We start from the raw sequence: 1,153,433 nt of genomic DNA, 5'->3' as shown, positions 1-1,153,433 counted from the left end.
TTAAATCTATTGTGTGTAATATTTCTAGAGTCATCACACTGCTATCTTAGGGCTAGTTACTATTTCCATGAAATATCTTATTCCAAATTTTACATTCAAGCTATGTATGTTTTTATGTCTAAAGTGAATTTCTTGTACACACATAGTTGGATCCTATTTTTTAATCCTTTCTTCTAATACTTTTTATTTTGTTGGGAAGTTTAAGCCCTTTACATTTAAAGTAGTTACTGATGGAGAGAATTTATTATTGCCAGTTTGTATTTTTTTGATATGTCTTATAACATTATTTTCCTAATTTATACACCCGCTGCCTTCTTTTGTCTTGTGTTTTTTTAGTGGGACATTTTGATTTCTTTCTTTGTCTTTTGCATATATTCTATAGACATATCCTTTTTAGTTATTAATGGGATTACACATGACATCTTAAACTTATAGGAGTACATGTTAAATGGTAACTTCAACTGCATATGAAAGATCTACTTCTTTATTTCTCACCCCATTGTGTCAACTTTATGTTATTGATGTCACAAATGTCATCTTTATTTTGTGCTCATTAATGTAGATTTGTATTTTTTATAATTTTGTCTTTTAAATCTTGTAAAGAAATAAGAAGAGTTATTAACCAAATTTACAATAAAATTAATTTATATATTTCTTCAGATATTTGCCTTTATCAAAGACCTTTATAGTTTTGTTTGGCACCAAGTTACTTTATAGAGTCTTTTATTATTGTAGTACAGGTCACCTGGTAATAAACTTCTTCAGTTTTTCCTCATCTGATAATATTAATATTTTTACTCATTTTTGAAAGACATTTAGCTAAATGTTGAAATTTTAGTTGACTGCTTTATATTTTTCCCTTCAGCACTTTAAATATATCACCCCAGTGCCCTTTGGCCTCAAATCTTTCTGCTGAAAAATTCATTGATAATGTTATTGACACCTTATATGTGATGTGTTGCTTTCCTCTTGCTGCGTTTGTGATTCTTTGACTTTCAACAGTTAGATTATGTGTTTTCATGTGGGTCTCTTGCATCAGCTTGGTGTTTGCTGAATGTCTCATATTTGTATATCCATATCTGTCTTCAAATTTGGGAAGTATTTTGCTATTTTGAGAAAATTATCTGCTTTCTTCTTGTCTCGTTCTAGGACTTTGAAAATGTACACATTGGTCCACTTGATGGTGTCCTAACAAGATCTTAGGTTCTGCTGACTGTTCTTTATTTCTTTCTGTTTTTGCTCCACTCCTCAAACTTGATAATTTCAAATTACCCTGCTTCAAATTCAATGACTCTTTCTTCTGTGTGAGACTGCTCTTGAACCCCCTAGTAAATTTTTAAATTCATTGTTTTTAAATTTTTCAGATCCAGAATATCTATTTTGTATTGCTCTTTCTACCTGTTTGTGAATATTCCTATTTTGTTTATATATTGTTTTCCATACTTATTTTAGTTATCTTTCCATTTTTTAAATTGAAAATTTCCGTTTTTAAATTTTTTAAATTTTAGTTTATTTGAGAATATTTAGGAATATTGAAAAATACTTATCTAATAAATCCATAGCCTATGTTTCTTTTCAGTTTCTAAAGATTTATTTTGGTCCTTTGAAAGGACCACAATTCCTTGTTTCTCTACGTGTCTCCATTATTTTTGGTTGAAAAATCGGCATTAACGGAAAACAGCCACCTCTCCCTGCCGTTGAAGACTGGCTGTATGCAAGGAAATACCTTCGTTAAACTGAGTGATTTAAAAGCATAAGGTGTTCTCAGGCCTTATCTACATATGCATTTTTCCTAGGTTTGAGCATGTTCTTATTTCACCGTGTACACAGCTGCTTTCACTCATCCTTATTTCCCTAGGAGTCTCACTCTTATTTTTTCTCAAGGTCTTAAAATATTATGTTGTATTCTCCCGCTCATAATCTGTTGCTTTCATGTACGCATGGATCTGTAGTCCCTCTGCTGCTTTCATCAGCCTCCAATCTGATATAAAAATTGTGCTATAGCTTCTGCTGAGGTCTGAGTCAAGTGAGACAGAAACCCATCCCCTGGGAGGGTCTCAGATGAAATAAGTTATACTAATTATCTTCTGTCCTGATATAGGAGCTGGACATTGAGTAGCTTCCTCCCAAACAAGCTACACCACATTTCTTTTTCTTTCTTTCTTTCTTTCTTTCTTTCTTTCTTTCTTTCTTTCTTTCTTTCTTTCTTTCTTTCTCTTTCTTTCTTTCTTTCTTTCTTTCCTTTCTTTCTTTCTCTCTTTCTTTCCTTTCTTTCTTTCTCTCTTTCTTTCCTTCTTTCTTCTTTTTTTCTTTTCTTTTCTTTTTTTTTTTTTTTTTTACCATTTTGAGTGTGTCTTTTTCTTGATTGGGTATTTGCTTAGTTGATGTCTACCCTTGAATGTGAATGCTTTTTGGAATTCTCACAAATCAATTTTACTCAATCTACTTCTGCCTACTTGATGTTTCTGTGGGGAAATAAGGGCCTAGAGCTTTCTAGTTTGACATCTTTCTGACACAAAGGTGATTTTTTAACAAAATGTATGTATACCACAAAGCCAATATTGATACAAATAACATTAACTAGTAGCAATTTTCAAATAAATACAGTTATAAAACTTAATAAATTTATATAAAAAAGAAATAACCAAATATATATAGATTTTAACTCTATTATTGTACAGGTGTTATTTACAAATAGCTCTTTTAAACTTATTTATGTCAAATATTATCTGATGAGGAAAATCAAAACAGCATAAAAATTCCTCTACAAAAAAGAATAGTATAATTGTTTTCTCATTTGTAAATAAGAGATTTTGACTATAGTATGTCTAAAATATCTTTCTTCCTTTTATTAAGACAATCACCAATTTGTGATTCTTAATTCTCTGAGATAAGAACTCTTCTATTAAATCTCGGTATAATTTCCTTATATGGAAATTATTGGAGGTTGTTATTGGAGGTTGTAGTAATTTTTTTTTCTGGGAATGGCAATGCCACTTCCAGTCTTTGGGACTTAGCAGTGGCAACATCAGGTCAAGCATACCTGTCTTTGGGTTCCAGGGCATTATACTCTTGCACTGGTGTTAGCAGATTGACACAGGCTGACTCTTGAATCTCCAGTTGAATTTTGCAAGTTCTAGCAGTGGCAAAAGTGACCCAGGCAGGTGGGTTACTCCTCAGGCCCATGGACAGCAGGTGTGACATAAGCAATGACAGTAGGTGTGATGTAAGCAATGACAGAAGATGGGACAACCTTCTGGCTCCCATGTGGTTCATGCTGGTGTTGGCAGTAACTGCAATTGGCTGGGCACTCCAGTTCCTCCCATTGCAGGTGCCACATGTGATTTGGTGGCAGCTGTGGTGGTAGTGGTAGATAGGTATGCCCATCCTCAGGCCCCTGGTAGGAATGTAGGTGTCAATGGTGGAATATAAGTCAGGGAAATTCCCAGGCCTTGGGCAGTGGGGTAGGTAATGCTGCACTGGGAGGGTCTGTTTGCAGGCCTTCCAGTTGTGCATACAGGTGCTATCTGTAGTAGGCAGGAGTGGAGTTACTCCTGCTTCCATGGTGGAATGCTCCTGTGGGGATGACAGTGCCAGTGCTGTGGCCCAGATGCTGAGGAGGGTAGGGTTGCATTTATTTCCACCAGCCATAGACAGGTAGCTGGGAAGCACACCACTTTAGCCCCAGGTGGCGGTTGCAGGTGGGATTGTCTGTCTTCAGGGTGATATAAATGCATGGTGGCCCGGTTGCTGAGGACATTCAAACTGCTAATGGCTTGCACTTTGGCCCTGGTGGTAGCAGCCAGTAGCAGTGGTGCCTGCAGGTAGGGGATGTCAATGGGGCTGCAGGAATGTAGAGATTGAAAGACTGTTGTGCCCCAAGGAAGGATGGAGTTCTGTGTGGCTTTGCAGTAGCTGTTTAAGACTCAGGGGTATGTGGGACCCTGTGAGTCACTCTCTAGAGTAATGCCTTCAACCAGTGTCCAGGCAGCTCCCAATGTTGGTCTCAGGGTCTGTGACAGTTAGGGGGCTGTCCCATGGATAGAATTGCTGTAGTTTGTGTTGAGGATGTGGATCACTGAGGGTATCTCGCTCACCCAGCTTCTCTGGAATCTTGTATAATCCTGGTCAAGCAGGTTGCCTCATTTTCATTTCCGTTGTTGCCTTAAGTGTTTTTTTTTTTTTTTTGTCACTTCTATGTTGAATTCCAGTTTTCCTTTTTAGATGATCTATTTGTAGTGTGATTATCAAATTCCTATTTTGGTTCATTTTTGTAGAGGTGCTGAATATCAGATGCCTCCAGTCAGCCCTCTTGAAGTCCCTCCAAATAATTTTTAAATAAGCACAAATACATAGTAGAGACAGTGAATTAGCTAATTCTTCTTCAACCTCTATGCAGACTTTATTATGAAACATCTCTCTGTAGTACCTTCTTGGGTGTTGTTATCAAAAAACTCCCTAGGGCCTCATTATGAAGTATTTCACCTACTGCATATGGCAGTCCTATAGGATGAAAAGAACTTGAAAATTAGACATTTCAATATATTATAAATTTTCCACATTAAAATGAAAACATGAGTATTAGTTTTTGGCAACTTTTTAATTAAGTGATGAACTTTTTTGGAGTGATTATTAAGACTCACAAGATATTTGTTTGATATTTGAAATGTTCTGCCTGGATCAGATGCATCTATGGTCAAATTTTTCTTTGTAAAAAATACAGTAGAATGTTGCACATATTTCTGTCCCTGATAGCCTTAAAGTAGTTCCAAAATGTACAAGCAAAATTTTTTAATTACCAGTGATATTACCATTATTTAAGGATTTTAGTTTCAAAATAAGCATTTTATTTTCCTTCCTTCTTGCTCTTAGAAATTCCAGATTTAGCACAAATAGTTTTAATATTCACATATGATATATGATCTGCTTATTCTTTTATGTGGTCTCTATGATTATGATGTGTGTATTAGAGTTCTCTGGAGAAAGAGAAGCCATAGGGTAATTGATAGAGGAAGAAAGGGGGGAGAGAGAAAGAGTGTGTGTTTGTGTTATGTGTGTGTGTGTGTGTGTGTGTGAGAGAGAGAGAGAGAGAGAGGGAAGACAGAAGACAGAGTAATATTTTTTACAAAAATTTGGCTTACATAATTATGGGGACTATCACATCCCAATATCTGTACTGCAGTTGGCAGACTGTCGACTCCAGAGAGCCAATGAAGTACCTTTAACAGGAAGCTTGGCAAGCTCAAGACCCAGGAAGAGCCAGTGTTTCAGTTTGCATCCAAAGGCATAAAAAACAATGTTCCAGCTTAAAGGCAGTCAGGCAGGAGGAGTTTTCCTTTATTCAGCTTTTATGTTCTATGCAGGCCTTCAACTGTTTGGAAGAGGCCCATCCACATTAGGGAGGTAAATCTGCTTTATGTAGATTACCAATTCATAACTTAATTATTTTCCATTAACAAGCTAGATAATTTATTAAGAGCACATTAAACATAAGAAACACTTTTTTTGTAATTTTTTCTATGGCATTGTCCAGAAGTTAGTCATCAGCATCCTCCTGCACTTCTCCCATTTATCTTTAATCTATTCCTGGCATGATACGTGCAGCTCTTTAGATACAATGATAAAGTGGATTACTAAAAGCCAGGTAATGCATCTATGCTAACCAAAAAGAATCAATTACCACAGGATTGAAGCTAATAGATTCAGTTTTAGAGAATTTTGTAAAGAGAAATTAAAGACTAATATTCCTAGTATTCATTAATGATTATAGAAATTACTTTGTCATCAGTCTATCTTGTGTCCAAGTGACTTACTTCTTTTGTTTCTTGGGTGATACTTCAGGTCTTCTTGGTCTACAAGTAAACATTGTAATTAAATATTATGCTTACAATATTATCTTAAGTATTATACTAAGGTGGTGAAATAATGAATAATATTTTCTTTTTAATTTTGAGGGAATTGTTTTTCACAATAAAATGGCTAAAGTACTCTAGTATTTGCTAAAATGCATGCTTATAATATATAAAAGTTACATTTTCATAGTTACTATAGTATATGTAATAGCACTTTTAAAAAATAAAAGTGACAAAAATTGTGGTTTCTTTCCTGAATATTTTACTTATTTAATATCTTTATGATTTTCATGAATTTATTCCAAAATTCACAAACAGCTTATCCATTCACTTTTAAAACTCTTTGCACTGTTAATTTAACCATTTTGTATTTATAGAACAATCAGTGTATGCATAGAAGTTATAGTTTTTTGACATATACCTGGTACATTTTTTATCTGATCAGGGTCATGTCTCAATTTCTGCTTAGAGTAAAATTGCTACCCAGCAGAGCCCCAGAGCCAATCCTGTGGGTTTAAAAGGCTGAAGGAGAAGTTTCTATGAGAGGCTGGTCTATGAAATCAAATATATGCTCTGTTTGAATTCAAGTTATTCTGTTTACTATGTATGTAACCTTGTGAAACTTAATTCCTTTATATTTAAAATGGAGATAATTATATTGACTACTTCTTCATGTTGATTGTTCTGACTTTTTTCTGTCCCATAGATTTTTAGATTCTATCTTCTTATTTCCGTATTTTTAAATTAAGTGTTATCTTCTAATTATTGTTTTGGTCCATTATTTTGATTTTCTTCATTGGGGAATTGAAAAATACATATGTTGTGTTTTCTGTTGCTCGTGTCACATATCTATCATTTTCTCTCTAATATAATATATATATTTAATTTAATTACCATTTAGTATACATCCACATCCTATTGGTATCAAAATGTCAATTTTCTATGGTCTCAAAACTTTGCATTAGGTAATTGCTTTATTATATTTTTTAAGTAATGATAATTTTTAAAATTATTTTCATTTGCTCCATTAAGACCTTTTCTTGGTGGTAAATATTTACTTGCCATTAATTTTTTCTGCTCCTTTCCTCTGCTTTTCAATATAATATATTTTAATAAGCCCTGTGTTGGTTCACTTTTTATTACTATTCTTCTTTAAATGTGATAAATCCTTCCTAGACTATATATTTGCAGGTAGATTTTGTGGGTCAGAGGCAAAGAACATATTTCAGGACAAGGTAGATTACACTTATGCCATAAAATTTATTTAGCTTCCCATGCTCCTAAGTCTACTGAGATGGGTAAAGCAGGGCTTCTTTCAATGTAATTTCTCCTCTCATTTATATCACCAACATGTTACTTCCAGCAAGCATGGTTACTTTTTGTTATTCCTGAACCATCTCTGTCTTTTCAGCTTTTTGAGACTTCATGATAAGTGAAGTGTCCTGACTGTTCTCTATTTAATAACCTCCACTCAAATCCATTACACGATCCCTCTTGTCCATTATGTTTATTTTGAGGCTGAACCTTGAGGGCTGAATCATTTGAGCTCATGCCTATTAAACTTATTGATGTGACTACATACATACCTCATCCCCCAGAAGGAGGTGGCCTGACATAACAGTACAATGCAAAATCAAACTCAAGAAATGGTTATGTCAACATCTAGAAAGCCACACGTTTGAATATTTGGGGTACAGTATAGCCAGTGGTAGTATATACTTTAAATCAAGAAATGATATACGATGCTATAATATATGGGTCCACTAATGAAACAGTAAGGGTAGGAGTAGATCTTTCCACTATGATATTATTTCCACTATAATATTATTATATTATAATATTACTCTAAGTAATAATTGACTTAGAGAATCTTTGTTTGTGCCTTTTAACCATGGGTTTGGTGTGCTTGCATGTTCTAGTATCCACGGGAGAAATATTTTGATCTGGAAACACAGCAAATGATTCCATTAACTTGGTAGTTAAAATAAACTTTAGCTCATTTGGGCTCCTCATGCCACTTATGTGAAACAATAAAAAAGGAGTTACTGTAATGTTTGTGTCAACTCTTCTAGATTACTAAAGATAAATTTTTTTTGCTGCTATAGACATGCTCTAGATCAATAACTGGAGCCCAATAGCTTCATTGGGGTTCCTTTTAGCACTTGATTTTCCTATAATAAAGATAACCCCTATTCTAATAAAAACAAAACCTGCAGCAACTCAATTAGCAGGATTACTAGATTCAGATTCTTTGGAAATGAAGTTTTAACACCCTCCAAGGTAAAGACATCCATTCAGAGGATGTATCATCAGAAAGTAAAGAGAACTAGGAATAAGTAGCAGAAGAAAGAAGTTATCATTTTCAACTTAAGCCTCAATCAGCTACATAGGTGATGACTATAGTAGCCAAGTATATGTTACATTAATCATTACCCTCATTTCCTATTAGCATTTGCTATTGGTGGTGACTAACATTACAAAGTAGGTTACAGGCGGAAAGATGACTGAATTGAGACAAGCCTGTAATGTGTTTTTCCCCTGTGAGATGAGTTTCTTCAACTGAATGAAAAGGAACAATGGATATTAAGCATAAAAGAAAAAAAAAAAAAACCTATGTGGGTTATTTTCTATTGGCTTGATCAAATCCATTATCCAGCATTCTCTGTTTTACTTTTTGCCCTGGGATGCTGATTCTAGATTATCACCTAGGCTTCCTTGCTGGTTAGATTTCAGATATTAGGCACTTGTAGGATACCAAAATGTGAGAGGAAATAGAGGTCTGGGTAGTTCTTTTCTCTTGCCTTCCTGATTCAGAGTCATATTGTTAGTATTAGCTGTGTTCTTCTGTGACTACAGGTGCTAATGAAGGGCCCCCTTACTTGATGCCAGCTTACATAGACTGATATTATTTCTCCCACATGCTCCTTAGTTGTAGAAAAAGTTTTCTGCTGTTGCTAGTTTCTCCACATTTGTAACAGAAAAATAGCATAAACAAAAATAAAATATGGGAGTTGTCAGAAAAATATTGTTACATCTATAATATGGAATACTGTTCAGACAATAATAGAGTTTTTAAATCTATATTTTTACATGGAAATCTGTGAACAAAAACTGTTAGGCAAAATGAATAATTTATAAAATATTATGTGTAGGATAATTGTAATTTCCATATCCTGAAATTTTAACAGCTGTAACTCTCAGTGATTATATTATAGTCACTCCTTGACATGGCTTTTTACGTTGTGTGTATTTAAAATATGAGTACGTAATGTTGTGACTAAGTAAAAAAAAGTTTGTTTTGTAAATAAATGAAGTAATATTTCATCCATTCAAAAATTATTTACTATGTCAATCATCCTGCTGGTGCCATGGATACAATAGTGAAGACATTAGAAACTGTTCTCACAAAGCTAATAGTCAAGAGTGAGTAAATGCAATAGCTTAGTGATAATATGAATTTCAAAAAGAAAGTAAAAATTAGAAGACAGAATGGTCAGGTACCATTTTTTATATGGCAGCTTGTATTCTTATGGTAATTTTTCTAATTATATATATTTTTACATATTTAATATTATGACCTAATTACATATATATATAAAACTTAGTACATTAACATTTTCCACTTCACTTATTTTTTCAACATAAATGCTTTCTTTGTAATCCTGTTATTTAGTATGTTAAAATATGCATTAAAAATTTGCCATTTTAACCAGTTTTAAGTACATAATTCAGTGGAACTATATACATCTATATTATTGTATAAACACCAGCACATTCACTTCTAAAAGTTTTTCACGATCCTAAACTGAAGCTCTGTACCAATTAAACAATAATTCGCTATTTCTTCCTGTTGCTATCCCCTAATAATCACTATTTTGCTTTCTGTCTCTATGAAGCTGACAATTCTGTTTACCTCATGTAAGTAGAATTATACAATATTTACCCTTTCTTGCCTGGCTTCTTTCTTTTTTAACTTTTATTTAAAGTTCAGGGGTACATGTGCTTTGTTACACAGGTAAATTTGTGTCATGGGGGTTTGTTGTATGGATTATTTCATCACCCAGCTGTTAATCCTATTGCCTATTAGTTATTTTTCCTGATCCTCTTTCTTCTCCCACCCTCTACCCTCAAATAGAATCCAGTGTGTTTTGTTCCCCTCTATATGTCTATGTGTTCTCATCATTTAGCTCCCACTTATAAGTGATAACATGCAGTATTTTTTTTTTTTGGTTCCTGCATTAGTTTGCTATGGATAAGGGCTTCCAGCTGCATCTATGTCCCTGAAAAGGGCATGATCTTATTCATTTTTATGGCTGCATAGTGTTCCATGTTGTATATGTACCACATTTTCTTTATCAAGTCTATCATTGATGGGCATTTAGGCTAATTCCATGCCTTTGCTATTGTGAATAGTGCTGCAATGAACATATGCATGCATGTGTCTTTATAATAGAATGATTTACATTTCTTTGGGTATATACTAAGTAATGAGATTGCTGGGTCAAATGGCATTTCTGTCTTTAGGACTTTGAGAAATAATGGCTGGCCTCTTTCATTTATTATAATGTTTTCAGTGTAACACATGTCAGAGTTTTCTTCCTTTTTGTATAATATTCCATTGTGTGTATATACCACATTTTATTCATCTGTTGATAGGCCCTTGGGTTGTTTCCATCTTTGGCTATTGTAAATAATAATGTAATGAAAATTGCTGTACAAATATCTGTTCAAGTCCCCACTTTCAATTCATTTAGTTATATGCCCAGAAGCGGAATTGCTGAATTATATGGTAAACCTATGTTTTATTTTTTGCAGACCCATCCTGCTGTTTTCCACAGTGGCTGCACCATTTTACATTCCCAGCAGCATCCACAATGTCTTCAATATCTCCATATTTATGCCAACACTTGGTATTTTCTGTTTGTTTGTTTGTTTTATAATAAACATCATAATGGGGGTGCAGTAGTATCTCATGGTATTGATTTTTATTTCCCTACTGATTGCCGATGCTCAAAACCTTTTCATGTGCTTATCGGATTCCTATACCTTATTTGTAGAAATGTCTATTCAAGTCTGTTCTATCTGAGTTGTTTGGTTTTGCTTGTTGAGTTATAGGAGCTCTTTATATATTATAGATATAATCCTATATCAGATATATGATTAGCAAATATTTTCTCCCATATTTTGGGTTGTCTTTTCACTCTATTTATAGTTCTGTTTGATACGCAATTTTTAATTTTGAAGAAGTCCATTTTGTCTATCATTGTAACCTAGTTTCCTAAGAAATCCTTGCTAAATCCAATGTTATGATGTTCTCTTAACCTCTCTTCTAAAAGTTCTTTAGTTTTAGTTCAATGTTTAAGCATTTGATTTATATTGACTTAACTTTTGTACATGATCTGAGGTAAGGGTCAAATTTTATTCTATTGCATATATAAATCCAGTTTTTAAATAGCAATTTGTTGGAGAAACTATCCCTTTTCCCCTTGAATGACATACTCGTGAAAATTATATGACCATATGCCTTAGTCTGGTTTTGCTGCTATGATAGAATATCATAGACTGGATAATTTATAATGAACAGAAATTTGTTGGCTCAGAGTTCTGAATGCTGCGAAGTTCAATATTGAGAGCCTGGCATCTTGAGATGGCCATCTTGCTATGTCATCCCATGGTGGAAGGTTAAAGAGAGGGTGAGACAAAAGGGGGCCAAATTAATCATTTTATAAGGGACCCACTCATACAGTAATGACATTAATCCATTGATGAAGGAAGCATTCTTATGGCCTAATTATCTCTTAAAATTCCTACCGCTTAATATTCTTATAATGGCAAAATAAATTTCAACATGAGTCTTGGAGGGGCCAAACATTCAAACCATAGCAACGTATATATGAGTTTTTTTTTCTTAGCTCTCTATTATATTTTATTCATGTATTGGACTGTACAATGCAATACTGTAATGCCGGTATTACATTGATTATTGCAACATAGTAGTAGTAGTGAGTTTTGAAATCAGGAAGTGTGAACCCTCCAACTTTGCTTGTCATTTAATTTTTTTTGCCCATTTAGGTTCCCTTGATATTCCATATAAATTTTAAAATGGGTTTTCTATTTCTCAAAAATAATGTCATTGGACATTAATAGAGTTTGCATTGAATCTCTACACCATTTTGAGTAGTGCTGTCATCTTGACAATATTAAGTCTTCCAATACGTGAATTTTATTAAATGCTTTTTCTACATCTATTGAGATGATTATATGTTTTTTGTTTTTAATTCGATTTATGTGGAGAATCACATTTATTGATTTGCATAAATTGATCCATTTTTGCATCCCCAAAATAAAACCCGATTAATCGTGGTGAATTAACTTTTTGGTGTCCTGCTGGATTCAGTTTGCTAGTATTTTGTTGAGGATTTTTGTGTCTATGTTGGTCAGGAATATTGGCCTGTAGTTTTTTTTGTTGTTGTTGTTTTCTGTGTCTGCTAGATTTTGGTATCAGGATGATACTGGTTTGTAGAATGAGTTATGAAAGAGTCCATTTTCCTTTCTTTTTCAAATAGTTTCAGTATAATTGGTATCAACTCTTCTTTATACATCTGGTACACATAGAGTGCCTTTTCATTTATTTGTGTCATCTTTAAGTTTTTCTCTAAAGTTTTATAGTTTTCAGTGTAGTCGTTTTTCTCCTTGGCTAAGTTTATTTCCAAGTATTATATTTTTAACCAATTTGCATCTTTACATATATATCGAGACTTGTGTAAATAGCATAGGGTTGGATCATGTTTTTTATTCATTATGCCAATCTATATATTTTGATAGTAGAGTTTAATTAATTTACATTTAAAGTAATTAATGATAAGAAATGACTTATTGCCATTTTATCATTTTTTCTCTATTAGTTGTAGCTCTTTTTTGCCCTCAATTTCCTCTTTTATTGCATTTTGCATGTGGTTAATTTCTGAAAGTAACACATGTTGATTCCCTTCTCATTTGCTTTAGGCTATAGTGTATAGATATTTTCATTGTTGTTTCCATAGGTATTTCAGTTAAAATTCTAAAGTTATGTCAACGTAATTTGAATTGATACCAACTTAACTTTAATTGCATACAAAAGCTCTCATCCTGTATAGATTTATACCCTCTCCACTATATGTTACTGATGGCAAAATAATACATCTTTGTACATTGTGTACCCATTAACATAAAATTATAATTATTTGTATGTATACTTCTCTTAAAATCCACAGAAAACAAAAATTTACAAACCAAAATTACAATAATACTCTTTTTTATAATTTCCCATTTCTTTGCTCTTATCTATAATCTTTGTGTGTTCATATGCCACTTTCTAGTGTCCCTTTATTGAACCTGCAGGGCTCCCTTTAGCATTTTTTTGTTGGGCATGTCCTTTACTGCAAATAAGCTTCTTCAGCTTTCATTTATCAGGCAGTGTCTTAACTTTCCCTGATTTTTGAAGGACAGCTTTGCAACATACAGAATTCTTAGTTGACAGGTACTTTTGTTTTCCTTTCAGCACTTTAAATCTATCAACCACTGTATTCTGGCCTTCTAGGTTTATTCTTCAAATTATGCTGATCACTTTATTAAGAACCACTTACCTACCATGAGTCACTGCTTTATTTTTGGTTTCAAGATTTTGTCTTTGTCTTTTATCTGTTTAATTGTTTAAAATATGTCTCAGTGTAGATCTCTGGGTTTACCTTACTTGGAGTTTCTAGCACTCCTTGGATTTGTAGATCAATGTTTTCCATCACATTTTGGAAGTTTGGGTCAGTATTTAACAATATTGGTGGTTCTTTAACTCTTCTCCTTCTGAGATTTCTATAATATGTATATTGGTTAACATGATGGTGTTCCATAAATCCCTTAAGCTATGTTCACTTTTTTATTCTTTTTTGCTTTCTGCTTCTCAAATGTAAATATATTTATTATCCTGTCTTCAGTTTAGCTGATTCTTTTTCTGATTGCCCAAATCTGCTATTGAAATCCTCTACTAAAATTTTCTATTATTTATTTAGTTATTTTAGTTTTCAGCTCCAGAAATTATTTATAGTTTCTTTTTATAATGGCACTTTGTTGAAATTCTTATTTTGTTAAGAAAGTGCTGTGTGGTCATAATGAGTAGGAGGCATCACTGATATTTAGTTACTGCGGACCAGGTGTGTTAAATATGTGGGAATTAATGGAATAGTTTGAGAATCACTGGCTTAAATTGTTTAAAATTAGTATATTAAATTTGATATGCAATGTGCTTATCTATCTAATTATTTTGTCTCAATAAGACAGTAATTTCAGAATGTAAAAACAAATTAGTAAAGGTGTTTCACATGCCTTTTGCATGTTAAAATGATATGCCAAATCAGTATGCAAATTTTTCTTAATGCTTCAAGCTTTCAGTCTGATAGTGGTAACTTTAAACAGTACAAATGATTCTAAGTCTTAAAACAGGCATTTTGTAAACAGAAGACTGATGTACAAAGAGGCATACTTACATCTGAGTTACTTTATACATATCAAAATACTATTGTGAGAGTGTGTTCCATTATTGTTTTTTTTTTGTTTAGTTTGTTTCTTACCTAATCTAACTATGGATATGTACAAATCAAAAATAGCAAGTAAATACAGTTTATGTTTATCCAAGTAATTTAAGCAAAGGATATTCCAATGTTGTTAATTTTCCTTCAATGAAAATATGAAGCTGGAAACCATCATTCTCAGAAAACTAACATAGGAACAGAAAATCAAACACTGCATATTCTCACTCATAAGTGGGAGTTGAACGATAAGAACATGTGGACACACGGAGGGGAACAACATCACGCACTGGGGCCTATCTGGGGGTGGGGGGCAAGGGGAGGGAGAGCATTAGGACAAATACCTAATGCATGTGGGGCTTAAAACCTAGATGATTAGTTGATGAGTGCAGCAAACCACCATGTCACAGGTATACCTATGTAACAAACCTGCACATTCTGAGCATGTATCCCAGAACTTAAAGTATGATAAATAATAAAAAAGAAAATATGCACCTTATTTCTCAGGAAGCAGCAGTGTAATTTCTGCCAGACTCAGGTTAATATAATACTTATCATTGATGTGCTATCCCATATGCCCTTGGCTCATTTCTGAATTAATCTATAAGTGAAGGAAACAGTATCTAGTTAACTGACAGCTTTCCACCTCAAGTGCCTTTGTCTTTCGGTTTCTCTAACTGGAGACTTTCTCTGGCATTTCAGTAGCCTGGTAAGACCACTTGCAAGACAGTTCAGTGCTGCTGGAAATTCAACCCCCTAGAGTAATCTTCGCCTAATGCAGTATGGTAGATAAATAGCTCAGCATTCTCATTACTTCATAGGATTATTTTGAGACACACTTTATGTGGTTCTTCAGAGGGTCTCCAGTGGGATTGAGTCACAGTTTCCAAAGTGTTAACTTCTCATTAGCACACTCTCTACTGATTTTTTTCTATCCCTTCTCTCACTTTTCTAATTTTTGCTTCCTGAGATACCACTTTCAAATTATCTTCATGCAAGCTTGTCCTAGGTGTCTGCTTTTGTGGGAATCCAAATTAAGACAATTAATAATCATGATAATTTATATTAGCCTCATTTGTACCTGTGGGAAGAAAATATCATTACATGACTTTGCCAGGGATCTCAAATATAATTTTAGAGTTTTTTCCAGGTCTTCTGCATGAACTTCCAATAGGTTTTCTTTCATCTATTTTGATGCTTTTATTATGCAAAATAGGCATAGATAGTACTTGTTGTCAATATAAAATTATGCTACTTTGTTTTATTGATTAAGATTAAATTTTATATTATCTGATATGCATGCAGTCCCAGCTTCATCCTAAGGACATTCACATTGATTTATATATACCTAATTAATTGATAATTAGGACTCAGATGATCATTTGCCTGAGTTATTAAGAGATTTCTAGAAACTCATCCAGGTGATATAAGTAAAATGAGCTTGACACCATAAGACAGCCCTAGTCATCTGAAAGTGAGCCATATCAGTGCTGCATGAGAATCACCTCTCAGATTTATTTTAAGCATTCACTCAGTCAGTATGTATGTACTGAATATCTACTGCCTATACAGCCCAGTCCCCACTGAATATGTTTCTGACTGTAATGGAAAACAAGGGTTCCATAAGGCTTTGAGATAAAGAATTACTGTTTGGAATATCTCTAAGTGAAGGTAAACATAAGACAAAAGAAAAATTAGGCATTTAATATTTATTTCAACAAAACACTATGCACCTCAGTGCTTCAATGATTCTAGTGCTTCAACTAATGCAGGAGAGAGTAATATCTGGTCATGGTAGTCGTAAGGACTATATACACATATTCCAATATAATTCTTCCTCAAATAATTCAACATTCTCTCCACTTAAGTTAGATAAAACAGTTATACTTGTTTTGGCCAAGAAATTGTGGATAAAAATGGCTTATATTATTTCTTAGTTAAAACTTTATGAGCCAATGCATAATTTCTACAATTCCTTCCTCTTGCTATGATGGATGTGAAAGTGGCTCTTGTAATGAAGTTTCTGCCATCCTGGAGCCCTAAGTGATCCACTGTGGGTACATAGTATGAAATAGAAATATGCCTGTATGGTTTAAAGAACTGAAATGTTGAAGTCAGTTGTTATTGTAACATATCTAGATTATTATAATTGCTATACCAGTATAAGCCCCGTGATGAATAACTGTTTTTACAAACACAACAGTGTCCAGTAGATCCCCAGTGGAAGGTAGAATAACTGGAAACATCGAAAGTAGGGGAATTTCTTGTGAGCATGTGTGAAATTCACTCTAGGTACTCCAGAAAACACAAAAGGTTAAGGGATTTGAGATTTTGCAGTGAGCTGAATGTCTTTCTGCATAGCATGTAGAAGCAGAAGCCTTTAGCCATTGAGTCATTAATAAGATATTGTTTTACTTGGAGTAGTGTTATCTGGGGAAACGAGTTATGTGCTTTCACACAACTTCAAAGTTTTAGGCTGTTTGTGAGATTTTTTTCTCTTATAGGTTTAAAAACTGTCAAATTTACATTTTATTTTGTTTTAGAAGTTTTTATTGTAGGTCTTCTTTTTATTATAGGACTATTATTTTGTAACTTTTATAATCAAATATGAGTTATTTTTGACACTTATTTTTGGGAATCCAATGCATTTATACAATTTATTGTAATTAATAGGTTTGATCCTACTCCTGTCATCTTGTTTGATGTTTGTAATTTATTTTATTTCTTTGATATTTTCTTTTGTTATTTTGCTACATAAACAATAGATTATTTGCCTTTTTATTCTTGTAATATTTTGAAAGACAATCATAACATATTAAAATTCTATTGGAGTTTAATAAAAAATATTCCCAAACACTTTGAAATTATATTTAGATTATTAAAATAGATAATGGCAGTATAGCAACTTATGAGTTTATTTTTCCTTTTAGTCCCAGAAAATATCTAGAGTCCGGTATTTTTGTCATTTCAAATACTTTTAGACCAAGGCAGGAAGGCAATTTTATATCTTAAAAGAAAAACAAGTGCAAAATCTATTCTAGTAATTAAACTGTATGTGGATTGCACAATTATTTGAGTAGGAAAATTACAAGTAAAAAAAAAATGGAAAAATAAAAGGAAAAATTAAAGTAACCAGAAATAAACATTAGAGAGAAAATGGTATTCTTATATATTTAATTTTAAATGTATACTTGACAAATAATCATTGTACATACATTTAGGCCACAATGTCTAAATTCATGTATACATACTATAATGATCAAATTGTGGCAATTACCATATCTGTCACTTTAAACATTTAGCATTTCTTTGTCGTGACAACATTCAAAATCTTCCATCTATCTTGAAATATATAATGCATTATTATTTGCCATAGTCACCCTAGTGTGTAATAGAACACCAAAACTTATTCTTCTTGTAACTTTTTATCCACTGACCAACTTTCCTTGTTTCACCCTTCCCCTTACTATCTCCAGCCTCTATTAACCACCATTCTAATCTCTCCTTCTATAAAATCAACTTTTTTAGAAATCAGTAGGTCAAAAAGACATCTGCACTCTCAGGTTTATTATAGCACTATTCACAATAGGCAATATATGGAATCAACCTAAAAGCCTTTCTTTGAAAACAAAGGCTGATAATCCTCTAGCAAAACTGTTCAAGAAAAAAAAATAGAAAATATATGGATTTAAAACATTAAGAATGAAAGAAGTCTTTTGAAAAAACCCTTAATACTTACTTTAAAACACTCAAAAAGGGTTATATGTAGTCATGTCAGTAAGATAAAATAAGAGGTACCCCTCTGGCATTCACCCACACAAACAGTGATCTGACAACTATCCACAGAAAAAAAGTCCCCTTGTGGAAGCTTTGGGCTCCAGGTTGGAGACTGCAAAACCCCAGTGAAGCCAAAGACTAAGGAAAGGTGCTTTGAAAAGGGAGGCCTACACTCTGGTTGTAGTTCACTCAATATGGTTCTAGCTCCAGACTGAAAGCAATCCTGTCCTCTATGAATTCAACTCCAGGGTCACTTGGCTGTAGTCTTGTAACCAGCTCCATCCACCAAAGGACCCCAGGAGGAACCACACTTGTCCACATCCCTGGAAAAAGGCTGGCTGATGTCATCCACAACTGGGAATCCTGAAATGCCCTTTAACTCAGCTATAGCCCTTCTCTAATGTAGTTATGAGTCATTCCTGCTTGCCCAGGGACACAGTGAAGGAAAATTTTAAATATAGAAAACAGGAAAAGAGTATGTATTCCATAATTTATTGAAACACCCAAATAGAAAAAAGAAAAAAAACATTAGTACTGAACAAATACGTAGTAATATAATTCAAGAAAGCTGCTTTAAAAGACTTTAATCTATATATATATAAAGCATTTTATATCTTATTGTATAAACTTTTAACTGTTCATTGGAATATAACATAAATACAGAAACTGCACAAGTCAGATATGTACAGATTGACATTTTTTCCTAAAATTAAATATGTCCATGTATTCAGCACCCTGATCAAGAAGGAGAACATAAAAAACACCCTAGAAATCTCAAGATCTCTTCTAATTATGTAAAAGTAACCACTGTTCAGACAAAACAAAAGTAATCACCGTCGTGACCCACACAATAAATTAGTTTTGCTTGAATGTGAATTTCATATAGAATAAGTTATATATTTTCTACACTATGCCTGGCTTCTTTCATTCAATATGGGATAGTAGGAAATTCTTGTATATAGATGTGGTTTGTTCATTCACAGTTATTATATAATATTCCATTATGTGAATATAGAATAATTTATCCATTCTACTGTTTCTAATCATTTAGTTAGTTTCCACTTGAAGTTTATTATAAATAAGATTGCTGTGAAATGCCTTGTACTTGTCTTTTAGTATACACACACATACATTTCTCTTGGGTTTATACTTAGGAATGTAATTTCTGAGTCATAAGTAGAAGTAAATTCAGTTTTAATTGATTATATCAAAGAGCTTTTCAAAGTTTTTGTCCAAATTTATGCATTCAACGAAGCATAAGTTTCAGTTTTTCTACAATCTCATTCGCATCTGCTATTATAAGATGTTTTTAAATTTTAAGTCATTCGGGCGACTATATAATGGCATCAGACTGTGATTTTATTATGCATTTCACTAATGAAAAATAATGTCAAGAACCCTTGCATAATTTCCTTTAACAATTTAAAATATATTTCACAGAATGCCTTTTCAAATATTTGTCCATATTATTCAATTCACCTTACTTTCTTTTTATTAATATTTGAAGATATTTTTATATTTTGGGGGACATGATTTTTTTGTAGCATATATATTATACATAACAATATGTGTGTGTGTGTGTGCATATACACATACATAGGTCCCTAGCCTACCTGCCTACATGAGCCTATATGAGCAATTCTTTAAAATAAATTTCTTAAAATAAATATTTAGAATATGTATGTATATAAGTATGTATGTATCTATGTATACATAAAATATGTTATCACTTTTGGGGAGTTAACCCTTTACTTCTCTCATAATGGTGCCTTTTGGTGAATATGAAGTTTTCATCTTAACAGTTTAGTAACATTTATCAATACAGTTCCTTTATTCTTACTGTTGTTTTGTTGTTGTTGTTTTGGTTTTCCATTTAAGAAATTATTGCTTATATCAAGGTGATGAAAATATTATTTTATTTTCATCTTATACCTCTGTTGTTTTACCTTTCAAATACAGATATCCCATCGATGTCCAGTTAGATCTTTGTGTATGATACAAGGATCAATATTTTTTATAACAAGACCAGGAGAGGTGGCTCAGGTCTATAATCCCAGCACTTTGGGAGGCCAAGTTGGGCGGATCACTTGAGGTCAAAAGTTCCAGACCAGCCTGGCCAACATGCATGGTGAAACTCTTTCTCTACTAAAAATACAAAAATTAGTCAGGCGTGATGGCACACGCCTGTAATCCCAGCTACCCAAGAGGCTGAGTCAGGAGAATCACTTGAACCCCAGAGGCGGAGCTTGCAGTGAGCCGAGGTCGTGCCACTGCACTCCAACATGGGAGACAGAGTAAGATTTCCTCTCTCTCTCTCTCTCTATAAATAAATATATATATATTTTTATGTATATGTGTATATATATATAACAATATCCAATTAATTAGGTACAATTTACTGAATAAATCAATTATCCATTTATGATTACATTATACTGTTATGTTTGCCATGAATCCTATTCTTGACTCTATTTAATCCCATTGATTTATTGATGCCAATGCTTCACTGTCTTAATCATTGTAGTTTCATAATAGGCCTCAGTGAATTGTTTCCCCAGAAAATTAACCTGTTAGATTAAATTTTGAGAAATATGCTATGAAAACATTAGATTTTAAGGAAAACGATTTTTGAGCAAAGACAAAAATAAAGTCATTTATAAGAGAAAAATTAGAATAACATCAAATATACTTCATCTTTCTATGCCACAAGATACTAGAGCAACGTGTACAACACACTCAAAAAGAGAATGCATAAGTCAAAGATTATATTTTCAGCTGAACCATCTATAATGGTTAATTTACAGGCTACAGTACCCAGATATTTGGTCAAACATTATCCTAGATGTTACAGTAAAGGTATTTGGGGGATGAAATTACTAATTAGTGGATTCTGAATAAGGAGATTACTCTTCATAAAGTGAGTGGTCCTCATGCAATCACATGAAGGCCTTAATAGAAAAAGACTGACTTCCCTCAAAGAGGGAATTTTGCAAGTAGTCTGCCTTTAAACTCAAACTGAAGTATGAACTGTTCCATTAGTCTACAGCCTACCATCCTACCCTGCACATTTTGAGCTTTCTAGTCCACACAATTACATGAACAATTATTTAAAATAAATATATCTTTCTCTCTTTTTCTCTTTATCCTCTGTATTCAAATACACATATCCAACACACACACACACACACACACACACACACACACACACACACACACTATATTTGGTTTTGTTTCTCTGAGGATCCCTGAATAACACACTTTACTTAAAAAGTAAAAGCTACAGAAAAACAGATTTGAATGAGTAAGAATTTAGGCAATATTGATGAAAAGGTGTTACTTTAGAAAACTAATTCCAAATCAACCAAGTGATGTGAGGGAGAGTTTGAGCAACAGGACTTACAGTGGGCATTACTTATGTTTAACTGCAAGTCTAATCTCAAATGAGAAAAAACCAATTTGCTAAGGGAAACAGAAAACATTGTAAAGTTTATATAGTTTGATAGTATAGAAATTATTCAACTAACAAATATGGGAATGATTAAAAAAAGGTGGAAAGTAGAGTAAGCTCACTAACAGCCCTATGACTAAAACATTTGAAGCTAACATGTCAGATAATTGAAATTTAAACCTACCTAAGAATTCAAACATAAACACTAAGAAAACTAACACTGAAGTAATTCTGGTTGTGGAGAAACAGGACTCAAGGTTATTCCATTTTTATTTAGAGTAGATAATTAATGAAGAGTATATAGTAAAAATGAAGTCCAGAAAATATTTTATTTAAAAATATAATGATAAATCTAATAAGTATATTTCATATGAAAGATTTCAAAACAAAGATAAAATGTCATACTAATAATGTCATTGAATATAAAGAGGTTTAATTCATGTATTTTTTTTTCAGATTATACCTCAAAGCAAAAACAAATTCTGTACTTTAAATGACAGATATGAAAACAATGTAATTGAGAAGAGAATAGAATGTAAATGAATGGGCAAAGTTATATCAGAAAATGCCAAAAAATTGAAGTTCACAATCTTAATATCAAATATCAGAATTAGAGTAAAATTCATAAAATTAGACAATATGAGCGGTTAAAATGCTAAAGAATGTAATTCAAGCTGAAACTATAACATTCATGAATCCCCATGCTGTAACATCACAGTTTTCTAAAACATAGAAATTATAGTAGCAAAAGTAAACAGAAAAGCAACAATAACAGAAGAGGTTAATTCACTTCTCTCAGTCAATAACTGATAAAATGAACAAATAATAAGCATACCAAGATACTAAACCAAATAATGAAAAGGTAGGTCTTGTGAATATATGTAAATTTTGTGCTCTAATAATACAAGATACACAATATTAAGTACATACAGAACATTAATTTTAAAAACTACCTTTACAGAAAATCCTAAAATAATAAATTCCAAAAGTAGAAATAATGCAGATACTATCTTTTGATCACATTTCATTAAACCCAGAAAATTCTAAAACATAGAAAGCGGAATTCATTGATCTAGACACACTATAAGCATCATTCCATCCTGACAGGTAAAAGCTACAGAAAGTAAAAATTATATTCTTCTTAGGTAATAAGAGAACTGTAGTTATTGGCCAAACTGCTGTGCCCAGAACTAGAGAGATAGACAGACTTGCACAGAGAATCACAACTTACCTAGTAGAAACAAAGGAGCATAAATCTCCATGAAAACAAATATTGAGTTCCTTTTACCCGGTACATCATGTTCAACATTAAACAAAAAATTGAGTGAGTGAAAAAAAAATTTAGTGAAGCATACTAAAAAGCAAAAGAACAGAGTTGAGAGAGACACTGCAAGCAAACATGTAAGCATCAGAATCAGACACCAATGTTGTAAAGATATTGGAATTATAAGACTGGAGATTTAAAAGAACTATGATAAATATGCTAAAGATTTAATGGAAAAAGTAGACAACATGCAATAATAGATGGGGAACATGAGGAGAGAGATAGGAGTTATATGAATGAACTAAAAAGAAAAATTGGAAATGCAAAACTCTAGCAGAAAAAAAATGTCTTTGATGGGCTGGCTCATTAGTAGAATAGACATGCATGAGGAAGGAATCAGTGAACTTGATATGTCAATAAAAAAACTTTTAAAATAAAAACAAACAGAAAAAAGACCGAAAAATTGAACAGAATATCCAACAATTATTAGACAACTACAATATTTGTAATATACATGTGATGGAAATACTAGAAGGAGAAGAAAGAGAGAAAGGAACATAAGAAATATTTGAAGCAAGAAAGTCTAGGAATTTTCCCAAGTCAGTGTCTTGACATCAAATTATAGATCTAGAAAACTCAGAGAACACCATGCAACACAAATATCTAAAAATCTACATATATGCTTATAATATTCAAATCAAAGGAAATCAAAATTAGAGAAAAATTCTACAATAAGGCAGAAGTGGAGAAAAACTCTCACCTAGAGAAGGACAAAAATAAAAATTATATCAGATGTCTCCTTAGAAACCATGCAAGCAAAAAGATAGTGAAATATAATATTTAAAGCGTTGACAAATAAAACACACCAAATTAGAATTACGTACCCTTTGAAAATATTCTTCAGATTTTAAGAAGAAATGAAGACTTTCTTGGACAAACAAAAATTGAGGAAACTTGTTGCTAGTTGACCAGCCTTACAAGACATTTTATCCTGGAGGCAGAGCAAGATGGCTGAAAAGAAGCCTCTAGTGCTAATACACTCCCCGTTCCCCCGACCATCAGCAACAACAAATTGAACAACTATCCATGCAAAAAAAAAAAAAAAAAAAAAAAAAAAAAAAAAAAAAAAAAAAAAAACACCAAAAATATTAAAAAAAGAAATGAAAGAATAAAAAAGCACCTTTATAAGAACTGAAAATCACGTGAGCAGTCACCGTACCTGTCTTTATATTTAGGCACTTAAGAGGGCAGAAAATACATCTCGAATTGCTTACAACACCCCTCTCCCATCTCTTGGCTATAGCTGCATGGTGCAGGAAAAGAATCTATGCAGTTGAGAGAGGGAGAGTACAGTGAATATGAGACTTGCATTGTAACTCAGTGCTGCCTGTCACAGCAGAAACCAATAATGGGCTGAATTCAGCCAGCGTCCTCACAGGGAGCATTTATTCCAGCCCTAGAAGAGGGAAATTGCCCATTCCAGTAGTCGAACCTGAGTTCTGGCAAGCCTTGCCACCATGAACTAAAATGCTTGGGTGTTCTAAATAAACTTGAAAGGCAGTCTAGGTCATAACGGGTGCAATTCTTGGGCAAGTCCTGGTACTGCGCTGGGCTTGGAACCAATAAACATTAGGGGGCACGTGACCCAGTGGGACACCAGTGGAGGCATCCAAAAGAGTGCTTGTTCTACCTTTCATCTAACTCCAGGCAGTGTAGCTTGCATCTCCAGGAGAGACTCCCTTTTCTTGAGGACAGAAGAATAAAGAATAAATAGGACTTTGTCTTACAACTTGGATACCAGCTCAACCACAGTAAAATAGGGTACTGGGCAGACCCCTGAGGCCCCATTCCAATCCCTTGTTCCTTATCTCACAGACCCAAAAAGTAACACAATCCATAGCTGCTGAGCACAATAAAACCTACTGGTCTCCACCAGAGTCATGTGAATAATCTCCCCCTTTTGCAAGTGTTTTATTTAAACAAGCAAATCCAGAACCCCTGCAAAAAAGTCTAAGGAATAGTGCCCATGGACCTTAATAAACACACAGTCCCACATGTCTTCTCTCTCTCTCTCTCTCTCTCTCTCTATATATATATATATATATAATATTTTTTCTCTCACTCTCTCTAGCTTCTCACATGTTAGTTAAGCTCCCTGTCACCTCAGAAATTCCCATTGTCCCCCCGCTGGCATCCCTTACTTCTCTGGAACTGTGAGTAATGAATGCCTTCTGTTTTATAAATTTTAATTTCATCTATTCATTGTGCCTCATCTGATGGACACACCAGAATCGTACTTTCCCTGTCTAGTCAGGGCTTTCCTAGGAGTAACAATTTTGGCTTTTGGTCACTCCCGAGAGAGCAACCTCAAGACCAAATTAGAAATAAACCATAACAATAGAAAGCACAACAGGCCCAGATGATGGTATTAGTGTCTATAAGAAGAGACAGTAGACAGCTTGCTCTCTTACATTCTGCCATGTGGTGACACAGTGAGAGGGCAGCTGTCTTCAAGATAAGAAGAGAGACCTCAATAGAATCTGACAATACTGGCACATGTATCTTGGCCATAAAGCCTATGATATTTTTGTTATGGCAGCTCAGTTGACTGACATATATCTGTTATTCAAAATATATAAAGAACTCCTAAAATTTAACAATAAGTTATAAAAATTCGATTAAAAATGGACTAAAGAGCTGAACATACACCTCACCATAGAAGACATACCATTGGCAAACACACATGAAAAGGTTCTCCACCTTATATGCCATTTGCGAATTGCAAATGTAAAAAACTAGATACCACTAAAGGTCTATTTGAATGGTGAAATTCTAAACGCTAAATTCACCAAATGCTGGTGAGAGTATGAAGCAACAGGATTTCTCATTCATCACTGGTGAAAATACAAAAACGGCACAACCACTTTGAAAGATAGTTTGGCAGTTTGTAACACAATTATATATGCTCTTACTATAACTTCCAGTAACTGTGCTCCTTGGTATATAACAAATGAGTTGAAAACTTAGGCCCATGTAAAATTCTACACATAGACATTTATAGCAGCTTTCTTCATAATTCCAAAACTTGGAAGCAACTAAGATGTTTTTCTGTCGGTGAATGTATAAACAAACTGTGGTACATCCAGACAATAAAGTATTATTCAGTGCTAAAAGGAAATGATCTATTAAACCATGAGAAGACATGGAAAGACCTTTAGTCTATATTACTTAGTGAAAGAAACCAACTTGTAAAGGTTACAGAGTTTATTATTCCAGGTACATGACATTCTGAAAAAGGCAAAACTATGAAGGCAGTAAAAAACATCATTGGACTCCAGAGGTAGACGTGGGATGTGGGGTAGGGAGGAATGAATAGCTGGAGCACAGATAATTTTTAGGGCAGTGAAACTATTCTGCATGAAAGTATAATAATGGATACATGTAAGTATATATTTGTCAAAACCCATGGATTGTACAACATCAAGAGCGATCCTTAATGTACACTATGTTGAACTTTGGGTGATAATGATGTGTCGATTTAAGTTCATTGGTAGTAACGAATGTACCACTCTAGTGTGAAATTCTGGTAGTGGGAGAAGCTCTATGTGTGGGTGGTCAGGCAGTATACGGGAACAATACACTTTCTGCTCAGTTTTGCTCCGAAACTAATACAACTCTAAAAAAAAGGCTACTTAAATAAATGGAATACCAAAAGGCCCATCAATCTGGAAACTTATCATAAAAGTTCTATGTTAAATAACCCTTGGGTAAAAGAAGGAATGCAAATAGAGATCAAATATTTTCTAAAAAATGATAATGGAGATGCTAGCAAAATCTATGGGATATTAGTAATGCATAAAATACTAACAATAAATTAATGAAGTAAAAAGAAAAAGTAGAAATAATAAATTTAAAAGCTGTTATTAAAAAGCAAATGTAAATTATTGACAAAACTATCGAGAAGAATCAGAGGAGGCAAATATACACAATATAAAAAATGAAAAGTTGGTTCCTTCTTCTCTGAGGAAAATGGAGAAGACATATTTTTTTTCTTATTCCTCCAATCAAATACAACTAAAAGCACTTAAAATTGTATGTAATACAAATATAAGAAGATGACTGGATAGTAGAGAAAAAAGACAAATTGGGTAGTGAACTCAAGGCCCAAAGGATGACATGGTAGTGAGGTCGCTGAGTTTCCTTTCATCTGGTATATCCCAGGATGGGTGCTGGAAAAGCCAGTAATACAGACACACCAATGAGTGCCAACAAAAAGAGACCCAAGAAAACCTGTTTCATCTTGTCAAAAAAAAACAAAAAACCATGTAGCCTCGAAAGACAGGAAACTTTCAAATAATAATTCCACAACTCCATGCAAACACTACAGAATAAAACTATGCCCTACTCCATTCACACCAGCAACTGCCAAATAGGGAAACTAGACTTTCACCCTTGCATGGCTGTAATGACTTGCCACAACACTCCTGCTGAGGTGGTGTCTGGGAAGGCCAAGTAAGATCCTAAGATTTGCATCCCCATTTACTGGTAGTAATCCTCAGCATGCATTTTAAGTGGGTTTAAAAACACATAGGACAATATATAAAGTATCAACTTTTGATTAAAAAGGGGGTTATAATGGTTTTTCACAGCCCCTTGTATTTGCATAAAGAAGTATTTGAAAGCTACATAAAAGATAAATTTTAAAAAATAGTTTTCTATAGAAGATAGGAGGAAGAGTAGAGTGAATATATGCATGTGTGATGCATATACATATATAATGCATATAATTGTATATTATATCTAAATATATCATTGTAAATGATTGTTTAAATGAACAAAATGAATAAATACATAATATAATGTGTGCATATATTTATACAGATTCTCTGGAATAATAGGTATGTATTACCTATTTACAAAGAGTCAAATAAAATTAAAAGAAAATCATGGGAAAAGCAATACTAGGCGAATGCTACAAAAAAAATAAAGTAAATGTAATCTTGCCGTCAGAGAATTTGAAATAGAGGCTCACAAATCTCTACAGAAGACAATAAAGAACATTTTATAATGCTAAAGGCTACAGTTCAAAAGAGGAATATAAAAATGACTCTTTACACATCAGATATTACAGTAGCAAGTGTCGGAGAAAATAAACTAAAGCAGATAAAACATAATAAAATGAAATCCAATGGAAGACTTCTATTTAAACCTTTGAGTACATAATGAATTAAATGTACATAATTTAAAAAGTGTATTGAAGATCTAAGTTATATAATTAATAAAGGAGATATGAATTTATGTATGTATATGTATTTTATGGATATGTATTCTATATCAAGGCAATTGATAATATACCTCTGGGATATACATGGAAATCACCATCTAGTAGGTCCTTGATATACAAGAATCAGCAGTGTCAGTGTTACCAAGGGCTGCGTCAGAAATGTTGAATTTTAGACCTTTCCCCAGGCATGCTGTATCTGAATTTGTTTAACAATATCCCCAGGTGATTTGTATGTGTATTAAAGTTTAATGAGTACTTACTAGGCTACACAAAATCCTCATTTAATTCCTCAAATTAAACATTATCTAACCTTAATACTACAAAACTAGAAATTATTAAAAAATTAGAAAACATATTTTTTACCTAGAAATTGAGAAAACAAATGTTTCAAATAATTCTAGAATCAATCTAAAATTAAAATTATTCATTTGCCAAATAAGCTACTTAGTTGAATTTCTTTCATTATCTATGTTTAAAAATATTATATTTATCAAAATTGTTTCATGCTAAATTATATATAGCCTAATGCATAAAAGATGTTACAGCACATTTGATCTGTAATACAGTAACGGAACATTACAGAAGAAAATAATGCAGGATGCTCCTAACAAGAAGGCAAAGGTCATATGCTTTGATGCAAATCTGCATTAAAATTAACTCCGGATTTAAACACACATATTATGGCTTAAATTTCTATAAAGATGTGTTACTATGAAAAGCTCGTAATCTCCAACCTTTCTTACTAAAGGAACATAGTCAACATAATTGCAGACCCATTTTGGAGCCTACTTCCTTTTCTGGCTGAAAACAAAACAGAAAACTTACAAAGCTACGCAGTACTTTTATAGCAAGCATTCTTCACACATAAAAATGGTCAATGTTCTTCAAGGAGTGGATATATTTCTCTAAGTTTAAAATCTGTTTTTTTATTATTATTATACTTTAAGTTCTGGGATACATGTGCAGAACGTGCAGGTTTGTTACATAGGTATATACTTGCCATGGTGATTTGCTGCACCCACCAACACGTCATCTACATTAGGTATTTCTCCTAATGCTATCCCTCCCCTAACACCCCACCCCCCCAACAGGCCCTGGTGTATGGTATTCTTCTCCCCATGTTCATGTGTTCTCATTGTTCAGCTCCCACTGATGAGTGAGAACATGTCATGTTTGGTTTTCTGTTCCTGCATTAGTTTGCTGAGAATGATGGTTTCCAGCTTCATCCATGTCCCTGCAAAGGACATGAAATCATCCTTTTTTATGGCTGCATAGTATTCCATGGTGTATATGTGCTACATTTTCTTTATCCAGTCTATCATTGATGGGCATTTGGATTGGTTCCAAGTCTTTGCTATTGTGAACAGTGCTGCAATAAGCATACGTGTGCATGGGTCTTTATAGTAGAATGATTTATAATCCTTTGGGTATATACCCAGTAATGGGATTGCTGGGTCAAATGGTATTTCTGGATCCAGATCCTTGAGGAATTGCCACACTGTCTTCTCAATGGTTGAACTAATTTACACTCCCACCAACAGTGTAAAAGCGTTCCTATTTCTCCAAATCCTCTCCAGCATCTGTTATTTCCTGACTTTTTAATGATCGCCATTCTAACTGGTCTGAGATGGTATCTCACTGTGGTTTTGATTTGCATTTCTCTAATGACCAGTGATGATGAGCTTTTTTTTCATGTTTGTTGGCTGCATAAATGTCTTCTTTTGAGAAGTATTTGTTCATATCCTTCACCCACTTTTGATGGGGTTGTTTTTTTACTTGTAAATTTGTTTAAGTTCCTTGTAGATTCTGGATATTAGCCCTTTGTCAGATAGATCGCAAAAATTTTCTTGCATTCTGTAGGTTGCCTGTTCACTCTGGTGGTAGTTTCTTTTGTGGTGCAGAAGATCTTTAGTTTAATTAGATCCCATTTGTCAATTTTGGCTTTAGTTGCCATTGCTTTTGGTGTTTTAGTCATGAAGTCTTTGTCCATGCCTATGTCCCGAATGGTATTGCCTAGGTTTTCTTATAGGGTTTTTATGCTTTTAGGCCTTACGTTTAAGTCTTTAATCCATCTTGAGTTAATTTTTGTATAAGGTGTAAGGAAGGGGTCCAGTTTCAGTTTTCTGCATATGACTAGCCAGTTTTCCCAGCACCATTTATTAAATAGGGAATCCTTTTCCCATTGCTTGTTTTTGTCAGATTTGTCAAAGATTGGATGGCTGTAGATGTGTGGCATTATTTCTGAGGCTTCTGTTCTGTTCCATTGGTCTATATATCTGATTTGGTACCAGTATCATGCTGTTTTGGCTACTGTAACCTTGCTCATACAGCCCGAAGTAATTTATACATTCAATACTATCCCCATCAAGCTACCATTGTCTTTCTTCACAGAACTAGAAAAAACTACGTCAAATTTCATATGGAACCAAAAAAGAGCCCGTATAGCCAAGACAATCCTAAGCAAAAAGAACAAAGCTGACTGACTTCAAACTATACTACAAAATCTGGTTTTATTTCATTTTTCCTGCTAAGAATAAAAATAATTGTTAGCAAATATCATCGTTATGTTGACATTCGTCTCATAATTCCAACAAAATAATTCTGAAAAAAATAATCCTGCTATGAGATATAAAATACAAAGGACAGACTTTCCTTGCTCTAGCAATATGAGATCTCTAAGTGTTCTTTGTTAAAAAGTTAAAGTGATTGTAACCATAGATCATGTCCTTTGCAGGGACATGGAAGGAGCTTGAAGCCATTATCCTCAGCAAACTAATGCAGGAAAACAAAACCAAACACCCCATTTCCTACTTATAAGTGGGAGTTGAACAATGAGAACACAGGGACACATGGAGGGATATGGCACACGCTGGGGTCTGTGGGAGGGTTGGGAGAGAGAGACCATCAGGATAAATAGCTAATGCATGTGGGGCTTAATACCTAGTTGATGGGTTGATAGGTACAGCGAACCACCATGGCACACATTTAACTATGTAACAAACCTGCAGGTCCTGCACACGTATCCTGGAATTTAAAATTAAATTTAGAAAAATCAGATTAAAACAGTTACAAAAATTTTAAAATGCATATAAATTTTGAATTAAAGTAAATTAAAAGAAAAACCTGTTAATAACATGACTGAAATAGTGAGAGACACAGTATGATGTAGAATATTCACCTAGAAATGTGCTTTGACAGGAAAAACAATATACACAGAATGTCTATCTATCTATCTATCTATCTATCTATCTATCTATCTATCTATGTATCTATCGAGATAAAGTAGCATATGTTCCTTTTTGTTTTGAGGAAAATTTTATTTGTCTTTTTTTCCCTCTGAAGTTACACAGAATAATTCTAAAGCTTCTTTCACATAGCAAGTGAAATATTTGAAAATAGTTTTCATTTGCCTGTTTAACACTCTTACTCTCTTCAATCATATTTTCACGTAATGGATTCATATCCTACTATATTTCTATTTCTGTCCTTTACAGGCATAATCTCAAATGTTAATATATATTGTGTAATAGGTGTATATTGGATAGTAATAAACTGCTCATGGTAGGTTTTTCCACTTTTCTGGTTCAAATGGAATGGTTGATTTTCAAATGCTTCTGTTTAGTCCCACTAAATACCGGATACAAACACCAGAGTTTTCCTTGCCATAATCCAACATTTGGTTTTCTGGGAATCTGGAAACTTCCCGTCTTTTGGACAAGTGAATATTATTGCCCTGAGCTATTGAAAAGTGATAATTTGAGGTAAGATCATGTTTTCCATATTATTACACCACAAGTTATGTGCAAGTAGCACGAATAATGGGACGTCTTCATCATATAATATAGAGAAGGACATTTCATATAATACATGGCATTGTGTGGAAGTTACTTGAAAAATAATGAGCAATGGAAAATGTAAGAAAGTGTTGGACTCCCATACAGTTCTCTGTTGCATGCCACAGAAGGCATTTATATCATAAGAGTCTGTCTCAACACAAACATTCATTTCTCCACTGATCCATTGAGGGTCTATTACATATTCAGGACAACTTTTGACTCCCAATGCAGGGCTATTTTAGGCATTCATCGATTCTGCTGTCAACACATGTTTTAATATATAAACTTGATGGTATCCTATCTCAGAAATTTGCCACTTATTTTACAAAACTTTTCTCCCTCAAAAAAGTCCAGTTAATTTTTTCCAATAAAAACATTTTATTTAAAATTTTTATTACCTCTGAAATTAACTCAAGACGCTGTTTTGGAAGTCAAAAGTTGATTAATACAACTTTTTCTATTTAGCTCCCATTAGCCATAATATTTCATCTATGATACTATTCCACATTATATACTACCATATGTGAGTTTTAGCTTTACTCCTTTCTTTTCTTTCTTTCTTTCTTTCTTTCTTTCTTTCTTTCTTTCTTTCTTTCTTTCTTTCTTTCTTTCTTTTTCTTCTTCTTCTTCCTTTTCTTCTTTCTTTCTTTTTTCTTTCTTCTTTTTCTTCCTCTTCCTCTTTCTTTCTTTCTCTTTCCTTTTTCTTTCTTTCTTTCTTTCTTTTTCTTTCCCTCCCTCCCTCCCTCCCTCCCTCCCTTTCTTCCTTCCTCCCTTCCTTCCTTCCTTTCTGTCTTTCTTTGTCTTTCTTTGCCTTTCTTTCTTCTTTTTTTCTTTAAGGCTCTCACTCTGCCACCCAGGCTGGAGTACAATGGTGCAATCATAGATCACTGGATCCTTGACATCCCTGAACTCAAGTGATCCTCCCACCTCAGCCCCCTGAGTAGCTGAGACTACAGGAATGCACCATGATTCCCAGCTAGTTTTTGTATTTTGTACAGAGATAAGAGTGTCACCATGTTGCCCAGGCTGGCCTCAAATGCCTGGGCTCAAATGATTCACCTGCCTCGGCCTCCAAAAGTGTTGGGATTACAGACATTAATCTCATTATTTTTAATGTGGAGGTCTTTATATGAATAACTACATTTAGCTTATTAGATTAAGCCTACTGTTTCAAGATGTTGACATTACTTCGGATCCTCACTCAAATATTCAGCAAATTAGCTATTGCTCTCATTTAAGCATTATCTCTCTACATAAACATCCCTCACAATGTCATTTATATAATATTTCACACAAAAATTTAACACAGAACTGTACAGACTAAAACCAGAAATTCCCCTTTCATGTTTAAACCATTGATCAGTATACTTTAGGCTTTTATCTGGTAAAAGCAGTTATCTAGATCAGTAATCTTTGAAATAACTGCTTGCACTACCTATCAGCAAACTAAAACTGAGCAAAAAATTCAATTCCTTTTTGTTTAATATTGTATACTTATACTACTAAATGAACGTATGTAGCATAAAATTTTACAAAAACTTAAACTGTAAAAAAGATTAAAAAATAAATTAAAAGACTGCTTCTGTTACCCCAATTAATTGTCTTAAGTTCTCACTAGAGTGCATGTAATTTATTTAGGAGACCACTTAACTATTAAACAACTATTTTCTTCTGTCTTTCAAGAACATCATGATTATTTTGACTTTGTTTTGATTTTTTGTCCATCCTGCTACATAAAAAAGTAAATTAAATCGGTGTAGCTTTACTTTTTCTTAGGTAATAAACACTGGCTTCTAATAATCCATGCCAATAAATTTCTTCTAAACCACACTGCCCATGATTATTCTGGAACCATGTCCAAGTTCTACCTTCTTGATATTTTGGGAAAAAAAGGGATTATTCTCCATGACTCCCTGAAGATTATTTGTAAAAATTGAATTATCTTATTAGTACGTTTTCCCTGGAATCTGAAATGCAATGCCTTCACACCAGGACACATAAGCCCAACTCAATGTTTGGAGAAGTAAAAATTACAGAAGAAATATTATTATACTATTTGCATAATTACTCAGGCTGACATCTATTTGCAAAGACATGGTATATTTCAAAATAAAAGTAAAAGCCATGACCCCTGAAATTAGCCCTGAAAGGATAATGTAGAAATGAGGAATAGTTGCATCATGTATCACAGATTCATCTCTTGTATTGGTCTGCTGTAGCTGCCATAACAAAATACCACATACTAGGTGGCTTAAACAATAGCATTGTATTTTCTAACAATTCTACAGGCTGGAAGTCAAAGACCAGGGTCTTGGTAGGTTTGGTTTCCCCTGAGGCCTCTTTATGGTCTTGAAGATGACCACTCTCTTCCTGTGCCCTCACGTGGTTTTCTATCTGTGCATGCACACTCCTGGTATCTCTTCTTCTTATAAGAACACAAGTTCTACTGGATTAGAGCCCCTGCCCTTACAACTTTGTGTAGCCTCAATTACTTCCTTAAAGGTCTTATCGTCACAGTCACATTGGGGGTTATATGTTCAACATATTAACCTGGGGAGGCAAGACAAAATTAAGCCCATAAAACTCTCCATTCTATCCTTCTCCTTGAATTAATGTTCCTCTCATACGCAAAATATATTCACTCTATCCCAACATCCCTAAAAGTGTTAATTCATTGTATCATCAACTCTAAGTTCAAAGCTTTATGTAAATATCATCCAAACCAGCTATGGGTGAGTCTAGATGTAGGATTTATCCAGAGTCAAGATTATTCTTTATATATGAACTTTTAAAACTGGAAAACTTATCTGCTTCCAAAATACAATAGTAGAATGGTCATAAGATAGATATTCACATTACAAAAGGGAGGAATCAGAAATAAGAAAGGTGTCCCAAGGAAGTCCAACACATAGCAAGGAAAATTCTACCACAATTTAAGACACAAAAATAAAGCTCATGGTCATTCTTCCTTTTCCTTGAAGGATAGTAAGTGTTCAAAGCCAACTAGTTCATTTGTCCTATTTTTAAAATCCCCAAGGTTCAACAGCCTTTCTTAATTTTATCTTATTTCTTTCCACAGTCTGATCTAACAGTGTCTCTGCTAGTATATTCTCATTGCTCTTCCTGGCTTGGCTTCTGCTGATATGCTCATTAAATCTATGCATCACAGACATAGTCTTTTTAGCAAATAATTTTCCAACCACATCCTTTGTCCTTGGTGTTCTGTTCAGTACAAATTTGCTCACTTTTTGCAATATGGATAGGTTGTGAATTTTTCAAATCTTTAATCCCTGACTTCTCATTGTTCAGCAATTCCTTCAACTTATCTCTCTCTTCTCACATTTTATTTTAAGAAATAAAGAAAAAACAGGCTGTGTCTTTAACACTTTGCTTGAAAATCCCCTCAACTAAATATCGAAGTTCATCGCTTTCTACTTCTATTTTCTACAAAACACTAGAACAAGTTCTAGTGTTCAGCCAAGTTCTTTGCCCACCTTACAACAATAATTGTCTTTTATTTGGTTTCCAATAACATGTTCTCCATTTTGTTCTGAGACCTCACCAGAATCACCTTTAATATTTATATTCCTAGAAACAGTCTTATTAAGGTAGTAGAGGCCTTTATAACATGCACCTCAAAACTTTTTCAGCCTCAATTAATTACTCAATTCCAAAGCCACATTCATATTATTATTTGTTACAGTAGTATCCCAGTTCTTGGTATCAAAATCTATATTATAGTAGTCTTTCTTATTCAAGGCACCCCAGTGTACGTATGAAATCATGGGTAGTACTGAAAACTATATATATTAAGGTTTTGTTTTTTTTTAAATCTGATGACCAAGGTGGTTACTAAGTGACTAAAAAGCAAGCAGCATATACAGCATGGCTATGCTGGACAAAAGATTTATTGATGTCCAAGGCAGGATGGAGTAGGAAGGTGAGAGATTTTAGCGTGAACCTCAGAATGGCATGCAAGTTAATATTTATAAATTGTTTATATCTGAAATTTTACATTTAATGTTTTCAATTGACTGCAAATAACTGAAACTGCAGAAAGCAAAACTACATATAAGGTTAGACTACTTTACTTTGCTAGGGCTGTCATGACAAAATAACATAGACTGAATGGCTTAAATATTTCTTTTTTCATAGTTTGGAGATAGGAATTCCAAGATTAAGGTGTCAATAGATTGATTTCTTTTGAGGCCTCTCTCCTTGGTTTGAAGATGGCCACTTTCTTGTTGTGTTCTCACATGGCCTTCTTTCTAGGCACATACTCCTGGTGCCTTTTCCTCTTCTTATAAAACCACGAGTCCTATTGGATCAGGGCCCCACACTTTGTACTTCATTTAACCTTAATTACCCCCTTAAAAACTCTATCTTGAAATACAGTCACACTAAGTCTTAGGGCTTCAACTAATTAATTTTTTCTCAAGGAAGGGGACACAATTCAGTTAATAATATCTCAACTTTAGATATTTTCATTGGTAAAAATATTTATTATAATAAATATCTATGTATAGATTATTTTGATGAAATCTAGTCCTTTATGAATTAAAGTTTCAGGCTTTAAGTCAACTGATGATTAGATTAATTATGTTCAAACTTTTTATTAATAAAACCTTTTCACAAAACCAAATTGGTTCACACACTCAAAAAATTAAAGCCTCAAAATAAACTGAAGACTCAAAATAACATTAGTCAACTTAAGGAAAAATAATTGCAAAGTAATGATAATACACGAATACAATATTTTAGTATTCATAATGGCAAGTACAATTACTGTGCTATTCATTATTTACCTATCAGCAGGTATTTTTTTGTGTAGAATTTCTCAATTCCATAAAGATGCATTCTTATACATGAATGAGGGCAAGCTCTTGCACTTACCTAAAAATAAGATAATTTAATTTGATGATGACCCTAATTCAAACTGTGACCCCTGGTTTTACTTAGCTGAAAGCTTTTTGTAACACTTGTACCTAAATACTAAGTTATAAAGCACAAATAAAATTCACATGAATTAATTAATATTTAACCATACATATTTTAAGTACCTCAAGTACAATGAGAAACTCATTGAAAACCACAGGCTGAGAACCTATTTAAAATAAGAAGGAACAAAAGTAAAGAAGAAAATAAACAAACCTAAGTGAGATGACTGTCACTCATTAACTCTATGGTAGTGAACACATTTCTTAAACTTTGTATACCAGGGGTGGAATGATAATTCATACTTCCTGGAGAAAAAAAATAAAAAAATCTTCACAAATTATTTGGAAAAAATTTGAGAAAATAAATGAAACTTACTTTGAGCATTTTACTTTTTGTTTTTAAAAGATATGTTTTTATTAGATGCATTTGAATTCCCTTCTCCCTAATTTCATTGCCCTTTCTTCTCTTCACTCTGTTATAGAGATTGTTTATACCCTTCCTATCAATGTTTTTATAGTCTTACTGCAAATCAATATATCCACAAGTTTTGTATGAATGGCATTATAGTGTGTATATTACTGTGTAACTTGCTTCATTTTTCTCAATATTATTCTCTGAATTATCCAAGTCAATATATGTAGGTTTTATATATTAACTTTATTTTCTGTATAATATTCAATCATATGGCTGCACCAAAATGTATTTATACATTCTCTTGCTAATCAACATTTGGGTCTTTAAAAATATTGTATTATTACAAATGAATGTTGCAATTAATACCTTTGTGTGTGTCTCTTTGTTCAAATATGTGAAACTTTTTCTAGGGAATCCACAAAGATAATAAATTGCGAGGTCAAAGGATGTATGCAAATTTTAATTTACTAGATATTGCAAAGTTGCTGTCCGAAGTTTAAAAGTTTATAATACCAGCCTGGCCTACATAGCAAAACCCTATCTCTACTAAAAGTACAAAAATTAGCCGGGTGTGGTGGTAGGTGCCTGTAATCCCAGCTACTCTGGAGGCTAAGGAAAGGACAATTGCTTGAACCGGGGAGGCAGAGGTTGCAGTGAGCCGAGATCCTGCCACTGCACTCCAGCCTGGGTGACAGAGTGAGACTCCATCGCCAAAAAAAAAAAAAAAAAAAAAGTTCATAGTTATATCAGCTGTTTATAAAAGTTTATCTTGCTTCATATCCTTCCTAATCATTGAACTTATGTGTATACAACATGATGTTTGGAAACATGTGTGCATTGTCAAATGCCAACTTGAGCTAATTAACATATACATTATGTCACATACTTATCATTTTTGTGGTGAAAAGACTTAAAATCTATTTTATTAGCAATTTTTAAGAATCCAATATATTGTTATTAACAATAGTCACAATGCTGTGCAATTGATCTCTTTATTTATTCCTACTATCTAACTGAAATTTTGTATCCTTTGACAAACACCTTCCCAACATCCCCTCCAGCTCCTGGTAAACACTCTTCTACTCTCTATTTCTATGAGACCAATTATTTCAGATTGCACACATCAGGGAGATTATGTGATATTGGTCTTTCCGTACCTGGCTTATTCCACTTAACATAACGTCCTCCAGCTTCACTCATGTCACAAATGACAGAATTTATTTTTCAAGACAGAATAGTATGCATGCTGATATGGTTCAGATATGTGTCCCCACCCAAATCTCATGTTCTGTTGTAATCCCCAATGTTGGAAGTGGGGCCTGATGGGAGGTGATTGAATCATGGGGGTGGTTTCTCAGGGATGGTTTAACAACATCCCCTTGATGCTGTCCTCCTGATAGTAAATTCTCTTGAGATCTGGTTGTTTAAAAGTGTGTAGTGCCCCCCCATCCCCAATTCTTACTCTCTTGCTCCTGATCCTCCCATGAAAGGTGCCTCATTCTCTCTTTGCATTCCACCATAATTGGAAGCTTCCTGAGGTCTCCCCAGAAGAAGAAGCCACTATGCTTCCTGTGCAGCCTACAGAATCACGATCCAATTAAACCTCTTTTCTTTCTAAATTACCCAGTCTCAGGCATTTATTTATAGCAATGAAAGAATGGACTACTTCAGAAAATTGGTGCTGAGAAGTGGGGCATTGCTGTAAAGACACCTGAAGATTTGAAAGAAACTTTTGGAATTGGGCAAAGAGTTTGGAGGGCTCAGAAGAAGACAAGAAGATGAGGGAAAGTTTGGAACTTCTTAGAGACTGGTTTAATGGTTTTGACCAAAATACTAATAGTGACTTGGAAAGTGAAGTCCAGGTTGACTAGGTCTTAAATGGAAATGAGGAACTTATTGGGAATTGAAGCAGAGGTCACTTTTGTTATGCCTTAGAAAAAAACTTGGTTTCATTGTGCCCCTGCTCTAGGGATCTGTGGAACATTAAAATTGAGAGTGATAATTTAGGGTATGTGGCAGAAGAAATCTCTAAGCATTAAACTCTTCATGATATGATCTGGCTGCTTCTAACCAACTATCTGATATGTGTGAGCAAAGAAATGACCTATAGTTGGAATTTCTATTTAAAGGAGAAGCAGAGTGTAAAAGTTTGAAAAATTTGTAGCCCAGTCATGTGGTAGAAAAGAAAAGCCTATTTTCATGGGAGGAATTCAAGCAGGCTGCAGTAATTTACATAAGTAAGAAGAATTCAAGTGCTAATAGCTAAGACAATGGGGAATAGGCCTCAAAGGCATTTCAGAGACCATCCTGGCAGCCCCTCCCATCACAGGCCTGGAAGCCAAGGAGGACTGAAATGTTTCCTGGGCCAGGCTCAGGGTCTTGCTACTCTGCACAGCCTTTGGACAATGTTCCCTGCATCCAGCTGCTCCAGCTCCAGCCACAGCTCAGAGGGGCCCAGGCACAGCTCAGACAACTGCTTCAGATGGTACAAGCCATAATCCTTGGTGGCTTTCACATGGTGTTAACCCTACAGGTGCCTAGAGTGCAAGAATTGAGACTTGCAAGCCTCCACCTAGATTTGAGAGAATATATTGAGAAGCCTGGGTGTCCAGGCAGAAGCCTGCTGAAGAGGCATAGCTGTCATGGAGAACCTCTACTAGGGCAGTGTGGAGGCAAAATTTGGGGTTGGAGCCCCCACACAGAGACCCCACTGGGGCACTGCCTAGTGGAGCTGTGAGAAGAGGGCCACTGTCTTCCAGATCCCAAAATGGTATATCCACTGACAGCCTTCCCTCTGTGCCTGTAAATGTTGCAAGTACTCAACAACAACCTGTGAGAGCAACCATATGGGCTGAGCTCTGCAAAGCCACAGGGACAGAGCTGCTCAAGGTTTTGGGAGCCCACTACTTCTACCAGTTTTCCGTGGATTTGGGACATGGTGTCAAAAAATATTATTTTGGAGCTTTAAGATTTAATGACTGTCCTGCTTGGTTTCAAACTTGCATGGGCCTACAGCTCCTTTCATTTGGCTGATTTCTCCCTTTCAGAACAGAAATGTTTACCAAATGCCTGTGTCCACATTGTATCTTGGGTATAACTGACTTGTTTTTTATTTTGCAGGCTTATAGGTGGAAGAGACTATCCTTGCCTCAGATAAGACTTTGGAATTTTGAGTTAATGCTGGAATTATTTCAGACTTTGGGGATTATTGGGAAGGCATGATTATATATATATATTTTTCTTTTTTTTATTATACTTTAAGTTTTAGGGTACATGTGCACATTGTGCAGGTTAGTTACATATGTATACATGTGCCATGCTGGTGCGCTGAACCCACTAACTCGTCATCTAGCATTAGGTATATCTCCCGATGCTATCCCTCCCCCCTCCCCCCACCCCACAACAGTCCCCAGAGTGTGATATTCCCCTTCCTGTGTCCACATGATTATATTTTGCAATATGAGAAAGACATGAGATTTGGGAGAGGCAAGGAGAGGAATGATATGGTTTGGTTTTGTGTCCCCACACAAATAGTAATCCCTAATGTTGGAGGTAGGGCCTGGTGGGAAGTGATTGTATCATGGGGGTGATTTCTCAGGAATGGTTTAGCATCATCTCCTTGACACTATTCTCATGATAGTGAGTTCTTGCAAGATCTGGTTTAAAAGTGTGTAACACCTCTGCCCCCCCCCACCCCCACCATCTCCTGCTCCTGCTTCCACCATGTGACATGTCTCATTCCCCTTTTGCCATCTGCCATGATGGGAAGCTTCCTGAGGCCTCTCCAAAAGCAGAAGCCACTATGTTCCCTGTACTTCCTATACAACTGTGAGCCAGTTAAACCTCTTTTCTTTATAAATTACTGAGTCTCAGGTATTTCTTTATAGCAATGCAAGAACTGACTAATATACGTGCACATGAACAACAGCCCTGCATTATCAAATGGAAGTAATATTTATGAGATCGGGCTTGAGCAGGCCCTAAGGGCACAAGCAAGTAACACAAGGTAAAGGTCCAAATATTCATGCTCCCTACTACTAATATACTATCATTTTCTTCCCAGCCCAATTCTATGGCCTTTTAGGAAGTTCCCTACAAGAAGTTTACCAAGGAAGAGAAAACTTGGGCCTGATTTACAAATAGTTCTCTATGACTTGTGGGTACTACCAAAAGGTAGACAATTGCAGCATTATAGCCTTTTCCTAGAACATCTCTGAAGTACTGTCATGAATGAAAATCTTTGCAGAAGGCATAACTCCATACAGTGCACCTACATAGTTGGTTGTTTACTTTGGTTAGTAGGAGAAATGGCCAGATGTGTGATTATATATTGATTCAAGGAATTTGGTAAGTGGTTTGTCAGGATTGTCCAGGTTTTAGGAGGAACATGACTAGAAAGTTGTTTACAAGGAATCCCTGGGACAAGGTATGTGGATGAACCTCTCTGAATGGGGGAAAAATGTGAAGATATTTGTATGTCATGTGAATGCTTACCAAACAGTGACATTTACGAGAATTTTAATAATCAAGTGAATCTGATGACTCATTATTCAAATAACTGTCAGCCTCCTACCACAACTATTTCTGCCATTGCCAGTGGGCTTATAACTAAAGTGACCATGGTGAAAAAATTGGAGGCTATGCATGGGCTCAGCAACAGACTTCCACTCACCAAAGATAACCTGATTACAGTCACTACTGAGTGTCCATATGTCAGCAGAAGAGATCAACTTTGTGTGCCTTATATGGCACCATGCATCAGAGTAATCAGCAAACTACCAGGTGGCAGGTTGATTACTTTGGGCTGCTCTCACCATGGAAGATGAAATATTTTGTTCTTACTGGAGTAGAGAGTTGGAATACAGAATTCCCTTCCCTGCGCACAATTCTTTTCCCAAACCTACCATCCATGAGCTTATCGAATACTTTATTCACCATCATGATATTCCACACAACATTGCTTCTGATCAATGAACTCACGTGACCACAAATGAAGTGAAGCAATGGACCCATGCTCATGAAATTCACTGACCTCACATATTCCTTTTTATACTCAAGTATCTGGATTTATGGAGTGAAAGAATGATCTTTTTAAGACTCAGCGACAGCACCAGAAAAGTTGCAATACTTTGTGTATTTTATTGTTTAGAAACAAGTTATTCAAGGAAAGTGGATTACACAAGGTCATAAATAACAGGAAGAGGAGATCATTGAGAGGCCATCTTAGAGGCGGCCTATCACTATGGTGGTGTTATAATCACTAATTGAAGGTGTCCTGGAAAACCTACTGGTAAAGGACAGTGATCGCACATATAAAGAGTATTACGTTTTAAAAATATGGATGAAATAATGTATACAAAGAAAGAGAGATTTATTGACTGCTGTTAAACTGTGTTTATGGTCTTCAGAAGACTCATAAAAAGCTGACAGCTCTTAACACAAAGTAAAGTCAATAAAAATAACATTGAAAACAAAAACTAAGTGTGAGAGAGCCCCAGGGGTTCTTTGGTAGTTGACAAGGAAGTCCTTATCTTTGGCAGTGAAAGGGTAGATACAATCAAGCAACAACCTGAAGATTTGATAGAGTTGTAGAGCTCCAGAATCACGTAAACCTTATCCAAATAAAGTCTCGATGCTAGCGTATGCTCTGTTTTTAAGAAAATTTGGGACCTTGAAACAGGATGGGAACATCAGATGGGACCATGGCAGAATCCCCTGAAACAAGAGTCTGTAGAGGTAAAATAGTATTCCATAGAAGCAAGCTTATACTTTCCACAGGCTGGAAGACGCTACAGATGTTGAAATCTTGCAAGGTAAGATGTATATATCTTCATAAATCAGCCCCACCTCCTCTCCTGGCTGCTAGGCTGATAATTATAATTAAATTCAAAAATGAACCTAGTTGAAAAACACTGGTCTAGATAATGAAGGAAAAAAGATTGTACACTGATGAAGCTGTAAGAATTAACATTTTACTACTTAGAACAAGGGAAATACCACTGGGATTAAAGTTTGAAGGTGATTGATTAAAGGTGCTTAAAGTTAAAAACTGGATAAGCAAGAATTCATTGAATTTAAGGTACCTCCTCAGACTATATGATTTAATATCCTGGGAAGGACACTAGTAAATGGGGCAAACTCTCAGCTTATATGACTCTAAGTAGCCTATAAAAAGCAATGGACATCATCAAAATTAGGTAAAGTAGAAATGCCTGAGCTGCCCTAGCAAACAATAAAGGAAGGAATAATGGTGTTTATGGAAGTAGACTTATTCGAATGGATATATTTTGCTGGGTTGGAAGACTCACAACAGGGTTATCTTTCATAGAACGGTACAGAGGGTACAACATTCACCAAAGCTATAAGCAATGTGCTAGTGAGAGTGACATCAGCATCACTAAGAAGTTTTCAGTATAGGACTATCAACAGGAGAACAGAACTAAGCTTATTGATATCTATTAGAATGACTGGATACTAACATAGTTACTAGATAAAGTAACTGCTGGAAACCAAGAAAAAAATTACTTTAATGACCAAAATATTGATGAAATAGTGAAAGGGACATGTTCAGTAGTAACTTTTAAAGATGTGCACCAATGTAAGGCATCTCTAAGGGCAAAATAAAGCAAACAATTGTGTTGCCCAATAGCATCAACAACAAAGAACTGGTACAATGGTGGAGCAAGAGACTAAGGAAGATCCAATAAAAGTGTATAAGTTCTTGTTCAGTTTTGGGACCTAAGCCAACTTTCAGATCCATAATCCATTGACTAAAGAAGTAATAAATAGGGTCCTGACTAAAGCCTGTCTTATAATGGGCTCACTGGTTCTACAGGAAATGCTAGTAGTCATTTTTGCAGTCTTTGAGTGTATATTTGGAATATGTATACTTGTAGTTGGGATAACACCCACACTGAGTCCTTGGCCTATGGTGTAAGAACTATCATAGGAGGGATAGCTAAATGGAAACCACTGAATCTGCCCACCTCCACACAGTCAAAGTTAGTAAATAGAAAAGACAACTGCCTCCTAAGAAAATGGCAAAGATTACTGCCATCGTTAAGCCCCCTACATAAAAAAAAGTAGTGATATTGATCCCTATTATATATCCATTTAATTTGCTGTTTGGGCCTCTGAATAAATGGGTGGATCCAGGAAAATGACTGAAGATTTTTATAAATTTAATGAATGAATATCCCCAATTACAGCTGCTTGGGTGATTATGTTATCATTGCTACAGGATATTAATAAGTATTAGGGTACATGGTACGCTGCCACTGATATGGCAACTACATTATTTTTAATCCCAGTCAGCAAAGATTATCAAAAGCAGTTTGTATTCATATAGATTGACAACAGTATTATTTACAGTTTTGCTATGTTTTCCTTCCTCTGTCATAATATATTCACAAAGATCAGAGCCACTCAGATATCCCACAAATTATATTGCCACCTTATAATGACATATAATTGGGCAGGATGAGCAAGAGGTGGTTAATCCACTAAAGGCATTGGTAAGCAACATGTTCTTCAGGAGATGAGAAATAAATTCTATAAAAATGATAGAACCTGTCACTTAATTGAAGCTTTTAGAAATCAAATTATCAGGGGCATGTGTGGATATCCAACCCCCAAAATAGTAAAGTACAAATACCTGCACCTTATAGCTCCTGCAAAAAAAAGAAGAAAGCACAAAATCCAGTAGGTCTCTGTTCTCCAGTCTACACTTGCTATTCCATGAAATACTACCTAGCCCATAAACTAGGTGACACTAATTGCTTCCATCTTTCTCTGGCACCTAATGCAGAAAGAGTCTTCACAGCAGGTCCAGGCTGTGGTGCAAATGTCCTTGCAACTTTAGACATATGATGCCTTATACCCAATAAAAATGACATAGACTGTAGTTAATGGCAAGCACTAGAGTGAGAATCACAAAGCAGACCCCTGGGACCCTGGAGACAGGCTATTTCAATCACAGCAGATAATTACATGTCATTTGAAAGATAGCACTTGACATGGTACTTGGCCCTGGTAGACAGAAATTTTAAGCATGGAGCACCAAGTGTCCATACTTTTATAGTTTTTCATTATGAGTTGGGTTGTGTTGAACATACCAAGACATAAAGGGAGATGAGCTCAGGAGAAGTCATGTTAAGATGGAGAAGGCGTATCCAGAATCAAGCAAAAAAAAAAAAAAAAACATCATAAATAAGATGCATGAGCAAGTAGCCCAGATTCCCACATCACCCACCGAAGTTGTATTAATATCCTTCCCTAAGCTTGTATGTATGACCATATACAGAGTACTTAATCCATGGAAAGAGAATGACAATTTTAGTGTGTGATGGGCAAAAATCAATGGCAGAAACATTATAGTCACCTACAGGAATTTTCCAGACAGTCAGTGTAGAGAAAAAAGGAATGGAGATGAGGGAATAAATAGGACTTTGTTTTGCAACTTGGATACAAACTCAGCCAAAGTAGAATAAGAAACCAGGCAGAATCTGGAGGTTCCCATTCCAGGCCCTAGCTCCTAGATGACATTTCTAGACACATATTGGTCCAGAAAGAAACCATCTGCTTTGAAGCGAAGGACCTAGTACTGGCATGATTTATCACCTGCTGACTAAACAGCACTTGGGCCAAGAATGAACATCAGTGGTAGCCAAGGTAGTACTTACCATGAGCCTTGCATAAGACCCAGGAATATGCAAGCTTCAGGTGTGACCCAGTGCAATCCTAGCTATGGAGGCCACAGGTAGAGATGCATTCTGTTTAAGAAAAGGAGAGAAATATAAAGGGGATTTAGTCTTGCAGCTTGGGAACCAGCTTGACCACAGTGGGGTAGAGCACCAAGCAGGCTCATGGGGTTCCCTATTCCAGGCCTTGGCCCCTGGATGGCATTTCTGGACCAGCCTGTGATCAGAGGGGAGCCTGCTTCCCTGAAGGGAGATACCCAGGCCTGGCAGCATTCACCACAAGCTGACTAAAGAGCCTGTGAGCATTGAGTGAACAGCGGCAGTAGCCAGGCAAAACGTGCTATGACCATGGGGCAGTGATGGCCATGGAGAGGGACCCTTTCCGCTTGATAAAAGGAGATGAATGCATCAGAACAAATTTATCTTGTTTCTTGAGTGCCAGCCTAGCCACAGTAGATTAGAGGAGAAGTAGATTCTTGAGGTTCTTGGCTCCAGGCTCTGGCTCCTGGATGGCATATCTGGACCTGCCGTGGGCTGGAAAGAAACTTGATGCCCTGAAAGAAAGGACAAAAGCCTAACAAGACTTGCCATCTGCTGAATGAAGAGGGCTTGGGCCTTGAATTTATGTTGATAGTAGCCAGGCAGTGGTCACGATGTGTATTAACAATACCCTGTGCTGTATTCCCTCAGGTCTTACGCAGCAAAGTTCCAGGGTGGTAGCCATGGGGTGCCTGTGTCACTCATCCACTAGCTCCAGGCAACTCAGCACAGACAGACTCTGTTTGTGGGAAAGTAAGGAAATAGAACAAGAGTCTCTGTTGGGTAATCCAAAAATTTTCTCAGATCTTAATAAAGACTACCGAGGAGGTATCTCTAAAAATCTGCAAGAGTCACAACATTATTGGACTTACAGTGCCCTCTAATGCAGATTCAGCTGCAGTGACCAGAGACTTAAATCACAACACTCAATTCTCTTTGAATACTGGAAAATCCTTCCAAAGGGGACTGGTACAAACCCAGATAGTGAAGAGTAGAGTAAATCCCAAACTCTTTAATGCCTGGACATGGATGAACATTCCTTAGCTTCAAGATCATCCAAGAAAGTATGACCTCACCAAATAAACTAAAGAAGTCACCAGTGACCAAAGCCAGACAGAGAGAGAGATGGGTGAACTTACAGACACAAAATTTAAAGTAGCTATTTTGAAGAAACTCAACAAAATTCAAAAGATCACTGAGAAGGAATTAAGAATCTTGTTAGATAAATTTAACAAATAGAATAAAATAGTTTTTAAAAATGAAGCTGAATATTTGAAGCTGAAACATTTAATTGACATACTGAAGAATGCATCAGAGTCTCCCAATAGTAGAATTGATCAAGCAGAAGAAAGAATTAGTGACCTTAAAGAATGGCAATTTGAAAACACAAAGTCAGAAGAGAAAAAATAAAAAAGAATAAAGCATATTGAAAATATCTTTAAAAAATAACATCAAAAGAACAAATCTAAGAGTTATTGGTCTTAAAGAAGAGGTAGAGACAGAGATTGAGGAATAAAGTTTATTCAAAGTGATAATAACAGAGAATATCCCAAACTTAGAGAAACATGTCAATATTCAAGTACAAGAAGGTTATAGAACATCAAACAGATTTAACCAAATAAGACTACCACAAGGCGTTTGATAATCAAAATACCAAAGGACAAAGATAAAGAAAGTAGTCCATAAGCAACAAGAAAAAAGAAACAAAAATAGAATGGAGCTTAAACATGTCTGGCAGCAGACTTCTCAGTGGAATTCTTGCAGGCCAGTGGGAAATGGTATGACATATTTAAAGCACTGAAGAAGAGGGAAACACACACACACACACACACACACACACACACACACACACACAACTTTTACCCTAGAATAAGATATCTAGTGAAAATGTCCTTCAGACATGAAGGAGAAATAAACACTTTTCCAAACAAACAATGCTGAGTGATTTCATCAACACCAGATCTGTTTTATAAGAAATGCTAAAGGGAGTTCTACAGTCTCAAAGAAAAGAATATTAACGAGCAATAAAAAGTTATCTGAAGATACAAAACTCACTGGTAATAGTAAGTACACAGAAAAACACAAACTATTATAGCAATATTTGTTGTGTGTAAACCACTCATATTTTAACCTGAAAGACTAAAATATGAACTGATCAAAATAATAACTATAACAAGTTATAAAGACATATCATAATAAGAAAAAATTTGAAGTATCAAAACTATTAAAAGCAGAGTGGTTGAAGTTAAAGTGTAGATTTTTCATTAGTTTTCTCTTTGCTTGTTTGTTAGATTATTTGTTTGCCTTTGCAGTTAGTGTTATCATTCATTAAAAATAATTGGTTATAAGGTGTTCTTTGGAAGGCTCATCTTAAGTCCTAACTTATCAATAATAACACTAAATGTAAATGGACTAAACTCTCCAATCAAAAGACATAGAAAGGCTGAATCAATTACAAAAACAAGACCCAACAATCTGTTGTTTACAACAATCCAACTGCACCTATAAAGACACACATAGACTGAAAACAAAGGAATGGAATAAATATGCAAATGGAAATGTAAAAAAGATCAGGAGAAGCTATATTTATATCAAATAAAATAATTTTTGAGACAAAAACCATAAAAAGTAAAAAGAATGTCATTATAAAGTGATAAAGAGGTCAATTCAGCAAAAGGATATAATAATCATAAATACATACTCACCCAATATGGGAGTATCCAGATATACAAAGCAAATAATATCAGAAATAAAAGAGAGATAGACCCCAATAAAATAAAAGTTGTAGACATCAACACCCCACCTTCAGCATTGTACAGATCATTCAGATGGAAAGAAAATCATCAGATTTAATCTGCACTTTAGGCCAAATGGACCTAATATATATTTACAGAACGTTTCATCCAATGGCTGCGGAATACACATATTTCTCCCCAGCACACTGATTATTCTCAAGAATGGTCCATATACTAGGCCACTAGACAAGAGTTTAAAAAATCAAAACAGCCCCTCTCCCCTCTCCCCTCCCCCCTCTCCCCTCTCCCCTCTCCCCTCTTTCCACGGTCTCCCTCTGATGCCGAGCCGAAGCTGGACGGTACTGCTGCCATCTCAGCTCACTGCAACCTCCCTGCCCGATTCTCCTGCCTCAGCCTGCCGAGTGCCTGCGATTGCAGGCGTGCGCCGCCACACCTGACTGGTTTTCGTATTTTTTTGGTGGAGACGGGGTTTCGATGTGTCGGCTGGGCTGGTCTCCAGCTCCTAACCGCGAGTGATCCGCCAGCCTCGGCCTCCCGAGGTGCCGGGATTGCCGACGGAGTCTCATTAACTTAGTGCTCAATGGCGCCCAGGCTGGAGTGCAGTGGTGTGATCTCGGCTCGCTACAACCACCTCCCAGCCGCCTGCCTTGGCCTCCCTAAGTGCCGAGATTGCAGCCTCTGCCTGGCAGCCACCCCGTCTGGGAAGTGAGGAGCGTCTCCGCCTGACTGCCCATCGTCTGGGATGTGAGGAGCCCCTCTGCCTGGCTGCCCAGTCTGGAAAGTGAGGAGCGTCTCTGCCCGGCCGCCATCCCATCTAGGAAGTGAGGAGCGTCTCTTCCCGGCCGCCATCACATCTGGGAAGTGAGGAGCATCTCTGCCCGGCCGCCCATCATCTGAGATGTGGGGAGCACCTCTGCCCTGCCGCCCCGTCCGGGATGTGAGGAGTGTCTCTGCCCGGCCGCCCTGTCTGAGAAGTGAGGAGACCCTCTGCCTGGCAACCGCCCCGTCTGAGAAGTGAGGAGCCCCTCCGCCCGGCAGCCACCCCGTCTGAGAAGTGAGGAGCGTCCTCCCTCCTCGTCCGGGAGGGAGGTGGGGGGGTCAGTCCCCCGCCCGGCCAGCCGCCCCATCTGGGAGGTGAGGGGCGCCTCTGCCTGGCCACCCCTACCGGGAAGTGAGGAGCCCCTCTGCCCGGCCAGCCGCCCCGTCCGGGAGGGAGGTGGGGGGGTCAGCCCCCCGCCTGGCCAGCCGCCCCGTCCGGGAGGCGAGGGGTGCCTCTGCCCGGCCGCCCCTACTGGGAAGTGAGGAGCCCCTCTGCCCAGCCAGCCGCTCTGTCTGGGAGGGAGGTGGGGGGGTCAGCCCCCCGCCCGGCCAGCCGCCCCGTCTGGGAGGGAGGTGGGGGGTCAGCCCCCCGCCCGGCCAGCCGCCCCATCCGGGAGGGAGGTGGGGGGGTCAGCCCCCCGCCCGGCCAGCCGCCCCATCCGGGAGGGAGGTGGGGGGGTCAGCCCCCCGCCCGGCCAGCCGCCCCCTCCGGGAAGGAGGTGGGGGGGTCAGCCCCCCGCCCGGCCAGCCGCCCCGTCCGGGAGGGAGGTGGGGGGATCAGCCCCCCACCCGGCCAGCCTCCCTGTCCGGGAGGTGAGGGGCGCCTCTGCCCGGCCGCCCCTACCGGGAAGTGAGGAGCCCCTCTGCCCGGCCAGCCGCCCCCTCCGGGAGGGAGGTGGGGGGGTCAGCCCCCAGCCGGGCCAGCCGCCCCATCAGGGAAGTGAGGGGCGCCTCTGCCCGGCCGCCCCTACTGGGAAGTGAGGAGCCCCTCTGCCCGGCCAGCCGCCCTGTCCGGGAGGGAGGTGGGGGGTCAGCCCCCCGCCCGGCCAGCTGCCCCGTCCGGGAGGGAGGTGGGGGGGGTCAGCCCCCCGCCCGGCCAGCCGCCCCATCCGGGAGGTGAGGGGTGCTTCTGCCCGGCCGCCCCTACTGGGAAGTGAGGAGCTCCTCTGCCCGGCCACCACCCCATCTTGGAGGTGTACTCAACAGCTCATTGAGAATGGGCCATGAAGACAATGGCGGTTTTGTGGAATAGAAAGGGGGGAAAGGTGGGGAAAAGATTGAGAAATTGGATGGTTGCTGTGTCTGTGTAGAAAGAGGTAGACATGGGAGACTTTTCATTTTGTTCTGTACTAAGAAAAATTCTTCTGCCTTGGGATCCTGTTGATCTGTGACCTTACCCCCAACCCTGTGCTCTCTGAAACATGTGCTGTATCCACTCAGGGTTGAATGGATTAAGGGTGGTGCAAGATGTGCTTTGTTAAACAGATGCTTGAAGGCAGCATGTTCGTTAAGAGTCATCACCACTCCCTAATCTCAAGTACCCAGGGACACAAACACTGCGGAAGGCCGCAGGGTCCTCTGCCTAGGAAAACCAGAGAACTTTGTTCACTTGTTTATCTGCTGACCTTCCCTCCACTATTGTCCTGTGACCCTGCCAAATCCCCCTCTGCGAGAAACACCCAAGAATGATCAATAAAAAAGAAAAAAAAAAAATCAAAACAATTGAAATTATACCAAGTATCTTCTCTCACCACAATGCAATAAAACTAGAAATTAATAACAAGAAAATCTTTGGAAACTGTACAAACACATAGAAGTTAAACAATATGCTCCTGATGCTTTTGCACCAACCTAATGAGTTTCAACAGAAGTGTCAAGAATATACATTGGGGAACGGACCATCTCTTCAATAAAGGCTTCTGGGAAAACTGGCTATCCATATGCAGAAGAATGAAACTAGACCCCTATCTATCACTATATACAAAAATCAACCCAAAATGGATTAAACACTTAAATGAAGACCTCAAACTATGAAATGACTAAAAGAAGACATTGAGGAAAATCTTCAGAACATTGGTCTGAGCAAATATTTCTTAATCAATACCCCCACAAACACAGGCAACCAAAGCAAACCTGGACAAATGAGATCACATCATGTTTAAAAGCTTCTGTACAGCAAAGGATACAATCAGCCCAGTGAAGAGAAAGTCCACAGAATGGGAGAAAATATTTGCAAACCATCTATCTGGCAAAGAACTAATAACCAGAATATATAAGGAGCTCGAAAAACGCTAGGAAAAAATATAATAATCTGATTTAAAAATTGGCAAATGATTTCAATAGACATTTATCAACAGAAGACATGCAAATGGAAAACAGGTATATGAAAAGGTGCACAACATAACTGATCACCAGAGAAATGCAAATCACAACTACAAGAAGATATAATCACACCCCAGTTAAAACAGCTTTTATCCAAAAGCAGGCAATAATAAATGTTGACAAGGATCTGGAGAAAAAGGATCTCTAGCACACTGTTGAAGGGTATGTAAGTTACTACAGCTGCTGTGAAGAACAGTATGGAGGTTCCTCAAAAAAATAAAAATAGAATGATCATGTGATTCAGCAATTTAACTGTTAGGTATATACTGCCCACATCAACCCAAAAAAGGAAATCAATATATCAATGCTGTATCTTCACTTCCATGTTTATTGCAGCACTATTCAAAATAGGCAAGAATTGGAAGCAATCTAAGTGTTCATGCATGAATGAATGGATAAAGAAAACATGGTACATATACACAATGGAGCACTATTCAGCCATAAAAAATAAGATTCCATCATTTTCAGCAACATAGAAGGAACTGGAGGACATTATGGTAAGTGAAATATGCCAGGCACAGTAAGACTAACTTCACAGGTTCTTACTTATTTTTGGAAGGCTTAAATTAAAACAATTGAACTCATGGTGACTGAAAGTAGAATTGTTTCCAGAGTCTGCTAAGAGTAGTGGGTGAGGGACGGGGGCAGTTTGGTATGGTTAATGGTTACAAAAATAATGTTAGAATGAATAAGATCTAGTTTTTTACAGCACAATAGGGTGACTATAGTTAACAATAATAAATAATACTTATTAAAATAAATAAAATAGTACAATTGAGATGTTTGTAACACACAGAAATGTAAGTGTTTGAGGCAATAAATACCCCACTTACCTTGATATTGTTATGCATTGTGTGACTGTATTAAAATATTTCATGTACACTATATATATATATATATATACTTAACTTGTACCAAAAAATTAAAAAGTAAAAAGTATATAAGCCCTAAATTGCAAGGAAATGGGAGGCATAAAAATAGAAAGTAAATGCAGGTAAACTCAATGTTTTAGTTTATTAAGGATCATTATTTCATTCTTGATGTCAAGAAGACAATATTTAGTATATTATCGTAGTTATTATATAATATGTAATTTTGGAAAGATGGACTTCTCCTTGCAGCTATTATGATGTAGCTTCATTCTGAGCAATACATCTGCTGAGAACAAGCAAAAAAAGGGAAACAATACTAAAACAAGTGTTTGAAGACATTGGAGAGCAACTAAGCCAAGATTTGTGGTGAGCCAAATTTATCCACAACGTTTACAATCAGAGCATTTGTTAACTCATAAGATGTACAAAAACAAGGGCTAAGAGGAAAAGTACATAGTCACAGCATAGAGTTTGAGCAGTTTTATGAGACTGAACAGACGTATTTCAGTGTTCAAAATCTTCCTAGGAGGAGGGACTCTAAACCAAGCCTCTACTGAGTATCCTGAAGGATATAATAATGTCCAGAAAGCTCTTATTGGATGAGAATTTCATCTTAAATTTTTTCAATTTTTGCTAGATGAAAGGGATATGAAATATTCTTAATGTTAGTCAGAATGGATATAAATCCTCTCTGGAATAAAATAAAATTATCTGGAGTCTTTAAATATTTGCATGCATTATGGTCAATAAATATTTACCAAATATCATACTAAAAATCTGGAAGAAATAAACAATATCCAAAAGGAAAAAATAGATTAAGAAACACATTGATAATCCAAATACTGAAATGATCAGTTATAGACTTTACAATAAATATAAATATTTTAAATATACAATGTAGACAATTTCATGAGAAAAATGAGATGTGTAAAAATAAGCACCATTGAAATTTTAGAGCTGTACAATTAAGTCACTGAAATCATGTTTTCTGTAGATGAGTGAAATAGTATTAGAAACAATGAAAGACAACATTAGTGTAAGATAACATAGGCAAATAGAAAATATCACAGAAAGTTAAAAAAAAAGTCAAAAATACATATAATTATAGTCCCAGAAGAATAGAGAAATAATGATTCGGAAGCAACATTTGAAGAAATTATTGCTAAGATGTTTTTGAACTCAGTAAAATATCAATCCATAGATTTGAGAAGCTCCTGAACACCAAGAGAATAAATATAAATTAAGCCAAATCTAAGTACCTTACTGATAAAAACCAAAGATATGAAAAAATCTTAAAGCAACAAAAGGGAATGTATAAGACACGCTACTATCTAATAAGTAACATAATACTGGCAACTAATTTTTCAACAAGAATGAGCAGAAAACAATAAAATGACATATTAAAATTCAGGAAAAAATAGCTGCCTAATTTAGAGTTCTATGCACAAAAAATTATCAAAATGAAGGTACAATAAATATATTTTTGACAAATAAACACAAGAGCATTTCTCACAGGTAGACTCTCACTAAAAGAAAATGTTAAAAATGATTTATTCAGGTAAAAAATATGATCTCACATAGAAGCATGGGGATTTATAAAGATACATAGAATAATCAAAGGGTAAATATCTGGTTAACTTAAATAAATATTTACTCTAGAAAGCAATAATAATAATAATATTAGTGTGCTGTTGGGCTTAAAATATATGGAGAATTAAAATACTTCATAACAATAACATAAAAGATTTACAGTGCATAAATGGTATTCAATATTGTAATGTATTTACTTGCAAAGTGATAAAATTAGTAAATTACACAGTAATATGTCAAGGAAATATGTCACTAAATCTACAGTAACAGAAAATAAAAATGACAAGTTAAATGGTAAAAGATGGAATAATTAAAACCATTCTGAAGAATCAATGAAGAAATGTAAAATAAATAAAATTGACAAATGCAAAAATTGGATCTTTATAAAGATTAATCAAATTTATTAACCACTAATGTGAAAGATGAAAAAAATATAGAAAGGGAGAAGGTGAATATACCCAAATTGCTCATTACATTAGAGAAATGAAAAATGGGAGACCATTATAGATCCTATGGACAGGAGGATAGGAGGATATTATAAACATCTTTGTTACAAAAAGATTTAAATATTTGGATAAAATGCGCAAATTCCTTAAAATGCCACTTATGAAGAGTGACACAGAACAAATAGAAAATATTAATATTCTTATTTCAAATAAATATATTTAATCTATAATCAAAAGTTTTATCAGGGTAAACAAAACAAAGTGAAACAAAGCACTCCACGATGAGAAGGCATTCTTGGTAAATTTCTTCAAATATTTAAGAAAGAAGTAACATGAACTGTATACCTTCTTTAGATAGTGGGCAACAAAACCCTTTCTAACTTACATCTTCAAAAACAAAACCTCATAAGAACAGTAGAATAAATAAAAATTAGAGGACAGTTTCTATTTAAAGTTAACAAACAAACAAAAAACACTTAATAAGCCAAAATATAAATTTGTCTTAGCTTTCAAAAATAAGTGCAATTTATATTTTGGGGGAATAAAGAATAAACATGATCATTTTAATACATATAGAAAGCAAATATTTTTAAATATTATATCTGGAGGTTGTTATGGGCTGGATGTGTACACTCCAAATTCATATGTTGAAGCCTGATTCCCAGTGGTATGATATTTGGAGGTGCTGTGGGAGCTGATTTGGTCATGATGATGGAAGCCTCGTGAATTGAATTAGTGCCCTTTTAAGAAGAGACAAATATACAATCTCTCTCCCTCTCTCTTTCTCTCTCTATCTGTCTCCCTATAACCTCTCTCTTTCTCTCTCTGTATTTGTCTCTCAGCCATGTGATGAAACATCAAGAAAGAATGTGTCTATAAGCCAAGAGGTGGGAAATATCCAGACACTGGGTCTGCCAGTACCTTTCTCTTGAATTTCATAGCCTGCAGATCTATGGGAAATAAATGTTTGTTGTGTTAGGAGAGAAGTTCACAGCACTAAACACCCACCCAAAAAGTTAGAAAGATCTCAAATTAACAAGCTAACATCACAACTAGAGGAACTATAGAAACAAGGGCAAACCAACCTCAACGCAAGGAGAAGGCAAGATATAACCAAAATCAGAGCTAAACTGAAGGAAATTCAGATGCAAAAAACATTCAAAATAACAATGAATACAGGAGCTAGTTCTGTTAAGAATTAGTAAAATAGATAGACCACTAGCTAGACTAATAAAGAAAAAAAAGAGATGAGATCCAAACAAACACTATCAGAAACTATAAAAGGGATGTTACCACTGACCCCAGAGAAATAGAAAAACCCTCAGAGACTATTATGTACACCTCTATGCACACATGATAGAAAACTTAGAAGAAATGGATAAATTCCTGGAGACATACAACCTCCATAGATTAAATCAGGAAGAAATTGGATCCCTAAATAGACCAATAATGAGTTCCAAATTTGAATGAGTAATGAGAAGCTTGCTAACCAGAAAAAGCCCAGGACCAGAAGAATTCACAGCCAAATTCTACCAGATGCATAAAGAAGAACTGGTACCATTCTTACTGAAAGTGTTTCAAAAAACTGAAAAGGTAGGACTCCCCTCTATCACATTCTATGAGGCCAGCAGCAGCCTGATACCGAAACCTGGCAAAGACACAACGTAAAAGAAGACTTCACTCCAATAACTTTGATGAACATAGATGCAAAAATACTCAACAAAATACTAGCAGACCAAATCTAGCAGCACATAGAAACAAACAAAACAAAAACGAATTCACCACTATCAAGTAGGCTTTATCCCTGGGATGCAAGATTGGTTCAACATATACAAATCAATAAATGTGATTCACCACATAAATGGAATTAAACACAAAAACCACATGATTATTTCAGTGGATACAGAAAAGGCTTTTGATAAAATTCAACATCACTTCATATTAAAAACCTTCAATAAACGAAACATTGAAGGAACATACTTCAAAATTACGAGAGCCATCTATGACAGCCCCACAGCCAATATGATACTGAATGGGCAAAAGTTAAATGCATTCCTCTTGAAAACCAGAAAACGACAAGGATGCCCTCTCTCACCACTATTATTCAAAATAATACTGGAAGTCTTAACCAGAGCAATCAAGAAAGAGAAAGAAATAAAAGCCATCCAAGTAGGAACAGTGAAAATCAAACTGTTCCTGTTTGCAGATGATGTGATTCTTTACCTAGAAAACCACACAGTCTCTGCCCCAAAGCTGCTTGATTTAATAAACAACTTCAGCACACTTTTAGGATACAAAATGAATGTACAATAATCAGTAGCATTGATGTGCACCAGCATTGTTCAACCTGAGAGCCATGTCAAGAATGCAATCCCACCCACAATAGCAATAAAAAGAATAAAATACCTAGGAATACAGCTAACCAAGAAGGTGAAAGACATCTACAATGAGAATTACAAAACGTTGCTTACAGAAATCAGAGATGACACAAACAAATGGAAAAACATGTTGTGTTTGTGAATAGGAAAAATCAATATTATTAAAATGGCCATACTATCCAAAACAATTTGCAGATTCAATGCTATCATTATCAAACTACCAATGACATTTTTCACACAATTAGAAAAATATTATTTGAAAATTCATATGGAAGCAAAAAAGCCCAAGTAGCCAAGGCAACCCTATACACACACACACACACACACACACACACACACACACACACACATCACAAAACTGGAGGCATTATATTAACTGGGTTCAATCTATACTTCTATACTACAAGGCTATAGTAACCAAAACAATCATTGTAATGGTATAAAACCAGACACAGACATATAGACCAATGAAACAGAATAGAGAGCTCAGAAACAAAGCCTCTTACCTACAACCATCTGATCTTCAACAAAATTAACAAAAAGAAGCAATGGGGAAAGGATTATTTATTTATTAAATGGTGCTGGAATAACTGGCTAGCCATATGCAGAAGATTTAAACTGGATTCCTTATTTTCATCATATACAAAAATTAACTCAAGAGGAATTAAAACTTTGCTATGAAAACTCTGGAAGATAACCTGGGAAATACCATTTTGGACATAGAAGGTAGCAAAGATTTCATGATGAAGATACCAAAAATCAGTTAAAATAAGAACAAAAGAAATGACAGAAAGGACCTAATTAAACAAAAGATCTTTTGCACAGCAAAAGAAACTATCAATAGAGTAAACAGATAATCTACAGAATGGGAGAAAATATTTGCAAACTAAGCATCTGACAAACGTCTAATATTCAGCATCTGTAAGGAACTTAAACAACTTTACAAAAAGCAAACAAACAAACAAGCCCATGAAAAACTGGGCAAAGAACATGAACAAACACTTTTCAAAAGAAGACATAAATGCAGCCAAAAAGCATAGGAAAAAATGCTCAACATCATCAATCATTAGAAAAATGCAAATTATCTATCTCAAAATTACCTCTTGGTGCCTTGTCAAGCCACCCCACCCCACCCCACCCCTCCAAAAAGTACGTGTAATATGTATGTTTTAACACCTCTTTTGGGCTGGTATGTGTGTGTATGTACGTATGTGTTTTGATTACTGGATAAAAGAGTCATACATCAGCCGGGTGCAGTGGCACGTGCCTGTAATCCCAGCTACTCGGGAGGCTGAGGCAGGAGAATTGCTTGAACCCGGGAGGCAGAGGTTGCAGTGAGCTGAGATTGCCCCACTGCACTCCAGCCTGGGAGACAGAGCAAGACTCCATCTCAAAAAAAAAAAAAAAAAAAAAAAAAAAAAAAAAAAAGAGTCATACCATGACCAAGCAGAACTGACTATTGAAGGTTTTCTTAGCTGCTTGGAGAAATTGCAGATACATCTATCTGAATCTGAGAACTGATTGAGATTTGGTATGTGAACAACTGGAGAGAACCATACACTTTATAATTAATATTATATCCGGTGATTTCAAATAATATGATAGATTTTGCTGATACAGTACTGCTGTCTGTGTTCCTACTCATACACTTACCTGGTTACAGATGTTAGGTCAAGATGAGGTCTGCATCTAATCCTGTATAAGAGCAAAGATTTTTCATAGGGTGCTGTGAGGGCTTTGCTAACTTTATTTTGTCCGAATGGCCAGAAAAAGGATGCTCTAATGGAAATAGCAAACCCGTATCATTAAACTCTTTAGAAACAAATAAACTGGTTTAATAGGCAAAAAAAAAAAGAAAAGAAAGGAAAATGCAAATTAAACCCACAATGAGATACCATCTCCCACCAGTCAGAATGGCTATTATTAAAAGTCAAAAAGTAACAGATGCTTGTATGTTTGGGGACAACAGGGAACATTTATGCAATGATCATGGGAAAGTAAATTAGGTTAGTCATTGTGGAAACCAGTTTGATGATTTCTCAAATAAAACAGAATTACCTTCTGACCTAGAAATCCCATAATTGGGTATATACCCAAAGGAATACAAATCATTCCATCATAAAGACCCATGCATATACATGTTCAGCACAGCACAAGTAACCATAACAAAGACATGGAATCAACCTAAGTACCCATCGATGGCAGACTAGATGAAGAAAATGTTATATACATATATATGTGTATACACACACACACGTACACATATATGTATATATACACACACATATATATACACAAATATATACATATACACATATATGTATATATGTGCATGTGTACACATACATATGCACACATGCACACACATATACACATGCATACATACATACATACCATGGAATTCGATGCAGCCATAAAAAAGAATGAGATCATGTCCTTTGCATCAACATGGATGGAGCTGCAACCTGGGAAATACCATTTTGGACATAAAAGGCAGCAGGCCAGTATCCTAAGCAAACTAACACTGGAACAGAAAACCAAATTCCAAACGTTTTCACTTATAACTGGGAGCTAAACTTTGAGTACATTAGGATATAAAGAAGGGAACAACCTAGACTGGAACCTACATGAAGGTGGAAGCTGGGAGGAGGGTGAGGATGGAAAAACTGCGTATAAAGTACTGTGCTTATTACTTGGGTGACAAAATAATTTGTACACCAAACATCTGTCAAACACAATTTACCTATTAAACCTACATATTTGCCCCTGAACCTAAAATAAAAGTTGAAAAAAATTAAAAATGGGAAATCAGGATTGTGTACTGATATTAATAAAGTTTAAAATCTGAAAAATGTTCTGTTGACTTGGATGTATTTTTTTGTAGTGTTATATCCATTAAATGGCTTCAGAAAGGCAAACTTCTGTTTTAAAAACCGTACTTTTTTGAATAGTATTAGTCATTAGCTTTGAAAAGAATAATATTTTTATACCTATGAGATTTATTAGTATGCTGATTGCTGGATATTTTTGCTTTTTATTATTTTTGGAGTCATGATGTTAAGTGACAAAATGACTGGAGATAGTTTTAAAAATTTTGTATTATTGCAGCTGAAACCAAAACTAAGAAAAGTACTCTTAGTACAGGCTGTTAGCTAAGGAGATGTCTTTGGTTCTGTAATGTCTGTTCATTAGTGTTTAAATAACAAATTAGATTTTTAACTTCACAATTAGTTATGTTGAATGGGTAAGACATTTTATCCCATACATTTATAAACTCAAAAATAATGGGTTGCATCATCTTCATTTTTCTATACTGAACTGAATTCTAAAATAAATGCTCTGGATGGGAGAAATGTGGAAGTTACTTTGGAACTGGATAATAAGTAAAGGCTGAAAGAGTACTGATATACATGCTAAATAAAACAAATATTTCCCTGAATGAACTATTCAAAGCAATTCTGGTGGGTGTTAGACAGGACATAGAGACCTGGAGAAGAAGCTCCCATTTTCATAAAGAACACAAACAATCATGTATAGAATGTTGGTAGAAATATGAATGGTGAAGGTCAATGTAATGAAGTCTTAGATGGAAATAAGAAAGGTTATTAGACAAGGGAGAAAAGGTAATCCTTGTTGCAAAGTGGCAAAGAACTTGGCTGAATTGTACTCATGTTCTAGTGCTTTCTGGAATATAGAACTTGCAAGAAATAAAGATAGATATTTAGCTGAGATTTCTAAGCTAAGTATTGAAGGAACAGCTTGGTTACTCCTGACTGATTATAATAAAATGTAAGAAGAAAGAAACATATTGAAGACGGAGTTGTTAAACAAAAATGAGCAGAAAAATACTTAGAGATTTCTCAGCCTATACATATGCAACCTATCCATATTGCAGCCTATTCATATTGCAAATTGCCCAACAACTGTTTGATAAAAGGATCAGTATGGGTGTGAAGCACAGTCTTAATCAGCCACCCCAGCAGAAACACTGCTAATTTGAACTGAAGGAAGACATGATAGGATGAAAGAAGGCCATCAGACTTTTTAGATACTATAGGACCAGATTATAGAGCTATTTGGCTGTAAAATGTGTGCTATTCTTCAGGACAAGAGAAGTATGCCAAAGATGATCTCTGGATTAAGGCTGCCACTCCAGCCACAGATCCAGAGTGTTGAACCTGGGGAGCAGGATTACCTCCACCTTGGTTTCAAAGAGTGGGACTACTAATAGCACAGGCATGAGGGTAGGGCTACTCATATTTGTGGGGGCATAATCCAACCTCAGTGAGTCCTGTAGGCAGAATCACCACCCCAGTGAGTCTGGAAGGCAGAACGTAGAGCCAAAGAGGATTATCATTGAGTTTTAGGAACTCATATTGTTTGCTGTTATAGGTTTTAGATTTGTGTAGAACCTGTTATCCCTTGCTTCTTCCCTAATCTTTTTTACAAAATGGGAATGTCTATTCCGTGCCCATCCCATCACTGCATTTGAAAGCATATAACTTTTTTGGTTTCATAGATTCACATCTGGAGAGAAATTTTGCTTCAGGATTGTACCTTGAGTTTCACCCATATCTGTTCTAGATAATATTTACATGAAACTTTGAACTACAGATATTAAAGTTGATGGTGGAAGGAGTTAGGACTCTTGGAGCAGTCGGGATAGAATGCAATTCTTTTGCCTATGAGAAAGACGTGAATTTTAAGAGGTAAGTGGTGGAATGATATGGACTGAATATTTGTATTCCCAGAAATGTATATGTTGATGTCTAATTCCCTATGTGATAGTAATTGGACGTGAGGATTTTGAAAGGTATCAAAACTTTCTTGCTTACTTAAAACTTTTAAATTGTTTTCAGCTTTAAGATATAATTGACTAACAAAAATTGTATATATTTAACATGAACAACTTGATATTTTGATATATGCATATATTGTGAAATAATCACTTCAATCAAATTAATTAACGTATCAATCACCTCACATAGTTACCATTTCCTTTTCTATTTTTTTCATGTGTGTGCGTGTGTGTGTGTGTGGCAAGAACTCTTAAGGTTTACCCTCTTAAAAACTTTTAAATATACCAGCAATGTTGTTAACTATGGTGAGTGTGCTTATGCTATACCTTAGCTCTCCAGAAATTATTCATCTTGCATAACTGACAATGTGTACTCTTTGACCAAAGTCTTCCCATTTCCCTCTCCGCCAAGCCTCTGATACCATCATTCTACTATCTGTTTTTATGAGTCTGATTATTTCATATTTCACACATAAGAGAGATGATGCATTATTTTTATTTCTGTGCTCGGTTTATTTTATTTAGCATAATGTCTTACAGGTTTATTTTATTTTATTTTATTTTATTTTATTATTTTATTTTTGAGACAGAGTGTTGCTCTGTCACCCAGGCTGGAGTGTAGTGGCATGATCTCAGCTCACTGCAACCTCCGCCTCCTGGGTTCAAGCTATTCTCCTGTCTCAGCCTCCCGAGTAGCTGGGATTACAGGTGCACACCACCAAGCCCGGCTAATTTTTGTAGTTCTAGTCAAGACAGGGTTTCACCATATTGGTCGGGCTGGTCTAGAACTCCTGACCTCAGGTGATCCAACTGCCTTGGCCTCCCAAGTGTTGGGATTTCAGGCTTGAGCCACTGTGCCAGGCCAACAGGTTTATGTCGTTGATACAGCACTTTTTTTTTCTTTTTTTTTCTTTTTTTTACATTTCTTTTCTTTTTTTCCCCCAAGGTCTTGGTGTAATTTTAGAATTCACATCAACTTTGGATTCAGCTAATACATGCCATTACATCATTGACCAATGTTGTATATATAGCACATTTAAAAAAATCAATTCATCCATTGATGGACGGTTAGATTGTTTACATATCTCAGCTATTGTGAATAAAGCTGCAATGAATGTGAGAGTGTTCATGTCTCTTCCAGATCCTGGTTTCAATCATTTTGGATATATACACATAAGTGAGATTGCTAGATCATATGGTAGGTAGTTGTATTTTTTACTTTTTAAGGAGCCTCCATACTGTTTTCCATAACAGCTGCACCAACTTTGCCAACAACAGCGTAGAAAAGTTCCCTTTTCTTCACACCTTGACCATCACTTTCTATATTTTGTTTCTTGATAGTAGCCATTCTAACAGGCATGAGGTAATATCTCATTGTGGTTTTGATTTGCAGTTTTCTGAGAATTAGTGATGTTGAACACCTTTTTTTATACTTATTGGCCATTCGTATGTCTTCTTTCAAGAAATGTCTGTTCAGGTCATTTATCCATTTTTAATAGGGTTTTTTTTTGGTATTGAGTTTATGAGTTCCTTATATATTTTGGATATTATTCCCTTATCAAATATATGGTTCGCACATATTTTATTCTATTTTATACGTTGTCTTTTCACTTTCTTGATTGTTTCCTTTGCTGTGCCAAAGTTTTTAATTTTGATGTAGTATCACTGGTCTATTTTTTTTTTTGCTTTTGTTGCCTCTGCATTTGATGTTATGTTCAATTATTGTCAAGATCAATGTCAAGAATCTTTCTTCTTATGTTTTCCTCTAGTCGTTTTATGGTTTCACCTCTTAAGTGTAAGTCTTTAATTCATGCAAAGATGTCATCAAAATACAAAAATCAGTGGTTTCCATGCAGTAGTAATGAACTATCTGAAAAAATTAACAAAACAATACCATTTAAAATAGCAAAAAATATACTTAGGAATAAACTTAATCAAAGAAGTGAAAGGTTTTTACACTGAAAATAATAAAAGAATTATGTAAAAAATTACAGAAACCACAAGTAAATGCAAAGATGCTCCATGTTTATTGATTTGAAGAACTAATATTGTTAAAATGTCCATACCACTCAAAGGTATCGCAGATTTACTTTAATCCCTATCAAAGTCCCAGTGGTATTCTTTTTAGATATATAAAAAATAATCTTAAAATTCACATGGAATCAGAAAGGCCCCCAAATAGCCAAAGTAATCTTGAACAAGAATACAGCGAGAGGCATCACACTTGCTAATTTCAAAACATATTAAAAATGTACATTTGTCAAAACAGTTGAGTACTGGCACAACAACAGACATAGACACATGGAACAGAATAGAGATCTCAGAAAAAAAATCTACACATTCTCAGTCAGCTGATCTTTGACAAGGGTGAATGAATAGACAATGAAGAAAGAATAGTCTCTTTAATAAATGGTCTTGGAAAAATTGGATATCTTCATACAAGATTATGAAATTGGACCCTTATCTTATACCACATACAAAATTTAAGTTAAAAATATAGCATGATTCGGATGTTTTGTGGTTGGAAGTAATAATAAATACGTGTTTTAAAATGCCTCTGCAGCTTTGGCATCATAACATTTTTGTAACGTAAAATAAAAAGCATGGTCATTGTAAAAAATCAAAGAATATGAACATGCTGGTTGCTACAGATACTGTCACAAGTGCCAAGAAGCTGAATTGGCAAGTTAGTAATGGGTGTGCCGGCAGATAGAAGGGGATGCAGAAAACTAGCAAGAAATGATACTTGTGTCTGTTTGGCCTACTGTCAACATTCCAGACAGCAAGAAAGTGGGTGGCAGGTAAAGTGAGCTGTCCTTTAATATTCAGTATTGTAGATCCAAGTGTTTTGAGATAATACTTTGTAGAGCTATGTTTGATATCTTTTAATATACGACATCCCTTTTGAAGAAGAAAGCACAGCTTTCATCACATAAAGGCATCAACTTCTAAAAAAAAAAAAAGAAAAAACAAACAAAAAGTGAAACCTCTGATCCAGTAATGGTTCATTTATCTGGAAACTGATTCAGAAAGTTTGGAGTTATCCCTAGAATTGTGAATTACACAATGATAAGGCAAAATTAATGATATATACAACCTCTAACACTGAGATATTTCGAGTGAAGCACAGCTTTTGATAGTGGACTCACATAGAAACAGTGGTTCATGTCTGAAGCCACTTATTTTAAAGAATCTTCAGAATTTTTTTTTTTTTTTGAGATGCAGTCTCTCTCTGTTGCTCAGGCTGGAGTGCAGTGGCGTGATATGGGCTCACTGCAACCTCTGCCTCCTGGATTCAAGAGATTCTCCCGCCTCAGCTTCCTGAGTAGCTGGGATTACAGGCGTGTGCCACCACACCCAACTAATTTTTGTATTTTCAGTAGAGACGGGTTTCACCATGTTAGCCAGGCTGGTCTCCAACTCCTGACCTCAGGTGATCCGCCCACCTCGAGCTCCCAAAGGGCTGGGATTATAGGTGTGAGCCACCCAGCTGGTTGAGATAAATTTTTGTAAAAGACATAGGTGTAGGGCTCTCTAGTTTTCAGAAAACCATCAGGTTACAGAACACCTGGAATAAAAAGAAGTATTTATTTGTTAGTTGCCCTGAAAAAAAATTTTTTTCTTTAATACTAAGAGCATTTAATTATCTACAGGTGAAGAATTTACAAAATTTTGGTATATCAATGTGGATTATACAGACGAAGTGGAAAAAAGAAATGTATCAGATTTTTGACAAGGTTTTAATTTTCTTCAGGAATCTGGACTTAAAAATTGGCCCTTATTCAGAGAAGAAAAAACTGTTTCAGAGAACTAGTGACAATTTAAGAATGATAAAGAGTACTTGGCTGGATAACTGAAAAAATATTCTAACATTTTCCCTAGCAAATAGCGTGCACCTTTTTGTTCCTCTGTTTGTTTTTGAGCACACAGTTACAAATGCAAAACACAAAATATTTCTTGCTGATACTCAGAATTTGTTTGACTTCATAACTTCAATTTCATATTTCTTACTATTTTGAGCTCTAGAAAAGAATTTATAGAACAACTGTAAATTATAAAATTTAAAACATATTTTAACAGGATAGGTTAAGGTGTAATAATTTGATGGGTGATATCATGTAGTACTCAATATTAACCTGATATTTTGAAAAGGAGGGAGAAAGTTTTCATAGCATCCATATGTCTTTATTTGAGGTTTATGCTCTACTTTATAACAGTTTCTCTGTTACCTTTTCATTATTTTAGAGCAAACTTGCAGATTAAATTTCAATGCAATAATTGTGCATCTGTTCCAAAGAACATACGTATAATGAAATAATTGTAGACAGATTTTTTAATGTATTAGTGACTTCAATTTTATTTGCTTTAATTCCATTGGCTTCCAATGGCCATGGAAGTACACTTTGGAAATATTGTTGAGGACTACAATCTGACTTTATTTTTGACAATATGAATTACATAATTTAAACAGAAGCCATTCTTCTTGATAAAATGTCATTGAAATTAATACACATTACATATTAAAAAGGGAAAATTAATGGATTCATATTTTTCTCTCCAATTTTGCAGCTCTGAAGTAAGCAAATTTAACTATTTGGTGTACAACCTTTTTTGTGTTTTTCTAGACATAAATGTGCCTATTTTTCCCAAACGTAGATTATAAAAGAAATATTATTGGTCACTTCCTTTTGCCTATAAATATGCTAATATTTCTCTATTGATACATATTTTTCACTCCAACAAAATACATAGTTGTAGAATTTACTTAATATGAACATTGAGTAGCATATTTTTCCATACCCCTGTTGATGGATATTTGGTTTGATTCAAATACTTCTCCTATAAGTATTGCTGCAATTAATTTTCTGATGCATTTTGTAAAAAACAGATGGAAAATATGAGAAATATGTGAAAAGATAAGATAAAAATGAGAAAAATAAGGGAGGTATGAAAAGGAAAGAAAATAAAAAGCTTAGAAGCAAAACTAAATATTAATTATCATATTTCATGGAATCTAAATTTCCAATCATTTTCAGATTTACTATTATCTTATGTACCATCCAGAAAGAAAAAGTGCTGGGAATTAACTCTGGCATAATTATCCCTTATCAAAATAGAATTTGAAAAATATGGACCTTCAATTACGGAATAAATATTTATGTAGTACATAAGATATCTCTTGTATAGTTTGTATTAAAATGAAACAGCATAATTTATCTACTCTTTTTATTTACCTTGTAGATATAGGCCTTGGAGTGATTAATGTTTCAAGATACTCTAAATAAAAAATAAGCTTCTGCCTGAGACAGAATGTTAAAATTTAAGTGCAAATACATAATTTTTACGCTGAATTGCTTTAATTTTAATCTTTAAATTACAAAGCAAAACATAATTACAATGAGGGCCTTTTGTAAGCAATAATAAAACTGTTAAAAAGAAAGGACTATTAGAGGAAAGCACTTTCTGAGAACAATGCTAAGCAATTTTATGGTATTGTTAGACATGCCCATAAATTGTATTGATCATCTTTTTCAACTTCTTTGCTATCTATGTTTATATCTTCTTACACAGGGACATCTCACATTCAGGTGATTAGTATATGTATATATAATATACATATCATTTATCAGGATATAATATAAAGTTACAATAATTAAGAATATGGATGTGCAATTAGACCAATAAAATGGAATAGAAACCTTAGATATTTTAAAAATATTTATTTATGACATGCATGACCCTGAAGTTCAATGAAGAAAAAATATAACTCCAATTAATATTATTGAGTCACTTGGATATTAATATGCAAATAATGGATCCTGATTTCTATATGACATTATGCACAAAGTGATTATAGGTCACACTGTGAGGAATAAAAGGAAGAATATCCAGGAGAAAACATTTATACCTTTATGAATTTAGAATGTGAAAATATTTTAAAAATGGAACACAAAAAACACTAAATGTAAAGAAAAATATATGCATCTACATATTGAAACTAGACTTCATTAAAATTAAAGATATACGTTTACCATTAGACATTAAGAGAGTATAAAAACAAGTTCTAGTGTGGGAAATGATATTTTCAAGAAACATATCTGTAAAAGGACTCATTCATAATACATAAAGAACTTCCACAAATCCATTAGTAAAAGATAGACAACTCAGTGATAAATGAGTAAAACTCTGGAATAGTTAATTCTCAAAAGAGGATGTTTACATGGCTAATGAATATATGTAAAGATGCTTAACATTGTTGGTCGTAATTATTGGAGCAGATCAAGTATATTGTATAATTTATTTGCAAAAGTTTTCAATAGAGAAAAAACTAATCTATACTGTTGGTAAAACCGGAAAGGTTCCCTTGTTCCCCTCGCAGGGTGTGCGATGGGGGTGTGGCTCCCTTCTACAGTGCCCCCGCTGCTCAAACCTCTAGGGGAGCATACAGAGGGGCAAGTTGTGGGGCTTCGACCCCAAGGCAGTGTGGGTGTGTGTTACAGTGTGCTCTATTAGTTTGCTGTCTATAGGCGGTTTGTGTTAATCAGCTCAATTGGACCCCTTTCTTTATCAAAAGGACAGAGGGATTTCTGCAGCTCTCTGCCCAATGAGGGAGCCAGAAGGGAGATGGTTTTCCCCTGGAGTCTGGCCGCACTTCTCCAACTGCCCCAGCCAAACTCCACATCCTCCCGCCAGTCATGCCAGTGCCTGTCAGTGTGGTCTTCGTGTGGTCTTCTGCCAGCGTACTCCTCTCCAAGTCCACAGAACAACCAGACTCTTGTGTCTTTTTCTGCCGACGTGCTCTTTGGCCAATGTGCATCTCTCAACGTCTGGCTGCCTGTGTGTCTGCCCGCTAGGGTCTTGGGTTTTTATAGGCCCAGGATGGAGGTATGGCAGGCCACGGTGGTCTTGGGAAATGCAACATTTGGGCAGGAAATGCTTGTCCTCACCTAGGTCTGACGGGGTGGAGCCCTATCCGGGGACCCGCCTTTCTCTACCCAGCACTTCCCTTCCCGCTTCTGTATCATTTAAAGGGACCATGCTCTTCCCTTCCCAGCATTCCCATATCATTAGCAGTCAAGAAAATTGTTAGCTTTGGAAGCATTAAGGTGGACTTGAGTGCTGTAATGTTTACTTTATTGACCCAGGTTCTGGGTATCTGTGGATGTTTACTTTATTAAAAAATATTGAGATGTATACTTAACTATTTGTGGGGTTTTTTTGTATGCAGAGATTAATGAATAGTTTTAGATCACTACAAAAACAAGAAGACATGATGATTCGTTAGTGCTTACTATGAACCAGGCATTATTCCAAGTGATTTACATAAATTGACTCATTTAATGCTACCAACCTTATGAGGTAAGCTATTTTCCTCAATTTAGCTGAGTGAAATGAGGTTATAGTAGTTAAGTAACTTACCTAAGGTTATGCAGCTAATGACTTGTGAAGTCAAAATTGAAATTCCTATAGCCTAACTACAAAGCCTAAGTTCTTAACCACCATACTATAACTCAGAATGTAATTGTACCTTTTTATGTTAATTTTTCAATTTAAAATTTTGCCTAGTCAACAATTGCATATAAATTAATATATCTAAATAGAAGCTTTTTGCTTTTGATTGTTTTGTTTTGTTGTAATGCAGTTTCTAAGAACAGGTTATCAATCTTACTTTTAGATTCATAACTAGAGAAATCTTCTATCATGGAATTGAAGTAGATAAATGAAACAACTTGTATCTACTTTTACTCTTAGAAGCAAAATGTTCAGAAAGGTATTTTCTGACTTTCTTACAACTAGTTTTCACTTTGTCTACTTTTTTTCTTTATTTTAAAATTTTTAATGTTTAAGTTTTGTGAGTACATAGTAGATGTATATATTTATGGGGTATATGAGATATTTTGATACAGGCATGCAATGCATAACAATCACATGGGAGTAAATGTGGTATCAGTCACCTCAAGTATTTATCTTTTCTGTGTTTTACAAACAATCCCATGATACAGCTTTAGTTATTTTTAAATGCACAATAAATTATTGTTGACAAGTCATTACCAGCCTCTAGTACCCATCATTTTGCTCTCTATCTACATGAGTTCAATTGTTTTAATTTTAGCTCCTACAACAAATAAGTGAGGATATGCCAAGTTTGTCTTTCTGTGCCTGACTTATTTCACGTAACATAATGACTTCCAGTTCCATTCATGTTGTTGCAAATGACAGGATCTAATTCTTTTTTAATGGCTGAATAGCACTCCTTTGTATATATGTTCCACATTTTCTTTATCCATTCATCTGTTGATGGACTCTTAGGTTGATTGTAAGTCTTGGCTACTGTAAACAGTGCTGTAAAAAATGTGGGAGTGCAGATATTTCTTCGATATACTGAATTCATTTATTTTGGGTATATACCAAGCAGTGAGATTGCTGGATCACATGGTAGCTCTATTTTTAGTTTGTTGAGGAATCTCCAAATTGTTCTCTGTATTGGTTATACTAATTTACATTCCCCAGAGTTTACAAGCATTCCATTTTCTCCACATCCTTGTCAGCATTTGTTATTGCCTGTCTTTTGCATACAAGCCATTTTAGCTGGAGTGAGATGATACCTCTTTGTAGTTTTGACTTGCATTTCTCTTATGATCAATAATGCTGAGCAGCTTTACATGCCTGTTTGCCATTTGTATGTCTTCTGTTGAGAAATGTTTATTCAGATATTTTTACCACTTTTAAAACAGATTATTATAGTTATTCCTAGAGTTTTGTTAGCTCCTTATATCTTCTGGTTTTTAATTCCTTGCCAGGAAGATAGTTTGAAGATATTTTCTCCCATTCTGTGGGTTGTCTCTACACTTTGTTCACTTTGTCCTTTGCTGTGCTTTTGAACTTAATGTGCTTCCATTTGTACATTTTTGCTTTGGTTGCCTGTGCTTGTGGGTGTTTTTTTCAAGAAATCATTGTTCAATTTAATCTCTTAAAGAGTTTCCCAATTATTTTTCAGTAGTTTCGTAGTTTGAGGTCTTAGATTTAAGTCTTCAAATCATTTTGATTTAATATTTGTATATGGTGAGATACAGGAATTTAGTGTCATTTTTCTGCCTATGAATATTCAGTTTTCCACCTATGGATATTCAGTTTTCCCAGCACAATGTTTTGAAGAGACTATCCTTTCCCCAATGTACATTCTTGGCATTTTTTTGTTGAAAATGAGCTGAATGTAGATGTATAACTTTATTACTGGGTTCTCTGTTCGTTCCATTGATTCATGTGTCTGTTTTTATGCCACCACCATGCTATTTTGCCTACTACAGCTCTGCATTATAATTTGAAGTCAGGTAATGTGATTCCTCCAGTTTTGTTCTTTTTGCTCAGGATAGCTTCAGCTACTCTGGGTCTTTTGTGATTCCATATTAATTTTACAATAGTTTCTGTGAAGAATGCCATGGTAATTTGGTAAAAATTGCATTGAATCTGTAGAATGTTTTGGGTAGTACAGACATTTTAACAATATTGATTCTTCCAATCCGTGAATGTGGAATACCTTTCCATTTTTTTTGGTATTCTCTTCAATTTTTTGAAAGTGCTTTATAATATTCATTGTAGAGATTTTTCACTTCTTTGGTAAGTTAATGCCTAGGTATTTTATTTTATTTGTAGCTATTTTAAATGGAATTACTTTCTTGATTTCTTTTTCAGATTGTTTGCTTTTGGCATATAGAAATGCTCCTGATTTTCGCATGTTAATTTTGTTTCCATCAACATTGTGGAATTTATCACTTCATATATATATATATATATATACACACACACACACACACACACACATGTATATATATACACATATATATACATATATACACATATATACACATATATATACATATATACACATATATATACATATATACACATATATATACATATATACACATATATACACACATATATATACACATTTTTTTTTTTGCTGAAGTCTTCAGGTTTTTCCAAATACAAGATCATATTGTCTGCAAACAAGGATAACTTGCTTCTTCCTTTCCAATTTGTATGCTCTTTCTTTCTCTTGTCTGATTACTGTAGCTATAACTTCCAATACTATGTTGAATAATGGTGGTGAAAGTGGACATCCTTTTCACATTCCAGTTCTTAGAGGAAAGGCTTTCAGTATTGTACCAGCTGTGGTTCTGTCACACATGGGTTTTATTGTGTGAAGTTATGGACCTTCTATACCCAGATTTTTGTGGATTTTTATCGTGAAAGTACATTGAATGTTATCTAGTGGTTTTCCAGCATCAATTGAAGTGATCATATAGTTTTTTCCCTTCATTCTGTTGATATGAATTATCACATAGACTGTTTTGCATATGCTGAACCATGCTTGCCTCCCAGGGATAAATCCCACTTATCATGAATAATCATGAAGATGGTGAAAAAATGATCTTTCGGTATGTTGTTCAATTTAATTGGCTAGTATTTTGGTAACCATTTTGCATCAATGTTCAAGAGGGATATTGACAGGTAGATTTTTTTATGTTTCTTTGTCTGATTTTGGTGTCAGGGTAGTATTTACTTCATAGAATGAGTTTAGAAGTATTCCCTCCTTTGTTATTATTTTACTAGCTTGGGTGCAAGTGGTATAACCTCTTCTTTAAATGTTTTGGTATAATTCAGCAGTGAAAACATTGGGTTCCAGGATTTTCTTTGCTGGGAGAGGTTTCTATTTTATTTTATTTTTTCTGTGGCTTCAATCTCATTACGTATTTTTGATCTATTAAGATTTTGAATTTATCCATGGTTCAAATTTGGTAGGCTGTATGTATCCAGAAATTTATCAATTTTTTTTTAGTTTTTACAATTTACTGGCATATAGTTGCTCATAGTAGCCCCTAATAATCATTTGAATGTCTGCAGTATCAAATGTAATGTCTAATGTTTAATTTTTTATCTCTGAATTTATGTCTTCTTTTTTTTTAACTTAGTCTGGCTAAAGGTTTGTTGATTTTGTTTATCTTATCAAAAAACTTACTTTTTATTTTGTTAGTCTGTATTTTTTTCTTTATTTCAATTTCATTTATTTCTACTTATTTTCTTCTAATAATGTTGGGTTTGGATTGCTCTTCTTTTCTAATTCTTTAAGATACATGATTAGATTGTTTATTTGTAATTTTTAAATTTTTCATGTAGGCACTTATAGTGATAACCTGTCCTTTTAATGCCCTCTTTAGTGTATCCCACAGGTTTTGGTATGTTGTGTTTCTGTTTTCATTTGCTTGAAGACATTTTTAAATTTTCTTCCTAATTTCTTTATTGATACACTGGTTATTCAGCAGCATATTTTATAATTTCCATGTGTTCACAAAATTTCCAAAATTATTATTCTTATTGATCTATAGTTTTATTCAATTTTCTTCAGAGAAGATGCTTAATATGGTTTCATTATTCCTGAATTTTTAAGACTTGTTTTATGGATAATGCATGGTCTATTCTTGATAATGATCCATGTGCTTTAAAGAAGAATATGTATTTTGCAGTTGTTGGATGAAATGGTCTGTAAATATTTATTAGGTCCATTTGGTCTATAATGCAAATTAAATCTAATTTTTTTTTCCTGCCTGGATGATCTGTACAACATGAAAAGTAGGGTGCTGAAGTCCCCAGCTATTATTGTACTAGAGTCTATCTCTTTACCTCTAATAATGTTCACGTTATGTATCTGGGTGCTCCAGTGTTATGTGAATATATATTTAAAAGTATTATCCTCTTGCTGATTTGATCTCTTTATAATTATATAATGACCTCCTTTATCATTTTTATTGTTTTTGCCTTAAAATATATTTTGTCTGATGTAAGTATAGCTACTTCTAATTTTTTTTGGTTTTCATTTGCCTGGAATATCTTTTTCTATTTTTTTTTATTTTTAGTCTATGTGTGTCCCTATAGGTGAAGTATGTTTCTTGTAGGCAACAGAGTGTGAGTCTTATTTCATTATCCATTAAGCCACTCTATACTACTTGATTAGAGTGTTGAGTCCATTTATATTCTTTGTTATGATTGATATGTAATAGCATGCTCCTGCCATTTTATGTGTTGTTTTCTGGTTGTTTTGTGATCTTTCTTTCCTCTTTTCTTTCCTTCCTGTCTTTCTTTAAGTGAAGGTGATTTTCTATGACGGTATGGAACATGGTTTGGCTCTGTGTCCCCACACAAGCCTCACCTTGAATTGTAATCCCCATAATCACCATGTGTCAAGAGTGTGAAGAGGTGGAGGTGATTGAATCATGGGGGAGGTTCTCCCATACTGTTCTCGTGATAATGAGTGAATCTCATGGGATCTGATGGTTTTATAAGCATCTGGCATTTCTCCTGCCTGTACTTATTCTCTCTCCTGCTACCCTGTGAAGAGGGGCCTTCTAACATAATTGTTAGTTTCCTGAGGCCTCCCCAGCCATGTGGCACTCTGAGTCAATTAAAACTAATACAGTGTTTTAATTTCTTGCATTTTACTTTTTGTATACTTGTTGTATGTTTTTTGATTTGAGGTTTCCACAAGGCTTGCAAATGTTACATTATAACATACTATTTTAAACTGATGACAACTTAAATCATATTGCATAAAAAGCAAGTTAGAAAACTAATAAATAATGTACAATTTAACTTCATGCCCCTCTTTCTTATCTTTTTGTTGTTTATTTCTTTTCTTTGTTTTTTTTTTGTTGTTGTTGTTGTTGAGATGGAGTTTCACTCTTGTTGCCCAGGCTTGAGTGCAATGGAGCGATCTCTGGCTCACCGCAACCTCTGCCTCCTGGGTTCAAGCAGTTCTCCTGCCTCAGCCTCCCGAGCAGCTGGGATTACAGGCATGTGGCACCACACCTGGCTAATTTTGTATTTTCAGTAGAGATGGGGTTTCTCCATGTTGGTCAGGGTGGTCTTGAACTCCCAACCTCAGGTCATTTGCCCACCTCAGCCTCCCAAAGTGCTGGGATTACAGGCGTGAGCCACCATGCCCAGCTTGTTGTTTCTATTTATATCTTAGTGTACTATGTCCTGAAAATTTGTTGTAGTTATCATTTTTATTGGTTTACATTTTAGTCTTTCTACTCAAGATATGAGTAGTTTACACACCACAATTGCAGTGTTATAGTAATTAGCATTTTTGTTTTGTTTTGTTTTGTTTGTTTGATTGTTTTTGAGATGGAGTTTTGCACTTGTCGCTCAGGCTGGAGTGCAATGGTGCAATCTCAGCTCACTGCAACTTCCACCTCCCAGGTTCAAGCAATTCTCCTGCCTCAGCCTCCTGAGTAGCTGAGATTATCAGAACCCACTACCAAGCCCAGTTAACTTTTGTATTTTTAGTAGAGATGAGGTTTCACCATGTTGGCCAGGCTGGTCTCAAACTCCTGACCTCAGATCATCTGCCCACTTGGGTCTCTCAAAGAGCTGGGATTACAGGCATGAGCCACCATGGCTGGCCATCAGTGTTTTATTTTTTAAAGTATTTATTCTTACCTGTGGGTTTTGTACCATCAAATAATTTCTTATTGCTCACTATTGATTTTTTATTTTTAATTGAAGAACTTTTTTTAGCATTTCTTGTAGGACAGATCTGGTGTTGATAAAATTCCTCTGCTTTTGTTTTTCTGGGAAAATCTTTATTTCTCCTTATGCTTGAAGGAACTTAACTGATATAATATGCTAGGTTAATTTCTTTATTTTCTTCAGCACTTTAAAAATGTCATTTTTCTCATGGCATGTAAGATTTTTACTGGTGTGAGGTGGTATCTCATTGTGGTTTTGATTTGCATTTCTCTAATGACCAGTGATGATGAGCTTTTTTTATGTTTGCTGGCTGCATAAATGTCTTCTTTTGAAAAGTGTCTGTTCATACCTTTTGCCCACTTTTTGATGGTTTTTTTCTTATAAGTTTGTTTAAGTTGCTTGTAGATTCTGGATATTAGTATTTTGTCAGGTGGATAGATTGCAAAAATTTTCTCCCATTCTGTAGGTTACCTATTCACTCTGATGGTAGTTTCATTTGCTGTGCAGAAGCTCTTTAGGTTAATTAGATGCCATTTGTCAATTTTGGGTTTTGTTGCTATTGCTTTTGGTGTTTTAGTCATGAAGTCTTTGCCCATGCCTATGTCCTGAATGGCATTGCCTAGGATTTCTTCTAGGGTTTTTATGGTTTTGGGTTTTACGTTAAAGTCTTTAATCCATCTTGAGTTAATTTTTGTATAAGGTGTAAGGAAAGGGTCCAGTTTCAGTTTTCTCCATATAGCTAGCCAGTTTTCCCAACACCATTTATTAAATAGGGAATCCTTTCCCCATTTCTTGTTTTTGTCAAGTTTGTCAAAGATCAGATGGTTGTAGATGTGTGGTGTTATTTCTGAGGCCTCTGTTCTGTTCCTTTGGTCTATATATCTGTTTTGGTACCAGTACCATGATGTTTTCATTACTCTAGCCTTGTAGTATAGTTTGAAGTCGGGTAGCATGATGCCTCCAGCTTTGTTCTTTTTGCTTAGGATTGTCTTGGCTATGAGGACTCTTTTTTGGTTCCATATGAAATTTAAAGTTTTGTTTTCATTCTATGAAGTAAGTAAAGGGAAGCTTCATGGGAGTAGCATTGAATCTACAAATTCCTTTAGGCAGTATGGCCATTTTCACAATATTGATTCTTCCTACCCATGAGCATGGAATGTTTTTCCATTCGTTTCTGTCCTCTCTTATTTCCTTAAGCAGTAGTTTGTGGTTCTCTTTGAAGAGGTCTTTCACGTCCCTTATAAGCTGTATTCCTAGGTATTTTATTCTCTTTGTAGCAATTGTGAATGGGAGTTCACTCATGATTTGGCTATTTCTTTATTATTGGCGTATAGGAATGCTTGTGATTTTTGCACATTGATTTTGTATCCTGAGCCTTTGCTGAAGTTGCTTATCAGCTAAAGGAGTTTTTGGGCTGAGACGATGGGGTTTTCTAAATATACAGTTATGTCATCTGCAAACAGAGACAATTTGACTTCCTCTCTTCCTATTTGAATGTCCTTTATTTCTTTCTCTTGCCTGATTGCCCTGGTCAGAACTTCCAATACCATGTTGAATAGAAGTGGTGACAGAGGGCATCCTTGTCTTGTGCTGGTTTTGAAAGGGAATGCTTCCAGCTTTTGCCTATTCAGTATGATATTGGCTGTGGGTTTGTCATAAATAGCTCTTACTATTTTGAGATATGCTCAATCAATATCTTTTTTATTGAGTGTTTTTAGCATAAAGCAGTGTTGAATTTTATCGAAGGCCTTTTCTGTATCTATTGAGATAATCAAGAGGTTTTTGTCTTTGTTTCTGTTTATGTGATGAATTACATTTATTGATTTGTGTATGTTGAAACAGCCTTGCATCCCAGGGATGAATCCAACTTGATCGTGGTGGATAAGTTTTTTAATGTGCTGCTGTATTCGGTTTGCCAATATATTGTCGAGGATTTTTGCATCGATGTTCATCAGAAATATTGGCCTGAAATTTTCTTTTCTTTGTTGTGTCTCTGCCACGTTTTGGTATCAGGATGATGCTGGCCTCATAAAATGAGTTAGTGGGGAGTCCCTCTTTTTCTATTGTTTGGAAGTGTTTTAGAAGGAATGGTACCAGCTCCTCTTTGTACCTCTGATAGAATTTGGCTGTGAATCTCTCTGGTCCTGGGTTTTTTTCATTAGTAGGCTATTAATTACTGTCTCAATTTCAGATCTTGTTGTTGGTCTATTGAGGAATTCAACTTCTTGCTGATTTAGCCTTGTGAGAGTGAATGTGTCCAGAAACTTATCCATTTCTTGTAGATTTTCTAATTTATTTGCATAGAGGTGTTTATAGTGTTCTCTGATGTTAGTTTGTATTTCTGTGGGATCAGTGGTGATACCCCATTTATCATATTTTATTGTGTCTATTTGATTCTTCTCTATTTTCTTCTTTATTAGTCTGGCTAGTGGTCTACCAGTTTTGTTGATCTTTTTTAAAAAACAGGTCCTGGATTCATTGATTTTTTGAAGGGATTTTCGTGTCTCTATCTTCTTCAGTTCTGCTCTGATCTTAGTTATTTCTTTTCTTCTGCTAGCTTTTGAATTTGTTTGCTCTTGCTTCTATTGTTCTTTTAATTGTGATGTTAGGGTGTCAATTTTAGATCTCTTCTGCTTTCTCATGTGGGCATTTAGTGCTGTAAATTTCCCTCTTAACACTGCTTTAGCTGTGTCTCAGGGATTCTGGTACATTGCCTCTTTGTTCTCATTGGTTTCAAAGAATTTATTTATTTCTGCCTTAATTTTGTTATTTACCCAGTAGTCATTTTGGAGCAAGTTGTTCAGTTTCAATGTAGCCATGCGTTTTTGAGTGAGTTTCTTAATCCTGAATTCTAATTTGATTGCACTAATTTTCTCTCTTGTTGATCTGTCTAATATTGACACTGGGGTGTTAAAGTCTCTCACTATTATTGTGTGGGAGTCTAAGTCTCTTCGTAGGTCTCCAAGAACTTGCTTTATGAATCTGGGTGCTCCTGTATTGGGTGCATATATATTTAGGATAGTTAGCTCTTCTTTTTGCATTGATCCCTTTACTATTATATAATGCCCTTCTTTGCCTTTTTTTGATCTTTGTTGGTTTAAAATATGTTTTAACAAAGATTAGGATTGTAACCTCTGATTTTATTTATTTATTTATTTTTTTATTTTTTATTATTATACTTTAAGTTTTAGGGTACATATGCACATTGCACAGGTTAGTTACATATATAAACATGTGCCATGTTGGTGTGCTGCACCCACTACCTCATCATCTAGCATTAGGTATATCTCCCAATGCTATCCCTCCCCCCTCCCCCCACCCCACAACAGTCCCCAGAGTGTGATGTTCCCCTTCCTGTGTCCATGTGATCTCATTGTTCAATTCCCACCTATGAGTGAGAACATGCGGTGTTTGTTTTTTTGTCCTTGTGATAGTTTACTGAGAATGATGGTTTCCAATTTCATCCATGTCCCTACAAAGGATATGAACTCATCATTTTTTATGGCTGCATAGTATTCCATGGTGTATATGTGCCACATTTTCTTAATCCAGTCTATCATTGTTGGACATTTGGGTTGGTTCCAAGTCTTTGCTATTGTGAATAATGCCGCAATAAATATACGTGTGCATGTGTCTTTATAGCAGCATGATTTATAGTCTTTTGGGTATATACCCAGTAATGGGATGGCTGGGTCAAATGGTATTTCCAGTTCTAGATCCCTGAGGAATCGCCACACTGACTTCCACAATGGTTGAACTAGTTTACAGTCCCACCAACCGTGTAAAAGTGTTCCTATTTCTCCACATCCTCTCCAGCACCTGTTGTTTCCTGACTTTTTAATGATTGCCATTCTAACTGGTGTGAGATGGTATCTCACTGTGGTTTTGATTTGCATTTCTCTGATGGCCAGTGATGATGAGCATTTTTTCATGTGTTTTTTGGCTGCATAAATGTCTTCTTTTGAGAAGTGTCTGTTCATGTCCTTCGCCCACTTTTTGATGGGGTTGTTTGTTTTTTTCTTGTAAATTTGTTTGAGTTCATTGTAGATTCTGGATATTAGCCCTTTGTCAGATGAGTAGGTTGCGAAAATTTTCTCCCATTTTGTAGGTTGCCTGTTCACTCTGATGGTAGTTTCTTTTGCTGTGCAGAAGCTCTTTAGTTTAGTTAGATCCTATTTGTCAATTTTGGCTTTTGTTGCCATTGCTTTTGGTGTTTTAGACATGAAGCCCTCGCCCATGCCTATGTCCTGAATGGTAATGCCTAGGTTTTCTTCTAGGGTTTTTATGGTTTTAGGTCTAATGTTTAAGTCTTTAATCCATCTTGAATTGATTTTTGTATAAGGTGTAAGGAAGGGATCCAGTTTCAGCTTTCTACATATGGCTAGCCAGTTTTCCAAGCACCGTTTATTAAATAGGGAATCCTTTCCCCATTGCTTGTTTTTCTCAGGTTTGTCAAAGATCAGATAGTTGTAGATATGTGGCGTTATTTCTGAGGGCTCTGTTCTGATCCATTGATGTATATCTCTGTTTTGGTACCAGTACCATGCTGTTTTGGTTACTGTGGCCTTGTAGTATAGTTTGAAGTCAGGTAGCGTGATGCCTCCAGCTTTGTTCTTTTTGCTTAGGATTGACTTGGCGATGCGGGCTCTTTTTTGGTTCCATATGAACTTTAAAGTAGTTTTTTCCAATTCTGTGAAGAAAGTCATTGGTAGCTTGATGGGGATGGCATTGAATCTGTAAATTACCTTGGGCAGTATGACCATTTTCACGATATTGATTCTTCCTACCCATAAGCATGGAATGTTCCTCCATTTGTATCCTTTTTTATTTCCTTGAGCAGCAGTTTGTAGTTCTCTTTGAAGAGGTCCTTCACATCCCTTGTAAGTTTGATTCCTAGGTATTTTATTTTCTTTGAAGCAATTGTGAATGGGAGTTCACTCATGATTTGGCTGTTTGTCTGTTGTTGGTGTATAGGAATGCTTGTGATTTTTGCACATTGATTTTGTATCCTGAGACTTTGCTGAAGTTGCTTATCAGCTTAAGGAGATTTTGGGCTGAGACGATGGGGTTTTCTAGATATACAATCATGTCGTCTGCAAACAGGGACAATTTGACTTCCTCTTTTCCTAATTGAATACCATTTATTTCTTTCTCTTGCCTGATTGCCCTGGTCAGAACTTCCAACACTATGTTGAATAAGAGTGGTGAGAGAGGGCATCCCTGTCTTGTGCCAGTTTTCAAAGGGAATGCTTCCAGTTTTTGCCCATTCAGTATGATATTGGCTGTGGGTTTGTCATAGATAGCTTTTATTATTTTGAGATACTTCCCATCAATACCTAATTTATTGAGAGTTTTTAGCATGAAGGGCTGTTGAATTTTGTGAAAGGCCTTTTCTGCATCTATTGAGATAATCATGTGGTTTTTGTCTTTGGCTCTGTTTATAGGCTGGATTACATTTATTGATTTGCATATATTGAACCAGCCTTGCACCCCAGGGATGAAGCCCACTTGATCATGTTGGATAAGCTTTTTGATGTGCTGCTGGATTCGTTTTGCCAGTATTTTATTGAGGATTTTTGCATCAATGTTCATCAAGGATATTGGTCTAAAATTCTCTTTTTTTGTTGTGTCTCTGCCCGGCTTTGGTATCAGAATGATGCTGGCCTCATAAAATGAGTTAGGGAGGATTCCCTCTTTTTCTATTGATTGGAATAGTTTCAGAAGGAATGGTACCAGTTCCTCCTTGTACCTCTGGTAGAATTCGGCTGTGAATCCATCTGGTCCTGGACTCTTTTTGGTTGGTAAGCTATTGATTATTGCCACAATTTCAGACCCTGTTATTGGTCTATTCAGAGATTCAACTTCTTCCTGGTTTAGTCTTGGGAGAGTGTATGTGTCGAGGAATTTATCCATTTCTTCTAGATTTTCTAGTTTATTTGCATAGAGATGTTTGTAGTATTCTCTGATGGTAGTTTGTATTTCTGTGGGATTGGTGATGATATCCCCTTTATCATTTTTTATTGCGTCTGTTTGATTCTTCTCTCTTTTTTTCTTTATTAGTCTTGCTAGCGGTCTATCAATTTTGTTGATCCTTTCAAAAAACCGGCTCCTGGATTCATTAATTTTTTGAAGGGTTTTTTGTGTCTCTATTTCCTTCAGTTCTGCTCTGATCTTAGTTATTTCTTGCCTTCTGCTAGCTTTTTTTTTTGTTGTTGTTGTTTTTTTTTTCTTTCTTTATTTATTTTTATTGATCATTCTTGGGTGTTTCTCGCAGAGGGGGATTTGGCAGGGTCATAGGACAATAGTGGAGGGAAGGTCAGCAGATAAACAAGTGAACAAAGGTCTCTGGTTTTCCTAGGCAGTGTTTGTGTCCCTGGGTACTTGAGATTAGGGAGTGGTGATGACTCTTAACGAGCAAGCTGCCTTCAAGCATCTGTTTAACAAAGCACATCTTTTTTTTTTTTTTTTAAAGTAGTCTTTTTTTTTTTTTTTTTTTTTTCTTTTTTATTGATCATTCTTGGGTGTTTCTCGCAGAGGGGGATTTGGCAGGGTCACAGGACAATAGTGGAGGGAAGGTCAGCAGATAAACAAGTGAACAAAGTTCTCTGGTTTTCCTAGGCAGAGGACCCTGCGGCCTTCCGCAGTGTTTGTGTCCCTGGGTACTTGAGATTAAGGAGTGGTGATGACTCTTAAGGAACATGCTGCCTTCAAGCATCTGTTTAACAAAGCACATCTTGCACCGCCCTTAATCCATTCAACCCTGAGTGGATACAGCACATGTTTCAGAGAGCACAGGGTTGGGGGTAAGGTCACAGATCAACAGGATCCCAAGGCAGAAGAATTTTTCGTAGTACAGAACAAAATGAAAAGTCTCCCATGTCTACCTCTTTCTACACAGACACAGCAACCATCCGATTTCTCAATCTTTTCCCCACCTTTCCCCCCTTTCTATTCCACAAAACCGCCATTGTCTTCATGGCCCGTTCTCAATGAGCTGTTGAGTACACCTCCCAGATGGGGTGGTGGCCGGGCACAGGAGCTCCTCACTTCCCAGTAGGGGCGGCCGGGCAGAAGCGCCCCTCACCTCCCGGACGGGGCGGCTGGCCGGGCGGGGGGCTGACCCCCCCACCTCCCTCCCGGACGGGGCAGCTGGCCGGGCGGGGGGCTGACCCCCCACCTCCCTCCCGGACAGGGTGGCTGGCCGGGCAGAGGGGCTCCTCACTTCCCAGTAGGGGCGGCCGGGCAGAGGCGCCCCTCACTTCCCCGACGGGGCGGCTGGCCCGGCTGGGGGCTGACCCCCCCACCTCCCTCCCGGAGGGGGCGGCTGGCCGGGCAGAGGGGCTCCTCACTTCCCGGTAGGGGCGGCCGGGCAGAGGCGCCCCTCACCTCCTGGACAGGGTGGCTGGCCGGGCGGGGGGCTGATCCCCCCACCTCCCTCCCGGACGGGGCGGCCTGCCGGGCGGGGGGCTGACCCCCCCACCTCCCTCCCAGACGGGGCGGCTGGCCGGGCGGGGGGCTGACCCCCCCACCTCCCTCCCGGACGGGGCGGCTGGCCGGGTGGGGGGCTGACCCCCCACCTCCCTCCCGGATGGGGCGGCTGGCTGGGCGGGGGGCTGACCCCCCCACCTCCCTCCCGGACGGGGCGGCTGGCCGGGCAGAGGGGCTCCTCACTTCCCAGAAGGGGCGGCCGGGCAGAGGCGCCCCTCACCTCCCGGATGGGGCGGCTGGCCAGGCGGGGGGCTAACCCCCCCACCTCCCTCCCGGACGGGGCGGCTGGCCGGGCCGGGGGCTGACCCCCCCACCTCCCTCCCAGACAGAGCGGCTGGCCGGGCAGAGGGGCTCCTCACTTCCCAGTAGGGGCGGCCGGGCAGAGGCGCCCCCCCCACCTCCTGGACAGGGCAGCTGGCCGGGCAGGGGGCTGATCCCCCCACCTCCCTCCCGGACGGGGCAGCTGGCCGGGCGGGGGGCTGACCCCCCCACCTCCCTCCCGGACGGGGCGGCTGGCCGGGCAGAGGGGCTCCTCACTTCCCAGTAGGGGCGGCCGGGCAGAGGCACCCCTCGCCTCCCGGACGGGGCGGCTGGCCAGGCGGGGGGCTGACCCCCCCACCTCCCTCCCGGACGAGGCGGCTGGCCGGGCAGAGGGGCTCCTCACTTCCCGGTAGGGGCGGCCGGGCAGAGGTGCCCCTCACCTCCCGGACGGGGCGGCTGGCCGGGCGGGGGGCTGACCCCCCCACCTCCCTCCCAGACGAGGAGGGAGGATGCTCCTCACTTCTCAGACGGGGTGGCTGCCGGGCGGAGGGGCTCCTCACTTCTCAGATGGGGCGGTTGCCAGGCAGAGGGTCTCCTCACTTCTCAGACAGGGCGGCCGGGCAGAGACACTCCTCACATCCCGGACGGGGCGGCAGGGCAGAGGTGCTCCCCACATCTCAGACGATGGGCAGCCGGGCAGAGACGCTCCTCACTTCCCAGATGTGATGGCGGCCGGGAAGAGGCGCTCCTCACTTCCTAGATGGGATGGCGGCCGGGCAGAGACGCTCCTCACTTTCCAGACTGGGCAGCCAGGCAGAGGGGCTCCTCACATCCCAGACGATGGGCAGTCAGGCGGAGACGCTCCTCACTTCCCAGACGGGGTGGCTGCCAGGCAGAGGCTGCAATCTCGGCACTTAGGGAGGCCAAGGCAGGCGGCTGGGAGGTGGTTGTAGCGAGCCGAGATCACACCACTGCACTCCAGCCTGGGCGCCATTGAGCACTGAGTTAACGAGACTCCGTCTGCAATCCCGGCACCTCGGGAGGCCGAGGCTGGCGGATCACTCGCGGTTAGGAGCTGGAGACCAGCCCAGCCGACACATCGAAACCCCGTCTCCACCAAAAAAATACGAAAACCAGTCAGGCGTGGCGGCGCACGCCTGCAATCGCAGGCACTCGGCAGGCTGAGGCAGGAGAATCGGGCAGGGAGGTTGCAGTGAGCTGAGATGGCAGCAGTACCGTCCAGCTTCGGCTCGGCATCAGAGGGAGACCGTGGAAAGAGGGGAGAGGGGAGAGGGGAGAGGGGAGAGGGGGGAGGGGGGAGGGGAGAGGGGAGAGGGGAGAGGGGAGAGGGAGCTCTATCTACCACACAGTCCTTCTCTGAATATCTTCTGCTAGCTTTTTAATGTGTTTGCTCTTGCTTTTCTAGTTCTTTTAATTGTGATGTTAGGGTGTCAATTTTGGATATTTCCTGCTTTTTCTTGTGGGCATTTAGTGCTATAAATTTCTGTCTACACACTGCTTTGAATGCATCCCAGAGATTCTGGTATGTTGTGTCTTTGTTCTCGTTGGTTTCAAAGAACATCTTTATTTCTGCCTTCATTTCGTTATGTACCCAGTAGTCATTCAGGAGCAGGTTGTTCAGTTTCCATGTAGTTGAGCGGTTTTGAGTGAGATTCTTAATCCTGAGTTCTAGTTTGATTGCACTGTGGTCTGAGAGATAGTTCGTGGTAATCTCTGTTCTTTTACATTTGCTGAGGAGAGCTTTACTTCCAAGTGTGTGGTCAATTTTGGAATAGGTGTGGTGTGGTGCTGAAAAGAATGTATATTCTGTTGATTTGGGGTGGAGAGTTCTGTAGATGTCTATTAGGTCTGCTTAGTGCAGAGCTGAGTTCAATTCCTGGGTATCCTTTTTGACTTTCTGTCTCGTTGATCTGTCTAATATTGACAGTGGGGTGTTAAAGTCTCCCATTATTAATGTGTGGGAGTCTAAGTCTCTTTGTAGGTCACTCCGGACTTGCTTTATGAATCTGGGTGCTCCTGTATTGGGTGCATATATATTTAGGATAGTTAGCTCTTCTTGTTGAATTGATCCTTTTACCATTATGTAATGGCCTTCTTTGTCTCTTTTGATCTTTGTTGGTTTAAAGTCTATTTTATCAGAGACTAGGATTGCAACACCTGCCTTTTTTTGTTTTCCATTTGCTTGGCAGATCTTCCTCCATCCTTTTATTTTGAGCCTATGTGTGTCTCTGCACGTGAGATGGGTTTCCTGAATACAGCACACTGATGGGTCTTGACTCTTTATCCAGTTTGCCAGTCTGGGTCTTTTAACTGGAGCATTTAGTCCATTTACATTTAAAGTTAATATTGTTATGTGTGAATTTGATCCTGTCATTATGATGTTAGCTGGTGATTTTGCTCGTTAGTTGATGCAGTTTCTTCCTAGTCTCGATGGTCTTTACATTTTGGCATGATTTTGCAGTGGCTGGTACCGGTTGTTCCTTTCCATGTTTAGTGCTTCCTTCAGGAGCTCTTTTAGGGCAGGCCTGGTGGTGACAGAATCTCTCAGCATTTGCTTGTCTGTAAGGTATTTTATTTCTCCTTCACTTATGAAGCTTAATTTGGCTGGATATGAAATTCTGGGTTGAAAATTCTTTTCTTTAAGAATGTTGGACTTTAGCCCCCACTCTCTTCTGGCTTCTAGGGTTTCTGCCGAGAGATTCGCTGTTAGTCTGATGGACTTCCCTTTGAGGGTAACCCGACCTTTCTCTCTGGCTGCCCTTAACATTTTTTCCATCATTTCAACTTTGGTGAATCTGACAATTATGTGTCTTGGAGTTGCTCTTCTTGAGGAGTATGTTTGTGGTGTTCTCTGTATTTCCTGAATCTGAACATTGGCCTGCCTTGCTAGATTGGGGAAGTTCTCCTGGATAATATCCTGCAGAGTGTTCTCCAACTTCGTTCCATTCTCCCCATCACTTTCAGGTACACCAATCAGACGTAGATTTGGTCTTTTCACATAGTCCCATATTTCTTGGAGGCTTTGCTCATTTCTTTTTATTCTTTTTTCTCTGAACTTCCCTTCTTGCTTCATTTCATTCATTTCATCTTCCATCGCTGATACCCTTTCTTCCAGTTGATCACATTGGCTCCTGAGGCTTCTGCATTCTTCACGTAGTTCTTGAGCCTTGGTTTTCAGCTCCATCAGCTCCTTTAAGCACTTCTCTGTATTGGTTATTCTAGTTATACATTCTTCTAAATTTTTTTCAAAGTTTTCAACTTCTTTGCCTTTGGTTTGAATGTCCTCCCGTAGCTCAGAGTAATTTGATCGTCTGAAGCCTTCTTCTCTCAGCTCCTCAAAGTCATTCTCCATCCAGCTTTGTTCCGTTGCTGGTGAGGAACTGTGTTCCTTTGGAGGAGGAGAGGCGCTCAGCTTTTTAGAGTTTCCAGCTTTTCTGTTCTGTTTTTTCCCCATCTTTGTGGTTTTATCTACTTTTGGTCTTTGATGATGGTGATGTACAGATGGGTTTTGGGTGTGGATGTCCTTTCTGTTTGTTAGTTTTCCTTCTAACAGACAGGACCCTCAGCTGCAGGTCTGTTGGAATACCCTGCCGTGTGAGGTGTCAGTGTGCCCCTGCTGGGGGGTGCCTCCCATTTAGGCTGCTCGGGGGTCAGGGGTCAGGGACCGACTTGAGGAGGCAGTCTGCCCATTCTCAGATCTCCAGCTGCGTGCTGGGAGAACCACTGCTCTCTTCAAAGCTCTCAGACAGGGACATTTAATTCTGCAGAGGTTACTGCTGTCTTTTTGTTTATCTGTGCCCTGCCCCCAGAGGTGGAGCCTACAGAGGCAGGCAGGCCTCCTTTAGCTGTGGTGGGCTCCACCCAGTTCGAGCTTCCAGGCTGCTTTGTTTACCTAAGCAAGCCTGGGCAATGGCAGACGCCCCTCCCCCAGCCTCACTGCCACCTTGCAGTTTGATCTCAGACTGCTGTGCTAGCAATCAGCGAGACTCCATGGGCGTAGGACCCTCTGAGCAAGGTGCGGGATATAATCTTGTGGTGCGCCGTTTTTTAAGCCAGTCGGAAAAGCACAGTATTCGGGTGGGAGTGACCTGATTTTCCAGGTGCCGTCTGTCACCCCTTTCTTTGACTCGGAAAGGGAACTCCCTGACCCCTTGCACTTCCCAAGTGAGGCAATGCCTCGCCCTGCTTCAGCTCATGCAGGGTGCATGCACCCACTGACCTGCGCCCACTGTCTGGCACTCCCTATTGAGATGAACCCGGTACCTCAGATGGAAATGCAGAAATCACCAGTATTCTGCGTCGCTCACACTGGGAGCTGTAGACCTGAGCTGTTCCTATTCGGCCATCTTGGCTCCTCCCCCTCTGTATCAATATTTTTATGTATTGTGCCCCTGATATCATATATATAATCATTGAAGTCAAGGTCACTTAAATTTGTTTCCTAGTTTATCTTCTGAGAGATTTATGTTTTGCATTTATGTTTACATCTGGGAGATTTATGTTTACATTTAGGTCAGTAGACTACTTTTAGTTAATTTTTATGAAAGGTGTAATGTCTGCCTCTACTTTCATTATTTTTGTATGTGGATGTCCAGTTGTTCTAACATTATTTGTTGAAAAGACTATATTTTCTCCATGGTATTGTCTTTGTTCCCTTGTCAAAGCTAAATTGATTATATTTGTATACATATCTTTCTAGCCTCACTATTTGTTTCCAATAAGATCTGTCTATGCTTTTGTCAATATCACACTCTCTGATTACTGTTGCTTTATTGTAAGTCTTCATTTTAGGTAGCCTCAGTCCTCCAAATTTGTTCTCCTTCAAAGATATGCTGGCTATTATTGGGTCTTTTGCCTTTCTACATTTACATTCCATTTAAAATTGATTTATTAATATCCATAAAATAATGTGCTAGAATTATGAGTGGGATGCATGGAATCTCTATATTTAGTTGGAAAAAACACACATCTTAAAGTAAAATGATTCTTCCTATCCATGAACATGAAATAATTTTTTTTTATTACACATTAAGTTCTAGAGTACATGTGCACAACGTGCAGGTTTGTTACATATGTATGGATGTGCTGTGTTGGTTTGCTGCACCCATTAACTCATCATTTACATTAGGTATTTCTCCTAATGCTATCAATCCCCCATCCCCCCACCCCACAACAGGCCCTGGTGTGTGATGTTCCCCACCCTGTGTCCAAGGGTTCTCATTGTTCAATTCCCACCTATGAAAGAGAACATGTGGTGTTTGGTTTTTTGTCCTTGCGATAGTTTGCTCAGAATGATGGTTTCCAGCTTCATTCATGTCGCTACAAAGGACATTAACTCATCCTTTTTTATGGCTGCATAGTATTCCATGGTGTACATGTGCCACATTTTCTTAATCCAGTCTATCATTGATGGACATTTGGGTTGGTTCCAGTCTTTGCTATTGCGAATAGTGCTGCAATAAACATATGTGTGCATGTGTCTTTATAGCACCACGATTTATAATCCTTTGGGTATATACCCAGTAATGGGATGGCTGGGTCAAATGGTATTTCTAGTTCTAGATCCCTGAGGAATCGCCACACTGACTTCCACAATGGTTGAACTAGTTTACAGTCACATCAACAGTGTAAAAGTGTTCCTATTTCTCCACTTCCTCTCCAGCACCTGTTGTTTCCTGACTTTTTAATGATTGCCATTATAATTGGTGTGAGATGGTATCTCACTGTGGTTTTGATTTGCATTTCTCTGATGACCATAGATGATGAGAATTTCTTCATGTGTCTGTTGGCTGCATAAATGTCTTCTTTTGAAAAGTGTCGGTTCATATACTTTGCCCCCTTTTTGATGGGGTGGTTTGTTTTTTCTTGTAAATTTGTTTAAGTTCTTCATAGATTCTGGATATTAGCCCTTTGTCAGATGGGTAGATTGTAAAAATTTTCTCCATTCTGTAGGTTTCCTGTTCACACTGATGGTAGTTTCCTTTGCCATGCAGAAGCTCTTTTGTTTAATTAGATCCCATTTGTCAATTTTGGCTTTTGTTGCCATTGCTTTTGGTGTTTTAGATATGAAGTCCTTGCCCATGCCTATGTCCTGAATGATATTTCCTAGGTTTTCATCTAGAGTTTTTATGGTTTTATGTCTAATATTTAAGTCTTTAATCCATCTTGAATCAATTTTTGTATAAGGTGTAAGGAAGGGATCCAGTTTCAGCTTTCTACATATGGCTAGCCAGTTTTCCCAGTACCATTTATTAAATAGGGAATCCTTTCCCCATTGCTTGTTTTTGTCAAGTTTGTCAAAGATCAGATGGTTGTAGATGTGTGGTGTTATTTCTGAGGCCTCTGTTCTGTTCCTTTGGTCTATATCTCTGTTTTGGTACCAGTACCATGCTGTTTTGGTTACTGTGGCCTTGTAGTATAGTTTGAAGTCAGGTAGCGTGATGCCTCCAGCTTTGTTCTTTTTGCTTAGGATTGACTTGGCAATGCGGGCTCTTTTTTGGTTCCATATGAACTTTAAAGTAGTTTTTTCCAATTCTATGAAGAAAGTCATTGTTAACTTGATGGGGATGGCATTGAATCTGTAAATTACCTTGGACATTATGGCCATTTTCACAATATTGATTCTTCCTACCCATGAGCATGGAATGTTCTTCCATTTGTTTCTGTCTTCTTTTATTTCGTTAAGCAGTGGTTTGTAGTTCTCCTTGAAGAGGTCCTTCACATCCCTTGTAAGTTGGATTCCTAGGTATTGTATTCTCTTTGAAGCAATTGTGAATGGGAGTTCACTCATGATTTGGCTCTCTGTTTGTCTGTTACTGATGTATAGGAATGCTTGTGGTTTTTGCACATTGATTTTGTATCCTGAGACTTTGCTGAAGTTGCTTATCAGCTTAAGGAGATTTTGGGCTGAGACGATGGGGTTTTCTAAATATACAGTCGTGTCATCTGCAAACAGGAACAATTTGACTTCCTCTTTTCCTAATTGAATACCATTTATTTCTTTCTCTTGCCTGATTGCCCTGGTCAGAACTTCCAACACTATGTTGAATAAGAGTGGTGAGAGAGGGCATCCCTGTCTTGTGCCAGTTTTCAAAGGGAATGCTTCCAGTTTTTGCCCATTCAGTATGATATTGGCTGTGGGTTTGTCATAGATAGCTTTTATTATTTTGAGATACTTCCCATCAATACCTAATTTATTGAGAGTTTTTAGCATGAAGGGCTGTTGAATTTTGTGAAAGGCCTTTTCTGCATCTATTGAGATAATCATGTGGTTTTTGTCTTTGGCTCTGTTTATATGCTGGATTACATTTATTGATTTGCTTATATTGAACCAGCCTTGCATCCCAGGGATGAAGCCCACTTGGTCATGTTGGATAAGCTTTCTGATGTGCTGCTGGATTCGGTTTGCCAGTATTTTATTGAGGATTTTTGCATCAATGTTCATCAAGGATATTGGTCTAAAATTCTCTTTTTTTGTTGTGAGTCTGCCAGGCTTTGGTATCAGGATGATGCTGGCCTCATAAAATGAGTTAGGGAGGATTTCCTCTTTTTCTATTGATTGAAATAGTTTCAGAAGGAATGGTACCAGCTCCTCCTTGTACCTCTGGTAGAATTCGACTGTGAATCCATCTGGTCCTGGACTTTTTTTGATTGCTAAGCTATTAATTATTGCCTCAATTTCATAGCCATTATTGGTCTATTAAGAGATTCAACTTCTTCCTGGTTTAGTCTTGGGAGGGTGTATGTGCCAAGGAATTGATCCATTTCCTCTAGATTTTCCAGTTTATTTGCATGGAGGTGTTCATAGTATTCTCCAATGGTAGTTTGTATTTCTGTGGGATCGGTGATGATATCCCCTTTATCATTTTTTATTGCATGTGTTGATTCTTCTCTCTTTTCTTCTTTATTATTCTTGCTAGTGGTCTATCAATTTTGTTGATCTTTTCAAATAACTAGCCCCTGGATTCACTGAATTTTTGAAGGTTTTTTTTGTGTCTCTATCTCCTTCAGTTCTGCTCTGATCTTAGTTATTTCTTGCCTTCTGCTAGCTTTTGAATTTGTTTGCTCTTGCTTCTCTAGTTCTTTTTATTGTGATGTTAGGGTGTCGATTTTAGATCTTTCCTGCTTTCTCTTTTGGGCATTTAGTGCTATAAATTTCCCTCTACACACTGCTTTAAATGTGTCCCAGAGATTCTGGTACGTTGTGTCTTTGTTCTCATTGGTTTCAAAGAACATCTTTATTTCTGCCTTCATTTCGGTATTTACCCAGAAATCGTGTTTAGTAACTGATTTTTTTTTCTATTTTGCACATGAGAAATGGTATTTTGTAAATATTCTGATCTTGGTTGTTTGCCTCTGAAGAGGGATGATTTTGTTAAACAGTCTGTTCACATAAGGAGTTTTTTAACCTTGTGTTTGTTTAGATTTGATTTTTCACTGTGGTAGTACCTTTGAACATATAACGGTTCTTCCAATGCCCTTCTAATTTGACAAGACTCAATCTCAAAAAATTGTCTCCCCAGGTGTCTTGTCATAACTTTATTTTATGCTTTGGTAAGTCAAGTCCTGCTTGCCTTTGATAAAACAAGCCTTGCTCAGTGTAAGGTATAATTTTTACTTCTATATTTCATTTTAAGTTCCAGGGTACATGTGGAAGATGTGAAGGTTTGTTACACAGGTAAACGTATGTCATGCTGATTTGCTGCACAGATCAACTCATTACCTAAGTATTAAGCCCACAATGGATTAGCTATTTTTCCTGATGCTCTGCCTTCCCTCTGCCAACAGGTCCTAGTATGTGTTGTTCCCCTCCCTGTGTCTATATGTTCACACTGTTTAGCTCCCACTTATAAGTGGGAACAAATGATGTTTGGTTTTCTGGTCCTGCATTAGTTTGCTGACGACAATGGCTTCCAGCTTCATCCACGTCCTTGCAAAGGACATAATCTCCTTCCTCTTTATGGCTGTGTAGTATTCTGTGGTGTATATGTACCACATTTTCTTTATTCAGTCTATCATTGATGGGCATTTTTGTTGATTCTATGTCTTTGTGGTTGTGAATAGTGCTGCAGTGAACATACGCATTCATATATCTTTATAATAGAATGATTTATATTCCTTTGGGTATATACCCAGTAATGGGATTGCAGCATCAAATGGCATTTCTGGTTTTAAGTCTTTGAGGAATTGCCACACTGTCTTCCACAGTGGTTGAACTAATTTACATTTCCACCAACAGGGTAGAAGCATTCCTATTTCACTGCAGCCTTGCCAGCATCTGTGGTTTCTTAAATTTTTAATAATTGCCATTCTGACTGGCATGAGACGGTCTCTTATTGTAGTTTTCATTCACATTTCTCTAATGATCAATGATGTTGAGCTTTTTTTTCATGTTTTTTTGCCACATAAATGTCTTCTTTTGAGAAGCGTCTTTTTATGTTCTGTGTCCAATTTTAATGTTGTTCGTTTTTTTTCTTCTAAATTTGTTTAAGTTCCTTGTAGATTCTGAAAATTAGACCTTGGTCAGATGGATAGATTGCAAAATTTTTCTCCCATTCCATAGGTTATCTGTTTGCTCTGATGATAGCTCCTTTTGCTGTGCAGAAGCTCTTTAGCTTATTTAGATCTCAGTTGTCAATTTTTGATTTTGTTGTAAGTGCTTTTGGCATTTTGATCATGAAATCTTTGCCGATGATTATGTCCTGAATGATATTGCCTAGATTTTCTTCTAGGGCTTTTATAGTTTTGGGTTTTACATTTAACTCTGTAACCCATTTGAGTTAATTTTTGTATAAGGTGTAAGGAAGGGGTCCAGTTTCAGTGTTCTTCATATGGCTAGCCAGTTCTCCCAGCACCACTTATTAAATAGGAATCCTTTCCCCATTGCTTGTTTTTGTCATATTTGTCGAAGATCAGATGGTTGTAGATGTGCAGTATTATTCCTTAGTTCTCCTTTCTGTTCCATTGGTCTACATGTCTGTTTTTGTATCAGTACCATGCTGTTTAGGTTACTGCAGCCTTGTAGTATAGTTTGAATTTGGGTAGCGTGATGCCTCCAGGTTTGTTCTTTTTGCTTTGGATTGTCTTTGCTATTTGGGCTCTTTTTTGGAGGCCCTGCCCAGTGAGGAGAAATGAATCCCAGGACCACCTAAAGAAGCAGTCTGACCACAATCTGCCACAGCCACTGGGCAGCACTGTGGGGGAATTCCTCCTGGTCCAAACCACTTGGTCTCCCTGGCCCTAGTAGGGGAAAATGGCCAACTGGAGCTGCAGTGATGGCGGGCACCGTTACTCCTGGCAATTCGGTCATCTTAGACAGTCTCCAGCCTGCTGCCACTTGTCATAACCTGAGTGGCTGCGGAGAGCCTGCACAGCTCTGTGCTTGGGACCCAAGGCCTTGGTGGCATGGGCTCACAAATGGATCTCCTGATTCACAGGTTGTACAGACCCATGAAAAAAATGTGGTTTCTGAGACTGGGTAGCGCAATCACTCACTGCCTCCCTTGGCTGGGAGTGGGAGCTCCTCTTGCCCCATGCAGCTTTTGGGTGGGCTGCCACTCCACCCTGCTTTTCCTCGGTCTCTGTGGGTCACATCAACTGTCTAGTCAGTCCCAATGAGAGAACCTGGATACCTCAGCTGAAGGTGGAGGATTCACCCACTCTTTTTGTTCTTCTTGGTGAGAGCCACCAATGGCAGCTCCTTCTAATCAGCCATATTGGCTTCTCCCCACCATCTTTACTTCTTTTTTTTTTTTTGACGGAGTCTCGCTCTGTCACCCAGGCTGGAGTGCAGTGGCGAGATCTCGGTTCACTGCAAACTCCGCCTCCTGGGTTTACGCCATTCCCTGTCCTCAGCCTCCCGAGTAGCTGGGACTACAGGCACCCGCCACCACGCCCGGCTAATTTTTTTCTTCTCTTTTCTTTTTTTTTTTTTTTTTTTGTATTTTTAGTAGAGACGGGGTTTCACCATGTTAGCCAGGATGGTCTCATCTCCTGACCTCGTGATCTGCCCTCCTCAGCCTCCCAAAGTGCTGGGATTACAGGCTTGAGCCACTGTGCCTGGCCCACCATCCTTACTTCTTAAGCAATACCTTTCCTTTATCTTAGCTGGATTCCCTGGGTACTTATTAGTTAGGTCTCTTCACTGTGACTGGACTAGAATACCAATGTTTCTTGACACTGCTTAATGTCTATTAACTATTTACTCTCATCTGAGTAGTAAGTCCTATGTTGCTATCTTCACATGGTATCATCCTGATCCTTCACAGTTTACTCCCTCACCAAAGACAGATCTGAAACTTCCAGTAGACTTCTGCCACTCAATGCAGATCCCTTCTCTGTGGTGCTTTGACTCACAGTTTCCTGCTACTTTACCCATACCTCTGACGTCTGCCTTGTGAGCTCAGCGGAACGATTATGTTCTGCTTGGGTTCCAGTTCTATGTACTACAATCTGAAAATTGTCCCTAGTAAGAAAGCTATTGCCAATATGGTATTCACATCATGAATTCTCTTTCTTTTGAGGATTGCGCTCTCATGCTACCTGTTGTTTAGTGCTTGAGAAAAGATGTCTCACAATTTTTGTCCAATTTTATGGTTATTTTAACTGCTATGACAAGTCTGGTATCAGCTACTCTATCATGATCAGAAGTAAAAGTCTCCTTAAATTCTATCATATTATAGTTTATAACCCAAGTAATAATATTTTGTTTTCTGTAATATATGGCCAGAGTTGATATCTTTCAGTTAATACTGAAATCTTAATATAAATAAAAGCAATTATTTACACTTTTCTATTAAATATATATATGTGCTTACACTATGAATTCTAGATCTTCTTCCTGGATTTTTAGGACCTTTTGTCTGACATAACCCACCTATTTATCAAATTCTTCATCCTTCCATTTACTTGCTTGCTTCTAGTTGGGTTTATCTTGATGTCCTACAAATTTTTTTTTGTTTCTTAAAATCATTCAGAATCAGAACTCTGAGAAATATCTGGTCTCTGGGAAATATTATCTGCCGAATGGAAATCTCCGTATGTATTTTTTTCATAAATGTGCAATTTAAACAAACGTCCTGGATAAATACAATGTACAGTTAAAACTGAAAACCAGTGGAGCAAGGTTATTTTGCCAAAAATACCCTTTCTTCTCCTTTTCTGAATTCTATCTATATTATATTTCTGTATATTAATTTCTTTATTTCCTGAAACATTGACAGTATGTTTTTGATACCATATAATATGACACATATACCATCCTCTATTATTTCTATAGATTAATTTCTGTTTGTCTTGACTCTTCCACTAGATTTTAAGCTGTTTGAAAAAAAAGACTACAACCTACCACAGTGCTGAACACTATTAAGTTTGAAGGGTCAATGGACCACTCTTGAAAAACATTGAATACAATTTTTTTTCTCTTTTACAAAGTATTATAAATGATGGGCATTCAGAAAAGGCCACAGTTATATATTTACACAGATAGTAAATATATAACTCAGGTCTGTTTGTTTCCAGAGGCATAGAAATCAAGCACTTCCATTGGTGTTCAATTATTACTACATATTAGACTTATCCAGGAAGTTTCTTAAAATTGCATGTTACTGAAAAGAACCATAAAAATTCCATTCAGCAGGTACTGATAGCTCCCAGATATCTAATTTTCAGTTATCTCTATGTGAGTCTGATGCAGGTGTTCCACAAACTTGAAGAAAAATCTCACTAAGTTATGGAGTTGGTGACTATATTGAATAACAAATACAATTATAGACAACGTTTTAAGCTATGTGAGTCCAAATGGAAGATTAGCTGCTAAAATGGTCCTTAGCTCTGATAATACATTTTCCAATTGTAGTGAAAATCAGAAATTCATTGAGCTAGGTAGGCTTTTGAAGGTACTTTACCATAAACCTTTGAAGAAAGGGGCTAGAAAGTAGGTAACACTATAATAGAAGGCAAATGAAAATATGCTTTAGACAAAAATTAAATCACTTTCAGGCAGGACTTCAAATAATTCAAATACAAAACTTTTCATCCTAGGTTCAGCTATGCATTGTTTTCCTGAGCGAAGTAAAATATCATAATAAAAATATCATGTGTTTTTGGAATTGTTTCTCTCCTCATTAATTTTTGTTTCTAGTTCTTGTACTCTTTTTCATAAACTGCTTTCTAGTATATATTTATTAAAAATAATTATTTGAGACTTTTTTTTTTAAAGTCATAAAATATTTTAGCTATTGACATGTTAGGATGTTAGCAAAGTAAGGATTGAAATCCCTTTATTTTATTGATTATCATTTGAGGTTTATCTTTTATTTCTTATTAACAATAATAAAGTAGACATTTAATACACTTTATAATAATATATAACAATTTAATTTCTTCAATAATCAAGTATTATCAATAGTGACAAGGTATTTCTAAATTTTTGCTGTGTTTTTGTTTAATAAGATATATATGTATATATATGTGTATATATATATATATATATATATATACACTACTTCTTTTACATACTTTCTGAATTTGAGGTTTCTGAAGAGCAATTTTTATATATTTTTTTCTTTAAACACACACAACCCCTACTCCATTTTGTTTCACATGGAAAATGGTTATCTTTTAAATACGTAGTCTGGAAACAAGGAAAACTGCAAATAGAGATACATTTAATATGTTACCACAAATAATTATAAAAGCATTTAAGACACTCCAGAATTTATGCTACCTTCAATATTTTTGATGATATAGAAACAAAATGGAAATTTAAAAATAGTTTAAAAATAGTCTTTGCAAAATATTGTAAATATCAATTTAATATTCATTAGTTCAGACCACAGCAATAAAGCTTTTTATTCTTATTTTTGTTCTTATGCACGTAATTAACATTTTCTTTTTTTCTACTTGTAAGTGAGAAATTACATTTGTGTGCTTTGTATGGTGAAATATTAGATTAATTTTATGGCAGGTTCTGAAAGTTCATTTTCTTTCAACATCAGTCCTGTTTTTCCTTTACTACAAAATTATACTTACAAGTAATACCCTTTGAGGGTAGTAATTTTAAAACAGTGAACATAATATATCATGATTTCAGATTCATAGAGCAAACTTAATTTAAAAATCTGTTTACTTTTTACATTTTCTACTGAATTGGGTTAGATAAAGGATAGTCTCAGCAAGCAGGACACAGATTTAATATGCTTCAACTATAAAAAGTTTTCTAACTACCTCATCATTGAATTAATTCAATAATAAATATCTGGAAACCCTTTATAAAAGATGTAAGACAAATCCCATTTGACAAGAAATTCAAATTGTCTTATTGATAGTTATATGAACAAATAAGTATATTTTGCACAAACATCGTTTCTGCTTAGCCAGACAACTGATATAATGCATATTAACTTTGTATGGTTTTAGTGGGCAACCAAATCACTGAAGGAAAAATGTAAAACAATGTAGTCTTTAAAGCGAATGTTATTTTACCCATCAAACATTTTCATTCTTTGTTTACATCTCTCATATACCTAATTCCCTCTCATTAGAACAATATTGTGTTAGCATAGTAACAAAATTATCAGATTTTCTCCACTTAAGGACATTTACAACCATGTGAAATGAGAATTTTTAAGGGTCTTTCTACTTGGTTTGTTTCCTATAATAACATGTTTGCAGCTGTAATTAAGGAATTTATAAAGCCACTGCCAATTAGCTAATTTGATGAGAACATCTGACTATGTGGAGGCTGAATTTCTACAGCTGGGCCTGCTAAATTATCATCAGCTCAACTTAAAGCAGGAAAAATATGCGCTGAGTGAAAGCAAGGCACCAACAGAGAAGAAAAACAAATAAGCAAGCATATGTTAGTATGTTAGTAGAAGTCACGTATTAAATAAAGCTACTTAATTGACAGCAGACTGGATTTTAAATATTTTTTAAAAAACTGAACAGAGATTGTATAAGATGAAATAATTTGGTATGTATATTATGGAAATGGGCACCTTTCCTATTATGCTGAATCCCCACAAATAAGAAAGCTAGAATTAATGGCATTTTCCTAATTATTGACATTGCTAGAATTTTAGCACTTTTTTAAACATAAAGTGGTGTTTCTAATGTGGCATTGCAAATTGGACAGTTTTCCATGGAAAGACAAAAATGTTTTAAGAAACTCTAGGCCATATTTTCCAACAACTAATCATTTTCATATGTCTTTATAAACAGAAACGAAGCAATTCATTCAGCATTAATTTTTCTATCTACTATTCAAGATGAGTTAGACTGAACTCTCAAATCTCTCTGGTCCCTTTGTGACCAGAATGCATACTTTGATGAGCCAGCTGCCCAGTTTTAGAGTAGTCTACATCAATAAAAGACAAATGATATAATTGGTTTGTATTGAGTCTCAACAAGACTCAACTCCAAATATGGACTGAAAATAAAAATTGGCCTTGGTATTTATATCAAAAGTTATTAGCCTGGGACAATTATTTAGATAGACTAAATTTTCTGATTTTTTTGGAGCTTCCACTACAGATACACAGTGTATTAATGATAGATCTGTACTCCCTGTGTCCATCATAACACTCTCCCACACCCATTTCAAGATGTTAAAGTGCCAAAATTAAATAATGTTATACAACTTTGCAGATAGTGCTTTGCTTCCCAGGAAAAAATATGTTATTTTTCTGCCATTAATTATATAGCAGGTGAGATAGGGGTATGCATGTGTGAATGTGTGTGTGTATAATTGTATCATCTGTAAATAAACAAAAAAGACACACTCACATTTGGTGATGAGGTAGTACTTTAATACATGTCTTGATAGTTTGTCCAGCCCTATTCTGCTCTCCAACAAGTTGCCACTGATTTTTAAGTCCCAAGATGAAACCAAGCAAACATCACATATGAGACAAAAAAATGAATCGAATACACTTGAAAATGAATTTATGGATAACTATAAATATACAAAGGAGTAAGCCAATAAACATGATAAAGGAGATGTGGTAGACAATGAGAAAATATTTCAGTACTATATGATATAATAAACTAAGGCTTCATTTTTAGTAAATCAAGTGTTAGAGTGACAAGAACATTTGTATTCAAAAGCATAGAGAACAAACACAGGAACAGAAAAACAAATACTACATTCCCTGACTTGTAAGTGGGAGCTAAACATTGAATATATATGGACACAAAGACAGAAAAAACAGACACTGGGGAATGCTTGAGTGGGAAGAGTGGGAATGGAACGTGGGTTGGAAGGCTACCTATGGAGTACTATGCTCACTACCTTGGTGACAGGATTATTCATACACCAAGCATCAGCAATACACAATTTACAAATGTACCAAACCTGCACATGTACTTTCAGAACCTAAAATAAATTTAAAAAGAGAAAGCAAACAAACAGATAGACAAAAATATAGATAAAATCCAAGGGAATAACTTGAAGCATAAATATTGTCTATTAACACAACACTGTATATTAAAGATTGCAATGGGTAGGTATAACGCTGACATCACAGCCTGCTTTGTCCATAACCAGAAGTACCATCTTCTTTAAGTTTTGTGGATATGCATATAAGATAATACAACCAAGAGACTGGATTTTTCAGACACAGTTCCAAGAGTAACAAAGCTGTGACAAAGCTACCACTTTATTACAGTACCAGTCAAAACAAGTTTTAGAAATATCTTCCTCCCACTCTGTAATTTTTCTTCACAGCTTAATGGACAACTGAGCTTCATAAGGAATTATTCTCCTCTCAAAGAATTTGTCTATGATTTATGCAATCTATTACAAGTTGTTACATATCAAGATTAAAATTACAAACTGTATTCTTCATGTAAGATTGCTTTTTTCTGTTAAAATAACTAATGTGAAAACACTTTATATAAACAAACCATATCTTAGTATCTCACTTTAGGGAAAATGTAAAAGAAATCATCAAAATGTAACTAAATAGCTTTGACATTCTTGACCAACTTCTTTACTTTAGAAAAAAAATTGTTTCCTTTCAATTATACAGGCCACATATAGACATTTTCCCCTATCTACAAAATCAGGGAAGTTTCTTCATATGGTAGTAATGAGGAATGAATAAGGCAATGCATATAATGCAATTATGAAAATGGCAGGCACATCTCAAATGCTCAAGGAATGTTAGAAAAGATATAATATATAAAAACGAAGAGAAAATAACCCACTATCCTGTAATTCATACAGAATAGATTTATCAATTTTCAGTATGTTTCCAGTCATCTGTGTTAAAACTATGCAGTATGTAGAAGGGTAGTGTTTCATAGGTAGGTTGATTTGGAGTCAAAGAACTATACTTGGAGTTCCAGCTCCACAATTTACTAGATAAATGAATTTAGGCAACTTACCTAACTTATCTGAGACATTTTCCCCTATCTACAAAATCAGGAAAGTTTTTTCATATGGTGGTAACGATAAGACGATGCATATAATGCAATTATGACAAAGGCAGGCACATCTCAAATGCTCAAGGAATGTTAGATATACTAAAATCATTTAAATTATTTAGTTCTTACCATACTCTTTTTTATATAACATGATTTTTTTTTCTTTGCTTAAAAGTGTATCGAGGAAGCTCTGCTACTGGTAAGGCTCAGTAATCTCCATTTGATAATCATTTTGCAGATAAGAACTATAAAATCCATTAAAAATTTAAAAAATCTAACTGAAGAATCTTGAAACTCAACAAAAGTAGTCATATTCTTGAGGGAAGTCTGCACTTAGAAGAGGAAAACGGCATATGATAAAATCCTTATTGTTTGCTGCTTCTTAACCTAAGAGCAAGCGCATAGGGTAGCTTAAACTCCAATAGGGAGTCCACACGTTTTTGGCCTTAAGAACAAGGAACTTGAAGTTGGCGCAACCACTGCCATGGGAAACTGAAGGGGTAATTCTAAACAGTATAGGGCCAGAAAGAGGGATTTAAAAATTGTGTGAATAACCTCTGCCTTAATCTCTGGACAGGCACTGATTGCATAAACAAACATGGAAAAAAGAAAACTAATCAAAATTATACACTTTAACTTTGTCTCTCATTTTTTAGCATTGTGTTGTTTCTCTTTATGTCTTATTGTACCGTCTGTGTCTTTAGTTATTATTTTTTATTGGTTCATCATTTAGCCTTTCTAATTCAGTAAAGAGTAGTGTATGCACCACAATTAGTTTTTTATATTATTCTGTGTGCTTACTATTACCAGTGAGTTTTGTATTTTCAAATGACTTATTCCTTCTCATGAACATCCTTTCCCTTCAGATTGAAGAACTCCCTGAAGGATTTTTGTAGAACAGGTCTGGTATTGATGAAATCCCTCAGGTTTTTTTTCTTGTCTGAGAAGGTCTTTATTTCTCCTTCATGCTTACGGGATATTTTCACAAGATCTTCAAGGTTATGAAAAATTGTTTTCCTTCAGCACTTTAAAAATGTCATGCTACTCTCTCCTGGCCTGTAAGGCTTCCACTGAAAAGTCTGCTGCCAGACATATTAGAGCTACATCGTATGTATGTTTCTTTTCTCTTGCTGCTTATAGATTCTTAGTCTATTGTTGACATTGGGCACTTTGATTATTAAATACCTTGATGCAGTCTTCTTTGAGTTAAGCTTGTTTCATATTCTATTGCTTTCTTGTAGTTGAATGCTGATATCTTTCTCTAGGATTGAAAAGTTCTCTGATATTATCACTTTGAATAAACTTTCTACCCTATTGCTTTTACAACCTCTTCCATACAGCCTTTTAGGCTTAGGTTTGCCCTTTTATGGCAATTTTCTAGATTTTTATATTTCTTTCTTTTTCTTCTGACTGTGAGTTCTCAAATAGGCTGGATACAAGCTCACTAATTGTTTCTTCTGCTTGATCAATTCTGCTATTAGAAGACTCTGATGCATTCTTCAACATGTTAATTGCATTTTTCACCTCTAGAATGTTCGCTTGATTCTTATTAATTTTTTCAATCTTTGTTAATTTTTTTTTCCAATTGACTTCTGAATTTCTTCTTTGCATTATCTTGAATTTCTTCAACTTTTCTAAAAACAGCCCTTTTATATTCTCTCTCCAAAAGGACAAATATCTCTGTTTCTCCATGATTGGTTTCTGGTGCCTTACTTTGTTCATTTAGTGAAGTTACGTTTTCCTGGATGATGGTGATGCTTGTAGATGTCTCTCAGTCTCTTGGCATTGAACAATTAGGTATTTATTATAGTGTTAACAGTCTGAGTTTGTTTGTGTCTGTCTTTGTTGGAAAGGCTCTCAAGGTATTCTACATAAGTCGGGTTCCAAGCCCAATAATGCTGTGAGTTTTGCAGACTCGTAAAAGTACCAATTTGGTGGTCATGGTTAAGATCTAGAAGATTTCTCTGTATTTACATGCAAAGAATCTTGTTCTTTCTCTCACATTTTTTTCCCAAACAAATGGAATTTCTCTGTGCTGAGACACCTGGAACTGCAGCTGGGCTGACTCAAGTACCTTTGTGGCCACCACCACTGAGAATGCACTGGCTCAGACCTGAAGCTACCACAGCACTGGTCTTTGCCCAAGGCCCTTCTTTCAGAATGGTGAGTGCATCCTGGCTATGGATATGTCCAGAGGTAGTGTTTTGGTTCCAGGGTTTAGAGTAGCAATTTACCTCAGCAATTTACATGATGTTCTGTGCTACTGTGGTTAAGCTACCACTCAGACAGCAATATAATTTCCTTCCTTCTCTTCCTTCCCCTTTCCACAGTCAGAGGAGTCTCTTCTTGTAGCCCTCACCACCACCGGTCTGTGGAGGTTTCTGACAGGCCACAACTGATATTTGCTTAAAGCTCAAAGGCACATATGACTGTTTGTGATGAATACTACCAGGCCTGGGACTCATCTTTCAGGTCACTTGGCTCCCCTCTGTTCCAGAACATGTCCAGAAATGCTTTCAACAGCCTAGGCCTGAACTCAGAAACTTCGAGAACCTTTTTCTTACTCTACCCCACTGTGGATGAATTGGTACCTAACATGCAAGATAAAGTCCCCTTATTTTTTCTTTACCTTTCTCAGAAAGGAGTTTTTCACCATAACCATCACAGCTGAGAATGTGCTGGGTCTCTCCTGAAGCCAGCATGTTTCAGAGCTCAAGGTCCACTATATACTCCCTGGATATTGCTGCTAGTTATTTCGTACTCAAGGACTCTTTAGTCAGTAGGTGATGAATTCTGCCAAGACTGGGTCCTTCCCTTCAAGGTAGTGTGTTCCTTTTTGGTCCAGGGTATATCTAGAAATGTCATCAAGGAACTAGAGCCTCGAGTAGTGGCCTCACAACTCTGCCATGTGCCTTATCCTATTGTGAATGAGATGGTATCCAAGATGCAAGACAAAATCCTCTTTATGCTTTGATTTCTTTTCCTTAAGCAGGAGAAATGAGTCACTTTGGTTGCTATGAGTTTTGCTGCCTGGTGCTGCAGGAGGGATGGTACAAACCATCTCTCAGTCATGCCAGTGAGTATCTCTCTAGGTTGCATGCCACCCTAGTTTACTGGCTCTAAACCTAGCCTGCCACTACAAGTTGTCTAAAAATTGCAGTCTTTGTGTCCTAGACTGCTTTTCAAGTTTACCTAGCACCCCAGAGCACTTCAGCCTACAGTGGCAGGGCTTGCCGACAAACTCAATTTCTGACTGCTGGAATAGGTGATTGCTCCATGGCTAGGGCTGGTCCAAATGCTCCCTCCCTGCACTGGTGCTGGCTGAACCCAGCACAGTTTTATTTATTATTGTGACAGCACAGCATTGAGTTCAATGTAAAGTCCCACAGTTACTGCATTTTTTCTCTCCGCAGTACACAAATTCTCTGCACTTCAGAGCCACTGAAGGATAGGGAAGGGTTGGCACTGATGATTCAAGACTGTCTTTTCTGCCCTGCTTGATGCCTTTTTTGTTGATACAAAGAGAAAACCAAGTACTGTGATTGCTCACCAAATTTTTGTTTTTTGTGACAGAGCAATTCTGTGTATTGATAGTTACGAAAATTTTGTGTTCCAGCAGAGGTAAAGAAAGGTGTAGGTTACTATTCTGCCATCTTGCTCCCTATTAATATGTATAAAAATATAGTAATTGCCATAATAAAGTATTGGTGCAAGAACACTTTAACAAATAATTATAATAGAATATAATCCATAAACAAATTGAAAATATATGTACCCTTGAATATGACAAAGGAAAAACTGAAAATCAAAAAAAATTAAGTTAAATGCATATTCATGTGGGAGAAAGTTGATCTTGAATCCTACTCAAACCATATAAAACATCAATATTATTTCTATTGTGGTTATGGGTATGAATGACTAAAGATGAAATGTTCTAGTAAAAACGTAAAATAATATATTCATGATTTGTCTAGAGAATTATTTCTTAAAGAAGATTCAAAGATCATTAGTCATAAGGTAAAAATAAATAAATCAGACTGTAATAATAATAATTCCTTTTCATTAAAAGATATCATTAAGTGGTAAAAAGGAATACCATGGAGTGGGAGGAAGATATTTCCAGATCTTATTTTGGCAATACTTGTGTGATGAATACATAAATAACTACTCAAATCAATGAGGAAAAGACAGAATCCTATTTATTTTTAAAATGGCAACAGACTCAAACAGGCATTTCATAAAATAGAATATCCAAATAACCAATAAAAATTTAAAAGCTCCAAACCTACCAGCATTTTACCCCTGTGCTGACACTGCCATAAGTGCAAAACTAGGCATAAAAAACAGCAGACTCACTCCCAGCTCTGAGCGGCCATTGCTGCCAATATGAACATGCACAGAGGGTGAAAACAGTCCTGCATCCACCAGCACCTTGCTCCTAAGATGAAATCACCACTGGTGCAAGCACATGCGTCCTCACCAGCAGAGTCCCCTCCCCTCCTCTCCCCAACTTAGCCATACTGCCACTGCTGCTGCTGCAAATGCCTGCACAGTGGTGGGCACCCCAGCACCTGCTAGCACCCTGCCTTCGGTGATGACCATTCACTCCACTATGCTACCATTGCTGCTGTCATGTGTGAATGAAGATAGATCTTACTGCCACCTCCTTATGAATTGCTTTGGCTGGCACCACACATCATAGTGTTGTGACCAGTGGTCCAGGGGCACCTTGGCCTCTCTCATGAAGCAACTTCCTATCCTTGAGAAGGCAGAGATAAAAGCCAGGGTATGGTATCAGTCGCCCAGCATTACAGCGCACAGTTCAGGAGTGTTTACCAAAGGCTTGACCCCATAAAATCTTCCAATAATTAAGCCAGTCTACTGAACGCACTTGATATCACAGTCCAACCCCAAGATCATCAAATCGGATAAAAGAAAAAAAAATCTGAAGGACAGAAACTTCAAATATTGAAGGAACATGAGCCCATAACAATGAGAAAGAACCAGTGCAAGAACCTGACAACTCAAAAAGCCAGAGTGTCTTCTTTCCTCCAAGTGACTGCACTAGTTTTGCAGCAAGGGTTGTTAGCATGGCTGAGATGGCTGAAATGACAGAAATATTGTTCAGCATATAAACAGAAATGAAGATCATTGAGTATCAGGAGAATGTTGAAATCCAATCTAAGGAATCTAAGAATCAGAATAAAATAATACAGGAGCTGAGAGGCAAAATAGCCAGCATTAAAAATAATGTAACCAATCTGATAAAGCTAAAAAACACTCTATATAAATTTTATAATGCAAACACAAGTATTAAAAGCAGAATAGACAAGGCTGAAGAAAGAACCTTAGAGCTTGGAAACTATTTTTCTGATATAAGGAAATCAGACAAGAATAAAGAAAAAAGAAAGAAAAGAAAAAAACAAAACCTCCAAGAAATATGGAATTATGTAAAGAGACTAGGTCTATGACTCATTGGCATCCATGAAAGGGTTGTGGAAAATAAGAACAACTTAGAAAACATACTCCAGGACACCAGTCATGAGATTTTCCCCAATCTAGCTATAGGGGCCAACATTGAAATTCAGAAAAAGCAGATAACATCTGCAAGATAGTTCACATGAAGATCATCCCGAAGAGACATAATCATCAGATTATCCAAGGTTGAAATGAAAGAAAAAATGTTAAATACTGCTAGAGAAAAAGAACAGGTCACCTACAAGTGAAGCCCATCAGAATAACGGCAGACCTCTCAGAGAAACCATACAAGCTGCAAGAGAAATGGGACATATATTCAACATTCTTGAAGAAAAGAAAATTCTAATAAAAAATTTTATGTCTGATCAAACTATGCTTCACAAGCAAAGGAGAAATAAGATCTTTTCAGACAAGTAAAGGCTGAGAAAATTAGTTACTACCAGACCTATCTCACAAGAGCTCTTGAGAGAAGCTTTAAATATGGTAAGAAAATACCGTTTCTAGCTGCCAAAAAAACCCCCCACACACTTAAGTGCACAGACCAGTGACACTATAAAGCAACTATGCAAAAAATTGGGCATAATAAACATGCAACATCATGATCACAAGATCAAGTCCACACATATCAATACTAACCTTGAATGTAAATGGGCTAAATGTCCTCATTAAAAGGCTCAGAGTGGCAAGCTAAATATAAAACTAAGACCCAATGATATGCAGCCTTCAAGAGGCCTCTCTTACATGCAATGACACACATAGGTTCAAAATAAAAGAATGTACATAAATCTACCAAGCAAATGAAAAACAGAAAAAAAGCAGGGTTTGGAATTTTAATTTTAGACAAAATAGACTTTAAACTAACAACCATCAAAAATGCAAGAAAGGATAATAAGTAATGGTAATGGGTTTAATTAAACAAGAAGACCTAACTTTCCTAAATATATATGCGCCTAACACAAGAGCACCCAGATTCATAAAGCAATTTCTTAGAGACCTTCACAGAGACTTAAACTGCCACATAATAATAGTGAGAGAATTCAAGACTAAACTGACTATATTAGAAAGAACATCAAGGCAGAAAGTTAGCAAAGATATTCAGGACCTGAGTTCAACACTGGACCAAATGGATCTAATACACATCTAAAGAATTCTTTACACAAAAACAATAGAATATACATACTTCTCATTTGCATATGGAACATACTCTAAAATCAACTACCCAATTGGACATAAAACAATCCTCAGCAAATGTAAAAGAACTGAAATCATAACAACCACTCTCTCAGACCACAACAAACAAAAAAATAACATACAAGACAAAGAAAATTGCCCCAAAACAACAATTACACAAAAATTAAACAACCTGCTCCCAAATGACTTTTGAGTGAATAAAAGTACTAAGGCAGAAATCAGTAAGTTTTTTTTTAAACTAATGAGAACAAAGATACAACATACCAGTACCTCTGGGACACAGCTAAGGCAGTGTTAATGGGAAAATTTGTAGCACTAAAAACCCACATCAAAAAGTTGAAAAGATCTCAAATTAATAACCTAACATCATAACTAAAATAACTAAAGAAGCAAGAGCAAACCAATTCCAAAAGTAGCAAAAAACAAAAAACAATTAACATCAGAGCTAAACTGAAGGAGATTAAGACATAAAAAAAATTCAAAAAATCAAAGAAGCCAGCCACTGACTTTTTGAATGAATTAATGAGATAGACCACTAGCTGGACTAATATTTAAAAAAAAAGAGAAAATCCAAATAAACACAATCAAAAATGACAAAGTGGATATTTGCATTGACTCCGCAAAATACAAATAACCATTAGAGACTATTTTTAAAAAAATCTATGCACATAAACTAGAAAATCTAGAAGAAGTTGATAAACTCCTGGACACATACACAATCCTAATACTGAATCAGGAAGAACTTAAATCCCTGAACAGACCAATAGTGAGCTCTGAAATTGAATCAGTAATAAATAGCTTACCAACCAAAACAAACAAAAAATCCCAGGAATAGTTATATTCACAGCTGGAGTCTACCAGGTGTACAAAGAAGAGCTGGTACCATTCCTACTGAAAATATTCTTAAAAATTGAGGAGCAGGGACTTCTCAACTCTTTCTATGAGGCCAGCACCATCCTGATACCAAAACCTGGCAGATACATAACAACAACAAGAAAAGTTCAGGCCAATATCTTTGATGAACATCGATGCAAAAATCCTTAATAAAATACTGGAAAACTGAATCCAGCAGCACAACAAAAAGCTTACCCGCCACAGTAATAACGTTGGCTTTATCCTTGGGGTGCAAAGTTAGCTCAACATACACAAATAAATAATCAAGATCCATCACACAAACCGAACTGAAGACAAAAACCACATGATCATCTCAATTGAAGCAGAAATGGCTTTTGATAAAATTCAACATCTTTTTACGTTAAAATCTCTCAACAAACTAGTTGCCAAAGGAATATACATAAAAAGAATAAGAACCATCTATGACAAACCCACAGCCAATATCATACCGAATGGGCAAAAGCTGGAAGCATTTTCCTTGATAACCAGCACAAGAGAAGGATGCCCTCTTTCATTACTCCTATTCAACATAGTATTGGATGTCCTTGCCAGAGCAATCAGACAAGAGAATGAAATAAAAGGCATCCAGATAGAAATAGAGGAAGTCAAACTATCCCTGTTTGCAGATGACAAGGTTCTATATCTAGAAAACCCCATAGTCTTGGCTCAAGAGTTCCTTAAGCTGATAAACAGCTTCAGCCAAGTTTCAGGATACAAAATCAACATACAAATATCAGTAGAATTCCTATACACCAACCACAGCCAAGCTGAGAGCTAAATCGGGAATGCAATAGCATTCATAATTGCTACGAAAAGAATAAAATATGTAGGAATAGAGCTAACTGAGGAGTTGAAAGATCTCTACAATGAGAATTTTAAAACATTGCTAAAAGAAATCAGAGATAATACAAATGGAAAAACATTCCATGCTTATGAATGGGAACAATCAATATCATTACAATGGCTATACTGCTCAAAGCAATTTACAGATTCAATGCAATTCTTATTAAATGACCAAGGAAATTCTGTATATAACTAGAAAAATAACTATTTTAAAATTTACAAACAACCAAAAATTAACAGAAAATGGGCAAGGCAATTCTAAGCAAAAAAAAGCAAGGCAGGAAGGACCATGCTGTCTGAGTTCAAATTATACTGTTACAGTAACAAAAATGACATGGTACTGGTACAAAAACAGACACATGGACCAATGGAACAAAATAAAGAGCCTAGAAATAAGGCCACACACCTACAACCATCTGAGTTTAGACAAATCTGACAAAAAAAAAAGCAATGAGGAAAGGACTCCCTAGTTATTAAATGCTGCTAGAATAACTGGCTAGCCATACGCAGAAGATTGAAACAGAACCCCTTTCTTACACCATATATCAAAATCAATTCCAGATGGCCTAAAGACTTAAATGTAAAGTGAAAAACTATAAAAAGCTGGAAGAAAAACCTAGGCAATAACATTCTGAATATAGAAACAGGCAACGATTTCATGACAAAGACACCAAAAGCAATTGCAGCAAAAGTAATAATTGACAAATGAAATTTGATTAAACTAAAGTGCTTCTGAACAGCAAAAGAAACTATCAACAGAGTGAAAAGACAACCTACACAATGGGAAAAATATTTATAAACTATACATCTGACAAAGATCTAATATCCAGCATCTGTAAGGAACTTAAACAAATTTACAAGATAAAAACAAACAACTCCATTAAAAAGAGGGCAAATGACATTAACAGACACTTTTAAAAAGCAGACATACAGGCATTCAACAAGCACACGAAAAATTGTTCAATATCACTGATCATTAGAGAAATACACATGAAAACCACAATGAGATATTATCTCACACCAGTCAGAGTGACTATTACTTAAAAATCCAAAAAAATAAAACGTAGATGTTTGTAAGGTTTCAGAGAAAAGGGAATGCTTATACACTATTGGCGAGAGTTTATATTCATTCAACCATTCTGGAGAACAGTGCGGTAATTCCTCACAGAGCTAAAAGCAGAACTACCATTCGACCCCGCAATCCTATTAATGGGCATATACCCAAAGGAATATAAATTATTCTATCAATAAGGCACATGCATGTGTATGTTCATTATAGCACTATTCACAATTGTAAAGACATGAAGTCAACCGAAATGCCCATCAGTGGTAGACTGGATAAAGAAAATATGGTACATATACACTATGGAATACTATGCAGTTGTAAAAAGGAATTGGATAATGTCCTTTGCGGAAACATGGATGAAGGTGGAGGCCATTATCCTTAACAAACTAAACTAACGCAGAAACAGAAAAATAAATACCATGTGTTCTTACTTATAAGTTGGAGCTAAGTGATGAGAACACATGGACACAAAGATCGGAACAAGAGACACTGGAGCCTACCAGTGGGGGGAAGGTGGGAGGAGGGAGAGGAGCAGAAAAAAAATACTATTGGGTACTAGGCTTAGTACATGGGTGACAAAATAATCTACTCATTGAACCCTTGAGACATGAGTTTACATATATAACAAAAATGTACATGCACCCCTGAACCTAAATTAAAAGTTTAAAAACTAAATAAATAAATAAATAAATAAGTTTTAATCTAATTGGTAATCACAGAATGCTGTTACAACCAGAAAGAGACACCATTCCATATGTACCAGAATATCTAAAATTAAAACAAATGAAAATACCATGCTATCGCAAGAATGTGTAACTAGGACACCCATACATTGCTAATAAAAACTATAAATTGGTATGCACACTTCAAAAACCATAGTAGTATCTACTAAAACTGAACACAAATATTAGTCAGCTTGGATCTTTATAGCAAAATATCATAGTTTGGGTAGCTTAAACAGCAGACATTTATTTCTCACAATTTTGAATGCTAGGAAGTCCAAGATCAAGGTGTCAGTAAGGCAGGTTTAATTCTGAGGACTCTTCTCTTGGTTTATGAATAGATGAAGTAAATAAAGTAATGAATAGATAAGTATCTAAATGTCCACCAATGGATTTTTGAATAAAGAAATTGTGATGTATGTACAATGTAATATTATTCAGCTTTTGAAAAGAAAATTCCCCATTTGCAACAACATGAATTAACTTGAAGGCCATTATGCTAGATAAAATAAGACACAGAAAGAAAAAAATTGCATCATAATCTCTCTTATATGTAGAATCTTTAAAAAAGAAAAATCGCATACACAGAAATGGAAAATAGAAGCATGGTTACCAGAGGTGAAGATTGAGAGAGGGCAAGGGGGAATGTAGGCTGAAGGGTACAAAATTGAATTTATATAGGATGAATAAACCTAGACGTCTAAAATACAGCCTGAGGACTATAGTTAAAAATACTGTATTGTATACTGAATATTTTCTCAGACAGTAGATTGTATGTGCTCTTACCTCAAAGAGGGTAAGAATGTGAGAGGATGGATATGTTAAATTGCTTATCTGCAGTAATCCCTTCACTATATGTCGCTATATATATGTATATAAAAACATCATGCTGTACACAAAGGTAACTCATACACACTATTGCAAATTATATTAGCCATTATGGAAAACAGTATGGGGGTTTCTCAAAAAACTAAAAACAGAATTACAATGTGATGCAGCAATTCAACTACTGGGTATTTATCTAAGGGAAGGGAATCAGCACATCAAACCATCCCCATGGTTATTACATCGCGATTCACGATAGTCAAGATATTCAACCTAATTGTCCATCAATAGATGGAAGCATGAAGAAAATGCGGCTTATATATACAATGAAATAATATTCAGCAATAAATCAAAGGAAATTCTGTCATTTACAGCAACATGGATGAAACTGGAGGTAATTATATTAAATGAAATTAACAAAGCACAGAAAGAAAAATATTTCATGTTCTCGCTCATATATGTGACAGCTGAAATATTGATCTCATGAAGGTAGTGAGCATAACAATAGTAACCAGAGGCTGGAAAGGGTGTGAGGGTTGGTGAAGAGAGATTGGCTAGTGAGTACAAACGCAGAGTTTTATGGAAGGAATAAGATCTAGAGTTTGATAGCTCAGTAGGATTACTATTTATTGAAGAGACTGTCTTCCCAATGTATTTTCATGACACCTTTGTTGAAAATGAGTTCACTGTAAATGTATGGATTTGTTTCTGGGGTCTCTATTCAGTTCCACTGGTCTATGTGTCTGTTTTTATGCCAGAACCATGCTGTTTAATTTTCTATAGCTCTGTAGTGTAATTTGAAGTCAGATTATGTAATTCCTCCAGTTTTATTCTTTTTGCTCAGAGTATCTTTTGCTTTTCTGGGTCTTTTGTGGTTCCATATAATTATTAGGATTTTTCTTTTCTATTTCTATGAAGAATACCATTGTTATTTTGACAACAATTGCATTGAATCTGCAGATTGCTTTGTGTAGTATGTATGTTTTAACAATATTGATTGTTCCAATCCATAAACAGGAAATGTCTTTCCATATTTTTGTGTGTCCAATTGAAGGTCTTTCCTGAGTGTTTTATAGTTTTCACTGTAGAGAACTTTCATTTCCTTGATTAAGTTAATTCCTATGTGTTTAATTTTATTTGCAGCTATTGAAAATGAAACTACTCTTTTTGATTTATTTTTCAGATTGTTCACTCTTGGCATACAGAAATGCTACTGGTTTTTGTATGTTTATTCTGTGTTCTGCAACTTTACTGAGTTTTTTAATCAGTTCTAAATTTGGGGGTGGAATATTTAGATTTTTCCAAATATAAGATTGTATCTTATGCGAACAAGGATAATTTGACTTCCGTCTTTCTAATTTGGATGCCCTTATTTATTTCTCTTGTCTGTTTGTTTTAGTCAAGACTTCCTGTACTATGTTGAATAACTGAGGTAAGAGTAGACATCCTTGTCATGTTCCTAATCTTAAAGTAAAGGCTTTCAGATTTTCCCTTTTCAATATGATACTAGCAGTGGGTCTCTCACATATGGCTTGTATTATGTTGAACTATGTTTCTTCTATTTCCAGTTTTTTAATAAAGAATTATGGAATATAATTTAGTAATTTTTCAGAAACAATTAAAATATTCCTATGAATTTTGTTCTCCATTCTGTCAAGATGATGATTCACACAGATTGATTTGCCTGTGTTGAACCATCCTTGGTTCTTTGAGATAAATCCTACTTGGTCATAATAAAAGATCTTTTTAATATGTTGATGAATGTACTTTGCTAGTGTTTTTTGAGAAATTTTGCATCAGTATTTACCGATATATTGGCCTGTAGTTATTTTTTTAAGTGTCTTTGTCAGGTTTTGGCATCATGGTATTACTGACTTCATAGAATGCGTTGGGAGTATTCACTCTGCCTATATTTTTAAAAATACTTAGAGTAAGACTGGTGTCAGTTTTTCTTTAACTGTTTGGGAGAAATCAGTGATGAAACCATTGGGTCCCAGAATTTTCTTTGCTGGGAGACTTTTTATTAGAGCTTTGATTAATTTATTTGTTACTATCCTGTTCAGGTTTTGGATTTCTCCATGGTTTAATCTTAGTATGTTTCATGTGTCTAGAAATATATGTATTTCTTCTAGATTTTCCAAACTATTGGCCTATGGTTGCTTATAGTAGCCACTAATGACCCTTTGTATTTCTGTGATATCATTTGTGACGTCTCCACTTTCATCCCTGATTTTACTTATTTGGGTCTTCTCTTTTGTTTATTATTAGTCAGGCTAAAAATTTTAAATTTTGCTTATTTTTAAAAACCAGCTATTCAGATTATTTATCTTTTTTTTAGTTTGTTCTTCATTTAAATTTCTTTTATTTCTGCTATGATCTTTATTATTTCTTTTCTTCTACTAATTTTGAGTTTGGTTTGTTCTTCCTTTTCTAGTTAATTAAGATGCCTCATTTGGTTATTTATTTGAAGATTTTCTCTTTTTAAATGTAAACACTTATAGTCATAACTTCTCTGTTAGTACTAGTTTTGCTGTATCCCATAGGTTGTAGTATGTCGTATTTTATCAACATTTGATTTCCAGAATTTTAAAAATTTTCTTCTTAGTTTCTTCACTGACCCACTGGCCTTTCAGGAGCATATTGTTTCAAACTCCATGTGTTTGTATAGTTTCCATAATTTATCTTGTTATTGGTTTCTAGTTTTGTTACCATGTTGTCGGAGAAGATTCTTGATATTATTTCAACTTTTTGAGTGTTTTAAAGACTTGTTTCTTGGCCTAACATATGGTCTACCTTTGAGAATGTTCCGTGTACATAAGAAAAAGAATGTGTATTCCACAGCCATTGGATGAAATGTTCAGCAAATATTTCTTAGGTCCATTCGATCTGTAGTGCAGATAAGTCTCATGTTTCTTTATTGATATTCTGTCTGGATGATATGTCCAGTGCTGAAAGTCAGGTGTTGAAGCCTCTAGCTATTATCATAGTTAAGTCTATTATCTTTCTCTTTAGCTCTAATAATATTTGCTTTATACATCTGACTGCTCCAGCATTAAGTGCATATATATTTACAATCATTATATATTCCTGCTATATTAACCCCTTTATCATTATATAGTGCCATTGTTTGTCTCCTCTTACAGTTTTTGTTTTGATATCTACTTTGTCTGATATAAGTATAGCTAGTCTTGATTGTTTTTTGGTTTTCAATGGCATGAAATATCTTTTTTCATCTTTTAATTTTCAGTCTATGTGTGTCTTTACAGGTGAAGTGTGTTTCCTGTAGGCAACAGATCATTGGGTCTTTTTTTTTTTTTTTGTCGTACATTGAGCTAGTCTGTCTTTTGATTGGAGAGCTAATCCCATTTGCATTCAGTCTTATTGTTGGTAAGTAAGGACTTACTCCTGCCATTTTGTTATTTGTTCCTGGTTGTCTGTTGTATGCTTTTCCTTCTTTTCTTCCTTTCTGTCTTCCTTTTATTAAAGGAGATTTCCTCTAGTGGTGATTTACCTCATGTTTTTTCTTTTTTAATTTTAGTTACTTCTTTTATGTATTTTGATTTAAGGTTGCCATAAGGCCTACAAATACTATTTTATATCCCGTTATTTTAATTTGATAACAAGTTAACTCTCATTGCACAAACAAGCAAAAAGAAAACAAATAAAAAGTCTATACATGAACTTTGTCCCCATGCTGTTTAACTTACTGTTGTTTTTATTGATATATTACTGTACTGTCTATGTCTTGCAAAGTTGTGTTAGTTATTGTTATTGTTTATTGTTTGTTGGCTTATCTTTTAGTCTTTCTATGGAAGATAAGAGTACTTTAGGTACCACAATTACAGTGTCATAATATTTTTTGCTTTTCTGTGTGCTTAATATTACCAGTGAGTTTTCTACCTTCAGAGGATTTGTTTTTCTAGCTCATGAATGTTTTTTTTCTTTCTGTTTGAAGAACTCCCTTTAGCATTTCTTGTAGGACAGGTCTGGTGTTGATGAAATCCCTCAACTTTTGGTTTCTGGAAAGTTTTTATTTCTCCTTTGTGGTTAAATCATATTTTTGCTGGATATATTATTCTAGGGAAGATTTTTGTTGTTGCTGTTTCATCACTTTAAGCATGTCATGCCTCTTTCCTGGCTTGCAAAATTTACACTGAAAAGTTTGCTTCCTAACATACTGGATCTCCATTGTATGGTTTTTTTAAATGTTGCTATTATTATGATTTTTTTTACAACTTTTATTTTAAGTTCAGGGGTACAAGTGCAGGTTTGTTACATAGGTACACTTCTGTCATGGGGGTATGTTGTACATATTATTTCATCACTAAGGTATTAAGCCTAGTACCCATTAGTCATTTTTCCTGATCCTCTCCCTCCTCCCATCCTCCACACTCCAAAAGGCCCTAGTGTGTATTATTCCCTTCATATGTCCATGTGTCCTCACATTTTAGCTCCCACTTATAAGTAAGAACATGTAGTATTTGGTTTTCTGTTCCTGTGTTAGTTTGCTAAGGATAATGACCTCCAGCTCCATTTATGTCCCTTCAAAGGTCATGATCTCTTTCTTTTTTATGACTGCATAGTATTCCATGATGTATATGTACCATATTTTCTTTATCCAGTCTGCCATTGATGGGCATTTAGATTAATTCTATATCTTTAGTATTGTGACTAGTGCTGTAATGAATGTGCATGTGTCTTTATAATAGAATAATTAATATTCCTTTGAGTATATATGCAGTGGTTGTTTTGCTGAGTAGAATAATGTTTCTGTCTTTCAGTCTTTAGGGAATCGCCACACTTGTCTTCCACAAGGGCTGAACAAGTTTACACTCCCACAACAGTGTATAACTGTTCTTTTTTCTGAACAACCCCACAAGTATCTGTTATTTTTTCTCTTTTTAATACTAGCCATTCTGACTTGTGTTAGATGGTATATCATTGTGGTTTTGCAGTGCATTTCTGTAGTGATCAGTAATGTTGAGCTTTATTTCATATGATTGTTGACTGCAGTTATGTCTTCCTTTGAAAAGTGCCTGTTTATGTCCTTTGCCCATTTTTAATGGGGTAATTTGTTTTTTATTGTTCATGTAAATTTATTTTAGCTCCTTATAGATGTTGAACATTAGATTTTTGTTGGATGCAGTTTGCAAAAATTTTCTCCCATTTTATAGGTTGCCTGTTAAATCTGTTAATAATTTCTTTGCTATGCAAAAGCTCTTTAGTTTAGTTAGATTTCATTTGTCAATTTTTCTTTTTGTTGCAATTGCTTTTAGTGTCTTCATCATGAAATCTTTGCCTATGCTTATGTCCTAAATGTTATTGCCTAGGTTGTCTTCTAGGGTTTTTATAGATTTTGGTTTAGCATTTAAGTCTTTAATCTATCTTGAGTTAATTTTGTTTGTATATGGTGTAAAAAGGGGGTCCAGTTTCAATTTTCTGCATATGGTTAGCCAGTTCTCTCAGCACCATTTGTTGAATAGGGAATCCTTTCCCCATTGCTTGTTCTTGTCAGGTTTGTCAAAGATTAGATGGTTGTAGGTGTGTGGTCTTATTTCTGCAAATTCTCTATTTCTTCCATTGGTCTTTGTGTCTGTTTTTGTACCAGTACCATGCTGCTTTGGTTACTGTATCCTTGTAGTATCGTTTGAAGTTGGGTAGCATGATGCCTCCAGCTTTGTTCTTTTTGCTTAAAAATTCCTTGACTATTTGGGCTCTTTTTGGTTCCATGTGAATTTTAAAATAGTTTTCTCAAGTTCTGTGAAGAATGTTAATGATAGTTTAAAAGGGATAGCATTGAATCTATAAATTTCTTTGGGCATTATAGCCATTTAAAGGATATTGATTCTTCCTTTCCATGACCATGGAATGTTTTTCATTTGTTTGTGTCATCTCTGATTTCTTTTGGCAGTGGTTTGTAGTTCTCCTTGAAGAAATTGTTCACCTCACTTTTCTAGTTAACTGTATTCTTAGATATTTTATTTTTGTGGCAGCTATGAATGGGAGCTCGTTCTTGGCTTGGCTCTCAGCTTAACTGTTGTTGGTGTATACGAATACCAGTGATTTTTGCACACTTATTTTTGATCCTGAGAATTTGCTGAAGTTCTTTCTTGGCTTAAGAAGCTTTTGGGCTGAGACTATGGGGTTTTCTAGATATAGGATCATGTCATCTGCAAAAAGGGTTAGTTTGAATTCCTCTAGTCCTATTTGGACGTCCTTTATTTCCTTCTCTTGCCTGATTGCCCTGGCCAGAACTTCTAATACTATGTTGAATAAGAGTGGTGAGAGAGGGCATCCTTGTCTTGTGCCAGTTCACAAGGAAAATGCTTCCATCTTTTTTCCATTCAGTATTACGCGCCATGTTGGTTTGTCATAGATGGCTCTCATTATTTTGAGTTATGTTTCTTCAGTACTTAGTTTATTGAGAGTTTTTAACCTTAGTGGATTTTGAATTTTATTGAAAGTCTTTTTTGCATCTATTGAGATAATTGTGTGAATTTTGTCTTTCTTTAGTTCTGTTTATGTGATGAATCACATTTATTGATTTGTGTATGCTGAACCAACCTTGCATCCTGGGAATGAAGCCTACTTGATTGTGATGGATAAGCTTTTTGATGTGTTGCTGGATTCATTTTGCCAGTATTTTGTTGAGGATTTTTGCATAAATTTTCATCAAATATATTGGCCTGAAGTTTTCTTTTCTTCTTGTATCTCTACCAGTTTTTTGTATGAGAATGATGCTTGCTTCATAGAATGAGTTAGGAAGAAGTTCTTCCTCTTCAATTTTTTAATACTTTCCATAGGAATGGTACCAGCTCTTCTTTGTACATATAGTAGAATTCAGCTGTGAATCCCTCTGGCCCTGTGTTGTTGTTGTTGTTGTTGTTGTTGTTGTTGTTTTGGTTGTTAGGTTAATTAGTACAGCCTCAATTTCAGAACTCTTTATTGGTCTCTTCAGAGATTCAATATTTTCCTGGTTTATTCTTGGGAGGGTGTATGTGTCCAGAAATTTAAACATTACTTCTAGATTTTCTAGTTTATGTGGATAGAGGTGTTCACAATATTCTCAAATGATTGTTTGTATTTCTGTGGGGTCAGTGGCAATATCCCCCTTGTCATTTCTGATTGTGCTTTTATTTGAATATTCTCTTTATTTTTTCTTTACTAGTCTAGCTAGTGGTCTATCTGCTTTGTTAATTTTTTCAAAAAAAGCTAGCTCCTGGATTTGTAATATTTTTGTGTCTCTATCTCCTTTTGTTAAGGTCTTTTTTTTTTTTTTGAGACAGAGTCTCGCTCTGTTGCCCAGGCTGGAGTGCAGTGGCGCCATCTCAGCTCACTGAAAGCTCCAGCTCACTGCAAGCTCTGGCTCACTGCAAGCTCCGCCTCCTGGGTTCACACCATTCTCCTGTCTCTGCTTCCCAAGTAGCTGGGACTACAGGTGCCTGCCACCATGCCTGGCTAATTTTTTGTATTTTTAGTAGAGACGGGGTTTCACCATGTTGGCCAGAATGGTCTCAACCTCCTGACCTAGTGATCTACCCGCCTCGGCCTCCCAAAGTGCTGAGATTACAGGCGTGAGCCACTGCGCCTGGCCTAAGGTCTGTTTTTGATTATTTCTTGTCTTCTGCTAGCTATGGGATTTGTTCACTATTGGTTCTCTAGTTCTTTAAGTTGTGATGTTAAGTTTTTAACTTGAGATATTTCCAGCTTTCTGTTGTGAGCATTTGGTGCTATAATTTCTGTTTTAACAATGCCTTAGCTGTGTCCCATAGATTCTGTTATATTACATCTTTGTTCTCATTAGTTCAAAAAAACCTGTTGTTTTCTCCCTTAATTTTATTATTTACCCAAAAGTCATTCAGGAGCAGGTTGTTTAATTTATATGTAATTGTATGATTTCAAGCGAGTTTCTTAGTCTTGATTTCAAATTTGATCATGCTATGGTCCAAGAGACTGTTATTATTTCACTTCTTTTGCATTTGCTGAGAATGTCTTACTTCCAATTATGTGGTCAGTTTTAGAGTAAGTGCCACGTGACAATAAGAACAATTTATATTCTGTTGTTTTGGGGTGGAGAGTTCTGTGCGTTTCTATCAGGTCCATTTTATCCAGTACTGAGTTCAGGTCCTGAATACCTTAGTTAATTTTCTGTCTTGATGAACTTTCTAATATCGTCAATAGAGTGTTATAGTCTCCCACTATTGCTGTGTGGGGGTCTAAGTCTCTTTGAAGGTCTCTAAGAACTTGCTTTATGAAACTGGTTGCTCCTGTGTTGGGCACATACACATTTAGAATATGTAAATCTTCTTGTTGAATTGAACCATTTACCATTATGTAATTCCCTTCTTTGTCTTTTAAGATCTTTGTTGTTTCTAAGTCTGTTTTGTCAGAAACTGGCATTGCAACCTTTGTTTTATCTGTTTTCAATTTGCTTAGTAGATTTATCTAAATGCCTTTATTTTAAGCCTATTCATGTCATTGCATGCAAGATGGGTCTCTTGAAGACAGCATGGGTCTTGATTCTCTGTCCAGCTTGCCACTCTGTGTCTTTTAATTCAGACATTTAGTTCATTTACATTAAGATTAGTAGTAATATGTGTAGATTTGATTCTGCTATCATGATGTTAGCTGGTTATTTTGCTATTTTGCAGACTGGTTTATGTAATTCCTTTATAGAGTTACTAGTCTGTTCTTCAGTGTGTTTTTGTAGTGGCTAGTAATGGCCTTTTCTTTCCATATTTAGTGCTTCCTTTAGGAGTTCTTGTAAGACAGGTCTGGTGGTAACAAATTCCCTCAGCATTTGCATGTCTGAAAATGATCTTATTACTTTCACTTATGAAGCTTAGTTTGACCAGATATAAAATTCTGGGTTAGGCTTTCTTTTCTTTAAGAATGTTGAATATTGGCCCCAAATCCTTTCTGGCTTGTAGGGTTTAAGATGAGGGGTCCACTGTTAGTCTAATGGGCTTTCCTTGGTAGGTGACCTGGCTTTTCTCTATAGCTGCCTTTAACGTTTTTTTCTTTTTTTCATTTTCACCTTGGAGATTCTGATGACTATAAGTCTTAGGGATGATCTTCTCCTGGAGTATCTTACCGGGATTCTCTGCATTTCCTGAATTAGAATGTTGGCCTGTATAGCTAGTTTGGGAAAGTTCTCATGGATGATATCCTGAAATATTTTCAAAATTGGTTCTGTTCTCCTCATTACTTTCATATAAACTAATCAGTCATAGATTTTGTCTTTTATATAATCCCATATTTCTTGGAGGTTTTGTTAATTCCTTTTATTTTTTTTCTTTATCCTTTTCTGTCTGTTTTATTTCAGAAAGGCAGTCTTCAAGCTCTGAAATTCTTTCCTCCACCTGGTCTATTCTGCTACTAACACTTGTGATTGCATTATGAAATTATTGCAGTGTAGGCCAGCTCTATCAGGATGGTTACATGCTTCTTTATACTGGCTATTTTGTCTGTAAGCTGCTGTAATGTTTTATCATAATTTGTACCTTTCCTGCATTGGGTTACAATGCACTCTTTTAGCCCAGTGAACTTCAGTCCTATCCATATTCTGAATTCCACTTCTGTCATTTTAGCCATCTCAGCCTCAGCCCATTTCTGAACCCTTGCTGGAATAGTGATATGGTCATTTGGAGGAAAAAGGGAACTCTGGCTTTTTGAGTGTTCAGTGTTCTTGCATTGACTCTTTCTCATCTTTGTGGGCTTATTGACCTTCCATATTTGAGATTACAAACATTTGAAGCTTTTTTTTTTCCCTTAAAATAGTGTGGCCACTTTTCTGTAGGGATGCTGTGGTATGCTGGGGGTTCATTTGAGTCCCTAGGCAATACCATTCAGGACATAGGCATGGGCAGAGATTTCATGACAAAATTGCCAAAAGCACTTGCAACAGAAGCAAAAATTGAGAAATGAAATCTAATCAAACTAAAGAGCTTTTGCACAGCAAAATAAACTGTCATCAGAGCAAACAGGCAACCTACAGAATGGGAGAAAATTTTTGCAATATATCCATCTGACAAAGGTCTAATATCCAGAATCTACAAGAAACTTAAACAAATTTACAATAAAACAACCAAACAACAAACAACCCCAATAAAAAGTGGGCAAAGGACATGAACAGGCACTTCTCAGAAGAAGACATTCATGCGGCCAACAAACATATGAAAAACAGCTCAACATCACTGATAATTAGAGAAATGCAAATCAAAACCACAGTAAGATACCATCTCATGCCAATCAGAATGGCAAATATTAAAATGTCAAGAAACAGCAGATGCTGGTGAGGTTGTGGAGAAATAGAAATGCTTTTACATTGTTGGTGGAAATGTAAATTAGTTCAACCATTGTGAAGAATGGTGTGGCAATTCTTCAAAGATAGAGAACCAGAAATACCATTTGATCCAGCAGTCTCATTACTGGGTATGTACCCAAAGGAATATAAATCATTCTATTAAAAAGATACATGCACATATATGTTCATTGCAGCACTATACACAATTGCAAAGAGATGGAATCAAACCAAACGCCTATCAATGATAGACTGAATAAAGAAAATGTGTTACATATACATCATGGAATACTATGCAACCATAAAGAGGAATGATGTCATGTTCTTTGCAGATACATAGATAGACTGGGAAGCCATTATCCTCAGCAGACTAACACAGGTACAGAAAACCAAACACCGCATGTTCTCATGTATAAGTGGGAGTTGAAAAATGAGAACACATGGACACAGGGAGGAGAACTACACACACTGGGGCCTGTCTGGAGTTGGGGGAGCAGAGGGAGAGCACCAGGAAAAATAGCTAATGCATGTTGGTCTTAATACTCAGGTGATGAGTTGATAGGTGCAGCAAACCACCATGGCACATGTTTACCTATGTAACAAACCTGCACATCTTGCACATGTACCCCAGAACTTAGAATTTAAAAAAAAAGAGAGAAAATGCAAATAAACAATAAAATGACAAATTGATTATTACCAGTGACCCCACAGAAATATAAATAACCATCAGAGATTATTATGAACAACTCTAAGCACAGAAGCTTGAAAACCTAGAAGAAATGGATAAATTATTAGACACATAAAATCTTCCAAGACTGAACCAGGAAGAAATTGAATCCATGAACAAACCAATAATGAGCTCAAAAGGCGAGTCAATAATAAAAAGCCTGCCAGTCAAAAAAAGCCCAGAACCAGATATATTCACACTCAAATTCTACCAGATGGATAAAAAAGAACTAGTACCATTCCTACTGAAAATATTCCAAACAATTGAGGAGGATGGACTCCTCACTAACTTTTTTTATGAGGATAGCATCAACTTGGTACCAAAACCTGGCATGGACAACGAAAAAGAAAACTTCAGGTCAATATCCTTGATGATTGTAGATCCAAAATTCCTCAGCAAAATATTATCAAACTGAATCCAGCAGCACATCAAAAACCTAATACATCACAATCAAGTAGGCTTTATCTCTGAGATGCAAGGTTGCTTTAACATATGCAAAACAATGTGTTATTTACCACATAAATAGAACTGAAAACAAAAACCACATGATCAGATCAGTAGATACAGGAAAGGCTTCCAGTGAAAATCAGAATCCCCTCATGTTAAAAATCCTCAACAAACTAGGCATTGAAGGAACATACTTTAAAATAATAACAACAATCTATGAGCAACCCACAGCCAACATCACACTGAATGGGCAAAATCTGGTAGCATTCTGCTTGAAAAGCAGAACAAGACAAGATGCCTTCTCTCATTACTCCTATTCAGTATGATATTGGAAGTCCAGGCCAGAGCAATCTGGCAAGAAATAAAAGGCATCCAAATAGAAAGAGAAAACATTAAGCTGTCCCTATTTGTAGACAGTATGATTCTATACTTAGGAAACCTCATAGTCTTTGTCCAAAAGCTCCTTGATCTGATAAACAACTTCAGGAAAGTTTTGTGACACAAAATCAGTGTAAAAAAATCAGTAGCATTTCTATACACCAACAGCAACCAATCTGAGAGCCAAATCCTCAAGGATCTAGAACTAGAAATACCATTTGATACAGCCATCCCATTACTGGGTATATACCCAAAGGATTATAAACCATGCTGCTATAAAGACACATGCACATGTATGTTTATTGTGGCACTATTCACAATAGCAAAGACTTGGAACCAACCCAAATGTCCAACAATGATAGACTGGATTAAGAAAATGTGGCACATATACACCATGGAATACTATGCAGCCATAAAAAAGGATGAGTTCATGTCCTTTGTAGGGACATGGATGAAGCTGGAGACCATCATTCTCAGCAAACTATCGCAAGCACAAAAAACCAAACACTGCATGTTCTCACTCATAGGTGGGAATTGAACAATGAGAACACTTGGACACAGGAAGTGGAACATCACACACCAGGGCCTGTCATGGGGTGGGAGGAGGGGGGAGGGATAGCATTAGGAGATATACGTAATGTAAATGATGAGTTAATGGGTGCGGCACACCAACATGGCACATGTATACATATGTAACAAACCTGCACATTGTGCACATGTACCCTAGAACTTAAAGTATAATAATAATAAAAAAAGAATGCAATCCCATTCTCAATAGGCATAAATAGAACAAAATATTTAGGAATATAGCTAATCAGGGAGGTGAAAGTTCTCTACAATGAGAGTTACAAAACATGTCACAAAGAAATCAGAGATTACACAATCAAATGGAAAAATATTTTATGATCATGGATAAGAAAAATCAATATTTTAGAATGGCTGCATTGAACAAAGAAATTTATAGATTCAATGCTACTCCTAGCAAACTACCAATGGCATTCTTCATGGGATTGGAAAAATTTATTTTAAAATTCATATGGAACCAAAAAGGAGCTTAAACAGCCAACACAATCCTAAGTAAAAAGAACAAAGCTGGTGGGATCACATTATCTAATTTCAAACTATACTACAAGGCTACATTGATGAAAACAGTATGGTACTGTTACAAAAACAGACACATAGAGTAATAGAACAGAATAGAGAACCCAGAAGTGAGACCACACACCTACAGCTATCTGATGTTTCACAAACCTGACAAAAACAAGAGATGGGAAAAGGATTCCCTATTCAATGAATGGTGCTGTGATAACTGGCTAGACATGCAGAAGATTGAAACTGGATCCCCTCCTTACACCATAAAAAATTAACAAAAGATAAATTAAATATTTAGATGTAAGGCCTCAAATTATAAGAAAGAATCTTAGAAGAAAACAGGAAATGCCATCCTTTTCAGAAATAATTTTATGACTAGACCTCAAAAGCAATTTTAACAAAAATGCTCGTTGGGCTTAATTTGACAAGTTGGACTTAATTAAACTGAAGAGCTTCTCCACAGCAAAAGAAACTGTTAACAGTAAACAGACAACCTACAGAGTGAGAGAAAGTATTTGCAAACTATGTATCTGACAATAGTCTCATATCCAGGATCTATAAGGAACTTAAACAACTCAGTAAGCAGAAAGCAAATAACCCCATTAAAAGATGGGCAAAAGACATGAACAGACGCTTTTCAAAAGAAGACATACATGTGGCCAGCAAGCATATTAAAAAAAAAAATACTCAACATCACTAATCTTTAGAGAAATGCAAATAAAACCACAATGAGATACCATCTCACACCAGTCTGAATGAGAATGGCTGTTATTAAAAAGTCAAAAAATAACAGATGCCATTGTGGTTGTGGAGAAAAGCATACACTTATACACTGCTGACAGGAATGTAAATTAGTTCAATCATTGTGGAAAGCTGTTTGGCAATTTCTCAAAGAACTTCGAATAGAATTACCATTGTACCCAGTAATCCCATTATTGAGTATATGCCCAAAGGAATATAAATTGATCTACCATACAGACACATGCATGCATATGTTCATCATAGCCCTATTCACAATAGCAAAGATATAAAATCAACATAAATGCCCATCTGTAGTAGACTGGATAAAGAAAATGTTGTAAATATATGCCACGGAATACTATGCAGCCATAAAATGAATGAGATCATATCCATTGCAGCACCTTGGATGGAGCTGGAGGTCATTATCCTTAGCAAACTAACAGGAACAGAAAACTAAATACTGCATGTTCTCGCTTATAAGTGGAAGCTAAACATTGAGTACATATAGACAGAAAGAATAAAACAATGGACACTGGGTCCTCGTTGAGGGTGGAGGGTTGGAGAAGGGTAAGGATCCAAAAACTACCTCTCAGTTTCTATGCATGTTTCTTGGGTGACAAAATAATCTGTACATCAAACACCCAGGACACACATTTTACCTACATACCAAACCTGCACATGTACCTTGAATGTAAAATAAAGTTAAAAATAAAATAAAATAAGAATACATAAACAAGTATAGTCATGTTACACAATACATATTTTCACCTTCTGCTACAGTTTGAATGTGTGTCCCAAAACACGTGTTGGAAATGTAATCACCACTGTAACAGAATTAACAGGTGGGGCCTTTTAGAAGTGAATGAAAATTAGTAGATTAATAGATTAATGCTGTTATGGTGGGAATGGGTTCATTAATGCACATGTAGGTTCCTTATAAAAGGACAAGTTAGGCCTCCTTTTGTTCCCTCTCCCCTTCTCTTTTCCCTTACATCATGGGATGATGCAGCAAGAAAGCCCTCAGAAGATGCCAACCATTTGATCTCAAACTTCCAGTCTCCAGAATCCTGAGCTAATATATTTCTGTTCAGTATGAATTATCCAGCCTGTGGTTTTCTGCTATGGTAGCACAAAACAGACTAAGAAACAGTCCCACATGAAAAATTAGCTGAAATCACTTCTACTCAACATCCTAGTACATTTTTACTTGCTTAACAGTGAAGTGAAAGGTTTTTCATTCCAAACTTTCTTTCCTTTCACAGTATAAATAGCCATTTAGGTAATGTCCATAGTATGCTGACCATCAAAATATCAGCAATATCACATGTGCAAGATGTTCATAGTTGATATTAGTATTCATAGTGCATATTAGTAATAAGTTATATGCAATGTATTACACAAAATATGTAATAAGTTAATAAATGATTGGGTGTTGATATCAGAAATGAAAAGAGTTTTGTTTGATGGGATAATAATATTCTACTTTAAGACTATTATACAACTAACTTCTCAAATTTGAAAGACCAATGGCCACTTATATCTGTTTTTTTCTTCTGTGGGTTATTAGGTGCAAGAAGAATGGTACTTTTACTTGACAAATGGTTTGTTTTTTAATGATATAAATAAAATGAAAGAATCCCCAATCTGAGAGTTATTTTACACAGCTGTTTGTGCAGTCAACTGCTAAATAATTTTGAGTGATTTATTTTTTTCTAGTAAAAATAGTAAAGGGGGGCTGAATTGTCTTGTCTATTGGAAGGAATATTATTATAGTTTTCCTTCTGACAGTTCTTTCCACGGGAAGCATAATTAGTAGTATCAACAAGAAAACAAAAATATCATCAGTGACTGAACTAGTTACTGTACTGCATAGAATGTGAAACAAATAAATCAAATAACTGAAAGTTAAATATATATGGTTTGATTGGAAGAAAAGATGAACATTTAGTAGAACAAGGAAGCAGAATTACATATCAAAACAAATATTTAAATTCATTTGAATGATTTTTGGCAAATGATCCTTTCCTTATTGACTGGAATCCTTTCTTTAAGAAGTTTAAAAATAAATCACTATTAAATTGCCGAACTTTTGTAGATTCAGTAAAAGATAGACATGGCGTAAAGCAACTGGTCGTACTTTGCCAACATTCATTCACTTATGCAGGCCTGTATCCATTAAACTGAGGACTTACCATTTGCCAAGCACAGAACTCAGTCCAGGGTACATGCAGAAGAACTATGATAAGGTTCCTGTTCTCAAGTACCTCAGTACAGGAGGGAAAACAACATGTACCTATGACACTATAACTCTATATTTTAAGTCATAGTTCTGTGAGACAGTTCATGGACTCGAGTATCTCTTATCTCCTCCTGCATATAAAAACATCTAAGTTTCTGCTTTAGAAATTTCCCATGCCCTAACTTTCAAGCTTGCTTTTTACCTCTTTTGTTCTGGTTTGCTTTTAGTGTTTCTCATTTATTTTTCTTTATCTGCCTAATTGCTATATATATATATATACACACACATATATATACACACACACATACACACACATATGTGTGTGTGTATATATGTACACATATATATACTTTTGTGTGTATGTATATACATGTATGTGTGTATATAAATACATACTATATACTTTTGTTTTATATATATGTACACATACATACATATGTACACATACATATATATGTACACATACATATATATGTACACATACATATATGTACACATACATATATATGTACACATACATATATGTACACATACATATATGTACACATACATATATATATGTACACATACATATATATATATGTACACATACATATATACTTTTTTTTTTGGAAACAGAGTCTTGCTCTGTCACCCAGGCTGGTGTGCAGTGGTGTGGCCTCAGCTCACTGCAACGTCTGCCTCCCACGTTCAGGTGATTCTCTTGCCTCAACCTCCCAAGTAGCTCGGACTACAGCTACGTGCCACCATGCCTGGCTAATTTTTGTATTTTTAGTAGAGAGGGGGTTTTGCCATGTTGGCCAGGCTGGTCTTGAACTCCTGGTCTCGAACTCCTGGTCTCAAGTGATCCGCCTGCCTCTGCCTCAGTATTTTTTTACACAGCTTTACTTTCTTTTCTCTCCACTGAATACTGTTTCTCCAGCCCTTGGTTCCACAATCAGCCACCTTCAGGCCAACTCTGTTCCACCTCTGTGTCCAGTCAAGGAGAACAAGATTCTATAGTGTGCTCTGGACTCAGGCCCTGAGGTTTCTGCTTGTCTTGGAGAAAGGGAATATAATAATAATAAGCAATGCACAAAGTACTCTGAACGCTGAGAGGGGAAAACTCTGTGGTCTGCTCTTCCTGGGATGAAATGATGGGCATATGTGGTGTACAAAACTAACATATTAACTTTTGTTAAAGTGAATAACTTTTGTCTTTGAGGAAAGTCTCCTCAAAAGTGTCCCTAAGAAAAACAAATGTTATTAAAAATTGCTTCCTGTTCTATTTTCTTAAATAATTTATATATGATTAGTCTTCTCTCTTTCTTAAGTGTTTATTTGATACTTAGCAATGAAACCATCTGCAGGCCTGGAATTTTCTTTCTGAGAAGTTTTCAATTATATATTTCAATTATGTGTTAAATTCATTTAATTGATATATGACTAATCAGTTTTTCTGTCTTTCCTCACAACAGTTTAATATATTTATTTTTCAAGGAACTTATCCATTTTATCTAATTATTGAATCTATTTGCATACAATTGTACATAATAATATCCTATTATATTTCATATATATTATTTGTGATGATGTCCTCTTTGTTATTTCTAATGTTAGTAATTTATTTCATTCTTATTTTTATTTTAATTAATGTATCTATAGGTTTATTATTTTATTGATTTTTACAAAGAACTAGATTTTGCTTCAATAATTTTAAAAGAACCAATCTCTTTTTTCTTTACACCCATATCCAATCCATTTATTAATTTTCTGGGGTCTACCTTCAAAATATATACAAAATCTGACCACTTCTCAACACCTTTATGATACCACTTTTGTCCAAGCTATTATCATCTTTAACCTAGATTACTAGAGTAGTTTTTTTCTGTCATTGTCCTATCTCTAATGACAATGATGTTTACATAGAAGTCATTTGATTCATATTTGTTGAATGAACAAGGCTCAACTTTATATAGTAATTATATAGTCATTCATCAGCATTCCTACTATATTTTTTAAGTTTACTAACATCAGAAGTTCTTTTTGGTTAGTGGGAAATAGTAAAACAAAGAAATTAATGGACTCTAGCATCAGATTATCTGTGACTGAAATCTGAATTCATGATTTACTTTCTCAGTAACCTTGAGCAAATCAGTTAATTTTATTCTGTAGCTTAATTTATCATCTGTAAAGTGAGAATAATATTTAAACCCTCCACATAGGGTGCTGTGAATCTTAAATGGCATAATACATTTAAAGCATTTAAAGTAGTTCTTGATAAATATTAAAATACCCAATACATATTAGTTTAATTATTATTATTTATTTTATGTCCCTCTCAGTATCAGCCTAATACCTCAGAAACATTAGGTCTCAGTGGTATTTATTCTGTCAAGTATGTCACAAGAGTTTGCCGGTATGTAGCATTCACAGAAACATTTTCGATAAGCTGTGAGTTATTAACAAAAAAGTTATGTCCAATAAGAAACCTTTTCCTTGTTTACAAAAAGATCCCCCCAAATAGAAGCTAGTCCTAAGATATAGGCCAAAAATATCTGTTCTGTCACAATCAGAAAACGTTGTGTTAGAAAAATGAACATAGTTTATGGGTTGCATAAAAATGAAATATAAGTATCTTTCACAAAATGCTGATTTTGTGCTGGATATTATAAACTTTAGGCATTGAGGCACAGTAGTTTTGTTCCCTGTGACATAAAAATAGATGAAGTAGGTGAAGTAGAAAAAAGAGTAGATGAAGACCTCAAAATACTTTTACTCCTTTTAGTTTCTTGAAAGTCTTAAAAGACTATTTCATGTTCTGTAAGGGTTATTCCACAAAAAGTAGTTGTTAGATAAATTCCTCTCGTGGCTTACTGAAGATTAAAGTAATTGAGCAAAATAATTATTGCTTTCTCTGCAATGTATTAAATTTTAAGACAAGTGTTCTGGGCACAACTTACCACTCAACTGTTCTAGATTTTGAAAGCCAAGAATTCTGAGTGAAGCTGTGGACTCAAAGACTAAGCATTTTATGTTTTATAGAAAAAACAAAACATGCTGCTGAATATCTTTTTTTCTCTCAAAATTTCATGCTTCTCTTCTTTGGTTCTTAAAAAGCCATGTCAATTTGGGCTACACTGTCAGTCAAGGATAGTAGGTCTATAAGTTTCCTCACATAAGTTTTTGAGATATCTTCTGCAATATAAGCACAGCCAAAAGAAAACAAGATCAGGCAAGTTTGCTGACTATTATCTTCCCCATAATGGAATTACACTGAGCCAGCCACTACCTTTATTTCCTCTCATCCATTGGTCATAGAAGTACTTTGAATTCCCCTTTAATGATATTTAAAGTTGTAGAGTGATTTTTCTCCAATTGATTAAAAGTAACTTTTCCTAAATCCATGCTGTATTTGCAATATTTATTTTTATGTTTTGCTTCATTCTTATATGTTTTAGATGAATTAAGATAAGGTTAGTGTGCAATGGGTAAAAATCTGTCAGGACTATAGAATTCTACAAGTTTCAATAATCACAAGCTCTCCCCACCTAGGCTCCTTGATTCCTTGGATAACTGATATATCTATGTTTTGTATAGTTTCAAAAACCCTTACCTCTTGATCTGTACTGTGATTACACACTGACGGAACATAAAATAGTAGATTTTAAATAGGGAATTTTAAATAGGAGAATTCAATTACGATGATGATAATAAATAAGTTACATTTTAACAACTGTGTGGTTTTTGTAATCTAAGACTTATAAACTCAGAGACTCACAGAATTTTGGAATTAAAAGCATTAAAGATAATCTAATCAAGTGGTTTTTTAAAATAAGTACTTGTGTCTCTGACAGGATTATCCCATTATAACCAAGGGATATATAAAGTGATAGGATAAGCATGGTATATCAGTTGGTGCCAATTTCACTCAGCCTTTAGTATTTTGAAACTGTATTTTTATTTGTCCTCCTCTTATGCCGTAGTCTATGCATGAAGTACAGGTACTCAGGCTCTACACACATTTCTTTAGGTGGATTTCTGTAATTTCATGAGCTTAATGGGTATTTGGGAAATAGAAGTTTGAGAATGATGTTGAAAAGTGTTGCCAATATGACCAGAAGATGATTGGATTGCAATATAGAATCATGGAGGGACAGCCTTACACAGCTATTGAAAGACCCACTAGCTAAGTGTCATTCCTGAATGTTAAAAAAAATTGTGTGGCGGGCACCTGTAGTCCCAGCTACTCGGGAGGCTGAGGCAGGCGAATGAACCTGAGAGGTGGAGCTTGCCGTGAGCCAAGATCGCGCCACTGCACTCCAGCCTGGGCGGCAGAGCGAGACTCCTTCTCAAAAAAAAAAAAAAAAAAAAAAAGAAAAAGAAAAAGAAAAAAGAAAAACTGTGAGACCCATTGCAAGGGCAAAGAGACAGCCTTTTAGGGGTTAAGGTTATTTTAGATCATACCCTAGATCTACTGATCTATGTACTATGGTAGCAATATTTGAATAACACATACCTGGTGCAACTCCCTTATTGTATAGAAAATTGAGGTCAGAGAAATTAAGTGATTTCCTGTGGTCACATGACTAAAGTCACCAGCAGAGAACAGAAACTAGTTTTCTGCCTTCAAAGACATTTCCCTTTTCACTGCACCACATTGATTCTTCTCATACAATTCCTGGTGAAATAGTTACTTTTGCTTTGAGACTTGATGACTTATCTTGTAAATGTGTACTCACAGCCCTGTCACAATTTTATTGGGCTCTCTGGAAACAAAAAACAAGTATGCCTTGTCTTCTGAAAACTGCCTTTTTTCCCATAAATATCAAATAGGCTTGTTTCTAAAACTTAATTTTCTTTAACATTTTTCTTAGTGTTTGATAAGGATTTCAGGTTATAAACACTAGTCTATGATAGAACTTCAAAATTTCTTATTAGCCCTTTGTTTTAGGGCACAAAGTTTAGTAACTATTTAAAAAGATAACTTTGTTTCAGGTAGATGGCTACGTACATATCCTACAGTCTAGCATAATCTTACCTGTGTAGCTCAGGATCTCTAAATGTGTGAGAAGACATGAAAAAAAAAATCCTCTGAATTTGGCAAGGCATTATCTCAGTGATTCTTATAAAAAGGATTTTTTTTTTTGCAAGCTCAGAATGTGGACAATGGTCTCTAATTTACTCGCTGTTTTGCAACTGAGAAACTGGGAATATAGCTTCTGATAATAGCAAGACAGTAACTGGCTACAGCTGTATACATGCAATAGACTGAATAATGCCACCCCAAAGATATCAACATCCTAGTCTCAAAACCCTTTGAAAGACTTTACATGAAAAGGGGACTTTGAGGGTGTGATTCAGTTAAGTATCTTGAGAAGGAAAGATGAACTTGGATTATCCAGGTGGGACCAGCATAACCAAAAATTTTCTGAAGAGACAGAGGCAGGTGAATCAGAGAAGGAGATGTGATTATGCAAGTAGAGAGAAGTAAGGTGATTTGATGATGAAAGCAGAGATCAGAGAGAAAGAGATTTGAAGATATTGCAATGTTAGCTTCGAAAGTGGAGGAGGGAGGCCATGCATGAGTCAAGGAAGGCAAGTGACCTCTAGAAGCTGGAAAAAGCAAGGAAATGGATTATCCTCTAGATCCTTCAGAAGGAACTCAGCCTTGTCAACACCTTGGTTTTTAAAATTTAACATTTCCAGAACTGTAAGATAAATATGCTGCTTTACACCACTCAGTTTATGGTAATTTGTTGCAGCAGCAACATGAAACTAATACAATATGACTGTATTCAATGGACTATAAGAATATAAAAGAGTGTTAGCTAAGATGAAAGGGGAACACAAACCATTTTCTCTTTGCATTTAATCCATACATGCTTTATTAGTGTTTAGAAAATCAGAACTTTTAAAGAGAATAGATTACTTCAAATGTTAGTATTTCTTCAGATGCCCTAAAAACTCCAAAGAAAATGTACTCATAGAATGTACTCATAGGCATGTGAATTCAAACTTCATTTAAAAATGTACATGGACACTAGAATCCTCCATTGATTGGAATTTCAGACTAAAAAGTAAAATAATACAAAGGGTAGAGTACACTTACTGGGCCACATAGTATTTATTTATTTTATTTCATTTTATTTTTTGAGATGGAGTTTCACTCTTGTCACCCAGGCTGGAGTGCAGTGGCACGATCTCAGCTCACTGCAACCTCTGCCTCCCAGGTTCAAGCGATTCTCCTGCCTCAACCTCCCGAGTAGCTGAGATTACAAGTGCCCACCACCACGCTTGGCTAATTTTTGTATTTTTAGTAGAGATGGGATTTCGCCATTTTGGCTAGACTTGCCTCGAACTCCTGACCTCAGGTAATCCACCTGCCTTGGCCTCCCAAAGTGCTGAGATTACAAGCGTGAGCCACCACACCTGGCCAACATAGTATTATGCATTTCATATGTGACATTGCTTATTCCTTAAAGCCTATAAATAGGTACTATTATTATTATTATCAATTTGTAAAGGATAGAACTGAAGCTCAAATGGGTTGAATAAATTGTCCAGCATCATACAGCTAGTAAATGGCTGATATCTGATTCTAATGCATATAGTCACAAACTATGTGTGATTGTGTGTATGTGCTGGTGTTTTATTTGTTATTGAAATATAATGTAGATATAATTAAATATCTTAATCTTAAGTGTATAGGGTGATTAAATTGTACAGATATATACATCAATGAAACCCTATTAAAAATACAGAATATCTCCAGAACTTCCAAAGCTCCCTGTTCCACTTCACAGTCAATACCCCCTTAGAGATGATTACTTACTGACTACTAATAATGATACGTCAATTACTTTTGCCTGTTGGTGATTACTGATGTTCAGATTATGTGATGCCTAGAAATCTCATCAATTAACAAAGAGAGTTTTGCATTTGCATGTGTTGAACAAATATATTTGATCACTTATGGGCAAGACACAAGAATCGGTGCTGAAGTGAGCCAAACAAATTTCATTTCTACACTGAAGGAACTCACAGTTCTAAAAGGTAAGACAGATAAGTAATAAACAAAGGAAAGTATGAGTTTCCATTGTTTTACATAAAAGGGGTTTCGACATAGACTTGGGGAAGTCGGGGAAGGTTTCCTGAAGGAAGAAATTTCTATCTTAAAGAAAATTATAGAAAATTATTACCCTAAACTAGGTCACACTTGAACGTGAATGCTATATCATTAATAATTGCACAGAAGACAACAGGACAAAATAATAATTATTACAGGAAAATTGAAATATACAGTCAGGCTATTTATCTTATATCTGAAAGATGACTGGGAGTTAGCTGGGTAAAGATGGAATGTGTGAAGAAACACATTTTAGGCAGCAGAGCTAGCATTTACAAGGGCCAAGATGGAAGAAAAAGTATACAGCATATGTAGGGAATTAAACATAGTTTAGTATCAGTAGACGTAATATTAAAGTTGGAAAGTGGTAAGATATGAGGCAGAAGGAATAAATAAGTACCCAATCATATATACCCACGTAATGGAAAATTATGAACGAATATAAGCTAGAAAACTGACATAATCATATTTACATTTCAGGAAGATTTCTAGAGCTACAACGTGGAACACAAATCAGAAGGAGGCAATACTAGAGATAAGTATTCCAGTTAGACTGCAATAATCTCAGTAAGAGTTGATGGCCTAGACTAGGGTAGACTAGCATAGTTGGAAAGATATTAGTGGATTCAGAATACTTAGGAGGTAAAACTGGTAATACTTGGTTATTGCTGCCCTATAGGGTTAGAGGGAAAACGAGGAATAATACATGACTCCCAGATTTGAGGCTTAATCAAATGCATGGATGTTAGTTCTTTTTCCATTTACTGAGAATGGGCACAAAGAAGATGAAAATTAACCAGGTTTTTGGGGAAGTTCTGGGACGTAGAGAAGAACCTGTTGATTCTATGTCCTGTATGTCCTCAGCTTATCTGAGTTCACTTCTCCCTGTTGCAGATAGGCCCTATGCACACAGACAGCTTCCTCAAGTGCCTATGTATTCTGACTTCATTAAACTTTCATGCTCAGTCCACTCTCAGGGAGGATTGGACGTGCTAGAGAATTAACACTACCAAGGACTGTTGTAAAACAACTACACTACAAGAATCTCTCAAGGGCAAGAATGTATGATTGTTTCCCATAAACTGCATGTGGGCCAAACATGAGCTAGTATGGGTGTGTCTTAGTTGTAATGTCTAAGAGAATAACTGAAAGGGCAAGGGGATCTCTGTGAAGAAGACTGGAAATGGTACTGCCAGATGCCTTGGGGCTATGGAGCAAGTGGCAGGCAACTAGCCAGAATAGGACAGGATTTACTCCTGTCAAGGGAATTGCAGATGAGAGATCCCCAGTGATGGTGAGTGTTTTTGAAGAACTGAAAGTCCACAGAAAGTCAGCATGCATGAAAGGACTGCCAAACCCTGAGAAAACATGAAGACAGATTATGACATTTTCAGTCAGATAGAAATTTGCTACTTTCATTGTATCTTTAGTTTCCTCATTCTCTAGCCTTGGAGGGCAAATTAAATGAGAATAACAACTAGGAGAGAAGGATTATAAATACTATGTCGGAAAAGATGGAAATAGCCATCATGCATCTCTGCCACACACCTGAGTGTGTCTTGCTTTCAACATGCCCACTTTTTTACTCTTGTATGAGACTGGATATTGTAATTTTGGCCAAAAATCCTTGTATAACTCATAAATTACCAGAAAAGTCATGTTGCTGGCTTGAATTTTATGTCCAAGTGAATAAAATGCAAAGGGGCAAGGGTTATAAAATTAAATTACTTTATGATTATATCCTATTCATCATTTTTGTTTTATACATCATTTACACTTATAGATTTTGTCATTTACTTTTTTACAAAAATACTACAGAAAATTTTCTGCAACTGTATTTCTCATAAAAATCTATAATGACATCTTCTCGTGTCTCTTTTCATTTCAGTACATAGAGATCTACCTCATTCTTTTAGCTGCTACATATTACCCCATTGTATAGCTGCACTATAATGAATTTAACTGCTCTTTTAATGCTGGACACTAAAGCTGTATGTAATTTTTACTACTACTAATGCTGCTACGAACATATAAAAATCTATCTCTATATATACACATATGTGTATGTATGTGTGTGTATATATATATGTACACACACTGATGCACAAGCATATGCAGTAGTGAACTAGAATAGATTTCTAGAAGTAAAATTATTAAAACAGAATTCACATTTTAAATTTTCATGTCATTACTAGATTTATTTCTGAAAAGGTTTAACCAAGCCACATTGTTGAGGTTTTAAAATATGTCTATAAATTATTTGATACTACTCCCTTCAAAAGAAAGGAATCAAATATTTTTACCTTTGAGTATGAGCTGTACTTAGTGACTCTCTTCCAAAAAATAGAATGTGACAAAGTGATAATGTGTGATTTCCTAAGCTATACCATAAAAAGCATTGGGATTTTTTCCTCTTTCTCTTATAACACTCTTTCTGAGGAGAAGTCAGATGCCATGTTCTAAGGATACTTAAGGAAATCTATGAAGAGGTCAATTTTGTGAGAAAATTAGTCCTTGATATGGTTTGGCTCTGTGTCCCCACCCAAATCACATGTCCAATTGTAATCTTCACGTGTGGAAGGGAGGACTTGGTGGGAGATGATTGAATTATGGGGGTGGACTTCCTCCATGCTGTTCTCATGATAGTGAGTAAGTTCTCACGAGATCTGGTTGTTTGAAAGTGTGTAGCACTTACACCTTCCCTCTTTTTCTCTCTCCAGCTCTGCCATGGTAAGATGTGCCTGCTTCTCCTTAACTTTTCGCTACAATTGTAAGTTTCCTGAGGCCTCTCAGCCATGCTTAGTGTACAGTCTGCAGAACTGTGAGTCAATTAAATCTCTTTTATAAATAAGTGACCGAGTCTCAGGGAGTTCTTTAAAGCAATGTGAGAAAGAACTAATGCAGTGCTCTTGTTAATAGCCAGCAAGGAACTGAGACCTTCTGTGAAATAGCCATGTGAGTAACCCATCTTGGAAGTGGATCTGTAAGGAGCCCTGGACTATGTTTTGACTACAACCTCACGAAAAATCCCAAACCAGAATAATCCATCTAACTAACTTCCGAATTCCTAACCCACAACAACAGAGATTTTTTTAAAAAATGTGTTGCTTTAAGTTGCTAAATGTTGAGCAAATATTTACACAGCAACAGATGCTGCTACGAACATATAAAAATCTATATATACACATATGTGTGTGTATGTCTGCGTGTGTGTATATATATATGTACACACACTTATGCACAAGGATATGCAGTAGCCCACTAGAATAGATTTCTAGAAGTAAATATATACATATCTAATACATATATTTTCACAAAAATAAAATATTAAGAAATATATTTAATACATATATTTTCACAAAAAGTGAATAAAAGTAGTCTTTTTTCTGATATTCTGGGGAATATCAATTCTACTTTTATTATCATATTGTAAGTTTAATTTTAAAATGTGGATCAAGTGAACATGCTTCCTGCTCATTTTTATTTTTCCAGCCTCACATATTGAAGTGCTTAATATTTGGTCTTTGGACAACATTTATTTTTCGAGTTCACTTCCTTGAGAATTTCATTTAATCTTATGGCTTGGGAAACTTACTTTTACCCTTTCATATAGTTTGTATATTTGTGCCCTACAAATCTCATGTTGAAATGTGATCTTCAGTGTTGGAAGTGGGGCCTCGTGGGAAGTGTTTGGGTCATAGAGGAAAATCCCCCATGAATGGCTTGGTGCTGCCCTCATGGTAATGAGTTAATTCTCCTTTTTAATTCCCTTGAGATCTGGTTGTTTAAAAGAGTCTTGAACCTCCCTCCTCTCTCTCTTTCTCCTTACCTTGCGATGTGACACACCTGCTCCTTCTTCTCCTTCTGCCATAACTGGAAACTTTCTGAGATCCTTACCAGAAGCAGTTGATGTTGCCATGCTTCTTTTACAGCCTGCAGAACCATTAGCCAAATAAACTTTTTTTCTTTATAAGTTACCCAGTCTCAAGTATTCCTTTATAGTAAGGCAAAATGGACCCTTGTAAATCTCAAATTTATATCTCTATTCCTGACCTCACCTGTACAACTATCTGCTCAGTGTCTTTACTTGGATGTCTAATAATCATTGTCAAAGTATTCTGACTAAGCCACGTTTATGATCTTTCCCTTAAACTGACACATCTGCAGTTTGTCCCCTCTCACTATAAGGCAAATCTATCTTTCTAGTTGCTCAGGCCAAATATCTTGCAATCACCCTTGATTTATATCACACAATATGGTTAATCCATCAGCAAATTCTGTTGACTATACCCTCAAAAGATATCGAGAACCCACTTACTTTTCACTACTTTTTCTGCCATATTCATTGTCCAAGCTAGCTAACACCATCTTGAATAGTCTACTTCCTTCCACCCTTGATCCCTACAGCTTATATTTCACATAACAAGGAATGTAATCTTAAATAAAAAAAGATGAGAGAAGTCATGTCAGTTCTTTGCTGAAAACCTTCTAAAATTTTCCCATTCTATATAGCATAAAGTGAAAGCTTTACAGGGACCTGCAGATACTCTCACTAACCTCATCTTCTACTGTGAGTCACTGCATACTGTATGCAACCACACTGACCTCCTAGTTGTTACTCCAAAGTTTCATGCAAGTTTCAGCCTCAGGACATTTTGATGAAGTTGTTTGTCTCTTTCCTACTAATCTGTGAGTGTATGCACATATTTAAAAATTTTTTGCCCATCAAATTCTTATTTAACATGAGATCTACTCTCTTAAAACATTTTAAGTGCACAATACACTATTGTTAACTACAGGCACAATGTTGTACAGAAAATATCGAGCACCTGTTCATCTTGTGTAACTGAAACATTATGTCCCTTGAACAGCAATTCCCCATTTCTCCCTGTTATGCCTCTGGCAACCACCATTATACTCCTTGTTTCTATGAGTCTATTTTAGATCTCTCATATAAGTGAAATAGTGTGGTATTTGTCCTTCTTTGACTGACTTATTTCACTTGGCATAATGTCCTCCAGATTTATTTGTGTTGTCACAAATGGCAGGATTTCTTTCCTTTTTAATGTTGAATAATATTCCATTGTGTATATTCAAATAGATAGATAGATAGATAGATAGATAGATAGATAGATAGATGATAGATAAATAGATAGATGGATACATAGATATATAAGCAGATATATAGATCACATTGTCTTTATCCATTTGTCTGTCATCGGACATTGAGATAGCTTTTATATCTTGGCTATTGTGAATAATGCTGCAATGAACACGGGAGTACAAATATATCTCCTCTATCCTGAGTTTAATTCTTTGGATACACAGCCAGAAGTGGAATTGCTGGATCATAACAGTAATTCTATTTTTGCTTTTTGAGGAACTCTCATTCTGTTTTTTATAGCTACTGTACCATTTTTCATTCCCATCAACAGTGTATAAAAGTTCTAGTTTCTCCACAACTTCATTGTTTTTTTGATGAGTCATTCTAACAGATGTGAAGTGATGTCTCAAGAAAATGCAAATCAAAGCCAATAAAATTTGCTTTATTTATGTTTAACAAATGTGACCAGTTTTACTCATCCTGCTGGGATTTCTTTTTTTGCAACTAAATTTAAAAATGTGTTACTACTTTACTTTAAATACAAATTAAAGCGTTCTATATAGATCATGTTAATTGCAAGAAAATGTTTCATCATTTTAACTCTTAATATAATCCAGAAGAAATGCATATCTTTAAAAGAATTATGAATGAATAGAAAACTTAACTTTAATTACAATTCCTGCCTAATAAAATTTTTTAAGCAGTATATGTTGGATGTGGCCTGCAGAAGGATATGGCTCATTTTGATAGAAAAGATTCTAGTTGTCTCTTTTGCAGCTTATTAATTGCTGCAACAGACATGTTTTGTTTCTTTGGTTCCCCTGGAGGATTAAATACCACATAACATATGTTAGATTTTGGCAATCTTAGGTTTACAGAAGTTTAAATATATTTGAAGCTGTTGGGCATGAAATTATTTAATTTCTCTCATGAGAGGAAATGCTAACAATGCTTTAACCAAATAAAACTGCTTTCTATGCACACATTTTTTCATATCACAAGAAGCTACTGCATTAGCTATCAGATCTAAAGATTTAGTTAATACCTGGATAAAAGATAAGTACAGCAAACAACAATGTATTATTTGCAAAAATAAAAGACATGTTAGTACAGGAAAAACAAAAATGTTAAAATATTAAAAAAAGAAGAAAGAGTCTTTAGAAAGTGAATTTTTTTCACCAAAATTGTACAGATGTATGACTATGTAGTAAGAATGTAATAGCTAAATTCTATCATATAAACTGAAAAATAAAAACTTGAAAGCTAGCAAACTAATTACAAGTAATTTAATGGCAACACATCTAAATGAAATGGTAAGTAGACTTAATTTTTATTTAAAATTAATATAAAATAGAAACTTGACCCTTTCCTCTGATATGTAGAAAACCACAAATTTGATCCAGATTAGAGCTATTTCAAAAAACAATTTCTGAAAAATGTAATTTATATCAGGAAAAATTCTGAATTGTATCTTTTTTTTATTTTTTCACAAATTTTTGAGACACATATTAAGTTGACATGACCTTTAAGGTACCCATGATCTACTAATTCTTAAATCTGAAAAGGTAAAAAGACTTAAATTTCAAAAATTTATTGAACTAAAATCAATTCTAAGACCCATAAGACATAGAAGATTGATTTTATCTCTGTAATATATTGCTTCAACAATATATTATCTTGGTTATAATGGCAGGCAGAACAATGGCTTATTATTTTCATTTCTTTAAATTATGAGCAGGAAGCAGATAATCATGAATAACTGAAATGGAGTACCAAATCATATAAGACTCCAAGTAAAATTTATCTGATATATATATCAGTATCTATGTCTTTATATAGGTATCTATTGATCTACATATCAGTCTATATAAAGAAAGAAATTTTGACACTGCAAAGAAAACTGCTGTAAGCAACCTTGTACATTATTCCCTCACAATTTGTATTTTGATTTACTTAGAATAATTTCCAACAAGTAAAATCTCTGTTTCAAATATGAAGAATTTGTACGACAGTATTTTGTCTGGTACGGTTAAATATTTCTGTCCACAAACAATAACCCCTTTTTGGTTAATAAATTGTTTCTCTTCTGCAGTTTTATTCTCTCTCTCTTCTGGACAGTGCTGAATTCACATTACCTAAATAGGACTTCTCTGACTCACATATTTCTCTATGTTGCTTATCCCTTGGGCTAACACGGTGAAACCCCGTCTCTACTAAAAAAATACAAAAAAAATTAGCCGGGCATGATGGCCGGCGCCTGTAGTCCCAGCTATTCGGGAGGCTGAGGCAGGAGAATAGTGGGAACCTGGGAGGTGGAGCTTGCAGTGAGCGGAGATCGCGCCACTGCGCTCCAGCCTGGGCGACAGAGCGAGACTCCGTCTCAAAAAAAAAAAAGAAAAGTGTTGATATCAGTGATTTGGCTCTTGGTAACTGGTTGTTCTCTTATACTCCCATTACAAATTGAGTTAATTTAATTATCGGAGATCAAAATTATGTGTTTTATTGTACTTCTAAGGACAGTTCTCTAGCACCTCTGTATACTGTCTGTAATCCGCCACAAGAATTTTTTACTCTTGTTTTAATTTCTCATTGCATTAGAATTTGTGGGCTAGCAGTAACTTGCAATGATTAATTAATTTGTATAGAATTTCTTTTGCTACAATACTGAAAAGGGGCAATAATTTGACAAAAGTGCCATTTTCATCCAAGTATTGTGTGCCAAGAGGAACCCAAATCAAGAAAATGAAAGGAAGTTATCATTAAACCAATTAAAACAGTAAGGAAAAAAAATCAGTGAAAATATGAGAACAGGCAAATAAAAAGCAAACATTTCCTTAATGAAAATGAGAAGAGGAGATTCAGGTAAAAAAATTAGAGGCAGGGAGGAGCTTTGGCTTTAGGTCTAATGTGCAATCAAATTATATATTACACAAATTTGGTGTTCCATTTTTAACTTAATGCCATTAACCTCCTCTGTTCAATAAAGCAAGGGTAACAAAGCAATGATATTATAATACATCAGTAACATGGCATTATTAAAGAATGTTTTAAAAAGTCTTCAGAAGTAGCTTATAGTCCAGATTTTGTGTACTTTAAGAATTTTCATGTGGTACTCCATGATGGTCAAAAATTGATAGTCACTATTTTCAATATAGACGTGGCTGCAAAGAAGAACAAGTCCACTGAGAGGGTAGTACAGGTTAGTTGTTAAGGGCAGAGTTGTTGGTCTGGTTCAAATAGTTCTGATGTGTGGCCTTGGCCAAGTAATTTATTTTGTCTGAATTTCACTTTTTTGTAAGTAAAATTAGAAAAATAATACCTGCTTTATAGGACAACAATAAGTTTATATAGAACATTTAACACACTGGTTGGTAAATACTAAATGTTTAATAATTTATAATAATTATTATTAACTTCTAATTATCAATAATGTAATCCACTTGCTTTACTGAGTGCCCAATGCATGGCCAAAACTATGTCAAGCATCATGAGATAAAAGACTAGTTCTCTGCTCTCCTGATCAACATTTTCCAGTACAAATATAATGCAAGTCACATATGTAATTTAAAATTTGCATAGTAGCCACATTTAAAAAGTAATAAGAAAGAAATGAAACTAATCATGATAGTATATTATATTTAACCCAAAATATATATTATTATCCAATTATGTGTCACTTGCCACATTTCAAGGGCTAAGCAACCGCATCTGATTAGTGGCTACACTACAAGGCAATAAAGCTTCAAAATTTACAATGTCAGGAAGCAAAAGTAAAGGATCTCAATGAAAGAACTATAGGTGAATCAAATGCTAAACTTTGTGTGACTGACCTAAATTCAGCAAAAGATACTTAGCAAGAAGCTAAGAGTAGAGATATACATATATAAGAAAAAAAATATCAGAAGTTAATGACTGAGTTATCAGAATGCTTTTTGAAGGATTACGAGACTCTAAATGAATCTTGACTGATGGATAAGACATGTAATAAGGGGAATTGTCCTTTCAGTACTGAATACAAGGATACTATTTATCTGATGCAACAAATCTATTGGCAGGGAAAATCTCACTTTTGTCTTTGCATGTTAAGATTCAATAGAATTAACACACCTCTTGCTCAAGAGTTACTGGATCATTCCTCAGTTGTGTGTGCCAGACCAGTTTATCTGACAGTTTTTCAGCCATTCATTGCACAGGAATATTGTTGCAAGTTGTGCTTCGCTGAAGTCTTGAAGACCTTTTTTCCCTTTGTCCAGGATTGATACTCAAGTTTAATGTGTATCCTTTCTCCTGCTCTAATTATTCTGGATATAATCATTCTTCATAATAAACACAAAATTATATATGGTAATCAAAACACAAAATGAAAAACACTGAAATGCCCTTGTAAAAACAGCTTTAGGAAGTAATAATTTATATACAATAAGCCATATACATTTAGAATATACAATCTGATAAGTTCTGATACATGTATGCGCCTGTAAAACTACCATGACAATCAAGAAAATACATTTATCACATAGAAAAGTATCTTAGTATTCCTTTGTAATCTCACCCTCATTTTCCTCCTTGAGATTCATCCCTGTTGCATGTATCAGTTATTTTTTAATTGTTGAGTAAAACACAATTTTATGAATATGCCACATTCTGTTTGCCATTTAATTGATGAAATGTGGATTGTTCCCAGTTTGGGGCTGCTATGAATAAAGCTGCTATGAACATTCACATGACAGTCTTTAAATTTAATATACCTTTATTTCTCTTGAGTGAATACCTAAGAGTGGACTACATGGATCATATAATAGATTTATAGATAACTTTTTGAGGCACTGCCAAACAGTTTTCCAAAGTGATTGTACTATTTTAAATTTCTGCCAGTAGCATATGACGGTTGTAGTTATTCCGCATCCTTAGGATGGCCATGTTTTTAATTTTAACCATTCTAATGGGTGTGTAGTACTATCTCCATAATGGTTACCGATGTTGCACATCTCTTTACATTCTTGTTTGCTATCAGTATATCTTTTTCGGGGAAATGTCTTTTCAAATATTCTGCTCCTTCCCTTATTTTGATATATTCCCCAAACTGGTTGTTTATCAAACAGTTTAATATACAAAATTAATTGTATTTCTATACACTACCATGATATGAAAATATTTTTTCCCAATATTTGCTTTGCCTTTTCCATCCACTAGCTATTTTTTGAAGACCAGGGTTCTTAATTATTGTGAAGTCCAATTTATTTAGATTTACTTTTATAAATCATGCTTTTGGGGATTGGATGTATCTAAAAAGTATTTGTCTAATTGAAGGTCAAGACTTTCTCCTATGTTTTCTTCTAGGAGTTTTATAATTTTAGGTTTAATGTTTAAATCTATGATGCATTTTCAGTTAATATTTGTGTATGGTGTGAATTATGGCTTAAAGTATTTTTACACATATTAATATTCATTTTTTCTAGCACCATTTGTTGAAAAGAATTCTCCACTGACTTGCCTCGTTACACCTTTGCCAAAAGCCAAATCATCATGTGTGTGGACTCTGAGTCTAGATGATCTATTCTTCTCCATTGATCTATATATCTATCTTAGCGTCATTAATACACTGTCATGATTAATGTAAATTTTTAGTTTTTTAAGTCAAATAATTTAAACCTCCAATTTTGTTCTTCTTTATTAAAGTTGTTAGATCTAGGTCTTGAGGATTCAAAAAATGAATAAAAAAAGGTTACACTGCTTCTTCACAGCTCCTTAGCTTCAAATGTTTTGCCTTCTAAGATCTGGTACCAACCAATTCATTAGCTTTTCCATAGATTATTCCTTTTCACGCACCATACGCTTTAATCAAAGTGGGTCATTCACAGTTCTGCAAATATGTCTCATGCTACTCACCTTCATGTATTTAATCAAATGGTTCTCTCTGCTTGGAATGACCATCTTGTATGATTGGAACATATTTAAGTGTTCTATCAATCCTTATAGGCACATTTAAATAATAATTATGATTATGACTATTATGTCAAATTAATTATGTTATGGTTAAAATTATTTAATTTCATTCTGGTAACAAATCTGAGAAAAAGATATTTTTCCCATTTTACAGATTGGCAAACTGGTGTGCTGGGCAATTTAGTAAATTATCCAAGGCCATGTAATTAGTCAATATCAAAGCTGGGATTTGAGCTCATGTCAGCCTGGCTCTAAAACCCCATCTTGATCACAGACAGTCCTGTTTTCCTCAGTATGCATCATCAGCACAGTCTCATCTCTAAGGTCAATAGTGTTTTGAAAGCCCTGTGAAAAAGTTTTGGACCCGCAAAAAAACTGTTTCAAAAATTTAATAAATACGAATCAAAGTATACACCTTCAACACAATCCCATTCCTGGGGTTGTGTGTCTGTGTGTGTGTGTTTTGAGATATAATTCACATACCATAAATTCACCCGTTTAAGTGTAAAATCCAGTGGCTTTTAGTATATTGACAGACTTGTGCATCCATCACTACAATCAATTTTAAATCGTTTTAATCACTAAAAAAAAAAAAAAACACCCAAGTTGCTTAATTATTACCCACCTCCGCCTCTATTTCTCCCCAGCCAATCCTAACCATAAATCTATTTTCTACCTCCAGAGATTTTCCTATTCTGGACATTTTGTATAAATGAAATAATACAGCATGTGATCTTTTGCAACTGTCTTTTTTCACTTACTACAAGGGTGTCAAGGTTCATCCATAGTATAGCTTAGATCAGTACTCTTTCTATGTATTGCTTAATATTATTTTATTGTATGGATATAAAATATTTATCCATTAATCAATTAATTGACATTTGGATTGTTTCCACTTTTGGTTACTATGAATAGTAATTTATAAGTTATGTGTCAATACATGTTTCATTTCTCAAGAGTATCTACCTAGGAGTGGAATTACTAGATCACATGGTAACTATGTTTAACCATTTGAGGAGCTGTCAGTTTACAAAGCAGCTACACCATTTTACATTCTCAGCAGCAGTGTATGAAGATTCCAATTTCTTCACATCTCCACCAACACTAGTTATCATCTGACCTATTGATTATAGCCATCTATATGGTTTTGACTTACATTTCCCTGATGACTAATGATGTTGAACATCTTTTCATATACTTAGCCATTGGTATACCTTCTTTGAAAAACTATTCAGTCTTTTTCTGCATTTTTAATTTGGACATTTCCCTTTTAATTGTTGTAATAGTTGTAATATGTAACATATATAGGTCACTTGTCAAATCTATAATTTGCAAAAATCTTCCCCCATTCTGTGGGCTGAATTTTCACTTTTTGATGGACTCTATTGAGGCAAATAAGTTTTTAATTTTATAAGGACCATTTATATACGTTTTGTTTTGTTTCTTGTGCTTTTTGTATTGTATCTAAGAAATCATTGCCTAATATAAAGTTACAAAGACTCACTCCTATTATTTGTTCTAAGACTTTTATAGTTTTAGCTCTTATATTTAGGTATCTGATCAATTTTGAGCTAATATTTGTATATGGTATGAAGTAAAGGTGTAATTCTATTCTTTGGCATGTAGACATATCCAAACATCATTTGTTTAAAAAACATTTCTCCTCATAGAACTGTTTTATCACCTTTGTTTAAAACTAGTTGACCACAGATATATAGTTTTCTTTCTAGACTCTCAATTTAATCTCGTTAATCTACATGGCTGTATTTATGTCAGCACCACATTGTGTTGGTTATCATTGCCTTGTACTAAGTTTTGAAATTGGTGAAGTGGTTCTATTTTTGTTTTCTTTTTCAAGATTGGTTGTGACGATTTGCCGTTACCTGAAATTTCATATGAATTTTAGAATTGGTTTGTCCATTTCTGAAAATATAACAAATGGACATTTAATATGAGTTTCATTGAATCTGAATATCAATTTAGAAAATATTGCCATCTTAATAATATTAAGTTTTCCAATCTATGAACAAGGAATGCATTTGCATTTATTTAGGTTTCCTTCAATTACTTTCAACAATTTCTTATTTAGTTTTCAGTGAACAAGTGTACAGCATACACTTCCATGGTTAAATTTATGCGTAAGCCTTTTTTTCCTTTCGATGCTACTGTAAATGAAGTCGTTTATTTATCCTATTTTCAGATTTTCCATGGTAGTGTATAGAAATACAATTAATTTTTGTATATTAATCTTGCATCTGGTAACCTTGCTGAAGATATTTACTATTTCTTATAGTTTTATTTTCTGGATTTCTTAGAATTTTCAATACACAAAATAATTGCATTTGAAAATAGAGATAGTTTTACTTCTTTCCTTCCAATCTGGATGCCTTTGTTTTCCTGACTAAATGCCTTGGATAGAACTTCTAATTAAATGTTATATAGAAATGGCAAGAACAGACACCCTGTTTTCTTTCCTGATCTTATGGGGAAAGTTTTTAATTTGTCACCATTATGTACAATGTTACTGGTAAGTTCTATTGTAAATGTCCTTTATTAGAGTGAGGAAATTCAATAACTGTTTTATCATGAAACATTTTCTGACTTGGTATATAATCATATACATATGATAAATATATATATGAGATTTATATAAATTTTCTTAAAAATTAAGAAAAGCAAAGAAAACTAATGCCAAAGCAAGCAGAAGGAAGGAAAATGAAGTCCAAAGTAAATAAAGGAGATAAGAAGCAAAAAAATTATATATATATATATATAGAGAGAGAGAGAGAGAGAAAGAGAGAGTACACTGGATTTATGTTGCTAGTATATGTTGAGGATATTTGTGTTTATATTCATAAGGAATATTGGTCTGCTGTTTACTTTCAATGCCATTGTCTGGTTTTGGAATTAAAAAAACACGGGTTTTATATAATGAGTTGGAAAGTGTTCATTTCTCTCCTTTTTTAAAGAGTTTGTTAAAATTTTGTGATAATTATTCTTTAATCATTTGAAAGAATTCTCTAGTGAAGCCATGCGGTCCTGAGCTTTTCTTTGTAGCAAGTCTTGGTTTTCCCAACTCAGTCTCTTTGCTTGTTACTCCTCTATTTTTATTTTCTGTTTCCTCTTACATCAGTTTTGACAGTGTACTTCTAGGAATGTGTGTATTACATCTATATTATCTAACAAGTTGACATCCAATCCTTCAGAGCGTTACCTTAAAATCCTTTTTATTTCTACAAGATTGATAGTAATGTCTCCTCCTTTCATTATAGATTTTAGTATATTGCATTTTTTTCTTGGTCAGTCTAGCTATAGGTTGATTAGTTTGGTTGACGTTTACAAAGAGTCGATTTTTTGGTTGTTTTCTAACATTTTGTTTCTTATCACCTTTATTTATTTTGGACTTCATTTTCCTTCCTTCTGCTTGCTTTGGCATTAGTTTTCTTTGCTTTTCTTAATTTTTAAGTTAGAAAGTTGAGTTAATTTGGCTATTTCCCCTTCCATAATACAGGCACTTAGAATTATGAATTTCCCACTAAGCACTGCTTTAGCTTAATTTTATTATAAGTTTTGGTAAGTGGGATTTTGACTTTTATTTATCTCCAGTTATTTTCCTATTTTTTTGTGTATGATTTCTTCGTTGACTCCTTGGTTGTTTAAGGTGGTAGTGTTTAATTTAAACATACTTGTGAATTTTCAAAGTTTCTTTTACTGATTTGTATTCTTTCCATTTGGTTGGAGAAAATATTATGTACTAATTCAATCCTTTTAAATTTATAGATACTTGTTTTATATACAAGTTTAAGATCTACTCTGGAGAATGCTACATGTGCACCTGAGAAGGATGTATAGTCTGTTGCTTTTAGGTGGAGTTTCCTATATATGTATGTTAGGTACATTTTGTTTACACTGTTGTTCAAGACTTCCATTTCCTTTTTGATCTTCCATATTGTTTTATCCTTCATTGAAAGAAGAAATTACTTTTAAAATACCATCTTTTATCAATACATAATTACCTTTTCCTTTTCCAGTGCTCTTTTATCTCTTCATGTGTACTGGAATTAGTTTTTAGCATCCTTTCATTTCATCTTGAAGCACTTCCTTTAGTATTTATTGTAGTACAGATTTGCTAGTGATAGACTCTGTTTTAGTTTTGTGGAAATACTTTAATTTTGCCTTTATTTTAGAATAACAATTTAGTTAGATACAGAATTCTTGCTTTATAATTTTTCTTTCAGCACTTGTGAATATGTCATCCCATTATTTCCTGACCTCCCTTGTTTCTAAAAAGAAAATGGATTTTATTCTTATTGCAGATCACTTGTACACAATGAATTGCTTTCTTCTTGCTCCTTTCAAGTTTCTCTCTTTGTATTTTGGTTTTGACAGTTCGATTATGGTACGTCTAGGTGTTGTTTTTTTTGGGTTTATACTGCTTGGAGTATTTGAACTTCTTGAATATAAAGATAAACGCTTTTTGTCAAATTTTGGAAGTTTTCAGTCATTATTTCTTCCAATTATCTTTCTGTTGCTTGCTCTTTTTCATATCCTGGAACTGCCATATGCATACATTGGTATGATTGATGGTATCCCACATTACTCTGAGGCTCTGAATTATTTTTTTAAATTTCTTTTCTGAAACTAGATAATCTCCAATGAGCTATCTTCATGCTTCTAATTCATTCTGCTGCCGGATAGAAATTTATTTTGAGCTTATTAGTAAATTTTTTACTACATTCATTATACTTCTCACCTCCAGAATTTGTATGTGGCTCTTTAATAAAACAGTATCTGCCTTTTTATCAATATTCTATATTTTGCAGAGATAACATTCTCAAGTTTTCTTTTAGTAATTTACATATGGTTGCATGTAGTTATTTTAACATATGTAAAATGACTGATTCAATATCTTTGTCTAGAAAGTACAATGTCTTAGCTTCCACGGGAACATTTTTTATTGATTGTTCTTTCCCTTATTAGTTCCCATATGTTTTGTTTCTTTGCATGTCTTACAGTTTTAATAAAAACTAGATATATTAAATAATGTAAATGGAAACTTTGGAACATATAATTCACATAAAAAAATGAAATATCTAAATGTAATGCTAACAAAATATGTATTTATTTATATATATATATGAGGAAACTAAAAACTTTAATCAAAGAAATGAAACAAAATCTTAAATAGAGAGATATTTAATGTACACATATAAGGACATACGAAGGTGTTAGATCATCCCAACCTGACTGATAGATTCAATCAGGTTCAATACTAATTAAAACCGCAGTCAGTAATTTTGTGGACATTTATAAACACATTTTATAGTTTTTATAGAAAGTCAAAACATCCAGAATTGCCAACAAAATACTGAAGTATAAGACACTACTAGATTTCAAGACTTGCTGTAAAGCCACAAGAATGAGAACAGTATGGTATAGGGAAAAGATTAGACAAGCCAATAAAAAATAGCCCAGAAATAGATCCACACAAATGTAGTCAACTGATCTTTCACAAAGGGTCAAAGTAAATTTAGTGGAGAAAATTCAGTCATTTCAACAAATGGTGCTGTAATAACTGGACATTCACACACACACACATACACACACAAATAAATATAGACACAGACTTCACACCTTACACACAAATTAACTTGAAAAACATCATGTGTAAATATAAAACGCAAAACTATACAACTTCTAGAAGGTAACATAGGGGAAAATCTAGATAACCTTGGGCTTGATGATAATTTAGATGCAACATCAGCAGCATGATTTATGAAGAAAAAATATGATAAGTTCATCTCCATCAAAATAACCAAGTTCTATCCTGCAAAAGACACTGTTCAAAGATGAAACAACAAGCAACAGATTGCAAAAGTTATTTTCAAAGCATGTATCTAGTAAGGACTGCTATCCAACTTATAAAGGGAATTTTAAAAACTCAGTAAAACAAGCTGGGCACTGTGGCTCATGCCTATAATCCCAGCACTTTAGGAGGCCAAAGTGGGTAGATCACTTGAGGTCTTGAGTTTGAGACCAGCTTTAACAACGTGTCAAAACCCCGTATCTAGAAAAAAAATAGAAAAATTAGCTAGGCATGGTGGTGCACACCTGTAGTCCCAGCTACTAGGGAGGCTGAGGTGGGAGCATTGTTTGAATCTGGTGAGCAGAGGTTGCAATGAGCTGAGATCATGCCACTCCACTCAAGCCTGGGCAACAGAGTGAGACTGTCTAAAAATAGATGAATACATAAATAGATCTCAATAAAATATACAACTAGATTTAAAAATGGCAAAAGATTTATATACGTCAACAAAGAAAATATGCAGATGGCTAATAAGCATATACAAAGTTGTTTAACATCCTATATTTGTAGGAAAATGCAAATTAAAACAAATAAGATACCACTCTATACCTGTTAGAATGGAAAAAACCCAAAATACTGAGAATATCAAACGCTGGTGAAAATGTTGAGCAACAGAGGAACTCTTTGCCATTGCTTGTGGAAAGGCAAATAGTACAGCTCCTTTGGAAGAAAGTTTGGCAGTGTATTCACATGGTTTTCCAGAGAAAAAGAAACAATTATGTGTGTGTGTGTGTGTGTGTGTATATATATATAGAGAGAGAGAGAGAGAGAGATTTATTATAAGGAATTAGCTCACACAGATATTGAAGGTTGACAATTCCAAAGATATGGAGTCAGTAAGCTGGAAACCCAGGAGAACCAATGGTATAGTTCCAGTTCAAACCCTGGCAGGCCTGAAGGAAGAGGCAATTTTTCAGTTCCTGTCTGAGGGTGTAAAAAATAAACAATGTCCCACCTCAAAGACATTCAGGCAGAAGTTCCCATATTTTTTAGTTCATTCAAACTACTATAAAAATACCATAAACTAGGTGCTTATAAAAACGAATATTTATTTTTGCTTAGTTTTAGAGACTGAAAACTCAGAGATCCAGGTGCCAAAAGATTTGATGTCTGTTTAGGGCCTGTTCCTCATGGTGGTGCCTTTTTGCTGTGGCTTCACATAGTGGAAGGGGTAAGCAAGCTTTCCTGGGTCTCTATTATAAGGGCACTAATTTCATTCATAATGGCTCCACCCTCATAATACAACCGCCTCCCAAAGTCACCCCACCCTTAAAATGATCACATTGAGGGTTAGGATTTTAATATATGAATTTTGGGCGAACACAAGCATTCTGACCATAGCACCTGTTATTCAGTCTTTTTGTTCTATTCAGGCCTTGAACTAAATAGATGAGGCCCATCAACATTAGGGAGGACAATCTACTTTACTTAGTCTACCAATTAAAATGTTAGTTTTATTCAGAAACACTCTCACAAACAAATGCATAATGTTTGACTATGTGGGCAACCCATGGCCCAATCTAGTTGACACATAAAATTAACCATTATAGGCAATTTCTTACAAAACTAAACACACTCTTGTCATACAATCCAGTCCTTGGTATTTTTCTAACTAAATTGAAAGCTGATTTCTATGCAAACACGCACACACTAATGTATATAGCAGGTTTATTTATAATTGCTAAAACTTGAAAGCAACCAAAACGTCCTTTAATTGGTGAATGGTGCTTAGAAATAGCGCAGGGGTGGAAAACCAAGAAGGTTGACTAAATGAAGCCAGGAAGAGCATATCCCACTGACTAAATAGACCATCACAAAGATGGGCACACTCTGAGCAGATCTTCAGAAGGAGAGCATTGAGAGTAGACAGAGGCAAGATGCAGACCCTGGGATGAAGAGGAAGAAACTAGGAGCCCTGCACAAGGCTGAAAAGCATTAGGACTCATTTCTGGCCTACAGCAGATCTGGGGGAAAAGGTGAGTTAAATAGGCAAAGGGTAGGATAAATAGATGAAGAGTGGCCCGCTCTCTCCATGGACCTCTTAAATCCTAGCTGCAGGAGAACACATGACTCCCATGCACATTTGAACTGACATGGAGAGCTGCTTAGAGAGGTGGCAGGGACAAGACTCCAGCCTGTGCAGAGCCCAGAGAAGCTGATGCACGAAACACAGCCAGAGAGGTCCACCCATGAAGGCTCACCAGGTTCCTTTAGGTGGCTTTTTCCATTGTTGAATGTCAGACCTAGACAAAGAAGGGCCAGTCTGATCTGAGTGCCGCCTTGCCTACCCGCTACTACTAGAGCCTGTGCCTACTTTGCAGTACAGCCTCAGATGCCCAAATAAGGCCCATCTTGATGGCTGCCACCATATCCTCTTCACCATCAGACCCTGCCTGCACAAAAGAGAGCTTAAGAAGATAGGCTTCCACTGATGCACACCAATCTGCAGTATACCCCAATCACATTGCCAGTGTGCACTTATCCATAGCCACCCTCACCACTTGGCTAGCATGTACTCATCTTCAGCCTCCTGCACTGCTTTACCGGCATGTGCACACATGCAGAACTGGCCACCCCACTGCCACCAGGAAATATGCGCACAGAACTTCCTGTGGCCCTGTTCCAGTTGGCATCCATGCACATGCACCCTGCCATCCAGCCCCCCATGGTGCAAGCATGCACTCATGGACCCAGTCACCCTGCTTCTATAAGAAAACTATTATAACAGATACAAACTTACTAATGCTGCATGACACAAATGGACATACAAAAATCAGTAGCGTTTCTGTATGCCAACAGTGAACAATATGAAAAGGAAATTTAAAAAGTAATCCCATTTATAACAGCCACACATACAATTAAATAGTAATTAACTTAACCAAAGAAGTGAAAGGTCTCTGTAATGAAAGCTATAAAACACTGATGAAAGAAATTGAAGGGGACACCATAAAATGAAGATATTTCATGTTCATGGCATGGAAGAAAGAAACAATATTGTTAAAATGTCCATACTACCCAAAGCAATCTACAGAGTAAATGAAATTTCTATCAAAATACCAATGACGTTCTTCACAGAAATAGAACAAAGCAATCCTAAAATTCATAAGGAATCATGAAAGAACCAAATAGCCAAAGCTATTCTAAGCAAAAAGAATAAAACTGAAAGAATTACATTACCTGACTTCAAATTATATGACAGAGCTATAGTAACCAAAACAGCATAATACTGGCAGAAAAACAGGCACATAGAAATGAAACATTGGAGAAAATTTCCAGGACATTGTCTCGGCCAAACTTTCTTCAGTAATTCCTCACAAGCATAGGCACCCAAAGCAAAAATGGACAAATAGGATCACATTAAGGTTAAAAGCTTCTGCACAGCAAAGAAAACAATCTATAAGGTGAAGAGACAACACAGAATGGGAAAAAATATTTACAAACTACCAATCTGACAAAGCATTAATAAGCAGAATATACAAGAAGCTCAAACAACTCTACAGGAAAGAAATCTAATACTCTGACCAAAAATTGTCAAAAGATTTGAATAGACATTTCTCAGAAGAAGGCATACAAATGGCAAACAAACATATGAAAAGGTGCTTAACATGATTTATTATCAGAGAAATTCAAATCAAAACTACGATGAGATATCATATCACCCCAGTTCAAATAACTTGTATCCAAATGACAGTCAATAACAAATGCAGGGGAGGATGTGGAGAAAAGGGAACCCTCATACACTGTTAGTAGGAATATAAATTCATGCAACCACTATGAGAACAGTTTGGAGGTTTCTCAAAAAAGTAAAGTAAAGCTGCCATCTGATCTAGCAATCTTGCTGCTGGATATATACCTAAAAGAAAGGAAATAAGTATGTCAAAGAGATATCTGCTCTTCCATGTTTCTTGCAGATGTATTCACAAAAACCAAGATTTGAAAGCAATCTAAATGTCCATTAACAGACGAATGGATGAAGAAAATGTACTTATACACAATGGAGTACTATTCATTCAAGAAGAATGAGATCCAGTCCTTTGCAACAACATGGATGGAACTGGCGATCATTTTGTCAAGTGAAATAAAACAGGCAGAGAAAGACAAACATTGCGTATTCTCACTTATTTGTGAGCTCTAAACATCAAAATAGTTGAATTCTTGGAGATAGAGTAGAAGGATGGTTACCAGAGGCTGAAAAGGGTAGTGTTGGAGGTGGGGAGGAGTTGGGGATGGTTAATGTTTACGAAAAAAAAAAATAGAATGACTGAATTAGTTTCAGTATTTGATAGCACAACAGGGTGACTATAGTCAATAATACTTTAATGCTACATTTAAAAATAACTAACAGTGTTTAATTTGATTTTGTAACACAAAGGATACATGCTTGAGGGAATGGATATCCCATTTTCCATGATGTGATTATTACACATTGAATACCTGTATTGAAATATCACATGTACCTCTTAAATATATACAACTACTATGTACACACAATGATATGTTTAAAAGGCTAATAATTTAAAGAAAGAAGAATGGATACATGTTTTTTATATTGCTATCAGTTTATTTTTTTCCAGTTGAATCTTTGGTCATCACAACTTGTTGATGAGAATAAATCTACTTTGAAGTGGGTTCTCTAACTCAGATAAAGATAGCTTTGGAAGATTGCCTTTCTGTGAGCCACCAGATAAGTCAAATAATAATTCTCCAGGAATGAGGCTTTAGTGTAACTCCAAACCTGTTCTGTCCCCTCCAGTGGCTGCCAGGCTGCTGCTTTTTTAGCATGACTGTTAGCTATTGGTTTTCATTGTCATCATGGAGCTGGAGAGAGAACAAAGAAAAAAGGACAAGTTAAAAGACCACATAGACTGCTGTTCTTACTGAGATTAACTTTTTTATTTTCTTGAGTAAATGCTTCCCAAAATTTTGCACATCCTTGGTTTATGTGTGGTGTTCTCAAAATGTTAATTCTGAAATTTTAATTTATTTTCTCAGTGCTTTTATGGAAGAGAGAATTTGGGAAGTTTTACTCTGCCATTTTCACTGACATCATCTCCTGAAATGCCTTTTGAATCCTGAAAGAATAAAAATTAAATTATCATTAAAATATTTTTAACACTTTTGGTTAGAAAATCCTCAACCACAAATATCTAATTAATCAGAAAGTAATAAATTGTCAGTCATGACTCCAAAGTAGTTTCTAAGCCTTAAAGTTAATTATTCTTGGTACTATTGTAAGTTTGTGTTACCAATCACTTCCATGAGCAACCTCCTTCTGAATTCTAGCCAATTGAGACAGGACAGATGGAGCCAGAAGAGGATCAACCTATCACTTTTATTATTCTGGAAAAAGAGTGTTAGAGAATGTCTTTAGGCCTGAGACCAAATGTCTCACAACCACCTACAAAGAGTATGCTAAGCAGTTACATGAAAGATCATTACCCACCTGACAAACCCCAGTCACCCAATGACAGAATACATTGACTTTTCAATATTGTATTAATCCATTTTCACGCTGCTATGAAGAAATACCCAAGACTCGGTAATTTATAAAGAAAAAGAGGTTTAATGGACTCACAGATCCACATGGCTGGGGAGGCCTCGTAATCATAGTGGAAGATGAAGGAGAAGCAAAGGCACGTCTTACGTGTTGGCAAGCAAGAGAGCATGTGCAGGGGATCTGCCCATTGTAACACCATCAGATCTCATGAGACTTGTTCACTATCATGAGAACAGCATGGGAAAAACCCAACCTCACGATTCAATTATCCCCCACCAGGTCCCTCCCATGACACATGGGATTATGGGAGCTACAATAGAAGATGAGATTCGGGTGGAGACACAGCCAAACCATATCATTTGCCCCTCATCCCTCCCAAATCTCATATCCTAACATTTTAAAATATGATCATGCCTTCCCGACAGTCCCCCAAAGTCTTAATTCATTTCATCATTAACTCTAAAGTCCATAGTCCAAAGTCTCATCTGAGACAAGGCAAGTCCCTTCAGCCTACGAGCCTGTGAAATCAACAGCAAGTTACTTACTTCCTAGATACAATGGGGGTTAAATTACAGACATTGGGTAAATACATCAGTTTGAAATGGGAGAAATTGGCCAAAACAAAGGGGCCACAGTCTCCAAGCAAGTCCAAAATCCAATAGGGCACTCATTAAACCTTAAAGCTTCAAAATGATATCCTTTGACTCCATGTCTCACATCCAGGTCATGCTGATGCAAGAGGTGGGCTCCTATGGCCTTGGGCAGCTCTGCCCCTGTGGCTTTGCAGGGTATACCCCTCATACCAGCTGCTTTCACTGGCTGGCATTGAGTATCTGCAGCTTTTCAAGGTGCATGGTGCAAGCTGTCGGTGGATATACCATTCTGAGTTCTGGAGGACGGTGGTTCTCTTTTCACAGCTCCATTAAGAGGTGCCCCAGTGGGGACTCTATGTGGGGCCTTCAACCCCACATTTCCCTTCTGCACTGCCCTAGCAGAGGTTCTCCATGAGAGCTTCACCCCTGCAGCAGACTTTTGCCTGGACATCCAGGCATTTCCATACATCCTCTGAAATCTAGGCAGAGGTTCCCAAACCTCAATTCTTGATTTCTGTGCATGTGCAGGCTCCACACCACATGGAAGATGCCAAAGCTTGGGCTTGCATTCTCTGAAACCACAGCCTGAGGTGTACCTTGGCTCGTTTTAGTCATGGCTGTAGCAGCTGGGATTCAGGGCAATAAGTCCCTAGGCTGCATACAGCAGGGGGACCCTGGATCTGGCTTAGGAAACCATTTTTCCCTCCTAGGCCTGTGGGACTGTAATGGGAGGGGTTGTTGCTAAGGTCTCTGGCATGCCCTGGATACATTTTCCCCATTGTCATGGTGATTAACATTTGGCTCCTGGTTACTTACGCAAATTTCTGTAGCAGGCTTCAATTTCTCCCCAGGAAATGAGTTTTTCTTTTCTATCATATGGTCAGGTTGCAGATCTTCCAAATTTTGTGCTCTGCTTCCTCTTGAATGTTTTGCCACTTAGTAATTTCTGCCCTAAATCTTCTCTCTCAAAGTTTCACAGATCTCTAGGGCAGGAACAAAATGCCATCAGTCTGTCTGCTAAAGCATACCAAGAGTCACTTCTGCTCTAGTTCCCAACAAGGTCCTCATCTCCATCTGAACCACCTCAGACTGGACTTTATTGTCCATATCACTATCACCATTTTGGTCAAAGCCGTTCAACAACTGTCTAGGAAGTACCAAACTCTCCCATATCTTCTTGTCTCCTGAGCCCTCCAAGTCACTAGGAAGTTCCAAACTTTCCCACATTTTTCTATATTGTTCTGTGCCTTCCAGAGTTTTCCAACCTCTGCTTGTTACCCAGTTCCAAAATTGTTTCCACATTTTTAGGTATCTTAATAGCAGTACCCTACTCTATCAGTACCAATTTACTGTATTAGTCCATTTTCATATTGCTATGAATAAATACCTGAGAGTGGGTAATTTATTTTAAAAAAAAGAGATTTAATGGACTCACAGTTTCACATGGCTAGAGAGCCTCACAATCACAGCAGAAGATGAAGGAGGAGCAAAGGCATGTCTTACATGGTGGCAGGCAAGAAAGCATGTTCAGGTGAACTGCCCTTTATAAAACTATCAGATCTCGTGAGACCTATTCATTATCACTAGAACAGCGCAGGAAAAATCCACCCCCATGATTCAATTACTTCCCACTGGGTAACTCCCATGACACATGGGGATTATGAGAACTACAATTCAAGGTGAAATTCGGGTGGAGACACAACCAAACCATATCAAATATAGATCCTGTTTTTTGAGTGGTATGGTCCAATACGTGTCTCTGTCCCAGGTTGCTAAAGCTTCTTCTCTTGCCATAGGGAGGAGTAAGTCAGCAAGAGAGAAGAATGAAAGTTTTCACTACGGTACTGATCTCTCTTGTGGAATTAAGCAGAAGTCCTCTCCCCTCTCTGAAATTTTTAGGGCATGGTAGTAAGTGTCCTTCTCCAACTCTTGTATTTATATCTCTAAATAGGTAACTGGTGAACAAAATACCCTATTTAAATTAGGAGAAATTTGGAAATTCAAACCATTGCAAAGAAAAGTCCATGCCATTTGAAAACAAAGAGAAACTTGAGCTTTTGCCACAATAACATCATTTCTCTCATTATTCCATAACAATTGTATGAATCTTTGGAAACCATTTAGATTACATAATTTTCTTTCAATTTTTTTATTATTTGATTCATTCAAGTATTCATTGAGTAGCCATATTTTCCTAAGTTTTATATTTTGCTCAGGAACATAAATATAGACAAAATAGTCTTTAAGTTAAAATGCTTGCAGTATACTTCAGAATACAAGAGAAAATGAGAGAGCATTGAACTACTTAAGGAGCTGTACTTCCTTCTCAATGAGTACTGAGAACTACACAAAAATTGGTTTTGTGGGCACAAGGTTGCTGATGGTCCCACTCTTGTAGAAGGGTTGCAGATTCGAAAGTTGAATTTGCTTAGACTTTAAAAAGTCGAAGTGTCTTTTTTTTTCTTTTTAAAGAATGGAAACATTGAAATTGAAAACACTGAAACTTAAGTAATTAATTTAGGTATAATTTCCCTCTCTATTCCAAGTTAAATACAGCATTTTTCCCACTTTCTGTTGGGACATGATAGTACTGTTAGGCAACTGGCATTTTCCAGATTCTAAATATGTAAGTTTCTGCCAAGATTGAAAGGAGACTGTTTCACTCTCACATTCTGTTTGGCAGCTGTTTGGATCTGGAGACTTTTAAAATGCCAAATACGTGTCTGTATGCCAAAGATATTTTCCTTTGTAGAATTGAGAGGAAAGTGCCATGAACTACATATCAAAGTAAGAATAAATAAAGAAACATAAATAAAAAGAGTTAGTGTATTTCTGTATGTGTGTTGGGGTGGGAAGTGTGATGGTAGAAAGTATTCAGGAAGCCATGCTAAAATTCTCATTCAGTGGCTTTGTTTTCTAAAATAATAAATCTGTTGTTGAATTTCCTGTTTCTGACTGATAATTATTAAAAAAAAAATTTGTATGGGATTATTTTCCAATTTAACTTTCTTGGCGCCATTCCTTCATGCGGAAAGCATCAACATACACACCTGTGATAAAACAATAGCTGTTAATTAAAAACTTAATAAATAGATTCAAATGGACATTGGTTCCAGGAAGGCAATTGTCCATGAACTACTTGGTTCCAACAAAAGCTTTTTGGAATTATCCTGCAATTCTTTGCAGTGAAGGAGAGAGAAAGAATTCCTCTTGGTTGAAATGAAATATTGTATGTGTGTGTGGTGTGAATGTTTGCTGTAAAATTATATTAAATAAAACTTCTTTAAAATAGAATTGTAAAGATATTGACTTCAGGAAACAATTAAACTGCACCAGAAAGTATGAATATCAAAAGCAGATACAGGAATCTTTTCTGAACTAAAATATTTCCTGGCAACCGAATAGAAAAATTTTGCTTTATCGTTGCCACTGACTCAATAATATTAATGCTCTTTTCTGACTGTCCCACATAGTGGACATAATTTATTCTTAGCCACCTTACATTGTCCCCTCTTTTGTTAACAGCAGGATAATGTTTCCACGGCCATTCAACTATCTCTTTTATATAGTGTATTAGTTAAGTGTTAATTTTGTTTCGACACTACCTGGCTTCAAATCCTTGCTTTACTACTTCACAACTATGTAACTGTAGGCGAGTTACTTAACTACTCTGTTTATCGGTTTTCTCCTCCATAAAATGATAATATTTTCTCACCCTCTGTAGGGTTGTAATAAGGATTAAATTAGTTAATATCTATAAAGCATGTAGAAGTGTGTTTAGCACATAGTGCCAATTTAACATTAGGTATTATTGTTGGTTTCATTTTTTTGGTTTGGTGGAGCTAGTCTTACCTCTCTAGATTGAAATGTATCACAAGAAATAGATCCAGGCAATATACATATTTCATCTTTCTGGCACAATGATTGGAACAGGGATAAGCATATGATTTCAAGTTCATGCAATCAGAACAAATTATGTAATGTCTACTTGAATTACTGGGAAGAGAAAATTATCTTTTCATGGGGTCTCCTGAGCTAGTACAATTTAAGTTTGGAGATTCCGGGAGCCATGTTATTCTGTAGAAATAGTCTGCTTGAGAGTGAAGGTAGCACAGCGAACAGGACAGCCTTGAGCTGGAGAGATAAATTCTTCATTACATTGTTTGAGAACTTGAGTCTAGCATTTTCTGAATCCAGATATTCCTGAACTTTACCATTGCATAACCAGATCTGTCACTTAGAAGCGAAAAAGTTCTGATTACTATGGATTTTTCATCCTTCACTTATCCAGGATTTTCACTATGTCTGTGAGCAGCAAAAGCCTTAGCTGTCAAGCTCCAATGGCTATGGAAGTATGTGGTCCAGTCCAAAAAATTGAGGACATACATAGGATTGATGATATTTTCAAGAAATCAATTGACCAAAATCTGAGCCTGAACTAAATTTTGCTAAGATTCTGAAGTGGATAATATGCATCTTAATATTCATGTATATTTCCATATTTAATTTTAATATGTTAACAAAAAATTACCCTGGAAGAATTACTCCTGAGTAGAAAAGTATACACAGGGTGGTGGACTTTATTTATTGGACTGGAATGTTTAAAATGCCAACCAATCTTGAGGTAAAGTGATTGCCTACATCTGATATGAGTTTACTCAATTTTTTCTGCTCTTAATAATTTTCTTTATCTATAGGATAAGGAAATGTCCTCCAGGTAGAAAGATATGCCCAGGGAAGGTCTTAGAACAGTCGTCCTTAACTTTGACTGTGCTTCAGAATCATCTGTGTTGCTTTTAAAAATGCATATTCCTGAAACCCACTCCTCTAATTTCAATATATCTAAAGTAGGACCCAAGCAACGACCTTTTAGCAATATTCCCAGGAGATGCTGCTGAAAACTTTTGCTATAACAAAATGATAGGTCTGAGGATGGAGTGAGTTATAGGCTCTACTATTAGGAACAAAAGAGGAAAACAGGAATGCAGTGGTGCGTTCTCTGCACTCTAACCACATTTCCTTCATTAACTTCAATTATATTTGTATAATTGAATGTGTAACTGGCTTTTCTTAGCCAGTTGTTATTTAAAAAGTAGATAGTATACTAATGCTAAAGTGTAACTTTGATAAAAAAAACAAAGTTCTTCTCAGGGTATTTGTCTATTAACACAGAATATTCCTTTAAAAGTAATGATTCTGATATCAAACTTTTAGTATAGTATGAATAAATGAACTTTCACGCAGACAGGCCTTTTTTGAGCCCTTCAAAACTCTTACATGAGGCTAAGCTTTTCCTCTATATTTTCTCATTCTGTAGTTAAATATGTATTTTTTTCACATCTTAAGTGACGCACTTAAAAGATTTTTTAAATTATAAAGGAAGATATGATAATTCAGAAATGATTCAAGGATCAAGAACAGAGACTGTTGGCTTTTCTAAATATAGATTTTGGGAGATTTTCCAGATGTTCTTCAACTTTGGTTTTCATTGCATTGATTCAAGTGAAACAACATCTGTTATGGTGCAGCATATTTCTTAGTTGATGTGTTTCCTGTCCTTTACTTTGAATTCAATTCATTTTCAAACTTATTTATCTGGTAATATTTTACATGAATTTATTTGAAACAACCCTAAAAATATCAGATACATTTTTTTAGCATAAAGTGAAAATTTACAAGTTATAATATCATGATTTTGTTTTATTTATTTAGTAGGTGAAATATTAAGGAAAAACTCATTTTTAAACATCTAAAACTTTTTTTAATTATATTCTTACATAAAGGAATACTTCTGAAAAAATATTTGGCATAGTTTTATCTTCGGTTTTAACATTAGACTATATGTTCCATGCCAGGGGTCAGTAAAGTAATAGCTATAGCCCAAATCTGGCCTACCACCTATTTTGGTATTTTACTTTTGAATGGACCACCATCACACCTATTCCTGTACATATTGTCTATGACTGGCTTCACCCTCCAATAGCAGAGTTGAGTAGTTGTGAGAGAGACCTTACTGCCTGCAAGGCCTAAGATGTTTACTTTCTGGCCTTTTGCAGACAAAGTTTACAATGACCCCTGCTCCAAGTAAACAAAGTAACTGAGATAATTATGAGGGAAAATTTACTCAGGAAAAGTTGAATCAGAATACTGAGTAAATAGTATATTGATTTTATCATCCAAGTAATAAACATCCTATTCCATTTGTCTCAGTAAACATGGTGTTAAATATAGTCTTCCTTGTTAAAAACTGCATTAAAAAGCATGATTATTGTTTCCTGGTATTATGAAAAAATCATAGAGATCAAGAGCTCAGTCTTCAAGTCACTTAACCATTAAGTAGGAGAATTGGAATTTGACTGTAGTCCAATTTAGCTTCAGAGCCAGAACATTCAACCACTATGCTACACTAAATTTAAAGTTCCTTAACTTTATAAGAAGCCCTTTAACTGCAGCCTCAGAGTTAATATAGTTTACCCTTCCCACCAAAGGGCTTCCAAGCGTGAAGTATAACACCAGGGTTTTTCACTAAAATATACCAGGGTTAAAGTTCTCACTAATTTTTTGTGATAAGTGGAAGTCAGATCAAACACTGGAAAAATAGCAGAGAAAAATTAGGCAATCTATTTTCTCTAATATAGCTGGTACTTTAGAGAGAATGTATAAACAGTAAGTTTAAAAATAAGTAAAATTTGTAGTAATAAGATGTTAAGGAAGAAATAAATGAAGGAGTGAGATAATGTGTGTGTATGAGTGTGTGTGTTTGTAGGGGGTGAAATTATATATAAGGTGGCATAACAGTTCCCATTACACGTTTTCGAGTCTTACCATTTCAATACACTCTAGCTTGACTTCCAACTAATAGCATCTGCATCTCATTGCGAAATGAATTATCCCTCTCACATAAATACGAAGCAGCCCCTCTCTCTCTTGAGTGAGATAAACTATGAGGGACACGTTCTATACTGGTCCTCAGAGTTCTCCAGAGGAATTAAGCTCCAATTGCTTGTAGTAATAAGTTGCTTAATAAAGAACATGTTGTATTTACTGCTGTCTCCTCTCTGTCTCAGTTCTTTTTTCTACATACGCTTCCTGAGATCAGCATCCAAATAAATTACTTACATTTTGTATCTTGTTTCTAAGTCTGCTTCTGGGGAAAGTAAACTAAAAGTATTGTGCAGAAAAGAGACTGATATTCCTCTAGAAAGTACTTGTTTAAAATGTGTATAACTTTTATGTGTTTATTTTTTTGTTTTCAGCTTTATTGAGATATAATTTACAAATAGGAATTTTACATATTTAACATGTACAACTTGATGTTTTGATATATGTATACACTAAAATAATCACAATCAGACCAATTAACATATCTGTAACCTCAAATAGTTACCATTTTCTTTTTTTTTTTTTAATTGTGAGGACATTCAACATACACCCATATACCCTTTTAGCAAATTTCAAGTATATAACACATTATTGTTAACTGTAGTCACCGTTCTGTATATTTGATTTTCAGAACTTGCTTATCTTGCCTAACTGGAACTTTGTACCCTTTTGACCAATATTTCCCCATTTTTGCCTTTTCCCTCCCCAGCCCTGTTCCTGGCAAATGTTATTCAAGTCTCTGTGAGTTTTATTTTAGATTTCACATATATATAAGATGCAGTCTTTTTCTTTCTGTGTCTGGCTTATTTCACTCAGCATACCATCTTCTAGGTTTATCCATGTGGTTTCAACTATTAGCACATATTTACTTTTAAAAATTAATAACAGTGTATTCCGTTCATGGAAATACTCTATATATTTTATCCATTCATCCACTGACGGACATTTGTTTCTGTATCTTGGCTATTGTAAATAATGCTGTAATTAACACGAGATCTGAAAAGGGATTACTATCCAAAATATATAAGGAACTCATGCAACTTAATAGCAAGAAACAAAAGCTCAATTTTAAAATGTGCCAAGAACTTGAATACATATTTTTCCAATAAGACACAAATGCCCCAGGTGCTCAACATCATTAATCACCAGGGAAATACAAATCAAAACCACTATGAAATGTCACCTCACCTGTTAGAATGGATATTAGTTTTTTTTTAAAAAAAAGAAAAGATGTGTTAGTAAAGATGTGGAGAAATGGGAATGCTTATACATTGTTGATAGAAATGTAAATTAGTACAGCCATTACTGAAAATAGTATGAAAGTTTCTCAAAAAATTAAAAATACAATTGCTATATAATCCAGCAACCCACTTCTAGGTATATATTTTAAAAAATGAAATCAGTATGTCAAAGAGATATCTGTACTCTCATGTTCATTGTAGCATTATTTAAAAATGTGTGTAACTTTTAATCTTCCATATCTAGTTACAGAAATTTCTTATTTTTGTACATGCCCAAATATTTTACAGTGTTATCAGTAATGTGTAGAGATAACAAAACTCTCATTTTGACACTGAGAATAAAAAAATTTTAAATATTTTTAAATTTTAGAAAAGAAAGTTATTTTATAAATTTGTTACAATTTACATTTCTCTTATTACCATGAGGATTGAAATTTTTTGTTCTTTTAGCCACTCATTTGTCTTTTCTTGTTTCCCCAGTCATATACTTTCTACGTTTTTCTATTTGGGTGATAAAATTTTATTTTTTCAATTAATTTGTAAAAACTATATGTATACTAAAATTATTAGATCTTCGTTGTACATGTCACAGATGTTAGAATCACTCTAAATTGCCCTTCGTATTTGTGCAACTACTGACTACCTTTTTTGATATCAGATCTGTCAATCTCTTACTTTGTTTTGACTTTAGCATTAAATTCAAAATGTTCTACACTAACTAGGATTATATAAAGTGACATGTCTGTGAGTGTATATGTGTTTCCAGTAACTTTATTATTTTGTCTTTTATACATTTAAAATACAAAGCAGAGATATGACTTTTTTTCCTGAAATGGTTGCCAATATACCCTAGCTTAACTTATTCAATAATCTACAGCTTACATTTTGATATCAATTCATTTGAGTAATGTTAGAAAGAGTGCTAGTAAGGCCAAACTCAGATTCTGATCATTTATTATGGGTCAGGTAACATCATACTAATTCTTCAGGAATATAGATTAGAGTCTCCAACAGATGTTCACAAATGTTCGCTATTGAATATGTGGGGGATTGAATATGAGTAGAAGAGAGAATATGGATGAACTTAAATTCATTACCATTATTCTGTCCTACTAGTAATAGAAAAGTAGTCTTATCTATTCCCTGATAGAGTATTTTTCTGTTATTTGCAGACGTTTTCTATCTTTACGTTAATATAGCAAGGATCATGTTAAAGCATATTTCTTGTGCAAACTAGAAGACGATATTTATTAAACTATCAACAATTTAATCAATTATAATTTTTATTAGGAAAAGCTGAGTAATGCCAATTGTCCTAAAATTAATTTTCTTCAGCAGTGAATAGCTCAATGTTCTAATTCCAGTTAAGCAAGTTTTTGGTTAGTAAAATTCTGCAGTATATTAAGCGAGTAAATATTTCAAGTAGATAACAGCTATTCTGACATTGTTGTACTTTGAAATTATTCTCAGCTTTTCTCTTATCCGAATTAAAAGACTTTAATTAGTATGGTTTATTATCTCATTTGTTAAGTTAGGATAATCTGTTTTCTCAGTTATTGGGGCCAGAAGTCAGTTGGATACTACAGGAAAAATGGCTTTTTAAACAGTTTAAATATTACAGAATTTTGATTGGTATTTCAATATCATTAACAAATTTTGCTATGTCTCAGAAAAAATGGTAGAATCTTTTGTTTATACTACTTACTAATATTAGAGCATTACAGGTACTATCAAAAGGAGCACAGTAAGAGTTTAAAAATCTGATTTTTAAAAATTTTTCTGTAATTTCTAGTTAAGAACTAGAAGGTAAAATGTTTACATTTGCATTCTATTTTCCTACAATATTACAATATATCCAGACCACAACCAGGACCAACGAGCCTCTTATCTTCAAGAGATACGTTATTTGACTTTCAAATTCGAATTAAAAAGAAAAATACATTTGGAAACCCAAATGTTTTCATATGCGAAATGATTACAGTTGTCTTCTAATTATTGACAATCTAGTGGATACAAAATCCAAACAATTCTCAATAGTCGAGAGGGGGAGGGGAGAAGACTGGAGAGAATTATATATATATATGTATATATATCTTATTTTATATGTATATATAATCTCTCTCTCTCTCTAAACTCTAGTCCAGTTTAGAAATACAGCTTTTAATGAAGTTAAATCTCAATTAAGCCATGTCTCCAACTGTTTGCCTGTGGTACAATGTGAAATTGGTTGCAGAATCTCAAGCTGTGGAGGCTGATTGCTTATTTCACATGTTAGGAGGTCAGACAACAAAGAGAGGACAGAAAACAAAAATAGGAAACAGAAGTTCTTCATAATAACTATTAATAATAATAATAATAAACACTGAAGGCTTTTCCAACTACCATACTAATCTTCTCTTGATGTAAAGGGCTTGTAAGCAAAGAAGGATGTTGTTTAAATGCAATTTGCAAGTTATCTTTCCCACAATGAAAGGTTTATTTTATCTTTGTTTTACAAATATGACTTTTCTACGCTTATTAAATTTTTTATTGTTTTTAACAATATCAGAACAGTATTTCTTCAAGATTGAAACAGAAAGTAATCGAATACTTGAACAAATCAATAACAATTTCCAAATTTAATCAGTAATTAAAAACCTACCAACCGAAAAAAAGCCCTGGACCAGATACATTCAGAGAAAAATTCTAGAAGACATATGAAGAAGACCAATCCTATTGAAACTCTTCCAAAAAATTGAGGAGTAAAGACTCCTCTCTAATATATTCTAGGAGGCCAGCATCATTCTGATATCAAAACCTGAGGGAGACACACACACAAAAAAACCACTTCAGGCTAATACCCTTGTTGAATAGAGATCCAAAGATCTTCAGCAAAATACTAGCAAATCAGCGGGACTTGATGGACACACCTGTAATCCCAGCACTTTGGGAGGTTGAGATGGGCAGATCACTTGAGGTCAGTAGTTCGAGACCAGCCTGGCCGACATAGCAAATAACCATCTCTACAGGAAATACAAAAATTAGCCAGGTGTAGTTTCAGGCACCTGTAATCCTAGCTACTTGGGAGGCTGAGGCAAGAAAATAGCTTGAACCCAGGAGGCGAAGGTTGCAGTGAGCCAAGATCATGCCACTGCACTCCAGCCTGGGCAATCCAGTAAGCCTCTCTCAAAATAAATAAATAAATTAAATAAATTAAATTTTAAAAACCCCAGCAAATCAAGCCCAGCAGCACATGAAAAAGCTTATACGCAAATCAATAAATATAATTCATCACATAAACAGAACTAAAACAAACAAAAAACACGTGATTATCTACACAGATGCACAAAAGGCTTTCAATAAAATTCAACATCCCTTCATGTTAAAAACCCTTAACAGACCAGGCATCGAAGGGAGATACTGTAAAAATAATAAGAGCCATCTATAAAAAACTCATAGCCAACATCACACCGAAAGAGCTAAAGATGGAAGCATCCCCCTTGAGAATCGGAAGAAGACAAGAATGCCCACTTTCATCACTCCTATTCAACATAGCGTTGGAAGTCCTAGCCAGAGCAATCAGGCAAGAGAAAGAAATAAAAGGCAGCCAAATAGGAAGACAGAAAGTCAAACTAATTCTCTTCACAGATGATATGATTCTATACTTAGAAAAGCCCTTAGTCTCTGCCCACAGACTCCTGGAATAGATAAACAACTTCAGTAAAATTTCAGGATACAAAATCAAAGTGCAAAATCAGTTGTAATTCTGTATAACAACAATGTCCAGGTTGAGTGGGAAATTAAGAACACAATTCCACTCACAATAGCACCACAAAGAATAAAATACCTAGGAATACAGCTAACCAAGTAGGTGAAGATCTTCACAATAAGAATTACAAAACACCAAAACATTGCTGAAAGAAATTAGAGATGATGCAATCAAATGGAAAAACATCCCATGCTCATGGATAGGAAGAATCAATGTTGTTAAATGGACATATTGTCCAAAGAAATTTACAGATTCAATGGTATTCGTAGCAAACTATGAACATCATTCTCTACAGAATTTGAAAAAAAAATCGATTTGAAAATTCATATACAGCCAAAAAGAGCCCACAGAGCCAAAGCAGTCCTAAGTAAAAAGAACAAAGCTGGAAGCATCACATTATCTGACTTAAAACTATACTACAGCCCTCTCCCTCTCCCGCTCCCACTCCCACTCCCCTTTGCACGGTCTCCCCCTGATGCCGAGCGGAGGCTGGACTGTACTGCCACCATCTCTACTCACTGCAATCTCCCTGCCTGATTCTCCTGCCTCAGCCTGCCGAGTGCCTGGGATTGCAGGCACGCGCCTCCACGCCTCACTGGTTTTTGTATTTTTTGGTGGAGATGGGGTTTCACCATGTTGGCCGGGCTGGTTTCCAGCTCCTGACCACGAGTGATCTGCCAGCCTCGGCCTCCCGAGGTGCCGGGATTGCAGACAGAGTCTCGCTCACTCATTGTAGATGGTGCTCAATGTTGCCCAGGCTGGAGTGCAGTGGCGTGATCTCGGCTCGCTACAACCTCCACCTCCCAGCCGCCTGCCTTGGCCTCCCAAAGTGCTGAGATTGCAGCCTCTGCCCGGCCGCCACCCCGTCTAGGAAGTGAGGAGCGTCTCTGCCTGGCCACCCATTGTCTGGGATGTGAGGAGCCCCTCTGCCCGGCTGCCCAGTCTGGGAAGTGAGGAGCTCCTCTTCCCGGCCGTCATCCTGTCTAGGAAGTGAGGAGCATCTCTGCCCAGCCGCCCATCATCTGGGATGTGGGGAGCGCCTCTGCCCTGCCGCCCCATCTGAGATGTGAAGAGCGCCTCTGCCCGGCCGCGACCCTGTCTGGGAACTGAGGAGTGTCTCTGCCCCACTGCCACCCTGTCTGGGAGGTGAGGAGCGTCTCTGACCGGCTGCCCCGACTGAGAAGTGAGGAGCCCCTCTGCCCAGCAGCCGCCCCATCTGGGAAGTGAGGAGCCCCTCCGCCTGGCAGCCGCCCAGTCCGGGAGGTGGGGAGCAGCCCCCGCCCGGCAAGCCGCCCCGTCCGGGAGGTGGGGGGCAGCCCCCGCCCGGCCAGCTGCCCCATCCAGGAGGTGAGGGCTGCCCCGTCTGGGAAGTGAGGAGCCCCTCTGCCCGGCCACCACCCCATCTGGGAGGTGTACCCAACAGCTCATTGAGAGCGGGCCATGATGACGATGGCGGTCTTGTCCAGTAGAAAGGGGGAAATGTGGGGAAAGGAAAGGGAGATCAGATTGTTACTGTGTCTGTGTAGAAAGAAGTAGACATAGGAGACTCCATTTTGTTCTGTACTAAGAAAAATTCTTCTGCCTTGGGATGCTGTTGATCTATAACCTTACCCCCAACCCCCTGCTCTCTGAAACATGTGCTGTGTCCACTAAGGGTTAAATGGATTAAGGGCGGTGCAAGATGTGCTTTGTTAAACAGATGCTTGAAGGCAGCATACTAGTTAAGAGTCATCACCACTCCCTAATCACAAGTTCCCAGGGACACAAACACTGCGGAAGGTGGCAGGGCCCTCTGCCTAGGAAAACCAGAGACCTTTGTTCACATGTTTATCTGCTGACCTTCCCTCCACTATTCTCCTATGACCCTGCCAAATCCCCCTCTCTGAGAAACACCCAAGAATGATCAATAAATACTAAAAAAATTTTAAAAAAATAATAAAAATAAATAAATAAAGTAAAAAAAAAACTATACTACAATTCTACCATAAAGAAAACAGCATGCTACTGGTACAAAAGTAGACACATAGACCAATGGAACAGATTAGAGAGCTCGGAAATAAAGCTGCATAACTACAATTATCAAATCTTCAACAAAGTTGAAAATAAGCATTTGGAAAAGGACTACATATTTAATAAATGCTGCTCGATAGCCATATGCAGAAAATTTATACTGCACTTCCTTTCACCACGTACAAAAATCAACTAAAGATGAATGAAAGACTTAAGTTTAAAACCTAAAACTATTATATAGAAACCCTAGCAGAAAACCTAGGAAATACCATTCTGGACATAGGCCTTGGAAAATATATTTTTACAAAGACCAAAAAAAAAAAAAATCAAATAGTGGGACCTAATTAAACTATAAAGCTTCTGCACAGCAAAATAAATTATCAACAGAGTTAACAGACAACCTACAGAATGGGAGAAAAATACTTGCAACCTATGCATTCAACAAAGGTCTAATATCCAGAATCTGTAAGTAATTTATATAAATCAACAAGAAACAACCAACCCACCCCAGTAAAATGGGCAAAGGATATTAATAGACACTTCTGAAAAGAAGAAACGCACATGGCCAGCAAGCATATGAAAAAATACTCAACATTATTAATCATTAGAGAAATGCAAATCAAAACCATAATGCGATGCCATCTCACACCAGTCAGAATGGCTATTGTTAAAAAGTAAAAAAAAAAAATAACAGATGTTGATAAGGTTACAGATAAAAGGAAATACTTATACAGTGCTGGTGAGGATATAAATTACTTTAGCCACTGTGGAAAGCAATTTGGAGATTTCTCAAATAACTTAAAACAAAACTCCTGTTTGACTCAGCGATCCTATTACTGGCCATGTATCTAAAAGAATATAAATTATTCTACCATAGAGACACTTGCACACATATGTTAACTGCAGCATTTTTCAGAATAGCAAAGACATGGACTCAACCCAGATGCCCACAAACAGTAGGCTATATAAGGAAAATGTGATACACATATACTGTGGAATACTATGCAGACATAAAAATGAAATTATGTCCTTTGCAATGACAGGAATCAATTTGGAGGCCATTACCCGAAGTGAATTAATAAAGGAGCAGAAAGCCAAGTATTTCATGTTCTCACTTATTTGTGGGTGCTAAATATTGAGTGCATGTAGATAGAAAGAGGTATACTATAGACACCAGGACTTACTTAATGGTGAAGTGGGGGAGAAGGGTGAGGTTCATAAAACTGCCTATTGGGTACTATGCTTACTACTTGGGTGATGAAATCTTTTGCACACCAAACCCCAATGACACGCAATTTGCTCGTGTAACAAACCTACACTTGTACCCTCTGAACCTAAAATTAAAGTTTGAATTTAAAATTTTACAACTAACATCATACTCAATGATGAGAAATTACAGAATTTCCAGCCAGGTGCGGTGGTTCACACCTGTAATCCCAGCAATTTGTGAGGCTGAAGAAGGTGGATCACTTGAAATCAGGAGTTCAAGACCAGCATAGCCAACATGGTGAAACCCCATCTCTACTGAAAATACAAAAAATAAAAATTAGCTGGGTGTAGTGGTGTGCACCTGTAATCCCAGTTACTCAGGAGGCTGAGATAGGAGAATCACCTGAACCCAGGAGGTGGAGCTTGCAGTGAGCTGAGATCGTGCCACTGCACTCCAGCCTGGATGACAGAGTGAGACTCTGTCTCCAAAAAAAAAAAAAAAAAATACAAAATTTCCTGCCAACATTAGAAGCAAAACAAGGATATTCCTTTTCACCACCCCTTCTCAACATCATACTGGAATTTCTAGCTAACGCAACAAGACAAGAAAAGGAAATAACATATATACAGACAAAAAGGAAGAAATAAAACTGTCTTTCTTCACATATACCATAATTGTGTATGTGGAAATCAGGAAGTATTGCCTAAAAAATTTTTGAAAACGTATGTTTTTTAATTTATGTGTGTTAATTTATGTTGTTTATTTGTTTTAATTTATGTGTTTGTACATTTTCCCTCTTAGTCTTTCTTCATAGTTATTTTCTCTAGTAGTATATTTGATGCCTTGCTTCATATTGTTAATCTATCATAGGTTTTTGCCTTGTGATTATCGTGAGGCTTACATAAAACACTTAATAGTTATAACAAGTTATTTTTTTCTGATAACAATATATCTTTAATTGAAAAAAACTCTATAATTCCACTCTCCTTCCACATTTTGAATATGAAATGTCATAATTTACTACTTTTTATATTGCATATTCCTTAGCAATTTATAATGTTATTATTTTAATAGTTTTTATTGTAACTTTTATATTAAAGACTTAAGTGATTTACACAACAATATTAAAGTATTAGAATATTCCAAATTTTACTAAATACTCACTTTCAACAGTGAGTTGTATACTTACAAATGTTTTCCTCTTACTTACTAGTATCCTTTTCTTTCAGCTTGAAGAAGTCCCTTTAGCATTTCTTGTAAGACTAGTCAGGTGGTGATAAATTCCCCCAGCTTTTGTTTGTTTGGGAATATCTTGATCCATCCTTCATTTCTGCAGGACAGTTTTGTGGGTCAAAATATTTTTGGTTGGAAACTTCTTTTTTTTTTTTCCTTCGGTACTTACTTTGAATATGTCATCTCACTTTCTTCTGGCCTATAAGGTTTCTGCTGAGAAGTCTGTTGCAATGTGTATTGGTACTCCTATGTTATTTGCTTATTTTCTCTTTCTGTTTACCAGAACTTCTCTTTGTCTTTCATCTTTGACACATTGATTATATGTCCTGGAGTAGTCTTATTTGAATGGAATCTGAATGAAGATATTTGATTGTCCTATACTTAGATATTTATATGTTTCCATAGCTTTGGAAAGTTTTCTGCTATTATTTTTTAAACAAACATTCTACTCCTTTATCTTTCCCTACTCCCTCTTGATCACCATGACTCACACATTTGCTCTTCTAACGTTGTCCCATAAGTCTCCTACGCTTTCTTTATTCCTTCCAATTTTTTTCTTTTTCTCCTCTGATAGTACATTTTCAAATAACTGATATTTGAGTTCACAGATGTTTTGTCCTGCTTGATCAATTCATTGTTGATGCTATCTATCGCATATTTTATTTTGTTCATTGCATTTTTTCAGCCCTATGATTTCTGTTTCATTTATTATTTCAATTTTTTTAATTCTCTGATAAATTTCTGAATTATTCTCTGTATTTATTTGAATTTCTCCGCACTTCCTGAAGTAATTATTTTGAATTCTTTCTCAGACTGTTCATACATGTTTATCTCTTTATTGGCAGTTACTGGCACCTTATTTTGTCCATTTGGTGGTGTCATGTTTTTGTTCTTGATCCTTGTGCTTTTGCAGCCATGTCTGTGCACTGAAGAAGTAAGGATTTACTTTAGTCTTTGCAGTCTGGCTTTGTTTAGGAACGTTAATCAACAGTAAGCCTTTCAAGATATTGTGGGAAAATAATCTGGTGTGATCTCCAAAGCCATAATCACTGCAGCTATTGCAAGCCCATAGGGAATCTTAAACCTCAGGTCAACACAGCTAGTTTATCTCAGGCTACAATTGTTGTCAGCTAGTTTCTTTAGTGTGTTGCCTTCATTGGCAGAAATGTAGAGCAGCAACCAAAATCTGAGGTCTAGTTTATGTAAGCCATACTACATTTTTTTGCTCCTAAGTAACTCAAGGTGGTCCAGCCCTGCTGGCACTCCCACTGTTTCCTGTAAGATGAGAGAGGAGTAAGTCTCTAGTGTGGAATCCCAGAATCATGGGGAAGCTAAATGCCTGCCTTTGATTTACTTATAACACTGTAGAAACCATAGGTCCAGAGGAATTCTCTGTGCATGGCCCTGTGCTAGCTTGGGGAGGGGGAGTATGGTCAAAGAGAACCATTTGTCTTACCATTTGATCATAGATTTTCTTGGTTCCATAGTCTAAGGGAGTGTATCAGCCTCAACCCCAAGTTCTGGGATATTCAGGTTAGTATTGTTACCTTTAGATAGTTGCTAGTTGGGTTTCTGTGTAGGTAGGGAGTGGAAGCTGTACAATTCCTAATCTGCCATTTTGCTGATGTCACTCTGCATGCTTCTTTAGATTATATTTGCCTAGTATCATGTTACACATCCTATTTTTCAGCTGTTATCATGTTTTAAATTTTGTTTATTGTAATCTGCATATTTCCTTTTATGCAAATATATTATTTTTCTTTCAATTAAAATATTTTATCTGTTTATATTAAATTTTGATAAGAAATTTCCATAATTCATTTTATATTTTATATATATATATATATCTTTTTAGATCTTACAGCAGTATAATTCTGTTTACCCTTACCATGTTTTGTGGTATTGTCATAGATTCTGCTTTTGCCTATTTTCTAAATCCCACAATACCTCAAAATATTTGTTTAAACAGTAAAATGTTTGTCTTTTGCACTTTTGTCAGATTTATGGAGGCATAATTTACACACAGTAAAATTCACCTTTTTATTGTGTACTCTTTGATGTTCTGACAAACCTACACAATAATGTAATCACCATAACAATCAGAAAGCACTATTATGTCCATGTTAAATCAGTTCCTCCCACCACTCCCATGCCCCTGAAAACAACTGGTCTAATTTTTGCTCCTATAGTATTACCTTTTCCAGAATATCCAATAAATGCAGCTGCTATGGTCTGAATGTGTTCCCTATAATGTATATGTTGAAATTCCCCCAAGGCAACTGTAATAGAACATTTTAGGTTTTTGTTGACAGTTGATTAGGTCATGAGAGCAGAGCCTTATGAATAAAATTAGTGCCCTTATTAAAGAGGTCCTGGAGAATGACCCTGGCTTTTACTTCATGTGAAGACACAGTAAGAAGGTGCCATCTCTGATCCAGATGAGGTCTCATCAGACATCAAATCTGTCAGTGCCTTGACCTTGAAATCTCAGCCACCAAAACTGTGATAATAAATTTCTGTTATTTATAAGCCACTGGGCCTGTCGTATTTTGTCATAGAAGCTCAAGTGAACCAAGTTAGCAGCCATACTGTATTAGTCCATTTTCACACTGCTATAAAGAACTACCTGAGACTGGGTAATTTATAAAGAAAAGAGATTTAGTTGACTCACAGTTCCACATGGCTGGGGAAGTTTCTGGAAACTTACAATTATGGTAGCAGGCAAAGGGGAAGCAAAAAATGCATTACATGGTGGCAGGTCAAAAGCAAGTTAGTTAGTTAGTTACTTCCTAACTAACTTGCTTTTGATTTTACAGGCTCATAAGCATCAGAGACTTGCCTTGTCTCAGATGAGATTTTGGACGTGGAGTTTTGGGTTAATGCTGAAATGAGTTAAGACTTTGGGGGTCGTTTGAGAAGGCATGATTGTGTTTTGAAATGTGAGCGCATGAGATCTGAGAGAGGCCAGGGGCAGAATGATATGGTTTGGCCGTGTGCGCACCCAAAATCTCATCTTGGATTGTAATCCCCATAATCCTTATGTATCAAGGGAGGAACCAGGTGGAGGTAATTGAATCATGGGTATGATTTCCCTCATCCTGTTCTCATGATAGTGAGTGATTTCTCATGAGATCTGATGTTTTTATAAGTGCTTGGTAGTTCCTCCTGCATTCATTCTTCTTCTTGCCACCTTGTAAAGAAGGTGCCTTGCTTCCCCTTCACCTTCCACCATGATTGCAAATTTCTTGAGGCCTCCCCAGCCATGTGGAGCTGTGAGTCAATTAAACTTCTTTCCTTTATAAATTACCCAGTCTTGGACAGTTCTTTATTACAGTGTGAAAACAGACTAATACACTAACAAATATTTGCAACTCAGAATATTTAAGAGTTCTTCCTGTTTTTACTATAAAATGTTTTATAGCTTTGGGTTTTATGTTTATCCTATAATCTATTTTTAGTTAATTTATTAATGGTTCCACATAAAAATTAAGGTATTTTAAAAATATGTATGTTAACTATTCCATCAACAATTGTTTTATTTAATATTTTTGGCACTTTTTGAATTTATTATTTTACTGGCACAGTTCAACTGTTCATATTTATAGGGTAAAATTTGATTATTATAAACACACACACACACATAGTATACTGATCTAATCAGATTACATAGAGTATACATCACCTTATGCATGTATCATTTCTTTGTGATGAGAATATTCAAAGCCAATTTTCTAGCTATTTTGTGCTATGCAATATGTCAATGTTGACTGTCATTATCCTTTTGTACAATAAAACAACAGAATTATTTCTACTATTTAATGTTATTTTGTACCTGTTGACAAACTTCTCCCCATTCTCTATTCTTCTCCCCTTTCCTCTCCCCGGTTTCTGGAAATTAATATTCTACTCTCAGCTTCTATGATACCTACATTTTTTTAGATTACAGATATGAGTGAGTCCATGTGGTCCTTGTCTTTCTGTGTCTGGCTTATTTTCCTTAACATGATGTCCTTCAGGCCCACACATGTGGTGACAGATAGCAAAATTTTATTATTTTTCAATAGCTGAACATAATTCCATTGTGTATATATGCCATATTTACTTTATTAGTACATTATTGGAGAAATTGGTTGATTTCACAACTTGGCTATCAGAAATAGTACTTCAATGAATACAGGAATGCAGGTATCTCTTCAAAATACCAATTTGATTTCCTTTGGGTATATACACAATAGTGGAATTACTGGATCACACAGAAGTTCTACTTACATTTTTGAAAAAATTCATATTTTTCCCATAATCGCTGTAATAATTTATGATCCTACCAAAAATGTGTAGGTTTTTTTTCCACATCCTCACCAGCACTTGTTTTCTATTGTCTTTTTAGTAATAGCCATTCTAACTAGCCTCCAAAATGTGAGAAAATATTTCCAAATTATCATCAGTCTATCAAAAGATTAATAACCAGAATATATAAGAAACTCAAATTACTCAATAGCAAATTATATTATTATTATTAAAAAATGGACAAAAGACCTACAAATGAGGAAGACATACAAATGGCCAGCAATAACATAAAATAAAAATGCTCAATATCACTAATTATCAGAGAAATGCAAATTAAAACCACAATAATGTACCATCTTATACCACTCAGAATGGCTATTACTAAAAAGTCAAAAACAAAAGATATTGTTGAGAATGCAGAGAAGAGGGATCACTTATATAATGTCAGTGACAATGTAAATTGCTCTATAGAAAACAGATTTCTCAAAAAACTAAATTTAGAACTGCCTTTTTTTCCCAGAAGTTCCATTGCTGAGTATCTACTCCCCAAAAAGAAGTTATTTTATCAAAATGACACCTGCCTGCATTCTTATGTTTATTGCAACACTGTTCTCAATAACCAAGTCATACAATCAACCTAACTGTCCATTAGTGGATGACTGAATGACATACATGTGGTCTGTGTGTATATATATATATATATATATATAGAGAGAGAGAGAGAGAGAGAGAGACAGAGACAGAGAGGGATAGAGAGATAAATATATATATTTATATAAATATAATGGAATACTACTCAGCCATAACAAGAATATACTCATGTTTTTTGCAACAACATGGATGGAACTATTGGCTATTATCCTAAATAAAATGACTTAGAAATAGGAAGTCAAAAACTTCACATTCTCACTTATACGTGGGAGCTAAACAATGTGTACATGGAGACACACTAAGTAGAATAACAGACATTGGAGACTCCAAAAGTGGGATGGTGGAAGGGGACAAAATACTACCTATTTGGTATTTGGTACAACATACACTATTTGGTTGATGGGTACACCAAAAGCCCACACTTCATCACTATGCAATATTTCAATGTAGCATAACTGCACTTGTACCCCTAAATCTATAAAAATAAAAATAAAAGAAATTGTTTAGCCCAATGCTTTAAAGTGTCCCCTTAAGTTTTCTTCTACTAGTTTTATAGTGTCAGTTTTATGTTTACATCTTTAAACCATTTTGAGTAGATTTTTATATATGGTGAGATGCAGGAATATGCTCACATTCCTCTGCATGAGGCCCTTCCATTTTCCCAGAACCATTTCTTGAAGAGACTGGCTTTTCCCCAATATGTGTCCTTAAAACATTTGTCAGATAAATATCAGTTGGCTGTAGGTGTGAATTTATTTATTCACTGTCTATTCTGTTCCATTTGTCTGTGTGTCAATTTTTTAGTTCAGGATTGCTTTGGGTATTTCAGAATCTTTTATGCTTCCATGGGAATTTAAGGATTTTTTTTTCTATTTTTGTTAAGAATATTACTGGTATTTTGATAGAGATTCTATTAAATTTGCAGAATGCTTTGGACAGTATGGCCATTTCAATAATATTAATTCTTTCAATCCATGAGCATAGGAAACCTTGCCATTTGTTTGTGTCTTCAATTTCTTTCATCAATATTTTACAGTTTTCAATGTAGAGATCTTTTGCCTCCTTTGTTACATTTATTTGGGTGTTTCTTGTTTTTTGTATCTACTAGTAATTGAATTGTTCAATTGATTTTTTCAGATAGTTTGCCATTAATGTATAGAAATGATACTAATTTTTGTATGTTGGTTTTGTATCCTGCAACTTTACTGAATTTGTTTATTATTTCAAACAGCTTTTTGGTGCATTCTTTATTATTTTCTATATTATATATAAGATCTTGTTATCTATGAACAGAGATAACTTAACTTAGACTTTTCTAATTAGGATGCCTTTCATTTTTTCTCTTGCCTACTTGTTATGCCTAGAACTTTCAATACTATGTTGAAAAAGAATGATGAAAGGTGGTATCCCTGTCTTGTTCCTGATCTTAGAGAAAAAGTTTTCAGCTGTTCCTCATTCAGTATGTCAGCTTTGGGGCTGTTATATGTGCCCTTTATTATGTTGAGGTACATAACTTCTGTACCTATTTTGTTGAGAGTTTTTAATATAAAAAGAGTGAAAGTTTTGTCAAGTCATTTCTTCATGTCTATTGAATTGATCACATGGTTTTTGCCTTTCTTTTTGTTAATGTGGTGTATATCTTTTATTTATTTTCATATGTTGAATCATCCTTGTATTCCAAAGATGAAGCCCACTTAATTATAGTGGATAATATTTTTAACATGCAGTTTAATTCTGCTTGTTAGTATTTAGTTGAGGATTTTTGCATGTATGTACATCAAAGATATCGGCCTATTTGTTACACTACTGAATGGTTTTGGAATGAGGGTAATGTTGGCCAAATGAATGAGTTTGGAAGTAATTGTTCCTCTTCTGGAATAGTTTGTCTAGAATTGGTATTATATCTTCTCTACGTGTTTGCTAAAATTTAGCAGTTAAGCCATATTGATGTGGGCTATTGTTTAATTAAAGACTTATTATTACTGATTCAATTTTCTCACTCTTCCTCACTCATCATTTTTAATTTCCATTTTTATCATAGATACAAGTGGTACATGTGTAAGTTTGTTACATGAGAATATTGCATGGTGCTTAGATAGGAGTACAGATCTCATCACACAAGTAGTGAACCTAGCACTCAATAGGTAGTTTTTCAACTCATTCCCCTCCTTCCCTCTGCTCTCTCCTGTCCCCCCCATAGTGTCTATTGTTCTCATATTTATGTCCATGTCTGCTCAATGTTTAGCTTTCATTTATGAGTGAGAGCATGCAACGTTTGTTTTTCTGTTCCTGTATTAATTAGCTAAGGATTATGTTTCCCATTTCACCAGTGTTGCTGAAAAGAACAGGATTTTATTCTTTTTTATGGCTCTGCAGTATTCTATGCTGTATACTTACCACTTCTTTTTTTTTAATACAATTTACCATTAATGGGCACCTTGGTGGATTTCATTTATTTGCTATTCTAAATAGTGCAGCAATAAACATATAAGTAAATGTGTCTTTTTGGTAGAAAAATTTATTTTCCTTAGGGTATATACCCAGTAATGCTCCTGCTGGGTTGGACGGTAGTTCTGCTTTAAGTTCCTTGATAAATCTCCAGACAGCTTTCCATAGTGGCTGAACTAATGTATATTCCCACCAACAGTATATATGTGTTGCCTTTTCTCTACAGGCTCACCAGCATCTGTTGTTGTTTGACTTTTTAATAATAACTATTCTAACTGCTGTGAGGTGGTAACTCATTGTGGTTTTGATTCGCATTTCCCTTATGATTAAGGATGCTGAGCATTTTTTCATGTTTGTTGACTATATGTATGTCTTCTTTTAAGAAGTGTCTGCTCATGTCCTTTGTCCATTTTTAATGGGTTTTTTTTTCCTTATTGATTTAAGTTACCTGTAGATTTTGGATATTAGACCTTTGTTGGATGCATAGTTTGCAAATACTTTCTCCTATTCTGTAGGTTGCCTGTTTACTCTGTTGATAGTTTAATTTGCTGTGCAGAAGCTCTTTAGCTTAGTTCCTACTTCACTATTTTTGTTTGCACTGCAACGAGCAATGAATGGAAAGTTCCAACTACACCAAATTATGGTGTCTGGACACCATATCTGGGCATTAATGATGCTCAATAAACAGAAAATTATTGTTATAACTTCAAACCCTATACAAAGATGGTAGGCTTCTATTTTTCTGGGAACTTTTCATTTTGTATCCTGAAACTTTGCTTAAGTCATTTATCAGTTCTCAGAGCCTTTTGGCAGTGACTCTAAGATTTTCCAAGTATAGAATCATATTATCAGCAAAGAGAGGTAGTTTGATTTCTCTTTTTCTTCTATTTGAATGCCCTTCCTTTCTTTATCTTGCCTGATTGCTTTGGCTAGAATTGCCAGTAGTATATTGAAAAGGAATGGTAAGAGTGGTCATCCTTGTCTTGTTCCGTTTCTCAAGGGGAATAGTTTGAACTTTAGCCCATTCACTATGATGTTGGCTGTGAGTTTGTCATGGATGGTTCTTCATATTTTGAGGTATGATCCTTGGATGCCTAGTTTGCTGATGATTTTTATAATGAAAAAATAGTGGATTTTATCAGATCTTTTACTTTTTCTGCATCCACTGAGATGATTATATAATTTTTGCATTTAATTCTTTTATGTGGCAAATCACATTTATTGATTTGTTTATGTTGAACCAGGCTCACATCCTAGGAATAAAATCTTGTTAATTATGAGTTATTGACTTTTTGACTGCCTCTTGATTTGGTTATCTAGTATTTTTTTGAGGAATTTTGCAATTATTTTCAGCAACTATATTGGCCTGAAGTTTTCTTTTTTCACTGTGTCTCTGCCAGATTTTTGTATCGGGCAGATGCTGGCTTCATAGAATGAATTAGGAAGGAGCCCCTCTTCCTCAATTTTTCAGAATAGTTTCAGTAGAATTGATATCAGTTGTTTTTTGTACATCTGATATAATTTGGCTTAAATTCATCTGATTCAGTGCTTTGTTTTTGTTGTTGTTGTTGCTGTTTTGTTTTTTGGGTCAGTACTTTATTACTGATTCAATTTCAGAAGTTGGTATTGGCCTTTTCAGGGTTTCAAACTCTTTCTGATTCAATCTTGACAGATTATATCCTTCAAGAAATCTATCCATTTACTCTAAATTTTCTAGTTTGTGTGCATAGAGTTGTTCATAGTAGTCTCTGAGGATCTTTTGTATTTCTGTGGGATCAGTTGTAATATTCTCTTTGTCATTTCTGATTATGCTTATGTGAATCTTCTCTTTCTTTTCTTTGTATATCTAGTTAACATTCTGTCGATCTTATTTTTTTAGAAAAGAAATAACTCTTGGTTTCATTGATCTTTTGTATAAATTTTTGCATCTCAATTTCATTAAGTTATTCTCCAACTTTAGTAATTTCTTTTTCTCTATTTCGGTTTTTTTAGATTTCTATTTTGCTTAGGTGCAAAGTTAGAGTGTTAATTTGAGGTCTTTCTAACTTCTTGATGAAGGTACTTAGGGCAATAAACTTTTCTGTTAAATTAACACTGCTTTGGCTGCATCCCAGAGATATTGTTAAGTTGTGTCCCATTATCACTAATTTCAATGAGGTTTTTTTAAATTCTGCCTTAATTGTGATGTTCACCAAGGAGTTATGCAGGAGTAAATTATCTACTTTCCAAATAGGTGTACAGTTTTGAGCGATCTCCTTGATATTGCTTTCAGTGTCTCTTGCACTGTGGTCCGAGAATATGCTTATTATGATTTCAGATTTTTTTAAATTTCTTGAGACTTGCTTTATGACTGAGCATGTAGTAAATATTAGAATATATTATGTGTGCAGATGGGAAAAATGTATATTATGTGGTCGTTGGATGGAATGTTCTGTAGATGGCTATTAGGTCCTATGTGTTGAGTGTTGACTTTAAATCTAGAGTTTTTTGGTTAGTTTTCTGCCTTGATGATCTATCTAGTGCTGTCAGTGGAGTGTTGAGGTGTTCCACGGTTTTGTTTGATTGTCTTAGTCTTTACATAGGCCTAGAATAACTTGTTTTATGAATATTGGTGCTCCAATGTGGGATGCATATATATTTAGAATAGTTAAGGCTTCTTGTTGTATTGTGCCCTGTATCACTATGTACCTCCCTTCATTGTCTTTCTTAATTTTTATTGGCTTAAAGTCTGTTTTATGTAAGATAAGAATAGCAATTCCTTCCCATTTGTGTTTTCCATTTGCATGGTAAATTTTACCCTGATGCTGTAAGTGTTATTGCATGTGAGGTGGATCTCTTGAAGACAACAGATGTTTGGGTCTTATCCTTTTGTCCTGCTGGCCACTCTGTGTCTTTTAAGTGGATGTTTATCCCATTCACATTCAAGGTTAGTATTGCTATGTATTATTTCGATCCTGTCATCCTGTTGTTAGCTGTTTGTTAGGTAGACTTGATTGCATAGTTGCTTTATAGTGGCTGTGGGTTATGTGCTTAACTGTGTTGTTGTGGTATCAGGTGGAATTCTTTTGATTCCTTAAGGACCTCTTATAATGTTGGTCGAGTTGAAATATGTTCCCTCAGCATTTGATTGTCTGAGAAGGATTTTATTTATCCTTCAGTTATGAAGCTTAGTTCTGTGGGATATAAAATTCTTGGTTGCAGTTTCTTTTCTTTAAGGATGCTGAAATTAGGCTCTCAATTTCTTCTGATTTTAACGTTTCTGCTGAGAGTTCTGCTGCTAGCCTGATGGGATTCCCTCTGTAAGTAACCTGCCACTTCTCTCTAGCTGCCTTTAAGACTTTTTTTCTTTCTTTTTCTTTTTTTTTTTTTTTTTTGCATTTATCTCTGTGAGTGTGATGAGTATGTACCTTGGAGGTGGTCATTTTGTATAGTAGCTGGCTGGGGTTCTCTGTGTTCCTTGTATTTGCATGTCAACATCTCCAACCACATTAAGAACACTTTCATAAACTATATCCTCAAATATACTTTGCAAGTTGCTTATTCTCTCTCTCTCTGAGGAATGCCAATCAGTCATGTATTTGGTCTCTTTATATAATCTCATATTACTTGGAGGTTTTGTTCATTTTTTCCTTCATTTTGTTTTTTTTTTTTAGTTTTGTCGCACTGAGTTGATTCAAAGAACCAGTATTTGAACTCTGAGATTACTTCCTTAGCTTGGTCTATTCTGATGTTAATACTTCCCATTGTGTTATGAAATTCTTGTGGTGATTTTTTTTTCTTTTACTTCAAGAACTTCAGTTTGGGTATTTCTTAAAATGACTATTTCATCTGTCAGTTCTTAAATCAGTTCACTGGACTGCTTGGCTTCCTTAGATTGAGTTTCAACTTTCTCCTGTATCTCAATCAGCTTACTTGTCATCCAGTTCTGATTTACGTCTGTCATTTCAGATATTTCAAACTAGTTAATCATCATTGCAGGGAAGCTGATGGGCTTTTTTGGGGATAAGGAAATACTCTGGCTTTTTGAATTGTCAGACTTCTTGCATTCTTTTTCATATGGGAGAATTTTCTTTATAACTGTGGTGTAAATTGAGTATATTCAGTTGACTTCATTTATGGAAGTTTTCAGAGGGATAAGGCTCTGCACTAGGATTTGTTGTTAAGTTATTGCCCTTGATTTCACAGAGGGAAAGAATTAGCAGTGTTTTTTAGTGTTATAGCTTAGGCTGTAATCCAGTAGACAACAGTTGAGAGCAATGGATGGCCGATAGGCTCTTACTCAGCCTTGTAGCTCCTTTGTGTACTCTTTCATTTGCAGCTGTGCTCTGTGGTGCTAGGTGGAGAGATAATCCCCTACACCAGTTTCACTCTTGGGCCTTGGGGGAGCCATCTTCAATCACTGGCGCTGTGCTCTCAATCTTTTTCTTCACTTTTGGGTAGGTGTTTCAGGCCATAGGGCTCCCTCAGGCAAAGGTACAGTAGGGAAATAGGCCACATCCTTACTTACTCTACCAGCCCTGTAGAGGGAGGCATGCCTAGATCCCACACCAGCCCACAAACCTGTGTGACTCCACCTCTCTCAGTTTTCTGAGAATGTGGTCTCCTCCCTTGCTTAAGAGGCAGGCACAGATTTTGGCTTAGCACTCTTAAGCCATGGACCACAGCCCATGGGAGCCAGGACCTGTTCCTGGTTCCCTCCTCTGGACACCTGGGGTTTGGTTCCATGTGTGCTGTGGGATCTGAAGTTCTCTCAGGCTGCTGAAACACACCCAGGTTTAGCAAAATACCCAGGCGGGGCAGTGTGGCTGCACTTTGTACATGCTCCGGTGGAGCAGCCAGGCAGGAGCCCTGGGAGGGACTGGTGGGCAGGCAGGCCTGCAGGGCAGATGTGCCTCAGCCCTGTGGGGAAGCCAGCTCTGCTTTCTTCTTGGTGGTTAGCTAGGGCCAGAGCCTCTCAGAGGGAGATGAGGAACCCTGGGTAATGGGCACTAACAGCTGGACTCTGCTGGAGCTGTCCCACACATAAAGGCCCCTGGCTCCATGCCTGTTACAACTCCACTTCCATCGAATCTCCAGTGGGATCTACTCACCAGCTCAAATGTCTGTGAGGAATGCGTGATCCCTTAAAGCTAGGATCACAGAGGTCCATGGTGACAGTCCATAGTCTTCCGGTCTCTTTACTCACCCTTTCCCCAGGAACTCTTCAGGGCCAGGCACCAGCCCTAGCATTCAGTCATCACATGCAGGGTTCCCAGCTTCCTCCCTCTTCAGCCTCAGCATCTGCATATTTTATTCATCCATATTTAGCATTTTTTTCTCCAAAGATCTGTTCAAATTATGTTGGTTTAGTGGAAATACCGGTCTCTCTCTATGGAAGTAGCACTTCCCGGCTGCATCTAGTTGGTCATCTTGAGCGTCGCTCATTATTGGTCTGTTCATATTTTCTATTTATTTTTTTATTTATTACTTTAATCTTGATAGGTTGTAAGTGCCCAGAAATTTTCCTATTCTTCTATGTTCTTGAATATCTTCACATACTGTTGTTCATAGTAGTTTCTTACAATCCTTTGTATTTCTGTGATGTCTGTTGAAGTGTTTTCTTTTTCATCTCTGGTTGTCTTTGGAATATTTTTCTTTTCTTCTTAGTCTAGATAAAGCTTTGTTTATTCTGTTTATATTTTCAAAAAAGTAACTTTTAGTTTTGTTGATCGTTTTAATTGTTATTTTAGTTCTTATATTGTTCATTTCTGCCCTGAACTTAGCTGCTTTTTTTCTAGTTCATTGAGGTTTTTGTTTTGGTTATTTATTCGAAATCTTTCTTCTTTTTGTCTTAATATTTTATTGATATATAATTGTTGTATGTATTTTTGTGGTACTTGTGATATTTTTGACACATGCCTACCATGTGTATTAATAAAATTGGGGTAATTGAACTATCCATCACCTCAAAAATTCATCTTTCCTTGGAACTGGAAACATTGAAATTCTTCTCTTTTAGCTATTTTAATATACATAGTAAGTTATTTTAAGTGTAATTTCTCTACAGTACTATCAAATACTAGAACTTATTCCTTCTGACTGTATTTTTGTACCCCTTAACCAACAACTTATCTTCATTCCCTCTTTCCTTCTCTTCCAAGTCTCTGGTAAGCACCATTCTATTCTGTAAGTCTGTAAGACACACTTTTTGAGCTCTGATATACCAGTTAAAATGTGATATTTGCCTTTCTGTGCCTGGTTTATTTCACTTACAATAATGACCTGAATTCCATTCATGTTGCTGTAAATGAGAGAATTTCATTCTGTTTTCTGGTTGAATAAAATTTAATTGTGTAAGTACACCAAATTTTCTTTGTTCATTCATCCATTGATGGACACTTAGGTTGATACCACATCTTGACTATTGTGAGCAGTGTCATAATAAATATGACAGTGTGGATATCTCCTTGATATACTGATTTTTTTCTTTTGGATATATACCCAGCAGTGAGATTACTGGTTCATATGGTTGTTCTATTTTTGTGTTTTTGAGGATCCTTCATATCATTCTCCATAATGGCTGTACTAATTTACATTCCCTCCAACAATGTATGCATATTCTTATTTCTCCACATCCTTGCCAGCATTTTATTTATTTTTTGTCTTTTTGATAGGAGTCATTCTGACTTTGGTGAGATGTTATTTCATTGTGGTTTTGATTTGCATTTTCCTGATGATTAGTGATGTTGAACATTTTTTTCATACAGCTCTTGGCTGTTCATATGTTGTCTTTTAGGAAATATCTATTAAAGGATTTTGCCTATTTATTAATGGGATTATTTGCTCTTGTTATTGAGTTGTTTGAGTTTCATATCTATTCTGGGTATTAATCCCTTGTGAGATAGACCGTTTGCAAGTATTTTCTCCCATTCTGTAGGTTGTCTCTTTATTGATGTTTTGTTGTTGCTGGGTTTGTTCGATCGATGTAATCCTATTTGTCTCGTTTTGCTTTTATTGTCTGTGATTTCAAATTCTTATCCAAAAAAAATCTTTGCTCGGACCAATGTCCTATAACATTCTCCCCAAGGTTTCTTTTAGTGGATTTAAAGTTTTAGGTCTTACATTTAAGTATTTAATGCATTTTGAATTAATTTTTCTATATATATATGTTGAAAAATGGGGATATAGTTTCATTTTTCTGCATATGAACAGCTAGTTATCTAAGCACCATTTATTAAAGAGATTGTTCTTTCCTCAATGGAAGTTGTTGGCACTTTTGTAGAAAGTGAGGTGACTGTGAGTGAATTTAATTCCGTTTCATTGGTAAATCTGTTTTTTTCTACGCCAGGGACATGTTTGGGGTTCCGTAGCCTAGTAGTATAATTTGAAATCAGGTGGTGTGATGTCTCCAGCTTTGTTGCTGCTGCTCAAAATTGCTGTTTTTATGTGGGATAATTTCTGGTTCCATAGTAAATTGGCAATTGTTTTTTCTATTTCTGTGAAGAACATCATTGGAATTTTGAAATAATTGCAATAAATCTGTAGATTGCTTTTGAAAGTATAGATATTTAATACTAATAATTATTCCAATCTATAAACATGGGCCATCTTTCTTTTTTCTTGTATCCTCTTAGTTTTTTCATCAGTAATTTATAGTTTTCCTTGCAGAGATTTTTAGCTTATGTAAATTTATTCTTAAGTATTTTTTGGTAACTATTCTAAACAGTATTATTTTACTGATTTCTTTTTCAGATTTATTGCTACTAGTATATAGAAATGCTACTAATTTTGTAAATTGATTTTGTATACTGCAATTTTAATGAATTTGTTAGTTATTTGTAAGAGTTCTGTTGGGTCTTCAGGTTTTTCTAAAAATAAGATTATGTTGTCTCCAAACAAAAATGATTTGCTTCTTCCTTTTTAATTTGGATGCCCTTTATTACTTTATATTGCCTAATTACTCTGTCTAGGACTTTAGTACTATGTTGAATAGAAGCGAAGAAGGCAGCATTCCTGTCTTGTTCCAGATATTAATAGAAAGGCTTTTCATTGTTCTCCATTCAGTGTGATATTAGTTGTTCATTTTCATATATGGTTTTTGTAGTATTGAGGTATTTTCCCTATGTGCCCAACTTGTTCAGAGTTTTTATCAGGAAGGAATGTTGAATTTTATCAAATACTTTTTCAACATCTATTGAAATTGTTATATAATTTTTGTCCTTGATTTTGTTAATGTGATGTATCCAGTTTATTAATTTGCATATATTGGACAATCACTGAATCCCTGGGATAAATTCCACTCGATCATGAGGAATAATTTTTTTAATGAGCTGTTGCACTTGTTTTGCCAGTATTATTTTGAAGATTTTATATTTATGCTCATTAGGGATATTGACCTATACTTTTTTTTTTTTTTTTGTCTTACCTTTCTCTGGTTTTTGTTTCAGAGTAATCCTGGCCTTGTTCAATGAATTTGGAAGTATTTCCTAATATTCAATTTTATAAAATAGTTTGAGTATGTGTGGGATTAGTTTTTCTTTACAAGTGTAATAGAATTCAGCAGTGAAACCCCTGTGTCCTGTGCTTCCTTTTTATGAAAAAATAATTATTACTGCTTCAGTCTCATTACTCATTGTTTGTTTGCTTAGGTTTTCTATTTTTTTCATGCTTCTATCTTAGTAGGTTGTCTGAGTCCAGAAATTTATCAGTTTCTTCCAGCTTTTTCATGTTATTGATATAAACTTGCTCATAGTAGTCTCTAATAATCCTTTTATTTTCTGTGGTATGGAGGGGTGAAGCCAGCTGGACTTCCTGGGTCGAGTGGGGACTTGGAGAACTTTTCTGCCTAGCTAAAGGATTGTAAATGCACCAATCAGTGCTCTGTGTCTAGCTAAAGGATTGTAAATGCACCAATCAGCACTCTGTAAAAACGCACCAATCAGCACTCTGTGTTTAGCTAAAGGATTGTAAATGCACCAATCAGCACTCTGTAAAAACGCACCAATCAGCACTCTGTGTTTAGCTAAAGGATTGTAAATGCACCAATCAGCACTCTGTAAAGTGTAGCTATCAGCACTCTGTAAAATGGGCCAATCAGTTCTCTGTAAAATGGACCAATCAGCAGGATGTGGGTAGAGCCGAATAAGGGAATAAAAACTGGCCACCTGAGCCAGCAGCAGCAACCTGCTGGGGTCCCCTTCCACGCTCTGGAAACTTTGGTCTTTTGCTCTTCACAATAAATCTTGCTGCTGCTCACTCTTTGGGTCTGCACTACCTTGATGAGCTGTAACACTCACCGCAAGGGTCTGCCGCTTCCTTCCTGAAATCAGCGAGATCACAAACCCACCAGGAGGAACAAACAATTCTGGACGCGCCACCTTTAAGAGCTGTAATACTCACTGTGAAGGTCTGTGGCTTCACTCCTGAAGTCAGCGAGACCACAAACCCACTGGAAGAAAGAAACTCTGGACACACCTGAACATCTGAAGGAACAAACTCCGGACTCACCATCTTTAAGAACTGTAACACTCACCGTGAGGGTATGTGGCTTCATTCTTGAAGTCAGTGAGACCAAGAACCCACCAGAAAGAACCAATTCTGGACACAGTATCAGTTGTAATGTTTCCTTTTTAGTATCTGATTTTATTTATTTGTGTTTCTAACTATTTTTTCTTAGCCTAACTAAAGTTTTGTAAGATTTAACTTATCTAAAACAAACTCTTCATTTTGTTAACATTTTGCATTTTGATTTTATCTCAATTTCATTTATTTTTACTCTGATCTTTATTTTTTATTAATTTATATTTTGGTTTCCTCTTGCTTTGCAAGTTCTTAAGGTGAATCATTAGGTGGTTTATTACAAATCCTTTTATATTTATGATGTAGGTATTTATTGCTATGATCTGCCCTTTTAGAACTGCTTTTGCTGTATCACATAGGTTCTGTTATGTTGTGCTGCTGCTTTCATTTGTTCAAGTTTTTTTTAATTTTCATTCTAATTTCTTTATTTACCCATTGATCATTTGGGAACACACTATTCAATTTTTATGTATTTGTACAGTTTCTAAAATTCCTCTTATTATTGATTTCTAGTTTTATTCCTTCATACTGAGAAAAGTTATGTGGTATAATTTTGACTGTTTTTAAATTGCCAATAGATATTTTTGACCTTACACATTATCTATTCTGGAGAATGTTACATGTGGTGATGAGAATAATTTGAATTCTGCAGCAATTTAATAAAATGTTCTGTAAATGTCTATTAGCACTATTTGTTTAAAAATTTAGTTTAACTCTGATGTTTCTTTGTTGATTTTCTGCCTTAATGATCTGTCCATTGCCAAAAATAGGCTGTTGAAGTTTCCAACTATTACTGTATTGCAGTCTGTCTATCCTTTTAGATCTATTCACCTTTGCTTTATATATTTGTCTGCTCCAGTGTTGGATACATATATATTTACAATTGTTTTATCTTCTTGTTTACTTATCGCTTTATTGTTGTATAATAAACTTTTTGTGGGGTTTTTTGATAGTTTTTGAATTAACATCTATTCTATCTAATATTAGTATTGCTTCTCCCGATCATTGTTGGTTTTTGTTTGCATGTAATATCTTTCTCCATTCCTTCACTTTCACTCTGTTTGTCTTTAATAGTGAGGTACATCTCTTGTAGGCAAAATATAGGTGGATTTTTTTGATTCATTCAGCCATTCTATATCCTTTAATTGTAGAATTTAATTTATTCACATTTAATTTTATTATTGATAGGTAGGATCTTACTTCTGTCATTTGTTTTCTGGTTGTTTGGTAAATCTTTGTTCCCTTCTTAATCTCTTGTTTATCTGTGGTTTGTAGTTATCTAATGCTAAGTGTTTTTTTTTCCTTTCCTCTTTCTCATCTATGTATTTTTGTGGTTACAATGCTGGTAACATAGAGTCTCGTTATAAGACTATTTTAAGCTGATAACAACTTGACTTTGGTCACATAAAAATACTTTTAGCCTTTTCCCCTCACTCCCACAATTTGTATTCTGATTGCTTTAATTTATATCATTATTGTTTGTATGTTTCTTCATCACTAATTTTAGCTTTTAATGTTTTTGACTTTTTAAATTTGAATCTTCATACTATAGGATTGAAGTATTTACATAGCAACATTACATCACTGGGGTATCCTGATTATTGCACGGGTTTACCTATACTGGTAAATTTTGTACTTTCATGTACCTTTGCATCAATTATTTTTCTTTTATTTCCTACTGTAGTACTCTTTTAAGCGTTTCTTCTAAGTATACCCCAGTGGTGATGAATCTCCACAGTTCCACAGTTTTTGCTTGTCTGGGAAGGTCTTTATTTCTGCTTTATTTCTAAATGATAGCTTTGCTCAATGTACTATTCTTAGATGACATTTTTTTTTTAGTTCTTTTCATATGTCGTCCCACTCTCTCCTGGCCTGTAAGGTTTTTGCTGAGATATCTGCTGATTGTCAAATAGAAACTATTTTATTGTGACTTGACATTTTGAGTTTTGTCAGTTTGATTATAATGTGCCTCACAGAAAATATTTATCATTTAAATTTCATCGGAAGCCTTTAAGTTTGCTGAATCTTTGTGTCCCTATGTCTCCCAAGACTTGGGAACTTTTCAGCTACTATTTCATTATATAAATTTTCTATGCTTTCTGCTATTTCTTCTTTCTCAGGCACCCCTATAATACAAATATTTGTCCACTCAATTGTGTCCCATAAGGCTTCTTGGCTTTTATATTCTTCCTTCTGCTGGATCTAGTCTGTTGTTGAACCTCTCAATTGTATTTTTCATTTTTTTGTCATTGAATTCTTTAGCTCCAAGTTTTTTGTTTGGTTCTTTTTATGAGCCATCTCTTTGTTGAATTTCTAATTTAGATTATGAATTGTTTTTCTAATTTCACTGTATTGTTTGTATTCTCTTATATCTTGCTGAGTTTTCTCAAGATTTTTATTTTGAATTATTTTTCAGGCATTTTACAAACATCCTTTTCTTTGGAATTTTTTACTAGGGACTTATATTGCTTCTTTGCATAAGTCACATTTACTTGCTTTTTAAATATTTCTTTTGTCCCTGTGTTGATATCTATTTATCCAGGAAAAAAGTGGTATTTTTTTCCAATTTTATGGAGTAACTTTTGTAGCAAGAGGCTTTTTCCTGTAGAAGGGTCCTAGGGTGTTGGTTGGGAATGCTATATCAGTTTTAGTTCTGAGTAAACTCAGCAGCATGGTCTCCATACAAATTCTTTGGCTGTAATTCTTCCCTGAGATGGCTGCAATTTTCTCAATGTCCTAGACTACAGTAGTTTGTTGCTGTGGTTATGTAGTTTTGTTGTTAGTGGGGGCACTGGACTGATTGTCAGTCACGTGTGATTGTGGCATGCCAGTGGGTTGTGTATAGGTCTGTCCTGAATGGTAAGGTCACTGTTGAGCTGGCTGTTGGGCTGGGGGCATGTATACATGAATTGGGTAGCTGAGAAAGATTTCTATCTTGTTGGGTAGGACAACTTCCAGATCTTCTTTAAAGCTGGGACTGGGAATGTTCAGGCACAGAGGCTGTGTGGGACACTGTGGTGGTCTGGGGTTGTCTCTGGTTGGATGTAAAAACAGGAGTAGGTGCACACTGACTCAATGGATGAAAAAGGCCTTTCTGCTGTTCAACTCTGCCTGTTTCTCTGGATGATCAGGTTCCTTGTGAGTTTGGGCATTGACATTCCAGTCATTCATTTGGGCCTAGGCTTTAGGCAGCTGGACTATTGGTGCTGTAATCACCTATGTAAATGTAGTGAAATGAAAGTGGTGCTTTACACAGAGTGGTTTGGTGGCTACTGCCCCCCTCTGCCCCCCCACAGGTAGAATGCACTCTAGATATGGGTCCAGTTTCAAGGGGATTCTGTGTCATAGTCACTTAGGTTGTAATGTGGGGGTGTTAAGAAGGTTCCTGCTTTTAAGGAGTGCAGCTGCATGGACTCCCAGTAACTGTTCACACTGGACTTGGGGACTGTGAGGATTGAAGGACCTTCCTGTAGAAGTGACTACTGGCATCTGCGTCAGTGATAGAGAATGCTAAGGGTCTCCAGTTTACCTTTATTTCTATAAAAAAGAGGTCCTACAGCTCCAATATGATCCTGGTGGGGGAGAGAGTGTGGCAGAGGCAGGATGAGTTGCTCCCATCCCTATGAAGCTATCCTGAGATTTTGTGCTCCACAGGCATTTTGCTATTCTCCTGGTGCTCTCTGGCACAATTCTTCCATCACTTCTGTCAAAATATACATTGTTTTACTTACTTTTTGTGGGGGTGGACTAGAAACAGAAAACGCTAGTCAGCCATCTTTGCTGATATCATTCCCAACACAAATTATTTGAAAAACTAGTCATTTCCCTTTGAACTACCTTGCTAACTTTGTTATAAATTAATTCACGGTATATGGAAAAGGTCTACTTCTAGACTTTGTATGTTTATCAATTATCTATATGTCTCTACTTATGCTAATGCTACACTTTATTGTCATACTTTTATAATATGTCTTGAAATTATAGAGCTTGAGCTACTTTTCACATATTATTCAAATGGTCTTGGCTATTTAAGATAATTTGTTTTTTACATGTAAATTTTTTAGAACAATTTTGTCAATTTCTTCAAAAAATACCTCATAATGTTTTTATTGGAGTAGACTTAAATCTATAGATCAATTTAGGGAAGATGCACTTGCTAACATTATTGAGTCTTCTATTACATGAAGAGAGCATATTTCTCCATTTATTTAGTTTTCTTTTAATTTCTCTCATCAGTGTTTAACAGTTTCCATCACACAAATCTTGAACACGTATTGACAGATTTTTTCCTATGTATTCCATAGTATTTCAATACTATTGTGTATTGCAATTTAAAAAGTTTTCATTTCCAGTTATTCTTTTCTACTCTATAAAAATAGAGTGTGAAGATCTTGTATTTTTGACCTTGCTGAACTTACTTATTGGCTCTAGTAGGAATCAAAGAATCTGTGAAAAGAAGGGAAACAGTCTTATATTTACCCATGTACTTATCATTTCAAGTAATCTTTATTCATACATGTAGATCTTAATTTCAAACAGTTATCTTTGTCTCTTATGCCAGAAGAAGTAGCTTAGAGATTTATTTTAATGTAGGTGTAGTGGGGGTACATTTTATCAAGATTTCTTTTTCTAAAAAATATCTATATACTGTCTTCCTACTTGAAAGGCATTTTCCTTAGATATAGAATTCTAACTTGACACTTATTTTTTAGCATTTGAAATATGGCATTACATTGACTTTTGGCTTTCATTATTTCCACTAAAATTATTAAGAATTATTTATGTAAGAATTATTAAATGTCATATTAATTTATATTATTACTTCTTTTTATATACATGATCCCCACTGATATGGTTTGGCTGTGTACCCACCCAATTCTCACCTTGAATTTTATTGCTTCTTTCAATATAAATGATCCGCACTGGTATGTTTGGCTGTGTCCCCACCCAAATCTCACTTGAATTGTAATCTCCATAACCCCCATGTATTATGGGAGTGACCTGGTGGGAGATAATTGAATCATGGGGGCAGTTTCCCTCATGCTGTTCTCATGATAGTGAGTGAGTTCCCATGAGATCTGATGGTTTTATAAGGTGCTTTTTCTCCTTTGCTCAGCACTTCTCTCTTCTGCCTCCACGGGAAGAAGAATGTGTTCAGTTCCCCTTCTTCCATGATTGTAAGTTTCCTGAGGCCTCCCCAGCCATGTGGAGCTGTGAGTCAATTAAATCTCTTCTCTTTATATTACCCAGTCTCACGTATTTCTTCATAGCACTGTGAAAACATATTAATACAGTAAATTGGTACCACAGAGAATGGGGTGCTTCTACAAAGATACCCAAAATGTGGAAGCAACCTTAGAAATTGGTAATGGGCAGAGGTTGGAACAGTTCGGAGGGCTCAGAAGAAGACAGGAAAGTGTGAGAAAGTTTGGAAACTCCTAGAGAGGTCTTCAGGAGAAGACAGAAAGATGTGAGAAAGTTTGAAATTTCCTAGAGTCTTGCTGAAAGGCTTTGACCAAAATGCTGATAGTGATATGAACAATGAAGTCCAGACTGCAGTGGTCTCAGATGGAGATGAGGAATTTGTTGGGAACTGGAGTAAAGGTCACTCTTGCTATGCAAAGAGACTGGTGGCATTTTGCCCCTGCTCCAGAGATCTGTGGAACTTTGCACTTGAGAGAGATGATTTAGGATATCTGCTGGAAGAAATTTCTAAGTGGCAAAGCATTCAAGAGGAAGCAGAGCATCAAAGTTTGGAAAATTTGCAGCCTGACTATGCCAGAGAAAAGAAAAACTCATTTTCTGGGGAGAAATTCAAGCCTGCTGCAGAAATTTGCATAAGTAACCAGGAGACTAAAGTTAATCACCAAGACAATGGGGAAAACGTCTCCAGGGCATGTCAGAGACCTTCATGACTGCCCCTCCCATCACAGGCCCAGAGACCTAGAAAGGAAAACTGGTTTCCTGGGCTGGGTCAAAGGCTCCCCTGCTGTGTGCAGCCTAGGGACTTGGTGCCCTGCCTCCCAGCCATTTCAGCCATGGCTAAAAGTGGCCAAGATACATCTCAGGTCATTGCTTCAGAGGGTATAAACCCCAAGCCCTGGAAGCTTCTACTTCATGACAGGCCTTCGGGTGTGAAGAAGACAAGAATTAAGGTTTGGGAACCTCTGCCTGGATTTCAGAGGATGTATGGAAATGCCTGGATGTTCAGGCAAAAGTCTGCCTCAGAGGTGGGGCCTGCTTGGAGAACCTCTGCTAGGGCAGTGTGGAAGGGAAACATGGGGTTGGGACCCCCACATAGAGTCCCTACTTGGGCACTGCCTAGTGGGGCTGTGAGAAGAGGGCCGCCATTCTCCAGATCCCAGAATGATTGATCCACCGACAGCTTGCACTGTGTGCCTGGAAAAGACACAGACACTCAACACCACCTGTAAAAGCAGCTGGGAGGGGACTGTACCCTGCAAAGCCACAAGGGCAGAGCTGCCCAAGGCTATGGAAGCCCACCTATGGCATCAGCATGACCTGGTTGTGAGACATGGAGTCAAGGAAGATCACTTTGGAACTTTAAGGTTTAATGATTACCCTATTGTACTTTGGACTTGCATGGGGCCAGTAGCCCCTTTATTTTGGCCAATTTCTCCCATTTGGAACAGGTGTATTTACCCAATGCCTGTAACCCCATTGTATCTGGGAAGTAGCCAACTTGCTTTCAGTTTTACAGGCTCATAGGCAGAAGGGACTCACCTTGTCTCAGATAAAACTTTGGACATGAACTTTTGGGTTAATGCTGGAATGAGCAAAGATTGGGGAACTGTTGGAAGGGCAGGATTGTGCTTTGAATTGTGAGGACATGAGATTTGGGAGGGGTCAGCGGTGGAATGATATGGTTTGACTGTGTCCCCACCCAAATCTCATCTTGAATTGTAGTTTCTATAATCTTCACACTGTGGGAGGGATTCAGCAAGAGGTAATTAAATCATGGAGACAGTTTTCCCCATGCTATTCTCATGATAGTGAGTTCTTACAAAATCTGATGGCTTAAAAGAGTGGCATTTCCTCTTCTCTCTCTCTCCTGCCACCATGTAATACGTGCCTTGCTTCCCCTTCACCTTCTGCCATGATTGTAAGTTTCCCGAGGCCTTCCCAGCCATATGGAACTGTGAGTCAATTAAATCTCTTTTCTTTATAAATTATTCAGTCTCAAGTATTTCTTCATAGCAGCATGATAACAGACTAATACGACTAATACACCCACCATTCCATTAGCAGATTTGAAGATTTCCTCCTTATATTTGATTTTCAGAAGTTTCACTAGTGCATGTCAAGTTTCACTTTTGGTTCTGCATAGGTGTTCTTTTCAGTTTTGAATATATTTTTAAATGTTTCACAAATATTTACTCAAACATTTTCTTCCCCATTGTTCTCTTTTCTGTTTCTGGGATTCCAGTAACACGCATTTTAGACCACTTGATGACTGGAATCTAGATAACCTTGTTCCACAGGTTATCTAGCTTCAGTTATACTGTCTAAGTCTGTTTTTAACTGTCCTTCAGCTACATTAGTTTCCATTAGTCACTCTTTATGTTCACTGATTATTTATTATATGGCATCCAATCTTCCTTTAAGTTTATCTAATATATATATTTTTTATTTCGGATGTTGCATTTTTTATTTCTAAGGTTTTCATTTTAAGGTTTCTTTTCTTTCCTCAAATTTCCCATGTCTACTCTGTTATATTCACATTTTCCTAGAAATCCCTAAGCATAATACCTGTTTTAAAGTCTTTGTGTGATAACTCCAACATCTGGCTTATGTTCAGGTCTGCTTCTACTGTTCATTTATGTTAATTATAAGGCCCATATTCATGCAGATTAAAATTTTTGGTAAATTATATAATGGACATTATAGATGAATGATTTTAGAGATTTTGATGTCCATTATTTTATTCTGCAGAGTATTAAATTTGTTCTCCTTTAATATTTTGTTTGTTGTTGTTGCTGTTGCTGTTGTTGTTGTTGTTGTTGAGACGGAGTCTCACTCTGTCACCAGGTTGGAGTGCAGTGGCACGATCTCGGCTCACTGCAACCTCCACCTCCCAGGTTCAAGCCATTCTCCTGCCTCAGTCTCCCGAGTAGCTGGGATTACAGGTGCCTGCCACCACGCCTGCCTAATTTTTGTATTTTTAGTACAGATGAGGTTTCACCATGCTGGCCAGGATGATCTTGATCTCGTGACCTTGTGATCCTCCTGCCTCAGCCTTCAAAAGTGCTCGGATTACAGGCATGAGCCACTATGCCCGGCCAATATTTTGTTATTAATATTGTATTGCTTCTTTATCATTTCTTTTTATATATATTTTCAGGTCGTGATCCATTTATGTTTTATTATTTTTCCCCCTTGGAATTTTTATTATAGTTTTTCATTGCAACAGATATTGTAACTTTCCATTAATTCATGATTAGATACATTTTCCAACAACAAAAAATAAATAAATAAACTGCTACCATTTTCCACTAATGTGTAGTTTTATAAATCAAATTCATGCATTTTCTATCTAACTCTCCCTCCACTCTAAGGTGAAGGATCTTGTGGGTCACTCATTCCATTTTGTAAAAACAGCTTACACTTTATGGTTTTACATAATATGCTCCTATGTGAGATTTTTTCAAAATATTCAACTACTGAAAAAAGGCTGAAAGTCAACAATTTAGTCTATTGTGTTCCTTTGTAAATGCAGAAATAGGTTTAGGATAATAAAGGTATTGTATATATTTATATGATAGAGAAGTCCTAGAACCTAAGTCTTGTGACTTTCTTACCCTGTAACATATTTCTTTTAGTAAAGAATATTGCCTTCCATTAAAGTAACACATATTCATGTGAGATATGAGGAAGTGCTTCTTTATGCTTTATCTAGAGGAGGCAGGTCAGTGAAAATCCAAACACTACCATTTCAGCATCCTAGGGTTCAAGTGTTCATTTGTAACTGGCAAAAGCTGCTAACAATTAGCTACTCCTTCTCCCTTTCTGCCTTCTGAATCATCACTTTTTAAAATAAGCATCTAAAATGCAGTTACACTGCATTTGAATTACAGCAGCTCTTGGATCATCCACACTATCTTCTATGAATATTTGGGAGTCAGTGCCAATTGCAAAGCATATTTTGTAAAACAATAACAACTGTTTCCAGGCTCAATTATATACATTTCACCTTTCAGAGATAGGTGGGTAAAGAAGAATTCTTTGGTACAAGTAAAGAGCAGTTATTTATGTAAAAATTAAAAAGCAGTTGCTTTAATTTAGTAGTTAAGTAGTTGCTTCAATTTAGTAGTTGAAAACTATTTAGATATCTATCAAACTCTTTAAATAATGTGTTTAAAAGATTTTGACTTTAGATACTAACTTTACAAATGTAAATTTCCTGCCTATCTGCCTTTCTTTCTCCCTTCTCTTTTTATATGTATATCCACAGTTTCCCAGTAGGTTAAGGCACAGATGGCTGCCTTATTGTAACAGAAGAAAAATGCTACATTAATGTATAACAGGATTAAAAATTATTTCAGCAGCAGTGGCATATGTTAGCAGTTAATCCCTGTAGTGGATGCTTCCCTGCTGTTTAAAATCATGAGCATATTTTACAGGCTTCCTGCAGAGCAGTATGAAATGTCATATTTGTTGACATAGTTTTAAATATAGTTTGACAAAAATTAGTCATAAAGACAATTCTTCCACACTCTCTGTTTGTGGGCTTAAGTAAAAGTAGATTGCAATATCATTGCTGGATAAAAGGAGCTTGTAATTCCTTTGTATTCAGAAAGACTCACGTGAAAATAACAGGGTGCTTCAAAGATGATCAATAGTTTTAGCATCTTCTCTACACGATATTACATGACTGATACCTAGACTACAATAGCCAGCCATGTATTGGAAGTATTATCAGAATGCAAGACAGAATTATCTAAACCTTACTCTTCTTAAATAATGGTGCAAAAAGTGTCTTTATCATCTTCCCAGCAGTAACAATGTAAAATATTGACTGAGGACTTTCTACAAGCAAGTCAAGTAATTAACATTGCACTGAGTAGCATTATCTTTCAAAAATTTCTATTCTACTATTAAATTTTCCTAATGATTACTAGTTTACAAGTGAGATTATTTCAATTCAGTAAGATACTTTACTTGAATAAAATTCAGGGAAAAGTTTTAAAAGCTAAAAATACGCTTTTAATCAATTCTGCTTCAATAGTCTGGCTCTTTATTTTTTATTGTTTCACTAACTTCATATTAAATATTTTTAGTTCACATGTTCTTTACCTTTGGTAACCCCTATTCTTTTATAATTGTTTATCTTTTTATCATTTTTAATTTTTGGAGGTGTATAGTAGGTGTATATATTTATGGGGCACATAAGATGTTTTAATATAGGCATGCAATATGTAATAATTACATCCTGGAAAATGGGGTATATATCTGCTCAAGCATTTATCCTTTGTATAACAATCAAATTAGACTTTTAAAGTTATTTTGAAATGTATAAATTATGTTGACTATAATGATCCTGTTTTGCTATCAAGTACTATGTATTCATAATCATATCGTGGAGAAAGGGGTATCCGGTCCCTCAACCACTTAATTTTTGAGTTAAAAACAATCCAATTATACACCTTTAAGTTATTTTGAAATGTATAATTATGTTATTATTGACAGTGGTCACACTATTGTGCTGTCAAATAGTAGGTCTTATTCATTCTCCTATTTTTGTACCCATTAACTTTCCCTCCTTCCTCCACCAACACCCTTACATTTCCCAGCATCTGGTAACTATTCTTCTACTCTCCATGTGTTCAATTTTTTTACTTTAAGATCCCACAAGTAAGTAATCATCAGTAATAACTTAATTGTACATTTTAAAATAACTTAAAGAGTATAATTGGATTGTTTGTAACTCAAAGGATAAATGCTTGAGAGAATGGATAACTCATTCTCCATGATGTGCTTATTTCATACCGTATGAAAAAATGAACATGCAATGTTTGTCTCTCTGTGTCTGGCTTATTCTACCTAATGATCTCCACTTACATCATGTTGTTTCAGATAACAGGATATCATTCTTTTGTATGGCTAAATAGTACTCCATTGTGTGTATGTGCCACATTTTCTTTATCCATTAATCTGTTGATGGACACAGATTGCTTCCAAATCTTGACTATTGTGAACAGTTCTGCAACAAACGTGAGAGTGCAGATATGCCTTTGATATACTGATTTAATTTCTTATGTGTATATACCCAATAATGGGCTTGTTGGATCATATGTAGCTCTATTTTTAGTATTTTGAGGAACCTCCAAACTGTTCTCCATAGTAGATATTTCTAATTCATATTCCCACCAACAGTATACCAGGGAGTTTTGTGAGCTTCTTGCATATTCTGGTTATTAATCCCTTGTCAGGTGGGTAGTTTTCAAATATTTCTCCCATTTTGTAGGCTTTCTCTTCACTTTGTTGATTATATCTTTTGCTGTGCAGAAGCTTTTAAATTTGATGTGACCCAGTTTGTCCATTTTTGCTTTGGTTGCCTGTGCTTGTGGGGATATTGCTCAAGAAGTTTTGCCCAGATCAATGTTCTGGAGATTTTACCCAATGTTTCCTTGTATTAGTTTCATAGCTAAAGGCATAAGATTTCAGTCTTTAATCCATGTTGATTTGATTTTTGCGTATGCCGAGATTTAGGGGTCTAGTTTTATTCTGCACATGAATATCCAGTTTTCCCAGCACCATTTATTTAAGAGATGGTGTTTTCCCCAGTGTATGTTCATAGGACCTTTGTCAAAAACAAGTTCACTGTAGGTGTGTGAATTTGTCACTGGGTTCTCTGTTCTGTTTCATTGGTCTATGTGTCTGTTTTTATGCCAGTAACATGCTGTTTTGGTTACAATAGCTATGCAGTATAATTTGATGTCAGGTAATTTAATTCCTCCAGTTTTGTTCTTTTTGCTTAGTATAGCTTTGGCTTTTTTTGGGTCTTTTGGGATTCCATATAAATTTTAGACTTGTTTTTATATTTCAGTGAAGAATGTCATTGGTATTTTGGTAAGGACTGCATTGAATCCACAGATCGTTTTGGGTAGAATGGACATCTTAACATTATTGATGCTTCCAATTCATGAACATGGAATTTTTTTTCTATTTTTTGGTGTCCTCTTTAATTTCTTTCATCAGTATTTTATAGTTATTATTATAGAGATCAATTATTTTTTGGTTAATTCCCAGGTATTTAATTTTATGTAGCTACTGTAAATAGGTTTAATTTTTCAATATCTAACTCACATTGCTCACTGTTGTCATATATAAATGCTACTTATTTTTGTAAGTTGAATTTGTATTCTACAACTTTATTGAATTTGTTTATGAGTTCCAATAAATTTCATGTGGAGTCTTTAGGTTCTTATAAATATAACATCATATTATGTGAAAACAAGAATAGTTGGACTTCTTTCTTTCCAATTTTGATGCCTTTTATGTCCATCTCTTGTCTGACTGCTCTAGCTAGGACTTCCAATATTATGTTAAATAACAATGGTGACAGTGAACATCTTTGCCATGTTCCAGATCTTAGGGGAAAAGCTTTTAGTTTATACTCATTGAGTATGATACTAGCTGTAGGCCTATTATATATGGATTTAATTATGTTGAGGTATGTTTCTTTTCTTCTTAGTTTTATGAGTTTGTTTTGTTTTGTTTTGTTTTTTGTTTTGTTTTCCAGGAGGGGACTTTTAATTGCATCAAACCCTTATTCAGCATCAATCACCTTCTGTTTATGTGATGTATTATGTTGATAGATTTGTGTATGTTGAACCATACTTGCACCCCCAGGATAAAGCCCACTTGGTCATGACGAATGATGTTTCTAATGTATTAATGAGTACAGTTTGCTAGTATTTTGTTGAGGATTTTTGCATCAATATTTATCGAAATATTGGCCTGTATTCTTTCATTGATGTGTCATTGTCTGGTTTTGGTATCAGGGTAATACCAGCCTCATAAAATATGTTTGAAAGTATTCCCTCCTCCTCTATCTTTTGGCATAGTTTGAGGAGGATTGGTATTAATTCTTCTTTAAATGTTTGGTAGAATTCAACAGTGATGCCATCGGGTCCCAGGATTTTTTTCACTGGGAGAGTCTTTATTACAGCTTCTATCTTGTTACTTATTATTGGTCTGTTCAGGTTTTGGATTTCTTCCTGGTTCAATCTTAGTAGGTTGAATATATATAGGAATTTTTCCATTGCTTGTAGATTTTCCAATTTTGGAGGCATATAGTTACTCATAGTAGCCACTAATGATCCTTCGAATTTCTGCAGTATCAGCTATAATGTCTCCTTTTCCACTTCTGATTTTTTAAATTGCATTTCTTTTTTTTTTTTTTTTTTCTTATTTAGTCTGGGTAGAGGTTTGTCATTTTTGTTGAAATTTGCAATAAACCAATTTTAGTTCCATTGTTCTTTGGTGTTGTTTTTTATTTCAATTTTATTTATTTCTACTCAGATCTTTATTATTTCTACTACTAATTTTGAGTTTGGTTTGCTCTTGCTTTTCTACTTCTTTAATATGCATCATTAGATTGTTTATTCGATTTTTTTTCTTTTTTGATGTAGGCATTTATAGATACAAACTTCCCTCTTCATACATCTTTTGCTGTATCCCATAAGTTTTCATATTAATGTGGTTTAGATTTGTTTCCCCACCCAAATCTCATGTTCAATTGTATTCTTCAATAATGAAGGTGGGTCCCATGGGCGTGTAATTTTATAAATAGCTGAGAACAATCTCTTTTGTGATATTCTCATAATAGAGTATTCATAAGGTTTGTTCATTTAAAAGTGTGTGGCACCTCCCCATGCTCTCTCTTTCTTCTGCACCAGCCATGTTAGATGTGCCTGCTTTCCGTATGCCTTCTGCTATTGTAAGTTTATTGACTGTAAGTTTTCTGAGGCCTCCCTAGAATCAAAAGCCAATATGCTTTCTCTACATCCTGAAGAACAATGAGCCAATTTAACCTCTTTTTTATATAAATTACACAGTGTCAGGTATTTCATTATAGCTATACAAGAACAGACTAATAAAAGTATGTTGTTTTTCCATTATCATTTGATTCATGATATTTTTCAATTTTCTTCTTAATCTCTTCATTGATCCACTGGTCATTCAGGAGCATATTGTTTAATTTTCATTTACTTGTATAGATTCTAAAATTCCTTTGTTATTAATGTGTAGTTTATTCCATCATAGTAAGAGAAAATACTTGATATTATTTCATTTTTCTGAATGTTTTAAAACTTGTTTGTGACCTAACATATAGTCTATCCTTGAGAATAATCAATGTGGTAAAACAAATGTATATCTTGCAGCTTTTGGAAGAAATATTCTATAAATATCAGTTAGATCCATTTGGTCTGTATTGCAGGTTAAGTATGACATTTTTGTTTTGATTTTCTCTGGAAGATCGATACAGTAATAAAAGTGGGATGTTAAAGTCTTCAGCTATTATTATATTGGAGCCTATCTCTCTCTTTAGCACTAATATTTATTTGCTTTATATATCTTGGTGCTTCAGTTTTGGGTGAATATGTATTCGAAGTTGTTATTCTTCTTGCTGAATTGACTGCTTTATCGTACTAGCACACCAGCTTGGGCAGACAAGGGAGTGCTGACACCACCCCTCACCTAACACCAGGCTTCACAGCTCCTGTCTCTTAAAAAGGCCCATTTTTTTTTTTACTTGAGGAGAGGAGAGGGAAGACTTTAGCATGCATCTTGAATACCAGCTCAGCCACAGCATAATAGGGCACCAGTCAGAGTCATGAGGCCCCCGTTTCAGTTTCAAGTACCAATATGACATTTCTAGACACACCCTGGGCCACAGGAAAAACTGCTGCTTAAAACAAACAAACAAACAAACAAACAAAAAACACGGTCATGGCAGCATTCATAATCTGCTAACTGAAGAGGTCTTGGGCCCTGAATAACAAGGAGTAATACCCAGATACTACATCAGAGGCCTTAGTGGGCCTTTGAGACTTGCTGGCTTCAGGTGAGACTCAGCACATTACCAGCTGTGTGGCTTTGGGGCAAAACTGCTTGAAAGAAGCAGAGGGAAAAGTAAAAGGGACTTTTTCTTAGACTTTAGGTACCAACACCACCACAGGGGCATAGAACACCAAGCAGGCTCTTGGAGTCCCTGATTCCAGGGATTGACTCTTACGTGATACTTTTGGACCTGCCTTGGGACAGGGAGAGGCCTACTGTTCTGAAGGGTGATTACCAGGCCAGGCAGCATTCACCACAGGCTGGCTTAAGAGAGCTTGGGCCTAAAGGAACATAGTTAGTCTGGCAGTACTCCTCTTGGCCAGGCGTGGAAAGAGTCAAGCAGAAGTTCTGGAGCTGAAGAATGCAATTGGCGTACTGAGGAATGCATTGGAGTTCTTCAATAGCAGATTGGATAAAACATAAGAAATAATTAGTGAGCTTAAGCACAGGATATTTAAAAGTACACAGTCAGAGGAGAGCAAAAAGAATTTAAAAAAAACCTATGGACCATGCCTGCATGATCTCGAAAATATCCTAAAAAGTCAAATCTAAGGGCTATTGACCTTAAAGAAGAGTCAAAGAGGAGTTGAAAGCATATTCAGTGGGTTAATAACAGACAATGTCCCAAATCTAGAGATACCAATATCCAAATGAAAGTAGGTAACAGAACACCAAGCATATTTAACCCAAAGAAGACTACTTCAAGGCATTTAAAAATCAAACTCCCAAGGGTCAACAATAAAGAAAGGGTTCTAAAAGCAGCAAGAGTAAACAAACAAACAAACAAACAAACAAACAAACGTACAATGGAGCTCCAATACAAATGGCTGCAGAATTTTTTATGAAAAATTTACAGACCAGGAGATAATGACATGACATGGCATATTAAAAATGCTGAAGGGGAAAAAAAGCCTTTCAGCCTAGAATAATATATCAGGTAAAAATATCCTTCAAATATGAAGGGGAAATAAAGATTTTCCCAGACAAACAAAAGCTGAGCAATGTCATCAATACCAAACCCATCCTACGAGAAATGATAAAGGGTGCACACTTCAATCAAAAAGAAAAGAAATTAATGAGCACTAAATAATCACCTGAAGGTAGAAAGTTTACTGGTAATCATAAGTACACAGAAAAACACAGAATATCTTAAGTAGTTTAACACTGTAACTGTGCTGTGTAAACAACTCAAGTAGAAAGACTGAATGAAAGAAAATAAAAAATAATAGCTACAACTTTTCAAGACATAGTCAGTAAAGAAAATATAAATATGAAAAAGAAAAAGGTAAAAAGAGAGGCGACAAAGTTAAGGCAAGTTTATTTGTTTTCTTTTTGCGTGTTTGTGTGTTTGTGTGAATAGTGTTAAGTTGTTATCAGCTTTTGTTTCTCTGGGAGTTTTTATTTCCCCTTCATGTTTGAAGGATATTTTCTTTGGATATATTATTAGAGGGTAATAGTTTTTTTTTTTGTTTGTTTCTTTGTTTTTTTCCTTCAGCACTTTAAATATATCATGCCATTCTCTCCTTCTCTCCTGAACTGTAAGGTTTCCACTAAAAAGTCTGCTGTCAGATGTATTGGAGCTCCATTGCATGTTATTTATTTCTTTTCTCTTGCTGCTTTTAGGACCCTTTCTTTATCTTTGACCTTTGGGAGTTTGAATATTAAATGCTTTGAGGAAGTCTTCTTTGGGTTAAATCTGCTTGGTGTTCTAAAACGTTCTCATACTTGGATATTGATACCATTCTCTAGGTTTGTGAAGTTCTCAGTTATTATTCCTTTGAATAAAATTTCTACCACTATGACTTTTTCTACCTACTCTTTAAGGCCAATAACTCTTAAATTTGCCCTTTGAGGCTATCTTTTAAGTTGCAGGCATGTTGTGTTGGTTTATTCATTGTATTCTATTTCCTTTTGTCTCCTCTGACTGTGTATTTACAAATAGCCTCTCTTCAAGTTATTCATTCTACTATTCGATAAATTCTGCTATTGAAAGAGGATGTGGGAGGCTGAGGCAGGAGGATGGCTTGAATCTGGGAGACGGAGGTTGCATTGAGCAGAGATTGTGCCATTGCATTCCAGCCTGTCTCAAAAAAAAAAAAAAAAAAAAAAAAGGAAAAGAAAAGAAAAGAAAAGAAAAAAGACGGATGCATTCTTCAGAATGCCAATTGCATTTTAGCTCCAGAATTTCTGCTAGTTTATTTTTAATTATTTCAATCTCTTTGTTAAGTTTATCTGATAGCATTCTAAATTTCTTCTCTTTGTCATCTTAAATTTCTTTGAGTTTCCTCCACACAAGTACTTTGAATTATCTGTCTGAAAGGTCGCATGACTCTGTTTATCCAGGGTTGGTTCCTGGTGCCTTATTTAGGTCATTTGGTGAGGTCATGTTTTCCTGGAATGTCTTGATATGTGTAGATATTCTTTAATGCCTGAGCATTTAAGAGTTAGGTATAGTAGTCCTCACTGTCTGAGCTTGTTTGCATCCATCCTCTCTGGAAAAGATTTCCAGATATTCAGAAGTACTTGGATGTTGTGATCTAAGCTGTATCTGCTTTTGGGGGCACCTCAAGCCCAGTAATGTTGTGGTTCTTGCAGACTCCAAGAGGTTTCAACTTAATATTCTTGTATAAGATCTGGGAGAATTCTCTAGATTACCAGGGAAAGACTCTTGTTCTCTTACCTTACTTTCTCCCAAAGAAAGAGTCTCTCTTTCTCTCTCTCTCTCATTCTCTCTCTAACTCTCTCCTGAGCCACCTAAATCTGGGGGTGGAATGACACAAGCACCCCTGTGGCCATCACTAATATGACTGTGCTGGGTCAGAACAAAGCCAGAATAACACTGGGCCTCATACAAGGTCTGCTATAACCACTACCTGGATACTACCTAAGTTTCCTCAAGGCCCTGAAGCTCTATAGTAAGCAGGTTGTAAAGTCAGTCAGGCCTGTGTTCTTTCCTTCAGGGCAGGGATTCCCACAGTCCCAAGGTGGTTCCAGAGGTGCCAAGAACTAGAGTCAAAAACATTAGAAATCTACCTGGTGTTCTATTGTACTATTCCTGAGCTGGCACTCAGGCCAGATGATGCAGTCCTTCTCACTCTTCCCTCTCCTTTCCAAAGAAAGAGGAGCCTTACCCCATGGCTACTGCCACAGCAGGTCCCCAAGGAGTAATGCCAGACTACTACCAATGTTTCCTTAAGGCCAAGTGCTCTGCAGTCAGCTTGTGATGAATACTGCCTGGCCTATGACTCACCCTTCTGGGCAGTGGACTCCCCTCTGGCCCTAAGCAGGTCCTAAAATGTCCAAGGGCCATGATCTGGAATCAGAAAACCCACATGATGGCTTGGTGTTCTACCTCTCTGTGGCAAAGTTCGTACCTAAGGTGCAAGACAAAGTCACCTTTACTTTTCCCTCTGTTTTGTCAAGCAGAAAAAGTCTCTTGCCACAGTCACCACAGCTGGAAATGTGCTGAGTCTCACCTGAAGCCAGCGAGTCTCAAAGCCTCACCCAAGTTCCTCGATGTAGTAGTATCACTTCTGGTTATTCTGGGCTCAAGGGGTCTTAAGTCAGCCATGATGAATTCTAGCAAAACTAAGTCTTTCAAGGCAGCAGAGTGTGTTGTTCCATTTTTGCCCAGGGTATGTCTGGAAATGTCATCTGGTTGCTAGGGCCTGGAAAGAGAACTTCATCACCCTCATCATTGCCCTATCCTGCTTTTGCTGAGCTGGTATCCAAGATGCAAGACAAAGTCTCCCCCATTCTTCCCTCTCCATTTCTAAAGCAGAAGAAAGGAGTCTCTTTTGGAGCTGGAAGCTGTGCAACCTAGGATTTTGGAAATGCCAGCACTCCCTTAGTTGCTCCATCTAGTGTCTCAGTAGGTCATGTCCCCCCGTCTCCTGGTTCTTGGCTCAGTTCAGCACTAAGACTCACCTAATGTTGCAGTCCTTTGGCCTAGACTGCCTTTCAAATTTTTTTAGAGTCTATATCAGTTTATCCTACGGTGATGAGGTCTGTGAGAGGCCAGGCTTCCACCTCTGAGATAAGCAATTCCCCTCAGGCTAGGGCTGGTTTAAATGCTCCCTCCATTGGTGGGCGGCAGCTGAGTTTGGTCCAGTTTTTATTTCTGGTATAACAGGAAGGCATTGAGTTCAATGTCTCAAAATTGCTGCACTTTCCCTCCCCCAGCACACAGAATCATTTTCTGCACCACACCTTGGATGCCAGTTGGTGGGGGAGGGATGGCATTGGTGATTCAGTACTGGTTTTTCTACCTCTTCAGTGCCTCTCAGCGATATGAAGTTAAGACCAGGTATATAAGTCCTCCCTTGATTCTTGGTTCTTAAGAAGGTGCTTTTCTTGTGTATATATTTGTTAAATTGCTGCTTTTGCAGTGGAGATGGTTAATGGAACCTTGTAGTTTGCCATCTGGCAATGTTTCCATCCCACGAATAAGTTACTTATTATCTTGATAAAGCAGAAGACAGTTTATTAAAATGTATAGGTCTTCTGCCTCCTGCTAAGATGAAGTAACAGGGTAATCCCACCTATAAGCACTGAAAAACCAGACAAAATAACAGTATGAATGTATCAGATTACTGAATGAAAAAGGTTTTAGTCACTTGCTCTGCACTGGGTGGCAAAGTCAGGCCAAGACTGGTAGTCCATCTGAAATAAAAATAGGAAGCTAGGATTCTGCCTAAGCCAAAGTGGCTAGAGTTCATTGAGCACATTATTAAGAAGAGAAATATGTCTGAGAGTGAGAAATCCAAAAATCTTCAAACATTCTCTCCCAAATATCAGGTGAATATAGACCAGTGTATATATGTGAGAAAAATATCCAACCCCAAGGAAAAGCTACTTGAAGAGAGTAGAGGAAGCTCTGGTTGGAGCTAACTTAGGTCTTAAAATAGTGCCTGTTTCCAAAACCCAGAGTGGAACACACAATAATTCAGAAGACAAAAGATAATGTACCTGGTTCCCCAGTAGTGGGGAAGAATTAACTCTACATTAAATGAAACTCTGATTCTGCCTAACCTAGCTTAAAAGCAAGATCTAAAAGAGTAAAACTCTTTCCAAACGATTTAACCATGTCCCACAAAATTATATATATATGCACAACACCCAATATATAAAATTAACAATGTGTAAAATGATAGATTGAACTTTTAAAGATAAAAACTGTAAAGTATAAGATTAAAACTACACTTCCGTTAATAACAGATAAGGCATTGTAAACAAAAATTCGTGAAATTCAAACCAGCAAAATAATCTATCAAAAGGGAAACACACGGGTGAGAAAAAAGAATGGAAAAAATAAACAGTATATCATGAAACTCTGGAAAAATTTTAAGTAACCAACCATACATGCAATTAAAGCCTTTGAAAGAGAGGAAAGAACAAAATGGCTTGGAAAAAATAAAAAAAAAAAGAGCTGAACATTTTCCAAATAAGATGAATACTGTAAACCAACAAATTCAGGATATTAACTGAACCCCAAGAAAAAAGAAACATGAGTACTACTATGCCAAGCTACATCATCATCAACTTGCTAACAACCAGTAAGAAAGGGAAAAATCTTAAAAACAGCTATAGGGAAATGAACTGTTGTGTACAAAGAAATAAAGATAAGATGGCACCAGATTGTTTATCACATACAGTGCAAGCTAAAAGATGTTGGAGAAACATATTTTAAGTTCTGAATTGAAAAAAAAAATGTCAGCTGGCAATTCTTTATCCAGTAAAATTTTTCAAAATTTCAATATTTCAAAAATAATGATGAGATTAAAACTTTTTCAGACATATAATACCTGGAAAAAATGTTTACCAATAAAGCTACATTATGAGAAATTTAAAGAAAGTCCCTTAGGCAGAAGAAAATGATGACAGAGAGAATATGGATCTACACAAAGTGAGAAAAAGCACTGGAAATAAGAAATACATAATTAAATATATAAAATTTTTATTATTTATATTTTTAAAAGGCAATTGACTGTATCAGCAAATTAGTAACAAATTATTTCTAGGTTTACTATAGGTAGAATTAAAAAGACAAAAACTAAGGGAGAAGTAGAAGTATACTTTTGCAATGTTGTAATGCTATAAGTGAAGTAGTATAATATCAGTACACAGTAGGTTGTACAGGAAACTCAATGTGAGTAGAAAGGAAATGAAGAGAATGAAAGAATAAATCAATAAAACAAACAAGTATTAATAATGAGTATCAATATAGTCAAAATCTAGTTCTTTAAAATAAAATTTTAGCCAGACTTATCAGGAAAAAAAAATGACACAAATTTTCATATCAGAAAGGAGAAAGATTATATCACCACATATTCTACAGATATTAAATATGTTAAAAAGGATGATAAGAGAATATCAACAAATTCATGCTAATTTGATAATTTAAACATAAGAAACATTTTATTAAAAGACATCAAGTACAAAGCTTACTCAAGAATAAATTGAGAATAGATTACTCAAGAATACTGGGTGTGGTGGCTCACACCTGAAATCCCAGCTCTTCGGGAAGCATAGGCAGGCAGATCACTAGAGGTCAGGAATTCGAGACCAGCCTAGCCAACATGGCAAAACCTCATCTCTACTAAAAATACAAAAAATTAGCCGGGTGTGGTGGCAGGTGCCTGTAATTCCAGCTACTCAGGAGGCTGAGGCAAGAGAATCACTTGAACCTGGGAGGCGGAGACTGCAGTGAGCTGAGATCGTGCCACTGCATTCCAGCCTCTGTGACAGAAGAGGAATAATAGATAACCTGAATAAACTTTTGTATATTAAATAAATTGAATTTTTAGTTGCAAAAGTTCCTACAAAGAAAATCACAAGCACAGATGGCTTTACTCATGAATTCTACCAAACACTTAACAAAGAAGTCATGCAAATATATGTGAATTACTCAGTAGAGTTAAAGATGATATAATATATTCCAACTCATTCTAGGAGGCCAGCATTCTAAGAGGTGAGTGATACCAAAACTACACAAAGATATTACAATAAAATTACAGAAAAATATCACTCATAAATAGTTATGCAAAATGTATTAACCTTTAGGAAACCTAATCACTCCATATTAAGAAATAATACAGCATGACAAAGTTGATTTATCCCAGGATTGCAAGGATTATTTAACAGTCAAAAATAAATCAATGAAATTAAACATAATAACAGCCTAATGCAGAACATCCATATGATCATCCAAATAGGTGCATAAAGATTCAACATCCATTCCTGATTAAAACTTGCAACAAACATACAGATATCACATACTTATAGTTGAAAAACTGTATGCTATTTACAAAAAGCATAAACCAGGATAATGCGTGCACTTTCACCACTTCTGCTCAACATTGTCCTAGAAGTTTTACCCAATGCAATATTGCAAGAAATGGGGTGGAAAGGGCTTCCAGATTGTAAAGAAGTATGTAAAGCTTTCTTTATTCACAGATGACATGATCATCTACACAGAAAAGTCTATACAATCTACAAAAAGATTGCTAAATCTTATTAGTGAGTTTAGTACAGTTACAAGATTCAACATACAAAATACAAATTGTATTTCTTTATAATATCAATAAGCTATTGAAAAAATGAATTTAAAATATTATTTGTAATAGAATAAAATCATAAGATGATACATCTCACAAAACATGTGTATACTGAAATCTACAGGTCACTGAAAATTAAAGATATTTCCTTCTTTTATAAGGCTTAATTTTATAAACACACACATCAAATTATGTTTATCCATTACATCTATAGGCAGATACTTAGGTTGTTTTCACATTTTGGCGATTGCGAATAATGCTGCAATGGACATAGGACTGCATATATCTCTTCAATATAGTGATTTTTTTTCCTTTGTATGTATACCTAGAGATAGGATTGTTGGATCATATGATAGCTCTATTTTTAATTGTTTGAGCAACCTCCATACAGTTTTCCATAATGGATATACCAATATACCTTTCTACCAACAGTATATAAAAGTTCCTTTTTCCTTACATTCTAACCAACACTTGTTATCCATGAACTTTTTAAGTTATGGACATTCTAACAGGTGTGAGCTGATCTATCATTGTGGTTTTGATTTTCATTTCCCTGATGGGTAGTAACGCTGAATGTATTTTTATATACTTATTAGTCATTTGTATGTCTTCTTTAAGAAATGTCTATTCATGTCATTTCCCCTTTTTTAATTGAGTATTTGGAATTTTTTGCTTTTGAGTTGTAATTTTATATTTTTGGACATTAACTTCTTATTGGGTATGTTGTTTACAAACATCTTCTCTGATTCCATAGGTTGCTTTTCCATTTTGTTGATTGCTTCCTTTGATGTGGAGCAGCTTTTTAGTTTGATGTAGTTCCACTTGTTTATTTTTTATTTTCTTGCCTTTAGTTTTGTTACTGGAAAGGGGTCCTGATCCAGACCCCAAGAGAGGGTACTTGGATCTTGTACAAGAAAGAATTTGAGGTGAATACATAAAGTGAAAGCAAGTTTATTAAGAAAGTAAAGAATTAAAGAATGGCTACTCCAAAGGCAGAGCAGCCCCGAGGGCTGCTAGTCGGCTATTCTTATGGATCTTTCTTTAGTATATGCTAAACAAGGGGTGGATTATTCACAGGTTTTCCAGGAAAGGGGTGGGCACTTTCCAGAACTGAGTGTTCCTCCTCTTTTTTGACTACATAGAGTAACTTAAGGACATTGCCATGGCATCTGTAAACTGTCATTGCACTGGTGGGAATGACTTTTAGTATTCTAATGCATTAAACTTAGTGTATAATGAGCAGTGAGGATGATCAGAGGTTACTTTTGTTGCTATCTTGGTTTTGGTGGGTTTTGGCCTGCTTCTTTAATGCAACCTGTTTTAACAGCAACATCTCTGTGACCTGTATCTTTTGCCGACCTCCTATTTCATTCTGTGACTTAAAATGCTTTACCTCCTGGGAATGCAACCCAGTAGGGCTCAGACTTATTTTACTTGGGCACCTATTCATGATATAGTCACTCTGATTCAATTGCCTCTGACAGTTTTTATTTCAAATACAGGAAGCCTTTGATAAGACCAATGTCAAGGATCTCTTCCACTATGTTTTCTTCTAGGAGTTTTAGGTTACATTACTTACATTTAATTTTTAAATCCATTTAAAATGGATTTTTGTGTGTGATGTAAGAAAAAGTTTCAATTGCATTATTTTGCATATGCATATCCACTTTTTCTAACAGTATTTATTGTAGAGTCTGTCCTTTTCCATTTTGCGTTCTTGATGCCTTTATTAAAAAAAAGTTGACTATGTATGTGTAAGTTTTGATATGGTTTGGATGTTTTGTCCCCTCCAAATCTCGTGTTGAAATTTGGCCTCCAATGTAATAGGTAGCCCTAGTGGGAGGTGTTTGAGTCATGAGGGAAGATTCCTCATGAATAGCTTGGTGATATCCTTGCAGTAATAAGTGAGATTTGCTCTATGAATTTATATGAGATCTGGTTGTTTAAGAGTGTAGCACCTTTCCTCTCTCTTGCTCTGGCTCTCACTGTGTGATAGGTCTGTTCTCCCTCCACCTTCTGCCATGACTGAAACCTTCCTAAGGTTGTCATTAGAAGCTGAGCAGATGGCAGAACCAAGCTTTCAGTACAGTCTGAAGGATCATGAACTAATTAACCCTTTTTTCTTTATAAATTGCCCAGCCTCTGGTATTAACTTATAGTGGTGTAAAAATGGACTAACACAGAAAATTGGTACTGAGGAGTGGGACATTGCTAAAAAGATACCTGAAAATGTGAAAGAAACTTTGGAATGGGGTAATAGGCAGAGGTTGGAAGAGTTTGGAGGGCTCAGAAGAAGACAGGAAGATAAGGAAACGTTTGGAACTTCTTAGATAATTTTTAAGTGATTGTGGACAAAATGCTGATAGAAATATGGACAGTAAAGGCCAAGCTGATGAGGTCTCACATGGAAACGAAGTGATTTGAAACTGGAGTTAAGGTCACCAATGTTACATTCTAGGAAAGAGCTTGCCTGCAAAGTGTTCACATCCTGGGGTTCTGTGGGTGTTTGAAATGAAGAGTGATGACTAAGCATATCTAGCAAAAAAAAATTCTAAGCAACAGAGTGTTCAAGATTTGGTCTGGTTCCTTTCATGCACGTCCGTGTGAAGAGACCACCAAACAGGCTTTGTGTGAGCAATAAAGCTGTTTATTTCACCTGGGTGCAGGTGGGCTGAGTCCGAAAAGAGAGTCAGCGAAGGGAGATGGGGTGGGGCCATTTTATAGGATTTGGGTAGGTAAAGGAAAAAGGGGGGTTGTTCTCTGGCGGGCAGGAGTGGGGGGTCACAAGGTACTCAGTGGGGGAGCTTTTGAGTCAGGATGAGCCAGGAGAAGGAATTTCATGAGACAATGTCATCAGTTAAGGCAGGAACAGGCCATTTTCACTTCTTTTGTGGTGGAATGTCATCAGTTAAGGCAGGAACCGGCCATCTGGATGTGTACGTGCAGATCACAGGGGATATGATGGCTTAGCTTGGGCTCTGAGGCCTGACATTCCTGTCTTCTTATATTAATAAGAAGAATAAAATGAAATAGTGGTAAAGTGTTGGGATGGTGAAAATTTTTTGGGGGTGTTATGAAGAGATAATGGGCGATGTTTCTCAGGGCTGCTTCGAGCGGGATTGGGGCGGTGTGGGAACCTAGAGTGGGAGAGATTAAGCTGAAGGAAGATTTTGTGGTAAGGGGTGATATTGTGGGGTTGTTAGAAGAAACATTTGTCATTTAGAATTATTGGTGATGGCCTGGATACAGTTTTGTATGAATTGAAAAACTAAATGGAATAAGAGAAGGAGAAAAACAGGTATTAAAGGACTAAGAATTGGGAGGACCTAGGACATCTAATTAGAGAGTGCCTAAGGAGGTTCAGCATAGCCTTACCAGTAAAGATTATTTATTTACTTTAAGAGTTAAGAGTGGCGGTTGGGGGATAGCACCAGGAGATATCAGCTGTGCTGGCTTGGAGAAACAGTGTAAACTGGCAGTGTAAACAAGAGCAGAGCATGTATGAGTAGTTGAAAATGGTGAATAGGAGTATGACTAGACAGAAGATAGTAGGGATGACAAGTTTTTTGGGGCACAGTCCAAGTTGGTCTGGTGTCTGGAATGAGACTGGGGCCTAATAAAAAGGAGCTCAAATGGGCTGTACCTTGTAGCACTCCGAGGACAGGCCTGAATTCTGAGAAGCAAAAGTGGTAAAAGTATTGTCCAGTCCTTTTTAAGTTGGTGGCTGAGCTTGATGAGGTGTGTTTTTAAAAGACTTTTAGTCCGTTCTACTTTTCCTGAAGACAGAGGACAGTAAGGGATATAAAGGTTTCACTGAATACTAAGAGCCTGAAAAAGTGCTTGGATGATTTAACTAATAAAGGCTGGCCTGTTATCAGACTGTGTAGAGGCGGGAAGGCTAAACTGAGGAATTGTGTCTGACAGAAGGGAAGAAATGACTGCGGTGGCCTTCTCAGACCCTGTAGGAAAGGCCTCTACCTATCCAGTGAAAGTGTCTACCTAGACTAAGAGGTATTTTAGTTGTCTGACTTGGGGCATGTTGAGTAAAGCTAATTTGCCAGTCCTGGGTGGGGGCAAATCCTAGAGCTTGATGTGTAGGGAAGGGAGGGGGCCTGAATAATCCCTAAGAAGTAGTAGAATAGCAAATGGAACACTGAGAAGTTATTTCCTTGAGGATAGATTTCCATGATGGAAAGGAAATGAGAGGTCTTAAGAGGTGGGCTAGTGGCTTTGTACTATAGCATAGCCTGCCTTGGCTGGCGTGTGGTGATTAGGCCTGGTGGAACTGCCATCAATAAATCAACCGTGATCAGGGTGAGGAACAGGAAAGATGGAAATATTCAGAAATGGGGTGAATGTCAGGTGGATCAGAGAGATACAGTCATGGGGGTCAGGTGTGGTATCAGGAATAATGTGGGAGGCCAGATTGAAGTCCGGGCCAGGAACAATGGTAATTGTGGGACTTAACAAAGAGTGAGTACAGCTGAAGGAGCCGGGGAGCAGAAAGTATATGCGTCAGGTATGAGGAAGAAAATAGATTTTGGAAGTTATGAGAAATGTAGAGAGTAAGTTGAGCATAGTTTGTAATTTTGAGGGCCTCTAAAAGTATTAGGGTGGCAGCAGCTGCTGCGCGGAGACATGAGTGCTAGGCTAAAACAGTAAGGTCAAGTTGTTTGGACAGAAAGGCTACAGGGTGCGGTCCTGGCTCTTGTGTAAGAATTCTGACCATACTAACCATGCCTAGGAAGGAAAGGAGTTGTTGTTTTGTAAGGGATTGAGGTTTGGGAGATTAATCGGACACGATCAGCAGGGAAAGCACGTGTGTTTTCATGAGAATTATGCTGAGATAGGTAACAGATGAGGATGAAATTTGGGCTTGACTGAAGTAACGGGAGCTGTCTGTGAAGGCTTGCAGCAGTACAGCCCAGGTAATTTGCTGAGCCTATTGGATGTCAGGTTCAGTCTAAGTGAAAGCAAAGAGAGGCTGGGACGAGGGGTGCAGGCGAATAGTGAAAAAAACATCTTTAAGATCGAGAATGGAATAGTGAGTTGTGGAGGAAGGTATTGAGGACAAAAGAGTGTACGGGTTGGGCACCACAGGATGGGTAGGCAAAACAATTTGGTTGATAAGGCACAGATCCTGAACTAATCTGTAAGACTTGTCCAGTTTTTGGACAGGTAAAATGGGGGATTTGTAAGGAGAGTTTATAGGTTTTAGAAGCCCATGCTGTAGCAGGCAAGTGATAACAGGATTTAATCCTTTTAAAGCATGCTGTGGGATGGGATATTGGCATTGAGCGGGGTAAAGGTGATTAGGTTTTAATGGGATGGTAATGGGCATGTGATCGGTTGCCAGGGAAGGAGTACGGATGTCCTATACTTGTGGGTTAAGGTTGGGGGATACGAGAGGAAGACGCGAAAGAGGCTTTGGGTTGGGGAGAAGGGTGGCAATGAGATGCAGCTGTAGTCCAGGAATAGTCAGGGAAGCAGATAATTTGGTTAAAGTGTCTCGGCCTAATAAGGGAACTGGGCAGGTGGGGATAACTAAAAAGCAGTGCTTAAAAGAGTATTGTCTAAGTTGGCACCAGAGTTGGGGAGTTTTAAGAGGTTTAGAAGCCTGGTTGTCAATACCCACAACAGTTATGGAGGCAAGGGAAACAGGCCCTTGAAAAGAAGGTAATGTGGAGTGGGTAGCCTCCGTATTGATTAAGAAGGGGATGGACTTACCCTCCACTGTAAGAGTTACCTAAAGCTCGGTGTCTGTGATGGTCTACGGGGCTTCCAAGGCGATCGGGCAGCGTCAGTCTTCAGTTGCTAAGCCAAGAAGGAGTCAGTCAGAGAGCCCTGGGCCAGAGTTCCAGGGGCTCTGGGAGTGGCTGCCAGGTGAGTTGAACAGTCCAATTTCCAGTGGGGTCCCACACAGATGGGACAAGGCTTAGGAGGAATCCTGGGCTGCAGGCATTCCTTGGCCTGGTGGTCAGATTTCTGGCACTTGTAGCAAGCTCCTGGGGGAGGAGATTCTGGAGGAACACCTGGCCGCTGCGGTTCAGGCGTTTGGAAGTTCTTGTGTGCTGGAGATGTGGCTGGGGTTTGTCTCACAGTGGAGGCAAGGAATTGCAACTTTTTTCTATTATTGTACACCTTGAAGGCGAGGTTAATTAAATCCTGTTGTGGGGTTTGATGGCCAGAATTTAATTTTTGGAGTTTTATTTAATGTTGGGAGCAGATTGGGTAATAAAATGCATTTTAAGAATAAGACAGCCTTTTGACATTTTAGGGTCTAGGGCTGTAAAGTGTCTCAGGGTTGCTGCGAAACAAGTCATGAACTGGGCTGGATTTTTATATTTGATGAAAAACAGCCTAAACACTATCTGATTTGGGATAAAGAAAAAGGAGCATTAACCTTGACTATGCCTTTAGCTCCAGCCATCTTTTTAAGAGTAAAATGCTGGGCAGGTGGGGGAGGGCTAGTCAGGGAACGAAACTGTAAGCCGGACCAGGTGTGAGGAGGGGAGGTGATAAAAGGATTATAGGGTGGAGGAGCAGAGGCTGAGGAAGAATTGGGACCTAGCTCAGCCTGGCAAGGAGCAGCCTGGGGAGGAGGGGAGAGATCAGATGGGTCTGTAGAAAAGGAAGATTAGAAATACTCAGCGATGCTTGGGGTTGGTACTGAGGGGACAGGTGGGAGGGAAAGAAGGAAGATTTGGGACAAGTTGCACTGGGCACAGAGACTAGGGAGGGACTGATGTGTAAAAGAATGCCTGGACGTCAGGCACCTCAGACCGTTTGCCCATTTTACGACAAGAATTATTTAGATCTTGCAGGATGGAAAAATTGAAAGTGCCGTTTTCTGGCTATTTGGAACTACTGTCGAGTTTGTATTGGGGTCAAGAGGCATTGCAGAAGAAAATAAGATGCTTAGATTTTAGGTCAGGTGAGAGTTGAAGAGGTTTTTAGTTCTTAAGAACACAGGCTAAGGGAGAAGAAGGAGGAATGGAGGGTGGAAGGTTGCCCATAGTGAAGGAGGCAAGCCCAGAGAAAAGAGAGAGTAGAGATATGGAGGGAAGGGGTTTAGGAGTTCTTACCCTCCAGAAAAGCAGGAAAGTGGTCGGGGCACAGAGATACGAGGTCGGGGTGTGGAAATAAGGGATTGGGGCACAGAGATATAAGAGATTGGGGCATGGAAATAAGGGATCAGGACGCAGAGATATAAGGGGTTGGGGTACTTACTCCTCCCCCAGAAAAGCGGGACTTGCCACTAAGGGTGAAGGTGAAGGGTTTGGGGGTTTCTTGCCCCCCAGAAAGGCAGAGAAGGGGTAGAGACACGGAGAGAAGGGGTTGGGGTACTTGCCCCTTCCCCAGAAAAGCAGGACTTGCTGCTAAGGGTGCAGGACCAAGGCAGACGTCACTGTGTGGTCTGACACCTCTGAAACCTGGGTGAATAATTACAGAGGTGTCCCTGCAATGATTAAACACCAAGGGAAGGCTGCCTTCCCTAGTCCGTGACTGGCGCCAGAGTTTTGGGTCCACAGATAAAACGTGTCTCCTTTGTCTCTACCAGAAAATGAAAGGAATTGAAATTAAGAGAAGGGAGAGATTGAAGTGTGGCGCCAAGATTGAAAGGAGAAACAGGTTGAGGGATAGTGAGGGAGGTTGGAGAAGAGAGTAAAAAGAGGCAGCTTACCGGATTTGAAATTGGTGAGATGTTTCTTGGGCTGGTCAGTCTGAGAACCTGAGGTCGTAGGTGGATCTTTCTCATGGAGCAAAGAGCAGGAGGACAGGGCATTGATCTCCCAAGGGAGGTCCCCCGATCTGAGTCATTGCACCAAATTTCATGCGTGTCCGTGTGAAGAGACCACCAAACAGGCTTTGTGTGAGCAATAAAGCTGTTTATTTCGCCTGGGTGCAGGTGGGCTGAGTCCGAAAAGAGAGTCAGTGAAGGGAGATGCGGTGGGACCGTTTTATAGGATTTGGGTAGGTAAAGGAAAAAGGGGGGTTGTTCTCTGGCAGGCAGGAGTGGGGGTCACAAGGTACTCAGTGGGGGAGCTTTTGAGCCAGGATGAGCCAGGAGAAGGAATTTCACAAGACAATGTCATCAGTTAAGGCAGGAACAGGCCATTTTCACTTCTTTTGTGGTGGAATGTCATCAGGTAAGGCAGGAACCGCCCATCTGGATGTGTACGTGCAGGTCACAGGGGATATGATGGCTTAGCTTGGGCTCAGAGGCCTGACAGTTCCTTCCTTCTAAAAGTCTATAATAATATATGAAAGCAATTTCTCAAAGTTGGAAATTATAATGGAAACAGAGTGTAAATTTTGGAAAATTTGCAGCCTGGCATTGTGATAGAGAAACAAAGAGCATTTTCAGTAGAGGAATTAAAATGGGCAGTGGAGCAACCACTTGCTAGAGATATTTGCATGACTAAAAGGGATCCAAGTGCTAATATTCAAGACAATAGTATAAAGACCTCAAAGACATCTCAGAGATCTTTGAGGCAGACCCTCCTGTCAAAGGCCCAAAGGACCAAGGACAAAAGAATGGTTTTGTGGGCAAGGTTCAAAGCCCCACTGCCCTATGCCGACTTGGAGCACTGCTCCATGCATCCCTGCTGCTCCAGCTCCAGCCATGGCTCAGAGGGCCCTAGGTATAACTCAAGCCGCTGCCTTGCAGAGCTCAAGCCATAAGCCTTGGCAGCTTCCATGTGGTATTTATCCTGCAGGTGCACAGAACGAAAAAGTGAAGGAGGCTTGGCACCTTCAGCCTAGATTTCAGAGAACATGTAGGAAAGCCTCAGGGCCAGGCAGAAACCTGTCATAGAGGCAAAGCCTCAACAGAGAGAATTTACTAGAGCAGTGCCAAAGGGAAATGTGGGGTTGAAATCCTTACACAGATTTCCTTGTGGTTTTGTCATACAATCTTAAGGATTTCTTTTCTATGTCTGTGAAAAATGCTATAGTAATTTTGATAGAAATTATGTTGACATTGTAGATTACTTAGGTTGTTTTGCTTTGAATGTGTCCTCAAAGTTCAGGTGTTTGAAATTTAATCCCCAATGCAACAGTGTTGAGAGGTAAGACCTTAAAAATATAATAAGTTCATAAAGTTTTGCCATCATGAATGAATTAATGCCGTTATCATGATAGTGGTTTAGTTATCACAGAAATGAATTGTTGAAAAAAGGATGAGTTCATCTTCTTGCTTTCCCTCTTTCCATAGTCTTGAATTTCCCAACCCCTAGAACTGTGATCCAAATATGTTTTTGTTCATTATAAATTACCCAGTCTTAGGTGTTTTTTATCACAGCACAAAATGGACTAAGGTAGTATAGACATTTGTACATTATTAATTTTTCCAGTTTATAAACTTGGGCTATGTTTCTTATTATTTAAGTCTTCTTTAATTTCTCTTATCAATATTTTATAGTTTTCAGTGTACAGGTTTTATAACTCATTGGTTAAATTTATTTCTATGTATTCTATTATTTCTGATGTTATTCTAAATTTGACTGTTTTTTTTTTTGTTTCCTTATTTGAATAGTTCTTTGTTAGTGCATAGAAATGCAACAGATTTTTGTTTGTTGATTTGTATGCTGCAGCTTTCCTAAACTCATACATTCCTTCTAGAGGTGTTTTGTGCAGTCTACAGGGATGTGTGGGCATGTTTGTGTGTGTATGTGTGTGTGTGTATACACGTATATATATGTACAATATATATACATGTGTATATATATGTACTATATATACGTGTATATATATGCATATATATGTACTATATATACATGTATATATGGTACATTATATATGTATATATAATGTACAAATATGTACATTATATAATGTACAAATGTGTACACATATGTACATTATATAATGTACAAATATGTACATTAAATATGTACATTATATATTTGTACATTATATAATGTACAATAACATAATGTACAAATTTGTACATTAAATATGTACATGTATGTACATTATATATGTATATATTATGTACAAATATATATACATGTGTGTAATACACACGTGTATATATATATTTGTACATTACTTTTAAAGGTGTTTTGTGCAGTATATAGGGATATACATCACCTCTAGAAGTAATGTATGGAGCTATATCTATACACACACACACACACGTATATAATGTCATCTTTAAACAAAGACAATTTAACGTCTTCTTTTATGATTTAGATGTGTTTTTGGTTTTGTTTCTTTTGCTAATTGCTCTGGCTAGAACTTCCAGTATTATATTAAATAGAAGTGGCAAGAGTGAGCATTCTTGTCTTGTTCCTGATCTTAGAAGAAAAGCTTTCAACTTTTATTTTTGATATTAGCTCTGGGCCTGTGAAATATAGCCTTTGCTATGTTGAGGTACTTTCTTTCTATACCTAATTTTTTGAGAGGTTTTCATCATGAAATGATGATGAATTTTTCCATATGCTTTTCCTACATTAATTAAAATGATCATATGCTTTTGTTTTTTAGTCTGTTCATCTACTGTATTACATTTATTGATTTGCATATATTGAAGCATCCTTGCATCTCAGTAATAAATATCATTTGATTATGGTGTATGATAGTTTTAATGTGTTCTTATATTTGATTTGCTAGCATTTGTTGAAGATGTTTATATCTATGTTCATTAGTCCTTCTGGCTTGTAATTTCTTTTCTGTAATATTCTTGTCTGGGTTTGATACCAGGATGATGCTGTCCTCATAAAATGGGATTGGAAGGATTTTTTATGAGACATTTTTATTATTGATTCAATCTCTTTGCTTGTTACTGGTCTGTTAAGATTCTCTGCCTTCATGATTCAGTGTTGATTAGATTATATGATTCTAGGAATTTATTAATTTCTTTTAAGTTATCCAGTTTGTTGGTGTATAATGGTTCATAATAGTCTCATTATCCTTTGCATTTTAGTGGTATCAGTTGTAATGGTTTCTCCTTAATTTCAGATTTTATTTATTTGAGTCTTTTTTTTTCTTAGTCTAGTTAAATGTTTATTTTGTTTATCTTTCAAAAACCACCTCTTCTTTTTTTATATTTTCTATTTTTTCTCTAGTCTACATTTTTTCTTCTCAGATCTTATTATTTTACTACTTCTACTAGCTTTGGGCTTAGGTTGTTCATTGTTTCCTAGTTATTTGAGGTATAACTTTGGGTTTTTATTTGCTTATCTTTCTTCTTTTCTGATGTAAGCATTTGTTGCCTTTCTCTTAGAACTTCTTTTGTGGCATCGCATAAGATTTGACATGTTGTGTTTCAATTTTTGTGTCTCTTAAGATTTTTTAATGTCCCTTTTAGTTTCTTCTTTGATACATTGATTGCACAGGAATATGTTAATTTCCATGTATTTGTGAATTTTCTAGTTTTCTTCCTTGTTATTGACTTCTAGTTTTATTCCATTGTAATCAGAAAATATAGTTGATATGATCTCAATTTCTTAAACTTTATAGGACTTGTTTTGTGGCTTAAAGTATGGTCAATTCCAGAGAACACGCCATGTGTGTTTGAAAAAAAAATATGTATTTTGCCGTGGTGGATAGAATCTTTTGTATAAATATGTTAGATTCATTTTGTCTGAAGTGTAGTTCAAGCCCAATGTTAATGTATTGGTTTTCTGTCTGGATGACCTGTCCGTTGCTGAAAGTGTGGTATTGGATTACCCTATTATTATTGTATTTCTGTCTATCACTCTCTTCTGACCGATTAATAATTGTTTTTTATGTTTAGGTGCTCCACTGATGGGTACAGATATTTTTATAATTTTTATATCCTCTTGATGAACTCATTCTCTTTTCATTAGAGAATGACCCTGTGTATTTCTTGTTACAGTTTTGACTTAAAGTCTATTTTGTCTGATATAAGTATAGTTATGTCTGCTTTTTTTCAGTTTCCATTTGCATAGAATATCACTTTAAATTTCTGAACTTTTAGTCTATGTATTTCCTTAATGTTGAAGTTAGTCTGCTGTGCACAGCAAACAGTTATGTCTTGTGTTCTTTTAAAATGTCTAGGCCTCTATGTCTTTTGATTGGAGAATCTAGTTCATTTACATTTAACGAGATGTGCACATTTTGTGAATATGCATATGGTGGCTGTGTGGGGTACCTGTTACAGGCACACACAATTGCTACACCTCAGGAAGCTCCAGGGAAAAGAGATGGAGGGTTCACCGATCAGGAAGATAGGGACTGCAAGGGCAAAAAACAAAAAAATAAAAAAAAAAAAAACAAAGAAAACAAACAAACAAACCCTGAAGGCACTTGGCATTGAAAGTGGTAGAGTATCTATTACAGCAATATTGATTAATGTTTCTTCAGCAAGAAAAGCTGCTGTGTTCCACTGGGGAGCAGGATTTTGGAGTCTTTGATGTTGAGCGCTGTGAGGGCTCTGCGATAAAAGTTGCAAGGCTTCCATGACAGTTGTGAGATCTGTTGTGGCCCTCATCTGAGAAGGCTGTTGGGTCTTGTGTAGAGGAGGCCACTGCAGAATACAATGGCTCCCTCTGCAAGACTAATATCGAGAGTTCCCAATCTTTTTTTTTTTTTCTGAGCTGTCTCCAGATGTCTTGGCTATGACAGTCTAACCCAGCAATTTGAGTGGGGTTGAAAATAAAGTATGTCTTTCTGGCAGTGTCCCAAAAGTCTAGAGAAGCTGGTTGTTCACTCTGATCTCCTTTTTATTACAGGGGCATTTTGTGAGCTGGGAATAATGCATAAAAATAAAATTGTTTTCTCTACTTGTTTTGTGTGGTCATTCTCGGTTTTTGTCTTCTTTGTTGCTGTAGCTGCTTAATTGGGCACAAGCTTTTCTAGAATTATGTTTTCTTTGTGGATAGTTGTTCAATTGTTTTTCCTTATTGTGGGAATAAAGGCTATAATTTACTACTCTGCTGTCTTGTTGAAGTTACTTTCACCTGTTTCATCTTTTTCCCTTGTTCTTTTACTAGAACACTAATGTATAATTTTCACATATTCATAAAATTAGCATATAGTGCTTAAATATCACCCATGCAAAACTTATAAGAAGGCCTTTACTAAATTTCTAAATCAAAAATTATTTATAGGACTTTCAACTGGAATTCAAGAAAAGTGTCATAATGTCAAACTGCCATTTGTCATCCAAGTGATTATTCACAAATCATGTAACCTGAGAACTCAATTTTTTATCTGCAAAATAATGAGATCCATTTAATGTTTAAGGATAATTTCACTTCTATATTATAAATATTATTGTAAGAATATAATTAATATATTAAGTATTATATTTACCACCATAATCTTTTGCTGAAGTAAATATATCATGGCTTCAAGAGCAAGTGGAAGAAATTGTGTGTATAAATTAAACTATTCTGAGAGGCAATTGGCTAAGTGAAACATGGTTTTCACTCTTAACATTTAAAAATGTGGTCTCAGAATGGGCATGGTGGCTCACAGCTGTAATCTCAGCCCTTTGGAAAGATGAGAGAATTGCTTGAGCCCTGGAAATCAAGACCACCCTGGGCAAAAAACTGAGACCGACACTGTCTCTCTAAAAAAAAAAAATAAAATAAAAATGTGGTCTTTGCAGTATAGCACGTCGAATATATCTTTAAACACTGTTTTCTACAAACATAAAGATTTTTGTAGAAATATCTTGATGTTTGTAGAAAGATGTACAAACATGAAGTGTCCTTGATTACCTCATAGTCATTACTGTATTCCTAAATTCCCAGTGTATGACACTTGCATATAAATACAAGTATTTCATATATTTTTATTAATGATTAAATGGATGCATAAGTCCCCACCTCCACTGACCAAGTGTGTTCTGGCAAACAATGTTTCTCAGGAGAAAGGAAATACCATCCAGTAAACAAATTAAACATAAATCTCTCTCTCTGTATATAGACTATAAATTCATTTGGTTTAATGCATGAAAAACTATAACAAAACACTATTTTAAAAATGGGTACTGAAGAGATACCAACCCCTGAATGTTTATGTACCTAATAAATATATATACCTACACTCTACCCACAAAATTAAAAATTAAAAATATAAATAAATACATACATATAGCTCCTAAGTTTTTAATGATATTTTTACTTGTTATTTAGGGTTCTGAGGTATATGTGCTTGTCTGTTATATAGGTACATTGCATATCATGGGGGTTTGGTGTAGAGATTATTTCAACACCAAGTTAGAAAATACAGTACCCAATAGATCGTTTTCTAATCTTCACCCTCTTTCTGTCCTCAACCTTCAAGTAGGTCCTATTTTCTTTTTTTTTTTATTATACTTTAAGTTTTAGGGTACATGTGCATATTGTGCAGGTTAGTTACATATGTATACGTGTGCCATGCTGGTGCGCTGCACCCACTAACTCATCATCCAGCATTAGGTATATCTCCCAATGCTATCCCTCCCCCCTCCCTCCCCCCACCCCACCACAGTCCCCAGAATGTGATATTCCCCTTCCTGTGTCCATGTGATCTCATTGTTCAATTCCCACCTATGAGTGAGAATACGCAGTGTTTGGTTTTTTGTTCTTGTGATAGTTTACTGAGAATGATGATTCCCAATTTCATCCATGTCCCTACAAAGGACATGAACTCATCATTTTTTATGGCTGCATAGTATTCCATGGTGTATATGTGCCACATTTTCTTAATCCAGTCTATCATTGTTGGACATTTGGGTTGGTTCCAAGTCTTTGCTATTGTGAATAATGCCGCAATAAACATACGTGTGCATGTGTCTTCATAGCAGCATGATTTATAGTCCTTTGGGTATATACCCAGTAATGGGATGGCTGGGTCAAATGGTATTTCTAGTTCTAGATCCCTGAGGAATCGCCACACTGACTTCCACAATGGTTGAACTAGTTTCCAGTCCCACCAACAGTGTAAAAGTGTTCCTATTTCTCCACATCCTCTCCAGCACCTCTTGTTTCCTGACTTTTTAATGATTGCCATTCTAACTGGTGTGAGATGGTATCTCATTGTGGTTTTGATTTGCATTTCTCTGATGGCCAGTGATGATAAGCATTTTTTCATGTGTTTTTTGGCTGCATAAATGTCTTCTTTTGAGAAGTGTCTGTTCATGTCCTTCGCCCACTTTTTGATGGGGTTGTTTGTTTTTTTCTTGTAAATTTGTTTGAGTTCATTGTAGATTCTGGATATTAGCCCTTTGTCAGATGAGTAGATTGCGAAAATTTTCTCCCATTTTGTAGGTTGCCTGTTCACTCTGATGGTAGTTTCTTTTGCTGTGCAGAAGCTCTTTAGTTTAATTAGATCCCATTTGTCAATTTTGTCTTTTGTTGCCATTGCTTTTGGTGTTTTGGACATGAAGTCCTTGCCCATGCCTATGTCCTGAATGGTAATGCCTAGGTTTTCTTCTAGGGTTTTTATGGTTTTAGGTCTAACATTTAAGTCTTTAATCCAGCTTGAATTGATTTTTGTATAAGGTGTAAGGAAGGGATCCAGTTTCAGCTTTCTACATATGGCTAGCCAGTTTTCCCAGCACCATTTATTAAATAGGGAATCCTTTCCCCATTGCTTGTTTTTGTCAGGTTTGTCAAAGATCAGATAGTTGTAGATATGTGGCATTATTTCTGAGGGCTCTGTTCTGTTCCATTGATCTATATCTGTTTTGGTACGAGTACCATGCTGTTTTGGTTACTGTAGCCTTGTAGTATAGTTTGAAGTCAGGTAGTGTGATGCCTCCAGCTTTGTTCTTTTGGCTTAGGATTGCCTTGGTGATGCGGGCTCTTTTTTGGTTCCATATGAACTTTAAAGTAGTTTTTTCCAATTCTGTGAAGAAAGGCATTGGTAGCTTGATGGGGATGGCATTGAATCTGTAAATTACCTTGGGCAGTATGGCCATTTTCACGATACTGATTCTTTCTACCCATGAGCATGGAATGTTCTTCCATTTGTTTGTATCCTCTTTTATTTCCTTGAGCAGTGGTTTGTAGTTCTCCTTGAAGAGGTCCTTCACATCCCTTGTAAGTTGGATTCCTTGGTATTTTATTCTCTTTGAAGCAATTGTGAATGGGAGTTCACTCATTATTTGGATCTCTGTTTGTCTGTTGTTGGTGTATAAGAATGGTTCTGATTTTTGTACATTGTTTTTGTATCCTGAGACTTTGCTGAAGTTGCTTATCAGCTTAAGGAGATTTTGGGCTGAGACAATGGGGTTTTCTAGATATACAATCATGTCGTCTGCAAACAGGGACAATTTGACTTCCTCTTTTCCTAATTGAATATCCTTTATTTCCTTCTCCTGCCTAATTGCCCTGGCCAGAACTTCCAACACTATGGTGAATAGGAGTGGTGAGAGAGGGCATCCCTGTCTTGTGCCAGTTTTCAAAGGGAATGCTTCCAGTTTTTTCCCATTTAGTATGATATTGGCTGTGGGTTTGTCATAGATAGCTCTTATTATTTTGAAATATGTCCCATCAATACCTAATTTATTGAGAGTTTTTAGCATGAAGCATTGTTGAATTTTGTCAAAGGACTTTTCTGCATCTATTGAGATAATCATGTGGTTTTTGTCTTTGGCTCTGTTTATAAGCTGGATTACATTTATTGATTTGCGTATATTGAACCAGCCTTGCATCCCAGGGATGAAGCCCACTTGATCATGGTGGATAAGCTTTTTGATGTGCTGCTGGATTCGGTTTGCCAGTATTTTATTGAGGATTTTTGCATCAATGTTCATCAAGGATATTGGTCTAAAATTCTCTTTTTTTGTTGTGTCTCTGCCCGGCTTTGGTATCAGAATGATGCTGGCCTCATAAAATGAGTTAGGGAGGATTCCCTCTTTTTCTATTGATTGGAATAGTTTCAGAATTAATGGTACCAGTTCCTCCTTGTACCTCTGGTAGAATTCGGCTGTGAATCCATCTGGTCCTGGACTCTTTTTGGTTGGTAAACTATTGATTATTGCCACAATTTCAGCTCCTGTTATTGGTCTATTCAGAGATTCAACTTCTTCCTGGTTTAGTCTTGGGAGAGTGTATGTGTCGAGGAATGTATCCATTTCTTCTAGATTTTCTAGTTTATTTGCATAGAGGTGTTTGTAGTATTCTCTGATGGTAGTTTGTATTTCTGTGGGATCGGTGGTGATATCCCCTTTATCATTTTTTATTGTGTCTATTTGATTCTTCTCTCTTTTTTTCTTTATTAGTCTTGCTAGCGGTCTAGCAATTTTGTTGATCCTTTCAAAAAACCAGCTCCTGGATTCATTAATTTTTTGAAGGGTTTTTTATGTCTCTATTTCCTTCAGTTCTGTTCTGATTTTAGTTATTTCTTGCCTTCTGCTAGCTTTTGAATGTGTTAGCTCTTGCTTTTCTAGTTATTTTAATTGTGAGTTAGGGTGTCAATTTTGGATCTTTCCTGCTTTCTCTTGTGGGCATTTAGTGCTATAAATTTCCCTCTACACACTGTTTTGAATGTGTCCCAGAGATTCTGGTATGTTGTGTCTTTGTTCTCGTTGGTTTCAAAGAACATCTTTATTTCTGCCTTCATTTCGTTATGTATCCAGTAGTCATTCAGGAGCAGGTTGTTCAGTTTCCATGTAGTTGAGCGGTTTTGAGTGAGATTCTTAATTCTGAGTTCTAGTTTGATTGCACTGTGGTCTGAGAGATAGTTTGTTATAATCTCTGTTCTTTTATATTTGCTGAGGAGAGCTTTAATTCCAAGTATGTGGTCAATTTTGGAATAGGTGTGGTGTGGTGCTGAAAAGAATGTATATTCTGTTGATTTGGGGTGGAGAGTTCTGTAGATGTCTATTAGGTCCGCTTGGTGCAGAGCTGAGTTCAATTCCTGGGTATCCTTGTTGACTCTCTGTCTCGTTGATCTGTCTAATGTTGACAGTGGGGTGTTAAAGTCTCCCATTATTAATGTGTGGGAGTCTAAGTCTCTTTGTAGGTCACTCAGGACTTGCTTTATGAATCTGGGTGCTCCTGTATTGGGTGCATATATATTTAGGATATTTAGCCCTTCTTGTTGAATTGATCCCTTTACCATTATGTAATGCCCTTCTTTGTCTCTTTTGATCTTTGTTGGTTTAAAGTCTGTTTTATCAGAGACTAGGATTGCAACCCCTGCCTTTTTTTGTTTTTCATTTGCTTGGTAGATCTTCCTCCATCCTTTTATTTTGAGCCTATATGTGTCTCTGCACGTGAGATGGGTTTCCTGAATATAGCACACTGATGGGTCTTGACTCTTTATCCAATTTGCCAGTCTGACTCTTTTAATTGGAGCATTTAGTCCATTGACATTTAAAGTTAATATTGTTATGTGTGAATTTGATCCTGTCATTATGATGTTAGCTGGTGATTTTGCTCGTTAGTTGATGCAGTTTCTTCCTAGTCTTGATGGTCTTTACATTTGGCATGATTTTGCAGCGGCTGGTACCGGTTGTTCCTTTCCATGTTTAGCGCTTCCTTCAGGAGCTCTTTTAGGGCAGGCCTGGTGGTGACAAAATCTCTCAGCATTTGCTTGTCTGTAAAGTATTTTATTTCTCCTTCACTTATGAAGCTTAGTTTGGCTGGATATGAAATTCTGGGTTGAAAATTCTTTTCTTTAAGAATGTTGAATATTGGCCCCCACTCTCTTCTGGCTCGTAGGGTTTCTGCCGAGATCCGCTGTTAGTCTGATGGGCTTCCCTTTGAGGGTAACCCGACCTTTCTCTCTGGCTGCCCTTAACATTTTTTCCTTCATTTCAACTTTGGTGAATCTGACAATTGTGTGTCTTGGAGTTGCGCTTCTCGAGGAGTATCTTTGTGGCGTTCTCTGTATTTCCTGAATCTGAACGTTGGCCTGCCTTGCTAGATTGGGGAAGTTCTCCTGGATAATATCCTGCAGAGTGTTTTCCAACTTGGTTCCATTCTCCCCGTCACTTTCAGGTACACCAATCAGATGTAGATTTGGTCTTTTCACATAGTCCCATATTTCTTGGAGGCTTTGCTCATTTCTTTTTATTCTTTTTTCTCTAAACTTCCCTTCTCACTTCATTTCATTCATTTCATCTTCCATTGCTGATACCCTTTCTTCCAGTTGATCACATTGGCTCCTGAGGCTTCTACATTCTTCACGTAGTTCTCGAGCCTTGGTTTTCAGCTCCATCAGCTCCTTTAAGCACTTCTCTATATTGGTTATCCTAGTTATACATTCTTCTAAATTTTTTTCAAAGTTTTCAACTTCTTTGCCTTTAGTTTGAATGTCCTCCCATAGCTCAGAGTAATTTGATCGTCTGAAGCCTTCTTCTCTCAGCTCGTCAAAGTCATTCTCCATCCAGCTTTGTTCCGTTGCTGGTGAGGAACTGCGTTCCTTTGGAGGAGGAGAGGCACTCTGCATTTTAGAGTTTCCCGTTTTTCTGTTCTGTTTTTTCCCCATCTTTGTGGTTTTATCTACTTTTGGTCTTTGATGATGGTGATGTACAGATGGGTTTTTGGTATGGATGTCCTTTCTGTTTGTTAGTTTTCCTTCTAACAGACAGGACCCTCAGCTGCAGGTCTGTTGGAATACCCTGCCGTGTGAGGTGTCAGTGTGCCCCTGCTGGGGGGTGCCTCCCAGTTAGGCTGCTCGGGGGTCAGGGGTCAGGGACTGACTTGAGGAGGCAGTCTGCCCGTTCTCAGATCTCCAGCTGCGTGCTGGGAGAACCACTGCTCTCTTCAAAGCTGTCAGACAGGGACATTTAAGTCTGCAGAGGTTACTGCTGCCTTTTTGTTTGTCTGTGCCCTGCCCCCAGAGGTGGAGCCTACAGAGGCAGGCAGGCCTCCTTTAGCTGTGGTGGGCTCCACCCAGTTCGAGCTTCCAGGCTGCTTTGTTTACCTAAGCAAGCCTGGGCAATGGCAGGCGCCCCTCCCCCAGCCTCGCTGCCACCTTGCAGTTTGATCTCAGACTGCTGTGCTAGCAATCAGCGAGACTCCGTGGACATAGGACCCTCCGAGCAAGGTGCGGGATATAATCTCGTGGTGCACCGTTTTTTAAGCCAGTCCGAGAAGCACAATATTCGGGTGGGAGTGACCCAATTTTCCAGGTGAGTCCGTCACCCCTTTCTTTGACTCGGAAAGGGAACTCCCTGACCCCTTGCACTTCCCAAGTGAGGCAATGCCTCACTCTGCTTCGGCTCGCGCATGGTGCGCGCACCCACTGACCTGCACCCACTGTCTGGCACTCCCTAGTGAGATGAACCCAGTACCTCAGATGGAAATGCAGAAATCACCCGTCTTCTGCGTCGCTCATGCTGGGAGCTGTAGACTGGAGTTGTTCCTATTCGGCCATCTTGGCTCCCGAACTCCAGCAGGTCCTATTTTCTATTGTTCCCTTTTTTTGTGTCCACGTTTATTCAAGGTTTAGCTCCCACCTACAAGTGAGAAAATGTGGTATTTGCTTTTTTTTCCCTGCATTAATTTGCTTAGGATCATAGCCTGTGTGTCCATTCATGTTGCTGCAAAAGACATTATTATGCTGTTTTTTATGGCTGCATATTATTCTATGGTGTATATGTACCACAATCACGTTATTCAGTCTATGGTTGATGTGCATTTAGGTTGATTCCAGGTCTTTGCTATAGTGAAGAGTGCTGCAAGAAAGAAACACATGCACATGTTTTCATGGAAGAGTGACTTATATTCCTATGGGTATATATTCGATAATAGGATTTCTGAGTTCAAAGGTACTTCTGTTTTAAGTTCATTAAGAAATCAGCAAAATGTTTTTCAAGTGATTAACCTAATTTTCATTCCTGTCAACAGTGCATAAGCATACACTTTTCTATGAAACCTTACAAGTATCAGCTATTTTTTGACTTTTTAAGAATAACCATTCTGACTGGTGGGAAAAGATATCTCACTGTAGTTTTGATTTGCATTTCTTTAATAATTAGTGATTTTGAACTTTTTTTCATATGGATGTTGGTCACATGTATGTCTTCTTTTGAGAAGTGTCAGTCTTTGCCCACTTTTTAATGCGGTTGTTTCTTACTTGTTAATTTGTTTAAGTTATTTATGGATTCTGGACATTAGACCTTTGTCAGATGCATAGTTTGCTAATATGTTCTCCCATTCTTTAAGTTGTTTATTTACTCTGTTGATAGTTTTATCTGCAGCTCAGAGGTTCTTTAGTTTAATTAGGTCCCATTTGTCAATTTCTGCTTTTATTGCAAATTCTTTTGGTGCCTGTCATAAAATCTTTGCCAGGGTCTATGTCCAGAATGGTATTGCCTATGTTTTCTTCTACTGATTTTATTGTTTTAGGTTTTACATTTAAGTATTTAATCCCCCTAAGCTGATTTTTGTATCTGGTGAAATGGAGGAGGTCCAGTTACAATCCTCTGCATATGGCTAGCCAGTTATCCCAGCACCATTTATTGAATGTCATTTTACCATTGCGTTTTTGTTGACTTTGGTGATGATCAGATGAATGCAGGTGTGTAGCATTATATCTGGGCTCTCTATTCTGCTCCAAGGGTCTATATGTCTGTTTTTGTACCAGTACCATGTTGTTTAGGTTACTGTAGTCTTGTTGCACAGTTTAAAGTTGAGTAATGTGATACCTTTCACTTTGTTTTATTTTTGTTTAGGATTACTTTGGCTGTTCAGGCTTTTTTTTTTTTTCTTTGTTCCAAATGAATTTTGGAAGGTTTTTTTCTAATTCAGTAAAAAATGTCATTGGTAGTTTTGATAGATATGCCATTGAATATGTAAATTGCTTTAAGCAGTATGGCCATTTTAACATTAATATATTGATTCTTTCTATCCATGAGCGTACAATATTTTTCCATTTGTTTGTGTCATCTCTGATTTTTCTCAGTGGTGTTTTATAATTCTCATTGTAAAGATCTTTCACCTCTCTGGTTAGCCATACTCCTAGGTATTTTAATATTTGTGTAGTTATTGTGGATGTGATTTCATTATTCATTTAACTCACAGGTTGGAAATTGTCATTGCTAATGATACTTGCACAATAATTTGTATTCTCAGACTTTGATGAAGTTGTTAATCAGATATCGAAAGCTGAGCAGAGACTATGTTGTTTTCTAGGTACAAAATCATGTCATTTGCAAATAGAGATAGTTGGACTTTCTGTCTTACTATTTGGCTGCATTTTCTTTTCTTTTCTTCCTAATTACTTTGGTTAGAATTTCCAATTATTGTATTGAATAGGAATGGTGAGAGTAAGCATTCTTGTGTTATTCTGGTGCTCCTGAATTCACTTCAGTAGTATTTACTTGAGGATATTTTCAGCTATGCTCATGAAAAATATTAGCCTGATGTTTTCTACTTGCTGCTGTGTCTCTGACAGGTTTTGGTGTCAGAGTGAAACTGGCCTCAAAAAATAAGTTATAGGGGAGTATCTCCCCAGTTTTTTTGGAATATTTTCAGTAGAAATATAACCAACTCTTCCTTATATATCTGGTAAAACTTGGCTGTGAATCACATTCTTAGGCTTTCTTCAGCTGGTGAACGTTTTATTATTGATTCAAGTTTGGAACTAGTTATTGCTCTGTTCAGGATTTCAATTTCTTTCTGGTTCAATCATGGGAGGTTGTGTTTCTAGGAATTTATCCATTTCTTGTATGTTTTCTAGTTTGTGTGCACAGAGGTATTTATAATACTATCTGAGACTTTTAAAAATATTTCTGTAAAGTTGATGGTAATGTCCCCTTGGTCATTTCTGATTGTGTTTATATGGATATTCTCTTTTTTTCTTTATTAAAGTAACTAGTGGTTTATCAATCTTACTTATTCTTTCAAACAACAACTAACTTTAGTTGTTTCTTGATCTTTTTTATCATTTTGTTCATCTCAATTTTACTCAATTCGTTCTGATTTTGGGTACTTCTTGTCTTCTGCTAGCTTTGGCATTGGTTGGCTCTTGTTTTTCTAGTTCCACTAGGTGTGCTATTTGGTTGTTAATTTGAGATATTTTTAACTATTTGATTTGGGCATTTGGTGCTATAAACTTTCCACTGAATGCTGCCTTAGCTGTGTTCCAGAGATTCTGATAAGCTGTATCTTTGTTTTCTTTACTTGCAAAAAATTTCTTGATTTCTGCTTTAATTTTATTGTTCACCCAAAAGTCATTCACAGGAAGGTTGTTTTGTTTCCATGTGATTGTATGGTTTTGAGCAATCTTCTTACTATTGATTTCTATTTTTATTGAGCCATAATGTGAGAGTGTAGTTGATATTATCTTGGCCTTTTAAAATTTTCTGAGAAATGATTTATGGCTGATTATGTGGTTGATTTTAGAGTGTGCACCATGTGCAGATGAGAAGAATGTGGATTCAGTTGTTGTAGGGTGGAGAGTCTCTAGATGTGTGTTAGGTCCATTTGGTAAAGGGTCAAGTTTGTGTCCCAAATATTTTTTAGTTTTCTGTCCCAGTGATTCAATTAGTACTGTAAGAGTGGTGTTGATGTCTCCCACTATTATTGTGCGGTTATCTAAGTCTCTTTATAGTTCTCTCAGAACTTGTTTTGTGAATTTGGGTGCTCCTGTGTTTCATGTATATATATTTAGGATAGTTATGGATTTTTGTTTAATTGAAGCATTTACCATTATGTAATGCCCTTCTTTGTCTTTTATAATCATTGTTCATTCAAAGTTTGTTTTGTAGTTATCTTGAAGATAGCACACAGTTGGGGTCTTGCTTCTTTATCCAACTTTCCACTCTGTGTTTTTTAAGTGGGGAACTTAGCTCAATAATGTTCTTGGTAAGTGTGTATTTGATTCTGTCATCATGTTGTTACCAGTTATTATGCAGACATAGTTGTGTAGTTGCTTTATAGTGTCATTAGTTCATTAGGTATGTTTTTGTGGTGGTCAGTAATAGTATTTTATTTTCATATCTAGCACTCTCTTAAGGAACACTTTTTTTTTTTTTTTTTTTTTTTTGAGACAGAATTTCACTCTTCTTGCCCAGGGTGGAGTGCAGTGTTGCAATCTTGGCTCAATGCAACCTCTGCCTCCCAGTTGGTTCGAGCAATTCTCCCGCCTCAGCTTCCTGAGTAGCTGGAATTACAGGCACAGTCCACCACACTTGGCTAATTTTTGTATTTTTAGTAGAGACAAGGTTTCACCATGTTGTCCAGGCTGGTCTCGAACTGCTGACCTAAGGTGATCCGCCCACCTTGACCTCCCAAAGTGCTGGGATTAGAGGCATAAGCCACTGTGCCTGGCCTTAAGGAACTCTTATAAGGCACATCCATTGGTAGCAAATTTTCTTATCATTTGCTTGAAAGAATGGAAAGAAATCTTCTTTCTTTTTTGCTTATAAAGCTTAGTTTGGCTGAATATTAAATTCTTGGCTAGAATTTCTTTTCTTTAGAAATGCTGAATATAGGCCCCCAATCTTTTGCAGCTTGTAGGGTTTCTGGCTGAAAGGTCCACTGTTAGCCTGATGGGGCTCCCTTTGTAGGTGATCTGCCCCTTCTCTCTAGCTGCCTTTAATATGTTTCCATTTATATTGACCTTGGAGAATCTAATAACTGTGTGCCTTATGTATGGTCACCTTGTATAGTATCTTGCAGGTGTTCTTTGCATTTCCTGAATTTGAATGTTGGTCTCTACGACAAGGTTGGTGTAATTTTTATTTAAAAAAATCTCAAACTTGTTTTCCAAGTTTCTTGTTTTCTCCCCATCTGTGTCAGGGATGCCAATGAGTCACATATTCAATTGCTCAATATAATCCCCTATTTCTCAAATGTTTTGTTTATTACTTTTTATTTATTTTTTCTGCCTGAGTTCATTTGAAGAACAAGTACTTAAACTTTGAGAATCATTGCTCAACTTGGTCTATTCTACTCTTAATAATTGTGATTGTATTATGAAATTATTGTACTAAGATATTTAGCTCTATCCCATCAGTTTGGTTCTTTCTTAAAATGGCTATTTCTTTTTTATATATATACTTTAAGTTCTAGGATACATGTGCAGAATGTGCAGGCTTGTTACATAGGTATACATGTGCCATGGTGGTTTGCTGCACCCATCAGCCTTTCATCTACATTAGGTATTTCTCCTAATACTCTCCCTACCCTAGACCCCTAGCCCCCAACTGGCCCCATTGTGTGATATTCCCATCCCTGTGTTCATGTGTTCTCATTATTCAACTCCCACTTATGAGTAAGAACATGCAGTATTTGGTTTTCTGTCCCTGGGTTAGTTTGCTGAGAGTGATGATTTCCAGCTTCACCCATGTCCCTGCAAAGGACATGAAATCATCCTTTTTTATGGCTGCATAATATTCCATGGTGTATATGTGCCACATTTTCTTTCTTTCTTTCTCCAGTCTATCACTGATGGGCATTTGGCTTGGTCCTTGTATCTTTCTATTGGGTTACTTAGATTCCTTGGATTTTGTTTCAACTTTATCCTGAATCTTGATCTTCATTTCTATACAGATTATGAATTATATGTCTGACATTTCAGTCATTTCAACCTGGTTAATAACCATGTCTGGATAACCACTACAGTCATTTGGCAGTAAGAAAACATTCTGGCTTTTTTGAGTTGCCAAACTTTTTGCACTCTGGCTATTTTTCATATGTGTAGGCTGATGTTTCTTCAGTTATTGCTGTCATTTCAGTTGGGTTTTTGATTTTATATTCCTTGATGCCTTAGAAGTTTTAGTTGTGTTGTTATAAGATGGGTTCAGTTGACTGGCTTCATTTCCAGGAATTTAAGGGGGCAAGACAACTCATGACTCCTGAGATGGGATGTTTGCTATATTCCTGGAATACTCATACTGGAGCACCAGCTTTGTTCTATGGCCCCTTAAGCTTAGGAAGCTGCTGCACTGGAAGGCCCAAATTTTTTTCCAGTTTGCAGACCATACCAGTCCAGTGAAAGTGCCAGCCAAAGTACTTCATCAGGGCAGTGGCAGCAGGGTCTCATCTTCAGGCATGTGCCAGCAGCAGCAGTGCAGTGAGATGCACAGTTTTCGGAGTGGTAGGGTGCCTAGTTGAGGAGCCAGCAGGGGTGGAGCAGCAGCATCTGGTCATGTGCTTGTGCCAGCAACAGTATGTTAGTGGAGTGTATGTATACACATGCACCTGTGGGGGAGGGGAGACAAAGTCTGCTCACACACATGTGCCAGCACTGCAGTTGGTTGGGGCATGTACAGATGTATGCCAGCAAAGTAGTGGGTATAGGCTGTGATGGTGGATGCTGTGAGTGGTTGGGTGTGTGTCAGTGATGTTTGATGTTCTGGAACTTTCTGATGGTTAGATGTGGTCTGCTGGTGAAGGAGCAATGATGACAGCCCCCAGGAAGCATGCTGGTTGAGCATCTGAGGCTGCATTACAAGCAGGTGTGGCCAAGCTGGGTCCCCAAAATATTCCAACAGACAGGGAGATGCTGATATTGAAGTTGTCCCATTCCACATGTAAGACTACCTTGCTCTGTTCAAGTCTAGTAGTGACCAAAGTCCAATGCCACCTAAAGCAGCATGGGGAGCTTTGGGGATAGTTGTACCTGGCATACTCCACTGCAGCTATTCCCATGTCAGATCTTCTGGGCTTCACACAGGTTGTATTCCTGCCTTTGACCCCTCTCCAGAAAGCTCTCTCTGACATCTCAATTGTCTGTGGGGGTCGTTGTGTCTCCTAGAGCTAGGATTCCAGAGTGCTGTTGCAAGACTGGGCCATGGCTCACCTGTTTAACTTACCCCTTCCCCAGGAGGCACGGGGGGCCAGAAATGAGTCCTGGTGCTTAGTATCCTTGTGAACAGTTCCCAACTTTCTCTCCCTTCAGCCCATTGTCTGTGTCCTCTTTCCATATACTCTCAATGCTTTCCAACTGGAGGTGGTCTGTTTTGAGTGAGCCAGTCTTCCCAGTGGCCTGTTCTCTTGGGGAAAGATGTTTTTTTCTTACTGCATCTAATTGGCCATCTTAACTTTCACTATTTTTTTCTAAAAAATGAAAACCATATGATCTAAATGACTATATGATCTCTTTTATCTTGTTATTGTCACCCCCAGGGGTCCCCAGATGATTTTATTCTAAGCTATAACAATTAACTAATTTTGAAAATGACATATTCTCTGTCAGATTATTTTTCAATTAGCCATCAGTTAAATCATCTAACTGAGTCATGCTGGCAAAATTAGTGCATGCAAATAAAGAGTAACCGTGTAGGAAAGCAACAATAAATTAACAGCAGATTTGACAGTTTGAAAAATACACAACAAATTGAAAGTAGATGAGATCTGTAAAGAAACTGTTATACAGGGAAGTACCATCTAAATTCCAAACAGTATAAATAAGAACAGGTTTTAAGGAAGCTAGTTCTTCAGAGTCAATATGTGAAATAAATAGAAAAGAGTCCATCAGGAAAATGAAATAGGAAACAGCATTTGGAACAGCAATGTCCATAACTCTCTGCATCCTTCCATGTTTATTCTGAAAATAATACATTATAGTGTATGTGTGTTGTGAATTGTGAATTGTGACCCCTCCAAAACTCATATATTGAAGCCCTCACTGCCAAGTGACTGTACTTGGAAATTGGGGTTTGTGGAGGTAATTAATGTTCAATGAGTTCATAAAAATGGGGTCCTAATTTAATAGGATTTGTGGTCTTATAAGAAGAGAAAGTTTCTCTTTCTCTCTCTCTGTCTCTCTATCTCTCCAAATATATAAACCAAGAAAATGCCATGTGAGAACAACGAGAAGACAGCCATTAACAATCCAGCAAGAGAGCACTTACCAGAACTTGCTGGCACTCTAATCTCATATTTTCAGCTTCTAAAATTGTGAGAAAATAAATCTTTATATTTCAGTAACACAATACATGGCACTTTTTATGGCAGCCTGAGCTACAACCATGTGTGTGAGTTTGTGTGTGTGTGCATGTGTGTGTTTTCATAGCCAAAAAATAAGTGTGAATACTTGGAACAGAAATACACAGCAATATTCCATAAAACTACTGACTTACAAGTTCAGAGTACATATAGCCAGAAAGTAAGTTACTGACATATTTCACTAGAAAACAGGGTCTGTGTCTATATAAACACTGAAGGTAAACTGCAGTTTAAAAATAACAAAAAACATCATTAAAATACAAGTAAAAAAGAATTGTCAAATACAAATATTTGCACAGAATTGATAACCTCCAATTATTTCTGAAAAACAAACATTATGAGAAAGAGAGGTCTTACATTGAATGAGTCAAAAAATTAAACATCGGAGAGAAAGTAAGTTAATAAACATTTTCAAAATAATTATGTTGAACATTCTTAGAGAAACTTGGATTACAAACACATAAAAATAATATCTTGAAAGGAAAGGAAATATTCAAAATTATAAGCTTATTGGATGGGGTTAATAGAAGAGACACAGCTAAAAAGTGAATCAGTTTGTTGGCAAATAATATTTTAAATATTCCACAGTAAACTGAGCAAGGAAACCATAAGATGTAATATATAAGACAAGTTAAGACATGTGTAAGATAAATACAAAAGTTCCAACTGCCATTTGAAGGGAGTTTCTGAAAGTGAAGTTTCTAGAATAAAGGCAGTCATTCATGTTGGGCAGAGTAAAAGAAAAGAAAGTATTCTAAAAAGTGAACCATTTGAAATCAACAATGATAAACTGAAAATCTTAACACTTCCAGAGAAAGATAATTTTTTTAAGATTACCTACAATAAAAATAAACTAGGATTAAAGCAAGATGGCCAACTAGATGCATCTATGTGTGACAACAGCTGGCACTGAGAGATCGTGATGACTGGTGCACTCCTAACAGATCTTCACAGGGGAAAGCACTAAAGTTAGGCAGAGGGAAGACAGAAGCTAGGCTGAAGAGGAAGAAAGCTGGGAACGCTGCACAGGGCTGCCAAACACCAGGATTTGTTTCTGACTGCCAGTGAATCCAGGGAAATGGGTGAGTTGAATGGACAAAAAGCAAGCCACTCTCACCATGGACATCTGGAATCCTGGCAAGAGGAAACCTCTCGACCATCAAGGACACTTGAATTGGAAAGGACAGCTGCTTAGAGAAGTGGTAGGGGCAGCATGCCAGCAGATGTGGAACCCAGATAATTTGGTCTAGGAGTCTCTGTAGCGAAGCATGGCCAGAGACATCTATCCTGGCTCCCATAATTTAGCCCTAGGAAAACTGTCAGACCAGAACTCTGCAGAGCAGTCTTGCCCACCAGACAAGAATAGTCTGACCTTAACATCCAGTGGTCTGCTGGTGTCTCCCAGAAACCCAGCCTGGCTGTGCTTGCTTGAAGTGTCACCTTGGGTGACCTGGGGACCCACATCATAGCTCCTGTGCTGGCTTACTGCATGACCAACAGAGAGCTCCAGCAGGGCAGCCCCCATGGCTACACACTAGCACACCCACTCTTTCCCTCTCACTGCAGCTTTCCTGGAGCCCATGGCCACCCCCATATGGCTTTGCATGTGTGTATGTGTGTGTGTGAGTTTGTGTGTGTGTGTGTGTGTGTGTATTTTGCCTTCCCTGCCCTGCCAGGGCATGTGTGTGTGTGCACCCTCTCCTGACTTTACTGCTGGCAGGAGTGCATTCCACCACCCCTACTTTGCTGTACCACCACAGAATCCAGAGCATTGGCTGGTATCAAGCCCACCAGCCCTGCTCCTTCTGGTGAACTGCCCCAGCACCAACAGTGCCCGTAGAGTGAAACCAGGCATGGAGAAAACTGGACTCTTCCCCACCCTGGGCAGCCACACAGGGCACACACGAACCTGCACCCATCAGCACCCTGCCCCCATGCTAACACCACCACAAGCACAACCATGTACAAAGTTGCCAGTGTGGGGGCCCCAAGCCTTGCTGTCTCTGCAACTGCTGTGAACACTCACATAAAGGCAGGCACCCCAGCACCTGCTGGTACCTTGCCACAATGAATAAGCTTGCATCCCACAACACTGTCACTGCTGCTGCTGCTAGTACATGTGAGGAAGAATTGATCCTGCTGCCATCACCCTACAAAATGGTTTGTCTGGCACTACCCCTCAGAGTGTCGTGACCAGCAGTCTGAGAGTACCTTATCACCCCAACCCCTGCTATCAGTGTAGTAAGTTTCTAACATCAAAGAAAAAGAGAACAAAGTTGGGGCCTGATGCGAGTCTGCCAGAGTTAGAGTATATGGTCCAGGAGTTGTGAACTGAGGCTTGCCCCCCAATTAATATCTTCCAGAAATAAAGCCAGTCAACTGAACCCACCTTATATCACAATCAAACCCTCAAGGTCATCAAATAGAATAGAATAAAAAAAAGCAACATCAAAGATTGAAAGAACATTAGCCCAAAAGATGAGAAACAACCAGCATAAGAACTCTAATAACTTAAAAAGCCAGAGTGCCATATGTCCTCTAAATGACTGCACTGCCTCTCCAACAAAGGTTCTGAACTGGGCAGAGATGGCTAAAATGACAGAAATAGAATTCAGAATGTGGTCAAGAATGAAGATCATTGAGATGCAGAAGTACATTGAAACCCAATCTAAGGAAGGTAAGAATCACAATAAAACAATATAGGAGCTGACAGACAAAATAACCAGTGTCAAGAAGAACATAACCAACATGATAGAGCTGAAAATCACACTAAAAAAATCCATAATGCAATCACGAGTATTAATAGCAGAATAGATATAGCTGAAGAAAGAATATCAGAACTTGAAGAATTGTTTCCTGAAATAAGATGGTCAGACAAGAATGGAGTAAAAGAGTGAAAATGAATGAACAAAACCTCTGCAAAATATGGCATTATGTAAAGATCCAAATAAATGACTGTTTAGAGTCCCCGAAAAAGACAAGGAGAGTGGAAGCAATTTGGAAAACACATTTCAGGGTATCACTCATGAGAACTTCACTGACCTAGCTAGAGAGGCCAACATTCAAACTCAGGAAATGCAGAGAACCCTATTAAGATGCTCCACAAGAAGATTATCCCAAAGACCCATAATCATCAGATTCTTCAAGGTTGAAATAAAAGAAAAAAATTCAAAGGCAGCTAGAGAGAAAGGTCAGGTTAGTTATGAAAGGAAGCCTATCAGAATAATGGCAGACCTCTCAGCAGAAACCCTATAAGCCAGAAAAGATTGAGGCCTAATATTCAACATTATTTAAAAAAAATTCTAATCAAGACTTTTTTATATCTGGCCCAACTAAGATTCATAAACAAAGAAGCAATACAATCCTTTTTAGACAAGCAAATGCTGAGGGAATTCATTACCACCAGACCAGTCTTTCAAGAGCTCTTGAAGGAATCACTAAACATGGAAAAGAAAGATCATTCCAGCCATTGCAAAAGCACACTTAAATACACAGATCAATGACACTAAAGCAACCACACAAATACTTCTGCATAACAACCAGCTATCATAATGATGACAGGATAGCTGCATAACAAACAGCTATCATAATGATGACAGGATCAAATCCACACATATAAATACTAACCTTGAATGTAAACAGGCTAAATGCCCTAATTAAAAGGTGCAGAGTGGCAAGATGGATAAAGAACCAAGATCCAATGTTATGCTCTATTCAAGAGACTCATCTCAACTGTAATGGCACCCACAGGCTCAAAATAAAGGGATAGAGAAAAACCTACCAAGCCAACAGAAAACAGAAAAAAGCAGGAGTTGCAATCCTAATATCAGACGAAACTGACTTTAAACCAACAAAGTTCAAAAAAGACAACAAACGACATTACATAATGGTAAAAGTTTCAATTCAACAAGAAGACTTAACTATCCTAAATATATATGCACCAAACACAGGAGTATGCAGATTTGTAAAGCAAGTTCTTAGTGACCTCACAGAAACTTAGGCTACCACATAATAATAGTGGGATACTTCAAAATCCCACTGACAGTATTAGACAGATTATCAAGGCAGAAAACAGAAAATTAACAAAAATATTCGGGACCTAAACACAGTACTGGATCAAATGGATCAGACAGATATCCGCAAAATGCTCCACCAAAACGCAACATAATATATACATTCTTCTTATCATCTCATGGCACATACTTTAAATTCAACAACATAATCAAACAAGAAATACTCTTCAGTAAATACAAAATAACTGAAATCATAATAACCACTCTCTAGGACCAATGCTCAATAAATTAGAAATTAAAACTAAGAAATTCACTCGAAATCATACATGATATGGAAGTTGGATAAGCTGCTTTTGAATGACTTCTGGGTAAATAATGAAGTTTAGACAGAAATCAAGAAATTATTTGAACCTAATGTGAAAAAAAATACAATATACCAGAATCTCTGTGACACATCTAAGACAATGTTAAGAGGGAAATTTATAGCAGTAAATGCCCAAATAAAAAAGTTATGACAATTTTAATTTAACAACCTAACATCAATGGTATTCACATGGTATCAGTGTTATTCACGTGGTATCAGTGGTAACATCAATGGTATACACATAAGTGTAAGAACTTTAAAAAGTACTTATTTGCAGATGACATGATCTTATAAAGAGAAAATCCTAAAGATTCCACCAAAACACTCTTAGAACTGATAAACAGCATCAGTAAAGTTGCTAGACACAAAATCAACATACAAAAATTGGTAAAATTTTTATACATGCATAGAGAAGTAGCTGGAAAAGAAATGTCAAGAAAATAATTCCATTTAAAACAGCCAACTAAAAATAATAACATATCTAGGAATAAATTTAACAAATGATGTAAAAGATCTACTCAATGAAAATTATATAATTCTCATGAAATAAATTGAAAAGAAAAATGAAAAGGCATCCCATATTTATGGATTGGAAGAATTAATGTTGTTAAAATGACCATAATACCCAAAGTGATCCACAAATTTAATGCAATGCCTATCAAAATACCAATGACATTCTTACAAGAAAAAGTAACAATAAAATTTCCATAGAACCAAAAAAACCTGAAAGCCAATGCCTATGTGAGCAAATAAAACAAAGCTACAGGCACCACATTACCTAATTTCAAAATATTCTACAAAGCCATAGTAACCAACAACATGGTACTGTCATTAAAAATAGACACATACACCAATGGAAGATAATAGAAAACCCAGAAATAAATCCACATATTTGCAACCATCTCATTTTCAACAAGGACACCAAGAACATACACTGAGAAAAGGACACTCTCTTTAATAAAAACTGCTGGAAAAACTAGATAGCCATATGCAAAAGATTGAAACTGCACCCCTTTCTCTTAACATATACTAAAATGAACTCAAAATGGATTAAAAACCTGAATGTAAGACCCAAGTCTGTGAGAGTACTAGAAGAAAACATAGAGGAAATGCTTCAAGACATTGGTCAGGGCAAAGATTTTACAGATAAGACTTCAAAACCACAGGCAACAAATATAAAAATAGACAAATTGGATTATGTGAGACTAAAAACCTTTGGCACAGCAAAGGAAACAACGGAGTGAGGAGACAACATAAAGAATGGGAGAAAATGTTTACAAACTCTTCATCTGAAATAAAATTAATATCCAGAATACCAAAGAATCTGAAACAACAGTAAAATAATAAAAATCTGATTCTACAATGGGTAAATGATCTAAATAGAAATTTATTAAAGGAAGATCTGAAAATGGCAAAGGAATAGTTGAAAAATGCTCAGCATCACTAATCACCAGGGAAATGCAAATAAAAACCACAGTGAGATATGATCTCACCCTAGTTGGAATGGCTATTATCAAAAAGACAAAAAAAAAATCGATGCTGCTGAGGATGTGGAGTAAAGGGAACTCTTATACACTGTTGGTAGAAATGTAAATTAGTACATCCATTACAGGAAGCAACATGGAGGTTTCTCAAAAACTAAAAATAGAACTACCATATTATCCATCAATCCCACTGTTGAGTTTATATCCAAAGAGAGGAAATCAGTATGTCAAAGAGCTATCTACATTGTCATGTTTATTGCAGCACTATTCCCAATAGCCATGTAATCAAACTAAGTGTTCATCAACAGATTAACAAATTAAAGAAAATGTGGAATATATACACAATGGAATACTATTCATCCATAAAAAATGAAAACCTGCAATTTTTTGCAAAATAGATGTGCCTGGAGGACAATGTTAAGTGAAGTAAGCCAGGCACAGAAAGATAAATACCACATGTTTTCACTCATATGTGGAAGCTAAATAAGTTGATGTCACAGATGTAGAGAACAGAACAGTCGTGACTAGAGGCTGGGAAGAGTAGGGAATGAGGGTGATAGAGATAGGTTGTTTAACAAATAGGAAGTTACAACTAGGTAAAAGGAATAAATTCTAGTGTTCTAGAACACTGTAGGGAGACTATTTTTTTTTCATTTTTTAACGTTTATTTTAGGTTTGGAGGTACATGTGAAGGTTTGTTACATAGGTGAACACAAGTTACAGGAGTTTGTTGTACATATTATTTAATTGCTCAGGTATTAAACCCTGTACCAAATAGTTATCTTTTCTGCTCCTCTCCCTCCTCCCACTCTCCCCCTTCAAATAGACCCCATTATCTATTGTTTTCTTATTTGTGTTCATAAGTTCTTATTATTTAGCTCCCATTTATAAGTGAGAATATACAGTATTTGGTTTTCTGTTCCTATGTTATTTTGCTAAGGATAATAGCCTCCAGCTCCATTCATGTTCCCACAAAAGACATGATCTTGTTCTCTTTCATGGCTGCATAGTATTCCACGGTGTATATGTGCCATGTTTTCTTTATCTAATCTGTCGCTGATAGGCATTTAAGTTGATTCCACTACTGTGAATAGTTCTGCAATGAACATTCGTGTGCATGTCTTTATGGTAGGATAATTTATATTTCTCTGGGTATATACCCAGCAGTGGGATTGCTAGGTCAAATTGTAGTTTTGGTTTTAGCTCTTTGAGGAATTGCCATACTGCTTTCCACAGTGGTTGAACTAATTTACACTCCCACCAAGATTGTATAAGTGATCCTTTTTCTCCAAAACCTAACCAGAATCTGTTATTATTTGGCTTTTAGTAATAGCCATTCTGCTTGGTGTTAGATGGTATCTCATTGTGGTTTTGATTTGCATTTCTGTAATAATCAGTGATATTGAGCTTTTTTATATGCTTGTTTGCTGCATGTATGTCTTCTTTTGAAAAGTGTCTGTTCATGTCCTTTGCCCACTTTTTAATGGGGTTGTTTGCTTTTCTCTTATAAATTTGTTTAAGTTCCTTATAGATGCTGGATATTAGACCTTTGTCAGATGCACAGTTTGCAAATAATTTCTCCCATTCTGTAGATTGTCTGTTTATTCTGTTGATGGTTTATTTTGCTGTGCCAAAGATGGTAAGTTTAATCAGACCCCCAAAACAAGCAATGGTGAAAAGATTCCCTAGTCAATAAATGGTGCAGGAATAAATGGCTAGCCATATGCAGAATATTGAAGCTAGACCCCTTCCTTAAACCATACACAAAGATCAACTCAAAATGAATTAAAGACTTAAATGTAAAACCCAAAGCTATAAAAACCCTGGAAGACAGCCTAGGCAATACCATCCTGGACATAGGAACGGGCAAAGATTTCATGACAAAGACACAAATAACAATTGTAAAAAAGCAAAAATTGACAAGTATGGTGACTATAATTAACAATAATTTATTCTATATTTTCTAATAGCAAGAAAAGAGGATTTTGAATGTTCCCAACACAAAGAAGTAATACATGTTTGAGGCGATATATATGTTAATTATCCTAAGTTGATCATGACACATTGTATACAGCTATCAATAAATCACACTTTATCTTCTGGAAAATTATTTTGTACCAATTAAAAGTAACTTAAAAACACGAGAAAGACCAAAAATACATGAGAACACTATTTCAGCACTACGGGCATTTTTAATTTTAACCATTATGATAATTTTGTAGTGGTATCTAATTGTGACATATTCCTGATAACCGTTGAAATCATATACTTTTCATATTTATTATCCATTTGGCTATGTACTTTTGTGGAGTGCCTGCTGATGCTTTTTGATTATTTTTTTTAATTTGGATTGTTTGTCTATTTCTTATTTAGTTACAGTCATTGTTTGTATGTTTTTGATATATTTTTTTCCATTACATTGTTTACAACTATCTCCTCCCACTCTGTAATTTAGTTTAGCTTTTTTTTTTAACTCTTGTTGAACAATGCATTTTTACTAGTGGGGTCTAAAGTAGCTGTTTCTTTTATAGTCAGCATTATTTTGTCTTGTTTATAAAATATTTATTTACTTCAAGATAATAAAAAGATATTCTCCTATGATACTACTAGAATTTTCATTGTTTTAACTTTGCTATGTACATATAGTAAACCTAGGATTGCCTTATTGTGTATTGTGTGAGAGTCCAATATTCATGTTTTTAAACTACTTTATTTAAATAATATTGACATATATGAGGCTTAGATATTTAACATATGCAACTTGATGTATTTAGAGATAACTATACACCTTTAAAACCATAACCACAATCAATGCAATAAATTCAACCACCACTTCCACAAGTTTCCCCCATTTAAATTTTTTTTTTATTTTTCCCCCTTTTGTGATAAGAGCACTCAATATGAGATCTATGCTCTTAGCAATTTTTAATGAATACAATATATTATTATTAATCACAGGCCCTATGCTGCACAGTAGATCTCTAGAATTTTTTATTTTGCATAACTGTAACTTTGTCTTCTTTGATAAACTTTGCCTCATTTTCCCATCCTGCTAGCACCTGGAAACCACCATTCTCCTCTCTACTTCTCTGGATTTGACTGTTTCATATACCACACATAGGTGAGATCATGCAGTACTTGTCTTTCTGTGTCTGACATATTTCACTTAGCAAAATGTCCTCCAGGTTCATCCATATTGTCACAAATGTCAATATTTCCTCCTTTTTTAAGGCCAAATTATACTCCACTGTATGTATCAACCACAGTTTCATTATACATTAATCCATTAATGAACATTTAGGTGTTTTAATAATCTTGGCTATTGCAAATAATGCTTCAATGAACGTAGGATTGCAGACATCTTTTTGTGATCCAGATTTCAATTTTTTGGCATATATATGCCAAAGAGGAATTACAGGATCAAATGGCAACTCTATTTTTAATTTTTAATGGAATCTCCCATATTGTTTTCCATAGAAGCTACATCAGCTTACATTCCCACCAACAGTGTAGATGGGTTCACTTTTCTCCACAGTGTTGTCAACATATTTATTTAAAATATGGTCCTTTATGCATGCTCTTTAGAGCCATCTTTAACATATATCAACTGTCCAGATATGTGTTGTCTATTTCACAACTCTAGACTGTTCAAATGATTTATTTGACTACCTTCACCTCAATCCCACACTCTCATCTTTACTGTAGCTATATAATGAGTCTTGATACCTGTTGGTTCATCCTTCACTTATATTATTTCTGGTGCTCTATTTATCCAAATAGATTTGAAAATTATCTTGTTAATTTTCACAAAAACCTAATAGAATTTTGATGGGGATTGGATGAATATGACCAAGAAGTTTAGGAGAACTGACATCATTAAAATGTATAGTCTTCTAATCTATGAGTAGGCTATACTCCTCCATTATTTTATTTTTAAAACTACTGCTAGGGTATAAAATGCAATTGATTTTTATATATGGACCTTGTGGCTAGCAGTCTCACTTAATTCACCTATTAATTCTAATAATCTTTTATGCATATTTTTAAAGATTTTTACATACTGAACCATGTTGTCTGTGAATACAAACTGTATTATTTCTTTTTGCAATCCTTATCTTCCAGATACCACCTTTTGTCGGAACTCAAGAGTCATGACTGACCCTCACTATACTGATGCTTTCTGACTGAGTTTCTCTCTACCCTAAATACAAGAGACTCTAATAGTTAGGCAGGAATATCATTGCCCCTATTCCGCCTGAAGAAGTTACAGAAGATGGATCTTTGCCCCTCTGCAACCCTTAAGATTAAGGGTTCTCTTATAAAAGGGAGAAGGGAAATGCCAGAGGCATGTGAACCAGAGCAACTCCATCTTAAATAGGAGCTGGGTAAAATGAGGCTGAGACCTACTTGGCTGCATTCCCAGGCAGTTAAGGCATTCTAAGTCACAGGATGAGATAGGAGGTCAGCACAAGATACAGGTCATAAAGACCATGCTGATAAAACAGCTTGCAGAAAAGAAGCCAGCTAAAACCCACCTAAACCAAGATGGCCATGAGAGTGACCTCTAGTTGTCCTCACTGCTGCACTCCCACCAGTGCCACGACAGTTTACAAATGCTATGGCAACATCAGGAAGTTTCTCTATATGGTCTAGAAAGGGAAGGCAGGAATAATCCACCCCTTGTTTAGCATATCTTCAAGAAATAACCATACAAATGGGCAACCAGCAGCCCTCAGGGCTGCTCTGTCTGTGGAGTAGCCATTCTTCTATTCCTTTACTTTACAAATAAACTTGCTTTCATTTTACTCTATGGACTCATCCTGAATTCTTTCTTGCATGAGATATAAGAACCCTCTCTTCGGGTCTGCCTCTGGACTCCTTTCCTGTAACAGTCTTCCAATCTATGAATAGGCTATACTCCTCCATTTGTTTCATTGTTTTAAACTGTTGCTAGTATATAAAATGCAATTGATTTTTGTATATTGACCTTGTGGCTAGCAATCTCAATTTATCTATTAATTCTAATAATCTTTTATGCAGATTTATTCAGATTTTACATACACAACCATGTCATCTGTGAATAATAACTGTATTATTTCTTTTTGCAATCCTTACTTTTCATTTCTCCTTTCTCACATTATTACAGAATTTACAGTTTGCCTCTTTGCCTAATGCCAATTCCACAAAAAATTCAATATTTTATCGTTAAAAATATTTAAGTTTATGGAGAAACTCTTTTAAATATTAATAAATTGCCATTGAAATTCTAGTGGCTAAGTATTTGGCTCATGAATGAATGTTGAATTGCATCCCATAAATTTTCTGCATCTATTGAGATTCTTACATTTTTTCCTTACTCTTAATGACTTACATTAATTTTCTAATGTTAAATCAACTTTTCATTTCTATTATAAACTTGATTATGATATATTGACCTTTTCATATATCATTTAATTTGACTTGCTAATATATTTTGGATTTTTGCTTCCATGTTCCTAAAAGATATTTGCATGTTCTTTTCTTTCCTTGTAATGTTTTCGTCAGATTTTGGCATCATACTTTAATTACAAAGTAAGTCCTTAATTTGTTTTTATTATCATAAAATGTTTAGGTTAATATTGGTGTCATTTTCTTTCCTTAGTGGTCTGTAATAATTCACTGGTGAAGTCATCTAAGCCTGGAGTTTTGGTGGTAGAAAACTTCAAATTACAGAATTGATTTTTAATAGATATAAAACTATTCAGACATTCTGTGTGCTTGTGTCAGTCATGTATAGTACAGTTTTCTAGATATTTATCAATTTTATCTGAATGTTTAAATGTATTCCCAATGTTGTTAATATCCTCTCATTTTTTAATGTCTGCATGATCAGTCACATTCCTAAAATTGTCATTTTGTCTTTTTTTCTTTATCTTGATAATTACTTTATTAAGTAAAGGTAATTACCAATTATTTTTAAAGAAAAAACTTCCGAATTTTAAAACTCCTTGGCGTATGTTTTGTAGTTCAGTAGCTTCTGATCTTAATTTTTATTGTTAATAAAAATTATAAAATAAAAATAATTCTTATTTTTACTGGATTTTGGCTTAACTGTTGTATTTTCCAAATTATTGAAATGACTATTTAGATTATTAAATTCCAATCTTTCTTCTTGTCTAATATATGAATTTAAGGCTATATATTTACCTCCAAGCATGACTTTAGCTATATCTCATTGTTTTATATGTTAAATTTTTATTAATTTCAACATATTTTCTAAATTTTATTATGATTTTTTGAAGCTATTTAAAATAATGTCTGTGTATATATCTGTGTGTAAGTCCTAAACAATGCAAAGAACTTAGAACCCTTAATGCAAATTTGTACCCTCTAACTACTGGTCTTTTTTTATTCATGTGTTTATTTCCCCGATTTCAAAATTCCTTTGTGTATGAGATTTTATTCATTTTCTGAAAGAAGCGACAGTATTTCATGGAGAGACGTAGCAAGGTTCCAAATTGAAAACAAATAGATGTTAAGCAGTGATTAAGCATTTACTTTCAGAACCATGTATGGCCATTTTCCTATTACACTTCCACTCTCATTACCCCATATGCAAAAAATGTTGTTAGTGGCAGCGTTGTTATTTGTGCCCAGAATAAACTTGAGATGTCATCTCTAAAGAAAGGGAGTGCCTAATATTTTTAATTTTGTTGTGATACATCAGAAAAAAGAATGCACACACACAAAAATGGCAGAAGTAAATTTCATTCTCCACAACAGAACTAGAGATGAGAAACAAATAGTAACTTTACCAGGAATAAAATAACCCAAAAATTATCACAGTGTCGAATATTTCTAATTTTGTTGTGACACATCAGGAAAAAAAAAGGCAGAAGTAAATCTCTTTCTCCACAACAGAAATAGAGAGGAGAAACAGATAGTAACTTTACCCAGGAAGGAAATAAGCTAAAAGCTATCAACACTCAAAATCTCTTTTTTTTTTTTTGCTATTTGAGGATGTTAACACCTATCTAACTGCCACCACGTAACCACACATCCCAACGTGAAGTCTGCCTCTGAGAAAAAATATATAAAATGCAATGCATATCATGTTTAAATATATATTAATAAATGAAGACTTATTGAGATACAAATGATTATATTAATGGCTACGATAATATATCCTAAACTATTAGCACTGGTTTCTTCTGTAAAGAAAAGTAGGAATTAATGGGAATTGACAGAGAACTTTTGTGTTCTACTCTATTTCTTTGTTGCTCAAAACTTTTACAACTAGAATGAACTTAGTAGATCCATATTTTATTTGTGTAGATTAAAAACATAATAGCATGATAACTTTTTAAAAATTGACCAACTAGTATTTTGTAGCTATTGTGTTCAGTTCTGGATTAAATATCAGTGTCATATTTTTAGTTGATTGAAATAAAAAGGAAATCTGCCATATTTTTCCCCACAGATTGAAGCTAATCATTCTTAAGCACAAACGAGCTGTTTCATATAATATACATGCTATATTAACTCTTTCCCTTCAAGATGTTTGAGCAAAATTTTATGTTATCAGTCAGAAGGCTCCATTTATTAAGGATTCCTTTGATTGCTATAACAGAAACCTAACTTAAAGTAACTTAAGCAAGTTGTGATTAGGTCACTGGAAGATCTTGTCTTAAGGATAACTGGATTTAGCACTTTAAATGGTTTTAGGAATCTCTCTTGCCTGTATGGAAGGGAGGATAATCTTAGTCAGCTTCTAGGCTAACTTCACAACTTTGTAAACATAGAGAAAAACAGTTTCAAAAATTCAGTAAATAAACATTCTCAAACTATTTGGGGCTACAGATCCACTTCTGTTGGAGTAAGGGTGATTATTATCAGAACTAGAATTGATAATAGACATAAAATAGCATATATACACTACATACTTCAGAATGAGTCAAAAAAGCTAGCAACAGTAATCTAGCCCAAACTTTAAAAAAATAAGTAGAGTTATTAGCTAGAAACTGGTATAATTCACATAATCCAAAAAATGTGCTGAAGCCACATGTCCAAAATTTGAACCTGACTCAAACGAGGGAATATAATGCTTTCAGGATACTTTCTCCCTCTCTCTCTCTCTATCTCTCTCTCTCTCTCTCTCTCTCTCGTCTCTAATTACTTTCAAACAATGCTTTACTTTTTTTTTTTTTTTTTTTTTTTACAATGGTCTACATTTTTCCCACAGAGCAGCAGACATATCTGCTGCCAAGTCCAGGCTCTTGTTTTTGAAACTTTGTGGCCAGACAAAAAATAGGCTCTTTCTTTTCTTTTTATTTATAAGCTTTTTAATCAATCAATTTATTTATTTTTTCCATTATGTTTTGACATCTTAGATGCAATGTCAAAACATTTCAGTAAATTACTGATATGGTTTGGCTCTGTGTCCCCACCTCAATCTCATGTTGAATTGAAATCCCCAGTGTTGGGGGAGGGACCTGGTGGGAGGTGATTAGATCATAGGGGTGAATTTTTCCCTTACTGTTCTCATGATAGTGACTGAGTTTTTATGAGATCTGGTTGTTTAAAAGTATGTAGCACTTCCTCCTTTGCTCTCTATTCCTCTTGCTCCAGCCATGTAGGACTTGCTGGCTTCCCTTTTGCCTTCCACCATGATTGTAAGTTTCCTGAGGCCTCCCCAGCCGTGCTTCCTGTACAACCTGCAGAACCATGAGCAATTAAGCTTCTTTTCTTTATAAATTACCCAGTCTCAGGCAGTTCTTTATAGCAATGTGAGAACGGACTAATACAATTACACTTAACATTATGACCTCTTTCATACCTTCACATTTTGAGTCAACCACTTTGGTAACATTTTTAGGAGGTCCTATAATTTCTATATTGAGTATCACGACTTCCTGGTAATTAGAAAAGGTGAATTGGGTATGTGTAAACAAGAATCAGTAGATGTACACTACAGATATACCAGTAAGCTTTAAGTCTTAAAGTGTGCAATAAATCAATGTAAATATTTTATATATAAAAATAGTGTTAAGGAGATATGAAACAAGTTAAAGACTCTGGTAAAAAAATATTTTTAGCTATCTTTATTTCACAGATTATTGCCTGCATGTTGGAAATAAATATTTTGAGGTAAAAATTACAGTTACATTTTGCATGTTTACTTCACTGTTATAGTTTTGTGACTTTTGAGTAGAAGATGTTTGTTTTGTTGCTTTAAGTCTTATTTTCCTTTGAAAATACTTAAATTATGTTTCATTCTTAATTATAATTTTATGTCCACTTGCCAAAGCACTTTCCATGAGACTATATTTTTAGTTTTATAACTCAAACACTGGTAAAATACTGTCCTCTTGATCTAACTTTGTTTTATGCAACACTACTAGAATTAACCTATTCTCTGAAGTAAGAGCTACCAGTAATTCATTAATAGACTAGTTTTTGACTCATCTTCACTCAACTAAGTTTCACATGGCTACCACTAAGCGGCAGTGTAGCAACATTCTTCTGTGTAGTGTTGCTCTCACTTATTCCACTTCACATTTTGTTTCCTTTAAGAATGTCACAGTTTTTTATTCATTCTATTTTTTAAATGTATGGGACAATGGTATTTCTGGTCTTAATTTCTGTTTTTAACTTTCAATTTTAGCTAACATTTCTGTAATCATGCAACTTATGTAATTTGTCAATTTTTTTTTGTAGAGGAAGAAACTAGTAAATCTGGTTTGCCAGCCTTTTTTTCTCTAGCTGAGCATGACAGTGGGATAGTTAATTTTAAACTGGTTTTGGTACTGTCTTAGAATCAAAGCCTAAGCTATTGCTCCAATTAGTAGAACCCATATGTGTGGTAGCCAGAAGAAAATTTGCCTTCAGTATTTTAGCCATCACATAATATTACTTCTGGAAAAGCCTGGTGGTACAGTTCACTAAGTTGAATTTTCTGTATTAATAATTACCAAATATGATCTCTGACACACTCAGAGTGCCAGAAGACACCCTAAAGATTATCCAGTAGTCCAACTCCCTCATTTTAGAATGAGATTTGATCCAAAAAATGTTCAGATTATTAGCTGTGTTCGCATATCCAGTTTATGGCAAAATCAAGACTAGGGCTGAGATGCTTTCATAGATGTTTTTATAATTGTTATCTCCTTGAAACTTGGGTAATGATATATGATCCCAAATAACTTAAAACTAATATTTGCACAAATGGTCATGTATTGGTCATATAAACAAAAACTTCAGATTAACTTTCTTCCCACTGGGATAATCAGTGTTGAGAAGGCATAGACAGAAAGATCTAATTTGCCATCCAAATTGAGTATAATTTTTCTTAAGAGTCTATCATTATGTTCAAGTTTATCATTAGGCTTCACAAAGACATATTTGTAAAGTGTTTACATCTTCCAATTTGTATAGACTAACCACAAATAAAGAGTACATATAGAGTTGGTCTAAAATTGTGTTCCTATTATAATAAAAACAATTTGTTCTCTTCAACACACAGTAGTTGGATACTCTCACTCTTACATGGTAGGGTAAGAGTGTTCGCATTAGGTTTGTCACACTCCTGCAGCTCTTCTCTTGTCACAATTTAATTCCAGCAAACTATGTGTGGGTTTAGTTTTCAGTTTTGAGGTTTTAAACTCAGGAAAACAGCAATAGTTTTTTTATTAACTAACAGTAAATCATAATAAAACCTAGACCAGCTGTTCCCCTGACCAGCATAAGTTGGTACTGTGAATGTAAGTTTAATTTCTGGAACTCCATGGGAAAAAATTCAAAAAAGGGCTCTTTGCCCTTTGTTAATTGCAAGATAGAAATTCCAACAAAGTGATGAGGAATATGATTGTTTTTATGAATCACTGCAGAGTAGCAATAACAAAATACCAACGGGTAAAAAATACTGCCTCAAAAAACTGCAATTGTGTGTTTATTAAATAATAATTCTCACTGAAATTAATGTAGTCTACCAAAATTTGTCATATTATTATTCATAATATTGAAAGATTTTGACGTTACTTAAAGATTTGCATTTTTAAAAATGTTAAGAGCATATATAGCTGTCTGTACTCCACCGTTTATTTACCTTGAATACAATTTCTGTACTTTTTGAGATTCTTGTTATCTTACTCAGACCCAAATTGTCAATATATAAAAGCTAAATTGCTTCCAAAAACTGATTGCAAACAGATTCAGACCAAAAACAAATCAATCAAGTAGAAATGATTCTTAGATTACTAACAGTATATTATGCACTGAACAAGGTTCGAAGTTTAAAAATGTTTTCTGCATTATATTTGCTAATGATTATGTTGTGATTAGTTGCGAACCAAGCAGGCAGCGTATGTTATGTCCAAAATGAACAAAGTGGAAGGCAGATGGGTGAAAAGGTTTGCAGATAAATAAGTTACTTTAGTCTGAGGTGGCCAAAGGTATCCTTCAAATGATTTAATCCCCTACCCATCTCTTAGCAGTTTGACATCCTCTAAGTTCTAACACAACCCTATCTCCCCCTACTCTACCTGCCCTGTCCAGTACAGTAGTCACTAGCCACAAGCGTCTGTCCCAATTTAAATTGTATTAACTAAAATAAATATAATTACATATTAAATTCCTCAGTCACACTGGCCATATTTTAAGTGCTCAATACCAACATATGACTAACGACTCCTGTATAAGACAAGGCAGATTATAGAATATTTTTACTATTGAAGAAAGTTCTATTCGATGGTGCTGTGAGTTTACCAGTTAGCTTAAATAATCTCACCTGCATCATGTCTCATCTACCACTGATGACTACTTTCATGTCCCTCTCTATACCTCAGTTTCCTCACATGTTAAATGAGAATAATAATAGCTACCACATAGGTGTGCTGTGAAGATAAAACAAAACAATACGTTTCAATATTTTTTAAAGTACTGGACCCATAGTAGACCCTCAATTATTTTTAATGAATGAGAAACGTCTTCATTGTTGTTAAGAACAACACTATTGAACTCCAGCGCTGTATATTTAACAACCTACTAAATATCTACATTAGAATTTCATACAGGAACCTCAACTCAATATAGCCAAAGCGTAATAATACAGAACAAGACTGTCTTATGCATAATCACCATTTGAATATCTGAAAACAGCCATTATTTCTACCCTTGCATTACTCTATGTTAAAACTACTTAGTCCCTTTAATATTTTTGCTGATGTTTTTCTAAACCCCTATCATTTTTAAATGCTCAGCTTAAATGTCACTTCTTTTGTGAAGTTATTCCTGTTTTTTATGACATCTAGTAATTTGTTAACAAACCAACAACTGCATTCGCATTCTACTTGAAAAGTTTTGCCTTTTTGTTCACTTCCATTATTAGAACACAAGTTACCTGACCAAAAGTGCTGTTTCTTATCATGACATTCTTAAATGATAGCACAGATCCTATCACAGAGTAAGGACTAGCCAAACCCTGTTTGAATGAATATTTCACATATAAGAGGAGCTTTGAACTATGGGCCAAAAGATTAGTAGAGTTTAGATGGTGGAATAAAGGGCAAAAATGCCATTAGTGAAGCCATCATTGTGTGCAAGTGTAAAGTGCTTTGTGGGGGAGGGAGTGAATAGGCCAGTTTCCTTGGAGATGATGATTAATTTTGGAATAAATTGTAAAATGAGTAAGAAAACATTTTCTGAGTTTGAAAGAGAGGTCCACATTATCCTATAAGCAGTGGGGAGTCATGGTGAATTGGGATGGGGAAAGAAATATTATCAAAGCAAACTTTCAGCAAGATTAATCTGGAGATAATGGGATAGAATGGGTTGGGGGGACACTACAGGTGGTGAGATCAGTTAGAAGACTATTGCAGTGATCCATGCACGAGGTCATAACGTCTTAGAATAAGACGATTGTGATGAGAAAGGTGGGATGAGAGAGAAGTTGATGGAAAAAGAAAAAAAAAGTCCAATATAATGAAAATTGAGATGTCTAATGGGGAATATGGTTGTAAAATGAAGGAAAATATTTGGTTTTAGAAATACTTTGACTGAAGTACCTGATGGTCAGAGCTATGAAGGAAATATCCCACATTTTGTGCATATCACAGACTGAAGCTTAAAAAAATTTTAGCCTAGAGAGATGGATTTGGGAATAGAAAACTTTGTATTACACATTATTAAAACCATAAGAATATAGGAGATATTTAAAGGTCAGAGAACATAGGAAAAAAAAATGGTCCTAGTACTGAATCTTGGGAAATGCCTGTATTTAGAATTTGGGCAATGGAAAGATGAAGCAATGGAAACTGAGAAGGAACATCAGAGAAGTAAGCACCATTTTGTGCTATGAGTACCTCAGATATTCCATTCTCTTAAGGCAATGATTCTCATTCTAATGAAATTGGTGAAAATCTGATATCGTTGACTTAATTTTTTAACAATGCCACAGCTCTCCACAAAACTAATTATATTTTTTCTAGTAGGCTGATCAACTATATCTGCTCTGTATTCGTTCTTATTTCCACTTCCCTATACTATTATCCGTGCTGTTATTATTTCTCCTGAAAAATTTTCTAGGTTACTATGTTATTTTCTCTGAATACTTCAAATATATCACTCCACTTTCTTCTTGCCTGCATAGCTTCTGAGAAGTTAGGTGTAATTCTTATCATTGTTTCCCTTTTTTCCCCCTCTGACTTCTTTCAATATTTTATTCTTTAGGTTTTACTTCTTGAAGTTTGAATATGAAATGCTTAGATGTAGTTCCCCCCTACCCCTATTCATTCTATTTAATATTTCCTGAGCTTTCTAGATCTGTGGTTTGATAGCCAACATTAATTTGGGGAAATTCTCAGTTCCATTGCTTCAAATGTTGCTTCTCTTCCTTTCTTTCTTTTTCTTCTGATTTCTCACTTCACAAATATTTCACCTTTTGTAGCTATCCCACAGTTCTTGGATATTTTATTCTTTTTCTTTCATTCTGTTTTCTCTTTGCTTTTCAGTTTTGGAAGTTTCTATTGATATATTCTCAAGTTCACTGATTCTTTCCTCAGGTGTGTCTACTCTACTAATTAGCCCATCAAAGGCATTCTTCATTTCTGTTACAGTGTTTTGATTTTTGGCATTTCTTTTCAATTTTTTCTTAGAATTTATATTTCTCTGCTTACATTATCAGTTCTTTCATATTGTCTATTTTTTCATTGGAGCCCTTGGCATACCAATTATAGGTTTTAAATTTTTAAAACAGAAAAGCATAGAGATTTACTAAAAAGTTACCTGATTCTATCACCCAGAACAAAATGTTTTCTAAACCCCTACCATTTAAAAATGTTCAGCTTAAGTGTTACTTATTTTGTGAAGTTACTTCTGTTCCTTATGACATCTTATAATTTTTTTCTTAAATCAACAGTTGTATTCCTCATGCTACTTAGGAAGTTTTGCCTTTTTGTTAATTTCTATCATTAGAACATTAATGTTTCTGTGTATACAGTTATTTCTTTTTATACATTTAAAAATATAGGTGATATCATAATTTTTATACATTTAAAAATATAAGTGTCTAAGGTTTAAACATACAGGTTTTTCTCAGTCCAAAATCAGTATATATTATTTGTAGATAATGTATTATCTACTTAAGCAAAATGATAAAATATAAATCACTATATTCTTTTTAAGCAGGGAAAATGTGTGATCAATATTTATGGGTATGTGTATCTTTTCAGGTGTGTTTATATCTAAGTTTCTGTGTGCTTACATATTTTAATGTAAATGTATTGGCTATATTATATAACACACCTTTCCTCATACTATTGTCTTTAATTAATTTTGTAGTACAAGCAATAGAAAAATAGTTCGAAGTGCTATGGGAGATAACATGAAGAGAGGGTTGGTTATCTATGATCCTGTAAAATTCAGGATAAACTTTTAAGATGACAGAAACAATTATTAATTTGTCGATAAAATTGATTATCACTTCTTTGAGAATAGTGGAATTTATCTTTACTTTTAGAAATTCCACACATGGTGTATCTCAAGAATGAAAAAGTTAGCCACTATAAAGCAATTGCCAGCCATGTATCAGATTCATTCTCTGAGATCTTCCATTACCCACTTAGAAGAAATAAGCCTTATGGGCATTCAAGCCAAAGCTCAGGGATTTCTCCAATTCAAAGAAATTTTTGAAACTAAATTCACCATATCTTTTTTCTTTTTATCAATGACTAAAGAAAACAATGACACCTCACACTCTGGACATCTCTAATGCCTACTGTGTATTTTCTCATCTCCGCTAATATCCCTCCCCTATCTCTCACCTCAAAGTATCTGAAATACTTGCTATGTTCCTGTCTCCATCTTTCCTCAAAAAACATTGTTTATTTGAAGTTCTCTTTAGTGGAGACTGTTTAACGTTTCTCACCCATGGCATCCTCCTTGGTCACCATTATAGTTTACTCTCTATCTCATTAGAACAAAATTCTTTGTGCTTTAAGGCCCATGCAATTTACTCAGACAATTTTCTTCCTCTCACTGTCACTATGATAAACCACCTTGGACAATCATCCTCATTTAGCTTAAGACTCATTCACTTATTCAACAAAAATTTTAACACTATTTTCTAAGTCAATGGCCATTCTAGGCACTAGGCATTCTGCAGAAAACAAAACAAATTAAGTTTTACTTTCTGTTGGTTTCCATAACAACACTTTCTCCTGTTTCCTCTCCCTCTCCCCCAGTGACATTTTAAAAAATCTGGTTCTAGGGCATCTTCCTCTGCTCAGTTTTAACTCTTGTTCTCTGTATGTCTTATAAATCAAGTGCCATGTATATGCTGATTACTCCCAAATTAAAATAGTTGACTAAGAATTATGTATACTCAATAAATTTGTGGGCTTAGGTTTGAGTTTGGTGCTTTTCCAAAAACTAATAACTATCACCTCATTTTAATGTTCATGTCCCTCTTTTTCGTAAACAGCAACCATAGGTAATTAGCTTTTCCTGGTAAACATCATTCAGTATGCTCCCACGTATTTCCCCTTGTATATATAAGACTACATTATAGTTCTATCTATCTACATGATAGAACCAAAATTAACCTGAATGAATGCATTTTGTTATACTATTAGTGTATTTTAATAATTAATGTTGTTGTATATGCATAAACATTGATTGTTCCTTAGAACAATTAAAAATAATTTAAGTCGTTTTTCTGGACATTAAAAACATGGTTTGTCTCAGCAGGTGAAACCGCGTTGGTAACCACCATTTTAAATTGACGTAACATTTTACTTATTATTCAATAATTAAATTACCTTTTAAATTTTTAACAAATTTATTATTTCAGAAGGAAGATTATCATTTCTTATTATTTTCAATAAAAAGTTATAACTTAAATGTATTAGTCCTAACATAAACCAGTTCATAGAACGAGTGTTTTAGTTCTTTTTATTTTATTTTATTTTTATTTTTTATTTTATTATTATTATACTTTAAGTTTTAGGGTACATGTGCACAATGTGCAGGTTTGTTACATATGCATACATGTGCCATGTTGGTGTGCTGCACCCATTAACTCATCATTTAGCATTAGGTATATCTCCTAATGCTATCCCTCCCCCCTCCCCCCACCCCACAACAGTCCCCAGAGTGTGATGTTCCCCTTCCTGTGTCCATGTGTTCTTATTGTTCAGTTCCCACTATGAGTGAGAATATGTGGTGTTGGGTTTTTTGTTCTTGCGATAGTTTGTGTTTAAGTTCTTACTGTGTGCATAATATTGTATTAAGCATTATCAGGTAATGGTACCAAAACAATACAAGAAGTATCTTCATAAGTTCAATGATGTGAGGAGTTTGAATTTATCCGTATCATTATTTATTTAAATTGTGAATTATTATTTAAGCTACTGAAAACTATTACACAGGACTAATCTTGTGTCAGCACTGGAAGTTGGAAATGATATAAATCAAATGCAAATCTCAAAGAACCACTTGAATAACTGATTTTGTGAAAATTATCAGTAGTTTTCTGTCTCTTTTTTAAATTATACCCTAGCTACCAAGATAATACACCTCCTTAATGATTTGGGAGTATGTCCAACTCCTAATAACTTTTATACATGTTTAATGATATTTAATATTTTGAACAAGCTTTATGTCTAGAATTCTTCTTGGCCTACTCAATTAGTCTATTTGTGACAGTTCAGACTCAAGATTTTGCAATTTTTAAATTGTAGCTAGGTCAATCAACACATTCATCCTTTGATTAGAGGGTAAGATTATTTTATTTTCTGTTCTCTCATCACTTTGGGGTAAACAAAATTTATGTAAACCTAACAAAATACTCTTAAGCATCCTCACTGACCCCTCTAATTGCACAATTTGTTTCCTCCAAGGTGTCATCGAACAAGTAACTCATTTTAAGTTGTTTGTTTTTGTTTTTCTACTAATAAAGTTACAATTTTGTATTTAAAATGAATAGGATTGTCACATGCGTCTTCATGAATTCAACTGCCATTAATGTTTGCCTTTAATCAAAGAGGCTTTTACGGGATAAAAAGAAATTCTTATAAGATTTTGCTAACTTTTTTAGAATGCCCATACATTAAAATACATTTGTTGTTTGCACGTTTTGTTTATTTGAGGCCTTTACTTATTTTTTTATTTTTATTTCCCCATATTGTTTTATATCTAATAAATTATTAACAGATTAAACTGGCAGACTGTGCATATGGGTTGATTAATTAAATATTCACACTTGAATAACTTCCTTAGCCCAATTTAAAACCCAGAACAAAATGTAAAAATATTAGTTTAGACATACAACAATATGAAGTTTTAATAAAGTTAAACATTTAAGCAAATCTATTTAAATGGTGACTTTGAATGTTTAATGTTGTGCTGCAGACATGACTCACTCTAGGATGAACAAATATTGTGCATTGGCATCATGCCTTAGCAGGAAATATTTTTAATGAATTATCTGTTGATTAAGAAAATCTTTGTTTTCAGATAGTAGAATGGTATTTACCAGGGGCTGAGAATGAGAGAGGGCATGTGAATGGAAAGTGTTGGTCAAAGGGTACAGAGTTTCCATTAGATAGGACAAATAAGGTCTGGAAATCTATTGTACAACATGTTGACTATAGTTAATAGTAATGTATTGTGCATTTAATAGTTGCTAAGAAAGTATATTTTAAATGTTCTCACTACAAAAAGTGTTAAGTATGTGGGGTGATGTGTATGTTAATTAGCTTGACTTAATCATTCCACAATGTATACATATATCAAAACATCACGTTATACACATTGTACAACATAAACATATGTTGTACATATGTATTGACACACAGATGTTTGTCAATTTAAAAATTTAATTAATTAAAGAAATAACAAATAACTATTGTAAAATAGGAAAGTTTTTTAGAAAAATAAATTTGGGAAGGAGAAGAAACAAAAATGTAAGAGGGTAAGAAGAAAAGAAGAGGAAAGACTTGGAAGGAAGAAACTAGAGGAAAGCGGAGAAAAATTTCAATCCCCATATTTCCCAGGTGAGAAAATTAAAGCCTGGATGTGGGACACAAAGTAAGATAGTGGCATTGTTGGAACTAAAACCCACAACAAGATAACCAAATAATATTCCGCATGCAGGTGCTCAGAGTGGACCAAGTACCAATCTCTTAGAAGGCAGGAATAATGGGCTCATGAAACACAGACACTGGCCACTGAACCCTCGGTGGAAGTATGTGTCATGGAGACCTGTATGAGGCACCAGATCATTTAGCTCTACCTTGTACATCACCGACGATGGATTCAATCGGTTTTTCCTTTAACTGCTTCTCAATTTTTTATTCAAGGTGATCGACCTCCCTGCACAAGCCAGTAACAACCCTGATGGGGGGTGATGGAAAAAACCATTTTATTATGCTAGTGGCTATGGGGTCTGCACTCACGTGTGCAGATCAGCAGGGGCCAAGTAGCAGTGTGGCGTAATCTGTTTGCACATGTGCACCAGCAGCAGTGGAGTTGCAATGGGGCAGTACTGCACTATGCAACTGGAGATATTCAGCAGTTTGTGAATTATCCCACAGATCAGGACACATGGACACGGTCAAATATAACCAGAACTACTCCAGAAGGAGCATTTTAAAAAACAATGCATTTATATCAGACTATGAAAACACACTTTTATTTTATAAAAATCAAATCAGAAGAAAGAGCCAAGATGGCCAGCTGGATGCAGTCAAGAAATCTTTTTCCACAGAGACCAGACCATCAAGACGACCAGCTCACTCCAAGCAGTTCTTTGGAAGGAAGACATTCAGAGTGGATGGAGGGAGGATCCTGTCCCCTAGGCTGAAGAGAGAGGAATCTCGAAACTCGGCACGAGGATGCTGAGCACCAATACTGATTTCTGGCCCCAAGCACCTCCTGGGGAAAGGATGAGTTAAATAGGCATGAAGTGGCACAATCCTCTTGTGGACCTTGGGAATTCTGGCCATGAAAGAGTCTATGACCCCCACAGACGTTTGAGCTGGCAGGGAGAACTGCTTGGAGAATAGGCAGGAATGGGATCCCAGCACATGCAGGGCCCAGAGGGTTTGGAATAGGAATCTCTGCAATGGAGCACAGCCAAAGATGCTTATCTTGTAACACTCACCACACCTTTGGACTTTATTAATTTTGGGATCTATACAGAACCTGATTATCTTGCCCACAGACAGAGCCAGTCTGACCTCAGCATTCCTCTGTCTGTTGCCCTTTCCAAAGGTCCCTGCATGATTACACCCACTTGCAGTGCAGCCTCACATGCCCAACCAGGGCACTTTAGCCCTGGAAGTGGTGACTACCACTTCCACAGCTCCTTCACTGGCAGGCTTCACCTGATCATCAGAGACCTCCCATAGAAGGGCCTCCACGGTCACTCACCCCCAACATACCCCCACTGCATTGCTGGTGCAAGCACACACACTGACCTTGCTGTCTAGCTGCCATCAGTGGGCACACACACATGAAACTTGCCACCACACCCACTGGTGTGTGCATGCACATGAACACCACCCCCATGCCACTACTGATGCACGCACGCAAGCAGACCCAGGCAAAGCTGCTGCCACACTGCACCATTGACACTCCACTGCTGCCAGTGTACACGTGCACATGGACTATGCCATGCTGCCGCTTAACCACTGCTGATGTGCACATGTGAGTACAGACCTCACAGCCACTGACCCAATGAAATTGTTTTCCTATTACCTCCGCATCAGAATATTGTTACTGATAGACTGGAAACACCTTCGTCCCTCCTGAACATTAGGTGCTTAGCCTCAAGGAGACAGAGAACAAAGCCATGGGCCTGGTCCCAGCCACCCAAGGGTTAGAGCATGCAGCCCAAGAGTGCTAAATTTAGCCTTGGATTCCTGAAATCCTGCAGAATCAAAGCCAGTCAACTGAACCCAACTTATACCGGAGTGAAACCCTTATGGGGCTGTTTGCTTTTATATCAAACAATATATTAGAAAACAATATATTATTTGCTTATATATTGATATAACAATAATTGTTAAACAATATAAAAGCAAAAAGCCCCATCCAAAGGAGAGCAACTTCAAAGTTTAAAGGAACGTCAGCCCACACATATGAGAAACAACCAGTGCAAAAACTCTGGCAACTCAGAAAGTCACCATGACTTTTGACCAAATGATAACACTAGCTCCTCTAAAATGATTCTTAACCAGGCTGAAATGGCTGACATAGAATTCAGAATCTGAATGGCATCATGGATCATCAAGATTCAGAAGAAGGTTGAAACACAATCCAAGGAATTAAGGTGCCAAGTAATATGATAGAAAAGATGAAAGGTGAAATAGCCATTTTAAAAAAGAACCAAACTGACCTGACAGAGTGGAAAATTTTCCTGCAAGAATTAATAATTCAATTGGAAATATTAACATAAAAATAAACAAAGCTGGTTAAAGAATCTCAGAGTTCTAAGACCAGTTCTTCATATTAACTCAGTCAGACAAAAATTTTAAAAAAGAATAAAATATAAACAAAACTTCCAAGAAATATGGGTTTATATAAACAGACAAAACCTATGACTCAAAGGCATCTCTAAGAGGGAAAGACAGCAAGCAACTTGGAAAACATATCTGAGGATATTGTCCACAAAAATTTGTCCTACTTTGCTAGAGAGGTCAGCATTAAAATTCAGGAAATGCAGAGAACCCTTGTGAGATGCTAACCAAGGTGTCTATCTGCAAGACACATAATCATCAGATTCTCCAAGATAAATGAAAAAAAATTAAAGGCAACTAGAGATAAAGGGAATGTCACCTAAAAAAGCAACCCCATCAGGATAACTAACAGTGGACCTCTCACAGAAACCTTGCAAGGCAGAAGAGATTAGGGGTCTACATTCACCATTTTTAAAAAAAAGAATTTCCAACCAAGAAACATATCCAGACAAACTAAGCTTCATAAGCAAAGTAAGACAAACAAATGCTAAGGGAATTTATTACCACCAGACCTACCTTACAAGAAGTCCTTAAGGGAGTGAAAAACTTGGAAACAAAAAACCATTACCAGCCAATGACAAACACCTATACACACACACACACACACACACACACACACAAAGTACATAGACAGTTGACATTATAAAGGAACCACACAATCAAATCTACATAACAAACAGTTCACAACATGGTAACAAGGTCAAATCTGCACATAATAACATTAACCTTCAATATAAGGGACCAAATGCCCCCACTTAAAAGGCAGAGAGTGGCAAGTTGGATAAAGAAACAGGAGCCAAAGTTGTGTTGTCTTCAAGAAAACTATCTCACATGCAATGACACTGATAGGCCTAATGTAGACGGATGGAGAAAAATCTATCAAGCAAATAGAAAACAACAAAAAGCAGGAGTTCCTATTCTTATTTCAGATAAAACAGACTTTAAACCAACATCAATCAGAAAGAAAACTGAAGGGAATTTCATAATGATAAACTGTTGAATTCAACAAGAAGACAACTATTCTAAATATACATGCAATCAACACTGGAACACCTAGATTTATAAAACAGTTTCTTAGAGACTATGAAGAGACTTAAATAGCCATATAATAATATTGGGAGATGTTAATATGCCACTGAGAGTATTAGACAGATCAAGGCAGAAAACTAATAAAGCTATTCGGGACCTAGACCAAATGGACCTAACAGACATCCACAGAGCACCCCATGCAGTAACAACAGAATATACATTTTTCTTATATGCACATAGTACATACTAAAAAATCAACCATGCACTAAGCCAAAAAGTAATTCTTAACAATTTCAGAAGAACCAGAATCATATCACCTGCACTTACATAGAAAGTAACTAACCTGCTCCTGAATGACTTTTGGGTAAACAATGAAAGTAAGGTAGGAATCAAAAAAATATTTGAAACTAATGAAAATAAAGTTACATCATAGCAGAATCTACAGGAGATTCAGTGTTAAAAGGAAAGTTTACAGCATTAAACACCCAATAGCAAAGTTGGAAATATCTCAAGTTAAAAACCTAACGTCTCACCTAGAGGAACCAGAAATACAGAAGAAGACAAACCTGAAAGCTAGCAGAAGAAAATAAATAACCAAAATCAGAACAGAACTTAATTAAATTGAGATGTGAAAAACCATACAAAAGATCAACTAAACAAAAAGCTGATTCTTTGAAAGAATAAATAAGATTGATAGACCACCAGTTAGAATAATATAGAAAAAGAAGTGAGAATATTCAGATAAACACAATCAGAAATGACCACCAGCCCCACATAAATACAAACAACTCTCAGAAATTATCACAAATACTTCTATACATATAAACTAGAAAACCTAGCAGAAATGGATAAATTCCTGAAAGCATACAACCTCCGAAGATTGAAACAGGCATAAATTGAAATATTTAACAGACCAATAACAAGTTCCAAAATACAGTAAGTAATTTAAAAAACCTACCAGCTATGAAAAACCATGGAACAGGCAGACTCACAGTCTAATTCTACCACATGTATGAAAAAGAGCCAGTTACCAACCTTGTTAAAACTATTCCAAAAAACCGAGGAAGAAAGACTCCTCCTAAACTCATTATAGGAAGGCAGGAATAGTCTTGACACCCAAACCTAGAAGTTTCATACCAAAACTGAGAAACAGTTTGATACTGAAACTGACGAAAGAAAACCTTTGGCCAATATTCTAGATGAACATAGATGAAAAAATATAAAAAAATCCTAGGAAACTAAACCAAAAAGCTAATCCACCACAATCAAGTAGGCTTTATCCATGGGACGCAAGGTTGCTCCAAATCAATGAATTTGATTCATTGTATAAATGGAACTAAAACCAATAAGCACATAATCATCTCAATAGATGCAGAGAAGGATTTCGATGAAATAAAATTCAACATTACTTCATATTAAAAACCCTCAAAAGATAAGGCATCAAAGGAACATACCTCAAAATAATAAGAGCTCTCTATGACAAACTGACTGCCAACATCATACTGAATGGGCAAAAGCTGGAAGCATTCATCTTGAGAACTACAACAAGAAAAGGAAGCCCTCTATCACCACTCCTATTAAATATAGTACTTGAAATCCTAGACAAAGCAGTCAAGCAAGAGAAGAAAATAAAAGGCATTCAAATATGAAAATAAGTCTAACTATCTCTCTCCACTGAATATATGATTCTACACTTAGAAAAGGCTAAGAACTCAACCCAAAGGCTTTTAGAACCAATACACAATTCTATCATGATTTCAGGATATGAAATCTATGTACAAAAATCACTAGCATTTCTATACATCAGTGGCATTCAAGCTGAGAGCCAAATTAAGAATGTAATCTCATTAACAATAGCCACAAAAGAGCAAAATACCTAGGAATACAGCTAATCAGGGAAGCCATGTGCATGCATAGGAAGAATCAATATTGTTAAAATGGCCATATTGCCCAAAGGAATTTACCAATTCAATGCTATTTCTATCAAACTTCTAAGGATATTTTTTCACAGAAGTAGAATAAACTATTCTAAAATTCATATGGAACCAAAGAAAAAAAGACCAAGGAGAGAAAGTAATCCTAAACAAAAACAGCAAAGCCAGAGGCATCACACTACCTGACTTCAAACTATACTACAAGGCTATAGTAACCAAAACAGCATGGTGATGGTACCAAAACAAACATACAGACCCATGGAACAGAATAGAGAGCACATAAATAAAGCCACAAATCTATAACTATCTGATCTTCAATAAAGTCAACAAAGAAAGCAATGGGGAAAGACACTATTCAATATATAGTGCTGGGATAACCGGCTAGCAATATGCAGAAGATTGAAGCTGAATCCCTGTCTTATACCATATACAAAACTCAACACAGGATGGATTAAAAAAAATGTAAAACCTAAAACTATATAAACCCTTGAAGAAAATCTTAAAAATACCATTCTGAACATCTACCCTGGCAAAGACTTTATGATAAAGTCTTCAAAATTGATTGCAACAAAGACGAAAATTAACAAATGGGACCTAATTAAATTTAAAAGCTTCTGCACAGCCAAATAAACTATCAGCAGAGTAAACAGACAACCTACAGAATGGGAGAAAATATTTGCAAACTATGCTTCCAACAAATGTCCGATATCCAGAATCTATAAGGAACTTAAGCAAATCAACAAGCAAAAAATAAACAACCTCATTATAAATTGGGCAAAGGACATGAACAGACAATTCTAAAAGAAGACATAGACACAGCAAACAAACATATGAAAAAGTGTACTAAATCAATAAGCATCAGGGAATTGCAAATCAAAACCACAGTGAGATACCATCTCACACCAGTCAGAATGCCTATTATTAAAAAGTCAAAGATAACAGATTTTGGTGAGGTTGCAGAGAAAAGGGAATGGTTATACACTGCTGGTGAAAATGTAAATTAGTTCAGCCCCTTTGGAAAGCAGTTTGGAGATTTCTCAAAGAACTTAACACAGAAGTACCGTTTGACCATTTGACTCAGCAGGAATAGAAAGCCAAACACTGCACATTTTCACCTATAATTGTGAACTAAACATTGAGTAGGCGTGAACACAAAGAAGGGAACAATGGACAATGGGGATCTATCTATAAAAGCAAATCCATAAGTGTTTAGGGGGTTGCAGTATGCATATATTTTTTATTTATCCAATTAAATTAATTGTTTCCAAAAGATCACTTCCAAAAATGTGTGTTCTTTTTACTTTCCTTTTGTCACCTTTTTTAGCATTGTAGGCACCTTCCTGCATGTAATGGGCTGCTTTTAACAATCTTGGAATAGCTACATACCATCAGTATCTCCTCTTTTTGTTCAAGTTGATCCAAAAAACAACAACCTCAGTCTAGGCAAATATGTAGGAAGGTACTGAGAGCCCCAGAAACCCTCAGAAGCTTTTGTTTGGTATGAATAGACAAGTTGGTTATGCTTGAGAGACAACTGCAACTTTTTTACTGACAAATACCCTGTAGTTTAAATAAGTGTGACTGTGAAGTGTATGTGTGCATCTGAAGTATGTGTCTTCCTGTGTGTACACATTTATCTGAAAAATCCATAGAATGCTAGGCACTTCCTTTGAAAAGTTGCTCAACTGGTCTTGTTTACAAAAAATGGCAGAGGAACTGGTCTTTTCACAATGGTTTTCCCTGGCTTCTTTCAAATAAAATAATTGGTTGGGGTGGGGACAAAAATGGAAACAGGTAAGTACTTTGTACCTAGGTCTTTTGAAGAGAAATTCAAGAAGGAGAGGAAATGGATTGGTATATTTCTCAAGAACACATTAACCATCTGTCAAATACAAACTAATGGAGGCATTAGAAAGTATATTTTCTTAGCAAGTGAAAGAGAAGTGAATTTTACACCAACAGTAAATTGGAGCGAGAAAAGATGAGTAAATAAGTTTGTATTTTTAATGAAGTATCTTTTTTAATGAGTTATTTTGAGTAAGCTGGACAATTAGAGAATCTTATTTGTTTATTTTTTCTTCTTAATTGACAAATAATAATTTTATGTTATATTTTTATGAGGTACAATGTGATCTTTACGTTGTTATAATGTGATGTGTACAACAGATTTACATTATGGAATGATTAAGTCAAGCAAATTAATAAATCCAGTACCTCACATACCGTGGTAGTTCGTTCTCACACTGCTAGAAAGAAACACCCAAGTCTGGGTAATTTATAAAGGACAGAGGTTTTATTTACTCACAGTTCTGCATTGCTGGGGAGGCCTCAAGAAACATACAATCATGGCAGAGGGCAAAGGAGAAGTAAGCACCTTCTTCACAAGTTGGCAGGATGAAGTGAGTGCAAGCAGGGGAAATGCCAGATGCTTGTAAAACCATCAGATCTCATAAGACTCACTCACTCTCATGAGAAGAGCATGGGAGAAACCACCCCCATGATCCAATTACCCCCGCCCAGTCCTGCCCTTGACACTTGGGGATTACAGGGATTATAATTCAAGGTGAGATTTGGGTGGGGACACAGAGCCAAACCATACAACATACTTATCATGTTTTGTGGTGAAAACGTTTAAATCTACTCTTCTAGTAATTTTGAAATACACAGTGCATTATTATTATAGTCACCATTCTGTGCAACAGATCACTAAAGCTTATTCCATCTGTCTATCTAAAATTCTGTACTCTTGATCAACATCTTTTCTTTCCCTAACCACTACCCTTCCCCAGCCTCTGGTAACTACCATTATACTCCCTACTTCTATGAGTTCAACTTTTTTGATCCCATTTATAAAGGAGATTATGCAGTATTTGCATTTTCTTCCTGGCTTAATTCACTTAATATAATATCCGCCAGGTTCACTTATGCTGTCAGAAATTTTCAGTATAAAGAAGGACTATTAGTACAGGAGTCAGTAAACATTTTCTGTAATTGGTCAGATAGTAAATATTTTTAGCATTTTGGGCCATGCAGTCTTGGCTACAATATGACTCTGCCATTGTAGTGCAAAAGCACCATAGACAATATAAATATATGGTTATGTTCCAACAAAACTTTATTTACAAATACAGTCAACAGACTGGATTTGGCCCACAAGATACAGTTTGCATAAAAATAATAGATGTTTTAATAGGCTGTAAGTACACTTCTAACTTGAGAAAATATTGTTATAGTTTAATATGATGAGCAAACTTATTTCGCTATTGGTTTCTAGCATTGTCTCTTTGAAATGTTATCTTAAGAAGTTTCATAAAATATATACCCATCCCTTGTAGGGGTGTTACATTTCCTTTTTAAGGTTGATTAAAACCAATCTGATATGTAATAAAATGATTTAATTTTATGAACCAATTTAAGTATATGTATCAAAAGGCAAGTAGATTGCATTAACTTCAGTCCAAAGAAGTGGATTCAAGTCTAAACATCAATGTTAAACTAAAAGGTTGATTTACATACAAGATCTCTTACTTGACAAAAAAATTATCAAGCAAAAATAGAGATATCCTTCTTTAAAATATGTTAGATAATAAGAATTCAAAATTACATGAAAATCACAGTTCTCTTTCAAGTTTAATAGGGTGCAATAAGTCTAGGGGCAAAGAAGGAAAAATAAAACCTGTCCTTATCATTATTGTAAGGAATTTGTAAAGACTACTGTATATATGTGTTTGGAATTGAGAATCTCTTAAAGGGAGAGGACAGCTATCAGGGACAGACAACTTTGTCATACAAAGATCTCTAGTGTGTTGCTGAAGAGTCGACTATTGTTTAGCAGTATGCTATTAGGTTGGTGCTAAAGTAATTGCAGTTTTCAACCATTACTTTTAATGGCAAAAACTGCAATTACTTTAGCACCAACCTGATATAAGAACATTCTTCCTAGAGACACTGCAGAAAAACCTAGAAAGAACCAAGAAAATGTATTGCAGCTATCAATAATGCTTAAGCACGGAAATGGAGCAGATCAGACAACAGAACTTTTTCTACGCTAATGTATTTACCATTGTCTCTGTATTTTTTAATTTAAAGATATAATAGAGCCAATTAATTTCTTTTTCATTATAAAAGAAGACATGGGCCATGTATATAAAGGGGTAAAAACACAATATGCATGTTTCTGAGTAGTGAGAATATGCATAAGACCAGTAACAGTCTCCACATGATATAGAAGCAAATGTTTCTTGAATGTCTTTATACGAAAGAACTAGGGGGGTCCTCTTGTAGGGCACATGGAGAATATTAATGACAGAGAAGAGTAAAGTTGACACATTGGACTTTAAAATTTTTTGTCCAATGAACTCACTGGCTTTCTCCACCTGTCAGTCTGCTTTTAGAGTAACTACAATGATTCTATAGTCTCCAGGAGAAACTCTATATAAATCATAATTATTTTTAGAAAATTTTAATGATGTAAATTACACCTACCCGCCTTTGTTTCTTATCTGCGTAACACTAGTATTTGTTGAATTTTAACTTCTGAAAGACTTCATAATGTATGTGGGTAATTTTTTAAAATAAACTTATGTAATAAAATTTGCTATTCTCTCTAGGGCCCTTATAAATTCATTGTGAAATTGTCTATTATTTGACCAAGCCCTAAGTTAATACTTCATGCTTTTACTACAGGTGCTCTTCACTGACAGAATTCAGAGAATGGTCCTTTTTCCTTTCTTTTTATGTGCCACTTATTAAATAATGTCAAGATGAAAAAAGATTTTGTGATACATAGCCTCAGGTGTAAAATAAAAAGGGATAAAGAGCTTTGAAAATAAGTCTACATTCTGCAAGATGTGCACAATATGCAATAATATAATACTGAAAGAGTTTTTCAAATTTGGGGTTTCTTTTCATCCTTTTATAAAAGAATGAAAAAGAGAGATATCTGTGGCGTATGTTCATGCAGGCCACAATCTACAGGTCAGGTGGTTTGTCTAATAGGCAACTGTATTGTAGATGGAAGATTAACTGCTACAGTCTACCAATATTTATTTTGATGTGTAAGAATCTTAACTAAAAGATTATTATTGCATTGTTTGTAACACAAGGGTTACATGCTTGAGGAGATGCCTACCCCATTCTCCATGATATGATTATTATACCATGCATGCCTGTATGAAAACATTTCCTGTACCCTATTAAAATATATACCTCCTATGTACCCACAAATATTAAAAATAAGAAAATTGAAAAGAATCTACTAAAGCACCGTACATATAGTTCTATTCATTCACATATTAACATCTATGCAATCTTTACTCAAAGAGCAAAGTGTTGGAAATTCTGTTTGCCATTTTAATTTTTTTAGCCACTATGAGTACATATATACTATAAACTTCATTTGGAACAATAATATTTATGCTTCAGACATCTACAACTCAAGTGGAAAGATATGATGTAAAAGATGGTACAGAAAATGTTGACTGTAGCTTTAAATAAATTTCTCCAAATATTTTTTTCTTTATGAAAGCAACAAGAGCTTAAGCATCTCCTGCTGTCTTGTTCGACATCCACTATTGCCCATCTGCCTATTGATTGGTAGGAAACTCCAAATGGGAATTTTATCTCATTAATCATGTCATATCACAGGGATTAGGACAAAAAAAAACCCTTTATGCTTCACAGCAGACATCTACTGCCCAGTAAGAGAAGTGAATAAATATAAAATAGAATATCTTTACACTAATTAAAGGTCATCTGCTATAAAATTTTGCAGAAGAATTGCTTAGATTATGTTGTAATCAGTTCCCAGTCTCTGTACAATGAATAATTTGGAAACACTCTAGCATTTCAATTTTCATTTATTTTCTCATAGCCCAGAAATATGATTATTAAAAATCATGCAAAAATTTGTCTATATATAAAAATAACATAACATGATCACATTTAATTATACATAAAACATCATGAATAAAATAAAATTATGAAATTACATGATACTTTCTTTTGGTATTTGGCTTTGCATGAATTTTCATACAAGAAGACATTTATTTATAACCTCTGAAGATGAAAACCTAATTAGAGTAGACCAAAAAACTAAACACATGATTATATATTTATAATTCAATCAGTGGTACTTAAAATCATATTCATATAAAGTCTCACTAATATACAGGCTGCAGTTCAAATTTAAAGTATATGAAGAACACTTTTCAACTCATTTTTAATTATCTTGACTATTCAAGGCCACCAAGACTATGTACAGAGCTCCTATAGTTCCTCCACTGGTATCCCACAAACATTGTATGTATAAGATTTGATTGATGATTTTAGTACTGCTTCATAACTACTTCACAACTAGATTCATTTCCTCATACACCCTCAGTGTACTACTCAACCAGACTGTGGCCAGACATCATTGAATATTCTCCCCTGAATCCACTGCTTATCTTTATCAACGAAGTTAAAAGATGAGAAATATTAAATAGAAAGAGTTATAAAAAAATTCTAACTATAATGTAGGCCTTATCCTTTAACACTTTCTGGCCTCTAGTGTACCACTAAGTATGCTAAGATGTTTTGCTATGTGTTACATTAAGTTGTATATGTGCCAATCAAAAAGGATTCTGTGAGGAAAAATGACAAGTGAAGTGAGAACTACATTGACCATTAAAAACCTCAAAAAAAAATTATGTGCTGTTGCTCATGCCTGTAATCCCAACACTTTGAAAGGCCTAGGTGGGTGGATCACTTGAGGCCAGGAGCTTGAGACCAGCCTGGCCAACATGGCAAAACCTCATCTCTACTAAAAACACAAAAATTATCTGGACTTGGCAGTGCACTTCTGTAGTCCCAGCTACCTAGGAGGCTGAGGCACGAAAATCACTTGAAACCTTGAGGCAGAGGTTGCAGTGAACCAAGAACCCACCACTGCACTCCTGCCTGGGTGACAGAGCAAGACTCTGTCAGAAAAAAAAAAAAAAAACAACAAGCAAACAAACAAAAGAAACACGTCACAATATCTGACAAAAACCTGGAATGTCTGCAAAAACGATGCAGATATACTCTATAGTTTTACCATTTTCCAAAACCAATTGCCTGTGCATGAATATGATTGTGCATGCTTGGACACACACACAGAGAGAACACACACACACTGTGGTATGCAGAATTTTAAGATGATCCTCAAGATTCCTTTCCCCAGTGGTACACATCCTATGTAGTCACCTTCCTTTAAATGTTGGTGGAAACTATGATTGTAATGGAGTATCACTCCTATGATTGTGTTACTCTGCATAGAAAAGGGGTTTTGAAGATGTTATTCAGCTGTCTAATCGGTTGACTTTTATTAATCAGAAGGGAAATTACACTGGGTGAACCTTATGTTATCAGGTGAGCCAGTCAAAGACAGAAGAAGCAGCAGAAATTCTCTTTTCGGTCTTGAAGGATAAAACTGCCATGTTGTTGGGAGGGTCATATGGAAGGGAACAATAGGAACACCCTAGAAGATAAGGGCCTCAGTCCTACAACCACAAAGGAGTGAATTCTGCAATCAACTAGTGAGTTTGGAAGAGGACACCAAGACTCAGATGAGATCACAGCTTCAGCCAACCTGCTAAATGCACTGTAGTGAGACCCTAAGTAGAGGGCCCAGTGAACTCGTACTCAGGCATCTGACCCATGGAAGATAATACATTTGTGTTGTATTAAGCTGCTAAGATTATAGTAATTTGTGATGCAGCAATAGAAGACAAATATACACATTCACATATATACTTTTAGTGTAAGGTTTCCATGATTAATTACTAATACACTACTGGGTATATGTGTTTGACAAGTGTTTTAAACCTTAAATAGCTATTTCTGAAGGGGATTGATGTGTTGTAAATGTTTTGTGTTCTTGTATATCTATAAAATGCTTCCCCTGGCTTTTACAATTTGCTTTGACTCCAAGAAAGGAAGGATCAAATAGGAAAGCCAATAAGCTAACAATTTTTGTTTTGTTTGTCTGTGAAGGGGATACTTCATTTTCTCCAAATATTTAAAATTTCACCTGGAAACCTAAGTTAAACTATCCTGCCAATCACGTATGTGAGAAGCTGCAGAACTGCCCTGAAGTCAACCTCTGATTTATAGTAAGGTCTCACGGGATTCACCTACTAATGCCTCTGAAAAGATTTTATTCAAATAGCCTCATGATTTCAAATGGCTTCACCAATTACTCTTAGGCAATACTGACAGAGATAACAAACACTGGCAATTATGTCTTTTCTGCTTTTATACTTTTATTTCCCCCTCAAATCAAAATCTCCTGAGACACCTATTTCCCACCGTCCTGTTTGCTGGGCATCTCTACGTACATATAGGCCTAGGTACCTCCCACCTACATAGTCAAAACCTAACTCAGTCAGCTTTTCTCTAAATATTCCAAATTTTGCTTTCCAATTTTTTTTCTCTTTGTTAACAGCATTATCATCCTTGTATGTACATAAGTTCAAAATCACATTGTAGTAATTTTATATAGAGTATATCAGAAGTTTTATTCTTTTAAAAAATTCGAATAGCTATTAAATACCCTTGGTTCAAATAAAAAATGCAAGATATACAATACAACTCTCCTTGACACCTTCATTTCACATTTACTCAGTTTCACTCTATCTCCCATTACACAAAAATGATGATTTTTATTAATTTATTTTGTATTCTGCCATAAGGTAATTGTGCATACAAAAAATTTGTAATATATTCTCATTTTTTACACAAAACAATTTATCCATACATTGATTTGTACGTTGTTTTTTCTCTTAATATCTTTTAGTATTATTTTCTAAACAGTACATTTAGAGCATGTTCACTCTTTTATTACAGATAAATAATATTCCCTTGTACACACACGCTGTAACATAGAGAGTTCTCTTTGGTGGAAGTGTATATTATTTCTGATATGTTGCTCTTACAAACAAAGCTGCAATGAATAATTTTGCATACATTTCATTTTGTGTGTGTGCTACTGAAATGTGCAAAAATATTCCTGAAGTAGAAAAGTGCTATCAAAGGATATATGAATTGGTACTTTTGATAATTATTGCCAAGTGTTATACTGGTTTACATTCCAACCAGCAATATTCAAATGTCAGTTTCCCCACAGTCTAAGCAACAGAGTGTGTCATCAAACTTTTAGAATCTTTTAATGTCTTATAAGGAAAAAAATGCTACTTCAGTATTGTTTTATTTCTATTTCTCTTACCATAATTTTGGTTGAACAACAATTCTTTTTTTTTTTGAGGTAGAGTCTCGCTCTGTTGCCCAAGCTGGAGTGCAGTGGTGCGATCTCGGCTCACTGCAAGCTCTGCCTCCTGGGTTCACGCCATTCTCCTGCCTTAGCCTCCCGAGTAGCTGGGACTACAGGCACCCGCCACCATGCCCAGCTAATGTTTTGTATTTTTAGTAAAGACAGGGTTTCACCATGTTACCCAGGATGGTCTTGATCTTCTGAACTTGTGATCCACCCTCCTTGGCCTCCCAAAGTGCTGGGATTACAGGCGTGAGCCACCACACCCGGCCCTGAACAACTATTCTTAAATTTGAGAGTTATCTGTATTTATTTTTTCAGGAATTGTTTTTTCTTATTCTTTGCCTATTTTCTACTAGGTGATTGTTCTTTTTTATTTTTGATTTTGGAGCTATTTATATATTAGAGAAATTAGTTCTTTATTCTAGGAACTGCAAATATTTTTCCTGCTGGGTACCTGTATTTGAAGTCTGGTTATGGGTTTTTTAGTCATTACTACATATTTATTTATTTTTAAATTTTAAATTTTAAATTCAAGGGGTATATGTGCAGATTTGTTACATGAGTATATTCCATGATGCTAGGGTTTGGGCTTCTATTAATCTCACATGACTACATTTTTTAAAAACTTAAAATGGAATTATGTCATAATAAACCCATTGTAAATTTAAAGTAGAGTAAGTAAAAAATGTGTGGCTGAGAGCTGCTGCTCACTAGCACTACCCAGCATTGCAATAGAAGCACAGTTTCTACTGAACACGCATCAGTTTTGCACCAAAATAAACTCAAAAATTAAGTGAAACATCTTAAGTCGGTGATTGTCTATAGTTTAATTATCAATCTTTCATAACTCTTGGATTTCAAGTCATAACTTGGAAGGTTTTCTCCATTCCGAGGTTTTAGATAAATTATTCCAAGGTTTCTTCTAATAGTATTATAGTTGTCATTTGTTTTATTTTATATTTCAGTTAACAAATAGTATCTGTATATATTCATGGGGTGCATAGTGATGTTTTGATACATGTAATGTATAGTGAGCAGATCAGGGTAGTTAGCATATCCTTCATCTCAAATATTTATCATTTATTTGTGTTGGGAGCATTCAATATATTCCTTCTAGCTACTTAAACTACATAATATATTATTGTTAACTATAGTCATGCTACAGTCCTATAGAACACTAGAACTTATTCATCCTACTAGCTGTAATTTTACATCCTTTAACAAATTTCTCCCTATTCCTCCCGTCCCCTACCCTTTTCTACTATCCTCGTTTCTACTTTTAACTTCTATGAGATGAACACTCTTTAGCTTCCATGTATGAGTGAGAACATGCAGTGTTTATGTTCCTGCTTACTTCATGTAACATAATGTCCATGGATAGGCCTGTATGTGTATTTCCAGTTTTACTTCCCCAAACTCCAACCCTGCATCCCCTTTCATTGACACGCTATTTCTGCCATATTGGTCATCTTGCCATTCTTTTAAAAAGTTGCCTCCTTTCAGTCTGATTTAAAAAGAAAAATCCTTCTTTAAGGATATCCTATTTTTTTTCCCCTGAACCCATAGCTGTTGTTGAGGCATATAAGGCCCGTCTAAACCCCTAAACCTTCTACAAATCCTCTCAGATAGCCTACTTTCTCCCTTTCCCATTCTCACTTAATTATTTGCACCACAATTATAATACTTAAAGTCTACTTTTCAAAATATGTTTCATATTGGTCACTTTCAGTAGAACAAAAGCACTTTATAAGGCAGGGACAGTTACTTTTACAACTTTTAATTATCTATACAGGTAACTTAGTGTTTTCTGATAGTAGTTTCTTAATATATTAAATTGAATTTCATTTTATCATCACTCCTCCTTTTCTTATTTATTCATTTTTTTGTTTTTAAATTTATTTTTTGAGATGGAGTCTCGCTGTGTCACCCGGGCTGGAGTGCGGTGGTGCCATCTCGGCTCACTGCAACCTCCGCCTCCCAGGTTCAAGAGATTCTCCTGCCTCAGTCTCCCATGTAGCTGGGATTACAGGCATGCACCACCATGCCCAGCTAATTTTTGTATTTTTAGTAGAAATAGGGTTTCACCATGTTGGCCAGGCTGGTCTCGAATTCCTGATCTTAAGTGATCCTCCTGCCACGACCTCCCATAGTGCTGCGATTACAGATGTGAGTTACCAGGCCCGGCCCTTCTTTATTATTATTATTATTTTTTAATCTCTCTTCTTTTTCCTTCTTTTCACTATTCCATTTTTCCATTATTCTTTTTATTTCTTCATCTAACAAATATAGGTCTCAAAATCAATTTTCTTATAACAACATTTCCACCAGCAAATATAACACCCTGCAACATTCCACTATAATTGTTTTCTGTAAATCACTCCTCATTTCCGTGACCTCCTCCCACAAATCAACCATTTGGAGTCATAGTCTGAAAGTTTTTGTCTATACCCAGTTAATGGGAGAAATTTTAAACTACATCTAGTTTGTAGAAAAATTCACCCATATTTTCCAGGTTCTTGTTTGGTTCTATATTTTTACATTTTGATTTCCAAACCACTTAGAGGTTTTTTTTTCTTGGGTATAGTGTAAAACATAACGTGTTATATCTTAATAAATATTTCCCTTAGTAAACAATGCATAGCTGTAATGCAGATAATATTATGGAGCCTTGGCTGCCTTATGGCTCCCTGTATCCAGTATTTTCCAAAATATGTTTTGGATTTTAGTATGTGCATCAGTTAGAATGATTTAGGCTGTAAGCATCAACTAACACAAATAAGTATGAATTAAACAAAAAACAATTTATCATATATAACAAGAAGTCGTGAGGTAAGCAACTCCTAAAATGGCTAATTAAGAAGTCAATGACATGAAGGACTCAAGTTCTTTCCAATTCTGGTTTGCCGTCTCTCACACATTAATTATGTTTTTCTTCATAAGCACAAAATAACTGCAGAAAGTCCAAATGTCACAGTAGACAAAAAGCATAATCAGTGGAAGGGGGGTGTATTTTCTATTATGTGTCAGTATTTGTTAGAGAGAAAATTTCTTTTCCTGAAGCCAACCGCATACTTATCTTCAAATCCTATTTGTCAAAATCAGGCCACGCCCATTGGCCGATGCCTTAGGGGAAAAAAAAAAAAGCTGGAAAGGTAGTAATTAGCATTTTCTACCTTGTTAATGGAAAGTAGGCTTTATTAGCATAGAATAAAGAGGAGGGGAGCACGTTTGTTGAGTATGGCCCCATAAATGTTAGCCACAATACATTTTCTGTTAAAAAGTGTTCTATGGAGAAGGCCGGGCGCCGTGGCTCATGCCTGTTAATTCCAGCACTTTGGGAGGCTGAGGCGGGTGGATTGCGAGGTCAGGAGATTGAGACCATCTTGGCTAACATGGTGAAACCCCGTCTCTACTAAAAATACAAAAAATTAGCAGGGTGTGGTGGCGGGTGCCTGTAGTCCCGGCTACTCGGGAGGCTGAGGCAGGAGAATGGCGTGAACCCCGGCGGCGGAGCTTGCAGTGAGCAGGGATCGCGCCACTGCAGTCCGGCCTGGGCGACATAGCTAGACTCCGTCTCAAAAAAAAAAAAAAATAGTGTTCTATGGAGAGGAATTTGGGGCAGTGACTGCTCAAAGATAAACAGGTTTCTTTACTGCAAGATGTCTAAGAAGTCCTATTATTATAATTTATTATAGTAAACTGTGATTCTCAAAAAGGGAGATAACTTGTGTAGCAAGTAACATTTATTTGACCATGAAAATATTTTTCTCTTGGAGATACTATTGATATTTCATCATAATCAAAGACACAAACACAACAAAATACTAGTGCTCTGAAAAAAAGGAATTTGGGCAATGCTGCTCTAGGCATACTCTGCACATAACATGTATTTTTGTATAAGCAGTCTTCAACTTCCATGAATCCACCATTCAAATATTCCACATGTTCATGTGTAATAAATGTTCTCTTTAAGCTGCCTTTCACATATAAGATTCTGACTTTTTTATATCAGTTGTCAGTCAAATATTGTGTCCAGTTTGGGAAGCCTTACTATCTTTGTTGACAATGGGAAATCATTTGAATATTTTATTATGTTTTGAGCTTTTTAGATAAAAATGGGTGGGAAGTGGAGAAACTTAAAGCGCTTATACTAATGGAAAAATGTGTAAGTCTCACAAGTTCCACAGAGTTGGCATAAATATGGAAATGTTATATGGCAAAGGATGTGAATCTTTAGTCAGTTAACTAATTGAATAAAAGGGAAAAATACTGTAAATAATACTATTATGATGTTATTGAAAATTGTATATGAAAACTAGGTATAAGTGGAGAGTTTATCATTGCTTAGCTCTGGGAAATTTGTCCACCCTGTGGTATTAAGTCCTGTCTGTTCTCAGCCCATCTTCAACTAACAATACAGCATGATAATCCAACTCCTGCAGGCACTCCAAATCTCTTCTGTTAACCAATGAACCCCATTCAGGCAGGATATTCATTCTCCTGTGACAGCTCAGTGCATTTGGGGGTACAATATTATCAGGAATTAGCTTTCTCTTTCTTCTCTGCTCATGAAGAGGTAAATAGGCCTAATTGGCTATTTAAACTTTTGTTCTCTTTCGTATTTGGGCTTTTTCTATCTCCTCACAACTCTCATGCTTGGGAGGAGTCCAACTATATATTGGGAACATGTTTCTCTCTTTATTTCTGTTAACTCCTTCCCTTGACTTACCTCTGATTCTTATTTCCCTCACTTTGCATCAAACTGCTGCAACTGCTACAGTTGCCTAGCAGTCTAACCTGAATCGAAACTGCTTACCCCTAATCTTGAGTACTGTTGCTTGCCACACATCCAAAGCCACAAGGCCTAATCCCACACCCAAGCTCAGATATACTGCTCTTTCTTTCCTCTTATTGATTCCTTTCTTCTTTGGATTATTTATTTAAATTATGATATCACCTACTCTGATTTATTTAAAATTTTCAGCTTAATATAATGAAAATTTAAAATAATTTGATTGCTTGTTACCTTATGGTTATATTTGGAAAAACAAGCAAATGGGCATAGCAGTGATTCCAAAATTGGTATAGAGAGGTTAGGGTACAGAGAAACACATCAGACTCACTTGAGAAGAATGGGGTTTTTCTATTTCCCCCAATTCTCGTGCACCTATAGAGGCCCTATACCACCGTGTCCTCATTCTTTCCCCCATGCATGCAAATCACTGCCTACTGAGCATGTATATTAGGCCATTCTCATGCTTTTATGAAGAAATAGCCGATACTGGGTAATTTACCAGGGAAAGAGGTTTGATTGACTCGCAGTTCTGCATGGCTGGGGAGGCCTCTGGAAACTTAGAATCATGGTGAAAAGGGAAGCAAACACGTCCTTTAACTTTCTCATATCATAAGCAGGCTTAGTCACGCTTAGCATGGTTTCTAGTTCTCTGCTTCTTCCCAGGTTTTTAATGTGGTTGATGCAGATATCTGCCTTATACAAGTGCCTCCTGGTAACCATTTCCCTCTGAAACAGGTACAACCTCATTGACTCACCCCACTGATGCTCCAACCCTACATGAACTGTGTAGGTATGCCACAATGACCACTTGTCAGTCACAGTGTGAATGCATGGAACTTGTGTCAGCTCTCTCTAAATCCACCAATTAGAACTCTTCATGGGAACCCTGCCTGGGTAACAGCCTGAACCAACAAAGGCTTTGACCCATATGTTCCTTGCTATTTCTTTCATTTTCCTCACTGGTTGAACATACATGTCCTGAACAGCTCTCCCATTTCTATTGGCTTTGTGAGGCATGCTATCCTCTTCTCTCTGGGTTTTGTAAGTAATACAATGCTTCTGTTACTTCATGCGTTTTGTTAAGTTGCGTCCTCTATGTTTCACTTTCCCAGCATACCCAAATCTATCTTATTTTCCAGTCAAGGCTCTCCTAGAGAGTGGCTATCTTGACAGGAATAAATCAAACACAAGTTAGAAAAGAGACGCAAGTCCATCTTCCAGTATAAGCAAGTTTCCGGTGAAAGGGACATACCTGGTAATTGGCCAGACACTTTAGGCATTAGGCCACGAGCCAGGATGAAGAAGTATCCAGGGACAGGAATGCTGTAACTATCCATGACTAAATCCCCTAGCATCTAGTCAAGACAGGGATAGAGTTTATAGCCACTGTCCTGAAAAAGATCTCAAGACCAAATTAGAAGAAAATATAGCAAGAACCATTGGCCAGTAACTTGTAAAAAATTCAGAATGAGTATAGACTTTACAATATTATTGAAATTTATATTACTCACTGATACTACTGTGAACAATATATGGTAGGTTATTAAAATAAGTAGAATACACCAATTCTTATTTATAATTCACTGTCTAGTTGGAAAGATGAGATAATACAAAGCTTTAAATACTAATTCATTATTTGCCTAAAGTATATAGTTATGCCTTTTTAATCTTTTTTCTCTCTATTTGTAATTAACAATAAAATACAATAAACAATGTATTTAAAGTTCTAATTTTACCTAAACCAGTTTCATGCTAATAATGAGCAAGACGAAATCAATTAGAAATGTGCTATGATTAAGCAGGTGAGGTGAGGTTTTCTTACAGTGAGGACACCATGGAAGATGAGAGAGACACACATATCCCCGGTAGAAGGCAAGCTTAGTAATGGAATTTGACCATGCAAAACTTGTTGAAATAAATCCCAATAGGACATCGAATGCCACATTATAATATCTTTACTGAAACCTCTGCCATCCCATTGCTGGATTAACTTTTCCTTCGTTGCTTCCTTTCTTCCTTCTTTTCTTCTCTCATTTCTTCCTTCATTCCTGTCTTGTTTTCTTTTTCTTCCTCCAAATTCCTGTCTTAATAAGGACTTGTTTATTTTGAGAAAAAAAGTCTCAAACATCAGGCTGTTTACAAAAATAACCCACAGTATCAACTTTAAAAAGCAAATCTTAAGACTATTACACTAATCATCTCTCTAGAGGATACGTTTGACATGCCAAAACTTATTTACAAAAACACATTGTTACATTTGTGTTGAACAACCCCACACAGCACTCTTATATAGGGTATAACACAAATACCTCTAATTCAATGATGCCTTCTGGGATTACTCAACCAAATAAGATTGCCTTTGCAGTTAAGAAAGCAACTACTGAACTCACATATGAATGGAAAGAACTGTACTGAATGCATAACAAGAGATCATGTTGGAGACTGTTGATTAAAAATTAAACTGTACATCCTTTTTATTAAGTTATAAAGAGGTACCCAAAATGAAAGCAAAAATTGCATGTTAAGACAACATAATTATTAGGAGAATCAAAGGAAGTGAGAATGGGACTAGGCACAAGGAAATATGAACTAATGAACATGGAAAGGATGAGGGTAGGAAGAACAGTGAGCATGTGCTGAAGACACTAGGAGAAAAGGTCTGATGAAAAGTTTGATCTTAGACAAGCACCTAGGTGAAGAAATAATGGGATTAGATTTCTAAATCATACTATGGGCTTGAGAGTCATCTTCAGTATTGGCGCTTTCTCTGTCATCCTCTCCTTCCTTAGCCTCTTTTTCATATTTGATCGACTCCAGCTGATCGTCACCCATCTTCATTATTGTCATCATCCAGTAGTTTCCTCTCTTAGCTCAGTCATCTGCATACCCCTTGTAGTGTAGTTGTTTTACAACAGCCCTTGGTAGTGTTAATTCTCTAGCACTTCCAATCCTCCCTGAGAGTGGACTGAGCATGAAAGTTTAGTGAAGTCAGAATACATAGGCACTTGAGGAAGCTGTCTGTGTGCATAGGGCCTATCTGCAACAGTGAAAAGTGAACTCAGGCTGAGGACAAATAGGACAGAGCATCAGCAGGCTCTTCTCTATGTCCCTATGGTTAATTTTTATCCTCTTTTTGCCCATTCTCAGTAAATGGATAAAGAACCAACATCTATGCATTTGATTAAGTCTCAAATCTGGGAGTCCTGCATTATTCCTCGTTTTCTCTCTAACTCTATAGGGAAGCAATAACCAAGTATTACCAGTTCTACCTCCTAAGTATTCTGAATCCATTAATATCTTTCCAACTTTGCTAGTCTACCCTAGTCTAGGCCATCATCTCTCACTGAGATTATTGCAGTCTAACTGGAATACTTACCTCTAGTATTGCCTCCTTCTGGTTTGTGTTTCACATTGCAGCTCTACAAATCTTCCTGAAATGTAAATTTGATAATATAAGTCCATGATTCATATATGATTTTCCATTACATGGGTATATATGACTTGGTATTTATTTGTTCCTTCTGCCTCATATCATACCCCTCTCAATTTTTAACATTACATCTATTGATACTAAACTATGTTTAATTCTTTACATATGCTGTATACTTTTTCTTGTATCTTGGCCCTTGCAAATGCTAGCCATGAATTTCAGGTTTTGCCAGGGACCACCCTTTTCTGTTTAGAATTTCTCTGTCCCCCCTCACTATCAATATTAATATTTATTTAATAACTTTTTTGAGGATTTTATAAAATAATGAACTATACCTGACATGAAGAAAGGGCTCATTTAAAGTAGCTATTATTACTGTTGGTTTTGTTGTTGTTTTTGTTATTTAGTAAACCCCAGTCCAAGACATATTATTGCTTCAAATATTTGTTTTTCACTTGTTAAAGTGTGTCTGCCACACATTGGTTAACCTGAAAGTCAACAGTTAGATGGAAATTTGCATGTAGGGCATTTACTAAGTGTCCTATCAGGATCATTGCCATGAGGAAATAAAGGCAGCAGGACTGGACAGAGAGAGGAGATGGAGTGCCATGTAGTTGCAGCAAAAGTTTCACAGATCCTGTAGAGAGCTCTTGCATTAGAGTGGTCTAAATTGGGGCAAAGATGGTGACATTGAATACTCATTGGATATGAGTTGCCCCAGGCAGGGGTGTAATCTTCAGCAATGCTGTCCCCTTCTGTGATTGGCAAACAAAGAGAAGGACACAAATGATAACTGCCGGCCACCACTTCCAGCAACTAGGAGAATGAGTTTTTAATTTCTGAAAGAGGTGGCACATTCAAGGGTCAGGGTAATGGGAATCTGGGTAGTACACAACAGCGCCCCCTATAGTGCCCAACAGATTTCAGATTTTCTCTCCCCCAAGAAGCAGCCTTCTTAAATAAATAAGATTTCACACACACACACACACACACACACACACACACACACACACACACACACAGAGAAGAATTTAATAAAAACTAGAGCTATTTATTATCTTGGTGCAGCACACTTTACAAAAATGTGATGTTACCTTTTGGTTTTCACTAGTCTTTATGTCTTCTAAACTTTTCTCTAATGTACTTGTTTTGTCTGTGCAGAGAAAACAGTACAGTTAAATAGTTGACTTAGAATTAAAGTTCTACTGTGTGTAACACTCCACTTAGCACTGGGGAAAGTAGGAAAGAGTGAGGTTTTCAATTAACACAGAAGAAACAAAAATTCGATTTCTTTTTTAATATTTAAAGAGGTCTATTCTGAACCAAGTATGAGTGATCATGGCCTGAGGCACAGTCTCAAGGGGTCCTGAGAACACGGGGCCAAAGTGGTTGAGTTATAGCTTGGCTTTATACGTTTTAGGGAGACATAAGACATACATTTGCAGTCTGACTCAATGCAGTCATAGTGATGGTGGCCATAGGAGAGCTTGTGTCACGCCACACCAAGCTTTCATTGGTTTTATATGTTGTAAGAAGACATAATTCATTTCCCATTGTCACTAAGATACACAATTGGAAAATGATATTATCTTCAATAAATGGTGTTGGGAAAACAATATCCATGTGCACAGTAATAAAATTTGACCTTTTTCTTTCATCATACACAAAAATTAATGCATGTGAAGTTTACATTGGTTCAGACTCAAAAGATTAAACAATTCAAAGTGAGGGCTTACAGGTCATAGGCAGATTCAAACATTTTCTGATTGGCCATTAGTTGGAAAAATCCTATTTCTGAAACTATATGTTCACAATGGAAAATTCCTATGTGCATAGAACTCATTTTAGAAACTCACCCTAAGAATATTTAAACGTACAAAATTGATAAATCTGTTCACTTGAGACCATTATAAATATGTTGCTACTGACAAAATAGAGAGGTAATAACGAGTTAGAAACTCTAATATCTATATTATCACCAAGCAGAAAAAAGCATCTCAGTTACTTGGTGTTAGATGCTGCCAGTTCCAACCTCCATCTCGCTAATCAAGCTCTATAAAATTATTTTCTAATTAAAATGCTTCACATTTTGAATGATCAGAATTTCATTATTAGCATATGTGAGCCAAATAACTTTTGGCTCTGATATTTTTCAGCCTTTCTCAAGTTTAAGAATTCTAATTTTCAAATATTTAAATAATAAAGCTATTGTGAGAATATTAATATTATTTCTTGTCATTAACACAGAAAAGTATTATCACACACCATCAATAATTGTAAAGCTCAAGTTCTTTACATTTTGGTGAATCTAGATGATAAAATAACGTGGGGAGCAAGATGGCAGAATAGAAGGCTCTATCAATCATCCCCTGGCAAGGAAATCAATTTGACAACTATATACACAGGAAAAAAACACCTTCATAAAACCAAAAACCAGGTGAGCACTCATAGTACCTGGTTTTAACTTCATATTGCTGAAAAAGGCACTGAAAAGATGGAAAAACGGTCCTAAATTGCCTATACCACACCTCCTTTGCCCCCAGCAGTGGTGCACAGAGCATCTCTGGGGGCTTAGGAAGAGAAAACACAGGAATTGTGAGATATTAAACACAGTGTTGTTTTGTTAGAGCAGAAAGGAAAACTGGACCAAACTCAGCTGATGCCTACCCATGCAGGAAGCGTTTAAACCAGCGTTATCCAGGGGGAAATTGTCAGTTCCAGGGGTCTGAACTTGAGTTCCCTCAAGCCTCACAATTGAGGACTATAACACGCTCTGTCTCCAAGTAAGCTTGAAGGACAATCTAGGCCATAAAGACTGCAAATTTTAGATAAGTCTTAGTGCTGAACTGGGCCCAGAGACAGTAAACTAGGTTGGCAGGTGACATACTGTGATACTAGCTGGGACAGCCAAGGGGGTGCTGGCATCACTCTCCCCTCACCCCAGGCTGCACATCTCACAGCTCCAAAAGAGATCCCTTCATTTTGCATGAGGAGAGGAAAGGGGAGAGTGGAGAGGACTTGGTCTTGCATCTTGGATACCAGCTCAGCCCCAGAAGGATAGGGCACCTGTCAGAGTCATGAGGCCCCTGTTCCAGGCCCTAGCTCCCAGGTGATATTTCTAGATACACCCTAAGCCAGAAAGAAACCTACTGCCTTGAAGGAAAGGACCCAGTACTGGCAGCGATTATCACCTGCCAATTAAAGAGCCCTTGTGCCCTGAATAACCAGTAGGGATACCCAGGTAATATATTGAGGAGCTTGGGTGAGCCTGTGAGTCTTGGTGGCTCCAGGTGAGATTCAGCACATTACCAGCTGTGGTGGCTCTGGGGTAAAACTCCTTCTGCTTGAAGAAAGCAGAGGGAAAAGTAAAGGGGACTTTGTCTTGCAACTTAGGTACAACTAAGGCCACAATGGGGTAGAGCACCAAATGGGCTCCTGGGGTCCCTGATTCTTGGACTTGACTCTTAGATGTCATTTCTGGACCTGTCCCGAACTAGAGGGGAATCCACTGCCCTGAAAGGTGAGTCCCAGACCATGCGGCATTCACCACAAGCTGATTTGAGTCCTTGAAACTTAAGAGAACAATGCAAGTATTATGGCAGTGGTTCTCATGGCATGGGGTAATGGTGGCTGCCTTTGAGAAGAAAAGGGAAGTGTGGAAAGGACTGCATATTGCAGTTTTACTGATAGCTCAGTCATAGTACAATATAATACCAAGTAGATTTCTAAGGGTTTTGACTGTAGTCCCTGAATTACAGATATCATCTCTGGACCCACCCAGGGCCTGGGGCGTATCACCACCCTGAAGGGAAAGACACAGGCCTGGCTGACTTTGCCACAAGCTGACTGTTGAGTCCCAGGGCGTAAAGCGAATTTAAGCAGTAGCCAGGAAGTGGTTACAGCAGGCCTTCAGTGAGGCACAATGCCATGCTGGCTTCAGACCTCACTCAATGTGGTCATAGTGGTGGCCCCAGGGTGCTTGTGTCACTCCAACCCAAGCTTTCATTGGTCAGAAAAGAGAGAGAGAGAGACAGAGAGAGAGACGCTGTGTGTTTTTGTTTTGTTTTGTTTTGTTTTTTAAGTAAGAGAAGAGAACAAGAGTCTCTGCCTGGTAATCCAGATACTTTTCCTGGAAGTTGTCCAGGATGATCAAGGTGGTACCTTTATGAGTCTGCAAGAACCATAGTGTTATAGATACCCTCTGATTTGGGAAAAGAGAGGAAGGTGAGCATCAAACTTGCTTTGTATTCCAGAATGAGGCCTGCCTCAATAAATCTCAATTCTGGAAAGAACCTCAGAGTCCCAAACTCTAGGCCAGTACCCTTGGAAAGGGTCTTATTGCCAGACTGGATCCCACAGCCCCTGGCTTCAAGCCTGCTCCAGTGCTGGATGAGATTCCACAGACCTAGCTCCAGGATTGCCCCTGTGGAACCAGGCTGGCCCAATAGCCCCACAATATAGGCCAGTCCTCGCAGACCCAGCCTCCAAGCTGGACCCTAGGGACCAAGCCTACAGGCCATCACCCGTGTACCAAAACTCGAGCAGCAGACCCGCCTCTAGACCATGCCAGATGGCCAGCCCAGAATCTGTGGACTTGCTGACTAGTGAAGAGCTTTGCCAGACAAAGCCAGTCTAAAAATACTGGACTAAGTTTCTACTTCAAATGGACAGAGACCAATGCATGGCCACAAGGTTCAATAATAATCAGGGAACAATGACACCACCAATGGAACAAAATAAAGCACCAGTAAGTGATCCTAAAGAAATATATATTTATGAACCACCTGAAAAAAAAAAGAAAAGAATTTCTTTAATTTCTTTTGATTTCTTTAATTATTTTCTGATGTTCAGAAAACTTCAAGAAAATACACAGAAACAATTCAACAATATCAGGAAAACAACAGAAAATCAAAATTATAAATGTAATGGGGAGGTTGAAATTATTTAAAAAATCAAACAGGAATTATGGAGCTAAAATATAATACATACAATTAAAAATGCAATGGAGAGCATCAATTGCAGAATTGAGCAGGCATAAGAAAGAATTGGTGAAATTTGAGGAAAGACAGGTTATTTGAAAATATACAATCCAAGGAAGAAGCAGAAAGAAATGAAAATAAATGAAGGAAACATGGGAGAGCATTAAAAGAGCAAATGCTTGAGTTATAGGATTATATGGATTAATATTGTTATCATGGGTGTGGGTTCAATATTATGAGAGTGAATGGTTATAAAAGAAAGTTTAACCCTCTCTTTATCACTCACTCTCATGCTTTCTTGCACTTCTGCTTTCTGTCATGGGATGAAACAGCAAAAAGGCCAGCACCTTGATATTGAACTTCCCAGCCTCCAGAATTGTGAAAAATCAATTACTTTTTAAAATAAATTACCCAGTCTGTATTATTCTGCTATAGCAACAACAACAATAAAAATAGACTAAGATGGAGAATTCATATAGAGAAGTGGAGCTATTGCTATAACAAATACCTGAAAATATTGAAGTAGTTTTGGAACTTGATAATGGATAGAGGATAAAAGAATTAGGAGAAACAGGCTAAAAAAAAGACTAGATTGCCATAAATGGAGTATTCAAGGTAATTCTGGTGAGGGCTTAGAAAAGGAGAGTTGTAGAGAAAGTTTGAAACTTTTTAGTGATTACTTAAGTGGTCATGATCAGAATGTTGATTGAAATGAGCACATTAAAGGCCACTCTGATGAGGTCTCAGATGGAGAAGAGAAGTACTGGAAATGTGAGTAATGGACAATCTTGTTATAGAGTGGCAAATAATTTGGCTGAATTGTGTTTATGCCCTAGAGCTTTATAGAATAAAAATTTAAGAGTGATGAACTAGGATATCTGGCAGAAGAAATCTCTCAACAATATATTGAAGGAGCTACATAGCTACTTTTAATCTCACACAGTAAGATGTAAAAGAAATAAATAACCTAGAGTTTAAATTTATAATTAAAAGAGAAACAGAATGAAAACAGTTTGAAAACTTTCAGCCTGACCCTGTGAAGAATGAAAAAATGAGTTTGAGGAAGCAAACCAAAGATGAGCCAAGTGACCATTTCCTAAAAAGAAAAATACAGATATAAGGAATAATCAAGACAATTGGAGAAGGACCACAAAGGCATTTCAGAGGTCTTTGAGACTGCCCCTTTGTTCATAGATGAAAAGCTCTAGAAGGGCAGAGTGGTGTGGGGAGAGGGTCCTCAAGTGCCCTCCATGGGATTCCTTCCCACAGGTGCCTCAGGTCTGTGCTCTCTGCATTACAGCACAACACTTCTCAGCCACTCCAGGCTTGGCTCAAGCAGGTCCAGGTGTGTCTCAACCTACCAAATGAAGGATACAAGCCATAAACTTTGGTGGTGTCCATACAGTGTTAATTCTACATGTGTGGAGAATGCAAGAGCTGTGTGAGCATGGCTTCTTCAACCTAGATTTCAAAGAATGTTGTGAACAGCCTTGGGGTCCATGGGAGAGATTTCTCACAGTGGTAGCCACTGCAGAGAGCCCCCACTGGAGCAATACCTAGTGGAGCAGTGGGAGTAAGGAAACCTCCAAGACCATAGAACTGCAGGGCCACTAGCATGCAACTCCAGGCTGGAAAAGCTGCAGAAACAAAACTCCAACCTGTGTGAGCTTCTGGGTGGACTGAGCCCAGTAAAGTCATAGGGTGGGGTGTGCCTAAGGCCTTAGGAGCCCAATCCCTGCTTCACTGTACCCAAGATGTACAACATGGAGTCAAAGGAGAGAATTCTCCAGCTTGAAGACTTAATGTTGTTTTTCTTGTTAGTTTTCAGACTTGCTTGAAGCCTATTCTTTATTCTTGCCTTTTTCTCCTTTTGGAAATGAGAATGTCTATTCTATGTCTTTCCCGACATTGTATTTTGAAAGCATATAACTTATTTTTTAATTTAAAAAATGTTTTGGGTATGTAGTGGGTGTATATATTTAAAGGGTACCTCAGAAGTTTTGATACAAGCATACAATGTGTAATAATCACATCATGGAGAATTGCATACTCATTCCCTCAAGCACTTCTTTGTGTAACAAACAATCCAATTATGCTCTTTTAGTTATTTAAAATTGTACAATTAAATTATTGTTGACTACAGTAATCCTGTTGTGCTATAAAATAATAGGTCTTATTCATTATTTCTAATTAATTTTTTGTATACATTGACCATCCCCATTTCCCCCTTGCCCCTCGACTCACCTTCCTAGCCTCTGGTAACCATCTTTCTATTCTCTGTCTCCTTAAGTTCAATTGTTTTGATTTTTAGATCCCACAAATAACTGAGAACATGTGATGTTTGTCTTTCTGCACCTGGCTTATTTCACATAGCATAATGACCTCCAGTTCTATCCATGTTGTTGCAAATGCCTGAATCTCATTCTTAATTTAATGGCTGGATAGTACTCCATTGTATGTATGTACCACATTTCTTTATCCATTCATCTGTTGATGGACACGTACGTTGCTTCCAGTTTGGCTATTGCAAACATTGCTGCAAAAAACATGGCAGTGCAGATGTCTCTTCAATATACTGATTTCCTTTCTTTTGGGTATATACCCAGAAATGGGATTGCTGGATCATATGGTAGTTCTATTTTTATTTTTTTGATGAACCTCCAAACTGTACTCCACTGTAGTTGTACTAATTTATATTCCCACCAAGGTTGTATGAGGGTTCCCTTTTCTCCACATCCTTGCCAGCATTTGTTATAAGCATGTAACTTGCTAATTTCACAGGCTCACAGATGGAGAGGAATTTGCCTCAGGATTAATTAGGCCTCAAGTATCATCCATATCTGATTTACATCAGTGTCTGTCTGGACTTTTGACTTTTAAGTTGATGGTGGAGCCAGTTAAGATTTTGTGGACTATTGAGATGGAATGAATGTATTTTGTATGTGGGAAGACGTTAGTTTTGGGGAGTCAGGAGAAGAATGCTATGGTTTGCATTTCCCCTTCAAAACTCATGTTGAAATTTTATTGCCATTGTGACATTATTTAGAAGTGGGACTGATAAGAGATGATTATGCCATGAGAGCTTCATCCTCATGAATGCAGTAATGTCATTACCACTGGAGTGAGTTCTTTATCATGAAAATGGGTTGTTATAGAATCTAGTTTGGCCCTCTCTTGTTCACTCATTCCCACGCTCTCTTTCCCTTCAGCCTTCTACAATGGGATGATGCGGCATGAATGTTCTCACTGGATACCAGTGTAATGCTCTTGGACTTTTCAAACTTCACAACTGTGAGAAATGATTTTCTTTTCTTCATAAATTACCTAGCCTATGGTATTCTCTTATAGCCACACAAAAATGGACTAAGAAAAAACTTCAATAGATATCTATTATTTAAAGTTTTTAAGGCATATTTTCTGGTACAAATTGTGTTCTCTCTTGATGAATGTTTCATTTGAGCTTGAAAATAATGCATATTCTGATGTTGGATGGAGTATTTAAAATGTCAATTAGATTAAATTGATAAGCAGCGTATGTCCACTATATCCTTACTGCTTTTGTGTCTACTTCCTCTATCAATAACTGAATAGGTGGCGTTAAAACATTTAACTTTAAGAGTACATGTGCCCATTTCTCCTTAAAGTTTTATCAGGTTTTGCCTCATATATTTTGATGCTTCCTTAGGTGAATTTATGTTAAATATTGTTATTTTTTTGGGAAATTAATTCCTCGATCATTAACTTTACCTTCACGTTTGAAGAATAATTTATACTAAATATATTCTTTTCAGTTTGTAATTTTTTTCTTTCAAAACTAAATATTTCACTCAAAGCTTTTTTTTTTTTTTTTTTTTGCTTTCATAGTTTCTGAAATGAAGTCCAATGTCATTCTAATCCTTATTCCTCTGTAAGTAAGGTCCTTTTCTCCTCTAGTTTTCTTTAAATATTTTTAGTTGGCTTTGTTTTTCTGAAATTTAAATATGATGTGTCCAGGTGTGTTTATTGTTTGTTTAATTGCATTAGTGCTGCTTAGTGTCCTCTGAGCTTCCTTGCTGTGTGAATTGGTGTGTGGTTTTAATTTTCAAAAAGTTTTAGGCCATTATTACTTCAATAATTCTTCTATTTCATTCTTTTTTTCTTCTCCTTATTATAGTTTAATTATGTGTGATTTACACCTTTTGAAATGAACCCACTGTTTTAGGATATTCTGTTCCACTGGGATTTTTTGATTTTTTTTTCTTTCTGCATTTCGTTTTAGAAAATTTATATAGACATATATTCTAGCCCATTGATAATTTCCTCAGCTGGGTAGATCTACAAACAAGCATGTCAAAGGCATTTGTTTTTCTGTTACAATATCTTTTACTTTTAATATCGCCATTTGATTCTTTCTTAAAGTTTCCATTTTCCTGCTTATATTACCTGTTTTTGCATGCTGTACTTTTCTTTTACAGTACTTTATTAATGACAGTTATTTTAAATGTTCTGAATATTAATTTTTAATATTTGTGTCATATCTGAGTCTTGATATGATTATTACTTTGCCACCTCAGACTGTATTTTTGCTTGCCTTTTTGCATGTTTTGTATTTATTTGTTGAAAGCCAGACATGATGTTTCAGATAGTAGAAACAGAGCTAAATAAGCCTTTATGATGATGATTTATGATAATACTAGTATTATAATTTTGTTTAATGTTTCCCATAGCCATAGGTACCAGAGGTTTCAAATTCCTTTAGTGTTTTTGTTCTTGTCTGCTTTCTTTTTTTTTATTATTTTATTATTATTATACGTTAAGTTTTAGGCTTTCTTGACTGTGAAATTCTCTAACTGCCCCTCCTCATTGAGAATCTGTGTTTGGCAATGCATTCAGCTGTAATTTATTGTTGTTATACTGAAGCCTTATTGATGTGGTCATAAGATGTGGGAAAGAGGAAATGTTCTATAATCTTCCATTAATTCTTAGTGTTTTAATGGGCCTCTTTCTTAGGGTTGTGGTCTTCACAAGATTTTCTCCAATAGTATATCTCTCCCCTCCTCCACAATCTCCTATTTCATTCACTGGCTGAAGCACTTAAACCTATTTTCTTTACACCTTTACTCCTGTTGGCTATGTTATTTCACTCCATGAGGTGAAACAGAAACACTAGAGGAGGCTGGAGTAGAAGGAATGTTTTTCCCTAAACTAGGATAAGGGTCTGGCAAAGTATTTTCTCCTGTGATATAAAAGTTTGTTACGGAGAAGACTCTGAGCACATTTTTCAATGATTGTTTTTCCCCTTCCTCTACCAGAGCTACCATGAGATTTTCATTAGGAACTAGTGGGACTCCTGGAGTGGAAAGCCCACAAAAATGTAGATGTTCCCCTAACCTTGTGGTATCCGTGAATTTCTTAGTCTCCAGCTAGTTCACACGCAGCTTTTAGTGATTTATCAAAATTAATAAATTTCACTTTTTACCAGTTTATGCTCCCAGCAGCTTCTTCTTCTGGTAAGTAGATCTCTACCTTGTTTCTTTCCTTGAGCTTCTGTCTTCAGATTTCAGAATGATAGTTTCCCCTGGAACCTCAGTTTTCTGATGTATTCAGGAAAAGCCATTGATTTTTATTAGTCTTTCTTTTTATTGGGTTGATGAGAATACCAACTTCCAAGTTTATGTGTCATCATTGAAAATAAAACTCCAGGGTAAAAATTTGGATGCAAAAGCTTCTGTAGCAGCTGTTCATTTTCTTTCCTTTGCACTTACCACGTTCTAACTTGTATTATATTCACTTTCTACATATGCTACTGTTCTTGTCACTAAGCTCCAAGTGTGCATAATTTATTTCTAATCTTCGTATTTATTTCCTATAGTATTTAGTATAATGGCTTGCTAAGACAAGTCACTTCTTTAACATTTGCTTAATGAAATAAATTTAGAAGAGCATTTTATAAACTATAAAGTGATTTCAGGTAAATAATACCATTTAACATTAGAACTTTTGTGAAATAATTATTACCTTATTTCACTAATTAGAAAGCCGAGGTGAAGAAAAGCTAAGTGATTTGCTCAATATTACTTATTAACAGTCAGAAATTTAAAAGAAAACTTTTTTGAGTCAAAGTCCAATGTACTTTGTACTATACCTGAATTACCTTTCATTTGTATCCTAGTACTTTTTTATTCTGATAACATTACAATTGAGGAACACTGTGCTCATTATTTTGATGCCCGTTAATGGGTCTAGTCATCAACTTCATTTTTAAAATATTTTTTTAGAATGTATATAAAATTAAGTCTACACTTATTGAGGAATATTTATGAGTTTTGACCAATGCATAGAGTCACATAACCATTACTGTAATCAAAATATAGGAAAATTATATTAGTTTAAAATGATTACATCCATGCTAGCCCCTTGCAGTCAAACACTCTGCCCTCGAACTTTACTCCTGAAAAGCATTAAGAGGTACATATGCAGGTTTGTAATATAGGTCAATTGCATATCATAGGGGTTTGGTATACAGATTATTTCATCACCCAGTTAATATGCATGGCACCTGATAAGTAGTTTATCGATCCTCACCGACGTCCCCCCTCCACCCTCAAGTAGGCTCCAGTGTCTATTGTTCTCTTCATTGGGTCTATGTGTACACAATGTCTAGCTAACACTTATAAGTGAGAACATAAAATATATGGTTTTCTGTTCCTGAATTAGTTCTCTTAGGATAATGGTCTCCAGCTCCATCCATGTTGCTGCAAAAGATATTATTTCATTTTTTTATGGATGCATAATATTCTATGATATATAAATATATATAACATTTTCTTTATCCAATCTATAATTGAGGAGCATCTAGGTTGATTCCAAGTGTTTATTATGGTGAATGGTGCTGTAATAAACAGATGCATATGTTTTTATGGTAGAACAACTTATATTCCTTCGGGAGTATACACAAAAATGAGATTTCTAGGTCAAATTGAGAAATCACCATAGTGCTTTCCACAGTGACTAAACTAATTTACCTTCCCACCAGCAGTGTATAAGCATTACCTTTTCCCTATGGCCTCACCAGAATCTATTATTTCCTGTTTTGATTTTTTGATAATAGCCATTCTGACTGGTGTAAGATGGTACCTCATTGTGGTTTTAATTTGCATTTCTCTGGCAATTAGTGATATTGAGCTTTTTTTTCATATGCTTGCTGGATGCATGTATGTCTTCTTTAGAAAACTGTCTGTTGATATCCTTTACCCACTGTATTAGGCCGTTCTATTATTGCTATAAGGAAATACATGAGACAGGGTAATTTATATAGAAAGCTAACTTAATTGGCTTATGGTTCTACAGATTTTACAGAAAGAATGGTCTTGTCACCTGCTTGGCTTCTAGAGAGGTCTCAGGAAACATACAATTATGGAGGAAGGAGGCATGTAAGGTGACCAGAGCAGGAACAAGAGAAAGAGAGAGTGACAGAGAGGTAACAAACACTTTTAATGACCAGATCTCATGTGAACTCAGAGCAAGAATTCACTTATCAACAACAGAATGACACAAGTCATTTATGAGGGATCCACCCCTATGATCCAAACACCTCCCAACAGACCCCAACTCCAATATTGGGGATTACAATTTAACATGAGATTTGGATGGAGAAAAATATTCAAACTATTTCACCAACTTTTCAATGGAATTGTTTGATTTTTGCTTGTTAATTTATTAAAGTTTTCTATCGATTCTGGATATTAGGCTTTTGTTGTATGCAGTTTGCCAATATTTCCCCCCATTCTGTAAGTTGCCTATTTACTCTGTTGACATATTATTTTGCTGTGCAGAAGCTCTTTGATTTAATTAGGTCACAGCTGTAAATTTTTGTTTTTGTTGCAATTGCTTTTGGTGTCTTCATCAAGAAATCTTTCCCAGGGCCTGTATTCGGAATGGTATTTCCTAAGGTATTGCCATGGTTAATACTGTGTCAACTTGATTGGATTTAAGGTGCAAAGTATTGATCATGGGTGTGTCTGTGAGAGTGTTGCCAAAGGAGATTAACATTTGAGTCAGTGGGCTGGGAGAGGCAGACCCACCCTTAATCTGGGTGGGCACAAACTAATCAGCTGCCAGCACAGCTAGAATATAGAGCAAGCATAAAAATGTAAAAAGAGGAGACTGGCCAGGCCTGCCAGCCTACATCTTTCTCCCATGCTAGATGCTTCCTGCCCTCGAACATTGGACTCCAAGTTCTTCAGTTTTGGGACTCGGACTGGCTTTCCTTGCTGCTCAGCTTGGGACCTTGGAATTGTGAGAATTAGTACTTAAAAAACTCATATATATATGTGTGTGTGTGTGTGTGTGTGTGTGTGTGTATATATATGAGTATATATATCCTATTAGTTCTGTGCCTCTAGAGAACCCTGACTAATACTGATTTTGGTACCAAGAGGGATTCTAGAGGAACAGAATATTAAGGATTGAGTTCCTTCATTGGTTTTGGGGTTTCTGTAGTTGGCTGCTTAATATGTAGACCTCAAAATGCTAAGGACTCTACTTCTAATAGTATGGAGAACACAGATAATCCTTGGCATGAACTATTTAGAGTGTTATGAAAAATAGACGCATTTGACACTCCTAATGCACTACTCGGGAGAGGCAAGGAGTTTAGTGACTCTAAACATAATAACTTTGACCATATATGGAGAACCAAGGAATATAATGAAGCTGGTTGGTTGCTCCTAAGTTCAGTAGACAAAGTGATAAAAGAAAATGATGAACTCAGGGATGCTGTCTCCCGACTTCAGAAGCAGATACTGAGCCTCAAATCTGCTAAGGTTGCCCTGAGTGAGAATAGAGAAAGAGCTGAAATTGCGGTAAAACAGACACAAACTATTATCATGCAAGTGGCTGACCTGCAACGAAACGTGCATGCACAGAATCACCAGGTGTCTACTGTTAAAGTGAAGGCATTGATTGGAAAAGAATGGGACCCTGCAACTTGGAAAGGGGACATGTGGGAGGACCCTGATGAAGCTGGGGACACTGAATTTGTAAACTCTGCTGAAACTTTGTTGCCAGAAGAAACAGCTTTCCCATCCTCAGTAGTGGCAACATCCTTTCCCCAACCCATGCTGCAATCAGCCTTTCCACCTTTGTCTGAGGAGATAAACCTTGCACTGCCTGAGGCAACAGTGATGGCCTCCTCTTAGGCAGTTGCCAGGCAAGATAATGTTGATTCTCCTCAGCAGCCACCCCCAACACCCCCGTTGCTTCTAGACCTATAACTGGACAAAAGTCCCGGCGGGCCCCTAGATGTGAGGTTGAGAGTGTGACCCATGATTCATAAAGCAAGTTTTTAGAGACCTACAAAGAGACTAAGACTCCCACACAATAATAGAGGGAGTCTTTAACACCCCACTGTCAATATTAGACAGATCAACGAGACAGAAAATTAACAAGGATATTCAGGATTTGAACTCAGCTCTGGACCAAGTGGACCTAAACACATCTACAGAACTCTTCACCCCAAATCAACAGAATATACATTCTTCTCAGAACCTCATCACACTTATTCTAAAATTGACCACATAATTGAAAGTAAAACACTCCTAAGCAAATGCAAAAGAACGGAAATCATAACAAAAAGTCTCTCAGACCACAGTGCAATCAAATTAGAACTCAGGATTAAAAAACTCACTCAAAACTGCACAACTACATGGAAACTGAACAACCTGCTCCTGAATGACTACTGGGTAAATAGCAAAATGAAGGCAGAAATAAAGATGTTCTTTGAAATCAATGAGAACGAAGACACAGTGTACCAGAATCTCTGGGACACATTTAAAGCAGTGTTTAGAGGGAAATTTATAGCACTAAATGCCCACATGAGAAAGCAGGAAAGACCTAAAATTGACACCCTAACATCAAAATTAAAAGAACTAGAGAAGCAACAGGAAACAAATTCAAAAGCTAGCAGAAGAGAAGAAATAACTAAGATCAGAGCAGAACTGAAGAAGATAGAGACACGAAAAACCCTTCAAAGATCCATGAATCCAGGAGGTGGTTTTTGGAAAGATTAACAAAATAGATAGACCGTTAGCCAGACTAATAAAGGAGAAAAAAAAGAAGAATCAAATAGACCCAATAAAAGATGATATAGAGGATATCACCACTGATCCCACAGAAATACAAATTACCATCAAAGAATACTATAAACACCTCTACACAAATAAAGTAGAAAACCTAGAAGAAACGGATAAATTCCTGGACACATATACCGTCCCAAGACGAAACAAGGAAGAAGTCAAATCCCTGAATAGACCAATAACAAGTTCTGAAATTGAGGCTGTAATTAACAGCCTACCAACCAAAAAAAGTCCAGGACCAGACAGATTCACAGCCATGTTCTACCAGAGGTACAAAGAGGAGCTGGTACCATTCCTTCTGAAACTATTCCAAACAATAGAAAAAGAGGGAATCCTCCCTAACTCATTTTATGAGGCCAGCATCATCCTGATACCCAAACCTGGCAGAGACACAACAAAAAAAGAAAATTTCAGGTCAATATCCCTGATGAACATCGATGCAAAAATCCTCAATAAAATACTGGCAAACCAAATCCAGCAGCACATCAAAAAGCTTATACATCACGATCAAGTTGGCTTCATCCCTGGGATGCAAACCTGGTTCAACAAATGTAAATTAATAAATGTAATCCATCACATAAACAGAACCAATAACAAAAACCACAAGATTATCTCAATAGATACAGAAAAGGCCTTCAACAGAATTCAACACCCCTTCATGCTAAAAACTCTCAATAAACTAGATATCAATGGAAAGTATCTCAAAATAATAAGAGCTATTTATGACAAACCCACAGCCAATATCATACTGAAAGGGCAAAAACTGGAAGCAGATCCCTTTGATAACTGGCACAAGGATGCCCTCTCTCACCACTCCTATTCAACATAGTATTGGAAGTTCTGGCCAGGGCAATCAGGAAAGAGAGAGAAATAAAGGGTATTCAAATAGGAAGAGAGGAAGTCAAATCGCCTCTGTTTGCAGATGACATGATTGTATAGTTAGAAAACCCCATCGTCTCAGCCCAAAATCTCCTTAAGCTGATAAGCAAATTCAGCAAAGTCTCAGGATACAAAATCAATGTGCAAAAATCACAAGCATTCCTATACACCAACAACAGACAAACAGAGAGCCAAATCATGCGTGAACTCCCATTCATAATTGCTTCAAAGAGAATAAAATACCTAGGAATACAACTTACAAGGGAAGGACCTCTTAAAGGACAACTACAAACCACTGCACAAGGAAATAAGAGAGGACACAAACAAATGGAAAAAGATTTCATGCTCATGAATATGAAGAATCAATATTGTGAAAATGGCCATACTGCCCAAAGTAATTTACCAATTCAATGCTATCTCCGTCAAGCTACCACTGACTTTCTTCACAGAACTGGAAAAAACTACTTTAAATTTCATATGGACCCAAAAAAGAGCCCACATAGCCAAGACAATTCTAAGCAAAATGTCAAATTGTCTCTGTTTGCAGATGACATGATTGTATATTTAGAAAACCTCAGGCTCTCAACTCAAAATCTTCTTAAGCTGATAAGAAACTTCAGCAAAGTCTCAGGATACCAAATCAATGTGCAAAAATCACAAGCATTCCTATACACCAATAATAAACAAACAGAGAGCCAAATCATGAGTGAACTCCCATTCACAATTGCTACAAAGAGAATAAAATGCCTATGAATACAACTTACAAGAGATGGGAAGGACCTCTTCAAGGAGAACTACAAACCACTGCTCAAGGAAATAAGAGAGGAAACAAACAAATGGAAAAGCATTCCATGCTCATGGATAGGAAGAATCAATATCGTGAGAACGGCCATACTGCCCAAAGTAATTTATAGATTAAATGATATCCCATCAAGCTACCATTGACTTTCTTCCCAGAAATAGAAAAAAACTACCAGGGCAGTTCTCCTGGATAATATCCTGAAGAGTGTTTTCCAACTTGGCTCCATTCTCCCCCATCACTTTCAGGTACACCAGTCAAATGTAGGTTTGGTCTTTTCACATAGTCCCATATTTCTTGGAGGCTTTGCTTGTTCCTTTTCATTCTTTTTTCTCTAATCTTAGTTTCACACTTTATTTCATTAAGTTGATATTCAATCTCTGATGTCCTTTTTTCCACATGATCGATTTGGTTATTGATACTTGTATATGCTTCACGAAGTTCTCATGCTGTGTTTTTCAGCTCCATCAGGTCATTTGTGTTCTTCTCTAAACTTATTATTCTAGTTAGAAATTTCTCTAACCTTTTTTCAAGGTTCTTAGCTTTCTTGCATTGGGTTAGAACATGCTCCTTTAGCTTGGAAGAGTGTGTTATTACCCACCTTCTGAAGCCTACTTCTGTCAATTCGTCAAACTCATTCTCCGTCCAGTTTTGTTCCCTTGCTGGTGAGGAGTTGTGATCCTTTAGAGCAGAAGAGGCATTCTGGTTTTTGGAATTTTCAGGCTTTTTGTGCTGATTTTTCCTCATCTTTGTGGATTTATCTACCTTTGGTCTTTGATGTTGGTGACCTTCGGATGGGGTTTCTGTGACAACGTCCTTCTTGTTGATGTTGATGCTATTACTTTCTGTTTGTTAGTTTTCCTACTAACAGGCCCCTCTACTGCAGTTCTGCTGGAGTTTGCTGGAGGTCCACTCCAGACCCTGTTTGCCTGGGTATCACCAGCAGAGGCTGCATAACAACAAAGATTGCTGCCTGCTTCTTCCTCTGGAATTTTTGTCCCAGTGGGGTACCCACCAGATGCCAGCTGGAACTCTCCTTTATGAGGTGTCTGTTGACCCCTGCTGGGATGTGTCTCCCAGTCAGGAGGCATGTGGGTCAGGGACCCACTTGAGGAGGCAGTCTGTCCCTTAGCAGAGCTCAAGCATTGTGCTGGGAGATCCACTGCTCTCTTCAGAGCCAGCAGGCAGGAATGTTTAAGTCCGCTGAAGGAGCACCCATAGCCACCCCTTTTCCCAGGTCCTCTGTCCCAGGGAGATGGGAGTTTTATCTATAAGCCCCTGACTGGGGCTGATGCCTTTCTTTCAGAGATGCCCTGCCCAGAGAGGAGGAATCTAGAGAGGCAGTCTGGCTACAGTGGCTTTGCAGAGCTGTGGTGGCCTCTGCCCAGTTCAAACTTCCTGGTGGCTTTGTTTAAACTGGGAGGGGAAGACGGCCTACTCAAGCCTCAGTAATGGCAGACGCCCCTCCACTCACCAATCTCAAGCATCCCAAGTTGACTTCAGACTGTTGTGCTGGAAGTGAGAACTTCAAGCCAGTGGATCTTAACTTGCTGGGCTCTGTGGAGGTGGGATCCACTGAGATAGACCACTTGGCTCCCTGGCTTCAGCCCCCTTTCCAGGGAAGTGAACATTTCTGTCTTGCTGGCATTCCAGGCACCAATGGGGTATGAAAAAAACTCCTGCAGCTAGCTCGATGTCTGCCCAGATGGCCACCCAGTTTTGTGCTTGAAACCCAGGGCCCCAGTGGTGTCAGCACATGTGGGAATCTCCTGGTCTGGAGGTTGTGAAGACCATGGGAAAAGTGTAGTGTCTGGGCGGGAGTGCATTGTTCCTCAAGGCACAGTCCCTCACAGCTTCCCTTGGCTAGGGGAGGGTATTCCCTGACCACTTACATTTCCCAGGTGAGGCAATGTCCCACCCTGTTTCAGCTCGCTCTCCATGGGCTGCACCCACTGTCTAACCAGTCCCAATGAGATGAGCCAGGTACCTCAGGTGGAAATGCAGAAATCACCACCATCTGCATTGATCTTACTGGGATCTGCAGACAGGAGCTGTTTCTATTCGGCCACCTTGCCAACTAACACACTTTAAATTTCCTATGGAACCAAAAAAGAGCTCGTATAGCCAAGGCAATCCTAAGCAAAAAGAGCAAAGCTGGAGGCATCATGCTACCTGACTTCAAACCATACTACAAGGCTACAATAACCAAAACAGCATGGTACTGGTACCAAAACAGATATATAAATTAATGGAACAGAAGAGAGGCCTCAGAAATAACACCACACATCTACAACCATCTGATCTTTGACAAACCTGACAAAAACAAGCAATGGGAAAATGATTCTCAAATAAATGGAAAACACCATTTATTTAATAAATGGTGTCGGGAAAACTGGCTAACCATATGCAGAAAACTGAAACTGGAACCCTTCCTTACACCTTATACAAAAATTAACTCAAGACGAATTATAAACTTAAACATAAGACCTAAAACCATAAAAACCCTAGAAGAAAACCTAGGCAATACCATTCAGGACATAGGCATGGGCAAATATTTCATGACTAAAACACCAAAAGCAATTGCAGCAAAAGCCCAGATTGACAAATGGAATCTAACTAAAGAGCTTCTGCACAGCAAAAGAAACTATCATCAGAGTGAACAGGCATCCTACAGAATGAGAGAACATTTTTGCAATCTATCCATCTGACAAAGGGCTAATATCTAGAATCTACAAGGAATTTAAAGAAATTTACAAGAAAAAATCAAACAACCCCATCAAAAACTGAGTGAAGGATATAAACAGACACTTTTCAAAAGAAGACATTTATGCAGCCAACAAACATATGAAAAAATGTTCACCATCACTGGTCATTAGGCTAATATCCAGAATCTACAAAGAACTTAAACAAATTTACAAGAAAAAATCAAACAACCCCATCAAAAAATGGGCAAAGGATATGAACAGACACTTCTCAAAAGAAGACATTTATGCAGCCAACAGACACATGAAAAAACGTTCATCATCACTGGTCATCAGAGAAATGGAAATCAAAACCACAATGAGATACCATCTCATGCCAGTTAGAATGGCGATCATTAAAAAGTCAGGAAACAACAGATGCTGGGGAGGATGTGGAGAAATAGGAACGCTTTTACACTGTTGGTGGAAGTTTAAATTAGTTCAACCATTGTGGAAGACAGTGTGGCGATTCCTCAAGGATCTAGAACCAGAAATACCGTTTTACCCAGCAGTCCCATTACTGGGTATATACCCAAAAGATTATAAATCATTCTACTATAAAGACACATGCACACGTATGTTTATTGCAGCACTATTCACAATAGCAAAGACTTGGAACCAACCCAAATGCCCATCAATGATAGACTGGATAAAGAAAATGCAGCACATATACACCATACCAATACTATGCAGCCATAAAAAAGGATGAGTTCATGTCCTTTGCAGGGACATGTTTGAAACTGGAAACTATCCTTCTCAGCAAACTAACACAGGAACAGAAAACCAAACACCGCATATTCTCACTCATAAGTGGGAGTTGAACAATGAGAACACATGAACACAGGGAGGGGAACATCACACACTGGGGCCTGTCGGGTTGGGGAGCAGGGGAGGGATAGCATTAGAAGAAATACATAATGTAGATGACGGGTTGATGGATGCAGCAAACCACCATGGCACGTGTATACCTATGTAAAAACCCTGCATGTTCTACACATGTATCCCAGAACTTAAAGTATAATAATAATTTTAAAAAAACAGGCCATGGGGAAATGATGCCCTGTTCAATAAATAATGCTGAGATAACTGGCTAGAAATATGCAGAAGTTGGAAACTGGACCCTTTCCTTACACCACATACAAAAATCAACTGAAGATGGATTAAAAACTTAAATACGAAACCTAAAACTATATAAACCTTGGAACATAACCTGAGATCCCTGGCAAAGATTTCATGACTAAGAGGCCAAAAACAATTGCAACAAAAACAAAAATTAACAAATGGTACCTAATTAAATTAAAGAACATCTGCACAGCAAAATAAACTATCAACAGATTAAACAGACAACCTAGAGTATGGGAGAAAATATTTTCAAACTATGCATCTGACAGAAGTCTAATATCCAGAATCTATAAGGAACTTAAACAACTTTAATTACTTCAAAATGTTATCAGTAGGGTAAACTTTGGAATCCATAACTTCTAGTTTAAATTTCTTTTTAACAAATTATGTATAGGACTAATACTAAGTAGACTTCAAGTGACTATTTGAGAGACTATATTGAATAAAATATATGAATTTCAGCCACAAAAAAAACAACTTTACAAACAAAACACAAACAACCCCATTAAAAAGTGGGCAAAAATCATTAACAGATATTTTTCAAAAGAAGACATACATGTGGCCAAGAAGCATGTGAAAAAAAAATCAACATCACTAATAATTAGATAAATGCAAATTAAAAAACAACAGTGAGATACCACTTCACACTAGTCATAATGATTATTATCGAACCGTCAAAAATAGCAGATGCTGGGGGGGTTGTGAAGAAAAAGGAACACATACACTGCTGGTGGAAACTTTAATTAATTCATCCATTGTAGAAAGCCATTTGGGGATTGCTCAAGTAACTTAGAACTGCTATTTGACCCAGCAATCCCATTATTGGATTCAAGGAATATAAATTGTTCTACCATTAAGACACATGCATGCTTGCTGATGTTCACAATAACGAATTCATGGAACCAACATTAATGCCCATCAACATTACACTGGATAAAGAAAATGTGGTACATATACACCATGGATTACTACACAGCCCCCCAAAAGAATGAGATCATCTCCTTTGCTGCAACATGAATGGAGCTGGTGTTCATTATCCTAAGGAAACTAACACAGAAAGAGAAAACCAAATACTGCATGTTCTCATCTGTAAGTGGTATCTAAACATTAAGTATACATGGCATTTGTAAACATTAAGTATACAAGACAAATTGACATACTAAACATTAAGTATACATAAACTCAAATAAGATATATATCTCTCTTATTTGATATATATATGAATATATATATTCATATATATACCATATCTTATATGAATATATATACCATATCTTATATGAATATATATATCTTTGGGTGTATATCCAAAGGAAATGATAACAGTGTGGAAGAGACATCTGCACTCACATATTTATCATAGAACTATTCACAACAGAAAAGATACAGAATCAACCTGTGTCCACCACAAGGAGAAGATGGCCATATAAAAGCCAAGAAAAGTGGCCTCAGAAAAAAAAGTCCTATTTACATCCTGATCTTGAGCTTACAGCCTTCAGATTTATGGAAAAAAAAAGTTTCTGTTGTTTAAGCCAAAAAGGAAAAAAAAAGTGTTTCAAAAAATGAACGATATCCTGAAAGGGAAAAGGAAGGCTTGTGACAAATTGAGTTATTGGTCATCAAGGATTTTAACACAGATGCTGGATGACGATCTGCAGGTTGTTTAAAACATTCATGCATCAGTTATGACTCCTCTCTAAGTATTAGATAAGTATCTATTACCCAATATTGCTGCCAAAAATAAAGGTATCAGATATTAAGGCCTGGAAGACTATGATTTATTTAAATAATGGAACTGCTGCACCATACTTTATCAAATTGGGTTAATTTTATGATAAAAATAATGAATTTATTATTGTTGCAATAAAATACTACATATTATATATAATTTAGGCAATTAAGAAAATGCATAGTAAAATGCAAAAACTACATTCTATATTGTACCACCACAAAATGTGTACACCAACTGAATATCATTTCAATCAACTAATTATAAAGGTAGGAAGATAGATGGGTCAATGGATAGTTGGATGAATAGATGGATGGATAGATATAATAGATATGACATATAGATAGACAAATTGACAATAAAAAATGTTTTATAAATATTGGGTCCTAACACATGCCTTATTTTAAAAAATAAGTATTCAATGTAAGTTTATGTGAATTAACAGAACAGGAAACTGTAATGAAACTGAATGAAATATTGTCTCACCATAATAAATTGTTTCCTATAATTTATTTCTAAATATAAAAAATTTTTTAAATATAGATTTTTAAATTATGGACCTTTAACTCCTCTTTTAAGCTTTATACACATCAATTGGCTCTCTGCTATAAAAGATAAAGACATTAGCACTCTTCCATGTTGTCCTACCTCCCTTCCTTCCTCTTTCTGATTTGTGATTTATGTTAATTTTATTTCACCAAAATTTATAGCATTTACATTCTGTTCTGTTACTACAGTTTTTATATTTGTATGTATAAGCTTGTTCATTATTTTATGTTTTCACATATTCATTATTTTTACTTATTTCCTAATTTATTTAGTTTCATCATTAAGAGGTTTTTATTTCCAACAAAATTTCCAAAATGTTTCTTTTACAATTTTTCTGGGTTTAGGATTCCTAAGGCTTTCAGGTTTCAACATTTTCTTTTTGATAAATAATCCTTGCATCACATTTTATTTCTTTTAGGAAAAAAAAACTTTGTTTTTAAATTCAATTACTTACACATGGGATATATCTTAACCATTCAGTGTAAATGTTTCCTGGAATCTTTTTTGGCTCTTTCTTCATTTCATGGAAACTTATTTTCTTAAATATTTAATAATTCTCCCAATCCATATGTTGAGTTCTTCAGGGAAACCATTAATTCATATAGGAGATTGTCTTTGTCTTGCATATCTATTTTTTTCTGATTACTTGATCTTTCACAGCTGTGTTCACTGTAATTATTCTAAGCCTTTCCTCCATGTTATCATGTAATTAATTTGCATTTTTCCATATATGTTCTATTCATTGAACCTTTCAGTTTATTAGTTACATTAATATATTTTGACCATTTATTTTGTATTGTAAGTTAATCACCTCAGTTTTTCTCATCTTTTTGCTCTTTATTTTATTTAATCTGAGTCCTTGTGGAGTACAAAGCATCACTGGCAATTTTCCTTTTGTTCCTTTGGTTATGTTTTCTTCCATTATAGTTTCTTTCTCTGTCCTTTTTATTGAAAGTGTCTCACTTATTTTTTTTTCTGGTATTATGCATAGGCTTAATTTCCATGCCAGACTTTTTCAGCTTGTTCGCACTTTGGAATCTCCTCGGCTCTGTCCAGACTATATTTTAAATCTCTATAGTGTAGGTGAATTTAACTTCCTTTCCAATTCTTTTGAGACTTACTTTTCCCAAAAAGCAGTTATTTTCAGCTGCCTTTAAAATGTTCTAGTCAGCTTTTCTGTATCCTGCAGGCATGGAAAGAAGAAAGAACAATACTGAGCTCACCTTTCCTTTCCAAGATTTCGTTATATCTGCTGTATCAGATGTACTGCACCTCACTGTTAGGTGTATTCAATTCATTTGAGGTATCATTTAAGTTAAAATTTACTCCACTAACTATTCTTTATACTTAGAACCTTTACTTTTCTCCAATAAATTCAATCTCATTGTTAATTTCTTCAGTTTTACAGCATCCATTTCCCCTATTACCTCTTCAGAAGAGAGTCAACACAAAGATATTCAATTAGCTTGCTTTTTTACATTTTGTAATATTAGTTAAAATTCTCAGGCTTTTGTGGAATCACTATTGTGGTATCTAAAGGACAGCTTGTCATGTTCCTTTCTAATATCTGCTCTGTCACAGTATTAACTGTTTCTATTCTTGGTTGTCATTTTTGAAGTTAATTATTTTGGGCTCCACCTCTTGCCTTATTTAGTCATTGCTACCTTTTTATTATTATTTTTTTTAATTTTTGCTGTTTTCTAAATTGTTTTGCTATTGTATCTTATTAATTTTTGCTTTGTTAAAATCATTATTTTTTCATTGGGAACTATAGGAGAATTGAAGGAGAAATATATTGTCAGTTACCATTTTTCTCTTCCATTTAAAACTGAAAATCTGAAGATAGGCTTTTATGTGTCCCAAGTCTAGAATTATTAGAACATGATGAAACAACTTTATGTTCCTGTATCTGAGTAATTTTAAGATAGTTTCAATGTAAATAATACCTTACAAACTCTTTTTAAATTACAAAGGTGCATAAGCTAGGAAAGCATGAAAATTTGACTCCCAAAGAAATAGTAGAAATCTTGATCAAACAAAATTATATAAAAAGGATAAAGTATTCCCAGTGAATATGTTTTACACATGCAAATAATGATAGAAGTCTTATTTAAAGGCACACACACACAAAAACTAAAATGTCTTCCTTGGGAATCATTTCTATTTATTTTTCATTGTTATCATATTTTGGTCTCATCCACTAGATTACCAATATGGAAGTATTAAAATTTATTCATGTGATATTATTTTTGATCTTTGACATAGCCTATTATACAATTAATGTGAACAAATGGAAAAGATCTACCACCTAATTCTATAAGTTAGAAATTTAAAGGACATATTGGCCATGTTATTCAGCCTCCGTTTTTTCTAAATATACATTTTATTTTATTAAGAGTCATGGTTTCACTGTAAAAACAGAATACACATTGATTTGGTTTTATGGTGCAGGTTTAATTAAAATTCCATCCCTAATGGAAGAGTGCAAAGTCCTATTTTAAGTTTATGATCTTCAGCTGATTTCATGCATTATTTAAGAACCATTATTTTGGTTTTTTAACAGTCATGTGTACATTTGATCACTTTCTTCAGTGGGAAAGTGCTGTGTATGAGTTACTAGTTATTTCAATATCATCTAAAGTCTAAGTCAGTAACTTAGGCTTCTATGTAATACATAGAAGTTGCTAGTTTTTCTTAGCATCCTAGCCATTCGAATTTCAGATCTGTACATCTGCCTATATTCCTTGTGATAGTACTTCGCTTTTTCATAGATAAGCTTCCTACTTACCTTTCGAAGCCTCTTTTGGGCAAAAACTTCTTTCCCCAGCACTTGATTTTCAGCTCTGCTAAATCCTTCACTTGTTCTTAAGCATTTCTGGCACAGCAGGAATCTTCTTCTTCTCTTGGACAGCCTCCATGTTTCCAGCCAGAAAAGAGCTCAGTAAAACTCTGATAGGAAGAAAGAGAAACTTAATTGCATTTGGCATGACTCTTTTACCTAATAACAAATTGGATGTTTGTGTCTTTATCTATAGAGTACCTATTCCTAGGCAGTGTGTTAACAATTAAAAATGTATCATTTTTAAATTTCTCTCCCACATTTTTTATCAACTACTATTTTATTTGCACATACCCAGAAAACCAAGAATGTGTTAACATTGAAGTTTCACTTGGGTAAATAGAAAATCCTAAAACTATGAATATACATACATATATATATATATATATTTACGTTACATTTATATATATATATATGTCAGAATTAGGAACGTAGATGTTCAAAGTTATATGTGTGTATATTAAATGTAAAAGGAAAAAGAGTCCAGAAATAATCGATGATGTATAATATCATCTAAACATTAAAATTCAGGAAAAAATACTCACCAAAGAAGAAATGAATGGAGAACTAGAACAAATGATGTTAAAAAAAGGGCTGGGCTCTCCTAGAGGTAAAGAAATAGTGATTATAATAAAAAGTATTACCCTATAGAACTGGATAAAATGTGATAGAAAATTGGTATTCTAAGACTTTTATCTTGAAATGATCTGTGTTCTAGTATAGTGATAAAAAAGACTATGCTTTTGTTTTATTGAGTGAATTTTTATTCTTCATACACAACAGATGCACAAAGAGAAATGTTTTCTGAACTGGCTTCCTAAATAATAAATAAATTGCTTAATTTCTTTGTTAAACAAGCCTTAATGTTTCTGCATGCTGTGTGCACTGAAGAAGTATGCAAATATTTTTATTTGATGGCAAATCCCAATTTTTCTTTGAAAGTTGGCAACATTTTGAGTCAAAAACATGACAAAACATCAAAGTCTATTTCAAAATGCTTTACATCTTAATATAGTTGAAGTTAAAGCAGTAAGTAATTTCAGAGATTTTCCCATGAGCTGCATAGTTCTTTTCATATGTAATTATGCTCTGAGTGCATTAGATAATGCTATGGTTCCCACAGCTGTATACACATCTATAAATCATTAATGAGGCAGTTAACTGAAACAAAACTGTAAAAGATTTGCATTACCCAGCAGAATCTGGCTTTAATGACATCTAGTTATTTACAATTAATTTTGCCTTTTGGAATAATAATTGAAAGTAATTTAAGATTTTCTTGCACAGAAATTAGATGTTGTCTATTCATCAAAAGTTTTCTCCCTCTTTTTTATTTTTTTTACTATGTAATGGAGACTCTGTCAGTGACCAATATGCAGCCTTTGCTAACAATCTTAACTAGATTAAACCCTCTTTACTCTCCATTCCTGACCTTTTTGTTTTCCTCTCTCCCACCTAAAAAAGGAAGGATAGTTGAAAAAATTCAGAAATAAAAGGAAAATGTACTTTACCCTAAAATGGAATAAGAAGAATGTGTCCAGTAAAACATACTTTTGGGGTATATTTATTGATTCTTTATGGTTTTGAAGGAATATCTTTTTCATTGTTTCTTGAAAAATGAATGCTAAAAGTGAAAAGCAAATTAAAGTTTTATGAATGTATATGCTGTAAGTATAAATGCATCATAATGCTATGTAATAACTAGGACTGTATATAAATACTTTTCAAATATAGTAAACATGCTTTGGCATTTATCAATTCATTTTACATTGCTCTATCTACATGTCATATTTTAATGATATTATTCATTTCCCACAATTTTCTATTATTATTTATTTGCAAATCATCATCTCTCAAACCACTAATATGCAATAAGCAGTCTAATGATGACAAAATGATTGTTCTTCTCCTATTTAACATCCACCAATGATGGAAATATCATGGAGAATGAGGGTGGGGGTTGGTGAGAGACTTTATTATTGCTAAGAAACACCTAAGGAAATTATCCAAATAATCAAAACTCTTACTGCAGTTTTAATATAAATGATAAGACATTATTTCCCCTTTTAAAGTTTGTTTTTTAATGACTATCACTATGAATGAAATCTGGCCCCATGGCGCCAGATCACTCCACTGCACTCCAGCCTGGCAACAGAGCAAGACTCCATCACAAAAAAAAAAAAAAAAAAAAAAAAAAAAAATTAGTAGAAAGTGCAGAGACTTCCCATATACTCCCTGTCTCTACACATGCATAATCTCCGTAGTATTAACATCTCCCACTCCATGGGTTTAGACAAATGTATAAGGGCATATATCCAACACTATGGTTTTACTGCCTTAAAATTCCTCTGTGCTCTGCCTATTCATTCCTCCCTTCCCCAACCCTTGGAAACCACTGATCTTTTTGCCATCTCTATAGTTTTGCCTCTTCTAAAATGTCATACAGTTGAAAGAATACAGTATGTATACTTTTGATATTATCTTCTTTCCACTGGTTAACATGTATTTAAATTTCCTTGCTAGTTCATTTCTTTTTAATGCTGAATAATATTCCATTCTCTGGAAGTACTGCACATGTGCTTTTGCTCCAGGCTCTACTTCATGAAGGACACAAGCTAAGGCAAACAGTCTAATGATATTAAAATGTATTTAAAATACCAACACTTTTAATTGTACTTTCTTATACACAATTTAAAATACAAAAAACGGACTCTTTCTTAAAGTTAACCGGAATGGAAACTAAAGTATATTACCTCAGAACATTGTATTAATATATATACAAGATATCCAAATAAGTATTAGATAATCCATAAATGAATAAATATTAACAATTTAGGTTTCCAATTGCTCATCTGTCTGTGATTCATTCATTCACTCTAAAACATGTTTGAGCCTTTAATATTGCCAGGCACTTTTCCAAGTGATGTGGATTTGGCAGGTCACAAGAACATGCAAAGTTCCTGCCCTTGTGAAGTTAAAATTTTTGAAGGGCAGATAGAAATTTTTTTAGATCTTTTTGTTTTTAATTTTTGTGGGTGCATGCTATGTGTATATATTTATGGGGTACATCAGGTGTATTGGTACAGGCATGTAATGTGAAATAATCACATCCTTGAAAATGGGGTATTTATCATCTCAAGCATTTATCTTTTGTGTTACAAACCATCCTATTATATTCTTTTATGTTTAAATGTAGAACTAACTTATTACTGGCTATAGTTACCCTTTTTGCTCTCAAATACTAGGTCTTATTAAAATATTCTATTACTTTTGTACCCATTAAACATCCCCAACTGCCCCCTACCCTTCCACTATTTTTCCAAGCTTCCGATAACCATCCTTTTACCTCCATCTCCATGAGTTCAATTGTTTTAATTTTCAGATCCCACAAATAAGTGAGAATATGCAATGTTTGTGTTTCTGTGTCTGGCTTATTTCACTTAACATAATAATCTCCATCCAGTTCCAGCCATTTTGTTGCAAATACTTGGATCTAATTTTTTATGGATGAAAAGTACTCCAGTTTGTATAACTACAAAAATTTTTGTATCCAGTCATCTGTTGATGAAGACAGGTTGCCTCCAGATTTTGGCTATTGTGAACAGTGCCGCAAGAAACATGGGAGTGTAGATATCTCTGCAATATACTGATTTACATTCTTTTGGGTATATAACCAGCAGTAGGACTGTAGGATCATATGGTAGCTCTATTTTTAGATTTTGAGGAACCTCCATATTGTTCTCCACAGTGGTTGTACTAATTTACATTCCCACCCAGAACATACAAGGTTTCCCTTTTTTCCACATCCTCACCAGCATTTGTTATTGCCGGTCGTTTAGATGTAAGCCATTTTAACTAGGGTGAAATGATATAACATTGTAGTTTTGATTTGACTTGACTCTGGGATGGCATTTCTGGACCAGCCCTGGGCCAGAGGGGAGCCCAGTACCTTGAAGGGTGAGTCCCAGGCCATGCAGCATTCACCACAAACTAACTTACAAGCCCTTAAGTCTTTTGAAAACATCACTAGTAGCCTGGCAGTACTCCACATGGACATGTAGTACTGGTCAGAGCGTGAGGCTCCTCTGCCTTTGCAATGAGGAGATAAGAATGAGAAGGACTCATCATTTTTTATGGCTGCATAGTATTCCATGGTGTATATGTGCCACATTTTCTTAATCCAGTCTATCATTGTTGGACATTTGGCTTGGTTCCAAGTCTTTGCTATTGTGAATAGTGTTGCAATAAACATACGTGTGCATGTGTCTTTAAAACAGCATGATTTATAGTCCTTTGGGTATGTACGCAGTAATGGGATGACTGGGGCAAATGGTATTTCTAGTTCTAGATCCCTGAGGAATCGCCACACTGACTTCCACAATGGTTGAACTAGTTTACAGTCCCACCAACAGTATAAAAGTGTTCCTATTTCTCCACATCCTCTCCAGCATGGAATACTATGCAGCCATAAAAAATGATGAGTTCATGTCCCTTGTAGGGACATGGATGAAATTGGAAATCATCATTCTCAGTAAACTATCGCAAGAACAAAAAACCAAACACCACGTGTTCTCACTCATAGGTGGGAATTGAACAGCGAGAACACATGGACACAGGAAGGGGAACATCACACTCTGGGGACTGTTGTGGGGTGGGGGGAGGGGGGAGGGATAGCATTGGGAGATATACCTAATGCTAGATGACGAGTTAGTGGGTGCAGTGCACCAGCATGTCACATGTATACATATGTAACTAACTTGCATATTGTGCACATGTACCCTAAAACTTAAAGTATTAAAAAAAAAAAATTTCTTAATTCAAAAAAAAAAAAAAGAATGAGAAGGACTGCACCTTGTGGTTTGAGTGCCAGCTCAGCTTCAGTACAAGAGAGCAGAAGGTAGACATTTAAGGTTTTTTTACTCTTGTCTGTGAATCCTGGCTGTCATCTCTGGACTCACCTGGGGAATGGGGCATCTTGCTGCCCCAAAAGGAAGGACACAGGACTGGTGAGCTTTACCATCTGCTGATTGTAGAGCCCTAGACCCTTGAATGAACAAAGGCAGTATCCAGGTAGTGGTACAGAAGACCTTGGGTGAGATCTAGTGCTGTGCTGACCTCAGGTCTGACTCAGCACAGTCATCATGGTGGTGGCCACAGGAGTATATGTGTAACTCAAAACCCCAGCTTTAGGTGGCTCAGAACAGAAAGAAGACTTCATTTGTTTGCAAGAAAGTAGGGCAAGAACAAGAGTTATCTGCCTGATCCTCCAGATAATTTGTCTGGATCTTGTCCAAGACCATCAAGACAGTACTTCTATGAGTCTGCAGGAACCACAAAGATATGGGGTATGGGTTGCCCCCTAAAGCAGACACGGTTTAGATCCCAATGCCCAAGGTTTTTTAAATATCTAGAAAAGCTTCCCAAAAAAGGCAAGTTAAATAAAAAGCCCAGACAATGAAGACTACAATGAATACCCAACTCTTCAATGTCCAGACATTGAAGAACATCTCTAGCATCAACAACATCCAGTAAAACATGACCGCACCAAATGTAGTCAACAAGGCACCAGGGACCAATCCTGGAGAAACAGAGATATGTGACCTTTCAGACAGACAATTATAAATAAGTGTTTTGAGAAAACTTTAAGATAGCATAAAGAAGTAGTTTAGAATTTTACCAGATAAATTTAACAAAGAGATTGAAGTAATTTACAAAAAACAAACAGAAATTATGCTGCTAAAAAAAATGCAAGTGATACACTGAAGAAAACATCAGAATTTGAATAGTAGAATTGACCAAGGAGAAGAAAGAATTAGTGACCATGAAGACAAGCTATTTGAAAATACCTAGTTAAGGATTGAATATATATATATATATATATATATATATATATATATATATATATTTATCACTAAAGCATAGTTACAGGATCTAGAAAATATCCTCAAAAAGGAAAATCTAGAAGTTAGTGATCTTAAAGAACAAATAGAGAAAAGAGATAGTGGTAGAAAACTTATTCAAAGGGATAATAACAGAGAACTGCTAAAACATAGAGAAAGAAAGCAATATCCAGGTAAAAGAAAGTTACAGAATGACACGCAGTTTTAACAGAAAGAAGACTATCTCAAGGCATTTAATAATCAAACTCCCAAATATTAAGGATTAAGAAAGGAACCTAAAAGCAGCAAGAGAAAAGAAACAAATAACACATTACTGAGCTCCAACACATCTGAAAGCAGACTTCTCATTCATAATATTACAAGAAAAAAGAAAGTGAAATGACATGAAGTGATGGAGAAAAAAAATTAACCTAGTATAGTATATCCAGTGAAATATCCTTCAAACATGAAGGGGAAATAATGACTTGCCTAGACAAAAAGCTGAGGGATTTCATCAACACCAGACCTGTCCCACAAGAAATGCTAAAGGGAGTACTTCAATCAGAAAGAAAAAGACTTTAGTGAGCAATAAGAGTCATCTGAAGGTACAAAACTCACTGTTAATAATAAGTACACAGAAAAACACAGAATATTATAACACTATAACTTTGGTGTGTAATCTACTCTCATCTTTAGTAAAAAAAAGACTAAATGATGAACCAAACATAAATAATAAGTACAACCATCTTTTCAAAACATAGCCAATAAAATATGATTTCAGTAGTAACAACAAACAGTTACAAAGTGGGGGAACAAAGTTAAGAAGTAGTCTTTATTAGTTTCTTTATGTTCATTTGTTTGTTTATGCAAACAGTGGTAACATGTTATCAGCTCAAAATAATGGGTTATAAGATAGTATTTGCAAGCTCATGATACCTAAAACAAAACAAAACAAAACATACACTAGGTTTAAAAAAAAACAACAAGAAATTAATTATATAACCAGAGAAAATCTCTTTGACAAAAAAAAGGAGAGAAAAAGGAAGAGAAGACCACCACACAACACTAAAATACATAACAAAATGACAAGAGTATATTATTACTTGTCAATAATAACATTGAATAAAAATGGACTAAACTCTTCGAGCAAAACACATAAAGTAGCGGAAGAGATTTAAAAAAAAAAGACCCTATGATCTGTAACCTACAAGAAAGATAATTCATCTGTAAAGGCACATATGGACTAAAAATAAATTGTTGGAACGATATATTCCATGCCAATGGAAACCAAAAAAGAACAAGAGTAGCTACATTTATATCAGACAAATTAGGATTTCAAGACAAAAACTATAAGAAGTGACAAAGATGGTCACAATATAATCATAAAGGATCAATTCAGCAATAGGATATAATGATTTTAAATTTCTATGCACCTAACACTGGGCCACCCAGAAATATGAAGTAAATATAATTAGAGGTAAAGAGAGTTAGTCCCCGATACAATAACAGCTAAAGATTTCAGCACCTTGCTTTCAGCACTGGACACGTATTCCTGACACAATATCAACAAAGAAACATTAGACTTAATCTGCACTGTAGACAAAATGGATCTAAGTAATATTTACAGAACATTTCATCCAATGGTTGCAGAATACACATTCTTTTCCTCATCACATGGATTGTTCTCAAGGATAGACCATATGTTAAGTCACAAAACAAATCTTAAAATCTTCAAAAATGGAAATAATATCATGCACCTTCTCTCATCATAATGAAATAAAACTAGAAATCAATAACAAGAGGAATTTTGGAAGCTATATAAACATATGGAAATTAAACAATATGCTCTTGAATTTCCATGGTGTCAGTGAAGAAATTAAGAAGGAAATTTAAAAATTTCTAGAAACAAGTGATAATGGGAACACAACATACCCAAAGCCATGGAATACAGGAAAAGCAGTACTAAGAAGGAAGTTTATAACAACAACTGCCTACATTAAAAAAGAAGAAAAACTTCAAATAAATAACCTAATAATGTATCTTAAAGAGCTAGAGAAAACAAATTAAATCCAAAATTAGTAGAATAAAAAAGGTAATAAAGGTTATAGCAGAAATAAATGAATCTAAAATGAAAAATACAAAAGTTCAATGAAACAAAAAGTCATTTTCTTGAAAATTTAGAATTAGCAAATTTTTAGTGGGGATTATTAGGAACAAAAGGAGAGAAGATCCAAATGTAATCAGAGATGAAAAATGACTCATTAGAACTAATACCACAGAAATTCAAAAAATTATTAGGGGCTACTGTGAGCAATTATATAACAATAAATTGGAAAATCTAGAAGAAGTGGGCAAATTTGTAGACACATACAACATACCAAGATTATCAAGATGGAGACTGTAAATTGTCTCCCAGTTAAAAACAAAACAAAGAAACAAACAAAAAAACCGCAGGGCCCAATGGCTTTACTGATGAATTCTACCAAACATTTAAAAAAGAACTAATATCAATCTTACTCAAACTATTCTAAAAAGTAGAGGAGGAGGAAATACTTTCAGTCTCATTCTACAAAGATAGTACTACCATGATACCATAACCAGACAAGGATACATCAATAAAAAGAAAACTATAGGGAAATATCTCTGGTGAATGTTGATACAAAAATTCTCAAGAAAATACTAAGAAACTAAATTCAACAATACATTAAAAGTGTGATTCATCATGACTAAGTAGGATTTATCTCAAAAATGCAAAAATGGTTCAACATATGCAAATCAATCAATGTGACACATCATATTGACATAATGTATAATTAAAACCATATGATCATTTCAATTGATGCTGAAAAAGCATTTGATAAAATTCAACATTTTTCTGTGATAAATACCCTAAAAAAACTGAAGAACATGCCTCAATATAATAAAAGCCATACAAGACAGATCCACAGCTGGTATCACACTGAATGAGGAGAACCTGTAAGCCTGACCTCTAAGATCTGGCAGATGACAGTGCCCACTTCCAAAACTGTTATTTAACATGGTATGAAATTCCTAGCTAGAGCAATCAGAAAACAGAAAGAAATGAAGGGCATCCAAACTAGAATGGAGGAAATTAAAGTAGCCTTGTTTGCAGATGATATGATCTAATATTTGGAGAAATTTAAAGACTACATGAAAAAACCTTTAGAAATGACAAACAAATTCAGTAAAGTTGCAGGATAAAAAATCAACACAAAAAATCAGTGACATTTCTATATGTCAACAGTGAACAATCAGAAAAAGAAATAAAACAGTAATCCCATTTACAATAACCACACATACATTAAATACCTAGAAAGTAACTTCTATACACCAACAGCGGTCATGTGGACAATCAAATCAATAACTCAACCCTTTTAACAATACCTGCAAAAAATAAAAGTTTTAGCAATATACCTAACCAAGGAGGCAAAAGATCTCTATGAGGAAAACTATAAAACACTGCTGAAAGAAATCATAGATGACACAAACAAATGGAAACACATCTCATGCTTATGGATGAGTAGAATTAATATTGTGAAGATGACCACACTGTCAAAAGCAATCTACAAATTCAACACAATTCCCATCAAAATACCACAATCATTCTACACAGAATTAGAAAAAACAATTCTAAAATTCATGGTAGTAAAAAAGAGCCCGCATAGACAAAGAAAAACTAAGCAAAAATAACAAATCGGGAGGCATCACACTACCCGACCTCAAACTATACTATAAGGCCATAGTCACCAAAACAGCATGGTACTGGTATAAGTGAAACAGAATAGAGAACCCAGAAATAAACCCAAATACTTACAGCCAACTAATCTTCGACAAAGCAAACAAAAACATAAAGTGGGGTAAGGACACCCAATTCAACAAATGGTGCTGGGATAATTGGCTAGTAACATGTATGATAATGAAATTGGATCCTCATCTCACACCTTATACAAAAATCAACACAAGATGGATTAAGGACTTAAATCTAAGACCTGAAACTTTAAAAATTATAGAAGATAACATTGGAAAAATCCTTCTAGACATTGGCTTAGGCAAGGATTTCATGACCAAGAACCTAAAAGCAAATGCAATAAAAACAAAGATAAATAGCTGGGACTTAATTAAAATAAAGAGCTTTTGCATGGCAAAAGGAACAGTCAGCAGAGTAAACAGACAACCCACAGAGTGAGAGAAAATCACCACAATCTACGCATCTGACAAAGAACTAATATCCAGAATCTACAATGAAGTCAAACAAATCAGCAACAAAAAAAAAATGCCATCAAAAGGTACGCTGACATGAATAGACAATTCTCAAAAGATATACGAATAGCCAACAAACATATAAAAAATTCTCAACATCACTAATGATCAGGGAAACATAAATCAAAACCACAATGCGATACCACCTTACTCCTGCAAGAATGGCCATGATCAAAAATTTAAAAAAACACTAGATGTTGGCCAGGATGCAGTGATCAGGAACACTTCTACACTGCTGATGGGAATGTAAACTAGTACAACTACTATGGAAAACAGTGTGGAGATTCCTTAAAGAACTAAAAGTAGAACAACAATTTGATCCAGCAATCCCACTACTGGGTATCTATCCAGAGGAAAGTAAGTCATTATATGAAAAAGATACTTGCACACGCATGTTTATATCAGTACAGTTTGCAATTGCAAAATCGTGGAACCAACCCAAGTGCCCATCAGTCAATGAGTGGATAAAGAAACTGTGGTATATATATACAATGGAATACTACTTAGCCATTAAAAGGAATGAATTAATGGCATTCACAGTGACCGGGATGAGACTGGAGACTATTATTCTAAATGAAGTAACTCAGGAATGGAAGATGAAACATTGTATGTTCTCACTGATATGTGGGAGCTGAGCTATGAGGACGCAAAGGCATAAAAATGATACAATGAAATTTTGGACTTGAGATGAAGGGTGGGAGGGGGATGAGGGATAAAAGACTACAAATAGGGTGCAGTGTATACTGCTTGGGATATGAGTACACCAAAATCTCACAAATCACCCCTAAAATATTTACTTATGTAACCAGACATCACCTGTACCCCCAATAACCTATGGAAAAATAAAGAAAAAAAATAGGATAGACAATTTCAAAATAAAAACAAAAAAAAGAAGCAAGACCCAATGGTATGTTGTCTACAAGAGATCCCTCTCAGATGCAATGACACCTGTAGCTTCAAAGTAAAGAAATGGAGAAAAATCTACTAAGCAAACAGAAACATTAAAAAAGCAGGGGTTGCTATTGTAATTCAGATAAAACAGACTTAAAACCAAGGGAGACAAAAAAGGACAAAGAAGGACATTACATAATGGTAAAGGGTTCAATTTAACAAGAATGCCTAAGTATCCTAAATATATATGCACCCCAAACAGGAGCATCCAGATTTACTGAGCATGTTCTTGGTGACCTACAAAGAGACTGAGATAACCACAAAATAATAGTGGGTGTCTTCAACACTCTACAGACAGTATCAGAGAGATCATTGAGGCAGAAATATAACAAAGATATTTGGAACCTGAACTTGACACTTGAACAAATGGACCTAATAGGCATCTACAGAACACTCCACCACCACGAATAGAATATACATTCTTCTCATCTGCACATGGCACATGCTTGAAAATCTACCACACAATTGCACATAAGACAATCCTTTGCAAAGTCAAAAAAACCCGAAATCATACCAACCACACTCTTGGACTACAGTGCAATAAAAATAGAAATCAGTTCTAAGACAATTATTCAAAATCATATAATTACACTGAAATTAAACCACCTGCTCCTGGATGACTTTTGGGAAAATAATAAAATTAAGGCAGAAATCAAAAAATTATTTGAAACTAATGAGAACCATGATGCAACATGCCAGAATCTCTGGGGCCCAGCTAAGGCAATATTAATAGTGAAGTTAATAGTACTAAATGACCACATCAAAAAGTTAGAAAGATGTCAAACTAACAACCTAACATCACAACTAGAGGAACTAGAAAAGCAAGAGAAAACCAACCTCAAAGTTAGCAGAAGGCAAGAAATAATCAAAATCAAACCTGAACTGAAAAAAAAATTGAGATGCAAAAAGCCATACAAAAGATTAATGAATTCAGGAGTTATTTTTTTTTTGAAAAAAAAATAAATGGCTAGACTGATAATGAAAAAAAGAGAGAAAATTCAAATAAACACAATGAGAAATGACAAAGGGACATTACAATTGACCCCAAAGTAGTTTAAAAAAATGCTCTGAGACTATTACAAATACATCTATGCACACAAAGTAGAAAATAGAGAAGAAATTGATAAATTGCTGGTCACATGCAACCTCACAAGACTGACCAGGAATAAATTGAATCCCTTAACAGACCAATAATAAACTCTGAAACTGAAGCATTAGTAAAAAGCCTGACAAAAACAGCTCAGGACTAGACGGATTCACAGTTGAATTCTACCTCACATATAAAGAAGAGCTGGTACCATCCCTACTGAAAATATTCCAGAAAACTTAGGAGAGACTCATTTTTGACTCATTCTACGAGGCCAGCAAGATCCTAATACAAAAACCTGGCAAAGACACAACAAAAAAAGAAAACTTCAGGCCGATATCCTTGATAAATATAGATACAAAAATTCTCCACAAAATACTAGCAAACTGAATCTCACAGCACATCAAAAAGTTAATCCACCATGATGAAGTAGGCTTTATCTATGGGATTTAAGGTTGGTTCAACATATGAAAATTAATAAATGTGATTCATCACATAAACAAGACTAAAAATAAAAACCACATGATTATCTCAATAGATGCAGAAAAGGCTGTTGATAAAATTTACATTCTTTTATGTTAAAAACCCTCAACAAACTAGGCAATGAAGGAAAATTAAATAATAAGAGCTATCTATGACAAACCCACAGCAACATCATACTGAATGGGCAAAAGCTGAAATCATTCCCCATGGAAAGCAGAACAAGACAAGGATGTGCAAAGCAGTTCATAGAATTCAATACTATTCCTATTGAACTACCAATAACATTCTTCACTGAATTAGAAAAAAGCAATTTAAAAATTTATATGGAATCACAAGAGTCCAAATAGCCAAAGAAATTCTAAGCAAAAAGAACAAAGCAGGAGGCAACATATTATCCAACTTCAAACTATACTGCAATGCTACAGTAATGAAAACAACATGCTACTGGTACAAAAACAGACACATAGACAAATGGAACAGAATAGAGTTGAGAAATAATGCCGCACATGTACAACCACCTGATCTTTGACAAAGAACTTAAAACTGAATTATCATTCAACCCAGCAATCCCGTTGTTTTATATATATCCAAATGAATATAAATTATTCTACTATAAAGACACATATATATTCATCACATCACTATTCACAATATAAAATACATTGAATAAATCTAAATCCCCATCAACAGTAGACTGAATAAAGAAAATGTAGTACATAGACACCATGGAATACTACACAGCCATAAAAGGAACAAGATCATGCTTTTTGTAGCTACATCAATGAAGCTAGAGGTCATTATCTTAAGTGAACTAAAGCAGGAAAAGAACACCAAATACCTCATGTACTCACTTATAAGTGTGAGCTAAACATTGAGTACACACACAAATGAGGAATGTGTTGCCTCCAAAATCCAAATTGGCCCACTAGGCATTTGTGCCTCTTTCTTGGTTGTAGGAAGGGCCAAATGCAGCAACTTATCCTTCACCTTAGAATGAACATCTTGACAGGCCCCACACCACTGGACCTCTAGAAATTTTACTGAGGTATTAGTTCCCTGAATTCTAGTCAGATTTATTTCCCATCCTCTGGCATGCACATGTCTCACTAATAAGTCTAGTGTGCTTGTTACTTCTTGCTCATGGGATCCAATCAGCATAATGTCATCAATGTAATGGATCATTGTGATATCGTGAGGAAGCCAAAAATAATAAAGATCTCTCCCAATAAGATTATGACACAAAGCCAGAGAGTTCATATACCCCTGAGGTAGGAGAGTAAATGTATATTTCTGGTCTCACCAGCTGAAGGCAAATTGCTTCTGGTGGGCCTTATGGACAGAAATGGAGAAAAAGCCATTTGCCATTTCAGTAGCTGCGTATCGGGTACCAGGATATGTGTTAATTTGCTCAATCAAACCACATCTGGTACAGCAGCTATAATTGGAGTCACTATTTGGTTAAGCTTACAGTAATCCACTGTCATTCTCCAAGATCCATCTGTGTCCTGCACAGGACAAATGGGAGAGTTAAGTGGGGATGTGGTGGGAATCACCACCCCTGCGTCTTCCAAGTCCTTGATGGTGGCACTAATGTCTGTGATCCCTCCAATGCAATATTGTTTTTAATTTACTATTTTCTTAGGTAGAGGCAACTCTAATGGCTTCCATTTGTCTTTTCGCATCATAATAGTCCTCACCCTACCAGTCAGGGAGCCAATGTGAGGGTTCTTCCAGCTGCTAAGTATGTCCATGCCAATTATGCATTCTGGCACAGGGAAATGACCACAGGATGAGTCCAGAGACCCACTGGACTCACTGTAAGTCAGATCTGAGCTAAAACTCCATTAATTTCCTGACCTCCATAAGCTCCTACTTTAACTGGAGGACCAAAATGATGTTTTGGGTCCCCTGGAATCAATGTCAGCTCAATGCCAGTTTTCAGTAGTCCCCAAAATGTCTGATCATTTCCATTTCCTCAATGCACAGTTACCCTAGTAAAAGGCTGGAGGTATCCTTGGGAAAGGATGAGAGAAGGTTCACTGTATAAATTACTGGTAGTGTAGCAGAGTCCTTCCTCAAGGGGACCCAGCTTCCCCTTCAGTCAAGGCATCCTGGGTGTGTAAACTGGCTCAAGTTTGGAAATTAATTGAGGAGCCATGATTCTCTGTTTTTATAACTCAAATTAGTCTTTTGTCCATTTACCAAGAAGGGTTTTGCTTATATAACTTATGTAGAAATGCAGTAGGCTTCCTATCAATTTCACTTCTAGGAACACTGTGATTCATTAGCCAATGCCAGAGCTCTGCATGAGTCAGATTATTCTGATTGCCAATTTGCCTCTGGTGTCCATTAGGGTAGCTATGCCTACCTTGCCTTTGATGATTGAGTGCCGCCACTTGGCCCCTACCACCTCGGGATCCAATTATTTCCATTGTATTTAAATTTTGTAGTTGAGTGACTGGGATTCCCACTGTTAGATCTGACATACAGAGAAGAACATAAAGGGAAGAATTACAGGGCTCTTCCAAGATGCAGGTGCTGTCCTCACAAATCTATTTCACAAGGCATTGGTCAAGGGTATATCTTCTGGACCCTCACAGCTGGGGTGAGTAGATCTGAAGTGATGAATCCATTCCACCTTACCAATCTCTCTAAGCATTTGAATTTTTTCCTCTACATTAAACCAAGAAAGATCAAGCATTTTCAGCTCACTCACAGTGGGCCATCATTTAATCCATATTTTAGCTAACCAAGCAAGTAAACTATTAGAACCTTTTTTAACTCCCCAAGCTGCAACATTAAATGCAGAGTCCCTACTTAGCAGGCCCAAATCATTAAATTCAGCCTGATCCAACTCTATGTACCTTCCACCATTATCCTATACCCTTAATATCCATTCCCATGACTGTTCTCCAGATTGCTGTTTATATACATTAGAAAACTCAAGAAGTCCTTTTCGAGTGTAGCACACTTCCTCGTGGGTCACATTCTCAAACTCACCTACAGGGGCCTGCTGGGACTTTTGTCTAGTTATAGATCTAGAAGCAAACAGGGTTGTTGGGGGTGTGTCCTGAGGAGAATCAACGTTATCTTGCCTGGCAACTGCCTCAGGGGAGGCCATCACTGTTGCCTCAGGCAATGCAGGGTTTATCTTCTCAGACAAAGGTGGAAAGGCTGATCGCAGCATGGGTCTGGGAAAGGATGTTGCCACTACTGGGGATGGAGAAGCTGTTTCTTCTGACAAAAAAGGTTCATCGGAGTTTACAAACTCAGTGTCCCCAGCTTCATCAGGGTCCTCCCACATGTCCCCATTCCAATCAATGCCCTCACTTTAACAGTAGACACATGATGAGCTGTGCATGCACCTTTCATTGCGGGTCAGCCACTCGCATGATAAGAGCTTGTGTCTGTTTTTCCGCAATTTCAGCTCTTTCTCTATAGGAGACAAGACTCTCAGGGCAATCTTAGCAGATTTGAGGCTCAGTATCTGCTTCTGAAGCCAGGAGATAGAATCCCTAAGTTCATAATTTTCTTCCATCACTTTTTCCTCTGAACTTAGGAGCAATCAAGTTCCAACCATTATGTTCCTTGGTTCTCCACATATGGTCAAAGATATAATGTATAGAGTCACTAAACTCCTTGCCTCTCACAAGCTAAGGAGCAACCAAGTTCCAACCATTATGCTCCTTGTTTCTCCACATACGGTCAAAGATATAATGTATAGAGTCATTAAACTCCTTGTCTCTCACAAGCTATGAATCAGGAGTTTCAAATGCATTTATTTTGCATAACTCTCTGAACACTTCATGCCAAGGACTACCAGTGTTTGCCATGCTATTAGAAGTAAAGTCCTTAGCATTTTGGGGACTAATTATATTAAGCAGCCAACTCCAGAAACCCCCAAACCAATGAAAGAACTCCATCTTTAATATTCTGTTCCTCTTGAATCACTATTTCTACCAAGATTTGTATTAGTCAGGGTTCCCTAGAGGGACAGAGCTAATGGAATATATATATATTATATATGTGTGTATATATATATATATTCCATATATATATTATATATGTGTACATATATATTCCATATATATTATATATGTGCACATATATTCCATATATACATTACATATGTGTATATATAGGTTCCATATATATTCAATATGTGTATATATATGTTCCATATGTATATTCCATATACATATTCCATATATATATTCCATATACATATTCCGTATATATATATTCCATATATATTCCATGTATATATATTCCATATATATATATTCCATATATATATATTCCATATATATATATTCCATATATATATATTCCATATATATATATTCCATATATATATATTCCATATATATATATTCCATATATATATATTCCATATATATATATTCCATATATATATATTCCATATATATATATTCCATATATATATATTCCATATATATATTCCATATATCTATAATTTCCATATATATATTCCATATATCTATAAGTTCCATATATATATTCCATATATCTATAAGTTCCATATATATATTCCGTATATATATGTTCCATATATATATTCCGTATATATATGTTCCATATATATATTCCGTATATATATATGTTCCACATATATATATTCCGTATATATATGTTCCACATATATATGTTCCGTATATATATGTTCCACATATATATGTTCCACATATATATGTTCCACATATATATGTTCCACGTATATATATTCCACATATATATGTTCCACGTATATATATTCCACATATATATGTTCCACGTATATATATTCCACATATATATGTTCCACGTATATATATTCCACATATATATGTTCCACGTATATATATTCCACGTATATATGTTCCACGTATATATATTCCACGTATATATGTTCCACGTATATATATTCCACGTATATATGTTCCACGTATATATATTCCACGTATATATGTTCCACGTATATATATTCCACGTATATATGTTCCACGTATATATTCCACGTATATATGTTCCACGTATATATTCCACGTATATATGTTCCACGTATATATTCCACGTATATATGTTCCACGTATATATTCCACGTATATGTTCCACGTATATATTCCACGTATATGTTCCACGTATATATTCCACGTATATGTTCCACGTATATATTCCACGTATATGTTCCACGTATATATTCCACGTATATATATTCCACATATATATATTCCACGTATATATATTCCACATATATATATTCCACGTATATATATTCCACATATATATATTCCACGTATATATATCCCACATATATATATCCCACGTATATATATCCCACATATATATATTCCACGTATATATATCCCACATATATATATTCCACATATATATATCCCACATATATATATTCCACATATATATATCCCATATATATATTCCATATATATATATCTCCCATATATATATTCCATATATATATCTCCCATATATATATATTCCATATATATATCCCATATATATATATTCCATATATATATATCCCATATATATATATTCCATATATATATATCCCATATATATATATTCCATATATATATATCCCATATATATATATTCCATATATATATATATCTCATATATATATATTCCATATATATATATATCTCATATATATATTCCATATATATATATATCTCATATATATATATTCCATATATATATATATCTCATATATATATTCCATATATATATATATCTCATATATATATTCCATATATATATCCCATATATATATATTCCATATATATATCCCATATATATATATATTCCATATATATATCCCATATATATATATTCCATATATATATCCCATATATATATATTCCATATATATCCCATATATATATATATTCCATATATATCCCATATACGTATTCCATATATATATTCCATATACGTATTCCATATATATATTCCATATACGTATTCCATATATATATTCCATATACGTATTCCATCTATATATATTCCATATACGTATTCCATCTATATATATTCCATCTATATATTCCACCTATATATTCCATCTATATATATTCCATCTATATATTCCATATATATATATTCCATCTATATATTCCATCTATGTATTCCATCTATGTATTCCATCTATATATATTCCATCTATATATATTCCATCTATATATATTCCATCTATATATATTCCATCTATATATATTCCATCCATATATTCCATATATATATTCCATCTATATATTCCATATATATATTCCATCTATATATTCCATCTATATATTCCTTATATATATATTCCTTATATATAGATTCCATATATATATGTTCCTTATATATAGATTCCATATATATATATTCCATATATAGATTCCATATATATATTCCGTATATACGGATTCCATATTATGTATAGATTCCGTATATACGGATTCCATATTATGTATAGATTCCGTATATACGGATTCCATATTATGTATAGATTCCGTATATACGGATTCCATATTATGTATAGATTCCGTATATACGGATTCCATATTATGTATAGATTCCGTATATACGGATTCCATATTATGTATAGATTCCGTATATACGGATTCCATATTATGTATAGATTCCGTATATACGGATTCCATATTATGTATAGATTCCGTATATACGGATTCCATATTATGTATAGATTCCGTATATACGGATTCCATATTATGTATAGATTCCGTATATACGGATTCCATATTATGTATAGATTCCGTATATACGGATTCCATATTATGTATAGATTCCGTATATACGGATTCCATATTATGTATAGATTCCGTATATACGGATTCCATATTATGTATAGATTCCGTATATACGGATTCCATATTATGTATAGATTCCGTATATGTGGATTCCATATTATGTATAGATTCCGTATATGTGGATTCCATATTATGTATAGATTCCGTATATGTGGATTCCATATTATGTATAGATTCCGTATATGTGGATTCCATATTATGTATAGATTCCGTATATGTGGATTCCATATTATGTATAGATTCCGTATATGTGGATTCCATATTATGTATAGATTCCGTATATGTGGATTCCATATTATGTATAGATTCCGTATATGTGGATTCCATATTATGTATAGATTCCGTATATGTGGATTCCATATTATGTATAGATTCCGTATATGTGGATTCCATATTATGTATAGATTCCGTATATGTGGATTCCATATTATGTATAGATTCCGTATATGTGGATTCCATCTGTATGGATTCCGTATATGTGGATTCCATCTGTATGGATTCCGTATATATATATTCCATATATATGTATGTTCCGTATATATATATTCCATATATGTATGTTCCGTATGTATATATTCCATATATGTATGTTCCGTATGTATTCCATGTATTTATATGTTCCATATGTATGTATTCCATATATATATGTTCCATATGTATATATTCCACATATATGTTCCATATATATATATATTCCGTATATATATTTATATATGGGAGCTTATTAATATTAACTCATGTGATCACAAGGTCCCACAATAGGCCGTCTGTAGGCTAAGAAGCAAGAAGAACCAGTCCAATTTCCAATACTGAAGAACTTGGAGTCCTTTGTTCGAGGGCAGGAAGCATCCTGCATGGGAGAATGATGTAGGCTGGGAAGCTAGGCCAGTCTCTCTTTTCACATTTTTCTTCCGGCTTATATTCTAGTTGTGCTGGTAGCTGATTAGATTGTGCCCACCCAGATTATAGGTGTATCTGCCTTTCCCAGACCATTGACTCAAATGTTAATCTCTTTTGGCAACCTCCTCACAGATGTACCCAGGATTAATACTTGGTACCCTTCCATCTAATCAAGTTGACACTCAGTATTAACCACCACAGCATCATATATATCATATTCTCAAACTACCTTGAAATTATGTATGAGAAACAGAGCAACATGGCAAAATAGAAAGCTCCTCCAATCATCCCCCTCACAAGTCCACTAAGTTAACAACTATCTACACAGAAGAACATTCATAAGTACCAAAAATTAGGTGAGCACTCATAGTACCAGGTTTTAACTTTATATTATGGAACAAGGCACTGAAGAGATAGAAAAAACATCTCAGAATGGCCAATGCCATCCCTCCCTTACCCTGGGCATGAAGGCATAGTGAAGAGAGCATCTCTGAGCACTGGGGGAGGGAGAAAACAGCAATTGTGAGGTATTAAACTCAGTGCTGTTCTGTTAAAAAGGAAAGGAAGGCTGGGCACTGTGGCTCACGCCTGTAATCCCAGCACTTTGTGAGGCTGAGGCAGATGGATCACGAGGTCAGGAGATCGAGACCATCCTGGCTAAAATGGTGAAACCCCGTCTTTACTAAAAATACAAAAAATTAGCTGGTCGTGGTGGCGGGCGCCTGTAGTCCCAGTGACTCGGGGGGCTGAGGCAGGAAAATGGTGTGAACCTAGGTGGCCGAAGTTGCAGTGAGCTGAGATCGCGCCACTGCACTCCAGCCTGGGTGACAGAGCAAGACTCCAACTCAAAAAAAAAAAAAAAGGACAGGAAAACAAGGCCAAGTCATCTGATCCTCACCCACAGGGTAGCATTTAAACCAGCCCTAGTCGCAGGGGAATTGACAGTCCCAGTATTCAAAACATGAGTTCCAGTAAGCCTCACCACTGAGGGCCAAAATGCTCTCAGTCTCTAAGTAAACTTTAGAGGTAGTCTAGGCCATAAAGACTTCAGCTATTAGGTGAGTCCTATGGCAGAACTAATCTCGGGGACAGTGGACTGGGGGTGCACTTGACATACTGAGACACCAGTGGGACAGCCAAGGGAACACTGTCATCATCCCTCCCCTAAGCCCAGGCTGCAGAGCTCACGGCTTGAGAAAAGACGTCTTCCTTCTGCTTGAGGAGAGGAGAAGGCAGAGTGGGGAGAACTTTTTCTTGCATATTGGATACCAGATCAGTCACAGCAGGGTAGGGCACAGGTTAGAGTAATGAGGTTCTCGTCTCAGGCCCTAGCTCCCAGATGACATTTCTGGGCACACCCTGGGCAAGAAAGAAACCTATTGCCTTGAAGAAAAGGACCCAGTTCTGACAGCATTCATCACCTGCTTACTAAAGAGCACTTCAGCCCTGAATAATCACCAGTGATATGCAGGTACTACAATGAAAGACTTAGTGAGCCTCTGAGACTTGCTGGCTTCAGGTGAGACTCAGCATATTACCAAATGTGTGGCCTCCAGGCAAAACTGCTGCTTGAGAAAAGCATAGGGAAAAGTAAAGGAGACTTTATCTTACACCTTAGATACCACCACTGCCACAGGAGAATAGAGCACAAAGCTGGCTCATGGGGTCCCCAATTCTAGTACTTGACTCTTGGACTGAATTTCTTGACCTGCACTGGGTTAGTGGAAAGGGTACTAGCCTGAAGGGTGAGTCCCAGGTTAGGCAACATTCACCACAGGCTGACTTAAGTGACCCTGGGCCTTAAGGGAACATCAGTGATAGTCCAGCAGTACTCCTCCTGCCCAAGGGTGGTGGTGGCTACAGAATGAGGCTCCTCTGCCTTTAGAAAGGGTAAGGAAGAGTGGGCAGTGGGCAGGACTGTATCTGGTGGTTTGAGTGCCAGCTCAACCACAATACAATAGAATACTAGGTAGACTTCTAAGGTTTTTGACTTCAGTCCCTGACTCCAGGAGAGCACTTCTGCACCCACCTGGAACCTGGGGGAATCTCGCTACCCTGAAGGGAAGGCCATGGGCCTGGTAGCTTTGCCACCTGCTGATTGTAGGGCCACAGGGTCTTGAGTGAACGTAGATAATAGCCAAAAAGTGGTGACAACAGGTCTTGGGCAAGACCCAGAGCTGTGCTTGCTTCAATCTCACCCAGTGCATTCACTGTAGTGGTGGCCACAGGGGTGCTTGTGTCACTCCACTTCAACTTTAAATGGCTCAGAACAGAGAGAGACATGCTGTATGTTTGGGATAAAGTAAGGGATGAGAACAAGAATTGCTACCTGTTAATCCAGAAAATTCTTTCAAATCTTGTCCAAGACCATCAAGGCTGTACTTCTGGGTGTGCAAGAATGACAGTGTTACTGGGCTTGCAGTGCCCCCAAATCATAAACAGCTTAGGTTACAATACTCAAGTCCTTTTAAATATCTAGAATTTCTTCCCAAAGAAGACAACTGCAAATAATCCCAGAGACTAAAGACTACAATAAATACTTAACTCTTCAGTGCCCAGACACCAAACAACATCTACTAGCATGAAAACCATCCAGGAAAAATATGACATTACTAAATAAACAAAACATGGCACCAGGGACCAATCCTGGAGAAACAGAAATCTGTGACCTTTCAGAGAGAGAATTCAAAATAGGTGTTGAGAAAAGTCAAAGAGATTAAAGATAACACCGAGAAGGAATTCAGAATTCTATCAGATAAATTTAACAATGATATAGAAAGACCCTACATTGATAATATCCCCCAGGCTTACAAATCATAGAACCAATAAAATTGGAAAAAGCTTTAAGAATATTCAAATTGTGAGAGAATGCAGAAACCAAATGTATATGGGCATAAGAGAACTGAAAAGTATAATAACAGTAAACCCTGTGAAGCTCCAAAAATAATATTTTTTCTTCAGAAGATAAATCACTCTAATCAAAACTATTTTGCACATGGATAGAACACTGGGAGTAAGAGAAATAAAGTTTATAATATTGGGTAGGTGAATGATCCCAAAAGAAACATATCACATTAAATACTTGTATTAGTCAAGATTTTCTAGAGAAGCAAAACCAATAGAAGATGTCTATCTATAGTTTATATAGGGTATTAACTAACATTATTATGGAGGCTTACAAGTCCCACAATCTGCTGTCTGCAAGCTGAAGGCCTTGATGGTGTAGTTCACAGCCCTGAGACTGAAGAGCCAGTTACAGATTCCAATCTGAGTCTGAAGCCCTGAGAAGCAGGAGTACCAGGAGCAGGAGAAAATTGAAGTCTCAGCTCCAGCATTCAGGCAGAGAGTGAGAGAATCCTCCTTTATTAGTCCATTTTCATACTGCTATGAAGAAATACCTGAGACTGGGTAATTATGAAGGAAAAAAAGGTTTAATGGACTCACAGTTCCACATAGCTGCGGAGGACTCACAATCATGGTGGAAGGTGAAGGAGGAGCAAAGGCACATCTTACATGACAGTAGGCAAGAGAACATGTGCAGGGGAATTTCCCTTTATAAAACAATTAGTTCTTGTGAGACTTCTTCACTATCACAACAACAGCACAAGAAAAACCCGCCCTCATGATTCAGTTACTTCCCACCAGGTCCCTCCCATGACATGTGGGGATTATGGGAGCTGCAATTCAAGATAATATTTGGATGGAGACACAGCCAAACTCTACAATCTCCCTTTCTTCACCTTTTTGTAGGATTTAGGTCCTCAATGGACTGGATGAGGCCCACTTACATTGGGGAAGGCAATAGGTTTTACTTAGTCTATTGTTTCCAATGCTCATCTCTTTTGGAAATAACCTCATAAACTGTTTTGTATTGTTTTGTTTGATGGTCAGTCAGGTGTGGCCACAAAAGAAGACACCAGAGAGGCTGAAGAAAACAAACTTTGTTACACTCACAGGTCCTAGAGACAGGTGGCATAGCACACCACATGAAACCACATTGTAAAGACATTAGGGTGGTCAGGAGGCAGTAGACAGGAGTGTTAGTCAGAGCCCTTATTGGAGTTTCTGTGGGAAATGCAAGGCAGTGGAGGATGACCAGTTTAAGATTGGCTAGTTTGAACAATTTTTGCAGGCTTTAGCCTATAGACATGATCCGTAGTTGTCTGGTATCTGGTCTTAGGATACTTAAGGCTGAAGAATATTGCCTCCTGAGGTATGTGGGCCAGATAGAAAAGTTATGGCTCTGGTTAATTTGCATGTCAAAGGGATGCCCCTATCTGTGACCTTTGCTATCTCTGAGTATTGTCTATCCCTGAAATAGTCTCTCCCCAGCCAGAAAGGTTTTTTTATGGTGTCAAAACTTCATGATATACAGAAAATAAAAATATACAACACACAGAAACACCCAGAATTAATTTGTTTTACCAGATATCTGGGCATCTCATGATCCAATAAAGTTGTCATATAAAATTAACTATCACAAGTCCACCCCTTGTGATCTTGACAATAATATGCATCTCTATAAAACATACTTAATTTCCAAATAAAGACAATACTGGGTCAAAATATCTCCTAATATGATACAGCAATACTGTGAATAACTGAAAACACACTAACCCCTTTCCTAAAGGAAGAGTAATTTTGTCCCAAAGTTCTTAAGTTATTTTTATTCATTTTCTTCATATCCTGTAACTTAAATACTATAAGGTAAAATTAACAATACTTAGATGGTATTATATGAAGTCAATATATCTTATGTTACATGATACAGAAATAAGAGAGGAAAGAAAATAGTTATTTGATGTATTTTACACACACACACACACACACACACACACGTTCATAACCAAATAAGGAGGAATACTCATGACAGTTACAGTCCTCACTTGGTAACTAGTCACATGATCATAGCTGATATTTTTAATTATTCTCTTCTCTTACCCATTCTATGTGTTATTTACCTTTATCGAGCACCACAACTGGTCATTATTCTTTACCTAATGTTGTAACCCAGGCCTTCATTCCTGAAGGTTTTGTGCCAATCTGCCTGGATTGGGTTGTTTTAGTTTTCCATTGACTCTAATCACAGGGCATGGTAATAGTAAGAGATGCCCTAAGAAATATCCTGTATTCCAGACATACTTTTCCTTATCTCCATTGTGGAGTAAGAGTCCAATCTTCTTTTGCTAGTCAAGATCCATCAACACAGCCAGCATAGTAACTCCCTTCTTTGCCTGTTAATTCAGAGGCAAAAGAGGAGTTCAAAGTGGCTGGATGGCAATCTTAACTTTCCAGTACAATGAAATTATTGTTGTGTCTCCTGGTGGGAATATTTCTCCTTTTGGAGCTAAGAGCTCTAGGAAAGCAGGGCATAAAGTTACAGTAACGGGAAGCAAATATTTGCTAGTGGGTCACTAGGGGTAATGGAGAGTCCTACCACTTTTATTTCTACCTCTTGATTCCTGTACCAATGATCCTGCTATAGAAGAAACAGCACCATATATTGGACACTGATTAAGCATATCTACAGCTTTTTGGAGAGCATTGTGCCAGACCTGCAAGACATTGCCACCTAGCTGATGCTGTAATTGATCCTTCAAACCGTCATTCCACTGTTCTATCAAGCCAGCTGCTTCAGAATGGTGAGAAACATCGTAACTAATGGATTCTATAAACATTGGCCCACTGTTATATATATTTTTTTGCTGTGAAATGTTTTTATCAGAAGCAATATTGTGTGGAATACCATGACAGTGGAAAAGCCATTCTGTGATTCCAAGGATGGTAGTTTTGGCAGAAATATCGCATGCAAGGAAAGCAAGTCATATCTAGAATAATTATCTGTTCTAGTAAGGACAAAATGCTTTCTCTTCCTAATAGAAGCAGTTTACTGCATTTAATCTGCCACCAGGTAGCTGGCTGATCACCCTGAGAAATAGTGCCACATCAGGGCCATATATGGAACTCAATGTTGCTCTCTGCTGCTGGCAAATTGGGCACTCAGCGGTGGCTGTAGCTAGGTCAGTCAAGATGAGTGAAGTCCATATTGCTGAGCCCATGCATAATCTTAATCTCTGTTACCCTGGAGAATTAGTTTATGAGCCCATTGGGCAATAACAGAGGTGGCTGGGGAAAGAGTCTGACTAGTATCAATTTGTAACCACAGAATGGTTCATCGTTTTCACTCGATTATTAAAATCTTCCTCTGCTGAGGTCACATTTTGGTGATCATTCACATATGACACAAATATCTTCACATTTTTGCCCATTCAGAGAGGTCTATCCACATACTTCTTCCTCAGATTTCTTTGCTATCAATTTTCCAATCATCATCTCTCTAAATTCCTGACCATCCAGCCAAACCATTGGCTTTGTGCATGAATCAGTATATAATCACATATCTGGCCATTTCTTCTTCCACACAAAGTTCACAGCAGGTATGCTGTCCAAAATTCTGCCTACTGAGAGGATTTTCCTTCACCACTGTCCAACAAGTATGTCCCAGGGAGTGGCTATAGTGAAGTTGTCCACTTTTGGGTGGTGCCTACATATCATGTCAAATCATCTATAAACCAGGCTTAAGTATTTTCTTCCTCTGCCACTTGATTATAAGGAACTCCTCATGAGGTTATAGGTGCAGGCCAGGGGAAAAAAGGTAATGTAACAAGAGTGGGGATCATGGACATTTGGACTGCTTCTTTGCATAATTTACATATGTTGTCAGGGCCTGCTAGGACCTGAACATATATATGTCTCTTCCATTTGATGATGGAATTTTGCTATGTGTGCCCAACTTTATGACATTGTGGGTCAGATTACTACCAATTCAAGAGGGACAACTCAGGTTGCATGGTAACTTAGTGGCTTCTGGTCAAGCATTCAGTTTCTATTAAGGCTCAGTAGCAGGCCAAAAGCTGTTTCTCAAAACAAGAGTAGTTATCTGTGGAGGATGGCAGAACTTTGCTCCAAAATCCTGCATCTGTACTATAGTCTACCTATAGGGACTTGCCAAATGCTCCAGTGAGCATCCCTACTTGCCATTGACACTTCTAGAATCATTGGATCAGCTGAACCATATGATGCAAATGTCAGAGTAGCTTTCACAGCAGTCTGGACTTGTTACAGAGCCTTCTTTTTTTTCTTGGACCCATTCAAAACTAGCAGCATTTTGGTCACTCTGTAAATGGACCAGAGTGACATACCCAAATGAAGAAATATGTTGCCTCAAAATCCAGAGGTGTCCTAGTCATAGTGCATTCCTTATGGTTGTAGGAGAGGTCAGATACAACAACTTATTCTTCACCTTAAAAGGAATATCTTAACAGACCCCACACCACTGGTCCCCTAGAAATTTCACTGAAGTAGAAGAAGGCTGAAGTTTTGTTGTATTTATTTATCTCCCTCTGGAACAATGCCTTACCAGTAAGTCTGGAGTAGCTACTTCTCACTAAGTCCAATCAGAATAATGCCATCAGTGTAATGGACCAGTGTGATCAGTGTGATATGGAAAGGAAAAGAGATCAAGATTCTTGCAAACTAAATTATGACACAGGGCTAGAGAGTTCATATACTCTTAAGGTACAACAATGAAGCTGTATTTCTGGCCTTGTCCGCTGAAAACAAATTGCTTTTCATGGGCTTTATAGACAGGAATGAAGAAAAAGTCCTTTGCCAGAGCAATAGCTGCATACTAGGTGCCAGGGGCTGTATTACTTTGCACAAACAATGAAATAACATCTGTTACAGTAGATGCAATTGGATTCACCACCTGGTTAGGCTTATAATAATTCACTGCAATTCTCCAAGATTCAACTTTCTTCTGCACAGGGTAGATAGGTGAGCTGAATGAAAATATGGTGAGAACCACCATCCCTACATCTTTCAAGTCCTTGGTGGTGGCATTAATCTCTACAATAACTCTAGGAAGGCAGTATTGCTTTTGGTTTACTATTTTCCTAATTAAAGGCAGTTTAAGTGGCTTTCACTTGGCCTTTCCCACCATAAGAGCCCTCAGTCTATATAAGTCAGGAAACCAAGATGATTATTCTTCCTGCTGCTGAGTATCTCTATTCCAATTATCAATTCTGGAACTGGGGAAATAACCACAGGATGGCTTCTGGAAAACAACGGGCCCACTGTGAGACTGATCTGAGTTAAAACTCCATTGATAAACTGACCTCCATAAATTCCTACTCTTTCTGGCAGGCCACAGTGACTTTTTAGGTCTCTCAAAATTGATGACAATTCATAACTAGTGACCAGTAGTCCCTGAGATATCTGAATATTTTCTTTCATCCAATGCAGTTACCCTAAAAAAGCCTGTAGGCCCCATTGGGTTTGTCTGAGAGAAAAATTAACAGCAAAACTTTGTGGTTAGATACTTGAGTCCTTCCACACAGGGACCTGACCTCTCCTTTATTCAAGAGCTTTGGGTCTGTAAACTGGCTCAAGTCTGAGAATTGATTGAGAGATGATACATTTCCATTTTTTATGATTTAGGTTAGTCTTTTATTTAATTGACTTAGAGTTTTCCTGTTTATATGGATCAAGTAAGAATTTAGTAGCCTTCATATTTATTTCACTTCTGTAAATCCCATAATCAATGAGCCAATGCCATAGTTCTGTATGAGTCTACTCATAATCGTTGTTTTGACTCTGCTGTCTTTTATAGTAACCATGCCCACCTATTTTTGGCAGTTGAGTGCTGCCATTCCAAAATCCAATTAATCCCATTGCATTTAGGGTTTCCAATTAAGTGGCAGCAGTTTCCATTTTTGTAACAATGGAAACTGCTGCCTACAGAGAAAAGCAATCATGCAGCTCTTTAAGGATGCTGGGTCCCCCTTATCAACTTATTTCTTGAAGTATTGGTGAAACTTATGTCTTCTGGACCCTCCTATTGTGGATGAGTAGGTCTTAATGACAAATACACTGTAACATTTCAATCTCCATAAGCCTTTGATTTCCTTTCGTTAAAGGAAGTCAGGGCTAGCATTTCCTAATCACTCATTGTGGGCACCTTTGGGTCCATGTTTCACCCGACCGAGCAAACTGTTAGAGCACTTTCTAACTCTCCTAGCTACAACATTAAATCCAGAATCTCAGCTTAATGATCCCATACCAATAAATTCAGCCTGATTCAACTTAGTGTTCCTTTCATTATTTCATACCCTTAGAATTTACTCCCACACATATTCCCCAGATTTCTGTATGTATAAATTAGAAAAATTCAAGTAGTTATTTTGGAGTGTGGCACACCTCTTCACCGGTCATACTATATACCTCACCTTTAGGGACCTGCTGGAACTTGAGTCTAGTTATAGATCTAGAAGCAAAAAATGTAGTGGGGTGGATCCTGAAAGGAAGCAGCATTGTCTTGCATGAAAATTGCCTCAGTGAAGCCCATTACAGTTTTCTCAGTCAATGCAGAGTTAATTTCCTCAAACCGAGATGGGTGTAAAATCTTATACTACTGGGAATGGAGAGATTTGGGGATATTACTGCCACTGAGTGGGGAGTCTGCTTCCATTGGAGGCTGTGAGATCTCTTCCACTAGCAAAGAAAACCCATCAGTTTTGTAGGAACTCAATGTCTGTTTTCACTCTATGGATTTGCCTATTCTGGACATTTTGTATAAATGGGATCAAACTAAATATGGCCACTAGTGTTTGTTTTATTTTACCTAGCATAATGTTCCCAAGGTTTATTCATGTGGTAGCATGCATCAGTAATTCATTATTTTTAATGGTTGAATAATTTTTATTTGCATGAATATACCATATGTTGTTCATCTATTCATCTGTTGATGAACACTTGGGTTGTTTCCGTATTTTGGGTACTGTGAATAATGTGGCGATGAATATTGTCAAACAAGTCTGTCTTTGAGTCTCTAGTTTCATTTCTTTTGAGTATACAGATAGGAATAGAATTGGTAGGTCATATTGTAAGTCTATGTTTAACTTTCTGAAGAAACTCCAAACCACTTTCCAGTGTGACTGCACCATTTTACATTCCAGTAAGCAACATACAAGGGTAATAATTTCTATACATCCTTGCCAACATTTGTTATTTTCTGTTGTTTATAATTATAGCTATCCTACTGGTGTGAAGTGGTATGTCACTGTGGTTTTGATTTGCAGTTTCTTAGTGACTGATGTTGAACATCATTTCATGTTCCTATCAGTCATTTGTAAATATTTTTGGAAGAAATGTCCATCTATGTATTTTGCCCATTTTGTAACTGAAACATTTGTCTTTTGTTGTTGAATTGCAGGAGATCTCTGTATATTCAGGATATTAAACCATAATCAGCTATATGATTTGCAAATATTTTCTCTCATTCTGTGAACAGTCTTTTTACCTTTTGATAATGTCCCTTTATACACAAAAGTACTTACTTTTGATAAAGTCACATTTCTATTTTCTCCTATTCATATGCTTCTGTTGTCTGTTATTGGCTAAAATTCCACATCTCCTCCACCAAATCATATGTTGCAGTCCCAACACGTATTACCTCAGAATATGACTCTTTTTGAAGATAGGTTCTTTAACAAGGTAATTAAGGTAAAATGAGGTCATTAGGTTGGGACCTAATCCAGTAAAACTGGTGTCCTTATAAGAAGAGGAGATTATGATCTGAACACACTCAGTAAAAATACCATGTGAAGACACAGGGAGAAGACATTCATTTACAAGCCAAGGAGAGAGGCCTCAGAAGAAACCAACCCTGATGACACTTTGATTTCAGACTTCTGTTCTGAAGAATTGTGAAAAATAAATTTATATTATTTAAGCCACCCAATCTGTGGTACTGTGTTACAGTTGCCCTAGCAAACCAATATGGTGTCATGCTGAAAAATCCATTGCCAAATCTAAGGTCATAAATATCTTACTCCTAAGTTTTCTTACAGGAATTTTATGATTTTAGCTCTTATGTTTATGCCTTTATTATACATTTTGAGATAATTTTTGTATATCGTGTGAGGTAGGGGGTCCAACTTCATTCCTTTGCATGTGGAAATCCCAGCTACTCAGAAGGCTGAGATAGGTGGATCACTTGATCTTAGGAGTTTGAGACTTTGGTGAGCTATGATTGTGCTACTGCACCACAGCCAAGGCCACAGAATGAGATCCTATATCTACAAAAAAAAATTGTCAATTGGACATAGATTCATACATTTATTACATGACTTTCAATTATATTCTGTTGGTCTATATGCCTATTATTTTGCCAGGTCTACACTGTTTTTATTAATACAGCTTTGTAGTAAGTTTTGAAATTTAAATGAGGGAATCATGCAACATTGTTCTTCTTTATTGTTTTGGTTATTTGGGGCTCCTTGTAATTACACATAAATTGGAGAATTAGATTGTCTAGATTTGCAAAAAAACTATTGGTTAAACTTTGATAGGGATTGTGTTGAATCTAGAAATTGTTTGAGTAGTGTTAACATCTCAACAAAATTAAATATTTCTACTGTGAATTTGTGGGTTTTTTTCCATATATTTAAGTCTTGTTGAATTTAGTTCAGCAGTGTTTTCTAGTTTTCATTGTACCATCTTTCACCTTCTTGCTTAAATGTATATCTAGGTATTTTTATGTTTTAGAGGTTATTATAAATGAAATTGCTTTTTCATATTCCTTTTGGCTTGTGCATTGCTGGTGTTTAGAAACACAAGTGATTTTTGTTTGTTGAGATTACACCCTAAAATTTGGCTGAATTTGTTAATTAGCTCTAGTAATTCTCTTGTGAATGCTTTGGTATTTTTCCGTATATAAGATCTTGTCTTCAGCAACTGGAGATAGTTTTACTTCTTTCTTTTCAGGTTGGATGGCTTTTATTTCTTTTTCTTGTCTAATGTATCTGGCTAGAACTTACAGTGCAATGTTGAGTAACAGTAGTTAAAGTGAGCATTCCTGTCTTGTTCCTGATTTTGGAAGGGAATTGTTTCCTTTTCTTCCCCATTGAGTATGATGATAGCTGTGTGTTTTTCATAAATGCTCTTTAATATGTTGAAGAAGTATACTTTCATTCCTAGTGTTCTGGGTATTTATAATATGAAAAGGTGTTGCACTTTGTCAAATGAATGCCTTTTCTGCATCAATTGAGTTAATCTTTTTTTTTCTCATTGATATATTATGTGTAATATTACATTGATTTTCTTATGATTAAAAATATTTCATTGGGGCTGGGTGCAGTGGCTCATGCCTGTAATCCCAGCACTTTGGGAGGCTGAGGCAGGCAGATCACAAGGTCAGGAGATCGAGACCATCCTGGCTAACATGGTGAAACGCTGTCTCTACTAAAAATAAAAAAAATTAGCCGGGCGTGGTGGCAGGGGCCTATAGTCCCAGTTACTCAGGAGGCTGAGGCAGGAGAATGGCTTGAACCCAGGAGGCGGAGGTTGCAGTGAGCTGAGATCACGCCACAGCACTCCAGCCTGGGCGACAGAGCGAGACTCCGTCTCAAAAAAAAAAAAAAAATTTCATTGTTTTTCTTACCAGCCCTTGCATGTCTGGAATGAACCCCACTTTGCCTTGGTTTCTAATTCTTTAAATATGCTATTGAAATCTGTTTGCTAGTATTTTACTGAGGCTTTTTGCATGTATATATATTACTAAAGGATATTGGTGTGCAATTATCTTTTCTTGTGAAGGCTTTATCTATCTTTGGTGTCAGGGTAATGCTCGTCTCCTAGAATGGGTTAGGTAATGTCTTGGAAGAGTTTTAGAAGTATTATTTTAAAATGTTTGATAGAATGCAACATTGAGACCTTCTGGTCCTGGGCTTTACTTAATTAAGAGGTTTTTGGTTACTGGCTTAATTTCTCTACATATTAGAGCACTGTTGATATTTTTTAATTTTTCTGAAATCACTTTAAGTAATTTTTGTGCTTCTAAGAATTTCTCTGTTTCATCTGAATTATCTAATTTGTTGGTATACAAATGCTTATAGAATACTCATGATGCTTTTCATTACTGTAAGGTTGGTAGTAATGTACTCATTTATGATTAAGAACTTAGTTATTTGTTTCCTCACTTTCATTTCTGTCAGTCCAACTAAAGGCTTGTCAATTTTGTTGGTTTTTTAAAGAACCAACTTTGATTTCACTTATTCTCTTTCTTGTTTTTCTGTTATCTCTTTTACAATCTCTACCCTAACTTTTTATTTCCTTCCCTCTGCTAACTTTCAGTTTAGTTTGCTCATTTTTGTTCTAGTTGTTCTAAGTGTACAGCTATATATTTCCCGCTGAGGACTATTTTCACTGCACTCCATAAGTTATGGGATGTTGTGTTTTTGTTTCCATTTATCTTTAAATATTTTTCTCTTTTATTTCGTTGAGCAGTGGTTTGTAGCTCTCCTTGAAGAGGTCCTTCACATCCCTTGTAAGTTGGATTCCTAGGTATTTTATTCTCTTTGCAGCAATTGTGAATGGGAGTTCACTAATGATTTGGTTCTCTGTCTGTTATTGGTGTATAAGAATGCTTGTGATTTCTGCACATTGATTTTGTATCCTGAGACTTTGCTGAAGTTGCTTATCAGCTTAAGGAGATTTTGGGCTGAGACGATGGGGTTTTCTAAATATACAATCATGTCATCTGCAAACAGGGACAATTTGACTTCCTCTTTTCCTAATTGAATATACTTTATTTCTTTCTCCTGCCTGATTGCCCTGGCTGGAACTTCCAACACTACGTTGAATAGGAGTGGCGAGAGAGGGTATCCCTGTCTTGTGCCAGTTTTCAAAGGGAATTCTTCCAGTTTTTGCCCATTCAGTATGATATTGGCTGTGGGTTTGTCATAGATAGCTCTTATTATTTTGAGATACTTCCCATCAATGCCTAATTTATTGAGAGTTTTTAGCATGAAGGGCTGTTGAATTTTGTCAAAGGCCTTTTCTGCATCTATTGAGAAAATCATGTGGTTTTTGTCTTTGGTTCTGTTTATATGCTGGATTACGTTTACTGATTTGTGTATGTTGAACCAGCCTTGCATCCCAGGGATGAAGCCCACTTGATCATGGTGGATAAGCTTTTTGATGTGCTGCTGGATTCGGTTTGCCAGTATTTTATTGAGGATTTTTGCATCAATGTTCATCAGGGATATTGTTCTAAAATTCTCTTTTTTGTGTGCGTCTCTGCCAGGCTTTGGTATCAGGATGATGTTGGCCTCATAAAATGAGTTAGGGAGGATTCCCTCTTTTTCTATTGATTGAAATAGTTTCAGAAGGAATGGTACCAGCTCCTCCTTGTACCTCTGGTAGAATTCGGCTGTGAATCCATCTGGTCCTGGACTTTTTTTGATTGGTAAGCTATTAATTATTGCCTCAATTTCAGAGCCATTATTGGTCTATTAAGAGATTCAACTTCTTCCTGGTTTAGTCTTGGGAGGGTGTATGTGCCAAGGAATTGATCCATTTCCTCTAGATTTTCCAGTTTATTTGCATGGAGGTGTTCATAGTATTCTCCGATGGTAGTTTGTATTTCTGTGGGACCGGTGGTGATATCCCATTTATCATTTTTTACTGCATCTATTTGATTTTTCTCTCTTTTCTTCTTTATTAGTCTTGCTAGCGGTCTATCAATTTTGTTGATCCTTTCAAAAAACCAGCTCCTGGATTCAGACAAATGGAAGAACATTCCATGCTCATGGATAGGAAGAATCAATATCGTGAAAATGGCCGTACTGCCCAAGGTAATTTATAGATTCAATGCCATCCCCATCAAGCTACCAATGACTTTCTTCACAGAATTGGAAAAAACGACTTTAAAGTTCATATAGAATCAAAAAAGAGTCCACATTGCCAAGTCAATCCTAAGCCAAAAGAACAAAGCTGGGGTCATCATGCTACCTGACTTCAAACTATACTGCAAGGCTACAGTAACCAAAACAGCATGGTACTGGTACCAAAACAGAGCTATAGACCAATGGAACAGAACAGAGCCCTCAGAAATAACACAGCATATCTACAACTATCTGATCTTTGACGAACCTGAGAAAAACAAGAAATGGGGAAAGGATTCCATGTGTAATAAATGGTGCTGGGAAAACTGGCTAGCCATATGTGGAAATCTGAAACTGGATCCCTTCCTTACACCTTATACACAAATTAATTCAAGGTGGATTAAAGACTTAAATGTTAGACCTAAAACCATAAAAACCCTAGAAGAAAACCTAGGCAATACCATTCAGGACATAGGAATGGGCAAGGACTTCATGTCTAAAACACCAAAAGCAATGTCAACAAAAGCCAAAATTGACAAATGGGATCTGATTAAACTAAAGAGCTTCTGCACAGCAATATAAACTACCATCAGAGTGAACAGGCAACCTACAACATGGGAGAAAAATTTTGCAATCTACTCATCTGACAAAGGGCTAATATCCAGAATCTACAATGAACTCAAACAAATTTACAAGAAAAAAACAAACAACCCAGTCTACAAGTGAGCAAATGATATGAACAGACACTTCTCAAAAGAAGACATGTATGCAGCCAAAAGACATGAAAAAATGCTCATCATTACTGGCCATCAGAGAAATGCAAATCAAAACCACAATGAGATACCATCTCACACCAGTTAGAATGGCAATCATTAAAAAGTCAGGGAATAACAGGTGCTGGAGAGGATGTGGAGAAATAGGAACACTTTTAAACTGTTGGTGGGACTGTAAACTAGTTCAACCATTGTGGAAGTCGGTGTGTTGATTCCTCAGGGATCTAGAACTAGAAATACCATTTGACCCAGCCATCCCATTACTGGGTATACACCCAAAAGATTGTAAATCATGCTGCTATAAAGACACATGCACACATATGTTTATTGCGGCATTATTCACAATAGCAAAGACTTGGAACCAACCCAAAAGTCCATCAATGATAGACTGGATTAAGAAAATGTGGCACATATACACCATGGAATACTATGCAGCCATAAAAAATGAAGAGTTCATGTCTTTGTAGGGACATGGATGAAGCTGGAAACCATCATTCTCAGCAAACTATTGCAAGGACAGAAAACCAAACACCGCATGTTCTCACTCATAGGTGGGAATTGAACAATGAGAACACTTGGACACAGGAAGGGGAACATCACACAGCGGGGCCTGTTGTGGGGTGGAGGGATGGGGGAGGGATAGCATTAGGAGATATACGTAATGTAAATGATGAGTTAATGGGTGCAGCACACCAACATGGCACATGCACACATATGTAACAAACCTGCACATTGTGCACATGTACCCTAGAACGTAAAGTATAATAATAAAAAATAAATAAATAAATAAATGTTTTTCAATTCCCATTGTGATTTTTCTTGTCCCATTGGTCCTTTATGTATGTCTCGTTTAATTTCCACAAATGTGTACATTTTCCAGCTTTCCTTCTGTTATTTATTTCTGGATGCATTCTATTCTTGTTGAGAGGACACTTTGTACAATTTTATTCTTAAAAAATTTTCTTTGAGACACAGTCTTACTCTGTGGCCCAGGCTGGAGTGCAGTGGTATGAGCATACCTCACTGTAGCCTCAAACTCCTGGGCTAAAGTTACCTCCTTGCCTCAGCCTCCTGAGTAGCTAGGACTATGGGAAGACACCAACATGCCCAACTAAGTTTTAAAAAAATCTTGTAGAGACAGGGTCTCACTATGTTGTCCAGGCTGGTCTTGAACTCCTGGCCTCAATCAGTCCTCCTGCCTTGGCCTCCCAAAGTGCTGGGATTTAGGAGTCAGCCACTGCAATTTCATTCTTTTTAAATTTAGAATTTTTTTGTTTAGAATGTGTTTGTTAGAATTTGTTTTTTGGGCAAACATATGGTCTGTCCTGGAGAATGTCCCATATGCACTTGAGAAGAATGTGTATTTTGCTATCATTAGATGGAGTGTTATATATACATCTGATAAGTATAGTTGATTTATAGTGTTGTTTAAGTTCTCTATCTCCTTATTGATTTTGTGTTTGATTTTTCTATCCATCACTGAAACTAGTGTACTAAAGTGTTCCACTACTATAGTAGAACAATACCAAAGCCAGACAAAGGCCTTACAAGAAAGGAAACTATAGAACAATATTTCTTATAAATATATTTTTAAAATTCTCAACGAAATACTAGTAAGCTGCATCCAGGAGTATATTAAAAAGATGATGCACCAAGAGTAAGTGGGATTTGTTCCAAAAATAAAAGAGTGGTTTGACATATAAAAGTCAATGAAAGTAATATACCGTGTTAATAAAACAAAAAAATCACATTATCATAATAGATGCAGAAAAAATATTTGAAAACATTCAACAATCTTCCACATTAAAAAATGTCTCAAAAAACCCCTACTAATTGAAGGAAGCTCCTTCAACTGTTTAAAGACATTTCTGAAAAACCCACACACACACAAAATACTTGATGGTGAAAGATTGAAAGTTTTGCCTCTAAAATAAGTGACTAGATAAAAATGTTCATTCATGCCACTTCTATTCAACATTGCACTGGTAGTTCTAGCCAGGGCATTAGACATGAAAAATAAATAAAACCATATAGATTGTAAAAGAAGTAAATCTATTTTTATGCATAAATATCATAATCTTATAAATGAAATAATGTAAGGAATGCATGAAGAAAAAAATCTGTTAGAGCTACTAGATGAGTTCATGAAAGTTGCAGCTACAAGATCAATATAAATCTTAGTTGTAATTCTATACACTAGAAATAAACAATTTGAAAACAAATACATTTACAAGAGCATCAAAATAATAAGATACTTAAATAAATTTATTTTTATTTATCTATTTTTTTTGAGACAGAGTCTTGCTCTGTCGCCCAGGCTGGAGTGCAATGGCACAGTCTTGGCTCACTGCAACCTCCGCCTGTGGGGTTCAAGTGATTCTCCTGCCTTAGCCTCCTGAGTAGCTGGGATTACAGGCAACTGCCACCACGTCCTGCTAATTTTTGTATTTTTTAGTAGAGATGGGGTTTTGGCATGCTGGCCAGGCTAGTCTCAAACTCCTGACCTCAGGTGATACACCCGCCTTGGCCTCCCAAAGTGCTGCGTTTAAAGGTGTGAGCCACTGTGCCCAGCCAGATACTTAAATAAATTTAACTAAAGAAGCCCAATGCTTGTATAAAACATTGTAGAATACCTGTAGAATTTTGTAAAAAATTAAAGAATACCTAAGTTAATGGGAAGCGTGAAGGTGTCTGATTTTTTGGATCTGAAAACTAAAAGATATTAAGATGGCAATATTTGCCAAATTAATCTATAGGTCCAAAATGATCTCTATCAAAATTTCAATGCTCTTTCTTTAAATAAATGGACACATTTATTCTAATACTCATATGTCAAAGCAAGGTACTGCTGAATGTCCAAATATTAAATAGCCAAAACAATCTTGAAAAAGAAGAAACAAGTTTGAGGATTCACATGTGCAGTTCTGAAAACTTATTGCAAAGTTACGGTAATCAAAACAATGTAGTACAGGCACACTGAAATGGAATTAAAAGTCTAGAAATAAATTCATATGCTTTGGTTAACTGATTTTGAAAGGGGTGCCAAAATCATTCAGTGGGTAAAATGTAGTGTTTACAACAAATGGTGCTGAGACAAACAGATATCCACACGCAAAAGAATGAACTTGGACCCTTACTTCACACCACCCATAGAGAAAAAGGGAATCCTTCTTCAATCATTCTGTGAACCCAGTATCACCATAATATCAAAATCAGGAAAGGACATAATAAAAAAAGAAAACTGCAGACCAATATCCCTGATGAACATAGATGCAAAAATCCTCAACAAAATACTAGCTAACCAAATCCAACAGCAAATCAGATAATATATCATAATCAAGTAGGTTTCATACCAGGGATGCAGGGATAGTTTAACATATGCAAATCAATAAATGTGATACATCACTTAAACAGAATTTTAAAATACCATATGATCATCTTAATACATCCAGAAAAAGCATTTGATAAAATCCAGATTCCATTTATGATTGGCATAGAAAGGACATACCTCAAAGTAATAAAAGCCATCTTTGACAAACCCACAGCCAACATCACACAGAATGGGGAACAGTTGAAAACATCCCCGCTGAGAACTGGAACAACACAAGGATGCCCACTTTCTCCACTTGTATTCTACATAGTACTGAAAGTCCTAGCCAGAGAAATTAGGTAAGAGAAAGAAATAAGGGGCATCCAAATTGGAAAAAGTAAGTCAAACTGTCATTGTTTGCCAGTGATATGATCTTATAACTAGAAAACCCTGAAAACTCATCTGAAAAGCTCCTAAACCTGGTAAATAAATTGAGTAAAGTCTCAGGATACACAATCAATGCACACAAATCTGTAGCACCGCTATATACCAACAACGACCAAGTTGAGAATCAAATTAAGACCATAATCCCTTACAACAGCTGCAAAAATAAATAAATAAATAAAATAATTAGGAATATACTTACCCAAACAGGGGAAAGATCTCTAAAAGGAAAACTACAAAACACTGTTGAAGAAATCATAGATTACATAAAGAAATGGAAACATATCCCATGCTCATGGATGGTAGAATCAATACTGTGAAAATAATCATACTGCTCAAAGCAATCTACAGACTCAATGCAAGTCCCATCAAAATATCATCATCATTCTTCACAGAACTAGAAAAAAACAATCCAACAATTCATATGGACCCAAGAAAGAGCCCACATATCCAAAACAAGACTAAGCAAAAAGAACACAACTGAAGGCATCACATTACCCAACTTCAAATTATACTACAAGGCTGTACTTACCAAAACAGCTTGGTACTCATAAAAATAGGCATGCAGCCCAATGGAACAGAATAGGGAACCAAGAAATAAAACTAAATACAGCCAACTGATCTTCAACAAAGAAAACAAAAACATAAAGTGGGGGAGAAAACACCCTATTCAGTAAATGGTTCTGGAAAAACTTGCAACCCACATGTAGAAGAAAGAAACTAGATCCTCATCTCTCACTTTATACAAAAATAAAATCAAGATGGATGAAAGACTTAAATCTAAGTCCTTAAACCATAACAATTTTAGAAGATAACATCAGAAACACTCTTCTAGACATTGACTTAGGCGAAGAATTCATGACTAAGAACCTAAAAGCAAATGCAAAATAAACAAACAAATAAATAAATAAATGGCATCTAATTAAAACAAAAGGCTTCTGCACAGCGAAAGAAATAATCAACAGAGTAAATGGATAGCCCACAGAGGGGGAGAAAATATTCACAAACTATCCATTTGACAAAGGAATAATATCCAGAATCTACAAGGAGCTCGAACCAATCAGCAAGAAAAAAACAAATAATCCCACCAAAAAGTGGGCAAAGACAAAAGAAGATATACAAACAGCCAACAAACATATAAAAAAAGGCTCAAAATCACTAATTATCAGGGAAATTGCAAATTAAAACCACTATGAGATACCAACCTACTTTTTAAAGAATGGCCATAATTAAAAAGTCAAAAAGTAATAGATGATGATGTGGATGTGGTGAAAAGGGAACACTTTCACACAGCTGGTGGGGATGTAAACTGGTACAACCACTGTGGAAAACAGTATGAAAATTCCTTAAAGAACTAAAAGCGGAGCTACCATTTGATCCAGTGATCCACCTACTGGGTATCTACCCAAAGGAAAATAAGTCATTTTATAAGAAGACATATGCACACACAATTTGCAACTGAAAAAATATGGGAACAACCTAAATGCCTATCAACCAATGAGTGGATAAAGAAAATGTGGTATATATACCCCATGGAATTCTACTCAGCCATAAACTGGAATAAAATATTGGCCGTTGCAGCAACTTGGATAGAACTGGAGGCCATTATTCCAAGTGAAGTAACTCAGGAATGGAAAATCAAATATCGTATGTTCTCATTTATAAGTGGGAGCTAAGCTATGAGTATACAAAAGCATAAGAATGATATAATGGACTTCGGGGATGCAGGGGGAAGGCTGGGATGTGGGTGAGAGATAAAAGATTACATGCTGGGTACAGTGTACTCTGCTCAGGTGATGGGTGCACCAAAATCTCAGAAATCACCACTGAAGATCTTATCGATATAAGCCAAAATTACCTGTACCCCCAAAACTATGGAAATTTTAAAAAATTGCAAGCGAAAAAATTTATTTAAAATGGTTTAAAGAGGCTGGGCATGGTAACTCTCACCTGTAATATCAGCACTTGGGGAGGCTCAGATGGGTGGATCACTGGAGGCCAGGAGTTTGAGACCAGCCTGGCTAATATGGCAAAACCCCATTTCTACTAAAGATACAAAAACTAGCTGGGTGTGGTGGCAGGCACCTGTAACCCCAGCTACTCGGGAGGCTGAGGCAGGAGAATTGCTTGAACCCAGGAGACAGAGTTTGCAGTGAGCCAAGATCATGCCACTGCACTCCAGCCTGGGCAACACAGTGAGATTCCATCTCAAAAAAAAAAAAAAATACCAGCAAATCAAGCCCAGCAGCACATCAAAAAGCTTCAATGTACTCAAACCCTAAAATTCATATTAAACAAAAAAAAAGAGCTCGAATGGCCCAAGCAATTTTAAGAAAAATGACAGAGCTGGAAGCATCACATTACTTGACTTCAAATTATACTACACGGCTACAATAACCAAAACAGCATGGAAATGGCATAAAAATAGACACATAGGTAATGGAACAGAACAGAGAACCCAGAAAAGAAACCAGAGATCTACAGCCAGTTGATTTTTGATGAAGTCAACAGAAACATATGTGGGGGAAAGGACGCCCTTTTCAATAAACAGTGATGGAAAAATTGGATTGTCATATGCAGAAGAAAGAAACTGGACTCCGATCTCTCAACACATACAAACATTAACTCAATATGGATTAAAGATCTAAATGGAAGACCTGACACTATAAAAATCCTAGAAGAAAACCTAGGGAAATCTCTTATAGACATTGGACATTGGTCTAGGCAAATAGTTCATGACTAAGACCTTAATAGCTCAAGCAAGTAAAATAAAAATAGACAAATGGGATTTAATTTAAAAAAGAAACTTCTGCACAGCAAAAGAAATAATCAAACAATCAACAGAGTGAAAAAGAAAACCTGCACAATGGGAGAAAATATTTTCAAACTACGCATCAGACAGAAGACTTATATCCAGAATTTACAAGGAACTCAAACAACAACAACAAGGTAAACCAAATTACCAAATTAAAAAGTTGGCAAAGGATATGAATAGACTTTTTCAAATAATGGTCCACAGGCATATGAAAAATTATCAATATCAGTAATTATCAGAGAAATGTAAATTAAAACCACAGTGAGATATCATCTCACACTGGTCAGAATAACTATTATTAAACCGACAAAAAATAAGAGATGTTAGCAAGGATGCGGAGAAAAGGGAATGCTTATGTACTGTTGATGGGCAAGTAAATTAGTACAACCTCTGTGGAAAACTAAAAATAGAATTACCATCTGATCAAGCAATCCCACTACTAGGTATCTACCCAAAGGAAAATAAATCATTATATCAAAAAGATACCTGCATTTGTATGTTTATCACAGTAGTATTCACAATAGACACTTAGGAATCAACCTAAGTGTCTATCGATGATTCAGTAAAGAAAATGTGGCATATATACACAATGGAATATGATTCAACCTTAAAAATAATGAAATAATGTATTTTGTAGCAATATGGATGGAAGTGGAAGACATTATCTTAAGTGAAACAACTCAGAAACAGAAGGAAAAATACCCCATATTCCCACTCATAAATGGGAGTGAAATAATGTGAACACGTGGACATAGCGTGGAATGATAAACACTGAAGATTTGGAAGGGTGGGAGAGTGGGAGGGAGGGAGATGATGAGAAATTACTTAATGGGTACAATGTCTTTATTCAGGTGATGAAACACTAATAGCTCAGATTTCACCACTAAACAATATAGCTATGTAACAAAATGGCACTTGTACCATTTAAATTTATGCAAATAAAAATGGTGCAGATATCGTGGAAAGCAGTTTATTGATGTCTCAAACTGTTAAGCATAGCGTTACCATATCATCCAGTAATTTCACTCCTACATATATAGCAAAAAATGGAAAAAAAGTGTTCAGAACAAAAAGTTGTACACAAATGATTGTGTGACATTATCCATAAAGTCAAAATATGGAAACAATAAAATGTTCATCAATTGATGAGTGGGTGAAAAACTGTGTATCCAAAAAATAATATAATATTTAGCAATCAAAAAGTACAACAAAAGTAATATATGTTACAACTTGGATGGACATTGAAAACATTATACAAAATAAATATTTTATTATTGCATTTATATGAAATATTCAGAATAGGCAAATCCATAGAAATAGAAAGGAGATTGGTGGTTGCCAGAGGTTGAGAGGAAGGGAAATTGGGAGTGACTGTTAAAAAGTATGGGGCTTTTTAAGGGAGGTAATACAAATTTTATGGAATTAGTGGTAATGGTTGCACAACATTGTGAATACACTAAAACTCACTGAATTGTATACTTTAAATTTGTTAAAATGGTGACTTTCAAGTCATGTGTGCTTTATCTTGAATGAATATAAATAACGCCAATAAACTTGAGCCCAGTAATTCTTCTAAGAATTTTTCTGTAGATGTATATATATAACATAATAGTATTTTGCATAACTTAAATGTCTAACAATATGAGATTAGTTAAATTAATGTACCTACACAGAATACAATGTATTCATTAGAAAACATGTTATAGATCCCCAAAAGTGGTAGGATACATTATTATATGAATAAAAGAGGTTTCAAAATAGTATTTACAAGATACTTCTGCATGTTGGTCTGACATATAAAGAGGTTACAGGTCATCATTGCCATCCTTGAAACAAAAAAAAGACTGAACTGAAAACAAACAACTCTTATTAGATCCATCAGAGAATTGAGGTAGAGGGCAAACAATGTCCCCAAAACTGGAGAGAAACGTCAGTGCTGAAAGTTGTAGCTTACCAGGATCAGAAGCCTGCCACTGGAGCCAGTACTGTTAGGAACACTTGATCTCTAATTGATGAGTTGCTGAGGGCGCAAGGTGATCTGGCTTGAGAAGTAAGAATCTTGAGGGGAAAGTTTTAACATGGCACCCACAATTTTGTAATTTTTACCTCCAGAAAACCTACCAGGTTCTAAGGGTGAATGTTGGAGAGAAATCCTCTTGTGATACTCCATGGGGAGGGGAAAAGTAAGCATTTTGTAAGTCAGCCAGAGCATTCAGTTCTCCTTAAACATGGGTCGTTCTCAAAATAAAACACTATTTACCAGAGACTAAGTTACATGGTTTTTACTAGAGTCTAACTGGCACAAGGGAAGAGAAATACACAACTCCAGTGGCCCAGCCACACTGTCTTACCTATGGGAGAAAAATCTAAGAAGCACTTGGGAAAGTCACAGCCTAGGGACACATGCTTCTGAAAGATTGAGATCTAATCATAGAATCCTTCCTGTCCCTCACACCTTACTGCCACACCAATAATTAGATTACAATTTAAGGATTGCGACATTCAGACCCTATTTAAAAAAAGAGTCTCTAAAGAAACTCAACAGGAAGACAAAAACAAGGACATGAGAGAAAAATTGAGTATTTGACACTACAGCTACAGCAAATAATAAACACAGACTAGGTCTCAGTCAGATAAACATAGTATTTCACATTATTGTTCGTATTACTCAATATATTATACCTGGATTTCAACAAAAAACTTCAAGGCATGTTAGAAGGCAAAAATACAGAATAAAGAGGCAACATATGTATCAGAATTAAACTAAGCTATGACAGAAAATTTGGAATTATGAACTGAATTAAACATAATTTTGATTAATGTTAATCATAATTAATGGGAAATTAATGGGAAATGTGGACAATATGAAAAACACATGAGTAATGTGAACAGAGAGATGGAAACCATAAGAAAGAACCAAAAATAAATTCTAGAAATCAACAGCACTATAAAAAAAATGAAGAATGTCTTCAATGGGTTCATCAGTAGCTTAAACATGGGCAAGGAAATAATTGGTGAATGTAAAGATCTGAATATAGAAATTTTCAAAACTAAAATGCAAAGAGAAAAATAGTAAAAAATAAAAGGTGGAGCAGAATATCTAAGAACAGTGAGACAATTACGAAAGGTGTAACATGTGCAAAATGGTAATACCATTAGAAAAAAAGGAAAGAAACGAACAGAAGAAATATTTGAAGCAATAATGACAGAATTTTCCAAAATTAATGACAGACATCAAACTACAGATACAGGAAGCTAAGAGAACACCAAGCAGGATAAATACCAAAAAAATCTACACCTAGGTACATAATACTAAACTGCAGAAAATCAAAGACAGAGAAAAAATTTTGAATGATGACATAGGGAAAAAACACCTTACTTATAGAAAAATAAGCATAAGAATTACATTAAAAGACTCTACAGAAATCAGGCAAGCCAAAGGAGAATGTGTTAAAGTATTAGAAGTGTTGAAAGAAAAGAACTATCAACTTAAAACTCTGTGTCCAGTGAAATTATTCTTCAAAAGTGAAGGAGGGATAAAGGCTTTCTCAGACAAACAAAAAATTGAGAAAATTAGTCATCAATAGGCATACCTTGCTAGAAATGTTGCAAGTTGTTTGGAGAGAAAGAAAATCATATAGACCATAAACTCTGATCTATGTAAGAAAATAAGATTGTTAGAGAAGAAATAAATAAAAGTAAAATAAGACATTTTATCTTTAAATTTGAATTGATTTAACATATAGTTTATTAAAAATAATAACAGCAACAATGTATTCAGTGAATATTTTTTATGAATAAATGAAAGAAATGATAACATTATTATAAGGGATGGGAGAAAGGAATTGGGAGTATCCTGTTATACTTTCACTACCCATGAAATGTACAGTGTTATTTGACTTTGATTAGTTGTAAATGTATACTGCAAACTCCAGGGCACCCACTTAAAATTTTAAAAATGAGTTGAAATTCTAAGTAAGGAAACATTAGAATCATATAAAATGCTCAATTAAAACCAGAGAAAACAGAAGAGTAAAAGACAAAATGAGAAACAAAGAAAAAAGGCATCAAATTGAATATATTTACAAATATGGTAATATTAAACCAACAATATTTATAATAACTTTATATAGGAATGGTCTAAATACACCAATGGAAAGGCACAGATTGTCAAAGTGGATAAAAAATCAAGTCCCAACTCTATGCTATCTTTAAAATATGTATAATATGATTCTAATTTTGTAAAATCTTTTTAGATCCATATTTGTATCTTATCTCAAGAACAACTAGAAACAGGGTGAAAAGGGCATAAATCAAAGGTTATTGGTGATCATATATTGATGGTAAAATTATTGGCAAAATTCATTTTATTACTCCCTTCACATGTTTTAAACATTATCTACAAAGAGATTATATTGTTTTTCTAATAAGAGAAAACAATACATTTTATTGAAATAACGCTGCAATTGAGAATGTCCATGCGTTTTATAAATTGGCATCTAAATTTTACAAAGTTATCTGAATTAATCAGGATCCATGCTGAATAATATAATATGCTGACCCTAGTTATGGATTTTCTTAGCACAATGCTTTATTAATACACATTTTTATCTTCAAAAAACTTTAAATGCTTATAATAACATTTAGAATTCATTATAGCAAAGTTAGAAAATTCAAATAGGAAAATCACCTCTCTTTATAATACCATTTCCAACCTTACAATGTGTGTGTGATTATGGCATATAAAATTTTGTAGTTTGATTTTTCACTAATTTATATATTGTATACCTCTTCTTAAGCCCATTAATATACAAAATAGCTACAGTTCAGTCTCCTAATGAAGATGCCATAATTTTTGAAATGTATATTTAAGATTTAAGGTTTATTCCATCTTCTCTTGATACAAAAAAAGTTACTGTGAATAACTTTGTCATTCATTTTTGTACAGTTACAGCAAGTATATTTATAAAAGAATAAGTACAAAGCTAAAGGATATGCACATTTATATGGCTTTTGAGGCATATTGACAAATTATCCTCCCCCAAATTTAACAATGAACCCTATCAACTGCAGTGTGTGACTTTTTCCACACAACTTCATTAACTCTGGCCATAATGTTTTTTTTATTCTTGTCAATATTATAGATAAAAGGAAGCTCTCTCATTTCAATTTGAATTTTAATATAAGTGAGGTAAATAAGTTTCAAATTTATATCTTTTTAAAAATAAATTGATTAAACTGCCCATTTTCATTTGACAGTTTCTTATTGATTGGCAATAACTCTTTATATATTAAAATTATTAACTCTTCAACAGTCTATATTGTAAATGTTTTATCTGTTGTTGTCTTTTAGTTTTTGTTTTACAGTGTGTTTTACGTACAGGTGTGGTTGACTGCTAAGAGCCAAATCCATCAGTCTTTATCTTTATGGCTTCTGCCTCAAAAGTTATGCCTCCAAAGCCTTCCTCTTCATAACATGATATAGATATTAATCCATTTTAGTTTAATGACTTTTATGGTTAAGCCTAATATTATCACTACTACAATTTGAAATACCTAATATTATTATTACTATTAGATTTGAAAAATCTAATATTTGAAAGATTTGCTAATTTGAAAAATTTAGCAGTCATTAAGTTTGCAAATTCCATGTAGGCACATTTTAAAATATCTTCTAATGAAGAAAATTATTGTCGTTCTTAAATAAAATGTTTCGCTATTATTTTTTGTAATATTCTACAACCACAAACATAAAATTATGCATATACAGGTATGTATGTACATTTATATATATTTAAACCAATCTACTCTTTCTTCTCTCCTTCAGAAGCATCTGTTATTGTCTTTGTAGGGATATGTGTATGTGCATGTTAACAATGTATGGGTTTATCAAATAATTGATGCTTTAGCCGTAATTTTTCACTGTCATCATGGCTATATCCCAAAACATCATACAGTGACTGTGTTACAAAACATTCCTGAATTTGCCCATATATTATGGCATTATATGCATTTGAAGACTGATAATATCATAGTAACATTTTTATGTCTATAGTTATACTTCACAGCAGCCAAAATACACCATGTTATTTGAGAGTGTACTCATTGTATGCCATACATCTTCTGTACCAGTTATCAACCAAATTTTCCTTTAGTAACTCCTTTGGATAATTGATAGTTCAAATAAGCCTGTTCTGATGATGATAGTGATGCTGATGACTGCCATTTAGTTAGAGAAACTTAATATTCAGTATATATATATATATATATATATACACACACACACACACAAATGTGTATATATACACACATATATATACACGTGTATATATATATATATACGTGTGTATATATACGTGTATATATACACACGTATATATATATAGATACATAAATTTTTCATATATTTGTGTGTATATATACATTTTTTTGTATGTGTATATATATATATAATACATATTTTTTGTATATGTGTGTGTGTATATATATATATATATTTTTTTTTTTTTTTTTTTTTTGACGGAGTCTCCCTGTGTCGCCCAGGCTGGAGTGCAGTGGCACCATCTCGGCTGACTGCAAGCTCTGCCTCCCAGGTTCACGCCATTCTCCTGCCTCAGCCTCCCGAGTAGTTGGGGCTACAGGCTCCCGCCACCACGCCCCGCTAATTTTTTGTATTTTTAGTAGAGACGGGGTTTCACCGTGTTAGCCAGGATGGTCTGATCTCCTGACCTCGTGATCCGCCTGCCTCGGCCTCCCAAAGTGCTGGAATTACAGGCGTGAGCCACCATGGCCGGCCTATTCAGTATACTTTTGTGTTTTAATCTGCACACAGTAACTAGAGCTATTTTAATGTTCAAGGTAGAATAACTTAGTACTGGATAACAGTAATGTGCTTTGTCCTCAGTTTTTTCACTGAAGATTGTTGTCTGATAAGAAATTTTTATTTTATAAAAAAAAAATCGAAATGCCTTCGGTAGCACTCCATTGCTGCAATTTGTCGTCAGGCACTGTGAGACACGCCGTGTTACAAGTAAATATTTTAAATATTTAGTTACATAATAAGTGATGCTGTGGAGATGGCCATCCATTGGAGTTATGCTTTTATGGCGTGAAAGTTGCTGTGGTGCCTTACAACTTCTGCAAGTGATCTCTCTAGATTGCAATCACACATGCTTTACTCTTTTCTATACTCATCACTGGGGGCTCCCTTGTATAGGGAGATATTCACCTTGAAAGAAAATCCCACTAAGAAACATTACTATTCTGGAGCGTTTTAGCATTGCTGAAATAAAAACATTCATGGTGTAGAGATATTTTCTGGCAGCATGTTTCATGGGAGTTACACAGAGACAATGGTTGGATTCATATTAATTAATTTGAATGTCATATTTAGGAATCAGTCATTGCCCACAGATAATCCTAATTTGCTCTTATTGAGCGTATGAGAAAACTCAGCAAATGAAAATATTAGGTACAAGCTATTTTGTTAGGTAAAGCTGAAATATTTGTGCTTCATACCCCGGCCTGTCAATATATATCAGTAGCAAGCTAATAAGAATTTACCAACAGTTTTCTTCTGTAAAACTTATCAATTCCCTAAACCTCATTTGCCAGTAGTTTGACATTTTAAATTATTTTTAGAAGGGCAAATTAGAAATCAAGGACATACTTACCAAGCTAATATCAGTGTAGTTTACAAAAATGTAAAGCAGGTTTTGAGGGGAAGTACTACGATTACAGTACTTCCCCTCAAAACCTATTTTACATCCCCCAGAGATGTTAAAGAAAATAGAGACACTTGGTTCTCAAAGTTCTTTGTGAAACATTTTCCATTAAACTTTACTTTTATTCCCTAAATTACGCCAGTGTAAATGCACTGGGAGTTTATTCATAAGAGGAAATAGTACTGTTAATTCTAACAATCAGCAATAACTGTTAGAACTGATTGACAGACTTGTGCCCAGAGGTTTCATGCTAAGAGTTCACTGACGGATATCAATACAGATGGCCCTGGGCTGGTATTCTAGCTGTGTTGAAAAACTGGCTGCTCAGTGACAGAACATCAGACGTAATCCTAGCAGCATTTTCTTTTACTATTTGAGTATAATAGGAACACTGAAAACCTGGAATTTAGAACAATGCTTTATCTATTTTACTATGGAAGTCTGAGAGCTAGTCTCAAAACAATAACAAAATACACACAAAGCCTTCCATATGACAACTGGCTCTAATATATATATATCATAGCCTAATTCAGAAATCCTTTTTAAAAAAAACCCAACACCCTCAAAATGTAAAGTAGAAATCACTAGAAACATTTTATAGAGACTCTCCTCACCTCAATGCTTTCCCTTTTTTTTTTTTTTTTTTTTTAAATTGAGACGGAGTCTTGCTCTGTCGCCCAGGCTGGAGTGTAGTGGCGCAATCTCGGCTCACTGCAACTTCCGCCTCCCGGGTTCAAGTGCTACTCTTGCCTCAGCCTCCCAAGTAGCTGGGACTACCGGATAATTTTTTGTATTTTTAGTAGAGACGGGGTTTCACCGTGTTAGCCAAGATGGTCTCGATCTCCTGACCTCATGATTCGCCCCCCTTGCCCTCCCAAAGTGTTGGGATTACAGGCATGAGCCACCATGCCCGGCCAATGCTTTCCTTTTAAAAATTAGAGAGTGAAGGAACATTTCTGCCTTTTGTTTCTCCCAAACTCATCCATTGCTTCCTAATTGTGGATGCCTTTGAGAACTCTGATTTTAGCAAAATACAGGAGGTAAGTGAATAACTTTGTATGAGTTCTAGAAAATTATTTGTTTTGAGCAGAAGGAGACACAATTGGAGGTTACTGTGCATCTGTAGTAGTCAATATCAACTTCAAGTGAAATGTAAGTCAAGGTGGTGGAAACATTAAACCATTGCTTCACACATAATACAACAAACACTAAAAGAATGAGTACTATGTACCAGATTCTGTGCTAAGTGCTCAATAAAAGCATTAGTTCATTAATTCATCATTTTATATTGGGGGTGCTGGGTGCTACGGTAGATATTAGGAGAGTTACAGAGTAATAAAGACAATCTCTAGTCCAGTGGGGAGACAAATACAATTGAAAATAATTCTAGTATAATCTCACTGGCCAATAATAAAGTAAAAGCTACCATTTAGTAGTTGCCTCCTTTGTACTAGACATTGTTCAAATTATTTAAGTACATCAACTCCTTTAAGCCTATATAAATCCTGTAGGTAGTATTCTCTACATTTCAGACAAGGAAATTAAGGCTCAGGGCGAGTAAATTTGTTTTTTTAATGTCAGAGACAGAATTGAGATTTAAACCTAAGTTTCCCTGTTTCAAAAGCCTGTGTTCTTTGACAGGGAAAAGTGTATAGGTTACAAAGCGGATTAAAAATAAATGGACCTTTCTTTCACAGAAGGAAAGTGATTGTACTCGGTCTCAAAGGAGTGCACAAGATGGGAAGGAGATACTGGCAGAGCTGGCTTTGGCATTTAAAACTGGCTTCACACAAAAATAAAATTGAATGGCTAAATTTGTGGTAAAAATTTATATTTTTCATAGAATGACATTAAATTGCAATTTAAAAAATGTTATGTTAGCAAGAAAAAGAGAACATGGCAGAAAGGGAAAACCTTTATATATAACTTTAATGGCACTTATTTCTTGCTTTTTAAACAAGGGATCCCACATTTTCCTTTTGCACTTATCCCCAGGAATTATGTAGCTGGTCCTGGGTCCTGATCATTTTAGGCAAAGAGAGTGTGAGTTCTAAGGACATGGAAGCATTAAATCTATGCATTGCGTAGGTTGTGGGCGTATGTTTAGCATATGAGGGGATGTAGCAGGAATTGAGATTTAAAAAGTAAGACTGCCTTGCATGCCATCCCCAATTAGGGAGAGGCATTAATGGATTAAGACTAATAATAACATGACCCTAATAAAATCCTAGGAAGAGCCCTTTAGTAGTTTGGTTATGATAGAATGCAGTGGAAAAGACTACTACCTAAAAGATGAGTTGGACTGAAATTCTTCAGGTAGGAGATAATAGAGGTTTAAACTAAGATAATGGCAATTTGGAAGGGAAATGATTTTGAAATATATTTCTGAGGTAGATGTGATAGGATTCAATGACTGTTTGTATGTTGGTAATAAATCAACAGAAAAATTCAGAATGTCCCTGAGGTTTCTAGCTTGAGAGATTCAATGATGGTTATGGATTAACTAAAAAAAAGGATTATTCCAAAAGGGGCATGTTTGAAAGAGAAGATAAAAATGTTGTTTTTAATATATTTCATGCCCTTCATTATTACATCTGAACGAATATATCCAGCAGACACTTGGAAATATATGGACAGAAATGTTTGTGTACCAGTAAGACAATATTTTGCTACTTTGGTAGCAATTTTGAATTGTCTGACTTTCTGATTTGTGGTCATATATATTCAGAACCAGCTTCTAAGTTCAGAAATAAGTAAATCAGCCTGGGGGCCTGAAAGATTGTTCACAAAGTCTCTGGTCTAAAAACATAGTATGTATGCCTGTTGGCTCTGACATAAAGACATAAATTTTACACCTATTAAAATTTAATGAGCTTGAGTATCTATCCCTGAGACCTGTGTCACTCATGCCATACTTCGTGAAGCGCTCTTACAAGAATCAAGGTTGTACAATAGAGGAATATATGAAAATAAAGGAAAGTATATTCCCTTAGAAACATGTTAAATAACTGATATTGAATGAAATGATTTGTGTAAAGACAATTTATCAAATGCAAATTGCTACAAATATGTGCTATGGTTTTAGTCACTCTAGGTAAAACTAGTCATCCATAAATACCAAGAGAATAAGACATTTTCTACCTTCACATAGTTGCAGATATTATAAGAACTAAGAAGGAGTGGTTTATCCTGGGAGAAATATATGGGCAGCTAAAGCACTGGAAGCTTTTAGGGGCTTTAAAACCCATCAAGCCCAATGGGCTATAGAGTGAGAACTTAGCACGTGGGGCCACTTTTATTTTTTTAATTTTATTTTACTTTAAATGGAAAATAGTAATTGTACATTTTATAGGAAAATGTGATCTTTTCATATATGTATACATAGTGGAATAATTAAATCCAGCTAGTTAACATATCCATCACCTCACTTACTTAAATTTTTCCAGTGAGGACATTTGAAATCTACCATTTTAGCAATTTTGAGATAAACAATACATTATTAACTATGGTTACAATGCTATGAAATTGAACACTAAAACTTATTCCTAATGTGTAACTGAAATTTTATACTCTTTGACCAACATTTCCCCTTCCCCATTCACACTCCCAACCCCCAGCATCTGGTAACCACCGTTCTACTCTCTACTTCTGTGTTTTCAAACTATTGGATACAGAGGAGAGAAAATTTAGGGGGAAAAAGACATAAGAGGAGACTTTAGGTTTATTTCTTCCTGGAGCACCAAGATATTAAAGATGAAAGAACTTTAAGAGAATAAAGGTGGCATTTTTCTGGAAGTAAACTGTATATTTGCTTGAAGGTGGCCTAACCTCTACTCCTCTAGTGAACTGCGTTTGTCCTTCAACTTGCAAGTGAGATGTCTTTTTCTCCAGGAAGCATAGAACTGTCTGTGCTTTAAACCCCCAACTATCTGTCAAAGCTAACAATTTGTCCATGGGAAAAAAAATCTGCCTCATTCTGAGTTGTGTATTAAACCCTAAAGATATAGCAACCAGTGCATTCTCAGTAGCAGGATATATAATTATTCTTCTTCATTTCAGTATGCTGGGTGATAAGAGCAAGGACTTTAATGGGACTGTAAATATTGTAGGGGCTCTGACTTTGGGGTTAGCTTGGTCAGGGAAGTACAGGTGGTAAGAAGTAGGATAAGATTTCAGTGGGACTTTGTCTTCTTTTTTATTTATTTATTTATTTATTTTTTATTATACTTTAAGTTTTAGGGTACATGTGCACATTGTGCAGGTTAGTTACATATGTATACATGTGCCATGCTGGTGCGCTGCACCCACTAACTCGTCATCTAGCATTACGTATATCTCCCAATGCTATCCCTCCCCCCTCCCCCCACCCCACCACAGTCCCCAGAGTGTGATATTCCCCTTCCTGTGTCCATGTGATCTCATTGTTCAATTCCCACCTATGAGTGAGAATATGCGGTGTTTGGTTTTTTGTTCTTGCGATAGTTTACTGAGAATGTTGGTTTCCAATTTCATCCATGTCCCTACAAAGGACATGAACTCATCATTTTTTATGGCTGCATAGTATTCCATGGTGTATATGTGCCACATTTTCTTAATCCAGTCTATCATTGTTGGACATTTGGGTTGGTTCCAAGTCTTTGCTATTGTGAATAATGCCGCAATAAACATACGTGTGCATGTGAGGGACTTTGTCTTCTTAAGGTGGCAAAAAACCCTACGTCTAAAAGTAGTAAAAGGAGTGAAACTTTGGAGGGTAGAAATGGAGGTGAGGCCTAGCTGATGCTATGGTTCATATATAAAAGATGTTCAGTTTTAATGACGCTTAGAATTCAGGGATGTTCTATATTAGTAAAGATGAAAAAATTAGATTGAGACTTCAGATGAAATGTTTTATTTCAAATAAAACTCCATTTCTGGCTTATGATTTTATAGATATTTGTGGAAGCTTAAATCCAAATATTAAACCTTGCCAAGAACAGTTTCTTTATGTTGATTGACCCATGGAACACCTCGCATTCTCATAGTTAGCTAGAATTGTAAGCATCTGTGAAAATTGATAGCATGTGTACCATCCTTGATTATACTGAATTCTCCTTTTAAGTTAAAAATATGTAGAGAATAATATAAAAGTGTAATTTTATGACATATAATTGTCTCTCTTCCTGAAACTTCTCCAATCGCTTCATCCCACAATGCTCTCAGATTGATATGCCAAAAGAGTTGCTGTTATATGTTCATTACCACCTACTCAAGGTGTTCTATAATATAGCCCCATTTCAACTATCAAATCTTATCTCCCAGTAAAGCTGGACAAGAAGTCTGTGCTTTCTTAGAGTGGATTTCTTTCTGTTCCATGAATAGTACTTACCATTTTACTTTCTTACCCTGGGGCTTAGCTGCTACTGAACTCTTACCTTTTTCCTCTATCCCACAAATCCTTCTTGTTATTTAGGGCTGTAATCAAGTTTCACAAAACTTACCCATTATTCCTGCACTTAACATGTGTTTCCTTCTTTATCTCTGTACCATACATATTGGCATTTAATTATCTAGCATTTGTAGTGATTTTTAATTGTTTATGATGTGAACACTGTTTTCTCAGTTCTATTAGAAATTTCTTGCTATATAAAGTATCCTTTTCTATGCCAGACACAAAATTATACCTAAATACTTAATTTAATGCTCCCGTTTGACTAATTAAGATAGATTTTGAGGTGTGTTTGAGGTGTGTTAATGTTGTTCTGGAACTTCTAAGATCTTTACATACTGCTAATGTCATAAATGGCATGAAGAACCCAAGAGGCATGCTCTACTAAATTTTTCGCACAAATATTACACAAAAGATTATGGGTTTCATGCATTTAAAAAAGCATCCAAAAGTGAAGAAATACTCTCCCCATGAGAGCATAATGAATTGTTGTGTAATGTACTAAAATGTTTATTAGTTGAGTTGAAATGCGTTTGTGGTTATTGTAGCTCTCTTATTTGAATAAGTGAGAGAAGTTGTCCATGAGGCATAGATAATTCCAAAGATGTTAATAAATATGCCTGGTAATCAAGGAGCTTTAAAATTAGTACAATTGCCTTTCTGGAGCTTCTGCCTCCCATACTTCTAATGTATTAGAACATAAAACAGGGTTCCATGCTTGTGTTCTCAGTTGTACTATCATTCAGTTTAAACCTAGAAACTTTAGAGAAGGATTGCAGGGTAATTGACAGAGGTGTAAAAAATGAACTCTTACATGGCCAGTTGGGGTCAGGAGAGGGGACTTTTTGTTTAGACAACTAAAGAACTGAGCTTCAGAATTGTTATTATAATCTGGGCATTTTATATTCAAAATGAGTACCATCCCTCCCAATGATTGCCTACTATCTTCATACCTCACATTTGCTTTACATCTCATAATTTAGCTACTCATATGCTTTAAGAGAGAGTTGAATCAGGTGAAACTGGACAAATGCCCAGGTTTGATTTCAGTAATTCATTGACAAAGGGAAGCAGGAGTGTTTTGTGTGTATATCCTCTGTGTGTATGCACACATGCATGCATACGAATGCAAAAGGGAATAAAACTATGCTGATTCCTTTTACTTTACCTGTAATATCTGACAATTTTCTATAATTTTAAATGAGGGAGTCATTTAGCTATGTTTGTGATCGGGGGTAGTTTTCCTCCAAGTTCAAGCTGAAGTGGTAAATTTTCGGTTCAATATCACTTTTGGTCTTTATAATGCTGACAGCTGTCTAACAAAAGAAGCAGCTCCTTGACATTATAATTCTTCAAATAGTAGTTGTTTGCCTCCTTTTGATATATTGGACATTTGATGGTCTTTAAAGACCCTCACACTCACTCCCTAATCTCATATTCTATTTTAAATTATTTTTAGAACTCCATCCACATCGACACCTATCCCTAAGTAAGAGGGCACAATGCTAGTGTTTGCTGGGCGAGAGAGGCCTTTATAACCAAATACATAGGGGTTCAGTTATATATAAATAGCATTATACGTGAATGGCATACATTGGGAAGAACAGAAACAGCTGTATCTGGCAAAAAGGTTAGGTGACTTGTAAGGTATGGGAAGACACTCAGACTAGGATTGTAATTATAGATGACAGTGTCTTGAGTATGTCTGGTGGTGGGAGCAGCTGTGATCCCTCACCCTTACTCCATGATTAGTGAATTTAAGGAAGTCAGAGACCATAGAATTTTCATGAGGCTGATCCAACTCCTACAGCCATATTTCCAGGATGAACATAAACTGTATTTTCTCCAAAGAGAGTGCAAAGGAAAATAATGTAATGTGGACCCTCCCAACCCTAGGAGAAAATTGTTTACTGAGAAAGAATTGATATACAGTGAAACCACCATCCAGCAATGACAGAATTCTTATCCTTGACCCAGTTCCTTTTCTTAAGGCTAAGGTTCCTAAGTTGTTGGAGGAGGGAGGTGGTTGTGAAGAGGAGGATGTGGAAGGGTTGTCAAGGGGTAGCATTGAAATGACAAGCAATCCTATCCCAGTAAACTTGAAGGTACATGGTGGGTCTCACTCCCAATATTTTTCTGTTTCAGTTTCTTCTGATGGGTCAATTAAGTGGGCTTTCAAATAACCAGAAGAGTCCTATAATTGCTTTCACTTCCTTAGAAGTCCTAACCATCCATGGGACCCAAAATCAAATGATGTCCATTGATGTTAAGCCAGTATAAATAACTGCTACCAGGTGAGATAAACCCACAGGCAGCATTAGGCACCTGAATACCTGAGAGTAGGGCAGCTACTAGCACATGCTTTCCTCGATTGTTAGATTGACTTTTAAATAGTGCAAGCCTGAATATCATATGTTTGCCTGTTGAGGACTTGCTTTGTGTGTTATGGCAGGGGCTATAGTATGCTACCAGAGCAGGCCTACTTAGCAAACCAAAATCTTAGGGATCTTTGTCCTTTATAACACAGAAAGAGCTTGTAGTCCTGTCAGGACTCTCAAGATTCCCATAAACAAGGATGGTGTGGACATGATAGTGAGAAGAAACATCTGTGGATTTACCAACATGGTTCCAAAGTAGAAGACCTACAGTCATTGGGTGACCAGCTAGAACACTGTGAGATACAATACATTTCAAAAGATAGGCAAGGAGTGGGAGTGTCACTGCTGCTTCATAGGAAAACCTGAGAGGTTTTATAGTCAACCAGAATTTGAGTGAGCTCCAGTATTTTACTAGAAGTGAACCAAGAGAAAGTAAGAGCACAGATTAAATAAACTGTAGGGCAGGGCTATAACTGGCCTTGGTTTTTCACTACACTGTGATAGGCACTTGGACGTACAAAGAGACTTGATATTTTGGGGGGCCAGAGAAGATATATACCCCTTCCATTTTTGTTTGCTTTTTAGTGTAGGTGACTCTAGAATAAACTTTTGATGATAACAGATACTCAGAAAATATTTTCTAGTTCTTGGTGCACCCATTTTTCCTGCTTCCCAGTGTAACCCTTCCTCCTGGAAGCAGGTTCACTAAGCACACATAACTAGGAAAAGGCAATCCAGTGTGAATCAATACAACAATTGAGGACAGGAATATCAGCCTGTTTAAACAGATGAACTGAAATAAGAACTGTGTTCCTATCTGCTTGAAAATAACAAAACTAGAGGAAGATTTGCAAACATCTGGCTAGTTCCCGTATTTTGATTTGCACTGACTCTACTATATGTTTCAATGACTGCAGTTGGCAGTTTGAAAAGAAATACTCAGTGACAATTGACAAAGTCAAAATGTTTTTATTTACGCTGAAGTTTAGCAAGTACATTTTTAACAAAGAAGGTGTACTTTAACGTTATGTATAGTAGAACAGGGAAACCATACATATAACTTTCTAGTCTCTAACACACTACTGCATTTTTTTAAAATTTAAAAGACAAAAAGCCAAGTTGAAATGAGCATAGAAAAGCATCAAATATGGTCAAGTTACTTTAGCCATTAGGATTTAGTTCATATTTTTAAACTGGTCAGTGTAATGCAAGAACAAAGTTTACATCATTGCTTTTAAAATGTACACGTGTTTCTTTTTTAATGTAACATAGATTAAATAGCTCCTTCAGTAAACAAAGCTTTGCTGATAAACAAAACTGAAATAACTCCATGTTGAATAGTTTCAGAGATAAACTGGAATCACAAGCATCTTCATTTATGTAAAGCCAGCGAGGACCTTTCAGGCTGAATACAACTGTTGTGCCATTTCTAAACAGTAATAGTTACCTCCTTAAAAAAAAAGAAAACAAGTTAGTTCTTATGAAGAGTCATTCTGATACGTGCTTAAAAATACTAAAACTTCTATCTTCAGGAACCTAAAATGATCTGATGTAACAGGCTCAATTTAGTGTTGGTAAAATTTAACATTTCTTAACATTTCTATATTTTCATCTGTCAGTTTTCAAAGATCCTTCAAATTTCATGCTATAGCTTCTGTTCTTCTTTCCACAGCACCGGAGACATTGAAGACTGATAAAGGCTCTTCATGAACTATATTATAATGTCTGTAATAATCTATATTACTTTTTCTTTTTGTATATAATGGTGCATCTGAAATACCATCCCTGTGGTTTACCAAAACAGGGGGAAAAGAGTATCTGGTTATGATCTAAGATAATGACAGCTTTGTACATTTAAAATTTCCTCTCCCGGGTTAACCCTGAGACTGTGTATACTGCATGAAGGGAGACTAGTTCGGAATATCGTTTCAGCTACAGTGTTTAGTCAAACCGGTATCCCTCTAAATGATAGTCATTAAAAGAGCCCATGCCATCCTAGAGTTAGATAATATTTAATTTGGGTGGGTAAAAGTTATTGTTGGACATTTTTTTAAAAAAATTTATTCTACCTCTTTTTGTCAAACCTTGTTATTTTCCATAGCAATGGCTTATAACCCGAGTCTCTATTTAGATACATCACAAAGATTGGCTTTTGGTTACAAAAGAAATAGGAAAAGAAATGTGGATGAATCCGTACAAATCCATTACCTGTGCTTGAGAAATACTTAAAGATAATGTTTCTGAGTCAAGTACTTTATTTTCACATATAACGGAGAGGACATTATCATTGTTGGACTAATATGTCTAATCTAAAATATTAAGTCAATCTGGTCAAAGCTTATTAGGAGGAAAGTATACCCTTTTTTAACCTTGTGTATAATATCTTTAAAATCTTTATTCTTTCTGTGTATAAGGTATCATGGTGAGTGGCAGAATTTTCTAGATAATACCTCAGAACCAAAAATAAAGATGTAGTAAGGTAATAGATGAATAAAAGATTTGGGGTTTGGGTTAGTCAGACTCATGGAGGGTTGGACTTCATCAGAGGGCAACCAGACATTTTCCCAAGAAGACCATAGAATTCACTTAAACTTTTCCAGGGACCAGAAGAAAACAAAGCTTGAATTTTTGGACACTGGTAATTGTTCCAACTCCTCTGTGGAGTCTGAGAATATTTACTCTGATGAATTGACCAAATATTTGCTCAGTCCTCCAGTCTACCTCATCCTTTGTATACACAGCCTAAATGTCAAAGGAAAGCTCTTTGACATGAAATGACAGTCATTTTACCAGGATTGAAATTTATACAATATAGCTAAAGCTTAAATCATGCAAAACAAACTGTGAACATTACAAAATGGAAAGCAATAGCACACACTATGTCCCCTTAAAAAGGGTACATGAACTCAGCAATGAATAGCGAAAGACAATCACCATTTGTCCTTTAGAAAAATGCAGTTTCTGAAAAATTTCTACTTTTGTTATGTTTATTTCTTGCCTTTATTTAGAGACAGAAATATTTGCCCACATCCTTTATGTGTCTGCTTACAAGGCCTATTAGGAATAGTTCCCATAGCTGCTCAAAAATTGAAAGAAAAACTAGTCTAGCAAGAAGAAAACAATATTAAGTGAATCAACTTTTCTACCAGAATACAATAAATTGAGATTTCACCGTAAAACTTTTTCTCCCAATTTTGAGGACAGTAGCAAAACGGACCCCTGTGTAGCATGTTGTATAATGTTGACACATATTTGGTTACTGTTTTACATGTGCCAATGCTGAATGATCATAAGGAAGATGCCAGTAATGAACTGCTGACACTGATCCTTGGAGTAATCTCAAAGTTTGCCACATTTCAATTTCAAAATGCATTTCAGCTATAATATGAGTGATTTATCACTTAGTAGTAGCTGTCAAAGTAATCTCCTAGATAAACCAAAAACATCTGGAACCATAAACAGAGAGGAGTAGTAGCTGAATTTTAATCCAGACCCAGTGTGCTCGCTTCATTAGGAACAGGAAACAGCTAATTAGTAATGGAATGTTTCATGTTCTTATAAGGGTTTGTTCTTGAGCTCTAAACAGAGATGATCTGATATGAACTCTGGATGTCAATAAGATTAAAGATCAGGAAGAGAAACTAACAAAGTCTCTCCAGGGGAATGTTACCGAGCTTGAGAACTTAAAAAGAGGGACACACGCTGACATTTGGGGAGAGCTGACAGAGTTTATTGCTTTGGGATTTATCAGATAGGTGAAAAGGGGAATTTGATACATACAAATGTGACCATTTTTAAAGTAAAAACAAAAGTCCATGTAATCCTTCCTTTAGCACAGCACTGCCTGACATGGGCATATGCCATGACACAGAAGGTCAGTGTGGACACTCCACACAGGAGATGAACCTCTCCTAATCAGTTGAGTTATCTTTACTGGGCCACAAATAGCTGCTCCAAACTCAAGTAAATGTGAGACTTGCCCTGTGGTATATATCCTAAGTCTATGAGCCGGAATAGCTAAAATCATGTGTCATAAACAAGGCAGATATATGGGAAAAGGCCAGAAAAAAATACACATGAGGAGTCCTCATAGTTCAAACAAGGTAAGTTAAACTTATCTACTTATTTAAACAAAAGACACTAGTTTATTTTGAAGTAACTTAGTTAATTTGGAAATTCCATTTAATGATGAGACTTTCTTGGATGTTATATTTTTAGTCACCTGTCACTGTTATTTATTTCAGATATTTGATATTAATAAAAGTTTTTATTTGACTTGCTTCAATCCTTCTCCATGACTTATTTCTAATTTGGCATTATTTCACTGAATTGGGCTAAAACAGTATACCTACTCTATATAAGCAGACCTTCTACAGCCCATGAAGAATACCAGAATCCAAATGCTTATGCTTTACAAAACATTCCTTCAGAGCTTGGAATTACTGAAATGTCACATCGATATGAACTAATGTAATATTTTTAAGTGTTTAGAGTGGGTGGCCATTCTGGCAGAAATTGCATGTACTGCCATGGGGAACCTCTTACTAGAAAATGGATAAAAACTCAGTTGGCTTTTTGCAGGAGATGCTTGGTGCTTCTGTCACATCAGAACTTAATGCTAGGGCAGACGTGAAAACAACACAATGGATTATATATTGTTTAATGTAAGGAGGGCACTTTAGGAGGAGCATTAAATCTTTTTGATCATTAGAGTACCATATAACACATTGGAATGCTGCTCTATTAGATTTTTAGTAGGCATCAAAATGATGATAACAGGTATCTGCCCCCAGCCAATGGTCAGATCTCCTCTAAGTAAACAGTTAAAAATATTTGAGGCCATTTCCTGGGCAATTCAAGCCAAATGACCCATTTGGCCCTAATCATTTGAACATGTTAGGAATCTGGCTATGTCTAGACCAGAGAGTGAACAGTATAAAATATCCATAATCTCACTGACCCATCTTTCTCTTTTCTTATGCCTATAGATTTTTCATTCTGTTTGCTTGTTAATAGCTTAATAAAGAGGAAGCAAGATTGGGGATGGGAGGAGAGAAGAAAATAGTAAAGGGGTATTTTTAGCAGCTTGGGTATCTGTTTTTATCATTGCATTCTTTACAAATCAGGAATGTGCTAGTAGAAAGGGGTTAAAGGACTTGCTCCACCATCAACAGTTCAAAGGAAAAACTGGGTGTGGTAAAATCTAAAAACTAGAGCTCCTTATATTTTCTTAGAGAACACTACAGGCCAAGTGTTTCTTTTAGAAATGAGAGCTCCAAAGCAGTGATAACAAATATCGATCATTTGCACAAATGATTTACCACCTGATATAATTCCTGTTAAATACCAGGTCAGACAAGAAGTTATTTCACAGTAATTGCAGCTTAAAGTAGGTGTGCCTGCATTTTAATTTGTCTCACACCATTTAGAAATAGCATCTTCTCTGTCTTAAAAATTCTTCCACCTACTTACCCCACTAGGATTCTGTGTGAATTAATGTGATAATGTTTTCGAAGCACTATGAACTCCTTGAAAGAAAGAGGTTAAAGAAGTGTAAAATGTGTTCAGTCATTATTATGAATATCCCCTAAAAACCTGTGAAACCCATTCTCTAGGACATTTTTCCTGTATGTGTAAGGTTCTATTTATCAGTAATGAACAAACAGTAATTAAAGGTTCCATATTTTAAGGATTTGAGTATGAATTCTAAATAATTTACAACACTAGATAAGCAGGTAACTGCTACAGCACCCTATTCGTGCCTATGATCAGTTGGAGTTCCGGCATCAGTGTTCAGGCTGCACAGAAAAAACAATAAGACCTGGTCAAAATTTCATTCGAACAAAGAAAATTCAAAATCTACTCAATGCACTTCACTGAAAACCACAAACTCACTTTATAGTATTTCGCTGTGCTATATATGTTCAAGATTTGAATAAATCTCTCGCAATTAATGTATTATTTTATTAGGTTTATCCCTTAATCAAATATTCATTTATATGAGTCTCATTTTATTAAAAATGAAATTATACAAAAGTGAGCAAAAGCGTAGATTTACAGTAGTTTAAAGCTTAATCTTATTCTCTAGGGGTGATATTGACAATATAAATATGGCGTAAATGATATTCCCTAACTCTAAAATATGCTTATGAGCCCCTTGTGCATGTTCTTCTTCTTTACAACCTGCAGCAAAATGCGTAACTAGCTTAATAAGCAAGGCATTTAGGAATTGTTTTTTCCTCCACAGTCTAAAACATTAGTAAAGGCCTATACTGTTTTTTGTGAGTCAAAATCTTTGCTAATGACTGCAATGTTCCCTCAGTATGAGATTTCCTTCCCTGACAGGATGGTTATTTGAAAGTAATTGCTCACTTTTTATTTTTCAAAAAACTACCAAGAACTATATCTATAATGTGTTTAGAGGTTTATATTTACAATAAAATGCATTTGTGATTTTTCCTACCCAAGGTTCATGTTTGCTTCCAAATGTCTCCTCACCAGTTGTTTACCTCTATAAACAATGGGACTGCAATACGAACTAGTAGAATTCACACAGGTGTACTTTAGGCTATCAAACCTTTCTTTTGAGGTAGCTAAGCTATTCTTGAACTATTGGCAATATTTTCTAATCTATGTTTTCTTTATGTTGCTTAATTAGTGCTGTGCTTCTGATTTACAAATGGGCACTATATAATTTAGCAGCAAGTAAGATAATCTCTTGAAGGTCATGTTTTCCTAACCTGAATAAGAGAGAGATAAAATAATATGCTAGTTAATGCTCCACTTGTTTTCCACTTCAGTCTTAGATTCAATCCTAATTAAATGTAGAATTAACTGTAGAAACTCAACTTTAGTTGTGGAAATATGTTCAGAACATGGTATTCTCAAATCAAAGAAGTGACAGTAGTGAGGTTAGTTTGGGATCCAGTCGGCTATTATTGCAGTAGTATAAATATGAGTTACTAATTCGAAAGTAGGAAAAGCAGACAATTGCAAGCAAGGGGAAGATATAATACAGTGTTTGATTACTCTTTGTCTAGAGAAGAGTACTATTTTGGAATCATTTTTTTTCAGAAGGTTCTAGTGTTTATTTTTAGAACATGACATATTTTTTTAAAAACAGAGGTTTCTTGAAAATAATAACCATTTGGGCTCATTAGCCTTAAAAATATCTGACTTACAATTTATTCAAAATGAAGATCAGGATAGGTCAATAGGTCATCTTTTTGGTGCAAATGGCATCATAATGGAGTATCAAACTATCTTACTTGTAATGCACCCTGGTTTTGTGAAATAATTATTTAATACATCCCTTTCCCCTTTATTGAATCTCTAGTTCTTAGAAAACATACCCTAAAAAGGAAGCATGAATGCCCTTCTGCTCACACATGGGGATAAAATATAGAGATGTCATTAACCATAACTATCTATGGGAGAGCACACTCTTTAGAGGAAGTTTTACACATCACTTATAGGCCAAATAGTTCACTCCTACTGAAATCAACATTAGAAAACACAAAATCAAATCTGAGTGTATTTTATAGGGCACAGTAATAATGATATCTTGTACTCGCCATACTTATCAGATAGTATGTATCTAACTTATTGATGAGGAAGAATAGGCAAGTATTATGATACCTATTTTACTAAAGTTAAGGCAGAGAGAAGGTAAATGACTTCTCAAGGTTAGTAACTGAGTTAGCGAGTTAGTAACTGAGAAATTCTGACTACTAGATCAGTGCTCTTTCTGCCACTTCATTGTGCCTCTCACATACTGGTTATAAAATGGCAATAGAAGTGCACATGTCCAGTACAGAGATCTGCAACTGTTGAGCCACATTAAGAGCTTTAGAAGTACTGAAATTCTATTTTTCATCTGAGAAGAGAGAGAAAGGGAGAGGAGAATAAATAAAAACTAACACGTATGGAACACTATGTCAGGAGCCACTCCACATGTACATATGGCATATATGGAATGCCATCCTCTTTCATTATTTTCTTGTTGTGGATAATGCTACAGTGAAAAGTTTGAATTATGTTTCTATGCCATTTCTCTAAATCTCTAAATAATCTGAGATCAAGTCCCCCACTTTCCATAAGCATATAAGTTACAAAATGTTTTTTCTTCTTCTTTTTTCTTTTTTTTTTTCTGAGACAGAGTCTTGCTCTGTTGCACAGGCTGGAGTGCAGTGTTGTGATCTCAGCTCTCTGCAACCTCCGCCTCCCAGGTTCAAACAATTCTCCTGCCTCAGCCTCCCAGGTAGCTGGGGCTACAGGCGTGTGCCATCACACCTGGCTATTTTTTGTATTTTTAGTAGAGACTAAAAATTTCTCCATGTTAGCCAGACTGGTCTCAAACTCCATACCTGAGGCAATCCACCTGCCTCGGTCTCCCAAAGTGCTGGGATTACAGATGTGAGCCACCGAGCCTGGTCACAAAATGTTTCTTAAAATTCTAATTGATTTGAGTTTTGTACAGGATGCAGATTGGAAATATTTTAGGTAACATTTTAAAGTATAGTTAAGTTCTATTTTTAAATAACTTTTAACTACTACTTTTGTCTGCTAAACTGATAGAAGAACACTATAATACTCGATTTTAAACAAATCAAAATATAGAGGAAAGTGAAAAATGAAAGTAATGGATAAACAAATATTAACTTGTACAATGTTAAAAATGATGACATCCAACATTTCCCATAGAAGGTTGAAATGCAGTTACCAGGAAATAGTAAGATTTGAGGGTTTATTAGTTCTCTCTATTGAGAGTTTTTCCTCACTCATTATTAAATGGTTGCTCACAGATGCTGAGATCAACATTGCATTTATTCATTTTTATTATTTTAATGAAAACAAGAGCACTTAGACATTTGTGAAATGTTGCAGGAAGTCAGGGATCCTGAATGGAGGGACTGGCTGGAGCTGTGGCAGAGGAACATAAATTGTGAAGATTTCATGGACATTTATCAGTTCCCAAATGATACTTTCATAATTTCTTACCCCTGTCTTACTTTAATCTCTTAATCCTGTTATCTTCATAAGCTGAGGATGTACGTCACCTCAGGACCACTGTGATAATTGTGTTAACTGTACAAATTGATTGTAAAACATGTGTGTCTAAACAATATTAAATCAGTGCACCTTGAAAAAGAACAGAATAACAGCGATTTTCAGGGAACAAGGGAAGACAACCATAAGGTCTGACTACCTGTGGGGTTGGGCAAAATAGAGCCATATTTTTCTTCTTGCAGAGAGCCTGTAAAAGGATGTGGAAGTAGGGAAGATATTGCTAAATTCTTTTGCTAGCAAGGAATATTAATAATGAATACCCTGGAGAAGAATGCATTCCTGGGGGGAGGTCTATAAACGGCTGTTCTTGGAGTGTCCGTCTTATGCGGTTGAGATAAGGACTCAAATACACCCTGGTCTCCTGTAGTACCCTCAGGCTTACTAGGATGGGGAAAAACCCTGCCCTGGTAAATTTGAGGTCAGACTGGTTCTCTGCTCTCAAACTCTGTTTTCTGTTGTTTAAGATGTTTATCAAGACAATATGTGTACTGCTGAACATATACCCTTATCAGTAATTCTGCTTTAGCCCTTTGCCTTGTGATATTTGTTGGGCCCTTATCAGGAGTTTCTGATTTTGCCCTTGTCCTGTTTCCTCAGAAGCATGTGATCTTTGTTCTCCTTTTTGCCCTTTGAATCATGTGATCTTGTGACCTACTCCCTGTTCTTGCACCCCCTCCCCTTTTGAAATCCTTAATAAAACTTGCTGGCTTTAAGGCTCAGGTAGGCATCACGGTCCTACCAATATGTGATGTCACCCCCGGTGGCCCAGCTGTAAAATTACTCTCTTTGTACTCTTTCTCTTTATTTCTCAGCCAGCCGACACTTATGGAAAATAGAAAGAACCTACGTTGAAATATTGGGGGCGGGTTCCCCTGATAGTGAAAGAACAGGAAGATAGGAAAGAAATGTTTGTAAAATAATGATGCTTTCTTGAAAGCTAATAAAGTAATTGGTGGAAATGTTGCTCCAAAAATCATTTGCATTACTGACAAAAAGTAGATTCCAGCTGAAGTATGTGGATCATTACCAATGTTAATTTTCAAATATTAAAAAAGTAAAATGTAAACTTGAAAGGGTCAAGAGGTTAGGGGCCTTAAAGGAGTTGTGTATAAAATCAAAAAGAATGTTTTTCTTTAAATTCATTTTAATTTCCAAAAGGTAATGTTACATGTCTATTATAAATGAAAAATAAGTTCCCTAGAGCAAATAAATAAAACTTTATGCTAATGCTGCATAAGGAATCCCAGTCTAAAATTAGTTAAGTGGCTGGGAGTGGTGGCTCACACCTGTAATCTCAGCATTTTGAGAGGCTGAGGCGGGTGGATTACCTGAGGTCAGGAGCCTGAGACCAGCCTGAACAACATGGTGAAAATTCAAAGTTAGCTGAGTGTGGTGGCCCACACCTGTAATCCCAGCTACTTGGGAGGCTGAGGCAGGAGAATCGCTTGAACTTGAGAGGCAGAGGTCGCAGTGAGCCGATATGCCACTGCACTCCTGCCTGGGTAACAAGCATGAAACTCCGTCTCAACAAATAAAAAAAAAAAAAATGTAAAATTAGATAGCAAGGCTCTGTTGGAATCTAGTTCTGACAGAGTGAAGTGAGTTTAGTAAGAATAAAAAAGTTTATTTCTGTTACTATTTCAGCTACTCCACACAGTTTTAAATAGAAAAGGGAGTTGTGTGGTATTTGTCTAAATTTTATAAATATTACCCCAATCTTTACAAACTTTTAAAAACAGAGGTGATTATTAAATTACACCCGGTTTTAGACTATTTTGTTTAATTAACTATGATGTAAAGAAGCCTCTGCCCTTTCCCTGAACCCCAATGCACTGTTTTGCATGGGATAATACTATAGTCTTGTTACATATCCTAACTAGCTAACTATGTGAGATTTTTACAAGAATGGATTGATAGTGATGCACAGTGAGATAAATGAGTGAGAGTTAAGATTCCTGTGTTTTAGTTCCCACTGTCAATGGCAAGCAAATTAACTTAGGTTATTTTCATACTTACAAAGCAGAAGTTAATCACATCTTTCCAAAGTACCTCCCAGAAATAATCCTCCTAGAGGATATTATTTAAAGGATAACACAAAGTACACCATGCTGTACATATAATAGGTCCTGCCTTTCTTTTTTCACTATTCCAATTTTAGGCTATGAATTCCTCATTCTCAGAATGATGAGTATCTTGGAACAGAACCTCCACAGATTCGTGTGGTAGCAATATCATAATTTTAATTTTTAAGGTACTATGAAAATGATGGCATATGATTACAGTCTTCTATGAAAATGCTGTTTGTTTTATTTATTAAAACACAAATGTGGAAGTAAAAAAGTAAAACTTGACTTAGTCTTTTAATCAGGAAAATGTTTTTCCTTTTGCATGTCCTTCAGGTATACCTAGGTTGGGGTTGGCATATGGTGAATCCCAAGCTTAAAAAATTGTATTGTATATATAAACAGGATGGGGCATAAAGTAACTGGTCAAGCAGTTATCAGAGTTAAGTTAAACAGCCCTTCCTAGATTATAGTAAAAAACACCTGTTAATTAGTGAATTACTCCTGTAGACTCAACATGCTGACTAGCAGAACAACTTATCATGGCTGGCAAGTCTCACTATTTGCTATCACTGCAATTTGATCTGTTATATAATTAACATGTAGCTAGAACTGCACGTCTTTGATCTGTATATGAGATTGTATGTTGCCATCATAATTACCATGACAGTCTTGTGGTCACTGAAAATATTTTTGTTAACAATGCATGTGTGTGGTGCAAGCGAATCCTTGACAACCAGGCCCTGAACGATTAAGTAATTAATGCGAGCTCTTCCCATCCTCCTAAGAAAAAATTAGAAGTATAATGTGTACTATGGTCTGACAGATATTTCACAGCAGAGAGGTACCACCAGTCAGGATAAAAATCCTGTGGAGGATGAAGAAAGGAGAAAATACTTTCTGAGAAAGAAAATAAAAAGACACAGGCCATTTAATAAACTGTACAGAAACAATTTTTGCTGCTTTAGAAAAAGATGCTGGGATCTTCTCTGTGGGGTGTGTGCTAGAGTCTTTTCCCATTGTATCATTGTCATTGCAATAAAGTTTCTCTAGGAAATAAAAGGATCCTACTCTTCAAGGAAGCATTTAAAAGAAAATTTTTAAGACCTACTTCCCACAATTCCTCTGGTCTCTGACTTGCTATATACCTCCAATTTATAAGAAAATATTTTCACTTTACAATGGGAACATCAGAGTACCTGTGTATATCTTCCAACACAGTACCAGGCATCAATGGGAGGGAAATTAATAATTAATGGTTGGTGAGTTTAGGGTAGGAAGCAGTCAGTGGAACCCCTAGAGATAGAGAAAGATGGAGAGCACACTGTGGTGGAGGAAATTAGAAAAGTCTATAATAAAATTCCATCTGTTCTCCTTTTAGTTTTTCTTGTCATATCACATACATGGCAATAAATCATATGCGATTTATTTTTTCTGGCTCCCTTTCACACTCTTACTATCACTTTTTCTTACTATTCTTCCAAATTCTACAATGATAATCCTATTCCAAGGGTAGTTGTTTTTAGGAAATATTGGCATGGCATCTTAACTTCTTGGGAGGAATGTTGTTTTAGGTTAGTAAGCAAGTGCCAAAGAGAAAAGATAATAAGGAGGTCTAAGGGGTCAAGGAAGGATAGACACTGTTCAAATTGATTTTGAGAGAATTGATAAAAATAGACATATTCACATATATTTTATATTATGAATATATATTAAATGTTCTACGCCATAAGGTATGCATATTAACTTATGCCCTAAATTGTAAATTTTAATATATTATAATAGATGTTAAAATGATATTTGCTGCTTTTGCAGTCAAATGACACTTTTTTTGTTTTTAATTCTTCAGTGGCAGCTTCATCAGTTACTGCATAGATGAGATCATGACTTTTATATCTTTGAATGGCCAGTCTGTACTCTTAATAAGATCCCTTTTTTCTGAGCAAAAATGGTTCAGGAAAAAAAAAGGTCTAGTAGGTTTACTTTTACATCAAATTTTGGTTTCCTTTCACATGTAGATTTGACTTAATATCTACTTCTAGTGTGTCAGTAGCAAAAGGAATAAAAAATTATTTAGGATGCCACCACATTTATGGAAAAAATATCAGAGGAAAGTATATTCCAGTGCTAAATCATCTTGTGTCTTTGTCAAACATGTATACATAAAATAAAATGTAAAAATTATTCACAGAAATTGACATTCCATGGGCAAAACACAGTTACTCATTTTGTGGTTTATTTTTTTTCCCCAAACAAATGCAGTGGCAGATACAGGGGCAGTATGTCACTGTGCCCTTGTACTTTATGACGTTATCTCCCCTGAACTTTAGTATTTTATTTTATTACTATAAAGTCAGTTCATGATGGCAGTTGTCTATTTTCTAAAATGTAGGAGCTTCATATTCTGTTTTTGTTTTACCTATTGTTATTAAGATGTTAACTTCATTTGTTTTAAATTTAGGAAACATGCACTGTCTACTATACCACTAGCCACTAACAATGAAATATAGCCATACAAAAGTTAACTAAGGTATAAACATGCAAAAGGAGAAGTCTCCCTGAGATCATAAAATGATGTTATTTTCTGTTCAGCAGTTCATGTTACTGCTGTTCATGCTAATTAATTAAAGGAGCTGTTGCAGTAATGTGCAAACAGGGAATCTGAGAAACTGAGAGGGCTTTTAGGTCTCCAAGTGAAGTTAAGTCAATCTGGGCGCAGGCAATCAAATGTAATGAAATCACTTGTCAGTGCTAAGCTTGCAAAAACTGTGAAGTTTGACTAGGGAGTAAAAGGATTATAATTAGATTTCCAACAGGATAATAACTAAATGGCAGAATGCAGTAAAAAGAAATATTACTTTGTTAGCTAATGGTACTGCTGTTCAGTTTTAGTTTTTATCAGCACACTTGTAGTTGTGCTAATTTAATTTGCTTTTATCAGCAAAAATGCACTACGCAAATGGCACTTGAATGTCATTTGCAAAAATATCATTGATCTGAAGGTGCACTTAATGACACTCGGTATGTTTATTTTATGTGAAACAGGGATTGGTTGATAAGATGGTTGATGTGCTATCTTGCAGGCCCTCAACTGAGTTATAGGAATTTGGATGGAATGACATTAGCACAAGTGCTCCACCAAATCCTTCATCTCTAGAGATAGTGGACATAACCATTGGAGTAGTATATACACATTGTGTGATCACCAGAAAACATTCTGTAGGAGTTGCTATGGTAGACTCCGAAAATATAAAGATACAGATATCCTTTTATGGAAACTTGGTCTATGCATATTATCATCTCTGTCAAACAACATTCAAAGCATAAAAGACATGAAATAACCAAGCTGAAGAGATGTATTATATACATATAATGTATTACATGTAATACATTATATAGGATACATTATGTATATATACTATATATAGTAAATATATATAAAATCTTATATATATAAGATTTCTGGTACATGTGCAGTTTGTCTGCACTAAAACCCATGTGGAAATTACCATAAAACTGGATATTACTTTTTTGCTTCCAGGAGTGGCCATGTAATGTTTTTCCAAGTGCCTTTTAAATTCTTAAGATGTCACAGTGGAATCAATTGAATCTCAAAGGGAGAGTACTAGGTGAATGATAGATTTCTATCTAGGAGAGCTATTGAACAACAGGAAGAGAAAGAACTTTACTGATGCTGGAATTATTTCCTGTGATGGAGATGAATTTTGGAAATGGTATTGCATTGGTATACATGAACTGACTCTCACAAACAATGATAGGAAATGATCTTCCAAGTTAGAAAACAGGTTTCAAGGGAGATGGAAAAGATTAAAACAGTATCAAAATGTCACAAAAAAGAACTAAAGCTTACAAAATCAAAATTATTAGGAAGAATAGAAAAATAATGGCTAAGCTTGCATTTCATGTTTTCCAACATTATACATTTTCTGAGTTTCACAGATACATTCAAAAGTAATGTTTTTATTACTTTTTATTTTACAAATAATAGGCAAAATGATTGGGATTTTTAGATAATTATTTGACCTGACTGATTTGGTAAACTCTATTTAAGATTAGTTCTGATAATATTTGTAGGCACCTATTTTCCTGGCTAAAAGAATAAAACATTATTGCTAAATTTTTTTGATTAAATTATTGTGATTCTACTGTCATATTAACATAAGACATTAACTATAGTTTTTCATAAGGAGATGATAGGGGCTTTATCATTTACAGTGCTTAAATGTCTTGCAAAGAGAAGCGATAATGTGTATTTTTCCATTTTTATCACATTTATATGGAACCTTATTTAATGTAATATAAAAGACAGACATCCAATAAAGAATTATTAACCTACCATATTTTACCATATATAGACAATGTTAAACACAAATACTAGACAGTGTCATTTTTAATTTGGAAAAAAATACAAACCAATTTCTTTGCTTTAAAATAAATTACATCTCATTCCTTTTAAGATGAATCTAACTATCTCATATTTAGCAGGTAAAAACTTGTAGAACTTATTAAAAGTATGCACAATGAAAACAAGTATTAAATGTGTCCTTTCCTAAGTGCAAGTAAATATGCAAAATCCATTCTTGGTAGACTTCATAAAAGAATTTGGAAGCGAAGAGTGGATCTACCTTTTGCTTATATCTCCTAATTGCCCATGAATAAAATATCACTACTTGTTACATGGAAATGAAATAATTTTAGGACAGTTCAAAAGTTTGTATTTCTCTCAGAGTTGTTAAGAAAGATGTTACTACTATGAACTAAAGGTATCATATAAATTAAACAAACAGCAATAAATCAGAGGTGCAGGTTAAAAGATAATAAAGATAAAACTCACTAGTGGTGTATTCGGATTACCCTCTCCAGTTCCAAAGCTGACCTTAAACCCACTCAAAGCAGGGCACAATCAAGTTCAATGTTCCTTAAAGACTATGTCTATATTTGCGTGTCACTGATTCAGAAGGGATCAAATGCTTCAGGCTATTCATCTCTACCATGGAGCTGGTATATGATGGCAACCTCAAATACCAGGCCCACAACTAGTGGGGCACTTCTTAGTGAATTTTGCTGTGATGAATTGGTTGGACAAACACTGAATCCCATTTGAATCGGTTTTGCTCATATAGACACAGCCTTTAAGCTGAGGGAATAAAGCAGGCAAGCAAAAAAGGGATGAGAACCAGCAAAAGCTTCATCGAATGAGTTAAGCATGCATGCTTTTACACCTAACATAGTGCATTAGTTAGGTCTACCCACCTGCAACAGAATCATGCATCACTAGAGTATCCATGAGAGCTAACATTTCTGGTTTTATAAAGATGACTTGTAAAACTACATGTAAAACAACTTATGAAGCTACCACATAAAATGGTGACCCTTAGATGAACCCAAATGGATATTTTGGTCACATCCAGTTCTGTTGCCTTTATGAAGATCCACTCATCACATAGGAGAAAGGCACTGATTAATTCCAGCGAGCAACATATTCATAGTTGTCTTCATTTTTCAAAGTTAGGAAATAGTTTTCTCATAAAAATGTTCTTTATTTTTTATTAGAGTGAGGCATTTTATCACAATAAATGTGAAAATAAATGTAATCTGCATGCAAAGGTCTAGAAGTGCATTGGAATCACACTGGAAAATTTTCAGTGGTCACATTTAACTCATTTTTATGTGCTTTTGCACTCCAGTGAGACTCTATATTGATTTGTTTCATCTGTTTTCTTACTACTAAATATTTTCAAATATTTTTAAAGATGTAAGCAATTGTGATAATCATGTAAATCACGAATTATAAGTAATGTTCTGATTTTCATACTTAAGTGGTCTGTCTCTAAGATTAACATCAAAATTTAAAGGATGAAAAAAATGTTGTCTTGAATACCTTCAAAATTTTGATAGGTTACAATGATTGTACCTGTGGCTCTTACAAACAGCAAAGTGGTGAAATTACAAAAATACCTCATGGTATTGTACACTTTTAAAAGATAAATTACATTCACATTTATGCATTTTTAGAATATGCCTGACATACAAATGTGTATTCTTTTTACAGCTACACGTATTTGCTCACATTGTATATGTAAAATTATTAGTCCCTCTGTAACCAGAGTTATTGGGTTTTCAAAGCCATGTTAAGTATTTTTTTCTCAAAAAACTGCAAATTGCTTCCTTTGTCATAAAGTAAGAAGTGTCAAAACTTATTTATTTTATTTATATGAAGAGTATCATCACAGAAGCTCATCCCCACCTCATCCCCACCTCATCCCCAGGGGTCACATATTAAGCAGTCAAAGAAAGAAGTTTTCAGTTGACTGTACCTTGCATAGCAGCACTATCATGAGGAGTCCCATTGTTTTCTATTTCAATATCTGGAATTCCAGTATCTGAAATAAATGACATGCAAGATTAATATACAATTAGGTGGTTCCTGATTCCATTTAAAGGGAAAACTCCAGTAAGCCAGTACTTTGGTCCTATAGATAACATAAGACCTTGGGTGGCATTTTTGTTTTTTGTATGTCTGTTTGTTTTTAATGGTAGGAGGGATGATTATAAACTGCAGCTGAATTTTACAATTGAGCATATATTTCTAGGTATATTGTAAATACCTCTATTTTTTTTATTCTTTAAAAATAAATCTTAGGAAAATAGTCTGTCCATTAAAACCTCCTAAGACTATCAGGTTAACTTGCCCCCATCCTCATGGTATATGTTCCCTTTGTAAGATGTGATTGATGATATTATTTATGATATATAGATAATCATATATATACACATATTTATATATATGTATATATATGTATATATTTATATATATGTATATATAAAAATATGTGTATATACATATATATGTGTGTGTATATATATATACAGTAAGTGCAAGTGAATACCAAAATACTCATTATGGTTTGTGGTCTTCATGTAGTACTGGCTCTAGGGACAAATGTTTTATGATTGTGCTGTTCAGGTAAAAGCTAGTAATTTTGATGTAAAAAGGTTCTGTTTGTGTGTGTACATATTTACTTGAACATTTACTTGAAATTGGGTCTGAGTGAGATGAAACAATGTTATGAGGCCTCAGAATTAAAAATGGAATCAGAAAAGTTTGGAATTAAGATCTTTCATAATTCAAGCATCTCCATTTACAGGATCTGCAGGGATTTCCTTAGAACATGTTTTTTCAACCTGGTACTCCTTAGGCATGGCAACACTGATGCAATCTGCATTAAAGGAACAAGCATTGTGTAGCTAATCACAATACAGTTCACCAAACATCAGCATATTCTAACAGGAATGGACCTAATCCACCTACATTTTAGGTGCAGGGTGGTTATCAGTGTTATTGCTTCTACTGCAAAAGTCAGTAGGACTTCCTATTATTCCAAGGCTATTTGTATCTCCTGAACAGTGATTATTTTGACTGGATTTAATTCATGATCTAAAACACTTGGCCTCAAATTGATTTTTTAATCATTCCTGGACAAAATATGTCTGTGTTTCCCTCTCTCCCTTCCTTTCTTTCTGCCTTCCTCTCTTTTTATTCCTTCTTCTATTTTTCTTCAATCAGTTTTGCTTTGTTTACCTTGAGTGTGAAAATCCAAATCAGACATTACCTTTTAACATCCTCAGGCCACTGTCACTAGTGGTGGCTTGCTTAAGTGCCTGCTCCACTTGCTCCCGGCGCTTTGATTCAAATTCCAAGGCTTCCTGCAATTTTCTCTTGGTTTTTTTCTCCTTCTTCAGGCGCTTTTGCATAGTAGCTGAAATGTAAAAGGTAGTTTGCAAAGACTTGAGCAATGAAATAGGGATGCCAGTTTTGATGAATTATAAGCCACAGATATAGGTATAGATAAGGAGAGATATAGCAATATTTCACTTGACATATGATTAGCGTTCTTTTGGTACTAATGCTCATTAGGGTCATCTAAGGAGTGCTTTATTTACTGTATTTCAGTCATACAACTGACTTCTTTCTATTTTCACATTTCCAGAGTGTATGTTCTGTAATACACATGCATTTGTATGATGGTGGTAGTGGTGGTGGAGAATTGTCTTCTACTTTGACTCTCTATATGCATTTAATGATTCTTTAAACATTTTGTAATCCTCTTAAGAAAAATATTCTTATTATTCATCAGGTTACTGATTACTATTCATATTTCAAAACGCAAAAATAATCCTGAAAATATCTATTAGGTTGCAAAATATAGTCTTTAAAACTGAAAATGGCAAGTGTCCATTTATCTGAAATGTTACCAGTTCTAAAGGCAAATATCTGTCTGTTTAATGTACATATCATCAGTCTCTCTCTCTCTCTGCCTCTCTCTTGCTCTTTCTCTGTATGTGCATATACAGTCATAGGCTGCATAATGAGATTTCCGTCAATGATGGACCGCATATACAATGGTGGTTCCATAAGATTATAATGGAGCGGGAAATTCCTATCACCTAGTGACACTGTAGTCATCCTAATGTCCTAGTGCAATGCATTACTAGTGGGTATGTGGTGATGCTGGTGCAAATAAATCTACTGTGCTGCCAGTCATAAAAATAAACTTTCAAGTAAGAAAAACACTTTTATCTCGATTTTATAGATGAAGAACCTGAGTCCTTGACAGGTCAAGAAATTTACCCAAGATAACATAGCTACTAGTTTTCAAAGCCTGAACAAAGCCTGAAGACCAAAGATCACATAGGTAGTTGTTTCGAAGCCGAAGGACCATATAGTTGGCCAGGGGACCAAGGTAAGTGACCTCCAAGGTTTCATGTAGCTATGTTATCATTATTATTATTATTATTACTATTATTATTATTACTATTATTATTATTATTATTTGAGATGGAGTCTTGCTCTGTCGCCCAGGCTGGAGTGCAGTGGCACAATCTCGGCTTACTGCAACCTCCGCCTCCCGGGTTCACGCCATTCTCCTGCCTCAGCCTCCCGAGTAGTTGTGACTACAGGCGCCCGCCACCACGCCCAGCTAATTTTTTTTTTTTTTTTTTTTGTATTTTTAGTAGAGATGGGGTTTCTCCGTGTTAGCCAGGATGGTCTCAATCTCCTGACCTCGTGATCTTCCCGCCTCAGCCTCCAAGATATCTTGGAGAATATTTCTATTAGTATTGAAAATACCCCCAACATAATATTCACTCTGTAATTGAACTTGTAAAACTTACTTCTGCTTTGAAGCTCAACTGCAAGTTGTCTTTCAAGGTTTTCTCTAATTTCTCTCTCTCTGTAGAGCTCCAGTCGCAGCTCCTTCTTTTCTTGTTGAATCTGCTTCTCCTGGATGCGAGCATTATCCAAAGCAACTTTCAGCAGACCCTGTCAAGGTACAGGAAATGACATGCAGTTCATCTTATCTGTTTTAATTTATCAAATATAAAATAATATATGTAGGTGCTAATGTCTTGTATTACATTTATTTTGTTTATAGAAATATTGTTGACCTGAATGTTGGTCAACAGAGTCTCCACGGAGGACAGACTATCAGCAAAAATGAATGGTCCAGGGAATCCAGCGGGCAATGCCTGCCCAGGAGTCAGCTGTATCTTGTCCAAGGGTGACTTCATTATTGGAATTTGAAGTGGTACCTCTTCTGCAAAAACAAAATTAGTATCAGAAGGTTCACAGATTAAGAGCTCAAAAGTCTCACTAAGCCACCTCTACTAAGCATCAATAAAGATTTTGTTTCTAAAACTAAATGACTGACATTCTCATAATTAGAAGTCATATTTATTCTCCAGCTGCCTCTAATTTCAAAAAATAAATATTTCAGTAAAGAACTTGTGAAACTGAAACAATGCTTATGGCTAAAGAGGTATGAAATCTGGAGAAAAAATTTAAGATACATACAATTGACAATATGTGCTTATGAATATCTATAAATTAAATATTCAGATCACTTCCTGGAAAAACATAAGCAACATTTTATTTTTTCCTCTCTAAATCTATTAATCTATCAATCAATTTATTTATCTTGATTATTTTAACAGCTTTATCGAAACATAATTTACATACAATAAAATTCACCTATTTTAAGTATACACTTCATTTTTAGTAAATTTCTAGAGTTGTCTAATCATTACCACAAATCTATTTTAGAACATCTTAATTTCCCCTATAAAGACTCCTCATGTCCATTTACAGTTAATCTTCTTTCCCACCTCAGCCCCTAAAAACCATTAATCTGCCTTATCTCCAAAGGTTTGCCTTTTCTGAATGTTTCATATAAATAGAATCCTACGATACATGGTTTTTTTGTGCCTGGCTTCTTTCTCTTAGCATGTTTTTTAAGCTTATCCATGTTGTGGCAGGTATCGGTAGTTTATTTTTATTGCTGAATAGTATTTTGTTTCATGAATATACTAGCTTGCGTTTAAACATTTTCTAGTTGATGACTATTTGGATTGTTTCCAGTGTTACTTTTTATTTCATGGAATATCCCTTATCAGAAAATAACACGTATGACATAAAATCACAAGTTACATCTATTCTCTCTTTTATTTTTATGTTGTATTCTTCAATATTCTCATTACTCTATAAAGAGCTATGAGTAGAATTTTTGTTTATAAATATGTTTTATATTTGCTTTAAAACAGATATACCTAATTATAAAGGGAATCCCCTCCTACTTTGAGAACCCTGAATACTTGGTTATTCTGGCTGACAGTCTTTCATATGACCTGTATGAATTAGATAAATTTTCTTCTGTAACTACGTATGTAAAAAGAAACTGCCACAGAGAGGTAATCTCGGGATGTTAACGAAAGAAATTCAGTTACTCTTAGTTGAGTTCATCAGCAGTGCATGATGGGGTGAATCATGGCACCTCAAACAGTTATGCTGCTCACTGGAGTATCTTAATTTCAGCAAGAGAGCACAGGCAAAGTTTAAAAAGTATGCATCTCTCTGGTCAGAAAAAACATTCAGTGACTCCATATATTCTAATGAGACTCACTCAAGAAAAAAGACTTGGCTTAAATCTAGACATAACCAATTTCACATGGTTTGGAAACAAAAAAAGATGTCTATTGGTTCTGGTTCCTATAGGTATGGAATATGGATTTGTGATATATTAAGACTTCATTTTTCTATTGCAAGCAGCCTACATATGCAGTGTGCAGAGTCTTGAGCCCCATTAATTTAACAGTTACCTTTTGCTGTGGAATTTCTTGTGTGGCAAGTTGTGCCATTCATTTGTGGGAAACTTCAGTGAGATTATTTAGTACTATCTCTGAATAAAAGGCTCTTACTATATATCACCTTTACATTTTTTATTTTTCCAAACCAATAGCAATTTAAAAAAATGCTATATGATTATATTAGAGTCAACAGTTTCACACTGTTTGAATCCAAATATTAAAAAGAGCATTTGTTTATTGACCTTAAATAATTCAATAAAATGCATGAACTATACCATTAATTTTCTTTAGCACAGAAAGCTATGAGAATAACTTCCTAGGAATTATTTTTTAGTAAAGCTTTGAAAACAATATTTTGTTCACAGATGCAAATGTTTTCTACAACTCACTCGTAGTTTATTTTCATACTCTAGTTACGTAACTCTATTTAAAATTAACGCTAAACTCTTACAAGACATTTGCCTCTCTACTTTTTTTTTATAAAGTCAGTGGTAGGTTTAGAAGAGGTAAATTATTCCAGAGAGAATCAGCACATTATCACAAATTCTGTGACCTTATTCAGCTACATGGTTTCTTTTGAAGTATTATCTCATAAAAACACTATTAAAACATGTCTTAGGCAGCAGATCTAAGGTTTCTAAGGCAAATTTCTCAACAATTAACCACAGTGTTATGCTTCAATTGCATTGTTTGATGTCTACATTTAAGTAGTATTTTTTTCTTCTCCACGTGAATGCATTAAGTGGATGGAATGACTTTATAATGATGATATATCAATATTTATAATAGCTGGAAAGGTTCTGTACTTTTATACTGATGTTTATAAATCTTAAAGTATTAATTTATGTAGCCTGGAAAAGCTACTATTATAAAATGAAGTGCTACGAAGTTATAACATTAACTTCCTGCTGATTCAGAGACAATATAATCATTTCCCTGAATAAATATTTTGTGTCAAGGAGAGAGTTCTTAAAATAATGAATTCATTGTTACATATCACCTACACATATGTATAACCTCAGTGGTGAGACTCTGAGGGTTGCTTTACAAACAAGATAGCTGAAAAGGAAAGCAATACATTCAGTATGCATAAAACAAAATTATAACTACATTAAATTTGTTGGAAGTCTTCTATTTGAAGATGAAAAAAATGCCATTAAATTGGCTGAAAGGAAAATTATATTGACGATGAAGACAGGTTGCATGGTCTATGGTTTGTAATGTTGCTGTACAGTAAATTGGAGTTTCAAAATAGTATTACTCTTCTTTAAAGAGATAGACACAGCTGAATTAGGTGTTGCTTGCTGCAGTGAGGATCAAATACAAAAAGAATCATATTTCATCAGACCTAGTCAACACCAGGAAAATAAATAGAAATATAAGAGGTATGCAGGCAATGATTCATTTTGATAATCTGGCCCAAGAGAGACACATAGAGACAGCACACGGATCTAAGCTTCTATCAAAAGACAAATAGGACACAGAGGGTGGGAACTGGGATGACAGTGTAGCAGAGGTCACATCGATTTTCAGCAGCAGTTTTAACATGGATGAGATAACCCTGGACTCTATTTGGCCCATTGTTCATATCCTACCTGTCCCACAAGCAATAAATTTCCTAGTCCTAGAAAAAGGGCCATAAAGAAGAAGGATTCTACTTATGACTTCTTATGATTAAGTTTCTGTGCTAACCAAACATGCTTTTCACACCAAGGTCACATTGCATGTTAAGGTCCATAATAGCCCAAAAGCAGTAGAAGTGTATTATGTTTTAGTGTATGCAAGAGGAAACTGTCAAACCATACATCAGATTTTTTTTTCCTATTTAACTCGTTTGCTACAAAAATGAATGGTAAATGAATTGGAAATCAATTTCAATCTTGTAATATATTTTTACATCTGAACAGCATCTGAATTTTGCTCAGAATTTAAATAAGTGCACTGTTATGTAGGAGTTTACTAGATAGGGTTGAAAAATCCTAATTGGCAATACAATTTTAAATGGGCAAGTTCTAGAAACATAGGCTATTGGTTAAATAAGAGCATCTCTTATTAAACCCAGGAAAAAGGATTTTGATTTTTTTTATTTAAAAAGCTGGTATTCAAAATGTAAATAGTAAAACCTTTATCAGCACATAGAACATAATAGTATAAACTACAAAGTAAGAATAGGAGAACTGCCATCTAGTCAAGGACATGAGTGATCTCTTCACTTATTAAAGCAAAGTGGAAACCACTTTTATTAAGCCTGTTTGTTAAACCTGCCATACTTTGTAATAGCACTTGGGCATCCACTTAGAGAATAAGCTCTTCATTTTAACTTATTTCGTAGAGCCCAGATGAATAGATATAAAAGTTGACAAGAACTTTTGTAGGAAAAAAAGATAAATATATAGTGAATACTCAAAATAGAAAAATCACCCAGAAAATTAAGTCCAGGCTGCTAGAGGCTCTCTACATGACTCTAATGCTTATTTTCCCATTTTGCATGGAGTGTGTCTCCTCTGGGCTTTAAGGATTGTGATACAGGAATATAAACAACACAGCTGACTAACCCAGCAGTAGAAAAATGTAGCTACCTACCAGGTCATCAGTTTTATTCGTTATCAAGTAAATTATACTTTATTATTTTATTTGAGATCTTTTCCCTAAATACTATTGTCCCAGGTGACCCATTTTTTTTTTTGGCAATGTCATTATTATTATATTCAGGACAAGTGAGACACCTGCTTCCCTCTAACAAACTGAGGAACAATTACAACAATAAAATGACCAACTGCTGTGTAATGTGACTTGTGTGAATATAAGGAAGTGTACATAGCTTCAATGACTCCTCAAGTATTGCCATCATCAAATGTGGAAAAGCTTGATCCCCAAATTGTTGTATTTCTTTAAGGAGATGAAATAAAAATAATACAGATAAATGAAAACAGAAAGCTAGTAGCAAAGGAATGAAGACGTACCAGCCTGAGAAAGTGACACAGATACTCTAAAACCAATTATGCTCATTTGCTGTGGATCCTTAGATTAGCAATTTCACATAACAGGCTCCTTTATAAATCATGTATTGGAATTCAGTCATCTTTCAGACAAAATGTTATTCCAATAACAAATATTATGTCCAGTAAAAGGTTTGGAAGAAGTATGACACCCAGTTCTTGTCATTAAGGAGCGGATACATTATTTAGGAAAACAGTGGACACTTAAGCTTGAATCATGTTCATGTGGCATAGATTGTTATTTGCCTCTAGGAGTTCAAAGAAGAGATCACTGTACTTTGGAATGAACCCTTAATAATCTGTTCACTCTCTAGCTGAAAGGCATTCCCACTGTCCTTAGACTAAAGCCCCACAGAACTTCCACGTGATATTAGGTGTTCTAACAAGAAAAGCTTCCTTGCTCAAATTAGTGTTGAGAAAACAGGCCTAAACAATATTTAACAATTTTCCTTAAAGCTAGGATTGCTAGATACATTACAGGGTGCTCTGTGGAATTTGAATTTCAGATAAACAGCAAATCATTGTTTAATATAATTATGTCCAAAATATTCCATAGGACAGATTTAGACTAAAAATTGATGTCTCATTTATCTGAAACTCATATTTCACAGGGCACAGTTTTCCTTTATTTCTAACTTGCTAAATCTTTTAGAGCAGAACATCTCAGACCCCATTTCACAAATCACCGCTAAAGAGCTTACTCTTGTGACCAAATACCAACTGTGTCCCAAAATCCTGTGGAATTTTTTAAAATAAAAAATATGCGAATAATAAATATTAACATATGTTATATGTCAAGATAGGAAGCAGAGAGCATAATGAAGAGCAAAATACACTGGAGCCTGATTGCTTGGGTTTGAATCCCTGCTCTATGATTTGTAGAACCCTGGGAAAGTTGCTTAACCTTTCTATGCCTCAGTTTCTTTATCTATAAAGTTAGGATAATAGTAACACCTACCTCTTAGGGCTGTTATAAATATTAATGAACTACTATTAGCAAAATTGATAGAATAATTTCTGACCCAAAGTAAATGCAATATAAATGTTTATTAAATAAATTAAATGGTATTTGAAAATTTACAGAAGTGAAAGAGGAGTATATAGTCATATATTTGACAACCTAAGCATCTATTAACACCTCATGAAACACAATGTTTGGAAATACCCTTCTCTAGGTAAAAACTGGATGAGCCCAGCTTCACCTTAAATTAGCCCACTTTTGCTTTCCAAGTCATTGAAGGCCTGAAGACACAGGTCAGTGGTTTTTAACCAGGAGCAATTTTGTTGCCCAGAGGACATATGGCAATAGCTACAGACATGTTTGATTGTCAAGACTACGTACTGCTGACATCTAGTGGTAGAGGCCAGTGATGTTGCAAAACGCCCACAAAGCATAGGAAAGAAAGCCCTTCACCCCCGATCACCACTGGATTCCCAACAAAGAATTATCTGGCCAAATGTCAATACTGGTTGGGAAGCACTGTTCTTTCCTATTTTTCATATAGGAAAATCTCAATGAAAGGACAGTTAACTAGATTTCCCTTTCTACAGGTTGAGGATCCCTTATTGGAAAATCTAAAATCTGAAATGCTTCAAAATTCAAAACTTTTTGAGCTCAGACATTAAGCCACAAGTGGAGTAATCCACACCTGACATAATGTGACAGATCACAGTCAAAATACAATAAAAACTTTGTTTCATGCACAAAGTTATTAAAAACATTTTATAAAACTACCTTCAGGCTAAGTTTATAAGGTGTATACGAAAAGTAAATTAAGTTCATGTTTAGACCTGAGTCCCATCCCCAACATATTTAATTATGTATATGCAAATACTGCAAAATCTGAAAAACCCAAAATTAAAAATGATATGGTTTGGACCTGTGTCACTACACAAATCTCACGTCAAAAATCCTCAGTGTTGGAGATGAGGCCTGGTGTTAGGTGATTGGATCGTGGGAGTGGAGTTCTCAAGACAGTGAGTGAGTGAAGAGATCTGGTTATTTAAAAGTGTATGACACCTCCCCATCTATCTCTTCCTCCTGCTCTGGTCATATAAGACATGCTTGCTTCCCCTTTGCCTTCTACCATGATTGAAAGTTCCCTGAGGCTTCCCCAGAAGCCAAGCAGGTGCCAGCATCACGATTCCTGTACAGCCTGTGAAACTGTGAGCCAATTAAACCTGTTTTCTTTATAAATTACCCAGTCTCAAGTATTTCTTTATAGCAGTGCAAGAACAGACTAATGCAGAAAATTGGTACCAGAAGTGGGGTATTGCTATAAAGATACCTAAAAACGTGGAAGCAGCTTTGGAACTAGATAACAGGAAGAGATTGGAGGAATATAGAAGGTCAAAGACAGGAAGATGAGGGAAGGTTTGGAACTTTCTAGAGACTTTTTAAATTGTTATGACTAAAATGCTTATAGTTATGTGGACAACGAAGCCCAGACTGAGGAGGTCTCAGATGGAAATGAGAAACTTATTGGAAACTGGAGGAAAGGTCACTTTTGCTATGCTTTAGCAAAGAGCCTTGCTGCATTGTGTGCCTGCTCTAGGGATCTGTGGAACTTTGAACTTGAGAGTGAGGATTTAGGGTATTTGCCAGAAGAAATTTCTAAAAAGCAAAGTGTTCAAGATGTAGCCTGGCTGCTTGTAACAGTGTATGCTTTTATGTGTGAGCAAACAAATGACCTGATACTGGAACTTATGTTTAAAAGGGGAGCAGGGCATAAAAGTTTGGAAAATTTGCAGCCTGGTCATGTGTAGGAAAAAAAAAAAAAGCCCATTTTCTGGTGAGGAATTCAAGTGGGCTGAAGAAATTTGCATAAGTAAAGAGGAGCTAAATGTTAATAGCCAAGACAATAGGGAAAATGCCTCAAAGGCATTTCAGGGACCTTCCTGGCAGCCCCTTCCATCACAGGCCTTGAGGCCTAGGAGGGAAAACATGATTTCGTGGGCCAGGCCCAGGGCCACACAGCCCTGTGTAGCCTCAGAACACTGCTCCCTGCATCCCAGGCACTCCACCTTCAGCCATGGCTAAAAGGGACCCAGGACTGATACTTTAGAGGAAAAAGCCATAAGCCTTGGCCGCTTTCATGTGGTGTTAAGCCTACAGGAGCACAGAGTGCAAGAGCTGAGGCTTGGGAGCCTGTGCCTAAATTTTAGAGAATGTGTGGAAAAGCCTGGTTCCCCAGGCAGAAGCCTGTGGCAGGGGTGGAGCCCTCATGGAGAACCTCTACGAGTGCAGAGCAGAAGGGAAATATGGAGTTGGAGCCCCCACACAGAGTCCCCATTGGGGCACTGCCTAGTAGTGGAGCTGTGACAGGGGGCCACCATCCTCCAGAACCCAGACTTATGGATTCACCAACAGCCTGCACTATGAACCTAGAAAAGCCACAGGCAATCAACACTAGCCCTTGAGAGTAACCGTGGAGGTTGAACCCTGCAAAGCCACAGGGGCAGATCTGCCCAAGGCCTTGGGAGCCTATTGTACTAGTATGCCCTGGATGTGAGACATGAAGTCAAAGGATACTCTTTTGGAGCTTTAAGATTTAATGACTGCGCTGCTAGGTTTCAGACTTGCATGGGGCCTGTAGCCCATTTCTTCTGGACAATTTCTCCCTTTCAGAATGGGAGTATTTACCCAATGCCTATACCCTCATTGTTTTTTGGAAGTAACTAACTTGTTTTTGTTTTACAGGGTCATAGGCAGAAGGGACTAGCCTTGTCTCAGATAAGACTTTGGACTGCAAACTTTTGAGTTAATGATGGAATTAGTTAAGACTTTGGGGTACTGTTGGGAAGGCATGATTGTATTTTGAAATGTGAGAAGGGCATGTGATTTGGGAGGGGTCAGGGCAGAATGATATGGTTTGGATCTGTGTCCTTACCTACATTTCATGTCAAACTGTCATCCCCAGTGTTGGAGATGCAGCCTGGTGGGAGGTGATTGGATCACTGGGGGAAAGTTCTCATGAACGGTCTAGCACCATCTCCTGGTGCGGTTCTCATGATAGTGAGTGAGTCAGTTCTCATGAGATCTGGTTATTTAAACATGTGTGCCAAGACAGGCTTGCTTCTCCTTTGCCTTCTGCCATGATTGAAAGTTTCCTGAGGCCACTTCAGAAGCTGAGCAGATGCCAGTATCATATTTCCTGTACAGCCTGAAGAACCATTATCCAATTAAACCTCTTTGCTTTATAAATTACTCAGTTTCCGGTGTTTTGTTATAGCAATGCAAGAATGGACCAATAATGGAAACATGTCTGGTCTGAAGCATTCCAGATAAGCGATATTCAAACTGTAGAGAATGTAATAAGCTTAATAAGAAAAAAAGTCAAATAAAAATTTAGAACTATCAAAATGCTTTACAAGGTGTGTTTTAGAGTGTTTATGCATTTCACTTGAGATTGCCACCTGTATGATTTGCTCAAATGGTATCTTCTTTGTGAAACCTATACTGACCATCCCATTTAACACTGCAACCTGCACCCCTATTTCTACCTCATTGAGACAATTTATTTTGTTCTGTAAAATTAAGCCCCATTTAATATACAATATAATATATTTATTTTATTAAATATTTTATTCCAGTACAATTGAATCTTTTTGAGGGTAGTGACTTTTTTCTGATTTTTATTTGCTCACTGTTGTCTCCTCAGTATCTAGAATAGTCACCATCATGTGTCTATCTATAACATATGCAATGATATTTGATATGTAGACTGGTAACCTTAAAGCCCTGTAAGATTTCAAATCATCAGATTGATTCCACTATTTCTTTTTTATTCAAAAAGACAAGATTGTACACGAATATATAATTTATGTATTTATTTATTTACAAATATGTGGTAGAATGAAGGAAGAAAGGGGATGGAGGTAAAGAGCTTCTGGTCAACTCTTAGTCTCTCCAATAAAATAAATGATTACTATAATCTACAAATATTGTGACAAACTGAAATTTTACAATTTCGAAAAATAGCTTGTATAGTTGTCACAGAATGTCTAGTGTAAATTTATTGAACTTGTCTACATAGCATAGTCCTCTGAGCAAAAAAATTTAAAGCATAAACCTTTCTCTCCCACACACATAGTTTCCCAAAATCTCTGAGATGATCTATTGTTATATCAGAGATAAAGCAGACCTGACTGATTTTTTGGAGTAACTCTATATTTTATAGAGCCTAGAAATACAAAACTGCTGAGGTTCCAGAAACAGACTAGAAGTTGATCTAAAATCTGCAAAGAAAAACAAGAACTTCTGATACAAACAAACAAAAAGCACCAAAGGCATGTACAAGTCCCTTCTCCAGAAAACCAGCCTGGCTACCTCTGTGTAAAAGGCTGCACAAAAAAATAACATTTTATGAGTGCCAAGTAACATTATAACAGTTTGCATCATAAATTGGCAAACAAGTGGCAGGATTGGGAATGGGGTAAGGTAGAAAGAAAGCTGCTGTTTTAAAGAGATGTGTTTGGGATAGATGGAGGAGGAGGGCACCCATTTCCATAAATTAGATGACCCTTCCAGGTGATAATGTTTTGTCACTCCGGCTCATTTGTAAAATGGCTTTGTGCCTTCCCTCTGAAATCTGAGTATGCCAGCCATCGTGGTCCCTCAGTGGCAGCTTTCAACCTGACGTGTCAAGTCAGCCATGTTGCCCATATTCCCCAGGATTCTAATATAGGTTTGCTTTTAGTCTTACTGGGGGCTCAGGCATCTGGCTGGCTGAAGAGGCTGCAAAGCAGATTTCTCATTTTGCTTCCCTGCCAGGAGACATCCAGTCTTTTTTTTTTTTTTTTTCAACCAAGAAAGAAACTTCTCTTCTTAATCTGGCACAGATCAGGAAGGGAAATTTACTGTTCTGACCTGGCAATTCAGGTGCCAAATTTAAAAATCACTGCTTTCATATTTGATTAGTTAACTTATCTGACTGAGTAGAAAGAGTCAATGGAAGGTAGAAGGAAGCAGGTTATTCATCCAGCACTTTAGAGCATAGTTCTCAAACTTTACCATGCATAAGAATGCACTGAAAGTCTTTTAAATACACATTCCTTGCTTCCAGAGTTTCTTACTCAGTAGGTATAGAGTAGAGCCTGGCAATTCGAATTTCTAATAAGTGCCCAATTGATGCTAAAGTTGCTGGTGTGGGAATGACAATTCAAAAAACCACCGGGCTATATAAAGGTTAATTTTTGCTACATTTACAAGATTTTAATATTGCTTCCTATCACAATATATTTTTTAACTAGTTATTTTTCACATTTCAAAAAATCGTTTCAAAAATGATACCTAATTTTAAGGATGTATTGCCAAAGCTTCAAGAAATCGAATAAAATTAAAGACATATATCAACCAGTTGGTTTTCTAGATATAGAGGTTGTGAAAATCAATTTACACTGCAGAAAAACATGCATAATGGGCCAATTTGTAACAGATTCAGGAAACAAAATAGTAAAAAACATAAGCCTATACAAATAAAAGGAAAATATTTTTCCAAGAATGAATTCTATGGATTATAAATTTACTTGTATCCAAGAAAGGTATAAAGAAGATATTTTAGAGGATTAAGATTAAAAATTAAAGATAATTCAAAATCAGAATGACACTATCACGGAAAACTTGGGAAAACAGTCTGTATAACACAGAATTCACAGTTTGTCACCTCCTATAAACTCTTTCATGAGGAACATGCCCTTAATTACACAGATTTGACATTTTTATCAATATGCTCACTAATAACTGTGCAATTATACCTGTTTGTAATCTACGCATATTCACATTTTCATGTTACCACAGTACTAATGATAGACAGTTCTGTTTTCATTAGTCATCTCCTTCTCTTGTTCACGCACATGCACGTATGTGCACATACCCACAATCACTGAGAATATATACTGATATTTCAGTCTTAGCTAAAATATGGAGGCAATGGGCTTGGTACAGTGGCATGAATCTGTAGTTCCAGCTATTCAGGATGCTGAGGTAGAAGGATCACTTGAGCCCAGGAGTTTGAGGCTGCAACGCACTATGATCATGCCTACAAATAGCCACTGCACTCCAGCTTGGGCAATGTAGTGGGACTCCACCTCTTCAAAAAATTTAAAAAAAAATTGATGCACTGAGCCATCACGTGTTTTATACAAAAAATTAAGGGTTTTCCTAATAGATGAGTTTGATACCATAATTTCAATACTGTTATAAACTTAGCTAACTCAAAATGACCCTAATATTTTTATTTTAGAAAGCTGAATTTTATTAAAAATATATATTTAATTAACAAGGCAAAGCACTGCAATTTTCACATTTTTTTTCTTGTCCTGTGTAATATAGACATTAAGATAATAAAAACTGTTGCGCCGGGCACAGTGGCTCATGCCTGTAATCCCAGCACTTTGGGAGGCTGAGGTGGGCAGATCACTTGAGGTCAGGAGTTCAAGACCAGCCTGGCCAACATGGCGAAATCCCATTTCTACTAAAAATACAAAAATTAGCCAGGCACAGTGGCAGGTGCCTGTAATCCCAGCTACTCGGGAGGCTGAGGCAGGAGAATCGCTTGAACCCAGAAGGCGAAGGTTGCAGTGTGCCGATATCACACCACAGCACTCCAGGATGGGAAAGAGAGTGAGACTCCATCTCAAAAAACAAACAAACAAAGAAACAAACAAACAAACAAAAAAAAGCTGTTGCTTCTCACCTGAAAATTTCTTAAGTTTTATCAAAGAAGTTTGTATCTATTAGTAATGCTTAATTTAACAACCTTTACCAAAAGCACAATCCTAGTTTTAGACGCTGTCTATTGCTATGAAAATTCATACCATCTTATGGACACTCTTTTTCTGATAAAAATAATAATAAAATAATTCATAATATATATCCAAAGAGGCAAGGATGTGTAAATGCCAGCACTAGAACACATGAATGTGCCATTTTGTTTTGTGTTTTAATGCTGCCTCTTCCCCATCTTCATTTCTAGTTTGTGGGGACTGATTCAACTTTACTTTCTTCTATTTCAATATTCTCACCTTACTTAATGACTTTTATCAGAAACACTTTTGAGTTCCTAGTTGTGCATTGTATTGTGGCATAAATCAAAGTGGTATAAATTGAAGAGTGTGGTGGTGATTTTCTCTAATACCTATTAGACAAAGAGGAATTTTTTCAAAAAATTTTTCAATTAATTAGAAATCTTTCAAAAATGTATCATGCAGTTGAACGTAAATGATTATACAAAGGTTAATCATCTGATACGTCCCTTTCTGATTTTAACTTATTTCCTATGAGTCTGCCTTCTTCTTATAGCACAATAAACATTACTGAATGTCTCTGTGTGTTGGGATGTTACACAGTGACCCTATTTGTAGAATATAAAGATCTACCTCAGAGTGTTTGTGGGAAGTTTAAAGGGAAAAACTCAAATGCAAAACACTTAGCATGGTACTGAGCATATAGTTGGCCCTCAAAAAGATGAGCTACATCTGAAGCTATGCTAGCCTTCTAGATCTGGAATGTTCAAGAAAAAGAAGTGCACTGAATATACATTGATTCCAGGATTTACCCAATAAATTCTTTAAAAAAATTTACTCTGGTAAACTGAGTGAAGAATTTACTTAATGTGTCAAGAATTAATAAAGGTATTATAGCATTGTATTTTGTCTTCCTAACAACCAGGCAAAAGAATAAACTTGTAATTCTGTAAGTGAACTCTCTCAGATTAGCTCTAAAGTAGTTTGAGCCTGAAGTCTTCAAACTACCTGAGTAGTCTGAATTAACGACCCATCCTGCTTCAGCTCTCCCTCCATGGGCAGCACCCACTGTCCAACCAGTCCGAACGAGATGAGCCAGGTGCCTCAGTTGGAAATGCAGAAATCACTTGCCTTCTGCATTGATCTCCCTTGGAGCTGCAGACAGGAGCTGTTCCTATTTGGCCATCTTGCCAGCCACCGAGTCGCATTTTCCCCTCAAATTTAATTTAAGTTGTATATTTATTCCCATGCAGACTTGCAAGTTTAAGATAAGTGTACTTTCTACTAAGAATATAGGAAAAGGGGGACAGTTTGGGGTCTGGCTGTTGGGAAGGGGTGGCCGCAAGACAGGCTGGGAAGATGCCAGTGGCAATGATGAAGGAAAGTGTCTTCAGTTTCAAAAAGTTGTTGGATCAGTGCGAGAACCAAGAGTTCCAGGCTCTTGGAGGAACTGCTGCACCCCCAGTGTATGGTCAGCTTCTAGCTTTTTATTTGCTCCATAGCGACATGAATAATCCAAGATATCTTTGGGAAAGAATACCACCTGCTATAAAATCTGCAAATTCTGAACTTGGGAGAATTTGCTCAGTAGGAAAAAAATTCTGGCATAGAGATTTCTTTGGGATGTATACAACCCTCAATGCTTACCAGTAGCCTAAGATGTTCCAGTCAATTATGGAAGCACTTAGAGATACAACAAGGAGATGAGCCTTTGCCCTGCCCTCTCAAGTGTATATCTCAATAATCGTTGATGATTTTGAAGCCTTTTTTGGATATCCTGTAGAAGAGGCTGTGAAAGGTATATTAAAACAAGAATGGCAAGCTGACCCAACCATAAGAATGGTTATGCCCAGAAAGCCAATTGCAAGGGCCCTGGATGTTTCTTTTAACAAGTTTATTCCCTTGCCAGAGCCAATTCCAGTTCACCCATCCCCAGTGAATAGCAGTTATCCAGACTGACGGGTTATGTGGCTTTCCTTGATAACTGATTTATCATCCTGAGTTTAAGATCCACCTTCAGAATCCTGTATATTGACAAATATAGAAATGTAAAGTTTTTATTTTCAATTTGTTGCATAGATGAAGCACCTCAGCATTTCTTACTATGTGATAAAATATACATATAAAGTACAATGTTTTATGTACATTTTGTTCTTAAACATTATGCTGAGTAGTTGTTAAAACAGTTCTCACTTTGTAATATTTAACAGTCTGGATGGAGCCTCTCATTACTACAGCAGTTAGTTTGTTTTTTAGTGACTTGTGAAATAAGATTTCCTGTTTCTTGTAGAACAGTGGTTGTCAACTATCTTTTGTCTGTGCAGATGCCCCAGCACATACCACACTCTCATCTGTACCATTGTTGGATAGTGGAAATGATTCATTTGGAGTTTGAGGGCAGTATCTGTATTGCTAGAGCTTATGATTCACCCTCTTTGGAGACTACGCTCTCTTTTCTCCCCAACTTCTGAGATCCACTAATGTAAAATGCAGAAATATGTCTGAGGAACAAATAAACCATTTTTATACTAAACCAGTTTGTTAACTTTAGATGTTTTCCAATACTATGAGTACATCTATTGCTGGCAGTGGAGGGCTTGCCATGAAAATATGACTTCTTTAAGACGTTCATGAGAAGTATTAAGTTGTATTATTTCCTTTTATAAGATGGGAAAAGTTAAGTGTGGAACGCATTATATGGAGAAAGAAGCAATTAAGATATGTGATACACTTTGTACAACTATCCAATGGCCTACTGATTGCTTGTATTTATCCTTTGGGTCAAGTTCTGCCCTTTGCAGAAATACTAAACAAGTCTTTCATTCTCTGTGTGACACCTTTCTGAATATTTGAAGTTGCTGTTTTATATCTACAGGTTAAAACAGCCCTTAGTTCATTTATTCTGCTTTTGTTCAATAAATACTTAAATGAAAAAAAGAAAATATGAAAAATCTATCTTAATTTTTCCTGGCAAATTCGACCTTATTTTATTAATGCTAAAATTCCTTTACTTACTATTGTTACAAATATTTACGGATCCATATGGAATGGCAAATGTTGAAGTGAAGACACTACAGACATATTTCACTTTTGCTAATAGCCCTAGTACTTGAGAATTTTTTTCTCATTTTTCTATCATAAGTGCTTTAGTTTGAAAGAAGAATCTTAAGCGTTTACTGAATATAAAACTATGTCTATGCTGAGGCTGGGTTTATGCAGACAGTAAGAGTGTGATGCTTTTAGTAGCCTGCAAATATAAATATATATTATATATATACTTATGTATGTAAAATAAATATTTATTAAACATCTTTAACATCTGTCAAAGCTTGAAATGTAAAGAGAAACATAGTCAGTTCTCAACTTCCAGTGACATTTTAGTCACTATCATTTTCTCCTCTTATCTTTCCCAATTGGATTCTATCCTTATACACACAGTAGTTGCCCCTTATCTGTGATTTCATTTTCCAAAGATTTCTGTTACTCCTAGTAAATGGCAATCAGACAACAGGGGAGTACAGTACAATAAAATGTTTTGAGAGAAAGAGAGACCACATTCACATAACGTTTACACAGTATATTGTTATAGTTGTTCTATATTTCCATCAGTTATTGTTGTCAATTTATTACTATGCCTTATTTATAAATTAAACTTTAACACATGTATGTATGTATAGAAAAAAAAAAACAATATGTATGGGGTTCAGTACTCTTCACTGTTGTAGGCATCTACCAGAGGTTTTGGAACATATCCCCTGCAAATAAGGTGTGACTATTGTACTCAGAGCCAATGATACTTCTTTAGGGGAAACACTATTTTTAAGATATACTTCACATGAAGCCCTACAAAATTCAGCGATTAGTATTAAATGCAGATGTTTCACATTTTCTGTTTTTATGAATGTGTAAATATTGTGAACTCAATAACCAGAGAAATTCTGCAACATGAAGAAAGGAAAATAAAGAGAAAATTAATATGTAAGGTCTTTCAATACTAATATCTTGTAATCAGACTTAAACAAAACACCCAAAATTTCTGCCCTAAATTCCAATTCTATGAAATTGGTATATTTTTTGAGTCATTTATTTGGATAAAGTGCTTTAAAAATCAACATTATAACATTTGAGTCCCATGAAGTTATTTTCAGTTTAGTATTGAGAGGTGAAGCCAGCTGGACTTCCTGGGTTGAGTGGGGACTTGGAGAACTTTTCTGTCTAGCTAAAGGATTGTAAACACACCAACGAGCGCTCTGTGTCTAGCTAAAGGTTTGTAAATGCACCAGTCAGCACTCTGTAAAAATGCACCAATCAGCGCTCTGTGTCTAGCTAAAGGTTTGTAAACGCACCAATCAGCACTCTGTAAAAACGCACCAGTCAGCGCTCTGTGTCTAGCTAAAGGTTTGTAAACGTACCAAGCAGCACTCTGTAAAAACGGACCAATCAGCAATCTGTAAAATGGACCAAGCAGCACTCTGTAAAAACGGACCAATCAGCAATCTGTAAAATGGACCAATCAGCACTCTGTAAAATGGACCCATCAGCAGGATGTGAGCAGGGCCAAATAAGGGAATAAAAGCTAGCCACCCAAGCCAGCAGCGGCAACCTGCTCAGGTCCCCCTCCACGCTGTGGAAGCTTTGTTCTTTCGCTCTTCACAATAAATCTTGCTGCTGCTCACTCTTTGGGTCCGCACTACCTTTACGAGCTGTAACACTCACTGAAAAGGTCTGTGGCTTCACTCCTGAAGTCAGCGAGACCACGAACCCATGGGGAGGAACAAACAACTCCAGACGCGCCACCTTTAAGAGTTGTAACACTCCCTGCGAAGGTCTGCAGCTTCACTCCTGAAGTCAGTGAGACCATGAACCCACCAGAAGGAAGAAACTCCAGACACATCTGAACATCTGAAGGAACAAACTCTGGACACACCATCTTTACAAACTGTAACACTCACTGCGAGGGTCCGTGGCTTCATTCTTGAAGTCAGCGAGACCAAGAACCCACTGGAAGGAATAAATTTCAGACGCAGTATCATATGTTAGCCATTTCTGCATTTGTTCTGAATCTGCCTTCATGTTTGCTTTGGATAACCTTAAGGAACAGGCGGCCGGGAGCGGTGGCTAACGCCTGTAATCCCAGCACTTTGGGAGGCCAAGGCAGGTGGATCATGAGGTCAGGAGATCGACACCATCCTGGCTAACATGGTGAAACCCCGTTTCTACTAAAAATACAAAAAATCGGCCGGGCGTGGTGTCACGTGCCTGTAGTCCCAGTTACTCGGGAGGCTGAGGCGGAAGAATGGCATGAACCCAGGAGACGGAACTTGCAGTGAGCAGAGATAGCGCCACTGCACTCCAGCCTGGGCGACAGAGCGAAGATTCTGTCTCAAAAAAAAAAAAAAAAAAGAACATGCTTCCATCACCTGAACAGCTATATCTACTCACTTCACTTAGAGATTTTAACTTCCTTAATTCTATTTGGTCACTAGGGAAGATCACTTTGCTCACTGCCTTTCTGTCCATTGTCACCTCTCCTGCATTATTCATTTCCCATTAGGCATTTTTCCAGTGTGAATGGCTAAATACTGTATTTTTAACATGGCATTGAAATTACTTCCTCTTCTTGGCTAATGACAAGATATTTGATCTTATCTCCAGTTAAAATACCTATATTAACAGATGGTGAAGTGCATCATAGTCAGCCTATGATTCTCAACCACCATCAACATCCCAATTTCTCAGGAGACTTTACTAATAATCCATGTAACCATCTAACCTTACCTACCACTGTCTCTGACAGTTGGCATATTTTAAAAAATTATGAGGGTGAAAAGCAATACAATATGTATTCAAGTTTGAACACTGATGTGTATTGCTTTATTGCCACTGCTACAAGTTTCCAGAAGATACTTTCCCATCTGGATACTTACAACATGTGTTTTCTTCCCCCATTTGCCTAGAAAATTGACTCACTGGTTAGCAAAATTCTACTATTGATACCTTGTAGCTTTTTAAACATTGTCAACCCAAACCTTTGAAGCATATAGGGGTTGCATTTTCAGGTCCCAGGTAATTATTTCTTATTTGCTTTTCAATGGAATAATACATGTTGTAAAGGAAAACTTTACCTTTATGTTTTTCCGTGCTTAGACTTCACAAATGTTATATCCCGTATCAGCACCGAGGCCAAAAACTATAACACAATAGTGGTAGTATCCCCACAGATATAAAATACTCCTACTAAAATTAAGATGTAAAATAAGAACAATTACTTAGGTCTCCTGTAATAAAAGAATGGTCTTAAAACTGTATTACTCATAATAATACTGACATTCCCATTAGTACTGTGGCATACGCTTTCAAAGCTGTATACCCTGTTCAAATGGCGTGGTGTCTTTTTGCAATACTGTTTGTGTCCAAGCAGATACAAGGTTTATAGAGAATGCATGTAGGGAGCCATAAAACTGGTGGTAAACATATTTCTCCATGGTATTTTAGTACTTGGAAAAATTAATCACAGGGAAATGTTTTGTTGTAAATATCTTAAAAGCCTTATACAGGCAATGGCTTCCCATAGCACCTGTTTAAATAATTTTAAGAGTGAGAATAGGTCTTCTTATATACCAAAGCCCACATTCTTTAAATTTCTTTGATTTTTACATGTCTTGCTTTTGAAATTTAAAAAAGATTTAAGTACAATGCACTTTGTGTGCTAGTATGACAATGAATAATCAGACTTCCAACTTGCAATGTTACCATGTTTTCCAAAATGAATCCAGGAAATACATTTTCACATCAGCATAGGTTTTACTCTTTCTGTACAAGGTATCATTTGATGACTATAATTTGGCAAATAAAAATGACATGTTACATGCTCAATGTGCTTTACGTGTTTGTGTAAGTTTTGAATGAGCCAGAGTAGAAAAATAAGCCTTCAAAGTAGAGAACATTAGAGTTTAAATTAGAAGCAAAAACAGTTTAATGATAAATTCAGAATTTTTGGAATTGAAATTTGGAAATATTTGTTTCTGTTTTTATGATCTTTCTTGCTATTACACTTTGCCTTCTAGTAAGTCCTCAGAAATTTTATTTATGTTTGTAAATGGGAACCGTGTGTGATGTGTGTGTATTCTCTCCCTACCCTTCAAGATAGAGTAAAATGGCACTTCCCACATCCTTCCTTTATCCCAAAGAGTGTATTCTCTTATATGTTTCTCAATAATCAATTTTATTAACTAGTACCTTTCTTCAAAATGTACTAGCAAACAATCCACAGAATAAAGACACACTACACCTATTGAATGGGAGAAAATATTTGAAAACCACTCATCCCACGAGGGTCTAATGTTCAGAATATACAAGGAACTCAAACAACTCAATAGCAAAAAAACCCCAAAAAACCAAAAACCTAATAATCCCATTATAAAGTGGGCAAAGACATGAATACACATGTCTCAAAAGAAGACATACAAATGGCCAACGGGTAGATAAAAAAGGCTCCACATCACTAATTATCAGGAAAATGCAAATTAAATCCACAATGAGATGTCATCTTAGAATGGCTATTGTTAAAAAGAAAAAAAAATAACAGATGCTGGAGAAGATGTGGAGAAAAGGGAACTGATACAAAGTTGATAGGAATGTAAATTAGTACAGTCACTATGAAAAACAGAAGGAGATTTCTTGAAAAACTAAAAATAGAACTACCATATGATCCAAGAATCCTACTACTGGATATTTTTCTAAAGGAAAAGAAATCAATATATCAAAGGAATATCAGAACTCTCATGGTTTTGTAGCATTATTCACAATAGCAAAGATATGGAATAAACCAAAGTGTCCATCACGGGATGAATGGATAAAGAAAATGTGGTATATATACACAATAGAATACTACTTGGCCATAAAATAGAATGAAATCCTGTCATTTGCAGCAACATAGATGGAATAGGAGGTCCTTATGTTAAGTGAAATAAGCTAGGTACTGAAATACAAATATTATATGCTATCACCCATATGTGGGAGCTAAAAAACATCTCATGTTGGTAGAGAGTAGAATGATAGTTATCAGAGGCTCGGAAAGGTATGTGTGTTGGGGGAAGGAGATGAAGAGGTTAGTTAATGGGTACAATCATATAATGAAATAGAAGGAATAAGTTCTAATGTTTGATAGCAGGATAGGATGACTATAGTTAACAATAATATATTATATATTTCAAAATAGCTAGAAGAGAGCATTTGAAATGTTCCCAACACATAGAAATGGCAAATGCCAGAGGTGATGAATACCCTAAATACACTGACATGATCATTTCACATTCTACGCTTGTGACAAAATACCACATATCTTGCATAAAATATACAAATATTATATATCAATAAATTTTACTGGCAGTTTCCAATTGTTTTGCAAAAAGAATAAAGTTATAATAAGGAAATATAAAACCTCCACCTGTTATCTAGCTGCCTCTTTTTAAAATTATGTAACATGCCTGCCAAAATATTGAAGCCTAAACAAGAATCATTCCTCCCTGCCTCTTAAAGATGTCCACCCTTTTGAAGAAAGCAAAGACATAGTACAAAAACTTTTCACTTTGAAATCCTATGCAGTGTAAATTTTCTGACCACACATATAGAATCTCATACTATCTACTAAAATACGTTCTTCAAATGTTATTTATATGCTTTATCAGTAATCAAATAATCTGTAAAACAAACCCCCATAACACAAGTTTATCTATGTAACAAACCTTTACTTGTACCCCTGAACTTAATATAAAAGTAAAAAACTTCACATGTTAACGTCTTAAATCTCTAGTTAGACTTAAATTATTTGAGAGTGGGGACTATGACCTACTTATTCTTTTTCCTCTGCAGAGGCTATCATTTTGCTTTATACACAGTAGACATTCAATAAATATCTGTTTTCTAAATTACATATGACAGAAAGTCATGTGAACATTTGAAATAAGCTAGAGCTTCCTAGAGAGCACATATTAAGGCTTAAAACACAAAAGCCTAAAGGTAAATGGATTCCTAGACTGAATTCCTAGAAACTTCCCATGATTCTTAATTTAAGGAAAGAGCACTCAACAGGTTACCATTCATTCTGTTGAATGTGGTTGAAGTGGGATTGTTCAATATTGTAAACATGTCTAGTGGTCAGAAAGCCAGTAATTAGAAGAGGATTTGAGGTATTGATTCACTGCTTATCAAATGAATATTCCCTAAATTCAAAATGAATGGGTTTCTGTAAGTGGAAAAGAAGTGTCGTATGATTCTTCTAGCATTCCTGGAGATCATTTCTTTAAGTAGTGTTCTATGCTTAGTGTGAACTAGGTTCTTACTCTCTGAGAGTTAATTACCAAATTGTTTTATGTCCTTAGTAACAACATACTACAGCTGACCCTTGAACAATATGGGTATGAACTGTGCAGGTCCACTTACACAAATTTTCTTCCACCACTGCCACCCCTGAGACAGCAAGACTAACCAGTCCTCTTCCACCTTCTCAGCCTACTCAACATGGAGACAGTAAGGTTGAAGACCTTTATGATTATATACTTTCATTTAATAAATAGAAAATATATCCTCTGTTCCTTATAATTTGCTTAATAACATTTTCTTTTTTCTAGCTTACTGTATTGTAAGAATACAGTATATAATACATGTAACATACGATATATGTTAATTGACAATTTACATTATCAATAAAGTTTCCAGTCAACAGCAGGCTATCAGTAGTTTTAAGTTTTTGGAGAGTCAAAAGTTATACATGTGGCCAGTCATGGTGGCTCATGTCTGTAATCCAAGCACTTTGGGAGGCTGAGGCAGGAGGATCGCTTTTAGCCATGAGTTCTAGACCAGGCTGGGTAACATAGAAAGACCCTGTCTCTACATTTTTTAAATTATCCAGCCATAGTGGTACACATCAGTAGTCCCAGCTACTTGGGAGGCTAAGGTGGAAGATTCCTTGAGCCCAGGAGGTTGAGGTGGCAGTGAGATATGATTGCATCACTGTACTCCAGCCTGGGCAATAGAACAAGACACTGTTGCTTAAAACAAACAAATAAACAAAGAGTTATACGTGAATTTTTGACTGGAGGCAGGTGGTGGTTACTGCCGCAACTTCTGCATTGTTCAAGAGTCAATGGTATTTACAATGTAAAGTGGATCTATTCTATTTAAGTTATAATATTTAGAAGAATTTTAAATTTGTGGATTCTAATCTCTTGTGTACTTGTTCTTTATTACATACAACAAATATAATTTAATACTGAATGCTGTACTTTCAAAAAAGACTAGCCATAGCTGTATACAACTTGAGCTGTGTCTATGCATACGACTATATTGACCCTTATTGTTGAATCATTTGGGTGTAGAACATTTAGTAAATTCAAACAAAAAGAAACCAAATCAATTATCTTGCAAAGTTGACATCTTTTCAGATTGAATTGATTGTCCAATTCAATTTTAATGACAAATCTCTGTGTGTGTGCATACATGTGTATGATAGTCAAGTGCATATAAAACGTAAAGCTACTCTCTCCATTTCTACCAAGAAACACAGTACACATGTGAAATATTTTTCTAGGCAAAATAAAATAATTTCCATAGTACTGAAGTATTATCTAAAATTGAATTACAACCGAGAAAATCAATTATTCATTGTAATTTTACTTTGGTTAATTCCATTCCTCCACCTTTGTCAAAATGTACATCATTAGGGAAATAGGTGACATCTATTTCTATTGCCTTGACAAAAAGGTAGTTTTATGAGTCCTTTTGGCATCATATTTTATATGCAAAAATGTTACCTCTATGCTGTAGCATCTCCATACACAGAAAATGCATTTACACACAAATGTATAGTATTTAACTACATTTTATCTTCTTATCTCCCTTCAGTGTTATTTATGCACATGGCCATATCTTATACTTTGCTCAAATTCATTTATTAGAACCAAGGTAGAGCTATATCGTGTTATCTAGGGCTTAAAAGATGGCAGACTCCTTTTCACACCTTTTGAATAAACACAATGATTTAGAACATTTTCACTGAAAATAATTAAAAGACAGGGATATGTTTTATAAATTGTATAGAGCATTTGAAATAGACTTCATTTATTGTTTTTGGAATTTTTAAAAAAATTATTGATACCAGATGCAACCTTTTGGGTTTTAATGGTTTCAAGAGGTTGTTGCAACCTAAAAGTTAGGGTAAATGTATTTGTGTTAGCCATGCAAACTAAACACTATCCAAATATTCAATCATCCTTTAAAGATCTAACCTAAGATTGAATACCTGATGCTGGAAAGCCACACAAAAATTCCATCAGAGACAAGGGTGATTCCCTTCTTTCACAAGGAAGATAAAATTACCTCATGGGAGCTGCTGTCCTTTTCCATTACTGAAACCACAAAGAAGCCTCTACAATTTAACCATTTGTAATAACAAATCACAACTTTTATTCTTATTTCATGAATTAGTAATCATAGTTACACAATTTTTACATTCATAGTAAAATGGTCTAGAGTAATATAAATTGAGAATAAAGGTTTGTCTGAGGGGGAAATAAAAACCTCTTAAGATGTAGACATATGGATTTTAAAAATACCTCTTGAAATTCTCAAAAAGTGGAAAGCTAACCGTATAAGTAAGGACAAATCAGGAGAAAGTGTACTTAGATGTACCTTAGGAGTAGAGCCAGCCTATTTAAAACAAACAAATAACTTCTAAATATTCTTAGAGCCCCATTCAACTTTAAATTTAAGTTGGTATTTTATCAAGGAGGTTAAAAAAAAGAGAAACTTAATGTGAGTTTCCAGTGACTTAAATGTGTCTTCTATGTAATGTGAATATAAATAAGGTTTCGTTTCCTGGCTGATAGTTTCTGAGCAGTTGTTTTCCTCTTTACTCTGCAATTCAGCCATTGGTGTGAGAAAAATCTCCATTCAGTAACAATAAGGGAAAGGAGAAATCCTCATTAGGTTGAAGTGTGGCTATTATCAGTCAAAATAAAAGAAATCATCATGGAGAAGAAAAAGTGGGAAAGTGGTATGATTACAAATAATGTTTTGCATATCATTGCAGTCCAATGATTGTGAAAAGACATGCAACATGTAGAAGAAAATTCAATTGCGTACACGGGGGTCTCAAATTAGAGTAGGTAGTTAGGTGGAAATGAACAGGCAAGAGACCCACACCCCACCAGGAATGTCAGGCAACCATAAAGTGGTGGTCAGGTGGTTGTTAAGCTGTCTCTCTAAAATAGTAATTGGTTGCAGCTAGCACCAGGGAAAGTCAGTCTCCCAATAGATAGAAAACACCTGAAGCCGGTGATAAGCAGCTTCCCAATGAGATCTCAGGAGCTGGGCGAGTAAGCTTAAGCATGCACACTAAGAGGCAAGCAAAATGGCAGAGTTTAACTGGTATATGATCTTCCTATAGGAATACTCGACTGATAAGGAAAAAAACATCTCAAGTAAGCATGCTCACAACTTCAGTAAACTGCGCATGCGGCCCCTCCCAAGTGCTAGCAGGCCACTACCTATGCAGACAGCCCACCTCAAGGGAACAATAAGACACAGACCCTGGAAGCATGCCAACATATAAAACCCCAAGTCAATAGGTCAAGTAGTGCACTCAAATCTCTCAAGTTGCCCGCTTGGCCCTCTTCCAAGTGCAGTTTACTTCCTTTCGCTCCTGCTCTAACACTTTTTAATAAATTTTCACTTCTTCTCTAAAACTGGCTTTGATATCTACTCTCTCTCTGCCTTATTCTCCTCAGTACAATTATTTCTTTGGAGGAGGAAAGAATTGAGGTTGCTCAGACACATATGGATTTTCTGCAGCTAACAAAATAACAAGTTGCATTACAGTGTTGTGCTTTGGAGTAAAAAACCCTATTTATGTTTCACATTCTGGCCAGTGCATCTACATTTATTTCACACTGTAAAATAAGTGCTGACTCATTTTCTTTTCTTTTTTTTTTTTTGAGACTGAGTTTCACTCTTGTTGCCCAGGCTGGAGTGCAATGGTGCAATCTCGGCTCACTGCAACCTCCGCCTCCTGGGTTCAAGAGACTCTTTTGCCTCAGCCTTCTGAGTAGCTAGAATTGCAGGTGCACGCCACCATGCCTGGCTAATTTTTTTGTATTTTTTAGTAAAGACAGGGTTCCGCCATGTTAGCCAGGCTGGTCTCAAACTCCTCAGGTGATCCACCCTCCTTGGCCTCCCAAAGTGCTGGAATTATAGGCCTGAGCCACCACCCCTGGATGTGCTGTTTCATTTTCTAGCCCAGAGAGAGTAAACTGGATCTTTTAATTTTCACTCAAAAGTGTCAGCACAAAATTATTATTTTCCATTTAAAACTCTAGAAACATGCTTCTATGTTGACACTAAAATTTGGTGCTATTTTTTTAAAGATTTATTTTTCAATCCCTCGTTAAAGGCAATTGTATTAGTCCGTTTTCATGCTACTGATAAAGACATACCCAAGAGTAAGCAATTTACCAAAGAAAGAGGTTTAATGGACTTACAGTTCCACATGACTGGGGAGGCCTCACAATCATGACAGAAGGCAAGGAGGAGCAAGCCACATCTTACATGGATGGCAGGAGGCAAAGAGAGAGCTTGTGCAGGGAGACTCCCCCTTATAAAACCATCAGATCTCATGAGACTTATTCTCTATCATGAGAAAAGCACTAGAAAGACCTGCCCTGATGGCTCAATTACCTCCCACCGGGTCACTCCCACAATACATGGGGATTCAAGATGAGATCTGGGTGGGGACACAGCCAAACCATATCAGCAATGATGATGAACAAAATTATTTTTGGAGGAAAATAATTTTTACTGCAGTAATCTTAAATTTGTTCATCGCTCCTGTTCATTAAATTAGAAATATTTTCCCAATCCAGCAGCTAAAACATCATGCTGGAAATGGCAAATAAAATCTTAACAGAAAAATGTTATGTAGAATTATTTATAAGCACTTTGTAAATAATTAAACCAGCACTACTGTGAATGTTTGAGATGCTACCATTTTCTTTATCTTTTATGACAAAATCAGTAAGAATTTTCATCAGACCAATTTGGACATGCTGCTTCTATCCACCTTCTTATTCATCATTTAGAGTAATAGTTTGGCTGTCTCCTTATTGAGATGATAACCATGACACAAAGGCATATGGCTCGTGGCTTGGTATCTGCAGGTTGCAGGTATCAACTGTGATATAATCATTAACAAGCACTGATAATCTAATGGGCAGCAGGTTGCTCTTTAGGTCATAAGTGCATGTGCATCTCCACTCTACTACTTAATATTGCAAGAACTTCTGGTACTGCTCCCAGTGCTCCAGTTTGAAGGGAGAGGAAATAGTGCCAAGATGCACATTTTGTTTATTTCAATTCTGTCACCCCACTGCAAAATGGTTATCTATCTGACTGTCTTCCACTCTGCCTTCTGTCTCCAACCTTTCTTCAGAGTATATATAGTGGGGGTGGTGTTAGGGGGTCACTATGGTCTATATTTAGTATTATGGAAGAAGGGAGCAGTATTCCAATTTCTTGTCTTCATGGCTTCTCATGTATAACGTTATAGATTCCTGTATATTCCTATAGAGAGTTTCTTCTTGTGATATGATTGTCGAATTCTGAGATAGGAATCATCAAATCTTGTTTCTGGCCATGTTTGAGAGCTAGTTATCTTAGGTTGTCTTTTTGTTGAAACTTATGAGAAGAATATTCTTTGAATTGTAATTTAGGGAGGAAGCAAAAATGAAACATACATGGCATATATGTAGCATATAGGAAGCAATGCCTTTAGAATTCTCCATTTTTCAAACTTCATCTCCACAATTATACCTGTGGTCTTGTTGACTTGACGAATTATGCTCCTAAGGTTTTCACATATTAAAAATAATTTTTCTTGACCATATGCTGCCCGACTACCACACCACTCCTCTTCATACATTTTGTAGCAAAACTCCCAGAAAGAGTTGCCTATACTTACTTGACTTTCTTGTGAACTTACTTCAATTAAGCTTTTGTCCCATCTGTCCAAAGATCCTATTCTTATAAAGGTGGCCAATTATTCATATTTCTAAGTCCAAAGGTCAATTCTCTTAGTTTTCTTCCTACATCATTTACTCCTCCTTCACAGTTTCCTTCAGAAGTTCCTCTTCATCTGTCAAGCCTACATTGGAATGTCTGAGGGCTAAATCCTTGGGCTTCTTATCTTTTTTAATCACTCCTTTGGTGATTCTGTCCAATTTCATGACTTTAAACACAATCTATAGGCTTATTATTCCCAAATTTATACCTCCAGCCTGTACCTCTCTCCTAGATTTCAGACTGTATATTTCACTGCTTACTCAACATCGTCAGTGGATGTCTTATAAGTACCTCAAAATTTGCATGATCATCTCCCCTACCTAAATTCTCCTTCTAGAGACTTTTATTTCTTTGTTTTTGAAAACCTTTTATTTTAGGTTCAGGGGTACATGTGCAGGTTTGGTATACAGGTAAATTGCATGTCATGGGGGTTTGGAGTGCAGATTATTTCACCCCCCACTAGATAAACATAGTACCAGATATGTAGTTTTTTGATCATCTCTCTCCTCCCCCCCTCCACCCTCTAGGAGGCACTGGTGTCTGCTGTTCCCTTCTTTGTGTCCTTGTGTACTCAATGTTTAGCTCCAACTTATTAGTGAGAACATGCGGTATTTGGTTTTACGTTCCTGCATTAGTTTGCTTAGGATAATGGCCTCCAGCTCCATCCATGTTGCTACAAAGAATATGATCTCATTACTTTTGTGGCTGTGAAGTATTCTCTGCTATATATTTACTGCATATTCTTTATCCAGTCTATCACTGATGAGCATTTCTGTCGATTCCATGTCTTTGCTATTGTGAAAGTGCTGCAAGGAACATATGCACTCATGTGTCTTTATGATAGACTGATTTATTGTCCTTTGGCCATATATCCAATAATGAGATTGTTGGGTTGAATGGTAATTCTGTTTTACGTTCTTTGAGAAATCACCAAACTGCTTTCCACAGTGGCTGAACTAGTTTAAATTCCCACCAGCAGTGTATAAGTGTTCCTTTTTCTCCACAGCTTCACCAGCATCTGTTATTTTTGATTTTTTATTAATAGCCATTTTGACTGGTGTGACATGGTGTCTCATTGTGATTTTGACTTGCATTTCTCTAATAATTGATGGTGTTGAGCATTTTTTTTTCATATGTATGTTGTCTGTGGGTATGTCTCCTTTTGAAAGACGTCTGTTCAGGTCCTTTGCTTACTTTTTATTGGGGATGTTTGTTTTTGGTTTCTTAATCTGTTTACATTCCTTATAGATTCTAGATATTAAATTTTTGTCAAATGCATACTTTGCAAATATTTTCTCCCATTATGTAGGCTGTCTGTTTACTTTGTAGATTGTTTCCTTTTTCGTTTTTTTTTTTTAATTTTTATCTTTTGTCCGTACATTGTAGGTGTATATATTTGTGGGGTACATGGGATGATTTAATAAAAGTATGTAATGAAATAAGCACATCATGGAGAATGAGGTATCCATCCCCTCAAGCACTTACCCTTCGAGTTACAAACCACTTACTCTCTTTAAGTTACTTTAAAATTTACAATTAAGTTATTATTGACAATAGTCATCTTGTTGTGCTATCAAATAGTAGGTCTTATTCATTCTTTCTATCTATACTTTGTACCCACTAACCATCACCAACTCCCTCCCCTGACCCTCCCACTACCCTTATCACCCTCTGGTAACCTTCTTTCTATTCTGTATGTCTATGAGTTCAATTGTTTTGATCTTTAGATCCCCAAAATAAGTGAGAACATGCTATGTTTGACTTTCTGTGACTGGCTAATTTCACTTAAGGTAATGATCTCCAATTCGATCCATGTTGTTGGAAAGTTTTTTGTTCTGTGTCTGACTTACTTCACTTAAAATGATAAATTCCAGTTCCATCCATGCTGTTGCAAATGACAAGATCTCATTCCTTATTATAGCTGAATAGTAATCCATTGTGTATATGCACCACATTTTCTTTATCCATTCTTCTGTTGGTGGATACTTAGGTTACATACAAATCTTAGCTACTGTAAACAGTGCTGCAAAAAACGTAGGAGTGCAGCTATCTCTTCGATTTACTGGATTCATTTCTTTTGGGTATATACCCAGCAGCAGGACTGCTGGATCATATGGTAACTCAATTTATATTTTGAGGAATCTCCAAATTGTTCTCCATAGTGTTTGTACTAATTTACATTCCCACCAACAGTTTATGAGGGGTCCCTTTTCTTCACAAACTTGCCAGCATTTGTTATTGCCTATCTTTTGGATATAAGCCATTTTAACTGTGGTGAGAAGCTATCTCATTGTAGTTTTGATTTGCATTTCTCTGATGATCAATGATGTTGAGAACTTTTTCATGTGTCTGTTTGCTATTTGCATGTCTTCTTTTGAGAAATGTCTATTCAAATCTTTTGCCCTCTCTTTGATCAGATTATAAGATTTTTTTCCTATACAGTTGTTTGAGTTTATTATATATTCTGGTTATTAATCCCTTGTCAGATGGGTAGTTTCCAAATATTTTCTCCCATTCTGTGGGATGTCGCTTCACTTTTTTGATTGTATCCTTTGCCATGCAGCAGCTTTTTAATTTGATATAATCCCACTTGTCCATTTTTTTTTTCCTTTGATTGCCTGTGGTTGTGGGGTATTGCTCAAGAAATTTTTGCCAAGAACAATGTCCTGGAGATTTTCTCCAAAGCTCTCCTGTAGTAGTTTCATAGTTTGAGGTCTTAGATTTCTGTCTTTCAATCCATTTTGATCTGATTTTTGTGTATGGTGAGAGACATTGGTCTGATATTTCATTCTTCTGCATATGGATATTCAGTTTTCCCAACACCATTTATTGAAAAGAATGTCTTTTACCCAGTGTATGCTGTTGGTAACTTTGTCAAAAATAAGTTGGCTGTAGGTGTGTGAATTTGTTTCTGGGTTTTCTATTCAGTTCCATTGGTTTATGTGTCTATTTTTATGCCAGTACCATTCTGTTTTGGACACTATAGCTCTGTGGTATTATTGAAAGTCAGGCAATGTGATTCCACCAGTTCTGTTCTTTTTGCTTAATTGCTTACAATTAAGTTCTTACAAACTTAATTGTAAATTTTAAAGTAACTGAAAGAGAGTAACTGGTTTGTAACTTCGGCCATTCTGGGTCTTTTGTGTTTCCATATAAATTTGAGGATTGTGTTTTCTAATTCTGTGAAGAATGTCATTGGTATTTTAATACAGATTGCATTGAATTTATAGATTGCTTTGGGTAGTATGGACATTTTAACAATATTGATTCTTTCAATCCATGAACATAGAACATTTTCCCACTTTTTAGTGTCCTCTTAAATTTTCTTCATCAGCATTTGATACTTTTCATTATACAAATCTTTCATTTTTGTGGTTAATTACTAGGCATTGAATTTTATGTGTCACTATTGTGATATTGATAATGAGATATCTTTTTTGATTTCTTTTTCACATTGTTCACTGTTAGCCTATAGAAACGCTACTGCTTTTTGTTTGTTTATTTTGTATACTGCAACTTTACTGAATTTGTTTATCAGTTCTAATAGTTTTCTTGTGGAGTCTTTAAAATTTTCCAAATATAAGACCATATCATTTGCAAACAAGGATACTTTGACTTATTTCTTTCCAATATGGATGCCCTTTATATCTTTCTTTTGTCTGATTTTTCTAGCTAGGACTTCCAGTACCATGTTGAGTAACAATGGTGAAGTGGGCATCCTTGTCATGTTCCAGATCTTAGAAGAAAAGCTTTCATGTTTTCCCCTTTCAGTATGATACTAGCTGTGGGTCTGCATAAAATCCCCATATATATATATATATTCCATCAGTTCTGTCCTTCTAGAGAACCCTGACTAGTACAGATTTTGGTACCAGGAGTGGTTCTAGAGGAACAGAATATTAAGAATGGAGTTCTTTCATTGGTTTTGGGGTTTCTACAGTTGGCTGCTTAATATGATTAGACCCCCAAATGCTAAAGATTTTGCTTTTAATAGTATGGAGAACACTGATAGTTCTTGGGGTGAACTGTTTAGAAAGTTATGCAAAATAAATGCATTTGACACTCCTGATTCACTACTTGTGAGAAGCAAGGAATTTAGTGACTCTATACATAATACTTTGACCATATATGGAGAACCAAGGAACATAATGAAGCTGGTTGGTTGCTCTTAAGTGGACAAAGTGATAAAAGAAAATGATGAACTAAAGGATTCTATCTCCCGGCTTCAGAAGGAGATACTGAGCCTCAAATCTGCTAAGATTGCCCTGAGTGAGAGTCTTGGCTCCTGTAGAGAAAGAGCTGAAATTGTGGAAAAACAAACACAAGCTCTTATTATGCAAGTGGCTGACCTGCAATGAAAAGTGCAGGCACAGCCTTGCCAGGTGTCTGTCTACTGATAAAGTGAGGGCATTGATTGGAAAAGAATAGGACCCTGCAACTTGGAACGGGGATGCGTGGGAGAACCGTGATGAAGCTGAAACACTGATGAACCTTTCTTGCCAAAAGAAACAGCTTCCCCATCCCCAGTAGTGGCAACATCCCCTCCCTAACCCATGCTATCATCAGCCTTTCCACCTTTGTTTGAGGAGATAAACCCTGCACTGCCTAAGGCAACAATTATGGCCTCCCCGGAGGCAGGCACCAGGCAAGATAATGTTGATTCTCCTCAGGAGCGATCCCCAACAACCCTGTTTGCTTCTAAACCTATAACTAGACTAAAGTCCTGGTGGACACCTAGGGATGAGGTTGAGAGTGTGACCCATGAGGAGGTGCGCTACACTCGAAAAGAACTGCTTGGGTTTTCTAATTTATATAAACAGAAATCTGGAGAACAGGCAAGGGAGTGAATATTAAGGGTGTGGGATAGTGGGAAGGAATATAGTGTTGGATCAGGCTGAATTTATTGATTTGTGCCCACGAAGTAGGGACTCTACATTTAATGTTGTTAAATGTAACAATGCTGTTAAATATTGTTGTAAATTTTCCAGCTCTAAGAGATCTGTCTGGTTCCTTCTTAAAATGGCTATTTTGCATTTCATCTCTTGTATATTTTTATTGTATTCCTTAGATTCTTTGGATTGGGTTTTGACTTTCTCCTGAATCTTGATCCCCATCCATATTCTGAATACTATGTCGGTCATTTCAGCCATTTCAGCCTGGTCAAAAACTATTTCTGGGGAACTAGTGTGGTTGTTTTGAGGTAAGCAGACACTCTGGGTTTTTGAGTTGCCAGAATTCTTGTGCTGTTTCTTTCTCATTTGTGTGGGCTGATGTTTCTTTAATATTTGTAGTTGCTGTCCTTTGGATGGGGTTTTTTTTTTTTTGGTATTTATATTCTTTGATGCCCTTGAGAGGTTCATTGTGGCGTACGTAGGGTTCAGTCAACTGGTTTCATTTCTGGAAGATTTCAGGGGGTGAGGGCTCAGCTTAATCACTTCTGGGCTGTGTGGTCTAACCCTGGGAGATGGGTATCAGACTCCCAGCTTTGTTTTCTGGCCTCTCAAGGTTAGAAAACTGCTGCACTTGGGAGGATGAGATGTTCCCAGTCCATGAGCAGCAACAACCTAATGGCTGGTGCCAGCCAAAGTGCTTTATTGGGGCAGTGGCAGTGGGATGCATGCTTGCATATACATGCCAGCAGCCAAACTTTCCATATTGGTACTAGCAATGAAATGCTGAGAATAAAATAACTTTGGAGCCAACCTCATCTTCTGTTTTCCTCTCACATGAACTAACAAATCCCTCAGTAAACTGTTTTGTCTCTACATTCAAAATATATCCAGAATCAGGCCACTTTTTACCACTTCCATTGCTGCTACCCTGATCCAAGGCACTGCAACTCTCACATCACATTACTGCAGTTGTAATTTGACTATTGTTTCTGCCTCAGTTTCTGCTCCCCTCCAGTGTGTTATTTACCAGTATCTAGAGTGATACTTTGAGACATAAATCAGGTTATATCTCTTTTCTGTTCAGAATCCTTCAGTGGCTTTCCATCTCCAGAGGCTTCCTATCTTCTCAGAAGCTTCAATTTTAAATCCTCAAAATAGCCTATAAAGTCTTACATGATCTGGACCCCTTTAATTCTCTGATTGTATCGTCTACTACATTCCCTTTCATTCCCTTTGCCTCAGCCACACTCAATCAAGGTATTTATATTTACTGTTGTCTCTGGCTATAATGATCTTTCCTCAGACAGCAGCATGGTTAGCTCCCTCATCTACTATACAAATATTGCCTTCTATGATACCTTTTATGGTCACCTTATTTTAAATAGAATGCCTTTAGTCTCCACTAACACAGACCATCCCTCTTTTCTGGTCTATTATTTCCATAACACTTATTACAAGGTAACATTAAATAAATAGGTAATAGACATTAATATGCAAACATAACGTTATATATGTGTATATACATATTTATTATTAGCCTCATTACCTATTTCCTCCAACTAATATAGTCTCCATAAGAGCAGGCAATTTTGTCTCTTTTATTTACTGGTGTATATTTAGCATCTAGAATACCCCCTGGCACATAGTAAAATGTCAATAAATGTTTGTGAAATGGTTGAAATAAAAATGAAAATATTGGCGAGGCATGGTGGCTCACACCTGTAATAGCACTTTGGGAGGCCAAGGCGGGTAGATCAACAGTTCAGGAGTTCAAGACCAGCCTGGCCAAGATGGTGAAACCCGTCTCTACTAAAAAAACAAAAATTAGTCGGGTGCAGTGGCAGGTGCCTGTAAACCCAGCTACTTGGGAGCCTGAGGCAGGAGAACCGCTTGAACCCAGACAGCAGAGGTTGCAGTGAGCTGAGATCACGCCACTGCACTGCCACCTGGGTGACAGAGAGAGACTCTGTCTCAAAAAAAAAAAAAGAAAATATTATTAAGGTTCTAGTTTCTCGGGGCATAATGAATGTCTGTGGCATTTACAGAGAATAGTATTCATTTAATAATTCATATATTGGGCTGTGACTTTCTTTTCTATAGTCCTAAACTAGTAGTTAGTTGTTTTATTACTACCTAACATTGCATGTGTTTGACTTATTTCTAAAGTTACTGAAGAAACCATTCTTCCATTTTTGGCTCAATATCACTAATCATCAGATAAATGCAGACAAAAACTACAATGAGATATCAACTCACCCCAGTTAGAATGGCTATTATCAAAAAGACAAAATATTAATAATAAATGCTGGCAAGGATGTGGAGAAAGGGATACTCTAATACTCTGTTGATGGGAATGTAAATCAGTACAGCCATTATGGAAAACAGTATGGAGGGATCTCAAAAAAATAAAAATAAAACTACCATATGATCCAGCTATACCAATACTGGGTATATATGCAAAGGAAATGAAATCAGTATATCAAAGAGACATCTGCACACCCAGGTTTACTGCAGCACTATTCACAATAGCAAATATATGGAATCAACCTAATTGGCCATCTACAAATGAATGGATTATACTTTTGATGTCTTTGTACACCATGCTTAATGACTATTTGATGATGCATATAAATTAAAGGTTACTCAAATCCATATTTTTTTATTTTAATTTCCCCTTTAAAAAACTTTAAATGAAATGTATATATGTTACCTGGGGCATCTTGATAGACATTGCCTATTTTTATTTATACTAAAATAGATATTATTGTCATTAAAGTTGCAGATCACAGTTTATCCAGTCAAAGGAATGTGGCAAGGGATGACAGCAGAAAGTGGTGTTGACGAACCATTTATTTCAGAAAGGAAAACTGAAAATTTTCTTAGTAACCTATTTAAATATAACATTTTTATTTAGAGAGAGACAAAAATCACCTAGTAGGGGATTTATTTAAGCTATTTAAATGACATGAATGTTATAAATGCAGAATAAATAAATATAGAAAACATATATTTATTTGTATAGTTATTTGTATTGTCAACAAAACAGTGATGTTTAAGGATATAGGACATAATGTGAAACAGAACCAGAAAATAGAGAGTCACTTAATATCAGGAAGTGTGTCTTCCAATAAATTTTCAAAATTTGGTAAGCTTCCTTTCTCCCTGAAACCACTGATAACCCTCTTCTCTGGGGATTTTTTGATGTGCAGGGACAAGTGTGAAGGTATGCAGCCAACAGATACATGAAAAAATGCTCATCATCACTGACCATCAGAGAAATGCAAATCAAAACCACAATGAGATACCATCTCACACCAGTTAGAATGGCGATCATTAAAAAGTCAGGAAACAACAGGTGCTGGAGAGGATGTGAGAAATAGGAACACTTTTACACTGTTGGTGGGACTGTAAACTGGTTCAACCATTGTGGAAGACAGTGTGGCGATTCCTCAAGGATGTAGAACTAGAAATACCATTTGACCCAGCCATCCCATTGCTGGGTATATACCCAAAGGATTATAAATCATGCTGCTATAAAGACACATGCACACGTATGTTTATTGCAGCACTATTCACAATAGCAAAGACTTGGAACCAACCCAAATGTCCAACAATGATAGACTGGATTAAGAAAATGTGGCACATATACACCATGGAATATTATGCAGCCATAAAAAACAATGAGTTCATATCCTTTGTCGGGACATGGATGAAGCTGGAAACCATCATTCTCAGCAATCTATTGCAAGGACAAAAAACCAAACACCGCATGTTCTCACTCATAGGTGGGAATTAAACAATGAGAACACTTGGACACAGGAAGGGGAACATCACACACTGGGCCCTGTTGTGGGGTGGAGGGATGGGGGAGGGATAGCATTAGGAGATATACCTAATGTAAATGACGAGTTAATGGGTGCAGCACACCAACATGGCACATGTATACATATATAACTCACCTGCACGTTGTGCACATGTACCCTAGAACTTAAAATATAATAATAATCATAATAAAAAGAACTTTTGTCCCAGACATTCTCCTTCACCAATGGGTAAACTCTTAAAGTCTAAAAAATGTACTTGTTCAAGGAAAACCAGAGCTTTCCCATTTGTACACCATTCTCAGTTGACTTAAACTATATGTGGTACTATGGAGTAAATATTAGTGTTCTCTCAAAATTCATATGTTGAAGCCGTAATCTCCAATGTTATGTTATTTGGAGGTGGGGCCTTTGGGAAGTAATTAGCTTCAGATGAGATTGGTGCACTTACAAGTGAGATTCAATATCTCTCTCTCTCCACCAAATGAGCAAACCTGGAAACAGGCTCTCACCAGACATGGAATCTGCCGGCACCTTAATCTTGGACTCTTGAGCCTCTAGAACTCTAAGAATAAAAAGTTTGCTGTTTAAGTCACTCCGTTTATGGTATTCTTGTTATAGCAGTCTAAACTGATTCAGACATGCTCTTTTGGAGTTTTTATGAAAGTAGTATGTGATTTCCTTTACCTCCTATATCTAGTGCCTATGACAGATAGTCTGGAAAAAAGCATGTTATAGTTATTAAGCAGGCAGGCTCTGAAGTCAGATGGCCTAGGTTCACATTAAGTTTCCACCACTTACTGAGTGACCTTTGGCAAATTCCTTCTCTCTATGCCACAGTTTTATCATCTTTAAAATGGACTTAACAATAGTATCTACCTGATAATGTGTATTTGAAGTTTAAATGAGTTAATAATTGTAAAGTCCTTAGAGCCATACCTGGCCCGAGATAAGATCTTATTAGATTTTGATTGTTGTCACATTTTTTAAAAAACATTTTTGATGTGAGAGAGTAGATAAGAACAAAATGTAAATGCAAATACAACACTTCCCTGGTAGAAACACAGTACTTAAGAAGTTTTATATTGGTATTAAATTTCTATTGTTTTGTTCTGCTTAATAACAATATGAACTGAGCACATTATTAGCCTCTGAACATTTATTCGTGTCACCTAAAACAGCAGTCCCCAACCTTTTTGGCAAAAGGGACTGGTTTCATGGAAGACAATTTTCCCACTGACAGTGGGGGAAAATAGTTTCAGGATGAAACTGTTTCACCTCAGATCATCAGGCATTAGTTAGATTCTCGTAAGGAGCCCACAGTCTAGATCCCTCGCATGCGCAGTTTACAATAGGGCTTGCACTCCTATGAGAATCTAATGTCGTTTCTGATCTGACAGGAGGCGGGGCTCGAGGAGTAATGCTCCCTTGCCTGTAGCTCACCTCCTGTTGTGTAGCCTGGACCCTAACAGGCCACAGACCTGTACTGGTCCAAGGCCCGGAGGTTGGGGACCCCTGAACTAAAACACCTCATATCTTCACTCTATTTAAACACAACATATTCTTCCTCCAACACTTAGCTCAGGTCCCACCTCTTCCACAAAGCCCTTCGAGACTACACAGTCCATTGTGCCTACTCTTAAAGCATCAATTGCCTTTACTAGTCATTTGCAAAGTAATCTTTTAATGCTTTGTGACATTCACTTTTCTGATGTCTTTATTGTTCCTAAATACACTATAAAGTCCCTATAGTGCGGGCCCTGTCTTTAACCTCTTTACATTCCTGTAGCACCCAGAACAGTGCATACATGGAAGATTCACCATAATCATTTGTTGATTATGTTTTACCCTATCCTATTTTGTACATGATAATAATACAATAAGATTGATTTCTGAAAGGTCCATATACAATAAAAGCCCTGTTGCCTAAGTTTATATTCATCACTGACGCATAAGTGTATGGTCATTCGTGTGTATACAAACATGCAGGCACACACAATTATAAATCCTGTCATGAATATAATTGCTTTTCTCAATGAACTTTTGTGAAATAAAACACAGCTAATGCCTCCCACTTACCATTTCCACTGAAATTATAGTTTGCAGCTTGTAGTGGGAAAGCACTATGTAAAGGATCCGAACCATTGTGTTCAGAAATGCCGTTGATTGTCTTTATTACTAGAATAACAAACCCCCCAAAATATAACAGCAAGTAATATGATCATTTCCCTTGGCAGCACCATTAAACTTGGCAGTGAACTACTTCAAACAGCTGTAAGTGTTAAACATTAGTTCAGCCTTAAGTAGATTTGGCTATTTAATAGCCAAATGTGCACTGCAGTCTATCTGAATGTTAAAAACACCTTTCAAACTGAATTTTACAGAAATCTTAATGACCAGAACAAACTATTGAAGGCAAAAAGAAAAGTAATTATTTCAACAGATGAAAGGAAACAATAAACTAATGTTCATGTTTTAAAAGGGGGGCTGTGACTTCTCTTTTTAAAGGAAATGTTCTGAGCTCCAAATATGATGAAGATACTTAAGCTACTGTTTACATAGGAATCATTTGTATTTGCATATATAATTCTTGGAGGGGAGGGAATTAACAGCTTTTCTAAACTTGAGTTATTAAGTGAAACACCAGAAGAATATTTGTTTTCAAAAGGGAATTTCATTAGTTTTTTTTTAATTTTTGATTTTTAATTTTTGTGGGTACATAGTCTTTGTACACTGTTGGTGAGAATGTAAATTAGTACAACCACCGTGGAGAAGAGTTTGGAGGTTCCTTAAGAAATGAAAATTAAAGCTACCATGTGATTCAGCAATCCCACTACTGGGTACATACCCAAAAGAAGGGAAATAATTAGTTTGTAAATGCCTAATTTAGACATTTTCTACAATGATTAGAGCTAGGAATGAATCACAAAGTTAAATGGGCATGATCAGAAAGGGAAAAGGAAATGACAAAAGCTGATGCAAAAAGGCTTTGATATGTGGTGGTGGTGGTGTGGTGGTAAAGATGGATTGCGAATTTCAAGTCCAATGCATTTCATTGCCTTTTCCCAGTGCCACCAATGGGTAACTGTGTGAATGTGTTGAAATTCTAAACCAATAGACAAAATACATAACTAGTGAAAAAAATAATGGTCTTGGAATTGTTCTCATTATTGCCTTGTAGATATGTATAAGTTAAAGGTATAAATTTAAATTATAAAATTGTAAAAATGATCACATCACCATAGTAAAAAATACTTTGAAGGAAATGAACAATTATTTACTAATAAAATATACTTAGCCAAAACCAGATTTGTGTTAAACCAAGCTTGAAGTATATGCATTATATATAAAATAGTCTTCAACACTTCATTCTGTCAGAATTTTTTCCTTAAGGAGCAATTTAATTTTGCTGCACTAAAGCCAATGTCTAAATTTTACTCTCAAAATTCCATATAGAAATACAAGCAATGAAAACTAAGCTAATACCTAGATATTCTCCCCTAAGCATTTGTGTCTTTAGCCAAGATTTACAATTTCTTCTTAAACAGGATAAGGAACTCTTTCAGATTCTACTACGTTGCCAGTAAAAACAGGAACCTTCTTTACAGAGCATTAAATAGGTTCTACTGGATTAAAAAATTAAAATGAGGTGAACTGACCACAATTTAATCAGATTCCTTAGGTTAGGAAAATCACTGGTTTAGTTACAAATAATTTAAGGTTGGATTTGTGGAAGAAATTTTAGTTTTCTCAGTCAGATTTTAAGCCCTTGGCAAGCAGGAAATAGATCTGTGTGGTTCAGGTACTTCCACGGAAGCACCTGATTGAATGCTCAATGTCTGTGAGCTTACAGGATGTTTTCCTTAAAACAATAATAGCACAAATATGACTGTCTTATATAGTAGGAAAAAACTGTCCTCAAGGGGCTTAGGAATTCTCTAAATGTCTTTTACTGATGATGATGTGACTCCCTTGAGGCAATTCAGCCCCAGATTTCATTTCACACTGTGTGTCTAGTGAAGCCGTTTTGGAACACTAGTTCTATGCAATGGAAGTAGAAATATACCCTGTCATATTTCTGGCAATTAAAAAGGGAATAATAACTCTGACAATGCATTTTCCCTTTATGTTTCTCACTCTTCCCAAACACAATATTCTTTGTTTTCATTCTTTTATTTTAAATTTTTACCCTACTTGCAAGCTGGATAAATACAGTATTCTATCTCCACTATTCTTAGATGAAAGGAAAAACACTCATGCGTTACTTTTAATGATTTCACAATCTCTAAGTTTTCATGGTTTTATTAGTTATGTATAATGAAGATGAATGAGTACTTTGCACTTGGTACAGTATAAATACTTCTATAAGGTTAAAATTGGGAGCAATAAAAAATAAACTAGGTTTGTAAACCCAGCAGGAGTAGTTGGAACTGGAACTGACTTCAAGCTTCTTGCTATTGGGACAGTTAAATGTTCTAAGACAAATAGTTATTTGTTCTACTAATTCAGTCTCCAAGTATTCTTTGTTGGTTTTGGTAAGCATAATATTATACTAAGCACAATAATAATAGTAATAATTATAAAGGTGCCAAGTCCTGTGCTAAGCACTTAACATTAATTATCTCCTTTATTCCTCATACCAACATCATAAAACAGGTACTATCATTCCCACATTTTCTAGCTGAGGGAACAGGCATTGAAAGTTAAAAGATGCTTGCCCAAATTCACAGCAAGGCTCAGAATTGAATCCAGTTCTGTCTCACTCTAGATTCTGCACTGTTAGCAACTTAACTACACAGCATAATCCCTAGCTTGTAGTACGCTGAACTGATATACCAACATTTCACAAACAGAGTTATCTTCTGAAAAAGAACAGACACTGGAATGATGAGGCTTTGGTTTTTGAGTTTTCCTTGAAGTAAAAACTCTCAATAATGTTTGCTAATAGGGACATACCTAAGCTATGTGTATAAGGAGGTGAATGGAATTCAGGAAACCGAGAGATAAAAAACATGACATTTACTTGTATTCTAGCAGGGTACACGCTTATTTAAAAACAATGTAAAATGCAGCCTTCCACAAAAGAAGCAGTGTCATGAGAAAACTTGGGTTTCAAGTTTTGTGAACGCTGCATTTTCAATATTATGGTGTCAGTCTTCATTCACTCTTTGACAAGGTTGTCAATCAAATAGCAATCTAGTTTTGTGAGACATTAAACAAAGATCAAAGCAATGATACTGCTGAGTTAACATTATCTTCCCACTTAAACACTTTCATACTTTAGCATCAGTATTAACTTCAAACTCATCTTTCAAAGCAAACAAAATGGTAGAAACTTTAGTATCACTCTTTCCCATGGAAACCATAATTGCTAGCTCTTATTCAAATATCTTTGAAACATTTCTTTCAATTTGAAATTTAATGAAATGCAAGAAGCCTTTTTAGTGTCTATTTATATATTTTACATTTTTTAGCAGTAAGAAGTAATGCAGTTAAACATGGAGTATCATTTTCATTCTCACTTTAGAACAATGGCAAATGAAAGGCATCAATAATCAATTTAATAAGCGAGGAAACTCAGAAAATAAATGCAGTGGAAAAATAACTTCTGTATCCTCATCAGCAAACTGACTTATAGGCAGAGCTAAGCCTAACTCCTGGATATTATGTCAGCACAAGCCTCGCTTTTAAGCAAACCATATGAGATTTCTGTGATACTCATATGAAAAGGATATGAATATTTTTGTTTACAATTTCAAAACTATGCCCTGGTAAACGTCACCAAAACCCCCCAAATCTACCACAAAAGTAAAGTAGACAAAATATGGGATGTAAACACACATTTATGTGATATATTATCTTTTTCCTGGGAAGGAGGCACTGAATGCTTCAATAAATTCCTTTTCTTAATAGCATTTTGTAAGTACCATTGGGGCATATGACACTGTATTAGGTGTTACCACATTAACTGAAAATAAGAACATAGTCCTCAAGGAATGTTCTGTATCTTAACTGTGCTTGTTATATACAAAGGCCTCACAACATGTTAGAACTAAATAATGTTGAATTAATTATTTGGTTATAGATAAAATTTGCCCAAAGTGTGATATTTTCCCCGGAAAAATAAGGAATGTAAATATATTTGAAAGTTCAACCTTGTCACTTTATCAAATAATGATAGAAACTGTCAGGTGAGAAACATACTCTGGCTATCTCTGAGTAAAGGAATTGATAGATTTATAAATGCATCTTTTATGTAAAATTTGGAGGTGACAGCTGGGCAAGGAGGAAAGGCAGTATTTTGTTTTATGTTTTCAGTTGACTAGGAAAGATGAGCTAATCTGACATGGAGAAACCAGAGGGAAGTCAAATAAATTGCTGACAACTACCTCAAGTCAAAATCAGCCAAGAGCTCTCCATGATTCCTCAAAATATGTTCTGAACTAAGGTGTCTAGCACTTAAGTATCCTTCAACACATTGAAATTAGGATGCTATCTTGGACTCCACAGGTTTTTTAGAGCCAAGTATAACTCATCACAATAATTTTGCTGTAGAAATATAGCCCACCTACATGAATATGTGGTATATTAGTGCTTGAACGAAAAAAAAATGAGTGGCTCTTATTACATCATTGATGAATGTCTTTGTGCGCTTTAAAATTTCTGGTGACTTCACTCTGTATTCTCCATATAAAATGAGGACAGTCTAAAGGGCCATTGTAATTGCACTTTTCTTTTTGCTGTTTTTTCTTATCTTTTTTATTTTTTATTTTATTTTTTTTATAGAGAAGGGGTCTTGCCATGTTGCCCAGTCTGGTTGCGAACTCCTGGGCTCAGACAATCCTCCCGCCTCAGCCTCCCAAAGTGCTGGGATTACAGGTGTGAGCCACCACGCCTGGCCTATAATTGCACTTTTGTACCATTGATACACCAGAGAAATCTCACAAAGCTTCTGTTATCATTTAAGGTTTCAAAACCAGTAACAGCATGTTGTCATTAAAATAATAAACGTGACTTTTAAGGTGAAATAACTTTATCCCAACCTACTCTGACATTGCGAAGAATATAAAAAGGTTGATGTCTTTGATTCCTAGATGATTATATGACTATATGTCTATATGACTACAGATACATGCACCTAGAATTTAAAAAAAGTATAAAGTAATATTATAATGTTCTAAGTCATCTCAGATGAGTTAGTCCTATACATACCCCAGCACTTTTCTAAAAATTAGTTGTAGTACAGTTTGAAAAATGGTAATGTGGTACCTCCAACTTTCTTTTTGTTTAAAATTGCTTTGGTTATTTGGGCTCTCTTTTAGTTCCATGTGAATTTTAGAATAGCTTTTTCTAATTCTGCACAAAATGACAGTGGTAGTTTGATAGAGATTGCATGGGATGTGTAGATTGCTTTAGGTAGTATGGGAATTTTAACCATATTCTATATTCTTTCAATCCATGAGCATGGAATGCTTTTCCGTTTACTTGTGTCATCCACGATTTCTCTCAGCAGTGTTTTGTAGTTTTCCTTGCAGAGATCTTCTACCTTGTTGGTTAATGTATTCCTAGATATCTATTTTGTTGGTGAATTTGTCATAGATGGCTCTTATTTTTTTGAGATATGTCCCTTTGATGCCTAATTTGTTGAGCATTTTTATAATGAAGGGACGTTGGATTTTATCTAATTCTTTTTCTGCATATATTGAGATGATCTTTTTTTTGTTTTTAATTCTGTTCATATAGTGAATCAAATTATTGATTTGCATAGTTGAATCAACCTTGCATCCCAGGAATAAAGCACACTTTATCATGGCAAATTAACTTTTTGATGTGCTGGTGGATTGAGCGAATTAACACAGAAACAGAAAACCAAATATTGCGTGTTCTCACTTACAAGTGAGAGTTTAGTGAGCTAAACTTTGAATACATACAGACATAAAGATGAAAACCATAGACACTATGGACTCCAAAACAGGGGAAGTATAGAGGAGGTGAGGACCAAAAATTTCCTGTTGGGTTTTATGTTCACTATTTGGGTAACAGGACCAATAAAGGCCAAACCACAGGAACATGCAACATACCCTTTTAAGAAACCTGCACATGCTTCCCAAATCTAAAATAAAAGCTAATAAATAAATAAATATAATTACTTTGGGACACTGACATTAATAATAATGAAATTCTGCTGAACACCCAATCTTTCTCTTTACCATTACAATGATAATAAGTGTAAGTGGCCCTACAAAAAAATCCATGAATCGCTTTCGAATTATTAAACATGATGAGATAATTCATAGTTAACTTTGGTTCAAATCTGCATATGATCTGTAACTTAGAAATAGAATTGCATATGCTAACCTACAGGGAAAATATTCATTGTGATATATTATAAAGCCGATTCTTAATTATCCACACAAAGGGAAAATACCAAAGAAAAGAAAATCCAATACAGGGAATAATCCAAAATAGTAAATTCTTTTGATTGTGAATTATATGATACTATTTTTAAGAGGATTTTCAATTGTAATTACTTTGCTTAAACATGAACTTGCCCCAAATCCCAATTTTCACAGAAAACACAGCTTTAGTTTTTTCCTCTTCTAATCTATCCTGCAAATGACCAACAGATATACCTTCCAAAAACAGTGCTTTGAGCACAGTACTCTAAGACCTGTGAGATATATTATTAAACCTTTACCCTGAACTTGCTAACACTCAAGTTAGAATCTTACTAACTCTCTATAGCTGTATCTCCTGACTTTTCCTGGCATTTCATCTACAAGCCACCAGCAAATGAACCATTTTTTTAGTAAAAACAAACAAACAAACAAACAAAAAACAAACAAACAAACAAAACCCCATCAGACTTATTGTCTGTAACATACTTTATGAAGATGGTCAGGCAGTGTGGTAGAGGGGAAAGAACTTGGAACACTTGGGTTCAAATTCTGGTGTTGTGCTTATTAGCGGTGTCAAAGTGGTCAAATTCCAATAACCTTTCTCTTCTCCAATTTTCTCACCTAGTTCTTTGAATGGAATTCACCAATGAAGCATTTTTTGTGCATTTGTTTATTGCCTAATTCATCCAGTATAGTGAAGGGTAGCCTAGACCAACTGAGATATGCTGAGGTATAAATTTGCCAAAGAGAATATACACAGTGGCAAATAACAGAAAAGGTCTAAATTAAGTGTTGACATCAGCGTGTCACTCTATAATTTGGTTAATAGTATCTGAGTAGAAATGTCTAAAAGCATACACACTAATTAATTATGCAAATACATTCTCAGACCACCTACCAACCTGCATTTCTGGTAGGTACCCTCCTTCCTTGATGCTTTCTAGGGAAAATGCAAATATCATTTGATATTGGGGACATTTCTTTCTCTGTGATATTATGCTCAAACTAGGAAGGAAAGAGAGGAACATATGTTTAAATAATGCCACAAGTAAAATACAAATTAACAGTAGTATAGGAAACAAATACTGCTTCAGAGGTTCTAGCCAACGAGTTAATCCCCTGTTTACATCTTATGAAGCCCATGAATAGATAAAGCACAAAAGTTCAAGCCTCAGTGATATTGATTTCCCCATAATAGCAAAATTCTGTGGTCAATTAAATCCCTAATGTTAAATTATTAAAGATAACTGTTCACTGCCGTGAATCATTGGATATAGGTCAGGTATACAAAAGATTAGACAACTGATTATTTAGGACATGAGTGACAATTTCATAAAAACTTGTTTCTGCTATTTTACAAAATGGGGCAAAAGAAAATTTAAATGTATCACTAGAATATATCAAACCATATTGAACAGCTGCAAATGAGAGGCTGATTTGCTCATCAGCTATCCATTTCTTTCAACTGTGGGTATTAAGGATATAAGTAAGACTCTGTGAATGCTACTAGGAAAAAGAAAAATAAATCCTGGACTCAAGATGTTTAGAATCTTGTTGGCGGGAAAAACTAGGGAAGTTTGAAATTAGTAAGAACAACTCACAGAGGAATATAACATGGAGAAAATATGAATACTGGTAAAATATTCCAGTAATTGGGCCTTGAAAGCCTGATTGGGATTTCAATAAATAAGGGTTGAGGGTAAGACTTTTTCAAACTTAGTCAATAGCAAGAATGAAATGGCAATGTATAAAACATAAATGTGGTGCACATTCAGCAAACAATTTTTAATCTAGTTTGGTGTAGGAAGAAAAGACAAGGCTAGAGAGAGAATTTGAAGATGTGGTTAAAGCAGTGATGTGTTGGAACTGGTTCACACCTCCTTGCAAGAGCTTACTATTAGCATCTCTTCCCATGTCTGCATTCACTGACATCACGCTGTTAGCTTGAATTTGGCCATGGTGGGAAAACTTACATCATCGAATTCAGCAAATGCTGCAAATCAGGGTTTTGTATTTATTTGGGTTGGGAGAGCCAGTTAACAAACATAGCACACTACTATTTTAATAATTTGAATGCCAGGGTCATAAAAATATTTATTTCAGAATACAATTAGGAACCATTTAAGAACTTTTAACAGAGGAATGATTAGATTTAGGAGTCATCTACTGAAATCAGAAAGTTAAAGGCGTGGGCATGGGCAGAATTTCCAAGAAAGAAAGTACTTACAACAGTTCTGATGAAAGAGTTCTGGGTACATCTTGGCTTGGAGAAGAAAGGAGAGAAGCTTACTGGTGAAATACATAAAAAGAATAGTCAGAAAATAAGGGGGAAAATTAGGATTGGTCCAAGTCATAGAGGGAAGAAATAAGTTTCAAGAATGGTGTACTCTAACCAAGGAGGTAAAATATCTCTACAAGGAGAATTATGAAACACTGCTGAAAGAAATCAAAGACAACCCAAATAAGTAGAAAAATATTCCATGCTCATGGATTGGAAGTATCAATATAGTTAAAATGACTATACTGCTCAAAGCAATTTACGGATTCAACACTGTGGTATAAAAAAAATGCCATTTTTGACAGAATAAGAGAAATACATTCATTTGGAACCAAAAAAAGCCCAAATAGACAAAGCATTCCTAAGCAAAAAAAAAAAAAAGAACCAAAAAACAACAACAAAAAAAATCAGAGGCATCACATTACCTGACTTTAAACTATACTCTAAGGCTACACTAAGCAAAACACCATGGTATTGGCACAAAATATACATATAGACCAATGGAACAGAATAGATAACCCAGAAATAATGCTTCAGGTCTCCAAACATCTGATCTTCAACAAAATTGACAAAAGCAAGCAATAGGAAAAATACTCCCTATTCAATAAATGGTGCTGGGGTAACTGGCTAGCCATACGTGGAAGAATGAAATTGGACCCCTACTTTTCACCATATATAAAAGTTAACACAATATGGATTAAAAATGTAAGTGTTAAATCCTCAAAATATGAAAATCCTACAAGAAAACCCAGGAAATACTCTTCCTAAACTAGGCTTCGTTTGGCAAAAAATTTATGGCTAAGTTCCCCCAAAGCAATTGCAACATAAACAAAAATTGACAAGTGGCACCTAATTAAATTAAAGAACTTATGCCCAGCAAAATAAATTACCAATGGAGTAAACAGACAACCTACAGAAGGGGAAAAATATTCACAAACCATGCATCTGACAAAGGTCCACAATTACAAAGAACTTAAACAAATCAACAAGCCAAAAACAAACAAAAAAAATCCACTTAAAAATGGGAAAAGGACATGAACAGACACTTCTCAAAAGAAGACATACAAGTATCCAACAAATATGAAAAAAATGCTCAACATCACTTATCATGAGAAAAAATACAAATCAAACCCACAATGGGATATAATCTTACCAGTAAGAACAGTGGTTACTAAACAGTAGAAAAACAACATATGTTTGTGAGGCTGTAGATAAAAGGAAAAGCTTATATACTGTTGGTGGGAATGCAAATTAGTTCAGCCACTGTGGAAGGCAATTTGGAGATTTCACAAAGAACTAAAAATAGAACTACCATTTGAACCAGTAATCTCACTGCTGGGTATATACCCAGAGAAAAATAACTCGTTCTATCAAAAAGGCACATGCACCCATTTGTTCATTGCAGCACTATTCACAAGAGCAAAGACATGTAATCAATCTATGTGCCCATCAACAGTCAACTGGATAAAGAAAATGTGGTACACACACACCGTGGGATACTATCCAGCCATAAAAAAAGAATAAAATTATGTCCTTTGCAACAACATGGATAGAGCTGGGAGCAATTATCCTAAGTGATCTAATGCAAGAACAAAAAAAAAAAAATACTCGATGTTAACACTTATAAGTTGGAGCCAAACACTGCATGCACATGAATATAAATATGGGAACAACAGACACTGGGAACTACTAGATGGGAAAGGAAGGGAGGAAGGAATGGGCTGAAGGATCACTTGTTCAGTACCGTGTTTACTGACTAGGTGATGCGATCATTGGGAACCCAGGTCTCAGCACCATGCAATTTACCCATGTAACAAACCTGCACATGTACCCTTTAACCTATAATAAATGTTGAAATGTAAAACAGGAAAAGAAAATTCATATATATAATCTTATTCTTGGATGATGTTGTATGGATATAACATTGTGGTAGTTATACCCAAATTTGTTATAATATTTATTCCTTTATATCTAAAATTAGAATGATCATTTAGATTCAATTCATTTTTAAGCTGTAATATTTTATTCTGATTTAAATAACAAGACCTGAACATTATTATTAGGTTGGAATACATAAGAACAGGTCAAAAAAGTTTCTGAATATCCATGGTCACAGCAACCAGAGATATTTACTGTTAGCATTTTGGTGTATGTCTTTCTAATCTCCTCTTTTCCATACCTTTATTGAAACATATTATTTATATTAAAAAGTGCATAAATTATAAGTATACAAGTCAATGAATTTTCAAAAATTGGACATATTTGTGTAACCAGCAATCAGTCAACAAACAGAATATTACCCAAAACCAGAAATTCCCCTTACACCTCTTTCCTGTCATTAGAACATCATCTGTCCTAAGAGTAAACATCACTCTGGGAGGCCGAGGCAGGTGGATAACGAGGTCAGGAGATCGAGACCATCCTGGCTAACACGGTGAAACCCTGACTCCACTAAAAATACAAAAAACAGCCGGGCGTGGTGGCGGGAGCCTGTAGTCCCAGCTACTCGGGAGGCTGAGGCAGGAGAATGTCAGGAACCCAGGAGGCGGAGGTTGCAGTGAGCCAAGATCGCACCACTGCACTCCAGCCTGGGAGACAGAGCGAGACTCCGTCTCAAAAAAAAAAAAAAAAAAGTAAACGTCATCTTAAATTTTAACACCATAGATTTGTTTTGCCTATTTTTGAACTCTATATAATTGAAATCATAAAGTATAATTATTTTCATGTCTAGCTTCTTTCAGTCAGTATTATATTTGTGGGATTCAAACACATTAATGTTTGTGGTTGTAAATCATTCCATTTCCTTGCTGAATAGCATTCTATTTTTTGAACATATCTGGATTTTTTTTACTCATTCTACTGCTCATGGGCATTTGGGTAATTTCCAGGTTTTGGAAAAAATAGTGCTGTTATGAATATTCTTTTTTAAAGTATGATATGCTAGGGGTGAAATACATTAGCTTTCAGGCATCATCGAGATTTGGAGATCATTATGTTAAGTGAAATAAGCCAGGCACAGAAAGCAACGTCACATGTTCTCACTTATTTGTGGAATCTAAAAATCAAAAACAACTGTGCTCATGTACATAGAGAGTGAAATAATGGTTACCAGAAGCTGGGAATGGTAGGGGGTATTGAGGGTGATGTGGGGATGGTTAATGTGTACAAAAAATAGAAGGAATAAGACCTACTATTTGATAGCACAACAGGGTGACTATAGTCAATAATAATGCAATTGTACATTTTAAAATAAAGAATTTAATTGGATTGTTTTTAATGCAAAAGATAAATGATTGAGGGGATGGATAACCCATATTCCATCATGTGCTTATTTCACATTGCATGTCTGTATGAAAACATCTCGTGTACTCATAAATATATATGCCTACTATGTACCCATAAAAATTACAAATGAAAAATTAAATTAAAAAAATTAAAAAGTGGAGTGTTGACATCTTAACAAAGATTGTGCCTTTGTTACTCTGAATTAGCAACATGCAGATGGATCTCTAATCTTTCTACTCATTATCAAGAAAAATACTCAATACCTAATTTTCCCAGTTATCTAGGAGCTGGATGCCTGATTCCAGAGACTAGTAAAATATCTTCCATATGGAAAGCTCTAAAGACAGAATATGGTGGGGTGGGGAATAAAATTGCCTTTCTCTCCTCATTTCCATGCCCATTAATGAGCAGAAGATTATAAGAATTTATACAAAAAGCTCTAATTATTTGAAAATTACTGCTTGTGGATACCAGATTAGAGATAATAAGGTCTTTCAGATTTTTTTTTCACTAGTCTAAGTGATTTTTTAGGGAATAACTTGAGAGAGCTGTTGCAGGAAGTTAATGAACTGACCTAGGCACTTCTCCCTTTCGATGTATTTGCAGTTAAATGTCTATGATTGTTTGAATCTTTTTTTATTTGTTTGTTGATCTCTTTTGACCTTTAACAAGTATGAGTCCAAACACAAAGTCCTTGAAAAGTAATTTCTTGAAAGGTTTCAAGATGGCTGACTGGACGCATCTGGTACTTGTCTCTTTCATGGAGAGGAACCAAAATAGTGGGTAGATAATCACCCCTCGAATAGACCAGACCGTGCAATGACCACTGCCTAGGGACTAAAGAACTGAATTACCCACCCGCCCAGCCCACTGATTCTAGTCCTAGCATCTAAGCAAGCCACGTGGAGGCCCAAGAATCAGCCTTTTTAGACCCACTATCATGGTGCCAGTGTATGCCACACTGGAGCCCAAAACAGGCATTCATGACCCACTCCTGCCAACACTGGGGCTCAAAGACTTGCTCATTTGGTATCCTACTCTTCAGAAAAAGTTCGCCACAGCCTCCACTAACAACCACACCCCAAGCCACCAATAAAATAATAGTTGTTTATATGCCGGATTTTCTTTATCCAGTCTATAATTGATGGGCATTTGGGTTGGTTCCAAGTCTTTGCTATTGTAAATAGTGCTGCAATAAACATACATGTACATGGGTCTGTACAGTTGAATGATTTATAATCCTTTGGGTATATACCCAGTAATGGGATTGCTGGGTCAAATGGTATCTCTGGTTCTAGATCCTTGAGGAATCGCCACACTGACTTCCACAATGGTTGAACTAATTTGCACTCCCATCAACAAGGTAAAAGCATCCCTATTTCTCTGAATCCTTGCCAGCATCTGTTGTTTCCACACTTAAAAAAATGAGTTCATGTCCTTTGTAGGGGCATGGATGAAGCTGGAAACCATCGTCCTCAGCAAACTAACCCAGGAACAGAAAACCAAACACCGCATGTTCTCACTCATAAGTGGGAATTGAACAATGAGAACACATGGACACAGGGAGGGGGACATCACACACTGGGGCCTGTCAGGGATGGGGGGAAAGGGGAGGGAGAGCATTAGGACAAATACCTAATGCATGCAGGGCTTAAAACCTAGATGATGGGTTGATAGGTGCAGCAAACCACCATGGCACATGTATACCTATGTAACAAACCTGCACGTTCAGCACATGTATCCCAGAACTTAAAGTAAAATAAAAAATTAAAAAACAAAGCAAAAAGAAATAATATTGCTGATGCCATTTACAGTTGAAAAAAAAATCACACAGAAACTACACTACTGCATGCATCCAAAATCAGAGCCAAAGTACGCTACCAAACCATTACCAAAAAACATCTTTAGGAAAGAGTCCTCCATTAAGAAAGCAAATTTAAAGCAAAAAATTGGAAGAAACAACTTTCACACCAAATGTGCAGCTATCAACCTAAGGACACAGGAAAAAAAAAAAAAAAGGACACAGGAAAAAGCAAAGAAACATGACACCTCCAAAGGAACAAAATAATTCTTAAGCAACAGATCCAAATAAAAAAGAAATTTATGAAATCCTGGAAAAATATTTTAAAATATCGATATTAAAGAAGCTCAGTGAGATACAAGGGAATACTGGAAAAAATACAAAGAAATCAGAAAAGCAATTCAGAATATGAGAGAGGAACTTGCCAAAAATATAGACATGATTAAAAAAATCTAACACTAATTTTGGAACTGAATAATTCATTGAATGAAATAGAAATCACATCTGAAAGTTTCAATAATGAACTGACTACAGCAGAACAAAGAATCTCAGAGCTTGAAGACAGGTATTTTGAAATAACACAGTCAAACAAAAATAAAGAAAAAAGAATTGAAAAAGTATGAGCAAAGCATATATGGCATATGGGAAATGATAAAATGATCAAATATTCAAAATTTCAATGTCCCAGAAGGCAAAGAGAAAAGCAAAGGGTTAGAAAACCTATTTTATTAAATAATAGATGAAAACTTCCCAAGTGTAGCAAGATACTTACGCACACAGATATAGGAAGCTCAAAGACCTCCAAATACATGTAAGACATAAATGTGTTCTCCATGGCACATTACATCAAACTGTCAAAAGTCATAAGCAATGATAAAATTCTAAAAACAGAAGGAGAATAGTGTCTAGTCACTTATAATGGAACCCTAATGACTTCTTATGGAAAAGCTTACAAGGCAGGATTAAATGAAATGATATACTCAAAGTGCTAAAAGAAAAATAATGCCATTCAAGGATACTATACTCAGCAAAGTTATACTTCATATATTAAGAAGAAATAATTTTTTCCCAGCTAAACAAGAGTTGAGGGAATTAACTGGCACTATACTGTCCCGACAATAAATGCTCAAGGGAGACCTCCACCCAGAAGTGAATGAAGAATATCTACCATTATGAAAACACACAAAACTACAAAATACACTGGTAGAGCTAGTGCAAAAGCAAGGAAAACACTCAAATGTTACCACTGCAGAAATTCACCAAATCACAATGATATCTGTAAGAGAAAAATAAAGGAATAAAAAGTATACCATCAACCAGAAGTCAATAAATGAAAGACAAGGAATAAGCCTTCACACATCAATAATAACCTTGAATGTAAATGAATTCAGCTTTTCACTTAAAAGATATAGACTAGCTGAATGGATTTAAAAAAAAAAAAAAAAAACAACAACAACTATATGCTGCCTATGAGAAACTCATCTCACCTGTAAATACATACACAGACTAAAAGTAAAGTGATGGAAAAAGATATTCTATGCAGATGAAAACCAAAAGCAAGTAGGAGTAGCAATACTTAGATAAAACAGACTTTAAGTCAAAAGCAACAAAGAGAGAACAGAGAGAGACAAATAAGGTAAATATATAATGAAAAAGGGATAAGTTCAGCAAACATGTTTAAAAATTCTAAGCATATATGCAACCAATACCAGAGAACCCAGATATGTAAAGCAAATATTATATCTAAAGACAGAGATAGTCTTCAATACAATAAGAGTAAGGGATTTCAGCAACCCACAATCAGCCTTAGACAGATCATCTAGACAGAAAATGAACAAATAAATATTGGATTTAAACCGCACAGTATATTCATGCGAGGTAAAATTTAAGATAACTGAACTCATGGATAGAGACAGGAAAAGGACGTCTACCAGAGTCTGGGCATGGGAATGGGGGAAATGGGCATGTTTAATGGGTACAATAAAATAGAAAGAATAAGACCTAGCATTTGATGGCACAAAAGGGTGACTAGAGTAAATAATAAATTAATTGTACATTTAAAAATAACTAAAAGAATATGAGTGGATTGTTTGTAATACAAAGGATAAATGTTTGAGGTTATGGGTACCCCATATAGTATCATGTGATTATTATGCATTTCATGCCTGTATCAATATATCTCATGTGCTTCATAAATATATGTACCTACTATGTACTCACAAAAATTATAAATTATAAAATAAGCTGCAGGTTAGACCAAATAGACCTAACAGATATTTACAGAACATTTTATCCAACAATTACAGAATGCATATTCTTCTCATCAGCACATTAAACATTTCAAAGGACAGATTATATATTAGAAGACAAAATAAGTCTCAACAAATTTTTAAAAATCAAAATCATATAAAGTATCTTCTCAAACCACAATGGATTAAAACTGAAAATAAATAATAAAATGAACTTTTTGGAAACTGAATAAATACAGGGAAATGAAACAACATGCTCCTGAATGTCAATTGGGTCGAGAAAGAAATTAAGGAGGAAATTTTAAAATATCTTGAAACAAATGAAAATTGAAACACAACATACCAAAACCTGTGTGATACAGCAAATGCAGTGCTAAGAGAGAAGTTATAGCAATAAACATATTTATTCAAAAGCAGAAAGATTTCAAATAAACAATTAATCGATACACCTCAAGGAACTACAGAAGCAAGAACAAACCAAACCCCAAATTACCAGAAAAAAATAGCAAAGAACAGAGGAGAACTAAACCAAATCAACAAAACACATAGTTGGTTTTTTGAAATGATAAAATTGATAAACCACTTGCTACATTAACCAGGAACAAAAGAGAGAAGACCCAAAGAAACAAAATAAAAGTGAGAAATGACATATTAACATTAAGAATGTAGAAATATAAAATATTATCAGAGATGCTTAAGAACAACTACACACTAACAAACTGAAAAACCTAGAGAAAATAGAAAAATTTATGGACACATACAGCCTACCAAAATTGAATCAGAAAGAAATAGAAAAGCTGAACAGACCCATAATGAATAATGAGATTGAATTAGTGTATTAGTAAATTCTCACACTGCTATAAAGAACAACCGGAGGCTGGATGATTTATAAAGAAAAGAGGTTAAATTGGCTTATGGTTCTGCAGGCTGTACAGGAAGCATGGCTCGGGCAGGGCTCAGGAAACTTACAATCATGGTGGAAGGCTAAGAGGAAGCAGCACGTCCTACGTGGCTGGAGCAGGAGGAGGAGAAAGTGAAGGGGGAAATGCTACACACTTTTAAACAACTAGATCTTGTGAGAACTCATACGCCATTATGAGAATAGCAAGGGAGAAGTCCACCCCTATGATTCATTCACCTCCCACCAGGCATCTTCTCCAACACATGGGAATTACAATTCAAGATGAGATTTGGGTGGGAACACAGAGCCAAACCATATCAATTAGTAATAAAAAGCATAGCAAGAAAAAAAGTCCAGGACCAGATGGCTTCACAGCTGAATTCTATAAAACTTTCCAAAGATTAACACCAATTCTTTTCAAACTATTTCAAGAAATTAAATTGGAAGAAATTCTCCCTAACTCATTCTACAAAGCCAGCATTAGCCTGATACCAAAACCAGACAAGTATGCAACAAAAAAAGAAAACTACAGGCCAGTATCTCAGATGAACATAGGCACAAAAATTCTCAACATCACAAGGTGGATTCCACATCTTGGCTCTTATGAATAGTGCTACAATCAACATAGGGGTGCAGAATGTTTGTATCAAAATATCATATTTAGCTCATATATATGTACAACTATTATATATCCATAATACTTAAAAATTAAAAAATAAAATTCTAAACAAAATACAAGCAAACAGAATCAAACAGAAAATCAAAAAATACATGATCAAGTCGGATTTATTGCCGGTATGTAACGATAGTTCAACATACACAAATCAGTAAACATAATACATCAACAGAATGAGGATAAAAAATATGATCATCTCAATAGCAGAAAAAATATTTGATAAAATTCACTGTCTTTTAATAATAATAAATACTCTTAAAAAAGGTATAAAAGTAGCATAACTCAACATAATAAAGGTCATATATGACAAACCCACAACTAACATCATACTGATTGCAAAAGTTGAAAGCCTTTCCTCTATGAGCTGGAATAAGACGAGGATGCCCACTTTCAGCATGTCTATTCAACATGGTACTGGTAATCCTAGCCAGAGCAATTATATAAAAGAAAGAAATAAAAGTCATCCAAATTGAAAAGGAAGAAGTTAAATTATCCCTGTTTGCAGATGACATAATCTTATATCCAAAAAACCTAAAGATTTCACCAAAAAATCTTAGATCTAATACATAAATTAAGTAAATTTGCAGGATAAAAATTAGCATGCAAAAATAAGTAGCATTTCTATACAATAAAGAAGTAGCTGAGAAAGAAATCAACAAGGCAATCCCATTTGCAATAGCTACAAAAAAAAAAAAAAAAAAAAAAACCTAGGAGTAAATTTAACCTAAGGGGTGAAAGATCTCTAGAAGAAAAACTACAAAACTCTGATGAGAGAAATTGAAGAGGACACAAACAAATGAAAAGACATCATGTTCTCATGGATCAGAAGAATTAATATTAAAATTACCATAATGCCCAAAGCAATTTACAGACTCAATGTAATCTCTATTGAAATACCAATATCACTTTTCATGGAAGTAGAATAGTAATTCTAAAATTCGTATGGAATCAAAAAGAGCCCAAATAGCCAAAGGATTCCTGAGCAAAAAGAATGAACATGGAGGCACCACACTATCTGACTTCAAAATATATTACAAGGCTATAGTAGCCAAACAGCATGGTATTTGGTATAAAAATTAGACACAAAGACCACTGGAACAGAATAGAGAATCCAAAAATAAATCCACCCATTTATAGCCAACTGATTTTTCACAAAGGCACCAAGAATGTACATTGGGGTAAGGACATCCTCTTCAATAAATGGTGCTGGGAAAATAGGATATCCTTATGAAGGAGAAAGGAACCAGGCCCAAATCTCTCACCATAAAAAAAAAAAATCAGGTCGGCCGAGCAAGGTGGCTCACGCCTGTAATCCCAGCACTTTGAGAGGCTGAGGCGGGTGGATCACGAGGTCAGGAGATCAAGACCATCCTGGCTAACATGGTGAAACCCCATCTCTACTAAAAATACAAAAAATTAGCCGGGTGTGGTGGCGGGCACCTGTAGTCCCAGCTACTCAGGAGGCTGAGGCAGGAGAATGGTGTGAACCTGGGAGGCAGAGCTTGCAGTGAGCCGAGATCACGTCACTGCACTCCAGCCTGGGCGACAGAGTGAGACTCTGTATCAAAAAAAAAAAAATTTAGGTCAAGACGGATTAAAGCCTTTAATGTAAGACCTGAAACTATAAAACTACTAGAAGAAAACATAGGGGAAATGTTTCAGGTATGCTTTGATTTAGGCAACGATTTTATGGCTAAAACCTCTAAAGCACACATGATAAAAAACAAAACTAGACAAATAGGACTCTACTAAACTAAAAGGCTTTTTGCACAGCAAAGGAAACAATAAACAAAGTAAAGAGACAGCCTGTTGAATGGGAGAAAACACTTGCAAACTATTCATCCAGCAAGAGATTAATATCCAGAATATACAAGGAACTCAAATAAGTCCACAGTAAATAATAATAAATATCATGTTAAAAGTGGGCAAAGTGCATGAGTAGACACTTCTCAAAGGAAGACGTAAAAATAGCCCACAGATATATGAAAAAAATGTTCAACATCACGAAGTAGGCAAATCAAAACCACAATGAGATACCTTCTTATCCCAGTTAGAATGGTTATTATTAAATAGATAACAAATAACAGATGCTGGCAAGGATGCGGAGAAAAGGGAACTCATATACTGTTAGTGGGAATATAAATTAGTACAGCTACTATGGAAAACAGTATGGATATTTCTCACAAAACTAAAACTGGAACTATCATATTATCCAGGAATGCCACTACTAGGTATTTATCCGAAAAAAAAATCAGTATACCAAACAAATAACTACAACTCACATGTTTTTTGCAGCACCGTTCAGAATAGCAAAGATTGGGAATCAACCTAAGTGTCCCTCACCAGATAAATGGATAAAGAAAATGTGCTATAATACACAATAGAATACTATTTGGCCACAAAGAAAGAATAAAATTATCTTATTTACCACAACATGGATGGAATTGGAGGTAACTATGTTTAGTGAAACTAGCCCAGCAAAGAAGGACAAATATCACATATTCTCACACATATGTGGGAGATATAAAAGTTGATCTCATGGAGGTGGAGAGAAAAATGATGGATACCAGAAGCTGAGAAGGGTGTTAGGGTGGGAGCGGGGTATGAACAGAGGTTGGCTACAATGAGTACAACCATATATTTAGATAGAAAAAATTAATTCAAACGCTAGATAGCAGAGTAGCAAATATATAATAAAAACAGTGTATTATATATAAATATTGTTTCTCCATTTAAAAAGATGAAAGCTATTATCTGAAGTTTGTTAGTCCCTCCTGCCACCTAGATAAATGTTAGAACTTATTGCCATATCCTCATTTATATTTTTCCCTATCCTCATTCATCTTAAACTCTAATTTTTTTCTGTCACCTTGTCTGTCTGTACTACATTCTAGATGATTTTTTCATATTTATTTTTCAGTTCAGTACTTCTTTCTTTAGTTTTATTCTGTTGATTAACTCATTCATCTAGTTTTTCATTTCAATGTTTACGTTAATTTATTTCTAACAATTATATTTGGTACTTTAAAAATCTGTTTGGAAATGTTAGTAATCTCTAGTTTCTTGCTTATTAATTTAATTCCATGTTTTAATTCCCTAGGCAGCTCAGATAAAGTGTAAAATAACTATATGTCTGAATAGTTACGGATCTAAATCTATGCTTAGCTGTTTCTGTGATGCTCTCATGGTGGTTGGATTCCTTGTGTGTTTGAACATTTTTTTTTTTTATTGTGAGCTCATATTTGGTTCAGTTTAAGGGCCTCAAATACAGGTAGAGAGATCAAAAGATAAACCTTGAGCCCAAAGTAAGATGTGGATGCTGAATTTGAGACTCCTATTAATATAGACAGGACCTTCAGGTCAGTAGCGCTCTCTTATCATAAACAAACACAACTTTACTCTGAAGAAAAGCACCTGTATTTTAGATGCATTTTAGAATTATTGCATTCTCTGTGAGCTCCTTGGGGACAGGAATAATATCTCTCATCATTACATTCTGAGCGCCTGAAATAATGTAGGGTACAGAAGACATCATTTATAAAAATAATTAATGGAAATCATAGTAAGAACTGGAATTATGATCCGGATAAAACCGTGCATGTGAAAACTCTTTTTGTTGTTATATCACTGTCACATGAAATGCTAACTGGACTTTGATAACATTTACTCTCATAATACAATAACAAGATCAGGTCTGATCTATTGTCATCACTGAAACCATCTAGATTCCTCTGTTTATGACAATGTATACATTTATCTAACTATAATTTAATGCATCATAAGGAATTTAAAATACTTTTTTATTCTTTTTCCCAGTGACTTATATAATGCAGTTATCTAAACAAATGCATTCAGAATGAATGAATGAATGTATTTATGTCTGTTTTGGAGAAATTTCTATTTGTACCTGATGTCGAGATTTATTATAGTTCTCAAACATCCTTATTTAGACAGTTAGCATGAAAATCAGTAATAACACATACAACAGACTGGAAGTAACCGGAGTGTATTTCTCTTCCTTTTAACCAAGAGCCATTTTAAAACAATAAATGAACCGTGATGTGTGTGTGTCGGGGTGTGTGTGTGTGTGTGTGTGTGTGTACTTTTAATAAGGCTAAATTCTACAGGCAGCATTTGAGATTATATTGAATTAAAAGATATAAAATATGAGAGCTCAAATAATATAAACTTACTTATTGCTAATTCTATATTAATAATCTCTTAGTCATATTTATACAACTGTTCTAATAAGTTCATATGATGATATTAGTGTAGTGATAACATGGTTTATATTCAGGATTAAGCTAATTGAAAATAAAGTAATTTGAATACAAATGTACAAATATCAGTTTACTTGATTCTTCTCTATCATAACATAGAATATTTTTAAATTACATTTTACTTATTCTTTTTCCAAGACTTCCATAGTCACCCATCATACTAGCAGGATTTATTATGCAAGGATATAATCTGCAATTACTATTTAGAAAAATGCTATGTTCTGATCCAAGACAATCAAATCTATGATTCCTGCAAAAAATCAAATAGCCTTAGTTGTATTATTTGTAATATTGTAATTTAGTTATCCTGGTTCTTTAAAATCATGCTGCTATAAAGACACATGCACACGTATGTTTACTGCGGCATTATTCACAATAGCAAAGACTTGGAACCAACCCAAATGTCCAACAATGATAGACTGGATTAAGAAAATGTGGCACATATACACCATGGAATACTATGCAGCCATAAAAAATGATGAGTTCATATCCTTTGTAGGGACATGGATGAAATTGGAAACCATCATTCTCAGTAAACTATCGCAAGAACAAAAAACCAAACACCGCATATTCTCACTCATAGGTGGGAATTGAACAATGAGATCACATGGACACAGGAAGGGGAATATCATACTCTGGGGACTGTGGTGGGGAGGGGGGAGGGATAGCATTGGGAGATATACCTAATGCTAGATGACGAGTTAGTGGGTGCAGCGCACCAGCATGGCACATGTATACATATGTAACTAACCTGCACAATGTGCACATGTACCCTAAAACTTAAAGTATAATAAAAAAATAAAAAAAAAAGAAAAAAAAAATCTGTTTGTGGAGATAATAGCATTACATAGTGATTACTAAAATCATAGAATAATTATGTGTACCTTTTAAAATAAAAACTTTATTTCAAAAGTCTAACCTTTTAATAATAAGCCTATGTCAAGGTTTATATATATCTATTTATTTATTTCTCCAAAACAGACATAAAAATGGCCAATAGATATATGAAAAGTTGGTCAACATCAGTAATCACAAGGAAATGCAATTAATAACCACAGTGAGATATCACCTTTCACCTGCTAGTGTGGTTTCATCAAAATACAAAAGATAAGTATTAGAAAGGATGTCGAGAAATTAGAAATTTGTAGTTTTTTTAACATTTCAAATTTTATTATAGGTTAAAGGGTACATGTATAGGTTTGTTACATGAGTAAATCATGTGATTCTGAGGCTAGACGTCCCAGTGATATTGACACCCAGGAAGTAAGCATAGAACCCAACAGACTGTTCTTCTGCCCACCCCCTGTCCCTCGGTTCCCATCTTTACATTCATATGTATTCAATGTTTAGCTCAAACTTATAAGTGAAAATATGTGGTATTTGGTTTTGTGTTCTTGCATTTGATTGTTTAGGATAATTGGCCTCCAGCTCCATCCACGTTACTGAAAAGGACATGATATTGTTCTTTTTATTTCTGTAATATTCCATGGTGTATATGTAGCACATTTTCTTTATCCAATCCACTGTTGATGGGCAGCTAGGTTGATTTCATATTTTTGCTTTTGTGAATAGCACCGCAATAAACATATGACTGCATGTGTATTTTTGATAGTTGGCTTTCAATCCTGTGCATACTTTCTTTTTTTTTCCTGTTTCCTTCCTTCCTGCCTGCCTACCTGCCTTTACTTCTGTCTTCTTGTTTTTTTGTGTGCTTCACCAGTATTTACATATTGTGAGTCCAACAATGCACAAAACACATGTCAATTTAGCTAGAATCTAATTATATTGTAGCATGAGGGCCCTTCATTGTATCTAATTTGACCTAATGTTGAAAGCATAGGTGGCTCTTATTATTTGGAGGTATGTTCCCTCAATACCTAGTTTATTGAGAGTTTTTAACATGAAGCGGTGTTGAATTTTATTGAAAGCCTTTTCTGCCTCTGTTGAGATAATTGTGTGTTGTTGATGTTTTTTTTCACACTAGTCTCACTTAGCAAATCATGTGGTTTTTGTCTTTAGTTCTGTTTATGTGATGAAACACATTTATTGATTTTTATATGTTGAACCAATCTTGTATCCGCGGATGACGCCTACTCGATCATGATGGAGTAGCTTTTTAATATGCTGCTGGATTCAGTTTGCCAGTATTTTGTTAAGAACTTTTGCATTGATGTTTATCAAGGATATTGGCTTGCGGTTTTCTCTTTTTGAAAACTCTGCCACGTTTTGGTGTCAGGTTTTGGTGCCAAGTTTTGGTATCATAGGGAATAAGGATTTGGAGAAACTAGAACCTTGTGCACTTTTAGTTGCAATATAAAATTGTGCAGTCACTCAATGTGGAAAACAGTATGGTAGCTCCTCAAAATATATTTTTAAAACATAAAATAGCCATATGATCCAGCTTTCCACTTCCGGGTATAAAACCAAAAGTATTAAAAGCAGGAACCTGGACTGATATTTGTACACCAACATTGATACCAGTATTATGCACAATAACAAATACATGGAAATAACCCAAATGCCAACTTATGGATGAAATTGATAAATAAAATGTGGTACATAATACAATAAAATATTATTCAGCCTTAAAAAAGACAGAAGTCTTGCCATATGTGACAACATTGGATGAACCTGGTGGACATTTGGCTAAATGAAAAAAGCCAGTCACACAATGACAAACACTGCATGATTCCACATATATTAGTTATATAAAATAGCCAAACTCATAGAAACAGAGAGTGAATAGTGGTCGCCAGGGGCTGTAGAGAGAGAGACATGGAGAGTTGCTGTTCAACTGGTTTAAAGTTTCAGTTATGCAAAATGAATAAGTTCAAGAGATCTGCTGTACAGCACTGTGCCTACAGTCAACACTAGTCTATTGAGCACTTAAAAATGTGTAAGATGGTAGGTCTCATATTAAGCATATTAAGTTTTTACAACAAAGAATAATAATAGAAATAGAATTTACTTAGAAAAATCAATGTAATGAATTGTACTAATAAAGCACAAAAACCACAATGTCATCTTGATAGATACAGCAAAACAATGTGACAAAATACAACGTGTTTTCATAGTAAATACACAAAACAAACTAAGCATAGATGAAAACTTCATCAATCTGATAAAAGACATCTATAAAAAGCCCACTAATCACATAATATTCAATGGTAAAAACTGAAAGCTTTCCTCTTGCGATAAGAAATAAGACAAGGATATTCACTCTCACCATGTCTATTCAACATTGTATTGCAGTCTCTAGCCACAGAATAAGGCAAGAAATAGAAATAAAAGGCATATAGATTGAAAAAGATAAATAAGACTATCTCAATTTGCAGATAGTATGATCTTATATAGAGAAAATTCTTAAAGAAAGTACAGAAAAAAATTGTAAAGAATCTATATAAAACCATTAAAGCTAAAAAAATTAATAAAGTTGAAGAATATAAGAACAGTATAGAAAAATTAATTATATTTCTATACACAGCAGTGAGCAATCTGAAATTAAAATTAACAAAACAATTTCACTTATAAATTTGAAAACATTGAAAAACAAAATACAGGCATACCCTGTTCTTTGCACTTTACAGATACTATATTTTTTACAAACTAAATGTTTGTGGCAACCTTGCATTGAGCAAGTCTATTGGTGTCATTTTTCCAATAGCACTTGTTCACATTTTGTCTCTGTGTCACATATTGGTAATTCCCATGAAATTTCAAACTTTTAATTATTATTATATCACTTATGGTGGTCTATTATCAGCGATCTTTGATGTTACTCTAATTGTTTTGGGACTCCATGCACTGCTCCTATATACAATGGCAAACGTAATTGATAAATGCTTTGCATGTTCTGACTGCTTCACTGACCTGTCGTCCCCCCATTTCTCTTCCTCTGCTCAGGTCTTCTATTCCCTGAGATACAACAATATTGAAATTATGTCAACTACTAATCCTCCAGTGGCCTCTAAGTGTTCAAGTAAGAGGAATAGTCACATGTATCTCGCTTTAAATCGAAAGCTAGAAATGATTAAGCTTAGTAAGGAAGGCATGTCAAAAGCCAAGATAGGCTGAAAGCTAGGCCTCTTGCACCAAACAGTTAGCCAAGTTGTGAATGCGAAGGAAAAGTTCTTGAAGGACATTAAGAGTGCTACTCCAGTGAAAACACAAATGACAAGAAAGTGAGCTAGCCTTATTCTTGATATGGAGAAACTTGTAGTTATCTGGATGGAAGATCAAACAAGTCACAACATTTCTTTAATTCAAATCCTAATCCAGAGCAAGGCCCTACCTCTCTTTAATTCCTTGTAGGCTGAGAGAGGTTAAGAAGCTGCAGAAGAAAAGTTGGTATCTAACAAACGTGGGTTTATGAGGTTTAAGTAAAGGAACAATCTCCTTAACATAAAAGTCCAAGGTGAAGCAGCGAGTGTGGATGTAGAAGCTGCAGCAAGTTATCCATAAAATCTAGCTAAGATCATTGAGGAAGGTGGCTACACTAAATAATAGGTTTCAGTGTAGACAAAACAGCCTTATATTGGAAGAAGATGCCATCTAGGACCATCATAGCTAGAGAAGAGAAGCCATACCTGGCTTCAAAGCTTCAAAGGACAGGCTAACTCTCCTATTAGGGGATAATGCAGTTGGTGACTTTAAGTTCAAGCCAATGCACATTTTCCATTACAAAAATAAAAACCCTGTAATTCTTAAGAGTTATGCCAAATTCTATTCTGTCTCTGCTCTATGATGGAGCCATGAAGCCTGGATAATGGCACATCTATTTACAGCATGCTTTGCTGAACATTTTAAGCCCACTATTGAGACCTATGGCTCAAAAAGAAAAGATTCCTTGCAAAATATTACTGCTCACTGCAAATGAATCTAGTTACCCGAGAGCTCTGTAAAAAGAAATTCATTTTTCATGCCTGCTAACACAACATACATTCTGCAGCTATGTAATACGGAGTAATTGTTTGACTTTCGAGTTTCGTTATTTAAGAAAAGCATTTGGCAAAGCTATAGCTTCCATACATAGAGATTACTCTAATGGATCTGAGCAACATAAATTGAAAGCTTTCTGAAAAGAATTCACCATACTAAATGTTATTGCAAACATTTGTGATTCATGGAAAGAGGTCAAAATGCCAACATTAACAAGAGTTTGGAAGAAGTTTATTCCAACCCTTGTGGATGACTTTGAGGGACTCAAGACTTCAGTGGAGGAAGTCACTGCACATGTGAAAATAGCAAAAGTACTAGAATTAGAAGTAAAATGTGAATATATGACTGAATTGCTGCAATCTCATGATAAAACTTGAATGGATGAAGAGTTGTTATTTTATGGATGAACAAAGAACATGGTTTACTGAGACGGAATATACTCCTGATAAAAATGTTGTGAACACTGTTGAAATGACAACAAAGTATATGGAATATTACATAAAGTTAGTTGGTAAAAGAGTGGTAGAATTTAAGAGAATTGTCTCAAATTTTGAAAGAAATTTACTGCAGGTAAGATGCCTTCAAACAGCATCACGTGCTACAGAGAAATCTTTCATGAAAGGAAAAGTCAATTGATGTGGCAAACTTCATTGCTGTCTTATATTAAGGAATTTCCACAGCCACCCCAACCTTCAGTGACCACCACCCTGATCTGTCAGCAGCCATCAACATCAAGGCAAGGCCCTCCACCAGTAAAAAGATTGTGACTCGGCGAAGGCTTAGATAATCATTACTATTATTTTAGCAATGAAGTATTTTCAAATTAAGGTATGTATACTGTTTTTTAGACATAATGGCATCACACACTTAATAGACTACAGTATTGTGTAAATATAACTCTTACATGCACTGAGAAATCAATTTGTGTGACTTGCTTTATTGCAATATATGCTTTATTGTGGTGGTCTGGAACCAAACACATGATATCTCTGGGGTATGGCTGTACTGAGGAGTAAACTTTAAAGAAGTGCAAAATGTATAGTTTGAAAACGACAAAACATTGCTGGAAGAAATTGAAGAGAACCTGAATAAAAGGAAAATATCTTGTTTTCATGGTTCAAAATACTTAATACTGCTTAATACTGCTGATATGGCAATACTCGGCAAATGTATCTACAGTTTCAATAGAATCCTTGTTGTAATTCCAGTTGATATTTTATCAGAAACTGATCTAAAAATTCTCATAGAAACACAAAGGATCAAATAGACCCAAAGCAATTCTGAATAAAATAATAAAAGACTCATATGTCTTTATTTTAAAACTTATTATAAAGCTATAGTAATCAAGATAGTATGATATTGGCAAAAGAATAGACACGCAGATAATTAAACATAATTGAGTGTCCAGAAATCAGTGCTTAATTTTACAGAGAAGTGATTTTTGATGAGGGTGCCTACTTAATTCAATGAGGAAATGTTTAAAACAAACAGTGCTAGGATGATTGAATGTTCAAATGCAAAATAATGAAGTTGGTCCCCTATCTAACACAACAAAAATTAACTCAAAGGGGAGTACAGATCTAAGTGTAAGGACGAAGCATTCTTAGATACAACACCAAAAGCACATGTGTCAAAAAATAGATAAATTGATCTTTATGAAAATGAATAACCTGTCCATCAAAGGATACTACGAAAACAGTAAAAAGATAACCCACAAAATGGGATAAAATATTTAGAAGTCACATGTCTGATAAAGATATTGTATCCATAATATAAAAAGAACTCCTACAACTTAAAAACAAATGATAAATTAAATAAAATAAAGAATTAAAATGCCTAATAAAAATTGACAAAGGACTTAAATAGATATTTGTCCAAAGAAGATGTATAAATAGCCAATAAACACAGGAAAAGATGCTCAAAATGATTATTCATCAGGGAATACAAATCAAAGCCAAAATGAGATAATACATCGCAAACATTAGTCTAGCTATAATCAAAATCACAGAAAATAGTAAGTGTTGGAGAGAGCAGGGAGAAATTAAAACCTTCATATATTGCTGGTGGAAATGTAAATGGCTGCATCCACTTTGGCAAAGAGTGTGGTAGTTCCTCAAGTGGTTAAACACAAAATTACCATAAGACATATCAATTTCACTCCTAAGTATATATACATGTGAAATGAAAACACAAGTCAACCCAAAACTGTATGCAAATGTTCCCAGCAGCATTATTTGTAACAGCCAAAAGGTGGAGGTATCCCAAATATCCTTCAACTGATGAATGGATAAACAAAATATGATGTATCCATGCAATGAAATAATATTCTACCTTAAAAAATAAAAGCAAACAACTTCATTAAAAAGTGGACGAAGGACATGAACAGACTTTTCAAAAGAAGGCATACATACAGCCAGCAGCATGTAAAAAATGTTCAATATCATTGATCATTAGAGAAATGCAAACCAAAACCACTATGAGATACCATCTCACACCAATCAGAATGGGTATCATTAAAAAGTCAATAAACAACAGATGATGGCAAGGTTGTGGAGAAAAAGGAATGCTTATACACTGGTGGTGGAAATGTAAACTAGTTCAGTCACTGGGGAAAGCAGTTTGGCGATTTCTCAAAGAACTTAAAATAGAACTACCATTTGAGCCAGCAATCCCATTATTGGATATGTACCCAAAGGAATATAAATCATTCTAAATCATGCATGTGTATGTTCATTGCAGCACTGTTCACAAGAGCAGAGACATTAAATCAACCTAAATGCCCATTAAAAACATGGTACATATACACCATGGAATATTATGCAGCCATAAAAAAGGACAGGACGATGTCCTTTGCAGCAACATGGATGGGGTTGGAGGCTAAGAGAGAGAACTAATGCAGGAACAGAAAACCAAATACTGCATGTTTTCACTTATAAGTGGAACATAAATATTGAGAACACATAGAAACAAAGAAAAGAACCACAGACACTGGGGCCTACTTGAGGGTGGAGGTTGGGAAGAGGGAGAGGATTGAAAAACTACATGTCAGATACGATGCTTATTACCTGGGTGACAAAATAATCTGTACGCCAAACCCAAGTGACACAGAATTTACATACATAACAAACCTGCACTTGTACCTCTGAATTTAAAAGTTGAAAAAGAAATATGACAATGCTTTTATTCCAGGTAAAATATAATATATATTATTGTGACCAAAGGATGTTAAAACTATTAGCTGTTCATCTGTAGGCTGTGGGTTAACTTAAAATATAACATTTCAATGGGCTAAATTCTTGGGCTGGATGGTGAATTTATTGTTCCACTATTTCTGTAGCATATCAGATTTGATAATCAGAGTGCTTGGGGCATCTTGCACATAGAGAGTTTTCTATTGAAAACATTTACTTCCCAGTGCAAAATATCACAAAAACCCTATTCCTGATAGCAGTTTGAGAGACGAGTGGCTGCCAGAGGAAGGGGGTTTTACTCTGTGCCTTTGTTTCCACACAGGTAGAGTGAATAGTCGTAATTGCTGTACTCTAAAGAATCCCAGAACTGACTGTTAAAGACCACATAACACAATGTCATAACGTGATTAATTTGGTCGATTTATTTGACATAGTCTGTGAAAAAATAAAATCAAAAGCTTTATTTGACTGATCAGTCAGTTTATTCAAAATACTTGATTCAAAACTAAAATCACAATATTGGGCATAGTCAAAATGGATATCAATGCCGTGAAAGCTCAGGTCATGTAGACTTTGAGACATGTATTATAATGTCATCCAGTTTTACCAGATACAGTAAGGGTGGGCTACATGAATACTCTAAAGGTATGTCTTAATGTTCTGAAAATTCCTTCATGATAGCAAAGCTGGCATTTTATAATTTTCAGAGCTATAAATCATTTTTAAAATCATGATGATACTCAAAGCAGATGTGAAAACATATGTTTGCCACAGTTGTATAAACTGCTTACTTGTCACAGTTAATAAATGTTGACATTTCTACTTTAACTCATTCCCTTTTAATAACTAAACTCTATTTCAGGAAAATATATTTTTTTCTTACCGTCACAAATATAACTGGAAGAACTTGACATAGAGAATCCCATTTTTTTTATAAAAACCTTTCCACTATAACTGGGGTGCAGTTTAATATGCCACTCTTGCTTATTAATGTCCTCATCAGGATATGTGATCAACTTATTTGATTTAAACAAGTAATATTCTACCATTCCACAGCAAGAAATTCAGAAATACCAGTGCATACTACTATATATTTTATGAAAATCAGATACTGTACATCTGTAGTAATGCTTGAACTGATTTTTCATAAGACACAATAGTGTATACTTGAGTGCTGCAGTATGCGGGACAGTCCCAAATGCCATTTTGACTTATGGGGTTTGCAGCTCTGATTGTATCATATGCATCATGTACAGCTTGGGACTTTCCTAGCAAAGCTACTTTACTATCAAGATGTCCTTTAAATAGTCATGACATGGTGGGAAAAAAGTCTCAGGAACAAATTGTTGCTGGGTTATAAATGAAGTTTCAACTATAACTAGACTTTCATTACCTGTGCAAGAGTTTGGGTAGTTTAATATCATGAACCTGACTTTCTTTCTGACAACTATTCTGAAATCAATCATCTGCATTTTGGAGCCCCAGAGGGTATAGCCTTTCACTGTCAGGCTAAGAAAAGACAAAACATGTGGCAAGGAAACCAACCATAGATCAATGAAATTAAAATCATATATTATTTCAAATTCCAACTAAAATGCTCATCTAGGTAATTATGAAGCACGTTCAGTTTACAGAAAATAGAAAATATTCTTCATTAACTCTTCAGTTCATGAAATATTTTTTCTATATATTATGGGCACCTTTAGTAAATAGAAAAATTTACCCTGTGGTGAAGTACAATAAACTGATGATCTGATAAATTACATGTTAGCTACTGTCTAACTCATGGTGACAGCAACAATGCATAACCCATGCCATATGATTATATATTTTCCTTTTCTCTTGTACTTTCAGCCTTACAAACAAAGTTGTACTCAGTTTTCATATTAGGAGAGCATCACTTTAAAATTCTTACTCTCTCTATCTTCCTTGAACAGCTCTCCTAAGACAAAACTGGATACTATGCAGAGGTGACACATGTACCTCAGCAGATCAAAAGGCAGGTTGAGATCATATCTATCAGTATTCCAGGTAAATACCTGATGGGCTAACTTGCTAAGCTTTCATCTGAAATGTCCAAATTAGCACATATTTTTAAAATAACTTTCAAGGATTGAGGGAAGCAGCTCCCCTCTATGACAGCAACTCAGTTTTGTCAAATATAACCGTCAACTATAACCAGCAAATGGTGAATCATTTAAACATAGTTTAAAAAGTAAATATGTAATACAAAGGGAGTCAGATGTCTCTGAGCTGGCATAGTAAGAGGGCTTAAGATAAAGTTTCCAACTATATGCACAGAAAAATTTCAGGCGGATATGTAATTTATAACCTCCCAAATAAACAATCTTCAGATAAACATCATGTTTTCTACTATTAAAATAATTTATCCAAATCCGGTATGAATCTATTCTTACTAAGGGAAATGTGGATGCAGTATACAGCACACAGGTGTTAACTGAGTTAGTATCTGATTATTATATGTGTATCAAATAAGCAAAAATCATTTTACCTTAATTATCTTTTTGGAATTTTTTGATGGTTAGTCCATTATCTTGATCAACAATAAGTTCCTCTCTATTGTTGGGCATCATAACTATAAATAAGAGATGTAACTGAGTAGTTTTCTATGTGAAATACCCAGAAAAAAGGCAGAAAAGTGTCACACAAATGACGAATATAATGTAATAACAACTAACATAAGTTTTATATGCTTCTACTTCTAAAACAGTAGAAAGATTTTTTGTTGGTCTGAAGATCATATAATGAAAAAATCAGTAAGCTGCTTGATCGTGTGAGTTTTAAAGTATAATCAATATATACAAATATATACATATGAATTTGTATAATTGCCAACATAGCAAAATTAATAGATAATATAACTTTCTGAAAATTATTATGATACTTTATAAAACATATTGAAAGAGAAAAATGTTAATTTTCAGAGTTTATAATTTAATTATCTTTAGTCATATTTTATTCAAACATTATGTAGCCCTATTAATAAAATATGGTAACTGTAGAGTTAAACATTCTCAAGCCTTCTTATTTATTTATAGACAATCTTGGTATCATTTTTAGACAACTATGGAATGTGCATATAGAGCCTAATTACTGCCAGTGTAATCAGAAATAAACTATATTGTCAACATTTTTTTCTAGGATATTACATTGCTTTGGATATATTTGATTTTACTTCTAAGTGTAAGTTGTCCATTCTTTTATGATATATCTATTATATCATAAATATATTTTTTTCTATATATTATGGGCACCTTTAGTAGATAGAAAAATTTACCCTGTGGTGAAGTACAAATAAACTATCTGGTGATCTGATAAATTACATGTTAGCTACTGTCTAACTCATGGCGACAGCAACAATGCATAACCCATGCCATATGATTATATATTTCCCTATGTGCTGTGCTTTTTAGCCAGCACTCAATAAATAATTATCTCTATATATCCCTTTCCCCTTTTTGTCTCCTTCTTCCCACCCTCATCAATATGAATGGTATACCAACAGAAGAATGTGTCCTTTTGTTTCTTAATTCATTAGCGGTCACTCATTTGTAGACTCTCGTTCTTTCTCAGACTTTCTAGAATCAGTTGTACACAATGTAGTAACAACCAGGTAGTCTATGTCGTAGAAAAGAGTAAAGCTAGAAGATGTCTGTCATGTCTTCCAGGAATTAAACTTACTCTCTGAGGGACATTAGCCTCAAGCTCTGATCCACTGGTTCTTAACCCTGGCTACATATAAGAATCTCTTGAAGAAATGCTGAAAAGCAAAACAAAATACTGCTGCCCAGGCTCTATTCCAGACCAAGTGAATCAAACTCTGAGCTTGTGGCCTCAGCATCCATATTAGTAAAAACTCCATAGGTGATTATAATTGGGAGCCAGATTTGAGAACTGCTATGCTCACTATGAAGCTAAAGGGCTCCAAAAAACATATAATACTGACAAGCTAAGTGAGATTTGGACTAATTTCCCCAAGAGACAGTCTTCATCCTTCTGGAATCTAAAACCTTCCCTAGCCTCCCAAATTTCTCTTCCCCCAAGAAAATACATTATTTTGGAAAGGCTGAAAGCAATCGCTATTATGAGCTGTAAACATTCAGAGTTCACTTAAAGAACTTCCCCCTTGTAAGAGTAAAGGAATAGCAAAAATCATTTTCCTGAAAGGAAATGGGTACATAGGAAATTGGACTGTGTAGGTATAGAAGATCAACAAATATTTTACCTAGCTCAATTGATCGGTAATTACTATATACTAAATGAGAATTTGTTACAGCTGAATGTACCTGTCGACTTCTATATACCTAAGTAGAATTATATAGAAGGAAATGATAAGTAATCAAAGTCAAGTCACACAGAGAAGAGTAATTTTTATTGCCCACACTTCCTTGGCACTTTTTTCACATAATATTTCATTTCACCGCTCAATAATCCAGTGCATTAGACAGGGTGATAAGTTTTTTCCGTATAATAGGTAAAGAAACTCATGGTGGTTAAGTGGCATACACGAGATGTTATAGCTAGTTAGTGCCAGACCTATAGCTAGACTAAAATTCCCAATATGCCACATCACAACCAATTTCTGGAATAGCATCTATGGTGTAAGGCTTCTGAGAAAACAAAATATATATAAATGTAGGGGAAATCAAATGAGAACACATGTACACAGGAAGGGGAACATCATACTCCGGGGACTGTTGTGGGGTGGGGGGAGGGGGGAGGGATAGCATTAGGAGATATACCTAATGCTAAATGACGAGTTAATGGGTGCAGCACACCAGCATGGCACATGTATACATATGTAACTAACCTGCACATTGTGCACATGTACCCTAAAACTTAAAGTATAATAATAATAATAATAAATAAAATAAATACATGTAGGTGAAATTCTGTTAAATATTTGTGATCTAAGTTGTTGAGATTGTGGCAAATCTTATATTGATTCACTTTTTAATCACTCTTAAATGGGCAACTGCCTAAAGGATATTTTAACTTCCCTTATTCAAAAGATGTTGTGACTGTGTCAGGCATATTGTATCACATATAGAACTCACCCATACTCTACAAAAATTTCATCATATTACTTCCATGAGATAGAATGATACAGTAAAGGAAGATCTTTCCAGAGAACAAACTTCTAACAATGTAAGTTTCATTTTGTTAGTCATATTGTTTCAGCAATTACAAAAGACCAAATTTCAAAAAGCTATTTATATTAAGGAGGTATCAGCTTCCCCAGCTTTTCCCTCTCCTCTATTTTTCCTAACAACTAATTTCCAGAAACAATGTTTTCCAATTACCTGTTTCAGAAAAGTTACTCACCCATTCTTTCCAAATGATGATCCATCTGAGAGGGAGAGCTGGACACACTGCTGCTGGTGTGGGAAGAGGTCTGGCTCCCAGGACGATGATTCTCTTCTAGAGAAGGAGCAGGAGAAGGACTCTCTGGGATCCGCTCCTGACACAAAAGGAAACACAAAAGGAAATGTCATCTATGCGCCAAGTTTTTATGTTGGTTGAGTCTATACATTTGAAATGTTGACCTCTCACTTATTGTGAAAGTGTACACATCTACAATAATTGGTCTTAAATACATATATTTAAACAAAAATATATTTTTGATTCTTGTGAAGTTAATAAAATATCATGAGGGCTAAATTATAGAAAAAGTCAAAAAAGCATATAGTAAAGGGTCAAGAAAAGTTAATTTCCATTTGCTCTGGTAAAAAATTCATAAATGATTAACAGTGTAGGTGTGTTTTGAAGGTTATTGTTATTGTAGTTTCTAGATTGATGTGAAGTTCATGGCAAGGCCTGGAGTGTGATACTCCTATGTCATTAAGAAGGAGAACTCCCAAATGTAAAGACTTGAGAGCCCTGGAATAAAACTCACAAATTGTGGCACCTGGTACATGTTGAGCTTTTCTGCATGGATAAAATTTATAGAAATAATATACTTGTATATTAGATACCTGTAACCTCTCAGACCTTAATAACTTATGTTGAATTCCGCCAACAAAATATTTTAATAGGCTGGGCATGGTGGCTCACGCATGTAATCTCAGCACTTTGGGAGGCCAAGGCGGGTGGATCACCTGAGGTCAGGAGTTCGAGATCAGCCTGATCAAAATGGTGAAACCCCGTCTCTACTAAAAATACAAAAAATTAGCCGGGCATGGTGGCAGGCACCTGTAATCCCAGCTATTGGGGAGGCTGATGTAGAAGAATCCCTTGAACCCAAGAGGTGGACACTGCAGTGAGCCGAAGTCACGCCATTGCACTCCAGCCTGGGCAACAAGAGCAAAACTTCATATCAAAAAAAGTATACATATTTTAATAGTCACAGTACACCATTATTGTTTTTTTCAAACTTACACTATGATCTATCAAGGTCAATTCTTCTAGTATTCCATAGATTTTTGTAGTTTTCAATAATGTATTTTAATAAAATATTTTTGCATACTTCTGCAGTAATTATTATGGCTCTCAAGACTTCTGATTATTAAAATTGCTATAAAGCACTGAAGCTATTCACTATGTTTATGCATCACAAATTGATGACTAAATCCAAGTCATTAAGTTAATTTGATCAATAAAAGAACCAAATTGCAGGGTTTATGCACTTATGCAATAAATGTGACTGGGTGATAGACATGCCAGCACAGAGAATGTTCTATAAAATATTTAATTCATCCATAATAAATTTCTTCAATTAAATGTTGTGTCTAATTATCTGTAATCACATCATTATTTTAATCATCATAACATTAAGAAATAATTTGTCAAATATGTGCTTGTACATTTCCACATTGATTTTGCATGAGAAGCCCAAATAACCCCCCTAAAAAACTGTTTAATGCAAAAGTAATAGCACGAGAGTTAAAATTTATTATTTCATTAGTAGTAGTTAACATTATCCAATGTCTGGCATTGCAGCGGGCACAGTGATGCCACCTCCCCAACTTAAAATCTCCAATCCACATCTTAATTACAGGAACCTGTGAATTTGTTACTTCACATGGCCAAAGGGACTTTGCAGATGCAATTGAGAATCATGAAATAGGGAGATTATACTGGATTATCTTAGTGGACCCAATCTGATCACCAGGATTCTAAACTGTGGAAGACACAGGCAGAAAAGAAGGGTCAGAGGGAGACATGACTGCAGAGGAATTGTCACAGAGATGCAACATTGCTGGCTTTGAAGATGGAAGAAGGGAGCCATGAGCAAAGAGATGTGAGTGACCTTTAACAATAAACACTGGGCACTTCTAGAGGGGGTAGAGAGGGAGAGGGAAAGGGCTGAAAAACTACCTATTAGACACTATACTCACTACCTAGGTGACAGGATCATTAGTATCCTAAACCTCACCATCACATAATATATCCATGTAAAAAACTTGCACATGTATCCCATATATCTAAATAAAAGTTGAAATTATTTTAAAAGAAGAAAAGAAAACAGATAACAGATTCTTCTCTGGAGCCTATAGAAAGAAATGCAGCACACCTTGACCACAACTTGCTTTTAGCCTAGTGAACCTCATGTCCAACTTCTGACCTACAGAACTCCAAGATAATAAATTTGCACTGTGTTAAACCACTAAATTTGTGGCAATTTGTTATAGCAACAATAGAACACTAATATGGTCATCAATGTAGTATGCATATTTTAAAATTTTGTTTGACATTATTGCTTAGCATTTCATTAACATCCAACAACTTTAGTGAAATGAATAGTAGACTTTGAGTATATTAGCTACAGTATATGCTAATTAAATACCAATAATTTTAAATGTATATTACATGTTAAGGACTTTATAGCTGTTGTCATGCCTCCAAAACAATGTTTCCAAACAGAGTAGAATACTGATACATTTCTTTTATATTTAGTCTGCAGGAAAATATCTACTTGTCACATAATGTCTGCAAGGAAAAATAAAAAGAAATACAGAAGCAAAACAGAAGAAAAGAATCAAGTTTTTTCCCCCAATAATTCTATTCACACTTTGGAGGGATGATATGGGTACTGACAGCAATATCCATACAGCCCTTCTATCATACCCTTTCACTTTTTAAAAATAGACTTGTAGTTTATCAGTTGTGAAATTCAACTTAAACTATAATGCTTTCAAATATATTATTGAAATAGTATGTGTGTGCATGTGTATATATATAAAAGGAATTTAATATATGTGGCCATTTTTGCCTTTCATCATTGTGTCTCACTGATTCCATGCCAAAATATGTGCAAAAACCACAGAACATTCACTATTTGTGTTTGAATTCCAACCCTGAAAATTTCCTTTAAATATGTGTAATTCAATGAACTATGTTTATCTCTAATGGACCTCTGAATGAATGGAGAGGGACAAAGTGCAGCAGTTATTGTGAAAAAATAAAACTTACAAAAGGAAAATCACTGTGTAACAGCAAACCAGAATCACATATACAGCAATGTATGCTGCTGGAATAAAAATAAACAATTTTTGAGTGATCCCTACAGTTTCATGGTTTAAAAAAGCAAGAGAATCCAACTGACAGTGAAACTTGGTCTTGCTCACTCTGCCTAATAAAAACTGAATGCTCATTATGAGTAAATAAAAATCATAAGAGCACCTATAAAAACAGAAAATATCAAGAACGTTAACAAAAATGCAATTGATATTAACTAATATTAAGAAAAAATAGTGGATTCCCCTAACATATTTAAAATTAGCATAGGATAAAATGATATAAACTCCAATAATTTATGCTGAAACTCCTTCTTTGCATTTTCAGCAGCATATTATGTGAAACAATGAACTAACTTTGAGAACATAATATAGAAGGTGAATATTAAGAGTGACAGTAACATTTTGTATGAAGCAAATTTTCTCCTTTAAGATTTTGTAGCCTGTACTTACCAAATTCGATCAAGTTTCAGTCCATTGTTATTTTTCTAAGGCAGCACAGAAGTCAGACTTTTTTCACCACGCAAACCATGTTATATGAATGCAGTGTCTTACATTGATTAAGAATTAGGTGTTGTGTTTTTTTTTTAAATCTCTGTGGAAGTGGAATGTTTAAGTTCTCCTAAAATAATGAATAATTATATGAACAATTTCTTCTTTGCAAGTAAACAGATCAATTTTTTAGCCCTGTAATAAGTATGCATCTATTTAGCTACTTAACTGCAATATGCTTTGGTTCATTAGGTGGCTACTGTTGTGTCTCAGCCTAGTTAAAATTTCACAGCAAGTTAATCTGTTTTATTACAAATGAGAACACAAGTGATAATGCCTTCACCATTTGCCAAATACAGGGTTAACAGTATTTGCAACAAATCAATAAGTATTTAAAAAGGAAACTTGCAAATCTAAAACTCTAATCACTTTTACTCATTGATAACTTCATTTATGTGGCATTTATGACTTTTACAACCCTGTTACTTTTCACATATTTAATTTGTGCCCCATCAAAAATAGCTGCAGCTCCTATGAAACACCACAGAAGTCTTCTCCAAATCCAAAGTAGCAAAGGACAGAGATTTCCAAAATTTATACATTCTCACAATTCCTATTTTTCCCTGCAATTAGTAATACAATCTTCAATAATAACTCAGATTCTGATGTGTACTCACATAGTTCAAGGACTTTGCCTAAAAAGAATAAGTTGTTACGGAAAATGCTATTAATTAGTACATACAATCCCTTCCTCTACTATACCAGTTCCTTTTCTTTAGAGATATATCACAAATGGTTAAAAATGTTGCCCATTTTATCAAATTATTTGAAAGTACATTTGAACCTTCATAAAGAATGGGACAATGTTTAGAAAATTTAGTTTTTTATAAGGTTTAACACAGTCAATTTGGCTTAAGATTCAGTTTATTGAGGGGGGGAGGAGCCAAGATGGCCGAATAGGAACAGCTCCGGTCTACAGCTCCCAGTGTGAGCGACGCAGAAGACGGTGATTTCTGCATTTCCATCTGAGGTACCGGGTTCATCTCACTAGGGAGTGCCAGACAGTGGGCGCAGGCCAGTGGGTGCGCGCACCGTGCGCGAGCCGAAGCAGGGCGAGGCATTGCCTCACCTGGGAAGCGCAAGGGGTCAGGGAGTTCCCTTTCCGAGTCAAAGAAAGGGGTGACGGACGCACCTGGAAAATCGGGTCACTCCCACCCGAATATTGCGCTTTTCAGACCTGCTTAAAAAACGGCGCACCACGAGACTATATCCCACACCTGGCTCGGAGGGTCCTACACCCACGGAATCTCGCTGATTGCTAGCACAGCAGTCTGAGATCAAACTGCAAGGCGGCAGCGAGGCTGGGGGAGGGGCGCCCGCCATTGCCCAGGCTTGCTTAGGTAAACAAAGCAGCCTGGAAGCTCGAACTGGGTGGAGCCCACCACAGCTCAAGGAGGCCTGCCTGCCTCTGTAGGCTCCACCTCTGGGGGCAGGGCACAGACAAACAAAAAGACAGCAGTAACCTCTGCAGACTTAAATGTCCCTGTCTGACAGCTTTGAAGAGAGCAGTGGTTCTCCCAGCACGCAGCTGGAGATCTGAGAACGGGCAGACTGCCTCCTCAAGTGGGTCCCTGACCCCTGACCCACGAGCAGCCTAACTGGGAGGCACCCCCCAGCAGGGGCACACTGACACCTCACACGGCAGGGTATTCCAACAGACCTGCAGCTGAGGGTCCTGTCTGTTAGAAGGAAAACTAACAAACAGAAAGGACATCCACACCGAAAACCCATCTGTACATCACCATCATCAAAGACCAAAAGTAGATAAAACCACAAAGATGGGGAAAAAACAGAACAGAAAAACTGGAAACTCTAAAATGCAGAGCGCCTCTCCTCCAAAGGAACGCAGTTCCTCACCAGCAACGGAACAAAGCTGGATGGAGAATGATTTTGACGAGCTGAGAGAAGAAGGCTTCAGATGATCAAATTACTCTGAGCTACGGGAGGACATTCAAACCAAAGGCAAAGAAGTTGAAAACTTTGAAAAAAATTTAGAAGAATGTATAACTAGAATAACCAATACAGAGAAGTGCTTAAAGGAGCTGATGGAGCTGAAAACCAAGGCTCGAGAACTACGTGAAGAATGCAGAAGCCTCAGGAGCCGATGCGATCAACTGGAAGAAAGGGTATCAGCAATGGAAGATGAAATGAATGAAATGAAGCGAGAAGGGAAGTTTAGAGAAAAAAGAATAAAAAGAAATGAGCAAAGCCTCCAAGAAATATGGGACTATGTGAAAAGACCAAATCTACGTCTGATTGGTGTACCTGAAAGTGATGCGGAGAATGAAACCAAGTTGGAAAACACTCTGCAGGATATTATCCAGGAGAACTTCCCCAATCTAGCAAGGCAGGCCAACGTTCAGATTCAGGAAATACAGAGAACGCCACAAAGATACTCCTCGAGAAGAGCAACTCCAAGACACATAATTGTCAGATTCACCAAAGTTGAAATGAAGGAAAAAATGTTAAGGGCAGCCAGACAGAAAGGTCGGGTTACCCTCAAAGGGAAGCCCATCAGACTAACAGCGGATCTCTCGGCAGAAACCCTACAAGCCAGAAGAGAGTGGGGGCCAATATTCAACATTCTTAAAGAAAAGAATTTTCAACCCAGAATTTCATATCCAGCCAAACTAAGCTTCATAAGTGAAGGAGAAATAAAATACTTTACAGACAAGCAAATGCTGACCGATTTTGTCACCACCAGGCCTGCCCTAAAAGAGCTCCTGAAGGAAGCGCTAAACATGGAAAGGAACAACTGGTACCAGCCGCTGCAAAATCATGCCAAAATGTAAAGACCATCAAGACTAGGAAGAAACTGCATCAACTAACGAGCAAAATCACCAGCTAACATCATAATGACAGGATCAAATTCACACATAACAATATTAACTTTAAATGTAAATGGACTAAATTCTCCAATTAAAAGACACAGACTGGCAAGTTGGATAAAGAGTCAAGACCCATCAGTGTGCTGTATTCAGGAAACCCATCTCACGTGCAGAGACACACATAGGCTCAAAATAAAAGGATGGAGGAAGATCTACCAAGCAAATGGAAAACAAAAAAAGGCAGGGGTTGCAATCCTAGTCTCTGATAAAACAGACTTTAAACCAACAAAGATCAAAAGAGACAAAGAAGGCCATTACATAATGGTAAAGGGATCAATTCAACAAGAGGAGCTAACTATCCTAAATATATATGCACCCAATACAAGAGCACCCAGATTCATAAAGCAAGTCCTGAGTGACCTACAAAGAGACTTAGACTCCCACACATTAATAATGGGAGACTTTAACACCCCACTGTCAACATTAGACAGATCAACGAGACAGAAAGTCAACAAGGATACCCAGGAATTGAACTCAACTCTGCACCAAGTGGACCTAATAGACATCCACAGAACTCTCCACCCCAAATCAACAGAATATACATTTTTTTCAGCACCACACCACACCTATTCCAAAATTGACCACATAGTTGGAAGTAAAGCTCTCCTCAGCAAATGTAAAAGAACAGAAATTATAACAAACTATCTCTCAGACCACAGTGCAATCAAACTAGAACTCAGGATTAAGAACCTCACTCAAAGCCACTCAACTACATGGAAACTGAACAACCTGCTCCTGAATGACTACTGGGTACATAACGAAATGAAGGCAGAAATAAAGATGTTCTTTGAAACCAACGAGAACAAAGACACAACATACCAGAATCTCTGGGATGCATTCAAAGCAGTGTGTAGAGGGAAATTTATAGCACTAAATGCCCACAAGAGAAAGCAGGAAAGATCCAAAATTGACACCCTAACATCACAATTAAAAGAACTAGAAAAGCAAGAGCAAACACATTCAAAAGCTAGCAGAAGGCAAGAAATAACTAAAATCAGAGCAGAACTGAAGGAAATAGAGATACAAAAAACCCTTCAAAAAATCAATGAATCCAGGAGCTGGTTTTTTGAAAGGATCAACAAAATTGATAGACCGCTAGCAAGACTAATAAAGAAAAAAAGAGAGAAGAATCAAATAGACGCAATAAAAAATGATAAAGGGGATATCACCACCGATCCCACAGAAATACAAACTACCATCAGAGAATACTACAAACACCTCTACGCAAATAAACTGGAAAATCTAGAAGAAATGGATACATTCCTCGACACATACACTCTCCCAAGACTAAACCAGGAAGAAGTTGAATCTCTGAATAGACCAATAACAGGAGCTGAAATTGTGGCAATAATCAATAGTTTACCAACCAAAAAGAGTCCAGGACCAGATGGATTCACAGCCGAATTCTACCAGAGGTACAAGGAGGAACTGGTACCATTCCTTCTGAAACTATTCCAATCAATAGAAAAAGAGGGAATCCTCCCTAACTCATTTTATGAGGCCAGCATCATTCTGATACCAAAGCCGGGCAGAGACACAACCAAAAAAGAGAATTTTCGACCAATATCCTTGATGAACATTGATGCAAAAATCCTCAATAAAATACTGGCAAACCAAATCCAGCAGCACATCAAAAAGCTTATCCACCATGATCAAGTGGGCTTCATCCCTGGGATGCAAGGCTGGTTCAATATACGCAAATCAATAAATGTAATCCAGCATATAAACAGAGCCAAAGACAAAAACCACATGATTATCTCAATAAATGCAGAAAAAGCCTTTGACAAAATTCAACAACCCTTCATGCTAAAAACTCTCAATAAATTAGGTATTGATGGGACGTATTTCAAAATAATAAGAGCTATCTATGACAAACCCACAGCCAATATCATACTGAATGGGCAAAAACTGGAAGCATTCCCTTTGAAAACTGGCACAAGACAGGGATGCCCTCTCTCACCGCTCCTATTCAACATAGTGTTGGAAGTTCTGGCCAGGGCAATCAGGCAGGAGAAGGAAATAAAGGGTATTCAATTAGGAAAAGAGGAAGTCAAATTGTCCCTGTTTGCAGACGACATGATTGTTTATCTAGAAAACCCCATCGTCTCAGCCCAAAATCTCCTTAAGCTGATAAGCAACTTCAGCAAAGACTCAGGATACAAAATCAATGTACAAAAATCACAAGCATTCCTATACACCAACAATAGACAAACAGAGAGCCAAATCATGAGTGAACTCCCATTCACAATTGCTTCAAAGAGAATAAAATACCTAGGAATCCAACTTACAAGGGATGTGAAGCACCTCTTCAAGGAGAACTACAAACCACTGCTCAAGGAAATAAAAGAAGATACAAACAAATGGAAGAACATTCCATGCTCATGGGTAGGAAGAATCAATATCGTGAAAATGGCCATACTGCCCAAGGTAATTTACAGATTCAATGCCATCCCCATTAAGCTACCAATGACTTTCTTCACAGAATTGGAAAAAACTACTTTAAAGTTCATATGGAACCAAAAAAGAGCCCGCATCGCCAAGTCAATCCTAAGCCAAAAGAACAAAGCTGGAGGCATCACACTACCTGACTTCAAACTATACTACAAGGCTACAGTAACCAAAACAGCATGGTACTGGTACCAAAACAGAAATATAGATCAATGGAACAGAACAGAGCCCTCAGAAATAACGCCGCTTACCTACAATTATCTGATCTTTGACAAACCTGAGAAAAACAAGCAATGGGGAAAGGATTCCCTATTTAATAAATGGTGCTGGGAAAACTGGCTAGCCATATGTAGAAAGCTGAAACTGGATCCCTTCCTTACACCTTATACAAAAATCAATTCAAGATGGATTAAAGACTTAAACGTTAGACCTAAAACCATAAGAACCCTAGAAGAAAACCTAGGCCTTACCATTCAGGACATAGGCGTTGGCAAGGACTTCATGTCTAAAACACCAAAAGCAATGGCAACAAAAGCCAAAATTGACAAATGGGATCTAATTAAACTAAAGAGCTTCTGCACAGCAAAAGAAACTACCATCAGAGTCAATAGGCAACCTACAACATGGGAGAAAATTTTTGCAACCTACTCATGTGACAAAGGGCTAATATCCAGAATTTACAGTGAACTCAAACAAATTTACAAGAAAAAAACAAACAACCCCATCAAAAAGTGGGCGAAGGACATGAACAGACACTTCTCAAAAGAAGACATTTATGCAGCCAAAAAACACATGAAAAAATGCTCATCATCACTGGCCATCAGAGAAATGCAAATCAAAACCACTATGAGATATCATCTCACACCAGTTAGAATGGCAATCATTAAAAAGTCAGGAAACAACAGGTGCTGGAGAGGATGTGGAGAAATAGGAACACTTTTACACTGTTGGTGGGACTGTAAACTAGTTCAACCATTGTGGAAGTCAGTGTGGCGATTCCTCAGGGATCTAGAACTAGAAATACCATTTGACCCAGCCATCCCATTACTGGGTATATACCCAAATGACTATAAATCATGCTGCTATAAAGACACATGCACACGTATGTTTATTGCGGCATTATTCACAATAGCAAAGACTTGGAACCAACCCAAATGTCCAACAATGATAGACTGGATTAAGAAAATGTGGCACATATACACCATGGAATACTATGCAGCCATAAAAAATGATGAGTTCATATCCTTTGTAGGGACATGGATGAAATTGGAAACCATCATTCTCAGTAAACTATCGCAAGAACAAAAAACCAAACACCGCATATTCTCACTCATAGGTGGGAATTGAACAATGAGATCACATGGACACAGGAAGGGGAATATCACACTCTGGGGACTCTGGTGGGGAGGGGGGAGGGGGGGAGGGATAGCATTGGGAGATATACCTAATGCTAGATGACGAGTTAGTGGGTGCAGCACACCAGCATGGCACATGTATACATATGTAACTAACCTGCACAATGTGCACATGTACCCTAAAACTTAAAGTATAATTAAAAAAAAAAAAAAAGATTCAGTTTATTGGCACTAAAGTATCAACTCTGACCATGTTCATAGAGGCCATTTATTTCATTTCAATATATTATTTTACATTCTTGGAAATATGGAAGTATACACAGAATTTATGAAGTACTAACATATGTGTGTTAAATATCTCTACCATGTGGTAATATGTATGTGCACATGTTCCATTGCCTTTTAAAAACAACTGTCTCAACGTTGAATTTCCTCTGATATTTTATTATATTGATTTCTTTCAAGAATTCAGTAGAATTATGTAATAGATGTCTTCTTTTTTTATTTAGTTTGACTTCAACTCTCATTGTAATTACTTTTCCAAATGTTAATCTATTAATGAGTTCCTAAAGGATTTAATGGCATTTTGCTACTGAGGAGTGGCTTTTGGAAGTTTATTTGAATGCTGGATATTTTATGCATGTATTTGTCTTGATATTTCATATTTAATTGATATGCTTCTTCTGTGTTGTCACCAGAGTTCTGCAGAAACAGAACAGACTGTAACTTGAAAGACTTTAATAATAAAACCAGAGACAGTAAAATAAAAATTTGCTCATTGTTTTTACTAACATAGCTTACCACTAAATAGGGGGAGTAATTTGATGCTGAAAGTTGGTATATCTAAATACTATTGGAAGCATGACACTTTATGGATCTTTATGAACCAATTCAAGCATTGGTCTGTGTTCTACAATCACCAATTTACCATTGAATTTAAATTAACAGTGATGAATATAACGAAGTTTTCATAAACTTAAAAAATGGAAAAAGGGCTCTTGAGGTTAAAAAGGAAAAATTATGCAATTTAGCAATTGTTAAACTCCCTATTCCAGGGTAGAAGTTATCACAATATATGTGTTTCATTAGTCTATGAAACAGTGAATCCACAATACTCTTACCTTGTTTCTCTAGGAGTGGTTAAGAAACTCACCACTCAGAAAAAATATTCTAGATATTGGCAGCTTTCACTCTTCAGTGGTTTTGAAGGCATAATTTCAATCCCGAATTAGAAGAGATAATATAATATTATGCATAAGAAATGATGCCAGATTGGGGGTGCAGCTGGAATATGTAAGCACAAGAGTCCAAAATAATACACACACCCTTTGTGTGACCTATGTGGTGTTTGAACAAAGAACCCTCTCATCTCTTTAATGTGATGAACTTGTCCTGGAAAAGGCTTACAGATTAAAGGAATCAGCCATATCTGACCATAGCATAAAATACCTTCAAGTGGGAGAATGAATAGTTCAGTGGGAAAAATGCATGGTTTCCAAGTTAAGTTGTGGGCTTGTAACTCTGCCACCCACCCACCCACCCAAACTAACAAACAAACACAAACAACCCTTAATGCCCACTCAACGTATCTTCGTCTCATGCTCTGAGATAGTAATAGCTTTCTCTTTCCATAGAGCACTTAGAATGAGACCCAAGTAGTGATTCTTGTCAGTGAATTTGAATTATCACACAAAAACCTCTGCATTGACTAATTTTAATACCAGATGTTCACACGCTAATGCCACTGCCGTGTGACCATTTCCTATCAACTCATTAATTGCCAGCTGCTCAGCCAAACAAGAAACAGAGCTAATCAGATGGTGTTGGTAAACTGCCAAATAACAGCTTCCAACTTAAATTTCTTAAATGTGTTATCAGAAAAAAACTATGGCACACTGACATTACACAGTTTCCCACAAATAGAGAAAAATGTACTGTAAGACACTTAAATGTTAAACAGGGAATAGAATTCCATACCAGTAAGGTATTTTACCTATTTTTGTCTTCATGATTTTGCCACATTCAGTAATATAATTGAAGGATTAATAGTCTTGCAAGCCTAATGATCATAATGCAATTTCCAATTCATGTTATAGCTATATTAGTTATTAGCTACACATGCTAATAGTTGAGCCAACACCAAAGGGATCTGAGCCAGAACTAAAATTTACCATGTGCCTTGTGTAGCAATATTCCCAAACTATCTACTGACAAAAAACAATAAGAAACATTTGTTTGCAACTTGTAATGTCTTTCCCACTTTTGGATTTAAAGTCTGTATTACTAATAATAGTTTATGTTGGAAACACTGCCCAAAGTTTAATATCCAGTGACTCCTTTAGCTTTTACTCACTCATGCAACAAATATTTATTGACTGCCTAATGCACCACATTGGGGATGAAAGGAAGGCATATGTGTGTTTTCATATGCATTGTAGGTGCCCACGGTGCAAACTATACTAAATAATTCACATGTAAACATTCAAATATTATTTAAAATTAAACACCAACCAGGTCAAATTTGATATTAAATTGGGCACCCTTCTCCAGCCCCCATCAGGCTCATAATCTTTATTCTGGGGTATCAAATCAAGGCAACTATCACAGGTAAATCAATGCTGTAGGCCAATAACTGTAGGTGAATTTAATGGTGGGGCCTCCCTTTGTCCCATTACTGATAAGAGAACATACAGAAGAACCTACATAGAGGAAGCTACTTATATCTCATGCTAGCTTTTGGCCACAATATTGTTTTCTACTTATTACTATTTCTATATGGATTATTGAATGCAAAACATAAAGAAAATATTGGCTAATACATGCTGTGCACTTAGTAGGTGCCAAACATTGCTCTAAATGTGTTAACATGCTTTATCTCACTTAGGCCTATATTAACACTATGAAGTAGTTACAATTATCATCCCCATTTCATTGGGACCATGAGGCAATCTGAGACACAGGTAAGTTAATTAATTTGCCTAAGGTCACATAACAAGGAGTGGTAAAACCAGGATTCAAATCCAGGCAGACAGCAATTATACCATACTACCTCTAATAAAATCTCCTTCTGAATGCATCTTATTTAACTAACAAATTATGATGGCTTTAGCCAGAAGTGGTATATAATTCTATAAATCCTTTTGGGGGTGGAGGCTATCTATGTCTGTTTCTTTTCTGTGTTTTGGACAAAGCAATATAACAGAGTCTTTTGCATACATTCAACATTTGCTAAATCAGTGAATTCTGTTTTCTAACAGAAAGTGATGAAGATAATAGCACAATAAGCCAAAAGTCAATAGTAGCTGTCCTTTCTGGGTAACTGAAAGGATAATTTCAAGACACTTGCTGATTTTTAAGTCTTTATTATCCTTTCTTGTTCTCAAAATGACTGATGGTTCTAGACCTTCCATTCACCCTATTTAATGGAGTGCTGTCCAATGGAACTTTCTCCAATGATGAAAACATTCTATAACTGTGCTGTCTAATATAGTAGCCACAAATAACATGTGACTATTGAGCACTTGAAATGTGACTAATTCATTAACTGAAGTTTGAATTTTATATTTTTATTTAAGTTAAAATACCCACACATGCCTAGTGGCTACCATTATGGGCAGTGTTGCTATAGTAGATATATCCTATGCATCTAAGATGCATTGTTAATTATTTAAATCCATGGAGGCAAGGAAATCTATCAAACTATGTAAGCCATAAATATTTTCTTTGGAATCTAAGCTTCTACAAGGTATATCACTTCTGAGACCTAAAATGAAAAAGGCTCAGCCAGGTGTATTTTCCCTTGTGGTAGCTTTCACTATTTGAGGACATTTGCAGGCATCCACACTTCTAATCACCAAACATTTTTTTTTTACCAATATTTACAAGCTGATAAAAAAATGATCCAAATGCAATGAAGCTAAACTCCCTTCCAATTTAATACCATTCTCTGTTAAAGTGGTATAAATTAAACTGGTAAACAAACTTTATTCATTCACTTTTATAGAGAATTCTCAAATATTTAGTTAATGTGTCATGCTTTGTTGAAGGTATTGAAAGGTAAACTGGTTGGAAAAGTTTTTGTTGTTGGATTTGCTTAATAGATATAAGAAAAGATTGCCGTGAAGAGTCTGAAGTGATACCCATTTCATATGTAGTACAATATTTTTAAAGGAAGGTGCTGCCTTGGACCTGCTCAAACTAGAGCCAATTGTTAAATATTCATTAATTTTGTGAGCCAGTTGTTAAGCTGTTGGTAACCTGAAATCTGCCACGATAGAAATGTTTACACCAAGAAAATTGGCAAATGTTATAAATAGCAGTTTTCTTCTTATTTTGATTTGTTTGGTTTTTGGGGAGCTGGTTTTTAGGCATATCAGTGGATGCTGGCCCAAAAATAATAAAATCGAAAACAGTGAATATATAAGTCCATTATAGAAATCAGAGATTTTTCTTTCATCCTAACATTCAACATTATCTGACTAAGCAAATATTAAGTTCATGAATAAGTACACTAAGTGCTGTGTTCATTTGAGTCTATGAGCATTCAAACAACCAAAACTAGACTTGTAACATTATGAAAACTAATGTATTTTGTGCGTATGCACTCAGTCACAGTTGCATACATCCCATAACCTTCTTTTTAGGAATGTGAAAAATAAGAGACAAAAATAGCACTCTAACAAATCACTCAGTACTAAAATTTTAAGCAATGAGAAGGTAGATACATCTAAATAATTATATGTAGTTTCACTTCTTTTTATAACTCAGAAACCCTGGTCTCATAGGGCATAAAAGCAAACTCGACTATGTTTTCAAAAGAATAAATATGGGTTCATTTTGTCTATCTAAATACTTAATCGAGAATTATATAATTATTTATTTTGTTCATTATTTGTCTCTCCCATTTAAATCATAAACCTTGAGCACTACCTGATACACAATAGTGATTCAATGAATGGAAAACAAAAAATATGAATGGACCAACAAATTTTTTAAACCAGATACCAGTGGCTTCATCTGATTCAATTAATTGTTAACAAATTAGCCTGCCAGCAAATGACAGATTGACTTGCTTGAATTAAAATGAAAAGTTAACATGGCTTACAGATTAGACTAACCAGTTTTCAGATGTAAACTATAATTTAAATATAAATTTTATATGTAAATATAGAAGTAAAGTATAAAGAAAGCAAGATCCATTTTGCAGAAAGGAAAACTGAAGTGCAGAAATATTTTAAAAGTTGCTCCTAGGACCTTTGTTTAGAAATGCTAAATGCTAGAAATAAGTATGATTTGTATATCCAGTCATTTATTAACTTGATATATTCTACGCATCATATAATCCTATTGTTCAAAGAACATACTAGAAGACTACTTTCCAGTGGAATTAGTGATCAAAGTGTTATGATCATCAGTGACAAGCATTAGCACAGGCATCAGCTTAACATAAACCAAGCTAAAGAAGAGTGGCATGTGTTTAGAAGGACACTGAAAACATGTTTCAATATCACAGCTTGCTTTTTTTTCAACCCCAGGGATTTTTAAAAACGATATGGCAAAAGGGATGTGTTATGCAGTTCTTGCATTCATATAAATAAATACCTGATACTGGGTAATTTATAAAAAAAAATGTGATGTAATTGGCTCATGGTTCTGCAGGATGCACAGGAAGCATAGCACTCATGTCTGCTTCTGGGGAGGCCTCAGGAAGCATTTACTCATGGAAGTTGAAGCAGGAGCAGGCATATCACATGGCTAGAGCAGGAACAAGGGTGTGGAGGTAGGTGCAACACATTTGTAAATAACCAGATCTCATGTGAACTCAGAGTGAGAGCTCACTTATCACCAAGGGGATGGCCTGAGACATTCACAAGGGATTTGCCCCCATAATCCAAACACCTCCCATCAGGTACCACCTCCAACATTGGGGATTACATTTCAATATGAGATTTGAGCAGCAACAAATATCCAAACTATATCATTCCACCCCTAGACACCCCCAAATCTCATGTCCTTTTCACATTGCAAAATACAATCATGCCTTTCCAACAGTCCCCAAAAGTCTTGGCTTGTTTCATCATTAACTCAAAAGTCCAAAGTCCAAAGTCTCGTGTGAGACAAAGCATGTCCTTTCCACCTATGAGCCTATAAAACTAATTGGTTACTTAAAATCAATTAATTCAAATTACTTACTTCCAAGATACAACGGGGGTATAGGCATTGGGTAAACATTCATGCTCCGAAAGAGAGAAATCAGCCAAAAGAAAGGCCCCACGCAAGTTCAAAACCCTGCAGGGCAGTCATTAAATCTTAAAGCTCCAAAATAATCTCCTTTGACTCCATGTCCCAAGTGCCCTTAACTCCAGGGAACACTAATGCAAGTGGTGGACTCCTGAGGCCTTGGCCAGCTCTGCCCCTGTGGCTTTACAGGGTTCAGACCCTGTGCTGCTCTCACAGGTTGTTGTGCATCTGTGGCTTTTCCATACTGAAGTTGTAAATTGCCAGGGGATCTACCATTCTGGGGTCTTGGAGCCGGTGGCCCCTTTCTCATAGCTTCACTAGGCAGTGCCCCAGTGGGGACTCTGTGTCAGGGCTCCAACCCCGTTATTTTCCCTCTGCACTGCCCTAGTAAAGGTTCTCTGTGAGGGCTCTGCCCCTGCAGCAGGCTTCCGCCTGGACACCCAGGCCTTCTCATACATTTTCTGAAACCTAGCAAAGGCTGCTAAGTCTCATTCACTCAAGCATTCTGTGTGTCTGTAGTATTGACATCAGACAGAAGCTGCCAAGGGATATGGTGGCTTGTGTCCTCTGGAGTAGTGGCAAGAGCATTACCTGGGGTCCTCTGAGCTGAGGCTGGGGCTAAAGCAGCTGAGACGCAGGGAGCTGTGTCCCAAGGCTGTGCAGGGGAGCAGAGCCCTGGGCCTGGCCCAAGAAATAATTCTTCCCTCCTAGGCCTCTAGGCTTGTGATGGGAGGGGCTGCATGAAGTTCTATGAAATACCTTTGAGGTCTTTGTCTCATTGTTTTGGATATTAGCACTTAGCTTTCTTTTAGATATGCAAATATGTCTAGCAAAGGGTAGCTCCATAGTCTGCTTTTATTTCTCTCCCAAAAAAGCTTTTTTCTTTTTTTGCCAAATAGCTAGGCTGCAAATTTTCCAAACTTTAATGCTCTGCTTCCTGTTTAAATATAAGTTCCAATCTTTCACTATTTCTTTGCTTCCACATAAGAGCATATGTTATTAGAAGCAGCCAGGCCACATCTTGAACACTTTGATGCTTAGAAGTTTCTTATGCCAGGTATCTTAGGTCATCACTCTCAAGTTCAAACTTCCACAGATCCCTAGGGCATGAATTGGATGCAACCCAGGATCTTTGCTAAGGTATAACACATGTGAACTTTGCTCCAGTTCCAAATAAATTCCTCACTGCTATCTGAGATCTCAGCAGCCTGGATTTCACTGTCCATATCACCATCAGCATTTTGGTCACTACCATTTAATCAGTCTCTAACAAGTTCCAAACTTTTCCTCATCTTTCTGTCTTATTTTGAGCCCTCCAAATTCTTCCAACCTCTGCCCATTACCCAGTTCTAAAGTCGGCTTCACATTTTCAGGTATCTTTACAACAATGTTTTATCCCTCAGTACCAGTTTTCTGTATTAGGCCTTTCTTGCATTGCTATAAACAAATACCTGACAATGGTTAACCTATAAGAAAAAAAGTTTAATTGGCTCATGGTTCTGCAGGCTGTGCAGGAAGCATATCACTGGCATCTGCTTTGGGGAGGCCTCAGGAAGCTTTTACTTATGGCGGATGGTGAAGTGGGGGCAGGCACATCACATGACCAGAGCAGGAGCAAGAGAATGTGATGGGGCGTGTGCTACACCCTTTTAAACAACTAGATCTTGTGTGAACTCAGAGTGAGAGCTCAGTTTTCAGCACAGAGATGCCCCAAGCCATTCATGGGGGATCCACCCTCATGATCCAAACACCTTCCACCAGGCCCTGGCTCCAACATTGTGGATTACATTTCAACATGAGATTTGGGTGAGGACAAATATCCAAACTATATCAAAATGTAATTTTGATCTGAAAGAAAAAAAAACATGACAATAAGAGTAATTTAAACATATCAAAATAATTTGATAGCTCTTTCTGTAAATTTTCACAAGTTTTATATAACTAAACACATTTTTTGGACCCTTTTTATAATGTGCCCTAGTCTCATACTGCATCTTTCAAATTTTGCATATTGTTTTTCTGTAGGTATGTTTTAAAGCTATTATACTATACACAACAAAGAGGTTTTGGGAAAGGCCATTGTGACTTTTCTTAATTCATAGTGGATTTGTCAGATGGAAATCAAATTTCATAATGAAGACACTTACTTCTAATAATTAAATGTTAAATATTCTGATAATGCATATTTGGAAACACAGTTTACCTAAATGGTAAAGATGATATGAAAGACCTGGTGACTTCAACTAAGATATATTGTAAAATAATGAGTTATACAAATTTAAATATTTGTTTTATTATGTAAAACTGCTAGGATCATAAAATTTAAAGAACAGTGAGTAGATATTCACATTTCAAACAGACTTTCTAAAAGAGAAAACTAAAATTCAGCAGAGACTGATGGGAAACCCCAAAAACAAGTAATGAGAGAGTTTGAAGCAGCTTACCAGGATGGGGGCTGGCTGGGGACCAAGAAAAGCTCCTGGACATGGGGAAAAAGTAAGGGAGAAGCTCCCAGGACTCCACACTCCTGCAACAGACTTTAGCAATCTTGGCTTATAGAAGAACCCATCAATCAACACAGGCCTTAGGCCTAATATAGGTCGTTGCTAGTGATTTTACAGAGGTGTTGCTCCAGAAAGGGAACCCACCCAAAATCCCACAGGCATCCAATCTCAGAGCAGCTTCAACCTGGAACCATTCTGAGAGCCTAGATACCAAGGATCTAGATCCTGCCCCAAGGCAGCACTGACAAGGCTGTTGCCATTGCCAACACTGGACTGAGGAAGGATCTGGGAAACTGAATGCTCCCACACACCCCTAGGACAATCTCCGTCACCCTTCTTGAGGCTGCTGCAAGATTGAGGCATAAGCAGACTTCACTTTCTACAGCTTCTTATCCATGCTGCTCACCTGAGAGGTGCACCACTCTCTCTGGTTATGGGCCCACACCTGGTGCAATTTTGAGAGTGTAACACTGGGCTGTGCCCCACCATTGGGCAGAGTTTGGGCTGACTCTGCTGCATCTGCCACCTGACTGAAGAGGGAGGAGACTGGACAATTCCACGCACTCCTAAAACAATTCCCACTCCCCTGCTACTGCTTCTGTGAGACGAAGATGTGGACAGGCTGTACTTTCCAGAGCTACCTGCGCATGGTGCTCCCGCTATGAGGGTCCCCACCCTCCCTGATGGCAGGTATACAGCATAGCCATGACAGTCCATTCCTGAGAATTCCATTGGTGGCATGAGGACAACCCCACTTTTGCTTATCACAACCAGCACCTGAAGTCATTACCTTCAAGGAAAAGTCTGCTGGCCTAGACCCATATCCGCAACACTCAAGCATGCCATGCAGGACCCAGGAAGTTTCCCAGCCTAGATTATTATCGCTGGCACTTGATTGCTTTTGCCAGAGTCTGAAGTCATACTGACCCAATCTACCAATACCACAACTGATGATACCCACCCACATGTGCTACCAGCAGGCCAGGGGAACTAGCCTCCACAACCAATTGCAGGCACCAGCAACACGAGCATGAACCATTTGATTTCAAGTGAGTTGCTCCATCATCACTACTGCATTCAGTCACATCACACCAGCAGTCCAGGGGCCCTGGGAACCTGCCCAAATGCATGGCCCACCACTGCCACTACCAGCATCCAAACAAGCTACCTGGAGGCCCACGAACTGGCCCTTCAGGACTCATCAATACTGGTGCCTATGTAAGCTGCTCTGGGGACTAAGAACAGGCAGACACAGCCTATTGATGCCACCACTAGAGCCTGAAGAATGGTCCATCTGGCATCCCAGTCCCCAGCAAAATTTCAGCACAGCCTTAACAAATAACTGTACCCTAAACCACGGAGGAAATCACAGATACCAATGACCCTTTGTATTACGGAAGAAATTGTATAGATTACACTACCGTGGGCACCCAAAGTCAAAGCCAAAGTATCCGACTCAACCAATAACATATATACATTTTCAGCAAAAATCCTCCTGTATAAAAGCAATTTCAAAAACTTGGAAAAAGCTACTGTTACACCAGGAAACATGAAAAGCAAGGAAATATGACACAATAAAACCATAAAAAATTGTTCAGGAAAAGAAATGAATCAAAATGAAATTACTGAATGACAGATAAAATATTCAAAATGTTAATTTTAGAGAAGCTCAATGACATGAAAGAGAAATCTGAAAACAAATGCAAATAAATTGGAGAATCAATTCAGGACATAAATGAGAAATTTACCAAGAAGACAGATATCGTTTTTTTTTTTTTAATAGAAATTCCAGAACCGAAAAGTTCATTGAAGGAAATATAAAGTACATTTGAATATTTCAGTAATAGACAAGACCAAGCAGAAGGAAAAGTCTCATAACATGAAGACCAGTCCTTGGAAATAATCCAGTCAGTCAAAAAAATAATTAAAAGAATGAATAAAGACTAGAGCACATTTTGAAGTACATAAAGCAACCAAACTTAAGAATTATCTGTGTTTCCGAGGGGGAAGAAAGAACCAAAAGTCTAGAAAACCTATATGAGGGAGTAATTTATGGGGATTTTGCATTTCTAGCAAGAGTGTCAGACATCTAAAGGAGAATTAGCAATCTCCAAGAATATACATTGCAAAAAGGACTTCACCACACCATATTATAGTCAAAATAACTAAAATCAACAGGAAATAAATAATTTTAAAATCAGAAAGAGAAAAACATCTAGTCGTCTATAAAGGAACACTCATCAGACAGTGGAATTCTCAGCTGAAATGTTACAGGCCAGAAGAGAATTGTACGACATTTTCAAAGTGCTAAAAGAAGAAAAAACTGCCAGACAAGCATTTTTTATCCACAAGAGGAAGCTTCATAAGTTAAGGAAAAATAAAATATTTCCCAGACAAGCAAACACTGATAATTCCTCCCCACCATACTGATCATACATTAAATGTTCAAAAGAGTTTTAAACATGGAAACAAAAGTTCACTATTCGCCATCACGAAAACATGTGGAAGTATAAAACTCACAAGACTTACAAAACAGTCATACAAAGGAGAAATAGCAATAATCAAATGACAACATGACAGAATTCCATCAAATCATAAAGAAACATAGAGAATAAGGAAAAAGCAAATAATTTATAAAACTAATTAAAAGGAATGAAAAACATGACAGGCACAAAACCTCACATGTCAACAATAACCTGGAATGTAAGGAGATTAAATGCTACACTTAAGACATAGATGGGTGAAATACATTAAAAAACATGATCCAACTTTATGCTGGTAACAAGAAACTTTCCTTTAAAAACACATACAGAATCAAAGGGGTGAAAAAAAAGATATTTCATGCAAATGAAAATCAAAAGCCAGCAGGAGTAGCTATATTTATATCAGATACAACAGACTTTAAATCAAAAACAGTAAAAAAAAAAGACAACTCAAGTGCTATTGATAAAATGATCAATTCAGCAAGAGGATATCATGATTCTAAAAATATAAGCACTCAACATGGGAGAACCATCTATAGAATATTCTATCTGACAACTACAGAATATTCCTTCTTCTCTTCAGCACATGGAACAATCTCCAAGATAGACCACATACTTGGCCACAGAACAAATATCAACACATTTTTAAAATTCAAATTCATATCCAGCATCTTCTCAGACCACAACGGAATAAAACTAAAAATCACTGAAAAGGAAAACTAAGGGAACTACAAATATATGGCAATTAAACAACATGCTCTTGAGCAATCATTGGCTTAGGAAGAAATTAAGAAGGAAATCTAGAAATTTCTTAAAACAAATGAAAATGGAACCACTACATATCAAAACCAATGAGACATACAAAAATTGTGCTAAGAGGGAAGTTTATACCGTTAACTGCCTACTTCAAACATGTAGAAAGCTTACAAATTATCAACCTAACAACACACCTCAAGGAGCAAGAAAAGCAAAAAAGCAAAAAAAAAAAAAAAAAAAAAAAAAAAAAAAAAAAAAAAATTAGCAGAAGAAATAAATATCGGAGCAGAACTAAATGAAATAAATAATGAAAAAGTATGAAAAACCAACATGAGAAATTAGCTCTTTGAAAACATAAACAAAATTGATAACCCATTAGCTAGACTAACAAAAGATACAAATAAAAATCATAAATAAAAAGGAGACATTACAATTGATTCCACAGAAAAATGAAAGATCATCAGAGACTACTATGAAGAAGTAAAAGCTTGCATACTTGAAAACTTAGAGGAAATGGATAAATTCCTAGAAACTTACATTCTCTCAAGATTGAACCAAGAAGAAATATAAAACCTGAGCAGAACAATAATGAGTAGCGGGATTGAATCATTAATACAAATAACCATCAAACAAAATAAAGCCCATGATCAGGTGTATTCACAGCCAAATTCTACTAACACCAATCATCCTGAAATTGTTACAAAAAGTTGAGGAGGAGGAAATTATCCCTAAATAATGCTATGAGGCCAGTAACATCCTGGTAACAAAACCAGAGGACAACACAACAATAAAAGGAAACTACAGGCCAATATCCTTGAAAAGCATAGACACAAATATCCTCAACAAAATATTAATAAATTAAGTCAATAACACATCAAAAAGATAATATATAATGATCAAGTGTGTTTTATACTAGGAATGTAAGGATGAATCTACATATACAAATCAATAAATGTGATAATCTCAGCACTTTGGGACACGAAGTTGAAAGAAGGGCTTGAGGTCAGAAATTCAAGGCCAGCCTAGGCAACATAGTAAGACAACTACCTCTACAAAAAATAAAATAAAATAAAACACATTAGCCAGGCATGGTGGAACATGTCAGTAGTCCCAGCTACTCCAGAGGCTGAGGTGGGAGAATCACTTGAGCCCAGGAGTTTGCAGCTGCAGTGAGCTATAATTGCACCACTGCTCTCCAGCTTGAATGAGAGAGCAAAACACTGTCTTTAAATAAAGAAATACATAAATACATAAATAAGATATATTACACAATCCAAATTAAAAACAAAAATCATATAATCATCTCAACACATGCAGAAAATGCGTTTGAAAAAAATCCAACTTCCCTTCATGATAAAAGAGCTCAATGAACTAAGGTTCTGTAAAAGGAAAATACCTCAAAACAATGAGAACCATTATGACAAACCCACAACCAGTATCATACTGACTAGAGAAAAGTTGAAAGTATTCTAAGAACTGGAACAAGACAAAGATGCCTATGCTCACCAGTCTGATTCAACATAGTACTGGAGTCCCAGTAATAAGGTCTGGCTCTGTGTCCCCACACAAATCTTACCTTGAATAGTAATAATCCCCAAGTGTCAAAGGCGGGACCAGGTGGAGGTAATCGAATCATGGGGGTGGTTTCCCCCATGCTGTTCTTATGATACTGAGTGAGTCTCAGGATATCTGGAAGTTTTATAAGCATCGGGCATTCATTTCCACTGCTGGCAGTCATTCTCTCTCCTCCTGCCCCGTGAAGAGCTGTTTTCTGCCATGATTGTAAGTTTCCTGAGGCCTCCCCAGTCATGTGGAACTGTGAGTCAATTAAACCTCTTTTCTTTATAAATTACTCAGTCTCATAGCATCATGAGAATGAGCTAATATAGTAAATTGTATGGAGATAGTGCAGCACTGCTGTAAACATACCCAAACATGTGGAAGCAACTTTGGAACTGTCTGGGTAACAGACAGAGGTTGGAACACCTTGGAGGGCTTAGAAGAAGACAGGAAGATGTGATAACGTTTGGAACTTTCTAGAGACTCATTGAATGGGTTTGACCAAAATGCTGACAGTGATATGCACAATGAAGTCCAGGCTGAGGTGGTCTTAGATGGAGATAAAAAACTTGTTGGGAACTTGAATAAAGGTGACTCTTGCTATGCTTTAGCAAAGAGATTGGCAGCATTTTGCCCCTGCCCTAGAGATCTGTGGAACTTTGACCTTGAGAGAGATGATTTAGGGTATCTGGTGTAAGAAATTTCTAAGTAGCCAAGCATTCAAGAGGAAGCAGAGCACAAAACTTTGGAAATTTTGAAGCCTGATGATGCAATAGAAAAATCCCATTTTCTGGAGAGGAATTGTAGCCAGCTGCATAAACTTGCATACATAATGAGAAGCCAAATGCTAATCACCAAGACAATGGGGAAAATGCCTCCAGGGCATGTAAGAGATCTTCCCATCACAGGTTTGGATGCCTAGGAGGGGGAAATGGTTTCCTGGGCAGGATTCAGGGCCCCCCTGCTGTGTGCAGCCTAGGGACTTGGTGCCCTTCGTCCCAGCTGCTCCAGCTGTGGCTAAAAGGGGCCAATATACAGCTCAGTTCAATGTTTCAGAGGGTGCAAGCCCCAAGCCCTGGTGGCTTCCATGTGGTGTTAGGCCTGCAGGTGTGCAGAAAACAAGAATTGAGGTTTGGGGACCTCTGCCTACATTTCAGAGGATGTATGGAAACCTTTGGATATCCAGCAGAAGTTTGCTGCAGGGACACAGCCCAAAAGGAGAACTTCTGCTAGGGCAGTGCAGAAGGAAAATGTGTCATGTGACCCCCACACAGATTCCCCCACTGGGGCACTGCCTAGAGGAACATTGAGAAGAGGGCCACTGTTTTCCAGACCATGGAATGTTAGATCCACCAACAGCTTTCACCATGCTCCTGGAAAAGCCACAGACACTCAACACCATCCTGTGAAAGCAGCTGGGAGGGTGCTGTACCCTGTGAAGACACAGGGGCAGAGCTTCCCAAGGCCATGGGAGGCCACTTTTGCATCAGCATGAACTGGATGTGAGATATGGAGTCAAAGAATATTGTTAGGGAACTTTAAGGTTTAATGATTGCCCTATTGGATTGCGGACTTGTATACGGTCTGTGGCTCCTTTGTTTTGGCCGAATTTCTCCCATTTGGAATTAGTGTATTTGCCCAATGCCTGTCCCCCATTGTATTTAGGAAGTAACTAACTTGCTTTTCATTTTACAGACTCATAGGCAAAAGGAACTTGCCTTGAGTCCCTTCTCAGATAAAACTTCGGACTTGGACTTTTGGGTTAATGCCAGGATGCATTAACATTTGTGGGGACTAGGCCAGGTGCAGTGGCTCATGGCTGTAATCCCAGCACTTTGGGAGGCCGAGGCAGGTGGATCACAAGGTCAGGAGATCAAGACAATCCTGGCTAACACAGTGAAACCCCATCTCTACTAAAAATACAAAAAAGTAGCTGGGCATGGTGGCGGGGGCCTATAGTCCAGCTACTCAGGAGGCTGAGGCAGGAGAATGGTGTGAACCTGGGAGGTGGAGCTTGGAGTGAGCCAAGATAGCACCACTGCACTCTAGGCTGGGCGACAGAGAGAGACTCCATCTAAAAAAAAAAAAAAAAAAAAGAAAAAAGAAAAAAGAAAAAAAAAGATTTGGAGGGACTATTGAAAGGGTATGATTGTGTTTGGAAATGTGAGGACATGAGATTTTGGAGGGGCAGTGGTGAAATGATATGGTTTGCCTCTGTGTCCCCACCCAAATCTCACCTTGAATTGTTATAATCCTCACATGTCAAGGAAAAGACCAGGTAGAGGTAATTGAATCATGGGAGTGGTTTCCTCCATGCTGTTATTGTGAAAGAGTGAGTCTCATGAGATCTGATGGTTTTTATAAATGTCTGGCATTTCCCCTGTTGGCGGTCATTCTCTCTCCTGCTGCCCTGTGAACAGTTGCCTCCTGCCATGGTTGTAAGTTTCCTGAGGCATCCCCAGCCATGTGGAACTGTGAGTCAATTAAACATCTTTTTTTAATAAATTACCCAGTCTCAGGTATTTCTTCATAGCAGCTTGAGAATGAACTAATACACCCAGCCAGAGCAATCATGCAAAAGAAAGAAATAAAAGGCATCCAAATTGAAAAGGGGAAGTCAAATTTTCCCAGTTCACTGATAATATGACCTACATCTAGAAAACCTCAGTCTCCACCAAATATCTTTTGAATTTGAGAAATTAGTTTAGTAAAGTTTGAAGATCCCTTTACAAAAAATTGGTAGCATTTCTACATACCAATAATGATCCAGCAGATAAACAAATAAAGACAGCAATCCCATTTACAACAGTTAGTGAAAAATAAACTAAGAATAATTTTAGCCAAAGAGGTAAAAGATATCTACAAGGAAAACTACAAAACACTGGTGAAAGTAATTGTAGATGTCAAAAACAAATGGAAAAATATCCCTTGCTCTTGGATTAGAAAAAACTAACATTATTAAAATGACCATACTGTGCAAAGCAATCTACAGATTTAACGCAATCCCTAAAAAAATTCATTTTTCACAGAAATAGAAAATACTATCCTCAAAATCATATGGAACTAAAAAAGTGCACGAATAACCAAATAAATACTAAGCTAAAAGAATAAGGCTGGAGGCATCTCATTACCTGACTTCAAATTATACTGTAAGGCTACAGTAACCAAAGCGGCATGGTACTGATATAAAAATAGACACATAGATCAAGGGAACAAAACAGGGAACACAGAAATAAAGCCATGCACTCAGAGCCAGCTCTTTTGTGACAAAATCAACAGGAACATATACTGGGGAAATGACACCCTTTTCAACAAATGGTGCTGGGAAACTTTGATTGCCATACACAGAAGAATGAAATTGGACCCTTATCTTTCAGCATATTCAAAAATCAACTCAACATGGATTAAACCCTTAAATGCAAGACATGAAATTATAAAAATACTATAAAAATACCTAAGGAAAATTCTCCTGGACATTGGTCTAGGCAAAGTATTTATGAATAAGATGTAAAAAGCACAGGCAGCAACAACAAAAATAGACAAATGGGACGTAATTAACCTAAAAATCTTTTGCACAGCAAAAGAAATAATCAAGATTGAACAGGCAACCTATAGAATGGGAGATAATATTTGCAAATAATGCATGTGACAGGGGATTAGTAATCAGAATTTAGAAGGAACTCAAACAACTCAAAAAGAAAACTCAAAATAATCCCAGTACAAAGTGGGCAAAGGACATGGATAAACATACAAATGGCTAACAGGCACATGAAAATGCTCAACATCACTAATTATCAGAGAAACGCAAATTAAAACCACAATGGGATATCATTTTACATGAGTCGGAATGGCTATTTTTCAAAACAAAAAATAACAAATGTTTGTGAGGAGAAAACATAATGCTTATGCACTGTTGGTAAAAATGTAAATTAGTACATTCACTATGACAGTATGGAGATTTCTCAAAGAACTATAAATAGAACTACCACTCAATCCAACAATCCCACTATTGAGTATCTACCCAAAGGAAAATAACTCACTATATCAAAAAGATATCTGTACTCATATGTTTATTGCAGTACTATTCACAACAGCAATGATATGCGATCAACCTATGTGTCCATCAACAGATGATATGATAAAGAAAAACTGCAAGATATATATATACATATGCATATATATATGCATATATATAAAAATATATATCTTGCACTTTTTTAGGATCATAGTATTCCATTATATATATATATTCCAAATAGTATTCATATATATATATATATATATATATATTATATATAATAAGGCACATGTCACCGCCACTGCTCCCAGGTTTGCTTTTTAATATAATTTCATCGTTTGTTTGTGTTGTCATATTTTCTTAATAGCCATCCAGTTTCAAAATCATGGGAAATTTATCCTACATTTCATGGGTAATTTTCTTCTCAAAGACAATTCTATGTCCAAGTTTACACTCCAGTCAAATATTTTAATAACAGACCTCTCATTAGTTAGGATAGACTAACTCATTATCAAGTTCCTATCTATCTATCTACATATACATACATGTGTATATGAATACTATATATCTATATATGTAAATGGAATACTATTTAGCCATAAGAAAGAATGAAATCTGTCTTTTGCAGCAATATGGATGAAAATGGAGGCCATTATCTTAAGCATAACAAGTCAGGCACAGAAAGACAAATACCATATGTTCTCACTTATAAGTGGGAACTAAATAATGTGTACACAGGAGTGTAAAGTATGGAATGATAAACAATGGAAAGGTGAGGGGATGGAATAGGGTGCATGATGAGAGATTACTCACTGGGTACAATGTACATTATTTGGATAATGGATACCCAAAAAGCCCTTTTTCCACCACCATGCAATCTATGCATATGACAAAATATATTTCTGATAGATTTGTAGAGAAATAGAAATTTTTATCAGAGTGTTTTAATTAAATATATCTCTCTTAACTTACTTTAGTCAAAATAACCACATGAAAGTAGATCCATTTCTCTTTAGCATAAAATGGTTTCAGTGTATTTGTGTATTTGGCAGGACATAAATAAGCATGTGATCTAATTTCGCCTTTTAAAAAGTTGTATAAAATTGTTTGTGACAATTCCAAGTTTCTTTTTTAAAAGGTTGCATATGAAATAGACTAATAAGCCCTAAACAAAATTTCAGTTATATTGTCATAATGGGTAAAAAATAAAACAATATTTGGATTAAGAAGATAATTATCTTTTCCATTTCCAGGACCACAATTATGAACCACATTTCCATGTGCCTCTTGACTCAAATTATTCACAAAGCTAACTGAAGTCTCAAACATTCAAACAAAATATAGCTAATTAAATATGGTACTTATGAAAACAAACCAATGTACTTTTAAGAGTCATATGCATGCCTCTATTAAGAGTACTCTTCCATCATTCCAAAGCCAGTATGACAATACCATTACTTTGAAGTGCTTTTGTTTGTCTGTTTGTTTTAGAGAAGGAGTCTCACAATGTTGCTCAGGCTGATCTTGAACCCCTGGTTTCAAGTAATCTTCCTCTCCTTAGGCGCCTAAGCAGCTGGGACTACAGGCACATGTCACTGCCACTGCTCCCAGGTTTGCTTTTTAATATAATTTCACAATTTGTTTGTGTTGTCATATTTTCTTAATAGCCATCCAGTTTCAAAATAATGGGAAATTTATCCCACATTTCATGGGTAATTTTCTTCTCAAAGACAACTCTAACTCCAAGTTTATACTCCCATCAAATATTTTAATAACAGAGCTCTCATTAGTTAGGATAGACTAATCCATTATCAACCACAGGCTTTATTTTTACCCTTTAATTTTTTTTATTGATTCAGGGATACCAGTGCAGTTTTGTTGCCAGGGAATTTGTGTAGCGGTGAAGTCTGTAACCAGTCTTTCCAGGAAGCATGCTTCCACTTGGTGTTTTAAATATATAGATGAAGCTTTATAAAAATGATCAATTTTTCTGTTCCTTTCTTACAAAGGTTATGCTTTAAATTTTCTTCAGTGCTTTAGAAGGCTCCAAAATTACAAGCTGATTTTAAAATGAAACAAATATGTCCAAAATGTCACATTTCCTCTGCCTTCAGTTCTTTCACCTCCATGCCTTTCTATTACAATCATATCAATATTGCAAGGCTCAGTTGAAATCCATCAACTATAAAGCCTTCCCAGATCCCCGCCTCCTCTCTTCTTAAAGGTAGATAAAATCACTCCTTCCTCTAAATTCCTGTAATACTTGGTGGTTCTCCTATGTTATCCATCATAGTCTGTCTTGTTAGTACAAATTAAGTGGGTACTTGTTTGTCTCACATTTATGTTTGGGAGCTCCTGGAAGTCAAGGTGTATATCTTACTTATAAATTTCCCATATTGCTCAATAACCTGGCATGTAATTATTAAGGGTATAATATTTGTTGAGTAAGTGAAGGAATAAAGGAGGAAATCAATGGGTTTCTGACTAAAATCTTGGGATCCTATGTACCCATATATCACCTCCTCACAAGAAGAAAAAGCATTCAAAAGCATAGTTCATATGATAATTGGAAAGAGAGCAGAAAAGCCATATGCCAAACTAAGAGGAAAAAGAAGGGGTAGCTACGAAATATCCTTTGTGTTTCATTATCCAATGCCCATAAACTTGAAAAATAGTATTCTAACATTATAATGTTAATGCAATATATTATCATAAATATTGTTAATGTTTTACAGGTTTTTACATATATTTTACTCATATTATCTCCAGACAGCCCATGAAATAAGCAGCATAGATTATTAACTATGACCTTCATTTTATAGTTGAGGAAACATGTTCAGGAGGGCTGTCATACCCAAGTTCATTCAGCTAAGTTGCAAATCAGAATTGGAACCCAAATCTGTCTGACTATAAGTCCTGTATGTTATATCATACCTCATAACTGTCTCTCAAACTCCAAAAAGATGCACAGTGTTTACTTTGTTTCACCCCGGCTATGGGAATGGTTTTTGCACACTCTTCTACTCTGTCATTAGTCTGCCCATGCCTCCCCCACACTGTGCACATGATTGCAAGACAGGAAATAGAATTAAAAGTGAGATCTGTGGTCATGGAATGAAAACAAACAAACAACAACAAATCTGGCAGGCCTAGTCACAAACTAAACCCATCAATACTGTATGCTAACTAACTGAGTCAATGAGCTGAGTTACTACTGAAGATCCAGTGGGATTGTAAATATTTTATCAAAATTTGCATGAAATTGACACCTTTGTCCTTTTCTAAATCACGATTCTTACCTTTATAACAGAGGTACCAGCTCTGGAGAGTGGACTGTGAATCTGTGCTGCAGCAGCCATGTTGGCAATAGTATTGAGATGGTTCATCTGATTCATTGCCATGGCAACTGATGCAGGAGGTAAGCTGACTGGAAGTAGGGGATGAGGCATCATCATAAATGGCAGATCCAGTCCTAAAAGAGACAGTGCATATTAAAATTGTTACATTATGATTATCTGAAATAGTTTGTTAAAAAGTACCTAAATTCATTCTTAGTTTTCTTATAAAAACAATTTTTATTATATCTTAATGTCTCCTTGTGCCATTAATAGTACCTGTGGTATTTTATATTGTTTAATCATTTTAAAAATCTTCCTGTATCCACACATTTAATTATAAATATGCTTTGTTTTTGCTTTCACTTCCCAAATATTTATAAGATGCAAAATTTTTACCCATAAAACAAACACAAATCTTTAAGCCAAACATCATTGCATTTCAAAACTAAGAACTTTCTTCTTAATCATTATAACCATTTTGTAACATCATAACAATAATGCATTGATGTGTTGATAGTTGACAGCTTTACAATTTCTTTAAGACACTTAATAGAGGTGCTGATAAGGCAGGATGTAGATTCTCTAAGCTTCAGAACTGTAGAAGAAAACAAGACTTGGAGTATGTTATACCCTTTTAGATATAAATCTCTAAAATGAATGCTTATATTAATAGCTTTAATTTAAAGTCTTTGTCAATAAATCATAACTCCCCTATCAAAATATCAACCTATTTTCTAGTTTAATAAGAAATACTTAATAACAAATATTGTTAGGTCATTTCAGGAATTTCATTTTTTTCTTATGCAAGTTGAAATAATTTTCACACATTTGAAATATCTGAAAGAATATATCTCAATTATTATCCACATTCAACTTCTGGCAACCACAGGTATGCCATCATGTAAAAAGTAACATTAAAATCATTGTCTACTTATCCCTTAATAGGCTGAAATTTGTAGGAGGAAAGGAGTTTGAGCAGAGTCTACTAAAATTTAGTCTAGCTTCATGGATGTGAACGTGACTGTGAGCAAACCATAGCACTTATTACAAACAATTACCTCTACAGTAATCTTGCCTAATTTTGGACAGAAGCCCAGAAATCAGTAGTCTTTAATAGATATTCTAAAATATCCCTGCTTATAATTTTTCTAAATTATCACAGACTACAGAAATTCTACGGTGGACAGCATTTATGTTGATTTTGTGCACAAGTATTAAGTATTAATAACGTCCTTTTTTACTCTTGGTAATCGCTTCACTTTTCCTTGTTTCCCTTATCACAACAGAAAAAGAACATCAGTGAATCTATAGGAAGTATATTAAAAAGCTCCCTAAATCTCATTCCTCAAAACAAAGTGGCAGTAATACAAACACTCAAAACACATATATTTTTAGGACAAAGATTTTCTCGCATTCTATGGCTTCTTTTCATTTTCTTAATGTGTTTCACAGAGTAGTTTTTAATTTTAATAAAGTCCAATTTTAATGGGAGCTAGAAGGAAGAAGCAGTGTTAATTTATTTGAGGTCCGTCTCCTGATTTCAATTATAATGGTTGATCTAAAACTGTTAACAAGAAAGTACAAAGGCAGCACAAGCAATGGATTACATTTCCAGGTAGGTAAGGTCTCATACAACACTCAAGTGATTATCACAATGAAAGGAATTCCTAAATAAAGAAAACATTATCCACCAGTGTTTCTGATAAAGATAGTCACAAAATGCAGTGTTATCAGAATTACATAAGGATAAAACCTAACCTAGAAACTTAAATTCTGCGTGGAACTCAGGAAAGGAAACATTCTCTGTACTCTCTATCTGACTCCATATCCTGGAGTCAGAAAATATTTTAAACTTTTCTCCTACCCGTGTTCACTTATGGCTCACTATCTGTAAATCCTTTTTAGGAACAACTTTCCAAACTAAACTTATGAGCTCTGAAACATTTTTCTTGCAATTATTAATTTATCAATGAGGCCTCAAAACAACTCTTACAACATTGAATTCAAAATGGCCTTTTCCACTCACTTTTGGTTATTTTTACTTTTAATAGTTACAATTTTTATTATAAATTGACAAATTACAATTGTATATACTTATGGAATACAAAATGATCCTATTATATATTATATATGTGTACACACACATATATACACATATATATATACACACAACGTGGGATAATTAAATAAAGCTAATTAATATATCCATTACCTCAAACACTTGTCATTCTGGAGAACATTATGCTAAGCAAAATAAGCCAGGCACAGAAAGACAAATGCTGTACAATCTCATTTGTATGTGGAACTCACTCCCTTTAAAACTAGAAGCATATTTTCAGTTAGCCTTCTAAAATTACTTAGGTACATATGCACTTTTATACTGAAATTATCATATAGCATATGCTATAATGATATTTTATAATATATATTAAACTAATCACTGTTTATCTTTCTCCTGAAACCTTCACATTATGCTCAATATAATAACGACAATCAATGACCTAAGTAGGTTTCTATATAAGGCTATCATTTACCACAAGCCCAAGGTAATTATACACTTCAGTCCTTCTTTGTTTACACTGCTTCAGTCACAAATTGATCAAACTTAGATGAAAAGTAGCCATCAGTGCTCCTATTTACTATTCAAATGCTTAAATAAGCTTTTGTTCAATTTACAGTTCCCTTAACAGTGTAATAATCTTTCCTCATTCTCCAAAGATTTTCAGCATCACCTAGACACCATCTGGCGATAATAAGAAATATGCCTACTTAAAGTCCAATTGACATGCAAACTAAATGCAAACTACAAAAAGAATTTAACAGCCCATTGGCAGTTTTAAAATCTAATTCATCAAACATTTCAAATGACTATGAAAGGCTTAAAACTCATACTTTGAAATCATGACCTGCAATAGCTGTCAATTGACCGTAATGCCCTAGACTTTACCCCAAGCTAGTACTTACATAACAGGCCAGTTTAACAGTGACCACACATGAGTTCTCCATGCAAAGCATACGCAAATACTGAATTATGAAAGTCAAACGTTTTCTGAAACTGAACACATAAAATTAAAAACCATCAGTAGTACACACCACACCCGCAACCTGGCTCACTTAGTCACATGCTAGATATACAGGTAGCCTTTTAATAGCATGGTAATAAAGACAAATCTTTTTTAAAAATCACCAAAATGGGTTATCTCTTTTCCTATTGACTTCGTGGACATTATGCAAGTTACTAACAGAATAATTCTTTTTTTAATTTAATTTACTTTTTTTATTTTTTATTTATTTTTTTAATGAGACGGAGTCTCACTCTGTCATCCAGGCTGAAGTGCAGTGGAGAGATCTCGGCTCACGCAACCTCCGCCTCCCGGGCTCAAGCGATTCTCCTGCCTCACCCTCCCGAGTAGCTGGCATTACAGGCATGTGCCACCATGCCCAGCTAATTTTTTTTATTTTTAGTACAGATGGAGTTTCACCATGTTGGCCAAGCTGGTCTCGAACTCCTGACCTCAAGTGATCTGCCTGCCTCGGTCTCCCAAAGTCCTGGGATTACAGGTGTGAGCCACAGAGCTGGGCCTGTAAGAATAATTTCTAATGCATCTTGGTATTTCAGCAACTCCTATAATTTTTATGTAAGTGCATAGCACCACCTCCTTCTAGCCATGAAAGGTACAAACTTTAGTAATCCTCTGTCTATCTAAATCCCACATTGATTTGATTTCTAAGTCACGTTGACTTCTGTAATATTTTGTCATTTCTACAGTGACTACCAGGCATTAATCCCTTGATACAAGTACCCTATCTTCCCAATCTGTCTTCCTGTGGCTTTTCATTTGCCTTTCCACTCCCTTTTTAAGACTTCCAGTGACTACTTACTGCTACCAGAATAAAATACAAGCATTTTTATTTCATCCAAAATTACCTTTCTGGTTGTAATGTTTCATTATATTCCTCTCTGTATGCTGTACTCTAGCCCCACTGGACTATTTACATCTACAGTTTGAATTCACGTTAGCCTTCACTCATGTTAATGCTTCTCTCTGGAATCTGCCTTCCTAACCCAATTGATTTGCCTATATAAATACCCCTTCCTTTAAAAAAATAAATAGACTAGTTTTAGAGCAGTCTTAGATTAATAAAACACATTAGCAGAAGTTACAGAGAATTTCCTTATATCTCCACTCTGCCATCACACAGTTGGCCCTCATATTACTATCTTGTAATAATCTGTTATATATCTACATTTGAAAAATCAATATTGATGTATTAACCACAGTCCACAGTTTACAGCAGAGGTCACTTGTTTTATCCCTCTCCCCAACCTCTGGCAACCACTGGTCTTTTTAGGCTGTATAGATTTGCCTTTACCTGAATGCTACCTAGTTAGAATCACACACTGTTTAGCCTTTTCAGACTGATTTGTTTCACTTAGCAATTTCCACTTAAGGTTCACCCAAGTCTCTTCAAGGTTTGATAGCTCATTTGTATTTATTGCTGAATATGTTTCCATAGTACATATATACCACAGTTGTTTTATGCATTCATCTATTAAAGGATATCTTGGTTGTTTCTAATTTTTAGTAATTATGAATAAAGTTACTATAAACTTTGGTGTATAGGTTTTTGTGTGAACTTAAGTTCTCCATTGATTTGTATAAATACAGGACTATGTTTACTTTAGTTAAAAAAATGCCCAAAATGTCTTCCAAAGTCACTATAGTATTTTGCATTTCCATTAAAAACAAACTGAAAGTTCCTGTTGCTCCAAATCTTTGTGAACAATTGAAGTTGACAATTTTGGATTTTTGTTATTTCAACAGGTGTGTATGGGTATCTCCTAGTTGTTTTAATTTGCAATTCCCTAGTGACATATTATATTCAACATGTTTTCATATGCTTATTATCCAACTATGCCTTAATTAATGAGATGTCTGTTTAGGACTTTTGTCCACTTTTTAATTTGGTTGCTTATTTCTTATTGTTGAGATTAAAAGTTCTTTGTATATCTATCGGTCCTTTATCATATATGAGTTGTGCAAAGACTTTTTCCTACTCTGTTGTTTGTCTTTTCATTCTCTTAACAGTGTGCGTCATGAATGGTTTTTAAGTTTAATGAAATCCAACTTATTAGTTTATTTTAAGGTTTATGCTTTTGATATTGTATCTAAAACCACATTGTCAAACCCAAGATCACCTAGCTTTTCTCTGATGTTATCTTCTAATAGATTCAGAGTTTTGCAATTTACATTTAGGACTATGATCCTTTTGAGTTAATTTTTGTGAAGGGCAGATGGTCTGTGTCTAGGTTCATTCTTTGCATGTGATATCCCAATTGTTCCACTGTAATTTGTAGAAAAATGCTATGATCTTTCTATTGAATTGTCTTTGCTCTTCCATCAAATACCAATTGACTACATTTGTGTGGATTTATTTCTAGGCTCTCTATTCTGTTCTATTAATACTAATCTACTTGTCAGTTCTTTTGCCAAAATCACACTATCATGATTACTGTAACTTTATAGTAAATAATGAAGTATGGTAGGGTCAGTCCACTACATTTTTTCTTGTTCAATACTTTGCTGGCTATTGTGGGTCTTTTACTTTCCATATAAATGTTGGAATCACTATGTGAGTATCCACAAAACAACTTCCTTGGATTTTGATGGGGAATATATTGAATCTATAGATCAAGTGGGAAGAATTGCTGTTCTAATCATATTGAGTCTTCCTATCCATGAATGTAAGATATCTCTCCATTTATTTATATATTCCTGGATTTTTTCATCAGAGTTCTGCAGTAGTCCTTCTAATCATCTTATATATATTTTGCTATGTTTACTCCTAAGTATTTCAATTATTGTTGCTAATTTAAACAATTTTGTGTTTTTATTTGTACAAATTTAAGAGGTAGAAGTGCAGTTTTGTTACATGGATATATTGTGTAGTGGTGAAATCTAGGTTTTTAGTGTAATCATCACCCAAACAATGTGCTCTGTACCCATTAAGTACTTCCTCCTCCCCCACTCCCTTCCCACCCTCCCACCCTTCCAAATCTCCAATGTCTATTATTCTACACTATGTCCATGTGTACATATGATTTAGTTCCCACTTATAAGTTTTTGACTTTCTGTTTCAGAGTTGTTTCACTTAAGATGAGTTTTTAATTTCAAATTGCAACTGTTCATTGTTGGTATACAAGAAAGCAGTTGATTTTGTACATTAATTTTGTATCCTGCAACCTTACTATAATCTCTTATTAGTTCTATGAGAATTTTTTGTAAAATCTTTTGAAATTTTACAAAGATAATCAGTCATCTTTGAACCAATACAGTTTTTTCTTCCCTAATTGGTATAAATTTTATTTCATTTTTCTTGTCATTTTTTACCAACTAAGGCCTCCAGTATAACGATGAATAGAAGTGATAAGAGGTAACGTCCTTCCCTTGTTTTCGATCTTAGGGGAAAAGCATCTAGTTTTTCACCATTGAGTAAGATGTCAGCAGTAGGTTTTTATAGATGTTCTTTAACAAGTTGAGGCAGTCCCCCTCTTTTCCTATTTTTTTCTAAGAGTTTTTATTATGCATGGGTATTGTATTTTCTCAAAAACTTTTTCTGCATCTACTTTTAGTATCATATTATTTTTATTCTCTAGCCTACTGATGTAATAGATTACATCAATTGATTTTCCAATGTTGAGCTACCGTTGCATACGTGGAATAAATTCCACCTGGTCATGGTGCGTAATTTTTTTTTTTTTTTTTAGATGGAGTCTTACTCTGTCACCAGGCTGAAATACAGTAGTGTGATCTCGGCTCACTGCAACCTCCACCTCCCTGGTTCAAGCGATTCTCCTGCTTCAGCCTCCCAAGTAGCTGAGACTACAGGTGCACGCCACCATACACAGCTAATTTTTGTACTTTTAGTAGAGATGGGGTTTCAGCATGTTGGCAAGGATGGTCTCGATCTCTTCACCTCGTGATCCACCGGCCTCAGCCTCTCAAAATGCTGGGATTACAGGTGTGGGCCACCGCGCCCGGGCGGTGTGTAATTTTTCCTAAACATTGTTAACTTTAATGTACTATTCTGTTTTCAGGATTTTTGCATTATGTTCATCAGAGATACTGATGTGTAGTTTCCCTTTCCTATGTTGTCTTTCTCTGGTATTTTGGTATTTGGGTAATTCTGATCTCATAGAATGAGTTAGAAAGTATTCCCTCTGCTTCTATCTTCTGGAAGAGATTGCAGAGAATTGATATATTTTCTTCTTTAAATGTTTGGTAGACTTTACCTGTGAACCCATTTGAACATGGTGCTTTCTGTTGTGGAAGGGTTTTAATTATAGATTTTATTTCTGTAATATGTATAGGCCTTTTCAGATTATCTGTTTCTTCTTGTGTGAGTATTGGTAGATTGTATCTTTCAAAAAATTGAGTAATTTCATCCAAGTTATCAAATTTGTGGGTATAGAGTTGTTGAGTATTGCTATATTATCATTTTAATGTCATAGGATAAATAGTGATGGCTTCTATTTTCTGATGATAGTAATTTGCATCTTCTCTCTTTTTCTTAGTTAGCCTGCCTAGGGGTTTATGAATTTCATTTGTCTTGTCAATGAACCAGCTTTTGGTTTCATTGATTTTCTCTGTTGATTTTCTGTTTCCAATTTCATTCATTTCTATACTAATAATTATTATATATTTTCTTCTGCTTTAGATTTAATTTTTATCTTTTTATTTTCCTAAGGTGGAAGCTTTGGTTACTGATTTTATCTCTTTATCCTTTTTAATATATTAATTAATTCAATGCTATATATTTCCCTCTAAGCACTGCTTTTGTTACATCCTATGAAATTTGATAAATTATATTTTTATTGTCCTTTAGTTTAAAATACTTTTGAATTTTTCTTGGGGGTTCTTTTTTGACTTGTATGGTATTTATAAGTGTACTGTTTAATCTCCAAGTATTTTTTGACTTTACAGCTGTCTTGCTGTTATTGGCTTCTCGTTTAATTCCATTATGACTGAGAGCATACTTTGTCTGATTTCTATTCTTTTAAATGTGTTAAAGTGTATTTTATGGCCCAGAATGTGTCCTATCTTGGTGAATGTTCCACATGAATTTAAGAGGAATTTAAAATTTTAATTAAAATTTTTAATATTTTAAAAATTAAACTATTAAAACTCTTAATGTTTTTTAGTGTTTGCCTTACAGCTTTCAATATATATTTACAATTAGTCTTATTCCATTTACAAATACCACTATACTACTTTAAGGGTACTAAAAATACCTTATAACAGAGTATTCTCAGTTCTCAATTCCTCCTTTCAGTCCTTTATAACATTGCTCTCATTTATTTCACTTATCCACAAGGTATAATCATCCAATACCTTCTTTTTAAAATTACTTTTTCTTGTTATTTTTCGTATTTCAATAGCTTCGAGAGTACAAGTAACTTTTGGTTACATGAATGAATTGTATAGTGTGAAATCTGAGATTTTAGTGCACCTGTCACCTGAGAAGTGTACACTGTACCCATAATGTAGTTTTTTTGTCCCTCACCCACCCCCCCCCACACTCCTCCCTTCTGATTCTACAATGTCCATTATACCACTCTGTATTTCTTTTCATACACATAGCTTAAATCCCACTTTTAAGTCAGAATATACAATACTTGGTTTTCCATTCCTGAGTTACTTCACTTAGAATGATGTCCTTCAGCTCCATCCAAGTGACTGCAAAAGATATTAATTTCTTCTTTTTGTGGCTGAGTAGTATTCCATGGTGTATACATATAACACGTTATCTTTATCTACTCATCAGTTGATGAACACTTAGGTCGATTCCATATGTTTGCAATTGTGAATTGTGCTGTGGTAAGCATACAAGCGCAGGTGTCTTTCTGATATAATGACTTCTTTTCCTTTGGATAGATACACAGTAGAGGGATTGCTGGATTGAATGGTAGATCTACTTTTAGTTCTTTGAGAAATCTCCATATTGTTTTCCATAGAGGCTGTACTAAATTACATTCCCATCAGCAGTGTATAAGCATTCCTCTTTCATTACACCCAGGCCAGCATCTATTTTTTTAAAAAATTTTAATAATATCCATTCTGGCTGGGGTAAGGTACCACCTCGTTGTGGTTTTAATTTGCATTTCCCTATTGATTAGTGATGTTGAGCATTTTCTCATATGCTCTTGGTCATTTGTATATCTTTTTTCTTATTTCTTGTTTCCATGAGTTTTTGGACAACAGGTGGCATTTGGTTACATGATTAAGTTCTTTTTTGGTAATTTCTGAGATTTTGTTGCACCCATCATCCAAGAAGTATACACTGAACCCATTTTATAGTCTTTTATCCCTCTCCCACCTCCCAAATTTTCCGGAGTCCCCAAAGTCCACTGTATCATTCTTAGGCCTTTGCATCCTCATAGCTTACCTCTCGCTTATGAGGGGGAACACACTATGTTTGGTTTTCCATTCCTGAGTTACTTCACTTAGAAGAATAATCTCCAGTTCCATCTAGGCTGCTGTGGATGCAATTAATTTGTTCCTTTATATGGCTGAGTAGTATTCCATTATATATATCTCACATATATATGTGAGATATATATATGTGAGATATATATACATATGTGAGATATATATATATGTGAGATATATATATATATATATATATATATATATAACAATTTCTGTATCCACTTGTTGATTGATGAGTATTTGGGCTGGTTCCATATTTTTGCAATTGTGAATTGTGCTGCTATAAATGTGCATTTATCTTTTTTGTATAATGACTTCTTTTCCTCTGGGTACATACCCAGTAGTGGGATTGCTAGATCAAATGGTGGTTCTACTTTTAGTTCTTTAAGGAATCTCCACACTGTTTTCCATACTGGTTGCACTAGTTTACATTCCCACCAGCAGTGTAGAAGTGTTCCCTTTTCACTGCATCCACACCAATATCTATTATGTTTTGATTTATTGACTATGGCCATTCTTGCAGGAGTAAGGTGGTATTGCACTGTGATTTTGATTTGCATTTCCTGTATATCTTCTTTTGATAAGTGTCTACTAATGTCACTTGCCCACATTTTTGATGGTATTGTTTTTGCCTTGCTGATTTGTTTGAGTTCTTTGTAGAATCTGGATATTAGTCCTTTGTTAGATGCAGAGTTTGCAAACACTTTCTGCCATTCTGTGAGTTGGCTGTTTACTCTGAAGATTATTACTTTTGCTGTGCAGAAGGGTTTTTTTGGTTTGATTAGGCCCCATTTATTTATTTATTTTTATTACATTTGCTTTTTCGGTCTTAATCACAAGTTCTTTGTTTAGGCCAATGTTTATAAGAGATTTTTCTATGTTTTCTTCTAGAATTTTTATTAATCAAGGTCTTAGATTTAAGTCTTTAATCCATCTCAAGTTTATTTTTGTATATGGTGAAAGACAAGGATCTAGTTTCATTCTTCTACACATGGTTATCCAATTTTCCAAGCACCATTTGTTGAATAGGGTTCCCTTTCCCCCAATTTATGCTTTTGGATGCTTTGTCAAAAATTAGCTTTATTTCTGGGTTCTCTATTCTGTTTCATTGGTCTATATGTCTATATTCATATAAGTACCATGCTGTTTTGGTTTTGGTTACTATATCCTTGTAGTATAATTAGAAATCCAGCAATGTGATGGCTCTCCAGCTTTCTTCATTTTGTTTAGGATTGCTTCGGCTATTCAGGCCAATTTTTTTCTTCCATATGAATTTTATGACAGTTTTTTTGTTAATAATGGCATTGGTAGTTTGATAGAAATTGTAATAAGTCTGTAGATGGCTTTGGGCGGTATGGCCATTTTGACAATATTGATTCTTCCAATCCATGAGCATGGAATGTTTTTCCATTTGTTTGTGTCATCTATTATTTCTTTCAGGAGTGTTTTGTAGTTCTCCTTGTAGAGATCTTTTGACTCATTGGTTAGATGTATTCCTAGGTAGAGATCTTTCCACTCATTGTTTAGATGTATTCCTAGATATTTTACATTTTTATGACTATCCTAAATGGGATTGCATTCTTGATTTGGCTCTCAGCTTGAATCTTATGGGTATATAGAAATGCTACAATTTTTTTGTATGTTGATTCTGTATCCTGAAACATTACTGAAGTCATTTAACATGTCTTGAAATCCTTTGATAGAGTCTATAGGGTTTTCTACATATACAATCATATTGTTAGTGAAGACAGATATTTTAACGTCCTCTTTTCCTATTTGTATGTCTTTTCTTTCTTTCTCTTGCCTGATTGTTCTGGCTAGGACTTCCAGTACTATGTTGTATAGGAGTGGTAAAAATGGGCAACCTTCTCTCGTTCCAGTTCTTATGGGGAAAATGCCACCAGTGTATGACCTTCCAGTATGATGCTGGCTGTTGGTTTGTCATATATGGCTTTTATAATTTTAAATTATGTTTCTTCAATGTCTAATTTGTTGAGGGTTTTTATAATAAAGGAATGCTTGATTTCATTGAATTTTTTTCTGCATTTATTGAGATGATCATATGCTTTAGGTTTTAAATGATGTTTAGGTGGTGAATCACGTTTCTGGACTTGAGTACATTGACCCATCACTGTATCACTGGGATGAAACCCACTTGATCATGGTGTATTATCTTTTTGATGTGTTGTTGGATTTGGTTTTCTTGTAATTTATTGAGGATTTTTTCATCTAGGTTCATCAGGGATATTGGTCTGTAGTTATCTTTTTTTGGTTATGTGCCTTTCTTGCTTGGGTAACAAGGTGATGCTGGCTTCATAGAATGAGTTGGAGGGGATTCATTCTCAATATTTTGGAAAAGTTTCAGTAGGATTGGTACCACTTCTTTGAAGGTCCAGTGAATTTGGCTTTCAATCCATCTAGCCCTGGGCTTTTGTTTGACTGGCAATTTTTAAATTAGTGATTCAATCTCATTGCCTGTTATTGGTCTGTTTAGGATTTCTAGTTCTTCCTGATTGAAGCTAGGAGGGTTGTATGTTTGCAGGAATTCATTCATTTCCTCTAGGTTTTCTAGTTTGTGTGCATAGAGGTGGTCATAGTAGTCTCAAATAATCTTTTGAATTTCTGTGGTGTTGGTTGTAATAGCTCCATTTTTATTTGTAATTGAGCTTATTTGAATCATCTCTCTTCTTTTCTTGATTAATCTACCTAATGTTCTATTGATTTTGTTTATCTTTTCACAGAACCAACTTTTTCTTTAACTGATCTTTTTCATAGATTTTGTTTCAATTTTATTTAGTTCTGCTCTAATCCTTGTTATTTCTTTTCCCCTGCTAGCTTTGGGCTTGGTTTGGGCTAGTTGCTCTAGTTCCTTAAGGTGTGATGTTAGGTTGTTAATTTGTGACCTTTCAGACTTTTCGATGTAGGCATCTAGCACCATAAACCTTCCTCTTGACACTATTTTTCTTTCTATATCCCAGCTGTTTTAATAACTTGTGTCACCATTATCATTCATTTTGAATATTTTTAAAATTTCCATCTTGATTTTATTGTCAAACCAAAAATCTTTCAAGAGCAGATTTTTTAATTTCCATGTTCTTCTATAGCGTTGAGGGTTCCTTTGGCAGTTGATTTCTAGTTTTATTCCACTGTGGCCTGATAAGATATTTCATATAATTTTGATTTTTAAAAAACTTATCGAGACTTTTTTAACTTTTATTTTAGGTTCAGGTGTATATGTGTAGATTTGTTATATAGGTAAACTGTGTGTCATGTGGGTTTGGTGTATAGACTATTTCCTCATACAAGTAATAAGCATAGTACCCAATAGGTATTTTTTCTGATCATCTCCCTCCTTGTACCCTCCACCCTCCAGTAGGCCCAAGTGTCTGTTGTTTTCCTCTTTGTATCCATGTGTGTTCATGGTTTAGCTCCCACTTTTGAGTGAGAATAAGTTGTATTTGGTTTTCTGTTCATGCATTAGTTTCTTAGGGTAATGGCCTCCAGCTCCATCCATGCTGTTGCAGAGAACATGATCTAACTCTGTTTTATGGCTGTGTAGTATTCCATGGTGTATATGTACAACACTTCCTTTATCTAGTCTACTGTTGACGGGCATTTGGGTTAATTTCATGATGTAGAATTATGTCATCTGCAATTAGGGATAGTTTGGCATCCTCTCTTACTTTTTGGATGCCTTTGATTTCTTCCCCCTGCCTGATTGCTCTGGCCAGGACTTCCAGTACTATGTTGAATAAGAGTGGTGAGATAAGGCATCCTTGCCTTGTGCTGGTTTTCAAAGGGAATGTTTCCAGCTTTTGCCAGTTCAGTGTGATGTTGGCTGTGGGTTTGTCAGAGATGGCTCTTATTATTTTGCGGTAGCTCCTTCAATGCCTAGTTTACTGAGGGTTTTTAACATGAAGGGATCTTCAATTTTACCAAAAGCCTTTTGTGCATCTATTGAGATAACCATGTGGTTTTTGTTTTTACTTCTCTTTATATGATGAATCACATGTATTTATTTGCATATATTGAAACAGTCTTGGATGCCAGGGATAAAGCATACTTGATCATGGTGGATTAGCTTTCTACGTGTTGCTCAATTTGGTTTGCTAGTATTTTCTTGAAGATTTTTCCAACTGTGTTCATCAAGGATATTGTCCTGAACTTTTCTTTTTACCTTTTACTGGTTTTGGTGTGCATCTGCAAGGATTTGGTATCAGGATGATCGTGACCTCACAGAACAAGTTAGAAAGGTCCCTCCTCCTCAATTTTTTGGAAAATTTTCTGTATAAATGGCACCATCCCTTCTTTGTGCATCTAATATAATTCAGCTGTGAATCCATTTAGTCCCTGGCTTTTCTTGTTTGGTAGACTTTTTATTACTGCTTCAATTTTGGAACTCATTATCGGTCTGTTCAGATATTCCATTTCTTTTTTGTTCAGTCTTGGGTGGTTGTATATTTTCAGGAATATATCAATTTCTTCTAGATTTTCCAGTTTGTGTGCATAGAGGTATTTATAGTAAGTTTCTGAGGATTTTTTTGTATTTCTGTGGGTTAGTGGTAATGTCCCCTTTGTCATTTGTAATTGTGTTTATTTGGATTTTCTCTCTTTTGTATCTTTGTTAGTCTAGTTAGTGGTTTATGTTATCTTATTATTTTTTTCAAAGAACAAAATCATAGATTCCTTTTTTTTTTTTAACTGGGGTTAGATAAAAAAGAGCATTACATAATAATAAAGGGTTTAATTCACCAAGAAGACCTAACTATCCTAAATAAATATGCACCCAACAGAGGAGCACCCAGATTCATAAAGCAAGTTCTTAGAGAACTATGATGAAACTTGGATTTATACACAATAATAGTGAGAGACTTCAACATTATACTGACAGTATTGGACAAATCATCAAAACATAAAATTAACAAAGATATTCAAGACCTGAACTCACACTTGACCAAATGGGCCTAATACACATTTACAGAACTCTCCAACCAAAGACAACAGAATACACATTCTTCCCGTCTGCACATGCACATGCTTTAAAATTGACCACATAATCAAATACAAAAAAATCTCAGAAAATTGAGAAAAAAAAGAAATCATACTAAAATTGACCACATAATCAAACATAAAACAATCTTCAGCAAATTGAAAAAAGTGAAATTATACCAGCCACACTTGGACAGCACGATAGTAAAAACAGAAATCAATACTAAAAAATTCAATCATATAATTACATGGAAATTAAACAACCTGCTCCCAAATGACTTTTGGGTAAATAATAAAATTAAGGCAGAAATCAAGAAATTCTTTGAGACTAATGAGACCAAAGATAGTACATATGAAAATCTTTGGGACACAGCTAAGTCAGTGTTACTATTGAAGTTTATAGCATTATATGCCTACATAAAATAGTTTGAAAGATCTCAAATTAACAACCTAATCTCACAACTAGAGAAACTGGAGAAGCATGAGCAAACCAACCCCAAACATGTCAGAAGACAAAAATAATCAAAATCTGAGCTGAACTGAAATAAAATAAATTGTACATGTTTTTTGGCCTATCATATGGGCTGATATGGTTTGGCTCTGTTTCCCCATCCAAATCGCATATTGAATTGTATTCCCATAATTCCCATATGTTTTGGGAGGGACCCAGTGGGAGATAACTGAATCATGGGAGTGGTTTCTCCCATACTGTTCTCATGGTGGTGAATAAGTCTCACGAGATCTGATGGTTTTATAAGGATAAACCCCTTCACTTGGTTCTCATTCTCTCTCTTGCCACCGCCATGTAAGAAGAGCCTTTCGCCTTCCACCATGATTGTGAGGTCTCTTTAACCATGTGGAAGTGTAAGTCCAGTAAATCTCTTTCTTTTGTAAATTGCCCAGCCTTGGGTATGTCTTTACTAGCAGCGTGAAAATGGACTAATCCATGGTCTATCTTAGAGAATGTGCCATGTGCATTTATTGGGTAAAATGTTCTGTAAATACTTTTAGGTCCGTTTGTTCTAGAGTTCAGTTTAAGTCCTTGTTCACTTTCTGCTTTGATGCTCTGTCTAGTTCTGTCAGTGGAGTGTTGAAGACGCTCACTATGATTGTGCTGCTGTCTACCTCTTTTCCTAGGTCTAGTAGTAACTGTTTTATGAATCTGGGAGCTTCAGAGTTAGGTGCAGGTATATTTAGGAATGTAATATCTTCTTGTTGGATGTATCCTTTTATCAATATATTAATATAATGAGCTTCTTTGTCTTTTCTTCACTGCTTTTGCTTTACAGTCTGTTTTATCTGATATAAGAATTGCTACTCCTGCTTATGTTGTTTTTATTATTTGAACAGACCATTATGTGTTAGATTAAGAATTTTTATAAATTGGCTGGGCACGGTGGCTCATGCCTGTATTCCCAGCACTCTGGGAGGCCAAGACAGGCAGCTCTCTTGAGACCAGGAATTCAAGACCAGCCTAGGCAGCATGGCAAAACCCTGTTTCTACTAAAAAATACAAAGATTAGCTAGGAGTGGTGGCACATGCCTGTAGTCCCAGCTACTGGGGGATGGAGGGGGTTAGTTGAGAGGCTCACCTGAGCCTGGGAGGTCAAGGCTGCAGTGAGCCATGATCACACCACTACACTCCAGCCTGGGTGACAGAGTGAGACCCTGTAAAAAAAAAAAAAAAAAAAAAAAAAAACTAACAAAACTAAAAGAAGAAATTAAAAAAATTAATTTATCTAAATTTATTCCTCCTCTAGTGCTCTTCCTTTCGTTACATAAATCAAACTTTCGAAAGTATACAATTTTCTTTTTTTCTGAAGATGTTTCAATGTTTCTTGCGATGCAGGTCTACTGGTATGGTAACAAATTACCTCAATTTTTGTTTGAGAAAGTTTTTATTTCTCCTTCACTTTTAAAGGGAAATTTTCCTGGAGACAGAATTCTAGGTTTGTGGGGTTTTAAATATATATTTTTTAATTCTTGTGGTTAGATAGTAGGGGTATACACTTATGGTGTTTTCTTTTTCAACACTCTAAATATTTCATTCTACTCTCTTCCTGTTTGCCTGGTTTCTAAAGAGAAGTCCAGTATAATTATTATCTTTGTTTCTGTATGAAAATAAATTTTTTTCTCTGTCTTATTTCAAGATTTTCTTTTTGTGATTGGTTTTCTGCAGTTGGAATATGATATGGGTATTTGTAGATTTTGGTATATATCCTACTTAGTGTTTGCTGAACAATTTGTGGTTTGGTGTTTCTCATTAATTTTGGAAAACTCTCAGTCATTGTTATTTCAAATATGTCTTCTGTTCTTTCATCTTTTTCTTCTCTTTGTCACACAGTTCTTAGTCTATTCTGTTATTTTATTTCAGTCAACGTTTCTCTTTTTTCAGCTTGGGAAATATGTGTTGAAACATCTTCAAGCTTACTGATTCTTTCCTTGGCTCTGTGTATTCTATTGATGATTTCATATAAGATACTCTTCATTTTGTTGGAGTTCTTTTTTTTTTATTCCTAGCATTTTCTTTTGATTTTTTCTTAGGGTTTCTACCTTTCTGATTAGCTATCTCACGTGTTCTTCATGATGTTCATTTTTTCCATTCTCTTAGTATATTAGTTGTTTTTTTAAGTTCTCAGTCTGATAATTCTAAAATATCAGCTATGTCTGAATTTGGTTCTGTTGTTTGCTCTGTCTCTTCAGATTGTGTTACTTGATTTTGTTTATGTTTGCATTTTTTTTTCGTTTAAAGCCAGAAATGATGTAATAGGAGAGACTGAAGTAAATAGGCCTTTGGTGATAGGTTTTATGCTGATCTGGCTGGGAGTTAGGCTATCATAAATGGTTGCTCGACCTGTGGCATTAGTGTCTACATTTTCCTCTAGTCTTGTTTCTTTCCTCCTTATTTTTGCTTCTCCCTAGAGAACCTGTCATAAATAGGGTCTGAAAATTCCAGCTCTTAAAGCTGTAATCCCCCTTTGTTATACAGGAGCACTACTGTGGCGATAGTTAAATGTGAGCGAACAAACATTCTATAATCTTATGATTAGGTCTTAGTCCCTTAGTGAGCCTGTATCCTTGGGCTGTGACTTTCACAAGTGATTTTTAGCTCCCATAAGTCCTTAGGTGAGACAGGAGGCTTAAGGCTGCTGGAATTGTACTGTTCTTTTCCCCTCACATAAAAGTTAGAGGGTGTTGGAGGTTAGTATATCCCTTTCCCCAGGTCAGTTAGGCTCTAGCAAAACCAAGTAGTTTACCCTCTGGTAAAACAGTTTTCTTTGAGGACAGGCCTTCAGGAGAACAGAGCACTATGAGCATGTTTCAAAGTTGTTGCTTTTCCTTTCCCCTTGCTAGAAACATGAGGGGAATTTTCTCATATCTTCACCCTGAGAATCTGGTATGGCTCCTAGAAATAAAACTCATGAAAGTGTAGGGGCCCCATAAGACAGGGCCCCCATGAGTTTTTGTCTCTCGAGCTAGATCTACAGTGAGTCTCCTGCAATTACTCAATTATCTTTTAAATGCTTCTACCAGGATCTAGCTGTGGCTTCTTCTCCTTATGAGCTGTGCTGCCTTTCTCTCTAGTTTCCAGCATGGTGGAGCTCTGTGACCTCAAACTCTGATGGCTTTAATAAGTTAGATTTTCAGTTTGTTTATCTTTTTTCTAGTTGCAAGGATGGGAGTAATGACTTCCAAGCTCTTTACATGTCAGACTAGAGGCCAAAGTCTTCTAAGTTACCCTCTTTATAACCTGAATCTACTTTAATCAGTCCTTTTTTAACTTTTCATAACATAATATTTATAACTTTTCTGGCATTCCTTTCATTTGCTTTTGCTTAACATTTCATTTTGTATGGGACATTTTATGCTTGAGATTATAACCACTTTAAAGTATCACACCATAACTTATTTTTGTATGCTTAATAACTGACCAATTTCACTAAGATTTGGAACATCATATTAAAATGTCTTAGAATTCCTCTGTTGCCTTCATCCTAAGGTAGAATGGGAGAATAAAAGTGTCAGGGAAGAGAGTAATGAAACCCTATCCTGGATTATCCATTCGTAAGAAAAGTAAGATATATACAAAAGTAATATACACAAGATCTGCTTTGCTGCAGAAAGACTTGTGAGTCTTTGAAGTCCCTAAAACATCACGTAAACCTGAATTTGTATACATTAGCTATAGTGTGATTGCTAAGTAATAATACTACTTGTGATATATATAGTACTTACTATATGCAATTCACTGTTAACATATTTTATTTTATTATCCTGAGATCTCACGGTAACCTTAAGTGGATGTATTTTTATCCACAGTCTATAGTTGTGGATATTAAGACTTGGAAAGGTTAGGTGACTTCTCCAATGTCTAACAATGATGTAGAATTCAAAACATGTGGCCGGGTGTGGTGGCTCACACCTGTAATCTCAGCACTTTGGGAGGCCTAGGCAAGTGGATCACCTGAGGTTAGGAGTTCAAGACCAGCCTGGCCAGCATGGTGAAACCCCGTCTTTACTAAAAATACAAAAAAATTTAGCTGGACGTGGTGGCAGATGCCTGTAATCCCAGCTACTTGGGAGGCTGAGGCAGGAGAATTGCTTGAACCAGGAGGCGGAGGTTGCAATGAGCCGAGATCACGCCATTGCACTCCAGCCTGGGTGACAAGAGCAAAACTCCATTAAAAAAAAAAAAAAAAGAATTCAAAACATGTGGAATTCAAACACAAGTTTGTGTGACTTTAGCCAATATTCTTAACTACTGTGCTACATTACCTCCCATGTACCTCTACTTATGTACCTCTACTTTCCACGTACCTCCCATGTACCCTTATATGTATTTAAGATTTAACCATTTAATATCAGAAGGGGAGGTAAAGAGGGAAAGTGAGTCCTTCTTTACCTCCCCTTCTGATATTAAATTGTTAAACTTTATTGAAGAAAAATAGACTAAGCCCTGCCAGCCAAAGGTTTCTAGTAGGTCTTGGATAGTATTTTGTTCAACACACCCAGTTTTGTGAGGACAGTATACATACTGTTGGTTAGCAGGTGGTTCTGCTGCAGTGGATTGAGGGTTGGAGCACCCCCAATGCCTGGCTGGCCAGCTAGGGCTGCATGAGCAATTCCATGTTGGGGTCCAGGTGCAGCAAATGGAGACTGCATCTTATCTTTATCCCAGGAGGATTCACTTCCACCTGAAAAATATTCATATAAACATATTTCAACTTGACAACTTTCATAAGAAGGCTTTTTAAAATTCCCTTTTAGGGCTGTAATCATGAATACTACCTCTTAGAAAATTATTATTGAACACAGTTAACTCATTTTTATGACAGTTTCAAAAACTTTCAATAGTCTAGAGATGTAAGCTGCCTCTGGGAAGGCCAAATCATTCTCAATAATAGTATAGGCACTCTTGACTTGTTGGTAGTCTCAACAAATCTGGAATCATAATGAATAGCTTTTAGAAGCACTTACATGTTGAGGAACATTAATTGTCCACCACTGCTTTGTATTCTAAACCTTTAACATACACATACTATATTTTAAAGGACTGTACTGATCACTGAAAAAGAACACACTCATTTGTAAGAGCATGATAACATGCAAAAATACATGGTAAGAAACAAAATGATCTTTTCTTCTCAGGTCACTCAGAGAAGCAAATCTATTCATACACACTAGAGTTTTGTGTAAAATAAGCTGGACAAAAATAGGAAACCATTGCTTCCAGTTTGAAATTATACTTACCTTGATCCTTCATGCTAGAGAGTGAGGTAAAGTGTGTATAAATGCAGAATACTATATTATCATGATCTACATTGGCATAGCTATTTTATCTGGTATCTAGCATACTATGGGGGATAGAACCATTGCTTAAAACCATATGGAAAACAAACACAGAATAATTTCCAGGGCATTCTTTCAAGAGAAGACTTTAAACAGGGGAGTAAAGGGTGGGATTCCAATCACTGCAGGAGCAGATAGTCTGGCTTTAGAAAACAAAATGGTTGTGCAGGCAGCTTCATCTATTTGCTTGATGTGCTTCATTCATTCAGGGGTCAGTGGTTCTGCCTCCATTCCCATGCTGGGACTGCAACATTAGCACTCTACCTGGCTGACACCATCCCACTTACTGCCTAAAACTCTGACACTGTGTGTGGGGTTTAGGCTTGGGATTCTTGGGAGCTCTGTAAAATACGTATATTTAATGTTTTTTTTAATGTAGAAAAATCAACATACTCATATCCACAACATTGAATATTGTGATTATTTTCACTTCTTTGAGTTCCCTCCCACACTTTGTTCATATGGATACCCATTTTTACATTATAAGCAGTCTGTCATGTTGCTTCATATCTACAAAGTGTAATGACTATCAAACACTGGACTTTGCTTCCAATTGTCACTATTATAGTCTACATTATAACAAAAACATTCATTTAAATTATTTCCTTGGAATCAATTAATTCCCTGAGTGGAATTTGAGTCAAAGGGGACAAACATTTTTAGACTTTTATTTCAAAAACCACATTTGCAAAAGCAGTTTTGAGAGTTGTAAACTTTTCAGGGAAATGTCTTCAGGCCCAATTGGCATTCCTCCTCAAGATTTAACATTTATTCAAGCAAATTACATGCTAAGAATCTCTGAAAGGATTGTTTAAGCTTCCTGTCCGCTCATCCACTTTTACTCCAGTCCTGAAGAGGAAGAACCTTACTCCAGTCCTCCTCTTCAGTATTCTTTCAAGCTCTTTTGTGGCCAAAGTCAATCTCTAATCCAAAAGTGAGAGTCTTGACTAGCCTCCAACTAGATGAGCTGAGATAAGGAAACACTGGATTCTAGCACAGTATATGTAAAGATTGAAGGGTATCTGGCCCTGCTGATATGGACACAGATTTTCCAATCAAACGTGGGAAGAAATTAGCAGTTACTTGTTGGGGTCCTGCTATAAGCCATTCAGATAAGATGGCATGAAAGCTTAGTATGTAGGAAATTTGGTTGAATTTGATAGACTGGTTTAATGGACCAGAAATCATTCCCTTGATCATGTTGAGGTCTGCTATGTTCATTGAAAACATGCAATACTTCTATGATTACCACTTGTTCTCTCTTTTCATCCAGATGTTGGCTGTTGTACAGCATGTGCTTAAGAGCAGGGAGGTAATTTATGGTTTGGTGCATTGACATATTTTAGTGTTAACAAATTTGAAGTTTCAATTAAAATCAATAAGACATTGTTATACTGTAATGAAGAGAGATGGTGGGGGAAGGGAGTATTTTAATAAACTATGAAAGTAACCACTGCAACACTGAGAATTCTTTATAGAAACATTAGGCCAATAAACATGATTAATACCAGAAAATGCAAAAATTTGAAAGATCAATTGCTGAGCAAAAATGGAAGAACTACATCATTTTAGCACTATGTTCAAGATATGAATTACCTCACCATTGCAGAACTGTAATTTATAAAATGAGCAAAATATTGACAAAAGAAGATACATTTAGAAGACATTAAATTATACCATATGATAATAACATAGTACTGCACTATCACAGCAGCAACAGCAACACAGCAATATTGGAGCTGAGATTATATCAATATTTATTTTGTAAATTTAAAATTGTTTAGTCTACATTTAATATGAAATGGTACATTAGGTAGTATTCTCATGGTTTGTGTATCACATTTTCCAAATAAGCTTGAATAGAAATGTTTTTAAAATCTTATCAAAGGATTTCAATGTGGTTTTGTGTATGTTTTGATGAGAACTTTGGATACACTTTTTCCAACAGCTCACACCTTTGTTAACTACTATGTTAATGATAGAAAAGGTGGGGCGGGGGGAGGGGGGAGGGATAGCATTAGGAGATATACCTAATGTATGATGAGTTAATGGGTGCAGCACACCAACATGGCACATGTATACATATGTAACAAACTTGCACGTTGTGCACATGTACCCTAGAACTTAAAGTATAATAATAAAAAAAAGAAAAGGTAGTTTCCATCTCTTCCCACCTCCACCAAATGTGGATGTAAGTATTATCCTGCAATGTAACGGCAACTGTATATGAATTGAGCGGCTGAGGAGTGTGGAACATTCTAGATATTTGGATTAGGAGGTATGAATGCTCTGAACACATTTTTGTCTTTTGACCTAAATCTCTCATCATTTTTAAGTGTAAACATTAATTATGACTCAATCTGGAATGTTCAGCCGCCCCAATATTTGCATTTTTTATGCCTCTTTGTCAAGATGCAGTAATACCCATTGCCCTTAAAACTAGCAAAGTATTTTGACTAATCTAAGCTACAGTCAGCCTTTTATTAACCACTATTTTGAAGGCTTGGGTATCCACTTTCCTCATCCTATCTATCTGTCTGTCTGTCTACCTCCAAATGCAGTAGTTAGCTAAGGCTGCCACAGACAGGATGGCTTAAACAACAAGAATTTAGTTTCTCACAGTTCTGGAGGTCAGAAGTCCAAGATCATGGTTTCGGCAGGTTTAGTTTCTCCTTAGGCTTTCCTCTATGGTTTGCAGATGACTGTGTTTTCCCCTATGTCCTCACATGCTCTTTCCTCTGTGCGAGTTCATGCTTGGTAACTCTTTTATGCACAAGTTTCCTCTTCTTATAAGAACTCCAAGCAGACTGGATTACAGTCCACTCTAGGCCGGATTTATTTATCCATTTAAATTGTTATTATTTTTAATTTTTGTGGGTACAGAGTAGGTGTATATATTTATGGAGTACCTGATATGTTTTGATACAGGCATGCAATGTGAAATAAGTACATCATGGAGAATGAGGTATTCATCCCCTCAATCATTTATCCTTTGAGTTACAAGCAATAGAGTTAGATTCTTTATTTTAAAATGCACTTAATAACCTCCTTAAAAGCCTTAGCTACAAATACAGTCACAGTTCAAAGTAACTAGGGGTTAGGGCTTCAATATCTGAATTTTAGGGGTACATGATTCAGCCCATAACACTAAAGTATGCACATTTGTCGGAACCAGACCATACTAGCTTTGTGAGGGAATTCCTCCGGTAAAGAGGAGAGAAACTGAACAGCATTTTTAACAAGGCATGACTAAGAGGCTAGCAGGGTAGGCAGTTGGCTTGGGAAAATAAAGTAACCTCTTTAAGTCTTCAAGAAATTTTGTATTAAGTATAAACGTAACCCAACACAGTCCTAAGTATGTAAAGATAATGTAGAAAATGGAGCAAATCCTCATTAAGTGAATAATTTATTTGAGCTTTTCCATATCAACTACTTATCACTGTTTTAGCACAATATTTAGTAAAACTAAATTGATGACAATAAAGAGTGTAACACAATAAACAGTATTACAAGCAACTATTGCTACATTAACACTAACTAATTTAATCCCAACTTTACCAATAAGAAAGCTAGAGAGAACTACATTTTTTATAAGCCCTTACTTCGTAGAAATATATATTCTTAGTTAGAATCAGTGTAAGAACAATAAAGTGATTCACTATGGGGAAATATTAATTTAACAAGGCATCAGACAAACTTCTGCTGCTTTAGTCAGAAACTCTTTAGTTTGCAATTTAGACCTTTTTAAAAAACCCATTTTAAAATGTTAGGGTTCCCAGAAGGTTATTTGTTTTTGTTGCATTTTCTTTGTAGGATAAGTGGGTAGAGGACAGAGACCTATGAATCATGGGGACCTTACAACAGAAACATGGAATTTAAGACAAAAAAAGGACCTTTTTATCCATTTAGTTAAAAATAATAACTTGAAAAAGGAGCAGGAGCATATTATGGGTGGGACCCAAAGCAGTATTTTAATGTTTTAATTTGCTAAAATTTTGTCTAATTAGCACTTCCGCATTTCCCATTCTAATAACACAATGCTTATTATGGTCAGGTTTGTGAAAAGCAATAGCAAAGATCATTATGATGTGTTCCAAACAAATTAGCATAAGCCTACAAGCTAAAACACCCAAACACCAAAATGTTTCAAATGGATATAAAGGAAATCCAGCAGTAAGGTTCTAAATAAAAATTCCAAGCAATCATTCTTCACCTTAGCACCGTGTTGTTAAGAATGAGTGAAGGAAGCTAATAAAATATTCACTGAAGAGAATCAAGACAATTTAGTAAACAGTCTTCCTCATCCACCTATAGGGATCAGTGATCCTCTTTATAAATGCATAAGCTTTAATTTCTGTAGGTTTGAGTTTCTAAGACTACTAGAATTGTGTGAGTCATATGCAAGAGTTTCATAATATAAAAATGATCTCTGTCTTATGAATTCAAGTTGAGTGTAACTTTTAATATTTTAGAGGAATACTATAGTAGCAGTTGCTACTACATTTTGCAATGTACAAATTTAAAAGCCACCTACTAGGAAAAAATATATAAGGTAATTATTAAATTCAAAACTATGGCCTTGACTGTGAAAAATAGAAGTGTTTATAAAAAGCTGTACTTACATTGAAACTTTTGTAGCTACAACAAAACATATAAGTCAGATTATTTGAAAATATGGGTCTAAATTGATCATGTTTCCAGTAATCTTATGTGCATAAGGCAAAGAAAAAGAAGTCAAATGGGAAGAGGTCTATGTAGCATACAGCCTAAATCGAGTTTGTTCTCTCAGCCATAGAATATTTGTTTAGCTAGAATCTTAGATAAATGCACATTGTTTGATGAATCTACACAGCATGAAGCATTTTGTAGTAGAAAAATATTTTCAATCATAATTAAACATTAAAGACTTCATTTTTTTGTAAATAATAATATAGTATAAGTGTGTGTAGTGGGGAGGTGTACACACACACATATAGACACAAATTCAGGGTTTAGTGTATTGTAAAGTGCTAACACATGAATGGAAAACGAGGCGTGTATGTGTAAAGGTGCTATACTCTACAACCTTATCATATTATTCTTTTATTTGCTTTTCCTGTATGCATTCAGAAAATAGAATATTCAGCAGTTTACCAGACCGGTGACATCAGTAGTGCAATCATGCACTGTATCTGAAATTTGAACCAATATGGATAGAAAATAGATAATAATTATTCATTTTAAAATATTGAGAAGGTCTCAACTAGTTTGTCTCCTCTTTTACTTTAAAACATTACCTAGGAAGAGCCACACCACAGGGTGATGGTCTAGGAATTTCAAGTTTAATCAGAGGTATAATAGCAGCTAATTGATGAGCCTCTAGGGCTGCACTTGCCAATATAATAGCCACTAGTCACCTGTGGCTATTTAAATATAAGTTTTAATTAATTAAAGTAAAGTAAAAAGAATGAAAAAATTCAGCTGCTCAGTTGCAATAATCACATTACAAGTGCTCAAAGGCCACATGCAGCTAGGGACTATCATATTGGGAAGTACAGATATTGATAATTTACTTCCTTGCAGAAAGTTATACTAGAAAGTGCTATCCTAGAGGATAAGCAGTTTGTGTAAAACAATTTAAAACACAGGTATCTACAGCATCTTCAATTCAACATGTCTGAAACTAAATTGACCATTATTCAATGAAAGAGATCTTGTTCCTTTATTTCCTGTATCTGTTAGTGGCATAATGCAATTGTTTCAATGGGAAATTTTTGAGTACTTAACATGTGTCAGGTGCTATTTGCAGGTACTGAGAATATAGAAATAAAAGGCAAATCCCTTGCCCTCAAAGATCTCTCAGTCTAATAAAAGTATCATTATCATCTCTTTAACCATTCACTCTGTGCTTAAGTGGCCAAATTATCTGGAATTGACTTTACACTGGGTTCCCTTCCATTCCCACTGACACTGCCTTTGTTTGAACCCTCATTACTCTCTCACATTACAATCATCTCAAGAGACTCTTAACTGACTTTCCTACTACTAGCCTCATCTCCTCCAACTGGCCCTTGACATAACGACTGAAATAAACACGAAAAACAAAAATAAAGAAGATGCAGTATCAGAAAGGACAATTTTAAAAGAAGAGAATAAAACTGAGCAGAGCAGTACCCAGGAAGAAAGAAAAGAATACCTTGGTTGCATGACCAGAATGTTTATATATAAACCTTCAAAGCGTTCCAAGAAATGTGCTAAGACTCTGAGAGAGTGTGATGGATGGACCAACTTGCACTACAAATGTTGTATGAATACATAAGCATTATCTTCTTTCTTTCTTTTTTTTTTTATTATACTTTAAGTTCTAGGTTACATGTGCAGAACGTGCAGCTTTGTTACATAGGTATACACTTGCCCTGGTGGTTTGCTGCACCTATCAACCCGTCACCTACATTAGGTATTTCTCCTAATGTTATCCCTCCCCTAGCCCCCCACCCCCTGACAGGCCCCAGTGTGTGATGTTCCCCTCCCTGTGTCCATGTGTTCTCATTGTTCAACTCCTACTTATGAGTGAGAACATGCGGTGTTTGGTTTTCTGATCTTGTGATAGTTTGCTGAGAATGATAGTTTCCAAGTTCATCCATGTCCCTGCAAAGGACATGAACTCATCCCTTTTTATGGCTGCATAGTATTCCATGGTGTATATGTGCCACATTTTCTTAATCCAGTCTATCATTGATGGACATTTGGACTGGTTCCAAGTCTTTGCTATTGTGAATAGTGCCACGATAAACATACGTTTGCATGTGTCTTTATCATAGAATGTTTTATAATCCTTTGGGTATATGCCCACTAATGGGATTTCTGGGTCAAATGGTATTTCTGGTTCTAGATCCTTGAGGAATCGCCACACTGTCTTCCACAATGGTCAAACTAATTTACACTCCCACCAACAGTATAAAAACATTTCTATTTTTCCAGAACCTCTCCAGCATCTGTTGTTTCCTTACTTTTTAATGATCACCATTCTAACTGGTGTGAGATGGTATCTCATTGTGGTTTTGATTTGCATTTCTCTAATGACCAGTGGTGATGAGCTTTTTTTTCATGTCTGTTGGCTGGCTGCGTTATCTTTACAGGCAAACCCACCAACCAAACAAACAAATGAAAAAAATCAAACAAATGACTCTATACTTGTATCATCACCATGATCCAAAAAGATCAGGAGTCAAATTCAAATGTTTCAAAATTAATAGTGAACAAATTTGTTTCTGGATTTAAAAGGAACTGATGCTTCAAAGTAGACTTAATAATTAAAAAAAATAAGTACTCACCACAGGCTTACTCAAGTAAATTGCACCTAACTCATACATATTTCTAAAAATAGGGCTAATATGTTTCACGAAGTAAATGTAAAATTCAAGGAAAGTCCCAAAATATTTGTTTCTAAATTAAAATGTTGCAAGATGTAAGTATTCCCTGAGTGCCACTTTAAAGCACAGTGGCTAAAACTTAAACATCACATTATTGAGTTTCAAAGATTAGTTTAGTTGTAGAAGGAATTGTATCACAAGTGATGAAGGCACAGTGCTCTTCCACATGACCTGCTGAGTGTGATGATATGGTTGGAGAAACTCTTGCAAACTATTAGTTTGCATAACTTAAAATACACTCTGGTTAAAAGATATTTTATTGTAGACATGAAGAAAATGGGGTTTTGCCAGATATTATTTTGCAATTTCAAATGATAGTCTTATTCACTCTCCTATGAAACCCCCAAATTTTTAAATTGTCATATTTATCTTGGTATTATGTTATGTTGCCTGGAGCAGAAGTTTTTTTTAAAAAAATACCCTTCAATTACTGGGCATGGTGGCTCATACCTGTGATCCCAGCGCTTTGGGAGGCCGAGGCGGGTGGGTCACAAGGTCAGGAGATCAAGACCATCTTGGCCAACATGGTGAAACCCTATCTCTACTAACAATATAAAAATGAGTTGGGCATGTTGGTGCGCACCTGTAGCCCCAGCTACTCGGGAGGCTGAGGCAGGAGAATTGCTTGAACCCAGGAGGCAGAGGTTGCAGTGAGCTGATATCATACCACTGAACTCCAGCCTGGCGACAGAGTGAGACTCCGTCTCAAAAAATAAATAAATAAATAAATAAATAAATAAAATAAAAATACCCTTCAATTCTATCTAAGCTCTCTGCTGTGGCAAGTACAGAAAAATTTGTTTATGTGTGACAAGACACTTTTTGGAAATTTGAATTCATTTCTTGCTAGTGTAAGTATTGCAAGTTGAAAGACTCGAAAAATCTGAGTTCAAGACAGTGATAGCATTTTCTTATCTGAATTTGAGTTCCTTCTTTCATTCTTAATAACATGTGGTCTGTCTAAATGACAAACATATTATCAAGTCACTTCGCAGTAAATAATTATGTAATACCACCAATATAGCTTGGATATTTGTCCCCACCCAAATCTCATGTTGAATTTTAATTTCGAATGCTGGAGGTGGGGCCTGGTGGAAGGTGTTAGGATCATGGGGACGGAACCCTTATGGCTTGGTGCTGTCTTCCTGACAGTGAGTGAGTTCTTGCAAGATTTAATTATTTTAAAGTGTGTGGAACCTCGCCCTCACCCTCTCTTCATTGCTACTGCTTTTGCCATGTGACGTGCCTATTCCCCCTTTGCCTTCCACCATGAATAAAAGCTCCCTGAGGCTTCACCAGAAGCCAAGCAGAACCACCATTTATCGTTTCCCTCTTTTGTCATATTTCTGAACTATTGAACAATTACTGAGAATACAGGCAAATTATTTATTTTAAAGAGCTAGTTCCTAGAATTTATAAGCTGTGACATGTGCTCTTGTAAGATATATCTTAAATTGGAGTTACTTAAAATGAGGTTATGCATACCCTAGAAAATGTAAAAGCTGACCGACAAAGATAGAGCAAGATATTTGAGTTTTAATATTTATTTTATATGTAACCAAAAAGTAAGTACAACATTATGTGTCACTAATATTTAAGATATGAACCATCACTGATGCCTTCACCACTCAATTATTAGAGGAATCCAGAGGAAAAAAAGAGTAGGAGTTTTCAGCAGGGCAGTGGTTGGCCATTGGCAGCCCTAGACTTTTATTTATTCTGACCTCATTGTGATATGTTCTATGTACACTCAACTGAGTGGATTCAATAAACTAGCCTTTAAAAAGTGAACAACACAATACAACCTCAGATTGAAGACAATAATGCAAGCACAGGAGAAGAGATATAAAATAGCAGAGTTGATACTTCTACTCAATGTAGGAACTCTGTCACCTTCATTAAGTAAAATATTGTAAAGGTCATCAGCTTTGATGTATTAATCACATTGTCCTCACTGATACTAAGAATATATGTTTTAAAAGTTTTATGTAATTAAGAAAATTTATTAGTTAAAATCTTGCTTAATCTTGATAATTATTTCTATTTAATTTCTATTTTGTGTGCATATGTTAGTACATGTATACAGCTCGAAATTTACTTTATGTATACTAAAAGAGCATACTTATTATTTACCTGAGTGTATGAACATAGAGTTTCAATGACTGCCTTGAATTACAAAAAATTTAAATGGCACAAATTTACAGTTTTTTTCATAATCAATCAGAAAATATTTAAAAATATACATTGTAATATTATATATTTACAACACTCATTTTTCATAGACCAACTAAGAAGATGAAAAAATAGTGTTGTAAAAGTGTAATATTATGGATGTATATTTACCTACTCATAATATAATTTAAATAGATTTATCTACTTGTAACATAATTTAAGTATATATACCTACCCATAACATAATTTAAGTATATATACCTACATAATTTAAGTATATTTTCCTACCCATAACATAATTTAAGTATATATACTTACCCAAAGCATAATTAAAGTACTTTTTCTATTACACTGTTAATTTAACCAAATAAGCCATGCTTTAGAAGCTAATGAATTAAACCAAAAAGCAGAGGGCAAGACTGGCCACATAGAAGGAGGCAGAATAATTCATCTCTTCTTTTTATCCCTGCACATAAACTAATATCATTTCTGTAGGTATAAATATCTTCCTGTCAGTGCAATTCTTACAGCTATCAAAAATTATTTAGGGAAACCATAATGCAGTCTCTAGACAACAGAATTCATTTTGACCAATAAATCGAGATGAAAGCATTATGATCTTTTGCGGCCAATGGTGAGAGTTAATTATTACTCACACAGCAAGTTTTCTTGTTGAGATTTCAGCTTGTCTGTATGCTTTGGAGTAGTGAGGTTAAAGTGATCTTACTTGACTGGTAGTGGTCAACTGGCAAAGTTCTATGAAAGTGGCAGATAGAGACCAACGCAAAATAGAGAGGGAAGAATTGCATCCTTCAAAAAATCCTAATAGCATAGTGGAAGGAGCATCAGACAGACCTGATGTTGAATTCTGGCCGCTCTATTTACTATCTATGGGCTTTGGAAATGACATTAGGGTTCTTTGAGTATGAGTTTCTTAATATCTGATATGGAAATATAATCTACTTACTCTAGGGTTGTTTTAAGGATTAAATGAGACAGAATATGTAAAACAATACAATATCTAGACATATCAAGCACTAAATAAGTGTAAGCTGTTATCATTTAAGTTTTTTTAGAATATAAAGGACAAAATAGGGTATTAACTTTATTAACTTGTCTATAGGGTGACTACCTTTTTAACTATACTACTAACAAAAGATGATGAAGACCACTAGTGACCCCAAGAATTAAAGGAATAATTTGCAAAGGTAAAGCTCTATTATTTTTGCAGTTAACCACATTAATTTTCATGGCCATGTGCATTTTAACTTGTTGCTCTTAAAGCAGATTGTATAATAGGATACAGTAAAACACTGAAAATGAGGACTCCAGATACGGCCTTACTAGGCTACTTCTAATAATGTATCAAGTGGTTCAGCAGTGAGACTAAACAACTATATATAGCCTGTTCTCCTCTTGAGAAAGCAGAAGCAGATGGCTCTTTGTTTTTTCTCTCTCTCTACAGAAAAGACTGGGTTTGGCTGGTAAACATTGATTATTAATCCTAGGACTTCTTAAAAGAAGAATGATAAGAAAGAACAAAATATTTAATATGAAGAAAGAGGAGAAAGTTGGTAGAAATAATGTAGAATAACTTTTGCCAATAATTTTCATATTGCTCTAAACTGAATACAAGATAAAACAAAAGATAAGAGGAAAGAGGCAAGCATACAACACGAACATGAAAGACACAAAAAAGAAAGAATTTAGGCAAGAAAAAAATAATCATTTTACCCAAATAAAGATAAAACCCTCAGACTCAAATTCACAGAAATCTATAAAACTGGGGAAAATATGACAAATTGAAATACATGGCAGAGCCTGAAATAACAACACAAAAAGAAAGAAACATGTTTGTTAAGCTGAGGCATTAGACTGAATAATTCTAATTTTATAACCAAAAATTATTCTATATGGAAAAAAAAGGATAAGGAAATATAGTTTTTTAATGAAAAATAAAAGTAGAAGAAAATGGAATAGAAGTAAAATAAATCAATAGATAGAATCAACATATAGCAAGTATAGATTTGACATGGAACATTCACTGGCTCTGGGATCTTAGTGCCTATGAGTGTATGGAATGGATCTTTCACTTGTATTACACTGGGGCTTATGAATACTGCTGATGATATCAAAGAGATTCATAAATGGATTTTATCACTACACTGAGTAATTAAAACTATAATTATCAGTTACCGGCCGCTGCTTACAAAACACTTACCACATATATGTCTAATACCTGTGAAAATCACATTCACTGAACGCACACTATGAGCCTGAAAAACGTTGAAAGCACACTGGGCACTTGACGTGTGGTAGAAAGTATTCACCTAATCCTCAGAACACCATGTGATAGGTACTATAATCAGCCACATTTTATAGAGAAAACTGAAACTCAAAAGACTGATTTTCCCACGCTTGTACCACCAGTAAAGAATCAAACCAGGAAAGACTCCAGAACACACACACTAAATCACTATCCTCAATTGTTACTGATACGAGGCATATAAGTGCTTTTAACTGAGGCTTTGATTGTGAATGTGCACAGTTTAGAATCTGAGGAACAAAATGAGGCACTTTGGTGAAGAGAGCTAAGCAAGTGGTAGTTTCAAGGATAGGCTTACTAGACTAGGCTGAGATCTGTAGTGGGCAGACCTGGGAATCATGAAGTATTGAAGGCCTTCAGAGAAAATCCCTCAATTCCAAGTGGCATAGGAAAGCTACTTTCTTATTCACGTCCCTCCTTTAAAGTGAAGTCTTTTTAAAATATAAATGATATGAGTCAATTATGGGTAGTGTTTTCTCTGTCTTTTGAAAATGAGGGTAAGGCTGCAAAGCATCTGAAGGAAAAGGGCCAAGTTGATGCCTGAAGAGAAAAGAGTGGGAAAATAATGGTATTTTTTGGAAGCCAATCACTAAAAGAAGGATAGAACATACAAGGCCTAATTCCACAATTGAAAACAATGATTTAAGTGGAAAAGGCATTATTACTACATCCAATGTGATTAATAACACTTCTTTAATGATCAGAAAAAAATACTAAAAGCCATGGGCTTAAAGTAATGAAAATATATCTAATTCAGAATACAATAAAAATGCCACAAGTAGACTATATATATAATTATATATAACATATATATATGATATCATGTATATAATATAATATATAATTATATATATATATATATATATAGAGAGAGAGAGAGAGAGAGAGAGAAAGAGAGAGAGAGAGAGGGTCTCACTCTGTCACCCAGGCTGGAGTGCAGTGGTGCAATCATGGCTCACTAGAGCTTTGAACTCCTGGGCTCAAGTGATCCTTTCAGCTCAGCCTCCCGAATAGCTAGCAACACAGGTGCGCAACACCATGTCTAGCTAATTTTTTCTATTTTCTGTAGAGATGGGGTCTCACTGTTTCCCGGGCTGATCCTGAACTCCTGGGCTCAAATGATCCTCATAAAGTGCAGGCATGAGCCACTGCAGCTGGCCGAGAAAACTTTTTAAACACTGTTTTTATTATACTCAATTCCTGAACTTCTCTTTGAGCAGCTAAAATTATTTTTCAAGTAGTGTGCTAGACAAGCATTAGGAATAAGATTGTCTGCTTTTCTTGACCAAAACAAGAGAACACATCCTTTTCAAGTTGCAGTTTTGTTAATATGAAATGCTTACCATATCATAAAGAAACAAATTCAAGAAAATTACATCAAGCAAGATAGAAAGGAGTCAGACAGATAGATAGATAGATAGATAGATAGATAGATAGATAGATAGATAGATAGACAGACACACAGATAGATAGATACATAGATAGATACATATATAGATACATAGATGCATATGGAAGGCATAGTATCCAATCCCTGTCTACTGATGTTAGAAATGTTCGAGGGCAGCTGGATGCAAGGACTGACACCAGTAGCAATGTGGGAGGCTGAGGCAGGAGGATTGCTTAAGGCCAAGGGGTCAAGATCAGGCTGGGCAACATAGCATGGCCCCATGTTTACAAAAAATAAAAATCAATTAAAAAAATAGCCAGCCATGTGATATGCATCTGTAGTCCCAGGTACTGAGGCAGGAGGATAGCTTGAGTCCAGGAGGTCAAGGCTGCAGTGAGCTATGATCTCACCACTGCACTCCAGCCTGGATGACAGAGTGAGATCCTGTCTCAAAAAAAAAAAAAAAAAAAAAGAAATGAGCCATTATGAATTCAATAATTAAAATACATTTCCTGTTTGAAAAGGCCATTAGTTTCTTTTAAATAAAACAATGATGAGTATAGTCAAAATATGCACAAAATTTTCAAGTGATTAAGCAGAAGCACTGACTTGCTTTCCAAATGGTCACTCAACACACGTTAGGCAACAGGGCAGTAAAAAATAGTGTCTGGTAATTTGTTTTCATTCCAGATTGTTCCTTTGGACATATTTTTCAAAGAAAAGTATCAAACATTGGATTAACTTATGCAATTTAATACATTAATAGTTTAGCTGCAGTTTTCACTACCTGCACACAATAGACGGATGTTTACAAAATATGATTATATATTTTGTGCTAATGGCTGGATGATAATTATATCTTTAAGAACTTTTAGTTTCTCCAGAGCAGTTACAATAGTTGGAAAAGTTTTAAAGCATGCAGTTATGTTTCAATATTCAATTTCAAAATTCAATAAGATTTGGAAGAGAGAGGAGAAAGATTGATCTTAACAACAGTACAATTTGAGATGTCTGGATCTTTTTACAAAATGGAATATTTTGCCATCATTAAATTATTTGAGTTGGTCTCTTCATACTATGTATAGTATGCTAACAAGAGAGGGAGTAGAATATAAACAAATGAGTCTATTTTGCCTACATATAAAAATCTTGTGAATCACAAATAGACTAGATATTCTTTCACATACAAGCCCGAATTCAGTTGCACAGTATAATTTAGTATGAGATTCTCTATTGGCCACAGCCTACCAAATTTTAATACATAATGACCGTTAAGCTCAGACCCATTCCTGTAAGGAGGAAAGGTTAAATATGCACCAGCACACCACACAGGCTCAGCTTATTAGGGTTGGCAATGCAGCAAAAGTAGCAGACACTTATAGCAAAATAATGTGTGATGCTTTTGGCCAATTTACAGACTTGTTTCCAAGGCCGACAACCTGGCATGGTAAATATATTTGGGAATACACACACACACACACACACACACACACACACACACACACACACACACAGAGAGACAGAGAGAGAGAGAGAGAGAGAGACATATAAAACCTATGCCTGGCACTGAAAGCGAAGTCTGTATGCTACAGTTTAACTTTTTGGAGTTTTATAAAATAATAGTAACTTCAAAGTTAATAACATTGCAAAACTATTGGCATTTTAAAGTTTTCATGTGTTGAAAATATTTGTGCATTGTCAACAATAGCAATATGTATGTTTTCGAACTTTGTAGAACAGAAAACAGCACACATCCAAGCTCAAAGTAAAAAGAAATAGTTCTTCATAGATGTGTGTGGGGGTAATTCATACCTACGCATTCACACAAACTTCCTAAGCTCTGCCGTCCTAACAATGCACAATATACAGAGTAGCCTAAGAAACTGGATTTCAAATCAAAAGGCCTTAAAAGCAAATTTGGAAAACAGGCTAGCAATTATTACCTTCCAAAGTTGATTAATGACTCAATTCATACAGTCTTACCTCATGCAGTCTAGACAGTTCAGACATATTTTATAAAGTGAGTATAAAAAAATAAATTATTGTAGAAATGGAGGTGGGAAAGAACATTTGTGGGATATAACTTGGGTAGGACTGTGTAGGACAGGGAGGATGGTGGAAGATACAGTTGCCTAGGTGTAGCCAAAGAAGGAGAGGATAAAAGGACATGGAGATCTGGAACCTAAGATACCAAGGGAACAGGCAGCTCCATAGTTTTGTCTACTTTTCACCTTCTCTGTTTCTGACCAAGAAATCTAATTTGTGTTCATGCAATTGAATTCAGCACCAATATGTAAATGACAAAGATGAAAGGGATACCACTACTTAAAGCAATGCTACCTATTCTAGAAAATATCAAAGTTAAATCAGCTGGCTCTTTTAAAAAGATCTATGACTTGATAATAAAATACTTGAAAGCAGCCTATTTTTTTTATGTTTCATTTTAATGATTGTTCTTATTTATTTATTTACTCATTCCATCTATGTGATAACATCTATAGTTCATATGCTCCTGAAACTCAAATTCATAAAAGCATACATAAGTTATGTGATTATTTCTGCAAAGTACCAAATCTATTATTGAATGAAAATAAATTATTTACATTTCTATTATAGTATTGATATTTCTGTAAATGACACAAAACATTAATTCTTATTGTCTTATTTTTACCAAGTGAAAACTGTAATAATTGTAAATGTTTTCAAACATTCTTTTCTCACTAACATGTTTTCTTTTGGCTGTTCAATTTGTTATCCAATTTTGAAACATATTTCCAATTTGGCAATGGACACAATAAATATTGCACAGTCTGTTATTTGATTGGAAAGAAAAATAAATAATATTTTGTCTTTGAATACAGAACATGTATGCCTTGCTTCAAATGGAAATAGGCCACTGATTATCATAAAATATCATGGCCTGAAAAAATTTCATGGTTACAGTGCTCAGTGGGAATATACTATCTAAAAATGTATTATTTTAAGTTGGTGTGAACACCTGCACACTTGTATTTTTCTTTAAAATCTGGGTTGCATTTTTACCATGTACCACCTTGATTACCTTTAAAAAAATATTAACAGCTTGCATCCTCATACCAATGCCCAGTTACAAATTCCAAATGTTTTGTCACATTTCTTCTGAGCAATGCCATCTGCCAGAGGTGGCATTCATGGCTGTTTACCCTGACTCCCTCCAAGTATTCATCTGCCACTATCTAATGCTGCCTGAATAAAGGGGATTAAGACTCTGATGCAACAGAGACTATTGATAATTTGGTATAATTGGGAAGAAATGAAGATAAATGAGGTTGAGGATGGATAGGCAATTAGTTGAGCTGCCTGTACAGCTGTGTTCTCGGCCTAGCTCCCCTGGCCTTTTCTTCAGTGAGGTATGTGCAAATTAACCATAATGACAAACACACACTTCCCAAAGCTCTTATACTTTATAAAACCTGAGAATTCACTTTTCACTTCTGATAACTCAGTTAGTTGTTTGGTAAAGTTGTTTCTCAAACAGTCTCTTAATGTCCTAATTACTGAGGGCTACTACACCTGTTATACTTTAGGACTAATATCCACCTCCAAATACCCAAATTCCTTGCTTTCAGTTGTTGTCAGGCAAGTGTTTACAACCTGAATACAGTGAGAATCTGAAGCCCATTTTACCGTAATTGTGGTCCAGTGTTTAGGACAAATTGGCAGTTCTTTCATTTTTACATGATTAGAAGCCAAGAGAACTCTTCAGAGTGAGTGAAAAGCAGCTTATCTTTTAATTTTAGGAGAATAGTGTGCAAACTGCATTCTTTTTGATAGTTTGTGATGAAAAGGCAGGGCCAGCTTTACAAACATGCTTTAAGGCATCTTTAGAGATAGGCAAAACCAGTATTTTCTAAGGTAAAATTTACATATTTATATTAAGCTTGTTATTTTCATTATTATGCTTCCTAAATGAAAATGGCAACTCTGTCAAAAGTTAAGCACAAATATGTTTAGGCAGCGACTAACTTAAAATATGAAATCTCTTTTTCTAACTACAGAAATGGCTATGTTGGGCATTTAGTTGAGGATGCTAACATAGAAATTAAATATTTTGAGGTGCAGTATCTCCGTTGATATTTTTTCTCTATTTTGCCATGTAAAAATTATTCTTATTATCTCATTTGTAAATATCTCTGTGTGCCTTTGAATTGTTACTTCTTGTGAGAAAACAGTAAAACTAAACTAATAAATTTAGAATATGTAACTGTACTAATCTAGTGTGGGGTGATGGATGCCTTTGCCCACTCTATGAAAAGGAATGTGGCAAGATAAATGCTTTTTCAATTTGTGATTTGTTTCGCTCACAAAACCAACAACCTAAAAGTATTTATTTCAAAACAAACGGTATGCTAATTACAAATGTTGATCAATTCAGGCATATACATGCAGTATGAGGACTCTTTATGGTTACATTCTTATTTCTTGAAAACACAAATTAAATTATTTGTTTTTTATCTGAGCTGTGTCATATAGTAGCCACTGGACACATATGTCTATTTAAATTTAAATAAATAAATAAAATGAAAAATTCAGTTCCTCAATCACACCAACCCTACTATGATGGACAGCATGGAAGAACATTTCCATCATCACAGAAAGTTCTATTGGTCAGTGCTGGTCTGTATTTCAGAGTTACTGCCACCCCATTCATACAAACTAGTGAGGTTGAACTGTAGGCAGACTAGGGATGTAAGAACAGATAAATCAAAGACACAGCCTTTAGTTTACAAAGGGATTCAGAATTCCTTCAATTTTCTCAGGTGGAGTGCTAGAAGCTTCAGTTTCAATAGGCTTAGTTGATAAACATTAGAAAAACATTATGGGTGTGTTTACAAAGCACCAATGTCTTTTTGATGTGCTGCTGGATTCGGTTTGCCAGTATTTTATTGAGGATTTTTGCATCAATGTTCATCAAGGATATTGGTCGAAAATTCTCTTTTTTGGTTGTGTCTCTGCCCGGCTTTGGTATCAGAATGATGCTGGCCTCATAAAATGAGTTAGGGAGGATTCCCTCTTTTTCTATTGATTGGAATAGTTTCAGAAGGAATGGTACCAGTTCCTCCTTGTACCTCTGGTAGAATTCGGCTGTGAATCCATCTGGTCCTGGACTCTTTTTGGTTGGTAAACTATTGATTATTGCCACAATTTCAGCTCCTGTTATTGGTCTATTCAGAGATTCAACTTCTTCCTGGTTTAGTCTTGGGAGAGTGTATGTGTCGAGGAATGTATCCATTTCTTCTAGATTTTCTAGTTTATTTGCGTAGAGGTGTTTGTAGTATTCTCTGATGGTAGTTTGTATTTCTGTGGGATTGGTGGTGATATCCCCTTTATCATTTTTTATTGTGTCTATTTGATTCTTCTCTCTTTTTTTCTTTATTAGTCTTGCTAGCGGTCTATCAATTTTGTTGATCCTTTCAAAAAACCAGCTCCTGGATTCATTGATTTTTTGAAGGGTTTTTTGTATCTCTATTTCCTTCAGTTCTGCTCTGATTTTAGTTATTTCTTGCCTTCTGCTAGCTTTTGAATGTGTTTGCTCTTGCTTTTCTAGTTCTTTTAATTGTGATGTTAGGGTGTCAATTTTGGATCTTTCCTGCTTTCTCTTGTGGGCATTTAGTGCTATAAATTTCCCTCTACACACTGCTTTGAATGCGTCCCAGAGATTCTGGTATGTTGTGTCTTTGTTCTCGTTGGTTTCAAAGAACATCTTTATTTCTGCCTTCATTTCGTTATGTACCCAGTAGTCATTCAGGAGCAGGTTGTTCAGTTTCCATGTAGTTGAGTGGCTTTGAGTGAGATTCTTAATCCTGAGTTCTAGTTTGATTGCACTGTGGTCTGAGAGATAGTTTGTTATAATTTCTGTTCTTTTACATTTGCTGAGGAGAGCTTTACTTCCAACTATGTGGTCAATTTTGGAATAGGTGTGGTGTGGTGCTGAAAAAAATGTATATTCTGTTGATTTGGGGTGGAGAGTTCTGTAGATGTCTATTAGGTCCACTTGGTGCAGAGCTGAGTTCAATTCCTGGGTATCCTTGTTGACTTTCTGTCTCGTTGATCTGTCTAATGTTGACAGTGGGGTGTTAAAGTCTCCCATTATTAATGTGTGGGAGTCTAAGTCTCTTTGTAGGTCACTCAGGACTTGCTTTATGAATCTGGGTGCTCCTGTATTGGGTGCATATATATTTAGGATAGTTAGCTCCTCTTGTTGAATTGATCCCTTTACCATTATGTAATGGCCTTCTTTGTCTCTTTTGATCTTTGTTGGTTTAAAGTCTGTTTTATCAGAGACTAGAATTGCAACCCCTGCCTTTTTTTGTTTTCCATTTGCTTGGTAGATCTTCCTCCATCCTTTTATTTTGAGCCTATGTGTGTCTCTGCACGTGAGATGGGTTTCCTGAATACAGCACACTGATGGGTCTTGACTCTTTATCCAACTTGCCAGTCTGTGTCTTTTAATTGGAGAATTTAGTCCATTTACATTTAAAGTTAATATTGTTATGTGTGAATTTGATCCTGTCATTATGATGTTAGCTGGTGATTTTGCTCGTTAGTTGATGCAGTTTCTTCCTAGTCTCGATGGTCTTTACATTTTGGCATGATTTTGCAGCGGCTGATACCGGTTGTTCCTTTCCATGTTTAGTGCTTCCTTCAGGAGCTCTTTTAGGGCAGGCCTGGTGGTGACAAAATCGGTCAGCATTTGCTTGTCTGTAAAGTATTTTATTTCTCCTTCACTTATGAAGCTTAGTTTGGCTGGATATGAAATTCTGGGTTGAAAATTCTTTTCTTTAAGAATGTTGAATATTGGCCCCCACTCTCTTCTGGCTTGTAGGGTTTCTCCCGAGAGATCCGCTGTTAGTCTGATGGGCTTCCCTTTGAGGGTAACCCGACCTTTCTCTCTGGCTGCCCTTAACATTTTTTCCTTCATTTCAACTTTGGTGAATCTGACAATTATGTGTCTTGGAGTTGCTCTTCTTGAGGAGTATCTTTGTGGCGTTCTCTGTATTTCCTGAATCTGAACGTTGGCCTGCCTTGCTAGATTGGGGAAGTTCTCCTGGATAATATCCTGCAGAGTGTTTTCCAACTTGGTTCCATTCTCCGCCTCACTTTCAGGTACACCAATCAGACGTAGATTTGGTCTTTTCACATAGTCCCATATTTCTTGGAGGCTTTGCTCATTTCTTTTTATTCTTTTTTCTCTAAACTTCCCTTCTCACTTCATTTCATTCATTTCATCTTCCATCGCTGATACCCTTTCTTCCAGTTGATCTCATCGGCTCCTGAGGCTTCTACATTCTTCACGTAGTTCTCGAGCCTTGGTTTTCAGCTCCATCAGCTCCTTTAAGCACTTCTCTGTATTGGTTATTCTAGTTATACATTCTTCTAAATTTTTTTCAAAGTTTTCAACTTCTTTGCCTTTGGTTTGAATGTCCTCCCGTAGCTCAGAGTAATTTGATCATCTGAAGCCTTCTTCTCTCAGCTCGTCAAAATCATTCTCCATCCAGCTTTGTTCCGTTGCTGGTGAGGAACTGCGTTCCTTTGGAGGAGGAGAGGCGCTCTGGGTTTTAGAGTTTCCAGTTTTTCTGTTCTGTTTTCTCCCCATCTTTGTGGTTTTATCTACTTTTGGTCTTTGATGATGGTGATGTACAGATGGGTTTTTGGTGTGGATGTCCTTTCTGTTTGTTAGTTTTCCTTCTAACAGACAGGACCCTCAGCTGCAGGTCTGTTGGAATACCCTGCCGTGTGAGGTGTCAGTGTGCCCCTGCTGGGGGGTGCCTCCCAGTTAGGCTGCTCGGGGGTCAGGGGTCAGGGACCCACTTGAGGAGGCAGTCTGCCCGTTCTCAGATCTCCAGCTGCGTGCTGGGAGAACCACTGCTCTCTTCAAAGCTGTCAGACAGGGACATTTAAGTCTGCAGAAGTTACTGCTGTCTTTTTGTTTGTCTGTGCCCTGCCCCCAGAGGTGGAGCCTACAGAGGCAGGCAGGCCTCCTTGAGCTGTGGTGGGCTCCACCCAGTTCGAGCTTCCCGGCTGCTTTGTTTACCTAAGCAAGCCTGGGCAATGGCGGGCGCCCCTCCCCCAGCCTCGCTGCCGCCTTGCAGTTTGATCTCAGACTGCTGTGCTAGCAATCAGCGGGACTCCGTGGGCGTAGGACCCTCAGAGCCAGGTGTGGGATATAGTCTCGTGGTGCGCCGTTTTTTAAGCCGGTCTGAAAAGCGCAATATTCGGGTGGGAGTGACCCGATTTTCCAGGTGCGTCCTGTCACCCCTTTCTTTGACTCGGAAAGGGAACTCCCTGACCCCTGGCGCTTCCCAGGTGAGGCAATGCCTCGCCCTGCTTCGGCTCGCGCACGGTGCGCGCACCCACTGACCTGCGCCCACTGTCTGGCAGTCCCTAGTGAGATGAACCCGGTACCTCAGATGGAAATGCAGAAATCACCCGTCTTCTGCGTGGCTCACGCTGGGAGCTGTAGACCGGAGCTGTTCCTATTCGGCCATCTTGGCTCCTCCCCCGTCTTTTTAAGGTTTTAAGGAACTTTAGAAAAGGTTATTCTTCAGCTAAATATCTGCTATTTTACCCACAATTTCCCTTACATAGCCAAGGTATGTAGTGTGACAATGGCAAGTCATCAGAAATAAGTCTTAGGTTATTACTTATTTAAGGTGATGACCATAAAATCAAAGAAATAATATGCTACAATTTCTGGGGAATACTTTGGAAATTAATACTATGCTCAGCTAGTCTGAAAATATTACATACACATGTGTATGTGCACACACATGTTCAGCAATACAATTCTAAATAAAATCAGAGCAGATTAATATTTTTATCGGAAATTATTTTTCACTGAAATTGTTTCAAAAAGACTTTATTGCATCTTTTAAATTTTACTTTTCAATAGGACTGAGGCTCTTGGTTTATAATATAATTTAGAGACTGATAAATGCAATACAAACAAGTTTGATAAGCAGTTTATCTGTAAATATGTTCTCTTACAAATTGTATACTTTTAAGTAAAAAAAGAAAAAAAAAAGCTCTTAATTTGAGACTCATAGCACCAAGTTTTAATGTTAAACATTTTAATATCACTTTTTTTCGAGACAGTGTTACACTCTGTCACCAAGGCTGGAGTGCAGTGGCACAATCACCACTCACTGCAGCCTCAACCACCCTGGGCTCAGCTGATCCTTCTATGTCAGCCTCCTGAGAAGCTGAGACTATAGGTGTGTGCCACGATGTCCAGCAAACTTTTGTGTTTTTCTAGGGACGATCTCTTGCCATGTTGCCCAGGCTGGTCTTGAACTCCTGGTCTCAAGTGATCCACCTGCCTCGACTTCGTAAAGTGCTAGGATTACAGGTGTGAGCCACCGCACCTAGCCTTAATATCAAATTTTATGTTGCAATTATAAATAAATGGATAGAATCATAGAATACTAGTAATTTTCCAACCTCTCAAATGATGATTATCTTCCCACTAAAAGGCTAGACATCCTCAGTTTGCCTCCTATAGGTTTCAGTTTCCTTTCTTGTACAATTATTAAGTTGAGCTGGATGATCTCAAAGCTGCCTTCCAGCTCTGGCATTCCATGCTTCTATAAGTTGTTTCTATAAATAAATATTTATTTAAATATAAGCAGCATAAAAAAGTGGTGAAATGCTAAACACAAAATTCTGGAGAGTGCTTATCTTTGGTTGGGAGGCAGAGGGATGGGAAAAGGGATGTGCATATATGCAAATGCAAGCTTTTGATAATCTTTTAGTTCTTGAGTTGTCTAGTGACTTCACTAATAATTTATACCTATTACATGTTGTGTTTTTCAATTCCAATATTTTTAAAAGATAGCATAAGGAAATTACTGAATGGCTACTCCATTTGGTTCTAAGAATCAAGTATCTGATGTTAGGCTGTGCTACATAAAAGCATGGGGCAAGACTTCTTTAAAGCAAATACAAGTAGAAGAGGAGTGGATGATGAGCCCAGATTGCTCAGAGATTATAAAACTAGCTTGAAATACTTGTCATTTTCTTTCAAAGCAGAAATCCTGTATTTTCATCAGTTTTTGGATATGACAAAGAAAAAATGCAGAAGGGTAACAGACTTGTCATTTTTGCAATAAGAAATTCTGGAGCCAGAAAAGATAAACACTAGATACTCAAGATATTTCTATTCACACTGACATTGCTTATCTGAAATAAGTTCAACATCTTAATGAGTGGATCCTGAGCTAAAATTTCCATTGAACATGATTCTATTCTGCTCTTTTGGCCATTCAGCTGTAAAATATCAAAACCAACTGTATGTATACACTCATAAAAATCAATTCGAGATAGAACAAGCTGGACAATGGAGGCTTTACAGCCTTCTTTGCTGGTAGAACATTTGAATATTTGTAGTTCAAGTTCTAATCACTGCTTATTTCTTGAGCCCAGTGGCTAGTAAAGTCCAATGAATTGTGACTTCTAAAGTTGTCAAATTAAGAGACTGTGGCTAGACGGTGGCAAATTATTTCTCTTTTGAGAGTCTATTAAAGGCTTATTTCAGAAAAGAGTAATGAACAATGTCCTCTGAGTACACATGCAAAAATGCACCAATAATAAATTTTGACACTAACCAAAGAGAATAGAGAAAATCAAAGAGAAGAGCTGAGGGTTACAATGAAGTTTTAGCATTCTGGGGAATTATGTAGGGAACAGAATTATCCAAAGGTTCTGCCCTAGATTAGTCCATTCATCCATTGCTACAAAGAACTACCTGAGACTAGGTAATTTACATAGAAAAGAGGTTTAATTAGCTCATGCTTTTACAGGCTGTACAGGCTTCCCTAGCTGGGGAGGCCTAAGGAAACTTAGAATCATGGCGAAAGCATGAAGGGGAAGCAGGCATGTCCTACATGGCTGGAGAAGGAGGAAGAGAGCAAAGGGGGAGGTGCTACACACTTTTAAAACACCAGATCTCTTGATAACTCACTCCCTATCATAAGAACTGCAAGGAAGAAATCCGCCCAACAGGCCCCACCTCCAACACTGGGAATGACAACTCAACAGGAGATTTGGGCAGGGCCACAAATCCAACCCATATCATTCTGCCCCCAACCCCTCCCAAATCTCATGTCCTCACACTACAAAATACAATCACCCCTTCTCAACAGTCCCCCAAGTCTCAACTTATTTCAGCATTAACTCAAAATTCCACAGTCCAAAGTCTCATCTGAGATAAGGCAAGTCTCTTCTGCCCATCAACCTGTAAAATCAAAAACAAGTTAGTTACTCTCAAGATACAATGGGGGTACAGGCATTGGATAAATACACCTGTTGCAAAAGGAAGAAATAAGCCCAAACAAAGGGGTAACAGTCCCCATGCAAGTCTGAAACCCAGCAGGGAATTCATTAAATCTTAAAGCTCCAAAATATTCTTCTTCTTTTTTTTTTTTTTTTTTTTTTTGAGACGGAGTCTCGCTCTGTCGCCAGACTGGAATGCAGTGGCATGATCTTGGCTCACTGCAAGCTCCGCCTCCCGGGTTCACACCATTCTCCTGCCTCAGCCTCCTGAGTAGCTGGGACTACAGGTGCCCACCACCACACCTGGCTAATTTTTTTTGTGTTTTTAGTAGAGATGGGGTATAACCATGTTAGCCAGGATGGTCTCGATCTCCTGACCTCGTGATCCACCCGCCTCGGCCTCCCAAAGTGCTGGGATTATAGGCGTGAGCCACCATGCCTGGCCCAAAATATTCTTCTTTGACTCCATGTCTCACATCCAGACCACGCTTATGCAAGGGGGCGAGCTCCCAAGACCTTGGGAAGCTCTGCTTCTGTGGCTCTGCGGGTATGGCCCCCTTGGTTACTTGCACAGGCTGGCATTAAATGTCTGCCGCTTTTCCAGGTGCACAATGCAAGTCGTCAGTGGATCTACTATTCTGGGGTCTGGAGGATGGTGGCCCTCTTCTCACAGCTCCACTAAGCAGTGCCCCAGTGGTGACTCTGTATGGTGGCTTCAACCCCACATTTTTTCCCCTCACACTGCCCCAGTAGAGGTTCTCCATGAGGACTCTGCCACTGTAGTGGGCTTCTGTCTGCACATCTGTGCATTTCCATACACCCTCTGAAATCTAAGTGGAGGCCCCCAAGCCTCAACTCTTGCCCTCTGCACACCCATAGGCTTAACACAATGTCAAAGCTGCCAAGGCCAACAACTTTCACCCTCTGGAGCAGCAGCCTGAGACATATCTGGGGCCCTTTTAGCCATGGCTGGAGCTAGAGCAGCTAGGATCAGGGAGCAGCATCCTGAGGTTGATCAGGGCATTGGGGTCCTGGGTCCAGCCTACAATACCATTCTTCCCTCCTCAGCCCACAGGCCTGTGATGTGAGGGGCTGCTGCCATGAATGTCTCTGAAATCCCTTTGAGGCATTTTCCCCTATTGTCTTGGCTATTAACATTTGGCACCTCTTATGCAAACTTCTTCAGCCAGCTTAAATTCCTTCACAGAAAATCGGTTTTTCTTTTCTACCACATAGCCAGGCTGTAAATTTTCCAAACTTTTATGCTCTGCTTCCCTCTTAAATATAAGTTCCAGTTTCAGATTGTGTCTTTGCTCACACATATGAGCATAGGCTGATGGAAGCAGCTAGGCTAAGTCTTGAATGCTTTACTGCTTAGAAATTTCTTCTGTCAGATACTCTAAATCATCTCTCTCAAGTTCAAAGTTCCACAGATACCTAGAGCATGGGCACAATGCTGCCAGTCTCTTTACTAAAGCATAGCAAGAGTGACCTTTCCTCCAGTTCCCAAAAATTTCCTCATCTCCATCTGACACCTCATCAGCCTGGCCATCTCTGTTCATATTACTATCAGCATTTTGGTCAAAAACACTCCACAATGCTTTAGGAAGTTCCAAACTTCCCTCATCTTCCTGTCTTCTTCTGAGCCCTCGCAACTGTTCTAACCTCTGCCCGTTACCCAGTTTCAAAGCTGCTTCCACATTTTCAGGTATCTTTATAGCAATGCCCCACTCCTCAGTACTAATATTCTGTATTATTCCATTCTCATATTGCTATAAAGAAATACCTGAGACTGGATAATTTATAAAGGAAAGAACTTTAATTAGCTCACACTTCCACAGGCTGTACAGTATGTCTGGGTGTGGAGGTCTCAGGAAACTTACAATCATGGCAGAAGGCAAAGGGGAAGGAAGCAGGCATGTTATACATTGCTGGAACAGGAGGAACAGAGTAAAGGGGGAGGTGCTGCACCCTTTTCAACAACCAGCTCTCTTGAGATCTCACTCACTATCATGAGAATAGCAAGGGGGAAATCTTCACATCATTCAATCACCTCCACCATGACCCTCCTCCAACACTGGGGATTACAATCCAACATGAGATTCAGACAGGGACACAAATACAAACCATACCAGCCTCTATAACACTTTTGGTATCAAGTTCACAAGCTAAAACTAGTTAATCTGGTATTACCAAATTAATACCTTTCGTTGCAATATCCTTTATGGATTTTATCATACAACCTAATGTGGAATATGGCTGATCTTAATTGAATTAGAAGGTATCATGTATATACAATGAAGGTCACAGAGAACTGTAGTGCTAAAAAATAATGGTATTTATTTCTAGCTTTACCAGTCCATTTTATACTCATATGGCAGAGAAGACATACAGACTTTTTGTCACTCAAATGTGATTCAATTGTTATGTTACTAAAACAAAAGAAACAATTCAATTCAAGGAAATACACACAATGAATTTGGATTGTGAATATATCTTATTGAAAACATCCTGTCCTGTTTATATGTGTCACTAGCGATTCTATCTGCACCAAATGGCTATGTAGCACCGACTCCTCAGAAAAGACAATAGAGCCTCACTAAGGGGTAAATTAAAATATGATGGTCAATTTAGTCACTATAACAATGTCCATATACTATTTCTTCATGCTATAGATTTTAAAAAGAGTCAACATACTGTAATTTGTCCTTATGGTAACAGAGCATATTTCAGAAGAAAGGAACCTTTAAAACGATCATTTTACTGATAGGGAAACCTGAGATTAACATAAATGAAGGCCAAGGTCAACTGCTAATTAGTGGATGAACCATTAGTTTACTGTTAAAAGCTGTTGTTGTTCATCAGCCAAAAAGATAGGCAGAGAGGTATAAGTCATCCCTAAGATGTAGGGCCATTATAGGGATCAAGCTTAGGTTGGGAACAGCATTAGAATCCACAGGGTTCTACTGAAGGAGGCACCTCTTTTCTGGCCAGTAGCCTGATTAGAAGAAAAATCAGTGTTTATTATAAAATTTCTATTTATTTATTTATTTATTTTGGACATTGCAGAGAGAGGCAATTCTTTGTTTTTATTGACAAAAGAATCTTTGTCTATAATGAAGACAGAGCTAGAATAACAGTATGTCCTACAATACAGTAATCCACATAACTCTCAGCATAACATATAGAATGCAATGGCACACTACACAATCAGCGTTCATCAAATGTTTATTATTGAGTGCCTAGTCTCGGCCAGAAACTTGTGTGAAAGGTGAAATAATTGATCTATTCTTGATATATTTATCATCCTAACTTTATGTAAGACACTATTCTAGACTAATGAACATAAAAATGAAAAACAGACAAGTATTACACTGTTGAATAAGTATAAGGAGCTTTCATAATGAAGCAGCTAGACTCCCTTACAGTTGATTTGTACATTTGAGCTCAAACAGGTTATTTTTATTAGCGTTTATCACTAACAGATTGCATGTACAAAGAACAAATAAATTGATTGTAATAGCTGTCTTTTCCTTTGCAAAAGAAAGAAAAAGATAGAGACCCCTGTGACAGTGTTACATATCATTAAAAAAAAAAAAACCTAATGCTAGTTATCATAGCAAATAAAAGATGCTGTTCACCATCATCATACTGAAATCTACTCTACTGCTTTGCAGTGTGAGCAGAGTCATGAACCCAGGGTTTAGCAAAATTTCCATTCTAATTACTTTGTGTTCTTACCCATTATGATGTCACCAAAATCTATTAACCTGTACATTGATGGAACCATATGTGTTCTCAATTTAATTTATTTACAATGAGTTATTTTGCCATGAAAATAATGTAAGCTTTGGAGTTAAAATTCATGTATTTGACCATATACTGTCTATTTGAACTTTACTACATCACTGAGCCTCTTTGGGCCTTAGTTTCTTCTAATACCGAAGAGAAATCATGACACTACTCGCTCTACTTGCCTTATAGAATTTTCATGATAATCAAAGGAAATATGTTGATGTGAAACTGCTTTGTGAACTAAATTGCTAAACAAATGTGAGCCTCCAAATAAATGACCAATATATAATATCTTTTTTTGCCAATTCTTGTATCTACTAAGAAGGGTCTAAAACAAGAATTGGAAAGCAAACGAATGCAACATGACTGAAGTTGATAATCATATACTATTAGATAGGTATAATCGGAAACACCACCAAGAATGTGTCAGTACTTCCAATCATTCTTACTATTATCAATGGGCAATAATACATGTGTTTTGAAGGGAAGATGAAACCTATTCTTAATGCATATAATTTCTTTTTAGGCTACTTTTTTGGCCCCTGCAGCCCATTAACATTAAACAAGAAAAAAATCTAAGACCTCCAGGTATTAGTAAGTCTTCAGTGACCAGAATGATTTGTCACTGTAGCTTTTACTGACGATGAAGTACATAACATACGGAATAGCTGTTACATTTAGCCTGTCAACTCATTAAATTCTTTGTTTGAATATAAAATTTTTATTTAAAAGATATTATTTTGTATAACCATATTAACATATAATACATGCTTCAATGATATGATATCTGTCACTTAATTAAACTTCTCTACCTAGTCTTTGCAATAATATTCAGAGATCATTATGAGGAATAAAGCAACAAATCCAAAACCCTTGTTTCCTAAAATTAAAAACAAGGTGCATACTCTTTCCTTTCCCCACTGCAACATATTGAAAATAACACTAAAATATTTGGATTGGAAGTTTTTATTAGATCTTATTTTCTTCCCTTTTAAAATCAATTTCTTTGTTTCTTGTACACATCTCTTGTCAATAAAATGAAAAATGATATAGATTTAGGAGGATAGTGGTCTCAGTGTAGCATCTCTCATATTATTATTCCAGTATCATCTGTTACAAAGTAAGACCAATTCCCACATCTAATTACAAACAGGATTTCAGAGTCATTAAACAAAATACATTTCCATTAATGCTGCTGTAAGAAGATAGGGGAAAAATGAAGATTAGTTCATGCTGCACCTCTGCTTTTCAAGCTTTGAAGATTTAGACCTCTGTACTTAGAGACTATAAATTTGTCAAAGATCAGCAAAGTTATAGACATGTAAAAATGCTTTATTTTACGTAGCTTAGGCTGTGCTACTTGCATTTTGTCATTAGTTTTTATTGTGTTGCATTTAGTACATATGGAAATTAACAAGAAACTGAAAAATTCCTTCTCTATTGCTTGGCTGGTGCCTGGAGGTATCTCGTTATGTTCTACAAAGACATGTTCCTCATACTTCAAAGTAAATTTGCTACAACAAAACTTACATAAGAAAATAGATTACTTTCAAGTAGGTAATTTTGATTCAATAAGACAAAGTTATTTTTTTCTCCTATTAAAACACAGTGCTAATTCTTCAAATACAAGGAAGGTAACAGAATAAATAAACCAAGTAAAGTGGTTCATGCAATATCCCTATATGGATGAAATATAAACTAAGAGGTATATATTTTCCTTCAGTGAAATGTGCAGTTCTCGTTAACGTTAATGAATCCAGGGAAGACATTGCTGAATGTCTGAAGGACAGATTTTTTTGCACTTTATTTACTTACAATTTTCTTATGGAAAGTTTGTTTCAAGTAGTCCAAACAGAACTTTAAAGTGTCCCTGTTCATAGTATTTTAAGCCATATAGCTCATGGAGATCCAAACAATTCTAAACTGAAGAAAGTTAAATATGATGGCTCTGGTCCTACAGGGAAAGGAGAGAGAAGGCTCCTCATTTGAATTTTAACTCTTTAAAGAATAATGACAAATCTAATATATTACATCAATCCTTTTACTCTTTTATTGTGGAAGGAAAGTGGTTAAGACCAGGGCCTGCCTTTCTTTCTTTCTTTCTTTCTCTTTCTTTCTTTCTTTCTTTCTTTCTTTCTTTCTTTCTTTCTTTCTTTCTTTCTTTCCTTCCTTCCTTCTTTCTTTCTTTCATTCATTCTTTCTTTCTTTCTCTTTCTTCTTTCTTTCTTTCTTGCTTTTCTTTCTTCTTTCTTTTTTTCTCTTCTTTTCTTTCTTTTTTTCCTTCCTTCCTTCCTTCCTCCCTCCCTTCCCTTCCTTTCCCTTCCTTCCTTCCTTCCTTCCTTCCTTCCTTCCTTCCTTCCTTCCTTCCTTCCTTCTTTCCTTCCTTCCTTCCTTCCTCTCTCTCTCTCTTTCTCTCTCTCTCTCTCTTTTTTTTTTTGACAGAGTCTTGCTCTGTCATCCAGGGTGGAGTGCAGTCTCGGCTCACTGTAACCTCCGCCTCCCAGGTTCAAGTGATTCTCATGCCTCAGCCTCCCAAGCAGCTGGGACTACAGGTGTGCACCACCACGCCAGGCTAATTTTTTTTGTTTGTTTGTTTTAGTAGAGACGGGGTTTCTCTGTGTTGGCTAGGCTGGTCTGGAACTCCTGGCCTCAAGTGATCCACCTGCCTCAGCCTCCCAAAGTGCTGGGATTACAGGCGAGAGCCACCATGCCCGGCCCAGGGCTACATGCTTTACTATGCACTGTTAAGATGCATCATACAGCAACTCAGTGTTTTCTAACATGTATGAAGGAAATGTAGTTATTCTAGAATTCTAGAAGAAAATGAAGAATTGGCAATGAAACAATATCTGGATTATTAATTTTCTAAAGTTTCTTTACAGCCAGTTCCTGAACTAAATGGGCATCTTACCTATGTATTGCCACACCTCTCTTTTTCCCTTCTGCAATTAGAGTGACAGCAATAACTCATTACTCTATGTACAAAGGGAGAATTGCCACAGCTAGAATTGTCTTTACTGTAATCTAATCCCACTTACTATTTTACACATCAGAAAACTGAGGCTCAGGTACAGAAAGAGACTTTCCTGGATTTGCAGCTACTTCTTGGAGAGGTGGTTCTAGAATCCAGGTCTTTTAACACCTAATGTTAGGTTGCTTCCTCTGCAATTTCCCAACTTAATGTCAAATACACTCTCTTATTTCACCCTCTTATTTTTCCTCATTCCCAAACCATCATGGTAGTTCTTGTTTCTTGCTTGAGAGCAGAGACATCTTTCCTGGACTATGACTGTAGTGATAGTAATGTTGATGCAGGTGCTTCAGCACTTCAGCATGCATGTGCTTATTCTCTCTCTCTCTCTCTCTCTCTCTCTCTCACACACACACACACACACACACACACACAGACACACACATCCCACTCCAAAAACATTGCTGAAGTATATGAATGCCTTTATTTTATTTTATTTTATTTTATTTTTTTTTTTTTTGAGACGGAGTCTTGCTCTGTCGCCCAGGCTGGAGTGCAGTGGCGCGATCTCGGCTCACTGCAAGCTCCGCCTCCCGGGTTCACGCCATTCTCCTGCCTCAGCCTCCCGAGTAGCTGGGACTACAGGCGCCCGCTACCACGCCCGGCTAATTTTTTGTATTTTTAGTAGAGACGGGGTTTCACCGTGTTAGCCAGGATGGTCTCGATCTCCTGACCTCGTGATCCACCCGCCTCGGCCTCCCAAAGTGCTGGGATTACAGGCGTGAGCCACCGCGCCCGGCCTATGAATGCCTTTATTAACTTAATATATCTGGTAGACGTAGTAGAGAAGAGGAGTAAACAGAGGTTGGTGGAGATGAAAAAGAGAGGATACAGTTAGAAAATATTATCCAGAAGCAAAGGAACCAGGCAAAATGAGAATCCAGACCTCAGACCATTCTACAAGTTGACTCAAAATATTAATTTAGCTTCCTGAATTTTTCACTTATTGTTATTTTGCCAGTAGAAATAGCATATAATAGTGATGATGATGAGTTTTCTGAAAATAAAAAAGTGTAAATTAATGTTCCTGCCAAAGAAATCCTGTATGCAATACAAAATCCACAAGAACTTATGAAAAGAAAGTTTAACCATCTATATGTCGAAGTATGCACATCTGTTTCCATAGAAATGCTAGCGACCCAGAAATCAGGGAATAACATATGTTTTATAAATTTTTGCTATTCATTAATTCCAGTGGAAATCCCATCAAAAGATTTGTAGGTTTTTTTTTAACAAAGTAATATATAATTTTAAATTGAACCCTCATCAGCAATTAACTTCCTGAAATCTATCTGGACAGACTTTTCCAAAATATAGATGATACAAAAAAATATTACTTTCTAATTCTATGCCATTAATCGTGATTGGCTGGTTGTGATTTTTCCTTCGTTGGCTATAAATTAGCAGCTAATATGGAATAGAAGATTTTCATTAAGTATTTTCTGGCTTAGCAACAATTAAACACTTATAAATGCAGAGAGGCTTACAGAGAAATGGTGAGATGCAGCAGTAGAGTAGAAAACACATTAGGCTCACTAGACTGAAAACACAAAATCTTGGCTCTATTACCACTAATTTTCTCTTACTGTCAAAATATGTAACCTTAAGAGACACACTTGATTCTTTTGTGCCTCTCTTTGTCTCTTCTATGATAATAGTCAGAATACTGGCTTCTTACTTGCCTCATAGGGGTAATTCAAAGGCATAAGGATGTCAATAACTATATTTTGGCAAGATGTTGCTAGAGAATGCTGCCCTTGTGTATTCAATAAAATTATTTTAAATGCTTACATGTATAGTATCTATAAATTCATTTTTGTATTAGTAGACTATAAAACTTTCCATGTTTATAAATGGCATGCTGATGTGCTTAAATCAGTAAAATAAAGTGTTTCCTTATGTTTATTGAAGGCAAAATGGTTAAGAAAACACTTTGTTCATGGGATAAATGTGTAAAAATAATACCTACTGTAACAACTTCAAAACACTCCGGGGAACCTTGCACAACACTCAGAAACATGAAAAACAATCTTTGGTCTTGTCATCTTTACTCTAACACTAAAATAACAGCCTAGGCATTTTGCTTTTTTAGACTAAAAGATGTACCCCTTTTGCCTTTCAAAGCACTTGAAAATTTAAAAAAGAAAAACTCAAAAATGCTGACTGCATAATAGCTGAGAATTCATGGTGGGTGTAGAACATGAAAGGTTACAGTATGGATCTGTGCCTACGCATTTCTTTTCAACGCGAGCAGAATCCTCCTGCATCTGCTAACTCGGCAATCATGCAGCTGACAGATTTCTGGGTTTTCTAAATAATGCATGGGCTTTTCTTTTAACATGTCAGTGCAAAGGTATCAATTCTGCCCCAGTGTCTTTCATGATGTTGATTTGCCTTGACAGCATTCCATTAAACCAATGAGTTTTTCCCCTCCTGATGGTTCCTTAAATATTCATGCAAGTGATGTATTTGTTGTTTTTAAACGTATTATGAAGGATGTTTGCATTTATAAGAAAACTCCATGGCAGATATAGTTGGAAAAAGAGGTAGAACAACAATCAAACTTTACAGCATGATGCTTTTCCTCATTCCTTTGATTCCTCCCGACCAACACCACCTTTACCCTCCCAAAAGAAGTTCTACACTCAAAACATTTGAACTTCCTAAAGAAATAACACTGAAATATTTACTACTGCTTGATATATCTCTTGAGAAAGCAAAAATATATTTATTAAATAATGCATGTTAACTTCAGCATCTACACTAGGAAAACAAATGCTTTGTTCTTTGCTCAGTGTTTTATGGGAACAGGTACTGTCTCCAGTACAATGCATTGATGTTCCATTGATGTTTCTCCCAGTAGGAGAAACAAGTCTAAAAGCCAGAAAGTAAGAAGGGAATAGCATTTGTGCTCTATTTCTATAATGAGGTATGTATTTTTCATAGACGCTGCTGCCTATAAAATATAAATCCTGACCATCTGCAGAAAATAACTTTTGCCTCCTGGTTAAAAATGATTTAGATGCAAATCAGTCCTAATGGTTTATAGAGGTTTCTTTGCAAATTTCTGCAAGCCTTTTAAGATAAACATTAGGATCTTATGATGATCACCTAGAGGAGGCACTTGTAACCAACCATTTATGATGCAGCTAGAGAGACTTGACAATTTAATTCATGTAGAAAAAAAAGAGACCTGGTCTGATAATGCATTAGGTTAAGTGGACACAGTGTCAATTTCCACATGGAGAATGATCCTTGTGAAGGAACAACTTCCTTTTTTTGCCAAGAAAGAGAAGTTAGGCATCTTAAATAAGATTTAGAAATACCATTCATTAGGAAATATTGCAGGTTCAGAAAAGAATGAGGTAAACTTTGAAACAGGCAGAGTTTGTGTCTGGGATCCTAACTTTTAGTTCTTTTTTCTCTCCTGTTGTTTAAAATCTCTATCCAGGGAATTCCCTCCTCTCATCAGCATTAGCTCTCAAACTTTGATTCACACTAACATGTAAACAACTGATAAGTGTCAAAAATATAATACCCTGGGTAGCTTTACAATTAACTTTATGCTTTGCATTAAACACATCCTAAGAGATGGCAATGGCAGAAACATGACAATTTCTCAGAGTCCATAAAATTATCTTACTTAAAGATAAGGTTAGCTCTGAGAAAGTGTCTTATGTTACTTCATTAATTATATCTAATTCTGAAAGGAAACATACTCTTTAGAATCTGTGCCCATCAACTTCCCTCAGTAAGTTAAAAACCAAAACTCTCATACAACAGAGAAATGAATATTTCCTACAGTGAGTGCCTACATTGTTTCTATATTTTTTTACTCTGAGAGTCAATGGTCTTAATAGCGGTTTCTTGAAAGTTTCTCCAACTATATTCTTCTCTTATTATTAAAAAGCTACTAATTTTCACTGTCCATAATTGTGTTCTATTTTTTATTTCACTTTATATTTTACTGTTTTATTATTTATAGTACAATTTTTGATGTTTATCCTACGTGTAATCATTATCCTTTTATCATTATCATCACATATTTATATACAGATAAAGACTATATATGTGTATAGCGCATAAATATAAATCTGTATGTATATAATATTCAGTGTGTTAATCCCTTTGAAAGGGGTCTTATTTAACTGTCGTAAGGTTTAAGATTTAGGCATAATTCTCCATAGTAAGCCAGAAGAGAAGAGAAAAAAATCTAGGAAGATATAACTCCCTTAAGGACTTACCAAAACCTATGAGACTGTACCTTAAGACAGTTCACCCAGTGGCAACTTCCCCAGAATTTGCTTTTTCTTCTCTCCTTGTACTACTGTTCATGTTATTTCAGTAGAAAGAACTTACATAACCCCCATCTCCCACTTTTTTTTTTTTTTTTGAGACGGAGTCTCGCTCTGTCACCCAGTCTGGAGTGCAGCGGCGTGATCTCGGCTCACTGCAACCTCCGCCTGCCTGGTTCAAGCTATTCTCCTGTCTCCCGACTAGCTGGGACTACAGGAGTGTGCCACCACGCCCGGCTAATTTTTTGTATTTTTTAGTATTAGTAGTGTCAGGGTTTCACCGTGTTAGCCAGGATGATCTCGATCTCCTGATCTCGTGATCTGCCCGCCTTGGCCTCCCAAAGTGCTGGGATTACAGGCGTGAGCCACCTCCCACCTTTTGAAGTAAAATAGACATGCCTTTGTCCCAACTAGTGATACCTTCCTACTTTACTCTGCCTACATTTCCTCCCCCTGAATCTGAACTGTCTTACCCCATATGTGACCAGAAGCCAAGGGTTAGAATACTAGGCTAATTCTAGTAGAGCTGTGTCTATGAAAGCATTGGTTTTGATGACAATACTGCTATGATGACCCCTATGTGGCATAATTTATTTTCTTGATCTATATTGTTTATACTATAAACTTTAGAAAAGTCAGAGGTCAATTCCTCTCTGTACATATCAACCAAACGATCATATTTCACTTCTTACACTTTCTTTAAAGTCACAATCTTTGTTTTTATTATAGAGGGCATTAAAGTTTCTGCTACTTGGCAGGATCAGCTTGCCTCTAAAGAGGGGAACTACAATGTTGGAATATCAAGAAATTTGCATAAGAAAGACCATAGAGTGCAGAGTATCCAGGAAATGCATGGTGTATGAAAATCTATTTTTTGAAACCAATCTGTGAATATGTAATGTACAAAATTCACTTTGGAAATGTAAAATGTTTGGCATTTCTTCAAAGTGTTAACAACAGAGTTATCATTTTACCCAGCAATTCTACTCCTTGGTATATATCCCAGAGAAATGAAACCATATGTCTACACAAATCTTGCACACAGATGTTTATAGCAACATCATTTATAGTAGCCAGAAAGTGGAAGCAACCGAAATGGCCATGAACAGATAAATGGATAAACAAAATGTAGTATTTTCATAAAACGGAATCTCATTCAGGCATTAAAATAAATGAAGTTCTGATACATGCTACAATATGGATGAACCTTAAAAACATTATTCCAAGTAAAATAAGTCAGACACAAGAGGTCACGTATTGTATGATTCCATTTACATGAAATATCCAGAATAGGTAAATCCATACAGAGAGTACAATGTAATAGTAGATTAGTGGTTTCCAGGTTCTTTGCGGATGCAGAGAAATGGGCATCCTAATGGGTACAGGATTTCTTCATGGAGTGATAAAATATTTCTGGAATTTGATAATAAGTTATGAGGACTAGAATTACATAATGATAGTAGTTGCATAATTCTGTAAATATACTAAAACCACTGAACTGTACACTTCAAAAGAGTGAATTTTATGGTATGTGAATTTTACCTCAATAAAACTCATAAAATTTTCACTTTGGACACTACAGAACGTCCAAACCTTTCCATAAGGGCACAAGTATTTATTACTTGAGTTCAATGCATGAACTAGGTTCACTGTATATACTGATCATATCCATGACTGTGATGTTAATATCTGAGTATAGGATCATAGAAAATTAGGATTTAGAAAAAATAATGGTGATTATTTCTGAGTCCCTTACACTAATATGTCCAGTGTAAAGTAGAATCCATTAAATGTGGGAGATATTTAATGAGCCCAACTCTATGTGAAACTATATGCTTATTAAACTGCCTTTAAAAAAGTAAACAGAAACAAAATAATAAGAGTATATATGTATACCATGACAGTGCAGAATTACTATTATTTTGATTTTTAGATACATATATACTCTAAAGAGGTAGATACTCAAAATCAATATATGCTGTAAATTAACTTTGAAATCTGGCATTGTATTAAGCAAATTACTATTGAATATTTTGTCATGTTCCAGTTAATTCATGAAGGAATACTTCTTAAATGATAGCGTATACCAATAATTACTTATTGTAAACTCCGTTTATGAACACAATCTCTCAACTAACATAGATATGACAATAGTATCCTCAAAGGTTGTAGAAAATAAAATAAAATTCTATTATTTTTTGGCCCAGTTTAAGAACCATTGCCTATATTTTCCCATTCTGTTATTTTTTACCTGTTTGTACTTAACCTGCAAGGATAACATGTGTGTCTTGGAAGATACTGCAAATGAATTTGCAAATACCTTGAAGGGAACAGTATGCTGGATAACACCCTGCATGGCTTCCTAAAGATTGAGTCTTGTCAGGCGAATCTAATCTCCTGTGACAGAATGACAGCCTGGGAGACAGAGGGGAAGCAATAGATATAATTTATTTTGACTTTACTAAGGTTTTTGAGACCATTCTAAACAATTGGCTCATCAATATATTGTGAAAATCCAGTCAGATCACACACCTGAAGAGAGTTCCCAGCAGGGGCACGAAGAGTGATCACCCATGAATAAATGTTAAGTTGAGGCAATGATACAAAAAAAGTATTTTCCAAATCCCAGAAGCAGGAAAAACATTTCTGTCAGTGTACTGAACATGGACAGAGGCACATTTTGATCACATGACACTAACCTCAAACTTCTAAGGAAGGGTTCAGAACCTGAAGTGACATCACTAAATGAAAGATTCTGTAAGGAATAAATAGTATGGACTATGAGAGCAACAGATTCAGGAGAGTACCCATTAAGTAAAAACAATACAAACAGAAGATGGGACTAGACTAATGATGCTCAAGAATTATAATAATGAAGATTAGAATTCAAAGGCAATGTGATTATCTCAGATTCGTTCATTGTAACCAAGGCACAAAGAGAGGATGCTTGTTTGAAATCACTTGTTTTGAACCACACAAAACTGTAGCAGAGCTAGATATTTAGCATTAATGTACAAAAAACCAGAAACATTAAATGAGAATAACATGTAGGAACCAAGACAACATATTCAACACTGATTAGATCTTCTCAAAAGTGAAGTTCTGCCCTATGATTTGATAATAGCATAGTTGGGGACAGGAGGAAGGTGGAGGACTAGGAAGATCAGAATGATTACGCGTTGGCTAATAAGATCTATAAGGATCGATCACATCATTTCAAATTATTAATTGTGAGGAAGAGATAACATTAGACCAAACTCTGAGGTGGCTTCATACAAACTGACCTTAATATTACTGACAAAACAAGAAATGTAATTCACTAGATGAGGTATTAGGAATAGACATAATAAACAATTCCCCAGTAGTGAGAGTTGCTTACTCCTGGAATGAGTTATAGAAGGGTACTGAAAAAACAATAGTTCCTTCTGGCTTAGTTTTTAAGCAGTCATAAGCACAGAAGAAAGATGGGTAGAGTAGTAAAAGTTGAAAATTCTATCAGAAAAAAAAACCCCTCTCAAAACAGTTCTTGGTACCAGGAGCTAATAAAAACAGCATGCCTCGCTTGATTCCCTAGAAACATCTTTCTCCATATCTAATGAGGTGTTTGGATAACATAAAGAAAGAAGGCAATCTTGGGATTTTCTAATTCAACTTTGCCAGTTAATCAACCATATACACTTTGATTCTCTCCACTATAAACTATATTTTCCAAAAGGTAAAGTACTCAACATCTGCTCCATGGAAGCAAAACTGACACAAAAGTCAGAAAAAGCAGGGACGCAGAGGATAAAGATTTACGTGGTTATAATCGTGGGTTTTCCAGAGAACATCACTGAGCATAGTTCTTCCTGAAATAAGCAATGCAGTTAAAAATACTCCATTTATTTCTACAAGTAAATGGGCAACCCTGGAAGTCTTTGTTATAGTTTAAAAATAGATTCTGCTACTGTATAACTATATTTCTAATTTGACAGCTACAATTATAATCATTCAAGCATCTATTTCCCACAAACTCTCTACAGCCATAACCTTTAGTGATTGATTATAAAGCTCCATGAGAAATAGTACACAGACTAATTTCCTAAAACAATAAAAAACAGAATTTCTCATTTGGAGCTAAATGAAACATGAACACGTTGTTATTCATGCTGAAATCTTGATGCAGAGTCATGGTGCAGCCATTATGGAAACTATTAAACAAACCTCAAATCAAAGAAACTATAGGTCTGCCTTCAAAGAGAAAATTCGGTTCTTGCATAAGAATATTCTAACTCCTATATTTGCTTTTTTCCTTTAAAGCTTAATGATACTGACTCTATTTTCATACTCTCCTGTCTCTGCTCTTGTCGAATCACCCAAAAATATCAACTTAAGCAAAATAGAAGATGTAAGAACTCCCAGCAGGAAAACTCTTTTTCACACACATTCAAACATCTCAACTAAATACAGCCTTCCAGTATTTTTAGGTCAGTGTCCCGCTTATTTCAGGATGTGTCAATAAATTTGGAAATTTCCTTAGGTCATGAAGTATGTGCTCTCTGACAATGCTGGTTGGTTTTTTTGTGAAGAGCAAAATGCACAATGGTTGGTCTCATACCCTCTAGGAAGATAGTACTTTGCTGTACATTTCTCTGTTTAGTTCAATTGTGAAAACATGATATTTTAATCTGTATTTTGATAAAGGCTTTCACAAATAAAAGCCAGTACCTCCACAATTAAATGGCAAGAATCAATGGGTAATGGGGGGCTAGAATAAAAAGTTACAAGGAATATGCTGAGAAAATAAAATATGATCCTTTTTAAAATGACAAGATAGATAAACATATTAACACCAGCAAAAAAATTTTAATTGAATACTTGGCATGTTTTTATATCTGTCATATTTTGCCTTCAGGGGATTTAGCCGCTAATAACAATGATGAAATTAAATAGCAATCCTGCCACAATAAGGCATTTAAAACAGAGTGTGCTCCCTCTTAAATTGAAAAACAAACTCATTTTTAAAATTTTCTGGCTACACAAACCTTGTGAAAACGGCTTATAAGAACCAAAAATTGTCCTTTCTCAAGTAAAATGTTCATATGACCAAAAATACATTCAACAAAGAGAGACCATTCATTTATACTTTTAATAGTGTCCTATAAAAACAAATGCCACTCATAAGGGAGAAAACAGGAAAGGTAACATGCACTCAGCTTGATTTCAGAGCAGGGCTCTAAATCATTGAGTTTACACTTAAAACAATATAAAATTCTAAATCATATTTAATAATTTATAATATTTGTGGATCTAACTAGGTTTTTAATTTTTGTGGGTACATGGTAAGTATATTTATGTATTACATGAGATATTTTGATACAGATATACAAAACATAATAATCACATCAGGGTAAATGGGGTATCTATCACCTCAAGCATTCACCCTTTGTGTTATCCACAAAGAATACAATCCAATTACATTCTTTTAGCTATATTTAAATGTACAACTAAATTGTTTTTGACTATAGTATCCCTGTTGTGCTAGCACATACTAGGTTTTATTCATTCTTTCTATTTTTGTACCTGTTAACCCTCCCCACATCACCTCCTCACCTCACCCCCCACTACCCTTCTGAGCCACCTTCTACTCTCTATCTCCATGTATTCACTCATTTTAATTTTTAGCTCCCACAAATAAGTGAGAATATGCAAAGTTTGTCTTTCCGTGCCTGGCTTACTTCACTTAACGTATTAACCTCCAGTTCCATCAATGTTGTTGCAAATGACAGGATCTTGTTATATTTTTATGGCTGAACACTACTTCACTATATATATATATATATATATATATATATATATATATACACACACACACACACGTATTTTAAGACCTATATGTATTTTAATACATATGTATGTATATTATGGCTTGATTAATTGGACAGTTTCAGAACTTCAAGTGAAATATTTGTTATCTATATCTTACTTAATTGAAGAGAAAAAAGATGATACCAAGAAAGAAAATCTATCAGAGATGTAGTGAAAACAGTAATTCCCAGAGTAGATCTTGAGGTCAGATCAGGTCTAATCTGAAGTCTGGTAACTATTTTGTCAACAAAATATTAGTCAAGCCAAATTAAGGACAATCTCCTTTATCAGCTGCATCTCTATCTCTAGGTTTACTGATTGAGATTCAATATAAAGGAAAGAAATTAGACTATGTAGCTTAAACTATACTAGAAAATTGATTCAAACATTAGAAGCATAATGTTATGGTGGAAAGATCAAGGAACTATGAATCAGTGCCAGATCTCTCACTACCTAGCTGTGTGATTACTGGCCAATTTCTCATGCTTCAAACATCATCTGTAGTATGAGGGGTTGGGATTTAATTATCTGAAGTTACTTAGGACTCTAAATTTTAATTTTAGAAATCTTTGTCAATAAGATTGTAATCAACAGGTGCTTTATAGTTAACCTAAAAATGTAATTGATCAAAACTTTCTAGTAATCAAACATAAAATTTCCTCAAGCCATGTCCTCAACTCTTACCCAACTCCTAGAAATGTCCTGAGGTCTCTGAGGATCACTATTTGAAAATGACTGTCAAGGGGAATAGTACAGTGTGTTTATTTTTTGAAGGCTTGTTTTATTTTAGTCATTGATCTATGTAATCACCGAGGCCATTATGTACAGATTAGTCGGGGGGGCTTTATTTCTTGGTCTCTTCGCACTGGACAAAGTCTTGATGATATACTCCTTGGTCTGGAGGCACTCAACACAATTGAGACAATCTGTTTAATACTTCATTCAAAGCTATGCACTTTTTTCTGATGTCCAATTTCTCTCCTTCAAAGAACAGTTCAAATGCTACATCCTACAATTGAATCTTTTTGATTATCTTAGAAGTAATTTTTTCTTTCTCTATATTGTCACAGTTCTTCTTGTTGCTTTTATTACATTCCATGTCAGAGTATAGTCATTTATATATTGATTCATTTTTATCTCCTCTCCTACCTAAATCATAAGCATTTGAAATACAGTGATTTTTTTTGTCTTCTCTCCTCAGACTACCAACATATTGCCTTTATAACTGTTGGAATATTGTACATTGTGGAGCCTAATATATATGAAATTGAATTTTGTTGAGAATCATATTCAAGAATTACTCTAATCCCTCATGGAGTGGTTTAGAAATAGTCACTAGCCACACTGCTTATTTCATTTACGTACTTGACCTTCATGGAATGTCTATTATTTGCTAGTCACTTCAAATATACAACTGGAATTCTTTACAACAAAATTGAAAATAACTGCATTTTATCATAATGTAAATCTCACTTCTATGTCACCACATAAATGATGGAAACATTCAATGTGTATCCCTCAGGATACCTCACAGCCCACTCAACTGAATATTTACCAAATTGACTGCTTTTCTTTTGCCTGATTAGATCTAGTACTTATTTTGTGAACAAAGTTTTAATGTTTCTCCAAGATCTAGCTGTCCTTTGGATTAAGTTTCCCAGTCCTACTTGAACCATGAGCATTCAGAAAGAACATTCCCATAACTAATAATCAGACCATAAATGCTATGAACCCTGATCTTCCTTGTTGAAATGATCTACTTCTGTCGCTTCTTGGAAGGAACTAAAGCAGATAAAAGTTGGAAACAGAGAAATCAAGCCCAGTCTTTGGTCTCAGTTTATATGGTGAGATAGGTGACCCAAAGGGCAACAAAGACACACTAGCCCCCAGATTACCAAAAATTTTCAGATCGAAAATGCTTGAAATACATTTTCATTTACAAATGATCATTTATGAAATTGTAGTAGTTTCACTTTCCAGTAGAGCAGGGTTTTCATTTATTCAGACTTTGAAATGCTTCAGAAACTTCATTTAAATCTATATAATAAATATGATTATAAAACTACAAGTCAGCTTCACTTCATTACATCAAGATAAGGATAATTAGATTGTAATCTCTGCATGGCCAAAGGCAATGACTTCTGTCACTCAATTTCTATTGCACCAAGTTTAACATCATACACAGATGGAATCTATACTTATTTTATCACAACGATAGATATTCAGAATTAGGCCAGATTATATCTAGCCAGGAAAATTATTAACTATTTAGCAAGTTTAAAATTAGGCGCCAGTATAGCTCTCAAATATGATAGCTTATTACAAAGGAGACACATTAAAAACTTTGTAGAAAATCTTTTTCCAGAAACTGGTATTCCTGAGACAAACATGAAAGAAATTACTGTGTGAACTCTCACTAATTTTTATTGGTACAAAACACTGCTTTATAACAACATTAGATTATAAGAGGCTTCCTTTAGAATATTGGTCATTTCTGAGTTACTTTAAGATTTGAAAGCCAGTATGAGTTAACTGGCATTAGGATTAGGAAACTGATAATCAATTTTCTCACTGTATCTTCATTTTAACATTTTTTATTCCAGGGGTTTGATAAAGTCAAATTCTCATTACAAACGAACATTGAAGAGGAAGCATAATGTGGGAAAAGCAAACACTTTGGATTTAACTAGACACAAGCCTCAAACTTAGGTCTGCAATTTACTAGTTTTGTGATTATGGGCAAGGCTGAACCTTTGTGCTTCTGTTTCCTGATCTATAAAATGGGAGTATTGAAAGTACCTTGTTCTCAAGATTTAGGTAAAAATTAAATGAGTTATTATGTGAGATACTTAGCACATAGTAACTAGTAACTATTCTTGCTGTTGCTATTATTATTGTCTAGTGTTAATTTTATTCTTATCTATGGGTTGTTTTCAGTTTCCAAGAACCCAGTAAAATATGAATTTTCCATTGATTCCCCAGAAAATTGCATCCAGGCTATGTAGAAAAAAGTCACTGTCAGCACTGGTTGAAGAGCAATTCTCATCTTGTATTTCACCATGAAAATTGTAATTTTACATGAGGTGATCTACACTGTCCTGAAGTCAGAGTAGTTTCTCATACTGATTTCATTCAATAATTTTCCTCTTTAATTGCTCTTCCCATTTCCCTGCAAAATAAAGCCCCACCATGCTTGAATTTCCAGGAGCCTAGAAAAAGAGATGTAAAGCTGCTGCCAATTTACCTATCACATTATATTGAATTTAACTGCAGAGTTAGCTTGGAAATCTCTGGATCCTAAAATCATCTTTAATTGCGTTTTTTTTTTTTTTTTTTTTTTTTTTTTTACTAAAAATGTTTGGGAGACAGGGCCGAGATGATGAACTAGAAGCAGTTCATGTGCACGGCTCTCATGGAGAAGAAAGCAAAGGGCTAGAGACCACTGCCGTGCAGGCCAATCAACAGAGAAATCATGTCGGGATCCATCAAGGCAGCAGGCAGAAACAGAGGACAGAGAGGAACAAAGCTGGCCACCAACCTGTTAGGTATCAGCATCTTAAAAAATATTGGCTGGGCGCAGTGGCTCACACCTGTAATCCCAGCACTTTGGGAGGCCGAGGCAGGTGGATTACCTGAGGTAAGGAGTTCGAGACTAGGCTGGCCAACATGGTGAAACCCCTTCTCTACTAAAAGTACACAAATTAGCCAGGTGTGGTGATGGGTACCTGTAATCTCAGCTACTTGGGAGGCTGCGGCAGGGAGAATTGCTTGAACCCAGGAGGCAGAGGTTGTAGTGAGCCAAGATCGTGCCACTGCACTCCAGCCTGGGTGATAGAGTGAGACTCCATCTCAACAAAAAAAAAAAAAAAAAAAAAAAAAAAAAAAAGGATTTTATATCCGGCCAAACTAAGCTTCATAAGCGAAGGAGAAATGAGATCCTTTTCAGACAAGCAAATGCTGAGGGAATTCATTACTAAATGGAAAAACATTTCATGTTCTTGAATAGGAAGAATCAATATTGTTAAAATAGCCAGGAGAAACTCCCAAACATGGAAAGGGTGAGTGAATGAGAGCCCCCAGGGAGGTTCATGCTCCCCACAGGGACCTGTGCAAGACTGGGAATGGGGAGTCACCCTGCTCCCCCGCACCCTTCCACCACGCTTTTAGACTGAGGCAGAGCCACCTGAAGGTTTTGTGGGGGCAACTCCCAAGTCCAAGGGGACCTCCACAAGTCTTGGACCCTGGGACAAACCAGCACAGGTGCCACAGCCCCAATAGAGGCCACAGTTGCAATGCCAGGGAGCATTAACATTGCTCCACCACCGCTTTTCAGCCAGGGCTCAGCGCCAGCTTCTGGCCCAGCAGTCCTGCTTTGACCCAAACTTGACTACCACCACCCAACTCTGCCACTGGTAGCCAGTCGGGCAACAATGGCTAGAGCCTCCATATGTTCCTCTACTAATAGCATGTTTATCTAATAAGATTTCAGTCTTTTGATCATTTTTTAAAAAGAAAAAAGAATGAAAAGGAACAAACAAAATATCTGAGAAATGTGGAATTATGTAAACTCTCACAAGCACTTCACACGAAGATTTTCCCCAAGACACATAATCATCAGATTCTACAAAGCTGACATGTAAGAAAAAATGGTAAAGGCAGCTAGAGAAAAAGGGCAGGCCACCTACATAAGGAAGCCCATCAGAATAACAGCAAACCTCTCAGCAGAAACCCTACAAGCCAGAAGAGGTTGGGGGCCTATATTCAACACTGTTACAGAAAGGAAATTCCAACCAAGAATTTCATACCCGTAGCTGGGCACAGTGGTTCATACCTATAATCCCAGCACTTTGAGATGCCGAGGCAGGTGGATCACCTGAGATCAGGAGTTCGAGACTAGTCTGGCCAACAAGGTGAAACCCCTTCTCTACTAAAAATACAAAAATAGCCAGGTGTGGTGGTGGGTGCCTGTAATCTTACCTACTTGGGAGGCTGAGACAGGGAGAATTGCTTGAACCCAGGAGGTGGAGGTTGTAGAGAGCCGAGATTGTGCCACTGCACTCCAGCCTGAGCGACAGAGTGAGACTCTGTCTCAAAAAAAAAAAAAAAAAGAATTTCATATCTGGCCAAACAGCTTCATAAGTGAAGGAGAAATAAGATCCTTTCCAGACAAGCAAATGCTGAGGCAATTCATTACCAAGGAAAAATAATATTGTTAAAATGGCCAAACTGCCCAAAGCAATTTCCAGATTCAATGCTATTACTATCAAACTATCAATGATATTCTTCACATATCTAGAGAAAACTATTCTAAAATTCATATGGAACCAAAAAAGATCCCAAATACCCAAAGCAATCCTAAGCAAAAAGAACAAAGCTGAAGGCATCACATTACCTGCCTTCGAATTATATTACACGGATACAGTAAACAAAACCGCATACTACAGGTACAAAACAAACACTAGACCAATGTTACAGAATAGCTAACCCAGAAATAAAGTCACAGACCTGCAACCATCTGATCTTTAATAAAGCTGACAAAAACAAGCAATGGAAAAGGACACCCTATTCAATAAATGGTGCTGGGATAACTGGCTAGCTGTATGCAGAAGACTGAAACTGGACCCGTTCTTTACAGCATATACAAAAATCAACTCAAAGTGGATTAAATTCCTAAATATAAAACCTCAAATTGTAAAAACCTTTGGAGATAACCTAGGAAATACCATTTTGGACACAGGAATTGGCAAAGATTTCATGAAGAAGATGCCAAAAGCAATTGCAGCAAAAGTAAAACGTGAGAAATGGGACCTTATTAAAGTAAAGAGCTTCTGCACAGCAAAAGAAACTATCAACAGAGTAAGAAGGCAACCTAGAGAATGGGAGAAAATATACATCTGACAAAGGTCTAATATCAAGAATCTTCAAGGAACTGAAACAAATGTGCAAGCAAAAAACAACCCTGTTCAAATGTGGGCAAAGTACATGAACAGACACTTTTCTAAAGAAGACATACATGTGACCAAGAAGCATATGAAAAAAGCTCAACACCATTGATTATTAGAGAAATGCAAATCAAAACCACAATAAGATACCATCTCACACCAGTCAGAATGGCTATTACTATGAAGTCAAAAAATAGAGATTCTGGCAAGGTTGTAGAGAAAGGGGAAAGTTTATACATTGCTGATGGAAGTGTAAATTAGTTCAACCATTAGGGAAAGCAGTATGGTGATTCCTCAAAGAACTAAAAATAGAAGTACTCTTTGACCCAACCATCCCACTACTGGGTATACACCCAAAGGAATATAAATTGTTCTACCATGAAGACACACACGCACATATGTTCGTTGCAGCACTATTCACAATAGCAAAGACATGGAATCAACCTGAATGTCCATCAATGAGAAAGTGGATAAAGAAAATGTGGGAAATGTGCACCATGGAATACTATGCAGCAATAAAAAGCAATGAGATCATTTCCTTTGCAGGAACATGGATGGAGTGACGCCATTATCCATGGCAAACTAATGCAGGAACATAAAATCAAATACTGCATGTTCTCCCTTATAAGTGGGAGCTAAATGATGAGAACATATGAACACAAAAAAAGGGAACAACAGGCACTGGGGCCTACTTGAGGGAGAAGGGTGGGAGGAGGGAGAAGTTCAGAAAAGAAATAAAACTGTCAGGTACTATCTTTAGTATCCAAGTGGCAAAATAATCAGTATGTACACCAAACCCCCAAATCATGTTTTTACCCATTTAACAAACCTGAACATGTACTCCTAAACCTAAAATAAAATTAAATATTTCTTCAATCTTTCCTTTATTTATGTGTCCATCCTTCCATCATCCATTGATCCATCCATTTATCTATCCATCCATTCATGTATGTTGATAGTTATAATCCCACCTACCTTCCAAAGGGATCTGAAGGGTCTTATGATCAAGGCCAAGGTACAATGATCACGGGGTAAAAGAAAGAAACAAGTAACATGAGAGGAGAGGACTTTCCACTCTACAAGTCACCTCTGTTTTCTTTTCCTTTCATCCATCTTTTCTTCTTTGGCTGCTCCCTGTTCTACCTCTTTTCATTAGTCCCTGTTGATAATGCCTGGAGTCAGCCAGCACTTTCCTTTAGCTAAGGAAGTGGTACTCCAGCTGAAAAGACTTCAGCCCAGCCAACCTGGACTGTCAGCATTGCCTTTCAGTGGTAAATTATTTAGAATAGGATGGAATAAGAAACCTGAGGTGATGCTCGAGTGGACCAGTCTTTGTCAGGCAGAGAGCACAATGGCTAGCATTATAGGAATTATAATACAATTCTACCACAGCAAAACAGTGAAGATAACTAAATGTTTCCAAAATGAGATTATGACTTGTAACCGTTTTCTAATTTCAGTGTACAAATGTTAGCAATAGAGCTAATCATCCCTCTTGAGTATCTTTATAACCAAAGAAGACTTATTATTCTCTCCTCCATCCTCATCCCACTTCTCTCCTGCCCCACAATAAAACAGTAAGAGTCATTGGTCTGGGATTCTGGAAGACACTCACCTGTGTTAGAATTAAGATCATCAGGCTCTGATTCGGTCCCATTTTGGCTTCCATTTCCCTGAAGAGTGTTCATAGCCATAAGCTTCATCTTCTGAAGTTTCATCGCCTCAGCCATTGCTGCAGCTGTTATACCTAAAAGCAGAATTATTCCATTCCATTTATTTATTTATATTAATAATTTCAACTTTTATTTTAGATTTGGGGGTACAAGTGCAGGTTTTTCACATGAAAATATTGCATGATACTGAGGTTTGAGCTATGGATGATCCTTTGTAAAATGGGGATCATTTCTTAATGTAATTGAAAGCTGGATAAATTTATTTAACAGAGCTATGCTACATAGCACAAACCAAAATTAACTTGAATTTGTTAATATTTTTAACAATGTAACTTTCAATTCTTATAATTCCTTCATGCTACAATGAATAGTTTATAAATTTAGAAAAATATATATTAAATATATATCTGATCCCCAATTTGAAACACAAATAAAACAAAGATAGTAAAATGCAAATAGTTTAAAAAATTCCAAGACTCTTGCTAATGTATTCTTTTGTCTGCTAAGAGTTTTGGACAGTTATTTTGGACAGAATTCACTATGTAGTAAATTCCATCTAAAACAACATTGTCAGTGGGAGCACTCTGAAATTCTAAAAGAAACCCCTTTGAGTGTGTATCCTCATTAGTGCATATCTAAAGGAACCCTTTTCTAGTGCATATCCTTGCTGGCACTTTTATAAAGGATAGGCTGCCTAGCCTATGAGGATCAGCTTAGCAGGGAGGGGGAGAAGAAGGAAAAGACTTCAGGTATTCTTTCTACCTTTTTATCTGCCTAATACTTATACACTGAGGGACCAAATGAATGAAAATATGGCATGTACCTATATAGCCAGCGTCTGTAGTATAGTTATAATCTTTTGTATTAATAAAAGTCAGATATTAAAATAAAGCTCTCAGCATAATGGTATAAAGAGGTGGGGTGTGGGGTAATGGCCATAGATTAAAAAGTGAATATGCAAGTTTGAAATTATTTCTCCTAGGAAGTCTATATCAGACAGCAACACAACCATATATAAGGAAACAAGTACTAAAAGTACCAGAACAATCCATACTCCAACGATGTCCTCCAAAAAGTCTAGTGAATTCAACTTAATTATTTTTAGATAATGTCCCTAATCATCTACTGGTACACTGATACCATGGGCCAAAAAGAAAAATCTGGTAGATTTTGAAGGATTATTTCAGAATTCAGTAAAATTCATCCTACCATAAAAACGTGATTCAAGGAAAAGAAGGCAAATATTGGTTTTTCAAAAAAAAACCGTAACTGTCATTAGAAGATGCTGATTCTAAGAGGTAAGGTGAATCCTTATCAAATATGTAAGCTGAGGTAAATACAGCCTAAACCATCTAACTGTGTGTTTGGTAGAATAAGGTTCTATTTTGCCATTCTGTACTCCTTATGATGCATAGAAAACTCGTAATGAAGCAAACTTTTCATCACATTAGATTGTCTCTAAATCATCGCAAAGAAAAAATCTGAAGGGAAATTTCCTTAGTATCTAAACTGATGATATACATTTGTACATTATCTTGATGGCCAAAGAGATTTTCTTGCCACATCTAGTTTAGCTTTATAAAATTCCAGTCCCCCAGATAACCCATTCAGCTCCCAAAGGGTATGTCTAGACAGAAAATATGATGGCAATGATTTAAACAAATGGACATTGCTTAGGATCACCATGACTGAGTGCCTCATAATCAAAACTGTATCAATAAGTTTCCAGAATTTACATTGGCTCCTCAGAACTGAATCCTGGCTATGATAATTACTGAATTAACAGGTATTTTATTATTTGTAGGGTAAATAATGGATTTCAGTGAACAATATATGCTTCCTAACTCTGAAAACTAAAGGTATACAAATATCTAAACCCTCTCACAGATAAAGAAAATTCGTTGTAAAATGTTTGTCTCCTATGATGATATTAAGAGAATTAATGAGCCAGACTCCCCACATATTTTTAATTCGTACAAAAGATTTAGAAGCTAGTTTAATTCTTCAGTTTGCAGATGAGGAAACTGAGTCTCAGACTGAACCATTATAGGTCAGTTATTTAGGTGAAGATATGGAGCAGAAGACCAAGTTTCCTGATGGAACCTAGATGTATTTGTTAAAGTCCTAAAGTAGCTCACACATGAGTTAAAAAAAAAAATCTCTAAAGGATACGATCTCCTTACCACATATGGTCATGCATTTTTTGTTGTCTTTTATATAGCTCCTTACACTTTATTCAAAGTTTAGAGGTATAGCCTATATAACATATATTTTGTATTGCCTCATGGTGCAGAAAAAATTTATTTGATTTTTTATTTTATTTTTAAAAAACTACTTTACAGAGGTACAATTGAGATACAAAAATCTGTACATATATAATGTGTACAACTTGATGAGCTTGGAGCTAAGTTTATACCCATGAAACCATCACCATAATTTATACCATAATTGCAGTGACTTTAAGCTTATGAAACTCTTAAATCCTATTTGTTTAGTCTTCAGTACAGCACCTGAATATCTGTGTCTTCAGATAAAACTATAGTCAAGGATAGGAAAGCAGTGGAAAAGATGTTTTGGTTCATATGAATTTTTCATAGCAATTTGGCCTTTTATTCAACTGTTCAATTAAATTCTTATCCTCAGGAAGCTTCTCAGTGTAACACTGATAGATTTAGAATAGCAGTTTAGCACCTGGCCACAAGTTCTCAAAATGCAGGTCTGGAATGATACATAAAAAGGGCAATACATAAAGCTGATTCGGGAGTTACTTAGTTAAATTTTACTTGGGAACCAAAATTTCAACTTGCACCGGACAAATAGTAAGTTAGATGAAAATGAAAAGATGCATTTAAAAGTGAAAGTGCTACAATATAGGTAAAAAGTCACACATACACCTAGAAGTATAAAAGTTGTCCTTTTCAGTCACTGAATCTGAAAATAACACATTTACATTATGTTCAAATTACATATATTTAAATCATTGAAATTGGTTTGGAAAGGCAGAGATTCAATGTTACTGGGAAAACATTCACATTTTGCACTTACCGATAACTGAGCATTTACTTCTGTATCCTCAATGCCTTCTATTCTTGTTCACTTAATTTCATTATTGCCTCAATGTCTAGTCACTGTAATTATTGACCAAGTCATAATGTATAGCTCTTATGGTACTCTACACTCTTCTTTTTATAATTTAAACATATTTATTAAGTTATTTGATTTGTTATTTTCTTTTTTAAAAACTACTTTACTGAGGTATGATTCAGATACAAAAAGCTGTAAATATATAATGCATGAACTTGATGAGTTTGGACATATGTATATATCCATGAGATCATTACCATAGTCTATACCATAAACCTCCATAAGTTTCTGCCTGTCCACTTTATATATTATTGTTGTTGTGTGATAAAAACATGTAACATAAGACCTACCCTCTTAGCAAAGTTTTAAGTATACAATACAGTATTGTTAACTATAGACACTATGCTGTACAGTAGATCTCTAGGACTTATTCATCTTGTACATCTGAAACTTTGCTCATCTCAACTAATAGCACCCTGTTTCCTCTTCTCCTCAGTGCACGACAACCACCATTCTAATATCTGCTTCCATGAGTTTGACTATTTTAGATTCATCATATAAGTGGTGTCATGGTGTTTGTCCCTCTGTCTGACTTATTTCGTTTAGCATATCATGCTTCAGGTTTATTCATGTTGTCACAAATGGGAAGATTTCATTCTTTGTAAAAGCTGAATAAAATTGCATTGTATATAATATATAAATACCAGGTTTTTTAAATCCATTCATCCATTGTTGGTCATTTAGGGTTTTTAATATATTGGCTATTGTTAATAAAGCAGCAATGAACATGGGAGTGCAGATATTTCTTTGAGATTATGATTTTACCTCATATATATTCAGAAGTGGGATCGTTGGATGGTATGATAGTTCTATTTTTAATTTTTTGAGAAACCAACATACTGTTTTCCATACTGGCTAAACCAGTTTACATTCTCACCAATATAATTGTGCAAACGTTCTCTTAATCCACATTTTCACCAATATTTCTTATATATATTTTTAAAAATAATAGTCCTATTAACAAGTGTGAGGTGATATCTCATTACGGTTTTGAATTGCATTTCCCTGATGATTAGTGATGTTGAACATGTTTTTTCATATACCTGTTGGTCATTTGTATGTCTTATTTCAAGAAAAAAAATATTTTCAGCTCTGTTGCCTATATATATATTTATTTATTTAAATATATTTAGGATGTATAAGTGTCAGTTTCATACATCCATATATTGCATAGAGATAAGGTCTGGGCTTTTAGCGTTTATTTTTTGTTATTGAGTTGCAGGATATCCTTATATATTTTGTATACTAACCCTTTGTTATATATATGATTTGAAAACATATTCCTCTATTCCGTAGGTTGCCCTTTCACTCTGTTGATTGCTTTCTTTGCTGTGTAGAAGCTTTTTAGTTTGATATAGTACCACTTCATGTTTGCTTGTGTTACCCATGCTTTTGGTGTCATATCCAAGAAATCATTGCCAAGACCAATATCAAGAAATTTTTCCCTATGTTTTCTTCTATCAGTTTTGTCATGTCAGGTCTTATATTTAACTCCATTTTTTTTAAATAAAAGTGTATATTTAAGGGTTACCAGTGCAGTTTTATGGATATATTGTGTATTGGTGAACTCTGGATTTTTAGCGTAACAATCATCCGAACAGTTTGTATTGTACCCATTAAGTAATTTCTCAACTCTCACCCCCTACCTGCCCTCCCACCCTTCTGAATCTCCAATGACTATTACTTTACACTCTATGTGCATGTATACATGTCATTTAGCTCCCACTTATAAGTGAGAACATGCAGTGTTTGAATTTTCATTTCTGACTTGTTGCACTTAAAGTAATGGCCTCCAGTTCTACGCATGTTGCTGCAAAAGACATGTCATTCTTTCTTACAGCTAAATAATATCCCATGGTGTATGTGTAAATCATATTTTATTTCTTTTTTAAACTTTTTATTTCAGGCTTGGGGGTACATGAGAAAGTCTGTTACACAGATAAACATATGTCATGGGGGTTTGTTGTACATATTATTACATCACCCAGGTATCAATCACAGTACCCAATAGTTATCTTTTTTGCTCATATCCTCCACCACCCTCTCCCCTAAAGTAGACCTCAGTGTCTGCTGTTCCCTTCTTTGTGTTCATAAGTTCCTATCATTTAGCTCTCACTTAGAAGTGAAAACATGCAGTATTTGGTTTTCTGTTCCTGCCTTAGTTTGTTAAGGATGATAGCCTCCAGTTTCATCCATTTTCCCCAAAAAGGCATGATCTTGTTCCTTTTTATGGCTGCATAATATTCCGTAGGGTATATATACCACATTTTCTTTATCCAGTCCATCATTGATGGACATTTAAGTTGATTCCATGTCTTTAGCATTGTGAACAGTGCTGCAGTGAACATTTGCATGCATGTGCCTTTCTGGTAGAATGCTTTATATTCTTCTGGGTATATACCCAGTAATAGCATTGCTGGATCAAATGGTAGTTTTGCTTTTAGCTCTTTGAGGAATCCCCATACTGCTTTCTACAATGATTGAACTAATTCACACTCCCATCAACAGTGTATAAGTGTTCCCTCTTCTTTGTAACCTTGCCAGCATATGTTAATTTTTTTCTTTTTCATGATACCCATTTTGATTTGCATTTTAATTTTGATTTGCATTTTTATAATGATCAGTGATATAGAGTTGTTTTTTCATATGCTTGTTCGCTGCATGTATGTCTTCCATCCATATCTTCTAGGTTTTCTAGTTTGTGTGTGTAGAAATGTTTGTAGTAGCTTCTGATTGTTGTTTTGATTTCTGTGGGGTCAGTAGTATCATTCCCTTCCTCATTTCTAATTGTGTTTATTTGGATCTTCTCTCTTTCTTTCTTAATTAGTCTAGCTAGTGGCCTATTTTATTTTATTTTTTTCAAAAAAAAAAACAATTCCTGGATTCACTGATCTTTTGAATGGCTTTTATGGGCCTCAGTTCCCTTCAGTTCAGCTCTGATTTTTGTTATTTCTCATCTTCTGCTAGTTTTGGGGTTGATCAGTTCTTGCTTCTCTAATTCATTCTGCTGTGAAATTAGATTGTTAATTTGAAATCTTCCTAACTTTTTTATGTGGGCATTTAGTGCTATGAATTTCCCTCTTAACACTGCCTTCTATGTGTCCCAGAGATTCTGGTATGTTGCATCTTTGTTCTCATTATTTTTAAAGAACTTACTGATTTCTGTCTTAATTTCATTATTTACCACAAATCTTTCAGGAGCATGTTGTTTAATTTTCATATAATTGTATGTTTTTTAGAGATTTTCATTGTGTTGATTTCTATTTTTATTGAGCTGTGGTCTGAAAAGGTGTTTGGAATGATTTTGGTTCTTTTCTGTTTGTTGGGGATTGTTTTATGTTCAATTATTTAATTGATTTTAGAGTATGTGCCATGTGGCAATGAGAAGAATGAATATTCTGTTGTTTTAGGGTGAAGAATTCTGTGAAGGTCTATCAGATCCATTTGGTCCAATGCTGAGTTTATGTCCTCAATATCTTTGTTCATTTTTTTCCTCAATGATCTATCTAATGCTGTCAGTGGAGTGTTGAAGTCTCCCACTCTTATTCTGTGGGAGTCTATGTCTCTTTGTATGTCTCTAAGAGCTTGCTTTCTGAATCTGGATGTTCCTGTGTTGGGTGCATATATATTTAGGATAGTTAGCTCTTCTTGTTGAATTGAACACTTTACCATTATGTAATGCTCTTCCTTGTCTTTTTTTTTATCTTTATTGGTTGGAAACCTGTTTTTCTGAAATTAGAGTTGCAACTCCTGTTTTTTTCTGTTTTCCATTTGCTTGATAGATTTTTCTACATCCCTTTATTTTGAGCCTATGAGTGTCATGACGTGAGGTGGATCTCTCGAAGACAGAATACTATGGGGTCTTGCTTTTTTATCCAGCTTACCACTATGTACCTTTTAAGTGGGTCATTTAGCCCATTTACATTCAAGGTTAGTATTGATATGTGTGGATTTGATATTGTCATTATGCTGTTAGCTGGTAACTATGTTGGCTTGTTTGTGTGATTGCTTTACAGTGACACTGGTCTGTGTGTTTAAGTGTGTTTTTGTCTTAGCTGGTAGTGATCTTTCCTTTCTATATTTAGTGGTCCTTTCAAGATCCCTTGTAAGACACTTCTAGTGGTAATAAAGTCCCTCAAAATTTGCTTATCTGAAGAGGATCTTATTTCTCCTTCACTTAGGAAGCTACATTTGGCTGGATATGAAATTATTGGTTGAAGATTTTTTTCTCTAAGAATGTTGAATAAATATAGGCCCCCAATCTCTTAAGACTTGTAGGATTTCAGTTGAGAGGTCTGCTGTTAGCCTGATGGGAATCCCTTTGTAGGTTACCCGCCCTTTTTCCTCGGGTGTGTTGAACATTCTTTCTTTCATTTCAATCTTGGAAAATCAGATGGTTATGTGTCTTGGGGAGTATCTTCTTGTATAGAATCTTGCAGAAGTTCTCTGTATTTGCTGAATTTGACTGTTGGCCTCTCTAGCAAGATTGGGAAGTTTTCATGAACAATCTTCTGAAATATATTTTCCAAGTTGTTTGCTTCTCCCCTTCCCTTTCAGGGGTGCCAATGATTCGTAGATTTTGCCTCTTTACATAATCCCATATTTCCTGGAGATTCTTGTCATTCATTTTTATTTTTTTTCTTTATTTTTGTCTGACTGTCTTATTTCAGAGAACCAGTCTTCAAGTTCCAGGATTCTTTTATCAACTTGGTTTATTCTGCTGCTAACACTTGTGATTGCATTGTGAAATTCTTCCATTGTGTTATTAAGCTCTGCCCGACACGTTAGGTTCTTCTTTACACTGACTGTTTTGTCCTTCAGCTCCTGTATCACTTTATTGTGATTCATATTTTCCTGGGATTGGGTTTTGCCATCCTCCTAAATCTCAATGATCTTTTTTCCTATCCATGTTCTGAATTCTATTTCTGTTATTCCAGGCAGTTTTGCCTGGTTAAGAACTCTTGTTGGAGGGCTGGTGTGATCATTTGGAGAATATATGACACTCTGGCCATTTTAGTTATTACAGTTCTTAGACTGGTTCTTTCTCATCTCTGTGTGTGATTGTTCCTTTAATTGCAGTGTAAATTGAATACAGTCAATAGACTTCTTTTTTAGATGTTTTCACCGGGCCAAGGCTTTGTGTAGAGTCTTTATTTGAAGCTGACTTTTTGTCTCTGGTTTCAGATGGGGAAATGTTAGTAAAGTATTGTTGGGGTTGAAGCTTTGGGATGTGATCCAGCAGGTGACACTTAGCCTTACTGGTCAGTTGGTAGACCCTTGCTTGGTTGTGTGGCTCCCCTATGTTTCCTCACAGTTGCAGCTGTGTTCCCTCTCGTGCTCTGAAAGGGTGGCTTCCTCTCCCCCTTGAGTGCTTGCTGTAGTTCATGACTTGGCACTCCTTAGCTGCCCACTGCAGTTCCTAGGTGATCTCAGTGTTTATGTTCCTTCCCCAGCTCAGAGACAGCAGATGAAGAGATCTTGGTGGTTGTGGCCAAGGGTTATTTTGCTTGACTCTTGGGGGATCTACCGCAGAGAGAGATGCAGGTGTAAGCAATCACTCCATCCAGTCAGCCCAAGAGAGAAGGTTTGTGCTTTGGGCCCAAGCCAGGGGTTTACTGTCTGGTTATGAACCGTGAGAGTTGTGTGGGGCATGGGGGAGACTGACTGGCCTCTCCTTGTGTCTGTAGCTTGTTGGAGATGTGGATAAAGCACTTAGGGTCTTTGCTTCTTCATTAGTCTGTGGGTGGCAAGGACAGTTCCACAGCAGAGGCAGCGGCAGAGAGGCTTTCAGTTGCCTTTGGAGGCTCTGTCCAGGGAGTTGCTGAGTTTGTACTGGCTCAACAGCTCTGGCGGGGGGTGGCTGGAAGCACAGGCTGGAGGGCCTGCCAGATGAGGAGATATGGGAACAGGCACGCATGTAACAATCTGGCCACTTTTCCTTAGGGCTGCTGCAGTATGCTTGGGGCCCGCTCCAGTCTCTAGTCACCTGGGATTTTCCAGAACCCAGAGGTGTCATCAGTGAAGGATGCAAAACAGCAAAGATGATAGCCTGTCCCTCCCTCTGGGAGATTTATCCCAGGGAGGTACAAACCTGTTGCTGTTCCAAAAGCACCTGTAGGAAGTGGCTGGAGACTGTAGTTGGAAGGTCCTTCTCAGTGAGGATAAATAGGATCAGGCACCCACTTAAAGCAGCAGTCTGACCATGTTTTGGTAGATCAGCTGTGCTATGCTTGGGGATCCCTTCTGCCCTGGGTCAGCTCAGAATCTTCAAAGCCTGATGGCTGGAACTACTAAGGTGCCCCAGTAGCAAAGATGGTGGCCTGCCCCTCCACCAAGGAGCTCCTTCTTAGGGAGGTGCAATGCCACTCCTGGTAGCTGGCTGGAATTCCAAACCAGTGTGTCTTATATTGTGGCGTGCCTTGGAAGTGGGGCCAGTGGGTCTTATATTGTGACGTGCCTTGGAAGTGGGGCCTGCAGGCTGTTGCTTCTCAGCCCCCTGGATTCAGCCTCTTTCCTAGGGGTATGTACCATAGTCTAACCTCCACTTTGCAGGAGCGGCAGCTACCTTTGCCAGTAAGCCCAAGTATTTAAGGCTCCAGGGTCTCCAACACATGCCTGAGCAGCTGCTCAGAGCTCCATGTAGCTCTGTCTGTCAGACTGAAGACTGAAGGCCCTGGTGGACTGGGTTCACAAGGACATCTCCTGACCTGAGTGTTACAAAGATCTATGGGAGAAGTGTGGTTTCCCAGGGTCGCTCATTCATTCACCACTTCCCTGGGCAAGGCTCCATGTTGCTCCCAGGTGGGCTGTTTTCTGGTCTTGCTTTTCTTCATTCTCTGTGGGTCAAGTTGTTTCCTGGATCAATTCCAATGTGAGTACCTGGATGTTACAGTTGAAGATGTTGTGTTTACTGGTAGTTTCTCTTCCTCTCTGTTCCTCTCTGTGAGAGCCACACACACTAGCTGCTTCTAGTTGGCCATCTTGGCCACTCATCGCTACCATATTTTCTTTATCCACTCATTCATTGATGGACATTTAGGTGGATTCCATATCTTTGCTATCGTGACTAGTGCTGCAATAAACATGTAAGTGTAGGTATATTTTTGATATAATAATTCCTTTTCCTTTTGGTAGATACCCAGTTGTGGGACTGCTGGATTGAATGGTAGTTCTATTTTTAGTTCATTGAGAAATTTCCATACTGTTTCCATATAGATTGTACTAATTTACACACCCCCTAACAGTGTATAAGCATTTCCTTTCTCCATATACTCACCAACATTTGTTATCTTTTTTTCCTTTTTAAAAATAGCCAGTCTGACTGGTATAAGATAATATCTCATTATGGTATTAATTTGAATTTGTCTGATGAATAGTGACATTAAGCATTTTTTCACATGCTTGTTTGCCATTTGTATGTCTTCTTTTCAAAAGTGTCTATTCATGTCCTTTACCCGCTTGTTAATGGGGTCTTTTTTTTATTTGTTGTTGAGTTGTTTAAGTTTCTTATAAATTATGACTATCAATCCCCTGTTGGCTGCAGAGTTTGCAAATATTTTCTCCCACTCTGCCAGTGGTCTGTTCACTCTGTAGATTATTTCTTTTTCTGTACCAATTTTTTTAGTTTAATTCCCATTTGTCTATTTCTGTTTTTATTGTTTGTGCTTTTGAGGACTTAGTCATGAATTAATTGCTTAGACAAATGTCCAGATGAGTTTTTCCTGGGTTTTCTTCTGATATTTTTATAATTTCAGGTGTTACATTTAACTCGTTAATCCATCCGGAGCTAGTTTTTTCATATGGTGAGAGACAGGGATCCAGTTTCATTCTTCTGCATATGGTAATCCAATGTTCCCAGCACCGTTGAAGAGGGTGGCTGTCCGTTCCCCAGTGTATGTTTTTGTCAACTTTGTTAAACATCAGTTGGCTGTATGTATATGGCTTTATTTCTGGGATCTCTATTCTGTTCCACTGATCTCTGTGTCTGTTTTAACAACAGTTTCTTGTTGTTTTCGTTAGTGTACCTCTAATGTATACTTTGGGATCAGTATTGTGATGCCTCTGCCCTTGTTCTTTTTGCTTAGGATTGCCTTGGCTATTCAGGCTCCTTTTTGGTTCCACATGAATTTTAGGAAAATGACATTGGTATTTTTTAAAATTTAACTTGTACTTTAGGTTTTGGGGTACATGTACAGGTTTAGTATGTAGGTAAATTTGTGTCACGAGGGTTTGTTATACAGATTATTTCATCTCTCAGGTACTATGCCTAGTACCCATTAGTTACTTTTCCTGATCTGCTCCCTCCTCCCAAGCTCCACTCTCTGATAGGCCCCAGTATGTGTAGTTTCCCTCTATGTGTTCTCATCATTTAGCTCCCACTTATAAGTGAGGATATGTGGTATTTGCTTTTCTGCTCCTGCATTAGTTTGCTAAGGATAATGGTCTGCAAATCCATCCACATTCATACAAAGAACATGATTTTGTTCTTTTTTGTGGCTGCATAGTATTCCATGGTGTATATACACCGCATTTTCTTTAATCAATCAGTCTACCAATGGTGGAAATTTAGGTTGATTCTGTGTCTCTACCATTGTGAATAGTGCTGCAAATGTCTTTGGGCATAATAATACCATTCAACACAGCAATCCTCTAATGGGGATTGTTGAGTTGAATAGTATATTTTTTTAGGTCTTTGAGGAATAGCCACACTGTTTTCCATGATGGTTGAATTATCTTACACACCAACCAACAGTATATAAGTGTTCCTTTTTCTCTGAAAACTAACCAGCATCAGTTTTTTTTTTTTTTTTTTTTTTTGGCTTTTCAGTAATAGCCATTCTGACTCATGCTAGGTGGTATGTCATTGTGGTTTTGATTTGCATTTCTCTAATAATCAGTGATGTTGAGCTTTTTTTCATATGCTTCTTTTGCATGTGTGTCTTCTTTTGAAAAGTGTCTGTTCATGTCCTTTGCCCACTTTTTAATGGGGTTATTCAGTTTTGTTTTTTTTTTGTAAATTTGTTTAAGTTTATTATAGATGCTGGATATTTGAACTTTGTCACAGGTATACTTTGAAAAAATTTTCTCCCATTCTGTAGGTTATGTGTTTACTCTGTTGATACTCTCTTTTGCTGTACAGAAGCTCTTAGTTTAATTAAATCTCATTTGTCAATTTTTGTTTTTGTTGCAATTGCTTTTGATGTCTTTGTCATGAAATCTTTGCCCATTCCTTTGTCCAGAATGGTATTGCGTAGGTTGTATTCTAGGGTTTTTATAGTTTGGGGTGTTACATTTAAAACTTTAATCCATATTGAGTTAATTTTTGTGGATGATGTAAGAATGGGGTATAGTGTCAATCTTCTGCATACAGCTTGCCAGTTATCCCGGCATCGTTTATTGAATAGGCAGTTCTTTCCCCATTGCTTGTTTTTTGTCAGTGTTGTCAAAGATCAGGTAGTTGTAGTCGTGTGGCCTTATTTCTGGGCTCTCTATTCAGTTTCATTGGTCTATGTGTCTGTTTTTGTACCAGAAGCATGCTGGTTTTGTTTTGTTTTGTTTGTTAGTTTGTTTATTTTGAGATGGAGTTTCACTCTTGCTGCCCAGGCTGCAATGCAATGGGGTGATCTCAGCTCACTGCAACCTCTGCCTCCCGGGTTCAAGTGATTCTGCTGTCTCAGCTTTCTGAGTAGCTGGGATTACAGGCACCCGTCACTACGCCCGGCTCATTTTTGGTATTTTTAGTAGAGATGGGGTTTCACCATGTTGGCCGGGCTGGTCTCGAACTCCTGACCTCAGGTCATCTGCCCGCCTCAGCCTCCCAAAGTGTTGAGATTACGGGTGTGAGCCACTGTGCCCAGCCTAGCATGCTGTTTTGGTTAATGTAGCCCTGTAATACAGTTTAAACTCAGGTAGCATGATCCCCCGAGCTTTGTTCCTTTTACTTAAAATTGCTTTGGCTATTTGGGCTCATTTTGGCTCCATATGAATTTTAAAATAGTTTTCTCTGGGTTTGTGAAGAATGTCATTGATCGTTTAATAGGAATAACACTGAATCTATCAATTGCTTTGGGAAGTATGACCATTTAAAAATATTATTTATTTCTATCCATGAGTATGGGATGTTTTTCCATTTGTTTGTGTCATCTCTGATTTCTTTGGGCAGTGTTCAGTAGTTCTTCCTATAGGGATCTTACACTTCCCTGGTTAGCTGTATTCCTAGGAATTTTATACTTTTTGTGGCAATTGTGAATGAGACTGTGTTCATGATTTGAGTCTCAATTTGACTGTTGTTGGTGTATAGGAATGTTAGTAATTTTTGTGCATTGATTTTGTATTTTGAGACTTCATTGAAGTTGTTTATTAGCTTAAGGAGCTTTTGGGCCAAGACTATGGGGTTTTCTAGATATAGGATCATGTCATCTGCAAACAGAGATTGCTTGACCTCCTCTCTTTCTATTGGCATGCAGTTTATTTCTTTCTCTTGATTGATTGCTCTACCCAGCACTTCCAATATTATGCTGAATAGGAGTGGTGAGAGAGGGCATTCTTGTCTTGTTCCAGTTTTCAAGGGGAATGCTTCTGGCTTTTAACCATTAAGTATGATGTTGGCTGTGGGTTTGTCATAGATGTCTCTTACTATTTTGAGGTATGCTCCTTCAATACCTAGTTTGAGAGGTTTTGTTTTTTTTTTTTTAACACTATGAAGTGTTAAATTTTATCCAAAGCCTTTTCTGCATCTATTGAGATAATCATCTGGTTTTGTCATCAGTTCTGTTTATATGATGAGTCACATTTATTGATTTGTGCATGTTGAAGCAACCTTGCATCCCAGGAATAAAGCCTACTTGATTGTGGTAGATAAGCTTTTTGATGTGCTGCAGAATTTGTTTTGCCAGTATTTTGTTGAGGATGTTTGCATCTGATGTTCCTCAAAGGTATTAGCCTGAAGTTTTCTTCTTTCGTTATGTCTCTACCAGGTTTTGGCATCAGGATAATGCTGGCCTTATAGAATAAGTTAGGGAGGAGTCCCTCCTTCTCAATTTTTTGGGGAATATTTTCAGCGGGCATGGTACCAGCTCTTCTTTTTATATCTAGTGTAATTCAGCTGTGAGACTTTGATATTTTGATAAAGATTGCAGGGAATCTGTAGATTGCTTTGGGCAGTACTGTCATTTTGATTACATTAATTCTTCTAATTCATGAGCATGGTATATTTTTTCATTTGTTTTTGTCCTCTACAATTTCTTTCATCCATGTTTTGTAGTTTTCTTTTACAGATCGTTCATTTTCTTGGTTAAATATATTCCTAGGTATTTTAATTTTTGTAGCTATTATAAATGGGATTAATTTGGTTCTCAGCTTGATTGTTGCTGGTGTACACAAATGCCACTGATTTTCGTACCTTGATTTTGTGTCCTGAAAATATACTAAATTCATTTATGAAATCTGAGTTTTTTGGTGGAGTCTTTTGGTATTCTAAATATAAGATCATGTCATCTTCAAAGTGGACCAATTTGACTTCCCTGTTTCCAATTTTAATGTCTTTTATTTCTTTCTCTTGTCTAGTTGCTCTGGCTAGAATTTTCAGTAATATGTTGAGTAGAAGTGGTGAAAGTGGGCATCCTTGTCTTATTCTAGTTCTTAGGAGGATTGTTTTCATCTTTTCCCCATTCAATATGTTGTTGGCTGTAAGTTTGTTATGTATTGCTTTTATTATTTTGATGTATGTTCTATGTTGATATGGTTTCGATTTGTCTCCCCGCCCAAACCTCATGTCAAATTGGAGGAAGTGGTGGTGGGAGGTGATTGGATAATGGGGGTGAATTTTCTGCTTGCCATTCTCCTGATAGTGAGTGAGTTCTCATGAGATCAGATGGTTTAAAGGTGTGTGGCACTTCCCCCTTCACTTGCTCTCTCTCTCCTGTTGAGCCATGGTAAGAAATGCTTGCTTCCCCTTCATCTTCCACCATGATTGTAAGTTTCCTATGGCCTCCTAGTAATGCTTCCTGTACAGCCTGTGTTAACTGTGAGTCAATTAAACCTCTTCTCTTCATAAATTACCCAGTCTCATTTGTTGAGGGTTTTTATTATGAAAGGATGCTGAATTTTATCAAATGCGTTTTTCTGCTTCTATTGAAATGGTCATGTTGTTTTTGTTTTTAATTCTGTTAATATGGTGAATCACATTTATTGATTCAGGTATGTTGTACTATGCTTCCCTCTCTTGTGTAAAAACCACTTGATCATGGTGTATTACCATTTAGTTCTGCTTCTTTTAGCTGTGTTGTTGGATTTGGTTTGCTACTATTTTATTGAGGGTTTTCGTATCTATGTTCCTTGGGGATATGGGCCTGTAGTTTTCCTTTTTTAGTTGTGTGCTTGTCTGTCTTTGGAATTCAGGAAATACTGGCCTTGTAGAAGGAGTTAGGGATTATTCCTTCATTTTAGATACTTAGAAAGAGTTTTAGGAGGATTGGTACCAGTTCTCCTATGCATGTCTGGTAGAATTCGTCCGTGAATTTATCTAGTCCCAGGATTTTTTTGTGTGTGTCACGAGATTGTTTTTAATTATTACTGATTAAATCTTACAGCTTATTATTGGTCTGTCCAGCATTTCTTCCTTGTTCAATATTTGGAGGTTGTATATTTACAAGAATTTATCCAATTTCTCTGTTTTTTTAATTTGCGAGTGTATTATAGTCCTTCATAGTAGTCTCTAATGATCTTTTGTATCTCTGTGGTACCATTAGTAATGTCTCTTTTTCATTTTTAATTATGTTTATTTGGATCTTCTCTCTTCTTAGTTTGTCCAACTAGAGCTTTATCCATTTTGTTTATCTTTCAGAGAACCAACATTTCATTTCCTTTATCATTTGTATTTTTTTGGTCTTTATTTCATTTAGTTCACTCTAATCTCTGTTTTTGTTTGTTTTGTTTGTTTGTTTGTTTGTGATTGGCTAGCTTTGGGTTGGGAGTTTGGTTTGCTCTTCTTTTTCTAGTTTCTTGAGGTGCAACATTTGGTTATTAATTTGTGATCTTTTTTTTGATGTAGGAATTTAACTCTATAAATTTCTCTCTTAGCAGTGCCTTTGCTGTATCCTATAGGTTTTAGTATATTGTATCTTCATTTTTGTTTTAGAAAAGTTTTTAATTTCCATCATAATTTTGTCATTGACCCAACGAACTCTCAGGAGCATTTTGTTTAATTTCCAGGTATATGTATAGCTTCTAGAATTCCTCTTGGTGTTGATTTCTAGTTTTCTCTGAGGTCTGAGAAAATACTTGATATGATTTCAATTTTAAACAATTTATTGAGGCTATCTTTAATTCATTGTGAGTTGAGTTTTGTGTTTGCTGAAAGGTCCAACTTCATTCTCTGAAGTGAATACCAAGTTTTCCCACCATGTATTGGAGGGACTACCTTGTCCCCATTGTGTATTCTTTCTACATCCTCTTCTTAACTTAGAATTCAACATAATAGTTTGAAAAATAACCCGTGTGTGTGTGTGTGTGTGTGTGTGCATGTGTATGACTGTTACAATTGTTGGCACGTATATTAGGTCCAACTTGAGGCTTAGAATGTTGAGAGAAGTTCTTAAGTGTTACGATAACTTTAATAAACATCTAAATCAATCCCTCCATTTTATAAATGCAAAACTCTAAGTCTAGAGTGGAAAAGTGAAGCAGGGGCTAAAGATAATGCAGTCAGTCAGTGGTAGAGTTATAAAGTCCACACAAAATGGAAAACTTCATATAATTGGATGGCGTTCCATGCCAAATGGAGGTAATGAAGCCTTTTTGCCTGAGTGCTTTCTTTACTAATCCCAAAATTCATAATCTTGATTTGAACTTATTTAAAACTCTCTAAAATGGATTCGCAGAGATACTTTATATGTCACTGACCAGAATAAAGGACAAATTGCATCATATAACTTTTCTGGACTTCAGTTTATTCATGTGCAAAATGGAATTCAGCCAGATTGTCCTTAAGGTCCTTTATGAAGCAATGATTCTGTCTAGATTTGCTTTGTACTAGATAGTTTTCTGAAATTGTTTTTTTAATCATTCATGCATGCTCTAAAACAAAGTTTATCTTGTACTCCTTTCTCACTAGTAAGCAAGGATTTGATTTACAACTTTATGTGATCTACAGTCCTTAAACTACCAGTGTGTGAAAAAAAAAATGATGGCTTGCAATACAATTTACAAGGAAAAGAACCAAAAAAGTTTGGTAACTTTGGGTTCCTACAGTGATGTGAACTATGTCCTTCCCATCATATTAGTTTGAAATGTTTTCTGTCAATACTGTGAGCAAATAAATTAACCAAGGGAGAACTATGAGTAATCAAATCTTGAGGTTTACAATTAACTAAATGTAATGGTGAGTCAGTTCACTGAAATATGGTTTTATATTTTAAAAATAACACAATTAAATTAACAGTCAAGGCATTGCAAATGATAATATCCCTCCAAAAATGAAAAGCAGTTTAGATCTGCCATATTATTTCAGTCTATCTGTCAAGTACCATGTGTTAGCTTGCTTGTTATTGCAATCAAAGCTGCTTTGGGTCATATATGATGTATCAAAATGTTATTAATAAAACAGCTGGTGGTATGAAATGTTAATGTTATATATCACATTGAATCTACTGGAAACAATTTTGAAATTCTCTACAAATCAACTGGGAAGATGCAAATCTTTCCAAATAGAGGTAGTATTTGGGTTTATTTTCAGTAGATGCCTAGGCTCTGAATCCTACTCAGAAAAATACTAGAGACTGAAAGAGCAAAGAAACCACATGAAGGTAGTTATAGGCTAAACAAATGAAGAACAAAAATTCCGGTGGCTCTTAAGTATCACCATTCATGGATAGACAAAAGATTAAAATTTAGTTCAATTCTTTGGCTGTGAGGGAAAAGTTGACAAAATACAGCTTTGGAAGGATCTCAAAATATTCAACAGGAGCTGCATTTTGCTACACGTCAGTGAATGTGATGTGAGCACTAGAAGTTGACTATATTTTGCAAATATCTGTTGAGTTACAGATAGATATTAAGAGAGAATACACTCAATCTGTGCTAAAGTTCCACTTGCCTCACCAAAACAACAGTTGGAGGATGCACAATCAGGCAGTGAATTTGCAGTTACCTTTCTGCAAATGCATAACAGGCACTTCAGGTGCCTGTAATCCAAGCTACTCTGGAGGCTGAGGCAGGAGAATCGCTTAAACCCAGGAGGCGGAAGTTGCAGTGAGCTGAGATCACGCCACTGCACTCCAGCCTGGGCGACAGAGCAAGACTCAGTTAAAAAAAAAAAAGTTTAATAAGCTCTTCAGACACTCCTATTACATCTATTGTTAAAAGATTAAAAGCAAAAGAGAAGCACTATACAGAACCTGTCTTATATCAACTTTTTCCAAACTACTTTTCATTTGACTACTTGTTCCACAAAATGTTAAAAGAGCATCTATTTAAAAATGGAGAAATTGGGTGAGAAACTTCCCAGGCCAAATTAGGTAACAATGAGTTAATAAAAACCTTACCTAGCACTTATCATATGCCACAAGCTCTCTCTCGTTCATATATATATATGTATATATATATGTGTGTATATATATATGTGTATATATGTATATATGTGTATATGTATGTGTATATATGTGTATATATGTGTATATATATGTATATATGTATATATATACACATATATATACATATATATATATATATATATATATATATATATATATATAATTCAAAGCAACCTTAAGAGGGTAATAACATTACTATTTCCATTTCTCAGATCGGTAAACCAAGACAGAAACTGAATAACTTGTCTAATGTCATACAGCTAATAAATCTTGAAATTGGGGTTTAAACCCAGGTACTCCAGGTTTTTTTAATGGCAGTTTTTTCAAAGCTTTACACATGTAATATTTTAATGAATTTCCAAAAGAGGCATAAAATGGAATACCTATTATTTGAGCTAAAGATACTAAAACTCTGTAGAACACAGTTTGAGAAATGCTGCACTAAATCTATTTCTTTTAACAAAGGATATAAGCTCAACTTCATCTGCCTGGATACTATTATTTTCTGAATTTGAATTTAAGCTGTATATTGATATCAGGATTTCTTAAAATTTATATAAAGTTCATCTGTTCTCTCATTGGGTAATCATGAGTTATACTTGTCTGTTGGTAATTTATTTTTATCATTTATTATTATTATTATTATTATTATTTTTGAGACAGGGTCTCGCTCTGTTGCTCAGGCTGGAGTGCAGTGGCACAATCACAGTTCAACCTCAACCACCCCAGACTCAATGGATCCTCCCACCTCAGCCTCCTGAGACTACAGGCATGTGACACTAAGCCTGGCTAATTTTTTTTTTTTTTTTATTCTGCAGAGATAGGGTTTCACCATGTTGCTCAGGCTGGTCTTGAACTTCTGAGCTCAAGTGATCCAACCACCGCAGTTTCCCAAAGTGCTAAGATTAGAGGCATGAGCCACCGCACCCAGCCCACTGGTGATATTTTAAATTTTAAATGTTTCCTCTTTTTATACATTATAATTAAGAGAATTATTAATTGTCTTTCTGGTACCACTGAATAGACAATCTTCTTGTTTAAGAAAATTTGAGCCATAAGAATTATTAATACTATATACAAATTCCAGTAAGTTGCACTCTGCCCTAGGGTGACTTATTTGAGCATTTTTATAGAGTATTACTGGATGTTTCAAGATCATTTTTAAGGAATTTCCAGCCCTGACTTGCCACAGGACTATGATATCTAAATCAGAATACCAGAAGTGGTATGACCAGCAAATACCATTGTGACTCTAGGAGATAGTGTGCATTAGATATGGACTAGAGGCGACAAAACACTCCTAATTTCTGACATTGGGCCAAGAGTGACTCTTTCCATGCCTAGTTAGCCCAGAAATGCAGGAAGACTACCTGAAATGCTGGGAACGCAAGAAAACTAGCAGCAACACATAGTCCTGTTTTTTAGAAAGGCAGTTCTGTCTGTGTAGAAAACCAGCAATACTTGGCAAAATACAGTACAATAAATTTCTCTCTATAAGTAGAATAAATGGGAAATTAACCTCAAATTCAATAATATATTTTAGTCTAAAATTAAATTGTAGTGCTAACTTCTGTGTAGCAGCTAATGAAAATTCAAATGTGTTTTGTACTTGTTAAAAGATATCAAACTGCCAGTAGGAGAATATTAAATCTCAATAATGAACCACTTTCCAGAAAGGTAATTGGCTTCCTAAAGATCACTTCTCTTGTGGCTTTTCAGTAGCCAGTCTTCCCTTGGATATACCACATAAATGCCAGAGAATCAACAGTGCAATCAATTCTCCACTCTTCAGAATAGTGATTCTCAACCAGTGTCATGCTCTGTTGCTGCAGAGAGCAACTACTATGATTCTTTGTTGTTTTTATTCAACATTGTGATATTTTGTGTTTTAAATATGTGTATACTACTTAAATGAAGGACAAAGAATCCAGCAATACATCCAGAAATGTTAATTGGTCTAAAAAGCTGCATTTTTAATGTTGCTTGCAACATATTTATGATAATTAAACGTGTAATTCATAACATCAAGAAAGACCTGAGAAAACAGCGAGGATAGTGTTTGTCTAGCCCGAATTATGATGTAAAGAATACTGACTGAGGAATCATAAAGTCTGGATATTAAAACTGCATTTATCTATAGCTACCTGTATGCCTATCTGAGTCACTTTATCTTAAGAATCAATGTTCATGTCTTTAAAATGAGGTTCAATCCACTGCTAAACTTCAGAGAATCTAAGTGGAATGAAATACTTCCAAAATAACCAAAATGAACTAATCATTTATTAATTTTATATGTTAATAATGTCTCCCTTACCAAGGCTGTAAGGTGCTTACTACCATAAACTAAAAATGTATTATTCTTATCTTTTGTATTCCCTGTTGCCTGACACAGTAGTGAGTCCATGGTGATGCCCAGGAAATGACTGCAGAATAACAAAATGCATGTTCAGAAGGGACAACAGCAGGAGGAGGAAAAAGGGCTATTAGCCCAATGCTGGTAGGTAAGTTTGCTTCTCTAGAAGCGGTCTACTTTACGTTCTCTTCACAATCACATTCTTCCTGACTATCCTGTTAAGACATAACAACAAAAGTGAGAAGTGCACAGGGACAAAGATGGTTCACTCAAACACTGAAAGTGTTTGCCTTTGTTTTACTCTTTGACTGTCTGATGGTTTCATTCTTTATCATCAGTTTATGCTTATATTTACTGAAGCCAAATACATCAAGCATCTGTTTTAGAAAGCAAAGCAATATGATATAGTGAACACAATTATGTGAAAACTTTGTGACAGAACTTGTCATTCTCAATTTAATGAGTACATAAAATTAAATATAGATGTATTGATATAAATGTATGAATAGACTTGTAATCACATTTCAGAGGTTTGCATTTGAATAATATGTAAAGAAATGTGAATCCTAATTGTTTATAATCTACCACTTTTAAGAGACTGATTCTCAACCTCCAGAAACAAGAGATTTAGACAGTACCTAAATTAAGCTTATTATAACAATAATATTTAATTATATATCCACATGTTTTGAGATACAAATATCAAAAACTATGTTTCTATTAACTATCGGAATGTATAGTTATTGTACTAGAAGCTACCTGAAACAACCAACAACAACATGAACAATTGTTATGTGACAAGAAAAGATGGATATCATATAAATAGATACAATAAAACCTAGGCTAAGGCGGTCTCAGATGGAGATGAGAAACTTATTAAAAACTAGAATAAAGGTGACTCTTGCTATGCTTTAGCAAAGAAACTGGCAGTATTTTGCCACTGCCCTACAGATCTGTGGAACATTGAAGTTGAAATAGATGATTTAGGGTATCTGGAGGAAGAAATTTTGAAGCAGCAAAGCATTCAAGATGTGACTTGGGTGCTCTTAAAGGCATTCAGTTTTATGTATTCACAAGGATATGTTTGGAATTGGAACTTATGTTCAAAAGAGAAGCAGAGCATAAAAGTTTAACAAAATTGCAGCCTGATGATGTGATAGAAAGAAAAAAACACTTTCTGAGAGAAATTCAAGCCAGCTGCGGAAATTTGCATAAGTAAGAAGGAGGCAAATGTAAATCACCAAGATAATGGGAAAAATGTCTCCAGGACATGTCAGAGGTCTTCCCAGCAGCCCCTCCCATCACAAGCCAGGAGGCCTAGCAGGTTAAAATGGTTTCCTGGTCAGGGCCCAGGGCCTTGCTGCTTTGTGCACTCTTCAGACTTGGTGCCCTGCATCTCAGCTATGACTAAAAGTGACCAACATACAGCTCAGGCTGTTGCTTCAGAAGATGCAAGCCCCAAGCCTTTGTGGCTTCCACATGATGTTAAGCCTCTGGGTGCCCAGAAGTCAAGAACTGAGGTTTAGGAACCTCTACCTAGATTTCAGAGGATGTACAGAAGCTCCTGGATGTCTAGACAGAAGCTTGCTGCAGGGGCAGGGCTCTCATGGAGAACATGTACTACTAGGGCAGTGCAGAAGGGAAATGGGGGGTGGGATCCCCCACACAGAGTCCCCACTAGTGCACTGCCCAGTGGAACAGTGAGCAGAGAGCCACTGTCCTCCAGTCTCCAGAATAGTAGTTCCACTGACAGCTTGCACCATGTGCCTGGAAAAGCCACAGACACTCAACACCAGCCCATGAAAGTAGCCAGGAGTGGGGCTATACCCTGTGAGCCACAGGGGTGGAGCTGCCCAAGATCATGGGAACCCACCTCTTGCATCAGCATGACCTGGATATGAAACATCAAGTCAAAGGAGATCATATAAGAGCTTTAAGATTTGATTGCCCTGCTGGATTTCAGACTTGCAAAAGGCTTGTAGCCTCTTTGATTTGGCCAATTTCTCCCATTTGGAATGTGTGTTTTACCCAATTCCTGTACCTCCATTGTATGTAGCAAGTAACTAACTTGCTTTTGATTTTACAGGTTCATAGGTGGAAGGGACTTGCCTTGTCTCAGATGAGACTTTGGACTGTGGACTTTTAAGTTAATGTAGAAATGAGTCAAGACTTTGGGGAACTGTTGGGCAGACATAATTGGTATTGAAATGTGAGGACATGAGATTTGGGAGGGACTAGGGGTGGAATAATATGGTTTGGCTGTGTCCCCACTGAAATCCCATCTTGAATTGTAGCTCCCATAATCCCCACATGTCATGGGGAAGACCTGGTGGGAGGTAATTGAATCAATGGGGTGGGGTTTTCCCATGCTGTTCTCGTGATAGTGAATAAGTCTTACGAGATCTGATGGTTTTACAAAGGGGAGCTCCCCTACACAAACTCTCTCTTGCTTGCTGCCATGTAAGAGGTGACTTTGCTCCTAATTTGCCTTCTGCCATAATGGTGAGGCCTCTCTAGCCATGTGGAACTGTGAGTCAATTAAACCTCTTTCCTTTATAAATTAGCCAGTCTTGGGTATGTCTTTATTAACAGCATCAGAAGAGACTAATACAGTGGGGTTTAGGGTATTGCCTCTAACACTAAGAAAATATACAATAGGCATAATTTTCTCCTAAAATTTCTGTGGAGCATATTACTATTAGTTAGGACACTCAAATGACATGTTTGAATTACACACATACAGTATTTCATAATGGCTCAGTAGAAAAATAGGTGCAAAGGAAAATTCTGATACCAACTCATCCTGCTCAAAAGTGTCATTATCTGATATATGCAAGGTCGTTCTTGGTTAATAGAAAAATACTTCTCCATTAAATAATTTATGCCAGGTTATTAATAGAGGAAAGAGAAACCCACCCCTAACACACACACACATACACACACACACACACACACACACACAAAGGTTTTTGTATAGAGATATGGGATAGTTGAATGATTTGTAAGGTAGAATATTCTTTCTGGTTTCCTGAATTCTGTCACAGTCCTATTAACAATAAATTCCAAAAGAGATACAAACCATTTTTCTGTTTGGGACCAATATCTTGAGGTTGCTAACGGGCATACTAACTCAAATGGGTCAAATTAAACAGAATCCATAAAGAAATTTATCTTTCTCCTACCTTTTTTTTTCAGTCAGAATTTGAAACATTTTTGTAATAATATGTCTGACCTTAAAACTGCTATGCTAGAGATAAGCAAACATACACAGCTGGGAGGTAGATGAGGATGGGTTGGCCCAGCACAATGCTAGTAACACTATACCATCTTGGTGATGAGAAAAGGCACTCCATCTTTTGTAGCTTTGAGAATTTCCATGGGTATTTTTGCCATGAATATGACCATATATGTTCAGAACCAATAAAATGAGAACAGAAACATCACCCTAGATAATAGTTTACTAAACTATGTTCTGTTTACTCCCTTTCATTTCAATGATTTCTTCCTTTTCCCATTTTGTCCTCCTAGATCTTGGATATTGTTGGAAGACTGTGTTTCCTGAAAGACTGTGGTAACTTCTTAACTTGTTCAAACAGATTGGCATAAATCATGAGCCTTCCAAAGTCAAAGGTATAATTTCCAGGTGATCTATACCACCATTCCTTCTGTTTGTGATCCTAATAATGAACCCCTTTCAACTTTTTGTCAAATTATACTTTCTCTTAACCAGTTATTACTCTCTTCTTTTTGCTTTTAAGAAACACAGAATCTTAGTATAGTTTATGTGCCATTTTTTTAAAATTGCCATGTACCTCATGTAAGATAAACACATTTTTTAAAAAAGCAATATGATCTGCTTGGTTGCAATTGAATCGGAAGCATAGGAATGTTAGAAAGTTCTACATGAACTGATAGGAATGTATAGATAAAGTACACTTTATTTTTTAGTTTGAAATCCTGCTACTAGTAATTTCAAACACATTTATTTTCCAAAGCAGGTTTAAATAGCATTACTTCAGAGTTATACATTGTAAGTCTAAAGGAGATTTATTGACTCTATAAAAAGAAATACGAACTGCACAGCCACTTTTTAATAGGTCTGTATTCTTTCTCAGCTAGACTACTTGAAGAACTTCCTGAGTGATCTCTCTGCCTCTAACTCTTTGCCTTTCCAGTCTATGTTATATTCTCTTAATAGTGACATTCTTGTAAAGAGGAGTATCTTCACATTGCTCACCTACAAAAAAGTGTTTTGTGGTTTGATACTTCCGGTAGAATAAAGTTCAAAACTTTTAATATGGGAGTTACAATCTCCAATAATCTATCCCCACCCATCTTCAGACAGAGCTCCTTTTTTTTCCATCACAAACCCACTATTCTAGCTAGACTGAACCCTCTGTTTCCCAAAAAAAACTTGGTATTAATATTTGCTTGTGTTCAGACCATTGCCACTTTCCCCTGAAATGCTTTTATCCCTGTTTTGCCAACTGCAACTTAACCAATCTTTAAGGCACAAATTAAATGCCATCAACACCAAATATTTTCTTTAATTCCCACAACTGTTAATAATTATTCTCATCTTTGAATGTCCCTATATCACATAGACATATTTACACAAACATATGTATGCTTATAAATATGGGTTTTTTGCCTTTTATTATAATTATGTCTACACGTAGGTCTCATTTTCTCAACTCAGAGAAAGGCTGTGAAGTCTGCTATAGGTCATTGACTATGTCTTACTCAGCTTTGTACTCACAGTATGACCTAGAGAGGTCTTTCCCAGGTAGGCAGTACTTGATAAATACCTGCCTAATGAATTTACCATTTAATAAAATAGATTTAGTAAAGGTGATATAAAGATCTTCAATAGTTAGAATGTAGTCATACACATGGGTTACTAGTACTCACAAACATACCTTCACTGCCATCAAACACCAGTTTTTTTTCTTTTTAATTCAACTGTAATCATCATGTGTTGTCATGTCTCTTGTGTCTTTAATATATCATGAAAATTTCCCTATAGTTTGATTAATCTATGACAAGAAGAATGAAAAATGCATGATCCTTTCTAGAGATATTAAGACATTTTAAGCAGTTTTTAAGCAAAATATCTAGGTTAAAAGAAATATTTTCTCCTGATTGATCATGGAGTAACTATGAATGGTAAGGAGAAAATTATATTACTAATGAGCAACTATCTGTTATCAAATTACAAGGCATTTTCATCAAAAGACCTAAAAAGGCAGAGGACTGACCATTTAACATATTTCCACTGACCTGAGGGGATTTTTTTTCAGTTAATAGCTTGTGAAGAATGCTTCCTTTTGATTCTTGTCTCTTACACAAAAATGATTGTCCCATTTAACCAGTCTTCTATCACATATGTCAGAGAATCTTATTTACTCACACACTATTGGAACATTAAAACACAATAGAGTGACTGTCTCTAGAAGAAAAAAATTCAAGATTGACTTCCTTTTTACCCCAAAAGAAGGCTGAGATCAAAAGCTAACTCTAGTAGATGTTTGACTAAGGTGATAGTCCTAGGAAAAGAAACACTGAAAATGAAATAAAATAAATAAATAGGTTTGACTTTTGATCTCAGCAAAATTCACTTGGCATTGTTTAGCTTTTATAATACTTTAGTTTTAGGTGATATTGTGGCTGAAAGGAATTGTCTTTTTTTTTTCTTGAGGTTTTAATAGCTATGTATTACTTTGGCATTTAGCAAAGTTTAGTAAAGCAGATCCCTGTTTTCTAAACTGGTATTGCAGTATTAGTTGTAAACAAGTTTTTTTCATTCATAAATACCACCATTATATGATATACACACTAGATTTTCCAAAAATATGAAAGGGAGCTGAAAAACTAATTCCTATGAAACGTTCTTGAAAGAAAATCAGCACTGAAGTCACTAAATTTGTAAATGGCAAGGAGCCTTCTTAATTTTAAGCTACATTATTTTGAATGTACATTTTCCATGAACTAAAACAACAGTTTGCTACTTTAGGTCATCACTGGACAGAGCCAATGTAAGAGAAAAAATGAGAACTATTATTGGACACCCACTGCTGTATGTCAAGCACTGTTTCAAAACTTCAAATACATTATCTTATTTAATCTTCAAAACAACTCTATGAAAATGCAAGAACTATTATGCCAATTATACAGATGAGGAAAGCAAAGGCAAGAGAGACTGACTAGCATGTGCAAGATCACATGGTGAATAAGTAATAAGGCAGAGAATTGAACAAAGCTTTAATCTAACTCGAAAGTTCTATTCTTCTTATTTTTTTTTATTATTAAAATTCTGGAACCAAAAAAGTTCTTTTATAGTTCCATGAATTAAATCATTATCAAAACCAGAGCAATAAATTAGTTAGGCTTATATAATCCAGTATGAGGGACTGAGATATAGGGGAAGAGTTATACCACTTAATTTATCAAGCACTTGTCTAGATAATTCATGCCTCCCCAAATTATGTTTTGTCTAATGTTTACAAATTACCACTGTGAAAGTTTAGGGTATTGTGTCTTATTTCTTCAGTGATCCTAATAACTGTCTCACTGTGCCACTTCTCTTTGCAGGTGCAAGCTGTCTCTAAGTATCTACATCTTGTAATGATTTGAAAAAAATTAGAACTAGAGCTTTCTAGAAGACACCTTCTCATATATTATCAAAAGACTTTACTCAATGTATTTTTAAATACAAATGATCACCACAAAGCTCAGTGATTCTAATGAGAAACTGGAGTTTCCAAATTAATAGATTAATAAATGTTTTTAGAAGAAAATGGAAAAAGCCCAAAGGAATCATTATAAGTAGTAGTCTTTTCTTAACATATTTTAAATATTTCAACTGTATTAAAAGACAGACCCATAATTCTTATGTCACACTAGCTTCTAAAAAGAGGGATGTCAATCACAAAGATTAAGGACTCTCTATACTGAAAACAGAGAACTTCCCAGAAGCAGAGATCCTCTCGAATCTACTTGTCTTTGAAAAACACGGGGTAGATTAATATATCCTCTTTCTCTCCTTTTTTTTTTGTTTTATTTGCTTGTCAAAAGATTATTTAGTGGCATTTATTCCCCTCCTGCACTGCTCCCACTACTCAGTCCCCAGCTCTCAGCCCTTCCACAGTCTCTCAATCACAAACAAAAGGCACAATGGAGAAACTAATAAAAGAACTATGTTACTGTTCTCTGGAATAAATCAAAATTTATATGTCCTAAGGATAGAAGGCTCAGATTAAAATATGTTTGAGACTCAGAGGATTTACAATATGTTTGGCATTCCAGTTTCAGAGAGAAAATGGACCAATAGTTAGGGGAATACTGAGGATATTTTAGCAGTTATCGTCTCTCATGCTTTTCTTCATGAGTGTCAGTGTGAGAAAGCCAGGGAAAGCTGCTGTCCGTGATAACCACGGAAAAGGAAAAAATATTCCCCATGTTTCAAAACATGGGGAACTCTAGTCCTAAAGTGATGGGGAACTAAGCACAACTGAGAGCCTCAGCAGTTTGTTACCTGATATAAAGAGAAGATACCATCCTAGTTCATGGCCTTTTTCTATGTACAACTTTAAGGCAACTAACTTCTCCACTTTAAAAGTTATGGCCATAAAGGACTAGTTAACAGTTCACTGGAACCACCTTGCCTTTACTACCAACAGTAACAAAGTATTTCAGTAACTTAAGGCCTAAATAAAATAAAAGTTAGCCACTTTAAATAATACTGTGGATATTTGTAATAGAATAAGTTTGAAAAGGCATCCTTCAAACAGTCATGGCTAGGTTTCCCATCTCAATCAGGGTTAATTTAAAGTTTGCAATCTAGGTAGAGAAGTCACTGAATTAAAAAAGAAACATATTTTAAGTTTGCTGTAATTTTTCCCCAGGAAATATTGGCATCTACCTAACAACTGCATTGTAGTCTCTTCGTGTATAATGGCTTTGTAGTGTAAGCATTTAATGTTTGCCTATATAGCACAACTCTAAGCATTTTCATTTCTTAAATGTCATTAAATTATCAGAGTGATTGTAATGCAACATTTCATGGTACAGTAACTAGATGAAATGCCATATTATCTGCCCCAAGAACAACTGATAGTGCCCCTTCCTGTTCATTCAGCAATTCACTTGCACAGTTTGCGTGGGAAAAAGATGATAGGTCAGTATTATGCAGTATCTGTAATTCTAAGGACCATGGTTTATTTAATAGCACTGTCAGACAAGATCTATGGCTTGAAGAAATCTCAAGAGTTCATTGTTAATGCCACAGAGTACATAGGACAATTTTCAGAATAGTTACTTCCTTATAAATAGAAAAATCTTGGGGTCAATAAATTGGTATATGTTACACTACGTTAAAATCATTTCTGCTATATCCTCTCTTGTCCCTACTTATGTCATTAAAAAATTCACATGAGAATATTAGCCTTGATTTGTTTTTTCTGGCTTCAGGAATACTGGGTTAAAGGTTTTTTTAGTTGCAAGAAAGAAGAAAATAAAGAAGATAAAATACTACATAGGGCAGCTGCCCAAGTCTAAACCATAGATATTCAACTACAGTAGACATGGCTTTTTCAAAGGTAATTTTTACATAGAGTTATTTTGTGCCTTTATGTGGTAGGGTTCTGGGAAGACCTACTCAAACAGGCATTTGAATATTTCATCTTCTCTCTTATTTACAAAAATAATTATAGGATCTTGGCTATAATTGATGATTAAATTTCTGTGCAAACATTGTTAAAAAATTCCAATTGGCGAAATTCATTTTAGACTAACAAGTGTATTTTCACAGAAAATTGCAAGTTGATATGAATAGCTGGACTATATGGGAGAAAATACATGAGATTTTGTGTTTAAAAAGCAAGAGTATGGTATTTAAAAAGCAAGAACTGAACCTAAGTCATGGTAAGAGCCAATTCTAGTGTGGTAGTCAATGTAGTTTATATAAATAAGCAAGTATAAATTCTTCTTCCTTCCCCAAATTCTCAAAACTTTCTATTTTAAAACTGAGTGCATTTTTAAGTAACCACAGTAGAATTGAGAGTTAGAAGAAAATAAGGCAATTGTAAGAAATCTAATGTAAAGCATAAAAAGATAAAACTACTCATGAAAAGTCTGTAACTCAAAACACTGTCTTTTAAATTTGCAAATTATCACATATATCTATTTGGTTATTTAAAACAATATTATGATAACTAAACAATTAATAATAGTTTACATCTATGTATAGATTCACATTTTATGTAAAACATGCTTGTACATGTATCATTTAATTATCAAAAAATTTCTACAAAGTAGTACACTCTAGGCTTAGATTATGTCGATAAGTCTATATTATGAACACCTACTATGTATGATACATTTATCTATTTTATATTGCTATGATAGCAAAGATTATAAACAAAAACAACAAACATAGAAAGCTTTTTATAAAATTGTGACTCTTTCCATTCTTTTATTCATGATAAACAAACATATTATAGTATATTTTGCACTGAATCACCAAAATAATATTCATTGAGCTCATAAACTATATCTGGCAATATGATACTTTTGTTTTTGAAAATTAATTGAGATGGGGTCTTGACCCAGGCTGGAGTGCAGTGGCACAATCATAACTCACTGCAGCCTCGAACTCTTGGGCTCAAGTAATCTTCGCACTTCAGCCTCCCAAATAGCTGAGACCACAGATGCACAGCACCAGGTCTGGCTAAATATATGAGACATTGTTTATCTGTGTAGCCCAGGCTGGTCCCAAACTCCTCGGCTCAAGCAATGCCCCCACCTCAGCCTCCCAACTACCCAGGATTACAGGCACAAGCCAGTATGCTCAGCTGATAGTTTCTTTAATATAAATTATTTCAGTCAATTCTCATCATAATCTTAAAAGAACTAAAAGTTGCTATCTCATTTTATAGGTAAAGAAAGTGAAACAAAGAAACATTAAATAGCTTATTCAGTTTGCTAAGTGATGGTGAAAACAGAATTCAATGCAAAGGCTTTCATTATAAACTAATGTTTTAATAAACCAGACTACTTCGGGTTACATTGCTCAAAATTGGATTTAAAAGTCAGAAAAACCCTTATTCTGCATTGATAATTCACATTTTATAGTACTTGTACTTGAAATTTTATTTGATGGTAGAAAGAGCAGTTTTTCTAATAATATTTTGTCAACATATGCATGCTTAACATGTACCACATGAAGGTTGATACAAATGTTACCAATATTTGTAAAAAAAAAGAGAAGCGTTACCAATGTTTGCAGAAAATAAACTCTAGAAACAGTAAGCAGTTACATAAAAGGAATAAAATACCTAGGAATACAGCTGAACAGAGAGGAGAAAGTTCAACGATGAGAATTACAAAACACTGCTAAAATAAATCAGAGAAGACACAAACAAATGGAAAAACATCTCGTGCTTGTAGCTAGAAAGAATCAACATCATTAAAATGGCCATACTGCCCAAAGAAATTTACAGACTCAATGCTGTTCCTATCAAACTACCAATGATACTATTCATAGAAGTAGAAAAAAAAACTATTTTAGAATTCGTATGGAACAACAACAACAACAAAAAAGAGCCTAAATAGCCAAGGCAATCCTAAGCAAAAAGAACAAAGTTGTAGGTGTCATATTACTCAACTTCAGACTATACTACAGGGCTACAATAACCAAAACAGCATGGTACTGGTACAAAAAATAGACACACAAACCAATGGAATAGAATAAAGAGCCCAGAAATAATGACACACACCTTCAACCATTTGATCTTCAACAAAGCAGTTGAAAACAATGGGGAAAGAACTCCCTATTGAATGATTGGTGCTGCGATAACTGGCTAACCAAATGCAGAAGATCGAAATTGGACACCTTTCTCACACCATATACAGAAATCAACCCCAAGGTCAATTAAAGAATTAAATGTAAAACCAAAAACTATAAAAACCGAAGAGGACAACCTAGGCAATACCATTGTGGACACAGAAATAGGCAAAGATTACATGACAAAGACACCAAAAGCGATTGCCACAAAAGCAAAACTTGACAAATGAAATGTAATTAAACTTAATATTTTCTACACAGTGAAAGAAACTACCAACAGAGTAAACAGGCATCCTATAGAATGAGAAAAAAATACAAATTATACATCTGACAAAGTTTTAATATCTAGCATCTATAAGGAACTTAAAGAAATTTACAAGTAAAAAGCAAGCAACCCCATTAAAAAGTGGGCAAAGGACATGAGCAGACACTTCAAAAGAAGACATACATCAGCCAAGAGGCATATGAAAAAATGCTCAGTATCACTCATCATTAAAGAAATGCAAATCAAAATCCCAATGAGATACAACCTTACACCAGTCAGAATGGCTATAACAAGTCAAAGAATAACAGATGTTGGTGAGCTTGTGGAGAACAGGGAAAGCTTATACACTGTAGATGGGAGTGTGAATTAGTTAAACCATTGCGGAAAACAATGTGGTGATTCCTCAAAGATCTGAAAACAGAACTGCAGTTTGACCCAGCAATCCCAGTACTGGGTACATGCCCAAAGGAATATAAATCTTTCTACTATGAAGACACATGCAGGTGAATGTTCATTACAGCATTATTCACAATAACAAAGACATGGAATAAACCTAAATGTCCATCAATGACAGATTGAATTAAAAAAATATGGTTCAGATACACCATGGAATATTATGCAGCTATAAACAAGAATGAGATCATGTGTTTTGGGGAACATGGATGGAGCTGGAGGCCATTATCCTTAGCAAACTAATGTAGAAACAGAACGAATACCACATATTCTCACTTATAAATGGGAGCTAAATGATGAGAACTCATGGACACAATGAGGGAGACAACAGACACTGTGGCCTAGTTGAGGGTAGAGTGTGGGAGGAGGGAGGGGATCAGAAAAAAAATAATTATTGGATACTATGCTTAGTACCTGGGTGATGAAATAATCTGTACAACTAACCCCCAGGACACAAGTTTACCTATATAACAAAACTGCACATGTACCCCTGAACCTGAAATAAAATAAAATAAAATAAATCAGTAGGCAGTTAAATGGCTGCTGTCACTCTATAAGGTCCATGTGGTATATAATACAGATTATAGGATGAGGGGAGAGAAAGATTTACATTAAAATAGTGCTTTAGTTACTCCTTGGATGTATAATCTTGTGCAAATCTTCAGGGTTCTCACTTATAAAACAAAGTCAATTACTATACTTTACAAATTGTGGGGTTACTGTGCTGAGTAAGACAGCTCAGGAAAATAAAACATAAATACACTGAGCAGTCAAAAATATGACAGAGTATTATTAGTATTATTAGTCTTGAACTATGAAGTCCAGTTCTGCCACCAGACCAAGGTGATCTGGAGACATATAAATCTGATTTCAAGTTTCAGCTCTATCACCTACTTTGACAAAGTCACTTTATCTGTCAGAACTTTAGTTCTCGCCTATGTAAAATGGGAGCAACAATATTCATTCACAGTGTTGTCATAATAATTAAACAACATGAAGACAAGGTAGTTGGACCCATAATAGGTTTGCATCTACTAATTTCATCCCAGAAATGCTTGAAATGTCATTTCAAAGGGGAAAAGTTGAATTCCTTCATCAAACTCAAATCCACATTCTGATAGCAACAGAGCTTCTCTTTCTTCAGATGAAGAGATTCTCTTAGTCTGATTTGTCTTAAGATCTTTTCCAGAAAAGACTAATAAGAGTGGGTGACAACAGTCACTGATAGAGTGTTTTAGAAGATTTCAAGGTGATCTAACATTTTATGGACCTATTCACTTTGTTTCCTCACAAAGAAGGCTTTGTATAGAAAAAAAGATACAGAATTGTAAGGAATAGACAAATTCAAGAAACCTTGCTATTCTTTGCCAAATGATGGCCGAGATTTTGTATCAAAAACATAGAGAAAATCTTCTATAATTTTTCCTTATTTACATTCAACCATCCTAAAATGCCTTTTGGGATTACCCTGCTAGGTACAGCTCACCTTAAATGAGAGTATGAATTAACTCATTTTGCTGATGAGCACTGCTATCTTGAGCTGTATTCCCCTCAAAATTTTATGGAAAGCAGAATTTGTAGGATTTTCAACAACACTACCTGATCCCTCTGCTGTTACATAAATAGCAGTGGCCAGCTCTCCATTGTCAAATTAGATAAAATTAAATTGTCATCAAACTAAAAAATCTGTTGTGAAGGTGGTAAAAAAAGATACTGAACAGAATATCAAGGGACAAATGGGAAACTCTAAACTTTGATTTCCTCACCTGCAAAATGGGATAACATCTCCTCTGCAGATTTATTACAAGAGATATGAAGAATACTTTCACAAACATTAGACATATCCAAGAGAGTTATTTTTCTCAAGACCTTTTAAATGGTCACAATATTATATTTTTCTTAATTTTTTCTATTTCTTCAAGATCATTTTAATAATCCTCTACAAATCTGAGTATATTATTACAAATAAATTCTACTCCCCATTAACAAGCTTGCTTTTTGGAGGCAGAATATAACATTTCCTAAACACTATCAAGTTCCACCTAAGATAATGAATCTTGACATAATTATAGTTCAATAGTAATGAATACTCACTTATCCGTCTAGATAATATAGTCATTTTGTCAAGGTGCCTGTATAAAAATCAATAAAGAAAATGTTTTCTTCAGTAGATCAGGTATCTCACTTGAAAACAGATTTATTTAAGAAAATGATGACGTTACTGTGATGTAGTTTACCTTTGAGTAAGGTGCTCAACTATTTAACACAGTTAGTTCACTTTTAATATTTGAATATGTGCATGGTAATAAGTTTGTCAAAAAGGCTCTACATTAATTTATACCAAAGAGTATATTCTGTACTTTTCCTTTATGAAGTACATGAGAGTTACATAGAAATATGCTGAATAATATTTTATTAATTAGATCTTAAGTATGAAAGTAGAAGGAGCTACTCCATCTTCTAGAACAGACCATGTGACTGACTTATGCCATAGATCCTGAATTATTGATATGTATGCTTATATATTATGTTTTATAAGAAAAATCAAGAGATCATACTATCTGGCAAGAAGGCATCAATGATAGTACCTTATTCTCAGGAAACACCAGAACCTAGATAACCCCAAAATTAAACAAATTTTTTAATTATGAGGTTCTGCCAAGGTAGGCAAAACGAAGAACTGAAGATGATTTATTTTCTCAAAACCAAGAAGTTAACCACTGAGCAGCTTATGGTATACATCATTGGGAAGTCATTGCCCATATTTTTTCATTAACCAAAAAAATTTATAATTGGTTTTATAGTCTATAGTAACAGAATAGTAATTTAAAGAGGAATGTTATAAGGAATAAAGTTTTTTTAATATAAGCATTGAAATAGAAAGGTGCCAGGAGCACTAGTCAGCACGGAGTAAAGGTAAACATAAGAGATATGCAGATGAAAAGGAAAAAGAAAGGTAAGAGTTAGAGAAACACAATCACTGACAGGAACTAGAAAGTTGAAAAAACTCTGAAGACCTTCCATCTAAGAGACACAGATATATTTTTTAACCAAAAATAAACTATAGATTATTTTAAACAGAAAACTACTAAAAGTACAAAGCTGATAATTATAGGTGGGAGATTTGCACAAAATATCTATATTAAGGATTAAAGAACTTGCAAAGCAGAAATATTTTATATAATAAACTATAAGCTGCTATTTATTCATGTTAACATGCATTTGACTTTGGATAGGAAAACCTAGATATTTAGCCAGAAAAACAACATGGCAAAACAAATTTCAATCAGTTTAAAAGATAAATTTCCTGATAGTAAGTATTCTGTAACTTTAAAAGCCTATTTCAAGTCCTAGAACAATAGGTTAAATATGATCTGGCTTTTAAAACTAGGTCATGAGGTGGGGCAAGATGACTCAATGGAAGTCTCCAACAATTGTCTTCCCTGTAGGAACACCAAATTTGACAACTATCTACACAAAAAGTACACTCATAAGAATCAAAAATCAGGTGAGCAATCACAAGACCTAGTTTTAACTTCATATGTTGAAATAGGCACTGTAGTGGGTAGGAAAGACAGTCTTGAATTGTCAACCCCACCTCTGCCCCATCCCCTGGCAGCAGCCACCTGGTGTGGAGAGAGAATCTATGTGCTGGCAGGAGGGAAAGCATAGCTATTATGGGAGCTTAGTGCTGCCAACACTAACACCCACAAAGAGAGCATTTAGATCAGCCCTAGCCAGAAGGGAATTTCCCATTTTAACATTCAAAAATTGACATTGGTAAGCCTTGACCCTGTAGGCTAAATTGCTCTGGGGTTCTGAATGAACTCAAAAGGCAGTTTAGGCCACAAGGACTGAAATTCTTATGTAGTTCCTAGTGCTGTGCTGAGCTTAGAGCCAGTGGACTAGGGAGGTACACAACCTGTGTGGGCCAGCTGAGGAAGTGCTTGCATGACCCTTTCCCCAGTACCAGGCGGTGGAGCTTCATCTCCAAGAGTACCATCCTTCTGCTTGAAGAGAGGAGAGAGAAGAGTAAAAAGGAATCTGTCTTGCAACAGAGCTGTGTATCAGCTCAGTCACGTAGGATAGGGTCCCAGACAGAGTGGCAAGGCCCCCCATTCCAGGCACTAATTCCTGGATGACATTTCTATACACAACCAGGGCAAGAAGGGAACCCACTACCTTGAAGGGAAGGACTCTGTCCTGGCAGTATTCATCACCTGCTGACTAAAAAAAACCTTTTAGAGAGGGGGCTGGGCAAGATGGCTGAATATAAGGATCCACCTATCATCCCCCCACCCACACACACACACACACACACACACACAGGAACAACAATTTCAACAACTGGCTTCACAAAAGAAGCACATTAATAAGAACCAAAAATAAGGTGAGAATTCAGAGTACCTGGTTTTAATGTCACATCACTGAAAGAGGCACTGAAGAGGGTAAGAAAGACAGTTTTTAATCACTGACACCACCGTTGCCCCATCCTATGATAGCAGCACTGTGGTGTAGAGAGAGAGTCTGTGGGCTTGGGAGAGAAAGAGCATGGAGATTGTGAGACTTGGCATTGAATTTAGTGCTGCCCTGTCAGAGCGGTAAGGAAAACTGGGCTGAATGCAACTGATGCCTGCCTACAGAGGGAGAATTTAGACCAACCCTAGCCAGAGGGAAATCTCCCTTCCCATCAGTCAGATCTTTAATTATGGCAACCTTCATGATCATGGACTACAATTATCTGAGGCCCTAAACAAACTTGAAAGGAAGCCTAGGCCACAAGAACTGCAATCCTTAAGCAAGTCCTAGTGCAGAGCTGGGCTCAAAGCCAGTGGACTTAAGGGGCATGTAACCCACTGAGACAACAGCCCAGGTGGATAAGGGAGGGATTGTGCCACCTCTCTCCCAACCCCAGGTGGCACAGCTTGCAGCTCCAAAAGAGTTCCCTTGCTCCTGCTTGAGAAAGGAAGAAGAGTAAAAAGGACTTTGTCTGGCATCTTGGATACATGCTCAGCCACTGTAGAACAGAACACAGGTTAGGGTTGTGAGGCAACCATTCCATGCCCTACCTCCCAAAAAACGTTTCTAGACATATCCTGAGCCAAAAGGAAACCAATTTCCTTAAAGGCAAGAGCTCAAACCTAACAGAACCCATCACCTGCTGAATAAAGAGACCTTGGGCCCTGAATAACCAGCAGTGATACCAAGGTAGTACACTGAGGGCCTTGGGTGAGACTCTGTAGTGTGCTAGCTTCAGGTGAGACCCAACATATTGCGAGCTGTGGTGACTACACTGAGAGACTCCTTCAGATTGAGAAAAGCAGAGGGAAAAGTAAAGGAAATTTTGTCTTGAACCACAGTCACCAGCTTAGCTACAGGGTGGGGGAGCACCAAGTGGGATCTTAGGGTTCCTGATTTGAGGACTTGGCCCTTGGACAGCATTTCTGGACCTGCCCTGGGCCAGAAGGGAGTCAACTTCCCTGAAGAATGAGTCCCAGGCCAAGTATTATTCACCAAAACTAACTTAAGAACCCTTGGCAACTAGGCATGGTGGCTCACACATGTAATCCCAGCAACTGTGAGGCTGTGGTGGGCAGATTGCTTGAGCTCAGGAGTTCAAGACCAGCCTGGGCAACATGGTGAAACTCCGTTTCTACAAAAAAACACAAAAATTAACTGAGCTTGGTCTGCACTTGGTGGCACAACCTGTAGTCCCAGCTACTCAGGAGGCTGAGGTGGAAGGATGGCTTGAGCCTGGCAGGTGGAGGTTGCAGTGAGCCAAGATTGAGCCACTGCACTCCAGCCTGGGTGACAGAGTGAGACCCTGTCGAAAGAAGAAAGAAAGAAAGAGAGAAAGAAAGAAAGAAAGAAAGAGGAAGGAAGGAAGGAAGGAAGGAGAAAGAAAGAGGAAGGAAGGAAGGAGAAAGAAAGAGGAAGGAAGGAAGGAAGGAAGGAGAAAGAAAGAAAGAAAGAAACCCTTGGGTCTTAAGAGTACACTATCATTATTCTGGCAGTACTATATACATGGGGCTGAGGTAGCTATGGCCACAGGAAGAGGCAGCTTTGCCTTTGGAAATGGGAGGGAAGAATGGAAGAATGGGAAGGTCTGCTGCAGTATAGAACAGAACATCAGATAGACTTCTAAGGTTTTAGATTCTAGTCCCCAGCTAGTCCCTAGCTCCTGGATGGCACTTAGAACCTCCTCAAGGCCTAGGGGACCTCGTTGCCTTGAAGGGAAAAACACAGACTCGGCTGACTTTGCCAACTGCTGATTGTAAATTCCTACGTCATTAAGTAAATATGGGTGGAAGCCAGGAAGTGGTTACACCAGGTCTTGGGTGAGACACAATGCTGTGCTGGCTTCAGTTATCATTCAGCACAGTCTTAAGGGGGTGGCCATAGGGCTGCTTTTGTCACTCCACCCCCAGTAATAGGTGGCTCAGAACAGACAAAGAGACTCTATTTTGTGGGGGAGAAGGTAAGGGAAAAGAACAAGAGTCTCAGTATGGTAATCCAGAGAACTCTCCCATATCTTGTCCAAAACCATCAGAAAGGTATCTCTATGAGTCCATAATAAACACAGCACTACTGGGCTTGAGGTTCCCATTAAAGCAGATAGAACTTAAATCACAAAGCCCAAGTCCTTTAGAATATCTGAAAGCCTTCCAAAAAAGAAAGAAGGTACAAACAAGACCAAACCATGAAGACAATAATAAATATTTAACTCTTTAATAACTAGACACAAACACCGACAAGTATAAAGATAATTCAGGAAAACATTAACTCACAAATTGAATTAAATAAGGCACAAGAGACCAATCCAGGAGAAATCAAGATATATGAACTTTCTGACAGAGAATTCAAAATAGTTGTATTGAAGAAACACAAAGAAATTCAAGATAACACAAAGAAGGAATTCAGAATTCTATCAGATAATTTAACACATGCATTGAAATAATTCAGCAAAAATTCTGGAGTGGAAAAATGCAACTGGCATAATGAAGAATATATCAGAGTCTTTAAAAGCAGAATTATCAAGAAGAAAAAACAATCTGTGAGCTTGACATCAGGCTACTTGAAAATACAGTCAGAAAAACAAAAGAAAAAAATAGTTTACAAAATGAAACATGCTTACAGGATCTATAAAATAGCCTCAAAAGGGCAAATCTAGGAGTTATTGGCATTAAAGAGGAGGTAGAGAAAGAGACAGAAGGAGAAAGTTTATTCAGAGGGACAATAACAGAGAACTTCCCAAACAAGAGAAAGTTATCAATATCCAAGCACAAGGATATTATAGAAAACTAAACAGATTTAACCCAAAAAAGACTACCACAAGGCATTTAATAATCAAACTTCCAAAGAACAAGGCTAAAGAAAGGATCCTAAAAGCAGCAGAAGAAAACAAACCTACAACATACTATGGAGCTCCAATATGCCTGACAGCAAATTTTTAGTGGAAACCTTACAGAATAGGAGAGGATGCTATGGTATATTTAAAGTGCTGAAGGATAAAACCAAAACAAAACAAAACACAAAACAAACAAACAAAAAACCCCACTTCTTCCCTGGAGTAATATATCTGGTGAAAATATTCTTTAAACATGAAGGAGAAATAATGACTATCCCAGACAAACAAAACCTGAGGGATTTCATCCACACCAGACGTGTTCTACAAGAAATGCTAAAGGGCATATTTCAATCAGAAAGAAAATAGATATTAAGGAGCAATAAGTAATAACCTGAAGGTACACAACTAACTGGTAATAATAAGTACACAGAAAAACACAGACTGTAATAACACTGTTAACTGTGGTATGTCAACTACTCTTATCCTAAGTAGAAAGACTAAACAATTAACCAATCAAAAACAATACCTAGTAATGGGATGGCTAGGTCAAATGGTATTTCTAGTTCTAGATCCCTGAGGAATCGCCACACTGACTTCCACAATGGTTGAACTAGTTTACAGTCCCACCAACAGTGTAAAAGTGTTCCTATTTCTCCACATGCTCTCCAGCACCTGTTGTTTCCTGACTTTTTAATGATTGCCATTCTAACTGGTGTGAGATGGTATCTCATTGTGGTTTTCATTTGCATTTCTCTGATGGCCAGTGATGGTGAGCATTTTTTCATGTGTTTTTTGGCTGCATAAATGTCTTCTTTTGAGAAGTGTCCATTACTGGGTATATACCCAAAGGATTATAAATCATGCTGCTATAAAGACACATGCACACGTATGTTTATTGTGGCATTATTCACAATAGCAAAGACTTGGAACCAACCCAAATGTCCAACAATGATAGACTGGATTAAGAAAATGTGGCACATATACACCATGGAATACTATGCAGCCATAAAAAATGATGAGTTCACGTCCTTTGTAGGGACATGGATGAAATTGGAAATCATCATTCTCAGTAAACTATCGCAAGAACAAAAAACCAAACACCGCATATTCTCACTCATAGGTGGGAATTGAACAATGAGATCACATGGACACAGGAAGGGGAATACCATACTCTGGGGACTGTGGTGGGGAGGGGGGAGGGGGGAGGGATAGCATTGGGAGATATACCTAATGCTAGATGACGAGTTAGTGGGTGCAGCGCACCAGCATGGCACATGTATACATATGTAACTAACCTGCACATTGTGAACATGTACCCTAAAACTTAAAGTATAATAATAATAATAATAAAAAACAATACCTAAAACAACTTTTCAAGATAATCAGACAGTACAATAAGATATAAATAGAAACAACAAAAAGATAAAAACTGGGGAAACAAAGTTAAGATGTGGAGTTTTATTAGTTTCTATTTTAGTTGTTTGTTTCTTTATTTATGCAAATGGTGTTAAGCTGTTACCACCTCATAATAATGGGTTATAAGATAGCATATATGTACCTCATGGTAAACTCAAACCAAAAAATATGAGAACAAACACACAAAAATAAAAAGCAAGAAACTAAATCATGTTGCCAGAGAGAATTACCTTCAGTGACAAAACACAGGAAAAAGAGAAAGAAGCATGAAAAGACATCAAAACGCTCAGAAAACAAATAACAAAATGACAGAAATAAGTCCTCACTTATCAATAATAATGTTGGATGAAAATGGACTAAACAGTATAATCAAAAGACATAGAGTGATTGAAATAATAATAGAAAAGAACCATTGATCTGTTGCCTACAAGAAACACAATTCATCTATAAAGACACACACAGACTAAAAATAAAAAGATATCCCATGCTAATGGAAACCATAAAAAGCAAACATTGCTATACTTATATCAGACTAACTAGATTTCAAGACAAAAACTATAAAAATAGACAAACGAGGTCACTATATGATGATAAATGGCTCAATTCAGCAAGAGAATATAACAATTTTAAATATATATGCATCCAACAACAGAACACCCAGGTGTGAAAAGTAAATACTATTGGAGCTAAAGAGAGAAATAAACCCCAATAGAATAGTATCTGGAGACTTTAACACCCCACTTTCAGCATTGGACAGATCTTTCAGACAGAAAATCAACAAATAAACATCAGTTTTAATCTGCACTATAGAACAAATAGATCTAATCTATACTTATAGAACATTTTAGCCAACAGCAGCAGACTACACATTCTTTTGCTCAGCACATGGATCACTCTCAGGGAAAGACCAGACAACATGTTAGGTCACAAAACAAGCCTTAAAGCACTCAGAAAAAAAATAATAATATCAAGTATCTTCTCTGGCCACAATAAAAGAAAACTAGAAATCAATAACAAGAGAAATTTTAGAAACTATACAAATACATGGAAAGTAAACAATATGCTCCTGAATGACCAGTGGGTCAATGAAAAAATTAATTGAAAAATTGAAAAAATTTCTTGAAACAAATGATAATGGAAACACAGCATACCAAAAACTATGGAATACAGAAAAGGCAATACTAAGAGGGAAGTTTACAGCTATAAGTGCTTACATCAAAAAAAAAACTTCAAATAAAAAATCTAACAATGTCTCATGTCTCATAAAAAACTAGAAAAGCAAGAGTAAGCAAAACCCAAAATTACTAGAAAAAAGATACAATAAAGATTAGAGCAGAAGAAGCATGCCCAGTTTAAGACACAAATATAGTCCCCTTAAGTTTCCCCTATTCTACAAGACATGATTACCATTCAATAAAAGATTATAAGACATACAGTAAAGCAAGGAAAACAAACCATTGCCAAGAAACAAAACAATAGAACCAGATTCAGAGATAATGTCAAAATCAAAAGTATCACATGGGGACCATAGTTAATATACTATAGATTCTATTGGAAAAGGTAAAAAACAGCATGAACAAAGGAGAATTTAAGCAGAGATGTAAACTAAAAGAAAGTATAAAATTAAAACAATAGTTTTTTTAAAAAGACAAAGAAAAAATGAATGCCTGTGACATCAACAGACTCAATACAAACAAGAAACAGTGAACTTGAAGTAGATTAATAAAAACACCAAATTGAGTAAAAAAGACAAAAAAAGATTGAAAAAAGGAAAAAAAAGCATCCAAGAACTGTGAGAAAAAGCATCCAAGAACTGTGAGAAAATATCAAAAGGCTTAACATATGCACAATTGGAATAAGAAAAACAAGAGAGAGCAAAAAGGGCTGAAAAAATTTTTTAAAAGAAAATGGCCAAAAATTATTTGAAGAGAAAATGGCCAAATGCTTACAAAATGAAGACTAAAACAAATTATTGAAGAAAACAAGAGGCTAAAAGTTATATTACGTATAAAAGAACAAAGATTTTTTTAAATCAGACTTTTTATAGGAAACTATGCAAATGAAAAGAAATGGGTGACATCTTTATAGAAGTTAAAGAAAAAAAAATGTGCCAACTCAGAATTCCATACCCATAAATATATGCATTTCAGAAAAAAGGCAAAATAAAGAATTTGTTACACATGAACAAAAGCTAAGAGAACAAAGTACCAGCAGTCCAGCACTAAAAGAAATGTTTTTTTAAAGGGGGGTTTCAGATAGAAACAATATGATACCAGACAGGAGTTTGCATGTAAACAAAGAAATGAAAAGAAACAGAAATAACTAAAATGAAAGTCCAATAATTTGATATTGCTGATGTAACAAATTGGAACAGACTAAACTGCTTGATTCAAATCAAATTACTGTTTCACAGTTTCTGTAGGCCAGCAGTCTAACACAGGACTCACTAGAATCATTGCATCAGAAGAGCCTTACTCAAGGTTCAGGGGAAGAATCCATTTATAAGGTCAGTCAGGTTATTATATGAATTAGGTTTTTATCACCTATAGGACTGAGATTCCATTCTTTTGTCTGGTTGTGAGCCAGTGATAGGATTTAGCTCTTAAAGGCTTTTTCTGAGTCCTCACAGACGGGCTCCTACATCTCAGAACCAATAACAACATATCCATATCTTTCTCATACATGTAATAGCTCTGACTTCCCCTTCTGAGTCACCACTTTCACTTTCCTCTTTCACTACATCCCTCTGACTGACACTTCCTCATATGCTTTTAAGGACTCATGTGATTACATTGGGGCTACCTAGATGATCCAAGATAATCTTCCTATTTTAAGATCAGCTGGTAAGTCATTTTAATTACATCATCAAATCCCTCCAACAGAGGAAATAGATAAGTGTTTAAATCATTGGGAGATGGGAAGCATGGGGGAAATCTTTAGAATTTTGCCTACTATACAAGGCAAATATAAAATACATGTCTTCTAATATGCAAACACTCAAAATAATCTATGATCTAAATCAAAATGCTCACAATTTATTCAGATTTATAGCATATTCGAGAACATAATGTGACAAAGTAATATAGCAGAGCATCAAAGAGAGGAATTAAAAATATATTCTTGTAAGATTATTACATTATACATGAAGGAGTACAACATTATTTAACAATAGACAGCATAAAAGTAAGATGTATAATATAAACCCCAGGGCAAACACTAAAATAATTTGGAAAGAGGTTTATTAAGTATATCTCTACCTAGTAGAGATAAAACATAATGATTATCTATACTCAATCCAAATGTACAAGAGAACAAGTAAACATAACATCAGTGATGATACAAAATTACTAAACAACATTATTTTAAAATTGACTTAAATCCTATTAATAGAAAATCCATCCAGTAGCAGCAGAATATACTTTTTTTCAAGAACACATTGTCTTTCTTTAAAACTGGCCAAATTCTGAGCCACTAAAGAAACCTCAGTTTTAAAAGAAATGAAATCACAGATATAAGACTGATTGTAATTTAAGGAAACTAGAAACTGATAAGAGAAAAATATCTAGATAATCCCCAAACACGTTAAAAATAAACACCACACTTCTAAATAACCCATGGCAAAGAAGAAGTCAAATAGAAAGTTAGTTCTGAAATCATTGTAAATGAAAAGGGAACAAAGTAAAACAATGGTTAGAGGAAAATTTCTAGTATTAATGAGAATACTTAAGAGAAGAAGAAAGACTTCAAATCAATTATTTCACTTTAAGCTCAAGAGAAAGAATAGCATATCAAGCCAAGCGCAAGAAGAGTGGAAGCTACAGAGATGAAGAGAATTCAATGAAAATGAAAGTATAAAATTTATAGTAAAAAACAATGAAATCAAAAGCTGGATAGTTGAAAAATTAATAATAATTAATAAAGCAGTCAGATAACTTGTTGTCTGGGTTCATAGCTAGATGAGAATTTTGCCTCAACATGAATCATAACCATAGTCTCATCCATAGATGATTTAGATGAGATTTTTATGAGATTTTGGAATTACAGTTGATGCTAAAATGGATGAACACTTTTGGGGATGTTGGAATGGGGGTGAATGTATTTTGCATGCGAAAAGGACATGAACTGGGGGAGGGCAAAGGACAGACTGTTATAGGTTCAGCTGTGTCCTCCGCAAAATTCAAATGTGGAAATCCTAACCCTCAGTACCTCAAAATATGACCTTGTTTAGAGATGGGATCTTTATAGAGGTAATCAAGTTAAGATCAAGTAATTAGGGTGAGGTCGAATCCAATATCACTGCTGCCCTGAAAGAACGGAAAATATGACACAGGCACACATAGAGGAAAAACAATATGAAAAAGAAAAGGCCACTTACAAACCAAGGAAACAAACATAGAGTAGACCATTCACTCACAACCTTCAGAAGGAACCAACTCAGCTGACACCTTGAATTTTGACTTCCAGGATCCAGAACCGTGAGAAAATAAATTTCTGTTGTTTACGCCAACAAGTTTGTGGTACTTAGTTATGAGAGCCTTAGCAAATTAATACAATAGACCTATAGTAAAACCTAAAATTATAAATATTTTAGGGAAAACATAGGAGAAAATCTTGTGACCTTGGATTAGGCAAAGATTTCTTAAATAATATGAAAAAACAACATGTTTAAAACTTGTTAATTTGAGCTTCATCTAAATTTAAAGTTTTGTTCCTTAGAATGGCACTGTTACAAAATAAAAAGACAACCCAAAAATGGGGGAAATATATTTGAAAAGGATATATCTGATTAATAAATTGTATGTGAAATAGTTAAACTCAATGAGAAAAATTAACCCAATAAGATATGACAAAAGATCTCGACAGACATGTACCAAAGAAGGAACGCACAAAAGCACACATAAAGATACCTCTGGCATTATTAGTTATTCAGGAAATGCAAATGACTACCACAATTAGATAGCACAACATCCCTGTTAAAATGCCTAAAATCCAACAAAACTGATATTACCAATTTCTCACAAGGATGTGAATCATTCATTGGAAACTCATTCATTGCCAATGGGAATGCAAAATTATACAGCCACTCAGGAAAACAGTTTGGCATTTTCTTATAAAGTTAAACATAAACTTACCACATAACCCAATAGTCATACTCAAGGTATTCATCCACAACTTACAATGATATTCACACAAACATCTGTACACAGATGTTTATAGAAGGTATATTTGCAATTGGCAGAAACCATAAGCAACAAAAATATCTTCTTATTGGCGAGTAAACAAATGGTGCTATATCCACACAACAGAACATTACACAGAAATAAAAAGAAACCAACTACTAACAAAGGCTACAACACTGATGATTATAAAGAATCCAGACTCAAAGAAGCTATTTATAACATAAATCTCTGTTAATATTGCATTCTTGAATGGGCAAAATTATAGAGATAGCAAAACAGATCAGTAGTTGCTGGTCATGAGTGTAAGCATTTACAAAGGGGCAGGAATTAACTTTTTTGATTGATGGAAATATTCTTTATGTTTATTTTTGTGGTGATGATTACACAGCTGAATTCATTTATCAATAACTATAGAATGGTATACTCTAAATAGTGAATTTTCATGTATGTAAATTGTACTGCAGTATCCCTGTCAATAAATAGTGCAGTTTCCAATAAAAGACACTCAAATAATACGTACATGGCTGTGAAGCCAAATTTTGCTGTTTCATAACTTTGTGACTTTGAAAAAGTTACTTTACCTCTCTAGACCACAGTTTCTTCTGCTATAAACATATAATGATCAAATGGTTATAATGAATGAGATAAACAAACATAAAATATTAATACAATGTGCAATAGATAACTACTACCTCATTAGCAGTTATATTTGTGTTTTCAAAAATGTCTAGAACTGTACTGTACAATATCATAGTCTTTAGCTAGTTTATCATTTGCACTTGCCACATTTCGAGTGCTTAATAACCACTTGTGGCTAGTGGTTACCATATTAGCCACTACATTGGCCATCATTTCCATCAACAAAAGCTATTTCAGTGTACAATGCTTGACTAGAACAATATTTTGACAATTATTAGTATGCAGTAAATGCTTATTGAATGGATAAAAGTTGAAATCAGGACAGCATTTTTCTTTACTGTAACTAAGTATACTTTTTATTTAACAGCTTCCTACAGAATTCTGAAAGTTTCTATATTTGTTTTATTAATATTTGAATTTTTTAAAACCAGTATCTGCCCCAATAGAAACTTTGGAAAATTTTCTGTAATATCTAATAATTTCCTCAATTTTCAGGAATAAAAACTGTTTGGGGTATATGAATTTCCATTGATATGACTTTCAAAAGTGCATTCCGAATACCATGAATAGGCACTGGGGTACAGAGAGGAATATAGAAAGCCCCCTTTAATTTTGGTTCAGGGAGCAGAAAAGTGAATGCCTACTGTTCAAAGGGTGTTCACTTTCCTTGTCTATTGCCTATGTCCTAGATTCCATGTAATCTGTAGGGTAGAAACAGGAGCACAGGAATCTCCCTCTCTGACCACAGGAGCTATGGCATAAAGAAAGTGGGGCCAAGCACATTGATTTTTTGTTTTGTTTTGTTTTTGCTCTCTGACTTCCCACCACTTGAACTCGAACGCACACACAGGAGTGGAAGTGCACGATATAGTGGGGTAACTAAGTCTCAAGCATCCGGCCAAAAGACTGAAAAGAGGACACCCAAAGAACTGGAAGGTACAGGAGAGCTTAGGAAAAAAGGAGGCAGTGAGGACAATGAGCCAATAAAAGTGGCTATGACATTCTGAAATCAATCCTGGGCTGTGCATACACAGGGATCTGATGTTAATGTGCCTGCCAAAGACTTTAATATCTAAATTAACAGATATACCACTGACGAAGTGCCAAAATGGCCTAGGTAATGTACACAAAGGATAGATCCAAAAATCACTGCACAGACTTTAAAAACAGCAATTACCTTGTAAGCACAATACACACGGCATAGATGAGAAATTGTTGCCTAAACATGAATAGTCCCATTCACTGAGAAAGAAAAGCTATCAGCATTCTGCACAGGGAATATTCTGCCTAGACTTTAAATAATACTGGTATAATACTCAAAATATACAGCATATAGTTCAAAATTATTAGACCCAGAGTAAACCCAAAAGTTTTCATGGAAAAATTTCCCCAGGGGAAAAAATCATAATTGGTGAGAATTATTTTAGAACAAAAACTTAAAGCCTCTGGAAATAGTCCAAATTGCATATAGCAAAAGAAAAAATATTTATTAAAAAATATCTGCTAAATCTCAATGAGAATAGCAAGTGTCTACAACAAAAGCCATGAAATTCTCTCTACCTCCACTCAGCAACATAGGTGCTCCACTCTGAATTGATGTGACAAAAATCACAGGCCTCCCTCTTTTCCCAGTTTACAGCTGAATGTTACAATATCTCCTAAAAGACACAAGCCATTTCTCATTTCTCATCATCCCCAGTTTCGTGTTGCAAAACTCTCTTCCAGAGCAGCTGAGAGCTTTGGAGCTCACTCACTCCACCAAACCACATGTCATATGGTAGTAGCTCTATTACAGGTGAAGCAGGCCAAGAGCAATGGGGCCCATATCATCCTTGCCCCATGTGATTCAAAGGGTGAAGGTTCCATTCTGGGATAGGCAAGCTAATAATGAAAGAGGCAACTTCTGGCTGGGCATGGTGGCTCATGTCTCTAATCCCAGCACTTTAGGAGGCTGAGGCAGGTGGATCACTTGAGGTCAGGAGTTCAAGACCATCCGGGGTAACATGGCAAAACCCGTCTCTACCAAAAATACAAATATTAGCTGGGTATGGTGGCGTGCACCTGTAGTCCCAGCTACTCAGGAGGCTGAGGTGGGAGAATCGCTTGAACTTTGGAGGTGAAGTTTGCAGTGAGCCAAGATTGTGCCACTGCACTCCAGCTGGTTGACAGAGAGAGACTCTGTGAAAGAAAGAAAGAAAGAAGAAAGAAAGAAAGAAAGAAAGAAAGAAAGAAAGAAAGAAAGGAAGGAAGGAAGGAAGGGAAAGAAAGAGAGAGGAAGAGAAAGACAGAGAAGAAGAGAAAGAAAAAAGAAAAAGAAAGAAGAAAAGAGGCGATTTCTGAGAGAAAGAGAAAGAAAGGGAAAGAAAGGAAGAGGAAGAGAAAGGAAGAAAGAAAAAGAAAGAAAGAGAAAGAAAGAAGAAAAGAGGCAATTTCTTTTTTCATTCTGAGAGAAATGAGCCACCCTCCTTACCCCCAACTCCAGAGCAGTGATGCAGGTTTTTCCCCTAGAAAGGAAGGAATTGGCCACAATAATAGAAAACTAAGATAAAGAAAATGTGGCACATATACACCATGGAATACTATGCAGCCATAAAAAAGGATGAGTTCATGTCCTTTGTAGGGACATGGATGAAGCTGGAAACCATCATTCTCAGCAAACTATTGCAAGGACAAAAAACCAAACACCGCATGTTCTCACTCATAGGTGGGAATTGAACAATGAGAACACTTGGACACAGGAAGGGGAACATCACACACTGGGGCCTGTCGTGGGGTGGGGGGAGGGGGGAGGGATAGCATTAGGAGATATACCTAGTGTAAATGACGAGTTAATGGGTGCAGCACACCAACATGGCACATGTATACATATGTAACAAACCTGCACGTTGTGCACATGTACCCTAGAACGTAAATTATAATAAACACACACACACAAAAAAGAAAAGAAAACTAAGAAGCTCTCCCTAAGGGGGCTAACTTTTTTTTGGAACAGTGTGGGAAGTTCAAACTTAAGGGTACTCTTAAATACAATGGAGATTTTAGATGTAAGCAGTGATGAGGAGAGAAATAAAGGGGTTACAACTTAGCTCCATGAGAGAAAAAAGCTAAGCCACAGACCAGCTTGTTAACCAGCAAGGATCATGGAAAGGAGAGCAATTTCTCTCCTGTGGTAGAAAAAAACCGCAAAGACTACCCTATAAAACTACCCTTGCAAAGACACTGGAATATAATTGGATCAGACTATGCAGCATTTATGTTCCAATGCACTGTCAAAACAATAGAATAATAAACTGTAACTCAGAGCTAACAGCTGGGTGTGATACCAACAGACAAATGGCTTAACACAGATACCAGTGAAAGTGACAGTCAAAGAGAACGATGCTAAAACCTTGTAATTTCATGATGACTATACTTAAGCCTAAGGATGCCCCCTCTAAGGACAGACAAAATAAACATTTTTAAAATGTTACCAGCAATAAAGAGGGATATTTTATAATTATAATGGTCACTATATCAGGAAGATGTAATAATTACAAACATACATGATATGGTTTGGCTGTGTCCCCACCCAAATCTCATCTTGAATTCCCGTGTTGTGGGAGGGACCTGGTGGGAGGTAATTGAATCATGGGGGCAGGTCTTTCCCATGCTGTTCTCGTGATAGTGAATAAATCTCACGAGATCTGATGGTTTTTAAAAGGAGAGCTTCCTTGCACAGGCTCCCTTCTCTTGTCTGCCACCATGTGAAATGTGCCTTTCACCTTCCACCATGATTGCGAGGCCTCCTCAGCCACGTGGGACTGTAAGTCCATTACCTCTTTCTTCTGTAAATTGCCCGGTATTGGGTATATCTTTATCAGCAGTGTGAAAACGGACTAATACAATATATGTGCCTGAAATTACAGCCCTGGAGTAATGATGCAAAGCCTGAAGGAATGAAGGGAAAATAAACAATTCTAATAATGATCGGAGACTTCAATATTCCACTTACAATAACACATAGAAAAACTAGACAAAATATCACTAAGGAAATATAAAGTTTGAACAATACTGTAAAGCAATTAGATAAGCAAGACATCTAGAGACTGCTCCACCAAAACCCATTGGAAACCTATTCTCAAGTGCACATGGATGGAACATTCTCCAGGATAAACCACATGCTAGACAATAAAACAAATCTCAATAAATTTAAAGAATTGAAATCAAGCAAAGTATATCCTCTGACCACAGTAGAACTAATTTGAAATTAATAACAAAAATAAATTTAGGAAATATAAGGAAATTGAAATACACACTTCTAAATAACCAAAGGATGAAAGATGAGATCACAAGGAAAATTAGAAAGTAGTTTGAGATTAATAAAAATGAAGACATGAAACACCAAAATGCAATGAATGCAGCTAAAGAAGTGCTTAAGGGAGAAATTACAGTTGTAAAATACTACACTAAAAATGAAGACAGAAAGACATCCTGTGTTCATGGTTTGGAAAACAATATTGTTAAGACGTCAGTGCTCACCACAGCAATTAACAGACTCAATGCAATTCGAATCAATATCGCAATTGCCTTTTTGCAGAACTAGGAAACCCAAACATATAATTCATATGGAATTGCAAGGGGCCCTGAATAGGCAAAACATCTTGGAAAAGAAAAACAGTGCTCAGGGACTCAAACTTCCCAATTTCAAAACTTACTACAAGACTGCATTAATCAAGGCAGTCTAGAACTTTTGTAAAGATAGACATGTAGATCAATGAAAGAGAAATGAAAATCCAATAATAGACCTATAAATATGTGGTTAATTGATTTTCAACAACATTGATAAGGACACTCAATGGGGAAAAAAAAAAAACAGTTGCTTCAACAAGTGGTGCTAGGATAACCACAGCTAAAGCTATAAAACTTTTAGAAGAAATTATAAGGGTACATCTTGGTGATTTTGGATGTGGCAATAGTTTCTTAGATATGGCACTGAGGGGACAAGCAACAAAAGGAAAAATAGATAAATTGGAATTCACAAAAATAAAACATTTTGTGCATCAGATGACATATCAAGAGAGTTAAAAAGACAACGGACAGAACTCGAGAGAATATTTTAAAACTATGTATCTGATAAATCTATATCCAAAAACCGTAGCGAACCCTAATAACTTAAAAAAAGACAAAAAATTAAATAATTAAACCAATTAAGTAATAGACAAAGGATTTGAATAGACATTTCTCCAAAGAACATGTACAAATGGCCAATAAGAACAAGAAAAATGCTCAACATCATTAGTCATTAGTAAAAAGTAAATCAAAACCACAATGAAATATGCACAATGAGGGTCATAATGAAAAAATCAGAAAATACGCGTTTGAAAAGACGTGGAGAAATTAAAATTCATATACATTGCTGGTAAGAATGTACAATGATGCAATTACTGTGTAAAACAGTTTGGTAGTTCCTAAAAAAGTTAGACACGAGATTACAATATGACCCAAAATTTCTACTCTTACGTAAATACTCAAAAGAATTGAAAACAGGTATTAAAATAAAAATTGTACAAAAATGTTTATAGCAGCAAATGTCCATCAACTGATAAATGGATTAAAAAATTGTAATATATCTGTATAACGGAATATTATTCAGCCATAGAAAAGAATGGGAACTAATACTTGCTGCAACATGGATGATACTTGAAAACATTATGTTATATGAAAGATGCCAAGTACAGAAGGCCATATATTGTATGAATACATTTACATGAAATGAAATATTCAGAATAGATAAATATCCAGAATTTAGAGACAGAAAGCAGATTGGTGGTAACAACAGGCAGGGACTAGGGAGTAATAGCAAGTAACTTTAATGAGTATGGGGTTTCACTTTCAGGTCTTGAAAAAGTTCTGAAACTACATATTAGTGAGAGTTGTACAATACTGTAACTTTGTAAATTGAATATATGTAAAACTATATATATAAAACTATATATATTACTATATATATGTAAAACTGTATATATAACTATAGCTCAATTACAACCAGAAAAGGCAGAAAAGGAATAGGAAACACATATAGAAAGAAAGACAAAGGGCAACGAATAAAAATAGTTACAAACATGGAAGATATTAACCAACTATATCAATAATCACTTTAAAAGTCAATGGCTTAAATACCCAAATAAAAAGACAGACACTGTCGCAGTGGATTTAAGAAAAGACTGCCCAACTCTTGCTTTTTTACAAGAAATCAACTTTAAACTTAAAGACAGAAATAGATTAAAAGTAAAAAGATAGAGAATTATATATCATGCTAGCACTAATCTAAAGAAAGCTGAAGTAGCTTAGTCAGGCATGGTGGCTCACTCCTATCATCTCAGCACTTTGAGATCCTGAGGTGGGAGGATCACTTGAGGCCAAAAGTTTGAGAACAGCTTGAGCAAAATAGCAAGACTCAGTCTCCACAAAAAATTTTAAAAACTAAAATTATCCAGACAGGGTGATGCACAACTGTAGTCCAAGCTATTTGGGAGGATCGCTTGAGCCAAAAAATATTGAGGTTGCAGTGAGCTATGATCATGCCACTGCACTGCAGCTGGGGTAACAGAGTGAGATCCTGACTCTAAAAATTGAAAAATATATAATTGAAGAAGAAAACAAGCTGGAGTTGCTATATCAATTTCAGATAAATGAAACTTTCAGAACCAAAAAATTTACAGAGATAAAGAAGGGAATTAAAAAATGATAAAGGAGTCAATTTGCTATGAAAACATAACAATTCTGAAGGTGAATGTGCCTAACAACACAGCACAAGATACATGAGGCAAAACTGATAAAATTTCAAGGGTAAAAAAATGAACCCATTGTTATAGTTGTACATTTCAGCAGCCATCTATCAGTAATTCACAGACCTGGCCGACAGAAAATATCTTAGGACAGAATTAAACTGAATAAGACCATCAGTCAACTGGCTCTACTTGATATTTATATATTTTTCATCCAATAACAGCAAAATACACATTCTTTATAAACTTACATGGATTATTTACCAAGACTGACCAGAATCTAAGCTATAAAATGCTCCCAGGCTCTGATGAAATTAAACTAGAAATCAATAACAAAAAATACCTGGAAAACCCGAATATGTAGAGATTAAACAGCACATTTCTACATAACACGTTTATGGGAAAAAAAAGTTTCAAGATAAATTAAAAGTGTTTTGAATGAAATGAAAATAAAAATACAACTTATCAAAATTTATTATATGCAATGATGCAGTGCTGACAGAGAAACTTGTAGATCAGCATGTATATATTAGACAGAAGAAAGAAAGAAAATAGGTTATCCATGCTTCTGCCTTTGGAAACTATAAAGAAGAAGATCATATTAAAACAAAATAAGCAGAAAAAAGTAATAGTAAAAATTACTGCAAAAATCAATGTGATTGATAACATGAAATCACTGAAACTAAAACTTGATTCTCTGAAAAAAATCAATAAAACCAGTAAACCTCTAAACAGGATAACTAAGAAAACAAAAGAGGTATCACATAAATTACTAATATCAAAAATGAGAAGACAGTTATCATTACTGTTCCTAAAAACAATTTTAAAATAATAAAGGAATATTATAAACAACTGTGGGCCCACAAATTTGATAACATAGGTGAAGCAGACCAATTCCTTGAAAGAGTCAATTACCAAAATTCACACAAGAAGAAATAAACAGTCTGATGAGGATCATATTTATTAAAGAAATTGAATCAATTATTAATAATTTTCTAAAAGACTAATAACCAGGCTACGATGGGTGTACTGGTGAATTCTACCAAACATTTAAGGAAGAAGTTATACCAGTTCTCCATAATCTTTTCCAGAAAATATAAGCAAATGGAATACTTCCTAACTAATTCTATGAGGCCAGTGATACCCTAATAAAAAAACAGATAAAAATATTACAAGAAATTAAAACTGCAGATCAATATTACTGAAAAACATAGATGAAAATGTTCTCAAAAATGCCAGCCACTAAAATTCAACAATATATTGTCCAGGCACAGTGACTCATGCCTGTAATCCCAGAAATTTGGGAGGCTGAGGCGGGCAGATGACTTGAGGTCAGGAGTTTGAGATCAGCCTGGTCAACATGGTGAAACCCCATCTCTACAAAAAATACAAAACTTAGCCAAGCATGATTTAGGGAGCCTGTAATCCCAGCTACTCGGGAGGCTGAGGCAGGAGAATCGCTTGAACCCAGAAGGTGGAGGTTGCAGTGAGCCAAAATCCTGCCACTGCACTCCACCCTGGGTGACAGAGTGAGACACTGTCTCAAAAAATAAAATAAAATAAAATAAAATAAAATAAAAAATATATATATGAAAGAATTACATCATGATCAAATAGGGTTTACTTCAGGTGTGCAAGGTTGGATTAACATACAAAATTCAATTAATCAGTTATATCAAGAGAATAAAGAATAAAAATAATATGATAAAATTAATAGATGCGAAAAACCAGTTTACAAAATAAAACATTCATTCACCTTAAAAACTCTCAACAAGACAGAAATAGAGAAAAATCTATTCAACTTGATAAAGAACATCCACAGAAATCCTACAGCTAATTTTATATTATACTTAATGGTCAGAAACTAAATGTTTCTCTGTTAAGGTCAAGAAAATATCAAGGATATCCCCTCTCACCATTTATCATCAACATCATACTGAAAGTCCAAGCCAACATAATAGGAAAAGAAAAGAAAATACAGGATATACATATTGAAAAGAAGAAAATAAAACTGGCTTTGTTTGTAGATGACATGATTGTGTATACAGCTGATCCCAAATAAAATAACTCTTTGAACTAATAAGCAATTACAGCAAGTTTGCAGGATACATGGTTACATATCCAACTCAACTGCTTTCCTCTATACCAGCAATGCACAATTAAAATTTGAACTTGAAAACAAACCTTCCTTTACATTAGCACCAAAAATGAAATAACTAGATATAAATCTAACAAAGTATTTATAAGAAATATAGGAGAAAAACTACAAAACCAATAACAGAAATCCATGTAGACCTAAATAAATAAAAGCATATTCTACATTCATGGATGTAAGCAATTAATATAATTAAGATATCAGTTCTACATAACTTGATCTATACATTCAACACAATCCCAATCAAAATCCCAGAAAATTAGTTTGTGAAATTGGTAAACTCATTCTAACGTTTATATGAAAATGCAAAAGATCTGGAATGGCCACCACAATACTGAAAGAAAAAAGCAAAGTCAGAGGACTGATACCACCTTATTCCAAGACTTACTATAAATTTATAGTAATCAAGACAGTGTGGTAATAGTGGGTAACAGTGAAAGAATAAACGAAAACATCGATGAAACAGACTAGAGATCCCAGAAACAGACCCACACAAATATAGTCAACTTTGACAAACTGCAAAGGCAAGTCATGGAGAAATCATAATCTTTTTAACAAATGATACTGGATATCCACACGCAAAAAGAAAAATGAATCTAGATACAGATCTTACACCATTTACAACAATTTAATTAAGAATGGATTCTAGACCTGAATATAAAACACAAAATTATAAAACTCCTAGAAAATAACATAGGAAAAAATCTAATATACCTTGGGTTTGATGAAGACTTTTTAGATATAACACCATAAGCACAATCGATAAAATAAAAAAAAAAATCATAGTTTAGAACTTTAAAAATTTTGGAAATTTAGAACTTTTGCTCTGCCAAAAAGGTTATTACAAGAATGGAAAGACAAGCCACAGGCCAGAAACAAATCTTACAAAACACATATATGATATAGGGTTTATTCTAAAATATACAAAGAATATATAACTCTCAACAATAAGAAAATAAACAATCAAATTAAAAATTTAGCCAAAGAAGCCAGGAGCGGTGGTTCACGCCTATAATCCCAGCACTTTGGGAGGCTGAGGCGGGTGAATCATGAGGTCAGGAGTTCGACACCAGCCTGGCCAATATGGTGAAACTCCATCTCTACTAAAAATACAAAAATCAGCCAGGTGTAGAGTTGCACGCCTGTAGTCCCAGCTACTCGGGAGGCTGAGGCAGAAGAATTGCTTGAACCCAGGAGGCGGAGGTTGCAGTGAGCAGAAATTGTGCAACTGCACTCCAGCCTGGGTGACAGAGCAAGACTCCTTCTCAAAAAAAAAAAAAAAAATAGCCAAAGAACTGAGTAGACACCTAATTAAAGAAGATACACAGATGGCAAATAACCATATGAAAAATGCCCAACATCCTATGTTATTAAAAAATTGTAATGTTGGTGGGACTGTAAACTAGTTCAACCATTGTGGAAGTCAGTGTGGCGATTCCTCAGGGATCTAGAACTAGAAATACCATTTGACCCAGCCATCTCATTACTGGGTGTATACCCAAAGGATTATAAATCGTGCTGCTATAAAGACACATGCACACATATGTTTATTGCGGCACTATTCACAATAGCAAAGACTTGGAACCAACCCAAATATCCAACAATGATAGACTGGATTAAGAAAATGTGGCACATATACACCATGGAATACTATGCAGCCATAAAAAATGACGAGTTCACATGTCCTACAAAGGACATGGATGAAGCTGGAAACCATCATTCTCAGCAAACTATCACAAGGACAAAAAACCAAATACCACATGTTCTCACTCATAGGTGGGAATTGAACAATGAGAACACATGGACACAGGAAGGGGAACATCACACACCGGGGACTGTTGTAGGGTGCAGGGAAGGGGGAAGGGGGAGGGATAGCATTAGGAGATATACCTGATGCTAAATGACGAGTTAATGGGTGCAGCACACCAACATGGCACATGTATACATATGTAACAAACCTGCACGTTGTGCACATGTACCCTAAAACTTAAAGTATAATAATAATAAAATTTAAAAATAAATAAATAAATAAAACAGCGAGATACCTATTTATCTATATACCTATTAGAATGGCTAAAATCCAAAACACAAACACCACAAAATGCTGGCAAGTTTGTGCAGCAACCAGAATTCATATTCACAGCTAGTGAGAATGCAAAATGATAGAAACATCGGAAAGCAAATTATTAGTTTCATACAAAACTAGACGTACTCTTGCCATATGATCAAGCAGTTGTGCTTCTTTGTAGTTACCCAAATTAGCTGAAAATGTACATCCACATATATACCTCCATAAAAATATATACAGCAGCTTCATTGATAATTACTAAAACTTGGAAGCAACTAAGATGTCCTTCAATAAGTGAATGTACCAGTTACTAAACAATATTCTCTCTGTAACAAACCTACTCCTCTGAGCTCTGCTTTGTGATGATGGGGCCAGGACTTATTAGATTTCATTGTTCCTTTGAAAAGAAGGCTTCCTGTAAAGTTCTTCCTCCATAAAGGTACTAGAAGAGACTGGAAGGCTGGAGGAGGAAGAATTGACATACTCTTTTTTGCTTTGCTTCCTGTTCTCAAATTGCCTCAGCAATGGCCCTTTACCTTAGCAGCGCAGTTAATTTCAATCTTCAGCTTCTTTCTTATATTCCTAAACAGTGTCACTGAGCCTCTTCCAAGGTACTAGCAGCGGTGAGACAGTGATCCCTCCTCAGAGGTCTGAGTCCCAGTATAATGGGGACTAAATTTCTACAAGCCAACTCTTTCTCTTTGTTCCCCCAGCCTTAGCGGTGGTAACTGCTTGCTTTAGTTATTTATTGTCTGTGTTTCCTAAGTGTTCTCTCTTTGATATTTCAATACTCCAACACTTAACCAATTTCCCACCTTTAAAAAAGTGAATGTATAAACATACTGCGGTAAAACCAATAAATGGAATGTTATTCAACAATGAAAAGAAATGAGGTATAAGATGTGAAAAGACATGGAGAGACCTTAAGTGCATATTGCTAAGTGAAAGAACGCAGGCTAAAATGCTACATACTGTAAAACTCCAATAGATAACACTCCAGAAAAGGCAAAACTATAGAAACAAGACAAAGATCAGTGGTTATCAGGCATTCAGGGGGAGTGAGGGAGAGGTGAATAGGTGAAGTCAAACTATTCTCTGTAATATTATAATAATAAATACATGATATTATACATTTGTGAAAACTATAGAACTCTACAACACATACAATGGACTCTTACATAAATTATAGACTTTATTTAATAATGTATCGTTATTGGTCCAACACTTATGCCAAATGCACTACACTAACACAATTTAATAAAAGGAAAATAGTGTGTAAATGAAGAGGGACATATAAAAAGTCACTATAGTTTCCATTCATTCCATTCCATTTCTATAAACTTAAAATGTATCTAAAAAATAAATAATATGATTTTTTTTAAAAAATAGAGTGAGGTAATATTTTCCATTCGCTAGAAAAAAACTAACTCTAGATATAGCAGAATAAAAGAAATAACTAAAATCAGAGCAGAATTGAATAAAATCGAGACCCAAAAATTCATACAGAGTTGTATCCAAAAAACCAAAAGTTGGTTCTTCAAAACAATAAATAAGATCAATAGATCAATAGTTAGATTAACAAAGAATGAGAAGAGAAAATCCAAATGAACACAAGCATAATTAAAGACAAAAACCATACGATCACTTCAACAGAAAGACAAAAACTTTCAATAAAATCCAACATCTCTTCGTGATAAATACTCTCAACGAACAAGGCATTGAAGAATCATAACTTAAAATAATAAAAAGCATCTATGACAAATCCACAGCCAACATCATGCTGAATGGGTAAAAGCTGTAAACATTTCCTCTAAGAAGGGGAACAACATGAGGATGCAAGCTCTCAGCACTCCTACTCAACATAGTACTGAAAGTCCTAGCCACGGCAATCATGCAAGAGAAAGAAACATAAAATCATCCTAATAGGAAGAGAGGAAGTCAAAATAACTCTTTGCTGACAAAACAATTCAATACCTAGGAAACCCCAGAGACTCCACCAAAAGGCTCCTAGATCTGATAAATGACTGCAGTAAAGGTTTAGGATTCAAAATCCATTTAGAAAACCCAGTAGCATTTCTGCACCCCAATAACTTCCAAGCTGAGAGCCAAATCAAGAACACAGTCCCATTCACAATAACCACAAACAATAGAATACCTAGGAATAGAGCTAACCAAGGAGATGAAATTTCTCTATGAGGAGAAAATGTTTAAAAACTGCTGAAAGAAATCAGAGATGACAGAAACAAATGGAAAATATTCCATGCTCATGGATTGGAAGAATTAATATCATTAAAATGGTCATACTGCCAAAAGCAATCTACAGATTTAATGTTCTTCCTATAAAGCTACCAATGTCACTTTTTGCAGAATTAGAAAAATCTATTCTAAAATTCATACTGAACCCAATAGGAGCCTGAATATACAAAGCAGTCCTAAGGGGGAAAAAAGCCAAAGGCATCATGTTATCAGATCCAATCTATACTATAAGGCTATGATGATTGAAACAGCACGGTACTGGCATAAAAACAGCACAGAGACCAATGGAAAGAATAGACTGCCTAGAAAAAAGGCTGCACCCCTACAATGATCTGACTTTCAACAAAGTCAACAAAAATAAACAACAGGAAAATGACTACCTATTTAATAAATGGTGCTGGGATAACTGTCTATCCATACTCAGAAGAATGAAACTAGATCCCTACCTTTTACCATATACAAAACTTAACTCATGATTAATTAAAGATTTAAATTTAAGACCTCAAACTATAAAAATCCTAGAAGAAAACCTAGGAAATACCATTCTGCATATCACCATTGGCAAAGAATTTATGACTAAATCCTCAAAAGCAATTTCAAGAAAAACAAAAATTGACAAGTAGGACCTAATTAAATGAAAGCTTTTGCACAGCAAAACAAACTATAAAGAAAGTAAACAGCCAATGCACAGAATAGAAGCAAATATTTGCAAACTATGCATTCAATAAAGGTTTAATATCCCTAATCTGAAACTTAAATCAATGAGAATAAACAACCACATTTATAAATGGGCAAAGGACATAAACAGACACTTTTCAAAGGAAGACATACAAGCAGCCAACAACCATTTGAACAAATGCTTATCATTAATAAACATCACAGGTTCATGTTAAAAACTCTCAACAAACTATGCATTGAAGAAACATACATCAAAATTAGAGCCATCGATGACAAATCCACACCCAACATCATACTGAATATGCAAAAGTTGGAAGTATTCCCCATGAAAACCTACACAAGGCAAGGATGATCACTCTAACCACCCGTGTTCAACATAGTACTGGAATTCCTAGCCAGAGCAATCAGGCAGAAGAAAGAAAGAAAAGTTATCCAAATAACAAGAGAAGAAGTCAAACTATCTCTATCTGGAGATGTCATGATGCTATATCTATAAGACCCCATAGTCTTTTCGCCAAAGCTTCTTGTTCTGAAAAAACAACTTCAGCAAAGTTTCAGGAGACAAATTCGATGTAGAAAAATCAGTACTATCTCAACACACCAATAACATCCAAACAGAGCCAAATCAAAAACGCAATCCCATTCATAACTGACATGAAAAAGAATAAAATGCTTTGGAATATAGCTAACCACAGAGGTGAGAGATCTCTACAATGAGAATTACAAAACACTGCTCAAAGAAATCAGAGATGACACAAACAAATAGAAAAGCATTCCATGCTCATGAATAGGAAGAATCAATATTGTTAAAATGGCCATTCCAAAGCAATGTACAGATTCAGTGTTACTCCTATCGAACTACCAATTACATTCTTCACAGAACTTAAAGAACTATTTTAAAATTTATATGGAATTGAAGAGATACCTAATAGCCAAGGCAACCCTAACCAAAAGGACCAAAGCTGAAGGATCACTTTAACTGCCTTCAAACTGTACTACAAGGCTACAGTAACCAAAACAGCATGGTAATGATACAAAAACAGTCACACAGACCATTGGAACAGAATAGATAGTCCAGACTAAGCCTGCATAATACATCCATCTGATTAGACAAAGCCAACAAAAACAAGCAATGGGGAAAGGACTCCCTATTCAATAAATGGTGCCAGGATAACAGTCTAGTCACATGTAGAAGATTGAAACTGGACCTCTTCTTCACCATACACAAAAATCAACTGAAGATGGATTAAAGACTTAAATGTAAAACCCAAATGTAAAAACTTAAATGTAAAAACCCTGAAAGACAACCTAGGCAATATTCTTCTGGACATAGGACCTGGCAAAGGTTTCATGATGAAGATGGCAAAAGCAATTGCAATAAAAACAAAAACTGACAAATGGAACCTAATTAAACTAGAGAGCTTTTCCATAGCAAAAGAAACTACCAACGGAGTAAACAGACAACCCAAAGAATAGGGGAAAATATTTGCAAACTATGCATCCAACAAAGGTCTAATATCCAGAATCACTAAGGCACTTAAGCAAATTTGCAAGTTAAAAACAAACAACCCCATTAAAAAGTGGGCAAAGGAAATGAACAGACATTTTTCAAAAGAAGACATATGTGTGGCCAACAAGCATATGAAAAAATACTCAGCATCACTAATCGTCACAGAAATGTAAATCAAAACCACAATGAGATACCATCTCATACCAGTAAGACTGGCTATTATTAAAAATGAAAAAAATAACAAATGCTAGCAAGGTTGTAGAGTAAAGGGAATGCTTATACATTGTTGGGGGAGTCTAAAATAGTTTCACCACTGTGGAAAGCAGTACATCAATTTTTCAAAGAACTTAAAACAGAATTACCATTCGACCTAGCAATTCCACTATTGGGTATATACTCAAAGGAATATAAATCATTCTACCATGTAGACACATGCACACACATATTCATTACAGCACTATTCACAATAGCAAAGATATGCAATCAACCTAAATTCCCATCAATGACAAATTGAATAATGAAAGTGTGGTACATATACACCATGGAGTACTAAACAGACATAAAAAAGAACAAGATCATTTCCTTTGCTGCAACATGGATGAAACCCCAGGCCATTATGCTAAGCAACTAATGCAAGAACAGAAAATTGAATACCACCACACATTCTCATTTATAAGTGAGAGCTAACCAATGAGCATACATGGACACATAGTAGGGAACAATAGACACCAGGGCCTACCTGAGGATGGAAGGTTGGAGGAGGGAGAGGATCAGAAAAGATCAGAAAATATACCTATAGGGTACTATGCTTATTACCTGGGTGAGGAAATAATCTATATACAAAATCCCCGTGACACGCAATTTGCCTGTTTAACAAACCTGCATGTGTACCCCGAACCTAAAATAAAAGTTAAATGATAATAATTAATTAATTAATTAAACCACATTGAGATACCATTTCACATCCATCAGAATAACTATTACTAAAAGCACAAAAAATAACAGATACTGGAAAGGCTATGGAAAAAGGAAACATTACAATGATCGTGAGAATGTAAATTAGTTCAGCCACTGTGGAATGCAGTTTGGAGATTTCTCAAAGATCTTATAACAGAACTATCATTGGACCCAGCAGTATCATTACTGTAAACATATATACCCAAAGGAAAATAAATTATTCTACCAAAAAGACACATGCATGCGTATGTTGATCACAGCACTATTCACAATAGCAAAGACATGACATCAGTCTAGGTGCCCATCAACAGTGGGTTGGATTAAGAAAATCTGGTACCTGTACACCATGGAATACTGCACAGCCATAAAAAAGAATAAAATCATGTTCTTTGCCGTGACATAGATTCAGGTGGAGGCCTTCTAAATGAATTAATGCAGTAACGGAAAATCAAATATTGCATGTTCTCATATATAAATGAAAGCTAAAAACTGGGCACTTATGGACATAAGGATGGGAACAATAGACACCGGGGTGTACTAGAACACTGAAAAGCTGAAAAGCTACCTATTTTGTACTATAGTCACTACCTGGATGATAGAATCATTCATACAACACACCCCAGTGTCACTCAATATCCCCTGAATCTAAAATTAAATTTTAAACTATACACCTGTTATGTACTCGCAAAAATTATGACTAAGAAAATTAATGAATGACCCAAAAAATGTGGTATGCTACTAAAGCAGTGCTGAGAACAAAAGTATAGCATTAAGTGCTTATATTATAAAAGAAAGGTGATTTTGAATCAACAATTTAAACTTCCACCTTAAGAATCTACAAAAAGAAGAGAAAAATGAACCTAAATAAAGCAGAATGAAGGATCATATTAAGAGAATAAGCAGAACATATAAAAACAACAGAGAAAATCAATGAATGCAAAAGCTGTTTATTAAATGATTAATAAAACAGGAAAATATCAAACCACGAAAAAGTGAAAAATGGCAAAGGTATCAGAAATAAAAGAGGGAATATCTTAAACACCCAGAATAATTCAAGATAATAATAATAGAATAAAACGAATAAATCTGTGCCCATAAATTGGAAAATTCAAATAAAAAAGAACAATTCCTTAAAAACTGCAAACCGCCAGAAGTCACCCAAACTGATATAGATTTCACAGAGACAGCCTATTTCTAAAATCTTCAAAGAAGTTCAAATTAAATAAAAGAAATTAAGTAAAAATTTGAAAACAAATAAATTGAATTCATAGTTGAAAACTTTTCAAAAAACAAATCTCCGGGCCCACGTGATTCTAATGGTGAATTCTATTAATATTCAACATTTAAATAAGAGATAGCACCAATTCTATATAATCTCTTCTAGGAAATAGAAGAGAAGAGAACACTTCCAATTTCTTTTTACTAGGCAGGCATTACTCTCATAACCAAACCAGAAAATGATAGTGTAAAAAAGGAGAAAACTCCATATGAATCTCTCTCAACAATATGGAAACATAAACTCTTAAGAAATATTAACAGAATTCAGTTCTACAAATATATACGTACACACACACACACTCACACACACACTATGACCAAGTGGGGTTTATTCCTGAGATGCAAGGCTGGTTATTTATTTGAAAATTAATAAATGTATTTCACCACATTAACAGTCTAAAAAAGAAAAACCGTATGGTCTTATCAATTGATGAAAAAAACATTTGACAAAATCCAATAATAAAGTATGGTTTAAAAAAAAAACAGTGCACATGTACCCTAAAACTTGAAGTATAATAATCATAAAATTTAAAAAATTTTAAAAAAGCAGCAAATAGAAATAGAAGATCATTTCCTCTGAAGTAGTTTATTGAATCAAGGAGCTTTTGGGCAAAGACAATGGGATTTTCTAGGTATAGAATCATATCTGCAAACAGAGATACTTTGACTTCTGCTCTACCTATTTCGATGCCTTTCAATTTTTTTTTCTTGCCTGATGGCTCTAGATAGGAATTCCAGTACTATGTTCAATAAGAGTGATAAGGTTTGGCATCCTTGTCTTATTCCAGTTCTCAAACGAAATGCTTCCAGTTTTTTCATGTTCAGTATAATTTGGGGTGTGGGTTTGTCGTAGATGGCTATTATTTTGAGATATGTTCCATCAATGTCTAGTTTGTTAAGGGTTTTTTAACATGAAGGAATGTTGAATTTTAGTGAAAGCCTTTTCTGCGTCTATTGAGATGATGATTTACTTTTTGTTTTTAGTTCTGCTTATGTGATAAATCACATTTATTAATTTGCTTATGTTGAATCAACCTTGCATCACAGGGATAAACTCTGCTTGATCATGGTGGATTAGCTTTTCGATGTGCTACTGAATTCGGTTTGTTAGTATTTTGTTGAGAAATTTTGCACCTATTTTCATAAAAAATTTGGCCTAAAATTTTCCTTTTTGTTGTTGTTTCTGCCAGGTTTTGGCATCAGCGTGATGCTGCCATCATAGAATGAGTTAGGCAGGAGTTTCTCCTCCTCATTTTTTTTTTTTAATAGTTTTAGTAGGAATGGTACCCGCTCTTCTTTACACATCTGGTAGACTTTTCTTTACACATCTGGTAGACTTTAGCAGTGAATCCATCTGGTCCTGGGCTTCTTCTGGTTGGTAGGCTTTTTATTACTGACTCAATTTCAGATCTCGTTATTGGTCAGTTAGGAGATTCAATTTCTTCCTGGTCCAATCTTGGGATGTTGTGCGTTTCCAGGAATATATTCATTTAATTCTAGGTTTTCTAGTTGTGTGCATAGAGATGCTCACAGTAGTATCTGAGGGTTTTTGTGTGTGTGCGTGCATTTCTGTAAGGTCAATGGAAATATGACTTTATCATTTCTGATTGTGTTTATTTGGATTTTTTCTTTATTCATCTATCTACCAGTCTATTAATCTTATTTATTCTTTCAAAAAAAATAAACTCCTGAATTCATTGCTCTTTTTTATTTTTTATTTTTGCATTTTAATTTTGTTCATTTCAGCTCTGATTTTGGTTATTTCCTGTCTTCTGCTACCTATATTGCTGGTTTGCTTGTGTTTCTCTAGTCCCTTTAGGTGTGATGTTAGGTTGTTAACTGCAGATCTTTTTAACTTTTTGATGTGGGCATATAGTGCTATAAATTTTCCTCTATAACACTCCTGTAGCTATTTCCCAGAGATTCTAGTTTGTTTTATTTTTTTCTCATTTGTTTCAAATAATTTCTGTCTTAATTTCATTGTTTACCCAAAAGTTACTCAGGAGAAGGTTGTTTAATTTCAATGTAATGTAATATGTTTTTGAGAGATTTCCTTAGTATTGATTTCCATTTTATTGTACTGTTGTCTTTGAGTGTGGATGGCATAATTTCTGTTTTGAACTGGATGAGAATTGTTTTATGCCAGATTTTATGGTCAATTTTAGAGTCTGTGCCATATGTAAATGAAAAGAATGTATATTCTGTTGTTTTAGGGTAGGCTTATTGGTCAAGTGTTGAGTTCAGGTCCTAAATATCTCTGTTAGTTTTCTGCCTCAATAATCTGTCTAACACTTTCAGTGGGGTGTTAAAGTCTCCCGCTCAAAATTATTGTGTGGTTATATAAGTCTCTTCATAGGTCTCTAAGAACTTGCATTATGAATCTGAATGCTCTTGTGTTGGGTGTATCTATATTTAGGATAGTTACTTCTTCTTGTTGAATTGAACTAATTACCATTATGTAATGCCAATTTTTTATTTTTTTTTCTTTTTGTTGTACTGAAATCTGCTTTTTGTAAAATTACAATAGCAACCCCTGTTTTTTTTGTTTTGTTTTGTTTTCTGTTTGCTTGGTAGAGTTTTCTCCAAGCTCCATTTACTTTGAGCCTATGGGTGTCATTGCATGTGAGATGCATCTCTCAAACACTGCACACCATTGAGTCTTGCTTATTTCTCCCACTTGCCACTCTGTGCCTTTTAGCTGGAGCATTTAGCCCACATACATTCAAGTTTAATATTGGTATGTGTGGATTCACTGTCATTGTGATGTTAGCTGGTTATTATGCAGACTTGTTTGTGTGATTGCTGTATAGTGTCAATGATCTACGTACTCAGGTGTGTTTTTGAGGTGGTTGGTAGTGGTCTTTCCTTTCCATATTTAGCATCCCTTCAGGATCTCTTAGAAGGCAGATCTGGTGGTAAAATTGCCCTTAGCATTTGCTTGTATTAGAAGGATCTTATTTCTCCTTTCTTAGTTTGGCCAGAAATGAAATCCTTTGTTGGAATTTATTTTCCTTAAGAATGTTGAATATAAGCCCCCATTCGCTTCTGCTTATAGGGTTTCTGATGAAAGGTCTACTGTTAGCCTGATGGGGTTCCCTTTGTAGGTGACCTGCCCCTTCCCTCTAGCTGCATTTAATTTTTTAAAATTTCATGTTGACCTTGGAGAATTTCATAACTATGTGTCCTGGGGATTGTCATCTTGTACAGTATTCAACAAGGGTTCTCTACATTTTCTGAATATGAATGTTGGGATTTGTAGCAATAGTGGGGAAATTTTTATGGATGATATATTCAAATATGTTTTCCACGTTGCTTATTTTCTCTCCCTATTTCAGGGGCACTAATGAGTGCTAGATTTGTACTCTCCACATAATCCCTTATTTCTCAAAAGCTTTGTTCATTTTTCTTTATTCTTTCTTCTTTAGTTTTATCTGACCGACTGATTTGGAGAACCAGTCTTCATGCTCTTAGTTTCTTTCCTCAGCTTGGTTGATTCTGCTGTTATTACTTGTGATTGTAATATGAAATTCTTGATGTGAGTTTTTCAGCTCTATCAGATTAGTTTGGTTATTTCTTAAAACAGCCATGTCATCTTTCATCTCCTCTGTCATTTTTTGTTATTATTTAGAATCATTGAATTGGGTTTCAATTTTATCCTGGATCTCAATAATCTTCATTTGTGTCCATATTCTGAATTCTATTTCTGTCATTTACACCATTTCAGCATAGTTAAGTTCAGTACTAGTTCAGGAACTAGTACAGTCATTTAGAGGTGAGAAGATGTTGTGGCTTTTCAAGTTGCCAGATTTCTTGCACTGGTTCTCTCTCATTTCTGTGTGCTAATGTTCCTTCAGTGTTTGAAGTTGCTATCCTTTGAATGGGATTTTAAAAATTTTATCTTCTTTGATGCCCTTGGGGGTTTGATTTTAGTATAAGGTGGGGTTTAGTCAACTGGCTTCATTTCTGGAAGATTTTAGCGGGCTAAGACTCAAGTAAGAGCTCCTGGTCTGCATGCTCAAACTCTCATGAGCTGGTACTGGGCTCCCAGCTTTGTTCACTGGCCCCTCAAGGTTAGAAACCTGCTGCACTGGAGGGGCTGAGGTGTTCCTGGTGTGCTGGCCACCGAACTCCTCTGGGTGGTGCATGCCAAAGCACTTCATCAAAGTCACTGCAGTATAATCTGTGCTCACTTGCATGTGCCAGCAGCCATGGCAGCACGGCAGGCTGCACGCATGTAGGCTGTGGTGGTATAGCAGTGTAAGCAAAGTGCTAACTGATTTTTGAATGGAAAACAATCATCTTCAACAAATGATATGTAAAAATTGCAAGCTATATGCCAACAGGAACATCTACCTAAACCTTACACTTTATGCAAAATATAAAATATATCTAAATGTAAAACAATAACAAGATCCATACTGAAAAGAATAATAAATTGGGTTTCATAAAAATTAATAACATTTGCTCTGTGGAAGGCACTTTTAAGAGAGTAAAAACACAAGCTACAGAATAGGTGGAAATATTTTCAAATCACAAATTCAAATCATTGCACTGATTGGTAGGTAGTTCATTTGTATTTATCTCTAAATACTATTTCATTGTATGGATGTACCACAGTGCATTTTTTTTTGTCCACTCACCAGAGAGACATATATTATATACAGAATGTATAAAGAGCTTTCAAAACTCCAGTTTAAAAAAACTAAAAAATGGTAGCTGGGTGCAGTGCCTCACATCTATAATCCTAGCACTTTGGAAGGACGAAGTAGGTAGATCGCTTGAGGTCAGGAGTTCGAGACCAGCCTGGCCAACACAGTGAAACCTCAACTCTACTAAAAATACAAAAATTAGCCAGGCATGGTGGCAGGTGCCTGTAATCCCAGCTACCAGGGAGGCTGAGACAGGAGAATTGCTTGAACCTGGTAGGCGGCGGTTGCAGTGAGCCGAGATTGTGCCATTGCACTCCAGCCTGGGCAACAAGAGCGAAACTCCGTCTCAAAAAAAAAAAAAAAAAAAAAACCTAAAAAGTGAACAATAAACTTGAACACATACTCATACTGCACCAAATAATATATGCAGGTAAAAATAAGCACATAGAAAATAATCAGCATCATTAGCAATTAGGGAAATGCAAAGTAAATTCATGTCACGATACCACGATATCTGTTAGAATGGCTAAAATTTAGAAATATATATATTGATTTAAAAAACTTGTCAAAGATGAAGATCAACTAGAACAAACATTACTGGTGGGAATACAAAATGCTACATCCACTTTGAAAGAGAATGTAGCAATTATATACTATACAACCCAGTAATAACATTCCTTGATACATACTCAAGTGAACTGAAAACTAATCTACACAAGAAAACCCCCACTATAATTTTTACAGCAACTTCGTCCATAATCACCAAAAATATGGTGACTGCCAAGATGTCCTTCAATAGGTGAAAGGCTTAACTATAGTACGTCCATACAGTGTTGGGAAATACAAAAGGAACGACCTACCAGTCCACACAACAATATGGATGAATCTTAAGTGCATATAGCTAAATAAAGAAGCCAGTCTGAAAAAGCTAGATATTCTATGATTCCAATTATATAACATTCTTGAAATGGCAAAACCAAATAAATATGAATTAATAACCAAGGAAATCTGAGTAAATAATGGATTTTAGTGACAAATAATGTATCAATATTAGTTCAAAAGTAACAAATATACCATAGTAATGTTGAGATGCTAACAACAGGAAAAATCGAATGTCGGAGGTTAAAAAAAAAAAAAAAACCTATTTTTCTTCTGCTCTCACACCACACAACAATGAACACAGAGAGTTATGAGATCAAATGTGTGGGGATTTCTCTCCAACAAGAAGAAAGCAATCAATTCTGCAGTGACACCAGCTGAATTTCCTCCAATTTAATGCTGCTGTTACCTGGAGATGGCATTAGATCCCACAGATTGAGGGCTCAGTCCTGCAAGACTGACCTCTCCACCAGACACCAATCAAGCCTGGGTCTCTGAAAGTTCTGGCCCATAGGTTTCAAGTTTGGGTTCACATACTCCCCATTTGTGGTTTGATTAATTTCTTAGTGCCACTCATAGAACTCATGTAAATTCTTACATTTCCCAGTTTATTATAAAGGATATTACAAAGGATACTAAAATCAGATCAAATATTTGAATAGGTCAAGGTATATGGTAAGGGGTGTGAAGCTTCCAGGCCTTCCCTGGACATGTTATCTTCCAGGACCCTCCACATATTCAACAATCCGAAAGATCTACATAGCCAGCCCTCTTGGGTTCTTAGGAAGACGTTATTAGGTGGGCATGATTGATTAAACCATTGGTCAATGGTGATCAACTTAATCTTCAGCCTTTGTACACTCTCCGGAAGTTCTGCCCTCCAATCATGGCTTGGTCTTTCTGGTGACTAGACCCCCAGGGGCTGCCAGCCATAAGTCAACTCATTAGAATACAAAAAGGCATCACTTTGGAGATTCTGAGGATTTTAGTAGTTGTATGCCAGGAAATCATTAAAGACCAAATACATATTTTAAAATATCACAAAAGTATAGAGGAAAATTCTGTACTATCTTTGCAACATTTCTGTAAATCTACAAATATTTTTATATCTTTTATTTAAAATATTCATAAAATCCTATAAAAAGCCTATTCTTCCATATTATTAAAATAAAATTTTAAATGTTAAAATTTAATGGAGGAGCACTGTAGATTAAGATTCTAAATAATAGAGAATTTTGCTATAAAGAAGGCTATAGTATTAATTATAATAGCCTATTAAAAACAACCTGAAAGACATCTACTTCTTATTTTCTCCCATCTTAACTAACTCCTCCTGTTTTGCTCCAAAACAAAACACACACACAAGCACTCAGAAACAAAGAAATGCACATCCCCAAAATCTTTAGAAAATGAAATTAATAGTAACTGCCATTGGTTTGGTATCTAAATTAGATGCTTTACCCATTGTAGTACCTGACATATAGTATAAAGTAAATATTTCTTGAATATAGTTATTACGATGGCTTAGTTCATTTTGTGTTGCAATAAATGAATACCTGAGATTGGGTAATTAATAAAGAAACGTAGATTTTTGGCTCACAGTTCTACAGGCTATACAAGAAGCATGTTGCCAGCATCTGCTTTTGGTGAGGGCCTCAGGTAGCTTCCACTCAGAGCAGAAGGCAAAAGGCAGCTGGTGTGTGCAGAGATTACATGGGAAGGGAGGAAGTGAGAGAGGGAGATGAGGAAGGTGTCAGGTTCTTTTCAACAGTCAGTTCTCAGGGGAACTAACAGAAAGAGAGCTCACCCCCAAGGGAGGCATTGATCTCTTCACGAGGAATCAGACCCTATGACCCAAACACCTCCTAGTAGGCCCCGCCTTCAGAATTAGGATCAAGTTTCCACATGATATTTGGAGAACAAGCATCCAAACTATGGCGTATAATAATGAGTGAAGCAAATGGTATCTAGTATTTGGTTTAAGTCTGAAATTTTGAAAAGAAAATTTTTAAATGTTGCTTTGAAATCAACCCCTTATGCAGATGATGAAACAGAATGGCTAGACTGGAAATAATCGTTTGCAGTAAAACTTTTCTAACCCCAAAAACATTTCACATATTTTATGTTGTGCATATTTCATGTTGAAGTCTATGTTGAATTCAAGGAAAGACTACACATTTTAACAAACACCAATAAAAATGTATGTTTTTAAAAAGGATGCCCTTATAAAGTTAGAGTAAAATATGTTAATGCATATTAGGCAAAATCAGGTACTATTTTCTTGTACCTAGCATTCACATATCTCCTTTGTAATGCATATCCTGATTGCCCCACAAAAATGTAATGTAACTTTTTTTTTGCCTCTCTTACAGTATTTGTATTCAGCATTGACTATTTGTGAATGATTTTAGACTACTACAGATTTTAAGCTCTTAAGGACAAATGCTATCTTCTTTATCTATTCATGCTCCATGTTTATCATAGTGCTTGGACCAAAAAAGGCTTTAAGTATTTGTTGAGTAAATGAATGAATGGATGAAGAAAGGAATAATCACAATTACATTGTGTTTCTTTTGAAAATTAGACTTCAAAATGTAACATCTTGCGGGTTCACTGTGCATCTGCACATGCATATATGTAACCAGTAGGTAGTTTTCATAACTAGTAAAGATATTAATTGTTCCATCTACAGTTTATACAGTCTATTTTTCTGTGACCAGTATCGCATATTAATACAAGTGTTGGTTGAGGGGAGGCTACCATCTATGACCATGGGACTAAGTTCTCCCAGAATCCTACAACATGTACTTTACTTGTATGGTGTGAAACCTAGCTGAACTGACCATGTCACACTGTAACATCAAAGTATGATTGATCTTCAGTACTTATTGTGCACTTGTGTATACAAGTAGCCTTGTATTTTCAATGTGTTTTAATGTGCTTTTTCTTCTATTACATTAATAACTATACCCTCTTTTAGGCATACAATTAATTCAAGTTTTATAGAATTCTGACCTATGAACAATTATGTTATAATGGAGTTCCAGAGAATTTTTAAAAAGTTTAGGAGCACCACATAAAATTCATTTGCAAATTAGGTAGAATATACTTCAATGTTAAATCACCTTCTTAGGCCCCTTCTTTTAAATGGCATATACAATGCAACTAAAACTGAATAATCACTTGCCAACTTTTATTGAAATCATGGTCACTTTTTGGGATTTTAAGCTTCCCCCCCACCATTGCATTGCAGCTGAACATAATGAACAATTTGTTTTTAATTCACTGTGACTCACGGGAAAGTCAGATCGATTTTTTGGTCATTAAAAGTTGTAAAGAAAAGATTGCTCTCAAGTGCCAAATCTATTATAGAAAAAGTTTAAAGTTGGCATCAGTCTTCACAGATTATTTTTTTACCTCACTGAAATGATGTTTAAAATGGAAACACTGTTCTTTGTGAGCAAGTGCCCAACCTGACATATCAGCAAACCAATGATCCACATTCACATAAAGAAGAAATTTCTTCCTTCCATTAAGATATTTTTCACCCATCTCTCATATTGATATAGGAATAACTGTAAAATATTTATCATAAATTAGTATTTAAGAAATATTTGTAAGCTATTTTTGTTTTACCATGAGAGATATTTTTTAACTTGAGATTTCATATATGCCCATGAACTACTAACAAATACATTTTATATAAAGAGAGAATAACTAACGTACACATCTCAGCTTATCAATACTTGATGTATTCCTGATAAGAAAGAGTTCAGGTTTAGGGAATTGAACCTAAAATATTCTGACCTTCTCCACTGAAACATTGCTGCAGCATAAGGGCATATTAAAATAGATTTCCCAACTTGCTTTGAAACTCATATTTAATAAACAATGCAAAAATTTCACATGTAACAATACATTCCTTTATTTTAATATTTAAAATACTTACTTAAAGTTTTAAATGTCCAGAATGTATGTGCATAGCTCTCCATACTTGTCCAGGCACAGATAGATGGTTATACATATTGAGTGTGAAAAAGAAGAGAAGCCACATACTGAAAATCTCAAAAATGGCAATATGTATATCTCTACGCCTAGGCACATGCATTTCTTAATATGAAGAATATTTATAGGTGAACTTTTAGGTTTGTAATTTTTAAGATCAATGGGTCAGAGTAATAACAATGGAGGGTCAGGCAGGCTTCACCAATTAAATGTCATCACAGTAAGCATTAGTGATGCATAGTTTTAATTGGCTGGTAAAAATTAGGTCAACTGAGAGAGATTGTTTATATAGCTACTAAAGAAGACCTGCTTTGAACAGAGCTGCCTAAAAGCTGTTGCCCCAGGTTTAGATTACCAGGAGCCTCTTGGAGTAATCAGAATTTTGTGTGTATTTTGAGAACAAATTCCGCCCAATTTGAGGAGTAGTTTTACTCTACTCTTTGGGGTAACTTCAATTCCATCATGGCAGAATAAAAGATTATGCCCTGACTGAATAAGTGACATCAGAATAGGTACCAGGTCATACTTCCTAAACACTTCGGTCATTTAGATATATTCAGCACATAAGCAAATATAAAATAAGATTTTTCAATAATACTGTGCTTTTCACTTGGGTTAGAATATGCTGAATTTTTTTCTTTAACGAGGAGGAGAAGAGTCATGACTAAAACCGCCTTTAAGGGGAGCATGGTATTTAAAGCATGCACATATTGTATGGCTGTATTGAGAAGACATAAAAGTATTTGCAGCCTGAGTAGGGGTAACATGGTATTAAAACCAGTTGAGTGAGGACATACAGTTGGACAGAAGTAGTTTGAATAGTACTGTGGAATTAGGCACATAGAATGGCACACAGTATTTGCTTTATATTTGTAAGTACATTACATTTTTCCTCTGGCAGCACGGCTATTCTTGAGAACAATAAAACCTATGGAGGAAAAAACTTCAGTCCAGGTATTTATAATCACACAGGTGGAGGCTGGTCAATTTATAGGGTCTATCATTTTAGGAGATGCCAATACAAGCCTGGACTGAGTGTCAGTAGCATGGGTCTAGGCCAAGCAATGAACTATCTCTATGGCTTCTAGGGAATATATCACTGCTATCCAACAAGCAATCTCTTTGAATTTCTTCACATCATTTATTTTTGTAAATCTTCCTAATGCATGGGAGAGCCCCGGAGGATTAATGATGACATGTTTTTAAAGATTGATGTTTCCAGTTTCTAATATGAATGGCAGAAGTGGGTCAGATCCAGGTCTCTTCTAGGAGCATACACTCTTCAGTTCTCTTGTCTCCAATTAAAACTACCAGTGGTGATATTTACTGAAAAGTTCTTTGCCTCTCCCCTCCCTTATCTTTTCCTTCTGCTCTTCCCCTATTTCTTTCCTTCTTTTCTCCCTCTATCCCTTTCCCCCTTTCCTCTTTCCTCCCTCCCTCTCTTTCCTCCTCTCTTCCTTTGATCTTTCCTTTGCTTCTTTCATTCTAGTGAGTGTTGAGCATTTTCTATGTACTGGGCACTGACTGAAAATGCAGAGATAAATGCTCCAAGCCCTAGAACTCAGTAACCTAAGTTAAATAAGAGCAAACAGAAATCAAATTTAGCAAACATAAGGAAGGCTACACTTGCCTGGTACTTTTCAATGACAAAGGAAGAACACATGACACAGTTGGTAATGGGGCACAGAGTGGTGGGTGGGAGGAGGGAGCATCATGTGAAATCACTAAAGCTTTTGCTGAAAAAAACGAGCTTCCTGAGACTAGTAATAAGAGTTTAAAATTAGCTAGGTGAAGCTTAGGCACAACATCTGAATCAAACGGAGAAATGAGGTTATGTAAAGTAACAGAGGTTTGAAGCAGTATGGCATGTTTAGGAGAACTACGACCTGATACATATGATGAATCTGAAAATAGGCATCTACAAAATCCCTATAGCCAACATCATACTCAATATCTAAATACTAAATGCTTTCCAGGAACAATGCAAGAATGTGTATTCTCGCTATTTCTATTTAGTATTTTACTGGAGGTCCTATCCAGCTAAATAAGGCAATAAGTAAAAGATATACAGAATGAAAAAGAAAAAGTGAAACTGCTGTTATTCCTAAATAATATGAACATGCATGTAGAAAAGATTAAGGATTCTACAGAAAGCTACTAAAACGAATAGCTGAATCTAATGAGCTCATAGTATACAACATCAATAAACAAAAAATCACACTTCAACAAACTAGCAATAAACATTTGAACACTGAATTTTTTTTGCATTTCAATATTTCCTTTAATGGTAACAGAATAGATGGAGTTTGGCATAGTATGGTAAGAATTGTCTATTTTTTTTTTATTATACTTTAAGTTCTAGGGTACATGTGCACAACGTGCAGGTTTGTTACATATGTATACATGTGCCGTGTTGGTGTGCTGCACCCAGTAACTCATAATTTACATTAGGTATATCTCCTAATGCTATCCCTCCCCCTTCCCCGCACCCCGCAACACGCGGGGTGCGCAACACGCACCCCGCCGTGGTGTGTGATGTTCCGCTTTCTGTGTCCAAGTGTTCTCATTGAACTTTGAATTTTTTAAAAAAATCTATATTTACAAAGGCATCAACAAGATACAGGAATGAATTTAGTGAAATATGTGCAAGTTTTGTACCCTAAAAATCATAAAGCATTCCTTTATGAAGGAAATAAAATAATACTTAAAGGGAGAGCTATATATGTTCATGCACTGGAAGATTCAATGTTGTTAACATGGTAGTGTTCCCCAAATTGATCTATTTATTTGATATGATTCCAATCACATCCTCTTAGTAAGCTTTGTTAGAAGAAATTAATTACTTTAATTACATTTATAGAGAAAGGCAAAAGACCTAGGATTGCCAATTTAAAAAAAAAATCTTGCGTTACCCGATTTCAAGACTTACAAGCTACAATAATCATCACAGTGGGGTCCTGATGTGAGATTAAGAATAAAAACCCTTCCTGTGTCCACGTGTTCTCATTGTTCAATTCCCACCTATGAGTGAGAACATGCGGTGTTTGCTTTTTGTCCTTGTGATAGTTTGCTGAGAATGATGGTTTCCAGTTTCATCCATTTCACACGCACACAGGAAGGGGAACATCACACACCGGGGACTGTTGTGGGGTGGGGGGAGCGGGGAGGGATAGCATTAGGAGATATACCTAATGCTAAATGACAAGTTAATGGGTGCAGCACACCAACATGGCACATGTATACATATGTAACAAACCTGCACGTTGTGCACATGTACCCTAAAACTTAAAAGTATAATAATAATAATAATAAAAAGAATAAAAACCCATGGGACCTAATAGAGGGTCCAGAAATAGACTCACACTTATATGGTCATTGAATTTCCAACAAAGTTGCCAAGGTAATTCCCTGTGGAAAAGATTTTTAACAAATGATTCTGGGAAAATTGAATATTCATGTAGAAAATAAAACCTCAAAGTTTACCTCATAACACAAAAAATAATCAACTCAAAGTGGATAATATATTAAAATATAAAAGCAAAAATGATAAAACTTCTATAAGAAAACACAGTAGAAAATCTCTGTGTCATTGTGTTAGGCAAAAATGTATTATACAAAACAAAATCACAAACTATAAAATAAAAATTTGATATAATGTAATTCATTAGAATTGGAAACTACAGCTCTTTGAAAAACACAGGAAAAGGAAAAGACAAATGACCAACTGGGATAAAATCTTTGTAAAATATATATTTGACAAAGAGCTTGCATCCAAACTATATAAAGAAATCTTACAAAACAATAATATAAAACCAACAACCCAATTTTTAAAATGAGTAAAAGATTTTTGAGCATTTTAAACAGACTTTTTTTTTTTAAGTTTCTGGGTACATGTGCAGGATGTGAGGTCTGTTACATAGGTAAACATGTGCCATGGTGGTTTGCTGAACCTGTCAACCCATCAACTAGGAATTAAGCCCAGCATGCATTTGTCTTTTTCCTAATGCTCTCCCCCTTCACCCTCCCCCAACAGGCCCCAGTGTGTGTTGTTCCTCTCCCTGTGTCCATGTGTTCTCATTGTTCAGCTCCCATTTATAAGTGAGAACAGGTGGTATTTCGTTTTCCGTTCCTGCATTAGTTTGCAGAGGATAATGGCCTTCCAGCTTCATCCATCTCCCTGCAAAGGACATAATCTCATTCCCCTTTATGGCTGCATAGTATTCCATGATGTATATGTACCACATTTTCTTTATCTAGTCTATCATTGATGGGTATTTGGGTTGATTCCATGTCTTTGCTGTTGTGAATAGTGCTGCAATGAACATACACGTGCATGTATCTTTGTAATAGAATGATTTATATTCCTTTGGGTATATACCCAGTAATGAGATTGCTGGGTCAAATGGTATTTCCAGTTCTAAATCTTTGAGGAACCACCACACAGTCTTCCACAATAGTTGAATAAATTTATATTCCCACCAACAGTGTAAAAGTGTCCCTATTTCTCCACACCTTGCCAGCATCTGTTGTTTCTTGACTTTTTATAATTGCCATTCTGACTGGCATGAGATGGTATCTCATTGTGGTTTTAATTTACATTTCTCTAACGATCAATGATGTTCAGCTTTTTTTCATATGTTTGTTGGTCACATAAATGTCTTCTTTTGAGAAATGTCTGTACATTTCCTTTGCCCACTTTTTAATGGGTTTGGGTTTCTTTTTGTAAATATGTTTAAGTTCCTTGTAGGTTCTGGATATTAGACCTTTGTCAGATGGATATATTGAGAAAAATGTTCTCCCATTCTGTAGATTGTCTATTTGCTCTGATGATAGTTTCTTTTGCTATGCAGAAGCTCTTTAGTTTAATTAGATCCCATTTATCAATGTTGGCTTTTGTTGGAACTGCTTTTGGAGATTTCATCATAACATCTTTGCCCATGCCTATGTCCAGAAGGGTGTTGCCTAGATTTTCTTCTAGGGTTTTTATAGTTTTAGAAGAAGGATAAATTGTTGAGGGTGAAGATGAGCTTGACTTTCAAAATGCCGAGTTTAAGTCGCATTTTGGACACGTAGGGACCCAGTAGATGGGTGAACGTATAATCTGGAGCTCAGGTGAATGATCTGTATTGGTATTTGATCATCCTCTCCTTCTTTTTTAGAAACGATATATTTTCATTTCAATTTGGTTTGGTTAGTTTGTTTTTGATAATGCAAATGGTTGAGAACTTAAAGGTTAAGCATGGAGAAAGTGCTTCTAATTACACCTTTGTCACAAGTCATGGATGGCTTCATAATTTCAAAAGCTATTAGATCCGTACAGCATTAAAGTGGGCTGCTAAGAAGTTCCCTAGGGCAATTGTGAAGCTCATCAACGATGAGCATTACCTGACTTAACACGTTATTATCACAAACCAAATCTAACTTACTTTGGGAAAAGGTGCTTGGTGAAATGAGTATTAGTAAGGAAGACAAGAGTTTGACTGATATCAAAGCCCTGAAGGACCAACTCACAGTACCATTTAGTAAAAATGCATGTAAAGACTGTGGGCTAAATCTTGTCTGTCACATTCAACTTAAAAACAAATGTGTTTATGTAAAACCTTGTGAGTTTTAGATATGCTCAGATACAGAGGAGCTTCTGTACAGAAGAGAGGAGATAAATAGAACCACAGAAGAAGAAAATACCCAGAAGGTGAAATCGGAAATGATCAAGACAGACGTAACGAATTTCTTCCCAAATCAATGTCTCCATAACTGTGGATTTTTGATATTTACTTTATTATTTTACTGCCCACATATCAATCTTTTTAAATAACAAAATAACAAAAAGGAATGGTCATGTTTATTAAGGAGTAGTGTCTAGCATATAGCTTTACACAGCCCCATTCGTGCATCAGGAATCTAACACAAAGGCCGCAAACATGAATGAAAAAAGAATTTCCTTCACAACTTGACACTTCACACCTTATATTTTCATCCATATAATCTATAGAAAAGTTAGGAAGGTTTGATATTACTTTTCTAAAAACAGATAACTCAAACACTCACTGTTAACCTTCCACTTTAGTCTTCCTCTCTCTTGACTCATATGCTAATTAACACCAATTACTGAAAGTTTTAATAGCAAATTGACTTCTTTTGTTTTGATTTTCAATAGACTTTATTTTAGAGCAGTTTCTGTTCATAGCAAAATTGAGAAAAAAAGTATAGATCCATACACCACCTGACTCCATACATCATAACACCCCTGCAGGCTCCCAGTCACTCACACCAGAGTGGTGCATTTGTTACAATTGATGAACCTATATTGACACATCTTAATCACCCAAAACCCTGAGTTTACATTAGGGTTCACTGTCAGTGCTGTATATTCTATGTCATTTCGCAGTGTATAATGACATTTATCCACAATTAGAGTGTTATACAGAATAGTTTGACACATTAAAAATCCTCCGTGATCCTCCTATTAATCCCTCATTCCCTCCAAACTCTTTTTCACTGTCTCCGTAGTTCTGCCTTTTACAGAATGTCAGACCATTGTAATAATACAGTATGGGGCCTTTTTAGATTGGCTTCTTTCACTTAGCAATATGCATTTAAGCTACTCCCGTGTCTTTTCATTGCTTGATATTGCATTTCTTTTAGCAGCGAATAATATTCAATTGTCTTGATGTACCACAATTTATTTACCCATTCACCTACTGCAGAATATCGTGGTTGCTTTCATGTTTTGGAAACTATGAAAAAAAAGCTGCTATGCACATCACTATGCAGATTTTGTTTGGATGTAAGTTTTCAGCTCATTTGTGAAAATACCAAGAAGTGTGGACTTTTAAAAAACTCAGCCACAATGACCAACCCTACAGTTTAACAATAAATGCCATTACAGCCTCATCGACTACAAATACTGTGAACATTTCAAACAGCTGGCCAGTTAACAATATTTACCGGACACCTACAATAAGCACGGCACTGTACTTGCCAAGCTCTGTGGGAGATATGTAGAAATTTTTAAAACTGTATATAGTAACTAGCAAAAATCTTATAAACGAGGGAGAAAGTAAGCACATTCCATACATGTACAAAGGAGGAACGCACATGTTATTCTTTTCTATGGCCACTGCTGATATTCTAGCTCAGGCCTTATCTCCTCAAGATGGGATTATTGCAGCTGCTAATTAGAGCCCAAGCTCCAGACACTCTTCATACCTACCACTCTGCTCCAACATAACCGCCTAGATCTGCCAGATAAATCCAGTTAAAATTCCTGTTCCAGTATCCTCTGTTCGAAAGAGTTTCATTGGCTTCCTATTGACTATGGAATAAATTTAAAACTCCAGTTTGGAAAAAAGATAATCATGACAATAAATCACAAACAACCTATCTTTCCAACTTCATCTTCCACTCTTCTCTAAAGTGAATCATTTATTCATCACCCATTCTTCAACATGCCTCATCTTAAACCACATCTGTTTTGATTATACCCTCATTCCACCCTAAGCTTGTTTCCTCTTTACTTACCAAATATCCAAACACTACCCATCCTTCAAGACATACACTGAAACACACCACACCGAAATATATCCAAGCACATTTCTTGACATATAGTAGTCACTCTGTACATGTTTGGTCAACGGAGTTCATACATATGTAAGAGAAGTGTAAGAAAGTGGAAGGAGCACTTAAGTAGAATTCAGGCAACCTGGGCTAAAATTCCAACTTTGTCTTTCATTTAAATTTATCTGATTTTGGTTTCTTCATCTGCAAAATAAGGATAATATCTGCTTTGAGTATTTTATAGGATACTTGCGAGGATAAAAGAAATAAGAAATTGAATGTGAAATTATTTTGAAACACAAAGATGTTATTAGGTCATTATAATGATGATGATGATGATGATGAAGTACACTTGCATGTACAGAACAGTTTGCTTTTAAAATAGCCGTCATTAAAGGTCACAATAAAGGTAACCACGTAGTATGGGCATACACATAAGTTCATGTCTCACAAATATCTGTTTTTACATATATCTACATAAGCAGTATAATGTATGATGCTCCTACACAATAGCTAACAGTTTTTAATCGACTAAGGCTTATTTTCTGTTCCTGAAAATCATATACATTTTCTAGATAGAATAATAGAAAGGTTGCATTACAACATCACTTGAATTTGTTTGGCTTTTCTATCTGATAGAACTCCCCTCAAAAGTCACTCTCGTTCTAAAGAATGCATTAAAAGCCCAGAAGGAGGCTGCTCAAATGGACTCCTGTTATAAACAAATGTTACAGGCAATAATGGGGAATAAAAAACACTTAATCCTTGCTAACATCTAATGTTGTGGGATAATAACATACATTACTTTACTTCTGTAATTGGAATTCATGTACTATAAGAAACACAAATGTACTTTTAAATGACTTCATTGTAGTTTGAGAACATCTATTATTTTTAATGATCTAATTTATCTACATATTACTTATCTATATTAAAGAATTCAGTTAATAGCAAGCAAATTTTTTAGTTTAGTGTCCACAGCCAAAATAATATGTACATACAACATATGCTATTGCATTTAACACAGTGTTAGCTAAAAGTTGTGAGATTTTTAAAAAGAGAAATAATTATAACATTTAAAAGAATTAGACCATATTGGCTGCCTAACATAGTCTAAATGTTTTTTACACAAACCATAACTTCCAAAGAGAAAAGAAACTAGATTAACCTGTTGAGAATATCAGTAATCATACAAACATACTTCTGTGTGATTTTTCTTTTTTTGTACAGAAGGACTTGAAATATTGATAATAATTTAGATTCTTGACTTTTCCTATTTAAATAATCTACTCTCTCAGAGAAACACAGACTTTTAATTTTAGTTAGATAAAGGAGCAACTTGGAAGTCACTTGTGTTTCCATACCTTCTCTAGATTTTCTATTTTTGCTACCACTTATTCCATCATAACTCATTTATTCAAAAAATATTTCTGAGTACCTTCTATGTGCTATAAACGGCCAGATGAAGAAAATAAAAAGAGAATAAGCCACTGTATATATCCCCAACATACTCACAGTCAAGACTGGTTCTCAAAGTTTACTATCCATTAGAATCACCCAGAGGGCTTGTTGAGACAGACTGCTGGGCCCCGCTGCCAATGTTTTTGATTCAGTAGGTCTGGGGTGAAGCCTGAGAATTTGCTTCGAAATTTGTACCCAAGTAATGCTAATGCTGATGGTCCGGGGACCACACTTTGAGAGCCACTAGTCTTGTAGGTGGATACAGACATGTTAATAGAAATAAACAGCAATTTGAAAAGTGAAATAATAGGTGAATATAAAGTGTTGTAAAAGAATAGAAAAAGTAATGACTAAATTTTCATGGGGAGTGTCTAAGAAAACTTCACAGAGGAGATAGGAGATAAGCAAGGAAAGGGTACTGCAGGCAGATGAATTTATCTTCTTTATTTTTCAAGTTGATAAATAAGGTTTGAATGGTAGATTGAGGGCAGAATATGGAACCACTTTTACATCATGCAGAGAATTTCAATTTCATCTTGTGAACAATAAATGAATGTCAATGAAGGTTTATATCCATGAAGGTTACATGATGAAATTTGTGTGTCTGACTACATAGAGGATGGGTTGGAGTGAGAAGCGGGTGGAGAAACTGCATAGATTTGTGCAGCAGTCTAAGTGAAAAGAGATGATAGCTTTACTGAGACAGTGGTAGTAGGGAAGGAAAACAATGGGATGAACTCATCACTAATATTCCCTGTGCTTCCTTACATGAAGCCAATAAAATGCTTACTTTTCACGTGCCACACCTGCTTTCTAGAAGTAGGTGGAACAATTAAATGCAGTTTAAATCCACTGCAACCCTGCTTGTATAGCAATACACATGGTTGCTGCTGTTAGAAGATTTCATATTACATCTTTAATTGTGGGTGTTTAGCAGACAGTCTCTTATTATTAAGATACTGCTGACTTTTACTGTCAATGTGGCCACAGGACAAAGCTAATAATTACCAGCACCAGAGGCAGCTTGTGGTTTTATATTACATTGAGGTAAATTACACTGGAATTAAAGTGGATTACTTTTATCAAATGGGGAATAAGCTGTTAATTAACTCCCCACTGTAGCAATCTTTTTCTGCACTTGCAAGTGTTATTAGGTCTAGATTAAACTGTTGAATTAATTTCCCACTTACTTACTATTTCCAGAGTTTTTAATTTACCTGGCAGCAGTTTTAATGGAAAATTGTATTAGTGAACATAAATTGTTTTGGGGAAGGGTAAACAGTTTGCAATAATGTTTATTAAGTTGTTTTGTTTGAGCAAAAATATAATTGCAGTTTTAATTAGGGCATGATAGTTGGAGTATTAGGTTGGAGATTACATTATGGTTTTCTGAGAAAACAATCACTCAGGTAATCCCAGAATTTATAAATGATAGCAAATAGAAAAGCTGTGTCAATACGGCATTGACTCAGATTTTATACCATATTTGAGGAAGAAAAATAGGAAACATCTAAGTGTTCTTCCTTCAGTTATCTTAAGGTTTATTGGCTGCTCTTGAATATCACTATCTTCTGTGAGAAGTATATATTGATGTAGTACATATGAAGGGTTAAGTGAGAAAATTTTTAAAAATTAAGAGGTACAGATTTCTGTAAGGTAACATAAAAATGTGGAAATAAGGGAATGTATTTGTATAATCAATAAAATATTGTGATTTTTATAGCTATTTGTTAGAATTCCGGTAATATTATTTATCTTGTAATACAACCAATAATCGCACGTTATGTTTGTATGGTGTTTTACAGAGGTGGGCCAATGGAACTTAGGAGGGACATGGGAGATAGCAGTGCATACTAAAAACTGAAGTCCTGAGAAAATAAAAGACTTTCCTAAGGACACAGAACTAGTGAGTGACTGGAGTAAGACAAAACATGAGACTGCTTACATGACTACATGTGTTCTCTCGGTCGGACATCTTACATTCCATTTATTTCTTAATTACATAATGTTGGGTCCCTTGGTCAATAATAAGCATTGTATCATATTTGCATTGTTATATCCCAAAATAGTCTGAAATCTTTCCCTTTGATAATATTAATATTACATTTTCAAATTAATTTCAAATTATTTTCAATATTACAATTATTGGATCTATACACAGCTGTTGTTTTATACCTAAACCCTGTATTACAACTAGTGGAACTATCAAGGTGGCAATATCCATGTAAGTGGTCAAGACCACAAAATTAATATATTATTCTTCTTTAACATTTACTTGAAATCCAAAAATAATTGTGATATGTCTTCATTGGTGCTATAACTGTACACGAAATAATAAAATTTCCTTAAAATTAGGTCAACGGCATTGACTCCTTTAAAACTCCCTACTATTTTGTAGAAATCCAATGATCAGTCTCTACTTAGTATCCATACCATACTTATAAAGCGTTGTCTATTTCAGGAAAAAAAAAAGATAATTACCGTAAAGAAGGTGAACATGAGACAAAACTAGATTTCCCTCACTCCTTTCTTAAGAAACCTAGACCAATCTAAGTCTAGTGCAGCAAAATATAGTCATGAATTCCAAATATTCTGTATATTACTTTCAAGTTATCATTTGGTGATTTACAATTTCTACCTTCTAATATAAAGAGAAATGTTTATAGAATCATATTTATGTTGCTATCTTTTCACCGACCTGTTTCCAAGTAAATGTTGGATTTTGAATAAGGAAATTAAGTATTAGAAACATGCGTTCATGATGCAATACAGTTAAGGTATCAACATATCATGTAGTCATTAGAAATAATAACATGCAAAAGCAGAGTTCTAGAAGATCATGTGCCTTTTTGTAAACTGCATATTCATATACTTTATTCAAACAAAACTTTCCTAAGCTTGGATTAAAACTCTCTTGGATTAAAAACTAGAATACCAAAGTTTTATACATACACACAAAATATCTGTATGCACACACAGAGAGAAAACCTTAATTTGGTGAATTTATGTATGTATTATATGTGTATACAATTTTAAGCAGCATTAAATAGGGAGCTCAAATGTGAAATGCAGACCATTTAGATTAAGAGGTTTTGGAAAGATTGTTATGATTAGATATACTGTCTGGTTAAAATGAGAAAAGCTCTTCACTCCTCCAAACTTTCCTAATCCTTCTTTGCAAGCATATACCATTCATAAGTCACATAATTAGGATGGCATCCCACGTTCTTTCAAATGAAGTGAAATTGTGCTATCTTTTCTCAATGAAATAGACAATCTCATTGCCACAGATAAATTGAGAAGGAAAAAAGGAAGAAGAAATAAATAAAACAAATTTTACTGGCAAAAAACAAAACGAAACAAAACAAAACAAAAAACATGTGTCACCTTCTTGAAAACTCAACCATCCTGACAGGCCACAGTACAATAGTTACTATTAATACCTGGCCACCCCCATGAAAAGAAAAATGAGAAAATATCATCTTGCTCCCAAATATCAAAAAATGAAAAAAAAAAAAAAGAAGTATGTGTTGGTGGGAAGCTTTACCTTTGGAATATAAATTCATTTTTATAACACCTTCAAAAGATTTTTTAAAAGCCCACCCACATGTTGTGATGGTTAATTTATGAGTTCACTTGACTGTGTTAAGGAATACACAGATAGCTGATAAAACATTATTTCTGGATGTGTCTGTGAGGGTGTTTCAGGAAAAGTTTAGCATTTGAATCAGTAAGCTTAGTAAAGGAGATCCACCCTTACCAATGTGGGTAGATATCCCATCCTCTGAGGGCCAAGATAGAACAAAAAGGAAGAGGAAAGATGAATTTGCTTTTGTTTCAGTTGCACCATCCATCCTTTCCTGCCCTCAGGTACCTGGACTCTTTGCACTCAGGCCTTCAGACTCCTGGACTTATACCAGCAGCCCCCTTCAGTTCTCAGACCTTGATGTAGATCTTAGAGTTATGCCATAGGCTCCCTGCTTCTCAGGCCTTCACACTCGGACTGAATTACATCACTGGCTTTCCTAGTTCTCTAGCTTGCAGACAGCATATCGCAAGACTTCTCAGCCTCCGTAACTGCATGAGCAAATTCCCATAGTACATTTCTTCTTTTCTCTCTCTCTCTCTCCATATATATATATATATATATATATATATATATATATATATATACACACACATATCCTATTGGTTCTGTTTCTCTGTAGAACTCTGACTAATACACATCTCTCACCTAATTTTATTATCCCAATGACCCGTATGCAGAGACTATCATTCCCATTTGATAGATGATACAACAATAAAGTTAAGTGATTTACCTCAGTTCAAAATCTGGCTAAAGGTGCATCAAGGACTAGAAACAGCTCATTATCTTTCTGTGATTCTTATATTCTACACTAACTAGCAGATACCAAAACAGGGCCTTTCTTTTGGCCAATATTTAGAACTTGAGAAAAGTAATGTGGCCTAGTATTTAAGAACCCAATCTTTGAAAAGCCAGTTATATTTGGCACTGATTCACTAGCAGTGTGACGTCTAGGAGCTTCTCTGTTTCCTCATCTACACAACAAAGATAATGAACGCTTACCTCATAGTTCTTACGGGAGTTAAATGAGATAAGAGATGTAAAGCACCTAGCACTCTTATTCCAGAACAGGCAACGATTGGCTTTCTAGGTCGATAAATGAGAGTTAGGCCCTCCCCACCATTGTATGACCCTATTGAGAGGCTTCCTTGTATGAAAAACAGGAGAGCTTCCCCTATTGCAAGCTTTCTAGTACTTCTAGGATTCTATGAGTTCTGTTATTAAAATGAATAAAGGCATCTGAAGCATACAGAAAACATGTCATTAAATTGGCAAATGCCTCTCTTTTACTCATCATCACATAAGGTATTTTGGGAGTCTGTGGGATGAAATAGCTATGGCACGAATCATAGTTTCTGTATTGGTTGGGAAATCTTGCTATTAAAATCTAATTTAGATATTTTAGATGCCGGCATTAAAGTATATATTAACTGAGTAACCATGATGGGCTTAAAAACTGAAAATAAATTGTGCTTCACATGATATTAGCATTATTTCCCCTGGTACTGCATTAAAATCCAGAGGGATGGACACGTTACCCACCATCAAAAGCTCTAAAATATTTATGATACATTTTTTTAAATGCATACAAAAATGTCCTATTGGAGTTTATTCAATTAATTTTAGTTTCTAATTTATAAAGTTTTCACTATTTAAACAAAGGAAAATGAGAATTAAAATGCATCTGAAGACATAACGTGCCGATACCCAACACAATTTTACAACCTATTTAATATTCAAGTGATTTAAAAAATATTTGCTTAAAATAGTAAAATACCCAAAACTAACAGTTTTGCTAAATTACATTTTTATGACATGATCTCAATTAGCATTTTTCCTCTCCAAGATATAAATTATGCTTTAAATTGTACAAAACTACAGGATGATAGAAATTAGAAGACTTTTTCCAAATGGTGGCTGCCTGCCCATCTGATAGCGTACATAGCACTGGGACCTCCAGAATGATTTACTCTTGTAAATATTGAAAACATTAACTCCTGAGAGCATATGTGAGCTTCAAAACATATTGATCACATGTGGAAAGACAACTTTCTACAAAACTCATTACTTTTACATTTAATATAGACAAATCCAAGAATTACAAATAATAAAATGTTTTCAGTATGCATGTGATTCTGGATAGCTTTGAAGTCATTATAAGTATCCTGTGGCATTACTTAAGATATTATGCTATAGCATGAGGAACCTGTTACACTGCAGGTGTGTTGATTTATTCCATATGTTATAAACCATCTGGGTATAAACAGTGGATGAATAATACATGTTGGTGGTAATGAAATATATTTTATAGGTCGAGAAAAAAAATCATTGAGCTCATCATGAGCTAGACTATAATACCCATAAAATCAAAATGTTTTTCTTCATTTTCCAACAAAATCTATTTTCTTATTCCAAAATGTAGCCTACAGTAATAGTAAAGCATTAATTGACAAAAAGCAAAGAAATTCAAAGCAATATTTTTAAAAAATATACCACATACAGTATTTTGCATCATTCAAAACGCTTTCACATATGATTTAAATATTCATATGCAATTCATAACAAGGTAAGAAATAAGCAGGGCAAGCATGACTATCTACATGTTACAGAGAAGAAAAAATATTCCTTGGAGAAGATAAATGGCTTATCAGAAACAATACTTAATTGGTCGTTAGATAGGACTCAATCCAATCTCATTCTATGGCATCATATTGCCGTAACAGAGTCAGAAGATAAGAAACATTTTGGTACTCTCCAAGTTATAATTGAAGTTAGCATAAATACTTCCTTTTGTCCAGCTGCATCCTAATCCATCAATTATAATTAGAATAATATATGACATGATTTATTTCGTAAAAGACATATTACTATATGCTATATATGCCCCTGTGTAAAAAATCTGTAGAACTTTCTATCTGATATATTGTTTCCAGCTTCAGTATATGCATGACAAACAATTTAATAATAAAATGAGTGACCATTTAAAATCTTGAGACTAAAACACAAAATACATTTCCACAAAGATGATAGAAACACTTACTTCATATATGTTGTCGTTGTTTTTGTTATATACAGATTGTTACTATTAATAATATCATTATTGTTATGTGCAGACTGCCTCTGGGTGATATTATTACACCATTCTACTTGATACTTACAAAAACTATACAAAATCCAACTAAAGCATCAAAACTCTTGTATTAACTTCTCATTTGTGTTCATACATTTATGTAATACAAAATATATGAGTTATCAAATGTTTCTAAATTAGCTGCATTATAGAAACACATATTATGCCACACACACACACACACACACATGCAAGCATACACACAAACACGCACACACACACAAGAAACTTGCTGTAAAGCACATTGTCAAGCAAAAAAAAAAATTATCCTGAGAAGTCACTGGATAAGATGCTCTGACCTCAGTACTCAGACATGGGTTGTGGAGTTTTTTTCCCTATAGTTACCCATGAATCATTTGTATTTGGCAAATATGGCTAAGAAGTGTTTCTAAACTCATGATCAAGAAAGGCTGTTTGCCATGGGGGTGATCCCAGTAACCTGGAAGTAGGTAGGAATCAGTGGTTTATACATCTGACCTTTATAGTTGATCATTTGAAATGAGCCCTATCAAATTCATTTGATTTCTAAACATATCTACATACATACAAAACTTTCCTACCTACCTACAAAATGTCTAAACTCATCTACTTACCATTACTATGAACATTTATGCTTTTTCTCTCTGTATGAGTGTCAACTTCAGGATTATGTGTATGGGTTCAAGTTGACAAGAGGTGAACTTGTGATAATTAATAATGAGTGTCAACTTGATTGCATTGAAGGATGCAAAGTATTTATTGTTCCTGGGTGTGTCTGTGACGATGTTGCCAAAGGAGATTAACATTTGAGTCAGTGGACTGGTGGAGGCAGACCCACCCTCAATCTGAGTGGGCACCATCTAATCAGCTGCCAGCATGGCTAGAATAAAGAAGGCAGAAGAAGGTGGAAAAAGCAGACTTGCTGAGTCTTCCAGCCTTCATCTTTCTCCCATGCTGGTTGCTTCCTGCCCTTCAACATCAGACTCCAAGTTCTTCAGCTTTTGGACTCTTGGACTTACACCAGTGATTTGCCAGGGGCTCTAGGGATTTTGGCCACAGACTGAAGGCTGCACCGTCGGCTTCCCTACTTTTGAGATTTTGGGATGCGGACTGGCTTCCTTGCTCCTCAGCTTTCATATGGCCTATTGTAGGACTTCACCTTGTGATTGTGTGAGTCAATATTCCTTAATAAATTCCCCTTCATATATACATCTATCCTATTAGTTCTGTCCCTCTAGGGAACCCTGACTAATACACTTTGAAATAAGCTCTTATCCCTCAATGTGTCTGTTGTTTGGTCCCTGATTATATACTATGCTGTGTAACATCTGATGCATATTTAGTCATTAAAATGTACTACATAAATAACAATAAACACCACTATATTGGGAACATTTTTTGCTTCCCTATGGGTCTTTCAATGCTGTCAAACTGCTACCATATACTTAACATAGAAGCCAGGAATGTCAATTATTAAAAAAAATAACCATTGTATTAAATTAGATTCACATTGGCTCTAGGTTCTATGTGTAACAAATCTTGCTATACAATTAATGAAGGCATTTCTCAATCAAATTATAGTACACTTGACTACATGTGCAGTTAAAGTCAAGCATACCATGCATTTTCATAGCATGCACTGCATTGTTACTTATAAATTTTTAAATGCTCAAAATTTCTCATTAAAGCAATTCCAAGTTGTTTTGCGTTTTAATCTTCCCTAAGAAGAGGTCCATCCTTAACTCCCTCATTAGTTGTGCTGCCTGGGGTGCTTTGCAATAATGCCCATGCCTAATGCAATGAATAGAAACATGTAAGTAAATACGTCTTTAGTGCTTCACATTGTGAAAATAGGGAAAAAACTGAGGTACATGATGTGTTACTTTATGGCTGTTTTAGCATGGAGAGGGTGAAGATCAATGTTTGGTGCAACAATGCCTCCAACTTTTCAGATTCAACTTAGTATTACAATTGTCTCCATAGAAGATCTGAAATGAGGTGGTCTACTATGTATTATATGTCTCTTTATATTCACGTCGAGAAATGTTGAATTAAAGGTATTGGCTAAAAAAGAGAAAGAGTCAGTAATAAGGTTACAATTCCTTTCCATACATGTGAAACCCCAAGACACTCATAGATCAATTTACTCATATAAAGATTAGCTGGTTTAATAAGAAAGATAACTGTATAGTTTATTTTTCAAACAAAAACACTTTAGATAGTGATAAAACACTAAACTAGATAGGGCATCAAAACAGACATAAACCAAAAATATCTCAGGAAAATAAATCACCCTAGGTATAAAACATGAGATTCTCCTAAAATTAAATTGACAGAGAACCAAGAAACACTTAGAACCACACTTGTATACATTGAAAGCTTCAAAGTTCCACAACCTGGGGAAAGCACACTCAGATCAAAGTTTCTACTAACTGCTTATCTGAGCCATTTTTACAAGATTGAGAAATGATAAACAGATTGGATTTAAGTCATCAGAAAGGAAGTTGCATGTTGAGGTGAAAAGAAAATATCAACACAAAATACAAGTTACTGATCTGCTACAGAAAGAACGTATTTAGAATTGCCTGTATAAGAGGCTTGGCATCTAATATCATACCTTTCTAATGTAACTCGTAAAAAGGAAAAGAAGTTTCAACGTAGTTAGATGCAAAATATCAACAGAAACTCTCCCTGGTGACATTTAGCAATGCTAGTAATCCTCAAGAGATGGAGCTACCACTCTTACATCTTGTCGTAAAATTGTTTATTAACTCAATTGAGAATTTCTAAATAATTTCTTAAGTTAGTCACAGAGTGACAGTCAAGACCATGGGACAAAAAGCTGTGAACATAACTCAGAGTCAGCAGTATTCTGTATGAGTTAGGTATGCTGTAATATTCAAGGATGCCTTCAAATTCTAATGGTTTCAAGCTGCTCTGAACTCCAGCAGCAATCAAAAATAATCTGTCATGGGACCAAGGACTATGAACATCATGTCATAGGCACTCTGCTATTAGATTTATTGGAGGATAAAGCATGCCATTTATGCATCAACTCACAAGAGAAAAAAGCAATTCCTATGAAGTTAATCTAATAATAGACTGGAAAGCAATGATTACCGTTTCATGTACACTAGATATTTGTAGCAGTGGTTGGCCTAATTTTGCAGGCCTCGCTTGTCAGAGCTTTGAGATTAACAAGTGTTCAGCTCAGAATCTATTGGGAAACATCAATAAATGATTTAATGAGGAACAAACCTTTCATTTCTTGCCACTGAAAGGACACTGAAGCCATATTCCCCCTTTGCACCCTTCACTTTTTAAAAGCTTGTTGAAACAGTCATATACTCCACGTAAAACAACCTTTAGGAATTACATTTATCAGGTACACAACAATTAGGCCATTTTTTTCCACATGGTGCTCAACAGTTTCCACAGCAAAGGTCTAACTTTTAGTCAGTCTCCTGGCTGTAGAACCCAAACACCTGATGAAAGTATAAACCATGGAACTTCGCATAGGGCACTTTCTTTTTGTAACTGGTAAAGAGAATACAAACAGCATTACCCACAGACTGTCTTTTACCCATAAAAATCTCTGGGTGCAGAATTTTTTCCTCTAGGAAGGCCAATGACATCAGATTGTTACAACCTGAGAATAGCACAGGGACCTCATGACATAGCCCTAGTATGAAGAAAAATAAAGGACTTTTGGTGGCCTTGTGATTTAATAGAGTTTTCACTGCTAAGTTAAACAGTGAAAAATGACCAATTATGCAACAGAATACTTTCTTACATTTATCTAATAGTTTACTCCTAGAAGCTGTTATTCTACACTTAACATACTCAAACATTTCTACCACCTTGCCATGAAGAAAAACCCCAAACATACTAATTTCAAATAAATTTTTTCCATAAATAAAATTCAATTCTCTCCTATAAGATACTGCAAAATTCCAAAAATGTAAAACAAAACTATTCAAAATTATCCTCTCTATTCTTTCTTTATTGGCTTGAATACTTTTCATATGCTTCACCTCAAGTTCAAAAATATCAAAATGCATCTTTCATTATGATTTTCTTTGTATCACCAAGAATTATGCAACACTCAAATTCTATCTCACTAGTGTATAACATTTTGCATTCAGAAGTGACATCCATTAGATTCCAAGGGTTACAATTATCAGTACAAAGATTACTACAATTATCTTTACAGATATACACATTTATGAGCCAAGAAAATAAGCCTCATCTTTGATTGATAAATAACAGTTTTCAAAGAAACTGTTGATTGAGGACTATTTACATTATGAGTATAAATCTAGTCATTTATTAAATGTAAGTATTGATTGACTAATAATAATTTTTAGTTAATGTATTCCTTGGCTGCAAAAAAACTGTTTATAGAAATTAAATTGAAAAGTGAAAGTTAAAATTAATCAAACACAATTAATTTTTTCTAAATACATTTTATCATCTAAATAACTATTCTTAAAAATACACCAGTAATGTCAGATGTGGATTTAATAAAATGTTTTAATTTTGACTACATTTTCACTATACTTTTAGTGATAGTGATTTTCCAGGTACAAAAAGTCTTCAGAACTTCAAAATTGTTATAGAGAAAGATATCATTTTTTCAGAGAAAGGCAAAAATAAAAATTTAATTTAAAAAAAGATAAATAGTATTCGTAACTTATACCTGAAAGAATATAAAAGAAAAAAAAGGTTTTCTCTCCTGATTTCTGTATCAGAAATAATTGTACATTTAAAATAAGATTTTAAATATTCCATGTTTCTCTTACATGTTACTAGAATTCTATGAATCTGTACTTAAAAATTGTGCAAAACTCTATTAAACATGCCAAAGACTATTTCTTGATAATGGCCTTATAGATCTAAACTGTGCTGTCTCAAGGGAAAATATTATCATTATTATTTTCTAAACATGTATCATATTATTTGGATACCTGTTCCAAGAGAAAAGAGTTCATACATGTGTATCTCAAAATACACAAATGTCTTATCAAACAAAATATGTAGAACATGAGATTTTTTCCCAGCCATTAACCTAAAGAAATGCATGTGTGTGACATCTAACATGTGACATATAATATCTGACATGATAGCTCACCCACTTCTGCAAATACCATCTATTTTTGTTAAATGAATATGTGTAGGCAGAAATCCCTCAACAATTCAACTGCCATTTCCCTCCTCCAAGATTTAAGGGGCATTCTCTAATAGGAGAATAAATCTTCACAGAATCTGTTAGATCACTCAAAAAATGCTCCCTGTCATGGAAATATAAGCAAATATTTGCTATTCTTTAAAACATTGGTCTCAAGTTCAGGTTTTTGATTGCCCCAAAATAGTACATTTTCCTCTTATGTATCACGGAATAAGCAGAAGTGAACAGAAAACTACATGTTATACAAATTATTTGTTAAGTATTTTAAGATGGTTGGTATAAATACTTTATCCCATTCAAATGGCAAATAAAGAAGTTGATAGACATATAAAACTCTAATGCACACCTTAAGTTTCCACACACATGCACACAAGATGCTGTCTTTTGGTATTCTCTAACTTAAGGAAAATGGGTTTCACGTGTCAGTAGTATTCATGAATAAATACTCCCCAGCTTGTTAATGACAATGATAACAATGACTGTTAATAAGCATAAAATTTGAGCCAGAAATTCAAAAGTATATAAGGAACTGCATGGAGATTTGTTTCACAGACGGACAAGAGGAACTGTGTGACTAAGCAACTGTAAATTATTTCTCACTTAAGAATCTGCATTTAATCAATTTCCCGTTTTCTGAAGCTTAAATGTCTGTAATTCTATTAAGAAAAATTTAGTAGAAGTAAAATTTCATTAAATCTCATCTTATTTAATCTTTTCTTTCCTATTGTACCTCATTTTAAAATCACAAGCATTGCCTTGTATCTCCCAGCAATATGGATCATAAAAAATTTTGGATGTTTGTTAAATGAATTGGAAATCTAAAATATTTTAACACTACTAGATCAGAAAGTTGCATATCTAAACCTGCCCAAGCACGTGAGCTAATTCACATCCACTAAGTAGATTAGCTGAAATAAGCATAATAAATGAAAGAGAATAAAATAAAAAACAATTTCACACTAAGTGAAGGCTTGACTTATAGGAAGTGGCAGTTCTGATGGCCCAAGGCATAGAATTAGTTTTGCCACTCAATAATTTGACTAATTCACTCGAGTGGCCAGACGAGGACATTTTCTGCCTGATTTCAGTATAATCAAGTCACCTGCTCAGCAATTGCTGAGGCCAAGACAATTGCACTCCACTGAGCACAGAGTGTGTGCAGGGAGTAACAAGAACAGCAGCTTTCTGCATACATGTGCAGAACTACTGAGCATTAATGACAGTCAGAATTAACTCTTCCTAATGCAGTATTATGCTTTCCTTTCCATATTAAATGTAACGTGAAATGGAGCTAGCCATTTTACATCCTCAAGTAACCACCCTTCCCAATCAGCGCTAATGGTATGTTCTCTTGCTTTACTAGTAGATTTTAAAATACGTGTTTAAAATGAGCTACAAATGAACAAAAGAAAACACTTTAAGTGACACTCTGAATCAAACAAAATTGAATCATTTCTATAATGTGTTTCACTATAGGCAGCTGTGGTGTGTGTGTGTGTGTGTGTGTGTGTGTGTGTTCTGCAGCACGTTAGGTTTCATTTTCTCTAAAAGGTGACTGAAATGGCACCATACTAACATAATGCAAGATAACAAATCCAATGACAAAGTCGAAATGATCTTCAGTGAGAAAATAACAAAGAATTATAAATCCAAACCTTTACTAACAAAAAGTGATCTTTGCAAAATTTATTTCTATCTGTTAGAGATACATAATAGATAGTCCCACTGGCCAATGAAATTTTTTAATTTTATCTAAGGAAACTCCCTGGGTTTCATTTAATTGCCATGCACATTGGAGGTATTCAATAAAGTTTTACTGAACCCATCTGTTGTGTTTCCACAGGTTGACCTATTTCTTTACATAATCGGGATTCTCTCTGACATGTCAAAGGGGCTTCGGACAAAACAACTGGATTGGGGCACTGGAGGGTTTCATGTCGTTCTCACTCTTATACTAAAAACAGGGGTATCTAATTCACAGGTGCATGGCCTGAATTTGTCTACACTTTACTGGTATAGTGGGTCCAGATAAAGGGGATTAGAAGGTGAAGATGACACAACCAGGGCAAGGGAGGACAGGGTCAAGTCTTGTAGTGCTAATCATTAAAAACAAGTGAAAATGGGCGCAGTTCAGAAGGCTTATAACCTGCAAAAAAGTAGGTAAGTAGATATTTTCAAACAGTAGTTTGAAAATACGAGGCATCTGCCCCATGATCCAGTTTGAAAGGGAGGTGTTGGCTGGGCGCAGTGGCTGAAGCCTGTAATTCCAGCACTTTGGGAGGCCGAGGCTGGCAGATCACAAGTTCAGGAGATTGAGACCATCCTGGCCAACATGGTGAATCCCCTTCTCTACTAAAAATACAAAAAAATTAGACAGGTTGGTGGCACGCACCTGTAATCCCAGCTACTCGGGAGGCTGAGGCAGGAGAATCGCTTGGACCTGGGACGCAGAGGTTGCAGTGAGCCGAGATTGCACCATTGCACTACGGCCTGGGTGACAGTGGGAGACAGAACAAGACTCTGTCTTAAAAAAAAAAAAAAAGAAAGAAGAAGAAGAAGAGGAAGAAGAGGAAGAGGAAGAAGAAGAGGAAGAAGAAGAGGAAGAAGAAGAAGAAAGAAGAAGAAGAAGAGAAGAAGAAGAAGAAGAGGAGGAAGAGGAAGAAGAGGAAGAGGAAGAAGAAGAAGAAGAAGAAGAAGAAGAAGAAGAAGAAGAAGAAGAAGAAGAAGAAGAAGAAGAAGAAGAAAGAGGTAGGAGGTATTGGGGAGTTCTCAAATACAAGATCAGCTCATGGAGCCAAACATTGAACATCTACTCCCTTAGGTTAAATCCATCTGCTCGTGGAATTTTGAAAACAGTTTATTTCAAAAGCACAGCCAATCCATCTGCGCATGAATTATTCCCACATTAATTGACCATTCAAGGAAAAAAACCTGCTGCAAAAAACTGGAAAATAAAATATATTATTAAATTCCATCTAAATTGCCATTACTTCAGCCAATGTTTTATTTCATATTCTGTGATACAATTCACCCATATTTTTCATAGGAATAATTAGGTCAACAGCCTTGTAAACCATCTATAGTAATAAATGAAAATGTGATCTTGCCTAATTTAATAACAAAGTTTAGAAATGTTCTTTCAATATGCCAAGACTTATGATTATCATCTCTTCCATTTCTTGAAGTTATTATCTTCCTTTCATGGTTTGCTTTTAAAACAGCCTGTATTTCTCAGGTATAAAAATATTATGTAATATAATCAACCCTTAATAAAGTTTCTTTTTCCTAAAAATGTTTCATTTCTCATTTAAATTATAAACATGGGAAAATAGTAACATTATGAAACTACTTACCAGAATAAACTGAGTGGGAAGAAACATTTGACCTTTATGAAAATGACTGTGGACTCTAAACCACTTTAAAATCCTTGTCCTTAGTTATGTTTTTAAGACTGGAGACATTACATTAAATGATTTTAATTAATTTTAATTTTTTAACTCTTACTTTCAGTTCAGGGGTACATATGCATGTTTGTTATCTAGGTAAACTGCACGTCACAAGGGTTTGTATACAGATTATTTCATCACCCAGGTAATAAGCATAGTATCTAATAGGTAGTTTTTTTTATCTTCACCCTCCACCCTCAAGTAGGCCCTGGTGTCTGTTGTTCCCTTCTTTGTGTCCATATATACTCAATGTTCAGCTCCAAATTGTAAGTTAGAACATGTGGTGTTTGGTTTTCTGTTCCTGTGTTAGTTTGCTTAAGGTAATGGTCACCAACTCCATCCATGTTACTACAAAGGACAAGATCTCTTTTATTTTATGGATGTGTAGTATTCCATGATGTATATGTACTACATTTTCTTAATCAAATCTCCTGTTGATGGGCTTTTCGGTTGATTCTATGTCTTTGCTTCTGTGAATACTGCTGCAATGAAAATACTCATGCAAGGCGACGCATGGTGGCTCATGCCTGTAATCCCAGCAGTTTGGGAGTCCCAGGTGGGTGGATCATCGGAGGTCAGGAATTCGAGACCAGCCTGGCCAACATGGCAAAACCCCCTCTCTACTAAAAATACAAAAATTATCTGGGCACACATCAGCAATCCCAGCTATTCGGGAAGTTGAGGCAAGAGAATTGCTTGAACCCAGGGGGCGGAGATATCAAATCATTAGGTCTTGCTTTTTTATCTAATTGTCGCTTGTATGACTTTGAGTTGGGGCATTTAGCCTATTTACATTCAAGGTTAATATTGGCATGTGCGGATTTGATCCCATCATAGTGTTGTTAGCTGGGTATTATGCAGACCTGTTTGTGTTGTTGCTGCATAGTGTCAATAGTCTTTGTACTTAGTGTGTTTTAGTAGTGGCTGGTAAGGGTTTTTCCTTTTCATGTTTAGCACTCACTTCAGGACCTCTTGTAAGGCCTGTCTGGTGGTAACAAATTCCCCTAACTTTTGCTTGTCAGACAAGAATCTTATTTCTCCTTCACTTATGAAGCTTAGTTTGGCCAGAAATAAAATTCTTAGTTGGAATTTCTTTTCTTTAAGAATGCTGAATATAGGCCCTTAATCTCTTTTGGCTTGTAAGGTTTCTGCTGAAAGGCATGCCGTTAGCCTGATGGGGTTCCCTTTGTAGGTAACAAGCCCCTTCTTTCTAGCTGATTTTAACATGTTTTCTTTCATGTTTACTTTGGATAATCTGATGACTATATGTCTTAGGGATTGTTGTCTGGTACAGTATTTTGCAGGGGTTCTCTCAATTTCCTGAATTTGAATGTTGGTCTCTGTAGTGAGATTGGGGAAATTTTCATACACAATATCCTGAATTATGCTTCCCAGTTGCTTTCTCTCCCTGTCTTGGGATGCCAATGAGTCATACATTTGGTCTCTTTACATCATCTCATATTTCTTGGAGATTTTGTTCATTCTTCTTTAATCTTTTTTCTTTATTATTGTCTGAATAAGTTATTTCAGAGAATCATTCTTTGAGCTCTGAGAGTATTTCCTCAGCTTGGTCCATTCTGCTAAAACTTGCAACTGTATTCTTTTTTTAATATTATTATACTTTAAGTTTTAGGGTACATGTGCACAATGTGCAGGTTAGTTACATATGTATACATGTGCCATGCTGGTGCGCTGCACCCACTAACTCGTCATCTAGCATTAGGTATATCTCCCAGTGCTATCCCTCCCCCCTCCCCCCACCCCACAATAGTCCCCAGAGTGTGATGTTCCCCTTCCTGTGTCCATGTGTTCTCATTTTTCAATTCCCACCTATGAGTGAGAATATGTGGTGTTTGGTTTTTTGTTCTTGCGATAGTTGGATGAAATTGGAAATCATCATTCTCAGTAAACTATTGCAACTGTATTCTGACATTCTTGAAGAATTTTTCAGCTCTGTCAAATTGGTTTGGTTCTTTGAATGGCCATTTCATCTTTCATCTCCTGTATCATTTTATTGTGTTCCTTAGAATCCTTGTATTGGGTTTCAATTTTCTCCTATATCTCAATGATCTTCATTCCTATCCATATCCTGAATTCTATTTTTAGCATTTTAGCCATGTCAGCATGGTTTAGAACCATTGCTGTGGAACTAGTGCAGTCGTTTAGAGGTGAGAAGACATTCTGTCTTTTTGACTTGTGACAGTTCTTGTGCTGTTTCTTTCTCATCTGTAGGGGTAATGTTCCTCCAATCTTTGAAGTTGCTATCCTTTGGATTGCTTTTATATTTTTGCATTTATCTTCTTTGATGCCCTTGGAGGTTTATAAGGTGGGTTCAGTCGACTAGTATCATTTCCTTCCCTAGGAGTCAGTGGGGGGCAGGAACAAGTCCATATGTGCAGTAGTCCCATGCTGGGTTCCCATCTTCCTCTCTCTTCAGCCCTGCCTCTGTGTCCTCATTCTTTCCACTCTCAATGCCTTCTGTCTGAAGATCTACTCTGAGTGCACCAGTCTTAATGCCTCTGTCTCTCCATGACAGATGTTTCTACTGGCTTCATTTAGTCAACCTTCTTCTAGGCTTTCAGATCTCTGTTCAAATGTCCTTTCCTTAGAGAAGGCCCCCCTTGGCCCTCCAGACTAGGTCAGGTGAACATCAGATGGACTCAGTACCAAAAAGTATGATGATTTTCATTGAGCTTCGGAGTATTGTGTTTCTGGCCAAGTCCTTGATAGCCACAGATGCTAGTGTAGGAGATGCCCACAGTCTTGCATTGCATTATGAATCTTGTGATGTCTGAGAAGCTAGGTTTCTGCTCCACCTCAGTGATCACTAGGCCCAAATGCACAGACAGCTTCTCCAGGGAATGTGAATTCTATATTATCTGTGTTATTGAGTGGAAGGGTGATTTTAATGTCAAGATAAATCTGATACCTTGTGTCTTAATCTTTTTGTGTTGCTATAACGGAACATTTGAGTTGGGATAATTTATAAAGAAAACAGGTTTATTTAGCTTATGGTTCTGCGGGCCAGGATGTTCAAGGGGCATGGCACAGGCATCTACTCTGATTCTAAAGAGGGTTTTTGTGCTGCATTTCAACATGGCAGGAGATCAAAGGTGTAACAGACTCATGCGAAAAGGGCACCCCAAAGGTTGCCCTGACATTATAACAACCATTGTTGCAAAAATTATTCTATTCCCACAAGAACTAATTTGGCTTCATAAGAGCTAGAATTATTTCATTCATTACCATGGGAAGGGCACCAATCCATTCTTGAGAGATCACCCTCATGGCCCAAACACCTCCCAGTAATCCCCGCCTCCTGACACCAACACACTGGGGATAAAATTTTAACATGAGTTATGGTGGGGACAAACCATATTCCAACAATAGCACTTTATTCATGTTCCAGGGAATTTCACTTTCTTTTTCTATCCCTAACTGTCTGGTGGAGAAGCAAACACGCAGAGAAATGGATAAAAAACAGACCATAAAAGGGAAGAGAAAGTGACAGAATATCCTACATCTTTACATCACTGCCTCTGTAAGAAAAAAAAATAGTTTAAAATGAAACAATGGGGAAGGTATTTGATGGAGATAGGGATGTTGTTCTAAGTGTAATACTTCACAATTCTTCAGATATCAATTGTCTAGTAATCCTCAAAAAATTTCTCTTTTTTAACCACTCAGGGGTTAAGAGTACAAGCTCTGGAGTTAGAACTCCTTGGATGAAATCTCGTGAAAAACATTTATGGCAGATACCTTCCTCCTCATGCACACACACAAACACCCCTGTGACATGATTTCTTCATTTACAAAATCAGAGTAATAAGAGTACCTATCTCATATAGTTGTTGTTAAGATCAAATAAGATAATGTATACTATTGAGCATATAGTGTGTTTAGTAAATGTTATCTACTTTTTTCCTCCTAAATATAATCTCAAATGAATTAAATATTATTGACTTATTTGCCCTAATTTTTTATATAATTCTTACACTAAAATCAGATATGTTTTTCTTCCATTTATCAAACTAAGGTGTTAACCCAATGAGACCTGGGTTATCTTTTCATAAAGAAAAATGATTTAATAGGAATCAAGTTTTACCTTTTTTTGAGTCTGCCCTCTATAATAACTTATATTTGTATAAATATGTATATATTCCAGTTTAACAAAAGCATATTCAGTGTCTATTAAAGGAAATATACCGTGCTAGACAAGGGGGGAAGGGGTGAGAGAAAATAAAACACAGACATGGACCACAATGAGCCTATAAATTGGAATTAAGGTGAAAGCAATTATTATTTTCTGGAGATGTAAAGAAGCATTTATCACAGAGGCCAAAACTGTGTGCTAAGGAGCACATATTCTGAAACCATTGAGTAACAATACTACATTCTCCTGTATCTTACAAATTCAATAGAATAGAAATGAGAACCTGATATGTCTTCAGTGTAACATTGATTTCAAAGCAAGAAAGGAAATCTGCTTTGCACACGAATGTGTTTCTGATTTATATGTTTAACATAACACCATAATCATTATATTAGAACCCACATTTTTGTAACAGGTAGGTTTTTCACAGGTAAGCATTTGGTAATGAATATTTCTGTCCCTCAGCTCATAAGAACTATAAAGTGAGAGATGATATTCATAATTAGATGGAAACTTTGTTTAGTTACAACATTTCTGAATGCCAACCAAGTATACCATTAGCATTCATAAACATATGGACTATTACTTCTCTAACATGGTAGTTTATGTTAATTTATCATATTTTTTATGTAGTGAAGACTCACATCTTTTTCACAGCCTGTCTGAGTAGCAACAAATTATGGCAATCATAGCACTAAAAATTACAACATAAAGCAAATATTTATCTAATTTGAAGTTTGTAATTTTGACACTAGTGTACCAGCTGCACTCTACAAAAAAACAAACAAATAAATAAATAACTCTTCCTGTGCTCCAACTGAAGAACAGCTGTAAGTTCAGCAACTAAATGTCCTGATCAATAGTCACAATTTGGATATTCAACAGACAATATAACTCTAGTGAATGTACCAACAGAAGAGATCAAAACATACGTTGTCTTTCTTCATATTTGGCAATATATCTGCTGATTGGGCTACTTTCCTTTGTACACAAATGTGGTTGAAAAGATGGATCTGAATGTGAGATGTGATGCATATTTTTTTTGGCATGATGGTTGTAGTGCCCGTCTGCAGATTCACGTTTAACATCTTGTTTCTGTGTTTGTGATATTCCTGGTATTTCATTTCACATAGTATTCCCACTGCAGACTAAAGAATATCCACATGGCTGCCTGCTCCTGATTTTCCTCAAATACATAAAAAGGTTAATTTGGAGTTATTAAGTGCTATCTGAAAATCAGCAGACAGAAACCACTCAGTAGCAGAAGAATGATGAATCCAACGCATTCTCTATAATGCTCATAGAAAAATCAAATAATATTACATTCAAACATAGATGTTTAAAGATGTATTGAGTTTATCATAGCTAAACATAACATTATTTTGAATTTTTTAGTTTGAGAAAAATAAGCTGCTTTGTAACCATAATTTTGCAATCATTCACACTTCTAATTAATTCACACTGATTTTTAAACCTCCTAAGTCAAGTTGTAGAGAGACCCCGTTTCGAATGGATCAATTGTAATATAGAATCTTCATGCCATGACTACATAATTTTAAGTCAGATTTTCCTAATAATAATAGTAATAGTGGACCATTATTGAATACTTACTATGCCAGACACTGTGCTAAGTTGTTTACATTCATAATCTCATTTAAGTTTTATAACAAATGTATGAGGCTGACACTTATTATCTTCATTATACAGATGAAAAAATTCAGTCACAGAAAGGAGAAAGTAATGTGCTCAGAGCCATATAGCTTGTTGTATAGCATTCATTTTGTGCCCCATATTTAAATGTGTTCACTCATTTCTCAATAGAGCAGTTTTTTATCACCAAATTTTTTAAGATCTCAAAAGTGCTATGCACACTTCAAAGAGAAAGTATCATGAGCAACAACAAAATAAACAGCTTAAATTAATATGAAATGAAAATGGGAAGGTAATACCCTACGATGTTCTTTCTGGACCTGTCCTCATAATAAAACACATCTGCAATTAAGACCTACAAATTTCTTCTGGAAGGTGTCTGTATTAGTCTATTTTTACACTGCTATAAAGATACTACATGAGATTGGATAATTTAAAAAGAAAAGAGGTTTAATTGACTCACAATTCCACATGGATGAGGAGACCTCAGGAAACTTACAATCATGGCTGAAAGTGAAGGGGAACCAAGGCATGTATTCACAAGGTGGCAGGAGAGAGGGAGTGAAGGGGAAACCGCCAAGCACTTTAAAACCATCAGATCCCATGAGAACTCATTCACTATTACAAGAAGAGCAAGGGGGAAACCACTCCCATGATCTAATCATCTCCAGCCGGGTCCCTCCCTGAAAACGTAAGGATTACAATTCGAGATGAGATTTGGGTGGGGACACAGAGCCAAACAATATTAGTATCTCATCAGCCTCTCCATTTTGCACTCATTATACTCTCAGAGATGTGTGCCACATCTTTCTATGGTAAACACATTTGGCTCCCTACACCTATAGCTACTTCTAACTCATGATTATTTCTTTGGTTTGAAGCTTTCAAACTTTCTCATGGAGTCCTCTCCTTCACATACAGAGATACTTAAATAAAATTATCTCATAACTCTTTACTTATTGGGACACAAATAAATAAATAAACTCTCTGCAACAGTTTGAATATGTCTCCCAAAAAGCATGTGATCAACATGTAATCCCCAAAGCAACAGTGTTCAGAAGTGAGGCCTAAGGGGAGGTGTTTGGGTCATGAAAGCTCCACCCACATGAATTGAAAAATACTGATTATAAAAAGAACTTGAGGCTAAAAGTTTGCTCTCTTGTCCTCTCTTGCTATCTTGCCTTTTGCCACCTGCTAACTCTGCAAGAAGGCCTTCACAGTTGCCAGCCCCTTGATCTTGGACTTCCAAGCTTCCAGAACTGTGAGCTAATAAATTTCTGTTCATCATAAATTACCAAGTCTGTGATATTCTGATATACAAGCAAAAACGAACTAAGATAGAAAATTATTGCTGAGAAGTGGGGCTATTGTTAATAACAAGTACCTGAAAATGTAAAAGAAGATTTGGAACTGGGTAATTAGTAGAGGCTGGAATAATTTGGAGGTGAAGGGAAGAAAAAGCCTAGATTGCCATAAATAGAGTGCTAAGGAAAATTTTGGTGAGGGCTCAAAAGAAAAGAATTGTAGAAAATTCTGAAACTTTTAGAGATTATTTAAGTGGTGATTATCAGGATGCTGAGAGAAATATGGATAGTAAAGAACATTCTGATGAGGTCTCAGCAGGAAATGAGGAACAAGATATTAGAAAATAGAGTAAAGACCATGTCACATGCATCTGTGTGAAGAGACCACCAAACAGGCTTTGTGTGAGCAATAAAGCTTTTTAATCACCTGGGTGCAGGTGGGCTGAGTCCAAAAAGAGAGTCAGCAAAGGGAGATAGGGGTAGGGCCATTTTATAGGATTTGGGTAGGTAGTGGAAAATTACAATCAAAGGGGGTTGTTCTCTGGTGGGCAGGGGCGGGGTTCACAAGGTGCTCAGTAGGGGAGCTTCTGAGCCAGGAGAAGGAATTTCACAAGGTAATGTCATCAGTTAAGGCAGGAACTGGCCATTTTCACTTCTTTTGTGATGCTTCAGTTGTTTCAGGCCATCTGGATGTATACCTGCAGGCTTGGGCTCAGAGGCCTGACAGACCATCATTGTTGTAAGTGGCAAAGAATGTGGCCAAATTGTATCCATGCCAAAGGGCTTTGTGGAAGGTAAATTTAAGAGCAATGAACTAGAATATCTGGTGAAAAAAAATAACTAAGAAGCAAAGAATTCAGGTTGCTGTGTGGCTTCTTTTAACTGATTATAGTAAAATTTGAGAAGGAAAAAAGGATTTAAAGATGGAATTTATAATTAAAAGGAAACAGAATTTATTGATTAGAAGGATTTTTAGTCTGGCCCTGTGTTAGAGAATGAAAGCATTTTCAGGGGAGGAAAACAAGGGTGTGGCCCAGAAAATGTTTGCAAATATTAGTATAAATAGAACAAAGCCAGAGGTTATTCATCAGTACAATGGGAGAATGACCCCAAATGCACTTTAGAAATTACTGGTACTGCCCTTCCCATCACAGGCCAGAGGAAGAAGACCTGGAGGAAGGAAATATGTCAAAAGAGTCCTGGGGCATGCTTGGGACTTTGGGAATCCCTGCTTAGGGTCACCTCAAGTCTTTGCTAAACACATTCTAATGCAACACTCTTAAGCCACGCAGCCATAGCTCATGTGGGTCCAAGGGTGGCTTGATTTGACACACTGGATAGTACAAGCTATAAACATTGGCAGCCTACATATGGTGCCAATTCTGCAATTACACAGAATGCAAGGAATGTGGGGCATAGCTTTCTCCACCCAGATTTCAAAGGATGTCTCCAATATCTTGGGAACTCAGGCAGAGACTTGTCATGGTGGTGGAGCCACCACAGAGAGCTTCCACTAAAACAATGCCCAGCAGAACTGTGGGAGTGAGGCCATCCACAAGACCCTAGAACTGTGAGCCAATATATTTCTGTTCATTATATAAACCAAAAGGTATCTGAGACAAGTCTAAATTTGTTTAGAGGTTTCTTTTGCCAAGATTAAGGACAATGGCCTCTGTCACAGCCTCAGGTGGTCCTGAGAACATGCACCCAAGGTGGTTGGGTTACAGCATCGTTTTATACATTTTGAGGAGACAGATGTTACAGGAAAGACATAAATTAATACATATAAGGTATACATTGGTTTGGCTCTGAAAGGTGGGACATCTTGAAGTGGGGGAATTCCAGGTCATTGGTGGATTTAAAGATTTCCTGATTGACAATTCATTGAAAGAGTTGAGCACCACCTGAAGAGTTGAACTCAGCTTGATTCAAGATAAAGGGGGTTGTAGAAGCCAAGGTTTTTATCATGTAGATGAAGCCTCCAGATATCAGGCTCCAGAGAAAATAGATGGTGGATGTCCTCTTGTCAGACTCTCTTGAAAAGACATAGTAATGGAAGGAGATTCTCTACAGAGAGCAAATTTCCCCCATAAGAGACAGCTTTGCAGGGCCATTTCAAAATATGCCAAAGAAATATATTTTGAGATAAAATACTTTGATTTCCTTCAGGAAATGTTACATGTCATGTTGAGAGGAGGTGCCAGCTGGGCTTCCTGGGTCGAGTAGGGGCTCAGAAAGCTGTGAAACTCACTCATTTCCTCCATCAGGACTTACTTTGGTCCTGGATGAATAATATTGAAGATATATGCTTAAAATATTCCTAACATCAGAATTTGTGCATGTGTTTTCTTCCCAAAGAAAGCTATAAACAGCAAAAATTTTGCTGTAAGCTTCCCTGTGTCTTCTCTCCCTCTCTCCCTTCCCCTTCCCCTGCAACTAAAAGGAAGGTTAAAAGCCCATTTTTCTGTGACCAGCAGACCTTATCTATGCTCCCAATTCCAGTTCCTTGTAACACAATTTGTAAAATCCTGTGAGATCCTGTCTCCTTTGCCATGCCGCTGCAAGGTCATAAGGTAGATAAAACGTAAGTTGCAATTCCGGTTTTCCTCAAGATCTGAGACATGTTAATTGTCTCTGTTTCTCGCTCTGGTAACATCTTCCCACTGCACGTATTTCCTGCCTTAAAGAGTTGAAAAGGTGATCGAAAAATCTAACACTGGCTACCCGCTCGGGACCCCTTCCATGCTGTGGAAGCTTTGTACTGTCACTCTGCTCAATAAAGCCTACCGTTTTTTTTCTCTCTGTCAGATCCGTGTCTCTCTCTTGCCACGGGCTGCCACCACACCAATACTTTGGCGTGGCTAAGGCAAGAACCTTTGGTGTTACAATGTGATGCTATACCAGAGTCAGGTTGGAGTTGGTATCTTATTGCTACAGTGTGTTTTGTCAGTCTTAAGATCTCTGTTTTAATGTTAATGTGGGTTCAATGTGTCTAAACTGCAAAGGGAAGAAAGTATAATGAGGCACATCCTGACCCCTGCTTCCCATCATGGCCTGAAATAGTTTTTCAGATTTCCTTGGGATACCCATGGCCAAGAGAGGAGTCTATTCAATTGGCTGGGGGGCTTAGAATATTACTTTTGGTTTATAATTATATATTACCCGGTCTCACGTATTCTGTTACAGCAGCACAAAACATACTAAGACATTCTCTCAATCTGGAGGACCAGTTCTTTGAAGGCAAGGATCATATCATATACAATTTTGAATTCTCATTTTCAGGCATGTAACAGACGGTGAGTAAATACTAAATGGATGAGTTGAATGAAGGAGACATTGCAAAAATGAAATTATGACTTCTACCCCATCTGCCTAAAAAAACCTAAAATTAAACAATGCTTTTCAAATAGAGCTATTCATAACTTTTAATCAAGAAACATCAATATATTGGCTGTCCTATCTCCTTGCTTATTCTAAAATAATGTGCATGATATAAAAATTATAAATTTGTTCATTGTGAGCAGATAACTAGATAACTTTGTTTCAAATTTAGTTGATGATCAATGCAAATTTGATAAGATAAATTAAAATTTAAAGACTATTTTGAAAAAATATAAATTTAATTTAATCTATCATGTGATTATTAAATTCCTTGAAAGTCCACTTAAAAGGCATAAATTGAAGTGAACAGCAAATGGGACATAGGAGAAAACTGAGAGAGTATACAATCCTAAAGTAAAAAGACATACAATAATAAAACCAAAAGCATACAACCATGAAATCCATAAAGGAAAATAAACAATTAAAAAAGAGAAAGCACTTTAGTAAAGTTATAGGACTAAATGAAAGAGAACGTTAGGTCATTCAGCAATAGAAAGGGAGAAGGGTATTTCTGAGTCTAGAAAGAAAGCCAAGTGGAGTCTAATGCATGATTATCTCAAGCCAAATACGGTCTGACCAGCAGAGCTAAATTTCAAACTCTTGAGTTTTCTGTTCATTGAGGTTTTTATTTTTATTTAAGTGATATTGCAGATATTAAGGGAAGAAAATATATAATGACTTTCAAATAATTTGCTAATTTATTCCCTATTTGTGTGTCATCTTGTCATCCAACATACATGATACAATTCAGTAATAATTTTTCAGCTTTCTATTCTGTGAACAGAAATAGTTCATACAACCTACTTTCATTCTGTCTAGACAAATACAAATGGCCAATTAACTTATTCCTTCCCTTCCTATAACTCCACAAAACTGTTGCCATACTATGATAAAGCTTCAACTTGGGGCACTTTACCTCCCACCATCTTTTGTTTTGATTTGCCTTATAGCTGCTCTCCCTAACTTCGTCATGGAATACTGCAAAGACAAGTGACCAAGGTTTCAAATTAACAAATTCAAATAGGAAGCAATTAGGCTATAGGGAATTTGCTAGTAAATTAATAAATATTCCAGAGCACTTTTAGCAGCCTTAAGTTATCAGTCCAATTTTCTGAGTAGCAGAGTATGTGCAGAAACTGTTAGGAGTCTAAGGTTAGCAGTGCCCTTTTTCAGATACACAAATTAAAGGAGATGTCTTCATAGAAATTCTTGTTTTTGCATACATTTAACAAGCCACAAATATCACATGAGATATCACTGGCTTTATCTGGCCTCCTTGATCCTACCATTCTGGAATTTAAAAAAAAAATGGCATAGAAGTAATGGCACCAAAGAATTTGTAAGAGTAGAAAATGGAGCTGGTGGTCGATAATCATTGGTCAACTTATTTTGTAGAAAGAACTTGGTACTCCTAATAAATTGGGGAAAATGGTCTCACTATTCAATATTTTACTTTTACTTTAAAGAGAATAAAAATGATTGTATGTAATTAATGCTCTGCTATACTAACTCAGAAGTACTTATGTCAAAAAATAATACGATTTGATAATAAGCTTTTGCTTACCTTCATAAATCATACAAAACAGAGTGAAGAGCATGCAAAAAGCCATGGAAGTGTGAAAGAGTAAGAGATATATGAAGAACAGAGAGAAGTTTATTTAGGTTACAGAGTACACTGTATTTAAAGAAGTTATCAGAGATGATGATAGAAAGTTACAATAAAGAAGATCAGAAAAACACTTTTTCTATGTGAAGGAATTTTAACTTTACTTTCAATGAAAGGGCATAGAAGAGTTTCAAGCAAGGGACAGATAATTAATAAAAATAAATGTAAAATAATTTGGGGAGTCAGAGACCAGCCTTGGCAACACAGTGAGACTAAACCTCTACAAACCAACACAAAAAATTTAGCCATGCATGATGTCACATTCCCATAGTGCTAGCTAATTTGGAGGCTGAGGCAGGAGAGTCACTTGAGTCTAGGAGTTCAAGGCTGCAGTGAGCTATGACTATGCCACTGCCCTGCAGCCTGGGCAACAGAGTGAGACTCTGTGTTTAAAAATAAATAAATAAATAAATAAAACAATGTAAGTTATTAAAAAATTGTCCATTGCTAGTCAAATGAACAAAACTAAAAGGTAAGCAAATTATGGTTTTTGTTATAAATTCCAAAGAAACAGAAACAGAGAACTTTATTTTACTTATTTCTTTTAAACAATGTTATGCATTTCTAAAACATTGTTTTAGAAATGAACAATGTATGGTTCTATCTCAAATAGGATACTCAAGAAGGATATTTGGGAAATTGAGATCATAAACTTCAACAGATGTCACCTTCAGAAAGAAATGAGCTTATTATGAATAAACCTAAGGTTATATAAATCACTCTCTATAAATTTATTATCTCAATAAGTATCTCTAACAGAACTTGAACTAGACTATTAGTTCATTTTCATACTGCTATAAAGAACTACTTGAGACTGGGTAATTTTAAAGAAAAGGGGTTTAATTGACTCACAGCTCTGCATGGCTGAGGAGGCCTCAGGAAACACAATCATGGCAGAAGATGAAGGAGAAGCAAGGCACATATTACATGGTGGCAAAATAGAGAGAAAGAGAGAGAGAGAGAGAGCTATACTTCAAAACCATCAGCTCCTGTGAAAACTCACATGCTACCACAAGAATAGCAAGGACAAAATCTGTACCCATGATCCAATCATCTCCCACCAGGCCCCTTCTCTGACACATAGGGATTGCAATTCAAGATGACACTTTTCTGGAGACACAGAGACAAACTACATCATTCTACCCCTGGCCCTTCCCAAATCTCATGCCCTTTTCACACTGAAAACCAATCATGCCTTCCCAACAGTACCCCAAAATCTTAACTCATTCCAGCATTAACTCTAAAGTCCAAGTCCAAAGTCTCATTTCAGACAAGGCAAGTCCCTTTCACCTATAAGCCTGTAAAATCAAAACAATATAGTTACTTCCAAGATACAATGGGGGAACAGGCATGGCTTAAATGTTCCCACTCCAAATTGGAGAAATTGCCTGAAACAAAGGAGCCACAGGCCCCATGCAAGTCCAAAACCCAGCTGAGCAGTCATTAAATCCTAAAGCTCTAAAATATTCTCCTTTGACTCCATGTCTCACATCCAGGGTATGCTGATGCAAGGGGTGGACTCCCAAGAACTTGGGCAGCTCTACCAGTGGCTCAGCAGGGTACAGCCTGAGCAGTTGCTTTCAAGGGCTGGCATTGAGTGCCTGCGGCTTTTCCAGGTTCATGGTGCAAGCTGTTGGTGGAGCTCCTATTCCAGGTTCTGGAGGATGGTGGCCCTCTTCTCTCAGCTCCACTAGGCAGTGCCCCAGTGGGGATGCTGTGTGGGGGCCCCAATTCCACATTTTCCCTCTGCATTGCCCTAGTAGAGATTCTTCATGAGGGCTCTGCCCCTGTAGCAGACTTCTGCCTGGACATCCAGGCATTTCCATACATCCTCTGAAATCTAGGCAGAAGTTCTGAAACCTTAACTCTTGCCTTCTGCACATCTGTAGACCCAACACCATGTGGAAGCTGCCAATGCTTGGGGCTTGCACTCTCTGAAGCAACAGCCCAAGCAGTGCCTTGGTTCCTTTTAGCCATGGCTGGAACTGGAGTGGCATGGACACAGGGCACCAAATCCTGAGGCTGCACAGAGCAGCAGCAGGACCTTAGGCCCACCCCACAGAACCATTTTTCCCTCCTATGCCTCCAGGTCTGTGATGGGAGGGGCTGGGGCAAAGATCTCTGAAATGCCCTGGAGATATTTTCTCCATTGTCTTGGCTATTAACATTGGGCTACTTGTTACTCATGCAAATTTCTGTAGCCGATTTGAATTTCTCCACAGAAAATGGGTGTTTCTTTTCTACCTCATGGTCAGGCTGCAAATTTTACAAATTTTTATGCTCTACTTCGCTTTTAATCACAAATTCCAATTTCAGACCGCATATGAGCATACACTTTTAGAAAAAGTCATGTCACATCTTGAATGCTTTGCTGCTTAGAAATTTCTTACACCAGATACCCTAAATAATCTCTTTTAAGTTCAAAGGTCCACAACTTTCTAGGACAGGGGCACAATGCTTCCAGTCTCTTAGCTAAAGCATAGCAAGAGTGACCTTTACTCCAGTTCCCAAGAAGTTTCTCATCTCCATCTGAGACCACCTCAGCCTGGACTTCATTGTCCTTATCACTATCAGCAATTTGGTCACAACCATTCAACAAGTCTCTAGGAAGCCCCAGATTTTACCTCATCTTCCTGTCTTCTTCTGAGCCCTCCAAATTCTTCCAGCCTCTTCCCCTTATCCAGTTCCAAAGTTGTTTCCACATTTTCAGGTATCTTTATAGCAATCCTCCACTTCATTCAGTACCAGTTTTCTGTATTAGTCCATTTTCACACTGCTATAAAGAACTTCCTAAGACTGAGTAATTTATAAAGAAAAGAGATTTAATTGACTCACAGTTCCACATGGATGGGGAGACTTCAGGAAACTTACCATCATGGCAGAAGGCAAAGGAGAAGCAAGGCACATCTTACATGGCAGGAGAGAAAGAGAGAGAGAGAGAGAGAGAGAAAGGAAGTACCATGCTTTAAAACCATCAGATCTCATGAAAACTCACTCTATCATGAGAACATCGAAGGAGAAATCTATCCCATGATCCAATCATCTCCTACCAGGTTCCTCCTCCGACACATGAAGATTACAGTTTGAGATGAGATTTGCGTGAGGACACAGAGCCAAACCATATAAACTATGATTGGGACAAACTTTTAAACCAGAAAATCTATATTTCCCTTTCCCTTTCAGCCTATAAAATTTTCAAGTATTACTCCTATTTCCTTCTATGATCTTTGAGATATTATTTCATATTTTTTAAATTAGTAAATAAATTTTAATCACTTTAATCACTCAGTGCATGCCTTGAATGGGCTAATATGCTTTATATGCAAGCTTCTCTATGCGCTTGTTCACTTTAGTTATCTTTCACAAAAAAGTCAATAGATATTCTGGTCCTAAAAAATCTCAATAGATGAATGGATAAAGAAAATGTGATTATGTGTGTGTGTGTGTGTGTGTGCATGTGTGTGTGTGTGTGTGTGTGTGTGTGTGTATGTACAATGGAATACTATTTGACCATACAGAAAAATGAAGTAATGTCATTTGCAGCAACATGGATGGAAATGGAGGTCATTACGTTAAGGGAAATAAGCCTTAGCTTATTTATGCACAGAAAGGCAAACATCACATGTTCTCACTCATATGAGGGAGCTAAAAAAGTTGATCACGGCTGGGAGTGGTGGCTCACACCTGTAATCCCAGCACTTTGGGAGGCCGGGGCAGGTGGATCACGAGGTCAGGAGATTGAGACCATCCTGGCTAACACGGTGAAACCCCGTCTCTACTAAAAATACAAAAAATTAGCTGGGTGTGGAGGCGGGTGCCTGTAGTCCCAGCTACTCAGGAGGCTGAGGCAGGAGAATGGCGTGAACCTGGAAGGCAGAGCTTGCAGTAAGCCAAGATTGTGCCACTGCACTCCAGCCTGGGCGACGAGCGAGACTCCATCTCAAAAAAAAAAAAAAAATGTTGATCACATGGGGGTAGAGTGGAATGATAAATACCAAAGACTGGGAATGGGGTATGAGTACAGGAGGGGGTGAAGAGAGGTTGGTTAACAGGTAGAATCATACAGTTTGATAGAAAGAATAAGTTCTAAGGCCAGGTGCAGTGGCTCACACCTATAATCCCAGCACTTTGGGAGGCTGAGGCAGGAGGATCACTTTAGGCCAGGAGTTCAAGGCCAGCGTGAACAGCACACTGAGACCCAGTCTTTACAAAAAATTTAAAAATTTATCCAAGTGTAGTGGTGTGTGCCTGTAGTCCTAGCTACTGCAGAGGCAAAGTGAGAAGATCACTTGAGCCCAGACATTTGAGGTTGCAGTGAGCTATGATCATGCCACTGCACTGCAGCCTATGCGACAGAGCAAGACATTTTCTCTAAAAACAAAGAAAGAAGGAATAAGTTCTAATGTTCAATAGCAGAATAGGGTGACTATGTGACTACAGTTAACACCAATGTATTGCATTTTTCAAAATAGCTACAAGACAGGACCTGAAATGTACCCAACACATAGAAATGATAAATACTCAGGTGATGGATATCTTGAATACCCTGACTTGGTCATTACACATTCTACACATGTAATAGCATTTCATATGTACTTCGTAAATATGTACAAGTATAATATATTTTAAAAATTCAAAAAATTATCTACAGAAGCCAAATATTAGCCTGGGTCCCAATTTTTAAAAAGTATGAAGCATAGTGGTTACACTCTGAAAATAAAAAGATTTACTTCTCTAAATCATGTATTTTTCATTAAAATGCATACCAGACACTGTTTGACCTCAAACTTCAATTTCACTTTAATACTGTGACAAAATGCCATACATTTCAGACAGTTTAAGGGTAATATCTCTTCCCATTTATTTATCCATTTACCTAATTACTTTAATTAAGCTTAGAATTCAATTCACACGTTTACAATGAGGTGTAATATCTTAAGAGTTTTTCCTTTGAAACTAAACATGGGTCTTTTATCTCTTGTGGCCAGAGTACCCTAAGTCCAAAAAGTATGCTTTTTTTTCACAATGCCCTTGCCACAAATACAAGGAAAATAATTTTTCTCCTTTAGCCTTGCAGGAAGTTGCTTTTTCCTTCCAAAGGATATCTTTTTCAGCTTTAAATGTGATCCAGATCAAAAAGCCAACTGTGTGACTATAACAAAGTCATAAATAGTATGATTCCAACTTTTAGTTTGCAAATATTTGTTTTATATACTAGACTGACCCTAAGCAAAACTGAGAAGTAGGAAGAATTTGTTTGGGTCACCTTTCCACTTTCTCTATGCTCCTCTCTCTTGCTCTTTTAGTTCCTTTTCACAACATCAAGGTCCATGATGCTGTAGAGAGCCATCCCCAGATAATATGCCCTTCACTCTGTTCCTCAGTTTCCATTACTCCTAGACTATAAACCTGTATTTAAGCATAAATAGATACTAATTTATACTGAGTCATGATCAAACAAAGTATGACTTACTTTAATGCAAAAATCCGCTTCTAGACAGGAGACAGTATGTTGGCAAAATGTTTGAATTCAGGTGGGATATATTGTTGAAAATATATTTCTAAGACTGGACACAGTAAGTGTTGGCAATGATATGAACAACCATACATAGCTGACAGGAATGCAAAATGACACGACTTGGGAAGACAGTTTTAAAGTTTCCTATAAACATAGACATACACTCACCATACAACCCAGCAATTCCATTTCTAGTTTTAATCAAGGTAAATGAAAACATTTCCACACAAAATGTATACATAAAGCCTTAAAGCAGTGTCAATCACAATAGCTAAAAACTGGGAAAAGAACTCCAATGTCTGAAAGAGTGAAATATATAAACAAATTATGTTATATTCATACCATAAAATACTTGCTGCTAAGCAATAAAAATGAATGAACTATTGATATACACAACAATTTGGAATCTCAATAAAATTATGCTAAAGGAAAGAAGTCAGACAAAAAATAGTGCATTCTCTACATAATCTCTTTATATAAAATGCTAGAAAATACAAACTAATATATATTGACAGAATACAGATCAGTGGTTACCTGGGAGACAGACAGGGAAGAAAGGATGTAGTAATAGAAAGGTTGAGAAAATGAGTATGCTCACTATCTTGACTGTGGTGATGGTTTCATAGGTGAGCAACAGTCCAAAATTCTCAAATTGTACTTTCTATGTACAATTTATTTCATGTCAATTATACCTCAGTAAAACCTTTTTTAAAGAATGTAGTTGTGAACAAGGACCTTAGTCTTCTCAAATAACTATAGATAGGCAGACATCTACCAACTGATTATTAAATTTTCACCCAATATTGGTGCTATATGAGAAAATCGCCCTCCTTTCTTACCCTCACCTCAATTTAATATTCATTGCTATCTACTATGACCCACTTCAGTTACTCTTTTTACAGGTGTTTGTGTGACTTCATATATTGTCAAATAAGGTTTAAGGGAGAAAGGGTTTTCTATATTACTAAAAATATAGTTCTTCTCTGTTGGTCCCTTGATTACGCAAGTAACACTACTGAGAAAGGAAATGTCATTACTGCTGAGAATTCAGAAAAAAAATAATAAATTAAGTCAGAGTGTAACTGCCCCTTTTTATGTTGTAATTTAGTCTGGGAATTCTAATTTTCATTTCTACTAATCATGTAGAAAGCACGATTTGCTAACCCAGTTTGATCTAACACAGTGTTTCAAAAAGCATTCTCACCTGACACTTTCAGGTATACATTAAAAGAGTTAAATAAGAGCCCTCTGGGAAAACAAAGACAGGTATTAATAACATTTTTAAGCTCTACGTTTGGGCATTCTCTACCTTGACTCAGGTATGTGTATGAATGTGTTACTAAGAACTACCATTTTGAGAGCTCTCAGAATTTTTCCTACATTGAACATAAACTGAAAATTAGTTCAAAACATGATCTAGATTTTAGACATTGCCAGAAAGGGAGCTAAGAAGTTACAAGAAAACATTTTCACCACTACAATCAAAGTACTCAATTCCTGTTCTCCAACCTTTGGTTGATTAAAATGGCAGAATACCTTATTGTCTATCAATTTTTAAAAGGTGAGTTCTAGGTGCCAAGGATACATTTTGTTACTCATTTTTGGTCACAATATGTAGGTGATACTTGTATATGACAAATTTTATTACTCTTTAATTCTTCAATAGGAAATGATAGACACTCTATTTTGCTCTGCAGAATCCCTTGGATGATTGATAAAATGTATTTTGTTTAAGAAGGATACGGAATATCTTTTGATAAACTACATGCTTTAGTATAATGGGTTATTTTAGTACAGCCATCCACTCCATCCAATAAAATAAAGTAGTAACAAGGCAGCTTATCATTTGTCAGGCATATTATACAACGGAAAGCTTTATTGTGCTATGTAAATGTTCCCTTTCTGCCCTGGAAAACAAAAGCTCGCCAGAATAAAGAGCAGACAATGAAAAAGTAACACAAGTAGTAGGTGAAAACTTGTGTATTTTATTTCATGTAATTTGTGAATTATGGGGAAAATGTGGTTGAAGGATGGGCCCTAGGGATGGAAATGTCTTTTTATAATCCAATAGACTTGGCTTGTGACTATGTAATTTTTGTAAGAGATCTCTCATTTGGGGATGGTTTGAGGATGGACCAGATGGAAAGCAGGGCACTGTGGGATACATCATTTATCACAATGACAGTGTGTAGGCATCAGTGATCCTCTCAACACAGGGGGAAGCTAAAACTGCAAATGTGGAGCAACATTACTGCCAGAGTAGTGGAGTTTGGCAACACTTGCATTTCTCATTAACTTAATCATATTAATTCATTAGCCATATATATCAAAGTAATTCACTCAGGAATTGTCACAAGGAACAATTTATAACTGTTACCTTTCTCTATACAAAAAGTAGGTTGCAGTCATTCAGAAGATTTTGCATACTTCTTAGAAGGAAAAATTATAGCCACAACAAATAATAACAATAATCATCAACCGTTTTTATACTAGCTGCCCCACATGTAAACTACTATAAGAAGGAGCAAAAAAGAAAATTAAAGTGTTTTATTTTATTGAAGTTATGTGATCAACGACAGATAAATAGATGGATTATTCCAAGGATTTCCTATTTCTGAAACACCAAACATCTGATCTCCTACATTTAACTTAAGCGGTTCCAATACGAGCCTGAAGATTCATAACCTCAATTTTTAATACCCAGGGTTTTTTTGTTTGTTTTTTTCAGAGATAGTTCAGCATATTTGGGAAAGTATGGTGTTTATGATAAATAAAAAGCCTGGCCTTATAAATTCTGGCTCAAATCTTTATTGTCTCTGAGATTTAGAGTAAGTCACTGAGCTTCTTAAAAACTCATTTTCTTCATTTCCTAATCAGAAACGCTAAAAATGCTTACCTCACCAGATTGCTGAGAGGATCAAATGAGAAACAATTGAAAATAGTTCTTTATAACATAGAGCTACATGCATATACATATACAGACATTAAAGATGTGAGGATGTTTGGTAAAGCACTATATAGATTATTATCATATGTCATCATCATCATTACTATCATCATCACCATCACCATCACCAACATCCTATAGGTTTGCTTAAATTTCTCCCCTCCACCTCCAGAAATAAGCAATATCTTCTGCCTTATGACCCAGCCATGCAGGACAAATATTATTGGCAGGAGCCTAAAAAATTGGGGGGAGACATTTTTAAGTTAAAATAAATATACTACATATAGAATAAGGAGCACTGACAGACATCTTAAAACAAAAATTTGTGTTTGGGAAACTGAGATTCAGCTAATATAATAAATGTAGTTCTAATTATTAAGCTGATGTGTTTAAGCTTTTTCTTTAGTAGAGAATCTGCAAATGCATGTTAGTCTAAACTCTACGTTAGAAATATTAGTAATTCAAACTCTGGCTCCTATTATGCCAATGTTTCTTTGTGAGCACCCAAGAATTAAAGAAAATGCAATGACATAAAAAACACCATATGCTGTTTATATGATATGAAGCATACTTTCCAATATTGCTCATTTAAAAACCCAAAGGTAGTCCTAGGAAAAGGTATGTTTTTAGACACTGTAAAACAGCTTCACTGCTTTCACTCCTCTCATCCAAGGAGCAATCCTGACTCCAACTCCACCCCCTGTCAGCAGGAAGTAGTTACAGCAGTCATCAGCTTTTTCCCATCTCCTTAGCTCACAACTCAGGATAGAGGTGTGCTGAAACTGAAAGAGGGAGATTGAAAGTGCCTTTGCAAAATTATGACAGTAAAAGAAATCTGACATAGTTGACTCCATTTTGCTTCTAACCTCCAAGCTGTCCTTGGTCATTCCTGGGCATAGGCCAAGGTAAATTTTGGAGGAATTTAGTTTAAAGTTTAACTTTGAAGCAAGGATGATAATAGTTCCTCCTTCAAACTAGTCCACTCCCTGTTCTGGGAATAAAACTGCCTAGGTAAAATTAATGTAAAGCAACAAGATTGGGATTATGGGAGGGGCCTGAGTTCTGATAAAATATAGATGTATTATTCTAACCCAATACTGCTCAGGAGACATGTGGCCTGAAGTCTTAAGATTTGTGACTTCCCCAGTTGCTCCTGTAGATAACATCACTATAGTAGAATCTAAGGTTGGTTTTTGGAGATTTTTTTCAGCCTGACCCCACCCAGATTCATGACTTAGGATTCGACTTATCCTGCGATCCCATCAAGAGACAGGATCAGCACATGAAAACTGTTTTCCACACCCCTATGATTTCATTCCTCAACCAATCAGCAGCACCCATTTTTCAGTCCCCTGCCCACAGAATTGTCCAAAAAAACCCTAACCTACAAGCCTTTAGAGATTGATTTGAGTAATAACTTCATCTCCTGTGTGATTGTCTTTATGTCAATTAAACTATTTTTTACTGCTAAAAAAGGAAAAAATTATTTGATTTAAGGAAACTATCAGAATGGTTAGTTTGTTTTCTAGAATGAGGGCTTGATATTTTTTTTAAACTGAGAATGTCCTAGGACATCTCTTTATGACCACTTCTTAGCATCCAATCTAAGTGAGTAAAAATTTGAAATGCATCATGAAAAGAGGGATACTGATACCAATGATGCAATGAAGTTAATTGGCCTTATATTATGAGATTGAATTCACACTGTCAACACTAGATGTAATTCTACTTTTGCTTTTGCTAATCCCGAGTTGAGTGCTGTAGGTACTATTGCTGAATTGAATCTTCATGGGCTTAGTTACCTGAAGACATGAATGGCATCTGACATTCTTAAAAAACAATTTTGCCATGATATAGCTAGAATAAACAAACCAGCTTAAGAACCTTTTAAGGAATGAACACCACAGAATTTTCATCTGAAGCACTTTATTTCTTCCTTGTAAGCTGTCCGTTTAAATCTTTCTCAGGCCAAATTTCACATCTGTCTATTAGAAATGCTTCATAAGCTGAGGAAAGGGAAGCCATCATCTTTTGGGAAACTCAAAGGCACAAACAACAAATCCATCCCATCAGTGTGATCCAGAGATATTAGCACTTCTGCAGAGATACAGAGAAGGATGTATATAATATTCCCTCTCCTTTTCTCCCTGTGTATCCCTAAATGTTTTACAGAAAATACTAGAAAATGGGATACTTATATCAGAATGAGCTATTGGGGAATTAAGCTATTGATTGTATGATGGAAACAAAGACAGAAATACATAAGATGGGAATATCAGTAGTTCAAATATATAAAGGCAACAAGCAGTCTAACTTCATTATTTTGGAACATCTAGAGAAAGGCTAGTTGGAATCTGGGAAAACTCTAACTCACAAAATGAATGTTATTTTAGTGTTATAATGTATTCTTATATTGCTTGGTACAGAGCAGATGTTCAATAAATAAATGTTAAATGAAAGAATGAATGCATATATAGCTCTAAATCTATTTCAATAGTATATATGTCGATAGTTACATAGATATAATATCTAAATGAATATCTGATAATATTATCAAGAATAGATCCTAAGGGACTTACCTTAGTGAATAAAGATGCATTAGTATTAATTAATATGTTGATTACTTGTATAACAGATCTTACTAAAGTGATTTCAGGTACCTAAATAACCCCAAAATATTTTAATGACACTACATTTGTGCACATATTCACATACACACACACTTATTGTTCATACATTTAATTTGCTAAATAAGATATTCTTACTAATACCAGAGACTTTGGCATATACACTGTCTGAACTCTCACAAATTCTGAACTAGTGGAGTTTAAATAAATCAGGTTTCCTTATGTAGGAAAAATATAACCAAGAGTAAAATAAATTTCTTTTAAATTAAAACAAAAATACAAATTACAGAAGAAAATAAAATCAGATAAAAATAGAAGACTTTATCTTTATAGTATGCAAATAAAGCAATATGGCACACCTAACATTATACTGCATCCTGGATGATTTACATGTCAAGCTATATAAATTAAAGGACTATTCTGAAATAAATCTAAGAATGATGCCTGAACCTTTTCTAACCCTTTTCACTGGCATTTTTTGCATGCACCTGCTGAGGAAAAAAGACCAACAATTTAACTTTTCCTCCACACATTTGAATGCAGGTGAATAAGATACTGTTGGGCATATAAAATAAATTCATGTAAACTAAGGAAGGAATTTATGTAGAGCTCTGCAGATTCCTCCACCTTCCCTTGATTACTTTTTTAACTGTCTGCATCTTTAACAAATGTGCTCATGTCTTTCCTCACTCAACGTTTTGTCTAGCTCTATAATCCCATTCTAGGCACAAGCAAAGGACTAAAAATTGAAGAGTTTTGTCTCAATGGCTCACTTGATGGTAAAGCCAAGTGGCAGGAAGTAAAACAAAGCTTGAATCCAAGGAGTGTGACAGTATGAGTAACTTGAAAAACATATTTCAGAATGTCATCCATGAAGACTTCCCCAAACTTGCTAGAGAGGTCAACCGTCAAATTCAGGAAATACAGAGAACTGCTGCAAGATTCTACACAAGATCATCCCCAAGACACATAATCATCAGATTTTCCAAGGTCAAAATGAAAGTAAGAATGGTAAAGGCAGCTAGAAAGAAAGGGCAGGTCATCTACAAAAGTAACCATATCAGGCTAACAGTGGACCTCTTAGCTGAAACCCTGTAAGCCAGAAGGAATTGGAAGCCTATATTCAACATTCTTAAAGAAAAAAATCTTCAATGAAGAATTTCATATCCAGCCAAACGTAGCTTCCTAAGTGAAGGAGAAATAAGATCCTTTTCAGATTAGCAAATGTTGAATGAATTCCTTACCACCAGACCTGTCTTACAAAAGATCTTGAAAGGAGCACTAAGCAAAGAGAGGGAAGACCACTGCCAGCTAATATAAAAACACACTTAAACACACAGACCAGTGTCACCCTAAAGCAACTACAAAAACAAGCCAACATAATAGCAAGCTAATAGCACAATGACAGGATAAAATCCACAAATATCAATACTAACCTTGAATGTAAATGGGCTAAATGCCCCACTTAAAAGGCACATAGTGGCAAGATGGATAAAAAGGCAAGACCTAAAGGCATGCTGTCTTCAAGAGACCCATCTCACAATTAATGACACTCATAGGCTCAAAAATAAAGGGATGGAGAAAAATCTACCAAGCAAATGGAAAACAGAAAAAAAGCAGGAGTTGCAACCTTAATTTCAGAAAAAACAGATTTCCAACCAATGAAATATTTTTAAGAAGGGGCATTACATAATGGTAAAGTGTTTAATTCAGCAAGAAGACCTGACTATCCTAAATATATATGCACTCAACCCAGAAGCACCCAGATTCATAAAACAAGTTCTTGGAGACCTACAAAGAGACATAGACTCCCACATAATAATAGTAAGAGACTTCAGCCCTCCAATGAAAGTATTAGGCAAATCATTGAGGCAGAAAATGAACAAAGATATTCAAGACCTTAATTCAACATTGGACCAACTGGGTCTGATAGAACTTTACATAACTCTCCAGCCAAAAACAACAGAATATACATTCTCACCACCACATGGCACATACTTTAAAATCAGCCACATAATTGGACATAAAACAATCCTCGACAAATTTTTAAAGAACCAAAATCATACAAAACACACTCTTGGACCACAGCACAATAAAAACAGAAGTGAAGACGATGAAAATGATTCAAAACCATACAATTACATGGGAATTAAGCAACATGCTCCTGAATGACTTTTGGGTAAATAATGAAATTAAGGTAGAAATCAAAAAGTACTTTGAAAATAAAGAGAACAAAGACACAACACACCAGAATCTCTGGGACAAAGCTAAGGCGGTATTAAGAGGAAAATTCATACCACTAAATGTAAACATAAAAAAGTTAGAAAGATCTCAAATTAACGACCTAACTTCACAACTGATATAATTAGAGAAGCAGGAACAAATCAAGCCCAAGGCTAGCACAAGAGAAGAAATAAAAAAAAATCAGAGCTGAACTCAAGGTAATTGAGAAACAACAACAACAACAAAAATTCAAAAGATAAACAAATCCAGGAAGTTTTTTTGAAAAATTTAATAAAATACATAGGCCACTAGCGAGACTAATAAGGAAAAAAGAGAGAAGATACAAATAAACACAATTAGAGATGATGAAGGGAATGTTATTACTGACACCACAGAAATAAAAACAATCATCAGAAACTACTACGAAGACCTCTACACACATAAAATTAAAAAACCTACAAGAGATGGATAAATTCCTGGACATACACACCCTCCAAAACTGAGCCAGGAAGAAAGTGATTCTCTGAACAGACCAATAACACACTCTGAAATTGAATCCATAATAAATAGCCTCCCAACCAAAACAAACCTGGGATCTGTTGGATTCATAGCTAAATTTTACCAGATGTATAAAGAAGAGCTGGTATTATTCCTACTGAAGCTATTCCAAAAAATTAAAGAGGAGGGACTCCTCCCTAACTCATTCTATGAGGCCATGATCATCTTGATACTGAAGCCTGGAAGAGACACAACAAAAAAGAAAACTTCAGGCCAATGCCCTTCATGAACATCGATGAAAAAATCCAGAACAAAACACTTGCAAATTGAATTCAGAAGCACATCAAAAAGATAAACTATCAAGATCAAGTAGGCTTCATCCTCAGGATGTAAGGCTGGTTCAACATATTCAAATCAATAGATGTGATTAATAACATAAACAGAACTAAAGACAAAAACCACATGATTATCTCAATAGATGCAGAACTGGTTTATGATAAAATTCAACACATCTTCATGTTAAAAACCCTCAATAAACTAGGTATTAAAGGAACATACCTTAAAATAATAAGAGCCATCTATGAGAAACCCACAGCCAACATTATACTGAATGGGCAAAGGCTGAAAGCATTTCTCTTGAAAACGGTAACAAGATAAGGATGCCCTTTCTGAACTTTTCTATTCAACATATTATTGGAGCTCCTAGCCAGAGCAATCAGGCAAGAGAAAGAAACAGAGGGCATCCCACTAGGAAGAAAGGAAGTTGATATATCTCCATTTGCAGGTGACATGATTTTGTATCTAGAAAACTCCATTGTCTCAGCCCCAAAGCTGCTCCAGCTGATAAACAACTTCAGCAAAGTTGCAGGATACAAAACCAATATACAAAACTCACTAGCATTCCTATACACCAATAACAGCCAAACTGAGAGCCAAATAAGAAAGGCAATCCCATTCACAATTGTCATAAAATCAATAAAACATCTAGGAATAGAGCTCACCAGGGAGGTGAAAATCTCTACAATGAGAATTACAAAACACTGCTCAAAGAAGTCATAGAAGACATAAGCAAATTGAAAAACATCCCATGCTCATGGATGGGAATAATCAATATCATTAAAATGGCCATACTGCCCAAAGCAATTTACAGATTCAATACTATTCCTGTCAGACTACCAATGGCATTCTTCATAGAACTAGAAAAACCTATTTTAAAATTTATCTGGAACCAAAAAAGAGCCCAAATAGCCAAGGCAATCATAAGCAAAAAGAACAAAGCTGGAGGCATCATGTTACCCAACTTCAAACTACACTACAAGGCTACAGTGACCAAAACAGCATTGTATTCATACAAAAACAGGCACACAGACCAATGGAACAGTTTGGAGCACCCAGAAATAATGCTATGCATCTATGACCACCTGATCTTCAACAAAGCAGACAAAAATAAGGAATAGGAAGAAAACTTTCTTATTCAATAAATGGCACTTTGATAATTTGCTAGCCATATGCAGAAGACAAACTGGACCCCTTCCTTACACCATATACAGAAATCAACTCAAGATGGATTAAAGACTTAAATGTAAAACCCAAAATTATAAAATCCCTTGAAGACAACCAAGGCAATACCATCCTAGACATAGGAATGGGCAAAGATTTCATGACATAGACACCAAAAGCAATCACGACAAAAGCAAAAATTGACAAGTGGGATCTAATTAAACTTAAGGGCTTATGCACAGCAAAAGAAACTATCAACAGAGTAAACAGACAACCTACACGACGGAAAAAAAAATATTTGCAAACTATGCATCTGACAAAGGTCTAGTATCCAGCATCTATAAGAAACTTTAACAAATTTACCAGAGAAAAACAAACAACCCCATTAAAAAGCGGGCAAAGGGCCAGGCGTGGTGGCTCACAACCGTAATCCCAGCACTTTGGGAGGCTGAGGTGGGTGGATCGTGAGGTCAGGAGATTGAGACCATCCTGGCTAACATGGTGAAACCTCGTCTCTACTAAAAATACAAAAAAATTTAGCCGGGTGTGGTGGTGCGTGCCTGTAGTCCCAGCTACTCGGGAGGCTGAGGCAGGAGAATGGCGTGAGCCCAGGAGGCAGAGGTTGCAGTGAGCCGAGATTGCGCCACTGCACTCCAGCCTGGGCGACAGAGCAAGACTCCATCTCAAAAAAAAAAAAAAAAAAAAAAAAAAAAAAAAAGTGGGCAAAGGACACAAGCAGAAACTTTCCAAAAGGAGACATACACGCAGCCAACAAGCATATGAAGAAAAGCTAAATATCACTGATCATTACATTTTGTGGTATCATTAGATTTTGTGATCATTAGATTTGTGGTAAATCAAAACCACAATGAAATACCATCTTTCACCAATCAAAATGGCTATTACTAAAAAGTCAGAAAACATGCTGACGAGTTTGCAGAGAAAAGGAACACTTATACATTGTTGGTGGAAGGGTAAATTAGTTCAACCATTGTCAAAAGCAGTATGGCAATTCCTCAAAGAGTTAAAAGCAGAACTACCAGCCTGAAATTCTATTACTGGGTATATATACCCTGAGGAAAATATATCATGCTATGATAAAGAAACATGCACGTGAATGTTCATTGCAGCACTATTCATGATAGCAAAGACACAGAATCAACCTAAATGCCCATCAATAACAGATTGAAAAAAGAAAATGTGGTATATATACACCATGGAATACTATGCAGCCATAAAAAGAGATCATGTCTTTTGTAGGAACATGGATGGAGCTGAGGACTATTATCCTTAGCAAACTAATACAGGAATAGAAAACCAAATACCGCATGTTCTCACTTATAAGTGGGAGATAAATGATAAGAATTTATGAACACAAAGAAAGAAACAACAGATACTGGGGTCTACTTGAGAAGGGGCAGGAAGAGGGAGAGGAGCAGAAAACATTACTATTGGGTAATAAGCTTAATACCTGGGTGATGAAACAATATGTACAAACAAAAATAAATTAATTAAACTAAATAAAATTAAAAAAAAGAAACTCAGTTCTGCCACTCACTTGCTTTGTGACCTTAAGCAAATAATTTAAACTCGCAGAGCCATAGATTGTTTACCTTAAAAATGAAGTCATTGTCCATAAGGCTACTATGAAGATTAAATGAAGTATATATAAAACACTTGGCACCCACGGCTAGTACATAAAAAGAACTTAATATATATTAGAGCTTTTCCTCAACAAATAACCTACTAATGTTTACTCAAAATGATTTAGCTTCAAGGCAATTTTAAAATTCTTTTCTTCTTTCATCTGTACATTCCCACAAAACCAGGACACAGATTTGATTATTTGCATGGTACTCTTTCTAGGCTCTAGGAATGTATTTCAGGAGGCAAGAAATAGATGGTCATTCATTGAATACCAAGATATATTTCAGATGTTGTTATGCTTTCTATCTTCATTTATATGCACAGGGCTACTCTCTTATATCAGAATTTGTTTATAAATATTTAAAGTTGAAAATTCATTATCTTCCCCCTCAAAGCCTGAGTGTCTTCCCAAGTTCTCTGTCTGAGTTAATTATACCATCATCCAGCCTATCACCCAAGCTAGACGTGAATCATCCTAGACCACCACCTTAGCCTCTACATTTAATCAATTATCAAGTGTGATTAACTCTAATTACTGAAGCACTCAGAACCTTTTCTCCATTCTATTGGATTTGCCTTCAGGCCCTCAATATTTCTCCTTTGGACAGTAGCAACGGATATTCCTTCATTTCATTACCTTCATTGCTATCAACCCTCCAGGCAATTGTTTTCTGATCATTTACTCAGTTCCTTAGCAAGGGCTCCTTTTACCTATAGAAGTTTCTTTAAGAATAAAACAAAACAAAATCATAAGTGAAGGAGAACATATAAAATTCTAACTGAGGCAGAAGTGTGGAGCATGTAAGTACTTCCTCACTTCTATGTCAGCCAGTAAGGAAAGTCCTGAAAGACACTTTGGAAACCACTGGTCTAAAGGGAAAAACTTAAATTGCTTAACATGGTAAATCAAAAACTGGTTTCAGAAGCTGGCTTTTCCCTCCCTTTCTATTCCAACCACATCACCTATAAGTCTTCTACCTTAAAGCTCTGCTCCAGTCTCTTCAACTTAACTGCTACTCCCCATAACACACTGGGCTTTTTCTCATCTATCTGTACTCTTCTATCTGCTTGGAATGCTCTTCCTCTGATTCTGCATCTGTCCAATGCTCAGCCTACAAAATACAGCTCCAAAGTTTCCATCTTATGGAGTATTACCCAACTTACCAAAATTGATATAACTGCTTCCATTTACATGATATTATAGCACCTTGTATGTGCTTGTATTTTGGCCTCTATGACACTTTAATGCAATTATTAATTTACATTCCACTCTCCCCAGTTCTAGCGTGGCAAGGACCACTACTCGTATATTTTTACAATGCCTAGAAATGAGTACCCAGAACACAACAGATGCTTTATAAATGTTCGTATCATTATGTATAAAGATATCATTGTTATTAAATTCATTTTCTATGATGTAATAGCTTTAATGATTTTTAAAGATTCAATTATAGAAATATTAAGCTTATTTTTAAGTGTTTTTGTGTACTCTCAGGTACTTTTTTAGGGACTCAACAAAGTTCAATGCTAATTTATAACAGTGGAGTTTTACCAGTTATTCACAGCGTTCAATGAAAAACACTAAGACATTGTTCAGGACAATGACCACCTGCACCTTCTTCTTCTCTAATCATAAGGCTCCTATACCAAGGATGCATTTTAGGTCTACTTTTTAACCTAGAGTAATAACTTGGACAACATACATGAATGCCCAGAACCACTGGAAACTAAAAGAATATTACTGAGACCTAAGTATACAGGAGTGCTGCACCCTATAGGAGGCTTCGAGATGATGCTGTTTGGGCCAGTGCCTCCATTCCTGTCCCTAGCACAGAAACATATACATATATACAAACAATAAGGCCTTGAAAGGGATTTTCTGCAATGATACGACAATTTTTAAAATCACATCCATTTGATTTGTCGCTCAAGTAAAAAAACTTGTTTTCACGAACACATAAAAAAATTCAGTAATGTAACCTCTAATAGAGCTTGAAAAGCTCTGAAGGACAAGGCAGTTAGATCAATATTGGTTTATTTCAAATGCTGGGCAGTACGAAGAGACATGGCTGATCATCAGATGGATTTTATTACCTGTCGGAGTGATAAGTCCTGGCGATAAGAGGCCTGGGACTGCATGGGGCAGAAGGCGGGCATTTTCCTGCAACATTCCCAAAGAACGCTTAGGGGGCCTGCCGGGTCTTGAACTGTTGAAAAACAGACAAATATAGATAAAGGTTAAAAATGTACTCTTTTTGAGAAAACCATCACTTGCAATATTTACCTTTTAAATCTTGTTTAATTGCCAAAAGTGATAGAATTTTACATTAAAGACTATTTTCGTGGATTACTAAGAGACCAATTCTTTACTTTCCGCTAAATTTCCCACCATTGTTATGGCAAACATTAGCGCCATAAGGGATCAATTTTAGTTTAGATTCCATTTACAGGCCAGCACTTTGCAATGCAGCTTACCTGTTGTGTGAGAAACCCTAAGTTACCCCTGCTTTTAAAGCTACACTTGATCTGAAGTACTAATAAATGCTTCTGAGATCTGAGATAGTGACTCACAGAATTAAGATTATATAGAATGTGAAGTGATTAAGTCTCTGCCCAGCATGCCAGAGGTGAATAGTAAAGAGCTGAGAGATGTAGAATAGAAGCTGATGTTTATTAGCATTTCCGCAGCTGCTGGGAGCCAATGAGGAACAAAGGGTTACCACCCTCAGTAGGTTTTGTTTTCCTATGTAGTTTTTAAACCAAGCTGTATAACAAGCAGTTCACTCTCTTGGAGTGGCCACACTAACAAAACCTGCCACCTTTGCAGTCTAGGCTGTCTTTTCTCTCAGATTGATTGATGTTTTTAACTAATGAGTTGATGATAAACTTATAACATTAACCTAACCCATTGCATTTGTACATTCTTCACCCATGAGCAGTTCAGAAACTGTAATTGCAAATGCTAATTCATAAAATAATGAAATAAAAATTCAGTATCTGTTGCCTCCATCTTGTACCGTAATAGAGTTAGGGTACTGAAAATATCATTTTAAAGCTGTCACTACATGAAGAGAGTTGTAAGTCATAGAACATTAGGATCAAGTTATTCTCGAGTCACCCAATATATTTCAAATATTACTTTCTAATGTTGCCTAAGATATTGCTGTTGCCTTTTAGTAGAAATGCATTTTACAAAGCTGAATGATATGAGTTTTGACAAAATATTGCAAAATACTATATTAAATAATTTTAGCAGCAAAAATGTATGAGGTTCAGATAGAGAACATACCCCAAAATGACTTTTGGTTTACAAAGAAATTTAAGTTAAACCTCACTCTATCAACTTTGCAGTAGCAAAATGCTCCATCAATGTAAGACAAACTCTGCTTTTAAATGAAAAACAACTTCTAGCAACCTTACACGGAGGTATCGTTACCCAGTTCATTTTTCATACACTGTGCTAGTGTTATTTTCTTCCACTGTACATCAATATTATATATCAATCTAGCGCAAAAGATTCTGTTTTTCTCATTTGATGTTTCAATTTTATAAATGGACTCTCCTCTCCTTCTTTCTACTTGATTCTGGGCCATAATTTATTTTCTTTAATTCAGTGTTTTACCGTGTTTGCCTTTGCCCTATTTTATGGCTTTCTGACTCTTTTAAGGAATGCTGGAAGCAGAAATATCCTATGTACTTCGAATGTCCTAAGGATCCCAATATCACTGAAAAATGTTCATCGGAATATATCCAGGCATCAGAGAAAGACACATTATTTTATCGAATAAGCTTCATCAAATCTATACTTTCTAAATGCTTTTTTGTGTCCTTCTATTTGTCGGAACTCAAGCCTACTAACTTTATTTAAACACACCTGATTAGTCTTTGTATTTTTCCGCTGTAAACATCTCAGTGCTATCTCCATTCTCATGAACACTTTCAGACTGGCTGCCTCAAGAACTAAGCAGCCTGATGCTCCCTCTACTTCCACGTGATGAGCCATATGACTGCCAGCAGTTAACAGTACACTTTGAAAGCCATAAGGTTTAACTAGTTCTGTTCCAAATTTCTTGGTCAATTCTCACTATCTGAAGCAACTCTTTTCCAACAATCTGACCCAGGCTTGGGAAGCATTAGAGGCCTCTTAGTCCAGTAGTTCTACCTTAAAGGTGAAGATTTGAAAAAAAAAAAAAATGGTTTCACAGCTTATTTCACAAATGGCTTGGTACTATCTATTCCACATGTTATAAAATCCAGGAGGACCATATTATCCATCCTAACTTTCATTTCAGTTCATAATTTTCTGTTGTTGGTATGATTAATTGTGAGTCTCCCCAACTGGAATCTAAGCTCCGTGAAGGTAGCATACTTGTCTGGTTTTGTTTGTTACTGTATCCTAAGCAATTCTCATGGTTTCTAGCAGAAAGTAAGATCCAGCAAAAAGTTAATTAAATCAATTAATTAATATACATAGGAAACAATCTTTCACTGCTTGTACAGTTTCCAAATATTCCTTCAATTACTCTGGTCTCTTTGATCACAAGAACAGAGAGCCAGTTTCATTTAATCATAACATAATTGTGTTTTTAAATCTTGAACTTCACAATAACTATAGCAGCTTCAAAACATGATCAACTCAAATCTGACTGTGTACAAGGGTAAAGAAGGCTATGGATAGATCCCATTGTCTTATTCACTTAGAAGCCCTACAAGCTTCAAGATCTGCTTAAGGAATAAAGGCCCCTGTAGTCACACATAGGCAGTAACGATATCACTTATTCAGTCATCTAGTAAACAAACATGCACTAGGTACCCATTAAGTGTGTGTGTGGTATAATGCTAGGTATCAGTGACACAGAGGGTAAAATGTAACCTCAACGAGGGCAAAGATTTTGGTTTGATTTTTTCATTGATATATTGTGAGAACCTAGAACAAGTTTTGCCTTTCAGGAGCTTGTGGTGTAGTTATAGAGACGTGTGTTTGCCCTGTTATTTAAAATTTCTGATTGACCCTTTAGTGAGTATGGTTGTGAGATCCCTGCTTCCAAACTTGTTTACATTTATCAGTCATCAAATATCACATTCAGATTTCTTTGTTTTTAATTTTGGAACAAAGACTTGGGCCCCAAGAATAAATTAATTGGAATGAAGTTTGTGAAAGTGCTTTATAGTCAATATACCTACATACAAATATAAGATAGCTTTATTCTATTAGACCTACTGATTCTCCATAGTACGACATTCCTAGACATTCCTGCATTTCATTTTAAAGAACACGAACCTGACAACACGATGAAAGATTGTGGAGGACTCTGTAAAAAGTTGGGAAGGATCTTTCTTGATATATGATCTTGCCATACTTCTTATCTTTAAGAGCTGTATTAGCATCAGGCAGATATTCACATATTAATCAAGGCAAATAAACATGTGGTGGTTTAACTAGGTAACTGTTATTTGGATGACAATTTAATCAGCATAGGTTGAAACGTCCATCATTGTAGCATCCTGCTTCTACTAAAATGTTGATTGCATTACTGATCTTAGTAATGCTTTATTTTACAGGGCACGAATAACCATGTAATTACTCTTTAATTAAATGATAATTGTTTCTTGGCAATTATTTGTTTTCAGTTTAATTACAAGGTTATTTGTACTCTGTAAAATAAAACAGGCCTTTTTACAAAGTTCCCATCCAAATGGCTCTGCCAATATATCACTCATGTACACTGTAAAGGAAAGTTGTTATGGTACAAGGCAAACAACCCCATAAAATAGTCAAACTTATTAAATACCTCAGCTAAATCTTGGAGAGATTCAGCTTTATAGAATTCACATTAAGTGTAATATTTATAGGTTATTTAAAGGGAAATTACACTAAATAATCATAATTTCTCTGGGCCCAGGTCATCCTTTAACATAATTTATCCTCATATGATTTCCCCTTCATTCTGTAAACTTCTTTAGAAGAAATGAAATACTCACCCAGCTTCCTGAGATTGAAAAATAAACCAACTTAAAATATATATTAACAGTACTTCATATTTCTGCAGTTGAAGTGGATTACCATCAGAGCATTACCTTGAAGCTTACAAACTTTGTAGAGTTGGCAATTCCCTAAGAGAGAATTTCAGCAAGTCTTCTAGTGTCAATAAGATAGGACACATTCTGTGATATATCTATTCCAAGTTGAGCGATAGAGAAGGTAGCTCATACATCATTCATTAAGATTACTAAATTTGACTGTTGAATTTATTTTTGTTTCATGTCATTTGTGATTCAAGGAGTAAGCAACTGAGTAAGAGTGATTTTTGTTGTTCCAAAGAAAAAATCCAGTTAATTAATTAATGATGTCATAAGCTTTAAAGATATTTAATATAAATCATATGAGCAGTCCTTGATTCAACAAGGAATCACAGTTTATGTCATCCCTTCAATGAAAGCTTGTCTTCCTACTTCTTAAAGAAACACTTATAACATCCCAGGACAGTCTGTGAAAATTGCTGCAAATATAGTGGTATTAGCAGCAACTTGTAAAAACCACTGCAATTGAATTCCTGAAGTGAAAGCCATTACCAATGACTTGGGATTTACTTTTCAGAGTTATCACTGATATTTAAAATCCCTTGAGATAGTACCTGAATGTGTCACTGTTTAGCGTACATTAGAAGCCAGAAAACCAAAAATGACATTAGCTTTGAAGGCGTTGTTTACCTGACTATGAAAGTGCTGCTCTGAATTTCAATGTGCATGTTATATTAAATAAGAATCTCTTTATTTTGCCAGAACAGTAAGACTTCCAACTGCTGTGTGGATTAATAAAAATCTCTTAGGTCTGACATTTATTACAACATTTTAAGGATGCCAATGGTAGCTAAACTCTACCTGACCTTCCAGTGTTTATGAAGAGAAACAAACTCTGACCTCACAGCAAACTGAATCCATCTTTTCTGTGCTGGCAAACAGATCACTTGCCTAACTATTGCACTGGATTGAATTTCCAACTAGATCAAAGGCAGCAGCAACCAATTCAGCAACCAGGAAGAAGTCATCCATGCAAAATGGGCAATTAACATTAATCATATATTAAATTGTTCAAGCTGATAACTGGAACCTGATCACTATGGTAACTCTCATAAAATGGTGCTTATGTTAAACTGGGCATCAATCAGCTCTTGGTTCATGGGAACTTAAAGTATGGTTCATCATGTCTTCAGGAGTGATCAATACAAAGAATTAAAAACACACCAGAGAGAAGATCATTTAGATTCTATTAGCATTTTCTACCCTTTTCAGATCTTATACGCATATCCCAAACTTAAGCGTAGATATACTAAGAGCATCAACACCAGCATTTCGTTAGTATCAGGCAAGTTAAGGAAATTAACATAAGATTGTTGAGGGGGATGAAGGAAAACCTCCACTTGTCAATGGGTCATGCATTAAAATGTTAAGGCTCATGTAGAACGACCCATGTTTATGTATTAATCTTATAATTATAATAAATTGAATTATTTATAGCTATGTTTTAAAATGGTGATGCTTCTTTCTCTCACTAATACTGAATTTCTGTTTCTTTTCCTTCAAAAACAAAAGAAATCTGATGGCATAGACAATTTATGGGTTGACTACACACTTGATAGGAAGTATAACTGTGAAGGTATTTTATACTTCATTTACTTGACTCTGTTCCCTATTTAAATGAAATGTGCTTTAAATCTGATGTTAGCACCTTTAAACAAGTTTACTTTTTGTCCTAAATTCACTGAATTCTAATAAAGACCTTCATATAATTAACAATGATTTTATAACATAAATGCTAGTGTATGACTTGAATTATTAGCAACCTTTTCTCTTTCTGCTTGTGTAATTCCTGTTAACATCAGTAGAATCAATGCACCTTAGTAAATCTTTTTTTTTTTTTTTTTTTTTTTTTTTTTTTTGAGACAGAGTCTCACTCTGTCACCCAGGCTGGAGCGCAGTGGTGCAATCTCAACCCACTGCAACCTCTGCTTCCCGGGTTCAAGTGATTCTCCTGTCTCAGCCTCCCAAGTAGCTGGGACTATAGGCACGCCCCACCACGCCCGACTAATTTTTTGCATTTTTAGTAGAGACGGGGTTTTGCCATGTTGGTCAGGCTGGTCTCAAACTCCTGGCCTCAAGTGATCCGCCCACCTCAGCCTCCCAAAATACTGGGATTATGGGTGAGAGTCACTTCGCCCAGCCGCACATTAGTAAATCTTAGACTGAATCAAATTAAATAAATATTTCCCCTTCTATTGTGTATCATATCACTGTGAGATACAATGTTTGTAAAACAAAGTTATTCTTGAGTTTACAAAGTATCACTGTGGAAAACTTATGATGAATGGATAAGAAATTAACATTCACATTTGGACACATTCCACTGGTGCCTTACATTCTGCGTATTCTTCCCTCAAATCCCACTTTCCACCCTTTTCCTGCTCTGTCAGCAATATAGGAATGCTCTCCGTTGCCAAAACTACAAACTTCTCTCCTTGTCCTCTCCTTTCATTTAGAGTCTTCAATATTTTTGTTCCATCATAATATGTGTTGCAATATTTCACTTCTCTCCATGTTTTTTACTTCTGACACTCTAATTCAAGCCTTCATCCCTTCATGCCCTAGTTATTTGTAACAGGTTGCCTCAATGTGTTCCAATCCATTCTAAATAAACTGCAATGAATTTTGATGAAATACCCCCTTCATTATGTCATATTTTGCTCCAGAACCTTCAATATTTCTGACTGCATACAAAATAAAGTCTAAATGATTTAGTCTGGTAACCTGCTCCAATATATCTTTTTTGCCTTTTCTCCAATTACTACTTAAATGAGTCCTCCACTCCAGCTAAACTAGTGAATTTACTACATGCTAACCGTAGTATTTGACCACAGAAGAAACATCTCAAGGTATTAGGTTTCCTGGGGCCATGTTTTGTTAAGCTCCACTGCCTTGGGAAGGCTTCTGTGTAATTTGCTGTAACTGCCGCTGGTTTTTTTTTTTTTTTTTTTTTTTGAAAGGTCACTGACTTTTCCTTTGTGTCATCAAACAGACTTTCTTTAATGGTTATTGCAAAGGACATGTTAATACCAGCAAGAAGGATACTATTGCAACTAGCCAAAATAATGTTTTCCATGCCTGATAAATGAAGTCTCATCAATAATCATCAGCCTGTAATATTGTCAGTCTATAATCTCACGATAACCTCAACAGTTAGCATTTCAAGTTTGAATGGCAATCAGAAAATGCAGCAGCATGGTGTTAATATTACAATTTAGGATATCTTAAGAACTTGAGCAAGTCCACCAGAAAGCTGATCACTATTAACCTGCCTGCATTAGTCTCTATGGATAGTGATACAGTCTGGAAGCACACACATTCAATCAATAAACTCAGAAGCCAGTTTCCTTGCAGACTTAAACTCCTTTTAAACTTTTGCTCTTCATGGATAAATATTAGCAACTAATCTTAAAATAAAAGTACCTTGAACAATCGTAGATATTCAAGGTAGTGCAGTGGAAAGCACTTAAAGTGAAATCTGAGTTCTAATCCCAGTTGCAGTAGGTAGAATTTCAAAATTGTCTCCATGACAAGATTTCCAGCCCTACTTAATAGAATTGTGAATATCATGAGCTATCATGCCCAAGATTATGTTACATTACACAGCAAGAGAAATTCTGCCAATGTGATTAAAATAACAAATCAGTTCACTCTGTGTTAATAAAAAATGAGATTGTCCAGGTGAGCCAATTTAATCATGTAAGCCCTTTAAAAGTGGAGAGGAGAGCCAGGTGTGGTGGTTCATGCCTATAACCCAGCACTTTGGGAGGCTGAGGAAGGAGGATCACTTGAGGCCAGGAGTTTGAGACGAGCCTGCGTAACATAGCAAGACAGCCATCTCTACAAAAAATTAAAGCATTATCTGAGCATCATGTCACACACCTGTAGTCCTCGCTACTCAGGAGGCTGAGGCAGAAGGATCACTTGAGCCTAGGAGTTTGAGGTTGCAATGAGCTATGATCGTGCCACTGCACTCCAGCCTGGGTGAGACAGCAACATACTGTCTCAAAAATAATAAATAAATAAATAAAATAAAGTGCAAAGAAAAACAAAGAACATACCACTACCAGTTTGAAGATGGAGGGGGCCACAACAAGGAATGCAAATGATTTTAGTAAGCCAAACTCAGCCCTGTACTGACAGCCAGTAAGGAAACAGCAACAGAAGCCCTACAATCATAATGAATTAAATTCTGCCAAAAATTTCAATGAGCTTTTGAGACAGTTATTCCCCACAGAGCCTCCAATATGAGCCCAGCCTGGCTACCACGTTGATTTCAGCCTTGTAAGACCCTAGAAGAAAACCCAGTCAAGCCCATCCAGACTTCTAACATACAGAACTGCAAGGTAATAAATGGGTGTTATTTTCAGTTGCTGTCCATCACAATTGGTTTTACAGCAACAGACATCTAATATACTAGTTTGGCCATATTGAGCTGTGTGACCTCAGGCAAATCCCATCACTATTCTAGAAGTTTTTTACCACATTAGGATTAGAGATGTAAACTTAATAATCTACGAATTTGATCATTATAACCATGTTATAGTTCAGGTCAAATGCAGATAATTCATTAACTTCAAAATATACTTCGTATTTTCACTTTCTAATCTGTCTGTTTTAATTTCTATTTTAAGTTATATTGAGGTGCAGGATTGGTCCTATGGAAAATTGAAAGATAAATAAATAAAACATGCAGTTTGTGCAAAATGCCATAGCATTTTCTCCAGCTGATACATACGTGTAATTAGTCAACATATCTAAACACTGGTTTCAAGGTTACAAGTGCCAAACAACTTAAAAAGGAAGGGAATCCTGACACATGCTACAACATAGATGAAACTTTTGGGCATCATGCTAAGTGAAATAGTGAAGTCACAATAAGACAAATACCATATGATTTCACTTACATGAAGTATCTAAAGTAGTCAAATTCATGGAAACAAAAAGTAAGAATGTGATTGCCAAGGGTTGAAAAGAGGGGAAGACGGGGAGTTGTTGTTCAATGGCTATAGAATTTCAGTTTTGCAAGATGAAAAAGTTCCAGTGGTCTGCAGCACAACAATGTGAATATAGTTAACGCTACCAAGCTGTACAATTACAAATAGCTAAGAAGATACATTTTATGTTATGTGTATTTTACCACAGATTTTTAAAAGTTATATACAATTATAAGACAGTATTGTTGCTATGTTTGCAGTTACTAATAGACTTACATTTTCCACTGAAATCATTTTGAATGCCAAAGGAAAAAAAAATCTAGAGGGATACATCATGAAGTTTACCTATTGCAAAACTTTCCTCACCTGAATACTAGAACTACCAACACTCCCAACTATCTCCTACATCTATAACACACACTTAATTTACACCTTGAGACGTCCTTACTTCTAAGGCAGGATTAAGGAGTTCAAGCTTTGCATTTTAATTTCACAACTGTAATTTTTCTTAATATAACTGCAATACATTTTCATGTTTATATGCAGATTTGTTTCTCATTATTTTCCCTTCCCCATTCCTTACTTTGACAGGAAAACATTTGTGAGGCATCTCTCCCCCGAAAATCTTTGCCCCACACCTCTTTCCTTTTTCAAACTAATAAAGATGATTTTCATCAAGGACACAATAGATTATAGCAGTTGACTGGGAAATAGAGAAGTAAATCATAATTTTCTTTGTTGTTCATTATGGTATTATTATGGATAAATTGCTAGACTTTAATAAATGAGCATGAAGATCTTTAAAGTTGCCATGGCAGTGGACATGCTCATGAGCAATTAGATGTCATAAGAAGAAAAACTTCCAGAGTTCTGTTGTACAACAACGTGAATATTGTTAACACAAATGAAGTATACACTTAAAAATAGTTAAGATGGTACATTTTATGTTTTGTGTATTTTACGGAAATTTTAAAATAAATAAATAAATAAGATCTATTTTTTCCCTCCCTCACTTTGAACTTGAAGTCAGGTAAATTTGGGTAGATTCAAATATCACAAGTAAATCTTAAGACAATTGATTCCAGGAAACTGGATACAAACTAATACACTTAAAAAGTAATTTTTCTTTCTAAATTATAGTTTCCAGGAGGTAGCACAATACAACAAACCAGAAATAAACTGTGGACTCAAAAACGCTGCTTGAATTTACCTATGCCATTGATTCAGTTTGTGGCCCCGAGAAACTTGACCTCTATGCTTCAGTTTCATCTGCTATTTGGTATCAAAATGATTTGACTCAAAGAATTATGAGGAATTGGCAGCTCCTCTCTCTAAAATCCTTCATAATGTAATAATGTACAAAAGGAAAAAAAAACAACCAACATGTGAACATCTTTGACCAAAATTTTCCAATTTAAATGAATAGTCATCTGATATAATAGTGGTAGCACTATACAATCACTTTGATCATGTTTTTACAAGGATGTCTCTGAAGTTATATTTTCCCCTTTTTTAACTTTTCCTGGTCAACAGTAGTATCACTTTCAGTTACTCAATTTGTTAAAATCTCCTTTTCTCTCACTATTTTAAGTAAATAAACCTACCAAGATCCAACAGCTGACAAAGATTATTTTCCTATTTCCTTCTAGTTTCCAATGACTCAATATAAATAAACCCTTTCTATAAAAGACAACCTTTTCCTAAAAGTGTGATATTTCCCCCCATACCTATAACATATCTTTTGTTTAACCATAGAAAGAATAAAACAATAACATTTGCTTCTTTAAGATTCTGCTTTTTTATATTCCCTTATGAGTACTTTTGACTCACCATGGAATGTTTTGCAATTTTCTGAAGCGAAATGAAATCAACAGTGGCCATGACCATTGTGGATCTGCATTTCATGTGAGAGTCCCTTTGATACTACTAATGATAATTTGAATATATAGTTCCTACCTAACAACGAGACAATGTTGCAAAAAGGGCAATGTAACTAAAAGCTGACTTCTATACAAAAATATGCATGAAATCAAATTCCATTAGTTAATACATTAGTTAACTTTAGATTCAAATCCTGTTCAGATGTACAGGCCTATAAGGATAGGATGGGTATGTTCCTGATGACTCACCATACAGTTTAGTGATCAGTTCAGTTCAGGATTAGAAAAATATCCCGATACAGCTCAAATTGTAAAACCGTAGTTTTACTGTCAGTAAATGTGTCCACTGTGTAAAACACCCTTACATTCACGGTTCAATGCCTAAAACCACAACATTTATCCTCAAATATGGGTAAGGGAAGAGAATAGAAAACATATTAAAAACCTCTTTGAAATTTACATGAGGGAATTCTATTTATAAATGAGAAATGAGACTATGTATGTATTGTGTGTTTTTGCTTTTATTTTGTGTCATGACTTTAGACCATTGCTCTTATATTAGTATTACTATAATTACTGTTTTAGAAAATAATTTCTGTGACAGAATCCCCTAGTGTATGTCAGGGGTGTCCAATCTTTTGGCTTCCCTAGGCCACTTGGAAGAATTGACTTGGGCTACACATAAAATACACTAATACTAACGATAGCTGATGAGAAAAAAAAATCTCACAATATTTTAAGAAAGTGTACAAATTTGTGTTGGATCACATTCGAAGCTGTTCTGGCCACATGCAGCCCCCGGGCTGTGGGTTGGACAAGCTCGGTGTATGTATTTGTTGTCTTTGGACTTTCTCCTTCTGGGAATTATCTATTTTCTGCTTTGAGGGAATGCTATTTTTTGGCACAACAGGCTAGAAGATCACAAATATGCTATTAAATAACATTCCCTGAAGGCAAGAGGAGATAAAAATACACCTTTATATCCTGAAATGAAAAGTAGTCATCAGTGAAGACTTTTTCTAAGACAAATGCAATGAACATGTTCCTATTACATAATTGTTAAATAGAATTTAAAAGCCAGTCTTCAGTAGAAAAAAAATATGTTGATTGTTTCTCTTTTTGTAGAATAAATAATATTTCTCAAGGTGAAAACCACTGAAGATTTAAAGTTCTAAAATATTTTGGGCAATTGAAGTCCATCAATGGGGTAGGCTAAACAATGAAACCTCCACTTCATGAGAGAACTTGTGATAACCTTCACCCTAACACCCTTTCCAGCTCCAGGCATTTCCTGCAGGTGCACAGCACTTTCATCCTTTTAGGCATTTTATCAACTTAAATTATTTAATGTCAGCACCATGGTAAAGTGAGCAGTTTGTCCTACTCTACCTGTTGTAAACCATTAAATTAAGTAAGATATAGCTACTTGTCCAGACTCTTAAGTTTACTGTTAGTAGGGACTGTATCTTACCGTGTGAGTATTCCTTGATTGTGTCTAACATAGTTCTTGGTTCAAAGGAAGGAAGGAAAGAAAGAAGGAAGGAAGGAAGGAAGGAAGGAAGGAAGGAAGGAAGGAAGGAAGGAAGGAAAGAAGGATTATTCAAAATGTTTTGCCAGGATACTTTGTACTGTGCTATTGTAAGCACTTTTGTGAGTTTTCTTTGGAGTTTTGGAGGTAGAAATAAGATCCAAATATATTGATTTTTTTCATTAACCCCGCTCTAACTGGTTTAAAATACCAAAATTAACAGGTGGCAGGGTTACCAATTAGCACAACAGGAGACAAGCACACTGAATATTTTTACAATCTAAATTTAGAAGGGGAGATTTTTTGAAAATTGGCAGGATATAAAAACTAAAAAATGTTTTCCTTTAGTTTTCTATTTAGGTGAAAGGATTGTTTTTGCTTCAAATGCATTTGGTCAGAAAAGCCATACACAAGTTCAGTTTGAAAAGTGGGGAAGCAAGGTCAGTTGTTAGCAAGGTCAGCAAGGTAACACAGTTTCTATTCAATTCTCAATTCTTTAATTCTCTTAATATTCACAGGAAAATTAATCATTTCAAATACGCTTCAAAGTAACAGAGGAAAGGAAGGGGTTTTGCATTTTCCTAAACCCTTGCTGAGAGGCTATTGTAATGCTTTATCTTCCTGTCTTCCAGAAAGTTAATGGCTGTGTTTAACTTATCCATTTATCCTTCAGATATAACATATTATGAGATGTTTTCCAATTAATATTAGCCATGAAAGAGTGTAAACTCTTTGACAGCTTCCTTTAAATTTTTGCAGTTACATGAGCATTTCACCAAAACCCTTCTTCAAAACTGCACACATTATAATTTACACATTAAATACAACAGGATTTCACCTTGGGCCTCCTTCCAAGAATAATCATTTTAAATCTTTTTATACTTTCATAAAAGGGTAATTATGAATATAAAAGTGGCAGCAAAGGAAAGGTGTTAAGCAAGCATTTAGAATAATCTTTTCCATTTGAATACAAGAAGGCTGACGAAGAAGATAATTAGGTGGGGGAAGACAAATCAATTTATTTTGGTGAGAAGCAACATGTCAAGTGCAAAGCATGACACATCAAACTGATGGTGTCATAGATCTGTCTCATCATCCCAAGCACAATCTGCCTCCCTTTGTGTTGGAAGGATAGGAAAGCTCACAAATATGCCTCATTGGTATTTATTGGTAAAAAGTCGGCAATGAAATAAGCATGCAAAAGGTTACTTACTGCTTGTACTCTCCTTGAGTTGAGGCTATCTAACAACTTATCAACTATATTTTCCCTAAGGATAAATAGTATGGTCATTAAATTTGTCTTTTGTTATAACCTGAAAGCATATAGTCTAATCTTAGAGTCCCTTCCTCCACACTCCAGGTGCTTCCCTTTTGCTTATTAAACATTAATATTGTGCAATTGTTGGTGCTCTAAAATTGGTGATTAATCACCTTCAAGAGGACCACAGAAAGTCAAGTAAGTTGTGTTCCAGATAAATTGCAATGAATACAAGATCTTTCTTTCCTCTGAAACATTACACTAGAAGCTTACTGTTTATTTTTCAGGATTCTACTTTAAACGACATTTTTTTTACAGTTTTATTTCTTGAAGGAGTGAGTAGGCATGTGGGATACAGATAGAAGATGTTCCTTAGGGAAGTATGTCATATTATTTAGAACCTAAAGTCAAAGGCAAAGGCATGGAGATTTTTCTCAAATCTTGCTATGTATGAATTATTAGGAAATTCCTTCTCTTTTGTTTTGTTCTTGTCCCCTGAAATGCACTGATTAAGGTTAGGGTTTACAACCTCCTATGAACAAAATGTTATAATTCAAATGCCTTTAATAGGCGAAGACATACTGATCTATTACCAAACCAGTGTATATTGGATTTAAAGAGAATGTAGACAAAAACATAAAATTCAGGGGTCAAATGTATGACTGCACGTATATGTATATAAACTGAAAATCAAGACTCAACTGAAATAAAAAAAAGATCCCCAATTGGACCTCAAGTTTGTTGTTTGTGCTTTGAAAACAATGATGTGATAAAACCAGCTTGTACCCACTTGCAGGCACCAATTGTGTGCATCAACTCCCAACTTCACATTGAGGACCTCATGTTGGTAGCTTGAAATTGGTCATGGCGGCAGTATTCACACCACAGAAATCAGCAAATCCTATCATGGCTCCATCCCACCCCTTCCCGCTCCATCCTCAGCCAGTTGTTAAACATTTACCAGCACATGATTGCCTGAAAGGAAAGCATTGTGGTAATATTTTCTAAATCAAATAATTCTTTTTGAGCTTGTCGTTTTCATTTTTTATGTGATTGAAGATAAAACCATTACAATTGCAATGAAAAATCATGAAGGAAGACATGATAATGTATCTGATTTTGGCAAAATTTAACTATGAAAAACACGTCCATGTACTAAAACACGTGAAAAGCCATTTTTCTTAACATTTAGCAGTTGTGAAAATGAGCATAGATGCATGGGAGTGTTACAACAGATTTGGGAGTTGCATTATTATATCTGTGATCTTGGGTAAATTATCTAGCCCCTCTGAATACCATCTCTCTATAATTATAAGCTGAAGATATTAGGCTAAATGACCTCCTCTATGCCTTGTGGTTTAATATTACAGGATTTTTGTGATCATACCATGGAAACTTTCACTTGCCTCCATACTGATCAGTTTTTCCTGTCTTTTTTTGGAGTGGGAGGGAATATCAATTGGAATGATTGGAATGGGTTATAGGAACTTAACAGCAACTCTCATCCCTTAGGGGTCTCAGTTCTGCCATTTACCTTCCTACATTATCAGGAATTCTCTTTCTGTATGTTACCTGTCCAGAAATGTCAATGAATAGCGTGCTAAACCAGTTGCACTTCAAGCAACAATTTCCTTATTTTCCATTGAAGATAGACAGCTTCAAATCCAAAGTTGTTTTTATATAACGTTGGCAGGAACTTTCAAAATAAGTAAAGTACCTATGCATATGTTGGTAGCTAATGCACAATGTTGCCAGATATAACTTGTGATATGATGAAAATATTTAAAATGCTGATTATTTTTAAAGGTCTCTAAGTACACGGGTAAAAGAAATACAAAGCAGCTAAGTAATCAGCTTCTATAACCAGAAACAACATTTAAAAGTAATATACAAATCAAAACATTCTAGATTAAGAACAACAAAGACAAAACTTATTTTACTTAAATTAGAATAAAAAAATCTTGCACTTTTGAGAGAAATGCTATTCAACAGGCAGGCAAAAAATAAATATTCAAGTACTGAAGGGAAAATATGGCATATGAGTAAAATGGTTTAGGTCATCTTCACATAATTTGATATTTCATTAAAATTTATGGCAATTCATAACTATAAGCCAGGTAGGAGTCTTTGAAAGATTTACTTAAATTTAAAGATTCAAAGTAAAAACATAAAGTCAAAGATGACTCCTTAGTAACTGCTCATTTCCTAAGCAAGAACAATTCTGAGGAATGATTCACAGCAAGTGTGTTTCCACGTTGGAAGGTACAGATAACATGATGTGCAGAAACAGAATGCCTTTCCAAAACACGAACATGCTAATAATGCATCTATGCCAGGAACATAACTGTCAATGTTCTTCTAAATCATCTACCTGTGAGGTAAAATATTGGCAAATATTACTCTTCAGCCATATGCTAAATCTATGGTCACTTAATTTTATTTGCCTGTTTAGTGAGGATGGATTTATGTATAAAAGAATTAGTTGATTATATTTCTGAAGATGGGTTTGTATTAAAGAATTAGTTTATCACATTTCTTTTTTTATTCCTATTTTTAAATACATGATATGCTTAAGGCAACAAATTACTTCTTTTAAAAAAAAATAGGCCTAAGTCCCTTCCATAAATCTAGAAGTACTCAGACATTTCATTTATTTAGTCAGTCAGTGAGTGAATACTGAATGCCTTGATAAGAAAAAATTAAAAAGACATCCTCTCTCTGCACAGAGTAATGGTAATTTTTTTCCTCCTTGACTTCTTCTCCTTCAGTCCCCACTGTCCACTACAGCTTGGTTGTGTATAATTGACTTTTTTTTTTTTTTGAAAGACAGTCTCACTCTGTTCCCTAGGCTGGAGTGCAGTGGCACGATCTCAGCTCTCTGCAACGCCTACCTCCTGGGTTCAAGCAATTCTCGTGCCTCAGCCTCCCCAGTAGCTGGGACTACAGACATGTGCCACCATGCCTGGCTAATTTTTGTATTTTTAGTAGAGATGGGGTTTTGCCATGTTGGCCAAGCTGGTCTTGAACTCCTGGCCTCAAGTGACCTGCCCACCTCAGCCTCCCAAAGTGCTGAGATTACAGACATGAGCCACCACGCCTGGCCAGTATAATTGACTTCTACTGACCACTCATGACTGAGAGAGGAATATTACAACATAGAAAGCATAAAGCAGAGTGTCACACATCACCATCTTAAGACCTTTTTAACCAACCCTATCCCTTGGAAATTCTCACCAGCTCTCTTCCTCCTCAGACCCTAGCCTCCTGCCATGTTGTAGGGCTCCTCTCCTCTCTCCAGGAATCTTCCCCTGTACCTGCTCTTCCCAGGGACATGACCTGTCTTCCTGTCTCTTCCACCTGCCAATAAAAAATTCAAAAGTCCTTTTCTTCATTATGCCCATGATACTGTGCCATTTAGTTCTCCAGCTCCTTCCCAGACATGGATTAGCTTGCATACTCTATATCTAAAGTCCTCAAATTTGAGCAAGTATTAGCATCACGGGAAGGGTTGTTAAAACCAATATTGTAAGGCCTCATCCCCAGAGAATTTGCATTTGTAATGAATTCTCTGGAGCTGCTGATGCTGCTGGTGATCTCTCATACTCTGAGAGCCACTGCATATGAAAGGTCATTTAATAAGTTTTCCTAGCAGTAGAATCACCTACATACTCCTGACCTCATCATTAGCCATACAAAGGGAAAATTGGAGTTTTCAAATTAAAGTCTTTCTCTATCTCAGACCTTGGTAAGACAATCTCCCCTTGTAACATTTTCTGAAAGTGGAAGCCATTCTTAAATGTTCTGCCCTCTGTCCAGAGCATTCCTGTAATGAGGATTAATTTCATTAACCTTCACCTTCCTTCCTCCTCTTGTGTCCCACATCTAGGTAAGCTGATAAGAAAGCTTGGGGGCTCCCTGCTTTGGCATTGGTGGGAGATTCAAACCATGCAATCCTCTTTGCAAGTGAATCCTTACCTGGGCTAGCATCACCTAACCGCAATAAACACCCATTCCAGTCTCCTTTCCTAGCTCTTTCAAGCCATTTAGGTTCTGCTTGAGAGGCCTGCCCTGCTCTTCCTAGAGACCTGAATTCTGTAAGTAATAAACCTTTCCATAGCTTTTTCATGTGTGTATGGCATCATCAGTCTCAACATCTGAACCAAACTTTGGACTGGAATCCCTCCTGCTTTTACAGGGTGATCATAACAATTCTCCCAGAGCTCAAAGGTCCCCCCTCCCTTCTCTTTACATTGAAAGAACCTAAGAAAAATCATCCTATGCAATTACATGGGTAGAATTAAGTAAAAGTTTACATATCAAATTTGAGGACCCTTCCCCTCCCCGTTACTGAAAATTGGGTACAAACATACCAGGAAGAAGATTAGAGAATCTAGAATTCTATACCTACACTATTGAATAAATGTCAGAGTAAAAATATTTTCTAATAATGTAAGGTGATCTGAATCTGGAAATTTATACTAGCCCAAGAAAAACGTCCTAAGGATACTGATATAAAAAGAATATAAAAGAATTAGTTTATTATATTTCTGAAGATGGGTTTATGTATTAAAGAATTAGTTTATCACATTCTTAATTTAGATAAACGTTTCACTTCCTTCATTCAAATTGTTTTTCATTTTAAAAAACAATGATAATAATAGTTATAAACAAAATATAGAAATTTATCTATATATTAAAATATGCCTTGCTTTATATTCCATAGTTTAAAGATAATAAGCACATCACACTTATTATGTGCAAAGCACTGTTCTGAGCCTTTATACCTAATCACTTAATTTAATCCCAAATCGTTCCACTTTCTAAAAAATGGAACAATAATAGTACCTACATCTTAGGTATATTATTGTACCTATTGTAACATCTTAGGTACTATTGTTCCATTTTTTAGAAAAGAAATATGAATCAAAGGTAGGTTAAATAGCTTGCAGAAGGTCACAGCTTGAACTTGAATTTATTTTCTTTCTTTTTTTTTTTTTCCCTAAGCTAGAGTGCAGCGGTATGATCAATCACAGCTCAATGCAGCCTCAATCCCTTGGGCTGACTCAAGGGATTCATCCATTTGCCTTAGCCTCCTGAGTAGCTAGGAGTAGAGTCATGGACCACCGTACCAGGTTAATTTTCATATTTTCTTTTTTAGAGATGGGATCTCACTATGTTGCCCAGGCTGGTCTTGAACTACTGGCCCCGAGTGATCTTCCTGCCTTGGCCTCCCAAAGTGTTGGTATTACAGGCTTGAGCCACCATGCCAGGCCACACAGCTTGAATTCTTATTTGTCTGTATGAGTCCATAGCTTTGCTGACCAATAAAGTAACCATCAGCCTCATGTGGCTATTGAGCACTTGAAATGTGGCGAGCCTAAATTGTGATGTGTAATTGTAAAATACACACTGGATTTTGAAGTCTTAGTTAAAAAAAAAAAAAGTCTGGATGCAGTGGCTCACCTCTGTAATCCCAGCACTTTGGGAAACCGAGGCAGGTGGATCAGAAGTTCAGAAGCTCAAGACCAGCCTGGCCAATATGGTGAAACACCGTCTCTACTAAAAAAAAAATATAAAATAATAATAGCCAGGCCTGGTAGCAGGCGCTCGTAGTCTCAGCTACTTGGGAGGCTGAGGCAGGAGAATCACTTGAAACTGGGAGGCGGAGCGTGCAGTGAGCCAAGATTGCACCACTGCACTCCTGCCTGGGTGACAGAGCAAGACTCGGTCTCCAAAATAAATAAATAAATTAATTAATTAATAATGCAAACTATCTCATTAATATTTTATGTTTTTATATTTTGCAATGATATTTTGGCTATATTGGGTTAAACAAAACTTGTTAAATTAATTTCACCTGTTTCTTTTTACTTTTTAAATGTGACCACTAGAAATATTGAAACTACTTGTAACATTTGTGACTCACATTATATTTCCATTGGGCAATGCCCATTTTGAATATTTATATACTACTCATATTTGTAAATACTGGTGCATTATTGCAATTGATAATTTTGGTTTTTAAGTTTCATGTCATTGACATAAAATAAGAGTGTCTGAAAAGGCCAAGATGACATGAAAGAAGATTAAGGTACCACTTGTTGACTCAGAGATGGAAAAGAATTATGCACAGTGGTTTATACCAAAAAAATACAAGATTAAACATATTGATGAGATTTCAAGGTTCAGAGTTAGATGCCCAATCAGAGCTCTGAAGTTAAACATTTTATTTGCTCATTGCGCTCATTCACCATGTGACATTTCTTACATCCTTATTGGATATTGTCATGTAACTCCCATATTTAAAAATTTAATTAACCTTTCATTTTCCTAACTGTATTTCAATTTCTTTGAGCAAGCCTGCATCTTTACACTTACTTATATCCACCTTTGATGCTGAGAAAAAAAGAGTGCTGGGTTGGGCTCATAGTAGCCACTCAGTATCTATTAGTGAGTTCTAAACGTTGACCCAGAAAGGAAAACTTCTCATTTAGAAGCAATTATAAATCAAGAGCAGTCCTTAAAAACAAGTAAGTTTTTAAAAGTCACTCCCTGCAACTTTCCTTCATTTGTTAAAGGCTTGTTCCATGTACATAAAATGTCATAGCTACATCTTCCTGTAACTTTGTTAAATTATTTTCTCTCTTGCAATCATAGAGGTTTCACTGCCACTCAGAACTAGGCAGCGATCAACAATGGCCAGGCCAGAGCAGGGCCAGTACTCTCTCCATTTAGGACACAATAATGGGCTGAGAGCACCTTGTGGCCTTCTAAGTCATACGGCACCAAATAGATCTCCAAGAATTATGACCAGACTTTGACTTTGGAGCCTAGCTCTGGACAGATCATTTTTTCAGGGCAATCAAGATTGCTTCTATCCTACTCTCATTCTAGCGTTCAAGTGAAAAGGTCTCTAGCAATTGATGAAACTGTCTGGCTCACACCCTTCACCTATCTAATGTATTATTATGATGAAGTTGTTATCTGCCGCTGTTTTGTAACAAACGCATAAGTAGTTTAAATTATTTTACTATCAGGCAGACCATGTTCTGAACCTATTATCTATCAGCTATACCAGCTCACATATACCATCTGTCTTTTAATGTCTATAGGAATCATATTCCTAATCTGTAAATTGGAAGTATTAACACCTACCTTGCAGAGCTGTAATAAAGATATACACATACTCACATATGCATGCACACATGCATGTACACAAACATATACATGAGAGAGAGAAAATATGCCTTCAGAGTAGTGCCTGGTACATAGTCTTTAACAATCCTGCCTAATAATTTGGCAGTTATTAATGGTAGTAGTAGTATAATTAAGAATCTTAGAACTGCTAAATTGGTATAGTTTACTGAATTCTAACTTTTTGCTTTCACCGTGATATAGTACATATTGGGCATGGTATTTTGTTTTTCTTAAACCTCTTATGAGTACTGTTTGAGTTAAACTCAAAACTCCTAAGGGAACCTAATAGTATTGAACCACAAATGGTGGTATAGTGAAAAAGTACTGTTCATGATTCATTTAGGGTTTATATTCACTTTTTTCTTATTTGTCAAATTTAACTTGAAAATGCAAATCAAAACCACAAGGAGATGCCATCTTACACCAGTCAGAATGGTTATTATTAAAAAGTAAAAACAAAAAAACAAAAAAACAAAACAAGAAACTGATGCTGGCAAGGCTACAGAGAAAAGGGAACACTTACAGACTGTTGGTGGGAATGGAAATTAGCTAAGCCACTGGGGAAAGCACTTTGGCGATTTCTCAAAGAAATTAAAACAGAACTACCATTTGACCCAGAAATTCGATTACTTGATATATATCCAAAGAAAATAAATCATTCTACCAAAAAGACATATACACTCATATGTTCCTCACAGCACCATTCACAATAGCAAAGACATAAAATCAACGTAGGTGCCCATCAACAGTGGATTGAATAAAGAAAATGTGGTACATATACACCATGAAATACTATGCAGCCATAAAAAAGAAAGAAATAATGTCCTTTGCAGCAACATGGATGCAGCCAGAGGCCATTGTCCTAAGTGAATTAACACAGGGACAGAAAATCAAAACACTGAAAGTTCTCACTTATAAGTGAGAGCTAAATATCAGGTACTCACAGACGTGAAGATGGCAACAATAGACACTGGGGACTACTAGAGGGAAGAGGGAGGAAAGAGCAAGGTTTGGAAAACTAACTTGGATATTATGCTTACTACCTGGGTGATAGGATCATTTGTATCTCAAACCTCAGCATCACACAATATAACTTTGTAATAAAATTGCACATGCACCTTCTGAATCTACAAAAAAGTTTAAATAAAAAATGAACTCAAAATAGATTCAAGTATTTTTACTTGTTCTATCTGGGAAACTGAGGCAAGAAGGGAAATATTTCCGATTGGTTTTAGAGGTAATTGTGTTATAGTGGAAAAAGTTTGAATTCATCCATAGCTGCTAGGAGATCAGTACACACAGCTGGCAAGACTTTATCCAGGTTTTAGAATACTATGTGTATTTTATTTGTCTGATTCTATTCCTAAAACAAAACACAGACATGGAAGAATTTGTCATTAAAAAAACTAAAAGTATGATATGGGTTGTTTTTGATCTGTAATATGTGACAACATGAATGAACTGTGAGGATATGCTAAATGAAATAAAGCAGTCACAGACAGACAAATACTGCAGGATTCCACATACATGGGCTATCTAAAATAGTCAAACTTATATAATCAAAAATTGTTAAGAGGATAAGTCTCATATTAAGTGTTTTTAACACAATAAAATTTACAAAAATATAGATAGGGTATGTTGATGTTAAAAGGCACATGTATTAATTATATGACTATCATTTTTATGAAAAGAAAATGCAAAATTATAGATTGGGTAACATTTAATGGAACTCCCTCATCTTCCTGATTAATACTGAAAGCCAAGAAAGGTGAGTTGTCAATTAAAGGTCACCCAGCAGGTAAGTAGCAGAGTAAAAGCTAGAACTCAGTTTTGCTGCTTTTAGTATTCTTTCAACTGTCGCATCCCGACTGTCATTTTGTTTTCTCTTTCTTAAACATTGAGAACATCCTTTTAACTCTTATAAAGACAACACGTGCAAAATGTTTTCGTTGTTTTCATGGTCAAAATACGTTCTGAAAATATTTCCATAGGGTGATGGGTGGGAAGGAGAGAGACTCTCTCTGTGAAAATAAAGGGTGGAAACACTCTGAAAATGCTATGAAAATATTTGTCTGCCTTAACTGCCTAAAAGAAAACATTTATGTTGGCCATAGTCACTAAAACATTTGCTTCCTTTGGAAACATTTGCTGCCAAAATAAAGGTTTGTTTCTCTTTTCATATAGAAGCAAACATTTTGTTGAATAAAATTAGAGGTCCTTGTATTTCAAAACTCCCCTTCCTGCACAGGTTTAACATTTTGAGGTGGCAACTGTGTTGCAACAAAATACCTATATGAGTAATGAAAACTTCAACCATTCTGTTAAGAAGTGTGTCCTGTACAATGTATGTCCATGAGACTGAAACATCTGGCGTAAAAGCATTGTGTACAGCAGGTAGTAAGAAGACAGACAGACTGAATTTTTCACATTTTAGGCTATAGTTTTATTTTCATGTAGAACTATTCTCAGGATTTCTCTTTACTGAGTGCATAACATATGTTAGGAAACTCAATTTACTTCTACTTGGAAATTATTTCTGATAATTAGGCTGATTTTGTGTATTTTATGTTGTCATTTGGCTAATGATTCCAAACTCTAATCCTCCAAATCTATACTCATACTCATGCCTCCACTCAAAGGAGCTGCCTACTTGTACAAGAAATAGGCTATAACTCTCTACCCAAAAAGTCCACCAACGTAAATATTCTAATGTTTACTGCATGACTTTGTTCAGTAAATTAGTAGCCTCTCAATGGGAAAGCAGCTTCATCCTATATTAAATGGAAAATTGAGACAATTTTTATCACAGAGAAGGTTAACCTGATAATTCTCAATCTATATATCAGAATTACCTATAGAGCTTTTAAAAATTATAACCACCTAGGCCTTATCCCAGACTTATCGAATAAAGGAAGGTGAATTTTAAGCCACAGAAAAACATCATAGGATATAACCAACACGTAGCCATCTCAAACCCGGATAACTCAAAGGGAAGCACGTCTCTGGATTAGGATCAATTCTTCTAGAATTGAACAAAGGTGGCCAAAGGCAGTTGCTATATTCCATCGTTACATATCTTGGCATTATTATTCAGATACAGTCAGACTGACTGTCCATTTCTATTTCTTAGAGCCATCTCCCCTTTTGCTTCCAGATTATGATACCAGTGATAACACATAGCTCTAAGATCCACAACTGCCTCCAGCACAAGGATCAGTAGTGGAAGTTTACCCTCTTTTCTTCTCTATGATATTCTGCAAAATTAACCTGAGCTCAGTTGTTTTCACAATGAGACATGCAAAACTTTGCTTAGAATGAGTTGTATGTTGACCCAATAAGGCAAAAAGGAGATATCTATATTTGCTATTTCTTCTGATTAGGAAGAAAAAATAAAGAATAGCTTGCCTGCATTTTATAACCTACATGATGTGCGTAGTACATAATGTGGGTGTTCTCTAATTAAAATGTATGAGGCAAAATAAATTAAAAAGTGAATAAAAAAGCACATGGATGCAACTACGTCCAAATGGTGGCAGACAAAAAGAGTTTAACATTCCTTCCAAAGTATACTGTGACTTCCTGGCTTTGATTACATAGCTTTTTCTTAAGTAAACGTTAATGACAGAGTAAATTTCCTTGTCCAAAGACGCTATTTTCTAGTAACTTTCTAGTCTATTTATTTTAAGTCCTCATGTAAATCATACTAGGTAGACATTCTACATAATTACAAACAATAAATTCCAAATTTTGTCCAGAGTAATTTTCTCCTTCTACCAACAAGACAATATTTTTCCAATTTTAATGCACAATAACGAGCACTATACATCTAGGAAGATAATATATGAGGATATATTACTTTAAAAAAATTCGGTTAGAAAAGTGACAGTGAACGCGGTTTAGACTAAAATGTAATTTATGAAGCGAGATCATTTATAATCTTTTTATTTAATTGACAAGTAAAACATTGTATATATTTATGGTGTACATCATATTTTGATATATGTTTACATTGTGAAATGGCTAAGTCAAGCTAATTAACATACGCATTACTTCACATTTTTTTTGAGGCAAGAATGTGTAAAATCTTCTCTCAGCAATTTTCAAGTATACAGTATATTATTATAGTTACCATGTTGTACAATAGAAAAAAATCTATAATTTATATTATTCCATATTATGTGATATTGTTATTTTTTATCATAATTCAGGAAACATTCTTCCATAAATATATGCCTGAGGTTTTATTAAACTTAAAAATGAGAACTTTGGGGATTTTTTAAAATGCATCTATCTAGGGAAGAATTAAAATCTATGTCATCAATCAATTATTTTTGAGTATCTACTAGATACAAGGTCCAATCTCAGGCGATCTGAATGAGGTGCAATAGGAAATATGAGGTATGAATCTTATCTTCAAATACTTTGGAAATTAAGATATAAATTTATGAACAGATACCTAAAATTACAAGAAAACATAACATTAGTGTAAATTAAGATCATTCAATTCTACGCAGATTCAAAATAAGATCTCAGTATGGAATAGATGAATAAAGTATCATGCTGGATTACTGGCTATAGCCACTGACTGCCTGCCTTATAGATATGCGCTTGCATCATCAGGAGTTGAAATAAGAGGAACATATTTCACTAGTCACACTTCTGTATCATTAGGTAGTAGTTAGCGAATACTCACTATGTACCAAGCATTTTTCTAAATTTTTTATATATATTGACTCATTTAATACTTTGAACAACACTATGAAGTATGTATTGTTATTACCATGCTAACTTCTCAATGATTTCAATCCTTGTTAAATACTTCTAAAGTTTTATTTTTAATTGACAAATAATAATTGTACATGGGGCACAAGGTGATGCTTCAATACATGTATAGATTGTGGAATGATCAAATCAGGCTAATGAGTAATCCATTACTTCAAATATTTATATTTCATCGTGGTAAGAATATTTAAAATCCTCACTTTTAGCTATTTTTGCCATACTCATTTTAAAGATAATGAAACTGTGGTTCAAGGGGTATAAATGACTTGGCCAAGTCATAACGCTATTACTCTGGGGAACTGAGATTAGAGCCCAGTAAATCTGAATCTAGATCCAGCACACTGACTCACTATGCTATGTTATCTCAAGAGTCAAAGAATATAAATAATCCAAGAATATTAAAGCTGAATGAAACCATAGACAAGAGTTAGCGAAAATTCTTATTTGTACAGATAGGGAAGTAAAAGCTCAGTGGGGTAAAACGACTTGCCTATCTGTGATCACACAGTTTGCTAGGGAAAAACCATGATTGCAACCCACATTTACTGACTTCCAATCCATGGTTCTTTCCATAACAATGACTATAATCCTTTTAAATATTTCTTCTTATGTTTCATTCATCCCATCTTAACTATTAAAAATGATGCATATATAAAATTATCTGAGCTGAATTTGATTGTGTAGAAGCAACAATAAATGGAAACATTGAAATATAAAGTGTGATCTAGAAAGTGTGATAGATGAGTGATAGAGATATAGATACAATAAGTATAATACCTACCAAAACTTTGCAAGTAGACATTATTGTCCCCAATTTATAGAAAACTAAGGCTCACAGAGATTAGATAACACAGCTAATGTCACAGAGCTAGTATAAGAACTCAAAAGCACATCTGCTAGACTCTAAACTTCTACATTATTTGTACTGAAAAGTGGTTATAATTTGAAGATATTTTGCACCTTTTACTTCGTGGAGAAATATTTTTGGACTTTTATAATAAGTTCAAAATTTATTTTTCCAATTTATATGCTGTTGGCAAGAATGGTTGCAATTAAAATACCATTTATTAATTAAACACCGTATTATTTTTATAAAGTATTTGTCATTAAGCTGTATCTAATGAAGTAAAAGAAAAGCTGATTAAACTAAAATCTCATCAAGCGTTTTGCAATATAAGACTATAATTTATAAAAGGATTATCTTGAAAAGTGAGTATGAGTAACAGTCTTACATGTTGACATGCACTGCAAAGAAGCTCTATCCACTAAGAATTGAATTGTCAAAATAAATAAATATTTACTGACCACCTAGCTGGTGCAAAATGCTCTGCAAGATCTCCTCACCACATTAGGCACACATGGCCAGGGCTATGTGGGGCTTACTAATTTCATCTTTAAGCCTACCACCGTTCCTGGAATAGCACCTTATACACAAATGTAAGTTGACTTACATTACAGAAAATGTTATACCGGCTTCACAACATTGAACAGGAAAGAATATATAATAGGCTTTTGCTAGCGTTGAAATGACTACAACCAGAGTGATTACATTTAAAGTGAGTACAATTCCAATGTGCCCATAGTTGAATAGTTTGGCTTCCTCTGTGAAAGTTGGGGCAACCTAAGAGTTTATGTTTAGCTAGCTTCTATGTTCTGATTTTAAAAGTACAGAACAGATGCATACTGATCTCTACTTTAAAAAATAATAGTATATGTTAAAATTGGTGTCTATACATTCTGGTCCCTTTAGAGAAGAAATTACAAAACTTAGTCTCACACTGCTCCTGGACAAACTCTTCACTGGCATTGTGTTTAATATTTTGGTTAAGGAATAGCTTTGATCCCATCACATAGCCCATTATTATAAGTCTTGTTACTGTTGCTAGATGATTAATGGGAAGAAAAATACTGGTAAATTAACCCATAGTATATATCTAGCACTATGCTAAGGTTCACATCAACTTAATTCTCTAAATAGTTCCATGAAATTGGTACTACTATCCCTATTTTAAGGTGAGAAGTTAAGCCTCTGAGAGGCTAACTTGCTGAAAGCCAGACAGCAGGACCAGAATTGTAGCCCTTATCTGTCTGACTATATATATTATATTGTATGAGTTGATTTTTCAACATGAGGCAAATGACTTTTCCATCTTTAATTTCTAATAAACAGAAAAGCCCCTCCTCAGAGTGGAAAGAAACAGTCTCAACCGTAAGAGAACCAGAATAGCAGGAGTCTGAAGAGGAGAATTGTGCATGGCCATCTCCCTTGGAGATTGAAACATCCTGTATCTCCATGATATACCAAACCTGGATAAAGGCAAATTAGGTAAAGGAAGCTGGAACTTCACACTAGATGTAATTTTCAAGTCAACATACCTGACAGAAACTAAGTAAGTGGACTACAAGTTTCACAGTTGTAAGCTCGGTATAAACAAAAATAAATATGGAAATGATTAAACAAAAAAATACTGTGATAGAAGAAAACTAACAAAAAATGGAGCTAGTTCAGAGGAAGGAGTCAATGATGACTTCATAGAAAAAAAAGGGATCCTTAGGTCTCAAGATTGAATAGAACCTGCACAGGGAGAGTATACGTGGTAGACACATTCCAGACAAAATCATGAAAATGGCAATTAAGTTGTCTTGGGGCCAGTCAACAGGGAAACAGTCCTGCCAGGTAAAAATGAGGGTATGGTGGGACCAGTGGAAATAAATAATAACAATAAGTTGCATAGGGCTCACCAGGTGCCAGGCACTCTTCTAAGTGCTTTGTATTAAGTCATGTAATTCTAACAACAATCCAGAAACTTAGACATGGTTAATTGCTCTGCCCAAGGTCACACAGCAGGTAGTGTCAGAGCTGGCATTTAAGAACTATGAAGTATAATTCCAAAGTTTGTGCAATTAACCACTACAATGATACATCAGAGGAGAAACACATTCAAGTAAAAAAGTATAGCTTAATTGTTGCCGTAGTCAAAAATTAAGCTCTTGAAAATAAATTAAGAGAAAACAAATATGTGGGAAACACAGTTAAAAGGTAGGCATAATTCATTACTGATCAAGAGTTTTTTTTATATTTATCACTTATAGGCAATGTGATTTACTATAAACTATAAATTGGTTGGAAGATTTTTTAAATTTATAATTGACATAGTAATTGTACATATTTATGGGATACAATATGATGTTTCAATACATGTATACATAGTGTAATGATCATATAAGAGTAATTGCCATATTTATCACCTTAAACATTTATAATTTCTTTGTGATGAGAATATCTAGGTATTTTGAAACATATAACACATTACTGTTAACTCTGGTCATCCTACTAAGCAATAGAACACCAGAACTTATCCTTCCTATCTGACTGTAGGTTTGTACCCATTGACTAATCTTTCTCCAGTCCCCTTTAGCCTACCCTCCCCATTCTCTGGCAATCACTATTCTACTTTCTACTTCTATGAGATCAACTTTTTAGACTCCATATATGAGTGAGATCTTGCAGTGTCCTCTTGGAATATATTTTGTAAAGAATTAACAGCATTTACAGCAAACTTTAAGTGGATCTATTACATTCATATCCTTTTAATTCATTACCTGATTGCATAGAAAGATTAAAGAGGAAAAAATGCTTGTAAATTTTATAATTTTTAATTAATATCTTTTTTCCTAATCTGTATATTATATAAGGTTTGAAAAACTATTATCAAATATAGGTTAAAAATACACACACAAAAAAAATACACATGCAGAGCTACATTTATACATACTTCCTATCTAAGCATAAAGTGGACGGAGACAGCTGTATCTCTATCAACTCTTTCAGTTATTTTTAAGACAATTATACTTTGAAAGTCATACGCTGTATTAACCTCCCAACAATATGTGCTAAGAAATTTCATCTGCAGTTGTCATTATTTAATTTTGCATAGTAAAATATACGGTAGTATCTGAAATATGCTCAAAGATTACATTTGAAGTTTAAGACATTAATTTTCAGATCACTTATACTTTCCTGTATCTATCATATAAGATGAACTGTAACCACTGTAATATAAAAGCAATGTTTTTAAAATTAAAGACAAATGCCTTTCTACTTTAAATATCTTGATTTTTCTATGAAACAATGACCATTGAGTACAAAAATGTGAATAATGTGTGTAAAATTATGATTTAAACCTTCACCCACTTCTTTCTAAAGACAGCAGCCAAAAACCTGAATAAGTCAGAGCGCCTTTGAAGATACTTAATTAAAATCTAATACCACATTCTTAAAAGCTCACACAAATTAAGCTGTCATTCAGGAGATTTATGCATTCACATTTGCATATTACATACAATTCATCAATTACTCATGTTTGAAAGCAATGCCTTTCCCAGGGTGCTGAACTGCCAACAATGCCAACAGACACACCACAACACACAAAACCATACCACTTGTGCCGTGGAGAAAGCCACTTCCATATGGTATTTCTTTGCACATCTGCAGAGCCCCAAGCACGCTTAAGAAACTATGACTATACTTTGATAGATTCCATTCAGCTAAATCAGTTTAGCAGAGATTAACATTTTACTTAATCTTGATGCAAATGTTTAGTGGTGAGAATTCAACAGCCCTTCTCCCACTCATAGTAATGTTTTAAAGTTACAGTAGAGATACAGAATAATTGCTGAGCTTCAGCAAAGCCAGACAAAGTAGTTAAACTACAAATCATCCCTCCAAGCAAATAGAAGGCAATTATATGTTTAGCATGGCACATATGAGTAAATAAAAAATATACATATAACTGTGTTTTTGGTGTGTACATACATATATGACACTCATGTATACATACACGCACAAAAATAGAGAAAGAGTGGTGAAAATGTCAGAGTCTAGAGTGGCTTATTCAGAACACTTTGAAAGCTTTAGATGTAGCAAAAACAAGATACTCATAACTTTTCCTGACTGCATTTTTTTTTTTTTTGAGACTAGGTCTCACTATGTTGCTGAGGCTGGGGTACAGTGACATGATTACGGCTCACTGAAGCCTCCGCCTCCCAGGCTCAAGCAATCCTTCCACCTCAACTCCCAAGTAGCTGGGACCACAGGCACATGCCATCATGCCCAGCTAATTTTTGTATTTTTTGTAGAGACAGGGTTTCATCGTGTTGCCCAGGCTTGTCTCGAACTCCTGGGCTCAAGTGGATCACTTGAGCCTCAGCCTCCCAAAGTGCTGGGATAACAGGCACGAGCCACCACACACAGCCTGGCAAGTCTTTCTTAGCACCATTTCTAGAAGCAAAGAGAAGCAATGCTACATTTTCCTTATGGGATATAAGTTGTTACAAGACACCTTTATCCATTATACATACTGAGAACAAAGGCCATTCCAGTAGTCCCAAAGGAAAAATGATTTGCTTATAAGACACCACATATAATAAAAAGAAAGAGGCAATTCGAATGATATAATGAGGTAAGCTATCTCCAGCATAGATGAATGATTATCACAATATTTTGCATGAATTTATTTCTTAACATCAGGTATATATTTATTTTAGAATTCCAAGACAACCATTGGCTGGTAAAGATGCTGCTTGGACCAAGGACAGTTGTTCTGCCCCACACAATCACTTCCTCTCTTTTTCTTTTTTTTTTTATGTTTTTTTGTTTTTTATTATTATACTTTAAGTTTTAGGGTACATGTGCACATTGTGCAGGTTAGTTACATACGTATACATGTGCCATGCTGGTGTGCTGCACCCACTAACTCGTCATCTAGCATTAGGTATATCTCCCAATGCTATCCCCCCCCCCCACCCCACAACAGTCCCCAGAGTGTGATGTTCCCCTTCCTGTGTCCATGTGATCTCATTGTTCAATTCCCACCTATGAGTGAGAATATGTGGTGTTTGGTTTTTTGTTCTTGCGATAGTTTACTGAGAATGATGGTTTCCAATTTCATCCATGTCCCTACAAAGGACATGAACTCATCATTTTTTATGGCTGCATAGTATTCCATGGTGTATATGTGCCACATTATGAAAATCAAAACCACAATGAGATACCATCTCACACCAGTTAGAATGGCAATCATTAAAAAGTCAGGAAACAACAGGTGCTGGAGAGGATGTGGAGAAATAGGAACACTTTTACACTGTTGGTGGGACTGTAAACTAGTTCAACCATTGTGGAAGTCAGTGTGGCGATTCCTCAGGGATCTAGAACTAGAAATACCATTTGACCCAGCCATCCCATTACTGGGTATATACCCAAAGGACTATAAATCATGCTGCTATAAAGACACATGCACACGTATGTTTACTGCGGCACTATTCACAATAGCAAAGACTTGGAACCAACCCAAATGTCCAACAATGATAGACTTCCTCTCTTTTTCTAAAATACACCACCACTTCCTGTATCATCTGAGCATATACAAAACTTCTAAAATGTATGGAAACTGGAGAATTTATTTTTATGTATTTGTATTTTTATAAGAAGATGCAACAATTTTAACTGTAAATTGAAAATTTATAATTGCATAAATTTATGGGTTACAAAGTGATGTTATAATTTATGAATACAATGTGGAATAATTAAATCAAACTAGTTAACGTATTGTTTACTGAAAATACTATACATTTTTGTGGTGAGAATATTTGAAATTTACTCTCAGCAATTTTAAAAGGTAAAATACTCTGTTCTTAACTGTATTCACCACAATGTGCAACAGAGCTCAAAAAAAGAATAAGACATATTCTTTCTGTCTAAAGTCTTTACCAGTTGATCATGATTTAAAATTTTTAAATGAGACAAAAATACCATTTACAAAATAGCATCAATGATTGAGTGTATTTAACAATAAAATAGCTTATAACAGAGCAAATGGATGAATAAAATAATAATTCATGCTATTGCATGTTTAACAAACTGGCAACAGAGAAAGTTGATCAAAAAAGTCAAAGGAACTTTGCCTTGTAAGAATTAGACCCAAAGGGCTCCATAATTATCTGTCATCCATTCAATGTTGTATCTATAGTTACGAATGTACATGATATGAGCTCCAGGGATCTTCCAGATTCATTTCAGGTCCTGATCAACTGTGAGCACAATGTAAACTTGTGCTGAATTACTCTCGTATGAAGCAGTCATCTGCATAAGTGATTTAATGTGTGCATGCTAATTATTCAAATCTTCTATACTTGGTGATCCTTAGAGAAACTAGCTATTTCTGCCTAAATTTTTCAATTTCAGCCATTACGAAGTCATTTATATAGGGATATACTTGGTATACAGATAACAACTAGAGAGTTTAAATGTTCTTCTCTCATTTATTTTATATAGGATATTTACTTATGGAGAAGATGGAATTTATATAAGCATGTGTGTTTGTGTGAGTGTGTCCTGATGCTAATATTCAGCAAATGACTCACAAAACTCAACTCCATAAAAACATTTTGACTGCTCACTATTTACAAGTCAATGGATTAGCTGCTGTGGGGAATATAAAGTTGTATTATACAGGATCAGAGTTCATAATCTAATGAGAAAGATATATGTGTACACAAATGGCAATAGAACTGATATAAACAATGAATTACAGAGCACAAAAGAGAGAAATATTTGACCTGAGGAGACCAAAGGAGGTGGCAATTTGTCTAGTTTTTAAACATGAGTAGGATCAAAATGTAGACTTCCACGAATGTGCATGCCTTGTAGAGAAGACATACTAATCTTTCTCTGTATCACTGCAATTTTCATATATGTGCTCCTAAACAATCCCATAATAAAAACTAACGTGAAAATTTGGCTAATGATCAAAGCAGAAAAACACAGGAACAATAAGAATATCTCCCATGTTTATGTGAAATAAATATTGTATCTCTTAATTTTATACTATTTTCCATGGTTTATCCAACTGATTTAGTATAAACTGTGTTTTTACATACATCAAATATTGACCATTAGATAATCTTATATTCTACTGCCATATGATAGTGGCCTGAGTTAACCATTAGCTGGAATACAAACATAGTAACATTAGTGGAATTATTTTATCAGAAAAGATTATATGGTTTTTATTTCTAACATCTTCTTTAACTTGCAAAATCAAGATTTCCTTAAAACAGATAATAGGCTTATATTTGTCATGTAAGTTAAATCCAAAATTATTACAAGAGGCAGTACTTCTTACTTTTTGGAATGGGGTTTATGTACTTGATACTGTACTCTGGGCCTGGGGGAACTTGCCACTCTGAAGGGAAACACACAGGCCTGGCTGGCTTCACCACTTACTGATTGTAGAGCTTCAGGTTCTTGAGTGGACATAGGTGATAGCAAGGTAGAGTTATAGTAGACCTTTGGTAAGACCCAGCGTTGTGCTGGCTTCAGGTCTAACCCAGCACAATCCCAGTGGTGGTGGCCAAAGGGGTGCTTGTATCATTTCACCCCCACCTCCAGTAAGCTCAGAACAGACAGAGAATCCATTTGTTTGGCAGAAAGTAAGGGAGGAGAACAAGAGTCTCTGCCTGGTAAATGAGAAAATTATTCTGGATCTTATCCTCTGCAAGTCTGCAAGAACCACAGCATTATTGGGCTTGGGATGCCCCTTGATGTAGATATGGCTTTAATCACAATGCCCAGGTTCTTTTGAATACATGAAAAACCTTCCCTGAAACGATGGGTACAAACAAGCCCAGACTATGAAGACCACAATAAAAAACTAACTTTTCAATGACCAGACACAGACGAATGTCAGCTGGCATCAGGACCATCCAGGAAAGCACAACCTCACAAAATGAACTAAATAAGCCACCAGGAATGAATTTTGTAGAAACAGAGATATGTGGCCTTTCAGAACAAGAATGCAAAATAGTTGTTTTGAGGAAACTCATAGAAATTTAAGATAAGGCAGAGAAGGAATTCACAATTTTATCAGATAAATTTAACAAAGATATTGAAATATTTAAAAAGAAGCAGAAAATCTGGAGTTGAATAATACAATTGACATACTGAGGAATGCATCAGAATCTTTAAATAGCAGGATTGGTAAAGGGGAAGAAAGAAATAGTGAGCTTGAAGACAGGTCAATTGAAATACATAGTTACAGGAGACAAAAGCAAAAAGGATTTTAAAACTTGAAGCTTGCCCAGAGGACCCAGAAAGTTACCTGAAAAGGACAAATCTGAGTTATTGGCTTAAAAAGAAGATAGCGAAAAACATAAGGGAAGAAAATTTATTTAAAGGGATAAAGACAACTTCCCAAACCAAGAGAAAGATATCAACATTCAAGTATAAGATAGTTATAGGACACCAAGCAGTTTTAACCCCAAAAAAGACTACCTCAAGGAACTTAATAATCAAACTGATATGGAACAGGGGTCAGGGAAGTGCTGGGTAGAAAACGGTGGGGTACCTGTTGAGGGCTCCATCCTCAGGCCTGTGCCCACAGACCTAGGTGAGGACAGGCACTCCTGTTTTCACGCCCAAATGTTGCATTTTCCAAGACCACGCTGGCTTGCCATGCCCCCCATCCTATACCCATAAAAACCCCAAGACCCTAGCGGGCACACACACAAATGGCTGGATGACGAGAGGAACACACCGGCAGAAGAACACACAGGCAGATGCCGACAGGCCATCGACAGCGAAACGACGTGGTCTCTGAGGGGAATTCAGTCAGAGGAGAGTCCAGCTGCTGGGTGGCCCAACTCTGGGGGAAGACCACCTTCCCACCCCATCCCCCTTCTGCTCCCCAACCACCTGCTGAGAGCAACTTCCACCACTCAATAAAACCTTGCACTCATTCTCCAAGCCCACGTATGATCTGATTTTTCTGGTAAATCAGGGCAAAAACCTCGAAATACAGAAAGCCCTCCATCCTTGCAATAAGGCAGAGGGTCTAATTGAGCTGATTAACACAAGCTGCCTGCAGATGGCTAAGCTGAAAGAGCACACTGTAACACATGGCCACTGGGGCTTCTGGAGCTGTAAACACTCCCTAGATGCTGCCATGGGTCGAAGCCCAAAAATGCTCCTCAAGACCTGCCTGGCTGTCTGCTCCCCCTAGGAATTTGAGCAGCAGGGCATCAAAGAAGCAAGCCAAACCCCTGTCACATGCGCTGTGAGGGGGATAAGGGAACCCCTCCCGTTTCAAAACAACCCAAAGAGCAATGATAAAGAAAGGATCCTAAAAGTAGCAAGATGTGTGAATGGGAGATAGTGACATAAAAAAAAAAGAAAAACAAAAAAGAAAAAATCTAAAAGCAGCAAGAGAAACAAATAACATACAATGGAGCTCCAATGTATCTGGCAGCCCACTTTTGAGTGGATATCTTACAGGCCAGGAGAGAGTGGCACGACATATTTAAGGTACTGAAGGAAAAAACCTTTTACCCTAGAATAGTATGTCTGGCAAAAATATCCTTCACACATGAAGGAGAAATAAAGACTTTCCTAAACAAACAAAAGCTGAGGGATTTCGTCAACACCAGACCTGTCCTGCAAGAAATGCAAAAGAGAGTACTTTCATCAGAAAGAAAAGCACATTAATGAGCAACAAGAAACCATCTGAAGGTACAAAACTTACTGGTCATAGTAACCACACAGAAAAATACAGAATATTATACAAAACTGTAATTGTGGTATGTTAACTACTCTTAAGTAGAAAGGCTAAATAATGAACCAATCAAAAATAACAACTACAAAAACTTTTCAAGACATAGAAAGTACAAGAAGATATAAATAGAAAAAACAATAAGTTAAAAATCAGAGGGATAGAGTTAAACTGTAGAGTTTTCATTAGTTTTGTTTTTGCCTGTTTGTTCCTTTTTTTTTGCCTCTTTGTTCCTTTGTTTAAGCAAACAGTATTAAGTTGTTATCAGCTTAAAATAATGGGCTACAAAATAGTATCTACGATCCTAACGGTTACCTGAAATTTAAAAAAATATATAAAATAGATACACAAAAGATAAAGAGAAAGAAATTAATCATACTACCAGAGAAAATTACTTTCACTAAAAGCAAAACAGAAATAAAGGAAAGAAGGAGGAGAGGATCACAAAACCATCAAAAAACAAATAATAAAATGGCAGGAGTAAGTCCTTATTTATAGTAATAACATTGTATGTAAACAAAATAAACTGCAATCAAAAGATATAGTGGATGAATAGATTTTTTAAAACTGAACCCAATGATCTGCTGCCTGTAAGAAACATACTTCACCTATATAGAAACACATAGGCTGAAAATACAGAGAAAAAATATAATCCCTGCCAATAAAAAAAACAAAAAAGAGCAGGTGTCACTATAAATATATCAGACTAAATCGATTTCAAGACAAAACTATAAGAAGAGACAAAGAAGGTCACTATATCATGATAAAGGAGTCAATTAAACAAGAGGATATAACAATTATATATATATATATGCACTCAACACTGAAGAACTCAGATACATAAAGGGAATATTATTAGAGCTAAAGAGAGAGAGAAAGAAACCCTAATACAATAATAGTCAGAGAAATAAACATTCCACTTTCAACACTGGACATCTTTCAGAGAGAAAATCAACAAAGTATCATTAGACTTAATCTGCACTATAGACCAAATAAACCTAATCTATCTTTATAGATCATTTTATATAATAGCTACAGAATACATTCTTATCATCAGCACGTGGATCACTATCAAGGATAGACCATATGTTAAGTCACAAAAAAGTCTTAAAATATTCAAAAAATTCAAATACTATCAAGCATCTTCTCTGGCCACAATGAAATAAAACTAGAAATCAATAAAAAGAGGAATTTTGGAAACTACAGAAGCACAGAACTTAAACATTATGCTGCTGAATGACCAGTGGCTCAATGAAGAAATTAAGAAGAAAATTGAAAACCTTCTTGAAACAAATGATAATGAAAACACAATATACAAAAACCTGTGGGATACAGCAAAAACAATACTAAGAGAGAAGTATACAGCTATAAGTGCCTACATCATAAAAAGAAGAAAAACTTCAAATACACAACCTAACAATGCATCTTAAAGAACTGGTAAGCTAGAGCAAACTGAACACAAAATTAGTAGGAAAAAATAAACAATAAAGGTCAGAGCAGAAATAATGACATTGACATGAAGCAAACAATACAAAAGATCAAGGAAACAAAAAGTTGGATTTTGAAAAGTTAACCAAAACTGACAAACCTTTAACCAAACTAACTAACAAAAAAAAGAGACAAGATCCAAATAAATAAAATCAGAGGTGAAAAATGAGACATTACAACTGGTACTGCAGAAGTTCAAAGGATTAGTGACTACTATGAGCAACTATTGCTAATAAACCAGAAAATCTAGAAGAAGTGAAATTTCTAGATTAAACCTACCAAGATTAAACCAGGAAGAAATAAAAAACTAGACCAATAACAAGCTGTAATAAAAAGTATCTCAATGAAGAAAAAGCCAGGGACCTGATGGCTTCACTGCTGAATTCTACCAAACATTCAACAAACTAATAACCATCCTACTCAAACTATTCTGGAAAAGAGAGAAGAAGGGAACACCTCCAAACTCATTCTACTAGGCCAGTTTACCTTGATACCAAAACCAGACAAAGACACATCAAAAAAAGAAAACTACAGGCCAACATCTCTGATGAAAAATGATGCAAAAATCCTCAACAAAATACGAGCAACCTGAATTCAACAATGAATTTAAAAGATCATTCATCATGACAAAGTGGGATTTATCCCAGGGATACAACAATGGTTCCACATACACAAATCAATTGATGTGGTACATCGTATCAACAGAATGAAAGACAACAATCGTATGATCGTTTTCATTGATGTTGAAAAAGAATTCAAAAAAATTCAACATCCTTTTATGATAAAAACCCTCCAAAAAATGAGGAACATACCTCAACATAATAAAAGCCATATACGATAGAACCACAGCTAGTATCACACTGAATGGGAAAAGAGTAAAAGCCTTTCCTCTAAGATCTGAAACACAACAAGGATGCCCACTGTCACCACTGCTACTCAACATCATACCAGAAGTTCTTACTAGAGTGAAGAGACAAGAGAAAGAAATAAAGATCATTCAGTTTGGAAAGGAAGAAGTCAAATTGTCATTGTTTGTAGATGATATGACATTATATTTGGAAAAACCTAAAGAGTCCACCAAAAAATTGTTAGAACTTATAAACAAATCCAGTAGTTGCAGGATACAAAATCATTGTGCCAAAATCAGTAGCATTTCTATATGCCAACAGTGAACAATCTGAAAAATAAATCAAAAAGTAATCCTGTTTACAATAGCCATAAATGAAATTAAATACCTGGAAATTAATCAAAGAAGTGAAGGATTTCTATAATGAAAATTATAAAACACAGATGAAAGAAATTGAAGAGGACACATACACAAAAAAGATATTCCTTTTCATGGATTGAAATAATCAATATTGTTCAAATGTTGTCCATACTACCGTAAGCAATCTACAGATTCAATGTATCCCTATCAAAATATCAATATCAATTCTGTTGATATTCCTCAACAGAAATAGAATAAATAATTCTAAAACTTATATGGTACCACAAAAGACCCAGAATAACCAAAACTATCCTGAGCAAAAACAACAAAATTGGAGGAATTACATTACCTGACTTCAAATTATACTACAGAGCTGTAGGAATCAAAACAGCATGGTACTGGTATAAACACATTACATAGGCCAGGAGCAGTGGCTTACAGCTGTAATCCCCAGCACTTTGGGAGGCAGAGGAGGGTGGATCACCTGAGGTCAGGAGTTTGAGACCAGCCTGGCCAACATCGTGAAACTCTGTCTCTACTAAAAATACAAAAATTAGCTGGGCATGGTGGTGGGCACCTGTAATCCCAGCTACTCAGGAAACTGAGGCAGGAAAATTGCTTGAACCCAGGAAGCAGAGGTTGCAGTGAGCCAAGATCGTGCCATTGCACTCCAGCCTGGGCAACAAGAGCAAAACTCCATCTCAAAACAAAAACAAAACAAAACAAAAAAACAAACAGAACATAGATCAATAGAACAGAATGAATAACCCAGAAACAACTCCACACACACAGTGAACTCATTTCCAACAAAGATGGCAAGAACATATACTGGGAAAAAGGTAGTTCAAATAATAGTGCTGGAAAAACTGGATATCCATATGCAGAAAAATGAAACTAGACCCCTATCTCTTGCCATATAGAAAAATCAAATCAAAATAGATTAAATACTTAAATCTAAGACCTCAAACTATAAATCTACTACAAGAAAACATTGGGGAAACTCTTCTTCAGGACATTGATCTGGGCAAAATTTTCTTAATACTCCACAAACACAGCCAACCAAAGTAAAAATTGATAAGTATGATCACATCAAGTTAAAATGCTTATGCACAGCAAAGGAAACAATCAACAAAGACACAACCCACAAAATAGGAGAAAATATTTGCAAACTACCCATCTGATAAGGGATTAATAACAAGAATATATAAGGAGCTCAAACAACTCTATATGAGAAAATCTAATAATCAGATTTTAAAATGGGACAAATATTTGCATAGACATTTCTCAAAAGCAGATATACAAATGGCAAACAGGCATATGAAAAGGTGGTCAACATTATTCATCATCGGAGAAATGCAAATCAAAACTACAATGAGATATCATCTCACCCCAGTTAAAATGGCTTATATCCAAAGACAGGCAAAAACAAATGCTGCAAAGTATGTGAAGAAAACGAAACCCTCATTCACTGCTGGTGAGAATTTAAATTACCACAACCGCTATGGAAGACAGTTTGGAGGTTCCTCAAAAAATGAAAAATAGAGCTACTGTATTCCATAATCTTGATGCTGGGTATATACCCAAATGAAAGGAAATCGGTAAACCAAAGAGATATCTACACTCTTGTGTTTGGTGTAGTACTGTTCACAAAGCTAAGATTTGGAAGCCACGTAAGTGTCCATCAAGATGAATGAATATAGAAAACATAGTACTTACACACAATGGAGTACTATTCACCCATAAAAAAGAATGAGATTTGTCATTTGCAACAACATGGATGGAAGTGGAGATTATTATGCTAAGTGAAATAAGCCAGGCACAGAGAAAAACATGACATGTTTTCACTTATTTGTGGGATCTAAAAATAAAAAAAAATTGAACTCATGGAAATAGAGAGTAGAATGGTAGTTTTCAGAGGCTTGGAAGGGTAGTGGGTGATGGGGGAGGAAGGTAAGTAGGGATAGTTAATGGGTATAAAAATACAGTAAGATGAATAATACCTAGTATTTGATAGTACAACAGAATGGCTATAGTCAGTAATAATTTAATTGTACATTTTTAAAAAATCAAAAGAGTTCAGTTGGATTGTCTATAACATAAAGGATAAATGCTTGAGGGGATGGATGCCCCATTTTACATGATGTGCTTATTTCACATTGTATACCTGTATCAAGACTTCTCATGTACCACATAACTATATATACTTACTATGTACCCATAAAAATTAATATAAATATGTTTTTAAATAATTTAATTCTACATATTAAAACAACTTAAAGAATATAATTAGCTTATTTTAACACAAAGGATAAACGCTTGTGGTGATGGATACCCCATTTAACTGTTACGATTATTACGCATTGCATGCCTGTATAAAAATATCTCATGTAACCCATAAATGTATATACCTACTATGTACCCACAGAAGTTAAATATTTTTTAAAAACTTGGAACTGTAGAACAAAATATTAAATATGTATGAAAGGGAGAGTTTTAATGTCACCTCCTTGGCTATAATTTAACTCTGAGAAAAAAAATTTAAATTTTCTTCTGAACAAAAGAATCTCTCATGGGTTATTAGGTTCAGTTAACAATGCTAAGGCTAATCTATCGATATTTAATGTGTCAAATGCTCCAGCATTCAGAGTTCATTTTCCACCCTTTCTTCAAATCCTCCACTTATAAACCCTATTAAATCTACATGGATTTTAATTATCATCAAGAAACTAACTGTAATTGTATTATAGTCAGAAAAACAATCCTTAGGGACAGATTTTTAGAATAATAACTATTGGTACTCATCAACTAATTAAATAATGTCTGGAATATTTTATTTTAAGAAATGCAGTGTAGTGGGGATATGTCCCACAGAAGCGTCCTATAGCTAAACAGTGATCATTTATTACTATAACATTTTTATCTTAGAGGACTTGGGTCTTTTATTTTTTAGTAGACTACAACAACACAAATTTATTGTCTTATAGTTCTGGGGTCAGAAGTCTGAAATGTGCTTTACTAACCTAACTTCAAGGTGTCAACAGGATTCGCTTTCTTCCAGAGGCTCTTGGGGATAATCCATTTCCCTACCTTTTCTACTTTCTAGAGGTTGCCTGTATTCCTTGCTTCACAGTCCTTCTTCCATGTTCAAAGCCAGCAATCTCATCACTACTTCCATTGCCACATCTCTTTCTCTGACTCTCCTGCCTCCCTCTTTCTTCTATAAGGATCTTTGTGATTTCAAAGGGCCAACCCAGACAATGTTGTAGTAAGAGCTGTTATTCCCATCTTATAAGCAGGAAAGTGCCACTCAGAGAGCCCTTGCTATTTCCAGTGTCCCATTTATTCCTCTGAAGAAGAGTGAATAACGTAATAATCCGCATTCATTCTAGATTTCATTTTTGTTCTTTTTAAATTAACCAATTAATCATTTTTAATTGACAAATAAAAATCTAATAGGTTTATCATGTACAACATGATGTTTTCAAATATGCATACATTTTGGAACTGTTCAATTGAGCTAATTAACATAGGTATTACATCACATGTTTATATCATCTTTTGGAATGAGAACACTTAAAATCTACTCCCTTAGCAATTTTCAAGAATATAATAGGTTGTTATTAAGTACAGTCACCATGTTGTACAATAGATCTCTTGAACTTATTTCACCTATCTAACCAGAATTTTAAGGGCAAAAGTCTTTACTTAAATCGGAACTGTTGTTCACTAAAGGTTATCTTATTATAATATATCTCACTAGATGAAGAGTAATGTATGATGCCTGTCAACTGTCTCTCTTCAAGAAAGACACATTTCTTCTCTATTTCAGGAAAAACACTGCACCCCCATATCTTTTGGGGTGGTTATTTATCTTTCAGAGACATGCAGCTCTAATATTAAATGCTGTCTTACTGAATTATTAGTAAACAGGTCTTCATATCTTATGCTTCCTGCAGTAAATTCCTAATTGCATAAAGGGAGGAAACTATTTCCTAGGTGAAAAAGCACAGCAGAATTTAAACCAAGGAGATTCCAAGTTCTCTTAGCAAATAAAACTCCCAGAAATCCAAATAATAAGACTGATGTTTTACAAGCTATATATCAATATAGTCTATGTTACTCAGTAATCTAAACATTAATTACAATTAACTAGTTAAGAACTATTGTAAGCTTAAGTAAAGGAGAAGGTCTCTCAAACAATGAATACAAATAAAATATTCTGTTTGTAAAACTCACAGCATTGTCAGTGGTCTAACTTTGCTTTAAAACATATTTGAAGGATAATATAAAATATTTTATGCTAGGAATGTATGAACTGAATGAGATACATGCTTAGAAAATATTTTGATATACTGGTTTTGTTCTAGTTTAATTGTTAACTGTTTAATTGTTAAAGAAAATATATATGTTCAATTCCAGTTCTAACTGCATCACTGAATTTTAAAAAAAACACCTTTAATTCAGTTTGTAGTTCAATAAAAATAATAATGATATTTTGGGGGGTTGAGCCTTGCAAATTAATAATGTTTACTGAGTTTTTAGTTCATTATTTGGTTTAGGTCAAATCCTTATTTTAGCCATTAGCAAAGGGCTAGACTAATGACTAAATTACAGCACTGCAAAAAAAAACTCTTTTATTTTTGACATATAATGTGTATCTTTTATTTTTACAGATTTGGGGAGTACAAGTGCAGTTTTGATACATGAATACATTGCAGAGTGGTGAAGTCTGGGCTTTTAGTGTAACCATCACCCAAATACTATACATTATACCCAATAGGTAATTTCTCATCCCTCACCCACCTCCCAGTCACTGTTCCACCTTTTGGAATCTCCAATATCCATTATTCCACTCTGTCCATGTGTACTAATGTGTGTGTTAGATTAAGCATACCATCCTTCCATATTGTATTAATTTTCAATTTATTTCTTCCTTACATTCCATATCTAATGAAACTGCCGTAAAATTAACATACACAATAAATATGCTACATATGATTTATCCTCAAGGATCTGATGATATTATTATGTGACATGACTAGCTATTCAACTTCAATGTTAGAAAAGACATCATCTAAAAGTAAAGATAAATGCCCTGTCCATTGTGAAACTCTATCATATGTTGCTTAGGCAAGAAAATCATTGAAAATGACAAGAAACATGTCAATCAAAATATAGCTATTAAAAGTGCTTAAATAGATTGATAATCCATACAGTGCTAAAAGAATGACAATAAGTATTTTCTAAATTACAAGTTTAAGGAAAGTCATAATTCTTGCCCCATGCAGACCTACACGTGAAGACTTTTTATCACTTTTTTGCGATACTCTGCTGATAAGCACCCATCAATTTTGCTGTCCAGAACTCTGTTTCAATCAAAATAAGATTAACAGTGCCACAGCAGAATATCAATGAAATATCTAACTGAGAGCATCTGTCAGGATAGAAACAAACAGAGTTTAGGTAAGAAACAGATTGCTAAATTTTCATTCCGATGGTTGGATATGGCAAATATTTATTGAATTAAAAAAATATTTGCTGTTGATTAGCACTTATTACAGATCTAGTAGAATTCAGAAAATACACACACACACACACACACACACACACACACACACACGTATACATATATTTCCACATTAGGAAAGCCTAGTAGAATGCATGGGACATGGCAAATCCTTAATCAGTAATTACTGAATGATGTAATGACATATTCCCCTTTCATTTTCCACAACTAACTTGATATAAATTTATTGTCATATCTCCTCTACCAACAGCGTTATATTGGGGACTGGGGGTTAGAATGAAAGACACTAAAATACGTCTTCATGTAACTACTAATACTTATCACTTTATACCTATCTTTCCTGTAAACCGTGTGGACTAGATAGAGAAGCAAATCCTTAATTTCCAATATACTAGACAATATCAAATTATAAGTGTCTTTTAGGCTTTGTTGGACTCTTCTAGAATTTGATAAGTAAAATTTTATATATATTTATGGTATACAATGTAATATTTTAAATATACATTGGGGAATGGCTAAATCAATCTATTTAACATATGTATCACCTCACATCCTTTTTGTGGTGAGAACACTTAAAATCTCCTTCCTAAAAAATTTTTTATATCTACAATATATTGTTGATAACTGTAGTCACCATGACTTACAATAGAAACCTTGAATGTATTCCATTGTCTAACTAAAATTTTGTGTCCTTTGTCCAACATCTCCTCAATCCCCTCATCATCCAGCCTCTGGTAACCACCATTTTACTCCGTGATTTTATGAATTTGACTTTTTCACACTCCACATATTAGTGAGATCATGTAATATTTGTTTATCTGTGCCTGGCTTATTTCATTTCACATAATATCCTCCATAATGTCATCCATATTACTAAAAATGACAAGATTTCATTCCTTTTATGGTCAAAGAGTATTACATTCTGTATATATACAACATTTTCTTTATCCATTAATCCACTTATAGACACTTAAGTTGATTCCATATTTGGCTATTGTGAATAATGCTACAATGAACTTGGGAGTGCAGTGTACTTTTGACATATTGATTCATATTCTTTGGAGACATATCCAGCAGTGGGATTGCTGGATCATATGGTAGTTCTGTTTTTAATTTTCTGAGGAACCTCCATACTGTTTTGTATAGTGGCCGTACTAATTTACATCCCCACAATAGGCTTTGTTGAACTTCAAATACAAGTCTTTAATATGCTGAAAAGATTCACTGATGGCAAATCTGACCTTGTTTTGTAGGCCTATAAATTTCTGGGAATAACATACTTGGAATCGGCATATAGAATGGCATTCTACTGATATCTTCACTGGAAATTCAGTGAGTTTATATCTTTAGCATGAAACTCAAGAAGAAATTGGAAGTACTCTCAGTAGGCTTTTAACTGACACGACAATGAATAGAGTTTCTAACACTTTAAAATAAGTTGTTGTAGTTAAATAAGTGGGATACAGTCTGCTAAAAATGGAATAAGAACCAATGATAGATGGTATACCAAGAAATAAATAAGATGAGTAAAATGGAGATAGCTTTCTAAGCCACTCACATATATATTCAAAGAAAGAGGAGAGCTCCACAGTGATAGCTGACTACTTAAAATATTACTGTAGCCAGTAATATTGTAAAACCAAATTTAAATCAATGATTTTATATATTTCATAATATTTTCTTTTTGCCATATTCTGTATTAGTGCCTAAGCATTGATAACTTAACCCAAAGCCATTCAACATTTACTATATATTTCTAGATTAAAATATTGTCCAAATAGAATGTAGGATGACTGTAGTAATTCTTTTGAATCATTCATTTTCAGAAAGAATTGGAATTTTCTTCTCACTTCTGGCACTGATAACATGAAACAATAGGTAAGTTAGTGATATGGTTTGGCTACATCCCCACCCAAATCTCATCTTGCATTGTAGTTCCTATAATCCCCATGTATCATGGGAGGGACCCAGGGGAGAAAACTGAATTATGGGGCCATTTACCTCCGTGCTCTTCTCATGACAGTGAGTGAGTTCCATGAGATCTGACGGTTTTACAAGAAGCTTTCCCCCCTTTGCTCTGCACTTTTCCTTGCTGCCACCATGGGAAGAAGAATGTGTTTCCTTTCCCTTCCACCATGATTGTATGTTTCCTGAGGCCTCCCCAGCCCTGTGGAACTGTGAGTCAATTAAACCGCTTTCCTTTATAAATTACTCAGGCTTGGGTATGTCTTTATTAGCAGTGTGAGAAAGAACTAATACAGTAAATTGGTACCCAGAGAGTGGGGTGCTGCTATAAGGCCACCTGGAAATGTGGAGGCAACATTGGAATCAGGTAACAGGAAGAGGTTGGAACAGTTTGGAGGGCTCAGAAGAATACAGAAAAATGTGGGAAAGTTTGGAACTTTCTAAGACTTGGAGGGCTCAGAAAACAGGAAGATGGGGAAAAGTTTGGAACTTCCTAGAGACTTGTTGAATGGCTTTGACCAAAAAGCGGATAGTGATATGAACAATAAAGTCCAGGCTGAGTTGATCTCAGATAGAGATGAGAAACTTGTTGGGAAATGAAGCAAAGGTGACTCTTGTATGCTTTAGGAAAGAGACTGGCAGCATGTTGCCCCTGCCCTAGATATCTGTGGAACTGTGAACTTGAGAGAGATTATTTAGGGTATCTGGTGGAAGAAATTTCTAAGTAGCAAAGCATTCAAGAGGTGACTTGGGTGCTATTAAAGGCATTCAATTTTATAAGGGAAACAGGGCATAAAAGTTCAAAAAATGTGCAGCCTGACAATGTGATAGAAAAGAAAAACTCATTTTCTGAGGAGAAATTCAATCCAGCTGCAGAAATTTGTATAACTAATGAGAAGCTGGATTTTAATCACCAAAACGTTGGGGAAAGTGTCTCCATGGCGTGTCAGAGGCCTTCTTGGCAGTGCCTCCCATCACAGGCTTGGAGGCCTAGGAGGAAAAAGCGGTTTTGTTGCCCAGGTCCAGGGTCCCTGTGCTGTGTGCAGCCTGGGGATTTGGTGCCCTCCATTCCAGCCACTCCAGCCGTGGCTGAAAGGGGCCAACATAGAGCTGGGGACGTGGCTTCAGAGGGTGCAAGCCTCAAGGCTTGGCAGCTTCCATGTGGTGTTGAGCCTATGAGTGCACAGATGTCAAGAATTGAGGTTTGGGAACCTCCACCTAGATTTCAGAGGATGTATGGAAATGCCTAGATACTCAGGCAAAAGTTTACTGCAGGTTTACCCAATACCTATACCCCCATTGTACCTAAGAAGTAACTAGCTTACTTTTTATTTTACAGGCTCATAGGTGGAAGGGACTTGCTTTTTCTCAGATGAGACTTTGGACTGTGGACTTCTAGGTTAATGCTGAAATGAGTTAAGACTTTGGGGGACTGTTGGGAAGCATGATTGGTTCTGAAGTGGGAGACCTGAGATTCGGAGGGGCCAGGGGCAGAATGATATGGTTTGGCTCTGTGTCCCCACCCAAATCTCATCTTGTATTGTACTCCCACAATACCTACATGTTGTGGGAGGGACCCAATGGGTTTGGCTCTGTGTCCCCACCCAAATCTCATCTTGTATTGTACTCCCACAGTTCCTGCATGTTGTGGGAGGGACTCAATCAGAGATAACTTGAATCATGGGGGCTGTTTACCCCATACTGTTCTCATAGTAGTGAATTGAATAAGTCTTACAAGGTCTGATGGTTTTATCAGGGGTTTCCACTTTTGCATCTCTCTCATTTTCTCTTGCTGCCACCATGTAAGAAGTGCCTTTTACCTCCTACCATGATTCTGAGGCTTCCCCAGCCATGTTAAACTATAAGTCTAATTAAACCTGTTTTTCCCCAGTCTCAGGTATGTCTTTATCAGCAGCATGAAAATGGACTAATGCAGTACCTTTCCCACTTTTATTATCCAAAAAATTCATACATGTAGCCTACTACTTATCTCACCCACAATGTTAGGTTTGCATATCGATTGTACAGCTATGAAAAATCACATAGCATAGTCTTGAACACCTGCAATCTTCTTGCCAAAAAATAGCAAAATAAAGTGAGTCTTTCAAAGTTTTCATGATTACATTGAAGAGTCATGGTATAGAAAATCAATGGCATATAGGCAAAACAAACATATTATCCATATTTGTAATCTACTATACGGAGAATTCCAACTACAAGACTCTTCAGGTCATCCATTTTGAAAAAGCGTTAAAAAACAAATATATTAATGCAAACCCTCTACTATGATTAAAAGGAGGGATCTCTTTCTGATGTAATAAATACTCTGAGCCATCTTTTAAAAGCCAGTAAGGCTCAAGGTAGGGCATTGAAGACCTGAGTCATCAACTTGATATTCCACAACATTATATGTACATCTTTTCCAGATTGTCAAAATTCCACTCAATTTCATTGTATGTGGTGCCCCTTACTCCAAAGAGCCTCTAAGTAGCTGCCATAGGCTATGGTATCTGGATGTGACCTCCACTACTTAGGAATGTCAAAAGTTCAAAGCTCTAGTCTTGGCTACTTCAAGTATCTAAACATGATATGGTGGGCACGTCAGGCTCCTTTCAATGATAAGCTGCTGGAAACATGCAAATATTCCAGACTGTATCAAGACAAAGGGTTTGCAAAAGAAGTAAAAGTAACTCGTCTGTTTTTTGGACATTAGCATTCACGTAAATCTCTGTCTCTACTTCTTTTTTTGTTTGTTTTGAAAGGATAGAAGAGTGCCAAGTTTAACAAAAATTCCCATTTGTGAATTAAAATTTAGTGTAATTTTATGACATTATCAAATACTTTGCTATTTGTGTATTTGTCTCTGAATTTTAAGATTCACTGTACTTCAAGTTTAATTCAATATTTTAACTACTGTTAAAAAATACTGTCATGGAAAAGCAGAAAGAAAAGTCACTCATATACTTTATTACAGAGAGAAACCGCAAACTAAATTCTAACATTATTTAGTTTTGAATTATGAGTTGTACAAAATTGGTACTTAGGAAAAATGTATAATATTGAGTTCAGTTATGTTATTTTCTTAATAGTATAGATTTGTGTTTTTTTATTGAGAGACTGACTTTCAGTCATTTTTCTTCTGTGTAAGTCTTCCTGTTTTTAGCAGCTGAAAGTTACTCATCCTTTTATGATATCTATACCTATTACCTCAGATATTTTTCTACACTTATCTTTTTTGAATATTTATTTTTTATTTTTTTTATTTTACTTTAAGTTATGGGATACATGTGCAGAACATGCAGGTTTGTTACATAGGTATATGTGTGCCATGGTGGTTTGCTGCACCTATCAACCCATCATCTAGGTTTTAAGCCCCACATGCATTAGGTATTTGTACTAATGCTTTTCCTCCCCTTGACCCACAACCCCTGACAGGCCCTAGTGTGTGATGTTCCCTTCCCTGTATCCATGTGTTTTCATGGTTCAACTCCCACTTATGAGTGAGAACATGCGGTGTTTGGTTTTCTGTTCCTGTGTTAGTTTGCTGAGAATCATGGCTTCCAGCTTCATCCATGTCCCTGCAAAGGACATGAACACATTCTTTTTTACGGCTGCATAGTATTCCATGGTGTATATGTGCCATGTTTTCTTTATCTAGTCTATAATTGATGGGCATTTGGGTTGGTTCCAAGTCTTTGCTATTGTGAATAGTGCCAGAATAAACATACGTGTGTGTGTGTCTTTATAGTAGAATGATTTATAATCCTTTGAGTATATACCCAGTAATGGGATTACTGGGTCAAGTGGTATCTCTGGTTTTAGATCCTTGAGGAGTTGCCACACTGTCTTCTACAATGGTTGAACTAATTTACACTCCCACCAACAGTGTAAAAGCATTCCCATTTCTCCACATCCTCTCCAGCATCTGTTGTTTCTTGACTTTTTAATGATTGCCATTCTAACTGGCGTGAGATGGTATCTCATTGTGGTTTTGATTTGCATTTTTCTAACAGCCAGTGATGATAAGTTTTTTTTCGTGTTTGTTGGCCACATAATTGTCTTCTTTTGAGAAGGGTCTGTTTATACCCTTTGCCCACTTTTTGATGGAGTTATTTTTTTCTTGTAAATTTGTTTAAGTTCCTTGTAGATTCTGGATATTAAACCTTTGTCACATGGAAAGATTGCAAAAATTTTCTCCCATTCTGTAGGTTGCCTGTTCATTCTAATGATAGTCTCTTTTGCTGTGCAGAAGCTCTTTAGTTTGACTAGATCCCATTTGTCAATTTTGGCTTTTGTTATTATTGCTTTTGGTGTTTTAGTCATGAAGTCTTTGCCCATGCCTGTGTCCTGAATGGTATTGCCCAGGTTTTCTTCTAGGGTTTTTATGATTTGGGGTTTTTCATTTAAGTCTTTAACCCATCTTGAGTTAATTTTTCTATAAGGTGTAAGGAAGGGGTCCAGTTTCAGTTTTCTGCATATGGCTAGTCACTTTTTCCAGCACCATTTATTAAATAGGGAATCCTTTCCCCATTGCTTGTTTTTGTCAGGTTTGTTGAAAATCAGGTGGTTGTAGATGTTCTACACCTATCTTAAGGCATTTACACTTCTTACTTTTTATTTGAATAATCAATATATAAACTTATGAATTATTTCTCCTACTAGATTAATCAATGGACAAGCAGAAACTAAATCTGTGCCTACATATATTCTCATGATTTTTAGTACCGTTTTTTCAATATCATCTTATACGAGAAAATATAATAATACATACATAATAGGTTGAAAAATAGCTAACCTCTTTCTCAAAGTACAATAATTAACAGGAATGTTCATGGAATTGAATATTATGGTTAGTTTCTATCGTAGTGCTTTGCAATCAGAATCTGTTCCAAAATTTCAATTTATATTATGCTCAAAGCCCTGTGGTTTAATATTTTTACAAAATATGTGAGAACAATTTCCTACTTTTATAAATCTATAAGTTTATAAATAAAATAGGATCTTTATCACATGACCAGAGACCTTGCTATAACTTAGTGTCATAACTGTGAACATAACTAACCATTGTGCCATTCTAGAGATGCAGACAGCAAAGAAAATGGAAAGAAATGTGCACTGATCCCAAGATGCTTCTTGTATTGTTTTATCTTGCCATGACTTCCTCAAAGGTAGGTATAACTCCTGAGAGAAATTTGTATACTTGAGGATCTAAAATAGTTGTTTTCCAATTAGTCATGGTTTTGTTGTACCATTACCAAGCATTCCTACCTGCTCTGAAGAATGAGCAAGGCATCCAAACACCAAATATATATTATGCAAAGATATATATAACCATTGTGATAGAAAACAGCCTGTACTGATGATTAGGTATTCTGCAATTCTCCACAGTAATTGTGGACTGCTGCAATTATTTGCAAAAAGGAATGAAGAATGTGTAATTAGATAAACAATATATGTACAAGACCTCTTGCCCCTGCCAACTCTAAAATTTTCCTCATTTCAATAGGGAAACTTCACTAGTACCTACAGATTTTCAAATTTTAGTTTTTTATTATCTACTATTAATTTCCCATCATCATTTGCATTTATTTCACTGTATGCATTCTGCTTTGTACAACGTAATTCCCAAGGAAGGAATGTGCTCTAGCCTAACAATAATATTTGTTTTATATAAAAATGCATCAAAGCGAAATATAAAGAAACTCTTCAGTTCAGAGTGAGCAATAAGGTGTTGTTCTTATATGATATTTGTAGTTGAATCTGTTATTTCATCCTTCTCTTTTATTCTGTATCTTATAGCACATGTTTTTTTATCATTAACGTTTTCAAGTAAATAAAAAACCAACAATGGTTTTCTGTATCCAAGTGTAGATGGTAACCCTTCAGTGACATTTCTCTGTTGATAGTCTCCTTTAATTTGTGCATAAAGTTTCAGGTCAAGGTTCTGCTGATACATTCCAAAACAATTATCTTCTTGCTAAGAAGTTCTGAGCCTATAATATTTTTTCCACAGGTAACAGAGAAAATATACCCAATGAATAAGACACCAAAGCTTTGAAAAAGTAGATGTCAAAAGCAAATTAGGCCTGTGATGATACGAACTTCAAAAAAATAAAGCACAATACTTCTATGAATTTGTAATAGCATATCAGAAAGCAAAGAATAAGATAAACATTTTTCTGTTTGTTTTTTGCTTTCACAGAACCTCCATTTTTATATGCCTTTAGATGGTCACATTTTGCTGACATTTACAAACATTTCATGTTGATTTTACATGGGTCACATCAATCATCTATACAGTTTCAATGACACTTTGTTAAATAAACTGTCTGAAAGATTTATAGAGAATTTGATAAAAGTAAAGAAGATGTAGTTTAGCTTTTAAAGATGCATTACCCCTTTTCTGAGGTGTAATATCACTTCTAAAACATCATTAAGCTTTTCTAGCCATAAGTAAATAAAGAAAAAAATCCCTTTCTGCCACACTTTTATTTACATAACATTCTTCTTCTTCCAAACATTGGTGGTAGAGTCAGAATGAGAATCCACCCCCCAATACAACAATCTGTGGATATAAGGTTTGTATACCGATCCTATTTTGTTGAACATTACACATAAGTTAACAGCATTCAGAATTTATTCACTAAAGAATAATTAAATAATTATGATTTCTTAATCAATATATGCTAACAAGCGCTTCTCTCAAACACTTGAATTCTTGTATTCTGAATTGGGTGGTATATAATGATGAACATGCACAAATTATTCCTCACACATTATCAAGTCATTCAAGGAAAGGGAGGTTACTAAAAGACTACACTGGAATTCATGGGTTTTTAAAACATAAATAGGTACAGTGTGAGGCCATTTAATTAAGTGTTAAGATATAACTGCTTGAAGCATTTCGGTGGGTTTATTGTTTGTTATTTCACAAAGTTAAAAATAGGTTTTACGTTGAGCTAGACTTGTAAAGAGTCAGTCTCTATCAATTTGTGCAAGGCAAGCAATAATGAGGCCACGTTACAATTATGTTAGCAATTATACACATCATTGTATTGGGAATAGGCAATAAGGGTTTTGTTAACATCATGGGTCTCACTTTTTTTAAATTTTACATATGAATTTCTTGAAAATTACTAATTTGAATACAGTTTTTCAGATTGTGACACTATTCTAGTCCCACTTGTAAGTTTCCTTGCTTAATGTACTACCTACTGCCAAATATAGGCTATTTCCCTTGTTGTGATTTCTTGAAAAAATTTATAGTCTTTTAGATCACTAAGTTTTGTTGGTCATAAAAGGAGAATACATTCCAGTAATGAATAATTCATAATCTAAAAATTTGAGACCTTTATATTTAAAATAGCTAATTTTATATGCTATATATGTTAGAATCGAAGAGTATAAGTTCTCACTAAAGGATCTTGCATATAATTTTATATTTATTCACTTTTAAAGTATGTATTGGTTATATTTCTAAAAATGAAATTTGACCTGTAGTATAATCAAATATATGATTTAAAGGTAATCTCTATTACAATAGAATTTAATTCTACTAATAATAAGAGTATATGAAACACTTTTTGTGAATGTTCAGAGAAAACATATTCTAAACATAACACGCATAATTTGTTTACACATAACATTTTGAAATGTAGTATTCTTATATAGATAAAAGAGGGTTCTATACTGAGATAACATGTAGAAATCCTTTTCTATTTCAGAGGCCACATTTTTTCCAAAATATTTGCTAAAATTATTGTTATACCTTCCAATCTAATAATTACGTTTCTCTTAAGCTTTTTGTTAAGAAATCACAGTAATTTCTACCATGTTCTATTCAAGTAAAAGCAGGCTAAGGTTTTCAGCTTTTGATCCTTTTTCATTTTTAAGTAACTAATATCATTTGTTATAAAACTAGGAGAAAAAATTCTTTGTTGTTAATATAAATGGGGGAGCAAACTAGATGTTCAAATTAAGTCTTTATTAGCAATTTAGTTGTGGAAACACATTTTGAAAATCACTGGTTGGACAATTTTATAGTAGTTTAGCAATAAGTAATCAATAATATAACAAAAATAATCATAATCCTATAAACAGTCAAGAGCCCATTAATGGCATTTGTTTTATTTTATCAAAGAGAATTTGAGTAAAGAAACTTCATTTTGGGAATAGAAATGCTAAACACTCTACTTAATAGCAACAGTCTGCACACGTACTAACATTTTAGAGCTGTTTGTGTTACAAAATTATTGCCATGCTAACCATTAGATTTGGTAAACTGAAAAGTTACAGGCCTCTCATCCCTTAAGTAAAAATAAACATTATCTAAGAAAATAGAGGTGACAAAGAAGAAATAAGAAAATTCTAATTACCTTTAATATTTCAGGTTGTTTACTAAGTTAAAGGTCATTTACTACATTAGTTTGTCATACAAACTTAGAAGTTAGTAAAATACATTTGAATCCCCAAGCATTCAAATGAGCAAACAGATAAAGCCTAAAACATGGTTCCAGGTACAAACTGGGTGCCCAAAGGTTGTGTTTAAATAACTGAAAGGATTCTGTCTGATACCATTTTAAAGCAACAAAGTTCTTGCAAAAGTATAATTAACCCTTTTATAAATTGCTTTTGAGAAGCATCCAGGAGCCTTCTAATGGTCTTCAACTGTTCATGCAGCTTCTATAAATATCTGTCCCAATGCACAACTTAGGCTTAACATGGAAACTAGTTTGTCATAGGTTTAAAAAATGTGATATAAAACAATAGAAGAGCAAAATAGAATGCTATTTTTTCATGTCTGAGGTGGAAAGAAAATGTTTATATTCAGAATGTTTACATAGCTTGAAACAAATTATTTGTTGTTAAAAACACTTCTTTTGTTTTTAGTTTAAAATAGTTTAAGCTCTATTTTTTCTTTAAAATTTAATAAGTTTTTTTATTATACTTTAAGTTCTGGGGTACATGTGCAGAGCGTGCAGTTTTGTTACATAGGTATACACGTGCCCTGGTGGTTTGCTGCACCTATCGACTCGTCACCTACATTAGGTATTTCTCCTAATGCTATCCCTCCCCTAGCCTCCACCCCCTGACAGGCCACAGTATGTGATATTCCCTTCCCTGTGTCCATGTGTTCTCATTGTTCAACTTAAGCTCTTAAATCATAAGTAATGCCTCTGTATGATCAATTCTTCCCCAAATTGATTTAACCCTTATCCTCAAAGAATCTTTATAAATTTTTCCTTTTATTCTACATCTGGCACTTTTCATTATAAATTATTTGGTACATATTTGAACAGAAAACCAATTTTCATAGCCCACTATGATAATGTCTTATTTACACAAATTGAGTGTTTAATGAGAACAAAAATGCTGTGTTATTTCATGACCACATCATCACTATTTGAAGTCATGTAATGACTTAGTATTAAGTCCCATTATGGATAATATTGTATCCTTTAGCATGCATCAAAAAACAGGCCTCATCCAAGACAAGTGTTCTCTTTTGTTATATTTCTTAAGTCCATTATCCCCTTCATTAATCACATTTTATCAGCCCCTGACACTGGGGAAGCAGCTTTAATTTCCAGATAGCGTGTTACTTTTTCACATTACTAACAGGGTCTTCATCTAGGACACAATTCCTATCATGAATGTCAAATTGAAGAATGACTTTTGACTTGAGGTTTTTGCCAACATTTACCTTTTTATTGGAAACTTTTACCATGAAAAATATGATGCAAAAGAGTATGAACTATAAAATTTTCCTAGAAGTAAAAGAGATTGGATGATTCAATTCCAAGTTTAGACTCAGAGAAGATAAAAAGAGCAATGAGTAAGAAAGTTGGTCTAAAAGCAAAATTTGCCTTCATGTTTCTTCTCAATCAGATTTCCCAAAACAATCTAGAATTGACTAAAATACAGTCACTAAATGAAGTGCGGTATTGTATTTAAACTTGACCACTGTATTGTTTCATATTTCATTCATGTGACGTAAATATTCCCAGGGACTATCTCCTTTAGAGATCTGTCAACCCCCAAGCAAATACACATGGGTAAAAAACTTTCAACATTCCCTTGCCAGACTAAGCCTTAAAAGTCAGCTTCAGAACCTTTGTACTGGCTGTTCCCTCTACCTAAAGCGCTCATTATTTAGATTACTTGCCCACGCATCTACTCAAGTTCAAGTACCACTATATTAGAAAGGACTGACCAACAAAATTGAAAGAACATCACAAATTCATTCTCATTCCTCCCTTGACTTTATTTTTCTTCATAGTACTTATTTCATAAAGATTTATTTCATTTACTTGTTCATTATCTGTCATTTCCAACTATAATGTGTAGTTTTGCTTTATTCATTATTGCATTCCTCGGACCTAAAACAAAACCTAGCATGTAAGTTTTCAATAAATATTTTGTGAATTAGCAAATTAATAAAGTTCAACATAGTAAGTTGTACTTAGTAACACATACACACACTACATTTAAATTGACACAATAGTATAATTTAAGTTGATTGGTGAGATTCATGTGGGTGACTTTGCCCCTAAAGTCTAGCTGCTCTAAATCAGTCATAACTAGGCACGTTAGTCTCATAAAAGGTAACACCTCATTTTACTTTCTCTTGGTCTCCCTGAGGTAATAGGTTATGTAATACTCTGGTCCCTATAATAGCTGTTACTTAGAGAACCGTTATCCATCCTTCTTATACAGAACTCCTTGAGTCTCACAGGCTGCTATGATGACTCATTCTTACTGCTTCTACTTTTTTTCATAAGCCTTGGGCTTCCTTCTCATCAAGTCAGTGAGACAACTCCTTAGCCCCACCCTCATATCCTATTCCACAGGTGTAGAAGACAATGACATAAAAACTAAATTTGACTACAACTAGGCATGTCATAGTCAAACTGTAGAATATTAAAGATAAAGAAAAAATTTTGATAGAGGTCAGATTAAAAACAGAAACATCAGACATACAAGAAAACAAAGATGCAAATTACATCAAACTCCTCCTAAGAAACAATGCAAGTAAGAAGAGAGTGGAGTGGAATATTTGACATATTGAGAAAACAAAAACAAAAACACCAACATAGAATTATGTATCCTATCAATTTCTCCTTCAAAAGTAAATTTAAAAGTGAAGGAGAAATACTTTCTCAGACAAAAAAAAAAAATTGAGGGCAATTGTTGCCAGTAGATCTTCCTTACAAAAACAAACAAAAAAATAAAGAAGTTTATCACAAAGAAAGAAAATGATATAAGTCACAAACTCAGATCTACATAAAAAAAAAAACATTATGGAGGAATAAATGAAAGTAATTTTTAAAAATTTTCTGTACTTTGATCTAATGAATAACAGTTTTTGCAAAATAATAACAATGTACTTGATTATTAAAACATATAAACATATATATTATAAGTGAAATTAATGACAGCAATGATAAAAGGGATAGAAAGAAGGAATTAGGAATATTTTGTTATTGCAAGATAATTACACTACCTGTGACACGATATAGTGTTATTTCAAAAATGGACTTGGATTAGTTTTAAATGTATATGTCTAACTCTACTATAATCACTAAAGAATAATTAAAAATTATAATTGATATGTTAAGAAAACAGGAAAGAGAATGATAAAAAAATGTTCAGTTAAAACAACAGAAGGCCTGGGGCCAAGATGGCTGATTAGAAGCAGCTGCGGTCCACAGCACTCAGAGAAAAATGAAAGGGGCAAGTGAATTCAGCATCTTCAACTGAAATATCCAGGTTCTCACACTGAAACTCACTAGGCAAACAACTTCACCCATGGAGAACAAAGAAAAGCAGAGTGGGGCGAAGGCCCAACCAGGAGTGGCATGGAGCCAAAGGAACTGCCAGCCCCAGCCAAGGAAGTGGTGAGTGATTGTGCTACCCCACCAGGGAAACCATGCTTCTCCCAAGGATCTTTGCAACCTGCAGATCAGGAGATCCCCTCATGAGCCTATGCCATCAGAGCCTTGGGTCTGACACAAAAAGCTGTGTGGAGTCTCAGCAGAACAGCCACTAAAACATACACAGACACCCAGGAGTTTAATATACTCTGGCCCTGGGATCCCCATCTGTAGATATCCCTAGAAAGGAGGCTGAATCCAGGGAGCCAAGCAGCATTGTTCTGTGGGCCCCACTTCCACAGCACCTCAAAAGTTAAGATCCGCTGGCTTGGAATTCCAGCCACCCAGTGGCAACAGGCTGGAGTCTGCCTGAGACGGGACCAAGTTCCCAGGGAAAGGGGTGGCCACCCTCTCTGTGGTTCAGTAAACGCATACATTCCAGCCTGCTGGCTTTACAGAATCCAAATGGTCTGGAGGAGGGAGGTTCCCACACAATGCAGCGCAGCTGCTTTGCCAGATTGTGGCCAGACTGCTTCTTTAAATGGGACCCCAATCTATTCCTCTTCACTGGTCTGGGACTCTCTGAGGGGGCTTCAACCACTCCAGCAAGGATTATATGAACAGAGCTCTGATCTCTCCCTGGGACAGAGTTCCGGGGGGAGGGGCGGTCACCATCGCTGCAGTTCTGTGAACTCAGCTGTTCTATTTTGCGAGCTTTGGAAGAGTCCAAATGGTCCAGAAGAGAAAGAATCCTCCCAACACAATATAGCACACCTGCTCTACCAAAAAATTGCCAGACTGCTTCCTTAAGCAGGTCCCTGATCCCATTTCGGCTGACTGGGTGAGACCTCCAAAAATGGGTCTCCAGGCACCTCCTACAAGTGCATTCAGGCTGGCAACAGGTCAATACTGCCCTGGTACAAAGCTTCCAAAGGAAGGAACAGGTTGCCATCTTTGCTCTTTCACAGCCTTCACTGGTGTCACCTCCAGGTACAGGAAAAAAATGAGGCAACTGGGGTCTCAAGTGCACCCCCAGCAAACCACAGCAGCCCTACAGAAGAGTGGTCTGACTGCTAAAAGAAAAACAAACAAACAGAAAACAACAACAACAAAAAAAAGTCCCCATAAAACCCCATTCAAAGTTCAGAAAACTAAAAGATTGAAGGTAGATAAGCCCACAAAGATGAGAAATGATCAACACAAAAATGCTGAAAATTCAAAAAAACCAGAGTGCCTCTTCTCCTTCAAATGACTGTAACACCTGTCCAGCAAGGGCACAGAAGTGGGCTGAGGCTGAGATGACTGAATACACAGAAGTAGGCTTTAGAAGGTGGATAATAACAAACTTCACCACGCTAAAGGAGCATGTTGTAACCCAATGCAAAAAAGCTAAGAATCATGACAAATAATACAGGAGCTGATAGCCAGAACAGCCAGTTTAGAGAAGAATATAACCGGCCCTGATAGAGCTAAAAAGCAGACAACAAGAACTTCACAATGCAATCACAAGTACCAATAGCAAAACAGATGGAGGAAAGAATCTCAGAACTTGAAGACTATCTTTCTGAAATAAGACAGTCAGACAAGAATACGAAATAAAGAATGACAAGAAATGACAAAACCTTTGAGAAACATGGGATTGTGTAATGAAACCAAACCTATGACTGACTGGGGTACCTGAAAGAGATGGGGAGAATGGAAGCAAACTGGAAAACATACTCCAGAATATCATCCAGAAGAACTTCCCCAACATAGCAAGAAAGGCTAACATTAAAATTCAGGAACTGTGGGAAACCCAGGAAGATACTCCATGATAAGGTCCACCCCAAGACACATAATCCTCAGATTCTCTGAGGTCAAAATGAAAGAAAAAGTGTTAATGACAGCCAGGGAGAAAGTTCAGGTCACCTAAAATTAGAAGCCCACCAGAATAACGGCAGACCTCTCAGTGGATATCCTACAAGCCAGAAGAGATTGGGGGCCACTATTAAAATTTTTAAAGAAAAAATTTCTAACCCAGAATTTCATATCTAGCCAAACTAAGCTTCATAAGCAAAGGAGAAAAAAGCTGCTTTTCAGATAAGCAAATTCTGAAAGAATTCATCACCACCAGGCCTGCTTTGCAAGAGATCCTGAAGGAAGCACTAAATATGGGAAAGAAAAACCATTACCAGCCACTACAGAAACACACTGCTGTACACAGACAAGTGACACTATGAAGCAATTACATAAACAAGTTTCAAATTCACACATAACAATACTAACTGTAAAGGTACATGAGCTAATTGTCCCAATTAAAAAACACAGAGCAGCAAGCTGGATAAAGAACCAAGACCCACTGGTATGCTATCTTCAAGATACCCATCTCACCCGCAAAGACACACACAGGCTCAAAATAAAGAAATAAAAAAATTTACCAAGCAAATGAAAAACAGAAAAAAACAGGGGTTACAATCATAGTTTCTTACAAAACAGACTTTAAACCAACAAAGATAAAAAAAGACAAACAGGGACATTACCTAATGGTAAAAGGTTCAATTCAGCAAGAAGAGCTAACTACCCTAAATATATATGCAACCAATACATGAGTACCCAGATTCATAAAGCAAGTTCTTAGAGACCTACAAAAAAACTTATACTCCCTCACAATAATAGTGGAAGATGTTAAAACCTCACTGACAATATAAGATAGACCAATGAGACAGAAAATTAACAAAGATATTCAGGGCCTAAACTCAGCTCTGGATGAAGTGGATCTGATATCGACAGAACTCTCCACCCAAAAACAGCAAAATATACAGTATTCTTCTAATTGCCTCATGGCACTTAATCTAAATATGATTACATAATCTAAAGTAAAACACTCCTGAGCAAATGCAAATAAACTGAGATCATAACAGTCTTTCAGACCACAGCACAATCAAATTAGAACTCAAGATTAAAGAATTCACTCAAAACCACATAAATACATGGAAATTGAACAACCTGCTCCTGAATGACTCTGGGGTAAATAATGAAATTAAGGCAGAAATCAAGAAGTTCTTTGAAACTAATGAGAACAAACAGGCAACATACCAGAATCTCTGGGATGCAGCTAAAAAAGTGTTAAGAGGGAAATTTATAGCACTAAGTGCCCACATCAAAAAGCTAGAAAGATCTCAAGTTAACAACCTAACATCACAACTAAAAGAACTAGGGAACTAGAGCAAACAGACCCAAAAGCTAGCAGAAGACAAGAAATAACCAAGATCAGAGCTGAACTGAAGGATATAGAGACACAAAAAACCCTTCAAAAAAATCAATGAATCTAGAAGCTGATTTTTTAAAAAATTAATAAAATAGATATACCACTAGCTAGATTAATAAAGAAAAAAGAGAGAAGAAGCAAACACAATCAGAAATGATAAAGGGGATCACCACTGACTCCATAGAAATGCAAACAACCATCACAGAATACTATAAACATCTCTATGCACATAAACTAGAAAAGGTAGACGAAATGAATAAATTTCTGAACACATACACCCTCCTAAAAATGTACCAGGAAGAAAATGAATCACTGCATAGACAAATAACAAGTTCTGAAATTGAGGCAGTAATAACTAGCCTACCAACCAAAAAAGGCCCAGAACCAGAAAGATTCACAGCCAAATTCTACCAGAGGTACAAAGAAGAGCTAGCACCATTTCTACTGAAACTATTCCAAAAAATTGAAAACGAAGGACTCCTCCCTAACTCATTATATCAGGCCAGAATCATCTTGATACCAAAACCTGGCAGAAATACAACAAAATATAATACTCAGGTCAATATACTTGATGAACATTGATGCAAAAATTCTTAATAAAATACTGGCAAACCAAATGCAGCTGCACATCAAAAAGCTTATCCACCATAATCAAGTAGGCTTTATCTCTGGGATGCAAAGCTAGTTTCACATATGCAAATCAATAAATGTTATTTGTCACATAAACAGAACTAAAGACAAAACCACATAGTTGTCTCAATAGATGCAGAAAACACTTTTGATAAAATTCAACATCCCTTTATGTTAAAAACTCTAAATAAACTATATAATGAAGGAACATACCTCAAAATAATAAGAGCCATCTATAACATATATATAAGCAAAAGCTGAAAGCATTCCCCTTACAACCGGTACAAGACAAGAACGTCCTCTCTCACCACTTTTATTGAACATAGTATTGGAAGTTCCGGACAGATCAAACAGGCAAGAGAAAGAAATAAAGAGCATCCCAACAGGAAGAGGGGAACTAAATTATCTTTGTATGCAGATGACATGATCCTAGTGAAGAACCTCTTTAAAAAGAACTACAAATCACGGCTCAAAAAAATCAGAGATGACACAAACAAATGGAAAAACATTCCATCTTCATTGATAGGAAGAATCAATATTGTGAAAATGGCCAAACTGCCCAAAGTAACTTATAGATTCAAATCTATTTTCATTAAACTATCATTGACATTCTTCACAGAATTAGAAAAAAACTTTTAAAACTCATATAGGACCAAAAAAGAGCCCAAAAAGCCCAGACAATCCTAAACCAAAAGAACTAAGCTGGAGACATCATGCTACCTGACTTCAAACTCTGCTACAAGCCTACAGCAACCAAAACAGCCTGGCACTAGTACAAGAAATGACACATAGACCAATGGCACAGAATAGAGAACTCAGAAATAAGATGGCACACCTACAACCATCTAATCTTCAACAAACCTGACAAAAATAAGCAATGGGGAAAAATTACCTATTTAATAAGTGGTGCTGGAGTAACTGGCTAGCCATTTGCAGAAAATTGAAACCAGGCCCCTTCCTTATACCATATACAAAAATTAATTCAAGATGGATTAAAGACTCAAATGTAAAACCTAAAACCCTAGAAGAAAATCTAGGCAATAATATTCACAACATAGGCACGGGCAAAGATTTCATAACAAAAACACCAAAAGCAATTGCAATGAAAGGAAATTTGACAAATTGGATCTAATTAAACTAAAGAGCTTCTGCAAAGCAAGAGAAACTATCATGAGAGTGAACAGACAATCTACAGAATGAGAGAAAATGTTTGCAATCTATCCATTTGACAAAGGTCTAATATCCAGAGTCTACAAGAAACTTAAACAAATTATTTACAAGAAAAAAACAACCCCATGAAAAAGTTGGCAAAGGACATGAAAAGACACTTATCAAAGAAGACATACATATGGCCAACAAACATATTTTTAAAAGCTCAACGTCTCTGATCAATAGAGAAATGCAAATCAAAACCACAATTAGATACCATCTCATGCCAGTCAGAATGGCAATTATTAAAAAGTGAAAGAAAAAAGGTTCTGGCAAGCTTGTGGAGAGAAAGGAACCCTTTTATACTGTGGTGGGAGCGTAAATTATTTCAATCATGTGGAAGACAGCGTGGCAATTCCCCAAAGACCTAAAACCAGGAATACCATCTGACCCAGCAATTCCATTACTGGGGACATACCTGAAGGAATATAAATCCTTCTATCATAAGAATACATGCATGTGTATGTTCATTGCAGCACTATTCACAATAGCAAAGACATGGAATCAACCTAAATCCCCATCAATGATAGACTGGATAAAGAAAATGTGCTGCATATGCACCATGGAATACTATGTAGCCACAAAAAGAAAAAATCATGTCCTTTTCAGGGACATGGATGGAGTTGGAAGCCATTATGCTCCTCAAACTAATGCAGGAAGAGGAAACCAAACACTGCATGTTCTCACTTATAAGCGGGAGCTGAATGATAAGAACACATGGACATATGGTGGGAACAACATACACTGGGGCCTGTTGTTGGGGGTCATGGAGGATGGAGAGGATCAGGAAGAATAGCTAATGAATGTCAGGCTTAATACCTAGGCAATGGAATGATCTGTGCAGCAAAACAACATAGCACACGTTTTCCTATGTACCAAACCTACACATCCTGCACATGTACCCCAGAACTTAAAATAAAAGTTGAAGAAAAAAAGACATAAAAGGTAGATACTAAAGGAAGTTCTTCAAACTGAAAGTAAAATACATTAATGAGTAACCTGAAATCATTTGAAAGTATAAAGTTCGCTGGTAAAAGAATATACATAGACAAGAATACTCTAAAACTGAAACAATGGTGAGTGAATCACATATCATAAGTATGTAAGTAAAAAGACGAAACTGTTAAAAATAATAATTACAATAATTTGTTAAAATATATGCAGTATAAACAGACATAAATTATGATGTCAAAGATTCAAGCTGGGGGAGGGATTAAAATATAGAAACTTTTTATTAATGTGATCAAAGTAATATTGTTTCCAGCTTAAAATGACCTAGTATATCTGTAAGATGTTTTTTATAAGCCTCATGGTAACAATGAAGCAAAATCTTGTAATACATATGCTAAAATAAAAAGCAAGAAATCAAAATAAACTACTAGAGGAAATCGCTTAACTACAAAGAAAGACAATAAGAGATGAAGAAAGGAAGAAATGATCCATAAGAAAACTAGAAAACAATTTTTAAAATAGCAGTAATATGTCCTTACCCTTCAATAATGTCCTTGAATATAAATTGATTAAATTCTCCACTTAAAAGATATAGAGTGGCTAAATAAATAAAGAAACAAGACTCAACTATATGCTTCTTACAAGAAACTGAATTAATAGGTAAGGACAAACATAGCCTGAAAGTGAAGGAATAAAAAAAGACATTCCACACAAAAAGAAACCAAAAGAGAGGAGTAGCTATACTTGTAGCAGGTAACTTAGACTTTAAAATGAAAACCATACAGAGACAAAAAAGTAATTACATAATGATAAAGGGATTAATTCAGCAAGAGAATATAATAATCATAAATATATATGCGCCCAACATTGGGGCACTTAAATATATAAAACAAATATTAATAGTTCTTAAGGGAGAGATTGACTGCAACACAATACTAGTAGGGGACATCAACGTCTCACTTACAGAAACTGACTGATCGTCCACACAGAAAACCAACAAAGAAACATTGTATTTAATCAGCATTCGAATCCAAATGGACCTAAATGAAATTTATACAATAAACAGCTGCAGAATATACAACCTTCTCAACTGCATATGGAACATTCCCTAGGATAGATCATATATTATGCCACAAAACAAGTCCTAACCTATTTAAGAGATTGAAATTATATCAAATTTTTTCTTACCACAGTGATACAACACTAGAAATCAGTAATAGAAGAAACTTCAAAACTTCTACAAATACATGAAAATTTGTAAAAATGCTCATTAATAACCAAAAGTTTAATTAAGAAATTTGATGACATTTTAAAAATTTCTTGAGAAAAGTGAAATTCGAAACACAGCATACCAAATCCTATGGGATACATCAAAAGCAATTCTAAGAGTAAAGTTTATAGCAATAAACAATTGCTTCAAAAAAAGGAAATATCTCAAATAAGCAATGTGACTGTGCACTTCAGAAAACTATAAAAACAAGAATGAATTAAACCGCCGCAAAAAGAAGATGATTGAGAACAGTGGGAAAGTCTTTCCCCTGCCTTTCTGATAAGCATTCCATAATTTCAATACTTTTTAAAGCTCTCATTTTATTGCTTATGATATAAATTATTTTATATCTTTCTATTTTTTAAACTTGTTTTTCAGTATGTAAACAACTCCCAACCCACTAATCAAACTTTGCAGATACTAAACCAGTGTTTCAGATAAAACTTATATGATCTTTTAAATATAAGCCTAATAAATACATTCATTAGAAAAAGAATTAAAAAATCATAGAAGAAATAAATAAAAAATAAAAGAGCACAAAAGATCAACAAAATGTAGAATTGGTATTATGAAAAGGCAAACAAAATCAACAAACCATTATCCACACTAAGGAAAAAAGAGAGAAAACTCAAATAAACAAAACCAGAGATGAAAAAGGAGATATTACAACTGATACCACAGAAATATAAAATAACTATTGTGAACAATTATACACCAACAAATTGGATAAATTCCTGTACTCATACAACCTACGAAGGTTGAATCATAAAGTAACAAAAAATTTCAACAAACCAATAATAAGTTTGAGACTGAATCAGTAATAAAAAGTTTACTATCAGAGAAAAGCCCAGGACCTCATGACTTTACTGCTGAATTCTACCAAACATATAAGTAAGAACTAGCCACACATGACGGCTCAAGCCTGTAGTCCTAGACTATTGGGAGGCCAAGGCAGGAGGATTGCTTGAGACCAGGAGTTTGAGATCAGCCTGGGCAACATAGCAAGATCCTGTCTCTACAAAAAAATAATAATAATAATTTACCAGTTATCGTGGTGTGTGCCTGTAGTGCTAGCTATTTAGGAGGCTGATGAGAGTGTCACTTAAGCTGAGTTCAAGGCTACAGTGAACCATGATACCACTACTGCATTCCAGCCTGGGTGACACGGCAAGGCCTTATCTTAATAAAAAATAAAATAAAATAATGTAAACAGCTAATACCAATTCTATCTCAAATTATTCCAAAAACGTAAAGATGAGAGAGTATTTCCAGAATCACTCTACAAGGTCAGCATTACCATAATACCAAAATCAGAGAAGAGCACAGAAAAAGAAAACTACAGGCAAATATCTCTAATATGCATAGATGCAAAAATCCCCAATAAAATACTAGCAAAGTGAATTTAACAGCACATTAAAAATATTAGTCACCACGATTAAGTTGGATTCATCCCAGGCATGCAAGTATGTTTCAATATATGCAAATTGATAAACATGATAAATCTCATTAACAAAATGTAGGACAAAGACCATATAATAATTTCAGTTGGTGCAGAAAAAGCATTTGACAAAATTCAAAATAACTCCAAACACACTAGGATTACAAGGAACACACCTTAAGATAATAAAGACCATATATGACGAATCTGTAGTTTACATCATACTCAATGGCGAAAAGTTGAAGGCTTTCCCTATAAGACTTGGAAAGGATCCCCACTTTCATCACTTCTTTTTCAACACAGTACTATCCCTAACCAGAGAAACTAGACCAGAAAAAATAAATAAATTCATTCAAATTGGAAAAGTAGAAGTTAAACTGTCCATGTTTGCAGAAAGTATAGTCTTATATGTAGGAAACCCAAGTGACTCCAGTGAAAAACTATTCAAACTAATAAATGATTTCAGCAAAGTTGCAGAATACAAAATTAAAGTACATAAACCATAGTATTTCTATACACAGTGAAATATCAATAGGTACAAAAAATAAAATGTTTAAGAAAAAAATTAATCAATGGGGATAAAGGTCTCTACACTGAAAACTATAAAATATTGAAAGATATTGAAGAAGGCACAAATAAATGGAAGAATATTCTGCGATTATGGATTGGACTAATTAATATTGTAAAAACGTCAATATTACAGATTCAATGCAATCTCTATTAAAATATCAATGACATTTCTTATGGAAATAGATAAAAATTCTAAAAATTATATGGAACTACAAAAGACCCCAAATAGCCAAAGCAAGCTTGAGCAAAAAAAACAAAGCTGGAGGCATCACACTACCTGACTTCCAAATATATTACAAAGTTATAGTAACCAAAACAGCATGGTACTGGCATGAAAACAGACACATAGACCCATGGGACAGAAAAGATAGCCCAAAAATAAATCCATGCATGCCCAGACATAAATCCATGTGTTTACAACCTACTGATTCTTCACAAAGGTGGCAAGGACACACGATGGAGAAATGACCGTCTCTTCCACAAATAGTGCTGAGAAAGCTGGATATCCACTTGCAGAGGAATGAAGCTAGAAGTCCCTTATCTCTTGGCATATACAAAAATCAACTGGAAATGGATGAAAGACATAAATGCAAAACTTGAAATGAAAAAAACTCCCAGAGGAAAACATAGGGGAGATGCTTCATGACACTGATCTAGGCAAAAAATTTTTGGATAAGACCCCAAAAGAATAAGCTACAAAAGCAAAAAGAAACAAATGGGATTTCAACAAACTTAAAAGTTTCTGCACAGCAAAAGAAACAATCACCACAATGAAAAGACAACCTACAAAATGAGAGAAAAAATATTTACAATTACACATCTGACAAGGGGTTAATATCCAGATTGCGTAAGAAACTCAAAAAAGACAATAGCAAAAAGAAAAAAAAAAACCATACACACACACACACACACACACAAAATACTACTTAAAAATGAGCAAAAGACCTGAATAGACATTTCTCAAAACAAGACACAAGAATGGCCAACAGGCAGGTGAAAAAAAATGTTCTGCATCATTCACCACAATGTAAATGGAAATCAAAGCCACAATGAGCGAGCACCTCACCCAAATTAGAGTGGCCATTATCAAAAAGACAAAAAATAAGGCTGGGTGCAGTGACCCATGCCTGTAATCCCAGGACTTTGGGAAGCTGAAGCAGAAGGATCCCTTAAGGCCAAAAGTTTGAGACCAGCCTGTGCAACATAGCAAATTCCCATCACCACAAAAAAATGTTAAAAGGATAACTGGGCATGGTGGCATATGCCTATAATACCAATTACTCAAGAGGCTGGGGCAGGATAATCACTTGAGCCCAGGAGTTTGATCATACCAATGAACTCTAGACTGCACAACAGAGCAAGACCCTGTCACTAATATATATACATATATATATATATACACACACACACACACACAGATATATATAGTATAATATATATAATAATATGTAATTTTTAAACAAGGAGTAGCAAATGCTGCTGTAGATGTGAAAAAAGAGGAACTCATACACTTTTTGTGGAAATGAAAATTAACGTAGTCATTATGGAAAATAATATGGAGTTTCGTCAAATAATTAAAAATAAAATTACTATATGATCCAGCAATCTCACTACTAGGTGTATACCCAAAGGAAATAAAATCAGTATATCAAAGAGGTATCTGCATTCCCATGTTTATTACAGCAAAATTCACAATAGCCAAGACATGGAATCAGCTTGTGTTCATGAACAGATTAATGGATAAAGAAAATGTGGTGTATACACACACACACACACACACACACACGCACACACAGTGGAATACTTTTCAGTCATAAAAAAGAATAAAATCCCGTCATTCGCAACAACATGGATGAACCTGGCGCTCATTATGTTAAGTTAAACCAGACATAGAAAGACAATCTTCACATGTTCTCACTCATTTGTGGCACCTAAAAATCAAAACGTCGAACTAATGGAGACAGAGAGGAGAATGATGGTTACCAGAAGCTGGGAAGGGCACTGGGGAGGAGGCAGAAAAGTGGAGATGTTTAATGAACATAACAATATAGTTAGATAGAATGAATAAGATCTAATATTTGATAGCATCACAATGTAATTAGAGTCAACAGTAATCTACTGTACATTTTAAATAACTAAAAGTATAATCAGAATGCTTGTAAAACAAAGAAATGATAAATTATTGAGGTGAAGGCTTCCCCATTTTACCCTGATGTGATTACTATACACTATATGCCTGTATCAAAATATCTCATGCACCCTATAAATATATACACCTACCATTTACTCATAAACATTAAAAATTAAAGAGGTTGGTTTTATAGAAGAAGAGAGTAGAATAGTGGTTTCCATCATCTAGGAAATGGTGTGAGGGAGGAGAGAGTGAGAGGTTGGTCAACAGGTACAACATTACAGTTACATAAGAGGGATAATCTCTGCTGTTCCATTGCACAGTAGAGTAACTACATAAGGAGACTACAATTAACAATATTGTATTATAAATTTCAAAATAGCTGGAAGACAAAATTTTTAATGTTCTCACAACAAAGAAATGATAAATACACGAGGCAATATATATGCTAAATATCCTGCATTGATTTTTACACAAAACTTTAAAAAAGAATGTCTGCACCAAAATAAAAGAAACACATACAAACACACACAAAGCAGAAAAGGGATGGAAGGCAAAAATAAGAACAAAGAACAAGGACAATGAATTAAAAATAGTAACAAATATGTTAGATGTGTATCCAACTTCAATGGTCTAGATACATCAATTAAAGAAGAGAAATTGTCAGAGTGGATCAAAATAAAAGGTCCAACTATACCTTGCCAAAAAATTCCATTTTAAATATAAATATGTATGCAAATTAAAAGTAAAGGGATGGATAAGTTGTACCATGCTAACACAAATCAAAAGAAAGCTTGAGTTGCCATATTAATTTTATTCCAGGGAGACTTCAGTGTAAGGAAATTTATCAGAAATAAAGGGGGCCATTACAAAATGAGAGAGGAGTCAATTTTCCAAAAAGACACAGACAACCTTAAAGTATATGCCACAGAGCATCAAAATGTGAGGCAAAACTGATAGAAGTTCAAGAATACATAGGCGAATCAACTATTAGAGCAGGAGACTTTAACACCCGTCTATCAGATATGGACAGATCTAGCAGGCAGGAAGTCAGTAAGGACATAGTTGAATTCAATGAAACCATCAATCAACTGGATATAATCTACCTCTGTAGATTACTTCATCCAGCAACAGCAAATTACACATTCTTCTCAAGTTCACTTGGAACATTCACTAAGATAGATCACATTTTGGGCCATAGAAAAAACCCTGAACAATTTTAAACGAAAGGAAATTATACAAGGTCTGTTCTCAGACCACAATGGAATTAAACAGAAATCGGTAACATAAAGATAGCTAGAAACCCCCAGAATACTTGGAGATTAAACACACTTCTAAATAACACAAGGGTCAAAGAAGAAGTTTCCATGGAAATTTAAAAATATTTTGTACTAAATAAAAATAAAAATACAACTATTCAAAATTTATGGGATGCAGAAAAAACTGCTTAGAAGGAAATTTACAGCATTGAAGGCACAAATTAGAAATGAAGAAAAATATAAAATTAATAATCTAATCTTCTACCTTAGGAAACTAAAAAAAGAAAAAAGCAAATTAAATCCAAACTGAGCAGAAGAAAGAAGAAAAATTAGAGTGGAATATTGGATATCTATATGCAGAAGAACGAAACTGAGCCCTTATCTCACATGGTATACAAAAATCAACTCAAGATAGATTAAAGATTCAAACGTGAGACCAAAAGCTATAAAGTTACTAGAAAACATGGAGAAAACACTTCAGAATCCTGATGTAGGCAAATATTTTATGGCTAAAACATCAAAAGCACAGACAATAAAAACAAAAATAGACAAATGGGACTATCTTAAACTAAAAAACTTATTCACAGCAAAGGAAATAACCAACACAATGGAGAAATACCCTCCTGAATGGGAGAAAATATTTGCAAACTATTCATCCAACAAGGGACTGAAATCCAGAATACACAAGGAACTCAAACAACTCGATAGTAAAAAAGTAATAATAATGATTTCATTAAAAAGTGGGCAAAGAACATGAATAGACATTTCCCAAAAGAAGACATACAAATGGCTAACAGTTATATGAAAAAATGTCCAACATCATTAATCATCAGGGAAATGCAATTCAAAACCACAATGAGATATCATCCTACCCTGGTTAGAATAGCCATTATTAAAAAGTCAAAAAATAACAGGTGCTGGCAAGGATGTGAAGAGAACTATATTCTTATTCACCGTTGGTAGGAATGTAAATTTGTACAGCCACTATGGAAAACATTATGGAGACTTCTAAAACAAACTAAAAATAAAAGATGCAAATCAAAACCACAATGAGACACCATCTCACACAGTCAGACTGGCTATTACTAAAAAGCCAAAAAATAACTGGTGCTGGCAAGGTTGCAGAGAAAAGAGAATGCTTATACACTATTGGTGGGAGTTGTAAATTGGTTCAACCATTGTGGAAGACAGTGTGGCAATTCCTCAAAAACCTAGACACAGAAATACAATTTGATCCAGCAATCCCATTACTGGGTATATACCCAAAGGAATATAAATAGTTGTATCATAAAGACACATGCATGTCTATGTTCATTGCAACACTATTCACAATAGCAAATACATGGAATCAACCTAAATGCCCATCACTGATAGACTGGTTAAAGAAAATGTGGCACCCATACACCATAGAATACTATGCACCCATAAAAAGAATGAGTTCGGGCCAAGTGCCGTGTCTCATGCCTGTAATTCCAGAACTTTGGGAGGTCGAGGCAGGTGGATCACCTGAGGGCAGGAGTTCAAGACCAGCCTGGCCAACATGGCAAAACCCCGTCTCTACTAAAAATACAAAAAAATTAGCCGGGCGTGATGGCAGGGGCCTGTAATCCCAGCTCCTTGGGAGGCAGAGGCAACAGAATCACTTGAACCCTGGAGGCGGAGGTTGAAGTGAGCCAAGATCACGCCATTGCACTCCAGCCCAGGCAACAAGAGTGAAACTCTGTCTCAAAAAAAAAAAAAAAAAAACCCACGAGATCATGTCCTTTGCAGAAACATGGATGGAGCTGGAGGCCATTATCCTAAGCAAACTAATGAAGGAACAGAAAACCAAATACCAGATGTTCTCACTTGTAAGTGGGAGCTAAATGATAAGAACATATGGACACAAAGAGGGGAACAACACACCCTGGAGCCTGTTGGAGGGTACAGGGTAGGAGGAGGGGGAGATACTCAGAAAAAAACTATTGGGTACTAGGCTTAGTACCTGGGTGACAAAATAACCCGTACAACAAACCCCCAGGACATGAGTTTACATATATAATAAATCTGCACATTTACCCTTGAATCTAAAATAAAAGTTTAAAAAACACAAATAAAATAAAAATAAAATTGAATATATCAAATCTTCAAGAAAAAAAAAAACTAAAAAAACTACCAGTAATCCCACAACTGGTTATTTATCCAAAAGAAAAGAAACCGGTGTAGCAAAGCAATATCTGCACTCACAGGTTAATTGCAGCACTATTCAAAATAATAAAGATATGGAATTGACCTGTCTATCAATGAATGCATGGATAAAGAAAGTATGGTATATATACACAATGGAATATTATCGGCCATTAAAAATGAAATCATGCCATTAGTAGCAACAGAGAAAGAACTGGAGGTCATTATGTTAAGTAAAATAAGCCAGACACACACAAAAAAATCTCATATTTTTCCTCATAGTGTGGGAATTTAAAAAGTAGATCTTATGAAAGTAGAGAATAGAATGGTAAATACCAGAGGCTAGGAAGGTTGAGTGGGTGGGTAGGAGGAATGGATAGAAGTTGGTCAATGGGAACAAACACACAGTTAGATAGAATGTATACATTTTAATAAAAAGTAGGATGACCATAGTTAGCAACAATGTATTGTATATTTCTAAGTAGCTGAAAGAGAGATCTTGAAATGTCCCCAACACATAGAAATAATAAATACCGATGTGGTGGATACCCTAAATATCCCAACTTGTTCATTACACCTTCTATGCATGTAACAAAATATAATATGTACCCCATAAATATGTAAAATATGTTGTATCAATAAAAAAATCAGTGTGGAAATCAACAAAGTTGAAAACAAGTCAAAAGAGAAAAACAAGGAATGGAAAAGCTGTTTCTGGAATAGAGTAATACAATCAATAAGCCTCTAGCCAGGATACCTAAGAATAAAAGAGAGAAGACACCAATCACTAATGTCAGAAATAAAAGAGGGGACAGCATTACAGATCTCATGGACAATATAAGGATAGTATATGAATATGTATGAATATTATTAACAACTCTATGCTCACAATTTGATAACTTACATGAAATGGACCAGCTCCTTGAAAGACACATCTACCAAATTTCATAGAAGAAGTAGACACTTTGAAAAGGCCTATATCTATTTTTAAAGTTGAATCAATAAACAATAACCTTCCAAAATAAAAAGCATGAGGCCCAGACTTGTACACTGATTAATTCTACCAAGAATTTAAGAAAGAAATTGTTCCAATTCTCTATAATCTTTTCTTAAAGGTAGAATCAAAGAAAATATTTCCTAAGTCAAACCATGAGATTAGCATTAACCTGATACCAAAACTAAAGACATTGCAAGAAAAAAACCACAGTCCAAATCTGTCAATAAAATATCATCAAAGTAAATGAAACAATGTATAAAATAATCACACAACATAACCAAGTGGAATTTATTCCATTTATTCAAATCTCATTCAACTTGTGAAAACCAGTTAACACCGTCCATCACCTCAACAGGCTAAAGAAGAAAACTATGTTTGTTCTATTCATATCTGTGTTTGATGTATTACTCTCTCTCTCTATATATATATATATACATATATCACCACCTTAGGTAGAAAAAAATGTGCCTGGTTTCAGTTCCACTTTTGCCACAGGAGTTTAATCTTGAACAAGATGAAAACAAATGTGGAACACTACTGAAGAGTTTCAGTTATGCCCTTGAATTAATATGGCAGTTGATCAAGGTTTCCTTATAAGCATAACTTCAAATTTTTTAATAGAGATTTCAGGATTTATGGTATAGTCCTGGGGAGGTCTATAATTAAAGGAACTGCTCATATTTCATAATACATTATAAACTAATAAAGTGTTAATTAATGAATTATAGATCTCCCTCAGAAATTACAGAAGATATTTGTACTAAAATATTGTGGGATATATTTACTAGTCCATCAAATTCAGTTAGAAATCAGTCAGTTCTTCTACAAATTATTATGAAATAAAGATATTCATAAATGCCACAAGTTTAGGAGAAACAGATTTCACTTATTTGGATCACTAATCCCTTGTTAAATCATAGGCATTAGCTACTTAATGCTATTTTGTACATGCTAACTGCCATTTATTTGTAAAAAGGGGAGACGGATTGCCTTACAAATGAATGCACATTCTCACCCTGACATTTGTATCCAGCTTTCTATGAGTAAAATATACAAATTAATACTCTACTAAATGCAGGGTCATTTACGCACAATGCTACAAGATGGTAGGCTTTGGAAAGAATAGAAATTCAACCTTTACCTAAATTTGCAACTGTATCTTCACTCAAAAATTTTTCCAAAATTGTATCGATGTGGAGATTCCAAAGCAAAAATAGGCAGTTGGGAAATTTTTTTGAAATCAAACTTTGTATGATTTTGAAAACCCAATAATACTGAATGGATCATAATATTTTTAAGTCACATTTTGCTTTGATTCAATTTTGTTTTAATATTTTATTATGTGATTTAAGTTTCTGCTAATGAACAAACAGAACTATTAAATTCAAATGTATATAAATTTGGAAATGCACAGGTTTTCAATATAAGCGGCTGATCATTACTGAAAGAATTTTATATTTAACCAAACTTGAAAACCTTGATGCTAAAAGTTCTTGACAAATATGGAAAGTAATTGCCACAACAGAAGCTAGAATCAAGAAGTTAGGTGTTTTTCCAAGATAAATAAAAATCATCAGATGAGTCACAACTCATTTACCCACTTGGCACTCCTTTTGTCTAGCCCTCACTGAAAAATCAAATTTTCTTACCGAATTCTGTGACGTTGTTTGAATATCTGCCCAAATCTCATGTTGAATTGTAAGCCCCAATGCTGGAGGTGGGGCCTAGTGGGCCGTGTTAGGGTCATGGGAGTAGATCCCTCATGGCTTGGTGAGATCCCTCATGGCTTGTAAGAACATCCCTCATGATGAGTGAGTTCTTACAAGATCAGGTCATCTAAAAGCATGTGGCATTTCCCCCTCCCAACCCCAATCTCTCTCACGTTCTCCTGCTTTTGCTATGCGATGTGCCTGCTCTCTCTTTACCTTCCGCCATGATTATAAGCTTCCTGAGGCCTTCCCAAAAGCTGAGCAGATGTCAGCACCATGATTCCTGTACAGCCTGCACAACCGTGAGCCAATGAAACTTATTTTCTCTAAAAATTACCCAGTCTCTGGTATTTCTTTATAGCAATGCAAGAATGGACTAATACAGTCTGTTTGAAGAGAATTCAAGAAAAACAAAAACAGTGGTGGAAAAAAGAATCTTCTATGGATGTACACAAAAAGAGACAAAATGGGACCTGGTAATACATAATGAAGGTAGTTGAGGAGTTTTACAACTGTACCTTAATCTTGTCAAATTGCAAAATGAGTTTAAATAATGAAATGTTTCTATACTTTTACTTGTATTAAAAAATAAGTGAATATACCATGATAAGAGAAATGAGCCATCAAGAGAAGTGAAATATTTTATTCTGAGATAGATTGAGAAAATATATAGCAACCAATCAACATGTCATAAGTGAAGAAATTAGCTTACATTTTAAAAAGGTACACTTTAAAATGTAGCGATAAGTATAATTAGATTGTTTGTAACACAAAGGATTGAGGGGATGGATATCCCATTCTCCATTATGTGATTATTATGCACTACATGCCCATATCAAAATATCTCATGTACTCCATAAACAGATATAATTATGTACCAACAAAAAATAAAAATAAAAAATAAAAGTCGGCATAAAATAAAAATCGCTGTGTCTTTCATATATTTTTTAAAGCGTTAACATCTAATGAATGAAATCCTCCTTGTTAAATAGTATGTTTTTTTCTCTCATACAGTTATTGATCAAAACATCAAAGACATTAAGGAATAGCAAACTGCCTAGTACAGTCACAAATAATTAATGCCTTCATGTCTGTCATATTACTTGATGCTGTAGATTACCTTCTGTGAACACTGCATACCATTCACACAACAGTTCTCACAAAGATTTGGCCCAGGGACATGCATGATAATGTTTGGCATTGCTTGGGCCTTCTCTGTTAAATATAATAAACTCCTGCTAATTTTTCTTCAATGCTTGGGCCTTCTTTCTTACTACAATACACACCTGATAATCTGCCAACATGAAGAAATTAAGTAGAAGCTTAATTTCCTAGCCTAATATTACATAATAGTGTAACTACCTAGCTACAGAATTCCAAAATAAAGACATAAAAAGTGAAATTCAACCATGTATTCCTTACCACAATTACAGCCTGGACGGTTCCTCTTGTCAAACTATCTGTAAAAGCCACCAATAATTTAAAAAACAAAGCTCCATTTCCTTTTCTTTTCCTAACTATGCTCTAATTAAAGTTCTAGCTACCTAGCATACTGCCTTGTATACAGAAGAATGAAAAAAAGAAGGAAGAAAAGAAATGTTACAAACATCCCCTAAATTATTGAGGATTACCTTTCTTTTTTTTTACAACTGGACATTATTTTGTTTGGACATATCCTAAGACTTACCCTGGATAAATCTGAAGCACCCATTAAATTTATCAAAGAAACCACAATAATATGTGTTAGCTTTACATATTTAACCATGTGGAACTAATCAGGCAAGATTTGTCTAGATCTTACTACAGGAAATAATAGCCTATAATTTCATTGATGAGGGCTGACGTTATTTCTTCTCCCAATTTTATTTTTATACTTAACAGACACTTTGTGTATCATCTTTGTAGCATTTTATACATGCTCATTCTACATGTCAGAGATTGTTCCAAAAACTTTTAAAAACTAAACTCTTTAATTATTAAAATAACACTAGAGGTAGATACTATTGTTATCACCATCCCCATTTTACAGATTAGGAAACTGAAACACAGTTTAATCAAATTGTCCAAGACCACATAGCTAGCAAGTGATGAATCTAGGGTTATATACTGAACAGTCTGGGTCCATAGTCCATGTATTTAACGACCACGCAATGCTTCTTCTACATATGATTTTACTGATTGTCTCCAATTCTCCAGTGGCCAAATTGTGTCCTGTAGTCTTAATAAATTCATTTTCACAATGTGATTCACATCCACAAGCACAGCTTTTAACTAATATACAACTCATCTGCCTATGCAAGTGTAAAATTCTGTAAATCTAAACCTAAAACTCCAGATACACGGAATTTCATAGATGAAGTTCTTTAGATAGATACAGTAATAAATCCACAGGCTGGAGTCAAGCCAAACCTGCCTTATACCAAATTCCTGTCTATAAAGGAGATGCATCATTTTGAGTCTCCAATGCATAGTGTCACATGTAAGTCTGGCCCAACAACCAAAATTTCTGTTAATCAATATATCTGCCTAAGACATTTGAAACACCTCAGTGTTCTTCCAACCTTCAAGATATTTCTTCGCATTTCTGGTCCTTCCTATTGTTATCAACGTGCATTACAGACTATGGAGGGAACTACATAACAGCATTTACTAATGGCAGTAACTCTCTTTTGTCAGGATTACTGTCACTCAGTACCAGGGAAAACAGAACCCTGAGCTCATTTGGTGATATTTGTTTGAAATTCTACTCTACAATTTGTTTAAAACAGTAGCAATTCACAATATCATGGGAAAATGCAAATAATCACTGGATTCTGTTTTGTACCTACAAACAAATCAAAGAGAAAACAAAAAAAATCAGCTTCTTTTCTGTTGCTCAAACCATTCCAAGATTCTGATATTCTAAGTTATTCAACATTTAAGCTGACTTTGGGGACTTTGTAGATTTATCTGTTGAAGCATGTTTCAGTGGCAGCCAGCATGCTGAGCATGCTTGTCAATCCAAATAAAACCAGCAGATAGATTTCTTTTTTATTAAAATGAGTTTTCTCTGGACCTTAAACTTCCTCTTTATTACAAAGTTGTCAATCCAGAAACAACAAGTACATTTTTTTACTGAGACTGTAAAAACTCTAACAATATGGAAAGCTCCTCATTAATTCTAATTATCTTGCCCCAATATTATCCTAGAATATATACCATAAATATAATAATTAGTGCTACCTTTACAAATTCAACCTTATGATTTGTTTAAAGAAGAATATAACATCAAATGGATGACTAGTAAAAATTCAAAATAGCCACTGTCTACTTGTGGTACAAATTAGACAACTAGTATTAAGCAAGTAATCTAATTATTCAGAACCTTAAATTTTAAGAGACTGTACAAATGGCCACTGTTATTATTCTAATTACACTGTTATTATATTGCTTTATTATTATTGTTACAATGCTGCGGTGATGTAACATATGATATGGAAGAGCTGAGTCATTCTATGTATGCCATTCGGACACATGCATTTAAAGAATTCTATTTCTAGCACTACACTTCTTATGCCAATCATCACATTCACATCCTATGTCTGATCTTTCATGCTCTCCATCAGATATAAGTCCTCAAAAGCTCACATTATTCTTCTCTATAACTGCTGACTACATATTATGACAAATTTTGTGGTAATTAAGTCCATTTGGACACAGCCTTCTAAGTAAGATACCATTTGTTTCATTTTGCTTTTTTCCCTCTTTAAAAAATTATCTCAAGCATTACACCACCTATTACTTCAACCTTAAATAATTCAATAAAACCAATTCGACTAAATAATAATAATCCCAATTTTCCCAGGCTCACAAAATTTATGTAAGGCTGGCTATGCACTTTTAAGTCATATAAACCATCAAGAGAGAGATGCAAATTTGCTTTTTGCAGCTCCTGGTCTCTCTTTGGAGAAACTATAAACCCATAAAAAAAATCACTACACATGATTACCATGCCTAGATTATTCACTCCCAAGCCTAAAGAGATGAAATTTACTTAATAAAATCAATAAATAAAATACAAAACTTCAAGTCAGCAAACTATAGCGTTTAGTCACTCACAACAGAATTAATGCTTAGAAGGGGACATGCACAGTGGTTACAACTTTGAATAGGACTACAAGCTAAGGCTTTTAGGTAACAAAAAACATGTCATCGTCTCACCAATTTTATAATACTTCAGCATCTTACAAAATGACTCTGCATGCCTCTTATTACTATTGTTTAAAACAGGGGGATAGGTTTGAGTTATGTGAGCACACTGCATCTTTTGTGTAGCAAGGAGAGAAGAATGCTTTTTGGGGTCCTTAATTATCCTTCCATGCTTCATTGTTAGAGAAGGTGAATTAAGAAAAGATAATCACTCAACCAAAAATGACCAGTGCAATAATAGGCATTTTCAACTGGCTGTAGGAAATGGCCTTATGGCTAAGACCTTCATGGTCAGTTTCTTCTGTAAAGCCAGTGCCTACGTTGTACCCACAGGAGAATTGCCAGATTTAGATATAATTCAGTTAAAACAATTTGGAAACGCATTGTCACGTAGAAAGACATACCATGTCGGTAACACATCTAATTTTAAATTTTCTAGTAGCTAACATTTTTAAAAGTATAATTAATCAGCTAAGTTAATTTTAATAGTTTAACCCCATACATCCAAAATATTATAATTTCAACATATAATCAACATTAAAAATTATTAATGAGTTATTTAACATTTTCCATACTATCTTTGAAACTTAGTGTGTATTTTACACTCACAGCACATCTCAATTTTGTCTAGCCATATTTCAAAATCTCAATAGCTACATGCACCTAGTGCCTATCATGTTAAATACCGCAGGTTTAAAGCTTCACAATACAAGACTGTAATACAAGCTATAAAGTATATTACAAAGTACAAAATAATAGAAACTATAAAAAGAAGTTTAAGAATGCCAGATAAGTTTGCCTAAACTTGTTCAAACCATGCCACAATATTATATCAATTGTACAGAATTTGTCACTGGACTTCACTGAAATCAGATGGATTCCATAAAAGTCTGTGTGAAAATATTCCACATTTTGTTCCAGTGCTGAAACAGAAAATTCACATTTTCCACTCCAGAAGTTATTTCACTTTGTATGATTTATCTCTATAAAATTCTAAAAGTTCTATGTTTCAGAAAAGAAATGGAATCATTTAATGCACTTTAGGCCAGGTGCGGTGGCTCACGCCTGTACTCCTGGCACTTTGGGAGGCGGAGGCAGGCAGATTGCTTGAGGCCAGGACTTCAAGAACAGCCTGGCCAACATGGCAAAACCTCATCTCTACTAAAAATACAAAAACTAGCTGGGTGTCCTGGTGCACACACCCGTAATCCCAGCTACTCGGGAGGCTAAGGCAACAGAATGACTTGAACCTGGGAGGCGGAGGTTGCAGTGAGCCGAGATCGCACCACTGCACTCCAGCCTGGGTGACAGACCCAGACGGTCTCAAGAAAAAAAAGAAAAGAAAAGAAATGCACTCTAGAAAAGTCATTTTATTAACAACAATATGTTTTATTTGAATTATAGTATTAACGGTGACAACTTCTTCATCCTCCCAAACACCTGCGGGTTACATTTGGAATCAGTGTTTATTTCAATGCCCCAAGTGCTTTTCTTTTCCCATATCAAAATCAGATATGTTCATTTCAATCTTGATAAACACAATTTATAAAAAGTATGGGGTAAAATGCAACTGGGAGAAGAAAAAAATAATAGGACCCAGTGAAAGTGAATTCACAGAAAGGGATTCTTCACTCTATATAACTTTGTTAAGATTCCAATTTTTTTTTTCTCGGAAAAGAATATAAATGTCTCCTCTGCATTTTCCGAAGCCCACAGGCTCTATAATTTTATAAAGGACAAATTCAGAGAATACCTAAACTGCCCTTTATACACTCAACAACCTGTACAGCATATGCCAGGCCATGCACCATTTTAGATGCTGATACAATGAAGAGCAGGGTAGATCTGGTCGTGAATTAATGGAGCCTATAGCTACATGCTGGGCTTTTAAGTCTCCAATTTACCCTTCATTTGCCTAAAAAGAGAGAATTAAATCGTGTATATACAATTTTATTGCAGTTAAGTCCTTTGTTACTGAACTTTACTGCTTAGTATTATCTTCAAATTATGAAATACCCTAAGAAAAATAACAAGCTTAAGGATGAGCTCCCATAATGCTAAGTAAAGTTTCAGACAAATCCAGGCCATTAAAGAGTTTGAAATTTTTTTTTTCCAAAAAAACCTAGTGAATCGAAACTTAGGAATGGGAATTTAAATAACATATGGTATAGTCTTGTCTGGCGTTAAAATTTTAAATCAACTAATATGCTAAGATATTTAAAAAAATTTCTAAGTAACTAAAGAGGAAAATGGTAAGATAGCCTTTCACCTCTAAGGCCACTCATTTGAATGTTTTCCAGTTCTAATAATAGACATTTTCAGTTGTCTGCAGGAATTCTATTTGTAGAATTAGATCAGCCCTTAAACCCAAAACATCATAATAGTAATTAGTCATCCGTCTGAAGCAGATGACAATCAAAGAGGCATTAGCATGGTGGCTTTTGTAAAAATAAAAACCAAAGCAGCACTTTAACACTTGTATTCAGTAACTTATGGGAATATATGTCAGTATAAATTATTATAAATTTAATAATCTGTATTTATGCTCATCCCTTTATTTGAATTTTTACTGACATTTTTGAATGAATATGTACAATATTAATTTCAAAGGCTACTATTTAATGTTAACTTTTTTATCATTATTTGGTATATCATACAGTATGTTCACATTATATTTAAGTTACTACCTTATCAATTTGTAAATTTTGTAATATAAGATTTAACTGATCTATTTAACCTATTTTCCTAATTTTGTGCATCCTCTAAATTCAGCAATCTACTCTAGTTAGTATAAATTCCATTAGAATTTTTAAATAGGACAGGTAGTCTAACTTTTAAGTATTGCACACACTTCCATTTAAGTGAGCTGAAATTTGAATAACAATCCACGCTTTTTCATTACTCAACCAAAAAAATGTTCAAGGTCAATTTCTGAAATTAAAGAACTACTTACACTACCTCAATCTTTTGCTTTCTAAAATAATCCTTCAGCCATCAACCTTTCTGGAAGTAGAGCTAAGAGACTAAAGTCAAAATGTAAACATAAACATTTCCTTTTACTGTCAGCTAGGTCATTTGATTCATATTTCTTTGACTTTAGTTGTTTTATTTCCATTTTTTGAACAAAGTTGACAAATACTTAATGGTAGCTGCTTTTTACAGATTATATATTTAAGGCTTTTCATTTATATTTAATTTACCATTATTTCATGAAAACTTTGGTTAAAAGAATTCTTTTTCTAAACAAATTATTCTTAGGGATGTAGAATCAGCTCTAGTTTCAGCAAAGAATACCTAAAGTTTAGAGCATTTCCAAGTAATAAGGAGCCATAGTCTCTTAACCAGCGGAAATACTTCTGAGATTGCGGAACAACTTTCATTTCTAACATTTATAGTCCCAGAATGGACTTCTTTTTTCCACAGACAATTCACCACACGCTCAGAACAAATTTATTTCATAGAAATAAATCACTGATAAGAAAACGTGGTAAAAATCTTTCCCTCGAGTGGGGGAACTAATCCTCAACAATTTTCTATTCATCAGATCCTCAAATTCTTAACTTATAAAAAATTTTCCACAATTTCCAGCATTACTTCTGGAAAAAATCTAAAAACCCCATCTCTCAAACATACAACAATGCTTTGTGACCCAATTAAGAAGTATGATCCATGTCCAACGTACCACCAATCCTAGACTTCAATCTACAGCACAGCCTGTCTTTACAGATAAAGGGCAGTCTGGCTCAGGTAGGAGTAAATTGCTCTTGTAAGCTATTACATGTAACAAAGAGCTCCTATCATCCGGACTGACTCCTTTTGAATGATATAAGTGGAGTCATTAGGCAAGAGAAATAACAAAAAGAAAACTGACAAAAAAGGATGTATTCTAAATACTTTAATGGTGTCTCTGCATTTTGCCTGATAGGCACTTTCTAAATGAAATATATTAAAAAAGCAAATATACCAGCTTTTCTAGAGGGTTTTAATTGGATTTAATGTGTCCTTATGAAATGTTTTTACTAGTTTCTTATTAACATATTTCTGGTTATTGCTCATTTTTAAATTCCACTTGGTGAATAAAGGCAAATGGAAATACTCAAAATGCAGACTATCTTGGGAGATTCTATAACTTGTCTCTTTGGGGTTAGACTGAGGAATGAGTGTAGGACTTAGAGTACAATTCTAGTAAGCATGATAAATTGAAATATTGAAACTATGATGACGGGAAATTATCCTCTCTCTGCAAAGAAAAGCTGGAGGCAGACCAGGAAATAAAGGTACAATTTATTTTTACTCTGCACATAAGCACCTAGAAATGGGAAAAAGTATATCGCTGTATAAGTTTAGCAAAATTGTTTAGGGTTAAGAATACATTACATTAGAAAGTTACCTAATGAATCTTCTACAATAACTTTCTTTGGTAATTGTAGCTTTAAAGAAATTTGTTGATGATTAAAAAGATGTTTTTAGAGTAACATCATAGATGACACAGCCAAATCAAGTCTCAGAAATAGTATGTTCTTAAGTAGAGAAAGGAAGCAAATCAGAGGTGAAGGAAACAGCTATAGCTACCAAAGAAGAGAGAGGACACACATGGAGTGGGGAAAAGATTTGATAGGTGTGCACGTATGTAGCACACACACATAATGTTACCCCATCAACAGAAGGAAATTGCAGCAGTGACAACTTTAATACTATGATAAACATTCTTTTGCCTAGCTAACTTTATGCGTACACAAAGTCCATATAGGGAAGAGGAAAGAGCAGCTCCATGCTCACCATTCAATTTTGTGGCTACAATATTTATCATTTAAAAACTGAAGAATCTTTACATAATTGTTCCAATATATGAGTCTTCTAAGCATGCGGTTTCAGTAATGCAAACATTTCCTTCTTTCAAGTTAATTTTTCATCCTAAAGGAGTCTACTACCTGCTCATTGCAGGTCTCATAATTTCCAACTTATTTTTCTACTACAAGGCACACTTGTTCTTCTACTACTTATCACTACTAAACATAGTTATTTGATGTTGCCCGGGGAGCTGTCCTCCTAGCCCATCTGAGTAATACTGTACCTCAAATCTCACCTAACCCTAGTTCATCATTTCACTTAATAGTCTGTGCTTCATAGGTCTTCACTATAACTCAGAGTAAGTAAAGCTGATCCTTTAGCCCTACACCCTTAAATATAATAAAGGTTAGAGCAGAAATAAGTGAAATTGAAATGAAGAAAACAGTACAAAAAATCCATGAAACAAAAAGTTGGTTTTTTGAAGTTAAACACAATTGGCAAAGCTTTATCCAGATTAATTTAAAAAAAGAGAGAAGATCCAAATAAATAAAATCAGAAATCAAAAAGGAGACATAACAAATGATACCACAGAAACTCAAAGGATCATTAGTGGCTGTTATGAGCAATTATATGTCAATAAATTAGAAAATCTAGAAGAAATACACAAATTCCCTAGACACATGCAACCTACCAAGATCGAACCAGGAAGAAATCCAAAACCTGAACAGACCAATAATAAGTAATGAGACTGAAGTCATAATAAAAAGTCTTCTAGTAAAGAAAATGCAGGGACCTGATGGCTTCACTGCTGAATTCTACCAAACATTTATAGAAGAACTAATACCGATACCATTCAAACTTTTCCAAAAAACAGGAGAAGAAGGAATACTTCCAAACTCATTCTATGAGACTAGTATCACCCTGATACTAAAACCAGATAAAGACACACACACAAAAAAAGAGAAATGTAGACCAACATCTCTGGTGAATCGTGATGCAAAAATCCTAAACAAAATGCTAGCAAATCAAATTAAACAATACATTAGAAAGATTATTCATCATGACCAAGTGGGCTCTATCCCTGGGGTACAAGGACAATTCAACATATGCAAATCCATTAATGTGATACATGGTATCAACAGAATGAAAAATAAAACCATATGATCATTTCCACAGATCCTGAAAAAGCATTTAATAAAATTCAACATTCTTTCCTGATAAAAACCCTGAAAAACTTGTTTTAGAAGTAACATGCCTCGTAATGAAAGCCATATAAGCAGACCTACAGCAAGTGTCATACTAACTGGGGAAAAAACGAAAGCCTTTTCTCGAAGCTCTGGAACAAAACAAGGATGTTCACTGTCATCACTGTTATTTAACATAGTACTGGAAGTCCTGGCTAGAGCAATCATACAAGAGAAAGATATAAAGGGCATCAAAATCGAAAAGGAAGAAGTTAAAGTATTCTTGTTTGCAAATGATGTGATATTATATTTGGAAAAACCTAAAGACTACAAAAGAAAACTATTTGAACTGATTTAAAAATTTCAGTAAGTTGGCAGGACACAGCCTCAACATTCAAAACTCAGTAGCATTTTTATATGCCAACAGTGAACAATGTGAAAAAAATAAAAAAGTAATCTCATTTACAATACCCACACATAAATTTAAATAGCTAGAAATTAACTGAAGAAGTAAATGATCTCCATAATGTAAGCTGCAAAACACTGATTAAAAAAATTGAGAAGGACATCAAAAAATAGAAAAAAATATTTCATTTTCATGGATTGGAAGAATCAATATTGTTAAAATGTCCATAGTACACAAAGCAATCTACAGGTTCACTGAAATCCCTATCAAAATACCAATGACATTCTTCACAGAAATAGAAAAACATCCTAAAACTTATGTAGAATGACAAAAGATCCAGAATAGCCAAAGTTTTGCTAAACAGAAAGAAAAAAAACTGGAGGAATCACATTACCTGACTGCAAACTATACTACAGAGCTATAGGAACCAAAACAAGATGGTACTGGCATAAAAACTGACATATATAGTAATGGAACAGAACTGAGAACCCAGAAACACATCCACACACCTACAGTGAACTCATTTTTGACAAAGATGCCAACAGTATACACTGGAGTAAAGATGGTTTCTTCAATAAATAATGCTAGGAAAACTGGACATTCATATGCAGAAGAATGAAACTAGACCCCTATTTCTGATTTGACCCCTATCTCTGATCTTTGATTTGATACAAAAATCAAATCAAAATGGATTGAAGACCTAAATCTAAGACCTGAAGCTATGAAACTACTACAAGAAAACATTGGGAAAAGTCTCCAGGACTTTGGTTTGGGCAAAACTTTCTTGAGCAAAACCTCACAAGTGCAAGCAACCAGAGGAAAAATAGACACATGAAATCACATCAAGTTAAAAAGCTTCTGCATAGTAAAGGAAACAATCAACGAAGACACAACTCACAGAATGGGAGAAAATATCTGCAAACTACCCATCTGAAAAGTGTAGAATATATAAGGAGCTCAAACAAGTCTATAGAAAAAAAAAATCTAATTATCTGATTTAAAAAGGGCCAAAGGTTCGAAAAGACACTTCTCAAAAGAAGACATACAAAGGGCAAACAGGCATATGAAAAGGTGAAAAACATCACTGATCATCAGAGAAATGCAAATCAAACACTACAATGAGATATCGTCTCACCCCAGTTAAAATGGCTTATATCCAAAAGACAGGCAATAAAAAATGGTGGTCAGGATGTGGTGTAAAGGAAAGCCTCCTAGACTATTAGTGGGAGTGTAAATTAGTACAACCACTGTGGAGAACAGTTTGGAGTTTCCTCAAAACTACAGATTGAGCTACCATATTATTCCGCAATCTCCCTGCTGGCTCTATACCCAAAAGAAATGAAATCAGTATATTGAAGAGATATTTGCACTCCTGTGTTTGTTGCAGCACTGTTTACAGTAGCTAAGATTTGGATACAATCTAAGCATCCAAAAATAGATGAATGGATATAGAAAATGTGGTACATATGCACAATGCAGTACTTTTCAGCCATAAAAAGAATGAGATCCAGTCATTTGCAACAACATGGATGGAACTGGAGAATATTATGCTAAATGAAATAAGTCAGGCACAGAAAGACAAACATCACCTGTTCTCACTTATTTGTAGGGTCTTAAAATCAAAACAATTGAACTCATGGAGATGGAGAGTAGAAGGATGATTACCAGAGGCTGGAAAAGATAGTGGTGGACTTTGGGGGAGGTGGGGATGGTTAATGGATGCAAAAAATAGAATAAATGAATAAGACCTAGTATTTGATAGCACAACAGGGAGACTAGAGTCAATCATAACTTCTTGTACATTTTAAAATAACTCAAAGAGTGTAATTGGATTGTAACTCAAATGGTAAATGCTTGAGAGAATAGATAACCCATTATCCATGATGTGCTTATTTCACATCGCGTGCCTGTATCAAAACATTCCATGTTCTCAATAAATATATACACCTACTATCATCAACCCACAAAAAAATTTTTAAAAAACACTTGAAAAACCATTCATACTAAGACTCAAAAGTGTGATTTTCATGTATGAGAGACAGCCAATTATAGGGTAAACTTTCCTCACAAGTATCACAAAAGGTTCCAAAATTGGCAATGCTATTATCAACTGTCAACTTCCTCTAGAAAAGGAAGGAAAACTATAGACAAAGTAAGTAAATAATGGAATTAGAATATAAAACAAACCAAGGACAAAATAGTCTTTTGAAACTATCCTGTCAGTTGATTCAGAAAAAAAAGATCAAATAGAAACTTGGATCTGCACCTTTTTTTCCCTGTAGAATATTTATTCAACTCATTTCATCATGCACACTATATATGTCAGCTCCCTTCTGTTCTGCGCTAACTTAAAAAAAATGGCTCTTAGTTGTAAGGATGTCACATCTTTAAATACCAAGAAACAATGAACTATATTTACACATTGAGATTTTTTTCCCTCAATTTTCACTGAGTAGTTCCTACATACAAGTTATTGGCATAAGTTTAAATTTTTCAGCTGTATTCTGGCCCATTGCCTCAACTCTCCTCAGATGGCTTCTCTCACTTGGTGTATTACATTAAACTGTGAAGCTATTTACATAGCTGCAAGGTCAATGGTAAGAATTTAACTATTATAAATGTTATCCTGTATGACTAAGCAGGTCTTGTTGCCAATACAAATGGTTGGAAAAAATAAAATATGCATAATTCTTCCATATACCTAAGAAGTTTCTCCCTCCAGCTAACAGATAAGTAGTATTCCAACAATATAATCATTTTTATAATAGAAGTAGATTTAACAAAGGAAACCAATACCAATATATTCATACTACAAAAGGTTTTTAAAATTAATGTAGAAATTAGTTATATAAATCAATATTCTATGGAAAAATTCCCACTAGCTAAACCTCACTTTAAAATAATAACTTCATTTGTTGGGAATTTGGATTTATCTTTAAGGAGATGAAAAAGGCAAAGAAAATTTTTCTACCAAGTTCTCTTCCAAAAACCGTGTTTGCTCTTGTTTTTGCCATTCCCAGTCTACACTTAGTCAAATCAATCACCCTTCAAGGTACCACTCAAATGAGTTGCCTTAAATCTTCTGCTAGTCATTGATAATACTGGCATCACTGATCTGTCACTCTTAAAAGACCTACCTCTTTACTTAACACCACCAAACTCCTAGGGCTGCTTTAAAAATCAAATGAGATAACATGAGTTAAACCACTCATTAAATTATGAAGCACTATATGGTTGTTAACTATTGATGTGAGCACTCAAAAATACTTGCTGGATGCATAAATGAAAGCATCTGCCATGAAATATTTTCTTAATTTTCAAGTTCTATAAAGAGGTGCCATAAAGCTTACATTTATAAGTTATAATTTACTTATTCTGAAAATCCGTGTACACGTGTATATTAAAAGTATTGTGTGCCTTTGTGCATGACAAATGGGGAGAAAAGTCTTGAAGAGAAACATGTTTTCTGCTTGAATAAGTGGATGAAAATTAGCCTTCTACCATCAGTTCCTGAAAACTCTTTCATAATATATATTTATATTTTTCTTTGGGCTTGATTTATTATGTTGAAAGTCATTTAAAAACCATTTAAGGGTACAATCTACCAAGCTTCTTTAAAACTGTTCAAAATGTTCTAAAAGTGATAAAGTAAAATATGACCAAAATTATTGACATCTAAGAGATAAAATTCATAGGCTCAAAACCTTTATTAATTCATGTCTCAGTGAAGCAAATAACTTTAAACGTTTACAATTTCTTGTGTTCTTTAAATGTTACATAAAGGTAAATGAATTATATTATTATTATTAACTTCTGACATTAAGCAATATACTTTAGATGCATGTGAATATAATTAAGGGTTACACAGAGGGTCAATTTTCTGTAATGTAATTATACCGTAAAAGTAAGCCACTGGGAAAATATGACAGGTTCGGTTTTTTATTCATATAAATGTGTTCTGTTACAAAAAGAAAACCGTTTGGCCACAAGTACATGCACAGTACCTATGATATTATTAGACAAGGCATAAACTCCATGGAATATTTTAACAAAGCCCTCTCTAAAGATGCAAATCCATAATTATGTAAGGAAAAGAAAGTGTGCATGTTCATGTCTGTCACAAAAATTTATTAACAGTCTGCCTCCTCATTTATGCATCACAAGACAATAAAGTCATCAGTGATTATTTCTGGCAAAAAGAAAAATATCTTTTTCAGGAACCTAGAGCATAATAAAATATAGAACATACAAAGTGCAGTTACTTATTTATCTGGCATTATGACACTGGCACTGTACCTTCACCAGCATGCCTTCCCATAATTGAGGTATATATGATTGACTAGCCACTTCGCTTTATTCCTTAACTGTTTTTGTTCTCTATGAGGATCCGAAGCCAACAGAAAAACTGTATGAGTAGGGATGTTCACTGCAGGTGAGAATGCTATTTATTAAGTAGTGGTTTGTGTCAGTTCTCATCTAATCTTCACAATAACGCTTCAACGTGAATACTAGTTTAATTTTTTTATCTGAGCATACTGAGCTCACAGAGTTTGAGAAACTTTCCCCAGGTCACAATAGCTAGAAGAAATAGTGCATGAATTTGAACCAAGATATCTCTGATGCCAACAACTCCACCCTTTCTATTGGACCATGCTACCTCCTGAAGCTAGGCATCATCTGTATGGTCTTATGGCGTCCTCATCTCAATTCAAGGATCAGGACATTACCTACAAAAGTGACTACTTTGTGGTGTTATAATTCCACATAATTTTCTGAGATAATCCCCTCACAACAGCAACATTCTCATGAAATTCACATTCTACATCACAAAAGCTAACCATGAGAAAGTAGCCTTTTGATATGGTTTGGCTGTGTCCACACCCAAATCTCATCTTGAATTGTAACTCCCACAATTCCCACATGTCATGGAAGGAATCCAGCGGGAGGTGACTGAATTATGGGGGTGGGTCTTTACTGCACTGTTCTTATGATAGTGAATGAGTCTCACGAGATCTGATGGTTTTAAAAATGGGGAGTTTCCCTGAACAAGCTCTCTTGCTTTTTGCCTGTGGCCACACATGTAAGATGTGACTTGTTGTGCCTTGCCTTCTGCCATGATTGTGAGGTCTCCCAGGCATGTGGAACTGTAAGTCCAATAAACCTCTTTCTTTTGCAAATATCCCAGTCTCGGGTATGTCTTTAACAGCAGCATGAAAATGGACTAATACAGTAAATCCATACCAGTAGAGTTGGGCGTTGCTCAAAAAATGCCCAAAAATGTGGAAAAGACTTTGGAACTGGGTAATAGGCAGAGGTGGGGACAGTTGGGAGGGCTCAGAAGAAGACAAGAAAATGTGGGAAAGTTTGGAACTTCCTAGAGACTTCCTGAATGGCTTTGACCAAAATGCTGATAATGATATGAACAAGGAAATCCAGGCTGAGGTGGTCTCAGATGAAGATAAAATTGCTGGGAACTGGAGCAAAGGCAACCCTTGTTATGTTTTAGCAAAGAGACTGGAGGCATTTGGGCCCTGCCCTAGAGACTTGTGGAACTTTGAACTTGAGGGTATCTGGCAGAAGAAATCTCTAAGCAGCAAAGCATTCAAGGGGTGACTTGGGCGCTGTTAATGACATTCAGTTTTATAAGGGAAGCAGAGCATAGAAGTTTGGAGAACATGCAGTCTGTCAATGTGATAGAAAAGAAAACCCTAATTTTTAAGGAGAAATTCAAGCACAAGTAATGAGGAGCCAAATGTTAATCCCCAAGACAATGGGGAAAATGTCTCCAGGGCATGTCAGAGGTTTTCACAGCAGAACCTCCCATCACAGGCCAAGAGGCCCCGGAAAATAAGTGGTTTTGTGAGCCAGGCCCAGGGTCCATGTGCTGTGTGCAGCCTACAGACTTGGTGTCCTGCATCTCAGCTGCCCTGAGTATGGCTGAAATGGGCCAACATAGAGCTGGGACCATGGCTTCAGAGGGTGCAAGCCTCAAGCCTTGGCAGCTTCCATGTCATGTTGAGCCTGCAAGTGCACAGAAGTCAAAAATTAAGGTTTGAAAACCTCCGCCTAGATTTCAGAGGATGTATGGAAACACCTGGATTTCCAGGCAGAAGTTTGCTGCAGGGATAGGGTTCTCATGCAGAACTTCTGCTAGGGCAGTGAAAAAGGGAACTGTGGGGTCAGAGACCCCACACAGAGTCCCTGCTGGGGCACCACCTAGTGGAGCTGTGAGAAGAGGGACACTCTCCTCCAGACCCCAGAATGGTAGATCCACTGACAGCTTACACTGTGCGCCTGGAAAATCCCCAGACACTCAATGCTAGCCTGTGAAAGCAGCTGGGAGAAGGTTGTACCCTGCAAAGCCACAGGAGTGGAGCTGTCCAAGACCATGGGCACCCACCTTTTGCATCAGTGTAACCTGGATGTGAGACATGGAGTCAAAGGAGATCATTTTGGAGTTTTAAGATTTGACTGCCCTGCTAGCTGTTGGACTTGCATGGAGCCTAGAGTCCCTTTGTTTCGGCCAATTTCTCCCATTTGGAATGGCTGTATTTACCCATGCCTGTACCCCCATTGTATCTAGGAAGTAACTAACTTGCTTTTGATTTTTATGGGCTCATAAGCAGAAGGTACTTGCCTTGTCTCAGATGAGACATTGAACTATGGACATTTAAATGAGAATTAACTCATTTAATTCTGAAATGAGTTAAGACTTTGGGTGACTGTTGGGAAGACATGATTGGTATTGAAATGTGAGGACATGATATTTGGGAGGGACCAGGTGTGGAATTATATGGTTTGGATATGTCCCCACCCAAATCTCACCTTGAATTGTAACTCCCACCATTCCCACATGATATGGGAGGAATCTGGTGGGACACGACTGAATTATGGGGGTGGGTCTTTCCTGCACTGTTCTCATTATAGTGAATGAGTCTCATGAGATCTGATGGTTTTAAAAACAGAAACAGGAGTTTCCCGGCACAAGTTCTCTCTCTTTTTGCCTGCTGCCATCCATGTAGGATGTGACTTGCTCCTCCTTGTCTTCTGCCATTATTGTGAGGTCTCCTCAGCCCTGTGGCCCTGTAAGTCTAATAAATCTCTTTCTTTTGTAAATTGACCCATCTCAGGTATGTCTTTATTGGCAGCATGAAAATTGACTAATATACTTTAAAACAATTTAGTAAATCTAGAGCTCTTCAATATAGTTTGGATATTTGTCTTCTCCAAATCTCACATTGAAATTTGATCCCCAATATTGGAAGTTGAGCCAGATGGGAGATGTTTGGGTCATGGGGTCAGATTCCTCATGAAAGGCTTGATACTTTCCTCACAGTAATGGAGTGTCTTCTTGATCTATTAGCGTATGGGAGATCTGATTGTGGTTTCTTTTTTTTTTTTTTTTTGAGATGGAGTCTCTGTTGATCAGGCTGGAGTGCAGTGGCATGATCTCGACTCACTGCAACCTCCACCTCCCAGGTTCAAGGGATTCTCCTGCTTCAGACTCCTGAGTAGCTGGGACTACAGGTACCCACGACCACACTTGGCTAATTTTTGCATTTTTAGTAGTGACGGGGTTTCGCCATATTGGCCAGGCTCAAAATCCTGACCTCAGGTGATCCACCCACCTTGGGCTCTCAAAGTTCTGGGATTACAGACGTGAGCCACCACACCTGGCCAAGACCTGATTGACTGTTAAAAAGTCCCTGGCAATTCCCTCCCCTCTCTCTCTTGCTCCCTCTCTTGCCATGTGATGTCTGCTCCCCTTTGCCTTCTGCCACGAATGAAAGCTTCCTGAAGCCCTCAACAGAAGCCGATGCTGGCACCACACTTCTTATACAGCTTGCAGAACTGTGAGCCAAATAAATCCCTTTTCTCAAGTATTCCTTTCTAGCAATGCAAAATGGACTAAGCCACTCTTCACTCTCATCTTGCTGATGAACAGACATTTCTGCATCTTTTGCTACTCTCATAAACAGAAATGCAGTTTAAAGGCACTCAAGTGTCTGTTAAGTAACAGCAAGATCATTTATAATAAATGTGTGTGCCCACACACACATACACCTTGAATATTTTTAAAATACTGTATATCAACTGCAATGAGAAACACATAGAATATAGACATCTATGCAATAAATCCCACTTAAGATAGTAGAACTAGAGGATAAGTGACTTGAATCCATTCACTGTGAGAGTCCATTGTATAAGTTGTATTCTTCCCACCCAACCCAGTCAAGCTCTCTGGAATTTACACTGACCACTCATTTCTTCAAACAAATACACAGTCACATTTCTGTTCACCACTCTGTGGCTTTAATTTCAGATACAAAAGAAGAGTTTTCTGCATATACAATTGTGTAAAATTCCTAAACATATATTTTTCAGTTTTCCACATTTTCTTGATTTTTCTCCAATTCCCAGTTATAATTCTCATTTTGGTCCCCTACCTCTTTCTCAATATAAATTAGCAATATGTTGCTTGACTTCAAACCAGAAATATTATCAGAAGGAGCTTTGAGGTCTTGAGTACAAAAAGATAATAAAACCAATGAGTGCCTTTTCTTCCTTCCTCTCAGAAACCTAGTGGATTATAGAGGCAGTACTATTTTCTTATATATACACAACATTTTATTAATTTCTCAAAACATGACTCTCCCAGACATCTAACTAACAATTATTTTCTGGTCAAAGAAAATATTGTAATTTCCCTCTTACTGGAAATGCTGGACTACAGCTAAAGTACAGTGAGAGCCATGTATTTTCTCCAGATAAAATGTCGTGATGAGTACAAATCATTTTTATGACTTTTTGTATAATTTTGGGGAAAATCTTCTTTAAAGTATTTCCATATCATTCAGCAAATTGAATTGCAGTACCAAGAATGAAGGGGAGGAAAGATAGTGAATAAAGGAGGACTTAAAGAAAAAGCTACACCAAGGCAAGATAATCTCCTGAATTAAAATAAAAAATTCATTGTGATGGCCTGTTGTTGAAAACTGAGATGTAGGAATAGAATAGAGATGTAGAGGGAAATCACAATTCTTTTCTTTTTCTTATCAAATGAAAAACCAAGGTAAAAGATGACTTGGAATTAGGCAAAATGAAGACAAATGTAACTGGTTTGCTTTCAATAGAGCTATACTCTCCAGTGACTGATGCACACCACAAAAACAATGAAGGAACTGAGTAACTTTGACCAAGTGCTTCTAAAAATTTCTACAGAAATGAGCCCTACGTTGAAAAGAAAGAAAGAAAAGATCCCAGCTACTAGACTGTCAGTCCAAATTGCTTTATGTCTTAGTTTTTTCATCAATTCTGGTCTATTTACTAAGACACAGGTGCTCAGGACATATTGGTAATAAATCTAAACAAGAAGAAGTATATCATCTTCTTGCAGTCTAACACTTGATATGGTTGTCAAAGCCATATAGCTGCATGAAAACATTCACATGTACTGTGACACTTAATACTGAGTGTCAACTTGATTGGATTGAAGAATACAAAGTATTGATCCTGGATGCGTCTATGAGGGTGCTGCCAAAGAAGGATTAACATTTGAGTCCTATAAGTCTTGTCCCTCTAGAGAACCCTGACTAATAAAGATTTTGGTACCATGAGTGGTTCAAGAGGAGCAGAATTTATGAATTTGGGCCCACTAAGTAGGGACTCTGCTTTTAATGTTGCAGTTGAGGGAGTTTAAAAAAAAGGTTCTAATAGTTTATTTGCTTGGTTAGCTGAAATATGGATTAAAAGATGTCCCACTGTGAGTGAGCTGGAAATGCCTGATCTCGCTTGGTTTAATGTAGAGGAAGGAATCCAAAGGCTTAGGTTGATTGGGATGGTGGAGTAGATTAGTCACTTTAGACCTACTCATTCCAGCTGGGAGGGTCAAAAAGATATACCCTTGACCAATGCCTTGTGAAATAGATTTGTGAGGGCAGCAGCTGAATCTTTGAAGAGCCCTATAATTGCTCTTCTCTGTATGTCAGATCTAACAGTAGGAACCTCAGTCACTCAACTACAAAATTTAAATACAATGGGAATAATTGGATCCCAAGATAGCAGGGACCAACTGGCCACACTCAAACGTCAAGGTACAGGTAGGCATAGCAACCATAATGGACAGCAGAGGCAAAGTGGAAATCAGAACAGTGTGACTTGTGTAGAGCTCTGGCACTGGCTAATTAATCACGGTGTTCCTAGAAGTGAAATCGATAGGAAGCCTACTGCATTCCTACTTAATTTTTACAAAGAGAAAACTTCTAGGTCGAATGGACAAAAGACTGGTTTGAATTATAGAAACAGAGAATCACGGCCCCTCAAACAATTTCCAGACTTGAGCCAGTTAGCCAGTTTACAGACCCAAAACCCCTTGAATGAAGGGGAGGCTGGGTCCCCTTGAGGAAGAATCCCACTACCTTACTGACAATTTTTGCAGTGAACCTTTCTCGCATCCTTCTCTAAGGAGACCTCCGACATTTTACCAGGATAACTGTGCATTGGGAAAAGGGAAGTGATTGGGCATTTTGGACACTGGCTTTGAGCTGACATTGATTCCAGGGGACCCAAAATATCAATGTGATCCTCCAGTTAAAGTAGGTGCTAATGGAGGTCACATAATTAATGAAGTTTTAGCTCAGGTCCAACTTACAGTGGGTCCAGTAGGTCCCTGGACTCATCCTGTGGTCATTTCCCCAGTGCCAGAATGCATAATTGGCATAGACATACTTCGCAGCTGAAGGAACCCCCCCACATTGACTCCCTGACTGGTAGGGTGAGGCCTATGATGGTGGGAAATACCCAATGGAAGCCATTAGAGCTGCCTTTACCTAGAAAAATAGTAAATCAAAAACAATATAGCATCCAAGGAGGGACTGCAGAGACCCAGCATCAAGGACTTGAAAGAAAAAGGGGTGGTGATTCCCACTACATCCCTATTCAACTTTCCCATTTGGCCTGTGCAGAAGAGAGATGGATATTGGAGAATGACAGTAGATTATCATAAGCTTAACCAAGATGTGACTCCAATTGTAGCTGCTGTACCAGATGTGGTTTCATTGCTTGAGTAAGTTAACACATCTCCTGGCACCTGGTTTGCAGTCACTGACTTGGCAAATTCTTCTTACTCCATTCCTGTCCATAAGGCCCACCAGAAGCAATTTGCCTTCAGCTGACAAGACCAGCAATATACCTTTGCTGTCCTACCTCAGGGGTATATCAACTCTTCAAAAAGACTTTGATTGCTTTTTCCTTCTGCAAAATACCACACTGGTCCATTATATTGATGACATTATGCTGACTGAATCCAGTGAGCAAGAAGTAGCAGACACACTGGACTTACTGGTGAGACATTTGCATGCCAGAGGATGGGAAATAAATCTGACTAAAATTTAGGGAACTTCTACCTCAGTAAAATTTCTAGGGGTACTGTGGTATGGGGCCTGTCGAGATATTCCTTCTAAATTGAAGGGTAAGTGATGCATTTGGCCTCTCCTACAACCAAGAAAAGGCACAACGCCTAGTGGGCCTATTTAAAATTTGGAGACAACACATTTCTCATTTGGGTATATTACTCGAGCCCACTTATTGAGTGACCCGAAAGGCTGCCAGTTTTGAGTGGGGACAAAAACAGGAGAAGGCACTGCAACAGGTCTAGGCTGCTGTAGAAGCTACTCTGCTACTTGGGCCATATGACCCAGCAGATCCAATGGTGCTTGAGGTGTCAGTGGCAGATAGGCATGCTGTCTGGAGCCTTTGGCAGGCCCCCATAAATGAATCACAGCAAAGGCCTCTAGGATTTTGAAGTAAGGCCCTGCCATCTTCTACCAAGACTAGTATATGTGGACTCATGGAATGCCTTATCCACCATCATGGTATCCCACACAGCATTGCCTCTGACCAAGGCCCTCACTTTATGGCTAAAGAATTGTGGGAGTGGGCTCATGCTCATGGAATTCACTGGTCCTACCATATTCCCCATAATCCTGAAGCAGCTGGATTGATAGAATGGCGGAATGACCTTTTGAAGTCACAATTACAACACCAACTAGGTGACAATGCTTTGCAGGGCTGGGGCAAAGTTCTCCAGAAGGCCATGTATGCTCTGAATCAGCATCCAATATATGGTACTGTTTTTCCCATTGCCAGGATTCATAAGTCCTGGAATCAAGGGGTGGAAGTAGAAGTGGCATCACTCACCATCACCCCTAGTGATCCACTAGCAAAATTTTTGCTTTCCGTTCCCGCAACATTACATTCTCCTGGCCTAGAGGTCTTAGTTCCAGCTGGAGGAATGCTGCCACCAGGAGACACAACAACAATTCCATTGAACTGGAAGTTAATATTGCCACCTGGACACTTTGGGCTCCTCCTACCTTTAAGTCAACAGGCTAAGAAGGCAGTTACAGTGTTGGCTAGGGTGATTGACCCAGACTATCAGGATGAAATCAGTCTACTACTCCACAATGGAGGTAAGGAAGAGTATGCATGAAATTCAAGAGATCCATTAGGTGTCTCTTGGTATTACCATGCCCTGTCATTAAGGTCAATGAGAACTGCAACAGTGCAATCCAGGCAGGATTACAAATGGCCCAGATATCTCAGGAATGAAGATTTGGGTCATGTTACCAGGGAAAAAAACCACAACCTGCTGAGGTGCTTGCTGAAGGCTAAGGGAATATAGGATGGGTAGTAGAAGAAGGTAGTCATCAATACCAGCTATGACCACGTGACCAGCTGCAGAAATTGGGACTGTAATTTTCGTGAGTATTCCCTCCTTCTTTTGCTAAAAACATGTTTGTGCATGTATACGCTTGTACTAAGAAAATGTCTTTATTTTATTTCATTTTCATTTATCATGTGACATAAGATTTATTGACTTCATATCAGCATTTAAGTATTGTTAACTTTATATAATAGTATTAGGGTTGGGGACCAGTGCGTTTCCAGTTGTACAAGAGATAGTCATATTATGTTAGGTGTAATTATGACCTCATTATTGTCTTCATTTGAAGATTATGTATAATCTCAGAAGATGTGTATGGGTTCAAGTTGACAAGGAGTGGACCTGTGATGGTTAATGCTGAGTGTCAAGATGATTGGATTGAAAGATACAAAGTATTGACCCTGGGTGTGTCTGTTAAAATGTTAAAAAGATTAACATTTGAGTCGGTGGGCTGGGGAAGGCAGATCCACCCTTAATCTGGTGGGCACAATCTAGTCAGCTGCCAGCAAATATAAAGCAGGCAGAAAACCTAAAAACAAGAGATTGGCCTAGCCTCCCAGCCTACATCTTTCTTCCGTGCTGTGCTGCATCCTTCCTGCCCTCGAACATCGGACTCCAAGTCCTTCAGTTTTGGGACTCAGACTGGCTCTCCTTGCTCAGCAGCTTGAAGACAGCCTGTTGTGGGACCTTGTGATCGTGTAAGTTAATACTAAATAAACTCCCCTTTACATATATACATATGTGTGTGTGTGTGTGTGTGTGTGTGTGTGTGTATATATATATATATATATATATATAATCATATTAGTTCTGTCCCTCTAGAGAACCCTGACTAATACATGTACTAAGCACTACTTTCACGATATACTATATGATTAGCACAGATGTACAGACAAAGCAAATGTGGCAAACAGATAGGCTGAACTGTTAAAGATTTGGAAAAACAAAACACAAGGACACTATGGAGGTCAGGACAGTGAACATGAAATTGAGCATATTTGGACATCTCTTGGGAAAGGAAAAGGTCAAAGAAATAAGTAATTTGCATCCTAGCTCCAAACACATTTTAGTTGGGATTTGAGACAACAAATTTCAAGTTGACATAAGAAATTAATCTAATATCAGGTGACTTATATCAGGCTAATGGCAGAAAATCCAGCAAGCAAAAATATTAAATTGTCTGAAAAGATGTCACCAGAGCATTAGTTTTTTAATTCCCATGCATAATAGGATGAGACTGATTTACTTTCCCATGTTTTTGGGAAGGCTTGTGAAATTCCCCTGTACCCCCAGAGTGGAAAGATGACTGTTGGAAAATCACGTAGTTAGTTCCAACTAGGAACAGCTGTTTGTTTCCAATTAAAATTCACAAGACCAAAATATTAATATATTAGGCAACAATGTTTAATTTAGACATCCAGAGTAACATTTTCTAGCAAAGCATTATTTTTTAAAGAAAGCTGTCATGATTATTTAGCATAAATAATTCATGGCAAAACAGTTTAGTGTCTGCTGTTGATGTGCAAACAACTTTATCTCATACTGAGAAAAAGCTACTTAATATGAATCCAAGTGTAAAGGATTGTTCCTTGGTAAAAACTGAACTTCATTCATTGTTTCTCAAATATTTCACTTAGTAAAGTATTGCTGTTTTAAACAATGGAAAGACTGTCTTTTGCTATTAACGGTGCAAGTTAATGACGTGACAATAACAAAGTGATGCATCTGACAAAGTTTATAGATAAGGACGTCATGCTATAGGTTATCAGACTACAGTATTGGCACTAGTCATATATCATACCTTTCCAACACATCCCATCAGCATTGTTTATTTTAAGACAAGGGTTAAATAAAGAGCAGGTATTAAGAATGCCTTTGGGGAACTGCTTTGTCTTACATACTATTCACCTGTTTACTTCAGAGCAAGTTTTCAGTTGCTTTTGTTTAGGTTCTTCAGTTGGACAGATGGCATTTAACAATTTGAAATGGACTTTAGATTAACTACAAGAGAAATATCAGTTTTACTTTCATTCCTACATTTGCTATATGATCCTTTGTATATCTGCATTGGCTATTCTTGCATTGTTATAAAGAAATATCTGAGACTGGGTAATTTATAAACGAAAAAGGTTTGATTGGTTCACGGTTCTATAGGGTATACAGGAAGTGTGGTGGCATGTACTTCTGGGGAGGCCTCAGGAAGCTTTCAATCATGATGGATGGCAAAGGGGGAGCAGGTATGTCACATGGTGAACGTAGGAGCAGGAGAGAGAAGGGGAAGGTGCCACACACTTTTAAATGACAAGATCTCCCAAGAACTCACTTGCTATCACAAGGACAGCACCAAGGAATTGTGCTAAACCATTCATGGGACATCCACCCCCATGATCCAATCACTTCCTACCAGGCCCCACCTTTAACTGTGGAGATTACATTTCAACATGAAATTTGGCCGGGGACACACATCCAAACTACATCAGTATCAATATGAAGTGCCACTATGCCATATTACTACTCCATGTGCTTTACTTATGGATGGTCACTTAATTATGAGTAGTCTTTTAAACAGTTGCCTCACACACTAGACCTTTGCAACCTGAGAAGAATGTTGGGATGTGTGATGGTCTGCAAAAATAACTAAAAGTTATTCAGCCTTGTATAAATAACTTAACAAATCACCAGAAAAAAAGAGTGATGATTAATTCTCTCTACTCAATAGATAATCATCCAAATATTTTTCTCCCTTTAATAATCTCAAAAACTAACCTACTCCCCTGGACTATCCTGGAGAGATATAAGAAGGTAGGCTCTTGAAGGACCTGTGGTAAACATTTAATGTACTTTCACTTTCTGGAGTAGTTTGTCCATTTCTTTTACTCTATTCATATTTATTCATCAAATCATTCATTTACCTTACAGTTACTCATTGAGCATCTACTAACATGCACAATATTGGATCATCCAGGGTAACAAAACAAATTTATTGATACCTGTACTCTGAAACTTTACAGCATAGTTTGTGACACAAATCATATATGGTGTATGTGACTAATGACTCAAGGGGTGTCTTGTGTTCAGATCCTAACAGGAATAATTAGAAAGTGCATATCCGAGAAAGAGAGCTTCTCCCAGATGTTTTTTCTACTCCAATTTTATTCCTACCTCTCAAGTCGCAAGAGCCTCATACAAATGTAGCTGAATTACTTGTGAGGTTAGCATAACAAATTTCCAATTGAAGCAACTTATCATAATTTTAGTAAAATAATCCAAGATGCTATATTTGGTGTAAAAGACATTATTTATGTAATAATAATACTCGTAAGAGAAACAACAGTGTTATTCACTCCATCTATATTAGAATTTATTTTTAAGTTAAGGTGAGAAGACGAATGTTTTCACATGATCCCATAACCCTTGAGTCATACCACTGGCATAAAATCTTCCACAACTTTTCACTCACTTCCCTCTATCTGATTCCAGTATCCACAACACTAAGCTACTTGAGAGTAGAGATAAAGGCACATGCATCTTTGTGTCTCTAATGTCTAATACAATCTCTGGCATATAATATATGTTTATTAAATATTTCCTGTCACACATTAGCAAATCTGGTTATACTGTATTCAAATGGTACCATAGGCGAGATCATACAGTTTCTAATGGGTGCAACTGAGAATCCCTCACCATTTAATAGTGTGTAGTCACAACGATATCATTTTGCTTTGAACCTGGGACATTGTGACATTGCATAACACTTAGCCAAGCAGCGTGGTGAAAGGGGCACTGTACATTCAGTCAAATGGCATGGTTTAAGTCCCAAATCTGCCATTTACTAATTATAAAACCCATGATATTTGTTTCCTCATCTAAAAAAAAAGAGAAAAATAATATCTATTATTGCCCTATTCACATAGATGGTCTGATAAATAAATGGGTTGTGATACCAGAAAGCTTTGTAGAATAGAAACTGTAAGTCAAAGAATTATTTTCAAATGCTCAGTTATCACAGATTCTTCTGAAGAACCACTTCAGTCTGCTACAAAATCATACTCTATCCATGAAATTCAATGCTCTGCCTATCCTTCTCACATGTAACCCCCATGCTTTTAAATCTTTGGGCCTCTAGGCCTTAAAAAAAACCTGCATCACTGACTTATCAAAACTCATCAGCCTTTCTATCTCCGTATGGTTGGGTATGGATTATCTCCATTTAGAAGCTCTTCCCCATTCTTTAGCAACTGAATACAGTTCAAAATTCAATAAAAGCAAAATGCCATTTCTTTGTTCATGGAGTCACAAAGTATGCTGGTCCACAGTGATCTCACTCTCTCCTCAAAACTTTTGTCTGTACTAATCGTGCCTGGCTAGTAATCAGACAGTTGTTTAAAATTTAAAGATTCTGAGTGATAAGAAAAGCCACCCTTTATTGACTGAGTATTGAGGGATAGGTCGTTTACATGTATTATATCTTCTCATAAAAAAGTAACAGTGTAGGGAATATTAGTATCCTTTTCTATAAATAAGAAAATGAAGGCTCAACAAGACTATATAACTGGCAAAAGGTCACAGAGAAACTGGCAGTTGTGGGGATATAAATCCAAGTTTATCGTGTTCATTCAATTAGATTTCCAAACTTCCAGGCTTTATTCCTTGAAATTATAATAGGTTCTCAATATTCTTCATGAGTTCACTGTTTTATTTGATTATTGCATTCTTATGTTAACTAAAACTTTTCAGACCAAATCACGTTAGTTCAAGTCTCTGTGTTTATGCAGCTTTACTTTAGTTTCCCAGAAAAGCAAAAAATAAAATGAAATAATTTGGTCTGACACTAATTCCTACATGAGTGCTTCATTAGTTGCTTTGCATGCATTTTCCCTCCCATTTTCATTTTAGGTTTTAAATTTCTTTGGATTTAAAACAAACTGAAATAATTAACTTGTAATATGTATTTTTAAATTTAGATCTAAGAATATTCTTTAGATCCTGGACCAGAAGACATATATGAGGAGGTGCACTCTCAGCAGAAACTTGGAAAATAAGTATGCATATTCTGTTTCTGCTGTTAGAAAGTGAAACTGTGGAATACATTTTTTCCAGCACTCAGTTCAAAGCTTGCTGTAGGGATCAGTCATTCTCCCATATATTCTGGACATATCTTAGCATTTCTGAACTAACATCCAATTATGTCTCTGTCTTAAGCATGTCAATATAAACTAAAACCATGTCAGTTTAACTAGCAACACCTCTAACAAACTTCTTTCTCTTTTCTAATTTCAACTTTCATTTTAGATTCAGGGTGAATATGTGCAGGTTTGTTAAATGGCTATAATGCATGATGTGATGCTGATGCTTGGGGAACAGATAACATCACCCAGGTAGTGGACATAGTACTCAAGAGGTAGTTTTTCAACCTCCCTAATTCCCCACTCTAGTAGTCCCCAGTGTCTATTGATGCCATCTTTATGTCGAGGACTACTGAATATTTAGCTCCCATTTATAAGTGAAAACATGTGGTATTTAGTTTTCTGTTCCTCTCTTAGTTTGTGTAGGATAATGGCCTCCAGATCCATCCATGTTACTACAAAGGACATGATCTCATTCTTTTTTATGACTACATAGTATTGCACTGTGCATATGTACTATTTTTTCTTATCAAGTCTGCCACTGATAGGCATGTAGATTAATTCAATATGATATGATTTGGCTGTGTCCCAAACCAAATCTCATCTTGAATTGTAGTTCCCACAATCCCCATGTGTCATGGGAGGGGCCCAGTGGGAGGTAATTGAATCATTGGGCGGTTTCCTCCATGCTCTTCTCATGATAGTAAGTGAGTTATCATGAGATCTGATGGTTTCATAAGGGGGTTCCCCACCCATTGCTCCTCACTTCTCCTTGCCGCCACCACCATGTGAATTAGGACGTGTTTGTTTCCCCTTCCACCATGATTGTATGTTTCCTGAGGCCTCCCCAGACCTCTGGAACTGTGAATCAATTAAACCTCCTTACTTTATAAATTACCCAGTCTTGACTATGTCCTTATAGCAGTGTGAGGACAAACTAAAACAGTAAATTGGTACCAGGTAGTGGGGTGCCAATGTAAAGATACCCAAAAATGTGGAAGTGATTTTGGAACTGGGTAACAGGCAGAGGTTGGAACAGTTTTGAGGGGTCAGAAGAAGACAGGAAAATGTGGGAAAGTTTGGAACTTCCTAGAGAATTGGAGAGCTCAGAAAACAGGAAGATGTGGGAAAGTTTGGACGTCCTAGAGACTTGTTGAATGGCTTTGACCAAAATGCTGATAGTGATATGCACAATAAGGTTCAGGCTGAGTTGGTCTCAGACGGAGATGAAAAGCTTGTTGGGAACTAGAGTAAGGGTCATTCTTCCTATGAAAAGAGACTGGCCGTATTTTACTCCTGCCCCAAAGATCTGTAGAACTTTGAACTTGAGAGAGATAATTTAGGGTATATGCAGGAAGACATTTCTAAGCAGCAAAGCATTCAAGAGGAAGCAGAGTGTAAAAGTTTGGAAAATTTGCAGCCTGATGATGTGCTAGACAAGAAAAACCTATTTTCTGGGGAGAAATTCAAGCCTATTGCATAAGTAGCCAGAAGGCAAATGTTAATCACCAAGACAATGGGAAAATATCTCCAGGGCATGTCAGAGACATTCATAGCAGCTCCTCCAATCACAGACCCCAAGACCTAGGAGGGAAAAATGGTTACCTGGGCTAGGTCCAGGGAACCTCTGCCACGTGCAGCCTTGGGAATTTGCACCCTGCATCACAACTGCTCAAGCCATGGCTGTGGCTAAAAGGGGACAACGTAGAGCTCAGGCTGCTGCTTCAGAGGGTGCAAGCCCCAAGCCTTGGTGGCTTCCACATGGTGTTGAGCCTATGGATGCACAGAAGTCAAAAATTGAGATTTGGAATCCTCCAAATAGATTTTCAAGGATGTAAGGAAATGCCTGGATATCCAGGCAGAAGTCTACACAGGGATGGAGCCCTCATGGAGACCCTCTGCTAGGGCAGTGCAGAAAGGAAATGTGGGGTTGGAGCCCCCACACAGAGTTTCCACAGGGGCACTGACTAGTGGAGCTTGAGAAGAGGGACACCATTCTCCAGACCCCAGAACGTTAGATCCAACAACAGCTTGCATCGTGCACCTGGAAAACCCATAGACACTCAATGCCAGCAGTGAAAGCAGCCAGAAGCAGGGTTGTATCCTGCAAAGCCACAGAGGCACAGCTGCCAAAGTCCATGGGAGCCCACCTCTTGCATCAGCATAACCTGGATGTGAGACATGGAGTGGAGTCCAGGAAGATAATTTTGGAACTTTAAGGTTAAATGACTGCCCTATTGGATTTTGGACTTGCATGGGGCCTGTAGGCTCTTTGTTTTGGCCAACTCCTCCCATTTGGAATGGGTTTATTTACCCAATGCCTGTACCCTCATTGTATGTAGGAAGTAAATAACTTGCTTTTCATTAAACAGGCTCATAGGTGGAGGGGCCTTGCCTTGTCTCAGATGAAACTTTGGACTTGGACTTTTGAGTTAATGCTGGAATGAGTTAAGACTCTGGGGGACTGTTGGAAGGGCATGATTGTGTTTTGAATTGTGAGGACATGAGATTTGGGAGGGACCAGGGGTGGGATGATATGGTTTGGCTGTGTCCCCACAAAAATCTCATCTTGAATGGTAGTTTCCATAATCCCAACGTGTTGTGAAAGGGACCCAGTGGGAGGTTATTGAATCACGGGGGTAGTTACTCCATGCTGTTCTAATGATAGTGAGTGAGTTTTCACGAGATCTGATGCTTTAAAAAAAAAAAAACTTTGCCCCCACTTTGCTCTGCACTTCTCCTTGCTGCCACCATGTGAAGAAGGATGTGTTACCTTCCCCTTCTACCATGAATGTAAGTCTCCTGAGTCTTCCCAAGCCCTGCAGAAGTGTGAGTCAATTAAACATCTTTCCTTTATAAATTACCCAGTCTTGGGTATCTCCTTATAGCAGAGTGAAAACAGACTAATACACTATGGTTTTGCTATTGTGAATAGTATTACTATGAACATGTGTGTGCATGTGTCTTTCTGGTAGAATGATTTATTTTCTTTTGAGTATATACACAGTAATGGAACTGCTGGGCCAAATGGTAGATCTGATTTAAATTCTTTGAGAAATCTCCAAACTATTTTTCCCAGTGGCTGAACTGATTTACATTCCCACAGTGCATAAGTGTTCCCTCTTCTCCACAGCCTGACCAGCATCTATTTCTGTTTTGTTTTGTTTTCTTTTGTTTTTGACACTTTAGTAATAGCCATTCTGACTGATGTGAAATGGTATCTTATTGTGGTTTTGATTTGCACTTCTCTGATGATTAGTGATTTTGAACATTTTTTCATATTTTCGTTGTCCAATTTTATGACTCTTCTTGAGAAGTGTCTGTTCATGTCCTTTGTCCATTTTTTAATGAAGTTTTTTGGTTTTTGTCTGTTGACTTAACATCCTGATAGATTATATATATTAGACCTTTGACAGATGCATAGTTTGTGAATACTTTCTCCCATTCTGTAGTTTGCCTGTTTACTCTGATGAAAATTTCTTTTGCTGTGCAGAAGCTCTTTAGTTTAATTAGGTCCCATTTCTCAATTTTTGTTTGTGTTGCAATGGCTTTTGAGGACTTAGTCAAAGTTTTTTGCCACGGCCAATGTTAAGAAATGTATTTCCTAGGACTTCTTCTAGAATTTTTTAATAGTTTGAGGCATTACATTTAAATCTTTGATCCATCTTCAGTTAATTTTTGTATATGGTAAAATTTAGGCCTCTAGTTTCATCCTTCTACATACGGCTAGCCAGTTATCCCAGTACCATTTATTGGATAGGAAGTCTTTTCCCCTTTGCTTATTTTTGTCAGCCTTAAAAAGATCAGATGGTTGTAGGTGTGTGGATTTATTTCTCAGTTTTCTATTCCATACCATTTGTCAATATGGCGGTTTTTGTAACAATACATTGCTTTTTTTGGTTACTGTAGCCTTAAAGAACAGTTTAAAGTCAGGTTGTATGATGTCTCTGGCTTTGTTCTTTTTGCTCAGGATTGCTTTGACTATTTGGGCTCTTTTTATTTGGTTCTATATGAATTGTAGACTAAATCTTTCTAATTGTGTGAAAAATGATGTTGGTAGCTTGATAGGAATGGCATGGAATCTGTACATTTCCTTGGGCACTATGACCCTTTTAATGATACTGATACTTCCATTCCATGAGTATGGAATATTTCTCATTTATTTGTGTCATTTCTCATTTATTTCAGCAATGTCTTGTATTTCTCCTTGTAGAGATATTACACCTCCTTGGTCACCTGTATTCCTAGGTATTTCATTTTCTTTGTGACTACTGAAAATGGGATCATGTTCCTGATTTGACTCTCAGCCTGGAAGTTATTGATGTATAGAAATCCTATTGATTTTAGTAAACTGAATTTGTATCCTGACACTTAAGTTGTTTATCAGTTCTAGGAGCCTTTTAGCAGACTCTTTAGAGTTTTAAATGTATAAAATTATATCATAAGTGAAGGGAGATAGTTTGATTTCTTCTTTTCCTATTTGGATAGATTTTGTTTCTTTCTCTTGTCTGATTGTTCTGGTTAAAACCTCCGCCACTATGTTGAATAGAAGTAATGAGAGTGGGCATCTTTGTCTTTTTCTGGTTCTCAAAGGAAACACTTACAGCTTTTCCTTATTCAGTATGATACTGCCTGTGGGTTTGTCATAGACAGCACTTTCATTTTTAGATATGCCCCTTCAATGCCTAGACTGTTGAGGGTTTTCATCACAAAGTAATGTTGGATTTTATCTAAAGCTTTTTGTGCATCTATTGATATGATCATGTAGTTTTTGTGTTTAATTCTGTTTCTGTGGTGAATCACATTTCTTGATGTGTATATGTTGAACCAACATTGCATCCTGGGAATAAAGCCTCCTTTATTGTGGTAAATTAACTTTTTGATGTGCTGCCAAATTCAATTTACTAGTATTTTGTTGAGGATTTTTTCATCTATGTTCATCGGGGCATTAATCTGAAGTTTTTTTTTTGTTTTTTTGTTTTTTGTTTTTGTCACTGCCTCACTAGTTTAACTACCTTTCACTTACCTGTTAGCCAGTTAAATGTAACTGCTTGTTGATACACGTTCATGAATAATGTAATAAATATTCTCATGCCACTTTTGCCTATTTATGCAAAAGCCAAGAAACTCCATTCTTTCAGTTTTTAAAGCAACCATTAATTTCATTTGAAATATAATATATAGGTGGAGCCAAGATGGCCAAATAGGAACAGCTCCAGTCTACAGCTCCCAGCATGAGCGACACAGAAGACGGGTGATTTCTGCATTTCCAACTGAGGTACCAGGTTCATCTCACTGGGGAGTGCCGGACAGTAGGTGCAGGACAGTGGGTGCAGTGCACCGTGCGTAAGCCGAAGCAAGGCAAGGCATCACCTCACCCGGGAAGTGCAAGGGGTCATGGAATTCCCTTTCCTAGTCAAAGAAAGGGGTGACAGATGGCACCTGGAAAATCGGGTCACTCCCACCCTAATACTGCGCTTTTCCAACGGGCTTAACAAATGGCACACCAGGAGATTATATCCCGCTCTGGCTTGGAGGGTCCTATGCCCACAGAGCCTCACTCATTGCTAGCACAGCAGTCTGAGATCAAACTGCAAGGCAGTAGCGAGGCTGGGGGAGGAGCGCCCCCCATTGCCCAGGCTTGAGTAGGTAAACAAAGTGGCCAGGAAGCTCGAACTGTGTGGAGTCCACCACAGCTCAAGGAGGCCTGCCTGCCTCTGTAGGCTCCACCTCTGGGTGCAGGGCACAGACAAACAAAAGACAGTAATAATCTCTGCATACTTAAATGTCCCTGTCTGACAGCTTTGAAGAGAGTAGTGGTTCTCCCAGCACACAGCTTGAGATCTGAGAAAGGGCAGATTGCCTCCTCAAGTGGGTCCCTGACCCCTGAGTAGCCTAACTGGGAGGCACCCCCAGCAGGGGCAGACTGACACCTCACACGGCCAGGTACTCCTCTGAGACAAAACATCCAGAGGAACGATCAGGCAGCAGCATTTGCGGTTCACGAATATCCGCTGTTCTGCAGAAACTGCTGCTGATACCCAGGCAAACAGGGTCTGGAGTGGACCTCCAGCAAACTCCAACAGACCTGCAGCTGAGGGTCCTGACTGTTAGAAGAAAAACTAACAAAGAGAAAGGACATCCACAAGAAAAACCCATCTGTACGTCACCATCATCAAAGACCAAAGGTAGATAAAACCACAAAGATGGGGAATAAACAGAGCAGAAAAACTGGAAACGCTAAAACTCAGAGCGCCTCTCCTCCTCCAAAGGAATGCAGCTCCTCACTAGCAATGGAATAAAGCTGGACGGAGAATGACTTTGACAAGTTGAGAGAAGAAGGCTTCAGAAGATCAAACTACTCCGAGCTAAAGGAGGAAGTTTGAACCAATGGCAAAAAAGTTAAAAACTGTGAAAAAAAACTAGCCGAATGGATAACTAGAATAACCAATGCAGAGAAGTCCTTAAAGGACCTGATAGAGCTGAAAACCACGGCATGAGAATTACGTGATGAATGCACAAGCCTCAGTAGCCGATGCGATCAACTGGAAGAAAGGGTATCAGTGATGGAAGATGAAATGAATGAAATGAAGCATGAAGAGAAGTTTAGAGAAAAAAGAATAAAAAGAAATGAACAAAGCCTCCAAGAAATATGGGACTATGTGAAAAGACCAAATCTACATCTGACTGGTGTACCTGAAAGTGACAGGGAGAATGGAACCACGTTGGAAAACACTCTGCAGGATATTATCCAGGAGAACTTCCCCAATCTAGCAAGGCAGGCCAACACTCAAATTCAGGAAACACAGAGAACGCAAACATACTCCACAAGAAGAGCAAGTCCAAAACACATAATTGTCAGATTCACCAAAGTTGAAATGAAGGAAAAAATGTTAAGGGCAGCCAGAGAGAAAGGTCTGGTTACCCACAAAGGAAAGCCCATCAGACTAACAGCTGATCTCTCAGCAGAAACTCTACAAGCCAGAGGAGAGTGGGGGCCAATATTCAACATTCTTAAAGAAAAGAATTTTCAACCCAGAATTTCATATCCAGCCAAACTAAGCTTCATAAGTGAAAGAGAAATAAAATCCTTTACAGACAAGCAAATGCTGACCGATTTTGTCACACCAGACCTGCCCTAAAAGAGCTCCTGAAGGAAGCACTAAACATGGAAAGGAACAACTGGTACCAGCCACTGCAAAAACATGCCAAATTGTAAAGACCATCAAGGCTAGGAAGAAACTGCATCAACTAACGAGCAAAATAACCAGTTAACATCATAATGAAAGGATCAAATTCACACATAACAATACTAACCTTAAATGTAAATGGGCTAAATGCTCCAATTAAAAGACACAGACTGGCAAATTGGATAAAGAGTCAAGACCCATCAGTGTGCTGTATTCAGGAAACCCATCTCACGTGCAGAGACATACATTGGCTCAAAATAAAAGGATGGAGGAAGATCTACCAAGCAAATGGAAAACAAAAAAAGGCAGGGGTTGCAATCCTAGTCTCTGATAAAACAGACTTTAAACCAACAAAGATCAAAAGAGACAAAGAAGGCCATTACATAATGGTAAAGGGATCAATTCAACAAGAAGAACTAACTATCCTAAATATATATGCACCCAATACAGGAGGACCGAGATTCATAAAGCAAGTCCTGAGTGACCTACAAAGAGACTTAGACTCCCACACAATAATAATGGGAGACTTTAACACCCCACTGTCAACATTAGACAGATCAATGAGACAGAAAGTTAACAAGGATATCCAGAAATTGAACTCAGCTCTGCACCAAGTGGACCTAATAGACATCCACAGAATTCTCCACCCCAAATCAACAGAATATACATTCTTTTCAGCACCACACCAAACCTATTCCAAAATTGACCACATAGTTGGAAGTAAAGCACTCCTCAGCAAATGGAAAAGAACAGAAATTGTAACAAACTGTCTCTCAGACTACAGTGCAATCAAACTAGAACTCAGGATTAAGAAATTCACTCAAAACTACTCAACTACATGGAAACTGAACAACCTGCTCCTGAATAACTACTGGGTACATAACGAAATGAAGGCAGAAATAAAGATGTTCTTTGAAACTAATGAGAACAAAGACACAACATACCAGAATCTCTGGTACACATTCAAAGCAGTGTGTAGAGGGAAATCTATAGCACTAAATGCCCACAAGAGAAAGCAGGAAAGATCTAAAATTGACACCCTAACATCACAATTAAAAGAACTAGAGAAGCAAGAGCAAACACATTCAAAAGCTAGCAGACGGCAAGAAATAACTAAGATCAGAGCAGAACTGAAGGAAATAGAGACACAAAAAAAACCCTTCAAAAAATCAATGAATCCAGGAGCTGGTTTTTTGAAAAGATCAACAAAATTGATAGACCCCTAGCAAGACTAATAAAGAAGAAAAGAGAGAAGAATCAAATAGATGCAATAAAAAATGACAAAGGGGATATCACCACCGATCCCACAGAAATACAAACTACCATCAGAGAATACTATAAACACCTCTACACAAATAAACTAGAAAATCAAGAAGAAATGGATAAATTCCTCGACACATACACCATCCCAAGACTAAACCAGGAAGAAGTTGAATCTCTGAATAGACCAATAACAGGCTCTAAAATTGAGGCAATAATTAATAGCTTACCATCCAAAAAGTCCAGGACCAGTTGGATTCACAGCCGAATTCTACCAGAGGTACAAGGAGGAACTGGTACCATTCCTTCTGAAACTATTCCAATCAATAGAAAAAGAGGGAATCCTCCCTAACTCATTTTATGAGGACAGCATCACCCTGATACCAAAGCCTGGCAGAGACACAACCAAAAAAGAGAATTTTAGACCAATATCCTTGATGAACATTGATGCAAAAATCCGCAATATAATATGGCAAACCGAATCCAGCAACACATCAAAAAGCTTATCCACCATGATCAAGTGGGCTTCATCCCTGGGATGCAAGGCTGGTTCAACATATGAAAATCAATAAACGTAATCCAGCATATAAACAGAACCAAAGACAAAAACCACATGATTATCTCAATAGATGCAGAAAAGGCCTTTGACAAAATTCAACAACCCTTCATGCTAAACACTCTCAGTAAATTAGGTATTGATAGGACGTATCTCAAAATAATAAGAGCTATCTATGACAAACCTACAGCCAATATCATACTGAATGGCCAAAAACTGGAAGCATTCCCTTTGAAAACTGGCACAAGACAGGGATGCCCTCTCTCACCACTCCTATTCAACATAGTGTTGGAAGTTCTGGCCAGGGCAATTAGGCAGGAGAAGAAAATAAAGGGCATTCAATTAGGAAAAGAGGAAGTCAAATTGTCCCTGTTTGCAGATGACGTGATTGCATATCTAGAAAACCCCATCGTCTCAGCCCAAAATCTCCTTAAGCTGATAAGCAACTTCAGCAAAGTCTCAGGATGCAAAATCAATGTGGAAAAATCACTAGCATTTTTATACACCAAAAACAGACAAACAGAGAGCCAAATCATGAGTGAACTCCCATTAACAATTGCTTCAAAGGGAATAAAATACCTAGGAATCCAACTTACAAGGGATGTGAAGGACCTCTTCAAGGAGAACTACAAACCACTGCTCAAGGAAATAAAAGAGGATACAAACAAATGGAAGAACATTCCATGCTCATGGGTAGGAAGAATCAACATCGTGAAAATGGCCATACTGCCCAACGTCATCCATAGATTCACTGCCATCCCCATCAAGCTACCAATGACTTTCTTCACAGAATTGGAAATAAACTACTTTAAAGTTCATATGGAACCAAAAAAGAGCCCGCATCGCCAAGTCAATCCTAAGCCAAAAGAACAAAGTGGAGGCATCACACTACCTGACTTCAAACTATACTACAAGGCTACAGTAACCAAAACAGCATGGTACTGGTACCAAAACAGAGATATAGACCAATGGAACAGAACAGAGCCCTCAGAAATAATGCCGCATATCTGCAACTATCTGATCTTTGACAAACCTGAGAAAAACAAGCAATGGGGAAAGGATTACCTATTTAATAAATGGTGCTGGGAAAACTGGTTAGCCATATGTAGAAAGCTGAAACTGGATCCCTTCCTTACACCTTGTACAAAAATTAATTCAAGATGGATTAAAGACTTACATGTTAGACCTAAAACCATAAAAACCCTAGAAGAAAACCTAGGCATTACCATTCAGGACATAGGCATGGGCAAGGACTTCATGTCTAAAACACCAAAAGCAATGGCAACAAAAGACAAAATTGACAAATGGGATCTAATTAAACTCAAGAGCTTCTGCACAGCAAAAGAAACTACCATCAGAGTGAACAGGCAACCTACAGAATGGGAGAAAATTTTTGCAACCTACTCATCTGATAAAGGGCTAATATCCAGAATCTACGATGAACTCAAACAAATTTACAAGAAAAAAACAAACAACCCCATCAAATGTGGGCGAAGGACATGAACAGACACTTCTCAAAAGAAGACATTTATGCAGCCCAAAAACACGTGAAAAAATCCTCATCATCACTGGCCATCAGAGAAATGCAAATCAAAACCGCAATGAGATACCATCTCACACCAGTTAGAATGGCAATCATTAAAAAGTCAGGAAACAACAGGTGCTGGAGAGGATGTGAACGAATAGGAACACTTTTACACTGTTGGTGGGACTGTAAACTAGTTCAACCATTGTGGAAGTCGGTGTGGTGATTCCTCAGGGATCTAGAACTAGAAATACCATTTGACCCAGCCATCCCATTACTGGGTATATACCCAAAGGATTATAAATCATGCTGCTATAAAGACACATGCACACGTATGTTTATTGCCGCACTATTCACAATAGCAAAGATTTGGAACCAACCCAAATGTCCAACAATGATAGACTGGGTTAAGAAAATGTGGCACATATACACCATGGAATACTATGCAGCCATAAAAAGTGATGAGTTCATGTCCTTTGTAGGGACATGGATGAAGCTGGAAACCATCATTCTCAGCAAACTATCGCAAGGACAAAAAACCAAACACCGCATGTTCTCACTCATAGGTGGGAATTGAACAATGAGAACACTTGGACACAGGAAGGGGAACATCACACACCGGGGACTGTTGTGGGGTGGGGGGAGGAAGGAAGGATAGCATTAGGAGATATACCTAATGCTAAATGATGAGTTAATGGGTGCAGCACACCAACATGGCACATGTATGCATATGTAACAAACCTGCACGTTGTGCACATGTACCCTGAAACTTAAAGTATAATAATAATAAAATAAAAATAAAAAAGGAATATAATATATATAACAAATAGTTTGTTGTATCACATAATTTATCCCAAATGACTAAAATAACTTCATTAATTATGTACAATTTTACTAAAGCTACTGAACACTTGGAAAGGATCTACTTTTATGAGAGAGTGAAATTGCTTAGAAGAAAATACTGTAATACATTAGAAAATTATTTCATCCAAATGGGGCTGTGTGTTAGAGATCATCATTATAAATCAGAGAGGATGCTCATGTAACCTTTCAGTTAAGATTCATTTATGATACTGCCCTTTTTACATATCTCAACCAAAGACAAAATGTATCCCTAAGATGTGCACTTAGAGTCTCAGTTGTTTCCAATGGCAGTTCCAAACACATCAATAGCAATAGAAGATTGGCCCAAGTAGGGATGACGGCCATGTAAATAAATAAATTGCAAATAGAAAACACTTTCCTACGCACAGAGCACTTTATTGAGTTGATGAATCAAAGTAAATTGTGTGCAAAAGACAAGTAAGAATGTCTCATATCAAAGTTCTTATGTTATTTATTGTGACTACAAAACTCTTCAGACACCCCTGGGCTATATTTCCTAAACTTGGTTCTGAACACTTTACCAACATGATGTTTTATATATTATATCTGAAAGGAAGTCAGAAAGGATATACAGTCTTACAAATGCATGATATTGCTTATTTCATTTTTAAACATCTTTACCATTTTCATAAGATTGTTTAATATCCCAGTTTCTTCAAAGGTTTGGCATTACAAGCAAAAATATTCTTTCATAGCTTATAAGCAAAAGATCTTTCACTATTAGTTAGCAACTTGAAAATATCAAATTTTTCAAAAGAAATACTCTTTTATCAGGTAGGCTTTTCTATAATAATGAAACTTGACTAGCATCAATTAAATACATTTTAAATTTTTCAGATTACTTAGCACTTAATTTAAAATGATATTTTGTTCTATTTCATAAAACAATTGATATTCTTTGAAAATACTAGGAGCATTAATACTGAATATAAATTGGAAGGCATATTAATTCTGAGTCAACTATAATACCTCTGTTGATGACTTTCCAATGACAATAATAAAATTATAACTAATTATCATAAACTAATTTATTTAGCACTTACTGTATGTCAGGAAAAGATGAGTAAGCCAGAGTCTTACCCTAAAAGAACTTACAATATAACAGGGATCATAACGTAAACACGTATGCAATCATGGGACTGGGCAGTACATGAGAAGTGCAAAAAAAAGTAGTTAATGTAGAATGCTATACGGTTACAGGGGAGGAAGGTGATCATTGATACCCTGAAACATCATAAAAAGTTTCATGGGAAAGCGGTAGCTCTACTGAAAGGTATAATTTCAAAATGCAGAGACAAAGGAAAAAAAAGACATTTATAATGATGAAAATAATAATAATAATAATAATAAAATAGCTACCATTTATTAAGTGTTAATTCTATGTCCAACACTGGGATAAAGATAAGTGTTTTATATGTGTTAACTCACTTAATCCCACCCAGTCAGGTAGGTACTCATTCTTTCTCCATTTTACAAATGAAGAGACTGAAGTTAAATTGCTTTCCCACAGTTACAGAAATATCAAGTTCACCCAAATTAAACTCTATTTCTAGCTGCTTATAGGCATCACCAAGTAAATAAAAATAGATTCCCATTATCTGATACCTCAAAATAAAGATTCCTTCCCAATTCTACAATTTCTATACCCATTCCCTCAGTTGACCTGGTATGTAGAAATCATCTTTAACTCTTCTGTCACAATCCACATCGAATCAGTGACCAAGCCATGGGAGTTCTGCCTTTGCAGTTTCTCTCAAAGTTACTTTATTCTCTTTATTACCACAGCCATTATACATAATCACCCAAACCCTTAACCACCTTTGTTTATCTTAGCATTGAAACTCCCCAGTAATCTATGTATTGCGTTAACATGCATTTATTATGTCTCAAACAACATGCTGAGCAATGGGAATACAAAGATGGATAAAGCATGACTCACGTAATCAAAGAATCTAGTTTATAGGCATATATAGAATGATGAGTAGATTTAGCAAGATGAAGGGCTGAGGTATGGGGAGAAGGGGAACAGAAGTGTGTTTCAGGTAGAGAGACAGCATATGTGAAATTCTGAATGTGAGAGAGAAAATGGAATGTTCAAGGACACCAAGGTAATTGAATTGATAATGAGTAGGGAGCAAGTAGCTTAAGATTTAAAAGATTAACAAGGTGGGCAGGGGTTAGATAAAATGCTACAGGGTAGCATTTCTTATTTTTCTCAACCTCAGCACTATTGACATCTTAGGCTGGATAATTCTCCACTTTATGGGAACTGTACTGTGCATTATAGGATATTTATTAGCATTCCTGACTGCTACCCACTAGATGCCATAGCACCACCACCACCCATTGCGACAACCAAAAAGGCCTCCAAACATTGCCAAATGTCCCATAGGAGCAAAAATCACCTCTGGCTGAGAACCACTGGCATAGGACCTTGTAAGCTATTTTAAGATATTTTAACTTTATTCTAAAAGCAAGAGGGGCAGCGTGTGTAGCACTGTTAAGGAAGGACTAATTCTCAAGATTAGTCAAGAATGGAGACAGAGAAGCAAATCAGGTGAGTAAGCAATATCTAAGTGTTATTTTTCTTGTTCTGCAGTCATACCATTTCAGTGTAAGTGGGAAAGTGTTCTTTAGTATTCCCATCATATGCCATAATTATTTCTAGCTCTCTGCCTTTGGTCATGTGGGCTCTTAAAATCTAGAGTAACAGTTTTCTGATGATTCAAATCTCCCAAATTGACTTAAGTTCTAAATTTGGATAATCTTATGTCCTGACTTATTATCCTCCACAAAACCATTTCAGCCTAACTTTTTCTCTTACCACGAGTAATTGAGTAATTTTAATTTTTATGTCTGTAGTCTATATATCATACAATATCACCCTTTATTTAGTACTTTGGGATTATTTTATGGTTTATTCAGGCTCATAGTTGGTATCTTTGTGGACTAAATTATAAACTCCTAGAAAACAGAAACAATATGTTCTACATGTTATACATTTTATACATCACAGAGTAAAATGTTTGCCAAGAACAGGTATCATTTTAATCAAATTCAGAATCAAGCATTATGTATCAAAATGTATGTTTATACCCTTCAACTAAGCAATTATTCTAATAGAACTCCATTATGGAAGTGGATAGGAAAACAAATATAAAATTAATCATTGAAACACCCATTATAGCAAAATGCTGGAGAAAACATGTTTTCTTTAATAAAGAAAATGAAAAATATGTATACTTATGTAACAAACCTGCCCCCATTCTGCACATGTATCTCAGAACTTAATGTATAATAAAAAAATTACAAACTATTTAAAAAATGAAAAATAAATTATTAGTGTCTAGTGCAAAAAAAACATGTTCTATTGTGTGATTTACCCACGATCTAGAATAAGATTCAGAATTAAACAACTTATTTTCTTACATAAGTAAAGGTAAATCATTCTTACATTTAATGGTAAACCCCATTTTCTTAACTGTTAACTAGGAACAAATTTTGCTGATTCTTTGCAGCAAAGAATAGTTGGGGCTCCTAAATTAAGGATTTTATATCCCTTACACCACTTTGTAGGGAATGTATCAATAAAAAGTATGACCAGAGATCCTACTTTATGTAATTGGTTATGTGATGTTCTTAAGGAAATGAGTACTATGGATTTTTATCCTTACAAAAGCTTAAATTATGTAAGAAATAAGTGTTTAGAAAAATCCTCAAAGCCATATTTTTTAAAACCTCATGTAGAAAGACGAGGTTAACTTTGATGTACATGGTTATATTCCACTTATGTCATTTAAATGTGGTAGTTTCAGTATTTTATATTCAATATTTCAAATAGTTGGTGTTTCTACAACCCCTTATAAATTATAGTACAATTCCACTGGAAAGAACCTCAAAACATATTGTCTAGACTTTTGGTTCAATCAAATAAGTGAAGTGACTGAATAATCGAGAAACCAGTCTTTTTTTTTTTTTTTTTTTAAGACAGAGCCTCACTCTGTCACCCAGCCTGAGTGGTGCACTGGCATGATCTCAGCTCACTGCAACCTCTGCCTGCTGGGTTTAAGTGATTCTCATGCCTCAGCTTCCTAGTAGCTGGGATTACAGGCGTGTACCACCACACCTGGCTAACTTTTTGTATTTTTAGTAGAGACGTAGTTTCACCATGTTGGCCAGGCTGGTCTCCAACTCCTGACCTCAGGTGATCCACCCGCCTTAGCCTCCCAAAGTGCTGGGATTACAGGCATGAGCCACCGCACCGGGCCAAGAAACCTTTCAAAAGCTCCAAATATTAAAGGATTTTATTTTTTCATAAACTGACAATAAAACCAAGAGAGGAGGTTTACTATATTTCCTATATTTTAAATACCCTATAATCGGGCATGGTGGCTCACATCCGTAATCCCAGCACTTTGGGAAGCCGAGGTGGGCAGATTACTTGAGGTCAGAAGTTCGAGACCAGCCTGGTCAATATGGTGAAACCCCGTCTTAACTAAAAATACAAAAATTAGCCAGGTGTGGTGGTGCATGCCTGTAATCTCGACTACCCTGGAGGCTGAGGCAGCAGAATCGCTTGAACCCGAGAGGCGGAGGTTGCAGTGAGCTGAGATCGCATCACTGTACTCCAGCCTGGGTGACAGAGTAAGACTCTCTCAAAAAAGAAAAATAATAATAATCTATAATTGAAAAACTGATTAGATTATTGCTTCTAAGAAATTCCAACATTTTACTCCTCAGCCTACCAAATACATTAAATGGGATAAATTAGAATATCTAATTACAAATTTATTCCACTTTCATAAAGTCCTCAACACTAAAATCCTGTTTTTAAAATCATCTTTTTAGGAGTTAAAAGCAAGGTCAAGGTTTCCTGCACTCCCTCTCCCCTTCTCCCACCTCGTGTATAAGGATATTATCATTCACCATAATTTTAAACAACCTAACAGCTTACACTCAAATTTGAGAGGCATTACAGACTTTCTTTGAAAGGTTAAGTGACCAAAACAAATCTGTCCAATTTTAGCTACTGAATGTGCTTACATGGGAATAAATTAGTTTAGCAGAGATGTTTTTTTTTAACCAGAGACATTGCCAGCTTTTATTTTGTCAGGTGATTCCAAAATCTCGACAATGCTTCCACCCTGTTTTAAACGAGAGCTAATAAGAGTAGATCTTCTTGTATGTCATCTTGGAAACTTTTCACAGGCATCCTCAAGCGTCTAATATAAAAGTAACCAAGGGGTGCCAATGATGAAAGACTCTGTTGCCATGGTGTCATCTTATAAATCATCAATTATTGTCTGTTATTATGAACGTGACAACCACATACTGTCATAAAAGGATTTGCATTTTAGTCTAGTTTTAAGATTTTTTTTCCAGCATCATTTGCTTTGTAAAAGAAATGTCATGACAACTGCAGAACACTTAAGCTCGTTATCGAGTAATTCGGTATTCATTTGGACTTTGTCAATTTGGCATTTCGGCATCCCAACCTCTTTTACATTATTGAGTAGTTTATCGTTTATCTTTACAGTTCATAAATATATTTCTAAGCATGAGTATATAGCATAATAACCTAAACCTAACAGAAGCAATGGGACTTTTTGGTTGCTATGACGACCTAAACTGATCAATTTTCTGTCACTGTTTTTAAAGAGGCACTCTCCTGTGGCCATAAATACTAATTACAAACGCAAGCCATTTGCTAACATGTTCAGTTTACAGATTAAAGCAGTTCATGCCTAATTTATCATTTAACTTGTCCTCCCACATTTGTAGTGTGGTACAGAATGAATAATAACTTCACTTGTTTACAACATTTTCAACTTAATGTCACTAATTATTTTTGCAGTTGCTGGAATTTAGCTGTGCTGCTACAAGTTCAGTAAACTCAATAAATTTGTAAAGTGCAAGGAAAGATTCCTAAATGTAATTTATGGATTAAGGTTGAAATATTCTCTTACAACTCCTTCCCATAACTGATCATTTAAAAGAAGATGGTTATATTTTACCTAATAAAGTTGCAAAATTGTCAAGAACATACTTGCAAGAGTGTCCATCTATTCATTTCAATCAAATAAAGAACTAAGATATTTGGTGGAAAACTGTAGTGAATAATTTAAATGAAAGTACCAGTTGATACTACGAATGAGTAGTCTAGCTTTTGAAAGAAAGCAGTAGTTTCAGGTGTGGGGTCAGGGAATAATAATAAATCCATAAGGCAGTAAAGTCATAGTACTGTATAGTCTAATATTAAGCCCTCCCTTTCTCACCGAAACACATATTTTATATAAGAATTAAAATCCGTATTTTTTGAGCAAGAGAGATACAGATGGAGAGAAAATTGCTATTTCAGAGTGTGAATAACAGCAATGCCATAAAATTAACTATCATTAGAGAATTTCTGACTCCGACCAACACCTGTGGAAAATGTTAGGCCACCATTATCCCATACAGAGTTTTTTTAACTAAAACATTTCTGTTTTCTAGCATTCATGAATTACATAATGGACAAAGGTATGCTAGTATATATAATTATGATTTAAATATTAAGAAAGGAAAGACCCCCTAAACTGATCTTGACCATTGTCTCACTAATCCCAAAGCCTAGAATTTGATTGAAATATTTTTGCAGTTTCCAAAGCTACATGGTTCTTCCTGGACTTCAAATATTAACGTAGCATTTCCAGGGAGGCTGACAACTTCTCACATTCAAATACAATAAACATGCTCCAGTTGATTCTCTGTAAAGAGAAGCTAGAAACTGAAAAGTTTACCTCTGGGAATACGTACAGAATACATTGGTTTGTGGGGAACTGGGCAAAATGGGAGACATGAGGGCCCTATTACTATCTCCAAACTATTCTCACCAAAATATATTGCTTAACAGGGCCTAACTTGCCACCCCCATCAAAGCTTCACTCTGTCTTCAATTTTATAAGAGATCCTTTCCATAACTCCTGATAACACAAATTATACATCCAAAGAAAGTAAAAATCCTTTAGTGGATCTCCTGTGGTTGCACAAGAAGGAGTGACAAAGCGCTTCCAACTGCTTCTCAACCCAGCAGCTGTAGCCTCAACACTCTAGGGCTCCAAGGGCCTCCTGACAGCCTGTGCTCACAGGTGCTCCTCTTCTTCTAGCACCAGCTCAGTGACTCTGCAGCAGGAATTTTACATCACCACAGAATTAAGGTGAAAGCTTCAGTGCCCTTATTTCAAAGGAAAATCTGGTCAGCTTGAAGCAATGAAAACTAATCAGAATGCAGCCAGCCATTGGCTGGGAGCACATGCTCAGCAAAACAAAGGCTAGAATCAAAAGTTTGGGGGCTTTTTTTGCATATATATAGCCATTTCAACTGTATGTTTCTGCCTGCATTTTGTTACATGGACTTCTAATATCAAAAAGTAATTTATAAAATGTCATAAACTGCTATACAATACTTGGTGAGAAATAGAAAATAATGTGTTAGTAATATAATTCAATTGCTCAGTAAATATTTATTGAATATTGAAACCTAAATGCCAGGAAAATATGCTAGATACCAAAGAGACAATGGTTAGCAAAACAAAGGCATGGTCCCGACCTTTACAGTGCTTAGGAAATTTGCATTGAATTATTCATTTTCAAAGAATTCTTATAAGTTTTGGTTTTACTCATTTTTGCTTTTCATAACAACCCTGGAAGCGAAATTCCTAGGTTCATTTTATGGATTAAAAAAATAGAGACTTCTAGATGTTAAGTGATTTGCTTGTGATCATAGAGCTAGTAGATGGTCCAGTGAGGGACTGAACACAAGATTTCCAAAGACAAATTCCAGCCTCTTACCACTCGTACGGCATTTCCTAAAGTGCATTTTATGGAATACTAGTTTCCAGAACAAAAAGCTACTTTAATCAAAAAAGACTGGAAAACCTTCTATATAATATATTTTCTTATAGAATCACAAAGCAAATTAACAAATTATAGGCTCCAAGAAGACCTTCAGTAAGCAAGTTTGTTTACCTTTATTTAATCCCGTATTTCCCAAATTTATTTGACCCCAAAACCCTCTCTGAGAAAAATAAAATGAGCCCAGAGTGACTCACAAACTGAAGATTAAGTAGTGTATTGGGATGCGGGATAAGGGGATAGGTTTCAGGTAGGACATATATCTTGGAGTTACATAGCACATTTCTAAACCTATGCATGAAAATTAAGGTGTGTGACTGTAGAAGACTATGAGGCTTTTCATTCTTTTCTTGCTGCTGGATGTTATGAGAGAAATGGGCAAATTCATATGGTGAGAGAATAACACTTCTGTGCATTACCAGGATGATGGAAAATTTAGGAGACAAACAAGAAAATGAAACCAACAGAGACTCTCTGACCCTCTTTTTTGGCCACCTTTAGCACTTTCTTAGGATTGAGCAGATCAAAAATTCTCCTAACCACTACTTGAAGAAATGGTTTCTGACTCCAGGACTGGAGCAGGAAATATACAAGATGAGTCGGAACATCTAGTGCAAGAAAGTAAGGAAGTGTATGAAAAAATCCACAATGTTGGGGGCATGTCAAAGGTACACAGGAGCCTACTGAAAGAGCTCCCAATGGCCAAATCTGAAACAATTTGAGCAATAAAATAAATATTGTAGTACTGGATTATAACCCAAAGTATAAAATAAACACCTAGAAGTCTATGCTGATATAAATAAGTAATTGAATAAATACATAAATGGGACAGAAAAGGCAAATCTCCCATTTAGAAGAATTCCAAATAATTTTGCACAGTGACTGCTTTCCAAAGACTGCTAAAGAGTATAATATAGAAAGAAAGAAAAAAAAAGAAAGAGAGTAAACTTTACAATAGAAAAACCTGACAGATACTTCCTGAGCCCCGTGATTAAGGTCAATCTCAACAGTAATAAAAAAACAATAGTATATACCCTTGACATGATATGATGAAAATGGCATTTTACCTCTGGGGTCTTTCCCCCAAAAACACATAACCCCAATTTAATCATGAAAAAAGCATCAGGTGAACCCCAGTTGAGGGACATCCTACAAATACCTGACCACTACTCCTCAAAACTATCAAGGTCATTGAAAACAAGGAGAGAAACTGTTACAGCTGAGAGGAGCTTTAAGAGACCCGCGGATTAAATAAAGTGTGATGTCCTACATTTTGGAACAGAAAAGAAACATTAGAGAAAACTGAAGAAATATGAGTAAAGTATAAACTTAGTTAACAGTGTATCAATACTGGTTCATTAGTTGGGACAAATTGATTCTGTAATTGTAAGATGTTAACAACAGAGGAAACTGGCTACAGGGTGAATGGGAACTCTCAGTGCAGTATTTGCTTTCTTTCTGTATTTTATTTTTAAAACTGTCCTAAAAATAAAAGCGTATTTAAAAACACACACACTGCCTTTAACCAATTCTGTGCTGAACCCAAAGTTATTAAAAAGTGTTTTACCCTACATTAATTGTATCTAATTTAGTTCCAAAATTCAGAGTGATTTTTGAAGATAGTCATAAACTATGGAAAGCACAATGTGATTTTAATGCTACTAAAAAGTAAAATATAGTCATCACTCGATATCCCAGGGGGATTGGTTCCAGGACCCCCAAAGATACAAAAATCTATGGATGTTCAAGTCCCTTATGTAAAATGGCATAGTATTTGCATTTAACCTGTGCCCATCCTTCTATATGCTCTAAATCATCTCTAAATTACTTATAATACCTAATACAATGTAGATGCTATGTAAATTGTTGTATACTGAATCTTTATTTGTATTTGTTTTTATTGCTGTCTTGCTATTTTTATTGTTTTTTTTTTCAAATATTTTCAATCCAAGGATGCAGAACCATGGATACGGAGGGCTGCCTCTATGTATACACCATTTTTAAATGGGATGTGTCAATCAGATGTTCCAAATCCCTTCACTTAATGTTCTGAATACAGTGGGTGCTATAATGCCAAGTATATTTGATGATAAAAAATAAAAACTACTACCTTCTTTATAACTAATATGTCAGAAACATTAATATGTGATTTAGTGGGTATTTGTAAAACTTGCAGCATAAAGCATATAACGTCACCATTTTTGTAATTTAGACTAGTTTCATTTTAAAGCAACAAAACAATACAGATCTGTTGACAAACTATGTTACACTAACATACTGTTTGGCTAGGACTAGCCAGCTAAAAGGAAAATGTCCAAACTGAAATGAAAATGTTCAAATGAAAACCAAAGAAAATGTTGTTTATATATTTCAGAAAAAGTATTCTCTATTGGAAGAGTATTTTATAATGATAAATCAGTTCACAATCCTTTTAAACTCTCCTAATTGTAAAGCATGGCTGCTGTTATTAACAGGCTTCGATGTTTTATGTGTTTTAATAGCTTTTGCACATTTTTAAAAACATCTGGAACACTGTCTCAGATGATACAGTATTTTGAATCATAAATTATGAATATAACTTACATAAATCTATTGATTGAGCTACACATTTTTTACATCTCACCTTTCTAATGGATTTATTTTAAAACAACTTCACATTTTATTGCTGATTCATTTTATACTTGCCCTCTTTTGAACATTAACATTAGTTTAAAAACAAAAATTCCAATGATAGCCTAAAATAACAAAAGATCTTTAGAGTCCTCATACACTGGGAGAAGAACCCATTGAGCAATTGAATTCTTTGTATTGAAAACTCAGTGTTATCAAAAACAGAAAGCAGGACATGTCTTTAGGGCATGTTGCCATGGAACATAATTCCTTCAAGGACTACAAACCATAATAGTCCTATTTCTTAACATTATTTTTGTAGCATTCATCAAGATGTATTACAAACCCTACCAATTTAGGGACAATGCCTTGCCTTTTCAAATGCATTCATACTGGGTCTTAGAATCAACTCCATTTTAGAAACTAATTAGTTACACTGACAAACTTTTAAGAATAGGGCTATACAATTTTAGAAAATGTCACCACTCTTTTGTAAATTAATGATATGTTCCCCATTGCACAATAATAGGTGGTTATGAGCCTTTCCTCTTTATCCTGTCTCAGTCATTTAGTTACATCTACCCTGTGCCCTCCAGAGAAATTCATGGTCTGTCACCCTACTCTTTGGTGTATAGATTTATGGATATTTCAGCAGTCCCTTCATTTTCACATCACTAGGCAACTCTTTGAAGTTTAAAAGAAATGACAGACTTCACCTGAACATTCAGATAAGTATCCTCCAATTTCAAAAGTCTATTTTCTTTCTGTAATCCCACTTTGCTTTCATTTTTAAAGAAACACACAGCCTGAGACACCTTTGCATTATTAAATGTACATGCAAAACATTACATTATTATGCTACACGTGGCTAAGAAATTTTAGTATTCACAGGATTATGGTAATTAAGTCTTCCTTCACATTGGGTGATGTGACACTTGCTTGACTATAATGTCACTCCACTTAGAGTCTGTGTAAACAACATTATCTTAGTCACTCTGCATTACATTTCCAACTGTGAGAAATATTACAAGGTCAGAGTGGACAAGAATGTAGGTAATCCCAAAGAAACAGCATGTAAATGACTTGCTCAAGGTTCAAACTGGGTTTTCAATAATAAAAGAAAATATTTTATAGTAATATTATAGTATTATTATCTAGATGCCATCCTTGGCAAAGCACATGGGTATTCTTGAAGTCAGTGGTCAAGACAAACGTGTCCATGGTTTTGACTTTTTTTGATAAAAGATAACAAGTTTTGTTTGCCAAGGCTTCGTTCAGACTAACAAAAGTGGGGATACTCAATAAGGAGTAGTTCAAGGAACGACTGCAATTGGTTTTGCGAATAGAGATGTATCAACGCCTCAAATACATATAGCATTTCTGAATAATGCAGGTGATAAAGGCTATATAACAATGTTCATATTTCCTCCTTTCTTGTTTTTTAATAAATACTGAGCAACTGCAATATATTTTTTAATGAGAGTACTAATTTCCCAATAGTCTTGTCAGTTACTTGGTGAAATATGTCCAAGAAGTGTTGTCTTGAAAATGTTCTGACCTACATCTTTGAAACTGTATTAAAGATTTTGAGATAGCTTGTGTTTTAAGTGATTTATTTCGTGTTTATGAAAAAAATTAGCTAACCCAGTTGAATCTCCACATAGGATAGGTGGCATCTGGGCAGAAATACTGTAGATTATCTTGGCAGAGATTTTGATTCTCTGAACTAGTGGAAGCAGTGCAATAAAATAGTGTTTTCCAGAGTATGCTTAAACTAAAAACAGGATGGCAATTAGCAAAAATAGCAATGAAAGATCTTAAATATGGGCCCCACAGTCCGTTAACAAACAGGCCCAAAGCAACTTACGTGGGATTCTCTAGGCTTATTGTTACATTTGGACAATTAGGTATATGTATGCAAATTGTATTAATCTGAAGATAATTTGAACAAAGTGTGTGAACCACAATTTTCTTGTAATACCTGGTGTTGAAACTCTGTAGGAGGTCAATTCACTTTCTAGGAATGCTATAGTCAAAACATTTTCCCAGGACTACTTATAGAAAGAAAGGTCTCTAAGAATGTCTTCATCACAAGAGATTAACTGATTTATATTTTGTTTGCCAGAACTGCCACCTTCCATAAGTAGAAGCTTCACTCGTAACCAGTGTTCAATGTCCTCACAGGTTAAGTTTTCTTTTTAAAAGTCATTGAAAATAACAGATATTCTGTGCTGGCAAGAGGACGTGTGTGTGTGTGTGTGTGTGTGTGTGTGTGTGTGTATGAATGTAGCATATTTGCAACTCTGAGAGTTTAAATAAAATCAGTTTCTACTGACTCCCTTTTCTACTTTAATCTCCTGTAATATTAGACAGTTTGGTTTCTAACTCAGTGGTCTTTCCCATACACATAGAATCTAAGAAAAGCTGAAAGTTCTGTATTAAACCTCAGGATAAAGATCCAGATCTTTCAAATAAAAAGTCTCTCTCCAAACACAAAATCTAATTACTTACCCCCTTATTCAAAAAGAAATAAAGGGGGCACGTGTCTCAGGACCTCCTGAGGCTATTTCATGGGCTCGTGTCCTTAGAAAAAAAAGAAAAGAAAAGAAAGAAAGAATATACAGAGTCGTCAACCTGAGTCCTCTCTCTACTTTAAGTAGTTACGTGTAGCACCATAAAAGTACTGCTGGAATCAAACATTAAATGAGCTGAAAATCTTGAATATTTTCTTCTGAATCAGAAATGTGCATAAAAAGAGCTTGAAAGCAAACACAAAGTCATAACAAATAGTTGTTGAGCTTTCTTTGTTTTTTTATTTCAGCATTTAGAATGTGATGCTTTGAAATGGGAAAAACTGAACATGAATTCAAAATCATGTGTCACATCTTCTCTTCCACCATCCACCCCTAACTGTCCTTGAATTAGAAGAAATGTAAGTATAATGATGGTAAAGTTATGATCTTATTAACTGAGCCAGAGAGAGTGTTACAACAATTTTCACAAATTGACCAAATTCAATTTTCTCCTTATGTTTTATGCACAATAAGTGAATTATAGCTTCAAGGAAAAGGAAAGATACGTATCATAGATCAAAGCATATACTATTTATCTAAGAGATTGTTTAGTCTAATACTGTAACTTAAAAGATGCAGCAACTGAGGTCCAAAGCCACAGATTTATGTGCAGAGTTAAGTCCATGGACTTATGACTCTTTTTTTCCCCAGAGCTCTTGCTGTTATACCATACTGTCTCATCAAATGAAAGTGTATGGGAAAGTGCTTGTAACTTAGACGATACTTTACAAATTTAAAATAGTATCTTTAATCCTTATCTTAATTACATATGTTTTAAGATGAAGAATAATGACAAAAATAGTATCTGTAAATATTTTTATCTGTGCTAAGTGATCAGAATCAATATTTCATATGTATGTGTATAATCGTAAGAGAATAAAAAGAATTATTTTTTCTTCAAACAGATCGTTCATTAAAAATATCTACTACGCTGGCAATAATGTGAGGAAATGGGACCTCTTGTATATTGCTGGTAGGAGAGTAAATCAGAACAGCTTTGGAGAACAATTTGGCAGTAACCATTAAAGTTGAAGACACACACAGACCACAACCTAGAAATTGCACTTCTAGGCTGATATCCTAGAGAAATACTCCCATATGGGTGCAAGACATGACCATTGCAGCATGGTTTCCAACAAAAAATTGGAAACAACCTAATTATCAACCTATGGATATAGGAAAGAATTATCAAATTGTGTTATACAAGGTAGTATAACGGACAATTAAAAAATAAGTGAACTAGATTTACATATATCAATACGGATAAATCTCAAAAACATAATGTAAAAATACTTAAAAAGAATAGTATGATATCACAACAGTTTGATACATCTTAAAACAAAAAATTAAAAAAACACAAAAATCAACATTGCATGTTGTTTGTGTATAAATACACACATAATTTTAAAAAGACACAGCAATGATACACACTGATTTTAGGATTAGTGGTCATCTTTCATTTGTGGAGTAAAAAGGAGATTATTGTTAGTCATAATATTAATGTTTCACAGATACAAATTTTTTTCAGATACAATTTTTAAAATTAAACTGTGGATTAAGTGTAGCAAAATGTACACCTGAATATTGATCCACAAGTTTTTCTCAGTATTTCCTGCTCTTTCCTCATTTTTTTCTTCCTGCTTTATCTGAACTATTTTATAATTAATCTTGCTAATTTATTACACTATCAAAATGATGCTACCAAGCTTGATTTCTGAATAGAAATGTCATTTTTCAATAAGTCATTTAATATATAATAGTAAATGAGGTGTTTTTCTAATTAGTCTGATTCCATTTGGCCGCTTATAAAATATATTGGTCCAAAGCATATGAGCTTTGAAACTAGACTGCTTTGATTCAAATGCTGTCCCTGGTATTTATAGGCTGTATGACCTTGGGTAAATCATTTAACCATCTCTGTGACTCAGTATCACCAACTGTAAGACAACGATTATAATTGCAGCACCTATCTTATAGAGTTGTTATGATGATTAAAAGAACTAATATGTGAAAAATCACCTGAACTCACGTTTGATAAATGTTAAATATTATTATGTCTTGGCAAAAAAAGAGGATTAATTGTTCATCAATATTTTATCCTGAATTATCTTATTTATATGTCTATGCTGGTCAAATGCATCAAATAATCACTCATTTCTTAAATTCTCTACCTTTGAGGATTAACCACTTAACTAAAGATCCTTAATTATTAGAGTTTTAGTAAATAAGTTTCATTCATTAGTATATTTAAACATATTGCACCCCAATCATGTAACAGATTACTTGTGGTCAAAACTAGCTGATGATCTGGAAAGGGCAGCACTGTCTACCCAAATTTTATTTAAGTAAACATCAGCTATTTTGCACATTGTCATATGTGTTGACCAGTTACCCAACAATTTCTCATCTTTCACGTGTGTTTGTGTTAAATCTGCAACTAGAATGATTTGTCAAGGAATGAGATTTTTTTCTAGTTTATTTAGGATTTGAGATAATGCCTTCAATTCTTTCTCTTTCTTTTTTTACTTTTCTTTTTAAAGTTCTCGACTTTCTCATCAGAAGTGAAAATGTTAATTTACCATCCTCACTAAGGATTTATGGTACAAATCATTGTGACCATTAAAGCAGGTTTAACAGTGGGGTGTTTTCTTTCTCTTTTTCTTTCTTTCTTTTTTTTTTTCTAGAGAGATTGGAATTTAATTGTTTCCTTTTTAGACAAATATGCTTTTGGATTGCCAGTGATGAAAGGGGCATACAGATGTCAAAAGCATTGTAGCACAGTGGGATTATGTGCTAAGGTCCATGGCAGGACAGACAAACAAGCAAAGTCTCAGATCAGTCAAACAGTTACCTTTTAATAAAATCTCAGATGACCAACTTTGTTTTATCTTTGCCAATGCCTATCAAAAGTTCAAATGAAGTTTTGTTGTGTTAACTGCTTACATTTCTTTTATTTCTTATTTTAACCATTTGTAAAAATAAAGGAATTTCACTAGATGGAATTGGGAATTTGTTTAAAGGCAAGCCAATTTAAAATAAAACAACACATGTTATACACATGGCTTTCTTATTAAAACAAAATAAATTGGACTTTAAATCGAAACCTTAATTATGTTATGTGATGAGAACTATACTTAAGTATTCTTTTGTGGACATGGCAGTAATAATCTGTTTCATACTGCATTTCACTGATAACATGAAAGCAAAAAAATACTAATTTAATTTTAATTTTCAAATCACTTGAAGGAAAAACTATATTGCCTATTTTGAAGTAGTAAAAAATAAAACCCACAAAGCGCATAACCACCATTTTGAGTACCAGAATAATTATTTGTAAGCACTCCCACTGGTTATTTATTCACCTTATATGAATTTTCCATGATCAAAAGCTTCAGGTGCATTTATAACAAACTGTGATTCTTTTTGTAATTGCAATATCTTGAGGACTCACAATTTAGAGCAGAGGTCGCAAACTGACAGCCCATGGGCTATATCCTGACCCCAGATGGATTTTGTTTTGCCTGTGCAGTGTTGCTTTTTTTGTTTTGTTTTGCTTTTTATTGAGTTAGTTACCAACATTTAAGAATTGGAGAATTTCATGTAAAAATCGTAATTCCCAGCTTCTTTTAAAAAGTCAGATCTTAACAATACTGAGCCTGCATTCCCACATGGTAATAATCAGCCAAACTGAGTAACAGCCACCACTTTGGAAAAGAATATATACTCCCTGGTTCACCATAGTCCCCACCACTCTGTATTGCTTATAGTCTTTCATTTACGTTACCATCCTTGCCTCAGTAGGCATTGGAGTTTGCGACTCTCCTGGTTTCTCTATAGTTTCTGTGAGTGACTTGATACATATACTTTCAAAAACACTTCATGGTTTTTCTCTGATTGCAATAAATGTAAAAATATTATATATATATATATATGTACATATGAAAAGTATGTTTTGATAATCCAGAAATAAATCTATATAGTTATAAATTACTGCTATATTTAATGAAGAAAGAACTTGACTTAATTTGCTTGTCATTTTACTAGAAAATCAAAAATAAAGTGAAAGCCAATTTCAATGCCTGAATTCAATTGCATTCATATAAAATCGGAAACACTTTCAATATCCAAGCCTAGACTCAAAACATAATCCATTTACTATTTTACAGTTAAACTCAGTCATTAATAAAATCTAGTGGGTTTTAGTCTCCCCAGAATTGATATCATTGTCTAATAGAAAGTTTGGCACTTAAGGAGGCACATCCACTGCTTCAGGTCACTTGGGTATTATTTAGTGTGCATGACATGTAAAACTAACTTTTAATAAAGAAAATGTCACAGATACTAGAAACACCACCATAGTGATGTTTTATTTTGTATGTTGAAAACCCACGATAAATCCATGGTATAGTCCTCATCTCTCCTACAGCTCCATGACATTTTTCTTATAGAAAAATATGGATAAAGCCTGCATCAAGGGCAGCCCTAAAGAAAGGGGCAAAAAAATATCACCAAAAGTTAATGTAACCTGAGAAAGAAGTGTGGAAGAGAAGAGGGGCACTACTGACAGGAACTATCAAAATATATTTTAGGATCATGGGTTCCCCTCCTTTGCCCTTGTCTCTGAGTCACTGTGTGTTCTTTTCACCACTACAACCTAAAATGTCTGAGGCCTGGAACAATATGTTATCTCTGATTGCCCTTTTACTAAGATTTTCATAGATATTTTAAGAGGTTTCAAGTATAAATCTTCTTAGACTTCCAAATATTTGTTTAAAATATTAGAAGAAAACAATTTAAATGTTTTAGAACTTCTAACATGCCTACAACACATATCTGTGCCTAATGCTTAGAATGACTCAGAAGATTAGAAAGCCAGATTCTTTTCCATTATCGTTGTAGCACACTTAATAGCCTGTGCTGCCCTGCAAAAGTGAATGTACCTTCCTAAGCCTTCCAGAACAAAGGGGCGGGTGGACATCTGAATAACTTCCCCATTATTTTACATAGCTGTCAAAGTTTTTATGTCAGTGTTGTTCCCTCAACCCCAACCAACCTTGCAGCCTTTCTCTAACTTCTGCTTTATAACCTCCAACTGGATGGACAGATTGTAATTCACTCTTTGGATTTCATTTTTTCTAATGAACTGAGGATTAAGCAAGATTCAGCATTTGCTGCTGAAAATTTCAAATGGCTCTACTTTCCTACCTTAGTGAGTATAGTACAGGGAACAAGATTATGAAAGTGTGGCTGAATCTGTACAGGCTCCAGGACATTCTCAGGAATTTGATTTTTAAAAAATAAATACATAAATACCTGTTAACAGCTTGTTTTCTTGTCATTTGCCTCTTCCTTCTAAAAGGAGAGTGTAGCAGAAAATAAATAAATAAAACTGGTTAATTGAGAGTTCTGGTTAGTTAGCTTCCAATTAAGCAAGGCTTTATTATATTTCACAAAACATCTTCCTAAATTCTGCAGAAATTTTAGATAGGTTACACACAATGAAACACCAGCAGGGAAGAGCACATAGAAGGTAAGGAAGCCTGAATTGCTATTAGTGTTTTAAATATATGAATAATGTTAGCACATTTCTAGTATAATCCCCATTGACTAAAGAATAACGTGAAATGTCATGTGGTTTAGGGCTTTTCCATATATGAAGACAAGGAAATAAGGTTATAGATTTCTGTTGAAGAAAGTGGCCTTGGGTCGTAACAATTCCAAAAAAATTCAGCAATATTATGTCTTTTCCCTCTCTCTCAAGAGCCTTCCTTCCCATCCCATTAGGTATTCCAACATTTTGGAGGGAAAAATCCCTTTCTAATTTTTTCTCATCTTTTATTTGGCCAACAGGATGATGAAAGTAAGCCAATATCAATGTTGTGCTTATTTCCTAAACATGGAGCCATTGATCTCCGACAGATCACTATATACATTTTTCTGGAGCATACTGAATTATCTTACATCTTCCTCACAAGGGTTACACATGCACATTCACACACACACACAGACATACACACACACACACACAGTCATACACACATCCACACAAAAGAAATTAAACACATACAAAAGAGATCCATTTTAAAAAACACATAATTAGCCTTGTTAACAAAATAATTATTCTTTCCAGCAGTGCAGTAACTCCCAGTGTTCTCCAATCCTTTAATAAAGAACAGTGAAATCTAAAATGACATGCAAAAAAAACTGTGAGGACTATAATGTGGTTCTTTTAACCCTTAATGTACTTCTTAGTAATACAGAAACGGGAATCTTCCTATAATGCCCACTACAAGTATATGTGGTTAGTTCATCATCTTTTTGTTGAACAAAAACAAAAATATCATCTGTTTGGCTTTGTTTTGTTTGCTTTTGAAAAGCAACTGTTTCTCTGCTCAAAGTCTGTAGAGAGCATTCTAAAAAAAAATGAAAATATATCTGGGGTTGCTGGGGAGAGGAGGTAAGAGTGAAGGTGAGCCTTTTTTCACCTACTCTTACGTTCTGTCACTCCACTGCCATAACTATTTGATTTTGCTTTACATCTCACTCACCCAACCTCTTCCGAGGTGACACTTTTCTTAAATAAAATATAATCATACACACCAAGTCAGTGATAATGCATCCTTCCTTATTTTAATGGGCTATATATGACTGGATTTGAGGGCATTTTTTCAATTTTACCAAAAGTCCGTCTCTTTTTTAACAATAAAACTTTCTAAGCTCAACAAACTTTTTGGCTATCACTATATATATATATATATATATATATATATATATATTTATATATATATATTTATATATATATATTTATATGTATAATATATATAATTATACTATATAAATATATATATAATTATACTAATCCTCACCAAAATCAAAATCATTTACATCTCCTATGGCATGAGTTTCACAGGTTAAACTTAGACTCTGAAATCATTGACTACAGAAACATTCGTGTTAGAATTATTCAATGAACATATAAACACCCATGAGTTAACTGTCCTTTTATTAACAATTTAAAACTTACTCAGAAAATTAGGAGTTTACCTTGATATTTGAAAATTTCTCATTGATCTTGTCCAATGTAAGGAATGTACTTTACAATAGTGCTTAACAAACTAGCTATAACTCCAGGGCTTTAAGGCCTACAAGTTAAATAGGTATATTTCGTTTTTGACATTCTAAGTAAAATGTGACTTCTATACTTCTGAATTTGTTCTTTTAGTGATATCAATTAATTCATTTTAGTTTTCTTTATACTTTGCCAAATAATCAACATTTTGGAAAACTTTATTGAACAAGCAGATGATGATACTAATATTATCAGCTCAGTACAGAATAGGTTATAATGTGAAAAAAAATCAGCTGGGTTCCCTGGAGTTGGCCCAAAATGTTTTGTATTCCTTCTATTTCCTCTTTGTCTACTAAAGTTTTCATTTTGCTGCCCCTCTCCACTTCTGATTCTGGCTGTGAAACAAAAGTCATGATGAAAAGGCCTGAAATTTACTAAAATGTGTGTTTGTGGCTGACATAACATATGTTCACATTCTTATAAAGCCACTAACAAAACAAGGGTTACACACAGTCAAGAAAGTTGTGGCAGATACAATATACAATATACAACTACCACCAACAGAACTATTAGCAACTGAGATTTTACAACATATGGTGGTAAGCAGTGAGGGTTCTCTACACAACTCACTAGTTCCAATCATCATCATGATTGTACCACATTAGGACATTGATTAACCTTACTGTAGAGAGAGCCTTCCCATATGCACAAGTTATGACTAGAAGGTGATTCTACTCTGGCTGAGACCCAAGAAGTTAATAATTGAGAGCTGGTCTTATTTAGAATTAGTCAAGGTCATTTTTACCCTGTACCACTGATAAATAAATTTTCATACTTTGATTCTTCCAAATTTGGGCATGTGAATGTGAAGCTCAACAAAGTTAACGACAGTGATTGCTACCCAGCGTGCTCATCTTTGATTGCAGTCAGTTTAGTATAAAAATCAGAGATATGATATTCTCACTTTTGAAACCTAAATTTAGCCCACAAAATCTCATTTAATAATATAGAGAAACAGCATGCGAGACACATGACAGGAGGCAATAAAATACCACATAATAAGGAGTCCAGTTAAAATGTCAGGCTCATTTAATTTAAGTATTTAGGTCCTTTTCAGGATAAATTTAAAAATCACTATCTAATATCACATATTATGTTCAGCCTCTGATGTGAAGTAAACTAAAGAGATTGTTCCTTTAACCGATGCTTCAAACAAAGGAAAGTACTTCAAACAGAGCATTTTAAAGATACAGTCAACTTTTGGAATTATCTACTGCAATGGATTTCAAACTGGATTCTAAAGAACTTCAGTGAAACTGCTAATGTATACTAGAAGGAAAAATAAAGGGAGCAATTCTCTTATATCTTTTCATTAGTGCAGCTCTTCCTTTTCCTATGTGATATAATGGGGGTGCCTGAACTGCTTTGGTTAACCACCTACCACCACTACCACCATTTAACAGACGAGGAAATTCTCCCCTGAGATGTTCAATTATTTGGCCAAAGTCGCAGAGGAAGTTAGTGCCAGATCACCCAATATACTGACCTGAATGACAGCTACTGCCCCTACATTTTTAATCCTGCTTCCTTCCTCTACTGTATATTAGAGAACCACTTCTTTAATGTCCTCCCAAAGACTGTCATATCTGTTTTATCCTCATGGGGACATAATAAGGTTGATAAACATTACATATATATTTAGATAGTAGAAGAGACAAGATTTGTGGCTCCCTTGATCTCTAAGCCAGTGATCTTTCTGTACAGAGCTTTAAAAATCAAAACAGTTTACATAAAATCTGAATTTCAATGTGCTTATACACTCTTGGTAGGAATGTAAATTAGTTCAGCCACTGGAAAGCACTTTGGGGATTTCTCAAAGAACTTAAAAAAGAACTACCATTTGACCCAGCAATCTCATTACTGGGCACGTACCAAAGGAAAATAAATTTTTCTACCAAAAACACACATGAACTTGTATGTTCATCACAGCACTACTCATAATAGCAAAGACATGGAATCAACCTAAGTGCCTAGCAACAGGGAATGAATAAAGAAAATGTGGTATATGTATACCATGGAATATTACACAGCCATAAAAAAGAACAAACTCATGTCCTTTGCAGCAACATGGAAGCAGCTGGAGGCCATTATCCTAAGAGAATTAACACAGGGATGGAAAACCATATACTGCATCTTCTCACTTACAAGTGGGAGCTAAACACTGGGTACACATGGACATAAAGATGGCAACAATAGACACTGGGGACTACTAGACATAGGGGAGAGGAAAGAGGAGCAAGGGCTGAAAAATTGCCTATTAGGTACTATGCTCTCTACCTGAGTGACAGGATCATTCACACCTCAAACCTCAGCAACACACAATATACCCACGTAACAAACTTGCACACATACCCCCCAAATCTAAAATAATGTACTCCTGAATCTAAAATAAGGTTGAATTTTTTACTAAAAAGAGAGATCTGGCAATACTGGTTTCACATTCTTACTGGTTTGGCACAACTAGATGAAGTAGATTAGCAATGGCTACCCCATAGAAAGAGCATGCACTCTACTGTTCCCCACAGTTCCCACAATTTCTTATGACCTTATACCTGGCCCTCTTAATGAATTTATGTTGAATTTATGTTATTTCCAAGGTCCCAGGCAGAATATGAATTTTATGGCTGCTATTTTAAGGGTTATAGGTGTAATTTACCCAAATATCAATCAATTTCCCTAAAGAAAGTATGGGATTTCTGAAAACTTCCATGTGTGTGTAAGGTATTGACTGAAGGTGCACTAAGAGTGCTAAATCATCTGTCTACCTAAAAAAAAGTCATATGTACCTTTATTAATGAAGAAAGACAAGTCTTTGACCTTTGAAGTTGACATCCATATATATAGAATAGCACCTAAAGCAAGTTGCATCAGATAAACACAGATTAAATAAGAAACAAATTCTGATTACGCTCACAGATACAATATCATTCAGAGTAGAAGCTATATATTTAAAATTCGAAAAGATCAATAAAAATGTTCCCTATGCTTTGAAATGGAAGTCAGCTGTTGACATATACTGCCATATTTTGGGGACTACTAAATTAGGTTTCGGTTGCCCCTCACACAGGTAACATCTTTTAGTCATGCAATTTATTTTTCTGGCCCAATACAATAAACAATGTCTATTTGCTAATAAAATGTAATAAATAAATGAAGTATAAGTCAAGCAATGCCTCCCCACCTCCCATCAGACATCATCAGTAGGAGATAAACTGCCAATAAATATGTGCTGGTAAAACTTTTAAATGTTATCTTTGAAGATATGACCAAATCATGTTAACTGTTGCATTTCCACTGTTGGAACTTTTAAAGGTTTTTCCTCACTCTTAGATGATAACTTTATGCATCTTATATAACAACAATTGCTCCACAGCAGCTGGTTCAAAGGCATTTAATCACTTTAGGAATCCTGAAAAATGTTTGGCAAACATATATATTAACAGAAAAAAAAACCTGAAGATATCCTTATTTTAAAGATGTAAATTTAATAGCCTGTATATTTCAGGCCTATTTAAGTTTGTAGGAGGCATCCAAACAAACGCTTTGTCTGTTAAATCTCCAAACACATGATTTTCTGAACCAAGGCCCAGACAATTAAAACTGACCATTTGCTTCCTCTCAGAATTTTTTTTCTATAATTATTTGGGAATAACAAAAACTTTGGTTATATTAAGTATTTGCTGCTTCTGATAAATTTTGATGCACACACTTGAGTCTTTTAAAAATCAGTGAGATTTAAAGTCAGAGTCAAGAGGAAAAACAAAAAAAATTGAATATGGGATGGGGTGGTGGTGAAGATAAATGGGCCTATGTAATTTTTTTACTAGTTTGTTTGTAGGAGATAGGGTTTTTGGTTATATATATACACTCTTGTATTAACATAGAGTGTCAATATAACTCAAAGAATGCAAGACCCTATGTCAATTGTCTCTGACAGATGATCCTTTATACAAACAATATTTTGTTGGTCCTGTCCGAGGAGCCTCAGCAGTTTCAATGATATTTCTCATATGTCCTACAAAAACAAAGAATATCAAAAATAGGATTACTGTTCACAGCATCAAATATCTTTTTCAAGGCAATGTTCATTTTAAAAAATAGAATAACTTGCTCTTCTCACTGTACAACAATAAGTGTTTCAACATGTGTGATATATGAATATATGTACCATCAAGCATGATGCCCATTAAATATCTTTAGTGGTACTATGGATGTATACCAACTAGTATTTTCAATGATATTCTTCCACATATTCAAATTCAGTAAATATCGGTCACATACATAAACTGATTATTAGCTAATTTGCCTGAAATCATTTCTGTCGTATAAAGCTTTAAACGTTAAAATTCCTCAAAACCTTCATAAATTTTAGATCACTTAATGCTATGTCATCTTTGTCTACAATGTTTCTGTTGGAAATTTTTTATCTTTCAGTCTTGCTATTCATGTTTGTAGGTTTGGCTAGACATCATGGGTGACCTTTGAATTGTGTGCTTTGATCTGCATAGGAGTTCTAGCCAGCCTCCGGTAAGGGATTTTTCAGCACCATTACACTATTTATATTTCATGTCTTCCAGTCGATGATCATGTCCTGCTATTGTGTGTTCAGAATGACTCATAGAAAACACTAAAGAAATGCTTCAGAAGCCAAACAAAACATTTATGGTAGATATACTCTGCAGCCCTTAAAACATTGGACACAATTACTGCTTTATCAGCTTTTAGCTAACTTTGTATTTGATGGTTTGATATCACACTGAGACAGTAGTAAACTGGCTTACTTCCTAGTTTACTGCCTATGTGGAGAACTTGGTGTCAACTTCCAACCCTGAATTGCTCATTAAAATGATGTTTCCTTCCTAGCACTTATCACAATGTGTAATTATTTTACCTATTTACTTGTTTTAGGTCTACTTTTCCAATGACACTGTAATCTCCATGAGATAGTAGGTTAGGCTTTTTATTTGCTGTTTCATTCCATCAGCCCACACAATGCTGGCATGCAGTAGTCATCAGTAGATATTTGTCAACTGAGATGAATTTTGACCTTCTGAAGGGACACTTTACCCTTATTCAAAATCATCACTGTACAGTCTTTAAGGTTATTTTTATAAAACATATTTTGAGAATGTATTTCTACTTTGCAGTGCTGATTAACATAATTAATTATGATACATGATTTGTATAAGAACAGCCATGGTGTTCTAGAATCTGAGTAAACTTTCTCTGAGTAGCCAAAGTTTATCAGAAACTTTATAAGTCCAAACTTATTGATGGCAGCAAATATACTGAATTATTGATTGGTAAAAATATAGATTCATTATAAAGCTATTCACGAAAATAAATAATGCGATAAAATTTATTTGAATTATACCTTAACTTTTTCTAACATTTGGCAAATTGGTCTAATTAAGCTTAAATTAGATGTGAAAAGCAGTTCTGTAAGCAGAACTCAGCTAAGCTGTTTCTAAGAAAATGAGTTCATTTGCCAATTGATCATTCTGATAATCCTATCTGGTTTAGTGTAGCTGCAGATGAAGACAATCAAGCAGGGTCAGAGCAAAGGAATCTTGGCCTGGACATGCTCTTAATGTATTACTGGGAGTCAGAAATGGGAATGAAGAGGATTACCGATTTGAAAGTCCATTAAATCCCTTATATTCATCTCCTGACTTAATCCCTGACAAGGATTTTAAAATAAAATATTTTAAAATAGTCTAAAATAAAATATTTTAAAATAAGATAAATAAATGTATTTTGAAATCTATTTAAAATCTATTTTAAAATAAAATAAAATCCATGTTCCTTACCAATTAAGAGACCAGAGGCACATATTTAAAATTACAAATTATTATCTTTCAAAGCAATATATATAAGTTTGTTTACAGGTTCAAAATCTCATATTTAAATAATAATACCACTTGTTGTATAGTTTTACAGTTAACAGAGCATTTTCTCTTCATTGTCTAATAGAATAAAACTATTTTGTGTGCAAAAGTAGGTTTGAATCTTCATATATTTTCATATGTAATATATACATTAAAATTATATATATAGAAAGTGAGATTGAAGAGTTTTTAATCTGATTCGGTATTCTACCACTTCTTGTTAATATTTATCTATGTGAATATGACTGAATTACTGTTTTATCTTGATGCTTTTTTCCTTAATAAGCTATGTGACTTTTACGCACTGCAAAGAATTAACTTAAGAATCAAAAAGGCTGAGCATAGTGGCTTACATTCGTAATCCCTCGAGACCAGGAGTTCATGACCAGCCTTGGCAACTAGCGCAACCCCTTCTCTACAGAATTTTTTTGTAATTAGCTGAGCATGGTGGCACATGCATGTAGTCCTAGCTACTCAGGAGGCTGAGGTGAGAGGATCGCTTGAGCCCAGGTATTTCAACCTGCAGTGAGCTATGATCACACCACTGCACTCCAGCCTGGGTGACAGAGTGAAACCCTGTCTCAAAAAAAAAAAAAAAAAAAAAAAAAGAAGAAGAAGAAAGAAAGTAAAAATATTGACTATTGATGAAAGCTCTTCAAACATGCTTATAATTGATATCTAACAGTTTGCATACTGATCCCATAGAGGTCATATTTATCTTCACACCTTATCATAGCAGATTCTTAGTTCAATATTTATTCTACAAATGTTTAGTGATCATCAACTATGTACAAAAGGCTCTGTGCTATGGAGGATACAAAGAGAATACAAAGATCTTCAACCATAGTATCTTACATCAAGAATATTACGATCTAAAAAGAGAGAAATTATGACCACAAATGTAACATTGAATATCTGTGAGTGATAAGCACCACTTGATTCCCTGGTATACAGTAAATACTCAAATACATCTGATTAATGAATGTTGAATCCATGGGTGAAATTAAATTAAGTACTGTAACAATTTATAAGATGAAAGTATCACTTTTACCTGAAGTGGTCAGTGCAGTCACTATGGGGGAGGTAAAATTTGACTTGGGTCTTGAAATAGGTTTTAAAGAACAAAGACTGAAAGAGGATAACAATGCTTTAGGAAATTAAAACTGGCAAGATGCACAGAATGGATTGTTATAAGAGAGTGTGGAGGTGAGGAGACCAAGTAGGAGGTTACTTCAGGGTGGTGGAGATGAAAATCAAAAGGAAAGGACGTGTGCAACAGAAAGTCTAAAGCCAACATTAATATGATTTAAAGCCTGACTTATGGAAACTAAGTACAGAATGGAACAAAGGAGAACTCTGAGCTTATGACTTTGTTTCCATGAAAAATTATTTTCCAACTTTTGAACAACAGCCAATTCTGAATGTAACAGGGTTAACAGAAAAACACTGAACAAGGCATAAGGAAACTTGGGTATTGGTCCCAACTAGGCCATTAACTGTGTCACCATTAACCGTGTCACCATGAGCAAATTACTTCCCCTCTCGAGATCCCAGTATACTTCTCTGTAAAACCAAGGTTGAATAAGTTGATCTCTCCAGCCCATCACAGCTCAAAAACCCTGTAGTTTTCTGATTCCTAAATTGTTGGCTACCTGCCTACAATATAGGTAGATTACATTGAAAGTCTTCTGAGAGGTCAGTGATGGTTGCAGTTTAGTTGCCACTCCTGAGACATACCCTTTTTCCTCTGATTTAAAGTTATTGCCTGCCTGTTAGGGGTATTCAGCTAAGGGGCATTCTCCTCTATGTTTCAGAAAAGCACTCTCTGAAAAATCCTGTAGACATATTCCTTCATAGAATAAATCAGTAGTGCATTATTCTGTTTGCATGCTACAGAAAAATGGTCTTGAAAAGCTGAGAAGCTCCGATGTTTGTTTCAGCAAGTTTTTCTTCTACTAAAATTTATGCATCTCTTTTACAATAATCTATACTATAATAAAAAGACATTGTCTATCTCTATGTACATTGATATGTTTATATTATTTTCAATTAAATCTTAAATTTGCTCTTTAAAAGTCACAGAAACTCAGGATTCTATCCTGTCTTCACAGCTCATATCCTAAGGTCAATCTAATTCTCTCTTTCAAATGCTGCACCTTTAAAAAAAATATGGTGCATTAGTCCATTTTGCTTTGGTATAAACGAACACCCGAGACTGGGTAATTTATTTAAAAAAGAGGTTTATTTGGCTCACATTTCTATAGGCTGTACAAGAAACATAGTGCCATCATCTGCTTCTGGTGAGGCCTCCAGAAGCTTATAATCATGGTGGAAGGCAAAGGGGAAATAGGCATGTCACATGGCAAGAGGGGAAGCAAAAAGGGGGGTGGGGTCGCAGACTTTTCTCAACAACCAAATCTCATGTGAACTCATCACCATAAGTAGGGCACCACACCATTCATGAGGGATCTACCCCCACAGCCCAAACACCTCCCACCAGGCCCCCCCTCCAATGTTGAGAATCACATTTTGACATGAGATTTGGAGGGGACAAACATCCAAACTGTATCATATGGTAGCCAGAAATAAATGTAATATTCTAAGTGGGGTTATTAGGAATGATACAATCTCATTATAAGTCATGTAGCTATTTAGGTCTTTGCTATGACCATGCATTCAGGTAAAATCAAGGCTGTCATTTATCAAGAAAGTCTCCATTTAATTTTCATTTCTCCTCCAGGCAGTTAGTTTTATCTTGAAGTTTCTGATTGGATAATTCTTATAAAAAGAGTGAATGAATTAGATTATTTGCCTAACAGTTCCACAGAGAAAAACATGCCACACCTACTGACTGCTAATTACTATCCCACTTCATCCTCCTTAGATAAAAGTAAATGGACTTTAACAATATGTACATTTTCATCTATTAATATGTTCAACTATTACCTAACCCCATGAGTGTGCATTGATTTTCACCATTTAAAATGCCAAGCACCAAAAGGAAGACCTTTTGGTCTTCCATTTGGAAGCACCAAATGGATATCTCCTTGTGGTGTCTAGCAAAAGACAATGTACACAAAAGCACCTAATTATAGTGGTGTGAAAAGGTTGTTACAATGAACACTTAAAAGAGCTGTGAAACTTTCTGACCTCTACCTCTGCTGTGAATAAGTTACTATATTCTTTTCTAATAATAAAATCGGGTCAAATAACTTGCTAATCTTTGACACTGGTCACTTCATTTTTTAGACATACAAGTTGAATTATGACTCCTACCTCTCTGCTTACCTGGCAATTTGTGTGTACCTCTGTTATAGAACTCAGTTACATGCCTGTCTCCCTCACTAGGCTTCAATTATTGAAAAGAAACAAAACCTAACTACTAAAAACTGCCTGGAGAACAAGAAAAGTGCAAACATTATAAAACAGTACTAAAGCCTTTAGAAGACATGTGTTTGTTTAAAAGTCTTTGGGGCGATAGTATTGACTTCAAATATAACTATCAAGATAAAAGCTCATTTTTTCCAGGTCCTATATTAAGTCTTCAATGCAATGAAAACATGCTTTTTAATGGAAATTAAAAATTAATCTACATTTTTGTTATGCTTATTATTTCCCAAATACCGACGGATACTGTTAAAATCCTCATGAACAAAGTTTGAATTTTTTATATTCTTTGATTGTAATACTTTTTATCTTGTTGCAATTCCATACATTTTAAATTACAGGAAATTTCCTCCAACTGAAATGTCCTTCCCTAAAGATGATTGTATTCCTTTCACTCTTCTTTATTTAGTTTTCTGTTGTCTCAAAAGTGTACCACAGTATCTGTTTTTTTTTTTTACTTGCAAGTTTTTCGCCTTTATCTCTTGATCTCAATCAAATTAAAGAATAATTTCCCCTTGGTGGAAGTCAATACACTGACACTGTCTTCTATATTAGGTATCAACTTTAATGTTTTAGCAAAATTGAACAAGTCCACCAATATGTCTCCAAATAAAATGTACAATACATGGGTATCCAGGGAGTTTATTGAAGTATAAATTTCTTAGCTGAATCCACGTTGAGGGTTATGATTAGAATTAAACAAGTACCTATGAAGATTGTTAGCCATATCACTACCTAATATTTCCTGTTAGTCATTCTGGCTTTATGTCGCTAGTGGGTTTTATTCTACCTTTTCAAAAGCTATCTGTATTATTCCTTTTGTATAGTTACCCTTTTATCTTATCAATTACTAGAGGTTACTCCCGTAACTCTCTTCTAAAATAACACATGAGCATCTTCTTTATTCAAATATCTCTTCCAATATGCTCTCTTAAGTCTAAAACTTCAACAGGCATGTATTTTTTTCCCTAAAGTTTCATCAGTTCTCATGCCAAAGGGTTTTAAAGAAAACCGTTACTATCCACTTAATTCAAACAAATTTTTAAAAGAAAGAAAAAATGAAAGAAAAATGAGAGAATAGAAGAAAGAAAAGCCTTCCTCTTTCCTGTTGTGTGAATATTAATTATTGCTAATGGAGATGATTGAATACTCCCTAGCATGGGGTGTGGGTTCTACCTTCCCATCACATCATGCTTCTCCTCACGTCTCTAAAGTCACCCCTTGTTTAGGATTCCTTAGCTTTATCTTCTTTCTCATCCACATTGTATAAAGTGTTAACAGTCTTCACACCGCAATCAAGGAATTTCGGATTGCTTCCTCATCTCTCCAGGGCAAATAGGGCTTCCTTTATTTCCCCTCTACGCATTGTTAGCAATACTATATGAGATTCTTAGTCTTTTACTCTGCTTATTTGTGAGGCTCTTGGTCTTATAGTGATCACATTTTGAAGAATGTCTTTGTATCTGTGAATGCCTTCCCTAAAAAATCACATTAAGTGGCAATGAAAGACCACCCACTTATTCTGAAGATGCATTCGTAGTATGAAACAATACATTTTTGCCATTCTCACAAATAGCATGCCCTTATTACCTCACACTCACCATTTACCCATAACAATTGCGGCAAACAAAAATAAAAAAATTAAATAGCAATGCCATGCAAAATAGGCAGACAGGTCTTACATTCTTTACATACAAATTACAGAGCATTTAGGAGATGGAGAAAAATGCTCAAAGGTGTTTAGTGTCTTGGCTTTCTTTTAAAGCATCATTTTCTTTAAAGGCTTTTAATAGGAAATAAACTCATTTCCTATTTTAATAGTCTTTAAGTGATAAAGCCAAAAAATAAAAGAAACCCCAGGAGCAGCAGCAGAGGATAATTTTTTAACTATAGGAAACAAAATGTTTTTAAATTAGAAATGGCTGTTAATCAAATAGCTTTTAAAATTTTCTTTACATACTATTATGGTTCATCCATTTCATCTGCTCACCATAATATGTACATAGAATGTAAACCTACATACAAATATATATGTGTTCCAACCAGAGAAATAATATCTTAATACCAGATCCCACGATATTTCCAAACGATTTTTCAGAAGAAAATATAATTTTATAATTAACTGTCATCATTAAAATTTCTATTTTGTTGTCTTACTAGAAGAAACTGATGAAAGCAATCATGTATATTTACAATTGAGTACAGATAGAAACAAGCTGTCTTTATAGCAAACTTTTGAAAATCAGTTATAATATATTTTGACAACTGTTAAATTGTTATAATTATGAAACTTATCTCATCATGTTGTCATATGACAGTACCAATAGGATCACATACATGATCAAATTATTTTAATGGTAATCCTATAATATTTCAGTAAAAACTTTTGCAAGATGTGGAGTTGTAAGAAGGATCATTACCAGACAGGAAATTTTCTTTGCAATTTATTTGAAACACCAAGAACACCTGAAAAGTAACAATGAAGCATAAGGTCAATTTATCTTTCTCTAATTGCTATCTTTTAAAGAAAAACTTTACAAAAATCTCACTCCAGATAAAGCACCTAAATTTGCCACTGAAACCCTAACTTATTTGATATACCTTAAATATAATCTAAACATATATTACATGTGTAACTGGAAAAGTTTTACTAAGGAAAAATACTACTAAATAGGAGTAAATTCTAAACAATATGAATTATTGTCACATATTTTTTCTCTAAAATCAACTTCTTTTGATTGAAAATTGGTCAATATTATGAACTAGATTCTGGCATTATTTTCCTATATTTAAAGTACCCACAGTGCTTTGAAGCACTGAGTTTCAAGCCTATGCCACTTTACTAAGGGATTTTTGCTACTAATGAACTGCTCCTCTCAAAGCTATTATTATGATATCTAGACTACTAGTATTATCACAATTAAAAGTAAGCCCATCTGTTAAAACTAGAATATGGTACCGGTACCGAAAAATCACCTGTTTAGCAACTGGCACATCTACAATATTTTAGAGCTACTATATTTTCAAAGTTCAGTAGCTTGGTGACATGTTAGACTAATTAGCAGTTCTGTTTACACCGGCTCTAGAAAAGGGAGAGATTAAATGTCTAAGAAAACATTAAGTGTATGTTTTCCTTTCACTTAAGAAAATTATTATGATGTGTGGGGGAATGTCATGGAATTAGGAATCTGCTGTCATTTCCAAACCAATTCCCCCAAGTTAATTGTGGAATTGTGTTTTAATTGTGGATCTCCTGTGAACTTTTTTCAAAACAATCCTCCTCTTTAAAGTTTTCTATTTTATTTAGTTTATCACCTTAAATTTGTTTTGATTTCTTTCAATGGTTTTGGGTAAAGCTAATCACCTCTACATTTTAGCCAATTTTTTTAAGTTTATTTTTTGGCCATCTGCTTTTTCTGTCAGCTCAGTTTTGTGTGCATGCGTGTGCAGTTTAATAATTTATAAAATTAATGCCACTAAGAGGCTCTCATTTTCTCTCTGAATTTATACCTTAGAGTAGAACTAAAATCCTGGACTAAAAGTTCCTCATTCATCTTCATCCTGGTCCATAATAACTGTCCCACTTCTGACTGACTTTTTATTTGAATATTTAGGTTTAAACAGTATCTAGCATTGTTCTAAATCCTAACATTTGCTAAACATTGAGTAAATACTTACTGAGTGAAAAGGGACAGTAATCTAAGGATTTTTGGGATATAATCTCAGTATGTTTTTCTACAGGCATAATCATTTATAGGTATTAAAGAGATTTACTAATATAGATGAAATTTTACTATTTAATAATTATTGCAATTGTAACTGTCAAAATAACAACTGATAAGTTAATTTTCTTATTTCTGAATTTTAAATGAGTTTGGAGGTCTCCAATATATTATTTATAAAGGTTGCAAGATAAATAACTTTGCATCTGCCATATTTAACTTAATACCCAGAGGAGAAAAATAGATATATTTTATTCTACTTCCTCCTGTTCAACTGAATTTTCATTTCGAAATATTTGTAATTCTGTCAAATGATGTAAGTTTAACACAAACTGCACACCATGTTAAGATATTTTACAAAAGAATACAATTTATTAAACTTATATCTTTATGTAATTGTACAAATATGCTTATACTTTTTGAATAAAAATGTATTATAAAGTCTTAATGGCATCAATTAAATTCACTGTATCTTGTCAACTTGCAAATAAAGCCCCTAAACACTTAACTTAAATATAAAACTACCTTATTTTATGGAGAAATAAAATATTAACAGAATGAATGATAACCTTACTATGATGAGACACACTGAAACACCACTGGATTGCTCGAAAGGTAGATCCTGTCATGAAATACCAAGATAATTGTTGGAGTTCTCTTTTAGAAATATTGCTATAAAATAATGAAATGAAAATTATTCAACTGCATCTTTTATTTTGCTCATATGTAAACTGAAAAATGTATCATTATTCCAATAACCATCGTCTTCAGATATAAATCATATTTTTAAAACCTATGATATTGAGAAATATTCATAATTTGCCTTTGGCTACCTTAAACACTCCATTCAAAACAAAGATAAGCAGTAGGTCTACACACAAAATAGTAAAATTATATGCATTTATACAAGTTACATATTGTTTGCTGAAAAAAATGCTATAAAAGCAGGTACACTTTAAAGAGTTTTTCAAATTTTAGCAGATTGCCAGATGCAGTAGAAAAAAGATAAGCTGTTCTTTAACTTCTGAAAGTTTATTGCAGGTTTTATATGTGTTTCAATTCAATAATGTTGGTGTTAATGGTAGGTTTTTTTAGGGTTCTTCAGAATAACAATCAAAGCATATAAGCATATACTATAACTCAAAATATGCTCAGCAACAAAAAAAATGCACATTCTGGATTATCACTCAAAAATAAATATTAAAGTACCATTAAAATATTATTTAATATATAAGTTTCATTTCCCTTAATGCCATTAGGGCAAAAATGTTTTTTTTAAATACATTGGTTATTTATCTGAGTTCAAAATGTTTGTCTGGGAAACCATTTAATTTTGTTTTACGAAAATTTTTTACTATCAAAGAGATAAAGATAGATTCAGTTCTTCTCAGGAAAGGATAGGACATGGATTTAAATAAAAAAGGAATGTACATTAGCTGCAGGACTTTGGAAGAATCATATACAATTACATAAATGTGTCGATAGGGTGAAAGCATGTATTGGGTTGATATGATAAAATGTAAAAGTGTGTTTTTTCCTTAAATATTTATAGGCTTCTCAAACACTGAAAAATTCAATGACCTTATTTTCTTGGGGAAAAACAAAAGAAAAAGATATTAATGAGAAATGTCCATTTTAATATATGTGCTTGAATATATGTATATGTGTATATGTTACCCTCAAGTTCCAAATATCATTCCCACAGTGTTTTATAGAAAAATGCCCAACAGAATGAAAGTGTGGGGCATAAGGGGAAAATCCTTGGGAAAGAGATCATTCTGTAGGGTGGCAATAATGATGATACATAAACATCTGATTCTGTGTTACTGTCATACAAAGGATTATAGTGCTTAAAAGAAAAAAACATATAGATGTATAACACACTGTTCTGGATCCCATATAAATGAGGAATATTTAATTAGAGGGAAACAATCTTTGAGAAACCAAAAATCTAAAATAAACAGGGTAGTCCAGGCCACCTAGGGAGACCCCATCTCTACAAAAATAAAAATAAAAATTATCCAGGCATGGTGACACACATGTATGGTCCCAGCTACTCAGGAGGCTGAGGTGAGGGATAGCTAGAGCCCAGGAGGTCAAGGCTGCAGCGAGCGGTGATCTAGTTGCATGCACCACTGTACTCCAGCCTGAGCATCAGAGCAAAACTCTGTCTCAAAATAAAAATAAAAAATAAAATGAACAGAAGAATCAAATGTACTCGCTGGGCAGGCAGAAGGAATTTTGGTCAGCTAAAGTCTGAACTTAACACTTTCTTAGCTTTCTCTTAGTTTTCTTTTTTGTTTTTGTTTTTTTTAACTGAGACAGGGTCTTGCACTGTCACAAGGCTGGAGTATAGTGGCACAATCATGGCTCACTGTAGTTTTGACCAGCTGGGCTCAAGCGATTCTCTCCCCTTAGCCTCCCAAGTAGCTGGGACTACAGACGTGCACCACTGTACGCAGTTAACTTTAAAAATTGTTGGTATAGATTGGGTCTCACTATGTTGACCAGGCTGGTCTCCAATTCCTGGCCTCAACCAATCCTTCGGCCTTGGCCTCCCAAAGTGCTGGGATTACAGGTTTGAGCCACTACACCTGGCCTCTCTTGGTCTTCTATGTGACTATACAAGCTTAGGCTTTCTTTCCCTGATCTAATGCTATTAGAAAATTGTGCACTCTAGGATAATACAAAATGTCACAGATTATGGAAGGTGGCTATTTTTAATGTATAGTATCAAAATGTAGTTCAGTTCACAGGTGACATTTCATATGAAACTAGTATTGCAATATATTTTTATCTAAATTTTTCATTTGACTTTATATTTTATTTTGAATTTGATAATAGCATTTATATTTCTCACCAGAATCAATATAAATTAATTTTAATTGTAATAAAATTACCTGTAAGAAATTAAAGGCACTCTTTAATTAAATACACACATGCACACACAAACACACACACACACACACACACACACACACAAGACAAAATATAATGGTTCTATTTCTCCCTTTCTCTGATGCCACATTCTTGACCAATACATAACATCTACCAACGTATCACATTCCACTGGCTATACAACCTGGCTCTGTGACAGTAGCTCCTCATTTTCAAATCTGATCAGAAAGTTTTTTAAACTTCAATGATATTCTGCAGGCCTAGCTTCTTATCCAAGGAGCTCAAGGTTCCCTCCAAATTCAGTTACTAGCATATGTCAGATATAGGCCAGTGAAAACTGGCCTTGTATGGAAAGTGCATCAGATTTCAGCCTTAAACAACATGTTTATAGCATCCTTTCACCAGTCACTTGCAAAACTGAGACTAGAATTTTTTTTTTTCTTTTACCAATCAAGAATAAACAAAGATGAGCTGGGAGAAAGAAATAGCTTCTATCAGGAATTTTTCAACTACCTAACCTTGCCATCTTGCCACTGGGTATTGCTTCTGGCCAAGATTCTCCTGCTGAGTTTGCTCCCCAGCAATTGTAGGTAGCCTAATGATAAGAGGGTAGAAAGAAGAGGATTATCAGCAGGGCTTGTAGGGGCATTGCCATCACTCCATAATTGCTGCCCAGCTCTCTCTGGGATTGTGTGTGTGTGTGTGTATGTGTGTGTGTGGCGGGGCTGGGATGGCATAATTTGGAAAATACATTTCTATCTCAGGTAAATCTACTTTGAATCGTACTTAAAACTAAATAAGAACAAGCCCGTTTAAGCAAAGGAGAAAGTGATTGGAAGAAACACTTACATATACTCAGAGAGCTCTAGCTAGAATACAGATCTAAACTAATTTTTTTCTATCTCTTACAACTTGGCTGAAAGACAGAATTATTTCTAATGAGATACTTTATATAGAAATATTGCTGTACAGCAAATATTAAATAGTGGACTACTCTTGAGCTTGCTCAAATTATAATATTTAACAAAATCCTGCAGGAAAATACAAAGTGATGAAGTGGGAGAGGACATGACAGGGAGGATGAAGAAAGATAAAACAGGGTGGGTGAAGAGGAGAGCAATCCAAAAATGTAGTGTTCCCATTACCTGTACACACCCATACACATTTCTTGTCTGCCCAACAAACTTCTAGTTGTCCTTAAAACTCAGCTCAAGTGCTGCTTTCTCTGTCCCTACAAGACTGACCTAAGCCCTTGATTGAAGAATGAATGGGAGAAGATAGTCATAAATACTTTTGTCTCATGGATATGCCAAATAAAACATGGAAATACACGAACAAGATACCTAGTAATATCCTTTCATCAGTTCACTCCATTTGATCAAGCACACATGTGTATAACAAGTGATTTTTATCCTTTGATTTCCAGGTTAAAGAAAGAATGAGTTGGAAAGCATATATGTAATACTAAAACATTACCTTATTAAGGCTGTATGTTTGAAAAAGCCCAGAAAAATGTTTAATACAAATGGCATTACTCTGTTCTAACTTATTAAAATACACGAAGAATGTCACATAACAGAATTTTACTCAAAGGATAAAAAACATTACCTTTGTAATATGACCCTAAAAGTTACACTAGCTTATGTAAGGAATACATTTATCTCTATGTTTCTTTTGTTTTCTTGTAGAGAGCCCAGGTTGCTTCACATGTGAAAAACATTGTGTGCCCAACCAGTTTAAAGCTCTATAATGCAGAAAACATGTTCTTTGTCTAGTCCCTAAAACTAAAACACAGAACTAAGTGTCAAGATATTTGTAATCCTATGTATTATGCATAATAAAAATAACAAATGCAGGAGTTTGATAAATACAAGTTTCTTTATTAAAAAGCAAATACAGAATATAACTTTTAAAAGACACAGAGGAAATCCACTCAGAGGACCATTTCAAGTAAGCTTGCATAGTTGGTTGTGTTTCTAACAATGATTTTGTGTTTTTTTGACTTTTTAGTAATGGTCATTCTTGCAGGAGTAAGTAACTTGGATGGAGCTGGAGGCCATTGTTGTAAGTGAAGTAACTCAGGAATGGAAAATTCAGTACAGTATATTCTCACTTACAAGTGGGAGCTAAGCTATGGGTATACAAAGGCATACAGAGTGATACAATGGACTATGGAGACTCAGAAGACAGAGAGTAGGGGAGAAAGGGATAAAAACCTACATACTAGGTACAGTGTATGCTACTCCAGTGATATGTGCACTAAAATCTCAGACTTCACCACTATACATTGCATCCAAGCAACCAAAAACATCTTCTTGTACCCTAAAGCTAATGAAATTAACAAAATTCAAGAAAAGAAAGTAAAAAGACAGCTTGAAAAAATATTTTCAACTCATATATCTGCCAAGATCTAGCATTTTTTTATTTTTTTAAATAAATTACAGAACAACATGAAAAAATAAAAATAAAAATGATTTTGTGATTCCATGCTCATGGATAGGAAGAATCAATATTGTTTAAATGGCCATATTGTCCAAAGCAATTTACAGATTCAGTGCTATTCCTATCAAACTATCAAGGATATTTTTCATAGAATTAGAAACAATTCTTCTAAAATTCGCATGGACCCCAAAACGAGCCCAAATAGCCAAAGCAATCTTAAGCAAAAAGAGCAAAGCTGGAGGCTTTGCTGAGACTATTACCCAACGTAAAACTATGCTACAAGGCTACAGTAATGAAAACAACATGGTACTGCTAAAAAAAAACAGACACATAGACCAATAGAACAGAATAGAGAACTCAGAAATAAGGCCACACATCTACAACCATCTGATTTTCAACAAACCTAGCAAAAACAAACAATGGGGAAAGGACTCCCTATTCAGTAAATGGTGCTGGGATAACTGGCTAGCCATATGCAGAAGATTGAAACTGGACCCCTTTCTTTCACCATATACAAAAATCAACTCAAGATGGATTAAAAATTTAAATGTAAAACCTAAAATTATAAAAATCCTTGAAGACAACCTAGGAAATACTACTTTAGACATAGGCTCTGGCAAAGATTTCATAATGAACACACTGAAAGCAATTGCAAAAAAGCAAATATTGACAAGTGGGACCAAATATTACACTAAAGAGCTTTTGCAAAGCAAAAAACCTATCAACAGAGTACACAGACAACCTACAGAATGGGGGAAAAAAATGGCAAACTATGCATCTAACAAAGGTCTAATATTTAGAATCTATAAGGAACTTAAACAATTAAATAAGCAAAAAAGAAACAACCGCATTAAAAAATGGACAAAGGGCATGAACAGACCCCTCTCCAAAGAAGACCTTTACATGTGGCCAACAAGCATATGAAAAAATACTTAACATCACTAATCACTAGAGAAATGCAAATCAAAACCACAATGAGATACCATCTCACGCCAGTCAGAAAGGCTATTATTTAAAAGTCAAAAAATAGGCTGGGTGTGGTGGTGCGCACCTGTAGTCCCAGCTACTTTAGGGGCTGATGTAGGAGGATTGCTTGAGCCCAGGATGCCTGTAGTCTCAGCTACTTTAGGGGCTGAGGTGGGAGGATCACTTGAGCCCAGGAGGTGGAGGCAGCAGTGAGCTGAAATTGTGCCACTGCACTTCAGCCTGGGTGACGAAGTGAGATGCTGTCTCTAAATAAATAAATAAGTGAAAAAATAACAGTGCTGTCAAGGTGGCAGAGAAAAGGGAATGCTTATACACTATTGGTCAGAATGTAATTAGTTCAGCCACTGTGGAAAGCGGTTTGGAGATTTCTCAAAGATCATAAAACAGAACTGCCATTCAACCCAGCAATCCTATTACTGGGTATACACCCAAGGGAATGTAAATCATTCTACCATAAAGACATATACACACATATGCTCATCGCCACACTATTCACAATAGCAAAGATGTGTATATGTATGTACACCATGAAATACTATGCAGCCGTAAAAAGAACAAGATCATATCCTCTGTAGCAAGATGGATGGAGCTGGAGGCCATTATCCTAAGCAAATCAATGCAGGAACAAAAAACCAAATACCACGTATGTTCACGTATAAGTGGGAGCTAAACGTTGTGTACACATGGACAGAAAAAAGGGAACATAGATACTGAGGTCTACTTGAGGGTGGAGGGTGAGGATCAGAAAACTACCTATGAGGTACTATGCTTATTACCTAGGTGACAAAATAACTGTACACCAAATCCCTAAAACACACAGTTTACCCATGGAATAAAATTGCACATATACCCTCTAAACCTAAAATAAAAGATAGAAAAAAAGAGAATATTTAAAATATAGTGAAATAACTGTAGTGTTTTATTTTGTTTTCTTTTTGAGACAGTGTCTCGCTCTGTCGCCCAGGCTGGAGTGCAGTGGTGTGATCTCGGCTCACTGCAACCTCCGCCTCCTGGGTTGGAGCAATTCTCCTGCCTCAGCCTCCTGAGTAGCTGGGACTACAGGCATGCGCCATCAGGCACGGCTAATTTTTGTATTTTTAGTAGAGACGGGGGGTTTCACCAGGTTGGCCAGGCTGGTCTCAAACTCCTGACCTCAAGTGATCAGCCCACGTCAGCCTCCCAAAGTGCTGGGATTACAGGTGTGAGCCACCACGCCCGGCCTGAACTAACTGTAGCGTAAATAAATCTAATATTTCAATGTAAAAATAAAAATGATTGTGAGGCATTAGATGCATTAGAACCATGATGAGAAGAATCACAGAAAAATTTTAAAAAAAGATTACTGTAAAATGCAGCTTCCCATTCAAATTTACCACCTTAATCAGAATGAGATCAATTTGATGTATAAGAGTATTTAACCAGATTATGTTGGAAAGCTCAACTTGCTCTTGTCCATTTTAAGAATTAACAGGAACCAACGTTAATACGTTAATAACTGACTAAACTCGAGCTGTGTTTATGAATGGGAAGGGTTCAGGGAAGTGCTGGGAGGAGAAGGGCGCGGTCCCTGGCGAGGGCTCCATTCCTGGGCCTGTGCCCAAGGACCCAGGTGAGGACAGGCACTCCTGTTTTCGCACCCAAAGGTTGCATTTTCCAAGACAACCCTGGCCTGCCACGCCCCCATCCTGTGCCTATAAAAACCCTGAGACCCTAGCGGGCAGAGATACAAGCAGCTGGATGTAGAGAGGAACACACAGGTGGAAGAGCACACCAACAGGTACCGGCTGACACCAGCAGGCCATCAACCGGCGAGGCGAAATGATGCCGAGTTTGGCCCAGGTGGTCGGTGAGAGCCTGACAGCTGGGTGGCCTGACTCCAGGGGAAAATCATTTTCCCACTCCATCCCCCTTCTGGCCTCCCCATCCACCTCGCAGAGAACTACCACTCAATAAAAAACCTTGCACTTAAATTCTCCAAGCCCACGAGTGATCCAATTCTTCCGGTACACCAAGGAAAGAACCCTGGGATACAGAAAGCCCTCTGTTCTTGTGATAAGGCAGAGGGTCTAATTGAGCTGATTAACACAAGCTGCCTACAGATGGCAAAACTAAAAGAGCACACTGTAGCATACCCACTGGGGCTTCGGGAGCTCTAAGCATTCACCCCTAGATGCTGCCTAGGGGTCGGAGCCCATGCTCCCCACAACCTGCCCGTCTGCCTGCTCCCCCTAGGGGTTATGAGCAGCGGGGCACCAAAGAAGAGAGCCACACCCCCATCACAAGCCCTGAGAGGGGAACAAGGGAACTTTCCCTGTTTCACTTATAATGACAAAAACATTAAAGAGGGGAATACTTTATAAAACAAAGTGCAAATGCTCAGGTTCACAGAAGTTAACATAAGTTATGTCCACCTTACCAAGGAAATGTTCCTTTTTTTCCATTTTGAAGAAAATGGCTTTATTCGATTAAAAAAAAAAGAAAATATTAACTTTACCTCGAAAATCCAAAATGTACTCCAATTTCCTCAACAAATTTAGCAAATATGAATTTTGCAGATGATGTATATGGCTGACTGATTCTGTAACAAAATGCATCAGTAATAGTATAGAAATGGCATAAAAAATGAAATAAACTATTTCACCCCATATGACTATACATTTATGGTTCAGTTCCAAGATACCCTGGAAACAAAGGGTAAATTGTTTTATATACAAGAGTTTTCCAAATAACATGTTAAGTAGTACAAAATTATTGGAATGTTTAAGTCTAACCAGAGCTTTAAAGAAGAGTTCAAACGGAAGTTGCATCCATCTTCACATAAAACATCACATCACTCATAAACCTAATGACAAAACAGTAGATTTTTGCAACAGTCCGAGATGATAAGGGTTTGTGTAGGAGGTTCTCTGATTCTGTCTGTACATGAACTAGCCTTTTACTAAGAAAAAGACGGGTGGTGGGATGCTGACTTGTAAACAATGTGGCACGGTGGAGGCCATGAGCTTGATTCTCTCTAGAAATATACCTGCATTCATTATAACGGGTGGTCTTATGAGTGCATCCGGCTGATATGCCTTCCTGAATGTATATTCAACAACGACTTATGTATTTATAAAAACAAGCTATCAACAGGCTTAAGTATCAATACTTAACAACTGGAAGCAAAAGCTGAGAGGGAAAATAAGATCTGCAACAGAAAGTTTATAAATGATAAGGAACTTTTCCTCTTAGCATAAACTGATGGAAGAAAAAAGCATGAAATACTAGTGTCCCAAAGTGTACGATACTGATTAATGGAATGAAACCTGTTTCTGTATTTGAAACCAAAATGTTGATATCTCAGCTGCAACAGCAACATTTATGTTTCTTTAAAATGGAATGGTGAGTCTTTAATTATTAAACCAATTGTATTTAGCAGATGGTCAAAGAAATGTACTTTTTAAAAGTTGCCCAGAGGGTTATATAAACGAACAAGCTAAAACAGCTGGCAGCTGGTGCATGAAATCAATAATGAGAAAATGAGCTCTACTGTATCTTTGTTTTCATTGTCTGGTTGAAGACAGTGAAGACAAGAGAGTGAGAGAGAATCAACTTGTAAACTTTACAAATGAGCTGAATGGATTATGTGTATCTAATTAGAAGAGACAAACCTCCTGGAGTGAGACTGTAACTATAGAAATGGTGTGTGTGTGTGCGCTTTTGAGTATGTGTGCAAGTGCACCCATGTGCTGAGGGGAGAGGAATACAGAGACCAAATTCTCTTTGCTGACCACTTCAACTATTCTGTTGTGGGCAATTCATTGCTTAATTTACAGCTTGGGAAAATCCAAATTGCACTTAATCAGAGCAAAATACTTTGAGAGACAGAATCAGCGATACTAATGAAATAATGATGATTTGAATATTGATGGTTTTTCCTCGCTTGTTATTGTTTTAAACAATTTCAATAGTTAGAATTTCTTGAATAAAAAAATTATCTCTGGGCATCACAGAATTCTTTTAAGACTGCCTAGTAACTACTTCTACCAGAAGAATCACTACCCAAAATTTTCTATTAATTTTTTCATAATGATAATTCTTTATTATGTATGGCCAACTGCAAATATAACTGTGTTTAACATTACAAAACAGTTCTCCATGAAAACATTATGTCTAGAGAGCACTAAACTTTTAGAGCATAAAATTAAAATATAAAATAAAACAAATAAAAGTATACTCACTTCCCTAATCTTATAATCAAAAACTACTATAATAATGTATAAAGGCACAGAGGGTATACTCAACTCTAAAATGAAATAGTCTATGCTCCCAGTGATTGTATGTGGTCACATTTCTTCCATAAGGTTTCAGTGCATACAATCACCACAAAAAAGTATAGGGGATCCATATTTTAATTCATCTTTAACAGAACAATATGTAATTTGGATGGGGAAAAGGGAGAAACACTATTAAAACTTTATGAACTTATACTTTGAATATATAGCGAGAAAATAAGAAACAGATTTGTAGTATACAGATAGCATGCATGCACTGTTTCAGCTCAAGTCAGCTGTTTTGTTTTTTGGGGTTTTATCTTAAGATGAAAATGGTACATACTGCTCCAACCCATGCTATTTTAGTTTATAGGATTTTATCTTCAGAAGAAAATGATACTCTCAGCTCTAACTTATATCAATTTTTTTAATGACATGGAATGGATAGATATCTATAAAATCCGAAACTCTAAGTTTGTCCTGAGATGCGAAAGTGATACCTGCTGTAGGTATCAGTAGTGCAATGCAATTAACACTAAATTATTTGGTTTTTGCTAAAAAAAAAATATATCCCATAGCAAAGAAAACTCTGTCTTTCAGCCTGAAGAGTCCGAGAAATGGTAACAGGATGAATTTATGCCCTGACTAGGGGTTGGGCAAATTATTGTGCACTGTGTACTAGTACTCAAGTAAATATGTTTTACCATCACGGCAATTTTGGCAAATATTAGATTAAAAGAAAGAGGAATGTCTCCTTTGATGTTGCCAGTACTTCATTTTCCAGGTCATCACAATCTGGCCTATATTTAAAAAATGTAAACAAGGTTTTTTCATCAGCCCAATTTACCTTCTGTTAGTCAAACAGATTCTACATAAATAAATCACAATCATCATTTTCAATTATTTTTCTGCTGTCAGCAATACTTGCTTTTAATCATGCAATATAAAAAATGTAGATTGCTAGCAATAAGCAGTATTTTTCCCTGTTCTTTTATTTAGGGATCTTGAAAAAAGCATCTAAATGTTACTCAGAGCAAAACTGTAAACTAAAATGCCCTATAATAATAAAGATAAGGCCGTCTCATTTTGTAAGGGAAATGTCTGCATTCTTGGGTAAACAGGAGACATGCATAAATCCAGCCTTGCCTTGTCAGGCAGTCTGCGTGACTTGAGGCTGCATGGTCCGTTATATTTACTAAAAAATTTGATAAATTTATTGAATAATACTAAATAAAACTTGAATAATACTGAATTGCTTTCGCCTCTAGGAAAGGACATTTTGATTCAAAATATGTTTCATTTCTTTTTCTGTACTTCATTGATCTTTTCTTTCATTTTTGCTTCTTTCCTTTATTCCTTCCTCATAACTTTCTCCCTCTCTCCCTCCATCTTTTCTTTACAATCTTTCCTTCCTTTCCTCTTCCTTCTATTTTTTTTCCTGCAAGGAATTTAAAAACACAATTTAATTCATGTCAGGAAATCTATTGATGGAGAGGTCTTGCATTCTTACTTTTAATCATTTAATGTGTGAAATATTAAACTCATGGAGCTACTATAATAAGGTTTATTGGCCATGAAAAAGAAGGCATGACAAAACCTAAATACTTCCCATTTCCTGAGTCCATAAGGATAAAGAAACCACAGCTGACATATCAACTTCATCTGGATAAGGACATTTTTTCCTAGCAACCCTGCTCAGTTAATTAAAGATATATTAAGCCTTTGAATTACCACTTTTGTGGGGAAAAAAAGAGAAATCTTATAGGAAAACAGGAAATAACTTGAAAGGCTTAATGTTTTAAGATGAAAGGAAAAGTAATACAATTGTAATACTGCTCATTCAAGTAAGACTATGGAATTCCTAATCATAACTACTTTAGAGTTTCTAAAGGAGGTTATCAGTAACATGAAATCCAGAATACAAGAAAACACAAGTATTTACAATTTAATACTCATTGAAGGTGGTTGAACATTAATGGGCTTAGAAAGATAATCCTGTAAAAAGAAGTTAACCAGAGAGAAAGTTGTGAAATGTATGTTTGGTTCCTAGGAGCAATGAGACAAAGGGAAAGGAGACTGTCAGAACCCTGAAGATCTTGCAGAAGTATTCAAATAAGTCACCACAAGTACATAAGAACAGAAAAAAATATAATAAAAGCGGTGTTTAGGCAAAAGCATCTATCTGCAGGATTAGAAAGGAAAAGTGACTGTGGACAGAAGCAAAGGGGAGTAGAAGTTGGTGAAAGAAGTTCCCAATAGGAAGTGAAGAGAGCCTAAGTCAGAATGAAAAGTAAGAACATAAAACTAAAAGGTATGATTTCTCTAAAACACATTTCAGAATAAGTGTTGATAGTTCTTGTTGATATATTGGCTAAGAGAAAAAACAAAAAAGTAAACATAAGGTTTCAAGCCTAGAGACCTGGAAAAATTAATAATGTAGAGGATATTAACAAGAGGACTGAAAACAATATCAATTTTCAGCATAATGCGTATTTCAATGTGTGTGTGTGTATATATATATATATATATATGCACTTCCAAGTACCTTTCAATTTAGTCTACATCATTAATACCTTGCTGTTTGCTGCTTCTTTCCAGTGTTCTTCCAATGATGGAATTTGTTTATTTATTTAATTTTATTTTTAATTTATGTGGGTACATAGTAATGGTATATATTTATGGTATATATGAGATGTTTTGATACAGGCATGCAATGTGAAATAAGCACATCATGGAGAGTGAGGTGGCCATCCCCTCAAGAATTTATTCTTTGAGTTACAAACAATCCAATTACACCTTTGAGTTATTTAAAAATGTACAATAAGTCATTATTGACTTTAGTTACCCTGTTGTGTATCAAGTAGTAGGTCTTATTCAGTATTTCTCATGATATTTTTGTATCCATTAACCATCCCCACTTCCTCCCCAGCCCCCCACTACCCTTCCCAGCCTCTGGTAACCATCCTTCTACACTCTCCAATGATAAAATTTTTTAAAATATGGATCCAAGTTTCCACTATGTGTCCTCTATGAAATAGATGGCAAATGTTTTTAAATTATGTCTTCTAAGGACATCAATATAATAAATACAAGTTTACAAATAATGTTATATACATTTTTAATTGCTAATCCTTGGGATACACCCTCAGTCTACAGCCAAATCCTTAATAAAGACCTTACCCTTAAAGTCTCTAAGTTCAAACCCTAATGGGTAAAATGCCAAGGATATTATCACTTTAGCTGTTATTCTTGACCTTTACTGCTTGGGCTACATTCTCTCTTTTCCTCTAGACAATAGATGACTGCAGAAGAATGCTGCCTTTAAAAAGTAAATATTTCTTCCATTGAAAATGATTAGAAGACTCTATGCATGTAATTTCTCAAACTCTAAGTCACAGCTCTGGGCAGATGATGCAAATTGGTATTGATGTCATAAACATACTCAGACCAGTGACCGATAGGGCTAAGTCTCCAATTTCCTTGTCAAGAACTGTTATTATAAGCTTAATATCTGAAGTATAAGAAAAGACATCAAACAGCTCTGCCCACAACCACTTTCGATAACTTGTAAATTAAACATCTCTCCACCAGAAGCAGGCTCTTTTCCCACTCAATAAGGATTCTTGATTGATATATACTTTTGTTGATAAAGAATAGGCCATTACCCAAATTCAACAGTAGTACAGGCATACCTTAGAGATATTATAGATTAAATTCAAGACCATCCTAATAAAGCCAGTATCACAATAAAACAAGTCACACAAATTTATGGGTTGCCCAGTGCATGCAAAAGTTCTGTTTACACTATACTGCAGTCTACTAAAGTGTGAAACTGTATGATGTCTAAAAAGCCAATGTATATATCTTAATTTAAACAATTATTGTGCTTTAAAATGCTAAGAATCATCTGAGCCTTTGGCAAGTCCTAATCCTTTTGCCGGTGGACAGTCTTGTTTACATGTTGATGGCTGCTGACTGGTCAGGGTGGTGGCTGCTGAGGGTTAGAATGGCTGTGGCAATCTCTTTTTAATTAATTAATTTATTTATTTATTTATATTTCTTGAGACAGAGTCTCACTCCATCACCCAGGCTGGAGTGCAGTGGGGTGATCTCGTCTCATTCCCAGGTTCAAAAGATTCTCATGCCTCAGCCTCCTGAGTACCTGTGATTACAGGTGTGCACCACCATGCCTGGCTAATTTTTGTATTTTTAGTAGAAATGGGGTTTTGTCATGTTGGCCAAGCTGGTCTCGAATTCTTTACATCAAATGATCCGTCTGCCTCAGCCTCCCAAAGTACTGGGATTACAGGAGTGAGCCACCGTACCTGGCCCAATTTAGTTTTATTTTCTTGAGACAGGGTCTCACTCTATTAACACCCAGGCTGGAGTGCAGTGGCATAATCACTGCTCATTGCAGCATCACTCCCAGGCTCAAGCAGTCTCGCTTGCACTTTAGCTTCCTGGGTATCTGGGACTATAGGTGTGCTCCACATAACTCAGCTAATTTTTTTTTTTTTTTTTTTTTTTGTAGAGACAGGGTCTCCCTGTGTTACGCCATCTGGTCTTGAACTCCTGGGCTCAAGAGATCCTCCTACATCAGACTTACAAAGGTCTTGGAATACAGACATGAGCCATCATGACTGGCTGCAAACTGTCTTAAAATAAGACAACAGCGAGTTTGCCACATCAATTGACTTCTTTCTCAAAATATTGCCCTGTAGTATGTCATGCTGTTTGATAGCATTTTACTCACAGTAGTACTTATTTCAAAATTGGATTCAGTCCTCTCAAATGCTACCACTGCTTTATCAACTACGTTTATGTAATATTCTAAATACTTTGTTGTCATTTTGGCAATGATCACAGCATCTTTACCAGGGATAGATTCCATCTCAAGAAACCACTGTCTTTGCTCATCCATAAGAAGCAACTCCTCAGCCATTCAAGTTTTAGCATGAGATTGCAGCAATTCATTCACATCTTCAGGCTCCACTTTTAATTCTAGTTCTCTTGCTCTTTCCACCACGTCTGCAGTTACATCCTCCACTGATGTCTTGAATACCTCAGTCATCCCCGAGGGCTGGAATCAACGTTTTCCAAACTCCTGTTGATATTGATATATTGACCTCCTCTTGTGAATCACAAATGTTCTTAAAGGCAACTAGAATGGTGAATCTTTTCCAGAAGGTGTTCAATGGGCTTTTTCCAGATCCATCAGATGAATCACTATCTATGGCCGCTGTAGCCTTACAAAATGTATTCCTTAGAAAAAGAGACTTGAACATCGAAATTGTTCCTTGATCCATGGGCTGCAGAATGGATGCTATGTTAGCAGGCATGAAAACAAATCACGGCTCTTGGGTGACCAGATGCTTTGTCAATGAACAGTGATATATTGAAAGAAATCCTTTTTTTTTTTTTTCTGAACAGTAGGTTTCAATAGTGGGCTTAAAATATTTATTAAACCGTGCTGTAAACAAACATGCTGTCAAACAAAAATGCAAATCAAAACACAATGAGATACCATCTCACATCAGTTAGAATGGTGATCATTAAAAAGTAAGGAAACAACAGATGCTGGAGAGGATGTGGAGAAATAGGAATGCTTTTACACTGTTAGTGGAAGTGTAAATTAGTTCAACCATTATGGAAGACAGTGTGGCAATTCCTCAAGGATCTAAACCTAGAAATACCTTTTGACCCAGCAATCCCATTACTGGGTGTAGACCCAATGGATTATAAATTATTCTACTATAAAGACACATAAACACTTATGTTTATTGTGGCACTGTTCACAATAGCAAGGACTTGGAACCAACCCAAATGCCCATCAATGATAGACTAGATAAAGAAAATGTGGCACATATACACCATGGAATACTATGCAGCCATAAAAAAGGATGAATTCATGTCTTTTGAAGGGACATGGATGAAACTCGAAACCATCATTCTCAGCAAACTAACACAAGAACAGAAAACCAAACAGTGTATGTTCTCACTCATAAATGGGAGTTGAACAATGAGAACACATGGACACAGGGAGGGGAACCTCACACACTGGGGCCTGTTGGGTGGTGGGGGACTAGGAGAGGGATAGCATTAGGAGAAATACCTAATTAGATGATGGGTTGATGGTTGCAGCAAACCACCATGGCAAGTGTATAGCTATGTAACAAACCTGCACTTTCTGGCACATGTATCCCAGAACTTAAAGTATATTAAAAAAATTAATAAGTATAATCATTCAAGTTTAATTGTAAAATAATTATGAAAGATCAAACATTTTGACCAAATTAATCTTACAAATTCTCCTATCTCATTACTTTCCCTCAAATATCTATTGTTCTTTAATCAGTATGGGGAAAAGAGTAGTACATAAAGGATTGTCAGGTTTATTTGATTTAAGTCTTCAAGGGCACTTTTTGCCTATGTTTGGACTTGTCCACTAGTTACTAATTCTTGTTGTCAGCTTTCTAGCTGTCTTTCTGAACCCCTTGTTTCCAATTCAAACTAAATGACCACACTTGCTACTGTTAAGAGTGTGAGAAGGTCAGCAAGGTCACTCCTTCCCATAGACTTACTGGAGAATTCACACAGAGATAGGGAGCAAGCCTCTCTTGCATTTTTCTTGCAGTAAAATGGAGGCTTTCATGACAGTCTTTTGAAATTAACCAATAGGCTCACCTTTTTCATAAGTGTGCATGATTTTTAAATATGTAATTACTTCATCTTTTAAGCTGTATTTCATTTGAAGATTCAAAAAATAGATTTAATGGTCATTGCTAAGTCTAAAAACTTCAAAAATTGGAAATCAAGAGAATTAAAGAAGGAACAATAGAAAATATAAAAAGTCTACATCCAGCAGCATTAAATCATACAGTCGTTTATCCCTAGATTTTGAATATACTAAATCACAAGGTACTGTCTCTATACTGTTGTTTTATTTTCCTTGCAGAAGAGTTAATATATTATCCATTTATAAAGTGTTAGTCACAGCAACAGATCAGTGAAAAACTAATAAGCATAAATTACTGAAAGCTTGATTAAAATGATAGCATTAAGCAGACTATAACACATGCACAAATACACACATACTTTTATTATCCTCAATGTATTTTATTCCTCTGTTATGATCTTATACATTTAGTGAGATGAAACAAACTTGTTATAATATATTGCACTGGAATTCTCTAACTTGAATTATGGAATTTTAGCCTTCTACTCCAAAGCAAACACAAAGGACAAAGAAATATTCAGAATTTAAATCTGTCTTTTTAAAAAAGTATTCAATTTGGTATAATTTTTACTATCATAACTAATTCTCTGATGCTATCAGTACATTTTTTTCAGGTCCCTGTGCTTTAGAGATGTTAGTGTTACATGTTTATAATATTTCTCTAAAGAACTCAAAAAGGTTTTAATATGTTATCTGAATACACACATACAAAAATAAAAATTGAAGAAATACTATAATCATTAATTTGCAGATTGACTAACTTTCATTAAGAAGTTGAGTTCAATGGTAAAGACCGGACTGCAGTCACAATCTGCCTCATTTTACTCTTTAGGGATTAAAGTACTTTTTGATATGCACTATTAGACTACTCATACAAAAATAGAACCAATACCTGGTAGTCGGAGGCCACAATTATGATTCTTAGATACGATTTAGTATCCTGGAAAGTAGTATTTATTAACTGGGCAACACTGTTATTGAAGAATTAAGGCATTTTAAAATTAAAGTATTTTGTTTGTTGCAAAATAAAGTGAGAAATAAATAGCTCCGACCACTAAGGGACATATATCAACATGCCATAAAAATTTTACCTACCACATACAATGTTTTCTGGATTCCAAGCTTAGTGACTATATAACCATAAATTTAAAGCACTATCTTCAATACGTAATGAAACCTCAGTCACTATACTGTTCAGGCAAATCTGAGCTTTCGCTTAGCTTAATTTTCAGGTCAACCAAGTATTAAAGAGAAAACTCAGAAAACTCCATGTCGGTGAAAAATCTTTTCAAACTGAGTCTTATAAACTCAGATAGGGAATATAATTCAACTTTTATTTTTTTCCAATGGCTCAGAACCTCCCAGGGTCTTGATATACTCACTCTGTACATGTATCATCACTAGCATGAGCAGGTTGCTGAAGGGTAACATCCTAGAATTGGGTCACGTCTCTAATCTTCCTCCCCATATCAAACCCATCACATACACTGCAAGTTGAAAGAGTTGACACTTGTATAGTGTATTTTTAATATTAATCTATAATTTTTGAAATTATGCTTAAAAGTATATATCTGACAGTAAAATATCAATCAATAGAAGTGTTGAGAATTTCTATAATTCCCTGATATGATATGCACATTTTTCTGCCATTTTCCCCTTTTGTAAAAGCCTTCCTATAAAAAGCCCTATCTAATAGCAATGTCAGCCTGGAGGACAGGCACCAGTAAGTGACAATTAGACTTCAGACAGGCTTACTTCTGTTTGTTTGTTTGTTTGTTTGTTTGTTTTATCTTCCAGGATTTACATTCTAATTTAGTGTATTTAATATTCTAAAGCTCGAGGTAGCAGCAAAATTTCAGAAATGAGCCCTTGTCTGAAATGTTATCCAAGTGACCCTGCTGTTATTTTAAAGCCCAGGTGTCATGAAGCAGTATAACTAACCACATTGGGTTAGTTTGTGTCAATGGGAACCTGCATTTACTGACACCGACAGCCTCGACTCTTGTAAATATCTCAACAGGAGTAACTTGATAAACCTTTCATCCAATGATGTTTTGCTATAATAATAGCAAAAACGGTTTGCTTTGACATGTGCAAACTCCATGGTGAGTGGGTAGGCTTTGAAAGTAACTTTCCAAGTTCAAATACAAGGCTGGTGTTTTATACTTTACAGTCCAACTGGTTTGAATCATAATTCTCTAGTGAAAAATATACTCCTTCTTTCCCATTTTCCCCGAATAACAATGAAACTGTGGTTTTCTTAAAGTAAAATTTCATGTGTAAATAGTATACTTGGTTCAAATGAACTCTGTATATTTGAAATCATGTTCTTTGTAGTTGTTCAAATTAGGAACTCAGGACAAAATCCACATGGTCATGGCCAGAACAGTCTAAATTATCCACCTCATGGGAAAATACTTTTCATTTTAGTATTTCTTAAGCTCCTATATATTACTGTCTAAAAGTATTGTAAGAAGTATGCTTACTTCACAAAAACATGCAAACATATCTTCAATCAACTGCTATCCAAAGACCCAAATTACATACCTTGATTATCCAGAATTTAATTATATAATGCAGTCAATTAACACCATTTAATTATATACTACCATTAAGAAAAAGTATTTTAAAATTACTTAGAGGTGTTGTTTTTAAAATTATTATTATTTCATAACACATCACTGACTTCCAAGCACATTCTAAGACGGTAAGACCAAGCTCTTGCACCTTCTATAATTTTATCCATCTTGTTGTCTAATTAAAATTGATGAGTAGAAAGCTGATTCTGAGGCAGTAAGATTTCAATCATCCAACTAAAGTTGAATTCATATTTACTGTACAATGCTAAGGCAGGCAATAAAATGGGATAATATTTATTAAAATTATTTTCAACAAGGATTAACAACACAAACATGATTAATTTCAATTAGCTGGAACCTCCTTGCCTTATGATTCTAAGTTAATCAAGATTTTTGATGTAAGCCATCCACATTCTCATACAAAAGCTTTCTTATTTGGAAAAAATAAGATTTTGATGATCTAAAATAGGTTGTACACTCTTCTGTGTCAATTCCTATGAAGGAAACAACTACTTAATTGTATTAAAATTGTCCTCTTTCTTAAAACAAGAATTAATGACAAGTCTGTCATCCAAAGCAAATATTCTCTTTAATACAATGGCACTTGCCTGCTCAGAAAAGTTCCAATTTTGTTGCTCTTATTGGCGTCACCAGTGACCACTATTCTAGTTATCTCAACAAACACAGTTTTCTCCATTTTCAAAGAAAAATCACTTCCAAGCTGCTTTCAAACACTAGCCCCAAATAAAACTATCCTAAGATAGTTCCTGAACACAGGAATCCCACATCAACTACAACACTATAAATATCTTCCAAACACTCAGATCAATGTCCGCAATGGTTTGCAATAAATGAGTCCTAGTAAATTCTAATGGAACTCCAAATCCCACTGGCTGTTGATAGGCTATCGTCAAATGAAAGTCCCATAACATGATCTAAAATAAAGCTATAGGTTTCTGTTGTCCCAGAAGACTGCCTCTTCTTCAGTTATTTTTCTGTAAACAGAATGCTAACACAGACTTACACAACCCCTACTGAACCACCACCAAATCCAAAGCTCACTGGTACTCATATACAGCAAGATCAGATTTTTCTTAAGTAAGAAAAAAAAAATTATTTGATTGATGCTGAGAGCTGAACCATGTTTAGACAGGGTCATGACCCCAGGCATCCATTTAATCAAATTTCTCTGCTGCCTCTCCCACTGGAGCCATCACAACAAGAAACTCTCTCAATGAAAAGGGAGGGGAGCAGGGAAGCATACTTCACATCTCACTTTGTTTACATGCTGTTAAGTAATTATTTCACTCTTCCACCCCCACTGGCCATCAACAGACAAGTCACCTCCTTGGAGACTGAAAAGCCTATTCAGCTGTATATAGCTCATTTTTTTTTTCCCTTCATAGTGAAGCTAACTGCCTAGCTTAAAGACTTCTTTATGGATACCAAAGTATACTCTGTTTGTGCTAATGATCTCACTAATTATAAGTGTATTTATCATATAGATGTTCCAGCTTCTCTTTATGTTTCTCCAGCAGTCCTTATGTATAATTTTTCCACCCTCATCACACCATTTCAATCCTTCAGGATGAATACCCCTCCCCATCTGCACATACACAGTAAGATCTGTTTTCCCAAGGAATAGTGTCATTGTTTGAGTGATCAAGCAATTTATTATTTTTCAGGAGTTTTCAACAACACTCTGATCTTTAATGCAGCTCTTCTCCAGGGCAAAGAGCATAAATGAGGCATGTAGATAAGAGAGAATTACAGTTTGCCTTTATTTAATAGCTTTATCAGTCAGACTACTAGAGATGCAGAAAATGGTAACCTATTCACTCAACCTTTTCAGATTGCTGTCCTAAAAAGCAAGAAGGGAAAGTGGGGGCAAGAAAAAAGGCTTATACTCTATCTAATTGCAATTCAGGAATTGAAGGTGAATGACTTGAAATCTAGGTATAGGCAGAATCCTCTCAAACCCAAATGGAAGCAGACTACAGAACATATGTTTAGAGACTCAAAGCTGAAACGAAGTCCCAGGTCTCAAAATCAAAGGTCATTTTTCTTTTGAACTTTATTTTTTTGTTGTTTTTTCCAACTTCTGCTGAAGTAAACATATTCAGATCATTTTGTTCATCTCGGGAAATGAGAGACAAGTTCAAAAATATTAATGGTTAAAAACAATACTGCATGGGGATTAACTTAATAGGTTTCTTAGAATTATTACTTGAAAAATCAATTTTGAGTGCTTTTCCTTATTTTACCTTCAACTTGTACTTTCAGATTAATGGTCATCTGTGAAAATGAAATTGTTTAAGTGAATGACTCCCCCAATGAGATACTCCTATTATCATGTTACATTACTAATAATATGCTCACAAGTACAATACATGCTTCTCTCCCAAAAGTTTAATACACGGCAGATATGTAGACTAAGATTTTCGTTCTCTCAGTCCTTGTACAATATCCACTATCAAAAGGAATATGGTACCCTGCTTGATGCATAGAGACAGATTAAAATGAAAGTTAGTATGCTTGGAGTAAATTTAATTATTTTCATGTTTTAGTATGTAGTCATAGTAAGTGATATTTCTGATGAGAAATGAAAAAAATAAAGAAATCTGCTGAGAAATAAAGTAACAAATGAGGAAGAAAAAAACAAGTATTGCAGTAATGGTAAAAGGTGGTAAATTATAAGGAAGATTGAGAAATACACAAATGCAGAAATTAAAGTTAAAAATACCAACATAATAATTTAATGTGATTTGCAAAGAAAGACTTGTTCCAGATATCCTTTAAAGTCATGGAGGTGAATAAAATAATTAACAAGAGAAAATCAAGAATAAGCTTGATATGCCACGAAGATCACTGGGCTGTGTCTCAAAAACTAAGTTCCAAAGGCTATTTGAGCTACCAAAAACAAGTAATTTCATTTTCTTAAATTTTCTTTCCTCATCTATAAAATAAGAGAGCAAACTAAATGATTTCTAATGTTCCTTATGTCTCTTAAACCTAATGACAATTCTGAGATAATTGAAACCACAGAAAAGCTTTAATGTTTACAACACTAACTTTTCGTCCTACCTTTTTTCTTGTACTCATGATAGCTTCATTCTGTAACAGGGACAGGGGGAAAATAATCCACCCTTGACACCTTTACCACTATTTAATTTTGTCCCTTATTCAAAAACATTGATTTACCTGGAATTGCCAATCAGTGAAAAATAATAGGAATCTCAATCTAACATTTCTTTTTCTCTACAAATTTCTTAAAGCTTAAGGAGAAAGACTGGCCTGAGAATGATGTATGTGTGTCTTGATGAGAAACAAAGCCAGAGGCAGGTAAAGCACCAGAATCTGCAAGTAATGATAAAAGGAGTATTTATAATTAACAGCTCCTTTCCATTTATGTTTCACTATTCATTTTCTAAACTGCCCAATATTTCATAGTGACAACTGAAAGAATATTGGGCAGATGTCCTGAATGAAGAGGAAGTATAAAGATTTCCAGATATCTTATTTAGTTTATATCTACTACCAGAGAACGCTTATTTTTAAAAAAGTAATTGTATAATTTTATCCCTCAGGGTGGGTGTAATTACTCAAGTTCAAATCTGTATTTCATTTTCATCCACTCATACAGATTTAAGTGTCTATGATGGTGCCTGGTACACAGTCAACTCTTGAAAAATATCTGTTAAATGAATGAATACATGAGTAGATGGGTGGATGGATACATGAACCGATTGATGGTTATTTCCTTCAATTGACATCTTCATTACATACAAAAGGTAGTGCCATTTGGAATGGTTTTGAACACATCCAACCTGAAATTTACCTCTTTATTACCTAGAATGTAAAAATCCCTTAATAAATAGATTTTTTAACCATATGTTCTCACTTACAAGTGGAAGCGAAACATTGGTTACACATGGACATAAGGATGAGGAAAACAAATACTGGAGGACACAGGAGGGACAAGGAGGGAGAAGGGCAAGAGAAGAAAAACTACCTATTGAGTATTATGCTCGCTGCCTGAGTGACAGATTCATTCGCGCTCCAAACCTCAGCATCACCCAATATACCTTTGTAACAAAACTGCATATATACCCTGCTGAATCCAAAATAAAAGTTAAAAAATTATATATATATGTGTGTGTGTGTGTGTGTGTGTGTATAATTTTTTAACTTTTACAGAGTCTCACTCACTCCATCACCCGAACTGGAGTGCAGTGGCACAGTCTTGGCTCACTACAACCTCCGCCTCCTGGGTTCAAGCAATTCTCCTGCCTCAGCCCTCCAAGTAGCTGAAATTACAGGTGGCTGCCACTATGCCCAGCTAATTTTTTGTAGAGATGGAGTTTCACCATGTTGGCCAGGCTGCTCTCAAACTCCTGACCTCGTGATTCGCCCATCTCAGCCTCCCAAAGTGCTGGGATTACAGGCGTGAGCCACCGCACCTGGCCGGATATAGATATTTTTAAATGCGAACAAGGGCTACAGATTGCATAATTCTAGGATGTGCCATTTGCATTGCATTCTGTATAAATGGTGACCAGTGGAGAAGTTCAAGGGAGTAGCCTGACAAAGTGAAAAATTCAAATTTTTCAAAAGTAGTTATTTGCATGCAAAAACTTGTTAGATGTTTTACATACAATATTTAGTGAAGTCCTCCAACAACTCATTTAGAGATATATTACTAATCCAAATGAAATAAAAAAAAATCCTGAGGCTCAGAAAAACTGATTTAACTGATTTAACCAAAATCGCTGCTAGTAGCTGAGCAAGGATCAAACCCATATCTATCTACTCCAAAGCTCCCACTTTTTCTGCTATACTGTAATAGTCTATCTATAAGGCAAAACTCTGTTCACCTTGTTATAATTACAGAATTTACCTAAATATAACAACACTCCACAATAACGGCACTTCTAAAGTTGGAAATGTTGTGTGAAAATTTTTACTTCCAGTTCACATTTACAAATTATGCAACAGTGATGAGTAGTAACTGATCTCACTAAAATTGCATCAAGTTGATTGCATAAGCTTTATAATACCAAATGGTGACAATGAAAATTAAATTAAAATATTAAAAATTGACCATTGAAGAAAATGTCATTAAAATAGATTCAAAATTGTTGTTTATATGACCAAAACTTAATTCAATCCTCAATAAAAGTTGAGCCCCCAATATGAATCACATTTCTGCAAGAGCATTTCCAAGGACAATCAGAGTCATCTAACTTGATATTAAAATGATATTAAAAGATCATAAAACTTTTTCCTCTCTCTCTCTCTCTCTCATTCCATCTCTCTTTCACTTCACTCATTTCTCTTGAACTTCTGGTGGAACCTGTGGCATACTCAATTAAGCGTGAGCTCGCCGGCAAGTGTATACTGACATGAAAGTCATATGCTTTAGATACCCTTTAGATACCAGATATTCACACAGCAACATTAACATTATATGAGCCTGAAATACGGGTTTGGAGATATTACGGGTTGGGTTTCAGGCCACCACAAAAAAGTAAATATCACAATAAACCAAGTCACCATTTTTTTTTCTTTCCCAGTGCATAGAAAAGTTATGTTTACACTATACTGTAGCCTACTCAATTTGCAATCACATGATATCTAAAAAACCATGTATGTATCTTAATCTAAAAATATATTATTCCTAAAAATTGCTAACAATCATCTGAGCCTTTGGCAAGTCCTAATACTTTTGCTGGTGGAGGCACCACCAGCTGGTCCTATATGTTGATGACTTCTGACTGATCACGGTGGGATCTGCTGAAGGCTTGAGTGGCTGTGACAATTTCTTAAAATAAGACAACAGTGGCTCACGAGGTCAGGAGATTGAGACCATCCTGGCTAACACAGTGAAACCCCATTTCTACTAAAAATACAAAAAATTAGCCAGGCAAGGTGGCGGGCGCCTGTAGTCCCAGCTACTTGGGAGGCTGAGGCAGGAGAATGGTGTGAACCCAGGAGGCGGAGCTTGTAGTGAGCCGAGATCACGCCACTGCACTCCAGCCTGGGCCACAGAGTGAGACTCCATCTCAAAAAAAAAAAAAAAAAAAGACAACAGTGAGTTTGCCACATCAATTGACTTCTTTCACAAAATATTTCTCTGTAGTATGTGATGCTGTTTGATAGCATTTTACCCAGAGTAGAACTTTAAAAATTGGAGTCAATCCTCTCAAACTCTACCACTGCTTTATCAACTAAGTTTATATAATATTCTAAATACTTTATTGTCATTTCAGAAATGTTCACAGCATCTTCACCAGGGATAGACTCCATCTCAAGAAACCACTGTCTTTGGTCATCCATAGGAAGGAACTCCCTAGCCATTCAAGTTTTAAAATGAGATTGCAGCAATTCAGTCACATATTCAGGCTTCACTTCTAAATCTAGTTCTCTTGCTCTTTCTACTGTTATAGGAGATAGAAAGAAATTATTTGGATAGACAGTGTAAAAAGATTCCCTGGCAGAAAACTTTCCATCTAACAAAAAGAAGCTCAGAAATCCCTTTCTAACCTCATGCAGTTCAAAGAAATCACTTCTCTTCTAACAAAGAGCAGCCTGGAAGATTTACCCCAGACAATAAAGCTGCTTCATTTTGGGGGCTTGCCTAGGATTAGAAGGCGAATTCATCGGAAAAGTGCGTAAAGGAGCAGACTCTTTACTTTCATTTCCAAGGTTTCCTGTACTCAGTTTTTATTCTCTCAAAGAACTATTTTAAAAACCGAGCATCTGTCGGCTGATTAATGAGCCATGAGGGCTAGCCACCGGTCTTGAAGACTCAGATGTGAAGCTTGCTGGGGAGGACTTAGTCAATCCCCCAGTACCCTCGGGGTGCTAGGAATATTGGCTCTGTCCAAGCAAGTTTCCTTTAATGGAGAACTTTGCCGTTGTGCAGGGCTGGAATAGGTCCTGGAGCAACTGAGGATTTCTGACCAGAGCTACACCCTGGTGTTGTCCACAGGCTCCTAGGCTGACCCTAGCCCCAACCAGCCCCCTATGCCCGACTGGTTGTCAGACATAGGATCTCCAAGCTTTCCTATTGCAAATTTTATTTTCCTCCTTTCCTTTCCATGGTCACCATGTCTCCCATCCCCTCTCTGTATGCAATGCTACAAGAGTTTTTACAGCCCTGGGAAATAATTCAATTAGGCAGGCTTAGAAACCAGGCATGCAGGTCAAGGGATTGCTGTTTTTGTGACTTTCTACAGACAGGGGGATTTCATGTTCCAGATCTCAAAGACTATTTAACTCGTAATGATAACACTTCCTGGGGTTGAGTAGGAGGTTACTCCCTACCCCAGTGAATGTCCATCTCTCCATGTAGGCTATTTCTTTTTCCATGTAAGGAGACAGCACTGCCCAGTCAAACTGGATAGTCCCTCTGTGAGGCGAAGTAACCTTCTCCTGCTAGGAGGTATGCTGTGGGGACAGCTTGCCAAATGTCAGACTTCCCTCTCCATCCTTTGTTTAGAGAGCATATGGAGGCAAAGTTACTGCCTGGTATTTCAAGGCTTACACCGCCACCTAGTGGAATAGGAATCCGCTCCATGCGGAACCTTGTCTGCCCTTTGCCAAAAGCCTCTCTCTAGCTTTCCAATTCTTCTCCCTTTTACGTCCCTCTGCTAGAGACCAAACCTTATGCCCCATCTGTGAACAGGAGAACTCTGCTTTCAGCAGTGAGGAGAAAAACGTCCTCTAAAAACAAATTTTAGTCTCAATACTCTCTCCATTAGCAGGAAGGCCACCATTTGACCCTTATGTTTTCCTAAGACACCTATTGTGCCTACAACTAGAATGGCATCTAAATAGAAAGGGGATTTTATGTCTGAAAGTTAACTGGAACCACCACCTAAGAATAAATTCTCTAGTCCAGTCTATAACAGCAGAGTATAAAGCTCAGTCCAGTACACTCCCTCCATTAAGGGGCCTTGCTCAAATGCAACTGTTACGTAATCTCTCCTGAGATTCATCCATCAAGGAGCCATGCAGTTCATACAAGTCGTGGAGGTCAAAGGGCAATTACCAGGCAGAGGAATAAGGTCACATAGGCAATTGTGACTAGCCCTATTGACTTCTTCCTCTGGTCCCATGTTTGAGGGTCATACCTGCAACCACAGGGTGGCAATTATGGTGCTAGGACCCAGCGACCGAGGAGGGAGAACCGTCGGTGGGGGCGCCCCCACTGTCTTCCCCTCCACCCTGGGTCACACTAAAAAGAACAAGGAGACTAAGGGATGCCTCTTATCTTGTCTCTTTTCTAGGATGGGTAGCAAGCCATCTTAGGCCCACACTCCTCTGGAGTGCATTTTGAACTCCTTTGACCCAAAAACTCTAAAGAAAAAGCTGCTCATTTTCTTTTGCACAAGGAGACATCTTCTTACCATGGCCTTCTTACCATCTTGGGAATGAACAAACCTAGCCTGTGGAAAGGATCCTTAATTTTAATATTATCCAACTATTAGATCAAGCATTGCACAATCAACTCAGCCCTCTTAGCAATCAAATCAGGCAGGTCTGTGGAGAGTAGTTCCCCTAAGTCAGAAGAGCAAGTTTTGGAGGAACCATTGGAGGTGACTCCTAAGTGCCCCAGTGCTTCCAGTTTCCCTCATCTGGTGCCCCTTCCAACTGCACCATGAGCTCCTCCAGCTCCACCATCTCCAAAGCTCCCCATTGTCCAAGTTTCAATACTACTCCTACAAGAAATGCCAGATGGAAGGGGCACCACTAGGGTACCAGTTCCCTGCTTATTTCAAGACTTTAGACAAATAAAGAAGGATATATGCAGGTTCTCTGATGACCCTGATAAATATATACAGGCTTTCCAAAATTTAACCCAAGTGTTTAATCTTACATGCAGAGATGCTATGTTGCTTCTAGGCCAAACCCTCACTGCAGCTGAAAAGCAGCCAGCTCTTCCAGCAGCAGAAAAATTCAGAGATGAACAATATATCCCTGTAGTAGAACAAAAAGGAAAAGGCGAGATAAGGAAGGTGAGGAAATAATGGAAAAACCATTCCCAATAGGTAGAGAGGCTATACTTCTTGACAATCCTGACTGGATGGCCTGTGACCCCATAGATGAATGGAAAAGGAAACACTTTTAAATGTGCATATTAGAGGGCCAAAGGACTAGGACCAAACCTCTTAATTATTCTAAACTGTCCTTGTTGAACCAGAAACCAGATGAAAATCTCCCTGACTTTTTAGGAAGACTGAGAGAGGTTTTAATAAAACACACCTCCTTGTCTCCCAATTCAGTAAAGAAAAGGTTCATTCCTCAGAAAGCCCCCTATATTGGGAGGAAGTTGCTTACACAGGCCCTTTTTAAAATTCTTTCTAGTTTTTCTCACTCTCAAGTTGAAACTTTGCAGTGTGTAAATGACACTCTCCTCTGCGCCTAATAATAACAATATTAGTTTGGTTGGGACCAAGGAGGTCTCAGGAAGGCACTAAGACCCTCTTCAATTTCTTAGCTAAAAGGGGATATAGGGTTTCAAAATCTAAAGCTCAGCTCTGTCAGACTTCAGTAAAGAACCTAGGTCTAGTCTTATTAGAAGGAAGTAGAGTACCAGGTGAGGAGAAGATTAAGCCCATTTCCTTTAACAGTTAAGGGGATTATTGGGCATTACTGAATTTTTCAGACCATGAGTACCTGGGTACAGAGAAATGGCTCACCCTTTATACCATCTCATAAGAAAAACTCAAAAGGTTAAAACTCACCCCCTCCCCCACTTGGGAATCTGAGGCTCAAAAAGCCTTTAACCAGCTAAAGCAAGCCTTCCTTAAAATACCAGACCTCAGTCTTCCTGTTGGGAAAGCATTCAGTCTCTATCTGTCAAAAAGGAAGGAAATGGCCCTGGAAGTTTTAACTATGGCTTGAGGTCCAGATCAAAAGCCAATGGCTACTTAACCAAGGAACTTAGCTTTGTGGCTAAAGTATGGTCAGCCTGCCTCCTGCAAACCACAGTTGTAGTAGTGGTTTTGCTGGTGCCGGAGGCCACTAGGTTAACCATGCGGAATAACTTAACTGTTTACACCCCACACAATATGGCAGGACTGCTGGCCTTAAAGGAAAGGCTTTAGCTAACAGACAATTGCCTCCTCAATTATCAAGCTTTGCTGCTAAAGGGATCTGCAGTCCAGTTGAAAAACTGCCCTTGCCTGAGCCCAGCCACTTTCTCCCAGAGAAAACTGGAGAAACTAAATGTGACTGTGAACAGGTAGTGGTGCAAATTGGGGAAAAAAATGGTAAGAATCACTGTCTACATTCTCTGTAATGGTTTAATTAATGAAAAAGGATTTTCTTAAAGAGCGCTCAGCTTAATTGAAAGTGGATATCCAAGCTATGGGTATATTTTAAAGGCTTTATGTTTTTCTCTTCATAGATCTAGTTTTCCTGGAAAAGGTTTTTTCTCAGTCAACTGTATTACTTTTTTTCACTGTGTCTTGACACCCTTGGTGCATGCATGAAAGACCCTAAAATAACTTCTGGTGGCCAGGGACTCCTAGGGAAAACAGAAAAGGTGCCACAAATCCCATTTTGGAAAAAAAATCTCTATTTTCCTCATGGAACTCCTGGAATTAGAGGTGAATTAGTACCTCTCAAAATCTGTCTTTGTCTTCTGGCTATGCTTGGTTATTAGGCCCTGGAAACTGTCTTCCTGGCCCTGTTCTTAAAGGGTCTCACCAGCAGGCCAATAATCCAATTGGGAAATTAGCAAATGAAAAATCTTATAACTACTGGATCTTCTTCTGTTTGTCTGTGTGGTTACATATGTGTTATGTGTGTAGTGTCTATTTAAAAAGAGCTCTAATTAATTTTCCTAAGAAAAATAAGCACTTAAATCAAATATTTTTAAGAGAAAAGTAAAAGCTGTGGTACCTTTCAGTTCACGGAACTTTAATCTTTAAAAATAAAAACAGTGTTAGGAATTATTGGTAAAATACAAATGTCTTCAAAGGTGTAAATATGTGGTCTAAATTATACAGGTCAGATACTAGGTTTGCTAAATGTTTTAAGGTTGTAACTGCTTCTTTGGCCTTTAAAAACTGTCAACTTACCTGCTTCACAATTGGCAAGGCCTAGGAACATATGGAAGTAACCATGACCCTAACTATGCTGAAAGGAGTCAAACTTTATCTGTATATAGTACATAATTAAAACAATGTATCAGGTTTTACATTGAAGTGAAAAATTGCTAAGAGCTATGACATGTAATTGAGACTACTGAACATGGATTTGCATACGAGGTGAGTAAATAAAACAGTAAAAGATGTTTTTAGTTAAAGATTATAAGAAGGCATGGACATGTACATTCTGCCTAGAAATAAAGAATTGTCTTAAATTAAATTAAAGTGGAAGGTTTAAGCAAATTGTGAAAAGATTGTAAAAATTAATCTTGCAAAGGAAACTCTGTGTGAAACTATTAACTAAATTCAGAAGGGTATTTTTTTCTGTAAATTAAACTCTGAAATAAAAGCGCAACAAGGTTTTCTTAAAATGCCAATCTGCTCTTTAGCAAAACTCATCAATTATAACAGGTATGTAAAAATCTCACCTTATGGTCAAACTGGTTAAGATTGAATAGAATTGTCTATAAGGTTTCATTAAAAAATTAGGGTTAACATTAATAGCAAATTAATGCAAGGGTAAAATCTAACTTTCTCTCTTGAACATGCTTTTCGTGTAATAGAAAAAGCTGATGAGTGGTTTTTGCTTTTTCAAATTTTTGACTCATCGTTTTGGAAAAATAAGTAACTAATGGTAATCTAAAATTCTATTTCATAATACCAAGTGTTTTAAATTTTGAACATCTTTAACAGGTTCCCAAAATCAAACTTTAGTCTCAAGGTTGTCTTTCCTGATCCCTAGCTTTTGGGTGCTACAGAGGGCCCCTGGAGCATCCGGAAGAGAGGTAAACAGGATTATTTAACATGTTTAGGTACATGGAATTGCCAAAATGATGTCTAATGCACTTCAGGTTATATCTTAGAGAATAATATTAAAATATGTTCCAAAACTGTATGGGATGTCTAAGGTTCTAGTGTCGAAATATGTGCTATTAATCACAATTAAGGTTGTTATGTTGGGTTATTGTAAGCCAATGGTAATAATCAAATTTGTCAATCATGCTCTTGATTGTAACCACCCTGGACATTTTGTGATTTACAGACAATTTTTATCTTGTTTTCATCTTGTTCAAAATAAAAAATAGTTTATAATCATCTGTGGAATTTTAATAGGTGCTCTTAAATGCAGGTTTCTGATAACAGAAAAATGTACAGGACTCATAAAAAGCTGAAATATTTACAAATATCAAGCAGAATGAGAGTTAATGGAATGGACTGAACTATAGAAAACTAAAGCAATTTTTTGACTTATGCTTGGAACATTGCTGACCCTTAAGGAAACCTATCTTGAGCTAACTACAGCCTTTAACAACTAAGTAAGGTATACTCCTGTAAACAAGGTTTGAAACATATTTGTTTGCTCTGCCTGGTTCCTCTAGAATTCAGAAACTGGTTGCAAGTATTCTCAACTTATAACAATATAGTTGTTTGCATCAGTGCAATAAGAATCTATTTCATTTTGCAACAGGACACAATTGGAAAAACTGGTTGTTTTACCAAGACTTTGACTGAAAGGGTGTATTTCCCTTTAAGGAGTCAAGCTTGACTTGCAAAGCCAATAAAAGCCCCTTGGAGAACTGGCCTCACACCTTGTCTACACAGCCCCTGTGTAGACAGGGTTCCTAACCTGCAGTGAGTAAAGAATGTCACTTTCTAACAGGCCTAGGAATCCCATGCTCTTGGAACCTCAAGAAAAAAGAAGTTTACCCAATTCACAGGTATTTGAAGGTACAAACCCATGGCTGGGCTTGGCTTTAAAAAGTCCTATCTGAGATTCCTTGTGAAACAGAGTTCCATCAAAGCCAATAAAAAAGGCCTATGTAAAGGTGATCACTCTTGCTGTGCTTTATGCAAATAATCAGGCCAAGTATAAGACTAAAGTTTATTTTGCAAACAGCTCAGTCCTATCATAAGTTGTTTTTAACAAAATTGAGGATTAAAGAGAAAAATTATCTTTTAAAACGTCATAAATCTTCTATTAACTTCTAGTCTCAGTTGTTTTTAAGTTTTTGCCTACATTTTAAACTAACCATGCTTATTCCTGTGAGCCAACCACAAATCTCCAGCTGTGTCTCAAGGAAAACAAAAAGGGATGGGTAATGTAGAAAATCTTGAACAATGTTCTAGTTCTGGGCAATTATCCTGCAAATCCTGCCAGATAACCTATAACCCAGAGGTTTCGTTTTTTTGGAGAAAGTAAGACCAAGGAAGCTGAACAAAGCCAAGCCCCATACACCCACTTACAACAACACAAACCATCTAAATGGTTCACAGGTATCAAACAAACTCTGTTGTCATGGTTATGGCCTACAGTGCCCCCGCTAATAATGGTAGTCTTAATGCTCACATTTGGACCTTATATTCCTTTTTTTTTTTTTTTTTTTTTTTGTGATGGAGTCTCACTCTGTTGCCCAGGCTGGAGTGCAGTGGTGCAATCTTGGCTCACTGCAACCTCTGCCTCCCGGGTTCAAGCAGTTATCTGCCTCAGCCTCCCAAGTAGCTGGGATTACAGGCACCCGCCACAACACTCTGCTAATTTTTGTATTTTTAGTAGAGATGGGGTTTCACCATCTTGGCCAGGCTGGTATTGAACTTCTGACCTCGCGATCCACCTGCCCCAGGCTCCCAAAGTGCTGGGATTACAGGCGTGAGCCACCGTGCCCGGCCTTGGACCCTATATTCTAAACCTCCTTGTAAAGTTTATCTCTTCTCGCCTACAAGCCATCAAGCTTCAGATGGTGCTGCAAATGGAGCCAAAAATGAAAATGCCATTTACGTCTACCAGGGACACTGAGATCGACCTCAGGAGGAGCCCTAGCTGCTATTCCCCACACAACACCTCCCTCCAGCAGAAAGTAGCCAGAAGAAGTCATCGCCCAATTCCCCCTAACAGCCATTAGGTATTCCATTCCTGAGAGGAGAAATAAGTTGTAGAATATAGAAAGAAATTATTTGTGTAGACAGTTCAAGTGAAAAGAGTCCCCTGCAGAAAACTTTCCTTCTAACAAAAAGCATAAATAGCTCCCTTTCTAACCTCATGCAGTTCAAAGAAATCACTTCTCTTCCAGAAAAAGACAGCCTGGAAGATCAGGCTGTAAAACACAGGTAAACAACTCAGGCACAGAAGGAGTGGGGAGTCTCCTGGGTGAGCACCAAACTTCACACTCATACAATGAGCCCCAGGAAAAACAGTGTGCCTTAATAAGCACTTTCCTTTCCCCTTAGGCCCACTAAGATAGGGAATCTAGAAGCAGATACAGGGGGATGCCTGCAGCTGTAAGAAGATGTCTGGGAACAGGCACAGAAACTCTCCCTCCCAGATAAGCAAAAAACAAAAAACAAACAAACAAAAAACAGCACAGAGCAGAACAGACTGAGTCTGCCTACATGATCAAGGAACAGGGTGAGAGCTGATAGAAAACTCTGCTCTAAAAAGATAGCACACCTGGTCCCAACTAAATCTTTGGGCCTTAGGAAGATAAGACACCCCCTCCTCACTAGTCCACTTATAAAATCCCTGACATTTTTACTACAACTTGGCAACCCACTTCAGACCCCTCTCTATGACAGAGAGCGGTTCTTTTCTTTTGCCTATTAAACTCTTGCTCCAATCTCTCTCTCTCTCTCTCTCTCTGTGTGTGTGTGTGTGTGTGTGTGCGTGTGTGTGTGTGTGTGTGTCCACGACCCTCGATTTCCTTGGCCGTGAGAGCAAGAACCTCAGTATTTACTCCAGACAGCTAGGCAGCTTCACTACATCTGCAGTTACATCTTCCAATGAAGTCTTTTGAATACCTCAGTCATCCCTGAGGGCTGGAATCAAATTTTTACAAACTCCTATTGATGTTGACCTCCTCTTGTAAGTCACAAATGTTCTTAATGGCAACTAGAATGGTGAATCCTTTCCTGAAGGTGTTCAATGGGCTTTTTCCAGATCCATCAGATGAATCACTACCTGTGGCCGCTGTAGCCTTACAAAATGTATTCCTTAGAAAAAGAGACTTGAACATCGAAATCGCTCCTTGATCCATGGGCTGCAGAATGGATGCTATGTTAGCAGTCATGAAAACAACATGAATCTCCTGTACATCTCCATCACGGCTCTTGGGTGACCAGATGCTTTGTCAATGAACAGTAATATATTGAAAGAAATCTTTTTTTTTCTGAACAGTAGGTTTCAATAGCGGGCTTAAAATATTCAGTAAACTGTGCTGTAAACAAACGTGCAGTCTGTCGTCCAAGTTTTGTTGTGCCATTTGCATAGCACAGGCAGAGTAGATTTAGCATATTTTTTAAGGTCCTTAAGATTTTCAGAATGGTAAATGAGCATTGGTTTCAACTGAAGTCATCAACTGCATTAGACTCTAACAAAAGAGTCAGCCTGTCTTTTGACGTTTTGAAGCCTGGCATTGACTTCTCTCCAGCTACAAAGTTCTAGACAGCATGTTTTTCCCTATGAGACTGTTTCATCTACATTGAAAATCTGTTGTCTAATGTAACCAAACAACTTCCTCAATTATCTTAGCTGCATTCTAAATCAGCACTTGCTGCTTCACCTCGCTGTTTTATATTGTGGAGACAGCTTCTTTCCTTAAGTCCTCATGAACTGACTTTGGCTAGCTTCCATCTATTCTTCTGCAGCGTCTTACCTCTCTCAGCCTTCACAGAATTGAAGAGAGGTAGGGCTTTGCTCTGGTTTAGGCTTTGGCTTAAGGGAATATTGTGGCTGATTTGATCTAGCCAGACCACACAAACTTTCTTCATATCAGCAAAAGCCTGTTTTGCTTTCTTATCATCTATACGTTCACTGATGTAGCATTTTTAACTTTCCTCAAAAACGTTTTCTTTGCATTCAAGATCTGGATAACTGTTTGGCATAAGAGGCCTAGATTTTTGCCTATCTTAGAGGTTTTCCACAAGCTTCACTAAGCTTAATCATTTCTCTCCTCTTTTTTTTCCACACAGAGTCTTGATGTGTAACCCAGGTTGGAGTGCAGTGGCACACTCATGGCTCACTGCAGCCTCGACCCCCTGGGCCCAAGTGATCCTCCTATTTCATCCTCCCTAGCAGCTGGGACTACAGGCATGAACACGTATGCTCAGCTAATTTTTTAATTTTTTTGTAGAGATGAGGTTTCGCTATATTTCCCAGGCTGGTCTCAAACTCCTAGGCTCAAATGATCCTCTCGCCTAGGCCTCCCAAAGTGCTGTAATTAAATGTGTGAGCTAAGGCACCTGGCCCATTTCTAGCTTTTGATTTAAAGCTAGAGACGTGTGATTCTTCCTTTCACTTAAATGCTTACAAGCCATTGTTGGGTCATTAATTGGCCTGGTATTAATACTGTTGTGCCTCAGGGAATAGGGAGACCCAAGGAGAGGGAGAGAGATTAAGAAATAACCAAGCAGTAGACCAGTGAGAACACACACGTTTATTAAGTTCACCATTTTACCTGGGCATGGTTTGTGGTGCTCCAAATCAATTACAGAGGACATCAAAGATCACTGATCATAGATCACCATAACAGATATAATAATAATGAAACCATTTGCAGTATTGCAAGAATTACCAAAATGTGACACAGAGGCACAAAGTGAGCACATGCTATAAGAAATATAGTGATGAAACAATTGCTTAATGTGGGGTTGCCACAACTTGTTAAAAAGGAAATACCTGAAAAGCACAATAAAGTTAAGTCCAATAAAATGAGGTATGTCTTCATACCATCAATCTTCTACTATAATTTTTGAAGTTGCTAATGGATCATATGTTAAAAAAAGGAACAAAAAGAACACAGATATAAATAATAGTGTAAAGACCCATGTATTAAATCATTTAATTCTAATAATAACCCTAGGATGCAGGTCTGTAATTGCCCTCAGTTTACAAGTGAGGAAAGTGATGTTTGAAATGGGTAAATTACTTTCCAAGTTTCACAGGTAGTAATAGTAGGACCTGCATTCAAGTTGAGTCGGTGTTTTCTTCAGAGCTCTTACCTATGGCCGCTCAGTTGTTTTAAATTGAGAAATGAAGAAGAAAGTGTCAAATGGAGTATAATTCATTCCAGGCGCCATTCTTTATGCAGTTTCATTTACTTTGAATATGCTCCATCCCAAAATATCTACTTACTATGTATCTGAAACCTCCTGTGCAATGTCATATTAAGGTACAGATCTACTTTTATTCTAAACAGAAACATTGTAACCATTTGTCTTTTAAAAAAAGGAACATTGCATATTACATTTCAGCTTTTTTAGAACTAGATCTACAAGATTTTTAATATGAGTTTTTAAATTATTATAACTGATATAATAGTACAAGTTTATGGGGTGCAGTGTGATGTTTCAATACATGTATATATTGTATAATAATCATATCATGGTGATTAGGTTATTTCAGTGTTATGATAACATTTCAAGATTCTCTCTTCCAGCTACTTTGAAATATATAGTACATTATTATTAACTGTAGTCACCCTACTGCACAATATAACACCAGAAATTATTCCTCTTATCTAGCAGTATCTTTGTACCAGTTGAACAAATTCTCTCCATTCCCACTCCTCTCCTGCTTCACCAGTCTCTAGTAATCACTATTCTACTCTGTACTTCTAGGAGTTCTCTGAGAGGGACAGAACTAATAGGAGAGTTTATTGAGTATTAACTTACACAATCACAAGGTCCCACAATAGGCTGTCTGCAAGCTGAGGAGCAAGGAGAGCCAGTCCAAGTCCCAAAACTGAAGAAATTGGAGTCCAATATTCAAGAGCGGGGAGCATCCAGCAAGGGAGAAAATGTAGGCTGGGAGGCTAGGCCAGTCATGCCTTTCACATTTTTCTGCCCGCTTTATATTCACTGGCAGATGATTAGATTCTGCACACCAGATTAAGGGTAGATCTGCCTTCCCCAGCCTACTGACTCAAATATTAATCACTTTTGGGCAACACCCACACAGACACACCCAGAATTAATACTCTACATTCCTCAATCCAATCAAGTTGACACTCAGTATTAACCATCATAAGTCCACCCTTGTCAACTTGACCCCATAGACATGTCCTGAGATCATACATAATCTTCAAATAAAGAAAATAGTGAGGTCATAATTACACTTAACATAATACAACTATCCTTCATACAACTAAAATGGCACCAATTCCCAACCCAAATACTATTACATAAAGTTAACAATACTTAAATGCTGATATGGAGTCAATAAATCTTATGTTACATGAAAAAGGAAAAAAAATCAAAATATTTTCTTTTTTTTTTTTTTTTTTTTTTTTTTTTTTGAGACGGAGTCTCGCTCTGTCGCCCAGGCTGGAGTGCAGTGGCGTGATCTCGGCTCACTGCAAGCTCCGCCTCCCGGGTTCACGCCATTCTCCTGCCTCAGCCTCCCGAGTAGCTGGGACTACAGGCGCCCGCTACCACGCCCGGCTAATTTTTTGTATTTTTAGTAGAGACGGGGTTTCACCGTGTTAGCCAGGATGGTCTCGATCTCCTGACCTCGTGATCCACCCGCCTCGGCCTCCCAAAGTGCTGGGATTACAGGCGTGAGCCACCGCGCCCGGCCAAAATATTTTCTTAGTACAAGTGTATACATGCACAAACATGTTTTTAACAAAAGAAGGAGGAAATACTCATGACACAGTCCTCGTTTCTGCAGCCAGTACATAATTGTAGCTGGTAATGGTGACTACGTTCTTCTACTACCCATTCCATATTCCTGTTGCCTTCAGCAAGCACCTCAGCAGGTCGTGGTTTTTTTCCTGGTGGGGTGACCTAAACCTTCATTCCTGAAGGGTCTGGATCATTTGTAATCCTGCCTGGATTGAGCTGTCGTAGTTTCCCATTGACCTTAATCACAGGGCATGGTAATACTAAAAGACGCCCTAATGGATCTCCTGTATTCCATGCATACTCTTCCTTACCTCTATTGTAGAGTAGTAGACTGATTTTATCTTGATAGTCTGCATCAATCACCCCAGCCAACACTGTAACTCCCTTCTTAACCTGTTAACTTAAAGGTAGGAAGAGCCCAAAGTGTCCAGGTGCCGAGCTTAACTTTCAGTTCAATGGAATTGTTGTTGTGTCTCCTGGTGGCAACGTTCCTCCCTTTGGAACTAAGACCTCTAGATCAGCAGAACGTAATGTTGCAGGAACAGGAAGCAAAAATTTTGCTAGTGGCTCACTAGCGGTGATGGTGAGTGGTGCCACTTCCACTTCCACCCCTTGATTCCTGGACCCATGAATCCTGGCTACGAGAGAAACAGTACCATATATTGGACTGTGATTCAGAGCATACATGGCCTTCTGGAGAACTTTGCCCCAGCCTGGCAGAGCATTGTCACCTAGTTGGTGTTGTAATTGTGACTTCAAAAGACCATTCCACCGTTCTATGAATCCAGCTGCTTCAGGATGATGGGGAACATGGTAAGACCAGTGAATTCCATAAGCCTGAGCTCACTGCTGCACTTCTTTAGCCATAGAGTGCCTTCGTCAGAGGCAATGCTGTGTGGAATACCGTGATGGTGGATAAGGCATTCTGTGAGTCCATGGATGGTAATCTTGGCAGAAGCATTGCATGCAGGATAGGAAAACCCATATCTGGAGTAAGTGTCTATTCCTGTGAGGACAAACCTTTGTTCTTTCCATGATGGAAGAGGTCCAATATAATTAACCTGCCACCAGGTAGCTGGCTGATTACCCAAAGGAATGGTGCTATATCAAGGGCTTGGTGTTGATCTCTGCTGCTGGAAAACTGAGCATTCAGCAGTGGCCATAGCAAGGTCAGCCCTGGTGAGTGGAAGTTCATGTTGCTGAGCCCATGCATAACCTCCATCCCTGCCACCATGGCCTCTTTGTTCATTGGCTCATTGGGCAATGACAGCGGTGGCTGGAGAAAGAGGCTGAGTGGTGTCCAGAGAATGGGTCATCCTATCCACTTGATTATTAAACTCCTTCTCCACTGAGGTCACCTGTTGGTGAGCACTCACATGGGATACAAATATCTTCACAGTTTTTGACCACTCAGAGAGGTCCATACACAAACCCCTTTCCTAAATTTCTTTGTCACCAATTTTCCAATCATACTTTTTGCAAGTCCCTGACCATCCAGCCAAACCATTGGCTACACCTCATGAATCAGTATATAATCGCACATCTGGCCATTTCTCCTTCCATGCAAAGTGCACAACCAGGTGCACTGCTCAAAGTTCTGCCCACTGGGAAGACTTCCCTTCACCACAGTCCTTCAGGGATGTCCTAGAAATGGGCTGTTGTGCTGCAGCTGTCCACTTTTGGGTGGTGCCTGCATATCGTGCAGAACTATCTGAACCAGGCCCTAGTCTTCTCTTCCTCAGTCAAGTGATCATAGGGAACTCCACATGAGGCCATTGGTGCAGGCTGGGGGAGAGAAGGCAGGGTGGCTGGAGTGAAAAGACCATGGGCATTTAAGCTACTTCCTCATGTAATTTACTTGTGCCTCCAGGACTGCTCAAGCGTGCCCAATCATGTATATACAACTTTCATTTGATGATGGAATGGTGCTGTGCATGACCCACTTTATGGCTAGATGGGTCAGAAAGCACCCAGTTCATGATAGGCAGTACAGGTTGCATAGTGACTTGATGACCCATAGTCAAACGTTCAGTTTCCACCAAAGCCCAGTAACAGTTCAAGAGCTGTCTCTTAAAAGGAGAGTAGTTATCTGCAGAAGATGACAGGTTCTTGCTCCAAAATCTTAGAGGCCTTTGCTGTGATTCCCCTATGGGAGCCTGCCAAGGACTCCAAACAGCATCCCTATCTGACACTGAAACCTCAAGCACCATTGGATCTGCTAGGTCATATGTGCCAAGTGGCAGACAGCTTGCACAGCAGCCTGGACCTGTTGCAGAGCCTTCTTCTGTTCTGGACCCCACCCAAAATTGGCAGCCTTTGGGGGTCACTGGGTAAATGGGCTGGAGTAACACACCCAAATGAGGAATGCATTGCCTCCAAAATCCAAATAAGCCTACTAGGCATTGTGCCTCTTTCTTGGTTGTAGGAGGGTCAAATACAGCAATTTATTCTCTACTTTAGAATATCTCAACAGGCCCCAAACCACAGAACCCCTAGAAATTTTACTGAGGTAGACTATCCCTCAATTTTAGTCAGATTTATTTCCCATCCTCTGGCATGCAAATGTCTCCAATGTGTTTACTACTTCTTGCTCACTGGATCCAATCAGCATAATGTCATCAATGTAATGGACCAGTGTGATATCTTCTGGAAGCAAAAAGGGACTAAGGGCTCTCCAAAAAGATTATGACAGAAAGATGGAGAGTAGAGATATCCCTGCAGTAGGACAGTAAAGGTATATTGCTGTCCTTGCCAGCTGAAGGCAAATTGCTTCTGGTGGGGCTTATAAACAGGAATGGAGAAAAAGGCATTTGTGCAGTCAATGGTTGCATACCAGGTACCAGGTGATGTGTCATTTTGCTCAAGCAATCAAACCACATCTGGTACAGTAGCTGCAATTGGAGTCACCACTTGGTTAAGATTACAGTAATCCACTGTCATTCTCCAAGATCCATCTGTCTTCTGCACAGGCCAAATGGGAGAATTTAACAGGGATGTAGTGGGAATCACCACCTCTGTGTCTTTCAAGTCCTTAATGGTGGCACTAATCTCTGCAATCCCTCCAGGGATGTGATATTGTTTTTAATTTACAATTTTCTAGGTAGAGGCAGCTCTAATGGCTTCCATTTGGCCTTTCCCACCATAATTAGTCCTCACCCTACCAGTCAGGGAGCCAATGTGGGGGTTCTGCCAGCTGTTAAGTATGTCTATGCCAATTATGCATTCTGGCACTGGGTGAATGACCACAGGATGAGTCCAGTGACTCATTGGACCCACTGTAAGTCAGACCTGAGCTAAAACTCCATTAATTACCTGACCTCCATAAGCCCCTACTTTAACTGAAGGACCACATTGACATTATGAGTTGCCTGGAATCAACATCAGCTCAGAGCCAGTATCCACTAGTCCCCAAACGTCTGATCATTTCCCTTTCCCCAGTGCACAGTTACCCTGGTAAAAGGCCAGTGGTCTCCTTGGGGAAAGATGGGCGAAAGATTCACTACATAAATTGTTGGTAATGTAGTGTGGTCCTTCCTCAAGGGGACCCGGCCTCCCCTTCATTCAAGAGGTTCTGGTTCTGTAAACTGGCTCAAGTCTGGAAATTGATTAAGGGGCGATGATTCTCTGTTTTTATAATTCAAGTTAGTATTTTGTCCATTCGACCTACAAGTTTTCTGTTTGTATAATTTAAGTGGGAATGCAGTAAGCTTCCCATCAATTTCACTTCTAGGAATACTGTGATTAATTAGCCAATGCCAGAGCTCTACACGATTGCTGCTTTGCCTCTTTTGTCCATTATGGTAGCTATGCCCACCTTGCCTTTGACAGTTGAGTGCTGCCACTTGGCCTCTGCCACCTAAGGATCCAATTATTCCCATTGTATTTAAATTTTGTAGCTGAGTAATTGTGGTTCCCACCTTTAGGGAACCTAATATGCAGAAAAGGACAACTATAAGGCTCTTCAAAGATGCAAGTACTGCTCTCGTAAATCTATTTCACAAGGCATGGGTCAAGGGTATATCTTCTGGACCCTCCCAGGTGCGATGAGTAGGTCTAAAGTGACGAATACAATCTACGATCCCAATCTTCCTAAGCCTTTGGATCCCTTCCTCTACATTAAACCAAGGGAGATCAGGCATTTCCAGCTCTCTCACAGTGGGCCATCTTTTAATCCATATTTCAGCTAACCAAGTAAGTAAACTATTAAAACCTTTTTTTAACTCCCTGAGCTGCAAAATTAAGTGCAGAGTCCCTACTTAGTCGGCCCAAATCAATAAATTCTGCCTGATCCAATTCTATGTTGCTTCCACCATTATCCCATGCCCTTTGTATCCATTCCCATTCCTGTTCTCCAGATTGCTGTTTATGTAATTTGGAGAACTCAGACAGTTGTTTTCAAGTGTAGCACACCTCCTCAGGGGTCACACTTTCAACCTCACCTCTAGGGGCCCACCATGACTTTAGTATAGTGATAGGTCTAGAAGCAAACAGAGGTGTTGGGGGTGGCTTCTGAGGAGAATCAACATTATCCTGCCTGGCAACTGCCTCACTGGAGGCCATCACTGTTACCTCAGGCAGTGCAGGGTTTATCTCCTCAGACAAAGGTGGAAAGGCTGATGGCAGCATGGGTCAGGGAGGGGATGTTGCCACTACTGGAGATGGGAAAGCTGTTCCTTCTGGCAAAAAAGTTTCATCAGAATTTACAAACACAGTGTCCCCAGCTTCATCAGGGTCTTCTCACACATCCCCATTCCAAGTTGCAGGGCCCCATTATTTTCCAATAAATGCCCTCACTTTAACAGTAGACACCTGGCAAGGAAGTCCATGCATCTTTCATTGCAGGTCAGCCACTTTCATGATAAGAACTTGTGTCTATTTTTCTACATTGTCAGCTCTTTCTCAATAGGAGATATGACTCTCACTCAGGGCAATCTTGGCAGATTTGAGGCTCAGTATCGACTTCTGAAGCCAGGAGACAAAATCCCTGAGTTCATCATTTTCTTTCATCATTTTTTCCACTGAACTTCGGAGCAACCAACCAGATTCATTATGTTCCTTGGTTCTCCATATATGGCCAATGATATTATGTATAGTCACTAAACTCCTTGCCTTTCATGAGCAGTGAATCAGGAGTGTCAAATGCATTTATTTTGTGTAACTCTCTAAATAGTTCATGCCAAGGAATATCGGTGTTCTCCATGCTATTAAAAGTAGAGTCCTTAGCATTTTTGGGTCTACTCATATTAAGCAGCCAACTTCAGAAACCCCAAAACCAAGGAAAAAACTTCATCATTTATATTATGTTCCTCTAGAATCACCCCACTTCTGGTACCAAAATCTTTATTAGTCAAGGTTCTCTGGGAGGGACAGAACTAATAGGACATATATATGAGTTTATTGAGTATTAACTTACATAATCACAAGGTCCCACAATAGGCTGTCTGCAAGCTGAGGAGCAAGGAGAGCCAGTCCAAGTTGCAAAATTGAAGAACTTGGAGTCCGATGTTTGAGACAAGGAAGCATCCAGCACAGGAGACACATGTAGGCTAGGAGGCTAGGGTTGTCTTGCCTTTTCATGTTTTTCTGCCTGCTTTGTATTTCCTGGAAGCTGATTAGATTTTGCCCACCAGATTAAGGCTGGATTTGCCTTCCCCAGCCCACTGACTCAAATGTTAATCTCTTTTGGGCAACACCCACACAGACACACCCAGGATTAATACTCTGTATCCCTCAATCCAATCAAGTTGACACTCAGTATTAACCATCACAGACATCAACTTATTTAGGTTTCACATATGAGTAAGATGATGTGATATTTGTCCTTTGGTGCCTGGCTCATTTTACCTAACATAACGTCCTCCAGGTTTATCCATGTTGCTGCAAATAACAGGATTTCATTCATTTTTGTAGCTGAGTAACATTCCATTGTTTATAAATACTACATTTTCTTTAGCTATTCATCTTTTGATGGACATTTAGGTTGATTTCATATCTTGGCTAATACAAATAGTGCTGGAATAGAGACGGGAGTATAGGTATCTCTTTGGCAAATTAATTTCAATTTCTTTGGATATATATTCAGCAGTAGGATTGTTAAATTATATGTAGTTCTAATTTTCATTTTTTGAGAAACCTCCATTTTATTTCCCATATGACTATACTAATTTACATTCCCACCAACAATGTATAAAAGTTATCTTTTAACCGTATCATTGCCAGCATTTGTTAGTTTTTTTGTCTTTTTGACGATAGCCATTCTAACTGGTGTGAGATGACATCTCATTGTAGTTTTGATTTGCATTTCCCTGACGTTGAGTGATGTTGAAAATGTTGTCATATACCTGCTGGTTATGTGTCATTTGTATATCTTCTTTTGAGAAATATCTATTCAGGTCTTTTGCCTATTTTTAAGTCAGATTATTTAGGGTGTTTTTTTTTTCTGCTATCGAGTTGTTTGATTTTGTTATATATATTCCTGATATCGACCCCTTGTCAGACGCATTGTTTATAAATATTCTCTCCCATTCTATATGTTGTCTCTTCACTCTGTTAATTATTTCCTTTGCTATGCAGAAGCATTTTAGTTTGATGAAATCCCACTTGTCTATTTTTGCTTTTGTAGTCTATAATTTGGGGTCTTACCCAAAAAATCCTTGCCCTGAACAATATCATGAAGCATTTCTCCTGTGCTTGTTCTTTTAGTAGTTCTATAGTTTCGAGCCTTACATTTGAGTCTTTAATCCATTTTGAGTTTATTTTTTTTCTAGGCAAGAACTTTAATGAATTGAACTGTTATTGACAACATCAAAAAACAGTGTAATATATACAAAATTATCATTTTATATCAGGAGAAAATTTCACATGTTGTCAACAGTACACATATGGCTGACCGCTAAGGGGCTGGCATAGTACATACACCCATGACAGGCCAACTGGGACATTGGTGAACATGCTGTGCCTCACTACAAATTCCCCTTTCCATGAGAATTGTACAGAAGGAGAGATATAGAGCGTGTACCCCCCAAAAAGGGTGAGGCTGGTGACTCTGTCAGAAAGCACTCTCAGGGGTCCCTGTGCCCAGTGCTCAGAACTTCAGGGTGATGACCAGCCAATACTTCGGCTGCTTTTCTGTCACAGTGCTTGTCAAAGCTCAGCTGCACTTCAGCCTCCATGGCCTCGATCTTGGTGGCACTCTCCCAAACAAATGTTTTATTCTCAGTCTGTTGCTGCTCACTGGGCCTCTTAGTCCGGGGCTCCACTGACCAGTAGATGTTGTAGTACAGGTCGTGGTCAGCGTTCATGTAGTCATCCAGGTATTTGGCATCCAGCTGCTGCTGCCACCATTGGTCTTCTCTGTGCCTCTGGGTCTCTGCAAAGTACTGGCAGAGGTCCTGGGTGACTTCCATATTGCTTAGGTCGCATTCTACCACCCCATCTGACTTTGTCTCCATCTCCTCCTCTTTAGGCTAAGCTTGGTCTTCTCTTGCGGATGCCTGGATCCTACTGCTGTCATGTGGATGCTGCCCAGACCTTCTGAAATCTGTAGAACGGAGGTAGGAGTCCTGCCAGGCCATGTGATGGTCAGAGAAGGACATAGGATATCCAGCCTGGTTATCGTAAGCTCTTCAGGGAAGAACTGCAGGAGGAAATGACCATGGAAGACTGAAATAGGATTCCACAGCCTTCCTACAGGCATTCTGGTGGCTTTGCATCCAAGCCATGACATGATGATAATGTTGCCAATAACGTAAATACACCTGATGAGAGAATCAAAACTCAGTAGCTCTCAAAGTTGATTCCTTTACTGCCATCACTGATTATGAAAGTCCAAATGGGCTCCAAAATTCATGAGTACACAGCTTGCAGCTTCTGAGCAGTGGGCAAGCAGAGGCCCATTTTTCACTGGAGAGACAGAGGAGTAGTCAGGGGAAGGCTGTTGCCAGCGCAACTCCGAGGTGATTTTTGTGTAGGGTAAGAGAGAAGGGTCTAGTTCCATTCTTCTACATGTGGATATCCAGTTTTCCTAGCACCATTTATTGAAGCAGCTGTTCTTTCCCCCATTGTGTGTTCTTGGCACAAAAATCAGTTGGCTGTAAATGCATGGATTTATCCGGGCTCTTTATTTTGTTTCAGTAGTTTATCAGTCTGTTTTTATGTCAATGGCATGCTGTTTTGGTTACTATAACTATAGTATATTTTGAAGTCAGGTAGTGTGATACCTCCAGCTTTGTTCTACTCAAGATTGTTTTGACTATTCTGAGTCTTTTGTGGTTCCATACGAATTTTCAGATTGTGTTTTTTATTTCTGTGAAGAATGTCATTGCTAGGGATTGCACTGAATCTGTAGATCGCTTTGAATTGTATTTATTATTTTTAATAGATGAAATTCTTGCAAGATTCACTCTATAAGTCATGTTATGGGTACAGAAAGATATATATATATATATAGTATGTTCACATAATTATACATATGTGCTTATATATCATTACAGGTAGATTGCTTTTGTTAAATGAATGAATGAAATATTGATGAGATTTGCAGAAACATAAAATCCCAAGGTAGAAAGAAATATTAAAAGTCATCTGGTGTATCCCACTTCCCAACTGATACTTGAGTCCTCTCTTCAGTACCCCACTAACTGGTCATCCATCCTCTGATTGAACATTTCCACTTGATGGTAAATGCACCATTTGTTTAAATAAGTCTATTCTGTCTTTGGACAGCTCAGACTAATATGTTTTATTTCACATTTGGACCCATATTGCTTTTTGTTTAACCTCACCCTCTATAGCCAATATAACAAATGGAAACGGAAAGCTCTGTGGTCAAAAAGTGAACGCAAAAAGAATGTCTGCTTTCAGAGTTCTCATAAAACCAGATTACAGACCCATGAACGTGTCCATTTTTAAGAGTGAGGAAACTTGGGACCACAGAGTAACCTTGTGCAAGACCATAAGGACTACTTAGTAGCAGTAAAGCTAAAATTCAAGTCTCCTGATTCCTGGTGCAGTGCTCTTTATGTATGTTTTCCTCCAATATCCTTAGTGGTTTAAGAACATGGACTATGGGGCCACAATGTCTGCGTTTGAATCCCACCTCCACAACATAATAGATGTATAATTTGAGGCAAGCTACTTACCTGCTCTGTGCTTCAGTTTCTCATCTGCAATATGAAGATAATAATAGTACCTCTTCATACATTTTGGGAATATTGTTTGTGTTAGCATTGCTATCTTCTTAATAAGTGCTGAGAACATAGTAAAATTTACTCAATACATATTGGTTATTATTATCATTTATCATCTTTTCAAACTTGCAAAACACTGCACAGCCATATTACCAATGAATTCCTAAGAATCTTTAGGCTCCCCTAAAACATATTTGACTCTGGAGCATTCCTTCTTTCCCTTGAGGAAAAAACAATGTAAGCTTCCTAATTATTATATATAAAATATATGTGCTATATATAGATATATAAACAATACATAATCTAAAAGCTATTGTATACTACTTTCAAACTTCTCTCAAAGAAATCAGTCCTTTTAACAGTTTATTAAATCTATGGTCCTGGCAGAGACTTGGGTAAACTTTCTGACTTGGGTACCAAAGAGCAAACCTTTTCTTCCCAGCACACCCAGAAGTTTCTAAGTGCACTCAGGAGAAGATATAAATAAAGAATTGCAAGCAAATATAAAAAGAACGGGCAAATCACCATTTTAAAAGGTCATCTGTTACCCCATGGAAATGTTTGAAAAGGCATACAATTAATTCTCTATAATTCAGGTCAATGAAAACAGTAGCCAACTAATCATTTTTTCCACAAGTTCTCTTTATAAATAAATGTCAACTATCAAGTGCCAACTCACGGCTAGAACACTACACGCATAAACCTATTATTAGCCAGCTCCTAGTTATATTAACTGGAAGATTTCAAGGCAGAAGGAAGTTAGATACTAAGGAGATGTACTTTCTATATTTATGCAAAGTTAGGAAGTCAAAGATTGCATCTACAGCTATTTAAAATGAAATAAAATAATAAAATAAAATAAAATATATATGTATAAAACCCTGTCCTTTTCCTTTCATTTTTTTCTGGATGCATTAAGTACAAGACATTTAAGCCAAAATTTTCTTCAGACAGAAGTCAAAACTTTCCCAGATAAAAAGGACATTAACTACACATTAACACTGGGTCAGGTGGTAATTGCAAATTCTCCTTATTTATTTTAAGGCTTTGTAAAACAGCAGAAGAGAAAGAGGTGGGAAGAATATAAGTAGAATCAAAGTATGGATACACTGGACTCCCATAAGTATAGACCATAGCATTTGAAAAATTTTAGAAATCCTTCTGTGTCTGTGCCATATTCAGGACAATTAACATACTGCAAATATACTGATAAGATAAAAATTCCAACCATGTAACAAAAACGCAGTTGACAACTTGTACATTATGCAATTATGACTGTCATTTTACTACTGTTATTAATTTATTAGTGTAATTACATTTTTTCAATGTCATAATGTGATAATAAAGGATTTGTCATTACTAAGTTAACCTCCAAACATCTCTGACCTCAGGGGAGGTAGTTGTACACTTTCAGTCCAAAATGAGCTGTCAGTTACCACAATGACATTTTGATGACTACATTACCTTGTAATTAAATGTCTCAACAAACTTCTGCTTTTGATTGACAGGTAGTTAAGACTATCATTGACCACAGGGCAGTTTTTTTATATTTCAAGAATAATCTTCCTTGAATTTCAAAAATAATTTTTTATCACTGAAGCAGAAGGGCAAGGCTTTAAAATTAAAATGTCTTCAGTAATATATTTATGAACCTGTATTTGGCACTGATAAAACAAAGAAAATTCTGCTACATTAGATGTATCTGTTGCACAATCCATTGTCTTGCTGGAAAACTTTGACTAATAAATTTTTATGATGTTCTTTATTAGTATTATAGAACATACAAACAATTCCATCACTTTTCTCTCCCATGCCAAATTTTTCCATGACTGATGTAAGAGAAAGCCCCAAATAATGGATTTTTGTATATGCTTTATAATCTTTATTCCTCTTACCATTCTTAAGTCCAATGTGTTACTTCAGTATTTGAAGGGCAATATAGGTCACAAATAACACAAACATTGTATTCTTTTTCCCTTCTTCCAGTTATCTTCCTTAATAAGTGAACAACTAAAGGAATCCACTTCATACTACATTGTTCACAATATGGCCAATGACCTTTGTACTGCTTCAGTTTGAAATAAAACTTTTCTTAGCTGGTGCTAAATATTTATTCCATTTTAATAATTTTTAAATCAAAGGAAGCTGAATGAGCACAGAAAATGGCAAAATACAATTTCCATGTGCAATACCCTGACTAATATAACTATAAATTGTATAGTCAAGTATTCAAGTATAAAGCCACTGAGCATTTAAATGAAGAGGACCCACCTGAATTTTATTTTTGCTTATTTTTATTGGGCTAAACATTTTTTTATTATTATACTTTAAGTTTTAGGGTACATGTGCACAATGTGCAGGTTTGTCACATATGTATACATGTACCATGTTGGTGTCCTGCACCCATTAACTCATCATTTACATTAGATATATCTCCTAATGCTATCCCTCCCCCCTCCCCCTCCCCCCACCCCACAACAGGCCCCGGTGTGTGATGTTCCCCTTCCTGTGTCCATGCATTCTCATTGTTCAATTCCCACCTATGAGTGAGAACATGCAGTGTTTGGTTTTTTGTCCTTGCGATAAATGAAGAACTGGAATACTAATAAAATAAACTTTTTAAAAACAAGTCTTTCTCATGATTAAAATAAAAGTAATACAAAATGAGAAAATCCATTAATAAAGTGAAATACCATTAAAACCCAACATTATCAGTATGAAATTAAATATACACATTTTTCTTAAGCACTATTATGCAATTTTCTTTCGCAAAGAAGTAAAGTTCAGTTCCTTCAAGGTTCTTCATTAAATATTCTATTTGAGATGCCTATATAATTAACGGCTAATGGGTACAAACATAGAGTTAGAATAAGTCCTAATGTTCTATACCAGGGTAGGGTGACTATAGTTAACAACAATGTATTGTATATTTCAAAACAACTGAAACAGAGGACTTGAAATGTTCCCAACACATAGAAATGCTAAACACTCAACATGTTGGATACCCGTCTAGTTGACCATTACACATTCTATGCATGTAACAAAAGTTATCATGTATCCCATAAATATGTACAAATATCATGTACCAATAAAAAATTTAAAAAATACAATGATAATCTCTAAAATAAGTTTTATGTTGTTACTGTCAGCCAACTGTGAATTTTATGGAAATATATACACCTTCTCAAAAAGCTGACAAATGGAGGCGGCCAAAGGGGGAGAAATGCCACAAATGGCCCTGATTTTAAGCCGAGCTCTATGTGGATGCATATTATTTGAAACTTTTTGCTTCTTCATTTGAATAAACACCGACATTTTTTTCAAGTTATGAAATAAACCTGAGACTTCTCAGAATATAAAACAAATTTTGGGTAGTAGTCACTCTCTTCCCCATTGTAGGTAAAACAAACCCAGCCTAAAGCAACCATAACAGCACCCCATTGTCCTGAGTATTCCTTAAGTAATCATATCTCAACACACATATCTTTATGAGATGCAAAAAGAAATTCAATAGCTAACATAGATCCAGCAAAGAAGTACTGAGCATCTACTTTGTGCTGAGCACTGTCAGAATCACTGCTAAGCTGAACATGATCTATTATACACATGTCACCGGATATAAGGAAGCTGAAGTAGAATGAAAACCCCCTCATTGGGGGCATGGAAAAGTAGAGAGAACTGCATCACAGTGTAACATAAGAGTCATAACAAAATTGTCTCTTATTTGTCATAAAAGGTTCATCCACAGTAGCTTAATTATAAAAGGCAACCAACATTACATATTCTCCTTCAAAAAAGATACTGTATATTCACAAATAACATTTGTGTACCTTATAAAAGTAAAGCTTGAAGCAACTAAAATATTTGGGTACAAATCAGAAATTGTTTTAAAAGAAAGATGTTGACAGAGTAAAAAGAAACTTTCTAAACTCAATATATCCCAGAATCTAAAGATACAAATTAAGAAATAATGCAAGTTGACTATAGACTGAACAAAGACAATACTTTGATTACATTTCCTCTTAGCCAATGAACAGGGTGGAGTGTCCTTATCATTCAACAGCACAGTTTCACAGTCACAACAAATTTTAAACTTCATTGTGGTTTTCTTCAAACTATTAAGAAAATTATGTAAATCTAGTAATATACAAAAGGTGCAGAAAAACAAAAAGAAATATGAATAAGCCAAGCAACTCACAGCTAAAATAATTTTTGCCATCATTTTACAAGTTGGACCTGAACTCTGAAACCTTTTTGTAAAAATAATTCAGAGATACCTGGAATGATTGATCTAATTAGGTACTTTTCAAAAGTATAAAGATCATCTTTACAATGACATTTTTAACAGAGAATTAAAGAATTGTGGATGAAAATGACTTAGTTTGGGGTTTATTGAAATAGTACTACTCCTTGTGGCTATATTGTCTTTAAACTAAAAACCTAAGTAAGCTCCATAAAATGCACTTTACCCAGTTTATTCTATTATAAAACTTCATAAATATGTCAACAAAACCACTTGGTCATTTATCTAAGAGGCCACAGTGAGATATCGTTAGAGCAAACAAGAGAAATAAGAGTGTTTCTTGTAAGCCTCTATTAACTACAATATTCATATTAGTCAGTTGTGCATAAAAATAGAGTTAAAAGAGGAAGCAAATAAAATATAACATGTTTTCTTAAATCAGAAATCAGCCTCCCACAAAAATCATAAGAAGGAAACAGAAACTGGAGGTAGACCAAGAGGGTCAAATCACTACTGAGAATTATGGAAATATATCATTTTGGATGACAGCCATTGTACCAGCCATCTCCATCTAATGATGCTGCAACACACTACTACATTCAAACATTTCTAGGGCTCTAAAGCAAAACCAATACAAACAATGCGCTCAGGAACCACATTATATCCTCATATTATGAAATCAATACCTATAACATGGAAACCAATTCATTTATACAAATGTCACTTCAATAGAAGGCAGAAGGCAAGGAGGTTCACTGCTGGCCAGGCCTGAGTCACCTGTGGAACTATCTTGTCAAGTTTTATATGTCATTCTTAGAGTAACTATACATCCCAATTTCCCTGAACCTGCTTCCTTGTTTATGCCTGTTGTTGTGATGTAATTATTAATAGTGGTCACTTTCACTTTCAAAAGTGTTCCAGTTTGGAAAATAAAGTACATGATTTCCCTATTAATATTTCATTGACTATATATAAATGTCTACAATTATCTACTAGAGGAAATATTTTTACTTTTTCCTTTATCCAGAGATTGTACTTCTGATAACAATAAGAATAGAGCATGAAACATTTTCTAAGCCAACATAATATGGTGTGACCATTGAGCGTTATCAGTAACAATTCAGCTATCACCAATTTAACACACTTAGCCCCTGATTCACCTGTAGTAGAGTAATTTAACAGCCTTATACAATCTGACTGCTTTCCAATAAATTATCTTTTTGTCATTACTCTTGTCAGGAAGAGATTTCATTTAGAAGGCTTCTAAAATGTTCCACATAAAATCATATAATTACAGGACCACCTATTCCTATTACAACTAACCTCCTATGATGGGGTTGCTATATGCTTCGGTGTTCAGAAAGCTGCTCACACACCACTGCAACTGACAAATTAATTTTTTACAGCAGAAAACAGAAAAGTACTCGCTATCACTGTGTAGTGATGGAGGTTGTATCAGATTAGAGTGAGAGCTAGATGTGACCCATGGACTGAGAATTTGGTCTTGTTTGTCCCTTGACCTTTGGAAAGAATGCCCAAAAGAATGTCCTAAGAAAGTCGAAGCTATTTTTTCTCTAACCCCATAATATTCTGAAAATCGAGCTACTTACCCTATTATACAGTAGCCAGACCAATGGTTCCTATGTGTACAATTGTAATTTTTTCATTGTGTTAAGTGCTCTAATTATATATATATATATACATATACACAATTATATTTATTTATAGGACTGTATATGTTTCTATACATGACTCTAAAGCCAGAAAACATATGTTTGCATATATGTGCATGCATGTGTATGTTATGACATGTGTGTCTATATATGTGCTACATCCCTGTTTCTTAGTTCACTATCTACCAACAAGATACTACCAGTCATGTGTATTATTTTATATTTTGTGCACAATCTATACATGCCCCCTACAACCTGGATTCTCAAGAATGATCTACCATAATAAAATGAATAAGCCTAGTAAAATGTGTAAAGTCTCCAGTATATATGTAATAAATTTTACCAAATATTTTTGTGAATGATTTTTAATCAAAGTGATATGTATGTATACATCTCAAAATACATTTGTTATCAAAAGGATTCTATTGGTACTCATTTTAGAGACAAACCGAAAGAAATCGCAGTAACAAAGAGGGTCTAATAATGAAAAAATAAGATTATCCTCTAATATAAATTTATAAAACACACTGCCAATAATTCTTTCATTTATAGGCAAACTTGAACATGGGATCTCTAATAATAATGATTAAAGTTGACTTATATAGTTGAGGTGATGTATTTGTCACAAATTATATCAAATATGTCATGAACTAACTTAAGATATTTCATATATAATTTTCACAAATAATTTTTGGTAAAAAAGTTAAATTATTATTGCATCCAAAATTTTAATTAGGTGTTCAAGGCAAGATGGCAGAACAGGTTTCACCAATCATTTTCCCCACCAAAGGATATCAATTTAACAACTATCTATACACACACACACACACACTCCTTCATAAGAACCAAAAATAAGGTGAGCACTCATAGTACCTGATTATAACTTCAAAATCACTGAAAGAGGCACTGAAGAAGTACAAAAAAAAAATCTTGTTCTCTGATGCCACCCCTCCCAAATCCCCCTGGCTCCTCTGTCTTTTGAAGCTTATTGTGGAGACCATTTCTGTGTCTGAGGAGACGGAAATCATAGCAATTGTGAGGCATCAAACTCGGTGTTGCCCTCTTACAACAAAAAGCAAAACCCGACCAAACTCAGCTGATGTCCAACCAAGGAGAGAGCATTTAAACCAGCCCTAGTCAGAGGGGAATTGTCAATCCTAGTGGTCCAAACTTGAGTTCCCACAAGCCTCACCACCATGGGCTAAAGTGTTCTGGGGCCGCAAATAAATTTGAAAGACAGTCAACACCAAGAGGATCACAACTCCTGAGCAAGCCGAAGTGTTAAACTGGGCCCAGAGAGAGTGAACTGGTTGGATATGAAACCTGCTTAGAGCGAATAGGAACAGTTGCGGTCTACAGCTCTCAGCGTGAGCGACGCAGAAGACGGGTGATTTCTGCATTTCCATCTGAGGTACTGGGTTCATCTCACTAGGGAGTGCCAGACAGTGGGTGCAGGTCAGTGGGTGCGCGCACCGTGCGCGAGCCGAAGCAGGGCGAGGCATTGCCTCACTCGGGAAGTGCAAGGGGTCAGGGAGTTCCCTTTCCTGGTCAAAGAAAGGGGTGACAGACGGCACCTGGAAAATCGGGTCACTCCCACCCGAATACTGCGCTTTTACGATGGGCTTAAAAAACGGGGCTTCAGATTATATCCCGCACCTGGCTCGGAGGGTCCTACGCCCACGGAGTCTCGCTGATTGCTAGCACAGCAGTCTGAGATCAAACTGCAAGGCGGCAGCGAGGCTGGGGGAGGGGCGCCCGCCATTGCCCAGGCTTGCTTAGGTAAACAAAGCAGCCAGGAAGCTCGAAATGGGTGGAGCCCACCACAGCTCAAGGAGGCCTGCCTGCCTCTGTAGGCTCCACCTCTGGGGGCAGGGCACAGACAAACAAAAAGACAGCAGTAACCTCTGCAGACTTAAATGTCCCTGTCTGACAGCTCTGAAGAGAGCAGTGGTTCTCCCAGCACGCAGCTGGAGATCTGAGAACGGGCAGACTGCCTCCTCAAGTGGGTCCCTGACCCCTGACCCCTGACCCCTGAGCAGCCTAACTGGGAGGCACCCCCCAGCAGGGGCACACTGACACCTCACACAGAGTACTCCAACAGACCTGCAGCTGAGGGCCCTGTCTCTTAGAAGGAAAACTAACAAACAGAAAGGACATCCACACCGAAAACCCATCTGTACATCACCATCATCAAAGACCAAAAGTAGGAAAAACCGCAAAGATGGGGAAAAAACAGAGCAGAAAAACTGGAAACTCTAAAAAGCAGAGCGACTCTCCCCCTCCAAAGGAATGCAGTTCCTCACCAGCAACAGAACAAAGCTGGATGGAGAATGACTTTGACAAGCTGAGAGAAGAAGGCTTCCGACGATCAAATTACTCTGAGCTATGGGAGGACATTCAAACCAAAGGCAAAGAAGTTGAAAACTTTGAAAAAAATTTAGAAGAATGTATAACTAGAATAACCAACACAGAGAAGAGCTTAAAGGAGCTGATGGAGCTGAAAACCAAGGCTCAAGAACTACGTGAAGAATGCAGAAGCCTCAGGAGCTGATGCGATCAACTGGAAGAAAGCGTATCAGCGATAGAAGATGAAATGCATGAAATGAAGTGAGAAGGGAAGTTTAGAGAAAAAAGAATAAAAAGAAACGAGCAAAGCCTCCAAGAAATATGGGACTATGTGAAAAGACCAAATCTACATCTGATTGGTGTACCTGAAAGTGACGGGGAGAATGGAACCAAGTTGGAAAACACTCTGCAGGATATTATCCAGGAGATCTTCCCCAATCCAGCAATGCAGGCTAACATTCAGATTCAGGAAATACAGAGAACGCCACAAAGATACACCTCGAGAAGAGCAACTCCAAGACACATAATTGTCAGATTCACCAAAGTTGAAATGAAGGAAAAAATGTTAAGTGCAGCCAGAGAGAAAGGTCGGGTTACCCACAAAGGGAAGCCCATCAGACTAACAGCGGATCTCTCGGCAGAAACTCTACAAGCCAGAAGAGAGTGGGGGCCAATATTCAACATTCTTAAAGAAAAGAATTTTCAACCCAGAATTTCATATCCAGCCAAACTAAGCTTCATAAGTGAAGGAGAAATAAAATCCTTTACAGACAAGCAAATGCTGAGAGATTTTGTCACCACCAGGCCTGCCCTAAAAGAGCTCCTGAAGGAAGTGCTAAACATGGAAAGGAACAACCGGTACCAGCCGCTGCAAAATCATGCCAAAATGTAAAGACCATCGAGACTAGGAAGAAAATGCATCAACTAACAAGCAAAATAACCAGCTAACATCAAAATGACAGGATCAAATTCACACATAACAATATTAACTTTAAATGTAAATGGACTAAATGCTCCAATTAAAAGACACAGACTGGCAAATTGGATAAAGAGTCAAGACCCATCAGTGTGCTGTATTCAGGAAACCCATCTCACATGCAGAGACACACATAGGCTCAAAATAAAAGGATGGAGGAAGATCTACCAAGCAAATGGAAAACAAAAAAAGACAGGGTTGCAATCCTAGTCTCTGATAAAAGAGACTTTAAATCAACAAAGATCAAAAGAGACAAAGAAGGCCATTACATAATGGTAAAGGGATCAATTCAACAAGAAGAGCTAACTATCCTAAATATATATGCACCCAATACAGGAGCACCAAGATTCACAAAGCAAGTCCTGAGTGACCTACAAAGAGACTTAGACTCCCACACATTAATAATGGGAGACTTTAACACCCCACTGTGAACATTAGACAGATCAACGAGACAGAAAGTCAACAAGGATACCCAGGAATTGAACTCAGCTCTGCACCAAGAAGACCTAATAGACATCTACAGAACTCTCCACCCCAAATCAACAGAATATACATTCTTTTCAGCACCACACCTATTCCAAAATTGACCACATACTTGGAAGTAAAGCTCTCCTCAGCAAATGTAAAAGAACAGAAATTATAACAAACTGTCTCTCAGACCACAGTGCAATCAAACTAGAACTCAGGATTAAGAAACTCACTCAAAACCGCTCAACTACATGGAAACTAAACAACCTGCTCCTGAATGACTACTGGGTACATAATGAAATGAAGGCAGAAATAAAGATGTTCTTTGAAACCAACGAGAACAAAGACACAACATACCAGAATCTCTGGGACGCATTCAAAGCAGTGTGTAAAGGGAAATTTATAGCACTAAATGCCCACAAGAGAAAGCAGGAAAGATCCAAAATTGACACCCTAACATCACAATTAAAGGAACTAGAAAAGCAAGAGCAAACACATTCAAAAGCTAGCAGAAGGCAAGAAATAACTAAAATCAGAAGAGAACTGAAGGATATAGAGACACAAAAAACCCTTCAAAAAACTAATGAATCCAGGAGCTGGTTTTTTGAAAGGATCAACAAAATTGATAGACCGCTAGCAAGACTAATAAAGAAAAAAAGAGAGAAGAATCAAATCGACGCAATAAAAAATGATAAAGGGGATATCACCACCTATCCCACAGAAATACAAACTACCATCAGAGAATACTACAAACACCTCTACACAAATAAACTAGAAAATCTAGAAGAAATGGATAAATTCCTCAACACATACACTCTCCCAAGACTAAACCAGGAAGAAGTTGAATCTCTGAATAGACCAATAACAGGATCTGAAATTATGGCAATAATCAATAGCTTACCAACCAAAAAGAATCCAGGACCAGATGGATTCACAGCCGAATTCTACCAGAGGTACAAGGAGGAACTGGTAGCATTCCTTCTGAAACTATTCCAATCAATAGAAAAAGAGGGAATCCTCCCTAACTCATTTTATGAGGCCAGCATCATCCTGATACCAAAGCTGGGCAGAGACACAACCAAACAAGATAATTTTCGACCAATATCCTTGATGAACACTGATGCAAAAATCCTCAATAAAATACTGGCAAACCAAATCCAGCAGCACATCAAAAAGCTTATCCACCATGATCAAGTGGGCTTCATCCCTGGGATGCAAGGCTGGTTCAATATACAAAAATCAATAAATGTAATCCAGCATATAAACAGAACCAAAGACAAAAACCACATGATTATCTCAATAGATGCAGAAAAGGCCTTTGACAAAATTCAACAACCCTTCATGCTAAACACTCTCAATAAATTAGGTATTGATGGGATGTATTTCAAAATAATAAGAGCTATATATGACAAACCCACAGCCAATATCATACTGAATGGGCAAAAACTGGAGGCATTGCCTTTGAAAACTGGCATAAGACAGGGATGCCCTCTCTCACCACTCCTATTCAATATAGTGTTGGAAGTTCTGGCCAGGGCAATTAGGCAGGAGAAGGAAATAAAGGGTATTCAATTAGGAAAAGAGGAAGTCAAATTGTCCCTGTTTGTAGATGACATGATTGTATATCTAGAAAACCCCATTGTCTCAGCCCAAAATCTCCTTAAGCTGATAAGCAACTTCAGCAAAGTCTCAGGATACAAAATCAATGTACAAAAATCACAAGCATTCTTATACACCAACAACAGACAAACAGGGAGCCAAATCATGAGTGAACTCCCATTCACAATTGCTTCAAAGAGAATAAAATACCTAGGAATCCAACTTACAAAGGATGTGAAGGAACTCTTCAAGGAGAACTATGAACCACTGCTCAAGGAAATAAAAGAGGATACAAACAAATGGAAGAACATTCCATGCTCATGGGTAGGAAGAATCAATATCGTGAAAATAACCATATTGCCCAAGGTAATTTACAGATTCACTGCCATCCCCATCAAGCTAGCAATGACTTTCTTCACAGAATTGGAAATAAACTACTTTAAAGTTCATATGGAACCAAAAAAGAGCCTGCATCACCAAGTCAATCCTAAGCCAAAAGAACAAAGCTGGAGGCATCACACTACCTGACTTCAAACTATACTACAAGGCTACAGTAACCAAAACAGCATGGTACTGGTACCAAAACAGAGATATAGATCAATGGAACAGAACAGAGCCCTCAGAAATAATGCCGCATATCTACAACTATCTGATCTTTGACAAACCTGAGAAAAACAAGCAATGGGGAAAGGATTCCCTATTGAATAAATGGTGCTGGGAAAACTGGCTAGCCATATGTAGAAAGCTGAAACTGGATCCCTTCCTTACACCTTATACAAAAATCAATTCAAGATGGATTAAAGACTTAAATGTTAGACCTAAAACCATAAAAACCCTAGAAGAAAACCTAGACATTACCATTCAGGACATAGGCATGGGCAAGGACTTCATGTCTAAAACACCAAAAGCAATGGCAACAAAAGACAAAATTGACAAATGGGATCTAATTAAACTCAAGAGCTTCTGCACAGCAAAAGAAACTACCATCAGAGTGAACAGGCAACCTACAGAATGGGAGAAAATTTTTGCAACCTACTCGTCTGACAAAGGGCTAATATCCAGAATCTACAATGAACTCAAACAAATTTACAAGAAAAAAACAAACAATCCCATCAAAAAGTGGGCAAAGGACATGAACAGACACTTCTCAAAAGAAGACATTTATGCAGCCAAAAAACACATGAAAAAATGCTCACCATCACTGGCCATCAGAGAAATGCAAATCAAAACCACAATGAGATACCATCTCACACCAGTTAGAATGGCAATCATTAAAAATTCAGGAAACAACAGGTGCTGGAGAGCATGTGGAGAAATAGGAACACTTTTACACTATTGGTGGGACTGTAAACTAGTTCAACCATTGTGGAAGTCAGTGTGGCGATTCCTCAGGGATCTAGAACTAGAAATACCATTTGACCCAGCTATCCAATTACTGGGTATATACCCAAAGGACTATAAATCATGCTGCTATAAAGACACATGCACACGTATGTTTATTGTGGCATTATTCACAATAGCAAAGACTTGGAACCAACCCAAATGTCCAACAATGATAGACTGGATTAAGAAAATGTGGCACGTATACACCATGGAATACTATGCAGCCATAAAAAATGATGAGTTCATGTCCTTTGTAGGGACATGGAGGAAATTGGAAATCATCATTCTCAGTAAACTATTGCAAGAACAAAAAACCAGACACCGCATATTCTCACTCATAGGTGGGAATTGAACAATGAGAACACACGGACACATGAAGGGGAACATCACACTCTGGGGACTGTTGTGGGGTGGGGGGAGGGGGGAGGGATAGCATTGGGAGATATACCTAATGCTAGATGACGAGTTAGTGGGTACAGAGCACCAGCTTGGCACATGTATACATATGTAACTAACCTGCACATTATGCACATGTACCCTAAAACTTAAAGTATAATAATAATAAATAAATAAATAAATAAATAAAAGAAACCTGCTTAGACACCAACCGAGGCAGCTAAGGGAATGCTTACATCAACCCTCCCCTAACCGCAGGCTGCACAGCTCGCAATTCCAAAAGATACCCCATCCTTCTGCTTGAGGAGAGGAGAGATAAGAGTGAGGAGGACTTTGTCTTGCATCTTGAATGCCAGCTCAGCCACAGCAGAATAGGGCACTGGTCAGTCATGAGGCACCCTTTCCAGGACCTTCCTTCTGAGCAACATTTCTGGACCCATCCTGGGCCATAAGGGAAACTTCTGCCTTGAAGGGAATGACCAAGACCTGGAAGAAGTCATCACCTGCTAACTGAAGAGCCCTTGGCCCCTGAATAACCAGCAGTGATACCCAGATACTACATCAAGGGCTGTGAGACACTGAGACTTGCTGGCTTCGGGTGAGACTCAACACACTCCCAGCTATGGTGGCTACAGGGCAAGACTCCTTCCACTTGAGAAAAATAGAGAGAAAAGTAAATGAGACTTTGTCTCACTACCTTAGGTACCAGCTCTGTCACAGGATAATAGAGCACCAAACCAGCCTTGAGGGTACTTATTCCAGGACTTTTCTCTAGTACAGCATTTCTGTACCTGCCTTGGGCAAGAAGGGAGCCCACTGCCCTGAAGAGTGAGTCCAAAGTCAGAGTATTCAACACAAGCTGAGTGAACAGCCCTGGGTCTTAAGGAAATATCAGTGGTAGTCTGGCAGTATTCCCTGTGGGCCTATGGTACTGGTAGCCACTGGGTGAGGCTCCTCTGCATTTAAGAAAGGGAGGGAAGAGTGAAAAGGACTCTGTCTTGTGGTTTGAGTGCCAGGGTAGCCACAGTACAATAGAATACACAATTACACCTCTAAGGTGTGTGACTCTAGGGCCTGCCTCCCAGACAGCACCTCTCGATATGCCAGGGGTCTGGGGGAGCTCACCACTCTGAAGGGAAGAACACAGGTCTGGAGGCTTTTCTACTGCTGATTGTAGAGCCCCAGGGCCTTGAGCAAACATAGGCAGTAACCAGGGAGGGGTTACAGCAGGCCTTGGGTGAGACTCAGTGCTGTGGTGGCATCAGGTCTGACCCAGTGCAGTCACAGAAGTGGTGGCCATAGAGGTAGTTGTGTCACTCCACCTCTAGCTTTAGGTGACTCAGAACAGAGGGAAAGACTCCTTTTCTTGGGAGATAGTAAGGGAGAAGAACAAAAATCTCTCTCCTAAAAATCTGGAGAATTCTCTGCAATCTTGTCCAAGACCATCAAGGTAATACCTCTAGGAGTCTGCAAGAGTCACAGAGCTAACGGGGCTTAGGGTGCTCCCTAAAGCACATACAGCTTAGATTGCATCACCCAAGTCCTTTCAAATATCTGGAAAGCCATCACAAGAAGGATAGGTACAAACAAACAAAGACTGAGATGAATACAAAAAATACCTAACACTTCAATTCCCAGACACTGAGGAATATATACAAGCATCAAGACCCTCTAGGAAAACATGACCTCACCAAATGAACTAAATAAGGCACCAGGTACAAAAACTGGAAAAACAGAGATATGTGACCTTTTAGATAGAGAATTCAAAATAGCTGTTTTGAGAAAACTCAAAGAAATTCAACATAACGCAGAGAAGGAATTCAGAATTCTATCAGATAAATTTAATTAAAACATAGAAATAATCAAAAATAAGCAGAAATTCTGGAGCTAAAAAATGTAAGTGGCACACTGAAGAATGCATTAGAGTCTTAAAAGTAGAATCAATCAAGTAGAAGAATAAATTCATGAGCTTGAAAACAGGCTATTTAAAAATACACAGTCAGAAGAGATAAAAGAAAAAGACAAAAACAATGAAGCACACCTACACGATCTAGAATATAGACTCAAAAGAGCAAATATAAGAGTTACGGGCCATAAAGAGCAGACAGAGAAAAATATAGTGGTAGAAAGTTTATTCAAAGGGATAATAACAGAGAATTTCCAAAACCTGGAGAAAGATATCAATATCGATGTACAGGAAGGTTATAGAATACCAAGTAGATTTAACCCAAAGAAGACTAACTCAAAGCATTTCATAATCAAAATCCCAAAGGCCTAAGATAAAGAAAAGATAGTAAAAGCAGCAAAAGAAAAGAAACAAATAACATACAATGGATCTCCATTACATCTGGCAGCAGACTTTTCAATGGAAACCTCACAGGCCAGTAAAGAGTGGCATGACATATTTAAAATGCTGAAGGAAAAAAATATATTTACCCTAGAATAGCATATCTGGCAAAAATATCCTTGAAACATGAAGGAGAAATAAAGACTTTCCCAGACAAACAAAAGCTGAGGGATATCATCAACACCAGACCTAGACCTATTATAAGTGACATGCTAAATGAAGTCCTTCAATGAGAAACAAAAGAAAATTAATGAGCAATAAGAAATCATCTGATGGTACCAGTGAGGATTGCCTCACTGGTAATATTAATAGTAATTACAGAAAAAAAACAGAATATTATGACACAGTAACTGTGGTGTGTAAATGCTCTTACTTTATGTAGAAACACTAAACAATGAATGAATAAAAAATAATAACTACAACTACATTTTCAGACATAGTAAAATAAGATTTAAATAGAAACAACTAAAAGTTTAAAAGTTGGAGAATGAAGCTAAGGCATAAAGTTATTGTTATGTTTCCTTTTTGCTTGTTTGTTTGTTTGCAAGTTTATGCAAACAGTGTAAGTTGTCATGAGCTTAAAACAATGGTTTATAAAATAAAATTTGCAATTCCCATGTTAACCTTAAAGCAAAAAAATACAAGCGGTCCAAAATATGTATATAAAGCAAGAAACTAAACAGTATCACCAGAGGAAACCACCTTCTCTAAAAGGAACACAGGACGGGAAAAAATGAAGGAGGAGAATACCACAAACTACCAAAAATCAAACAACAAAATGGCAGGAGTAAGTCCTTACTTACCAATAATAACAATGAATGTAAATAGACTAAACTCTCCAATCAAAACAGACTGGCTGAATGGATGGAAGAACAAGAACCATTGATTTGTTGCCTACAAAAAAGAGCATGAGTACCTACATTTATATCAGAAAAACTAGATTTCAAGAAAAAAAAACTATGAGACAAAGAAGGTCATTATGTAATGATAAAGGAGTCAATTCAGCAAGAAAATACAACAATTTAAATATATATACACCCAACACTGGAGCACCGAAATGTATAAAGAAAATATTATTAAAGCTAAAGAGAGGCGAGACCCCAATACAGTAATAACTGGAGACTTCAATACCCCACTTTCAGCATTGGACAGATCTTTCAGACAGAATATCAACAAAGAAATATTGAATGGACATAATCTGCACTTATAGGCCGAATGAACATAATAGATATTTACAGAACATTTCATCCTACTGCTGCAGAATGCACATTCCTCTACTCAGCATGTGGATCATTGTAAAAAAAAAAGACCATATCTTAGGTCATAAAACAAGTCTTAAAACATTCACAAAAATTGAAATAATACCACGCATCTTCTCTGAACACAATGAAACAAAACAATAACAAAAGGAATTTTGGAAACTATATAAATACACAAATTAAACCATACGCTTCTAAATCACCAGTGGGTCAATCAATTATTTAAGATGGAAAAATTTTCTTAAAACAAATAATAATAAAAATACAACATACAAAAATTGATGGAATACAGTAATAGCAGTACTAAGAGAAAAGTTTACAGCTATAAGTGCATACATCAAAAATGAAGTAAAACTTCAAATAAACAATCTGATGAGATATCTTAAAGAACTACAAAAGCAAGAGCAAACCAAACCCAAAATCACTAGCAAAAAAGAAATAACCATGAGAACAAAAATAAATGAAATTGAAACAAAAATAATGCAAAAAACGAATGAAACAAAAGGCTGATATTTTTAAAAGTTAAAATTGACAAACCATAAGCCAGACTAGCTGATCAAAGAAGAAAGAAGATTCAAATAAATAAAAAAGATTAAATAAATGAGAGAAGATCCAAATAAATACAAATAAGTAAATAAATATAAAAGGAGACATTACAACTAATACTGAGAAATTCAAAGAATCATTAGTGGCTACTGTGATCAACTACATGCCAATAAATTGGAAAATCTAGAAGAAATGGACAACTTCCTAAACACATATAACCCACCAAGATTGAATCATGAAGAAGTTCAAAACCTGAGCAGACCAATAACAAGTAATGAGATTGAAGCCGAAATGAGATCAAAGTAACAAGATGGAAGAAATGAGATTGAAGCTGAACAGTCTCCCAGTAAAGAAAAGCCTGCAACCCAACAACTTCCTGTTGAATTCTACAAAACATTTAAAGAAGAACTAATACCAATCCTACTCAAACAATTCTGAAAAATAGGGGAGGAAGAATGCTTCCAAACTCATTCTATAAAACCAGTACTACTCTGATTCCAAAACCAGACAAAGACAAATAAAAAAAAGAAAGAAAGAAAGAAAAGAAAACTACAGGCCAGTAACTCTGATGAATATTGCTGTGAAAATTCTCAACAAAATACTAGCAAACAAAATTCAACAATAAACGTAAAAGATCATTTATCATGACCAAGTGGATTTGTCCTTGGGATACTAGGATGGTTCAACATAAACAAATCAATTATTGTGATAAGTCATATCAACGGAATGAAGAACAACAACCATATGATCATTTCAATTGATGCTGAAAAGGCATTTGATAAAATTCAACACCCCTTCATGATAAATACCCTAAAAATCTGGGGATAGAAAGAACATAATATAAGCCATATATGACAGACTAAAAGCTAGTATCATACTTACTGGGGAAAAACTGAAAGCCTTTCCTTTAAGATCTGGAACATGACAAGAATGCCCACTTTCATCACTGTTATTTAACGTAGTACTGGACGTTTTAGCTAGAGCAATCAGACAAGAGAAAGATATAAAGGGCATCCAAATTAGAAAGGAAGAAGTCAAATTATCCTTGTTTGCAGAGGGTATAATATTATATTTGGAAAAACCTAAAGAATACACCAAAAAAAAATTAAAACTGATAAATTCAGTAAAGTTGTGGGACACAAAATCAATGCACAAAAGTCAGCAGGATTTCATATATATATGTGTGTGTGTGTGTGTGTGTGTGTGTGTGTGTGTATACTTTAAGTTCTGGGATACATGTGCAGAACATGCAGGTTTGTTACATAGGTATACACCTGCCATGGTGGTTTGCTGCACCCATCAACCCATCTATATTAGGTATTTCTCCTAATGCTATCCCCCACCCAGTCCCCCCACCCCCAACAGGCCCCAGTGTGTGATGTTCCCCTCCCTGTGTCCATGTGTTCTCATTGTTCAAACCCCATTTGTGAGTGAGAACGTGGTGTTTGGTTTTCTGTTCCTGTGTTAGTTTGCTGAGAATGATAGTTTCCAGCTTCATCCATCTCCCTGCAAAGGACATGAACTCATCCTTTTTTACAGCTGCATAGTATTCCATAGTGTATATGTGCCACATTTTCTGTATCCATTCTATTATAGATTGGCATTTGGGTTGGTTCTGAGTCTTTGCTATTGTGAACAGTGCTGCAATAAACATACATGTGCATTTGTCTTTATGTGGAATGATTTATAATCCACTGGGTATATACCCAGTAATGGGATTGCTGGGTCAATGGTATTTCTAGTTCTAGATCCTTGAGGAATTGCCACACTGTCTTCCACAATGGTTGAATTAATTTAAACTCCAACCAACAGTGTAAAAGTGTCCCTATTTCTCCACATCCTCTCCAGCATCAGTAGTTTCCTGACTTTTTAATGATTGCTATTCTAAATGGCATGAGATGGTATTTCATTGTGGTTTTGATTTGCATTTCTCTAATGACCAGTGATGAAGAGCTTTTTCTCATATGTTTGTTAGCTACATAAATGTCTTCTTTTGAGAAGTGTCTGTTCATATCATTTGCCCAGTTTTTCATGGGGTTGTTTGTTTGTTTCTTGTAAATTTGTTTAAGTTCTTTGCAGATTCTAGATATTAGCCCTTTGTCATATGAATAGATTGAAAAAATTTTTCTCCCATTCTGTAGGTTGCCTGTTCACTCTGATGATAGTTTCTTTTTCTGTGCAGAAGCTCCTTAGTTTAATTAGATCCCATTTGTTAATTTTGGCTTTTGTTGCCATTGCTTTTGGTGGTTTAATCATGAAGTCTTTGTCCATGCCTATGTCCTGAATGGTATAGCCTATGTTTCCTTCTAGAGTTTTTATGGTTTTAGGTCTTTAATCCATTTTAAGTTAATTTTTGTATAAGGCATAAGGAAGGGGACCAGTTTCCTTTTTCTGTGTATGGCTAGCCAGTTTTCCTAACACCATTTATTAAATAGAGAATCCTTTCCCCATTGCTTGTTTTTGTCAGGTTTGTCAAAGATCAGATGGTTGTAGATGTGTGGCATTAATTCTGAGGCCTGTGTTCTGTTCCATTCATCTACATATCTGTTTTGGTACCAGTACCATGCTGTTTTGGTTACTGTAGCCTTGTAGTATAGTTTGAAGTCAGGTAGCGTAATGCCTCCAGCTTTGTTCTTTTGGCTTAGGATTGTCTTGGCTATATGGGCTCTTTTTTTGGTTCCATACGAAATTTAAAGTAAATTTTTCTAATTCTTTGAAGAAAGGCAATGGTAGCTTGATGGGGATAGCATTGAATCTATAAATTACTTTGGCCAGTAAGGCTATTTTCACGATATTCATTCTTCCTATACCTGAGCATAGAATGTTTTTCCATTTGTTTGTGTCCTGTCTTATTTTATTGAGAAGTGGTTGGAGTTTTCTTTGAAGAGGTCCTTCACATCCCTAGTAAATTTTATTCCTAGGAATTTTATGATCTTTGTAGCAACTGTGAATGGGAGTTCACTCATGATTTGGTTCTCTGTTTCTCTATTATTGGTGTATAGGAATGCCTGTGCTTTTTGCACATTGATTTTGTATCCTGAGACTTTGCTGAAGTTGCTTATCAGCTTAAAGAGATTTTGGGCTGAGACGATGGGGTTTTCTAAATACACAATCATGTCATCTACAAACAGAGCCAATTTGACTTCCTCTCTTCCTATTTGAATACCCTTTATTTCTTTCTCTTGCCTGATTGCCCTGGCCGGATCTTCCAATATTATGTTGAATAGAAGTGGGGAGAGAGGATATCCTTGTCTTGTGCCAGTTTTCAAAGGGAAGGCTTCCAGCTTTTGCCCATTCAGTACGATACTGGCTGTGGGTTTGTCATAAATAGCTCTCATTATTTTGAGATATGTTCCATCAATACCTAGTTGATTGAGAGTGTTTAGCATGATGGGGTGTTGAATTTTATTGAAGGCCTTTTCTGCATCTACTGAGATAATCATGTGGTTTTTGTCACTGATTCTGTTCGTGTGATGGATTACATTTATTAATTTGTGTATGTTTAACCAGACTTGCATCCCAGGGATGACGCCAACTTGATCGTGGTGGATAAGCTTTTTAATGTGCTGCTGGATTCGGTTTGCCAATATTTTATTGAGAATTTTCGCACTGATGTTCATCAGGGATACTGGCCTGAAATTTTGTGTGTTTGTGTATGTGTTCAATTTTAGAATAAGTTCGATGTGGTGCTGAGAAGAATGTATATTCTGTTGATTTGGGGTGGAGAGTTCTGTAGATATCTGTTAGGTTTGCTTGGTCCAGAGCTGAGTTCAAGTCCTGAATATCCTTGCTAATTTTGTCTCATTGATCTGTCTAATATTGACAGTGGGGTTTTAAAGTCTTCCACTATTATTGTGTGGGAGTGTAAATCTCTTTTTAGGTCTCTAAGAACTTGCTTTATGAATCTGGGTGCTCCTGTATTTGGTGCATATATATTTAGGGTAGTTAGCTCTTCTTATTGCATTGATCCCTTTACCATCATGTAATGCCCTTCTTTGTCTCTTTTGATCTTTGTTGGTTTAAAGTCTGTTTTATCAGCGACTAGGATTGCAAACCCGGCTATTTGTGCTTTCCATTTGCTTGGTAAATATTCCTCTATCCCTTTATTTTGAGGCTATGTGTGTCTTCGCATGTTTGATGGGTTTCCTGAATACAGCACCTCATTGGGTCATGACTCTTTATCCAATTTGCCAGTCCGTGTCTTTTAATTGGGGCATTTAGCCCATTTACATTTAAAGTTAATATTGTAATGTGTGAATTTGATCCTGTCGTTATGATGCTACCTGGTTTTTGCCCATTAGTTGATGCAGTTACTTCATAGTGTCGTTGGTCTTTCCCATTTGGTATGTTTTTGCAGTGACTAGTACCAGTTTTTCCTTTCCATGTTTAGTGCTTCCTTCAGGAGCTCTTGTAAAGCAGGTCTGGTGGTGATAAAATCTCTTAGCATTTGCTTGTCTGGAAAGGATTTTATTTCTCCTTTGCTTATGAAGCTTAGTTCGGGTAGATATGAAACTCTGGTTTGAAAATTATTTTCTTAAAGAATGTTGAATATTGGCCCCCACTCTCTTCTGGCTTGCAGTGTTTCTGCGGAGAGATCCACTGTTAGTCTGATGGGCTTCCCTTTGTGGGTAACCTGACCTTTCTCTCTGGCTGCCCTTAACATTTCTTCCTTCACTTCAACCTTGGTGAATCTGACAATTATGTGTCTTGGGGTTGCTCTTCTTGAGGAGTATCTTTGTGGTGTTCTCTCTATTTCCTGAATTTGAATGTTGGCCTGTCTTTCTAGATTGGAGAAGTTCTCCTGGATAATATCCTGAAGAGTGTTTTCCAGCTTGTTTCCATTTTCCCCATCACTTTCAGGTACACCAGTAAAACGTAGGTTTGGTCTTTTCAAATACTTCCATATTTCCAGTTGATCTTCAATCTCTGATATCCTTTCTTCTGCTTGATCAATTCAGCTATTGATACTTGTGTATGCTTCACAAAGTTCTCATGGTGTGTTTTTCAGCTCCATCGGGTCATTTATGTTCTTCTCCAAACTGTTTATTCTAGTTAGAAATTTGTCTAACCTTTTTTCAAGGTTCTTAGCTTCCTTGCATTGGGTTAGAACATGCTCCTTTAGCTCAGAGGAGTTTGTTATTACCTATCTTCTGAAGCCTACTTCTGTCAATTCATAAAACTCATTCTCTGTCCAGTTTTGTTCCCTTGCTGGCAAGGAGTTGTGATCCTTTGTAGGAGAAAGGCTTTCTGGTTTTTGGAATTTTCAGCCTTTTTGTGCTGGTTTTTCCTCATCTTTGTGGATTTATCTACCTTTGGTCTTTGATGCTGGGGTTTCTGTGTGGACGTCCTTTTTGTTGATGTTGATGCTATTCCTTTCTGTTTGTTAGTTTTCCTTCTAACAGTCAGGCCCCTCTGCTGCAGGTCTGCTGGAGGTCCTCTCCAGACCCTCTTTGCCTGGGTATTACCAGTGGTGGCTGCAGAACAGCAGATTTCTGCCTGTTCCTTCCTCTGGAAGCTTCATCCCAGAGGGGCACCTGCCAGATGCCAGCCAGAGCTCTCCTGTATGAGGTGTCTGTGCCCCCTGCTGGGAGGTGTCTCCCTGTCAGGAGGCACAGGGGTCAGGGACCTACATGAGGAGGCAGTCTGTCCTTTAGTAGAGTTCAAGCACTGTGCTGGGACATCGGCTGCTCTCTTCAGAGCCAGCAGGCAGGAATGCTTAAGTCTGCTGAAGCTGCACCCACAGCCACCCCTTCCCCCAGGTGCTCTGTCCCAGGGAGATGGGAGTTTTATCTATAAGCCCCTGACTGGAGCTGATGCCTTTATTTCAAAGATGCCCTGCCCGTAGAGGAGGAATCTAGAGAGGCAGTCTGGCTATAGCAGCTTTGCTGAACTGTGGTGTGCTCCGCCCACTTGAAACTTTCTGGAGGCTTTGTTTACACTGTGAGGGGAAAACTGCCTACTCAAGCCTCAGTAATTGCGGACGCCTCTCTCCCCACCAAATTTGAGCATCCCAGGTCGATTTCAGACTGCTGTGCTGGCAGCGAGAATTTCAAGCCAGTGGATCTTAGCTTGCTGGGCTCCATGGGGGTGGGATCCACTGAGTTAGACCACTTGGCTCCCTGGCTTCAGCCCCTTTTCCAGGGGAATGAACAGTTCTGTCTCGCTGGCATTCCAGGTGCCACTGGGGTATAAAAGAAACTCCAAAAGTCAGTAGCATTTCTATTAGATTGGTATGAAAGTAATTGTGGTTTTGCACAGTGAATTTTTAAATCATTTTAGCTAGGCTCAAACACATCTTTATTAATCAAAATAGGAACCATTACAATCAACACATTTTTGCCAATGAGAAGTTTGTTTTTTCCTGTAGCATAAGAATCCATGCTTCAGGATTCAACAAATTCTTGGAAAGCACTTTCTGCATCCTGCTGGTTGTGGATGCATTTGCCCCACAAAAAGTGGTCAAGATGCTTGAAGAAGTGGTAGTCAGTTGGTGAGAGGTCAGATAAACATGGCAGATGAGGCAAAACTTCGTAGCCCAATTGGTCCAACTTTTGAAGCATTGGTTGTGCGATGTGTACTCGGGAGTTGTCATGGAGAAGAGTTGGGCCCTTTCTGTTGACTAATGATGGCTGCAGGCATTGAAGTTTTCAGTTCATCTCATCGATTTGCTGAGCATACTTCTCAGATATAATGGTTTCGCCAGTATTCAGAAAGCTGTAGTGAATCAGACTGGCAGCAGACCACCAAACAGTAACCATATGACTTTTTTGGGTGCAAGTTTGGCTTTGGGAAGTGCTTTGGAGCATCTTCTTGGTCCAACCACTGAGCTGGCTGTCTCCAGTTGTTGTCTAAAATCCATTTTTCGTCACACGTCACAATCCGATTGAGAAATGGTTCATTGTTGTTGCATAGAATAGGAGAAGACAAAATTTCAAAATGACAATTTTTTTTTTATTTTTGCTCAGTTCATGAGGCACCCACTTATCGAGCTTTTTCACCTTTCCAATTTGCTTCAAATGCCAAACGACTATAGAATGGTGGACGTTGAGTTCTTCCACAGCTTCTTGTGTAGTTGTAAAAGGACTGGCTTCAATGATTGCTCTCAATTGGTTGTTGTCAACTTCCAATGGCTGGCCACTATGCTCCTCATCTTCAAGACTCGTCTCCTTTGCAAAACTTCTTGAACCACCACTGCACTGTATGTTTGTTAGCAGTTCCTAGGCCAAATGCATTGCTGATGTTGCGAGTTGTCTCTGCTGCCTTACAACCCATTTTTAACTCGAATAAGAAAATCATTTGAATTTGTTTTTTGTCTAACATCATTTCCATAGTCTAAAATAAACTTAAAATAAACAGCAAGTAATAAGTCATTAGCAAAAAAACATAAAGCAAGAAATGCCCATTAAAATGATGTATAACATAACCACATTTATTTAAGAATGTATTCCAATATCAAATGGCAAATTCCAACAATGCAAAAACCATAATTACGTTTGCACCAACTGAGTATATGCCAACAGTGAACAATCTGAAAAAGAAATCAAAAAAGTCATCTGTCTACAATAGCCACAAATAAAATTAAATACCTAGAAATTAATCAAAAATGTAAAAAATCTCTATAATAAAAACTATAAAAGACTGATAAAAGAAATTGAAGAAGACATCAAAAAATGAAGACATTCCATGGATATAAATTAGAAGAATCAATATTGTTAAAATATCCATACTACCCAAAGCAATCTACAGAATCAATGCTATCCCTATCAAAATACTGATGACATTCTTCACAGAAATAGAAAAAGAATCCTAAAGTTTATTTGGAACTACAAAAGACCCAGAACAGCCCAACCTATTCTAAGCAAAAAGAACAAAACTGAAGGAATCTCATTACCCAACTACAAATTTTATACTACAAAGCTACAGGAACCAAAACGCATGGTACTGGCATAAAAACAGACACATAGGCCAATGAAACAGAATAGAGAAGCCAGAAACAAATCCACACACCTATAATTAACTCATCTTTGACAAAGGTACCAACAACATACGCCGGGGAAAAGGCAGTCTCTTCAGTAAAGAGTGCTGGGAAAATTGGAATTCCACATGCAGAAGAATGAAACCAGATCTCTATCTCTTGCCATATACAAAAATGAAATCGAAATGATTAAAGATAAATCTAAGTCCTCAAAATATGAAAATACTACAAGAAAACATTGGGGAAAATCTCCAGGACATTGGTCTGGGCAAAAACTTCTTGAGCAATACCCCACAAGCACAGGCAACCAAAGCAAAAATGAACAAATGGGATCACAGCCAGTTAAAAAGCTTCCACACAGCAAAGAATACAATCAACAAAATGAAAACACTAGTCACAGAATGAGAGAAAATATTTGTAAACCACCCATCTAACAAGGAATTAATAAGAAGAATATATAAGGAGCTCAAACAACTCTATAGAAAAATTTTAATAATCTGATCAAAAATGGGCAAAGTATTTGAATAGCCATTTCTCAAAAGAAGACATCCAAGTGGCAAACAGGTACATGAAAAGGTGATCAGCATCACTGATCATTACACAAATGCAAATCAAAACTACAATGATCTATCATCTCACCCTAGTTCAAATGGCTTATATCCAAGAGACAGGCAATAACAAAGGCTGGCGAGGATGTGGAGGAAAACCCTTGTACACTGTTGGTGGGAATGTAAATTAGTACAACCACTGTGGAGAACAGTTTAAGATATCATATGATCCAGCAATCTCACTGCTGGGTATATACCCAAAAGAAAGGAAATTCAGTATATCGAAGAGATACATGCACTCCTGTGTTTGTTGCAGCACTGTTTACAATAGCTAATTTTCGGAATCAACCTAAGTGTCTATTAAGAGATGAATGAATAAAGAAAATGTGGTACATATACATAATGGAATAGTATTCAGCAATAAAAACGAATGAGAGATCCTGTCATTTGCAACAACATGGGTAAAACTGGAGATCATTATGTTAAGTGAAATAAGCCAGGCACAGAAAGACAAACATCACATGTTCTCACTTATTTGTGGGATCTAAAAATAAAAACAATTGAACTCATGAATACAGAGAGTAGAAGGATGGTTTCCAGATGCCAGGAAGGGTAGTGGGAGAGTAAGGGGGAGGTGGGGACAGTTAATGGGTACAGAAAATATAGAAAGAATGAATAAGACCTTCTATTTGATAGCACAACAGGGTGGCTAGAGTCAATAATAAATTAACTGTACTTATTTAAATAACTTAAAGAGAGTGATTCGATTGTTTGTAACTGAAATATTAAGTGCTTGAGGGGATGGACACCTCATTCTCCTTGATGTGCTTATTTCACATTGTATGCTTGGATCAAAACATCTAATGTACCTCATAAATATATACACCTACTATGTACCCACAAAAATTAAAATTAAAAACTTTAAAGGTTAAAAAAACAAAATTTCAATTTAAATGATTCTAAATTAGTATCAAACAATAATTAAAATGTAATTCCCTGTACATGAATTCATTTTTGAAAGAAAAATATCTGAACATAGTTATGGAATTAACTTTCTGTAATGTAAATTTTACTGAATTAAAAAGAAGTTTTAAGTTATATAATAAAGTTTGTGGTATAAACCCCTTGTAGTATATTGCTTCGTTATATGTAAAACAGGAGAAAAAAATTAAGCAGCTGTTGCAATACATTCTCCTTCATTCTGCCTATTTAGTTCATTTAGTTCTCTCAACCCTGGCTTGCAGGGATCATATTCTCTAAAATATGCCAGTAGAAATGTGCAAAAGTCAAGTGTCTCATTTACTTTCACTATGTTTTGCTGTGCTGCTTTCAATACTATGGGCCATATGACGATTTCCTCAAGCTTCAAATCCTTTTGTATTCATTGAAGATGACTTTATCGTGATCTTTTTTGTTGTCATTTACTGTTTTTAGTAATTCTTCCTCCAACACTCCCAACTGTATCAAACATGCCTTCAGTACCTAAATAATTTAAATGTTAACATGCTTTAGAATTTAATGTTGGCAGGGCACGGTGGCTCATGCCTGTAATCTCAGCACTTTGGGAGGCCGAGGTGGGCGGATCACGAGGTCAGCAGATCGAGACCATCCTGGCTAACACGGTGAAACCCCGTCTCTACTAAAAATACAAAAACAAAATTAACCGGGCGTGGTGGCAGGCACCTGTAGTCCCAGCTACTCCAGAGGCTGAGGCGGGAGAATGGCGTGAACCCGGGAGGCGGAGCTTGCAGTGAGCCGAGATCACGCCACTGCTCTCCAGCCTGGGCGACAGAGCAAGACTCCGTCTCAAAAAAAAAAAAAAAAAAAAAAAAAGGATTTAATGTTATTAGCTCATTCTAAATAAATCCTATGACAATGTTACAACTTAAATCTGCCAAAGAAATGATGCCCCTAAATCTTTTTGCCTAGTAATATTCAGCCTGAGTGGTCAGTTTTGCAATCATTTCCATAAAGTTTTGGAACCATGCCTGGATTGAAATTGCTTCCTATCTTGTTCAAAATTACAACAGTCAAAACACACAATACATAGTTCTGCTTCCCAGTACAATGTCGGTTTCCTCCATTTAGAAAAGTGCAGTGATTTACCAGTAATTTAACCTATAGATATTTGAAGGTTGGAGAGTACCTCTAAGGGGCCGTTGACCTTCAGCAACTGAAAGAACTAGAACTCCAGCCTCAGTCAATATATATTTATCTTTCTGTTGGGACTATTACAACTGTGTAAGAAATGCTGACCTTGAAACTTCTAGCACAGAATGCATGCAAATAATGTTTCCTAAAGGAAAAATATAAAAATACCTAAATAGGATATCTACATCTAAAATGCACATTCTGTAAAGATCAAAAGAAATACTCTGAACGTTCAAATAAATTCTAAAGGAACAAGCATATTATTTCTGTGATCCACTGGTTTGCTCTTAAATGTGAATTGGGGTGTAATCCCACTAGACCAGAATGATAAAATTTGGAAAAGCAAAGTATTTTTTATTTTCTGAAAAGTTACTAATATCAAGAGCCTGGCTTGTTTTCAGGTGAATGATTTTTATTCCCCACAAAACCATAATACTATAGATCTCTCAAAAATCATCATATCCCATATTGACTACATTTATACCAAAACACACTTTTGTATATCTGGAGAAAATGTAGATGGTGTATGCTGAAACTCTTTTTAATAATTTTTCATTTTGTCTGATGGAATATTTGCTTGAAAGGAAACTTTTTTCACACCAAATAGTCATAGTCCGCATTCTTGTTAGGAACCAGTGGGATATATGTACTCTTTCAGAAGACTAAGTAAGGCATTACTAAATATGTAACAATGCAAGTGTGCTAAACAGAGGTCAGAAAGATTCAATTAAAGTATAATTAACAACCAGCAAGTCATGCAAATCCTAAGAAAACTGGCTGGACATCCTATTCAAATACAGTGTGAGATTTCATAGGAAAAAGGCTCATTTTAAAATAAACAAATAGGAAATTGATGTATAGAGCTAATTGAACATTAAAGATAAATAAGGACTTCTGGGAACAAATATCTAATTATTGATGGTAAAAAAATACATAATGTTTTATTTCTACAATTTTGTTCTTCTGAAATGTACATGTAGAAAACTGGGGAACTACAAAAAGGTCTATGAATGGAAATAGAAACATGAATGCATTTATAAAACTATTATCATATAATTGGTTTGTCTATTGAGTGGCATGGGGTCATTTGCATGTCTCCCATTTGGTTGTCATCTTTCTTACAAAGGAAGGAAACAACTTGGGAAGAAGGGAAATCTCTTTGGTGGGCCTATTAGCATTAAAAATCTCTAGATCTCCTTCCTCCCAAAAACATAACTACAATGCAGTCAACAGATACAACATAAACCAAGAAAGCCACTGATTTGCTGGTATATTGATTAAAAGCTACGTTATCGCATTGAGAGATCTGATAGTATTTAAAATGTTAGAGAAAGATTTTCTTCATTAAAAAACAATTTTCAACTAATCTTATTATATGGAATCATCAAGTAAACCTTTATAGGGACTTGTTTTCTCTGACATAGAACACCTCACTTGAGCTGACTTCTAAACTCATCCATACAATTCAAATCAATAGCAATGTAAACTTAGTCCCTCCTCAATGTTACTAGTTTTGAAATTTTTACTTTGCATCGGAAAGAACTAGAGATCTCTCTATTCCTTTCATCAGATGTCCAATCTACTCCAATCTAAAATTATCTTAGTAATGCTCACACGAAGATGTTTTCTTCATGGCTGTTTTTTATACAAAGCTATTTTTCTCATTGTTGTTGCTGCTGCTGTTGCTGCTGTTGTCTTACCTGTAAACTCTAGCTACTTGCAGGGAGTGTGAGGCACTGCTACCCTTTAGTTCTCTCTGAATCCAAGTTAAATTTTGTCATCTTGACATTTTTCTCATTTTTCTCAAAATTCCCTCTGTTAAAATAGTATATTTACAGCACTATTCACAATAGCAAAGGTATGAAATCAACCTAAGCATCCATCAACAAGTAATTAAAGAAAATGTGATACACACACACACACACACACACACACACACACTCAAAGGAATACTATTCAGCCATTAAAAAGAATGAAATCATATGTTTCGCAGCAACATGGATGGAACTGGAGGCCATTATCTTAAGTGAAACAACTCAAAAACAGAAAGTCAAATACCACATGTTCTCACATAAGTGAGCACTAAATAATGTGTAAACATGGTCACAAAGTGTGGAATAATAAACACTGGAGACTGAGAAGCATGGGGAGCTGGGCAGGGAGTGAGGGATGAGAAATTACTTAATGGGTACAGTGTACATTATTAAGGTGATGGATACCCTAAATGCCCTCACTTCACCACTACACAATCTATGCATATAACAAAATTGCACTTGTACCCCACAAATTTGTACAAATCAAAAAGTACATTTAGTGTAGTAGGCATTATTTGAGGAAGGAAAGTTGGAAATACACTGATCCTTTTTATAAAACTATTTTAACAAGGGCATGATAAAATTTAAGGTAACATATTTTAGCTCTTGCATTAAAATGTCTTGGTTCTGGGAGTAGAATGGAAAATTTAAAAATGATTTTATTACACCCAAATCAAAATGTACATTTTGGAACATAGTGTTCTTACTGCTTCTACCGTCACCAAATTCATTTGCACCCCCATGGCTATGTTCCTTACTTCTCCCTGCTCAACCAATTCCTACTCATCTTTCACATCTCAGATTCTTTACATTTCTCATCTTTAATAGTTCCATTGAATATAGCATTCATTGAAATTCTGCTATGAGCAAAGTACTGTGACAGAAACTAAAGGCAAATATATTATAGAAATATTGCATTATAATATTCTGTGTACAGAAAAGGAAAAATCAAATTAACTATGTGGATTCATGGAAAAGATGGAATTTGAATTTGCCTTGAAATATTACAAATAGAAATTTAAGCAGGGAACACTTAGGGACTGCCCTATAAGGCTGAAACAACAGCACTAACATTGTCAGAGAGTCAAACAAGCTAATTCTTGAAGAGCCTTGATGGTCCTCTCTTTTATCAATCTCTTCTCTGACTTCCTGTAGCACTTGTTCTCTATAATACATTATTTGGCACTTATTTGTTATAGGGTTGCTGTGTACTCTAATTTTTTGTACATCTTCATTCTTACAAAAGACTATGAGTTCTGTAAGTGCCAAAATGTCTTATATTTCTTAGAAATTTCCCAATTATCTATTATAGGGTGGCCACATAGTCGACAACGAAGATACAGTTAATTAACTGATTGATTCAAATGAAAGATATTACAGATGTTTATCTAAATATTAATTTATTTTTATTTCTTTTAAAAAGAAGTGATTTCTCCCTCTATTGGGGACCCACAAGTAGCCAGAAAAGAATATCTGCATTCACTCACATAATAAAGTGAAACACAGATGCAATCTGTATACTATGAAACCAGATGGAGACACAATATTTTATATGCAGTTAAGTCTACACCCTGTCTTTCCATTATCCAAATATAACAATGTATTTGGCAAGGGCAATTATAAATGAGTTAAAAGAAAATTTTCTAAAATATGTAGAAAATATAAAGGGTGGAAGGTTTTGATAACCTGCTTGTGGCTTTGAAGCATCGAAATCAATGACTATTGAGGAATTAACCTCATAAAGCTTATAAAAAAATCTGGCATGAAATGAATCCCACCTCTATCTAACCATATCTTTTAATCCAAGTGACTTCTAGAGGTGCTGAAATACTACACTTGACTCGTAAGTCTTTTGTAGAGAGTGAGCCATTCACAAGTGTGTATGTGGAGAAATGTACTTGATGGCCATTGTCTTATTTTCCCTTCCACTTGTTCCATTCTCAGAAGTCCCCTGCTATAGTCTCAAAAAGCAATCTATGTGTTGTCTCTTTTCTATATTCAATATCAGTGTAGAAACAAAGGCATTAACATTCAAAGCCATATTTTGTGTCAAAGTCTAAAGAACAGAGTATTTGATTGGGAATCAGAAGAACTAGGTTCTGATATCCATCTTCAAAGCTCGGCAGGTCACTCAACTTTACTCTGACCAAAACACATCCATTTGGAAATGTGGATTTCTACAGTCTGCATGTACCCCCACCCCCAAGCCAAGCCAACCCAGTGGAAGAATCATCTGAATGACAAAATACATGTAAAAGGTGGTAAACTCTTTAGGAAAAAAAAAAAAATATATATATATATATATATATATATAAAATTAAAACATGAATCTTATCTTAGTTTGTTTCCTGCTTTGAGGAGTGGGTGAAGAATTGTTTTATATTCACTTTTCTGAAAGCCTTATACTTTGAACCAATCATCTTATTAGCTTAAAAATGTTATCCTTGTTGACAATAATAGTGAATATATAAAACCAAACAGCAAAGCCCTAAAAGCCTCAGAGTACTTTTTAACACAAAATGACAAATCTCAAAGAACCTCATTAGAGACCAAAAATAGGTTCTAACATGTCATTTCTATGTAATATTTGTTTCATTGTAGTATACTTCTAAATTTCAGTCCTGCCTTTGGTAAAAGGACATGCCAGATCCCAAGAATGGAGGTTAAAAGAATAATAATAATGTACCTAGTCAATTGTTGAGTTCTGTATATCTCTTCTTCAGAAAATTTCCTCCCTGCCCTTGAAGAACAGCATATTCTGTTAAGTGTGAAATTTGATTACCTGTATTATCAGATCTTGCACTTTTAAAAATTGTTATACTTCTGTCTGAGTCACTAAAATATGTGCCAGTGGACTGTCCCTTTATGTGGTGTGTAGAATTTAGCTGTTAAAAGCTCAAGCCAAATATGTAAGTAGGCCAAAGCGCTTTCAGCAACATTTATAGAGTAAGTCCTCAAAGTTGTCATCAACAGGTTCTTAGAAAGTTCGAAAATGTGGTACATATACACAAAGGAGTTCTATCCAGCCACAAAAAAAATAAAGAGATTCTGTCATTTGCAACAACACGGGATAATACTGGAGGTCACTATGCTAAATGAAATAAGCCAGGCACAGAAAGATAAACATTGCAAACATCACATGTTCTAACTTAGTTGTGGGATTTAAAAATCAAAACAATTTATCTCATGAACATAGAGAGTATGCTGGTTACCAGAGGCTGAGAAGGGTAGTTGGGGGGTGGGGAGGGGTAGATAGGGATGTTTCATAGGTACAAAAAAATAGTTAGAAAGAATGAATAACACCTAGTATTTGATAGCACAACAGGGTGACTATAGTCAATAGTAACTTAATTGTACATTTTAAAATAACTGAAAGAGGGTAACTGGACTGTAACACAAAGGATAAATTCTTGAGGGGATGGATACTCCATTTTATAAGATGTGATTATTATAGATCGCATGCCTGTATCAAAACATCTCATGTACCCCATAAATATATACACCTACTATGTAACCACAAAAATTAAAATAAATTGTCCAGGCTCGGTGAGTCACACTTGTAATCCCACCACTTTGGGAGGTCTAGGCAAGCAGATCGCTTGAGGTCAGGAGTTTGAGACCAGCCTGGCCAACATGGCGAAACCCTGTCTCTACTAAAAATACAAAAATTAGCTGGGCGTGGTGGTGCCTCCTGTAATCCCAGCTACTCGGGAGAGTGAGGCACGAGAATCGCTTGCACCCTGGAGGCAGGGATTGCCGTGAGCTGAGATCTCACCACTGCACTCCAGCCTAGGTGACAGAGCAAGACTCCATCTCAAATAAAATAAAATAAAATAAAATAAAATAAAATAAAATAAAATAAAATAAATGTTTTAAATGAATGAAAAAAAAATTTGAAAAGATTCACTTTTGATTTCCCATGTGGCATTGGTTAAATTGCTTTGCTTTTTTGTGCTTCATCTGAAAAATGGAGATGATGGTAGTACCTAGCTCAAAATTTGTTGTGAGGCTTAAATGAGTTAATATGTACAAAGCAGTTAGAAGAGTTCCTGGCACATAGTAAGCACTCAATGAACGTTAACTATTATTTACTATGAGTACTTTTTCTCAAAGAACACAAGGAATTTGAGTCTCTTATTTTTTCATTATATGAATTAAACAATGAAGGAAGCCTGTTATATTATGGCCCTTTGGCACATAATAAAATGAATTTAACCCAGCTCTTTTCACATGCAAAGTTGAAATCACTAAACTCCTTGAAAGAAATTTTTTGCTTAGGTTTTCTAGTGATCTTTTTTCTTTCCTGACAATTTTTCTCATCTACTGCTGTTCTCCCAATTACAAACACATAGACATAAAACAATTAGCACATAGTGTCAGAATTTTTGGTGTCAGAATTTTTTGATGTCAGAATTTAGCTAGGCAGACATGTTTATGCCATTTATGTAAGGAGAAGTTCTTTTATCTATATTACCCATGCAACCAATGTATAGTGAGATTTAGGTCTATAGAATGGAACTATAACATTTAATATCAGCAAATGGGGTGGGGGGACACTAAGCCTAAGCCAGGAATGATTTTAAAACATGCAGACAATGAAGCATGAATAATTTCTATTTGTCACATTACTGTGATTACTTTCCTACAGTATTAATAGTATAAGAATCATAGAATATTATGGCTAAGAGGGAACTTAAAACCATTGATGCTGACCACATCGTTTTACAAATGAGGGAACTGAGGGCTCTAAAAGATTAAATGAACTGACCAAAGACACACAGCCTGCTGGCCCATGCAAAGACCTACAAATCCATCTTTGAGAGACATTTAAATCATTAGTGTTTATACTAAGTACTGATTTTCAAGAAACTAAAGATAACATGAATGAAAAAGTTCAGGACAAATCAATAGCTTTTGAAATTTCCAGATTTTGAATTTTCAGATTTTGTGTGTAAAATCTCCCAAACATAAAATTCCATAAACACAAAATATATATTTAAATAATCAAGACCATCCTCAAATGCTTATTCATATTTATATAGATTGTTATATTCACAGATTTCTATATGAACATTTGTCTCATCAATATAGGAGCTTCCAATAAATAAGGTTATGCTCACTGATCTCTATTTTCTAGCACTTAAGGAATATTTCTTAACATTTGGATATTAAATATTCAGATAATTGCATACGTGTACATCTGTACACAGAAGACTTCATCCACAGTAATGAGTGACATATTCATTTCAACTATTACAAATCAACAGCATAGCTAGTCATTGGTGTAAACTCATGATCATTTGTCAATTTAAAGATAATCAAATAATTTGATTAAATTGATTTAAATCTGGCTTCAAACATTGAGAAAATATAATTTCAAAAGTATTCTGACATGCATCAGTATGATGATTTCAGACCATCTGAATTATTTTTTATCCATAATATATATTAACTATCAAAGACAACAGTTCAATATTCTATAAAAACATTTAAAAAAGATAAATGTACATAATTAACAAATAGTATTAGTAAGTGATAGTTACATGGCACTGCTATGGAGCAGTAACATGTTTTATATACTTCTAATGTGTAGTACAACTTATTTTTCATAACTCCACAAGGAAGGGACCATATAACATGTTAAGAAAACTGAGGCCCAGAGAAGTTAACTAACATGCCCAAAGTCACAATCATAGTCAATTGCAAAGGTAATACTCAAAACCGAGCAGTCTGGTTCAAGAACCCACACTATTAACTATTAGATTATGCTGCCTCCAAATCAAGCTACAAATTTGCATGCAATATGTTGCATGAAACTTTGCATGAAGACACGGAATAGACAAAACTATATACTTTGACAGTATCAGTTGCCACTATCTTATAATGTTTTTAGAACGTCAGTTTTGTGGTGGCCTTCAAAATTATGCAAGTCTAATTTCTTCATTCTACAGATAAGGAAACTAAAGCTCAGGGACTTATTGTTTTAAATCATTTTGTTGACTACGGTTGTATGACACCCGTGTTTCCAGCACAGTTCAGGTAAATTGAATATGAAAGTGAAATATAATAGATTGATTCTAAAACAGTGTTTCTCTGTGTGGTCTCTGGACAAGCAGCATGGACATCACCTGGGAACTTGTTAGAAATCCAAAGTCTCAGTCCTATCCCACACCTAGCAAATCAGAAACTTAGGGGGTGGGGCCCAGCAATCTGTGTTTTAACAAACTCTTGAGGGGATTCTGAGGCATGATAAAGGTTGAAAACCACTGTTTTTTCTCTAAATTCAAGTTCTAGTTATGAACAAGTTCATTTTGTTGGTTGAAATCCCTTCAGTTTTACATGCAGAGTAAAAAAGTAGCCTTTTCACCTACTCCTAAAGACACAAATCATATATACACATACACACACACATACACACATGCACATACGTATTATCTACATTACACACATAAATAACATGATCATACCTATAACTAATAATACTGTCTACATGATACACATAAACAGATGTGATGTTATTTATGTGTATTTTATAGATAGCTCTGCCATCTCCCAGGCACGTGTCCATTCCAATCACCACCCTTGCCTCCCTTTTTGAAGAAATCTCTCCTCCACAAAAGTTTCACCTTAAGAGAATAAAATATATCTCTTTTTTCCTGTGATCTCAGAATCTGTGGAATATGCTTTAACAGGCACCAACTCTTTCACAAGATGCAAGAAGAAATAGAGAGGCACAATTAGTATTCTCTGATTTTATAGTATGTGCAAATATTCAAAATGTTTATTCAAAGATAATGTATGCCCACCAGATTTCCTTTATTCAAATAGTACTTCCTGAAAAACTAAAATATAAAGTTTCTGGGACTATGATTCGAGGAGAAATGAAAAAGAAAAGCTAATCACTAAAGAATAAAAATAAATAATGTTTTCTGTTTTTTAAAACTTTCACCCTTTACCTGTGCTCTGTAAGAATTGGTCAGCACTGAAAGGGGAAAAAAAAGTGGTAACAAGCCTTTTAGAATACAAAGGGTGACACTGGTCTTTTAGGAATATAATATAATGTGTACTGTTGGAGGTAAATACATATGTTTCCTTAAGAGAAGATCACTTACACTCTAGGAAGACTGGGAGAATCTTGTTTTGCCACTCATCTGTCCCGCAATAATATCAACGATATGTATTCATTTATAAAAAGAACAGCTTCTATTAAATCATGGAAGTACAAGGAACTGCCATATCCACTCTTCATAGTATGCACTGATTTTCTGTATATTTCAATGCTGAGCTTATGGTTAGACCTTTTAAGATGGCTTTGAATCTAACGGCCACGGAGATTACGAACCCCTCCCAACTACCCATGCATCTTTAGGACTGGAGATGTTAATTACAGTCCTCTGGTTCTCCTACCCCTAGGTTTGTACTTCAGCAAAAATGATAAAGGATGTTTCCCACAGAGACCTGAGAACTTGGGAATTATTTTTCTTGAATCTAAAAGAAATCAATTGATTGGCCTTCACAGTGAGGGGCAAGTCTATATAGCATAGTGCCATGAGCTGTGAAAAAGGAGCCTAAGCCCATCAGTTCTTTCATAACACGACCAGGCCTCTCTTTCAATAATACTATTTATAATACAAAAATAGAAGTATTGGGAAAGATTTTGCCTTTTCACACAAACAGACACATGTAGTAAGTAACAGTGTTGGTTCAATTGTAAGACAACAGTTTCGTAACATCTTTAGGTTTTTAAAAGGTCATGAGATTGAACTACCCATTTAACCTGGATTGGGCAGAACTAGTAAAGATATCAGGCTTTTAGTATAAAGGATACAACCCTACAGTTTCACAGATACAAATTTTGAATATCTTTATACTACCTAATAAAAATGAGTTTGCAAAAATTATTAAACATGTAAATAAACTGGTAATTGAGCTGGCTTAGCTGAGAGAAAAGGCTACTTAAAAACTTTCCCACAATAAGTGTATGCAAATATGTGTTCATTAAAATAGTCTCTGACAGCCGCCAGAAAAGAGCAATTCAAGCTACTAAATGTACATGAAAAATTATAACTTTAAAAAATATCCTGTCAAACTTTTCATTAATTCAGAATGTTCTCTCCCAAGTGCAAGTTAGTAATTTGATTTTACCTTTTTTTCCTACAAATTTGCTAGTTTTGCTCAACCCTCTAGATGAATCCAGTTTTGCAAGTTGCTTGCAATAACTAATTCAGAGAAATATTTTAAGCTACACTATACATAAATTATATACAGAAAATCATTTTCTTTTCATGTAGCTAAAAAGCAATGCAGAAGAAGATTCCTTAGGTTTTTAAAAATATTATTCAACTACCTATGACTGCTTTATAAAATTATACTAAGCTTGGCATGTAACTAACAATCAATTGCCTCTTGAATTTTATATCCAAAAGATCTAAAGGAGATGGAAGTTTTAGGGAAATGAGGGAAGAAAATAAAGTTCTCTTTATCCAGTCTTAAAGAGGTATACCTAATTGTTTTCTGCATGCCTTAAAAAAGGTCCCAGTCTGGGTTTCTACCTGATGTAAGCCCATTTGATTTGTACTTAGTGAATAGTCATGGGTGATCATGGATGAGAGAAGTAAACTCTTAGATTCACACAGAGAAGAACAGCACAGACAATGGCATCCTGCTGGCAGCCTGGAAGGAAGCTAAACATTCTTATTCAGTGACATCCCCAAAGTCAAGACACCATTTTTAAAAGCAGCTTGAACTGTCACAAAAAGGGTTTCTCTTTTACACATTTTATTTCTGACCTTTTTCTTTAAAAAGAAAAACCTTAATATTCAATTTATTCAATTAAATTCAAGAAAAAACAATAATTGAATTAAAATTCAATTAAATTCAAGAAAAAACACATCCACTCCCACCCATGTTGTCAATCTACTTGTTGTTAATCTACTTGATGTCTCCAACCTGAACTCACACATATGGTGCATTTAATCTAAATAAATCTAAATAAATGCAAAATTTAAATAATTAGTATAAAATACTCCTGCAATGCTATTCTTCTAATGCCATTTTTTAAAGCTATGTTACATAAGTTAAATAAAGCCCATTTTAAAGGCATTGGCTACTTAGGTGATAAACATAAGCAGTAAATTCACTTTTCTAAATTGCCCCATATATTATATTTAATCCTCCTTCTGCAATCACCAGCACTGAAGTACACATTCGTAGCTGCTTTCTTTTGACATGGTTCTTTTATTACTGTCTCTTTTCCTTACGTAATGTCCTGCAGCAGCTGGTCTATTATTATGATGCTTTTTTTCTCCTTTTTCTTTAGCGGTTTTGCTAGCACAAAGAATTAAAATGTACTTACCTTCCACTGCTTTGGCTGCAACTAAGAGTGCTTTGGGTGCATATGTCTGGGAATGGGATGGGGGTTGTTTTAATGTGGAGGGAGACTGAGATTGTTTGTTTCTTTCTATTTCTGAACAGTGACATATTGATATTTCTGATAATAAATCATTCCAATTTGTTCATCCCTGCAACCAATGGTTTTAATTTTCATGTACATGTTGCAAAGTCCATTTTGTTAGAAGCATTTGATAAAATACTCAATTACCATTTTTTACACTGTAGTTCAACTGCTTTGCTGATAAAAGGCTCCAGCTCAGAAGATAAACTGTAAGTAATTCCTGAAGAACAAATGTCAGAGGCGGTATACAATGAATGGCATTTTTTTTTTTTTGGAGCAGATTATTCTATCACCAATGTGACAGGGTGGTTCAAATATTTATTTTGTTGAAAATGTCATTTAAATATTGTTTGACACCTGCTCCCTATAGTCATCTGCTCATCACATTTCAATTTCAAGGGATTTAAAAGTGAGATTTAACTCTATGTCCAGCAAGAAAAGAGAAACTCATCTACAAACCAAGATAAGAATACACTGCTGATATATGCAAATTATTTAAATAAATGGAAATGCAATTGATTCAGTTTTGTGGATCTATATGGGAGAAGAATATGTAAGCTTCAGCACCCTCTCCTGTCCTTAGCTTTCAAGTGTTTATTTTTTTGTTTGTTTGTTTTGTTTTGTTTTGAGACAGGGTCTCCCTCTATCGCCCAGGCTGGAGTGCAGTGGCAGGATCATGGCTCATGGAAGCCTCAGATTCCTGGGATCAAGCAATACTCTGCCTCAGCCTCCAGAGGAGCTGGAACTACAGAGGCATGCCACCGGGCCCAGCTAGTATGTGTTTTTTTTTTTTTTCTTTTATAGAGATGGGATCTTGCCATGTTGAACAGGCCTGTTTTGAACTCCTGGCCTCAAGCAATCCTCTCACCTCAGCATCCCAAAGTGCTGGGATTACTGGTGTGAGCCACTGTGCCTGGCCTCAAGTGTTTATTTTTGACACCACATTTGAAATCTGGCCAAAAATGAACCTACCTGTTCATTCATTAAATTGTCTTTTTCTAGGTAATCTACTGTTGAAAATAATCACTTCACTCACCCTACTTCAATTTCCCTCCATATGCAAGCTCTAGGTGGTATTAATCATTGGCTGAAAAGACAGCTTACAGTGCAGAAGGCTATAATAAGCTAACTTTTATTAATGGGAAGGAGCTTATTTTATTGACCTCTATTTGCTCAACTTGGAAAGTTCCTATTAGGTGCTCAGCAAGTGGGGATGGTTATAATTTCAAGTATGGGCCCCAGAATGAAATGTACTCCACTAAGCATTTTTCTTCCTAGAAATTCCTCTTCATTTTCCACTCCCAGTCAATCATTTTTGGCAGTTTTAAGTCCATTACATTTTTTGCTGTGAATTTTAAATGGTTAGAAGATGTCTCCAGATAAAATCAAGCCTTAATCCCTGCCTCACTCTTTGGAAAGCCACAAGGCAGTAGAAAATGGAGTCAAGAAGGAAAAGATAAAGAGAAAAAGGATAAGAGCCATCAGGGGAAGAGGAACCAAAGAACTGGCTTTGAAATTTTCTGTTTGCTTTACTACCAATTGTTTTGGTGCTATGACTTTATTTTTCACTAAATCTCCCTGCATTATATCATTAGATTACCTCAGGGATCCAACGCATGTCATGTATTTGCATACTACCTTCACTGCAAACGTGTTTTAATCTTTCTAGTAAAATTATAAGAAACTGCTCCATTCAAGAAAAATGCTGAGACACCACTGAGTAAAGAAGTGTGAAAATTGTGAAGATTTATTCACCAGTCATTTAACTCTTTAGCTCCTAGAACTTTTCTGAAGCACTTGGGAGCTCTGAACATGTGAAATAGCTGGATTTGAATCACTGACAAAAGGCAATGCAGGCAATTGAAGTAATCAACTCTGTCTACTTAATTAAAATTGCTAAAATTACTGGAAGCATCATTTAGACTGGGCAACGTTAAGTAAGAGTTGAACAAATGTTGCCAAGGCTTAAGATGGAACATCCTGGATTAGACCTTCCAATTTTACTTTTTGGGATACTTTAGGTGCCTCTGCAAACACATTAACTCCACCACTTAATAGGAGACACCGTGATGTGAAAGAAAAGGTAACTCCTTGGAGCCAGACCCATCTGAGTTCCAATCCTTACAAAATTGTCTCCAGAGCAAGCCATGTATCCTCCCAGAGGCTCAGATTTTGCATCTGCGAAAATGGATTTAATCATGCCCTATTGAGGGGTATATAAGGATTAAATGAGATCTTTGGATTTTGTAAAAGGACTTGGCAAGTATGTAAAAGGACTTGGAATTAAGTAGGGATTAAACAAACGCATATTGAACAGATTTATTAAATTAAACTTACAGTTCCTGGGTTTTTGGTATGATTTCCAGCCACAGAATTTAAGTTAAAAAATTCTGCTTCTTGCAGTAATTGCTAACTCTAGTGGCTTGAAAAAGTACATAGGTAATACAAAGATGTCCCCAAAGTACTTTACCTATTCGGAGAACCCAGCTCAGTGACCTGTGAAAGTAATCCACAGTCCTTGCTGAGAATTAGTGGGTTTTACATTTGTACCTTTACATAGAGGAGGTTCTTGAGAGTATCAGAATTGTAGGGCATGATCTTCTCAAGAAGAAAATAAGGTCAATCTCCCAGCACTAAGTTAAGTATTCTCCACAATAACTGCTGTTGACATTTAAAGGGGCAACATGAAGTCAGTTTGAGGACCACAAGTTGCTTCAGGAATATTACTGTATCTAGTAAGTTTTATCCGGTTTAAACTTATGGATTAAATCCATAAGTTAATTAATCATATGTTTGATATTGCAAAAAAGGAGTATAGACAGCATTTACCTATCTTGAATAGATTTTTTTGAAATATCTTGAAAGCAGACCTATGTCCACTACAAACTTGAGAGGTTTTCGTTTCATTACATAACATAACCTATTTTAATCATTCAGAGATACTGATATTTCTAAAAAAAAATAAGCAGTAAGAAAATCTCCTTATTGCAGTCTATGTTTGGCATTGCATCAATATGGCCAAGAATATCTAATAAATCTACATAGATAATGGATAAGAGGATTTTTAAAATATGACGGCACCTGTCATGAGGAAACAAGGCCAATTAATAGAAGTCAGCTAAAAAAGATTTGTTTAAAGCTTCTCAAAGTTTAACTTAAGTTTTATCCAGTCTTAAAAACATATTATGATCCTCAACTTCAAGTCACTTCAATTTAACAAACATTTTAGTTCCTACTATGTGCAAGACACTATGCTAGCGGGTTAATTTATCTCCTCCCCTACTCTTAGAATTATCAGATGTAATCCTTTTAAAAATTAATTATTACTTTTCACTTGCCTCTTGGAGAGTATTAAAGGTAATGAATCATTGTGTTTCCAAATCTTTCTTATTTTCCCCTCAACACCCTGTAGTTCAATATAGACACCATTACTTCTCTGCTACTATAGTGATTCCTTTTGTCATGCCTGAAACAACTACAGGACAGACATTAAATGCAATCTATATCCCCATAAATCATTGAATAAACGAATCATGAAATTAATATGTAAATTGTGTGTTTAACCTCTATTTATACAGCACTGTCTGTCACCATGTTGTAAATCTAAAACTAATTGCAAATTCACAACTCTGCAAAAAGAACACTAAGGAAAAAGCTTGACATATTTATTAACTAAATGTTGAACTACATTGAGTAAGTAATTAACAGTCATGCCAGAACAGGGAGAGAAAATTACATTTAAGCACAGATGTCAACTGCATGAAATGGCTAAAACTATTTTAGATTAGATTTTGATATTAATCAAAGAATATTGCTATTTAATTTTTGACAGGCAAATCCGTTTCCATTTATTCATGTTTCCATTAAGCATTTCATTTTTAAATGTTCATGTTACAATCATCCATTTGTCTCCTTAAAGAAAAGGAAAGAATCCCAAAAGGTTACATGACAATAAACCTACTCAAAAGTTAACCAAAGTCTCCTCAACTCAGCACATTAGTAACATTTTATATTTGACATATGGCTAAATATTTTAAAATAGACAATTTCTACATGTATTTTTATGATGTACCTAATAACACTATTTAAATATTTAATGGGTCTTGTCACCACTAACATGGGTACCTTCTGAAAGATTATTTCATTCCTAAAGAACAAGTTGTTCAAAGAACACAACTTTGAAATTAAAGATGGCAAATAAATATATATACTGGAAAATGTATTAAACTAAGTATTCCTATCCTTTCATGCATCTAGATCATTAGTTTTAAGAACACAGTCTCACAGCTAGCTTCTATATTTCTAACGTGAGTTTCCATTAAGATACCAGATTTAAAAAGCATAACGCATAATTTCACTATAGGAAATGGTATGAAAATACAATAGATAATAATCTTGATTGTAATGAAAAATAATCACTTATTTCAGTTGATATTGCACGTGCAGATGAGAGGCAAAATGACCCTTAGCCTCTGACTTCCCTAGCTAATTTAATCTGCCTCACTGGTCACATTTACAAAGGGTAAAAAAGAAAAGATTTTAAATTTAACTAATGAAAACTGTGTCCCAGAGTTTTACATGTCAGTAAACATTGTGTTACTGACATCTGGGAAGTTTAGAATGTGCCTGAATACTTTCAAAAAACCTAACCTGCAAAGCCAAGCTTAAAAAATGAACAACTTTCTGATTTAAAAAATTTAAAAAGAATTGTATGATGGTGAGGAAATCAATACTAGATTCTTTATTCTGAAAAATATTTTTTTTCCAATATGCCAAAATGTCATTAGTACTCAACCATCCCTATGGATGGTTTATAGTGAGCTATCCACATTCTCTTGCCTGATTGTCCTAATAACCAATGACATGTGTTCTTAAAGGAGCAGACTGGAATTAGTATATTGCATATCTGTGAGGCAGAATTTGTCTGAGTTTAAGGCTATCTAGACCCTATCCAATCTGTATCCATATCTGTGGTGATTCTAACCAAACTAACTAGAGCAAATTCCACCATCCCAAGAATCCTGAATAGAAAAGAAAGAGAAAGCATCTTAGCTGACCATATCAAACAAAAGCAGAAAAAATAAAACCATAATGACAATATTTTTATATAGCTATTGTCATTAGAATTAATTAGACTGCAATAATCAGGCATTTTTTTCCTTTGCTTCTTATATATTAAGAGCAAGAGTTGTAGGCCAGGTGTGGTGGCTCACGCCTGTAATCCTAGCACTTTAGCAAGCCTAGGTGGGAGGATCTCTTGACCCCAGGAGTTGGAGACCAGCCTGGGAAATATAGTAAAACCCCATCTCTACAAAAGCACAAAAAATTAAACGAGCATGGTGGCATGGGCCTGTGGCCCTAACTACTCAGGAGGCTGAGGCAGGAGGATGGCTTGGGCCCAGGAGCTGGAGGCTGCAGTGAACCAAGATCACACCTGTCTCCAAAAAAAAAAAAAAAAAAAAAAAGAAATTGGTTCAATATATCTCACTCCCTTTTCCATATGATCTGTCAGCTAGATCCAATGACAGAAATAATTGAAGGGACGTAAGTGGAAGAAAGAGGAAGACCATTTCTTAGAGGAAATATCAAGACACCCCAAAAGTAGGTTACATGCAATAAGGCACATAAAGAGTTTAGCACATTGCCTAGAGCATAATAAGAGTCTAATAAATGTTAAATATGATGACAAAAGTGATGATGATTAAGATGATACTAACAACACCTAAAAATACTATCAATATGCCCACCAACACAGTGCTTAAGGATTTTATATAAAGGATCATTACACAGTCATTAAATAGCATATTTCTGAAGATTATTGAAAAATCACAAAAGTATTCATCATACAATGTTAAGTGAAAAAAAGATGCAGAAATGTGTAAAGCTTATGATCCTAATTTTGTTTAAATAAATATGTAGATGTGTGCATAGAGGAAATGAAGAAAGGTAATGCAATACCTTTGGATTATGTGAATATAGGGGATTAATATTTGACTTTACACAAATTCCCAAATGTTTTCTAACTTATATTTTACTTTTATAAGAAGAATATACACACACATATATACACACACACAAAATGAGGTGGAGATCTAATCTCTAAACACAAAAATTCTCATACCTTAAATAGGCAGTTCTCAAAGGTTTTGGTCTTAGGACTGTTTTCCATCTTATTTATCAATTCATTAAAAATACAATAATAAGACCATTATCTATTAACATAAATAATACATTTTAAGACAAGGTAACTATTTTTAAAAACAAACAAGCAAAAACAATATTCAGTGACAAGAATGGCACTGTTTTACATTTTTTGTAAATTCAAAAGACAACTGAATTCTCTTCTACGTTCAGTCAGATGCAGTATGTTGTTTTGGTTAAAGTACAGGGAGAAAATTTAGTCTCACGCGCATGTGTACTTGAAAAAGGAGGGACCTATGGAACCATCGAAAGCATCTTAGAGGCCTCTGGGAGTACCCAAGACTGTAGTTTGAGAACTGCTTCCTTAATTCAATGCATTATTTTGTGAGAATATTTTTCTTTTATTATAATTCTCATCTTGGACATCAGTGGCATGTCTCTCTTCAGAAGAAAGTCATGCTTTGCTATTTTGGTCAAAATAGAGTATGTAGAGAAATACCATGCTGCTCTTCAAGAAGTTGTAATTTGGTATTTTATTTCTGATTAGTATGTTGATTAATTAATATATAGATCAATTAGTATCTTCACTGATGTTCTATATGTTTCCCTAAAAGAGGTACCTCACTTCACATGATGTGCTTTCATCCCACTAGTTTTGTTTTTTGTTATATTCTTTTTTTAAAAAAATAAAAATCCCTATGCTTAGTTTGCCCAGTGACACATTTTATGAGCCTAAAGCTGGAGTGCTAGATGGAAAGAAAGAAAAATGTGGTGCTCATTTCCACCTTTGTCAATAATCTTCATGTGGGGGTTTGGGCAGGTTCTTCAATCAACCTGTGGCTAAAATGATAACAAAGTTGTAACCCTGCCCATGTTATAATTTATATATTTTGTTGGAAATTTTGTGTGTTAATTATGTGTGTTTCCTTTAATTTTGTTTATTAAAATGCAATCAGTTTTGCAAACTTCATGATTTATATAGAACTTCACTAATATCATCTTAATGCAATAAAATATTTTTAAAATAATCAGCAAAAAGTTATTTTGTTCCCATTTACTTATTTCCAGAAAAAGACAAATATTGGCCACGTAGGTTAACTTAGACTGCTGGGAAGGAAAAGAGAATAACATTTTTCAACTACTTACTACACACACGGTCGTGTGCTAGGTTCTATTTACATGTCATCTCCCAGTTCACTGATCAGGAGACCTACACTCAAAGAGGGAAAGTATCTTGCCTAATATCGCCTAGTTAGTTATATGTAAGAGCAAGTTGGCCAGAAATCAAAAGCTGGGTTGTACAGGTTTTACTACACACTGCACCTTCTTCTAACCGAATCTCATCCCAGCTCAATATATCTTTCATTCCAAACCAAAAGTGTAAATCTATTAATAGTTCCAATTTAAAAAACAACAAGAACCAAGTTATATCAAGAGACATATAGAACTATTACCATAATTTACCTATTCTGTATGCTAAGATGAGAAGAAATTGCCAAAAGCGAGCATTTTCTTCGCCTCCTGTTTAAAATGGAGATTGGCACTACACTGTCTGTTCTCCCGGGAGATTTACGTTAAAGAGAAAAAACTTTTTCCTACTTTTTTGTTTTCATCTTTTCCTTGTCTGTGTCCAACATATCATTCTCGAAAGGAGAAAGAGCTGCTCATCTCAGTGGCAGGAAAGAACAATCTTCGATTTATAACATGCTAGGATCCCATCACTGTGATAGAGCAATCTTTCCTTTGGACATCTCTCCATTACTGAAGCTGATACCTTCCTACCCTGATGCCACTTCAGTACTGATCTGTCAGTCCCAACAGCAGGGCTAATGGCACCACCTGCCTCTATGTGCATTTTTCAACTTTATCTCAGAAAACTTCTTTTATGGGTTCTTCTTTAAACAAATAGTAAAAATGTACTTTCTGCAATTTTTGTTTTATAAACCTTCTCTCTCTCTCTCTCTCTCTCTCTCTCTCTCTCTCTCTATATATATATATATATATATATATATATATTTATTTGAATAACACCCCAAACACTTGGCATGATATCCTAGGTCCATTTGCTTTCCCTCTTTCCCTTTCTTATGAGTGCTTCTTCAATTCTTACGAAACACACAAAAAAAATAAGTAGACAAGCTTCATTTTCAGAGCACTGCAGAAATAGTGAACCAGGAGATGGTTGAATTACTAACAGGAAGTCACTGAAATAGATGCAAGGATCCTTTAATTAAAGCCTCCTTGCTAGAGCTAAATTTCATTCTTAGCTGTCATTTTTGAATTTGGTACATGACATAAACTAGTTACTGAAATTACTGTTTTAATTGCTTTACACAAAATACTTAAGGGCATACAAAAAAAGAGAAAGAGAGCATCACATGAAAATCTCAAGTTTCTAGAAAGGTAACAAACAAGAAAAAGAAAATATTAATAAACAGTAACCCATGTTTAGGCAGCCAGCAACAATTCTGAAGATTTTATTTGCCTTACTATGAAGTAGGCATAAGAATATTAAAGTGACACTGTTACATCTCTGTAGGATGATCTTTAATACATGGTCAAATTTATCTAAACAAAACATATTAGAAATTGTTAGCCAATTGTCAGAACTCCAATTTCCCTATGATCTAAAATGTAAATGCCACATGCAAAGAATATATTTTGATTAAAGCTGATCATCTAACAAGGAGTTTGATGTTCCCCTTATACCCAAGGATTGTTTCTGGAGCTGATTCTTTTTAACTTAATATTCGCTGATTGATAATATCCATAGAAAACTTTTAGAAACCCAATACATCTTACAAAAATATTTGTGAAGATTTAATAGATTTTTCTATAAATATTAGAAGCTTATCAACCAATGTGTCAAAAATTACAAATAATATAATTTGCAAATATCTGTGTCACTTCCTTTCTGGCATCATCGCCCTGATACAGTAAGCATAAAGAATCCAATCAGATGTCTGGGTAACTTATAGGGTCTTATAGATGTTGCCTTTCCTTATTCTTCTCTTACATCCCAGAGTTTCCTGGTTTTCAAAATCCATCTGGTTCTTAAACCAATGATGACTGCAAACACAGGGTAAGGCAAAAATAATTTTTCAGACACAAATAACACATTCTTCTGGGAGTCACATGTTATACCAAGCTCCCCTAGAATTTCTGACCTGAAGACATAAAAATAATTATTTAGGCCTTCTGTCAAAAATGGTTTAGAACTTTGTATGCTGGAGCTATTTAGATGGCAAATCTGAATCTCACTAGTCTTGTTGAAGGTTTTCAAAAATTGTTAAATTTGCACATCAACATGCAAAAAGGCAATACGTATTGATCACTTGAGCAATAGCAAAATAATAGAAGGGAATTTGGGAAGCAGCTTTTAAGAGGTGATAAGATTGTCAACGGGAATTGCATTGAATTTGTAGATTGCTTTTGACAGTATGGTCATTTTCACAATGTTGATTCTACCCACCCATGAGCATTGAATGTGTTTCCATTTGTTTGTGTTGTCTATGATTTCTTTCAGCACTGTTTTGTAGTTTTCCTTGTAGAGGGCTTTCCCCTCCTTGGTTAGGTATATTCCTATGTAGTTTTTTTTTTAATTTATTTTTTTGCAGCTATTGTAAAAGGGGTTGAGTTATTGATTTGATTCTCAGCTTGGTCACTGTTGGTGTATAGTAGAACTACTGATTTGCTTACATTAATTTTGTATCCTGAAACTTTGCTGAATTTATTTATCAGTTCTAGGGGCTTTTTGGAGGAGTCTTTAAAGTTTTCTATGTATATAATCATATCATCTGCAAACAGTGACAGTTGCACTTTCTCTTTCCCGATTTGGATGCCCTTTATTTCTTTCTCTTGTCTGATTGCTCTGACTAGGACTTCCAATACTATGTTGAATAGAAGTAATAAAAGAACTAGAGAAAACAATCCTAAAATTCATACGGAAACAAAAAAGAGCTCACATAGCCAAACCAAGACTAAGCAAAAAGAACAAAGCTGGAGGCATCACATTACCTGACTTCAAACTATACTATAAGGCCATATTCACCAAAACAGCATAGTACTGGTAGAAAAATAGACACATAGACTAAGGGAACAAAATAGAGAAGCCAGAAGTAAACCCAAATACTTACAGCCAACTGATCTTCGACAGAGCAAACAAAAACATAAAGTGGGGAAAGGACACCCTATTCAACAAATGTTGCTGGGATAATTGGCAAGCCACATGTAGGAGAATGAAATTGCATCCTCATCTCTCAACTTACACAAAAACCAACTCAAGATCGATCAAGAACTTAAGTTTAAGACCTAAGCCTATAAAAATTATAGAAGATAAAATCAGAAAAACCATTTTAGACACTGTCTCAGGCAAAGACTTCATGGTCAAGAACTCAAAAGCAAATGCAACAAAAACAAAGATAAATATATGGGACTTAATTAAACTAAGGAGCTTCTGCATAGCAAAAGAAGCAGTCAGCAGAATAAACAGACAACTCAGAGAGTGGGAGAAAATCTTCACAATCTATACATCCAGCAAAGGACTAATATCCAGAATTTACAAGGAACTCAAACAAATTAGCAGGAAAAAAAAATCAATCACATCAAAAAGAGGGCTAAGGGTATGAATAGACAGTTCTCAAAAGAAGATATACAAATGGCCAACAAACATGTGAAAAAAATGGTCAACGTCACTAATTATCAGGGAAATGCAAATCAAAACCACAATGTGATACCACCTTACTCCTGCAAGAGTGGCCACAATAAAAAAAAAATAATAAATAGATATTGGCATGGACGCAGTGAAAAGGAAACACTTCTACGCGGCTGATGGGAATGTAAACTAGTAAAATCATTATGGAGAACAGTGCGAAGATTCCTTAAAGAACTAAAAGTAGAACTACCATTTGACCCAGCAATTCCACTACTGGGTACCCATCCAGAGGAAAAGAAGTCATTATACGAAAAAGATACTTGTACACGCATGTTTATAGCAGCACAATTCGCAACTGCAAAAATATGGAACCAGCCCAAATGCCCATCAATCAACGAGTGGATAAAGACAATGTGGTATACATATATACGATGGAACACTACTCAGTCATAAATAGTAACAAATTAATGGCATTTGCAGCAACCTGCATGGAACTGGAGACTATTATTCTAACGGAAGTAACTCAGGAATGGAAAACCAAACATCGTATGTTCTCACTCATAATTGGAAGCTAACCTATGAAGATGCAAAGGCATAAGAATGATACAATGGACTTTGGGGACTCGGGGGAAAGGGTGAGAGAGTGGTGAGGGATAAAATACTACAAACTGGGTTCAGTGTATACTGCTTGGGTGATGGGTGCACCAAAATCTCAGAAATCACCATTAAAGAACTTACTCATGTAACCAAATACCACCTGTTCCCCAAAAACCTATGGAAATAAAAATTTAAAACGATTGTCAATGAAATAACAGAGAAGATTCCAAACAGACTAAAGTATTTCTTCATTTAATGAAACTTAGAAGAAATTTGCTGCTTTTACAACTTTGATATCGCCATGAAACCATGGAGATTTCTTAGACCATCTCCAAGCCTCATTTAATGTATCTCTATTTTTAATGGACAACTATGCTTTACATACTTTTAATAACATTTTTATGCTCAAGGAAGGTGTGGACAAATTGTACTACTGGAAAGACAATGCAAGTAAGTATCTGATGCCTACAGCATCTATAAAAGTTAGGGGTCAGGATACCTACAGGCACACCTACCTTTTTGAAACTGGAAACCTCAATTGCAGCTCCAGAAAGTTAATCACCTGATTGAAAGGTAGGCTGAACTTTATTTTATCTTAGAATTAAAACAACAGCAGTGAGATTTTTACAATAACAATGTTATAATCAATGCTGTAGCCTCAGTTGTTAATGCTCCACTTACCTTTAAAAGCAGATGTAACAACCCAGAAAGAACAATATTATAAATTCTTTATCTGGTGTTAAATTACTGTGGATTCATTGAATTATTATATTGCAGAGTCTTATCAGCAACATTAACTTAAAAACCAAATAAATGTTATTTGAAATGATATATCCTAATTTCCCCACTCTTAGAACTTTGTAGTTACCTTTAAACACTGTTTATAATAAGAATGTATAGCACTCAGAAAACATTTCCAAAATGTGTAATGACTTCAAATGAAGAAAATATGAAAATATGTAAAATCACTTTAAAATAGTACAAAGTGGCACAAAATATGCAGTATTATTAACAATTGTTTTTATAACTCCAGTTGATTTTTTGTGTATCCATATAACAATATTGATTTATTGGCCAAGAATGAAGCAATACTCTGAACTAGAAATACCTGTAATAGGCACATATTGAAATTCCTATTATACCAAAATAATAGACTCTCAGTTCTCAAATATACCCTGCCAGTGCATATAAAATGACCACATTGACAACATTTTAATGGTTTACCTTTGATAATCTCAAATCTTCCCAATTACGTTAATTCCTTGGCCAAGGATGGGAAGAATAGATGGCACAGTATTCACAATGAGTTTTTCTTTTCTTTCCAACTTTTATTTTAGGTTCACGAAGTACATGTGCAAGTTTGTTACATGGGTAAATTGTGCAACGCAGGGGTTTGGTGTACAGATTATTTCATCACGCAGGTAATAAGCACACTACCTGATAGGTAATTTTTTATTCCTCACCCTCCTCCCTCCCTCCACCATCAGGTAGGCTCTGGTGTCTGTTGTTTCCTTCTTTGTGTCCATATGTACTTGATGTTTAGCTTCCACTTATAAGTGAGAACATGTAGTATTTGCTTTCTGTTCCTGCATTAATTTGCTTAGGATGATAACCTCCAGCTCCATCCAAGTTGCTGAAAAGGACATGATCTCATTCTTTATTATGGTTGTGTAGTAATCCATGGTGTATATGTATCATATTTTCTTTATGTAATCCACTATTAGTGGGCATGTAGATTGATTCCAGGCCTTTGCTATTGTGAATAGTGCTGTGATGAACATAGATGTGTATGTGTCTTAAAGGTAGAATAATTTATATTCCTTTGGGTATATACCCAGTAATAGGATCGCTGTGCCAAGTGGTAGTTATGTTTTAAGGTCTTCAAGAAATCTCCAAAGTGCTTTTCACAGTGGCTGAGCTAATTTATATTCATACCGGCAGTGTATAAGTGTTCCATTTTCTCTACAGCATCACCAGCATCTGTGATTTTTTAACTTTTTAATAATAGCCATTCTGACTAGTATGAGATGATATCTCATTGTGGTTTTAATTTACATTTCTCTAGTGAATAGTGATATTGAACATTTTTTTCATATGCTTGTTGGCCAAGTGTATGTCTTCTATAGAGAAGTATCTGTTCATGTCCTTTGCCCATTTTTCAATAGGGTGTTTTTTTTTCTTGTTCATTTGCTTAATTTCCTTATAGGTTCTGGATATGAGACATTTGTTGCATGCATAAGATACAAATATTTTCTCTCATTCTGTGGGCTGTCTGTTTACTCTGTTAATAGTTTCTTTTGATTTGCAAAAGCTCCTTAGTTAAATTAGGCCCCACTTATCAGTTTTTGTTTGTTGAAATTGCTTTTGAAGGCTTTGTCATGAAAACTCTGCCAAGGGCTATGTACAGAATAGAATGTCCTAGGTTTTCTTCTAGGGTTTTTTAAGTTGTAGGTTTTACCTGTAAGTTTTTAATCCATTTTGTGCTGATTTTTGTGTATGGTGTAAGGAAGGGGTCCAGTTTCAACCTTCTGAATATAACTAGTCAGTTATCCCAACACTATTTATTGAATAGGGAGTTCTTTCCCCATTGCTTTTTTTGTTGTTGACTTTGTCAAAGATCAGATGGTTATGGGTGTGCAATAAAGCAATCTGATTTCTGGATTCTCTATTATGTTCTATCATTCTGTGTGCCTGTCTTTGTACAAATACCACGCTGTTTTGGTTACTGTAGCCTTGTAGTATAGTCTGAAGTTGGGTATGGTGATTCCTCAGGCTCTACACTTTTTACTTAGGATTGTTTCAGCTATTTGAGCTCTTTTTTGGTTTCATATGAATTCTGGAACAATTTTTTCTAATTCTGTGAAAAATGGTATTAGTAGATTGATAGGAATAGCATTGAATCTATACACTGCTTTGGGGAGTAATGCCATTTTAACAATATTGATTCTACCTATCCATGAGGATGGTGTGTTTCTCCATTTGTGTGTGTCATCTCTGATTACTTTCAGCAGTGTTTTGTAATTCTCATTGTAGAGATATTTAACCTTCCTCATTTGCGTATTCCTAGGTATATTTTTCTTTCTTTATGGCTATTGTAAATGGAATTGTATTCTTGATAAGGCTCTCAACTTGGAGGTTGTTAGTGTATAAAAATGCTGCTGATTTTTGTGTATTGATTTTGTATCCTGAAACACTGATGAAGTCATTTATCAGATCTAGGAGCTTTGGAGCAGAAACTATGGGGTTTTCTAGGCATAAAATCATACTGTCTGTGAAGAGAGTTATTTTGACATCCTCTCTTCCTATGTGGGTGCCTTTTATTTCTTTCTCTTGCCTGATTGCTCTGGCTAGGAATTCCAGTACTATGTTGAACAGAAGCGGTGAGAGTGGATATACTTGTCTTGTTGCAGTTCTCAAGAAGAATGCTTGCAGCTTTTGCCCATTCAGTATAACGTTGGCTGTGGGTTTGTAATAGAGGGCCCTTATTATTTTGAGGTATTTTTTTAATGCCTAGTTTGTTGAGAGTTTTATCATGAAGGGATATTGAAATTTATTGAAAACCTTTTCTGCATCTATTGAGATGACCATGTGGTTTTTGTTTCTAGTTCTATCTATGTGATGAATCACCTTTATTGATTTGCATAGGTTGAGCCAACCTTGCATCCCGGGAATAAAGCCTACTTGATCATGATGGATTTGCTTTTTGATGTGCAGCTAGATTTAGTTTGCTAGTATTTTGTTGAGGATTTTTCCATCTACGTTAATCAGGGATATTGGCCTAAAGTTTTCCTTTTGTGTTGTGTCTCTGCCAGGTTTTGTATCAGAATGATGCTGGCCTCATAGAATGAGTTAGGGAGGAGGCCCTCTATGTTCATGTTAATGAATCTATGTTCATATCTATGAACATAGATTATTGATTCAATTTTGGAACTCATAAATTATAAGTCTGTTCAGAGATTCAATTTCTTCCTGGTTCAATCTTGAGAAGTTGTATGTTTCCTGGAATTTATCTATTGTTTTCTAGTTTGTATGCATAAAGGTATTTGTAATAATCACTGGGTGTTTTTTGAATTTCTGTGGAATTGGTGGTGATATCTCCTTTGTCATTTCTGATTATTTTTATTTGGGTCTTCTCTTTTTTCTTCTTCAGTAGTCTAGCTAGTGGTCTATTGATCTATTTATTCTTTAAAAGGACCAACTTTGGTTTCATTGATCTTTTGTGTGGTTTTTCATGTCTCAATTTCATTCAGTTCAGTTCTGATTTTGGTTACTTCTTTTCTTGCTAGCTTTAGGGTTGGTACACAATTGTTTTTCTAGTTCCTCTACATGCGATGTTAGGAACTTCACAGAACTTGCTTTATGAATCTAGCTGCTCCAGTGTTGGATGCATATAAATATAGAATAGTTAAGTCTTCTTGTTGAATTGAATCTTACCATTATATAATGCCTGTCTTTGTCTTTTTCATCTTCATTGGTTTAAAATTTGTTTTGTCTGAAATTAAAAAGCAACCCATGCTTTTATTTTGTTTTTCATTTACTTGGTAGATTTTTCTCTATCCCTTTTCTTTGAGCCTATCCATGTCATTGCATGTGAAAGGGGTCTCTTAAAGACAGCAAATAGTTGGGTCTTGCCTCTTTATCCAACTTACCACTCTAGGCCTTTTAAGTAGGGTGTTTAGCCTGTTTACATTCAAGGTTAATATTGATATGTGTGGACTTCATCCTATCACACTGCTACCTGGTTGTTATTCAGACTTGATCATATAATTGCTTTGTATTGTCAATGGTCAAAGTATGTTTTGGCAATATACTTAAGTGTGTTTTCGTGGTGGCTGGTAACTGTCTCATTTCCATGTTTAGCATTCACTTAAGGACCTCTGGTAAGACAGGTCTGGTGGTAACAAATTATTTTAGCATTTACTTGTCTGAAAAGGAACTTATTTCACCTTTCACTTATAAAGCTTAGCTTGGCCAGATATGAAATTCTTGTTTGGAATTCCTTTTCTTTCACAATGCTCAATATATGCCCCCAGTCTCTTCTGGATTATAGGGTCTCTGCTGAAAGGTTCACTGTTAGCCTGATAGGGTTCACTTTGTAGGCAACCTGCCCCTTCTCTCTAGCTGTCTTTAATGTTTTTTTCTTTCCTGTTGACCTTGGAGAATCTGATGACTATATGTCTTGGGGATGATCCTCTTGTATAGTATTTCACATGGGTTCTCTGAATTTCCTGAATTTGAATGTTGACCTCTCTAGCAAGTTTGGGAAATTTTTCATGGACAATATCTTCAAATAAGTTTCCAATTTGCTTGTGTTCTCTCCCTCACTTTCAGGGATGCCAATGTTCATATGATTGGTCCCTTTACATAATCCTATATTTCTTGGAGACTTTCTTCATTCCATTTTATTCTTTTTTCTTTATTTTTATTTGATTGAGGTGGTTCAAAGAACCAGTCTTCAAGCCCTGAGATCCTTTCCTCGGCTTGGTGTATTCTGTTGCTAATACTTCTGATTGTATTGTGAAATTCCTGTAGTTTATTTTTCAGCTCTATCAGATCAGTTTGTTTCTTTCTTAAAATGGCTTGCAGCTCTTGTAACATTTTATTAGATTCCTAAGATTCTTTGGATTGGGTTTCAACTTTCACTTGAATTCTGATTATCTTCGTCACTATCCAGATTCTGAATTCTATATGTCATTTCTGCCATTTCAGCCTGGTTAAAAATCATGGCTGGAGAGTTAGTGTGGTTGCTTGGAGGCAAGATATTCTGGCTTATAGAACTGCCAGAGTTCATGTGCTGGTTCTTTCTCCTGTGTGGGCTGATATTCATTTAATCTTTAATGTTGCTGTTTTTTGGATGGGATTTTTTGCTTTTATATTCTTTTATGCCTTTGAAGATTTGACTGTAGTATAATTTTGATTCAGTCAACTGCTTTCATTTCTGGCTGGTTTCAGGGGACAAAAGATCAGCTCAGCATTCCTGGGCTACATGCTATAACCTCGCGGGGCTAGTACCAGGCCCATGAATTTGTTCTCTGGTCCCTCAAGGTTAAATAACTTCAGCTTTAAAGGGGCAAGGTGTTCCTGGTACACTGGCAACAACATTTTGATGGGGAGTTACCAGCAAAAGCACCTCATCAGGTGGTGACAGCAGGGTCCATGCTCATGCACATGTGCCAGCAGTAGTGGAGCAACAGAGTCCATAAGCATGCATAGGTGGTGTCAGGGTGGTGGGGAATGCAAGCATGCACTTGCACCAGTTGTGGCTCTGTGGCAGTGCCTGTGCATGGACATGTCCTGACAGTGGCAGGGTGGGGTACGTTACTGCCAGCAGGAACACTGAGTTTTTTTTCAATGCTTCTTTAAAGTAAGACAGCTATAACAGTTATAAAACAATAACAGCTTTTATAATAGCTATAAAAACAATTTGTTGTATTGGTTTTATCACATTATATCTTATATTATTTTCTGTAATAACCTTAATTTTGTTGTTCTTACAGTCCTGCCTTAAGTCCTTTACCAGACTATATCTTACTGATAGTGCAAACCTTATTAAATAATAAAGACTGCATATCTACATATAATACAAGGTGATAGATGTATTTTTCTAGTTTGTTTTTACTTATTTCACCAGTTACATATAATGTATGTTCATTGGGAAGCAAGTATTTTCTGTTTCTATAATAATTTTTAGTGGCAATCTCTTTATCCCAGATTGTGAAATTCTAATTATAATGTGTTGTCTACAGAGTATTATAAATTTGAAAAACTTTTTAATGCTTGTGATAAATATTTAAGGTAGTAACAGTGAATATTTCTCTTCATTTTACAGACAAGGAAGCTATGATCAAGAGAAGTTAAGTGAGTTGCATGTCACACAGACAGCAACAGGTTCAGCCAACCCAAGACTAGAGTTATTTTTAGAGATGGTGTCTCACTCTACTGCCCAGGCTGGAATGCAGTGGTACAATCGTGGCTCACTGCAGTGTCAAACTTAAGGGCTTAAGCGATCCTCCCACCTCAGCCTCCTGAGTAGCTGGAACTAGAGGTGCATGCCAACATGCCCAGCTAATTTTGGAGGAAATTGGATATTTTCTGTCTTCTATTCTTCCTTCTGCCACAACACACTGCTTACACCTCCATCTAATAAAATAATTTTCCTTGCACCATCCCTAAGTTAGCTATGATTGTATCTTCCCACGAATTTATTCAGTATTAGAAGAAGTATTGATAGTATTGGGATAATCAATTTACTCAGAGGATGATTATAGAACAGAAAGGCTTTTGTCCCCTGTTCAAATTCAGTGTAGAACTGCAATAAACTCAGATTGATGTACTCAATCTTTTTGATTGGCTTTGCTATGTGGCTTCACTTAGGACCTATTAACAAATAAAACCCCTTTAAGAATAATTTCCACATCTTAATGCAAAATAGTCAGTTATTAAAATGTATTACAGTAGGCCAAACATACAAATGTTGCTTTGTGAATGTAAAAGGTTCATTGAATTTCCCAGATAATCAGATATTGATATATAAGAAAATAAAAATAGATTATTCTAAATTATCAACACAAAATTTTTATTAAATATTTAATATAATGCTATAAAGTACTGCCAATTTCCTAATGTAAAGGTGATGAAGTACAGATGCTTCATATGGAAAGATCTAAATGGTTTCCAGGACTCTGAAGAAAATTACACCCCAGAATTAATTTGTGACCTGATTGAATAGTCTATAATAAATTAAACTTCACAAACATTGATCTGATTTATTTCTATGCTTTACTGACAGTATGTTCTTTCTATGCTTTACTTACAGTCTTATTCTGATGAACTAAAGAAATAACCAGAGACTGCAGGGAGCACACTTTTCTTGGAGAGAACCCTGAGTAGTGATAACAACAAAGAAAATATTCTCTGCTTCTGTATAAATCCACTGTCTCTGAATAGTGGGAAATTTACCAAATCAAGATACTCTATTAAGGTAGAAAAAAAATCTCTCTTACACAGGTAATGACCAGAAAATGAAAACTGACAGAGAAACTATCTCTTCACTATGATCCAGTTCTTTTTTTAAAAAAACATGAATTTTAGTGTGACTGAGGTTTACAAAATGATGTTATGGCATGGAAATAGTAAAATCCTTATTATAGTGAAACAAATTAACACATATTATCATCACACATAGTTACTTTCTTTAGAAAAGTAACTAAAATCTACCTATTTGACAAATATTCCCAATCCAAAAAAATTTTATTCACTATAGTCTTCAGGTGGTGGATTAGATCTCTCGACTTTTTTTTCCTATGTATCTGCTCCTTTGTATCTTTAGATCCATATCTCCCCATTTTCTACCAACTCCAGCTCCCACAGCTCCTAGTAACCACTATGTCATCTAATTCTAAAAACTATGTGGGAAAGAATGAAGAACAAGAAGTAAAATACTACTACTCTGTTGGAGACCAGCCTGGTCAACATAGTGAGACCCCCATCTATATTAGTCCATTCTCACACTGTAATAAAGAACTACCTGAGACTGGGTAATTGATAAAGACAAGAGGTTTAATTGACTCACAGTTTCATAGGCTATACAGGAAGCATGGCTATGAGGCCTCAGAAAACTTACAATCATGGTGGAAGGTGAAGAGGAAGCAAGCACATCTTACCAAAATGGAGCAGGAGAAAGAAGGGGGAAGTGCCACACACTTTTAAACCATCAGATCTCATGAGAACACGCTCACTATCACAAGAGCAACTAGGGAGAAACCCATCCCCCATGATCCAATTACCTCCCACCAGGTCCCTCCCTTGACATGTGGGGATTACAATTTGACATGAGATTTGGGAGGGGACACAGAGCCAGATCATATCACTCAGCCCCTGGCTTCTCACAAATCTCATGTCCTTCTCACAATTCAAAACAAGTCATGCCTTCCCAACAGTCCCCCAAAGTCTTAACTCATTCCAGCATTAACTCAAAAGTCCAAATAAGTCCAAAGTCTCATCTGAGACAAGGCAAGTCCTTTCTGCCTATGAACCAGTAAAATAAAAACAATTCAGTTACCTTCAAGATAAAATGGGGGTACAGGCATTAAGTAAATGCTACCATTCCAAAACGGAGAAATTGGCCAAAACGAAGGGGCTATAGGCTTCATGCAAGTCTGAATGCAGCAGGGCACTCAATAAATCTTAAAGCTCCAAAATAATCTCCTTTGACTCCTTGACTCACATCCAGGACAGAGTGATGCAAGGGGTGGGCTCGTAAGGCCTTGGGAAGCCACACCCCTGTAGCTTTGCAGGGTACAGCACCTTTGGCTGCTTTCATGGTCTGGCAATGAGTACCTGCAGCTTTTCCAGATATATGGTGCAAGCTGTCAGTGGACCTACCATTCTGGGGTCTGGAGGATAGTAGCCCTCTTCTCACAGCTCCACTAGGCAGTGCCCCATTGGGGACTCTGTGTGAGCGCTCCAAGCCCACATTTCCCCTCTGCATTGCCGTAGTAGAGGTCTCCATGAGGGCTCTGCCCTTGCAACAGACTTCTGCCTGGACATCCAGATGTTTCCATGCATCCTCTGAAATCTAGGCGGAGGTTCCCAAACCTCAACTCTTGCCTTCTGTGCTCCTGCAGGCCCAACACCATGTGGAAGCTGCCAAGGCTTGGGACTTGTACCCTCTGAAGCCATGGCCTGAGCTGTTCCTTGGTCCCTTTTAGCCACAGGTGGACCTGAAGCAGTGCAGGGCATCATGTTCCAAGGCTGCACAGAGTAGCTGAGCCCTGGACCTGGCTCACAAAACCATTTTATCCTCCTAGGCCTTAGGGCCTGTGATGGGAGGGGCTGCTGTGACAGTCTCTGACATGCCCTTGGGAATGTTCCCATTGCCTTGGCTATTACCATTCAGCTTCTTTTATTTATGAAAATTTCTTCAGCCCACTTGAATTTCTCCCTAGGAAATGGGCTTTTCTCTTCTACCTCATGATCATGCTGCAAATTTTGCCAACTTTCATGCTCTGCCTCCCTTTTAAATATAAGTTCCAATTTCAGACAATCTCATTACAAATTCATATCAGCATATGCTGTTAGAAGCAGCCAGGCCACATCTTGAACACTGCTGTTTAGAAATTTCTTCCTCCATAAACCCTGATTCATCTCTCTCAAGTTCAAAGTTCCAAATATCTTTAGGGCAGGGGCAAAATGGCACCAGTCCCTTTGCTACAGCATAGCAAGAATGACCTTTACTCCAGTTTTCAATAGGTTCCTCATCTCCATCTGAGACCACTGAACTTCATTGTCCATATCACTATCAGTATTTTGGTTAAAACCATACAACAAGTCTCTAGGAAGTTCAAAACTTTCCCACATCTCCCCATCTTCTTCTGAGACTTCCAAATTGTTCCAACCTCTGCCCATTACCCAGTTTCAAAGTTGACTCCACATTTTCAGGCATCTTTATAGCATCGCCCCACTACTGGTATCAATTTTTTTATTAGTCCATTCTCCCACTGCTATAAAGAACTACCTGACATTAAGTAATTTATAAAGAAAATAAGTTAATTAACTCACAGTTCCACAGGCTGTAGAGGAAGCATGGCTATGAGGCCTCAGGAAACTTACAATCATGGTGGAAGGCGAAGGGGAAGCATGTACGTCTTACCATGGCACAGCAGGAGAGAGACAGAAAGAGAAGAGGGAGGTGCCACACACTTTTAAACCATCAGATATTGTGAGAACACACTTAATTATCATGAGAACAGCAAGGGGGAAATCCACCCCCATGATCCAATCACCTCCCACTTGGTCCCTCCCCTAACATGTAGGTATTAAAATTTGACATTAGATTTGGGTGGGGACACACAGCCAAACCATATCACCATCTCTACAAAAAAAATATAAAAATAAACATTAGCCAGGCATGGCAGCATGTGCTTATAGTCCCAGCTACTAGGGAGGCTGAGGCAGAGAATCACTAGAGCCCACAAGGTCAGGGCTGCAATGAGCCATGATTGCACCACTGCACTCCAGACTGGGTGACAGAGCAAGACTATGTCTCAAAAAGTAATAATAATAATAATAATAATAATAATAATCTGATACAACCGCCATGGTGATGAATATACTTTCTTATTGCATTCAATTGCAAAATAACTTTAACTCAAATAATTTGAGTTTGAGGATAGCCAACTTTAACATTCCAAAACGTTTCTTAGGCTTTCAAAATCCAGATTCTACTTGCTGATCCACCCAAAACAACAAAACTCTCTGGTGTGATGAGCGTATGTTTACAATTCTAAATTGAGCTTAACCAGGTTAATCTTTCAAAACTACTATAAAGATTTCTGTTCCAGGACTCACTCTACCTTCCAAGACTGGCTTCAAATGACAGTTTAAGTAGAATCAGTTTTGGAAGTTGCTTGCTTTTGGTTATAATTGGTGAGATAAAAATGTTGAGATGAAGTGAATGACATTAAGCCACAGAGAAATTGTAACACAAGAAGGACACTTGTTCTTCCCAGCCAGAGGCCTCTACACTCACTATTGGGCTATCACCTACACATGTTCACTGAACAGAATTTTCATTATTTAAAATCCTCCATGCAGACACATATTTTCCTGACCTAATAATTCTAACAAACTTCATTACACACCCAGGGGAATGGCTAAAATGAAAAAGATAGATAACACCAAGTGTTAATGACAATGTGGAGAAACTGGAACTCTCATACTCTGCTTGCTGATGGAAGTCTAAAGCTATATGGCATCATCTACTAAAGCTTAAAACAAGACTAAGTCTATGATACAGCAATGCTATAGTCAACAAGAATTAGTGCATATGTGTACCAAAAGATACAAAGACACATGACTGCTCACAGAGGCATCATTTAAAATAACCTAAATTAGAGACAACCCAAAGTCCATCAACAGCAGAAAGAGTAAGTGAACTTTGTTATATTCATACAATGGCATACTATGCAGCAATAAAAAGAATGAACTACTGCTACATGTAAAAACGAGGATGAATCTTACAGACATACTGATGAATAAAAGAAGCCAGATACAAAAGACTACATATTCTGTGATTCTATTTAGATATAGGTCAGTAATAGGCAAACAAATACATAAATGTTAGAATACATATTGTCCCTTGGCAGGTGGTACTATCTAAAATGGGGTAAAAAGGGGGGCTTCTGCATGCTAATAATGTTGACCTAGTTGCTGGCTACACAGGCACAGGTGTATTTCCCTCACAAAAAAATCAGCGAAGTTGTATACTTATAATTTCTGCACTCATCTTTATAGTTCAATAAAAAAATTAACAATCTAAATCAGTTACTTCAAAGCTCAAACCAAAAACTATGATTGCTTTATCCCATCAAAGCAAATAATACTAAAATAATACTACATCAACTACTATAAGCTATAATGAATAAAATTTGGGATTGGCACCTTACTGCTTCCTCTGTTAGCAGAGAAGTGGTTCACTAGCTACAAAAATGCAAATTCTTTACTTTTTTGAGTTTCTAGTGCTTCTCACTTTTAGCAGTCACCCCATTAATCCTCATAAATATACAACACACTAATGCCATCCCGTTGTAGCTGAATTATCTTATCATGATTTACATTTGCTTGTTTAAGAACAATATTGATATTTTTAAATAAAAAACATTTTATTGAATTTTAATATAAAATTTAGCTATCCCACTAATCAACTGAACACAAAAAGAAAGCATACAACTGATATCAAAAAAATAAAGCTTTTATTTGTATTAATTTCATGTTCTTGCATTATGTACTGGTAGGGACACACATTCATTATATGATGCAAGCTATTATTATATCTGAATTGCTTTTTCATCCAAGATAACAATCAGAGAGAGGCAGAGAGCAATTTTATTAAACACCATTTGAATGCTGAGTTTTCATTATTTGAATGCAGTACTGTTGAAGCAGTTGAATAAATGGGCAATGACTTATGCTGGAACATTATAAATATTTTTATTGACATATATATCATTTTCAAAGTTTAAGAGTAGGTTTTATAACTATGAAAAACTACCAGTTTGGCCTTTTATTCTTTGCTACAAAGGACTTCATTAGCTCCTTGTAAGAATGTATCACATGTGTCTAGTGCTATGAAAATATTTGAAGGCCTTCCAATAAAGACAAAGCTATATATAAAAGTTGGTTAGCACAAAACAAAATCAAGAACAATGTCACTATTTAAAAAATCACCCTGGATTGCCAGAAACATATTCTGAATGCTTCCCATATCATTAGGAGAAATCTGATGGCATTTAGAAAAGGGATCCTGCCAAATAGCATCTAAAAGATACACAAAATGAGTTCAATGAGGTAAAAAGAGTGATTAGGGATAAATCATTAGAACTGTGAAATATTTATTATTGTGAATATGACCCTGCTAAAATCTGTCAAATAAAATATAACTCGGCATGGGACAAGAACTTGGGACCTGCTGAATGGCAGGCTTGAAAGAGCTTTAACACAAACAGGGCTGAAACATGCCCCTTGCTCACCACATTGAGCGAGATAAGGAGAGAAGAGCTGTGGCACTTCGGGGAGCCCAGACCTAGGAGCTCCTTGAGCCATGGCTGTGACAGTCTCTTTGGGGCTCTGCCATTCCTGACATCTCCAAGCTTGCAGTCACCACTGCATTCCTTGGTGTCAGCCATGAAAGCTGCTTGTGGTTAGGCCTGGTTCAGCCACAGCCTCACAGGGAGCCAGTGTCCATGCCAGTGCCTGGAGCTACCCACCCCACCGCAGCCATCATGCCCAGCCATGTGCAGTGGCCAGACCCCATGCTCACTCACTCACACACCCCTTGCCGCTCCACACCTGGCTTCCCTTGCCATGTGTGAGATTCAGGCCAGTAGCACAAGCCCAGCACAGCCTGTCAGGCCAAATGGGTGGAACGAGAACAGTGGGCTCAAGTAAAAACTCGGGCAGAGGCGCCACCAGACACAGAGGTTTCTGGATGACAAAGCACACCCCAGGGATCCCATAACAATGTCATAGCTGTCGATGTGTCATGATTTAATACATTACTCACGTGTTTGTGGTGATGCTGGTGTAAAAAAACCTACTGTGCTGACAGTCCTATAAAAAGTATAACACATACAATTATTTATAGTACATGGTACTTGATAAAATAAAGGACTATGTTACTGGTTCGTGTATGTATTATACTGTACTTTTTATCATTATTTTAGAGTGTACTCCTTCTACTTATTAAAAAAAAGTTAATGTAAAACAGCCCTAGGCAGATCTTTCAAGAAGTATTACAGAAGAAGGTATTGTTATTACAGGAGATGGCAGCCCTATGTGTGTTATTGCGCCAGAAGAACTTTCAGTGCAAGACAGTGACATTTATGATCCCAACCCTGTGTAGGCCTAGGCTCATGTTTGTTTTTGTGTCTTAACTTTTAACAAGAAAGTTTAAACCGTTTTAAAAAATTAATAGGAAAAAGCTTATAGAATAAATATATAAAGAAAGAAAATATTTTTGTACAATTGTACAATGTGGTTCTGTATTAAGCTGTGTTATTACAAAAGGGTAAAACAGTTTTTTAAAAATATAGAAGTTCGTAAAGTAAAAAACTTACAATAAGCTAAGGTTAATTTATTATTCAAGAAATAAACTCTTTAAAGTAAAGTTGGTGTAGTCTAAATGTAGTGTTTGTAAAGTCTACAGTAATGTCTTAGGACTTCACATTCACTCACCACTCCTTCACCAACTTACCCAGTGTGACCTGCAGTCCACATATTGTTCATGGTGCCCTATATACATGTGCCATTTTCTATCTTTTATGCCATATTTTTACTGTACCTTTTCTATGTTTAGGTGTGTTCAAATTCACAAATACCATAGTGTTGCAATTGTCTACAGTATTCAGTACAGTAACATGCTGTACAGGTTTATAGCTTAAAAGCAATAGGCTGTAAAATATAGCCTAGGTGTGTCATAGGCTATTTCATTGAAATTTGTGTAAGTGCACTGTATAACCCTAGCACAATGACAAAATTGCCGAATTATGCATTTCTTAGAATGTATCCCCATCAATAAATGATGCATGACTGTATATTAAATATATAACGTATGGGCTTGTGTTAACAATTTTGTTTTCAGCTTCAGAGTTATTTTATTCACTTCTTTATTCATTTATCCATTCAATAAGCACTTATGTGTCCACAATGTACATGACGTTGCTGTTTGAGGATACAAACACAAATAAGACATAGTTCTTGTCCTGATGCTTAAATCCAGTGGGAAAGTCAAACAAGCAAAACCATTATCAAACAGCTTAATAGGTGCTGTATAGAAATATGGAAAGTGTTGTGCAGATTTAGTATCCCTTATCTATATATTTTTTTTGAGATGGAGCCTTGCTCTGTCACCCAGGCTGGAGTGCAGTGGCGTGATTTGCCTCACTGCAATCTCCACTTCTCAGGTTCAAGTGATTCTCCTGACTCAGCCTCCTGAGTAACTGGGATTACAGGCACCCACCACCATGCCCAGCTAGTTTTGTATTTTCAGTAGAGATGGGGTTTCGCCATGTTGGCCAAGCTGGTCTCGAGTTCCTGACCTCAGGTAATCTACCCACCTTGGCCTCCCAAAGTGCTGGGATTACAGGTGTGAACCACCATGCCCAGCCTAGTATCCCTTACCTAAAATGCTTGGGAACAGAAGTGTTTTGAATTTCAGATTATTTTGGATTTTGGAAGATTTTCAGATACATAATGACATATCTTGAGGAGGGGTCCCAAGTCTAAACATGGAATAATGTTTCATATTCACCTAATACACATAGCCTTAAAGTAATTTTCTAGAGTATTTTAAATAATTTTGTGCATGAAACAAAGTTTTTGTACATTGAACTATCAGAAAGCAAAGGCGTTACTACCTCTGCTACCCATGTGGCATCATGTTAGTACTCAAAGTTTCAGCCAATGGAACATTTTGTATTAGCTCCAAAGTTAGCAGAGAAGGAGGTCATCTAATTATGACTGAGCAGCAACATCCCAGCAAATGTGCTATTTCTGAAAAGTATGAATGCATGACCTAGGTGAAGATGGAAGGTAAGCGGGGAAACGCATGTGTAAAGACGTGAAATAGCAAGAAGTACTGTATAGCTGTACATGGAGGTCAGTATAGTTTCAGCATGGGCTGATGACAGAAAATGGTGGAATACTAGACAAGACATCAAGGTAAACCAAAGATTTAAAACTTTATTATGAAAGCCCAGCCTCTACAGTTATAAATCATGCTGATAGTATGTACCCTTGACATGATGTGATGAAAATGGTCTTTCTCCCAGTAACCCATAAACCCAGGCTTATCATCAGAAAAACATCAGACAAATTCTATTGAGGAATATTCTAAAAAATACCTGACCAGTACTCAAAACTGTAAAGGTCATCAAAAACAAGGCAAATCTGAGAAAATGCCACAGACAAGAGCAGCCTAGAAACATGACAACTAAATGGAATGTGGTAACCTGGATGCAATCACAGAACAGGAAAAGGACATTAGGTAAAAACTACGGAATTCTGAATAAAGTATAAACTTTAGTTAATACTAAAGTACAAATATTGGGCTGGGCGCAGTGGCTCATGGCTAAAACCCTAGCACCTTGGGAGGTCGAGGCGGGCAGATAGCTTGAGCCCAGGAGTTCCAGACCAGTCTGGGCAACTTGGCGAAACCCTATCTCTACAAAACATACAAAAATTAGCAGGCATGGTGGTGCACACACATAATCCCAGCTATTCAGGACGCTGAGGTGGGAGGATCACTGGAGTCGGGAAGGAAGAAGTTGCAGTGAGCCGAGATCGCACCACTGCACTCCAGCCTGGGTGGTAGAGCAAGACTCTGTCTCAAAAAAAAAAAAAAATTAAATTAAAATATAAATAAAGTAGAAATATTGGCTCATTAATTATAAGAAATTTCCCATATTAATTTAAGATGGTAACAATAGGGGAAACTAGGTACAGGATATATGAGAATTCTCTGTACTTCTAAATTTTTCTGAAAATCTATAACTGTCCTAAAAATAAATCTATAAAAATGGGGTTGGGAGTGACCAGTGTAATATTTTGGTAGAGAGTAGTATGTGTTTAGAGAATATTGAGTATTTCAGATTAATTTGTATGCAGAGTTCATATCATAAAGTAATGTTAGCTGAAATTATAGAAAGAATACCAATTGTTGTAGATCAGCTTGAAGCTTCTCAAAATACATCAAATTATATTTAGTCTTCTTGATGTGGTCACCACTCATTCCATATGCACATGTCACTGTCCAAGGGTTTCAAAGGGGACAATGTGTGCCATGTTTTTAAATCCTCTTCATTCAAAGTGCAATGTCTCCTTAGTTTATCTCTGTGAAAAGTACATTACAAAGTGAAAGATAAATGCAGAGAGATGTTTATCTACTATCCTGAACCATAAACACCTACAATGAGGAACTGCTCATCCTCCATTTTCCAATAAAGCATTTCCTCTACAAAGTCTCTGATATGGTTTGGCTCTGTGTCCCCTCCCAAATCTCATCTTGAATTGTACTCCCATAATTCTCACGTGTTGTGGGAGGGACACGGTAGGAGATTATTTGAATCACAGGGGCAGTGTCCCCCACACTGTTCTCATGGTAGTGAATAAGTCTCACGAGATCTGATGGTTTTATCAGGGGTTTCTGCTTTTGCATCTTCCTCATTTTCTCTTGCTGCCACCATGTAAGAAGTGCCTTTTGCCTCCTGCCACAATTCTGAGGCCTCCCCAACCATGTGGAACTGTAAGTCCAACTAAACCTCTTTTTCTTCCCAGTCTCGGGTATGTCTTTATCAGCAGCGTGAAAATGGACTAATACAGTCTCCCTCTAGTCTACCTGAAACTCTCCCAGAGACACAACTCTCTTTATTTCTCTAGGTTTATCCTCATTACTATCTTTCACCCTAGAGCAGATGAGATTAACTCTTGCCGTAAGTTGGGATTTCAAGTCCCAACCTGGAAACCAGTTTAAATGGATGGTCCAAAAGAGTTGCATTCTTGGTAACTCTGAAAATAGTTCAAAATTCCAACTCACCACATCAACTAGTTGGTGTTAATAACTAGGCAAATGAATTGAAGTAGGCTTGTCTTTGGTATCTTTTCTTTCTTTCTTTTTTAACTTGTATTTTAGGTTCAGGTGTACATGTGCAGGTTTGTTATATAGGTAAACTTGTGTCATGGGGTTTGTTGTACAGAATTTTTCATGACTCAGGTACTAAGCCTAGTATCCATTAGTTATTTTTCCTGATCCTCTCCCTCCTTCCACCCTTCACCCTCCTATAGACCCAGTGTGTATCGTTCCTCTCTATGTGTCCACATGTTCTCATCATTTAGCTCCCACTTATAAGTGAGAACAAGCAGTATTTGCTTTTTCTGTTCCTGCATTAGTTTGCTAAGGATAATGACCTCCAGCTCCATTCATGTTCCTGGAAAGGATGTGATCTCATTCTTTTTTATGGCTGCATAGCATTCCATGGTGTATATGTACATTTTCTTTATCCAGTCTACCACTGATGGACATTTAGGTTGATTCCATATCCTTGCTATCATAAAAAGTTCTGCAATGAACATACATGTGCATGTGTCTTTATGATCGAATAATTTATATTCCTTTGGGCATACACCCAGTAATGAGATTGCTGGGTTGAATGATAGTTCTACTTTTAGCTCTCTTAGGAATTACCACATTGCTTTCCACAATACTTGAACTAATTTAGATTCCCACCAACAGCGTATAAGCATTCCCTTTTCTCCTCAACCTTGCCAGTATCTGTTTGTTTGTTTGTTTACTTTTTAAGTAGCCATTCTGACTGGTGTGAGATGGTATCTCGTTACGGTTTGCATTTCTCTAATAATTATTGATATTTAGCTTTTTTTCATATGCTTGTTGGCTGACATATGTCTTCTTTTGTAAAGTGTTCGTTCATGTCCTTTGCCCTCTTTTTAATGCAGTTGTTTGTTTTTCTCTTGTAAATTTAAGTTTCTTATAGATGCTGGATAATAGACCTTTGTCAGATGCATAGTACATGAATATTTTCTCCCATTCTATAAGTTGTCTGTTTACTTTGTTGATGGTTTCTTTTGCTGTGCAGAAGTTTTTTAATTAAATTCCATTTGTCAATTTTTGCTTTTGTTGCAATTGCTTTTGGTGTCTTTGTCATGAAATCTTTGCCAGTTTCTATATCCAGAATGGTATTGCTTAGGTTGTCTTCCAGGGTTTTTACAATTTTGGGTTTTACATTTAAGTCTTTATTCCATCTTCAGTTGATTTATGTATATGTTATCTTTTCAAGATCGTCAACTTGATTTTTCCCAATTGGCCTGCTTTCTACTGGTCATCTAGAGTCCACATGCCCAGGGTTGCTTGTGTACAATGGCACACCATCTAGGCCTACCCTCAAGAATCTATCAGCATTTTGCTCCTTTCCCAAACACACACCCCCACTGGAGAAGCTGAAAGTCTGTTTGCAGGAGATGTTCCAACTTTACCTGGAGCTGAGTCAAGTTAGAGAGCCAAGCTGAGCGAAATACAGGGGTGGAGAAGGCAGCAGGGAGGCCCTGGGAGCTCACCAAATCCCCAGGCAACCCATTCCTGCCTGGCACCACAGGGATCCATCAGGAGGGAGGCCAGAGGACAAGGGGTAAAACCCCACGGGGGAGAAGGACTTCCCTAGCTGAACTTTGTAACAATTTGAGCGGGATGAAAAGCCTCTTGGTCAGAACTCAGGGGAGGGTGTGAATCCAGCTTGCAGACTTCACAGGCAGGGGAAGAACTAAAGCCCTTTTCTCTCACAGCTGGGTGGCAGAAAGCCTCGGGCAAGTTTTTAAGCCTGCCCTCCACCTGGAAACAGACTTGGGGTTGTTGCAGGTGGCACGGTGGGAGTGAGACCAGCCCTTCGGTGGATTTTCTCCACTTCCCTGACAACCTGCATGACTCAGCAGAGGCAGCCATAATCCTCCTAGGTACACAACTCCAGTGACCTGGGAATCTCACCCCCACCCCCCACAGCAGCCACAGCAAGACCTGCCCAAAGAGAGTCTGAGTCCAGACACACCTAGCCCCACCCCTACCTAATGGTCCTTCCCTACCCACTCTGGTAGCTGAAGACAAAGGACATATAATCTTGGGAACTCTAGGGCTCTGCCCACTGACAGTCCCTCTCCACACTACTACAGCTGATGCTTTTTGGAAAGTGCCACCTCCTGGCAGGTGGTAAACCAGCACAAAAATAGAGCATTAAACCACCAAAGCTAAGAACCCTCAGTTTGAATGACAATAATGACACAACCTATGAAAACCTCTGGGATACAGCTAAGGCAGTGCTAAGAGGAAAGTTCATAGCCCTAACGCCTACATCAAAAAGTCTGAAACAGGACAAACAGACAATCTAAGGTCATGCCTCAAAGAACTGGAGAAACAAGAACAAACCAAACCCAAACCTAGCAAAAGAAAGGGAATAACCAAGATCAGAGCAGAACTAAACAAATTGAAATTTTTAAAAGTACAAAAGATAAATGAAACAAGAAGCTGGTTCTTTGAAAAGACAAATAAGATTGATATATCATTTGCAAGATTAACCTAAGAAAAAAAGAGAGAAAATTTAAATAACCTCACTGAGAAATGAAATAGGAGATGTTACAACTGACAACACTGAAATACAAAAGATCATTCAAGGCTACTATGAACACCTTTATGCACATAAACTGGAAAACCTAGAAGAGGTGGATAAATTCCTGGAAAAAACAACCCTCCTAGCTCAAATCAGGAAGAATTACATACCCCGAACAGACCAATAAGAAGCAGTGAGGTTGAAATGGTAATTTAAAAATTACCAACAAAAAAAGTCCAGGACCAGACAGGTTCACAGCAGAATTCTACCAGACATTCAAAGAAAAATTGGTACTAATCCTTTTGACATGATTCCACAAGATAAAGAAGGAACCCTCCCTAATTCATTCTATGAAGCCAGCATCACCCTAATACCAAAAGCAGGAAAGGACACAACTAAAGAAGGAAACTACAGACCAATATCCTTGATGAACATAGATGCCAAAATCCTTAACAAAATACTAGCTAACCGAATCCAACAACATATCAAAAAACATATCAACAACAACATATCAAAAACCAACCACCATGATCAAGTGAGTTTCATCCCAGGGATGCAGGGATGGTTTAACATATGCAAGCCAATAAATGTGATTCACCACATAAACAGAATTTAAAACAAAAATCACGTGATCATCTTAAAGGATGCAGAAAAAGCATTCGACAAAATCCAGCATCCCTTTCTGAAAAAAACCCTCAGCAAAATCAGCATACAAGGGACATACCTTAATGTAATAAAAGCTATCTAAGACAAACCCACAGCCAACATAATACTGAATGGGAAAAAGTTGAAAGCATTCCCCCTGAGAACGGGAACATGACAAGGATGCCATTCTCACCACTCCAACATAGTACTGGAAGTCTTACCCAGAGAAATCAGACAAGAGAAAAAGATAAAGGGCATCCAAATCAGTAAAAAGGAAGTCAAACTGACCCTCTTTGCTGACAATATGATTGTTTACCTTGAAAACCCTAAGGACTCCTCCAGAAAGCTTCTAGAACTGATAAAAAATTCAGCAAAGTTTCTGGATACAAGATTAATGTACACAGATCAGTAGCTCTTCTATACACCAACAATGACCAAGCAGAAAATCAAATCAATAACTCAACCCCTTTCACAATAGCTGCAAAAAAAAAATACTTAGGAATATACCTCACAAAGGAGTCAAAAGACCTCTACAGGGAAAACTACAAAACACTGCTACAAGAAATCATAGACGACACAAACAAATGGAAACATATCCATGCTTACGGATGGGTAGAATCAATATTGTGAAAATGACCATACTGCCAAAAGCAAATTCAATGCAATCCCCATCAAAATACCACCATCATTCTTCACAGAGTTAGAAAAAACAATTGTAAAATTCATGTGGAACCAAAAAAGAACTTGCATAGCCAAAGCAAGACCAAGCAAAAAGATCAAAACTGGAGGCATCACACTACCTGATTTCAAACTATACTATAAGGCCATAGTCACCAAAATGGCATGATACTGGAAGAAAAATAAGCACATAGACCAATGGAACAGAATAGAGAATCCAGAAATAAATCCAAATACTTACAGCCAACTGATCTTCGACAAAGCAAACAAAAACATAAAGTGAGGAAAGGATACCCTTTTCAACAAATGGTGCTGGGATAACTGGCTAGCCACATGTAGGAGAACGAAACTGGATCCTCATCTCTCATCTTACACAAAAATCCACTCAAGATGGATTAAGGACTTAAACCTAAGACCTAAAACTGTAAAAATTCTGGAAGATAAAATCAGAAAAAAACCCTCTAGACATTGGCATAGGCAAGGAGTTCATGACCAAAAAGCCAAAAGCAATTGCAATAAAAACAAGGATAAATAGCTGGGACCTAATTAAACTAAAGAGTTTTTGCACAGCAAAAGGAACAGTCAACAGAGTGTACAGACAACCCACAGAATAGGAAAAAACCTTCACAATCTTTACATTTGACAAAGGACTAATATCCAGAATCTACAACTAACTCAAACAAATCAGTACGAAAAAAAACAATCAATCGCATCAAAAAGTGGGCTAAGGACATGAATAGACAATTCCCAAAAGAAGATACACAAATGGCCAAAAAATACATGAAAAAATGCTCAACATCACTAATAATCAGGAAAATGCAAATCAAAACCACAATATAATACCTCCTTACTCCTGTAAGAATGGCCATAATCAAAGAATCAAAAAACAGTAGATGTTGGCGTGGATGCGATGATCAGGGAACACTTCTACACTGCTGGTGAGGATGTAAACTAGTACAGCCACTATGGAAAACAGTGTGGAGATTTCTTAAAGAACTAAAAGTAGAACCACCATTTGATCCAGCAAACCCACTACTGGGTTTTCTTTTTTTTTTTTTTTTTTTTTCCTCTTTACCCAGAGGAAAAGAAGTCATTATTTGAAAAAGATACTTGCATACATGTTTACTGCAGCACAATTCACAATAGCAAAATCGTGGAACCAACCAAAATGCCCTTCAATCAACGAGTGGATAAAGAAACTCTGATATATATGTATGTACATATACAGCATTTGCAATGACCAGGATGAGATTAGAGACTATTATTCTAAGTGAAGTAACTCGGGAATCGAAAACCAAACATCGTATGTTCTCACTGATATATGGGAGCTAAGCTATGAGGACACAAATGCATAAGAATGATACAATGGACTTTGGAGACTTGGGGGTAAGAGTGGAAGGGGGCGAGGAATAAAAGACTACAAATATGGTACAGTGTGTACTGCTCGGATGATAAGTGCACCAGGTTCTCACAAATCTCCACTAAAGAACTTACTCATGTAACCAAATACCACCTGTACCTCAATAACTTATGGAAAAATAAAATTAAAAAAATAATAAATAATAAGGATTTGGAAAAAAAAGAAATCAGCATTGCATTACTGACTGGCTCAAAAACAAAGACTATTCTAGGTAAAAGAATACATGTTTTAAATGTATTTAAGTTGGTTTTAAATGTAACTTTCTTTAAGCCAGGTTAAATATTGTTAGTGTTTTCCAAATGATGGGTTGATCCTCTTTAGTAATTGTTTATTAAAATAATTTAGTAGGTTGTGACCAGCATTTTTTTTAAAAGAAGAATAGCATAGGACAGGAAATAGAAGGGAAAAGAAAGGAAGGGTGCAATGTAAGTGGTAGTAAGGGCTACTAAATTTGAAAACTTTAAAAAAAAAAAGAATCTATCAGCATTTTAACAGAGGTATGAATGCCAAGATGGGCGAGGGGGTTGCCTAATGCTGGGAATTTCAAGAAACAAGCTAGCTCATGGGAAGGGACAAATATTTTTGGTTGAATGAGTACCTTTTGATGTTCTTCAAAGACTACCATAGAGAGTATGGCTGAAAGAATGCTTAACATAAACAGGAACAATACAAAATAAAGAAAATTTTGTATCATTTGGTGGTGAGATAAATAAAACCAAGTAAAGAAATTGAGTAAATATACCAAAGGGTAGAGGGACAAACACTCTTTATACAAATAGAAAACTAAGTCCTTGTAAACCAGCATGGCATATTTCTTGTATCCCTAATCTGTAGTAAAAAGGCAAACACATGAATAACAGTGTCAAAAACACATGAAAGATAATTTACACATCATAAAACCCATTTCATATTATTGTGCTTGGCTTAAAATGAATATTGGTGTTGGGCACATAGGATATGTCCAATAAATGTAAACCAGTATTTTTAAGTGCCTAATAATTTCATCCATTAAATTATTTTCATAGTAAATATATTTGAAAGAATACTAATCTTGAAAGAGTGGGTAGGATATTACTTTTCTCCCAAATGAAATGACTAAACTTATAACTAAAAGACAAGGACAAAAATTTTCAAAAAATAAGGTATTTTTATTTTTATAACAGGATTTGTATCTAGTTAGTGTTAAAAGTATATTTTAATAGGAAATTAGTGTTATTTGCCAATGACATTATATTCACACTATAATATGTATTAGATTATTTGGAGTAAACAATATGCAAATTTTTTCACACACAGCATATGATAAATAAAGACATATTAGAAGCACAAGGTATCCATATATACAACTTCTTAATTTGGAATACTTGGCTTTTCTTTGTTTACATATCATAACACCAGGAGAAAGAAATAAAAATGCAGAATTCCAAATGGACTTGTGATTTTGTAAAGAAATTTGGACCTTTTTTGCTAGTATTTTTCTCTTGCAAAAATTGCCTTACATAAAAACTGTATAAAAGTAATGCAACTCTAGATGGAGACTTTAATCTCTAGTTACTTCCATAAGAGAAGGCTAGATCAGAGAGTATAATTTCCCGGTATCATACAGCTTATCTCCTGTGTTGACAAAAGAAAGACTCATGTTATTTTTTTCTTAGACAAATGTGATCCCAACCTGATATGACACTTTTTTTTTCAGCTGTGTAACAACACTGTAAAACCAGGTACTTTTTTCCACTTCATTATACTAATTCATGAAACTTTTGCATTGATAGCTGCAAGCTTCCAGACATTTAAAAGTCCTTTTCTGTTCACTGAAAGAAGATACAATCACATAGACGAATACTTTTTAAAACTGAATTATAAATAGCCTATCATTTGACTTTTTTACACGTTCAAAACTGCCTTCATTTTTATAGCGTTCTCAGGAAAACTTCTGAACAGTCCTGAAAGAAATACCAATTTTGACTTTCACAATGTTTTTCCTTCTCATGTCTGTGTTCAATAAGTGTACTTTTTAGGAGAACATTAGTTATTTCACTTCTAACATGATGTTTCTCAGAGAGGGGTAAGAATTGTTCTTCCTCCTTTTTTCAACTGTGAATACTCATCAGTTAAAACAATTTGAGAATCCAAATCTTTGGCTTCCTGTTCTAGAACCTGCTAGCTACAGAATTTTGCACCAAAGCTCTGAATTTATAGCCTTCATTTGGCCATCAAGGCATTCAAAACCCTGGCTTTATCTGCCACATAGATATGAATAACAAAAAGAGACAGAGTATGGCTATTGTGCCTTCAAAGAAAAGCAATAACCCATTCTGCTTGCTCTACTTCATGTTCTTTAACTCATTTTATTTCATTTTAACTACCCAGAACAATTTTACCAGCCATTAGCCTGGAATGAAACCTTACAAAGGAAGACTGTTGTTATCAAGATGGGTCCCAACACTCCCTCCCTCTCCCTTTCATATGTTTTGGGGCAAATAAGCTACTTTTTAGCTATAGACTTTTTTTTTAAAGGAGAAACCTTGTGAAGCAAAAGATAATCACATTTCAGATCCACTTTAAACAACTTCAAAATAATATCCACTGAGAAGAATTTTGTGTCACATTTTGAGACACTTTATGCAAAAAAGAATTAACAGGGGAAAATCTCTTTGGTAAATTCTAAAACTAGGTAATTCCCAGGATAAATCTGAAATACAAACATCCTAAGCCACTAATTACCAGAGTCATGAAAATAAGCTGGATCAAGAATTTAAAAAATATAAACTCCTGGCTTCCAAATGTGGTAATGGTAGAGAATGAGTACCTTATGAATTTGAATTGAAACAAAATCTCAACAAAATTATGTATTGGAACATGAATCTGAAATGATATATCTAAGTTCACTTCACTGCTCAACGCAAGTGATCAGCATATTTAGATATACAAACTAGCTCTCATTTTAGAGTGTTCATCAATTTAGATATACAAACTAGCTCTCATTTTAGAGTGTTCATCAATTTTTAATTGAGTACATGCAAAATAATTTTAATAAAAAATATTAATGCCAGGGCTCGCAAATAAATGAAGAACAAGTTATCTCTGACTCTCTTAACAAGGAACATTTCCATTTCCTGTCAGCATTGCCAGCTCTAACCAATCATTTAGAAGCTCACTCAAGACTACTGCTAAAGCTAGGAATGGACTCTCCAAGTATTGTGGGGAAAAAATTGAGCAGGGGTTGCATTAGAAACAACAAAGCAGCTCTGTTGAGTAAACACACCATTTGTGATGCCAATAATGGGGAAACTCTATAGGCTTTCTTGATGATCATGCATTTTCCTGTTCTTAAGCTGTGTAAAATGATTTCATATTAAATCATCATTTCAGGAATAGGATTAAAAGAATGATGAACTAGTTTAAAAAAATCCTGCGTTCTCAGCATTTCACAAAATTTCTTCCTCTTTATGTTTTTGTGATATACACAAATTTTACATCCCAATAAAATATAAGAACAATCCTGATTTCAAAAAAAAACTGTCATGTGCCACCTCACTAAGTTATTAGCAGCCATTCCAAATAAAAGAATAGGGATGGCTATTAATCTTATTCTGAAATTTCTAAGTAATTTGGGTCATTTACTGTTATTGTTACGATTCAGTGTGGAAGGTGCGGGCTTGTGATTAATAAGGGACAATATGCACATGCATCAGTGTTAACCATCAGATAATGTGGAACATGCTTTTCAGCTAAGAGATAGTGGACACACTAGCCAACACAGGCACAAGAATCAAATAAATTCCCATGATACTTCTGAATATATTTGTTTTTTAAAACATATGACCAACGCTTCACAAAAACACGTGCTCTTAAATAACATCTTCAAGTTGCATGCAATTCTAGATAAATATGCATATCTCCTCCCATTTTCAGTTTCCAAGTGAAAAAAAAAGCTGACATGAATAAACTTGAAAATTAACATTATTTTTTAATGACAGCCTTCCTTTCTGCAGGAAAGGGCAAAGACCAGATCAATAGCCCCAGAGGCAAAACAGAAATGACATTCAAAAAATGGAGAAGAGACTGATGGAGAAAGTATGAAACTAGAATTTCAAAGAGAACCCTCTTTGATAAATGAAGAATCACCTTTCCATGTCACTAAGACATACAAGCTATACACCAAGTTTCTACTTCTCAAGAGATGGTCAGCACCTAAAAAGGAGAACATCAGTAGAATATTCAGTGCTTTAGAATGTATACACAACAGAAGATAACCACAACCCCAACAACAGTCGAATGAACAGCAAAGGCTATTTCTCCTTAAAGCTCAGATCTATCTCTGTTCCTCTGTCAGGGAGACAAACTGTGATGTCCTTTTCGGTTTGGACCTTCTCTTGAAAACGGAATTTGTCAGGATGATCTATGAGCTAATGATAAGCTCGTCATCATAAAGACATCTTCCAATTCTATTTTCTGGTGTAAGAAAGAGGGTTTTGTTTAATCTAGCACCAAATAAATTATGAAAAGAAAAAAGGATGTTCATTACTATACATACACACAAAATGCTATATATTTACTTACATAATATACATAATTATGTGAGATTACTTATAGGCACAAAAATTCAGAGTATCCCTATGTTCAAGTAGTGGAATATATTGCTGGAACATCATGCAAATGTAGGAGATTTAACAAAAAGGGAATAATGCTAAAATTTAAAGACACCAAGAAAAACCAAAATCTGTATGTATAAAAGAAAACCTACCTTTTTGAGGTTTGATGTAAAAGGAAGCAGCATTCTCTAGTAAAGACATTATATTACATATGAAACATACAAAGCTAGCAATGTGATTACACTTTAATTTCTTATAATGGACAGGGTAAGTAGCAGTAATGCAGAGGCCTATAATTGAATAGCAGTGAGGTATTAATGAGCTCTTACTGTTTACAAACCAATGAATTACTAACTCATCCATGACTTACATTATAGCCATTTAATAGCATGCATATTTGGAAATACCCTTCACTTTGTAAGCAGAAGCTGTAGGTATTTGGTTTTTTGGTTTTTGAGGCAAGTTTACATTGCATCATAACCCAATGTTTGTACCTTCTTCCCTAGATATTAAACTTTTCTCTCTGCTTTCACACATACTCCTTTTTATTGTACATTTTGAAGTATATTCTTCCTCTGTTTGTCATTTTCAACTTTGGCCCTTACTAATTGTACTCCCTTTATATGAGGGTGAGGTAATTTCCCTTCTTTCTTTCATGCCACTTTCTCATACTTTTCTCCTCCTTCCCAAGCTCTCCTGATTGGTGGCTATTTTCCTTGATTCGGATCTCTCAGTTAAGTAGCCTGCTTTGTGTCCCATTTCCTAGTACTGCATTTTCTTCATTAAGTTTCCTTTTAGCACCCTGGTGTAAATTGTGAAATTAAGTCTGCCTTTTGAGGGTCCCCAACCACCATTTTACTGCCAGATACACTCTCCCAGTACTAGTTCTAGTCCTAACTGCTGTCCCTGAATGCCTAAGTCCTCCCACCCAATAACTGACCCCATGCCCCAGAACTCTCAATATCTAGTCCCAATATATTTGTTTTGTACCCAATTCCCAAAGGAATCTACTTGCTACTACATAATACCTACCTTGAGCCCTGCCTTGTATTCTTGTATCTTAGGTTATTTGCTCATGTGCTGCTGTTAAGCTAGATCTTGCCGATTCTGTATTTCTAAAATGGTTTCTGGAATATATGTGCAGATCCTTACTTTTATACAGCACAGGTCATCTTCTAGAACTGACCCATTACTCCAGCCTGTCAAAATCTAAAGCAATACTTTCCAGAGAAAGCCCATCCTGCTAATATTTGAGTGGATTGAGAGATTCCTCTTCACATATTTTAATCCAATTTAATGCATTTCTATTATTTTTGTGTACAGCAATTGTATCTTAAATAAGAGTTTACAGGGCACTATAGACTAAATTGTGTTTCCCAAAAATTAATATGTTGAAACCCTAACCCCCAACGTGAAAGTATTTGGAAACAGAGTCTTTAAAGAGGTAACTAAGGTTAAGCAAAATCATAAGAATGGTGGCTCTAATCCAAAATGGCTGTTGTCCTTATTAAGAGGAATAGACATGAGAGGTCTCTCTCTTTCTCTCCCAGCATGTACACACAGAGGAAAAGCCGTGTGAGGATACAGCAAGAAGGCAGCCATCTGCAAGCTAAGGAGAAAGGCCTCAATAAAAATTAAACCTGCCCAACACCTTGACCTTGGACTTCCAGCCCCCTGAACTGTGAGAAAATTAAATTATATTTGTTTATGACACCCAGTCTGTGGTGCTTTGTTAAGGCAGCCCTAGCAGACTAATGTGCCTGGCTTTATGGATCTACCATTGCTCCAGTTTGCTATTTATGTTACTAAACATGAATATAAATACACTAACTATTGGATGGCAGGGATCATAAATTCAGTTTCTGAGAGATTTAATGTTACACCCATCAAAATCCAAATGGCATTTTTATAGAGATAAAAAATTCTAAAATTCATGTGGAACCACAAAAGTCAACTGTTTAGCCAAAGCAGTCTTGACAAAAAAAAGAACAAAGCTGATGGCCTCACATTTCCTGATTTCAAAATGTATTACAAAGCTATGATAATTAAAACAGGATGGCACTAGCATAAAGACAGAGATATAGACAAATAAAACAGAATAGAGAGCTCAGAATTAAACCCATGCATATATGATTAGCTGATCTTCAATAAGAGTTTTAAGAATACACAGTAGGGAAAAGATAGTCTCTTCAACAAATAATGTTGGGAAAACTGAATAACCACACATAAAAGAATGAAATTGGATCCTTATCTTACATCATACACAAAAATCAAATCAAAATGGATTAAATACTTAAACAGAAGATTTAAAGCTATAAAACTCGTAGAGGAAAACATAAAGGAAAAGCATCATGGAATTGGTCTTGGCAATGATCTCCTGGAAATAACACTAAAAGCACAGGCAACAAAAACAAAAACAGACAAGCAGAACTACATCAAACTAAAAAGCTTTGCCACAGCAAAAGAAACAATCAACAGAGTGAAAAGTTGACCTATAGAAAGGGAAAAAATATAAAAAGGTGTTCAACATCACTAATCATCAGGGAAATGCACATCAAAACCACAATTAGATATCACCTCACACCTGTTAGGATGGCTATTAATTTTTATAAAAGATAACAAGCATTAGCAAGGATGTGAAGAAATTGTAATCTTTATACACTACAATGGATATGTAAAATGGTACCTTTACTGTGGAAAACAGTATGGAGGTTCTTCAAAAAATTAAAAATAGTACTACCACATGATTCAATAATCACTTCTGTGTATATATTCAAAAAATTACAATCAGCATCTTGAAAATATATCTGCACTCCCAGGTGCATAGCAGTACTATACACAACAGCCAAAACACGAAGACAACCCAAATATTCTTTAATGTACAAATGGATAAAGAAAATGTGGTATACACATACAATAGAAGAGTATTCAGCCTTAGAGAAGAAGGAAATTCTGCCATTTGTTACAACACAGATGAACCTAGAGGACATTATGCTAAGTAAAACAAGCCAATCATAGGAAAAATCCTGCATAATTTCACTTATATGAGGTACCTAAAACAGAAAAGTTCACAGAAGCAGAGAGTAGAATGGTGGTTGCCAAGGTTTGAGGGAAGTGGGAAATGGGGAATTGTTCCAAAGCCATAAAGTTTCAGTTATGCATGATGAATATATTCTAGCAACCTGTTGTACCACATAGTGCCTATAGTAAACAATAATGCATTATACACTTAAAAATGTAAGACGGCAGATATCATGTGAAGTGTTCTAAACACACATGCACACATGCACAACAAAGGGGTGGGAATTTTTTTTTTTTTTTTTTTTTTGGGATGGAGTCTCATTCTGTCACCCAGGCTGGAGTGCAATGGCAGGATCTCGGCTCACTGCAACCTCCGCCTCCCAGGCTCAAGCAATTCTCCTGCCTCAGCCTCTTGAGTAGCTGGAACTACAGGCATGCACCACCACGCCGGGCTTTTTTTTTTTTTTTTTTTTTTTTGTATTTTTAGTAGAGATGGGGTTTCTCCATGTTGGTCAGGCTGGTCTGGAACTCCTGACCTCAAATGATCCTGCCCGCCTTGGCCTCCCAAAGTGCTGGGATTACAGGTGTGAGCCACTGATCCCGGCCAGGAGAAAACTTTTGGAGGTGATGGATAAATGTATTACCTTGATGGTAGTTATGTTTTCATGGGTGCATGTGTTCAAATCCATCAAATTGTACATATTAAATATGTGCAGTTTTTGTGTAACTATTATACCTCAGTAAAGCTGTTTATATACATATATGCAGATATGCAAACTATAAAGCTTTTGCACATCAAAGGAAACAATCAACAGAGTGAAAAGACAACCTATGTAATGGGAGAAAATATTTTCAATGTACATATGCACAAATTTATTACATTATATATAATATAATGTTGTGTTAAATAATTATTTCCATAATTCATGTTTCAACTTATCAATCATTACTATTTAAAAGCATTGTTCATACAAAGAAGGGAACAAGAGACACTGGGGTCTACTTGAGGGTGGAGGGTGGGAGGAGGGAGAGGAGCAGAAAAGATAACTATTGGGTACTGGGCTTAATGCCTAGGTGATGAAATAATCTGTACGATAAACCCCCATGACACATTCACCTATAAAACAAACATTCACATGTACCATTGAAGCTAAAATAAAAGTTTTTAAAAAGTGGTTTAGTCACAATCTTTTTGCACTAAACCAACATAATAGAAAAAAAAAATTTCATGGAAAATTCCCTAGAGACCATAAACCCTCTTCTGTGAAGTTGATACCAGATGAATCTATTTCCTATGAAGTGTTCGCACTTAAAGGTAATACATAAATACAGACCTAACATTCTAAATGCATCAACTCACGTTCTGAATTTGTATACATGGTTCATTAGAAAACTAACATTTAGTAGTCATAGTACCAATTATTACTAAAATTATGTATTAAAAGAAAAGCTATAAAAATGGATCAGAAATCTATCCATTGTGTATTTGGTGGACATTCAAACTATTTCCTAGGCTTTATCAGGATATCAAAGAAGAAATGAGAGAAGATCAACCCTGTATGTATTTCTTTAAATATTCTCCTATCACATTTCAACCCAGGGATAAGGATTCAGGATTGGTGGAGCTGTGGAAGTATTCCCTTTAAGCATAAACATTGATTATTATTAATAAAATTTGATTTTAAGCTATATATTGTAGAATACAAACAACATAAAAATCAATTGTCCTTATTAAAATCTCAACTTATATAATGTGCAGATCTCAGTGAGAAATCACAAAAAGAAAAAAAGAAAGTGGGATTTGAGAACTTCAAAATTTCACAAACTGCAGTTTGTAATCCACATAATTGTGCTTTATGGTTCTTTAAAATTCATGTAATTATACACGAGATTTACAACAACCATTACACTTTAACATGCAGAATAATCAGAAAGCATTATACCATACAATAAATGCGATAGTGCTGATAACAGTTACTTAAAAGTCAATCAATACAGTAGAATTTCACTGATTGTCAGTAATGAGAAGACCTGCTTCTGATGACCAATTTTAGATAAAAATTTTACAACTAATGAGGAGAAATTAATAGATAATTTAATAGCTATTTTTGAGACTATTTAAATAATAATCACTAAAGATAATACAAAACACTTGTATAACATGGAAAATATTTATTAATAAGCCTTTTAAATAAAATTATCAAAGAAAACTTAAGTAACTTTTCAAATTTAAATAAGCTTGAGGTACAATAAATTCATATAACCTTCTTGATTTCTTTGCTTTACACACTAACATAGTTGTAATATACAGTATGATGTTCAGGCCTATTCCTTATACTAACTGTGAGACCTTGGGCAATCACTAGCCTTCTCTTTTGCATTTTGCTCATCTGTAAAATGAGGGAATTGGACTAAAGTAAATAGACAGAATGAGTGATAAAGATAGAGCAAGTGCAAGGCAGGAGAGGAGACATTTAAGCAACCCTACCTGGAATCCCAACATGTAATACAGCTGCTCCACTTGAAGCCCTTTTATAAGCATCAGACCCCATTCTGTAGATACGTAACCTCAAAGTTTTCATTACATTACATTTGTTATCCATATTCACTCTCCTTACAATTTCTAATCACTTGGTTTCTTATGCTTCCTACATGATCTTTCTGTCATCATCTACCTGATTTCTTCTACAATGTTATTAATGATAAAATATTTGTTTCTTTTTCTTAAGTACTAGTATTTCTTTTTTATCAGTTATACATGTACCAATTATCTCAATATTTCTATTTTTATAGTTTTAATTCTTTCTCTGTCCCTCTCAAATCCAGGCCCATATTTCACTGCCAGATTCGATTATTGACTTAACTAACACTGTATGCATTTTATATGTATATTACTATGTTCCCTGAAATTCTAGTATACTATTCAAATAAATGAACCTTTCATTTTCTACTTATCACTGTCTGAACTTACCATTGTAAACATTTAGATGTAATAAGTGACATTTTCTATAGTTTTATTATTAGTAATAAATTTACAGCATGCTTATTACTTCCCTAACAGGTCATTGTTTTATTTAATGAATAGGTGCCCTGATGCATAATTGTTTTCCTATTAGGTTAAGAATAGAAAAGTAGAATGGAGCACAGCGATTTGCAAGTCAACCTATTTTTCTTCAAATAGGATGTTTATAACAGATGATACAGCATTTTACTTGCTATATTTATTTCATTTTTACTTTTTCTGTACTTTCTGTTCCTTTCTATGCTTCTTTTATTATGCATTATTGAAAGGTAAACTTTTGTATTTCAATGCCATATTGAAAAACAATGAGTCTCTATATAGTTATTACACTTCTGTTTCTTTTCTTCCTTTTTTTTTTTTATTTTTGAGATGGAGTCTCGCTCTGTCACCCAGGCTGGAGGCAGTGGCACTATCTCAGCTTCCTGCAACCTCCGCCTTCCAGGTTCAAGGGATTATCCTGCCTCAGCCTCCTGAGTAGCTGGGGTTAACAGGTGAGTGTCACCACGCCTATCTAATTTTTGTATTTTTAGAGTCAGGTTTCGCTACGTTGGCCAGGCTGGTCTCAAACTCCTGGCCTTGAGTGATCCACCTGCCTCAGCTTCCCAAAGTGCTGGGATTACAGGCATGAGCCACCATGCCCAGCCTCCTGTTTGTTTTCAATGTTTATAACTCTTGCTATGTAATTGTGGTGTCTCCCTCTTTATTCAACAATATAAATTTTTTCCAAATCCCTCCTAAAAAGTCTCTGGGGCAGAATTTATTGAATTCAGCATTCAACTAGTAACTCTCATCACAAATACAAACTATCAAACAGGTATCCAGAAAAACATTTATCTCTCAAATATGAAACTTTTATTTATATTGATATTTCCTAAAACATATCTCCATGCTATACTATGCAGCCATAAAAAAGGACGAGTTCATGTCTTTTGCAGGGACATGAATGAAGCTGGAAACCATCATTCTAAGCAAACTATCACAAGGACAGAAAACCTAACACCGCATGTTCTTACTCATAAGTGGGAGCTGAACAATGAGAAGCACATGGACACAGGGTGGGGAACATCACACACCGGGGCCTGTTTGGGGGTGGTGGGCTGGGGGAAGGATAGCATTAGGAGGAATACCTAATGTAAATGAAGAGTTGATGGGTACAGCAAACCAACATGGCACATGTATACCTATGTAACAAACCTGCACGTTGTGCACATGTACTCTAGAACTTAAAGTGTAATTTAAAAAATACATATCTCCATGCTAATATTTGGCAATCTGTCCATACATACTCAAATTAATATTTGGCAATCTGTCCATACATACTCAATTAAATATTGTATCAAATTTGAGATCAATAATGTATTTAAAGGTGGTTGCCATCACGCACAAAAAATCATCTTATTGCTGGACTAGTTATTAATATATTTAATTTAGAATTTGATAGGTATATATAGATTTGCTCATTTGGGAATATAGGAAATACTCACTGGATATAGTGAAAGATTTTTATGTATAGAATGTAGATCCATGTAGTCATATCTGAGAACCGCTAACAAAGTTGCTAAGGATTGCTTTAATAATCAGCTGTAGCTCATTTACAATTGTCGTAATAAAAGGTTTTGAGTCTATCTAACATATGTCAACCTTCTTTTTTGTAGAAATTTGGGTAATTCTGTATCCTTGCCCATATCTAGTTACTGCAAATAGCAGAATTTCCCTCACCTCTATCAGGAAGACAAGACCCTAGCATTTGTGCTTGTACTCTAACCAATCTCTTTTCAGGCTAGTCAGTTAATTAGCAAAAGACAGGTGTTCAGAATTGAAGTGGCACAACCTCAAATACATGTAACCTCAATCAAAGGAAACTAGGTAACTGGTAGACAGGGGTCAATGGAATGAAAGGTTTCCTTTTTATGCCATGCTCTTTTATAATGTTTCTTAACACATGCATACATTACCTATTCAAAAAGAACCTCAATTTTATAAAAGTCTATGTATATTACACAATATAGGATAGTAAACTCATAGCTTATATATGACGAGCTATGGCTAAAACACTGGAAAATGAACTAACTCTTGCGTAGCTTTTTTAAAATATTGCCTATTCAATCTTACTATTTTTGTTTCACTTAGCAAACTCTTCCTAAGGAGGATACCAAAGAAACTTCAGCCATTCTAGGTAAAATACTAAGAATTCTTACATGGTCAAAAATTCCTGAGATTCAACTCTACTTTTTGCTTATGTCCAAGTATTCTGTAGATGTTCATCAAATTTGCCAACTACATGCCTTCCAAATGGGTAACTTATTTCCAAAAAAGTGCAGAGAAAGAGAGGGAAGAAAAGAAATACCTCCAATTAGAAAAAAAAAAGTTAATGTGATTACAGGTATACTGAGAAGGACTGTAACCAAGATAAGAATAAGACAGACAAAGGGGAGAGAGAAAGGAAACTATCTCGCCCTCTGCACCTTATACCAATCCTGACATCACAAATGCTTCCTCCATCATTTAATATCAACCTTGTTTTTTTAGAATGCTATAACTTGAATAAAATATACTCCATGTTTGATACAATAGGATTAGGTTTTTCTCCCTTTATCTTGTACATGATACAAGTGCCAAATGACTATGTATTTTCTTCTACTTTAAACAGCTAGACAGATGCAAGAACATTCAGTTCCACCACCAGGTTTTTCATTGTGAACCCAAATGGTTACAGCTATAAAAGATGCTAAATTTTCTTTATTTTGAATCTTACACAGACAATAAAAGGGTGTCTAGAACTAATGCTGAAAAATTGTCTGGATAGGCTATACCTGTGATATCTATGTTCATCTAGGAAAATAAAGACAGCTACTCTTAAATGGTGATACAGTGATAGAACACTGTTTAAGCAGTATCTTAATTCTATCAATATTTAAGTGTCATCTGCACGCACTGTAGAGATCTCTGACTCACCCACACTTACTTGGATAGAAGCCAAGCCAAGTAACTTGATTTACCGGTTTCATCCTTCTTCTATCACATCAAACTGAAAATATTAATTTGTGAGTCACATAGGTGACAATTGAAGATGTGCAAATTAAAACTCTGAAGGTCAGATAAAGTTTTATAGACATAAGATAACCAATCAAATGAAAAGGCTGAATGCTTGCCTCAAGTGTTCAAATTTGTTACTAAGGGCAACTAAAGTGTCTCTTAAGGATTTACTAAAGATTCTTAAGGAGAATAACATCATACCATACAACTTTAAAAAGAAAATGAGTGTCCTATAAGCAATGTGAAAGATAAACCAGAAGAAGAAACTGAAACACTTAGAAGGCTATCAAAGCATTATAGTTGTGGTATGTTTGAGATGACAAGAAATAGAAAATAAGGAAGGGGAACAAAAAGAGGAAAATTCGGAAAAAAATGTTGAAAAGGAAAGTTTGGGTTACATTAGGTAAATGATTGAAAATGGGGTCAAAAGTCAGAAAGTATGAATGAGAACCCTGAGATTCTTAATTGGAAACATAGAGATGCTATACACAATTCTTAAGAATATATATACTTATTATATAAGCAGTTAATATTAATATGAACAATTATGAAGGCTGATTTAGAGATGGGAATTCTGAGTTCAGTTTGGGATACATGAAGTAGACAATACTGAAGGCAGCTGGAATTTTAAGACAGGGAAGAAAAGAAGCTATTGTTTCTGAAGTTTGTGGATCATTTCTGACGAGGTGGTAATTTAAGTCATGAACTCTTCCTGGCAATGAATATAGAAGTATAAGAACAGAGAGCCAAGAACAGAATTTTATTATTCCTTAGGCATGGGCGTAAATTGGGCCCAACAAATGAAGAGAAATCAAAGAGGAAATAATATTACTTTGTCACAGAAGGCAAGGAAGGAAAGAATGTCAATCTTTTCAAAGGCTGCAGAAAGGTCAAGGAAAACGAGACTTAAAAATAGATAATTTAAGTTGGCCAGCTTTTCACTAATATCTAAATTTTATGATGTTATGATGAAAAATAATCCACCCTAAAGGACAAGGACTGCCACCACTGACTATATTTAGAAAGATGAACCAAATAATTAGAAAATAATTACAAAAACGGACCACTCAAAATTGTTATGAGCAGAAGCAGTACTATTGGGAAATATTTGTGTCTAAATAACTTGTTTGGATAAATAAATTCTGATACGTTCATTAAATATCACATTGCATACACAATTCATAGGCGAGGGCCTACGCTACCTTTATTCCTTTGTCTAGCCTTGGCCCCTTGATTATGCTCATTCCCTTCCTAGGTCAACTTTTTAAAAGTATTTAATTTTAATTCCTCAGTCTCATCACAGTAAAGGGAATTTATGCCGTTTATTTATATTTTCACTGGAGACTAATAAATACTAATATAATACTGTTAGGAAAGTTTAAATACTGCTATTTTCTTTGGAGACTAATAGAATGCTAATAGAATACTGCACTGAAGAGTTTAAAGAGTGTATGTAAAGTCAGATAAATGAAATTTATTCTATGGCGGAAGTAAGTCACATGCTTCGAGGAAGGCACTGACTTTTGTGCCTCCTGGGTAAAAGTTGCAGTAAAAAATAGACTGCAATTTTAACCATTTGATCCTTTAACTAACGTTCTTGAGTTTCAGAGCATTTAGAACACATTGTCTTAAAATACACACTTGATGTTCGTTTAGTGGAACTTAACCTATTCAAAATTAGTAAGATGAGAAGTGAATCTCCTAGTTAATGAGATAATATAAAAATTTACATGTAGTTTATAGTGGTAATTCCACAATAGAAAAATGCAAGAAGGAAAAACGATGTCTCCCCAATAAAAATATAAAACCACAATACAGACAAAAAGGCAGGCAAATTCTTCTGTAATTATTATTTTATCTCTACTAAACTTCAATTTTAAAGATATTCCAATCAGCCTGGCTTGATAAATCAAAAAACTCCATAGTTGCATGAACACATACATTAGGTATATGTTATAATACAATTTAAAGTGCTTGTTAGGTCATAAATTCATTCTAAAGTAGTCACATTTGTCATGATTCATAAAAATTTCTCAGTTCAAAACATTCAGAATATTAGTTAATAAAATAACACTATACATAAAATAGTTTAACTAGTTTTTACATGCATACAAATCCAGACAAAGCAATCTAATGTCTATTTATATACACAAAGATTTTCAACATTCTGGATTGTATAATAATTTTGCAGAAAACACTGCAATCCTCACAAAAACTGCAGTGCCATTGCCTTTTAGCTCTTCAAAAATTAGAGCAAAATAAAGAAATGCTGTAAGATACAAAGATTGCAAAAGATAATTAGTTGACTACCTCCCAGTTGACTCGATTCTTGACTCCCTAAACGAACCACAGTAGTTTATACACATAAATACCATTCAATGCAATTCAGGTCTTCTCTAGGAACTTTTGAAGTCCAGATGTTGTCTTTCTTTTGTGACTTTTTAAATAGCTGGTAAACAATAAACTATCTATAAAATGAACTGGTTCAACATTTTTTACAAACAACTCTAACAGAGTGCACATACAGAAATTACTATGTTTTCCACAAAAGTCTGAATCACTTCTGTAAACTGCTAGTTGAAATAAAATAAAATAGACAAGTGACACTTTGGAACTCACACTTGAATTTATACTTTAGATGAAAGCCTCAAAGTACCAAATTTAAATTTAAAAGAAAATACATAGGATTTCCAGATCAACCATATTTTGCCAAGGTAAAGGGTATACAAATAGCACTACAAATATCCAAAATATGTCATTTGTCAAATTCCTGAACTTGAAGGGGAGTTAAAACTATGAATACCAATGATTGCTCTTCTTTTGACCTCCTTTTCTTTAATTTAGATTTTCTGTATCATTCATAAGAATGAGAAACTGCTGGTCACCAACAGAACTATACCAGAGTCATAATCTCCCTTCTGACTCCCAATGAATAGTACACAAATTAGCTATTATTTAATGAGCCAGTTATGCTTGACATCCCAATGTTTCCTCCAATTCTGCTTCAACAGTTTATATTAATGACAGAAGCAAACAAATAGATACCAATATCTAGTCACAGAAACAAGTCTTGCCTAAAAGGAAAAATATATAAATATACTTAAGAGTAGAAATCAGCAGTAATTTATAAGCAAAAAACCAGAGCGGCAAACTTTTTGTGTGAGCAAGAACAAGAACGTAGCTTCCACCCCAACAATGTATCTCAAATGACTTCATTGTATTCTAAGTACAGATAAAATAGTTTCTGTTTGATTATTTCTTTTAAAAGCTCCTTTTCTGTGGCTCATCAGAAAAGAAAAGCCCCAAGGTCACCTGTCAATAACAGAACAAACCCTCAGTAAATCACAGTGCTTCACAAATAAATTCCTCATCAGTAATTAAAACCAGGCCTCTCTGGCCCTGTGTTATCAGCTCATCAAATTCATTGCTCATCTAGAATAACAGATCCACATCTGCAGTCATTACAGCGCGCCAGATAAATCAATCCTCTCAATGATGCTTTGAACCATCTCTGCTCCCTTTTAACCAGCCCAATATTTATTTCCCCCTGACACGTCTGACATTCTATTTACTATAGGCAAATGGAACTCATACGGCACCTTGTAATGGCTTTACCAAATCCCATTGTGGGGCATATCTTAGAAGACTGATGGTTGTCATAAACAAGGTTTTATGGTGTAAGTGTGGGCTTCCAACTTTTTTTCCCCTAGAATTTGACTTCTTCAGTGAAGGTTTATTACACTGGATTGCAGGTGAAAGACTAGTAGCCATTGAGAGCTTTCTTAACTAAAAATCAGCAAAAAACCTTTTGAGCTGATGTCAGTGTTTCTTGTCTTTCTTTTATTTTCTTTTAATTCACTATCAAAGAAATCTTAAACAGAAGTTTGCAAAACCAAAGTCCATAGACTAACAACAATAAAGTTACTACTAATTCATTCCTTTGCTTTTTGAGATTTTTTTAAAAATTAAACTCTCACAAGGTTAAATGAGGGAGCTTTTTAAATTAGTATTCTTAAAAGGATATAATCACACTCAGAAAAATTATACACATCCTAAATGAAAAAGTACATGCATTTTAATACAAAATCGCTTTTGTGATCATGATATAATATGTAATTCAAAAAAATAGAGATAGTAATCATGCTTTTGAACAAAATGGGCATTTTTAATGGTAACAAATGAACCAATACTGTGAAGAAAAATAAAACTAGAAAATTTAACAGTTGTGTTATGCCAGTCAGCCAAATTTTGGGTGGCTATGCACAAACCATTCTTCACTGCACTGCACTACCTATCATGGCAGCAATTATGCAAGGCTCAAAAGGGACTCACATCAAATTATCATCACAGTGTTAGTGGAGCTCACTCTTGGCATATATTAAACTTATTTCGTTACGCCATCATAATATTTGAAAGAGGCACAGTCACCTTCTTTTCTAATGATTTTTTTTCTTCATAAGCACAAAGCTAAAGCCCATAGTAGGTGGTGAATGCTGAGATCATCTTCTAAACATTGATTCAGAATGACAGGATATAGTCTTTTCCTTGATGAAATTTCTATATTTATCACTCTGTTGTTCTTGTGTACTGATATTATTGCTCTCAGAGGCCAAAGTTTGAATATATTGGATTTTGAAATAATGGCCTAAAGCATTGAGTTGCTGGACCATGATACAGAAGTGGTAGGAGGCCAGCTCCTCCCTCTAAGCCTCCTTCCACTCACTCATGTGAAGGAGGAAAAGAAAAACACAGATTCTAAGTTGAAACTTTTGGGGAGCCTGTGTTATCTGCACTGGGATGGAAATTATGCATGGAGTTTTCGAAGGACTCTGAGGAATACAAACAATGAGGATATCCTGAGCAAGATAAATCAGCCTACTACAAAGGTACAGTAAATCACATAAAGCCCCTTGTTTGAAAAATAAAAAGTGTCATTTCTGGCTTCACTTAACACTACACATAATAATAATCTCAAAGTAAAATACAGTTTGATTCATTGCTCTAATTTAAGGAAATGCAATCCAAGCAGACAACAAACTTGGTTTAAGAGTTTGTTTGTGTTTACGGAGGGTTAGATAGAATCACCAAGCTCATCATTTCCCTTTAACGTACCATGGAAGATGTTATTTACTCAAGGGTTGATAGGAGACCTGGCATCCCAGACACTCTTTGCCAGTCTTGATTGTCTAATGAGGCTAATCGAAAGAAACAAACTTCTTTGCCTTTATAAACAAGTGCCACATCCATAGGTGGAAGATAGAAACCACAGAAACTGAGAACTAATGAGGTCTTAGAGATCACAGGTGAGACAACTGTGATGCAAAGGAGCATAGCTGATGTGCCCAAGGTCTCACAGCTAGATAATGTATGAATGATGGAAACTAAGACTGAGTGCCTTAAAGCTTCATGCCTATGAAATAGCAGACATAATCATGAACAGTAGACATGATCAACTGAAATGCTTTGTTTGGCCCTATCAGCATTCTGCGTTCCTGCACTGTACCTAAAGCAATAGTAGAAGGACTCAGATGAAGAAACTTTAGGTTTATACTTTTGAGCCCCCTAAAAGCAGGAACAGGAACAATACCATTTTTGAACTTCCAGGACAAAACGCAATTGCTGGAATGTAGGTGTCCAATAAATGCTTGCTCAATTAATAAAATAAATAATTTTTCAACTTAAGTCAAGGGGTGTGCAAGATGGTTCCTTCAAGTCCGTGAGTTCCTTTGAGTCCATGAGAAATAAAAGGGAAAGATACACGCAAAATTCTTGAACTACATAGTAGAAAAAAGGACACTATACCTCACCAATTTATTTATACATACTGTGCTAAAACTGGTCACAAAAATGGCAGTCAGAATAATAGTGCTAATATTTTTTATGGTCCTTTATATTTGGGAATCTTGAAAAAGGAAAGTTAAGCTTCATAACATCCTGTATAACATAGTTAAATATTATTACCATATTTTACAGAAGGTAAATTCAAGAACAAAAGGTGTGAAGTTGGATGTTCACAGTTAAATAGGAAGTTTATGACAAAATTGACAATGTAATCCATGAACCCTGATCTTCAATTCTTAACACAACCAATTTTACAGTTATAATGGCCATGTGATGATAATAAAAGCTACATTTTTATGTTTTTCCTAGTAAGATTTCAAAGTCCTCTAAAACATGCTGTCTGCCCAGGAGTTAAATTTCAAAAAAAAAATTATTATTATTTGTGATCAGGAAACATTTATGATATATTCATACCTTATATTAGAAACTGTAGTATTTTCTGATTGTAATTATATTAATATTGAGTAACAAAATATGACTACCACACTTAAAAAGTACTATAGAGGGCAGACTGAAATGCTTAACCTGCTGGGATGGGTTGTGTTTCTGCTTTTATTTTCTTTAACCTAAAGCAAATACACTGTTACAGGGCCTCTATGAAGTAATGGAAATGAAAAATATTAAAAACTAAAGTAGAATAAAATAAAGCTGAAATAAGTATTATAGTATAGAAAATGGTTCAGTCCAAATTTTTACCTCAAAGCTACTTATCTTGTAACATGAATAAGTATTTTTCTTCCTTTTCAGGATGTGTAAGCAGATCATTACAAGCATAATTCTCAATTATAAATGTTTTAAGTCAAAACTTTAGCGCCAACACCCATTACCTGTCTTTTCACATTAGCAACACCAAATTATACTCTTTCTCAGTCTGTTTATGGATCCACAAAAATAGTTTTATTTTAAAATACAGAAGTTTGTTGTTGACAGTTTCTAGATTCATTACTGTCTTCTGTCAGAATCATAATTAGTAACAAAATCCTAAAAATCTGTTTTTATTTTTATTTTTATTTTATTTTTTATTTTCTACTAGATTGTTTATATTTATGGGGTACACAACATATTTTGATACAGGCACACAATGTGTAATAATCACACCAAGATAAATGAGGCTAAAAATCTATTTTTAGTGCACATATATTTTAGCATACACCCAGTCAATTCTGTGGATGCAATACATCCACTAAAATGATCCTCGCACTAGTGCCAAAGCAATATGATGCATAGATTTGCACAGAGACTGATTATAGAGTTCATGAAACCAGATTACAATGGATTTGTGTTCTAAGACATACAAGAACATCACCCAATCTATATCTCCCCTTCTTGGGAACAGAGACGGAAGAGTGGCCTGAAACACAAAATAATGGACTCAGAACTGGGAACTTGTATCTGTGCCTGACTAATCTTCATAAGTCATTTTATTTCACATCTTTGTTCATGGGATTCTTCATGACTGAAACAGGGTTTTTAATGGTGACTCTCCCACCCAAAACCATGGAAACTTTGGGTTAAACTTGAAAATGTATACTATTTAACAAGCTCTCTCTAGTCTATAATGTTCTCCTAAGTTTGAGAATCACTGCTTTATGATGTTAAGAAATGACATTATCAATTTAAAAATGTATTACAAAAAAGATTTAAGGTGCTTACCCAATTATGCAACTTACTTTCCCTCCAAAAATATGAGAACAAAAATCCCATGTTATGAAAGTGCATTAGCCTCTTCAGGTTACTGACATCGATTTCATGTGTGGGCAACACTCTAGGTTTGAAAACTACGGTGGGGTAGGATCCAAAGATGGGCTTCCAGATAGTAAAACTGTGAAGAAAATAAGACAGTTTACACCCAACGAAGCAAACAGGCTATTATGTTTCCCATTTACAGATGAGGAAAGAGATTTAGCAAGGCTAAATGACTTTGCCATGACTACATATTTGTAAATTCAGGAGCCATGACTTGAACTACTGTCTTCTGACTCTAGTCTGGCTTCTGGTATCTTTCTATTGTATCATGACGCCTTCCTCACAAGTCAAATGAATACATTTGTATTTTATTCTGTCAGCAGATAAGTGTACAAATCATTGTACATTTTACAAATGCAGTACATACTTTATCAACAGTGTTCATTTAGACAGGCAATGCAAGGGCGCAAGGTACTAAACAGACTCAGACACAACCATCATCAAGTGCAAAAGATTCTCAGGGAAGCGCATTCTTCACCATGTGCCAACAGAACGCTAACTAGGAGAGGATTTGTAAAACAAGTAAACCTAGTTTCTTTTTTTTTTTCCCTTTTGGACTATGCCCCAGTGAAAATGACCTAAAAACAGGCTGAATGTATATACCAAAGAGTGCAAATTCATATGTAATACTGACTGAACAGAATGATAACATGAGTGTAGTTCATCAGGGACAACTTCCTAGCAAGGGATTATCAGGGTTTGGTTCTTCACACATATAATGCAGATTGCACTAGCTCTTCTAATCATTTATTAGTGGTAGACCTCCAAGTAAGTCATTTCCCTTCCCTATAAAATGAGATAAAAGTCTGCTCTACTTAACTCTCAAGTTTTATGAAAAGTCAGTGAGAGAATATGTATCAAAGTACTTTGTAAAACATGAAAGCTATTGATTTGGAGTAGGCAGTAGGTAATAGGTTATAACTCAGTTACAAACATTTGAACATAGAAAACCACATCTTAGGCTGGGACGGGTGGCTCATGCTTGTCATCTCAGCACTTTGGGAGGCTTAGGCGGAAGGATCACTTGAGGTCAGGAGTTCGAGGTCAACTTGGGCAACACAGCAAAACCTCGTCTCTACTAAAATTTACAAAAGAAAAAATAGCCAGGCATGGTGGTGCATGCATGTAGTCCCAGCTACTAGGGAGGCTGAGGAAGGAGGATGGGTTGAGCCCAGGAGGTTGAGGTTGTAGTGAGCTATGATCATGCCACTGCACTCCAGCCTGGGTGACAGCAAGACCTTGTCTTAAAAAATGAAGAAGAAAGAAAAGAAAGAAAAAGAAGGAAGGAAGGAAGAAAGGAAGGAAGGAAGGAAGGAGGGAGGGAGGGAGGGAGGGAGGGAGGGAGGAGGGAGGGAAGGAAGGAAGGAAAGGAGGGAGGGAAGGAGGAAGGAAGGAAAGAACTCAACCCAGTGTTTCTCAGGCTTATTTGAAAATAAAGCTTCTTATTCTGGAGGGGATGGGAGAAATCTTTTAAAATCTTCAAAACTCATTTTCTATTGGGCATACTTGGAGAAATATACTTTATAGAAGTGGAACGACTCTTTCCAGTTATATAGCCCTGGGTAAGTCATTTGTTTCCTGTGAAACTCAGTTTCCTTACCCATAAAATAGACATTATTTCAACAATTCAGTGAAATAAGACGTGAACATGTTTGGAAATTACATTCTTCACTTTTAATTATTTTTAATTATTATCTTTTATTATACTGTTGGACTTGTGCTAAGCAGCAAATTATTCTAACTGTACTCATCACTTATTGCTTTAACTACAATTTGAAAAGTGTTTCTGAATTTATATTTGTTACTTTAAATTTTCAAAGTAATTAAATGATGTGAACCCAGCCCTGTGACTTTATCTCATCCACAGGGAGACAAAACTATAACCAACAAAACTAGACCAAATTTTGAAACAATTTGATGTGCCTTGCTTTAGCTCAAGTCTCAAATATCATCTATAAAATAGGAATAATATCTCCCATCCGATTGAGCTGCTGCTGTGAGTGCCAATATAAATCAGATCATGGATAAAAGGCTTTGGAATAAATAAACAAGGATCATAATTAGTATTATCAAAAAATAGTAAAAATTAAACCTTACCAAGGTGCAAACATCTTTCAGATAATTTCATAGTCATCCCCTGAACATCGATTTACCACTTTTCCTAAATTGCAAGTCAACTGACGCAACTCATTCTAAATGTAATATCCCTAGGCCAGCTCACAAAGGTCTATTTAGTGTATAATGTACCTGGAGTAATAGTTCTATTTCAAAAAGACCCAAAAGCCACTGCGATCATGCCTTTCCAAACAGTGCTCAGTCCAGTCTTGGGGAGTACTTACGGAAGTTCAATAAACAGCAATGCAACCAAACAACTATTGCTTTTATGTTATGTTCTGATATCTTAGCCTTTTGAGACTTCAATTACAGAAACAGTATCATTTCTTAACAACAAGAACAAAGGATACATTTAAAACATGTCTTTCCACCGGAAATTTGATTCCATAAATATTTTTGTAGTACATAGTCTGTAGCAGACATGGTTCTAGGTTCTGAGGAGAGAACAATAAAGAAAGCAGGCAAAGATCTTGCCCTCTTGGAGCTTATATTTTGCTGCAAGATATGCATTCTGACTTTCACCAGGGAAGTTATGAACACATTTTCACAATTAGGTCCAAGTAAGGGAGGACAGATACTTTTTATACTTAAATTTGCTCCACTTCTGCTTAATTTGATGTTGGCTTAAATACACAAATAATAACAAAAAAGACAGCAGTACCACCACCACAAGCACTGCTCCATGTTTCTGAACTCAGGAATTGGGTTAAGGGCTTAGAAGTTTAACTCCTTCTCCGTGTTTGCCAGACTCTACCCTACAGTCCTCTACAATCCCATTACAATCCCGTAGACACCTACTTCTGTTTTAGATAATTCTCCTCCCAAAGTCTATTCTTGTCTTTTACTCCCCAGATTAGTTTACAAATGTAATTATCCTCAAGTGCTATCTGTTGAAGAGTAATCTGAGGAGCCTGTTAGAAAATCATATTCCTGGGTCTCAATCAAAAATTGAAATCAAAAGATGGGGGCATGTCCTCCAGATTCACCCATGCTGTTACAACAAAAAAATGTTATTTTTATAGCTGAATTTTATACCATTGTGGATATATACCAGATTTTTAAAATCTATTCATCTGTTGATAAACAATTCGGTTGCTTCCATATCTTAGCTATTATCCACATTGTATACATACTTCAAAACATTGTGTTGTACATGATAAATACAATTTTATATGTCGATGTAAAAAATAAATAAGTCAATTTGAGAAAAAAAAAGATGAAGGCAATTCCTGACACTGGAATTTACTAGCTGTCATACTTAGACAAGTGATTTCACTTTTTTAAGCATCAGCATTCTCAGCTACCATTTGGGTATGATAATATATTTTCAGTTAACTTCAGAGGCCTTTTTTGAGAATTACCTAAGGTAATTAAAAATTTTTACAAATGCAATCTTCTAATTAAAGTTACTATAAATCTGTATAGTAAGCCCTTTTACTAAGTATACTTAAAATATAAACTTCAACCCAATTTTGTTGAAATAATAGCAATTAGCAAGTTTTCAAATATCTATATTTCTCTGTCTTCAAGAACAAGAAAGCCAATCTATAAATTCTTTATACTTTCACTTGAAAAACAGAATTGTTTTCTTGCCCTTAGAGACCTTAAAAATCATTTAATAGTGAATTTAATGCTCCCAAATGTTACTGGAATGGCAGCCTAGAAAAGAAACTAAAGCTTTAACTTTATGATAATATTATTAATATGTGCTACTAGCGAAGAGCTTTAATCAATCCGATTAGACAACAATTTAATAGCTTCTTCCTGTGTACAAGGCAATGTGTGTGGTTCTGAGTCACAAGAGCTGAAAATGTTCATTTTCGCTCTCTTACATTATTCTTTCAATCACCAAATCTTGTCAATGTTATTTCAGCGATAGTTCTCAAACAAATCCCTTCTTCATTCCCATTGCCACTGCCAAATCCTCAAAATCTCTTTGAGGATTACAGAGAACTACATCAGCCTTCTAGATAATCCCCCAGCCTCTGGTCTCCTTTTCCTCTAACCAATCTTTCTTCTGAGAATATTTTCTCCAAGCTTCTAAAAACTTAAGCGTAGCCAACTTCTCTGGGATCTTCTCAAGCTAGTTCCACAGGCATTTACCCTTCACCTCAATAATACCAAATTACTCAGTCTTTCCAGAAAATGCAAAGTACTTTTACACATCTGTACTTTCTCCTGGTTCTTCTCTCTGCTTAGAATCCCCTTCCTTTCCAACTTTGCCTGAAAAAATATCCTACCTATGCTTCAGGAACAGCTTTTAAAGCCATCTCCTCTGAGAAACAATATGATTCCCACAAGCCAGAATCAATAACTTTCCCATCTCTGTTTCAATGGCACTTTCTTGTATTTTTATATGCCTCTGTTACATAGGTCTATAGTATTATAATTGGTTGAACGCCTGTCTGCCATTCCCACTTAATCCCCTCCTCCATCCTCCCATATAATAAAGTATATGCTCTTCCAGAATAGACGCCATTATTAATCTTTTTGTTTCAAGTAGCTAGAACACAGCCTAGTATGTTACCAGTACTTAATAAATGAAAATTAGGATAAGACAATAAAATGTGGTTTCTGCCTTAAAGTAGCTTATAATCTAGTGAAGGCAGGAATAAAACAAATAAAAATATATATTCTTACTTTGCAAACAAATTTTCACGTTTTTTACTCAATTTTTCCAACTACTTAGGGAAGCAAGTAAGGCGGTTATAATTCCCCTTTTATATATAAATAGGGCTGAGAAAGGATAAGTGACTTGCCTTAATGTCACACAGGAAGTTAAAAGGAGAGGGACAAACTAGAACCTTCATCACTTGACTCTTACTAGAAGGAAGTATACTTCTAGTCTGAAGAAGGTAAAATCATAGCAAGCACTTGCCAAGTTGTATAAATTTAGACTGAATTTAATAGAGATAATGGTAGAATTACTCTTAGCCTACCCAAATAAAATATACATTAATCTAGTAAAGCTGAATTCTACTGAATAAGTTTTATATCTGACTTACTGGTCTATATTTTTTCATTTTCATTCCATAAACTTTTTTTGTTAAATATTTAATATTAAATATGAACAGCTGTTAAATATTTGATGGCTACTCTGTTTAAAAGTAGCTTAAGAGATGGCAATAAACAGATTAGGTATTTTACAATGAACAACAACCACAACTGAGAAAATTGATTTTAACTAAATGCATAAAATGACATTTATCACTTTTTTCTTTTTTAATGTTTAAGTTCAGGGGTACATGTGCATGATTGTCATATAGGTAAACTTGTGTCATGGGGGTGTGCTGTACAGATTATTTAATCACCCAAGTATTAATCCTAGTACCCATTAGTTATTTTTCCTGATCCTCTCCCTCCTCCCACCCACCCCCCTCAAGAAGACCCTGGTGTCTGTTGTTTCCTTCTCTGTGTTCCTAAGCTCTTATCATTTAGCTCCCACTTATAAGTGAGAACATGCGGTATTTAGTTTTCTCTTCCCGTGTTACTTTGCTAAGAATAATGGCCTCCAGCTCCAGCCATGTTCGTGGAAAGGACATAATCTCATTCTTTTCTATGACTGCATAGTATTCCATGATATTTATTTACCACATCTTCTTTATCCAATCAAATCATTGATGGGCATTTAGGTTGATGCCCTGTCTTTTCTACTGTGAAAAGCACTGCAACGAACAGATGCATGCATGGGTTTTTATTACAGAATGATTTGTATACCTTTGGGTATATACCAAGTAATGGAATTGCTGGGTCAAAGGGTATTTCTGTTTTTAGGTCTTTGAGGAATCGCCACACTACTTTCCACAATGGTTGACCTAATTTGCACTCCCACAAACAATGTATAACCATTTCTCTTTCTCTGCAACCTTGCCAGCATGTTATTTTTTTGACTTTTTCATAATAGCCATTCTAAGAGGTATGAGATGGTATCTCATTTTGGCTTTGATTTGCATTTCTCTAATGATCACTGATTTTGAGCTTTTTTTCATATGCTTGTTGGCCTCATATATGTCTTTTTTTTTTTTTTTTTTTGGAAAAGTTCATGTCCTTTACCCACTTTTCAATGGGGTTGTTTTCTTTTATCTTTTAAATTTCTTGTAAAGTTCCTTGTAGACCCTGTGTATTAGACAATTGTCAGACACATTGTTTGCAAAAATTTTCTCCCATTCTGTATGTTCTCTGTTTACTCTGTTGATAGTTTTTTTGTTGTGCTCTTTAACTTAATTAGGTTCTATTTGTGAATTTTTGCTTCTGTTGCAATTGCTTTTGGCATCTTTGGCATAAAATCTTTGCCTGATCCTATGTCTAGAATGGTATTGACTAGGTTTTCTTCCAGGGTTTTTATAGTTTTGGGTTTTACATTTAAGTCTTTAATCCATCTTGAGTTGATTTTAGTATATGGTGTAAGGAAGGGGTCTAGCTTCAGTCTTCTAGCCAGTTATTCCAGCATCATTTATTGAATAGGGAGTCCTTTCCCTATTGGTTGTCTTTGTCAGCTTTGTCAAGGATCAGATCATTGTAGGTGTGCAGCCATAATTCTGGGCTCTTTATCCTGTTCCATTGTTCCATGTGTCTGTTCTTACACCAGTACCATGCTGTTTTGGTTACTGTTGCCGTGTAGCATAGTCTGAAGTCAAGTACCATGATGCTTCCAGCTTTGTTCACTTGCTTAGGATTGCCTTACTTATTTGGGCTATTTTTGGTTGCATATGAATTTTAAAATAGTTTTTTTCTAGTTTTGTGAAAAATATCATTGGTAGTTTAAGAGAAATAGCACTGAATCTATACATTGCTTTGAGCAGTATGGCCATTGTAATGATATTAATTCTTCCTATCCATGAGCACGAAATGTTTTTCCATTTGTTTGTGTCATCACTGATTTCATTAAGCAGTTGTTTGTAGTTCTCCTTGTAGAGATCTTTCACCTTTCTGATTAGCTGTATTTACTCCTATTTACTATTATTTACAATAGCTACCGCCTAGGTATTTTATTCATTTTCTGGCAATTGTGAAGGGGATTGAATTCCTGATTTGGCTCTCAGCTTGACTGTTGTTCTGTAGGAATGCTAGTAATGTTTCTACATTGACTTTGTATTCTGAGACTTTGCTCAAGTTGTTTATCAGTTTAAAGAGCTTTTGGGCTGAGACTATGGGGTTTTCTAGATATAAGATCATGTGTCTGCAAACAGGGATAGCTTGGCTTCCTCTCTTCCTATTTGGATGCCCTTTATTTCTTTCTCTCGCCTGATTGCTCTGGCCAGTACTTCCAATACTATGTTGAATAGGAGTGGTGAGAGAGGCATCCTTGTCTTGTGCCACTTTTCAAGGGGAATGCTTCCAGCTTTTGCCCATTCAATGTGATGTAGGCTGTGGGTTTCTCAGAGATGGCTCTTATTATTTTGAGGTATATTCCTTCAATACCTAGTTTTTTGAGAGTTTGTAACATGAAGTGCTGCCGAAATTTATCAAAAGCCTTTTCTGCTTCTATTGAAATAATCACGTGGTTTTTTTCTTTACTTCTGTTTATATGATTAATCACATTTATTGATTTGTGTATATTGAACTAACTTTGCATCCCAGGCATAAAGCATACTTGATCATGGTGGGTAAGCTTTTTGATGTGCTGCTGGATTCAGTTTGCCAGTATTTTCTTGAGAATTTTTGCATCAATGTTCATCAAGGATATTGGACTGAAGTTTTCTTTTTTTGTTGTGTCTCTGCCATGTTTTGATATCAGGATGATGCTGGAATCACAGAATGAGTTAAGGAGGAGTCCCTCCTCCTCAACTTTTTGGAATCATGTCTGTAGAAGTGGTACCAGCTCTTCTTTGTACATCTGATAGAATTCAGCTGTGATTCTGTCTGATCCTGGGCTGTTATTGGCTGGTAGGTTATTTATTACTGCCTCAATTTCAGAGCTCATTATTGGTCTATTTGAGGATTCAATATCTTCCTGGTTCAGTCTTGAGAGAGTGTATTTTTCCAGAAATTTATCCATTTCTTCTAGATTTTCTGGTTTATGTGCATAGAGGTATTCATAATATTATCTGATGGCTATTTGTATTTCTGTGTGGTCAGTGGTAATATCCCCTTTTTTGTTTTTAATTATGGATCTTCTCTCTTTTTTTCTTTATTAGTCTAGCTAGCAGTCTATCTGTTTTATTAATTTAAAAGAAAAACTAACACCTGGAGATGTTGATCTTTTGAATGGTTTTAACTGTCCCAATCTCCTTCTGTTCAGCTCTGATTTGGGTTATTACTTGTCTTCTGCTACATTTGGTTTTCTGGGCTTGGTTTTCTCTTGGTTCTCTAGTTCTTTTAGTTGCTATGTTAGGTTGTTACATTGAGATCTTTCTAAATTTTTGATGTGGGTGTTTATCGCTATAAATGTCCTTCTTAACACTGCCTAAGCTGTGCCCCAGAGATTCTGGTATGTTGTATCTTTGCTTTCATTAGTTTCAAAGAACATCTTGGTTTCTGCCTTAATTTCATTATTTACCCAGAAGTAACTCAGGAGCAGGTTATTCAATTTCCATGTAACTGTCTGGTTTTGAGTGAATTTCTTAGTCTTGATTTCTAATTTGATTGTGCTGTGGTCTGAGAGATTGTTTGTTGTGATTTCAGTTCTTTTGGCTTTTGTTGAGAAGTGTTTTGTGTCTAATCATGTGATCAATTTTAGAGTATGTACCATGTAGCAATGAGAAGAATGTATATTCTGTTGTCTTTGGGTGGTGAGTTCTGTAGAAATCTACCAGATCCACTTGATTCACAGCTGAGTTCAGGTCCTGAATATCTTTGTTAATTTTCTGTCTTGATGATCTGTCTGATATTGTCAGTGGGGTGTTAAAGTCTCTCACTATTATTCCGTGGGAGTCTCTTTGACGGTCTCTAAGAACTTGCTTTATGAATCTGGGTGCTCCTGTGTTGACTGCATATATATTTAGGATACTTAGGTCTTCTTGTGGAATTGAACCCTTTACCATTATGTAATGCTCTCTTTTTTTTGTCTTTTTTGATCTCTTTTCGTTTAAAGTCTGTTTTGTCTGAAATTAGGATTAGAACCCCTGCTTTTTTTTCTGTTTTCTATTTGCTTGGTAGATTTTTCTCCATCCCTTTATTTTGAACCTAAGAGGTGTCATTGCATGCAAGATGGGTTTCTTGAAGACAGCATACCATTGGATCTTCATTCTTTATCCAACTTGCCATTCATCACCTTTTAATTGAGATATTTATCCTGTTTACATTCAAGGTTGGTATTCATATGTGTGGATTTGATCCTGTCATTATGATATTACTGATTATTATGCAGACTTGTTTATGTGGTTGCTTTATAGTGTCACTGGTCTGTGTACTCCAGTGTGTTTTTCCAAGGGCTGGTAACAGTCTTTCTTTTCTATATTTAGTACTTCCTTCAGGAGGTTTTGTAAGGCAGTTGGCTGGTATCGAATTTCCCTCATCATTTGTTTGTCTGAAAAGGATCTTATTTCTCCTCTGCTTATGAAGCTTAGTTTTGCTAGATATGAAATTCTGGGTTGGAATTTCTTTTATTTAAGAATGTTGAATATTGGCAACCAATCTCTTCTGGCTTGTCAGTTTTCAGCTGAGAGGTCTGCTGTTAGTTTGACAGGCTTCCCTTTGTAGGTGACCTGGCCTTTCTCTCTAGTTGCCTTTAACGTTTTTTCTTTCATTTCGACCTTGGAGAATCTGATGATTATGTGTCTTCAGGATGGTCTTCTTTTGAAGTATCTTACTTGGGTTCTCTGCATTTCCTGAATTTGAATGTCTGTCTCTCTAGCTAGGTTGGCTAACTTCTCGTGAATGATATCCTGAAATATGTTTTAGAAGTTGGTTGTACTCTCCCCATCTCTTTCAGGGACACCAACGAGTCAGAGATTTAGTTTCTTTACATAATTCCATATTTCTAGGAGATTTTGTTTGTTCCTTTTCTTTTTTTTTTTTTTTTTTTTTTTTGAGATGGAGTCTCGCTTTGTCACCCAGGCTGGAGTGCAGTGGTGTGATCTCGGCTCACTGCAAGCTCCACCTCCTGGGTTCACGCCATTCTCCTGCGTCAGCCTCCCAAGTAGCTGGGACTACAGGCACCCACCACCATGCCTGGCTAATTTCTTTGTATTTTTACTAGAGATGGGGTTTCACTGTGTTAGCCAGGATGGATTCAATCTCCTGGCCTCATGATCCACCCGCTTCAGCCTCTCAAAGTGCTGGGATTACAGGTGTGAGCCACCGCATCCAGCCTGCTTGTTCCTTTTCATTCTTATTTCTGTATTCTTGTCTGCCTGTCTTATTTTAGAGAGCCAATCTTATAGCTCTGAGATTCTTTCCTGCGCTTGGTCTATTCTGCTTTTAATACTTAAGGTTGCATTAATAAATTCTTATAGTGTGTTTTTCAGCTCTATCAGTTAATGTTCTTTTCTATACTGCCTATTTTGTCTGTCAGCTCCTGCGTCATTTTATTGTGACTCTTAACTTCCTTGGATTGGGTGTCAATGTACTCTTGCATCTCAATGATCTTAATTCCTATCCATATTCTTAATTCTGTTTATGTCATTTCAGCCATCTCAGCCCAGTTCAGAACCCTTACTGGAGAAGTGGTATGGTCATTTGGAGGAAAGAAGGCACTCTGGCATTTTGAGTTGTCAGGGTTCTAGCAAAGGTTCTTTCTCATCTTTGTGGGCTTATGTTCCTTCAGTCTTTGAAGTTGCTGCCCTTTGGATGGGTTTTTTCTTTTATCCTATTTGATTGCCTTGAGGGTTTGATTATGGTATAAATAGATTCAGCTTACTGGCTTCATTTCTGGAAGATTTTAGGGAGCCAACACCCAGTTCCCAACTCCTGGACTGGGTGCTCTAATGCAGGGGGACTTGTATTGGGCCCTGACTTTGGCTCCTTGAGGTTAGGAATCCACTGCACTGGGGTGTGGGGGTGGTGATGTGCTCCTGGACCACTGCTCACTGCACTCCAAAGGGTGGTGCTGGCCAAAGCATTTTATAGTGTTGTGACAAAGGAACTTGTCCTTATTTGCACATGCCAGCAGCAGCAGTAGCATGGCAGAGTGCATGCTCATTGGCTGTGGCAGGGTGCTAGTGGGTACCAGGATGCCTGCTCCGTGCAGACATTCACTACAATGGCAGAGGCAATGTGACTGGTGGGGGTGCAGGCAGCCCCTGATGGCAACTGTGTGTGAGGTCACGCTGGTAGTGGTGTTGGAACAGGGACTGGGTGCTGGTGGGCATAGGTCTGTGTGCTTTCTCTGTGCGCCACAGGCAGAGTAACTCAGGGTGGGGGAGGGTATGTTGTTCTCTGTGCCTAGTTGCTCTCCCAAACTAGTGTTGGCACAAGGGCAATGCACTGGCAGAGGCAGGGCAGGCTGGCTCTGTGCCCATCAAGGCTCCATTTGCAATGGCAGTTGGTGAGGGAAATGGAGGTGGACTCCACTCCTGCTGTGGCAGTGGCAGGGCAGAGTGCATGCACACACTATTCTGGCTGGCAGGCAAGGAAACCAAAACCCGCCTGTACACGCACATGCTGGCAAAAAGATGTGCAGGCTTGCTGTGGGCCCAGGGGAAGCTGCAGTGTGGGGATGGAGCAGGAGGACTGGTGCATGGCCATGGAGGCCCCAGTGCTGGAGCTCTCCACCAGTCAGGCATGATCTGCCAACACAGAAGGTATAATGTGGGCCCCCAGAGAACCAAAGTCTGCCCTACTAGCAGGCACGGCCAGGATGGGGCCCCGGGAGAGGCCAGCAGACCAAGGGATGCTCAAGTCGGCCTGGTCCCCTCTGACAGGCAAGACTATCTTGCAGAATTCAAGTCCAAGAGTTCCTCTAAGGCTAATGTCTCCTGTGGGAGCAAGTCAAGCTTAGCGTGTGGCCATCCCTGACCATGCTTTGTTACAGACACTCCCGCGCCAAACCCTCTGGGCTCCACATCAGCCGGCATGCTGCCCCTACCACTTCTCTAAGCAGCTCTCCCTGCCAACTCAAGTGTCCATGGTGGTCAAGGGGTCTGTCTCCTTCTGCCAGGATTCCAGAGGTCCATGGCGAGAGCAGGTTGCTCCTTGTCAGTTCAATTCATTCATTCCTCTGGATTTGCTGGAGGCCAGAAATGAGTCCTAGTGTGCAGTAGCCTGGTGCAGGGTTTCCAGGTTGTTTCCCCTTCAGCCCAGCTTCCATGTCTTCCCTCTGTCCATTCTCAGTGCCCTCCTTCTGAAGATCTGTTAGTGCACCAGTTGTCTCATTCCCTTGGTGGCAGCTGTTTCAACTGGCTGCATCTAGTCGGCCATCTTGCCCCCAATATCCAGTTCAAATTTATCTACTTAGCTATATCTTGAAGGGAGAATACATTTTAGTGAGTATATAAGTTTCTTCATGAAGAATATGAAGAATTTTATCCAAGATATACTAAATTCTCCAAACTTATGAGCATTATTTTTGACCAAGTTCCCCATGGCTTTGACATTTTTGCAACAAACATGTCAATGTTAATTAGTCTTCAATAGTCAAATTAGCAGAACTTGGCTAGCCTGGTTTCTTTCTTTGTCACAAGGAATTAAAAATATTTCCATCAATCTGTCAGTTCAGAAGAGAGTTTTGAGTGATATATATATAGAGGTTACTAGTGGGAAAGGAAGATCATATCAACATGATGTGAACAGCAGAGTTGACGTGAATAATTAGCAGAATTCAATATATATTCCCTTCAACTTAGGTCCACTTAAAAATAAATAAATAAATATAAATATATATAATATATATGTTAATGTCTTTATAAGTGCCATAATCAGGTCTCTAAAAGAAACAATAGAGTCATTCACAAATAGCAGATTAAACCTGCAGTTAGTTGTCTTGTTACTATCTGAAAGAGTTCTTAGTACCTAGAACTTAAAAATTGGTAAGGGCAATTACTGTTCTTTTAAGATACTCACCTTTTTGTTTCGGTGAAGTTTAGTTTACTTCTTGAGAAAAGTCAAGAATTGGACTGAAGTCATAGTCTGTATTCAAAATCTTAAAATATATCTAACTAAAACAGCTATTTGCCCTGACTCACTATACTGTTACAAACCATTTTAAACACTAGCTTTCAGTTATGTCCAGAAAAACTAGATGCTATCTCATTAAGTAAGCATGTTGTTAATAAAGGGTTAAGAGATAATTCATGATTTAAATAAGGGGAAAAATTAATGCAGCCCAGTTTGACCTGGGATATTTGAGCCTACAGTTCAAATGGTTTCCCCTTCAGAATAATGCCCTTGACTTTGTTGTATTTCATTGAGGCATCAGTTTAAGTAAAACCTGCTTATCTTTAAGAAATGCAAAAATAGCAACTGACAACACTATTAATAAACACAGAGATAATCTACTTCTCACAAAGGAAAGTAACTGCAGAAAGAAGGCAGGAAAATTTTCCTTACACCTACTAAAAGAAAACTGCATGGGCTTAAGTTACAATCAATTAAAATTTTTAATTATAAACTAGAACATTATCTTTCTCTAATTCAACATGTCACTATTTTCTAGAAACTAATAAGTAAATAGAATTTATATTCTAGTTATGTTTCATACAATAATTAATTTTACAAAATTAATAAGTGAAATAGAATTCTTATGCAGGAATGAACATTCACCAGAGGGCACTATACTGCATAAAAAAAGAAAAGCAAAATTCTTGCAAATAGTGTATACAGTTTAAATGTGTAAGGATAAGGAGGCTGTGATTCTCCAAATCATTCCAAAATAAATAAAAAGCAGACTTACTTTAAACAAAAAACCTGAAAACGATGACATCCCTTCCTTTTCTAAACTTCTACAGAACTTAAGATTTTGTGTCACAAGTTGTGGAACAAGTAATTATGTTATTTTGTTATTTCATGTGTGCACACTTTGATTACCCCACAGTATTCCTTGAAGATAGGAAACAGGAGTAGATCATTTACTTACTGGCAATTGACTATTCCTGTTCTAATCCTAAATACATTAGTGAACACTACTTGTTAAATTTATTTTAGACGGTTACATAGAGTTAACCAAGTTAACAATTTATAGCAACAATGCCCCAAATCTCTATTGCATATTTGTAAAGGAAGACTGGATCTTTTTCAAATATTACTGTTGTTAATTGCCATCAACTAAACATTCACTATGTAGCTGGCCCTATGTTAGGCTACACACATACACATACACATACACTAAAGTCATGCTAATTGCAAATAGATTGAATAGTTAAAGTTAAAAGCAGCTATTTGCATGATTTAATATTTAATAGAAAATTAATTATAATGTTTCAGTCAAGCTCAATACTGATTGAGCACCTGTTATTTGTAAGGAACTGTTTTGTGGAAGAATCAAAACAAACAAGGCTTGTTACTGATTTCAAGGAGGTAATAACCTAGAAAACAGCAGTCACAAGCACAAAATGCCATTTTCTTTAGCTATGGCTTTTGACCTTTGTTCTGTGAAACTTGCCTGTGTATAAAGCTGAATCTGCATTGAAAAACACCGAACAGATAGTATACACATCTGGGACATCGACAGAGATAAGGCCTGCACCTAACAACAGTGACAGAGTGCATATGAACCAACATTGCCTCACCTACCAAGCACAAGTCAGAGAATCAGTAGATGCAGGGAAACACAATAAGAATAAAGAGGAACTAAAGTTGAATAAGACTAATCAGTAAAGATTTTTTAAGGTTTGTTTGTTTGTTTTTTGAGATGGAGTCTCGCTCTGTCACCCAATCTGGAGTGCAGTGGCGCAATCTCGGCTCACTGAAACCTCCGCCTCTTGGGTTCAAGCAATTATCCTGCCTCAGCCTCCCAAGTGGCTGGGATTACAGGTTCCCGCTACCACGTTCGGCTAATTTTTGTATTTTTAGTAGAGACAGGGTTTCATTACGTTGGCCAGACTGGTCTCAAACTCCTGACCTCAAGTGATCCGCCTGTCTCAGCCTCCCAAAGTGCTGGGCTTACACCTGGGAGCCACCACGGCTAGAAAAAGTTTTGAATTAGTTTTCTTCTTAACTTTTATTTTAGGTTCAAGGGTACACATGCACATTTGTTATATAGGTAAATTGCAGGTCACAGGGGTTTAGTGTACAGATTTTGTCACCCACATAATAAGTATAGTACCTTATAGGCAGTTTTTCAGTCCTCACTCTCCTCCCACCCGCTACCCTACACTGGGCCCCAATGTCTGTTGTTCCCTTCTTTGTGTTGATTGGCATTTAAGTTGATTCTGTATCTTTGCTATTATGAATGGTGCTGGAATGAACATACACGTGCATGTGTCTTTAGGGTAGAATGATTTATATTGCTTTGAGGCTTAGCTCCCACTTATAAGTGAGAACATGCAGTATTTGGTTTTCTGTCCTTGTGTTAGTTCTAATAGATTAATGGCCTCCAGCTTCATCATGTTGCTGCAAAGGACATGGTCTTGTTAATGGCAGTGTAGTATTCCATGTAGTATTCCATGGTGTATATATACCACATTTTCTTTATCCAGTCCACCGTTGATTGGCATTTAAGTTGATTCTGTATCTTTGCTATTATGAATGGTGCTGGAATGAACATACACGTGCATGTGTCTTTAGGGTAGAATGATTTATATTGCTTTGGGTATATACCCAAGAATGGGATTGCTGGGTCAAATGGCAGTTCTGTTTTAAGTTATTTGAGAAATCACCAAACTGCTTTCCACAATGGCTGAACTAATTTACATTCCCATGAACAGTGTATTAGTGTTCTCTTTTCTCCACAACCTTGCTAGCATCTGCTTTTTATTTTATTTATTTATTTATTTATTTTTGAGATGAAGTTTTGCCCTTGTTGCCCAGGCTGGAGTGCAATGGTGCAATCTCAGCTCACCGCAAACTCCACCTCCTGGGTTCAAGTGATTCTCCTGCTTCAGCTTCCCGAGTAGCTGGGATTACAGGCATGAGCCACCACGCCCAGCTAATTTTGTATTTTTAGTAGAGATGGGGTTTCTCCATGTTGGTCAGGCTGGTCTTGAACTCCCGACCTCAGGTGATCCACCCACCTTGGCCTCCCAAAGTGCTGGGATTACAGGCGTGAGCCACCGCGCCTGGCCTTTTACTTTTTAATAATAGCAATTTTGACTGATATGAGATGGTCTCATTGAGATTTTGATTTGCATTTCTCTAATGATAAGTAACATTGAGCATTTTTTCATATGCTTGTTGGCCACGTGTTTGTCTTCTTTTGAAAAGTGTCTGTTCATGTTGAAGGAGTAAGAGATATGCATTAGTGGAAATGAATGAAGAAGGCGTTCCAAGAAAGAACACACCTTGATTCAGGAAAATTGAAGTAGATTAAAGCGTCTGCTGAAAAGCATCCCTGATAGAGAGAAATGAGTAGTGAAATAGGAATATGCGACAGATGAAAAGCAGGAGGAATTAGTATAGAAGTTTCTGTAACCACGAAAAGAACAAAATTGTAGAGAATTGGATGAGAGTACAAAGGGGACAGTCTCAGAGACATTAACAAGTAAGAATTAGTAGGATTTAGTATTATAGTTTACATATAAAAGACAAAAGAAATGAAGTTTTTATTTTACTTTTTTTTTTTTTAGATGGAGTCTCACTCTATCGCCCAGGCTGGAGTGCAGTGGCATGATCTTGGCTCAGTGCAGCCTCTACCTCCCAGGTTCAAGTGATTTTCATGACTCAACCTCCCAAGTAGCTGGGATTACAGGCACATGCCACCACGCCTGGCTAATTTTTGTATTTTCAGTAGAGACGGGGTTTCACCATGTTGGCCAGGCTGGTCCCAAACTCCTGACCTCAAGTGATCTGCCCACCTCAGCCTCCCAAAGTGCTGGGATTACAGACATGAGCCACCGTGCCCAGCCAGGAAGTGAAGTTGTAAAAAAAAATTATTATAAGATTACATGACACTATTAACAAGCTCAAAAAAGGAAAAAGAGTGGCCATCTGGTAATGACAAGATGATAAATTTCATTTTTAAGATGTTTCAATACCAGAAAGACATTAAAATGAGTATTTTCTATTTTAATATCTTGTTTATTCCTAATCAGCTACAACTTATATAATATTTTTACAGTCAATTTTTGTACCATAGCCTAAGAAAAGGTATTATTTATATTATTTTGGTTTAGCTACTCACTTAGTAACAAATGCACCCTACTTCAGGGCCTTCAACTTAAACTAACAAACACGCTACTTTATATAACTCATTCTGAGGCTATTATAGCACCATGTAGGCTATTATTTTAAAAATGCCTATCTGCATATGCTCTTGTCCATTATTTGAACCTATCAATATGATGGAGTCTTAAACAATTAAATTAATTACATTTGTTCACTGACACGGTTGATGAAGGTGAATGTAACCAAACACCCCCAAACACACCAAACTATCTTCTTCCTACTTATTATAATTAGATTTGAATTCCAGTGATACAAACAGTAATGTGGATGGCCTACTGCACTCAAGATATTTCTGCTAGGGCTGAAAAATAACATACAATGTCAAATTTTCTAAGGACTACTAACTACCCACACTTTCTAAATATGGAGACCTATAGTGCTTTGCATACAATTTAGCTACCTTGGTCCTTAATCTGCTCAAGACAAATTCAAGCATTTTATAGAAATTTTAAAGCATTTCCAAATCCTTTCCAACAACTGTCCATTGATTATATAGATATTCTCTATATAAATACTGAGTCACTTCGAATTAATATTTTACTAGCTTTTCTGGTAAGATCTTCAATGAATAAATGTTGACTGTCTACCATGTGTTCAGTCATGTGCTAGATGCTGTGGAGGGAAAATGGGGCTTAAGGTATGTGTTGTTTTCCTATTGCTGATGAAATAAATTACCACAAACTTAGTGGCTTAAAATACCACAAACTTTTTCTCTTACAGTGCTGGAGGGCAGAAATCTAAACTCAAGTCTAAACTCAAGGTGTCAACAAGGATGGTTCCTTTCGGGGAGAATCTGTTCCCTTACATTTTTCAGTTTGTAGAGTCCTTCTCTGCATTCCTTGGCTAATGGCCCCTTCCTTGCATCACTCCAACCTCTTGCTTCCATTGTCACATCTCCTGCTACTGACTCTGTCCCTCCTAGTTTGGTCTTAAAAGGCCCCTTTTGATCATATTGGGTCAACATGGAAAATCTGAGATAATCTTTCATATTAAAGTCCTTAACCTTAATCACATCAGCAAAATTCTTTTTATCATGTAAGGTAATATTCACAGCTTCCAGGTATTAGTACAACTTTGAGGAGCCAACCACAGGGCACATCATTTTTTAAAGATAACAACTGATATCAAACACCCTATTTGATAAGATCGGTGGTCTAGCCACCAATAAATACTTTATCCAAAGCCTCAACAGAGAACACCTCCTTGCCTGTAACTAGAGCAAAGGTTAGGAGTAGAGGGCAGCACAACTTTTCCCAGCTGCTAATTCACCCTGAGTTTCAACTACTATCGTCTCTATCTTCCCTTAGTTTTTAATTTACAGCAATTAGACTGGGGACCAGTGAAAAGAAAATGGTCTTAGAGACTCCTGCCAGTTACATCATTAGCAGAGGTTTGCTGTCCTGGAATTGTTATTTGGCAATTGCTACTTGGCGTTCCTTTCATCAATTGTACAGATATGTCAGACCACATGAAGTTTTTAAAGCTCACTTTCTTAGGGGTTAAAGAGGCTATCCAATCAATAAAATAACCTCCTTCATTACTGGTGTACCATTTCCACATCAGTAGTCGCTGGAAGATAGGACCAGTAGTTCTCTACAAACTATTATAAAAGTATATGGCAATAAATCAAGTCTAAGATTTCATTATTATTTCCTTTATCCTATGTCTTTTTATATCTTTCTTCTAACCTTATTACTATCCTTCTGACATTCTATGTCCTAGAGGTTCCTCCTTTCTTATAGTGGAATCTCAGACTTAGATACATTCTGGTACCTTCATAGTCTCAAATTGGAGGAAAAGTTTTGTAGAAGTGTTTAAAAAAATAAAATCTAAGTCAGGGCTGGGCTTGATGGCTCGGGCCTGTAATCTCAGCGCTTTGGGAGGCTAAGGTGGGCAGATCACTTGAGGCCAGGAATTCGAGACCAGCCTGGCCAACACGGCGAAACCCTGTCTCTACTAAAAATTCAAAAATACAAACATTAGCTGGGCGTGGTGGCACACACCTGTATCCCCAGCTACTCATGAGACTGAGACACGAGGATCACTTGAATCTGGGAGGCAGAGGTTGCAGTGAGCTGGGATCCCACCACTGTCCTCTAGCCTGGGTGACAGAGTGAGACTCCATCTCGAAAAAAAAAAAAAAAAAAAAAAAAACTAAGTCAGATAGCAAGCTACCTTATTTGTAATTATTGAATAGAAATTATAGCTCAACTAAAATATATTACAGTTTCTATATTATAAAATAAGTTATTGAAATAGAGATTATACCTAAACCTTTCTCTGTGCACTCTAATAGTGGTTTGTGCCGTGCTAACAATTTCCTCTGGTGGCGTTCAATTATAATCTTCAAGTAGGTGACACCTCTAACCATATTTTCTCAATATCCAGTTAAATATCTATCTCACTCCACTCATATAATATCTCTCATTAAATTTTGTCATCCTATATATCTGTAATACTTCATTAACTACTGTTAAGCTATTTCAAGATCACAAAGAAAACTGAGTTATATGGCAATAAAATAATATTATAGGAAACATTATCCAATGACTAGAAGACTCAAAGTAAATAAATTCCCGTTTCTTTTCTACCCAAATTGCCAATTTGACTTTAATAAGACATTTAGTTATTATGAGACTAGGTTTCTCCATCTGCAAAATGAAATAGTACCAACCTGACAAAGGTGTCATGAAAATATATGTATAAAGAAGAAAGTCCACATATGGCCTAAAATTTAGATCACCACTATTATTAGAAAAATGTTAATTGATTGACATATTGTATACCTTTGTCTGGGGTCTGGACCCCAGCTTGTATGGATTCTCATTACTCCTTTCTTTTTCCAATGTACTTCTCTTGCAATATTATGTGAAAACTCATCTCTCATTCTCCTTGAATTCACAGCATTTTGCATAATTAAATCCTGTGCAGCCGAGATGTAAGACTTTTTCCACTTTATAGCTCTTTATAAACGTCCTACTTAACATTCAACAGCCCTAATTATTTTTTAGAGGATTGTTACTACCTGTCTTCAAAACTCCATTTTATCATTTAAAGGCAGTAGACAAGGGAAACAGAACAATGGTAGGCTCAATGATTCTGTTTCCCCTGAAATAATATTCTTCATTTTTAGAATGTTTATTGATAAGTTCAATAAATAAGTGACTTTCAGAATAAATTCATATTCATTATACAATATGACAATCACTATTTCATTTTATAGTCAGAGTCTGATGAAAGTAGATCTGAAGAAAACTGGCATTTGCCAATACTATCATCTCCCTGAAATGCAAACGTTTATACCCATGTTCAAGATGTGTACTATATTCTTCCCTGAAGTACATAATTTTAATTTTATGTTGTTATCTCAAATATCCTTTCCTAAAGCCCAATCCAATGATGGCTTAATGTATAGATTTTTAGTAAACATATTAGTTTGGTTAGTATAGGATTTTACAGTAGAAAGAGCATCAGTTTGGTGTCAGAGAATTCCTGGCTCTGCATTGACTGTTACTGTGGGCAATTTACCTAATTTCCCTGAGGTTCGGTTTTCTCAACTATAAAAAGATACTAGCAATAAATAACTTGTAAGGTTTTGTGAGGACTAAATTGAGCAATGAATGGAAAGTCCCAGCTACAGTGTCTGGGCATTAATGATGCTCAATAGAAATTATTATTATAACTTTAAACCCTATATAAAGATGGCAGGCTTCTATTTTTCTGAGAATTTTACAGATTTTCATTTCAGTATAAAAGCCATGTCTATGTTTAGTTATAGACACAGTAACGAATACAATGTAATAAATCAGGTTTTTAAACTAAATAATGTTAGAAAATTAACATTTATTTGGTAACTATTATATATGAATCATGTATGAAAGGCTACATAATGCCTATATTTAATAAATGTCACTCTAGATAGTTTACTAGAAAATGAGTAAACTTCAAAAGCATCTACAAAAAAGACAGAAAAATCACTACCAGCAAACTGATATTAACTAACAGTAAGATTCCAGAGAACTGAGTATGCCAGAAGGTAAAGCATGTATAGGGTAAGGAATCAGACCCTTTAGCAAACTAAAAGGCATATTCTTCTCCTGCCTCAACCTCTTAAACTAATTACCTAGAAATTACAGCCTGAAGTTAGCCCCTGTCCCGTCTCATTAAGATTCCCTACCCCTACATGGAATAAAGGGCTGGAGAAAAGCAAAAGTAACAGGAATAAGAGAACTGAGCAAAGCTATTTCTTTGCTGCCCTATATTCTGAAGAAACTGAGAACCTTGCCTACAGATAGGCATATATTGTTGCCACTGGATCATTTACAAGATTTGACGTATGCAAGTTGCCAAATATGCATGACAACCTTAGGTTTTTCAAAAGATCACTCACCATTCCCTATTATTAAAGAGAAAGAGAAAACAGGTGCAGGTTAATATTCCATATTTCCTGTTCCACTAAGTCCTTTGGAGGTATATTAAAAGTTCAACAGTAAAAATTTGGAATTTTAAGAAAGTGATGCCATAATTCTACCTATAATGCAACAACAGATGATATATTTCTCTGAGTTTGTTTTCAATTCTCAGAGAAGATAAGCCTCTTGCATAAAGGGTACCTAATCCCCTATTTGATGGATAATCAGATTGTTTTATGTATCCTTTATTCTAGCCTTTGAATAAAGAAAAAAAATGATTCAAATTATTGTCCAACTTTCTTGATAATACTTATAAAGCACTTAATTGTTCCATGTTGTGTTTTAAAATCTGTGTCCGGTAGCCCTCAGATTCTGTAGAAGTGCTTTAAGAACTCAAGTGATATTGGTAGCACTTGATGGTGTAACTGAATCAGAGATCTGGGGACTATCTCAACCAATTAACACAGATCTTTTAAAATATTTTCTGTAAATAATAAATAATAAAAATATTCATTTTACCATTATAAAGTAAGAAAAATGAGTTTGTATATCAAGTTCTATCACCATGTACAAATGACATGTTGTGGAAAACTTATTAAAGCCAGAGTTTATAAAATTGATTACTACTATTCCCATATATTCAAACTCTTCTTTGGCTCCTTTAAAAACAAAAGGATGTCTCCTGTAATCCTAGCACTTTGGGAGGTCGAGGTGGGCAGATTACTTGAGGCCAACAGTTCAAGACCAGCCCGGCCAACACGGTGAAACCCTGTCTCTACCAAAAAATACAAAAATTAGCCAGGCATGGTGGCATGTACCTGTAATTCCAGCTACTCGGGAGGCTGAGGCACAAGAATCCCTTGAACCTGGGAGGTGGAAGTTGCAGCGAGCCAAGATCACACCACTGCACTGCAGCCTGGGCAACAGAGCGAAACTCTATCAAAAAAAAAAAAAATCAGAAGACTAGAAATAACAAGATAAAAGCAGAACTGAAGGAGATAGAAACATGAAAAACCCTTCAAAAATCAATGAATCCAGGAGCTGGTTTTTTGAAAAGACTAACAAAATAGATACACTGCTAGCCAGACTAATAAAGAAGAAAATAGAGAAAAATCTAATAGACACAATAAAAAATGATAAAAGGGATATCACCACTGATCCCACAGAAATACAAACTACCATCAGAGAATATTATAAACACCTCCATGCAAATAAACTGGAAAATCCAGAAGAAATAGATAAATTCCTGGACACATACACCCTCCCAAGTCTAAACCAGGAAGAAGTCAAATCCTTGAACAGAGCAATAACAAGTTCTGAAATTGAGGCACTAATTAATAGCCTACCAACCAAAAAAAGCCCAAGACCGGACGGATTCACACCCGAATTATACCAGAGGTACAAAGAGGAGCTGGTACCATTCCTTCTGAAACTATTCCAAACAATAGAAAAAGAAGGACTCCTCCCTAATTCATTTTATGAGGCCAGCATCATCCTGATACCAAAACCCGGCAGAGACACAACAAAAAAGGAAAATTTCAGGCCAATATCCCTGATGAACACCAATGCAAAAATCCTCAATAAAATACCGTCAAACCGAATCCAGCAGCACATCCAAAAGCTTATCCACCACAATCAAGTCGGCTTCATCCCTGGGATGCAAGGCTGGTTCAACATATGCAAATTAATAAATGTAATCCATCACATAAACAGAACCAATGACAAAAACCACATGATTATCTTAGTAGATGCAGAAAAGGCCTTTGATAAAATTCAACACACTGTCATGCTAAACACTCTCAATAAATTAGGTATTCACAACGTATCTCAAAATAATAAGAGCTATTTATGACAAACCCACAGCCAATATCATACTGAATGGGCAAAAGCTGGAAGCATTCCCTTTGAAAACCAGCACAAGACAAGGATGTCCTCTCTCACCACTCCTATCAACATAGTATTGGAAGTTGTGGCCAGGGCAATCAGGCAAGAGAAAGAAATAAAGGGGATTCAAATAGGAAGAGAAGAAGTCAAATTGTCTCTGTTTGCAGATGACATGATTGTACATTTAGAAAACCCCATCATCTCAGCCCCAAATCTCCTTAAGCTGATAAGCAACTTCAGCAAAGTCTCAGGATACAAAATCACAATGTGCAAAAATCACAGGTATTCCTATACACCAACAATAGAGAAACAAAGAACCAAGTCATGAGTGAACTCCCATTCACAATTGCTACAAAAAGAATAAAATATCTAGGAATACAACTTATAAGGCATGCAAACGACCTCTTCTAGGAGAACTACAAACCACTGCTCAATGAAATAAAAGAGGACACAAACAAATGGAAAAACATTCCATGCTCATGTATAGAAAGTATCAATATCGTGAAAATGGCCATACTGACCAAAGTAATTTATAGATTCAATGCTATCCCCATCAAGCTACCAATGACTTTCTTCACAGAATTAGGAAAAACTACTTTAAATTTCATATGGAACCAAAAATGAGCCCGTATAGCCAAGAAAATTTGAAGCAAAAAGAACAAAGCTGGAAGCATCACGCTACCTGATTTCAAACTATACTACAAGGCCAAGACAGCATGGTACTGGTACCAAAACAGATATGTAGACCAATGGAACAGAACAGAGGCCTCAGAAATAATGCCACACATCTACAGCCATCTGATCTTTGACAAACCTGACAAAAACAAGCAATGGGGAAAGGATTCCCTACTTAATAAATGGTGTTGGGAAAACTGGCTAGCCATATGCAGAAAACTGAAACTGGACCCCTTCCTTACACCTTATACAAAAATTAACTCAAGATGGATTAAAGACTTAAATGTAAGACCTAAAACCATAAAAATCCTATAAGAAAACCTAGGCAATACCATTCAGGACATAGGCATGGGCAAAGACTTCATGACTAAAACACCAAAAGCAATGGCAACAAAAGCCAAAATTGACAAATGGGATCTAATTAAACTCAAGAGCTTCTGCACAGCCAAAGAAATTATCATCAGAGTGAACAGGCAACCTACAGAATGGGAGAAAATTTTTGCAATCTGTCCATCTGACAAAGAGCTAATATCCAGAATCTACAAGGAACTTAAACAAATTTGCAAGAAAAAAACAAACAACCCCATCAAAAAGTGGGTGAAGGACATGAACAGACACTTCTTAAAAGAAGACATTTATGAGGCCAATGAACATATGAAAAAAAGCTCATCATCACTGGTCATTAGAGAAATGCAAATCAAAACCACAATGAGATACCATCTCACACCAGTTAGAATGGTGACCATTACAAAGTCAGAAAACAACAGATGCTGGAGAGGATGTGGAAAAATAGAACATTTTTACACTGTTGGTGGGAGTGTAAATGAATTCAACCATTGTGGAAGACAGTGTGGTGATTCCTCAAGAATCTAGAACCAGAAATACCATTTGACCCAGCAATCCCATTACTGGGTATATACCCCAAGGATTATAAATCATTCTACTATATAGACACATGCACACGTATGTTTATTGCGGCACTGTTCACAATAGCAAAGACTTGGAACCAACCCAAATGCCCATCAATAATAGACTGGATAAAGAAAATGTGGCACATATACACCATGGAATACTATGCAGCCATAAAAAAGGATGAGTTCACGTCCTTTTCAGGGACATGAACGAAGATGGAAACCGTCATTCTCAGCAAACTAACACAGGAACAGAAAACCAAACATCGCATGTTTTCACTCATAAATGGGAGTTGAACAATGAGAACACATGAACACAGGGAGGAGAACATCACACACCAGGGCCTGTCGGGGGTTGGGAGGCTAGGGGAGAGATAGCATTAGGAGAAATACCTAATGTAGATGACGGGTTGATGGGTGCAGCAAACCACCATGGCATGTGTAGACCTATGTAACAAACCTTCACGTTCTGCACATGTATCCCAGAACTTAAAGTATAATTTGAAAAATAGATAGATAGATAGATAGATAGATAGATAGATAGACAGATAGTCAGACATATGACATCTAACAGGGACATAGCCAGTTCTTTAGGGGTTTTTTTAATCATATGACATGATAATGCACCATCTATGTTTGGGGAAATGTAATAATCATGTTAGTTTGAGAAAAGTGAGATAAAGCTTCATGAGGTAGCAATGGAATAAGTTCTAAGGGACTCACCCTTCACTTCCACAGGCTAACTTGGCCCTTCGGAATTTGGTGCAACCATGGAGGCAATATTGTCTTCACTGTAGAAATCTATAAAAGACTATCCTCCACAGGAATGCATGTGCCAAAAATTCTCCAGAACAATGTTCAAAAAGTCAACCTTGGAAAGTTCAATACGTTAGACTCATTGGCTTCGATTATCAAAATAAATAGATTAAGCATTTTTCCCTGTAAACATAGATAGACTGTAGTTTGATGCCTACCGTTAAAAAAGAAAAGATGTAAAACAAATGACTGTAACCAGCTGGCATCAATATAGTAAGCATCTGCCACACTTCAACAGAATAGCAACTGGTGATGATCAGTGGGTCTTCTTAGTGGCCTGAACCAGCACATGTAAGAGAATAAGCTAAACTAGCAATACTAAGAGAATGACAGCACTGGTCTCAAGAACTTGAGAAAATTTATCTGGTCCAATCCACAAATTTTTGTTTATGTTCTATTTTGGATACATTTCTTGAAATTTTGTTCTCAAATGCCTCGGGAGATGGTTTGCATTATATTTTTTAAAATACTCCAGAGTTGACTGTAAAAATGTTAAAGCACTGAATTCAAATCAATAAGACTATATTAAAAGGACCTGAACATTATGATTGCTGACTCTCACAAATGTACCCATAAGAAAAAATTTTGAGAGGTTCTAAAACATCCACAGTAAACTTATATTATTTCTATGGCCTGATTTACTGATTTATCATGATTTATTTCACATTACTATAAGAACCATATATATATATATATGGTTTAGCATGGTTGCTAGGGGACATTAATAGTATTGTTTATCATTATTATGGTTACTATTAATATAATAATTATGTTGGATAAAGACACAATATATGTATTAAATATAATAATTATGTCCGCAACTAAATAGGACTAATGTGCTAAAAACTCTTCACAATCAGTGTCTGGAGGCAGAAGCACAAAATCAAGGCAAGATCTTGCAAATACATATTGGGAATGATGCTTTGGAATTGAATCCTGAATCCCTCAGTAAGGGGACTATATTTGTTCTGGGTTTGCATGTCCTGACTGATTAATTTCTCAGGAAAAAAGAAAGGACTGCTTTTCGTTAAGCAATCTTTTCTTTAAAGGAATAGTCTGAACAACTTAGTGTATGTTCACAATCAAGGTGCAATCTCATTGCTTTGCCGTATATTATCCTGCATGGATTAAAAGAGCAAGCCAGCTCCTTCATTGGGTGAGATAATAAATATCCTACTTTCCTTGAGTGCTCAAAAATGCAGGAAATTTAACATTTGCCTTACTAAAAATGTGAAGTTAATATCAAAAAACTTGTCATCAGAGATAAGGAATTATATTTCCTGCCAATAGATGACATGTGTCAGGTATATGGATAGTACGTATTAGCCTTCCCACCTCTTCTTGTGTCAAATACATAGATTCATCTACTACACATTATTGTACCTTCAGTGGTTTCATTGTCAGCTCCCATTTTCTGCTTCCTGCATTCTTCTCTCTCCTGATTCAAAACCATCGCTTTAACACATCATTCCTAATTAGATGATTAGTGCTTAGAAGGGCAGGAGATAAGTTATTTGCATAATTTAATCATAAAAAGAAGGTAAAGATACAGATTTTGCTGTTCGTTCGTACAACTATCTTCTTCAGCCTGGGGGGCTGAGATATTAATGTGATTAAACAGTATTTCTGCAAACAGGCAACTGTGTGTGCCCTATTAAAGTAAGGCTGGAGGCAAATGAAAAATTAATTTTAGAAGACAATCAATTTTATTCTACATGACTGTAATAAATAACAGTCCATCTGCAGACAACTCATTAAGCCTTGGGAGGGTACATGTGTCACAAACTCTAAATGACACACAAGACTGAATTTTCCACAACAGAACTAGTAATAAATGGCCTACCAGCTGCCATATCAGCCTAGAAAGTCAACATACAAGAATTTCCTAGAAAATGAAGTGCACACAGTGTCATTCAGTCAACCAGTTAATTTAGTCTTGGTTGCAAACATTTCTGAAAACTGTTTCATTTTATTCTGCAATTTGCTCTTTTTCTTGTGTTATGAATGTACGTATATGTGTGTGTTCACATTTCTCGGTGTGAGCACCAATTTCAGAAATAAGAGCTAATGTTCTATGATCTTATTGTGTCAAGCACTTTATGTACATGAGGCTTATTAATCTTAAAAACCTCATGATTTATGTATTATAATATGCTAATATTATTCCCATTTTTAGATGAAAAAACTGAGGCTTAGATGGTCATACATCTAGAAAGTAGAAAGCATTAATATCAGAACAACTGTGCCTGAGACAAAACAGTAATTTTCTAGGCTTCTATTTAGGGGTATGTTATTCTGACATACCCTTAAAGTATAGCAATAGATTTTCTTAAAATATGAACACTTCCCAGAATAAATACATTTAATTATAATAAATCATAGTTACACTGTCAAACCAACAAACTGAAAGCATTTTCAGTACTTACATCCATGTACTATGTTTGGCACTGTGAATGATAAAATGACATATCAAACTGTTCCTGAAGTTGAAGAATTTACAAGCTAGTTTTCGGAGAGAGAAAACATAAACACTTTAAATCCTAACAATTTATACAAAAAAAGAGATAGGCTGTCTGCAGATAAAAGTTCACAGAAGCAAGGGATCAACCACGCACCATGAGAGAAGTCTTCATAGAGAAGATAAGACTTCAGTTAGATCTTTAAAGATGGTTGTTCTGAGCAAAAGCTTGAGTAGGGCAATTACTCCTAGAAAGGAATCACAACCTCACATTTTCTGATAACAGTTTCCTCAGGCAATTACATCAGTGCACTTCCATTCAGTTTTAACAAACCTGCCAATGATTCTTCCTTGATAAAATATTCATTTGAAGTTCTAATGTCATCGGATTTCAAATATCAGGAAGGATGAGTACTTTGTTTTTTTGTTTGTTTGTTTGTTTTACTTTGCTTTTGTATAGTAGAGGTCAGGGTCATAGTGCCTCAAACAGTCTTTCTACAACACTTAGGACAACCTATCCTGATTGAGATAACCCCGTGTTTAGTGCATACATATATCGCTTTTCAATGCTAGATAAAGAAGGGAAACAAGATTTCTTAAATCAATCCCACAAAACTAAAATTTTAACAATAAAACTGCCTTCTTTCTCCCTAAACAAGAGTCTTAATAGCAGATGTTACTACATATGGCTTCCCTCGCTATTCTCCAGCTGCAGAAATTAAAATTCACTCAGAATCAGTGATAGGATCTAATGGGAGTCTGCAAATGCTGACCAAAACCTCCTTTCCAAATACTCTATTAAGATGCCAGGTGAATGACTGGACAAGCCCCACCAGAGAAAATTTGTTTCCTAGGTAATCAGCAAGGAGTCAAGATTGAGATAGCCAACTTCTCAACTTTGCTCTGCAATGATTTCACATGAGAACCTGATTTAAAGCTTAACTATTTCTTCATCACCAAACCTCCAAGGTCACAGAAATCCCAAGAGTAGTCAAAGACTAGCTGTGATAAGTGGTGACTACAGCAAGAGCTGTTTAAGTAGCTTCCATGTGAGGTTAATAATGAATGACTCAGAAAACAGCAGGTGTCAAAAATATATACTGATTTGGTTTCTGCCACTTTGAATGCATTATGAAGCATCTATAGGTAAAGGATCATGACTATTTCTAAGTTCTTCACTGTATCTAACAGATTTGTAGTACTCTTGATAAGATAGTTATGTGCTGCCACAGGGTGACTACAGTCAACAATAATTTATTATACATTTCAGATTAACTAAGAAAGTATAATCGGATTATTTGTAACACAAAGAAAGGACATATGCTTGAGGTGATGGATACCCCATTTACTCTGATGTGATTATTATCCATTGTACACCTGTATCAAAATGCCTCATGTACCCCATTACACACCTAATATGTAGCCACAAAAATTAAAACCAAAAACTTTAAAATAGTAATGTGCTAAAACAAGAGTGAGAACTTAATTTACTCTTCCTGAATATATGACGTACTAATAAGATCAACAAACACACCAATAACATTGCCAGTATGAAATCAGTTTATAATAAATTACAATCTTCCATTGGAAAATAGTGTTAACACTAAATGATGTAAAGCAAATATATTCAATTATTTGGAAAATGTTATTTTCACAATATTCTTCAGACAGCATCACTGAAGCACAGCAGGCCCATGACAAATCAGAGATTATTAGCATAAATATTCAAACCTTCATATCATGGTGAATGTGGATTAGTTTGAAAACAATACCTTCAGTCAAGTTCTCAGAGTTCTTAATTCCAACAACTTTAATTTTTAAATGTTAGAAATTAAGAATCATTGTTTAACAACGTAAAATCTGATAGTATTATTATATATAGTACAAAATTTTAGATACATTGACCCTCTCTTAATCCTTAGCAACTTCAATAAACAATGCACACGTGGAGGATATTACCAACACTCTAGCCTTTCAGTTTCTTGACCTCCTCTCCTCCAAAGGTCTTGTCCTCTGCGCTTCAGTCACTCAAGCCCATATCCTAACCTTTGTAATTACCAATAACTGCAACTCTTCCATATTCTTAATTTGGTGCATCCTACTCTCTGACCACCAATATCTCTTTTATTCATTCCTTCTAGTACTCCGACTCCAACAATCCTTTGGCCCCTTCTTGGAATTCCAGTTCATTGAAAATACCATCACTGCCTCTCACCTCCTTGATATCTTCTTTCTACCTAAATGATTTAAAATGTATTCTCATTCACTACATCACCTTTTGCATAAACCCTCAATTCTTCTGCCCCTCTTGCTTTGTTATACTCATACTGCTTAGCAAAACCACAATTCTAATTAAATACTATTATTTGCCTACTTTGCACCAGTACTGACACAGCTTTACGTGGTGAAATTAAAACACACAATCACATTGACCATTTTGAATTTATGACCACGACCTTAATGGGCACTTAATGTTGCCTGGCAATCATACTAAACTTTTTTTAATAATTTATTCTAATACTTACCCAGATAGCTATTTCACAGCAATACCTCCTTTCCAATCCTCACTTTGAAATGATGACCTTGTTGCCCACTTCATTGAGAAAATTGAAACAATTAGAAGAGGACTTCCACAGCGACACAATACTGTATCAACTAGAATCTCCATCTATATACTCTGCCTTCCCACCTGTTAATGTAGATGCACTAATCTTGCTTCTGTCTAAAGGAAGATACTTCTACTTGTACATCGGATCCCATCCACTCTTTCCTATTCAGGAATATCACTTCAGCAATACTGTTCTGTCACACAACATTAATTTCATTTTTACTTGATTATTCCTAATAGCATATGCTGTTATGTCTTCCATCATGATAAAAAAATAACCTCATGACCCCCTCCCCTCACATCCACTGTTTTCACACTACTTCCTGCCAACCATAAGTTATTTGCTATCTTTGCAGCAAATCCCTGGAAAGAGTTGTTGATACTCCACTTCCTCTCCTCTTATTCTTTCTTAAACACATGCCACTCAAACTTTTCATTCCCACTTCTCTATCAAAACTTTTCTCATCGAGATTACCATTGACTTTCATTGCCACATCCAATTGCCAATTCTCATGTGACTTATTAACAGCATTTGACACAGCTGATTATTCCCTCATTGTGGATATGTTGTTTTTGATTAGCTTTCAGAACATAATTCTCTCTTAGTTTTCCTCTTATCTCACTGGATGTTCTTTGTCAGGCTCTTTGCTGATTCCTCCTCTTCTCTCTGATCTCTTTAGGCCAGTGTGACCCAGGACTCAGTCCTTGAAACTCTACTCTTTTCTATTTACAGTCATTCCTCTCCTAAGCATATATCTCCTGTCCAGACATCTATCCCAAGCACTGAACTTGTATATCTAATGCCTACTCTACATCTCTACTTAAAGAGGTAAAAGACACTGGGCATGGTGGTTTACACCTGTAATCCCAGTGCTTTTGGAGGCTGATGTGGGAGAATCACTTGAGCCCAGGAGTTCAAGACCAGCTTGGGCAAAATAGCAAGACCTCTTTCTCTACACAAAAAAATTAAAAATAATTAACTGGGGATGGTGGCATGTACCTGTAGTCCTAGCTGCTCAGGGGGCTGAGGCAGGAGTATAACTTGAGCCCAGGAGTTCAAGGCTGCAAGGAACTATGATGGATCATGCCACTGCACTCCAGCCTGGGCAACACAGCAAGACCCTGTCTCTAAAAAGAAAAAGAAAAGAATTGAAGAAAGCTTTTCAAACATGCTTATAATTTATGTCTAATAGTTTGCATACTGATCCCATAATGACTACATTTATCTTCACACCTCATCACAGAAGTTTCTTAGTTCAATATTTATTCTACAAATGTTTGCTGACCATCAACTATGGGCAAAAGGCTCTGTCCTATGGAGAATACAAAGATCATCAACCATAGTATCTGAGATCAAGAATATTACAATCTACATAGGGAGATTTTTAAAAATAGGCTGGGCATGGTGGCTAACACCTGTGATCCCACCACTTTGGGAGGTGAAGGCAGGAGGATCGCTTGAGGTCAGAAGTTCAAGAACAGCCTGGGCAACATAGTGAGACTCAGGTCTCTAAAAAATAAATTATTTAAATTACCTGGCCATGGTGATGTTTGCCTGTAGTCCCAGCTACTCAGGAGGCTGAGGCAGGATGATCGCTTGAGCTCGGGAATTCAAGGCTACAGTTAGCGATGATCATGCCACTGCACTCCAGCCTGGATGACAGAGCAAGACCCTGTCTCAAAAAAAAAAAAAAAAAAAAAAAAAAAACAACTGTACTCTTGAACTCTGCCACCTGACCTACTCTACCTCCACCTTCCCTCTCAACTAAATGAAGGAAACTTCAGCCTCCCAGTTGCATATGCCAAATTCCTGGAGTTGTTCGTGACTCTTTTCTTTCTCTCACACCCAGCATCTAATTCATCATGAAGTGCTGTTTGTTCTACCTTCAAAACCTATCCAGACTCTGACCAATTGTTATCACCTCTACTCTACCACTATGGTCTAAGCCATTGCCATCTCTCTCATGGTTCACTGCAATAGCATCCTGCTTCTACCTTTGCCTTATATGAGCCTATTCTCAACCTAGCCAGAGCAATCCTTTCAAAATCTAAGTCAGATCCTCTTATACTCCTGCTTAAAACACTGCAATAATCCATTTCATTCAGGAAAAAACCAAAGTCTTCAAAATGGCCTAAAAGGATCCATGTGGCCGACTCCCCAACATTACCATTATGATCTCTTTCCTACTCCATTATGAACACTCTCCCCTCATTCACTCTTGCAGGCTTCTTAACATTCCTCAAACCTTCCAGGTATGCTCCCGGCTTCTGGTCCAACTGTTCTCTCAGTTTGAGACACTTTCCCCAGATTCTACTTGCCTAACTCCTCTCCCTTTCAAGACTGTGAACAAATCTCACATACTTAATGAAGCCTACAATGCCCATCCTATTTAAAACTGTAACTGACTCCAATCCTCCCATACCCTTACTTTGCTCTACTTGCTCTATTTTTCCATAGCACTTACCACTTCTAACATGTAATATAATTTCCTACTTTGGTATGCATATTGTTTATTGTCTTCCCACATCCACAATACCATACACTAGAATATAATCTCTTTTTCAACGGAAGAGGTCTTTGCCTGTTTCTTTTTAATAGATGTATCCCAAGCACCTAGAAGAGTGCCTGACACAGAGTACACCCAATAACTATTTGATGAGTAAATGAATGAATGATAATCTTTTTTATATGTGTATATGTTTTCTCTACAATAAGATTAAAATCTTTCTGAAAGCATCCACAGATCCTAGCATAGTATTTTGGACACAAGGGACAATTCATATTTTCCTAGTAACTGGATCCCAGTTTTATACTTAAATTTTATGCTTCAATATTATGCTGTTGTCTCTAAACACTTTCTTGAATTATAAGTCCTTTTACTTTTTCTTTCAAACTATTAAGTTTTTGTTGATTCCCAAAACCTTTCTGTAAATGCATGTGGAATTGAGTCTCCATTCAAGGGATCTTTGTTAGTGTATTTCTGAAGACACTATCATTAAAAGGCAGTATTTCCTATCAGGGCATGCACCTTAAAGAAATTACAGTGAAATTCCTGTGTAGTGCTTCTCTCTTCTTCTACTTTGTTTATCCCTAATTCCCACCACTAGATTTTCCATAATTCCCTGACTATATAGAACAATCCACCACCTAATTAAATTTGTTTGCTCAAGCCCATCATTCAAGAGACAGCATAGAGAGGATAATGTACCAGAGGAGGCACAACAGAAGACTTAGATTCAAGAATTGGCTCTGCCTGTAATAGACTGTGAGGCCTCAGGTAATTCATTTTACTTGCCTACATTTCCATTTTCTCACTTACATTTCAGATGGGGTGACCTGCCTCATAGGATTGTTGTGAGAATAACCTCAGATAGTGTATGAATACACCTTGCAGCCTGAGAACTGCCGCAGACCATGAGATACTATTACTTCCTAGAAGCATTATCGGCTTCATTATCACAATGGATGATGCTGATTTAACATTGAGTAAAAAAAAGTCTAAATGAGATTAAGTGATCTCCAAACATGCCTTGTTGTAATCAGCCATTTATTTATAAAAATTTAGAAATTTCACCACAAAATTATAAAAACAGATACTTCTAAGGATCAGATTTAATGAGCCAGTATATGTGAAAGCACTATATAAACTATAAACCTTGATAGTAATTTAAACTTTCAGATATAGTTTTAGACAAAAGGGTTGTAGTAAATACTTAAAATTTACTTAATTACAAAAGTAACAAAAATGGCATGCTGGTGTTCTTGAATTCAAATTGTAATGTTCATTAAATAACCTCGAATGCAGTTGTTCAAATTACTCCCTGAAATGCGAACTTAGTTAGTACTGAATACAATAAGAACTTCACACGTGTACCCAAAGGCAAATTTTAATCCTTTTAAAAAAACCTCATTCTCAAGGCAAAGCAAGGTAGCCGAATAGAAAGCTATGCAAGTTAACAACTATCTACACAGAAAAAAAACCTTCATAAGAACCAAACATCAAGTGAGCACTCATAGTATCTAATTTTAACTTCATATCACTGAAAGAGACACCGAAGAGATAGAAAAAAGTCCTGAATTGCTAATGCTACCCTTCCCCAATCCCCCAGCAGCAATAGCAGCATGTGGGTCAGAGAGCATCTCTGGGTGCTGGGAGAGGGAGAACACAGCAATTGTGAGGCACTGAACTCAGTGCTGTCATGTTAGAGCAGACAAATCCCAGACCAAACTCGTCTTACAGCTGCCCATGGAGGGCGCATTTAAACCAGCCCTAGTAAGAGGGGAATCCCCAATCCCAGCTGTCCAAACTTGAGCCATCAGCAAACCTCACCACTGAGGGCCAAAGTGCTCTCAGTCTCTAAGTAACCTTGAAAGGCAATCTAGGCCATAAAGACTGCAACACTTAGGCAAGTCCTACTGCTGAACTAGGCCCAGAGACATGGACTGGGGGTGGTTGCGGGGGAAGGCATGGGCATGACATACTAAGAGACCAACTGGGACAGCCAAAGGAGTGCTGGCATCACCCCTCCCATAACCCCAGGCTACATGGCTCCTGGTTCCGAGAGACACCCCTTTCCTTCCACTTGAGGAGAGGAGAGGGAAGAGTGGAAAGGACTTTGTCTTGCATTTGGAATACCAGCTCAGCTACAGCAGGATAGGGAACCATTCACCATGTGAAAAGAAAATAAATCTTGGGGCCCCAAAATCATTAAACTAAAAGGAAAAGTCAAGCTGGGAGCTGCATAGGGCCAACCAGCCTCCCATTCTATTCAAAGTCATCTCTCTGCTCACTTAGATAGATGCATATCTGATTGCCTCCTTTGAACAGGCTGATCAGAAATTCAAAAGAATGCAACCTTTTGTCTCTTACCTAGCTATGATCTGGAAGTCCCCTCCCTACTTCAAGTTGTCCTGCCTTTCTGGACTGAACCAATGTACCTCTTAAATATATTGATTGAGGTCTCATGTCTCCCTAAAATGTAGAAAACCAAGCTCTGCCCTTATCACCTTGGGCACATGTCATCAGGACCTCCTGAAGCTGTGTCACAGGCACATGCTTAGCCTTGGCAAAATAAACTTTCTAAATTGACTGAGACCTGTCTCAGATATTTTGGGTTAACAACGACAAGCTGACTAAAGAGTCCTTGGGACTTAAGAGAACATCAACAGTAGTCTGGCAGTCCTCCTTGTGGCCTAGGGTGGCAGCAGCTATGGAGTGAGGCTCCTTTGCATTGGCAAAGGGGCAAAAAGAATGGGAAAGACTAAGTCTTGTGATTTGAGGGCCAGCTCAGCCACAATACAATAGAACACCAGGTAGACTTCTAAGGGTTTTGACTGTAGTACCTGAATCCCTGACAGCACCTCTGGGCCCATGCTAGTCCAAGAGGACCTTGCCGTCCTGAAGGGAAGAACACAAGTCCTGCTGGCTTTGTCACCCGTTGAATGTAGAACCCTAGGGCCTTAAGCGAACAGAGAAAGTAGCCAGGGAGTTGTTACAGCCGAAATTGGGTAAGAACCAGTGCTGTGATGACTTCAGATCTGACCCAGTGCAGTCATAGCGGTAGTGGCAACAGGGGTGCTTGTGTCACTCCACCCCCAGCTTTAGGTGGCTCAGAACAGACAGAGAGAGAGAGATGCTTTTTGTTTGGGAAAAAAGTAAGAGAAAAGAACAAGAGTCTGTGCCTGGTAATCCAGAAAATTCTCCCAGATCTTGTCCAAGACCATCAAGGCAGTACCTCTACGAGTCTGCAAGAACCACAGCAGTACTAGACTTGGGGTGCCCTTGAAGCAGACACAGCTTAGATCACAACACCCAAGTCTTTTCAAGTGCCTGGAAAGCCATCCTTCTTGGGATGGACAAATAAGCCCAGTGAAGACTACAACAAATACCTAACTCTTCAACACCCACACATCAAAGAACATCTATTAGCATCAACATCATCCAGGAAAACATGACTTCACCAAATGAACTAAATAAGGCACCATGGACCAATTGTGGAGAAACAGGTATGTGACCATTAACATAGAGAATTCAAAATAGCCGTGTTGAGGAAACCCAAAGAAATTCAAGATAATGCAAAGAAGGAATTCAGAATTCTATCAGATAAATTTAACAAATAAATTAACACAATTGAAAATAATCAAGCACAAATTTTTGAGTTGAAAATGCAATCGATCAAGCAGAAGAAAGACAGTGAGCTTGAAGACAGGCTATTTGAAAATACACAGAGGAGACAAAAAAAGAGAATACGAAACAATGAAGCATACCTACTGGATCTAGAAAACAGCATTAAAAGGGCAAGTCTAAGAGCTACTGGCCTTAAAGAGAAGACAGGGGTAGAGATAAGGGTAGAAAGTTTATTCAAAAAGATAATGGAGAATGTCTCAAACCTAGAGAAAGATATCAATATCCAAGTACAAGAATGTTATAGAACACCAAGCCAATGTAACACAAAGAAGACTATCTCAATGCATTTAATAATCAAACTCCCAAAGGAAAAAGAAAGGATCCTAAAAGCAGTAAGAGGAAAAAAATGACATAAAATGGAGCTGCAATATGTCAGGCAACAGACTATTCAGTGGAAATCTTACAGGCCGGGAGAGAGTGGCAGAACATATTTAAAGGGCTGAAGGAAAAATACTTTTACCATAGAATAGTATATCCAGTAAAAATATCCTTCAAATAAAAAGGAGAATTAAAGACTTTCCCAGACAAACAAAAGCTGAGGGATTTTATCAACATCAGACCTATCTTATAAGCAATGCTAAAGGGAATACTTCAATCAGAAAGAAAAGGACATTAAAGAACAATAAGTAAGGGTTTGGAAGGTACAAAATGCACTGGTAATAATAAGCACACAAAAAAACACAGAATATTGTAACACTGTAAATGTGGTGTGTAAACTACTATTATCCTAAGTAAAAAGACTAAACAACGAACCAATGAAAAACAATAACTACAACATTTCAAGACATAGTCAGTACAATAAAATATAAATAGAAAAAACAAAAGGTTAAAAAGCAAGGGGACAAAGTTACGGCATAGGGTTTTTATTAGTTGTCTTTTTTTAATGCAAAGTGTAGTTTTTTCAGCTTAAAATAATGGGTTATAAGATAGTATCTGCAAAGCTCATGGTAAACTCAAACCAAAAGACATGCAAAAGAGACACAAAAAATAAAAAGCAAAAAACTGAATTATATCACCGAGAAAGTCACCTTACTAGACGAAGAAAGGAAGGAAAAAAAAGACAAGAAAACAAATAACAAAATGGCAGAAGTCCTTATCAAGAACACTGAATGTAAATAGACTAAACTCTCTGATCAAAACACATAGAGTGTTTGAATGGACGAAAAAACAAGACCCATTGATCCGTTGCCCACAAGAAACACACTTCACCTATAAATACACACAAAGACTGAAGCTAAAGGGATAGGAAAAAATATTCCATGTCAATGGAAACCAAAGAAGCAAGGGAGTCACTATATTTATATCAGACAAAATAAATCTCAAGACAAAATCTATAAAAAGAGACAAGGAAGGTCACTATATAATGATAAAGGGGTCAATTCAGCAAGAGGATAAAACAATTGTAAATAACTGTGCACCCAATAATGGAGCATCCAGCCATATAAAGAAAATATGATTAGAGCTAAAGAGAGAGATAAACCCAAATTCAATAATAGCTGGAGATTTCAACACCTTACTTTCAACATTGCACAGATCTTCCAGACAGAAAATCCAAAATGAAACATCAGACTTAATCTGCACTTTAGACCAAATGGATCTAATAGACAATTGTAGAATATTTCATCCAAGAGCTGCGGGATACACATTATTTTCCTCAGCACATGGATCATTCTCAAGGACAGACCATATGCTAAATCACAAAACATGCCTTAAAACATTCAAAAAACTTGAAATAATATCAAACATCTTCTCTGACTACAATGGAATAAAACTAGAAATTAATATCAAGAAGAATTTTGGAAACTATACAAAGACATGGAAATTAAGCAATATACTCCTGAACGACCAGTGGGTCAATAAAGAAATTAAGAAGCAAACTAAAATTGTACTGAAACAAATGATAATAGAACCACAAAATAACAAAACTATGGGATTCAGCAAAAGCAATAATAAGAGGCAAGTTTATAGCTGTAAGTGCGTACATCAAAAAAGAAGAAAAACTTCAAATAAACTATCTAACATTACACCTAAAAGAATTTAAAATGCAAGAGCAAATCAAACTCAAAATTAGTAGAGGAAAATAAATAATGAAAATTGGGAAAGAAATAAAATTGAAATTTTAGAAAACAAAAGATCTATAAAACAAAAAAAATTGATTTGTTAAACAAAACTGACAAACCTTTAGCCAGACTAACTAAGAAAAAAAGAGAGAAAATCCCAATAAATACAATTAGCAATGAAAAAAGGAGACATTACAATGGATACTGCAGAAATTCAAAGGATCATTCGTGGCTACTATGAGCAACTATATGGCAATAAATTGGAAAATCTAAAAGAAATGAACAAATTCCTAGATACATACATACCAAGATTGAAACAGAAAGAAATCCAAAACCTGAACAGTTCAATAACAAGTAATGATATTGAAGCAGTAATAAAAATTCCCCCAGGGAAGAAAAGCTTGGGACGTGAAGGCTTCACTGATAAATTCTACCAAACATTTTAAAAAGAACGAAACCCAATACTACTCAAACTATTCCGAAAAATAGAAGAGGAGGGAATACTTCCAAACTGAATTTATGAGGCCAGTATTAACCTGATACCAAAACCAGACAAAAACACATCAAAAAATGAAAACTACAATCCAATATCTCCTATGAATTTGATGCAAAAATCCTCAGCAAAATACTATCAAAACAAATTCAGGAATACATTAGAAAGATCAACATGACCAAATGGGATTTATCGCTGGGATGCAAGGCTGGTTCAGCATATACAAATCAATCGTTTTGACACATCATGTCAACAGAATAAAGAATAAAAACTATGTAATAATTTCAAATAATGCTAGAAGAGCATTTGGTGAGTCCAACATCCCTTCATGGTAAAAAGCCTCAAAAAACTGGGGATAGAAGGAATATATCTCAACATAATAAAAGCCATATATGACAGACCCACAGCTAGTATCATACTAAATGGGGAAAAACTGAAAGCTTTTCTTTTAAGATCTGGAACACGACAATGATGCCCACTGTCATCACTGTTATTCAACATAGTACTGGAAGGCCTAGCTAGAGCAATCAGACAAGAGAAAAATATAAAGGGCAGCCAAATTAAAAAGGGAGAAGTCAAATTATCCTTGTTTGCAAATGATATGATCTTATATTTGGAAAAACATAAAGACTCCACAAGAAAGTTGTTAGAACTGATAAACAAATTAAGTAAAGTTACAGAATACAAAATCAACGTACAAATATCAGTAGCCCTCTCCCCTCTCCCCTCTCCCCTCTCCCCTCTCCCCTCTCCCCTCCCCCCTCCCCCCTCTCCCCTCTCCCCTCTTTCCACGGTCTCCCTCTGATGCCGAGCCGAAGCTGGACGGTACTGCTGCCATCTCAGCTCACTGCAACCTCCCTGCCCGATTCTCCTGCCTCAGCCTGCCGAGTGCCTGCGATTGCAGGCGTGCGCCGCCACGCCTGACTGGTTTTCGTATTTTTTTGGTGGAGACGGGGTTTCGATGTGTCGGCTGGGCTGGTCTCCAGCTCCTAACCGCCAGTGATCCGCCAGCCTCCGCCTCCCGAGGTGCCGGGATTGCAGACGGAGTCTCGTTAACTCAGTGCTCAATGGCGCCCAGGCTGGAGTGCAGTGGCGTGATCTCGGCTCGCTACAACCACCTCCCAGCGGCCTGCCTTGGCCTCCCTAAGTGCCGAGATTGCAGCCTCTGCCTGGCAGCCACCCCGTCTGGGAAGTGAGGAGCGTCTCCGCCTGACTGCCCATCCTCTGGGATGTGAGGAGCCCCTCTGCCTGGCTGCCCAGTCTGGAAAGTGAGGAGCGTCTCTGCCCGGCCGCCATCCCATCTAGGAAGTGAGGAGCGCCTCTTCCCGGCCGCCATCACATCTGGGAAGTGAGGAGCGTCTCTGCCCGGCCGCCCATCGTCTGAGATGTGGGGAGCACCTCTGCCCTGCCGCCCCGTCCGGGATGTGAGGAGTGTCTCTGCCTGGCCGCCCTGTCTGAGAAGTGAGGAGACCCTCTGCCTGGCAACCGCCCCGTCTGAGAAGTGAGGAGCCCCTCCGCCCGGCAGCCACCCCGTCTGAGAAGTGAGGAGCGTCCTCCCTCCTCGTCTGGGAGGGAGGTGGGGGGGTCAGCCCCCCGCCCGGCCAGCCACCCCGTCCGGGAGGTGAGGGGCACCTCTGCCCAGCCGCCCCTACCGGGAAGTGAGGAGCCCCTCTGCCCGGCCAGCCGCCTCATCCGGGAGGGAGGTGGGGGGGTCAGCCCCCTGCCTGGCCAGCCGCCCCGTCCGGGAGGCGAGGGGTGCCTCTGCCCGGCCGCCCCTACTGGGAAGTGAGGAGCCCCTCTGCCCGGCCAGCCGCTCTGTCTGGGAGGGAGGTGGGGGGGTCAGCCCCCGGCCCGGCCAGCCGCCCCGTCCGGGAGGGAGGTGGGGGGGTTAGCCCCCCGCCTGGCCAGCCGCCCCATCCGGGAGGTGAGGGGCGCCTCTGCCCGGCTGCCCCTTCTGGGAAGTGAGGAGCCCCTCTGCCCGGCCAGCCGCCCCGTCCGGGAGGGAGGTGGGGGGGTCAGCCCCCCACCCGGCCAGCCGCCCCGTCCGGGAGGGAGGTGGGGGGGTCAGCCCCCCACCCGGCCAGCCGCCCCGTCCGGGAGGGAGGTGGGGGGTCAGCCCCCCGCCCGGCCAGCCGCCCCGTCCGGGAGGGAGGTGGGGGGGTCAGCCCCCCACCCGGCCAGCCGCCCCGTCCGGGAGGGAGGTGTGGGGGTCAGCCCCCCGCCCGGCCAGCCGCCCTGTCCGGGAGGTGAGGGGCGCCTCTGCCCGGCCGCCCCTACTGGGAAGTGAGGAGCCCCTCTGCCCGGCCAGCCGCCCCCTCCAGGAGGGAGGTGGGGGGTCAGCCCCCCGCCGGGCCAGCCGCCCCGTCGGGGAAGTGAGGGGCGCCTCTGCCGGGCCGCCCCTACTGGGAAGTGAGGAGCCCCTCTGCCCGGCCAGCCGCCCTGTCCGGGAGGGAGGTGGGGGGTCAGCCCCCCGCCCGGCCAGCCGCCCCGTCCGGGAGCGAGGTGGGGGGGTCAGCCCCCCGCCCGGCCAGCCGCCCCGTCCGGGAGGTGAGGGGCGCTTCTGCCCGGCCGCCCCTACTGGGAAGTGAGGAGCTCCTCTGCCCGGCCACCACCCCATCTGGGAGGTGTACTCAACAGCTCATTGAGAACGGGCCATGAAGACAATGGCGGTTTTGTGGAATAGAAAGGGGGGAAAGGTGGGGAAAAGATTGAGAAATCGGATGGTTGCTGTGTCTGTGTAGAAAGAGGTAGACATGGGAGACTTTTCATTTTGTTCTGTACTACGAAAAATTCTTCTGCCTTGGGATCCTGTTGATCTGTGACCTTACCCCCAACCCTGTGCTCTCTGAAACATGTGCTGTATCCACTCAGGGTTGAATGGATTAAGGGCGGTGCAAGATGTGCTTTGTTAAACAGATGCTTGAAGGCAGCATGTTCGTTAAGAGTCATCACCACTCCTTAATCTCAAGTACCCAGGGACACAAACACTGCGGAAGGCCGCAGGGTCCTCTGCCTAGGAAAACCAGAGAACTTTGTTCACTTGTTTATCTGCTGACCTTCCCTCCACTATTGTCCTGTGACCCTGCCAAATCCCCCTCTGCGAGAAACACCCAAGAATGATCAATTACAAAAAAAAAAAAAAAAAAGTAAATAAATAAATAAATTTTAATTAAAAAAAAAAATATCAGTAGCATTTCTATATGCCAACAGTGAACAATCTGAAAAAGAAAAAATTCTAAAACTTACATGGAACCACAAAAGACCCAGAATAACCAAATCTATTCTAACCAAAAAAGCAAAACTAGAAGAGTTTTATTACCTTACTTCAAATTATACTATAGAGCTATAAGGAACCAAAACAGCATGTTACTGGCATAAAAACAGACATATACACCAATGGAACAGAATAGAGAACCCAGAAACAAATCCACAAACCTACAGTAAACTCATTTTCAACAAAGGTGCCAAAAATATACCCTGGGGAAAAGACGATCTCTTCAATAAAGAGTGCTGGGAAAGGTGGAAATGTATATACAGAGGAATGAAACTAGATTCCTATGTCTCACCATATGCAAAAATCAAATCAAAATGGATTAAAGACTTAAACCTAAGACCTCGAACTGTGAAACTGCTACAAGAAAACTTTGGGAAAGATCTCCAGGATATTGGTCTGGGCAAAGATTTCTTGAGCAATACCCCACAAGTATAGGCAACCAAAGCAAAAATAGACAAATGGGATTGCATCCAGTTAAAAAGCTTCTGCACAGCAAAGGATACATTTAACAAAGTGAAGAGACAACCCACAAAATAGAAGAAAATATTTGCAAACTACACATGTGACAAGGTATTAATAACCAGAATATATAAGGAGCTCAAACAACTATATATGAAAAAAATCTAATAATCCAATCAAAAAAAATAAGAAAAAGATTTGAGAAGACATTTCTCAAAAGAAGACATACCAATGGCAAACAGGCATATGAAAAGGTGCCCAACATCATTTGTCATCAGAGAAATGCAAATCGAAATTACAATGAGATACCCTCTCACCCCAATTTAAATCGCTTATATCCAAAGGACAGGCAATAATAAATACTGGTGAGGATGTAGAGAAAAGGGGACCTTCGTACATTGTTGGCGGAAATGTAAATTAGTACAATAACTATGGAGAACAATTTGGAGGGTCCTCAAAAATCTAAAATTTGAGCTACCATATGATCCCGCAATACCACTGCAGAGTATATACACAAAAGAAAGGAAATCAGTATATCAAAGAGATACCTGCACTCCCTTGTTCATTGCAGCACTGTTTACGATAGCTAAGATTTGGAAGCAACGTAAGTTCCATCAATGGATAATGGATAAAGAAAATGTGGTACACAATTGCCCCAAAAAGAATAAAATACCTACGAATACAGTGAACCAGGGAGGTGAAAGGTCTCTACAATGAGAATTACAAAACACTGCTCAAAAAAAATCAGAAAAGATACAAATGGAAAAACATCCCATGCTTATGGGTCAAAATAATCAATATCATTAAAATGGCCACAATGCCCAAAGCAATTTACAGATTCAATGCTATTCCTATCAAACTACCAATGACATTCTTCACAAAACTAGAAAAAAAAAACTATTTTAAAATTTATATAGAACCAAAAAGGAGCCCGAATAGCCAAGGCATTCCTAAGTAAAAAGAACAAAGCCGGAGGTATCACATTACCCAACTTCATACTATACTACAGGACTACAGTAACCAAAACAGCATGGTACTGGTACAAGAACAGACACACAGACCAATGGAACAGAATACAGAACCCAAAAATAAGGCCTCACACCTACAACCACCTGATCTTTGACAAACCTAACAAAGACAAGCAATGAGCAAAAGACTCCCTATTCAATAAATGGTGCTGGGATAACTGGCTAGACATATGCAGAAGACTGAAGCTGGACCCCCTCCTTACACCATATACTAAACTCAACTCAGGATGGATTAAAGACTTAAATGGAAAACCCAAAACTATTAAAATCCTGGAAGACAACCTAGTCAATACCATCCTGGACATAGGAACGGGCAAAGATTTCATGACAAAGACACCAAAGGCAATCGCAACAAAAGCAAAAATTGACAAGTGGAATCTAATTAAATTTAAGAGCTTCTGCACAGCAAAAGAAACTATCAACAGCATAAACAGACAACCTACAGAATGGGAGAAAATATTCACAAACTATGCATTTGATAAAGGTAATATCAAATATCTATAAGGAACTTAAGCAAATTTACAAGAAAAAAACAAACCACCCCATTAAAAACTGAGCAAAGGACCTGAACAGACACTTTTCAAAAGAAGACAGACATGTGGCCAACAAGCATATGAAAAAAGCTCAATATCACTGATCATTAGAGAAACCAAATCAAAACCACAATGAGATACCATCTCACACCAGTCAGAATGGCTATTACTAGAAAGCAAAAAATAAATAAATAAATAACATGCCGGTGAGGTTGCGGAGAAAAGGGAACACTTATACACTGTTGGGCAGAGTGTAAATTAGTTCAACCATTGTGTAAAACAGTTTGGTGATTCCTCAAAGAGCGAAAAGCAGAACTACCATTTGACCCAGCAATCCCAGTACTGGGTATATAACCAACGGAATATAATCTGTTTTATTATAACGACACATGCACGTGTCTGTTCATTGCAGCGCTATTCACAATAGCAAAGACATAGAATCAACATACATGCCCATCGATGACAGAAATGGATTAAAAAAAAGTGATACATATACACCACAGAATATTATGCAGCCATAAAAAACGATGAGATTGTGTCTTTTGTGGGAGGCTGGAGGCTATTATCCTCAGCAAACCAATGCAAGAACAGAAAACCAAATACCACATATTCTCACTTATAAGTAGGAGCTAAATGATGAGAACTTATGAACACAAAAAAGTAAACAACAGACATTGGGATATACTTGAGTGGGGAGGTGGGAGGAGAAAGAGAAGCAGAAAAGATTATTATTGGGTACTGGGCTTAATTCCTGGGTGACGAAATAATCTGTATAACAAATCCCAGTCACATGAGTTTACCTAGGTTACAAACCTTCACAGGTATTCCTGAACCTAAAATAAACATTAAAAAAAAGAAAATGTGGTACATACACACAACGGAGTACTATTAGCCATAAAAAAGAATGAGACCCAATCATTTGCAACAACATGCATGGAACTGGAGATCATTATGCTAAGTGAAATAATCCAGGCACAGGAAGACACACATCACATGTTCTCACTTATTTGTGGGATCTTAAAATCAAAACAATTGAACTAATAGACACAGAAAGTAGAAGGATGGTTACCAGAGGCTTGGAAGAATAGTGAAGGGCTGGAGGGAAGGTGGGGATGGTTAATGGGTACAAAAAAAATAGACGGAATGAATAAGACCTACTATTTGATAGTACAATAGGGTGACTAGAGTCAATAAGAACTTAACTGTACTTTTTAAAATAACTTAGAGTGTAATTAAATTGTTTATAACTCAAAGAATAAATGCTTGAGTGGATGGATACCCCACTCTCCATGATGTGGTTATTTCACATTGCATGCCTATATAAAAATATCTCACGTACCCCATAAATACATACATCTACTATGTAACCACAAAAATTTTAAAAAATAACTTAAAAATAAACTTTTACCTAAAAAAGTGTATATACAAAAATGTAAATAATTTATTCTCAACACGTTTCAAAAATGTGCTATGGCAAGCTAGAATCAATCAAACAGAACAGGAGTAGTAAGAACATTTACCAAGGATATGTAAATGGACACTTTATAATTTTTTAATTAAAGTAACATTTACAAGAATACTAAACGAATATTACTTTAATACAACATGTATACAAATGTTTTATTAAGGTTTTTAATGCCACCTCAAATGGAATAACATTTCTACATTTTGCCTTCAGTTTTTTTTCTTTTTATTCACAGCTAATATTTGTATGTCCTTTGTTCCTGTTCATTATTAATCTGATTAATCTTACCACTAAAATGAAGACAATTAAAAGGGATAATTCATTCAAGAACTCTATGGATATGCCTTTATCAGTACACTCTATACTGCCTACTTCCCACCTATCAGTTAGTTCCTGGTCTATTCTCTATTTACATAAGAAACATTTTCTCATCAGGTTTTCTCCACCCTTTTTTAGTTTCATTCCTTTGTTCATTCCCAAATAGAACTCCATCAATGCTAACATGACCCAAATTTAGCCCACCTGTCTGTAAAATCAAGAGGCTTCCTAACTAAACAGAAAACTAAATTATTGAGCTTCACTGCCCCTTCTTTGAAGGAACATGAATCCATATGGGACAAAGGCTTTTACATATTTCCCACTAATGTAGAGAAAACCTCAAAAAAAAGGAATTCTTGGATTTCATTTACATTTAAAACTGAGAACCATCTTGGAAACAAAAAACAAAAATTAAAAAAAAAAGAAACAAAATACCAAACTGAATACACAGCATATCTGTCATTCAATTCAATGAGACAAAACTGTAAAGAATAATGAAAGCTTTAGGCTGCTCTGCCTATGGAGTAGTCATTCCTTTATTCCTTTACTTTCTTGATAAACTTGCTTTCACTTTAAAACAAGGAAGAATAATAAAAGCTTTAGATTGTGGCAGAATAGGGATTATGTAAACATCATACGACTTTACAAAAAAGAACATGCCCCTAAAATAACAAAAACCTGTCAGTCCTCTAGCATGACAAGGAACAATGCAAAAGAACTGCAAATTTAAGAATGTGGCTATATCAAATATACGTATACCAATTAAACACTGGAGCAGTTACTACTCTCTTTAGAGGTCACAATGTTCTATATGTGCCCATCATGAAAATGACTGCTCTTGACAGGATATAATCAGCATCAAGACTATATAATGTTCCTTTTCTTAATTGCAAGCTGAAAATCAATTAATTATTCTCTTCACAGAGTAGAAACGCTTCACAAAAATCTGATTTAGAGTTATACTCATCAATGCATTCTAACCCAAAGCTATAATTCCTCTGGTATCAAGAAATTTTTATTTAACTGAAGGAAGACAGTTATTTAGGGGTTCTGAACACAGGAAGGTGTGTTAAAGTCAGTAACTGGCCTCATGTAATTTGCCAGGTTTTGATCTGCTAACACCTGTAATGACTACTGTATCCATTAAGAACGTGATTACAGGGACATCTCAGGTTGACTGTGCTGTCCTGATTGTTGCTGCTGGTGTTGGTGAATTTGAAGCTGGTATCTCCAAGAATGGGCAGACCAGTGAGCATGCCCTTCTGGCTTACACACTGGATGTGAAACAACTAATTGTTGGTGTTAACAAAATGGATTCCACTGAGCCACCCTGCAGCCAGAAGAGATATGAGGAAATCATTAAGGAAGTCAGCACTTACATTAAGAAAATTGGCTACAACCCCAACACAGTAGCATTTGTGCCAATTTCTGGTTGGAATGATGACAACATGCTGGAGCCAACTGCTAACGTGCCTTCGTTCAAGGGATGGAAAGTCACCTGTAAAGATGGCAATGCCAGTGGAACCACGCTGCTTGAGGCTCTGGACTACATCCTACCACCATCTGGTCCAACTGACAAGCCCTTGCGCCTGCCTCTCCAGGATGTCCACAAAATTGGTGGCATTGGTACTGTACTTGGTGGTCAAGTGAAGACTGGTGTTCTCAAACCCGGTACGGTGGTCACCTTTGCTGCAGTCGATGTTACAACTGAAATAAAGTCTGTTGAAATGCACCAGGAAGCTTTGAGTGAAATAAAATAAAGCTTCGAGTGAAATGAAATAAAGCTTTATTCCTGGGAACAACGTGGGCTTCAATATCAAGAATGTGTCTGTCAAGGATGTTCGTTGTGGCAACATTGCTGGTGACAGCAAAAATGGCCCACCAATGAAAGCAGCCAGCATCACTGCTCAGGTGATCATCCTGAACCATCCAGGCCAAATCAGGGCTGGCTATACTCCTGTACTGGATTGCCACATGGCTCACACTGCATGCAAGTTTGCTGTACTGAAGGAAAAGATTGATCACCGTTCTGGTAAGAAGCTGGAAGATGGCTCTAAATTCTTGAAGTCCGGTGATGCTGCCATCATTGATATGGTTCCTGGCAACCTCATGTGTATTGAGAGCTTCTCAGACTATCCTCCTCTGGGTCACGTTGGTGTTTGTGATATGAGACAGACAGTTGCTGTGGGTGTCATCAAGGCAGTGGACCAGAAGGCTGCTGAAGCTGGCAAGGTCACCAAGTCTACCCAGAAAGCTCAGAAGGCTAAATGAATATTATCCCTAATACCTGCCACCCCAGTCTTAATCAGTGGTGGAAGAAGAATCTTTGAACTGTTTGTTTCAATGGGCCATTTAAGTTTAATAGTAAAAGACTGGTTAATGATAACAATGCATTGTAAAATCTTTAGAAGGAAGGCAGAATGTTTTGTGGAACACTTTGTTTTTTTTTGTTTTTTTTTTTTACATGTGGCAGTTTTAAGTTATTAGTTTTTAAAATCAGTACTTTTTAATGGAAACAACTTGATCAAAATCTGTCACACAATTTTGTAGATCCATTAAAACAGAGTTTAATCAGAAAAAAGTAAATAAAATTTAATATTAGAATAAGTAAAATATATTTAGACAGGTAAATATGCTGAGAACATTTTATAATGCACTGCAAAGCCAAATCAATGTTATTTTAATTTTCCACGTTTTTGAATTATATGTATTGTTTACTCTTCCTTCCACTAACGTAGGTTAGCTGAGAGTTAACCATGAAACAATAAAACTCAAACTAGATAATCTGGAGATGAGACAATAAGAATGTGGCAAGTTCTTAGTATCACCACTTCCCCTGATAAGGAGCCTTGCACATAGTAGGTGCTTACTAAATATTTGTTGAAATGAATTGAATTGGAAAATATCATGTTTAAAGTGAATATGCTAATTGGCTTATAAAGTGAGACCTAAAGATTGTATGCTTTGCATAAAATGTACTATGGAGTAATTTTTTTTCTATGAACAAATTCCCCTTTTGCATACCTCAGATAAAAACCTAGAGGGAACTCACAGATTTTTCTAAAAAATAAATTTAGAAGTTTAGCAGATTACAGGATATTTTCAAAGCAGCAAGCTTAACAGTAACATTAAACATTTAATTATACATGTTTGCAAATAATCTGGTTTTGTAAAGTTATTTACATTTAAATATAACATATTTAAGGGTCAATGTACTCTGGATGAACAAAAATAAACAACTCTCATCTCTGTTTTAATTTTTGGCATAATATTGTATAGGACCACATGCAAAGCAAATGATGCTCTAAGACTGAGGATCTTACTAGTTTAAAACTCTTAACACAAATCAAAGCAAGCTTTTTAACATAATTTTTTTAAAAATCCACAGTTGCATGTTTTACAAAAACGTGTGTCTCATGGATTGATTAACTTTATGAATTTTAAGAATTCATATCCCTTTTAACAAATATATATCATAAAAAGTTACTAAGGTCAATTAACTATGGTCATTCTTCAGTGGAAATACATGTTTTATTTCATGCTCCTTTTTATGTGTACTTTATAAGATAAGAACACTTTCTGCACTTATAAAACTAAAATACCTTGTTTTGTATCTTAATAACTGACTATTTTTAGTTGGACTTTTCTGGTATAATTCTGAAGACTGAAAAAAGATGTTTACTGATATAATGCATGAGGCAGATATGGGAAAGGAAATTTAAGGATTATTCAATAATAGATGTGGCAAAATTTTGTAATCTCAAATATTTCATAATTTAGTAAATATAATAGGAGAGATAATACAGCTTATACTCCCCAAGCTAATGATAGGATGATGGTAGTCTGTATGGTCTATGAAAGAACAGACTATTTGGTTCATTTCGTTCACAGCACCTAGCACCTAGACCACTGCCTGGCACCACAAAGAATACCGTTAATAAGTGCTGGATAGACACACACACACACACACACACACAGGCTATCATAACAAATCTAATCATGAGCGATCAAAATGGTTGTGAAGAAGTTTTTATTTAAATTCCAATAATTAAATAGATAGACATGAATTTTCCAAATGTCTACAGCTTAAAGACAATACAGCAAAAGACATACTCACTGGTTGCCACTGCACTCCTGCCTGGGTGACAGAGCCAGACCTTGTCCCAAACAAAAACAAAAACAAAACACACACACACAAAAAAAACCCATACTCACTGACGTCTAACTTATGTCCTCTGGGGAGGTCAACTTGCGGTTTGGTAATTAAACTTCCTTGGATTGAACCCAAAAGGGGAACCATATCATAATGTATCCCATCTTATCATCAGTAGTGTTATATAGAGCAAGTCTTCAGTGTCTGCACATTTACTATCATTTTAGAATGATCAAGGCTTTGACTACATATATAATATTTTATGGATGATCTTTTTTATCATATTAAAGTTTTTATATAGTTTCTGTGAATTTAGTATGCTTTAATATGGCATTAAACTCAAGATTCTTAAAATAGGTGCTCTGTAATTGCACCTATATACCCTGCTACCAAAGGCCATTAAGAGATAGTATAGTCTTATATGATAATTACATATGTTTTCAAAATGTTTTTACTTCAGTATAGCAGGATATCTCATAATGTATACATAACATACATAATGCATTAACAGTATGATAACAAAAATAAATTTTTCTAAATACTGTTCATAAAAATAAATACATAATTAATATTGTTTGTGATGATAGTACTATACTTTTTAGACAAACATGAGAAAAAGACTTCTCTCAAAATAACTGAAAGCTCAGAAACTAACATATTGCTGTAAGCTATAATGGTTATAACTGTTAATCCAATACACCTTTTATACAAACCCATAAACACATGAGTGGAAAAATAGCACAGATGTTCATCTCTAATGCAATTTCCATTCAATTTCCTAAGTGCGGTCCCTGTGTGCAAACTAGCTTAACGTTATGTTTAGCTTGCAAATTCTTTTAATAAATAATGAATGCAATAAAACTAGATCAATGGCAAGCTGAGAAATCATAAAAAAAAGGCTTTTGTGTTCAGGCTGTTGCCCATTTCAAACTTTAATCCGGCGACAGATCAATATTACTTTTTTCTTTTTAACCCATCACATAAATAGCAGATAGACTAAATGTAGCCCAAATGCTGTTACTAGCTAGTAGTTGCCAGCAACCTGATAAGATCATTGTACACAATTGCAATCGAATGCTATATACCTTTGTATACACATTACATTACACACCATTAAACAGTCAATTTGTTTAAAAATAAAAAGATTATATAGCAATAAAAATACTGTGGCTTATTATTTTTTAAACTTTCCTGTACCATATGCTTTTTCCAGTAGTATAATTACAAGGTTTCCACCACAATTTGCTCTAATAAACAAAGTAATTGTGATGGGTCAAAATAGTACACAGACACGAGTAGTTTCAACTTCAGGGTTCCTAGATTAAAGGAAATTTTACTCTTCAAAATTAATTACACCTGAAAGAACTAAGTTATTCTTTTAAATGGGTGGTGAGGAGGATACTTCATGCAAATTTGAGTTTCATTGGATTGGGCCTTAAGATTATTCAGGAAAAAAATCAAATCATTCTTTTTAACATGTATTTGTATTCTATTCACAGACTAGAAAGAAGGGAGGAAAACCCTCCTTTTACCAACTCATTTTGAATACACATGCATTTACTGTTTGAAAACAGGATCACAAGTCAACTGCCACAAGGGCTAGTGTTCATATCCAGTAGTATAAATCTAAATCACCAATAATCATTTTATGGTCTTAGGCTCACTTTATTTATTAATTCTTGCCTTTTCATAATATTTGAGCATCTCTACTGGGTTTTCACCTAAGGGAAATATCAAGAAGTCATACTTGCTTTGAAGATATACTTCATTTCAAATATTCTAAGTTCATATATTAGATTTTGATACCTTTACATGTGTATTTGTGAAAGGTTTATGGCATGATTACAAATTGTTTTATATTGGATTTAAAATTTCAGGATTAGTATATCTTCAATAACTGCATACTTTAACTATTTCTTACCTTTTGTTAAGGAACGTCACATACTGCAAAGAATTCTAATAAGAGGAATAAACGTGTGTATATGTGTATGCATAGTTGTATTCATTCAACAAATGTGAATTAAATGTCTAATATACACAGAACATTAGGCTTAATGAACCTTTTCAAAGAACGTTACTGGAGTTAAAAATGACTCCTCAGAAATTATTATTAAAAACCCAAGGTTTCGTTTTATGTAACAAATTCAGTTCTTTTTTTAAGGATACCATGACAGGTATTGATAAAGATATCTTTTTCTTAAAACATATTCAATTTTGCATAAAACAATTTGTGTTACTTCTTAAATTCACAGTCTCAGTATAATATTTTCACCAATTTTAACATACAAATTTAGTGTTGAAGAAGGATGTGGTGAGATACCACCATAAAGGCATTTACACATTTTAAAGAAAAACTGAAAAAAAGTTAACTATTTTCCATAATTTATTGAAGTTCATTTTCAACTTTTCTTTAAACTCTACCATAGGTAATAGTATACATATCATAAACATCCAACATTAGCCTAACCACTGGAGATACAATTTTTCCTGAATTTGAGATCTAAATAGTATCATTTAACGGTGTTTACTGTTTTCCTATTCTAATAAAGGTAGGAATAAAATTATGATTAAGGAATACTGTGTAGGCTTTCAAAGAGGATCTACTTCTAAAAACTGATTTTTAAAATATATATTCTTCAGAAAGCTGAATAAGAGAAAATTTGAACCTCCTTTTTAAAATTTGCATTTTCAAATATCAGACTAACTGAAAAGTTATATCACCTACAATATTAAATTCAAAATATTCACATCAATTGACAGCATTGTTTCTCTCTCAGAATCAAGGAAACAAAGCCATGGGTTAAATGAAATGAAGTACGGTAGTTATGATATTTAATGCAGGTAAGTAATAAATTTCACTAGCGTTATATCAAAGTTCCTTTTGGTGACCATATGTGTTTCTGTAGTTTAAGAAATTAAACTATAAAAGCATTTATTGCTACTGGATAATTTATGATTTACAAATAATTAGCAAGAATATAAATATATTAAAATGAAATAAATTTTCCTGGGATTTTCAGCATTAAAAAGTGAATAAATGATGAATACACAATGGACAGGCTGTCTCCTTTCTACTAAAAAAAATATTAAATCCTGAAGGGGTTCTAAATCCCTTCATAAGAGTATATTGCAGCTGCATTAAGCCAACAAAAAGCTTATTAGTAAGGATTTAAAAACTAACACCCTTCTGTAATCAATTTGGATACAGTATTATTCTATTTATAGTGACACTTTCAATGTGTCCCAATCATATATTACTAATTCTCATTTTTCCTCCTATGATTAAATATTAATGTAGAGGCACTATTAAGCAGCTACACTATATTTAGGCTTTAATATGTTGATCTCCACCATTTTGGAATAGTTCACAATATAGCATGAGTATTGAGACTCTTTCCCATGAAAAATCTTAAGATTGATTTGGTATTTTTCTCTGATTCTCAAATAAAATAAATTTAGTTGTTCTAGCAGAAAATGGAAAAAGGGATGCCGCCACTTTAAAAGCTTCAATCTCTTTGACATTGCTGGCAGTGTATGGGAACATTAATGCATCTGTCATGATAACAAGCTAAGAATAACATCTAGACATCAAACCGAGCAGAGAATCCATCTGAAGTGATTCATTCAGATCTGTCTCATTGATTTATTAAACACAGGGCAACATCTGCAGCCTCACAGAGCCGCTTGGTGAAATTAATGCAAGATCAATTCAAATGGAAAAAAGTGTAAAAGAGATAAATCAAAACACAATTTGCATGCAGTTCCACAATCAGGCTTATTGGGTACAAATGCTCAATTTCCCTTCCAAAGCAAATGTGTTTAAATGTTGTTTTATCTTTTTAGAATTGTGTGATCTGAAGTGACAGTGAAGAGTTTTGCAGGTTGAGATGGTGAAAGGGAAGAAAAGGAGGAAATAAATGCAACCAAAGGCTTTTTGAATATGCAACAAGAATATCATTAATACCTAATTGTTTTGCTTTGAGGGAAAGGTTTGATGTCTTTTTCACAAAAACATAATATTTTCAGTTTTGGATCAATTAGGATGGTTTTAATACATATTTAAAATGTATAGAGTAGATAACCCCAAATCATTTGTATCTCTAAACGCATAAGATAAAGTGCCACTGGATAGCTAGATTACCAACTGAAATATAACATGTTGTGATTAGGCTTTTCACAATTATATTTGTCTGCTAGAAGCATGTTAAAGACATCTATGAATTTCATTAAGACAAAATAAGATTACCTAAGAAAGCATCAAATAATTCAGACTTGATATCTTCTATAGGAACTAGGTATTTCCTGTGTAAAACCATATAAAACATTAATGTCTGAAGACCATCATGTCCTAATTATTTATTGACATTCATGTGCTATACATTGAGGATAATATGATACATAAAAATCCAAAGATATACTGCATCATGTCATGGATCATTTCTTTAATGTAGTATCCATCACCCAATAAATGAGTGAGGCACATATGAATACCAGCTAAAGTAGTTAAATACAAAACTGTTGGTTATTCAGAAGCGTATATTTAAAATGAATGTAAACATGGAAAGTCTATGCATTGGCATATAATTATAATTGCTTTAATTATAATCCTGACATCATTCTTCTCATAAAGGACAGAGCATTGTTGACCATGTGGCTGCTTTTAACAGACAATATGACTATCTCTTCATCGTCCTATAGAATAAAATGTGCATTTACTACACAGATTCTTTTCTAAAATGTTTTTATCATTACTGAAAATGTAAGCCATACAAAATATTAACTCAGGAAAGTGATTCAAGTTCTGCAAAAATTTGACATTGCCTAACTGTAAATGTAAAACATAAATTTTCAAAGTAAATTATGCTACTCTGTATGGATCATGAACTATAAAGTACTCATCAAGTGTGACTACAAAGCCAAACTCATTGAGCGTTCACAATAACCATATTTCTAGTATTTGAAAATAGTTTTAAAATGTTGTAAAATGTGCTTTGATATTAAAAATCTCTTTAATATAAAACCATATTTATGTTCTGTTTATATACTATCAAAATAACAAGAAACCACAACTGGAAATTTTACTTTAAAAACTGAATTCTATTTGTTTGAATATATGTTGAATCATGTCTCCAAATGCATTACTAAAATATTTTCTTAATCATACTTTCTTGTTTCTTCAAGCACCCATTTAACTCTAAATGACCGAATAACATTTAATCAGTTGGTCCTCAAACAAAATTAAATGCTGGTCATGAAATCTGACAATATTTTACTTTTATGTTGATAGGTAGGTAAAAAGAGAAACACTAAAATTTATTGATTGTTTAGTAATTTTCATATTTAGGAAAAACAATTTTTAATTTACTATTTTACTGCTGCATTAAACTTAGGAGAATTTAGTAAGAAAAATCTATTGCATAAGAGTGAAAATTGTCAACATTTACTTTCTAAACCTGCCTGTTCTCTCTGGTATTAAAAACTCTAAGTTTTCTTGCACAAAATATTAAACAGAAATCACAGTGCTTTATCTGCAAAAACAAAATCCAAAACAGTATAGTAATTTTTCCCATTTAGTGTTGATTATTTTTATCATCATTTAAAAAATAATCCTCAAAATCATATCCTTATAATTAATTTTGGAAGTTAATAGTCATGAAGGAAAAATGTTGTACAGTTCTTTGAAATTACAGTGATGTAAACCTTGACTTGTCGAACAGAACAATGAATGGTCAAGAGTTTTAATCTTACTACCTCTCTAGCAGTTGAAGCAGATATTACTTCTTAACTTATTTTCTAGGAAGACAACTGAATATTTTGATAATTGGCTAACAACAAAATAGTTAATAAAAGGCACTGGTAGTTCTTGCTGTGACTTTCAGTACTATCAAAGAAACAATTATGTATATATTTTACTCATTCATTTTTCTTCAGTGCACATAATGGGCACTGAAGCAAATCAAAATGTTACTTAGTGGCAATACCTTAAGGTCTTTGAAAATGACCAATTTGAAAACAGTCCATTTTGTGTGTTCTGGGATAGCACAGAAAGCATTCCAAATGCTCTAAGTCAGGACTTGTACTCTTCCCCACATACTCAACAGAGAGGGGAAGAAATGTTTATTATACAGAAAGAGAAAATTGCCAGTGACACCATTACAAATAGGCCTTCCATTCAACAACATATTATGAACATTTATCCATCAAGCGATGAAGATGAATCTCTTCTTTGAAATAAGAATAGTGTTTAAGAGTTTCTATTCGCTAAACATTTACTTTTTCCTTGCACTTCCCTCCCTGCTCTTAGCTAGAAGCACTAAGAAGTCACGAGTCCTGAAGGACAATCCTCTTTAGCCAGATCTCCATTGGTACATTACTCATCTTGGGGCATCTCTATAAGCTCTTCTGTTCCATCTTTCACTCTGTCTCAAGGCATCACTCTGCTCTTTTCCTGCATTTCTACTCTCTCACTGGCCTCGAGTCTCATCTACCTTACTTTGTCTCTCTTGGACCTCTTTCCTGTTTACATCCCTTACCTTTCTTTTCACTGAGTAGAAAAGTCACAGAAATAATGTTGATCTAAAAATTTCGCAATTTTCTTTAAAAATTCAGATTTTGGGAGTAACTTAAAGTATACATTTCTGTAAATAATCTTACCTAACATCATAAAGCATTTATTAAATGCATTATTATATTTTGTAATTTTAATAATGTGGTTAGGAGGACACTTCGAATCAGCAAAATTTGTTGATATCATTTTATAATTAATTAGATTTTTCCCGGAAATTGTGGTTGTCTTCTATCTAAAATTGCAATTTAGGTGTGTTTCTAGTAGTTTTCCTCATCTTCACTGATGGATTGCATTCATAGAATATACTTCATAAATTTTTACAATTAATAAAATTGCAATACTTGTAACACAGTTTTAAAATATGAATATAATAAACCAAATACCCGTAAAGAAAAGAAAATGCAATAGAAGGCACATGAATCACATCACAGATCTATTTCTTCCTACATATTTAATATTTATCACCTTTATACACACACATACACAAAAGCAATTCACACACATGAAAAGTTACTATTGCTGTGATAAGCAGTAAATAAAAGCTAATTAGATAAAATAATAACCTAAAAATACATGGTATAACAGGGTCCAAAAATATTACAAGATCACCTGCCTCTCGATTTTTCTTTTTTAGTAAGTAGCTCTGATAAAAATTAGGAAAAGTTTCCATTTATAGAGAAAAGTATCAAAAGCATATTAAAATACTAATCTATTTATTTGAAAATCATGGTCATAGGTTTTTCTCAAGAATGTGCAAATTAATTGAGGAAGGAAGAATTTCCTAAGTGTAATAATTGTTCCACTTTAAGAATGGGCATTTTTAGAGATGGGAGAGGGGGAAGAGAGAAAGAACAGGGATGGAGAGATGAGAGACTGATAAAGAGAGAGAGTTAATAAGAGAATAGGTTTTCATGTCTGCAATTATTTAAATGTTTGAGTGTTTTTGGATGGCAACAAATGAATTAGATGGCCACTATCTGAAGTCCCTTGTAACCTTTTTAGTTTGTGTACTAATAAAATGCTTTGTAGTCGAAATAAAATTGTCTTTTTACTCTTACAATCCATAATTGCCTGTTTTATTGAGGGAGCTGTTATCCTTTGTGTTTTCAGGCCATCTATCTTCCTTAAGAAAAGCTGATATAATAAACCAGCTTTGTAAGCCCTAAATATGAATCAGGTAGGAGTTCTCACATAAATAGTTTTCTGTTTAATTGCTTGAACACAGAAAAACACTGCTCAATTGAAGAAAAGAAAGAAGAAGGAAAAAGCTTCCCTTGTAAGTTCTGCAGCATTATCTTATTGCAGCAGTAAGCAACAGTTTGCCTACAAGTTGTCAGTATCATTCAACTATACATGGCAATTTGGATTTTACAACAGATGTGGCAAACTGTTACAGTTTTAGTTCACAGACCCAGAGATTTTATGATTAAAAGTTCATTTTGAGAAAGTTGTTGGTTTTTAATTTTATTTTTGCAAAATAATAAGCAGCAGTGCTGTTTTACAACAAAATCCTTTGCTCCTTTTAACCACGTGATGGTGATTTTTGTGCCAAATCTGTGCTTTCCTGAGATGTTACCAAACTGGAGATGGAATAAACACTAGAAGACTAATTCACAGGCGTTTAAAAAGTCAGATAATCTTGAGTATACTTTTTTTCTTTTTAAACTCAGAAACATTGAACACAATTTGCTTCTCATATACAAATGGACATTTATTCACTAGTGTACTTCTAAACTGTGATATGAAGGAGGTACACTTACAACCAGGGAAGCTGGCCATCATCATTTAAGGAATTCTGTCTTTAAGGGAATGGGATCCTTCCAACTGTTTGCCTGGAAGAGCTGAGAGCATCCTCTCTAGAAATCTGCCAACTTGTACACCAACCTCCAATCCAGTCCCAGCCACAGGGATTCATGCCCCACATTGCCCTCTGCAGATAACCCAAAATGGACGATCCCAGGAAAGTGATATTTGTCGTCGTCCTTTTGTAAAAATAGTATCCATCGACTTTCCTGTATCGTGTACTGGGGAGCTTTGCGCAGCAAGCATGAGCATACGTTCTCACGCGCACTTGCACACATACACACCAACACCACCACAAACAACAACACCACACACCCCACACATTCTCACAACAAACACACGGGATGGGGATCGAATCACCCTCTGGGATGGATTCTAGACTTCCCACCCCCTGCATGCCCCAAATGCTGTGTTCTGGCTTGCCAGCTTAGGAGCCCAGTTTACAGCTCAGCCAGCCCCCAGAGAAAGCCCTTGGTATCCGTGTTCAGAAGAAAACCTATCCGACCCGTGCGGCCACAAAAGAGCAGAAAGAAAACCAAATAGAGAAATTAACAAATAACCACGAACAGCCAAAAGCCATGCAAGATATGGGCAAAAGGCTGGAAAGTTTCAATAGAGGACTGCAAACTCAAGTTTGCGGGACTTTTTTAGACCCAAGCCCTTGCACTGAGCGTGGACTAGAAGGCACCAGCATTAATGAAAGCTTCTAGTCCTCTTTCCCCACCGATTTACAGCGTGAAGAATAGAGGCAAACTAGTTAAGACTCACTCTACAAACAAAGTTGGATGAGGGTGGTGAGGCATGCAGAAGAGGCCAAAGGGGTAAAAGAAGTGGGAGAGCCAAGAAACGAGTGTCTCACCTGGCATTGGTGCAATCGGTGAACAAAGTTTCGAAGTCTTTCCTGGTGATGAGTTTGCAGCGGTTTACCCCGGGCTGGATGGCCCCCAGCCCGCGGAGGATCCGGACCTGCTCAACAGTACACACCACGGGGGATATATCCAGTCTCTTCAGCTTGGTGTACACAGTGTGCAAGCCTCCCACCAGGTGCTTGAGAAAAAGATCAAAGACTTGCGGCAGGCAGATCAGTTCCTGGCCGTCCATCAGGAACGAAGCCACCTTCATCCCGTGCATGTCGACCATGCGGCACTCGTTGGTGTTGGTGTTGCCGCTGCCGCCGCCTCCGGCACTGTTGCTGTGGTTATTAACCATGAAACTACTGATCATATTAGGAGTAAGACGAGGGGGCTCTCTGGGAGTCGAGTACAGGGGTTCGGCCCGGAATAAGCCCCCCGGGACGCCGGCGCCGCTGGAAGTTGCAGAGATCACTGGAGATGCGGAGACAGCCATGGTCACTCTGTCTCTATCGTGGGTCCTCCGGCCCTCGCTTTCTCGCCCTGACTCCTCTAGATCCCCTCGCACTCACTCCCTCACTCTCGCTCTCTCTGGCGCGCTCTCGCTGGCTCCGAACTGTTCGCAAGTCTTCAGCAGCCGGCTCACGCTCAAGCTCAACAAACAGTGAGCAGCCCGGACCCGCTGCGGCCCCAGACCCCACCCCCACCACACCCCCTCCGGAGACTGGCAGCGTCCCACAGCCAATGGGCCCCACCCCTTCTGCGCCCGAGCGCTCCGAATGGCTGCCGCTGGCGAGGAGGTGGAGACTCCCTGGCCGGCGTCCGACTACCTGAGTGGGTTCAGGCTCGACCGAGAACAGAGATCCAGTCCGAGAAGGGGGCGGTGTGGTGCCTCTGCTTCTTGCCTCTCTGCCAGACGAGAGAACTCCCAAATGTCACGCAGAGTTCTCAAAGTGGCCTATGCTGTGAACCCATCCGCTCCGCGCTCCGCTGGTGTCGGGGTGGAAACGCAAAGCGCGACTCCTGAACGTGCCTCCCCATGCCCCTTCCGCCACCTTACACCGGGTTAGATCGTGGAAAGTGAGGTGGCAGCTCCGATTCCACTTGCGCATCTCTCCCAAACTCTGCGGGGGCTAATAGATGGCTTCGCCTAGCTTCCGGGAGAAAGACGCTGGCGAGTTCAGAAGTAAACAGCTCAGCCCTTTAGCCCACCTAAGCGCGCTTGGTGTAAATTTTCCCCTACCCAGCGCGCAGAGGAACAAGCGTCCGAGATCATACTCAGATCAGAGTCCTGGTTGCTAACTCGCACTGACATTCAGGAAGCGTAGTGAGCCTGTGAACACTTTGGGAAACAGAGAGACTTGCTTTGTGGGTGGCAGATGGACGCCTCATTTTATGGCACTTCCGCCACTGTCCTGGAACAGACTTGTCTGTGTCCCCGTCCCTTAGTGTCGAGATTGCCCTGGCCCTACTCCCCGCTAAAATTGATAGGAAATGTTTGTTTAGGACTCAAAACAGTCATCACGGAATATGAGGAAAGGGCGAGGGTTTGCATTCTTGAACGTGCATTTTCCTTCCTCTTCCATTGGCTTTGAAGGTCCAGTGATTAGAGCTCCAGTCCTAAACAAGATTCCACTTCCCCCACTCATCAAGTGTCCCAAACGTACTAAGAGCTTATAGAACAAAATGTCTAAGCAGGGTACATTCCAGGGAAAAGGAATGGTCTTTTCCACACAGCATATGGTGGTTAGATCGCCTTAGCAAAGTTGTTTTTGTTTGTTTTGAGACAGATTCTCACTCTGTCGCCCAGACTAGAGTGCAGTGGCACAATCTCGGCTCACTGCAGCCTCCGCCTCCGGGGATCAAGCGATTCTCCTGCCTCGGCCGAGTAACTGGGACAACAGGTGCGCGCCACCATGCCTGGCTAATTTATGTATACATATACATATATATACACACACATATACATATATATACATATATATATATACACATATACATATATATACATATATATACTTTTTTTTTTTTTTGTAGAGACAGGGTTTCACCATATTGGCCAGGCTGGTCTCGAACTCCTGACCTCGTGATCTGCCCTCCTCGGCCTCCCAAAGTTCTGGGATTACAGGCGTGAGCCACCGCTCCTGGCCTAGCAAAGTTGTTTTAAGACTCCTTGTCAAGCTATTCATTCTCTAAAACCAAGATATTTCCTTTCCTGTGCTCCTCTTCTCTAGAGGCTGTTAGTTATTCATAAAGTGAAATCCAGGTTTCGTTTCTTTACAAAACGTTACCAACTACATGGCTTATGGTAACTTCTCTGATATTCTTCTAAAATATAAATAATGTTGGAAACTTACTGAATTTTATTCAGCCCTAGTTGTACTTAGCAGGATCAACGAGAAATGTGTGGGTTCTTTTTGCTCCCTTATTTAGTTACAGATACCCTAAATTGGATTTTTCTGCCTCTTTCTACAACATATTTTCTTCTTTTCTCATTTCTTCAACCAGGTTTAAGAACTGCCCTTTGAATCTCTTCATACTGTTTCAATTTCAAATTGTACAGGGTTAAAATGCTAAGAAGTTGTGATGATCATTGCTTTCAAAATGCAGTGATATGACTCTAACATAATAGATTGGGATATAGGCAGCCACGAGACATTTTTAAAAGGCATCAAAATGTTTTTGCTACATCGATACTGTTGTGGGAAGAAAGTAATAAGGGGCAAAAAAAGGACAATTGAGAAGAAATAGCAGAGGCAGAAAACGCCTCAACCAAAAGTAGAAGTATCAAAAAAGAATAAAACAGCACTGACAGAAATGTTTGTATTTACCAGTTTTTAGAAAGAGAAATCCCAAATTGTATTCAACAGGTGTTTTGACTGAAATGGCTGTTAAACTATCTGTTGAAATAGCTTGCCTCTGATAACTTATTGTGATTGAAATTTCCAGGTGAATAAGTTTGGCTGTAAAGGATGTTTTTTTTTCAAATGGCTCTAATTACGTTAAAAATCCTAAGGCCAAGCTACCCCTTGTATGTAGCTGTGCCCACATTATCAAGGCCTTTTTATTTGCAGAGCAATTTGGGGTTTTCAGCAATAAAACATTGCACAGATATTTTGATGTTTCAAATTTAAGAAATCTGAAATATAAAAAAAGGCAGATTATTCATTCATGCTGTAATCAGTAATTGTGAAATTGAAGAACAGACATACTTTGACAACTTTAGAAAAGGCACAAATTAAGTCATGTGTTTAATGAGATGTATCAGGTTTACAGTAATATTTTAATTATTACTAGAGATTACGGTTCTATTTCTAGCAGAAATACTAGAGACTCAAATTGGCCATTGATCATTGAAAGGTTAAAGTTCTTTGGAAGCTTTCAACACGCAAAACACCCTCGGTTTCATTATTTGAATTCCTTCTCATTGCAGTCTTCTAGATAAACTTGGTAGCGTTCTTAAGTAACACATGCAATTTAAACATTTAGTCGTTTAGATCTAAGAGAGCAGGTTTTGTCTCCTTTTTTCTTGACTTTTTGATTATTCTATTTTTTATCACTACTATTTCTACTATTACTATCAGTGCTTTGAGATTGAGACAATCAATTTTACACAGAGGGTTTGTTTTTGTCCCTTTCTGATTTTAATGTCTTCCATAAGCCAAACATACTTCTAAACAGGGCTAGGTTTCTACAAGACCAGAGGAAGCCTTTCACATCAACACCCTGTAAGTTTGGAATTGCTTGATGCAATATAAAATCATAAAAAGGTGGCAGTAAACAGAGTACCCTTGGGAGATGACTCTCTATGGAGAGAGGCACTGCATTAAAACTAAGAAAATACTCAAGGTTTGTGAATTAATACAAGACAGGAGCCAACCACCGCAACAAATAACGACAAAATTAGTATAAGCAGGTACCATATCTCATCAGAAGAAGTTCTAATTCCAGTGGAATGATTTGGGGCCTAAGTGTAGTTTCCCATACACTGAAATGCTGTAAACTTCCATGACTTAATTAACAATTTACATTTTATCTTAATTCATACTCAGTTTGGAGGGGAGGGTGCTCATCTGTGATTTTAGGCAAAATATTCTACTTTGACACTGTCAGTAAAATGCAAGTACCATTTTAACTAAAAATTAAAAATACATATATTGGCAAGCTTATGCAGCACTGCAAAATATCCAGAACTATTTGAAGGGACTGGTTTTCAGATCAGGCATTCAAGTAAATCCCAAGGTAATAAATGGAATTATTTGAAACCCTCAGCCAACTGAAGTTACAACCTCGAATGTGGCGGCTAATCACAACCTCCCAGGAGACCTCTAAGGTTCACTTTTAAGTAAACAATAAAAGGAAATTGGGCAAGACAATAAATGTAAAATGAAAGCCTTCATATAACTGAGAATTTAAGTGATGAAAGCCTATAGCTATGTATGCATGTATACCCCATTAGGAAACTGGTTATACGATTATCTATAACATCATTTTTTTCATTCAGTTACAATGTTAAATTGAAGATGAATTCTAAGGGAGGCAAAGGTGGAGAAAGGGGACCAGCAGAGCATCAAGAGAATTGGTCAAAACCCAAAGAGTAACAGTTAAAATCCAATACTTAAAGGAAAGATGAACATTTTCTAACTGAAATATAAAAAATAAGCTTTCAAATTACCTTATAAAGTATAAGCGCTTACCAACTTTTAAGATATGCTATTTCATACTGCACTCTCCTAAAGGAGAAGGAAACATGTCGTCTTAAATTCCACCTATGTCTCTCAATGTACTGTTCCCTTTTAAATCTTGGGCTTTTAACTGTTCAAATTCAAGCTATTTTAACTTCAGCTGGTCTCCCACTGCTACTTAATGTCCTTTTATTCATTTCGTTGACTCCCTATTGAATTCCCTGTAGCAGCTACTCCAAACCTTTCCTATTCTTTGCAAGTCACCCTTCCCCTCACTCTCATTAGCTACTGCCTCCAACTTCTCTATGATTTTATCACAAAGTTATTTGACAGGCGTTCCCTCCGCCTCCCTTCTCCCCTCCTAAAAGGATTTTTGCATCTTCTCTCTTAAAAAATAAAAAGCCTCCTCCACTGCTTCCATTGATGTTCTTCATTCCTTTCTTTCACGTCGTTCAAGTGACAAATCTGTTTTATTCCCACCTCTCTATTTTGCATCTCCAGTCTCTCCCTCTCTACTTGCTCTTTTCACCTTTTACTATATAAAATGTTCAAGGCTATGAATCCTTAAGACAAATCAAAACTGTCTACTCTAAAAACAGTTCTCAGAGTGTGGTCCCTAGGTCACCGGCATCAGCATTACCTGGATGCTTGATAGACATGCAAACAGTTTGGCCCTACCCAAGACCTGCTGAATTAGAACCTCGGGGTGAGGCTCAGCAACCTGCATTTAACAAAGCCCCTAAGTGATTCCATTGTAGGTGGAAATTTGAGATCCACTTGCCCTGAAGTTACCATCTTTGCACAAACTTTTTGAAAATCTACAATTTTTTCTCTTGTGTCTTCACCTTTAGCAATTTTATTTCTGCTTGCCACTTGGCTGAAACTAATCTACCAGAGATGATTACTGACCTCCTAAATGCCGAATACAAAGTTGTTTTCTAAATCTTCATCCTTTGATATTCTGAAGCTTTTCACACTGCTGACATCCTTTTTGAACCCCTAACTTTTGTTTTAATGACTTTCTAACAATCTGTTTCTCCTCTTTCATACACAGCTTTTCTTTTTCATGCCCTTGATCTTGACCCTGAAATGTCAAAAACCCTAGTGTCTACACTCTTACTTGTGACAATTTCATGAACTTTCCAGTCTATAGCACCACCAACAACTCTTTTACAGATTACCTCAAATATTATTTCTAGCTCTCTTGAAACTCTCCTGTAGAATTGGACGTCTCCACTTTGATGTCCTATGATCACCTCAAACTCAACATGCCCAGAACTGAATTAATTCAGTTTTGAATTAATCCTTATCTTATCCTCTTCAAATCTGGTCTTTATTTTCCATTTCTGATATTTCTAAATGCTTTTTCCATGCAGCAAGTCACCTGAAATGGGAACTGGAGAGACCTCTTTGATTTCTCTCTATCCATTCTACTCCCATTCAATTAATCACTAAGTTTTGCGATTTCTCTCTCAGCAATATCACTCCCTTCCATTCCTTTCCATTCCCAATGCCACCACCTTGGGTTTGTTCATTATGTGTTCTTTGGATACCATTACAATAATTGCCTCTTAATCTCCCCACTTTCTGGCATTTCCTCTTCCAGTCTATATACCAGTCTATATAGATTATTTTTTCTAATGTTTCACTCTATTTATTAGAAATACTCATCACTACCCCACTGGCTACCAGATAAATTCCAAACTCCTTAGACTGACCTTTAATTCTTCTTTGATTTGTTTTTTTTTTTTTTTCTGTTTGTTTGTTTGTTTTTTTGACAGAGTCTCACTCTGTTGCTCAGGCTGGAGTAAAGTGGCATGATCTCGGCTCACCACAACCTCCACCTCCCAGGTTCCAGCGATTCTCCTGCCCCAGCCTCCCAAGTAGCTGGGACTACAGGCGTGCACCACCATGCCCGGCTAATGTTTGTATTTTTAGTAGAGACGGGGTTTCACTATGTTGGCCAGGCTGGTCTCGAACTCCTGACCTCGTGATCCACCCACCTTGGCCTCCCAAAGTGCTGGGATTACAGGCGTGAGCCACCGCGCCCGGCCAGTGATTTACCTTTTTATCCTTTCCTCCAGTACTCTTTGACATGTTGCCTGTGCACCAATAAATGAGTATTACTTTCTACTATTCTTAAACTTCTTATACCTTCCCATCTGAGTGCTAATTCTCATGTCATTCTTTTACCATAGGATATGTTGGTGCACACCTCCTCATCTCCACCCACCCAAATCCTAACCACACTTTAAAAAGGAAGTCTAACTCAGCTCCAGGAAGACCTCCCTCATTTCCTTTTTTCAGCAAGAAATGGGCTTTCACTCTTCTGATCTCTTATTGCACATCATGCATCTCTTAAGGTAGTTAAAACATGCTTCCTTGTAGTGCAAGTTGTTTGCAACTTAGTCGTAGGCTCTCTCCTAGAATAAGGTTTAGTCAGGTAAGAGATTATGCATATCTCAGTCAATATACTTCAAGTGCCAACCACTGTTACTGACTCACAGTATGTGCCCATACATGTTTATCTAATGAATAAATATGTGATTATGATCTATAACCTGTTGTTCAACATAAATGTTTGTTATCATTAATTCTGAGGCAGGTCCTAAGAGGTTGGTGTGCATAAAATATTTATTTTTTGTTAAAACAATGATGATTTTTGTTTATTGATAGTTTCTGGATCTTTTTAGTGATGACTGGCTTCTCAGATTAATAATTATTTTAATTTTTATTTAAGCATTCATTTCCTTACAAAACTTAAGTGTGATATATTTATATTACATTATGTTTGCTTCCCATGAACCCTAAGGAATTTACTTGTTACCAATCTGCAATGAATATATTACAAAATTATAATGAAACGTATTTACATCTCTGTTTGAAATCTCATTATTTTTTTTTATTCTACATGTTTTGTTTTAGGTAAGGGTATCTCAATAGAGGAAGTATGTCATTGAGATAATTATTTCAAATCATTGCTGGGAGCTGATAAAACTGCACACAGCTAATGTGTAAATTTACTATTGTTTGCAGAATAACCAGCTCTGACTTGAGGAAACAGGGAGAAATTATAACCCTTCTGATTATGGATAGGAGAAAAATAGGTACTTTTCTCTGATAGGGAAAATACACTGTCAGTGCGATCAGAACACTAGGCAATTTTTGCTTTTTGTTGTTGTTATTGTTTTTCCCCTACAAAAGTTGGGTAAAGAAAGCAAGAAAGATAATAATTGTGTAGTTGAAAATATAGGTAAGGCCTTCTCTGAGTTTTGCTGAAATAATCCAGATAGAACGACTGAACCATTTGGCTGAATTCATACAGATAAGCAACACTTCATCACCAAGCCAACAAAAAGTTGACAATAAACTTCCAGTAATATGTGTATAGGCCACCTGAGGGTTGAGTTGTGTAAAATGTTCAATATTTATAATAAAGTTACTGTAATAGTATTTATATAACTGACATCTGTTGAATGCTTACTTGGTGCAGGCATTATGCTGAAGACTTTCTAAACACCTTCTTATTTAATTTTCATGATAGTTCTGTGAAGTAGATTCCATTATTATCCCCATTTCTGAGATGAAGAAATTAAGGCTTAAAATAATTAATATGTCCAAGGTCATACAGATATAAAATAGCTGAGCTGGAAATACATTCAAATATGAATTTAGAAGCCAAATCTTAACTACTACACTATACGTATACTTTCTTTAAAAAAAAAAAAACTGCTCTACACTAAATTTCTAAAGTTTGATGGTTTTTTTTTTGAGACAGAGTCTCGCTCTGTCACCCAGGCTGGAGTGCAGTGGCGCAATCTCTGCTCACTGCAAGCTCTGCCTCCCAGGTTCACCCCATTCTCCTGCCTCAGACTCCTGAGTAGGTAGGATTACAGGCGCCTGCCACCACACCCGGCTAATGTTTTGTATTTTTAGTAGAGACAGGGTTTCACCATGTTAATCAGGATGGTCTCGATCTCCTGGCCTCGTGATCCACCCACCTCGGCCTCCCAAAGTGCTGGGATTACAGGCATGAGCCACCGCACCCAGCCTAAAGTATTTTTTTAAAATTTGGTGTTTTAAATGTAAAGTTGTATCTTTAATAAAGAAGACAGGAAAATTAATAAATTGGGGAAGGTTTGTATCATTAGGAAAAAAAAACTCTGTTTGTCTGAATCTTAGACAAAACAATTATCTTGGCTTTAGAGCCATATGATTGACTCAGTCTCCATATGGTGGCACAAATCATAAATTGCAGGTTTAAGGTTTTTGGAAATGTTAATAAAACAACTTTCAATGTTTACATTTATAATATCGAAGTTCTGAGTTGAGAGAAAATGACACGAAAACATATCTGTACATTCCAAACTATTGAGAAACTTGTGACATGTCCAAAACTTGCCTTACATTCAACTAATGAAGAGGAGTGCTTGACGAAAATGAAAATAAACTGAAGACATACCATTGCAGTATGAGCAGTACTTGTACTTTTTGTTTCTTTACAGTTCAATGCTTTATTCATTGATTGCTGCCCAATTAGGACTCACACACTACAGTAAACTCTTCACAACCACAAGATCCCTTTGGGCCAACATTTAGTTATTCCTCTCTGAGAAAGCAGTCTAGCAGAGTGGTTAAGGAAGTGGAAACTGGCCAGACTGCCTGTGTCCAAAGTCTGTCTCCCCAGTTTATCACCTGGGTGATCTTGGGCAAAATATTTAACCTCTTCATGCCTCAGTTTTCTGATCTATAAAATTGGAATAAATAATAATAGTATCTTCCTCATAGGGTTCTGTGAGATTGCAAGAGTAAATGTATACAGCCGAACATATGTAAATTGCTTAAAATAGTACCTGTCGCAGGATAAGGGCTATTCCTGTTAACTAGTATCACTTAGCTTTTAATGGGTTTTTCAAATTTTAGTTTCAGTATATACAAATTGTAACTCTGTCAACTGGAAATAATTATAAAAGAAAGGAGGATGCTGACAAGTAGTAGTAGAAAAGGGAAGAGGGTAGGAGGGAAAAGCCAGCATATACATTTCTGCAATGCAGGCTTGGGGAGATACAAGAAGTAGAGGGAAAGTAGCCCAGGCCTTACAATCATATTCAGATGTCTGGGAGTAGAGAGAGAACCAAGATGCTGGCAAGAATATCTGACAAACATGTTTCATAACAGCTAAATAGGATCACTTTAAAAAAATTAGCGCAAACATTGTTTCATCTTTAACTTCCAGGGATCTATGCCTCTCTGGGATCTTTGGCTTGAGAGAACAACTCTGTGTCATAACACATGAAAGATCTTGAGTATTTGAATGGTGGACTAGACACAGAGGAGCACTGCTACCACCTACTAATGTGCATACCACCAGCATTAAAGTGAAACAAGGTGATAAGCCTGTCCTTGAAAAGGAGAGGGGAGAAAGAAGGAAATCCTGAGCAGTTTCTCATGACAAAGTATGACAAATAAACACTGATTGTACAGTTCTCCGTGTTGGTCATTTAAAATGTTGGGGAAAAGCCATGGTAAGTCTGTTAATGTGCCAGAGTCATTGTCTCAGTTTAGTGCATTGAAAAAAAAAGATAACAGCTTCGTAGGTACACTCATGGGCTCAATCCTTCCAAATCTGGATCCCTAAAACTGTAAGTTTCTCGCAAATGACTTCTCCTATTAGAAATTTTGAGGAACTTTACCTTCATGATTGAAGAAGGACTTAACTTCACTCCTTACCTACTTTATCACATATAGACGATTTCCAGTGATATCAGAAGACATGATAGTATCACTGCATACATATTCAGGATAAAATAAACATGTTGCTTGGCTTTTAATTTATGGTAAAGAATTTTTTAAAATATCTTCTCCAGGAACACATTATATCAAAAAGGAGGCCTACGTAGATCCATCACCTGAGCACTTGCTTGTTGTCTAGGTCTCATCTTGTTCATCTACCCTTCAACTACTTGGTTTTAATTCATCCTATGCATGAAAATAAACAGGTAGCCTTAGTTTGTGCTGTACTACTCCACACTGTCTGTATTCCAGCATAGTGCTGATTTTATAGACATAACAGAATGATCAATTTTGTCTCTGAAATTCCACCCACACATTAGTTTTCCCCGGTTCCTATCCACTATTTGTTCTCACAAACAAATTTAACCCAACAGCCACCTGGAGACCCCTAGCGAAATAGGCAATAGAGATAGGAGAATTATTTGTCAGAGAGAGCTTTTGCCTAAAATTCTGCTTCTCCTCTACCCAGTTCCAATATTCCAGTCATCTCCATCAAGTGTATAAATCTATTTGAAGACGCAAAAAAGCAATACATATGCCTGGTCCATAAAAGAATTCAATATTCAATAAATTTCAAAGTTAAATGTAGCACATGGAATATTGTTTAATGTCTTAACTTGCCCAGGTGCTGAAGAAGTAGAACAGATAATATTGAGAGTGGATTAGAAAGCCAAGGAGAGCCTGGTATATATAAATTACATAAACTGTAGTATATTCTTCACTAGAATTTTCTGTAAATTATATACAGCACATGTTTCTGGGTATAGTAATTTATAATAGATTGTAAGAGAAGTAGGACAATTAACAGGAAATAGAACTCCAGAAAGAAGGTGGTTTAAATAATGGAAAGCTGATCTTTGCACCTTTACAATTAGGTGAATTTTATACTCCCGAAAACAAGTAGAGAAAAAGATAAGAAAGTGAGCCCCCTCCTTTTGCCAACTAGAATGCTAATTTCTTCTTTGCCTACACTTAGACCATTCATTTTCTCTTTCTAAAAGTGATTATGAAGATAACTTCCTCTCAGAACCAAAAAGAAAACCATGGGTTATGGTATGGAGTTTGGATGATGTTATTGAAAGCAATTTGACTGTAGCTTTGGCTTTCCTAATATTATTGAAATCAAATCCAGTTTAGTGGAAGCCTTCAAGGTAGGAGAAATAGTGTCTTACATTTTAAGAAATACGTCCCTTGTCACCTCCACTGACCTACACTGAATAGAATGATTTGTGTTTAAAAATTGATTCATCTATACAATACTGAGTTGAGCCAGATACCAAGCCAGGGCACTACGTGGGGCCTATGGGCAGGCAGAAAGAATGATTATCTAAAGTAGTGATGCTAACTTAAGGAATGTGTTTTCTTTCTGAGACATCCTGCTTCTAGACTGACATCCTGCTTCTAGACCGGCATCCTGCTTCTAGACCAACATCCTTACTCCAGCCTGCTCCCAGGCCTGACCCCAATGAATCATCATATTTTCTTCTCACTACTGTTCTACAAATCACCTCCACTCCAGTCAAACTATTACAGTCTATGTCCTCTAATCCTGCATTTCCAAGCCTTTGTGTGTGCTGTTTCTCTACCTAGACTCCCCTCTGCCTAAAATTCTCTATCTCTCAGCTTATCAAAAGCTATCTTTGGCCGGGCTTGGTGGCTCATGCCTGTAATCCCAGCACTTTGGGAGGCCGAGGCGGGCGGATCGCGAGGTCAGGAGATAGAGACCATCCTGGCTAACATGGTGAAACCCCGTCTCTACTAAAAACATAAAAAATTAGCGTGGTGGCACGCGCCTGTAATCCCGGCTACTCGGGAGGCTGAAGCAGGAGAATCACTTGAACCTGGGAGGCGGAGGTTGCAGTGAGCAGAGATAGCGCCACTGCACTCCAGTCTGGGCAACAGAGGTAGACTCTGTTTCAAAAAAAAAAAAAAAAAAAAAACTATCTTCCAAAATAGTTAGTTACTTAGTATGCCTTCAAGTTTCACTGACTGCTGTAAGCAGAGGTGACCTTACCTTCCCCAGAAACCCAGAGAATACATTTCCCTGATAAAAATGTCTTGTTTTTCAGGATCAACAATTAGACAGCAAATATTTGTTGCGTTCCTACTACATATGAGACATTCATCAGCATTGTACAGAGTATGTGATTAAGTGCTGAAAGCTGTGCAGTTCTAGGAAGTAAAAAACGACTGGCCACCTCAGAAATATATAATTAAACAACATATTTAAATTAATGCAATTTTGCTCAAAAGCTCATATTTCTTAGGCAGTCTTTTAAAGAGGACTTCAAATCAGTGTGATATTAATATCCCAAGAGGATTGTATTTCAGTGTGGATCAACACTTTTTACTCAGAAGAAATAACATCTTCTGCATAATTGAGTATTGTATTAATGTGTGCATAATGTAAAATCAATAAATAATTAACTGCTACTGATTGTAATTGAATGTTTTCTTTTTTTATAACTTTATTGTCAGCCATGATAAAAAATCTGAATATTTATACTGCACTAAATTAATTAGTGTGTCATTTCTATTACATACATCAGCAGTCAAATAATGCAGTAACATCTGTTTTTAATGTTTTAAAAATAGGCTATCCCTTATTAAGTAAAATAGGTAGTTACTGGAAATGTTTCCAGTAATTGGTGATTATGGCAGTATCTTCAAAAAGATCTAATAAAGTCATTTATATTTCCTCCAATTACTACATTTTAATCCACTGTCAATTATGAGTAACAATATGTAGACATAAACTCTTCCTTTCTGTGGAAATAAATTATGAATCTCTTTTGTTGCATTGCTTTATAACAATGAATACTTATCAATTAGCAATGATAGGCTATTCCTCAACCACACTTTTGCAGAGAGTAAACATGTAAATATAGTGTAATTGGGTCAAAAAAAGTCAAACACTGGAGAATTTTATGTTGAAAGCCAATTTGTATTAATTTAACTATATTTTGTAATCAGTCCTTTCACGAAAGTCATATTCATTTATTTTGTAAGTATACAAAGCAAACAATGATGAAGACATTCTCACATGGAATTATTTGATATGGTCAATGAGACACTGTATTTCGGAAGTGACAAAAAAGTTCTTAACTGAGGTAAGGTGCCACATTTAGCAAATAAAAATACAAGATGCAATATTTAGAATATACTTATACAAAAGATTGTTCGTTGCTGATCTGAAATTCAAATTTAACTGGGCTTCCTGTATCCTAATTTGCTAAATCTGACAACCCTAACAGGGAGAATCAGGGAAGGCTTCTCAAGATAGGTGACACTTGAGCCATCAAGGATCAGTTGAAGTTATCCAGGTGAAAGGAGTAGAAAGTTGGGGCAAGGATGGCCTTTGACGCTGAGACATGGAAATAATAGTAAATATGGCTGGAGAGTAGGAGTGTGAGAGAGTGATGAGAAGTAGGAGTGAGCCCTTCAGTTCATCTAGAAAATTAACTTCTAACTTTACAATAACAAATAAAAAAAAAAAACACTACTTGAATCTCCATCCCTTCTCTCCAAGTTCATAGCAAAGTCTGACAGGTTTAAACACAGCAGCAGTTGTCTAAAACAGTTGCTTAAAAGAATACAAAGCTCTGCTCTGTCCAAAATTGTATTTCTTTTTTCAGGAACTTCAACAAGTTTCACCTTGCTCTGTGAGGGTTAATCAGCCTTTGATTTTCTCCAATAAGAAACCTGATCACTTCTTTTTTCTTTGAACATATCACATTCCTCATGCAATGCAACTGTTTCTACCTGTCAGGATGTCAGGTCTCAATGTAATTTTACAGCTAGAGAAATCTGAGTGCTTCAACAGGTAATTTTTCACTGATAACTGATGGTTGATGAAAGAACCAAATACCTTTCATGTAAACTGATGTTTGTATCCTGTTCGGATGCTAACTTCTGAAAAGTTTTGTTCTAAGAATGAACTGTGGCTCACCAAGCTATTCACTAAAGTCTCTCAATATGAGGCCTTTACTCTGGCCAACCACACTGGTCTCTATTGTCTTGAGAAGGCTTTTCATACAAAGTATAAATTTCCATTGATACCAGTCATCATTACTCAGTGTCTCAAAAATTCATTTCAAACTCAATAAGATGTATATTTTCAAATAATTTATCCAATCTCTCAACTTAAAACAGAGTCAAATGTTGCATTTTGAGTCAAAAATGTCTGAAAAGAAAGAAAACATTATTTGGAAGATGTGACCTGCTCTCATGTTAAAATTATGTGTCATGGCTCTGTATCAACAAAAGCTGCTATAGTCACCATTAACAAGGACTCATACATCATTCTGCTTGAACTATAAATAGTAAATGTCTGTATATAAGGGCTATATGTGAAAATGAAAATGTTCTGTGTTTTATCGTATAACATGTTTACCTTTTTCTCATTCCTCATTTGGTTTTAATTTTATTTCAATTCTCTTGAAAGCAATGGACCATGTCCTCAACACGAAAAAGTCAGACACGCACAGCTCTCTGTCCTCTACTCCTCACAAATATACTCATTCTACCACCTCTACCAAAATTTCAGTCAAGGTTACTACATATCTTTATCTTTGGTGCAAACAAGCAAAAATTTCCATTGTACTGCTTTTCCTCCTGAGACCCATCCTGGAGTTACCGCCACCTAGTGACAAGTAAGAGTATTCATTCCTTTTATTTTTGAAATCTATATTGCTCAAATTTTAGAAAAGTAAAATAAGTAGACATAATAAAATAAATATAAAATTCTGAAAGAACCTTTTAGTCCACAATATAGCTGCCACACCATTGTTTGACTATAAATGAACATAATTATTTTTGTGTTTTCAAATAAATCAGACTTCTTCCAGTTTTCCAGCATGTTAATGTTTTACTTTGGGATGAAAATGTAAACTATACAGATTATGTATTCCTCTGCACCTTGAACTTACTGAAATTCTATGCTAAAATAAAATTCTTTTTTATTAGCTTGCCAATTGTTTTCAATAACAATTTGCTGTTTTATAGAATATGCTTATATCTATAGCTCTTGGCTTGAGAAGTTTCTGTGTGTACACATTCCTGAGATGTTGTCACAAATTATTTCCCTACATTCATGACTACATAAATATTGTTTTAAAAGAAAAAATGTTAACATTTGGTCAACATATTTTGGAATTCTTTCAGATATATGGTATTAAATAAATTATGCTAAATATATCTGTACAGTTAGCTGTGTAGAAGTTAGAAAGTTGGTTTTCTTTAAACAGTGCCCTACTATCATCTTTCAGGGTCACACACATAGTAACTTTAGTCTGGAAAGTGATCTATTGTTTAAAGTAGGAAACACAGGAATACTGCATAATTTTAGTTGAATTGTCTTAAGAATCAAATGCAGCCCTACTGGCTGCAAATGGGAACTTCCATGTAAATGTCCAAATTTTATGAAGAACTACCATTTAGGGTCAAATAGCATTTATTTAAAAATCATCTCTTCTGACTTTTAAGGTACAAAGAATTATGTACAATGTTTTGAATTGGTTCACTTTTTCCTCAGAAGCAGGATGAAAATATACACCGTGGATACTGAACACTCCAAATGGGCAATGTAGTCAGTTTGTCCAGTTGAAGAACTGCTGGGAGGCTTAAGCTAGTTCTTTTGGTGTTGATAGTAAGGAAAACCCTCGAATATGAATGGGTAAGCTCTGGGTCTCCAGGTTAGCAACACTTTTTATTTCCCACAGTCACTGGAACCAAATCTCATTAATCTATGTCTTCTAAAAAGTTATAGAGGTCATATTAAAATGTGTTTGATATAACAGTTTCTCTATCTGTGCTTGAAAAGGAAACAAAAGTAAAATTCTGAAGTTTAGATGTTTCATAATTTAATATCAGACTTGAATTCAAGAAATGTCACAGTAATGTTACTGTGTCATAATAATAGGAAGGTAAAGATTCAATTCAGCTGATGCTTTAGATACATATTATATAATATTGGTTTAATGTATACGAATAATGTGATAGAAATTATGTAGTTGTTTCAATATTAGGAAAACAAAAAATGTGGCCGTTAGGATTACAGGAGGCTGAGGCAGATGGATCACCTGAGGTCAGGAGTTCAAGGCCAGCATAGCCAACATAGAGAAACCTCATCTCTACTAAAAATAAAAATACTACTAAAAATACAAAAGTTAGCTGGGCGTTGTGACAGGCACCTATAGTCCCAGCTACTAGGGAGGCTGAGGCAGGAGAATCACTTGAACCCGTTGGGTGGAGGTTGCAGTGAGTCACGATTGCACCACTTCACTCTATCCTGGGTGATAGAGTGAAACACTGTCAAAAAAAAAAAGTTTATGTTTAAGATGATTTAGCATTAAAAAATGATCAAATTGATTAAACTAAAACAAAAATACCTCAAACATCAGAAGTACATTTTCTCAGCTTGATTTCATGTGTGCCCATTGCTTTATCTGTATTACAGGAATCTTGAATTTACAAAAAATAATAAAATATACTAACCAAATAAAATATTAATAGAGCAACAGGAATCATCAGAAGTAATATTTTCCTTTAGCTAGATAGACATGAAATATTTCTTTTTGTGTGTCCAACAATGATCAGTGAGAATTTTATAGTAGAAATTTAAAGAATATTCATTAAGTAAAAGATTTATATTTTTCCAAATATTCAGGTAAATTCCTTTAATTCTGAGCTAGATATTTTGCTTCCAATTTAAAATGAATGTTTTAGATTGATTTAGCATTTCTTTTTTGAAATCAGCATGTAGGTCATGGGTTAGGCTACAGTAACCTGTTGGAGGGCACTCTCCTTTGTCAGAACTTTAAAGTTGTAACACCCCAGAGAATCAGTAAAACACTATATTATTGTGTCCTGTGGCATCATAAGGCAAGAATTAGACTGAGAGGCATTTCCTAAATTTAGGACAAAGACAAGAAATTTAAAATCAAGCAACTCTTGATGTCTAAGTAATCTGAGGCAATTAAGTTCAGAGAAAATGTTGTTATGAACCTGTGGACTGAGACCCTAGTAGAGAAGCTTGTATTAAGAAGTGGGAAGTTCTCAAAAATAAAATTTTCACTCTACAACTAAAAATAATCCCCAAGTGAAATAGAAGGAGAATGAATCTAAAGATGATGTGACCTTATAGGGACTTCTCAAATGAGCTTATGTTATAAAAGGAGGCACATAAAAGAAGGAAAAATAGACACACTCAAGGACAAATGTTTTTAAATTGCACATATATACCTATTTATACATTATCAAGAAGCTTGAAGCCAAGGAAGAAATGAGAACAGTAAAATTAGAAGAAAAATTTAAAACCCCCAAAAGTGTCTTTGAAAAAATTATATTTAGAATAAGCACAGAAAAGGACTACATTGATTTGTTTCTCAAATTTGGGAAGTTAATTTAAAATGCAGATTCTTCCCCTACTAAGTAAGTACAAATCTCCAGGGATGGGCCCATGAATCTGCATTTTAATTTCAAGTAAATTTATTTTTTTAAGTAGAAAGTGAATATAGTTTAGAAAGTCAAATAATGGTCTAGGCACAGAGGATCACACCTGTAATCCTAGCGCTTTGGGAGGCCAAGGAGGGCGGATCACCTGAGGTCAGGGGTTTGACCAGCCTGACCAACATGATGAAACCTCGTCTCTACTAAAAATGCAAAAAAATTAGCTGGGCATGGTGGCAGGCACCTGTAATTTCAGTTACTCGGGAGGCTGAGGCAGGACAATCACTTGAACCCAGGAGGCGGAGGTTGCATTGAGTTGAGATCTAGTCACTGCACTCCAGCCTGAGTGAGAGAGTGAGAGACTCCTTCTCAAAAAAAAAAAAAGAATGCTAAAAAGACAACCAGTAAATAATAGTTCTCTTGGTCAATTTATTCCCAAACTCCCAAACTTGCTCCTCAAAGGAGACAACTTTCAAATGTTTTAGTTATCTCTACTGGCATTTACCTCCACTTTTCTAAACAATATGCTTATATTGCTATTTCGTGATTAGTCACTCTTAAATTCTACCTTTTGACTTCCTATGATAGTAGATAAGGATTTAGACCTCTTACACTTCCTTTCTAAACTTCCCCTCCCCATGCTCTCAACATAGTTCTATCATAATTTAGGGAAAATTGAACTCAGCGTTTACATTGGTATGACCATATACATTTTGTTTGTAGTTGAACTGACTAGTATACTGTTATTGCTTTTCTTTTCTCTTATAATTTCTTCTTTTTCCAGGCATTAATAATTGACTCTTTTCCTTATATTCTGAGATTTTAATGAACCTACTACTAATTGTACCCAAACATTCCGTCATTGTTTCCATACTATTTTCCACACGAGCAAACATATCAGGTAATTCCTCAATTCCTGTTTTCCCAGAAGTATTCCCTCTTGGAGTCTTTTATCTCTTTGCTCTGCTTTGGGCTAGTTTCTCTTCAGGCCTATTGCATACCTGCTGTCCTGTGTATTCCCTTTGCCATCATCCTGTGTTGGATTCCCTATTCCTTTAATCTTCCTTTTTCTCTATTTGCTCCCTTGTTTTGGTAGACCACGTCCTCCAGTCACTTTCCCAGTGCTGCATAGATGGCACTTTTTGAGTCCTAACATGTTTGAAAACATCTTTAGAGCTACTAATGCACTTTGTAGTGCCTCATTTTAATATGAATGGGAAGCCAAATATCATCATATATTTGAAGAAGGCCTCTGATATATTAAAAAAAAAGGCAAAATAAACAGAAGACTTGGAGAGGAAAAATGTAGAGCCAAAGCTAACAATAAAACGTTCAAAATAGGTAAATAATATCCTCAGACAGATGAGAGATGCTGCAACTGTGAATCAAGAACAAGATACTCTATGAACTTGCTGATGCTGAACACGTGCAGCTTCCTGGAATGCGGCATGCCCACCTAGCCGTACACATCTCTTTAACTGTATTCTTTGTGATATCTTTTATAGTAAACCAACAAATGCATCGAAAACATATTCTTGAGAGATAGATGCCACTGAAACTATGAATAATACAAGAACTTCACTTGATATTGAAGAGTATTCCGATACTGAGGTACAGAAACACCAAGTACTAAGTCTGGAAGCATGGCAAGACAAGCTTATTAAAGCATTTGGATACTTTTCATAAAGGCGAGAGTGGACTGAGGATGTTTTTTCCTCTATATGGAAAAGTATTAATAGTTGAGATGAAATGGTTTGCAGACCAGGGACACAGTGCAGTTGGTGTGAAAATCAGTGAACTTGAGATACAAGAATTTTTTACACAGCAAATCTTTCTTACTCAGAAGAACCAATCACTAAAATTCCTGAAACCAAATATATAAGAGTTCTTCAGGGAACATTTCGTTGTACTGTTGCAGCATTTTTTATCTTCCCAGAACAAATATTGACAAATTTGACAGGATTTGGAATAGAGGAGCATTAGTTACCATTAATCCAGGTGGATTGTGAATGCTCTGCAAGTATAATGTCGTTCCTCCTGAGAAAACAGTTTCAGTACCTCATGTGTGTTCTTTCTTATGATTCAAGTAAAAACATGCAGCCCACCATTTTTATGTTCCACATGCTTAAATTGAAAGGTTATTTGGTACAATATGCAGTATCTATTGTCTTGGAAATGCTGATGCTTTTGAAGAACAACATAAAAGTTGGGGAATTGACTACATTTTTGGAAAGATAGATCTACTTACAGAAAAGTAAATGAGACATAAATAAAATCAAGTAACATTACCATGATTTTGAGCAATTGAAAATTATGCTGAGGCTGGGCACAGTGGCTCATGCCTGTAATCCATCACTTTGGGAAGCCAATGAGGGAGGACTGCTTGAGATCAAGAGTTGGAGGCCAGCCTGGGCAATGTAGTGAGACCTCATGTCTACAAAATATAAAAATAAAAAATTAGCCTGGCATGGTGGCATGTGCCTGTAGTTCCAGCTACTTGGGGGGCTGAAGTTGGAGGATCACTTGAGCCTGGGACGTTGAGGTTGCGGTGAGCCTGACTGCACCACTGCACTCCAGCCTGGGTGACAGAGCAAGACGCTGTCAAAAAAAATAAATAAATAAAAGAAAAGAAAGAAAACAAAGAAAGTAAAGAAAATTATTCTAAGGCCTGAAAATGTAATAGATGGATTTTTGAAACTTGTTTATAAATCATACCATAGATCTTTGCTCAAAAATGCATATAACTTTTAGGAAAAAAAAAACATACTAAAAAAGTTAAAATAGTGCCTTTGGAGGAGAGTATGATGTGTGAAAGGTGAAAGATTAAACCAGTGTGTCTTACTGATAGATTGCAAGATTTTTTATCAATCAGCATGTATTACTTTTATAATTAAAAAATAAAAATGTAATGCATATTACTTATCTAAAATAGACATAGAAAAACTGACATTCTTTATGAAATTTAGAATGATTGAAGAAATGTAACACATAATAAGATTCAAAGTGGTCCCCAAAATTATGTAAAAGATATGCTTTTATTATAAATCTTTATCTTTTACTCAAATCCTGGCATCCCTTTTCACATTTTCTCCATATATAATTATACGTGTAACATAATCAAGAAATAAATTTTAATTGAACAAATCAATCTATATGGAACAAAATATTATTCCCAAACTGTAAGAATAAATTTTTTAACAGTTTTTTAAAAATATACTATAAAAATAACTATCAGCGCACAAGACATAGATCCTAGAAATTTAAATACGACATAAAAAAGAATCAGTCTCATATTCTCTCTTGTTGGTTAATATCACATTGGTGGATATAGCCTAGTGTTCTCAAGGTTTAGTCTACGCCCAAATCACCTGAAGACTGTAGGCCAAGCTTGGAAGAATACACACAGACATTTATCCACTCTCTCTCCTGAAGCCCCCTTAAAATAAAAGTAACGGATTTTTTTAAGACTTTATTGTGACAGAGACACAAACAAACAAAGAAAAGGACATATGAGAAAACAAACACAAGGCTATGAACAGAAAAAAAGAACTCACAAAAATTAGAATTGCTATCCTTAGAAAAATAAGAGAAGACGGAAAGTGGATAGAGGTGTGGCCAACTGACTTAGCTCATGTCAGAGAAAGATGTGCATAGGTTCACTTCTCATTGGACTACTACACAGTCATTTTAGCCTTCAACAAATGCTTGATGACATCTCTTATTTGTTCCATGTTCATCTATTCGTGTTCATTTGTTCTGTGTTCATCTGTTCTGTGTTCATCTGTTAAGGGTCTTAAGGCTTGTAGACTCATAAGCTTCAATATCAACTGATTGGGCAGTAAGGCAAGCAGATCCTTAAATGTCAGCATTTAGAGTTCTTGAAGAAGAGACATCTTAACATTGATGGTCTAATTTATTAATTTTTTTTCCTTTATGATTAGTGCCTTTTGTTTTCTGCTTAAGAAATGTATGCTGGAGGCTGGCCAAGATAGTTGACTAGAAGCAACTAATGTGTGCTGCACTCACGGAGAGAAATAGAAGGGCTAAGTAAATGCAGCACCTTCAACTGAAACATCCAGGTACACGCATTGGAATTCATCAAGGAAACAAAGAAAAGGCAGGATGACCCCCCATCTGGGAATGACATGGAGTTGGGGGGCTTTTCCTACCCAGGGAAGTGCTGAGAGGGTAAGGGACCCTGAGGAACCCACATTTCCCCCACGGATATTTGGAACCCTCAGGTCAGGAGATCCCCCCGTGTACCCACTCCACCAGGGCCTGCAGTCTCACATGCAGAGAGCTACATGCAGTCTTGGCAGAACAGCTGCTCAGGCACACATAGAGCCCCAGGTGTCTTAGATACCCAGGCTCACCAGCAAAGCAGCTGCAACTCTAGCAAAGAAGCAGATTAGACCCCCCATAGGTAACCCAGGAAAAGGGCTTAATCCCGGGGACTGAGCAGTGACTAGCTGCAGGCCCTGCTCCTATGGTGCCTTGCAGGATAAATCCCACTGGCTTGGAACCACAGCCAGCCACCAGTAGTAGCATTACACCTCCCTGAGACATAACCCCCAGAGGGACGGGTGGCCACCATCTTTGCTATTTTGCAGCCTTAGCCATTGTTGGCTTTAGACCTTAGAAAGTCTGAGCCAGCTAGGGGCTGAAGCTAGCACAGTGCAGCTGCCCTATGAAAAAGTGACCAGACTGCTTTTTTATGTGGGTCCCGGATCCTGTTTCTGCTCAATGGGATAGATCTTCCCACCGGGGTCTTCAACCTCCCCCACTGGTATTTCCCGGCTAGCAGCAGCTCTAGGCCTCCCTGGGATGGAACTCCCAGAGGGAAGGGTGGGCCACCATCTTCACTATTTCACAGCCTTTGTCATTGCTGCCTTCAGGCTTAGGAGAGTCTGAGGCAACCGGGGGCTGGAGTGGAACCCCAGCATAGCACAGCACAACTGCTCTACAGAAAAGCAGCCAGAATGCTTTCTTATATAGGCCCCTAATCCCATTCCTCCTCACTGGGAGGGACCTCCCAACCAGGACTTCTTGGTGGTATATTTGGGCTGGCAACAGATAATGGAAATGCCAAGGTAATTAGGGTCTAGAGCGGACCTCCAGCATACTGCAGCAGCCCTATGCAAAAGTGGCCAGACTGTTTGTTACATGGGCCTCCAATCCTGTATCTTCTCACTGGGAGGGTCCTCCTCACCTGGATCTCCAGCAGTCTCCCACCAGGGCTGATCCAGTAGCAGCTCTGCAAGTCCCTGGGTCAGAGGTCCCAGTAGAAGGCGTGGGTTGCCATATTTGCTGTCCCGCAGCCCTTGCCCTTGCTGTCTCCAGGCTCTGGAGAGTCTGCAGGGACCAGGGGCTGGTCTGGACTCCCAGCACCAAGCACCAACCTCAAGGAAAAGTGGCTGGGCTTTTCTCCATGCAGGCCCCAGTCCTCGATTTTCCTCACTGGCCAGAGCTGCCCAACCTGGGACTCCAGCACAACCAGCCTGCCCCCACCTGACTACTTCAATCAGAGGCATCCCAGTATTTCTCCGAGGAGAAAATCCCAGAGTTAACCCACAACCCTGCTGCCACTGCACTTGTAGGGGTACCACCTAACAACCCTCAGACTGGGGAAGTAACAAAGGACCCAGTCACTATGCTGCCACCTCCAGCACACAGCAACCACCATACAAAGATGAGTCTAGCCCCTCTTCCCTGGAAATCTCCAACCCCCACTCATCACCAAGAAGCACAATAAAAGAATACAGGAGGTGACAGGCAAAATAGGCAGTATAAAAAAGAATGTAACTGACCTAATAGACCTGAAAAACACACTACAGGAATTTCACAATGCTATCACAAATATTAACAGCAGAATATACGAGGCTGAGGAAAGAATCTTAGAACATGAAGACTGGCTCTCTGAAATAAGACAACCAGACAAAAATAAAGACAAAAACATGAAAAACAATAAATAAAACCTCCAATAAATATGAGATTATGTAAAGAAGCCAAATCTATGAATCACTGGCATCCCTGAAAGGAACAGAAAGAAAACAAACAACTTGGAAAGCATATTTCGAGATATTGTTCATTAAAACTTCCCCAAACTTGTTAAAGAAGCCAACGGTCAAATTCAGGAAATACAGAGAACCCTTGCAAGATTCTATACAAGGAGATCATCCTCACTTGTGCTTTTCAGCTCCACCATCCCCACTTAGGGATGATCTTCTTGTATAGAAGTGTAGCATGTATTTCAGTGCTGTCATCCCCACTTGGGGATGATCTCATCGTATACAATTTTGCAGGGGTTCTCTGTATTGAAATGAAAGAAAAAGATGTTAAAGGCAGCCAGAGAGACAGATCACATTACCTACAAAAGGAAGCACATCAGACTAACAGCACACCTTTCAGAAGAAACCCTACAAGCCAGAAGAGATTGGGGGCTTATATACAGCATTTTTAAAGAAAAGAAATTCCAACCAAGAATTTCACATCAGGCCAAACTAAACTTCATAAGTGAAGCAAAAATAAGATCATTTTCACACAAGCAAATCCTAAGGAAAGTTATTATCACCAGACCTGCCTTTCAAGACCTCCTGAAAGGAGCACTAAATATAAGGAAACACCATTACCAGCCAATACAAAAACATACTTAAGTACACAGACCAGTAACACTATAAAGCAACCACACAAACAAGTTTGCATAATAACCAGCTAACATCATGATGGCAGGATCAAATCCACATATATCAATATTAACCTTGAATGTAAATGGGCCAAATGCCCTAATTAACAGGCACAGAGTGGAAAGCTGGATAAAGAACCAAGAACCAATGGTATATTGTCTTCAAGAGACCCATCTCACATGAGATGACACCCATAGGCTCAAACTAAGGTGACAGAGAAAAATCTACCTAGTAAATGAAAAACAGAAAAAAGCAGGAATTGCAGTCCTCATTTCAGACAAAATCGACTTTAAAGCAACAAAGATCAAAAAAGACAAAAAAGAGCATTACATAATGATAAAGGGTCAAACTCAACAAGAACACCTAACTATCCTAAATATTTATGCAACCAACACAGGATCACCTAGATTCATACAGCAAGTGCTCAGAGCCCTTCAAAGAGACAGACTCCCACACAATAATAGTGGGAGACTTTAACTCCCCACTGACAGTGTTAGAAAGATCATCAAGGCAGAAAATTGACAGAGATATTTAAGTTCTGAATGCAGCACTGGATCAAATGGACCCGATAGACACCTACATAACTCTCCACCAAAAATCAACAGAATGTCATCACCAAATGGCACATACTCTGAAATCTACCACATAATCAGACATAAAACAATCCTCAGCAAATACAAAAGAACTGAAATCATACCAAATACTTTCTTGGACCACAGGGCCATGAAATTGAAAATAAAGACCAAGAAAATTGCTCAAAATCATACAATTTTATTCAAATTAAATAACCTGCTCCTGAATGACTTTTGGGTAAATAATTAAATAAGTAATTTAAATAATAATTAAAGCATAAACCAAGAAATTATTTGAAACTAATGAAAACAAAGATACAACATACTAGAATCTCTGGGACACAGCTAAGGCAGTGTTAAGAGGCAAATTTATAGCACTTGACACCCACATCAAAAAGCAGAAATATCTCAATGTAACAACCTAACATCCCAACGAAAAGAACCAGATAACCAAGGGGAAACCAAGCCCAAAAGAAGCAGAAGACAAGAAATAACCAAAATCAGAACTGAACTGAGGGAGATTGAAACATGCAAAGCCACTGAAAATAGTAACAAATCTAGGAGTTTGTTTTCTGAAAACAAATAAATAAAATAGACCACTAACTATAATAATAAAAAAGAAAAGAGATACAATTGAAATAAACAATTAGAAACAACAAAGAAGATATTAATACTGAATTCGCAGAAATATAAATAACCATCAGAGACTCTTATGAACACCTCTGTGCACACAAACTAGAAAATCTAGAAGAAATGGATAAACTCCTGGACACACACACCCTCCCAAGACTGAACCAGGAAGAAATTGAATCATTGCACAGACCAACAAGCTTTGACATTGAATCAGTAATAAATATCATCAACCAAAAAAAGGACCAGAGAGATTCACAGCTGAATTATACCAGATGTACAAAGAAGAACTGGTACCATTCCTACAGAAACTCTTCCAAAAAATTGAGAAGAGGGACTCTTCCTCAACTTATTCTGTGAGGTCAGCATCATCCTTATACCAAAACATGGCAGAGACATGGCAGAGACAAAACAAAAAAAAGAAAACCTCAGGCCAATATCCTCGATGAACATCGATACAAGAATCCTCAACACAATACCGGCAAACCAAATCAAGCATCACACCAAAAAGTTTATCCGCCATGATCAAGTAGGCTTTATCTCTGAGATTCGAGGCTGGTTCCACATATGCAAATCAATAAATATGATTAATCACATAAACAAAACTAAAGACAAAATCCACATTATCTTGATTAAGATGGCAGAAGGCAGGACTAGCTTGCAGCTCCCGCTCAGATGCACAGAACAGCATGTGGAGACTTACACTGTGAATTTTTGCTCCAAGAACGGTCACAGAAATATACCAGGAAAGCCAAGAGAATCCACAGACCCTTTGAAGGAACTGAATCACCACTGCAAGCTCCATGAGATGGCAAAAAACTGCGAGTCTGCTTGCTTTCTCAATGGGGAAGCTCATGGTCTGGGGCTAGTTCTCAGCCCTGGTCACTGGCTGCCTGGAAATAGACTCAGGATGTTGGAGGGGCACAGTGGGAGTGAGACTGGCCTTTGGGACTGTGGGCTGTGTGAGAGCAGGGTAAGGCCTGGGACTGCCAGTTTTCCCCCACTCCCTGGCAACCTGTATGACTCAGCAGAGGCAACAATAATCCCCCTTGGGAATATAACTACATTGCACTGGGAATTACACCTCCATCCCCCACAGCAGCCATAGCAAACCCTGTACAAGGAGAGGCTGAGCTCAGACATACCTATCTCTGGCCCCACCTGGTGGTCTTTCTCTGCCTGCCCTGGTAGCCAAAGAAAAAGGTCATAATCTCTTGCAAACTCCATGGCCCTGGCCACCAACTGAGAAATATGAATACTAAAGCAGGTGTCCCTACAGCAAGTTTACATCCTCCCTATAGGACCACAGCTAATACACTCTTGAAAGTAGGCCACTTCCTGGCTAGAGGCCAACCAACACAACCAAAACCAACACACTGAACAAAAACACAACCAAGGTCCCACACACAGTCTACCTCACTCCCCTGTTACCTCTACTGCAGCAGGTGTTGGTATGCACAGCTTAGAGACCTGAAGATGGATCACATCACAGGAGTCTTTGCAGATACTCTCCAGCACCAGCTCAAATCCTAGTAACTCTGCTGAGTGTCTAGACCCAGAAGATCAAAAACAGTCACTACAGATCAACTCTCAGGAAGCCCCATTCCTAGGGAAAGAAGAAGAACATCACATCCAGGGAGCACCCCATGGGGCAAAACTGCAGCCCTTGAATCCCAGATTTTCCCTCTAACATAGTCTACCCAAATGAGAAGGAACCAGAAAAACAATTCTGATAATATGACAAAACAAGGTTTTTTAACAACTCCAAAAGATCATACCAGCTCACCAGCAATGGATCCAAACCAAGATGAAATATCTGAATTGCCAGAAAAATAACTCAGAAGGTTGATTATTAAGCTAATCAAGGAGGCACCAGAGAAAGGTGAAGTCCAACTTAAAGAAATGAAAAACATAATACAGGATATGAAAGAAAAATACTTCAGTGAAATAGATCGCATAAAGAAAAAACAATCACAACTTCCGGAAATCAAGGATGCATTTAGAGAAATGCAAAATGAACTGAAGAGTCTCAGCAATAGAGTTGAACAAGCAGAAAAAAGAAGGTCAGAGCTCAAAGACAAGGCTTTCAAATTAACTCAATCCATCAATGACAGAAAAAAAAATTAAAAATGAACAAAGCCTCCAAAAACTTTGGGACTATGTTAAACGTCCAAACCTAAGAATAATTGGTGTTCCTGATGAAGAAGAGAAATCTAAAAGTGTAAAACATATTTAAGGGAATAATCAAGGAAAACTTCCCCCAGCCTTGCTAGAGACCTAGATATCCAAATACAAAAAGCTCAAAGAACACCTGAGAAATTTATCACAAAAAGATCATCACTTATGCATGTAGTCATCAGGTTATCTAAAGTCAAGATGAAGGAAAGAATTTTAAGAGCTGTGAGGCAAAAGTATTAGGTAACCTCTAAAGGAAAACCCATCAGAATAACAGCAGATTTCTCAGCAGAAAACCTTCAGGCTAAAATGGATGGGGTCCTATTTTTAGCCTCCTTAAACTAAACAATTATCAGCCAAGAATTTTGTATCCAGCAAAACTAAGCTTCATAAATGAAGGAAAGTTACAGTCTTTTCCAGACAAACAAATGCTGAGAGAATTAATTCACCACAACCAAGCCAGCACTACAAGAATTGCTAAAAGGAGCTCTAAATCTTGAAATAAATCCTCAAAATACACCAAAATAGAACCTCTTTAAAGCATGAATTGCATAGGCCCTATATAACAATAGCACAGTGAAAAAGAAACCAAGGTATTCAGGCAACAAATAGCAGAATGAAAAGAAGAGGACCTCACATCTCAATACTAACATTGAATGTAAATAGCCTAAATGCTTCGCTTAAAGGATACAGAATGACAGAATGGATAAGAATTTGCCAGCCAAGTTTCTGCTGTCCTCAGGAGACTGACCTAACACGTAAGGACTCATATAAACTTAAGGTGAAGGGATGGAAAAAGATATTCCATGCAAGTGGACACCAAAAGTGAGCAGGAGTAGCTATTCTTATATCAGACAAAACTAACTTTAAAGCAACAGCAGTTTAAAAAGACAAAGAAGGACATTATATAATGATAAAACAACTCATTCAACAGGAAAATGTCATAATTTTAAATATATATGCACCCAAATTCATAAAACACTTAATAGTAGACCCAAGAAATGAGATAGATGGCAACACAGCAAAAGTGTAGGACTTTAATACTCCACTGACAGCACTAGACAGGTAATCAAGACAGAAAGTCAACAAAGAAACAATGGACTTAAACTATGCCCTACAACAAATGGACTTAACAGATATTTATAGAACATTCTACCAAACATCTACAGAATATACATTCTATTCATCAGCACACGGAACATTCTCCAAGATAGACCATATGATAGGACACAAAACATGTCTCAGTAAATTTCAGAAAATCAAAATTATATCAAGTACTCTGTCAGACCACAGTGAGATAAAATTGAAAATCAACTCCAAAAGGAAGCCTCTAACACATGCAAACACATGGCAATTAAATAACCTGCTCCTGAATGATCATTGGATCAACAATGAAATCAAGATTAAAATTAAAACATTCTTTCAACTGAATGATAATAGCAACACACCCTATCAAAGACTCTGGGATACAGAGAAAGTAGTGTTAAAAAGAAAGTTCATAGCATTAAATGCCCATATCTAAATGTCTGAAAGAGCACAAATAGACAATCTAAGGTCACACCTTATGGAACTGGAGAAACAAGAACAATCCAAAACCAAACCCAGCAGAAGGAAAGAAATAATGAAGATCAGAGCAGAACTAAATGAAATTAAAACAACAACAACAAAATACAAAACAGAAATGAAAAAGAAACTGTTTTTTTTTTTAAATAGAGGGAGGAGCCAAGATGGCCAAATAGGAACAGCTCCGGTCTACAGCTCCCAGCGTGAGCGATGCAGAAGACGGGTGATTTCTGCATTTCCATCTGAGGTACCAGGTTCATCTCACTAGGGAGTGCCAGACAGTGGGCGCAGGTCAGTGGGTGCGCACACCATGCGCGAGCCGAAGCAGGGCGAGGCATTGCCTCACTTGGGAAGCACAAGGGGTCAGGGAAGTTCCCTTTCCTAGTCAAAGAAAGGGGTGACAGACGGCACCTGGAAAATCGGGTCACTCCCACCCGAATACTGTGCTTTTCCGACGGGCTTAAAAAATGGCGCACCACGAGATTATATCCCGCACCTGGCTCAGAGGGTCCTACAACCACGGAGTCTCCCTGATTGCTAGCACAGCAGTCTGAGATCAAACTGTAAGGCGGCAGCGAGGCTGGGGGAGGGGCGCCTGCCATTGCCCAGGCTTGCTTAGGTAAGCAAAGCAGCCGGGAAGCACGAAATGGGTGGAGCCCACCACAGCTCAAGGAGGCCTGCCTGCCTCTGTAGGCTCCACCTCTGGGGGCAGGGCACAGACAAACAAAAAGACAGCAGTAACCTCTGCAGACCTAAATGTCCCTGTCTGACAGCTTTGAAGAGAGCAGTGGTTCTCCCAGCATGCAGCTGGAGATATGAGAAGGGGCAGCCTGCCTCCTCAAGTGGGTCCCTGACCCCTGACCCCTGAGCAGCCTAACTGGGAGGCACCCCCCAGCAGGCACAGACTGACACCTCACACGGCCAGGTACTCCAACAGACCTCAGCTGAGGGTCCTGTCTGTTAGAAGGAAAACTAACCAACAGAAAGGACATCCACACCAAAAACCCATCTGTACATCACCATCATCAAAGACCAAAAGTAGATAAAACCACAAAGATGGGGAAAAAACAGAGCAGAAAAACTGGAAACTCTAAAAAGCAGAGCGACTCTCCTCCTCCAAAGGAACGCAGTTCCTCACCAGCAACAGAACAAAGCTGGATGGAGAATGACTTTGACGAGCTGAGAGAAGAAGGTTTGAGATGATCAAATTACTCCGAGCAATGGGAGGACATTCAAACCAAAGGCAAAGAAGTTGAAAACTTTGAAAAAAATTTAGAAGAATGTATAACTAGAATAACCAATACAGAGAAGTGCTTAAAGTAGCTGATGGAGCTGAAAACAAAGGCTCGAGAACTATGTGAAGAATGCAGAAGCCTCAGGAGCCGATGCGATCAACTGGAAGAAAGGGTATCAGCGATGGAAGATGAAATGAATGAAATGAAGTGAGAAGGGAAGTTTAGAGAAAAAAGAATAAAAAGAAATGAGCAAAGCATCCAAGAAATATGGGACTATGAGAAAAGACCAAATCTACGTCTGATGGGTGTACCTGAAAGTGACGGGGAGAATGGAACCAAGTTGGAAAACACTCTGCAAGATATTACCCAGGAGAACTTCCCCAATCTAGCAAGGCAGGCCAACATTCAGATTCAGGAAATACAGAGAACGCCATAAAGATACTCCTCGAGAAGAGCAACTCCAAGACACATAATTGTCAGATTCACCAAAGTTGAAATGAAGGAAAAAATGTTAAGGGCAGCCAGAGAGAAAGGTCGGGTTACCCACAAAGGGAAGCCCATCAGACTAACAGTGGATCTCTCGGCCGAAACTCTACAAGCCAGGAGAGAGTGGGGGCCAATATTCAACATTCTTAAAGAAAAGAATTTTCAACCCAGAATTTCATATCCAGCCAAACTAAGCTTCATAAGTGAAGAAGAAATAAAATCCTTTACAGACAAGCAAATGCTGAGAGATTTTGTCACCACCAGGCCTGCCCTAAAAGAGCTCCTGAAGGAAGTGCTAAACATGGAAAGGAACCAGTATCAGCCACTGCAAAATCATGCTAAAATGTAAGGACCATCCAGACTAGGAAGAAACTGCATCAACTAACGAGCAAAATCACCAGCTAACATCATAATGACAGGATCAAATTCACACATAACAATATTAACTTTAAATGTAAATGGACTACATGCTCCAATTAAAAGACACAGACTGGCAAATTGGATAAAGAGTCAAGACCCATCAGTGTGCTGTATTCAGGAAACCCATCTCACGTGCAGAGACACATATAGGCTCAAAATAAAAGGATGGAGGAAGATCTACCAAGCAAATGGAAAACAAAAAAAGGCAGGGGTGGCAATCCTAGTCTCTGATAAAACAGACTTTAAACCAACCAAGTTCAAAAGAGACAAAGAAGGCCATTACATAATGGTGAAGGGATCAATTCAAGAAGAAGAGCTAACTATCCTAAATATATATGCACCCAATACAGGAGCACCCAGATTCACAAAGCAAGTCCTGAGTGACCTACAAAGAGACTTAGACTCCCACACATTAATAATGGGAGATTTTAACACCCCACTGTCAACATTGGACAGATCAATGAGACAGAAAGTCAACAAGGATACCCAGGACTTGAACTCAGCTCTGCACCAAGCGGACCTAATAGACATCTACAGAACTCTCCACTCCAAATCAACAGAATATACATTTTCTTCAGCACCACACCACACCTATTCCAAAATTGACCACATACTTGGAAGTAAAGCTCTCCTCAGCAAATGTAAAAGAACAGAAATTATAACAAACTATCTCTCAGACCACAGTGCAATCAAACTAGAACTCAGGATTAAGAATCTCACTCAAAACCGCTCAACTACATGGAAACTGAACAACCTGCTCCTGAATGACTACTGGGTACATAATGAAATGAAGGCAGAAATAAAGATGTTCTTTGAAACCAATGAGAACAAAGACACAACATACCAGAATCTCTGGTACACATTCAAAGCAGTGTGTAGAGGGAAATTTATAGCACTAAATGCCCACAAGAGAAAGCAGGAAAGATCCAAAATTGACACCCTAACATCACAATTAAAAGAACAAGAAAAGCAAGAGCAAACACATTCAAAAGCTAGCAGAAGGCAAGAAATAACTAAAATCAGAGCAGAATTGAAGGAAATAGAGACACAAAAAGCCCTTCAAAAAATTAATGAATCCAGGAGCTGGTTTTTTGAAAGGATCCACAAAACTGATAGACCGCTAGCAAGACTAATAAAGAAAAAAAGAGAGAAAAATCAAATAGACGCAATAAAAAATGATAAAGGTGATATCACCACCGATCCCCCAGAAATACAAACTACCATCAGAGAATACTACAAACACCTCTACGCAAATAAACTAGAAAATCTAGAAGAAATGGATAAATTCCTCAACACATACACTCTCCCAAGACTAAACCAGGAAGAAGTTGAATCTCTGAATAGACCAATAACAGGATCTGAAATTGTGGCAATAATCAATAGCTTACCAACCAAAAAGAGTCCAGGACCAGATGGATTCACAGACTAATTCTACCAGAGGTACAAGGAGGAAATGTTATCATTCCTTCTGAAACTATTCCAATCAATAGAAAAAGAGGGAGTCCTCCCTAACTCATTTTATGAGGCCAGCATCATTCTGATACCAAAGCCGGGCAGAGACACAACCAAAAAAGAGAATTTTAGACCAATATCCTTGATGAACATGGATGCAAAAATCCTCAATAAAATACTAGCAAAACGAATCCAGCAGCACATCAAAAAGCTTATCCACCATGATCAAGTGGGCTTCATCCCTGGGATGCAAGGCTGGTTCAACATATGCAAATCAATAAATGTAATCCAGCATACAAACAGAACCAAAGACAAAAACCACATGATTATCTCAATAGATGCAGAAAAGGCCTTTGACAAAATTCAACAACACGTCATGCTAAAAACTCTCAATAAATTAGGTATTGATGAGACGTATTTCAAAACAATAAGAGCTATCTATGACAAACCCACAGCCAATATCATACTGAATGGGCAAAAACTGGAAGCATTCCCTTTGAAAACTGGCACAAGACAGGGATGCCCTCTCTCATCACTCCTATTCAACATAGTGTTGGAAGTTCTGGCCAGGGCAATTAGACAGGAGAAGGAAATAAAGGGTATTCAATTAGGAAAAGAGGAAGTCAAATTGTCCCTGTTTGCAGATGACATGATTGTATATCTAGAAAACCCCATTGTCTCAGCCCAAAATCTCCTTAAGCTGATAAGCAACTTCAGCAAAGTCTCAGGATACAAAACCAATGTGCAAAAATCACAAGCATTCTTATACACCAACAATAGACAAACAGAGAGCCAAATCATGAGTGAACTCCCATTCACAATTGCTTCAAAGAGAATAAAATACCTAGGAATCAAACTTACAAGGGATGTGAAGGACCTCTTCAAGGAGAACTACAAACCACTGCTCAAGGAAATAAAAGAGGATACAAACAAATGGAAGAATATTCCATGCTCATGGGTAGGAAGAATCAATATCGTGAAAATGGCCATACTGCCCAAGGTAATTTACAGATTCAATGTCATCCCCATAAAGCTACCAATGCCTTTCTTCACAGAATTGGAAAAAACTACTTTAAAGTTCATATGGAACCAAAAAAGAGCCCGCATCACCAAGTCAATCCTGAGCCAAAAAACCAAGCTGGAGGCATCACACTACCTGACTTCAAACTATACTACAAGGCTACAGTAACCAAAACAGCATGGTACTGGTACCAAAACAGCATGGTACTGTTACCAAAACAGAGATATAGATCAATGGAACAGAACAGAGCCCTCAGAAATAATGATGCATATCTACAACTATCTGATCTTTGACAAACCTGAGAAAAACAAGCAATGGGGAAAGGATTCCCTATTTAATAAATGGTGCTGGGAAAACTGGCTGGCCGTATGTAGAAAGCTGAAACTGGATCCCTTCCTTACACCTTATACAAAAATTAATTCAAGATGGATTAAAGACTTAAACGTTAGACCTAAAACCATAAAAACCCTAGAAGAAAACCTAGGCATTACCATTCTGGACCTAGGCATGGGCAAGGACTTCACGTCTAAAACACCAAAAGCAATGGCAACAAAAGCCAAAATTGACAAATGGGATCTAATTAAACTGAAGAGCTTCTGCACAGCAAAAGAAACTACCATCAGAGTGAACAGGCAACCTACAAAATGGGAGAAAATTTTCGCAACCTACTCATCTGACAAAGGGCTAATATCCAGAATCTACAATGAACTCAAACAAATTTACAAGAAAAAAACAAACAACCCCATCAAAAAGTGGGCAAAGGACATGAACAGACACTTCTCAAAAGAAGACATTTATGCAGCCAAAAAACACATGAAAAAATACTCACCGTCACTGGCCATCAGAGAAATGCAAATCAAAACCACAATGAGATACCATCTCACACCAGTTAGAATGGCAATCATTAAAAAGTCAGGAAACAACAGGTGCTGGAGAGGATGTGGAGAAATAGGAACACTTTTACACTGTTGGTGGGACTGTAAACTAGTTCAACCATTGTGGAAGTCAGTGTGGTGATTCCTCAGGGATCTAGAACTAGAAATACCATTTGACCCAGCCATCCCATTACTGGGTATATACCCTAAGGTCTATAAAACATGCTGCTATAAAGACACATGCACACGTATGTTTATTGCGGCATTATTCACAATAGCAAAGACTTGGAACCATCCCAAATGTCCAACAATGATAGACTGGATTAAGAAAATGTGGCACATATACACCATGGGATACTATGCAGCCATAAAAAATGATGAGTTCATGTCCTTTGTAGGGACATGGATGAAATTGAAAATCATCATTCTCAGTAAACTATCGCAAGAACAAAAAACCAAACACCGCATATTCTCACTCATAGGTGGGAACTGAACAATGAGAACACATGGACACAGGAAGGGGGACATCACACTCTGGGGACTGTTGTGGGGTCGGGGGAGGGGGGAGGGATACCATTGGGAGATATACCTAATGCTAGATGATGATTTATTGGGTGCAGCACACCAGCATGGCACATGTATACATATTTGACTAACCTGCAGATTGTGCACATGTACCCTAAAACTTAAAGTATAATAATAAATAAATAAATAAATAAATAAATAAATAAAAATAAATCATTGAATTCAAAAAAAAAATTTAAAGGCCAATCTCCCTAATGAACAAAAATAAAAATTTTATTATATATTATAAATTTGAATCCAGTGATAAAATAAACAATTGTTATGATCAAGTTTGGTTTACTCTATGAATTCAAAGGTGACATGATATTTTTCAAAATTATTTATTATATCAAAGTTTTGATAGTTTTAATTTTATGAGTACTCTCTCTTCCTATGGTACATTTAACATTTTTTAAGAAAATACCTTAATATTGCTGCGTGTGGTGGCTCATGCCTGTAATCCCAGCATTTTGGTAGGCCAAGGCGGGCTGAGTACTAGAGGCCAGGAGTTCAACGCCAACCTGGCCAACGTGGTGAAACCCTATCTCTACAAAAAACACACAAACAAAAAACCTTAATATGAGCTTAATAAATATTGCATTTATTATAATAATAAAAAATTAACTTTTGTCAAGAAAAATCAATTTATCATCAATTATTTGAATGGATAAACATCAAGGAAAAATGAGAAAAGAGGTATAAATTAGAAAAAGTCTATGATAGTCTCAATAAATGAGTTAGGATGAAGGTTAAAATTCTATACCAGTTTGTAATAAGAAAAATATTTCTAGCAAACCAGGAATAGAAGAACACATCCTTAGCATATGAAACAAAACCTTATAGCAAACGTCATATTTAGTGGTGAAATACTAAAAGTTTTCCTCCTTAGAGTGGCAATAAAACAAGAACACCTGTTGTCGCCACTTACATTCAACACTGTAATGAAAGTCCTAACCAGTGAAATAGAGTAAAAATAAATAAATAAAAGGTAAAAGGATTAGAAGTGAAAAAATAAGAGATTTATTATTTGCTTATGACACTGTTATGTATTGAAAAGATTAAAATAATCTATACACATCTGTTAAAAATAGTAAGTGTATTAGGAAAGTTCACTGGATACAAGTTCAATACACAAAAATCAATCAGTATTAAAATTTGAGAAAAAAAAGATACTTTTTATGATAGCATCAAATACCTAAAAACAAATCTAACAAAACATGTGCAAGAGTCCTGTACAGGAAACTATCAGACATTATTGAGAGAAATTAAGGAGGACCAAAATAAATGGAGGGATATGCCATGCTAATTGAAAAACTCAATATTATAAAGACGTCAATTAGCTGCAAATTGGTATGTTTTGACCCCTATGAAAACTTCAGCAGATTTTATGTAGGAACTGACAAGTCAATTCTTATTATTTTTTTTTAGGAGTCTTGCTCTGTCGCCCAGGCTGGAGTGCAGTGGTATGATCTCGGCTCACTACAACCTCCGCCTCCCGGATTCAAGCAATTCTTGTGTCTCAGCCTCCAGAGTAGTTGGGATTACAGGCGCCCGCCACTACGACTGGCTAATTTTTGTATTTTTAGTAGAGATGAGGTTTCATCATGTTGGCCAGGCAGGTCTCAAACTCCTGACCTCAAGTGATCCACCCACCTTGGCCTCCCAAAATGCTGGGATTACAGGTATGAGCCACCACACTCAGCCATGTTAAGGTGTTTTCTTAAAAAATACTTTAAATATACCATAGGATGAGAGAGCACTCATGAAACTAACGCTATCAAAACTTTGATATAATAATTAAATGATTTTCAAAAATATCATATCACCTTTGAATTCATAGAAGAAACCAAACTTGATCATGACGATTGTTCATTTTATTACTGGATTCAATTTTATAATAAATAATACAAATTTTTATTTATGTCCACTAAGGAGATTGGCCTTTAATTTTCTTATTATGTCCTTGTCAGATTTTCTCATAAGTGTTATTATAATCACATAAAATGAGTTCAGAAACATTCCTTCCTTTTCTATCCTCTGGAAGAATTTGTGTGACATGGATGTTATTTCTCTCTTAAATATTTGGAGAAATTTACTATCATCTGAGGCTAAACTATTCTTTGTGGGAAAGTTTTTAATTACAAATTTGATTTCTTTAATAGATATAATATTATTCAAATGCTATACTTCTTGTGATAGTTTTGGTAAATTGTGTTTTTTAAGGAAGTTTTCTATTTTATCTAAAATTGAATTTATTGTCATAAGATTAAATCAATCTCTTATCTTTTTAATATCCGTAGAATCTCAGTGGTATCCCTCTTTTCACCCAAGATGTTGGCAATTTGTGTCTTATCTTTTTTTGTCTTGATCAGTTTTGCCAAGAGTTAATTAATTATATTAGTCTTTCCAAAGAACTAAATTTAAGCTTGTACTCTTACTCTATTAAATGTTTTCTTTCTCTTTAATTAATTTCTGCCTTTATCCTTATTATTTTCCATCACCTTTAATTAGGTAGAATTTGTTCTTCTCCTAGTTTATTTATTTTTATTTATTTATTTATTTATAAGGATAGACAGGTGTATATATTTATGGGGTACATAAGATGTTTTCATACAAAGATGCAATGTGAAACAAGCACATCATGGAGAATGGGGTATCCATCCCCTCAAGCACTTATCCATTGTGTTTTGAACAATCCTATTACATACCTTAAGTTATTTTAAAATGTACAATTAAATATTGTTGACTATAGTCACCCTGTTGAGCTACCACAAAGTAGGTATTATTCATTCTTTCTATTTTTTATTTTCTATTAACTTTCTATTTCTATTTTCTATTAACCATTCCCATCTCCCTCAGCCCCCACTACCTTTCCCAGCCTCCAGTAACCACCCTTCAACTCTCTCTGTTCATGAATTCAATTGTTTTTATTTTCAGATCCCATACTTAAGTGAGAACTTGTGATGTTTATCTTTCTGTGCCTGGATTATTTTGCTTATTCTCTTATCCGCTTATTCATTTATTACTTATTCACTTATACTCTTTTATGGCTCAAGAGTACCCCATTGTGTATATGTACCACATTTTCTTTGTCCATTCATCTCTTGATAGACATGTAGGTTGCTTCCCAAGCTTAGCTATTGTAAATAGTGCTGCAACAAACACAGGAGTGCAGATATCTCTTCAATATACTGATTTCCTTACTTCTGGGTATATACCCAGCAGAGAAATAGCTGGATCACATGGTAGCTCAGTTTATAGTGTTTTGAGGAATCTGTTTTCCATAGTGGTTGTAGTAATTTACATTCCCACCAACATTGTCCAAGGGTTACTTTTTCCCCACATTCTCACCAGCATGTATCATTGCCCACTTTTTGGACATAAGCCATTTTAACTGGGGTGCAATGATATCTCATTGCAGCTTTGATTTGCATTTCTCTGATGATCACTGGTTTTGAGCACCTTGGCCATTTGTATGTCTTCTTTTGAGAAAGGTCTATTCAAATCTTTTGCCCAATTTTTGTTCAGCTTACTAGATTTTTTCCCTACAGAGCTTTTTGAACTCTCTATATATCCTGGTTATTAATCCCTTGTCAGATGAGCAGTTTGCAAATATTTTTCCCATTCTATGAGTTTTCTCTTCACTTTGTTGATTGTATCCTTTACAGTGCAGAAGCTTTTTAACCTGATGTGATTCCATTTGTCCATTTCTGCTTGGTTGCCTGTGCTTGTGGGGTATTGTTTAATATATTTTTGCCCAGATCAATGAATTGGAGATTTTCCCCAAAGTTTTCTTGTAGTACTTTTATAGTTTGAGGTGTTAGATGGAAGTCTTTAATTCACTTTAATTTGATTTTTGTATGAGGTGAGAGAGAGGGGTCCAGTTTAATTTTTCTGAATATGAATATCCCGTTTTTCTAGTATCATTTATTGAAGAAGCTGTCTTTTCCCCCAGTGGATCTTCTTAGCAATTTTGTCAAAAATGAGTTCACTGTAGTTGTGTGTATTTTTTTCTGTCTTCTCTATTCTGTTCCATTGGCCTATGTGTCTGTTTTATGCCAGTACTATGCTGTTTCAGTTCCTATAGCTCTGCAGTGTAATTTGCAGCCAGGTAATGTGATTCCTCCAGGTTTTTTTCTTTTTAATTTGGATAGCTTTGGCTGCTCTGGATATTTTGTGGTTCCATATAAATTTAAAGTTGTTTTTCTATTTCTGTGAAGAATGTCACTGATACATTGATAAGGATTGCATTGAACATGTAGATTGGTTTCGATACTATGAACATTTTAACAATATTCATTCTTCCAATCCATGTACATGGGTTATTTTTCCATTTTTTGGTCTTCTCTTCAATTTTTTTTTCTTTTCCTCTTCAGTTTTTTTCATCAGTGCTTTATAGTTTTCATTATAGAGATCTTTCATTTCTTTGGTTAAGTTAATTTCTAGGTATCCAATTTTATGTATGGCTATTGTAAATGAAATTACATTTTTTCATATTATTCACTATTGGCATATGAAAATGCTACTGATTTTTGTATGTTGGTTTTGTATCCTGCAACATTACTGAATTTATTAGTTCTAACAGCTTTCTTGTGGAGTCTTTAGGTTTTGCCAAATACAAGATTACATCACCTGTAAACAAGGATAATTTGACTTCTTCCTTTCTAATTTGGAGGCCATTTATGTCTTTCCCTTGTCTAATTGCTGCAGCTAGGACTTCCAGTACTATGTTAAATAATAGTGGTGACAGTGGGTGATATGGTTTGGCTCTGTCTCCCCAATCAAATCTCTCACCTTGAATTGTAATAATCCCCACGTGTCAAGGGTGGGGCCAGGTGGAGATAACTGAATCATGGGGATGGTTTCCCCACACTGTACTCAATAGTGAGTGATCTCCAATGAGATCTGATGGTTTTATAAGGAGCTTCCTCTTTCATTTGGCTCTCATTCTCTTTCCTGCTGCCCTGTGAAAAGGTGCCTTCTGCCATGATTTTAAGTTTCCTGAGGCTATCCCAGCCATGCAGAACTGTGTGTCAATTAAACATCTTTTCTTTATAAATTACCCAGTCTCAGGCATTTCTTCACAGCTGCATGAGAACAAACTAATACAGTAAATTGGTACCACAGGGAGTGGCATGCTGCTATGCAGATACCCAAAAACGTGTAAGTGACTTTGGAACTGGGTAACAGGCAGACGCTGGAACAGTTTGAAGGGCTCAGAAGAAGAAAGGAAAATGTGGGATAGTTTGGAGTTTCCTAGAGACTTGGAGGGCTCAGAAGCCAGAAAGATGTGGGAAGGTTTGGAACTTCCTAGAGACTAGTTGAATGGCTTTGACCAAAATGCCAATAGTGATATCAACAATGAAGTCCAGGCTGAGGTGGTCTCAGATGGAGATGAGAAACTTGTTGGAAAACAGAGTAAAGGTCACTATTGCTATGCTTTAGCAAATAGTCTGGTGGCTTTTTGCCCCTGCCCTAAGATCTGTGGAACTTTGGACTTGAGAGAGATGATTTAGGGTATCTGGCAGAAGAAATTTCTAAGCAGCAAAATGTTCAAGAGAAGCATAGCATAAAAGTTTCAAAAATTTTCAGCCTGGCAATGGGATAGAAAAGAAAAACCTATTTTCTGGGGAGAAATTCAAGCTGGCTGCAGAAATTTGCATAAGTAATGAGGTGCTAAATGCTAATCATCAAGACAATGGGGAAATGCCTCCAGGGCATGTCAGAGACCTTCCGATCACAAGCCTAGAGGCCTAGGAAGGAATAATGGTTTTGTGGGCAAGGTCCAGGCCCCCCAGCTGTGTGCAGCCTTGGGACTTGGTGCCCTGCATCCCAGCAGCACCAGCCATGGCTAAAAGAAGGCAACATACAGCTCAGGCCATTGCTTCACAGGGTTTAGGCCCCAAACCTTGGCAGCTTCCAAATGGTGTTGGGCCTGCAGGTGCACAGAAGTCAAGAGTTGAGGTTTGGGAACCTCTGGCTAGATTTCAGAGGATGTATGGAAAGGCCTGGATGTCCAGGCAGAAGTTTGCTGCAGGGCAGAGTCCTCATGGAGAACCTCTGCTAGGGCAATGCAGAAGGGAAATGTGGGATCGGAGCCCCTACCCAGAGTCCCCACTGGGGCACTGTCTTGTGCAGCTTTGAGAAGAGGGCCACTATCCTCCAGACCCAGAACAGTAGATCCACTGACAGTTTGCATAGTGTGCCTGGAAAAGCCACAGACACTCAAGGCCAGCCCATGAAAGAAGCCAGGAGTGGAGCTGTACCTTGCAAAGCCATAGAGTCAGAGCTGCCCAAGACTCTGGGATCCCACCTTTTGCATCCGTGTGACCTGAATGTGAGACATGGAGTCAAAGAAGATTATTTTGGAACTTTAAGGTTTAATGACTGCCCTGTTGGATTTCAGATTGCATGGGGCCTGTAACCCTTTTGTTTTGGCCAATTTCTTCCATTTGAATTGGGTGTATTTACTCAATGCCTGTACCCCCATTGTAACTAGAAAGTAACTGACCTGCTTTTGATTTTACAGGCTTATAGGCAGAAGGGACTTTCCTTGTCTCAGATGAGACGTTGGACTTGAACTTTTGAGTTAATGCTGGAATGAGTTAAGACTTTGGGGGACTGTTGGGAAGGCATGATTGTGTTTTGAAATGTGAGAAGGACATGAGATTTGGGCAGGGCCAGGGGCAAAATTATGTGCTTTGCCTGTGTCCTCACCCAAATTTCACCTTGAATTGTAATAATCCCAATGTGTCAAGGGCAAGACCAGGTGGAGATAATTGAATCATGGGGGCAGTTTTCCCCATGCTGTTCTCATGACAGTGACTGAGTTCTCATAAGATCTGATGGTTTTATAAGGGGCTTCCTCCTTCACTCGGCTCTCATTCCCTCTCCTGCCACCCTATGAAGAGGTGCCTTTTGCTATGATTGTAAGTTTCCTGAGGCCTCTCCAGTCCTGCAGATCTGTGAGTCAATTAAACCTACTTCCTTTATAAATTACCCAGTCTTGAGAAGTTTTTTATGGCAGCGTGAAAATGGACTAATACAGTGGGCATCCTTGTCATATTTCAGATCTTAGAGGAAAGGTTTTCAGTTTCTCCACATTCAGTATGATACTAGCTATGGCTCTGTTTTATACGGTTTTAATTATGCTGGTGCACGTTCCTTCCATCCCCAGGTTTTTGAGAGTTTTTATCCTGAAGGAATGTTGAATTTTACTAAATGCTTTTTCAGCATCAATTGAAATGATCACATAGTTTTTATCCTTCATTCTGTTGATATGTCATTTGTTTCAAGGAATTTTTCAATTTCCTTCTTAATTTCTTCATTGACCCACTGGCCATTCAGGAGTATATTGTTTAGTTTCCATATATTTGTATAGTTTCCAAAATTCCTCTTGTTATTACTTACTGGTTTTATTCCATTGTGGTCAGAGAAGATGCTTGATATTATTTCAATTTTTTGAACGTTTTAAGACTTGTTTTGTGCCCTAATATATGGTCGATCTTTGAGAATGATCCATGTGCTGAAGAAAAGAATATGTATTCTGAAGTTATTGGATGAAATGTTCTGTAATTATCTAGATCCATTTGGTCTATAGTGCAGATTAAGTCTGATTTTTTTTTTTTTTTTTTGGTGATTTTCTGTCTGGAGGATCTGTCCAATGGTGAAAATGGTGTGATGAAGTCTCCAGCTATTATTTAATTGTGGCCTCTCTATTTAGCTCTAATAATATTTTCCTTATATATATGCTTTATTGAAGGTTATTTTCTCTGGCGATGTAATTTAGTTTTTTTGCTTTATATTTTCTGTGTATCCATTGTATATTTTATGGTTTGAGTTTATCATGAGGCTTGGAAATACTACCAATAACCCATATTTTAACCTTATAACAACACTGTCTGCATAAGAAAACAAACAAACAAGTAAAAAACAAATTAATAAAAAGTCTATGGCTTAACTTCTTTGTCCACCTGCTTTTTATCGTTTCTTTTTTTCTTTTTCTTTCTTTTTTTTTTTTTTTTTTTGTGAGACAGGGTTTTGCTCTGTCTCCCAGACTGAAGTGTAGTGGCAGAATATTGACTCACTGCAACCTTCACCTCCTAGGCTCAATTGACCCTTTCACCTCAGCCTCTCAAATAGCTGGGATCACAGACACACACCATCACACCTGGATAATTGTTGTATTTTTTGTAGAGATGGATTTTCGCCATGTTACCCAAGATGGTCTCAAACTCCTAGGGTTAAGCAATTTGCCTGCCTCGGCCTCCCTAAGTGCAGAGATTAAAGGCATGAGCCACCACACCCAGTAACTTTTTAATGTTTTGTTGTTTGCATTTATATATTATTGTACTGACTAGGTCTTACTCCTGCCATTTTAATTGTTTTCTTTTCTTTTTTTTTTTCTGTCTTCCTTTAGTAAAGTTGATTTTATCTGGTGATATGATTCACTTTCTTGCTTTATATTATTTGTGTATTCACTGTATGTTTTTTGGTTTGTGGTTACCACGAAGGTTTCAAATACTATCATATAAACCATTGTTTTTAGCTGATAACAACGTAACACTCTTTGCATAAACAAACATACAAGCAAAAACAAAATTAATAAAAATTGTATACCTTAACTTTGTCCCCCTACTTTTAACTTTTTATTGTTTCTATTTACAAATTATTGTACTATGTCTTGAAAATTTGTTGCAGTTATTATTTTTTATTGCTGAGTCATTTAGTCTTCCTACTTAGGATAAGAGCAGTTTACACACCACAGCTACAGTGTTATAATATTCCATGTTTATCTGCATACTTACTATTACCAGTGAGTTTTGTACCTTCAGGTGATCATTTATTACTCATTAATATCCTTTTCTTTCTGATTGAAGTACTCCCTTTAGCATTTCTTGTAAGACCTGCCTGGTATTGATGAAATCCCGCAGCTTTTCTTTGTCTGGGAAAGTTTTTATTTCTCCTTCATGTTGGAAGGATATTTTTGCCAGCTATACTATTCTAGGCTAAAAGTTGTTTTTCTTCAGCACTTTAAATATGTTATGCCACTGTCTCCTGGCCTGTAAGTTTTCCAACAAAGAGTCTGCTGCCAGATATATTGGAGCTCTATTGTATGTTATTTGTTTCTTTTCTCTTGCTGCTTTTACTATCCTTTCTTTATCATTGATCTTGGGGAGTTTGATTATTCAACACCTTGAGGTAGTCTTCTTTGGGTTAAATCTGCTTGCTGTTCTATAATCTTCTTGTACTTGGATATTGATATCTTTCTGTAGGTTTAGGAAATTCTCTATTATCCTTTGAATAAACTTTCTACCCCTATTTCTTTCTCTACCTCCTCATTAAGGCCGATAGCTCTTAGATTTGCCTTTTTGAGGCCATTTTCTAGATCCTTTTGGTGTGCTTCTTTGTTTTTCTCCTGATATGAAAGAAATAAGAAAAAACAAAGAAGCACATCAACAGGATCTGGAAAGTGCTTTTCAATTATACTGTCTTAAAGCTCACTAATTCTTTTTTCTGCTTGATCAATTCTGCTACTAAAAGACACTGATGCATTCTTCATTGTGTCACTTGCATTTTTCAGCTGTAGAATTTCTGCTTAATTCTTTTAAATTATTGTCATCTATTTGTTAAATTAATTTGATAGAATTCTGAGTTCCTTCTGTGTGTTATCTTGAATTTTTTTGAGTTTCTTCAGCACAGCTATTTTGAATTCTCTGTCCAAATAGTTACATATCTGTCTTTCTCCAGGATTGATCCTTGGTGCCTTATTTAGTTCATTTTGTGAGTTTATATTTTCCCAGATGGTATTGATACTGGTAGATATTCTTTGGTGTTTGGGCATTGAAGTGTAAGGTATTTATTGTAGTCCTCACTGTCTGAACTTATTTGTAGTCCTCCTTCTTGCTAAGGCTTTCCAGATATTTGAAGAGACTTGTGTGTTGTGATCTAAGCTGTATATACTTTAGGGTGTACCCCAAGCACAGTAACATTGTGGTTCTTGCAGACTCATAGAGATGCCACTTTGATTTTCTTGGACAACATCTGAATGAATTATATGGATTACCAGGCAGACTCTTGTCCTCGTTCCTTATTTTCTTTCAAACAGAGTCTCTCTCTGTTCTGAGCCATTTAATGCTGTGGGTGGAGTAACATAAGCACCCCTGAGGCTACTACCACTATGACTGCACTGGGTCATATGTGAAGCCAGCACAGCACTGGGTCTTGCCCAGTGTTGTAACCACTGGCTGTAAGCCCTGCTGTAATAACTCCCTGGATACTGCCTATGTTCACTCAAGGGCCTGAGGTTGTACAATCAGCAGATGGCAAAACCATCAAGGTCTGGGTCTTTCACTTCAGGGTGGTGAAGTCCCCCAGGCTTAGGTGGGTTCAGAGTTACTGTCCTGGGATTCAGGAAGAGGAGTCAAAAACCTTAATAATCTACCTGGTGTTCTATTGTACTGTGGCTGAACTGGCACTCAAATCACAAGACACCATCCTTCCCACTCTTCCTTCCCCTTTCCAAAGGCATAGAAGCCTCACCCCATAGCCACCACCACCCCATGCCACAAGGAGTACTGCCAGACTACCACTGATGTTCCTTTAAGGCCTCAGGGCTCTTAAGTTAGCTTGTGGTGAATGCTGACTGACTGGAACTCACCCTTCAGGGCAGTGGGCTTCCCTCTCCCCCAGGGCAGGTCTAGAAATGCCATCTAAGAGCAAAGTTCTGGAATTGGGGACCCCCAAAAGCCCACTTTGTGCTCTACATCCCTGTGGTCGTGCTTGTACTTAAGGTGCAAGACAAAGTCCCCTTTCCTTTCCCTCTGGTTTTCTCAAGCAGAAGGAGTTTTGCCCAATAGCCAACACAGCTGATAACAGGCTTAGTCTTATCTGAAGCCAGCAGGTCTCAGAGGATCCCCCAAGGCCCTCAATGTAGTACCTGAGTATTGCTGCTTGTTATTTGAGTCCTAAAGTCTCTTCAATTTGCAGGTGATTAATGCTTTCAGGATGCTGTCCTTTCTTTCAAGGCAGCAGGTTCCCTTCTGGCCTAGGGTGTGTCTAACAATGTCACCTGAGAGCTAGAGCCTGGAATGGGGGCCTCATGACTCTAACCAGTGCCCTATCCTGCTGTAGCTCATCTGGCATCCAAGATGCAAATTAAAGTCCTTCCCAGTCTTCCTTCTCCTTTCCACAAGTGGAAGGAAGGGGCCTTTTTGGAGCCGTGAGGTATGCAAACTGGAGTTAAAGAAGGGGTGATGCCAGCACTCTCTTGGCTGCCCCAGCTGGTGTCTCAGTATGTCTCACCTTCCTTTCCCACCAATCCACTGTCTCTGGGCCTAGTTCAGCAATAAGACTACCTAAGAGTTGCAGTCCTTATGGCCTGGACTGCCTTTCAAGTTTACTTAGAGTCTGAGAGCACTTTGGTCCTTGGTAGCAGTGAGGTTTGTGAGTCCTCAAGTTCAGATCACTGGGATTGGCAAATCCCTTTTGGCTAGGACTGGTTTAAATGCTCCTTCATGGACAGGCATCAGCTGAGTTTGGCCTGGTTTTTCTTTGTGCTCTAACAGGACAGCAGCGAGTTCAGTGCTTCACAATTGCTGTGTCTCTCACAGTGGTCAAGGAGGCTCACTGCACCAAGCCACAGCTGCCTGGGGTGGGGGAGGGGTGGCATTGAGGATTCAAGATTATTTTTTCTATCCCTTCAGTGCCTCTTTCAGCAATATAAAGTTATAACCAGGCACTATGATTGGTTACCTGATTTTTGGTTCTTTTTTTTTCGTTTTCTTTTTCTTTTTTTGTGATGGAGTCTGGCTCTGTCACCCAGGCTGGAGTGCAGTGGCACAATCTCGGCTCACTGCAAGCTCCACCTCCCGGGTTCATGCCATTCTCCTGCCTCAGCCTCCAAAGTAGCTGGGACTACAGGCGCCCACCACCACGCCCGGCTAATTTTTTGTGTTTTTAGTAGAGACGGGGTTTCATCATGTTAGCCAGGATGGTCTCGATCTCCTGACCTCGTGATCCGCCTGCCTCGGCCTCCCAAAGTGCTGCGATTACAGGCGATTTTTGGATCTTATGAAAATGTTATTCCTGTGTAGATAGTTGTTAAATTGGTGTCATTGTGGGGGAGGGGGCAGGGGTGGGGACATAATCAGTGGAGCCTTCTATTTTGCCATGTTGATCTGCCCAGGGTCCCTTCCTAGTTTCTTGAGATAAATACTTATATCACTAGATCCTTCCTCTGTCCAATTTCCTGCAGTGTCTCACTTTGGCAAACTCAGTCAGAAGTCAGCCAACATGAGCCTAGAAAACATAACCTCATGTGTTAGCCCCCTTCCATTTCAGAGCAAAACAGGGGAAGGTCAAGGGATAAATCTGACAACCAACTGGCAAACTTCCACTACAGAGCATAAAATCTGGAGATGAACCTTGGGCAAACCTTGAGGACGCTCTTTAACTGCTTAAAGACTTGTTATATGTGAGAGGGACTTAATATGTTATGTGTAAATCCAGAGGTCAGTACTAGTATAAATGGGGGAAATTATAGAAAAATAGATTATAACTCAATATAAGAAAAAACTTATAACAATGAGAGGCCCACAAATGCAGAAGAGATAAAGTATAGAAAATCAGGCACTCTCATAAATTTTTGGTTTGAACACATTTTAACAAGATCTCTCAGAATTTAAAGTACTATTTCACTCAACAATTCTACTTTTAGAGTTTTCTTGCATAAGTCTTATTATAAATGTGCACCAAGAAGTATGTACAAGGATAGGTACTAAAGATTGCTTGCATTACCAAACAACTGGAAACAATGTAAATGTCTATCAATAGGAAACTGACAAAATAAGTTATGATACATCTGTGCAATCACAATGTTGTGAAGCCATTTAAAAATGTGGCAGATCTAGATTTTCCAGAATAATGTCCAAGATATATTTTGTGGAAAAGGCAACATGCAAAGCAGTTTCATAGCATGCTATTATTTACATAGTGTGCTATTATGTGTGTAAAAAGAAAGGAAGGCAGATAGACACATATGTGCATATTCTGTATGTGCACATAAAAGCTCTAGAAAGATTAACAGGAAGCTACCAAGTGGTAAAAACAGGAATATTGAAGGCATAGATTATCTGAATTTTTATAAATCAGATGAATTAGCACAAATCCACATTTCTAGGTACATTTTTATAGATAAAATGAAGAATAGTAGCTGAAATATTGGGTGAATACTAATTAATGGATCGATATCAACTACAAATAAAGTCTCTGTATTGTGCCACAGAGCTCTATCCTCTATTTTGCTCAGCATGGTTAGGAATGATTTTGATGAGAAAATGGATGATAAACTAAGCAATGTTTGATATCAGAAAACTTATAAAAGTTGGCTGGGCATGGTGGCTGACACCTGTAATCCCAGTACTTTGGGAGGCCAAGGCATATGGATTGCTTGAGTCCAGGAGTTCAAGACCAGCCTGGGCAACATGATGAAACCCCGTCCTACAAAGAAAAGAAAAATCAGCTGGGCGTGGTGGCACACACCTGTAGTCCCAGCTACTCAGGAGGCTGAGGTGGGAAGATTGCTAGAGCCTAGGAGGTAGAAGTTGCAGTGAGCCGAGATCATGTCACTGCACTCCAGCCTGGGCAACAGAGCAAGACACTGTCTGCAAAAAAAAAGAAAGAAAAAAAAGAAAACTCGTAAAAGTAACAAATGCATTCCACTGGATTGCTGGTCATTGTTCAATGCTCTTATAAACCAAAGTTATCTACATTCCTTAAATTAACATTTGGATAGAAACTGAGCAAATAAAAGGAATTACTGTCATTGTCATCAATTTCACATTTTAAAAAAGAAATTTGACAATTACTATATTCTCTATATTTTTCAAGAATAATGAATTTGGAGCCAGGCATGGTGGCTCATGCCTGTAATCCCAACAGTTTGGGAGGCTGAGGCGGGTGGATCCTGAGGTCAGGAGTTCAAGACCAGCTTGGCCAACATAGTGAAACCCTGTCTCTACTAAAAATACAAAAACTTAGCTGGGCATGGTGGCGGGCACCTGTAACACCAGCTACTAGGGAGGCTGAGGCAGGAAAATCGCTTGAACCCAGGAGGCAGAGGTTGCAGTGAGCCAAGATCGTGTCATTGCACTCCAGCCTGGGCAACAAGAGTGAAACTCCATCTCAAAAAAAAAAAAAAAGAATAATGAATTTGTTTAATTCTGAGTCAAATAAGAAGTATTAATTTTCTTTAAATGTTAATAAAAAAGCTATTTAAGTGTTTATTTTTCATATCTTCCTGTAAACATGTAAAAGAAATTATTTGGGGGAATTTTAGTTATTTTCATTACAAAAAGTCAATAAATGACAACATTTTAGATTACTTACTGGAGCTATTGCACCTTATTTAAGAGCATAGAAGATACTAAAAATAAATGTCTCAAGGACAATGATGTAAAGAGATTCAGGTCACCACAAAAATAACGATTTGCAGCTCTATAGCTTGCTATATTAAAACAATCTTCCAAATATTCAGCTACGCCTATGTTGGGGTGAAGGAATGCAGGCACAACATCCTTATTTCAAGACTAATGATTATTTCAATGGCTTCATAGGTAGTCAGCATGTGATCAAAGTAGAACCTTGCTAGTTGGCAGCCCCTTTTAGATTTAATTCTTACCAGTAATAACTGTTCATGTATCCAGACTCTCAGTACAGCAGAAGCAGTAGCCCACTTGCAAGAAAGGTGTATCTATAGTTCCCTTTTGGGATCATCAAAAGCCATTCAAGCAGACAATATTTGAAAAAATAGATCTTTGTACAAAGTTATTTGTCTCAAATGAGTATCTACATAGAATATTAAAGGATTACTTTATTTACATAGGGTTTTACATGTCATTTTCTTTCCCATCAGACACTTTGAGTATACTCTCATTACATAACCCTTCTTGGATTTTAATTATTTGTTTTATAGCTAGAAGCATAATGCTCCCAATAATGGCATGGAAAAGCACTGACTGGTGAAATTTCCAAATTATGCTTTGTACCTGGCATACATAGGGTTTGGCTTATTGTTTAGAAAAAAAATTAAGACTGACGAAAATATATATATTTGGATTGATTTATTTATGTAATTATAATGTATTTAATTATATATTATTGATTATTCATATAATATATATGAATCTATCCAAAACAGAAAATTTGGTAATGCTTTCTTTCTAATAATGCCCCCCTTTTTTGTCACTTGGGAAACATGACAATTTACCTATAGATATTAGGTAATATTGTTAGAAAGATTTAAGATCTAATAAAGCATTTTCAATCTATGAAAAATGCTAATAGTGTCAAGCATAAAACCACAAAGAAATCCTGTTGGTCCTCAAGCACTATTTACAGATCTAGATCTTTTTGGGGGCACCTAACTGGCATATTACATACTGGTATGAGTTATATTACATTGCATTTATCTGGAGAGAGACATTGGATTTGCAAATTAGAATTCCAGGCAAAAAAGTGCTGTGTTGCCTTCTATTAAGGAACACATACTATGGACGTTTTTGCTTTCCACAAGGATTTCAAGTTTTTAACATTCTTGGCAAAAAAATTTAATTGCATACATTTAAAAAATACATTTTTATAATAGTGCTAACATGTAAACATCAATTTCCAAAATGTTTGTGAAGGGATTTGTGATTCTATAAATAGTTCAGCTCTGTAATATCCTATCAAGCTTAGAGCTCTACCCATAATTAAAAGTGATCCTTTAAATTCTTCTGGAGATGTAATATTACTAGCACTGATAACTGTACCCTTGCTACCTGATTGTCAAGTGAAGAGAGGGCTGTTGTTTGCTTGATATGTCTATTCAGCTACTACTAATGTGAATAGGCAATCCCCAGGGAAAAAAATATATATATATATATATAGAGAGAGAGAGAGAGAGATAGATAGATCTGGCATGTGAAACACCAACTCAATAAGTTTAATTCTGCAAAGAGATGTGAAATTCCTCCTGACATTACGAGAACAGCAATTTAACAGGCTTTGGTAAACTAAATAGAGGGTGAAATTATTGAAGATTGGAGGAAACAAACTCTCAAATTCTGGCAATAAAAGTCACCAAGATTTTGGTAATTTGGCTTGAAAGGTTTTGATAGTATTAATGAACCACAATACTAAAGGACAATAAAATATGTTGCCAATTAAATTTAAAATTATGATAAATACTAGGTGCTACTTGAATCATATGGAGGAACATTCATAGAATGGGAAATCATTTTAAACTCTACCTTTTCCCTATTGATCTCAAGTTGTTAAAATAAACAAAGCCTTCAGGTTATATTTGGAATTCATTTTTCAAAACTCTAGAAATTGAATTTCCAAAATAGTCTTTAGAAAGAATTCAGCTAGATGAATAAAATTGCTGGAGAAGTCTATCGCTACTCACGTGGTGAGATTGAGTAAGTCAACCTTTCCATGGCCCTGAATGCAGGATACTGTCATCAGTGTATGGAGAAGCTGAGGTAGAATGTATTCCACCACAAGCCCTGACTTGACCTTGGAGAAGATACAGCTATAGATCTTTCTAACACCTCTAAAAGAGAGAAGAGTATAGATTATTTTACCTCATGTGTCAACTCCTTTCTTTTTCCACTACTCCTGTGCTCTTTTTTTCACAAAAGGAGGAAAAATAGGCACTACTAATGCTCTTAGATGCCTATAATATAGACACTTGCATAATCTTGCTAAAAAAAAAAAACAGACGACATGAATCCTTGAGGTTCTTTCTCTTTTCACTGTCTTTCTTTCATTATGCAATATTTACATATATCAAATCATCACATCGTACATCAAGCTTGTCCAACCCATGGCCCTTGGGCCGCATGCGGCCCGGGATGGCTTTGAATGCAGCCCAATACAAATTCATAAACTTTCTTACAACATTATGCGATTTTTTTTGTGATTTTTTTTAGCTCATCAGCTATGGTTAGTGTATTTTACATGTGGCCCAAGAGAACTCTTCTTCTTCCAATGTGGCCCACAGAGGCCAAAAGATTGGATACCCCGTCACACTTTTTGAATATATATAATCCTTATTTGTCAATTAAATATTTTTAAATTAAAAAAGAAAGAAGACAAGACAACAAGAAACAATTACATGAGTAAAATTTCTTAGAAAAGCATAGTGAAAACTCAGTTTGCAGCTAAATTTAGCTGAGATCTCAGTTGAGAACTTGTATATTTTCTAGAAACCATGCACGTCTGGAGGGATGATGGAGGTGGATTGGCTCTGCATCTATTATATGTAAGTCCTGCGCGGAGGGGAAAATTTAAACCGAAAGAAGAGGGAATCAAAACACACAAGGGCAGTACTAGGGCATGGATAAAATGGCATAATTCTGAATAGAGCCTGTAACTTGCCATTCAACTTGGTCCCCCGACTCAACTCCTGTGGACCCATGGTTGACGTTTCATACATGAAGAATGCAATAAAATAATAAAAAGTAAAAGAACTGCTTCAATAAACTTTTTGTAGATCCTTAAGGGTAACACTACTCAGGCCGGGTGCGGAGGCTCATGCCTGTAATCCCAGAACTTTGGGAGGCTGAGGCCGGTGGATCACTTGAGGCCAGGAGTATGAGACTAGCCTGGCCAACATGGTGAAACCCCATCTCTACTAAAAATACTGAAAAATAAGCAAGCGTGATGGCGGGCGCCTGTAATCCCAGCTATTCGGGATGCTGAGGCAGGAGAATCGCTTGAACCCGGGAGACGGAGGTTGCACTGAGCCGAAATCTTCCCACTGCACTCCAGCCTGGGCAGCTGAGAATCCATGTTAAAAAAAAAGAAAAAGTAGCACTACTTAGCACCCCACTTAGTAAGGTGTCACACCAGTGCAAGTAAAGAGAAATTTTCTCCATTGCAGTTAACTACTGAACCACAGGATGGGTGACAAAATATTGGTGCTTCGATGGGTTCATGAGTGCAGGAGCCTGTGGCAGACATCAGGGCAACCTTACGTGTCGGAGATGTGCATATAAAATACTTAATACTGTTTCTGACACAAAACTAATACTGTTTCTAACACTGTTTTTGAGCATAAAATATGTGCTCAAAAATGGTTGCTTACTAATATGGTTATTACTAAGAGCAGCACCCTTAGGAGTTATGAGCTGGATTATGTCTTCCCCAAAATTTATATGTCGAACTCCTAATTCCTAGTATCTCAGAATGTGACTGTATTTGAAGATAGACTCTTTAAAGAGGTAATCAAGTGAAATTGGGTTCACTAGGGTGGGCCCCAATCCAATATAGCTGATGTCACTGCAAGAAGAGGAAATTTGGACATAGACATGTCCAAAGGGAAGATGATGACACAGGGAGAAGACAGACTTCTACAAAACAAGGAAAGAGGTCTGAAACAGATTCTTTCTACACCACCTTCAGAAGGAACCAATCCTGCCAACACCTTCATCTCAGACTTCTAGTTTCCAGAGCAGTGAGAAAATAAATTTCTATTTATTTTTTAAAAACAACCAGTCTGTTGTACTTTGTTATGCAGCCCTATCAAACTAACACAGTGATCATTAGCTGCAGCAGAGTATATTATCCTACCAATCTAGAGGAAAAGACAAAAATGGTCACAGCTGATATGACTAGTTCCTAAGCATTCATTCACTTATATATGTTAATTCAATAAATATTGGTTGGTCATTACTATGTACCAGACATTGCGCTAAGTGCTAGAAATTCAAAGCCCAGTAAAGCAGTCTTTGTTCATGAGGAACTCATGGTCTTGTGTACGGGTGTGAGATTAGGAGTGAGAAAAAAGGAAGAGAGGAGGAAATAGAGGAGCGAAATGATAGAAAGATCATAAGACAGCTAATGAGTAACCCAATGGTTATAATTCCATAATCAGTACTGTGAAAAGCAGGAAACAGGCATAGGGTTTTATGAATGTGTAGAGATGGGCTACCTAAATAGAATGTGGGTTAAGAAAGGCTTTCCAAAGAAACCGTCTCTTGAGCTAGGCATTGATACATGAATAGGAGTTAGCTAGACAAAAATAGAAATAAAAGACATTTCTATTTAAAAGACAACACCTCTTTCCTTTCTTTCTGAACTTCTTGAATTAAATAGAGAGGTCCTGTAATAGCGATACAAGAAGTGTCAGAAAAATTTAGTTTTGTTGCTCTTCTGTTGATATAACTTTTTCCTCAGGCTGAATGACCTAAAAAATGTAGAGTTTTTATACATGTGCAACAAAGTTCAGTTTTGTATTCAAACTAAAAATTAAAAGCTACACATACACACACATTTGTGAACACTAAGAAGCCCCAGTTCATGAAGTGTCATCCTTGCTTTATAGTTAGCATATCAAACCTTGAGAATAAGAGACTAAAAATACATTTCTACTCATATTCCAGTAATGTAAATTATTATGGTGCTTTTGCAAATCTCTATCTAATATTTCATTTATTGTCCTCTTATTTTCAGCAACTGATTTGTATCTAGCTTGAACGACTATTCAAGATACTCTTTCATTAGTTTAGTGATGAAGTCTGAAGTTACACAGAACAGTACATGCATTAACATTTCCTGATATTTCATTTTGTGTACAAGTAGCACTCCTATGTGCTATGGAATGAACTAATACCTCTGTATATCAGTTCTCTGTTTATAAGAAAGTTGATAATCTTTTCTCCCATTAAAAATGGTGAAATATATTTCAGCACAAATAGCTGTTCTAGTGTTATATTATATTTGAACAGTAAATAACGTAGGCCTATGAACTGAAAAGAATGATAATAGCATATTTGAATGGTTCAGAGGCTAAAGAAAGCAAATTTTAAAAAGGAAAGCATGACAATAAAGAACTAAGATGACATGTAAAATATACTAACATTCTCTTCCAAATAAGTCATTTAGGCTTACAAAGATCATGGTGATGATGATGACGATAATTACATTCAGTGAAAATATCAAGTACAGTCACATTTTAATTTACCCATTTTCTTTTACAAGTAAAAAATAGTATTTCTTTCTCTTCCTAAAAGAAATGTGTCCATTTAAAAATAGGTCTTCTTGCCAGCCTCCTTTTTTATTTTTGTTTATTTATTTTTTTGAGACAGGGTCTCATTCTGTCACCCAGGTTGGAGTGCGGTGGCGTGATCATGGCTCACTACAGTCTTGAACGGCTGGGCTCAGTTGATCCTCCCACCTCAGCTTCCCAATTGGCTGGGACTACAGGTGTATACCACTGTGCCTGGCTAATTTTGTATGCTTTGTAGAGACGGCATTTTTCCATGTTGCCTAGACTGGTCTTGAACTCCTGGGCTCAAGCAATTCACCCACCTCGGCCTCCCAAAGTGCTGGGATTACAGGTGTAAGCCACCATGCCCAGCAAATCTCCTTCTTATAACCTGCTTCAGAATGAAGAATTCAATAGACATTCTTTCAGTGTCAGAATTTTCACTGGATGCTTTGACTTCTATGGAAGACTGGGAATACAGGCTGCATGACGTGCTGTCCTTGCAACCACTGGAATTAAGCTTGTGGTTCATTTGAATACATATTCTAGATATAACCTTGCAAGATTTTTTCCTAATACTATTAAGATTCTAACCTGTCATAATAACTTGGCCTTTTTTGGGGGGCAGATGCTGCTCATTATGACAGGATAGAGTATGAAAACTGCTGAACTCAAAAGGCTTTCAGACAAAACTTTGGCAGCTGGGGAACTTCTAGACTCTGCCAAAAACCTAACAACAAAATAAAGGCTGCTCCCAAATCTGATTATGGAGACCAGATTTAGCATCTCAAACAAAAATATATATTAAAAAAAGAACTATAGTAAAACGTTAAATCATGTAAGGTTAAAAAAAAGACTACTTATGAAAATATCTCCCTTACCAACTCATGTGATGAGAGGCTAGACTTTGTGATATCCAAAGAAGTGCAAACAAAATTCAAATCAAAGAATATAAAATGAATTTTGAGGAAAAAATCCTGTGTGCTCTTAAAGAGTTAACTTTTAAAGTGCACTTCTCCAAACCATGAAATAAAAATCTTGTTTTCATAGCTAAATTGGAAATATTGGGAGAGAGTCCAAAATGGTGAGCTTTGTCTTACTGTTTGTTATAAAAAGCAAACACACAAATGCCTGGCATGAAAGAAAAACTTGTTTCTGTCAAATACATTCTGTTCAGGAAGAGTGCATCCGTGTGAAAATATGACCCCTATAATGGTGCCAAGTTTAGCAAAATCTAAGGTGATCTGTTGAGGAAGTGCTAAAAGCAGCTTTAACTTACACACCCAGTGTTTAAAAGCTTTCAAAAACAATCTAAAGGAGAACACTGATAACATGCTTTTTTCGTAATTCACCTCTCCTTTTTACTTCCTTTTCTCAATTTAGAAACTAGATAAATATATTGTTCCTGAAAGAACTGGAAACATGATGTTTAATATGGAACCTACGTTTATCATCATTCTGGTTTGCATGTCCTGGGTACTAAAGTTTTATATTTATTTATATCCCTTATGAGTTTAAAGTAAGTATCTTCTTCAACAATCCACATTTGTAAGAGCTGAGTTCATATGATGTCTTTATGGCTTTTTAAAAGTTGTTTCTCTTTAAAAAGTCCAAGTTAAAATATTGCATTTGGGAGACATTAATGCTTTAGCTTTATGAAACATTGTGATAAAATGTATGGTAAAATTCCTAAAGGAGTTTTGCTAATTTTAAAAGTTTGGAAATTGTCAATTCTTTTTGTTAATTTTAGTTTTAATTTTCAAGATTATAGAAAGGTTGTATTATTAAACAAATTTCCCCTAATTTTTTCATGTCTTAGAAAACAGAGCCAACACCACTGCTGCTGATATGCACAAGCAAGGATGAAACTCTCTGCCATTACCCCATCAGAGTGTTCTTGCCAGTGGACCAGGAACACCTAGGCCCTTCCAGCACAGCAGGTTCCTAATCTTTAGGGGCCAGAGAACAAAGCCAGGGGCCCAGTTGTAACCTGCCCAGGGTTACAACATGAAGGCCAGGACTGCTGAGCTGGGCCTTGGGCCCCTGAAATCTTCAAAAAAAAAATAAAGCCAGTTGACTGAATCCACCTTATACCACAATCAAACCCTCAAGGGCAGCAAAGAAGATAAAACCAAAAAACACCATCCAAAGCAGAGCACCTTCAAAGATTAAAGGAACATCACCCCACACAGATGACAATGATCCAGCACAAGACCTCTGGCAACTCAAAAATCCAGAGTGTCTTCTTACCTCCAAATGACCACACTGGTCCCCAACAATAGTTCTTAACCAGGCCGAAATGGCTGAAATGAAAGACATAGAACTTACAATCTGCATAGGAACAAAGATCATCGAGAGTTAGGAGAAAGTCAAAACCCAATACAAGAATTCTAAGGAATCCAATAAAATGATACAGGAGCTGAAAGATGAAATAGCCATTTTGAGAATGAGCCAAACTGATCTGACAGAGCTGAAAAACTCACTACAATAACTTCAAAATGCAATCACAAGTTTATTGAATGATTTATTATTATTATTATCATTATTATTATCATTATTATTATTATTTGAGACAGAGTTTCACTCTTGTCATCCAGGCTGGAGTGCAATGGTGCAATATCAGCTCACTGCAACCTCCGCCTCCTGGGTTCAAGTGATTCTTCTGCCTCAGCCTCCCAAGTAGCTGGGATTACAGGCGCCCACCACCATGCCCAGCTAATTTTTGTACTTTTGGTAGACACAGGGTTTCACCATGTTGGCCAGGCTAGTCTCAAACTCCTGACTTCAGGTGATCTGCCCACCTCAGCCTCCCAAAGTGCTGGGATTACAGGCATGAGCCACCATGCCCGGCCTATTTAATTTTTAAAAAATATTATTTCTATCATTTTTGAAGAATAGGTGGTGTTTGGTTACATAGATAATTCTTTAGTGGTGATTTCTGAGACTTTGGTGTACCCATCACCCAAGCAGTGTACACTGTACCCAATGTGTAGCATTTTATCCCTCGGCCCCCTTGATTGTCTTGGGTCTGTGTCCCCACCCAAATCTCATTTCAAATTGTAATCCCCAGATGTTGAGCAAGGGACTTGTAATCCCCATGTGTCCAGGGAGGGGGTTGATTGAATCATAAGAGCAGTTTCCCCAATGCTGTTCTCATGATCGCAAGTAAGTTCTCACGAGATCTGATGGTTTATAAGGCAGTTTTCCCTGCTCTCTCTCACATACTCTCTCTCTCTCTCTCGCCTGCTGCCACATAAGATGTGCCTGCTTCCCCTTCCACCCTGATTGTAAGTTTCCTGAGGCCTCCCCAGTCATGTGGAACTGAGAGTCAATTAAACTTCTTTTCTTTATAAATTACCCAGTCTCAGGCAGTTCTTTATAGCAGTGTGAGAACAGACTAATACACCCCTTCCACACTTTCCCCCAAGTCCCCAACATCTATTGCATTATTCTTATGCCTTTGCGTCCTCATAGCTTAGCTCCCATCTATAAGTGAGAACATACAATATTTGGTTTTCCAATCTGAGTTACTTCACTTAGAATAATGGTCTCCAACCCTATCCAGGTTGCTGTGAATGCTATTATTTCTTTCCTCTTTATGGCTGAGTAGTATTCCATGGTGTCTGTGTGTGTGTGTGCGTGTGTGTGTGTATATATATATATGGTATGGTGTATATATATGTATATGGTATGGTGTGTGTGTGTGTGTGTGTGTATATATATATATATAGTATGGTGTGTGTATATACATATATATATAGTATTGTATATATGTATATATATCACAATTTCTTTATCCACTCATTGAATGATGGGAATTTGGGCTGGTTCTGAATTTTTGCAATTGCAAATTGTGCTACTATAAACATGCACGTGCAAGTGGCTTTTTCATATAATGGCTTCTTTTTCTCTGGGTAGATACCCAGTAGTGGGATTGCTGGATCAAACTGTAGATCTACTTTTAGTTCTTTAAGGAATGTTGATACTGTTTTCCATAGTGGTTGCACTAGTTTACATTCCCATCAGCAGTGTAAAAGTGTTCCCTTTTCACCACATCCATACCAACATCTATTATTTTTTTATTTTTCAATTATGGCCATTCTTACAGGAGTAAGGTGGTATCACATTGTGGTTCTGATGTGCATTTTCCTGATCATTAGTAATGTTAAGCATTTTTTATATCTTTGTTGGCCATTTGTATATCCTCTTTTGAGAATTGTCTATTCATGTCCTCAGCCCACTTTTTGATGTGATTATTATTTTTTCTTGCTCATTTGACTTCCTTGTAGATTCTGGATATTATTAGTTCTTTGTCAGATGCATACTTTGTGAATAATTTCTCCCACTCTGTGGGTTGTCTGTTTACTCTGTTGATTATTTCTTTTGCTGTGAAGAAGCTTTTTAATTTAATAAGGTCTTATCTATTTATCTTTGTTTTGGTTGCAGTTGCTTTTGGGTTCTGGGTCATGAACTCTCTGCCTAAACGAATGTCTAGAAGAGTTTTTTCTATGTTATATTCTAGAATTTAGATGGTTTGAGGTCACAGATTTGAGTCTTTAATACATCTTGAGTTGTTGTTTTTAATAAGGTGAGAGATGACCCTGCAGTTTCATTCTCCCACATGTGGCTTGCCAATTATCCCAGCAGCATTTGTTGAAAGGGTAGTCCTTTTCCCACTTTATGCTTTGGTTTGCTTTGTCAAAGATCAGTTGTCTGTAAGTATTTGGCTTTATTTCTGGATTCTCTGTTCTGTTCCATTGGTCTATGTGCCTATTTTTATACCAATACCATGTTGTTTTGGTGACTAGAGCCTTGTAGCATAGTTTGAAGTCAGGTAATGTGATGCCTCCAGATTTGTTCTCAGTGCTTAGCCTTGCTTTGGCTATGCAGGCTCTTTTTTTGGTTCCATATGTATTTTAGGATTTTTTTCTAGTTCTGTGAAGAATGATGATGGTATTTTGATGGAAATTGCATTAAGTTTATAGTTTGCTTTTGGCAGTATAGTTATTTTCACAGCATTGATTCTGCCCATTCATGAGCATGGGATGTGTTTCCTTTTGTTTATGTCATCTATGATTTCTTTCAGCAGTGTTTTGCAGTTTTCCTTGCAGAAATCTTTCACCTCCTTGGTTAGGTGTATTCCTAAGTATTTTATATATTTTTTGCAGCTATTGTAAAAGGGAGTTAGTTCTTGATTTGATTCTCGGCTTGGTCGCTATTGGTGTATAGCAGTGCTAGTAATTTGTGTACATTGATTTTGTATCCTGAAACTTTATTGAATTCATTTATCACACCTAGAAGCTTTTTGGATGAGTCTTTAGGATTTTTCAGGTATATGATCATATCATCAGCAAACAGTGACAGTTTATCTCTTTACCAATTTGGATGCCCTTTATTTCTTTCTTTTGTCTGAGGAATCCCAGTACTATGTTAAATATAAGTGGTGAAAGTGGGCATTCTTGTCTTGTTCCAGTTCTCACAGGGGATGCTTTCAACTTTTCCCCATTCAGTATAATGTTGGCTGTGGGTTTACCAAAGGTGGCTTTACCACAGGTGGCTTTTATTACTTTAAGGTATGTCCCTTCTATGCCAATTTTGCTGAGGGTTTTAAGCATAAAGCGATGCTGGATTTTGTCAGATGCATTTTCTGCATATGTTGAGATGATTATATGATATTTGTTTTAACTCTGTCTATGTGGTTTATCACATTTACTGGCTTTTGTATTTTAAACCATTCCTGCATCCCTAGTGTAAAACCCACTTGATTATGATGGAATATATTTTGGATACGCTGTTGGAATCAGTTAGCTAGTATTTTGTTGAGGATTTCTGCATCTATGTTCATCAGAGATATTGGTCTATAGTTTCCTTTCTTTGTTATGTCTTTCCTGGTTTTGGTATTAGGGTGATAACTGGCTTCATAGAATGATTTGGAGAGAACTCCGTAAATCTCTATCTTTTGAAATGGTTTCAGTACTATTGGTACCAATCTTTAATTGAATGTCTGATAGACTGCAGCTGGGAATGCATCTGGTCCTGGATTTTTTTTTGGCAGTTTATTTTAATTACAATTTCAATCTCGCTGCTTGTTATTGGTCTGTTCAGAGTTTCTATTTCTTCTTGGTTTATCTATTTCCAGGAATTTATTATTATTAAATTATTATTTATTATTACTACATTATTATTATTATTATTATTATTATTATTATTGAGACAGAGTCTTGCTCTGTCACCCAGGCTGGAGTGCAGTGGCATGATCTCGGCTCACTGCAGCCTCCACCTCCCAGGTTCAAGCAATTCTCCTGCCTCAGCCTCCCAAGTAGCTGGGACTACAAGAGCAAACCACCATGCCCGGCTAATGTTTGTATTTTTAGTAAAGACGGGGTTTCACCATTTTGGCTAGGATGGTCTTTATCTGCTGACCTCGTGATCTGCAGGGGTTTTTCTTTTTTGTTGCATTGTCAGGCTGCAAATTTTTCAAGCTTATATGTTCTTCTTCCTCTTGAATGCTTTACCACTTAGACATTTCTTTCACCAATACCCTAAATCATCTCTTTCAAGTTCAAAGTTCCACAGATCTCTAGAGCAGGGGCAAAATGCCACCAGTCTCTTTGCTAAAGCATAGCAAGAGTGACCTTTACTCCAGTTTCCCATAAGTTCCTCATCTCCATCTGAGACCAATTCAGCTTGGACTTAATTGTCCATATCACTATCAGCATTTTGGTTAAAGCCATTCAACAAATTTCTGGGAAGTTCCAAACTTTCCCACATCTTCCTGTCTTTGGAGCCCTCCAAGTCTCTAGGAAGCTCCAAACTTTCCCACACTTTCCTGTCTACTTCTGAGCCCTCCAAACTGTTCCAACCTCTGCCTGTTACCCGCTTGCAAAGTTGCTTCCACATTTCGGGTATCCATATAGCAGCACCCCACTACCTCAGAACCAATTTACTGTATTAGTTCCTTCTCACACTGCTATGAAGAAATACCAGAGACTGGGTTGGGAACGCAGAGCGGACAGATTCGATTCAGCGGGGTTCCGGGCCGCGCTGTGCTATGAAGCAGGTCAATGAGCTGAAAGAGAAGGGCAACAAGGCCCTGGGCATGGAAAACATCGACAATGCCTTACAGTGCTACTCCGAAGCCATTAAGCTGGATCCCCACAACCACGTGCTCTACAGCAACTGTTCTGCCACCTATGCCAAGAAAGGAGACTACCAGAAGGCTTACAAGGACGGCTGCAAGACCGTCGACCTAAAAGCTTGACTGGGGCAAGGGATATTCACGAAAAGCAGCAGCTCTAGAGTTCTTAAACCGATTTGAAGAAGCCAAGTGAACCTACGAGGAGAGCTTAAAACACGAGGCAGATAACCCTCAACTGAAAGAGGGTTTACAGAATATGGAGGCCAGGTTGGCAGAGAGAAAATTTATGAATGCTTTCAACATGCCCAATCTGTAACAGAAGTTGGAGAGTGATCCCAGGACAAGGACACTGCTCAGTGATCCTACCTACCGGGAGCTGATAGAGCAACTATAAAACAAGCCTTCTGATCTGGGCACAAAACTACAAGATCCCCGGATCCTGACCACTCTCAGTGTCCTCCTTGAGGTCGATCGGGGCAGTATGGATGAGGAGGAACAGGTTGCAACACCTTCACCACCACCCCTTCCCAAAAAGGAGACCAAGCCAGAGCCAGTGGAAGAAGATCTTCCAGAGAATAAGAAGCAGGCACTGAAAGAAAAAGAGCTGAGGAACGATGCCTACAAGAAGAAAGACTGACAGCCTTGAAGCATTACGACAAAGCCAAGGAGCTGGACCCCAGCAACATGACTTACATTACCAATCAAGCAGCGGTATACTTTGAAAAGGGCGACTACAATAAGTGCTGGGAGCTTTGTGAGAAGTCCATTGAAGTGGGGAGAGAAAACAGAGAAGACTATCTACAGATTGCCAAAGTGTGTGCTCGAATTGGCAACTCCTACTTCAAAGAAGAAAAGTACAAGGATGCCATCCATTTCTATAACAAGTCTCTGGCAGAGCACCGAACTCCAGATGTGCTCAAGAAATGCCAGCAGGCAGAGAAAATCCTGAAGGAGCAAGAACGGCTGGCCTACATAAACCCCGACCTGGCTTTAGAAGAGAAGAACAAAGGCAACGAGTGTTTTCAGAAAGGGGACTATCCCCACGCCATGAAGCATTATACGGAAGCCATCAAAAGGAACCCGAAAGATGCCAAATTATACAGCAATCGAGCTGCCTGTTACACCAAACTCCTGGATTCCAGCTGGCACTCAAGGACTGTGAAGAATGTATCCAGCTAGAACCGACCTTCATCAAGGGTTATACACGGAAAGCCGTTGCCCTGGAAGCGATGAAGGACTACACCAAAGTCATGGATGTGTACCGGAAGGCGCTAGACCCGGACTCCAGCTGTAAGGAGGCGGCAGACGGCTACCAGCGCTGTATGATGGCGCAGTACAACCGGCACCACAGCCCCGAAGATGTGAAGCAACGAGCCATGGCCGACCCCGAGGTGCAGCAGATCATGAGTGACATAGCCATGCACCTTATCCTGGAGCAGATGCAGAAGGACCCCCCAGGCACTCAGCGAACACTTAAAGAATCCTGTAATCGCAAAGAAGATCCAGAAGCTGATGGATGTGGGTCTGATTGCAATTCGACAATGACTTGTCCATCCCCGCTTCCCTTCGCCCTCATGTGGAAAGAGGAGCGGGGACCGCGGCAAGCAGCACGGAGCGGAAGGGAGAGCAGGGGGAGAGAAGGCCTCACCTCTCTGTATTTATACATAAGCCCAGGGAAAACACGGAGATTTGTACCTGCGCTGTTCGTGCTGCCGCTGCCTCTGGGCCCTCTCAGCACATACATGGTCTCTTCACAGCTGCCCTTGAGTTCAGTGTCTCCTTTCCCTGCCCCCAGTGGCTGTCTCAGTTGCTCTCCCATAGTTGGTTATTTTTTATTTGGGGCAGTGGGCATGTATAGGGAGGGGAGGGGGTTCTTCCCAGCCTCAGGTCCCAGCTGTCTCACGTTGTTTATTCCGCGTCCCCTTCTCCAATAAAACAAGCCAGTTGGGCAAGGTTATTTTTTAAAAAAAAGAAAGAAAGAAAGAAAGAAATACCAGAGACTGGGTAACTTATAAAGAAAAGAGCTTTAATTGGCTTACAATCCTGCATTGCTGGGAAGGCTTCAGGAAACTAACAACCATGGCAGAAGGCAAAGCAGAAGCAGGAACGTTCTTTACAAGGCAGCAGGACAGAGTGAGTGCAAGCAGGGGAAATACTAAATGCTTATAAAACCATCAGATCTCCTAAGACTCACTCACTATCATGAGAACAGCATGGAGGAAACTGCCCTCATAATCCAATTACCTCTACTTGGTCCGGTCCTTGTGAGGATTATGGGAATTATAATTCAAGATGAGATTTTGGCTGGGGTCACAGCCAAATCATATCAGGGTACCCTGCTTATTACCTGGTGATGAAATAATGTGTACTCCTAAGACCCTGTAACACTGAATTTACCTGTATAACAAACCTGCACATGTACCTCTTAACATAAAAGTTATTTAGGAAGAAAAAAAAGACAAAAACGCAGGGCATGGTGGCTCACACCTGTAATCCCAGCACTTTGGGAGGCCGAGGTGGATGGATCACAAGGTCAAGAGATTGAGACCATCCTGGCCAACATGGTGAAACCCCATCTCTATTAAAAATACAAAAATTAGCCGGGCGTGGTGGCATGTGCCTGTAGTCCCAGCTACTTGGGAGGCTGAGGCAAGAGAATCACTTGAGCCTGGGAGGCGGAGGATGCAGTGAGCAGAGATGGCACCACTGCACTCCAGCCTGGTGACAGAGTGAGACTCTGAAAAAAAAAAAAAAAGACAAAAACAACTACAGACTACAGACAATGTAAGCTTTAAATTGGAGCTCAGCTATGCACTGACACAAAGCTTTCAACACATCAAAAGTAATTGCATGTTGATTGGGTAAATGAGAATTGACTACCAAGGGTGGGTTTAACACTAGTGATCAGATTTCTGGTATACCTGCTATGATAGGTTGGAGAATATATCTATATATATACAGCAGAAGTCACAAACTCATGTTCTCACAGGTACCCGGCAGGTAATATAAATGAGTGAAGTTGTCTGATGTAAGAAGAAATATCTCGACATGGGAAACAATACTTGATATGGTTTGGCTCTGTGTCCCCACCCAAATCTCATCTTGAATTGTAATCCCATAATTTCCACATGTTGTCGGAGGGATCTAGTGGGAGATCATTTGAATCACGGGGGCAGTTTCCCCCATACTGTTCTCATGGTAGTGAATAAGTCTCATGATGTTTGATGGTTTTTCAGGGGTTTCTGCTTATGAATTCCTCTTGTTTTCTCTTGCCACCACCATGTAAGAAGTGCCTTTCACTTTCTGCCATGATTCTGAGGCCTCTCCAGTCATGTGGAACTGTAAGTCCAATGAAACCTCTTTTTCTTCCCAGTCTTGGGAATGTCTTTATCAGCAGTGTGAAAATGGACTAATAGAGTAAATTTTTATTAGTAGAGTGGGGCGCTGCTGAAAAGACATCCAAGAATGTGGAAGTGACTTTGAAACTGGGTAGCAAGCAGAGGTTGAAACAGTTTGGAGGGCTCAGAAGACAGGAAAATGTGGGAAAGTTTGGAACGTCTATAGAGACTTGTTGAATAGCTTTGCCCAAAATCCTGTAGCAATATGGGCAAAAAGGTCCAGGTTGAGGTGTCTCAGATGGAGATGAGGAACTTGTTGGGAACTGGAACAAAGGTGACTCTTGTTATGTTTTAGCAAGGAGACTGGTGGCATTTTGCCTCTGCCCTAGAGATTTGTGGAACTTTGAACTTGAGAGAGATGATTTAGAGTGTCTGGCAGAAGAAATTTCTAAGCAGCAATGCATTCAAGAGGTGACTTAGGTGCTGTTAAAGGCATTCAGTTTTAAAAGGGAAGCAGAGCATAAAAGTTCAGAAAATTTGCAGCCTGACAATGTGATAGAAAATAAAAACCCATTTTCTGAAAAGAAATTCAAGCTGGCTGCAGAAATTTGCATGTCATGAGGAGCCAAATGTTAATCCCCAAGTCAATGGGGAAAATGTCTCTAGGGCATGTCAGAGATCTTCATGGCAGCCCCTCCCATCACAGGCCTGGAGACCTAGGAGAAAATGGTTTCACGGGCCAGGCCCAGGGTCCCCATGCTATGTGCAGTCTAGCAACTTGGTGTCCTGTGTCCCGGTCACTCCAGCCATGATGAAAAGGGGCCAAGGTACAGCTAGGTCTGTTGCTTCAGAGGGTGGAAGCCCCAAACCGTGGCAGTGTCCATGTGGTGTTGAGTCTATGGGTGCACAGAAGTCAAGAATTGAGGTTTGGGAACCTCCGCCTGGAATTCAGAAGATGTATGGAAATGCCTGGATGCCCAGGCAAAAGTTTGCTGCAGGGGCGGAGCCCTCATGGAGAACCTCTGCTAGGGCAGTGCAGAAGGGAAATGTGGGATCAGAGCCCTGACACAGTGCCCCTATTGGAGCACCACTTAGCGAAGCTGTGAGAAGAGGGCCACCATCCTCCAGACCCAGAATGGTAGATCCATCGACAGCTTGCACTGTGCACCTGAAAAAGCCTCAGACAATCAACACCAGCCCATGAAAGCAGCCAGGAGGGGGGATATACTCTGCAAAGCCACAGGGCAGAGCTGCCCAAGACCATGGGAATCCACTTCTTACATCAGTGTGACCTGGACATGAGACCTGGTGTCAAAGGAGATCATTTTGGAGCTTTAAAATTTGACTGCCCCACTGGATTTTGGACTTCTGTGAGCCCTGTAAACCCATTGTTTTGGCCAATTTCTCCCCTTTGGAATGGCTTTATTTACCTAATGCCAGTACCCCCATTGTATCTAGGAGGTAGCTAGCTTGCTTTTGATTTTACAGGCTCATAGGTGGAAGTGACTTGCCTTGTTTCAGATGAGACTTTGGACTGTGGACTTTTGGGTTAATGCTGAAATAAGACTTTAGGGCACTGTTGGGAAAGCATGATTGCTTTTGTAACGTGAGGACATGAGATTTGGAGGGGCCAGGGTTGGAATGATATGGTTTGGCTCTGTGTCCCCACTCAAATCTCATCTTGAATTGTACTTCCATAATTGTCATGTGTTGTGGGAGGGACCTGGCAGGAGATAATTTGAATCATGGGGGCAGTTTCTCCCATACTGTTCTCATGGTAGTGAATAAGTCTCATGAAATCTGATGGTTTTTTCAGGGGTTTCTGCATTTGCATTCCTCTCATTTTCTCTTGCTGCTGCCATGTAAGAAGTGCCTTTCGCCTCTCACCATGATTCTGAGGCTTCCCCAGCCATGTGGAACTGTAAGTCCAATTAAACCTCTTTTTCTTCCCAGTGTCGGGTATGTCTTTATCAGCAGCATGAAACTGGACTACTATGAAAGTGATCTTCCATTTTCCTGCTTTTGACTGAGATACAGCTACAGAAAGTTATTATTTTTTATTTTCCTTTCAATTACTATAGGAAAAACAATTGTGCAAGAAAAACAAGAATTAACAACTGACACTTAAATTCAAATGTGTTTATGTGAAAGATTTGGCTATGTGTTGTCAGTTTGTGACTTCTGGTTTAGAGTGAAATGTAAAAATTGTTAGGTTATCCAGACATTGTGACGTCAGGCACACAGCACCATCTGTGAAGTACTGTTCCCAGGAAGTTGAAGCTGAGTGTAATTAAGTCCCCAGAGTTAACTTTCATTTATGAAAATAAGGAAGACAGAGAAACTAAGAAGGACATAGACAAATCCAGAAAGTGGGATATTCCATAAGAACAACTGTTGTGGTTTCTCTAACTAGTCAATGGCAGGGAAAATAAAAGTGAGAGAAGATACTGTTCTAGATTCACAAAGACCAAAGAGGTATCAATTAAGTGGAATTTATAAATTTTGTTTCAATCCTAATTAGAGCACACATTTTTAAATAACCAGGAATATTTACTTGTAGACAAGATATTAGATTATTTATTGATACAAAATAATAATACATATTTGTGAGGTATATGTGATATTTTGATACATGCATACAATATATAATGATCAAATCAGGGTATTTACGCTATCCATCACCTCAAACATTTATCTTTTTTTTTTGTGTTGGGAACACTTAAATCTTCTCTTCTAGCTGTTTTGAAATATACAATAAATTATTATCAATGATAATAATCCTGCTGTGCTGTTAAAAGTTAGAATGTATTCCTTTTATCTAACTGTATGTTTGTACCCATTAACCAACCTTTTTTCATCTACCCTACCCTTCCCAGCCTCTGACAACTATCACTCTACATTCTAACTCCATGAGATCAACTTTTCTAGCTCCCACATATGAGTGAAAATGTGTGATATTTGTCTTTTTATTCCTGGTTTATTTTACTTAACATAATGACCTCTAGTTCCATCAATATTGCTGCAAATGACAGGATTTCATTGTTTTCTAATGGCTGAATAGATTCCAGAGTATGTATACAAAATTTTCTTTATCCATTCGTATATTGATGGACACTTAAATTAATTCCATATCTTGGCCATGGGAATACTGCTGCAACAAATGTGGGTGAAGCACTGTATTGTATGGTAATTCTATTTTTAGTTTTAGAGAGCCTTCCGTGCTGTTTTCCATAATGACTGTACTCATTCACATTCTCACTAACCATAAATAAGCGTTATGTAACAGAGTATCCGTGATTGCATGTAGAGGTGAAATTATGTGATGTCTGAGACTTGTCTTAAATACTTATGAAAAATGAGAAAGAACAAAAAGAGATAGATGTGGCAAGTGAGGCAAATCTTGATAATGACTGAGTCTGGTGATTGGTATATGTGGGTCCATTGTACAATTTTCTATTTTTGTTTATTTTTGGAAGTATTCATTAAAAAAATTTAAACTACAGAGAATTTCACTTCTAGGTATGGTATATTATTACCCTACCTGACAACTCTCTCCTCCATCCCACTGAAGAAAACAAATATAAAACTCAGGCACAAAACAAAAAGTGAATACTTGAATGTAGTGGAGAGTGGTCAGAAGTGTCTGTTGGATGGGAAGTACATGTTTACTTGGTGGAAGGGAAATAAGTACATTCCCATCTCTGCAATTGTTAGTCAGCAGCTAAGTGCGCTCCACACTTAGATTTTACTGACTCGACTACCAATCTTTTATTCTGAAAATTGATATTCAAAGAAACACTTTTTTTTCTGAATAAACCTTATTTCAGGGAACACAAATAGTTGACTGGAGAAATTCCTTCTTTGTAGACAAATACAAGCTTTTAAAAGAAGAATGACAGAATTAAGAAATCATTTTGTTTTGTTTTATTATGTTTCATTTTGCAACATGTAGTGAAATAATGGATCTTGGTAACAATCATCAGCGGATGCTAAAACCATTAGGAGAAAGGCTATGGGGATTACGCAATGGATGAATTGGACTGATAACACAGGAACTCACTCATCAATCTTAATGACCATCATTAACAGGGGACGACGAGATATCATAGCACAATGCAGAGGAAATACACAGCACTCCCTCTGAAGCATCATGACCAAGGAATTCAAGCTGAATTTAAGCAAGCCTCTGGATCTGACTTTCAGTTTAATAGGAAATATGGCGGATACAGAAACAAGTTAGATGATACCAAGTCAACAGTGTAGGACATTCCACAAGTCAATTGATCTAATTTCTCCAGTACCTTAATGAAATGACATGAAAACTAAGTGAGGGAAGGTGGCAATTGTAGAAATAAGATACTTTTGTGGTAGAATCTCTGAAAGTCAGAAGTGGACTTTGTTTGGATCCTGAAACAAACACAACAATTAAAAGCTATTTTTGATACAGTGTAGGAAACTTAGAATATAGAACAGATATTAAATGATGACAGGGAATAATTATTAATTTATTTATTTGTAATAATGGATAAATAGTAAGATAAACAAGAAAAAATGTTTATTGGTTATAGACACATATAGGAGTCTAAAGTATTTAGAATAAAGTGATACGATAGCTTGGATTTCTCTAGAAATATTCCAGTAAAAAAAAAGAAAAATGGAACATAATTGGGAAGTTATGGTAATTTTTTTATGCTGAATAGAGGGACTCATGAGTTCATTATACTTTTTTTTTCTTTCAAAGATGGGGTCTTGCTTTGTCACCAAGGCTGGAGTGCAGTGGCGTGATCATAGCTCTTGGGCTCAAGCAATTATCCCACCTCAGCCTCTCAAGTAGCCAGGAATACAGGTATGCACACCATGCTTGGCTCATTTGTTTGTTTGTTTGTTTTGTTTTGTTTTTTATTATGAAGTTCCTTAAAGAACAAATTTCTATTTGGTTTTCATTACATAATTTGACACATCTTGGGTTTATAATGTATAGGAATAGAAAGACCAGTAGTTTTTCTGCAATGGAAAAATTTTATGATCTAAACTCTGGTGAAACATAATTTATGGACCAAATATCAGGAGAAGGCTTCACATTTCATATGTATTCAAAATTTCATTTACATATTTCAGTTAAATTCTCAAGTTTTCAGAGGAGTCAACAAAAGTTGTTTTTATCTTTCAGCCTAGTAGGCTGGAAAATGTAGCATCTCTTCAGATGTTGGAAACACTCTTCTCAGTGTTCAGGAATGCCACCGCTGCTCCTTTTAGCACAATCCCCATATCCCTGGGCTTTTCTGATCCACTTGAATTAGTTCCTGGTGCACAAGGATTGCTATCTGTGCCATGCTATGGTTCCTATTCCACAATCGAGATTACCAGTGGGTAAACGTGTGAGGTAAAGATCATAGACCAGAACAGGAGAAGACAGTCAGATCTCCCCAACTTGGCTCCCTCTATGCCCTCTTCTCATATGCAGTTGGGTTGATGTCTGCTTCACAAGAGAGAAAGAGACTTTCATGCCTCTGTCTGGAAAAGACTAATTCAGCCCAACCTTCCTCTCCTGAGCCAACCAGATAGGTATGCTCTGTAATCAATGTATGCAAAGTTTCAAAGGGAAAACATAAGTTGATGCATGACAGATGTGATCACTTTCCTTCTTGCGTGTGTTCTGAATGTTTTATTTTATTTTGGTCGTTTGTTCCCTACTTTTTTTCCCTACTTTTATTTTAAGTTCAGGCAGTCCATGTGCAGGTTTGTTACATGGGTAAATTCTGTGTGGCTCAGGCTTGGTATATGAATTGGCTGGGATTTGTCTTCTGATTTGTGAAACCAAAAAATTGAATCCAATAAACTGAATGCTAAAGCCATGGGGAGAATCCTACCTGAGAAAGAACCAGAGAACACATATCCAAATTCTGTCTACCCACATTTTTTAGTGATCTCTGAATCAGGCATTTATGGAACAGACTAAAGGCATCTCAATTAAAGACCATAACATTCTAATATAGAGGTTACAAACTGACAACTCATGGGTAATTCCTGCACACAGACATATTTAAATTCAATCTGAACAGATAATGGAGATGCTGCCCAAAAAGTAACATTTGAAGTTCAAGCCCAGCCCCACTTCCCACCGAAAAAAATCACCTGCTAAAACAAAAGAAACAACGTTCATCAGAGAAAAATAGAAGAATCCCAAATCTTCATAATTTAACATTCATTGTATCCAGGATATAGCAGAAAATTGCTAGGCATATAAAGAACTAAGAAAATAGAATGTTCTTCCATTTGTTTGTATCCTCTTTTATTTCATTGAGCAGTGGTTTGCACTTCTCCTTGAAGAGGTCCTTCACGTCCCTTGTAACTTGGATTCCTAAGTATTTTATTCTCTTTGAAGCAATTGTGAATGGGAGTTCACTCATGATTTGGCTCTCTGTTTCTCTGTTATTGGTGTATAAGCATGCTTGTGATTTTTGCACATTGATTTTGTATCCTGAGACTTTGCTGAAGTTGCTTATCAGCTTAAGGAGATTTTGGGCTGAGACAATGGGGTTTTCTAGATATACAATCATGTTGTCTGCAAACAGGGACAATTTGACTTCCTCTTTTCCTAATTGAATACCCTTTATTTCCTTCTCCTGCCTAATTGCCCTGGCCAGAACTTCCAACACTATATTGAATAGGAGTGGTGAGAGAGGGCATCCCTGTCTTGTGGCAGTTTTCAAAGGGAATGCTTCCAGTTTTTGCCCATTCAGTATGATATTGGCTGTGGGTTTGTCATAGATAGCTCTTATTATTTTGAGATACGTCCCTTCAATACCTAATTTATTGAGAGTGTTTAGCATGAAGAGTTGTTGAATTTTGTCAAAGGCCTTTTCTGCATCTATTGAGATAATCATGTGGTTTTTGTCTTTGGTTCTGTTTATATGCTGGATTACATTTATTGATTTGCATATATTGAACCAGCCTTGCATCCCAGGGATGAAGCCAACTTGATCATGGTGGATAAGCTTTTTGATGTGCTGCTGGATACGGTTTGCCAGTATTTAATTGAGGATTTTTGCATCAGTGTTCATCAAGGATATTGGTCTAAAATTCTCTTTTTTGGTTGTGTCTCTGCCTGGCTTTGATGGCCATACTGCCCAAGGTAATTTATAGATTCAATGCCATCCCCATCAAGCTACCAATGACTTTCTTCACATAATTGGAAAAAACTACTTTAAAGTTCATATAGAACCAAAGAAGAGCCTGCATTGCCAAGTCAATCCTAAGCCAAAAGACCAAAGCTGGAGGCATCACACTACCTGACTTCAAACTATACTACAAGGCTACAGTAACCAAAACAGCATGGTACTGGTACCAAAACAGAGATATAGATCAATGGAACAGAACAGAGCCCTCAGAAATAATGACGCATATCTACAACTATCTGATCTTTGACAAACCTGAGAAAAACAAGCAACAGGGAAAGTATTCCCTATTTAATAAATGGTGCTGGGAAAACTGGCTAGCCATATGTAGAAAGCTGAAAATGGATCCCTTCCTTATACCTTATACAAAAATTAATTCAAGATGGATTAAAGACTTAAACGTTAGACCTAAAACCATAAAAACCCTAGAAGAAAACCTAGGCATTACCATTCAGGACCTAGGCATGGGCAAGGACTTCATGTCTAAAACACCAAAAGCAATGGCAACAAAAGACAAAATTGACAAATGGGGTCTAATTCAACTAAAGAGCTTCTGCACAGCAAAAGAAACTACCATCAGAGTGAACAGGCAACCTACAAAATGGGAGAAAATTTTCACAACCTACTCATCTGACAAAGGGTTAATATCCAGAATCTACAATGAACTCAAACAAATTTACAAGAAAAAAACAAACAACCCCATCAAAAAGTGGGCAAAGGACATGAACAGACACTTCTCAAAAGAAGACATTTATGCAGCCAAAAAACACATGAAAAAATGCTCACCATCACTGGCCATCAGAGAAATGCAAATCAAAACCACAATGAGATACCATCTCACACCAGTTAGAATGGCAATCATTAAAAAGTCAGGAAACAACAGGTGCTGGAGAGGATGTGGAGAAATAGGAACACTTTTACACTGTTGGTTGGACTGTAAACTAGTTCAAACATTGTGGAAGTCAGTGTGGCAATTCCTCAGGGATCTAGAACTAGCAATACCATTTGACCCAGCCATCCCATTATTGAGTATATACCCAAAGGACTATAAATCATGCTGCTATAAAGACACACGCACACGTATGTTTATTGCAGCACTATTCACAATAGCAAAGACTTGGAACCAACCCAAATGTCCAACAATGATAGACTGGATTAAGAAAATGTGGCACATATACACCATGGAATACTATGCAGCCATAAAAAATGATGAGTTCATGTCCTTTGTAGGGACATGGATGAAATTGGAAATCATCATTCTCAGTAAACTATCGCAAGGACAAAAAACCAAACACTGCATGTTCTCACTCATAGGTGGGAATTGAACAAGGAGAACACATGGACACAAGAAGGGGAACATCACACTCTGGGGACTGTTTTGGGGTGGGGGGAGGGGGGAGGGATAGCATTAGGAGATATACCTAATGCTAAATGACGAGTTAATGGGTGCAGCACACCAGCATGGCACATGTATACATATGTAACTAACCTGCACATTGTGCACATGTACCCTAAAACTTAAAGTATAATAATAAAAAAAAGAACTAAGAAAATAGAACATAGCCTAAAGAGAAAAAATAATCAGTTGAGCCTGACCCCAAGATAAAGCAGTTGTTGGAATTATTAAACAAATATTTTAAAGTGGCTATAATGACCACCCTCAATGAAATAAACAAAATATGGTTTTAATAAGTAAAAGTCTCAGCAAAAATATAAGAAATCTCAATAGAGAAAGAGAAACAATAAAATCAAACTAAATGGAAATTCAAAAATTAAAAGATATACTTTCTGAAATTAAAAGTCCACAATAGGCTAAGCCAAATGAAACGACAGAGGAACAAGTAAATATACTTGAAGACAGATCAATTAAAATAACCTTACGTGAGGCCAGACACGGTGGCTCATGCCTGTATTCCCAGCACTTTGGGAGGCCGAGGCGAGCAGATCACCTGAGGTCAGGAGTTCGAGACCATCCTGACCAACAAGGAGAAACCCCGTCTCTACTGAAAATACAAAATTAGCGTGGTGGCGTGTGCCTAAAATTCCAGCTACTCAGGAGGCTGAGGCAGAAGAATCGCTTGAACCTGGGAGGCAGAGGTTGCAGCGAGCCAAGATTGCACCATTGCACTCCAGTCTGGGCAACAAGAGCGAAACTCCGTTTCAAAAAAAAAAGCCTTATGTGACATGCAGAGAGAAAAACAATAGACTGAGATTCAGATCACTCTTAGGTGTTATCAAATGATTTGACATATGTGTAAATGGAATATCTGAAGATGATGAGAAAGAATGGGGCAGAAAAAATTTTCAGAAATAGTAGCTCAAAATTTTCCAAATTTGATGAAAAACAGAAATTGGAAGATTTGAGATACTCAATGAATACTATGCAGAGTAAACAAAAAAGAAGTTCATGCCAAGGAGTATCACAGTCAAACTATTGAAAGTCAAAGATGTTTCTAGGAATACTATGTAGCCATTAAAAAAAGAATGAGATCATGTTCTTTGCAGCAGTATGAATGAGGTGGAGTCCATTATCTTAAGAGAACTAACACAGGAACAAAAAACAAATACCGTGTGTTCTCACGTATAAGTGGGAGCTAAACAATGAGAACACATGGACACAAAGACGGGGAACAACAGACACTGGGGCCTACTTGATGGTGAAGGTGGGAAAAGGGTGAGAATCGAAAATCTACCTATCAAGTACTATGCTTATTACCTGGGTGGCAAAGTAATCTGTACACCAAGCCTTTACAACACCCAATTTACCTACATGATAATCCTGCATATGTACCCCCTGCACCTAAAATATGAGTTGGAAAGAAAAAAAGAAATTCAAAGATGAAGAGCAAATCTTAAAAGCAGAAAGAGCAAGATGCAATGGGAAGAAACGGGCAGGGGCTGCTGGGGATGGGAGACAGTGGGGGTGGGGGACAGAGACAATGGGGGACAGATCTACTTAACACCCAATTTCATCAGAAACAAGGGAGGCCACAAGATAATGAAGCAGAAATATTTAAATGTTAAAATAAAACTATAAACCTATAGTTCTATATTCAGCAAAACAACTCTTTAAAAATGAAAGGAAAATAAAGACATTTTCAGGTAAAAGAAAACAAAGATAATGCCAGGTCTGCATTACAAGAAATGCTAAAGGTAGTTCTTCAGGTTAAAGGGAAATAATTCCAGATGGAAATTTAGATCATTAGAAAAGAATAAACTGCATCAGAACGGTAACTATCTGGTTAAATACAAGGACTATTTTTTTAAAAAAATTTGCTCTTTTCTTCTTAATTGCTTTATAAACCACATAACTGTTCAGTGCAAAATAACGTTGTCTTATATTGTAATGTATATAGATATAATACACATGACAACGATAGCAGAGAATACGTTATTAACTATAAACAGACTATAGAATTAGGGATTAATAACATAAGCTCTAGGGAAATAATTAAGAAATAAAATGCAGGCGGGTCACAGTGGCTCACACCAGTAATCCCAACACTTCTGGGAGGCCAAGGTGAGAACTTAAGGGACTACAAAACCAGCATGGGCAACAAAGTGAGAACCCCATCTCTACAAAAAAAAAAAAAAAATTAGCAGTGTGTGGTAGCATGCACCTGTAGTCCCAGCTACTTGGGAGCTGAGGTGGGAGGATCATGTGAACCCAGGAGGTAGAGGCTGCAGTGAGCTATTATTTCACCACTGCATTCCAGCCTGGCCTGGGTAACAGAGTGAGACCTCATCTCTATAAATAAATAGATAAACAAACAAACAAACAAATGAAAATAAAAATAAATAAAATGCAAAGAATTTTAAGTAAACATTTATCAGGAAATAATAATGTAATTCTAGTAAAATCAAATAAGTCAATAAAAGGCAAGAAAGGAAGAAAAGAGGAACAAAAAGCAGAGGATGCAAACTAAAAACACACAAAAAATTGATGGACTCAAACATATGTCAATAATTTTACCTTAAAAATTACTTACCTAAATATTCCAAATAAATTGTCAAAATGGGTAAAAAGAAAACAAGACTCAACTGTATACCGTCTAAAAGAGACGCACTTTAAAAAAAGGTATAGGTTGAAAGTAAATGGATATAAAAATATACTTTACAAATAATAAGCATAAGAAGATGAGAATGGTCATATTGATCAGATGAAAGAGATTTCAAGATGAAATATATTACAAGAGATAAAGAAGAACATTTCATAACGATAAAAATTCGTCAGGAAGATGTAACAATCATAAATGTGTGTCCCACGAGAGAGCTTCAAAATACATGAGGCAGTAGTTGACAAAAATTAATGGCAAAATAGATAATTCCACAAGCATAGTTGGAGAATTTAATAGTCTGTATTAGTTATCTATTCTATGTAACAAATTACCTCACAATAATTGACTTAAAACCACAAACATTTATTTCAGTTTCTAGGCCCAACTTAACCAGATCCTCTGGCTCTGGGTCTCTCCTAAGGCTGCACTCAAGGTGTTGCTTGGGGCTACAGCCGTCATAATGTTTCACTGGAAGAAGATCCAGTTCTAAGCTCACTCACGTGGCTGTTGACAGGCATTAGAAGTTCCAGGTCAAAGTTCACTCATGTGGCTATTGGTAGGCCTTAGGTCTCTTCGATGGCTGTAGGTCACTAAAAACATTGGTTTCTTCCTACATGTGCCTCTCTAAAGGCTATTCATAATATGTTAGCTTGCTTTCTCAAGTGCAAGGGGAGGGAGAGAGAAAGAGAGAAGTACTTAATGAGCACTTCTTCATATGCTGCTCTGTGAATGAATTATTTCCTTTGAATGTATTTTGACTTTCCAAATTTTTGTCTTTCCATATTGTAAATTCCTCAATAGAAGAAACCATGGCATTTTCTTTATTACATCCATTTCCCTGTTCCACCCTCCAGTGTTAACTTCATGGTTCTACAATGTCACAAAATTTATAGCAGTTAACATGTTTAGTGTTACTCATGGCCTCAGGAAGGGCATACTGGCATGTGCAAAGCCATCCAAATAGAACACCAATGGGGAATTTTTAAAAAATGTAAACTACACATAGCTAACCATTGTATAGCCAGTTCATGAAGTTTAGAATTTGTACAGTGATAGCTTAACCATCTTAGGATATATTTCTAAGAATAATATAGGAAGTGGTATTTGAATTAACAGCTCCAGGATTTTTGACTTCTTGTCTTTGTACATTTGTGTTATGGAGGAGAACTAAGGGCACCTAGCAATTTAAAAAAAGGTGGTAAATTCTTATCCAGCTCTACTCATTGGAAGTTGCGGAATGGCAATACAAAGGTACTTGAATCTTGATTGCTAAGGAAAAATAGAAATACAATTTCTGGAGCTAACCCCTCCATTCTATTAATGGGTTCTCTTTAACGGAATTTCTATTTTTTTAATTTCGAACTTTTACTTTAAGTTCAGGGGTACCTGTGCAGGATGGGCAGGTTTGTTACATAGGTAAATATGTGCCGTGGTGGTTTGTTGTACAGATCATCCCATCACCTAGGTATTAAGCCCAGTATCCATTAGCTATTCTTCTTGATGCTCTCCTTCTTCCCAGCCCAACCCTCCAACAGGCCTCAGTGTGTGTTGTTCCCCACCATGTGTCCATGTGTTCTCAACATTCAGCTCTCACTTATAAGTGAGAACATGTGGTATTTGGTTTTCTGTTTCTTCATTAGTTTGCTGAGGATAATGGCTTCCAGCTCTATCCATGTCCCTAGAAAGGACATGATCTTATTCTTTTTTATGGCTACATAGTATTCCATGGTGTATACGTACCACATTTTCTTTATCCAGTCTATCATTGATGGGCATTTAGGTTGATTCCATGTCTTTGCTATTAGAAATAGTCCTGCAATGAACACACGTGTCCATGTATCTTTATAATAGAATAATTCATATTCCTTTGAGTATATACCCAGTAATGGGATTGCTGGATCAAATGGTATTTCTGCCTCTACGTCTTTGAGGAATTGCCACACTGTCTTTGACAATGGTTGAACTAATTTACACTCCCACCAACAGTGTAAAAGCATTCCTTTTTCTCCACAACCTTGCCAGCATCTTTTGTTTCTTTACTTTTTAATAATCGCCATTCTGACTGGTGTGAGATGGTATCTCATTATGGTTTTGATGTGCATTTCTCTAATGATCAATGATGTTGAGATTTTTTTCACATGTTTGTTGGCTACATGTATATCTTCTTTTGAGAAGTGTCTGTTCATGTCCTTTGCCCACTTTTTAATGGAGTTGTTTGGTTTTTTTCTTGTAAATTTAAGTTCCTTGTAGATCCTGGATATTAGCCCTTTGTCAGATTGAGAGATTGCAAAAATTTTCTCCCATTCTCTATGTTGTCTGTTCACTCTGATGATAGTTTCTTTTGCTGTGCTCTTTAGTTTAATTAGATCCCATTTGTTAATGTTTGCTTTTCTTGCAATTGCTTTTGGCATCTTCATTATGAAATATTTGCCCATGTCTATGTCCTGAATGGCATTGCCTAGATTTTCTTCTGGGTTTTTTATAGTTTGGGGTTTTGCATTTGTTTGAAATGCTTGTTCCCCGGTGCCGTAAAGAAATAGCACTTGAACATAAATTTAATTTCCTCAGCAAGGCCATTTTTATACTTTCTGCAGAAAGGGTACACTCACCAACAGTTTTGCCACAAGAGTACACCAAACAAAGGAGACAAGGTCATTTATAACCTGACACGTCCATCCTACTGCTGTGTCCAGTTTCCATTGGCTTGAACAGGACCTCACATTCTATATTTGTCCCGATTGGCTAGCAACTTAGAACGTTTTAAAAGAGGCATAAGCAGAGGAGAACAGAGGAAGGAGAAAGTAACTTGTGGAATGCTGAGAAAGGTAAAAACACCTTCAAATAAGGAAGAGGAACAGGCTATGACCTAATGCTTGCTTGGACCAGTATAAGCATTCCAGGGCAAATATTTAGGCTAAATTGTGGGGGCAAAGAACATAAAGTATGTTGATTTCTTTATTACGGCTAGCAGATATTTAAGAATGTTAGCACAGGTCGCTGGGCACGGTGGCTCAGGCCTGTAATCCCAGAACTTTGGGAGGCTGAGGCGGGCGGATCATGAGGTCAGGAGATTGAGACCATCCTGGCTGACACGGTGAAACCCTGTCTCTACTAAAAATACAAAAAAAATTAGCTGAGTGTGGTGGGGGGCGCCTGTAGTCCCAGCTACTTGGGAGGCTGAGGCAGGAGAATGGTGTGAACCCAGGAGGTGGAGCTTGCAGTGAGCGGAGATCATGCCACTGCACTCCAACCTGGGTGACAGAGCAAGACTCCGTCTCAAAAAAAAAAAAAAAAGAATGTTAGCACTGGTCTTTGAATAAATTTTGCTTCTAAGAGAAGTTACTATTTATTCCTAGACGGGGAGGAAAGTCTTTGAAGAGGAACTTCTACTTTACTTTTTTTTTTTACACATTTAAGTCTTTAATCCATCTTGAGTTAATTTTTGTATACAGTGTAAGGAAGGGGTCCAGTTTCAGTTTTCTGCATATAGCTAGCCGGTTCTCCCAGCACCATTTATTACACAAGGAATCCTTTCCCCATTGCTTGTTTTATCATGTTTGTCAAAGGTCAGATGGTTGTAGGTGTGCAGTCTTATTTCTGGGTTCTGTATTCTGTTCCATTGGTCTATGTGTCTCTTCTTGTACCAGTACCATTGCTATTTTGGTTACTGTGGCCATATAGTATATAGTTTGAAGTTAGGTAGCATAATGCCTCCAGCTTTGTTCTTTTGCTTAGGACTGTCTTGGCTATTCAGGCTTGTTTTTCTTGTTCAATACGAATTTTAAAATAGTTTTTTTTTTTTTTTTTCCTGGTTATGTGAAGAATGTCAATGGTAGTTTAAAGGGAATAGCATTGAATCTATAAGTTGCTTTGGGCAGTATGGCCATTTTCATGATATTGATTCTTTGCATCCATGAGCATGGAATGTTTTTTCTATTTGTTTGTGTCATCTCTGATTTGATTGAACAGCGGTTTATAGTTCTCCTTGAAGAGGTCCTCCTTCACTTCCCTTGTTAGCTGTATTCCTAGGCACTTTATTCTTTTTGTGGCAATTGTGAAAGGGAGATCATTCTGATTTGGCTCTAGCTTGCCTGTTGTTGGTGTATAGGAATGCTAGCAATTTCTGCACAATGATTTTGTATCCTGAGACTGCTGAAGTTGCTTATCAGCTTAAAAAGCTTTTGGGCCGAGATGATGGGGTTTTCTGGATATAGGATCATGTCATCTGCAAACAAAGATAGTCTGACGTCTTCTCTTCCTATTTGAATACCTTTATTTCTTTCTCTCGCCTGATTTCCCTGGCCAGAACTTCCAATACTATGTTGAATAGGACAGACTTTCTTAACCTGGGACTATTGATAACTAGGTCTGGATGATTTTTTGATGTTGGGGGGTGGAGGAGACATGGGCTGACTTGTGCATTGAGGTTTATTAGCATCCATGGCCTCTGCCCACTAGATGCCAGTAGCTCTCCGCCCTCCCCCACCCCAGCCCCCACCATTTGTGAGAATGAAAAATGCTTCTAGACAGTACCAAATGTCCACTGGGGGGCAAAATCACCTCTTTTTAAGAACCACTTCCGTGGACAGTATTTTTCCAACTGAAGGTCACACCGGTTACTGGGGTATCGGGTACTGCAATAAGTTCAGTGGGTAACAGCATTTTTAAGTGAAATTGAATTCAATAGAAAGTATCAGAGCACTTAGATTGTAATTAGAGTAAGCGTGTTTCTTGAAATGTAGACATAATACATCATGTGTGTATTGTGTTGCTATTTAAAATCCATTTCTTACTGTGTATTGCTGCCAAAAAAAATGTCTGAAAGCAACTGTTCCTAGAGCCCAGCTGAGAGCATTCAACCAGAATGGCTGCTTTAAGGTCATAAACTTTCTCGTAGCTAATCTAACAGTCCGTGATTGCCAGTATTAACCTTCCTCTAAGGTGGACCAGGCACCACTGTTTCCTCCGTTAATAGGCTCATGCCTTCCTCTCTTGATGCCTTTTCTCCTACAGCTCTCCCTGAACTCTCATACCTTTCAATATTACCTATCTTTCAGGGTGTCCCAAAGTCCTTTATAACGTATTATCTGCCATTCCAGTGCAAAATGGTCTCTCCCTTCTCTGAACACCTTTTGTGCTTTTTGTCTATACTGTAGAAGCTGTCTTTAAAAATGTGATTAGAAACCATACTTGAGAATTTACTTTTAAAAATTAGTAAAAGAATTATTGGCTGTATGTGAGAGTTCACAAGAGAGGTTAAGAATATTGTACACAAAGATTTTTGATGTTCCTGAGAAAATGCCTAAAAATGCCACATATAGAAGTCCAATATTTGATGACTTCAGGGTGGCCAAATAAAAGAGGTGATTTTTTCAGTCTGAAGATGAACTAAGCCTGGTGAGAAAAATTATGCAAAGGTAACTATGGGCACTGTTAATGGAAGAGCCTCCTGACAATTACTGGAAATAGACAAAATCATCGTCATTAAATGACCGTGGTGGGTTGATGGGAAACTGATGTAATTAGATGTTCTGTTATATTAAAAATATTTTGGGCCTGGCACAGTGGCTCATACCTGTAATCCCAGCACTTTGGGAGGCTAAGGCGGGCGGATCACCTGAGGTCAGGAGTTTGAGACCCGTCTGGCCAACATGGGGAAACACTGTCTCTACTAAAAATACAAAAAAATTAGCCGGGCATGGTGGCACATGCCTGTAATCCCAGCTACTCAGGAGGCTGAGGCAGGAGAATCGCTTGAACTGGGAGGCAGAGGTTGCAGTGAGCCGAGATCGTGCCACTGCACTCCAGCCTGGACGACAAGAGTGAAATTGGAAACAAATACAACTGACTCTTGGTAAATACAGAACTTCTAGAGCAGGGCTATGTAGGTGTCACAGAGTATTCTAGCTGTCAGCATTCAGTGTGCCATAGGCATCAATCATTTTGTGGGGGAAATGAATGGCAGGAGAAGGACAAGCATTTGTAGCAATCAATATCCTTTTCTTTACTGGCCTCTTACTATCCCACAATTGCCCCAAAGTAGAAGTATGGCTACAGAGGAAGCAGGGTAAGTGGTTACTTTTGCTTGAGCTTTGTCCTCCAAAGTAGCACCTTATCAACACTTTTAAAGGTGGTCTAAATATCACTTAGACCAGTGATTCTCAAGCCATCTGTTACGAAATAACTTTTTTAAAATTTTGGAACCAATTGCAGACTGATACTTTGTAAAGTGTAATAAAAGTATAAAATAAAAGTAATAAAGTGTAATAAAGTAATAAGATTGATTACTAGAAAAATGAAAAAAGACATAAAATACAGGCTCCAGTTTTTTTGTTTTTGTTTATTTTAGCTCTATTAAGGTATAACTGACAAATAAGAATTGTATATATTTAAGATATATAACTTCATTTTTTGATACATGTATACATTGTGAAATGATCACCACCATCAAGCTAATTAACAAATCCATCAACTAACTCACACAGTTACCATTTGGGTTTTGCTTTTGTTTTTTGGTAAGAACACAGGATCTACTCTCTTAGCAAATTGCAAGTATACAATATGGTATTGTTAACTGTAGCTACTACGTCATATATTAGATCTTCCACATGTACTTGTCTTAGATAACTGAAAGTAGGAAATGAAATCAGTATCTCAAAGAGATTTGTGTTCCCACATTCATTGCAGCATTATTTATAATAGGCAAGATACGGAAATATCTTAAATTTCCATTGACAGATGAATGGAAAAGGAAAATGTTATATATGTATATACGCCATTATCTTCTAAGACTACTCAAAACTTAGAATAGTCCATTACATATATAATGGAATGTAATTCAACCTTAAAAAAGAAGGAAATCCTGCCATTTGCCACAGCATGGATGAAAATGAAGGACATTATACCAAGTGAAATAAGTCAGACACAGAAAGACAAATACTGTATGATCTCACTTAAATATGGAATCTAAAATAGAACCCACAGAAGCACAGAGAAGAATGGTGATTGCCAGGAGTTAAGGGGTGGGGGAAATGGGAAGACCTTGGTCAAGTTCCAGCTTTTATTATTATATTCAACATACATAAAATTACTCTGTTAAATTGCTATAAAAGTTTCTAAATGTTTACAGTCAGTTTCTGTACTTAGACCAGGAAAGTTTGGAGACCTTACTGTGAGTAGTCCTAGAATATAATGGCAAGAACTTAGAGGAAGTAATGTAAATTATGCAGTTTAAAAATTAGTAGTAAGACCCTGAGAAGAGTGTAAAATTGTTACGGTAGGTCGCTAGTCAGCCATGAGCAGGGTAGGAGAGGGCTCCCCACCACACCCCACCAGGAAAGTCAGGAGATCATCAGGTGATGATCAGGCAGTTGTCACACTGCCTCTCTAAAATAATCATTGGTTGCAGCCAGCACCAGGAAAAGGTAGTATCTCTGTAGATAGAAAACATCTGAAGTTGGTGATCGATAGCTTCTCAATAAGACCTCAGGAATTAGGTGAGTGGGCTTGAGCATGGGGCACTCCACCAGAAAAGGGAAAAACGCCTCAGGTGAGCATGCATATGACTCCAGTAAACCCACTGTGCATGCTCATCTCCCAAGTGCTAGAAAGCCACCGCACATGCAGGCAGGTCACCGTAAGGAAAGAATCAAGGAAAAGGGATGCAGGACCCTGGAAGTATGCCAACACATAAAACTGTAAGTCAAAGGTCAAACACCGCACATGACTTCCAAGATGCCCGCTTGGGTCTCATCCAAGTGTACTTTCCTTTCTTTCCTGCTGTAAAGCTTTTTTTTTCCTTTTTTGAATATGTTTCATGACTTATATATATATATTTTTATTATGCTTTAAGTTCTAGGGTACATGTGCAAAACGTGCAGGTTTGTTACATATGTATACATGTGCCATGAAAGACCAAAGATAGATAAAACCGCAAAGATGGGGAAAAACAGAAGAGAAAAACTGAAAATTCTAAAGCTTTTTAATAAATTTCCACTCCTGCTCTGAAACTTGCCTCAGTCTGTTTTTCTGCCTTACGCCCCTCAGTTGAATTCTTTCTTCTGAGGAGGCAAGAATTGAGGTTGCTACAGACCCATACGGATTCACCACTGGTAACCTGGATACCTTCCACCACTAACAAAAGGATATTACTGTTACATGTCCTCACCCACCCACCATCCAAAACGCACAGACTCTTGCCCATTCCCACATCCCTGTTGGAACCTGGCAAGTGCTGGCAGACAAGGGAGTGGAGACAGAGAGGTGCCTTGGTTACAGCCCAGAGGCAACATTGATGTTCATGTCAAGCTTCCTTAAAATCCCATTCATCCTCATCTCCATTGCCTACTTCCGAAATACCTACTATATCTAAGGCTAATTGCTGATTAAATAGTTGCTTCTTTAAAATGTGTCACTCTGTATAAAAGAAACCAGGATAATTGACTAAACTAAGCTATGTTAAAAAGCTTTCTTCTTGACATTAACATGTATTTACTCTTCCTGCTAAAACGTAAATATTTTAAGCACCTTTTGACCTCTTTCCTTGAAGTCTGTTTTCTCCCAGATGGCACAAGTTTTCTTCTTTAAAAACACACACAAAATGAAGCCAATGAACTCTGTATCCAGAAATGAGGAAACATTAACCTAAGGAGCAGTACATGCCCACGCTATTTCTAAATTTGAAGACATATGGTATAGGAGAGAGCCAGATAGACAGTAATTATAACCACACTAAATACTTGGAGTAAACATATTAAATATATAGTAAATGTCAACAGATATAAATAATTTTGATAATTAAAATAGTCCACTGTGCTCCAGGGCTTATAAAGATAATTATTAGGATTTTTTCATTATTTGAGTTTTTAAAACAATTATGATATTTGCTGTTAATGTATTTACAGAATCACTTAAGTTAAATTATTCACATTACAGTTACTTCTTTTATTTAAAATTGTGTAAGCTCCAAGAAGGCAAGGAATGTGTTTTTCTGGTTCACCGCTGTATCCCCTGCATCTGTCACAGTTCTTGATATACAGCAAGTACTTAAAAAAATAGTTATTGAATGAATAATACTGCATAATTTTCCTGGGATGACTATAATTGTATTTGGAATGTACGTTCTTAAAAGATGGGGTCTGTGGGTTTTAGGGTATGTAGAGTATCTTATATTATGCACATATCAGCACTCAATATCACTTGTAGGCAGCGTTGTGCTGGTAAATAAGTGTGGTTTAAATCTCCCACCAAGGCTGAATTCAAGTTACCCACTTGATATCACTGAACTTGGAGCTGGGAAGAGATGTGGATATTGGCTCATGAAAGCTAGTATGAGCAGGCTGCAGCACACCACTGCTCAGATGTCAGTTCCACTTACTCTGCCCTATCAAGTTTTAGATTTTGTGACCTTCAAACTGTAGATTTAATCTCTCCCCCTCCTAAAACAGGAGGGGGAAACCAAGCCTGGCATTTTACCGGGAGCTCTATTTCTACCAGAAGATGGGAGTTTGTAACTACTCTTGTTGCCATAGTCTATTAGTTCTTAGAGTGAAGACCCAAGAACAGCAGCATCAACGTTACTTGGGAACTTTGTAAAAAAAATTTCAGGCAAATTATTGGTCCCCACCCCAGATTTACCAAATGAGGAATCTTTATGTATTTTTTAATTTAATAATTTTTAAATTCACATATAATAATTGCACATATTTATGGAGTATAGAGTGATATTTCAACACGTGTATGCAATACATAATGATCAAATCAGAGTAATTAGCAATCCATCACCTGAAACATTTATCATTTCTTTGTATTGTGAACGTTCAAAATCCTCCCTTCTAGCTATTTGAAATAGACAACAAATTATTGTAATTTTGTACACATTAACCAACTTCTCCCTATCCTCTCCTCCCCTTTACCCTTCTCAGCCTCTAATAACCAGAATTCTATTCTACTCTCTACTTCTATGAGCTCAAATTTTTTAGCTCCCAGATATGAGTGAGAGCATGCACTATTTATATCTTTCTGTTCCTGACTTATTTCATTTAACATAATATCCTCCAAACTCTTCCATGTTGCCACAAATGACAGAATTTCATTCTTTTTCATGGCTGAATAGTATTCCACTGTGTATACATACCACATTTTCTTTATAGAAGGAATCTTTGTTTTAACAAGTTCTTCAGGTGATTTTGATGTGTGCTTAAGCTTGAGCACTCTTACCCTAAAACCGGAGTTCAGCAGGCCTGAAGCAAGATTCACAGGTACCTGCATTTTCATTTTATCAGCTGCATTCTTTTTCTCTTAAATCCACATGTAATTTCAGTTTGACTTGGTTTCTGCCTCTTTTTCTGAATCTTATTCCACTTTTCTGAAGAAACTAGCATCCTGGCCTACAACCACAAATAGAACACTTGAGAATTAGATACAGATTCTAGCAGAGTTGGAACCAGTTACCCATACCCAGGAGAGCAATGTTAGTCATCCTAGCTCAGTTGTAACTCTTTCTCCAGTAGCCCTCCAGTAAGCTTTCTGCCTAAACCCCACAGATTTTGGTTTCAGGCTCAAAGATATGGAAAATTTAAATGATAAGCATGATAGTATTTTTTTTCCTGTTCTCTACTTTTTCTCACAAACACCATAAAAATGTGGTTTAGGTATGATTTTAGTTTTGAGAAACTCTAAAGCAAAATGTAGGCTTTAAAAGTGTACCCTAAGGCAGCTGTAGAAATAGTAAAATATAAGAAGCCAATCTCCAATTATGACTTTCTTATTTGTCATGTTATTTAAGCACTAAGTCCTAGGCCTTCTTCCTGGGAAAGGCCCTTCCCAGGGGCTCCTTCCTTTATCCTATCCAGGTCTACCACAGGAGTATAGAAAATATGTCACAGAAAGTATGAATATAAAGAACTGAGAAAAAAGAAAACAAGGTTCTTTCTAAATCATCAGAAACCACAAAAATAATGTAAATTAATAAAGGCCTTGAATTTTGAGATGTGAAAGAGATTATATGTAACTTTAAAGTAATGATAAAAATGTAACCCAAAATATTTTCCTACTATCAAAATGTTTTAGTGGATATCTATTATTTATGTTGCTGAAGAATCATTCAACACTTGGTTTGTGGCAAAATGTACAATAATTTCTCTTGGGGAACTGTCCTTTATTCTACTCTCAGTTTATGTGCTTAGGGTGGAGTTGAGCCTATATCAAACTCCAGGGGAAGAGACTTATGCCACTTGATCCTTGCCATCCAGAACTTTACATCTCCACAGTAATCAGTTCAGAGATGGGCACATGACCCAGTTAGAGCTAGTAAGATTCACTGAGTTGATTGGAAGAAAAGCAAGTAAGCCACCCTGTTGGAAGTTTGTTTGCCTGAGAGGGTCAAGCTGCTCCAACCATCTCACCAATAGAAGGGGAGAGCCTAGAATTACTGGGGGCCACCACAGACTGAAAAGGAGTGGACACAGCAGAAGGTAGAGGTGAAAAATAGAGTGAAGTGGACTTCTAATGACATTGTTTGTGGACTTCTAATGACGTTGACATTGATTTGGTTATACAAGTCAATAAATTCTCCTTTAGACTTCAAGGAGTCTGAGTTTGATTTTCTGTCTGATAGAAATGCATCATCATAAAGTCTGTGAGGAATAGTAAGTTGTGAGCTTACATCTCACTCCATTCACCATAATGTTCTTTTTCTTTTTCAACATAATTTTCTGAAGGAAGAGTCCTAGAAAACTACAAGGGCACTCAGTAAAGTGTGCAGAACAAAATAAGATGTCTCCACAGAACATGCTGAATAAATAAACTGACAGAGCTGAAAGAAATTAGGGGCAAGTGAAAAATGACTCTTCTTCTGAGGAAAATTTTCAGGGGAGGTAAGTGGACATCATGTTTTCCTCTTTCTTGAAGATTTTGGAAAGCAAAGCGCTTTGGGAAGGATTCAAACAATTAGGAAGTCCTATTGGTAAATAATAGAGAATATTTTTGTGAATTTTATAAACCTATGTGAGAGGTTTATTTTTGCATTTTGGAGACAAGTTTTGTACCTCCAAATTTCAAAAATAATCACAAAATAGATAAAATGTACATTTCTTGATGAGCTATTTGTTTCATTCTGTCAAAGAATAGATAGCTATCTCAACATAAGGTTTGCGTGTATGTGTGTGTGTGTAAAGAAGAAATTATAAACTCAAACACTACAGAGGTCTGTCAGGTAATGTAAATGAAGGAAGTGGGCTATTTGAGACAAAGGACCAGTGGAGACTGTGATGAACTGGAAAGCAAATATGCTATTCAATTCAGATGTCACATGGGAATATAGATCCAGTGTTGCCATATGCGCCCCAGTTTTCAATAAGGCAACAAAATCTATATTTTTACATGAAATACCCAAATTTAATATTATTGGCAACTACTCTTTTGTCGTTGGTAGTGGTAGTGTCGCTGTTGTTGTCTAAACTGTGTGGGGCAAACAAAATATAATGCAGGTTATTAGCTATCAATTTAAATTCCAGTATTAACGCATGCAACAAATATTTATTGACTTCTTACTATTTCCAGACCCTAATCTAATCAACAAGGATTAAAAACAGTGAAAAAAAACCAGACAAAATATTTGCCCTCATGGAGCTTACATTCTAGGAGCATAGAATAGGCAACACAATTTATACTAATGTTTCTCAAGGCCTTGTTCATAAAAGTGGGCAAATATAGAGAGTTTCAATGGAACACATATGGAAATGTACATGCATTTCCACACATATAATTTTTGTTTTCTCCAGTAAATAAATATCACTTCAAGTTATGTCTCAATATTATTTTTTCTAATTTTCCACTCCTTTCTAGGGAGGGTGAATACTGAACTTAGGGATCTTTATTTGTTGAGCTCCTGAGTATGTGCATGTAAAATATTGTGAGCTAATATTTTGAGATGTTTCATCTTCACTGCCCCTCTTTCTTTATTCATTACTCTTTCCCAATAACCCGGCAACAGAAATAGCTTTCTATATGTCTACATGCCCTGCCTTTGCTTGCAGGTTGGCCTTATTTTAGAACAAAGAAGTCAACTGAGTTGCTGAATGGATTTTAAAACATAGCAGACACAATAATCTCAGGGTCTATGCATTTCAATTTATAAGAGCCAAGTATGATTGCTGAAGATAATAAGTTTTCTTGGAATTCTAAAATTTCTATATGAAACCAAAGCTGAGAACATAAGTTTGTATCTTCAACCATTAAGTAAGAGATTTTTTGGAGGGTAGGACCCAGAGCACAGGAGACCACTGTCTAGCTTCCCAAGGTGTGCTATCCTGAAAACTAAGTCTCATAGGGATGTACCTTGGCAGATTAGCAGTGGCAGTGGGAGATATTTAGGAAGGCGGACCTCAAGGTAGTCTGAATATGTCATGCATACCTCAACATGGTGCATGGAAAGCAGCTAAGTGCTCCAGAACCCCCAAGAAGGTGTCAAGACAATGCTAATGGAATCAGTTTTGAAGACATTGGGGAAGGAGAAAGTGATAAGTTCAAATCTTACACTGATCACATTTACAAACTAGTGGTGATTGAGTTACATCGAATTGACTGGTTTCAGTTTTTTTGCCAGGTGAAAAAATGTGGCTCATGAGCTAATTTGAGTTATAGTAAAATAAAAGTTTTGAAGTTTCATACCTGACTTTTGGGACAATGCAGCTTATATCTGTTGCAAAAGTTTGGAAGAACTGAAGCTGACTTCAGACGTACTGCTTAAGAAAGGAGTGAGATTTAAAGGTCCAAGGCTAAAGATCTCGGATCGAAGGAGATCCAAGTCAGTAAGAGTAGACACTAAGAAGAAAGACTGAAAGTGAGATGGAAAGAGGGAATATAAGAACACTCCCCCACCCCATGCTTCCCTCCCCACATGCACACACATTGATGGTGCAACCAGGGAAACTTGTAAGGAGACACGTGCCCACTGGGGATTTTTGTCACTAAATGTTATGCAATGTATAATGTGAACCTTCCTGTGTTTCCATAAATGCACAGTAAAATTCAAAACCAAAAACGTAAACAAAGACAAACAACAATGATATGTGTGGTATAATTGGAATTCTGTGAAAGCCAGTGCAAGGGTTGAGTTTTGTGTCAAATGTTCTGGGAGGCCAAAATATATTCAAACTGTACAGATGGGGTGGGTAGTAAATAAACAACCTTTTAAACGTTAGTTATATGTGATGGAGTTCAATATAGAAAACATATTTCAAATGTCTTTGGACCTCTCTGAATCTCAACTACCTAATCTGTAAAATGAAGATATTTTCCTTGCAAAGTTGTTCAAAGGATTAGCGATAATATATTTAAAATACCTAACATAGTGTCTAACACAATAACCCCCTAAAAAATGGTGTCAATTATAATATTATTAATATACTTCATTGCATTTAGTTTTTAAAATTAATGTACATTCAAAATTAGACATTATTGTACCATGCATTTAGCCTATGTGTTACAGCCCAAATGCCACTATCTCCTAGATGCCTTCTCCTATCCTTTTTGGCAGAATAAATCACTTTTTATTCTGTAGACTCATACTATTTTATTTATATGTTTTATCATACTCATTTTATTTCTGGTATTATAAAACATCTCTGTGTGTCCATCTTTTCCATTGTCACTTCTCATCTTTGTTCTTCCAGATCTATTACCTAAACTTTTCTACTCTGATCTCTGGGAGGCTGGCCGTTACAAAATACATCAGTGGGTTCCTTTTCTCTGCTTTCTTGTTGGGTTTGGCCAATGGGGAGCCTTGGAGAGAGAATAAAAGAAGGGAGGACAATAAGGCCAGGTAATTTATTCCTGCAGTTATTTTCTTGCACAGCTGCTGTAAATTGGTTATGCCCTTTTACTGAAGTCACAACACCTATCAGGTGGCCTCCTCCTCCATAAAGCTACCCTCTCTGGGCTCAGATAAGTGTTTCCACCCCTTCCCCTTCTGGCCTAGGGGTGATAACAGTTCTCTTTTGTTGTTATTGATGCACAACTCTCTGTTGGATTCCCCAAACTCTGCCAACAAATTACTCAGGTTGAGTGTGCCCTCAATTCCTGCTGGGACCCTGATAGGATCAATTAGTGTTCCCTGATATATGGACCTGGAAAGAGAGGCTCTCTAGTTATTGAACAACAAACTGTAGTGTGTATTTCTAGCAGCTATTTTCTCTGACAAATAGAGAGACTGCCTATGGAATGAAGCCTATAGGATGAAGCCTATGAGATGAAGACAATGTTTGAGACTCAGAATGCAGTCAGGCTTAAGCCATCTCCACACCTGGATATTCCAATTACGTGATCCAATAAAATAAATTCCCTTTTTGTTTGAGCTAGTTCGAGTTGGGATTGTCACTTGCAGTGAAAATAGTCCTCGCAAATAATGGGCTTAAAATGAAGAAGAAATATACAGTTTGGGAGATCAGTAAAGCTCGCATAAAAAAAATGGCAGCTAAGGGGGATTTTGAAGGAAGTATATGATTTTTGCACGGAAAAGAATGCTTTTCAGTCAGAAGAAACAATTTGAACAAAGACATGGAGACATACAAATGATCAGGGAATGGTGAAAGCTCAGTTTTGCTGGACCATAGAGTATAGGTAGGGGAGTAGTAGTTGTAAATAAAGCTGGAAAGGTGAGATTAAGCGTTGACTTAATTAAAACAGTTGAGATGATGTAGGGACATAGATTTCTTGGATATGGCAGTGGCTATTCTCTACTTGAAGCAACATGATTGGAATGTCTGCTTCAGATGGATTATAATGGTTTTATTTTTCTACAAGTTATCTGTTGCTGAATAAGAAATCATTCTAAAACTTAGTGTCTTAAAATAATAAACATTTATTATCTCAGTTTATGTGGGTCAGAAATTTAGGAGCACCTCAGCTGAATGGTTCTGTCTTACGGTCTCTCATGAAGTTACAGCCAAGATGTCGGCTAAAGCTGCAATCATCTGAAGGCTTAACTGTGGCTGGACGATCTGCTTCCAAGATGGCTCACATGTCTGGCTGTTGGCAGAAAGCCTTGGTTCTTTGCTGCATGTAGATAGAAGGTCTTGCCACACAAACCTCTCTGAAGAGTTACTTCAGTGTCCTCATGAACTGGCAGCTGGCTTTTTCCAGAGCAAATGGTCCCAGAATGAGCAAGGTGGAAACTGCAATGTCTTAAGTTACATGCCCTCTGAAGGCTCACTCCATCATTTCCATAAAATCCTATTTGTACACAGGTCAGCTGGTTTGATATGGGAAGGGACTATGTAAAGGCATTAATGCCAGGATGTGTAGACCATGGACACTGGCTGTCACAGTTTCTATTTTTCTATCTTAATGAGAATTTCTAATTCATATACTGCTGTAGGGAAATTAAGACTACAACTGAGGTTTTACTATTAATGTGTTTTGTGTTTTCACGTGTTTTGATACTCCTATAACATTTCTCACATTGACATTTTCTTTTCCTCTCTGCAAAGCCAAGGGAGCCCATGATTCCTCCTTAGTTGACTCCTTATGATAGCAGAATTTTTAATTTCATGATGCAATATTAATATAATACTAATGTGTCACTTAGAACTCTACATTTAATAATAAAAATTATAGAAACCAATATTTCAGTGGTAGAGTTTCCTAACAGTGAAGAAATGGGCAAAACAGAATAAAATATACTTCTCCAGAGGTCTTCAAAATAAGATAGATTTTTCTAACTGCCTGGAATAATTTGGCTATGAAATGGACTGAAGGAAAGGTATAGACAGATCACTTCTTAAGATCTGTCCTTGAGGAGGTTCCAAGATGGCCAAATAGGAAGAGCTCCAGTCTACAGCTCCCAGCATGAGCGATGCAGAAGATGGGTGATTTCTGCATTTCCAACTGAGGTACCGGGTTCATTTCACTGGGGATTGTCGGACAGTGGGTGCAGCCCTTGGAGCGTGAGCCGAAGCAGGGCAGGGCATCACCTCACCTGGGAAGCGCAAGGGGTCAGGGAATTCCCTTTCCTAGCCAAGGGAAGCCGTGACAGACAGTACCTGGAAAATCGGGACACTCCCACCCTAATACTGCGCTTTTACAACTGTCTTAGCAAACGGCACATGAGGAGATTATATCCTGCCCCTTGCTTGGAGGGTCCCACACCCACGGAACCTGGCTCACTGCTAGCACAGCAGTCTGAGATTGAACAGCAAGGTGGCAGCGAGGCTGGGGGAGGGGCATCCACCATTGCTGAGGCTTGAGTAGGTAAACAAAGCAGCCTGGAAGCTCAAACTGGGTGGAGCCCACCGCAGCTCAAGAAGGCCTGCCTGCCTCTGTAGACTCCACCTCTGGGGGCAGGGCATAGCTGAGCAAATGCTCATCGTCACTGGTCATCAGAGAAATGCAAATCAAAACCACAATGAGATACCACCTCACGCCAGTTAGAATGGCAATCATTAAAAAGTCAGGAAACAACAGAAGCTGGAGAGGATGTGGAGAAATAGGAACACCTTTACACTGTTGGTGGGACTGTAAACTAGTTCAGTCATTGTGGAAGACAGTGTGGCAATCCCTCAAGGATCTAGAACTAGAAATACCATTTGACCCAGCCATCCCATTACTGGGTGTATACCCAAAGGATTACAAATCATGCTGCTATAAAGACACATGCACACGTATGTTTATTGTGGCACTATTCCCAATAGCAAAGACTTAGAACCAACCCAAATGTCCATCAATGATAGACTGGATTAAGAAAATGTGGCACATATACACCATGGAATACTATGCAGCCATAAAAAAGGATGAGTTCGTGTCCTTTGTTGGGACATGGATGATGCTGGAAACCATCATTCTCAGCAAACTATTGCAAAGACAGAAAACCAAACACCGCATGTTCTCACTCATAGGTGGGAATTGAACAATGAGAACACTTGGACACAGAATGGGGAACATCACACACCAGGGCCTGTCGTGGGTGGGGGCCTGGGGGAGGGATAGCATTAAGAGATATATCTAATGTAAATGACGAGTTAATGGGTGCAGCACACCAACATGGCACATGTATACATATGTAACAAACCTGCACGTTGTGCACATGTACCCTAGAACTTAAAGTATAATTAAAAAAAAATCTGTCCTCAACCTATGATTTCCAGATAAATATTTGGATTTGAATCAATATTTCTAGTATTTGAATAGTAATTTCTTAAAATCTTTTACAGTTTTAATTTTTAGGTAGAGCAACAGTTTGTAGAGAATCATCTGTGTGCCCGGCTATATGCATGTTTTAAAATCTTTTAATCAAAATTACTTTGCTTGCAATGCTCACCCTGGCTAGCTAAGAAAAGGAGGTGCTGTTATAAGGACACTCAGAGTTTGCACGAATTAAAGCACAGAAAATAAAACACAAGCAGATTTCATGAACTGAGACCACAACTCTTTTTTTCACAAGTATAAACTTGCTTTTGCACCCATGACAAATATACATGTCCCTGCAGGTCTACTGTATTATCCTTTCTCTCTACCAGTTGACTTTCTCTGGTAGTCATCTTGACTGTGGCCCATACACCAGATGGATGCTGCATATAATGGCTGCTCTACCCTACTTTACATCAAGACAAATCTCAATTCATTTCTTTCAGCTTCTGTTATACTGCATCTTTTATCTACATCATTTTTAAAGAATTTCCTGGAAAGGAAATCTGATTGGCCCAGGTTATCTTTTTAAAACAGGCCACAAGTCTAGGCATAAATTTGGACAAGCCATGGACTCCCTTGGATCAGCTTTCTTTTTTGCTCTCCTTTTGGCATGGCTGTAAGAAGGTATTGTGGCAATGGTAGACATTGATATTGCAGAAATACAGAGACAATCCCTGTTTTTAGTAGGCATGTCATCTATTTCTTTCCAAACTCCTATTTAATACCTATGTAGAATAAAAAATACAGTTGAAGTGACCTCATTATATTCAAAATTATCACAAAGTTAGTCCAAATATGAAGTGGTTCTTCTTATTCTTAATGCTTTGAGTCATATATAGAATTAATAAAACATTATTTTTGAGGATTAGAGAGAATAGAAAGCCCTGAATCTTGGGTTATTCAGCCATTTCTTGATAAAAATAAATGTAAAAATGCTTTTGCATTGAAATAAAACATTACAGTAAAAACAAACTGAAATAATAAGACATAAATAATAGGAGAAACTACTTGTACAAAAATAGTAAACTATTTTAAAATTTGACTATGAATAGCCATGTAATAAATTCTGGGGTGAAGTTTTGTCAGCAAATTTAGTGGAAATAGCTCACCCTTTGAGATTAAAATATGTCTTTAAATAATATTCTTATATCAAAAATGAAAAATTAAATACAATTAAATGCAAAACAACACAATATTGCCAATTTCAATGTGTTTGAACTTTTCATTTGTGCGATCATACTGAAAATTTACTATATTCAAACTTTGGGGCTAAAAAAATAGAAGAAAACAAGTTAATCTATTGAATTATAAATTTAAATGAGTAGTATCTATACTTAATCTTTTCTATGTGTGTGCTTGAATATGTATAGGCAATTTTAATTAACTGGACGTTAGTTTGATAAAATATTGGGAAACTTTGCAATCAGGCCACTGAATATTCAGTTTAATTATGTTGGTATGCACTTCTATTTGCTTCTAATGCCAAGGATCCATTGGTAAAATGAATGCCCATTTTGTGGTCTGTTATGCAGAAAATGTTTAATCCAGTGTTTGATTTACTCTGTTAAATCTTCCTTATTGAATGTGTTTATTCATCCATGCAAAATTGGGTATGCTGCTTTCTGTTACTATGACATTACAATTAAACAGCTAAAAGAAGAATAGCAAGACTTTCTATAAAGGTTGATGAAATTCCCACAAAATTATTCAGCCTCTTTCATTTTGTTTCCTTTTGTTTTGTTTTGCAGGGACTATGAAAAATGTAAATGTGTTCTGAATATTTCTGTATTGAAGAAGCTGACAAATACAATAGTTAGTACAAATAATCATTTTGTTACTAAAACTAACACTTAAAAAATATTTCTAATATATGGAAATAATTGCTGTCATGACATTGATTATCTTTTAAAGATGGAATTGAACATGAACTCAAAGACCTCAATTTTATAAACAAAAATGGTATGATAGAATAGTATTTATACACATTTGAAATGGAAAACTTTAAGTTAACTTCATCTGGATATATTGTGAAACTCCTCAAGGGGGTTGTATACTCACAACAGCACTAGTTCATGTAATTTGAGGATATTCTCCAGTAGACTGGACTTTCTTTACTTTTAGCTCTGTTTTATTGTCCAGAGTATTGGTACTGGTAAATTTTTACCACCACTACAACTACAGGCTTGGAGACAAATTTTTAAATTCAAAATTAGCTTTAATACTAGTTCTGAATTGAAAAAAATTCTTTATAAGTCTGGAACTTATAATAAGATGTAATAATCTACTTCCTGAATTATTATTGCTTATTTTTCATAGTGTTAAGAGATACACATTCATACAAACACAACTATTTTCTAAGAATCTCTTTTCAATTGAAATGTCTGAAATGAGACAAAGAATTCAGAAACTGGATGTCAAGGATGCTCAGTAAGCATCCTTGAAATTCAATCCAAGGAAGCCGGAAAAACGATCCAAGACTTGACAGATGAAGCAGTCATATTAATAAATAACCAAACTGAACTTCTGAAGTTGGAAAATCCACTATAGGAATTTCAAAATACAGTTGAATGCCTTAACAACAGACTAGACAAAGCAGAGGAAAGAATTTTGGTGCTTGAAGACTGGTTATTCTAATCAACCTACACAGACAAAGAAAAAGGAAAAAGAGTTTCAAAAAATGAATGAAGCCTCGGAGAGATATGGGATTATGTAAAATGACCAAACCTACAACTCATTGGCATTCCTGAGAGAAAAGAAGTGACAGTAAGCAAGTTGAAAAACATATTTCAGGATATAATACATGAAAAATTCCCCAACCTTGCAAGAGAGGTCGACATGCAAATTCAGGAAATTCAGAGAATCTCTGAGAGATATTATGCAAGATGACTATCTCCAATGTACATAGTCTTCCAACTTTCCAATGCAAGAAAAAATCTTAAAGGCAGCTAACAAAAACGGGTATATCACCTATAAAGGGAACCTCTTCAGGCTAACAGCAGACTTCTCAGCAGAAACCTTACAAGCCAGGAAAGATTAGGGGCCTATTTTTGGCATTCTTAAAGAAAAGAAATTCCAGTTGAGTATTTCATATCCTGCTAAATGAAGCTTCATAAGCAACGGAGAAATAAAATGTTTCCCAGAACTAAAAGAATTTGTTGTGACTAAACTTACAAGAGATACTTAAGGAGCTCTAAACTTGGAAACAAAAGAAACATACCTGCTATCACAAAAACACACTTAAATGCATAACCCACAGACCTCATAAAGCAACTAAACTATCAAGACTACAAAGAAACCAGCTAACATCATCACAACAGAAACAAAACCTCACTTATCAATATTAATCTTGAATGTAAATGGTGTAAACAGCCCACTTAAAAGACACAGGGTGGCACGTTGGATAAAAAAACAAGATCCAACATTCTGCTGTCTTTAAGAGACTCATCTCACATGTAGTGACACCCATAGGCTCAAAGTAAAGAGACAGAGAAGGATCTATTATGCAAATGAAAAAAAAAGAGCAGGGCTTGCTATTCTTGTATTAGATAAAACAGACTTTAATCCAATGACAGTAAAAAAAGGACAAAGTGGGCCATCATATAATAACAAATGGTTCAATTCAGCACGAAGACTTAACTCTCCTAAATATAAATGCACCCAGATTCATAAAATGAGTACTTCCAGACCCATGAAAAGACTTAGACAGCCACACAATAATAGTGGAAGACTTCAATACCGCACTGATAGCATTAGATAGAACATCAAGGCAAAACACTAATAAAGAAATTCTGGATGTGAATTTGACACTTGACCAATTTGACTCAATAAACACCTACAGAATACTCCACTGAACCTTCTCATCTGCACATGATACATACTCTAAGAATGACCACATGCTTGGCTATAAGGCAAGTCTCAATAAATTTTTTAAAAATGGAAATCATACCAAGCATATTCTTGGACCACAGTGGAATAAAAATAGAAATCAATACCAAGAGAAACTCTCAGCAGATATTTTTGAGTGACTATTTGTACCAGGTATTGGACTGGGTTCTGGGAATATAATGATGACCAATATGGGCATAGTCCTTGCCTTTGCGGATCTTACCTTCTAACAAGATGAAACAAGTAATTCCATAAGTAATTGGATATTTCCAATCATAAGTTCAACAAAGAGGGAATATAGGGTGATAGGGGACCTAGGCTAGACTGATGACTCAACAAAGACTTGCCAGATTATGTGACATTTCAAATTAACTGTAAAGGATGAGAAGCTACACTAAAGAGGGGCAGAAGGATAAAGGTGCAATTCAGGCACATGGAAGGGCGTCAGTTGAAGGCCCTGAAGTGGGGAGAAGCATGAGCACTCAAGGAAATGAAGGAGAGCTAATATGGCTGGATCCTAGAGAGAGAAGGTTAAGAGGCATGAGATGAGACTGAAGAGTTAGGCAGGGCCTTTTAGGCTATGTTTATAATTTTGCAGTGTATTTTAAAAATAATGAGAAGTCATGAAGTGTTGTAGGTAGAGAAAGGTATAATCAGATTTGAGTTTTAAAATGTTTACTCTGCCTTCAGTGTGGAGAGTGGACTGGAAAGAAGCAAGCATTAATGAGGGGTCCACCTACAACCAATTGTAGTAGTTTAGGCAAGAGATTATGTGGGCATTCTATATTCAGATTAATTGATATAGTTACAATATATTTTTGAGGTAAATATGGCAAGTGTTGCTGATGGATTGGTTTAAAGGTGAAAGACAGTGACGTGTCAAGGATGATTCTTGGGTTTTTGACTTGAATAGCAGAGTAAAAGGTGGTACTATTTCCAAGATAGGGAATGCTGGATGAAGAGAAGATTTGGGAGTGGGATTCAGATGTTCAGTAATTCAGCACTGGACATGTTTGGAAGAGATGTTGAGTAAGAGGTTGGTTATATGGGTCTGGAACACAAAGGAAAGGCCCCAGGGATAGAGACCATTAAATTATGGTTTCTATAAAGATAACAGTCAGATTTCATAGTTGAGTAACTGTCTGAATACCAGGTAAGTGTTCAAGGAATCATGCTTTTTCAACTCAGGAAATAATTAAGTACAGAATTCGTGCCATAGTGGTTTTAATAGGGTGGTCAATTTTTAGGTATCTATTATCTCATTGTACTGTGACTTATCCAAATAAAATACTTAAGCTCTCAATAATAGATGTCTTTGGCCCAGTGGGGTGGCTCACGCCTGTAATCCCAGCACTTTGGGAGGTCAAGGCGGGCGGATCACGAGGTCCGGAGATGGAGACCATCTTGGCTAACATGGTGAAACCCCATCTCTACTAAAAATACAAAAAATTAGCCGCGTGTGGTGGCGGGCGCCTGTAGTCCCAGCAACTTGGGAGGCTGAGGCAGGAGAATGGCGTGAACCCGGGAGGCGGAGCTTGCAGTGAGCGGAGATGGCGCCACTGCACTCCAGCCTGGGCGACAGAGAGAGACTCCGTCTCAAAAAAAAAAAAAAAAAAAAGATGTCCTTAGAATAACAGAATAGATGCAATTCAGCTGTTTTGCTTTACGCTTTTTTTACTGCAATTATTAACTCCTATATTCATCTTTACTTTGCATAAAGTCTACAAAAATACATTTGAAATAAAAGGTATTTGGAGCATTTTCTCCATGCACAAGATTGAAATTTTCCTAATGTAGCAATCTTTTCCATGCCCAGAAAAGGGCATGAATAAGTCCCATAATAACTTTAGAGAAAGAACAGCAAAATATAAGTTGGTAATATTATCCTTCTGAGGATTGTGCTTTCTATCCTTAGGGGAAAAAAAGAAGGTTTCAAACTAAGGGCAGCACAGATTGGAAAATCTATGCTACAGAGTAATTACTTGTTTATTTTGTTTTACCCTACTAAATGTAAACTTCATGAAGACAGGGGTTCTTGTCTGTTTTGTTCATTGCTCTAATCTCAGCATCCAAAATAGTGTCTTGCACATAGTAGGTGCTGAATGAATATTTGAGGAATAAACAAATGAATGAATTGCATCTTCATGGTGTGATTGTCAGAAAATTTCTGAATCCCTAGAAGGTCAGTGATACTTATATTGAAAAGTATATGTATGTGGTTTATATATCTCGTATACATGAACAAATGTATATAAATATATATCCAAAGTATGGTAGAAATACTTTTATTTATCAGGTTTTTAACCATCCATCTGTGGCTTCTCATTATTAGAGAAGATTTTGGAAAGTTTTCTGTGTTTACTCTGAGAAATCCATTTGTTTCCATTTTCTACTGTCTTATCAAGAGTCTCACAAATAATATCTGTTTCACTTCTGATAATACTAAAAACTTGCTTTACATACCAAGGCAAATGACAAAGTGGTTTACTGAACAGTGCATTATACTTCTCAGGGGAATCTGTTTTACAGGAAATACTAATCAAAGACCATATCTTAAGAGAGTTGTGTAATACAACTGGATGATCTATAAAAGAAATTAATGAAACATGTACAATGTTGCTAATGATTACGGTAAAATGCAAGAGAAATGCAGTAAAAAGCGTATCAAAATACATTTTAAAGCATTTTCATGTAAATATTTACAATTAATGGACACTGAACATCTTCTAAATGTAAGACACATGATAGTGGTGGGCAGATATAAAGGCAAAGATGGTAAGCACTATGAGGACAGGGACTCGTCTCATCCATCTATTAGGGGAGTCAAAATCAAGTTTGGTTTAGCAAACATTTATTAAATTCCTACTATGCACCGGGCTTAGGTTAGGTGCAGGAGTGAAAAAGATAAACGAGACTTGGTGTCTGTCATGCTGTACAGGGGTTTATAATTATGGTATTGCATGTCTGGGTGTGTATTTTTGTGTGGATATATGTGGATATGTGTACTCTATAGGAATCGTCATAAATGCAGTATGGCGGGTTAAGACAAAGTCTAGCACCATGTAGGGAAACAGCCCACACACGGAGACGAAAGGAGGAGGAGGTGGAAGCCCAACGACATCCTGGGAATAACTGTTAGCTAGAGAATGGGAAGATCATTCCATGCTGAAAGAACAGCATGAGCGTGGTCAGAGACTGGAAAGAAAACAATGTCTGGGGAACCACAAGCATCTTAGCGGACAGGTGGTGTCAGGGAAGGCCCACTACTGCACATTATCTTTGATTTATTTTGAAACTCTTGTAAAATAACTACACAAGAAATTTCTGTCGTCAAAAAAGTATCCTCCTTCATTCCCAGCATCCTTCCCCTTTTACTTTGGTGTTGTCAGACAGCGGAGTATTAAATAATCGGGGGCAGGGTGGGGGGCGGTTGGAGGGAAGCGGTGGGAGGCGACAGACCTTGAAGATACTTATGAGAGCTATGTTAGCTGTTAGACATAGACGACCTAAAGCCCCTCATCAGATACAATCACTTTAATATAAAGACCATTTTACCTTAATTATTTCTACGGTAGCTTATGGAAACTAATAGATTGGAAACTAAATGTAAACTAAGGAGAATCTTACATGAACTTATCTAGTTGGTGCGGAAAATCGAATTCAGACTCAACAAACGCTTATCCAGCGCAACCATGCTTTCATATATTTTTTCCCTCCTGTAAAGCAAGGCTAATTTATTGCCCGAGTGGCTGTCTGGACTAATTGGAACAAATACGGACGCGGTGGGAGTTCCATTCTGGCGAAACTAGGGTGAGAGGTTTTTTGTGGGTTTTCATCGAGGAGACATGGAAACGAAAAAGATATGGAATATATTCTGAAAGTATTGGTGTGAAAAACCATGCCTCGAGGGCCAACACGAAAGTACAGAAACGATGGCGGGAAACAGTTTTTTAGGCTGGAATGAAAGTCTCCTTTGTTCACAGAGCAAACCGCCTTCAATTTCACTCCGCTCTCCGTGTCTCCTAACAATTTTG

At 36.2% G+C, this 1,153,433-nt stretch overlaps 2 protein-coding genes, 1 non-coding gene and 4 pseudogenes across 8 annotated transcripts; 4 read left to right on the top strand and 3 right to left on the bottom strand.

The window, feature by feature from the left end:
- Positions 1 to 63,096: 63,096 nt before the first annotated feature.
- Positions 63,097 to 63,168, bottom strand: LOC112207197 (small nucleolar RNA SNORD45). The gene has a single exon (XR_002941652.1). It is a non-coding gene; the product is annotated as a small nucleolar RNA SNORD45 (small nucleolar RNA).
- Positions 63,169 to 373,723: 310,555 nt separating this feature from the next.
- DACH2 (dachshund family transcription factor 2) lies at positions 373,724 to 1,050,644 on the bottom strand. Of its 6 annotated transcripts, none has more exons than XM_016943980.2 (12): positions 1,049,987 to 1,050,644; positions 831,800 to 831,838; positions 697,766 to 697,878; positions 567,720 to 567,851; positions 517,771 to 517,929; positions 498,216 to 498,388; positions 466,982 to 467,117; positions 393,371 to 393,519; positions 393,098 to 393,245; positions 391,537 to 391,683; positions 390,241 to 390,306; positions 373,724 to 374,220 (listed from the first exon to the last, which is right to left on the bottom strand). In XM_016943980.2, the coding sequence occupies exons 1-12, from the start codon at positions 1,050,472 to 1,050,474 to the stop codon at positions 374,171 to 374,173; spliced, it is 1,800 nt and encodes a 599-aa protein (XP_016799469.1). In that variant the 5' UTR covers positions 1,050,475 to 1,050,644; the 3' UTR covers positions 373,724 to 374,170. The 6 variants fall into 6 exon arrangements, with proteins under 6 accessions (XP_016799469.1, XP_016799466.1, XP_024208797.1 ...); XM_024353029.3 differs by having other exon boundaries at positions 374,083 to 374,220; positions 393,341 to 393,519; positions 1,049,987 to 1,050,572; XM_024353030.3 differs by lacking the exon at positions 373,724 to 374,220 and adding an exon at positions 378,481 to 378,568 and having other exon boundaries at positions 393,341 to 393,519; positions 1,049,987 to 1,050,572.
- On the top strand, positions 407,170 to 407,798 carry LOC100609471 (COP9 signalosome complex subunit 8-like; annotated as a pseudogene).
- On the bottom strand, positions 892,284 to 898,076 carry LOC134809362 (gem-associated protein 8-like; annotated as a pseudogene).
- LOC107971165 (putative elongation factor 1-alpha-like 3) lies at positions 1,037,702 to 1,038,917 on the top strand. The gene is made up of 2 exons (XM_063804021.1): positions 1,037,702 to 1,038,359; positions 1,038,394 to 1,038,917. Exons 1-2 carry the CDS (start codon positions 1,037,731 to 1,037,733, stop codon positions 1,038,872 to 1,038,874), a joined length of 1,110 nt encoding a protein of 369 aa, XP_063660091.1. The 5' UTR covers positions 1,037,702 to 1,037,730; the 3' UTR covers positions 1,038,875 to 1,038,917.
- An 18,821-nt stretch (positions 1,050,645 to 1,069,465) lies between the features above and the next one.
- LOC100609287 (thiopurine S-methyltransferase-like) lies at positions 1,069,466 to 1,070,163 on the top strand (annotated as a pseudogene).
- A 42,504-nt stretch (positions 1,070,164 to 1,112,667) lies between these two features.
- Positions 1,112,668 to 1,120,355, top strand: LOC465738 (stress-induced-phosphoprotein 1-like; annotated as a pseudogene).
- Positions 1,120,356 to 1,153,433: the final 33,078 nt, after the last annotated feature.

This window comes from Pan troglodytes, chromosome X (assembly GCF_028858775.2).
Source record: "Pan troglodytes isolate AG18354 chromosome X, NHGRI_mPanTro3-v2.0_pri, whole genome shotgun sequence".
NCBI lineage: Eukaryota > Metazoa > Chordata > Mammalia > Primates > Hominidae > Pan > Pan troglodytes.
This window is presented reverse-complemented; position numbering and strand designations above follow the sequence as displayed.

What these genes read in the sequence shown, in the direction of transcription:
- LOC107971165 (XM_063804021.1), top strand. Translation starts at nt 1,037,731, where the DNA reads ATGACTACTGTATCCATTAAGAACGTGATTACAGGGACATCTCAGGTT. An exon ending in GAAGCTTTGAGTGAAATAAA is followed by an intron (nt 1,038,360 to 1,038,393) that starts ATAAAGCTTCGA and finishes ATAAAGCTTTAT; the next exon opens with TCCTGGGAACAACGTGGGCT.
- DACH2 (XM_024353029.3), bottom strand. Translation starts at nt 1,050,474, where the DNA reads ATGGCTGTCTCCGCATCTCCAGTGATCTCTGCAACTTCCAGCGGCGCC. An exon ending in AGTTGAGCTTCAAAGCAGAA is followed by an intron (nt 391,684 to 393,097) that starts GTAAGTTTTACA and finishes TTTACATTTCAG; the next exon opens with CTACTATGCAAAAGCGCCTG. An exon ending in TGGCCTGAGGATGTTAAAAG is followed by an intron (nt 390,307 to 391,536) that starts GTAATGTCTGAT and finishes CATTTATTTCAG; the next exon opens with ATACTGGAATTCCAGATATT.